This window comes from Narcine bancroftii, chromosome 9, assembly GCF_036971445.1.
Source record: "Narcine bancroftii isolate sNarBan1 chromosome 9, sNarBan1.hap1, whole genome shotgun sequence".
Classification (NCBI taxonomy): Eukaryota; Metazoa; Chordata; class Chondrichthyes; order Torpediniformes; family Narcinidae; genus Narcine; species Narcine bancroftii.
In genome coordinates this window covers 76710507-77863939 of record NC_091477.1, presented here as the reverse complement: position 1 = coordinate 77863939, position 1153433 = coordinate 76710507, and the positions used below count along the sequence as shown (strand labels likewise).

The window sequence follows — 1153433 nt, the reverse complement described above, 5'->3', positions numbered from 1 at the left end:
CAAGACCATGTTGAATGTATAAAAATTCTACATTCTCACCACATCTAAAACATTGATCTGATAAATCTGATTTCAATCTATTCAACTTCTGTGGTGTAAGGTATAATTGATATAAAAATTTTAGTGAACTAACCTGTACCTTACATTAATAGTATTAATCATAGAATCTCTAAATAAATTTTCCCAGATTTATGAATCTATCGTAATATTCAAATCTGTTTCCTATCTCCACCTTGATCGTCCACAAAGATTTCTTTAAGGCCTTTGACAAGATCCCACATGGGAGGTTAGTCAGGAAGGTTCAGTTGCTCAGTATTCATGGTGAAGTAGAAAACTGGATTTGAAATTGGCTATACAGGAGAAGCCAGAAAGTGATAGTGAATTATTGTCCCTTGATTTGCTGGTGTCCATCAGGTGGCAGTGCTGGGTCCATTGCTTTTTGTCATCTATATCAGTGATTGGGATGATAATGTGGTAAATTGAATCAGCAAGTTTGCAGCTGACACATTGATTGGAAGTGTTATGGACATCAAGGATCTGGACTAGATATTAAAATGGCTGCAAAATAGCAGATGAATATAATGTAGACAAGTGTGAGGTGCTGCAGTTTGGAAGGACAAACCAGCGTAGGACTTACGTGGTAAATAGCAGGGCACTGAGGAGAATGGTAGAAGAGAGGGATCTGGGAATACAAACACATAATTCCTTTAAAATGGTATCACAGGTAGATAGGATTGTGAAGAGAGCTTTTAGCACATTGGTTTCCATAAATCAAAGCATTAAGTATAGGAGTTGGGATGTTATGGTAAAGTTATATAAGACAATGGTGAGGCCAAATTTAGAGTATTGTATTATGTAGTTTTGGTCACCTAACAGCAGGAAATATATCAATATGATTGAACGAATGCTGAGAAGATTTCCTAGAATGTTACTGTAACGAAGAATTGATTTACAGGGAAAAGTTAAACAGTTTAGGACTTTATTCCCTGGAGTGTAGAAGAATAAGGGGAGATTTGATAGAGGTTAACAAAATTATGAGGGCTATAGAAAGAATAAATGCAGGCTTTTTACACTGAGGTTAGGTGAGATACTATCCAGAGGACATGGGTTACAGGTGAAAAGAGTGAAGTTTCAGGGAAACATTCCTCATCGCAGAGATTAGTGAGAATGTGGAATGAGCTGTCAGCTGAAGTGGTGAATGCTGTCTCAATTTTAATATTTAAGAAAGATTTGGACAGGTACATGGTTGGGGAAAGGTTTATGGAGGGATATGGACTGGATGCTGGTCAGTGGATTAGGCAGAATAATAGTTTGGCACAGATTAGAAGGGTTGAAGGGCCTGTTTCTGTGCTGTAATATTCTTTAGCTCTATGGCTATATAACCTTTTCTCCCACTTATAGTTCATATTTTCAATAGAAAGTTGTGTTTTTAAATTTTCCACATCATATCATCCACTTTTACAATAAATGCTTCAATTACCTTTCACGACTGAAGACATTCAGCTTCCCTAATCTGCTTTCTAATGCAGCTGCCGGATGCTGGGAATTAGCTTTGCTTCTCTTCACTGCACTGCCTTCAAGATCTGAATGTTTCCCTTGTGTTGTGCTGGTCAATGGCAGAACAAGTGACATTTAATTATTACATTGCATAATCCAAATGTAAGTAAAGTTGAATTGCATCATCTTTGTACATGCAAGATGTGTTGGAATGATGATCTGGCTATTTCTCATCCCTGAAGGTTTTTGGAACTAATTTATTACAAGGACTTTTCTTCTTCAAATATTTGCACCATTTTGGAAATGGAAATGAAATTTCATCCTTTCAGAGAGAAAAAAAACCTTCACTACAAGCTACTGATTTTTTTCAGGAACATTCTTTCTGCCCTCTATTTGTTCAATCTCTTAAGATGCAGACTTATTTCCTTGCACAGTGAAATTGTTTTCATGGATTGACAAGTTGCTGAGCACTAAAGCAAATAGTTCTGAACCAGGGGGCCTTGGCCCACAGCACGTATCCATGTGGATCTTTTAAAATGTTATGTGAAATACTTTAAATAAGATAGAGTGTGTTTCTTTGTCTTGAAAATATTGCTCAGTCAATGCCATTAGTGGGTCATGGCATGTTAGGCCAGAAGCCAAGTGGGCCTTGGACCAAAAGATGTTGGGAACCACTGATGTGAGGGCTCAATGAGCATTTGTCACAGAGTAAGAATGGTATGTCTCTATTTGTAGTGCATCCTTAATAAAAGGATGAAGCCATCGCTTTGAACAGAAAAGTTTGGAGATACAGGGATTGTCGTGCAATCCACCAAATATGCTGGAGAAACCTAGTTGGACACACAGTATCCCAAGTGTGGTGCATTGTTAGTCAGAATCAGACACACACAAAGATAAAGACTGTACAACAGCCTTTAATCCACCACAAAGACTTACACAGAGCCAGGCTGGCTTTGGCTGCAGCAACTCTGAGTGAGGCCTCGGGAGGCCGGCGCAGGCTTATATCCCGGAGGGTGATTGACACCCGACTGGGTGGGGCTTGATCCATTCAGGCCGACTGATTGACAGCAGGCCAGGTGTTGTCCTGTCCCCCTTATACTCCTGCAGGTACAGAGGTTGCCCCCTGCAGTAGGCCAGTGGAGTACCACCACACCAAGAAAGTAACCAACACTTTCGACCTGAACCCTTTGTCAAAGTAAGAACAAAAAGCAGTCAGGCATGAGAATAAAATTTTATTATGTAACAAGTATAATACCATTTTAATATTACCGACACCATCTGCAGCCCAGAAAGGTGGATTTTTTCAAAATACATCTTTTTAAAAGTGGTCTCCTGCATCTTTCTCAAAAACATTTTCACCCAAATGCACAGGAAGAGGTAAAAGAAGCAACCTTCTTTGAGAAGAACCAATTATTTTTCACTTAAATTGGCTGAGGGGGGCTTGGATGATATTTGTAATGTGAACAACTAATTTCAGATACCTCATCATCTGAGCCATGTCTTTCAAGATAATTCATAAGCAATGTCCTTAATTCGAAGATGTTGAGTGATATCCTTGAAGATTAAGAACATCATCTTGGAACTTGAACTCGTTATGAAGAAGAGTAATGTAGAGATTGCTGGCGTGGGAATAATGTGTTATGTAACAGTGTGAATGAATCTCAAGGTGAGTTGACCGTGGGAAATTCACCATGGTTAATGTTGCCGAGGAAAGTAAAAAACTTCTCAATTTTTGATGGCAATTGGTCCCCCCCCCCCCCCCTGTGAAGAGACCATCATCTTTTACAAATTAAACAAAATGGAATTTACAAGACAATGGTCATTAGATTGAATCAAATGAGCAGTTTAATTTACAGCTCCTGGAGTCTAACCATTAGATAGGCTCCATTAATCTGGTATCTAAATTAGCAGGACATTAGCCAGGCATTCCACTTTGTGTCTCAAACATCTAATCAAGAAACATTCAAACAGAATGCTGGGTTATTGGAGATCCCATCCTGGAAGAGAAATCTCAAGCACCTATTTACTGAGCATTTTCTTTACCACCAGCTATCATTTCTACTTGAACCATTTCCTTCAACATTTAAAAAAAACCTTGGCTTGTCATCAGGTCCTAGTGGTTTAGTTTTGGAGTCCCCCACCACGGGGAAAAGAGTATACCTAGTCACTTTATTGATGTCCCTCCTGAACTTATAAGGTTACCCCTCAATCTCCTGTAATTTAGGAAGAGTCTCAATTTATCTAGCATTTCTTTGTAACTCAAGCTCTCCAGTAATGGCAACATTCTGGTGAAATGCCTCCCCTGGTTTCCTACAATGTCCTAGAACACACTTGGTCAGGTGTTGGGAATTTATCCACCTTATTGCATTTAAAAACATCCAGCACTTCCTCTTATGTATTTGGACTCTGTTCAAGACATCACCATTTATTACCCCAAGTTCCTAAACATCCTTGTCTTTCTCCATGGCAAATACTGATGAGAAATATTCATTTAGGATGTTGCCCTTCTCCTGTGTCCACATTGATGCTTGCGGGGCCCTATTCTCACACAAATTACATTTTTTCCTTTTACATGCTTGTACAATCTCTTAAGAATCTCCCTTTCCTTATTTGACAAAGCATTCTTGTGTCCCCTCTTTGCCCTTCTTAGTTCCTTCTTCAGTGTACTCTTAATTCACCTCTTCATCTCAAGGGATTCACTAATCCCAGGTACCTCTCTCTGAAATGTTGTTCTTGACCAGAGCCTCAATATCTCTTCTCAACCAGGGTTCCCTTAAACTGCTAACCTTGACCTTCCACCATTAGGAAAATGCTGTCCCGGAACTCTCATTATCTCATTTTTAAACCCACCCACTTATCAGCCATCACTTTACCTGCACATAGCCTCTCCCAATCAATCTCTGTAAGTTTCTGTCTAATAACATCAAAATTAGCCTTGCCCCAGTTAGGACTTCACCTTGTGGTCTAGTCATATCCTTTTACAAAATTACTTTAACACTAATGACGTTATGGTCACTAATCTCAAAATGCTTCCCCACTGCACTTCAGTTACTTGTTCAGACTATTTACAAAGAGCAGGTTGAGCATTGCCCCTCTGTAACAGGGCTATCTACATCATGCTTGAGAAAGATTTCCTCAACACAATGACTAAATTCCATCACAATCACTGCTGAGCAATATGGAAATCCCAGTTCAGTACTTGGAAAGATAAAATTCCTGACAATTACAAACCTATTATTCTTATCTGCGATTTCCTTACATATTTGGTCCCATAATTTCTTCTGATTACTGGTGGGCCTGTATTACAATCTGAAAAATATGATCACCATATTCCTATTCTTCAGTTACAACCATATAGCTTCATTGGATGATCTCCTAAGAATATCCCCTAAGAATATATCTGTTGTGATATATTCCCAAATCATAAACACACTTCCCCTCCTCTTGACGATGGGTTCATGCTCGAAATGTTGGTAATGTACCTTTGGACACTATGTGACCTACTGAGTTAGTCCAACACTTTTATGTATTAAACTACAATTACAGAGTCTGGAGATTTTCTTGTTTAACTCCCTCTTCTCTGTAATCTCCAACTTCATCACACCTGTAGCATCTAGGTCTCAGTCCATTGAGTTGCCAGTCCTGTTCCCCACCTCCATCAGCTATATTCTTGTCTTAACGATAATGTATTGGTCTTATAAATCCTGAGTTAATCTGACTTACCTGTCAGGCTATTTGCATTGATACACATGCACGTATAGTTTTGACTAATAGTCTTTCATGCTCCAAGCTATGCTTCTGCTTGACCTGTCTAGTGAACTTGCTTTGACTTCTGTATTTGCCTCAACTTGCTCATATGTCACTGAGTGCTTTGTATTCCAATCCCTGCCCAGACTAGTTAAAAAAAAACTCACCTGGCGCATTAGCAAATCTCCCTGTCTGGAAATGTATCCTCCTCCAGTTCAGATGCAACCCCTATAGTACAGGTCACCTCTTGCCCAGAAGAGATCCAAATAGTCCAGGAAACTGAATCCCTCAGCTACCCTATCGCTGGCTTGTAGCTTTCCTTAAAAAATGAAGCATCAGATTTTAATAGATGATAGTGGAAGGATCAAAACATTCATTCATTTGTAAAAAAAAATTCTTACTCTTTTAACTATACTCTTTAACACGGTACCTTGTACTTTTTGATTTATGTGACACTATAACTTGCACTTTTATTTTTTTTATTCTTCCACTACCTGTTTTTAATTAAAAAAAAAATAATTAAAAACAAATTTAGACAAACAGCGCGGTAACAGCCATTTCAGCCCATGAACCGTGCTGCCCAGTTACACCCAATTGACCTACACCCCCGGTACATTTTTGAATGGTCAAAGAAACTGGAGCCCCCAAGGAAAACCCAGGCGGACATGGGGAGAACGTATAAACTCCTTTCAGAGAGTGCGGATTCAAATCCCTGTCTTGTCCCAATTGCTGGTGCTGTAAGGATATTGCGCTAACCACTGTGCCAGTGGTTCTCAACCTTTTTCTTTCCACTCACGTGTCACTTTAAGTAATCCCTATGCCATCGGTGCTCTGTGATTAGTAAGGGATTGCTTAAGGTGGTATGTGAGTTGGAAGGGAAGGTTGAGAACCACTGCTCTAGACCCAATTATTACTGAAATATTTTGCTTGAGAAAAATTGTCATTGACCCAATTCCTTTGGAGTTATGAAACAGTGCACATAACAAGTCAATTAAGGATGATTAAAACAGTGGTTTTCAAACTTTTTCTTTCCACCCACATACCACCTTAAGCAATCCCTTACTAATCCCTTACTAATCGATGGCATAGGGATTATTTAAAGTGGAAATAAAAAGGTCGAGAACCACTGCATTACGCCAGCCATACTATGTATGGGTTATCTTGCCTGAATAGCATACAAAACAGACTTTTTCCACTGTATCCTGATACAGATAACAATAACCAATTTAATTACATTCAGCCCAGAAAATGAAATAATTACAACATAAACCTTTACTGGCAACAAGTTCACCACCTTGACACAACTCTTTCTGGCTAGAAAAATTGGTCAATTTGAAGTTATAACTTCCAATCCTGAAGTGAACTCAAGTCTTTCTGGCCACCTCAGTTCAGCATTTATTGATACACTTCCTGTTTATTAGGCAATGCTACGGGCCTCTCTGGGAAAAACAAACACCTAAGATAATGTAGTAATTCACTATTGTGCTGCCATGTGCAAATCCACAGCATTAAATGTGAACTGCATCTTTTTCATGTTTTTCTGGCATTTAATTTGATGTCACGTTCATTAGGAACTTTAGTGATTTAGTCCTTCCTGATAAATGCTCCTACCCAGAGGTATTGCCTTCAGTGGTTTTGCACACGAGGTATCCAAGTATGCTATTGATGTTAGCAGCTTACTGGAGTGCAATAAAAACTAAGGCCTGAGATTAGATTGATGGCTTAACTCACTCAGTGAAAAAAAAATTATTCAAGACCCTGGAGAGAATTTTGCAAAAAATAAGCAACAAGTTATATTTCTGTAATTATTTTTTACAATAAATATTTCCTTTAGAAATTTTTAGGAGGAGATATTTCCAGACAGACAAACAAATTTAATTAAAACAAAATAAGGAAAGATTTTCTTCCCTGGCTCTCAGTTAATGTATTTATGTTAAATCAATTTCTGATTCATTTTTGAGAGGCGTAGAGAAAAAAAATAGAGCAATATTGATTGTAGTAGAAGAAATTAGAGGCCTGCTGACACCCTTGCCGACAACTCTACTTGAATGCCATTTGCATATCATCCATAACTCATTGCGTTGGAAGCTGTTCACTTCAGAATTGTTTGCATCAGGGCAGTAATTCAAATCACTTATCACAGTCCAGAGGTTAAGTGAATCACAGCAATAAAGCAAGGACCCGTCACAGAAACAAATATTGGCCATTATGAAGTCCATGCTCCTTTGATCGTGTTTCAAAATGCAGAATAAACATATATGTATCATTGTCATTCATCACTTTCATTTTGTAAATGAAAATTACAAACACTTGATGTAAGAGCTACAAAAAGAAATGTAACATTCTGTCCTGACATGTGGAGGTTTATAAGCAACAAATTCAAATGGATGGGATTTCTGCATTAACATAATGTAATCTGTACGTGGTGAGTCAAACGTTCCTTCCATTTCTTGTATCACTTATACAGCATATCTCCATCTTGCACAAAATTAATGCAGCCTTATAACTGTTAATTAAATTAAATTGCCAGCTCAAAGTGAATGCATCCTGCTTTTTTTTCTGAGTCATGATTGGGATGTGGTAAGGTGTCTGGACCAGATTTTACTGCTCATTTCATCAGACATAGGAGCAGAATTAGGCTCTTCAGCCCTTTGAGTCTACCTCACCATTCCATCATGGCTAATTTACTCCAGATGCTCCTCCAATTACAATGATCTAACTTGCGAGTTTTCAAAGTTTTGAGGATACGACAGGGATATGCGTTCTAATGAAAATACCTGTTCCTAGTCCCTTGGTTCTGTAGTTTCGCAATTCGCTGTACGGTGCTGTTGGTGTGTCTGTTGTTATCACTACATTTTATGATTCAAAATTGTTTTTTTTTCCAGTGGAATAAAAGGTATTCAACATTTAATTATAAAATAGGCTTTGTTTTAGATAAATTTGCCCAGCTGCAGGCTATGTTAAGCGTTCTGAGCACGTTTAAGATATGCTAGGCTAGGCTATGATGTTCGATAGATGCGGGTCTGTATTCTATTTCTACTTACAATTTTTTCACTTATGATGGGTTTATCAGAATATAACCTCATCGTAAATTGAGGAACAGCTGTATGCTTTTTGACCCCCGTTCTCTTGCCTTCTCCCTGTTACCCTTGATTCCCTTCCTAACAAAGAAAATATTCACCTCTGTCCTTAATATACCCAATATCCTGACCTCCCCAACTTTTTGCAGCAATGAATTTGACAGATTCACCACCCTCTAGGTAAAGAAATTCTTCCTCATCTCTGCTCTAAAGGAATATTTTTGTATTCTGAGGCTGTGCCCTCTGGTCCCAGACTCACCTACCATGAGACACATCCTCTCCACATCTATTCTATCCAGTCCTTTCAGTATTCAATAGGTTTCGATGAAATCCTTCTCTAAACTAAACGCCAGCAGGTACAATCCCAGGACCATCAAATGCTCACATGATGACCCTTTCATTCCTGGGATTATTCTTGTGAACTTTCTCTGCTCTCTCTCTCCATTGCAAACTCATCCTTCCTTAAATAAGGAGCCTAAAACTGCTCACAATACTCCAAGGAGAGTTTGACCAATGCCTTATAAAGCTTCAACATTACATCACTGCTTTTGTATTCTATTCTTCTTGAAATGAATTTTACCATTACATTTGACTTCCTTACGACCAAATCTACATGCCAGTTAATCTTGAGGGAAGTTTGCCTGAGCATTCCCAGGTCCATCTGCACTTCTAATTTCTGAATTGTTGTCCTTGATCTACACTGTATTCCAACTGCCATTTTCTTCCACCATCTCCTAAATTGAATGACACTCAGTACTTCCTCACTACCCATCCCTCCGCCTCTCTTAGTATTGTTACAGGCCCAGAGGTCCCCAAAACCCAGCAGCAATACAAATGGTTACTTAAACAAAAGATACTTTTAATTTTCTTTAAACATGAAAACAGGATCAAACTTTAACTTGTTACTATTAACCTAACTTAACCCACTTCCAATTCTAAGTGTACGTGAATGTAATGTGTATAGGTTCAGAAAAGTTATTTGATTCACAGTCCAATCTCACTTCTCACTCCTCCAAGTTCACCGGTATCAGGCAATTTAATGTGCAGAGAATTGAACATTTATGAATTTTCACAAAGCTCTGGTGCTTAAAGGTAATTTGTTACCACTCAGGAAGGTTCTTGTTGTTTTCAGAGAGAGGTTTGTTGCTTTTTGGACGCACACAAACTGATTCCCTCTGAACCGTCATTTCAGTGTCTTGCCGAAGAAACTTGCCCTATCATGGTTTTCCAAATGATCACCTCTTCTTCTGCAGGTCACCATAGAGTTCCACTTGTTTCCCTTAATTCAGGTGAAACACTCTAGCCAGCCATTTCTTGTATGGACCACAAGGGTTTACAACAGGATGAACTCAGAATTCACAACCCATTTTCAAAATGTAATTTCAACAAGCTGCCAGCTTGCCATGACTGCAGAAACCAGTTCTCTCTCTCTCCCTCTCCCCCTCTCTCCCTCTCTCTCTCTCTCTCTCTCTCTCTCTCTCTCTCTCTCTCTCTCTCTCTCTCTCTCTCTCTTAGAGAAAGTCTGTTTAGTCTCCTCTCTTACTGCTTGAAAAACCACATGACCTTCTTAGAACATCAAACTGCAACCAGACAGATTGCGGCCCGGACCCAAACCTGAAACCATTCATCTGTTGCTTTCCAAAACAATAACCCATTACTCCATGGCATGTCCAATTAACACCTACTTGTGAAATCTCTTGAGCTTGGGTTCTTCTCTTTGAACCTCCTTATGAAAACCTCTAACAAAACAATTTTTATTGTCTTTGCGAAGGCCCTGGGCCCAGAGTGACTGGTTTGAGCAAAGCTCTTGCATTTTAAATGAGATCTGTTTTGTAAAGTGTTTGTTTGTGATCTACACTACCCCCACAATCTATCACCTTCAAAAGCATATCTATATACAATATAAAATATGATACAATCTATCATAGTATCAGCTACAAACTTTGCCACAAAGTCATCAATTCTGCCATTCATTAATACATAATATGAAAAGAAGCAGTCCCAGAACCGAGCCCTGTAGAACACCATTGGTCACCGACAACCAACCAGAAGAAGCCCCTTTTTTCCCCCACATTCTGTCTCTTACCAGTCAGCCAATTTTCTACCTATGCTTCCATCTTTCTTGTAATACCTTGGGCTCTCATCTCACTTTGCAGCCTCATGATTCCAATTGTCCCAGAGCGGAAAGCTGTGAGATTTCTGCTTGAGTTCAAATTATCTTGGAAGAAAGTTATTCACATAATGTAGTAAGCAATAACACAGGAGCCTTGAGTGAACCACCCTAAAGAAAAGGTGGTAAATGTCACAGTTGCAGTAATCTGTGGCTCAGAGGGAAACATTAAATGACTGGTGCTCACTTGGTAATAGTCGCTCATCAGGTAGAAGATTAGGAAGAGAGGAAACTTCTGCTGTAGTGCAATTTAAGGGAACAGGACAGAATGCAGGAGGGAGTGGTTATTAAGCTTATTAGTGGCACACAAATCAAATGGACATCTTTATCATGAATTATATGTTATTTTTTTCCATTGGAATACATTTATTCATTTCTATGTACCATTGCTGTACTCTCAGGCTCTCTTCTGATTTCCATAGATAACCTTTCGTATAGAGAATGGGAGAGAAAAGGGATCAAAAGAATAGAAAATTGTTTTTTGGGAAATAATTTATTATCTTTTGAACAAATGAAGTGCAAATATGGAATAATCCATGGTACAATGTTTGCATACCACCAACTGAAAACCTTCTTGAAGGACAAATTGGGAAGCAGACTGAGGTTACCAGAAGGAAGCAGCTTTGAATATGTGATTACAGACACAATGATAATTAAAAAATTTATAACAAGCATGTACATCAAGCTGCAAGAGAAAGAGAATGATGAAATAAGCTGTAAACCCAAACAAAAGTAGGTACAAGATTTAAACATAAAGATAAAAAATGAAATATGGAAAAAGCTATGCTCCAGAACTATGAGAAATACAATAAACACGAGGTATCGCATGATACAATATAATTGGTTACACAGGTTATATATCATGTCCTAAAAGATAAATAAATGGGACCCAACAGTATCAGATAGATGTTTTCGCTGTAAGAAGGAAACAGGAACAACAGTACATGCAATTTGGGCATGTGAGAAAGTGGAAAAGTTTTGGGAAGATCTAAATCAGGTATTAAATAAAATCACAAAAAGCAACATAGCAAAAAATCCAGAGATCTTTCTTCTAAGTAATATAAGAAGTAAAGAATTAGGCCTCAAACTGATGTAGCACAAAAAAGATTTATTATGATAGCCTTAGCTGTAGCAAAAAAATGTATAATGTCAGGAGGAAAACTACTTGATGTAGAAAATGCAGCTTGTATTATCTTGATGGAGGGTTCCAGCCCAAAACAGTGACCATTCTTTATCCCCCGTTGATGCCGCTTGACCCACTGACTTTTTTTTGGCATACAGCACAGTAACAGGTTCTTTTGGCCCATGAGTCCATGCCACCCAATTACACCCAATTGACCTACACCTCTGATATGTTTTTAAAGGGTGGGAGGAAACCAGAGCTCCCAGAGCAAACCCAGGCAAACATGCGGAGAGCGTAACAAACTCCTTGCAGACAGCATGGGATTCAAACTCTGGTCCTGATTGCTGGTGTTGTAACAGCGTTGCACTAACTACAACACTAACCCTTCTTCCAGTTCTTCCAGCTGATTGCATTCAGCTGCTGATGCGGTTTGGCTGTCAAGTCAGAGACACAAGGGATGAGGGAATTTGGAGCAAAAACACAATTTGGTGGAGGAACTCAGCAGGTCATGTAGCATCAGTGAGAGGAAAATACTTGTCGACATTTCAATTCAAACGCCCTCATCACGGCATGACTGACACTCTTCGTGTGTGGGTGTGTGGGTGTGCATGTGGGCGAGCGTGCGCATGCATGGCTGGCTTATATGAATTTCTCATAGCAACTCCAAAGATGTTGATGATAGATGATGTATAAACATTGTGATCTCCACTAACACATTATTATCTAGAACAACCAATAATGTTCCACTAAACCACAATCTTTCCCAATCGTGCCACGTAGTTAAAGAAGGATGAATGTTTTTAATCAAGGCATTTTGGGTGCTTCAAATACCAAGTATTTTCAAGTCCACTCCAATGTAAACAAATCTTGTTGCTAATCAGTAGTATTGGCATGAACAAACAATGAGATGCAGGAAGAACTCAATGGGGCAGGTAGTAAACATATTGAGAAATGGTCAATGCTACTCGCTGAGATCTTTTGTCGAGTCTAAATTGAAGAGGCTGTTTGAGACCTATATATTACATTTAAGAAGGAGGAAAGAAGCTGGATTGAGGGAAAGATGTGGTCGGGTATTGCACAGAAGTTGGGAGAAGGGGAAAGGGGGAAGTAGATGGAGGTGGGGGGTTACATAAAATGAAGAAATTGATGTGGATGCCATTAAATTTAAGGCTATCCAGGAGGATATACACCCATGACTGTGTGGCCATGCAGAATTCCCATGCTATCTACAAGTTTGCCCATGGCAAAAGTCAATGAGGAAGTTTACAGGAGGGAGATAGATCAGCTTGTTGAATGGTGTAACAGCGACAACTTTGTGCTCAACATTAGCAGAACCAAAGAGATGATTGTGGACTTCAGAAGGAAGTCAGGGGAGCACGACCCAGTCCTCATCGAGGGCTCAGTAGTGGAGAGGGTCAAGAACTTCAAATTCCTGGGTGTCAATATCTCTGAGGATCTGTCCTGGATCCTCTATGTTGATGTAATCACAAAGAAGGCTCCACAGCAGCTATACTTTGTAAGGTGTCTGAGGAGATTTGGATTGTCACCAAAAACTTTTGAAAACTCATACAGGGGTACCATGGAGAGCATTGTGGCTGGTTGCATTGCTGCCTTGTATGGAGGCACCAACTCTCAGGACAAGAGTAAACTTTAGAGGGTTGTTAACTTGGCCTGCAGCATTACAGGCACCAGACTTCACTCTATCAAGGACATCTACATGAGGTGGTGGCTTAAAAAACCAGCTTCTATCCTCAAAGACCCCCATCACCCAGGCCATGCCCTCTTTGCTGCTATTGGAAAAAAGGTACAGGAGTCTAAAGCCGAGCACTCAACGGCACAAGAAAAGCTTCTTCCCCGCTGCCATCAGATCCTGAATAATCAATGAACCAAAGACACTGCCTTACTTTTCATGCACTATGCTTTTATATATAGTAATGCTGTAAAATGATTATAATATGAATGTTTGCCCTACAATGCTGCCACAAAACAGCAAATTTCATAACTTTTTTGTGACAATAAATTCTGATTCTGATTCTCATCAGACAGCCAAAATGTTGCGAGAATGACCTGAGCCTCAATGTGGAAAATACCAAGATGATTGTGGACTTCAGGGAGAATGAAGGTCAACCACTCTTCACTGCACATCAATGGTTCCATTGTGGAGAGTGTGAAGAGGACACATGTCATTGGTGTTGTTACAGGCCCAGAAGACTCCAAAACCCAGCAGCAATAGAAATTCACCAAGACAAATAGTTACTCAAACAAAAGTTCTTTAACCATAAAAACAGGATCAAACGTTAAATTATTACTATTAACTTAACTTAACCCCCTCCTAATTCTAAGCGCATGTGTATGTAATGTGTGTGTACGTTTAGAAAAATTCACAATCCATTCTCACTTCTCATTCCTCCAAGTTCATCAGTATCAGGCATTTCTTATACTGTGCACAGAATTTAACTTTTATGAATCTTCACTAGGCTTTGGTGCTTGAAAGGTAAATGGTTACCACTCAGGAAGATTATTGTTAGTTTTCAGAGAGATTTGTTGCTCATTGGACACCCATAAACTGATTCCTTCTGATCAGCCACTTCAGGAACTTGCCCCATCAGGGTTTTCCAGATGATTACCTCTTTCTTTCTGGTCACCACAGAGTTCCTTTTTCTGTTTCCCTTATCTCAGGTGAAACATTATACAGCCAGCCATCTCCTCTTGTATGGACCACGAGGGCTTTGACCAGGCTGAACTCAGAACTCACAACCCGTCTTCAAAATGGGGTTTCAAACATGCTTCCAAAAGCCACTGCAGAAAACCAGCACTCTCTCTCTCTCTCTCTCTTTCTCTCTCTCTCTCTCTCACACACACACACACACACACACACACACTTAGAGAAAAACCTGTTTGTCTCTCTTTGCTTGCAAAACTGCATGACCTTCCTGAAATAGCACCCTCTACCAAAACAGCTTGCCTAACTCTCAAAATCAATTCATAAGAGATCTTATCACTTTCCTGAGATGGGGCCTTCTATCTGCACATCATTGTGAAAATCTTCAGCACAGGAGTCCATTGTCTTTGCAGACTTGTAGGCACCTTATGCATAACTCTTGCATTTTAAAATGAGATCTCTTTTGAAGTGTTTGTATCTGTTTGTGACCTATATAAAACCTCCAATCTAACTTCTAAAAACATATCTATATATAATATAAAATATAACAAATTCTGTCACAGTGTCCATATAATGGATGACATGTCCTGGAACCAAAGCATGTCACTAGTCTAGAAGGTCCAGTTGCTCTTGCACTTCCTAAAGTGGCTAAGGAAGGCAAGGCTTCTGGCCCTCATCTTGACAACATTTTATATGGCACAATTGAGATGACCCTGCCTGGCTGCATCATTATGTAGAAAGTATCAGACCAGAATTCAATACAGGGGATCATCAAAGTGGCTGAGATCACTGGAGTCTCCTTTTCCTCTATTGATATGTTGCTTAAATAGAGCTCAAAGATCCCTCCTATGCATTGCACAGGATGTTTGGCATCTTACTATAAGTAAAAAGGTACAGGATCATCAATATCAGGCTGGGAAATAGCTTCTTCTCGTCGGCTGTGAGATTGATTAACAGCATCCTGTAGCCTTGAACCTTTTATAAATGAAAGGTATAAGTTATTCCTAAATAGTTATGTATATTAATTTTATATCATATCTTTATGTATATTTGTGATTATTATGTGCTGTGTCATGTGCGCATTTGTGTGTGCACTGTGGTGTAGAGAAGTGCTGTTTTGTCTGGCTGTACATGTCAGATTTCAGATTTATTGTTAGAGTACATACATGACATCACATACAATCCTAAGGTTCCTTTTACCTGCAGGCATGACAGAATTCCCACTAATTGGTAGTGGAAAAAATAAACTGTACACAGTGTAAACATGTAAACAAATAAAAGAACTGTAAACAGTTAATGAATGTAAACAAACTGTATGTCTGAGCAATACCGAGAGAACAAAAGAAAATGAATATGGTGCACAAGTAAGAGTCCTTAAATGAGTCTCTGAGTGAGTTTGTTGTTGAGGAGTCTAATGGTGGAGGGAGAGCAGCTGTTCCTGAACCTGGTGGTGCGAGTCTTGTGGCCCCTAGAGTCAGATGATAATGAACTTGACCTTGAAGACTGTAGGCAAGGTTGGATGATGAGTAGATAAAGGTTTGCTTCACCTGGAAGGTCTACTGTAACCCTGGATGAATGTGAGGACAAGGCTTACACTTTCTGTACAAAAGAGGAAGGTGACTTAGGAGGTGAGAGGAGGGGTGGTAAGGAAAGAGTGGACCAGGAGGTTTTGGAGAGACTGATCCCTGTGAAAGGTGAGAGGGGTGTTGGGAGGTGATGATGTGGCTGGTGGTGGGATAGTGCTAATTTTGCCTGAAGTGTCGAAGGATAATGTATTAGATGAAGAGGCAGGTGGGGTGCAAAGTAGGAACCCTGTCCTTGTTCTGCCTGTGGGGTGAAGGTGGAAGTGGAAGAAATGGAGGGGATATGGGAATGGATTTTACATTTATTAATTAATGAGACGTTTCAGCATTTCTGTTATTTTGAAGTAGGTATCATCTTAGAAACAGATGTGACAGCGTCAGAGGAATTGATATATAGGCAGAGCATTCTTACAAGGGTCAAGGCAGTTGTGGGAGTCAGTAGGTTTGCAACAGATGCCCATGGATAGTTTATCCCCAAGGATGCTGACAGAGGGAAAGGAGGTGTCAGTAACAGTCTAGGTATACTTTAGGGCAGGTGGATAGCCACAAGCCACCTACAATTTCTCCGTGTTGTGTTGCCAGTTCAGAATCAGTATCAGAATTTTCTGTCATGAACAAGTCATGAAATTCGGTGTCTTGCGGTAGCAATCATAGTGCAAACATTCATATTCTAACCTCCTTACAACATTACTATATATAAACAAAAATAAAAATACTAAACACGAAAAGTAAGGCAGTGATTATTCAGGAATCTGATGGCAACAATTAGCTTCAGCTAATGTTAGGTTACGTTAATAAAAGTTGCCTCTTTCTCATTGAAGAAGATGCAACAGCCAGCCAATGTAAGACATCTTTCCTGTTTGCCCTGTCGTCCTCCCCCTGCCTCTTCCTCCCTCCTCTCCTCCACTCACCTTTTTATGCAGGTAGCTGCCTGCATTTTGCTCATACCTTCTTCAAGGGCTCAGACTTGAAGCGTTTGTAACCCTTTACCTCCTATGATACTGCGTCATCTGCCGAGTTTCTCCAGCACTTTGGTGTATGGCACTCATAAATAAATAAATTATTGCCTTTAGCCAAGGCAATAATTATCACAAATATAACATGAAAATGTGGCCAGAATTTCAATGAGCTTTTCCACAATGTTCCATGATTATCACCAAGTTTTTGCAATTAGCATTTGATCTCATTTAATTTGTAAAACTACATTTTCAAAATTAAATCTTTTACATTTTAAACTAGAGAATTACCTAGGAGGTTTGAAGCCTTAAATTTTATGAAAGTCCTACCTAATCAAATACTGGATGGAATAGTTAAAGCAATCTGCCACTTGGGTAAAGAATCTTATTAAAATTTTCTTGATAAAGGCTAAACCCAGAGGACCTAAACACATTTATAGATATAACCAGTTTAATTACATATAAATCAATAGTCCCTTTAACATGATCAGGAAATGCAAAATTAACTTTACATTTTGGAACATTCCAATTCTATCAACAAAACACAATTTGCCATTTTTCTTTGGCATCTATAATGATGTTAGACAAAACAAAACTTTTTACAAGCACTAAACTTCATGAATTATTATGACTGACAACCAAAGCATGGGCAGAAGTATCTTAAAGAAGTGGTTAAAAGGAGAGGAGGGAAATGGAAAGCAGCAACAACCAAAATTCAAAACTATTGTAATGTTTGCAAGATTGTTACTGAAGTCGTTCTGCAAGTGTTTTTGCTTATCAGAGTATATACTTTACTGAAGGCAATAACTCTCAACTGATGCAGTGTCTCATGCCATCAAGAGTTGTTTGATATTGTAATTGAATTTCCATATGAACCGAATGTCATGTTAGGAAGAGTATCAGGTTGGGTGGGTTCACATAGAGGAGTCTGGACACAAATGTTACAATCACACATAACTTTAATTAACACATAGGAGACAAATGGGGGGGGGGGGGCGGCGGACATCAAACAGTACTCCATTACTATATTACTTAAACAATGATATAGTCATTCACATCGGATCTAGGATGGACTCCGATACTAGTGGCCGTCTATATTCTACACACACTACAAACATGGACTCTTACACACATCCAGTCCCCTGTACCAATGGGGGGTATGGCTCTCTGCAAGTATTGATCTATCACAGTACTATGGCTCAGCTTCAGTGTAGTGCACACTTTACCTGTGGCACTTCCAGCGATGTCCACATGGAGAGATGTCACGGCTTGGACCATGAGGCAGAGAGGAAGAATGCGTTGTGAATTGAAATACAGTGAAAAGTTTGGTTTTGCACACTGACCAAGCAAGTCAACCCATCCTTAAGTACAACAGGAAGTGCAATAATAAAATGTAAGTGTCGGGTGTAGTGTTATATTAAGTTAAGAGTGCAACTGGAAGAATAATGAGTCTTGGAGGATTATTTATTTAGAGAAGGGTTCAAAGAAAAAAAATAGCCATTTTTAAAGGGTTTAGAAACCAAGGATAACTGTTTATAAATAGAGGTGTCACCAAAGGATGAGGCAATATATACAAACAAAGCCAGAGGATGATGAATCAACAAGATTTAATGTAAGGATATTGGGAACAGAGTACTGGATGAACTGAAGGCAAGAGAAAGTGCAAAGCTGGCCAGAAACTGATGAGTACATTAACTTTTAAATTCCATTCTCATGAAAGACGAACAGAAATGTCAGTTGATTGAATCATGTGGGGTTTTTTTCAGCTTCAGCTTCCTTTATTGTAATTTACAAAATTTGTTGACTTTTTAATTGTCCATTAAAGTAATACACCAACGGCCCTACCAATAAGAGAAAGAGAAGCGAAGGAAAGACCCTTCAGAGACATCATGTGCTTGTGGAACCTGTCACCTCTTCCGATGCCACTGCCTTCTGTGGTCCCAAAACCTCTGCAGCCGTGCAACCTCCTGTCTGTTTTCGTGGTGAACCTGAGCTCCAGACATCCAAATCATCCTCCTCAGCCACTGGCTCCAAACCAAAGCTATTAACGCTTCATTGTAATTGTATATAGAAATCAGTTCAGATCAAAGTAAAAAAAGCTTAGGTCAGCCTCACATAGTAGGCTGGAAGAGGAATGGGATAAGTGGTAGAGGTGTGGAGCTTGTGAGATCAATGAAACAGCTTCTTAATATTTCATTGAATTAACAAACTAAAATGCATGCTGTTCGCAAGTGAACTTTTAAAACTGAGTGCATTATTAATGCTAGTTGTTGTACCAGATGTTGTCATGAGTTGAGAGTTACTTCCTTTGATGAAGAGTGTACTGCTGACTGGAAATAACAAAAGTGGAGATATGGAAATTGAAACAAAAAGACATAACATTCATGATAGGTTGCAGATGGTATTGCTTGAAAGATCATTAGTTATCCAGTTCAAGGAAAGTAGGGATTAGAGTCTACACTCTAATCAAAATTCTTGCTGCAGCTGAACAGGTACTTTGTAAAAAAAAACTGCAATAGTATACTTAACTGAATTAAAAAGGAGCAATACATAAAATAGATAGACAATAAATATTCAGTTATTCTAATGCAAAAAAAATGAATGCAAATATGCAAATAGTTATTTTGAGTTGTCGGAGCAGTCCCTGATTGATTGATAATTGGAGGCAGTTAACATATTGGATACTTCAATGAACTCAAGAATTAAAAGCTGTCATGAAGACATCCATGTTTAGGAAGATGACAGAGAGATATTTCTGAGGAACAGGTGTTGGATAAGTGGGGCTTAGTGAGGGAAGCCAAATGGACAGCAGAGCTTTAAAAAGTTGTGTAGGGTGGGCAGAGGGAGTTTGGAGGTCCGAGAGAAATGAAAAGAGCATCATTTTCAATATTAGTTGTTGGGTTTTTTTAAAAGAAAAAAAAAAATCACATTGAAATACAACAAGTATAATTTCAGACAAATGAAAAATGAAAACTAATTTATGACATTTTTCCCTTTGAATGAATAACACATTTGTGTTTTCTTTCCACTGTACAAAATATCTGAATTTAAGGATTGACATTGCATATTATTTCCCACAACAACTGATGTTTATTATCATGGTAAACACTTCATTCCTCCATATAGGCAGCTCGAGATACAAGAAAATTACACATTACACATATTTCCAGGGTCATCTGATGACGACTGGAGCAGTGGTCTTCATTAAAATGAGCTGAAGCTTCTTTATCAATATCAATTTAAGTTTATTATCATATACAGAAGCAAATTCTGACATTCTTACTTGATGCAACAATATAGATAAACCAACTATAAAATTTAAAAAAATTAAATTATCATAATATACCAAGATCGAAAAAGACATAATAATTGGAAATGAGACAGAATACAGAATATAAATCAAGAATCTGGTTTGGTGGTACCAGAGGAACAATCTTGTTCTCAATGTCACCAAACTTATTGTTGTTGTTAGGAGAGTAAGGCTGGGGGAAATCACATATCTCTGCACATTGATGGGACGGAGGTGGAGAATGTTAGAACCTTCCACTTCCTGGAGTCCATATTTCAGATGACCTCTCCTGGAGTCACCACATCAAGGCAACCATAAAGAAGGCACACTGATGTCTCCATTGACAAAGGAGCCTAAGGAGATTTGTTATGTTGTTGAGTACTCTATCAAACCTTTGCAGGGTCACTGTGGAAAGTGTTCTGGTTGCATCACAGCCTATTTTGGGAATTCAGATGTCAAGGAACACAGAAGGTAGCAAACTTAGCCAGGTCTATCACAGTCAGTCTTTGCTAGCTTTTGGAAGAAGGCACAGAAGCCTGAAGACTGGCACCTCTTAAAGAATAGCTTCTTTCCAACAGCTATCAGACTCTAATCAGGGACTGCTCCGACAACTCAAAATAACTATTTACATATTTGCATTCATTTTTTTTGCATTAGAATAACTGAATATTTATTGTCTATCTATTTTATGTATTGCTCCTTTTTAATTCAGTTAAGTATACTATTGCAGTTTTTTTTTCAAAGTACCTGTTCAGCTGCAGCAAGAATTTTGATGCATATACAATGTATATGACAATAAACACGTTATCCTTATTATTGGTCCAGTGAGAAAACAAAAGAGGTTGCAAATTCCTAAGCTTTATGGTGACAAACATAATTCACTCCTGTAAGGAAGAATAAGAATTGTTGGTCACCCCTAGAAAGTCCCCAAAGAAAAGTACAAGATGCTACTTTGATGGCGAGTGTTAGTCGCAGTTCTACAAACATTTCCTATGCAAACTGGAAATAGGAACAGTCAAATATACATTGTCTGAGGAAAGGTGGCAACTGTATCAACTCATGTCTGTGTCACAGTGGTGCTGTTTATAACAATACATATTAATTGTCAAAAGGGCAATCATTCACATCAGGGAGAAGCCAGGTGCAAATATTCTGCTCTTTTTTTCATCAGCTCTGAACAGATTGTAAAGGTCATAGTTAAGATAAATCTTCCATCAGTCTTATATTTTGCCAAGTCATAATTTTAGAGTTTCACATCTGAAACAAGTGTAATGTAACCAGGCAACATAGTCACAAATAGTTTACTACTTCCGCTCGTTCTATTCCCAAGATGGATGTAATAATATGGATGTAATAATATTATTCTTACGATGTTTTCTTGGGACTTTTACACTTCAAATATATGGTGTATGCTTCTTCAATGGTACCATGTAGTTCCAAGAGATCTGAAAATAAAAATCAGTTATTTTTCACAGCAGTGAGTTAGAGTAAATTATCAATTACTGGCAACATATTACCCTATTTTAAGTGCAACCTCCCTTTGAACATTTTTGTGCGTGTGAGGACCAAAACACAACTTTTAATCAAGTGAGCAGGTTCTCCTCCATGTTATGACCTCTTTTATGTTAAAGTCAGCATGTCTGTCAACTCTGAAACCACTGTGAAGAACACATATGAATTGATTGGAATCTGTGCAAGTACACCAACAAAAAGATATGTTGGAGCAAATGGCAATGTCCATGACCTTTTGCTTCAGCTGCTCAGCAGTATGCTAAAAGACTGAATGGTTATTCCAAACATCTTTCCAATTGATGGGATATTGAGCCACTCACAGTATTGTGTACTGCTGGGAAAAGTGGCTCTGTAGTTTTAACAAGGCACTTGGAATATGAATGAGCAGCAGGGAAATAAATTTTCTGTATGACACATGTCTGCAATAACTTTCTGCATGATGTGATTTTTCTGATTGTAAACAAGAGTTGAAGATGCAGATCGTTGAATGATTTCTGTCCTTGCAACTTTGATGAAAAGCAACTGAAAAGTTTCAAATTGACTGAGTGAGTAAGATATTGTTTCTTTTCAGAGCATAGAACATTTAAGGTGCAAAGACTTAAAATATGATTGTGAAGATGAAGTGAAAATAAACAATTGGACAGAATCCTAATCAGTATGGATTGGCAACATCACCTCCTCCTCAGTGACCATCAACACAGGGAGACCTCAAGGCTGCAGGCAGAGTCCTCTGCTCTATTCCCTATACCAGTGGTTCTCAACCCTTTTCTTTCCACTCACATATCACTTTAAGTAATCCCTACGCCATCGGTGCTCTGTGATTAGTAAGGGATTACTTAAGATGGAATGTGAGTGGGAAGGGAAGGTTGAGAATCACTGCTCTAGACCCAATTGTTCCTGAAATATTTTCCTTGAGAAAATTTGTCATTGGCCCATTTCCTTTGGAGTTCTGAAACTGTGCACATAACGAGTCAATTAGGTGCGATCAAAACAGTGGTTTTCAAACTTTTTCTTTCCACCCACATACCACCTTAAGTAATCACAGAGAACCTATGGCATAAAGTGACATAAAGTGGTACGTTAATGGAACGAAAAAGGTTGACAAACACTGCCCTATACGGGAAATGATGTGACAGAATACAAGATGGAGAGTGGTGGTGCCAGAACAACAATGTTTACAAGATCAAGAAGCTGATTGTGGATTTTGAGAAGGTGAGGCCAATAGACAACACACTTGTATTCATTGATGGGACAATGGTGGAGAGGATTAGTACCTTCAAGCTGTTGGGACATCTCCTGGAGCAAGAGCAAGCACAGAGTGGCAACTGTGAAGAAGCACACTACTGCCTCAATTTTCTAAAGCTATTTGCCTGGTGTCAAATACTCTATCAGATTTCTGCAGATGCACTGTGAAAAATATACTGACTGTTTGCATCATGACCCCATTTGGTCATTTGAATGCCCATAAACACAGCTTCCAAGTCTTGTGTGGAGCAATCTTTACATCGGTAGCATGTCATTACAACCAATATCACGATGTTCAAGCTGCACTCCAGTGATACAACAGAGACTCAGGTAATTACTCAGCTCCTTCCTTTCCTATTGCAACATTTTGAACGTAAATGGGGCAGCTATCACAGAACCATAGAACACTATGGCACAGAAAACAGACCATTCGGTCCTTATAGTCTGTTAAAAAATCATACCGTTAGTCCCACTGACATCCAGACCTCTCCCATCCATATATCTATCCATTTTATTTTTAAAACTTAAGAATGAGCCAGCATTTACCACATCAGATGGCAACTCATTGCACACTCCCACCACTCTCTGAGTGAAAAAGTTCCCGCTAATGTTCCTCCTAAACCGTTGGGCAAATATTTATCCGATAATCAACAGCACAGATACAGATTATCCCATCGTTATTACATTGCTGTACATGGGATTTTAATGTAGTATGTGTGTGTTTTCTGCATTATTAAAAGCTTTTTTAAGATCATTAAAATTTCAACAAAATTAGTAACATTAATTCAAAAAATTATCATAAAACTTCAAAAATGACTAAAATGCCACAGGCACTGTTTTCCATCACCCATTCTGTTTTTGGTGATGAACAAGAAGAATATTTTCCTTTTTAAGTAGGTGGGAAATTGATGAGGTTTAGTTTAAATATGTTTGAATTTGTAACTGTATAACTCGTTTCTGACAGCACCATTTGGTGTAGTCCAAAAGTAAAAGGTTAAGGATAAAAAATCTAATGCAAGGAAATGGAGACAATGCTGAATGATCAGAGATATCATCATTTAGATGAGATGTTAAACTGAGACCTTATCAACTGTCCCAGATGCATTGGTGCCATTCTGAATGAAAGCAGGGAAGCTATCCCAGTGCCCAGATCAGCATTCATCTGTCAAGCAGCATAATTTAAAATATGAAAATGTGCTCTGTGCAAATCAGTTACTTCATAATTTACAATGCAGGAGTCTTTAATATGCTTTGGAAAAAGATGCTACGTAAATATAAGTCTTCCATCCTTCCTGCTTGGCTCTAAAGTTATGTAAATTTAAGGATGGATATTATAGTTGTCACCTTCTGTACTACAAGATACCTTTAATAATTACATATACATTTTCTGATTCTATATCATACCAATGTGATCAGATAAGAATATGCATTTGACACAAATCAATTCTTAATAAAAATATTAAAATATTCCTCACAAATAGCACTGGAACATATTCGCCTGGAATTTAGATTGCATCGAACTGGTTATTTCAATAGAAAATGGTTTTGCCACAAAATTAAATAAAGACCATATCAAAATCTATTTTCTTCATTCTAAAAATTTGAACTGGAATTTTAATCTTATATCACTTATAGGATTTGAACATGGATCAATTGCACAATTCTGGATTCAGCAATTGTTTTATAGTATCTGGAGGGGAATTAGACCAAGTTGGCTTGGAAGTAACTATTGTTGGATATCTTAGTGGCAACCAGTCTTCCAGTGCACAGCAAAATTTGAATGTCACAAGTCTCATACAACTGTTATTCTTCAAGCCCAGCCATCCATTTAACTTTTCCAAATGGGCAGTAAGGTTTGGACTAATCTTTCCCAATCTTTTATGCGTAGACCACCAGTTTTAAAATATCTGGGCCAAATGGTTTAGATCCCATTACCAAATCAGTCCAAACCCAAACTACCTCTCTACCTATCACTCTCTCTGCTCCTCTGAACTAATATAGCTACCAATGTGAACTGTAATTTCTGGTTTACAATTCTTCACTCGCCCCCTCCCCCCCCCCCCCCCCCCCAACACCCACGCTTAGGGTTTGGCCTCTCAGGCTATTTACATAGTCATTGACCTAACCATCCCTCCTCCTCTACTCCTGCCAAAAATGAACCTATGACCACAAGAACTCCCCCTTGTGTTTTGTCACATACCCAGTTCTGCTCTGACAATGTGCAATTTCCCTTGGCACTACTGAAGCTTGCAGTAGCAGGCTACAACTAAAACAATTATAAACTTGCTACCATCCAGCGTATCTTCTCAAACAGAACAGGATTTTGATGCCAATGTGCTTAGTCATGAACTTTTTCAATTCCAATTCAAAGGCTAGCTACATATTTGCAGATAACACCATGGTTGTTGGCAGAATCACAAATGGCAATGTGGAAGCGTACAGGAAGCAGATAAATCTGCTCGTTAGGTGGTGTCACACCAACAACCTTGCGTTCAATGTTAGCAAAACCAAGGAGATGATTGTGGTCTTCAGAAGGAAGTCAGGAGATCACATCCAGTCCTTATAGAGGACTCAGTAGTGGAGAGGGTCAAGAACTTCAAATTCTTGGGCATAAACATCTCCAAGGATCTGTCCTGGAACCTTTATATCGATGTGATCATAAAAAAGGCTCACCAGCATTATACTTCATGAGGAGTTTGAGGATATATGCTATAACACCAAAGACTCTCGAAAACTTCTACTGGCTAGTTGCATCACTGTCTGGTATGGATGTGCCAACACTCAGGACTAGTTGTTAACTCAGCCTGCGACATCATGGGTACCAGACCAATCCATTGAGGACATCCACAGGAGGCAGAAAGCAGCCTCTAACCTCAAAGACTCCCACCACCCACCACTCAGGCCACACCCTCTTCACTCTGCTACTATCAGGAAAAAGGTACAGGAGCCTAAAGACGAGCACTCAGCGGCACAAGGACATCTTCTTTCCCTCTGCCATCAGATTTCTGAATGATCAATGAACCAAAGACACTGCCTTCCTTTGACTTTGTGTGCACTATTTTTATTTATTGTTGAAAAGTGGTTTATATGAATGTTTGCACTGAGGTGCTGCCACAAAACAATGAATTTCATGACTTGTACAAACAATAAATTCTTACTTTGAACAGAACAGAAAGAATTTATGAAAATATAGGACATAGCAGCAGTATCATGATGTTTGTTTTGCTGTTGAACATTATTTTGATCAAATATTAGAGAATATTAAGATGCCCCTTTATTCACATCCAATTACTACGAAGAAAACTTCAACCATCATACTGAGAGCTGACCCTATTACGTTTATTTTTCAAGGGATGTGCGCTTCACAGGCTGAGCCAGCATTTAATTGCCCATTCCTGTTGCCTTTGATGGTAGTGTTGAGATGCCACTTGAACCTCTGCAGTTACTGAGGTGTGGTAAACCCACACCGCCATTGGGGAAGAAATTCCAGGATTTTCATCCAGCAATAGGGGAGGAAAAGTGATATATTTCCAAGTCAAGGTTGTGCGTGGATTGGAGGGCAACTTTCAGATGGTGATGTTCCCATGTTTTTGCTGACTTTGTTCTTCTAGCTGCTAGAGGAAATGGGTTTGGAAGGTGCTAATTAAGGAGTTTTAGTGAGCTGCTGCTGTGCATCCTGTAGATGGGACATAACTGATGTTTCTGTGTCAGTTGTGGAATGAGTGAATGTTTGTGGATAGGGTCCATATCATACAGACTGGCATATCCTGGCTGGTGTTAAGTTCTTGAGTGTTGTTGAGGCTGTACACATTTTGGCAAGTGTAGATTATTCCATCACATTCCTAACTTGAGCTTTCTGGATGGTGGTCAGACTTTGGGCAAGTAGGAGGTGAGTTACTCACTGCAGGAGTAAGGCTTCATAGCCTTAGAGCCATATTGTGGATATGGCTACTCCATTTCAGCCTGTGTCGATGGTAACCTGGAGAATATTGAAAGTGGGGGATTTGGTGATGGTAATGTCATGGGGTCGATAACTGGATGTTCTCTTGTTGGATGTCGTCATTGTATGGCACAAATATTTCTTGCCAGCTCTCAGCCTAGGCCTGGAGATTATCCAGGTCTTATTGCATTTGACTGTGGATTGCTTTGTCATCTGAGGAGTTGCGAATGTCTATCAATGAATATCCCTACTTCTTTTTGTTTGAAACCAGTTGAAGGACAGCCACCAATGAAGCTGCTCAAGATGGTTGGGCCTCAGACACTTAGCTTGATGAACTTCAGCTGAGATGTCCGGTGGTCAAGACGCTGGAATTCCAACCACTGCAAACAGCTTCCTTTAGCGAGGTATGATTCCATCAAGCGGAGGCCATTCCTCCTGATTTCCATTGACTCCAGTTTAAACAGGGTTCCATGATGCCAAACTCAATCAAATACTGCCTTGATGGAAAAGGCAGTTCATTCCACTTCACATCTGCTGTTCAGCTCTTTTGTTCATGCTTGGAGCAAGGCTAAAATAGTGTCAGAAGCTGATGGCTGGCAGAATCCAAACCGAGCTTCTATGAGAGGGTTATTGCTCTGCAAATGCCACTTGATTGTACAATTATTCCTTCCATCACTTTGTTGAAGATTGAGAGTAGACAAACGAGGTAGAGATTAACCAGGTTGGATTTTTCCTGCTCCTTGTGGACAGGGCAATTGTCCACCTTGTCAGTAATGCCAGTGTTGTTGTTGACCTAGAAGAGGCTTGCCAAGGGTGCAGCAAGCTCTGGAACATGTGTCTTCAGTACTCTTCCTCAAATGTTGACTGTGCTCATTGCCTTTTATATATCCAATGCCTAGAGTTGTTTCTTGATATGTGGAACGACACATAGTTTTGAGGCAGGCCATGAAAGTAACAAGGCAATCACTCTAAGAAGATTTGAAGCTCATGTGAATACAGTTGAAACATATTTTTCTGGAAATTAGATTGCGTTGTGCTATTTATTTCAGCACTTCACAATAAAAGTGAATTTACCACAGAATGAAATGCAATAATGAACCTCCTGGGATATTTCTCATCACTGGAAATTTAACCAGGCATTCTCTGGTCATTGTGTCCAATAAGGATTAATTTACATCATTATCAATCCAAAAATCTGCTGGTATTGTCCTCTGAGAAATTAGAACAAGGTTGTCTCGAAGTAACCTCTGTTAGATCATTCCAAGGCAAGCACTTCTCCAGAGGATAGCATTCATACTTGAATCTACCTTCGAACATGGAAAAAAAGGATTTAAGAAATAGTTGATTGTTATGTTGTATCTGATGACCTAAATCTATGAATGTTATTTACATTAAAGATGTTGAATGTTCTTAACAGATAGTTCAAGCTACCACATGTATTAAATGCACAAGCTCTACTTCTAGTGCTGTTATGTCTATTATTTGAGACTTGGCAAAACAAATAGTGAGCGCTTGAGGCAATAGAACATTACGGATGCACTTTGCAATTAGTTAATGGTGACAATCTGATAAGAAGGCCTCAGCATTTACAATTTTCAAAGTTGCTGATTCAAGTTTGTATTCCAATTGCTTCATATTTCCAAATATTAAGAACAGGCACAATTTAAGCAAAAATTCAGTTTATGTTGACTTTTCAATGAGTGGATTCATGCCTTGTATGAGAAATTAGGAAGTATCTAAAATCAGAGAAAACCATTTTTTATGCATTTGCCAGCCTATACTTCACCAGAATATGTATAATAACTCTCTCTCTCTCTCTCTCTCTCTCATCACATACTCATCTAATTCTCAGAAGCTGAGGATAAACTGGCATCATTCAAACAAAGAGAAATTAGAGAGACTCATAAGGCCAGGCAGCATCCATGGAGAGAAATGAGCAATCAAAGTTTCAGGTCAGGACTCTTTGTTGAGATGAAAAGGAGAGAGAGGCAGCATGAAAAGAGGGGAAGGGGAAGAGCCAGGGAGAGGCCAAGGGGTCGGGGGGGGGGGGGGGGAGGAGATGATAGGATACCAGACAAGTGAATGTGGGAGAGGAAGGGGAGGGATGCAGATGGGGAGAAGGAAAGTGTGAACAATCTTAAAGGACAGATGAAAACAATGGCACAGGAACAGGGTGTGGATTACAGGAAATTGGAAAATTCCATGTTCATGCATGTTGGGTTTCATGCTACCCAGGTGGAATATGGTATGCTGTTCTTCAAGTTTATGTTTAGCCTCACCCTGGCAGAGGAAAGAGAGGCCTATGTAGGAATGGTGAGAGGAATTAAAATAGTGGGCAACTGGGAGTTCCATGAACTGACATCATATTAACTTTTGTGGAAGTCGGCCTGCGCTGAAATGAATTCAGACAGCAGAATAGAACATACAGCAAAATATCACTTTAAAGCATACACATCTTTATTTCAGTAATAGTCAATTTGTATATGGGAATTGAGCAAGACTACCAGGAATGGTCAACCTCTGACACCTGTCTGAAACCTTTAGCTCTCACTCCAAAGATACAGAGATTTCATTCTCTATTTATACAACTTCAAATGGGTAAGGGGTGGAAGTGACCCCCCCTACCTTTTAGCATTAGATCATTTCATCATAAAACAAAAGCGTTCCCAGCTTAAACTGCCTCAAACACCTGATTTCTAATGTTTATCTTACACAAAAGAATGGTATGTGTTTTTGTCTGGTAAATATCAACATTACCTTGAAGGATATAATTTTAATGATGTTTATGCCAGCTTTATTTCAATTTTAATGATGTTTATGCAAGCCATCTCTTATCTCGGTCTTAGCAAGGTCTACAACCTGCTTTCTGCAGTTTTCAAAATGAGTTCAGCCATTTTATAATTCTAAGCTGCCTTCTAATTCTAACAGCACTGGTTTTTGATACTTCCTAATTTCTCAGCACAAGGTATGAATCCACTCATTGAAAAGTCAACATAAACTGAAATTTTGCTTAAATTGTGCCTGTTCTTAACATTTGGAAATATGAAGCAATTGGAATACAAATTTGAATCAGCAACTTTGAAAATTGTAAATGCTGAAGTTTATTCGTTTTTGTAATGTTAAGAGGGCTTCTTACCAGATTGTCACCATTAACTAATTGTGAAGTGCCTACATAATGAAGCACTGAGATATAAACTGTACTTCCACACTTCCATAAGCACGCCTTGTGCTATGTTCTTGTCTATTCAATGTGCAATCCAAGTTCCTACCTATGAATATATACAAAAAGAAGAGAAAAATAATCTCTGGTCCATCTACAAACCCGGTGCCTTCACCACTGAAAAATATACATTTGATACCACTCCTGCCCCAATGAAATCATAAATGCACTTTTATTGTAACATTTGTTGCAACATGGGTCACACGGTTGGTGTAACAGTTAGCGCAATGTCTTTACAGCGCCAGCAATAGGGACTGAGGTTCGAATCCCGCGCTGTCTGCATGGAGTTTGTACATTTTCTCTGTGTCTGTGTAGGCTTCCCCGGTGCTCCGGTTTCCTCCCACAATTCAAAATGTGCTGGGGTGTAAGTTAATTGGGTATAAATTGAGTGGCATGGATTCATAGGGCCAAATTGGCCAGTTACTGTGTTTATGTATAAATTTTTTTTAAATTAAATTTAAATTTGTGAGGTTTAATTAATTGAATATCTTTCCCTTTGCTTTAAATAGATTATTCTTCATCAATATACAGTATACCGTAACAAATAACAATTAGGAACCAAAGCTATTTATAGGTAAGAAAATCTCTGAAAGTTTCTCACTGATTACTTTGAATAGCCAAACTAATTATATAATGTGTTGATGAAATGAATACTTGATAACTATTGCAGACTCAATCAATGGGTATTGCTGTGACTCTCTCTGAAGTACATTCAGAAGGCAAAATTAATATATACCATGTACATAAAGAGGCTCCTTGACACCAAATTGACTTGTGCTTTTTGACCTTTCGAATTAATTTCTGTTTATTAATTGATCACACCAGGAAAAATAATGTTTCCAATTTTATTTTATTGATAATGTACTTTTTCAAAGACTTCTAACAGGAGAACCATGGCCAGCCGCCTTGGGTCTTATCCACTTTCAGTCCCTTCAATGTTTGGAATATTTATTATGAGTCAATAAATTTGATGATCACAGGCATCTCATACTCTAAACCAAGATCCATATTCAATAGTCCTGGAGCCATAACTATTGTTTCTATATACAGTGGCAAAAAAAAAGAATACCACTTCTTCTGCACTTCAGTTCTGCCACCTGAAGAAATGAGACAATATGGTTTAATACTTTCTCCATGGACTGCATTGGAGATACCATGGTGTTTCCAGTGTTGAAATAAATAGAATCCTTTCTTTTTTTAATTTTTTTAATTTTTCACACTATGAACCATATTAACCAAAATACATGCAAACATTTCCCTCTTGAATATACACAGTGTCATTTTCTCCATTTTTCCCACCTCCTTTCCCTCCCTCCTTCCCACCCCCTCCAAACCCATTAAATGTTCAACATATACAATACAATAAACCCATTAAACAATGTCATCACACAATGAAAATAAACAAGAAAATTGTGTCATCTACTTTTACACACTGGGTCCGTTCATTTCATCTTCTTCTCATTCTATCACTTTAAGGGGTGGAGGTCCGCGGTAGGCCCTCTCTGTTGTGTTCCATGTACAGTTCCCAAATTTGTTCAAATAATGTGACTTTATTTTTTAAATTATATGTTATTTTTTCCAATGGAATACATTTATTCATTTCCATGTACCATTGCTGTACTCTCAGGCTCTCTTCTGATTTCCAAGTTGACATTATACATTTTTTTGCTACAGCTAAGGCTATCATAATAAATCTTTTTTGTGCTTCATCCAGTTTGAGGCCTAATTCTTTACTTCTTATATTATTTAGAAGAAAGATCTCTGGATTTTTTGGTATGTTACTTTTTGTGATTTTATTTAATACCTGATTTAGATCTTCCCAAAACATTTTCACTTTCTCACATGCCCAAATTGCATGTACCGTTGTTTCCGTTTCCTTCTTACAGCGAAAACATCTATCTGATACTGTTGGATCCCATTTATTTAACTTTTGGGGTGTGATATTTTCTGAAGTTAAACTTATAAATCACTTGAGTGCCATATTCAGAAGAGCAAAATTGTTAGTTTTCATTAACTTCTCTTTTAGAATGTGTGCTCTTGAAGGTAAATAGAATGAAAACATTGAAACATCACTGGCAACATTTATAAATAGATACAAATAGATAAATACATAGATAGACACACACACACACACACACACACACACACACACACACACACACACATACACACACACACACACACACACACACACACACACACACACACACACACACACACACACACACACACACACACACACACACCTATATTTTGGCATTTAAGTCAAATCTCGAAACTCTCAAAAAGCACTCAAAAATCGGGGCTCGACTTATATGCCAGATGTAAAAATTAGACCTTAAATTCAACTAAAAAAAACGCTCGATATAGATTTGACGTATAAAACAACCTTAAACACCAAAAAAAATCCAACCTACAATGAAAGAGTCTTCTTCTCATGGAACATTATTTCTTTAATATTTTTCTTAAAGCAACTTCATTCTTTCTCTAAACTTTTACCAACTTCTCATATATTTCAAATGTCCTTGCAGCAGTGCAGTTATATACATATATATAATACACTCTGTGTGTGTGTGTGTGTGTGTGTGTGTGTGTGTGTGTGTGTGTGTGTGTGTGTGTGTATACTGTATATGTGTATTATACACACACACACAACTCCAATCCTCCAAAATTGGATTCTCCAAAATCCTCATTTATCTGAAACAAATTTATTTGAAATGTTTTTCAGAGCCGAACTGATCTCACAGGTTGAAAAAAAATTCACTCAATGTGAAATTAGAATGACAATTGTCCTCGTTTCGGGCAACTCCCTCCCCTCTCTCTTTCCTTTTCTTCTTTATCTTCCCCTATTGACTTTTCTCTCAAACTGTGTGCCAGTCTCCCGGCTGCAAGTAGTCAGAAGAAGTGCTTGTCTCGGTGTCATCAAAGAGAGCGGCCTCCCAGTAGCAGTGGGGACATCGGTGGGGAGGTGTTGGTGATCAACGATGACCAGCAATTTTTTTTTTTGGTGAGAATGAAACATTATTTTAATGCTTAAAAAGCCTTCCCTTGTTGTTTGTTGTTGTCTAAATGCTGTTACAAGTCATTTGCTGTTGTTACTGGGATGTTTTTAAAAACTGTCCATTTTGGATAATCGGAGTTCTTGTTGTTGGTGTGTGGGTGGGTGTGTGTATGTGTGTGTGTAGTATATATAAAAGAGGATATGTACATGTAGATAGATATATACAGTAAATATTCTTTTCTTTCTTTGGCTTGGCTTCGCAGACGAAGATTTATGGAGGGGGTAAATGTCCACGTCAGCTGCAGGCTCGTTTGTGGCTGACAAGTCCGATGCGGGACAGGCCGACACGGTTGCAGCGGTTGCAGGGGAAAATTTGTTGGTTGGGGTTGGGTGTTGGGTTTTTCCTCCTTTGTCTTTTGAAGTGTTTTTTGTAAATCATTAGGCTTTTATCTCTTCTTCAGTCATAAGGATAAAATGATTTGGCTTAACAATCATGACCATCAACTTTGATTGACTAATTATTGAATAGTTACTTCAAGTAAAAATGGTACGATAGAAATTTTCACTTTGGTCCCAAATTATAGGTTGATCTGGAAGGGTAGATCCAAGGTGAAATTGCTTATTAAATCCAAATTTGGCTTCATGAAAGGAGTCAGAGAAAGAGAGATAGCAGAAAGTAGTTTCCCATTTGGAGTTATGTGGCCAATGACATGCCACAGGGATCAATGCTGGATCCATATTTGGATGAGAATGTCGGTGACATGATTAGTAAGTTTTCAGATGACAAAATTGTTGATGTTGTGGACAATGAAGAAAGCTGTCTCAGGTTACAACAAGTTGCACATCAACTAGGAAAATGAGGAAAGAAATGGCAGGTGGAATTTAACTCTGACTGTGATGAACATGAATTGGCAGTATATAAATGAACAAAGTATTAACCTGTGTGGTAATACCAGGACTTAAAATAGATCTGCAGTATAATTGGAAAGAAACATCTCTTATATTGAAGAGCAAGCTGTATTCTGAAAGTGACCCTCAGGAATTTCACCAGGACATTAATCATAGCTTGCAAAAATGCTAGCCAAATAGCCCACATTTATATATTGCTGATTTCCTGCATTTAGAGGTTTGAATCATTTAGTCACATACACAATTGGCAAAAAACAGGTGATTTTTTTTGGAAGCTAGAAACCATTATGTTATTTTAATCTTCTGAAAGCACTTTTATTGTTCAATTTATAATGTTAAATTAATTCATTGAATGTCTTTCCCTTCTGCTTTACATATATTAACTTTTATTGTTCATCAGTTGCTTCAGTTCATTTGAGGGAATGAAATTTTAAGCAGCAGGAAAAAAAACATGGAAAGGCTTCTCTTGGGCTTGAGAGAATTAGCTGACAAATCTTGGATCTTTCCAGGTAAAGGATTTTAATCAAAAGGAGAAAATTGGTTGCACTCTGCTTTTTTTTTTAATGCATTGAAGTTTAAACTGAATTAAAGTCGAAGCACTTCTGGGCCCATTCTTTAGAATGTAATTGAGAAAAATCACAAGTAGAGGCTCTTCTTCATTGCTGGACTAACCCTTTGTGGTTACTTTGACTTCAATGCACATTTATTCAGATTTCATTTTTCACAAAACTACAATTCCCATAGTGAGAATATGGCTTTAGCACTGATTTTGTTGAAAATTAGACTTTCAAAAACTGTTTTGCCTTTTGGGATGTAATATTTAGAATAACAAGTATCTGCCAACTGAACAAAGACAAAGTCCTAAATTACTGATAATTCTGGTGATGGTGTTCAGGCTCTTATTGAAATATGAGCACCGAATTTACAGGTTAATCACACAGGAACAAGCCCTGCAGATACAGATAAAAATAACTGGATCATTCAAATTAGAAGTATTTGTCTAGTGATGAGACATTACTATCTCTTATGTTGTTGGTCTCACGAGGAACTCCTGCCAACAAAGATTCAAACTGTTAACTCGTGTTTATTATCTACCTGTGGTGGTACACCACTGGCCCACTGCAGGGGGAAACCTCTGTACCTGCAGGAGTGTAAGGGGACAGGACAACACCTGGCCAGCTGTCAATCAGTCGGCCTGAAAGGTTCAAGCCCCACCGGTTCGGGTGTCAATCAGCCTCTGGGATATAATTCTGCACCGGCCTCCTGAGGCCTCACTCAGAGTTGCTGCAGCCACAGCTAGCCTGGCTCTGTGGAAGTTTTTGTGGATTAAAGCCTGTTGTCCAGTCTTACCTTGTGTGTGTCTGATTCTGGTGATCAGTGCACCACACGACCCAAGTGCTACTTCTTCTGCTGAGTAGTTATGGTATTCTCTCTTTTATTTTAGATAACAGCTTCTATACTTCGTTTCACAGCTCAAGATAATAACCCATCCAAAACTTTGCCTTGGAGTTTGTCCCTAGCCAGTATGCTGAGCACCCGAAATAATGTGTATTGTCCTCCCCCAATTAGAATGAATTTCAGAAGCTAAGAACAATCCGCTTGTAGCATGATATGATAATGTTGAGACTACTGACTGGGCATGAATTCCTAGAGTTTTATGCGTGGCTGATTTCAACCCTTGAGTTTTATTTCAGAAGAAATATAGAACCTCTTTGGTGTGAGAATTTGATGGAATGAAGTTAGTGGCACAAGGTAGTTGAGACAAAAAAAAATCACAAGGAGTCGTAAAGGAGCCAAAGCTCAAACTGATTCTATACATCCATTGCATAGAATGAACTGTGAGACGACTCAACTTGATTGGTTCTGCAGTCATTTCAATGGAAATTGATACTTGTCTAAAACTCTGGATAAATCATAAAGACTAATCTATTGTTACCCTGGAGAGCTCAGTAAGTCCATTTAATGAATGCTTGACAAGTCTTTCTTTGGATAGATCTTGAAGCTGTGTTAAATTAGCTGATTTAAACTCAAATTCTAAAATTGCTCTCAGCACTTTTAGGTTGGGGCAAGAAAAATATTTTTTTTGGTATCCAGGATATTTGAGTTGTCAAATCAACTGTGATTTTTTTTAAAGAAAAATGATTGAAATTTTAAGTTAGAATTTTTGGAAGAAATAACTGAAAAAAAAATATATAAAAAACACAAAATTATTGGAGGAACTCAGCAGGTCTCACAGCGTCCATAGAAGGTAAAGATATATAATGCTCTGGGCCTGAGCCCTTCTTCAAGGTGATATATCTTTCCCTCCTTTAGATGCTGTGATACCTGTTTTCTCCAGCATTCTTGTGTTTTTACTGCAATCACAGTGTTTGTAGACTTTCGTGCATTACCCCAGTGAAGTTCAAGGATATACAAGAGAGATTATATCTAAACTAAAAAGTAATATAAAATTATTTATAGTCATATAGTTCAACATGGCCATTTCATACTCTGTTTACACCTCATTTCTGCTTCCTCACCACCCCTTTCCCCTTTTCTTTTCTCAGTTTTCTTTTTTTGAATGCAGTGTTGGAGGGTGAGATCTGGTCCCTTCTCAGAGCTTGTAATGCTGCCTTCAGGATGGCACTAAGATCAGCCAAGATTGAACTAGCCCATGTAAACACAGAAGATCGACAGACAGCTATGTGATACCGGCGACACGAGATGCATATGGCAAGGGATCAAGACTATAACTGATCACGTCAAGTGAGGACAATTACATCTCCATCTCCCTTCCAGATAGACTGAGCACCTTCTATGCATGGTTTGATGAGAAGAATAGGATAAAACCAGAAAAGGCTCCATGTCCCCATGATAAATGGGTCCCCTGCATAGCCACAGCCAAGGAAAGGAGAACCCTATCTAAGGTGAACCCACACACGGTGGCAGGATGAGACAACATACCTGATTGGGTACTAAAGGACTGTGCAGACCAATTGACAGAGGTCTTTGTGGACATTTTCAAAACCTTATTGCAGCAGTCCATCGTCCGCACAGGTTTCAAGCCAGCTACCATCAACCCAGTATCGAAGAGGGCAATATTAACAGGTCCCAATGAATACTGCCCTGTTGCACTGACCTCAAACATTATAAAATGCTTCAAGTGTCTACTGAAGGAATTCATCAAAACATACCTCCCAGAGATGCTGGACTCATTTCAATTTACCTTTAAAAGAAATTGGTCCACAGTCGATGCTATAACCTTGTCACTTCACTCTAATCCAGGCCCACCTGGAGAACGATGTCTGATGTACCAGACTGCTGTTCATTGACTTCAGCTCATTTTTTAAATTCCCCAAAGGCTGGTGGAGAAGCTGTCCTCGCTGAGACTCAGAACCCTTCCCTGTAACTGCATCCTGCACTTCTTAACAGAATCACCAGTCTGTCTGGGTCAGTAGCAGAATGCTGAGCACTGGCACACCTCACGGCTGTGTGCTCAACCTGGTCCTGTTGAAGTTGCAGACCCACAACTGCATCACCAGATTCAACTCCAACAGTGTCATCAAGTTTTCAGATGACTGGGAGAAATCATGTGATGGAGTAGTGGCCGGTAGGAGAATACCAGGCCTCTCCAAAAAAGAAAAAAAGTGAAAAAGCAAAGCCCTAGATACACAAAACACAACAAATAAAAGATAAAGGTGTGGAGAAAATGGCACTTAAAGAAAAACCAGAAGAGAAAGGTGAAGGCCTAACCTGCACAAAAAAGCAGGGACCCGCCATGGAAAGAGAATCCCGCTCCCTGAGGTTAGTAGAGACCCCACAGGGTTGCGACCCACTGACTGCAGGACTGCAAAAATGGCTCACTGAGCCAAACAGAGGTGTGCAACTGCGCACACGCGAGGTATCGCACATGCGCGATGCGCATGACAAGGAGAGCACTGATGGGAGGGCGGACCAGCTGTGGAATTTCACTCCACAGCACAAATAGCTGAGAGATACCCGATGGCAGGGCACCCAGCTGGAAGATAAAGAAAGCAACGGGAAAGGGAGAGGTGAGAAAGAAAAACGGAAGCAGGAGATACAACAGACAACCAGCCCAGAAGAAGAGGACCAACATCAAGAAACCATGAAAAAAAATACCCAACAAACTGAGACACGCAGCTCAACAAGAAAGTCAGAAAAGACACAGATACAAGGAAGAGCAATAGAAGACATAAACCCAAGAGCAGACACAGAAGAAGAAGAACACCAAGCTCTGCACAGAGGAATAGGAGTTAAAATGAGTGGACAGTACATAGATTAAAAAAAATTCAAGAACAAATGAAAGCATTCAAAGAATGGTTGACACTAGAATTTAGTGAAATGATAAGAAAAATGAAAAGTACAGAAGAAAAAGTGAATAGAATAGAGCTGGTCATAACAGATATAGGGAAAGGATTAGAAAATGTGGAAGAACATGTAATGGCCGTAGAAATGGAAGTGAACAACTTAGCTTTTTTGTCACTGACTTCTGATTTTTCTTTTTAAAGAAACACAGGAGTTGTTAGCTCAGAAGATGGATATAATGGAAAACTATAGTAGGTGAAACAATATAAAGATAGTGGGCCTTAAGGAAGATGAAGAAGGCAAAGATATGAAAGAATTTATAAAAAAAAATGGTTCAGGAAAGTCCTGAGAATGCCAGAAATGCAGGAAGGAATGGAAATAGAAAGGGCACACAGAACACTAGCCCCGAAACCACAGTCACAATAAAAACCAAGATCCATTTTAATAAAATTTCTGAGATATACGACAAGAGAAAATATATTGGAGAAGGCAATGAATAAAATTAGAGAACACAAAAAACCACAAGAGTACAAAGGTCAAAAAATTCTTTTTGTACCCAGACATAAGTTTTGAGCTCGTAAAGAAGAGGAAAGAGTTTAACACAGCAAAATCAATCCTAAGGAAAAAAGGCTATAAATTTATGTTAAGATATCCAGCGGTGCTTAAAATAATTATCCAGGGGAGCAAAACAGTCTGTTCTCGGATCCAGACAAAGCACGAGAATTTGAAAAAGACCTGCAAGACAGAAAGAGAGATGCAGTGATGTAACAAGGACAAAGAAAGATGAGAAACTACATATAAAGATGTAAAATTAATGTATAAGTAAGAACTAAAGGAGGGGAAAAAAGAGGAGGGGTTAAAAAAATAAATAAAAAGAAAGAGAAAAGGGGGAGCTTTGTTGTAATGTGAAGATAAAAGTCTTTTCTGGAGGGTGTTGAGTGGGAGAGAATAACAGTCACTGCAAAATCAGTTGACACTTGCGAATGGGTTCACAGTCCGAATGGAAAGAGGAGTTGTGGTTGCCCGGCAAGGGACAAGGGGCAACTCAGAGAGGGGGGGGGGTAAACTTGGGGTTAAGGGAATTTTAGATGTGGCGGTGATTGAAGTATTTTATGTTTTAGAAGTGTTGTCATACAGTGCATTCAAAAAAAGAAAACTGAGAAATGAAAAGGGGAAAGGGGTGGTGAGGAAGCGGAAATGAGGTGTAAACAGAGTATGAGATGGCCATGTTGAACTATATGACTATAAATATTAATGGAATACATAATCAAATCAAAAGGAAGAGGCTATTAAATTTACTGAAAAAAGAAAAAAATAGATATAGCATTCGAGCAGGAAACGCATCTAACTGAAGTGGAACATAATAAATTAAGAAGAGATTGGGTAGGGCAGGTAACGGCAGCATCATATAATTCAAAAGCCAGAGGTGTAGGTATATTAATCAATAAAAATGTACCAGTCAAAACAGAGGAGGAAATAATAGATCCAGCAGGGAGATATGTAATGATAAAATGTCAGATATATTCAGAACTCTGGAATTTGGTCAATACATATGCACCTAATGAAGAGGATCAAAAGTTTATGCAAAATATTTTTTTGAAGATTGTAGATATGCAGGGGAATATATTGATAGGAGGGGACTTTAACCTTAATTTGGATTCAAAGATGGATAAAACTGGACAAAAGACTAACAGAAAGAACAAAGTAGCCAAATTTATGGTTAAATCAATGCAAGAAATGCAACTTTTGGATATATGGAGGAGACAACACCCAAAGGAGAAGGAATACTCATATTATTCGAGTAGACATAAAACATATTCAAGGATTGACCTGTTTCTGTTGTCAGCCCATATCCAAGGGAGAGTTAGGAAAACAGAATATGAAGCAAGATAGTTATCAGATCATTCACCCCTGTTATTAGCAATAGAACCGGAGGACATCCCAACAAGAACATATAGATGGAGATTAAACTTAAAAGACAGGAATTTAGAAAATTTATTGAGTGCCAAATTAAAATGTACTTTGAAATAAATACGGAATCAGTGAAAGACAAATTTATATTATGGGATGCAATGAAAGCCTTCCTCAGAGGGCAGATAATGTTCTGTAACTAAGATGAAAAAGGACTACAATCAGGAAATAGAACAGCTGGAAAGGGAAATAGTAAGTACAGAAAAAGAACTAGCAACAAGGGAAGATACAACAAAAAGAAGAGAATTGGCAGACAAAAAAAATAAAATACGAAACATTAAAAACGTATAAGGTGGAGAAGAACATAATGAAAATAAAGCATAAGTATTATGAGCTAGGTGAAAAAATGCACAAAATACTAGCTTGGCAGCTTAAAACAGAACAAGCTAAAAGAATGGTATTGGCAACAATGAAAAAGGACAAACAAATTACATATAATACAACGGAGATCAATCAAAACTTTAAGGAATTCTACGAGCAATTGTAACGAACTGAGAACTAAGGGAAAGAAGACAAAATTGAACTATCGAAATTGCAAGAAGAGGAGCAAAACAAGTTGATAAAACCATTTGAAATAGCGGAAATACAAGATATATTAAAAAAGCTACCGAACAATAAAACGCCTGGGGAGGATGGACTCCCAATAGAATTCTATAAAACATTTAAAGAGTTACTAATTCTTCCTCTCCTGGAAGTAATGAAGCAGATAGAAGAAACACAAAACTTGCCAGATTCAAGTAAAACAGCAATAATTAAAGTAATATCAAAGACGGGGAAAGATCCACTAACACCAGCATCGTATAGACCAATATCTCTATTTAATTCAGATTTTAAGATAATAGCAAAACTATTAGCAAACAGATTGGCTGACTGTGTATCAAAAATAGTAAAACTAGATCAAACTGGATTTAAGAAAAGACGAACAACGGACAATGTCTGTAAGTTTATTAACTTAATCCATGCAGTACAAGGAAATAAGACACCAACAGTGGCTGCTGCTTTAGATGCAGAGAAAGCCTTTGACAGGGTAGAATGGAATTATTTATTCAAAGTATTACAGAGGTTCAACCTACCAGAGAAATATATTAATTGGATTAAAGCATTATATAAGGATCCAATGGCGAAGGTGACAGTAAATGGATATATCAAACCAATTTAAATTAAGCAGGTCAACTAGGCAGGGATGTCCACTATCTCCCTCACTGTTCGCTTTAGTAATAGAACCATTGGCAGAACTGATAAGAACAGAAAATAAAATAAAAGGGATAAAAATAAAAGAGAAGGAATATAAAATCAGTCTATTTGCAGGTGACATCATAGTATACTTAACAGATCCAGAATTATCAATAAAAGAATTACATAAGAAATTGAAGGAATATGGAGAAATATCAGGGTACAAGATCAATGCAAATAAAAGTGAAGCGATGCTAATGAATAATGCAGATTACACAAAGTTTAAGAAAGAATCACCATTTAAATGGCAAACACAAGCAATCCGATACCTAGGTATTAGACTAGATAATAATCCTGGCCATCTATACAAATTAAGTTATCAATCATTAATGAAGAAATCACAAGATGACTTAGAACATTGGAAAGATTTACCACTAACACTGATAGGAAGGGTAAATTGCATTAAAATGAATATCTTCCCAAGGATACAATACCTACTTCAATCATTACCAATTCTCTTAACAGAGAAATTCTTCAATGAACAAAAGAGAAAAATAAGGACATTCTTATGGAAAGAGGGGAAACCAAGGATAGCACTAGATAAATTAACAGAATGGTACAAACCAGGTGGTTTGCAGCTACCAAACTTTAAAAATTATTATAGAGCAGCACAATTAAGATATCTATCAGATTTTTATCAAACAAGGGAAAAACCAGATTGGACCAAGATAGAGCTAGATAAAATAGGGAGAAGGTACCAGAACATATACTTTATAAGTGGGATGAAAAACTGGTGCAATATAGAAGTTCACCAGTACTGCACCATCTGCTCAACATTTGGAAGAAGATTCACGTAGAAAGGAAAAAAATTTGAACAAATGAAGTACAAATATGGTACAATGTTTGCATACCACCAACTGCAAACCTAATTAAAGGACAAATTGGGAAGCAGGCTGAGGTTACCAGAAGGAAGCAGCCTTGAATATGTGATTACAGACACAATGATAATTAAAAGATTTATAACAAACATGTACATCAAGCTGCAAGAGAAAGAAAATGATGAAATAAGCTATAAACCCAAACAAAAGTGGGAAAAATATCTAAACATAAAGATAAAAAATGAAATATGGGAAAAGCTATGCTCCAGAACTATGAGAAATACAATAAACACGAGGTATCGCATGATACAATATAATTGGTTACACAGGTTATATATCATGTCCTAAAAGATAAATAAATGGGACCCAACAGTATCAGATAGATGTTTTCGCTGTAAGAAGGAAACAGGAACAACAGTACATGCAATTTGGGCATGTGAGAAAGTGGAAAAGTTTTGGGAAGATCTAAATCAGGTATTAAATAAAATCACAAAAAGCAACATAGCAAAAAATCCAGAGATCTTTCTTCTAAGTAATATAAGAAGAAAAGAATTAGGCCTCAAACTGGACAAAGTGCAAAAAAGATTTATTATGATAGCCTTAGCGGTAGCAAAAAATGTATCATGTCAACTTGGAAATCAGAAGAGAGCCTAAGAGTGCAGCAATGGTACATAGAAATGAATCAATGTATTCTATTGTAAAAAATAACATATAATTTAAAAAATAATGTCACATCATTTGAACAAATTTGGGAACCATACATGGAACATAACAGAGGGCCTACTGCGGACCTCCACCCCCAAAAATGATAGAATGGGAAGAAGATGAAATGAACTGACCCAGTGTGTAAAAGTAGATGATACAATTTTCTTGTTTATTTTAATTGTGTGATGACATTGTGTAATGGGTTTACTGTATTGTATATGTTGAACGTTTAATGGGTTTGAAGGGGAGTGGGAAGGAGGGAGGGAAGGGAGGGGGGAAAAGGGGAGAAAATGAGACTGTATATTCAAGAGGGAAATGTTTGTGTCTATTTTGATTAATATGGTTCATAGTGTGAAAAATTTTTTAAATTATTTAAAAAGTTTGCAGATGACACAACAGTTGACGGCCTCATCAGCAACAATGAAGAATCGCACACAGAGAAGAGGTGGAAAATCTCCTGAAATGATGCAAAAATAATACCTTGGGTCTCAAGGTGGACAAGATGAAGGAGATGATTGTGGGATTCAGGAGGAGCAGGAATGAGAACCCGCCACTACACATCAACAATTCTGTCATAGAGAGAGGGGAGAGCATCAAGTTCCTTGGAGTTCACTAAATGAGTGACTTATCATGGAAACTCAACATCTCCTCACTTGTCAGGAAGGCACAACAGCAACTGCACTTTCAGAGAAGACTGAAGCAGGCAAGGCCACCGACCACCATGATGTCAACTTTCTATAGGACCCCTATCAAGAGTGTCCTGGCTGGCTGCATCACAGCCAGTTTGCTGCAGAGAATTGGAGAGGAAGTCAATCCACAGGACTACAAAAGTGGTAGAGAGGATCACTGGAGTATCCCTCTCTCCCATCAAAGTGATCTACTGGGATCATTGTCTGAAGACAGCACGCAAAATCAGTGAGGACCACTTCCACCCTGCACAGTGTCTTTCAGTTGGGGAAGAGATACTGAAATATAAGTGGCAGCACCCCCAGGCGAAGGAACAGGTTTTTCCCCACAGGCTGTGAGAACATTGAACAACCAAAGGAACTGCTCACACTGACCATCCAAGGCTCTCAAGTGTAGAAAGCATTATTTATTTATTGGTATTGATGAAATACTTGCCTTGCATATGTATTGTTTGTCTGCGTGTGTTTTGTGTCTGGCTATGCACCTACATGTTTTGTACTAACTTCTGGAGATCTGTGCTTCATCGGGTTGTACTTGTACAATCAGATGACAATAAACTTGATGTTATCGGCTGACATTACCTTTCATTAATCTGCTTTAAGTCAGTTATTATGCAAAGGGGAGTAAAACACAAAATTCTGCAGACATCATGAATGATGTAAAAGCAATGCTGGAGAAACTCAGTAGGTTAAACAGTGTACTTTATATAGCAAAGATAAAGATACAGAACCAACGACTGTTCATCAAGGTAAGAGTAAAATGTAGGTAGGTGCCACATTTTTTTTCATACCTTGATGAAGGGCTCAAGCCTGAAACATTGATTATGTATCTTTATTTTTGCTATATAAAGTACACGGTTTGAGCATTGTGTAAGGTGGGGGGAGGCGCTGATTTCATTTTGATGCAGAGCAAATTAACCTTACGCTCATAACAGAGGACACTGGAAATACTCGGCTGGTCAGAAAAATGTTTTGGTTTGATCAGAACCGTTGAAAGAGCATCATTCTCTCTCTGTTAATGCTACCTGGCATGTCAATTATTTTCAACATTCTCTGCATTCATTCCAGATTCATGTTGCTTATTTCTCAAGGCATAAATGCCAACAATGGAATTAACTTCAATGTTAATCATTTTGGATCCACAGGAGCCATCATGTTGGATTTCATTTCACCAGTCATTTCAGTATTTGGACCTCACATGTTATGTTCCTCAAATCACCTTTATATCCGATAGTTGATTTTTAAAAAATAATAGGCTCAATGAATATGCAAGGTTTTTGGCTGCCATGTGTATTTCTCCTTTAAAACTACATAGATTTCATTTATAATATATGAACAAACAATTTTCCATTGAAATTAAATTACACCCCATTTCTCATTTCAATAAAGCATAACTCTACAGTTACCAATATGTTAAACTCAATTTCCAGACCATTGTTTGACAATTGAGCGGCACTAATTTCACTTTCAAAAGCTATTTACACAACCATGCCTGTCCCAATCCTCATTATAACCTTATTGTCTAAAGAAAATTGACAGTATCTCTATTAGCTATTCCAAAAGATAGGATATAATTTCTATCTAAATTATATCAGGCTCAGCTGCTGAAGAATTTGCATCAGGCTGTAGGCTGCCCGGTGGAGACGGTCTCATTGGGACCTGGTATCAGGGTTCATTAGAGTGCCAATGGCAGGCAAGACTTCTGTAGAGGCTCGGATGTTAACAGCTTCCCAACAGTTTGGGGAGTTTGGAACTGGGATCGAAGAGGATGATTTGGATGCTTGGAAATTGGGTTCACTGCAGAAATGAACAGAATCCTGTGGGCCTATAGAGAATCTAAGAGCAGAGAAAGTGGCAAGATCCATGAATGATCTGTCTCCGAAGGTATTCTCTTTTGCTTCTCTTTCTCTTCTTAGCAGGGGCATCAGACAAGTGGCCTTTATGAGCAAAATAGAGTTAACATACTTTGTGTCTTTATAAATGTGACAACAAAGAAATCTTGAATTTGTAACTTTGAAATCGAGAGAGGGAGAGAGAGAGAGAGAGAGAGAGAGAGAAAGATAGAAAATGTACAAAAAATGAGAGATGGAGAAAAAGTGAGAAAAGGAGACTTGCATTAGACCTTTAATTAGAAAACAAAAGAAAGTAAGAGCTGACCAGTTGTATGGGGGAATACCTCATTTGTGTTCAAGCAAGCCCTTCAAGCAGAGCATGCTATTGACCCAAGAGAGATTTATAGAGGAAACTGAGCCTTCTTCCCCCCTCTCCCTTCTGCTTAACTCATCCATGACAACAATATAACCAATGGAGGTAGTCTAATTTGCCAGTGCTTAGCCCATGTCTATCTAAACCTTTCTTTCATGTTCCAAGGTTGTACATATTGTAATGCTGTAAGTGTGTCTTCCCCTATCGCTCCTAACACTATGTTTCGGATCAATTGATAAATATGCCCAAGAATGTGGGAATAACTTCCCTGCTCTTCTTTGAAACACTGTCAAGGAATGTCTACTGAAGACCTCAGTTTTTTACACATTTCTGTAGAATGAATTGTCACTAGGCGCTCTGCCAACAGCTCAGCAAGAAACTAAACTGTTTCAACCAGGAATGATTGACTGTAGCACGTTAACTAATGTTGACTAAACTGCTGAGCAATCCTCTTTGTAATTGTTCATTCACAGATTCTGTGGCATAATAATTAATGCACACATTTATATTACTGAAAAAGTTGTAATTATATTATTTCATCAGGACTGACCAAGCTTGTCATTATTGCCTAACCTACAAGCAACAGAAATGAGAGAGCTGATATAAAAGAAAATTGAATGGAAATAGGAGTTCCGTTACCTAGATCTATCTTTAACCTAAATTCATATTCAAGTCAGAACAAGTACATACGGTCATTATTTAGCATCAGTAAATCAAATGATTATCTGAGTATATACTATATATTTTACCTTTATATGCATATAAAACACTTCCCAATACACTAAAACATCTTAATCGTTCCCTCCCTCTCTATCTCGCCCCCTCACCCTCTCCCCCTCGCCCTCTCCCCCCTCACCCTCTCCCCCCTCGCCTTCACCCCCCTCGTCCTCTCCCCCTTGCCCTCTCCCCCCTCGCCCTCTCCCCCCTCGGCCTCTCCCCCCTCCCCCTCGCCCCCCTCGCCCCCTCCCCCTCGCCCTCTCCCTCCTCGTCCTCTCCCCCTCGCCCTCTCCCCCTCGTCCTCTCCCCCTCGCCCTCTCCCCCCTCGCCCTCTCCCCCCTCGCCCTCTCCCCCCTCACCCTCTCCCCCTCGCCCTCTCCCCCTCGCCCTCTCCCCCTCACCCCCTCCCCCTCACCCCCCTCGCCCCCTCCCCCTCGCCCTCTCCCTCCTTGCCCTCTCCCCCTCGTCCTCTCCCCCTCGCCCTCTCCCCCTCGCCCTTTCCCCCCTCACCCTCTCCCCTTCAGCCTCTCCCCCTTCGCCCTCTCTCCCCTCACCCTCTTCCCCTCACCCTCTCCCCCCTCCCTCTCCCTCCCCCTTTCTCTCCCCTTCTCCCTTTCTCTCCCCTTCCCCCTCCTTCCCCCTCCCCCTCTCCCCCTCCCCCTCTCCCCCTTCCCCTCTCTCCCCCTCCCCCCACTCTCCCCCTCCCCCTCTTTCCCCCTCCTCCCTCTCTCCCCCTCCCCCCTCTCTCCCCCTCCTCCCTCTCTCCCCCTCGCGCCCGGTCGGCGTCGTCCTGGGATGAAGGATGCTGTGGAATGGTGGGTGCTCCTGCTGGTGCCAGGTCCCTGGTTGAGATGGTATCTTCCCTGCAACTGCCGAACCTAACGTAGGTGTAGTTGTGGTTTGCATGTTGGAGGAAAACCTGCTCGACCAGGGTTCGGCCTTGTGTGCCCGTACGTGCTTATGCAGGAGCACCAGTCCTAGGGACATGAGCTGTGCTGGGAGGGATATTCCAGTCGCCGACTTCCTGGGGAATGCAAACAGGCATGAGGGATCTCGTTGGTAGCCATACACAGAAGTGACCTAATAGCCTGGAGCACCTCAGGCAGGGCGTCCTGCCGATATTGAACAGCCCACCCTTTTGAGTTGAGCGCCAGGAGGACTGCCTTCCAGACCACCTTGTTTTTGCATTCCACTTGCCCATTGCCTCTTGGGTTATAATTAGTCGTGCGACTAGTCGCAATGCCCTTGCTGTCAGTTACTGGCACAGCTCGTCACTCATAAAGCTAGACCCCTGGTCACTGTGGATGAAAGCGGGGTAGCCAAACCTAGTGAATATCTGCTCCTGGGCCCAGATGACGGTGGCCATGGATGTGTCTGGGCAAGGGAGGCGAAAGGGAAGCAGGAGTACTCGTCCACTACTGTGAGGAAGTAGACATTTTGGTTCGTGGAAGGCAGGGGCCCTTTAAAATCCATGCCGAGGCACTCAAAGGGCCGAGTGGCCTTTACAACATGGGCCTGAGGTGGGGGGGTAGGGGGCAAAAGGTGCAGTGTTTACACTCTGCACAGACCTGGCAGGCCTCCCTCATGTCCCTGATGGTGTATGGCAGGTTCAAGGACTTAATGAAATGATACAACCTGGTGACGCCCGGATGGCAGAGGGACTCATGCAGTGTCTGCAGCTTGTCATCGTGTATAGATGCACAGGTCCGAGAGAGAGCATCAGGGGAGTCGTTAAACTTTCCTGGGCAGTACTCTTCAGCGCAAGATCTTGTCGTTTTTGATCTTGCTCTTGTGGGTGGTATTAAACATGAACACCACGGCCTGCTGGTCGGTGAGGAGGGTGAATCTCCTGCCAGCCTGGTAGTGGTGCTAGTGGCGGACCACTTCCACAATCGCCTGGGCCTTCTTTTCAATGGCAGAATGCCCTAGCTCTGAGCCGTGGATGGTCCTAGAGAAGAAAGTGACAGGGTGTCCCCCCTTGGTTGAGAGTAGCGTCGAGGGCTATATCGGACGCATTGCTCTCCACCTGGAAGGGGGAGTTTTCATCCACGGTCTGGATCATGGCATCTGCGATGTCCTGACTGATGCGCATGAAAGCTGCCTGCGCCTCAGGTGGGAGCGAAAAAGTTATAACTTGGGCCAGTGGGTGGACCTTGTCCGAGAAGCGGAGAACCCACTGCGACTAATAGCAGAATAAGGCAAGGCACCTGCCAAGGGCCTTTAGCATGGGGGGAAGAAGGTAGCTTCATTAATGGGCACATCGGCTCTGGATGTGGGCTGATGGCGAGGCGGGTGGTGCTGAACATGCACTTCTCCTTGTTGTAAGTGAGGTTCAGCTCTCCGGTTGTCTGGAGGAATTTCTTCAGGTTGGCATCGTGGTCCTGCTGGTCATGGCCGCAGATAGTGACGTTATCCAGATGCGGGAATGTAGCCTTCAGCTTGTGCTGGTCTACCATACGATCCATCTCCCACTGGAAGATGGAGACCCTATTCGTGAACCCAAAGGGCTCAGCAGAACTGGGACAGGCACCCGTCCGCCTCGAAGGCGGTGTAGGGCTTGTCCCTCAGGTGGATGGGGATTTGGTGATAAGCCGAATTCAGGTCAATCATGGAGAAAACCCAGTTATCTCATTGAACAAGTTGGCTATATTTGGCTGGGAGTAGGCGTCCAGTTGGGTGTACCAGTTTACAGTCTGGCTGTAATCCTTGACCATCCTTAGCTTACTTCCCCCTTTGACCACCAGGACTTGGGCACTCCAAGGGCTGTTACTGGGCTCTATGACGTTTTCTGCCAGATGTCGCCACACCTCTGCCTTGATAAAGTCTCTGTCTACGGCGCAATAACACCTACTTCTGGCAGCGATCAGCTCGCAGCCTGGCATAAGGTGTGCGAAGAGCGCCGGGGGGGAGGGTGATATGAAGTGTGGAGAGGCCGCAGGTTGGCCGGGGGTGGTAGGTCGGTGCGCTGTGTAGCGTGAGAGGAGGTTGGGGCCCTCCGAAGGCAAGGGTGTCGCTCTGCAGGTGGCACTGGAAATCCAGGCCCAGGAGGACTGGCACGCAGAGTTTAGTCATGACCAGGAGTCTAAACCCATGTATGTCTCCCCTCCCACAGTTATATTGGCCAAGCAGTGCCCCAGGGTACCAACAGTCTTGTCCTTGGCGGTGAGGGCATTTGAGAAGGTGGTGGGGTGGACTTTTAGTTACAGAGAGTGGGCCATGCTCTGGTGAATGAAACTTTCAGTGCTGCCACTATCAAACAGGCACTTTGTTACCTGCCTGTTGACCTGCACATCCATCATAGAGCACCCGAGGTCATGGGGGATGTGGTGGCAGCCAGGACCGTCTCAGGGTTGGAGTCATTGCTCTCCAGTGTGTGCAGAGATTTATCATGTTCAGAGGTGTGGGGAGCGTTGGTAGAGAAGCCCCTGGTCATCGCCCATGTTGACCACGTCGTCCCCGTCATCATCGGAGGGCCTCCATGTCGGCCTCTGCCCAGCCCAAAATGGTGCCGCCACATGGGGGCCCGTGGCGTGCCTGGCCTTCTTCCCCAGTCGTGTTCATCATGCTGGAGGAAATGACATCATCATGGCCGTCAGAAGTGATGTCGCGCCGTAAGCCGGAAGTGACATCATTGTAGTTTTCGGCGAGCGGCGCTGGCGAGAGCGGGGGCTGGTCAAGGTATACGGGGCACACACGGTGATCATCGCTGGTGGGGCTGGATGCTGCACCATCGGGGTCAGGGAAGGCGGAAGTAGTCGCTAGGACAATGGCGTTGCCAGGCCATGCGGATGTGGAGTGGTCCGCGGGGTAGGTCCCAGAGGGCCACTGAGCTGCCAGCTGGCTTTGAGAGGCACACTTTAGCAAAGTGGCCTTTCTTGCCACATCGGTAACAGTACTGGTTTCTAGCCAGGTAGTTTTAGTGCGATCGTCCGTCTGACCTACACCAGGACCCACAGTACTTACAGGGGCGCCATGCACCCACCACAGCGATGTTCCATTCCCCAGCTTGGTCTAGGGCTGCAGCTGCAGTGTAAGGTGGCCATGAAGGAGCCCGGGGGAGCCTGGAATCAACGGCTTCAATGTGCAGGGTTGCAGCTTCCAGGGTTCGGACCACTTTCACAGCTTTGGCCAAGGAGTAGATGCTATCTTCCTGCAGCTTCTGCCGGATGGCCCTCGAGCAGAGCCCTCGGATGAATGCATAGCAGATCAGCCTCTCGACCTCCTCTGTGCCTACCCCGGGTTCAGCCAGACATGGTCGGCCCAACTCTCACAGGTGACCCAGGTAAGACTCAGCTGTCTCCTGGGTTGCTGGGCTCGGGTATTGAGGAGGTGCCTTGCAAAGACCATATTCATGGGGGGCTTGTACAAAGTCTAGAGATTGTCCATTGCTTCTTTGTACTTGGAGCAGCCTTTGGTTGCCTGGAAAGTGTGGGGACCCAGCTTTGACCGGAGTAGGACCAGCCTCTTCCTATCGGAGTCCAGGATGCCATTTGCGTGCATCTCGATGATTGCCTTGACCACGTGCCTCCAGATATTGAAGCATGTCTGGGTTTCCGTGTGGCATGGGTCAACTTCGAAGCTCCCTGTGCTCAGGAGTTTTCCATAGCAGCCGTGTTTATATTTAAAAAAATGTTTTTGTTGATTAAATTGTGTTGCGCTGTTCGACAGAACCAGACACACACACAAGGTAAAGACTGTACAACAGGCTTTAATCAACAAAGACAGAGCCAGGCTGGCTGTTGCTGCAGTAACTCTGAGTAAGACTTTGGATGCCAGCGCAGGCTTATATCCCGAAGGGTGATTGACACCCGACCAGGTGGGGCTTGATCCATTCAGGCTGACTGATTGACAGCCGGCCAGGTGTTGTCCTGTCCCCCTTACACTCATGCAGGTACAGAGGTTGCCCCCTGCAGTAGACCGGCGGTACACTCCTGTGGGTACAGAGGTTGTAGGTCAGCGGTACACTCCTGCAAGTACAGAAGTTTCCCCCTGCAGTAGGCCAGTGGTACACTCCTGCAGGTACAGAGGTTGCCCCCTGCAGTAAGCTGGTGGTGTACCACCACAGGGAGCCTGAGGGGATTATATTTTCAAATACATTATTTTTACATTTTATGATTAAAATTTAGACATACCGCACAGTAACAGCCCATTTCGGCCCATGAGTCCATGCCGCCCAATTTATACCCAATTGACCTACAACCCCTGGTACATTTTGAACAGTGGTAGGAAACTAGAACCCCCAAAGGAAGCCCACACAGACACATGGAAAATGTAAAGACAGCAGGGGATTTGAACCTAAGTCCCGATTGCCAGCGCTCTAAACGTGTTGCATTAACCTCTATGCCAACCATGTCGCCCAATGGTAGACAAAAGTTACAGGAATGCTATCACACCTAGGATACAGAAGGAGAGTAGCTGCATGAAAGTTAGAGTGAAAGGTAACAGGCAGGCAGAGCAGAGTACCCTTGTGGATCACATTCATGGGGTTGAATTATAAACTGCCCAATAGTCAGTGAGAATTGGAGGAACAAATCTGTAGAGTATCAGACAGGAAACAAAGTTGTGATGGTAAGAAATTTTAATTTTCCACATATTGACTAAGACGCCCATACTGCAAAAAGACTGGATGGCTTGGAGTTTCAAATGTGTTCACGAGATTGCTTTGGCAGAAAACCTGAAGGCATATTATGAACAAAAAGATAGTAAGGGACAAATTGGTTCTCTTGAAGCTCAGAGTGGTTAGCTATATATGGAGCCAAAAGAGATGGGGAAATCTTAAATTTTTTTTTGCATTAATATTTACTCAGGAAATTGATACAGAATATAGAGAAGGAAAGAAAACAAGCAGTGAGGTTATCCAACAGGCACAGATTAAAGAGGAGGAAGTGCTTGCTGTCTTAAAGCAAATTAGGGTGGATAAATCCTCATGGCCTGATTCCTTCAGACCTGGAGGGAGCCTAGAGTAGAAATTGCAGGGGCTCTGACAGAAATATTAAAAATGTTCTTAGCCTCGAGCGTGGTGATGGAGTATTGTAGGGTAGCTCATGTTGTTCCACTGATTGAAAAAGGTAACCCTGGAAATTATAGGCTGGCGAGCCCAACATTAGCAGTAAGTAAACTATTGGAAGATGTTCTACATGATCGGATATACAAATATTTGGATAGCCAGGGACTGATTAGGGATAGTCAACGTGGCTTTGTGTGTGGTAGGTTGTGTTTATCCAACCTTATAGAATTTTTCATGAAGGTTATTAGGAAAGTTGATGAAGAAAAGGCTGTAGATGATGTCTACATTACTTTACTAAGGCCCTCATGAGAGGTTAGTTAGGAAGGTTCAGAAGCTCAGTATTCATAGTGTGGTACTAAACTGGATTTGACATTGGGACTATGGATGAAGCCAAATAGTGTTAGTGAATGATTGTTTCTCACCCTGGAGGCCTGTAATTAGTGGTGTGCCTCACGGATAAGTGCTGAAACCATTGTTGTTTGTCATGTGGGAAAATAGATCTGCAAATTTGCTGATTCAAAGGTTGGGGGCATTGTGGACAGCGAGGAAGGCTTTCAAAGCTTGTAAAGTGACCAGCTGGAAAAATGGGCTGAAAAATGGCAGATGGAATTTAATGAAGACAAGTGTGAGATATAGGCAGTCCTCAGGGTTACAAACGCCCGACTTACGGTCAACTTCTACTTGTGAATACCCTGTGATCTCTGACCGCGGGGTGGAGGCAGACCCATAATAAATTGGCTGATGCAACAAGTGCCAATGGATTCAACAAGAAAGGTTAGCCATTCCGTCCGTACGCACTCAATGACTTACTGAAGGGTGCAAAGGGACCACACTAAGCTGGCTCCTTCCCCTGCCCTCTGTTCATTTTAGGTGTTTGTTGAAAGGTCTCAGCCCCTGCAGCATGAAGGGTGGGACTTGATCCTGTAGAGTGAGTAGTAGCATTCCCACATGGATTGGCTTCATGATCCTCAATCAGTAATGAAGTCCCCGCAACTGGTTGGAAAGAGCCAAATAAAAGTGTTGCATCCAGTCATTTGAAAATCACCCCAGAAGGGCCCGACAGCCGCACACATGGGTCTCGACAAAGCCTCACTGCTCCTTCACATTCAATGCACCTTTCAAGTCACCCCACGCTAGGTGTAGAGGCACCCAAGCTTGTGTCAGAGGCTGTGGGTTCGTCCAGCTTCCAAGATCAAAGCACAGAAAACAGAACTGCCGATTCAGTACTCAGATTTTTCCTTTTTTTCCCGAAAAGCCTTTCCTCTGTGATGACAGTATACCAAGTTTCCAATAGCTCTCTTGGAGTCCTTAGTAAGTGCAAGATATCCAATGGCATCAGTTTAAACATCATCTAAACAACAGTTGGAGACGTGTGCAGCTCCAGTCAACATTCTGTAGACTGAACGTGTTGCATTGAAGAGAGTCAGAGCAGATTCACCTTGTGTTGCTTCGACTACAGTATTGCCATTATGAAAAGTACCTCTCACTTTGTTCGTTTTAGATTGGTCCCAGTGTTTGAACTACCGAAAGAAAACAGACACGCACGCCAAGAGCACTTCAGTTTATACAAATCTTTATTACAAAATCTAAAGCTGATTTCAAACTATAATATGCAACCCCTTCCCAATTATACTCATCAACGCCTGGACTGGTCCCAACTGCCGAAGCGAGGCAACGACCGCACACTTGTAGTAGGTTGACAGGGCGCCAGTAGCAACTTCTCCACCTCCCCCGACCGGGACATTGGTTGGACTCCAGAAGTTGTTCTTCTTGCTGAGAGACGTTTACATCCCTCAGAGAGCCTTAAACTTCAGCAGCGGGACCACGGCTTATATTACCCATTCTAGCTTATCACTTTGAATACACTGGTTTACTTAGCTTCAAGGCCTCACCTGACAGTCTGTGACCAACAATCCCATCAATCTCAAACAGCAACCGGCTAACAAGCAGGAAGATTAAACGTTCTTGGTACCAGATGTCTTTTTGTCAGATAACTGCATCTCTGGGCCCCATGGTGGAATTTAGCTTATGTCTGCTGATTCTTAGATTATTCTCAAAGTAGATTACTGATACTCAGCCTTGCCTAAGCAAAAGCATGGTCTAAATCCTCCATTACCTTCCACCCCTTGGTCGCAGTCTGTCACTTACGAGACCTTACAAGCATTCGAGTACAGAAGGAGTGAAAAAGAGAAACCAAAACTACAATAATTACAAAAATAAGCAATAATGTGAGCAACCAATGGAGAATCCCCCAAATGTACCAGTTAACCATGAAAAAGGATTCCAACCAAGGCTCAAACTATCCTTGTGGGCCACAATACCTAGACACTGAAGGTCATGAACAGATTTTGAACTCCCTCGGAGCGTCCTCGACATTACAAATCCAATTGCTGGCATCGAAGCAGCTGTTAAGCCAGATCAGCAGGAGCGCAAGACGGAGGACCTAGAACAAAGAAGCCTGACATATGTCACTCACGATGCCGTAAGTGTTCAGTATTTAAACAGACTAAACCATCCTGTCCCTAAATAGCTACCCACCGAGTGTTACCCTGGGCAGGTGTCACTATTTCCTCTCCTACAGGAGGTCCACTACCTGGTGGTGCCACCCATACCTTATGTCCGGCATTCTCTGGCTCAGGAATGGGGGGGCAATGACTGTTTTTCCTCTGGAATAGTCTGTAGTTCATAAGCATGAAGAAGGTGGAAAGGTGTACCTCCCTTTAAAGGGCGATGATTCAAATTCTCGACTGCCTGCCTCAGTACATGGCACCACCCTTTCAGGGTCCTTTGTGGTGTTAATAAATGAATTTGTTCCTTCAGTAAGCCATTCATTCGTTCAACTAACCCGGCAGCCTGCGGGTAATAAGGAATATAGTGGACCCATAAGATACCGTTGTCAGTTGCCCAATCACAGATTGCCTTCGCGGAGAAATGCGAGCCATTATCAGACTAAATCTCTTCTGGAACATCATAACGAGGAATTAAATGGTTTGGTCCTTGGATAGTGCTAGTTTGGTCAGTAGTCTTGGTGGGAAAAGCAAAAACCAGGCCTGAAAGGGTGTCAACCATTACTAGGCCTAACATTTACCCATAGAGTCTGGCATGGGGCCTATGTAATCAATTTGCCAAACCGCAGCTGAGCAAGCTCCCGGTCTTATTCAGCCATGCGGACCAAGAGGAACGGTGCGGGACTTCACATGCTGGTATGCTGGGTATGTGCACACTACCTTGCGGACATCATCCTGATGGACGGGTAAGGCACGTGTACGGGCCCACATAGCTGATCCCTTCTCTCCCAAATGGCCACTCTGTTCATGTGCCCATCGAGCCAGGGGAATTGTATCGGCGCAGCTGATAGAGGCAAGCTGATCTGCTACTGCATTATGTTGTGCCATGTTCGTCGTCGCATTGGTATGGGCGTCAACATGTTATATGGTTATCTCATGATGGTGGGAAGCATCCCACAACAGCTGCCACAACTCTTTGCACCATACTGGGCGGTCATGTATCAGCCAGTCGTTCATTTGCCAATCAGGCATCCATACCACTAGTTCATTAGCCACAGCCCAGGAATTGGTAAACAGGCAAAGAGGGTGATCATGGGGGTCTAGTGGTAAAGTGACTACCTTCCACTCAGCATACTGGCTGGAGCCACCATCCCCCTCCTCCGATAAGTGAGTTCCCGACCTGGGATGGTAAGCCACCGCCTTCCACTTCTGCTTTCCTTGCACCCACTGGCTGCTACCATCAGTAAACCAGACGTCCTCTTGTTCTGCTGGAGTGAGCGAATCATATGGTTTATCCCACTGAACTGGTGAAGGGGGTAGGGGAGGGGCAAGGCGGGTTCAACATCTTCATGACGAGATGGAAGAACAGCCACCTGTTCGTGTATGTGGCCCACCCCTTCAGGCCCTCTGGTCGCTCGACTCTGAATATACCACTTCCATTTAACAATAGAAGACTGCTGAGCCCGCCCGATCTTTAGATTAGTGTCATTAGCCAGGACCCAGTTCATTATTGGAAGTGCAGGTCACAACTGCACATCTGTATTGCCTGTCATTCTTTCCGTCTCCAGCAGGGCCCAGTAACAGGTCAGTAACTGTTGTTCAAAAGCAGAATAATGAGTGGCAGCCTCAGGCATGGTTCATGACCAGAATCCCAGTGGGACTCGGCAGCCCTCTTGTTTCTACAAGAGGCTCCAGGAAGCCACATAATCAGTAATGGAGACCTGTAGTTCGTAGGGGGTATTTGGGATATGGAGAGAAATGGGCAGGGCCTGAAGAATAGCCTGCTTGGTGGACTGGAGCACACTTTCCTGATCATTACCCCATAAAAAGTCTGCTTTTTTTCAAGTAACCATATATAGAAGATGTAAAAGCAACACCAAGTGTGGAATATGGAGTCGCCAGTATCCCAATAACCCACTGAATTCCAAGGAAAATAACCATCTGGGATGGGCCCTGCACCTTGGTGGGGTTAATGGCCCACCCTTTTTGCATCAGGGTATCTTGGACACTCTCCATACCTTCCTGTACCATCTCTTCCATGGCCCCTTGGATCATCACACCATCAATATAATGGAGAATCAAGAGAGAAGGCGATACTGGCACTGCCTCCAAATTACGGGCAATTAGACTGTGGCAAATAGTGGGAGAGGGAGGCAGGAGAAGGTATACTGGTGCCCCTTCCAGGTAAAGGCGAACTGATCCTATGAGACCTCAGCTATAAGAATACTGAAGAAGGCGTTAGCGAGATCAATGACAGCATACCATGTTCCCGAGTTCCCAGTAGCAATGTTTTCAACAAGGGTAAAAATGTCTGAAACTGCCGAAGCAAGTGGTGGGGCATGTTTGTTCAAAAAATGATAATCATCTGCCATTCTCCAGGAGCCATCTGGCTTCTGGACCAGCCAAACAGGGCTATTAAAGGGCAACGTTGCGGGCCTCACTACCCCTTCTTCTTGCAAAGCATTGATGGTGGCAGTAATCTCTTCCTGCTCTCCAGGGGGGCGATATTGTGGAATGCATACTGGTTTCGGGGAAGGGGGGAGGCACCATCTCAGGATCCAACTTAGCCCGACCCACCACTAGTCTTTTTGTAATAGTCCGAATTCCAAATGTAAATCCCCCTTGGCTAGTATTAAGGGCCGAACCAGCCAACATATTAATACCCAGGATACACTCGTCAGTGGCAGCTACCAGGGCATGTAACCATACAGGGGAAGGGCCATCACCCACCATTGCGCAGACATTTATTTCCTTCGCCAGGGTGATCATTCCTCCCATCCCCTCTATTAGAAATGTCAGTCCAGTCCAGAGGTCGGGGTTACCAGGAAGCACCGAGTGCTCCACACTGGTATCGACCAAGGCCAAATATTGATGGTCATTACCCCCACCCCAATGGATTGTTAACGGTATGTAGTAGCATGTCAATGGAGTAGTCACGGGAATCCCGCCCGCACCCTCATGCCTTAGTAGGGTTCGGGGGCTTCCAGGACCACATGCTACTATTATCCATAAGAGCCTTTTTAACCAATTGTTGTATCTCATCACGGGTAACTGGAGCAAGAGAAGCTGGCTCGATAGGAGCAGCAGTGGGAGCAGAAGGCACAGCTGGGCCAGGAGGACTCAGCAGCTGGGGATGATGTTACCCTGCCTTCCTCTTATAAAGGGCATAAAGTTCCGTGGTAGGTTTCCCATCAATATAACTTTAGGTACGCCTAACTTTAACAAGGTTAGAAAAAGGTCCTCTCTTGTCGGTCCGATCTTAGCAGCAGCCCCTCTCCTTTCATCCTGCTTGTCTGATTTAACCTGGGTTGTACGTGAATGGAATTTACCTCAAAACTCTAATTCTTGAAACCCAGATAAGGCATGAACCGCCTCAGACACAGGGTGCCCAATTAGCAGACTAGTTACGGGCAGGACCAGTCCCCGTACAGTGGGTTGGGTGGAACGAACCAATCAGGTATGCATTCCAGCCCTGAATATCTCTTCGTCAGGGCTCCCCCCATGTACCCACTGCCTCAAACGCCCTGCATACAAGGCAGAGGCCTGGGCCTGTTGATGAATTACTGCTAAACCCTCCTCTGGGGTGTCCCAATTCCTCTGCAAATGTAAATCCCAATCTACTGGTGACGGGTATACACGTAACAGGGCATCCCATAGAGTGGCAAGTAAGTAATCCACCCCTCTCCTTCTACCAAGTAGCTCAGCAGTGACCCGGATATCAGTAGTCAATGTTCCTAATCCCAACAATTCCTCAGTGGTTAAATATACATTACCCCCTCCTTGTTCCCAAACATGCAGGAGCCAGGCCGCCAGAGTTTCTCCCGTCTTTTGCCTAAATCGATCTTCAATGGTGGCCATCTCTTTTATAGAGAAGTCACGTATCGTTGACTGCTCCCGACCCCTGTTCCCACTTTGGCCCACAAGAGGGCCCCCTACCCAGTGGTTGGGCGCAGGCTGAGGCCATCCCGTGGGGGGGGGGGCATTGAGAATAAGCAGGGTTTCAGGTACCTTCCCCTGAGTCCACTTGGGAGGAAGGGGCATCTATCCCTTCAATCTCTACCATTACATCACACCCCTCTCCATCTCCATCTGTTTGGAAAGTCCGCTGCCTTATGGGGCAGGCGTGAAAAGCGGGTGGAGAGTGTAGTACGTCAGGCACATGCCGAAGGATATCTGCATTATTACCATTGTCATCATTCCAGATATTCTCGCCCCAATCATTGATTACATCAGGATCATCGCCATTCCTTATCATGGCACAAATACGATGTGGATCGTGTTCTACCTCTTCCTTTTCCTTATCTGCACTCTGCTGCTGCCGGAGTTTAATGTTACGGCAGATAGTTTGGGCATGCTTATCCTCCCATTCTTTGGCTCAGTCCTGACTGGTGCGAACAATCTTGTTCATCGTGGAATAGCGTTGTCTCATGGCTTCTATCTCCCCCTCAAGTTGCTCTCTCTTGTGCTGGTATTCTACTTGTCGCTGAACAAATTCTGCTTCATGCTGAACGGTGCAGCGTAAGGCTGTGGTCAGAAGCCAAAAACCATCCGAAGGAGATTGGCAACCTGCTCTCCCAGAAGCGCACTTGATGGATCTAACCTCTCATCCCAACTAATTGGTGGTCCGAACAAAGACAGGGTATTAGCCAACATGCCAAACCCATCGTCTTTGGAAGTCCATCCCGGAATCAAGAACTGCTCACGGCTCACCTCTTTCTTTCGGCGAAACATCTTGAGACCAATCCTGCCGACTATGCCAATTGTCCTGGGTAAACTTGTACCTCTCATTTTGTTCGTTTTAGATTGGTCACAGTGTTTGAGCTACCGAAAGAAAACAGACACACACGTCAAGAGCACTTCAGTTTATACACTCTTTATTACAAAATCTAAAGCTGATTTCAAACTACAATATGCAAACCCTTCCCAATTATATTTATCAATGCCTGGACTGGTCCCAACTGCCGAAGCAAGGGAACGACCGCACACTTGAAGTAGGTTGCAGGGGCGCCAGTAGCAGCTTCTCCACATCCCCCGACCGGGACGTTGGTTGGACTCCAGAAGTTCTTCTTTTTGCTGAGAGATGTTGCCATCCCTCAGAGAGTCTTAAACTTCAGCAGCGGGACCATGGCTTATATTACCCATTCTAGCTTATCACTTTGAATACACTGGTTTACTTAGCTTCAAGGCCTCACCTGACAGTCTGCGACCAACAATCCCATCAATCTCAAACAGCAACCGGCTAACAAGCAGGAAGATTAAACGTTCTTGGTACCACATGTCTTTTTGTCAGATAACTGCATCTCTGGGCCCCATGGTGGAATTTAGCTTATGTCTGCTGATTCTTAGATTATTCTCAAAGTAGGTTACTGATACTCAGCCTTGCCTAAGCAAAAGCAATGTCTAAATCCTCCATTACAGATGACATTATACCAAGTTCCCAATAGCTCTCTCAGACTCCTCAGTTAGTGCAAGATATCCAATGGCATCCGTTTAAACATCGGCTAAACAACAGCTGGAGACATGTGCATCTCCAGTCAACACCCTCTTGACAGAATGTGTTGCATTGAAGAGAGTCAGAGCAGATTTACCTAATGTTGCTTCGATTGCAGTATTGCCATTATGAAAAGGCTGAGTTTGTTTACCCTGAAGGTTGGGGTGGGGGTTGTATGGGGGGGGGGGTGGGGGTAGTGTCCACCTAGAGATCTACAACATAATGAGAGGAATAGATAGGATAGTTAGTACATGTACTAAAACATTTGACTAACGAATACTAAATAAGAACCGTATGTACCTGTTCCGACTTACCTAAAAATTCGACTTAAAGACAGACTTGGGAATAGATCTCATTCATAACCTGGTGATTACCTGCTTTGCATTTTTGAGGACAACCCAAGAAAAGACAGACATAGTAAATGGTATGACATTGAGAAGTGTGGTAGGACAGAGGGATCTGGGAATACAGATATGTAATCCCCTGAAAGTAGCGTTATAGGTGGAAGGGGTTATAAAGGGATCTTTCGACATATTGGTCTTCATAAATCAAAGTATTGAGTACAGGAGTTAGGATGTTATGGTAAAGTTTTTAAGACATTGGTGAGGCCAAATTTGAAGTATTGTGCACAGTTTTGGTCACCTAACTACAGGGAAGATATCAATAAGGTAGAAAAAGTGCAGAGAAGATTTACTTGGATGTTGCCCAGACTTCAGGAACTGAGTTACAGGGAAAGGTTAAACAGGTTTGGACTTTCATTCCTGGAGCATGGAAGAATGAGGGGAGATTTGATAGAGGCATATAAAATTATAAAGGGTACAGACAGAATAACCGTAGGCTGTCTTTTTTCCACTGAGGGTAGGTGAGATACAAACCAGAGGACATAGGTTATGTGTGAAAGGGGAAACGTTTGGGGGAAAACGTGAGGGGAAATTTCTTCACACAGAGAGTGGTGGGAGTGTGGAACAAGCTGCCATCTGAAATGGTGAATGCGGGTTCAACTATAACATTTAAGAAGAATTTGGACAGGTAGGTGGATGGGGGAAGTATGGAGGTTTTGGATTGTGTGCATTGAGTCAGTGCTAAGTACCCATTCACATTAATATTATTTTAATCTCTGAATATATTCCCAACTCCTCTCAAATTCTGTCACTCACTGACTCAAGGTTAGGACAATTTACAGTAACCAACTAACAACAATCAACATACCTTTTCTAAATGGAAGAAAGCTAGAACACTTGCTGGAAACATGGAAACAAGCCAATTCCACAGTGAGAACTTAAGGTCAGTTTTGAACCCCAGTTGCTGCAACTGTGAGAGAGCAATTCCACCAACTGTGCCACTCTGCTGTCTGGTTCAATGCATATTCAGTTCTAACTTCTCTCAGTTCCAGGGAAAGTTTTTCAATCTGAAATGTTTGCTGATTTTTCTCTCCACAGTTGCTGCCTGACCTCTTAAGTAATTCTATTTTTGTTTTATTTCATCACACAGTCACTTCAGTAGCACAATTTTGGTACATGCATTATTAATTTAAGTTCAAATCTTCTGTGCTTATCCTTGCTTTGCCTTCTGGATTGTATGGGTGAGTTTAGCCCTGATTGATCTTTTCAAAATTCAAGATTACTTTGTTGTCATGTAACAAAACAAGTGTTTACTCCACAAAATGTGTTTTAGTTTGCCATAAGGCAGTCAGATTCACCATCAACAGAAAATGCCAGGAGCATCTTACAGTCAGAGAAAGAGAAGCAAAAGAGAGTCTTCCCCCTCCAACCCCCCCAGAGTCACCAAATATCCATGGTTACCTCCAGCGCTCCGGCAGCCAAACAAATCCAAGTCCAAACCATTGGCAATGCGAGGTCCAGATTTGAACTTCTGACATGATCAGGAAGCGTTTGGCACCCTCGGTGCCCTCTCGCATCCTGGTTCCAATACATGGCTCCCCTTCAGCCAGTTCTGAGTCACTCTCCAGCAGTTAGTTGCTTGATGTCAGTCCTTTGACCACAGTCGCCCACAGCCTGCATTGGTTTTTCGCCTTGAGTCGCTGCCCGTGTGTTCTTCATGTGATGGTCCAATGCCGTGGTCACCATCCCATGGGCCGACTCCTTTGCTTCTCTTTCTCAAACAGGGGCTGCTCTTCTGTGTTCTAGAGCCCTGCATCAGTTGCCTGCTTCCTGAAGTCTCAAACCCATGAGGCTACAGCAGAACATAGTCACCATTATCAGGCCCAGACCTTGTAGTCTCAGGATTTTAAAATGAACCACTGTCTGCTCCTTTAAAAGTCCGTTTAAAACCTGTACTGAATCGTTTGTAGTTGGAATGGGCAGAGAACTCTGTGGAGGAGTGCTGTGTCTCCTCTCCTGACTCTCAGTTTTTTTTTCAGTCATATGTACTGATGGTCATAAGTTGCATAGGTAGGGCAGAGGCTGTAGTCTGATCTTAATCTTTAAGATTGGGGGTAAATTGGGTGGCATGGACTCGTGGGCCGAAATGACCTGTATATCTGAAAAATATTAAATTTATATAATTAGCTTTCTGGGTTTCTAATATTCATATCTATGGGAAGTTTCAAATAGAGGTGTTTGATGTATGTCTTAAAATTATGTGAAAACATGCTCAAATTTACATAGTTTGGAGTAGTAAATCAAAGCACAGCAATAAAATCAACTTTTATTTAGATCTTAAGGAATTTCATTTGGATACTCCTCAAAAAGTTGTGCTATTCAAGAAAATGTGCAACATTTATGGTGAACACAAGTGATATGTTCAAAATTTGTCAGCACTCTCTGGGATACTATTTCCACTGTTAACCTAGATTTATATCACGATCTGCTTGCAAACGCGTCACATACCAGGTTAAATTAATATATGGTTTTACAAATAATTGACAATAAAATTTAATTTTAGCACACAGATGTTTTCATTTTACAGGATGGAATAGTTGAATTAGGATTGGGGTTGAAGTTATGAATATTTAATCAAACTTACTAGAGCTGACCACACAAAATACAGTATTATTTTCTTATCACGATGAGGCATTTCCACATTTACTCTTGTAACTAATTCTTTATTCATGCTTTTCAAAGAGCTAGATATTAATCACATGTTAAAAATCACCTTTCTGGTAGTTTTCCTTATCAAGACACATCGCATTCTTCAATGCGTCAATTTCCAATTCCATTATTAACCTTCATATTAAAGTCAGTAAATTAAGTAAGATTATTCTTAATCCAAAAGTACTTAAATTGGATTCCCAAAAAGTTATTCATTTAAAAATATCCTATTTTAACTAAAGAATTTCACATTTCCTTCACATCAAAATGCATTTTCCTTCCATGAGAAATACATGCTTTGAAATCACAGGCAGTCATCATTCCTTTGGAGAATAGTAGTAACATTTGATTAAATTTACCATCTTACAAAATAGATGATTTTTTTAATAAAAAAAATTATATCCATACACCATATGCAATGAATTCCACCTCGCATCTCAAGAGCTGCCAGAATCATTTTGATTAGAATTTTGTCCTTCCATCAAATCTTTAAGTGAAAAATATATTTTCTTTTTAAAATAGTTTTATTGGTTAAAATGAAAATTTGTATACAAAAAGGTACCAATCAGTATATTTTATCAACCATTACATAAATGCAATAAAGCTTTCCATTTAGCATAACATCCATAGTGGTAAGTCATAACCATTTTTCTTAATCAAAAGTAAATAGATATTCAAATTTTATTTCAATCATAGAATTTAAAAGATGAAAAAAAGATCACAGATTTGCCCTGTCGCTGAAATCCTTTGTTCATCACAATAAAGATTCTTTTCAAGAACCTGACCTTTGTCATACTCTGTGGAAAATAAGTACCTAACCTGATTTTTGCTTTCCTAGTCCATTCTGTGATGGATTGAATAGCATTGCAACTATAATAATCTCATTCAGCGCAGGCTAAAACTGAAGATGGGTTCTTCTGATCCACATTCTGTTCTTGTTGGGAAGACCAACTTGTATTTTAACACCATGGAATGTTTTCAGATAATGTTTGGGAGAGCCAAATAATTCCAGATCTCCCTGCTTAGCTCTCATCAGAATTTTTATATTCTCTCAATTACGTTCCACAATTGTAATGTACAAACTTTTTATTGCTGAAAATCAAAAATATTTAAAATAAGAGACAATAAGAATATAGATAATGTAAGCAGCAAAGCGCTTGAAGGAGATGCTAATTCAGACAATGCATATATACTGCAACAATTACAGGCAGCACTTAGTTCTTTTGCATGGTTCACAGCACACATTTTAATATCATTATTCCACAGAGGAAAATGTAATTTCCAGAGTTTTCAAGATTAAATGGATCATACAGAACAGTGCTGCAAGGAATCAACAACCATGTTTATATTTTTAAGTAAATAATTTGCTCACATCAGTTCCTGTAAATTGACTTCATTCCCTGGGATTAAGAAATTGCAATCTTGTTTAATAGCCTGGCTATCTGAATTTAAGTACTTTTGGATTAAGAATAATCTTACTTAATTTACTGACTTTAATATGAAGGCTAATAATGAAATTGGAATTACCCAATTTGTCTATAAATGCTGGGCAGTGTCTTTCTCCAAAGATAGTGGACATCCTTCAGCTGAACCTAGCACTTTTTATTTGAGATCTGATGCTTATATCAGAATCAAAATTTGTTGTCATGAACAAGTCATGAAATTCGGTATTTTGCGGCTGAATCATAGGGCAAACATTCATATTATAATCGTCTTACAGCATTAGTATATATAAAAAAGATAGAACATGGAAAGTAAAGCAGTGCCTTAGGTTCATTGATTATTCAGGAATCTGATGGCAGTGGGAAAGAAGCTGTCCTTGTGCCACTGAGTACTCATCTTTAGGCTCCTGTACCTTTTTCCTGATGGTAGCAGAGTGAAGAGGGTGTGGCCTGGGTGGTGGGGGACTTTGAGGATAGAGGCTGCTTTTATAAGATACCACCTCATGTAGATGTCCTCGATGGAGTGAAGTCTGGTCACTGTGATGTCACAGGCCGAGTTAACAAACCTCTGGAGTTTATTATTGTCCTGAGAGTTGGCTCCTCCATGCCAGGCAGAGATGCAACCAGCCAGAATGCTCTCCATGGTACACCTAGAAGTTTATGAGAGTCTTCGGTGACATACCATATCTCCTCAGACACCTCACAAATTATAGACACTGGCAAGCCTTCTTTGTGATGGTATCAACATGGTGGCTCCAGGATAGAGATGTTGACACCCAGAAATTTGATGTTCTTGATCCTCTCCACTACTGAGCCCTCATTTTTTTTCTTTGTACACTTATTTATTTTCTTTGATTTTTTTTGCCAGTTGCTTGAGTTCCAGATAACAAGGATTTTAATGTATGGACAAGAGAGTTGTGGAGGATTATGGGCCAAATGCGGGTCAGTGTATTGGTCAATGCATCAACAATACTTCAAGAACAAAAATCAAAGATGGGTGAAGAAGGTTGTGAAGCTCTCTACCACTGCAATTAAATCAGGACACAAATTGAGTAATCAACATTCCACCAACACAAATTCTTGCAAGAGTCTTTGTTTAGGTCAAAATGAATATTTATAACACATTTTCAATATTATCACTGTCTGCTTCATACTATTACCCTGCCAAGATATCCAATCACAAAACGGACAGGAGAAAAGGTGGCCATAAGCAGACAGATATTGGAACCAAATGTCCCTTTCAAGGCACATCTTTCTCAAGTGAAATAAAAATAATGAGATCCCTGAAAGTTGTAATAACATATTCTCACATTTCATTCCAAAGCTAAATTTGTTTGCATTCAGGCTGTGATTTATTGATGCAAAATCCATAAACAGTAACGCAAGTTGTATGTATAATGCAGGAGAACAGTTGGGACAGCAGATATTACTGAGCTAATAGCCTGAATATGCCTGAGATTGTCTGATCACAGAAGCTAAACAGGCTCAGGCCTGGTTGGTACTTGAAGGGGAGACCGCCAAGGAACACCAAGAGCTGCAGGTTTCTGTGAGGGGCGCTGGACAAAGTGGCGACTTTCTGTGTGCCTTACGGGAGACAAAAGCTAAAGAGTTTCATGTTTGTTACATTCTACGTGTGTAGAGCTCGTTGAAAGAATCAAAGACTTGTTGATCCAAACCAAGGCTTTTATTAGCAAAAGACAGGAGCTCTTCACAGGTGGCCGACCAGTCCGGAATGATCCGACCTGGCTAGGGACACAACCCTTTAAGGCCCAGACAATAGGCGTGGCTTAGCTCTCAGCCAATCGCTGTAAGCACAGTCTAGATACAGTAACTATATACACTATGTACATTGGTGATAGATCTGTACTATCACAACGTGACAATAATGGAACCTTTATCTTTACCTTTACCTCATACCAGCTGAATCATTTAACTGATCTGAGAACATTCAGTCATTTGCAATTAGTGAACTACAATGTCATTTTATTCATAGGAAATACCATTATTTCATTAAAGCATCATCAGCTAATAAATCAACAGGACACTCAAATTAATGGAGCCATTTAATGTCAGCTCACTGCTCCTCAACAAAGGCCAAGCAAAATATAAATGCTTGAAGGGTTGTCATGACACTGATCTAAATCTCTTAATCTAATGCTTTTTCATTATTTACCCTTCAGATACTTGATGCAGGGTTGGCTTCTGTGCTAAAAATAAAGAATATAAACACTTCAATTTTTGTCCATCAACCTGACTATGAACTATGAGGATGACTATAAAGTGCAAATTTTTATTTTAGTGTGACATTTCATTTAACCATATCGCACTTAGTCAGAAATTGAAACAATATTCTATACCACCCAAGTGTTCTTTTTGTTTGATTATTATAGGCTCTATGGTGTGAAAATGTGTTAATCTGTCAAATGATGAAATCGCGTATCCCATTGCAACATGAAGAAACTGCACTTTATGTCCTGTGTCAAAGGATATTCCTACTTGCCTGGCCGTTTAAGAACAATTTTAAGATAAAACAAAAAAAAAATCGACAAGAAAACTACAAAATTGTTTCCAAAGCTGAGCTTATTTTTGGCTCAGTGATAGAACTCTCATCTTTACTTCACAGGTTATTTTCGAACATTAGTCATACAGCGGAATAATATTGCCCCTTGAACCTGCTCCAAATTCCACTAGCTGATCTAATCTCAACTTCACTTCCATATAACTTTTGTTCCCCACAACTTCTGATTTTCCTTTAATCCAAAAATATTCCTCTGCCTGAACGTGTGCAATATCTCAACCTCCGTCGGATGGAAAATATCATGCCAGCGTTTTAATTTCGGCCCACTAGTCTGTGACGCCCAATTAACCTACTCCTGGGCTAAAATGACCTGTTACTGTGCAGTATGTCTAAATTAAAAATTAAAAGGTTGGTCACCCCTGACATAGAGTAGAAAAGAAGGAATTCCTTCTTTCTTGCATGTGTGATTCTTTAATTTGAAATAAAGGCTGTGGTTTCCAGATTCCTACAAGGAGGATACATCTTGCTCAAGTCCCCTCAGAACTTGTTATGTTTCAATCACATTATCTCACTCCACTGATGATCTCATGCTGATGCCACCTTGTGTGGCAGAATTTTTAATGCATCTTTGTGAATGATTTTTGTATCTGCAAAAACATTACATTTGTTGATTTCCTCTTATCTATTCTGATCATCATATCTTATTTAAAGTACAATCACATTTATCAAATATGACTTTAATTTCATAATTACATAGACATTGATCAGAATCATCAAAAATTTGCCAGCTTCTGGAAAGACTTCAGTGGACTGGAAACCAGAAATATACAGTATGTCTCTCCTTATCACGGAAAGAGAGAGATAGAGAGCATAAAACTTTCAGTCAGTTGTCAGCCATGAGTGTGTAGTTTGTTTTAATTATCAATCTTTACTGGGATATGTCTACTGTTTTCCACCATGGAGAAGAATACACACTATTTATTCTAAATCTTTACCATATGAATTCACAGAGTTTTAACAAAACATATCATAACTTCACTTTCTGCATGTGCCTATTTGTCATCTGTCTCTTGTGATAGTACAGTATACTATCACCAATGTATATATTTGTTTATATTTACATATAGTACTAGTGATTGGCTGAGATCCATAGTCACGCCTACTGGCAGGTCTTAAAGGCCTGCTCCTAACCAGATCCTGGTCTGGACTAATCAACCTTGGTTTGAGTCAACAAGTCTTTGTGTCAATCGACGGGCTACATCTCTGCTGTTGCCTGCATGTTATTACAGTATTATAGTTGCAATGTTGTCCTTTCTTTTAAACCATCAAAGTTTCCCCTCATTGAACTCTTCCACCTCGCCCATAACTTAACCAACAACTTAAGGTGCTAAACTAATGATGGTCTTTCCCCCTTAAGTTGATCCAAAGCAATATTTCAAGAAGAGCAGGGGACTTTCCAGAGTACAAAGGCTAAATTTGATTCATCGGTAAATGGAAATTAAGTGGATTAGCCAGTCATATTTCCAGTTGCATTTGTTGGATCTTGCTGTTTGAAAATTTGAAAAATTTCCTATTTGAAGCAGTAATGATATTAAATAATTAATACTTTGGATGTCCTGTCCCTATGGAAAATGCAATTTCTTTCTAACACTGTCATGTATGTATCCTGTGTGTTCTTAGTGAAATCTAGCATGCTAAGTAATACATGGAGTACAGAGACAAGAAAAATGTGGGCTACATTCTGGTGTTCTTAGATAATCTTTACAGATTGAATGAGGTAATGCATGAACATCAGAGAGGAATTCAGATCCAAAAAATCCACCTGAAAAGATGGTTTCAATCATGTTAACTTGGACACTTACCACCAAGACTTCTGTAACAGACATTTTATTTATTTTGTTGTTCTTTCCTTAGTAATGGTTGATTATGGTGCAATCAAGATCCAGCAAATATCCAGTAATAATACTGGACTAAACCTGGAAAAGAAGGAAGGTTGATGCATCCTTGGCCTTTCCAGCTTCAACAAAAACCTAAGCTTCTTCCTTGATTAATTGGGTTTTCCCTCGAGCCCAAATGAATTACCTCATTCTACATTAATTAGCATTTAGTCTTTTTTTAAACATTAGGTGCTGTTGATTTGACAGCCCTGAACACCCTTTTGCATCTTGTCTAAAATACTTTGAGACACTCACTAAAAGGCAGCTTACCAAATGAAGGTTTTCTTTTGGTTGTTGGGTTTTATTAGTCCTGACAGTCTGCATCCACATTTAATTGTGAAATTAACAGGCAGATTATTACTTTTAAATGGGGAGAAAATTAAAAATTCTGAAGTGCATAGGGACTTGGGGGTGGGGGTGGGGGTCCTCGTGCAGGGTACCCTAAAGTTAACCACCTGGTTGGATTGGCAGTAAAGAAAGGGAATGCTATGTTGGCATTCATTTCAAGGGGAATAGTGTATAGATGTTGATGAGGCTCTATGGGGCACTAGTGAGACCTCATTTGGAGTACTGTGTGCATTGTTGGGCCCCTTATCTTCGAAGGAATGAACTGATGTTGGAGAAAGTTCAGAGAAGATTTACAAGGATGATTCTTGGAATGCAAGGGCAAACATATGAGGAGCGTTTATGGACTGCATTCATTGGAGTATAGAAGGAAGAGAGGGGATCTCATAGAAACATTTTGATTGCTGAAAGGATTGGACAGAGTAGATGTTAATAAGATGTTTCGCTTGCTGGGTGAGTCCAGGACAAGAGGGCACAGTCTTAGAATTAGAAGGTACCCATTTAAAACAGAGATGAGCAGAAATTTATTTCGCCAGAGGGTCATGGATTTGTGGAATTCGTTGCCACATGTTGAGGTCCGATCATTGGGGGAGTTTAAGGAGGAGATTGATAGGCATCTCTTTAGACAGGGTATCAAGTGATATGGTGAAAAGACTGGAAATTGGAACTAGATGGGAGAATGGTTTAGCTCATGCTGGAGTGGCAGAGCAGACTCGATGGGATGAATGTTCCTGTATCTTGTGACATTGTCCCTCACCAATTCAGCAACAGATCCAGCAGATGGGACAAAGGGGATGGTTAATAGTCTGCAGCTTGGTCAAGTATTATCTTGTACAACACTGCTTTTGGTACTACAAAAATGAATATTGCTTTAAGCACATTTTTGCTGAAACCCTGTGTAATTAATTTTCAAATCTTCCTCTACTTGAGTGTTGATTGCTTGCAGTGTGAGTTGAGGCCTCAAGTAGATTAATAATGTTCAGTGGCCTTCTATCATGCTACATCATTTTAAAAAAAACATATAAAATAAGAATTTTTAAAAAAAACCTTAATGTGATATTTTGGTCAGAATTTCACAGTATGATTAGGACTTAATGTGATATTTTGGTCAGAATTTCACAGTATGATTAGGAAGCAGACTTTATATTTAGAGATCATTCAATTCTGGTGAGCAAACTTTTCAACATCTATGCTCATTCTCCAGAAGCTATCATAGGAGAGGGACAGAAGTCTATGTACTAAATACATTCCCTCCATCTACCTTTAATTCACTGAGCCAATCTTTATCGATAGTCTATCAGCCATAAGTTTAATTTTGACACATCATGTGGAGCTTTGAGATCTCAGCTTCTCGAATTCAGCACGCTCTTCACTAATGTCACTTTACTGAACTTCTTAATCTGTGCCCATTGTGCAGTCAGCTTGCTCTTTGGCTTGGCTTCGCGGACAATGATTTATGGAGGGGGTAAAATGTCCATGTCAGCTGCAGGCTCGTTGGTGGCTGACAAGTCCGATGCTGGACAGGCAGACACGGTTGCAGCGGTTGCAGGGGAAAATTGGTTGGTTGGGGTTGGGTTTTGGGTTTTTCCTCCTTTGCCTTTTGTCAGTGAGGTGGGCTCTGCGGTCTTCTTCAAAGGAGGTTGCTGCCCGCCAAACTGTGAGGCGCCAAGATGCACGGTTTGAGGCGATATCTGCCCACTGGCGGTGGTCAATGTGGCAGGCACCAAGAGATTTCTTTAGGCACTCCTTGTACCTTTTCTTTGGTGCACCTCTGTCACGGTGGCCAGTGGAGAGCTCACCATATAACACGATCTTGGGAAGGCGATGGTCCTCCATTCTGGAGACGTGACCCACCCAGCGCAGCTGGATCTTCAGCAGCGTGGACTCGATGCTGTCGACCTCTGCCATCTCGAGTACTTCGACGTTAGGGATGAAAGCGCTCCAATGAATGTTGAGGATGGAGCGGAGACAACGCTGGTGGAAGCGTTCTAGGAGCCGTAGGTGATGCCGGTAGAGGACCATGATTCGGAGCCGAACAGGAGTGTGGGTATGACAACGGCTCTGTATACGCTTATCTTTGTGAGGTTTTTCAGTTGGTTGTTTTTCCAGACTCTTTTGTGTAGTCTTCCAAAGGCGCTATTTGCCTTGGCGAGTCTGTTGTCTATCTCATTGTCGATCCTTGCATCTGATGAAATGGTGCAGCCGAGATAGGTAAACTGTTTGACCGTTTTGAGTTTTGTGTGCCCGATGGAGATGTGGGGGGGCTGGTAGTCATGGTGGGGAGCTGGCTGATGGAGGACCTCAGTTTTCTTCAGGTTGACTTCCAGGCCAAACATTTTGGCAGTTTCTGCAAAACAGGACGTCAAGCGCTGAAGAGCTGGCTCTGAATGGGCAACTAAAGCGGCATCGTCTGCAAAGAGTAGTTCACGGACAAGTTTCTCTTGTGTACCACAGCTTATAAAGAATACACTCAATCATTTCTTGCAGCATACCAAGAAGTCGACTTTCTTAATTATTCACTAGGCACAACATTGTATCTTTCAACTCCCCAATCTCCACCCAGCAGCCAACCTCCTCTGAGCTTCTCATTGGCTCACTGCCACACGGCTGAACTTGACGCCCTCACTCTCCTCCTCCAGCATTCGAGATTCAACACCTGTATACCAATGTTTAACACACCTATGCATGTGCACTATTACCCCCATGTGTGGCATCGCTTATGTCATCAGAGAAGTAAAGACAGCCATAACCTCCCCCACCCAAAGCCATGCAAGGAGGCGACTGATTGGAACTGTCCCACTATGTAACAGTCCAGAGGGGTAACAGTTCAGCCCAACCTAGTACGAGACAGGCAATGCACGGTCCACCTGGCAAGGGTGTGACTGGTCCTCTGACTCTGAGGCAGAACATAGATCAATTGGTATACAACGGCTTCAACCTGTCAATAGAAGCTGTCAGATTTTCCATTCCATTCCTGGTGATCACAAAAGTCCCTGAAAAGGACCATCAAGAATGGGGTGAAGAGGTTATGCCGAAGAAACACATGAGTACCGCGTTATAAATCATTCGGCACATGCACTGCAGATGATGCCTGCCGCATAGGAGTAGGTTGGAGTAACCTCAGATTTTCCCAAAGATGATCACTGTATACCCGTTGAACTTTAAGAAGGGCAGTAAAATCTACTGGAGTCATGATTATGTGGAAGTTAAGGCCAGCAGTCAACTATTGGCTTCTTTTGTCTGCCATTAACCCAGTCAATACATATAATTTTATCTGTTTTCAGAAGTTCAGCAGTAATGCTTGTTTGGTAGTCTTTTCTTGCCATCAAGGCAGCTTTTAAATCTTGTATGTCAGTGATCTCCATTCAGTTAGATTTAAGTTACAGGTTTCAAGAATCAATTTAATGTTGGAGCACAAGGATGAAGCCAACCACCAGGTATTAAAGAAACTGCATTACACGCAGAAGAAGAACTCAATGTAATTGGGGGAGTAAAGTGACAGGAAAACAACAGCTCTCTAGCATAAAACAAACTGCTGAAGGAACTCAGCAGCAATTATCAGGACAGAAAGTGGAAATAGAAGATAACCAGTTCATGGAGTAAAGCCTCAATGTTATAAAAACTTAGCAGGTTAAATAGTATAAGAGGTACATAACCAATGTTTAAGGCTTGAGCCCTCCATCAAAATATGAGCAAAACGTTGGCAGGTGCCCGAATTAAATGGCGATGGGGAGGAAGGAGTGTGGTCTCAAAGGCAGGAGGTGGATAAGGGAGGGAGGGCACTGTGCAAACAGGGGGAAGTGGGGAGGGATGGCTCTATGAATGGAGAGGGAAGAGGTAGAGAACTAAAGGAAAGAAGACAAGGGGAAAGGGAAGGGAGGAAGAATGGAGAGTAGGTTAGCAGAAACCGGAGAAGTCAGGTGGTGGTCCTCTCGATGGGGGAGCATTTTGGTGAGAGTGACCACACTCCCTTAGCTTCAACATAGCTAGGGAGAAAAGGATATAAACAGTAAAAATGGGAAAGTGCTTAACTGGGGAATGGCTCATTATGAAGGGATGAGGCAGGAACTAGCAAGAGTAAATTCGAAGCACAGAGGTAATATGAAGGAAGATTAGGGAACACTTGTGCAGGATTCAAGATGGGTTTGTCCCACTGGGACAAGGAAAAATATGTTAGGAAAGGGTTAGGCAACTAGTCAAGAGGAAAAAGGAAGCATACATTTGATATAGGAAACAGGAAAGGCTCATGAGAAGTATATGGTAACCAGGAAGGAGGTTAGGAAAAGACTTGGGTGTGCTCAAAGGGGGCATGAGAAGGCCTTGGCATGTAGAATTAAGGAGAACCCCACAGTGTTCTATGCATATGTGAAGACACAAGGATGACAAGAATGAAGGTGGGGCCAGTAAAGGTTTAAGGTGGCAACATGCTGGAGGTCCTAAATTAATACTTGATATCAATATTCACAAGAAAAAAGGACCTAAATCACAGCGAGGTCAAAATTGAACAGGCCTGTGTACTGGACAATGTGCAGATTAAGGAAGTTAAAGCTTTGAGTCTTCTTAAAAACATCAAGATTTGTAAGTCGCCAGGGCCAGACATGATATACCCCAGGCTGCTGTGGGAAGTGAGAGAAGAGATAGATAGATTTAAAACGATGATAGTTAAATCATCTTTGGCCGCAGGAGAGGTGTTGGAGGATTGGAGAATGGCAAATCTAGTCACCTTTTTTAAAAAAGGTAACAGGGAGAATCCTGGGAATTATAGACAGATGAGTCTTGCGTCAGTAGTGTGCAAACTAATGGATAGGATCTATGAACATTTGGAGAAGTACAATCTGCTCAAGGATAATTAGCATTACTTTGTGAAGCCAAGGTCATGCCTCATGAGTCTAAATGAGTTTCTTGAGGAGGTAACAAAATAAATTGAGGGTAAAATAGTAGATGTGGTCTACGAGGGTTTTAGCAAGGCATTTGACAAGGTCCCCTATGAGAGTCTCATTCAGAAACTCGTGAGGCATCCGATCAGTGGAATCTTGTCTGTGTGGATTATAAAATGGCTTGCAGGAAGCAAGCGGAAGTAGTGGGGAAAGAAAGTATTCTGCCTTGAGGATGGTGACTAGTGGAGTACCACAAGGATCTGTTCTGGGACCCTGCTCTTTGTGATTTTTATAAGTGACCTGGATAAAGAGGTGGATGGATGGGTCAGTAAGTTTGCAGATGACATGAAGATTGGAAGAGTTAAGGATGGAGCTAAAGGTTACAAGAGGATATACACAGGATGCAGAGTTGGACAGAAATGTGGCAGATAGATTTCAATCCAGATAAGTGTGAGGTGATGCATTTTGGTAGGCTGAATACAGGGCTAATGACAGTTACTTAAGAGTGTGGATGAAGAGAGGGACTTTGGGGTTCAAATCCATACATCCCTCAAGGTCACAACACAGGTTGATAGGATCATTAAGAAGGCCAATAGGATGCTGGGCTTCATTAATGGGGGGATTTAATTCAGTAATAGAGGGGTCATGTTACAACTCCACAAATCTCTGGTGAGACCACTCTTAGAGTTTTGTGTTTAGTTTTGGTCACCTCATTATAGGAAGGATGTGGAAGCTAAGGAGAAGATGCAGAGGAGATTTACCAGGATGTTGCCTGGATTGGGAAACAAGCTTTATGAGGCAAGGTTAGCAGATCTGGGACTTTTATCTTTAGAGCGTAGAAGAACGAGAGGAGACTTAATAGAGGTCTACAAGATTATGAGCAGCAGAGATAGGGTGACAGCCAGCACCTGTTTCCTCAGGAAGGATCAGCAAAAACCAAAGGACATATGTACAAAGTTAAGGAAGGAAAGTTTAGGGGAGACATCAGGGATAATTTTTGCACAGAATTGTGGGTCCCCGTCCGGCATCCGAGAATCATCACCCGTATACTGACACTTAACACACCTGTGCATGCGGGCTATTACTCCCTCACATCACGTCGCTTATGTCCTCAGCATGGTCCGGCAGTGCTCCTGATGAAGGTATGTTCACGACTGCGACAAGCTGGCTATTGGCACTGATGCCAACAGCTAATTTTCTTTTTAATTTTGTAAACTCTGCATTTTCCATTATTGCTGCTAGCTGCAGGTCTACTGTTTTATTTGTTTTTTTAAAACTGCTCCTGAGCTTGAATGTCATATGACCCCCTGTTCTCAGTATTTCCTTGATCAATAAATTACTTGGCTGCCCATATTCTCTCTTACCATCCTGAGTCCAGTCTTAGAGTGAGCTTTGTGTCTTTTTTTTGGAAGTGCTAAATTATTTTAATCAAGATTCTGAGAGATATACAGCGTGGAAATAAGTTCTTTAGCCCAACTCATCCACGCCGACATCTATAGCTACTCAATGCTATTGATGATGTCATTATATCAATCTGCTTTGGTTTTTGTTTGATAATTTTCCATCACCAGTACTGTTCAAAAACCTTGAGTTTTATTAAAGTACCATGCAGAATATTCAGTGTAATCCATGGGATTAACTAAGAGCTTCCAACGATCCATGCATCTGGTTTACTTGACTTTGTAGATTTTTGCTTGTGAGCTTCCCAACAGGCTCACCTTGCAAAGCCGCCCTGGCCAGAGAAGAAACGAGCCTTCCGTCGCGCATGCAGCCATCTTCAGCGCAAACTCCGGGAGATCCAAAATGAGTGGTGGACTAGCCTTGCCAAACGAACCCAGCTCAGCGCAGACATTGGCGACTTCAGGGGTTTTTACGAGGCTCTAAAGACTGCGTATGGCCCCTCACACCAAGTCCAAAGCCCGTTGCGCAGCTCAGACGGCAAAATCCTCCTCAGCGACAAGATCTCCATCCTCAACCGATGGTCAGAACACTTCCAATCTCTTTTCAGTGCCAACCGCTCAGTCCAAGAATCCACCCTGCTCCAGCTCCCTCAACAGCCCTTAAGGCTAGAGCTGGATGAGGTCCTCACCCAGGAAGAGACATATAAGGCAATTGAACAACTGAAAAGTGGCAAAGCAGCAGGTATGGATGGAATCCCCCCCAGAGGTCTGGAAGGCTGGCGGCAAAACTCTGCATGCCAAACTGCATGAGTTTTTCAAGCTCTGCTGGGACCAAGGAAAGCTGCCTCAGGACCTTCGTGATGCCATCATCATCACCCTGTACAAAAACAAAGGCGAGAAATCAGACTGCTCAAACTACAGGGGAATCACACTGCTCTCCATTGCAGGCAAAATCTTCGCTAGGATTCTCCTAAATTGAATAATACCTAGTGTCGCCGAAAATGTTCTCCCAGAATCACAGTGCGGCTTTCGCGCAAACAGAGGAAATAATGACATGGTCTTTTCCCTCAGACAGCTCCAAGAAAAGTGCAGAGAACAAAACAAAGGACTCTACAAAACCTTTGTTGACCTCAACAAAGCCTTCGACACCGTGAGTAGGAAAGGGCTTTGGCAAATACTAGAGCGCCTCGGATGCCCCCCAAAGTTCTTCAACATGGTTATCCAACTGCACGAAAACCAACAAGGTCGGGTCTGATACAGCAATGAGCTCTCTGAACCCTTCTCCATTAACAATGGCGTGAAGCAAGGCTGCGTTCTCGCACCAACCCTCTTTTCAATCTTCTTCAGCATGATGCTGAAACAAGCCATGAACGACCTCAACAAATGAAGACGCTGTTTACATCCGGTACCGCACGGATGGCAGTCTCTTCAAACTGAGGCGCGTGCAAGCTCACACCACACAAGAGCAACTTGTCCGTGAACTACTCTTGCAGACGATGCTTTAGTTGCCCATTCAGAGCCAGCTCTTCAGCGCTTGACATCCTGTTTTGCGGAAACTGCCAAAATGTTTGGCCTGGAAGTCAGCCTGAAGAAAACTGAGGTCCTCCATCAGCCAGCTCCCCACCATGACTACCAGCCCCCCCACATCTCCATCGGGCACACAAAACTCAAAACGGTCAACCAGTTTACCTTTCTTGGCTGCACCATTTCATTGGATGCAAGGATCGACAACGAGATAGACAACAGACTCGCCAAGGCAAATAACGCCTTTGGAAGACTACACAAAAGAGTCTGGAAAAACAACCAACTGAAAAACCTCACAAAGATTAGCGTGTACAGAGCCGTTGTCATACCCACACTCCTGTTCGGCTCCGAATCATGGGTCCTCTACCGGCATCACCAACGGCTCCTAGAACGCTTCCACCAGCGTTGTCTCCGCTCCATCCTCAACATTCATTGGAGCGACTTCATCTCCAACATCGAAGTACTCGAGATGGCAGAGGCCGACAGCATCGAATCAACGCTGCTGAAGATCCAACTGCGCTGGGTAGGTCATGTCTCCAGCACGGAGGACCAACGCCTTCCTAAGATTGTGTTATATGGCGAGCTCGCCACTGGCCACCGAGACAGAGGTGCACCAAAGAAGAGGTACAAGGACTGCCTAAAGAAATCTCTTGGTGCCTGCCACATTGACCACTGCCAGTGGGCTGATATCGTCTCAAACCGTGCATCTTGGTGCCTCACAATTCGGCGGGCAGCAACCTCCTTTGAAGAAGACTGCAGAGCCCACCTCACTGTCAAAAGACAAAGGAGGAAAAACCCAACACCCAACCCCAACCCACCAATTTTCCCTTGGAACCGCTGCAACCGTGTCTGCCTGTCCCGCATCGGACTTGTCAGCCACAAACGAGCCTGCAGCTGACGTGGACTTTTTACCCCCTCCATAAATCTTCATCTGTGAAGCCAAGCCAAAGAAGAAAGAAAGAAGACAGTGATACACAAGCCAGCAAACACACAATTTGTTAATGACATTATTACAGATATGGTATATATGGGCAATAATTCTTGTTCAATTAAACCTTTTGCAGCCTGGACAATTATTATCTTTGTTGTAGATCCTGTTTGAGTTTGCAGATTACTCAGACTATTCCTTCCTGTTATTTTAGTTAGGAATTTGAAACAAACCCTTCTAAATCTATTCGACTTGAGCTTGATATCCATTTACTTATTGATCGTATTGAGAGATTGAAACATTGGGGACGTTCTTCATAAAAGTTGTGTTCATTTCAAATGCAATGTGCAAAACTAAATTTCTTGATTTTTTTCCATCCTAACAATGCAAAAAGTCTCTTGCTAGTTGCATCTTATAGGTCTTTAAAATGCAAAACAATCTTTCTCATTACCCTAACTACAATGGAGCACTCCAGCAGGATGGCAATGAAAAGAGCCTTTTCTTAACTGTAGAAGCAAACAAGTGGTTTCTTCAAGGATTGAACATTGAAAATTGAACATTGAAAATGTTCAGTCTCTTTCAGTGCCCTCATTTGTCAAGCAATGTTTTCTTGGTGCTCAGTAAACTTTGGAGAATCAAATACTTCAAAAATGCCACAGTATTATATTAGCAGCCACACATAGTCCAAGTGCGTAACTGAAGACATTCATAGATCTTTGTTATAGTTCTTCCAGAAACGATCAGCACTGAACAAGTGGGGGAGTGACAGAGACAGATTACACCTTGAGGTGTGTAACAAATCAAAATATAGTGGGGTCAAGTATGCAATTCAACCAACTGCCTCAATCAAGGACACAGAATTACTTCTCAGAGTAGTTTGTAGTTGTTTCCAAAAAAAAATGATCACCATCATGGATCTCGACTTAACCCTTATTGCTTGGTGTTAAACAGTTTTTTTTAAATTTCATAGTTTCACTATCCTGTAATTAAAAAAAATCTTTGGACTTATTGATAAATGTCCATGCATATTGTTGCATTTCACAAATCAAAATTTAATCTAAATAATTAGATTCACAGAGTCACACCAGCTCTTTGGCCCATCTTGTCCATACCAACCAAAATGGTCCATACACATTAGTCCCATCTGCCTGCATTTGGGTTCTTTCCCTATCCTATCCATGTATCCATCCAAATGTTTATTAAACATTGTATTAGTACCTGCCTCAACCACTTCTTCCGGAAGCTTCTTCCATACCCCCACCACCCTGTGTAAAAAGGGTTATCGCTCAGGTTCCAATTAAATGTCTGCCACTCCCACCCACCCCCCCCCCCCCACCTCACTTTACACCTTTGGTTTTTGTTTCCTCTACTCTGACTAAATGTTTCTGTGCATTCATCTGATCTATTACTTTAATTATTTTGTCATTATTTGACAACATAAGTTTGGACAAAGTAAATGATAGGCTGGAAAATTCCTGCCAGCCCATCAAACCTCCTCACATTCAAGATGATTGGACAATTCTAACTTGACCCTTTCAATGCACCTCCAACCCCTGTGGCACTCCACTCACCAATGACTGTCACAGAATCACCTATTTTTCTAACTGTCTGCCTTCTATTGGTTAACCAATCATCTACCCATGCTAATTCATACCCCCCTCATCAGCATTATCTTATAGATAAGATGCAGTATCTTATCGAACACCTTCTGAAAATCCAAAGAACAACATCTGCCTGTTCCCCTTTATCTACTGCACTTGTTATATCCTCAAAGAACTCCAGTTAGTTTGTCAAACATGGCCTATACTTTCTAAATCCATGCCTCATGGAACAATTTCTATCTACAAATTTTTTCATTCTTATTTTTTTTTGTCATCAATATGAATAAGACTGAAGAGACCAGCCTTCTATTTTCTTAAGTTTCGAAGAATGCTCTCAATGAAATCTACAAAAATTTGTTGAGGGAGGACATTGACCCTGACTGAGAAGCCTAGTACCAGGGATTATATATGAAAAGGCAAAGGCCATTCAGGACTGAAATTTTATTTTTTTGGTATCAAGCATGGAAGGTTGTGGAGATTTTTGTAATTCAGTTCAATGATAGAAATCTGGATGGCAAGAGGGTCTTGTGGATATGGATAGAAATCTGGAGGGTAAGAGGGTCTTGTGGATATGGATAGAAATCTGGATGGCAAGGGGGTCATGGATATGGATAGAAATCTGGAGGGTAAGGGGGTCTTATGGATATGGATAGAAATCTGGAAGGTAAGAGGGTCTTGTGGATATGGATAGAAGTCTGGAGGGTAAGAGGGTCTTGTGGATATGGATAGAAATCTGGATGGTTAAGGGGTGGATATGGATAGAAATCTGGATGGTAAGGGGGTCATGGATATGGATAGAAATCTGGAGGGTAAGGGGGTCTTATGGATATGGATAGAAATCTGAAGGGTAAGAGGGTCTTGTGGATATGGATAGAAATCTGGAGGGTAAGAGGGTCTTGTGGATGTGGATAGAAATCTGGATGGTTAAGGGGGTCTTGTGGATATGGATAGAAATCTGGATGGTAAGGGGGTCATGGATATGGATAGAAATCTGGAGGGTAAGGGGGTCTTATGGATATGGATAGAAATCTGGAGGGTAAGGGGGTCTTGTGGATATGGATAGAAGTCTGGAGGGTAAGAGGGTCGTGGATATGGATAGAAATCTGGATGGTTAAGGGGGTCTTGTGGATATGGATAGAAATCTGGATGGTAAGGGGGTCATGGATATGGATAGAAATCTGGAGGGTAAGAGGGTCTTATAGAAATCTGGAGGGTAAGAGGGTCTTGTGGATATGGATAGAAATCTGGATGGTAAAAGGGTCTTATGGATATAGAAATAGTGCAGGAAAATGTAACTGAGATGGAAGACCCACTAGATCCTTGCTGATTGGTGGAACAGGCTGAAAGAGCCAGATGGCCTACACCTGCTTTTGAATTTTTGCGTTCATTGCCAGAGCCATTAGAAATTAAAGAAGTGGCCAACCTTGGGCAAATGCTGCCTGCTATATTCACCTGGTGAAACCTAAGGTCACAAGAAAAGTTTCAGCATACTATTTGGATTTTGTGTTGGCAATTATGAACATTGTTTGACTGGGCTGCAGTCACACCTGGCAAATCATAGAGTTGATTAAATATAAAATTAAGTTTAGTGACAATTCCTTAAAGAGAAGCTTGCATTACTGGCGCAGACTCATTTGCTATTGGACAGAAGTTACAACAGTGCAACAAAATATTTTTTATTTAAAAAAATTAAACATTTTATATTTAAGTGGTAGAAGGCATAATTGTATAAACCCAGGTGCATAAACACATTCTGATGTGGTACTACAATAGCTGCTTCTAGTTAAAAGTCTCTCTAACATTTCTTGGATATAATTTTCATTCTTAGAAGGGACCCCAGGGTGTATTTGTTTTCATTATTATTGCAACAATCAAATAGCCTTTTTGTGTTTAATTACCAATGTACAAACATAACATGCAATGTATTATTTTTCCCATGTCTCAATTATCTGGTAATAATAACTATCTATAGGAATAAACATAGTTTATAATCAAAAGTAAATATAAGAAAATTTAGCAACCAAGTCATGCAATAAAGTGATGTGTTCAAAAATAACCATGGCAGGTTCTTGTAATTAAGAGGAAACTTGTGTTAAGCCAATAGCACAACAATAAAATGCATCCTAAGTTTGAAAAGCAAAAGCTGCAGAGGGTAATAAACATTCAATCAGTCAGGCAGCATCTGTGCAGAGGGTAACAGTGCAACTGTTTCTAGGTATCGAAGCTTCATCAAATCTGGAAAAAAAACCCAAAATCAAATAGGTTTAAAATTACTGAGGAAATAGAGAGATCATTGGTCATGTCTTAACCCATTTCTTTTGATCTCTCTGCAATTTAAAACATTTGATAGTCATTCTTTTCCAAGATACAGCCTGAGGTAATTTTTTTTATTATAATGTAATAATTTATTTCAATTATGGGGGGGGGGTATCTAGACAAGGGTTTCTGACTTCTCAGCATTCACTTCCATGAGTACTCATCATCAATTGTGCTCTTCTTGCTACTAACCAAGTTTAGCTTCAGTACTGTGGACCATAAACAGGTCTTTTCTAGGAACGACATTGTCTAGTGTTAGACTAAGCATTGACAATGCACACGCAGGATATTGATAGACCAAACAGTCACCTGTTGTGGAACAATTTACTGACGCTTTTCCTCACAGTAAGCAGGCAATACTGGGGAGAGGGAGGCACAACTTAATACTGTTCCTTCCCTTCATTAGGAGTGTAAAATCAAAAAGCTCAAATGTGTCACTATGGTGCAACCACTGTATTGTGTGAGCTGGACCGCCCCCACTGAACCTGTGACTCCTCCCTCCCGGAAATCCCTATAAAGGTGTAACGCCTAAACTCCTCCCTCAGTACCTGCCCTGGAACTGGGCCAGCAACATGTGAGATGTGTTGATGTCTTAAAGGTGATTAAAGCCTATTATTCACAACTTTCTGTCTAATGTGGTTGATCACAGTCACTCTGTGATCTTGGGTTCTTCACCAGAATCAATGCTAACACCACTAGATTTTGTCCGTTCGCTTTCTGGTGGTGGGATACATGATATTGTCTTTATTTTGTCTCTCTGTGTCTACTCTATTAACACCCATTAACTGCCAGAACAATGAGATAAATGGTCACATTTAAGTCCAATTAAACTTTCAATATTCCTGATGAAACTTGAGATAAGGACGATGATTTTTTTAAACTTCACTTTTACAATGAAAGCAATTCTGTTTATTCCCAAACTGTTGTGGATTGTTTTGTGCAAATTTTCTGAAATGCCAAAAAAATTGCAGATGCGAGAACCTTGAGCAAACAAAGGGAGGCTGGAGGAACTCAACAGGTTAGGCGGCATCTATGCTGGACATGTTTGGGGTCAGGACTCTTAATTGAAATTAAAGTAAGAGGTATTTCAAGGAGTATGAAAGAGGAAGAATGCAGGGAGGGACTGCAAGCTGATGGGGTATGACAGAAGATGGGAGTGGTGGAGAGAAAGATTGAGGTACTGATCACTGAGAGGGGTGCAAGATTTAAAAATAAGAATAGGAGCTGGTAAAGAGATTGGAACCAGGCTGTCAATGAAGGAGATGATCTGTTTTTTCTCCAGTTTATTATTTAGCCTCATGGTGCTTATAGATGAGGCCAAGGACAAAACATGTTTCTGAAATTGTTGGCTAATGTGAGTTTAATCCTAGACCCAGAGACAGAGCACAGGTGTGTCCTGGGTAAACTTGTACCTCTCACTTTGTTCGTTTTAGATTGGCACAGTGTTTGAGCTATCGAAAGAAAACAAACACACACGCCGAGAGCACTTCAGTTTATACAAATCTTTATTACAAAATCTTAAGCTGATTTCAGCCCTTCCCAATTATACTTATCAACGCCTGGACTGGTCCCAACTGCCGAAGCGAGGCAACGACCACACACTTGTAGTTGGTTGTCGGGGCGCCGGTAGCAGCTTCTCCACCTCGCCCGACTGGGATGTTGGTTGGATTCTAGAAGTTCTTCTTCTTGCTGAGAGACGTTTCCACCCCTCAGAGAGTCTGAAATTTCAAGAGCGGGACCATTCTAGCTTATCACTTTGAATACAATGGTTTACTTAGCTTCAAGGTCTTGCCTGACAGTCTGCAACCAACAATACCATCAATGTCAAACAGCAACCGGCTAACAAGCAGGAAGATTAAACGTTCTTGGTACCAGATGTCTTTTTGTCTGATAACTGCATCTCTGGGCCCCATGGTGGAATTTAGCTTATGTCTGCTGATTCTTAGATTATTCTCAAAGTAGATTACTGATACTCAGCCTTGCCTAAGCAAAAGCATGGTCTAAATCCTCCATTACCTTCCACCCCTTGGTCGCAGTCTGCCACTTACGAGACCTTACAAGCATTCGAGTACAGAAGGAGCGAAAAAGAGAAACCAAAACTACAATAATTACAAAAATAAGCAATAATGTGAGCAACCAACGGAGAATCCCCCAAATGTACCAGTTAACCATGAAAAAGGATTCCAACCAAGGCTCAAACTATCCTTGTGGGCCACAATACACAGACGCTGAAGCTCACAAACAGAAACATGCTGAACAAGATCAGATATATTAGTGGAGACATCTGGCTGTGTCCCCCACAGGCAAGTCCCTCGGAGCGTCCTTGACATTAAAAATCCTATTGCTGGCATCGAAGCAGCTGTTAAGCCAGATCAGCAGGAGCACAAGACGGAGGACATGGAACAAAGAAGCCTGACATATGTCACTCACGATGCCATAAATGTTCAGTATTTAAACAAACTAAACCATCCGGTCCCTAAATAGCTACCCACCGAGTGTTACCCTGGGCAGGTGTCACTACAGGAGGTCCACTACCTGGTGGTGCCACCCATACCTTTTGTCCGGCATTCTCTAGCTCGGGAATGGTGGGCAATGACTGTTTTTCCTCTTGAATAGTCTGTAGTTCATAAGCGTGAAGAAGGTGGAAAGGTGTACCTCCCTTTAAAGGGCGATGATTCAAATTGTCGACTGCCTGCTACAGTACATGGCACCACCCCTTCAGGGTCCTTTGTGGTGTTAATAAACAAATTTGTTCCTTCAATAAGCTGTTCATTTGTTCAGCTAACCCAGCAGCCTGCAGGTAATAAGGAATATGGTTGACCCATAAGATACTATTGTCGGTTGCCCAATCACAGATTGCCTTCCCGGAGAAGCACGAGCCATTATCAGACTGAATCTCCTCTGGTACATCATAACGAGAATTTAAATGGTTTGGTCCTTGGATAGTGCTAGCTTGGTCAGCCGTCTTGATGGGAAAACCAAAAACCAGGCCCGAAAAGGGGTCAACCATTACTAGGACGTAACGTTTACCCATAGAGTCTGGCATGGGGCCTATGTAATCAATTTGCCAGACTGCAGCCGAGCGAGCTCCCCGTCTTATTCGGCCATGCAGACTAGGAGGAATGGTGCGGGACTTCACAAGCTGGCATGCTGGGCATGTATGAACAACCATACGGACATCATTCTGATGGATGGGTAAGGCATGTGCATGGGCCCACATAGCTGATCCCTTCTCCCCCAAATGGCCACTCTGTTCATGTGCGCATTGAGCCAGGGGGACTGTATCAGCACGGCTGATAGTGGCAAGCTGATCTGCTACTTCATTATGTTGTGCCATGTTCGTCGTCACATTGGTATAGGCGTCAACATGATATATGGTTATCTCACGATGGTGTGAAGCATCCCACAACAGCTGCCACAACTATTTGTCCCATACTAGGTGGTCATGAATCAGCCAGTTATTATTTTGCCAAACAGGCATCCATACCACTAGTCCATTAGCCACAGCCCAGGAATTGGTAAACAGGTGAAGAGGGTGATCATGGGGGTCTAGTGGTAAAGTGACCGCCTTCAGCTCAGCATACTGGCTGGAGCCACCATCCCCCTCCTCCGATAAGTGAGTTCCCAACCTGGGATGGTAAGCCACCGCCTTCCACTTCTGTTTATCTTGCACCCACCGGCTGCTACCATCAGTAAACCAGGCGTCCTCTTGTTCTGCTGGAGTGAGCGAATAATATGGTTTGCCCCACTGAACTGGTGAAGGGGGTAACGAAGGGGGAAAGGCGGGTTCATTGTCCTCAAGATGAGATGGAAGATCAGCCACCTGTTCGTGTAGGCGGCTCACCCCTTCAGGTCCTCTGGTCGCACGTCTCTGAATATACCACTTCCATTTAACAATAGAAGACTGTTGAGCCCGCCCGATCTTTAGATTAGTGTCATTAGCCAGGACCAGTTCATTATTGGAAGTGCAGGTCGCAACTGAACATCTGCATCGCCTGTCATTCTTTCCGTCTCCAGCAGGGCCCAGTAACAGGCCAGTAATTGTTGTTCAAAAGCAGAATAACAAGTTGCAGCCTCGGGCATGGTTCATGACCAGAAGCCCAGCGGGACTCGGCGACCCTCTTGTTTCTGCCAGAGGCTCCAGGAGGCCACATCATAGTAACAGAGACCTGTAGTTTGTAGGGGGTATCTGGGATGCGGGGAGCAATGGGCAGGGCCTGAAGAATAGCCTGCTTGGAGGACTGCAACGCCCTTTCCTGATCGTTATCCCATAAAAAGTCTGCTTTCTTTCGGATAATCTTTTATAGAGGACGTAAAAGCAACTCAAGTGTGGAATATGGCATCGCCAGTATCCCAATAACCCTAGGAAACGCTGGGTCTCCTTTTAACTAGTAGGAGTGGCCAAGACTGTGATTGTATTGCGAACTTTATCAGGAACCACCTGTTCTCCAGCATGCCACTGAATTCCAAGGAAAATAACCATCTGGGATGGGCCCTGCACCTTGGCGGGGTTAATGGCCCACCCTTTTTGCATCAGGGTATCTTGGACACTCTCCATACCTTCCTGTACCATCTCTTCCATGGCCCCTTGGATTATCACACCATCAATATAATGGTGAATCGAAAGACAATACTGGCACTGCCTCCAAATCACGGGCAATTAGGCTGTGGCAAATAGTGGGAGAGTGTACATAGCCCTGAGGGAGGTGGATGATGGTATACTGGCGCCCCTTCCAGGTAAAGGCGAAAGGAGGGATGCACCATCACAGGATCCCACTTAGCCCGACCCACCACTGGTCTTTTCGTAATAGTCAGAATTCTAAATGCAAGTCCCCCTTGGCTAGTATTAAGGGCCGTCCCGGCCAACATATTGAAACCCAGGATATATTCGTTCGTGGAAGCCACCAGGGCATGTAACCATATTGGGGAAGGGCCATCACCCACCATGGCGCGGATTTTTATTTCCTTCGCCAGGGTAATCGCTCCTCCGATCCCCTCTATTCGAAATGTCGTTCCAGTCCAGAAGTCGGGTTTACCAGGAATCATCGAGTGCTCCGCACTGGTATCGACCAAGGCCAAATATTGGCGGTCATTACCCCCACCCCAATGGATTTTAATGGTATGTAGGGCCGCGGGTCCCCGTGTATCTGCTGTATCTCAATGGAGTAGTCACGGGAATCCCGCCCTCACCTTCATGTCTTAGTAGGGTTCAGGGGCTTCCAGGACCACATGCTACTATTATCCATAAGAGCCTTTTTAACCATTTGTTGTATCTCATCACGGATAACTGGAGCAAGAGAAGCTGGCTCGATAGGAGCAGCAGTGGGAGCAGAAGGCACAGCTGGGCCAGGAGGACTCAGCAGCTGGGGATGATGTTCCCCTGCTTTCCTCTTATAAAGGGCATAAAGGACCGCGGTAGGTTTCCCATCAATATCACTTTTAGATACGCCTAACTTTAACAAGGTCAGAAAAAAGTCCTCTCTTGTCGGTCCGTTATTAGCAGCAGTCCCTCTCTTTTCATCCTGCTCGTCTGATTTAACCTGGGTTGTACGTGAGTGGATTTTACCTCCCAACTCTAATTCTCGAAACCCAGATAAGGCGTGCACCGTCTCAGACACAGGGTGCCCAATTAGCCGACTAGTTATGGGCAGGACCAGTCCCCGTACAGTGGGTTGGGCGGAATGAACCAATCGGGTATGCATTCCAGTCCTGAATATCTCTTCGTCAGGGCTCCCCCCATGTACCCACTGCCTCAAACGCCCTGCATACAAGGCAGAGGCCAGGGCCAGTTGACTTATTACTGCTATACCCTCCTCTGGGGTGCCCCAATTATTCTGCAAATGTAAATCCCAATCTACTGGTGATGGGTATACTCATACCAGGTCATCCCCTAGAGTGGCAAGTAAGTAATCCACCCCTCTCATTCTACCATTTAGCTCAGCAGTGACCCATATATCAGTAGTCAATGTTCCCAATCCCAACAATTCCTCAGGGGTAAAATGTACATTACCCTCTCCTTGTTCCCAAACACGCAGGAGCCAGGCCACCGGAGTTTCTCCCGTCTTTTGCCTAAATCGATCTCCAATGGCGGCAAGCTCTTTTATAGAGAAGTCACGAATCGTTGACTGCTCCCAACTCCTGTTCCCACTTTGCCCGACAGGGCCCTCTACCCAGTGCACAGGAGGAGGCCAAGGCCTAAGCAAGGGTTCGGGTACCTTCCCCTGAGGCCGCTTGGGAGGCCGGGGCATCTATCCCTTCAATCTTTACCATTATGTCACACCTCTCTCCGTCTCCATCTGTTTGGGAAGTCAGCTGCCTTACTGGGCGGACATGACCAGCGGGTGGAGAGGGGAGTACGTCAGGCATATGCCGAGGGGTATCTGCATTATTACTATTGTCATCATTCCAGATATTCCCGTCCCAATCATCAATTACATCAGGATTGTCGCCATTCCTTATCATGGCACGAATATGATGTGGATTGGGTTCTACCCTTTGCTTTTCCTTATCTGCACAAAGCTGCTGCCGGAGATTAACATTACGGCAGATAGTTTGGACATGCTTATCCTCCCATTCTTTGGCTCGGTCCTGACTGGTGCGAACAATCTCGCTCATCATGGAACAGCGTTGTCACATGGCTTCTATCTCCTCCTCCAGTTGCTCTCTCTGGTGCTGGGATTCTACTTCTTGCTGAACAGATTCTGCTTCACGCTGAACAGCGCAGCGTAAGGCTGCGGCCAGCAGCCAAAAACTGTCTGTCAGCATTCCCTTTTTAACAGAAAATTTACTTTCTCGAAGGAAGTGGCAACCCGCTCTCCCAGAGGCACACTTGATGGATCTAACCTCTCATCCCAACTAATGGATGGTCCCAACAAAGACAGGGTATCGGCCAACATGCCAAACCGTCGTCTTTGGAAGTCCATCCCAGAATCAAGAACTGCTCACGGCTCACCTCTTTCTTTCAGCAAAACATCTTGATACCAATCCTGCTGACTATGCCAATTGTCCTGGGTAAACTTGTACCTCTCATTTTGTTCGTTTTAGATTGGTCACAGTGTTTGAGCTACCGAAAGAAAACAAACACACACGCCGAGAGCCCTTCAGTTTATACAAATCTTTATTACAAAATCTTAAGCTGATTTCAAACTACAATATGCAAGCCCTTCCCAATTATACTTATCAACGCCTGGACTGGTCCCAACTGCCGAAGCGAGGCAACGATCGCACACTTGTAGTAGGTTGTCGAGGCACCGGTAGCATCTTCTCCACCTCCCCTGACTGGGATGTTGGTTGGACTCTAGAAGTTCTTCTTCTTGCTGAGAGACGTTTGCACCCCTCAGAGAGTCTGAAGTTTCAAGAGCGGGACCATTCTAGCTTATCACTTTGAATACAATGGTTTACTTAGCTTCAAGGTCTTGCCTGACAGTCTGCGACCAACAATCCCATCAATGTCAAACAGCAACCGGCTAACAAGCAGGAAGATTAAACGTTCTTGATATCAGATGTCTTTTTGTCAGATAACTGCATCTCTGGGCCCCATGGTGGAATTTAGCTTATGTCTGCTGATTCTTATATTATTCTCAAAGTAGGTTACTGATACTCAGCCTTGCCTAAGCAAAAGCATGGTCTAAATCCACCATTACAAGGTGTCAACCGAACTGCGTTTTGGTCTAAATAAAGCGGAAGAGACCATACTGAATACATCAAATGCAGTAGTCGGAAAAGTATAATTTGCATTTAAGACCAACTCCTCTGTAATAATTTCACCAAATTCCAGATTCAGTTCGCCAGCAATTGGGATTGAGGTCCCGCGCTGTCTGTAAAGAGTTTGTACATTCTCTCCGTGTCTGCATGGGTTTTCCCTGGGGGCTCCAGTTCCCTCCCACCATTCAAAATAGATTAATCACGTGTAATTGGGCGGCATGGGTTCATGTGCCGAAATGGCTGTAACCATGCTGTATGCATAAATTTTAAAAATTAATCATTTTTTGAAAATTTAAAATGTAATTTAATTTAATTACATTTTTTAAAAATAATTTATATTTTTAAATTTAAAATTTAGAATTATGATCAAAGTAGTCTTTAATTATTTTAAGTTAAACAAGTTTAATTATCTCAATTTGTTGGAAACTGACTAAAATTGCACCTGCTGGTTGTTTCCCAAGTTCATCAACGAACATTTTCTGCCTGAGCAAATGGTGCAAACAGGTATTCTCACCATTAAAGAGCCATCTTGTTGAACACTTGAATTTTTCATGGAAAGAAACTTACAAACAAGTGCTGGCAAATGGGAATAGTGTTGTTGGGTACTTGGTCAGAATTGACAATGTAACCCAAAGGGCCAGATACAATGATTCTCATTCTCTTCTCAGTGTTCAAACTGAAGTCTAGACTGCAGACAGCTCCGGAGGGCTGACTGCAATAGGCTCATCCCAGATCCTGAGCCATGGTCAATCCTGGAAATTAGGTTTATATGCATATACTTGTCAGCTGTAATTAATTTACTGTCCCTGATAGTAATAGAGAAAGTTGTGGATACATTGTGTTTAACCCATGTGTTCCCAATCGTGAGTTGAGAATGTTTATCAGTGATTTATTTGCACCTGATGTGTAGATATTTGTGTGTTATTGCTGTGTGTGTGTTCATTAATTTTGACCATTGCTGAATTCCAGGCGTCTAGCCATGGGCAGTTCTGGAGGGCTGACTCAGTGGGCCCATCCCAGATCCCGAGTAGCGGTGACACTGGAGATCAGGTTTATGTGTATGTACTCATTTTGTTACACAGAATAGCATGTTTCTCGGAATACAGTGCCTGTGTGCTGTGTACATCTGTGAATTAATCTGTGTGTAAATAAAGACAATTATTTGTTCATAACATGTGCCTAACCTTGATTCTCTTTGAACCTGTCAAACCTATTCTTGAACACAGCAGCACCATATCGTGGCCCAAATAGCCTATACTGTGCTATATTGTTCTATGTTAATTTTTATTGAAGCTGGAGCTGATATGGGTGAAAAGATGTGACCATATACCAATGATCAGGTGAACATGAGAAATAGCAGGAGCTATTGGGAGGTGGAACTGCAAAAATTGATCTGTTGAGTGTAAGGCTTGTGCTGATTCATGGCATGATGAAGGTTGTAACCAGAAGTGAAAACAAAAGGGGAAAGGTGAGAGTGGATGGAAATAATGTTGAGAATGAAGGGGGCTAAGAACTTGCTCCACAGGAATCCTAATCCAGTGTAATGTTGTGCAAGCCAAGTTGGTCAGAGCATGTCCATTATTATTTGATGTGTTTTCTCACCTAATAGATTGTGTTAAATCATCAGGGGAAAGTGGGTCAAGGAATGGCAGATGGAATTTAACATGGGCAGGGGAAAGATGCTGCTTTTTGATAAACTGGGACACTTGAGAGTATGGTAGAACAGACACACCTCGGGGTACAGGTCCCTTGAAAATGGAGACTCAGATGGAAGGGCAGTGAAGGCAGCAATTGGCATGAATTGAGTACAGAAGTAGAGATGTCACATTACAATTGTACAAGACATTAGTAATACTGCATTTTGAGTCACCCAGCAGAAAGAAAGGTATCATTAAGCTGAGAAGGGTACAGAAAAGATTCTCCAAAATGTCACCAGCACTGGAGGCCTTGATTTCCAAAGAGAGGCATGATAGCCTGGAGCTTGTTTCTTTGAAGCATAGGAGAGTGAGGAATGATATTATTAAGGTATGTTGAGTCATGAGGGCAAAGCTGAAGTCAATGGTCATCATATGTTTAAAACCAAGGGGCATACATTTAAGATGAGAGGCAAAAGATTTAAGAGACATGGGAGGTAATATTTTCTGCACTGAAAGAGATAGGTATGTACAATGAGCAGCCAGATTAAGTGGGTAAGGCAAGTGGAATTAAATTGATTAAAAGATATTTCAATGGGAAAATGGAAAAGTTTTGTGAGATTAGTCCCAAATGTGGTTAAATGGGATGACCTTATACAGACAATTTGGAGGGCATGGACAAGTCAGGTGAAGACAGAGCATTCCAACTATCAACAACTCTCATACTCCCCTTATAGAAGTATCCCTCATACCACCACCCCCCTTAAAACTCCTTCCTCTCATCTTAAATATGTTCTTATTTATGATACCTCAGCTATGGGAAAGTCATTTTGACTGTCTACTCCATCAATGCCTCTCACAATCTCAACAGACTTCTATCAGGTCACTGTTCAACCTCCTTTGCTTCCAGGTCAAAGTCCAACTTGTCCAATCTCTCCCAAAACCTAAAGTTCTCCAGTCTAGTCAACATTCTGGTGAATATTCTTTGTACTCTCTCTGGTGTGAAATTTACCTCATATTAAAGCACCCAGTCAGATTCTTCCATAGGACTATGAATGCAAGTTTTGCCTCATCCAAATTCCTGCTTGCATTCCCTGTAGGTCTTAATTCTTAGCAAATGTTCCCAACACATAAAAGTACATTATGTCCCAGTGGTCAAAATATCATGCCCTTCCCCCCCCCAAAAAAAAGGTGTGCTGATTCACATGCATATAACTATCTAGTGATACCTAGATAGTTATAACTGTATAACAATTACAATATGGAAACAGGCCATCTCGGCCCCTCTAGTCCACCTACCCACTCCCTGTCCATAACCCTCCAATCCCCTCACATCCATGCACTTATCCAACCTTCTCCTAAATGACAAAATGACCCTGCTGCAATCATCTCTTCCAGAAGGTCATTCGACTCAGTAAATGTCCACAGGATTCCATTATTCTGAAAACTTAAAAAAGAAGCTTCTATTATTTCCAGGTCACATTCACAAAGTGAAGAACAATACTGGTAGCCTTTGAGTACCAATTAGTTAACAGCTTGTTTCTGTTCAGGAATTGCTAGTGGTGTAAACAATTGGCCTAGGTTCTAAATTCACATCACCTTCAAAATTAGGAGAAAATTTTGTTGTAAAGTGTGGGCACATGCACACACATCTTCCACATTCAGTAGCCATTCAATTTTACTAAATGCTTCCGGTGGGAGCTTGATTGAAGACCCTATGCAGGATCAGGATTTCATTGCACATCTATACAAGGCATCTATTGAAATCTCTCACTTTCTGCACACCTGATAAATCACTTCACAATACAGAAGGAAGCAGTTTATTGTTATGATAGTTTGCCCAGAAAGTTTCATTGACCTCTCAGCCATTCTGGTACTGCCACTAATTTACATTCATTTCCTGAAAGGGCCGTAGACCAGTGGTTCTCAACCATTTTCTTTCCACTCACCTACTACTTTAAGTATACTCAATGCCATAGGTGCTCTGTGACTAGTCAGGGATTACTTAAGGTGGTAGGTGAGTTGAAAAAAAAATTGAAAACCACTGTTTTAATCGCACCTCATTGACTCGTTAGGTGCATGGTTTCAGAACTCCAAAGGAAATGGGCCAATGACAATTTTTCTCAAGCAAAATATTACAGAAACAATTGGGTCGAGAGCAATGATTCTCAACCTTCTCTTCCCACTCAAATACCACCTTAAGCAATCCCTTACTAATTGCTGTGAACCTATGGCATAGGGATTACTTAGTGGTATGTGAGTGGAAAAACAAAGGTTGAGAACAGCTATAAATGAATTTAGGATAGAAGCAAGAAATAGCCATTGCAATGCACATCTCTAATTCAAAGTTTTGACGGTCATAGGTTGAAGATACTGTGAGCAGGATGGAAGGGGGTCTTCTACAATTCCTAGAGCCGCCTTTAGACAGCGCACCCAGTAAATGTCATCAATAGAGGAAAGGAAGACCCCAGTGATCCTCTTAGCTGTTTTCATGATCGTCTGTATCGACTTCTAGTCTGGTGCTTCGTACCTGACATACCACACAATTCTGCTTCTACACAGGACAATCAATCTCAATTGTTGTCCTGTAAAAGGTTATCACGATTACATCAGAGATGGCTATTCGCACATTTTAGTTGGATTTTTGCTCTAGCACCTTTCGTTCCTAAATTCCAGATTTAAAACATCCTTGAATGATTAAATTTGATGCCAACGTGATTGTCAGTCTCAATATTAATTCTTTATTTACTGACTCACCACCCAGCTTTTTCTCAACCTTTCAATGTGTTAGCATTTATTCTTTTTTTTTCTTTGGCTTGGCTTCGCGGACGAAGATTTATGGAGGGGGTAAAAAGTCTACGTCAGCTGCAGGCTCGTTTGTGGCTGACAAGTCCGATGCGGGACAGGCAGACACGGTTGCAGCGGTTGCAGGGGAAAATTGGTTGGTTGGGGTTGGGTGTTGGGTTTTTCCTCCTTTGCCTTTTGTCAGTGAGGTGGGCTCTGCGGTCTTCTTCAAAGGAGGTTGCTGCCCGCCAAACTGTGAGGCGCCAAGATGCACGGTTTGAGGCGTTATCATCCCACTGGCGGTGGTCAATGTGGCAGGCACCAAGAGATTTCTTGAGGCAGTCCTTGTACCTTTTCTTTGGTGCACCTCTGTCACGGTGGCCAGTGGAGAGCTCGCCATATAACATGATCTTGGGAAGGCGATGATCCTCCATTCTGGAGACGTGACCCATCCAGCGCAGCTGGATCTTCAGCAGCGTGGACTCGATGCTGTCGACCTCTGCCATCTCGAGTACTTCGACGTTAGGGATGAAAGCGCTCCAATGGATGTTGAGGATGGAGCGGAGACAACGCTGGTGGAAGCGTTCTAGGAGCCGTAGGTGGTGCCGGTAGAGGACCCATGATTCGGAGCCGAACAGGAGTGTGGGTATGACAACGGCTCTGTATACGCTTATCTTTGTGAGGTTTTTCAGTTGGTTGTTTTTCCAGACTCTTTTGTGTAGTCTTCCAAAGGCGCTATTTGCCTTGGCGAGTCTGTTGCCTATCTCATTGTCGATCCTTGCATCTGATGAAATGGTGCAGCCGAGATAGGTAAACTGGTTGACCGTTTTGAGTTTTGTGTGCCCGATGGAGATGTGGTTAGCATTATACTGCATTCTTAATTACATCGAGCCTTGTATTTGGCCAAGTCCTCACAATGTCCTAGATCCTTTGCTCATGAAGCTCCAGGGCTCAATCTACTTGCAGAGATGTCTTTGGCATTTTCACCCCAAATCCATGAAGCATCAACTCCCACCCACCCCTACACTGCCTACTCAGGAGAGCACTTTCTGCAAAATCTGGCGTACTCGTTGATCTAAACACCAGCTGCCATGAGAACTTGTAAGGGATCTGAAGGTGGGTAGTGCATTGAAACTAGCACAACATGGGTTTACACAAGGAAACCTGACTACATTTTTCAGTGGTCCTTCCCAATGAAGATCTCAATCTTTCAGTGACTTGCACAGCCACAATTTAAAGGTAATGGACCAATTTATGGGCAATTAACAATCATTCCAGAACTGATTCTACATAATTTCTATCAGAAAGAATAGATTTATTCCCTCCCTGTCCAAAATTGGCATCACTCTGCGGAAATCCAACCAAGATTGTTCCTGACATTGAAAACCTGTGCTCTCTTAGCTCAAACCTTGCTGATTTATTTTTTAAAAAGTGTTTTAAAAGTGTTCTCACCTATGTCCACCCCCTGTGCCATGTCTCTGGAAATGAATTTCTAGTCACATTTAAGACGCCAGAGAAACCACTTTTTTTTGTATATTCAAGCTGCTTGATGCCCTTAATCTACCTGTGTTTAGTCCAGAAGTATTGGAATATTTCTCAGTCAAGTGTGATAAAAATGCAGGACATTGTTCTACGTCCAATAAATTATCATAATTTTTTTTCAGATTAGATTAGAATTTGTCATTCTTTTCATTCCACCCAGTTTTTTTCATTTCTTCAATAAGATGTTAACCAAAGGTCCAGCTACTCTACTGATTGAACAGAAAATATTTTGTGAAATTATTTCAAAGAATAAATGCTGGTATACTGGGCATACTTTTATTCAATCAACATCATAAAAGTACTTCATTCTATGTAGGAGATTGCTGAGCCAAATTCCTTCATGTGTTACACCAATAACTGCAGTTCAAAAGCTTTGAAAATTCCAGAAAGAATTTTTATGGCACTTTTAAATTCAAATGGTGGTCTGTCGTGGAGATAATGGGGTAAATTGATTTTATCCACATAGTTTCTTGTCTTTATTTATGAGAAGTTAAATGAGCTTTTCTTTCAGATGGATGGGTTTGAAGTGTAGGCTGGAGAATGGATTTCACCCATTGACGTTACCTTCAGTGTAGCACCAATTGGGGATGACCAAAACAATGTTGCAAAATTAGAACATCCTCACTTTAAACTTGAAGGTAATTGTTTTCCTTTGGAGTCAATAGACTCCAATGTGTGAGTTTACATATGGTAAGTGCTGGTTGCCTATCGTGTGCTGCTTGCTGGGGATCAGGTCTGTACTGCTGCAGAGAACTCTCCATGACAGTCACACAGGCTGATGTGAAGATATGCTAAACAATATTGGAGATGGAAAACTTATCAGGAGGGGAAGTAAACAGAAAGGAGGAATTGAAGAAGGAAATAGACATGAAGGGGAAAGAAAGAAATAAGTGAGGGGAAGGAAACAAAGGGGAGGGAAAACATGGGGGGGGTACAAAACAGAGGTAGGAGAGAATGAGGGACAAGGGAGGGGAGGCAAAAGGACATGTAAACGGAAACAACAGAGCAGGAGAAACATTGAAAGGGAAGATGGAGAGATGGTGGTAATTGAGAGGTTGGCAAGAAACAGGAATTTTGGGAAATCAGGGGAAGTATGGGAAAGAAAATTCTGTTGGGATGAGATGGGGAGAATAGGTTAGATTTCAAATAAAAATAACAAATCCTGGACACATATTCTGGAAAAAAAAAATGATCTTTATTTACACACGGGGGAATTTGTAACAGGGACTAATTGTGGTTCCCATGGTTAAATGCATAGATCGCTGCTTATTGTAGTTCCTACAGCTGAAAGCTAGGACAAAATAATTTGCTTACCAACAGGGACAGCACACCAATTTACTAAAGGGTACATTTATAATGGGTGAGATACTACCATCTTCCCTGGGTGCATGTCACAAATAGCCCCCACTCAGTACTGACATCCACTTCACAACTGGTTCTCCATCATCACCGGCGGGCGGCTCGCAATCTGGATCAATCCTTTACAGTCAGTCTTCCGGTATCACCCATAGCCCGCAACCCGGAGTGGATCTCAGGGATAATCTCAAAGGAACAAAGAGAGAGAGCTGTTCCATGTGGTGGCCTTTATATTGCAGCCAATGGAGTGTCCTGCTCAGGTATCCCCAAATGAGGCAAAGTGTTCATGAGAGCCCATCTCTCACCTGTGGATGGGCTAACCTTGAATGACATGGGAAATTACTTTTGACCTTTCTGGTCAGATGATCCTCCAGGAGCAAGCAAATGGAAATGTCTTTGTTCGGAGCAGTTTCCCGGTCTGACCTGTTGGTTAATACTCCAGATAATATGGGGGAAATGGTTAAATGGTATAATTGGTAATAGTGATCATTCCATTAATACTTAAGCAAAAGTAATCATTAATTTGAGAAATTGCAGAATCTGGTGTCATATTTTGTCTGCAAATGAGCAGCATGTGGAAATTATGTGGGGCAACCAGCTCTTGTATAAACAATATGACCCTTTCATTCACATGTGGTTCCTCCCTAATTGCTGTGTCATTTGCCCCATGTTTATCTAGTAGTTAAAATAAAGGTGAGAGATCATGACTTTTTCATTCAATTTTTGTTGTTAAGTCAGAAAGATCCACTACACACATTGATGCACATCACCACATCCATGAAGGAGAGCAGGGATATTATGCTCGCAACATCAAAAATCATGATTCTAGGGGCAGTGCTGCTCGCAGAAATGGACTTCAAAACACTTGCAAAACATTTTTTTTTAAATGTGTGGTTTATGCATTAAAAATCGCACCACCTTTTTTAAACAACCTTATTTCCCAGGCTTACAGGTCTCACCTTCTTAGATATTTTCTGTTTTCATTTCCGATTTGCTGTGCCCATAACAAAATAATTTTGTGACTTACATGACAGCCATTTCCTTTTTCTCTTTGAACCTCTTCACATTTTCCCTTGTCCACTGGGTTCACACTTACTGCACTCTCTAATCAGATTTGGATTTCCTCAAACTTCACAAGGTCCTGGCAGGCAGCAATGGGAGCACAGGGAATTGCTGGGAGAAGAATGCTGATATAATTGCCTGGGATTGAGAATAGACCCTGCAGGGAGGCGTGCAACACAAGTATTGATACCGCTAACCTAAGTAAGAAAAATAAATGATGTCCTGCTGACAGAATGTAGAGGTCTAAATAAGATAATGAAAAACAGGACCTTAAAGGCTGTAAGACTATGTTTATTTCCAGTACCATGTGCTCATGAATTGTCCCAAAAGATGTGGCAGAGATGAAGTACATACAGGTACACGATCCTTTACCCAGACATCTAAAATCCGGAAAGCTCCAAAATTCGGCAAGTGGGGACTGGCGGTTGGGGGAGGCGGCCGGGGGAGACTGCCAGGTGGCCGAGGAACTGGCGGTTGGGGAAGGTGGCCGAGGGTCCGATGTCCAGGGGGTAGGTGGCTGAGGGACCGCAGTTGGGGGAGAAGTCCGAGGGACTGGAAGGGGGTGGAGGTGGATGCAGCAGCACAATTCGGGTGGGCTTTCCGAAATCCAGAAAAATCCGAAATTCAGAACACAGTCCCCCAAGGGTTCCGGAGTGTACCATAGTACTCAAATTAAGGTTTTAGATTGCTCAGGATTGGAAACTAATTATATGTGTGATAGGACTTGTGCAAGCTTGGTGGGATGTACTTCAGCAAAATTGGGATCTTTATTTTCACCATGTGATGAGCAGGAGCTGAGATTGCTTTAAACTAGTTTGGCAGAAATCAAATGCAGCATCAGAAAGGTGAAGCAATGTGAAAGGGATTGGATAAGACAAACAACTCAATGGAAAGAAATGGTTCAGAATAAGATGGGATCAAACGAAGATGGAAGGGGGTTTTGGTGCACAGATTTAAACAAATAATGGGCACAAATCAAGCTGGTGAGTCACAGATATGAGCAAATACAAGGGATTATGAAAGAGTGGAGATGACAGATGACTGATTCTAAACAGGACAAGGTGGAATCTTAAATATTTCTAAAGTATTCAGGAAAATGGAGAAGGAAAGAAGGGAGAGGGTGGGATGACATTAGTTAAAGCAGTGGTTCTCAACCTTTTTCTTTCCACTCACATGCTACTTTAAGTATTCCCTATGCCATGCTCTGTGATTAGTAAGTGATTACTTAAAGTGGTATGTGAGTGGGGTAAAAAAGGTTGACTCGTTATGTGCACCGTTTTATAACTCCGAAGGAAATAGGTCAACAACAATTTTTCTCAAGCAAAATATTTCAGTAACAATTGGGTCTAGAGCAGTGGTTCTCAACCTTCCCTTCCCTCTCACAGACCACCTTAAGCAATCCCTTACTAATCACAGATGGCATAGGGATTACTTAAAGTGGTCTGTGAGTGGGAAGAAAAAGGTTGAGAACCATTGAATTAAAAGCAATATTATATTCCTGGAACATAACAAGTCAATTAGGTACAATTAAAACAGTGATTCTCATCTTTTTTTCCCACTCACATACTACCTTAAGCAATCCCCTACTAATTGCAGTGCACTTAATGCATAGGGATTGTGAGTGGGGGAAAAAAGTGTTGAGAACCACTGGCTTAAACAAAAGTGGGCAGGGGGGTAGGGGGGCAGGGGGGCAGGGGAGAGGGAGCAAATTCAATAATGTCATTCGAAAAGATTTGAACAAGCTGGAAAACTGAAGTGGCCGGTGCTCTTGAGCAGAAGGCCAGCATAAGTTCAAGGGGCTGAATGGTCCCCATCAGGCTGTAATGACTAAGATTTTATGATTGCAATCTTTCAGATACAGTAAATGCCTGAGATTCGCAGGCGTAAATCTATGAGGATTCAAATGAAATTAGCTACAGGTTATTTCAGTGAAAGCCATCTTCTTCCAGAGGCAAAAGCTGTTCCAAAGAAAGATACCCCGAGGAGTTTGTTTTGGGTAACATGGCTAATTGATCTAAATCCTCCTTGAAGCATTTTCTGTGGTGACAGGTAATACAAGTGGGCCTGATACAGCAAAGTAAACATCTGCTTCACTCCTCAGAGGCAGAGCCTTTATCATCACACAGAAGGAATGATTAATATTCTCAAAAAGTTCTTAAACAGACATCTGTTTTAGTACACATCCAATTAGTTCTCTTACAAACTAGCAATTTGACAGCATCTTGGAATTATGTGATTTCTCATGGGGAGGGAAACCTTTATTACACTGGACAGCAATTTTTTTTTTTGAAAAGGTTTGCTTCCTGAAAAAAATTGGGGGTTGTGATAGACAACTTCAAGCTGAACACAAAGATAATTTCAGATTTGCTGTATCACGTAGGAAGGTGGAAGAACATTAAATTAACTTTTATTGAATTTACCATTTTTAATTACATAATGATGCAGACAAATTGCTTGAGTTCAACGGACCTAAAAAAATGTTTTGCAGCTGATGCATCTGACACCTCTCGTATCAGTGACTAACAGTAGTTGGGCAGGACTGATGGATTCTAGTTGTTCTGACACCGCTTTTCCATGGTCACAATGTCCTGGTGAAATTTTCACCATGTTCGTCACTGACTGCACTAAGACCAGCAGGGAAGACGTCCAAGTGCAAATGCAGAAAATTAACTTTCAATAGCACGTTGCTTGTATGCTTGAAATAAACCAAATCTGACAGAAAAACACAAAAATAGGTTATATCCAAAATACAGTACAAGATAGGAAAATTTTAAGGTGACTTTTGTGATCAGAAGCCCAAAATTCATAAAATACACCCAAAAGTGTTCAGGAAGTAAAATCTTCATTGTCCAGTGTTATCAAGGCACTAATATAAAGATTAGGTTGAAGAATCCACTGACATCTTCTTATGTTTATCTTTTTAAAACCATCTGGAAGAAAAGCAGAAAATGGCAGATGTATTAAAATAGTTGGTAAACTAATCAGAAGTCCAAAGTTCAGATTTATTGTTAGAGTACATACATGACTTCACATAGAACACTGAGATGCTTTTTCCTGCAGGCCAGGTAGAATTTCTACTGAACAGAGGTGCAAAAAAATTGTACTCGAGAAAAGATAGATATACGAAGGAGAGAAATCTAAACTAGAAAGAAACATAAACCATCTGATTACGTTATTGCATAGGCCTAAAGCTGCAGCCCTGTGATGCCCTGGAATTGACGGAGATTATGAAGGAACTGTTCTTACCATTTCTCACTGATTGTAGTCTGGACGTGAGGAAATCCAGGATCTAATTCCACAGTGGGATATTGAGGCCCAGGTCTTGGATTTTGCTAATTAGTTTTGAGGGGATGATGATGTTGAATTATAATCAATGAAAAGCATCCTGATGTACATGCATCTTTGCTGTCCGGATGTTCCAGAGCTTCTTGTAGAGCCAGTGAGATGGCACCTGCCGCAGACCTGTTGCTGCAGTCGGCAGATTGGAAGGATCAGACAGGAGCTGATGGCTTCAACACCAACCTCTGGGGGGGAGGGGGGGGGGGGGAATATTCATCACCGTAGATGCGAGTGCCATTGGTTGGTAGGTCGTTTAGGCAGGTTTTCACTCTCCTTGATAAAATGTCAGATAGAAACTTTACAGCAAAAACTACAAAGAAATAATGTTTGAAAAGAATGGCAGAAAGAGAAGTGGAGGAAAACACAGGAAATCATCCATGAAACCAAAATGTAACTTTTTCACTTTCCACAAAAGCAAGATCTGCCAAGCATTTCTACCAAATTTTGTTGGCATTTCCATCACTCGTGTTAATTTGCTTTTGCATTTCAAATACGTAAGTGAAAAATTTCAGAAGGTCAGTTGTTTTCAAGATAGGAAGCATTATGAATTACACCACAGTCAGTTGCTGGAAGGTTCTTTTTCATTGGAGTCTTCTATGTGAGGTGCTGTCTCAAGAAGGCAGCCAACATCATAAAAGACCTCCAACACTGTTTTGAGTGAGGAAATAGGTTTGGTAGGCCTCAAAGGCAAGGAGCTTGAACACAGTTTTGATGTAGGGAAGGCAACTGATGCAGAGCACACACACTCAACACACAATGAACTGGTACATACAATGATCAGGGAAAAATCACTATGATGGCCCACCACCCCTCGACTCAGTGCTGGCACAGCTCTATGCTACAAGGGACACTAATTAAATGCTCCCAACCCTTTTAACAGTGCACATCTTACCAACAGTTTCTCTAGTACCCTTCCACATTTCTAGGCCTGGAGTGAAACAGGGTGGTCCCAAGCTGGCAAAAGAGAGAGAACAAAGAGCACGTGGCCCCTTTATAGTGCTGGAGGGACAAGCCCACATCATTTACTGGGGGCCAATAGCTCAGTGGCAGGAGGGTTAATCTAATTACAACAGCCAATGGTCCAAGGCCAAGTCCAGACATGCTGCACAGTGCAGTCCAGGTAATTTACATGTGACCAATAGCAAGTGTGCACTAATGGGTGGAGCGGAACTAAACCTTGATTGGCAGCTAGAGTGTCCTCCGACACATGACAGCCACAACCCTTCCCAATACAATCACCCTGTTCACAACCTCTGCTCATGGTTACCTTTGGGCAGCAAGTACAGAAACCTGAAGGCCAGCACTTCTAGTTTTTATCCAACAGCTATCAGGCTCTTGACCTCTTATTACCCTAATCATACATTGTTCTAACATCACACCATTGTAACAATTTTTTTTCTCTTTAACTATAGCAACTGTGAATATTTATGGACTACCAATCTTGTATTAATTACTGTATATATCAGGTAATCATCAAATTTTGTGGACCAACTGTTAGGGTAAAATTTAAAAGGTTGACTCTCACACAAACACTACTTTTGGCCATGAGAAGTACCTGCTTTGCTCAAGGCGTTAGGAATACTAATGGGTGGGCAACTAGCTTGAACCGGATGGTAAAGTCCCATTTGGGATGCCGGGAGCTTGGATGGGCCCAGGTAGTAAGTCCGCAGTCAGAGCGTTGGGAGCTAGGATGGGCAGAGCCGAGGTTAGAGTCTGCTGTCAGGGTGTTGGGAGCTTCAGTGGGCGGAGTAATGGGGCCAAACATGGGGAGGGGGTTCAACTTTTACACGTGATTATATGGAAAATACAAGATTTTGGGGCCTCAATTAGTGGGGTGGGGTCAACTTTTACATGATGTACAGCATCAATTTTTATTTAATGTGTACTATTGCATTTTTTCATTAAGCCCCATTTGACTGCAGCAAGAAAGAATTGTGATACATATGTAGATTATACAATAAACTTATTGTCATGACCATTTAAATTGCTAAGGGCACCCAAAAAAGGTAAACAATGGGTAGGAGGTAAGGGAATTGGTGATATATCTTTAAGCTTTTTACCTCAACGGGCTACAGACCAAGTGATTGTGAATTGAAGTATGTCTCTGTCTGATAAGAAGATATTGAATCATCATATAAGATGCTTATTAAGACCTGCAAGAACAATGGAAATATAGTTCAATGAACATTTTAGAAATAAATAGAATATTGGGGGCAGAATAAAAGCAGAATATTGGGGGCAGGGGTTTTATGCCCCTTAACTCAAAATAAATGGATAATTCAAAGAGTAGGTGCTGATGTCATGTTTCTTTGGTTTTTCATGTTGTTCAACTGAAGTCACTCAATATTTAACACAAAAATCAACATGGAATTATCGGATGCACAACTTTGATCAGATTGAAAGCATTGAAAGCATATTGAAAATATACTTTACATTTCCTTGATTTTTAATGTGAAATATACAGGCCATTGGAGTCAAATTTTCAACCCACAGACTCAATTTCAACACTATTAGGATAAAAAGTGATATTTCTTTCCCAGCATGCTCTGCTAAATCGCAAGGATCAGCGTGGTGCAAAGTTCATCTATCCTATTTTTTTTTTCTCCTAACTCTACTGTAATACCTCAAAAGATCTTCAACCAAAGCAGGTAGAGTCTGATCAATCTTTGAAAGCTACAAAATGTCACAAGTTACTGCTCAGATGAGCTCTGGACTTAACCTAAGAAGTTGCAGCAACACCGAGAGTGGGTTCAGTTACTTGCCTACTTGTGTTTAATCTGCTGTGCTCCCAAACCAGTATTATAAAGGATTGATTTGGTATTACAATCTGAAGTTCAAAGAAGGCACCCACAATGGGGTTTCCAAATCTTTTCCAACCATGTTTAGCAAGAACAAAGTCAGAAAGGCAACTGTGTTCAATTGTGACTGGTTAATTGATTGTGATTGACATTGACTGCTTAAAACGTCTAGTTATCCTGATGAAAAAAGTACCAGAGCTGCTGTAATTGCAGTACTGCTGGTGGTGCAGACCCAGGGAGTGAAGGGTTGATCCAAAGGATTCAACTGCCCAGCCCTAAAGTCTGCAGCTCTGTTCAGGCCTGTTAAAGTAGCCAACAGTGTTTGTAAGTAAAATCCTGCAAGCCCGAGGTCTATGCCCCAGATGGCAGCTAAGAGGGATTGCAGACTCTGGGGGAGCAACAGTCCAGTGGGTGCAGGGCACCAGAAATGGGGAGATCAAACCCCAATTGATAAGAATAGGAGATGATGCTACAGAACAGTGACCACGGCAGAGGACCAGCAAGGGGCTCAGCAGCTGAGGGACCCACACAGGCTGCGGGCGACTTATGGTCGGGGGACATGCATGGACACTGGCTCATGAGAACCAGGGGTATCGGAGCCTGGATTCAAGAGGGTGCTGACAGCAAAAATGGGTCCCGAAAGGCCTTGGGCAATAACTGCCTACTGATCATGACAGAGATTTGGAAGTGGAGCTCGGGTTGCCGATGAATCGAACAGGAGTCTGTGTGGCTGCAGATGCTGCGGGAGTCACTCTGTGACTCTGAAGAAACCCTTTTTTGCTTCTCTTTCCCTTGTACTGTAAGAGGTGCCGGGCAATACTAAGGGCGACCCTTTGTCTGCCTGACAGCAAGCAAAAAGTACAGGAAAAGTCCTCATTGTTTGGCAACTACACGTATCATGGATGACAAGAGAGCAAATTTTCCAGTTGACTGAGACTCACTTTTACAATGCCTAACTAATACATCTCCATTAAGTATACACTGTTTAAAAGACAAAAGACAGAGCAAAATGTTATTTAATTTGAAAATTAAAAAATCAGTATTGTCTTTAATTAGGTAAATTATTTTAAATTAAATTTTAAATTTAAATTTAGACTTAGAGGACAACCCCGATTCTCCGAAATGGTCGGGACCGGCCCCATGTCGGAGAAACATTTTTTTCGGAGAACTGGTCATATTTTAAAATCAGCCCAGTAGCAACAGCAAATCATTTATACAACAGCAAACAACAAGGGAAGGCGTTTTAAGCATTAAAATAATGTTTAATTCTCACCATAAAAAATGCTGCGTGCAACATCACCGCCGATTACCAACACCTCCCCACCGAGGCTCCAGTCGGGCTGGGAGCCCAAGGTCCAGTGCTGCTACTGCCAGGAGCCCAAGGTCCCGGTCATTTCAGGTGCGAAAAACATTTTGGATAAATGAGTATTTACTGATTTGGTTTTTTTAAAAATTGGATAACTGAGGATTTCAGAGAATTCGAGTTTTGCATAATCAGAGTTGTAACTGTACAACACGGTAACAGGCCATTTTTGACCAACGAGGCCGTGCCATCCAATTTACACCCCATTAACCTACAACCCCGGTATGTTTTGAATAATGGGAGGAAACCGGAGTCTCCGGAGAAAACCCACACAGAGACAGGGAGAACGTACAAACTCTTTACAGACTGCGTGGGATTTGAACCCTCATCTGATCCCAATTGCTGGTGCTGGAAAGGCGTTGTGCTAATCATGCGCCATTTTAATTAACCCCCCTCCCCCAAATTTACAGATAAAGCCCAACTCATATACCTAATACTAAAAAGATTACTTTTATCAGGCAGTGATCAGGAGACACTTTGGGAGAGTCGCCATAGTGGCACACAGCATCAAGCAGTTCTTCATCTTGGTGTCCCAGTCAGACCCTCAGCACAACCCGACTCACCTTGGAGCACGTGTCCCTGTCAGACTTAAGTTCAAACCCCAGTCACTGGCACTGTAAAAGTGTTGCATGAGCTGCTACACTAACCATGCTGCCTTCATAATTAATCCCCTCCCCAAGTTTACAGTTAAAGCCTTACTAATATACCTAATATATTAATAAAGATAAAGACTCTTATCAGGCAGGGATACGGTGACACTTAGGTGAGCAGCATTTTATTGAAACTCTATTCAAACTGTGGCAGGATCAGGACACTCCGCTGGCTAAATGTTTACTCCCGTAGGGTTGTGTGTTCATTCGGAAATCATTTACGTTTACAATTTTAAACTTTTATTTAAATTTTAACTTAAAACTTCACTTTTCTTGAATTTAAAATTAATTAATTATTTATTTTCTTCTTTTTTGCTGATTGAGTGATGGATAATGGGAATTATACTGTATTTCATGTCCTGTATGTTTACATTTTTAATTATGACTTGACAATAACAGAACCCAGAACCATGAAATGATGCATAACTTTTGTGAATCCACAGTTTGATTCTCATTGCACTGAAAGATCTCTGCTGTAATGCACTACTATTGGAAAGTTTTATTGAATAGAAATTATTGATAAAGAAATTCTCCAGAGTTGTTTTGCCTCCTCAGGGTAAGGTTGGTTTCACATTGCAAACCTGAGTAGAACAAGGGGGCCTTTCTTCTAGTAAAGCTAACAAGACCATAATATTATAAAAAAGAACATTCAGTCTACTATTTTTTCATTGGTTGCTTGAAAAAGCTAATCAATTAGTATCATTTCACTGTTATATTTTTGTGATCCTATGATGCGATATTTGCACAGATGGCATAGCAGTTACAGCGCCAGCCATCTGGATTGGGACCAGTGTTCCAATCCTGTGCCACCTGAAAGGAGTTTGCATGTTCTCCCCGTGTCTGCATGGTTCCACCCACTGTTCAAACATACCTGGGGTGTAAGTTAATGGGATGTAAATTGGGCAGAATGGACTCGTTGTTAATTTAATTTAAATTTCCACATCCCTTCTTCAAGAGATTATTGAATCTCGTTTCATTAGTTTCTCACATGGTGCATTTTAACCATTAACATTTTTGCTGCGAGCATCTACATACCATTCAAGGTCCACAAATGATCAAAACTTCACCTAATGACAGGTAACAGTGGAGGAATTCAACAGGCTTGTCAATATCTTTGAGAGAGAAAAATGGACACACAAACTTGGAGTTTGGATGGATTCTAGGTTAACAGATTCTGACCACTAAAAGTATGTTATTTATTACATGAATTGGTAAAAATGAACAAAAATGGGAATATTTCCAAAATGTTCCAGGCCTAATCTTTGGAGAAAGATCAATCTTAGTACTCTGGTCACTAAGTTGCAGGCGTTTTTGACAATGACAAGAGCACAGAAGCATAAAATGGAAGATCTGTGGATTGTAGAATTATTAAATGAATAAAGAGATGAATGTCAGAATAAAAATGGACTAATGGTTCAGGAAGATACCTTTAATACTGGAATTTGTTCAATGATTGCTCTCTGAAATGGCTGATCATATTTTTGAGTAAAGTTAAGCCTAATTTAATTATGACATCTGTTTTCTTGAAATTCCAAAGTTTCATTATCATGTTCCCATGTTATTATCCACAACATTACAAATTTTATTTCCTGTACACATCTAATGCATTTAAGATAACAGGAATAAAAAGTCAATGCCAATTCCTCATGACATTTTGTCAACATGATTCTTTAAACAGAGGACTGGAGCAGGGAGAGCACCCCCTGTTTGATAAGCAGAGGACACCACCCCACAGGATGGTGACTGCAACAGTGAACCAGAGAGGGGCTCTGCCACTGAAGAATTCACAGGGGGTGAGCTGTTAGCGACTTAAGGCAAGGAAATCATGCAGACTGCTGACATCTTGCAGTCACGTATACCAGGCTGTGAAATGCTGGAGACTGATTTAAAGGGTTCCATGTATCTGAACCGAGATGCGAGAGGGGGCGCCAAGGGTGGGAATGGCTCCTGAGGTGCCTTGGGCACTGAAGGCTTACTGATCATGTTGGAGACTTGGATCTGGAGTTAGGGTTGCTGATGGTTTGGACTGATGTCTGTGTGGCTGCAGAGGCTACAGAGCGCTGGAAGGAATTCTCTTTTGTTTCTCATTCTCTGACTGTAAGGAATGCCGGGCAATTCCTGCTGATGACAAATCTTTGTCTAAATGGCTTTTTGTGTAATATTACATCTGTTTTATTACATGACAATAAAAGAATCTTGAATCATATAATATGATATTCCTTGACAAATTACCTGGGTCTCTTTACTACTGTCTTCCATTCTCCAAATGCTTTGCTGAGAGTCACTTTATTAAATATTCTACAGAAATCCATATGAAAACTTTGACCACAATATCTTCATTGACCAACTTCGCTGACTCAAAAACAAAACTCTCCCATATCTTTTAAATATGTTCCTCCTGGTTTAAAAAAAATGTTCTGTGCAACTTCCTCATGTTTTTCTACCACTAACTTGGTCCACTGTCTGGAATTTTTCCCCCTCCTCTCTGAGAACAGTAGGATAACATATTTCCGAAGGGTCAGATACAGCAATGAGCTCTCTGAACCCTTCTCCATTAACAATGGCGTGAAGCAAGGCTGTGTTCTCGCACCAACGCTTTTTTCAATCTTCTTCAGCATGATGCTGAACCAAGCCATGAAAGACCTCAACAGTGAAGATGCTGTTTACATCCGGTACCGCACGGACGGCAGTCTCTTCAATCTGAGGCGCCTGCAAGCTCACACCAAGACACAAGAGAAACTTGTCCGTGAACTACTCTTTGCAGATGATGCCGCTTTAGTTGCCCATTCAGAGCCAGCTCTTCAGCGCTTGACGTCCTGCTTTGCGGAAACTGCCAAAATGTTTGGCCTGGAAGTCAGCCTGAAGAAAACTGAGGTCCTCCATCAGCCAGCTCCCCACCATGACTACCAGCCCCCCAACATCTCCATCGGGCACACAAAACTCAAAACAGTCAACCAGTTTACCTATCCCGGCTGCACCATTTCATCAGATGCAAGGATCGACAATGAGATAGACAACAGACTCGCCAAGGCAAATAGTGCCTTTGGAAGACTACACAAAAGAGTCTGGAAAAACAACCAACTGAAAAACCTCACAAAGATAAGCGTATACAGAGCCGTTGTCATACCCACACTCCTGTTCGGCTCCGAATCATGGGTCCTCTACCGGCATCACCTACGGCTCCTAGAACGCTTCCACCAGCGTTGTCTCCGCTCCATCCTCAACATCCATTGGAGCGCTTTCATCCCTAACGTCGAAGTACTCGAGATGGCAGAGGTCGACAGCATCGAGTCCACGCTGCTGAAGATCCAGCTGCGCTGGGTGGGTCACGTCTCCAGAATGGAGGACCATCGCCTTCCCAAGATCGTGTTATATGGCGAGCTCTCCACTGGCCACCGTGACAGAGGTGCACCAAAGAAAAGGTACAAGGACTGCCTAAAGAAATCTCTTGATGCCTGCCACATTGACCACCGCCAGTGGGCTGATATCACCTCAAACCGTGCATCTTGGCGCCTCACAGTTTGGCGGGCAGCAACCTCCTTTGAAGAAGACCGCAGAGCCCACCTCACTGACAAAAGGCAAAGGAGGAAAAACCCAACACCCAACCCCAACCAACCAATTTTCCCCTGCAGCCACTGCAACCATGTCTGCCTGTCCCGCATCGGACTTGTCACCCACAAACGAGCCTGCAGCTGACGTGGACTTTTACCCCCTCCATAAATCTTCGTCCGCGAAGCCAAGCCAAAGAAGAAAGAAAATTTAAGCAAAAAACTCAATCCAATTTGCAGCATTTCAGTGGACTGCAAATGGATGGTTCTAATGTTGTTGACTGCACTACTGAACTGACTTATTTAGTACTTACAAACATAGATTATCACTTTTGATCCCAGGAGAGTTTTGCAGTTCTTTGCCAAAGTACTTTTGTTTCACCTCTTCAGTTCTGAAGAATTGGTTACACCTGAGCTGGGTAAAAAGATATCACAGTGACTGATTGGTCATTGGCATATTGTTCATGCCTCCTTCATTGTATGGTTATCCAATTAATCATACTTGAACTTCAAGCAGGTGGAATAGAAAAGAAACAGTGTTGTACACCATGCTGAATAAAAGATATCTGCAATTAGCTCATCTCAATTATGAATATTAATGAATTACAGAGATGTTTGAGGTCTAAGAAGTTAACAAAGCCGACAATCCAAGCATCGATCAAAGGATTGAGTAATGTTTGATTAGATGTTTGAATTAAGACTTTGTGTTGCTGCTAAAGTCTTTGAAGTTTTATTCCAATGAATGCACACACAGGCAGACATTAAGGATCTTGAGCAGATGCTGCAACCACATTAAACGTGAGATGAAACAACTCAGTTTTAAATTAATGTTCCTCCTATAGAAGGCCATCAGAGAACCAGCTCATATAGAACAAAATAGGAATTGGGAAGGAGGTTCTCAGTTTGAAAGCACTGAAATGTCTTTGCATTCCTAGTCAACTAAAGTAAACTTATTGCAGAAGAATATTTTGCACCAATGATAAATAAATAACTTTGTATTTGTACCTGATCAGTACGTTAAACTTGTCATTACTTAAACTTTTCACCTGTTACTCAAACTTGACAGCTGATAGTTTTCTACAAAGGCAAACTATTACTGCATTGTTGCATTTTTAGTCTTCCTTATTTGCTTTAATTTATAAGGTTTCTGTCTTTGAGGCAGAAAGATATGGATACAAATCCTCCTAGTTCCCAAACACAACCTGAGCTGGAGTTCTGGTGTAACCTTTGATGAATATACAATTGTTCAGATTCATGTATTGCTTCTGTATCCTCACTGTTTCAAAAATTGGCTGCTGCATTTGTCTGCTGAACAACAATGGTTGTACTTCAGAAAGAATTTGATTATCTGAGCTGTGTTTAAATTCTGCAGCTCTACCCTAAAACAAGCAGGAGCACCATCATCAGAAAGTAAACTGTATTTTGAGAAGCAAAAAAACATAGAAATTCTGGAGGAACTCGCGGCAGGTCTCTCAGCATCCCTAGGAGCTAAAGATATATTACTGATGTTTCGAGCCTTAGGCCTTCCTCGAAGTATGAGTGAAATGCAGGCAGGCGCCTATTAAAAGGCTGGTGAAAACGGAAGAATGGGAGGGATGGAGTACAGACCAACAGACAAAAAGTGTTTTTTTTCTTTTTAAAATATCTTTATTGATTTTAATGAAAAACACCCTTTATACCAGATTTCAACTGATTACATAATGCAATTCATAGTATTTTTTTGGCTTGGCTTCGCGGATGAAGATTTATGGAGGGGTAATGTCCACGTCAGCTGCAGGCTCGTTTGTGGCTGACAAGTCCGATGCAGGACAGGCAGACACGGTTGCAGCGGTTGCAAGGGAAAATTGGTGGGTTGGGGTTGGGTGTTGGGTTTTTCCTCCTTTGTCTTTTGTCAGTGAGGTGGGCTCTGCGGTCCTCTTCAAAGGAAGTTGCTGCCCGCCGAACTGTGAGGCGCCAAGATGCACGGTTGGAGGCAATATCAGCCCACTGGCGGTGGTCAATGTGGCAGGCACCAAGAGATTTCTTTAGGCAGTCCTTGTACCTCTTCTTTGGTGCTCCTCTGTCTCGGTGGCCAGTGGAGAGCTCGCCATATAACACGATCTTGGGAAGGCGATGGTCCTCCATTCTGGAGACGTGACCTACCCAGCGCAGTTTGATCTTCAGCAGCGTGGATTCGATGCTGTCAGCCTCTGCCATCTCGAGTACTTCGATGTTGGAGATGAAGTCGCTCCAATGAATGGAGACAACGCTGTTGGAAGTGTTCTAGGAGCCGTAGGTGATGCCGGTAGAGGACCCATGTTTCGGAGCTGAACAGGAGTGTGGGTATGACAATGGCTCTGTACACACTGATCTTTGTGAGGTTTTTCAGTTGGTTGTTTTTCCAGACTCTTTTGTGTAGTCTTCCAAAGGCGCTATTTGCCTTGGCGAGTCTCTTGTCTATCTCGTTGTCGATCCTTGCATCCGATGAAATGGTGCAGCTGAGATAGGTAAACTGGTTGACCGTTTTGAGTTTTGTGTGCCCGACAGAGATGTGGTGGGGCTGGTAGTCATGGTGGAGAGCTGGCTGATGGAGGACCGCAATTTTCTTCAGTCTGACTTCCAGGCCAAACATTTTGGCAGTTTCTGCAAAACAGGATGTCAAGCGCTGAAGAGCTGTATATACATAACATATATAACCATAATTATAGTTAATATAATTATCAGGCAACAGATCTTGCTCAAAACCTCAGATTCTGTTGTTAAACAGAAAATCATAGGATAGAATTAAGAATCCCATATAGGGACGATAAATCTTCATCCTATTCTATAATGTGATCATATTAATTGTCTACTATAGCCTGGTTTTGTATAGAAATTTTTTTAAAAAGAAAAAAGGCCCCCCCCCTGTGATAGTACAGACCTATCACCAATGTATATAGTTACAGTATCTAGAGTATGTAATGACTGTGCTTACAGCGATTGGCTGAGAGCTTAGCCATGCCTACTGTCTGGGCCTTAAAGGGTTGTGTCCCTAGCCAGGTCAGATCATTCTGGACTGGTCGGCCACCTGTGAAGAGCTCCTGTCTTTTGCTAATAAAAGCCTTGGTTTGGATCAATAAGTCTTTGGTTCTTTCGACGAGCTCTACACCCCTCTAATAGACAAAAGGTGTTAAGTTCAAGTTTATTATTAATATAATATAGTAAATTACAGCTGGACGAAAGGGCGTTCTTCAGTTCTCAGGGTAAAGAACCATACAAACACATATAGAGACGGAGCACACATATTTACCAGCGATTTATAGAACAAAATAAATATCATTAAATAATAGTATGTTCTCGGAGGGATTGTATGAGCAGCACGAGCAGTTCATCAGCCATTCAGCCATCTCACTGCCCATGAAAACAAGCTGTTTCTCAGTTTGATGGTTCTGGCTCTGATAACTTTATCTCTTTCCCTACAGGAGTAACTGGAAGATGCTGTGTGCATGGGTGGTAGGGGTCCTTGACAATTTTCAAGCCCTCTTCAGACAACGATTCCGGTAGATCACATCATTGGGGGTTGGGTGGGGGGGGGCAGGAGGGAGGGAGACCCCAGTGATCCTCTCTGCCATTCTTATGCTCTTGTGAATTGGCATCTGAACCAATGCTCCACAGCCACCATACCACATTGTGATGCAGCCAGCCAGGTCACTCTCATTAGAGCTCCTGCAAGAAGTCAACAGGATGGCTAATTGGACCTGCTAAAAAGACAGGAGAAATGAAATATGAGAATTGATTGGGGGAATGGAGATTGATTTTAGCTCTGTGAAAGGAGTCTTTGGGGGATAAGAGAGAGAGAGAGAGTTAGAAGGAGACATAGGGAAAGACTGGGGGGAAACCAGAGAAGTCGATGTTAATTCCATGCGGTTGGAGGGTGACCAGATTGACTGAGGTGTTGATCCTCCAATTTGCTGGTGGTCTCAGTGCATGAGACCATGGACAGAAATGTTGGCAAGGGAATTGAAATGGGTGGGCACTGAGAGATCCCTGCTATTGTGACAGACAGAGCAAAGTGATCTCCCAGCCTGTGTCCAATCTCTCTAATGTAGCGGAGATTACCACCGGAGCACCAGATATAAATAGATGAAACCTGCACATTCACAAGTGAAAAGCTGCTTCACTTGGAAGGATGCTTGGGGCCCCAAATGGGAGGAGCTGTGAGCGCGTGGAGCACCTCTTGTGGTCACAGGGGTAGGTGCCAAGGGGGCAATTGCTGGGAAGGGCAGAGTGGATGGGGAGTCCCTGTAGAAGGCAGAGACAGATGGAGAAGGGAAGATGTGTCTGGTGGTGGATCACGTAATAGGTTTTAGAAATGGCGGCGATTATGTTGGATGAGGAGACTAGTGGGGTGGAAGTTGAGGATAAGGGGAATCCTGTTCTTGTTGCACAGGGGGTAAAGGGAGCCAGGGCAGATGTGCAGGTAATGGAGGATATGTGGGTGGGGGAAAAATTCATGGTAGGAGAAGGAAGAAGAAGGAAGACATTTCTGATGATGGAAGACTTCGTCCTGGGAGCAAATGTGGTGGAGACAGAGGAATTGAGAGAAAGGAATGGAATCCTTACAGAGGACAGTGTGTGAAGTGATGTAGTTGAGGTAGCTGTTGATCGGTTCTTAGAAGATATCTGTTCAGGAATTGTCTCCTGAGATGGAGACAGAGAGGTCAAAACAAATGTTGCTAGAGATGGGCCAAGTGAATTTGAGGTCAGGCTGGAACTTAGCAATAAAGTGGATGAAGTTGATATGCGCACCATGAGTGCATGAGAAGCATCACCAAAGTTGTTGTCGATGTAGTGAAGGAAAGGCTGAGGAGTCTTGCCTGTGTAGGCTTGTTCTCAGTAGTTTGAGAAGGTTGCTGTTTAAGGACAATTAAAGATGGCCTTGCCTCTGATACCAACACACCAAAAGAGTAAAGTGACATTTCTTCTTAATAATTTTCAAGACAAAATTCAATATTTTGACCTCTTCTCTCCCCACTCTTGATATTCTATTTGATCTGATCTTGAACTTCTGTTTGAAAATCCATGATCAATCCACCTCCATAGCCTAAATCCATAAGTTCCAAGCTATTCCCATCTCAGCCACATACTCATAGTTACATAGCACAGGAGCAGCCCATTCAGCCCATCTTATCCATGCTGGCCAAGTTTCCTACCTGACCAAGTCCCATTTGGTGCTAAAAATGTTTGTTTACATCCTGATTGTTCCAGACAGCTATTCAATTTTTTTTTACACAGCCACCACCTATGTACAAAATACCCCTCTTTCCTCTCTTCTATCCCACACCTATTGAGGCCTCCTGTCATCATGTTGATTTGCATTAGCTCGTTCATGATTCTGTTTGATTTTTCAGTGATTTTTTTTTATCAGCTTCTACATTTTAGTTGCCAAGCTTTCTATCACTAGAAATATTGTTTCTTTGTTTAAAAAAAATCAATAATCTACTAAAAATGAACTTTTTTTTGAACTCTGCTTCATGTTCCAAAGAGGAATAAAGCTCAGTTTCCCTTTGGACCTTTTAAACTCTTCAGATTTAAACTCCACACAACACTAGAGGTGGTGCTTAAACAGATTTTTTTGTAAATCACCATTTGTAGAATAACTTCTTTTCTAATCAATGTCACCCATTTTTGAAAATCTGAAGGTGCTGATGAAGAGAGCTCAAAATATGCCCGCACATTCTTACTATTGAAACAAACTGATAGGAGGATGTTGAAGGACAAGGATCATCTGTTTATATACCTGACTCTCATCAGGGCTCCGAGAACAAGATCTGGAAGACTTTCACAAAGAATACAAGTGCAATGGTTGAGGCTCAGAGGGAGAGCCCCCACAGCCACGTTTTCGGAGGCCTGGAAAACTTATGAGTTGAGGGTGAGTTGCATGTATGGTGGTGGTAAATAATTATGGGGAAATCACAGCCAAGTTCTAATCTTTAAATTGACAATGCATCATTTGCTTGCCTGCAATTCTCCTCCTCTACACCTTCTCCATTAAATTTGGAATGGAATCACATGTAAAGGTTAAAACCTTGTGTTTTTAACTCTTAGTTAATTTTGTGCCTCTCTTTAAGAGAACTATTGTTTGTAGTGTTACCATAGTGACTATGATGTAATATTTCATAATATCTACCCAAACTAATGGTTTGCTCATTATTCTTCAAGATATGAAAGAAATGTGAGCACAAATAATTTTTCTTTAAATTTTTTGCATCTCTTTAAATACCTTTTTATGTATCTCTTTAAAGATTGCGTATTTCTTTAAGCTGGTATCTCTACAGATCTTTTGTAAATGGTTTGTTATTCATCGATTTGAATGTGTTAATGTGAAGCTATGCAAATGTTTATCCATTTTATCAACGAATTAAAGATATATAAAGCATCAGCCACAGAGTTTGATTTGTTGGATTTGAGAGATCGAAATTCTGAATATTGTAGCTTGAGCCTTGGAAGATGACACCTTGAAATTAGGATAAAACCCTTGAGACTCTCTTAGCAATTGTTACATTATCGATGATGCTATTGCTGAAGATCTGAACAGAATCGCCATTCCACTGCATTCCCAAAAAAGCATTTGAAAAGCCAAAAAAGTGACCATGAATCTTTATTTGGCTTATTTTTCTGTATCTGTGGGATCATTTTAAAAAAAACCTTGCACTCTACCTTGTCTCATGTCCAATGGGTATCTGCAGATATGATGATGTTGATTTTTGACGTTTGAAATATCAGTATATTTGTAACAATATGGAGTTATAATGAAAAAAACATCAATTAGGGCAAAGCAAGGGCAATTTGATAGCACTGCTGGCTGCAGGAAAAAAACTGCCTTCAAGCGTGCGGTGTACAATTTCACGCTATTGAACCTTCTCCCCGAAGTGTCATGAGTGTGATGCTGGCTGCCTTTCCTGGGCAACAAGAGATTTAGTTGGAGTCGATGGAAGGGAACAAGGTTTGAATTCTGGTCTGAGTTGCATTCATGACCTCTGCAGCTTCTACCAATCTTGAGCAAAGCGGCTCCCATACCTCTCTCTACTCCTTTCAGTAAGTATGTTTTCAAAGGAGAACCTGGAGCAGTTGAGGGACACCACTCACCCCCCACTCCACCAACCTGCGGGGACACAGCAGGGGACCATCACGACGCTCAGCAGGTGAAGGTCTCACACCAAGCCATGGGCTGCTGCTGGATACTAGCCTGAGGGAACCAGGTATCAGGACCAGGATTTGTGAGAGGGCTAAGGTGGAGCAGGACTCCCAGAAGGGTCTCACAGGTTGACAGTTTTCCAATCACTTTGCAGGTTCAGACTGAGGGGCAAAGGAAGGTGACTTGGAAGATTGGCTTCATCGCTGGGCGACACAGAAGGCCATTTGTCTATGAAATTTATAGGGGTGTAGGAGGCAGTGGAATTGGAGATGGCGGGATCTACAGTCACTTGATATCTCGGAGGGGACTCTATTTTGCTTTCATCTTGATAGCGGTGTTGGACTGGTGGCATCTCTGAATGCCATTATAGGGCAAACAAAGTGGAAATGTTTGCATTTTTTTATGTACACACCAACAGAATCTCATTGTCAAGGGCAGCCATTATCATCTCTTCTATTTCATTCAGTTTTTAATTTTCAGGTGTGAATATATCTGATGGATCCAAGCAGATTGTTGGCAAACAAAAGTGTCAGTATTGCTGAATAGAACTGAAGCTTGCATGTATCTTCAAACAAAGAATAACTTTCACAAATTTATTCAAATTTAATACAAACCTTTCCTGCGATCTAGTTGGATCAGGCTGCTGCTGCTCGGAGGGCAACAGAGTTGGCGTTTTCCAAAGCGACCGTTGGAGGAGGGGCGAGGAGAAACTGCTAGAGCAGTAAGTATTTAAATTCTTGATTTAGCTTCGCGGGCCTAGTTGGATCGGGCTGCTGCTGCTCGGAGGGCAACAGAGTCGATGTTTCCCAAGGTGACGTTGGAGGAGTGGCAAGGTGAGACTGCTAGAGCAGTAAGTCAATTGCCTGAGGGCCAATAAAATAAAAGGAGTGAAAGGTGAGGGAGCGGTCAGTGAGGAGCAGCTTAGTGAATGAGTGGGGCAGAGAAGGAGTGGAGACTTGAGACTTTGGCTCAAGAGACTTAGGCACAGAGAGGCTGAGGCACAGGTAAAGGGGTAAGTCTCTTTTTTTCTTTTTTCATTTAACTCAATCGTAGGTGGTCATTTTAAACATGGCAGGTGAGCTCAGTCCTGTGCCATGCTCTTCTTGTGCTATGTGGGAACTCAAGGTGACTGACAGTGTCCCTGGGAACTACGTGTGCAGTAAGTGTGTTCAGCTGCAGCTCCTGATTGACTGCATGACAGCACTGGAGCTCCGCATGGACTCGCTCTGGAGCATCCGGGATGCTGAGGATTTGGTGGATAGCACCTTTAGCGAGTTGGTCACATCACAGCTTCATAGAGTGAGGGAGATAGGGATTGGGTGACCAAAGGTAAGAGTAAGAACAGGAAGATAGTCCAGGAGCCTCCTGTGGTCATCTCCCTGAAAAACAGATATTCTGCTTTGGATGTTGTTGAGGGAGATGGCCCATCAGGAGAAGGCAGCAGTAGCCAGGGTCAGGGCACTGTGAGTGGCTCTGCAGTGCAAGAGGGCCGGAAAAAGAGTAGTAGGATAATAGTCATAGGGGATTCAATTGTAAGGGGAATAGACAGGAGCTTCTATGGCCGTAAACGGGACTCCCGGTTGGTATGTTGCCTCTCGGGTGCAAGGGTCAGGGATATCACGGAGCAGCTGCAGGACATTCTGGATGGGGAGGGTGAACAACCAACTGTCGTGGTCCATGTTGGTACCAACGACATAGGGAAAAAGTGGGATGAGGTCCTTCAAGCAGAATTCAGGGAGCTTGGAAGGAAGTTAAGGAGTAGGACCTCTAGGGTAATAATCTCTGGATTATTGCCAGTGCCACGAGCTAGTCAGAGTAGGAATTGCAGGATAGAGAGAATGAATATGTGGCTTCAACAGTGGTGTAGGAGCGAAGGGTTCAGATTCTTGGGGCATTGGAATCAGTTCTTGAGCAGATGGGGTCAGTTCAAACAGGACGGTCTCCATCTGGGCAGGGCCGGGATCAATGCCCTCGGGAGAGTGTTTGGTAGTGCTGTTGGGGAAGGTTTAAATTAATGTGGCAGGGGGATGGGATCAGGAGTAGAGAGATGGAGGGGTTTAGCATGAAGGAAGAAGTCGGAGATAGGAGGGTGAAAAGCAAAAGAGGCAGGCAGGTAACCTCAGGGCAAAAATGTAAAAGGGCCATTTTACAGCATAATGGTGATAAAGGCTCTGGTAAAAACAAGCTTGAAAGCCTTGTGTCTTAATGCAAGGTGTATTCGTAATAAGGTGGATGATTTGAATGTGCAGATAGCTGTAAATGACTATGATATAGTTGGGATCACAGAGACATGGCTTCAAGGGGACCAAGGCTGGGAGCTTTACATTCATGGATTTTCAATATTCAGGAGGGACAGACAGAAAGGAAAAGGAGGTGGGGTAGCATTGTTGGTTAGAGAGGAGTTAAAAGCAATAGAAAGAAGGATGTTAGCTTGAATGATGTGGAATCAATGTGGGTAGAGCTGCAAAATGCAAGGGGGCAGAAGACGTTAGTGTGGTTGTATATAGACCACCTAACAGTAGTAGAGAGGTTGGGGATGGCATTAAACAGGAAATTGGAAATGCATGCAACAAAGGCAAGGCAGTTATAACGGGTGACTTTAATCTCCATACAGACTGGATGAATCAAATTGGTAAGGGTACTGATGAGGATGATTTCTTAGAAGGTATATGGGATAAATTTCTAACCCAGTATGTTGAAGAACCAACGAGGGAACAGGCCATTCTAGATTGGGTTCTGAGTAATGAGGAAAGGTTAGTTAACAATCTTGTTGTGCGAAGCCCTTTGGGCAAGAGTGACCACAATATGGTGGAATTTTACATTAGGATGGAAAGTGACAGGGTTAATTCTGTGACTCAGGTTCTGAACTTAAAGAAGGCTGACTCTGAGGGTATGAGATGCGAATTTATTAAGTTTGATTGGCAAATGTTACTTAAAGAATTAATTGTAGAAAGGCAATGGCAAGCATTTAAGGATCACCTGGATGAAATACAGCATTTGTTTATCCCAGTTTTGAAAAATAATAACTCAAGGAGTACATCCTTGGATAACAAGGGAAATCAGGGAGAGTATCAAGTGTAAAGAGGAACCATATAGACTAGCCAGGAAAGACAGAATACCAGAGGACTGGGAGAAATTCAGAGTTCTACAGAGAAAGACAAAGGGATTAATCAGGAAAGGCAAAAGATTATGAGAAAAAGTTGGCAGGGAACATAAAAAATGGCTGCAAAAGTTTTTATAGATATGTAAAGAGAAAGAGACTAGTAAAGACAAATGTGGGTCTCTTGCAGTCAGAAACAGGTGAATTGGTCATGGGGAACAAGGACATGGCAGACCAATTAAATAACTACTTTAGTTCGGTCTTCACTAGGGAAAATATGAATAATCTTCAGGAAATAATAGGGGACCATGGGGCTAATGTGATGGAAGGACTGGGGAAAATAAGTGTAAGTTATGAGGTTGTGTTGGATAAATTGAAGGGATTAAAGGCAGACAAATCCCCAGGGCCAGATGGTCTGCATCCCAGAGTGCTAAAGGAAGTAGCCCTTGAAATAGTGGATGCATTGTTGATAATTTTTCAAAACTCTTTAGATTCTGGAGTAGTTCCTGAGGACTGGAGGGTGGCTAATGTAACTCCACTTTTTAAAAAGGGAGGGAAAGAGAAATCAGGGAATTATAGACCGGTTAGCTTGACATCGGTAGTGGGGAAAATGTTAAGAGTCAGTTATTAAAGATGTGATTGCAGCACATCTGGAAAGTGGTGAATTCATTGGTCATGGTTTTATGAAGGGAAAATTGTGTCTGACTAATCTTATTGAATTTTCTGAGGATGTAACTAGTAGAGTGGATAGGGGAGAACCAGTAGATGTGGTTTACCTGGATTTTCAGAAGGCTTTTGATAAGGTCACACACAGGAGATTACTATACAAACTTAAGGCACACGGAATAGGGGATATGGTATTAAGGTGGATAGAGAATTGGTTGACAGATAGGAAGCAAAGAGTAGGAATAAATGGGTATTTTTCGGAATGGCAGTCAGTTACTAGTGGGGTACCACAGGGCTCAGTGCTCGGACCCCAGTTATTTACAATATATATTAATGATTTAGATGAGGGAATAGAAAACAGCACTTCCAAGTTTTCAGACGACACGAAGCTGGGTGGGATTGTGAGCTGTGTAGAGGCTATTAAGAGTGTGCAGGGTGACTTGGACAGGTGGGTGAGTGGGCAAATGCATGGCAGATGCAATATAATGTGGATAAATGTGTGGTTATCCACTTTGGAGGAAAGAATGGAAGGGCTGAGTACTATCTTAATGGTATCCAATTAGGAAAAGGGGAGATGCAAAGAGACCTGGGTGTCGCTGTGCATCAGTCATTAAAAGTGGGCAGGCAGGTGCAGCAAGCAGTAAAAAAAGGCAAATGATATGTTGGCGTCCATATCAAGAGGATTCGAGTACAGGAGCAGAGAGGTATTGATGCAGTTGTATAGGGCCTTGATGAGACCTCACCTGGAGTATTGTGTTCAGTTTTGGTCTCCTTATCTGAGGAAGGACATCATTGCCATGGAGAGAGTGCAGAAAAGGTTGACCAGATTGATACCAGGGTTGGCGGGACTTGCATATGAAGAAAGGCTAGAATGACTGGGCTCGTACTCGCTGGAGTTTAGACGATTAAGAGAAGATTTAATAGAAACGTTCAAAATTCTTAAGGGATTTGACTGGCTAGATGCAGGAAGATTGTTCCCAATGTTGAGCAAGTCTAGAACCGGGGTCACAGTTTAAGGATAAAGGGGAAGTCCTTTAGGACTGAGATGAGGAAGAATTTTTTTCACTCAGAGGGTGGTGAATTTATGGAATTCTCTGCCGCAGGAAGTGATTGAGGCCGGTTCCATGGCTATATTTAAGAGAGAGTTAGATTTAGTACTTGTGACTAGGGGGATCAGGGGGTATGGAGAGAGAACTGGAACAAGGTACTGAGTGGATGATCAAAATGAATGGCGGTGTAGGCTTGAAGGACCAAATGGCCTACTCCTACACCTATGTTCTATGTTTTCTATGATGTTAATACATGCACTGAAGAATATAAATCTGCTTAAATTTTGACATACTCTTAATTGAGCACAATTCAAGAGAACAGAAATTGGTAATTAATTATTCAATAGTGCAGTTCAAAACATGCTTGGTTCATACAAAATTGGTGTCTGATACAAGAACAACCAAGTTTTATGTTTGCTTCAGAAGTTTGAAATATAAAAAAAAGCAAGAGCATCGAAGATAAAAAGAACTCAAATGGCCAATAGTCAACAGTGATGATTTGAAAGGGGACCTTTTACTGGGAGAGAAAATAGGAGCAGAGCAATGGACGGCAACCAGATATAAAGCCAATTGAAGCATCATTGGGAAAGCAGACAGGGCCAAAAGTTAAGGTGCCTAGTCAAAGGAAATGAAGATCAAAAGAAAACAAAGGAGGCTTTTGACAATCGTTAAGAGTAAGCTTCAGTGAAGAAGAAGGATGAAGTTAAACAGGAAAGTAATTATTGCGCAATAAACAAAGTGCTGGAGAAACTCCTCCCCTTCAGGATCCCTAATAAAGACGGTACCGCCCAATCCCCTCCCTCAGTACTGCCTTGGAATCAGGCTAAGAGCATGTAAGATATGCCTGTAGGTTTATAGCGATTAAAGCTATTCATCTCAACTTCTGCTCTGTCGGGTCTAATCATAGGGCTAGACAGGTCATGCAGCATCTATAGGAAGTAAATGGCAACCAACGTTTTGGGCCTGAGCCTTTCACCAAGGTATCTGCAAAAAGCAGGCACAAGTATTGGGGAGAAGAGTGGAGAGGAGGGAGAAGGAGCAGGAGGAGGAAGACAGGCCCACAGGTAAGAGGTTATAGCTGGATATGGGTACAAGGGCAGAAGAACAAAAAGCTAAGGGGGCATGGGGAGAGGTTAGCCTCTGAAAGGAGAGGAAAGGGAGAGGGGAGCTGGAGGAAAGGAGACAAGGAGAGAAAAATGTGATAGAGTTCTAACAAAAATTGCAGGTCTGTTAATGCCATCTGGGGGCCCAGATGGAATATTACATATTCTTCCTTCATTTTGCAGATTACCTCGGTTTGGGAATGCTGAAACCATGGGTACACTGTGTGAATGGAGTGTGGAATTAAATGGTTGGCCACTGTTATTGCAGCAGAAAGAGCGAAGATGCTCAACAAAATGATCTCTCAGCCTGCATCCAGTCTCTCTGATGTAGAGGAGACCACTGGATGTGGTAGGTGACCCCTGCAGATTCACAAGTGAAGTGTTGCTTTGTTTGAAATGACTGCTTGTGGCCCCAAATGGTGGTGAGGGAAGAGGTATGGGCAAAAATGTAGCATTTTCTGCAGTCACATGGTTAGGTACCAAGGGGATAATTAGTGGGAAGGGATCTATAGGTAGTCATGGAGGGAGTGGATCTGACGAAAGCAGAGAGGGGAGGAGAGGGAAAGGAGTGCTGGTGGTGAGATCACACTATAAATGGTGGAAATTGCGGAGGCTAATAAGTTAGATGTGGAAGCTGCTGGGTGGTAGGTGAGGACAAGGGGAATTCTGTCCTTGTTGGGTTTAGGGACAGAGACCACCAGGGCAAATGTGTGGGAAAGAGTGAGATGATGGTGAGGGGCAAGCTGATGGTGGTAGAGGGGAAACCATGTTTTTTGAAGCCGGGCATCTTGAATGGTCTGGAATGGAAGACCTCATGCTGGGAGCAGATGCGACAGTGGCAGAGGAATTGAGAGAAAGGAATAGAATCCTTAACATGGGACAGGGTCTTCTGTCTTGGGATTATCTGATTAGCAATCGAGAGGCTGCAGAGAGCAAGATGGTCACAGTCATCAGCCACATAAGAACTATTATAACACCCCCAACCCCATCTGACAGGGAGAAGCAGAGGAGACGACCCATGGGATGGTGACCACAGTGGCAGATTAGTGAGGGGCTCTGGGCTGAAAGATCTATGGATGCAGTGGGCTGCTGGCGACTCATGGCAAGGAACCCACAGAAGCTGTGGGCTGTTGGAGACTGCTGTCGGGGGACTCATGCCGGGCTGCAGACTGCTGGAGACTGGCTCGAAACTGGCTGAAGGAGTACCAGGTATTGGAACCGGGATGTGAGAGTTTGCCGAAGGCACTGAAGGGTTCCTGACGTGTTGGAGGTTTGGATCTGTAGCTCGGGTTGCCAATGGTTTGGACTGGACTGTGTGGCTGCGGAAGGACTGGTGGCAAATCTATGGACACTCAATGACTCTGGGCATCTCTCTTTTTCTTCTCTATCTCTGACTATAAGAGGCGCTTCAAGAAAGTTCTGCTGATGGGGACTATCAGCCTTACAGTAAGCAAAAGCAATTTTGTGTAATATGACATTGTTTTAGTACAATGACAATAAATTGATTCTTGAATCTTGAAGAGGTGTAGTTGAGGTAACTGTGGGAGGTGGTAGGTTTGTAGAAAAGATCTGTAGAGATTTGTCTCCTGAGATATGGACAAAGAGAGTGAGAAAGGGGAGAGTACTGCCAGAGATGGATCAAGTGAATTTGAGGCTGGAGTGAAAGTTAACAGAAAAGTGGATTAAGTTGACAAGCTCATCATGGGTGCATGTAGCTGTACCAGTGTGGTTGCCACTGAAGTGTAAACAGAAGAATGAAGCTAAGTTGTGGAGGAATTAAGGATTAATTTCAGGGAGATTGCAAGAAAAGATTAATTGGCAACATTAAACAGAATGATGCATCATTTTACAAGGATGCAGATTTGGATTTTAATGGGCCTAATTGTGTTTAATATAGTGCACACCTGGATGTTGTCTGCACTCTCAATCTCCACCTGCACATTTGAACTTGTATGGAAAAACGAGTTCAATGTGTCTTGGGATGCCAATGACATAATTAAATGGGAGGGCAAGTTGAGACCTTAACAGCGACCAGGCTTGGCCAATAAACTCCAAATATTCCTTCTAGAACAGCCAGACAACCTTTATTCAGCTGGAGAATGTGGTTTAGGGGAACAAACGGAAGTGGAAGCCTCGTTTCCTGTCCAAGTCTTCAAGGTTTTCAATGTCTCAGATATTTAAAGCCAAATAGAATTGTTTTGAATAATTAAAAAGATTTTAAAAGAACTTTTTGAGAAAAATAACAAATAATGAGTAAAATCACATGAAATTAATGGGAAAATAAACTAAAAATTAAAGAATGGAATTTACAGTATACTTCAGAATTACCAGGTCAGCACCTACACTTCAAGGGAATGAGGATTCTGATGGTATACAAATCTACTCCAGGAATGCTGAGGCAAATTTGCTGGCACAAAATATGGATCAGATCTCTAAGCTTCCAATCTCAATGAAATAATCCAGAGTACGTAGAGCAACCTCATTAACAGTACAGTGAACCACTCCTTCATTTGCCTTTTATTTGCAAATTTAGGGATCCAAGGGAATGTTTCAGAACCTGCCATATTCCAAAATCCATATAATGTCATTGCAATTGAACTATTCTTGTGAAGTTGCCTGCCCCAACTCTTTCAGTTGATACTTTTGCATGTGGCCTGATTCCTTCCAGTTAAATGCAGAATCATCGTCACACACTGGTCAGGCTATTTACCAGCCTCCCCATCATCTGCCCCCTAATCAATATGTTTTTCCATATCAACATACAGCCTATTAAATTTGGCTGTTGACTAGGTTGGAATTCTGGGCCATTTAAAAACTCTTTGTCTGCAGCAATCTCTCGCAATCTATGACAGATTAAATCCATTCTGGATTCATCAGTTCTGAAGGCCAATGTTTGATCAGGCGATGAGTTGTGAGGCAGTGAACTCCTTCTGCCATTTGTGCTTCTGATTCACTATCTTCAGATTTGTACTCAATATTACCTGGAATGTTTTTCTTCTGTGAGGAGCAGTGATTCCTTGGAGCCATTGGGATGTTGCACTTGACCACCTTCCTGAATCGTTTTATCTGCCCATTGAGTTATCTCCTGCTAAATCAGAGTTCAGAATGGAATGAAGGTTTCAGAAGTCCAGCTTGGAGCATCTGATAAGCGTAGCTGCCCTGTGTGGCCAAGAGAGAAGAACCAAATCTTCAATGGTTGACCTGAAACGGAACCTACATATTGGTACACTTACCATCAAGAGAATTTGGAACATTTTGCAGAGAGAACATTGGTGTTATTTTCCAGTTGCTTTAAGAGGCCTGCTTTGGGTGCCGAGACAAAGCTAGAGTATTAAGTAAATACCTTTTATCTGTCTTTACTAATACAATGGATAATGAAAATATTACATTGAAAGAAAGAAGGAATGATGAAAGTGTCAAAGATGAGAAGTGCTTTAAAAAAATAACATCATGGGAAGCTGGTGGGTCACCTGAAAAGTCAAAGGTCAGAATGGAATCTGTTCTAAACCACTGGAGTTTCAGGCCAGGGTTTATTCTCATTGGGAAATGAATCAATGTCCTGATGTCATATTTCGACATGGATGGGAGATGAGGTGAATATCTTTCACTCAGGGTAGTTGGAATCTGGAATATTCCATCTGCAATGATGGAGGTCAATTCCATAATAATGAGAACTTAGATAGCATTAGAGGAATATTCAGATTTACAGACAAAATATGAGATTTAGATTTTCTTTCCGTGGTCCAACCACTGTATAACTATGTACGTATTGCATGAGCTGGCCTGCCTCCACCTCTCCCCGCACCTGTGATTCCTCCCTCTTCCCACCTGTTACACCCAAACTCCTCCCTCAGTAGCTGCCCTGGAACTGGGCCAGCAACATGTGAGAATGTGTTGATGTCTTAAGGTGATTAAAGCCATTTAATCACAACTCTTTGTCTACTGTGGTAGATCGATCATGCTACAGTTTAATCACCTTAATTTTGGGCCATGGACAAGGCAATACAGGTGGGTAAATGGGATACTGACCCTAAAGATCCAGGGGCCTCAGTCAAATTCGATGAATGGCTGCACTGGCTCAATGCTTTCATGAGACAATGATGTGCAGAGCGAGGAAGACAAATGAGATCCACTCTTCACTCAGGTTGGCCACCACGTCTTTCAGACGATAGGAGACTGCACAACTTACTCAGCCACCATGGAGCTCCTGGAGAAACATTATCGGACCCTGACGAATGTTATCTATGCCAGGTACCTTCTGGGCAGTTGTAGGCAAGCGCCTAGTGAGTCGGTGGATGAGTACATGCAGATTCTGTGGCAGCTGGGGTGAGCCTGCGGCTGAAGAGGTCTCTGCTGCCATCCACTTAGAGGAACTGATATGTGATGCATGTGTGGCTGGATTCAAGTCTGATCACACCTGACAGAGATTCTTGCAAAAGGGCAATTGAAGCCTACAAGGAATAGTCGACCTGGCTAAAGTGCTCGAGACAGTGCAGCTGAACGTGGAGGTCTTCTTCTCAGGAAATGCGGCCACCATGTGGGGAGCACGGGCACCACCATCTTGGAATGTGGGATCTCAGGTCACCGCCACCACCATCGAGCACCCGAAGGACTACTTCTGCATTGCTGAGAGAGAACTACCTGGCCCAAAATACTACATGCTCCACCTGCAGGACAAAAGGACACTATGGGAAGGTATGTAGTTTACCATCTTTGACTGCGTCATTCCAGTCATGGGAAACAGCTCGACAGGACCATGGGTGGTTGGGGGGGGGAGGGGGGGAGAGCAGCAAACCAGCAGCACTTCCAGCGTTATTTCCTTTTCAATCTTTTTATTATTATTATAATTTATAAACACATACAGTTCAAAGAGATATAAAAAATACATAGTAAGTAATGAATTAATACAGAGATATTAAACAATAATATTACAGAATAAAAATATATCATAAAAAAATTTTTGATCAGTTTAGGGTGTGAACTATCTCTAAAAAAAAGATATAATTAATAACAATAAATGAAAAAAGAGAAAAAAAACCCCAAAAAAGAAGAAAAAACAAATCTGAATTAAAAAAACTTAAAAAAAACCTACAGATATAGCTAAACCACGCCAATCACTCCGATCTCATCTTACAGCCTAATTATCATACATAATCATAGAAAGAAAACAGAGCCAGATCAACTCACCACAAATGAAAATATTGAATAAATGGTCGCCAGGTTAACTCAAACTTAGAAGGGGATTCATAGACAGAGTTTCTAATTTTCTCTAAATTTAAACATAGTATAGTTTGGGTAAACCATTGGAAAACAGTGGGAGGATTAACCTCTTTCCAATTCAATAGTATAGATCTTCTAGCCATTAGTGTAAGAAAAGCAATCATACGATCCGCAGGAAGAGATAAATAAGTCAAATCTATCATAGGTAATCCAAAAATTGCAGTAATGGGATGTGGTTGTAAATCAATATTCAAAACAGTAGATATAATGGAAAAAATTTCCTTCCAATAATTCTGTAAAGAGGGACAGGACCAAAACATATGTGTAAGGGAAGCTATTTCCAATTGACATTTATCACATATAGGATCGATATGAGAATAAAAGCGATGGAGTTTATCTTTAGACATATGAGCTCTATGAACAACTTTAAACTGTATTAGTGAATGTTTTGCACATAGAGAAGAAGAGTTTACCAGTCGCAGAATTTTATTCCAATTTTCATTGGAAATATGAAGATTGAGTTCTCTTTCCCAATCATTTTTAAACTTTTCAAAAGTCCCAGAATTTATTTTTGTAATTATATTATATAATTTAGATATCACACCTTTTGGAGGGAATTTTGAATATAGTATATCCTCTAAAACAGTCGTAGTCTCCCGATTGGGAAAAGAGGGTAAAGTCGAAACTAAGAAACTCCTAATCTGCAAATATCGAAAGAAATGAGATCGAGGTAAATCATATTTCATGGATAATTGTTCAAATGACATGAAAGAGTTATCCAAGAATAAATCCGAAAAGCATGTTATACCTTTAACTTTCCAGAGTAAATAAGCTTGATCAATTAGAGAGGGATGAAAAAGGAAATTTAGTACAATAGGAGTTTCCAAGATAAAATGAGTTAGGCCAAAAAATCTCCAGAATTGAAACCATATACGTAGTGTATGTTTAGCCATTGGATTATCAATTTGTTTATATAATTTAGTAAGAGTAAAAGGGAGAGCAGCTCCCAAAATAGAGCTAATTGAAAAATTTTGTATCGGTTTAATTTCTAAATTTACCCAATGGCGATTTAGAGATAATTCTGAATAATTCAACCAATACCTTAAGTAACTAATATTAATTGCCCAGTAATAAATTCTAAAGTTGGGTAATGCCAACCCTCCCTCTAGTTTAGATTTCTGTAAATATTTTTTTCCCAATCTAGGATTCTTGTTTTGCCAGATATATGAGGACAATTTAGAATCGACCTTATCAAAAAAAGATTTAGGAACAAAAATAGGTATAGCTTGGAATATATATAAAAATTTAGGTAAGATCATCATCTTAATAGCATTAATTCGGCCTATCATGGATAGGGATAATGGTGACCAATTGGTAAGTAAACTGCCGATCAGGTCCAATAGAGGGAAAAAATTAGTCCTAAACAAATCTTTATGTTTTTTAGTAATCTTAATCCCTAAATGTATAAAATGGTCTCTAGCTATTTTAAAAGGCAAACTATCATAAATAGGAACCCATCCATTAAAAGGGAATAATTCACTTTTATTTAAGTTCAGTTTATATCCCGAAAAATTACTAAATTGGGCTAATAAAGATAAAACTGCAGGAATAGAATTTTCAGGATTGGAAATACATAACAATAAATCATCTGCATATAGTGATACTTTATGAATATCCCTGCAACGAGTAATACCAGTAATATTGGGTGCTTCTCTGATAGCAATTGCCAAAGGTTCTAAAGCTAAGTTAAATAATAAAGGGCTAAGGGGGCACCCTTGCCTGGTGCCCCGAAATAATCGAAAATATGGCGATCTTTGGGTATTAGTAAAAACTGAGGCAACTGGGGAATTATAAAGAAGTTTAATCCAAGATATAAATATCGGACTAAAATTAAATTTTTCAAGAACTGTAAATAAATAAGGCCATTCTACTCTATCAAAGGCCTTCTCAGCATCTAGTGAAATAACACATTCTGAAGACTTATATGAAGGAGTGTAAATAATATTCATCAATCTTCTAATATTAAAGGAGGAATAACGATTTTTAATGAATCCAGTCTGGTCTTCAGAGATAATATATGGTAATATCTTTTCTACCCTTGTCGCTAGAATTTTAGAGATCTTAGAATCAACATTCAACAAAGAAATAGGTCTATAAGAAGAACATTCGGTCGGGTCTTTATTTTTTTTCAAGATTAGAGAAATCGTAGCTCTGTAAAATGATTGTGGTAGTTTACCCAATGTGATAGATTCATCAAACATCTTAATCAGCCAGGGAGAGAGAGTAGAAGAAAAAGCTTTATAAAATTCCACAGAATATCCATCAGGACCTGGTGCTTTCCCCGAATTCAGTGAGAAAATAGTATTATTGATCTCCGAATCTGTAATGGGTTTACTTAATTCTAAGTTATCTTGAGGTAATACTTTTGGGAGTTTCAAATGTTCTAAAAAATTAAACATATTACTAAGGTCTTGAGGGGATTCTGTACTATATAAGGATGTATAAAAATTTTGGAAAGATTGATTTATCTCTTCCTGGTTAACAGTCAGTTCTCCATTCTGTTTGCGAATCTCCACAATTTGGCGTCTCGCTGAAATATTCTTCAGATGATTAGCCAACAGTTTACCCGATTTCTCACTATGCACATAAAAATCAGATTTAGATCTAATTAACTGGTTTTCAATCGAAAATGTAAGTAACAAATTATATTCCATCTGCAGTTCAATTCTTTGTTTGTAAAGTTCTTCAGTAGGATCAGTCACATATTTCTTATCAATGTCTTTAATCTTCTCAACCAATAGATGAATCTTGTTTTTGATGCATTTCTTCAAAGCTACTGAGTAAGAAATAATTTGACCACGAATATAAGCCTTGAATGTATCCCACAATATTCCATAAGAAATTTCCGTAGTGTAATTTGTTGAAAAGAAAAAGTTAATTTGTTCTTTCATAAATTTAACAAAGTCTAAATCTTGCAATAATGTTACATCAAAATGCCAGTGCTTAATAGTAGAAACAGAGTCTTTGAATTTAAGAGAGAGTTATAATGGAGAGTGATCCGAAATGGCTATAATGTCATACTTACAAGCAGTTACAAGTGGAATAAAACGTGAATCAATAAAGAAGTGATCAATTCTCGAATATGAATGGTATACATGAGAAAAAAAGGAAAACTCTTTATCTGTCGGGTGAAGAAATCTCCAAATATCAACAGCTCCAGAGTTAGTAAGGAAAGAGTTAATATATGTAGCCGATTTATTCGGTAGGAGCTGTGAAGGTTTCGACCTATCTAGCAACGGATTCCGACAACAGTTAGAATCCCCACCCATTATTAAATGATATTCATTTAGATTGGGTAAAATAGTAAACAAAGATCTAAAAAACTCAGGGTGATCTACATTCGGGGCATAAACATTAACCATGACAACCTTAATATTGAATAATAACCCAGTAACCAATAAGAATCTGCCGTTAGGGTCTACAGTGATGTCATGTTGAACAAATGTAATAGAGGGATCAATAAAAATAGATACACCTCGAGTCTTAGAGCATGAGTTGGCATGAAATTGTGGACCTTTCCAAGATTTAAAAAAACGCAGATTATCCTCCTTCCTCACATGAGTCTCCTGTAAAAAAATAATCTGTGCTTTCAGTCTCTGGAATACTTTAAAGACCTTCCTCCTTTTAAACATGTTGTTTAGACCATTAGCATTCCAAGAGACAAAATTAATGTTTTGATCCATTACTTAGGTCAACCCTCCAGTATATAAAGGGTTAACCAAAGCAGGGACCCATGCGCCCGGAAGAAGAATTAAGATATAAGGAAGGACCGGAAATGACGACGTGTCAGCCATATCTGTAGTTCTAAAAGAAAAATCAAGAAAAAACAAAAGAAAATTAAACATAAAAACCCCTGAAAGAAAAACAAAACCCACCCCCCACCCACAAAGCCCCCCATCTGACCAGAGAGTGATCAGAAAAAAAAGAAGAGATAATACTAAACCTACCCCCATGTCTTCAGACGGCAGCTCCTAATATTAAGATAAGATCCACCACCTAAACTTATAAAAAGGATAACTCAAGCTAAAATCAAATGCTAAATATTGAAAGAAAAATATTTAAAAAGAAATAAAAGAAAAATCGTAATTGTGTAGTACCTACTGATAAAACAAAGTCATAAAGAGTTAAATCATTTTAAAATTACTTTATGAAGAAAGACAAAGAGAAAATGGCGAATGTAAAAAAAAACCATGAAAAGTTTTAATAAACAAAAAATAAAAAATCGCCATTTTCAGTAACTCAGAAATAAAATAGTAAAGAATATAATCATATTATTAGTATAGATTAATATAAAATTAAACATACACTTATATATTTTAAAAAAAATTCTCACAGAGGAGAAAGAAAATATATAAAAATGTGTTAAAGATGAACAGGATAATTAGAGCTATAATGATCTATTACTTTTCGAATGGTCAGAAATCAGAATCTGACTATTAACCTGAAAAAGACCAATATCTACCGCATTTTTTATCGGTCACTCGGGCTGAGAGGTCGCGCTAGATGGGAAATTAGCCAACAGGTAGTTCTGTGCTGCAGACACGGAGTCGAATATTTGACGAGCTTGGTTCTCTGGAGAAATCCTGAGCCTCGCAGGATACAGGAGCGCAGGTTTCAGTTTCTTCTCAAAACATTCGGACATCAGATCTTTAAACAGTCTTCGAGCCCGTACTACCTCTGGACTAAAATCTTCATAGGCTCTTAGACTAAAGCCACGAACAGTCACATTTCCAAGTCTTCTGGCTGTACGAATCAATCTATCCTTTGTACTCACGTAATGCATACGGACCATCACCACTCTGGGTTTGGAAGCTTCAGCATTTCGGTTCCAGATACGATGTACTCTATCGAGTAGCGGTGGGTCAGCAGGGAATTCGGATGGGTATGCTTCTTTTAAAAGCTCAGCAAAAAACGTCAGGAGATCTCCTTTCTCAATGCCTTCAGGAATTCCAACCAAACGAATATTTTGTCTTCTGGAACGGTTCTCTGAATCAATGCTTTTCAGCTGAAGTGCTTCTAGCTGTTTAATTGTTTTGGAAAGTTTCTGTTCGACCTCAGTCAGTCTAATCTCTTTTTGTTGAATTTCAGTTTGAAGAGCTGCAATTAAGGTATGTTGTTTTTTGGTTTCAGCTTCTGAGGCAATTAAAGCTGTACGAAGTTCAGCTAGGTCTTTTTTGCGACAAACATCTTTGAATTCATCACGAAAGAATTTTAAAAAGTCAGTGAAGGTCATCTCACTTAGTTTAATGTCTGGTTGTTTCTTCTCTCGGCCGTCACCTTCTTCTGCCCGGGTTTTAGCTCGTGTAGCTTTTCCTTCAGTCATTTCTTCAAAATTTTCAGACTCAAGTATAATTAGAGAAATAATAAAGATCTTTCTGACTTCTGTGAAGTTAGTTCAAAGGTGGATACAGGTTAAAAATAGTATATTTTATGGAGCAAAAACCAAAACGTGTTCACTCCATGAGCGCCACCTGGAGACCCCCCAGCGTTATTTCCAACGGCAAAGAGCAACATCGCGTGTGCAGCATGGGCAGGCATTTTGGAGGGCGCCCCCAAATCAGCAATACAGCAGTGATTCAGACAGTGACCAAACATTGCTCTCGAATACCCTGGATCAGGACAGCCCACATCAACTAGCCAGGGCCATGATGGACATCGAGGTAAATGGACACGTCACAAACTGATACAGGAAGCACAGAGAGCTTAATTCACCCTGGCACAGTGCAACACTACTCCCTCGCAGTAACCCCAACAAAGTATAAAGTCCCCCTAGCCTCCAAATCCCACTCAGCTGAGATCCATAGCAGCTGCGCCGTGACATTGTGCGGGGCACAGAGTACAAGAGCGTTAAACTCCTCATCATGCCACAGCTCTGTGCACCAGTTATACTGGAATTAGACTTCCAGTGCTAGTTCAAGAATGTCCAAATGCAATTTGACAGCCCACACCACCCCGTCACGGTCGGCAACTACAATTTTTTAAACCACCCAATTCCCCATTCCAAAAACAACCTGCGGTCTGCCTACCCTCCGGGTCCCACCTCCACCCCTGTTCGAGAACCTCACCCACGACTGCAAGCCAGCCAAAAGCAAGTGATGTAGCCCCGGGAACAGAGCCTTCAAACCATGTCAAATGGCTTTTGGCAGAAGGGATCATGGCACCCAGCACCTGCCCCTGGAGGACACAGGTGGTGATCTTTAAGAGAGGAGAGAAACATCGCATGGAGATCGACTACAGACAGACCATAAACCATTTTACCACTGCTCCGCATCGGCGACATGGTGAACGAGATCGCCCAGCTCCAGGTCTTCTCAACCACTGACCTCCAGTTGGCCTACCATCAACTCTCAATCCAGCCGGAGGACAGCTGTACACTGCTTTTAAGGCAGACGGCTGCCTCTACACTTCCTCCGTGTCCTCTATGGGGTCACCAGTGTGGTCTCTGTTTTCCAGAGGGAGATGGACTGGATAGTGGATAACTACAGGCTAAAGGCCACATTTCCCTACCTGGACAATGTGACCATCTGTGACCATGATCACAGACCATGAAGCTAACCTACAGAAATTTCTCCGGATGGCCAAAAGTCTCAACCTAACATAAAACCAAAAGAAGTGCATGTTCAGCGCTTCATGGCTGGCCATCCTTGGTTGCATGGTGGAGAATGGCATCATTGGGGCCCAACCCTGACTGCACGTGCCTCCTGTTGGATTTCCCATTGCCCCATACCCTCAAGGACCTGAAAAGGTGCTTGGGGTTCTTTTTGTATTACGCCTAGTGGGTCCCGAGTTATACAGACAAAGCCCACCCCCGGTAAAATCAACACCTTTCCCCTGTCGTAGGAAGCCCAAGTGGCATTTACACGCATCAAGGGTGACATCGCCAAGGCAGCGATACATGCTATGGATGAATCCATCTCCTTCCAGGTGGAGAGTGATGCATCCGACTTTGCACTGGCTGCCACGCTCAACTAGGCATGCAGGCCTGTGGCATTTTTTCCTGAACCATCCAGGGCCCCGAACTCTGGCACTCAACCATTGAGGAAGCCACCCAGGCCATAGTGGAAGCTGTGAGCCGCTGGAGGCACTATCTGGCTGGCAAACCGTTCACCCTGCTGACTGACCAACGTGCAGTCACCTTTATGTTCAATAACAAACAGTAGGGAAAAAATTAAGAATGACAGGATACTAAGGTGGAGAATTTAGCTATCCATCTACTACTAAGAGATCTTGCACTGGCCCGGGAAGCTCAATGACCCTTACGACATTTTTCCCCAGGGGACATGTCCCAACGCGCAGTTGGACTGCCTCCAAGTCCTACAAAACAACCTCTACCACTTAGATAGAGCCTGCAACCTCCCTTACTCAGTTGAGGATATCAGGGAGCTGACCTGGAGCCACCCGGTCTGTGCAGAATGTAAACCCCAATTCTATTGGCCAGACAAAACCCACCTGATTAAAGCCACCCACTCTTTCGAATGGCGAAGTATGGACTTCAAGGGCACCACTCCCTTCCACCCACAGAAACGTATACTTCCTAACTATCATCGACGAATACTCCCACTTCCCTTTCGCCATCCCCTGCCCAGGCATGACTACGGCCACAGTTATAAAGGCACTGCATAATATATTCGCTTTGTTCAGATACCCCTGCTACACCCCTAGTGACCGGGGACCCTCATTTATGAATGAGGAGCTGTGCCAGTACCTGCTGGCCAAGGGCATTGTCACGAGCAGGACCATGGGTTATAAACTCTAGGGGAATGGCCAGATAGAAAGGGAGAAGGCCACCATCTGGAAGGCAGTCCTCCTAGCCCTCAGGTCAAAAGGTCTGCCCATCTCCTAGTGGAAAGATGTCCTCCCTGAGGTGCTTCATGCCACCAGGTCCCTCCTCTGAATCGTTACTAATGTGACACTGCATGAAAGGCTCTTTTACTTTCCCAGGATGTCAGCATCAGCAACCACACCACTGTCCTTGCTGACAGCCACTGGACCCCACCCTGCTCTGGAGGTATATAAAAAACCACAAGACTGATTCTCTGGTCGAGAAGGTCCACCTCCTCCATGAAAACCCCCAATACGCTTATGTGGAGTACCAGGATGGGCAGCAGGACACTGTTTCCATCTGAGGCTTAGCACAGGTAGGGGACCCTTCGATCAATCAACCAACATCCTCTCACGGTAACCCCAGCCAGCCAGCCTCACTAATTGCGCAAGGAGCAGCACCTCAACCCCAGCCCGAGCAACCGCATGGTCCTATTAACCCCCCTCAGCCACCAGAGACACAGCCACCACCCGAGAACCAGCAGCTGAACCACAGCAAACTTTATGATGTTCACAATGACAGATGAGACCACCTGACAGGCTGGACCTATAACGGACATTGACTCACTTCACTATGTACGTATGTATTGTATGAGCTGGCCCACCCCCCCTGAACCTGTGACTCCTCCTCCTGGAAATCCCTATAAAGGCTGTTACGCTCAAACCCCTCCCTCTGTACCTGTCATGGAACCGGGCCAGCAACACATGAGATGTGTTGATATCTTAAGGCAATTAAAGCCTATTAATCACAACTCTGTCAAATGGGGTTGATTGATTGTGCTACATTTTCAAAGAGCAGCACAGTCACCATGGAGCAAATGGATCCCTTCACAGCAGCAAGATTTCATGGCATTTCCGTTACCAAGTCTGTGTTTAGTTAATACTAGAGTTCTTACTTCTTTAAGCATTAACAGTTTTTCTACTGCATTGGTATTCTGGTTTCACTTATTTGGATTAGTTGGCCTTGTCATTGAAAACTTCCTTCAAGTAAATGGTCAGTAACATCTGGATTCATTAATAACAAGCTGGTTTTTGATCCTTGGAGGTTTCATCCAAGTTAATGTGATGTACAAAGAACATGGTTTGGATTCCAAAATAGCTAATAACATGGTGAGCAACAGCATGAACAGATTGCCTTGTATCAAGACCTTTTGTTGATAAAAGATCCACGTTCAACAAAATAGATGATACTGGTCAAGACAAAGAGAGAAAAAAATAAGGAACAGGAGCCAGCATAATGCAACCAAATATGTGTTTGCTTTTGAAATAAACAATAAGACTAGGTGATTTTGGATAAGTGTTCGGACTGACAGAATGGTACAGTGGAAAATGAAGAGTAATTTGGAATTGGGACACTGCAGCTGAGACATACAGCAGACAATTATAATTTAAGAACATCTCTGGGGAGGTTAGAGAACAGGGGCACTCCAATCTGTTTTGTCACTAAAGGTGCACTTAATAGGTTTGGTTTTTGCAGATAAAATGGGGAGCTGAGTGTACTGAATGACATTAAGCTATAATAGATGCCTTGAAAACAATTTGCAATTTGATTGATTATCTGAATTGTGTGAAGGAAGCATATATTGAATGATTCAGAAACCTTGAAGCTTGAACCCATGTGAACCATATTCTTCTATAGATGAGGCAATCTTAACTCATTTTCTTCTGAAGCATGAATTTTTAATAATCGGTCTGTGTTCATTGCCTGTTTTGCCCTCAAAGATATTAATGTTAAGAGCTTTTTTGCAATATTGATAGAAATAAATAGGAAGATTTTATTCTAATCAACATTAAGATTATTTTCTTGCAACAGCTGGGTCAGTGTAATAGAAGGATTGAAATGGTTTCTCTTTATCTTCTTCTAACATTACAAATTCTCTCTGTCTAACCCTCAAGGGCCTACTGATTTTGCATGCAAAATTACAAACCAGAGGCTAAGCCATCTGGTTTTTTTTTCATCTCAGTGAAAACAATTTCTGAGTATTTGACTCTAACCAAAATTCTGTTCAAAAACAATAAGGCATTGAACTCTGTAAAATGGACCAGTAGGAAATAAAATTCAACCCCCGGTTTCCAAATAACAGTTCTTTTCACTTAGGATTAATAAAATGAGCAGTGATCTGATTGTCCCTTGTGCATAGTATTGTAATGCATGTTAGGATATTAATGTCAAAATTTAAATTGTCAGGGCACATTTTTCACATTGAAATTTAATGTGGAGTGAAAACCATTTTTTATGGAATCACACTTTCAAAGTGCAAACAGTTTGATGGTAATGGTGAGGTATTAGCGCCTAAAAATTCATCCAAGATAGTACTAATTAAGCACTAAATTTAAAAAAAAACAGGAAATTTTGGAAAAAAAACTCACAGGTCAGGCAGCAACTTTGGAAAAAAGTATCAATGTTTGGCAGCGGAAAAAGCAAAGGTTAGTTAGCTTTAAGCTGCAGGGAGGAAAGGGCAGAGATGGAGGCTTCCAAAGGAATATCTCAGATCGTCTGAAGCCACAGTTCATGCAAGGATGTATCGAAGTCATCTGATTGATGGGTTAAACAGGAAATTAGAGACATGAACAAAAAGAATATAAAAGCCATACAATTAGTGTATCAGGACACAGAGGAATGAAAGAGTGGGAGAAGGGTGGAGGATTTAGGTGGCAGTTAAAGGAGACTGATCGCAAGTGGTCCATAAATTAGTCATCTAATCTGTGTTTGATTTCTCAATTGCAGAGGAGATCACAATATGGACACCCAATACAGTAAAGGAAGCGCCAAGAATCATTGCTTCACCTGATAGCGCTCCAAATGCTTTAAAGGGGGTGCAGAGGAGATTCACAAGGATGTTACCCAGATTGGCCAGCATGCCTTATGAGGAAAAGTTGAGTGAATACTGTCTTTTCTCCTTGCAGCAATGGATGACGAGGGGTGTCAGAGGTGTACAAGATGATGAGAGGTATTGATCCTGTTGATGGCTAGAGTTTTCTACCAGGGCTGCAATGCTAAACATGAGGGGGTGTAGTTTTAAGGTGCTTGGAAGTACAGGTGGATGTAAGAGCTAAGTTTTTCACCCAGAGAATGGAGGATGCAAGGAATGTGCTGCTGGCAACAGTGGTGTAGGCAGGTACAATAGGATCTTTTAAGAGATTACTGGTCAGGTTCAAGGTACTGAGAAACATAAAGGGTTGAGAAATTCTAGGCAGTTGTTAATGTTGACACAACACTGTTGGGCCAAAGGGCCTGAACTGTACTGTTGATTTCTATGTTCTTTGACTGTTCAGATCCCTGGATGGTGGGAAGGAAGAGGTAAAAGACCAGGCACTGCATCCCTTGCAGTGGCAGGAAGAGTGCCATCAGGAGGAGAGCGGTCGGTGGAGCTGTCCATCTGACTGATGAATGGAAAGGGGCAATTGACTCGGAGAAATTTTGAAGTCTCCATTCTAGTTTTAAGTGTTCTGAAGTGACTGATGTGGAAAATCCCACAGAGTGTTACCTGTAATAGAACATAGAACAGAACAGCACAGGAATAGGGCCTCTGGGATACAATGCCTGAGCCAACCATGAAGTCAATTTAAACTAACCCTATCTGCCTACACATAGCCTACATCTTTCCATCCTCTGCCTGTTCAAGTCCCTGTCTAAATCTCAATTACACCTTGTATCAATACCCTTTAATAGTTGACATTTACACCCCAGGAAAATGACCACCCATCCTTTCATGATTTTATCAGGTCATTTGTCAGCTTCCAATGCCGCAGAGAAACCAATCTAAATTTGTCCAACCACTTCATATAGCTAATACAGTCTAATCCAGGCAACATCCTGGTGAATCTCTTCTTCACCTTCTCCAAAGCCTCCACATCCTTCCAATAATATGGCAACCAGAGTCACACACAAAACTCCGCTGGCCGGCCCTGTGCTACGAAGCCTACACCAGTTTTGAAGAAGGGTGATGCCAAAGGCTCATAGAAAATCGTGAATGGCATCACAAAGCAGCAGCCACAGTGATAACGAAAACAAACAGCCCACATTGTGCTAGACTCTGCACTTCCAGACTGTGATTGCAGTCACCTTCGTAGTCACAGATGAACTGCTGAATGTGGCTTCTTTGAATCAAAGGACTACCAATAACACACACACACACACACACACACACACACACACACACACACACACACACACACACACACACACACACACACACACACACACACACACACACACACACAGAGGTTGAGCACCCCTCATCCCTCATCTGAAATGCATGAGACCAGAGGTGTTTCAGATTTTGGATTTTGGAATAATGTGCTTAGGGTAACAAAGCAGCACAGTAGCATCAGCAGAATTCCTGTATTAGCTGTTAAACAACAACAACAAATAAAGCCAGCTTTAAGTCTCCACCTACGATGCTCTGCCTTGATCAAAAGGTTACAGTACATTGTTTTTTTTCCAATGCAATAATGTTGCTGGTCATGTTACACTCAAACATGGCATTTTAGGTGAAGATGTGTTTTAGATTTCACATTAAAATAATGTTTTGTACTTAACTTGATTCAGAATTTTTTAGCTATTTCACCACTGGCCATTTTCAACAATATCTTTGTACCACAGATTAGACTATAAGCAAAAAACACAGTGAGTAACTAATGCACATAGGTCTATGGTTGGTAACAAACTGGCACCATCAGTGTGTTAGAGCCCCATATGGGCAAGTGAGGTCAGGTTTGCAATTTTACACTTGTGTCATCATGTCGGCGCTCAAAAAGTTTCAGATTTTGGTTATAGGATTTTTGGATAAGGGGTACAAAACCTGTATATACAGCTACTTCATAACTGCATGACTTCTATATTCAATGCCCCAGCTAAAGTCAAATCTATCCTATTTAGGTTACTACTTTCAGGCAGATATATACATGTACTCTAATATCCCTTTGCACATCAATGCTTCCAAGAATGATCTTCAATAAGAATAATGTCCCTCCACCATTATCCTTCCTATGGTTGTCAATTTTGAATCCAATCTATCAAGTCTTCCAATCTATCAATTTTGTAAGACACAATACCACTCCTACAAAACCATACTGACTATCTGTTATGCTTTTCCCAAAGGTATGCATATAAAATTCTTAAGGAGCTTCCCCAATTATTTCCCCAACATGGATCAAAGGCTCACGTTGATAATTACCTGGATTGTTTCTATTGCCCTTCTTAAACAAGGAAACAATGTTGGTTCTTCTCCAGACATCTGGGACCTCAACTGTGGCTATAGAAGATCTTGCCCCTTAATAGCCTGGGATAGATCCCATCAGGTTTTGGGATCTTATCCACCTTAATATTCTTAAAAAGACTCAAAACAACCTCCTTGATATCAACATGCCTTAGAACATTGGCAATATCCTTCCCTGATCTCCCTATCCCTCATCTCCTTCATGAATACTAATGTATCCCTCATGTCCTTCTCCTTGGTGAATACCAATGCAAAATACTGATCGAAAACCTCACCCCAATCCTCCGACTCTAGACATAAATTCCCTTCTTTGTTCTTGAGTGATTCTATCCTTTCTGTAACCATCATTTTTATTTTTAAAAAAACTTGGGATTCTCTTTAAGCTTACTCACCAAGGATGTTTCATGATTCCCTTTATCACTCATGATTCTCATTTTAAGTTCTCTCTTGCTTCCTTCACATCTTCAAAGACTCGGTCTGATTTCAGCTTCCAAAATCTTACTGACACTCCTTTTTTTTTATTTTGGCCTAATTTTATCAGATTTCCCATCATCCAACCTTTACTATCCTTGTCTGTCTTCCATAGGAACATATTGATCCTGAATTTTGACCAGTTGCCTTTGAAAGACTCCCACAAATCAGATGTGGACTTATCGAATAATCACTCTCAATCTACTCTCCCTAGTTCCTATCTTGCACAATTGTAATTATACTTTCCAAAAAAACTGTCCTGTCCTCCAAGATCTAGTGTTATCCTCATGTGTCTGAAAACCTCTGGATTTGTGAACACTGTTTCCATAATGCTCTCCCACTGAATCTCTGGTCATCTGGCCAGGTTTATTTTCCAATTCTAGAATGACTCCGTCTCTTGTTGGACCTGTTTACCAGGTAAACAATTCCTTGGATAGAACTCAAAATATCTCATGTAGTGCTCCCAACAAGAGCACTTGTATATTTCTGGGTATTAATATATGCATGTTTTGAAGAAGTAAAAGAAACCCAAAGCATTATCATCCAAGAACCTTAGACTTGAAAATATGTCCTTTTGGATTGAACAACAGCAACAGTCCATTTGCAAATTTAATATATTAATCTAGTAATGATATTTTTGCAAAATATTTTCAAAATCTGTTTGGAGAATTCAGCTAAAGATCAACAACCAATTGAAAGGCTTCCACTTGATTCGAGTCTAGAAAGATCCAAATAAGGTGTAGAACAATGGTTCTCAACCTTTTCCTTTCCACTCAGATACCACTTTATATATAACCTATGCCATCAATGATTAGTCAGGGATTGCTTAAGGTGGTAAGTGGGTGGAAAGAAAAACTTTGAAAGCCACTGTTTTCATTGTAATTAATTGACTCATTATGTGCACCATTTCAGGACTCCAAAGGAAATGGGCAATGACAATTTTTCTCAAGCCATCGGCAAAAATAAATCATCGAAAATAAATACATCAAAAAATACGAACATTTAAAATTGGTGTCCCCTCACAGTCAGTTTGTAAATTATGCCACATTCAATCTCAAGCAACTAGAAAATTAATTTATCTGGCATCTTCCATTCCCCATAGATGCAGGATACCTGGGTTTTACTGCATATCACTTGCCGCTTCTTTGCCCATTCTCCTGATATATCTAAATCTCTCTGCAGCTTCCCCATTTCCTCATCACTACCTGCCTCCTTCCACCTATCTGTGTATTTTTTTGGCGGGTAAGTTTGCAGGTGATACAAACATCCACCAGGATGAGGAAGAGGAAGAGAATTTGCAGCAAGAGATTGAGAAAAGTGGTACCGCATCAATTATCATTTGCAAATGTCACAGGCACTCAGATTCTGGCACTTTGCACAACAGCATCTAGAGCAGAAAAGAAGATTCACGTTGGAAGGAACTGGACAGTCAAACCCCTATGAAATGGAATTGATCCATTAAATGCCACTACTTGTGGATGAAGGATGGTAATTTGAATGTAGAGTTGCCAGATAGGGATCGTGAAAAATCAGATTGGATAAGAAAGTTCATTGGTGATGTAGACAGCCTTCCTGAGATGTGCTAAATAGTAGAGTCAACCTGGAGCTGCCAGTCAATTTCAGAGCCTGACATTCTAAAGTATCTAGAGTGAAGTCACAGCCTTTACTGTTGCGAATAAAGCTTACAAAGAATGAAACAATGTCAACCCGAAGTGCTGGAGAATCTTAGATCAGGCAGCAACCACTGAAAGCAAAAAAATCAGTGAATCGCCTGAACCCTTGTTCAGTAATTCCTGGCCTGCTCAAATGCGAACATCTGCCCTTCCTCAAATAGCTCTTCTTCTAATTTATAACCTGCTTCTCCCCTTGTCTCTTCTACCTCCTGAGCATAACCATCTGAGATTCATTTCAGTGGTAAGAGGGTAACATCATTATACAACTGAGGTGGAAGTAGGCAGGCTGGGCATCAGTGAGGATTTTTTAAAATCATGTTTTCTCTTCTGGACTTTGAGAAAGGCCACATTTAGTCCCCACCATTAACTACTCTTCAACAAAGAGTGACGGCTCATCTTCTTGAACCGCTGCAGTCTCTTTTTTGCTGTCAGCAATCCTATGTGCTGCTTGAGATGGAGTTCCAGAATTGAGGTATGAGAACAATACTACAACATTGGTACATTTTCAAAATAAAGTGAATGGATGGTGAACTGCAGGGGGCGCTGCTTCCATCAACCTGTGGCATTTGTCTATTTTGGTGGCAGAGGGTGACTGGTACTACCAGAGTGGCTTTGGTGAATAACTGCAATGAATGGTGTCATTGATGCACACAGGGTGTTATTTAGCAAGTGGTGAATATTCAGTTGCATACTTGACTTGAAAATTGTGGATGGTGTAAAGGCAATTGATGTCTGGACACAAGGCACTTGGCATGAGAGATGAAAACTCTTACCTTCTCTAGCAGCTACGGTTTTGATATTTATGTTTCAGCTGAGTTTCTCGATGGCCAACAACTGTCTCGTTGCAGATGGTTACTTCTAGATTCCTCTCTTCTTCTGAACAGTGAATCAAAACTTCTTCAGCCCACTTCCTGCCTTTCCAAACACTCAGCTTTTATTTTTGTCATCTGACCTTATTTCAGAAGAACTGAACATGCATCCATGCATCAGGAGAAATGAGACTTTTCACTTGATCCAACTTGTGCCCAACAGAAGAAAGAGGAGGAGGAGAGGGAAAGGAATATCGTCAGAAGATTTTCTCCTCAAAGGCTGTCCGGGCCAGAAATCCTCACACAGAAACTATTGTTCAAGATTCTAAAGCTTCAGTAAATCATAACATTCCCAATTTCAAATGCACAGCAACGAACTCGACAATTAACAGTATTGGATTTTCATCGGACAGCGCAGTTGTGCAGCAGGTAGTGCTACCACCTCAGTTCTAGTGGCCTTGACCTCCAGTGCTGTAGAAACTTTGCATGTTCTCCCTGTGAACATCACACTCTCTGTCTCCGACTCCTCCTACTAGTTGCACTCTATCACTACAACCCCTTTCCTTGAGATGTTTAATCTAACATGACACATTAATACAGTATTCTTTTGATTTAAAGTTCAACACAAACGTAGCACAAACATCAACAGCATAAACTTTTAAGAGTGCAGTTCTTTTTCTTTTATAGTTTCAGTTTGTCAGGTGCTTTGGCAACTCATGCACATCTTCTTAACACAGGTGCTTGTGTTGGCTCTGCTGGTCCACTACTGTCTAGCACTAGCAGTGTTTTCTCTGTTTCTGTGCAGGCTGAATCCTCTGCATCTACCTGTTCCTGCAGTATCTCTGGCATTTTAGCAGGTTCTTTCGATTCCTCCTCAGTATTTGACCATCCTCTGTTCTGACAGTATAGGATCAAGATTTACTTCCCTCCAGAACAGTGGCCTTTTTGCTCCGTGTTGGAATCTTTGAGTCTCAATGGGTCATGTTGTGCCAGTGGCCCTAGGCTTCTCGCTGACTTGTCATAGTGTGGAATTTCTCAAGTCCATAGACCAGACCTAGGCACTCTCCCTGAACCTGGTGGTATGAATCTTGTAGCACCTGTACCTCTTACCTCTTTCCTGATGGCAGCATAGGAACAGACCATGCCCTGGGTGGTGTGGATCCTTGATGATTGCTGTTGCTCTCCACCACTAGAATTCCATATAGATTTTCTAGCTTCTGCAAGATGCATTCTGGCACCTTGGCAGGGCTTCTTAGACAACTTGTATACTTCCAAGGACAAGAGCAACAGGCACACATAAACATTTCCAATTCTCCTTCTGCACACCTCAGTTTGAAAAATGTATTGCTGTAGCTTCATCACTTCTGGGCCAAACACTCCCCTTAATAGCATTGTGGAATTACCTTCACCAAACAGACTGCAGGAGTTTAACAAGGTTCTTCACTAACCCCTCACGGGAACACCAAGGAAGGGTCAATAAATTCTGGTCTTTTCAGTGGCACTTCTCATGTATAAATAAAGAATCTGGAGCACAGAAATTCACCAGGGTGTTTTTTTTTTAAATAGTTGAGCAGAAGCAGTGACTGACATGGAGTACATTAATATGGGAGCAGCCATGAGGTAAACTACAGCAGATAGGAAACATGAGCATATGCAAGTCATAAAAAGATACATTTGGCTGCGGCTTTACTTAAAGACTTCATGGAGACCAAATCAAGACATGTTTCATTAAAAACAAATCTTCCACCATTCAGCACAGAATATATTTCAAGCTCTTTAGTTGAATGTCGAAATCTAGGTGCTTATAACAGTTTAGCCTTTTTCTTAGTTTTATTTGAAAAAGCAATTGAAGCTTCATTCAAAAGAGTCAGATGCACAAGGTGAAGACATTATAGGTATACAAAGCAGATTAATGGAAAGATGGAGAAGGATGAAGAAAGGGAAGAATGAGAATGAAAAAAATACACACAAATATTCACAGGCAAAGAGTCAGTGGCATAAACATTATTTTCTGGCTATGAGAATAAATGCATTGCGATGCAGTAAATACACACTATTTCCATTTCTCAAGCCTAGTTCCATTGGCATCAATGGAGATAAATTTCAGATGACGATTTCATGCAGTTAATACACACTATCAAGGGTAAAATTCTACCTGCAGATTCACAAGGGAGAGAAGAGATAATGGGGGATATAGGAGCTGAGATAAAGACACAAATGGACATGCAGACTTCAAGGGAAGCATGTGCTTGATCCATCTTTCTATCAACCACTAAAAAGACCATGCATAAAGATAGGGCTTTTAAATTTTATCTCTGTAACTTCATTAATCTGCTCCATTAAATATACAACCTCTAGCATCAAGAAGGACAAAAACAGTCACATATAACACCAATATCCATCCACCTGTCATACTTCTAATCACACACCATCAAGTCTAGAAATATAATACCATTTTTTCCTTGTCACTGGGTTTAAATCAAGACTAACATACCATGGAATTACTTTCAACAGAATTCCCATATATGTTCAAAAAGACAGCTCAATACAGTTGCTCATGGGCAATGAAGTATGTACAAAAACAATGACCTTAACTACGATACCCTGGGAGAGTGCTGTATCAATGACTGGCCCTGCTTCCTGGCTTCACTGCCCCCCCTCCCCCGCTTACCCATATATAACCCTGGTTTCCCGCCTAAACCCAGAACCCCTCTGAAGCCTACTAGTGAACCCTACCCATTGTTGAAAGCTAATAAAAGCGTTTGCTCTCCCTCCAGTCGCGTGAGAGCTTTTGTCTAAGTTATATATCCTGACTCTGAAAAATAAAAAGTAAAATTTGGTGCACTTCTAATGAAGAAATGGAATGAGCAGCATGCACTTTGAGGATATTGTTATTTTCAATATGATTGACAAGGACAGGTTGTCTATGTAAAATGCACCTGTTTTAGAGGTTACAGTTAAACTTATTTAAATTTTACCCTCCCAGTACATTTTAAAGGGCAGGAGAACAGCAGAAGAAACACACACAGACCCAGGGAGAGTGGACAAACTCCTTTCAGTCAGCGTGAGATTCGAACCCCAGTCCCAATCGCTGGTGCTGTAACAGTGCTGCGCTAACCACTACACCAATTGTGCCCACCCTCTACCGATTTCATAAACATAGCTAATTTTCTTTCTGATCACTTTTGTTCAGTTTAAGATTTATCTTGAATAAATAGGAGGTACATCATATTATAATTATATTAAAAACCAAATAAAAATTGGAATAAAAGTGGTATCATTTATGGATTAAAAATAGACATACAGCAAAACCCCTTGTATCCGACACCTATGGGGATTGGTAGAATCCAGATAAGTGTGTTTTCCATTTGCTTGAGATTTACTCTTACAATGTCCAATGAATATACCTGCATTAAGAATAGTTTAAAAAAGGGGTGCAGTGCTAATTTTTTAAGTGCTGGAGCTCACCAAAAACAGTGGCAAAGAAGGGCCAGAGCTGACCTATGAGGTGCCTGGGGTCACCCCATGAGGTGGCAGAGCTGCCCCCTGAGGTGCCAGAGCAGTGATCCGGTGACCTGCAGCACTTCACCCCTGTTTAAAAACAAAAAACAAAAATACTATACTGTATTTACACTGAACAAATTTACTTGCATCAATATATAAACCTTAAAGCATTTTACTTTATTTTCAGTCACATTCGTTGAAAACATTTAACCATTGCTGCATTTGCAGGTTCCTCCCCTTCCATTGAGCTGCCTGAAAGATGAAAAACAACATTATCGATAATTAACCCCCCCCCCCAAGTTTACATATAAAGTCTCTGACTGGGGCAACACTTACTAAGCAGGAATAAGGAGACACTTTAAGAGAGTCGTCCCAAAATCAAGTGGCATCAACCAACTCTTCATCCTGGGAGATGCCATTTTATTCAAACACAACTTTATTCAAACAGCTGCTATGAGCAAAGTATGACCAAGGCATTCTGCTGGCTGAATATTTGCTCCCATCTTCACCTAAGGTTTACGTAGGGGAAACCTCACCCAGGCATTTTGGGTGTAGATGAGGCAAGGATGTTTCCCTTGGTGGGGGATTCTCAGACAAGAAGGTATAACTTCACAATAAAAGGATGTCAATTTAAAACATATGGAAACATTTCTTTAGTCACAGGGTCATGAGTCTGTGGAATTTGTTGCCACAGGAAGTTTGTGGAAGCAAGGTCGTTGACTGAATTTAAGGCAGAGATTGACAGGTATTTGATTAGACAGGACATCAGGGGTTATGGGGTGAAAGCTAAGGAGTGTGGCTGAATGGGTGAATTAATTAGCTCATGATTCGAATGGTGGAGCAGACTTGATGGGCCAGTGGGCCTACTTTTGCTCCTATATTTTATGATCTTGTGATGTGTTACTTCAGAGAACATTTATTATTACAATTTTAAATGTATGTATTTTATTCTTATTTATTTTAATTTTTATTATTTATTTTCCTCAATTTTTTTTTGCCGGTTGCTTGAATTCCAGATACCAGAGGTTTTACTGTACCAGTGACACTCAGCAGGTCAAGCAGCATCCGTGGAAAAAGAAACATAGTTAATGCTTCAGCCAAGGAATCTTTCCAGCATCTGCAGTTTATTGATTTTTATTCACTGATGGAGTATTCCGATAGTGATAAATGAGGCTGCAAAATAATAAAGCACAATAATGCAAGTCAAAACAGTGTTCGCACAGCATCAGCTAATGGGGTGGAAAATGGAACCCATTCTATACCATCAATTTGAAACTAGTTTGATTTTCAGTGGAGCCTCAGCTGATGTATCAAGTGTACTCAGGGTCTTCATCTGTGGAATAAGGTCTGCATTACACCGCATTTTATGATGCACACTCGATTTAGATACATTTCAATGGAGAACGAAAAAAAACAAGAGTGTATTTATCAGTTGGATACATTCAGAGCAAAATTGAAGCTTTATTGTCTTTTCAAAAGATGAGTAACTTGGTAGATGATTATGAAAAGTGTGCAACTTTATGGCATAGAATGAAGCCTTTCAGGCCATTGAGTGTGTGCCAACCAAGAAATGAGCTATCCAACCTCATCGCATATGTCAGCTCTTGGTTGATTTCTCTAAGCTGCCGCACTTTGAGACAAATACTTCTAAATGTAGTGGTTCCTGCCTCTACCATTCATCCAGGCAGTGAAATCCAGACTGCAGTCACAATCTGACAGGAAAACAAATGCTACACTTTTCTGCAAGACATAAGCTTGCTGAAGAAACTCAGCAGGTCACACAGCATTTATAGGAAGTTAAGGGTAACCAGAATTTCAGGCCTGATGGAGGACCCAGCTCGAAGTGTTAGTTACCTTTAACTTCCTATGGATGATGTCTCACCTGCTGAGTTTCTCCAGTATGTTTGTGCATTGCACTCAACTCCAGCATCTGCAGACTTCCTTATTTAATTCCTCAACTTTTCTCATCCTTCCAACTCTTATATTCATGACTCTGCCAAATAAAGGAAAGGATCTGCTACGCTTTGAGTTGCTTCTCTTCCATGCACAACTACTTTTAGGGTTCAAAGACCTTCACTGTCAAGTTCCCAATACCTCCTCATTTCCATGCAGCTTGAAATTATTCTGATCTTCCTACTTTCTGTTTCCTGCTCCTCTTGCACTCTCTCATTTTTCTGAATTGAATTCCATTTCCCACTTGTCTGTCCACCTAAACATGCTAACAATATCATCTTAACATCTTAATAATTCCCTGGGGATTTGGTATAACTTGACTAGGTGGCTAAATTAGGTGGCTAACCTCTTTGCCATTTGTCACACAAAATCTCGACATTCGTCAAGTGGTAAGTCGCCCCTGTTGTGGTATCTGAAGTAATTAGCTAGATTTGTTCATATCACCAATTGCAATGGAGAAAATAGCAACATTTTGAATTGCCCAACCACTTTATTGTCACAACCAACGTCCACAGCTCTCCTGACACAAGTTGACAATTAAATATCCAAACATTACCATGTCATGTTATCTATGGTTATGCAATCGGAGGCTGTGTTTCATTGTGCCAAGCTAACATTATATTCCATGCAGGTCAGCCTGAGAATATTGTGTAAATAGCTGTGCTGACAGAGTCTATCTCTTGAACTAAATCTTTGATGAAGCATATAACTAATTTATAAAGTGCGGCCAATCTGTGGGGCTCATTGTAACCATGGTAAGGGAAGTCTGTCTGCAGGAAGCTAGAGCAAATTCATCAGGAACTCCTTTCAATGACTCTGATGTGCAATGAATCTGTGTGGCCGATTAATCATTTAGGTTAATTGCTTGAAGGAGACATCCATCTCGGTTTTCCACTGTTCTAATGACAATGTGAAGCAATGATGACTCAGAATCTCTCAATCCTTGACCCTGAAGAAGTAGAAGATATCCCAATTATCTCACCAGCCAACAGGCAGTCAGAAACAAGTGTTACATTGAAGACTAAAACAGTAATATTTCAGTTGAAACAAGAATAATTCTAAATACTTCAAATGTACTTAAGATTCTGAATAAATTCTATACAATTTCAAAGAATCACAGACAAATTTTGACTCAGAAGGCAGCCGTTTGTTCCAATGTGCCAAAATTACACCAACTTAATTCTACCTCCAAAATTTTAATCTATAGCTATTTTATTCATTTAAAGATTGTGGATTTTGCAAGCTGAGCCTGAATTTAACTACCTAACCCTAAATGAACTTGAAAAAGTGATGGGGAGGAGACCTATTGATCTGCTAACATTCTTGAGGTTTTGCTATACCCACAATATCATTGAGTAAGTTCTTGGATCATGAGCCATTGTTAGTGAAGAAACAACAACATGTTTCCAAGTCAGGACGGTATGTGACTTGAGTTGGTGGTGTTCCCATGTTTCTGTTGTCCTTGACTTCTAACTGGGAGGGGAAATTCCCTTCCCTCTTACATCTGATTCCAAGAAAACAACATCCACTGATCCAATTGTTCCTCATTGCTACAATGTTTCAGTCCTTGGAAGATCCTTAGAAATTTCCTCTGTATCTTCTTGTACAATCTCTTCTTTCTTTAAAATGTTAACTTTTAATTTTTAACAATAGAGCACAGAAGAAGGCTCTTCCAGCACATGTAACCCGTGCAGCCTAATGACAACCAACCCTGCACATTTTGAAGGGGAGGGAGGAAGCTAGAGCACCCAGAAAAAGCCCAGGAAGGTCACCTGGAGAATGTGCAAACTCGTTACAGATGGTGCCAGATCAAAAGGTGCTGAACAGGACGACTCTCTGCATTTCACTTCTCTCTTGAAATGAATCTGTCTCTTTAATGGCTTTCATAAATTGCATTGCCATATTTCAAGATTTAGGATTCTGTTTAATACACGTACATAGAATACACAAATATCTTTTCCTTGTTTTCACTGAAAAGGCACTCAGAGGCGTTACTAATACAGTGGAACCAACATGGTAAGAAAAAGCAAAAGAGTCTCCCTTTAGAGAGCCCATGGATCCCACGGACCCCTCTGATGCCACCACCTCCTACGTCTGCGCATCTTCATGGCTGCACAATCTCTTGTCCATTCCATTTCAGGGAATCCTGCCTACTCCTCCTCAGTCCTGTCTGCACAGTTTCTACACCTCATATCAGACTGTCAATTTATTCACTGTCTTGTCTTGGAAATTATAATCTATTTTTGCAGCTGAATCATCAAGTCAGCCAAAATTCCATGGCGCACTACTATGATCTGGGAATTGACCTTCAGAGTCATGGACTCTTGCAGCACGGAAACACACCCACAGGCTCAGCTTGAAATGCTGAACAACATGCCCTCCTAAAGTTGAACTTGCCTGGATTTGGCCTATGCTCCTCAATGCCCTCCCATCTATGCATTTATCTGTGTTTCTTGTCTGGCAGATCATTCCATGTACCCACTATCCTCTGAGTAAATTGTTCCCTCGCGTCCCCTCGAAATTCCACCCCACCCCCCACCCAAATGTCATGCTCTCTTATCCTTGATTCGCCTTATTTATGTCCCTCGTGTTTCTATAGACCTCAATAAGATCAGCAGGATTTTTTAGGAGGAAATGATTAAGCATTTTATAGCTGCAGCAGGTGACAAAAATGTTGAAATTATCTTGGAAGAAGAAAAACCATCACTGCACTGAAAAAGGAAGCTCATTCAACAATGTCATTGCTCCCATCAAAGGCAAGCTAGAGCATAGTAAATGTGATACCAAAGCTTGTTCCTCCACCCCCCCCCCCCCCCCACCAATAAAGTGATGAAAGGCAGTGTTTTATATTTCCCAAAAAGGATTCTGTTCCACTTTAAGTGCAGAAACTTGTATGCACAGGACACAGATACACAGATGTTATTTTTACAGGCCAATAAACAAAATTTTTCACTTAAGGTCATGTCCGACATTTAGCATTGTTCAGATTATTGCACTAATGGGCAATCAAATTGATATGATAAGTGAAATACACTGCCAATTTTAGATGTTTTCCTCTCCATTTAACATCTTCTAAATTTAATATTAAATTCATGCAGCAATTTCATTTGTGATACCAAGTAGTGAGTAATTGATTTATACTGTAGGGATTGGTGAGCATGAACTATTAATGACTGAATAAATGGTTCACCTTTTATTCAAAACACTCTTAGTCCTTTTTATTTAAACAAATCCATGCAAACTACAAGAGGTCATCAGGAACCACAGTCAAATATTTGGCTTAGTAAAGATAATAATTATACCTGAGTGACCTTCAGAAAAGTGGGTCTGTGCCATCTTCATAAGGATTAATGATGGACATTAGATGCCAATCTTGCCAGTAAAGCCCATACAACAGACATTGCCCCAGATTACAGGACATCATCTACAAGGGTTTTCTCAGATTTTAGCAACTTTAATTTCTTCTGCATTCCCTCTTAATGAGTGAGTTTGTCCATTCTGACAAGATATTTGGTATTCCATTAATTTTAGAATTGCTTTGTAAAGATAAAAGCTATGCTTAAGTCTCCATTGTAATTTCTCCTGCCTTTGATACTTCCTTGTTCATTGTTCAAGGATGTTTATTCTCTTTGTAGCATTGCACCACACAAGAACACACCATGACCTTAGTTTCCTCTTCAATGTACTGCTGAAGCAAACAATGGATTCACATCGATTTTCTTACAACATTGAAGGAAGCCATTTAGCCTATTGTCGATGCCAGATCGCAGAGCAATCCTGTCAATCTCAATACCCTTACTCCTTCCCTTGCAACCTAATCCCTCACATGCTCAGTGACATCCTGATTCTTGAATGCATATTGTTTACCCACTATCCACACTATTTTGGTTGCCCAGTTTATAAAATGAATGCTGTGATTATGTACATGGTGTCCACAAAAGAAAATCAAGAAACATTTGACAATGAAGAAAAACCTATGCTTGATATTATTGTAACAAAGGACACTATGATGAACTGAATCACATCAAGCTAAAATAATGATGATAAATTTGAACCACGGCCGCATGGAATGCTTGAGGCAAATAGCATTGATGTATTTAAAAGGAAAGTTAGACAGAAGAGAGAAGGGAATAGAAGGATATATTAATATGGTCTGACGGAGTCAGGTGGGAAGATATTAACATGTAGAGGATGTATTGTCACTGAATGATCAGTTTAAGTAAGTTCTACTACATTTGAACAACTCTGAAGTTTTGAGGCTTGGATGTTATCAGAGATGCAGGATGTCATTCACATGGATACACGTTGGATTGGCAATTGTCCAAGTTCAGCCGGCATCCAATCTGCCATACCTTAGCAGTGGAAAATTTGATGGCAAATGGGCTATCTTTGTGCAAAATATCCAGAATGTCAGATTGCTACTGGGTTAACTTTTACATTTACCGTTTAGCTGCCACATGCAGTATTTCCAGGACAACTTGATGGAAACAGGTAAAGTCACAGGAATTGTGAAGAGAAAAGCACAGACAGGTTGGTTCGAAATTCAGCTGATGACATTAATATGCTGGTTTATCCTATCCTCAGGTTGTGACAAAGTATTTCACATCCAATTGGTTGCTTTTGAAATACTGCAATTGGTATTACAATGGACATGGTTGCAGGCATTCCACACCCACTCCCAAAGGCAAGATCCCCACAAATAGAAAATAAGATGAGTTGGAGTTGCATTTTTTTTTAAATCTGTGATCTTTGAAAGAGGAATGCTAGTCAGAAAACAAAAGACCTTAACTGAATTCTTTTAAAACTAAATAGTGTTAAGTTATCAATTATCATCCCCATGGCAGACAGATGAGATCTTGGTTTCTGAAATGTCTACACCAATGGTTCTCAACCTTTTTCTTTCCACTGTAAGTATTCCCTATGCCATAGGTGCTCTGTGATTAGTAAGGGATTGCTTAAGGTGGTATGATGGTAGAAAGAAAAAGTTTGATAATCACTGTTTTAATCGTACCTCATTGACTCGTTCTGTGAACGATTTCATAACTTCAAAGGAAATGGGCCAGTGACAATTTTTCTCAAGCAAAATATTTCAGAAACAATTGGGTCTAGAGCAGTGAATCTTAACCTTCCCTTCCCACTCACATATCACTTTAAGCAATCCCTTACTAATCACAGAGCACTTGTGGCATAGGGATTAAAGTGATATGTTAGCAGAAAGAAAAAGGTTGAGAACCACTGATCTACACAAAAAACATTCATTCAATGCAGCAGTCATTTAGTGCTCACAGGACTGGCTACCAGAGTCTCTGGACCTGCCTTTTTTTGCCTGAGGAGATCAACTGGCAGCTATATTTACAGATATCTTCAATCTCTCTCTACAACAGACTGATGTACCCACCTGCTTTAAGAAGGCCACTATCAGACAGTGCTGAAGAAAAAAGCAGTGATGGGCCTAAATGACTACTAGTTAGTGGCTCTAACATTCACCACCATGAGCTAGTTTGAGAAGTTGATCATGGCTCGCATCAACTCCAGCCTACATGCTGCCCTTGACCCCCTCACTCCGATTTGACTACCACAGCAGAAGCCATCTCCCTGACCCTGGAACCCCTGGACTATAAGGACACCTACATCATACTTCTATTTACTGAGTTCTACTTCAATACAATATTACCAAATAAACTTCTCCCTAAATGACATGAACTTGGTCACTCCTCTTTGCAATTGTATCCACGGCTTTCTATCTCATAGGTCAGAATCAATGAGGATTGGTGACAGCACCTTCTTCACATTCGTCCTCAACACCAGGGCCATGTAAGATTTTGTGAACTCAGTCCCCGATGGTACTCCTGTACGCCTACAACTTTAAGTCCAAATACAGCTACAGCATCATCTAAAAACTCACAGATCTTGTCACAGGCAGAATCTCAAACAACAATGAAATAGAGTGCAAAAGAAAGAACAGAGGGGCTTGTGGCTTGATGCCAGTTCAACAGTCTCTCAATGTCGGCAAGACTGAGGAACTGGTAATAGACTTCCAGAGGAGGGGAAAAGCTCACACCCCAGTCCACATTAATGTTATTGAGGAAAAGGTTCAAGGTTTATTTTCTTGTCATATAATAATACATAAAAATATAAGACACATGATACTTGTCAACTTTTGTCTGCCAACAGGCAAACACAGAGTTGTCACAATCATTGCCCAGCACTCCTAACAGCAAGACAAAGAGAAGCAAAAGAGAATCTCTTCAGAGACAATAGTTTCTGCGGATTCAATTCCAGCACTCCCTCATCCACTGAAGCTGCATAGACTCCTGTTCAATCCATTGGCAACCTGAATTCCAGGTCCAAACCTCTGATGCGATCAGGAAGCCTTCAGTGTCCGAGGCCTTTGGGAGCCCTTCTGGCCCTCAACACCCTCTCAGATCCCAGTTCCGATACCTGGTTGCCGAGTGCCAGTTTCCAGTAGCCTGTGTGGGTCTTTCAACCACAAGTCACCAACAGCCCACAACCTGTGTCAGTCCATCACCTGTCGAGCCTCTTGCTGTTCAGTGCCGTGGTCATCTTCCTTGTAGGATTGTCTCCCATGCTTCTCCTTCTCAATGATGGGGAGTATCCTCTCTGATTCTGGTGACCTGTGCCAGTCTGCCTGCTCCTTCTGAATCCATTGTGGGGCAGCACAGGCACATCCATCTTGGGCACAGACTTCTGAAGTTGCAGAATTTAAAAAAAAATCCCATTAGCTCCTTTAATAGGCTGTTTAAAGCCTGCACAGAACAGTTAACATCAGGCAATATGACCCTGTTGAACAGTGCTGTGTCTGTGCTCCCCACTCTCACACTAGCAGAAGCACTGCTTTGACAGGCACTCTGGTAGCACCGCCATTTTTTTCCTTCAGAGTAGAGAACTTCCTGTTCTGAAAGGTAAACATCTCCTGTCACTTGTCCTGGTCCCTCCATTTTTGATGCAATGGCCAATAAAGCACACCAGTCCCTCTACTCCCTCAGAAATCTGAGGAAATGTGGCATCCCTTCACAACTATTCCAGATGCATCCTATTTGGGCGCATACTGGGTGGTAGAGGAACCCTTTCACCCAAGACGACAAGAAACTGCAGAGTAGTGTGAACAGGGCCGAGGCAATGACACAAACATCCCTCCGTCCCATCAACTCCTCTCACTGCACTGGAAAAGCAGGCAACATTTTGAAAGACTCAATCCAGATCAGCCACACACACTCTTCATGCTCCTCACATCAGGAAGAAGATTCACATGATTACACACTTCCAGAATCAAGGACAGTTTCCTTCCCTGCATTACTTGACTCCTGGATAAATCTAAAATACTAAAATCATTTCACCCTTGATACATACCAAGTGATCTCTCTGCAACTTTGTACTTGTGTACTTTTGCATTATGTATCAGATGTACCTGCTTACAAAACAACCTCTCTCACTGTTTTTTTTTAATGCAAAACAATAAACAAACTTAATCTGATTTTATTTTAGTTGAGTCCTAAGAAATAAATTGTAATTATTTGGGGGGGGAGGGGGGTCAGGAGCAACATTTGGAAATGCCTCATTTCCATAATTAAATATTTTAATCATTTATTTAGTGTAAAGCGAAGGCCTTCAGCCTAGCTACCTGCCCCAGATAACACTGAAGGAAATGGTGTTGAGCCAACTTCTGCAGTTCATGTGAATGTCGATGCTCCAAAAGACAATGATACATTTCCAAAGATGCTGTGTTATTTGGAATGAGAACATGAAGGTTGCAGTGGTCCCATATCTCTGATGCCTCCTATTTTTCTGATGGCGGGGCCGTGGCTTTGAAACGTGCTGCTAGAATCATGTAATATGGTGCCTTTCATGATCTTGGGAAGTTCCAGAGCAGTTGGCGCTGCTGAAGGTCCCTCTCAAGTATTGTAATGTGAGCAAATAAAATGTCCATTTACATTTTAGCAAAATTTTAATTAGAGAATCTGATCACTGTTTCTGCTGTGAATGATTGAAGAAGAAATATCAATCAACAAAAAGAAAAAATGTCACTTGCTTGCCTTTGGACATCTTTCGTCATTAATGGCAAGATCTATGTTCTCTCACCTCATTGAAACGACTGTACTTCTGATACAATATTTGCTCAGTACTTTCGTGAAATACCAGAGTGGATGATGTCAAAGTCTGTGAAGTAGGTCTTGATCCCACAATCTTCTGAAAGAAATGAGAGTCCCAACATTGTGATACATTTATTTATTTCTATTGGTTACTGTGACTACATTTCAGGGTGTGGAATTGAGGCAGCAGGTTAGTTTATCTTCCTGATGATTGTGAAAGTGTTGTAAGATTGGAAATTGACAATTTATTAAATATGGTTTTGAAAATCACTTGGGAAATGTGCTGACAATGGAAAACCAATTTAACCCCAAGCAACTTCTCACTGTTTACTGAAACAGAGTCTTCATTTTTACCAGAACAGAACTTGTTTTTAAATTTAGAGGATTTGTGGACCCTCCTGCATATGGGCTCAGATAAATACACAGGCTTTAGCTAAATGCTAACCATGCATGCAAAAGATTTGTAACATTGTAATGGGAAAGTTAGACAAAGCTTTGCATAATATATGCCACCATCAAATGTAATTGCACTGCATCTGACAGCAATCATGAGGTGCCCAGGTGTACTTCCAGCTGTTAATATTCTCAAACTTTCAACAATTTAGCATTCCAAGCACACTGCGTACAAAAAGATTGCATCTGAAATGGAAAAAAAATCAGTATTCAATTGACAAAATAGCTCTGGCTTAAATCATCTAGATGCAAAACCTGATTGTCCAAGGTTACTGAGCAAATGGATTTTAGAACTGCATTGAAATATCACAACTTATAAAAACACCATCAATAATATAAAAATGCATTTGAAATTAAAAATGGATAGGTATTAGAAGGGCACTGTGTTCCAATGTCAAGATACCTATCTGGCATACCATTATCTCATTGTGCGCTAAAAACCTTTTGTGATTCAGTTTACTGGCAAGACAAATAAGACCACAAGACACAGGAACAGAATTAGGACATTGAGCTCATTGACTCTGCTCTGCCATTTGAATCATGGCGGATATATTTTTACTGCAACCCCATTCTCCAGTCCTCTCCCCACATTCTTTGACCTCCTTACTAATCAAGTATTAACCTCCTCTTTAAATATGCGCAATGACGGCCTCCACAGCCATCTGTAACGATGAATTCCAAGAGATTCGCCACCCTCTGACTGAAGAAATTTTTCATCTCTTTTCTAAAGGGACATCCTTTTATTGTGTGAGTTTGACCTCTGGTCCTAGACTTTCCCTCTATCTTCTCCACATCAACCCTATCCAGCCCTATCAATATTTGGTAGGTTTCAAGGTGATACACTAATCAATCACTCCCTCCCTCCAATGCCCCCCATCCTTCTAAACTACAGCGAGTGCAATCTCAAGCACTCCTCTTACATTAATTATCTCATACCTGCGATCATTCTTATAAACCTTCTCTGGACCATCTCCGATGCCACACATCCTCAAATATGGGGTCATAACTGTTCACAATATTCCAAATGTGGTTTAACTGATGCTTTATAGAGCCACAGCATTGTATCCTTGCTCCTGCATTTGAGCCCTCTCAAAATTAATCCTAACATTGTATTTGCCTTCCTTATGTCGGACTCTGGCTTTACCTTACTCTTAATTTAGTCTATGTGTGGTCTGAGTCCAGCGTGTTCTTTGAATGAAGTGATAGGAGAAGGTATTCGGTTCAACAGTCAATTTATTACACAGCACAAGAATAAAACTTAACAGAGCTCTGGGTCAATCGTTAGTTCATAGGTCACCTGCACAGTGAGCTACTCCCCAAGACTGACCCCTATTGTCCAGTTCGCTCAGTTTATACAGATCAACCTTATCATACAGAACAAAAGTTGGCTTCCTTTGCTAGATTTTTTTGCATAAGGGTTATCACAAGTCATCTCCTGTTTTGCAGATATCTGGGGTGTTGCGCTCCCATCTTAATCCTCCAGGCCAGACTATCCTGTTGTTTTGATCAGAAATTAATTCATCCCCAGATATTTCTAATCACCATTCTGTCCCTGTCTGGCCAATTTCTGCTGTTCTCTTTAACACCTCCTCATGCCTTAATCTTCCTCCTAGACTGGTTTTCCATTCCCTTTGTTTCTTGCAGGCCATTCTTTGTTCTCATCTGGCCTGTGTCTCCTGTGCTACTCACCACCTCCTTCAGTTTGAGCATTCCTCCTAAATCGTTTTATGCATTTCCTCTCCCTGTATTTAGGAGCAGACAATTTTGCTCAGCCAACTTTGCTCCATGCTGTGATTGCCACTTAATCACATTCCTCTTTTCCCCTGAACCATGCAGTACATATAAACTTATTAATTAATCATTTCTTTCATAATGTTTTAACCCCTAGATTCCAACACTTACTACTGACTCAAACTGCACTAGGACACCCAAGTCTCTTTGGACATCTACATCCCTCTCCACCACCGCTCCCTCCCCCCACCGCCACTATCTCCATCACCTCTTCCTCTGTCCCACACTTGCCACCTACCCAACATACAAACATTAAGCAATGAACTTTTGTTTCATATGTTTGGACTGATGTAAGGTGAGCCCCCAGGTCAAAAATTTGTACTGACAGATGCAACAGGGATGGTAAACAAAAAGGAATGTTGTGAAATGTTTTACTGAGGCGATGTTTCCATGTCACATCACTTCTTTTCAGCCATGCAGAACACATTAAGGAACAAATAAATGAAAGGATCACCTGCTGAGCCAACTGCTGATTCTTACCCCAACTGGAACCAATGGCCATTGAATTACAATAATTTCTATTCTTGATTGAGTCAGAGAGAGGAAAACAATAGGCAAGCCACAGCGGGTGGTCTTCAATTATATTTAGGGAGTGAAGGTTTAGTGTTTGGGGAGTGGGGCAGCTTGCTGATGAATCCATTTTCCATGGAGGCAGCAATAGCAGGTTTTTCATTTACTGCAGCTTTGAACAAAGAACAAGCCCATGTTGATCCATTTTCCATACTTGATTGGAAACAGGTCTTTCTGCATTGAGCTTGAAAGCTGGATAGTTGTTGAGCAGTCAGTTATTTCCAGTCAGGATGATACGTGCAGCTGGTGTGATGATCCTTGACTTTCCCAGTGAGCACATAAAATAGTAAAGGCAGTGAGCCACGGTTTCATTGTTGTGCACAAACGCAAGGTCTGAACTCAGAACACAATTCTACATAGCTCACCTCAGGTTTGACAAAAACCTTCATAGGAGATGTCAAGTGCCGACCCAGTCTGATTAGGTTAACTATTTTGAGCCTGAATTCGTGCTGCGCCACGTTTACATATCATCGTAAAATCAATTTAATTCAGCAGCAATGAATCAAAATTCTGTAAAAAGATCTCCAGAACGTGGCAAGATGGATGTGCGATCCCATCCTTCCTCACCTAGTTTTTTAACTACCCGTCTTTAAAGTAGGAAGTAGGAACAGGAGTAGGCCAAAAATGGCCCATCGAGCCTGCTCCGCCATTCAATACGATCATGGCTGATCTAATTTATGACCCAACTCCACCTACCTGCCTTCTCCCCATATCCCCTAATTCCTCTATCATGTAAAAATTTACCTAACCGAATTTTAACTATGTTTAATGAGGCAGCCTCAACCACTTTCCTGGATAGACAATTCCAAACATTCACTACTCTCTGGGAAAAACTATTTTTCCTCATCTCCGTCCTAAATCTACTCCCCCGAATCTTGAGACTGTGTCCTCTGGTTTTAGTTTCCCCGGCCAGCTCAAAAAACCTTCCTACATCTATCCTATCCATACCCTTCATAATTCTATATGTTTCTATAGGATCTCCTCTCATTCTTCTGAACTCGAGTGAATACAATCCTAGACGATTTAATCTTTCATCATAAGTCAACCCCTTCATCCCAGGGATCAACCTAGTAAACCTCCTCTGGACCGTCTCCAAAGCCAGTATATCCTTCCTCAAATATGGAGACCAGAACTGGACACAGTACTCCAGGTGCGGTCTTACCAGTACCTTATACAGTTACAACATTACCTCCCTACTCTTGAATTCAATTCCTCTTGCGATGAAGGCCAACATTCCATTTGCCTTCTTAATAACCTGCTGTGTGCGGTCTCACCAGTACCTTATACAGTTGCAACATTACCTCCCTACTCCTGAATTCAATTCCTCTAGTGATGAAGGCCAACATTCCATTTGCCTTCTTAATAACCTGCTGCACCTGGAACCTAACTTTTTGCGATTCATGCACAAGCAGTCCCAAGTCCCTCTGCACAACAGCATGCTGTAGTTTTTCACCCTTTAAATAATATTCAGCTCTTTTATTTTTCTTGCCAAAATGGATAACCTTACACTTACTGACATTGTACTCCATCTTCCAGACCTTTGCCCACTCATCCAGCTTAACTATATCCCTCTGCAGACTCTCCACATCCTCATTACAATTTGCTCTTCCACTCAAATTGATGTCGTCCACAAACTTGGCTATACCACATTTTGTCCCCTCCTCCAAGTCATCAATGTAAATGATGAACAGTTGTGGGCCTAACACCGACCCCTGCGGCACACCACTTACCACTCTCTGCCAACCTGAAAAACTCCCACTTATCCCGACTCTCTGCCTCCTGTCAGACAACCAGTTTTCAATCCATGCCAATATACTTCCCTGGATTCCACTTTCCTGTAACTTAATGATAAGTCTCTTGTGCGGCACCTTATCAAACGCTTTCTGGAAATCCAAATATACATCAACCTGTTCCCCTCTATCCACCGCACCCATTATATCCTCAAAGAATCCTAACAAGTTTGTCAAACAAGATCTTCCTTTTCTAAAACCATGCTGCGTCTGCCTGATTGAACCCTTACATTCCAAAAGTTTCACTATTTCATCTTTAATGATGGCTTCAAGCATTTTTACAACTACAGACGTGAAACTAATTGGCTGATAATTTCCAGTCTTCTGCCTACATCCCTTCTTAAAAAGTAGCGTGACAATTGCTGTCTTCCAGTCTGCCGGGACCTGCCCAGAATCCAAGGAATTTTGGTATATGACCACCTATGCATCAACTATAACTTCTGCCATTTCCTTCAGATCCTTTGGATGCATATCATCAGGACCAGGTGATTTGTCTGGCTTTAGTCCCATTAGTTTCTCCATCACTACTTCCTTTGTAACAACTATTTTATCAAGGCCCTTCCCAACATTCGCATCCTTAACTCCGCACTTGGGCATGCTGGACGTGTCTTCCACCGTGAAGATTGACACAAAATATTTGTTCAATGCCTCGGCCATTTCCTCATTTTTTGCTACCAGTTTTCCTTTCTCATCCTCCAAGGGTCCTATGTTAACTCTGGCCACCCTCTTCCGTTTTATATATTTATAAAATTTTTTGCTTTCTGTTTTTATATTTTGTGCCAATTTATTTTCATTATCCTTTTTCCCATTTCTTATTACCTGCTTTGTAACCCCTTGTTGTCTCATAAAGTTATCCCAATCTTCCAGTTTCCCACTGTTCTTTGCAGCTTTGTACACCTGTGCCTTCAATTTTATACCCTCCTTTATTTCCTTTGTTAACCACGGTTGATTTTTCCCTCCCTTGCTGCCCTTTTTCCTGACCGGAATATATTTTTGTTGAGCATTACAAAATATTTATTTGAAAATATTCTACTATTCCTCAACTGTTTCATCAATTAGCCTGTGCTCTTTAAGTGATTAAAGATTTTGTATTTTTTTTTTGGAACGTTAGCGGGTTACAATGGCTACTAATTAAAAAAAAATGAAAACTCAATTGCAGAAGAAACTACCTTTTAAGAATTGAGGCCTACCTGCTTAACTGAAGCCACGGAGTTGATTTTGGGAGTTCCTAAGGCACAGAGAATCCCTGCCCGGCTGAGTATGACGCCGGCGACGATTCCTGCTTTTGCAAGATGGCGCCGGCTCAACGACAAGCTCGGCTGGTGCCAAACCGCATGCCCGTGATGTCAGGCACGCGGGCAACTCGGCCGAGAGAGGAGCCCGTGAGCCCACGCTGCCGTCGGGTGGGCCGGGGACACGCAGAGTGGCATTGGAAGCCGCACCTGCGCAGTCCCTGGCCTTGTCGGGCATGCACGGTGCCTCTAGGGTTCGGGAGTTGCTGGATTGGGTGTTGGCTGTAGAGAGGCCCGAGTGGCAGCGTCCCGATGTGGTCGGGGTGCAGTCGTCGGGTGTTCAGACCCGCAGCCGCGCCAGAAAGGGACTGACGATATCTGAAGAGTAAGAAGACTTACCTTTACTGGGCAGCACGCAGAAGCAACTGGAAGTGGAAACTAGAGAAGGTAGGCCTGAAAAAGAGGCACTGGAATCTGGAATGGAGTCTATATGTGCTGTTTTGGAAGGGATTGCTTATCAAATGGATAATATGTTTAAAAAAATGACTCAAGGATTTTTGGAAGTGACAACTAAAATGAATTCTAGGTCTGAAGATATGACTGCAGTTAAGAGTGATGTTAATAAATGAATCAAATCAGTGGATAGAGTGTAAGAATTTTTTTTTAATTGAAACAGCTTTTTTGAATGTAAAAATCAGGTTGAACGTAATAAGGAAAAAATGGAGAAAGTGGAAGATTCTTTTGTGGATTGGGGAATTCAGAAGAAGGAATTTTTTTTAAAAAATTGATTCACTGGAAAATCAAAGTCGAAGAAATAATGGGAAGATTATGGGTCTTCCAGAAGATATTGAAGGTTTCAATCCAATAAAAAAATTTTAAGAAATGGTGGGCAAGGACTTTTTTTCGGAAGGCCTATAGTTGGACAGGGCACATGGAGTGTTGTGGAAGAAACTGCTTCAGGGACAACCACCAAGAATGGTTTTAATCCGTTGTCTGAAATATCAGGATAGAGAAATGATACTACGGTGGGCGGCGCAGACGGCCCGAAAAAGTCAATCTCCAATGATGACTCAAAATAACAGAGGTTTTTTTTAATACAGATCTGAGTCAGGAGATTATTGGGCAACATCGGGAATTCAATTTGGCTAAAGAAGTGTTGTGGCGGAAGGGTTACAAATGTGCTTTTCGTTATCCTGCAGTATTAAAAGTCTTTTATGGTTATTTTCAATCTCTATTTTTTGAAAATGACCATGATGCATTAATCTTTGCTAATTCACAACCAGAGTTGCAAGGAAATGTTCGATTTTCGCTGCCGATGCCTAAAAGGAAGACAAATGGAAATGGAAATAGGAATGGGAGAAATGGGAAGAATGGAAAGAAAGAAGTGTTAACTCAAAGTCTTATTGACATTGAAGACCCGAAAGAATCATTGGGATTGGAGTCAATGGGTTGAATATATTGATTATATTTGATTATGTTGATGTGAATAATGTATTTCTGGCTGGAGGGTGTGGATGGCACTGAAATCTTTGAGTCATCTGCCACTAGTGGGGTTCACCACACCCAGTTTTTTTAGGGCATTACTACATTTGTGTAGTTTTTAATTTGGTTAATAAAAATTTTTTTTGGAATTTTTTTTTCTTTTATAAAAATATTTAGGGGAGGGATAGTGATTTAAAGATATTATAAGGGGAGTGATTTGTAGTGAGTGATCATATTGCTAATTTGTAGGGATGTCTAATCTGAAATTTGCAACTTTTAATGTTCAGGGGTTAGGTTAAATAACCCAATTAAGCAAAACCAAGTTTTGGCTTATTTTAAGAAAATGAAAACTGATATTGCTTTTTTGCAAGAAACACATTTGACTGAAAAAGAACTTCTCAAATTGAAGAGAGATTGGGTTGGTCATGTGTTTTTTCCTTTACTTAATTCCAAGGCAAGAGGAGTAGCAATTTTAATTCATAACAATTTGCCTTTTGAATTACAATTTATGGAAGGAAATCCTGGAATTGTAAAATCCTGTGAATTGTAAAATTTTTGCTGAATCTTGGACTTTGCTTAATGTTTATTCACCTAATGTAGATGATCAGCATTTTATTTCTGATGCTTTTTTGTTGTTAAATCAGGCTAATGAAAATATTTTAGTTGGGGGAGATTTTAATTGTGCTTTGGATCCTTTATTAGATAGATCTCCAAAAAGTATAAAGAAATCAAAGATGGCAATACAAATTGGGGCCTTGATGAAAGACTTAAATTTGGTGGATATTTGGAGAAGGGTCAATCCCAAGGAGAAGGATTTTTCCTTTTATTCGTCTTGACATGAGTCATTTTCCAGAATAGATTTTATTTTAGTATCGGCATATTTACAAGGAAGAGTATTACAGGTGGAATATAAAAGTAAGGTTATATTGGACCATTCTTTATTATTTTTTTCTTGTGTAAGTTCAGAAGTGGTACGTTCATCTTATAAATGGAGATTTAACACAATATTGTTGAAAAAAACAGAGTTTGTTACCTTTATTAAAGAACAGATCACTTTGTTCTTGACTGAGAATGATAATTCTGTAGATAGTTGTTTTGTGTTATGGGATGCACTAAAAGCTTATTTAAGAGGGCAGATTATTAGTTATACTACTAAAGTTAAGAAACAGTATATGGCAGAGAGTTTAGAATTGGAGAAGCAAATTGATGAATTGGAGAAGGAATTTCCGAAAGATGTGATAGAAGATAAGAAAGTGGTCTTGGCTAATTTGAAATTATGTTAAAACACATTGCAAATGTATGAATTTGAGCGTTTAATTCATTGATCTAAGCAGCGTTATTACGAGTTGGGTGAGAGAGCACATGGCAGTTAAAGACTGAACAGGTTTCACGGATTATTAATATTCTTCAATTGATTACTTTGGTCAATGCATATCGACAGCAGCCCAACCATCCAATAGTGGTTGTGCTTGAAGCGGAAAAAGCCTTTGATAGGGTTGAATGGAAATTTTTATTTAAGGTGTTTGAGAAGTTTAAATTTGGCCCTTTTTTCATTGGTTGGGTTAAAGCTTTATATACAAACCAGATTGCCAGGGAGGTGACAAATGGTCAAGTTACATTAATGTTCAAATTGATGTGTTCGACTCGATAAGGGTGTCCTTTGTCATCAGCTTTGTTTGCATTGGCTATTGAACCATTAGCTCAAACAATAAGACAGAATGAACAGATAAGAGGGATGAGAGTTATGGATGATGAATATAAGATTAATTTATTTGCAGATGATGTTTTGATATATTTGACAGATCCAGAACAATCATTGCCGCATCTACAGGAATGTTTAATGCAATATGGAACATTATCTGGATATAAGGTTAATGGGATAAGAGTGACATTTTGCCAGTTGGAGGAGATTATTTAGAATATAAAGATATTATAAAATCGAAATGGTCTGATAAAATTAAATATTTAGGAATAATTGTAAATGCTGATCAGCAATCTTTATATAAGTTAAATTATGTTCCTTTAATAAAAAAGATTAAAGCAGATTTAATTAAATGGAAAGATCTCCCGTTAATTTTAATTGGTTGAGTTAATTGTATTAAGATAAATATTTTTCCTTGAATTCAATATTTATTTCAGACAATACCATGTCCACTTTTAAAGGGACCTTTTCAGGATTTAAATAAAGCCATGAGAGAATTTTTATGGAAAGGTAAATTATCATGGGTAGCATTACATAAACTTACTCAGAAGTATGCATTAGGTGGGTTTCAATTACCTCATTTTCAAAATTATTATGAAGCAACCCAGTTGAAATTTATTAGTAGATTGATGGATTTGGACCAACCCCCAAGTTGGGCAAAATTTGAGATGGCTTGTATTTCTGAAATTGTGGTGCATCAATTTATATATCGATGGAATATAAATTTATTGCAGGAATATAATATGCCGATGTTAAAACATTTATTAAAGGTGTGGATTAAAAGAAATAAGATTTTAGGATCAAAAGATAAATTGTCTATTTTAAACCCATTTTATAATAGTCAGCTTATTCCTTTTTCAATATTTAATAATATTTAATAAGTATTTAAAGAGTTGGGTTTTTAAAGGTATAAAGACATTGCAGGATTGTTTTGTAGAAGGACAGTTTCTTTCCTTTAATCAATTGAGGGAACATTTTGATATTGCTGAAAATTCTTTGTTTGTTTATTATCAACTTCAAGCTTTGATGTAAGACATGTATGGTAGAGAGATTACTTTACATGTATTGACAGAATTTGAATCTTTGATTTCTTCTATACCAAAAAAGGGATATATTTCTGTTATGTTTCAAGTGTTACAAGACAATATGGATAGACTGGAATGGGAGATGTCTAAGTTTAAGTGGGAAAATTATTTACCTTTTGTTTTTTCTGAAGATTATTGGGCAGATATGTGCTACGAAGTGTAACTAAATTGATGAATGTATGGCATGGAATGGTTAATTATAATTTTTTACATCAGTTACACTTAACTCCAGAGAAATTGAAAAAATATGGTTTTAGTAACAGATTTTTGTTTTAGATGTGGTGTATCTACTGGTACTTTTTTACATGCTGTTTAGTCTTGTGTTTATGTACAACCATTTTGGGAAGAAATTAAGTTAATTTTGGAAAAATTATATAACATTAAGTTACCATTAGATCCATCTATTTTTTAAATTGGGTTACATGGTTCCTTTAAAGGGATTAGGGCTGGTTAAATTTCAGATTGCATTTGTACGTTTAGTACTGTCTGTGGTTCGAAAATGTGTAGCAAGTACATTGAAAGATAACACAGTGATTAATATAACGCGATGGCATAATGAATTGAAAGCTTGTATTGTTATGGAAAAAAATTACATACAATTTGCATGATAATTATTCTTTTTGTTGTCAATAAGTGGTTACCGTATTTGGAATATATGCATTTAGATGTACTTTGAAGTATTATATATTTTTCCTTTTTTTAGCTCTCCCTAAGAGAGCTGGCTGATGGGGTGGGTAAGGGGAATAATTTTTTTGTGTTTATGTTTTTTAATTTTATATATATATAAAATTTTTATATATAATTTTATATATATTCATTAAAATAAAATAAAAAAAATATATATATATAATTATATAAAATTACTTATATTGGATTGTATATTGTTTTTCTATTAACAATTTTCTTAAAAAAATAAAGTTAAAAAAAAAAGATCTCCAGAACATGTATTCAAATTTTAAAGAATTAGCCAAACTTCTTGTTTGACCCGGTTTATAGGTGGCTTGCGGACAATATGAGACATGTTCAAAAGACATGATCCAACTATCCAACCATACCTTGATTTTGGGTTTTGTTTACAAATAAGGAGGTAAATCTAAGATAGTAAGAATATTGTCATTAAACAAGAAAGTCAGCAGGATGCTGGGATCGAGTGCGATGCCCAAATATGCTGGAGAAACTCAGCAGGTCACACAGCATCCAGAGGAAGTAAATGCTTCAGGCCTGGGCCTTTCTTCAGGTACAAGTTGTTGGGAGGGGAGGGAGAAAGAAAGGAGAAGAGGGAGGAAGGGGCAGTGGGAACAGCACGGACTAACAGATCAGGGGATATTCTTAAATTTGATCCACAATTGCCTGTGAAAACTTCAGCATCTGGGGTATCAAATACCTATATCCCCTAGAAACTCACGAGATATTGCAAATGTTGGAATCTAGAGCTTAAAAAAAATTCAATCACAGGACCTCTGCAAGTTGAGCAGAATCAGTGGGAGAAAAAGCAATGTCAATATTTCAAGTTAGAACCTTTCATCTACACCAATGAAGTCTGATCAATATTGAAGGGTTCCAAGCCAAACATTGACCATTCTTTTACTCCCACTGATGCTGCTCAATCCCATGTGAGTTCCTCCAGTAACTTTTTTAAAAACTTTTTTTTCTTTGGTTTGAAGATACATCTTGATGTACTTTTTCAAAATGTCTTTTGGTCACCTTTGCAAATCCCATGTGAGTAGGTATCAACTTTTGACAATTATGTTCCTAGTGATAGAGTTTAAACATAATGGACCAATTGACATTGGATCTAGTGCAAAACTTGAACTCATCACCCACAATGCCTTCCCATCTCACTGCAACAGCTGGATCAGGACGCAGAGAGCTAACTAAACTAAGGTCATTTATCCTGATTGTTCTTCTGCAAATCAATTTAGCCAGGGCTGCATTAATGTAATAGCGAAAGTAGCATATACTTCGGCCCCTGGATTTTCAAGGCCACCATGCTTATGTACTGTGAATTATGAGAAACATTTTTGTTTTCATCTTTGTGCAACAGCTATGAGATGCCACACTGATAATCTGTGTTAATGATCCTGATTAACGGTCATAATTGGCCAGACCACCCGCCCCACCCCCCATCTAATTCTTCACATGGCAGTAGGGGTGCAGTGAGCCACAGTTTCATTGTTGTACAAACACAAGATCTAAACTCAGAACACATTTCTTCTAAATGAGCCATTCTAAATAGCTCATCTCACTTTGATGAAAACCTTCATAGGGGATGTTAATCACCGCTCCGGCATCTGATCGGGACGCTCACAGTGACGGCTCAATGGGGGAAAGAAATGGACGTCTTCGTAACCCATAATTCCCCCACACAGCTGAAACTGCCCCGCCAGCACCAGGGAAACGCAGAGCAGTTCCAGCTGCATGGGGGGATTATGGGTAACAAGATGGCTATTGATCCTGTATTGAGCCAGTCACCATCGCCACCATATGTGTTTTAACAAAATGTGTAAATAACTTTCAACAGGGGAGGGGAGGCACAATTTCAGTGTAAGTGCAAAATGTGTAAGCAAGTTTTAACAGGAAGAGGTGTAATTTCAGTGCTTGCTGTAGGCACTATGTTCCCTAGATACATCACTGGCAATCACTGAATATATAGTGATCTGAGAAATCTAGCACCTTTCATGAATAATTAAGACTATTACAAACTTACCGAAACAGACATGCAGGGTTAGCATTAGAAACTCTCTCGTGGGGCGGGGGAGTGGAAATGTTCCACAGTCACACTCTCCCCCCCCCCCTTAAGCGTGTGCCAGGCGACCCTTTTATGGTAGAGTTTAATATATACACATTTGCACACAGTGGGGTTATAGTAGAGTTAAATTTTGAGTTAAGTAAAAAGTGTTATATTAATAATAGTTATTAATAAAAATTAATGTTTTGAAAATACCATTGTCTTGGTGAATTTCTATTGCTGCTCGTCTGGTATGTAACATACCAAAGACACTTGCAAATTTCTACAGGTGTACCATAGAGAACATTCTGACTGGTTTCATCACTGCCTGGTTTGGAGGAGCCAATGCACAGGACAAGTACAGGTTACAGAAAGTTGTGAACTTGGACACCAACATCATGGGCATTAGTCTTCACTCCTTGAAGGATATCTACAAGAGGTGGTGTCTCAAGAAAGGAGCCTCTAACCTTCACCATCGAGGCCATTCCCTCTTCTCACTGGGACAAAAATAGCTTCTTGCCCTCTGCTTTCAGATTTCTGAACAGACAATGAACCATGGGCACTGCCTCAGTTTTCTCTTCTTTTGCACATTTATTTATTTTAAAAATGAAATTTATAGCAATTTTGCACCTGTAATGGTGCTGCAAAACAACAAAATTTGTGACACATTCTCAGGACAATAAATTCTAATTCTGATATCATAGTGGAGCCCTTCCATTACCCCCTGCATGCTAAGATACTAAGTGGAATTAATTTCTCTTCATGAGGCAAAAAAACCTCTGGTGGATTCTTTTAATTAGGTAAAGTTAAATGCGCACTTGATACAAGTTCAACAACAATTTCATGGAAAGACTAATCATATAAGCTCAAGGTTCTGAATTGCACTGTTTTACAAGTAGAGGTGGTGCATTGCCATTACAGATAGGAAGATATAATTATTGAGGGACAAACTTAAAAGCATAATTTCTGGTTGACAGCAATTATAAATGTGACACCAAGTGTGGAAGAATTGGGGTTGACAATATCTGTACACTGGTCTGACCATGCCCACATCAACTGAACACCACATATTGAAAATAGATTAATTATAATTATGCAAAAGTCCAATGATTTTCAGACATGCAAGTCCAGCCTCGCTTATAATAAGCAAACTTCATGCCAAATTTCAGTCAGCAAGAAAGTTAAGTTTGGCCATGATTTTTAATGTGCAATGTAATGGTTTGGGTTAATCTTTAAAGTTAAAATCTTTAGTTATAAAATATATATTTCTTAGTAAAGTAAGTTATAGAGTCTCAGCATCTGAAACACAGAACCATAAAGCTGAAGAAGTGTTTTTAATTGGAGCTCAAATTTATGTTGTGTATCTCATGTGATAAGGATAATACAATACAGAACAGCATCTCCTCGCTCCAGAGATTTTGTCTTTCACAGGACGGTTCTTAAAAACATTTTTGTGTATAGACTTTCAAGAATTGTAAACCACTTAAGTCTCTTGGAACAGAGATAGGTCAGAGGTTTTTATGACTATGGAATGGATTGGAAGAAAGGCAAAAGGTTCTACAGAAATGAAACTAAAACTGTGGTGATGTCACATCACATGATGTCAGATAAACATAAATGACGAAGGAGAAATTGACCGTCCTGTGAAAGACAAAATCTCTGGAGCGAGGAGATGCTGTTCTGTATTGTATTATCCTTATCACATGAGATACACAACATAAATGGATTTTAAATAAGCAAGAGCACTTTTAACTGCTTTTTTTAAGAAAAGAGAGGAAGCCTCATTTATGTCCAGAAGATGGTCATTGCTGTTTGTGAAAGAAATCATCGAGAAGATCACAGTTCTGTAACCCTAACAAGATAGGGGGAAACTTGTGAAAACACTCATAAGAAGAATATCTCTCTGAAAGACAGCTCATCAAGGGACTTGTCAGTTTAAAGCGATCTGAAGGGATGATGTTTAAAAGTGCTTCATAATAACTTCTGAACCACAATTTTAAAAAGATCCTCAAGTTCAACAAGATGTTTGAAACGACTTCAAAACTGACTCTTTGAGAATCAAGCTTAAACTGTAATGGTTTGAATTTAATCACACACACACACACACACACACACACACACACACACACACACACACACACACACACACACACACACACACACACACACACACACACACACATTTGCGCATAGTGGGGTTTAAGACAGAGTTAAATTTAGAGTTAAGAAATGTTATGTTATTAATAATCTAATAAAAACTATTAATTTGAATTTCCGATTGTCTGGTGAATTTTCCATTGCTGTTTCTTTGTTAGTACTAATAAGATTTTATTAGTTTGTAACAGCAATGAGATGGGAAAATCTGATTTATATGTCTTCAAGTGTCTGCAGCTAAGTTTTAGGTTCACCTCTTGCCCGGTATCCCCCATGAGAAATTGTTATTTAATGTACCAAAATGAGTAAATAGACTATTGTTGATTTTAAATGACATATTCTGTACAATTTGCAAATTGGATTTTAGTTTAAACATACCTTCTGATTTATCACCAGTTTCAAAAATGGATAATGACAAATGAAGATAAATATTGGAAACTGAATAAAAGTTGAGTGGGAACACAATTCAAAGGGAACACAAATTCAGATGGACAAGCACACTTCATTAACTGGCTTAAATTTGCCTACGAATCAAATGAACCAAATGCCATTAAAGAGCTTTGTTCAATGAAGAGGTTTGCTCTGAAGTTGAAAGTGCCGAATAAGACATTATTGGGTAAAGCAATAAAATAAACATGAAGTGAAAGGTTTGAAGAATTGCCAACAATATTTGCAGTTCATTCTTATTATTTGATCTACAAGTCTTTCAGATTCACCAAAATTGCATATATCAAAAACACTGCGGTTCTTTTATGCATGATGCCAACTTGTCATTGCATTCGATGCTGCCTAATTCTCAAGTGTAGATTACTGAGTGCCACAATTAATTTGAATCCTGTTATCATTTTTTTTAAGAAGTTTACAATTCATTGGATGTTGCAAGTACACATTCTACAAAGGACTTGCCAGTAGCTGTCAGGCTTTAGTGTTTCCATGCTGAATTTATGAGCCAACCTTTGACACACAGAAGCAGAATGAACACTTCTTAGATGTAGAACAACAGCTGGCTGCAAGGCAGAGATAAGGCTATTACAAAATCAATGAATTAGGAGGAAACAAAGTACAGAAATAAAACTTAAGGTAGGATGTTGGGGTGAAAACTATGGTGGGAAGGGTTGTGGTTGCATAGTACAACCTACTCAAGTGTATTCTTTACTGCTTCATCCTGACCTTGCAGATATATCCACAATATCTCAATTTCCCTTATTTTATTTTATTTTATTTCCACACATAATTAGTAGACAATTATATAAAACAGTAAAAATTTTAATTTAAGAAATTTTCAATCATTACATGATAGTTATAACCCCTCCCCTCCCATACCCTACTTCCCTAATCCCCCCACCCCCAAAAAAGGTACATATTAAAAAAAGAGATGCACAGTAATATAAAGTAAAGAAACAGAAAAAGAAAAATAGCTGCATGGGTTGTTCGAAGGGTCACTTCAACACACAGGATTCTAACAAGGTTTATCTGATTGTGAGAAACAGAAGTACCTTCACAGATTTCGCTCGAGACAAAAATTCAGAACAAAGAACATTTATTGTACAACAGTGCAAAGTTGGGTGCTTCCCCTTACCCTGGGAATACACACATATACTGGGGCTCACCCAACTTTTATACAGTTCATTTCAGTGTAGAGGTACCCTCCCCCCCTTAACATTCTTCTGCCTCCTGGATTGGTTTGGCATTTGGTAATTCTGTCTGCCTACGTGCAGTTTCTGTAAACTTGAAAGACTATGGGGTATCCTGTCTGGGTTCCATCATGTCATTGCCCTTATTCATGATTCTGCCTTTGGTCTTATTCACACATCTCATCCCCCAGGACTTACTAATTCTATATGCAGAACTTGCTAATTCTGTCTATCACTATAAGACCCTTATTCTATTATACTTGCGTAACCCTTCCTCACACTCTTATCGGAATTCATCCCTACTCAGCACTTACTTAACTTCCTCTAGTCTGGTCTATTATTCTTCATTTCATTCATACTAACTTTACTTCTTATATTCTATTATCTCTCACAATCCACACTTTTTCTTTAGCTACGCTTAGTAAATTCTCAACTGGAAACTTGGTCTTTTTCCCAACGAGTCAGTAAACGAACTGTAATCTCAGCATCATCAGATGGAGTTTGGGAAACATACATCCTTTGGGTTGTAGTGATCTGACAAAGGGTCCGTTGAATTAAACACTGCACACAAGACATTAGGCAGGGAAGTATCATGATGGCTAAAGTAATGAGTCCAATCGCTATAAGGGCTGTGTGTATCCACCTCCAGTCATCAATAAAAAGTTCAACCGCCTGACCATTGTGACCGTTGTCATCAATCGATCTTCCACAAACGCTGCCCTCAGCAGCTAACAAGTAATCGAGAACCAGGCGGTTTTGATAAGCTGTAGCTCGTATCTGTCGTTGTTCTTCAGCCAATAAATCCAAGGCCGTCACTGTCTGTTTGGTGATAATCTTCAAAACTGCCTGGAGTCTGGTTAAACTGTTTAAATGCCAAACAGCTCTGGTATTCTGGAGCAGCTTGAGCCGTTTACAACTGACATTAGAGCGATGCAAAAATCATGTTGGAAGGAGGAATTAAAGTTTATTCTCCAAACCATCAAAACAAAATGGATTGAGCTATATAAACTTACTCAGTGACAGTGCAGTGGTTGCTGGTGACTTGAACCAGAGTGGAGAGCACCAAGTTCCTTGCAGTTCACTTAATTAGTGACCTATCGTGGACACTCAATATCTCCTCACTTGTCAGGAAGGTGCAACAGTGATTGCACTTCCTGGGGAAGACTGGAGTGGGCAAGGCGACTGGCCCCACCATTATGTCAACCTTCTATAGGAGCTCTATCAAGAGCATCCTGGCCAGCTGTATCACAGGGTGGTATGGTTGCTGCATAGAAATGGATCGGAGGAGAGTGACAGAAAACCTCTAAGGAAGTCGGATTCAGAACTTCAGAAAGCTACAAGTAGTTAAGACAGTGTTTATTAAAAATAAGTTGGATAAAATGAAAGTCATCTGATGCTGCTCGACCTACTGAGTTTTTTTTTGCTCTGGATTCCATCATCTGTAGACTCGCGTCCTCATGACAGAATTAAGTGACTTGCTGGAAGTTCAGAGGTTTTAATGTTTTTTAAAATGTTGACTGATGGTATTAGTTTAAGGTTTAAGGCTTTGTTTGCAAAAAGAGTGGCAGAGAGCATCAATGGAGTCTCCTTTCGCCCACTCCCCCATCGACATGATCTACCAGGACCATTGCCTGAAGAGGGTGCACCAAATCAGTGAACCGGTGCAAACTCGAAAGGCCAACATGGCCTGTTTCCATCCCGTAAATGGTTATATGGTTATAGTGATTGCCTTTAGCCTTCTGAATGTATTCATGACCCAAAGGATGATTTACAAGATGCCAAGTTGGGGAGGAGCGTTTATTGTTACCTAACCTGTGAGTAGCAGCTTGTCTGCGAGCATTAGCATATATACCCCCTTCATCCCTACTCCAGGTATAGCCCTGACTAATGTTCTGCCTATCATTTTCCCACCATCTTCTTTGTACCATATTTTTAGCACTCATCTCTTTAATATCTGTAGAGGCCAGGACGCCAACCCAATCCAGTCCCCTAGGGCAGGTCTGTTTCCCTGGTCCATGTTGGGATCCTAAATTAAATCATACTAAATAAGGTACCCACGATGAATAGACTCTATACCTGTGCCCTGTCTGCATTCTAAAGGTAAACTAGTCCATTCCTCAAAGTAATTATCACCTCTGCTGCCCCTATTCTAGGAGGACTTAATACATTGTGTACAATTGGGTGGTTTCCCAAAAATTGGGAACCAGCAGAAAAACAATACAGCAAATAATAAAAATAACATTACAGCACTTTTTCCCGGCGTAGCGTAACTTTCAGACCTGAAGGATGCGAGACTGCACGCCAGGTGGAGGGTATATTATCAACGTCTTTAGTTCATGGATTAGCTTGTTTAATGCGTTGTATGTGAGTCCACCCTTTTTCTTTTGTTCACACTTCAGTGCCTGTAATCAGAGGTACACGATAAGGGCTGTCCCATATCGATTTTAGTTTATGGTCTTGCCATGCTTTTACATATACCCAATCACCAGGTTTAACAGAATGAATAGGATAGTCCAGGGGTGGGTTTTGAGCTAATAAACCCTTCTGTCTTAAGTCATACAGAGAAGTAGAAAGTCCCTGTAAATATTTAGATATGTACTGGTCATTAGCCTCAGGGTTAGGGGTATCAGTGTGAAATCCCATGTAAGGAAGACCAAACATCATTTCATATGGTGAGATAGCAAGGTCCTTACGAGGAGCTGTGTGAGTCCTAATTAAAGCTAAGGGTAAGCATTTAATCCAGGAGAGGCCAGTTTCCTCATGAAGTCGAGTGAGTTGATTTTTCAGGGTCTGATTCATCCGTTCAACACGGCCTGAACTCTGGGGGGTGCCATATCTATTCCCAGGATTTTACACACACCCTGGAGTACCTGAGAGGTAAAATGTGTACTGTGATAGTACAGGTCTATCACCAATGTACATAGTGTATATAGTTACTGTACCTAGACTGTGCTTACAGCGATTGGCTGAGAGCTAAGCCACTCCTATTGTCTGGGCCTTAAAGGGTTGTGTCCCTAGCCAGGTCGGATCATTCCGGACTGGTCGGCCACCTGTGAAGAGCTCCGGTCTTTTGCTAATAAAAGCCTTGGTTTGGATCAACAAGTCTTTGGTTCTTTCGACGAGCTCTACAATTTTATTAGCAAAAGAATTTTTTTTGAAAGGGATGGAGCGTTTAACTCGGCCAGGAAAACTTGATATCGACCCACAGTCAGATACAGCCTTCAAAGCCTTTAACTTCTGGCTGCTGAACTTTGAAAACTTCCTGAGACTCATTGAGGTGGAGGAAGATAACCAGCGTCTAACAGCATTGCTGTCTATGGTGTCCTTGAGAGTCTACGAGAACATCCAGGATGAGACCACTTACACCGCAGCCATAAAGGTACTGAAAGGACTGTATGATCAACCGGTGAACAGAGTTCATGCCCGGCTCGTGCTTGCGTCGAGGAAGCAACAGCCCGGTGAGTCCAGCAGGGTATATTTACAAGTATTAAAGGCATTGGGCAAGGACTGTAACTGTGTGGACAAAACTGCTGCCGAGATCACAAATGATCTCGTCCGGGATGCCTATGTGGCCGGGCTCCGATCGAATGAAGTGAGGCTGCGCTTGCTCGAACAAGGGGTAGAAAAACTAGAGGACGTGGCCCGGATTGCAATCACAATGGAGGATGCAGCCTTAAAGTCCACCGAGCTCTCTAGGGACTGGACCCCTCGTTCTGATGTGAGTAGAGTGCCCTTCTACCCTACCCCTGACGGCCTGTCGGCTGCTGCTACCCTGCCCCGTGCGAACCCGAAATGTTATTTCTGCGGGAGGGACAAGCACAGCAGGTCCCAGTGCCCAGCAAGAAAAGCCAGGTGCCAGAAGTGCCTTAAAAACGGCCACTTTGCTGCAGTCTGTAGGTCTAAAATGGCCGCCAGCAAACACAGTGCCTCGTGTGAAGCCCAATCGCCGCTTTCCCATTCAAACTCTTCTTCCCCAGAGCTCTCGTCCAATGAGAGCGAGGGCTCCCCTGCACGGCAACGCCTGACGTCACGGAGACGCCGAACCCGGAAGGGGCAACCCACCGTCGCAACCATGGTGATGGCCCGCCTCTCGCCCCCGTGCGGAACACTTGACACTGCCGCCGCCACAGCCACCCCCGGGGCCGACGCTACCGCCGCTGCTGCCGCTGCCACAGCCACCCCCGGGGCCGACGCTACCGCCGCTGCTGCCGCCGCCACAGCCACCCCCGGAGCCGACGCTACCGCCGCTGCTGCCGCCGCCACAGCCAACTCTGGGGCCGACGCTACCGCCGCTGCTGCCGCCGCCACAGCCACCCCCGCGGCCAACCAGGTGCTCACCCTAGCATCCATCGCTGACGACCGCCAGGGCCCGACCGCCACGACCAACGACCTACCCACCGGCAATCGCGAGCAACTACAAACCCCAATACTTACTATTCGCCCGCCAACGCCGCCACAACAGCACTTCCGGGAAGTCCTCCAACCTGCTCCTCGAGCGTTGACTACATCATCCCGTTGCGTGACGTCATCCCGTTGCGTGACGTCATCGCGCAAAACTCCCCTGTCAATTGCTTCAATCACACTGAACCAGCAATGCTCTCATCCCCTCACTAAAGCAATGGAACTGATTAAAGTGCATGGACACTACACCAATTGCTTATTTGACTCTGGGTCAACTGACAGTTTTATCCAGCCAGATCTGGCCCTCCGTTGGGGACTTGACATTATTCCCACTACCCAGAGGATTTCATTAGCGATGAGGTCGCACTCGACTGGGAAAAAGGGGTATTGCATCGCCACGCTGGAAGTACAGGGTGTGACGGTCACCCACTTCAAATTATTCGTCCTTCCCCAATTGTGCGCCCCAGTGTTGCTGGGATTAGACTTCCAGTGTCAGTTCCAAACGGTGTTCCTACACTTTGGGGGACCCCACGCCCCCCTCTCGGTCTGCCATCGCCCCACTCCCGAAGCACCCGAGCAACCCGCCTCCATGCCCCGGGGCCAATCCTGCGGCCTTTCCACACTCCGGATTGCCCCGCCAGCACTCTTCGCAAACCTCACCCCTGGCTGGAAGCCTGTGGCCACCAAAAGTCGGCAATATAGTTACGAAAACAGGCAATTCATTAGGAGTGAGGTGCGTAGATTGCTGGATGAGGGCATCATCGAACCCAGTTCAAGCCCCTGGAGAGCCCAGGTGGTGGTTGTCAAGAATGAAAAAAAACTACGGATGGTGGTCGACTATAGCCAGACCATTAACCGCTTCACGCTCCTGGATGCGTACCCCCTGCCACGCATCACGGATGTGGTGAACCAGATCGCCCAGTACCGCATTTTCTCCACTATTGACCTACGTTCGGCCTACCACCAGCTCCCGATCCGCTGCGAGGACCGACCATTCACGGCCTTTGAAGCGAATGGGCGGCTATACCAATTTCTCAGGGTACCATTCGGGGTCACGAATGGTGTCGCGGTCTTCCAGCGGGAAATGGACAGGATGGTGGACCAGAATGGGCTAACCGCGACCTTCCCGTATCTGGACAATATCACCATCTGCGGCCACGACATGCAGGACCATGACGCCAACCTAGACAAATTTCTTCAAACTGCCCGTCAGCTAAACCTGACTTACAACTTGGACAAGTGTGTCTTCCGGACCACACGACTCGCTATTCTAGGTTGTGTGGTGGAGAACGGGATAGTCATGCCAGATCCTGACCGCATGTGTCCCCTAATGGACTTACCCCCCCCACATACCCAGAAAGCTCTCAAACGTTGCCTGGGCCTTTTCTCGTATTACGCCCAATGGGTTCCAAACTACGCCGACAAGGCGCGTCCTCTTATCAAGACCACCTCTTTTCCCCTCTCGACCGAAGCCACAGCGGCTTTCGATCGAATCAAATCTGACATCGCTGCTGCGACGCTGCACGCGATCGATGAGTCTGTTCCGTTTCAAGTCGAGAGCGATGCATCCGACTTCGCCCTGGCAGCCACCTTGAACCAGGCCGGTCGGCCTGTAGCCTTCTTCTCCAGAACCCTCCAGGGTCCGGAGAGTAGACACTCCTCGATCGAGAAGGAGGCCCAGGCCATAGTTGAAGCGGTGCGTCGTTGGAGACATTACCTCGCTGGGAGGCGCTTTACACTGTTGACTGATCAACGCGCGGTCTCCTTCATGTTCAGCAACACCCAGCGTGGTAAGATAAAAAACGACAAAATCGCCAGATGGAGAATCGGACTCTCCACCTTTAACTATGACATCCTGTACCGGCCTGGTAAGCTCAACGACCCGCCTGACGCGCTCTCCAGGGGGACGTGCGCCAGCATACAGATGGACAGACTACGGAAACTCCATGAGGCGCTCTGTCATCCAGGGGTCACTAGGTTTGCTCACTTTGTCAAGGCGCGCAACTTACCCTACACAGTCGAGGAGATCCGCTCCATGACCCGAGCCTGTTCGGTGTGCGCTGAATGCAAGCCCCACTTCTTTCGTCCGGATAACTCCCACGTTATCAAAGCCACCCGCCCCTTCGAGCGTCTTAGTGTAGACTTTAAGGGGCCCCTACCGTCGACCAACCGTAATACCTACATCCTTACGGCCATCGACGAGTACTCCCGCTTCCCATTCGCTGTAGCCTGCCCAGACACCACTGCCACCTCAGTGATACAGGCCCTTCACAGTATTTTCACCATCTTCGGGTACCCCAATTCCATCCACAGTGATAGGGGGTCCTCATTCATGAGTGCAGAGCTGCAACAGTACCTTCTGGAGTGTGGTATTGCTTCAAGCAGGACCACGAGCTATAACCCATGCGGTAATGGCCAGGTCGAGAGGGAGAATGCCACCATATGGAGAGCGGTTACACTGGCTCTCCGGTCTAAAGGTCTCCCCACCTCTCACTGGCAGGAGGTTCTCACTAGTGCTTTACACTCCATCCGCTCCCTCCTATGTACTGCAACAAATGCCACCCCCCACGAAAGGATGTTCCTTTTCCCGAGGAAATCCGAATCGGGAACCACTGTACCGGCATGGCTCACCGTCCCTGGCGCCGTCCGTTCAACACGGCCTGAACTCTGGGGGGTGCCATATCTATTCCCAGGATTTTACACACACCCTGGAGTACCTGAGAGGTAAAATGTGTACCTCGATCTGAGTCAATGGTTTGAATAATGCCATAATGCGGAATAACAGACTCTAGTAATATCCAGATAACGGTGCTAGCACGATCATTAGGGGTCGGGAAAGCCTCAACCCATCGAGTAAAATGATCCACCATCACCAGGAGGTATTTATAAACCCCTATCTTGGGTAATTCCGTGAACTAAATCTGTAGTCGTTGAAACGAGCGTACAGTTATATCGCGACCGCCAGGCATTACCTGGCGCATGACTTTCTTATTCACTCGCTGACAGATTGGGAAACCCCGAGTACTTTGCTTGGCTATGGTGTATATTCCAGAGCAATTAAAGGACCGTACAAAAGCATCAACAAGTGCCTGTGTTCCCCAATGTGTCTGCTGGTGGAGCTGATCAATAATCTGATGAGCCAAGGCTTTGTTTAGTACTTGGCGTCCCTCTGCCGTCCACCACAACCCATCGGCAGTTTGACGCATTCCCTGGTCTTTCATATAAACCTCCTCTTCCCGTGAAAAGATGGGAGTCTTTTGAGCCTCATGTGGGGTGGGGAGTTGATGTCTATTTTTTCTGTGAGTGCAGCCTGTTTGGCAGCTTCATCTGCCCGACTGTTCCCCTGTGCTTCAGGACTGTCAATAATTTGATGACCCCATACATGAACTACAGCTATCTCCTTAGGTAACATAAGAGCATCTAAGGATTGAACAATTAAGTTTTCATGGATCAACTTTTGTCAACTTTTGTCCTTTCCTAATTATCATTCCCCACTCTTTCCAAATCTTTCCAAAGGTGTGCACTACACCAAAAGCATACTTTGAGTTGGTATAGATTGTGCCCACCTTTCCCTCTAAACCCTGGAGAGCTCTACAGAGGGCATACAATTCACAGGATTGTGCCGACCAATGACCGACCGGGAAGACGACCGGCTTCAATCACAACTCCTTCATTCCCATTCACTACACGATACCCGCTATAACGAATGCCGTCAATGCAGTGGGAAGATCCATCAATAAACCATCTTTCACCCTCCCGTAAAGGTTCATCACTTAAATCATCTCTAAATTTTGTCTCTAAATCGATCACTTCTAAACATACATGCTCTAAATCATTGGGGACAGTATCAGAATCTGGAGAAACCAAGAAGGCAGCTGGATTCTGTTCTTTGTTTATAATCAGTGTCAAATCATCCCTATCCATGAGAATCGCTTCATACTTTAAAATTCTAGAATCAGTAAGCCACCTTCCGGCACGTTGTAAGAGAATGGTATGGACTGTGTGAGGGGTATGAACTAACATCATGGCACCAAATGTAATCTTTCGTCCTTCTTTGACTAAAATAGCAGTGGCTGCAATTGCTTGCACACATTCTGGCCAACCACGACAAACAGGATCTAAGATTTTTGACAGAAAGGCAACTGGTTGTCTAAAGCCTGCCCTCTCTTGTGTTAATACTCCCATGGCCACACCGTCTTTCGCATTGGTATATAGGTCAAATGGCTTATTTAGGTCGGGTAAAGCCAAAACTGGGGCACTAATAAGACACTGTTTCACCAAGGTAAAATCTTTAATCTCCTCCTCCGTCCAGACAACAGTTTCACCCCCTAGAATCGCAAGTTTATCATAAAGAAATTTGACCAGGCTAGAATAATTCTCAATCCAAATTCTACAGTATCCCACTAAACCAAGGAATTTTCTAAGTTCTCGAGCACTCTTTGGAGGTGGGATCTGCAGAATACCGTTTGTTCTCTCTGCACTTATCTTCTTAATTCCTTGACTAACCAGATGACCTAAGTATTTAACTTCAGATTGAACAAATTGTAACATTGATTCGTTCACTTAAGACCCTTATTCCCTAGAAAATTCAGAAATTCAACAATGTATTGTTTAACCACATCGTACGTTTTTCCCATATTAATAAATCATCAACATATTGTATTAACTGACAATTCTCTCTCCGAGGGGCCTCATCTAGTACCTGTTCTAAAACTTGGCCAAACAAATTTAGTGATTCTGTAAAACCGTCCACCGGTATTGATTTTTCCGTCCTGCAAAAGGATTCTCCCACTCAAATGCAAACATGTTCCTACTGTCTATTGCCAATGGACAGGTCCAGAAGGCATCTTTGAGGTCAATTACACTAAACCACTTACTATGGGGATCAATTTTACCCATTATCATATAGAGGTTAGGTACAACCGGATAACGGGTGAGAATGATTTTGTTTAACTCCCTCAAATCGTGCACTAATCGATAGGTACCGTCTGGTTTTTGGACAGGTAAAATTGTGGTATTAAAAGGTGACATACAAGGTTCGAGTATACCATCTTTCACCAATTGGTCAATTACTGGCTGCAGCCCCTTTTGGCCAGCCATCGGAATTGGATACTGTTTTCGTCTAATTACTTGGTCAGGGTCTTTTAAAGTAACTTGCAGGGGAGGAACATCTAACCCTCCTCTATTGCCTCTTTTTGCCCATACTCTAGGATTTATTAGTTCCCGATCCTCCTCATATTACATAAAATTGAACCCCGATACCTGATCCCTGTGGTCTGGTACCGATACCCAATTGGTCTTGTAAATCTCGTCCCAACAGGCAAACTCCAGCTTGGGGAACTAGTAAAATATCCTCTGTTATTAACTTTTCTCCCATTTGTATCTTTACATTCTTTAGTATAGGGACTGTAAAATCTCTTCCTCCCACTCCCGAAATCATCACTGTCCCTTCTGTTTTAACACCCTCGGGCTGCCCCAGAATCTACTAGAAAAGTCATCTCGTCACCGTGGGGTCCTATGCTTAAATTTACCAATGGTTCTCCGTGCAGCCCCACGGTGTGTATTGACTGAGAACCGTGACCCCGCTATTCATAATCTGCCTCCATCAATGCATAAGATCGCATCTCCCTGGCTCGCATTGGGCATTCCCTCTTAAAATGTCCCTCCTTTTTACAATAATAGCAAACTAATGCTCCTGTTTCCCAATTTCTAGCAGGGTCTCCACGGAGTCCCGGGGATGGTCGTCATCCCCGGAATTCTCCTCTACCCCTGCCTCTGTTCTGGTCTCTACTTCCCCACCCCTGGCTCTCCTCCCAACATCCAGGAGCTGGCACACAGCTCCTAACATTTCCCTGCTGTCCCTCCACAACTTCCTTGACTGCCTGCATCCAAATCTTAGCCTTTCCTTTCTGTTGATCTTCAGACATCTGGACGTATGCCCTTTGTGCGATCTGTAAAAGCTGTGTTATTCCCTGTTCATGCCAATTCTCTGTCTTTTGTAATTTCTTCCTGATATCTGGGGCTGAATTAGTAACAAAGCCCATCAATACCAACTGTTCACCTGCTGGGGATCCTATATCCAACCCCCCATGGCCACACGCAATCTATTCAGAAATGCAGAGGGGGTTTCCTTGGGACCTTGGGGAACCTCAAATGCCTTCTTAAAGTTCTGTTCTTTTGGAACAGACTCCTTCATTCCTTTTATTAGATTAACCCTGTACTCATCCATTCGCATGCGACCATCATTAGTAGTCTTATCCCAATTTGGGTTTACCAGGGGAAATTTAGCCTCCAGGTATCGCCTCTGGTCCCCCTTGGTGTTCCCTATCCCAGACTCTAATCCCTGCCTGGAGAATCATTCCACGCTCATCCAAAGTAAACAGAGTCTTAAAGATAGACATTAATTCATCCCAAGTATATATATTAGGTCCCAAAAATTGATCTAATTGTTCTGCACATCCCTGAGGGTCTTCTATCAGAGAGGTAATTTCCTTCTTAAAATTGCGCACCTCCGTAATGGTCAGAGGCACATTTACGAACCCGAGAACCCCCACATCCCCTCCCAAGGGAACCTCTCATAAAGGTCTCATCCAGTTAATTTCTGGCTTATCCCCTCCTCTATGATGTTCTGAATGACCCTCATAATCAAAGTCTCCTCCCTCTCGTGTCAAGTGAGGCGGTAATCTTGTACTCTGTGAGTGGGGCATCATACCACCCCTACTTTCTTTTTCTTTCTCTAACTATGGAGGAAGAGGGGAAGGTGAAAAAGGGTAACGTGTAGGTGAGAGGGGGAAGATAGGAGCCGGCACAGGGGGAGCATAAGGTGGAGGAAGGGAATGTAACGCATCCCATCCTTGTATTTCAGGGGCAGAAGGTTCCTCATCCTTCTTGTTCTTACATTCCTTTTCACACAAAATCATTTGATCAAATGATCCACTGAGCCAACAGGCTGCATATTCTCTGCTCTCGGTATTACCTCCTTGATTTTGGTAGAGCCAAATGTTCAATGCCTGACACATCCAGTCCTCGTCGGATCCGAATTTTGGCCAATATACCGAACTCCCTTTTATCGGATTCTTAACCCATTCCTGATAGCAATATCTGACCATGGTCTGTTTATTCTTCCCACGGGTTTTCCCCGCACCCCAATCAGATAACATTAATCCTAATGGACTATGTTTAGGTATCTGATCTTCCTGTCCTTCTCCAGGACTGTTTCCCTTGCTACTTACTCCTCCCATACTAGCAGGTAAATAAATTCCTCTTACCGGGATCCAGTAGCTATTCCTAGCGTGCTTCCTTAACGTCCTCCCGTCGTTTGTTCTCAATGCCTCTTCTCGGATATCACTCGCTTCGTCCACTGACCAGTCACCCTTCGTCTGCGAGTCCAACTGAATCAGCCGGGGTGCACCTACCCCCGTCGTCGGGCACTCTGTCAGTGGAGGGCGTGCAATCCCAGACGAGTCCCCATTTGTGAGAAACATAAGTACCTTCACAGATTTCGCTCGAGACAAAAATTGAGAACAAAGAACATTTATTGTACAACAGTGCAAAGTTGGGTGCTTCCCCTTACCATGGGAATACACACATATACTGGGGCTCACCCAACTTTTATACAGTTCATTTCAGTGTAGAGGTACCCTCCCCCCACTAACATTCTTCTGCCTCCTGGATTGGTTTGGCATTTGGTAATTCTGTCTGCCTACCGTGCAGTTTCTTGTAAACTTGAAAGACCATGGGGTACCTGTCTGGGTCCCATCATGTCATTGTCCTTATTCATGAATCTGGCTTTGTTCTTATTCACACATCTCAACCCCCAGGACTTACTAATTCTATATGCAGAACTTGCTAATTCTGTCTATCACTATAAGACCCTTATTCTATTATACTTGCGTAACCCTTCCTCACACTCTTATTGGAATTCATCCCTACTCAGCACTTACTTAACTTCCTCTAGTCTAGTCTATTATTCTTTATTTCATTCATACTAACTTTACTTCCTATATTCTATTATCTCTCACATGATCAGTTTGGGGAAGAAGATTAACACAGGTCTTGAGAGGCTGGTAGGACACCACTACATATTTATACTTAAAAGTTGCATAAATGGGCTCCAAATTTGCAAAAATATATTGTAGTGAAGTTGTGTAATCACTGTACACATTGTCAAGTTGATGTACACGCTGTGGAATCTAATGCAAGACTGACCCATCTAGGCTTGCATGCTGAGCTTATATATGTCACTGCTTCTGTCACATGGGCTGGAGGTGATGTAATCCATGATGTCATCAAGCCCTGATAAAAACCTGTGTTGGATGCAGGTCAACTTCCCATGTTTTCCACAACACATCTGCTATTTTGGGAGCGGGTTTGCTTGGTGGTAAGTGGGTTGCCACATTACCCCCCCCTCCCCCCCACCAAGAACCAGCAATCCTGCTGCGGACCCCGAAAGTCTGTATTTTTTATTGTTTGGTTGGCTTTCCACTCTGCCGAGGAGCCTGAACCACGACTGGTTCATCCAGATCCAGATGGGCAAGTTTGAGGTGACCAATTGCAAAAGCTTCCTCTTTACCTCCGATGTCCGAAATGTATGTTGAACCATTGCATCTTAGTACGTTGAAGGGACCCTCATACGGACGATGGAATTGTGCTCGGTGTGCTCCTTTTTATATGAAAATGTACTTGCAGTCCTGAACGTTCTGGGGTATCTAGGACCTGGCTGACTGTGTTGAGATGTTGGCATGGGTGCTAAAGAACCAAGCATCTCGCAAAACTTGCTTAAGACCACTCCTGGTGTCTCCTCCCATCCTCGTGAGTCTAATACAAATTTTCCTGGAACCATTAGAGGCATGCTGTAGACAATCTCTGCCAATAAGGCACTTATATCGTCCTTAGGTGCTGTTCGTATGCTCACGGGAACCCAGTTAGACACGCCATAAGGGCAACCCAGATAGACATGCCATAAGGGCGGATTTCAAATGTCTGTGCAACCTTTCTACTGTCCGTTGGATTGTGGGTGGCATGCAGTTGTGTGGTTCAACTTGGTTCCAAGCAGGGTGGCCATTGCTGACCACAGGCTTGACATGAATTGGGCACTCCTGTTAGACCTGATGTGTGCTGGCAGACCAAAATGTTCTATCCAGACAGAATTGATGGCCCTGGCGCAGGTATTGGTAGTCATGTCTGTCAGTGGAACCGCCTCTGGCCACCGTGTGGCCCGATCCACTATAGTGAGAAGAAAATGGGAACCATGTGACACCGGCAGGATGCCTACAATATCTACATGTCTGTGGTCAAACCTCCGATACGTCGGCTCAAAAAGTTGTATTGGGTTTTCGTGTGTTGCTGGACTTTGGATGTCTGTTAATGAATGCATGTCTTCACCCAATTGCTGACCTGTTTTTGAAAGCCATGCCACACAGATCTGTTGGCTACCTTCTGGACAGTCACTCAAATTGATGAATGTGCCAACCCGTGTACCATATCAAATACCTGCCACCTCCAGGCCACCAGAACAATTGGGCAAGACAACCTGTAGATGTGTCACAGAGGAGTTTGAGCTCCCCTGGGCCTTCCGGAATTTCTTCCAGCTGCAGGTTCGAACCTCATGTTCCATAATGCAGAATTTCTTCACCTGCCTGTTGCACCTTTGCGAGCGCAATATAGTCCACCCTTTGGGCTAAAGTCTGCACGGATTGAATGTTCAGGTGAGGCAGTGCATCTGCTACTACATTGGCCTTTTCTGAGAGGTGTTCAATGGCTGTTGTGAACTAAGAATTATATATGATAAATGTCTCTGCTGACGAGCCGACCATGGATCTGATACCTCAGTGAAGGCAAATGTCAATGGCTTGTAATCTGTAAAAGCCATGAAATGCCTGCCTTCAAGAAAGAACCTGAAATGACTGATAGCTTGGTATAGTGCCAACAATTCTCGATCAAAAACACTGTACTTGAGTTCTGGTGGTCTTAGGTGCTTGCTAAAGAAATGGTTTCCAATGCCCATCGACATACTATTCAAGCACCCTCCTACTGCCGTACTAGATGCATCCACCGTCAGGGCTGTCAGGACATCCATTCTTGGATGGACCAGCAATGCAGCATAAGCCAGTGCTTCCTTGGTATCCTTGAATGGTGCTGACAATTCTTCGTCCCAAGTGACATCCCTTTCCTTGCCTGACAACATGGCAAAGAGGGGATGTGAGCCACTGATGGAAGAAACCAGTGATAAAAGTTCACCATTCCACCGAATTCCTGGAGGCCAAGATAGCCTCGACTTTAGCCAATAGTGACTTTGTTCCGTGTTTGTTGATTCTCTGGCCCAGAAAGTCGATGGTCGCTAACCCAAATTGACAGTTGGCCGGCTTGATAGTCAGCCCAAACTCATTCAAATGAGTGAAAAGCTTGCACGGGTGGAATAGATGTTTCTGACGACTGTGGCTAGTGATAAGTATTTTCTTTTCTTTGGCTTGGCTTCGCGGACGAAGATTTATGGAGGGGGTAAAAAGTCCACGTCAGCTGCAGGCTCGTTTGTGGCTGACAAGTCCGATGCGGGACAGGCAGACACGATTGCAGCGGTTGCAGGGGAAAATTGGTTGGTTGGGGTTGGGTGTTGGGTTTTTCCTCCTTTGCCTTTTGTCAGTGAGGTGGGCTCTGCGGTCTTCTTCAAAGGAGGTTGCTGCCCGCCAAACTGTGAGGCGCCAAGATGCACGGTTTGAGGCGTTATCAGCCCACTGGCGGTGGTCAATGTGGCAGGCACCAAGAGATTTCTTTAGGCAGTCCTTGTACCTTTTCTTTGGTGCACCTCTGTCACGGTGGCCAGTGGAGAGCTCGCCATATAACACGATCTTGGGAAGGCGATGGTCCTCCATTCTGGAGACGTGACCCATCCAGCGCAGCTGGATCTTCAGCAGCGTGGACTCGGTGCTGTCGACCTCTGCCATCTCGAGTACTTCGACGTTAGGGGTGTAAGCGCTCCAATGGATGTTGAGGATGGAGCGGAGACAACGCTGGTGGAAGCGTTCTAGGAGCCGTAGGTGGTGCCGGTAGAGGACCCATGATTCGGAGCCGAACAGGAGTGTGGGTATGACAACGGCTCTGTATACGCTTATCTTTGTGAGGTTTTTCAGTTGGTTGTTTTTCCAGACTCTTTTGTGTAGTCTTCCAAAGGCGCTATTTGCCTTGGCGAGTCTGTTGTCTATCTCATTGTCGATCCTTGCATCTGATGAAATGGTGCAGCCGAGATAGGTAAACTGGTTGACTGTTTTGAGTTTTGTGTGCCCGATGGAGATGTGGTATATGAAGGTAAAGATGGCATCCCACTCTGTCCATTAAATGGTGGAAAGTCTGTACGGAATTCTTCAGCCCAAAAGGCATCCTGATGAGTTCAAAAAGGCCAAAGGCTGAAATAGCTGTTTTTGGAATGTCATCCAGGTGGACCGGGATCTGATAATACACCCAGACCAGGTCCACCTTGGAAAAGATGCGGTCCTGTAAACATGGTACCAGGTGGCGATTCGGTGCAGTAACCTCATTCAACCTGCAGTGATCATCATGGGATCTCTATCCACCTACGGCCTTGGCTACCATGTGGAGCAGGGAGACCCAGGAGCTATTGGTCCGTTGTACAACATCCTCATCTTCTATCCTTTCAAACTCCTCTTTGCCCGGATGAAGTTTATCTGGAGGGAACACGAGAGCTTGGGCATGCAGCTGTGGCCCTTCAGTTGGCATGTGGTGCTGCACCCCATGTTTCGGCATCACCGAGTTGATTCAGGGCGTAATTATTGCAGGGAATTCCACCAACCACTTGCCAAATTCATTCTCCGAAAGAGTAATAGAGTCTAAATGTGGGGCTGGCAGCTTGGCCTCACCTAGGGCGAAGGTCTGGTAAGTGTTGGTATGAATATATGAATAAGCCTTCGTCCCTCTAGATCAACCAGCAGACCATGTGCTTTGAGAAAAGCAGCTTCCTAGAGTGGTTGTGCGACCATGGCTAATGTGGTCCCCTTGGCTTTTTTAATGATCCTCTGTACAAAGTTCGGGGCTGATGCTTTGCAGCTACCACACCACACCACACATTGATGCAGCCAGACAGGACACTCTCAAATGTGCTCCTATAAAAGGTTGTCAGATGGGGGCTAGTAGCCTCAGATTCCATAGGCTCTGCTATGCCATTCTGACTGAAGAGGAGGTGTTGTAAGTAGAGGTCATCCCTTATATGCATGGCAAGGAACTTTGTGTTCTCCATGATGGAACCAATGATGAAAAATGGAGAGTAGTTGACCTTTATCTTCCTCAAGTCCACCATCATCTCCTTTGTCCTATCCACATTGAGACTCTGGAGGTTGTCCATTTTATGAGTCTTTCAACTTTCTCTCTGTGTTGTGACTCGTCATTGCTGATTATTGACTTCAGGAAGGGAAAACCAGAGGTGTAGGATCCAGTTATCTTTGGGGGAAATCAGAGGTGGAGAGGATGAGCAAATTTAAATTCTTGGCAGTCATCATCTTGGAAAATCATTCCTGGACCCAACACACCAATGGCATTGTGAAGAAAGCATGACAGCATCTCTACTTCCTCAGGAGATTGTGGACGACTGATATGATGTCAGAAAATCTGGCAAATTTCTTCAGATGTATGGTGGAAAGTATGCTGACCAGCTGCATCAGGGTCTGGTGTGGGGACACCAATACCCTTGAAAGGTAGTGGACACAGCCCAGGATATCACACGTAAAACTCTCTCCACTATCGTGAACGTCTACAGGGAACGCTTCCTTTGGAGAGCAGCTGCAATCATCAAGGATCCACACCACCACACATGCTCCATTCTCACTGCTGCCATCAGGAAAGAGGTATAAGTGCCACAAGACTCGCAGCATCGGGTTCAGGAACAGCTGTTACCCCTTCACCAACAGACTCCTCAACGACAAACTCAAGAGACTCATATAATGCGCACTTTAATGATTTTGTTTCTGTACTGCAGTTTGTTTACATTTTGTTATTTTTTTCATGTATATGTTGAGTCAGCTTTTTTATTGCACAACTAAATATCTGGTCCTTCTACCTCGCCCACAGGAAAATGAATCTCAGTGTTATATGTGATGTACTCTGACAATAAATCTGAACTTTAACATTGACTTTGAAGGTTTGCACATTGTCCATATGACTATCTGGATTTCCAGAAGGCTCTAGTTTCTTCTCATATCCCCAGATATGGGAGGTGACAGGTTAACAGACCACTCTAAATTCCACCACATATGGTGAGTGGTCGAATAAAATCACAGACCTTAAATCACACAGTGCCGAAAGAGATAACAAATGTTAAAGATAGATAAATATATTCACAGTTAAAGTTGGTGCATTTAAAAAAAAAGTATTTTGAAAGAGTGCCAGACAGGTCTTGGGGGGCTGGAACAGTTTATGGTGTGCGACAAGAGTATTTAGAGGTGGTTTGGGAGGAATTGTTAGAGGAGGTTGGACACAAACATTTTAAAACACAGGACTTTTGCAGAGTGCTATTTCGTAGAAAGCAACAAAGTAGCGACATTCAGCAGCGTGTTGCCTGGGAGAGGATGTGATCTTTGCAGGCAGAGGAGAACAGCTTTGCTCTTGGAGTCGGAGGGAGCTGAGAGAGAAGGAGAGAAAAGAAATCAGTTCCAGAGGGACAAGCTGACAAACTTTGGAAGACTGCCTGATCAATCAAAGGAGAACACTGGCTGTCTGAAAGGTGACCTGGACGAAAGAGGATCATCTGGTGAACCCTGAAGGGGGCAAGTTTCGTCAGCAAGACTGATTGAAAAGGAATCAGGTGCGGATGTCCTGGAACAAAAGGAATCTCTCTCAGAAAACCAACCAGAACCCTCCTGAGTGGTAACCATTTGCCTGTTAAGCACCAAAGACTGGTGAACTTTATTAATGCTAACTTCTGTGCACAGTACAAGAATCGCCTGCAACCAGTGAGATTGGACTGTGATCCAAAGAACTTTTCAAAGTTTATATACACATTACACACACCTGCACTTAGGTCAAGTAGGTTAAGTTGATGGTAATAAGTTAAAGTTTAATTCTGTTTTCTTGTTCAAATGTAATTAAAAACTTCTTTTGTTCAAGTACCCCTTTGTGTTGTGGTGCATATCTATTGCTGCTGGGTTTTGGGATCCTCTGGACTCTGTAACAGGTGAGGGCAAAAAGGGCCAGTTAAGACCCTGATAATGGTTGAAAAAAAATTTTTCTTGAACTGAGATATTCTGGACTTCAGGAAGACGGGCATTCAGAGGAGCTTCAGATATTATATGCCAAACTTCCCTGACAAAATGAAAGGCACAGTCAGCTTCAATGGATCCACCTCTGAACCATTTAAGATTCTAAGTGAAGCAAGGCTGTGTCCTAACGCCAACACTATTTGCCATCTTCTTCTCCCTGCTGCTGTCGCAGGCATTTCGGGATTGCGAGGATGGAGTACATTTGCACACAAGAAGCGATGGAAAGCTCTTTAACCTGGCCTATCTGAAAGCGAAGAGAAAGACCCGGTGTGTTCTCATCAGAGAGCTACTGTTCACTGATGATGCAGCACTGACATCCCACACAGAAGGGCAGCTACAGAGGCTGATCGACGACTTTGCCTGCCAGGAGTTCAGGCTGACGATCAGCATGTAAAAGACCAACGTGATGTGGCAAGATGTTGCGACCCCACCAGCAATCCACGGAAATCAACAAGCGCATCACTAGGGCTGCCATTGTGATGTCCAAAATAAGCAAAAGTGTGTGGAGCAACAAACACCTTACAGTGAACACTAAGCTGAAGGTGTATCAGGCGTGTGGCCTCAGCACCCTGCTTTATGGCAGCAAATCAGGGACAACATATGCCAGGGAGGAGAACCTGCTTGAGAGCTTCCATCACTGATGTTTTCAATGAATCCTGGACATATCCGGGCAGGAAAGACTCACCAACACTGAGGTAAAGCCGGTTCTCTCAGCATTAACCTTTTGTGGCTTGGCCATGTACACCATATGAAGGATGGTCACATCCCAAAAGACCTTCTGTGCAGTTGTCTGGCTGAAGGATCTTGACCCATCGGCCGGCCAGAGCTGCAATTTCAAAAAATGTCTGTAGACATGATCTGAAACTCGCTCACGTTGATGTGCTCAACTGGGAACCCCTGCTGTTGACAGTAGCCACTGGAGAAGGTGCTACAGTGGTGGTATTTAGCAATGTAGCAATGTACATTCATGAGAATGTATAGATATGCGTGAAATTACGGGTGTAAAAAGACATTGCCTTTGACATTCTTTACAAAGACATTCTTCTTTGTAAATAATTTATTGTGACATAAAGTATATTTTTTGGTAAAAGCAATTGTACCTTCTTCCTGAAGATAGCTGTGAAAAGAGCTTGTGGATTAGACTGATGGGGGTCCTTTTATGACATGGGTCACGTTCTTGAGGCAGTTTATCGCATAGATATCTCTAATGGGTGGGAGGTTGTAAACCATGATGGACCTGGCTATGTTTGCTACTTTTTCCAGAATTCTGTGTTCCTGAGCACTTCAATGATCAAAACAGGCCATGATGCAACCAGTCAGCATACTTTCCAAGGACACCTATTGAAGTTTAATAGAATAATTCACAACATAACAAAGAGCTCAGACTTCTCTGAAAAATCAAGGTGTGCCTTTATGGTTGCCTCAACGAGCTGGCTCCAGGAGAGATCCTCCAACCTGTGAACTCCCAGGAAGCAACCTTGAAGGTAAATGCCCTGAAGTCAGCACCACCTTACAATGCTGGTGGCCTTCTATCATCCTCATACTTCACAATACTACTCTGAACAACATCAAAGTACAGGAGGCTCATGTGCAACAAGAGACCTGATATACATTTCTCAGGGCCCATTGTATAGTTCCTTCAAGTCAGAAAAGGATCCATTCACTTTGACTCATGGCTATCTTTCTTCATCAAATGGGTACTCAAGTAATCAAATACTACTACTGTCTGAATTGAGTAGTTGAGTGGTACTTTGACGAAACCATCTTGCAAGATCACATATTCATCATCCTTGGAATGTTACGAGCCCAAAGGACCCCAAAACCCAGCAGCAATAGACATTCACCCAGACAAGCGGCTTTCAAAACAAAAGTTATTTTTAATCAACTTCAAACATGAAAATAGAATCAAACTTTAACTTAACTCTATTCTTATACTATACTCGATATTAACCCAAATTACCCCCTTCTAATTCTAAGCGCACGTGTATGTAATTTTGTGCGTAAATTCAAGAAAAGTGCTTTGCTTCACAGTCAATCTCACTTCTCCTTCTTCCAAGTTCTCTAGTTGCAGGCAATCACCATACTGTGCAGAGAATTTAAAATGTATAAAGTTCACCAGGTTTGGAGCTTGAAAGGTAAATGTTTACCACTCAGGAAGGTTCTTGTAGAGTTTGCAGAGAGAGATATTTGTTGCTCCAGGATTTTCACAACTGAGGTACCACCACTAGTCACCTCAGGGTGTCGCTGATGAAACTTGCCCCATCAGGGTCTTCTAGATGGTAACCTCTTTCGTCAAGCTACCACATTGTTCCATTTCTTCCTCTATTTCAAGAGAAACATCAGCCATCTACTGCTCTGGAACTTGCTTTCATCAGTTTCAAACAGTTTTCCCTGGATTACACTTTTCAGTTACTTGTCAGTGTCCCACACACTGACTGCCTGACTGAGCTGTTAACTCAACTCCCTCTCTTTTCCAACTGAAACTCCAAAGAGAGCATGTGACTCATGCCTTGCAACAGGAGTTTTTTCTTCTTCTCAAGTTGTTATCTTAGGTAAATCTAGAATTCATCTTTCTGTGAGCACTTTGTAGAAGGGTACTGATAGACAGCATGACTCCAGCAAGACAATGGTCAAGCATTTTATGAACAATTAAGTCAGTTCAATTAACACCTACTTGTGAAAGGTGCTTGCATTCTTCAGACATCCTGCAATGTGAATTCCTCAGTCTTTCAAATAAGATCTGTTTTAAAATGTGTGCATGTATGTGACCTACTCTAAATAAATCTTATAAATTCTCCCCAAATATTAATATTGTTACAGGAACCACCGACGCTCTTGGTCAATTTTGTCAAAAGAATGTCCCTTACATAAACCTGTGATTCTGATCCTTATCACCAATTCAAAATTAGGTCTGTGAGAAACAGAAGTACCTGCACAGAATTTGCTCGAGACAAAAATTGAGAACAAAGAACATTTATTATACAACAATGCAAAGTTGGGTGCTTTCCCCTTACCCTGGAAATACACACATACACTGGGGCTCACCCAACTCTTATACAGTTGATTTCAGTATAGAAGTACCCTCCCCCTTGCATTCTTTGCCTCCTGGATGAGTTTGGCATTAAGCAATCCTGTCTGCCTACGTGCTGTTTCTGTGAACTTGGAGGACCAGGGGGTATCCTGTTGGTGTCCCATCATGTGGGACACCTTCCCGACTCTCAGGGCTTACTAACTTCTTATATGCAGAACTTGCTATTGCTAATTCTGTCTAAGGCTAGAAGACCCTTATCTTATTCAAACTAACTTTACTTCCTACATTCTATTATCTATCCTTATCCTATTCATACTGGCTTTATTCATTACACATATAACCATACTAGTTTTCTTCATCTTTCATATTTTCATATTAGTTTTACTCATCTCTCACAGGTCTATCTCTGACAATAGTTCCAGACTGATACGTATAATCCAGTATCATCCATAAAAGATTGTTCCCATATCTTTCAATAATATTTGTAATTCTTGTCCCCTTTGGCACTATGCCAGTGCTCAAGATCGAGAACTAGAGGGTACAAAGGTGGGATTTGTTGGACAAGAGCAGTGTAACATGGCCTCAGCCCTCTGCTCCTTTTTTTCTGCTTTGGAATGTCACACTGCCCCTGTCAAATATTGCTTGTTGAAAACTTACAAGTTTGTTGGACTTTTATGAAATGTGAACATTTCTTATGTAATCACAACAAGAACAACTTAGATAAGCCATGAAAATAATTTAAAAAGGTTAAAAAGGTTTCTTGAATATTGTGTGACAGGAGTATCACTAAGGTCTACCTTGCATTTCTTTTAATTTCAGGGCAACAAATATTTTGGTCAAGGAGAGTTAAATTGTGTTTGTGAGAGATGAGTAACACTGATCTAAAAGAAAAGTGAGGATTGTGAGAGACGAGTAAAACTGATATAAAAATTTGAAGATGAGGAAACTAGTATAGATATATGTGTAATGAATAAAACCAGTATGAATAGGATAAGAATAGATATTAGAATGTAGGAAGTAAAGTTAGTCTGAATAAGATAAGGGTCTTCTAGCCTTTTAGACAGAATCAGCAAGTTCACCAGGTATGAATAAGATAAGGATAGATAATAGATAATAGAATGTAGGAAGTAAAGTTAGTCTGAATAAGATAAGGGTCTTCTAGCCTTTTAGACAGAATCAGCAAGTTCACCAGGTATGAATAAGATAAGGATAGATAATAGATAATAGAATGTAGGAAGTAAAGTTAGTCTGAATAAGATAAGGGTCTTCTAGCCTTTTAGACAGAATCAGCAAGTTCACCAGGTATGAATAAGATAAGGATAGATAATAGATAATAGAATGTAGGAAGTAAAGTTAGTCTGAATAAGATAAGGGTCTTCTAGCCTTTTAGACAGAATCAGCAAGTTCACCAGGTATGAATAAGATAAGGATAGATAATAGATAATAGAATGTAGGAAGTAAAGTTAGTCTGAATAAGATAAGGGTCTTCTAGCCTTTTAGACAGAATTAGCAAGTTCACCAGGTATGAATAAGTTAAGGATAGATAATAGATAATAGAATGTAGGAAGTAAAGTTAGTCTGAATAAGATAAGGGTCTTCTAGCCTTTTAGACAGAATTAGCAAGTTCACCAGGTATGAATAAGATAAGGATAGATAATAGATAATAGAATGTAGGAAGTAAAGTTAGTCTGAATAAGATAAGGGTCTTCTAGCCTTTTAGACAGAATTAGCAAGTTCCGCATATGTAATTAAAGTAACCCTAGACAGTATTAGCAAGTTCTGCATATGAAGAGGTTGTAGCCCTGAGAGTCGGGAAGGCGTGAATTAGAACAAAGGCAGTTTTGTGAAAAAGGACAATAAGGACAATGACATGATGGGACACCGACAGGATACCCCTGGTCCTCCAAGTGCACAGAAACAGCACGTAGGCAGACAGGATTGCCTAATGCCAAACTCATCCAGGAGGCAGAAGTATAAAAGTTGGGTGAGCCCCAGTATGTGTGTGTATTCCCAGGGTAAGGGGAGCACCCAACTTTGCATTGTTGTATAATAAATGTTCTTTGTTCTCAATTTTTGTCTCGAGCAATTTCTGTGAAGGTACTTCTGTTTCTAACATGTTGATGTGATAACAAAAAGAAAGTGCAAGGAAAGCAAGATCATTATGTTAAGATACAATTTGTAATGAGATAATTATGTTAATGAATGCAGTAACAGGAAACCTTCAACCCACAAGTTTGAGATGGTTGATGACTTTTATATTATACTAGGTGCATCACACTTGCAGCTGCTAACTGCAATTACCATGACTACATAATAGCAATCCTAATGAAAAACAAAGAGCTGTCATATAATTGTGTGCCACCCTTCTTCAAAAAGTCAAATGGAAATATTAATTGTGAGACTCATCCATGGCAATGTTCTCCTCTTTTGAGCATATATGTCTTACTGTACTGGAGTTCCGGTATTTAAATATTAGGACATTTTAAAATAAAAATGAAAATGCACATCCATTTAAGTAAGTGAACTCAAAGGATTGGTTAAATGTAGACAACATACAGTGTCCTCCGTTGTGAACCATTAACAATGGCGTGAAGCAAGGCTGCGTTCTCGCACCAACCCTCTTTTCAATCTTCTTCAGCATGATGCTGAACCAAGCCATGAAAGACCTCAACAATGAAGACGCTGTTGACATCTGGTACTGCACGGATGGCAGTCTCTTCAATCTGAGGCGCTTGCAAGCTCACACCAAGACACAAGAGCAACTTGTCCGTGAACTACTCTTTGCAGACGATGCCGCTTTAGTTGCCCATTCAGAGCCAGCTCTTCAGCGCTTGACATCCTGTTTTGCAGAAACTGCCAAAATGTTTGGCCTGGAGGTCAGCCTGAAGAAAACTGAGGTCCTCCATCAGCCAGCTCCCCACCATAACTACCAGCCCCCACCCCCCCCCCCCCACATCTCCATCGGGCACACAAAACTCAAAACGGTCAACCAGTTTACCTATCTCAGCTGCACCATTTCATCCGATGCAAGGATCAACAACGAGATAGACAACAGACTCGCCAAGGCAAATAGTGCCTTTGGAAGACTACACAAAAGAGTCTGGAAAAACAACCAACTGAAAAACCTCACAAAGATTAGCGTATACAGAGCCGTTGTCATACCCACACTCATGTTCGGCTCCGAATCATGGGTCCTCTACTGGCATCACCTACGGCTCCTAGAACACTTCCACCAGCGTTGTCTCCACTCGATCCTCAACATTAATTGGAGCGACTTCATCCCTAACATCAAAGTACTCGAGATGGCAGAGGTCGACAGCATCGAATCCACGCTGCTGAAGATCCAACTGCACTGGGTAGGTCACGTCTCCAGAATGGAGGACCATCGCCTTCCCAAGATCGTGTTATATGGCGAGCTCTCCACTGCTACCGAGACAGAGGTGCACCAAAGAAGAGGTACAAGGACTGCCTAAAGAAATCTCTTGGTGCCTGCCACATTGACCTCTGCCAGTGGGTTGATATCGCCTCCAACTGTGCATCTTGGCGCCTCACAGTTCGGCGGGCAGCAACCTCCTTTGAAGAAGACCGCAGAGCCCACCTCACTGACAAAAGACAAAGGAGGAAAAACCCAACACCCAACCCCAACCCACCAATTTTCCCTTGCAACCGCTGCAACCGTGTCTGCCTGTTCCACATCAGACTTGTCAGCCACAAACGAGGCTGCAGCTGACGTGGACATTACCCCTCCATAAATCTTCATCCGCGAAGCGAAGCCAAAGAAAAGACAGTGTCCTCCATTATGATTGGGGCAAAGAAACATTTTATTTTTCCTTTATTTGCTCCTGTGCTCCACAGATTTAAATTTGTTATCAAACAATTCACAAGTGATTAAAGTGCATATTCCAGATTTTATTCAAGGGTATTTGTGTATATTTTGGTTTGATCATGTAGAAATGTCTGCACTTTTTAAATACATGGTCACTTCATTTCAGAGCACCATAATATTTGGGACACAGCAATGGTGTGTATAGCCCCTTTCACACTTGCCAGTGATCCCAGCAATCAAGCGCCAATCGGCCTTTAAAGTGTCAAGTGTGAAAGCAAAATCTGCTCAACGCCGGCATCAGATGACGTCATCTCACGCCAGGGATTGACGGCCTCGACCCCTAGTACAATCCCTGGCATCTGCAGATGCCAGTGTTGAGATCAGGGAAGTATGAAACGGGCAATCGCTTCTCTCTTTTGCGTGCCACGTCATGCCGGCAATTCCAATTAAAGGTAGAACAGACCAAATGCTGGGAATAGACCCTTGCAAGTGTGGAAGCATTCAGTGTCCCAATTAGGAATGGGCAAGTGTGAAAGGCCAAACCCCCATTCCTATCCCAGGACACTGAATGGCCGATTTAGTGGGACGCAAGTGTGAAAGGGGCTTAAAGTAGCCATGTTTAGTGCTTTGTTGCATTTCCTTGCATGCAATGACTGCTTGAAGTCTGTAATTCTTAGACACCACTAGATTCTGAGTATCTTCTCTGGTGATGCTCTGCCAGGCCCCTACTGCAGCCATCTTCATCTCTTGCTTGTTTCGGGGTCTTGTTCCCTTAAGCTCTCTCTTCAGCGTATGGAAGGCATGCTCAATTTGATTTAGATTGGGTGAATGATTTGGCCATTCAGGAATTTACCAGTTTTTAACATTGAAAAACTCTTTTATGGCTTTAGTAGTTAGTATGTTATGGATCATTGTCTTGTCGTAGGATAAAATCCATCCGAAGCGTTTGGAGGCATTTGCGTGAACCTGAACAGATAAGATATCTCTATATATCCAGAATTCATTTTGCTCCTCCCATCAGCAGTTACATCAACAATGAAGATGAGTGCATCAGTACCTGTGGCAGCCGTACATGCCCAGGCCATAACACGCCTATCACCATGTTTCACAGATGAGGTGGTATGCTTTGGATCTTGGCAATTCCTTTATGCCTCCACACTTCGCTCTTGCCATCACACTGATACAGATTAATCTTTGTCTCGTCTATCCAGAAGACCTTTTTCCAGAATTCTGCAGGCTCTTTTAAGTACTGGCTAACTATAATCTGGCCATCTGGTTTTTCTGGCTAACTAATGGATTGCAACTTGTAGTGTAGCTTCTGTATTTTTGTCCATGAAGTGTTCTGCGGCAGTGGTGATTGCCACATCCACACTTGCCTTCTGAAGAGTGTTTTTGATCTGTCGGACAGCGATTTGGGATTTTTTTTTCTTCATTATGATAAGAATTCTTCTGTCATCAACAGAGGAGTTCTTCCCTGGAATACCAGTCCCTTTGCGATTACTGAGCTCACCAGTACATTCTTTCTTCTTAATGATGTTCCAAACAGTTGATTTTGGTCACCCTAAGGTTTGGGTGATGTATCTTACTGTTTTATTCATGTTTTTCAGCCTTGAAATGGCTTCTTTGACTTTCATTCGCACAATTCTGTTCCTCATGTTGAAAAATAGCAATCACAGACTCTAAAGGTGATAAAAAGCTTATAAGCAAATATCATTGTATTAAACCTGCACCAGTGAAGCAATTAAACATACCTGAGTAATCATGGACAGTTGTGAAGCCAAGTGTCCCAAACATTCTGGTGTCCTGAAATGGGGGAACTACAGTATGTATAAAAAGTGCTGTTATTTCTGCATGGTCAAAATGTATACAAATAACATTTAAAGTGTGTATTCCAGATTTTATTAATCACATGTGAATTGTTTGATTACAATTTTAAAACTGTGGAGCATGGAAACCAATGAAATATTTTAAAAATGTGTCATTGTACATATTGTACATAGAAAATGAAGGGCACTGTATATTGAAAATAAAGGGCCAGATTGTTCTTCTCACTTTGTTCTGCTGCTGTTAAGTCTCATGACATTGTCATTGTTGAGATTCCCTATTACCATAAGACAATAAGGCATAGAACCAGAAATAGGCTATTCAGCACATCGAGTCTACCCCGCTATTTAATCAGGAGCTAATCCATTTTCCCTCTCAGCCCCACTGCCCTGCCTTCTCCCCTGGCTAATCAAGAACTTACCACTGTCTCCCTTAAATGTGGTCAATGAGGCCTCCTCAAATGCCTGTGGTAACAAATTCCACCGATTTACCACCCTGTGGGGAAAGAAATTCCTCTTCATCTCTGAGCTTAGCAGATGCCCTTCAATCCTGAAGTTGTTCCCTCTTGTCCTAGACTCTCCCACCATAGGAAACAGCCTTTCCACATCTACTCTGTCTATTCCTTTCAACACTTAAATGTTTCAATGAGATGCCCCCCTCATTCTCCTAAATTACAATGAGTTCAGGTTAATAGCTGCTATATGATAACACTTTCTTTCACAATCATTGCTGCGAACCTCTTCTGAATGCTCTCCAAGGTGAGCACTTCTTTTCCTAAATGAGGAGCCTAAAACTGCTCACAAAACTCGATACAGACCAATAAGTTGCACTTGCACAGGACCTTCCTCTGAAATGAATTGGTGTCTTTTGTACAGAGGTTTGTTTTGAGATGCAATGATTGTCATTGCTCAGGCAGTCTCAGTAGTGAAGAAGAAAGTTCTTTTTTACATTCGACTTGGTTATGTGATAGGGTTAAATCTTTTTGGATACGACTCAAGGAATTTTTAGAGCAAGTTTTAAAGATTCAATTACCAATGGATCCAACATTATTTTTATTAGGTAATGTTAAAATGCTGAGTTTGACTTAGTATCAAATTGCATTTCTAAGGGTGGCGATGCCCATGGCAAGGAAATGTATTGTTATAACTTGGAAAAATAAGGTTGATTTGGGGTTACATTTGGAATTGAGATCATGTATCCCTCTGGAAAAAAGAACGTATCATTTACGTGATAATTCTCTTTTTTTCCCCCCCGAGTGTGGAGCCCTTATTTGGATTACGTGGGTTTAAAATGTTGAATTCCCTGGAGCTCGTCGTGATGGTGTTGCTTTGATTCATGGTATTTTTGACAGTCTAAATCTCCTGCTTCTTCTTCTTTGTGTTTTTTTGGGGGGTGGGAGGAGGGTGGGTTATGGGGGGGTGGGATGGGGGGAGGGGATTTTTATTTGTATTATATATTCAAACATTTTAAAATAAAGTATTCAAAAAAAGGCAATCTCAGTAATAATGCCCACCCTGCCCCTTCATTCACAGCAGTTTTGTTTCCTACCAAAGGACACAAAAGAAAATTGTTAATTTGTTTAGCTGTAATGTTTTAGTTCCATTCATGGCAAATGCTGGAATGGGAAACAAAGATTTCAGGTTCAATTAGTCACAAAATATCTAGTACAGTGAGAAGGTGCCTGGGTCTGTGCTGCCAGCAGTTTATTTCAGTCACTGTGGCAGAGTAAGCTGCTATTTCCCTTTTCCCTCGTTGTCTAGAGTTCAGGAGAAAGAATGAGTGGGAGGGCAGAAATAAAATGACTGCAGGGCTCCAGTTTCTAATCTAGCATACCTTTGTGAAGTGCCGATGACAGAACATGTTCAGGGTCAAGTGCTGACCATCATGAATAAGCACAGGTTTCCAGATTACAATAAATGCTCAAAATTATATCTTTGCAAGGAGAAAAGAAGGCCTCAAAGCTATTTAGCCAGGAATATTCAGGTTCTGCATTTTCTATCATTTAGTCATTGAGCTAATAAAGCTTAACCTCATAGTCACTCTTAAGTAGATACTAAAGATCCAGTAAGTGCACAAGAGAGTTCTTTGAGGCATCCAGTGTAAAAATCTAATCCTTAACCAATAGTAAAATAGATCATCCATTCAATTACCTCAGTGCTATTTACGATTGTTGAATTTCACTAAATTGAGACAATAACTATGTTTAACAAACAGCTACCAGAGTGAATCATACTAAATGCACATTACATCCATATGGTGATGTGAAAGTTATAAATGTCATGGCTTCAGCCCTCCTCACATTATATACCATTGTATAGTGTCCATTGGACTGTGCTTGCAAAAAGCAGTTCTGTTGGAAGCGGAGTACACTACTGAGATGCTGCACATTTAGTGCGAGCAAGTTGAGGATAAATTTCTGCATCTGTGCATTTCGATCGGGATATACTGCAATTCTCAGAACCATTATACAAAAGCAGGTCTTACAATCAGAAAAAGTGATGTTTGATATTAAAGTAATGAGCCTAAAATTGTATACATTGTGCATTGTGTTGTCATTGCTGTTTTTTAATAATCATTAGTCCCAGCAGCACAGATTTTGTTTAAGTATTAGCATCATCTGCACCACAGCAATCAGGGCAACAGCATTTATGCCTCTGCTAAGCAGAGAGGTTTCTCAATTTCCTACAAGCTGAGATTCTCCCTCCCCAGCAAAATCCAGGTGAATCTCCTCTACAAACCATCCTTCAGGTGCTGACCATCTGGTTGACATAACCATTCGCTTTTCAATTCAACATAAGTCCATTGTTTACCTTTGTGATTTTTGAACCCATTATTTATTCAAAAGGAAAATACTGCAGATGATCATCTAAAATGAAACAGAAAATGCTGGAAATACTTAGTTCAACCAACATCTAGAAAGGGAGACAGTTGATATGCAACAAATGACCTTTCATCAATACCTCTATGAATTCTGATGAAAGGTCATTAACCTTGCTTTTCACTCCATAAATTATCTGATCTGCTCTATCTAACATTTTCTATTTTAGTTCACAACTTTTTAAAATATATTGCTCCTTCTCTACCATTAACAGACACATTTTCAAAATGTGAGGTTCTTATTACACCCACGAAGATAAACAATCCCACATTCATACACATTGAAATCCATCTGTTATTTCAAATTCTGAAAACTTTGGATTTCATTGCAGTCTTTCTTTATTCTCTCCAGTTTGATATTATCAAATTTTGAAAACCTTTTTCTGATTTCAGTAGAATCATTTTGATAAATAAATGATGTTATCATGTGCATAAATCCTTATGAAACACTATTTCTCATCAGTTACCAATCTAATTATTTACTATTGCTTTGCCATTTCCTGACTTCTCTCTTTTTCTTAGCTTCATAATGTCTATATTAGTAATTATTTTAGAATCTCTAAACACATGACGTCCACAGCTTTACCCTAGAATATTCTTTGCTCCTTTGAAAAAAAATTGCACTAATTCAATTAACCAGAATCTTCCCTTTAAAGGCCAATTTTGACTTTACCTGACTAATAGCTTCAGTTTTCTTTGTGAAAGTGTGTGATGAGGGAACGGGTTCAAAGAGTGACATGTGTTAGTGCCAAACTGTAACTTTATTTACACTTGAAAGAAATTTACAACAGGAGACACACACGCACACAAGCATAGTGTAAAAATCATGCAAATCGGATACAAGTTAACTACTAATGATTGCAAGGGTTGAAAGAAAACAGTACTTGCCACCCCTCCCTCAACAAGTATGCACAGCACACCAAAATATACAAAAATATACAAATCTAGCCATAAATTATAACGGTTGAGACATGACAGCCTATCCCAGGTGTATGCAACAAAGACCCCCACCCTTTCCTGTCATACACCTTACAATTAGTCCTCCAGCATTGCCCATGGCTCACTAACCTGGAGTGGAGCTCAGGGAAGGTCTTAAGGAAAAGAAGAAAAGTGTGAAGGTGGAATTTATAGGTCTGACCTTGATTGATGTGGGGAAATGAATTTTGACTTACTTCCTGCCTGGGTGATCAGTTGACCCTCCAATTGCAAGCACATGGAAACTTTGTTTTGGTCATCTTCCAGTCCATCCAATTGGTTAACACTCAGTGTTACATAACATCCATCATTTTCATGACAACCTTCTCTTATCTATAGTTCCTTGATATTTTCAATCTACCTTCAATATTGGACTCATGTTGGATGACAACCAGTCCTTTGGCACTATTCTATTCTTAATATAATTTTAAATAAATAATAGTGGCAATTTCTGGATAAACAAATGCCTCCAAAGTTTTGTTTTAAAATTTATTGTTTATCAACTAAATGGAAACATTTTCTCCACAGTTTCTTCCATGAAAATATTTCATGATTTTTATCTTTTACTTGGTTACCTGTGATTAAAGAAACTTGGGATTTTTTTAATAACTATATTTTCTTAGCTAAAGCATTCACGACCTTGTGAAGGCATCCATTTTGAATCTACCCCTAGCTGCAACAACTCATCTCTGACTCCCTCTAGTGGTCAGGAGGATCACTAGCATACTATCATAACATCCCCTTTCCTTGAGATGTTTCAGTTTTAATTTTTTTCATTAATGGAGCATATTTAATTTATATAAAGATTGATAATTAACATTCAAAATTATACCCAGATATTTAATTCGATCAGTCCACTTCAAATTAATAATATTCTTATAAACTGAATAATCTCCTTCACTTACTGGTAATATTTCACTTTTTTCCCAATTAACATTATATCCAGAAAGACATCCATATTGTATTAAACATTCCTTCAAATGCAAAAGTGACTGAGCTGGATTTGTTAAATAGACCAATATGTCATCAGCAAATAAATTAATTTTATACTCCTCATCTAAAACTTTCATACCTTGTATCTGTGTATTTTGTCTTATCAACTGTGCTAAAGGTTCAATCACTAACGCAAACAAAGCTGGTGATAAAGGACAACCTTGACGAGTTGTTCGAGTTAACTTAAAAGATTCCGAAATCAAATGATTCGTCAGTACTCTAGCTACCGGTTTACTATATAGAGCCCTAATCCAACCAATAAAAGAAGGACCAAACTTAAATTTCTCCAAAACTTTTAAAAAAATTCCATTCAACTCTATCATATGCTTTTTCTGCATCTAAGGATATCACCATCGGATGATCTAAAGATTGTCGAAATCTATTAATTAAACTAATCACTCGCAAAATATCATCTGAAGCATATTCATTCTTTATAAAACTTGTTTGATCAATATGAATCAACTTTGGTAAAAATTTAGCCAATCTAATAGCTAATACTTTAGCTATTATTTTATAATCTACATTTAACAATGAAATTTTTTTTATCAGGGATGTCAAACTCAAATTCACAGAGGACCAAAGTTAAAATCTTGGACTAAGTCATGGGCCAAACTAAATATTTATTGAAATTTTTCAACAAATTCTGCATGTTTTCTCTTCTTTCAACATATGAAATCTTAAACTTTTTCTCATTAAAATAAATGTTTAATAATAGTTTTGGTTAAACTCTTTCCAGAAGAAGCATTAACAAATGAGAAATAAAATATAAAATAAAGTTTGCTGTAAAAGCAGACTTCTTTTCATCTCCTCCACCTTCTGGAGCTTTTGCTTCTCGTTCAGATCCTTATACCTGTCCTGGTGTTTCGTTTCATAGTGTCGTCGTATGTTATAATCTTTAACTACAGACACGCTGGCTCCACACACAAGACAAACAGGTTTGTCTTTTAAAATGATGAACATATAATCTGCCTCCCGCCTGCCTTGAAAGGTCCTGTTTTCTGTCTTTCGTTTGGCCATTTTTCGTAAGGGGTTTATTACATGTGAGTTGGGCGACAGGTCGCAGATGCTGATGAAAGTAAACAGAGGAGGTGAGGCGATTAGTGGGCTGACGGGCCAGCACCAATGCATTTGCAAAGCATTCTGGGATTTGTAGTATTAGCTGTGTTTGCGCTATTCTGGCATGGTGGCCAGCGGGCCAGCTCTAATACATATTTGATATGATCTTGCGGGCCAAATATAATTATATCACGAGCCAAATTTGGCCCGCGGGCCTGAGTTTGACATGTGTGGTCTATATGAAGATACCTTCAAAGGATCTCTATCTTTTTTAGGAATTACTATAATTAAAGCACTAGAACAAGACTCAGGTAAATCATAGTGTTCTCCAACTTGATGTAATACATCACCAAACTCTGTAGATAAATCATCATAAAAAATTTTATAAAATTCAACCAAAAATCCATCATCACTAGGTGATTTACAATTTGGCATTTCCAGCATAGCCATTTTAATTTCTGAATCAGTAAATGGTTCTTCTAACTTCTGTATATCTCCATCCTCTAATATTGGTAAATTCAACTGTGATAAAAAAATCGATCGATCCAGTTTCCTGTTTTCCTTCAGATGTATATAACTTTTAATAAAATTCATCATTAATCTCACATTTATAAGTAATAAGAGAATTCCATCTAACAGCATTAATAGTCCTCGATATCTGTTCTTTCCTTAATTGCCATGCCAATACCTTGTGTGCTTTCTCTACCCATTCATAATACCATTGTTTAGTCCTATTAATCACACATTCAAATTGATAAGATTGCAAGGTATTATATTTCAATTTCAGCCTAGATAATTCTATTTTCTGATCTTCTGTAGCATCTATCTGAAATTCCTTTTCCAACTCATCGATCTGTTTCTCTAATTCAAGACTCTGATTTAATCAATTCTTTTTTTATTTTAGAAGTATAACTAATTATTTGTCCTCTCAAATAGAGGACAGATTCAGAACAGATTCAGAATTTTCTTTCAAAAATTATTTTTTTTCAAAATATCAATAAATTCTATATTTTTAACAACATTGTATTAAATCTCCAATGATAAGCTATTTGAATTTTCTCAGAAGTTTCATATGTAAAATATAAAAAAGAATGATCTGAAATCACCCTACTTTTATATTCCACTTGCTGTATTTTCCCCTGTAAATGTGCCGATACTAAAAAGAAGTCAATCCTTGAAAATGATTCATGTCGAGGTGAATAAAAGGAAAAATCTTTCTCTGTTGGATTAAGATGTCTCCAAATATCTACTAAATTAAGATCTTTCTTCAACGCTTGGACCTGGATTGACATCTTGGATTTCTTAATTTTCATCGGAGATTTATCTAATAAAGGTTCCAAAACACAATTAAAATCACCACCAACTAAAATATTATCATTAGCTTGACCCAAACATAAAAATGCATCCAAAATAAATACTTCATCATCTGCATTTGGAGCATAAATATTAAGTAAAGTCCAAAATTCACTAAAAATCACTAAGTATCATAATAACAAATGAAAAAATAAAGTAAGAAAATTATTCTTTTCATCAAAAAGACTCCAATCTTGAAGATCCCATTTCGGAAGGAGGTGGACTCTTTCCATTCCCATTTTTTCCATTTATGCCATTTCTTCCATTTCCAGAACTACCAAAGTTTTCTTTAGGAGATAATGGTGGACTACGTCTTTGTCCTCTTATATCTGGCAATGAGTCAGCAAAAATCATTGCTTCACAATCAGTTTCAAAAAAGCAAAATTGATAGTCTCCGTAAAAGACCTTCAACACTGCAGGGTAACGAAAAGTAGACTTATAACCTTTACGCCACAAGACTTCTTTAACTGGATTGATCAGGATTAAAAAGACTCTACTATTCTGAATCAATAATGGGGTTTGTCGTTGTCTCGCATTTTGTACTGCAAGTCGAAGTATTACTTCTCTATCCAAATTACTCAGACATCGGGGTCTCGGGGGTTGACCAGCGAAGGGTATTCTTCTTAAATCTCTATGGGCTCATTCCAGTGCCAATCCCCCAGAGAAAAATTCTTGCCCTAATATTTGCGGAATCCAGTCTTTAAAGAAATGAAGAGGGTCTTGTCCTTTTATACCTTTTGGAAACCAACAATTTTCACATTATTCCTTTTGCTTTGATTCTCCAAATAATCTATTTTTCTTTCTCGCTCCTTCTCACAATCTCCTAATTCAATGACTGATTTTTCCACCTTCAACACTTTTTCTGTGTTAGAAGTCACTTGTTGTTTACAGTCCAAAAAAGCAGTCTGAATTTTAAAAAATTCTTCATAAGATGCAACACACACGTGTCTTAACCATATTTAATTCTGAACTTATACCAGCATTCATTTGAACCATCTCATTCATTAGAGATGTCAACATAGGTTGAATAACTGCATTTAATTGCATACATTGTGAATTCATAAATCTCAGCTCTGCTCTCTCTGACATGGTGGCAGAACAAGGTAACTGCAGCTCCTGCTGCAATTCAACAAAAGGCATTTTAAAAGTTTTATACGGGTCTGGATTCCCAGCGACGGCATCCCGACTTCTTCAGGGAGTCGCTGCTGGTCTTCCCCCGCATCTTGTTGTTTCCTCATTCACTCGCGAAAAGAAACGATTTCTTCAGATTGTAATGCTGCCTGATGCATTTCCTTTTCAGCCTCCACAGGTGATCCTTGGGATTTAGGCAATGAAGAAATTGAGCCTGGGGCTGTTTCAAGTCGTCTAGGCCCCAGATCTTCGGCACTTCGAAAATGTATCTTCTTTTGAATTTGAGATTTAGTCTTTTTACCATTAGTGGCCATAATAATTCCTTAATACTTTAAACTAAAATTTAAAAAGTTTAAAAAGTTTAAACTTGGAAACAAAGGGTTAACAAACAGGTATTTAAAAGTCTGGCCAGAGATTCGAGATTGCACATCGACTCTATGCCATCTTGCCACATCCTCTTCCTTGAGATGTTTAATCTAACAACATGACAGACAATCATTTCAATTTAAAGTTCAACACAACATAAACACAAACATCAGCTGCACAAACTTTTTTAAGTGTGCAGTTCTTTTTCTCTTAGAGATTCAGTTTGTCAGGTGCTTTGATAATGCACGTGGATCATCTTAACACAGGTGCTTGGGTCGGCTCTGCAGGTCCACTACTGTCTAGCGCTCATGATTTTTCTTTTGTTTCTATGTAGGCTGGATCTTCTGCATTTGTCTGTTCCTTCAGTGTTTCTTGTGTTTTCAGCAGGCTCTTTCAATTTCTCCTCAGTATTTGACCCTCCTTTGTTCTGACCGTGTAGGATCTTGGATTTACTTCCCTCCAGAACAGTGGCCTTTTTGCCCCAAGTTTTGAGACTCCCTGCTTTATGTTTTTGTCTCCATTGCAGACACTTTTGTTTCCCTTCGACATCTCCGTTCTTGTTTGGGTCTGCAGATTAGGGAAGTGTGGTGCATAGTCTTCGTCTCATCAGAAACTCAGTGGCAAAGCTATGTAACTCATTAGTGCTAGATATGGATCTGAACCACTGTCTTATGCTTTCTTGAACAACTGTTTAATTCTGTAAACTCCTTTCTCCGCTTTACCATTTGACTGTGGATGCAGAGGATTTGAAGTCACATGTCGAAAATCATACTCTTCTGCAAGGTTCTAGAATTCTCTACAGCTGTAGCATGGGTCCATTGAGGAATTCCAGGTCTTGCAAAAATCAATTTCATATATTTGATCTCACAAGCAGTAGACATGTTAGGAAGCAGTGCCATCTCTGGATAGTTCAATAGTCAATAACCAGCAAGTAATTATTTCCATCCACATGGAACAGATCAGTCCCAAATTTCTGCCATGGTTCCATTGGTAGGTCAGTTATGATCATGGGTTCCTATGTTTGCTTTGCGTGATGTTTCAGCTCTGATGTTGTAGTATGGCTGACATTTACCTCTAGGCCATCTTTCATTCAGATTCTCGATGGCTTTCTGTACAACTGTGTACATTCCTGTTTCAGCTGCAATCTACTTGGATTTCGTCAAATACAGGAAGAGATTTAGTGATCAGGTTCATGTGGAGATTCACATCAATCTCTGTGGAACTCTCCTTGTGTGCTTCACTCTGCATGGTTGCATTGGATAACACATCGGCTAACACAATAGATTTCCCAGGTGTGTACACCCTCTTGTCTAGGCTTGAGTTTTCACATGTTTTGTCACCAAGCAGTGATTCATGTTCATCTGGGACTACTGTGAAACTGAGGTGGCGCTCTTTATCCTTAACCTTGAGTTTATATGAACCATTGGTGTTGATGCTCTGTCCATTATAGGTTTTGAGGCGTACAGGATTTGCATGGATGTATGACTTTATCTTCATTGCCCTGATGTCAAAATGACCTTTGCCCATGTGTCCAGTTTGAAAGGAATATTTGTTCTATTTGTATGCATTTATCCTGTTCGACTCTGTTCATGCTTGACGGTTAAGTGCCTGTTGTTTTATAATCTTCCCACACTTCCATGCCAGTGAGGAGTGCATCACTGAGAGCGGTTTCTTTTATAGTGTGTACAGTGTGCACACTTTCACTTCTACTTTTTTCCCCTTTGGAAGAACATTGCTTTGCATAATGATTCTGTCCTTTGAACTTAGGCTGGGCATTGTTTTGGGGCATGTTGAGTGCCACATCATTTACAATTGAATGTCTCTCCACCTTTATGTTGTTGCCAATATCTCTTTTTTTTGTTGTTAATGTCGAGACCATGTCTTCATTTTCTCTAGCATTACCGCCGAACTTTTTTGTGTGCTGCAGAGACATTTCTCTGGTGTGGTATATCTTTACAGCTCCAACTAAGGTCTGCCTCTCGCAGCAACCTCTCCCTTAATTTCTTATTAATAATCCTAAACAGTTTGATCACAGTGATCTGAAATTGCACTTTCTTGCTTTTAATTTCATCCATTAAAAAAGTATCAAAGCTCTCGCCCTGCAGCTGTGTGCATGAGTGAAACATGTACCTCTCAAATGTTTGATTTTTCCTTGGTGAACAGTGTTCATCAAAAATCTCGATAACCTTGTTAAACTTGCCCTGGTCTTCTGCCTCAGTAAAAACCTCTTGTGGTTGAGGACGCACCATGGAAAGTAATGGGTCTTCCATGGATCAGGATTTCTGTCGAATCTGATGGCTTGCAGGTACAGCATAAATTATCATTTGAGCAATCTCCACTCATGGTCGACATTTGCCGTCCAATTTTATAGCGTTAGGAGTCTTTACACTCTCCTTGTTTTCTGCTGCAATTGGCTGATTCTCACTCTGCACACTGTTTCTTTCACTCCTGGTTTCTTCCATTTCTGGTACCATGCACACTCCTGGTACCAAGTGATGTTTCTTTGATTGTAATAAAAAAATTGGGTTCTTTTATAACAACAATACAGTACTTTATTAGCTAAAGCACTCATGACCTTGTGGAGGTCATGAATCTACCCCAAACTGCAACAATTCATCTTTGACTCCTCTTCCATTTCTGGTACCATGCACACTCCTGGTACCAAGTGATGTTTCTTTGATTGTAATAAAAAAATTGGGTTCTTTTATAACAACAATACAGTACTTTATTAGCTAAAGCACTCATGACCTTGTGGAGGTCATGAATCTACCCCAAACTGCAACAATTCATCTTTGACTCCCTCTAGTGGTCTGAATTATCACTAGCACTCTCTCATTACAGTTACCCATCACCCTTGGTTTTTGTAGGGGTGAAAAAAGTTCCACCAATTTTAGTTTTTTCACATGCTGTTTACACTTTCATGGCTTCTGCCCTACTTTTATTAAAACACTATTGATGGAGACAAATGATGAGACAAAACCTTCAAGATAATAAAGCTCTGTGAATGTTCTCTCTCAACTTTAAAGTAATTGAGTGGAAACCCCAGGAGATCAATTGAACAGAACAATCTATATTATTCAACCTTGACAAGTTTCATTTCACAGATGTCACTTCGATGGTTCCAGCAGGATTAAAATCATATCACTCCACTGAGTACTTGCTCCATCTATATTCAAACTCATTTTACTGACCTTTAGCATAATTTCTAGCCAAGAATTAATTCATCTTCCTTTCTTGAAAAGTAAAATTCATCAATACTGTACAGGAATTATTGTGTAACCCGACTTGACATGATCTTTTTATTAGCCTAATACCTGGCTCATTATTCCACCGTGACCTTTAAAATTCTTCTACAATCAGCACAATCCATTAAAAAAAACAACCTCTGGTTTGGTTCTTTGATACTCTTTAATTGCATTAATTATTTTCCAGTTATTTAAAATGTCTCAACCCTTTGCATGAATTTTATCAGCATCTTCTAGCTTTGTGAGATCTCATCAATATGCCGAGACACCGATTATAGGTCAGATGACGGTTGATTCTACGGCCCAGTTGCATCAGCTCTGTCTTTTGAAATTGACGCTGCAATTTAGTGCGTTCTACTTTGCATTCATTTATATACTAGTCTAGGAAATCTAACCATTAAACTGAAATTCAAAAGATTATAAACATCTTCTCATGTTCCCAATTCCCAGTACCATATTGTAAGCTAGAAATTAGAGTTACCAACCATTTTAATTTCCCTCACTATTTCCACAGCCTTACTATTGCCAGGGCAAGGCCAAACAAACTAGAAGACCATATTACATTCCATAAATCCAATGGCATGAATATTGATTCCACCAATTTTAGCTCATCACCTTCTCTGCTTCCTTCCATTGTTATTCTTGCTTTCTGCTTTAACCTTCTCCACTGATGCACGATCAATTGCACAAAGGCTGTAGTAACCAAAACTGAAGGCTTATATTTGCAAGAGATGGACAGCGTCCCCGTGTTGGTCACTTACACTGACCCGGACTCGAACTGGGGGCAGGCTTGTGGCATGGCAGCCTTTATGAGGAAGAAAGGGGAGGTGTCATGAGCCGGCCAGTGAGAGCAGTCAACCAGGAAAGGTCAAGTAATTTACATGTAACAAATATGTACAATATCGGTTTCACCACACTCACCCCCTCTTTTAAAAGAAAGTCTTGGGATATGTGGTGTGGTCAGTCGACCCTCATAAGTTCAGTCTGTCCAACAGTCTTTTTTTGTGTTGTGATTGGCGAGTCCCTGTCCATGGGTCTGGTTTTACCACACCCACCTCAGGTGGTTTCTGCCTCTTGCTATCTCTCTCTCTCTCCCATCTTTTGTCCAATATCTTATCATCTCTTAGTCCCTCTGTAGTTTCTTCCCATCTTTTTTTTCTGCTTGATATCACCACTTCCTACTTGAGACTTGAAGGATGCCAACCCAGAATATTTACTGAACATTTCTACACTTAGGCATCATCTGACCCACTAAGTTCCTTCAGGTTGTTATTGTTTGATACAGCACATTGTAAATGAGGTCTTCAAAATAAACCTTTTACTGGAAGCAGTTAATAGTGATAGCTATTTTCAAAGCCCGATAAAAGTTTATTCCATTGTTTAGGCATAATTCATAGCACCTAGGAAATTCAAGGCCATGGATCCCACAGAATTCCTTCTATATTATGTTAATTTTATATTCAATTTCATTTTGCCCTTCATAATTAATGGAAGTATGATGTATGACTGCAGCAACAAACCCAAAGTCGAATGACACACTTCTTCACATTTGTTGGTGTTATTCTATTATCACTTTTATAAATCTTACATTTTCTATGGCAAGTTTTAATTACTTGATGAAAACTATATGTTTAAATATTATTTGTTAGCATTGTTAGAGTATCTGCTAAAAATTATTCTGGATTTTGCATGAAAACAAATAAATCAAAGATATCTGTGGTTGTCTTAACTCTTGATTATGCCATTTTGTGTAATTATTTGCAATTCCCATGGGCATATCATCAGTCATAATGAATGGAAATTATGATGTGTATGGAATAAACACCTGATGGTTATCTCATGGTGATCAGTGAATGGACAGTGGCAACACTGGAGAGTTTTTGCTGTGGGTAAAGTTCAGAACAGAGTGCTTGTGCATACAATTAGAACAAAACTGAGCTGATTAGTTTGTGAAACCATGAACTCAAAATGCCTCAGCAGATTAGTCAAGAAATCTCTGTGTAGAAGAAGAGACCTGGCATTTCTTGGTGATCTCTACTAAGAGGGCAACTGAACTCCTGAACTCCTCGTCATTTGATAGCTACACAGCATCCTGCCCAGTCGAATGTTAACTTTAGAACCAGACCAAAAAAAAGCTTGAGATAAGAGTTCTTCAAGAAGCTTCAAACGGATTTTTAATTCTTTTAAAGATGTGAAAATGTGATTTTTCCTCTTCAAGGGAGATAAATTCCAGAGAACGAACGAAACAGACATAATATGCATTTTACAATTGTTTCAAGGCAAGTCCAAATCCAGTCTATTATTGCAGTTGGTCTTTTAACAAGAATTTATAGAGCTAAACAGTTGAGTTTGGCAGGGATGCAGGGCTTGGTGGCCGCCATGTTGTACTTGCCATTGTGGACGAGTGTACCGGTTGTGGAAGAAAGAAGGTTTCTTGTATGTCCAGAATTGCGCTCAGCAGGGGGAAGCCACCACTGTCAACACCACCACTGCCCGGAGCGCCACCGTGAGGTGGCTCCGGTAGCACTGCACCCCTGTTAGATATCTGATAATACCTTGGTAAGTTGGTCAGAACAGATTTTTAATACTCGGCCAGGTACTCCATCTGGGCCGGATGCTTTCCTCAGATTCACTCTCCTGAAGGCATTCTCAGTTACAGACAGAATGGGAACATCAGGGGATGAGGAGGTGCGGAGGGGTGGTTCGTCGCTGTTCCTGTCATCAAATCGGGCATAAAAGGCGTTGAGTTCCCCTAGGAAAGAAGCTTTGGCGTCTGGTACTTTACCGGATTTGGTTTTGTAACAGGTTATGGTATTGAGAGCCAAGTCCAATAGAAACTTTCTTAGGAGAGTCTTTTCAACAGACCTTCATAGGTTTTTTCTGTCACTACCAGATCTTGTTAACTGCTTCACTGTTTTTTCAAAATGAAAACATTTGCTGCTCTACTGAAACCAGCAAGCTTTTCACCTGGTGCCCAGAACATGGCCTATTTTGCAAATTTGTTGTTCTAGTTGAGAGGCACAAACAGACAGTTTCTATTGATTTAGAGGTAATCTACTGTAAACAGAGTACAATTTGTCCATAAATGATTGAAAATGATTAATTCCATGAACATTTCTCACTAAATCACCTACTGTAAGTGCTAATCTGTGATTAAGACAGTGCCAAATGTTCACATCAGAGAAATGTAGCAACACCAGATTTGACACCAAGCATTATGCTGGCCCATCTCGAGCAAATGGTACAAGGTTCTGTTTCAAGTAAGCTTAATCAAAGCCATGGTTATTGAGACAGTTCAATAGATGCTCAGCAATAGTTGCAGCTTTCTTTTTTTCTTTTCAATCTTTATATTAATTTTCAGGTTAATAAACATAACTATATAATACAAAGAGATCAGGATTGTATTAATAATTGTTAACATAAACAAACACAGACACCAGGTAATGTATGTGTGGTGGAACATGGTACTGCGGGCATGACTTCACTGGCCTGGGCAAACTGGCCCCCCATGAGATCCATAATAAATGCTACGAGTCATAGTCTCCCCCCCTCATACTTGCCTTGGACGTGAGCCAGCAACATGAAGAGGTCTTCTGATTAATAAAGCTCTTGATTTCTTGCTTTGTGTCTCTGAGTGGTCATTGATCACACTACAATGTAAATTGAACCTCCCAATTTCTTAAAAGCCAAACATGAAAAGAATCAGATTTTATTACAAAAATATCTCCCTAACTAAAAAAAACAAAACAACAAAAGAAAAGTTGCGCTATTATCTTTCACTCTTTAAAAAATTATTTTGTCATTAACTCTGCTCCTCTACACTCAAATAAAAGTTAAGAGGATTTGGAAAGGATTGATTTACACGATATTAAAATGCTGAATTAATGGTCTCTGTGTTTCTTCAAATTTAATTGAAGGGTCAATACAACCACTTATGATTCTATCTAAGTTGAAACATGCTATCGTTTGGGAAAACCATTGAAAGGTGGGACGTGGCTTCAGGTCTTTCCATTTAAGTAAAATAGATCTCCTGACTATTAAAGTAGAAAATGCAATCATAGGACAAACTGAAACAGTTAAGTGGCCAGAATCCAAAACTGGTAGTTCAAAAAGTGCAGGTTGTAGGTCAATAAACAAAATAAACAAATAAACAAAACTGCTGAAATAATATAAAAAATATCTTTTCAATAATTTTTTCAGGGAAGGGCAGGACCAAAACTTATGCATCAGGGAAGCCACTTCAGAATGGCGTCTGTCACAGATAAGGTTTATGTGGGAATAAAAATGAGCTAGTTTATCCTTAGACATATGGGCCCAATGGACCATCTGAAACTGTATCAAAGAGTGTCGAGCACACACTGAGGAAGTGTTAAATAATTGGAGAATTTTCTCCCATGTCTCTATAGTAATGGTATCTGAGGGTGTCTTTCCCATTCATTCTTCATTTTATCAGATATCGGTGGGCTTATTTTCAGGATCAAATCATAAGTTGTTGCTATTAAGTTCTTTTGAAAGAGGTAGTTGTCGATTTCTAATCAGGCAGTTTAATTAGATCTAAAAACATAAAATGGGGATCACCTTCCTTATCACTTTCACATTTCAAATAAACTATTAGGATGGTCTTGATGCTCAGACTCATTGATTCATCAATGAGAAAAGAAATTTTGCCATTTATCTGCTCGATATGCTGGCAAATTTTCTTTTTTATATTAATGACTATATGATTAATTATATCTGTAGCACTAGTGCGGGAATGCAGTCTAATTCCAATGTCAATTCCATGTTAGTTTTGAAGTTCCAGTAAGCCACAGTGATCAGAGTATGGTCTGTTATTCGGAGTGAAATAATATGCAGATCAAAAAATTGTACAAGATGCCTTTAGATGTGAAGCGTTCATGGTGTCACATATTGTAATTTTCCAAGAGCATCTTCACTTGCTATATTTTCAACACATAGAGCAGCAGTGTAAGCTTTTGATAGTTTGTGATCAGCAATGTTTTTTTCTGAGAAACTTCAGCTCCATAATAGGATACTTGGTAAAACTGCCATTCATTTGACAGCCTCAAACTCTTAGAAGTGAAGTGTCAGATTGCTTTACACCCAAGTTTATCATCCTTGAAGTCTAACCAGGGATGTTTCCTTCTTTTTTTCCCCCACATTTCTCCAGTCAAAACACCGAACAGTGATAAAAAGCCTGACTTCGAAGCACCATTACCTTCAGAATGGCCTTTGGACCAGATTAGAAAATTTGAACTAGAGGCAAGTGAAATAGAGCTTTTGTCACTTTTACTGTTATCTCTATCAGCCTCTTGCACTCCTGCTGCCTTGGTAAAGCAACCAACTCAATAAAAGACTATCCCCACCCCAGCCACACACTCCTCCCATCAGGAAGAAGATTAACAAGTCTGAGATCACACACCACCAGGTTCAAAGATAGTTTTTCCATGCCATTATCTGACTCCTGAATGATTGACTAAAATAACTTTGGTTTTGCTCTGTTCTAACTGATCTCTCTCTGTCATTCTGCACTTTGTACCGTGTTTGTACTGCTGCACCATGTATAGGTTGACTATGTATAGCTGTTTGTAAAACAAACTTTCTTACTGTAGTTCAGTACATGTAACAGTCAACTTGTATATTAATTTTTAGTGACTTTCACACAAGGAAGCCCAGCACAGCTAAAATTACTTTTCTATTTTTAATAATTGAAGTAGTTAACTTCACATTTTTCCACATTATATTCCATCTGCCATATTCCATATTCATGTTCCATTTATGCCTTTAAATCAGTGGTCCTCAACCTTTTTCTTTCCACTCACAGACCACTTTAAGTATTTCCTATGCCATTGGTGCTCTGTGATTGCTGAACGGAAAGAAAATGTTTGAAAACCACTGTTTTAATCGTACCTAATTGACTCATTATGTGCATGGGTTCATATCTCCAAAGAAAATGGGCCAATGACAATTTTTCTCAAGCAAAATATTTCCGTAACAATTGGGTCTAGACCTGTGGTTCTCAACCTTCCTTTCCCACTCACATACCACCTTAACTAATCCCTTACTAATCACAGAGCAACAATGGCATTGGGATTACTTAAAGTGGTATGTGAGTGGAAAGAAAACAGTTGAGAACCACTGCTTTATATCCTGAACCCTATCTGCATCCTTATCTTAGCCCACACCTGTACCCAGTTTTGTAACATTAGCAATCATTTTAAAAAATATATTAGACTGATCTCCTCATTGAAATCATTGGTACAGTTTGTTACTAGCTGGACCTCCAATACTCATTCCCCTTCTAATAAATTCGCCTTGACTTAACCCAAACCTATCAATGTTTTCCAAATGCCATATACCTACATCATTAATAACAGACTTCAGTAATTTTTTTTCACTAAAGTAAAACCTATAGAATCCACTTTCTGGTATCTGTTTCACTGATTGCCAAATACAGGGCTCCCTTAAACACATCAGATCCGTTGTTCCCACACCAGGTTCTGTTTCCACACTTCCTTTAGTACACCGGAGCCTGACTCTTTTCATGCCCTTTACATACTACGGCTCCAATATCCACTCTATTGAAATTTACAAGGCCTTGCTTCCTTCATTCTCTTTAAATTTACAGGATTACCTTACTACTGATCCTTTCACAGATGTTCACTGGAAAATCTACTTTTCTGCTGTGGAACATAAAATTTTTTTTTAAAGTAGGTTGAGGAGTCTCCAGGTGGCGCTCATGGAGTGAACACGTTTTGGTTTTTGCTCCATAAAATATACTATTTTTAACCTGTATCCACCTTTGAACTAACTTCACAGAAGTCAGAAAGATCTTTATTATTTCTCTAATTATACTTGAGTCTGAAAATTTTGAAGAAATGACTGAAGGAAAAGCTACACGAGCTAAAACCCGGGCAGAAGAAGGTAACGGCCGAGAGAAGAAACAACCAGACATTAAACTAAGTGAGATGACCTTCACTGACTTTTTAAAATTCTTTCGTGATGAATTCAAAGATGTTTGTCGCAAAAAAGACCTAGCTGAACTTCGTACAGCTTTAATTGCCTCAGAAGCTGAAGCCAAAAAACAACATACCTTAATTGCAGCTCTTCAAACTGAAGTTCAACAAAAAGAGATTAGACTGACTGAGGTCGAACAGAAACTTTCCAAAGCAATTAAACAATTAGAAGCGCTCCAGCTGAAAAGCATTGATTCAGAGAACCGTTCCAGAAGACAAAATATTCGTTTGGTTGGAATTCCTGAAGGCATTGAGAAAGGAGATCTCCTGACGTTTTTTGCCGAGCTTTTAAAAGAAGCATACCCATCCGAATTCCCTGCTGATCCACCGCTACTTGATAGAGTACATCGTATCTGGAACCGAAATGCTGAAGCTTCCAAACCCAGAGTGGTGATGGTCCGTATGCATTACGTGAGTACAAAGGATAGATTGATTCGTACAGCCAGAAGACTTGGAAATGTGACTGTTCGTGGCTTTAGTCTAAGAGCCTATGAAGATTTTAGTCCGGAGGTAGTACGCGCTCGAAGACTGTTTAAAGATCTGATGTCCGAATGTTTTGAGAAGAAACTGAAACCTGCGCTCCTGTATCCTGCGAGACTCAGGATTTCTCCGGAGAACCAAGCTCGTCAAATATTCGACTCCGTGTCTGCAGCACGGAACTACCTGTCGGCTAATTTCCCGTCTAACGCGACCTCTCAGCCCGAGTGACCGATAAAAAATGCGGTAGATATCGGTCTTTTTCAGGTTAATAGTCAGATTCTGATTTCTGACCATTCGAAAAGTAATAGATCATTATAGCTCTAATTATCCTGTTCATCTTTAACACATTTTTATATATTTTCTTTCTCCTCTGTGAAATTTTTTTTTTTAAATATATAAGTGTATGTTTAATTTTATATTAATCTATACTAATAATATGATTATATTCTTTACTATTTTATTTCTGAATTACTGAAAATGGCGATTTTTTATTTTTTGTTTATTAAACCTTTTCATGGTTTTTTTTTACATTCGCCATTTTCTCTTTGTCTTTCTTCATAAACTAATTTTAAAATGATTTAACTCTTTATGACTTTGTTTTATCAGTAGGTACTACACAATTACGATTTTTCTTTTATTTCTTTTTAAATATTTTTCTTTCAATATTTAGCATTTGATTTTAGCTTGAGTTATCCTTTTTATAAGTTTAGGTGGTGGATCTTATCTTAATATTTTGGAGCTTCCGTCTGAAGACATGGGGGTAGGTTTAGTATTATCTCTTCTTTTTTCTCTGATCACTCTCTGGTCAGATGGGGGGCTTTGTGGGTGGGGGGTGGATTTTGTTTTTCCTTCAGGGGTTTTTATGTTTCATTTTCTTTTGTTTTTTCTTGATTTTTCTTTTAGAACTAAAGTAGGTTGAAATATTAATTACATTTAACTGTCTGCCAATCCTCACATTGCCAGATTAAGAGTTTTCCTGTACTGACATCAAATCAATTTGCACACTTCTCTCAACTTGCTCTCCTTCTTTTCTTGAAGAATATCCTCAAGAGGTCAAATGGCCTACTTATATTTCTTAAATTCTGTGTCTCAATTTTCTAAGACTCACAGTTGCAAATTTTCTTTTTCATATTAATTGGGTTCAATTGATCCCATCCAAATTCTAAATGAACCTCCCCCTGATCAACTTCTAAAGAATTCACTCAATTTTCCTGTTAAATACAATCCACTAGAAGAAGCCAGAATTAGAGAGAGAGAATTGTCAACATTTCCACTGGTAATACTAGTTTCTCTTTGTCATTTTATCAGTCTCCATAAAGGGCTTCCACTCCAAAACATGGATCATGGCCAACCAGAATGATATGTGGTTTCTCTTCATTTACGAAACCCAACCAGTTGAAAATCTCCTGCATCCTGGTTTGCCTGGTCCTGGCCCCATGGACGTTTCCCAGGTAGAAGAGATCAAAATGTTCACATTGTACCAAAGTCAGGCATTGTGAATGAAAAGATAAGGAGTCTTTCACACCTCCCAGTGCTGGTGCCGATCTCAGAACCACGAGGCTGGGTTGGCAGCGGTGAGTCTTCACAGCCCTGTCCCCGCCTTGAATGCATTTGCTCGACACTTCAGTCATACTCGCGGGGTCATTCCCTCAGGTCAACTTGTTCCTGCCTCCAGCCCACTTTGCGTCTTCACGCCTCTGGTTCCACCTCCCTCCCACCTCCAGTGGGCCCATCGCCCTGCTGCCTACGCGAAGATCGGCACCGCACAGCATGACTTGCTGCAGCCATCAGCGACTACGGAACCAGATACATCCAGGACACACCGGGCTGCTCACGAATACCTTATTCATCTCGGGGTGTGACACTGTTGCCGAACAACCTGAAGAGGTGTTGAGGGTACAGGATAAGTGGCAGCGCGAATGGGAGACAGCAGAACCACTAAGAGCAGGGAAAATTATTGGTTGCCATTGCATCCGTGGGATCCCGTGTTAAATTCCCCACTAGTTAAAATTCCCCCCTTGTTAATTTTCCCTTTTTTTTTAAACAGAGGTGCTGGAACGGTGCTCCAGTGAGGTCCAGCAGCACTGCACCCCGGTGTTTGGAAAACAGGTTGATGAAAGCCAAAGCAGATATTTTAACTTTTAAGGAGTTGCTTTCTGCAAATCACAAATGGCATGAGCTTGAACATTAGAAGTAGCTTATCATCAATACTTGACAGTGCTTTTGGGAACTAATACAATGAGTAATCTCCTTCATGCTGTGGAGCTAGAGATACATGGTGGCACAATTGGCATAGTGGTTAGTGCAACACCTTTACATCACCAGCGATTGGGACCAGACCTGGGTTCAAATCCTTCACACCCTTGTCTGCTTGGGATTCCTCCAGGGGCTCTGGTTTCCTCCCACCATTCAAAGCATACCAGGGATGTAGGTTAATGGACTCATGGGCTGAAATGTTATATCTATATATTTTTTTTAAATTTAAAAATTGTAGTTTGTGGTTAGCTCCTCCTCGAAACACAAATTTTAGAAAATCAATTTTAGAATAAGCAGGTTATAAGACAAACAAATGCATCCATTTAATAGAAATCAATAATTGGTTCACAATTTGCAAAATACATCACTTATTTTATATTATAATGTAACCTTTAATTTTGCAAAAATGACAAGCTAAAATATGATATGCACATTGCAGTTACAAAAATGTAAGATGTATTATTTGTGACCATATTCGAGGGGGTAGGGAAGGAATCTCAGTTGTTGGAGGCTGGTATACCCAATTTAAAACCTACTGAGATGAAATGGAAAACAACAGGCCAGCCAGCATATCATCAAGCCTGAGTGGATAGTTAGTTATTATCCAAATATTCAATAGGTTATTTTTGGGAAACATTGTTTTACACATCTAAAAATAGTGGGAGAATATTCCATTAGTGATGATTCCTTTGGCTAGTATAACATGCTCAGAGCCATTTGGGCCAAAGGGATGTGCTTGACAGCAGTTCCAAGGAGCTATGTTAAAAATACTACAGCAGCTTTGTCAATTTCAATCCCTTCTCTTTCTTTTGCTGCTTTAAGTGATGTAGAAGGTCCAAATTCACATTCACAATTTAACAGAGGCTTCAACAGAAGCAGCAGGAGAATAAATCTTATTCCTCTGTGGAAATCCTGTGAATCCTCAAAGAATACTGGCAAATGTTCCCTGACAACCTCCTTGTTTCTGCAGAAGTAGCAGTGAGATTTTGTCAGCTTTCAATTCGTCAGTTTTCTCCCACGAGACACTGCAAGGGGCAGGAGTGGAGGCAGGTTGCCGGCTGACATAGTTTTAATTGCATTCATTATTTCAGATGTACCTCTAAGCAGATTATACAGATAACTAAAAATGGAGGGGCCATACATCTTTCGTGAGAAGATCTGGTGAAGCTGACTGACAGAATTGAGAGTATAGGTGATTTTTTGGTGGTGGGGGGGGGGGGGGGGGGGGGATTTTCCCATTGAGAATGCTGATAATTTAAAGGTAAAAACAAAAAGATGAATTTTGATGTGCATGAGCAGGGTTTAAGAGGCTTTCCTCTTTGGGGTCATGGAGGAGTTTAAGAAGTTGATGGAATGTTCAAATAGACACACTGTAAATTAGAGAAGCAGTACCATTCTCTCAATGGTACTTGCTCGCTCCAATAGAGATGAGACAACAGTCTCCACTGTGTCTCCAGGATCAATACTTTCTAGTCATGGTGATCAAATTTAGATCCACAGCCTTGTCAGCAACATATTTTAACCAAAGCCAAGTGGGTTCATGGGGGAGTGGGACACAGTCAAAATAAATGGAATCAGAGCTGAATGCCGAATGCTGCATTACAGCGAGCACTTTTTGTTTTATCCTTGGAAACCATTGTTACAAAAATCTCTAGCCCTTCCTTTAAGGACCATTGCCTGAAACCATGAACTTGTCGAACCAAGCAACGTGAACACTCTTCGCAAATTTTGCAGAATAATCCTGAAGCATGGACACACTTAAATTATTCACGTACTGTTGACCAAGCCATCACAAGTTAGGCTCAAAGCTCCACTGCTGCAAAGTGACATTGTTTACACCAATTTAACCCTTCTGAAGTAAGGAAAGATGGGAGGAAACTCTGGCCCTTCACTTATATCTTCTATCTCAATATTATCTTGTGGTTCTGTACCAAACTCTGATGAGTTTTTTTGCCTGGCAATCCACTTCTCTCAAGTGATTTGACCTTCACATCCTCTGTGGGAGAGAATTTCCAAGGTTCTCTCATATTAACCCTAAATGTTTTACCATCCTTCTTCAGATGGTGATCCCTGTTCAATACTGTGAGGATCATTTGAAATAATTAGATTATGTCACATTTAACCTTCTTTGCATGGGTTTATCCAAATGAATTGGTTGAAATTTTACTCTTGTAGCAACAGAAAATGATATGCAGTAGAATTAGCTTGGTTAATTTAGCAGAGGACACCAGGGATTTATGATCAAGTTCAGAATGTATTGAAAAATTGAACAAGAGGAGAAAGTTGCCCTGATGGGTAAAGTCAAACTGCAAAGAAAATGACGTGTTATAGGTGGGTTTGCAGTGGCTCTTCCCATTAAATTATTGGAAATTTCGAGAAAACAGACTCATGCTTCATTATTAAAGCTATTGTGTTATTACTTGAATCTGTTTGCAGTGCCCCACAGTTCCACAGTATGATTAAAGATATTTAAGAGCTTTCAGATCACTAAATAATGATTTCAAAAATAAACATCAGTTTCTCAAGTACCTCTGTGATGTCTCAGGTTGTATGGTCTGAACTGGATGGCTTCCATTCATATGGGAATGTATTATTCAGATTTCCTACCATTAGAATAAATAGGCTCACTCAGAAGAATCGGATGTTTGAAACAACTTTTTTTCCCTGTACTGCACAGGATTCCACTTTTTTCCTTGTGAAACTGCTGTGACATAAATTGCAAGGATATTTACACTTAAGAATAACTCCAAAGATATGTTATCCATCTGATTGCATCTATCTAATACTCGAGCAGCAAGAGTTGTCAGAAACACTATTTCTCTTGAATGGAGAGAAAGTCTCTCGAAAACATATTCATCTGACTGGCCAAAACCCATACATTTGAAATTCCTTAGTGACTGAAAAAAAAATTCTGTTGTAGTTCAACCTTATAGAAAGAGCATGAGCCAGATTTATTGTCAGAGCACATCTATAACATCACATTCAACCCTAAAATTTCTTTTACCTGCGGGCACAGCAAAAAAATAATCTGTAAGCAGATAACGAATGTAAACAAACTGACTGTGCAATACAGGGAGAACCAAGAAAATCAATAAAGTGCGCAAGTAAGAGCCTTTAAATGAGTCTCTAATTGAGTTTGTTGTTGATGAGTCTGATAGTGGAGGGGTAGCAGCAGTTCCTGAGGATTTGAGTCTTGTGGCACCTAGACCTCTTTCCTGATGGCAGCAGTAAGAATAGAGGGTCTTTTATTATTACTGTTGCCCTCCAATGGCAGCATTCTCTGTAGATGTAGTCAATAGTGGGAGGGTTTTGCCTGCAATGTCCTGGGATGTGTCCACTACTTTTGCAGCTTTTTATGCTCGGGGTATTGATGTTCCCATGCCAGACCATGATGCAGATGGTCAGCACACTTTCAACTACACACCTACTGATTGTTGAACCAAATACCTTCTCCTATCACTTCATTCGACGAGCACGCTGGACTCAGAAGACACATAGACTAAATTGAGGGTAGGGTAAAGCCAGGGTTTCTGGTGTCATACCAAACCTCCACAAACTCCTGAGGAAGTAGAGGCACTGACATGTTTTCTTCACGATGCCATTGGTGTGTTGGGTCCAGGAAAAATTCTCTGAGAAAGTGAAGAACTTAAATTTTCTCACCCTCTCCACGCTGATCCTCCAGTCATCACTGGATTGTAGACCTCTGGCTTTCCTTTCCTGAAGTCAACAGTCAGCTCCTTAGTTTTGGTGACATTGAGTGCAAGTTTGTTGTTGGTTCATCATTCCAGGTTTTCAATCTCCTTCCTGCATGCTGACTCTACCCTTCTTGAATGCAACTCACTACCATGGTATCAATGGCAAATTTGTAGATGGTGTTATTGTGACACCGAGCCACACAGTCATAGATGTAAAGTGAGTAGAGCAGGAGGCTAAGTACTGTTGGAACCAAGGGGTTAAGTAATCATAGAAATTATGCCTATGTACTATTCATTATGTATTCATTAATCCAGTACTATGTAACTATTTACTATTTACTTCAATTATATTGTTTCAAGCTTTGTTGGGACCAAGGTAAACTGCCTCAGGATCTTCGTGATGCCACCATCATCACCCTGTACAAAAACAAAGGCGAGAAATCAGACTGCTCAAACTACAGGGGAATCACGTTGCTCTCCATTGCAGGCAAAATCTTCGCTAGGATTCTACTAAATAGAATAATACCTAGTGTCGCTGAGAATATTCTCCCAGAATCACAGTGCGGCTTTCGCGCTAACAGAGGAACCACTGACATGGTCTTTGCCCTCAGACAGCTCCAAGAAAAGTGTAGAGAACAAAACAAAGGACTCTACATCACCTTTGTTGACCTCACCAAAGCCTTCGACACCGTGAGCAGGAAAGGGCTTTGGCAAATACTAGAGCGCATCGGATGTCCCCCAAAGTTCCTCAACATGATTATCCAACTGCACGAAAACCAACAAGGTCGGGTCAGATACAGCAATGAGCTCTCTGAACCCTTCTCCATTAACAATGGCGTGAAGCAAGGCTGTGTTCTCGCACCAACCCTCTTTTCAATCTTCTTCAGCATGATGCTGAACCAAGCCATGAAAGACCCCAACAATGAAGACGCTGTTTACATCCGGTACCGCACGGATGGCAGTCTCTTCAATCTGAGGCGCCTGCAAGCTCACACCAAGACACAAGAGAAACTTGTCCGTGAACTACTCTTTGCAGATGATGCCGCTTTAGTTGCCCATTCAGAGCCAGCTCTTCAGCGCTTGACGTCCTGCTTTGCGGAAACTGCCAAAATGTTTGGCCTGGAAGTCAGCCTGAAGAAAACTGAGGTCCTCCATCAGCCAGCTCCCCACCATGACTACCAGCCCCCCCACATCTCCATCGGGCACACAAAACTCAAAACGGTCAACCAGTTTACCTATCTCGGCTGCACCATTTCATCAGATGCAAGGATCGACAATGAGATAGACAACAGACTCGCCAAGGCAAATAGCGCCTTTGGAAGACTACACAAAAGAGTCTGGAAAAACAACCAACTGAAAAACCTCACAAAGATAAGCGTATACAGAGCCGTTGTCATACCCACACTCCTGTTCGGCTCCGAATCAAGGGTCCTCTACCGGCACCACCTACGGCTCCTAGAACGATTCCACCAGCGTTGTCTCCGCTCCATCCTCAACATCCATTGGAGCGCTCACACCCCTAACGTCGAGGTACTCGAGATGGCAGAGGTCGACAGCATCGAGTCCACGCTGCTGAAGATCCAGCTGCGCTGGATGGGTCACGTCTCCAGAATGGAGGACCATCGCCTTCCCAAGATCGTATTATATGGCGAGCTCTCCACTGGCCACCGTGACAGAGGTGCACCAAAGAAAAGGTACAAGGACTGCCTAAAGAAATCTCTTGGTGCCTGCCACATTGACCACCGCCAGTGGGCTGATAACGCCTCAAACCGTGCATCTTGGCGCCTCACAGTTTGGCGGGCAGCAGCCTCCTTTGAAGAAGACCGCAGAGCCCACCTCACTGACAAAAGGCAAAGGAGGAAAAACCCAACACCCAACCCCAACCAACCAATTTTCCCTTGCAACCGCTGCAATCGTGTCTGCCTGTCCCGCATCGGACTGGTCAGCCACAAACGAGCCTGCAGCTGACGTGGACTTTTTACCCCCTCCATAAATCTTCGTCCGCGAAGCCAAGCCAAAGAAATTGTTTAAGGGAAATAGGAATCCAATTAAGTAACAGCCACAGTATGTAGCAAAGTTGGCTGAGTATAGTACATGCAGAATTTGCTGTCTCCAAACACAAAAGAGAGAAAATGTATGAACCAATCTAGGAGGAATGCTAAGACATGAGGAGGTGTTGAGTAGAACAGAAGACTATGGCCAGACGAGAACAAAGAGTACCATGACTGAGAATGTCAGAGACAAAGAAAATGTATAAACCAATTCAGTAGCAAGGCTAAGGCATAAGGAGGTGTTGAGTAGAACAGAAGACTATGGTCAGATGAGACAAAGAAATAATTAGAAATATATGGGGTATGAATTGATTTCTGATCAAGCCAACAGGATGTTCTGGTCTTGAGGATTAAGATGGGATGTCTACACCCTAGATAACTGCAGAGCAGGAAATTGCTTAAGATAAATCTTATGCAAGGAATCTAGCAAAGAAAGCCAACTTTTGTTCAGTGTAATAATGTTGATCTATATAAAAAGAAGAGACTGGACAGTAGGAGAAGGTCTTGGGGAATAGCTCACTGAGCAAGTGACCTATGAACTAATGACTGAACCTGAGCTCTGTTAAGCTTTATTCTTGTGCTGTGTAATAAACTGATTGTTGAACCGAATACCTTCTCCTATCACTTCATTCAACCAGCACGCTGGACTCAGATGACACATAGACTAAATTGAGGGTAGGGTAAAGCCAGAGTCCGACAGTACACAGCCCTGAGGTGCTCAGGTACTGATGAAGATTGTGGAGGAGAAGTTCTTACCAATCTTCACTGATTGTGATCGGGAGATGGGAAAATCCACGATCCACTTACACAGTGGGGTGTTGAGTCCCAGGTTCTGGAGTTTGCTGATCAATTTTGAGGGGATGATGGTGTTAAATCTTGAACTGTAATTGATAAAGAGCATCCTGATGTATGCATCTTTGCTGTCCAGGTGTTCCAGGGCTTTGTGCAGAGCCAGTGAGATGGCATCCGCCGTAGACTTGTTACTACAATAGGTGAACTGGAATGGATCCACATCACTACTCAGACAGGAGCTGATCTGCTTCATCAGTAGCCTTTCAAAACACTTCATCACTGTTGATGCAAGTGCTATGGGTCGATAGTCATTAAAGCTGGTTACTGCACTCTGAATACAAGGTAATTAAAAATAAAATTTGTTGATGTCCATGAGCTGAAACAATGAACTGACCTTGAACTGCAGATTAAGTAACTAAATTGTAGATTTGTGTATTTTACAAGTTTATTTTAATTATTTGAATATAATCCTATAGAATATAATGACAGCCTTGCAAGCCATTTCTCACAAATAAATAGAATCCAAGGATGCCAAGGAGTTCAGTATTGACGAACAGTCTTTAAAATGAGTGCATGGATTACAATCCATGATTAGCCCTCCTCTGTTGAAACTGAAACAGTTTTTATGATGCTTGGTAAACAATGAGTACTTTCAATGTGGCTCCATGGGGCTGCATACCATGGAAGGAGGTAAATCCATGAGGGAAAGGTATAAGTTAAAGCTCATACCTGGTGCAATTCCAAAACAACCTTGCTTGAGCTGGCAGACACTGGAGAATGGAACATGTGGGAAAAGTGCTGGCTGTAAGATTCCCTGCACCTTCTGCATCAACAGCCCTAATTTTACACTCTCTGTTGAGTTCCATCTGTTCATTGAGTTTTATTTAATTTTATCTTAAGAATCAAGAGAGATTCAAGAATCCTCTGTCACAATCATACATCTATTTTCCTTTGTTTGCCCTGTAAAGGCACACAAAGAGGCACCACTAGTCCAGCCCCACAATCAAGATGGAAGCATAAGCTAACCAGTCCCTTCAGACACACAGTGTTGATGCATCCTGACATCTCCTCTGGTGTCGTCACCTCTTGCTCCTGTAACTTCATGGCCTGAAGTCTAGTCTAGTGATGAATCTGAATTCCCATCATCTACCTCTCACATATTTGCATGTTGGTCATAGTTTTCTTTGCCTCAGACCTCTGAAATTCTTGTCCATTCTTTATCACACATGTCATCATACCTCAAACTTCATTCTTGCTTGCTAACTACATGGATTTTAGCAAAGCATTTGACAAGGTCCCCTACAAGAGACTCATCCAGAAACTCATGAGGCACGAGATCAGTGGAACCTTGGGTCGTGGATAAAAAAAATAGGCCTGCAGGAAAAAAGCAGAGAGTAGTAGGGGAAGGAAAGTATTGTGCCTGGAGGTGGTGACTAGTGGAGTGCTGCAGGGATCTGTTCTGGGACCCCTGCTCTTTGAGATTTTTATAGAGATAGAAGGATGGGTCAGTAAGTTTGAAGATGACATGAAAGTTGGAGGAGCTGTGGATGGAGCTGAGGGGTGTCGACGGTTACAAGAGGATATGGACAGTGTGCAGAGAAGGGCAGAAAAGTGGCAAATGGAGTTCAATCCGCGTAAGTGACAGGTGATGCATCTTGGAAGGACAAACCAGAAGGCTGAGTGCAGGGTTAATGGTCAGATGCTTAAGTCTGTGGATTCAAATTAAGTGGGTTCAAATCTATACATCCCTCAAGGTCACCACACAGGTTAATAGGATAGTTAAGGCGGCCTATGGGAGGATGGGCTTCATTTATAGGAGGAATGAATTCAGGAATAGAGACCTCTACAAATCTTTGGAAAGACCACATTTAGAATATTGTGTTCAGTTCTGGTCACCTCATTATAGGAAAGATGTGGAAGTTCTGGAGAGGGTGTGGAGGAGATTTGCCAGGAAGCTGCCTAGATTGGGAAACAAGTCTTATGAGGCAAGATTAACAGAGCTGGAACTTCACTTTGGAACATAGAAGGTTGAGAAAAGACTTGAAAGAGGTCTACAAAATTATGAGAAGCATAGATAGGGTGGCCAGCCAGCACCTATTTCCCAGGGCAGGATCAGCAAACACCAGAGAACATATGTACAAAGTGAAAGGAGGGACGTTTAGGGCAGACATCAGGGATGTTTTTTTTCCCACAAAGAGAGGTGTGGGTGCCTGAAATTCCTTGCTGGGGATGATGGTGGAGGCTGAAACATTAGGGGCATTGAAGAGACTCTTAGAGATGTGGATCAAAGGAAAATAGAGGGTAATGGAGAAGGGAGGGTTTTGTACTTCTTTTGGATGGAATATATGGTCAGCATAACATTGAGGCCCAAAGGGCCTGTACTGTGCTATATTGTTCTATTGTTCTATCTTATTGTGGACCAGGTCCACTGACTTCAAATCCAACCAGATTACAGTCAACCATCTCTAACAATTTTAATTCATGATGCATCCTTCACATCCTTTCAAACACTGACTTGTATATATTCCAGTGCCCATTCCCTCATTCCGTCTCCCACCAATGATAGATCTGTTGTATTCGAGAATTTTCTTCTTAAATCTCATTGACTCATTATAGTTTCCTGGCATATATTTCAATACATTTCCATATCAATTTTCTTTCAATCTAACAAAAGTTCCAGACCAGAAATAACAACTGTTCCCTTTGCCACAGATGCTGCCTGCCCTACTAAATATGTCCAGAATTTTGTTTTTCCTTTTAGCACAATGTTCCTCTGCTTCACGAGTTTTCCCATCCTGGCTCCACTCTTCCTTACTCTGATAAGGCTACTTTCATAGGAAGAGAATGGGAGAAGTGCAAACTTTTGATGTATTTAAAAAAAGAAACTTAAACCTTTGTAACTGAGAGCCTGAAGAATTTTCTGACATAAGAGTGTTATGGTGGTGTACTTTAACTAATTTAATTCAAACAAAGTAGCTTTTATCAGTAACTTTTTGTTTAAATTCTCATCTTGTATCTGATATCCCCAAATATTAAATGGACTCTTTGTTTTGCCCTCTGGTATTTACACTGCTTGATCTCATGTCCACTTGATAAAACAGAGCATGGTAACTTGACTGAAGTTTAAGAATATACAGGGCCAATTCTGAAGTCACAGGATCTATTGAAAATGAAGAAATCTAAGGAGGGTTGTCCAATAAAATTAAGGTCACAGTTATTGTTATAATTGCCTATAATTACAAATAAAAGTTGATTTTTGTAAAACTTCAGTGTTTAACTGGTGACCAATTGCACGTGAGGTTTTTCATTAGTTTATGTTTCAACTAAAGGAAGCAGGGTTGGAGAGCCCATGTCCTAAAATTGAATGAATGAATGGGAAAATATGTCAGGTCCAAGAAAAAAAATGCCTGATCCCGATGTCCTATGGTACAGTATAAAGAAAAACTTGTATTTAAAATAATGCAAAATGTCCTGTTAATATACAAATGAGCAGCTTTTAAATGCAATGCACAATGTATTCTGTGTGTGGTGCGATGTTAGCCAGAATTAGACACAAACAAAGATAAAGACTGTACAACAGGCTTTAATCCACAAAGACTTCCACAGAGCCAGGCTGGCTGTGGCTGCAGCAACTCCAAGTAAGGCTTTGGGAGGCCGGTTCAGGCTTATATCCCGGAGGATGATTGACACCCAACCGGGTGGGGCTTGATCCATTCAAGCCGACTGATTGGCAGCCGACCAGGTGTTGTCCTGTCCCCTTACAGAGGTTGCAGCCTGTGTGTACCACCACACTGTGCATTTTTAAAATTATTATTTAGAAAGCATTGGTATTAAGATTTGACAAGTCCAATAAAGCAATACTGAACAACCCTTTGTTCTCTTTCTCCATATCCAATGTAAAAGCATCCATTTCCAATTTTGCTGTGAGGCATTGAAGCATGGTCTTGGGGCATATCATTTGGACTCATCTGCTGACTGACTGAACAATTAATAATAGAATTATTTGATTTAATCAAACTAATTTGGAAAAAAACTGAACTGTAATTTAGAGTTGGTTTCCACATGACTCACATGTGGAATAATTAACTGGCTGTGAAACTGGATTTAAATACACTTGAAGCAGATTCTACATGCATATAATGTACTGAAGGCAAAATGTATTTACTACCAAAGTGAGGCAGAATCAGAGAGACATACATTCTTTGGGCCCTGGTTCTAATGGAGTGTATCATCTCATTAGCACTGGACATTCTGAACATCAGTGTGCAAGAAATGTGTGATGGTTAATGATTAGCTACTTGCCTTGAGTGTAGGAGGTATCTTTATTATGCATTAACGGAGCTGCATTCTGTCTAAGTAAAAATGACATATGTGGATTACCTAATCTCTAAGATGGAGATATGGAGGTTAATTGCAGTGCCTTTATTAATTCCCTGAGGCGAATTCAGTGAATAAAGCATTGTCAAATAATATGAATAAAAAATAAGAGCTTGTATACTTTCAAGCATCTATCTCTGAATCATACTTATTTTTATTGTTTTTATTCATTTATGTTCTCATCAATAGTTACGTCAAAATAAGTAATTTAAAGTGGTTTTCGAGATTTAAACATTAATGTTTCTTAATCAACAAATGCAAAATAATTATGTGTGGCCTTTTATGACTTTAATGCTGCCTCATCTCCCAAAATGGTGGACAGAAGATAAACAGGTAATGAAACAACAGGAAAGACCAATAGTCTAGGACAAGATTTGAGATGTGTTCACTTACCTCTCATCACACACCCGATAATCTTTGGGAACAGAAATGGAAAACATTGATGCATTTGTAAAAGTCATCTTAGGTTTGTCAGTCTCCATGAGGGCAGTCGGTTGGCATAGTGGTTAGTCCAATGCCTTTACAGCACAAGCGATCGGGACCGGGGTTTGAATCCCATGCTGTCTGTAAGGAGTTTGTACATTCTCCCTATGTTTGTGAAGCTTTTCGAAAGGTATCTAGGGTGTACATTAATTAGGTGTAAATTGGGCGGCACAGACTCATGGGCCGAAATGGCCTGTTACCGTGCTGATTGTCTAAATTTTAAAAAATTAAATTGTAACCCAATCTCCTCATTAGAATCACTCAGCAGATCAAACAGCATCTACAAAAGGAAGAAACAGGAAAAATGTTTTAAGTTCAGGACCCTTTATTGGACATGAGTAAATGTCCTCCATTTGAAACATTAATTGTTTCCCTTTTCAAAAGTGTGTGTATTGCAACATTTACTGCAGTTTTTTTTTCTCCACTTGTATCCCTTTGGAGATTAAGAATGACAACAGAGATAAAAAACAGTAATCACTGGAGATCTCAATACACCAAGCAACATATGCACAGAGTGAAACAGTTTTCAGATTAATGTCCTTACACTAAGAATACAAACTAATGGCATTGCCCAGAAAGCATGTCAGCGCCTCAACTTGCTCAGGTGTTTGCGGAGGTTGCAGAAACCTTGAAGAATTTTCGACAGATGTGTGGTGGAAAGTGTGCTGATTGGCTGTATCATGGTCTGGTATGGGGACACCAATAACCGATTGAAAAGCCCTCCAAAAGGTCATAGTCCAGGACTTCACAGAGAAAACCTTTCCCACTTTCGAGAATGTCTACAAGGAATATTGCCGTCGGAGAGCAGCAGCAATCATCAAGGATCCACACCACATAGCATATGCTCTGTTCTCGCAAATGCCATCAGAAAAGAAGTATAAGCCAGTGGGCAGGCGGCTGTCGGGCAGCAAGGCGGGGGGGTTGTTGGGCAGTGGGGAGTTGGGTCGCCAGCTGATAGAGTCATCTGCCGATTATCCCCCCTGGAGGAGGATTGGTGTTGGCGCCTTGGAGGCACGTTCAGCACATTCAGGTGGGTACCTCATCAGCCACATAGGGGTAGAATATGCGGCTTTACATTGGGGTATTCTGGCTACCTGAATGAGCCACAAGACTCGCACCACCAGGTTCAGGAATAACAGCCACCCCTCCACCATTAGACTCCTCAACAACAAATTCAAGGAAGCACTTATTTAAGGGATCTTGTTTGTGCACTTTATTGATTTTTTTATTCTCTCTGTATTGCAGTCAGTTTGTTTACATTTTTAAAATCTGTTTACGGTTGATTGTTTACATGCTTATACGGTGTGCAGTTTTTTTTTGCACTATGAATAGGTGGTAATTCTGTCTCACCTGCAGAAAAAAAGAATCTCTGACAGGTTTTTATGTGATGTCACATAAATACTCTAAAAATTAACCTGAAATTTGCATCTGAAATCTAACAACTGTTATGGAGAGAATGAGGGGGACAGAGAACAGAAGAGATACAAGCACCTTTTATAATGAAAAAGCAAATGTAAAGGTGGATATTTTCTGCCTTTACGTCATTTCACTTTGTGAAAGCTCTGAGGGCGGATTCAGCAGGCGAACTAGGGGGTACACTCAGAGGTGGAGTGACTTGCTCCACCCCCTCCATAAAGGCAATGTCGCTGTAGGCGGCTGCAAAGGGGCGGGCTGATGACATCATCAGACTATGACCCAGGAGCACGAATTTTAAAGCACTCATTGTGTGTTCAGATATTTACTACTCACATCAATCACATCATTACTCTGTTCATGTTAGTGATGGCTAAAGTTTTTTTATTCTTTTGAGTGGGAGGGATCGCCTATATTAATTTTTCACTTCCCGGTGCATATGGATGATGTCATGGTGACGGACAGTGCTACTGCACCACCTTTTTTTTTACATTGCGCCATCTTTAATGTTGGGCTGCACCATAAAAAGAGTGATAGGGTAGACACCAAGGTTGTTGATGGGGCACACTGCTGTTGATAGCTCCTGAGTGGAAGTAGAAAAATGCAGAGCTGAAAGAGTGGAAATATTGGGAGATAAATTATAAAAGCATTCAGGGAAACAACATTCTGGAAATGTGAGATACAGAATACAACAGCCGATGGAAAATATTGGTATGGATTGGCATATTTGTCCATCCAGAAATATAAATACAATTGCCAAGTATAGGACCACTTATTAAAATGCTGATGTCCTCAACAGAGAACAGATAGGATATAAGACCTTCCTACTCTGTGTGGATCAGATGCAAAGAATGCAAAACCTTGAATCCAACTGGAAATTTGCATTTGAATTTATCGGACTATCTTATGTAGCAATTATCATGATGGGGGAAAAAAATCAGTTTTTAATTATTTTTTAAGAGGACATTGGCTATTTTGCTCCATGTTCTTTTCATACAGATTAGCAACCTGACTTGGAAGTGTGCAGTTCCTTTCAGTACTTTTTTAAAATTAAGCTTTAATTGAATATTCAAAGAAGAAATTTTGAGAGTACAGAGTAGATATGTCCCAGTGAGGATCAAAGGAAAGGCTGGAAGTCATAGGGAGCCTTGGTTTTCGAGGAATATTAGAAATTTGGTTAGGAGAAAGAGGGAGGTGTACAAGAGGTATAAACAGCAGGGTGCTGAGAAATTGAAAGAGGACTACAAGGTGTGTAGAAAAAAACTTAAGAAAGAAATTAGAAAGGCCAAAAAGAGGCACGAAGAGGCTTTGGCAGGCAGAGTAAGAATAAATCCAAAGGGTTTCTATAGGTTCATTAAAAGTAAAAGATTAGTGAGGGATAGAATTGGACCCTTTGTAGATAGGGAGGGTAGGCTATGTGAAAAGTCAGAGGAGATGGGGGAAATTTTAAATGATTTCTTTTCCTTGGTATTCACTCGGGAAAAAAATATTGTACCAGTTGAAGTAAAGAAAAATAGTGGGGAGGTCATGAATCATATAAGGATAACTGAGGAGGTAGTGATGGCAGTGTTAAAAAAGATAAAAGTGGACAAATCTCCGGGTCCAGACAAAGTATTCCCAAGGACACTCAGGGAGACTAGTGTACAGATAGTGGGGCCATTAACAGAGATATTTAGGATGTCACTGGTCACAGGGGTAGTGCCAGAGGATTGGAGGATGGCTCATGTTGTTCTGCTGTTTAAGAAAGGGTCCAAATGTAAGCCTGGAAATTATAGACGTGTAAGTCTGATGTCTGTGGTGGGTAAGATGATGGAAAGTGTTCTGAGGGATGGCATTTACAAATATTTGGAAGAACAGGGATTGATAGGTAGTAGTCAGCATGGTTTTGTCATGCTTAACAAACCTTATAGAGTTTTTTGAGGGGGTTACAAAAAAGATTGATGAAGGGAAGGCTGTGGATGTTGTCTATTTAGACTTTAGTAAAGCTTTTGACAAAGTTCCCCACAGGAGGTTAGGAAAAAAGGTGGAAACATTAGGTATAAATAAGGAGGTAGTGAAATGGATTCAGCAATGCTTGGATGGGAGGTGTCAGAGAGTAGTGGTAGAAAATTGTTTGTCAAATTGTAGGCCGGTGACTAGTGGAGTTCCTCAGGGATCGGTCCTGGGTCCACTATTGTTTGTTATATATATTAACGATCTGGAAGAAGGGGTGGTGAATTGGATAAGTAAGTTTGCAGATGATATAAAGATTGGTGATATTGTGGACAGTGAGGAAGATTACCGTAGCTTAAAAAGAGATATAGGAAAGTTAGAGGAGTGGGCTGAGAAATGGCTGATGGAATTTAATACGGACAAGTGTGAAGTGTTGCATTTTGGAAAGGCAAATCTAAATAGGTCATATACGTTGAATGGTAGACAATTGACGAGTGCAGAGCAACAAAAGGATTTAGGAGTTATGGCAAATAGTACCTTCAAAGTTGATACTCAGGTAGATAGAGTGGTGAAGAAGGCATTTGGAATGTTGGCCTTCATAAATCGGAGTATTGAATTCAAGAGTTGGGATGTTATGATGAAATTGTACAAGGCATTGGTGAGGCCAAATTTGGAATACTGTGTGCAGTTTTGGTCACCAAATTATAGGAAGGATATAGACAAAATAGAGAGAGTGCAGAGAAGGTTCACGAGAATGTTGACAAAATGTCAGGGTTTGAATTACAGAGAAAGGTTGAGCAGTCTGGGGCTTTTTTCTCTGGAGCGTAGATGATTGAGGGGGGATTTGATGGAGGTGTTCAAGATTTTAAAAGGGACAGAGAGAGTCAACGTGGATAGGCTTTTTCAATTAAGAGTGGGGGATATTCAAACCAGAGGCCATGGTTTGAGATTGAAGGGGGAAAAGTATAAGGGGAACATGATGGGAAATTTCTTCATGCAAAGGGTGGTTGGGATGTGGAATGAGCTTCCGGCGGAGGTGGTGGAAGCAGCGACGTTATTTACATTTAAGGAAAGACTGGATAATTACATGGAGGGGAGAGGATTGGAGGTGTATGGACCAGGTGCTGGTCAGTTGGACTAGGAGGGTGGGGATTTGTTCTGGCATGGACTAGTAGGGCCAAATTGGCCTGTTCTGTGCTGTATATGGTTATAAGCTAGATGCCTAATATTGAGTAAGGTGGAAAAATGCTTGGGAAAGAACTGGGAAGATGTTGGCAGAATATGCTAGCAGGCATATTTTTCTGTAAAACTTTAAAATGCAGGTACTCCCCAACTTATGACCGCAATGCGGACCGAAGGATCAATCATGTCTTGGAATGGACATATGTTGGAAATGCGTACATTTGTTAAAAAAATATAAAATTTGTACGGTTTATGTTGTATTTGACAACATTGTTAGTTAAGTGCCCTAATAATATTGAATTCACACCCTTAACTTTCATGCTTACGCCAACAAAACTCCAATAAGGGAACCGCGTATATGCCAACCGAAGACTCACGCATGCGCATGGGAACCATTTTGGCTCGTACATGCCCTGTATCCCTGTTATAGTTTGTCAAATACAACATAAACTGTGTAAATGTTATATTTTTTCTTCATATATATTTTAACAAATTTTCGGTTGTATGTGCAGATGGGCGTAAGTCACATAGGTCACAAGTCTGCCAGTTCCTGTACCAAAAAAGGTGATACTTCCAATTCTTATTCATGCACTGCTCTAAATCAATGCAATTAATCTGACTCTTTTAAAAATATAGACTGATAACTAAAGAACTGTGAATATATATTAGTTTTCAGGCGACATTTTAATTCAAAGATTGACTCGTATTAGCTAACTCATTTTATGGAAGATCATGCCAAGAATCAAAAGTCTAGACACTGCTGCAAACAAACAGCTCAGGTTATTAATTATACTTACAATTGCCCTAATATACTGGAACTTGAGTGATTCAAAATCCAACAAAGTGCCTTCCACAGGGTATTGGAACAGGTCAAGCAACTCTGAGTCATCTTAACCAGATAGATAAATTATTCATGTCAAAATCTAAAACAGAAAATGTCATAAGATATTTAGCTCATTGCAAAATTATGCACCAAAATAAAATGTAGAGAGGAAATGATAATACAGAATAGAGAAATAAAGAAATCTAATATAAAAATACAAATCCAGAGATCATTGTCTCAGAATAAGGATAGGTCACGGAGACGGGAAATGAAGAAATTTTCTTTTCCATGAAGGGTTAAGTGGATCTTTGAAACTTACTACGCCAATAGTCACTATGGACACCAATTCTACCAGTCTCAGCTGTTGCGAAGGATGGGCCTGGCCCTGTTTCTGCACAGTGTCCCAGTCAGTTGGATTTTGCCAAACCACCTATCCTTTGTGGAAAACTTTCTCCAGGCTAAGTTCTTTGACCACAGTTCCATCTGGGAGTGGTCAGCATGGACCATCCTCCCGACACTGAGGGACAAGGACTCGATGGATGTGGTCAGGTGGTTTCCTGTACAGACTTTCTTCATTGCCAGAACTCACGAACAAGCACTAGGACCTAGCCTGGCTGGCAGTGAGAGGAACCCTCCCAGACAGATCTTAGCTAAGCTGATGCAATATCATCCCAATGCATGTTGTCCTAGAGATGACTGCAATGGGGAAAAGACAGTTGCCTACTTCTTTACAGTCTGTGTATTTGCTAAGAGCGTGTGAAGAAGGATGATGTCTCCAGTAGTAGTGTAACAAAGCCCCTATTCACGAGCTGCATCTAGGAATGCACTCAGAGACGGACATCCAGTGCTGCTGGAAGATCATCAACTCAGGAAAATACACTGTTTGATCTGTTCGAAACGTGTTGGACTTCCAGCACACGGAACTGTCAATGAGGGAATGCTGCTGACTGGCACATTCCAGACTGCAAGAGTATGTGCTTAGAGGCACCCTGAGGCTTGGCACAGATAATGTGAGAGCTTGTGGAGAGGATCAAATTCTACCAGACATTGAGGGGCAAGACACTGGTGGGGAAGCCCCTCAAACAAAAGGAAGGGTAGCCTGGGGGAACTACATTAGTGGTAATGGTGCAATAAATGGTTAGCGCTTCAATGTACAATTTCTCCATCCTCACTACAGGAAGAATATGGATACTGTATTAATGGTGCAGAGATTACAAAGATACTACCTGGATTAAAAACAATAGATTGAATGAATATGATCTTTTCTCCTTGGAGCAATGAGGGGTGTAGCCCTGGATGAACAATGAAATCTGGAACCTGCTGAGGCAGATGCCATCTCACTGACTCTACACAAAGCCCTGGAACACCTGGAGAGCAAAGATGCATGCAAATATCAGGATGCTCTTTATCAATACATTTCGGCATTTAACACCATCATCCCCTCAAAACAGTTAAGCCAACTCCAAGACCTGTGGATTAACACGCCACTGTGGAATTGAATCATAGATTTCCTCACCTCTAGACCAAAATTAATGAAGATTGGTAAGAACTTCTCCTCCACAATCTCCATCAGTACCAGAGAACCACAGGAATGTGTTCTTAGCCCCCTGCTCTATTCATTTTACACCTATGACTGTGTGGCTCAGAACAAGAAATGACACCATCTACAAATTTGCTGACTGTACCATGGCAGTGGGTTGCATAGAGGAAGGGGATAAGTCAGTGTACAGGATGGAGATTGAAAACTTGGCTAAATGGTGCACCAACAACAAACTTGCACTCAATGTTACCGAAATTAAGGAGCTGATTGTTGACTTCAGGAAAGGAAACCCAGAGGTATAAAATCCAGTGGGGGGATCAGAGGTGGAAAGGTTGAGCAAATTTAAGTTCTTTGGAGTTTCTATCTCAGAGGATATTTCCTGAACCCAAACCACCAAGGGCATTGTGAAGAAAGCAAGCCAGCACCTTTACTTCCTCAGGAGTTTGTGAAGGTTTGGTACAACACTAGAAACCCTGGAAAATTTCTACAGAGCTGTGGTGGAATGTGTTCTGACCAGCTTCATCATGGTTTGGCATGGGAACACCAATTCTCCTGAGCATTAAGCCCTCCAAAAGTAGTGGACACAATCCAGGACATCACAGGCAGAACCCTCCCACTATTGACTACATCTATGGGGAACACTACAGTCAGAGAGCAGCAGCAATCATCAAAGAACCACACCACCCAGCACACACTCTTTGTTCTCGCTGCTGCTATCAGGAAAGAGGTCTAGGTACCACAAGATGCACACCACCAAGTTTAGGAACAGCTGATACCCCTCCACCATCAGACCCCTCAACAACAACACTCAGACTCATTTAAAGACTCTTACTTGTGCACTTAACAGAAAGGATAAAAAGAAAATCAATATGGTCCAGTTTCTTTACATTTGTTATCTGTTTAGTTTTTTGTTTGTTTACATGTTTATGCTGGGCACAGTTTTTTTTGCACTATCAATTAGTGACAATTCTGCCATCCATGCCTGCAGGAAAAAGAATCTCAGAGTTGTATGTGATGTCATGCATGTTCTCTGATGGTAAATCTAAAATCGGACCTGATAGAGGTGTATCACATTAGGGCTTTTTACACAGCCCCTTCATTCTGGGACATATCCAGCTTTTTTGCTATGCCTGCTATATAAAAAGCACTGATGTGGAATGGGAGGGTCATTCCAGTCTCGACTTTTTTTCGGCAGCAGAGGTAGTAACAGCACTGAAATGTCATCTGTGTGAAAGGGCAATCTGGCATTCCAAGACCAACTTGGGTAAGGATGTGTATGTGTACCATATTATTTTTTAGGTTATTTACAGGTAAACATTTAATACTTGGGGAAAACATGCAATAGGACAACAGAAAAAAATATTTTTAATAATAATACCGCTGTCCTGTTCTCTCCTGCTAGCCCTTAATTAAACAGGAATGGTAAAACGCAGAGTTAATCTGACTGACAGTGAGTGGTTTACTCAGCAGGCCCTTGGGGGTTTAGCCCATCTTGGAAGTCTATGCATGCTCCCATAAATGCAGAAGTCTGAAATGAGCTGTAAATGAAATGGCTGGAGTGGAGATGAAATGAGCTGGTGGTGAAATAGTGATGTATCCTCTACTATCACTTTGTTAAGTGGGTGAAGCACTGATGTGTTGCTGGAAGGAGAATGAGAGATGATTTAATTCATAAGTACATAATTCATGGTTTTGACAGGACAGATGTGGGTTGGCTATTGATCTTTCAAAATTGGTCTTGATTATTCATGAATAAGATTTTTAAAAAAGTAGGTATCAAAGAGTATTGAATCTGAAACTCTACAGAAAGAAGGTGTGAATGCTCAGTTGCAGAATGTATTCAAGAAAGTCACTGACAGACCGTCAGATATTAAGAGGAAAGAGATTAGTGTTAGGGAGTGGCATTGTGATAAAAGTCTAGCCCCCACACTGATCCCACTACCCTGCTCTCAGCTGTCCCTAGGCATTTCTAGTCATCTTGTGCTGTGAGCAAGCTGGTCTCTGAGTTTGTCCTCAGTTTGAACATTCCACCACCCCACTCCCTCCCAACAGCCTGTCATCAGCTCCCAATGATAGATAGTGTGATTAGTAAGGGATTACTTAAGGTGGCATGTGAGTGGAAAGAAAAAATTGTAAAACCACTGTTTTAATCATATGTAATTGACTCATTATGTGCAAGGAAATGGGCCAATGACAAATTTCCTCAAGCAAAATATTTCAGTAACAATTGGGTCTAGAGCAGTGGTTTTCAACCTTTTTTCCCCCACTCACATACCATTTTACATAATCTCTTACTAAATCACAGATCACTATGGCATAGGGATTACTTAAGGTAGTAGATGAGTGGAAAGAAAAAGTTTGAAAAGCACTACCATAGATCAATACTTGCAATAAATTTTGTCACGTTTTTTATAAATTGTGCACGTTTTATTAAAATGTGCATGTATTTTCCCATGCTCTTTTATGAATGGTGTGTTTAATTCCTGTTAGAATTTTCCCACACTTTTCTATTAATTGTTGTGTGCTAATAAAAGTAACATTTGATTGCAAACTCTTGTGTCCAGACTCATCTCTCTCGAACCTGGCACTTTCTCAACACAACAATGACCAGTGTGGGGATCGACATTAGATCACCGGGAGACTCTCCCAACAGCCCGCCACCAGCCCCCAATGATAGATAGCAGTGATGCTAATGTACCATGCAGTGACAATGATAATTGTCGGCATTACTCACCATTATCACTCGAATTCAACTTCAAAAATGAGACCGAGGGAATATTTTTGAACTTTTTATTTTGTGAAAAATAGTGGGTTAAACATGCTGTCAAATACTGTATGTTATACATGACACTAGACAGCGATAGGTTTTTATTACACATTCCTCTTCATTTGTTCCCGGAATGCCAGCTTGCTGTGTAGAATGACACACAGACCTGGCATTGTACTGGCTTTGTTTGGTTCAGTATAAATGATCAAAGCAGGCTTAATGCCCAATCTTCTTTACACCAGTATTGCGGGATTTCTGTGTAAAAATCCCAAATTGCCTACATGGATGGCCAGAGATCCTTGGGAGTAAGCAGAGTGGGGATGTAAGTGGAATGTTTTCCCCACAGAGTGGTGGATGCATAGATTGCACTACTGGCAATGGTGTTGGAGGCAGGTGCAATCAGATCTTTTAAGAGACTATAAGATAGGTGCATGGAACTGAGAAAAATGGAGGATTATGCAGTCAGGAAAATCTCAGCAGAGTAGGATATTAGATCAACATAACACTGGATTGAAGGGTCTGTACTATGCGATTTTGTACTGTTTTATCTTTGTGAAAGTACAAACAGGACATTATAGATTTGAAAGGGCATGGCACCGAATAAATATATTTATTGTGAATGAAGTTTATTTTGAAATTACAATTGAAAGCTGTCCAGGCTTAGTTATTGAGTTTCTGAATATTAAGGGAATCTAGGGATATGGGGATAGGATAGCTCCATATAACCATATAACAATTACAGTACGGAAACAGGCCATCTCGGCCCCTCCAGTCTGCACCGATTTAAGTGAACTCCTCTAGTCCCATCTACCCACTCCATAACTCTCCAATTACCTCACATCCATATACTCATCCAACTTTCTCTTAAATGACAAAACTGACCCTGCTACAACCACCTCTTCCAGAAGATCATTCCACTCTGACTTCGTGTGCTCTCTCAGTGGGTTTGCACATGCACCCTCTGACCCCATGGATTTCCACAGATGTGCAGGTGAGTGGGTTACTTGGCCAATGTACACTCCTCAAAGAATAGATGGGTTTCTGGAGAATTGGAGGGAGTTCATTGGTATGTGAAAATTATAGGGAAATGAGCGAGAGAAAGATGGATGGATTTACTTGGAGAACCAGCATAGATTTGATGAACCAAATTAGGGAAATGGAGCCGAGGGAAAAGATCAAAATTGTTTCTGATGAAGGACAAAGGTGGCCAAGGATCTACTCCTGCTCGCCTTGAATTTTTTTAAAGTTTTGTAATGGATCTGTGTTAATATTAACACTAGGTTAAAGTTAAGCTATATTTCTTATAAATATGTCTCAAGTAATGTGGTAGGTTTGGAACAGGATTACACACACCCATACAGCAGCACCAGAAGCTTGTATTTAAAATAAATAGAAGTAAGAAAGGGTTTGAAATTGTTGGTAAGTGAGGAAGGAATGCAAACCTTTTGTGTCAAGAGATAATGTTATCTCTGCAGTCAAGTATCAAATTAAGTTTGAAGCTGAATGGGGAATTGTTACCAATGTAGAACATACTGTGCAACCTGAGTCTACATCTAAAACCTTTGCCATATTCATTTATAAAGGGAAGAAAGCTTGTGAGCAGGTACAGCAAGATGCAGACTATCAGAACCAGAAGCAAATAGGCTGTGCTGAACCACCAGTCACTTTAAATATTTCTTTGTTAAGTCAGAATTCTGATTCTGATTTTAAACTTGAAAGTGCGCAGCAGTTGGAAAAGGATGTCAGTATCCAGAGCAAAATTAATTTAAAAAAAGTGTGGATTCTGATCTTGCTGAAGTGAGGGATAAAGCACCCTCTGGTGAAGAAATTAAGAAAGTGCCAGTGGGGTATTATTTTAAAGGTATATTGATGAGCAAATGAAGGTTATGTGAAATTATTACTCATGAAGAATGGTTCACCAGGTTGTAGTTCCTAGAGCCCATAGAGGTGAGATTTTGAACATGGCAAAAAAAAAGCCTTTTGGTGGGCACCTTGGGGTAAAGGAAACTACATATAAAATTATGGAACAATTCTAGTAGCCAAATTTAAGAAAAGACATTAAGAGATTTTGTAAGACATGTCACACTTGTCGGGTTGCAGGGAAACATAATCAAGGTCCCAGAGTGGCACTTTTAAAGCCTAATCAGGGTCCACCAGTTGCACGTTTAAAACATATTCCTGTTTTTGGAGAACTTTTTTTCAAAAGTAATTGTGGACTGTGTTGGACCAATCCCAAAAGAAAAGCTGGAAATTAATTTCTGTTGACCATTATGTGTGCTGTTATTTCCAGGTTTATAGAAGCAATACCACTCAGGAACATTAAAACAAAAACTGTCTGGGGGTCTAGAGAAGTTTTTCAATTCATTTGGTCTGCATCAAGAAATAAAATCAAATAAGGGAAGGAATTTTATATCAGGTGTATTAATCACAGTAAGTTTATATCTGTTATGATAGTGTAACTAGATTGATAAATGCACGTTATGCAATGATTAATTACAATTTTTACATCAATTATATTTCACACCTGAAAAATTAAAAAAATATGGCTTTAATGAATCAGATTTGTGTTTTAGAGGTGGTGATACGGTTGGAACTTTTTTTCATGCTGTTTGGTTATGTATACACATACAATATTTTTGGAAGAAAATTCAATCGTTTTTAGAATACCTGTATAAGATTAAAATAGTTTTAGATCCAATAGTATTTTTATTGGGTAGTTTACAACCTCTGAAAGGTTTGGGATTAGATAAGTTCCAGCTTGCTTTATCTGTAGCGAAAAAATGTATTGCTAGTATGTGGAAAGATACAAATATGAATGATATTAATAGATGGCATAATGAGATGAAATATTGTTTAATAATGGAAAAAATTACATATGTTTCACATGATAATTATAATTTTTTTATTAATAAGTGGCTGTTATACTCAGAATATTTACATTTCAATTTATATTGACTAGATTTTAATATGTATATTTAACTTTTTCTTTAATATTCTTTCTTTTTTCTTTTTTATAGCTCTCCTTAGGAGAGTTGGCTGAAGGGAGGAGGGGTCTTTCTTTTCTTTTTTTTCTATATGCAAAAATACATTCATGTTCATGTTTAATTGCTGGATATGTCATATATTATTTGTTTTTTGAACGAATAAATAAAGTTTAAAAAAATAAATAAATAAATTGGGAGCTAAACAAATCCGCAGATCACCCAGAATCTCATGGAGCTTTGGAGAGGTTCTGTTTAACTTTAAAAAGTATAATGAGGATTTATTGTCAAGAAAATTAGAAGAATTAGGATGAAGGTGTTCATTTACTTTTGTTTGCAGAAAGGGAATTAGTATTTGAAGATTAGATTAGAGGATCTTTAATGTTGCTAAAAGAACAGTGGATTAATGAGGATGAGGATTTATATATGTTAGATTATGTTTCAAAGCTCAAAGATTGTTTACAAAAGGACTGTAAGATAGCTAAGGAGAATTTAAAAATGACTTAAGGTGATATGAAGGTTTGATACAACAAGAAACCTTGTGAGAAAATCTTTAAACCAGGGGATAAAGTGTTAATTCTTTTTCCAACAGTTTCCAATCCTCTTAGAGCAAAAATTTCAGGACCTTATGAAATAGAATCAAAGGTAAATTAACTACAAAGTTAATTACATGGTTAAAATACCTGATAGGAGGCGCAAGGCACAGAGTTGTCACATTAGGATACTGAAACCTTATTTTGAGAATCTGGATGTTAGTTAGAAGCAGCTTACAACAGAGGTATTAATTATTGACAAAACTAAGGTGGTTATGGATCATGAAATCACACAAGATGATTCATGTGAGAATAATTTTAAACAGAATATTGGAAAATTCAAGTATATTGGAAATTTTTTTTTTTTTTTTTTTTAATTTTTTTTATTTTTCACACCATAAATCACAATAGCCATGATATACACTTTTTCTTTTCCACACATTTACAGTGACTTTTTCTCCCTCCCCCCTCCCTCCTCCCAAGCCACCCCCCCATCCCTCCCCCCTCTCATCCATTTTAGTTATACAATCTAGGTTGCATTAATTCAGTTAGACAATGTTGTCATTCAACAAAAATACACCAGAAATTCTACTGAGTCCATTTTTTTCTTCTCTTCTCCTTCCATCAACTTAGGTAATGTTTGTTCCCGGTAGGTTTTCGCTATTGTATTTAATGTAAGGCTCCCATACTTGTTCGAATATTTCAATATTATTTCTTAAACTATATGTTATTTTTTCTAATGGAATACATTTATTCATTTCTATACACCATTGTTGTATTTTCAAATTATCTTCCAATTTCCAGGTTGACATAATACATTTTTTTGCTACAGCTAGGGCTATCTTAACAAATCTTTTTTGTGCATCCTCCAAGTCAATTCCAAATTCTTTATTTTTTATGTTACTTAGGAGAAAGATCTCTGGATTCTTTGGTATATTGTTTTCTGTTATTTTATTTAATATCTGATTGAGATCATCCCAAAATTTTTCTACTCTCTCACATGTCCAGATTGCATGAATTGTTGTTCCCCTTTCTTTTTTACATCGAAAACATCTATCAGATACTGTTGGGTCCCATTTATTTAACTTTTGCGGTGTAATGTATAGTCTGTGTAACCAATTATATTGTATCATACGCAGCCTCGTATTTATTGTATTTCTCATCGTTCCAGAGCATAACTTCTCCCATGTTTCCTTTTTTATCTTTATATTTAAATCTTGTTCCCATTTTTGTTTAGTTTTACCATTTGTTTCCTCATTTTCCTTTTCTTGCAGTTTAATATACATATTTTTTATAAATCTTTTGATTAACATTGTATCTGTAATCACATATTCAAGGTTACTTCCCTCTGGTAAACTCAAGTTGCTTCCTAATTTATCTTTCAAGTAGGATCTCAGTTGGTAATATGCCAGCGCTGTATCTCCCGTTATATTGTACTTATCTCTCATTTGTTCAAAGGATAAGAATCTACTTCCTGAAAAACAATTTTCTATTCTTTTAATCCCTTTTTTTTCCCATTTTCTAAAGGCAAGGTTGTCTATTGTAAAAGGGAGTAGCTTATTTTGCGTCAATATTAGTTTTGGTATTTGGTAATTTATTTTATTTCTTTCTACATGTATCTTCTTCCATATATTGAGGAGATGGTGTAATACTGGAGAAGTTCTATGTTGTACCAATTTTTCGTCCCATTTATATAATATGTGTTCAGGTATCTTTTCCCCTATTTTATCTAATTCTAGTCTCGTCCAGTCTGGTTTTTCCCTTGTTTGATAAAAATCTGATAGGTACCTTAATTGTGCGGCTCTATAATAATTTTTGAAGTTTGGCAATTGTAAGCCTCCTTGTTTATACCATTCTGTTAATTTGTCTAGTGCTATCCTCGGTTTCCCCCCTCTCCATAAAAATCTCCTTATTATTTTCTTTAACTCTTTGAAGAATTTTTCTGTCAGTTGTATTGGCAATGCCTGAAATAAGTATAGTATCCTTGGAAAAATGTTCATTTTAATACAGTTTATCCTTCCTATCAGTGTTAGTGGTAGCTCTTTCCAATGCTCTAAATCGTCCTGTAGTTTTTTCATTAGTGGATTGTAATTGAGTTTATATAATTGGCCTAGATTTTTGTTTATTTGCACACCTAGGTATCTTATTGCCTGCGTTTGCCATCTGAATGGGGATTCCTCCTTAAATTTTGAGAAATCCGCGTTATTCATAGGCATTGCTTCACTTTTATTTACGTTTATCTTGTATCCCGACACTTCTCCATATTCCTTCAATTTCTTATATAGTTCTTTTATTGATAGTTCTGGTTCTGTTAAGTACACTATCACATCATCCGCAAACAGACTGATTTTATATTCCCTGTCTTTTATTTTTATTCCTTTTATATTATTATCTCTTCTTATCGATTCTGCTAGTGGTTCTATAGCTAGCGCAAACAATAATGGTGATAGTGGGCATCCCTGCCGCGTTGACCTGCTTAAGTTAAATTGCTTTGATACATGTCCATTTACTGTCACTTTCGCTAACGGTCCCTTATATAATGCTTTAATCCAATTAATATACTTCTCCGGTAAACTGAATTTTTGCAATACTTTGAACAAGTAATTCCATTCTACTCTGTCGAAGGCCTTCTCTGCGTCTAAAGCAACTGCTACTGCCGGTGCTTTATTTCCTTCTACTGCATGAATTAAGTTAATAAATTTACAAATATTGTCTGTTGTGCGTCTTTTTTTGATAAATCCAGTTTGGTCTAAATTTACCATTTTCGGTACCTGTTCTGCTAATCTGTTCGCTAATAGTTTAGCTATTATCTTATAATCTGTGTTTAGCAAAGATATTGGTCTATATGACGCTGGTGAGAGTGGATCTTTCCCTTGTTTTAGTATCACTGTAATTATTGCTGTTTTACATGAATCTGGTAAGTTTTGTGTCTCATCAATCTGGTTGATTACATCCAGGAGGGGCGGTATTATTAGGTCTTTAAATGTTTTGTAGAATTCTATTGGGAGTCCATCCTCTCCTGGTGTCTTATTATTTGGTAAATTTTTTATTATCTCTTGTATTTCTACTGTTCCAAATGGTTCTGTTAATTTATTTTGTTCCTCTATTTGTAGTTTTGGTAGTTCAATTTTAGTCAAAAATTCATCTATTTTCCCTTCTTTCCCTTCGTTTTCGGTTCGGTATAATTGTTCATAGAATTCTCTGAAGTTTTCCTTAATTTCTTTTGGATTATATGTAATTTGTTTGTCTTTTTTCCTTGTTGCCAATACCGTTTTCTTAGTTTGCTCTGTCTTAAGCTGCCATGCTAGGATTTTGTGTGTTTTTTCCCCTAGTTCATAATATTTCTGTTTTGTCTTCATTATATTCTTCTCCACCTTATATGTTTGTAATGTTTCATATTTTATTTTTTTATCCGCCAATTCTCTTCTTTTGGTTGTATCTTCCTTTATTGCTAATTTTTTTTCTATGTTTATTATTTCCCTTTCCAACTGCTCTGTTTCCTGATTATAGTCCTTCTTCATCTTGGTTGCATAACTTATTATTTGCCCTCTAATGAATGCTTTCATTGCGTCCCATAGTATAAACTTATCTTCCACTGATTCCGTATTTACTTCAAAGTACATTTTTAATTGTTTTTCAATAAATTCTCTAAAATCCTGTCTTTTAAGTAGCATGGGGTTTAATCTCCATCTATACATTCTTGGAGGGATGTCTTCTAGCTCTATTGCCAATAACAGGGGTGAGTGGTCCGATAATAGTCTAGCTTTATATTCCGTTTTCCTAACTCTCCCTTGTATGTGGGCTGATAACAGGAATAGGTCTATCCTTGAGTATGTTTTATGTCTAGTCGAGTAGTATGAGTATTCCTTTTCTTTTGGGTTTTGTTTCCTCCATATGTCCACAAGTTTCATTTCTTGCATTGATTTAATTATAAATTTGGTTACTTTGTTCTTCCTGTTAATTTTTTTCCCCGTTTTATCCATATTTGGATCCAAATTCAGATTGAAATCCCCTCCTATTAGTATGTTCCCTTGCGTATTAGCTACCTTCAAAAAGATATCTTGCATAAACTTTTGATCTTCTTCGTTAGGTGAATATATATTAAGTAGATTCCAAAGCTCTGAATATATCTGACATTTTATCATAACATATCTCCCTGCTGGATCTATTATTTCCTCTTCTATTTTAAATGGCACATTTTTGCTAATTAATATAGCCACTCCTCTTGCTTTTGAATTATACGATGCTGCTGTTACATGTCCTACCCAATCTCTCTTTAATTTCTTGTGCTCCAATTCAGTTAAATGTGTTTCTTGGACAAATGCTATATCTATTTTTTCCTTTTTCAGTAAATTTAGTAGTTTCTTCCTTTTAATTTGGTTATGTATTCCATTAATATTTAGAGTCATATAGTTCAGCGTAGCCATTTTATATTTTGTTTATCTTCTCTTTCCGTTTTTCCATCATTACCTTTCCTCCTTTTCCATTTCTGTTTTCTTATTTTCAACTCTTTACCAGACAACTCTTTACCAGACAACATTCCTACAACATCCAACATTTTCCTTATTCTCCTATTTCTATCTTCTTTATCCCCAATCTCCCCTTCCCCTCCTGAGTTGCCCTTTATCCCTTGTCGGACAACCACATCTCCCCTCTCCATTTGGATTTGCGAATCCACTCGCAAGCGTCAACTGATTTTGCAGTGACCGCTCTTTTCCCCCACCCAGCCCCCCCCAGAAAAGATTTCGTTTTTTATATGTCACAAAGGTCACTCTTTTAGTTCCCTCCTTATTCTCTCTATTCCATTACCTTCCCTTATTAATTCTTGTCTATACTTTCTATGTTTTCCTCTAATTACAGATACTTTCACATATGCCCGTTGTCTCTATTCACTCTTATACCTCTTTACCCGCATACATATCAATCGTGGTCATTTTTACCCTCCTTACCCGTCTTCATCCCTCAGTCTATTTTTGTCTTTACCCACATACATATCAATCGTGATAATTTTTGCTCTCATTACCCGTCTTCATCCCTCAGTCTATTTTTGTAATTGTTCTGCAAATTTTCGTGCTTCTTCTGGATCCGAGAATAGTCTGTTTTGTTGTCCTGGAATAAATATTTTCAATACCGCAGGATGCTTCAGTGTAAATTTATATCCTTTCTTCCATAAAATCGCTTTTGCTGCATTGAACTCTTTTCTCTTCTTTAGGAGTTCAAAGCTTATATCTGGATAAATGAAGATTTTTTGCCCTTTATACTCCAGTGGTTTGTTGCCCTCTCTTACTTTTTCCATTGTCTTCTCCAGCACCTTTTCTCTTGTAGTATATCTTAGGAATTTTACTACAATAGATCTTGGTTTTTGTTGTGGTTGTGGTTTAGGGGCCAATGCTCTATGTGCCCTTTCTATTTCCATTTCTTGCTGTAGTTCTGGACATCCTAGGGCCTTAGGGATCCATTCTTTTATAAACTCCCTCATATTCTTGCCTTCTACATCTTCCTTAAGGCCCACTATCTTTATGTTATTTCTTCTGTTATAATTTTCCATTATATCTATTTTTTGGGCTAGTAATTCTTGTGTCTCTTTAGTTTTTTTATTAGATTCCTCCAATTTCTTTTTTAAGTCTTCTACCTCCATTTCTGCTGCTATTGCCCGTTCTTCCATCTTGTCCATTTTTTTCCCCATTTCTGTTAAGGTCATATCCATTTTATTTATTTTCTTTTCTGTGTTGTTTATTCTTCTTCTTAAATCATTGAATTCCTGTGTTTGCCATTCTTTAAATGACTCCATGTATCCTCTAACAAGAGCAAGTACCTCCTTTACCTTGCCTATCTTTTCTTCTTCTATTTCCCTGTACTCTTCCTCTTCCTCTTCTTCTTCCTCTAGGTTGACCATCTGTTGTTTCTTTGCTGCCCTTTCCTCCTCTTCTTTCTTGTTTCCATTGTCTTCTGTGGTGTCTTCTTGCTGCAGGTGTTCTGCAGCTGTCGTTGCCGGCTGTGGAGATCGACTCCCCAGCTGGTCCCCCCTCCCGTCGGTGTGTTTTTTTGTATGCGCATCGCGCATGCGCGAGGAGTCGCGCATGCGCGGTTGCGCACTTTTACTCGGCTCTGTGAGCCATTGTTGTAGTTCTCTTTCTACCGACCTGAGGTAGTGGGGTCTTCTCTCCACAGCGGGCCTCTTCGGACAGGTAAGGCCTTCACCTTTTTCCTCCGTTGTCTTCTCTTCCTCTCTTCTTTCCGTTGATTTTGATTTTTCTCCTTTTGTCTCCATCTTCTTTCCACCTTTATATTCACTTTTCTTTAACTTGTATTTCTGTGCCTTTGTATTTTCTCTTGTTTTTCCCGACTTTTCTGGAGAGGGCTGGAGTTCACCGTCCGGCCACTACTCCATCACGTGACTCCCTCTCGTATATTGGAAAATTTTGATGAGAATTTGGCTCATTTGAAACCTCAGAAAAAGGAACAAATGAAACAATTAATTTTAAAATTCAGAAATTTATTTCCAGATATGCCACAGCAAACTTCCATCACTTGCCACGATGTTGACGTTGGAGATGCAAAACCTATCAAACAGAATCCATATAGAATGAATATTGGAAGTGTAAACATTTCAAACAGGTAGATCAAGAGATTGAGTACATGTTAAAGAATAATATTATTAGACGTTCTACCTCAGATTGGAGTTCACCTAAACCAGATGGAACAGTTTGGTTCTGCACTGATTATAGAAAAGTTATGATAATGACAAAGACAGATGCTTATACTATCAACTAATTTTTTTGCTGTGCAAGCTCTCATCTTGCACAACCACTTCTTTTGTCATTAAATCTCTCCTACTTTCCAGCCTATCACCAATCTCTTTTATTATCTTTTCTTTCCCTACCATCACCTTGTTCTGCATCTTAAAATGTGTTTGTCTCTAACCTTATCCAATTGTGATGCACCATTTATTTGAAATGTTGTCAGTTTCTCTTCAGAGATGTGGCCTGAATTAGAGAATTATCACTATTTCTGCTTTTATTTCAAAATGAATTGATGCCTCATTCACTGTCACATTCCAATTCTAAAGCACTAGCTTCAAGTATTTGTATTCTGTTTCTAAAACTCCCTTGCCCTTTATGACGAATCAACTTCACGGTCAAATGTTGAGCCCACCCACAAGAGATCGGTGACTATGTTCGTGAAAATATTGCGCTTTCCCCTCTGGCGTTTTGTTAACCACATCCATTTTGCTCAATACGTGGAGGAGCTTCATGTACATGTTTTTATTTTTGAACTATGCCACAAAATAACAAGCTGATGATGCTCACCCCCTCCAAAGCAAACTCCAGAAGAGGAAGCCAATCTATTCAGCTAGCAATAAGAAGATGTTTAACCTGGAATTATTTTCCAGATTTAAAGCAGCAAGAACATAGTTTGAAAATAAATGTTTGAATAAAATCTGGCAACAATCACAGCTAACTTCAAAATTCAGGTCACCCAGTAATGCACTTGGGTGATTCATTCAGACAAGTGTATTTTGTCGCAATGTTCTAATTTTTCCAAACAAATTGATTAATATTTTTATTGAAGTTCAACTGCATTACATACATTGTGGCTAGCTCTATTTGCGTATCACATTGCATTGCACGTTTGTTTGTGGGTTTCTTTGTGGAATGCAACTGTAGTTTTTTTTAAATAAATATGTATAATGTTTTGCACCACAGTCAATGTGGATAGAGAATAATCTAGTTTTGGTTTTTCATTGAGTTAGGGCCTTGGGTTATTGCAATTAATATTCATTGTGAAGTTCACATATTTGACAGCAAATATCATTTTCAGACTTCCCATCTGATTCATACAAAATGCATCTGCTTGATAATAGATGCCAACCCTATAGCAAAGTAATCTGAAAATTAGAACTTCCTGTAGTTTCTGCTTTATTAAAATGCTATGCTGACAAGAAAGTCAAGAGCAAAGAATTGGAAGTTATTCCTTTCATTCAGATTTCATCTCCCATAGTCATTTCCCCTCATTGCCACTATCAACTTACTTACAACCTCAATTCACCAACAACAATACCAATTGCATAGATGAAACAAATAACTTTTTCCAAGATCAGTTTTATAGCTGCTCTGAAGGTAAAAATAGCAACCATCACCTCTGATGGTGGACCACCCTGTTTACCTGGAACTAAAAATTCACCTCAATTGAAAAGCTTGCAAGTAACTCTTCACCAATACTAATAATGCTGGGAGAATCTTAACCCTATTTCACAAAGTCATTCACATTACCCTTTACTTGAGCAATAAAACATAACCAATTCCCTTGGGGTAAATTGAATGTTTTGCCTAAAGAGTGTGTACAAATGATCATCGAGCTACTTTCTCCCCCTTTCTGCAAAGAATCAAGAGACAAGAAAAGATTCCAATATTGAACGGCCAAATAACTGCGTTTTTTTTATTTTCTCACTTACCAATTAAAAGGGAGGGGGGAAAAAAAAGAGATTCTCTGGATACACAACACAGGAGTGAACCAAAATAAATTCATCCACCTTTACTCTGATCTTGAGGAAAGTGGGGCAGTCTTTCATCCAGCCATTGTCAAATCCAGTTTACTACATCACCATGAATACTTAGCGTCTGAACCTTCCTGTCTAACCTCCCATGTGGGACCCTGTCAAAGTCTTTACTAAAGTCAACACCTCAAAATCTGAGGCAATATCTTGTCAGCTCCCTGCTACAGAGTTCTGTGTTGTGTATTGGCCTATGTGTTATGTGATTTTGTGTTGAAAAGTGACAATTTGTCTTAGAGAGCCGGGGTGAAGGTGGACTGCTGAGAGAGTGGGAGACGAACTGGGCTTGTGTAGAAAATTATCTAAAAATTTCTGGACTTGGACGATAAACCACCACTGGGTGGTGCTGTGGAGTGGAAGAAGGCCCAAAACATGAGTCATTGTCTGGAAGACAGTTTAGAATGTTGGGATTTAAAAAAGGATTAACATTCTGAAGGCAGCCAGAAGGATCCGGACCAAGCCATTGTTCCTCTCTCTGCAAGCAACACAAGAAGACAACTTTGAATTTTGTGTTCTCTCTCTTTCTCTGTCAAAGATCCTTTGGTTTCAGTTTACCAAACAAACTGAATTTTGTTTATGATCTTTGCTTCGGTTGAGATCGAAGTTTTGTGAGTCTTGTGTGTTTTGTGTTTGTTTTGTTTTTCTGTGGGCTGGTTGGAAATATAACTTAGACTTTAATTACATATGTTATATTTTGGCTGGGGAATTTATTAGTTTTATACTGTTATAGAAATTTGCATAGTAACCAGTGGGCATTGTTATAAAAGGGGAGGGGGATTTTAAATTAAAGTTTGACGGTGAATCTTTTGTTAATAAAGTCATTGTTCATCTTTGCCCCTGTGTGATATGCCTTCTTTATGTTTGCTGTTTGATCTTGCAACATAATTTGGGGAATTCGTCCGGGATCAGGCCAATTTGGAAGATTTAGGGGCTTGTGCTTAGTTATCAGTCTTCTGAGTTTGACTCAACCTCCAGCTTGAAATTAAAAATAAATGGTGAGTGTATAAATCACCAGCAGAAAAACCAGTAACTATGAATACTGACCAGTTCATAGCTAACCCTTCAGTGGTTAATTTAAAAATGGCTAATAAGTCAGAACTGATGGTTATAGTTGGCAAGTTAAAACTTCTTTCTGTAAGAACTGGGATAAAAAAAAGGAAATTGCCTGAAAGATTGTTAAGCACTATGTAAGAAAGGGGGTATTTGAAGAAGCTGCATTAGAACAGTTTCCAAAGGAGAAAACTTCAGAGGAAGTAAAGTTGGCTTTGAGAAAACTAGAATTAAAGGAAAGAAGAAGGCAGGCAGAAATGGAAGAGAGAGAGAGAAAGAACTGAAGCATGAGCTAGAACTAGCTAAATTAAAGCTGACCATAACGCAAGGAGAGGGAGAAGCCCAAAACCCACGTGCTGGTCAGGAGGAGAGGTTTCTGGTCAGTAGAGAAGTGAGGTTAGTTCCTCCATTTGAGGAAGCTGAAATAGACCAGTATTTTCAGCATTTTGAGAAAGTAGCTGTAAATTTAAAATGGCCACCAGACCAATGGTCACTCCTGCAACAAAGTATTCTTAAAGGGAAAGCCCAACAGGTATATTCATGTCTCACAGTACAAGCAGCTGATTATGAATTTGTAAAGCAGGCTATACTCTGATCTTATGAACTAGTCCCAGAGGCTTATAGACAAAAGTTCAGGAGTTTAAAAAAAAGTAGCAACCCAATCTTACCTGGATTTTGCTTATGTTTTGATTGGTGGTGTGCCACAATGAAAGTAGAAACTAACTTTGATTTATTGAGGGAAATCAATCTGATTGAGTGTCTTGGGTAAACTTATACCTCTCAATTTGTTCGTTTTAGATTGGTCACAGTGTTTGAGCTACTGAAAGAAAATAGACACAGACACCGAGAGCAGTTCAGATTATACAAATGTTTATTACAAATTCAAAAGCTGATTTCACACTACAATATGCAAGCCCTTCCCAACTATACTTATCAACACTTGGACTGGTCCCAACTGCCGAAGCGAGGCAACGACTGCACAGTTGTAGTAGGTTGTCAGGGTGCCGGTAGCAGGTTCTCCACCTCCCCTGACCGGGACGTTGGCAGGACTCCAGAAGTTCTTCTTCTTGCTGAGAGATGTTGCCACCTCTCGGAGAGTCTCAAACTTCAGCAGCGGGACCATGGCTTATATTAACCAAAAACTGCTTACCCAAGCACCTATTCCCAGCACAGCAAGAAAGATAAGCAAGCAAGCTAGCATGCTAGGCTTCTAACGAATAACATAATTTTCAGCTTATCACTTTGAATACAATGGTTTATTTTGCATCAAGGCTAGGCCTCTGACAGTCTGTGACCAAAACAAGCAGGAAGATTAAATGTTCTTGGTACACAGATGTCCTTTCGTCAGATAACAGCATCTCTGGCCTCTTGGTGGAATTTAGCTTATGTCTGCTGATTCTAAAACACAAGCAGGTTCTCAGCCTTGCAGAACCCAGAGCTGCAAGTTTAAAAAAACAGGTTAGAATCTTCCATTACATTGAGGAGATTAAAAATTGTGTTCCTGATGATATTCAAGTGTACTCGGGAGAGAAAAATATAAAAACTTGGCAAGAATTGGCTAAATTTGCAGAGGAATATGCTTTAACCCACAAGCCAAAGTGGACACCAGGGAAAAGCTTTCAAAGGAATACTGCTGATAATCCAAGTAGAGTAGAAAGAAAATCTAGAAGTGAGGTTAAAGGAAGAGAGGAAGAGAAATGGGTGAAGAAAACTTTTTCGAGTGTTATTTGCCACTATTGTAAGAAGCCAGGGCACATAATAGCAAATTGTCCTGTACTGAGAAGGAAGAAAGAGAAAGGGGTGGCACCAACTACCTGTGTTCAGAGTGAGAAAGTTAGGGATATTTTTAAACCATTCATGACTGAAGGTTTCATTTCAGTTAAAAAGTGATCCAATCAAGTGCCAGTTAAAATCCTGCAGGATTCTGGAACAGCCCGATTGCTTGTATTAAGCAATGTTTTGAATTTTCGTGAGGAGCCCGATATTGGAGATGTGAATTTAATTAAAGGCATTGGTGATGAAGCAGAACTTATACCTTTGCATAGAATAGTGATGAAATCAGACTTAGTTAATGGCCCAATTACGATAGGGATAAGATCAAGTCTGCCGGTGGATGGAGTTTCTCTTTTGTTAGGAAATGATTTAGCAGAGGGAAAAGTCATACTTGTGGTGAAACTCACAAGTAAGCCATTAGTTTATGAGTCTGAAAAGGATTTGGAAATCTACCCTGTGTGTGCCATTACCAGAGCCATGTCTAGAAAAAAAGGTAGAGGTAGAGAAAGTCTGTGATGATCCTGCAGTGGAGGGAAGCATTGAGGACAAACCTCAGGATCCAGCTTTGCTGTTTTCAAGAGAAGAATTAATAGCTAGACAAAAGTATGATCCTGATCTTGCTGGGATAAGAGATAAGATTCTGTCTAACCAGGAAATTGAAACTGTGCCAGTAGGTTACTTTGTTCAAGATAGAATATTGATGAGAAAGTGAAGACCACAAGTGATACCTGCCAGTGAAAACTGGACAGTAATAAGGCAAATTATAATTCTCAAAACTTACAGAATGAAATATTAAAGTTGGCTCATAGTACACCTTTAGAAGGTCATCTTGGAGTGAAGAAGATGGTAGAAAAGATAAAGAAACAGTTTTATTTGCCAAAATTAAGAAAGGATGTTGTGAACTTTTGTGGAACCTGTCACACTTGTCAACTGGTGGGCAAGCCTAATCAATGACCACCAGTGGCACCTTTACAGGCCATCCCTGCTTTCAGGGAGCCCTTCTCAAACATGATAGTGAAATGTGTTGACCCATTGCCAAAAACCAAAGCGGGAAATGAATTTTTGTTAACACTCATGTGCACAGCTTCAAGGTTTCCAGAGACTATTCCCCTGAGAAACATTAAAGCAAAGACGATTGTGAAGGCTATGCTAAAATTTTTCACACTTTTTGGCCTACCAAGGGAAATTCAATTGGACTCAAGGGAGTAATTTTATGTCTGGAATATTTCAACAGGTGGTGTATGAATTGGGAGCCCATCAAATTGTGTCATCTGCCTATCATCCTGAAAGTCAAGGGGCCTTGGAAAGATTCTATTTAACTGTGAAAAATATGATGAGGGCTTATGGCATGGAAAATAAGAAGGATTGGGATGAATGTATGATAATTGGGCTGTAAGATGAGATCGGAGTGATCGGCGTGGTTTAGCTATATCTGTAGGTTTTTTTTTTAAGTTTTTTTTAAATTCAGATTTGTTTTTTCTTTTTTGGGGTTTTTTTTTCTCTTTTTTCATATATTGTTATTAATTATATCTTTTTTTTTAGAGATAGTTCACACCCTAAACTGATCAAAAAAATTTTTTTATGATATATTTTTATTCTGTAATATTATTGTTTAATATCTCTGTATTAATTAATTACTTACTATGTATTTTTTTATATCTCTTTGAACTGTATGTGTTTATAAATTATAATAATAATAAAAAGATTGAAAAAGAAAGAAAAGAAAGAAAGGAATCCATTTGTTATTGTTTGTTGTTAGAGAGGCAACTCAGGAGTCTCTTAGCTTTAGTCCATTTGAGTTGGTGTTTAGTCATGAAGTCAGGGGTCCATTACTATTGTTGAAGGAACAGTGGATACATAATGATATACAATCAAATCTGTTGGATTATGTTTTCAAATTTAGAAACAGATTACATCAGGCTTGCGAGATGGCAAGGAAAAATTTAAAAACTGGTCAAGGAAAAATGAAAATTCGGTATGATCAAAAAGCAAAAATTATGTAGGGACATTAAACCTGGCGACAAAGTATTGGTTCTGTTTCAAATGTAGTCAAACCCTTTGAGAGCTCAATTTTCAAGACCAAATAAGGTGAAATCAAAAATTAACCAGGTCACCTATGTCATTGAGACGCCTGATTGTCGAAGAGAGACACAGGTCTGTCACATGAACATGCTTAAACCTTACTTTGAGAAAATGACCAAAGAGGAAACTAGGATTCCAACCAAGGTGCTAGTTATAAAAGGAAGTAAGGAGGAGATAAGTTTCGTGGAAGGTCATGGAGCACAGAAAGTGATAAGCCCCAAGCTGGAAAATTCTATAGTTTTGCAAAACTTAGACTCTAAGTTAATGCATTTGACTAAATCAGAAAGGGAAGAAATGAAGACATTACTTATGAAATTTAAGGATATATTCCCAGATGTTCCAAGAAGAACTATTGTGTCTTGTCATGATATGGAGGTTGTTGATGCTAAGCCTATTAAGCAGCATCCTTACCGAATTAATTAGGAAAAGGGCAGATTGCTGGATCAAGAGGTGGATTATATGCTCAAAAATGACATCATCCATAAATCAAGTTCAAATTGGAGTTCACCCTGTGTCCTGGTGCCTAAGCCAGATGGCTCAATTAGGTTTTGTACAGATTATCAAAAGGTAAACATGGTGACAAAGACTGATGTGTTCCCTATTCCCAGATTAGATGATTGTATAGATAAGGTGGGGAAGGCTAAGTTTCTTACAAAGATTGATCTCTTAAAAGGATACTGGTGTGTTCCTTTGACAGAGAAAGGCAGGGAGATTTCTGCATTTGTTACACCTTTGGGATTGTATGAGTATAATGTTATGCCTTTCGGGATGAAAAATGCACCTGGCACATTTCAGAGAATGATTAATGCAGTAATTCAGGGTTTAGAGCACACAGGAACCTATATCGATGATTTAGTAATTAGTACGGATACATGGGAAGAACACATGCTTGAATTAGAGCAGTTATTTCAGAGATTTGTGGAAGCACACCTCACAGTGAATTTGCACAATAGTGAGTTTGGACATACCACTGTAATTTATCTGGGTTATGTGGTAGGACAGGGACAGGTGGCACTGATTGGAGTGAAAGTTTTGGCTATCACTGTGTTCCCTATCCCCGATAATAAGAAAGCTCTTCGGAGATTTCTAGGTATGATTAGCTACTATCGTAGCTTTTGTAAAAACTTTGCAGAAATTGCACTCCCATTAACAAAACTTCTTGGAAAGAAAGAAAAATTTATTGATCAGATGCATGCCAGGAAACGTTTCTGAAGTTAAAGGCCATTTTATGCCATCAGCCTGTACTTGTATCCCCTAACTGAAAGCCATTCTCTTTAGCCTTGGATGCCAGTGACGAAGCAGTTGGTGCTGTGCTGTTACAGAAGAAGGATGGTGATGGAATAGAACATCCTATTTCATACTTCTCAAAAAGGTTTAACGACCATCAACAAAATTACTCGACCATTGAGAAGGAGTTATTAACGCTTGTTTTAGCATGCAACATTTTGATGTGTATATTTGTACTGCTCAAAAACCGTTAATAATATATACGGATCATAATCTATTAGTTTTTCTGTCCAAAATGAAAAATAAGAACAGATGGTTATTGAATTGAAGCTTACTATAACAAGAGTATGATTTAATTATTACACACATAAAGGGGACAGAAAACGTAATAGCAGATTGTTTTTCATGATGTTAATCTGGGTAGATATGAATCTAATCACATACTTACTGTAAAAAATAATGGAGTGTTTATTTTATTTATGTAATACTTCCATTAATTGTTAAAAATTTGTTCTTGTGGACCAAATTTTATTTTTTACCGGGGAGATGTTACAGAGTTCTGTGTTGTGTATTGGCCTGTGTGTGGGGTGGTGTGGTGTGGACAAGTGACAGTTTGCTTTGGAGAGCCAAGGTGAAGGTGGACTGCTGAGAGAGTGGGAGACAGACTGGGCATGTGCAGAAAATTATCTAAAATTTCTGGACTTGGATGATAAACCACCACTGGGTGTGCTGTGGAGTGGAAGGAGGCCCAGAGCATGAGTCATGGTCTGGTGGTCAGTTTAGAATGTTGGAATTTCAAAAAGTATGAACATTCCGAAGGCAACCAGAAGGATCTGGATCAAGCCATTGTTCCTCTCCCTGCAAGCAACACAAGAAGACAACGTTGAATTTTGTGCTCTCTCTCCCTCTCTCTCTCTGAAAGATCTTTTGGTTTCAGTTTACCAAACAAACTGAATTTTCTTTATGATCTTTGCTTCGCTTGAGATTGAAGTTTTGTGAGTCTTGTGTATTTTGTGTTTGTTTTGTTTTTCTATGGGCTGGTTGGAAAAATAACTTAGACTATAATTACCTATGTTATATTTCGGCTGCGGAATTTATTCTTTCTATACTCATAGACATTTGCATAGTAACCAGTGGGCATTGTTATAAAAGGGGGGGGGGGGGGGTGGATTTTGAATTAAAGTTTGAAGGTGAATTTTTGTTAACAAAGTCATTGTTCATCTTTACCCCTGTGGTTGCTGGTTTGATCTTGTAACAGCCCCAATTGCTTTAAGACAGCAAGCACCTCCTCTTCTTTAATCTATCTAGGTTCCATGAACTCACTGCTTATTTTCCTTACTTCCCTCAACTCTGTGCCAGTTTCCTGAGAGATTACTGAGGCAAAAAAAATTTAAGATCTCCTCCAACTCTTTTGGCTCCATACATCACCGGCTGATAGGGTTATAAAGAGAGTTTTTGATATATTCATTTTCATGAATCAAAATATTGAGTTTAGGAGTTGGGATTTTATGGTAAAGTTATGTATGGTAAAGTTATGTAATGAGGCCAAATTTGGACTAGTGTATGCAGTTTTGGTCACATAACTACAGGAAAGATATCAATAAGATAGAAAAAGTGCAGAGATGATTTTTATTAGGATGTTGCCCAGACAAGGAACTGAGTTACAGAAAAAGGTTACACAAGTTAGTATTTTAATCCCTGGATCATAGAAGAACGTGTGGAGATTTGATAGAGGTATTTAAAATTATGAGGGGGCTAGACAGAGTAAATGTAGGTTTCCAGTGAGAGTATTCTCATTTTCTTTGGCTATGCCCCCTGCAACCACCCCCCCCCCCCACCCACCCAACTCTGCTTAAAAAATCTTTATGTTACACAAGAAAGCAAAACACAGCCTTTAATGTGCTTTGGCCCATAATGGGAGGGCGTGGGGTCCCTGTTGAGAATGGTTGATCTTTTCAATTATTGACATACAAATTGAAAAGCAGTGGACCCTTCAGTGACCTCTGCTGAATGCTACTTGTCACTGGCAACCAGCCAGAAAAGGCCCCATTTATTTCCACTCTGCCTTCTGTCCACTAATATGGGCTCCGATTCGGTTTAGTAGCCTCATGAGTGGAATCTTGTCAAAGGCATTGCAACTGTTCGTTATTAGCACAAAAGAAAGGCTTATATAATTGAAAAGGCATCAGAATTATGTTCTGCAGATAATTCTACTTGGTATTTAGCTAAATCATTGTTATAGAGTGGATCTGTGCCGTTTGGAAGGAAACCACACAACTCATTGGTGGTTGTTACTGCTTGGCATATCTCTAACTCCAACAACTTTCAGGCAGCAATTTCTGCCAGCCATTAGATGTTAAATTTGGAGTCTTCCTCTACCTCTGCATTTAGCTGATGGATAATCCAGCATAATTAGCACTCAGTGGCTCAATATTTTATTTATCTTGAAATATGGTATATAGAAATGTTTTCACTGTGGTGCTGCCATAAAACAATGAATTTCGTGACATGTTCATGATAATAATTTCCGATTCTAATCAACAGTTTAAATGAACATTTTCAGAATCTCATTCGGATTAAGAAAAGGAGTGGTTCTGAAAATAGCTGGATGTGGCATATTAAGTAATCAGGCTGCAACCAAGAAACCTCAAAGAAATTGATGATTCAGATTTAGAATATAGCTCATTCATTTGACTCAGTGAACTTCCTACAAACGTATAATTGTTGTTGCAAAGTCTTCAGCTGTCTCCAGTTACAGGCAGTGCTTTCTATGCAAATGTTGATCCAGCTCAGGCAGTTCCTGGTTCTATTTTAATTTACTTTCATGCTTTTTTTGCACCTCAAGTCAGCTGTCTAACTGTGAAAACTTGTAGTGGCAAACAAGATTGCGTCATGAAGAAAAAGTTATTTTGCAATTTGTTGAGGTTTTATTTATAAACCTTCACCTTCTTGCTGCCTTTTTTCTCCCTGACAAAATTTTCCCTGCCAGTTTCCTGCTCTTCCCAAGATGTTCATTCATCACTGGGTTACAGTTCAATGAAAAAATGTTGGTATAGTTCCTCAAACAACTTATTATTAATGTGGAGTTATTGACATGGAGTGTCAGTGAACTATTTAATCTTAATGAACATCTCAACTGTTCCTAGAAGGTCACTCATTCATCACAATCTCCCTTCACATGAAAAGTTACTTATGTTGCCATCCACCACTCCTGCACGACGAAGAACCTCCATGGAATCTGGATGAGGACAGGAACATATTCAGAAGTGGAGTTTCCCCACTCCAATACGAAATAATCTGCAGCTGGTTATCAAGTGAGGAAGTGTTCAGGAAAGTAGTTAAGCCATGGAGCAGGAAATGGAATTCTCAGGGGGAAAAGGAATTTTCAGGGGGAAAAGGAAATCATTACTTCCCTTGTCAGCTCTGGACAAACTTCCTGCATCATTTTGTCCCAGATAGGAAAGTTTTCCTTTGGGCTTAAGAGGCCTCTGCAACTTCCAAGCCTGTGTTAGTGAAGCACAGAAACATTTGCTTCCTTTAAATCTTGTAGAACCATGATGTGTAAAAATGAGCCATTCCCTTCCTGTTTTTAACAGGTATTTTAACATTCTGAAGAACCCTACTGACTTCCGTAACATTCTTTTTCTTTGGCTTGGCTTCGCAGACGAAGATTTATGGAGGGGGTAAAAAGTCCACGTCAGCTGCAGGCTCGTTTGTGGCTGACAAGTCCGATGCGGGACAGGCAGACACGATTGCAGCGGTTGCAAGGGAAAATTGGTTGGTTGGGGTTGGGTGTTGGGTTTTTCCTCCTTTGGCTTTCGTCAGTGAGGTGGGCTCTGCAGTCTTCTTCAAAGGAGGTTGCTGCCCGCCAAACTGTGAGGCGCCAAGATGCACGGTTTGAGGCGTTATCAGCCCACTGGCGGTGGTCAATGTGGCAGGCACCAAGAGATTTCTTTAGGCAGTCCTTGTACCTTTTCTTTGGTGCACCTCTGTCACTGTGGCCAGTGGAGAGCTTGCCATATAACACGATCTTGGGAAGGCGATGGTCCTCCATTCTGGAGACGTGACCCATCCAGCGCAGCTGGATCTTCAGCAGCGTGGACTCGATGTTGTCGACCTCTGCCATCTCGAGTACTTCGACGTTAGGGGTGTAAGCGCTCCAATGGATGTTGAGGATGGAGCGGAGACAACACTGGTGGAAGCGTTCTAGGAGCCGTAAGTGGTGCCGGTAGAGGACCCATGATTCGGAGCCGAACAGGAGTGTGGGTATGACAACGGCTCTGTATACGCTTATCTTTGTGAGGTTTTTCAGTTGGTTGTTTTTCCAGACTCTTTTGTGTAGTCTTCCAAAGGCGCTATTTGCCTTGGCGAGTCTGTTGTCTATCTCATTGTCGATCCTTGCATCTGATGAAATGGTGCAGCCGAGATAGGTAAACTGGTTGACCGTTTTGAGTTTTGTGTGCCCGATGGAGATGTGGGGGGGCTGGTAGTCATGGTGGGGAGCTGGCTGATGGAGGACCTCAGTTTTCTTCAGGCTGACTTCCAGGCCAAACATTTTGGCAGTTTCCGCAAAGCAGGACGTCAAGCGCTGAAGAGCTGGCTCTGAATGGGCAACTAAAGCGGCATCGTCTGCAAAGAGTAGTTCACGGACAAGTTTCTCTTGTGTCTTGGTGTGAGCTTGCAGGCGCCTCAGATTGAAGAGACTGCCATCCGTGAGGTACCGGATGTAAACAGCGTCTTCATTGTTGGGGTCTTTCATGGCTTGGTTCAGCATCATGCTGAAGAAGATTGAAAAGAGGGTTGGTGCGAGAACACAGCCTTGCTTGAAATCCAGGAGCTGCTGGCAAAGAAGCGAGCTGCCCACCAGGCTCACCTTACAAAGCCGTCCTGTCCAGAGAAGAAACAAGCCTTCCGTCGCGCATGCAGCCATCTTCAGCGCAAACTCCGGGAGATCCAAAATGAGTGGTGGACTAGCCTCGCCAAACGAACACAGCTCAGCGCGGACATTAGCGACTTCAGGGGTTTCTACGAGGCTCTAAAGGCTGTGTACGGCCCCTCACCCCAAGTCCAAAGCCCGCTGCGCAGCTCAGACGGCAAAGTCCTCCTCAGCGACAAGATCTCCATCCTCAACCGATGGTCAGAACACTTCCAATCTCTTTTCAGTGCCAACCGCTCAGTCTAAGATTCCGCCCTGCTCCAGCTCCCTCAACAGCCCCTAAGGCTAGAGCTGGATGAGGTTCCCACCCTGGATGAGACATATAAGGCAATCGAACAACTGAAAAGTGGCAAAGCAGCAGGTATGGATGTTTTGTTCTCTGCACTTTTCTTGGAGCTGTCTGAGGGCAAAGACCATGTCAGTGGTTCCTTTGTTTGCGCGAAAGCCGCACTGTGATTCTGGGAGAATATTCTCGGCGACACTAGGTATTATTCTGTTTAGTAGAATCCTAGCGAAGATTTTGCCTGCAATGGAGAGCAACGTGATTCCCCTGTAGTTTGAGCAGTCTGATTTCTCGCCTTTGTTTTTGTACAGGGTGATGATGGTGGCATCACGAAGATCCTGAGGCAGTTTACCTTGGTCCCAACAAAGCTTGAAAAACTCATGCAGTTTGGCATGCAGAGTTTTGCCGCCAGCCTTCCAGACTTCTGGGGGGATTCCATCCATACCTGCTGCTTTGCCACTTTTCAGTTGTTCGATTGCCTTGTATGTCTCATCCAGGGTGGGAACCTCATCCAGCTCTAGCCTTAGGGGCTGTTGAGGGAGCTGGAGCAGGGCGGAATCTTAGACTGAGCGGTTGGCACTGAAAAGAGATTGGAAGTGTTCTGACCATCGGTTGAGGATGGAGATCTTGTCGCTGAGGAGGACTTTGCCGTCTGAGCTGCGCAGCGGGCTTTGGACTTGGGGTGAGGGGCCGTACACAGCCTTTAGAGCCTCGTAGAAACCCCTGAAGTCGCTAATGTCCGCGCTGAGCTGTGTTCGTTTGGCGAGGCTAGTCCACCACTCATTTTGGATCTCCCGGAGTTTGCGCTGAAGATGGCTGCATGCGCGACGGAAGGCTTGTTTCTTCTCTGGACAGGACGGCTTTGTAAGGTGAGCCTGGTGGGCAGCTCGCTTCTTTGCCAGCAGCTCCTGGATTTCCTGGCTGTTTTCGTCAAACCAGTCCTTGTTTTTCCTGGAGGAGAAGCCCAGTACCTCAAAATTTCATTACTAATTGTAGAAAGCACATTATTCTGTAACCCTAAAGGGTGAAGATAAAAGACACAAAAGGGATTTCAAAACCAAGTGAGGGTGTTTCTAAATGTTGTTTTTAGGCGATCCTGTCATTCGAAGTCCTGTTTATCTAATAAAGTAACCGCAAAAATATTACAATGGAGCACAGGAGAACATCCCATAGTTTGCTCCTCAGTCAATGTCATTAATATAGATTATCAGGTCATTATCACACTGCTATTTGAAAGAGTTCTGCTGAAATGTTCCTTTATTTCCAAAATGCGCATTATTTCTAACTTAACCATAAACTGCTCCAAAATTAAACACACCTTCCTGGAGAAACCCAGCAGGTCAAAAAGCGTCCATTATATAGAACAGATTTTTAAAAACCTAACCGACGTTTCGGGCTTGAGCCCTTCGTCAAACTACCCCAAAATCAACGATATTTGCACTTTTGGAACACCTTAGTTTCCACAACAAAATATTTAACTATTTATCCTTATTTATTTCTTTTCTCTCCCCTCATGGTCCAGTGTTAACTTGGTGAATGCAGCAAAATTTAATGTCAATTGATATTTATTTGTCTATTTTATGCACCTCTGCAGTTTCAGCATTTTGTTGCATCTGTATATTGTTTCTGACAATAAAAATAGTAACATTCCTCATGATGCTATAACAGATCCACTTCAAAGAATTTCCCTCTTTTATTTCATTATCCTGAACAGCATCTCCTGCATGCATATTCTATCTTCATTGTGCATGGACTTTCTGCAGGGCACAGTTAGCACAACATTGTTACAGCGTCAGTAACCCGGGTTAGAATCCGATGCTGTCTGTAAGGACTTTCTTTGTTCTGTGCTTTTTTCAAGGATTTCCTCCGGGTCCTTAGTTTCCATACCACCTTTCAAAATGTACTTTGTCTATAGTGTAGTGAGCTGTGATGATCTGCAAGCGAACCAAGTCACAGAGGTGCAGGCTCGCATTGGGTTGATGTCATCATGGTCCTGGTGGTGGGGGGGGGGGCGCACACGTAAAGGATCATGGGGGTCATGCTAATAAGCTCTCAGAGAGTTCCAGTAAAGTCATTTGGTTGGTTCAGCTCACTCACTGCGCAGCAGACCAACCACAATATCACAAATGCTGGAGAAACTCAGCAGGTCATACAGTGCCTTTATGTAGCAACGGTAAAGATACATCACCAATGTTTTGTGCCTGATCCCTTCATCAAGGTATGGGGGAACAGGAGAGATGTACAAACAAAAGGGGGAGGGGGGGGTTTGGTAAGAGTGGTAGATGATAGGTGTTGGCAGAGCGGACACCGCAGGAAGGGGGAGGGAGAAAGGAAGTAGGAGCTGGAGTGACTAGTTAAGGGGGAGGAGGGGGAAGAGGCAAGCTGATTAGTGGAACACAGTGAACTCAGTGTTCGTCCCCTCGGGTTGGAGAATGCCCAGACGAAAAGTGAGGTGTTGCTCCTTCAATCTGTGGGTGGTCAGAGTGGGGAAGTGTGAAAGTCCATGGCCAGACATATGAGCTTGCGAGTATGACTCAGAATTGAATTAGTTGGCTATGGGGAGGTCGCTGTTTTTGCGGACTTTCCCCCCCCCCCACTTTTAACTAGTCATTCCAGTTCCTACTTCCTTTCTCTCTCCACCCAGCCCAGACTCCTCCCCCACCCCTGCCCCACCTATCATCTCCCACTCTCACCAACTCCCTCTCCCCCTTGTTTGGACATCTCTCATGTTCCCCCACACCTCGATGGCTCAGGCCCAAAACGTTGGTGACGTATCTTTACTTTTGCTACATAAAGGCACTTGTTTGACCTGCTGAATTTTTCCAGCATTTGCATGTTTTTTTCACTTAACCACGGTGTCAATAGAATCCTGTATTTTACCTTCAACCACAATATCTTAAATGGTGTATTTGGGCAGCACGGACTTGTGGGCTGGAAGGGCCCGTTACTGCATTTTCAGTCTAATTTTTTTTTTAAACATAGTGCTTTTCCTTCCTTCTACTGATTGATAAGTTTTCAATGATAAACCAAATGCTGAAAATATAATGCAGGAACCAAAATACTGGGAGACATCTGCCCTTCACTTGCAGATCTTTATCCTTCTGTTCAGAAAGCCAGATGCTACTCAAGCTTGTGTCTTCGCTGCCTTTCCCTGCCTTTGGGCATGTCTCCCCTTCCTCCATATGTGCCGTGCTTCCTCTTTGTGCAGTTTTCTCAGATGTCACTCACTCAAGGCTGGGTGGAACTGAAGTCACCCAGACCAAACTAAACAAGGTGGTCCAGTTCAGTGTGTCAGGGCCATACCGGGTCGGACATTAATTTCTTAATGACATATTTACACTTCCACATTCTGTGCTGCTTTAAAAAAAAATTGTAATGGCCCACATTAAAAATACACTTACTTACACTCATGACATTGCATGATTAAATTGCTTAACTTGCTGTGTTTGCATTATTTGAAATATGTTGTCCACAATATGAATGAACATAGACTAACCCTTCACTTCTAAAATTTCTCAACTCCACTATTGGTTTTTTAGGCACTTCATTCCCAAGTTCAATACACCCAACGACCAGAGAATCCAGGCCAGCAATCCACACACTTGAAGCATTCTATAAGATCTCCTCTTAGTCAGTCATTGTCATTTTGCATTGGAACAAACATCATTTGGCAGCATCTCTGTTCTCTCTGCCTTTCAGCTTCTTTCCAGTCAACAATGGACCTTGAAACCCTTCTGAATGACAGAAACTTTGCACTAACTTCCCATGCTGAAACACTCATACTGCAGAGTGTTGGAAATTTATCTGAACCTTCTGTTTTATCTCCCTCTCAGCTGATGACTTTCAGCTTTTTGCAAAGGTCAACTATCTGTGTTAATGAACCTTCCAGATTTGCCTGCTGATTTAGTTAGCTGGATCTTGTTGCCAAGTGAAACAGTTTCTTCATCCAATGACATTACATTTTCAGCTCTATTTACTGAAATAAGTCTTTCACATTGATGCTGTACTGTCGGTTTACAATTTCTTTCCCTTTCTCAGGTAATTTAATTTGCACCTCCATTTTCCATAACTAGATTGTTCACCCTACAGCCTGAAAACCGTTTTGTAAGTATCTATTAAAAAGAGACTTTTTGCCCTCTTCCAATGGACCCATCCTGTGGTTGGCTCAAGGCAAAATAATTCTATGGATGGAGTCCCTCCATCCATAACTCAACCCAGTCCAATTCACCTTTCATAGCTCTCATTCTCCGGCTCCAAGGCCAACTTCTCTTTTAGCTGTTAACTTCAAGAATGTTCAGTTTGAATGCACTTTTCAAGATTCATGCTACTGCCTTTTCCATCCATATTAACCACAGTCTTCCCACGTTTAGCACTCATGTGACCTGCTAATTTTCTGCTACATCAAGTGAAGTTTATTGCCATCTATTGTACAAGTACAACCCAATGAAATTTTGTTGTCTGGTCCTCACTGAAATACACATAGACATACAACCAGACACAACACACAAACAGACACGTATTTTGTCTATACAAATAAATAAATAGTCATGAATATGAGTCTCGGATGGTTAACATGAGCAGTTTCTTTGGTTCTTCAGTATTCTCACTACCTGTGGGAAGAAGCTGTCCCTCAGCCTGGTGGTGCTGTCTCTGACACTCCTGCGTCTCTTTCCCAATGGGAGCAGCTGAAAGATGCTGTGTGCAGGGTGGAAGGTATCCTTAATGATTTTGTGCACCCGCATTAGACAACGATCCCAGTAGGTCACGCCGATGGGGGGTGGGGGGTGGTGTGTGTGTGGAAGGGAGACTCTATTAATCTTCTCTGCTGCTCTTTATGGTCTTGTGGATTCATTTCTCTGCAGCATCTGTACTACAGCCTGCCAGGGCACTTTTGATAGAGGTCCTGAAGAAGGTTGACATGATAGTGTCTGGTAACCTTGCCCACTTCAGTCTTCTCAGGAAGTACAGTCGCTGCAGCGCCTTCCTTGAAAACTTGATCTCAATGAAGATCCAAATGGAAGTCTGCAGGTGCTTTGATTATAGTAAAAACACAGAAATGCTGGAGGAACTCAGCAGGCCTCACAGATCTCAAGGAAGATCATGCCACTTTTTAAAATCAGTGGTGTGACTTTTCCTTGTCAACACCTTGGTAATTAAGTACTGTGCAATGGGGCCTCATATTCCCAAGTGGAATGTCCCTGCTACAAACCCAGAGTTAGGCCCATCCATTTTCCCTGGTTTTCTCAGCAACTCTTGATAACGTTGCACTGAAATGCCGTCTGCTGCTCATCCTCTACTAATACCTTGGCTTTGGTCCACGATGCCGATAGATTCAATATTTTATATTTCAGACACCACTGCCATCAGGGAAATCACCCCCCCACCCTTTCTCATCTGGAACCACATGGTCCATATTCACGGTCAATGGATAGGACTGGTTGCATTGAGCTTCCTGTCATACCCATCACCCCTTCAAACTGCACCATACTGCTGAGTTGACTGTGCCACACACTAGAACACGCAGCAAGAATCAAGGGTCGTAGACCTCAAATATGTACTATGTCAGCTCAGTATCACAGAGGGTCTAAGAAAGCAAGTTTATGAACTTGTGAGAACTTTATTGTAGCAAAATGCAACTTTCAGAAAAGGCCGCGATTTTCTGCACTTGTCAAACTAACATGGACAAATTTTCTCACTCTTTGTCATCTGCAATCTTCCTCAGACCTGTCACTCTTTCATTCGTACCTCAATTCCATCTGCCATGCACTTTTGCACATTCACTAGTCCACTCATTGACTCAGTTTGTCCCTCATTCCATTAATCTTCCCTCTTCTACACTCATCGAAATAAAACTGCCACATTTGCTCAACCACCTCTCACAACTGATATCTATTGCAGGTGAAGCTCACCAGGATGAGGCAGCTGGGGCAGCAGGCTAGAGGCAACATTTTAGAAGGCCAAGACAAGGAGAGATTGTCAGACCTGATGGGCATTGCGACAGGTAGGTTTGGGGGCCAGTTGAAGAAGAATATGTATGAGAGAAGCTTGATTTTGAATTGCATGTTAGTACAAGCACAAATTCACTCACTGGTCTAGATACATTTGACTAAACCAAATGTACCCATGGTGCTTCATTTTTACTAGAGGTACAAGAGACGACAAATGCTGTAAACCCCAAGCTACTGGAGAGACAATGGGCCAGGTCACATCTGTGGAGGCAGAAGGATGGTCGACATTTCAGATTTAGTCATTGCATCACGACTACCATCCATGTATGAGCTTTCCTACTTTCATAGACATTTAATTTGAATATTAGGTGCAAACAATGGATTGTCTTGCAAACAATTGCTGAAATACTTCAGCAAGGCGTAAACTTTATTAAAATCAAAGCCTTATTCACTGTTGCAAATTCATATACAGCACTCCTTCCACAATTTAATACACCAAGGAGACACCACCCGATTACTGGGTCTCATCGACCATAGCTTCATGTGTGTCTATTCCAAATTACAGTCAAGTCTTGTACAGTACAGAAACAAGCCCTTTGGCTCACCATTTTTCATGCTAATTTTTTTGCCCACTGATCCCATTTGCCTGCTTTTGGTCATTCCTGCTGCTGCATCTTGCTTATTTAAGTGCCACTATCTGAAACTCATTTATTACATCAGATTCCACTGTTTCTTCCGACATTTTCAGATTTCAACCATTATGCAAAAATTTTTTCCATCAAAGCCTTTATTTTTAAAACAAAATTCCTCTCAACCCAAGCCTGTATTCTTGTTGCTGACTCCCAGCCTAAGGAGGTTGAGCAGGGCAAGGCTATTGGCTCCAATCTTGGTAACATTTTACAGGAGCACAGCTGAGAGTATCCTGTCTGGCTACATCATAGGATAATATAGTAGCTGTCAAAGATCAGACTGGAACCCAATACAGAGGAACACCAAAACTGCTGAGAAGACCACTGGGGTCTCCCTTTCCTCTATTGAGGACATTCATCGAGAGTGTTACTTAAATAAGGCTCAAAGAATTACTGAGAGCCTTTTCCATCCACCACACAGTATCTGTGACCTATTACCATCAGAAAGGATGTTTCTTCTTTGGCTTGGCTTTGCGGATGAAGATTTATGGAGGGGTAAATGTCCACATCAGTTGCAGGCTCGTTTGTGGCTGACAAGTCCGATGCGGGACAGGCAGACACGGTTGCAGCGGTTGCAGGGGAAAATTGGTTGGTTGGGGTTGGGTGTTGGGTTTTTCCTCCTCTGTCTTTTGTCAGTGAGGTGGGCTCTGCGGTCTTCTTCAAAGGAGGTTGCTGCCCGCCGAACTGTGAGGCGCCAAGATGCACGGTTTGAGGCGATATCAGCCCACTGGCGGTGGTCAATGTGGCAGGCACCAAGAGATTTCTTTAGGCAGTCCTTGTACCTCTTCTTTGGTGCACCTCTGTCATGGTGGCCAGTGGAGAGTTCGCCATATAACACGATCTTGGGAAGGTGATAGTCCTCCATTCTGGAGACGTGACCTACCCAGCGCAGTTGGATCTTCAGCAGCATGGATTCGATGCTGTCGGCCTCTGTCATCTCGAGTACTTCGATGTTAGGGATGAAGTCGCTCCAATGAATGTTGAGGATGGAGCGGAGACAACGCTGGTGGAAGCGTTCTAGGAGCCGTAGGTGATGCCGGTAGAGGACCCATGATTCGGAGCCGAACAGGAGTGTGGGTATGACAACGGCTCTCTATACGCTAATCTTCGTGAGATTTTTCAGTTGGTTGTTTTTCCAGACTCTTTTGTGTAGTCTTCCAAAGGCGCTATTTGCCTTGGCGAGTCTGTTGTGTATCTCGTTGTCGATCCTTGCATCGGATGAAATGGTGCAGCCGAGATAGGTAAACTGGTCATCAAAGTCAGGGCTGGCAGTCTATGAAATAACTTCTACCCACAGGCTGTGAAACTGATGAATAGCATCCTGTAGCTGAGTAAGTTATTCCAAAATATTTATTTGTTTTAGATTATATCTTTCTGTATACATGTGATTAAGTGCTGTGTATTGTGTGTGCACAATGGTCCAGAGAAACGCTATTTTGTCTGGTTGTATATGAGGTCAGATGATAATAAACTTGAATAGGAAACAGATTTCACCATGTACTTTATCATTTTGATAAACCTATCTGGTCTGTCCTCAGCCTCCACCATTCCAGGGAAAATAAACCCAGCCCATCCATGGCAGCAGACCAGCAAGGATCCTGAAGGATCCTAAAGGGAAGGTGACCACAGCAGCAAACCAACGAGAGGATCAACAGTTGAGGGACTCATATAGGCGCCAGGCAGCCTCGTCAGGGGACCCATGCAGGTTACAGGTGACTTGGTTTCGAGGGACCCACACTGTCTTGTGTGTATCAGGTATCAGAGCTGGGATTTAAGAGGGCACGAAGGGCTCCCAATGGGCCTTGGGTGGTGAAGGCTTCCTGATTATGACATGTTCGAATCTGGAGTTGCCAATGGATTGAACTATACAGCTACTGAGGCTGCGGGAGCGCTGGAGGAAACTCCAAAGACACACTCAGTGACTCTCTTTTGCTTCTCTTCCTCTTGTACTGTTAGAGCCTCCAGGCAATAGTAATTACAACCCTGTTGCTTTACAGCAGGCAAAAGTGTATCACAAATGTTATATTTTTAATGTATATATTGACAATAAAAGAACCTTGAACCCTCTCTCCACCTGCATATTCACAGATAATGAAGCAGTGACAAATAATGCTTACGCCTTGCTGTGGTGAACTTGGAGATCATTAGACTCCTACATTATTAAACCTCTCCCTTTGGCTGCATCATAAATGTGTGGTCAGAACTTGTAATCAGATATTTTTAATCTTGGAGAATGAAAATTTATTTCAGCCTTTATTGAAATGTTTTTGTTCCAGCAAACATGTCAAATTGTAGCAGGTTATTAGCTTTAGCATGAGCTCATCCTTCCTGACACAAATAATGAATGTTCACTTTAAGCACAGGTAGAAATCAATATTTGCAGAATGCTGCAGGTGCAAGATTTCTTGTGATAGATACGAGGCATATTTAGTGATGAGATAAAAAATACTAATGTTCTCTAATATAGGGAAAGGTCACCTGAGACAGAAAGCTGGAAGAGCAGGCTACTTCAGGAAACAATGAAAACGAAAGAAGACCCATTTATAAAGCAAAAAAAATCAGAACGTAAGGGCGGAGATTCTTCGGCCTTACATTGCAAAGCTTACCTTCGTAAATGGTTAGTGAGCGGGTCCAAGGCGGCGACTCTGGTCTTTCTGTGGGCTTGTGTCAGAGGTGGAGTGGAGCGTTCTACCTTGCTCCATAAATGTCCAGCCATCGCAAGCGGCTGGCTAGGGGTGGGCTGATGACGCCGTCAGCCCGCCACCCAGGTCTTTTTAGTGAACGTATTATGCCAGAGTATCATGGAATAGTCATCATCGGTGTGGCTGCCGCCACACCTTCGGGGCCCTGTACTTGCTGCTCCGCTCACTCAATCTCCCAGTCGCAGTGGGTCAGGATCACAAAGCCGGGGCACTAAAGGTGCAACAGCGGGTGGCAGTCACACTGATGATGACTATTTGCACTGATGATTTGCAATATCCAGAACCAAGAACTCATAGGTGAGTGAGAATGCAATATAAACACTGTGAAAATTATCTATGACTGACTTCTTTACCCCTAATCCCACACAGCTGGAACCACTCTGTGTTTCCCAGAGCGGTTCCAGCTGCGTAAGAGATTATGGGTCACAAAGTCGGCCATTGCTCACCGTGTATTTATGATGGGCGGCACCATGGCAACAGTTACCCCGCCTACGGCGGCTCCGGAGGACGCACCAAGGCACTGCTCCACCTAAAAGCAATGCTGGTGCAACCTTTTAGGGTTGCTTTATTAAAAGGTAAATTAACAATTTTCTCCGTGGATGGAGCTGGCCTTGAAGCAGAGGCCCTCCACAAAAGCACCTACAGACACAGAGAGACACCATCCTGATTGCTTTTGGGATAACTGAGCCTCAGATATCACAAGGGGCAGAATGTGTGCAACACTTGCCCAATATGATTTCATTCCACTTCGGCCCAAACTCACCAACTCCTTCAGGTCTTTACTTGCACATGCATCAGCGGCTCATTGTCAAACACAGGTTTAATCCAATTAATTTTTGCACTTCTAAGTTTTCATGTTGAGTAAATCTAGCTCTTGTCATTTTTATAATAAAAAAATCTCACAGACAACAAATTTTGGTTGTAACACAACTGTTGGTATCACTTCAGCCAGTTAATACATTTCTTCCAGTGTCAGGCAAGCAGGAGATTCTAGCTAGGAAATATGGACGGGAGGTTAGCAACTTTTCTCAATACATCCGAAAACAAACAATATTGTTTCACTCTGCCTTAAACATTTTTTTTTTCCTTTTACCCAACTATTGCAGCAGGCATCCTTATTCCCATCTGCTAGTTCAGCGGTGATGTGTGCCTAATTTGTCTGCATGCAAAAATGAGCCAAAATCATTCTCAGCCTAAATTGCAGGATTGTTACATGACTTGACACTTCCAGTATGACAATAGAATCCCCCTCCAGCAACAAAATCAGGGGAGAGAGAGCAGTCCACATAATTTTAGATTTTCAAAACAAAATATAAGTTCGCATGAACCAAACCCAAAATAAAAGTACTTGAGGACGCCTCCCTTTCTGTGGTATTTGGATTCCTTCATTCATTTTTTGACATATTGAGTCGATAACTAAAACAGATAATTTTGTCTATTTACCCATCTTTATGTAGGCACAAGATCTGTACCTGAATAGATATACATATGCAATGTACAATAAGTGTTCATGGTTGACTGTTAGCTCTTTCAAGTCAGCAGGGGTTATAGCATTTCTGTAGATTTTTCCGACATAAATATTTTGCTAGGACAGACAGGATTTTTCAGATTTCTTTAGGAGCTATCTGCAGACATTTACACTTATGAGGAAAGAAAATAAACTTCTTACTATACAAACTCTTTCCTGAATATTCATTTAGATGTTGAAATATAACAGAATCAGAACTATGTGCAGTATATATGTAAAGCTCATGTTCTCATTTCAGCCAAAGGACTCTGGCCTTGAAGATGTCACTACTTTTGGTTTTGATGAATTTATCAAGCTCTGGCTATAATATTGGCTACATTGTAGAATGTTTGATTGTGCGCTATGTATTTTTTTTGCATTTGGGATGAATTTTCAAGAAGTCTCTGGAGAAGGATTCTGCTATATCATAGGAAGGTATACAGCAGAGAATGTACACATGCTTCAAGTTATTGTTCAATCAAGTCCTTTACTAAATAAACAGAAGCATATAACAAAGCGGCCGAGAGAATGATATTGATGCAAAAGGTTGCCTAAAAGGCTGGCTTTATGAAAAAAACCAAATAGGTGACAAAGGAACTCCAACAAGGGCCATTCAAAATTCATGGTTCTATTATTCTAAGGAGGTGTTGTACCAATATTTAACCATCTGATCAATTAAAAAAAGATTATCCATTAATTACAATGATTTTGGACCACTCCGAACAATTTCTGGTGCTTCTTAGATTACAATAGTAATCATATTTCACAAGTGCATTGTTAGATGAAAAGCCCTTTCAAATACCCCGATATTGCGGCAAGCCAGAGAGACATATTTTTGTCTTATTTTCTCTTTAAAATGAGTGCATTCGCATTTAGAATTTTCACCTTCCAGGATGTCAAAGCACAAGCTCACTAATGAATAGAGGGCCAACACTCTTGTGCTTGGAAGAGAATCAGGGTCAGTGAGTTCACAGAGAGGCAGCCTGGGCACAATTGTTACCAATACAGGTAACTTTAATGAACACCCAAGAGAAAACTGGAGAGAACGTCAAACAATACTTAATTACTATATTATTAAACAACAATATGGACATTCACATCAAACCCAGGACAGACTGAAATACCAGTGGCCACCTATATTCTACACACTCACACACTGAACACACTCTTCAGACTGGGATTTTCACACACACTCCCAGTTTCCTGTACCAACAGGCATGCAGGCTGTGTGCAAGTATGGATCTATTGCAGTACTACGGTTCAGCTTAAGTATAGTGCACACCTTACCACCCCCCCAACTTCCAGCGATGACCACAGTAGCGGACGGGCATGGAGCGATGTCTGGGGCTTGGACCACAAGGCAGAGAGAAAGAATGTGCTTTACACCAAGGTCCCAGGTGTGTTCGAGTCTGCACCTCACCCCAACCTTGGTTACTCTCCTCACGTATCCATCCTGCTAAACCCAGGTCACTGGGAAAGTGAACAAAGTCAGTTTGCAGGGAGATCAGGTCATCAGGATGTGTCCGGCAGGTGGGGGGCACAGGAGCACTGTAAGAAGACCAGGGGTGCAGTGCTATTTTTTTTAGATATCAAAGCTAACAAAATGCCTGACATTTCCTATATCTTCTCTCTATATATGTCACTCCAGCAGCTCGCCCGAGCATAGTTTGAACCGGCTCAAAAAAGTCTCGGGTGAACCGCCGACGTCAGCAACCAGGAGAGTTCTGACTGCGGGCGATCCACGGGCCAGGTGATGTCATTTCCATCCTGTGGTGCATGGGGGTTCCTGGGAGAAATGTTTAAAATGTGCACGTGTGGAAGTAAACAGTTTTCCAACTGGACGCCACTCGAGTCAGACTCCCTCTTTCTCTTGCTGCGACACAGCGCGACTACATCACATCTAATTTGTGTACCTGCTCACTATGTCAATGGGGCAAGGAAGAGCATGAAATGAGCAGGTATACTAAACCAAATTGAAAGAAATATACCAATTCCAGAGCTTCACAGAAATATAGTGATGGTTAAAACATTAACAAGACTATATATCACTACCTTTCGGTGTATAACAGGAACAATAAAACATATAATATCTAATTTAATAATATGACAAAGTATTGCACGGTTGCATTCACTAATTTTCATAAAATATAATTATCAACAAGTAAAGAAAGATGACAATCATATATTTTACGAATTTAAAACTACCAGTAATTACCTACTAATCAAATGCAGAATAAGTATCGTAGACACTAAAGGAAGAGAAAGGCATGGACTGTGATTGTGATGGAACAATCAGAAGGTTCGATCCATTCAGCAGGTCGGGCAGCCTATGTGGAGAGAGAACTCCAGTGCATTGAGCTAAAATACACACACTCTCTCTCTCTCTCTCTCTCTCTCTCTCTCTCTCTGCAGAGTGTTCCCAGCATTTCCTGATGGCAGGGTTTAGGAGATGATCAAAGTCTTAGCGAAACAAGGCTCTGCCCATCGCCACGACCAAAATCACCTCCCCCACCCTCGGCACGGGAATTTCTCGGGGGTTGGGCCGGGCGGGGCAGAAGCAGGACCCATGGGAACATCCAACCAGATGGAGCCTACCCAAGACCCCGCAATCCGAGATGACCTTACGCCTGGGCTGAATGAGTACTATCAATCCCGCCGATAAATGGGTTATGCATGGCACCTGGCTGTGGCACAATGACATTCATGCCATTTAAATTTAATTACATAGTATCTTTTCAGTGCACCCTGCTCATTCTCTCGTCAGATATCTGCTGATGGTGCCGGCCCTTTCTCAGAGTTAAACTGAATTCCCGTTTCCCATATCAGCATCATTCCCCATTGTAACAGGGTTCGAAGTGGATGGGTGAAAGGTTTTGTTTTAACGGGGAGAAGCAGTCTCTCTCTCACCCCCTTGGTTTAAAGCCTCTGACTTGTTTGCTTGGTTTGAAAAACCAGTGTATCGATTATAGGGTATATTTGACTTGCAGATACTTTGGAGCTGGGCACAGGAGCGCATTGCCCGGAGAACTGCTCTCGCACCGGCGGTCAGCGAATGCCGCTCCGACCTCACCAAAGGCCGGGGTGGACGGCCTGACTGTGGAGCTGAGAAGGGCAGCCTGGAGCTGGTGCACTTCCGTTCTCATTCTGGTGGAGCAAGCCCCGACTGTGTAACAGGGCATGTTCCCCATCGGACACAACATTAATTCCTTCAGGAAGCCCTGAAGGCACATCCTGGTGGGCTTCTTCTGTGCGGTAGGGGAAGGATCCTCTTCAGCACATTTACCGCCTAGACCAGCCCATGTCCCATCTATCAGGAAGGTGTGTATGCTATGTGGCCACTGTTAAACTCCCCGCAAGTTAAAAATGTCCTGCTTGTTCATTATCCCCCTTTATTTGGTGATGCTCCAGCATCACTAAATTATTGCACGATATGCGATATAATTGTGACAAAACGTGTTAACTGGATATGGATAGGAGGTCAGGAGTGAGGAAAGGTGAGAACTGATGGGGGAGGGGTTAGTGTTTGGCTCTGTGAAAGGAGACAGAGGAAGGGGGGACAGGGCTTGAGGAAATGGGGGGCGACAGGGCTCGAGGAAGGGGGAGCGACAGGGCTCGAGGAAGGGGGAGCGACAGGGCTCGAGGAAAGGGGGCGACAGGGCTCGAGGAAAGGGGGCAACAGGGCTCGAGAAAGGGGGCGACAGGGCTCGAGAAAGGGGGCGATAGAGCTCGAGGAAAGGGGGGTGACAGGGCTCGAGGAAAGGGGGGCGACAGGGCTCGAGGAAAGGGGGGCGACAGGGCTCGAGGAAAGGGAGGACAGGGCTCGAGTAAAGGGGGGACAGGGCTCGAGGAAAGGGGGGACAGGGCTCGAGGAAAGGGGGGACGGCTCGAGGAAAGGGGGGACAGTGCTCGAGGAAAGGGGGACAGGGCTCGAGGAAAGGGGGGACAGGGCTTGAGGAAAGGGGGGACAGGGCTCGAGGAAAGGGGGGACAGGGCTCGAGGAAAGGGGGGACAGGGCTCGAGGAAAGGAGGGACAGGGCTCGAGGAAAGGGGGACACGGCTCGAGGAAAGGGGGGACACGGCTCGAGGAAAGGGTGTGGGGGTTGCTAATGGAAACTGGAGAAGTCCATGTTAATGCTATCCAGTCGGAATGAGAGGTGGTGTTCCTCCAATTTGCAGGTGGTCTCTCATTCCATGTCCTATCACATCCTGGATGGGCTTTCTCCCTTCCAGGCTATTTTTCAGGATGCTAATTCAGCATTAATTGCTAATTCTATCATCCTTCAAGATAGTCTCCTGACTTGATTGAAATAAAAATATTCCAGGCCATGAGAGGAGGCTATATGTTGGTTTTAATCTACCAGGCCTATTATGAATCTATCCCATTTAGCTGTACATACAAGAGAGTGGTCTTAGTGCAAAGAGACAATCTCAGTCGGGTGGAACAAAATTGTATAAGCATGTGCTGTGTGCATTGATGCCACCCCAACAAGAAACTGAAATCTTCCCCTGCCAGTGACTTCTGATGGTAATCACTGTGCTTCTCCCCCGCCCCCCCACCCCCCTCACCCCCCCACCCCCTCACCCCCCCCACCCCCCCACCCCCCCCCCACCCCCCCACCACCCCACCCACTCACCCCTTCCCCACACCTTTTTATTTAAGCATTTGCCTGATTTTTCTGCAGCCCTGATGAAAGGTTCAAGCCAGAAATGTTCAAGCCCGAAATGTTGATCGTCTTTTGAGAGGAAACCCAGAGCACTCCAAGGAAACCCACATGAACACAAGAACTGTCTTTACAGACAGCGCCAGATTCAAACCTGGGTCACTGGCAAAGTAACAATGTTGCACTAAGTGCCAGACTAACCATGCCATTTTTGATTCCTATTCCATATTAGTTTGGGACCAGAGTTCATGAATGCTGTGTGACCTACTGAGTTTCTCCAGCATATTTTGTACTGCACTAGACCCCAGTATCTGCAACAATTTATTTACCTCCATGTTAATTGTATCTAGTTAGCTGGCTTTCTTGGTACACTAACCTCAATGCTCTACCAGTCTTTTGCTTTTGTTCATTTCCCTTAGTGCTCCAGCTCATTTCAACGTATTTGATGGAACCCTGATGAAGAACCTACTCTTCACTGCAGGATTATTACCAACAGCCCAGTGCCCCATCCACAGATGAGAAAATGGAAATACTGAGAGCAATTTCTAAATTGTGCATTAGGGCATTTATGACAACTGCAGAGAAACTCGGGTAACCAAAAACACTGAAGTACTGTAATCTATATTCCATCAGGAAACTAATTCAGAATTGGCAAGTGTTTGCTGTTACATACAATTTGTTATCTATAACAAGAACTTAATAAAATATTAAAAACCATGTTTACCATGTTTATGCACATCTTCAACCTCAATTGTCAAAAAATATGGTTTAAATCACATGATCAGTGAATATCTTATTTTGTAGCGGCAGCTATTCTGCTCCTGCAATAACACATGCAATCAGACAGGTTGAGCTCAGTGAGCAGACTAATTTATTGCAGGCTGCTGGGCTTCACTTATACTCCCAGCCTGGACCTGGCTGAGAACCGCGCTGGAGGGCGCTGACATCATCCGGGCATCATGTGGTCCCCAAGCGCGGATTTCTGAGCCCCGAGCTGGAAGGAAGGGAAACCCCTGATGGCGCCATTTTGCCCGACTGCCCCGCCGCGTGGCTTACAAGCGGGGCCAGTTCGCCTGGCTTGTGGTGAGCCGCCACAACCCCCCCCACCCCCCACCCCCCCCCCACCCCCCCGCAGAACTGGCGCCAATGTCCTTTTTGCCGGCGGCCTCGCTTCTTGGGCTGGGCAAAGACTAAGGCCTCATTGGGATTGAGGTGGGCTGGCTTCAGCCTGTCCATGGTGAGCAGTTCATGCCTGCCGCCCAAGTCCAGCGTGAACGTCAAGCCGGAACGCTGTATAACCCTGTACGGCCCCTCGTACAGTCACTGCAGAGGTGCCACGGTCGGGCCTCACTGAAGGAAAATGAACTCCGCGGAAAGCAGCTCGCCAGAAACATGAGTCGGGCGGGTGCCATGTCTGGGTGGTGGTGGGGGTTCGAAGGAGTCCATGTGTGCCCGGAGGTGAGGAAGTAGTTCATGCAGCAACCACAGGGGATTGTGAGGAGTGTTGACGAACTCACCAGGTAGTGCCAGTGGTGGACCATAGACCACCTCAGCTGATGATGCCTGCAGATCTTCCTTGGGAGTGGAGTGGATGCCCAGGAGCACCCAAGGCAGTTTGTCCATCCGGTCTGGACCAGTGAGGCGGGTCATGAGTGCCGACTTAAGGTGGCATTGCAGACGTTTGACCAGTCCATTGGACTGTGGGTGGTAGGCCATGGTGCGGTGTAGCTGTATCCCCAACCTGTTGGCGAGCTGTGCCCAGAGCGCAGATGTGAACTGGGTGGCCCGATTGCTGCGAGAATAGCTGGGATGCTGAACCAAGTGACCCAACCATGCAACAGGGCTCGGGAGCAGGAGTCGGTGGAGGCATTTTGCATCAGGATTGCCTCAGGCCAGCGAGTGGTGAGGTCCACCACTGTAAACAGGTAACAGTTGCCCCAGGAAACGGGTAAGGGCCCGACGATGTCCACGTGAATGTATCTGAACCATTCCTGGATGTACTCGAACTCCTGTACGGGCACCATGGTGTGCCTGTGCACCTTGGATGTCTGTCAATGGGTGCATGTTCTGGCCCAGCCCGCGATCTGCTTCCGCAGTCCATGCCATATGAACTGTTCTGCCACCATCTGGACTGTGGACCTGATGGACGGATGTGAAAGGTCGTGGATGTGACGGAAGACCTGCCTGTGCCACTGCTGTGGAACCACTGGCCGTGGGGTGCCCAAGGAGATATCGCACAGGATGGTGCTTTCGCTGTTGTCGGGAGGTCTTGGAACCGCAGGCCGGTGATGGCGGTCTTGAAAGCCCTCGTCTCCTCATCAGCTTCCTGGTCCTGGGCATGCTGGTCAAAGTAGAGGCTAGGCATCAGTGTGCAGATGGCCGGTCGCGAGAGTGCATCAGCAACCACATTGTCCTTCCCCGCCTTGTGCCGAATGTCGGTGGTAAACTCCGACACAAAGGAGAGATGATGCTGCTGGCGGGCCTTTGCCATAGTGAGCGCCTAAGTGAGGGGTTTGTGGTCGTTAAAGATGGTAAAAGTCCTCCCCTCCAAAAAACAGCGGAAATGCCGCACCGCCAGGTATATGCCCAGTAACTCATGGTCAAAGGGACTATAAATGCGTTCCGGCAGGCGGAGCAGGTGTCTGAAGAATGCCAGCGACTTCCAATGGCCATTCACCTGCTGCTCCAGGACGGCACTGACGGCCGTGGCAGAGGCATCGACAAAGTGCCATATGCAGGTCGGTGTGCAGGTAGGAGAGCATGGTGACCTCTAATGCGGTGGAGGCTTCTGGGTTCCAAGCGAGTGTCTTGTGCTTGGCTGCGATGAGGGAGAACAGCGGCTACATGATGCACACTGCTCCCGGATGAAGCGATTGTAGAAGTTGACCATACCCGCGAACTCCTGCAGCCCCTTGACGCTGTTCAGGCATGGGAACTCCCTAATGGCGGTGACCTTTGCAGCGGCGGGCATGGCTCCTTCGGCCATAATGTTATGGCCCAGGAACTGTATGGACTCTTTCCCGAACTGGCAGTTGGCCGGGATGATGGTAAGGCTGAAATTGGCCAGCTGGAAGAAAAGGGCACGTAGGTGAGTCTTGTGTTGCACCCGGTTCTTGCTGGCGACAAGGATGTTGTCCAAATAAATAAAGACAAAATCCAAGCCCCACCCACAGAGTCCATGAGGCGCTGGAAGGTCTGAGCAGAGTTCTTGAGCCCAAACGGCATGCGCAGGAATTCAAACAGGCTGTCTTGGGTATGTCCTCAGAGTGCACCGGGACCTGGTGATATCCGCGCTCCAGGTCATCCTTGGAGAAGACTTTTGCACCATGCAGGTTGGCCGTAAGTCCTGTATGTGAGGGATGGGGTAACAGTCAGGAACAGTTGCCTTGTTGGGCTGTCGATAGTCTCTGCAGGGACGCCAGCCGCCAGAGGCTTTCGGGACCAGGTGAAGCGATGAGGCCCATGGGCTGTCAGACCCCCAAATGATCCCCAGCTCCAACAGGTGTGAAAACTCCTTCTTCGCTACCTGGAGCTTGTCAAGTGGGAGCCAGCGTGCCTTGGCGTGAACCAGCGTGCCCTGGATCGGAATGTGGTGGAACACCCGATGGTGTGGCGAGGCACCGGAGAACTGTGGCTTGAGGAGTGTCAGGAACTTGTCCAGGATCTGCTGGAACTAGTCTCTGGGCGTGCTGATCATGGCCATCTGCCTATTCTCCGAGTGGGAGGTGTCAAGGCGAACGACCTGGAAGGTCTGGGCATCCACCAGGTGCCTACCTTGAATGTCCACCAGATGCCCATGTGCGAGGAGAAAGTTTGCACCCAGGATGGCAGTCGGGAGCGACAAGACGGTGAACCTCCATGTGAAATTCTGTTGGTCGATCTGAAAGTGGACTGTCTTGTCTCTATACATCTGGATTGCCGTTGCGTTGGCCACACGGAAGGGAGGACCACGAGGTCGGTTCCTCAATTCGATGGCTGTGGCCGGTATGACGCTGATCTGGGCTCCAGTGTCAATGAGGAACCACCAGCTGCTGACTGAGTCCCACAGAAAGAGAAGGCTGTATCCTTGGCCAGCTGCCGCAGCCATTAACAGCGGCCAGCCTGGTTGTTTCCCTGGAACGAGCAGGGCTGATGACACTTCCGAGCCTTGGCTCCCCAGCACTGGTGGTAGAAGCAGAGGCCTGAAACAAATGCCGTGGCCTTAATTATGCTCTCAGGGGCCCCTGCAGGGGCCAGGGGTGCTCTACCGCTGGCGGGCTTGGCATGGTCATACCTGTCCCCATGCCTCATGACTTGCCGGACCACTGAGCCTTCTGAGAATCATGCAAGCCATAGCTCTTGGGCCTTCTGGGCAAACTTCCTCGGGTCAGTGAAGCTCTCCTGAACCAGCAGCGGGCGGATGTCCCCAGGCATATGTTCGAGGAAGATGCGCTCAAAAACTGGGCAGTTGGTGTGCTCACCCATGAGCGTGAGCATCTCGCCCATCAGTTCCATCAGGGACCTGTCCCCCAGGGCATCGAGGTGCAGCGCCAGAGTGGCACACTGGTGTCTGGATAGTCCGAGGGTCCGAGGGTCTCATACTTGTCCTCGGCGTGTGGGTGCTGAACAAGGTGCAGCACGCATCTGGCAGTGGCCTGGTCTAGGACAGCGACCACATGTAGAATTTGGTCGTGTCGGACGAAATCTGGCAGAGGTGAAACTGGGCCTCCGCGTGGATGAACCAGGTCTCCGGCTCCTGAACCCAGAATTCAGGCAGTTTCACGGCTATACCGCTGATCCCAGGCTCACTGATGATGGGTTCAAAGACGTTTGAACCAGTCGGGGTCACCAATTGTAGTGGCAGCTACACTGCTCCTGTAATAACACACACAATTAACCCAGACGGGTTGAGCTCAGTGAGCAGACTAGTTTATTGCAGGCTGCTGGGCTGCACTTGTACTCCCAGCCCGGACCTGGCTGAGAACCACGTTGGAGGGCGTTGATGTCATCCGGGCATCAAGTGCTCCCTAAGTGTGGGTTTCTGAGCCCTGAGCTGGAAGGAAGGTTTAGAGCGCGTCGAAAGAACCAAAGACTTGTTGATCCAAACCAAGGCTTTTATTAACTAAAAGACTGGAGCATATCACAAGTAGGTCGACCAGTCCAGAATGAACTGGTCTGGATAGGAGCAATCCTTTAAGACCTGCTAGTAGGTGTGGCTACACTCTCAGCCAATCACAGTCATCCTACACTACAATCTGTACATATACACATTGGTGATAGAATCTGTACTATCACAGAAGGGAAACCCCCGACAGCGCCATTTTGGCCGGCTACCCCGCCGCGTGGCTTACAAGCGGGGCCAGTTCGCCTGCCTTGTGGTGAGCTGCCACAATTTCATTTTTTAAAATATTGTCTATTAAATTATTTCTCATTTCAACAAAATACCTGTTGAGCGATGTCAAAAGGCATCAAGAAAACTAGGAATCTCAAGTTCAACTGAAATTAATTTGGAACAAACTTACACTTTACTCGAATCAGGCTCAAATTAGTCTCAACACAATATCTTTTTTTTTTGCAACCCCATTGCAACCTGCATACAAAGTAAATTAGCCATTTCCCAAGCTTACAGGTCAATTAAATGAAAACATTTTTTTTGAAAAATTGCCTCACAGAATTTGTACATGGACAGCAAGATTACATTAAATCACCAATGTCAGAGGGCCTGACAAATCTAATAGTTAAGAAAGCAATTATATTTAGTTTGCGATTTTTTTTGTTTCTCCTTGGCTATGTAAAAGAGAATAAAGTAAGTAAGATACTGCTGAGTATAGGTGGTTGGGAAGGAGAAATCTCATCTTGAAGAACATGACGCAAACAATCCATTTCATGTAGACCTGAACTGCAATCATTTCACTCCATGTTACAGGGCAGCATTTTATTTTTTTTACAACTTTAGAGATTCAGCACAGCCAGTGGCGTACCATAGGGGGGGGGGGGGGTGGTGTTGCAGAAGGAGCGACTGCACCCCCAAGCACATTTTTCACAAGTGCCGCCTTTACCCCTGCTCCTGGTCTGCTGATGTCACCACACCCCACACCCTCCCATCAGATCAAATGCCACTGCCTCCTCTTGCCTCTTGGTCCACTGCCACCACCCCCTCCCTCCCTCCCTCCCCCAGTTTGATACTGCTGTAAAATCAGTGCGGCCCAACATTCAACCACTGACTCACCATCTGGAATGAGTCATGGCACTTTTAAAAAAAATATGTTCTCACTCCACCTAACTTTAGAACCTGGCTATGCCCAAGCACAATAGGCCCTTCAGGCCCAAGAGCCCTTGGCGCCCAAATATACAGATATGACTACTAACCTATAGGTCTTTGGAACATGGGAGGAAGCCAAAGCACTCAGAGAAAACCCATGGAAATATGGGGAGAACATTGACCATGCTAGATTCAAACTTGGGTCATTGGCATTGTAACAGCATTGCACTAAGCACTACAGTAACCATTCCACTTTTGGTCCATATTTAATATTGGTTTGGGCCCAGAGTTCATGTCATCTTCAGGACCTGCAGATGATCTATTATGTTCCCCTGCAGTAGTGAGCATATTTATTTGACTGGGAATTATCAAGTCTCAAGTTTGTGAAAGGTTCTCCATCAATGCAAATTGTTTTCTTTCTCATGTGGCAACCAACATTAGCAATAGGAAAGTAGCAATTTTCCAAACAATGTCAACATTGCAGATTTCAAAAATTCATTTTGCAGAACAAATGACTTATCAAGATGAATAATAGAGAGCAGAAAGCACCACACATTGCAGCACACATTGAAGTGTGAGTAAATACAAATGGAATCCACCTGGCAGCCATTCATTGTTGCAATAATGCAAGAGGAGTTGATCACCCATTATCCTTATCAGACAGGAAGTATTGAGAGGCGTAATCAATGGAAGCAATATGCTGAAAGAAGTATCAGAATTGGAACAATGCAATTTGGCTCTTGTTCCCAAGAAAAAGCAAACAATTAGTTTACAACGGTACTTCCACATTTGCCTCGACTTGATCTGCTTTCTACAATGGGTTGGTACAAAATTGTTAGAACATGACACGAGGATCCAACACCAGAACTACATTAAGACTCAGTAATGTAACTACTTCATGTTGATGCTAAACAGAGCAGTAAACTACAGATATGGGGCTGAGGATCCACGAGCAGTTATATGCAAAAGTCAGTTTTTAAAGTAATCTATACAAAGCTCTTTGTGACATCAAACACACAATTTCAACTTGGATCATAAACACAATTTCTACCGCGATTGAGGAAATAAACCAGGCTTATTAAAAAAATTAAATCAGTAACTCTACTTAAACATCTTTAAAAAAAAAGGTTTTAGTTAAGATCACGGACGTAAACATTTTAATAGTGTTTTAATTCATTTTTTAAAATGAAAAGAACCCAGTTTTTCTTGCAATAAAAACTCACCTTCAGCAATCCCCTGCCCTACCCAAATCAAAGTTGCTCAGCAGAGTGGAAGCATATCAGGAATCCTTATGCGAGAAAAAAGGTGCCAAACACTCCTCTCATTTATTTACCATTGGGCAGAAATACATATCGACACTCTTGGCTCATAGAACATAGCAAAATAAACATTTTCCTTTTTCCAGTAATTTATTGTCCTCAATATTCTAGCTAGGACAATTGCCAAATTTGTCTTCTTGATTTTAAGACATACTATTGAAATTTAATTAGGAAATATAAATGACACGCGAGTAGTGCTCATTTACAGACTCCAGCACCAATAAAATGGTTGGAGACTATTGCACTGCAAATGACAATAGCATATTCAGAAATTGCATGGTGATGGAGATTAATGTATATGACTAAAAGCATGTGAAGCATTGAAAAATACAAAAGAATTTTCCTCCATCACAATTCATTGAGAAATTAGGACCATCTTTCCACAGAATCATAGAACATTACACCACAGAAGCAGGCCCCTTCAGCTCTTTCTAGACTGTGCTGAACCATTTTTTCTGCCTAGTCCCACTGACTTGCACCCAGTCCTTAGCCCTCTATCCATCTCCCATCCATGTACCTGTGCAAATTCTTAAATGTTAAAATTGCACCTGGATTCACCATCTCAGCTGGCAGCTCATTCCACACTCCCACCACTCTCTCTGTAAAGAAGTTCCCCTTAAATTTTTCACCTTTCACTCTTAACCCATGTCCTCAGGTTTGTATCTCAACTATCCTTAGTGGAAAAAAGCCTATCTACATTTACTCTATCACCCTCAATTTTAAATACCTCTATCAAATCTCCTCTCATTCTTCTATACTCCAGGAAATAAAGTACCTGTAACTCAGTTCCTGAAGTCTGAGCAACATCCTAGTAAATCTTCTCTGCACTCTTTCTATCTTATTGATATCTTTCCTGTAGTTAGGTGACCAAAACTGCACACAATACACCAAATTTGGCCTCACCAATATCTTACACAACTTTACCATAACATCCCAACTCATATACTCCAATCTTTGAAAGACTATATTGCCAAAAAGCTTTCTTTACAACCCTATTCACCTATGATGCCACATCCAGGGAATTATGTATCTGTATTCCCAGATCTCTCCGTTCTACCGTACTCCTCAGTGCCCTACCATTTACCTTTCTTGGTTTGTCTTCCCAAATGCAACACCTCACTTGTCTGCATTAATTTGCATCAGCCATTTTTCAGCTTTTTTTTCCCCCTGTCTGATCTAGATCCCTCTGCAAGCTCTGTCCTCAACACATCCAATCTTAGTATCATCTGCAAATTTATTGATTCCATATACCACATTATCATTCAGATCATTGATACATGTGGCAAACTATGGTCCCAGCACCGAGCTCTGAGACACACCATGAATCACAGGCCTCCAGTTTGAGAAGCCATCACCCACCACTACTCTCTGGCTTTTCCTGTCCAGCTATTGTCGAATCCAGTTCACTACTTCACCTAGTGTCTGAAACTTCCCGACTCACCTCTCATGTGGGACATTATCAAGGCCTTATTAAAGTCTATGTAGACAACAACCACAGCCTTTCCTTAATCAAAATTCCTGGTAATTGCCTTAAAAACTCTAAGATTGACTAAACACAGCCTGTGATGCACAAAGCCATGCTAACTAACCCTAATCAGTCCATAGCTATCCAAATAATTATATCTCGGATCTCTTAGAATATCTAATTATTTACGTACTACTGATGTGAGGCTCACTGGCCTATAATTTCTAGTGTTAATTTGGGAACTTTTTAAATAACGGAACAACGTGAGCTACCCTCCAATCCTTCGTCACCATACCCGTGGCTAAGGACTTTTACATATTTTTTCCAAAGCCCCTGCAATTTCTATATTAGCCTCCCTCAAGATCCAAGGGAATATCTTGTCAGGCCTTGGGCACTTATTCAGTCCTATTGGTTTTAAAACAGCAAGCACTTTCTCCTCTTTAATCTGTATAGGTTCCTTGGCCTCTCTGCTTATTTTCCTTACTTCCCATGACTCTGTGCCTGTTTCCTGAGTGAATACTAATAAAACAAAAACAAAAAGAGTTTCTCCTTCCCCCACTCCCCCCCCCCACCCCCCCCCCACCATGCCCCCCATCCCTTCTGGCTCCATACAAAGCCAATCACTTTGATCTTCAAGGGGACATATTCTTTCCCTTACTATCCTTTTACTCTTAATTTACCTTTAGAAACCCTTAGGATTTTCCTTCATATTGTCTGCTAAAGCAACCTTATGTCTTCTTTTAGCCTTCCTGATTTCTTGAAGTTTTTCTTGCATTTTTTATATATATGCCTCAAGTACCTCATTCGTTACATGTTACCTATCCCTGCTAACTTTGCCTTTAATCCTGACAGGAACATGCAAACTCTGCACTCTGAAAATTTCACCTTTGAAAATCTTCCACTTTCCTCACACATACTTGCCTGAAAACAACTTATCCCAATGATCCTTCCTCATTTCCTCAAAATTGTCCTTTCTCCAATTTAGAATCTCAACCGGAGGCCCAGACCTATCCTTTTCCATAATTAACTTGAAACTAACAGCATTAGGATCACAAGGCACAAAATATTCCCCTACACATTCTTCTGTCACTTGTCCTGTCTCATTCCCTAATAGGGGATCCAATATTGCACTCTCTCTAGTTGGTTCCTCTATATATTGATTTAGAAAACTTTCTTGAACACATTTGACAGACTCTAAGTTATCCAACCCTTTTACAATATGTGAAAAATTAAAATCTCCTACTATCACAATCTTGTGTTTCCTGCAGCTGTCTGCTAGCTCTCTACAGATTTGATCCTCCAATTCTCGTTGACTATTGGGCAGTCTATAATACAACCCCAGTGTGATCATACTTTCTGTTCCTCAGCTCTCCACAATAGACAAGACCTTGGTTTGCCTTACATGAGCACAGCTGTGATATTTTCCCTGATGAGCTATGCCAGTCCTACCCCTTTCATTCTTCTCTCCCCTGCCCTCCTTCCACCCCCCTTACCCCCTCCATCATGTCTAAAGCAACAGAAGACTGGACCATTGAGCTGCCAGCCCTGTGCCTCCTCCAGTTTCACTAATGAGCACAATGTCATAATTCCACATGCCAATCTATGATCAAAGATCATCAGCCTTTCCTACATTACTCCACCATGTACAGTCCATTGACTTCTAACAGTGCGTGCAATTTTCACATCATCTTTTCCTTCTTTGAGTCCTCTATCTGCTTTGGAACTCTGGTTCCCATCCCCCTGCAAATCTAGTTTAAACCCACCAGAGCAGCATTAGCAAACCTTCCCACAAGGATATTAGTCCCCCTCCAGTTCAGGTGCAAACCATCCCATTGGTACAGGTCCCACCTTCCCTGGTCCTGCCTCGTGCACCATGTCTTTATCCACATTAAGCAGCATTATCCTCCTGTTTCTTAGCTCATTGGCACATGGCACAGGTAGCAATCCTGAACTCTCCTTGCAGGACCTCCTCACCCTTTCCACCCCCATCATTGGTCCCTATATTGACCATGATATCTGGCTGCTCACCCTCCTTCCTGAGAATGCTGTGTACGCGACCTGAGATATCTTGGACCCTGGCACAAGGGAGGCAACATTCCATCCAGGATTCTCAATCTCTTCCATAGAACTTTTGATCTGTCTCCTTAGCTATGGAGTCTGCTATCTCCACAGCTCGCCTCTTCTCCTCCTTTCCCTTCTTGGTCTAAGACTTCATGCCAGAGACCCAATCTCCATGGCTTGTCCCTCGTTAGTTGTTCCCCCACAAAGAGTATCAAAATGGTGTACTGGTTATTGAGAAGAATGGCCACAAAATAACCTTACACTGCTTGCCTTTCCACTCTGGCTCAGCCACTCCAACGATGAGTGCTCCTTTACAAAGTCCCTCACTTTTATAGAGATATTTGGGTCACCCAACCTTCATTGCTCAATCAACTTTCATTGCATCTTCAGTCTGACTCAGCCATGTTGCTGCACGATGACATTTCACTCATCTAGTGAAAGACTTTTGAAGAATGAAGCTAACCAAAAAGAATCTTTTTTCCTGAAATGATAGGTGGATATGGCAAAGAAAAACAAATAAGCTAATACATTTTCACAAACTCAGAGCATCAACGATGTGTCATTTCCAATTCTCACCCCATTTATCCTCATTAAGCATAAAAATGGTCAGTTGCCAGTGTTTCTTAATGGTGAAATGATCATCCAATGCAAGTATTCATTGCAATTTAAGGAACCACAATTGAAGTTGATTGTCTCATTTACCTCCCATTATGGCCACGACCTGAGTCTACTCAAAGCCAAGTAATATCTTCCAAACTCATCTGAGAGAGCCAAAGAATTTAGAGGAACTCCCATAGGGCTACAAATGGATCAAATTCAACTGCCAGGTGTTAAAGAAAATCCCAGTTCATATTTCATAAACATATTGAAGTTTACAGCTATTAACATTCATTCCCTTTTATCACATCAAGTATTCTGAGGCAGACATGGAAGCCTGCAAGTCCTAGATTAATGAGTTCTTTCAATGTGTGGACAAAGGAAAGAACATTCCATTTAATGCAAAGCAATACAAATTTAAATTTTGGTGCAATACAGCTTTTCCCCATAGGCTGTGAGACTGATGACTGAGTAAATAATCCCAAAACATTTATATTTATATTAAATTATTTTTATATGGAATTATTATGTTGTGTATTGTGGAAGAATGTGTGCATTGTGGTCCAGAGAAATGCAGTCATCAGGTTGTATATTTATAGACAGATAATAATACATTTGAATGTGAAAATAAAACTGAATTTTCAAAAACAATTACAAAATACAATATGATAAAGGAAAACCCTGGGAATAGAGAAATATGAAGCAGTGTGGCTGCAGCAAGGATTTTTGCACCTGTACATTGTACTTCTGCAAATGATAATAAACACACATACTCCCATAGTTCATGGAAAATTCATCCCTTCCTCATTTGAAACAAATGGCTTTTAAATTTGATCTGCAGTACTAAGTAAATGAAAGCCAACTTTTCTGCAATAATATTTTCCCTTGTGACTTCTTTATAAAACAAAATAAATCACAAGGACATACTTGAGGTAATGGGTCTTCAGCCAAAGCATATCAAACCAATCAGAACTTTTTAAAACATCTACTCACTGAATTGCAAGTTCCATATCTTCCATGGAATAACTGAAGGCTGTCTGCTCATTACATTGCCAATTACCAGTCACCAATGACCTTTGGTTCTGGTGGCAAATGCATGCCTGGTGATTTCACTGCTCTGGCTGGAAGAATAGGAACTGAGGTACAGTGTTGGAGAGTCCACAGTCAGGCAGGCACACTGAGAGGAGCCATAAAATATTAATCACACTGAGTTACAAGGAAACAGTTTTTACTGCAGACAAGATTACTTTAGTTTACCTTAGCAGACATCACAGGACTCTGTTGCAAGAACCACAAGTTCACATCTTTCTGAAGAGCGTCCAGCATCATTTACATGCAACTTCAACCCATTCCAGGCAACTACAAATGATTTGTTGAAACCCCAAGGTCACTGATAATTGATTCCGTTCAGGAGAAAGTTCTTTCCCCATTCAAGGCACACCAAGCCAGTGGATTAGAAAGTTTTCCTTTGTTCAATCTATGAAAGACTGAACTTAGTAGTGCAAGGAATTGCCCGTTGCAAGGGATGTCAGATGAGCTCAGTAGAAGGTGAAGGAATGATCCAGAGTTGATTGTAGAAGAAATACAAGACACCTACCCTCCTAAAGGAGCTGTTCAAGAATGACAAGGGCTTCCAGTCCCCTATATACGTTGAGATTAAATTCCTCAAGGTTATTGATGATGCCTTTATTAGAAAATAGTGATGGCTGCTAAACATTTTCACATGATGCTATCCCAATGGGTAGATACTGAGAGACAGGGTAAATCTCTGCATACCTATTATTAACGCCTGTGCATGGACCAAGGAGTCTTCAAATGATCATCAGATGGGATCTCCCAATTCAAAATCTGCATGTCCTGGATAATTCAATGAACAGCCAAGCAGTCCCTTTGCCCAAGGGAGTCCAGCAAAAAGGAGGAATGAAAGCAGCAGCAGAACTAGATCATACAACTTCTCAAGGGTGTTCCACCTCCTTCAGCAGGATCTTGGATAATGTGATCATGGTCTTGATGTTCCCTCCCAAACTCTTGTGATCCCAAACTCTTGTGATCCCAAACTCCCATGCAGCACACAAATCTCTCCCTCCCAGCATTCAATAACAATCTCCACAATAGAGAATTCCAAGGGCTTGCAGCTCGGAGAAAATCCTCTAATTGTTCAAGGACAACTGAAACAATGTCTCCCTCATTCCTTCTACATTTCCTCATAAGGGAAATCATAGGATTTACTCTATCAATCCTATCATAGTCTTGAATTTGCAATAAAGTCAACCCATTCTTCTGAACTCCACCATGTCTAGGTTTAACAGAGTCAAATCTTTCTCTAAAGCAGGAGTGGGCAACTTAAAAAAAAACTCTCATACTACCTTAAGCAATCCTTTACTAATCACAGAGCATCGAAGGCATAGGGATTACTTAAGGTAAAATGTTAGTTTTTTTAAAAAGTTGCCCACCCCTGCTCTAATGGCAATGCCTTAATTCCTGCAACCCTTCTGTGAATTTTCTCCAATGCAAGTGTTGTACAATTTTGCATTTGTACTGAATCAAAGTGCTCAAGAAGGTACCGCATTAAAATTTTGCTGCAGCAAATACATTTTATTCTTCATCCTTCACCTGCACATTAAACCATTGTGTTTCCTGTACAGAAACACAGATCCTTGTGTGTGGCGTCCTGTTGTCGATCTCCATTGAATAGGTTGTTTCAATCAAAGTTGAACACCTTACGTTTGTTGTTTGCTGCTCATTTCACAAATCAAAATTTCTTTACAGACTCTTTCCGGTGATTTTTTAAAATAAAAAATACATTTCACTAATTTTGATGAATTTTATGGAAGCTGGACTTAGCACCAATAAATAAAGAACAACAAAACCATATAAAAATGCATGAAATTGTTGAAATGTTTTGTTCAAACACTGCCTCTGTGAATTCCCACAGAAGCAGCTCCACCTTCCTCCTAAAAACAAACTGCTGGGAAGAGTGTTGCAATTCTATTGCAACTGCAGTGGCACATCGGCAGGGAATCAATATAATACAAAAAGAGGAAAGATTTGGAGTGGAGAAAACAAGTTCTGCATGTGTGGCCAAAAAAACGATCCCTCATAGCCATTGAGTCCCCTTATATTAAATTTTTGTGCTATGTGGTTCAATGTCACAAGCTCATTTCAGGCTGATATCACAGTTTTGATCAGTTCCTGCAAATACATCCATGCACAGGGAATTCTCTATGGGATCCTTGACTTCCTGACCTATAGGCAACAAGCAATGAAGGTTAGTGACAAAACTTCCATCAGGATAACTGTGAACAATGGTGCCCTGCAACACAGCATATTCATCTCCTTACCATTCCCCCTACACTCAGGATGTATGACCAATATCTACTCTATCTACATGTTTGCAGATGACACCACTATCATAGGGCAGAATTGAAGCAATGACAAAATGGAGTACAATGAGGAGATAAGAGTCTAGTGGAATGGTTCAATGATGCAACCATTCCCTCACTATCAACTAAACAAAGAGCTGATCATTGATTTCTGAGAACAGAGAGAAGCACACAGCCCAGTGGCAAAGAGGTGGTGGAAAGCTACAATTTCTTTGGAGCACATATCCAACAACAACCTGCCTTGGACTGACCAAATGGAGGTTACAACCAATACTCTAGAGACTATTTTCTAAGAGGAAATTCAAAAGGTTCCAAGGTCCCTTACTAACATTTACAGGTGCACCATTGAAAGCATCTTGTCCAGATGCACCACAACCTAGTATAGGAACTGTTCTTTACCCAAGACCACAGGAAACTGCAGAGAATCATAAATGCAGCTCAGGGTATTACAAAAGCCAGGTTTTCTTCCATTGACTCCATAAATCTCTCTGCTTCATGAGAGCTGCTCACAGATAAAAGGACTCATCATATTTCCACATTCCCCCCACCCCCTACTTCTGCCAAGCACAAGATAAGCTTGAGAACACAAACATCCAGATTCAAGAACATGTTCTTCCTACAGTTATTAGACTCTTGAATGGATCTCACACCAATAAGAAAATTATGTCTTGCACTGTTGTTTATAAAAAAATCTTAACTTTTTCTCTTCACTGTATTTTTTCCACATTTGTCCATAACTTGTACTATTGGACAACTGTCACATTACTCCTTACATTGATCTTATTTGTCTATTTGCTGGCTATTATTGCACTGTTGTACAGATTAAATTGCTTGGCTTACATGCAGAACAAAGCTTCTCTTCATTTTTCAGTACAAATGAAATAAAATAAACCTTTTCATTCAAATTCTGCCCAACACAACATACCAATCAATCAGGCAGGTAAAGATCAAAAACAAATATTTGTCCCAAAAGCAACACTCCAATTTGTATGTGGTTGACCACTTCATACAGGATTTGGTCCTTGATTAGGTGTAAAGTGAAGGGTATTAGTCCAAATTCTGCAACTCAAGCTACAATTAACAATTATCATTCCACCTACTTCATTTATATTTATTTGGTTCATTTATTTCCACTATTTTCCTTTTAGTTAAGTTTTTCTGGTTTTTACACTTTCCTCATTAATTGGCTTATCATTAATCTTTCCAATATTATTTGCATTTTCTTTCCATTTTATACATTAACTTTAATTATCTGTGTAGATCTTGTTGATTCTTTGCCAAAAAGATTCATTAAAGTATCGTGTCAGATATCTTCTACTTCTCATCTACTGCTTAAATGTTTAACTTAATTTCCAGATGATTTAGCTAATACTGTCCTCATAATTCTTTAAGTTCAAGATGCTCATTTCACATCCAAGTGCCTCACTCCCAAACTGAATGCAAAATTCTTTGTCATGCCCATTCTCCCTGAGAAAACCCTGACAGATCATTAATTACTCTCACCCCATAACACTTGACTATCTTTAATATATCCTGTTTCTCACTTGATTCCACATAGAAAACACAGCAAATTTTCCAAGAGTTCACCCTTGATGCTACTTTTGACAATATGAGTTGTTCAACTTACACTAACATTGCAGTTACTAATACTGTATTTTAAGCCCCTGTTATTTTTAACTACCATTAAGACCCCATTGGACAACATCAAGTTGATTGCACTTCATTATCTCCCAAAGTCATTTCTCACAGCAACACTATATTGCACTTTTATTGACCTTTTTACATTTCTCCTAACTTTACCAAGCTTTACAAACTCCAGAATATTCCATTTCCACTCGATCAGTTCATACATTTCAATAATACCATCAGATTATCTACATCAGTTTCTATTTGTCATTAATTTAACCATTTATTTCATGTTTGTAAATTCAACACTCTTTAATTTTGCTTTACCATTTTCCCCTCCTTTAATCTTGTTCACAATGCATTCAAATATTATGTACTTTTTTTCGAAGTAAAGGTGACTTTCAGACCAAAACCCACAGACATAAAATCTTCATGTTAAAACAACCACTATCCATGTGTTTTGACTCTTCAAAAGGAAGTTATCATTAATTCACATCAGCTTCAGTCCAGAGCACTGTTGCAATTAGTAACAACCTCCCAATATTGTTAATACTCTCATCACAAACAGTCTCTTCTATTAAGCATCCTCAAAGATTTTAATCAACTTTGATTCTCGGTGGTTTGGAGTCAATCTTCTCAATTGAGTTGTGGATTGCATCAAATTTATCAATATAACCGGAGCCAATAATTTGTGCATGAAAGTTTCTATCAATTCTCTGTTAGAAGTAAAACCACGTTGAAGCATCAGCAACATAGATTCTATTTCTGCAACTACTTCACATCAATGGAATCAATTAAATAGGCCTTGCAATCCAACTTCTCCATGCTAACCAAGTTGCCTACCCAAGATAGTTTAATTTGCCTGTGCTTGGCCCAGATTCTTCTAAATCTTTCCTTTCCATATACCTGTCTAAATCTCTTTTTCATGTTACACTTGTTCCCACATCCACCATTTCATCTATAAACTTATTCCATATAACCCACCACACTGCACGAAGAAAGGTGGCCCTCAGGTTCTTTCTTAATCTTTCCCCTCTCAAACCTAGACTATTTATCTTGGATTTAAGATTTTAAATTTATTGTCAGAGTACATACATGACATCACATAAACCCTGAGATACTTTTTTTTCTGAGGGTCTGGCATAATTACCACTTAAGGCTGTGCAAAAATTAAACTGTTCACAGCATAAACATGTAAACAAATAAAAATACAGTAAATGGAAAACAAATGTAAACAAATTGTCTGTGGAATACAGAGAGAATAAAGAAAATCAATAAAGTGCACAAGTAAGAGTCCTTGATTGACTTTTTCATTGAGGGGTCTGATTGTGGAGAAGTAACAGTGGTTCCTGAACCAGATGGAGCGAGTCTTGTGGCACCTATACCTCTTTCCTGATGGCAGCAGCGAGAACAGAGCCTGTGCTGGGTGGTAGGGATCTTTGATGATTGCTGCGGCCCTCTGAAGGTAGCGTTCCCCGTAGATGCACTCAATAGTGGGGAAGGTTTTGCCTGTGATGTCCTGGGCTGTATCCACTGCCGTTTGGAGGGGTTTACGCTCAGGGGTATTGGTGTTCCCATACCAGACTGTGATGCAGCCAGTCAACACATTTTCCACCACACCTCTGTAGAAATTTGCCATGTTTTCTGGTGTCATATCAAACCTTCGCAAACTCCTGAGGAAGTAGAGATGCTGACATGCATTCTTCATGATGTAATTGGTGTGTTGGGTCCAGGAAAGATGTTCTAAAATAGTGACTCCTAAATTTGCTTCACCCTCTCCGCCTCTGATCCGCCAATGATCACTGGATCGTAGACCTCTGGCTTTCCTTTCCTGAAGTCAACAATCAGCTCCTTAGTTTTTGTGACATTGAGTGGAAGGTTATTGTTGGTTCACTATTCAGCCAAGTTTTCAATCTCCTTTCTGTACACTGACTCATTTTCCTTCCTTTGTGCAACCCATTACCGTGGTATCACTGGCAAATTTATAGATGATGTTATTGTCTAACTGAGCCTCACAGTTGTAGGTGTAAAATGAGTAGAGCAGGGGGCTAAGAACACAGCTCTGTGGTGCTCTGGTACTGATGGAGATTGTGGAGAAATTCTTAAGAATCTAATCATGGTACGGAGGTGATGAAATCCGTGATTACACAGTGGGGTGTTAACACCCAGTATTGGAATTTGCTGATCAGTTTTGAGGGGATGTTGGTATTAAATGCTGAAATGTGGTCGATATAGAACATCCTGATGTCTGCATCAGCCGTGGTGTTTCAGGGCTTTGAGTAGAAGCCAGCACTGATGTATTGTTTACATCAGAGAGACCAGTTGCAGATTGGGAGATCGCTTTGTTGAGTACTTCCTCTCCGTCTGCAACAACAGCGACCTGCCAGTAGCCAACCATTTCAATTCCGAGTCACACTCTCAAGCTCACATGTCTGTCTATGGCCTTACATACTATCCTGCCCAGACCACCCACAGATTGGAGGAACAGCACCTTATTTTCCATTTGGGCTCTCTCCAACCAAATGGCATTAACATTGACTTTTCTGCTTTCTACTAAACCTACTCACCTTTTCTTTCCCCTCCCCCTATCCTACCTTTCCAGTTCTCCCCTCCCTTCCCCCTTACCCACCCAGCCAACCATCCTCCCCTCATTGTTAATGTCCCCTCCTTCCTTTCTCCACCCATCATCTCCTGCCTTTGCCACCACACCCCCCCCCACCCCACTATTTTGTTCAGACACCTAGAGGCATTCTCTCATACCTTGATGAAGCCCAGAATGTCGGTTATGTATCTTTACCTTTGCTACATAAAGGACACCGTTTGACCTGCTGAGGTTCTCCACTTTTTGTGATTTTACATCATACAGCTCTGCGAATGCCTGTTTATAATTGGCATCGGGAGGGTTGTAATCTCCAGTGAGAACCACAGATGAGAACTCTCGGGGTAGGTCCTTATAATGCTCCTATCGATGCTCCTTATAATTTTATAAACATCCCTAAGTTCTCCCTCAACCTTCTACGCTCTAGTAAAAATAATGTCAACCTACCCACCTTCTCCTTACAAATTAAGCCCACCAGTCTCAGTCACATTCTTGCAAACTTATTCTCCAACCTTTCCAGCTTAATATTTTTCTAAAACCTGGGTGACCAGACCTATGCACAATACTGTGGTCTCACATCTTTTACAGCTGTAATATGACGTCCCTGCTCCTGTACTCAATGCCCTGACAGATGAAGGGAAGCATACTAAACATCTTCTTCACCATTCTGTCTTCCTGGATCATCATCTTGATGGAAATATCTAACTACACATCCAAGCATCTTTGTTTCACACCACATACCATTCACCATCTAAGTTCTGCACTAGCTTAACCTACCAAAGAACCTACCAAGTTCCTTGGCATCCTCTTAAGTAGTGATCTATCATGGACACACATCTCTTCACCTGTCAGGAAGGCATAACAGCACTGCACTTCCTGAGAAGACTGAGGCGGGCAAAGCTACTGGCCACCATCCTGTCAATTCCCTCAGGATTCTTATCAAGAACATGTTGCTGAACAGCATTGGAAAGGAGGTCAATGCACAAGATCAACAGAGAGGATCATTGAGGATTCCTTCCCCCCCCACCCCCCCCCCCCCCCCACATTGACGTGATCTAACAGGATCGTTGACAAAAGAGGGCTCAAAAAAATTAATGAGGACCCCTACCTCCCTGTACACAGTATCTTTCAGCTGCTCCTGTCAGAATAAAGATACAGGGGTATCAGAGCCAGCACTTCCAGGCTGAGGAACAGCTTCTTCCCAGGGGAAGTGAGAATGCTGAACGTCTGAATGAACTGCGCATACTAACCATCTGCGATCCTATTATTTACCTATTTTACCTATGTACTACATATAAATCACTTGTAAAGATGTGTGATATGTCTACATATATGTTTACATGTGTTTAAACTGAGGACCAAAGAATGCAGTTTTGTCCGGTTATACTTATACTGTACAATTGAGTGATAATAATAAACCTGCACTTGAACCTTGAATATCCTGATTCTGTTGTAATCTCAAATGATTGTCTTCACTTTGTGAGTCACGGAGATACACAGCATGGAATCAAAACCACTAACTCAGCTATTCATCTTTTTTATAGCAATGGCCCACTTAGGACTCTGCTCAAAGTTTCTGTCCTCCCTTCCCTGTGAAACAAGTTTAGTTGGTTTCTTCCATACTTCTCTCCATAAGACCATAAGACATACATAGCCCATCGAGTCCACCCTGCCATTCAATCATGAACTGATCCATTTTCCCATTCAGCCCCACTGCCCAGCCTCCTCCCCATAACCTTTGATACCCTGGCTAAACAAGAACCTATCAATCTCTGGCCTCCATAACCACCTGAGGCAACAAATTCCATAGATTTACCACCCTCTGACTGAAGAAATTCCAACACACTTCTGTTCTAAGTGTACACTCTTTAATTCTCAAGTTGGGCCCTTTTGTCCTGGACTCTCCCACCATGGGACACAACCTACCGACATTTACTCTGTCCATGTCTTTCAAAATTTGAAATGATTCAATGAGATCCCCCTTCATTCTCCTAAATTCTCCTAAATACAGACCAAGAGCTGTCAAACACTCCTCCTTTGCTAACCCTTTCATACCTGGATTCATCCTAGTGAACATCCTACCCTTTACCAGAAGTAGTGTCTACTGTGCGACTTCCTGGATATAGATGCAATAATGCAGAGCATCCTTCCATCGCCACATCAACTTCTGGCTCATTATCTTCCTCCTCCCCTTCTACTGTATGAATTTCTGGTAGTGGGATTGGACCTGCAACAATAGCAATTCTGCATGTAAAGTCCCTTTGTAGCGAGTGGCCAGCACATCCATTCTTTTACACTTACAAGTCAGTACAATGGTGATGTACAGGAATCTAAAGCATTTGCTGCCTCCTTTCATACCTTGCTGCATGAAGCTCAGCTGCTTCAGTGCCAATGTGGAAGATCTTCTTTTCCAGACACAATCACTTGTGCACTAGAGCCCAGTACCTTGGGAGTTTCAACCACTAATTTCATACATCTTGGACTTAAAGGCAAATTATATTGATCTCTGTTATCTGTAAGGAAGATGGTGCTCTGACTAGTCAGCTGGCTATGCAGATAGGAGAGAACGGGAGCATTAGTGTTGAGAATGGTGCACCTAACAATGGCATCTCTCAGATCCAATTGTAAGGTTTGAACCCCTCAGTTCACCCACCTTGTGATCTCACAATAATTCTCCCTATGTCATTGCCATGTTTGAAACGTCAATCATACCACCAGTGAACTAGGCTCCTGTCCTCTTCCTGATTCCCAGCACAATGCATTTCCCCACCGGAATGCTGAGGTTTTGTCGACGGAGTGGGGATCCATCTCCTGCCTTTTATGCTGCCACACCCCTCACTCCACCACGTCAGCCAGGAACTTGCATGTTATGTAGATCTCCTTCAAGGCTGAGTCCAACTCTTTCCCAGCAGTGGCAAGAAATTCGATTTGTCATTAGCTATCCTATTTGCCTTTGTAGTCACTACTTCAAAACAGAACTAAACCTGTTTAATGCCCCTGCTTTGGAGCAAAATATTTTCACAGTTGACCTTTCCAACACCCTTATTTTTTTTGCCATCAAAATATCTATTGGAAAAGTACAGAACACTTTGCTGAAATAATTTTCAATGAGCATTATATTTATCTATTTAAAATCCTTGTTTAGAGTGTTTCAATTTATTTTACAGTGCTTCAGAACATTTTATTGTACTTGCCTGAAGTAATAAGACACAATTATGAAATTCAGACCACTCATTTAAACCTTGAAATAAAATATGAGATCTCAGAAAATAATGATAGTTCAGTGACCAGGGGGCATACTGGTGAAATTTCAAACTGGTGAATGAGAAAAGCATGGGGCCATCCATCCATCCTTCCTTATCTTGCATCCCTTGCAGCTCAGCGCAATAAAAGTTGGTAAGGCTTTCTCCACCACTACCTGGGATGAAGCTGACTCTGACTAGCAATAAATGATGTAGCATGCAACTAAAATTCAACACATCAGTCACAGTGACTATTTTACTTTATTTCCTCTCCTTACCCCAGGGTAAATCCTATACACGTTCACAGTGTCTTGTTCCACAAGCAAAGCGAGCTAGTTAAGTTCCCTTATGTCCTGGACCAGCAATACCTTAATTTTACAGATCTCCTTCATGTCTTCATATCTTTCTATGGGCTTACCCTTTGTGATCTGTGCAATCTCCTTCATCCCTGAAACCTCCAGCATGAACCCCTCCAACACTGGCTTGTCTTCAGTTCTCTGCTCTTGTGTGATGGGAGGAGTGGGGAAACACGGTGGTGTTGATTTACCAGATAGATCATTATAATGGCTGGACATGAAATTTAGGTTTCAAGACCCATCAGATCAGCTGTGGAATTTAAATTCAATTAACAATCTGGTATTTGGAAAAGCAATAATTACTACCCATTAAAGGTTGACTACAAGAACCACCAGGTTGTCACAACAAAAAAACATTTGGTTGTCTAATAGCCCCCAGGGGAGCAAATTTGCCATCATTACCCAGTCTGGTCTACTGGTGGCTCTCGACATATCCCATTGAATTCTTCTGAATTGGCCAGGTATGCAATTCCAATGTATAGTTATTGGAGAACTGGAGTAAGGATGAAACCAAACAGATGGAACAGTTAATATAGCAGTTAGCACAAAGCTACTACCATGCCAGCGTCCAGGGCCCAAATGTACAACTACATTCTCCTTGTGTCTGCTTGGGTTTCTTCTGGAGGCTCTGATTTCCTCCCACCTTTCAAAAATGTATGGGGATTGTAGGTTAATTGGGGTATTTGGTGCCACAGGCTTGAGGGCTGGAAAGGCCTTTTAATGTGTGGTATATCTAAATTTAAAAATAAAAATGAAATCAAACGCAGAACTCCTGCATTGACCTAGTCACCAAATTTGAACACAGCAATGTGGATCCCAGTTCAGTCAGTCTTACAAGGATTGTGAGCACCTGGGATAGGTGTTTACATTATGAGAACCGTCCAACAAAATATCCATGCAACAACCTAATAGACTTGGTACTTTCCAAATATATCAACAGGGAGGTCAAACCAGTCAGGGGGAGATGCATTATCATAAACAGACAGAAGGGAGTTTCTCCTTGGAACACTCAATATTGACTTCTGATTGCAGAGTACTTCTTTAATACACGGTGTTGAATAGGCAACATCCCATCTTCACTGCAAAGGCAGCACCATAATCTTGTGTGGAACTACTTGTACACTAAATGAGATAAACTCAGAACAGGTCTGCCAGCTCCAAACAGAGTTGAAATAACCTGTTAGCAACAACAGAACAATAAACTTATAATCAGTTAACAAAGATGGGACCCAGCATGTGAGCACTGAAACCAAGTGTTGGTCCAGAAAATTGGTCTTCAACTTGAAATGTTTACTCAATTTCTCTCTCCACAGATGCTGCCTGACCTATTGAGTATTTCCAGCATTTCTGATCTAATTTTAGATATCCAGGATTTGCACATTTGTTTTTCCTCAAAGTTGAACTCTGATTCTGGCCACTGTGGATTCTACTTGTTGATTTTTAAAAAAAGATTAATTTTTCAGGATCTGAGCTTTGCTGCAAGACCAGCATTTATTGCCTGTTCTTATTTGCCCTTGAGATGGTGGTGACGAGCTATTTACAACTAAATTTAATTAAATTGTTTATTGACACATGTGCCAAGATATAGTAAAGAGATTTGTTTTGTGTGCTATCTGGGGAAGTCAACCCATACTTAAGTTGAGCAGGTAATGCAACAATATATCAAAGGTGCAGGGTATAGTGTTACAGTCAGTCCTAAGTGAATACTTTGCATCAGTATTCACAAGAGAAAAGGACATTGATAATGGTAAGGTGCAATTGAACAGGCCTGTGTGTTGGACAATATGGAGATTAAGGAAGCGGAAGTGTTGGATCTTCTTAAAAACATCAAGATATTAAGATTGATAAGTCTCTGAGTATAGACGCTATTTCCCCCAGGCTGCTGTGGGAAGTGAGGGAAGGTATAGCTGGGGCAGTAGCTATGGTCTTTAAATCCTTTGTAGCTGCAGGGGAGATGCTGGAGGATTGGGGAATGGCAAATGTAGTCCCCTTATTTAAAAAAGGTAATAGGTAGAATCTGGAAATCATAAACCAGTGAGTCTATGTCAGTGGTGTGCAAACTAATGAAAAGGATTCTTAAGGATAGGATCTATGAGCATTTAGAGAAGTACCGTCTACTCAAGGATAGTCAGCATGGCTTGTGAGGGGAAGATTGTGAATCACGAGTCTAATTGAGTTTTTTGAGATGATAACAAAAGAAATTGATGAGAGTAAGGCGGTAGATGTGGTTGATATGGATTTTATCAAAACATTTGACAAGGTCCCACATGAGAGATTCATCCAGAAACTCATGAGGCATGGGATCAGTGGACCCTTGGCTGTGTAGATAAAACATCAGCTTATAGGAAGCAAGCAGAGAGTAATAGTGGAAGGAATGTATTGTGCCTGGAGGTCAGTGACTAGTGGAGTGCCGCAGGGATTTGTTCTGGGACTCCTGCTCTTTGTGATTTTCATAAATGTCCTGGATGAAGAGGTGGAAGGATGAGTCAGTAAGTTTGCAGATGACACAAAGGTTGGAGGAGTTGTGGATGGAGCTGAGGGCTGTTGAAGGTTACAAAAGGTTATAGATAGGATGCAGAGTTGGACAGAAAAGTGGCAGATGGATTTCAATCTGGGTAATTGTGGGGTGATAAATTTTGGAAGGACTAACCTGAAGGCTGAGCACAGGGTGTGGGTGAATGGATTTGGAGTCCAAATCCATGCATTCCTCAAAGATACCACACAGGTTGATAGGATAGTTAAGAAGGCCAATGGGATGCTGGGCTTCCTTAACAAGGGGATTGAATTCTGGAGTAGAGAGGTCATGTTACATATCTAGAAATCTTTGAGAAGATCACACAGAGTATTGTGTTCAATTTTGGTCATCTCATTATAGGAATATTTACCAGGAAGTTGCCTGGATTGGGAAACAAGTCTTATGAGGCAAGGTTAGCAGAGCTGGGACTTTTCACTTTGGAGCATAGAAAGATGCGAGGAGGATTGATAGAGATCTACAAGATTATGAGAGGCATAGATAGGGTGATCAGCTAGCACCCGATTCCCAGGGTAGGATCAACAAACAGCATAAAGTATATATACAAAGTGAAGGGAGGGAAGTTTAGGGCAGACATCAGGGGTAAGTTATTTTACAAAGAGAGGGGTGGGTGCCTGGAAGGCTTGGGATGGTGGTGGAAGCTAAAACATCTGGGGAATTTAAGGGAATCTTAGACAGACACATCGATGAAAGGAAAATAGAAGGTTGTGGGGTAGGAAGGGTTTAGTACTTTTTTTGGAAGGAACATATGGGTCGAAACAACATTGAGGGTTGAAGGGCCTGTACTGTACAGTATTTTTTAATGTTCTATGATATTAATAGAGGAAACCAACTTTCCTGTGTGAACTGGGATCCTTTAAGAGTAAAAAGTTCATGGGAGGAGGAATTTTTAAAGTGCACCAGGAGAGTTTTTTGAGCCAGTACAGTATAGGATATATTGGAAAGTATAGATAAACAGTACAGAGACAACATCTTTTTAGAATCCATTTAAGAGTCCGATAACAGCAGGAAAGGTACTATTCTTGAATCTGAAAATTTGTATTTTCAAGCTTGGGTATTTTCCACCAAACAGAAGGAAACGGGGGTGCGGATAGAGGGTAACCAGGGTAAGATGGGTTCTTTAACATATTGGTAGCTTTCCAAAAGAAGCAGGAGGTATAAATGTAGATAGAGTTAATGATGGCCTGACCCATCACAGCTTTCACAATGCTCTGCAGTTTTTTGCATTCTTAGTCAGAACCCAAGCTGAGATTGATCTGGACTGGATACTTTCTATGGTACATCTACAACAAAAGTGACTTTGGGGACATTAAAGATATTGCGGACCTGCCATGACATTCCAGAGTACAAATGGAATGGCCGTAGTCCCATGGAAACCAGATTTGATAAAGAAGGTGGATTTCTTCCCGTTGCATTGATAAATTAGTCTGTTGTTTCTAACAACCTAAAAAAAAATGATTGTTAGAAATCATTTTGAAGTGTGGCTGGAATTTTCTGCGGGTGTTTCTAGTCTATGGGCATTAAGCTCTAAAAGTTCCTCCTCAAAACTCTTCAAAGTCTATTCTTGTTCCCGAATGGGAATTTAGCAACACGTGGCCATACCTACTACAGATAAAGTAGCAAAACAATAAAGCAACTTCTCTGGACCTTTATAAAACATGAAAATGAGAGTTGCTGCAGTCTCAATCTTCAGTTCAAAGCCAGCATCATCACCGCAATCTCAAATGTTCTGATGATAAATGGTAAGGAACCAAAGAGATACCATTGAAAGAGGAGCACCCTGCCATTCTCTAACTCTCTCCAATAATCAAGTTCTCCCTACTAAAAATAATTTTCAAAAAAACATATTGCTAGCAAATCACAAACCCAAATTGGTGATTTTACTTTTTTTAATCCTTCATTTACATCCGCATTGCTTTGTTTTGTTTTTAATTTCAAATCTGTTGGTTCCCCTGAATTATCTCAATTTTCCATTTAAATGTAAATAGCTCAAGAACATATCCCATTAGTAATGCTTTTGATTACATCATTTTTGAAAGTTTTTCTTCATTTTAATCCAAAGACAATTCAACCCTCCACTTCACTGTGGATTAGGGAATAATGAGAGTTTTCTGTTTCTTCTTTGCTATTCATTCCAGTTGCAAATATCCTGCTCCTGTTTAGAATTATATCACATTGCTTTGACTCAGTCACATTTCAAGGACTGATGTATCGGAAAGGTTTTCTTTCCTCTCCTTATGCAGTAAAATAAAAGCATGCTCTATTTTATGAGTTGAGTTGACATTTTCATCCACTTATTCCAAATCATTTGTCACACAAATCAATTTTGTGCATATTCCATCATTTTGGGGCAGCTTTTGTCTTTACAGCTTTGTATATTTTCCTGCAATTTCCTTTTGAAAATCTCTTTATACCATTTCATTAGTTTGAAGGCAGTCTTCAGAATTACCATCTGTTTAACCTATTCTTGGTGCAGAGCATCTTTGCTGTATGTATATAGGTCATCACGCAGCTGCTTAGCATTTAAATGTGCACACACTTTTACACAATTCTTACTGCTTAATAATGGAGAAAGCAGATCAGGAGTAGTGAAATGTAAAAAAAATGGCTGAAGATACACTGTTTATTGACACAATATTAATCAATGTGCTATCATTTGGGAGGTATGGGGGGGGTGGGGGGAATACAATTAGGATCACAAAAGCAAGAAGTTTCCATATCAACAAATAAATGGTATTAAATCAAAATTAGACAGCATTTTACTAAAAATAAGTACAGTAAGAAACAAGTATAAGCAATTCTGCTCAACAACCCCATTCTTTCTTATTGTGTATCAGTCCTACTTAATGAGCTTCTACCCAAATCACCAATCTATCGTCATACCAGAAATTTATTCACTTGTTTCTAATGGTCCATTTATTCTAAGTGCCAAAATGCCACCTTGATAACTTATTTCATAGCTCTATTACATTTTATACAGTAGAAATAAATTCTACTGATAGTTCCTGCTACCTTTAGATAGGTAACCTGCGATTGCTTGATATCTTAAACATTTGCCTCATCAACTAATCACATTAATCAACTTTTCAATTTTGGAAATACCAGGTCACTTCTTTTGCAATGCTATCAACCCAACATCGAATTCCTTTCTCCCGTAGTTCTCCATTTATTCTTCTGGTAATCTTGATGATCCGTCAAGAACAATGAAATAATGTCTACGGTAAGGTAACAAGAACTATGTGCAGTTCTCCGGACAAGGCACAAGAGAGAAAAAAAATTTTGTCAGCACAAGATTTCAATCATTCCATAAGGAACGTAAAGACAAAATTTTCAAGTCGGAAAATATGGCAGTCAATTTTAATTCAGTGAAGTCTCACAAATAACAAAACACAAATGAGACACTGCCCTAGAGAATTTAAAAGTTGGGGAAGACTCCTGACACAAGACCTAAATTTACTACATGCATGATGTGACCATCTGGATGTCGTAGCAGCCCAATAAAATTAGACATTTTAAATCATGATTTCATGGAATTCCAATAAGTGGACTTAGTTAAAATTTCCCTCTTATTATTGTTGGATACTGAAATAAATCAATTCTGTAATCACAGCTCTCTGAGTAGCTGTTTCTTGTAATTCACTGTGATGATCCCTCGGAGTGTGTCAATAATTATAGGCCAGGGGTTGGGAGGGGGATGGGTCTCAGCAGTATGATGTTATCCGCAGAAATTTACCCATGTAGCAATGGTTGTAAAAAATTGCTTTAGGAATGAGGACGTGGTTCAGTGGAATATTTGTTCAGAGACTTTTTTTTTAATCTCCTCATAAATAAAAATGATAAATTAAAGGAAAATTTGTTTCAGCAGACATTCAAACGGCACTTCCTTGTCGTTGCTGGACAATTTCCATTAGAGCATCATTACAGTCAGGTTCTTCCTCCCCTGCAGTTCAAAATTGGAACAGTTTGAACTACAAACACTCCAGACTTACCATTAATTCCATCCTGTCTGCTAATTAGAGGAGGAGGGGGGTTTGAAAAAGCAAGGGAGAATTCACCCTCCTTGTTTGAGTTATATTTTCCTTCTGTCAGTACAGGTGAACCAAGTTTTTTTTAAAAAATGCCTAAAAACAAGTATTCTCTCATTCCCCATCCTTACCACATCAATTCTATTTACTGCCAACAACTTAGTGAGGAATGGGTAAAAGTCTGGCAATTGACTCAAAAATTTCTGGGTTTTATTTTGTAGAAATAATGCACATCAGCAGAAACCACGTTTAGTGCCAGAGACTAAATAAAAATAGTAGCTTTAAAGCACCTGTATAATGTAAAACCAAGTTATGTATGACATGGAGAAAGCCAGTGAAAGGTTTAGAATTTGAACATTATTCAGAAATATTAGCTTAGTAAAATAACAGCAAGTGTGCTGAATCTGATATAGACAATCACTCTATTTATGTTAACTACATTTTCAACAGAGAAATGCATATTAAAAAAAAATAGAAGTGGAAACAAGCCAAAAGGTCACTTAAAGTACTGATTTAGCCTTTACTACAGTCCAGATTCCTTGATGGTTCCTATATATCTTGATTTCCCTGGCAACTGAAAAGCTGGGAATAATCAATGACCAAATATTCAAAGCTCTCTGGAGAAGAGAATTCCCAGCAAAGATGGAATGACTCAGAGGAAAATGAAATGACTGATATATCAAAGGGGTAGACATTATTGAGGTATGGCCAGTAGGCAATAACCAATCATATTTAAAGTGCATTGCTTTAGGAAGACTCTAAGGATGAACAAAATCCAGGGAGGATAAAGTACTTCTGCAGAAAATTACTGAGCACAGAGCTGAAAGAAATCTAATTTAAGATCAGGTTTATTACATGCACAAAGTTACAGTGAGAAGGTTCATTTTTCAAACAGTCCAAATGGTCAACATAGGTATTGAATTATACTAAAAGCAGTTTGGAGTTACAAAGAACGATCAGTTAGAATAAAGCAATATTATGTCATCAGTGTGCGGTTCAGTCAGGAGTCAGATAATGGCAGGAAAGAAACGGTCCTTGAATCTGGTGGTGTGTGATCTTACAGTAGTGATCTGACAGGAAGAGGGAGAAGAAACTATGGCTTGGATTGGATGAGTTCTTTCATAGGTTGACTGCTTTTCTAAGGCAGCAGGAGGTGTAGATGAAGTCAATGTAGGGGAGGAGGGTTTGTGTGATGGTCTGAGCTGTGTCTTGCACTTTTGGCCAGAGCAGCTCAGTTCAAGTCAAGTCAAGTTTATTGTCATCTGATTGTACAAGTACAACAGGATGAAACAGTGTTCTCCGGTACTCACTGCAAAACATGCAGACACACAAGACATAACACACGTACAGCCAAACAATAAATAAATAAATATTGTTTTGTACAAATGAGAGTCTCGGATGGTTAGTTTGAGCAGTTCATTCAGTCAATTCGCGTTCTCACTGCCCTTGAGAAGAAGCTGTTCCTCAGTCTGGTGGTGCTGGCTCTGACACTCCTGTATCTCTTCCCCCAATGGGAGCAACTGAAAGATGCTGTGTGCAGGGTGGAAAAGGTCCTCAATGATTTTGTGCGCCATTTTCAGATCCTGATAGATCACATTGATGGTGGGGGGGAGCGGAGTGGTGGGGAAAGGAGACTCCAGTAATACTCTCTGACACTCTTTTAGATCCTGTGGATTGGCCTCCAATTCATTTCTCTGCAGCAACCATTCCACACTGTAATGCAGCCGGGCAGCTTACTCTTGATAGAGCTTCTATTGAAGGTTGATATAATGGTGGCCTGCTTCAATCTTCTCAGGGATTGGAGCCGCTGTTGTGACTTTCTGACAAGGATGGAGACATTTTGTGCTCATGATACGGTAGGTTACTAGTTAAGTGAACTCCAAGGAACTTGATACTCTCCACTCTCTCCATTACAGAATTGTTGCTGTGTAGTGGAAGGTGGTCATTCCTGGTCCTCCTGAAGTCCACAATCATCTTATCTTGTCCTCGGCTCCTGCTGTTACTTTCAAACCATATTATGGTATTTTCCACCTCTTCTCTATAGTGCGACATAATTGTTGATGAGGCCAATAACTGTTGTGCCATCTGAGAATGTTAGAGATGGACCTGGCAATGCAGTTGTGGATCAGTAACGTGAACAGGAGTGGGCTTAGGAGGTGCGCCAGTGTTCAGCCTGATGGTGACCAATATTCTGCTACCGACCTGGGCAGACTGTTGTCTTTTAGAAATTCCTGATCCAATTATAGAGCAATGAAGCACCCCGACTGTGTGGAAGTTTGGGGCCAAAGTAAAATGCTGAATTTCCTCAGGCCTTTGTGGATGTGGAGTTGCTGGAGCACCTATTTGACCATTTCATTGGCATGGATAGACCAGGACAGGCCATTGGAGATGTCTACCTCCAAGAACTTAAAATAGCTATTTTGTCCACTTCAGCACTGTTGATGAAAACGAGTGAGCTCCAGTCCTCTTCCAGAAGTCTGAAAATGAATAATGGGCTGGAAAGTGGTACTGTGGTATAAAGAAAAATCAGTCATGATCTTATTGAATAATGGAACTGATAGGAATGGCTGAATTGCATGCAAAAACAAAGAAGATAATGTAATAAAAAGCTGTCTGGAGGAGTGAGGAGCGGTGGTCATTCGAGATTTTGATTGTGACAGGTTTGTTAAAAACCTCGCTGCGTGGATTCAAACAGGGAACAGTGGGCCCAAATATGTATGGTGAGATTTCACAGAAGGATAATGGAGGTCAAAGTGCAAGGTTTGGTGGTAATTTTTTAAAAATAATGAGTGTTTTTGCCAATTCTAAATTTGACATTAATTGTCATGGATTCAGAGGTTAAGTATTTACAGATGACACTAAGCAAGATGGTGGAATAATCATGCATTTTCATGGAAAGTAAACCATCTGCTGGACCAGTTACGCAAGTACATGTCTTCAAGAGAATATTAGAGACAAGGAGCTAGCCATTTCCTCCATTTACAAGATACAAGTCAGAAGTGTGATGAAATCTTTTCACTTGTCTGGTTGAGTGCAGAGTCACCCACTCTCAGGAGGTCAATGCCATCCAGGAAAAATGACCCCATTTGATTGACATAACATAAATCCCTTTTATTTACTCAGGTGACACTGATGGCTCATCCCAAATCTATGACCTCTACCATGATAATGGAAGCAAGTTCATGAAAGCACACTGCCTATTCATTCCCCTACAAGTGATGAATCGTCCTGACTTGCAAATGTTCCACTCAACAGCACCTTCACCAAGAGTGCAATAACATCTACTCAATTTGAACATGTTGTACGAGGGATGAGTAGGTTTGATGAATAATGATGGTGCCAAAGATACCAGGGAAGGTTGTCTGAGGGTCCAGCATGACAATTGAGCAGTTGGAAAGTTAAGTGAAGCAATGCAAAGTGGAATTTAATCCTGTCAAATGTGAGATGATGTATTTTTGGATGCCAAACACGGGTAGAACATACACATTGAATGGTCAGTCCTGTACATAATGATGATAAACAGAAGGGCAGATCTGAAATCTAAATTTGACTGTAGGGTACTCATCCATCGATGACTCCAATTTTCAGTGCAGATGGATAAGATAGTAAAAAAGCGAATCGGATGTTTTCCTTCCTCAGTCATGGCATAGAATATAGAAGGCTTGAACAACATAGAACACTGCAGCTCAGTACAGGCCCTTCAGCCCTTAATGTTGTCCCATTTATTTCTTAAAAAATTACTAAACCCTCCCTGCCTCATAACCTTCTATTTTTCTTCCATCCATGTGCCTGCCTAACTCTTTTAAATGCCTCCACCACCATCCCTGGCAAGGCATTTCAGGTACCCACAACTTTCTGTGTGAAAAACCTACCCCTGATGTCTCTCTTAAATTTACCTCCCTTCACTTTGTACATACGTCTTCTGGTGTTTGCTATATGTGCCCTGGGAAAAAGGCACTGGCTGTCCACCCTATCTATGCCTCTCATAATCTTGTATACTTCTATTAAGTCTTCTTTCATCTTTCTCTGGTCTAAAGAAAAATGTCCCAGCTCTGCTAACCTTGCCTCATAAGACTTATTTTACAATCCAGTAACTTCCTGGTAAATTTCCTCTGCACCCTCTCCATAGCTTCCACATCCTTCTTATAATGATGTGACCAGAACTGAACACATTATTCCAAGTGTGGTCTCACCAGAGATTTGTAGAGTTGCAACAGGACCTCTCGACTCTTGAACTCATTCTCTCTCTTAATGAAGCCCAACATCCCATTGGCCTTCTTAACTACCTTAGCAACTTGCACAGCGACCTTGAAGGATGTATGGATTTGGACCCCAAGGTCCCACTGTTCATCCACATTCCTAGGTAAATGACCATTAACCCTGTACTCATCCTTCTGGTTTCTCCTTCCAAAATACATTATCTCACATTTATCCATATTGAATTCCATTCTACCACATTTCAGTCCAAATCTGCATCTTGACTATATCCTTTTGTACCCTATGACAACTTTCAGTACCATCCACAACTCCTGCAACCTTTGTATCATCCACAAACTTACTGACCCATCCTTCTGCCTCTTAACCTAGGTCATTTATAAAAATCATAAAGATCAGGGGTCCCAGAATAGATTCATGCAGAACTCCACTAGTCACTAATATCCAGACAGAATACTTGCCTTCCACTACTACTCTCTGCTTTCTACATGCAAGCCAATATTTTTTTTTAATCCATTTTACAACTTTATAAAGCACTGGAGTATTATGTGCAGTTTTGATCATCACACCACAGGAAGGAAGTAGTTGCTCTGGAGACCACCAGATGTTGCCTGGATTGGAACATTTCAGATATAAAGAGAGAAAGGATAGACTAAATTTGTTTCCCTTGAAGGCATACTAAATTATGAGCAGGAAAAATAAGGAGGATAACATTTTTTCTCTCCTTTGGCAGGTGTGTCCAAAGCAGAGGGCACATAGAAAAGAGGTAGGAGATTTAGAGGGGATCTGATAGAGATTTTTTTTCCCCCAGATGATGATTGCAATCAGAAATGCCTGCCTGAAGAGGACCTGGAACCCAATACAGTTCCAGCATTTAAGAAGCAAGTGGATAAATAATTGAATTGCCAGACTTAGAAGGCTATGGACCAAATGCAGGTAAATTGGAGTCGTGTGGATAGGTACAACTGGAGGCATAAAGGGCCTGTTTCTGTATTGTACAACCTTGTGACTCTATGGCGATTAAGGATGAGGAGTAAATATTGGCCTTGCCAGCAGTGCCCAAATGCTAAAAATAATTATAATTTTAAAATCTGCTGTGAGAGTGGGAATCTCTTCAAGTTTGAACTTAAAATTTACGTTCATTGTCATGTGTACTGAGATAGAATGAAAAGGTTTGTTTTGTGTGCTATCCAGCAAATCTATTTATCCATACAGCAGAATAAAACACAATATGGACAGTAGAGATACAGTGAGAGGTAAGTTCAGGGCATCATTATTTTACTGGTGAGACATTTGTTGAGTAATCTGATAGCATGAGTAAAGAAACTGTCCCTTGAACCTGTGCATGATTTCACAATTTTAAAACTTCGTAATTCTTCCCCTTGGGAGGATAGTGGTTGGTGTGGTGGGGGAGGGTTGGGGGTTACAATAAATCCTTCAGAATGTTGACTGCTTTTCTGAGGGATCAGGAGGGATGGGTGGAATCAAGGAAGGAAAGAGAGGATATGAACCGCATTCTCAATTCTCTGCAGTTTCTTGCAATCTTGGGTAGAGATGCCACACTGTGATGTAACTTGAAAGGGTATTCTCAACGGTCCATCTGTAGATGTTGAAGGGTGTCAGGGACGTGCCAAATTTCCTTTGGGTTCCTGTGGAAGTAGAGGCTTTGGGGCACTTTCTTGGCTGGCCCAGGGCAGGTCATTAGAAATATTTACTCATTGCAACTTATAACGGTCTACTATCTGCATCACAGTACCATTTATTTGGAGAGAAGAGTTACTTCCAATTCTCTTCCTGAAATCTACGAACAGCTCCTTAGTTTTGCTGACAGTGAGGGAGAGGTTGTTGTCCTTCACGATGTTACCCCATGTTGATGACTTTGATGTTCTCTGAAAGGCAATGCCTTCTTGTCCAAAAGGCAGTTTGAGAAAATACTATCATGGATTGGTGAACCATGATGGGAATAACAGAATTGAATTACAAATAAACAAGCAGAATACTGCAATCTCTGACCAATTTTTATCCCAATCTTAGGCATTCCTGGGATATGAGATGACTGACAAAGGCTAATGGCAGAACGGTAGACTCTTCACGGATGGACACCAGGGTCAAATCTCTGACCTCCCAGGGAGAAAAAAACCCACATTTGCACTATGCCTCAGGGAAGGCAATAAATATACTTGAAATTCTTTGACATTGATTTCTTTAGGAGAGATTCTTTTTGGGAGAGAATGTAGATTGAAGGAATCAGCACAACCAAATGTACAAGAAGCAAGAACAAATTTAAGTGCTTTTGGCAGTCAGCAGCTTTTGTAAAGAAAAAATTGATTTGATGGACTCTTTGCCAAGTCAGTGATGAATTGGATGACAGCCTCAAAATAGACAACAAAGAAATAAAAATGAACAGAACTCTGGTAAGAATTTACAAATCCACTCATGTGCCTCTGGGTGATTTAGGGTGAGAGGGTGATGGCAAGAGGTGCACAAATATTTGGAAAATGTGAGGGTATTTTCTGAGAATATTTTGTGGCCTTGGCCTGGCTCACAATTTCTGTGTCAGATGGCTATCATTCATGCACCATTCATGCAATATCTAGGTAGGTGCTTCTTGGCAGTGCTGGGATGTACTTTATAAATATGACCACATCTGCTTTAACTACACAGCTGACATAAAAACTTCCCCATGTTAAGCAATTGATTATCTAACTTCAGAGAATCAGAGATCTGAAAATACTGATTCATAAATCAAATTGGTAAGACCATGAAGTATATAAATACAGTTATTCAATGATGAAAAAATGGAACACAAAAGCAGCCTCCATCAGAATGCAGGACTTCAAACAGCCATCACTGAGGCAAGTTCAACACCACAGGAGTTTTAAAAAGCCAGCGATCAGGGAGTTGCAAACAGGAGCCACTCAGTACATTTGAACAGCATGAGAGATTTAAAAGGACATTATACAGACCATTTAAACACCATGGGAACTACCAGCAGCGGACCCACGGGTCATGTAAAGAAGACCTGACCCTGTGGACGCAGAGGGGGAGGCTACAGATTAAGCTGAGACATTGGGCCCAAGGCTTCCGCTCCCTACAATCTTCCTGGCCAAAGTGCAACCCTTGGAGAACAAACCTGATGAAATCCAAGCCAGACTTCAACATCAGAGAGACATCAGAGAATGCTGTGTGATGTGTTTTACAGAAACATGGCTAAACGTGAACATTCTGGACACGGCGCTGCAGCCCAAGGGCTACACCCTCTCCATTGCACTGACTGAACACCAGCATCATGAAAAACCACGGGAGGCAGCATTTGTATTATCATCAATTCGTCATAATGCACAGATGTGATGGTCCTGCTCATGGAACATCTGGCAATCAGTGAACTGCCATCATCCTGGTCACAGTGTACATTCCACCCCAGGCAAACGTCAGGCTGGCACCAGAAGGACTGAGCACTGTGATTAACAGTCATGAAACAAGACATTCTGATGCCTTCTTCATCATTGTAGGGGACTTCAAACAGGCCAACCAGAAGATGCCTCTGACAAACTACCATCAACACCTCACATGCGAGACCAGAGTAGCCAACACACTTGACCACTGCTACACCACCATGAAGAATGCCTACTGTGCCATACCACGACCGCACTTCGGCAAGTCTGATATCATGGCTATACTTCTAGTCCTGGTGTACAAGCAGAGACTGAAGACCACAGCACCAGTAGTGAATATGGCAAAACTATGGTCAAGGGAGGCAGAGTAATGTCTGTAGGACTGCCTTGAATCGGTGAACTGTAACATATTCAAGAATTTATCTGAAGACTTGGATGAATATGCAACATGTGTCACCAACTTCAACAAGACCTGTGTGGACGAATGTGTGCCCACGCACACATACTGGGTGTTCCCCAACCAGAAGCTCTGGATGAATCAGAGGATTTGCAACATGCTGAGGGAGAGAACAAAGGTGTTTAAGGCCGAGGATCTAGATATGTACAAGAAGCCAAGGTACGTTCTGCGGAAGGCCATCTCTAAGGCAAAGTGGCAATTCTGCAGGAAGCTAGAGACAGAAACATGCAGGGAGTGAAGGCCATTACAGCCTACAAAGCAAGGGTGAACACTATAGATGGCTGTGATGCTTCATTATCCGATGAGCTGAACACCTTCTACACCCACTTTGAGAAAAAGAACCAAACAGTGTCTAATAGAATCCCTGCAAAGGCTGAGGACCCTGTGATATCTGTCTCTGAGGACGATATTAGAACATCATTCAAGAGGGTGAACCCTCGCTAGATGTCAGGTCCTGATGGCGTACTTGGCAGGGCACTGAAAATCTAAGCCAACCAACTAGCCGGAGTGCTCATGGACACTTTAATCCTCTCATTGCTGCAGTCAGAGTTTCCCACCTGCTTCAAAAGGGCATCAATCATACTGATACCCATGAAGTGTAGTGTGAGCTGTCTCAACAACTATCACCCAGTAGCATTAACTTCTACAGTGATGAAATGCTTTGAGAGGCTGGTCATGGCCAGAATTAATTCATACCTAAGCAAAGATCTGGATCCACTGCAATGTGCCTATCAACACAATCGCTCCACAGCTGATACAATATCTCTACTCAACGCTGGAACACCTTGAAAACAGCAACTCGTGCATAGGCAGCTCTTCATCGACTACAGCTCAGCCTTTAATACTATTATTCCCTCAGTGCTGGTAAAGAAGCTACAAACTCAAGGTGTCTGTACCCTCTTCTGCAACTGGATCCCTGACTTTCTCATCAGAAGACCACAATCAGTACGAATTGGAAGCAATATCTCCTCCTCACCGATTATCAACACAGGTGCACTCCAAGGATGTGTGCTCAGTCCACTAGTCTACTCATTATACACTCATGACTGTGTGGCCAGGCACAATTCCAATGCGATCTACAAATTTGCCGATGACACCACAGTTGTCGGCAGAATCACAAAAGGCCATAAGGAAGTGTCCGGGGGGGGAGAAAGATCGGCTCATTGAGTGGTGTCACATCAACAAACGCACTCAATGTTAGGAAAACCAAGAATTGTGGACTTCAGGAGGGAGTCAGGAGTACATGACTCATTCCTCATTGAGGGCTCAGTAGTGGAGAGGGTCAAGAACTTCAAGGATATCTGGAGCCTCCATGTTGATTCAATCTTGAAGAAGGCCCGCCAGCGGCTATACTTTAAGAGGTGCTTGAAGAAATTTGGTAGGTCACCGAAGACTCTCGAAAACTTCTACAGGTGTACCACAGAGAGCATTTTGACTAGTTGCATCACTGTTTGATATGGAGGTGCCAAATCACAGGAGGGTTGTTTACTCGGCCTGTGACATCACAGGCACCAGACTTCACTCCATCGAGGACATCTACATGATACAGCTTCTATCCTCAAGGATCCCCATCACCCAGGCCACACCCTCTTCACTCTGTTACCATCAGGAAGGAGGTACAGGAGCCTAAACATGAGCACTCAACAGCACAAGGACGACTTCTTCCCCACTGCCATCAGATTCCTGACTTATCAATGAGCCATAAACACTGCCTTACTTTTCATGCACTATTACTTTTATTTTATTTATTTTTATATATATTATTTTTGTAAGATGGTTCATAATATGAATGTTTGCACTGTGATGCTCCTGCAAAACACCGAATTTTTGTGACTTGTTCATGACAATAAATTCTAATTCTTAAGATGTTTATTTGGATTTTTGAGTGCACTGTTCCTGGAATATCATAAAAGAGATATTAAAGCAAATGATAACATGGAGAAATTACTGACAACCATATTCCAGACTTACCAGGGCATAATTATCTGGAAACATAGTTGAGCTGTTTTTTTCTTGCGCAAGATCAACAAAACATCAATTGAGGTGGCACGGAAATAAACTTCCCACTTGGTGGCAAGGCCATAATAAGGGAGCATAAAATGTTGTAATACCTGATTGATCAAATTTACATAAAACATAGAACAGGTCCTTTAGCCCATGGTGCCTATACCGAACATGATACCAAATTAAACTAAAACTTCTGCCTGTGCCTGATCAATGTCCTGCATATTCATATGTCCACCTATATAGTTAAACATATCTGCTTCCAGCACTCTGTGTCAAAAAAAACTTGTCTCGTACATTTCCTTTAAACATTCCCTCTTTCATTTCAAATCTACACCCTCTCAGGAAAAAAGGTTAGGAGCAAGTAAGATACAAATACAAGTTTTACTTGATGTAATAATGTATAGTGAGGTGGACTAACCTCTACATTAGAACAGCTGAAATAAGGTAAATATATGCTTGAAGGAAAAACTTTCTGCTCACATGATTGAGGAGGCAATAAGGAATATGGAGAAAAGATATTAACAGGTAATGAGTTTAAGAAAATGGGGAGGTGGTAGATATGGAATATAAATACTTATGCAGACCATTAGGGGATAATTTCTACACACATTCGGACCACTATTCAAGCAAAAGACACAGTATAATGTTTCTGTGGAGCATAAGATCTTAGTGGATGGAGCAAACAGTATGGTTGCAGTTGAAGAATTATGTTGCTGGAAAAGTTATCCGAAGAAAAGTCCAGGAAATTTCCAGTTTACGGCAAGATTCTGTTCCTGAGAGCAATTCGCAATCCAAACGATTTGTGAGTTGAAGCGAAGTTTGTGGCAGAGGATCACAGAAATGATTGTAATGGGAGAGTGAGAAAGCACAGAAGGATTAGCCGCCAGTGCCTGCACACACTCAGAGAGTGACTGGCTGAGCCTAATCAACGATCTCAGTTCTGAGCTACTCAGTTCAACTCAGCCCTCTGTTGTTGTGGCTTGAGGGCTAGGACTATGGGAATGGGGAGAGAAGGGACAGGAAATGTTTCATATCCACCATCCATTCTGCTAGGCTCAGTGCCTGTAAATCAACCATTCATAACCCAGGGGTCACCTGTACCCTAAATATCATGCACTAACTCCCCCCAAAAAAGGACACATGGCTTATTATTGCTCCCCTCCACTGTTTTCCAGGAGAGAAATAAGGCTGATGCCTTATTTGTCATGGGGGTAATCCGTCTGATATTGAACCTTCCTTAATTTTTCTTCCCATTGAAGACAGGGAGAGTTGGATAATGGTTGACTGAGCTAATATTAACTGCCTTTACACCAACACCAAAAGCTACAATCACTGTGATTAAGGAATCACAGGAAATTCTCTTCAACTGCTATCAGTGAAGAAAATAGCTAAATGTCCTGCATCTAACCTCATCAGATCCTAAGATAAAACAGATAGAGACCATCTCTTTCAGAATAAAGGATACCAAGTTTAATTCCTCAACTATTCTTTTTGTGAGATAACTTCAACCATAGCAGAAGTTAGAAGGGAAGAAGGGAAGGGAGAAGAAGGGAAGTTGGAAGAAGAAAAAGGAGAAGAAGAAGAAGAAGAAGAAGAAGAAGAAGAAGAAGAAGAAGAAGAAGAAGAAGAAGAAGAAACAACTGTGGACAAATATTCAAAGATGACATAAGGATCTTTGAGAGATACTGTTCAGAAACAGGCTCTTGAACCCACCGAATCCATCCTAATTACCCATTGACACTAATCCTACATTAATCTTATTTTTTATTCTCCCCACATCCAAATCCACCATCCATCCCTCCTCCACTACCATCCCCCATCCTCCCCCCCATAGACTATACCTCTTGCCTACACATCTGGGTTAATTTAAGTGCCAAATGAGCCAACTGACCTGCATGATTGTGGAATGTGGGAGGAAATCAGGGCACATGTCGTCACACTCTTACAATGCTTAATTAATAAACCTGAATTAAGAATACACTGTTTAAAAGACAAAAGCCAGTGCAATGTGTAAAGTAATTTGAAAAAAAAATCAGTATTGCAGTTTTTAATTATGTAAAGTTCACTTTAATCAGATAATTCCAGTAACTTACAAAATTTAAATTTGAACCTCGGTTCCTGGCGCTAATTGTGTTGCGGTCACAATTAACTCTCTTCCCTCGCGCTGACAACCTGACTCACCTCCGCACCAGTGACCCAGTCAGGTCCCCGGCGCAACCCAACTCACCTCCACACCAGTGTCGCAGTCAAGTCCCCGGTGCAACCTGACTCACCTCCACAAAAGTGTCCCAGTCAAGTCCCCAGCGCAACCTGACTCACCTCCACAAAAGTGTCCCAGTCAAGTCCCCAGCGCAACCCGACTCACCTCCACACCAGTGACCCAGTCAGGTCCCCGGCGCAACCCAACTCACCTCCACACCAGTGTCCCAGTCAAGTCCCCAGCGCAACCCGACTCACCTCTGCACCAGTGACCCAGTCAAGTCCCTGGTGCCACCCAACTCACCTCCACACCAGTGTCCCAGTCTAGTCCCCGTGCAACCTGACTCACCTCCACAAAAGTGTCCCAGTCAAGTCCCCGGCGCAACCTGACTCACCTCCACAAAAGTGTCCCAGTCAAGTCCCCAGCGCAACCCGACTCACCTCCACACAGGTGACCCAGTCAGGTCCCCGGCGCAACCCAATTCACCTCCACACCAGTGACCCAGTCAGGTCCCTGGCGCAACCCAACTCACCTCCACACCAGTGACCCAGTCAGGTCCCCGGCGCAACCCGACTTACCTCCACACTAGTGACCCAGTCAACCCAACTCACCTTCACACTCATGTCCTAGTCAGGCCCTTGGCTCACCTTCCTCATGCTGACAACCCAACTATGCCCGTGTCCCAGAATGGCCCTTGGTGGACCTTACTTTAAGTTTGAAACCCGTTCATGAGTGCTGTAACTCCGTTGCACTAATCATTGCGTTAACTGTGCCACCATCATAATTAAGTAACCACCCCCCCACCCGAACCCCAGGTTTACAGTTAAAACCTTACTAATATACAATAAAATAATAATAAAGACAAAGACCTCATACCAAGCAGGGATAGGGAGACACTTTGGGAGAGTCACCGCTGCCACAAGCAGCACCAACCTGGGTGCCACCATTTCATTCAAACACAACTTTATTGTAACTTGACCGGGGAGCACCACTGGTACAATATTTTCTCCCAAGGGGTTATGTGTTGCTTCAGAGAACGTTCACGTTTACAATTTAAAATTGTATTTAAGCTTTTATTTAAAACTTTATCTATTTGAAATCCATTTATTTACTCCATTTTTTTGCTGGTTGCTTGAGTTTCTGGTTGACTGAGTGCCAGATAATGGGGATTTTACTGTACTAAATTGGGAATGGGAATGGAAATGATGATATGTCTCTGAACATCAGTAATTTATTGCAACAAACAAAAAACAATACCAGGCTGCAGTGATCACATCCACTGCCACAAAGAGTCAGTGTTGTCAGTGTCACACCAGGACTTTCTCAACTCCATTCAGTAATTCAGCTATTGATTGGCCTCAATTTTTAAAAGAGCTCTTGTCAGATTAGCATATTTTTAATCCCAGACTAAAATTTGATACAGTCTTTATATGTATTTATTCCAACACCATTTCTAGGACCAGTTCTGAGTTTTCAATGGCGTTATGATTTACTCATCATTCTGCCTCTTCTCTTCCAGCGCCTCTTATCTTCCAAGTTCAAAAATGGAATGTCCACTGGCACAGGCTATCCTTCAAACACACGTATCTTCCACAGTAAAGTCACCATGGCATCTAAATTCTTTACCTTCTTATCCAATACAAATATCCACAAGGTGTAAGAATAGCGATAATAAATTAGATTTCTTTAAATAGATTAATATTTTTAAAAATGATGGAAAATAATATTTATTGCTTGCATCCTGCATAATGATTTATAGATTTTACACATTAGTCTTCCTGGCACAGAGCTTGTTTCACCATGCCAGATTTGATCTTAGAGACTGGGACACTATTCAAAATTTCAATCCATTAACTCCAGGCGAAGAGATGGATAATTTGCCCATGAATGAGACTGTCTTGTTTTGCTTCTGAGTCGAATGCTGGAGTTCTAATCGAATAATTACCTTGCGCCAACCTCATGTTTGTTTGCTCTCGATATTCAATAAAATGAAATCTAAACTATAAATTTACTCATAAAAAAAGGCTTCTGGTTTAATAAATCTGCTTTGAAAATAACAGTGCAATACAATTTAAGCACACATCGAAGTACATAATTATGAAAACCTGATCATTAGGCTATGTATTACAGCAAAGTACTGAATGAGAAAACCAGCACCCAAGCAATAAATTCTGCTGAAGTGCAGAAGCATTGTTACACAAATAATGTAAAAAAAAGGTACAATTACTTTTCCTGCACCCTGCGAGAAAATAATAAATCAAATAATGTTAATATTTGTAAGATCATTAAATCAGCAGAATATTAATTAGAAGATCATTGGAATGGAATACTAATACCAAATAAAACAAGCTGCATCTCTTTCCATTGAAATGCCTCATAAATATAAAGGAGAGAGATTCTCCACTATTTGCAGGCAGTCTATCTCTCACATCATCAGCGTTTCAACTTATCTCACTGATGATCAAGTTCATTCATGATGCACCTCTGCCTGCTTCATGAAAACGATGCAATATATTGTTCTGTTGAGATCTGATTAGAAGAACGAGACATCAATCCAAGGAATATCTGGCTTCTAGAATCGAGATCACCCAACTTCCACAAATTATATTGACAGAAATAGTCAGAAGGTTCCAGCTAAATCAAATACTAATGAACCAGTGGAGGTCATAATCAACCATTATGTACCATTATGTACAGTATCAAGTTTTCACTTTGCTAACATCACTGACCCAGATCAATTGGTCATTCGACTTATATTCGATTGTGGATTTCAGCTTTGTGCTAAAATTGTCTTCTCAACTCATATTAGAGGGTTCAATTCAAGAAGCAATTAATGAGATGTTAGTACCTTCAGTTCCTGAATCAATCCAATGGATTGACAACATCAGCCCCTTTCACACTGGCACCTTGTCCTAGTAATGGAAGGCCAATCTACCGGTTAAAAGACCAGTGTGAAAGCTCTTTAATTGGCACACAGGCATCAAATCATGCCGGGAATGGACTGCATAGGTAGGTGCCCAGTGTGAAAGGGACATGGACTATCTAGTGAAGCGTTGATGATGTTTTGGTATGTGCAGGAAACAAAGGAATAAATAGAAAGTATAAACTAGTGGTTCTCAACCTTTCTCTTCCCACTCACATACCACTTTATGTATTCCCTATGCTATAGGTGCTCTGTGATTAGTAAGCGATTGCTTAAGGTGGTATGTGGGTGGAAAGAAACAGTTTGAAAGCCACTGTTTTAATTGTACCTAATTGACTAGTTATGTGAACGGTTTCATAACTCCAAAGGAAATGGGCCAGTGACAATTTTTCTCAAGCAAAATATTTCAATAACAATTGGGTCTAGAACAGTGAATCTCAACCTTCCCTTCCCAAACACAAACCACCTTAAGCAATCCCTTACTAATCACAGAACACCTATGGCATAGGGATGACTTAAAGTGGTATGTGAGTGGAAAGAAAAAGGTTGAAAAACACTGGTATAAACTTTGTATTCAATTTACTAAATCCTGATAAATCTATTACAATCTTGGATTTAAACAAATTTAATCAGGCCTAATCATTATAACATAATCAACCATTATGTACAGTATCAAACAATTTATAAACCACTGTAGTAATGTGGTAGCAGCAATAAAACCAGCCACAACATTTATTAAGACTGTGGGAAAGTCAGGGATGAAATACATTCATCAAGTTATGGCAGACCTGCCCTCCCAGAATTCCATTTGGTGAAAAAGGGCTGTATGCATGGAGCACACATGGAGGGTTTTCTGCTGCACAGAAGTCTGGGAGGGTAGATCTGCCATCGCTCGATGCATGTATTTCATCCCTGACATTCCCACAGTCTTTATAAATTGTACAGCTATGTGTTTTATACGACTTTCCCACAGAATTTTATAAATTTATAAAGCTTTATATAGGTCAGCACAACAGGGGCTGAAGGGCTCATGCTGTGCAGTACATAAAACTTAATTATGTAATAATTAGGCATGATTCATTTTGTTTAAATACAAGATCATTATTAGTGGATGCTTCACTCAGACGTCACTGATGGAGGATAGGCGTTAAGTGTGAAAGGATGCAGAGAACCAGTTATATGTATGAATGGCAAAAACATTTTTTTCAGCTGGATCATTGGCCAATTTACAGATTAACCAGTTAGAAAAGGGTTATTGATTCCCAGGAGGAGAAACTTACCTTTTTCAGAAATATTATGCAAAATACTGTAGTTTTGTATCTCTGAGAGGTGATCTCTTTAAGGTTCTGAGAAGATTCATCAGAGTGGATATTCTGAGGAAATTCTCTGCAGTAGAACCCCTTCGACCAGAAACTTTTGTCATAGGATAAGGAAAAATTACTTCTTTTAGAGAGCTGCGAGTTTTTGAAATTCCAGTGGAGGTGGACCATATGTTGATTTTGGATGATTGGGGAATGAAGATTAAGGGGATCCTGTTCAGAATCAGAATCAAAATTTATGCTCATACATGTATCATTGTTTTGCAGCATCATCTCAGTGCAAATGTTTAAATGAACCACCTTAAAAAATAAATAAATATAGTGCAAGAAATGTGAATGTCAGATGGTGTCTGTGGTTCATTGCTTTTCGGAATATGATGGCAGAGGGTAAGATTCTGTTCTTGTGCTGTTGCGTGCTTGGCTCGTCTTTAGGCTCCTGTACCTTTTACCCAAAGGTAGCAGAGGGAAGAGGGCATGGCCTGGGCAGTGAGGGTCCCTGAGGATAGAGGCTGCTATTTTAAGACACCACCTCATGTAGATGTCCTCAATGGAGTGAAGTTTGGTGCCTGTGATGTCGCAGGCCAAGATAACATGTTTCTTCTTGACCTGAGGGTTTGTGCCTCCATTCCAGCCAGTGATGCAACTAGCCAATATGCTCTCTTGTAGAAGTTTATGAGAGTCTTCAGTGACATACCAAACCTCCTCAGGCACCTCGCAAAGTAAAGCTATTGGTGAGCCTTCTTTGTGACTGAATCAACATGGAGGCTCCAGGACAGATCCTTCATGGTGTTTACATCCAGGAACCTGAAGTTCTTGACCCTCTCCACTACTGAGCCCTCGATGAGGCCTGGGTCATGTTCCTTGACTTCCTCCTGAAGTCCACAATCATCTCCTTGGTTTTGCTGACATCGAGCACAAAGTTGTTGTCGTTACACCATTCAACAAACTGACATATCTCCCTCCCGTTTGCTTCCTCATTGGCGTTTGTGATTCTGCCGACAATTGTGCTTTCATTAGCAAATGTAGATACCATTGTAGATCTCCTCAACCTACAAAATATTCAAATGAGTACAAACATCAGGCTGACTAGAATATTGTTGAATGCAAAGTGGCTATGGAGCACTGAGGTAGCAGCAAACAAGCACGAAACTCAAAAGACTGAACAACAGGCTTTATTCCAGTATAAGTCTGAACACCAGTTCATGCCCTGGTGGCTCCCTGTATGACTGGCTTAGGAGGAAGCCGGCTCAGGTCAGCTGATTGACAGCCGGCTAGGTGGAGTCATCCCCCTAGGTGGGCTATTCAGGTTGGCTGATTGACAGCCAGCCACGTGGAGTCAGCCCCTTAGGTGGCCTTCCTGCCGGCACAGAGATCGCCTCCTGCAGTAGGCTTGTGGTCATATCACCACAGTGGCCTATCCCAGCTTCTATTTCCTATGGTGTGCTGACTATTTCTCCTTTCTTTCCTTCCATTCAATTTAAACTAAAGTCTTGTTGGTTGAATAAATCTGTTCTTAATTCAGGTAGAATCATGTTCAACTTCACAAATGAACACATGCAGTGTACAGTCTCAATTAATGAAATAATTTGTTGAGCAAGGAACACTTACCCATGAAGATGCCAGGGTAATCCCTTTTATGTGCTTTAAGAAAATCATTGATATTTTACCTCATCACTGTGAGACAAGTAAAATTACTGACATTGACAGGCCAATTAGCTCTCTCAAACTCCTTTTAAAAGCATCATTTTGGAAGTTACATGGACACTTTATTGGATGGAGATACAGTTCCTGGAAACATACCATGTCACGTCAAAGATTTGAAAAGGTTATGACTTATATGATGGCAAAGTTTGTTTTTATTAGTCAGCTACATTGGAGAATTATTTGTAATTTTTTAGTAGAATTGCTCTACTTAATATTTTCAGTGGAAATCTTATGATTTAATTAAATCTGTAATTTTAACCAAAATTAATTGATGAAATATTTTATTGTAGAGTTGCCCAAAGGATTATTGCAATGTTCCTTCCTTCTTGCACTCTGCTCCTTTTGTTATGGAAAGAAAACTTGTCAACAAGTTAATGTAAGTTACTTAGTGTTGAAAATTCAATTTTACTTTGACTCTCCTTAAGAAGCTAGATGAGAGCTTGTTACTTTGCCTTGGAATTTAATTACTTTGAATGCTGTGATCTGAGGGTTTAATTGAAAGAAGAAATGAGAAGAAAAGGAGGTGGAATACCAAAAATCGAAAATAGCAACAGAAAATGCTAGAAGTAAACAATAAGTCTGTCAGCATCAGACAGATTTGCACCCAAAATGCTAACCTGTTATTTTCTCTTTTCAGATGGTGACAGGTCTTCCGCCTTGCATCTCAGCTTTTCTTTTCCTGTTCTCATTTCATTAACTAAGGCTGGGAAGAAAAACAAAATTGTAAGAGCTTCTTGAAAATTATAATGAAAGACCCTGATATAAATAATTTGAATAAAGAATACATATGACAATTAAATAGCTCAAAATGTTCAATCACCCATTTGCCAATTTGATCCAGCAACATTAATTCTTATCTTCACAGTTCTTTTTGGTACTAATCCATTAATTGGATATGAACATGGGCAGTGCCCATCAGGAGGCCTTGGTATCACTTTGTGCAGCCCAGCAGGTTGGCAATCCTATCATTACCTAAATACCACCCAAGCCATGGTCATAATAGATCACAACAACCCAACCAGGGAACCATGTTGAGAATATTACAGGTGAGGTCATTGGAACCCAACCAGGGGACTGCATGCTGAGACTACTGAAGGGGAGGTCACAGAAACTCAACAAGGGGACTATACTGAGAGCACTGCAGGTGAGGTCACATGAATCCAATCAGGGGACCATGTTAAGAATGTGTGAGGAAGTGGCAGTGGTTGTGGAGAGCGAGAGGACCAAATTTGGCAGCAGAGGCCAGTGTGATCAGATAGGCTCTGATAATAGGGAGAGTGGAAACCAGACCACACTCAAGACAGCTATGGGACTAAACTGGAATAACCATTATGCCAGATCCCTGCCCAGAAACTGCTGTGATTTTTGATCTAAGTGTTAAATGTATTAAAATTAAATGCGACTATTATAATGATTAATCTTCATTACATTTTCTGTGAACTTACTTTTTGTGGATCCAAAATGGCGCTGGAGTGTGGTGACATGTTGCGAGCTGCCTTTGTGACAAGCAAAACAAAGTTTTTCTCTGTATCACTGTTTTGTGACAATAAACCATCCAATTATTTAGATAATGCTAAGATATAGAATGTCACTGCACAGATGCCAAACTTTGTCAATTGTTCCACAACATTTTAATGCTCAGGGTCTGAATAAAGTACACTTGAAACTTCACCATGTGGCCAAATGATGATTCACAACGACAGGACAAAGAAGAACATTAATGATATAATAAGCAATGAATATATAAAATAAGTCTGTATGTTGGGTGACAAGAAAAACATGAAAATGCTCAGAAAAGTTTCTCACTGAATCAAAAGTCTCGTTGGTGGTCTGGGAATGGGCTCAAGCTTGCCTCCCTTCCTCTACTGATGGCTCATTGGTTTGTTAGAGGAGGCCGACAGTAAGCAAAAGAATACTTGTGTTGGCCTGTCGGTGAGAAAGTTTGAGTCACTGGTAAAGAAGAGAGTATTCTCCAACTGTTTAGAATGGAAGAAGCCCATGCTGTCCACAAATCCTCAGTACTCCTCGGGCAGTGAACAGGTTGAATCACTTTTCTCTCTTCTCAAATATATTTTCAGCATGAAAATCACTATTTTTCCTTGACTGTTCTTGTATTCTTGGCCTGAACCCAATATGTGGCACTCCATGCCTTCACCTTGCCCCTCTCAAGACAGTTTCATGACTATTTCAAACATTTATAAATATCTTGGACAAACACTGAATTAAAATAAGATTTAAAATATAAGACAAAAAATAGATGGAAGCACATGAAATTAATTATAAACAACATACAGTATATGATGAAATATTAAAAAAATAAACAAAAATATAATAAAACCGTTCAGCCCGCTACAACCTTCTCTTACTTAAAGTCAGAATGCTCAAGAAATTGAATGAGACCATGATGGAAAAATCAGGCCTCATGAACCAGAGCTGAAACTACCCCTAAACTCAGTAGTGACACTAACAGTAGAGGGAAAGACATCTGACATTCAGCACGGTAACAAGCCATTTCAGCCAACGAGCCCATGATGCCCAATTTACACTAAATTAACCTATATTCCATGTACATTTGAAACATACCAGGGGTTTAGGTTAATTCAATGTAAATTGGGTGGCACTGTATGGTCTATGTGGCAATGCACAGGCAAAGCAGTCATGAATGTGCAGATCTGTGGAAAGTACATAGCCAGCAGTCCTCTGACAACCTGTTGACCAAAGGAAATACAATCCATTCCTTTTTGTCTCTGCTACACAGAGATCATTATTTCAAGACTTCGTTCATAATTCTTCTCCTGTTATTAGTCATTTGGAGGATTGTTTGTCACTTCCATTGTTTTTCCCGCACAATGTACAGACATCAGGACAAATGAATCACATTTGAAGTGTTAGCATGGACTCAGTCTCATCTATGAGGCAGAACTGAGGAGGTCAAACTCTGCAGGATTTGGACAGATAATCAAGGTTGGCAGTTCAGTATTTATTAAAAGAGCTTTAAGCTTGCTGGAGATGCCAGTTTTGGACTGAATATGAAATCACAATCATATGTGCTTACTGCAAAAGATCCCAAATTAAACTGAATGGTTTACTGTCACAGACATCAAGATGAAGTGTTTTGTTTTTGCGGTCTATCCAAGCAAGTCAACCCATTCTTAAACACAACAAAGTGCAGGTTATTGTGTCATGGTCAGTCAATAAGTTCAGGGTAGTATTACCCTGACAAAGTGCAGGATGTAAGCAAGTATGGCTAAACAGAGCAGGACATCATCTTTTATCAATGAGAGATCCCATGGCATTTTGTGAGGAAGATATTTATTCCTCAATCAACATGGCCAAAAATAGATAAAGCTAACAAATTGCCTTGCTTTTCTTGTGAGTGCTTTGAATGTACTGTGTTCAAACAGTCTGCTGCATTTATTCAATTGATCAGATGCAATTTGTTCAGAAGTAGGATTCTCATTTGCCACTTGGGTGACCTGGGTTCAATTATGAGTCAATGCAAAGTGCATCGGGGTGCCCCGTCATTGTCTATTACAATTTAAGGTAGTGCACAGAGCACGTATGCCTAAGGTTAAATTGTCTCACTTTTACCCTGATATGAGTCCTTCTGACAGGCGTAAGAGCGGTGAAGCGTCATTAATTCATATGTTCTGGAGAGGTTTACCACACTTTATCTACAATTTTTAATATAGATTGGGCACCAAATCCTTTGGTGGCTCTCTTCAGTACAATGATTCTTCTGTCTCTGGTCATGCTATCTCTCTTGACTCTGTTATGGCGAGACATACTATTTTACTTAAATTGACGGGATACTGCCCCATCTACTAAAGATCAGTGGTTGTGTATCATCATGTGTTGTTTGAAGATGGAAAAGATTCACTATTCAGTTAATAATTCATATATAAAATTCCAGACACTGTGCTGGAGATTTATGACTCACTTACTTTATAATTTTACTTCCATGTAATTGAATTGTCTGATTGTGTCTTTTCCACATTCTTTTTATACATATATTTTATTTTCCTTCATTTTTCTTCTAGTGCTAATCACATATAACACCTGGAAACACTGTTAGGGAGGGGTACTGAGTTTTCTCTCTTTTTGTTTTGTTTCTTTTTTTTAACTCTTTTTTCTTCTATCTTTTCCTTTTTTCCCTCTTTTTTTATTATTCTTTTTTTTAAAATCTGGATTATGAATTATGAATGTTTTACCATTGACATTTGTTTCTGATATACTGATTGTTTTATTAATTATGTGTAACTATTCATATAATCTCATTGTTCTTTATTAAAATCAATGAAAATACGTTAAAAATAAAAGTTAATGCATTGTGGTGAAAGCGAGGTGACACATGGTTTCCAGCTGCATTAGGAACTCCTCTGAGCAGGAGTCTGAGGAGTTACTGCCAGACACCACCAGAGACTGGGGTTGAGTCGTGACCATGGTGTTCTCCATGCAGAGTTTGCAGATTCTCCCTGGGTCTGTGATTTCCTCCTGGAGCCCCAGGATCCAGTAGATTGTAAATCACAAAATTCTGTAGACACCGTGGTTGAAGTAAAAACACAAAAATAAAACACTTTGATGAAGGGCTCAACCCCGAAACATCGGGTATGTGTTATCCTTTGGTTCTGATACATAACGACTCTGTTTGACCTGCTGAGGATCCAGAAGATTGGTCGATTAATTGGCCTCTGGGAATTGCACCAAAAAAAATACAAGAATGGCTGGATGCGGATAAAAATGTGGTGAAGATTTAAAAAATGATGGAATTAGTGCAGGATTATTTTAAATAGATGGTATTCTCAAAGTCAAGCCAAGCTCAGTACTAAATTATTCAATGAAAGTAGGCACTAAATTATTACAATCTTCCTGAAATAACATTTCAAAGAAGTTACCAGTTTAAATTCACCATATTTCAAATAGCATTCAATCACTTCTATGTAGTACTAATCCATTTAACTTCAATATTCTTTTTGTTAAATATTTTAACATACTTTAATGCATTGAAATTAAAAATCCATTCTTACTGTCATCTTCGTGTCCTCTTACAGTTCTTTCATTTATTAATGTTACCTTCATTCTAAGATTTCACCTTATCATATCTGTAAGGATACGTGAGGTAAATATTATTCTCCCTTATCTCCTGTAGAGAAGTCTCATATCCATAACTAAATGATTCCTCATTTACATCATGCCATACCACCTCTCCCATTAAAATGTGAGAGACGGCTTTTCACCTGCAATTTTCCCAATGATTCACCATGAATTCAGCAGAATATTTTGGAAAACCTGGAGAAATTATGTAAATACTATATATTTCTTCAGCTTGTGCATGAATCTTACACTTTGGGTCAGGGGAATCTCAATGGAATTTCAACCATTTCTTTGAGGGAAAAAAAAATCTTTCCAAAAGTTGTCTAACTCCAGGCAGTTTGAACCTAGTGATTAATGGGAGGTCAGGCTATGAACATGCACAGGAAAAATTTATTTTCTTCTGGAAATACCTGAAAGGTGTTTATTAAAAGAATAGGGTCATCTGAATCAAAGTGTGTTTTGATGGGCTAATTCCATAAGGTTATAAATGGGCTTGAAGCAAGCAAATTTGTATTGTATCAACGTCATCATTTCATTGCCTCAGCTGGTATAATTTTGTAAGCAACAAAACAAGAACTTAATAGTTGTCATATATACTTAATGCACAGCCATTTAAGACCTCATCTGGTCACGAGGATTCCCATCAGGACCACTGACCCAGTTTTTTGCCAGTAACCCATTCTTTCTCAAATGTCCTTCAATTCCTCCTGGTTCTTCTCCCATCTCGTTATGCAAGATGTAATTTTCACAGCCAATTAATCTGCCAAGCAGCGCATCCTTGACATGTGCAAGGAAACCAAAGCACTCAAGGGAAAACCCACAGTCACAGAGGTAACATGCAAACTCCACAATGACAGTACCAGAGATCAGGGATGCAGCTGTGAGGCAGTTAGATCACTGTGCTGTGGTTCTTCATTTTTAAGATAGATAACTTTTAGGTTGCAGATAAGAAAATTATAAATGGGTGTAAAACCTTGCCGTAACTCCTCACTCTGAGTTTCACTCTGCACTAATGGACAGAGTGCCCAGTGTCTTCCCACCTCTGATGAACATTATTGATGATAGGATGATGAGGTTTGCACATTTATCCACTTTGCTTCACTATACACTCCCTCCAGTTTTACAAAAGGATTTCTGTAGAAGTATAGTACCACAGTTGTTTGGAATCTGATATGAAAAGTAAAAAAGAGCAGAGCATTAAAAATTTGTGCTGACCAACTTACCAACATATTCACAGATATCTTCAACATCTCACTCCGGCAGGGCATGGTACCCACCTGTTTCAAACAGGCTTCAAATGTTGCAGTGCCCAAAAAGAGAGTGGTAACCTGTCTAAATGACTATCGACCAGTGGGGCTCACATCCTCAGTGATGAAGTGTTTTCAAAGACTGGTGTTGAAGGATATCAGCTCCTGTCTGAATGGCGACATGAACCTCTTCCAATTCACCATTTGTATTAATAGGTCTACGGCGGATGCCATCTCACTGGCTCCACACAAAGCCCTGGAACACTTGAACAGCAAAGATGCATTCATCAGGATGCTCTTTATTGACTACAGTTTGGCATTTAACACCATCATCCCCTCAAATATGAGCAGCAAATTTCAAGTCCTGGAACTTAACACTCCACTGTGTAATTGGATTCTTTATTTCTTCACCTACAGACCACAATTAGTGAAGAATGGTGAGAACTTCTCCTCCACAATCTCCAAAAGAGCCAGAGCACCAAAGGGCTACATTTTTAGCTCCCTGCTCTACTCATTTTACACCTATGACTGTGTGGCTCGGTATGACAATAACTTCATCTACAAATCTGCTGATGGTACCATGGTAGTGGTTTGTATAAAAAGGGGCAATGCAAGGGAGATTGAAAATTTGGCCAAATGCTGCACCAACAATAACCTCATACTCCACAATCTGATGATCATTAGGGGATCAGAGATGCAGAGAGGGAGCAAATTTAAGTTCTTAGGAGTCACTATCTCAGAGGATCTTTCATGAATTAAACACACTGATGACATCATGAACAATGCATGTCAGCACCTCTACTTCCTCAGGAGTTTGCAGAAGTTTGGTATGACACCAGAAATCCTGCAAAATTTCTGCAGATGTGTGGTGACCAAATGCCTCACAGTCTTCTATGGGGACACCAATACCCCTGAGCATAAAGCCCTCCAAAAGGTAATGAAAACAGCCCAGATCATCACAGGCAAAACCCTCCCCACTACTGAGAGAATCTATAAGGAATACTGCTGTAAGAGAGCAGCTGTAATCATCAAGGATCCACACCACCCACCACATGCTCTATTCTCACTGCTTCCATCAGGAAAGAGGTATAGGTGCTATAAGACACGCACCACCAGGTTCAAGAACAGCTGCTACCCCTCCACCATCAGACACCTCAAAAATAATTTCAAGGGACTCATTTAAGGACTTTTACTTTTGCACCTTATTGTTTGTTATTTTTCCTCTTTGCATTGCACAGTCAGTTGTTTCATTTAATTATTTGTTTACATGTGTATATTGTATACAGTTTTTTTTTTGCACTATTAATATGTGGTCATTCTGCCTGGCCCGCAGGAAAAAGAATCTTAGGGTTGTATGTGATGTCATGTATGTACTGACAATAAATCTGATCCGTAATGGGGAGAGAAGCAGACTTAATGTTTCAGGACCTTTAACTGGGAAAAAGCATGCAATACAAGAGGTTTTTGGATACACAGAAAGGATGGACAGGAGGACACAAAATGGAGAACTTATGAATGGATTAATGACAAAATGAGAGATACTGCAAAACAAAGGAGATGTTAAAAATTGTTTAAAATTGATCCAATTGAAGTATCAGTACAAGTAATGTAATCATTATTCAAAATTATAAAGGAAAACCAAAAACCCCGCAGATGTTCAAAATCATGCACTTGAAACAGAAAAGTCCTGGTGGTGTTTATTATTTGAAATTTATGTTCAGCTTTGGATCTTCAATGTGCTTCTCCAAACTCATTGGAATGGTGTTGGACAATGGATCACATTAAATTATGTAAATTGTATTTATTTCTATAGGCTGTGCACAGAATTTACACTGTAGGACAGTTCAACTGCCCGGTATATTTCCTTCAGGAAAAATCTTTACCAAAGTAGTTTAATTTTCATGTTGTTTCTAATTCCAGGCAGCTGAAACTCAGCGCAATTATTGTCCCTTGTTCATGGACCATACCGTATTTAAAAGTCTGACCTCTAGCTGGTGTTACGTCGCAGACTTGGAATTTCACCAAGCCAGTGTTATTGTTTCACCAAGCCAGTGTTATTGTTTATCTTTTAAAACACTATATTTAATAATAACGACTAACAATATAACAAATCAAACCCAACTATGTGCGAATATACGTGTGTGTGTGTGTGTGTGTGTGTGTGTGTGTGTGTGTGTGTGTGTGTGTGTGTGTGTGTGTGTGTGTGTGTGTGTGTGTGTGAGAGAGAGAGAGAGAGAGAGAGAGAGAGAGAGAGAGAGAAAGAGAGAGAGAGAGAGCAAACCATTACAGCTTCGGCACAATTCTGGAAAGTCTTTCCAAAGTACAGGTTTGGAAATGCATTGTCAAAAAGCAGACTTTTAAATTGATGCACAGAAGTAATCACAAATAAAAAGGGAGAGACTATGTGACCAGACTGCTGAAAACTCACGAATCCTTGTCGAGTGTCTTCCAGAAAAAATATACTTTCATATGAGCAGTGGTCACAACTCCCCTTCTCCTTGCATAGGGGAAATTAAACATGTGACTTCCATGATGCTTCCAAAGCATAGGTATAGGTCAATCAAAGTGACCTTTCCTTTGGTCATGGTGGAGTTCAATAATTCCCCTGGCAGGGAGAATCAGTGGAATTGTCCATTATCATACAAAGTCATTCCTTCTCTGTGTTCGATGAGATGGCCTCTGATCAATCAAGCGCTGTTCCTTCAGTGTTCCACACACAGGACTCTCTCACCACCTGTGACCCTGGAAAAAGCACCCAATGTCCTTTCTTCTCTCCAAAGTAGCAAATTTGGGTACAGCCTGTACTAGCTGATGCCACCCAGTCTCTCCAAAGCTGTGAATAGTTGCAGCCTGTACCAACCCTTAAAACGATACTCACACTAAATTAAACGGGAGCTTGTAATACTGGTCAAACCATTGATTCATGGGCATCTATAATTGATTTGAAGTGACCTCAGAACAGGATGAACAGGAATAGATATATTTTCTAGTCCTTTTAGATGAATTGATTGACCAGATCCTTTATATAATTTCATTCAATTCTCCCAGTTCATCCATCTTTGTTATATTTGCTCCAATTATTCTTTCCACACAGCCACCTCTGAGATTTCTTCCTTTTTCCTGAACTCTGCTTCCTCTCTACTTCAGATGACAGAGATATTTCTACACCTCATCTATATACCAGCCCCTTGCTTTCTCGCACTCTCCAGCTGCACAGAGCAAGGATAAAATTCTCTTCGTCCTCACCTCTTCCCTCTCCAGCTTCTGAAGTAAGCAAATCTTCTTTCAAAATTGGCACCAACTTCAACTATGTACACCACTAGCAACCTTCCCATTCCCTTTCCTGTCAGCATTCAGAGGAGATCATTAGCTTCCCATGTCCTGGCCTGCTCTTCCATCCTCATCCATCTCTACCCTCCTTACATCATTTTCCCATGAAATTGCAGGAGCTGCAACTACTTATCCTTTCATATCCTTCCATTCCACTAACCTGGGAAACTAAATGTCTCTTCGAAATCCAGATTAAGCAGTGATTCACTTGCACATTTCCCAAGCTCATGTCCAGTTTTTGGTATTCGCTATGCGATTTCTTCTGCATAAGAGGAAAGAAACTCAGATCTGCATCCAGCTCTCAGTGGTAACCCCAAAGCTTCCTGTCATCTGTGTCTTAAATTTTCAGACCTGTTCCCACTCTACCCTGTCAGTCTGTGGTCTCCTGCATTGATATAATGATCTCACTGTAAGCCTGACGTACAACTCTTCATCTTAGATCTGGGCACATTGCAGTCTTCTGAAATTAAATTCTCCAATGTAATAATTTGCCTTCTCTTTCTCATTAGAACCAACCATCTCAGTTGTATTTAATTCATCTGTGATATTGTTTTTTTTTCTTTCTTTCATTGCAAAGTTTTTCTTCTTTCTTAGGATCAGCCTGTTGTACAAGTCCAATGGTCTAGCATTTCACAACATTTTACTCTCCTTTGTCTATATCAAAAGACCTTTTCATATTGGCTAACCAGTAAATTGGCTGTTAAATGAATCGGTTCAGAAGCCATTTTTGCCGTTCACACTTCTTTCTTTTCTTTGGCTTGGCTTCGCGGATGAAGATTTATGGAGGGGTTTGTCCACGTCTGCTGCAGGCTCGTTGGTGACTGACGAGTCCGATGCGGGACAGGCAGGTGGACCACTGTTAAATGGCTCTCTGCGCCCTTTCACACTCACCAACTGGCGTCCCAGAGCAGAGGGGCATCTATCCTCCATCAGTGATGTCCTGAGTGGCGCATTGAGTGATAGCGGACCTGCCCTCCATGCAGCAGAGAAACCCCTCCATGAGTAATCCGTGCATAGAGCCCTTTCATTATGCGAAAGCAAACTGAGACATGAGTGCTTTAATGGAAAAGGTGGTTAGTTCCTTGCCTATCCATAGACTCTCTCACTCTCCACCTATCTCTCTCCCTCTCTGTCTCACTTTCTCTCCTTTCACTCTGCCTCTCACATATCCATCTATCCTTTGAATTTTGTATGTACCCTCTTCGTGTGTGAGCGCGCGCGCATATTTAATCTCTACTGCGACATTCCCACGCTCACTATAAATTGCGTGCCTGTATTTTATTTCCGCTACCACTTTCTCCCAGTCCTTTATAAAATGTGAGCATATGTTTTATTAAATTGTGCGTGTATTTTTCCATGCTCTTATTTTTGTGTGTTTTATTCCTGATTCGATTTTCTGATACTGGAGTAGGTTTATATAGGTCAGCACAACAACAGGAGCTGAAGGGCTCATATTGTGCTGTACATAATGGTTAATTATGTTATAATTAAGCATGAATAATTTTGTTTAAATACAATATCATAGTACAAAATCAGGATTTAGTTAATTAAATACAAAGTAAATACCTTCTTTTTAATCTTTTGTTTCCTTCACATTCTTGCACGCACGCAAGGTCCCAGGATACCCCTGTCCTTTCACACTGGGCTAACCAGAACGCCGATTCAAATTGAATCGGTGATCATACACCCTTCTGGGAGAAGCGGTGGGATGCTGGTGACTCAAGGCGAGGAACCCGTGGAAGACTGCTGTCGGGAGACTCGCGGCGGGGCTGCGGACTGTTGGAGACTGGCTTGAACTGGCTGAAGGGGTACCAGGTATCGGAACCAGGATGTGAGGATGTGCCGAGGGCACTGAAGGATTCCTGACCATTTGGATCTGGTGCTAATGTTGCTAATAGCTTGGAATGGACTCTGTGTGGCTACAGGGGCTGCAGAAGTGCTGGAGGTGACTCTACGGTCACTTGGTGGCCCTGGGAAGATTCTCTTCTGCTTCTTTCTCTCTGACTGACTGTAAGTCTGACCGTAAGAACTGTAAGAGGCGCTTAGTCAGTTCCTGCCAGTAGTGAATCTGTCTGCCTTGCAGCAGGCAAAAAGAAATACGACACTGTGCTATTACTATGACAATAAATTGAATTTAGGCGGACCATCCCCAGGGCGATCTGATGCCTGCCTGTTGATTTGCAAGTGTTCACACTGGAACATTAATCGGTAGATTGGCGGGTAATAGACACCCCCGAGAGCCTTGGTTTGGATCAGCAAGTCTTTGATTCTTTCAACGAGCTCTACAATTTTATTAGCAAAAAGAATTTTTTTTGAAAGGGATGGAGCGTTTAACTCGGCAAGAAAAACTTGATATGGACCCACAGTCAACTACAGCCTTCAAAGCCTTTAACTTCTGGCTGCTGAACTTTGAAAACTTCCTGAGATTCATTGAAGTGGAGGAGGATAACCAGCGTCTAACAGCATTGCTGTCAATGGTGTCCTTGAGAGTCTACGAGAACATCCAGGATGAGACCACTTACACCGCAGCCATAAAGGTACTGAAATAATTGTATAATCAACCGGTGAACAGAGTTCATGCCCGGCTCGTGCTTGTTTCAAGGAAGCAACAGCCCGGCGAGTCCAGCAGGGCATATTTACAAGTATTAAAGGCGTTGGGCAAGGACTGTAACTGTGTGGACAAAACTGCTGCCGAGTTCAAAAATGATCTTGTCCGGGATGCCTATGTGGCCAGGCTCCAATCGAACAAAGTGAGGCTGCGCTCGCTCGAGCAAGGGGTAGAAAAACTAGAGGACGTGGCCCGGATTGCAATCACAATGGAGGATGCAGCCTTAAAGTCCACCGAGCTCTCTAGGGACTGGAACCCTCGTTCTGATGTGAGAAGAGTGCCCTTCTACCCTACCACCCCCCGAGATACTGACGGCCTGTCGGCTGCTGCTACCCTGCCCCATGCGTACCCAAAATGTTATTTCTGTGGGAGGGACAAGCACAGCAGGTCCCAGTGCCCAGCAAGAAAAGCCAGGTGCCATAAGTGCCTTAAAAAGGGCCACTTTGCTGCAGTCTGTAGGTCTAAAATTGCCGCCGGCAAACACAGTGCCTCGTGTGAAGCCCAATCGCCACTATCCCATTCAAACTCTTCTTCCCCAGAGCTCTCGTCCAATGAGAGCGAGGGCTCCCCTGCACGGCAAGGCCTGACGTCACGGAGACACCAAACCCGGAAGGGGCAGCCCACCCTCGCAACCATGGTGTTTGCCTGCCTCTCGCCCCCGTGCAGAACACTCGATCCGGCCTCGGTCCCGACTGTGGCAACCGCTGCTGCTCCCGCCGCCACAGCCACCCCCGGGCCCGACGCTACCGCTGCTGCCGCCACCGCCACAGACACCCCCGGGGCCGACGCTACCGCTGCTGCCGCCGCCGCCACAGCCACCCCCGAGAGCCTTGCTTTGGACCAACAAGTCTTTGATTCTAAATTACTAGGATAAAGTGCCAGTGTGAAAGGGGCTATTGATCTTACTACCTGCATTAGCTCATTAACATTCCTTATCTCACCCTATCAGAAATATTCCCTTTCATATCCATCCCTCTCGCCCCTCCTTTTTAGCAACTTTGAACCAACTTGCTTTCTCTTTCTCCCAGTTCTGACAAAGGGTCTTTAACCTTTAACATTAACTCTGTTTCCCTGCTAATGAAAGCTGGCTGATCTGCTGAGTGTTCCCAGCATTTTCTGTTTTTGGTTGTTACCAATAACCTTGTACCCTACCCTTTCTGTTCTGACTCCTGAGGGTGCCAAGCCTCAAAATTCTGCCTGGTGAGGCATGACATGAAGACCAAACAGAAGCTGGTTGGGGGATGGGATATTCCCTGCCAGAACGAGAAAGAACTTGGTAATAAAAAGTGCGTTTTTATCAAGGTTTCTGTGTTATCTTCTCGGGCAGCACATTAAAATCATCTAAACTCTTATTTACTTTGGCCATAAGTCTAAGATAGAACCAATCCACAGGGACAATGCAGATAATGCCTCAGACAAGGGAGAAGGGGAACATCCCAACTCTCAAGCTAGATGTGAGTATATTGACCACAAATGTTGCAGAACATTGCTCAGCTACGAGAAGAGGAGAGGAGATTATATGGCAATTATCTGCACGTTCAAAGGCTATGTCTTAATTGACATTTATAATTGTGATGGTCTTTCTAATGTAATCAAATCAAAGAAATTGGAAAAAAAAACAGTCATATGCCAGAAATGTAAATATAAGGTTGATATTACCTTCGTGAAATATGGAAAACTGTCTTTTTTTTAAACTTTTTGTGACATCAAAGTTAAAAACACAATAGGATGGATCTTCCAGAGCAGGACTTACCATCGTCTTCCAATCCACACTAAATGCCGTGGTCAATTCCTATGGAGCCTTCACTCCTCAGGTTTGGGCATCAAGGTCTCAGTGGCAGCTTGTCCTTGTTACTGCAGAGATCCTGCCCTCAGAATATGCCATTAGGGCTACAGCTATATTTTGACTCAAGGCTATTAAGGGGTAACATGGGTACTGACATGGGCCCCAGCTATGCCTGCCTTTTGTTGGCCATGTGGAGCAATCCATGCTACAAGCCTATACAGGCAAGGCCATCAACTTTTCATCCACTACATCGATAACTACTTTAGTGCTGTTCCATGATAAGCTCGACAACTTTATCCACTTTGCTGCCAACTTTCACCCTGACCTCAAATTCAGTTAGTCCATCTCTAGCAACACTCTCCCTATCTCCATCTTGGAATTGTTAAATGCACAACATTTTGAAAACCCCTTTCATGGGTAAGTAGAGTGCATATTTTTTCTGCAATTTAAAAAATCCTTTTCATGGATCAGTAGAAATGATCTCTCATTCCTCTGTTAACAAAAGGAGGAAAACTGACAATTCTGTCTATGACCACACAATGAGGCCAAGTGGGCTTTTCATTCTCACAAAGGAGGTTGAAGAGCTGTTGACTCTTGCACTGCTTCCTCAGAATGGCCTCCAGTCACTCCTGTGTATTCAGTTGGTCACATGGTCTCTGCACCTGGGTTTTAGAGACACTGCCTTGCTTCTCTTCAATGTATCCATTGAGGAACACGATGTCTTCAAAGCTTGCTGCTCATCTCAAAGTCACTTCAAATTCTGTGGGCCATAAGTTTAACAACTTCTGTTGTTAAATCTGTTCCCTTAAAGGGACAGTCCCACACAAATAAAATGAACTGGAAAATGGGAGGAACATCTCGACAGACATCTTCAAACCCACCAACTCACACCCTGTTCCTTGCAAGAATTTTGGCCCTTTCTCTCAATTTCTCCATCTCAGCCGCATCTGTTCCTAGAATGAGGTCTTCCATGCCAAATCATCAGTTCTTTAAACAACGTGGCTTTCCCTCCACCACCATCAATTCAGCTCTCACCTACTCTATTACCTGCATATCTGACCTGCCGCTCTCTGTCCCCATTGTCACCTATTATCTCAATAATAGGTTGACACCTATTATCTCAATAGCCTCAGGGCCCAACATATTTTCTGGCATTTATGATGCATCCAACATGATCCCACTTCCAGACAAATATTCTCCATTTCTCCCCTCTTTGCTTTCTGCAGGGATCACTCCCTCTGTGACTTGTGACTCCCTCATCCACCCCTCTCTACCCACCAATCATCCCCTTGGCACCTACCCCTGTGTCTGCAGGATGTACTCTGTGGCCATACCTCCTCCTCCACTCAGGGTTCCAAACAGACTTTCCAAGTGAAACAACACTTCACTTGTGAATCTGCAGGGGTCTTCTGTTGCATCCGGGTCTCCCATTGTGGTCTCCTCTACATCGGAGAGATTAGGCGCAGACTGGGAAATTGCTTCATTGAGCACTTTGGCTCTATCCACTGTAATAGGGTGGATCTCCCAGTGCCCACTCGTTTCAATTCCCCATCCCATTCCCTTGTTGACATGTCTATCCATGGTCTCATGCATTGACAGACTGAGGCACCTGAAAATTGGAGGAACCACCACCTCATCTTCCATCTGGGCACCCTCCAAATGGATGCCATTAACATTGACTCTCTGGTTTCCATTAACCCCCCCACCACCACCACCACCATCTTAATCTGCCCATCTTCTTTCCTCTAGTTGCCTCTCTCTCTCTCTCTCTCTCTCTCTCTCTCTCTCTCTCTCTCTCTCTCTCTCTCTCTCTCTTTTCCTTTTCCCACTGTCTCCTTACACAGAGCCAATATCATTTCTCACTTTTCCTCTTATCATATCCAATTAACATCTTTTGTTTGTTGGTCTGGACCACCCTCTCCCATCCTTCCACCTTTCTTTCTCAGTTTTTATTGAGATGCCTGCCTGCTTTTTGCTTAAGCCTTGAAGAAGAGCTTAAGTCCAAAATGTCAGTTGCATACTGTGTCTTTACTTCCTATGGATGCTGTGAGACAGGCTGAGTTCCTCCAGCATTCACTGTGTATTTCTACTACAATCACAGCAGCTGCAGACTTCCATGTTTCACTATATTAAGGCACTTAATAGATTTAAATGTATGTGGTTAATGAAGACATTCAAAAAGTATTAAAGGAGATGCCTATAATTTTAAAGGTAAAAATTAATTAAAAGCAAATTAAAACACTCACAAGGAACTAAAGTGTTCAGCTACAAAAATAATTTTAAAAGTTTACTTCCTTCCCTTTGAACTCACCAAGAATTCCAACTGAACCCAAGTTTTACTGCCAATGGTTTGTGATAATTGACTCCGCAGCATAATACAGGACTTAAACTAACAATCAGATGAAGTGGAGACTAGCACTGAGGTATGGAGATACTTATGATCCCCTTTCTCCTTCATTGCAAGTCCATGTGAGACCAGGGCCTACATTGGATATGATGGATGTTCATGGTTCCCTTTAGAGATGCCAATCAAACCAGGAAGGTTCACCCCATTTTATTTCTCTATGGTTAATCACAGCCTGAAATTAACGTAGATGTGTGATATATTAACATTTGTTAATTGGTAACTTATCATGCACAAATGGGTACTGTTCCATCCTGGGAATTGTGAAGGTAGGCCTTATTAATTTTCTTAACCCAAAATTGTCCATATTGTGATTGTTCCCTTTTTTTTTCTTTTAATATGTCGTGTATAAGATAAAACTAAGTCATACACTGAGCATACACCAGCATTTGCTTCAAAGCACATAGCAGAGGGTTAAGATTAAACCCAGGCACTGATTTAATTAGACAAAAGATCAAGACATTTATATTTTAGGGTTGTAGAGCACGTCGAAAGAACCAAAGACTTGTTGATCCAAACCAAGGCTTTTATTAGCAAAAGACCGGAGCTCTTCACAGGTGGCCGACCAGTCCGGAATGATCCGACCTGGCTAGGGACACAACCCTTTAAGGCCCAGACAATAGGTGTGGCTTAGCTCTCAGCCAATCGCTGTAAGCACAGTCTAGATACAGTAACTATATACACTATGTACATTGGTGATAGATCTGTACTATCACAAGGGTTAGGGTTAGGGTGGTGTATATAGTAACCAATGCATGTTACAGACTTAACAGAGGTTAAGACAAAATAATATTAATAGAATGGAAGAGCTGTAGCAGCAATGGAGAGCAATGCATTGTTTGTTTTCAGACAAATGAGATTCTTTCTGGTGGAATCACAAGTGGGAAATTATAGAATGACCGTCAGCGTTCTCTTTGAGTTCACCTGCAACCACCCTGTTTTTAATAAATACTGTGTAATTGCAAATTGAGACAAAACAAGTCACAAAATTTTCCAATCATATAATTTGAGAAATCTCTCTGAGCACTTCCTGTGAGTAGTTCCTGGGAGGGGTTCATTAAACACTCTTATTGGCTATTGTCACAAAGACTTAAGTCCAGTGTTTCCATTAACTCCAGCTAATAGTTTAAAGGGCCACCCACACAACAGGAACTGTTTTCTGTGGTCTGTACCAGAACAGTCTGGCAGTTGCTCAATGATTGAGATAAATTTCCTGCATTGTATAAAATTATAATGGACATTAAATGCAAGTCATTTTTTTTTTCCACAGAGATTAGGTGAGATACAAATCAGAGGACATTGGTTAAGGGTGAAAGGGGTAAACTGGGGGGAAATTACTTCATACAGAGAGTGGGAGTAGGGAATGAGCTGCCAGCCGAAGTAATGAATGCAGGGTCAATTTCAACTTTAAAAGTTACAGATACATGAATGGGAGGGGTATGGAGGGATATGGAATAGGCATTGGACAGTGGGTCTAGGCAGGATAATAGTTCAGCAGAGACTAGAAGGGCCAAAGAGCCTGATTATTGTGGTGTACTGTTCTATGAGTGAGGAAAGCTGCCATTTCCCCCACTGATGTTTGCATTTCTGTTGTTTTCTCACAGTGCAAAGTGCAGGTGTAGTCACAGGTGCTGGAGTCATAATAGATATGCTCAGAACACCAAGGAAGGAGAGGAAGAAGAACTCCCATGAAAAATGTAATTGATGTCCTCAAGAAACAATTCTGGAGTCTGCATGATTTCAGAGAGATGCTACAGAACTTTCCAGAGAACGATGGATACTTCTCATATGATACCTTCTACACAAACTTGCCACAAGTAGGCATCAGTCTTCTTGATGACAAAAGTTGCTGCAAATGCTGGAATGGAGAACAAAATAGAATGCCGGAAAAACTCAGTGGCTCAAGCAACACCTGTGGATAAGTCGATATTTGTGGCTAAGTCTCTGTATCGTGACCAGAAATGTCTTCATCGACTGTTGTGCTTATGAGTATTCTTCAGCCTTCAGAGGAACTGTTCTTTGTAGTTACATGCATTCCATATGTATCCTTATAATTATGCTGTATATAAAATTGCTATTGATATCATTTCATGTTGAACAATTGCATCAAAGGCCATTTTTACACAGCCTTCCTGTATTGCGGAGTTTGTCGGAGGGGCAAAGTCATATTCATTAGGCCTGTTTCTTACAGAGTGGCTGCGGTCATTTTACACTGCATCACTCCGTAAAAATGTGTAGGGGTCCCAATGGAAAAATTACAGAATGGAATTTACATAATAAATCCCATCTTGACATTCCTACACTGCCACCGGAGCAGAAAATTTCCTGAAAATTTCTGCTCTTCAGCGGCTGTGTAAAAGCCCCTAGCTGGATAACTAGACCATTTGACTGGATTTTCCCAGGGGGTAGTATTGAGTAAAGTGATCTCAGTTCTATTCTTCACAAGCCTCGTGAAGGCAGAGAAAACAGCTACCGACTGGATGGAGTCTTCTATCCACATGCGACTCGGTAATAAAATTCTGCAGGATTAAACGATACATTGCTGGGCAAACAAGAATCTGCAGATGCTGTGATTGTAGTTAATACACAAAAGTGTTGGAGGAACTCCACCACTTTGGAGTGGATCCAAAAAAATTGGGGGACCTGCTGAGTTTCTACAGCACTTTTGTGCATTAATTGCCGGGCAAGACCAGCTGGTGAACTTAGCTGAGACAGATGAAGCTTATTTGAGATATTTCTTTTTATTTTTAAGCATCTCTGTAATTAAGTGAATAAGTATAAAGCCACCATTATAACTATAATCAGATATTATTTAATTATGTGAAATGGGACAGACAACACGACACCTTTCACATTTTAAATCAGCATATCCATTCATGGACAGATGCCTTGCAGCTGGCACACTTCACATTTAAGGGAAAGGATCTGAAATCAATATTATGGGCTTTTAATTGGATTCTTGCCATAATTATAATTAACAAAACACATATAAAGAATTGAGGCTATGACTTCATCTAATTTTCCCAGCAGTCCGTAAGAAATTAAGCCCAATGGAAAATGTTCTCTGACAGGAAATACCAGAGGGGAAAAAACACTGTGAGAGACCGGTCCCAGATGATTCCTCTACTAGGAAGCTTCCTTCAGAAAGGAAATTTAATTAAGTATTTTTTATATGATTTACGACTGATAGTTTCCACAAAGAGTCAATGAAGGTTACATTCTTCTTGTTATGATATAGAACCTCAATGCTTTGTTTTATCTCTTCCAAGGAAATTCTTCACCCCAGTGAAATTGTGTTTTAATTTTGTGTTTCATTTAGATTGGGATTACAGCACATTTCCCATGAATATTTTCAAATGCTTCCCAGTTAAAGGAGTTTTGTTCCATGCAGAATTTTCCTCCCCTTGTTTAGTCCAATTTTAAGCTTGAACCCAAGAGTATCTTCCTATCTATCAGAGTGACATCCTTATTTTCCTGCCATCTAACTTGTGGTTCTATACTCATTAGCAAAATGCATTAACATTGCTCAGACACACTTCATGTCTTGCATATAAATCCAGTGGAAAAGAAACATTTCTCCCAACAGATAGACTAGTTCTCACTCAACAAGCAAAAAAATTCTTGTATCCTTTGTCTATTCAGGTTTTCTTTTTTCTTCAACTGATCTAATATTTATGTCTTTTGAACTCATGATATAAATACTGATAACTTCAGTGCAATCCAAGGAGATTCACTTCAGATTTTAGTCCAGTGAAGTATGGAGGAATGTTGCATTGTGAAGAAGGAATCTCCAGAAATAACAAAACAATTAGGAAAATATGTAATATGGTGAATCTTGAGCAATGGTTCTCATAGGTTCTCTGTGAATAGTAAGGGATTACTTAAGGTGGTCTGTGAGTGAAAAAAAAAGGTTGAGTACATACTAGAAAGAAATTTTAGGGAATTGGAATAATCCAGTGAAGTGACAACCCACCAATAGATTCAGAAAATGTTTAGATTATAAGGCCTAGCTAACTGAAGAGAAAAAATATGGAGGATTGAATGTGGACTAAGTACTAAAAAGTTGATTACTAAATAAATTGGAACACATCAATTATATAGAGGATTAGGGAAGCCAGACGGAGACCTGAAGATACGTCCCAATGTCAGGCAGAGATAAACAACTTCAAATATTACATTAAAAAAGGTAGTTTCCTGATAAATCAATAAACATTGTAGCTATCGCAATGCTAATACCATGAATTATGGAAGGAGTTTTAGGTTAGAAATGTTTCAAAATTTTAAAACTTTGATTACAGTGTGGTAACAGGCCATTCCAGCCCACGAGCCAGTACTGCCCAAATATTCAAATACAACAAAACCCCTGTTTATCAGGAATTCAAGCAACCAGCAAAAAAAAAATTGAGGAAAATAAGTAGGTTAAAAAATACATAGGTTTAAAATGAGCCAAGCATACCTTATCATTAGTTTGCCAATCAAGCAAAATGCAGTCTCAAGCAAATTGGAAAATACACTTACCCACCTAATACACAAATTGGAGAAAGCAATTCCCATTAAGTGCCAGATACCAGGGTTTTCTATTGTATATCAGAATAAATCAAGATGTTGCAATCCCTGGCTGGCTGTTTACCAGAAAACAATGAGAGAAGTTGATGCCATGAAGAAGTCACTAACATTTTGCAGCATTCTTACCTTTTACTCTGTTATAATCTCAAATTTGACTCCCAGCGCATAAAATGCTGAAAAATATTAAAATATTTTGAAATCCATGTGCAGTCATACAGTTAGAATTACTTCTCAGTGTGAAGACAGATGGGAATATCTATGATTATAGATTGTCAGACAAATTATTATAAGTGGATTATTTTTTATCAGTTGTTTGCAAATTTCATCACCCAGGAAACCACCAAAAGGGAGCAGTTATTTTCAATACAAAGAGAACAACACATGGGTTTTTTTTTGATTAACTGCATTAAAAATACATTTTAAACTGTAAACAAACCATCTAAAAAAAAAAGCTGTAATCCCAATTAAGAATTTTTTTTCAGACAACTTGAGCCTTTCAGAAAATTCCAACAATTTCTGATTACTGTGGGGATCTTTGATTGATTGCGAAAGTTTTGGTTGAAATTTTAAATTGCCAATTGAATAGACTTAGTTTGCATGAATTGTCTAAACATTAATATTTTACTCCAAACCCTATACTTGCTTTCTACCATTATTGTGCATGAAATGGTGAAAACCTTTGTTTTATAGGTTCTCTGTGCAATCAACCAATACAACCAATGTTGTGCAAGATAAAAACAGAACTGCAGAATATGGAGTTACAGAAAAAAGTGCAGTTGAAACAATTCAAGGCCACAGCTGGTAGGCTTGCAAGATAAATGAATGATTATCTTTCACCATGTGATGTTTATTTAGGATTCTGACGTGTCAAAAATAAATTGTCCTTGAATCTGGTGGTGCATATCTTCAAATTCATACATCTTCTGCTTTGTGGGAGAGAGGAAAAGAGAGTCTGACCAGGCTGGGATGGATCCTTCAAGTTGTGTGCTCTCCCACAACTGTGGGAAGTGTTGGTAGAGTCATTGGAGGGGAGGTTGGTTTGCGTGATAGTCTGAGTTATTTTCACAACTCTCTGCAACTTCTTGCAGTCTTGGACAGAGCAGTTCCCAGAACATGCCGTGATGGATCCAGGCAGGATAATTTTTTCCTGGTGTATCTAAAAACCTTGGTAACAAATAATTGCGAACATGCCAGACTTCCTTAGACTTCTGAGGAAGTAGAGGGTTTAGTGGGTTTTATGGTCTTAGTATCAATGTAGTTAGACCATGACATAATTAATATCAGCCAGTATTTAATACAGACTAAACCAATGATTCTCAACCTTTTTCTTTCCACTCACATACCACTTTAAGTATTCCCTATGCCATAGGTGCTCTGTGATTTATAAGCGATTGCTTAAGGTGGTATGTGGGTGGAGAGAAAAACGTACTGTTTTAATCATACCTAATTGACTTGTTTTGTGCACGGTTTCATAACCCCAAAGGAAATGGGCCAGTGACAATTTTTCTCAAGCAAAATATTTCAGTAACAATTGGGTCTATATCAGTGATTCTCAGCCTTCCCTTCCCACTCACAAACCACCTTAAGCAATCCCTTACTAATCTCAGAGCACTTATGGCATAGGGATGACTTAAAGTGGTATGAGAGTGGAAAGAAAAAGGTTGAGAACCACAGTGGTGACAGAAATAGTTAAAGCCCAGACTCAATTAATTAAGGAAATAAAAATGTCCAATAAATCCTTTCAGCAAAGTAAAATAAACTCAGAACCAACTTTGTTAAAAAAGTTATGTTGATAAAGACTCTTCTGTTGATAAGATGAATAGAACATTTCCAAATGGCATGATCTAGGGTTATGCTGATAAAGGTAAAGGTTCCATTATTGTCACGTAATACTACATTTAGAATGTAATGTTGATGATTTTTTTTAACTTTTGTGGACCGTAAGGCAGACAGAGAGTTGCCACTTTGTCCAGCGCCCCTTACAGAAACCTACAGCACCTGGGTGTTCCTAGTCTCCAGTCCTGTCCAGTCCTGAGCCTACATAGCTTTAGAGATCAGACAATCTCAAACATATTTAGACTATTAGGTATTGTGCTGTTAATACTTCCCTCAGGTAGACTGGTAAGACATAGACAAGGTTTGTGCCCAATCCTGTCTTTTATCATGCAATCACTCATCACTGTGATCTCTGGATTTTTTGTTGTTCAATTTGGCCATTTGGGGAGGTCAAAATGTCCTGAGCATCCTGGAAGAAAGATGGGGAAAGTTAGTGCTGGAGTATGCGGACTCCATTCTCACTACACCATCTAGTGACTGGTTCAACACCTGGAAACCTTGGGGCTTTTCAATACATCATCCATGTAATGATTGATAAAACCCAAAGCAGAAGGAACTGGTGAAAAACAGAAACTGATTAAAAAAAAAGGCACATTATAAATACAACCTTAAATGTAAATAATTTGGACAACAAACCAATTAAGATTTGCGAGAATGCAAAAAGAACTGTTTTCAATAAATTCTGCCATGTTAAATGCCACCAGAAATCAAAACTTAACACATCAACAGATTGATTTTTTTTTGTTTTTTTTTTACATTTTTAATCCTCCTTAAGTCTAATTATAAAAAAAAAGCACAGTTTTTTTGTGTAGAAATTAGGGTCAATTTAACATCCAAATGTTGTCAATATCACAAGCAAATTAATTGCCATGTTGTGGGATAAACTGCAGAGAACACTCTCCCTGACTGTCTCCCTTTTAAAATAGACCTGTTGGAAATTCTTCAAATAATACATATCAAAAACCAATATTTATTTGGCTGAACAGATGTTACAGCAGATATATGTCCTTTTTCACAATGACATTTGATTTAGATTATTCTTATTGTTCACTAAAAACAATTATGGAATTTCTCCACAGATTGTGATTGAAGTGCAAAGATACAGTAAGAGTGGCAATACACTTCTCATCTCACAGAATTCTGTAACCACTTTGTTCACATCCCATCAAGATTTCAAAAAGGGATTGAATTTCAGTAAAGCAGATTAGCACACCTACATTCTGCCTGCAGGATCTGCCGGTCATTTCCAACAGCTCTAATCTGCATTTCACAGCTTCCATACAGGTGTGCACCGCATGTACGTCTGTCGCTTGTAGACCGATAGGGTTATAATGGAGTTCAGCCAGAAACCCTGATTGGTGAACGCGAGAACAGGTTGTAGTGGATGTAACCAGAACTGAAGAAGAGGGAATGGGAAAGGAAACTGCAGAAGGAGAACAGGTGCAGAAGGGGTTCACTGTTAAGGGGTTGGCCAAATTCTTTGCAGACCTCAACAGCTTGCTGGAGAGATGGACCCAAACGCTGAACACCTTTCACTGATAGGGAGGAATGCTCAGGTAGTGTTTGTTGCATATAAAGAATTTTTTGAAGAAAATGAAAAGCAAACTTGGCAAACAGGACTGGACATATTCCTGAAGAAGCCAACATGGCCCCAGGAAGAGCCTCAGCCAGGTCCTTCAAGCTTTACAGGGTGACAGCTCATCAATGGAGGTTATTCCACCTGAAACACTTTGAGTGGAACTCTGTGAGGAAGTGAAGGATCCTGATCCACTTTGTTAAACTCTGTGCGATAAAGGCTAAGAAAGTGTTTACATAAAAGTGAAAACTTTGAAAAAGAAATTAAAGTTTAATTTAACCTAAGTTCAGTATCCCCTATTTTTCTTTTTCTTTGGCTTGGCTTTGCGGACTAAGATTTATGGAGGGGTATGTCCATGTCTGCTGCAGGCTCATTGGTGACTGACAAGTCCGATGCGGGACAGGCAGGCACGGTTGCAGCGGTCGCAAGGGAAAATTGGTTGGTTGGGGTTGGGTGTTGGGTTTTTCCTCCTTTGTCTTTTGTTAGTGAGGTGGGTGGGCTCTGTGGTCTTATTCAAAGGAGGTTGCAGCCCGCTGAACTGTGAGGCGCCAAGATGCACGGTTGGAGGTGATATCAGCCCACTGGCAGTGGTCAATGTGGCCACATAGAGATTAAAGAGATTTCTTTAAGCAGTCCTTGTACCTCTTCTTTGGTGCACCTCTGTCTCAGTGGCCAGTGGAGAGCTCACCATAGAACACGATCTTGGGAAGGCAATGGTCCTCCATTCTGGAGACGTGACCCACCCAGCACAGTTGAGTCTTCATCAGCGTGGATTCGATGCTTGCGGACTCTGCCAGCTCGAGTACTTCGATGTTAGGGATGAAGTCATTCCAATGAATGTTGAGGATGGAGCGGAGACAGTGCTGATGGAAGCGTTCTAGGAGCTGTAGGTGATGCCGGTAAAGGACCCATGATTCGGAGCCGAACAGGAGTGTGGGTATGACAACGGCTCTGTACACGCTGATCTTTGTGTGTTTCTTCAGGTGATTGTTTTTCCAGACTCTTTTGTGTAATCTTCCAAAGGCACTATTTGCCTCGGCGAGTCTGTTATCTATCTCTTTGTCGATCCTTGCCCATTCAGAGCCATCTCTCCAGTGCATGACTTCCTGTTTTGCGGAAACTGCCAAAATGTTTGGCCTGGAAGTCAGCCTGTAGAAAACTGAGGTCCTCCATCAGCCAGTTCCCCACCATGACTACCAGCCCCCCCACACAGAACTGAAAACGGTCAACCAGATTACCTACCTCGGCTCCACTATTCCATCTGATGCAAGGATCCCCTATAGTTTTGCTACATATATATAGTAATATGATGTTCACACAACATCCACATTGCCTAACACCCATTTTCACAGAGCGCATCATGGACGTTAAGCGGTGCATACCTGTATATTCCTTTGCATGCAGCTCCCTAACTTACTTCATTCACCTATTAACAGCTGTCAACAACAACTTATCATCTTAGTGATCCTGGCCTCAACCTATCCAAGATAATCCTTATGTTTTATACATTATTTCTCACCTTCCTAGTAGATTCAAACCAACTTGCTTACCCTCTTTCTGAATTCCAATGAAGGATATTTTCACCCCTGAAACGTTAACTCCATTTTTCCTCCCATAAATGCTACCTGACCTTCTGAGTGCTTCCTGCTTTCTGTTTCTTTTTTGGGAATCATAATTGTGCTTCAAGTCCTAAATGGACCACCAGTCAAATGATAGGAGACCAAAGACAGAACTTTTGTCTCCAGAAGGACGACATGCTAGTCACTTCTACCAATGCTATTCTGCATGGGAAGATGTTGTTATATTATCTCTCATGTTGATTCACTCGCTACCTGCCACAGACTTAATCCAGCAGCCTGGACCTTGAGGACCCTTGCAGCTCCAAGTCCACCTTCTGCAGTATTACAAAGTCACTGTAGGAGATGGACCTTGAATTGTCCCTGCAAGAATTCATTCTGTGCCCTTTTTTTTCTTTCAGTGCTTCTTCCAAATTCTGTGACAGTAAAAATTCAAAAGAGAAAAAAATATGACTTTAGGAAGGAAGTATAGTGTGAGCCTGTGAAATGTTTCTCACGTGCATTGATATCAAGGTAAGAGAAACACAAAAGTTGCAGATGGTGGAATCTTGAGCAAATTGGGTGACCATATTGCCAAACACCTGTGCTCTATCGTAGGTGAGCTTTCTGTAGTCAACTATTTCAACTTCCCCAATCATTCCCACACTGATATGTCTGTTCTCAGGCATATCTATTATCAGTGTGAGGCTAAGAATAAACCTGACAAACAATGCCTCATATTCCTCCTGGACAGCCTTGAATTTGGAATTGTAGAATTTAGACATACAAAATGGTAACAGGCCATTTTGGCCTATGAGTTCATGATGTCCAATTTACACCCAATTAACCTACATTTTGAACTGTGGGAGGAAATCAGAATCCCCGGGGAAAACTCACGCAGGCACGGGGAGAATGTATAATCTCCTTACAGACAACGTGGGATTCGAACTCCAGCCCTGATTGTTGGCACTGTAATGGTGTTGCGCTAACCACTACACAAACTGTGACACCCTAATCTAATGGGATGAACGCCAACTTTTATATAACCCCATCTTTATCTGGTTCCACTGTATCCATCTCTTACTTACCTACTGCTGTTCTTACTTTTCTCTCTAATTCCCCTTTCCCCTACTACCCAATGGTCTCTCCCTTCTCCTGGCTCTCCACCTCTCCCACCTTTTGTTCAATCCCCACCTATCTCTTTCTTTCATTTATGCATATCCCCTACCTTTTACTTTAGCCTCGATAAAGGGTCCCAGCTCAAAACATCTGACCAGTTTTACCCCTGGATGCTGCTACACCTGCTGAGTCCTTCCAGCAGTTCATTGTTTATTCGTGATGTCAATGGAAGTCTTTCCTCAATTAGCAATCATTCTCCAGCAGGATTAAGATGTGTAAAAGATCAAACTTTGAAGTAGCTAATTCATCAGCTGCATATATTCTTTAAGGGTTTCCTATAACGAATTTAGTGCTATTATTTTCCTTCATCAAATGTTAACTCTGAAACTATGCACGGTATATTCTACAGTAACGAAACTAATTTAACACAGCTTACAAACAAATAAAGAATACACTCACTCGTTTCTTTCAGCACCCCATGACTTTCTTTTTATTATTCACTGGACACAATTCCCCAAACACCACCCAGCCAAACTCTCTGACCTTCTCCCTGGCTCACGGCCACGCGAGTGATCCTGACACTCACTCTCCTCCTCCCAATGAAGGTAAGTACATGACCGTGACAGCTCCCCCCCCCACCGCTTCCAAGCCATGCAAAGAGGCGACTGATTGTAAGTGTTCCACTTAATGGTTCAGAGGGCTGACAGTTCAGCACAGCCTCATACATTTGTGTAAGACATGGTCCAAGTGGCAAGGGTGCAAACGGTCCTCTGACTTTGGCTCCAATGCAAAACATGGGCCGTCGATGGAAACTGTATCAGCTTTTCCATTCCTGTCACTCACACAAGTCTTTGGGTGGCATTGTAAAACCTGAAAAGGTCCAGCGTAAATGGGCTGAATTGGTTTGCGAACAGCATCATGGCGGAGGGACACGAGTACAGCATGGTAAATCATTCGGCATATACACTGAAGGTGACGCCTACTGCATAGGAGTAGGTTGGAGTAATCTCATGTTTTCTCGAAGACGATCAACATAACTAGCTGGATTCTAGAGCGTTGTGCTTGAACTCAGATTCACAAACTCACCTGGCAAGTTTAACGTAGTGCCGTTTACTAGCTCTGCCTTGAACAGCTAAGATCCGCCTTAACAGCAGCATGCACAGTGTGGAAGACTCCCTGACATTAGTGAACTTGAAGAAATGAACAGTGAAAATGAACTTTCCTGAAAACATAAACATTACATATATGTGCACTTAGAATTAGAAGGGAGTTAAGATAGGTTAAGTTAGGTTAATAGTAATAAGTATTGATCTTATTATTATGTATTAAAAAAAATGAAACCAGTTTTACGTAGCCATTGTCTTGGTGAACTTCTGTGCCTGCTAGTTTTTTGCGTCCTTTGGGCTCATAACAAAACTAAAGATAACATTTCAAGTCAATAAGTAATGTTCAGTTTCCCTTCAAAGAGATGCTGCATGACCTGATGGATTTTTCCAGCTTTTTTTTTAATGACTATTCATGATTATTTGAAACCCATGTTATAAATTGTAAACTCAGATGCTCTATTTTCATTACATGAGGTACATTATAAATGAATGAGGCTGAAAATGCATTCAGCAGCCGTGATACTTTTTTCTGGCCTTGAAGAGAGTTCCTGCTGCAGATGCAGTGAGCATTGTAGCATGGATTTCCCCTTGTGTTGCAAGCTGACTCCTTCTGTCGACTATCTATGTGCAGCATCCAGCAACAATGATATTATGAAGGCACTGACAAACAATTCTATCATACACAGCAAACCAGAAAGTAAATCACGATGACTTTCAATACATTTTTAAGTATTTTATCATCCATGAATTTCAGATTGAAGCATTTACACGTAATTAAGAATGAAATTGAAATAACATTACTGAACAATTTTAAAAATAATTTTAAATATTTTATTTCTAATTTCCTTGTTGAGAGTACTCTTCAAATACAGTATATAAATACTTTTCTCATCATCAGAGAGGTCCTTTAGCAGAATTTAAGTCTTACTGCAGAGCTTAAAAATTCAGTTGCAATCTGTTGTGCAAATAATAAAATCAAAAGGTTCACAAGAAATGACTGATTCTCCAGACTGCAAATGCTGCATTTTTGATGACATCATTTCTATTTCTGCAGGTGTTGGAAATTTACTGTCAAATCATTCCTTATAACTGGAGTCTTGTCTCTCTGTTGCTGCTCCCATAGGGTCTGCAGTTGAACTGAGACCATCATCAATCTTCTGAACTGTACATTTGCACCACAGATCCTGTTGCCTTGGTTGAGGTTCACCCCAATATTTTGTGCTTCTGCCTGCAATTTAAGAGCCGACTATTGCAAGCACTCTGTGACTGAATTTTGCACACTGATGCACTTTAAGGTCCAGGACTCCATGATGAGGGATACATCGATGCTCTGTGCAGTCACCATCATGACTATATGAGTCGAGGTCACAATTTGAGGCTCTTCCGCCACTGCATTCTGAGTGGTTGGAATCCATGAAACCAACCTCTTAGACTGATTGCTCATGGTATGTATGCAAAAGAATAATTGATGTCAAACTGATATAATGTTACACCTGGAAACAAATGAATGACATGTTTTCACTGTGAATGGTGCAATCTGAATGCACTTCATTGTACATTTAAAAATGTTACGATTCAAGTATAATTTTGAAGCAAAAAATACGATAAATTATACACAGTAATAAACTATTTTGCTGACAAAACATGGATGTATTTCCAAGCCTTTATTTTTAAAAGAATGTTTGCAAATGTCAAATATGTTGGTTTAAATGTTAAATGTGTATAGCAATATTCCAAGTCACTAAACTTATGTGATTTCATTATAAGGTTAAGTCATTCAGTTCAATTGATTGAGGACTGATTTATCCATTTCTCTGACATAGAATGTGCTTTCCTTAAAATGCAGACTAATAGTCAGGTATATTTGTACCAAAGCCCTGATACCAGAAGAGGAAATCTTGGAAGGGAAATCAATTCCCCATGGATGGAAAAATATTCATGTTGCTTCCTTTTTATTGCCAGCCACCACAAATTACAGCCCCCAACTGAGAGGGCTGAAGACTGAGAGACAAGATGAATAGTCTCAGGAAGCAATCTCTGATATCAAGCATGAACGGGCATGAGAAGTTGCTGGAAACTTCCACATATCCAAAAATGGAAACTCTAAGATGAACATACAGCATGTGTTTTAGAAAAGGATGAACCAAATTAGTCTCTTTTCTCTTGAGCAAAGAAGGCTAAGAATTCCCTCATAGATGTCTTTGAAATACTTGGCAGAGTGGTTATAGGCCAAAGGTTTCCAGTAATGCAAAAAACAGAACCAGGTGCCATCATTATGAGAAATTTAACAAGAAATCCTTTGGACAGCAGAACGGAACACTTGCACAGGATTGGTTTGAAACAAATAGTATGCATACGTTTTCGGGGAGGCAGGACAAAATACAAAGAATTATGATGGATTTTTGAGAAGAAACTCAGGAGAAAGTTGCAATGTGACATAGTCACTCATGCAGACTGGTTGGGGTTAATGTATGAATGACCAGTTTATGTTTGTTTATCAAATAGGAGCAACCTTGGATAGCTTGGCTCAACTGACAGAAAGATGTGTGCCTGAAATGTGTTTAGAATGCTTTAATTTGAGATAACCAGCAAGATAAATCAATAATAACCAATCTCCAGATGGTTTTCATTTTTGGCCTTTTGGTAAATGGACTGGATGCTTGCTTGATTTTTCTGGTACCAATGATGAGGAAGACAAGAATGCTCGACAGAAAATTCCGCGATTAGAAAGAGATCCAACTTTCATACAAAATAAACCATTTTTTTTAAATCTAGCCAGGAGTTGCAGTTAGGGACAGGTTGTCAATATTTCTCAGATGCCACGTCAATGTCATTTGTGGTTAGACTCAGATTTAGCCTGGCTCTTCTGGTTTCACTTTCAGTTCCTGCCATCTGTAAGATGGTTGTCATTTGAAACATCAGTGAGTCTTTGAAGTTGGCTTGGATTATTCTTGTTCTTTGATATGTTGGAGAGGATCTGCCAGAAGCAACTCACACAATGTCGTAACACTCTGTTGCCAATTTTGAGTGCATTCAAAGAGCCAAACAGCTGACTCTGATTGGTGGAGAACCATCAATAACTATTCTGAAATACTACTTTTTTCTTGAGCCCCACCTACACGAGTCACAACAGGTGTTCCAATGTTTTCACCTGATCTATTCTAGTTGTTCAATCTTTGAAAACATAATTGACATTGTTTGACCATTAAGCAAACACCAAATTGGTCTTTCCATTCCCTCGAGGAATTAATTCCATGTCCAATCTAAGTTGTTAAACAATAAGTAAATTCTTTCAAACCCTTCCACTGTATCTTTGCAAACACAAAAAGCATCCTAAGAAGGCAAGCCATGATCTTCCTCATTTTTAACCATCATAAATTTATTGCAATCTTCTATCTTTTATCTTCTATCTTTTTAGAAATTGATTTTTTTTCTTGGAATGAATAGCTTAACAGTTTGTCATTGAGCTGATTTAACTTTCTAGTTTGATGACTCATTGAGTAATGGAATCAGAACAATGTAATATCTTTCCAAGCAAACAGATGGGAAAAGGAATTGCTGACATGACCTGTTATAGGGACTTTAATGTGAAGTTTTATTATGGTACAAGAAGAAAAGTTCTATTTATATTATTTCAAGTGCGAGGAGTCAAGAAAATGAGAATCTTAAACCATGTATCTGTGAAATTGTTAAAGTAAGTTATAATGAATTCTAAGCCATTTAGTTTCTTACCTTATATGCTCATTGGCAACATGGTGAGTGGTTAGAGCATTGGTCTTGTAAACCAGGGGTTGCAAGCTCGTTCCTCACTGGGGGCTCATTTCATTTTTGGAGGCCTTTACGCTCAGGGATATTGGTGTCCATATACCAGACCATGATGCTGGACAAAGTGGTGATTCTCTGCTTTCCTTATGGAAAGTTAAAGAATTTCATGTTCGTTACATTCTAAAAGTAGTATTACGTGACAATAATTGAACCTTTACCTTTACACATTATATAGGATAGAGTGGGGGAAAAAAACTGGCCTGGATTTTGCTGAGCATTTCCTGTCGTTCCACAAAGGGCCACCAGCATTTACATCGCTATTTCTGCAAGTGTTGTGATTCCTATGCAAATATAGAACCTCAAAACCTGCCAAAGGACCTCTTTCCCCATTGTGGTCCTCAACCAGAATCCAGTATTGCATACATTTTTTAAGCCTTTGAGATTGTCTTCTTTTATTAAAATTGAAATTGTATGTTAACTGTTTCTAACACTTTTCATCCAGGAACAGTTAAAACATTTAACAGTTTTGGCAGAGGGCAAGGGTGGAAGAATGTCTTTCCTGTCTGTCAAATGTTTCTTTGAAGTTTTGTGAATGAAACATACTGTAGCGTGAATAAAAGGTCTCACGACTGGAGGGAGAACAAATGCTTTTATTAGCTTATAACTAAGGATAGGGTCTCACAGTAGTCTTCAGAAGGGTTCTGGGTTTAGGCGGGAAACCAGGGATATAAGTGAGCAGATGGGGTCGGAGCCAGCCATCAGGCACAATGCACTACCAATGAATCCCAGTTCACTGCATGCACCACGACTCACCCATATTGCCCATCTGCGGTGTCCAAAGGCCACATAATGCCTCTCCATTTGACTCTAGGATACAGGCCAGAAATGTTTAGGGGCTTTGGTAATGAAGTGATTGCCAGTTGTGGAACTAATCTGCAAATTCTAAGCCAGCCTCAAAACATTTCAGCCTGTGAGGTATTAATTTCAGATTCAGATTTATTGTCAGAGTACATACATGACATCACATACAACCCTGAGATTCTTTCTCCTGCAGACGAGGCAAAATTACCACTTATTGGTTGTGTAAAAAAAGTACACAGTGTAAACATGTAAACAAATAAAGAAATGTAAACAGATAAAGAAATGTAAACAAATTTAATATGCGATAGAGAAAAGAAAAAAAATCAATAGTACAAAACTAAGAGTCCTCAAATAAATCCCTTATTGAGTTTGTTGTTGAGGAGTCTGACGGTGAAGGGGTAGCAGCTGTTCCTGAACCTAGTGGTGTGAGTCTCGTGGCACCTATATCTCTTTCCTGATGGGAGCAGTGAGATTAAAGAGTGTGGTAGGTGTTGAGGGTCTTTGATGGTTGCTGCTGCTCTCCGACGGCAGCTTTCCCTGTAGATGTTCTCAATGGAGGGGAGAGTTTTGCCTGTGATGTTCTGTGCTGTGTCCATTACTTTTTGGAGGTCTTTACGCTCAGGGATATTGGTGTCCATATACCAGACCATGATGCAGCCAGTCAGCATACTTTCCGTCACACATCTGTAGAACTTTTCCAGGGTTTCTAGTATCATATCAAACCTCTGCCTACTCCTGAGGAAGTAGAGGCAATGACGTGCTTTTTTCATGAGGCCATTAGTGTCGGGTTCAGGAAAGATCCTTTGAGATAGTAACTCACAAGAACTTAAATTTGCTCACGCTCTCTAGTTCCTATCTCCCAATGATCACGAGATTGCATTCCTCTGCTTTTCTCTTCCTGAAGTCAACAATCAGTTCTTTGGTGTTGGTGACATCGAGTGCAAGGTTGTTGGTGGTGCACTATTCAGCCAATCTCGCTCTCTCCTGTTTTGCTGACTCATCGCCTTTTTTTGAAACAACCCACTATCGTGGTATGGTCGGCAAATTTGTAGATGATGTATTGTATTTGTTTTGTCTAATGAAACTAGAGAACAAAATGCTTGAAAAATCATCAGGATAAATGATGAACTAAATTATTATAGTACCTTGAATAAAATCATTCTTTTAATTATTCATGCATGAAGGCTTGATATATAGTGAAAAAATCATTTTGAAACTTGACCAATGGATTATGCAGGTTTAGGTGTGAATCAATCAATTTCAGATTTAGACATCTACTTCTGCTATTAAAGCAGCAGTTGGTAAATGGTTGAAGTACAGTTAAAGTCCTGGAATCCAGCACCTCCAGGGATTGGTAGGTGCAGGATAAGCCAGTTTTCTGATTGCTTGAGACTGCACATTGTGTGAATGGAGAACTAACAGCAGGCACATTGTGCAATTTTTTTTCGCTGGTTGCTTGAGGTTGTCGGTTGCATGAATTCTGGTTAACAGGCATTTTACTGCAAGGATTTCTGAAGATGATGGAGACACTATTTAGATTTAGTTCATTGCCTGAAGCTGCATGGTTTTGGAGTCATAAAATTATTCAGCCCTATCATCAAACACCCATTCATACTAATTCTGTTATTATTCTCCCCACACTCCCATCAATTCCCCTAGACTGCAGCATTCACCATCAACTGTGGTAAATTAATCCATGCACCCTTGATATGCAGAAGTAAGTTAGAACACCTGGAAGGAACTCAGATCGTAATGGGGAAAATGTGTATTGTCCACACAAACAGCACCAGGGATTAGAACAAGCCCATCTTGTTGAAACTCTGAGACAACAGCTCTGTTAACCCCAACTTGCTGGCAAGTACAGCATGTGCTGTACAGTCTATTGCTAATTGCCCTTTATTTGTGGTTGTAAATTTTCTTTTTGAATTACCATATACTTTCTCTAAAGGGGTTCTGAAAGTACAGATGGATGACAAGTTTTAGAATCCAGCAATGATGAAGGAAAGGTGACATATTTTCCTGTCACAATTATATTTGACATATAGGAAGGTTTGCAGATGGCACTGTTTCCACGGTGCTTCCCTTCAGCAGAAGTCATGAGGTGGGAGCCTCCCATTGAGTAAGCTTGGTCAGACCGCTGTATTATACTTGGAAAAAAAAATGTGTAGACTGTGGTTAAGGTACAGCTGAGTGAGCAAATTTTTAGAGCGGTGTATTTGGTGACTGCCAAAGGGGACTGCTTTCCACTGGATGAAATCATTGAGGATCCCTTCCACCCCGCACACAGCATCTTTCAGCTGCTCCCATTGGGATTGAGATACAGGAGTATCAGAGCTAGCACCACCAGGCTTCTTCCCACGGGCAGTGAGAACGCTGAACGACCAAAGGAACTGCTCACACTAACCACCCGAAACTCTCATTTGCCGCAAGCGATATTTATTTATTTGTTTTTATAGCTATAATACTTGTCCTGCCTATGTATTATTTGTATGTATGTGCGTTATGTCTGGTTGTGTGTCTGCACCGAAGGTCGGAGAACACTGTTTCGTCAGGTTGTACTGTACAGTCAGATGACAATAAACTTGACTTGAACTTGATTCTCAATTGTTGCTGGACCTGTACTCATCCAGATAAGGAGAGTGTCTCCTATACTATATCCTGTGGATGGTGCAAAAGATTTGTGGTGTCAGGAGGAGAGTTACGGAATAGGCAACTCCAACGTGTTCTTGTAGCCATAATACTTATATGACTGTTCTAGTTAAGCCTGCACTTTGGTGACCCCAGGAGATTGAATGATGTAGACTCACTGATGTTAATGGCATTGAGTATCAAGAACAGGTTGGTTTCTCCCTGGATGGAGATGGCAATTGTCTGATACTTGCTTTGTGCAAATATTGCTTGCCACTTATGCCCAACACCTAAATGTTTACCAGATTTTGAGGAGCGCAGCAAGATTTTCAAAAAATGGCAACATTGCTGTAACAGCAGCACTACTGGTGCAGACCTGGGAGAGCGTGGAGGGGAGACAGAGCTGCTCTGCAGGGTCCTACTGCCCAGTTGTGACTCCAGCAGCTCTGTACTGGCTTTCAACAGCCCTTTAGAGGAGTCAATGGTGTATTTTTAAAAACACCTTGCAGCCAAAAAGGTCTGTGCCCAAGATGACAGCACTCGTGCTGGGCAGCGTACCATAAGGGGTTGCAGAGTCCAGTGCAGAGCGCTTGAAATGGGGGACATACCTCTCGTTGAGAAGGAGAAGACCCTACAGGAAGGTGACTGTAACAGCAGACCAGCAAGGTCCTCAGAAGGGCTTCTGAAGGGCCTTGGGCACTAAAAGCTTGCCGATTGAATTTTAGGTCTTGGAGCATAAGGTTGCCAATGGATTAAACAGGAGTCTTTGAGGCTGCAAAGGCAGTGGGATCATTAGGAGTCAAATCCATAGGCCCTCATTGATTCTGAAGACAGTTTATTTTGCTTCTCTTTCTCGTATTATTGGGAGCGCCGGGCAATGCTCATGACGACACTTTGTTTGCCTTTACAGGAGGTAAAATTTGAAGTATATTGTGTATATTATTTTTTTGGTTGTATGTCAAGAAAAGGAACCTTTGAATGTGAATATCTTTATTTTCCAGAAGATGAGACAATTGGAGATATGTATGAAAAGAATATAAAATTGAAATTAGGAAAAAAATCAAGAAAAATTTTTAAAGTATTGCAATAACAACTGCAAAGAAATATATAGCGATATCATGGAAAGATGACAGAGAAGTGTTATTAAGTAGTTGCTAGAATGAGATGCGAAATCGTATTCCTTTGGAAAAAATTGCGTATAGTTTAAGGAATCGGGCTGAAAATGTTTATGTATTTGGTAACCATGGATTTTCTGGATAATTTTCTGTCCACCTTTTTATCTTATCCACTCCTCTTAATCAGTAATTTTTAATAACAATTAATGATTGTCTATGCTAATATTATTGTATTATGGTAGGTGTTTCTTTCTTTTCTTTCCTTTTCTTACTTTTGGGTGGGAGGGGGGAGGAGGAGAAAAATATGTGGTTTTTTTTGTATCATTTGGCTATGGATAATTTGATTAATATTTTATTCATTTTTTTTTCCTTTTAATGATGCAAACAATTAAATAGAATTTTAAAAAGATGCGACAATTAAACATCCAATTATCAACATACATAAATACCTCTGGAGGATTGCTAGAGGAAGTAAGATCTTTGTTGAAGCAGCTGAAGGTGCTTGGGCCAAGGACACTACCTGATGTCCTGGGGTGGAAAACTGACCTCCAACAACCACAATCATTTTCCTTCGTGCAACATATACCTCCAATTGGTGGTTGTGTGAATATTCAAACTGTCAGTGCCTCACTTCGGGTAATTTTATTAATCTGTCAAGGAGAGGTTACAAAGCAGAGAGAAAGCTGTGCATGTCATGGGTGCCTGATCATCAGTGAATTTAACATCTGCCTGGAATTCTTAAAACAAACTGCCAACATATTCCTTTAAAGTTGCTGCATATCTTTATTAAATGGGAGCTATCATAAACATACAAAGCAATTGTAGATTTTCCTGAGCTGTGCCAATGTTACATCCAAATCTCTGTGACTACCAGGTTACCTGCTGCAATTATTGCTACTCCAGTTCTGGTTCACCCCCAAGTTCAAATACTGACCTTCCCAAGTCTTCAGCTCAGGGTTCCAGCACTGCCTTGCCGTTTCAAAGCGGCTGCTCCTGGTAGCTCTCCCTCGAGTCGATGTGACATAATTGAAGCCACAGCAATTACAAATTGAGGCCCATGCTACAACACAACTGATTCGAAGAGAGCGAAAGATCACAACTGAAATTTAGATCACAGTGAAGGTCGGATGCATGAACATCTGACTTCTCCCTCTTTCCTGGACTCATCACCAGGTTCAGAGGTAGTTTTGCATCTTCGTGACATGGGAGACTTGATGCAGTTCATATTTGTCTCCTTTACACCAGCAACAACAGGCCCCATCCATTTCAACAAGGTATATTAAAAAAAAAGGCAGGAAAGTGGACATTTGTTTTATTTTAATTGACAGTAATGTCAACATTTATTTTTTTAAACCACATGTTTTTAAAGTAAATGCATTGTTAATTTTTATATTTTTCACTTCAAGGATTATTTAAACGTTTGCATTTGTTTCTAAATGTTTCTGATCAGCAGTAACATTTAGGAGTAGTGGAACAGTCCTTGCAACAGCGTGAGCTGCTTCAGGCCATCAGGTCATGATTTTCAATGTCTGTAGCCAAGTCACCGCCCACACCCATTTTGCTTCATGGAAGTGAGGAAGGGAGGGCAAAGGGAGCGGTGCTGCTGTGGGGATATCTCACTGCTGAAAGTGAGGGATGGATGCAAACGAATCCAGTGAGAAATAACATGTCAGAGCAGCATAGTTAGTATAGCAGTTCGCGCAGGCTATTACAGATTCAGCATCCTGGGTTTGAATCCAGCATTGTCTGTAAGGAATATACATGTCCTCCCCCTATCCTGTGTGGGATTTCCCTGGGTGCTCTAGTTTCCTCCCACCCTCTTAAGAAAAACAGGATTGATTAGATATATGGGGATGATTGGACAGCTAGAGTTTCATTTGCCAGAATTGGCTTGTACCGTGCTGTAAATAAATTTGATTTTTTAATTTATATTGGCTTGCAGCAGGAATGATCGACCGCAAGGTCTTGTGTGTAACAGATGGACAAGGGTTGAGTGCCACAGAGGGCAGTGTCAATAGTACAGCAATTAGAGGATGTGGTGTTGGGCATTGAGGGCTGTGGCCATGAGGAGTGGGGGATCCAGTGTTGGATGCAAGCAGTTCACTGCAGTGCAGAAGGAGATTTCTGATATGTTTACATCCCCCTAACCCAACTAAAACTTTTGGGACTTGAAATCCCATCCTGAGGTCCACCCCAAGGAGATCACATATCATCTCACTATTCCTGACCACTTCTTAAAATATATTTATTATTGGTTTTCTTCCTTATACAGTTCACTCATTTCCTTTGCTCCTTGGTAATCCTTAACAATATTAAAAATTTCTTCTTCTTTGGCTTCGCGGATGAAGATTTATGGAGGGGGTAAAAAGTCCACGTCAGCTGCAGGCTCGTTTGTGGCTGACCAGTCCGATGCGGGACAGGCAGACACGATTGCAGCGGTTGCAAGGGAAAATTGGTTGGTTGGGGTTGGGTGTTGGGTTTTTTCTCCTTTGCCTTTTGTCAGTGAGGTGGGCTCTGCGGTCTTCTTCAAAGGAGGCTGCTGCCCGCCAAACTGTGAGGCGCCAAGATGCACGGTTTGAGGCGTTATCAGCCCACTGGCGGTGGTCAATGTGGCAGGCACCAAGAGATTTCTTTAGGCAGTCCTTGTACCTTTTCTTTGGTGCACCTCTGTCACGGTGGCCAGTGGAGAGCTCGCCATATAATACGATCTTGGGAAGGCGATGGTCCTCCATTCTGGAGACGTGACCCATCCAGCGCAGCTGGATCTTCAGCAGCGTGGACTCGATGCTGTCAACCTCTGCCATCTCGAGTACCTCGACGTTAGGGGTGTGAGCGCTCCAATGGATGTTGAGGATGGAGCGGAGACAACGCTGGTGGAAGCGTTCTAGGAGCCGTAGGTGGTGCCGGTAGAGGACCCATGATTCGGAGCTGAACAGGAGTGTGGGTATGACAACGGCTCTGTATACGCTTATCTTTGTGAGGTTTTTCAGTTGGTTGTTTTTCCAGACTCTTTTGTGTAGTCTTCCAAAGGCGCTATTTGCCTTGGCGAGTCTGTTGTCTATCTCATTGTCGATCCTTGCATCTGATGAAATGGTGCAGCCGAGATAGGTAAACTGGTTGACCGTTTTGAGTTTTGTGTGCCCGATGGAGATGTGGGGGGGCTGGTAGTCATGGTGGGGAGCTGGCTGATGGAGGACCTCAGTTTTCTTCAGGCTGACTTCCAGGCCAAACATTTTGGCAGTTTCCGCAAAGCAGGACGTCAAGCGCTGAAGAGCTGGCTCTGAATGGGCAACTAAAGCGGCATCATCTGCAAAGAGTAGTTCACGGACAAGTTTCTCTTGTGTCTTGGTGTGAGCTTGCAGGCGCCTCAGATTGAAGAGACTGCCATCCGTGCGGTACCGGATGTAAACAGCGTTTTCATTGTTGGGGTCTTTCATGGCTTGGTTCAGCATCATGCTGAAGAAGATTGAAAAGAGGGTTGGTGCGAGAACACAGCCTTGCTTCACGCCAATTAAAAATTTACCCAATCGTTAATTCATGGGTCATTGACCTAGACATTTGACCTTACTTCCTTTTCCACTTGTGCTGACTGAATTTAAAATATATGAATAGCATAGACAAACCCATATCATTTTTAAATATAATTATTCTTATCTTTTCTAGAAGACAAGCACATTGGAATATTCAATTTGTTATCAGCATTCAAAGTGGTGAATATGGATTTTAATAAAGCATTTGACAAGTTCCCCATGATAGACTCCTGATCAGTAAGTCATGAGGCATTGAATCTGAAACCTTGGCTGCTTGGATTTGGAATTGGCTTACCTGTAGAAGGCATAGAGTGGAAGTAGATGGATTGTATTCAGCCTGGAGGTTGGAGACGAGTTGGGTTCTGCAGGGATCTGTTCAGAGATCCCTGCTCTTTATGATTTTTATAAATGTTGGATGAAGAAGTGAAGGAGTGGATCAGTAAGTGTACAGATGATATGAAAGGTGGAGATGTTGTGGATACTGTTGGAAGCCATAGTAGGTTACAACAGGATGTAGACAGGGAGCAGAGTTGGGCAGAAAAGTGGCAGATGGATTTCATTTTGGATCAGTGTGAAATGATGCACTTGGGAAGGTCTAACCTGAAGGTGGACATGTAGTTAATGGCAGGATTCTTAACAGTGTAGACCAACAAAGGGACCTCGATGTCCAGTTTCCTAAATCCCTCAAGGTTACAGCGGAAGTTGATAAGGTTGATTGAAGAGGTGTATAGTATGTTGGCCTACATTTGTCAGGAGATTGAGTTTCAGAGCCATGAGAAAATATTGCAGCTCTGTAAAACTCTGGTTAGACTACACTTGGAGTGTTGCCTTTGGTCCTGGTCATCTCATTACAGGAAGGATGTAGAAGCTTCAGAGATGGTGCAGAGGAGATTTACCAGGATGTTGCCTGGATTGGAGAGCATGTCCTATGAAGCAAGGTTGTTTTTTTTTACTTTAGAGTGACGAAGGATGAGAAGTGACAATAGAGGAACATGAGATTATGAGGGGTGAGGATAGGGTGGTCTGCCAGCATCCTTTTCCCAATAGGACAATAGAAAACACCAGAGGACATATGTTTAAGGTGAGTGGAGAAAAGTTGAAGGGAGAAGTCAGAGATTAGTGAATGCCTGGAATGCTTTACCAGGAGTGGTGGTGGTGGTGGTGGTTAATAAAATATGGACATTTAAAAGATTCTTAGATAGACACATGGATGCAAGAAAAAAATGGAAGGTCATGGGTGTGAGGTAGGGAAGGATTAGATTGTCATGGAGTATATTTACATAGGTCAGCAAAGCATCATGGGCTGAAAGACATGTACTGTGCTACAATGTTCAATATTCTATATTCCATGTCTCACTTAATGAAGGGAGAAGATTCAGCTAGGAAAACAATTGACCTTTTACAGCATCCGGAAGAAGGGATTTTGGTGAAGAAGGTGGGTGGAAAAGGTGCTGGTTTTGCTTGGCACTTTAACTGGCTGATCCGTGACACAGAAGGTAAGGAGGGGTTAAGTCTAAACTATTGTCTGCCCGTTACTCTGCAAAATCACTAGCTAAATAACAGTCATTCCCTAATTTATGGAAGGAATAAAAGGGAAAGTTCAAATATCAAAAAGACTGAGCATGTTGCATTGTGGGAATTTGTTCTCTTGTGCGAACACTAGCGGTGTGTTATTTATTGCAGTGAAAAATTGGTTTGTAGATTGAAAGTAGATCCCACAACCAGTCAATGGTGTAATTGCCAAAAGGTCATTAATTGAATGTTCATAAATCACGGAAATACTGTGTGATACAGCGAGGCAGAAAAATTTTACATCTTTGAGATGGTGGGTTTGATGGATTCTAGGTTGAGGAATGAATTTAAGAACATTATAAAGTAAGGTTAATGCCAGCTATTTGTATGGATGGTTAGCCTACAACATGAATTTAATCCATCAGCTGAGCTGCTTCATGATTTTCTTTGTCAGGTAGTGAAGTGAAGTAGCTTATAATACAGTCAGATTATTTTCATCCCTGTATTTCATGTGAAACCAATTAATTGTTACCTTATGGTGGTCCTCTGACTGAGCAGAGAAATACATGTGGGACACATCAGCACATAAAATCTTGTTAACCACAGGATGTACCTGGGTTCATCACTCTGCATCACATTCTCAAATAATAGATAATGACCAGTGTATGCACAGTCTTCATGTTGAGAGCTGTGGGATTTGTTCTCAGGAGTAACTGATGATCCTAACCTTTGGGCAAGTCTGGTTTAATTTGTCTATGACATGACACTGGAAATAAGTAGAGATCTTGACAAAGACAGTTCAGCAAAATTTGCACCAAAGGAAAATCAGTGACATATGGAGTTTAATAAACAATGGAAAAAAACTATCAAATATAGAAAGTCAAGATAGGAGCTATGTGGACCTCCTGTATGGACCTCTAAGGGGGTGGGGTCAAGGTGAAGGCAGGTTAACCAGTAATGCTACCCGAATCATTACTTATCACCTTCAAACTATATGAGAAATGCAGTCAGGTCATTAATGACTAAAATAAATTTTGTTAACTCAACTGAGATCAAATGGCCAACAGTCATGTTGGACCTACATCTCAACATATATAAAGTAGCTTACAGCTGTGGACACCACAAGGCAATGCAATTTCCATATCCTCTAAACAGTGCTGGAAAAAGGAACTGGTCAACATGTTGCAATGGCACAAAACAATAATGAAACCCTACTTGGGGTACATTGTGCTATAGGAAATACCTCATTTATCTGGAAAGAGTGGAAAAAAAAAGATTCACAAGGATGTTCTTCAGAAGGTGGGCTTGAGATGTAAGGAGAGAGTGGATAGGCTGGGACTTTTCTCCCTGAAAGCTGAGGGAAAGACTTTATGGACGTATAATCATGAGGGGCATAGATAGCTAAATAGTCATCATCTATTTTTCCCAAAGTAGGGAAGTCTAAAACTAGAGGGCATTGATTTAACATTTAGAAGGAACCTGAGGGGTATGTTTTTCACAGAGAAGATGGTAGATATGTGTTTCATCTTGTATTTGTATGTGTGATTTCTTAGACAGCACATGGATGAAGGAAAAGGTTCTTTACTTTAAAGTTATTGTAAACAGCACATGAGTCAGGCCATGAGGCTGGAAGTCTCCATTACAGATCTTCATACTGTGTCAGCAGCCAAGTCTAATCAAACAGTAAGGCATTGCTAGTTGCATTTCAACCATGATCACTATAATTACATCTCCCTTTCTTAAAGCAAATGTACCTTACTTTTAACTAACATGCTTTCTTTGTATAACTCTGCAATTTTAAATTTAACCCCAAGAACTTACATTTTCATTATTATCAACATTTTTTAACATTTTTAAATGTGTTTTGTGTGTTCACATTTACATACACTAAAACTTGAAGAGTGAATAAGATAGCATTACTTCATTCTACAACAGGAGTCTTTAAATTTGCTCAATTAGTCTCTTAGGAGGATTCATGTGTCTTGACAATCTCTTGATTGATTGACCTTGAATTTGAGTTGTTGCCTCAAACATTGACTTCTCAGCTGTGTATTCAGGTTGTTCAATAGTATCCATCTTTCCATCTACTGTGGCTGGTCCCATTTGAAGATCTTGATGATTTCTTCACAGAACAGCACCTTCATCTGTCTGAATGGTGTATGATCTTGGCTGGACTTCACTAAGGACAGTTCCCTTCTGAGTCCGTAAGTTTGTTTAGTCTTTTAGCCTTTCTTGGTCACCGGTATGGAGTTGCGGTAGGTTTTTTGTTCCTCTGTCAAAGTAATACTTTTGCTTTTCTTTCTGTTGTTCTTTGAACTTCCTCACTTTCTCCTCCTCTATTATTTTTAAGAGGTTCTCCTGAATTGAGTAGGTTTGATCTTAGACTATGTCCCATAAGGAGTTGTGTTGGTGACATACCATAATCAGGAGGCATTGTGCAGTATACTAGCATACTCTGGTAGAAGTCCATTCCATTGTCTTTTGCCTTGTTCATCAGTCTTTTCACTGTCTGTACTGATTTTTTTTTTCACTAGACCAATGGACTGTGGAAAATGAGGACTTGACATGGTGTGTAGAAAGTCCCACTCTTTGGCAAACTGTTGGAACTTTAAATTGCAAAACTGGGATCCATTGTCTGCGAAGACCTCACTTACCACACCATGTCTGGAGAATATGGTTTTAATACCTGTTATTACAGCATCTGAAATCGTGGTGTTCAGTCTACACACCTCTGGATACAGGGAGTAATAGTCTGTGACTACAAGATAGTCCTTCCCTTGACATTCGAATAGGTCAGCGCCTACCTTCTGGTAAGGTCTGTGTGGTGCTGGGTGTGGCTTTAGTGGTTCTGCAGGGTGGCTTGCTTGATATTTCTGGCATATTGTATAGTTTGACACTTCATTTGTTATATCATTGTTGATTCTTGGCCAGTACATCATTTCTCGTGCACTTTTCTTACATTATTTGATTCTGAGATTACCTCCATGGATCCTTTTTAGCATCTCTTTTCTCAGACTCTTTGGGATAAGGATTTTAGTTCCTTTGTAGATGATGTCTTTAACCATTGATACTTCTGCCCTGCAGTTTAAGTACGCTGAAACATCAGGTGAGCGGTCCTGCTTCATGTTGGGCTATCCATCCAAGATTTTGTTTTCTCAGTTGTCTCCATGTTTCATCTTTGTTTGACTTTATGAGCTCCATTTTTGCTTCTGATCATATCCACAAAGCATTCACATCTTCATCCATTTTAGTATTTGCGGGCTCCTTTGTGTCAACAGCTCTAGGCAATGTGTCTGCAGTGTACACTAGGTTACCCAGATTATATGCCACAGTCAGTGTACAGCGTTGCAGCCTAATCATTATTCTTTGTATTCTCAGAGGATGTTCATTTAATCGCTTTTGGAACAATGCAATCAAGGGGTTATGGTCAGTCTCTTCACTAATTGCTGGTCCTGACACAAACTGATAAAATCTTTCACAGGTGTATGTGGCAGCTCCATTTTAATTTGAGCGTATCGCGTCTCTGCACCTGTCATTGAGCGTGATGCATACACAGTGGGTTGCCAGTCATCATATTTTTGCAGAAGAACTGCTCCAAGCCCACTATGTGATGCATCTGATGATATCTTGATGGGTCACGCTGGGTCATAAAACCTCAGATCTGGTTCCTCTGTGAGCCGTTTCTTTAGTTCCCTCCATGACTTTTCATGCTCGTGATTCCACTCCCATTCAATGTTCTTTTCTGTTAGTCTTCTCAATGGAGCCATCTTTTCTGAGAGGTTGGATATGAATTTACCCATATGGTTGACAATTCCATTAAACTTCTGTACGTCCTTTTTGCACTGTGGCCTTGGCATGTTCCCAATGGTGGACACCTTTCTGGAATCTGGTTTGATGCCCTCACTGCCAATAAAATCTCCTAAAGATGTCAATTCTGTTACCCCGAGCTGGCATTTCTCAGGTTTGCTTTCCTTGTTGCCTCCAGCATTTTCCTTAGTCTCTCATCAAGCTCCATTCTCGTGGTTCCCCAAACTATGATGTCATCCATTGAGGTATCAACTCTGTCCAAGTGCTCATAGACCATATGGAGAGTTTTGTGATCCACTTCAGGAGCTGAGGCAATTCCGAAGGGTCACCTTAGGAATCTGGACCATTGAACGTGTACAGTCTTGAACTTGCTTCACCCAATTTTAAATGCCAAAATCCTGATGATGCATCTAACTTGCTGAAAAACTTGCATTTGCCAACTGCCAGAGGAAGTGGTCGAGGTGAGTATAGTGGTAATGTTTAAAATACATTTAGACAAGTTCATGGATAGGAAAGGTTCAGAGGGACATGACCTGAATGAAACTAGTTCAAGCAAACAACTTGGGGGCAGTTTGGTCAAATGACTGTTTCCATGCTGTAAAATTTTATATCTTTATAAAATACTTTATTTACCTAAATCTAATTTGTGATCCTATCCATATTCAAATATTACTTTATTTTCTTTCTCTCCTACCAACATGTGCAGAAAGTGAACAAATCAGTTAGTAATTTTTCACATTTCTGTTTCTAATAGATAAATTTGATCAAATGTGACTATAGATGGTGGTGAAGCTTCATTACCTGATGAGCTGAACACCTATGCCCACTTTCAGAAGGAGAACCAAACAGTGCCTACTAGAATCCCTACAAAGGCTGAGTACCCCACAAAATTGGCTTCTGAGGAGAACATCAGAACCTCATTTTACACCATCAGGCAGGGTACTGAAAATCTGCACCAACCAACTAACCTGAGTGTTTACAGACATTTTCAACCTCTCATTGCTGCAGTCAGAGTTTCCCACCTCCTTCAAAAGGGCATCAGTCTTCCCAGTGCCTAAGAAGACCTGTGTGAGCTGCCTCAATGACTATCACCAAGTAGCACTAACTACTATTGTGATTACATACTTTCTAATCATGGCCAGAAACACATACCTAAGCAAGTGTCTGGACCCACTGCAATTCACCTACCGTGACAATCGCTCCACAACAGATGCAATGTCGGTGGCTCTCCACTCAGCTCTGAAACACCTTGAGAACAGCAGTCATACACACAGCTGCTCATTGACTACAGCTCAGCCTTCAACGCCATTATTCCCTCAGTGCTGTCAAGAAGCTACAAACTCTGGGCCTCTGCATCCCATTTTGCAACTGGATCCTGCACTTCCTCATCGGAAGACCACAGTCAGTATGAATTGGAAGCAACAGCTCCTCCTCACTGATTATCAACATAGGTGCACCTCAAGGATGTGTGCTTATCCCACTGCTCTATTCATTATACGCTCATGACTGTGTGGCCAGGAACAATTCCAATGCCATCTACAGATTTGCCGATGACATCACAGTTGTCGGCAGAATCACAAATGGCAATGAGGAAGTGTACAGGAGGGAGATAGATCAGCTCATTGAGTGGTCTCATGCCAACAATCTTGCACTCAACATTAGCAAAACCAAGGAGATGATTGTGGACTTCAGGAGAAAGTCAGGGCCACAGAACCCAGTCCTCATCAAGGGCTCAGTAGTGGAGAGGGTCAAGAACTTCAAATTCCTGGGTGTCAGCATCTCCAGATCTGTCCTGGAGCCTCCAAGTCAATGCAATCTTGAAGAAGGCTTATCAGTGGCTATACCTTGCGATAGAAGAGATTCAGTATGTCACTGAAGACTCTTGAAAACTTCTACGAGGGCATTCTGGCTGGTTGCATCACTATCTAGTATGGACACGCCAATCCTCAGGACAAGAAAAAGTTCCAGAGGGTTGTTAACTCAGTCTGTGATATCACATGCACCAGCCTTTACTCCATCGAGGTCATTGTTAGGTAGTATCTTAATAAACCAGTCTCTATTCTCAAAGACCCCCACCACCCAGGCCACGCCCTCTTCACTCTGCTACCATTAGGAAAAAGGTACTGGAGCCTGAAGATGAGCACTCAACAGCACAAGGACAGCTTCTTCCTCACTGCCATCATATTCATGATTTATTAATGAACTAAAGGCAATGTCTTACTTTACAGGCACTATTTTTTTTAAATTATTGTTGTAAAAGTGATTATATGATTGTTTCCACTGGTGATGCTCCTACAAAACCTCAAATTTCGTGACTTGTTCATGACAATGAATTCTGATTCTTCTAAAATGTTTTCAAATGATTGAATAATTAAATGAACACATATTAGTATAATATTGCTGTTTCCATTATTATATCGGTCCACATAAATTAAGGTTGGGTTCAAAGTAATATAAGTTGTGATATTTATAATGTTGGAATACATCAGTTCTGAGATTTGAAGTTTGTGGCTATGGTTACATTTACGAGTAGTTCTGGGTTGCACATCAGTCAATGCTTGTTTTCACGGACCGATGATGTTGAAACTTTGCAGTTCTCATGATGAACTGCCCAACAAGAAAAAAATAATTACAGTGTGTCTGAGCTCTCCTGGAGAGCTAAAATTTACACAAAATAGGTCGATTGTCAAAGGTTGCACCGAAAGAATTGTCCAAGGACAGTTGTGATACATGGGACGCACCTCAGTGCTGATGTTGATTAGCTATGATTGATGGGTCACAAGTCGGTAGTGGTTGCCAGATAAATAAGGTTCTTCACAACACATTCAGTCTGTTGCACATGTAGCAGGCAGCTAATTATGGACCATTGTGAAGCTGTGTGAATTAAAACTTGGATGGATAGGTGAAGTGCTTTAATCTGTTGAATGACTGCTTTTCATGCAGGCAATGCACTGATACTCTCAACAATATTCATGTGATAGAGTATATTATATTTTCTTGCTAGCTGACATGCATTATTGAATGAATAATCTCTAATGAATTAAGAAATGGAGAATTATTTTGACCTGGATGGCAGGAATTAGTGAGAGTATCAATGAGATCGGACCCATTTACATTCTGATCTTACTCCTCCTCCTACTCGTGTACTTTTAACCATGGAAGTACTGGACTTCCAACACTTCAAGCCTCATAGTTTGAGAATACAATCACCTCACCTTGATCTTAACTGGGTGACTTTGTTTTAAGGTTCTAGATGCATCTGAGAGAGGAAGCATTCTCTCCATATCCACCCTGTCAAGATCTCAAAGGATTGTCGGTGCTTCAGTCAAGTACTTCTCACTCTTCTAAACTCCAGCAGATGCAAGGCTCACCTGTCCAACTTCAGTCAAGTACCTGCAAACTCCAGGTACTGTTCAAGTACACCTCTGAAATCTTTCCAGGAAACTTCCACCCTTCTTTAAGTGAGGTGTCATCAATATCTGGTGTGACAAAAGCATAACCTTTCCTTTTGTATTCAGCTTACCTTCTTAGTTTACTTTCCTGCCTACCATTGTGCCTTCAGCCAACTTAACATGTGAATTGTTAAAATTTGCAGCTGCTGCTCCAATCCCTGTGGCACATTATTCATTCTTGTCAACTCGAAGACCCATGTATGCCAACTGTATGTTTCCTGTCAGCCAGCCAACCCTCTGTCCATGTCATAATAGGATCCAGCATCTTATTATTAGCCTTCTGGATATCTTGGTATAGCCCATCCACCGGTTCCACTGTTATTAGGTGGTTAGCACAGAGCTATTACAGTGGCAGTGACTCATGTTTGAATCCCATGCTGTGTGTAAGAAGTTTATGCGCTTTCCTCGTGTCTACGAGAGCTTTCTCCGAGTGCTCCAGTTTCCTCCCACTCTCCAAAACCTTACAGGGTTGGTAGGGTTAATTTATCACAAAGATGTTTTTGGGTGGTATGGGCTTGTGGGCTAGATGCTACCATGTTTTATCTTGAAATTAAAATATAAATTAATTTCAGCATATTGCTCAAATATCCTTTCTCAAAATCATTGCGGCTTCGGATCAACTTGAATTTTCCTAAGTGTTCTGCTGTAATGTTTGTAATGATAGCTTTTAATATTTTCCCCATAAAAGATATTAAGCTCACTGGCCTGTAGATTCCTATTCTAGCTCCTTTTTATGAGGAAAGAAATTATATTTGTTCTTTTTGATTGAATGCAAACCCCTCTGATTCTAGAGGAAGTTGAAGACATGGAGCACTGTAACTGGATCATTGACTTCTTTACCTACAGACCATAAGCTGTGAGGATTAGGAACAACACCTCCTCCATAATAATCCTCAACACAAGTGCCCTGCAAGGCTGTGTACTCAGCTGCTTACGATACTGCCTTTGTACTCGAGATTGAGTGGCCAAACTCTGCTCTAACTCCTTCTACAAGTATGCAGGTGACACCACTGTCAAAGGACAAATCTCAGACAACAATGAGACAGAGTATAGGAAGGAGATAGAGAGCCTGGTAGCATGGTGTCAGCCTCTCCCTCAAGGTCATCAAAATGAAAGAGATTTGTTCAGCAAATAGAGAGGAGCACAGTCCTTGTACATATCAATGGTGCTCAAATAGAGATGGTAGAAAACTTCCTTAGGGGTTAATATCACTAACAACTTGCCTGGACCAACCATGTTGATGTGGCTACTAAGAAAGCAGCCAAAGACTCTACTTTCTTTGAAGTCTGAGGAAATTTAGCATATCCCTGAAGCCATGCACGTTCATATTCAAGCATAGTTTCTTTGGTTGAATTGAATATTTATTTATATACCACATTTTAAACACAACGGAATGTTGCCCCAAAGTGCTGTACACCAATTAATAAAAGAATACACAAAGCGCATAATCAACAAACACAAAAGACTAGACATTGGACAAGACCGTCATCTCACAGAATAGTAATGGGCTGGAGAGACACGTGGGGAGTGACAGGCTGCCTAAACGCACTGGCACGGCCAACTCAGCTCTGTTCCCTACAAGCCCAGACTATCTGCGCAGGGGTTGCGGTTCCTTAGTCAACCATGATAAAAGCGAAGCCAAGATTTTTATCTGAGGTCAAGGAATCAATACAAAGTCAAAGTTTATCATCACTTCTTAAAGCTGTGGCAGTTATAATGAAGCACTCTTCAAGACTGGTGCATCGTTAGGGTAAAATTCAAGACACGTTAGACAACACAATTTAGACTTTAGACTCAACCATTACATAAAAATACTTAAATTAGAAGCAAAACTAAATTTATTTTACAGTTGCAATTATAAAAAGAAAATGAAAAATCTGTGCCACCATTACTTCGACTAGAAACCAACACTAGCACCATCAGGGTTGAAAGACCGCAGTAACTCGATTAAGGAGTCTCTCCATTCACATTCTCTGGTGCCTGGGGTTAGAGTATAGGCACCTCCATGCCCCAAAGGCACCCACATTGCCACCAACCCCCACAGCGAGGCCCCTCATGACGGCTCCGCAAACAGTCTACAGTTCAGCTCCATAACCTCGGTGAGGCATCCCCTCAAGCACGTCTGCCAACTTCACCCAGCGACAAACCCTTGGCTTCACCTTGGTTGCTGCAGCTCCATGTCGGTTGTCCTGACTCCAGGCTGGGCTGCCCCGGCCTCTACACCGGTCGCTTAGGCTGCACTGCTGTCCTCCAAGCCTCCACGCCAACATTCCCGGTGCCCACCTCAGCTGTCAAGACTTCTACAATGGACACTCCTCAGATGGAGCCAGAGTCACTGCCAGTGAATTTTTTTAGGCCACAGTAGATCCCTCAAGCACTCCTTGGTTGTCATCTGCTGGTTCGAGTGCCTCAGACATTGTGCATGGCTTCATATTTAAAGGTAATGTACACCTGAGTCTAGAATAATACCTAGTGTCGCCGAGAATATTCTCCCAGAATCACAGTGCGGCTTTCGCGCAAACAGAGGAACCACTGACATGGTCTTTGCCCTCAGACAGCTCCAAGAAAAGTGCAGAGAACAAAACAAAGGACTCTACATCACCTTTGTTGACCTCACCAAAGCCTTCGACACCGTGAGCAGGAAAGGGCTTTGGCAAATACTAGAGCGCATCGGATGTCCCCCAAAGTTCCTCAACATGATTATCCAACTGCACGAAAACCAACAAGGTCGGGTCAGATACAGCAATGAGCTCTCCGAACCCTTCTCCATTAACAATGGCGTGAAGCAAGGCTGTGTTCTGGCACCAACCCTCTTTTCAATCTTCTTCAGCATGATGCTGAACCAAGCCATGAAAGACCCCAACAATGAAGACGCTGTTTACATCCGGTACCGCACGGATGGCAGTCTCTTCAATCTGAGGCGCCTGCAAGCTCACACCAAGACACAAGAGAAACTTGTCCGTGAACTACTCTTTGCAGATGATGCCGCTTTAGTTGCCCATTCAGAGCCAGCTCTTCAGCGCTTGACGTCCTGCTTTGCGGAAACTGCCAAAATGTTTGGCCTGGAAGTCAGCCTGAAGAAAACTGAGGTCCTCCATCAGCCAGCTCCCCACCATGACTACCAGCCCCCCCACATCTCCATCGGGCACACAAAACTCAAAACGGTCAACCAGTTTACCTATCTCGGCTGCACCATTTCATCAGATGCAAGGATCGACAATGAGATAGACAACAGACTCGCCAAGGCAAATAGCGCCTTTGGAAGACTACACAAAAGAGTCTGGAAAAACAACCAACTGAAAAACCTCACAAAGATAAGCGTATACAGAGCCGTTGTCATACCCACACTCCTGTTCGGCTCCGAATCATGGGTCCTCTACCGGCACCACCTACGGCTCCTAGAACGCTTCCACCAGCGTTGTCTCCGCTCCATCCTCAACATCCATTGGAGCGCTTACACCCCTAACGTCGAAGTACTCGAGATGGCAGAGGTCGACAGCATCGAGTCCACGCTGCTGAAGATCCAGCTGCGCTGGATGGGTCACGTCTCCAGAATGGAGGACCATCGCCTTCCCAAGATCGTGTTGTATGGCGAGCTCTCCACTGGCCACCGTGACAGAGGTGCACCAAAGAAAAGGTACAAGGACTGCCTAAAGAAATCTCTTGGTGCCTGCCACATTGACCACCGCCAGTGGGCTGATAACGCCTCAAACCATGCATCTTGGCGCCTCACAGTTTGGCGGGCAGCAACCTCCTTTGAAGAAGACCGCAGAGCCCACCTCACTGATAAAAGGCAAAGGAGGAAAAACCCAACACCCAACCCCAACCAACCAATTTTCCCTTGCAACCGCTGCAATCGTGTCTGCCTGTCCCGCATCGGACTTGTCAGCCACAAACGAGCCTGCAGCTGACGTGGACTTTTTACCCCCTCCATAAATCTTCGTCCGCGAAGCCAAGCCAAAGAAGAAGACACCTGAGTCTAGAGAGCTGCAGTCACATCACTGCCATCTTGAGCACTTCCTGCTGTTATCAGTTTCTTAAAAAGATCACTTATTGGGCAATTATGATGGCCCTTCACTGCACTCTTCATTTTTCAATTTTCTTTTGCATTACTCCCCACACTGTCATTTGTTTATTGTCTTATTATATAATTGCACAACCTTCTGTATGAGTTGATGGGTCTAGATAGCACGCAAAATATAGGTTTTACTATATCTTGGTACTTGTGACAATAAACAATTCAATTCATATTAAATACTAATAATCTTACTAACCACTTCTTTTATCACCCCTAAACATCAAGACCTGGAGAATGATTAGCCTACAGTTCCATCAATTTGCTCAGTTCCACTTCCCTGGTGATCTTTGCAAGTTCCTCCCTCCTGATTTTGTGCTGTTCTTATATCTTGCTACAAGATATGGGGAAGAAAGATGAGTGAGACCTGCTTTCTCAACCTAGTCCAGTTCAATGAGGAGTGTGGGGGATTGTGGATGGAAATCCAGGCAGCAACACACAAATGTTCTGAAGAAATGCAGCAAATCAAGCCCAAAACTTTGTTTCTCCTTTGCTTCCTATGGATGCTGCGAAACCTGCTGAATTTCTTCAGCCCATTTGTACTTGACCCCAGAATCTGCAGGTTTTCTCATTTCATTCCTGCCAGCAGCCTGGGCCAGTTTGATCTGTCTCATTGATTTCAATGGAACTAAATGCGAGCATGAATCAGTTCACTAAATTTGAGAGCATCTCCAGATACGGTTTAGCAGTAGCAATCGAAGGACAAAATGTTCCTTCAAACTCTGCACTTGGAGCACAACCAGCTTGATAACATAGTAATGAGAATCACAAACTGATCACCAATTTAACAAACTGACCTTTTAAAAATATAACTGACAAGCATGGAATCAATTGTACCACTTTGCCTTTACATGGAGATGAACTCAGAGCTTAATAGCCTCGTCGTCAAATTGTTGCTAAATTGCATGCAGTACAATGATGCAAGAGTGTACATCACTGATCTCTCTCCTGTTTACTGACTCAATGGAAGGGGCGAGACAGATGGGATCAGTTGGGTTAAGTATATGCCAACTCAATTATACACCGAATGCACTTCAATTATTTTTGTAATTATCAAATGAAAACTAATTAAGAAGCATGGAATGATCACTTTATTAATGAGAGCTGAACGATTCAGTACCATTGGGGACTTCTGGTCTCTGAAGTCCCACAAAATGTAGGACAACTGAAGTACGTGATGTACCATACAAAATCCCATTTAGCAGAATGAGAAGAGTGAAGCCATCGCTTTTGTGTCGAGAAATACGAAATGGCAATTTAAAAATCAAATATTAACAGTGCACTTTGTATGAAAGCAAAAAAAAACATCGACTTCCTGCCACTTATGGCTCAGAGCAGACATATATAATATTGCCCTTCTATTCACATTTCAAAATGACAACCCATAATACTCATACTATTACATGTCATTCTCTTCTCATTTTCTTTCTTTTTAGTGTTTGTGTTAAAAGTGAGAAGTGGATTGCAACATTTTTTTTGTTGCCTGAAATAACATGAGAGTTCAGAAGCTATGAAAATGTTGTTTCAATATCTTTGCAACACAACGGCCGATTACAAAGACTACACCAGTGAATTCTGATAATTAAAGCGAAAGTAAAGCTATTGTGTAATCAGGAGGAAAAGGTAACATTGATCCTGGAGCTTCAGAGAGGGCACAAACATTGATAAGCACTGGTCGGATTTCTGCATTCTATTTCTGCTGGGTGAATATAGTTTTTACTGCATGACAAAAGTAAAATGCACAGAGATTTTCAGAATCCCTTTAGTGTTGGAAAAGGATTAGTTCCTGCTATTTAGTATATAGTGTTGGCTGTGAAGTTACACAAACATGATGCCATGGTCAAAGTGGCATAGAAAACAAAATACAGAAGCACACTAACTTCCATTAACATTTGAAAATATCTATTCTTCATTGCCTTGACAATCTTCGCTCTCCTGGAGGAATTTGATAGATACAAATAGTTCCAGCAGTCTTTAAAGTTGCAGTAAATGATCCATTTTGGGTTCCAATATGCTCGAATCTTTATTCCAGCCTTGGTTCAAAAATGAACCAAGTCTTGAAATCCAGATGCAGAATTGATCGCCTGAGAATCAAAACAGTATTTGAATGAATGTGGCATCAGAGAGCCCCATTACAGTGATGTCATTAGCTGACGCCTAAATCCTTCCATATGCTCCATATTATATAAATTTACTACATTTACAAAATGCACAATAATTCAGCAAGCATGTTCCACTGCACTTTTTAAACCAGCAAGCTGAAGCGTGGAGAAGGTCAAGGCCAAGGAAACAGTAGCACTAGCAAGTTTTCCTCTCAGTCACTCACTCACAGTTCCTTCATTGTGACTGAGTCCTTGGATCCTGCAGTTCTTTCCTAACCTGTAATGGAAGAACTGCAGTTGTTCAAGAGGGCAGCTCACTAACAACTTTTATTTTCCAAAACTATACTTTATTCATAATAAATTATTTACAAAACATGAAAACCATTCAAGACTTTTTACATTCATAATGTCAGTCATATCTATACATTCTCATCAATGTACATTTTGCATTGTTCTCTCAATACACTGTTACCACCCCTGTTGCACCTTGTTGTTTCTACACATTGTCATTAGATATACCATCAATAAAAATTATTTACAAACAAGTTCATATTTTTACACTCTTAACGACAGTCATGTCTATTTCTTTCTTCTTTGGCTTGGCTTCGCGGACGAAGATTTATGGAGGGGGTAAAAAGTCCACGTCAGCTGCAGGCTCGTTTGTGGCTGACAAGTCCGATGCGGGACAGGCAGACACGATTGCAGCGGTTGCAAGGGAAAATTGGTTGGTTGGGGTTGGGTGTTGGGTTTTTCCTCCTTTGCCTTTTATCAGTGAGGTGGGCTCTGCGGTCTTCTTCAAAGGAGGTTGCTGCCCGCCAAACTGTGAGGCGCCAAGATGCATGGTTTGAGGCGTTATCAGCCCACTGGCGGTGGTCAATGTGGCAGGCACCAAGAGATTTCTTTAGGCAGTCCTTGTACCTTTTCTTTGGTGCACCTCTGTCACGGTGGCCAGTGGAGAGCTCGCCATATAACACGATCTTGGGAAGGCGATGGTCCTCCATTCTGGAGACGTGACCCATCCAGCGCAGCTGGATCTTCAGCAGCGTGGACTCGATGCTGTCGACCTCTGCCATCTCGAGTACTTCGACGTTAGGGGTGTAAGCGCTCCAATGGATGTTGAGGATGGAGCGGAGACAACGCTGGTGGAAGCGTTCTAGGAGCCGTAGGTGGTGCCGGTAGATGACCCATGATTCGGAGCCGAACAGGAGTGTGGGTATGACAACGGCTCTGTATACGCTTATCTTTGTGAGGTTTTTCAGTTGGTTGTTTTTCCAGACTCTTTTGTGTAGTCTTCCAAAGGCGCTATTTGCCTTGGCGAGTCTGTTGTCTATCTCATTGTCGATCCTTGCATCTGATGAAATGGTGCAGCCGAGATAGGTAAACTGGTTGACCGTTTTGAGTTTTGTGTGCCCGATGGAGATGTGGGGGGGCTGGTAGTCATGGTGGGGAGCTGGCTGATGGAGGACCTCAGTTTTCTTCAGGCTGACTTCCAGGCCAAACATTTTGGCAGTTTCCGCAAAGCAGCGCTGAAGAGCTGGCTCTGAATGGGCAACTAAAGCGGCATCATCTGCAAAGAGTAGTTCACGGACAAGTTTCTCTTGTGTCTTGGTGTGAGCTTGCAGGCGCCTCAGATTGAAGAGACTGCCATCCGTGCGGTACCGGATGTAAACAGCATCTTCATTGTTGGGGTCTTTCATGGCTTGGTTCAGCATCATGCTGAAGAAGATTGAAAAGAGGGTTGGTGCGAGAACACAGCCTTGCTTCACGCCATTGTTAATGGAGAACGGTTCAGAGAGCTCATTGCTGTATGTACATTGTTGAATTTATTCTTTCCATACCCTTTTACCACCCCTATGGCACCTTGTTGTTTCCCTTCCCCACCTCCCCCCCCCCCCACAGCGTTGGTTGAGAGGCTTCCTCTCAGTCAGCCCCTCAGTACCCAGTAATGGGAGAACTCTAGACTGTAGTCTTTCCCCACAGCGCCCTCACATTGGCTGCACCATGGTTCAGTGCATCCCTCAGCATGTACTCCTGCATCCTGGAATGCACCAGTTGGCAGCATTCCCAGACCAACATCTCAATATACTGAAAGACCAGCAGTTTTCGAGCAGAGCAAAGTGGATCTTTCATGGAGCTGATGGCCTTCCAATAATTCTGGAGGTTGGACTCAAGAGAGCATCCTTGTCATGTTGCCACTTGGGATAAACTGTGACAAGGACTCCTGCATCCTTCGCCACATACTCTTTGCAAATCTGCATTCAGCAAAGAAGTGGGCGACAGACTCCACTCCACCATAGCCATCCCGAGGACATCATATGTGGAGGGTAATGTTCTGGTTGTTCAAGAAGGATCTCACTTGGAGGTCACCTCTCACCACCTGCCAGGCCAAGTCCTGGGTGCTTGTTTGTGAGCCCTGGCAATGAAACATTCTGTCAGATAACCTGGATGATCTGCTCAGGGAACCATCCCACAGGATCTATCGAGTCCTCATCTCTTCGTTTCTGTAGATGTTCAATACTTACCACTGTTGTTCTGGAAAAACTTTTCCAAAAATGATAGGTGGTGTGGCAAAGCCCAGCTAACTGGCCAGGCCCATGTAGAACCTCAGCACATAGCAGCACTTAGTGCCCTTGTACATAGGATCCATGCACAGCCTGATGTAGCCACATATGAAGATGGTCATCAGGATGAGGATCACATTGGTATGCTCTTGCCCCTACTGTCTGATGACTTTTACATGGTACTCCTTTGAACCCTATCCAATTTGGACCCAGATATGAATTGGACAACTGCTCTGGTAACTGCCAGGACAGAGGTGTGGGAAATTGGCCACACCCCACATACAGCAGTACCGAGAGCACCTCACAACTGATGACCAGGTTCTTCCCCGTTATTGAGAGGGAGTGCTTTGCCCACTGACCTAATTTTTGGTGGGTGAACCTTTGTAATCCACCCCAACCAATTCTAGTTGCTTGCTTCAGCCCATCGAAACCAGATCACCAGCACCTTCATGCAGTCAGATCTGACTGTGAAGGGGATGGTGAATTGGTCGGGCAAGTTACTGAAGAGCATTGTCTCGCTCTTCTTCTCAAAATCCCGTCATATGCTGGTCAATCTCCAGACCTATCATGTATCTGAACAGAAGATGTCAATGTTGTCCATGTCAATGTTCCTCTCATTTTTAGTAGTCAGTGAGCATAAAAACCTTACGTTGTGCAAATATTTTTCCTGTGACAAAAGCATCTGCACATTGAATGCTTGTGCAAATGTAAACTTGAAATGAATTCAAGGTAATTTTGGCACAGCCAATCTCTCATGGCTAATAAAACTGTATTGGCATGTTTTAAATTAATACAAGAATGATTGCATTCTACTAAGTAACATATTTAGTTAAGATTTTATTTTAGGTCACTAATCTTTTGTACGCACATTAATTCCTTTTGTGCACTGGTTGAAAAAATGTGTGTTTGTGCACCCATGTGCACAATAATCCATATACAGGGAGGCCTTGAGCTGAATGCCTCTACTGCCTGGTAATGTCACTCCTCTTATGCCCTTGTCCTTCCTAATTCAGCAAAGGGCTCCAAGCAGGACAATTGGGTTTGGAGAATAAATAGTCAATATTCCCACATCCTGAGAGAGTTTCTTGAGACACTATCTAAAATTGCAAAGCTCCTAATTCTAAAGTAAAATGCATGACAATGTTTTATAAACATTGAAGAATTTAGAATTTCTTTGCCATTCACTTGGATTCAATATTTTGCCAAGAACCTTTTTTTAAATAAATATCCATCAAAAAGATGGAACATGGAAATGCAGAGTTGCATTCCCCTGGAGAAAATCACATATAACCCAAGGAAGAAGCATGACACATTCGTTGGAGTATGGCGACCTTATCTGAGATATATCAGCACTCTGGTGCATTAGTCCACCCACTCTAGAAATAGAGATACTCTAATAATCTGTTCTCAGTAGGAAAAGGAGTGTAACTAATGAAACAGGATTTGGTGCAGACGACGTGGTTTCTTTTCATTTTAGTTCTTTTCTTTCTTTTTCTCTGTTTAGGTTTCCGTAGGGGCCCATTGATGTCTGTATTAACATAAATACTTGATGGCATATTAAATTGTATGTGGGTGGTGGGAAGAGGGGGATATTCCTGTATATATACAAGAATGTTGGAACGATTGAATGGTTTGTTGAATTTTATGAGTCAACAATAGTTTTTAGTCTGCAATTTTGGGGGGAAAAATACATTTGCTGAAAAAAAATGAGCATAATTGCTGCCTGAGTGGTCATTCACAATGTAGCGCATCGATTGATCCAAAGACTTGTTAACTCAAACCAAGGCTTTTATCAGCAAAAGACTGGAGCGTATTACAGCACGGTCGACCAATCCAGACTGACCTGGCTCTGGTTGGGAGCAGCCCTTTGTGACCTGCCAGTAGGCGTGGCTACGACTCAGCCAATCACAACAACTCTAAGCAAATATATACAAATAAACATTGGTGATTGTATCCTGTACTATCACACACAATAGGCACCTTTTTTGGATGTGCAGTAGAGTGGATGACTGACAATGAATTTTTCCGGTACGATTTACACCGCAGGCTTCCTCCAAAAAGTTGCAGGGGCCCTGCAGAATAAATTACGGTGCAGAAATTGACTCAAAATTCCTGCACATTCCTTATTAGACTGCCCCATGTAGCAGCAAAATTCCTTGATTGTGCCGTTACATGCCTGCCATCTATAAACCCCTCATGAAAATCATAAATAGAATATTAAAAAATAAAGAATTTCAATTGGCTTGTCATTAGGGATGTCTGAAAGACTTAAAATAGACTTAGTATAGCAGATCCAGTGTAGTTAATTCCTGAATTTCTGCATTAAAATAAATAGAATGTTTCAACTTTCCTGCCTCAAAGTAATTGATATTTTCAGTCATTGTTATCTTTGTTTTTTTTTTAAATTCTTAACCACCTAAATTAACAGTCTTTAGAGACTTCAAGGTAGTTACCCTGCACTTGACCAAATCCAGATGTGCTTTCCATTAATGGGCTGCAATGGTTTTATTCCGATGAAATAAGATGACATCTTGTATGATGGATTATTAAGGTATAAACATAACTCCCTAGGCAAAATATTCTATTTCAAGAGTTCAGTGTTGTTGAGTACATCTTAATAGAGTTTTTGTCACCCTCTCTGCCTTGTGCCTAATGGATGTTTTACTGTAACATGCATGTAATTTTTTTTAGCAAGATAATGAATCAAAGACCACTCACTATTAACCCTTGAAGAACTATAAATATTGTGAGCAGTAGCTAAAATGACAACAGCTAGACAATTTAATTGGTTTAGATTTATTCCAGTTTTCATTTGGGAAAAATAATTCTTAAAAGCACAAGTAGTTTTCATTACAGACTTACTTCAAATGCTGAGTTCTTCTCAATGAAAGCATTAGGCTTGAACTATTTTCTCTGGTCTCATTCCAACTCATTGCTTTAATGAACTTATATCCTCAGAAATAGCTGTTTTCTCACAAACAATGAATGAAAATGTAAGCCTGATCAAATTCCTTCAGTCTTGCCAAACCAAGATTAAACTTTGGTCCGCATTGTTCTCTACTTAGATTGAATTAAAAAATGATCAAGAAGTTGAGCGGCTGATGAAAGGCAAAGAATTAAGAAAATGTTTTTTAATTATTTCATTTTAAAAATATTTTATGCAACAGACCTAGACAGCAAATAAGGTGTTTCACCATTTCAAAACATTCAAATTCTATTATTAAATTAATCACTATTTTAAAACATCTTCACCATTTGAAAATGTTACTATTATTTTATCAACAAATGAGCCAAAGTCACCATGGTCGTAAGGTAAAATGTGGAAAACATTCTTGGAAGATGGTACTTAGATTCCTTTAGAAACATTCTTCAATATGGCAACCAGCATTACAAACAAAATTAACAGCACTTTTTGAATTCAATTCACTCGATATGTTGTCACACGGCAAGAGTACAGCAAGCCCATGAGGCATTTGTCAGTTCATTCCAGTACAATATGCAGTGTTTGGATTTGTGAGTAAAACAGAAATGAAAAATGGCTGAATGATATATCTAGGCACTTAATATTTCTTGCTATCATGTGTTTAGAATAAGCAGTGAAGTTAAAGAAGGGAGGTGGGGTGAAACCACTGAATAAGCACAAGGGTATAGTACTCGAGACTGTGTTCCTGAGAGATCAAAGGTGAATCCATTTGTTGGAGTTCACAACATTCAGCATTGTTCTAATTTTTATTATATTTTATTTAATTTTTAAGTGTATATACACACACATATATATTAAAAAAATTATATCCTTAAAATGCACATTAAATCTCAAAATAACCCCTCCATATCGAGCATTGCTCTATTGCTGGTATTGTATAAATCACCTATCATGAGAGTGACCAATAAGAGAAAACCTTCAGGAAATGTTATGGAGGTGTCAAACATTGGAATGGAAATATGGAGGGACTTCCACTTCTCCAGTGTTGATCTGCATTATGCCAAAGGGAATGTCGACAGGAGAATTGGTAGCTCTCTGTATTCCTGGTGCAGTGTTCCCCTCTCTGGCGGAGAGAAAAATAGTACATAGACAAGCTTGCTGAGGGGTAAACCTTAGTCTATGACACAGCGAGAGGCTACTAAATTTAGGGCAACCTTGGTTTGTTAATTCTCCATATTCTGTCTTCTTGTTGAGTAGCTAAAATTGCCCAATCTGTATTGTCACTTGACCAGTCTACTTAAACAGGAAATCCATTGACAACAATATTGAATAGGGTGATTTCATGAAAGAAACCGACAAAGACACTGTAAAAAAAAAGGATGCAAGTCTACCAGAACTCCAACTTTACTCACAATGGAAACTGGAATTAAAATGTGCAACCTGTTTAGTTGGGACACCAGTGGGACTAACACAATTTTAAGTGTGGGAAATGAACCAAATTATATGATCAATGGTGATGAAGGGCAGTCATTCCCAGGGGCTAGGGTGAGGCAGTAGCTGAATAGCAGCTCAAAGAGGAATTCGAAGTGATGCTTGTCCATCAGAGGGAATGTGCAATGACAGGAAATCCTCGGCTGGAAATTTAAGAAGGCCCCAGCGCTGGTTGTTTGCTTCTCTTCAATGTGTCCTACAAGTCACCTCTCTTCCTAAGGCATTGATCTACTATGAGTGGTTGAGATTGTTTTTAAATTACTTTGAAGTAGTAATGCCCATATCTAATCCTTCAGAGCAGCTGAGTAGATCTTCAAAGAGATATGTGTCAAGGATTTCTTTGAGGACCCTAATGTTCAATCTAATGTGCACATTTGCGGAGTGGGTTTGTGGGATTCTTTGGCTGCTCACGATGCTATATACTGATTGTAAGCACACAACTTCCAAGAGACCATTTTGAATTTTAAGTATTGTGAGATTGAATCAACAGGACAAGAAAGCTAAATGCACCATTCTGCTTTCTAGAATTCATAGAATGGAAATCAAGTTGATGAAAATTCTTGTGAAACCAAAAGCAAGTTTATGATGCATATGATATATTAAATTTAACACACAAAAACTACTTGGATGTCACTCAAAGATTAAAATCATTGACCAGATTGTTCAGAAAATTCCAGATCATTCTACTTGAGTGACACTGCAGTCAATTATCTGACAAATGTTTGTTTAATTAATTTTACTTCAGCACCGTCAGCAAAAGATAAGCATGCACTCAATTCCATCAAGAAAAACAAAATTCACATGCAACCCTGCACAGCATTGCAACCCTGTCCCTTCAATTCAATGCTTGCACGGGCATGAATAGCAACTAGTCTCTAGCTTCCTAATAGTTCCAAGGATTTCCTTTGAAGTCTGGGTTATATAACACTTAAGAGAACAATATGGATCAAAAAGGTCCTTATGGTTGGTTTACTCACTGTGATTCAGTCTTCAGCATATTTTGCAGCTGTGGATAGGAGCCTGAAGCAATAACAAGTCACTGACAGCAGACCTTTCGAGGTAGTGGTTTCACATTGCTCCAAATTTCATTTGATGGACAGAAGCACCCAAGTCCAGAACTTCTGTATCATCCAAATCTGAACATATTTTCAGAATGTCCAATTGTTTATCTCTCATTAGATTATGAAAACAGTGAGATAAATCACTCTGAAAAAAATTACCCAAATGTCAGTGGTGTAATTGGGAAAGATAATTATTGCAATTGGGTTTCATTGCATTGTCCCAACAATCCAATAAGAAGCCAAGCTGCCAGGCATTCATGTTGAACCTAATGAGGAAGGTTGAGCTCAACGATGCAAAATCAAAGATACATTCACTTCAACCTAAAAACTGTGAAACACTCAAAATGAAGATGCTGAAATTTTGAGTGAACAAAGAAATGCTAGAGGGAATCAATGAGTTGGGCAGCATCCATGGACAGAAATATGCAGTCATCCAGGGCCTGCTGCCATAGTCTCCTTCCCTGTAGTGTCTTCCCCCTAGGCTTCTCCTTCTGATTCTTGTGCCCTGCACCAGTTTGCTATACCATGAGCTCTGCTGCTATACATGGGCACTGCCATTTTGGGCATGAATCTGTGTTTTCAAATTATTAAAGGAAAACACCATTGGCCACTTTAACAGGCTGTATAATGACCCGATGTGGCCATTGACATCATGAGTGGACACCTGCACTCCAAACAGAAGCACTCCCTCTCCATGCCTGCTCTCCTGGGTCTTCACCAGTGGCAGCCCTGCCATTACAGCTCTGGCAGAGCCACCATTTTTGTTTATTTACAACGTAACTTGATGCTATGTTTCAATACAGCTTTGCCATGTCAGCTGGCTTTCCCTTGATCCCTTGATCAAGACAGATGACAGAAACGGAAGATGCAATAATACTGATTCTCATGGCTCATTACTGTTGTATTTATTTAGAATTTTACCACTTTTGAGCTTGAATCATATCATTGTGTTGAAATTGATTTCCTCTAAAATACTGTTACTGATGTTGCATGAAAGAATAAAGATAAACACTTCATTCATTCATGCATCTTAGTCTTTTTATAACAGCTCTGATTTAACTATAGAACAGATTAATTTGTCTGCTTAACATTTACTGTGGTTCACTAATTATCCATTGGCTGATGTGCACTGTTGAATCCTACAAATGGGGTGGGGGGGGGTGGGGGGGAAACTGCACACAATTATTTATTCTCCCTGTTAATTTTATACAGGATTTGGTCTTTAAAGATATCAATACATGTCCGGATTTTAGTATTGCTGAAAAATGAAAGGCAAAGAGAGCTTGACGACAAAGGATATCAATGTGATCGAAAGGTAAAAGAAATAAAATTAGGTGTGGTGAAGAAATGGCAGTTTGTTGATACCAATGTTTACATTTCTGCAACTTGCTGGAAGTGGAATCCTATTATTTTGTACAGGAATAAGGATTCTGATTCCCACAAACACCCTGGGCACAATTGTAAATGCTTGAGGATTGTCCAAATTTCAGGCCCATCTCCAAACCGAGATGATCATTGTTTCAGCATTTATTAAAGCAATCAAATGCTCATCAATTGCAACTTTCGCTTCAAGTAAAAATAGCATGTCTTGACCCATGTGGAATTTCTGCTTCATATTAAAATAAACAAAGTAAATTTTAAGTTTAATATTGTAACATCACATAAAGACAGAAATAGAAGATTCCTGTCATAAATATGAATCAAAATGTACAGTGGAATTATATATTTTTTTCTGATCCCCACAGCTATTGACCATTGAGTTCAAATTTAATCAATGAACAGGCAGTCAGAAGTATCATGTTATTAGAATCACTTAAATTAAATAATAATGACTTGTAACATTTTAAATCCTTACATGCACGCACACACTCTCTCTCTCTCCCTCCAGGATTTTCCTGCAAGGCCATAAGAAGCTATGGTTTATAATTATATTAAAATACTACCTTTCAAATGCCATTCTCCCTTCTTGTAGCAACACAATGACCTTCTAATTTCTAAGGTGAAGACAATCTGTTTTACTGTGACTGTAACTGTTAGTCTCCCTCTTCCTTTCTTCCTCCTCCTTTTGCATTTCTCCTCTCCTTCATTTTACTATTCTGTAAACTCCTCCATTCCCCAACACATTCCCTACCACTCTGACCATGCTACTCTTCATTCTGTCTCGGTTTCTTTCCCTTATTCCATTATCTCTTATATTCTCTACATATCTCTGATGCATCATCAATTACTCAAAGACTGACATTGAGAAATCAATAGGCTTTTGTTCACGAACGAATAAAGGCACATCCACACTGCTTGACTGTCTTGCACCAACAGACAGCCAATGGGTGTGCCCGATCAGACAAATACATGCAACAGTGATTTACCACAATCTCCCCTTTCCCATATATTCTGCTGTCCATCACTGAGCACTTAATTCCATCCATGGAGGGAAATGGACAGCCAATGTTACAGTTCCAAAACCTGCAGTTCTGAAGCAGGATTTTGACCTGGAATGTCAACTGTCCATTTCCCTCCGTTGATGCTCTCTGTCCCACTGCATTCCTCCAGATTTTGCTTCCGATTCTAGCATCTGCAATCCCTTGTGTCTCCACTTAATCCTGTCTGCTGGCCTCCAAATCTCACACCATTGGTTTATTTCCTGAATTTCTCAAAACTCTGGCTCTACCCACTTTGTTTCGGAGGACGAAGTGGAGAAAAGAATAATAATACGGTTCATTATCATGCTTACCTTAAATGTTCGATAAATGTCCCTCTAAAGATACAAGTTCTCCTTTGGTCACAAAATACAACAAAAGTTTTGCTTGAAAGATTTGGAAAATGGCAGTGTGAAGGAGGACTGCCATCCAGAATCCTGGGAAAACTGATGAGCCATTTTGTAATAACAGAAATACTGAACATGTACGTCATCCATTCAGGTCTGAGGAATCAGAGTTCAAAAGCAAGCATCCTATTGCTGCAGCCAAGGTGACGCATAACATGATAACAAAGTGCATGTTTTTGCAGTAGGGATCATATCACATTTCTTCCTTTTACATTCATTACAATCTTTCTGGTATTATCAAAAAGAATGATAAGAATCAAAGAGTCATAGAAACGAAAAGTCAGAGGAAGCAAACAATGAAGGTCTCAGCAAGCCCAGCAGCATCCACAGGCAGAAATGACCAGTCAACCTTTTGCATCAGGTCCCTTTTACCCAACACAGAAAGTGCTGAAAGCACTCAATAGGTGAGATGTCATGTGTGGAAAGAACATCAGAGTTAGCATGTTAGGTCAAAAATGCCTAGAAGCCACTGGGAAAGACCAAACACATGTTAATTTCATGTTGCACAGAGGACATGGGCAGGTGGAATGAGACCAGGGGATTACTTGGAAACAAGATTATCTGGCCATCTCTGAGCACTCTGTTGGCTGCCACATCTATTCCCCCTTTCACTCCCACTGCGATTTGTCCAAAATCTCATTACAGCTTGGTCCATGTAGCAGTCGTAAGTTGCACACAAGAAGATAGGTATTGTCATTGGCCAATCATCTCAAGCCCAGGAAAGTGATGCAGGATATCCTCGGAGTAGTGCTCAAGAGCCAGCCATCTTTATCTTCCTCAGTAATGATTTTCCTTCAAACATAAGGTCAGAGGAGAGGATATTTATTTATGATATATAGCACCCACACTTCTTCCATCAACAGCACTGGGGGGGCTCCAAATGGTCTTTCCTAGTGAAGCAACACTTCATTTCCGAATCTGCGAGGGTCATCTATTGCATACGGTGCTCCCGTTGTGGCTTTCTCTACACCAGAGAGACTGGATGCAGACTGGAAGAGCATTTCGTTGAGCACCTTCACTCTGTCTACAACAAAGGCAAGGATCTCTCAGTGGCTGTCCATTTCAATTACACGCCTCATTCCCTCACCAACCTCATGCACTGCCAGACCAAGGCCACCCGTAAATTGGAGGAATAATATAGTTGATGCATTGTTTGCAATATTTCAAATTATCGGAAGGATATCAATAAGGTAGAGAGAGTGCAGAGAAGATTTACTAAAATGTTCCTGGATTGCCGTATCTAGAAAGCAAAGAAAGATTGAGTAGACTGCATTTTTATTCATTGGAGCGTAGAAGATTGAGGGGGGATTTGATAGAGTAGATGTGAATAGGCTCTTCCCCTTGAGGGTAGGTGAAATTGGAACGAGGGGTCATAAGTTAAGGGTTATGGGGCAAAACTTTAGAAGTAACATAAGAGGAAGCTTCTTCACTCAGAGAGCAGTGGCTGAGTGGAATGACATCCCAGAAGAGGTGGTTGCAACAGGGTCAATTTTGTCATTTAAGAGAACGTTGGATAAGTGCATGGATGTGAGGGGATGGGGAGGATATTGGACAAGGGAGCAGGCTGGTAGGACTAGTGGAGTTCACTTAAATTGGTGCGGACTAGAGGGGCCAAGATGGCCTGTTTCCGTACTGTAATTGTTATATGGTTATATGGTAACACCTATAACCATATAACCATATAACCATATGCAGAAACCTGCATAGGAGAAGGCCACTCCGATATAAAACCTACGACCCAAGGACCTCGCTGCCACGTCCCAGCTTGCTTGGCCACGGCACACGAACCATGGGTGTAAAGGGTGGGGCCAGTACTGCGCGCACTGCACTCCACCTAAAAGCTCCTTTGCGCAGGCCCGAGGACAGGTCCACGTCCTCCCCCTCCACGTCCTCCCCCTCCACGTCCTCCCCCTCCACGTCCTCCCCCTCCACGTCCTCCCCCTCCACGTCCTCCCCCTCCACGTCCTCCCCCTCCACGTCCTCCCCCTCCACGTCCTCCCCCACGTCCTCCCCCTCCACGTCCTCCCCCTCCACGTCCTCCCCCTCCACGTCCTCCCCCTCCACGTCCTCCCCCTCCACGTCCTCCCCCTCCACGTCCTCCCCCTCCACGTCCTCCCCCTCCACGTCCTCCCCCTCCACGTCCTCCCCCTCCACGTCCTCCCCCTCCACGTCCTCCCCCTCCACGTCCTCCCCCTCCACGTCCTCCCCCTCCACGTCCTCCCCCTCCACGTCCTCCCCCTCCACGTCCTCCCCCTCCACGTCCTCCCCCTCCACGTCCTCCCCCTCCACGTCCTCCCCCTCCACGTCCTCCCCCTCCACGTCCTCCCCCTCCACGTCCTCCCCCTCCACGTCCTCCCCCTCCACGTCCTCCCCCTCCACGTCCTCCCCCTCCACGTCCTCCCCCTCCACGTCCTCCCCCTCCACGTCCTCCCCCTCCACGTCCTCCCCCTCCACGTCCTCCCCCTCCACGTCCTCCCCCTCCACGTCCTCCCCCTCCACGTCCTCCCCCTCCACGTCCTCCCCCTCCACGTCCTCCCCCTCCACGTCCTCCCCCTCCACGTCCTCCCCCTCCACGTCCTCCCCCTCCACGTCCTCCCCCTCCACGTCCTCCCCCTCCACGTCCTCCCCCTCCACGTCCTCCCCCTCCACGTCCTCCCCCTCCACGTCCTCCCCCTCCACGTCCTCCCCCTCCACGTCCTCCCCCTCCACGTCCTCCCCCTCAAAACATGCTCACAAACTCAAGCTAGCATGCTGGAACATCAGAACCATGCTAGACAAGGCTGACAGCCACCGACCTGAACGTCGGTCTGCCCTCATTGCACATGAACTCCTCAGACTTGACATCGACATAGCCGCTCTCAGTGAAGTCCGCCTGGCAGATGTAGGCAGCCTCCAAGAACGCGGCGCGGGCTACACACTCTACTGGTCTGGCAAGCCTTCGGATGAACGACGCCTATCTGGTGTAGGCTTCATGGTCAAGAGATTCATTGCCTCCAAACTCGAAAACCTTCCGACAGGCCTCTCGGACCGAATCATGTCCATGCGACTCCCCCTTCAAAACAAGCGTCACATCACCCTCATCAGTGTCTATGCTCCAACCCTCCAGGCGGAACCAGCAGAAAAGGACAAGTTCTACACCGACCTGCGCAACCTCATCCAACGCACCCCTACAGCCGACAAGGTTGTCATCCTGGGCGACTTCAACGCTCGTGTCGGCAAAGACTCAGAAACCTGGCCAGGAATCCTGGGCAAGCATGGCGTCGGCAAGTGCAACGACAATGGGCGCCTCCTGTTGGAGCTCTGCGCAGAACAGCGGCTTGTCATTACAAACACCTTTTTTCAGGAGAGGGACAGCCTTAAGACTACCTGGATGCATCCCCGATCCAAACACTGGCACCTCCTGGACTACATCCTGGTGCGAGAAAGTGACAAACGAGATGTGCTCCACACCAGGGTCATGCCTAGCGCGGAATGCCACACTGACCACCGGCTGGTTCGCTGCAAGCTCAACCTTCACTTCAAGCCAAAGCCCAGGAACAATAAAGCCCCCAGAAAGAAGTTCAATGTTGGAAACCTGCAGTCAGACGAAGCGAGAGGAAACTTCCAGGCAAACCTCAAAGCAAAGCTCGACGATGCAACCCGCCTCACGGACCCGTCCCCTGAAACCCTCTGGGATCAGTTGAAGACTACCATACTGCAATCCACTGAAGAGGTACTGGGCTTCTCCTCCAGGAAAAACAAGGACTGGTTTGACGAAAACAGCCAGGAAATCCAGGAGCTGCTGGCAAAGAAGCGAGCTGCCCACCAGGCTCACCTTACAAAGCCGTCCTGTCCAGAGAAGAAACAAGCCTTCCGTCGCGCATGCAGCCATCTTCAGCGCAAACTCCGGGAGATCCAAAATGAGTGGTGGACTAGCCTCGCCAAACGAACCCAGCTCAGCGCGGACATTGGCGACTTCAGGGGTTTCTACGAGGCTCTAAAGGCTGTGTACGGCCCCTCACCCCGTCCAAAGCCCGCTGCGCAGCTCAGACGGCAAAGTCCTCCTCAGCGACAAGATCTCCATCCTCAACCGATGGTCAGAACACTTCCAATCTCTTTTCAGTGCCAACCGCTCAGTCCAAGATTCCGCCCTGCTCCAGCTCCCTCAACAGCCCCTAAGGCTAGAGCTGGATGAGGTTCCCACCCTGGATGAGACATATAAGGCAATCGAACAACTGAAAAGTGGCAAAGCAGCAGGTATGGATGGAATCCCCCCAGAAGTCTGGAAGGCTGGCGGCAAAACTCTGCATGCCAAACTGCATGAGTTTTTCAAGCTTTGTTGGGACCAAGGTAAACTGCCTCAGGATCTTCGTGATGCCACCATCATCACCCTGTACAAAAACAAAAGCGAGAAATCAGACTGCTCAAACTACAGGGGAATCACGTTGCTCTCCATTGCAGGCAAAATCTTCGCTAGGATTCTACTAAATAGAATAATACCTAGTGTCGCCGAGAATATTCTCCCAGAATCACAGTGCGGCTTTCGCGCAAACAGAGGAACTACTGACATGGTCTTTGCCCTCAGACAGCTCCAAGAAAAGTGCAGAGAACAAAACAAAGGACTCTACATCACCTTTGTTGACCTCACCAAAGCCTTCGACACCGTGAGCAGGAAAGGGCTTTGGCAAATACTAGAGCGCATCGGATGTCCCCCAAAGTTCCTCAACATGATTATCCAACTGCACGAAAACCAACAAGGTCGGGTCAGATACAGCAATGAGCTCTCTGAACCCTTCTCCATTAACAATGGCGTGAAGCAAGGCTGTGTTCTCGCACCAACCCTCTTTTCAATCTTCTTCAGCATGATGCTGAACCAAGCCATGAAAGACCCCAACAATGAAGACGCTGTTTACATCCGGTACCGCACGGATGGCAGTCTCTTCAATCTGAGGCGCCTGCAAGCTCACACCAAGACACAAGAGAAACTTGTCCGTGAACTACTCTTTGCAGACGATGCCGCTTTAGTTGCCCATTCAGAGCCAGCTCTTCAGCGCTTGACGTCCTGCTTTGCGGAAACTGCCAAAATGTTTGGCCTGGAAGTCAGCCTGAAGAAAACTGAGGTCCTCCATAAGCCAGCTCCCCACCATGATTACCAGCCCCCCCACATCTCCATCGGTCACACAAAACTCAAAACGGTCAACCAGTTTACCTATCTCGGCTGCACCATTTCATCAGATGCAAGGATCGACAATGAGATAGACAACAGACTCGCCAAGGCAAATAGCGCCTTTGGAAGACTACACAAAAGAGTCTGGAAAAACAACCAACTGAAAAACCTCACAAAGATAAGCGTATACAGAGCCGTTGTCATACCCACACTCCTGTTCGGCTCCGAATCATGGGTCCTCTACCGGCACCACCTACGGCTCCTAGAACGCTTCCACCAGCGTTGTCTCCGCTCCATCCTCAACATCCATTGGAGCGCTTACATCCCTAACGTCGAAGTACTCGAGATGGCAGAGGTCGACAGCATCGAGTCCACGCTGCTGAAGATCCAGCTGTGCTTGATGGGTCACGTCTCCAGAATGGAGGACCATCGCCTTCCCAAGATCGTGTTATATGGCGAGCTCTCCACTGGCCACCGTGACAGAGGTGCACCAAAGAAAAGGTACAAGGACTGCCTAAAGAAATCTCTTGGTGCCTGCCACATTGACCACCGCCAGTGGGCTGATAACGCCTCAAACCGTGCATCTTGGCGCCTCACAGTTTGGCGGGCAGCAACCTCCTTTGAAGAAGACCGCAGAGCCCACCTCACTGATAAAAGGCAAAGGAGGAAAAACCCAACACCCTACCCCAACCAACCAATTTTCCCCTGCAACCGCTGCAATCGTGTCTGCCTGTCCCGCATCGGACTTGTCAGCCACAAATGAGCCTGCAGCTGACGTGGACTTTTTACCCCCTCCATAAATCTTCGTCCGCGAAGCCAAGCCAAAGAAGAAAGAAAGATATGGTAACACCTAATAGTCCACACCAGCATTCTTCAACTGGATGACATTAACATTGACTTTTCTAGTTTCTATTATTATGAGCTCTTGATTTAGTAAAATGGGATTATCACTGTAAGGGATAGTATAGGCAGGAGGAACTGAATGGTCACAGTTAACATTTCACAAAAGCACCATCACAGCACAAGTCAAAGCCCAGTGACAATTCGATACATTGGAAGTACTGAGGGATGGCTTGTCACAGTCTGCTCCAGATTCGATACATTTGCAAAGACATTGTGATTTTGCAAGGGAGAACCATTCTGACTGCTGAAGAGAAAGCAGCTTTTAGAAGCAGGTCTTATGGCCAGCCATTTTTGTGAAATTCAGAGCAAAGGCTGCTCTGTGAATGATTCAGCATTTTTGGTGGATTGACCTGTGCCAGGAGAGTCTTTTGGGAAGCAAAGTGCTTCATTTTGATTGTGACTAACAGTAAAGGTCACTTGGAGAGACTGGTGCCAGTGTCTTGGAAGCTTCATAGAGGCTGCCCAGTTTGAGTCTTGCCTACAAAAGTACCAGGAATGTTATGTGCACAGTTCGTGTGGATGGACATTTCTTCAAAGGCAATGCAACAAGAATTTGTGAGTCTGTATCAACCACAACTCCAGTCTTCCCATCAGTTCATCATTAATTCTGGGCATTAAATTTCAAAGCTCTACGCTTCAACACTGAATTTGAAAGACTGAATTTTTAAGTAACTTTCTAGATTTTGTCCTGGACTGTAATGGTTTGGGTGTAGTACTTACGTACACACACACACACACACACACACACACACACACACACACACACACACACACACACACACACACACACACACACACACACACACAACCAATAAAATTAATGTTTTAAAATTAAACACTGTCTGGTTCATTGTCTATTGCTGTTTGTTATACGCAGTTCGTAACACCATTAAGCCACTCTCCGTCTCACTATCCCTCCGCATCCCTCTGTCTCCTTTCCTTTTTCTCTTTCTAACACATCGACCAGGTGACCTCATTTACAACTTATCCCCACTGCAATTTCAGTCAAGTTATCAGAGACATACCCCTTTGTTCTCCCCACCCCTTCCCCTCATCCCTGTAACTTAAAAAATGAATGCTTTCTTTTCTTCCTAGTTCTAATTCTCAGTCTTTGACCAAAACTTTTATCTGTTTCTCTTTCCACAGGTGTTGCCTGATCTTCTGCTTGTTTCCTGCTGTTTTAATTTCAGATTTTCTGCACTAATTTTCTATTATAGAAACCAAGGCAATCTAGTTATCTAAGCTATTCATGTTCATTTAAAAAAAATAGGACAACATGGTTGGCGTAACACCTTTACAGCACCTGCTTTCAGGACCGAGATTCGAATCCCATGCTGTCTGAAAGGAGTTTGTATGTTCTCCCTGTGTCTGCATGGGTTTTCCCCAAGGGTTCCAGTTTCCTCCTACCCTTCAAAACGTACTAGAGGTGTAAGTTAATTGGGTGTAAATTGGGCAGTACATAGACTCATGGGCCAAAGTGGTCTGTTACTGTGCTGTATGTCTAAATTTACAATTAAAAAATACTTTTAATAATTTTTTTTTAAAGTGAATGCAGGAGATACAGAGGTGGCCATGCAGCACATGTGCAGAGAGAGCCAGGGTTAACATTTCAGGTGGGTGACTTAATCAATTTTTCAATCCACGGAGGCAACCTTATTCTGAACTTATAGCCTTTTCTGGAAGTTCAAGAAGTATTTACCTTTTTTTAATTATTCCAATTTGATATCCATTGGGCATTTATTTATTGTAATGGACAACATGGTGGTCTTCATGGAGCTTCCAGTTGGTTGAAGTATGGTAATGCCACCTCTACCTGTGATTGTGGGTGTATGTGCAGCACCAAGTAATAGTGGAGCAACTAAACCTGTTTGGAAACATCCTCCAATGAAAATTTGAACCAAATACGCAAAAATATCCATCAATTCTCTCACACGTTCAATTCAATTTTTACGTTTGTCCTTCTGATGTCCTTTCAATATCAGTTGCTTAGCAACCTCATTTTGCTTCATGTGTGATTTTCAGCTGGTATTATTATTCTCTTGTATTAAGAAATCCTTCTGGAGAAGCTCCTTTGCCTTTCCGTTCCCCAGCCACAAACAAACCTGCTCCTTCACGATAGGCTCGATTTCCCAGCATAACCTTAAAATTTACAATTTTGTCTGGAAATTTTAATACACTTTAATTAATGCATGTACTGCAAAACTAATTGCATAATAACACAAAAGCAAAAGAGAGTTACTAACAGATTGGATGGATTTAAACAGATAAATGGAAGAAAAATGACCAAACTTTTATTTGTGATCATGTCTCCTTTCCTGAAAGGATCATTCATATTTAGAAACATTGAACTCTCAGTATGAATTGCAATTCAGTTACTCCACATAAAAATGAATTTTTTGGCTTGATTTGGGAAAAAAGATGATTCATTATTAATAAAAAAAATCTAGAGCAAATTATGGTGACATATTGCAATCCATAACTGTTGGATGAACAATATTTCTGCTGACATCTTGGCCTGTGATACTGTTACAGAATATAGATATGTTTCTGTGAGATAAATTGGGGCAGTTTTAGTGTAGGTCACATACAAACACTTTAAAACAGATCTTATTTAAAATACTGGAGCTCTGCTAATGCTAGACATGTCGGGGCCTCAGAGCCTTTGCAAAAGCTTTAGAGAGTGACCAAGCGACTTCACTAATGGATTGTTGTTTACAAAAAGGCAACAGATGAAAGAGCTTGTCGGAGTTGCATTTTGTCGGGAGGGCAACTTGCTATTCTAAGAGGGTCATGTGGTTTTTAAAGCAGAGAGAGTCAAATGGGCTTGTGTGTGTGTATGTGTGTGAGAGAGAGAGAGAGAGAGAGAGAGAGAGAGAGAGAGAGAGAGAGAGAGAGAGAGAGAGATCAGTTCTACTGGAACAGGACAAGCTGGTAAGCTTGTAGAAAACCCCATTTTGGAAGACAGGTTGTAAGTGCTTAGTTCAGCCTGGTCAAAGCCCTTGTTGCTTACGCAAGAGGAGAGGACTGGCTATCTAATGTTTCACTTGAAATAAGAGAAACAAGAAGGAAATCTGTGGTGACCTGAAAGAAAGAGCTCATCATCTGGAAAACCCTGATTGGGCAAGTTTCTTCACCGAAGTGGCTGGGTGCCCAGCATACAACAAATCTCTCTTTGAAAAACAACAAGAACCTTCCTGAGTGGTAAGCATTTACTTTTCAAGCACCAAAGCCTGGTGAACTTTATAACTGTTATAAACTTTATAAATTCTGTGCACAGTATAAAAATTGCTTGCAACCAGTGAACATGGAGGAATGAGAAGAGAGATGGGACTGTGAATCAAAGAACTTTTCTGAACTTATACACATATTACATACACGTGTGCTTAGAATTACAAGGGGGTTAAGTAAGGTTAGTTAAGTCAATTGTGATAAGATAAAGTGTGATTCTGTTCTTATGTTTAAAGATAATTAAAAGCAACTTTTGTCTTGGTGAATATCTAATGGTGAATATCTGTTGGGTCTCTGGGCTTGTAACAATACATTCAACTCAGAAAAGGTGGAACCTCTATTGTCCTTGGCTTTCTTTATCAGTTCAGGAGGACAGCCTAGGAGAACATCCTTCTCTGCCCCCTGTCTTTCTGGTAGGAGTAAGCAAACCACACAACGATGCTGCTGCCAGCTTACCTGATGGATCAACACGAGTTACAGGTCATAAATTTGTTTCTACATTTTGGGTGATTATGTTTTGTAGTGATCGAAGTAACTTGTTTCTTCGCAAACTAATAATTCATCTATCACTTCAGCATCTGCGGCTTAGCGATCTTTGAAATAGATTAAAATCTAGAGGAACAGCATTGATCATAATTCAGCTACATTTAATGTAGTTATGGAAAATGACAAATGAGTAAAACTTTTAACTTAGGGCAAGACTGATTTCATTGGACTGCAGAATGATTTTGTAAAAATGGATTGGAAGTAGCTATTTGAAGATAAATCAATGACAAAGCATGAGAAGGGATTCAAGGAAGAGACAGTGAAGAATTAGAACAAATACATATTTATTAAAAGAAGAGAAAAAATTCTTAATTTTAGATCTATGTGGATGCTGAGAACATGTACTTGACAATAGGAATCCAGGAGATCGGCATCATTGCAAGAGAATGAAAGGTGCAGAGTTGAAATGAAAAATAAAATGGAGCGTTAAGAGGGTGTGTGGAAGAAAATAATGGAGTAATTTCTAAAATAAAATGCTGATTTGTTCTATTATGAGCTCCCGTTTCATTTAGTATGAATATCTCTTTAAGGGCTAGTACAGGCTGCAACCTTTCACAGCTGTGGAGAGACTGGGAGGCATAGGCTGTACACAAATTTGCTGCTTGGAGAAAAAACATTTTTCCAGGGGCACAGGTGGCAAGGAAGTCACGTGCGTGGAACACTGAAAGAAACAACGCATTTGACCAGCGGCCATCTCATCGAACATGGAGCAGAAATGATTCTGTCCAATAATGGGCAATCTGGCTGATTCTCCCTGTCAGGAAAAGAGAATTGCTGCATCATATAATGACCAAAGTAATGGTCATTTCAATTGACCTGTACCTGGGCTTTGGAAGCATCCTGGAAGTCATGGATTTCTTTTCCCCTACATAAAGAAAAGGGGAGTTCTGATACTCATTCGTATGAAAGGATATTTCTCTGGAAGAAACTTGATAAGGATTTCATGAGTTTTCAGCGGTCTCTCCCATCTCCTTCTTTACTTCTGTGCATCAGTTCAAAAGTCTGCATATCAACAATGGGTTTTTAAGACTGAACTTTACACACACACACACACACACACACACACAGAGCTGGGTTTGATTTGACTAATGTGCAATATTATTTGTAGTTATTAATAAATATAGTGTTTTAAAAGAAACATTGCCTTGTTGAATTTCCATTACTGCTGGTCTGTGACGTAACAGTTCTATAAAATTTAATGGAAAAGGTAAGTCAATTAGAAGGATGAGAGGTGACTTAATAGAGGTATATTGGATAATGAGAGACATGGTCAGGTTGGACAGCCAGCACCATTTTCCTGGGGCAATGATAGCGAAGACCAGAGGACATCTGTTGAGAAGAGTGGACAAAAGTTTAGGGGAGATGTTAGAGGAAAGTGTTTAATTTTACACAGAGAGAGGTGGGTGCAGAGAATGCATAGTCAGGGTAGTAGTGGTGGAGGATGGTAAAATGGGGAGATTTAAAAGACTGAGCTCAGCACATGGATGTAAAAATATTGTAGAAGGTTATGGGTGTGAGGTAGGGAATAATTAGATTGTTGTTGGTTTATATGGGTCGGCACAACATAGTGGGTCAAAGGATCCTTATGTGTTGTAATATTCAATGTTTTAGACATCTGAAGGATGAAGAAAACATTTGTAAAGTTAAGAATTAATGCTTCACATTAGTCTTCACAATATGAGGAATCCCTGGTGCTAAGGAGAAGAATGTGAAATTCAAAAATGTACCAGGCATTGTAGGCCAATTGAGTGCAATTGGATAGCATGGGCTTGTGGGTCAAAAGGGCCTGTAACCGTGCTGTATGTCTAAATTTAATTTTTTTAAAAATGTATTAAAATGATAAAACATCATGGACTGGATTGCATTTGACAAAGCTTGTTCCTCGAGTTGCATCACAAAGATGTCAATGGGCACATCAGATCCCTACACTGCACAATTCCGAATGCCTTGCCAGACTCACTGCCTTGGTTGATCTATGAAGCAAAGTTGCCCATGGGCAGCAGGAATGAAGGACCAGAAGGTGCTAACCCAACCCAAGTATTGCATTCAGCCAGTGTTTCTCTGCAGATCTGTAGATTAGCTATCAGTGAGATCCAGCCCATTATTAGATCCATCCCCTTGATGCACAGCTATTTAGCAGGGACGCTCATTCTGACAACCCATGTCATTTCTGTAAGTCATTCATTCAAATTGCAGTTAGGAAAGAAGATAAAAAGAAAGACATCAAGGATGGTAATCTTTGGATTGCTGTATGTGTCTCACACCAGTGAGGGGAGGAATATGAAGTTGTGGCAGATGAAGGCCTGGCTGAAGAGTTGGGGCAGGGGTTCAGATTTGTGAATCACTGCTGATCTCTCGCTCACCCGACTCACACTGCCGGTCTCTCAGCCGCCCGACTCGTGCTGCCGGTCTTCCAGCCTCCCGACTCGCCTGCCGGTCTCCCCCCGCCACCTCGACCGCCTGACTCATGCTGCCGGTCTCCCACCCGCCCGACTCGCGTTACCGGTCTCTCCCTGCTGGTCTCTCACCTGTCTGACTTGCACTGCCGCCTCTCTCCCCACTTGCTGGATTTTGGAGCTTCCTGGATTTTAGATCTCCAGATAAAGGATCGTGTACCTGGACATGGGTTAGGAACATAGGAAGTAGGAACAGGAATAGGCCAAAAATGGCCCATCGAGCCTGCTACACCATTCAATACAATCATGGCTGATCTAATTTATCACCTAACTCCACCTGCCTGCCTTCTCCCCATATCCCCTAATTCCTCTATCATGCAAAAATTCATCTAACCGAATTTTAAATATGTTTAATGAAGCAGCCTCAACCACTTCCCTGGTTAGAGAATTCCAAACATTCTCTACTCTCTGGGAAAAACTATTTTTCCTCATCTCCGTCCTAAATCTACTCCCCCGAATCTTGAGACTGTGTCCTCTGGTTTTAGTTTCCCCGGCCAGCTCAAAAAACCTTCCTACATCTATCCTATCCATACCCTTCATAATCCTATATGTTTCTATAAGATATCCTCTCATTCTTCTGAACTCGAGCGAATACAATCCTAGACGATTTAATCTTTCATCATAAGTCAACCCCTTCATCCCAGGGATCAACCTAGTAAACCTCCTCTGGACCACCTCCAAAGCCAGTATATCCTACTTCAAATATGGAGACCAGAACTGGACACAGTACTCCAGGTGCAGTCTCATCAGTACCTTGTACAGTTGCAACATTACCTCCCTACTCCTGAATTCAATTCCTCTTGCGATGAAGGCCAACATTCCATTTGCCTTCTTAATAACCTGTTGCACCTGCAACCTAACTTTTTGCGATTCATGTACAAGCACTCCCAAGTCCCTCTGCACAACAGCATGCTGTAGTTTTTCACCCTTTAAATAATATTCAGCTCTTTTATTTTTCTTGCCAAAGTGGATAACCTCACATTTACTAACATTGTACTCCATCTGCCAGATCTTTTCCCACTCATCCAGCTTAACTATATCCCTCTGCAGACTCTCCACATCCTCATTACAATTTGCTCTTTCACTCAATTTGGTGTCATCCACAAACTTGGCTACACCACATTTTGTCCCCTCCTCCAAGTCATCAATGTAAATGATGAACAGTTGTGGGTCTAACACCGACCCCTGCAGCACCCCACTTACCACTCTCTGCCAACCTGAAAAACTACCATTTATCCTGACTCTCTGCCTCCTGTCAGACAACCAATTTTCAATCCAGGCCAATATACTTCCCTGGACTCCACTTTGCTGTAACTTACTGATAAGTCTCTTGTGCGGCACCTTATCAAACGCTTTCTGGAAATCCAAATATACAACATCAACCTGTTCCCCTCTATCCACCGCACCCATTATATCCTGGTTAGCATTATTAAAACCCTGGGTTGGCATAACATTGAGGGCTGAAGGGCCAGTGCTGTAGTTTTCTATGTTCTACATTAAGCAATGGTAATATATATCAAGGATCAGATGTTATTAATGTAACCAGGTTATTAGAAACTTGTGACATAGCAACACCACAGTAAAAGGAAATTAAATAATATTTATATAAGGTTTATTTTTTGCCAATTTTTGAAAGGTTTTGGATACTCATAAAATCAAGGGCTGGAGAGAACGATTATTTGTGATGGGAGTTGGCTTGTTCACTTCCTAATATCGAGGGAATAAATTCCTATTCATTGTTACGAATGGGAGGAGGTGACTGTGAGAACTAGAAGTGGTGGATAAAGGTTTTAGCATTAATGTCTGGAAACAACAGCTTGGTCCATTAGTAAAGTGAACAATAACAACGAGAGGCAAGATCTGCAGACAAAAATAAAATAATCCACAAATATTGTGACAGCATTAGTTAAAGCTGATTTGAAGAACGAACTCTTTTAATTTATAATAATGGACCAATCAACTTTCATGACTAATTGCTTTGTATTGTTGTAATTGATTCCAATTTGGCTTGAACTGGTCACCTGCAAAGCTTTTGACTTCGAGATATCAGAGGTTATCTTAATTGTCTCATGAAAGTATTTGCTAAATTGAATTTCTTGAACTATATTGGGGAAGAGAGAAAGCAAAGTTGACATTGGACATTTCACTATCAGTGTGCTTGAGTTTGCATAAAATGTACCTGACACAAAAGGATTTGAAATATGTTAATATGTCAAAGTAAGGATTTCCAGTTACAAAATTCTACTCTAAATTATTATACAAATATTCTACCATTTTACATTGACTTTGCTAAATGTAAGACCATTGAGACAAGCCATTCTAAGATGGGGAATCAAAGCAGATTGCTTTCTAGCTCCAAAATGAGATTAACATTTTTCCACTTAGTATGTCCTGTTATTTTAATACAGGAACACAATCCTTTATCAGGAACCCTTGGGGGACAGTGTGTTCCGAATTTTGGATTTTTCCGGATTTCTGAACAAAAGCCAGCTACCCCAGATTTAAGCCCACCCGAAATGTGGTGCCACATCCACCCCCTTCCAGTCACGTTGGTGTCTCTCTCCCCCCTCCCCGCCCACCCGAGTTGCACTGCCGTCTCTCTCCCCGCCCACCTGTGCCACGCTGCCGTCTTACTCTCTCCTCCCCCCACCCACCCGAGTCACGCTGCGGTCACTCTCTCCTCCCCGCCCACCCAAGTCACGCCGCCGTTTCTCTCCCCCCCCCCGCCCACCTGAGTCATGCTGCCATCTCTCACCCCCCTCCGGAATTTAGATGTCCGGATAAAGGATTGTGTACCTGTATAGACAAACATCAGACATGTACACAGATGTCATTTTATTTGACTCTTCTCCCATGTTTTATTTCATGTGGTGACCAAGGTGATCATTGGTATGTAGTCATTGTGGATGATGTGGTTTCAATTCATTTCCATTCAATGAACAAAGGAGGAGCTGTGTAGTCAAGGTCACATCAATGCCTCTAAGAATCCCTAATGGCCCATAAGTTGTATGGATGCACTGCAAATGGAATAGCTTTGCATCTTCAAAAGTGCATAAAACAAGCCTGGATAAAATGTATATTAGGTTCTTAAGAGAAACAAGCAGGGGATAAGTAGAGACTAACACTATTAGTTTTCAATGCTTTTTATCCACAGCATGTGGCTGGAGGACTAGGATGTTATGGATCTAATATCTAGCCAATTTTGTCAATTTGATTTACTCCCCGTAACTGCAAGAAACACGAGAACACAATATACAGCAGAGGTCGTGGTATCAGATAACATCCCATCTTGAACTCCCTTGCACTTCTTGTCAACATATTCCAATCATTACAATACTGTAATTTACCAGGCAATAGTTTCTGTTTAATCCCATAAAGAAATAGAAGATGTTACTGGCGGTGCTATCAAGTAATGGTCACTCATTAACAACTATCAAAGCCCAGCTTGGGTGGTGCCAGCATCATTTGGCTCCAGACCTCATCATTGCTTGGTAAGCAGCCATAAGTTGCATACAAGAAGATAGATGTTGTCAATGGCCAATCATCTCAAGCCCAGGAAAGTGATGCAGGATATTGTCAGAGTAATGCCCAAGACCCAGCCATTTTCAGCTTCCTCATTGATGACTTTCCTTCTATCATAAGTTCAGGGGTGGGGATATTTCCTGATCATTGCTCAATGTTTAATTCCATTTACAATCCTTCAACACATGAAACAGTACACGGTTGCTTGCATTAATGTAATAAGTAACATTTACACCAAATAGCCCAGGCAATTTTTATGTTCAATGAAAGAATATTGAACTAGTGATTTTATTCAGCAATTTCACACTATCAACATCCTGATGGTCGTCATGGACAAGAAACTCAAAATGACCAGCCACAAAAGTATTGTAGCTAAAAGAGCAGGTCAGATGCTGGAATCCTCTGAGTAATATCTTCCAAAATGTTTCTAGTATCTGCAATATCCATTTCCAGAAGTAATCTCTGCTTGCAAATATAAATCCAATAACACACAAAACCCTCAACACAATCCAGGACAAATTACCATGCCTGTGTGGCACCTCACCCACCTCCTTAAACTTACCCCAGCACAATGTGGCTGCAGTTCTTCTCTAGGCTACCCCAACAAATCCACAAACTCTACCAACAATAAAGAAAATGGCAGCAGGATCCTCATAACACTGCCAATTGCAACTTCTCCAAATTAAGCACCGCCTTACCATCAAAATATTCTCTTCTCAATAATGCATTTACATTCTGGAAACGCTCACACAACAATATATAACATAACATAACAATTACAGCACGGAAACAGGCCATTAGGCCCTTCTAGTCCGCACCGAACCAAACACCCCCCTCTAGTCCCACCTCCCTGCACAATCATGGATGTACCTTCATTTGATAGTAATGAACTGTTCAAGTTGCCTGCTGACCACCACTTTCTCAAAAGCAATGGGCAATAAATGCTTGCCTTGCTAGTGATGACTACATCTTGAAACATGAACAGAATATTAACTCTTCCATGAGGAAGTTATTCCTTCTCGAGTCTTCTAGTCTTTACATTCTGCAGGGGTGCAATAGATCCAACTAGCCATTCTGATTTCCTCCAAGGCAAACATAGGTCAAACACTTGTGGATCAAATGTAAAAATTCTTTCATTTGAAATTACATTGCACGATAAGGTAAACTGAAGTTTCTGTCTCTGCTATTTTACCAAATAACATTGTTTTAAAATAAATTTACTGTCTTGGTTAAAAGAGAGACAATTTCAGAAACATGTCTTTGCCAACACCGCACAGCACAATTTCAAGGCTTCTTTTCGAACAAAATTTGTTACCAAAAGATGCTCTGGCCATGTTGTCACTGAAGCTGTTGTTACTGGATGTAACCTGATACTTTAGAGGACCAGGAATACTTGCCCAATTTTGTGCTGATCCACATAGTGGAGTGAAAGAGAAAATTAAAAATTCGTATTCACCTGACAATGGCAATCTACTTATAGAAATATTCAGTTGTTAACATGTGATCATAATATAATCATATACATTACCAACAAGCTATATTTGGGTTGAGATAGCTTGCTTTAAAAAACCACAGAGATATTCACCCACTCTTGATACTGTTTCAAATTCCATAGTTGGAAGATACTACAGAGTTTTGCCTCAGGTCTAACTACAGGGCATTAACTGCACTCAGAGCCTGAAGAAGCTGATACCTTTTAAACGTGGGAGGGAACTTAGTTTTTGGACTCTAATTTAGACAAGCCCTAGACAGAGGGTAGCCTGCATGTTTACCCCTGAACATTAAGAACTCTGCTCTCCCATTCAGTCTTTTTTGTTTTTATGCATGTTTTAAATTATTTTTAAAAATAATGTATCCAATTAAATTAACTCTTCATGATTTTCTCAACTGCTTGTCTCTTTTTCATTTCAGTGCTCAGCATTACAGAGTATGTCCTTTATACCAAATCTCTAAATTTAATTAGGCTAAGAATTGGAAAATGGTTGAGAGTAAACACAAAAATAGCAAATTATAAAATCCAGAATAAAAATAAAAAAGTACCTAGCAAGTTTGGCAACATCACTGAAGTGATCATTCTTCTCTTCTGACAGAGTTACTAAATATTTCGACCATTTCCTACTGTTCATTAAAAATCATAGATGTTTTCCTCAGTTGATTACATGATGCTAAATGCATCAGTGTAATTTGGAAATTTTGTGTACTGTTTGTACAACCTCACCCCTCCCTGGTTCACCAATCACTTATTGGTCCCTGCCCAATCTCTCCCCCCCTCTACACTCCATGAGATCATAGGAGCAAAAATAAGATATTCAACTCAGCAAGTCTGCCCCACCACTTAATCATGAGCTAATCCACTTTCCCACAGCTCCATTGCCCGGCCTTTTCCGCATAGCATCTGATACCCTAGCTAACCTGCCTTAAATACACTCAATGACCAGACCTCCACAGGGCATAGATTCACCTCCTTCTGGCTAAAGAACCACCCACTCGCAGTCTTTATCAAGGGTTCTGATTTGAAGTGTCAACAATCTTCTTCTTCCACAGATATTGCTTGACCCACTGAGTTCTTCCAGCAGGTAGTATTTTGCTCCAGCTTCCAGAATCTGCAGTCCCTAATGTCAGAAGGTGGAATGAGATGGCTCTCATAGGAGCTTGACTTCAAAAGGTCTCTGTTAAATTTATTGTGCGGAGACATAAAAAATGCATTTATGTGAGAATGAACTGCCTTTGTGAACCTGTATGAATTCAGAATTAATCAACTCATTAACTTTTTCTCTAATTTCATGATATTCACTGGTCCCACAATTTACCCATGAGGTAAAACTGTGCACCCATTCAGTTCACCAGAAATATTGTGATCTAATTTCTGGACATTATTTTGAGACTAAATTCAAATCATACTGGTTACAAAATAACCACGAGGACAAATTGAATGGAGTTAATCTTCCTCTCAGCAAGAGGAAGATAATAAACCATTGGTTCAAAAAGATAAGATCTGAAGTAAACAACTTTTGGGTAATATAATTCACCAAGTATGCTTGCTGCATAATAGTTGGCCAATCTTTATTTATTCATTCACACAATATGATCATCGGTGACATTGAAAGTTTCTATTCATCATCGATAATTGTCCATGAACTGAGGAGGCTGTAAAAGAATCAACCACATTGGTACGGCTGGAGTAATATATCAACCACACCTTGGAAGGTTGGAAGATTTATTTTCCTGAAAAAAGATTTTTATGACAATTCCAGCAGTTTTACGTTGTGTGATTTTAAGACTTCCAAATTTATATGGCTACTTGTATTTAAATTCCCCATATGGCACAATGTAATTTGGACTAATTCTGGATCAGCAGTGAAGAATCCTGTCTTTTAGTCCTATAATTTGGTTCAGTGATTCTTAAACTTTTTTTTTCCACTCACATACTACTTTAAGTGTTCCCTATGCCATTGGTGCTCTGTAATTAATATGTGGGTGTGTAATGGAAGATTTAAACCGTGTTTCTTACTTTTGCAGTCTTTAATTCTGCAAGGCTGGGAACCTGTTTGGAATCAGCAGACATAATCTAAATTCTACCATGAGCCCAGGATGCATATTTAGTAAACACCCACCATGGGGCCCAGGATGCAGTTGAATAGGAAGACATTATCTAATTTACACTTATGAGGCCCAGAGCAGTTTACATTTGTTGGTCGCAGACTGTCAGGAGACCTTGAAGATAATTGAACCATTTGTTCAAAGAGATAGGATTTGAGGTAAACAACTTTTGGGGTGATATGAGCCATGGTCCCACTGCTGAAGTGAGAGACTCTCCAAGAGGTGGCAACATCTCTCAGCAAGAGGAAGATAATAAACCATTGGTTCAAAAAGATAAGATCTGAAGTAAACAACTTTTGGGTAATATAAGCCCTGGTCCCACTGCTGAAGAGAGAGACTCTGGAAGAGGTGGCTACATCTCTCAGCAAGAAGAAGAACTTCAAGAGTCCAGCTAATGTCCCGGTTGAGGGAGGTAGAGAAGCTGCTACCGGCGCCCTGACAACCTACTACAAGTGTGCAGTCGTTGCCTCGCTTCGGCAGTTGGGACCAGTCCAGGCATTGACAAGTATAATTTGGAAGGGCTTGCAAATTGTAGTGTGAATTCAGCTTTAGATTTAGTAATAAAGACTTGTATAAACTGAACTGCCCTCGGTGTGTGTGTCTATTTTCTTTCGGTAGTTCGAACACTGTGACCAATCTAAAACGAACAAAGTGAGAGGTACAAGTTTACCCAAGACTGGGTGGAAAGAAAATGTTTGAAAACCACTGTTCTAATCATACCTAATTGACTCATTATGTGCATCATTTCATATCTCCAAAGGAAATGGGCCAATGACAATTTTTCTCAAGCAGCAAAATATTTTAGAAACAATTGGGTCTAGAGCAGTCATTCTCAACCTTCCCTTCCCACTCACATCCCACCTTAAGCAATCCCTTACAGAGCACTGATGGCATAGGGATTACTTAAAATGGCATGTGAATGGAAAGAAAAAGGTTGAGAACCACAGATTTAGTTCCTTCACCATAGGACAATATATCAGTATATAATGTTGATTGACAACAATAGTTATCACTTTAAGACTATTACTTTTTTCAGAAAAGTGTCATGTAAAATTGTAAAAATATAAGAAACAGAAGAAAACTTGAATATTCAGCTGCTCACTAATTACAGAGCACCATTAAATAAAATTACAGCTAATCTTTTTACTTCAGTGCCACTTTCCTGAACTAACTACCATAATGCTTGATTCACTTAATCTCCAAAAATATATCGGCCTCTGCCTTGAACATGTTTGGTGACTGAACATTCACAGTGCTCTTAGGCAGAGAAATATAAAGACTCACATCCCTCTGTGAGAAAATAATTCTTCTCATCTCTGTCCTGAATGTCCAATCCCTTACTCTGAGACTCTGACCTCTAGTTTTCGATGTTCTAATTTGGGAATATAACACTGCATCTAATCTATCTAACCCTGTAAGAATTTTATCTGTTGCAGTGAGATCTCTCATTCTTCTTAAAAGTTAAGGTCCAGCATGCTTAACCTCTCCTCATGTAACACATATGCCATCCAAGGAACTGGCCGTGGGACTGACTACTCTCTGGGCTGCTACAATGTTGATAGAGATGTTTGAGAGACCCTTGAACAAAGTGGTCACATCTTGCTCTAAGATACAAGTCTTCATCTGAATCCTCTGCTAATGGAGTTTATTGGATGATGGTAATCTACAGATAGTCAGACACCTTACTGCTGACATGAAACAAATATTCTAAACATTGATACATCACTGGACATTACCAGCACAATAATTACAATGATATTTTGACAGCAGGGTCATTATTTCTCTTGAAGGCTTTATTACTGCCCTATCAAATCCTGCTGATCAAAATTATTGTTTTGCTGTAATATGTAAAATAGTAACATAAATTATTCATAGACCCTGCATACTGCATTTTTTATTTGAATGCAGGAACCTACAGAATAAAAAAAACTGATGTGCATTGCAGTCATTACAACGCACCCATACTTTCTGCCCTTGTTTCCTCTCACTGAATCTTGAAAGTGTGCAGACGTGGAGACTCTCCTTCATTAAAATTGGCACCTTGTCAACTTCACTATGGATAATAGAGTAGTTACCTCTCCATACCTATCTTCAACTTTCTTTCTATTCTCCAGTGACAGAAAGTAAAAGAACACATTAGCAGATTCTACAGCTGTCAAGTTGCATTGAGATATAGCAAAAGAGAGAGTGACTGAAAGGAGAAGGAAAAGACTAAATGATAAAGCACATGAATGAGTCAGTGTCAATCGATGGCTCCTTGAAGCTCCATATGATTTAGGTTCCAAAATATGCTCTGCTTCTTCATCAACTCTGTTAATATTTCACACCATGGGTATGTTTGTCTCATATCCAATCTTGCATGATACCCAATTTACTTGAACTAATTATTGGAAAGATTGAGGAATTGTCATTAGTCTTTTTCAGTAATTACCTATCTCTGCAAACAATTCCAGTAGTTTCCCATAGCTGAACCATGCTGATTCTAAATAAAGTACCTTAGTTCAAACACGATGTGCTCCTGAGTTCTACCATCTTCATTTCTATCCTAACATTATGCCACAAGTGTCACACTCACAAGTTTTGGAGAAGGAAGGAATTAGCTGCTGCATTTAGACTATTTCTTCAACAATCCAGGTGTCTTACAGCTAACCTCAAAACTCAAAATAGACAAATGTCACAAACATTCACTTTACAGCATATTCAGCCTAGAAAATATCCCGAGAAAAATAACCTCTATTTAGGTTGTCTGTAATTCCTGCAATGTTAATGGACTCTCTGAACTCTTAAGGAAAGCAGAAATGGCATGTTACTATGAAATACAGCAGAGTGGGCTTGCAACACAATCAATGACCACTCACAGACACGAAGCAAGGGCCAAAGGCTTTATTGATCTAAAGATCCAAGCGTGGCTCAGCATGCTGCTGGCTCAAGTCCAAGGGCAGGTCAGAGGGAGGAGACCAGGGCTCTCAGCCGTTATTAGTAGTCTTAGGGGGAGAGGCTACCGGTTCAGCAGGCGGGCCAGCCTGCCCAGCTCAGTGGGGAACATGCCCGCAATACCATGTACCGCCACAGGGCCCTTAGATTTTTTTGTGTTCTAAATCTATCTTTGAATGTATAAAAGCAGAATAGTTCAAAACATATCAAAAAATCATGGATGCTTTGTTGAGATTATTACCTTTGCTGTTAGCATGGAATGTGTACAGGTTGTTTAACCTGTGCTTGACAGCACATAACTTTAAACCAAAAATATACATGTTATTTCTGTTAATTGTGAGCAACTTATCATAGCTGCCAGTCTGAAATATTTGAAGAAGGATTGGAAATGACATAAATTACCAATCAGAATTTCTTTTAACATCAATGATTGACATCTCATTTGAAATGCTTTGAAACTTATCTAGACCCTGGGGTAGCCATTGCTCTGTTGAACAATGAACCCCATTCTTATGAAATAATTTTGCTCTTATTAACCTGAGTTTTCCTGATCTGTCCTACATTATGTCAGCATTAAATGGGGCTGGAAATCTCCTTACCAAATGACTTGAGTTAGAACGGGATCTGAGCTTGATTAGATTATTACACCTGTCACCGAATCTCACGGACGCATTGTTTTCTTCACTCATTGTTACTATAGTAGACTTCAGATTAACAGAAAGCCGATCAACCGGAATTCCGAATATCCAAAAGTTTTTTAGGGTGTGACATGATGTCACAATTTGAAAAAAAAAGTTGGTTTTTTTACGCACCTCAAGTGGGACTGCAGGGAATCAGTTTTACAAAGGAAATATTCGTCCGAAGGTTACACATTGAAGGAAAGGATAGCACTAATTATTTATTTATAAATTGTTTTTTTTTGTCATGAGTTACTGCAACTTTGTGATAAATTGCATTGAGGCATCTTCAGAATTTGAATTGAACACTGCACTCTCTCCCCGCTCGCCTGCCCGAGTTGCGGGACTGTTTTCTTTCCGCTTTCTCCATGTTCACCTGCCTGAGCCACACACTCTCCCTGCTCACCCACCTGAGCCACACTGCCACTCTCTCCCCACTCATCCGCGCGAGCCGCACTCTCTCCCCACTCGTCCGCCCGAGCCGCACTCTCTCCCCACTCGTCCACCCGAGCCACACTCTCTCCCCATTCGTCCGCCCGAGCCGCACTCTCTCCCTGCTCGTCCGCCCGAGCCGCACTCTCTCCCTGCTCATCTGCCTGAGCTGCTCCCTCTGTCAAATACCTTGTCAGCTGAGTCACTGAAATTCTGCTGGAGGACAATCCTACCAATTAGACGTGAGGTGAGACCTCGGGCTCCCATGCAGGATTGGTGACAACAGTGAGGAGGTGTCAAGGATTGGAGACAGCCAACACAAGTATTCTCCTGATGCTACTGGTCTGCTTAGATAAAATTCTCAAATATCTGAAAAATCTTCTTAACCGAAATAGGTCTGGTCGCAAGCATTTTGGATAATCAGAAATGTACTATATTATTGACTCGAGCACAATTCTGTAAAGCAAATATTAATTAGTTCCCTTAAATTAAATAAAACATGGATGCATAATTAAAAATCAAAGAAACAATGGACAGTTGTTGAACTCTCGTCTTATGACTAAAATAAGCTCATAAAATGAGTGGTATAATGGTCACAGCTCCACTGTCTCAGGATTGAATTGAATTGACTATTGAATTGTTTGCAATGTGTAAAAAAATGTTTTTTGTGCTTTCCACACAAGTCAGCTTGTCCAGATTTGTCAAATCTGTAGAAGCTATTTGAGCATGTCACTTGTAGGATAATAATTATCTCAGAGGTAGATCACTGTAGATGATACTTCTGGGCCCAGTGCAGCCTCCCTGATTCTACTTACCCCATGGGCACAACTGCTAACAGTTCCAAAACCTGTGCCTCTGCTCACACTATTGCTGTGGCTGGGACCCATCAATCTATTTTGGACATTAGGACCTGTTCCCCTCAGGCCACCTCTGGGCAATGATTCTGGTATCACATCCTGCACTGGGAACTATTCCCAATTTTGATGCTTCTGGGATTGTAATGCATATGTGAGAATTCTTATTTTTGACTACATGTAATACCATAGCTATAATGAATCACCAAAAAGAGAACTGTTCAAACATATCCATCTTGTTTATTTCTCCCTTTCCAACTGCACATATATCAAGCACATGACAGGTATTTACATACACTGCTCTGATTTTCCTTTTCTGAAAAGAAAAGTCAATTTACTTATTCATAGTATTTACAAATTTAATATATTCATGGGTTTTATGGTCTCTTTAATCTTCTCAATGGAACTTCTATTGTTGGCTCTGTATCCATGATTTGAGAAAGGTGTTGTTGCTTAACTCAAATCAATAGAATTGTGGGTTTTTTTTAGTTTAAACTGGACAAGCTTTCGTAACGTTATGAGCAGACAATTCTAATATTTTCATGTATATATCTCTTACATGGATTAATTGATACAGAAGTACACTTCGAATTCTATCCTGTCTTTTCACAAGATAGCTATCACTGCAAAATTGTCAGGTTTGGCAGGGAATTGTAACAGGTAAAATCTATAAAATTCTCTATCCATCACCTGACATATTACCACTTTGTTTCAAACACCTCTATTTTACTGTCCCTCAAGATTTGACTGAACAAAGTTCAATTGTGTTCTGAGCCTCCTATTCACTAGTAATTCAGCCAGAGTATGATCAATTAGTGAGATTAGACATTGCCTGGCTTTTTCACAAAAAGTTTGCTGATCAGATTTCCTTGATTAAACTTGAGCACCCATGTTGTCATATTTCTTGGTGAATCTTTGATAATTAATTTTGATTTCTCAACCATGCAATTTTGAGGCTGGCTGCTAAGCAAACAAAAATGTATATTTAATATTTTGTTTTAGAATGTCCTCACATAGAAATGAATTAAACTAAATGAAATGAGAAAGTCTGCAGATGCTGATTGCAGTAAAAACATCGAAATGATGGAGGAACTCAGCTGGTCTTTTCAGTATCTATAGGAGACAAAGATATATTGCCAACGTTTTGGGCCTGAGTCCTTCCTCGAAGAAAGGCTCAGGCCCGAAACATTGGCAATACATCTTTGTCTCCTATAGACGCCGAAAAACTACTGGCTGAGTTCCTCTGTCATTTCAATGTGAATAAAACTGAAAGCTATTATGTGGGATTAACTCTTCTCACAAGCCATGTAATGAGAAGATGAATCTCAATATTCAGTGGTTGCACAAAAGACAACATACAACCCATTTCATTGATGTTTAAAAAGTTTTCCCTTTCTGTCCACCACCCCACCAACCTCCAACATATTATTCTCCACAATTTCCATCACCTACAACATGATCATATCACCAGATACATTCTCTCTGGCTTCCAGAGCAACCACTCTCTCTGTGAGTGCCTTAGCCATCATCCCTTTCCACTGCTCACTCCCTTGGCACCTTCCTCTGTGATTCCTTCACCATCATTCAGGGCCCCAAAGAGTTATTCAAAGTGAAGCCACATTTATTTGTGAATCTGCAGGAGTCAACCGGAGTCCTATTGTGGCTTTCTCTCCAACAGACAAACTGGATGCAGACGACTGGGAGATGGCTTCGCTTCGCTTCGCATATTCACTCTGTCTGCATCAATGACAAGGATCTCCCAGTGGTCAATCATTTCAATTCCACATCTCACTCCCCCACTGACATGGCCTCATGCACACCCAAACCAATGCCATCTGTAAATTGGAGGAGGAACACCTAATTTTATGTTTGGACAGTCTCCAACTGGATGCCATTAACATTGACATCTCCATTTTCAGCTAGACCTTTCTTCACCATCCCTCTGTCTCCTTTCATCCAGCTCTTCACATCCTTCTCTCTCCATTCACAAAGCTGGTGTGCCCTCCTTCCCTTATCCACCTAAGCTCTTCCCTGTAGGCAAGTGCTCCTTTCCCTGTCCCACCAACTCTTTACCCCACCCCCACCATTTTATTTAGGTGCCTGCCTGCATTTTGCTCATACCTTGATGAAGGACTCAAGGTAATGATCCTACTGATTGTAGCCTAAAAGACCACAGTGATATCTTCACAGCCTCAAAATAGTTTTGTGTATTAACAGACACACGAGGGTTGATGAAATATCAAATTAAAGATCACATTCAACTAAATAAATGCATGTGCCAAACCTGACTTGGTGAAAACGATGAAACCTGACAACCTTGTCTTTGAATCCTGTAAAGTAGGTAGGTACAAACATGGGAAAAGCTATGCTCCGGAACTATGAGGAATACAATAAACACGAGGTTATGCATGATACAATATAATTGGTTACACAGGCTATACACCACACCCCAAAAGTTAAATAAATGGGACCCAACAGTATCAGTTAGGTGTTTTCACTGTAAGAAGGAAATGGGAATAACAGTACATGCAATTTGGGCATGTGAGAAAGTGGAAAAGTTTTGGGAAGATCTAAATCAGGTATTAAATAAAATCACAAAAAGCAACATACCAAAAAATCCAGAGATCTTTCTTCTATGTAACATAAGAAGTAAAGAACTTGGACTCGATTTGGATGGAGCACAAAAAAGATTTATTATGATAGCCTTAGCTGTAGCAAAAAAATGTATTATGTCAATCTGGAAATCAGAAGATAGCCTGAGAATACAGCAATGGTACATAGAAATGAATAAATGTATTCCATTGGAAAAAATAACATATAATTTAAGAAATAACATCACAGTATTCAAACAAATTTGGGAACCGTACATGGAACACAACAGAGAAGTCCTACCGCAGACCTCCACCATCAAAAATGACAGAAGGAGAAGACGAAATGAACTGACCCAGTGTGTAAAAGCAAATGACACAATTTTCTTGTTTATTTTCATTGTGTGATGACATTGTTTAATGGGTTTAATGTATCATATAGGTTAAACGTTGAGTGGGTGGGGAGGGGGGGTGAAGGAGGGAGGGAAGGGAGGGGGAAAAGGGGAGAAAATGACATTGTGTATGTTCAGGAGGGAAATGTTTGTGTGTATTTTGGTCAGTATGGTTCATAGTGTGAAAAATTTAAAAAATTAAAAATAAAAAAAATAGGTAGTTACAATCAACTACCTGTAACTTTTGCTGCTAATTTCTGACTATTAACCATTTTAATATCTGTAACTTGCAATGGGCTCAGCACTCCAATCCCATCTCTGCAGACATTGTAATTTTGTATGCAAGATCAAATATGGTCTTTGGTTGTGGGTTGAACCAAGAAACAACTGCACAGAAAGCACACAATTTAAAAATGTGGCAAAGTAACAGCAGTATTTTTATGTTGCAACATGCTCACTGACAGTCTTGCTTGACTGATGCTTCTTCATTTCAGATTTGTGGCTCCCCACAATTTTTAAAGATTTTAGACCTCACTAAATCAGGCGTTTTTTGGTCTCCATGATGATAAAAAAAACTTGTGACTGTGCTGTACATTTCTAAATTAATTTCAAGTCAACAGAGTAGCTTTCTTGCAGAGCATTGTGTTGTTTTGTACATATGTTTTTACACTTGAATTTGTTTTGTGAAACACTTCTATTCAATCTGTGTGGGAATAAAAAAGTGCTCACACTCCCAATCATGCAAGCCAAAGACCAGCTTAAGACAGAGCAGCCATCTTTTCCACTTCTTTTGCTGATGCCATTCCTAACAGGACTGGTGATGTCACACTTTCCCATCATTCATGCTTAGGGCTTAGAAACACATCCTCAATAAGTTAACTGCAATGCATTTTTTTTAAACTCAAATTGGCTGTGGATCCGTGGGGAACCCCTTAACTCTAGCATGCACACACGATCAAAATCATTCTGCTGAGTACACTGTAACTCCAATACTTATGATTGCAATTAGCTCCCGTAACCACACTTGTCTGTGTTCACTCAATGATAGCAGCTAGCCATACTGATGGTGCCTCAAACTTGCTTTTGGTCACCAAAGCTGCCAGCTCAGAGATAAATCTTCTGAGATGACTCAAAGTCTATTTTTACTCAATACCATCCATTATTTACATCCTCATCACTAATTTGCAACATACGAGCGATTTCTAATTCACACAGCAAGTAATTTATCTATGCATCCCTCACGGTCGTCGCACAGGTTGATAGGAAGGCCTATGGGATGCTGGGTGTCATTAATAGAGGGAATGAATTCAGGAGTGGGGAGGTCATTTTCCAACTCTGCAAATCTCTGGTAAGACCACATGTTCAGTTCTGGCCACCTCATAAAAGGATGTGGAAGCCATGGAGAGAGTGCAGAGGAGATTTACCAGGATGTTGCCTGGATTGGGAAACAAGTCTTATGAGGCAAGGTTAGTAGAGCTGGGACTTTTCTCTTTGGAGCTTAGAAGATGAGAGGAGACTTGATAGAGATCTACAGGATTATGAGAGGCATAGATAGGGTGGAGAGCCAGCACCTGACAAGGGCTGGATCAGCAAACACCAGGGGACATATGTACAAAGTTAAGGGAAGGAAATTTAGGGGAGACATTAGGGGTGTTTTTTTCCCCACAGAGAGTTGTGGGTGTCTGAAATACCTTACTGTTGATGGTGGTGGAGGCTGAAACATTGTGGTCAATTAAGAAATTCTCACAGACAAATGGATGAAAGAAAATAGAGGCTTATGGGGTAGGGAGGGTTTAGTACTTTTTTTAGGAAGGAATATATGGGACGGCACAACATTGAGGGCTGAAGGGCTTGTACTGTTCTGTATTGTTCTATGTTAATTCTTGAATTATTAAGAATTACTGAGAAGCATAGAGAAATAGAGAGGTATGTCACATTTTTACACTTTCTAAAACTAATCTGTGTGTACTTGCATACCCCGCAGGAATTTAAAAAAATTAAATTTAGACATTCAGCTCGGTAACAGGCCACTTCAGCCCATGAGCCCTTGCCACCCAATTACATACAATTACCTCACAACCACAGTATGTTTCGAATGGTGAGAGGAAACTGGAGCCTCCAGAGAAAACCCACATAGATACAGGGACTACGTACAAACTCCTTTCAGACAGCATGGGATTTGAACCCAAGTCCCGATTGTTGGTGCTCTAACAGCTTTGCACAAACCGATATGCTAACCATGCCATCCTCCAGCATAACTCCAGCATAAATATGTTGCCATTGCTGGTCACATCTTGCCTCTTTGCTACCGCTACTGTTGGATTAGGAACTGCTCCCCTTGGGCACTGGCTCTCTGGGGAACCACTGAAGGAAAGAGCACTGTCAGGGTTTGGGACCCTGTGGGACAAATGTGGAGCTGTTGTCATGAGATGCTTGATTGTATTGTCTGTAAAGTACAGGCTGCAGGATTCTTGCAGTGAGGCCTGATTTCATGACGTAAGATCATGTGGAGGCAACCTTACTATTAACACCTCTGCGTTCCAGAACCAATAAATATAATGGATGCATTAATAGCAGGTATGGCTTCTCAGATATTGCATGTGTGAAACCATTTTGATGGATCCCAAGGGCAACGCATCTGAGCACAGCTGGTTGAACAGTAGTTTTAATTTACACATGTTGGAGAGTCACAACAGGGGTAAAAGGCACGCATACACATGCTCACCAAATAAAATGACATACTCGTAACCACTCACGGATAGAAGGCTACCCAATCAAGTTACAGAATACAATACCTGCCACCCCTTGATATCTCTAGCAGCTCCCAACCTTTTGTCTGTGCACACTTTATCAACAGCTCTCCAGTGTTGCCCATGGTTCCCAAATTGGAGTGGAGCTAGGGTTAGTCCCAGAAGAAAAGAGGCAGTTGGCTCACATGAGATGTAGTTTATAGTACCATCAGTTGGAGAGTCTGGCCTAGGTATCGATGAGGCAATTAAAGGGGCCAATGACCAGCTATACGTGACCTTGATTGACAGGTGACGTGACTTCCGACTTGGTTCCAGACAGAGAGGTTACATGTCCCTCCACAATCCACATTCCCTTCAGGTTTCAGATGGAGAGGTCACATGACCCTCTATAATCCACATTCCCACCAGATTCCAGACGGAGGGCTCACATGACCCTCTACAATCCACACTACGTTCCACTCCTCGGAAGTCACAACACTTGCCAATCGCCAATCTGGATAAATTTACAAGACAATAAAAATAAGAGACAAAACCCCACCACCATGAGAGTGACAGTAGTGACCCAATGAATGGCAATAGCCCACCAATTCCCCAGAGCCCCAAAGGGCCACCAGCTTCCCCAGGAGGAGTTGTGATGAAGGAAGAGGTCCCTTGATTTTTCAATCTTACCCACCGACTCTTGGATATGCTCAGCCAAATGAGGGATGATCCCTGATTCATCAGGAATGTAAGTGCAGCACTCCTTACTAATCACTGCACAGGTACCACCTTCAGCAGCGAGTAGGTAGTGGAGGGCCATCTGGTTCTGCAAGGTAACCATGTGGTCAGCCTTCAGCGTTACTGCCACTCAAGTCAGAGCATCCTCCATATGCCACTGTATATCTGCCATCTCATTGGCCAGCGTCTTCAGTACACTGGTCATGTGGATAACTTCGCTGGACAGATGGGCAGTGTCATACTGGGGAAAGCAATCATCCAGAACCTTTCCATCAAAGTGATTGCCCTTCTGTCCCAGTGTCTATGGTAGGCTGGTGCTCCAAAGTTGTTAATGTGGTGGATACAAGGCACAGCACATCCTGGAAAGCAACAGCTGTACCATGCCATGGGGGAGGTGGGCGGTGTCATGATAATGAATATGTATGAGATGTACCGGAAGTCACGTGGTATGAGAGAGATAAGAACACAAGCAGGAGAACAAAGGAAACCGGAGAATAAAAAGCCACAGAGAAGTTTACCTGATAAACTTGTCTTTAATGTTTTATTAACTTCACATTTCGGGCCACAAATGTGACATTGGCGACGAGGATGAAAGAAGCTTGAAGAAAATTAAAGACTAAACAAGATTACAGAGGATTGCAGACAACTTCAAGGTGATAAGAATTTTCTCTGTGACTTAGTACTTTGGGGCTGGAATATTTCCTCATGGCTGGTGCAAACAGTGACTTTCTAACACATAGTGGAATTGCTCATTTTGACCCGACTGGTGATGCAAGCACTGTAAGTGTGAAGTGGAAGGCATGGCTGGAAGAATTTGAATCCTACGCCGACAGTCGTGGCCTATTTCTAGATACCAGTACGGTTGAACAAAAAGCGCAGAGAAGGGCGTTACTTCTTTTCACTGCAGGACCCTCAGTTCGGGAAACATTTAAGACACTTTTGAATACTGGAAGAAAGGATGAGTACCAGAAAGCGGTAGATGCATTAAATGCACACTATGTAGTGACACCGAATGCTACATTTCAACGCCATTTGTTTCGGAGAACGAGACAAGAAAATGGCCAGACAATTGCTCAGTACGTGACGAGACTACGCCAGCTATCTGTTGGATGCAATTACATGCCAGCTGATTTGGACAACCAATTATTGGATCAAGTCATACAGCACTGCAGATCAGATAAACTCAGAAGACGTCTACTGGAAAGAGGGAGTGAGTTGGAACTCACCGATGCTTTAACCATTGCTGCTGCATTAGAGGCTGTTGAAGGGCAATTTCATACCATGACCCTGAAAGACAACTCAAGCCAGCAAATTAAAAGGCTCTCACATCGCCATAATCAGCCAAGATATGCATCGACACAGGACGTGGAGTGTTATCGATGTGGAAACCGAGGTCACTTTGGAAAAGACCCATATTGCCCGGCCAAAGGCAAAGTTTGCAGAAAGTGTGGAGGTAAGGACCACTTTGCAAAGAAGTGCAAAAGCAAGTCCAATGCAGACCAGAAGACGAAGAGTACAACTTCCAAAGGCAAAGCCTGGGGGAAAGGAAAGTATCCTGGAAAGAAAGATACCATTCGCCAGATAGACGGTGACGATGATGATACCCAGGAGGAACAGAGTTGTTACCAATTTACGTTGAATGAAGTACATCATGAGAAGGTCCCAGTGATCATTGGTGGAGTGACAGTTCAGGTCATTGTAGACTCAGGCACTGACAGTAATGTGATTGATCGACATTTATGGGAGAAGTTGAAAAGGAAAAAGATCATCTGTACCTCAAAGAAGTGTTCCAAGAAACTGTATCCATACACAGCAACCAAGCCATTGCAGACCATTGGATGTTTTACTGCAACTGTTGAAGCTGGAGATAAGTACACCGAAGCAGAGTTTATGGTCATAGAAGAGAGGGGAGAACCATTGTTGAGTAGAAGCACAGCGCAAGACACAGCTTGTGTCAATTCAATTCAGTCATACGAGGATATGAAGCAAGAATTCCCCGCAGTCTTCCAAGGAGTAGGAAAGCTGAAAGGTCGACAGTTGAAGCTAGCGGTAGATGAAACGGTCAAACCCAAGGCGCAACCAATGCGCCGAACTCCATTTGGACTTCCTGGGAAAGTCGAAGCCAAAATTAAAGAATTGATCGAACAAGACATTATTGAACCGGTGGAACATTCGACACAATGGGTCAGTCCCGTAGTAATTGTGCCCAAACCAAAGGGTGACATAAGACTATGTGTTGACATGAGAATGGCCAATGAAGCTATAATTAGAGAACGACACCCTATACCAACAGTGGAGGAGATACTTCAAGAACTAACTACCAGTAAGATATTCTCAAAAATTGATCTGAAATGGGGCTATAATCAATTAGAGCTGGATCCAGGTTCCCGAGATGTGACAACATTTGTGACTCACTGTGGATTGTATCGTTACAAGAGACTATCATTTGGAATTAATGCAGCTTCGGAGATCTACCAGTATGAAATCCATCGAGTGATTCAAGGCATTCCTGGAGTTGCCAATATTTCTGACGACATCATAGTCCATGCACCAACGAAGGAAGAGCATGACAAACGGTTGAGGCGTGTACTATCTAGACTACAGGAGGCAGGCCTTACCGTGAATGGAAACAAGTGCCAGTTCTGTGTGTCAGAAATGGACTTCATGGGACACAGACTTACACGGAAAGGACTAAACCCTGCAGAGGCCAAGGTGAAAGCTATTGAAGAGGCACGTGCACCTCAGAATGCAACAGAGGTGAGGAGTTTCCTAGGATTGGTCAATTTTTGTGCAAAGTTCATTCCTAATCTCGCTACAGTGGCAGAACCACTAAGGAAACTAACCAGGAAAGGAGTACAATTTCATTTTGGATCTGAGCAGAAGAAAGCGTTCACAGCGCTGAAGCAAAGCCTGACAGATGCAAAAGCTCTTGGATATTACGATCTGGCGGCATCAACCAAAGTCATAGCGGATGCCAGCCCAGTTGGTTTAGGAGCCGTGTTGGTCCAGATGCATGATGGAGGACCAAGAATCATTGCCTATGCCAGCAGATCGTTATCAGATGTGGAAAGAAGATACTCTCAGACAGAGAAAGAAGCACTCGGACTTGTATGGGCCTGTGACAGGTTCCATGCATATTTATACGGCATTGAATTTGAACTCATCACAGATCATAAGCCATTAGAGGTGATCTATGCACCTAGATCCAAACCATGTGCCAGAATAGAGAGATGGGTACTCAGACTACAACCCTACAAATATAAAGTAATCCACATTGCAGGGAAAACAAACATTGCAGATCCGCTGTCCAGATTGGTGAAGGATGGTGGTCCACAATCCAAGTCAGAATTGGGAACAGAAACAGAGAGCTTTGTACGCTTCGTAGCTATTCAGGCGACACCGAAAGCTGTGACTATGAAGGAGGTCGAGAGAGAATCCAAACATGATCCAGAACTCATGGAAGTAAGAGAATGCATACAAAGTGGACAATGGGACAAATGTACTCACAAGGCTTACATTCCCATTAGCGACGAACTTTGTTGCATCGGACAGTGTGTATTAAGAGGTTGCAGATTGGTGATTCCGCAAAGATTGAGACCGAAGATCGTATCCTTAGCGCATGAAGGACACCTAGGCATTGTTGGTACCAAGCAAAACCTCAGAACCAAGGTATGGTGGCCAAGTTGTGATAAAGACGCAGAGAAATTTGTTAAAACTTGTCACGGATGTCAAATCACAAGTAGGAGTAATCCGCCAGAACCGATCCGGAGTACGCAACTTCTGACAGGACCATGGATCGACGTAGCTGTTGATTTTCTTGGACCTTTACCGACGGGTGAATCAATTATGGTAGTGATAGATTACTACAGCAGATACTATGAGTACGTGGTGTTGAAGTCCACAACCACTGAAAAAACAATACAAGCATTAGTAGAGATATTCGCAAGATATGGATTACCTGTTACATTTTACTCTGACAATGGTCCACAATTCATTTCAGAGACATTTGCGGAATACATGAGGACCACAGGTATCCATCATCATAAAGTAACTCCGAAATGGCCGCAAGCCAATGGAGAAGTAGAGAGACAAAATCAGTCCATTGAAAAACGATTGAGGATTGCACACGCAGAAGGACAAAATTGGCGAGAAGCATTGCTATCTTATGTGGCTGTCTATCGAGCAACGCCTCATGCAACTACTGGAAAAAGTCCTGCAGAAGCATTTTTTGGGAGAAAAATCCGCACAAAAATGCCAGAAATAAAGGAAATCCGAGATGACCAGGAGATGAGGGACCACGATGCAGAAAAGAAAGGTGCAGCAAAGCTGTACACAGATTCGAAACGTGGAGCCAAGTACTCAGACATCATGCCAGGAGATAATGTTCTAGTGAGGCATGAAACTGGTGGTAAGCTAGACACACCTTATTACCATCAACCCTATACTGTCGTATCCAGAAGTGGCAGTATGGTGACAGTCAAGTCTCCGACTGGAGTCCTGTATAAGAGAAATTTATCAAGTGTTAAAAGGTACCAGTCCAGAGATACATCGAGCGAAGAGGTTGAAAGGCCAATACGAGATGCTGAAACTGAGAAACCTGATGATGTTCCAGAGGCAGTTACCAGCACTCCTGATGAAGTGACTAGAGCGCCAGAAACACCCGAAGCCGTGGCGAGCAGCATTTCCGACGCTGAGAGTGAACAACCAAGAAGCGACGACAATATCGCAGGCAGGCCGAAAAGAAACCGGAAAGCGCCCAAACGATACGAAGACTTTGTGCCATAGTTTTAATAAGAACTTTGGGACAGTATTTAATCTTATATCATAAAGTGCATGTATGAGTGCTGTAGGAAGTAAATTTTATGTAGTTGAGTTATAGTATTACCATTAGTTACGATGTTTGTATGTTTCCGAGGGATATTGGTAAGTGAAGGTAAAGTTTATTTCTGATTAAAGGAGGGATGTCATGATAATGAATATGTATGAGATGTACCGGAAGTCACGTGGTATGAGAGAGATAAGAACACAAGCAGGAGAACAAAGGAAACCGGAGAATAAAAAGCCACAGAGAAGTTTACCTGATAAACTTGTCTTTAATGTTTTATTAACTTCACATTTCGGGCCACAAATGTGACAGGCGGGGTGGGCACAGTGTCCACATATCCAGAGTCCAGGGAGCTTCTACCTTTGCGGCACCTTCAATTGTGGTTTCTGGCATATCAAGGTAATATTCTCACTCACACCCGCTGAGCCCTGCCTACAGGTTGGACCAATGCTCATCAAAACATCTGCATCAGCATTCCTGGTTCAGTGGTTGGGGAGTTGTTCTGAGAGTTGGGACTTTACTGTTTACCAGATTGTAGGGAGGAAAAAAAACAGTTCCTGAAACACCCACCCCATCAGCGGTCACTGGATGTAATGGTGTTCAATGTGAAGGTAGGTGGGAGGCCGCTGTCAAATGGCACCCCGCCCCCCCCACATCAGAATTGCGAAGGCCAGGGAATTAACCAGTTCAAGAAAACAATCCTTTTCTGTGCTATTGAATGAGATTGAAGCTAAGTGGAAGTCACTCATCATGGTGTGATCTGAAGATGCTGCTGGGGAATTCGTAGGCCACCTTGAGGAATGTGTTGTAGGCTTCCACAACAATGATCGGCAAAGTAGTGTTCTCCTGTTGGGGGTTAGTGCAAAACTCACTCCTTATCTGGTTAGTTTTTGGGTGCGAATACATGACAAATTAAGTTTGCCTGATATCGCGACACATCACACATCCTTCCCCCTTTTTAAGGCAGATCTCGTGGCTGCTGTACATTTTCTCTACCTGATTCTTATGGGTTCAAACCTCCGTCTCCTCTACTCTGACTTGGGGACTTTGGAGGTGCCCAGATGAGTGTGAGATTGGGACACCCCCACCCAACCAGTTGGACGGGAATTAATGTTGTACATCGTCTGCTGCAGCACACTGAGCCACTCCTGCAGTGTAAAGATGGGCGTCAGTGTGCATATCTGGTCTTTGAACAGGCCATTCATTCACTTAATTAACCTAGATGCCTGTGGGTAGTAGGGGATATGCAGCAGCCATGGGATACCGGTCTCCGCCACCTATTCCTGTACTTTTGCCCACAGGAAATGTGAGCTCTGATCTGACTGTACCTCCCACATTACTCCATAAATGGAGGAGAGGTATTGTAGCCTTTTAATGGTCAGCCCACTGCAGGGCACTGCCACCAGAACACAAGATTACATATTGATCATTGTGTTACAGAGTTCTGTGTTGTGTATTGGCCTATGTGTGGTGTAGTTTTGTGTTGGGAAGTGACAGTTTGCCTTTAAGAGCCAAGGTGAAGGTGGACTGCTGAGAGAGTGGAAGATGGACTGGACATGTGCAGAAGATGATCTAGAAATTTCTGAACTTGGAAGACAAACTACCACTGGGTGTGCTGTGGAGTGGAAGGAGGCCCAAAACATGAGTCATTGTCTGGGAGGCAGTTTAGAATGTTGAGCATTTTAAAAGGGAGGAACATCCTGAAAGCAGGCAGAAGGATCCAGACCAAGCCATTGTTCCTTTCTCTGCAAGCAACACAAGAAGATCACTTCAAATTTTGTGCTTTCTCTCTCTCTCTCTCTCTCTCTCTCTCAAAGATGTTTTGGCTTCAGTTTACCAAACAAACAGAATTTTGATATCGATCTTTACTTCAATTGAAATCGAAGTTTTGTGAGTCTTGTATGTTTTGTGTCTAAGTTTTTATTCTGTGGGCTGGTTGGAAATGTAACTTAGAATTTGATTACATATGTTATATTTCGGCTGAGGAATTTATTTGTTTTACACTGTTATAGAAATTTGTATATTAACCAGTGGGCATTGTTAGGAAAGGGGGTATTTTGAATTAAAGTTTGAAGGTAAACTTTTGTTAATAAAGTAATTGTTCATTTTTACCCCTGTGTGATATGCCTTCTTTGTAGTTGCTGGTTTGATCTTGTAACAATTGTAAGGATGTATTACTTTTTATTTTGGCGTGGGAGAGGATAGAAATAGTTGACTTGCCATACTTGGCCTGCTCCCATGCCCAGATGAATGCGACCTGGAGGCCCGTTGGCCACCCTCTTGGTTTTACTTGTTGACAAATGGGGCAATTGGCAACTATGGTTCTGGCTACATCATGGGATAGTGAGACCCCTCCCAGGCCCTCTGCCCATCATCACATCCCATTGGCCCCAAGAGACTCACAGGCTGGAATCGCTCTGCTCGGGATGAATGGTGACACAGTAGATTTGAGTAACTCGGTCCACAGTGGCGTTGTGGGAAACTTCGGGTGTGGCCAGAGTATAACTGTTTCTTCTGTGGTCCAGTGCTCTGTGGCAAGGTACCAGGCGAGCAGCTGACAATCAAATTGAGAGTAGCAGGAGGCAGGTTTGGGGAGGGATTTGGTCCAGAAGCCGAAGGGTCTCTGGAACCTTGCATCTTTTGTCAGCGGTTCCACTCAGCTATTATCTTTGTGCAGAGATGTTATTTAAAGAGAACTCCAGTCTGGTGGGAAGCCAGTGGCAGTGCCTATTTAATGGCCTGTTTTCCTGTTTTGAAAGCAGTTTGTTGTTCTGGCCACCACTGGAACATGGCTTTTTTTTTCCTGGAAATGTTATACAGTGGCTGAAGGAGCATGGAGAGATAGGGAATATGTTGGCACATGAGACATTGTGTTTCCACTTTACTGGGGCCCTGTACCTTTTCTAGGTTAATAGCCCATCCTTTTGCCCACAGCAAGGTGATTAACATGTTGAGGGCTTGTGCTGCTGCTTCCTCTGAGGGGTCCTGGAGGAGGATATCGTCGATGTAGTGTGCCATCAAGATATTCTGTGGCCGGTTAGTGGGTGGGGGAGGTTGATTTTTTTTTAAGTCCTGGATGATCAAGCCATGGCAGAGTGTGGGGCTGTGCAAATAGCTCTGGTGCATATGGCAAAAGGTATATTGTCTGCCCTACCAGGTAAAAGCAAATTGATTCTGGAAGTCAGGACTGAAAGGGATGGAGAAGAAAGCATCAGCAAGATTGACAACGGCTTACAAATGTTTGTCCTTCCATCCCCGATGCCCTCCATCAGAGTGACTACATCGGGGACTGCAGCAGTGAGGGGCATGACACATTTGTTTAGTTGTCTGTAATCAATGGTCATGGGCCATGAGCTTTTTTTCTTTTGTGGAATGGTGAATCAGCAGGCGGATGACTCCTTCCCATGATAAAACATCAATGGATTCTGTGATCTCCTTGGTGCCCCCAGGTACCTGGTATTGTCAGTTGCTGACTACCTTGGAGGATGAGGCAATGACTATGGGATCCCATTTGACTTCCCCAACTAGTATGGATGCATGGACAATCCTGAAGATGAATTTCCCCTTGTTGGTGTGCATGGATTGCCCCTTCTGCACGTCCATGCCCAAGATACACTCAGGGGAGTCAGCAATTTAAATGGGGGCACAGCTGGGTGCATCATTGACTAAAGATAGGTGGAGGGTAACTTCTCCAGCTGGGATTATGGAGGCTCATAAACTCTCTATTGAGACCTGCAGTCCTCCTCAAACTGCACGATTGCCGGGGATGACAGTGAAGCTTAGCCCTAGTGTCTAATGCTGTGTATTCCTGACTGGCAATATACCTTTTGCCATCTGCACCAGAGCTATTTGCATAGCCCCACACTCTGCCATGGCTTGATCGTCCATCTCCCTATTTTTCCTGGGACTCTCCCAATCTTTCTTTTCTATGATCTCACACTGGTGTCTCAGGAGCGACACTAGCAGCCAAAAGGTATCCCTTTGACTCTCTTTTTTTTTAGGAATTCTAACTTCTTGAGGAGGGACACCATGAGGTGACCCATTTTCTCACCATGTAGGTCCAGGTGTTTGGACCAATTTTCTAGCTTTCTGTGGTGCAGGAGCACGCTTGCCGAGTTCCTAAACCCTGCACTGTTGTTGGTCCACCCAGGGATCCTATCGTTGCTGCCTGCACCGACTCTCCTGGATTCAATTCCAAAACATATCTCCCGTAGCTACATTCAGTGTAAACTCCAAGGACCCTATTTACAATGTCAATTGTTGTATGTGTGAAACTGGTTTGATGGGAAACAAATCTGAACACGGCTAGTTGAATAGGTTTTTTTTAAATTTACAGTTGGAAGACCCAACTGGGGTAAAAGACACATATACACTTGCCCGATTAAACGACACACTCGTAACAATTCACGGATAGAAGGCTACACAATCAAGTTACAACATATGATACCTGCCACCCCTTGATATCTCAAGCAGGAATCGCCCTTATCTAAACTAAACCAGGCACAGTCATTTCTAGACACACTATACTACAGCTTCCATTTGTCTGCACATACCTTACCAATGAATCTCCAGCATTGCCCATGGTTCCCAACCCGGAGTGGAGCTAGGGTTAGTTCCAAAAGAGGCAGAATGGCTTCACACGTGATGGACTTTATAGTACCATCAGCTGAAAAGCTCGGCCCAGGTATTGATCAGGCAATTAAAGGGGCTTTGACCAAATGACCAGGTGTGCACTAACCTGTGGGCACGGCTTGTACTTGATTGACAGGTGAGCTGACATCCAACTAGCATCCAGACAGAGAAGTCACACATTCCCACCAGTTCCCTGATGGAGAGACTACATGCTCCTCCACAATCCACAGTCCCACCAGGTTCCAGAAAGATCACATGACTCTTCCCAATCCACACACCACCAAACTTTAGTGCTATTTGTGGATACCTTGTGTTGTTTTATTGATACTCTTCACCTTCAAGGTTTAAAATCTCTATTGATATGCTTGAAAAACAAACTAACTGTTCAAACAGAAATTAAGAAGATGCAGAGCATTAATTAAATTGTACGATATCCACAAGTTTGAATAGCAATGCCCGCAATATAAATTATGCCAGTGTATTTACAAGGATCGATATCAGAAATACTTTGGGAGATTTCTATGTTTTTCTCTATTAATGGAGGTACTAAGGTCAACATTAATGGCCTATTCTTCATGGCAATCTACATTTGATTACCTAAAATGGCTTCTTATATTCAAGTGTCTGCATGTATTGTTGGCAAAAATCCCCATTGTTGTGACGAGCAGTGGTCCAGAAACTTTAACTGCTTCTTTTGTCACAGATGTCCACTGAGTGTTTCTAGCTCTTTTTAATTTCAGATCTCCAGTGTCTGCAGTTCTTCTCTGCCCACTGCACCATTCCCCAGTTTCCTTGCTACTTTTTCTGAAGCCAGTGGGTGATGTTAATGAATCATTTTGCAGGTACTGGCAGCTATCCAGTGTGCTTCCCAAAGGGAATTTCTTCAGCTGAAAGCTCAATCAATTATGGCCTGCTCATCACCACAGACACACAAATGCACACTCAATTTCAGCAGGAGTTACTGACAGTACACAAATGGAAAGCATTATTTATCAACCCTAAGCTTCTTTAGCCTTTAGAGTAGTCAAATACATACCGCATTGCAAATGACATCACTAAATTAGTTCTAAGCTGATGATTAGCCTTAACCTTTCATGATCTGCTTCTCTCCAGTTTAGTGTTTCCATGCACTGTTTCGATAGGAATATGAAGCTGATGTTTTGTGTGTTTTATTGGTTATTGGGCTGCATACAGTACAAGGCAAACAGGATTTTTGTCCATTAGTAGGTCTACTGAGAATGTCATAGCAGTTATATACAGTGCAACTGCATCTCAAGAAAACAAAGATAAATCATTTGCAGCAAGAAAATCTACATTTTCACAGCAATACATGAATGCAAACAGTTATGTGCCTTGCGATTGTGTGTTTCTCCCTTAGTCTTATTTCTGGAGCTGTGTAAGATCTGTGGCATTGCTGTTGCACAGGAGCTGGGTCAATGTTAATGTGACACTGCCAAGATAATAAATTGAGAATGGACCACAGACCTCGAACACTAATGGATCACTGATTTCTGTAATGGCCTCGGTGCCACATTCTGCGGTATCTTGGGAGGGAGCATCTCTTAGCAATGACACAGCAAATGGCCTTGTAAATCTTCTGAAACAGAGTGATGCCACAAATCCTTCCGCTCTGGTTATACAATTTTGATGTATCAACGGAAATGAGCTTAAACTGGGGATTAATAATTAGGCAAAATAACAACAGCACTGAATAGAAGCAGGATTTCCAGCCAGAATAGAATGCGGAATTGTATGAGTATTAATGACGTATAGTTGAAAATAAAAGAAAATTCAGCCCTTTCTCTTCTTTGTGACTTTGCATGATTCAATTGAAATATACTTTTGTCAACATTAACTCCTTAGGCTGGAAGAGAACTTGTTTGATTGTTTTGTCATGAAAGCAAGCCATTAAATCATATCAGTGAGGAGGTTAGTGTATGCTGGAGATAGATAAACAAGCGAGAAATTGACTCAAAAGGAATAGATAATGAGGAAATGCTTTAACATTGTTACATTTTTTCTGTCATCTAATTAATTATATTCATGTCTATCAAAGAATGGAAATAAATTTATTTAATTATTTTCTGGGAGGGGAAATACAATTGAATTGCTTTTTTCTGTGTCTATTTAAAAGCCCAGAATTTTTATTCAAAGCCAATGGAAAGTGCATTCCAAGTGCAGTTTCATAAAACCCATTAAGCTGACTCACCGATCAGGGTGATATGCCAACTGAAATCATTGATACTTTCTATGACCAACATTTGATGAGAGTATTTAGCTGAACACTATTATTAATGACCATAATTGCTCCAAAAATAGCCAGCACATAGTTTGAGAACCTATAAATGTATTCCAAACCCCAAAATTCCTGTCAAGAACGAATTTAATCTATCAAGGTAACAAGCTGATAAATTACATTTCTAAACCAAAGCGACATGCCAGCATTCAGGGTTTTTTCCCCCCCCTTTTACAATATGACAATAACTTCTTTCACAAAGCACATATTTCTACAGGTATTCTGTTGTGTATCAAATGGATAATTTCACATTCATGCCATACAAGGTCATGCACTCTATGGAACAACAAACTTCCCTGCTTTTGTCTGGGTATTGAAACAGACAGTGGTCCCTGTGTAAAAAAATCATTAATTCCAAGAATTGCTTTGCTTTGTAGTAGATTAATATGATGACTAAAACCATGACTTGAAAGATTAGTTTACTGCAGTAAAATAGACAAGGCACTGCTTCAGCAAATTCTATTCTATTCCTAATCATATTCAGTTGTACAGCAAACATTTTGCCATTCATGAGGAACGAAGGTCTCCATTTATCCTGTCAGAGACAAATGGTGTTTACCCAGGGCCAAAATGTTGTTTATGCCTGAGGCTGGCAGAGTTAGGGCTTGATGTTGACATCCACATAAGTGGTCCATGCCTTGCCCCTGCACCTCTGCCAAGGAAGTTCTTGCCACCTTTAAGGCAAATGACTGATTAGGATTGGGGTACTGGCAGAGGATGGATTCCCAACAGAACTGTGACAAGAAAAAATAAAATGTCTCTTAATATTTTACATGCTTCTCTGTTCCTGAAACCCTGACTTTTGTATTACAATGGGTCTAGTGCGTGAGACAGATTTCATGTTGCCGCAGATAACTTTCAATGATGTTCAACTCTTGGTCAGTTTCACCAGGGTAAAGAGGTAATTCATTCAATCTGAGGTTACTTCTGCCCATTCGCACCAGTTGCAACGATGCTTAAGAAGGGAGAAGAAATACGGGAAGGAGGAGTGACTCACAAGGCGAGTAATTAGTTTCTCTCCCTCACTAAACCCATTAATATTAAGATATTGAGAATGATGCATTGATCATTGGTCATGTTCTGAATCTCCAGGCTCTAGCTGCAAATCAGACACACATTTCAGAACTCTGGCTCAGAGAACAAAACTAGCACATGCTGATTCCTTCCTGCCCACTGGCTCCAGCCACACTCCTAATCTACATACCCAACTCAGTGCTGCAAAAATCATCTGTGACCCAAACACTTAACAAATAACCAAGGATGAGGGTGCACACATAGGGATACAGGGGTAGTAAATGTCCACTGGAAAGAACACATTAAAAACCTCTTCACCAGTGTCCTTCACCTTTCCAGAAGCACCTTAGACTCCAGGCCAGCATTTCTATCATACCTGAGTGACAGAGAAAATAAAAATCACACACCAACAAAAAAAAAACACTTAAAACACTTCAGGACCAGTTGACGAATGTGGTTTACTTTTTGTAGTAGCAGTTAATATACCCCTGACACAGATGACAAAATGACCATTTCTTACAAAAGGAAGAACGTTCTCATCTTCAACAATATTGGAAGTCAGCATGCAAGTGTAAAATAACGTTTTTGGAGACCCCATCAACAGAGCTGCTGGCCTTCAGCAAATCCATTCATTCTGCTGCTGTGAAGAATTGGATACCACATTGGAGATAAAATGCAATGGAACCTGGAAGCACCATGAAACACTCCAGAACAAGAAATGGCTCCAGTCTATCACCTCCATTAGAATTACAGCATTAGTATAAACCCAACATTATGAAAAATATATCCATCCAATATTTGGTCTTTGTATTTTAATTGTGGATCTTCAACCATAACTGGGAATAAAAAGACCATAAGACTTAGCTTGAATATAGTTTTCATGATTCATGTCATTTCTTCTGTAGCATGTTTCTGTGGATAGTCCTGTGTTACAGGCTTATCTTATTTAGCTGCCCCACATCTGATACTGCTGTTACTCTCTTCTACACTTTTCATTGAACCAGGCAAAAGACAAGAGTTAAATATTCTAGAATTATTTAAACAGTGGAATTGAAATTCTAATGGTGAGAGTTGTTCTCAACTTCCTGGATTATTAGTCTACACTGTGCTACCGGATTAAAAGCAGGTGTTTTACTCACATCGTAACATTGGGCCCAGCCCTGTGTGTAGGCATCCATGCTTGGGACCACAGCCTCCATCATTTCAGCGATTTGTACAGTCTCCATTATAATGTCTCCCCCATGCTCCAGTAGTCATCGCCTCACTTCGTTGGATCGGGTTCCAGCCACATAAGCGTCCCTTATGAGGTCATCAGTGATCCCGGTCGCAGTTAAGTCAGTGCACGTACTTGCTCTACTCAGTAACCTTAGTGCCTGGAGATAGGTTCTGTAAGACTCACCCAGCTGCTGTCTCCTAGTCGCCAGCATGTGCCTGACATACATTTTATTCACAGGCCACTCGTAGAGTCCTTTCAGCACATTCACGGCAGCCATGTAGGAGGTCACGTTCTGGATGTTTTTGTAGACCCTCATGGACACCATGGACATTAGAACTAACAGTTTATCGGTGTCTTCCTCCACGATGGGGTCTGAGCAGTAGTTGACTGTGGGTCGATGCTGAGGCATTCTGGTCACAGCATTCGCTCCATCCGTTGAAACTTTTTGTTAATAAAATTGTATCATATCAAATGACTCAAAGGCTTGCAAACCAATGCTTTTATTAACAAAAGACTGGAGTGTAGTACATCGAGGTCGACCAGTCCAGACTGACCTGGTTCTGGTTAGGTGCAGCCCTTTATGACCTGCCAGTAGGTGTGGCTACAGCTCTCAGCCAATCACTATCACAATATGCAAATATATACAATTGTATTCAGTGGTGATAGGATCCCATACTATCACACCATCTACAAAGTAAAGACATTGGGGTCCTGAAACGGGATAACTAGCAAATCCTCCCTGGATGTGATTACATTCCAAGCGATCAAGGACTGGGTGCTTCACCTCCCCAGGTGGGTCGGTGATGAAAGGAGCTGGATTAATCATTATACAACTTTAGAAAGTCAGAAATTGATTATTTAGAAGAGCAATCTCATACTGATTCAGGGGAGACTGGGTGAGGGGGAAAATCGAGGACGAACAGAGTGGCTGTTCCACACAGAGCATACGGGCCGAAAATCTTTTTTTTCTTGTGAACAAAAGATTTTCATGAGAAAATCTTAAAATGTCACTGAGCTGCAAGTGAAACTGCCTTTTTGTTATTTTGATGTGCAGGATGTAAAAATCAAACCAATCATTAGTGAAAAAGGAAACTTAGAAAAGCTAATTACTCTTTCAATTAACAGCACATGAGAAACAAATTATATGAACATTCAGACATATTAGCAAGACAAATGCCTGTCATTATATCATTAAATCACAATATCACTAAGTCCTGTGAAATAACATTTGCAGTAATATTATCAGTAATCTGAATATTTGGTCAAATGTAATTCAGTTCACCAACATCCTACTTTTTAAGCCCTTGAAAAAGTCCAATCATTGAATTTTTATTTGCAGGCTAGAGAAAAATGGTTGATGCTATTTCAAATGAATAATAATTTGTTTTAGATTTGCCAAGATTTTACATTTAAACACCTAAACATGCTTGAAAGATTGGAAACAAACGTTTTAGCATATTTGCTTTGAACTGATTCATGTTTCTTTTTTTGTTTACTGGCAACTGTGCAGGTTGATTTTACCCAGAGTAAGATTGTTTCTGGGTAAATCATGATTACACGAGTGGATTGGACACTTCTTGTCACAATCCACATTAATACATCTGACCTTTCCCAGCTTCATCCAATGACGTCACTATTAAAAGCAATACCCATTTCTGACAGCATGGTCGTGAATTGGCCTTTAAAACTCCATACTTCAACCATCATAGAACATTCCAACTTGATCCATAAGCAGTTTCTTGCTGTGTTTACTCAGAACCAACTGCAGGATAGTCAAAAGCCTTGCAAATTATTTACTTACACAAACAGACCATCCTCTCTTCACTGCCGAGATTCAGTTAATGAATGCCTGATTGGTGACACTAATGCTATCCATTGATGGATACAAAATTTTTAACTATGATTCACCACTTAAAATGAACCACGACTTGGAAAACATCTACAAAAAGTCCATTTATGCGTAAGTGATTCGCCTTATCTGGACCTCTCAGATGAAAAATCTATTCACAGCTTTACGTTTTCCATGGCTGTAACCACTGAAAAAAAATCCCAGGAAAAATATTCATTCATAATCTTGTGCCTGGTGCTCTCTCTGAGTAGAGGTAAATGTAATCTGATCCTAAGTAACCACAGCAGATGCCTTTCGATTTGCCTTTCACTGATGTATCATCCAGGCAGTGAATTTGTTGAGAGATTCTTTGATTAAAATGAGGAGATGTTATTGTTTTTAATAAGGGGATTTTCAGGCATTTATGGCAGCCACCCCAGCAGAAAGTGAAATACTTCACAACGTATGGTTTGGATTGGCATCCATTGCATGTCAAAATGTATTGATGGGTTGGAATTCCAAGTCAATTTTAGTCCAAAATCATTGAGCAGTGGGCCATCCATCATGAGACTTCAATCATGGATTATTTTGAATCATTAAAACCATTGATCCTTTCCAAGCATTTAAGAGAGAACAATTAATAAGTACTTTGCAAAAGATAAACCTCATTTCACCCAGCTTGCCACAATTCGATCTGATCTTTGTATCGCCCATCTTTCCTGCAGAGTCAATCACTTGCCATGGAGATTGGTTGGAGATGGCTTGAGCCATGTTTCTTTGCAGTTTCTTCCTGTAGTCTTGGGCAGTGGAGTCCTTCATTAGGCAATGATCAATCCAAATATACTTTCAGTGGTGTATCTGCAATAATTGGAAAGAGAACTTGGGACATGCCAGATCTTGTTGGGCTTGAGACAATGCAGAGACATTTTGGGGCTCTTTCTTGTTTGTAGCATTGACATGGTTAGAGCAAGTCAAGTAGTTGGTGACATTTTCATTAGTTTTCACAACTGAAGTTACCCTACCCACCTCGCCATCAACAGTCTATGGCAATATTTACAGGAAGAGTGGCTGACTGAATCTACTCCGATATGCCCAGGTAATTGCGTTGGTGGATTTACAAAAGAGGCAGTGGTGGTCTATATTGCCAAAGCTTGATCATCTGTTTAACTTCCCTGCATGCTGGGAAAAAGCTAAGGCTCTGTGACATGCACAAGCTTGGTGGTTGAGTGAGTGGTAGAGGGAAGCAGATGTGTGTCTGACCTCATGCTGTATTTCAATCAAGGCTACAACATTCACATAACAAGCATTAAATAGGCTCCAAATAACCAAAACAGTTGAGTCAGGATCTCTTGGGGAAGGGGGGGTGGGGGTAAACATCAGTTTGCAAATGAAAATATCACCAACAACCTGTCCTGCTCCAACCATGTTGATGCAATGACTAAGAAAGTGGACAAATGACTCTGCTTTCTCTCAAGCCCAAGAAAAATCAATGTTTCTCTTACCAATTTTTCCAAATGCACCACTAAAAGTATACTATCTGGATTGATCAAAACTTGGTGCAGGAACTGCTCTGCCCAAGACTAAAGAAGAAATTCCAGAACACATCAAAGGCCAACACACAAACCATCTCTACTCCATCTTCTCTGTCAAGATCACCCAGTCTCAGGAAAGCTGTCGACATAGTAAAGGACCTATTCCATCCTGATCACACTCTCTTCTCCTGCCTTCCATTGAACAGAAGATAGATAAGCTTGAAAGCGTGAACCTGGGAGTTGCTGAATGCATGCTGCATGACCAATGGTCTTCAGAAAATCTTGTATCGACATTTTATTTCACTCTTCCTCAAGTTCTTCCCAGCAGCTTCTCACGCCATGAACCCATCTTCCCGATACGCTACAGACCCACAGATAACCTTGGCACTCCTTTCTCTCCTCCTTCTGACCCTGTGTATGTGTGTTATATTTTTAAAGTGCTACCACTGATGCATTGCCAGCAGCAAACAACCCAACTCAATCATCGCAAAAATATGTGGCCGTGACAAATCTCCAGATTAAAGGAAAGTTTATTATACTCTTAAATAGACCTCTCATTGGTAATGCCCTTGCACCATTTTCTATATATCTGGAATTTATCTGGGTAATACTATACCCTGCAGTCTATGATTTACTGTAAGCTACACCATGCACTTTTGTTTTTTATTGCACTGTCTGCTGTATTTAAGCATGAGTTGACTTGCCTGAGTACCATACAAAACAAAGATTTTCACTGTATTTTGGTCCATATAACAATAAATAATTCAATTCAAGAGCACTACAAAGAAGCTACATGTATGAGTGGGGAGTGCATACAGCGAAGGTTGTAAAGTTTTTATTTCTTCACTTGGATTGTCTCCATTGTAAATATGTAATTCCAATGAAACTTGCTGAATTGAAGTAAAATGATCTCAATTGCCTGTCCGCATGGACCATCGTTCAGCCATCATGACATTCAAACATTAAAATTCTATGAAACCACCGATATTTTCTCCTTTCCTGCATATCTTTCACGGGGCGGGGTGGGGATTGGAGAATAGAAATGAAATCTGAGAGGGAAGAATGGGAGAGAGTGAAACTTAGTTCAGAGGGAAAGCTGCAATTCCAGTTGTTTATGGCAAACAAAGTTTTACCTGGCACTGGAATCAGGAAATGGGATCTGATAAGTCACCTGCAAATATTAGGTAGGGCATTATGACAAGGGTTACAGATGGAAAAGGGTGGCCTTGTCAGACACTAGATTTCTCATCACACTGTCAATGGAGTTGCCCTCAGGAAGTTTTGAGTACACTCAGGATTCAGCTCTTAACATAAAGGAATAGAGAGAAGGGAAGGGGAAGGGGATTATTTGCCTTTCTGTATATTACTGTCCTGAAGCAGGGTATTTACCTGAAATGATAAACTGATTATTTCTCCCCACAGATGCTACCTGACTCATTGAGTTTATCCTGCAGTTTGTGTTTTGAAGTCTGTAGCCTCTCGTGTCTCATTATGTTATGAAAACTAATGCAACCTTAAGGAAAGGCAATTCACCACAGAGAAATACATTCTGTTTCTCACTAAAAATTCTTGGTCAGAAATTTTGCACAGCTGATAATAATTCTATTACTGACCTTGATAAACATAGATAGGCCAGGGCAGACATTAGTCCTATAGGAGTTAAACAAGATCATCTGTATTTGCACAATAATGCTGGAGAAACACAATAGGTCACCTCCAGGACCTCACTCAAGATTCAAGTTTGAACATTTATTATCAGAGTACATTCATGACATCACATACAACCCTAAGATTCTTTCTTCTCTGAGCGACTAATTGGTAGTGCAAAAAAAATCTCTACTCAATGTACACAGATAAAGAAATGTAAACCATTTGTGCAATACTGAGAGAAAAAAATTAATAAAGTGCAAAAGTCCTTAAATGAGCCCCTGATTGAATTTGTTGTTAAGAAGTCTGATGGTGGAGGGGTAGCTGCTGTTCCTTAACCTGGTGGTGCGAGTCTTGTGGCATCCAAACCTCTTTCCTTTTTTTTCTTTATTTTTTTCACCCCCTATCTCCCTCTCCCTCTCTCCCCCCTCTATCCACCTCCCTTTCTCTCTCTCCCCAACTCTCGCCACCTCCCTTTGGGTCTCTCCCCACATTTCTCCACCTCCCTCTTCCTCTCTTCCCCCTCTCTGCACCTCCAGCTCCCTTTCTCCCACCCTCTGTCCACCTCCCTCTCGCTCTCTCCAAACCTCTTTCCTGATATCAGGAACAAGATCATGTGTTGGGTGAGGTGGATCCTTGATGGATGCTGCTGCTCTGTGACAGCAGCATTCCCTGTAGATGTTCTCGGTGGGGAGAGTTTTGCCTGTGATGTCCTGGCTGTGTCCACCATCTTTTGGAGGGCTTTAAGCTCAGGGGTATTGGTGTCCCCATACCAGACTATGATGCAGCCGGCCAGCACACTTTACACCTCACCTCTACATCATACCAAACCTCTGCATTCTCCTGAGGAAGAAGAGGTGCTGACTCCCTTCCCTTCCCTTCCTCCTATCAGAGAGTTACCTTCTGAGCCCTCTCCTTTCTCTTCTATCCTTCCACTTGTATCCACCTCTTATCTCTTACCAATTAGCCTGTGCTCATCCCCCTTCCTCTCCTCCTCTCTCCCCTACCGTTTTTTTTTACTCAGGCATCTACCTATTTTTTCATATCCCCGAGGAAGGGCTCAGGCCCAAATCATTGATTGCCTTTTACTTCCTATAGAAGATGTATGACTTTAATAGTTTCTCCAGCACTTTTCCGCACTACATTTCTGAACTACAGTTCTGTCATCTATCCTGTTGTTTATATTCTCCAAGATACAAGGGAAAGGACAAATAAGTTAAAGTTTTATCTTACCAGTTAGTCATACATTTCTCCTTCCCTCATGGATAGCGAGGATAAATATTGTAGAGAAGAACAAGCATCAATAATCAACTTATTACTGGCAGTTATAAGCAACTAAAATCGAAAAAAAAACATTGTGTTTACGTTATCAGTCTAATTACTTTGCATCTAGTCTACAGGTAAGGACTGGGCAGAGTATGCACCTATCAGACCAGAATCAGCAAGATTTATTTATCCTAAATTAATATGTATTTTTGGAATGGTGGAGTTTTGAGCATTGCTTATAACAAAGTAACAGCAAATAAGATATATATTAAAAGTCATGACATGTATTTCTAAATTTACACATCTAATATCTTTACTATTTAACATTCTTTCCAGTAAATTTCAATGTCTTATCACTTCATTGCAGTGTTTTCCTGTTTGATTGCAAGAAAGGTTGCCTGTTTTCTCTTGAGGTGAATCGTGAGAAGCTTTTGGTCCGGGTGCATCTACTTCAGACTGAGTCCCAAGGTTAATTGTCTATTTATATTAAAAGAGGTGCAAAGATTCTAACTATTCATAACTAGTCCATTATCTGAAATGTGAGGACTGAGAAGATGGAGAAAAAAACTCTCAGACTTCAAGTTTTTAAATGAGATCACTTTGACTCTGTGAGTCAGCTTGTTTCAGTGAGACATATGGCCTGATATTGGGAAATTTGTCCACATGTAAATTGAATTGGCTACATCAGGGTAATTAATATAAACCAAAAGTCATATCTCTGGAGAAAAAGTTCAGAATCAAAATTTATTACCATCAATGTGTCACAAAGTTTGTCATTTTGGAGCAGCATTATTGGGAGCAAATATTTCCATAAATCACGTTTAAAAATAAATACATTAGTGCAAAAGAAGAGAAACTAGTTCATTGTCCATTTAGAAATTTGATGGCAGAGTGCAAGAAACTGTTTTTGTACCACTGAGCGTTCCTCTTCAGGCTCCTGTCCCTCCTTCTTGATGGTGGCAATGTGAAGAGGGTATGGGCTGGGTTGTTGAGGATAGAGGCTGCATTCTTAAGATTTCACCTCTTGTAGAAGTCCTCGATGGAGTGAAGACTGATGCCTGCCATAGTACTGGCTGAGTTCACCACTCTCTGTAGTCTTTTCCTATCCTGTGCATTGGCTCCTCCAATGCACAGTAATGTATCCACTCAGAATGTTCTCCACCTATAGAAATTTGTAAGTGCCTTTGGTGACATGCCAAATCTCCTCAAACTCCTCATGAAGTATAGCTGCTGGTGAGCCTTCTTTGTGATTGCATCAACATGGAGGGCCCAGGACAGATCTTCAGAGATGTTGATGCCCAGGATTTGAAGTTCTTAACCCTTTCCACTGCTGACTTCTCAATGAGGACTGGTTTGTGTTCTCTTGATCTTCCTCTTCTGAAGTCCAAAGTCAGTTCCTTATTTTTGCTAACATTGAGCTCAAGGCTATTGTTGTGACACCTAGCTGGACTATCTCACTCCTGTAAGCTTCTTCATTGCCATCTGTGATTCTGCTGACGACTGTGGTGTCATCAGAAAATTTGTAGATGGCATATGAATTGTACCTAGCCACATAGTTAAGGGCGTAGAGTAAGTACAGCAGTGGGCTAAGCATGCATACTTGAGGTGCGCCTGTGTAGATTGTCAGTGAGGAGAAGCGAAGGACGTATATGTGCAAAGAATCATGAAAGTAACAGGGCAGGATTAGAAGATCATTAGAATAAAACACGCGACTTAAATGTATGTGCCGTTATTCTAAAAGGCAGAGATTACAAGAGCAAGGAAGTCACAATGAGCCAACAAAAAACACTATTTCAATGGCAACTAAGAATTGTACAGTATCTGAGTATCATACCATGAGAAAATGTAGTCTTTGGAGAGAGATTCCAGAAGACAGTTAATAAAATGATTAAGTTTAAGGGATTTATGTGGATAGATTGTAATGGTGTTTCTTTTGGAACATAAAAGGTTGCAAGGTGATTTGACAGATATATTTGCAATCATTAACAGTGAAGACAAAGTAAATGTAAAACACTTTTTTCCTGTTGATAGAAGGATCAGGAATCAATGAACATGGACTGAAGATGATTTGCAAAATAAACAAAAGAGTGGTGAGAAATGCTGTTCAGAAATAGCAAGTAGTTAGGATATGGAATGAATCGCTGTGGGCCAGACTAAAGGCAGATTTAATTGCAATATTCAATGGAGTCACTGAGCACAGAAACAGGCCTTGCAGCCCATTGAGTCCACGCTACCATCAGGCGCACATTTACATTCAATTTACACATTTATTCTCCCCACATTCTCACCCAAACCCATCAGAATCTACCACATTTAGGCATACTGGAGGCAATTTATAATGGTCAATTAAATTACTGAAGTACACTTATTTTTGATCACATGGGACAAACTCTCATGGACACAGTGAGAACATGCAAACTCCACACAGCCAGCACCATAGGTCAAGATTGAACCCAGGTTGTTGGAGCTGTGAGGCAGCAGCTCTACTGGCTGTGCCACACCACTGTCCCTTCTCTCAAAAGGAAAGAATTTTCAGGGCTCCTTGAAGAGGATAGGGGAGAGGCATGAACTAAATTATTCTTGCTTAAAGCCTGCACAGACTTAATGAGCTGGAGGTATCCTTTGATCTTATAAGCATTCCGTGAATCTGCAACTAGCATATGGAAGTGCATGCACTGGAGAACAAGCCTTAGGGCATAATATGGTTACTTTAAAGGAGCAAAGCAAGAAAAGAAACTAATTGTTTCCCTCACTGCACCAAGTTAGAGGGATTTGGGAGACAAAATAGAAGGGAATTTCAGTTTTATAATTGATGACTAAGGAAATCTTTTGGTACCTAGTGATAGCCATCTAGGGGGTGATTACAGTTAAAAAGGTATACCAGAGGAATTTCTCTCTTCCTTTGGCGCTATATTAAACCAGAACTTTCTGTTTGCTGCGGTTCTGAGTACATTTCAAATACAGAGCAAGTTTTTAACTAATACATCATGCAAACCTTTGAAGATGTGTTTGCAATCATCACAGATTTTAAACATTGGTCTTGTGTCAACACTCCTGAGATTAGATTTTAAACATTAAAATCTGGTCTCGCCCAGATAAAAGAGATCAGACAGATCAGGTATCGCATCACTGAAACCTGGGCTCTGAGCAGTCCAGCCCCAGGGTCTGAAATGTCTTTGGAAAAGTGGCAGTTATTATCCTCACTAAGTATTCTGGTTTCTTCAACGTACTATCATCAAGATTTTGAGTTGAACCATGACACATTCCTCAAATAATCAGATGGTCGATAATCTTGAAACAACCTCATTAACCCACCTTTTATGTGACAATAAATGAAGATTTTCAACAGCATCAAGCCATTCGTTTGTCCTTTAGCTATCAGTTTTTAGATGGCAAGCATGTAACGGCACAATCAATGAAATTTGCCTTTACATAGGCAGACTAAAATTTTCAGTCAATTCCTGCACCGCAATTTATCCTGCAGGACCCATACTACTTTTCAAGGGAAGCCTACAGTCTAAATCACACTGCAAAACTCACCCCATGAATTTTACGTCCAGCTAATGATTCAGGCCACGTTGCTCCACATAAAAAGCACTGGGTCTAATGCACACAGGAACTAAAGGTGTGCAGTGTAAAGGACCACAGGGTGAGAATTATGTAAATGTATGTTAAATTTTTCCTCAGATTTTTTCCAACATTGCTATCTAAAAAACACTAATGACTTTAGTGGTAGCATATCATTATCAAAAAGAACGACAATTCTGTGGGTGTGGCAGCCTTCTCACGTGTTGGATAGGTGAATTCAAACTGCCCACAGATATAGCAGATATAAGGATTTTCCACTGGTAGAGGCCACTGACATTCATCACTATACCAACAACCAGGACTGTGGTGGTGGATGTGATGGAGGAGCTACAATGTTATGCGAGTCCTCCAAGATCGTCTTCCAACTACATTCCTGCTTCATGGACCAGTATGCATTTTGATCCCGCATCCTTCCAAAATATTCACAGGGAGAACTCTGTAATCAGCAGTTAAAGGAGGATGGATCTGTAGCATATCTCCAAGGTGATAGAGAAAAACAATTTGGAGAGTCTTCACCAACCATTAGCCCTGGATATCCTGACAAGTTTGGTCCATTCCTTTGAGGCAAATAATATTTCTGGAAGTGATGACTTAATAATCCTGTGGTTATCATATCTGCATGTTTGGGTCAGCCCAGACTTGGGCACCAGAATGAATTACAGTAAAAACTAGGTGATGTTTGGCACCTTGACCAAAATATTCAATGATGTTCATCCTAATTTTGAACATGGTGCTGTTGGTACTGTTCCCCAGGATACACTGAGACAAACACCATCCACAGAGTAAATGAATGGCTCTTGTCTGTCTGGGGTTCACTGATCTTCGAGCGAAAGGTGTTGTCCACATGCTTTACGGTCTTGGCCAATGTGCCAAGGGATGTGCTGACATTAGGTGCAGCTGCTGATGAGGTTCAATTGGGAAAGGCCATGGTTTAAGACCCTTTTTCCATTGCATACTGAGTGGCTGGAATCTGCATCAAAACATCATGAATTATTTGTTCAAGAGTTGTTGGTAAATGTAAGGAATGTTATGCATATCCAATGGAAATGGACAGATTAAACTGCCCATGCTTTCCAGGATACATTTGAAAAGAAAAACCAAGCAAAGCATAGGATGATGTGAGCTAACCTCAGCTCAGGCAAAAAGACCTCCAGGAGAGAAAAAAAAGAGGTATGTCCAGCTGAATCAGGTTACAAGTGAACATTTGTGGGTCCTCTCAATCTCAGCTGAGATGCTCCTGTCTCCATAGCTAACACATGAACAAAGGCCACTGAAGAATGATGCAGAAAGCTTTGCTGGAGTGTTATTAGCTTCAACAGGGTAGGCCTGGAGAAAAATGACAACCTTGACTCTGATTTCAGGATTTCATTCAATTCCAAAAGTTCACAATTAAGGTTATAGAAAAGATTCAATAATAAGTCAAAGTTCAATTAACTTACAATATTTTAGTTATCAATGAAAGAATTTGTTGTGACATTAATTTTTTCCCCCAATCAACTACATTTATAGGTTATACCTCACCTCACGGTTCTCCATTTACGCAGCATTGTTTTGTATGTGCATCTTTAATGAATTTGCTGTTTTCCCCTGAAAGACTGACAGAAGAGACAGAGATTTTCACACAAGACAATTTTCCATATACTATATTTTGAACAAAAGTATTCTTTCCAAATAGTTGATGTCATTGGACATTATTAATTTGCTCACTTGACTGTAACTCAGAAATGAAGGACATGCAGGTCCCAATTGTCTAATTTATTACCCACTGTAAGGTGTCAATCGAGCATCAATACAAAATTATCCACCAGAGAGCCAAGGTGCAGCTACACATTAAGCCTTTTCATGGAAATTCAATTGTTATTAGCAACCATTATTTTACCTCAGGCAGCCGAACAGTGAAAATATTGCACTTCAAACCTCCAGCTGTACACAATTCTAAGAGAACTGGAGTTTCAGCAAGAAATTCAGGTTTTACTGAATTAGTGATATTAAATTTAGACCATCAGGCCATTTTGGCTGATGAGTCCATTACACCCCATTAACCTACACCCCCGGTATGTTTTGAATGGTGGGAGAAAACAGGAGTTCCTGGAGAAAACCCAAGCAGACATGGGGAGAATGTGCAAATTCCTTCCAGACAGTGCGGGACTCGAACCCCTCCAGTCTCAATCACTGGTGCTGTAATGACATTGTGCTAACTGTTATGCCAACCATGCAGATATTTGCCAAAAAGGAACAGTTGATTCAAACAAACAAAAAACTAGGAATCTTGCAAGAAAAAGAAAATTTTAGGTTTAAATGTTTCAAGTGTCAAAGTACAAGGGAGTGAGCTTGGAGTGAGATTATAATGAAAGGGGGACTCTTGGACATTCAGCTCCCACTCCAGATCTCAAAATTGAGGCTATGAATCCTAGTGTAGTGCAGGCTGCAAGCGTTCACAATTGATAAAGATGCCATCCTTTGGATGAGGTGTTTGTGAGATCTCAATGTGTTCAAATTGGCTGCAGACATTCATGCAATAAAATTATACAATTAAAAACACTTCACAGGATACAAAAAATCTTTAGCATGCAATGGGATCAAGATAGACATTATATAAATTTAAGTCCTCCAAATGGGGCAGATTTTGATCTTGGTCCTCATTACACATTGATTTCAACTAGGTACCTGATGACTGGAGTGTGCCCTGTCACGGTTTCAATGTCAATAACAGTTTAAAACCAAATCACAATTTGTTTTTCCAATAAGGGATAGGAATGGACAGGAAGACCAATTTCATTATGCATGAGAGAGTCTGACAATGGTATATTGTGAGCATTTACTTGCAGGTAAACCAGCCTTCTGCACAGAAGGAAATATTCAAAGGAGAATTCAGTCACTGGTTTCAAGTTTAACAGAGTTCTTCGTTGCCATACACAGTCAAATGCTTATTGAATTCACTCTCTTTTCATCTCTGGAATTCAGCTCTTTTATCCATATTTATGGCAAAGGCTGCAATGAGATCCAAATGCTCCAAGCAAAAACAATGATAGGTATCAGTGGACATCATCACTGAGTGCCACTTTTTATAACATTGTCAACAACACCTTCTCTCAAACTGCTTACAATTGCAGGTGGATTCATGGGGCATACTGGACTTATCCTGCTTTATTTAGAGCAGGACATACCTGAGCAATTTTCCACTTCCTTGCACAGTGGGCTATACTTGCCATTGCATTAGCAGAGCTTGGTTAGGAGCTTTTCGTTCTGAGATGCATGTTTTCAGTACCACAATCCGGGATGTTGCCAGGCGTTGTAGCATTTCCTATATTCAGTCCTCTCAGCCATTTCTTGATATCATTTGGAGTGAATCAAACTGGCTGAAGACTGATTTCTGTGACAGTGGTAGTGTCAGGAGGACCGAGATGAATTATTTACTTGGAGCTTTTGAATAAACATGCGTTGTCTTCAGTGCTCACACAATGGACCCCACTGTGGCTGGAGAGGGAAATCTTCTTGGATCACCTTCCTGTTGTTAATTGTCCACAGCCAATCACTAGTACATCTGTGCTCTTAGCTATTAGTTCCAAGGTACTTTATCTCTGCTGTTTTTACTATTTAGCATGTTTATATTGCTGTGTCAGAGATTTGCCCGGTTGGCACCTCATCAGTAGGCTTCCAGCCTGCCTTTCTGTGCTTCTCCTTGAACTAAGATTGATAGGATTTCTTTATATTAATCATACGGTGAGAGCCATCCTGAACTATAAAGTTAGGGGTGTGATGAACTACATTTCCATTCCCTTTGAAGATACACAAAACTTCTCAAACACTCAATTTTGAACAGGCAGATCTATCCCCTATTTTGTACCTGTATGTGATTGTCCTGTTAGACTAGTGGCCTTATGCTATTTTAGTGACATGAAACACAAGGGTTGTAATGAAGGAATTCAGTATGCTGTCTGTGGAGTGTGAATTGGTGCATGCATGGCTACTGCAACCATTGTGTCTACCACTGAGAATAATGGTGGTTCAGGGTTAACTTCATGACAGGAAATGTGTGTAGATAGAGGAAAAAAAACAAATAAAATAACACCAAACAAAATAACTCAACCTCCTCCTTGTGTACAAATGGCAAAGAGCTCATGAAATAATTTAGCTGAGTTTACCTACACACATTACCTCATAACGTCATAAATCTGTCAGTAGCAAACAAATATACAAGTCATCTTCAAAATTAGTTAATTCTTTTCCTTGTGTATTAATAACTTCAATGCACTTTGGGAGATGCCTACAGTTGTTGGAATCATCGGTCTTTCCCTGTAAATCAGTGGAACCACTTGAGTGCTTTCAGTAAAATCCATGATTAACTGCAAGCAGTAACAGAAGTGGGAAAGACATTCCCCCGAAGCTATTCATATGAGAGGTGTCCGCCTTATCTGTGGAAATTCTATTAATGCTAGCCTGAGATCAGCTGGGGTACATACTCATTCACATTAATCTCCTTTCCAATAGGATGATCTTTTACAGGACATTGCATTGCAGATAGAATTAATCCGTTCTGACAGAAGCTAATTAAGAAAGAAAATCTCAAGTCGATGCCTACCGGCTATTATGCTTTTTAAGTACCTTCAAGAACTAATAACACATTGCAGGAGATTGGAACTTTCATCCTTTTAAGAGTACAACATTCAACATTTCATACAATAGATGAACAAGCAACACATCATGGGGGTGGGAGATTATCCTTGGTCCTGGCCAATAATTATATTCAACTGATTTAGTAAAACAGATCATCTGTTATAATCACATTGCTGTTTGTGGGAAACTTTGCACAAATTGGCCACTGCATCTCCTCACATTAGATGGAGTCTACACTTCATATGTGCTTCATTGACTGTTAAGAATTAGAATGCCCCCGGGTCATGAACAATGTTGTATTACAGCAAGTTATTTCTTTCCCAGGTGCAATTATATTCTGTTTATTCTTGGGTTATTGGCAACAGTGACTAAGATATAATTTATTCCATCTCTTGTTGCTCTTAATAAGGTATTGGTGAGCAATCTAATTGCATGACTAAAAGTTCATGCTGCAGATATTTCCAATGTTGAAAAGAGGCAACTAGCTTGCAGGGATTTTGACTCAGCAGTGATGAAAGAATTGCAATATATTTTTATGTCAAGACGGTGATTGGACTTAAGGATTTGAATGTACAACTTCTATTCGCACCACTGTTTTTGTACTTTCCTCTATACCCTGCATTATTTGATGACTGTCACATTATTTGATGACTTCATGTCCGTCTTATTTATTAGTTCTTATTTGTTAACGTAGCACTACCTGCTCTATGAGCTGGTTTGCCTGGACAGCGTGCAAAAGGAAGCATCTTGCTCTATTTTGGTATACATGACAATAAAATAAATTATTCATTCTTAACATTCATTCATTTCAGGGTTAATTTTGTGAATGCTGGACATGTGGAAGATAGAATGCCCAGGAAGATATGTAAGTAGACAAGCCTGGAAGCAACCAGAGAACAGGAGAGAGTCAGAGAAGCATTTTATTCAAGGGGTAACTGGATGTTTGGTTTTAATCTATGAAGGAGATGGTGAGCTTCCTTTTAATGTTCCTGCCTTCATCAGCCAAAATATTACATAATTAGAGAAATAGTAGGGTGGTTTATTATTTCTGGTCATTGATGAAAAAATAAATATAAAGAATGCATGTTTTTAAATTTATTTTAAAAACATGTATTCCTTACTTCAGGTGGGAACCCCTAAACAAGGGCATGGTAAACCCAGACAAATGTGAGAATCAGATTTGGGTATAGAAATTGACCGACTTACGTCGGGACAGAATGATTAACACAAATTAATGTAAGGTAACGGCCGGTTCAATATAACTTCTTGTATCAGCTATACCTTACTCTACAAAAATTACAATTTTTTTTTCTTTTTTCCCCTTATTTTATACATTATTTCAATAAAATGGTTTAACATGGTTGCATGGATCAATTCAATTAAATGTTTCTAAGGTATTACAAGCAATTATTAATGTAGTTTTATCTACTTTTTTCCATTGGCTTTTTTTTTCCTGTTTACTTACTTGCATACAAATTAATTATTCTGTAATTGTCAATTTTATATTTATGCTTGTATGTTAAACTTAAAAACATTTTTAAAAGAAAGGAATGGTGATGAATTATCAGCACTCGTTAGAGCACTTGCAGGCACTATACACATCGTACAAGTATTTGACTTCTCAAAATACATCACGTGGCACTTGTCAGATTTAATTCCACCCTAATGCCATGCCCAACTTTCTATTTGATAAATATCTTGCTTTAGCATCATCAATATTCCTCTCAATCCACAACACCTCCAAACTATGTATCACCCACATTCTTAATAATCACACCCCTGCACTCATATCCAAGTAATTAATATATATATATATATATACAAACAATAGGGTCTCAGCATGAATCCTGCAATACACACTGATCACACATGTTCAAACAGAAAATCATCCTTCCACCACTACCTTCTGTGTCCTAACATTTGGATCCAATATCCACCTCATCTTGAATCCCATCTGCCTCAAATTTTGGTTTTTCTTGTGATTCATATAAACTTATATCAACGTCTGAGGAAAAAGTTTTAGCTTTGGCCACGTTGATAGCTAGATGTGTAATTTTATTGAAATGGAAAGATGACTCATTCCCTACTTGTACACCATGGTTACATGACATAACGTCTTACTTAAGTTTAGAGAAAATTATATATACAATATTAAATGTGGTAAGTTTCAATTTATGATATTGTGGGGCCCATTCTTAAATTTATTTTTATAATTGGAAGAATTAACAATAATTGTATGTTCTGGTCATTCATTGCCTGCTCCACAGGGGTCACCAGTAGTTCCACATTACTGATTTTTCTTTTATGAATTCAAAAAGTAACCTTGATTAGAGGGAGGGGGAGGAGAGCAGAAGAGGGAAGAGGAGGAAGGGGGAGGAGCAGAGGCTATGTATATAGGTGGAAGAGAAAAAGAAGCTGAGAAGTGATAGGGGGGGGGTAGCTCTCTGAATGATGAGGGAAGGGAATTGGGTGGGGAGTTTGAGGAAAAGACACAGAGAGATAGCAAGAGAGAGAGAGAAAAACACATGGGAGAGGAAAAACTGGAGAAATCAATGTTAATATCATCTGGCTGGAGTGTTACCAGACAGAATACTAGGGGCTGTCCCTAAATTTGAGGGTAGCCTCAGTTTGACAGTGCATGAGACCATGGATAGACATGTCAGTGTTGGAACAGTGTGTAGAATTAAAATGGCTGGCCAATGGCATATCCCCTTTATTGCTGCGGATGGAGCAAAGGTGCTCTGTCAGGTGCCTGCCTTTTTTTCGTTCATACATTGATGAAAGGTTCAGGACAAAAACATTGGTTACTCTCAAGCTGCTGTATGACTAAGTTTCTCCAAAGCTTTGGTGTAAAGCACTCCAACCCCAACATATACAGACTTTTCTGTTTAACTTCTGGATTTGCCCATCATGGTGGACCTTTTTAAATAGCTCACTAAAGTCTGTAGAGGCGTGGCAAGGTGGCGTAGAGTCTAGACATGTGATCTCAACCTCTGGCCGGACTTTTAAGTACCCGTTTTTAACCCCTTGTTTTCAAGTTTAAACTTTTTAAATTTTAGTTTGAAGTATTAAGGAACTGTTATGACCATTAATGGTAAAAGGATTAAACCTCAAGTGCAGAAGAAGTTACATTCGAAGTGTTGAAGATTTCCGGCCTAAACAACTTGCTACAGCTTCAGGTTTCACTTCCTTATTGCCTAAACCACAAAGATTTTCTGTGGGAGCTGAAAAAAAATGTGTACTACTCACCAATTGAAGGACAGCGCTGGAATTACCCATTCTCTGGAGGAAGGTGCATGTTCCCAAGAAGTGGATCCCAATTCTGGCAGCCTGCCGATTTTAACGGAGGGAGCACGCAGGAAGATTACTCCATTGCCTGAAATGCTTCAAGAAGCATTCCAACCTGAAGATCTCAATCTCCTCCGTGATTTTTTTGAAAAAACAGCGAGCTGCGGGGGGAGACCAGTGTCGACCCCCTGAGGAAGTCAGGGTGCCGTCGCTGGGAGTCCAGACCCACAGTAAAACCGTTAAAATGCCTTTTGTTGAGTTGCAGCAGGAGCTGCAGTTACCTGGATCTGCCACTACATTAGAGAAAGCAGAGCTGAGCTTTTCTGAGCTACAATGTAAACAGTTAAATGCTGTCATCCAGCCTATAATGAATGAGATGGCTCAAATGATAGTTCAGAATTGAATACAGTTAAAGCACGTGTGGAAGCATTTTGTGAAGATTTTATTTTTAATTCAGTCTGCTTTTTTGGAATTTAAACAGCAAGTGGCTATTTGAGAGGACAAATAATTAGTTATGCTTCTAAAATAAAAAAAAGAATCGATTAAATCAGTCTTGAATTAGAGAAACAGATTGATGAGTTAGAAAAGGAATTTTAGAAAGATGCTACAGAAGATCAGAAAATAGAATTATCTAGGTTGAAACTGGAATAATACTTTGCAATCTTATCAATTTGAATGTATGATTAATAGGACTAAACAACTGTATTATGAATGGGGAGAGAAAGCACATAAGGTATTGGCATGGCAATTAAAGAAAGAACAGGTTTCGAGGACTATTAATGCTGTTAGACAGAATTTTTTAATCACTTATAAACCTCGTGAGATTAATGATGAATTTTGTTCATTTTATAAAAAAATTATATACATCTGAAGGAAAACAAGTAAATGGATCAATTGATCTTTTTTAAAATCACAGTTGAATTTACCGACAGAGGATGCAGATATATGGGAGTTGGAAGCACCATTTACTGATTCGGAAATTAAAATGGCTATGATGGAAATGCCGAACGGAAAATCGCCTGGTGACGATGGATTTTGGGTTGAATTTTATAAATTTTTTTATGACGATCTCTCTACAGTGTTTGGAGATGTATTACGTCAAGTTGGAGAACATTATGAATTACCTGAGTCTTGTTTTAGTGCTTTAATTACAGTAATTAAAAAAAATAGAGATCCTTTGAAAGTATCTTCATATAGACCAATTTCGTTGTTAAATGTAGATTATATAATAATAGCTAAAATTTTAGCGTATAGATTGGCTAAACTTTGGCTGTGTTGATCCATATGGATCAGACAGGTTTTATAAAGAATAGATATGCCTCAGATAATATTCTGCATGTGATTAGTTTGATTAATAGATTTCGGCAATCTTTAGATCACACGATGGTGATATCTTTAGATGCAGAAAAAGCATTTGATAGAGTTGAGTGGAATTTTTTGTTTAAAGTTCTGGAGAAATTTAAGTTTGGTCCTATCTTTATTGGTTGGATTAAGGCTTTATATAGTAAACCGGTAGCTAGAGTATTGACGAATGGTTTGATTTCGGAACTGTTTAAATTGACTCGATCAACTTGTCAAGGTTGTCCTTTATGACCAGCTTTGTTTGCGTTAGTGATCGAACTTTTAACACAGCTGATAAGACAAAATACACAGATACAAGGTAGGAAAGTTTTAGATGAGGAATATAAAATTAATTTATTTGCCGATGATGTATTGGTGTATTTAACAAATCCAGCTCAATCACTTTTGCACTTGAAGGAGTGTCGGATACAATATGGTTGTCTTTCTGGATATAAAGTTAATTGGGAAAAAAGTGAAATATTACCGGTAAGTAAAGGAGATTATTCAGTTTATAAGAATATTATTAATTTGAAATGGACTGATCGAATTAAATATATAGGTATAATTTTGAATGTTAATTATAAATCTTTATAGAAATTAAATTATGTTCTGTTATTAAAAAAAAATTAAAGCTGATTTGATTAAGTGGAAAGATTTACCTATTAATTTATTGGGTAGGATAAATACAATTAAGATGAATATTTTTCCGCAAATGCAATATTTGTTTCAATCTATTCCGTATTTACTTGATAATATTTTTTTTTTCGAGATTTTAATAAAATGGTTAGGGAGTTTTTATGGAGAGGTAAATTTTCAAGAGTAGCTTTGAATAAATTAACTTGGAAATATGAGTTAGGGGGATTACGTTTACCACATTTTCAAAATTATTATGAAGCAGCTCAACTTAAATTTATTAGTTCATTGATGGATTTGGAACAGCTCCCAAGTTGGGTCAAAATTGAGATGACAAATATTTCTGAATTTGAAATACATTAATTTTTGTTTAGATGGAATATAAATTTGTTACAGCAACATCATGTGCCTATATTAAAACATTTAATGAAGTTATGGACAAAGAAAAAGATCGGTTCTAGGGGTGAATTATCGACTTTGACTCCGTTGTATAATAATCAACTTAATTTTTTTTTCAATACACAATCGAAGTTTATTACATTGCAGATTTAAAGGTGTGGAAAATTTGGGAGATTGTTTTAAAGAAAGTAAATTTTTATCTTTTAATCAGATGAGGGACAGTTATGGTATTGATAAGAACTCTGTTTCTTTATTATCAAATTCGATCTTTGGTAAAATATGTGTTTGGTAGAGATATGATTTTACCTGAAATGACTAAATTTGAGACTTTTCTTATGAAGGTACCAGAAAGGGTTATATTTCATCTATGTATCAAATATTACAGGATGGTATGGATTAAAAGGGTTGGGATAAATCTAAAAGTAAATGGGAATTAGAGATTGGTTTTATTTTTTCCGAGGAGGATTGGTCAGATATTTGTTATGATAGTGTAACTAGACTGATAAATGCACGTTATGCAATGATTAATTATAATTTTTTTTACATCAATTATACTTAACACCTGAAAAACTAAAAAAGTATGGTTTTTATGAATCAGATTTGTGTTTTAGATGCGGTAATTCTGTTGGAACTTTTTTTCATGCTGTCTGGTCATGTACATATATACAATCTTTTTGGAAGAAAATTCAATTGTTTTTAGAATGCCTGTGTAAGATTAAAATACCTTTAGATCCGACAGCATTTTTATTGGGTAGTTTGCAACCTCTGAAAGGTTTGGGATTAGATAAATTTCAACTTGCTTTTGTATATTTAGCATTATCTGTAGCGAAAAAATGTATTGCTAGTATGTGAAAAGATACAGATATGATTGATATTAATAGATGGCATAATGAGATGAAATATTGTTTAACAATGGAAAAATTACATATGTTTTACATGATAATGATAGTTTTTTATTAATAAGTGGTTATATTCAGAATATTTACATTTCAATTTAAATTGATTAGATTTTAATATGTATGCTTAATTTTTTAAATATTTTTTCTTTTTTTTCTTTATGGCTCTCCTTAGGAGAGTTGGCTGAAGTGGGAGGGGGGGGTTCTTTTCTTTTTTTTTCTTTATATATAAAGAATAACGTTCATGTTTAGAGTTACTTGTATATGTCATGTACTAATTGTTTTTTGAACGACATGAATAAAGTTTTAAAAAAGTCTGTAGAGGCATCATCTGCTGCGATGGCTTCATCAATCTTCAGTTAAATTTAATTTTTTTTTATTGAACAATTTTTATAATTTTCTTTCAATTTTTTTTATATGTTCAGGGATGTCCTGTTGAGGACAATATTTCACAAAACACAGTCTGGACTTGTGCCATCCAAAGCTGTCTTTTCACTAGTTTCTGCAAGATTATATGTTTAACTATTTTTAAAAATTTATACAATTCTAAGATATTCTAAGGAATTTCACAACACTCCACAACAGTTCAACCAAGTTTAAATTCCAATCTTTTGCATTTAAAATTCAGTTTGTATGGATGTATTAGCTGAAATTAATAGGAATACAAGCAAAAAAATGTGAAGTAGAACTTTAAGCAGATGTAATTGGATCATTTTCTGGGGAAATGTGACAGCAATGAAGCACATGATAACCAATGTAATGAAAGAGAAGTTGGAATAGCTGATACAGTGTTTGGCCTTCAATAGAAACTACAATACAACATAAATATAGCATGGCTTTGTTCCAAATGGGGAAGAGGAATGGCCTAAATTTCTGCAGTTTAATTTGTGTAGTATGCTTCTGTGCAATGATGCTATGAAACCTTCCAAAGTGATTTCTTACCTTGAAACCATATACCCAAAGTTAGAAGAAAAGTCCATGGATTTTTTACCCAATGGAAGCAAAATGAAGCAATGTTTTTATATTAAGTGCTGCATACTGAAGTAACAACAAATGAAGTTGACATCTCCAGCCCATCACCTTGTCAAATGCTTGATGAATGAATTTTGGTCAGAAATGTCAACTTGCTATTACTTTCCATAGATACTGCCTGACCCATTGAGTTCCTCCCTCACTTTCTCTGGGTGTTGCTACAACATAAAGCTAACTTGTTTTCTCATTTTACCAGTTCTCATAAAGGGTGTACAAGAAGACTGTTTCTCCATCTACAAATGTTACCTGAGATTGTGAGGATTACCAATCACAAGGCTATTATCAGGTGTTAACTCATCCTCCATTCCTCTCCAGGACTAGATTCACAACCCTCAGAGATACAATTCCTCTTAATATTCACTTCTTATCTTGAACTATGTCCCCTAGTTTCCCCAACCAAGAAAATGAGCATCTACCCTGTCAAACTCCTTCAGAATGAGAAGATATCTGATAATTAATTTGACTGCACCAATTCACATTGTCTACCTGCCCAATTTTTTCTCAAATTGAATCCAGATGCTGGAATCTATGAGCAAATAATAAACTGGGGAGGGGTGGGTGGGCTTGGCAGGTCATGGAAATAAATGGTCAATCATTTTAAGGGTTTGCGACTCTTTTGTGACAAACATTGGCTGACCATTTATCTCCATGGATGCTGCATAATCCATTGAATCCCTCCATCTTCCCATTGACTTCCATTCACTCCAGGAGCAGTTCAGAACAATCTGATGAAGAAATTACAATTCTGTATAGACCAAGTTTATGCATATGTGTTATCTGTGCAGTTCTAGCAGTCACTGCCCAATTACTATATGTTGATGGTCAGCTACAAGTTTCCATATAAAATAATTCTATATTAAAATACTTTGATTGAAGTTTTGATTCAAGATTGATTCCAATAAAGATTTTCTCTTGAAATTGAAGCTGAATGCTATTTTAGGGACTTTCTTCAATGAGTTGACATCCCTAATTATTCCAACTCACTCTATTTTGACAGCTGAAAATAATCATATGAATAAAGTACAGCCTGCAATGAACAGGGATTTTTTTAAATAAAAGCCTTGCTAAGTAGGCAAGCAGAGAAAAACGATCTCTATTGCAATTCCTGATGGCCAAACAAAGAAAAATGATGGACTTAATTTGTCGGCACTTCAACAGTTGTCAGTCACTGACAATTGCCCCATTTCATCTCGTTAGGAACAGTCAATTACTGGCTGCTTTAGGTCCAGAGGGGAAAGAACCTATCACTCAACATTATTTCAAATTAACAAAAAAATTAGAGCCACAGGTGCCATCAACAGGGAAAGTATGGGTCTCCTTACACAAGGACATAAAAGCAGATTTTATGTCTCTTTCAAAATCCTCTTCTCCATAAAGAGAAAAAAAAATCAAGCAGCACACAAGTTCACAAGTAAAAGTGTGACAGATGGAAGGCCTCTGAGCTTTTGTTCAGTCTGTGAAAGTTGCTCATACTCCTTTTGGTGTGGTTAACCTGCAGAGCATCACCAACAGTTCTTTTACACATCTCTCCAATTGGATGGCCCTTTACAAGACCCAGCAGCATCAAATGTTTTTTATGGAGTTGTTAAAATGTGCACATTCTCCATGTGACCATATGGCTATTCAATGGGTACTCCATTCACCCCCTCTCCCCCCATCAACAAAGCCAAATGATGCAAATTGGTTGGTTAATTGTCAGCTATAAAATGCCAGTAGTGTAAATGGGTGATATAACTGAGAGGGTGTAGTTCATACAAATGTTGGGAGAATATATTACAGGGAAAATTAGTCAGGGAATGCTCTGAGCCAGTAGGGTCTGGATGGGCTGAATAGCCTCATTCCCTGTCTTTATGAAATGCAACAACAAAAAGATTAAAGTTTTACTCAATTAGATACCACACCAAAGCATGCAAAAGGACTTCATTTACCTTGAAGGACTAAAATTCTAACAGCTATCAAGCTTCAACCTTGCCATATGACCCAAACTGTAACATCAAAGAACAAAACCACAAAGAACTAAAGACAGAACACAGTATTTGCATTATGACTATTTAGTGTTCATTATCTATTTATTTTCTCTTCTTTTTATATTTATTATCTGTTATCTCTGTGAAGCCTTAATTATACTTAATATGTCTTTAGAGGTTTTAAATAACTGAGATGAAGCAGTAAAGTTAGCCTTTCATTGGGGGTGTTTCTACTGAGCCGGGAAAAGAGCGGTGATGCGAGGTAATGCGAGGTAATGCGAGGTGAAGCACGGAGACACCTCGAATCTGGCCGCACTGTAAACACATCCAGTTGTGGCCGATGTGCGGCGATTCGAGGTGCTCCGGCGTCCTACTTTTGAGGTGGTCGATGCAGGGTGATGCGATGCAGGGTGATGCAGTGGAAACACCGTGGGTGACTCACCGGAAGTTGCGATTTTTCACCCGTGATTTTCAATTGCTCATCGGACTTCCTGGTCACCTCGCATCACCCTGCATCACCGCGTATTCATCGCTCGGTAGAAACAGTTTGGGTAGTCCTAAAATGCGCGGTGATGCGAGGGACAAAAAATCGCGGTGATGCGAGGTGATGCGGGGTAATGCGAGGTGTCCTTAGTATAAACACACACATTGTATATGCACATTGCTCGTCAATAAACTCTCCTTCATTCAAATTAAAATTGACTATCAGGAAATGGTGGAGAAACCTATTGAACTGAGACCTTCAGTGTTTGATTCTGGCTTCTCTTGTTACATTCTGGAGGTCTGGACCAGAGGGGACGGAGTAAAATTTCAAGGCTTATGAATGATACAAAAGTTAGCAATTCTGTAAATAGTGGAGGATAGGGATAAACTTCAAGAGCACTTCAATGGTGAAATTAGCAGACAGCTGGTGGATAGAATAATAGCAGGTGTCAAGTGATTCACTTTGAAGACCACAATAGAGGAGAGGGGATAAATGGCTCTATTTTGAGGGAATGTGGGACAAAGAGGGACATTAGATTGCATATGCACAGCTTTGAACATGGAAGAGGAAATTAATAAAAAGTGAATAAAGGAGTTACCCTTGGAATGGTGTGAAAATCATCTTAAACATTTGTACATTCATGTTTCTGAATGCAATATTTTTTTTTAATTGTCAAGGGTTTGATGAAGGCACGGAACATCTTTTAATAAATTTTGATGAAGAGATTGAAAGAATGCTTTGTCCAACGTTAATGTTGCAGATAGAAACAAAGTGACTAATTAGTCAATAAATTAATTAATAGAAGAAACAATGTTGCTTTCTGATGCATAGACAATGCTTAATTAAAGAACTAAAAGGAAGTATTGGTAATTATTGTTTTTTTAAATTGAACCTATAAGTTAGTAGCAGGCACATAAAGGTAACATTTTGCATTTTGTTCATTTTAATATCTGTGCAATTAATAGTCTATATTTTACAATGTCAAATTGTTCTTGCAAAGCAGAGGTAGCATTTTATTGCCCATTGCACTAATCAAACCATTCTCAGAAGGGCACAGAACCTTACTCTGTTCAAATAGAAAGAATTTTCCCCTCACCTCAGCCTTTTCAATGTTCCTCTGCTACCCATCTATGTGCCAAGGAAAGGATACAGTTATGTGGCAAAGGTTTCAGACCAATGGTCGAGAAGTAAAATGTAAGCGAGCGCTCTATATTGCAGATTTCAAGCTAGTTTTTTGCTCCAGCTTCTTTCCAACAGAGACAAACATTTATTCTGCTTAGTACCTCATTTAAATTATTCTCACAAAATAAAGTAAATAATTCACATGATGCATTACAAAATAGAAATACGTTCAAAAACCAGGAGCTATTGAGCTGTCCTCTGATTACAGGTCACACTGTTTCAGTGTAAGAACCACAGATGAACCTCAATTAGCTCTGCTGCTGTTATCTGCATTCTTGTCTTCAAGGATGTCGTTTGTAATTAAAATATGATGAACATCCATAGCAACAAGGTTCATTTGCTTCAACAACTGATTGGTGTTCTGATTTGTGCAAAAAAAAAAGGCTCCACTATAATGGATAATTAAGGTTTCACTTTAGAAGAATAAATCTATTCCAATATATTTTTTTAATAATTCATTGAGGTGACACTGTAATGCAGCCCCAATAATCTATTTATTCCCCATTCTGTAATCTTTGAAACTTTTGTGGTTCAAAATGTTGAACCCAGTTGAATTCAAAAGAATTACACCTGTTTTTGATTAAGTTGGTAATTCTGGAATAATTAAACAGCCGATTATTGATGACATTTACCAGGAGTGTTGCTTAAGTAGGGTGCAGAAGATTAAAGAAGACCCTTTCCATCCAGCACACTATCTTTGACTCACTACCATCAAGGGCATACAGGTGCATCAAAATAAGGATTGATGAACAGAATCCTGAAATCAAGTAAATCATCCCAAAATATTTATGTATTTATTTAAAATTGTACGTTTGCATATATATGATTGCTATGTACTGTGCATTGTGTATGTATGTACTTGCACTGATCTCTGGAGAAACAATTGTCAGGTTGTACGTGTACAGCTTAATGATAATAAACAAACTTGAAGGTGCTCTTGCTCTGTTTATGATGGTTTTCATTGACATTTTCTTTGCGTGCTCAGGATATGCAAAATGAAATTGTTGGCGATTTTCAAACTGTGGCCAAACAATTGATGCAATGCAAAACCATCGAACACTACAGCACAGAAAACAAACTACAGCCCCTTTAGTCTGTGCTAGCCCCACTGACCTGTTCTCATTCTATAACCTTCCAGACCTCTCCCATCCATCCATCCATGTACCCATCCAATTTATTTTTAAAAGCACACAATGGATGGTAGCTCATTCCACACTCCCACCACTGAGTGCAGAACTTCCCCCTAATATTCCCCCTAAACCTTTCCCCTTCCTCATTCTTCTTCACTCCAAGGAATAAACTCCTATTCTCTTTAATCTTTCCCTGTAACTCAACTCCTGAAAACCTGGCAACATCCAGTAAATCTTCTATGCACTCTTTTAATCTTATTGATATCATTTCTGTAGAACAAAATAGCATTTTACACAATTTTCCCACAGTTCTCTTTCTGGAGGATAACTCCCAAAATCATCTTTTCAATTTGGATTTGGTTTTGCATGTCAATACAAAAGCCAAATGAGACACAATGAATGTAGTCCATTTTACAAAACATATAATGGAAATAATAACATCCCACTACCTCCCTGGGAAAAAAAAATAGGAGGAAGAGATTTTTGACTTTTGGAGAATTATTAACTGCTCCATGAAATTTTTCAAATTTAATATCAGGGGTTTCACAAAATTCTTCAAAGCTGTTTTGCCTAACATGTTGTTGGGGTTTGGCTTTGGGCTGGTGTTTCAGTGCATTTCTGAGAGAGAGCTAAGCTGTCAATTGAATTACTTTTAGATGAGGCTGAGATCCAGAGTGTTTCCAACCTAAGGTTGCTGTGACATTTTTGTTTCAACCCTGCTAGACGTTTGCTCTCCTTCTACACAGTGCACTCACTAGATGACACTAGGTTAGATGACAAAGAGACCAGCAAACAATTCTCCCAAATTCTTTGCATAAAATTAGTTAAAATTTCATGAAGCATTATAGTATCTTCAACTGAAATGGAACAATTTGTTACATATTTGGAGAAGCTAAAACCGTACAAGGATTCAAGAATTAGCCAGAAAGCATGACAGTGCCTCTACTTCCTCAGGAGTTTGCGGAGGCTTGTATGACACCAGAAACCCTGGCAAATGTCTACAGAGGTGTGGTGTAAAATGTTCTGACTGGCTGCATCACAGTCAGGTATGGGTGTAAAGCCCTGTAAAAGATAGTGGACGCAGCCCAGGACATCACAGGTTAAAAACCCTCCCCACTATTGAGAACATCTACAGGGAAAGATGCTGTCAGAGAGCAGCAACAATCAAGGATCCACACCACCCAGCACACTCTATTCTCACTGCTGCCATCAGGAAAGAGGTATAGGTGCCACAAGACTCACACCACCAGATACAGGAACAGCTGCTACCCCTCCACCATCCTCAACAACAAACTCAATCAGGGGCTCATTTAAGGACTCGTACATGTGCACGCTATTGATTTCCTTTTTATTCTCTCTGCATTACACAGTTTGTTTACATTTATTAACAGTTTACAGTTCTTGTTTACATGTATACACAGTGTACAGTTATTTTTGCACTTCCTACAAGTAGTAATTCCGCCATGCCCGCAGAAAAATCTCAGGGGAGTATGCGATGTCGTAAACAGTATGTACTGACAATAAATCTTTTTTTTTAATCTTTAAGATTTTGAAAATTCATAAAAACAATATCAAAATAATCTAAAACATAAGCCTCCCCCCCCCCCCCCCGAGCATGCCTCACAAGGGGAGCCAAGAAAAGTGACCACATTTGAACAAAAAAACTAATAATTATCATACAAATTATATGTCCTTTTTTCCATGTAAATACAGGATCTTAATTCATTGGGGCCGATGAGCTATATTTACTTCTACATTATCTTTCTAAGTAATTGCCATACATTTCTGCACTACCACCAATGCTAGATGAACAAAAGCTATCTGAAACTTATCCAACCCCAAACCAGTCAACAAGACAACATAACCCAATAAAAATTTTCTGGATCTAATGGTAATTTAATCTTAAATAATTTTTCAAAAAATACTCTTATTTTTTTTCCCCCCAAAATGGTTGGAACTTATCACAAAGCCAAACTGAGTGCAAAAATGTTCCAATATGCTGTCCACATCTAAAACATAAATCCAAACTACTAAATCCATATTTGTTTTCAATTTCTCAGGAGTCAAATACAACTGATGCAAAAAATTATAATTAATCATACTATATCTTACATTAAGTAATTTAGTCACCCCACCTTGGCACGTATTTTCCCAATCTTCCTGAGGTATATCATAAGATAAATCCCCTTCCCATTTATTTCTAGATTTATTTAGTACTGACAATAAATCTGAAATGAGAATTAGTCTAAGGAGGCTGAATGGTGGAATAAACTAAAGACTTAAATATCTGCCCTTATGGACTACATAACAATACACATGATCACTGATAGTAGCCACATTCTTAAAAGAAACGCCTAATGTGTTTTGAGATAGTGCCCTTAACCTTGGCTGATGGCATGCCTCAAATTAGATCTGAACCATCTATTGTTAAAGTTCAATGTTAGTTTATTGTTATAGAAATAAGTGCAGTGCACAGATGCACTGAAATTCCTACTTGCTGTAGTTAAGCATATACACAAGATACACAATTACAAGAATTTTAAAAAATAATTTCCTACAAATGGAAGACATCAAAAGACAGGCAAATAAATATAAAGTATAAGAAAATAAAGTGACATTTCTTTTGGTGGTCCAGGGATGGTTTATGGTCAGGGTTAGAGTAGGACAGGGAGGTTCAAGAGCCTACCAAGTATTGGTTGATGTCTGTTCTTGAAACTGGAGGTGTTGGACTTTAGGCTTCTGTACCTTCTACCTGAAGGGAACAATGAGAAGAAATTGGGAGCAGCGTGATGGGGATCATTGATGATGTTGGCAGCCCTCTTCAGGTAGCACCTCACATAGATACTTTCAGTGGACAGGAAATGTTGTGAATGAGGAAACAGGTTTGGTAGGTCTCAAAGGCAAGGACTCTGGACACACAATTTTGGTAGGAAAGGACTTTATTTACAGAAGGCAAGAGTGGGAAATGGTAACAGGTGTAACACTATGGGAAGGTAATAGGAAACAATTAATAAAAAACATGAGTAAAATAGCTGGGGAACAAAATACACACACACATACAATGAAGTGGTACATACAATGATCAAGGGAAAATCAATATGATGCTCCACCACCCCTTGACTCAGTGCAGGCACTGCTCTATGCTACAAGGGACGCTAATTAAACACTCCCAACTCTTTTAACAGTGCACATCTTACCAACAGCTTCTCCAATACCCTTCCGCATATCTAGGCCTGGAGTGAAGCAGGGCAGTCCCAGGTGGAAAATGGCTTGGTGCCAGGAGGGTTAATCCAATTACAACAGCCAATGGCCCAAGGCCAAGTACAGGCAGGCTGGAAAGTCCATAATTACTAAGGTAAATTACTAAGGTCATTTACATATGGCCAACGGCAAGGTGTGCACTAATGGGTGGGTGGGACCAAACCTTGATTGGAAGCAGGTGTGTCCTCTGACTAAAGGGGGGGGGTGGGGATGTTGTACTATCATGTGACAGTCACAACTCTTCTGAATACAGGAGGTCAAAGCCTATGATGGATGGCTACATTTTCCATTTTTTGTAGACTTTGTTCCTGGGCATTTAAATTTCAAAACCAGGCCATGAAGCAATCAGTCAGTATACTTTCCACAGTTATATAATTTTTGCCTGTTTGTCAGACTACATCAGGCTTCAAAACCATACATTCAGCTGTTGAGTCATTAGCCACATAACATGATGTTTGGACATGATAATAGCAACAGAAATCTTCATATCATGAAACAGATAACCTTGGGCTAAGTTTGCTGAAGTCACAGTCAATGGAAAACAAATAATTTAAAAGGTAAGAGGCTTTTTTGAAAATCTTTAATAAATTCCGATGTTTCTGGTCAGAAATTCAATTTAGCTTCATGTGCTCTTGATGTATGCCACCCTTCTTGATTGGGGACTATTGTACAAAGTATAAGTAAATTGTCTCAATGTGAGAGAGAAGATAAGAGCTGAATTTCACATTACCCAACCTGCATGTGTATTTTCCCTGAGTTTCTCAAATGTGCATCATACTTAGATGTAGTGTCCAGGCATTTGGTGTGTGCTCTTTGTTATTATTTAGATGGTGCTTTGAAGAAGTAAGGAAGGCTCTTTACATTGAGAAACCTGTTCCTGGCAAGTTGGCACCGACTGGACGAGGGGACAATATGAGGGGATAAGATCCCAATTGTCAAAAATATTTAGTGTACTTAAACAGAAACCCCCATCAGGTGGCGTGGTTAGTATAGTGCCAGCAACCTGGGTTGGGGTCTGGTGCTGTATGTAAGAAGTTTGTACATTTCCCCCTTGTCTGCATGGGTTTCCTCTATGCATTCCAGTTTCCTCCCACCCCTCAAAAACCTATGGGAGTTGTATTTGGGTGACGTGGGCTCCGGGCTGGAAGGGCCTATTACCATGGTGTACATCTAAATTTAATACAGTATCGTGGGATTATCGAGATTAGGAGGCTGATATAAATCAAATAAACAAGTACCAACTTTTTATCTCTGATCCTCACTTAAATTTAATAAAGGGAGGCAAAGCACCTGTAATACTTGGCTTCAAATGGTGCAGGAAATAGACATGATAGTCACTTTCAAGGAGGAATTGGTGATAAATATTTGAATATCCACTAAAATAAGATGTGCTGGGAGCAGGTGGGGTTGGAAAGTTAAGTACATTAGCTGAAAAGTCTTCTCAAGCTCTTTTAAAAAGAAAAAAAATTATCTGGTTGTTTTGAACAGGTAACCAAATAAGTGCAGTCACATATTCACTGTACAGCCACTGTCCTCTGTCCAGCTAAGCAGGCAAACAGGACAAACTTCAGTGGACAAAATGATTGAAATAGCCATGGCTACTTCAGTGCTGTAAAACTCTATGACTCAAAACCAATTGGCAAAAGAAACGAAGGTGGTCGAAAGAAAAAATATTTCTTATGCAGGAACCTCCTACAATTTGCCATGCACTACCTGAGAGAATGGTGGGCGCAGATTGAATCGCGATTATTAAAAGAGAATTGGATAAATAATTAGGAAGGAAACTTTTGTTGCTCTGGGGGGGGGGGGGATGCAGTTGGGGAGTCAGACCAATAAGAGAATTCTTTCAATGTGACGATATAGAATGATGGGTTCAGTGGTTTCCCTTGAGTCTTGAGCAGCTCTACAGTTCCTTGAGCATGAGCACAAAGATGGAAAGGGGAAGTGGGAGAAGTCGGGCTCTACGCACAGACAAACAATGCAGGTCAGAAATGAGCATATGATACCTGAAGCTGTTGAGCAGTTGCTGCCCCAAATGTGCACCATGTTGCCTTTGATGTCAAGCTCAATCAAATATTTCCATGATATCAAAGGAAGTCAATCTCACCTTATACCTGAATTTAGCTCTTTTGTCTGTGTTTAAACCAAAGATTGATGACATTTTTATTACTAAAATATCTGTCTGACATCATCACACAATGAATTTTTAAATTATGTGAATTGTAATGCATATAGCTATGTTGTCCCAAAAGAAACAAAAATAAACTAGATGCACTTTATAGAGTCCTCTATCTTTCCCATTCATAACTCTAAATACCCTGCTTGGTACTCCACAAGACAGTAGGAAATACACTGATATTTTCTCTCATCAAAATTTAGAATAAATCTATGTGGGCAACTTCCCAGTTTGACTTTGATCTACTTGCACACATTCTACTTCATGGAAAGGTGTTCAGAGTAATTACAAGACATGAAACCACTTTACCCCTAAAGGAGAAAAGGAGTCACTGTCTCTGAAGCTGCCCAAAGAGAGATTTGTGACCTCAGATTCCTCTCCTCATCCACAGGAGGCTCAGCAAATATAGGAATTATTTTCAAAAATAGAGTTTTTAAAATCTCCATAGGTCAAGGGAGACTCGTTACTGAAAGATTACACCTGATCAACAAAGCCAAATTCTCCAGTCTCATTATTATCTGTAATCACATAGTACTTTGCCACACACACAAAAAGATACAAAATGAACAAAATACCCAGGTGGGCTTGCAATATTTTGACCCATGTTGGAAGATAATTCAGGCAGTACTTTTTGTTTGTACAGAAATGTAAAGATAGAATATCTCAGTAGTGTGAATGAAAAGAGGGCTTGCCACCACTGACCAAGTTTAATTACCCCTCCTGGGATTCCAGAGAGGAGAATACAGTGACTGGGATCAGTTCTGACAGATACATGTCATTTGCACTGGAAGTGATGTGCTTGTGGTTCATCGGGCTGACATGCTCCAGACATACACAGTAACTGACAATTTTACTTACAGATATCGCTTTTGATAAGTACAAGTAATTAAATTCACTGCTCTAAAATATTGTGCTTATGGTAGGAGGTGACACCTTCAATTTGTGCAACAAAGAATCTTTTTTGACAAATGAAAATGTTATTAAAAACTAGGAGTAACATGCAAAGACCACAAATTCCTCTCACTTTCTTCAGTTATTAGTTTTTCAGTGTAGACTCCAGAGGATGTTCCACATTTACCTTCATATTTTGCTTATTGGTTTAGAAGGAATATTTCTTGAAACTTTTAAAATTCTGCACCACTCTCATAATGTCTAGACACAGAGTTTCTCATCAACAATAATTTCTTTAATGCCATGTTAAATGATGTGCACACTTCTCTGTGAAAGTTAATATCACTTGCCGATTCTTGATGAGAGACTTTGATGCACCTTGGCACTGTTCTCACTAACTTGTCCAAAAAGAGTATACATTGCCTTAAATTTGTCTTCAGTGACATTTTTCACTGGAGAAACACAAAGAAGTGGAAATGCTTGAATTTTAAGCAAACACTAAGAAGCTGGAAGGACTCAGGGAAATGGTCACCTTTTTGGGACAGAAATGTTTCTTTGAATCTCCTGCCTGGGTATTTCTCTCCATGGATGCTGCCTGACCTACTGAGCCCTTCCAGCTTCTCCCATTTTCAACCACGTCGAGTTAAGTAATGCCTGCTGCTTTTCACTCACCGACAAAGGGTTTTGCAGCCTTTGGAGTCACCAAGCAATACGAGTTAAATGTGAATGAGTGGTTCATTCCTGCTGTCCAGACCTCTGCATAACAACAAAATTAGCTGACTTGGCTGGAGGGGAATTAGTATTTACCACACGACTGGATGATTTCTGCAGATTCCTCTTAAAATGTTGTGCTCCCAGAAATCACTGAGGAAACTCTATAAACAGAAGTAGTTCTACTTCCTCTGATGAGAAATGGGTATAATAAAGAAGGGCAACTTAAAAGCAGTGGATGGCATCTCAAGTCTTATCCACTCACTCATCACATTGACTTGCTCTCTCATCCACACTTCCTGCGGGGGATAATGTCTCTGTAAACTACCATTCCATCAGGTGATCTTCATTCAATCAGCTACATGATAAAATATCAAACACAAGTTTGTGTAAGAGCCTGCAATATTCAAAGTCAATGTCACCTTTATACCCAGAAATATTTTCCCTGCAAACTTCCAGGCTGCTTCTGTTGAATATGTGATCTACTGCTTCCTGTTGTGCAATGGAAGTTAAACGAAACTCAACTATTGTGAGGAAAGCCCTTGGATATTTAGTTAACAAGTCTTTAGTTGGCCTCACAACTGAGTCTCCCAAAGGACAGAAGGGGCTCTTAAAGTCACCTCCTTGGCAACTTCCCAACATTGCCTCTCAACAAGGGAGTTGTTCAGATCATATTCGTAAATGTTTATTGCCATACACTGATGTCTGTTAAATTAACAAATCCAAGCACCTAACCTTTATAACAAAGAGCAATCTGCTGGAAGAACTTGCATTCTGTTTTGGACACCAAGCGACAGAAAAATTGTTGTTGAGCTGAAGAGGTTGCAGAGAAGATTTACAAAGATGTTGCCGTGACTTGCGGCCCTGAGCTACAGGGAGAGGTTGAGCAGGCTAGGGTTTTATGTCTTGGAGCTCAGGAGGATGAGTGTTGCTGTAATTGAGGTGTTCAAAATTACAAAAGTAATAGATTAGGTAAATGCAAAGAGACTTTTGTCCAGAACAGTTGAATTGATAAATAGAGGACATGGATTTAAGGTGAGGGGGGAGAGATTTAATGGGAACCTGAGGGGTAACTTTTTTTGCACAGTGTTGGGTGAATGGAAAAAAGCTGCCAGAGGAGGTAGTTGAGGCAGGTACTATTGCAATGTTCAAGAAACATTTGGATGGATACATGGTTGGGATAGGTTTAGAGGGATATGGGCCAAATGTGCAGGTGGGACTAGAGCAAATGGGGCTATTTTTGGTTGGCGTGGGCAAGTAGGACCGAAGGACCCATTTTCAAACTGTATAACTCCATAACTTAGACCAAGAAGCAACAATAGGAGGAAAAGAAAGATCAGCATTGGAATTCTTCATGAAAGGTTTCATCAAAGCATTGATCATTGTCTCCTACCAATGCTGCTTGACCCACTGACTTCCTCCAGCAGGATGTTCAAGCGTCCACCATCTGCAGTCTCTCCTGTGGTTCAAAATTGTGTTTAGGTTTTCACCAGATTTTGACTACCAACTATTCAAAAACTAAGAATTACACTTTCCATAAAATGTCTTTTGCTTATTATAGTTATTGTGATCACAGAATGTTTTTGTGTGTATTCTTGACCAAACAACACATACTGCCTTACTATCCATGAGAGATAAAGGTTAAGACTGCTATCTTCACAAATGTATCCCACAGAGCACAATCCACTGCAAATCATACTTGCCAAAACTTAACCAATTAATTAATCAATGTCATTAATCCAAAAGAAAATCTTAGATTTTAGTTTGACCTCTTTGATCCCATTCCATGTGGACAGTTCTATTTAACATCAAGATTATATTTACACGCATGAACAAAAAGAGTTTGACATGCCACCCTGTCCTTCTTCTTCCTTCTTTGGCTTGGCTTAGCGGACAAAGATTTATGGAGGGGTATGTCCACATCTGCTGCAGGCTCGTTGGTGACTGACAAGTCCGATGCGGGACAGGCAGGCACAGTTGCAGCGGTTGCAAGGGAAAATTGGTTGGTCGGGGTTGGGTGTTGGGTTTTTCCTCCTTTGTCTTTTGTCAGTGAGGTGGGCTCTGCGGTCTTCTTCAAAGGAGGTTGCTGCCCGCCAAACTGTGAGGTGCCAAGATGCACGGTTGGAGGCGATATCAGCCCACTGGCAGTGGTCAATGTGGCAGGCACCAAGAGATTTCTTTAAGCAGTCCTTGTACCTCTTCTTTGGTGCACCTCTGTCTCAGTGGCCAGTGGAGAGCTCGCCATATAACACGATCTTGGGAAGGCGATGGTCCTCCATTCTGGAGACGTGACCCACCCAGTGCAGTTGGGTCTTCAGCAGTGTGGATTCGATGCTTGCGGACTCTGTCAGCTCGAGTACTTCGATGTTGGTGATGAAGTCATTCCAATGAATGTTGAGGATGGAGCGGAGACAGCGCTGATGGAAGCATTCTAGGAGCCATATGTGATGCCGGTAGAAGACCCATGATTCAGAGCCGAACAGGTATGACAACGGCTTTGTACACGTTGATCTTTGTGTGTTTCTTCAGGTGGTTGTTTTTCCAGACTCTTTTGTGTAGTCTTCCAAAGGCGCTATTTGCCTTGGCGAGTTTGTTGTCTATCTTTGTCGATCCTTGCATCAGATGAAATGGTGCAGCCGAGGTAGGTAAACTGATTGACCGTTTTGAGTTCTGTGTGCCCAATGGAGATGTGGGGGGGTTGGTAGTCATGGTGGGGAGCTGGCTGATGGAGGACCTCAGTTTTCTTCAGGCTGACTTCCAGGCCAAACATTTTGGCAGTTTCCGCAAAACAGCACGTCATGCGCTGGAGAGCTGGCTCTGAATGGGCAACTAAATCTGCATCATCTGCAAAGAGTAGTTCACGGACAAGTTGCTCTTGTGTCTTGCTGTGAGCTTGCAGGCGCCTCAGATTGAAGAGACTGCCATCTGTGCTGTACCGGATGTAAACAGCGTCTTCATTGTTGAGGTCTTTCATGGCTTCTTTCAGCATCATGCTGAAGAAGATAGTAAAGAGGGTTGGTGCGAGGACGCAGCCTTGCTTCACGCCGTTGTCGATGGAGAAGGGCTCGGAGAGCTCATTGCTGTATCTGACCTGACCTTGTTGGTTTTCGTGCAGTTGGATAACCACGTTGGGGAACTTGGGGGGGGGGGGGGGCATCCGAGGCGCTCTAGTATTTGCCAAAGCCCTTTCCTGCTCACGGTGCCACCCTGTAGCACAACAACTTCCACAGCTGCACCATCAAAAGCATACTTGCTGGATCCATCACAGTGTGGTACGGGATCTGCTCTGCTCAGGATCGGAAGTTACAGAAGGTAGTAAATGCTGTTCAGAACCTATTACAAACTTCTCTCCCCTCTATAGAATCCATCTACATCCCTTTCTGCCTCAGGAAAGGCAGCCAACGTACTGAAAGACCCAACACACCCTTGACATGCTCTCTTCTCCCTCCTCCCATTGCAGAGAAGGATTAAGTGTGTGAAAGCATGTTCCAAAAGGCTTAAAGATAGTTTCTTACCTGAGCTTTCCTGAATAAACCCCACAACAGTGCAATTATGCTGCCCTTGTTTGATGCTAATTGATCTTCCTTTTCCTTGTGGAAGGACATTACAGAGCATTCTATAATTATGCTCTTCACACTGCAGAATGAATTTCCAAGATAATCTATTAGGTCTGTTTGCAGAATAACCCTTCTCATTGTACCTGCTTTTTTTTTGTGACAAATAAACTTCAATTTAAATCAATACTATAAAACAGAAATGTCCAACCACTCATAGGAGGCAGCACTTCTGCTTCATATGCTCAATCAGTAGTAAATGCCTTTCAGAAGCTCCTATAGTACAGATATATCTACTCAACAGATAAATATATACAATAATTTATTATCTATGAAAGTCTGGTCTTATAACTTTGCAAACTAACACATAAGTTTACATTGACCTTGTGTTGATATCACATGTTGCTGAAACTTGACATTCATAGATAAAGGTGGCTACATCACAGCTTATCTGAAGTATACTTACTTCAAGTCTACTGAGCAGACATAACTGTGTACATAGGCTTGGCACAATTCAATAAAAATATTGGCATCAGTGACTCAAGATATGTGCCCAAATGTATCATGGCTTCTTCTGGCTTGAAGGAAAACAAATGTCAACTCTGTACATCCAATTCTTATTATTATTACAAAAATTATGTGGATTAGTACATTTTCTCTACATTCCCCTGCCTCACCTGCCGTATCTAAGCTAATTCAACATTTGTACAACAATCTTTGAAATACCTGGAGATCTTCCTCTGATGGAGAGTCTGAATTCCATTTGAGACAAAATAGATTGTTTTTGATTACTTTTAGCTGCAGTGCAAATCTCCCCTGATTCAATTGTTTCAAAGAATGCTTTACATGATAATGCAGTGAACTTTGTATGATATATTTTCCATTTTTAAATTGTCTATTCTGTATTTTACATGTAAAGTTGACCTTGATTTATTTCACCATGTGTGACTCTGCGTATGTAGGTCCAGTAAGGGATACACTTTGGTTTCAATTCTGTCTCCTTTCATTGTCTTGTTTCTGTTTTTGGAAGTCGAAAGAGCTCTCTCTACTGATACAGTGGAAAAGAGTGAAATGGAATAAGTGATAAGTGACTCGTCACTTTGTATCATCAAATCTTAGAATTCTGATTTCAGATTTATTGTCAGAATACCTACATCACATACAGCCCTGAGATTCCTTTTTCCTGTGGACACCGCAGAATTACCACTAATTGGTAGTGGAAAAATAAGCTGTACGCTGTTGTTGAAGCAACTTTCAATTTTGTCCAAATAAACATCAGCTCTGGGAATGCCTCACAGCAACCATTCTTGATTCTCTAAAGTGCAGATAAAACTCAGGGGGGCTGTTCTACTACATGAAGAATTCCATCTGTGTATTCCTTGGACAAGTCTTGAATAACAGTCAACTTCTCATCTTAATGAATTACGACCATCCATCAAGCTTACACTGGCACAATGGGCGCTTCCCATTCAGAGCCCTTAATGGATTCAATTATTTTCTCTCTGGAAAACCTGTCAATTTCAGATTTAGTTTCTTTGTGTAAGGTAATGACCTTGGTTTGAAGAATTATGGTAGAGTATTGGGATCTGCAGGAATTTTGGCTCAGGCACCCTTCAACGTACCCAGTTTATGCTTGCAAACTTTTTCATGTCTCCCTAGCAACTCATGAAATAATCCATCCTCAGCAATCTTAATGTCATGAATCCGGGGAGATTTCTTTCAGCCTGTCTCTTCCCAACAGGTCTGGCAAAAGGGGGTCATAAGGATTGTTAGTGGTCATATATTAGCTTGCCTTTGGTATTTGATTGTCACATCTGCCGTCCCAACTTCAATGCTCTCAAACATAAAAACCATCAGATTTAGCATTTTTTTCAGATCAGATGTTGTCTTCATACAATCCAGCTGCATATTCAGCCTGCTTCATCAATAGGCCCTTTAATTGAGGGGAATAAAAAGGTGAATGTAAAGACAGAGATTTTCCATCTTTTCATTACTGCACTTACCTCCATAAAAGGTATGATGGTGGATGGACTGCTGGAATTCGCTCCAGTTTCCGTCTGTCTAGGGGGGTACACTTAAAGGTGGAATGTAGTCAACTCCTCCATAAAATGAATGCCGCTGAAAGCAACCGCAAAGGGGTGGGCTGATGATGTCATCAGCCTCCAACCCAAACACAATTTTTAAAGTGAATGCTGGAGAAACTCTGCAGGTCCAATAGAGTAAGAACACACAATGTTGAACCCATCTGCAAACTCGGCGCTTTCACTTCCTGGTGCATGCTTGACCTCACAGTGGCGGGGGGTGAGGTGAGGGGGCACGAAACTGCACCACTCAGCCTGCCTCCCTCAGCTCTAGACTCTGCTCTCCATAAAGGCAATGCGGAATTGGCATTACAGGTCCTCGCCGTAAAAGGTGAATTCACCATTTTTTTTAAACTTGGGCCAGCTTTAATGCGGAGTTTCAGCATAAAAAGGGTAAGTGAAAGGAATGTAAGCTGTCACATGATGGCTAAGTACCTGACATTGCTGCTCTAACTTGAAAACAAAAGGTCAAGTGGCGTGTGGTTGCTTTATGAAGTTGATTTTCAATATATTCCACCTACACATTCAAATGTACGTTTCAAGTTGTTGTTTTTTTTTAAAAAAAAAGAGCACTCCTCAGCACTCCAACATAACTCTTCAGGCAAGGTCAATCCCTTTTGCATATTAGATCTCTGTAGGCAAAAGAAAATTGGTATAAAATGCTGCAGATGCTGAAATCTTGAGTGAATAAAGAGAAGCTGGAGAGACTCAAAAAGTTACGTAATTTCTGTGCAGGGAAATGTTCAGTCAACATTTCAGGTCAGGTCCTGTTGACAAGACTCAATCAAATCTTATTAACATGTTTTTGTAATCTCTTTTGTCTTGGTACCCAGTTCCCAGTCCTTAAATCTTAATTTGCTATGCAGGAAGAACAAATATGGCCATCTTCATAGGTTCCTCTGTGACACTACCATCCTGTTATGAAAACCTATGTCAACTATTTCCATCTGCTATGTCTCCAAAACCTCCCCAGCACCCTTCCCCAGCCTTCCTATGTGGCCTCCAACCTCATTCCTTTCCTCTTTCCACCAATTTTCTTTTTACTACCAAAGTTTAAGATGCAGAAGACACTGACCCTGGTTTGAGGAATTATAGTGGAGTGTTGAAAAGTGTTATGTAATTATGAAATTAAATCTACTAATTTCATAAAACTCCATCAAACCCTCATGGGGAAATCATTGAGTTCTATGATTGAGTGCTTTAGATATCCAGTTCCTTAGCACAGTAGAAATTACTATTATTGCAGATTGAAAACACTTCGCAGTAAAATATTTAATGTTCGTATCATGTTGAACCTGTTGTGCACTGACAAATGTTTTTTTAATTGACTGGACCAAAAGTACACGAAGTCGTACAATGTAGAAGAGCCCTTCAGCCCATCGTCAATGCTAACCATCAACAAATATTTACACTAAACCTATTTTCGATTTCAGATTTATTACATTACATACAACCCTTGAGATTCTTTTACTCCCCTGTGAGCAAGGCAGAATTACCACTTCTTGGAAGTGCAAAAGAATTTTTACACAATGTACTTGTGTAAAGAAAAGTAAACTGTAATACAGAGAGGGGAAAAAAACAAAGTGCAAAAGTAAGAGACTTTAAATGGGTCCCTGATTGAGTTTGTCATTGAGGAGTCTGATGGTGGAGAGAGAGCAGCTGTTCCTGAACCTGGTGGTGAGAGTCTTGTGGCACCTGTACCGCTTTCCTGATGATAGCAGTGAGAACAGAGCTCTCGGCTTCTCCATTGCCTCTCCTAGATACTACAACATACCTACACACAGTGGCCAAATAACCAATCAATTTACATGTCTTTAGGATGCAGGACATCCAGGGCAAACCCATGCAGTCACAGGGAGAACATGTGACCTCCAGACCTCCAGAGAGGTGATTAATTGAAATGGTGAGGCAGGGGCTCTAGTAGTTGCATGACTCTGCCATACTCTGTACCCCATGTTTACAACTCTCCACATATTTGAATAGTCAGTGTTGTGCTGAAGTACTGATACGAATTCCTGTTATCAATTTAAATTCACTCTCAAAGTAATGAACCAATCCAAAAAGGGGAAAGCTGGGAAAGAGAGAGCATATTTGGCAACATGCAGAGTAACAGAAAAAGTATGAATGTTTCATGTCTTTTTCTTCATTACTTCAGGTTTGCTGCTTTCCACTTTAACCCACTGGCGAATCTGTCAAGCAAATAAATATCCAGGTGTTGCAGCATCAGCTGAATATATTTGCTCAGATTCATATAATGCAATGCATTACTTAGCATAATTATGAAAAGCATTTATTAATTAATTATACAGTAATTAGTATTGGAATGTAGCCATAACCAAGATTTAAGATGCATTTTCAATATGACCTCATCCTCCAAACACATCCATTTACTGCACGATTATATCATTGTTCCTTATTATTATGATTGCCTCATTTAATTGATGGAACATTTCATTTCTAATACGTCAGCGGTTTGTAGCCTGTCTGTATCGAAGTAAAAAATAAACTGCTTTAGAAACCATCTCTGCCAGACTCTTTCTCCTATTATATTTGTAATACCACCCCTTCCCCCTTCTCCCTCCTCCCCCAGATTTGTGAAAGGGATCAGACCCAGTGTTGACTGCATATTTTTATCCATGGGTGCTGACTGAGCAGTAGGGTTCATCCAACAGTCCCTCTGCTGCTGAAGGACTTCAATGGGTCAAGCAGTAACTGTGTGGAAAAATAAATTTTCAATGTCTCAGGTCAAGGTCCTGCATTAGGACCAAGTATGGAGATGGGAATAAGGCTCTCAAAAGAGGAGAGGGGTGAGAGAGGGCCTAGTAGATGGACTGATGAAGTGAAAGTTGATGAGCAAGTGGACAAGGGTAGAGGAGGACGGGCAGAATTGTGAGACTGAAGCAGATGGTGATTGGTGGAAGGTGACAAAAAAGGTAGATTGAGCCAAGTGGAAGGAGAAAAGGGTGAAGATGGAGATGAAAAGTGCTGGAATTTTATCAAAGGGAGATGATAATGGGAACCTTCGAAGAGAAAAACAAATGAAGGCCTGAAGGAACCAGATTGGAAAGGAGATCCAGTGGGTGAGGTACAGGGAAACAGGAGGAGGAAGAGGGAGAAAATGATTGTGTGACATGACATAATCAGGTGAACAAACATTTTGACTGATATTCACTAACAATAAAGTGTGCTCTTGCATTTTAAAGCCTCTGTGTGGCACCTAGAGATTAATATATACGCATTTACCAGTCCTACGAGTTTGGCTCACAGACCACCAAATGCATGATAATTTTACCAACAAGCATGGTCACATTGTTTGACATTTCTGAGCCCCAAGGAAAAATAAAACTGTTTAAGGAAACTCTTCAAAGTACTGAGTTTTGCTGACCAATGACCCTTGGATAGATCCTATATTCTCTCCTTGAATCATCAAATTTAGGGAGAAATCAGCTTGGGCTTTGAAGTTTTCCAAGTTTCAAAGCAAGTTGATAAATTTATGCAAAAGATGGCAATTGAAAATGAGCAGACTGCAGTCACCTACAGCATAAGGTGAAGTTCTCTCAACAGGAGAAGTGGACAGAGGTGAAGAAATCAGCAGAACGGTCTGATTTTTTTTTTGACAGGTTTGAGAACAAAACAGTGGTGCATTGCAGTCTGGTTACATGGGACAAAATGCTGGCCCAATCTGGTTATTATGGATACTTGGAATTTGCCTGGAAATGTATGAATCATTCTTCCCAAAAGACAATATTCTGAAGATGAGGATTATTGTGAAAATATGCAAGAACAGTACACTATTACAAGGGAGTTTCGGAAGCATTTTTTAGTTATGTAGATTGGTTCTGGTTCCCATCCCATGCATACACAACTAGGCCCCACAGAAATCCAAGAACATAATGTGCAGAGAGGTATTGCACAAATTGAAAGAAATTGTCAGCCACACCCCCTCCCCCCCTGCATTTTGAGATTTACTAGTTCAGCATGAGGAATCAACAAGTAGGAGTATACATCAGCAACATTGATGCGGCATCAAAAGATTCATGTGGACTTGACAACTTCAGGAAGAGAATCAGATTTTATTGTCATGAACGTGTCACAAAATTCTTTGTTTTGCTGCAGCAACACGGGTGCCAATATTGCTTTCCATTACATTGGAAAAAAGTAAATTAGTGGAAAAGAGAAGAAGAGTCTGTGGTTCATTGTCCATTCAGATATCTGATGGCAGAGGGGAAGAAGCGGTTTTTGTACTTTGGGTGTTTGTCTTTAGGCTCCTGTACCGCCTTCCCGATGGCAGCAGTGTGAAGATGCCATGGCCTGTGTGGTGAGGATTTATGAAAATAGAGGCTGTTTTCTTCAGGCACTGCCTCTTATAGAGGTTCTTGGTGGAGCGAAGAGTATTGTCTGTGAGATCAACAACCAAGTTAACAATTCTCTCAAATTTATTCCTATCCTGTGCATTAGCACTTCCATACCACACAGTGATGCAATCAGACAGAATCAGACCTGTAGAAATTTTTGAGAGTCTTTGGTGACATAACCTAATCTCCTCATGAAATATAGCTTCTGATGAGTTTCTTCATGACATGGAGTGTCCAGGATAGATCTTTGATGTATTATCAAATGAGGCATGGGTAGATGGATTTTTGGGCCATTTAAATGACCACTGATTCAGTCTAAATTGCAAGCCATGCCTCACATTTCCTATCAGTTGCATGAATGCAACTTTGAACAATTATAAGCATGAACCTAACTGTAGGTTTCACTAAAAAGGCAGCTATGAAAGCTCCAGATTTGTAACATGGTTGACCCCACATGAATACAATTATTTTGTATATGTGAACCTTCAGGGCATGTTTACTGCAGCCAGTCTCTCTTTTCTACAAAAGAGAGACTGGACGCAGACTAGGAGATTGATTCATTCAGCACCTTAGCTCTGTCCACTACAATAGCAGGGATCTCCCAGTGGCTACCCATTTAAATTTCTGCTCCATTCCCATGCTGACATGTTTGTTCATGGTCTCATGCACTGCCAGACTGAGACCACCACAAACTGGAGGAATAACACCTCATATTCTGTCTGGGCTCCCTGCAACCAGATGGAATTAACATCAACTTCTCCGGTTTCCATTAGCTCCCCCCTTCCCCAAACCCCCCATTTCTCCCCTTTCCCCATCCGTGCATTCGCAGAGCCACCCGCTCCCCTGATCAATTATCATAGTTCCTCTCTTGCTTTCCTATCCATAGCCTTTTGTCTGTTGACCCTTGCACTTTCTTCCACTCTCCCCCCAGCATGCATACCTTGAAGAAGGACTCAGGCCAGAAGCTTTGGTTCTATATCTTTACCTCTTCTTGATGTTAAGAGACCTGCTGAGCTCCTTCAGTAATTTTCTACTGCAGCCTGTAGACTTTTGAGTTTCAGGTGAATACAATTGGTGTCAATCCTTGCTAGCAATACAGTGATGACTGCTGACCGGGTGTCTGTTCCTACAGGATAGAAAAATGAAACCTATAGAGACAGAATGCAGGTCAAATGGAGAAGCAATACTACCAATGCATGGTAAGGAAACCTATCCAACAGGATGACAGAGCATGTAACTAATATAACAAGATTCCAATAGAACAGAAATGGATGAACAGCATCCATTGGAAGTAGTGGGAAACAGCAAGATTTCAAAATAACCTTACAAATAAATAACTATGCTGTGAAAATCAATATTAAATCAGCAGTATCAAACTTGTTCCTGATTATTCCATCCGCAATAAATCTTTGACAGAGAGAATAATTTGTCTCAAACATATGTACTGAATAGGCTTGGTCCATTATAATACATTCTAAGTTACAATAGCCATTGATTAGAAATGTCACTAGTTGCAGCTAATGGTACAGAGCATGAGCGGGCAAGGACATGATCTATTGGGAAAATGTGTTTTATATCGACCAACATGCTGTGAAATCACGTTTGGAAATTCTACCACCAAATTTGCTTACACTGGCATCAGGTTATAATTAATGAATGAAGACTGACTCAAACCAATATATTGTTATCTCTTACTGAAAAGCCAGGTAGAAGGAGAGCTAACAAGCTGAAGAAGAAAGGAGTTTCATGAATGCAACTCAAATGGAATGAGCAAGTTCAATCACAATGTTGCCCGATACTGATAAGTCTTGTATATGGTGATTACAAGAAGATCATTTAGCAAGTAGTTGATAAGTAACAGTACCTATTATAGATTTTAATTTTTTTAAAAAAGTTCAGAGATACAGCACATTTCTGACACATGAGCTGCCCAAATGCACCATTGAACCTACAAGCGGTAGCAGGAGGACACCAGAACACCCGTAGGAAACCCAAATGGTCATGGGGAGAATGTACAAATGCCTTACAGACAATGTTTCACAATAGCATTGTGCTAACCATTACCTCAACATATTTCAAGGCCTTTACACAGAATTGATGGGAATCAATATTTTTATAGACATGTTTAAGTTTATTTGTCACATTATACCTGGTGTAGCAAGTCAAGTCAAGCCAGGTTTATTTTCATCTGATTGTACAAGTACAACCCGACAAATCCGCATTCTCTAGTCCTCCATGCCAATCAAGCAGACTCTCAACCAGATATAACACAAATACAGACAAGCAAAAATATATTCAGGACAAGTATTCATATTTATATAAATATTGTTTTGCACAAATGAGGATCCTGAATGGTTAGTGTGAGCAGTTCCATTATTTGTTCAGCATGCTCACAGTCCTTGGCAAGAAGGGCAGAAGAGCAGTGTAACAGGTGATGCCTAACCCTCACACAGCTATTAGAGTGTGAGCTATTTCCAAAAGTGTCATATCTATTGGCCAGATATTGATCTAAAAGATTAATGTGAACAGTGCTGAACCCTATAGATGTGGATATGGCCAAAGTGATATTTCCGAAAGGCCACATTGATATTTGTCACAGAGAAGATGTCAATTCTCCTGTCATCATCAATACTCCTTCCAGGTACCTTGAAGTTAGATGTAGGATCCTGAATGTCAGGATAATGTGTAATCAAGGAGCTGAGATTTATTTTTTCTACCAGTGATATACACTAGGAATCATCATATCATTAACCTCAATTCTTGTCATTTCTGTTTGATTCTTTTAGAAGATGCAATGCATGAGATATTCATTAATCCCCATGTACCACCCATCCTTTAAAGATGCAATCAAAATATCTAGAAACATTCTTTAAGAGTCAATGAAGAGACGAATTTACCCAGCTTGTTCAAGTGTAACTATGAATCACGTATTAGCTGGTTTCGAGTTTAAGTGCAATAGCGCCACAATGATTTATCCCATTGGTGCTGTTTTGAATTACAGACTGTTAAAACATGTTGGCATTTACTGCAGCCTTGATGGGAAAGAGAGTGGAAGAATAATAACTGAAACAAAAGCAACATCAGAATTCACATCTTAACATATTACTGGGGAAAGACAATGAGCAATATTTCAGACAACGTGCAGAAAGGAGAGCACTGAGACCTATAAAAAGAGCAACAGACAGAAAGTGGGATATTAGAGATTATACAAATCCGCAGTTTTAAATGAAGTTGAATGCAAATTATTCACGCTGCCCAAATATTTGCAGTGAGCAACCTGCCAAAAGATGCTGAGGAAATACATAATGATGAAGCTATATCAGAAATAGATGTTGAACCACTGTCAAAAAGATAGAGGTGAACAGGAGCCAAGATCTCACAATATCTTAGACCAAGTTCCTGCACCAGAAACTCAAATTCTAAGCATTTAAGAAAACCAGTTAATAGAAAGTCGAGATATGTAATACATTTACTAAGAGTGTGTCTAGATGTACAATGTTTACAAATGTGCAAATGAGACCATCATAATTTGATGTAAATAGATGTGTTTTTTCACTTACAATCTGTGATAAATGGTATATTCAGGTCTGGCTGCTATTAGAATGCTCTAGAGCAGCCATTCTCAACCTGCTTTTGGCTATGGCCCCGTTAGAACTCTGCTCAAAAATTACGCCTCCTTCTATGTGAAACTGTCAAGTTTTTGTTACTTCTGCATTTCTCTCCTACCAATTACACAAAAAAAAATTAAAAATATTTGTAATGTGAGGGTTAAAAAAAACACAAGGTGAAAAACAGGGGCCCCCAAATGAGAATGACTGCTCCAGGGATATTTGAGATTGTACATTGTCTTACTATCACGGCATAGCGCGCTTGAGGACCACCTACAAATATAGCGCAATTTCTTGATCTGATCCTAAATACTCGGTATAACTTATAGTGAAAAATACATTTTACTGTGGTACTCACAAATGATTACTATCCTATTGCATTTGTCCCAATGTCAGAATTCCATGCATGAGATTATTCATGTGGCTAAGGAGATGGAAGAGATTTAATAAAGGTTTTCTGGAAAAATGGAGAGAAAATCTGTTTCCATGTCATCAATAATCATTAAGGCGATGACTTTAAAATCTGATGAGGAAGTATTTTCAGAAAGGAGCTTTTCTATTTTTGGAATTGACTAAAGGTGGTGGAAAGAGTTAATAAATTACTTTTGTAAGATTTTCTTTTATATTATTGAAGAAGAAAAATCAAAAGTATATAGGTCAATAACAAGGTAGTTGGATAGGCCTGTCAGAAGGCTTACCCTGGCACAATCTCATGGTTGGCCTATTTTTGTGCTGCATTACACTAATTCTGTGACAGAGCATTCCACCCATTTAATTACCAGGAGGACATACAAATGTTCTTTTCAAGACTTGATTGCCTCAAAAGTCTGAGAAAAACTTTAGTGACTAGCTATGGTGCACGGAGATTTGGGATGAAGCAGTAGCATGAAACTACATCAACCAAGAAATCAGACTATAATGGAGGATTTAGACCATGCTTTTGCTTATGCAAAGCTGAGTATCAGTAACCTACTTTGAGAATAATCTAAGAATCAGCAGACATAACTGCATCTCTGGGCCCCATGGTGGAATTTAGCTTATCTGACAAAAAGACATCTAGTACCAAGAACGTTTAATCTTCCTGCTTGTTAGCCAGTTGCTGACTTTAGAGATTGATGGGATTGTTGGTCACAGACTGTCAGGCGACACCTTGAAGCTAAGAAAACCAGTGTATTCAAAATGATAAGCTGGAATGGGTAATATAAGCCGTGGTTCCGCTGCTGAAATTTGAGACTCTCTGAGGGTTGGAAACGTCTCTCAGCAAGAAGAAGAACTTCTAGAGTCCAACCAACGCCCCTGTCGGGGGAGGTGGAGAAGCTGCTACTGGCGCCCCCACAACCTACTACAAGTGTGCAGTCGTTGCCTCGCTTCGGCAGTTGGGACCAGTCCAGGCATTGATAAGTATAATTGGGAAGAGCTTGCATATTGTAGTTTGAAATCAGCTTAAGATTTTGTAATAAAGATTTGTATAAACTGAAGTGCTCTCGGCGTGTGTCTCTGTTTTCTTTCAGTAGCTCAAACACTGTGACCAATCTAAAATGAACAAAGTGAGAGGTTCAAGTTTACCCAGGACACAGACTCTTTCCACAGTCTCAGTTAGATTTGAGACATCAGTAGCTTCTTCAGTATTTGCGCTAAAACATTTGTGATCTCGCCTCTCTGATTTGTTTAGCAATGTAATGTTTCCTGAGAAGTATTTCTTCCTGAAATGTAGCACACTTTGCACTGATGAGATACCTGTCATTGAAACAGAATGCTAATTCCAATTTAAACCCAAAGTGATGACCTTCCAGATAAGCACAGCATTCAATGAGAGGAGATCATGGGGTCAGAAGACAGAAACTCTTGTGTGCATTCTTGTTAGTACATCCCAAACAGTGGAAAACTATTACCAAGCGGTCTCCACAACCAAAATCTCCAAATGTACTGGAAGAGCGAGCAAGCCAACTTCCTTCTCCCATGTAAGCATCCCCAGAATTCAGATTCTAGTTAGACTCACTCAGCTACGTATGTATTTCAACATCAGACTATCAAAACCCTCTTTTACGACCTGACAAGAAGCGATTACAGGTAGTTTGTGTGAAAATGAAAATCAAGAATGGGAAAGTTTCCTTGAAGAAATGCCACATCTTCACTCACACTTGGGAATCTCTTGCCATGTTTTGAGAATCTTATGGATTAGGAGGCTTGCACAGGAGTGAAAGGTTGCAACTCCTGACCATCATATCAGCCCCACCTGCCCCTTCTTTGGGAAAAGTTTGTTGTTCACACCTTGGTCTCAGTAGCCATCTCAGATCCCACAGAACCACAATGGAACCAAGTTAGCCTTGTCCAAAGACTGCTGAAGAAGAGGTGAGCAAGAGAGCAAGGATCAGCTTCATGAAGTGAGATGAGAATGATCTTCCTTGAAGGTTGTAGCCAAATCAATAGGGAACATGGTGAAATAAGACAATGTTACAATATCAAAGACCTGCAATTACAATAAGAAGCAAATCATATAATGCTACTTAGAGTGTTCTTTGCATTCCGAGAGTTTGTACACCATTTGGAACTTTATTGATTTCAACATGCTAGCTTTGCAATGTAAGCATCAATCAAAAGGTATGTGATTTTGATGGATGAACACTAAATAGAGAAGATGCTTCAATGAACTTGGCCAATTTGTTGAAACTTTTATCTGAGTAAATCCTCAGCCAGACTACTATAATGTGTTTCCTTCTTTCACAGAAAATGGACCATCAATATGTATGACAGGAAAAATGATGTATTTTTCTTGAATCAATTAAATTATTGCTCCATTAGTTTCTCAAAACTGTTGGATAAATTTGTCTCTATGTAATTTCAAAAACAGTCCTGAAAAACAAATTCTTTCACACCTGACTCTTGTTTCTGTGTCAGGACCTACTCAGTCAACTTGCCTTTTGTGTTGATGTTACTGATACTTGGAAGACATTCTATCCAAACTCTGATCAATAGCTGGGCAATATATCTTTCAATATTCATTAATACATTGACAATGCAGTTATGTGGTGAGTAAGCTTACAGATGACGCTAAAATTTGTGATACGGCTAACGGTGAAGGTTACCTGAGATTACAACAGAATCTAGATGAACTGTGAAAGTGGGTGAATTTAACATGGTCAAGTAGGAGACATTGTACCTTAGCATCTTAATCTATGGCATGACTGTGATGTGCTGTTAGCCAGAATCACACACGGTAAAGACTGTACAACAGGCTTTAATCCACAAAGACTTCCACAGAGCCAGGCTGGCTGTAGCTGCAGTAATTCTGAGTGAGGCTGGCACAGGCTTATATCTCGGAGGGTGATTGACACCCGATCGGGTGAGGCTTGATCCGTTCAGGCCGACTGATTGGCAGCCGGCCAGGTGTTGTCCTGTCCCCTTACACTCCTGCAGGTATAGAAGTTTCCCCCTGCAGTAGGCCAGTGGTGTCCCACCACTATGACTTGCAGAGTAAATGGTGGGCCCAGAAGAGAATTGAGGAACAGAGGTGCAGAGTTCCTTGAAAGCAGTGACACAGGTAGATAGGGTAGTGAAGAAAGCGTTTGACAAGCTTGACTGCATCGGTCAGGGCATTGTGTACAAGAACAGGGATATCATGTCACAACCATCCAAAATGTTGGTGAGTCTGCACAGAGTAGTATGTTAAACAAGAAGTCTAGAGATGCTGAGGTCAAGTGCAATGCGTAAATGTGCTGGAGAAATACAGCAGGTCACTCATCATCAATAGGGAGTAAAGGGTAACCAATATTTCTCGCTTGTGCCCTTTTCAAAGTATGAATGAAAAACAGGTAGTGCCTGGATAAAAAAGTTGGGGGTTGAGGGAGGAAGAGGTACAAACTGACTGGGAAGAGTGTAGAAGAGAAAAATGCTGATAAGTGATGGGGGAAGGGTGTGGAGAGCAGAGGGAAAGGAAACAGAGATTGGGAAAGTGGGAGATGAGGGGGAGTAGTTTAATGGAAATTAAAGTCATTGCTCTTAATGCTATCTAGTTGGAGAGGGTCCAGTCGAAATATTAGATGTTGTTCCTCCAATTTATGAGTAGCCTTGCTTTGGCAGTGCATGAGGCCCTAGATAGACATGCTGGTGTGGGAATTGTATGTGGAATTAAAATGGTTGGCCAATGGGAAGTCCTTACTATTTCTGTGGATAGAATAAAGGTGCCCAATGAAACAATCTCCCATTCTGCATCCAGTCTCATCGATATTGGGAAGGCTACATCGAAAACAGTAAATGAACCCTGCAGATTCAAAACTGAAGTGTTGAGCAATGTCATTGGCTGAAAAAAGTGCAGAAAAAGTATGTTACCAGAACAATCAAACTTGAGTTAGGAGGAGGGGATGAATAGGCTGGTTCTTTGCTCCCTGAAACATAGGAGGTTGTGGGAGACCTTATCTACAAAGGGAAACTTTATCACACAGAGAGTGTTGGGTACTTGGAACAAATAGTTAAACAAAGTAGTCAAGACAGGTACAACTGTAACACAAAGGTAGTTAGACAGATCCAAGGATAGGAAAGATTCAGAACGATATGGGCCAAACACAGGCAAATGGGGCAAGTGCAATAGGCAATGTGGTCATCATGGTCAAGTTGGGCTAAAGGGCCTACTTCCTTGCTGTAAAACAAGATAACACTTGTGACCTTGGAGAAGGAACCCAAATTTATAATTTTAATGGCTCACCCATGAGTAGGTACACATGAAATTAAAGTTAGTGGCATGAAGGTTTTGAAGAGTCAAGTCTGCATACTTGTGAGGGTATACTTATATTAGATAGGAACTTTTAAATCTCTCATGTGGAACCATCCCACAGATAAATCTGCAAAAACATTCCAGCCCAGAAGTCGATATACAACGCAACATCCGTGATTTAAAAGCTTAAATTGAAAAAAGACAACTGGTTTGTGTTGGATGAAAGTAATATTGTATGTTTTCCAATTATTTGTAAATTGGTGTCACAATTGAATGCTAAATTCATAAAATACAATTATTAAAATCACAATTTTGGGACAATTAGAAGAGCCATTCTCAACCTTTTTTTTGTTGTGGCCTCCTTCGGACTCTGCTCAAAGTTTATGGGCCCCCTTCCCCGTGAAGCAGGGAAATTTTGGTTTATTCCGTACTTCTCTCCTATTGACTACATGTAAAATAATTTAATGAGGTGAAAAGAAACGAAGGCTTCTGCTTAGGGTCCCCCTTGAGAATGGCGGAATTAGCATATATATTAAAAAAAATCCAGCTTTTCTAATTCATACGCATTGGAAAAGTGAAAAAGCCATCATGGTGCAAGTGTCTAATGTTAGGTCTGCTTTGTTCGACAATGAGTGAGTCAGACACCAGACTGAGTCGAAATCAAGGTTCTTTATTACCGGATTGTAACACTTGCAACTAACAGTGTTAGTTGGAGAAGGCGCATTCTCCCGATATCAGCAAGTGGTGTTTTTTTATACCCCAGGACACGCACTTAGTAAATTATCATACCAATACATTGTCCAATGAATAAGCTGTTGCTACCCTTCTCTGTTAGTCTGCTGCACATATCTTGAGCGTACAAGGTCACACCTGCATCCTGTTACTCCCTAGTACTGGGTGACTCCTTCTCCGGTCCCAACTCATGATGTTTTTACCTTGCACTAAATGAGCCCACTTTTGGATTGTGTCACATTATCAATTCGACAATCAAACATGGTTACAAAGCTACACAATGAATTGTAATTGAATCCAATTGGCCAGATTCACTAATAATTGGAAACAAAGATATTTAAATCATCCCACTTTAACATCCACAATTAGTACCATTACAAGGTGGAGAATTAAAGACCAAGTCTGGTAATCAATTAATTAAAATGATTTAAATAACTAATGGCACAATGTTAGTTTAAATCTATCAAGGTATCTGAATGTTTGCTGGATATTCTCTGTAAATGAAAGCATAGAGTTGCATTCAATGCAGAAAGAACAAGTATGGTTTTGCATGGTTAAATTTGCAACTGATATTTGATTATATTTCTGTAGCTCTTTGATGTTCAGTTATTGCTGAATTGAATTGAGTTTGGAAATGACTGAAAATGGTTTTAGTCTTCCCAATGTATTTTAAGTTCATGTGATTTAATGTAGGCATGAGCAGCAAGAAGCAGTCAAGTAAGATGCTTTGGAACCTAACAACCAATGATTTAAAATACACTTAGAGGGAGAGGGGAAAAAAAACTGCAATGATGTCAAAGTCAGCACAGAAAGGAAACTACTCCATGAGGTGGAGGAATTTAACATCAGATGTCAAAATTAAAGATTAATCTAATATACTTGAGTAATTATTGGTCACCAGTTCTTCATTCATTTGAAATAAAAGAAATTGATTCAAGATTATTTTATTGTCATATAATGTATAACAAGACAAAATTTTATTTTGCCTACTAAAAGGCAGACATTAGCATTGCCCAGCACTCCTTACAGTAGAGAAAGAAAAGCAAAAGTGTCTCTTCAGAGACATGGCATGTCTGTGGATTTGCCTCCAGTGCTTCCACAGCCTCTGCAGTGGCACAGTCCCCTGTTTGATCCATTGGCAACCTGAGCTCCAGATCTAAATTTCCGATATGAAGTCTTCAGCAGCTGAGGGCCTTTAGGAGCCCTTCTTCTGCTCTGTGCCTTCTCGAATCCTGGATCTGATATCTGGTTCCCATGAGACAATCTCCAGCAGCCCACAGACTGTGTGAGTTTTTCAACCGCCTTGCACCTCACTTATCCACTGCTGTGATCACTGTCAGGGTTTGAAACAACAACAAATCATCCTATATAAAGATACTTTCTGAATGTTATCTTCCTTAGTAATTCCCCTTATATCATTAGAATCTCTCAAATGTGACATCTTAACTTGGAACAAAATACTCTTCAAATTTGGTTATCCAATGTGAAAGCTGTCTCATCAATTTGAAAACTGTTATAGATTTCCAAGGCAACTTCGCCCATCATGAGCCGAAACATAGCCACTTTCCATTGTTCTCTCCCATTCCACCAGCTTCTAAAGAAATGTTGAATCGCTATTTGAAGCTTTTCCAATTATCGGCTAGATTGCCAGTAAACTGCATTGGTGTGGGAGGACTTAACCTTTCCATGCTTATGAGCTATTGTTTTCTCTTACTCAGACATTTCTGACACCATGTTATGCTTGTTCTTTCAAGAAGAACTTTACATGGGTATAACATTTAATTAACTTTATTTTCCTTGAAATGCTTTAATTGACTCCCCCAACATATTTCACTTCCCATTTCTGCCCAATTGCATGCTGGGAAAAGTCATTCTTATTTACACACATATTAACAGAGTTAATTGCTTTGGCAAAGAAAAGTTGGAGGTGCTGATTGATAAGGTTGAGTGTTGTGACCATTTTTGTTTATCACTTGCTTCCACTCTTTGGAAATTGGAAATATCTATTTCAAAACTTGAATACCACACAAAGTTCTGAGGAGAAAAGAGGAACAAAAATGCTCTCTCCATGGAATAAAACACAAACCACCAGATGCAATAGATGACTCCTGTAGATTCACAAGTGAAGTGTTACTTCACATGGAAGGACTGTTTGGGGCCCTGAGGAGGGAGGAGGTAAAGGCACAAATGTGACATTTCCTGCGGTGACAGGGGAAGGTGCCAAGGGGGATATTAGTAGAAAGAATGTGTGAATGAGGGATTCAGGGATGGAGTTGTCCCTATGGAAGATGGAGATGGGAAGTTGTGTCTGGTAGTGGGATCATGTAGTAGTTAACAGAAAATGCAGAGGATTATATGTTGGTTTTGGTGGCTGGTCAGGTGTTAGGGGATAAGGGGAATCCTATTTTTGTTGTTTCTTGGAGCAGAGGGGGCCAGGGCAGATGTGCTGGAAATGGGTGAGATGTGGGTAAGGGCTGAGCTGATGATGGTAGAGCAGAAGCCACATTTATTTGACAAAGGAGGACATCTCAGATGATCTAGACCGGAAGGCCTCTTCTTGGGTACAGATACAATGGAGATGGAGAATTTTAGAGAAAGACTCAGTCCCCTGTAAGGATTCTATTCCTATCAAAGGGACAGTGCTCTGTCTATGGATCCTTTGCAATATGCCATCATACTTAATGGGCCTGATCAGAAGAGAGGATTGTTTTCAATTGTGAATGGAAACCAAGTCTCAATTAGTGTTCAACAAGAAAATCTGCAGATGCTGGAATCAAGGGCAATACACAAATGTGCTGGAAAAGCTCAGCAGGTCACATAGTTTCTATAGGAAGTAAAATATCACCAATATTTTGGTCTTGGACCCTTCATCAGGTATTAGGCAGTTGTCTAATAAAAAGGTGGGGGGGAGGTGGCAACACTCTCCCTTTTCATCTCTCCCCTTTTCATCACCTTGTATTCCATCTTGGCAGTCTCCAGCCAGACAGCATTAACACAGACCTCAGATTTCTGTTAATTCCCTCAGCCATAGTTCTCATTCCCTATCCATCTGGCTCCTTTCCTCAAGCACTCTACCCTCTTCCCTTCCTCCTCCTATCAAAGAGCTACCCTCAGCCCTCCCCCCCATACTTCTTAGGTTTTTCCTTTCTACCCATGACCTCTTGCCTGTTAATTTCAACCTCTCATTTCTGAATATTCCCATATAATCAGGACGCTGGTGACATTGTTGTTTTGATTCCTTTATTGTCATATGTAATGGAGGATTAAAACCATGTACTCAGATGCTTTTTGCTTATGTGGAACTGACGACACTGGGTCCACACGCAGGTCACCTTACTTTCAGAACTAGCAGATGTAATTAAACTCAGCCATGGGGACTTATCTGAAGATACACTTTGAAATGGAATTCCACCGTGAGGCCCAGGGAAAGCAGTTGTCAAATACGACACTCTGAAATTGACGTATTGGTCACAACCTGTCTTGCTCAAGAAGTTTTAATGAGTCCTTGTATCTACGAGATAAACCAGGATATCATAGCATCCTGCTCCATAATAATTAATCTTCTAAATTGTAGAATAGTATGCTCAGCTTTGATTTTGACTGACAAATGTTAGAGGGAGTGGGTGCATGATTAATTGTTTTTGGGGTATAAAAGTCTGTGGTCCTGCTGCTGAAGTTTAGACTCTCCGAGGGGTGGGAACACCCCTTGTCAAGAAGGAAGAACAGCCAGAGTCCGAGCAACGTCCCGGTCGGGGGAGGTGGAGAAGCTGCTACCAGCGCCCTGACAACCTACTACAAGTGTGCAGTTGTTGCCTCGCTTCGGCAGTTGGGACCAGTCCAAGCGTTGATAAGTATAGTTGGGAAGGGCTTGCATATTGTAGTGTGAAATCAGCTTTTGAATTAGTAATAAACATTTGTATAAACTGAACTGCTCTCGGTGTGTGTGTCTATTTTCTTTCGGTAGCTAAAACACTGTGACCAATCTAAAATGAACAAAATGAGAGGTATAAGTTTACCCAAGACATCATATATTACCCAAAATTGTCTTCTATCTGCTGTAAGAATCAGTCGCTATTAGTGTCGCCTGGCACCTCTTACAATAAGAGAGAAAGAACCAAATCCGTGACCTTCAGGATCGGAATCCGGTGCTCCCAAAGCCGCTGCAGCCACACAGACTCTTGAATCTTGGATCCTATGAGTCAGTTTCTAGTAGCTAGCAGCTAGTGTGGATCCTTCAGCTGCTGACGATCCCCTCCCCCCAACCTTCCCAGCTGGTCCGCTGACACGGTCACCTTCCCTGTCGGGTTGTCTCCTATGCTTTTGCAGCACATACACCACCATCATGGGCACTGGCCTCTGTGGTTGCAGGATTTTAACAAAAGCACCATTAGATCCTTTCTTTCTTTGGCTTGGCTTCGCGGATGAAGATTTATGGAGGGGGTAAAAGTCCACGTCAGCTGCAGGCTCGTTTGTGGCTGACAAGTCCGATGCGGGACAGGCAGACACGGTTGCAGCGGCTGCAGGGGAAAATTGGTTGGTTGGGGTTGGGTGTTGGGTTTTTCCTCCTTTGCCTTTTGTCAGTGAGGTGGGCTCTGCGGTCTTCTTCAAAGGAGGTTGCTGCCCGCCAAACTGTGAGGCGCCAAGATGCACGGTTTGAGGCGTTATCAGCCCACTGGCGGTGGTCAATGTGGCAGGCACCAAGAGATTTCTTTAGGCAGTCCTTGTACCTTTTCTTTGGTGCACCTCTGTCACGGTGGCCAGTGGAGAGCTCGCCATATAACATGATCTTGGGAAGGCGATGGTCCTCCATTCTGGAGACGTGACCCATCCAGCGCAGCTGGATCTTCAGCAGCGTGGACTCGATGCTGTCGACCTCTGCCATCTCAAGTACTTCGACGTTAGGGATGAAAGCGCTCCAATGGATGTTGAGGATGGAGCGGAGACAACGCTGGTGGAAGCGTTCTAGGAGCCGTAGGTGATGCCGGTAGAGGACCCATGATTCGGAGCCGAACAGGAGTGTGGGTATGACACTCCTTTAGATCCTTTAACAGGTCATTTAAAGCCTTTTTATACCCATCAGTGGGCTTTGGAGTCCAAAGCCCGCTGCGCAGCTCAGACGGCAAAGTCCTCCTCAGCGACAAGATCTCCATCCTCAACCGATGGTCAGAACACTTCCAATCTCTTTTCAGTACCAACCGCTCAGTCCAAGATTCCGCCCTGCTCCAGCTCCCTCAACAGCCCCTAAGGCTAGAGCTGGATGAGGTTCCCACCCTGGATGAGACATATAAGGCAATCGAACAACTGAAAAGTGGCAAAGCAGCAGGTATGGATGGAATCCCCCCAGAAGTCTGGAAGGCTGGCGGCAAAACTCTGCATGCCAAACTGCATGAGTTTTTCAAGCTTTGTTGGGACCAAGGTAAACTGCCTCAGGATCTTCGTGATGCCACCATCATCACCCTGTACAAAAACAAAGGCGAGAAATCAGACTGCTCAAACTACAGGGGAATCACGTTGCTCTCCATTGCAGGCAAAATCTTCGCTAGGATTCTACTAAATAGAATAATACCTAGTGTCGCCGAGAATATTCTCCCAGAATCACAGTGCGGCTTTCGCGCAAACAGAGGAACCACTGACATGGTCTTTGCCCTCAGACAGCTCCAAGAAAAGTGCAGAGAACAAAACAAAGGACTCTACATCACCTTTGTTGACCTCACCAAAGCCTTCGACACCGTGAGCAGGAAAGGGCTTTGGCAAATACTAGAGCGCATCGGATGTCCCCCAAAGTTCCTCAACATGATTATCCAACTGCACAAAAACCAACAAGGTCGGGTCAGATACAGCAATGAGCTCTCTGAACCCTTCTCCATTAACAATGGCGTGAAGCAAGGCTGTGTTCTCGCACCAACCCTCTTTTCAATCTTCTTCAGCATGATGCTGAACCAAGCCATGAAAGACCCCAACAATGAAGACGCTGTTTACATCCGGTACCGCACAGATGGCAGTCTCTTCAATCTGAGGCGCCTGCAAGCTCACACCAAGACACAAGAGAAACTTGTCCGTGAACTACTCTTTGCAGATGATGCCGCTTTAGTTGCCCATTCAGAGCCAGCTCTTCAGCGCTTGACGTCCTGCTTTGCGGAAACTGCCAAAATGTTTGGCCTGGAAGTCAGCCTGAAGAAAACTGAGGTCCTCCATCAGCCAGCTCCCCACCATGACTACTAGCCCCCCCACATCTCCATCGGGCACACAAAACTCAAAACGGTCAACCAGTTTACCTATCTCGGCTGCACCATTTCATCAGATGCAAGGATCGACAATGAGATAGACAACAGACTCGCCAAGGCAAATAGCGCCTTTGGAAGACTACACAAAAGAGTCTGGAAAAACAACCAACTGAAAAACCTCACAAAGATAAGCGTATACAGAGCCGTTGTCATACCCACACTCCTGTTCGGCTCCGAATCATGGGTCCTCTACCGCACCACCTACGGCTCCTAGAACGCTTCCACCAGCGTTGTCTCCGCTCCATCCTCAACATCCATTGGAGCGCTCACACCCCTAACGTCGAGGTACTCGAGATGGCAGAGGTCGACAGCATCGAGTCCACGCTGCTGAAGATCCAGCTGCGCTGGATGGGTCACGTCTCCAGAATGGAGGACCATCGCCTTCCCAAGATCGTATTATATGGCGAGCTCTCCACTGGCCACCGTGACAGAGGTGCACCAAAGAAAAGGTACAAGGACTGCCTAAAGAAATCTCTTGGTGCCTGCCACATTGACCACCGCCAGTGGGCTGATAACGCCTCAAACCGTGCATCTTGACGCCTCACAGTTTGGCGGGCAGCAGCCTCCTTTGAAGAAGACCGCAGAGCCCACCTCACTGACAAAAGGCAAAGGAGGAAAAACCCAACACCCAACCCCAACCAACCAATTTTCCCTTGCAACCGCTGCAATCGTGTCTGCCTGTCCCGCATCGGACTGGTCAGCCACAAACGAGCCTGCAGCTGACGTGGACTTTTTACCCCCTCCATAAATCTTCGTCCGCGAAGCCAAGCCAAAGAAAGATACCCATCAGTATTAGGACCATGCAGTAGGACCCTGCAGAACATCGCTGTGTTTCTGTTCCCTGCTCTCCTGGCTCACTCCTAACTTTTTTAGAGTTAAATTCAATTTTCTACTCCTTCCCAACTGACCTCAATCCTGTTGTAAACATGGATATTCTTCCCCACATTTCATATCCCCAATGTCGGTGTAATGAGCCAATCAAATAATCATGTTATTGACAATGTCATCCAAATTATTCGTCTAGATTACAAACAATAGTGGATCCAATACTGATCTTGGCAACACATCACTGGTCATGGTTGTGGAACAAAACAATGATAGGTCATGAGAGCAATCACCTATCCATTCAATTAGACTGTTACAGCTTAACTAGAAATAACTCTGAAAATCAATTGGAATCATTTGGGAAGAAGATATTGAGGATCAATAAAAAAGACCCCCATTTCAATATTTTTTTGATGAGGGTTAATGTAGATATCAGATTTGATGAAACTTGGATGGGCTTGACATAGTTCCTGAAGGTAGGCTCATCAGAATTGTAAAAATCCATGAATTTGATAGGTTGGCTCCAAATTTGATTCAAAAGGTTGGAATGGATGTTCAGCAATGGGGTTCCACAGGTATCAATTCTGCCCTTTGCGTTTTGTGATATATATATATATATATATATATCCTCCAAATAACTAATATAAAATGTAATAATTATTTTATATAGGCTTTGTTTATCACTTCTGTCACTGATGTTGGGTTAATCGTTCTTCAATTCCAGATTTTCTCTCTCAATTCTTTCTTAAATAATTGGGCTACAGCTATTTCCTTCTGATCCTTGGGAACTGGGACTTTCATTTGTACAAGGCAAAATGTATTTATTATAGATAAAATGCCTGCCTATGTATTATTTGTCTGTATGTGTGTTGCACCTGGTTGTGTGTCTGCATGTTTTGCACCAAGGACTGGAGAAAGCTGTTTCATCGGGTTGTACTCGTACAATCAGATGACAATAAACTTGACTTGAAACTGTTCTAGAACTTATGAAAGCTGGCAAGCAGAGCATCCACTATCTCCACATCCACCTCTTTCAAAGAGTTGGGAAGTGCCTCATCAAATCTCAAGGATGCATTGGATTTCTGTCCTGGGGGGGCATGGCAAGATGGCGTAGGGAACAGACGTGCCTTCCAGACCTCTCCTGACTCTGATTTATTGTTTTGTCTTTAAGTGCCCGTTAAAATTCTTTTAAAAGTTTATAAATAATAAGAGGTGCTGGATTAGTGCCTAATGGTCTATATGCAAAAAAAAAAGGTAAAAGAAAACATCAACAGACTGTTAAAAAAACTACATTTTCCGAAATTGTCTGAGCCTACTTGTTTACAAGAAGCCAGGACTCAGCGTAGAATGGATCCAGAAGAAGACGTACAGAATTCGGCATTGAAACTCTGTTTTATACCTATAAGGCTCTTTGAAGGTCGCACTCAACAGCTTTCAGAACAAAGGACTGGCCGGGTGCCAGTATTTCACACAACGACCACTGTGAGTGCTGTTACTGAGACTTTGACAGTTGAATCAGCTGGGGCACCACCAGCTGGAGAGTTAAAGAGCTGTCATTGGACTGCTACAGTGGTGGCGCTGCAAAATGTATCTTCAATTACGACGGTTTTTCCAGACATCGATTCAGTGAAGATAATTAAAGAGATTAGGCTTAAAGATAACCCTGATCTTCAGTCTCCTGACATTGCTGGGGGGACTTTGAGAGGGATTTTTATACGAAGTCAAACTGCTAGAAAAGATATTAAATTAAGGGAAGAGACAGAAGATCCTGTGGTCTCTAAGGAACAGCAAGACCCCATTATGCCTGAATCTACTTCTGTTGAAATGTTTGTTAAGGATCTTGAAGATAAAATATATTCTGTATTGAGTCACTTAGCTAATTTTGTGAACCCGTTTATTTCCAAGATTAATGCGATGGCGGAAGCCATTAATGGAGCTTTTAAGCTTGAAACCATTGAAAGATTTGAAATGTGTGATCAAGGTTTAGTCGATGTACAGGATCAACTGCAAGATGAAAATAGAATAATTGAAACATTGCAGATCCAAAATAAAAATTTAGCAAAAAAGTTTGATTATTTGGAGAATCAATCTAGATGGAACAACGTGAAAATTGTTGGTTTGCCAGAAGGCATAGAAGGACCAGATCCAAGAATTTTTTTTACTGAATGGATTCCACGGGTGTTAGGACAGGATAAATTCCCTGAAGGTTTAATACTGGAATGTGCTCATAGAGTTTTAAGAAGAAAATCTTTTTCAGGACAGAATCCAAGACCTGTTCTGATCCGTTGTTTAAACTATTGTGACATAGAGACAATTTTACGTACGGCTATTAGAAATGCCCAGCAAAATAGATCTCCTTTGATGGTTCAGAATAATCCTGTTTTCTTCTATCAAGATTTGAGTCAAGAAATTATGTTTCAACGACACGAATTTAATTCTGTGAAAGAACGGTTGTGGAAAAAAAGACATAAGGCAACATTCAGGTATTCTGCGGTACTGAAGATTTTTCAGCATGGAAATCAGCCAAAGTTCTTTGACAATCCTCAAGAGGTTATGGACTTTGCTCAGTCTCTACCAATCATGCAATTTCAGGAACGATGTAGTCCTTTAAGGTCTCCAAAGAGAATAGAGATGTAAGGTGGGATCCAGATTTTTAAAAGAAATGGAAGCAATGGTGACCAAAGTGGTAACGTTGATTTAAAAAAATAAATCTTTTTTTTTTTGAAAAGAGTTTAAATAGTTTAAATAATGATGATAGTTTAATGAAATGGGAGTTGGGAGAGGGAACTGGGTGCGCACTAGTTTCCAGAAGTCATCAGCTACCTGTGAGTTATCTCACACCCAATATTTTGGGGGAGTTACCGCTTTGGGCGGTTTAAACAGGAGGAGGTAGTCGTGACCTCCGACCTGTTTTTTTTCTTTTTAATTTTTGGGTTAAGAAGTGAATGTTTTTTTTTATTATTTTTTTTAAAATAAATATTTTTTTAACTCTTTGTTTTCTGATTGTAATTGAGAGGGAATTAGGAGATTTTTTTCTCTCCTATTTTTCTCTTTTTTTGGGTTTTTTTCTCTTTTTTCTCTTTTTTAAGAGGATGATGTCACAGAAGATAATAAGTCAAAAATTGAGGATGTTGAATTAGATGAAGAGGAAGATGAGGGAAAAGGTGATAAGAAGAAAAAGAAGAAAATCAAGTACAAATACATTGAGGGAGAAGAGTTTAATAAAATTAAGTTAATTTTGATAGAGAATTTTGAAGATGTTATAAATGAAAAATATGGAGAATTATAAGAATTTGAACTTTTTTTCTTTTTTTTTCTTTTTTTATATAAGGGGAGGGGAAGGGAATAAAAAGTTTATCTGATTGTTTTTCAAAGGGATGTTTTTGTTCTCTCGATGAATTATAAAGGAAACTTGGTATTAATGGAAATTCTGTATTTATGTATTATTAATTATGATTTTTTGTATAACAGATATGTGGTTGATATATGATTTTAATATTTGAACTTAGTTTTAAAGTGGATTTCATTTGTTAAATACATGTATTATGTTTGATTTAAATATGTGTTTAAGGGTATTATTTTAAGTATTGTTTTTTTTTGTTAAGTTTTATCCTTTTTTTGTAATTGGGGTTTTTTCTATTTTATTTACAACATTGTTAATTAATTCTTTACTCTTTATTTTGGGGGGGAGGTTTGGACTAATTTTAAATTAGACGATTAATGTTGTTATAATTATTGGGGGGTTAGTTTGTGTAGTTTAATGATGTAGTAATCTAATTTTTATTATCTTATTTTTTATTATTTCTTTAAATGTAATTTTTATTTTATTCATGTCATAAAATTTTAAATATAGTTTAAAAAAAAAGGATTTCTGTCCCATTAATTTCTCCAACATCTTTGTTTCCTAATTGATGGTATTCCCACTCATTATTCTCTCCAAACCTGTGGTACCTGACAATTTGAGAGTATTTTTGACATCTTCTTTAATTTATCTGCAACGTTTTATTACAACTTGTCCTTTATACTCGCATGCTCGGCTCCACCATCACTGAAAATGACGTCTGCTCCTTTAGTTGGTTGCTTAATTCCACTTGCATTATTAACCAGATATAACAGAACTGCTGAGCTTTCATCTGCATCATTGGTTGTGGGATGACTTAGTTGAAGCAACTGTATGCTGATTTTACTATCATCTGTGTATGACTAAACATGGTCGCTGACTCATTTCTGGTTCTACTCAAATATATTTGTCTACCCCCTTTATTGATCATCTGTCTTGATGATAATAGGACCAACTCAGTTATGGATGGTTTATGGATAGAATTCTGCTACAGCTGATGCCCCACAATGTGTTTATTATTGCCAGCTTTGAACTGACTGTACCATTTACAACAGTCCAACACAATACAACAGATGGTGTTTTTAGAGGAAAGGTGAATCTTTGTTTCCAAAAGATTTATGCTTTGGTCCAACTCGCATGAATTCCTGAAAGCAACATCATTCAGGGGATTGAATAAGTCAGGTTCAGGTGATGTAGAAAAGTCATTCCTGGTGATGGACAATCAAGTTGCCCAACACAGACCATGGTATCACTAGTGCTTTGTCTGGTTTGTTTTCAATAATACACTGATTAATCAGCCAAGAGATAAACTGATTTCATTAGTTTTGATTAGATCCACAGTTAATGTTTTGAGGATTTGTGGAGCAACTCTCCTTGCTCTATACATCATCACTGCAATTGGAATAAAGTGTTCAAACTGATCTCTGCTCTCTGAATATGCTTCATACTATGGCTGGCTTTAATTTAGTTTTGAGATACAGTATGGCAACAGGCCCTTCAGGTCCACAAGCTTGTGCCACCCTAATACATTTAAGTGACGAATCAACTTATTAGCCCCAAACATTTTTGGAATGCGAGAGGAAACTGGAACACTTGGAGGAAGTCCACATGGTCACTGGGAGTACATACAAAATTTTTGCAAATCATGCTGGATTCGCACCAGAGCCTCTGGTGCCATAAAAACATTGGGTTTAAAAACTATGCTAATCAGTGTTGCAAAAGGGACATGAAATGTAATTTATAAAATATTATTCATATTAGCCTTTTGTTGAAATGATTAAGGATCTTCATAATGAATGGGCTCTACTTCTGTTTTGTGCCAACATACAGGATCACAAATGATTAAGGATCTTCATAATGAATGGGCTCTACTTTTGTTTTGTGCCAGCATACAGGATCACAAATGATTAAGGATCTTCATAATGAATGGGCTCTACTTCTGTTTTGTGCCAGCATACAGGATCACAAATGATTAAGGATCTTCATAATGAATGGGCTCTACTTCTGTTTTGTGCCAGAATACAGGATCACAGATGATTAAGGATCTTCATAATGAATGGGCTCTACTTCTGTTTTGTGCCAGCATACAGGATCACAGATGATTAAGGATCTTCATAATGAATGGGCTCTACTTCTGTTTTGTGCCAACATACAGGATCACAAATGATTAAGGATCTTCATAATGAATGGGCTCTACTTCTGTTTTGTGCCAGCATACAGGATCACAAATGGCTTGTGTTATTAATTCCTCATGGTTTTAGAGAACACATTCCATTTTGCAGATTAAACTCTTTTAAGTAGAGATATTGGAGTGGTGAAAATTTTGCTATCCACAGAGAATATCGACCCATATTTACAACAATCTAACTAATAATATTTGACATGAACAGTGAAATTCTTCCACTAAGTTTCATGTACTGGAATAAATTATATGATCAGCTAATTATTTTTGTGGTGACCTAGGTTGATAGTTTAAAACTAGTCAGGATGCTGGAAAGATCGTGGATCTTTTTTCAATGAAAGTTATAATTTTTCACATTTCAACACATTGACCTTCATCATTCAGCGTACTGTGTATAAAAAATGGGACGTTCCATCATATTGGCTCCATTTGGAGAATTATGATTCATTCTGGTCATCAGACTGCTGGAAAGATGTTGTCAAGCTGGAGAGGGTAAAGAGAAGATTTATGAGGATGTTACCAGGACTCAGGAGTCTGAGCTATAGGAAGAGGTTGAGCAAGCTTGAGCTTTCTGCATTCTTCGCCCCCTGCTCTACTCATTTTACACCAACAACTATGTGGCTCGGTACGACAATAATACCATCTACAAAGTTGCCGACAATATCATGGTAGAGGGTTGTATAAAGAGAGGTGATGAGTCTGCATACAGGATGGAGATTGAAAACTTGGCTGAATGGTGCACTAACAACAACCTTGCACTCAATGTCACCAAAACTAAGGAGCTGATTGTTGACTTCAGAAAGGGAAAGCCAGAGGTCTACAATCCAATGATCATTGGGGGATCAGAGGTGGAGAGGGTGAGCAAATTTAATTTCTTGGGAGTCATTCTCCTGAAGGATCTTTCCTGGACCCAATGCACTAATGGCATCACGAAGAAGGCACATCAGCGCCTTTACTTCATCAAGAGGTTTGGTATGACACCAGAAAGCCTGGCAAATTTCTAATGATGTGTGGGAGAGGGGGTAAGTATGCTGATTTCAAACTACAATATGCAAGCCCTTCCCAACTATACTTATCAACGCTTGGACTGGTCCCAACTGCTGAAGCGAGGCAATGACCGCACATTTGTAGTAGGTTGTCGGAGCACCGGTAGCAGCTTCTCCACCTACCCTGACTGGGATGTTGGTTGGACTCTAGAAGTTCTTCTTCTTGCTGAGAGACGTTTCCACCCCTCAGACAGCCTCAAACTTCAGCAGTGGGACCATGGCTTATATTACCCAAAAATTGCTTACTCATAGCCCATCACCCTGAATAAATGATATTTATCTTCAAGGTCTCCTGACAGTCTGCGACCAACAAAAGACAACTGCAGTGCATCTCTGGGCCTCATGTTGTAAATTAGATTATGTCTACTGATTCATATGCATCTCTGGGCCCCATGGTGGAATTTAGATTATGTCTTCTGATTCACATGTATACATTCTTGCATAAGCTGGTCTAAATCCTCCATTACAGCAGGTCACAGGCAAAACCTTCCCCACTGTCAAGAACATCTATATGGAACGCTGCAGTCAGAGGGCAGCAGCAATCACCAAGCATCCTCCCTACCCAGCACACACTCTGCTCCCACTGCTGCCATCAGGAAAGAGGTCTAGGTGCCACAAGACACACATCCCCAGGTTCAGGAACAGCTGCTTCCCTTCCACCATCAGACTCCTCAATAACAAACTCAATCAGGGACTCATTTAAGGTCTCTTACATATGTCCTCTATTGATTTTTTTAAAAATTTCTCACTTTGTTTACATTCATTATCTGCATACAGTTCTTTATTTCTTTACATGTGTGCAGTATTTTTTGAACTACCAATAAGTGGTGATTTTGCTTCACCCACAGGAAAGGGAATCTCAGGCTCGTATGTGATGGTGTGTATGTACTCTGACAACAAATCTGAAATCTTCATTCCTGGAAATGCAGGAAGAAGAGGGCTGAGCACATTGACGTGTACAAAATCATGAAAGGAATATATCGAGAGAACACACAGAATCGTTTTGCTCAGAGTGGGGGAATCTCTAACCAGAGGAATCTCTAACCAGAGGACATAGGCTTAAGGAGGGGGAAAGAGTTTTAATAGGAACCTGAAGGATAACTTTTTTTAGACACAGAGGTTGAAGTGTACATGCAATGGTTTGCGACAGGAGCTATTGCAACTTTTTTTAATGGATGCAATAGGATAAGTTTAGAGGGATATGGACCAAACGCAGGTAGGTAGGATGAGTGTGGGTGGGATATTTTGGTCGGTGTGAACAAGTTGAGATATAGAGCCTATTTCCATGCTCTGTTCTAAAGAGCCACATACTTCTTCAACTACATGTGTCACACATAGTGCCAGCTTACGTGATATATTTAGAGGATGGCCTGGTGCTGCACTGTTGGTGTCAATGTAGAACAACTAATAAAGCTGCTGTCTCACAGCTCCAGATGCCTGGGTTTAATCCGGACCCCAGCAACAATCTGTCTAGTGCTAACATGTTTTCTCTTTGACCGTATGGGTTTCCTCTGGGTACTCCCCTTTCCACCCACATCCCATCGATGTGGGTTCATCAGTTAATTGGCTTCTGTATATTACCCAGAGTACAGAGGTAATTGGAAGAATATGTCAGGGGAGTTGATGAGAATCTGGGAAGAATAAAATAGGTCAGGGTAGGATTGATATAAAATTTGTTCATCATGGCAAACATTCTCAGTGGGCTGAAGGGCTAATTTGTGTGCCTCATTTCTCCATTACTTTAACACTATGCTCATTTGAGACTGGATTTCAAATGATAGCCAGCTTACTCAGAGACAGCAATGCCAATATTTTGTAATGTTGGGAAAAAAAAGTGGCATCGATAGCTGCATTTCTGCTGGTGTGGACCCAGGAGAGCAGGAAGCAGGAACATAGTGCTGCTCCGCAGGGGTCCTACTGCCTGGTTCTTACACTGACAGCTCTGTACAGGCTTTAAATAGCCTGCTAAAGGAGCCAACAGTATTTTTGTTACAATCCTGCAACCTTGGAAGTCTTTGCCCAAGATGATTGCATCTGTCCTGGACTGAACAACAAGGTGTTGCAGACTCCATGGGAACAGTGGACTGGCACAGGAATGGGGAGAACACACCCTATTGAGAAGGAGAAGCATAGGCAACAACCCTATTGGAAAGATGTCTTTGACAGCAGCCAAGCGAGGGTCTCATCAGCTGAGTTGACCAGCACATGCTGTGGATGGTTGGGGACTTGCAATAAAAGGACTCAAATAGGCTGCGGGCTGCTAGAGCCTGGCTCATAGGTACCAGGTATTAGAATCAAAATTTGAGAGGGTGCTGAGGGCAAGAGGAGCTCCTGAAAGCCTCAGGCCCTGAAGGTTTCCTGATTCTATCAGAGCTTTGGACCTGGAGCTCAGGCTGTCAGTGGCTGAAGAGGTTGCCAGATTGTTGGATGTAAATCCACGGACATTCAGTGTCTCTGAAGGGATTCTCCTTTGCTTTTTAATCTCTTCTTGTTCTTGGTACCTGGCAATGCTCATGGCAACTCTGGTAGACAAAAATATATAGTGTATCATGTATATTACATTTTTATGCATTATTATGTGACAATAATATATAATGTGAATATAATGCAAAAAGAATAACAGAAAGTGAGTGTTTGATGATCTGTGAGGTTTTGGTGGGCAGGGGGTCTCATTCTTGCCTTTTTCAGTCCTCTCTGAGAACAAATAGGAATTTTGGGTGAATACTTGATATACATATTTAAAAAAATCCATCTTTCTCAAGCATCTTGTCCCAGAAATGAATGGGAAATTAACCAATTAGGGGGCCAGTGGAAAAGGAAAATAATCAGAATGCTGGTGTCAAATGACATAATTTCATGCTGGAGATTGAAGGCCTCTACCCCTACTCGTATCTCCCCGGCATCAGCTGACGATAGCGTGCTGATTGAACCAATGGAAGAAGGACAACTTCTATCCATTCCAATCCAAAGTAGACTCTCCGATACCTGGGGATAAGTTGTGTTCAGTGGAAATGCAGTCAGTGGCCCAGTGGAAACAGCACAAACAGCTTCCTATCCTGAGACACTACACAGCCAATTAACTAGGATGCGAGTGGGAAAAAAGGGGTTCAGATATGGGTTGGAATATTGCCCAACTTAAGTACTTCATATTTTCACCTCAGTGGACCAAATATACATAATTCTTCTTCTCATCACTGGGTAGCTAAACTCTTGTTTGACATTCTGTGACTTGAACAGGATATATTGAAATGTGCGAGACTCGCAAATTTAGGAAAACTAAGAACAACACCATTATTACAATAGAAAGCAAGATGATTGAAAAGAAAGCAGAGGCCATTAATTTAGGAAAACTAAGAACAACACCATTATTACAATAGAAAGCAAGATGATTGAAAAGAAAGCAGAGGCCATTTATTATGAAAAATGAGAAATGAAGATGTAACAAAGGGATTATATAACTATCTTTAAACAAATGGTAAGTTACAATGGGATTAACATAAAAATTCAGTGCTATATCTGAACTAATATATTCACAAGGCATGTCAGCCCATTCATATTTCAACTGTGTGTGAAAAGGTTGAAGACTTTATTAAATTAGCCCAGTCAAGCTGAGGAGCTCGATGTACAAAAATCAATGATTTATCTGCACAAAAATGGTCTGGAAAGAAAGAATTAGGTTGATGTTTCACAGATCTTATGGTAATAAGATGATTCGGATGCAAATTTTTGTGATGAGAAAGGAAATTGTATGAAGTATTTTCTTCTTTGTGAAAACCTGAATATTTTCACATATTTTATGTGCTTGGCTTATTCACCTGTGTTGCAAGAAACCAGAAGGTAATGGTCACATTCATATAATTAGAATTTTCGTCCCATAGGTGAGCTGAACATCTGTTAACAGCCTCAAATCCAGTCTAGAATGTGCACAAGCAGATAGATGGCATGTGCCAAGGAGCCTGTTCAAGCCTTGTTGAAAGAGAAAGCAAGTCCATTCCTGATTCAGTTAGCATCTAATTGAATTTCTATCTTATATAGTCAACAAAATAATTCCCAAAGATGGCCTCGACTTTTATTTAAAGCTGCATTTGTTCATAGCCCATGTTGAAGAACAAATCTATTTTAAGATGCCATTTGGGAAGATCCTAAGAAAACAAAATAAATTAAATGAGCAATGAAGATATTGAAAATACTCAAAGTCAGGTGGTCTTTGAGGAGAAGGAACAGAGTGAGTTAACATTTCAGATCAATGACCTTCCATCAAAGCACAAATGATGTAATGTCTATGTTTAAAACTTTGCTTTCCACTTTTTTTTCTTGAATTGATTAACTCTGTATCACCAAGTCCTTATTTGCATCGCTCTGGGATAGTATTTTCTAGTTTAAGCAAAAAACACTCATCACGGTATTCAAGTAACTCCCTGCAATTTAGTACATCTGCAAGTATTCAAAAATAGCAAATGAAGTTGGGGATAAACTGAGATTTATTTTTAAGAAAACGTCAGCTTTGAATAATGAAATTATTTGCAAGTAGTAATTGCTATCTTTCATTCTTTTTTTAATATTTATTAATTTGCAAGACTATCATTTGGAAACGTCTAGGCATGCTTGCAGTGCCCCTGAGCTCAAAGAGGCTTTCTCTTCACAAAAATCCCAGATCTGTATGGTTATATATTTTGGAAATGAATTCACCAAAAATTGTTGAACTAATAGTGAAAAAATTTCTGTATGCAAAAATCTTCTGCATGGATCATACAATACCTTTGGCCTCATATAAAATAGAATATTGCAAGATAGGTCTACATTGATCCCGCAACTTATCTCATTCTTTCTGAGAGGCAAAGTTCAGTTTCTTACTTAATCACAGAAAAGTAATGGTACTCCAATGTATTTACAAACATGAATGCTTAATTCATATGAGTTGCCTTTTTGTCACCCTATAAAATGTTGGTAACTCATCAAAACTCACAATATTATCCTGCCACTACATTTATATATCTGGGTCCCTCAGGGGCAAAATACTTCAGTAATTGTCAGCTGCCTTACTTTATTGCAAATCAAAATGATTGCATTTTACATCCACAATGAAAAACACTTTGGTTCTCTGAACTTTTCATAAAATTTAGTAACACCTGCTTTATGTGATGGAAATTATTATGCAGGAAAGTTACCAAAGCTCTTGATTCAGTTCCAATTTCAATCCTCCCATCCAACACAACCTCCAAGGTCTCCACGATACATATTTACTTTAATGAGTAGTTGTATTAATAGCTCCCCATTTTATTGCAACATGAACAAAAGAGCTGAACTACAGCAGTGAAGTGAAAGTAACTGCCCTTGATATCATGGCAGCATTTGAATGAATATAGCATCAGGGATCCCTGGTTAAAATGGAGTGCATGAGAATTTGTGGAGAAATCACTCCACTAGTTGGAAACATATCTAGCTCTTCCAAAAAGGAAGATTGTTGAAGTGGTTGAAGATCATTCATCTCATTCACAGGATCTTCCTTGCATGTGTTCCTCAATGAGGTGTTTCAATGCTTTCCTTCATTTGGAAGATCAGAAAGTTGGGATAATTACACAATGATCAGAACCATTTGTGTCTCCTCATAATGAAGCAGTCCACATCCCAATGCAGCAAGACCTGGATATTGTCCAGGCCTAGGCTGATGGGTGGCAAGTAACATTGTGCCACACAAGCGCCAGGCAATGGGGAAGCCCAACAAGAAATTCCAGCTACCACACCCTCCCAAACATTCAATTACATTAGCAGCACCGAATCCCAGAGATGATATCATGGGGGTCACCACTGACCAGAAACTGAATTGGAGTAGCCATTACAACAAAAGAGGAATCCTGCAGCAACTCACCCTCCTATCTCCCCAAAGTCTGTCCACCATCTATGAGGCTTGTTAGGATTGTGATGGAATACTTCCCACGTGCCCGGATGAGCGCATATTCAATAACACTCAAGAAGCCTGTCACAGGACAAAAAAAAAAGCCTGATTGATAGTCATCCATTTAGAGCCATTCATTCACTTTACCAACAATTCACTGTCACACTTGTTTGTACCCTTCACTGGATGCACCACAGCAACCCACCCAGGTTCCTTTGATAGTACCTTCAAAACTTGTGATCTCTATCAATGAGAAGGACAAGGGTGGCAAAAGCATAGGAATGCCACCAGCTGGAAGTTACCATCCAAGCTACACACCATGCACAAATATATTGCCGTTCCTTTACCATTGCCAAGTCAAAATCCTGCAACATCCTACCCATCAGCATGGTGGGTTTACCTGCCCCTCAATATCTACAGTAGTTCAAAAAGGCAGTTCACCACCACCTTCTCTGAGCCATTGAGTGTTGGGCAATTAAATGCTGGCTCAGCCTGTGAAGCCCATATCTCTAAAATGAAAACAAACATCCATGCAAGTCTCCAAACTTTAGGCCTACTGGATCTGTTTAACAATGGAGATCAAATTGAATTAATGGCAAACAAAACACAAGTTAACTTTACTTAGAACTTCTAAACAACAGTCCTTCACTCTTCATTAGGAGAGCACCAGACCTCCAAAGCATCGGGCATGTCATATGGACACTGTGTGAAGGTTGCTGAATTTTCCTAGGAATAATACTTTGCCAGATATCTTTTGCCCTGATAAATGTTTCAAGTTCACTAATTGAAGTGATTTAACAAAAAAAAAATTGTTAATCTGCATGCCCAAGCTAGGGATTTGGTTTTCTCCTGGTGTAATACCTGTTGGCAGAATGTCAACCAGCTCGATCTAGCAGTAGCTACTTCTATATTCCCTGCAATCAAACATTTCTATAGTTTGAAAAAGAAACTAATTTTTTTGGCTAAAATTAGTAAAATGAATAATTATTCCACTGATTTTTAAAAGCATTACGACTAATGTCTCATCCCTCATTATACCCCCAAAGCTTATTTTTAAACATTTCTGTAATTTCAAATGTGCAGTGTTGCCAGCCAATGCTAGCTTCCTGCTATTGTACATGTGCCGGGAATCATATGGTACAGCTCGCATTGCCATGATGTCATGGGTTGCTATGGCATCTCTAATCTACCACTGAATTTAAGACATTAATAACTGCATTATTAAGCAAAAACATTTCCATTATGAGGTCCTCTCACATTACATTCTTAAATTTAACCACATATAATGTTAAAATTATCCTTTTGTGCATGGAAGCATGATTAAAATCCAGTCCATGGAAGGTTTTATGAATTAATATACAGTACAATGGAGATCAAATTGAATTAATGGCAAACAAAACACAAGTAAATAACAAACAGGAGAAACTGCATCGTTTCACCAAAGGAAATTGACCATGTGAGGCAGATTTTCCTGATCTAGCCCATGGGATATCATTAATACAAGGAATTTATTTACAAGCAATGCAAACACACGGTGAAGCTTGGATCATCTTCCAGTATTCATCAAATGTAATACCTCGAAAATCTGTTTTGGAAAGCAAAATGAACTTTGATTCTCATGCTGTGGACTTATAACTTTCCGTGTTTGTGGAGACAGTGGATTTTTGAAGTAGAGCATTACTCCAGAAATTTAAAACATCCACCTGAGGTAACAACCATTTATATGAAATTATGCATCAACATTGCACTGAAATTCGCAAGTGGCAGAACACAATGTTTGAGAAGTACTTGGAGGTCCATTTAAAAAGTCCAGATCTGCAGAGCTACAGGTCATGGTGAAATCAAGTTAATGGCTATCTTGAGCATGTTGGGCCAAAAGGCCTCAATCTGTATTGTGATTATTTTTATATGTAACTCTAATTCCTTGATTTAATACAAAGACATTTAAATGGAAATAATCCACATAATAGATCAATGGGTAACTGTAGAATAGAGCCATAGATTTGTGTGGCACGTAGACAGGTCCTGCATCCCAAGTTGTCCTTGCTGATCAAGTTGCCCATTTAAGGTAGTCCCATTTGTCTATGTTTGGCCCATATCTTTCTGTGCCTTTTCTGTTAAATAGCTGTCCAGATCTCTTTTTAAATATTGTAACTTGAAACCACCTCTACCAGTTCTTCCAGTAGCTTGTTCCGAGGGGTTCAACTGTCCAGTCCCACTGCTGTCAGCTCCATACAGGCTTTGAATGGCCCATTCAAGGAATCGACAGTGGTTGTATTGAAAATCCTGCCACCATAAAATCTGCACCCAAGATGGCGGTACCTATGATTGGCAGCAACTACAAGGAGTTCCAGACTCCATGGAAGCAGAGGACTGGCGCAGGGCACCAGAAAACAGGCGGACCAACCCCTATTTGAGAAGGAAAAGCAGAGGAGATGATCCATGGGATGATGACCAAGGCAGAGGACCAGTGAGGGGCTCTATGCCTCAAGGAACAATACAGGCAGCGGGTTGCAGGTGACTCAAGGAGGGGAACCCACGGAGGCTATGGCCCACTGGAGATGGCAGTCAATGGTCTTGCACCAGGCTGCAGACTGCTGGAGACTGGCTCAGAATTGGCTGAAGGGGTACCAAGCATTGGAACTGGGATCCCAGAGAGCAAGGAGGGCTCTTAAATGAATTCTTTCTTATATTCTCTAAATCCTTGATGGATTCATTGGATCCCAGCTGTTTATACCTGACATCGGCCTCCTACTTATTCTTGACTGAACTATCAATACTTCTCTTCATGCATGGTTCCCTAAATCCTGCCAGTCTTGTCCTTTACTCATCTGGAAAAATCCTGTTTCTGATTTCTTCTTGTCTCACCTTTATAAGATGTTCCTCTTCCCTGAAATCAACTTCTCACAATCAGCTTCTTCAAGTTCCTGTCTGAACTGTTAAAATACCAATTTGATGGTTGTGAATAAGATGAATAAATATCTTGATGAGGGTAATGTGTTTGACATATCCTTCAGAAAGGCTTTAGACAGGGTCCCACATGATGGGCTCACCTAAAAGGCAAGGGCCAATTTAGCAAATTGGATCTGAAATTGACTTGACGACAGGAGGTAGAAAGTGATGCTTGATGATTTCTTTTGCGATTAGAAATCTGCTATCAGCAGGGCATTGCAGGGATCAATGCTGGTATCCTTGCTCTTTGTATATTGGATGCGAAGGTAGGAGTCATGGTCAGTAAGCCCACGTCGCCAAAATTGGTGCTATTTTTAGTCAGGAGGGTAGTATTTGGATAGAGATTGACATTAATCGGTAAGACGAATAGAGAATTAAATCCTGAAAAATTGAGGATGCATTTTTGGATGACTAATAGAACTTGGGTCTGCTCAGTGAACGGTGAAACTTTGGAAGTACTGAGAAGTGGAGGTAACCTTGGTGTACGAGAACAAGGATCTCTAAATGCAATATCACAGGCAGATAAGTTGGTTATGCAGGTGAAATATCTTCCTTTGTTAGTTATGGCATAGATTACAAAAGCAAGAAGATAACAGAACAGCAATATAAAACATAAGCTAGGCCACAGCTAGAGTACCCATGTGCAGATCTGGCCACCACACCAAAGGAAAGATGTAAAGCAGCAGAGAGAAAGCAGAGCAGATACGCCAAGATATTGCCTGGATTGGAGCAGACTAGATTTGTTTTCCTTGGAGTGGAGAAGTCTGAGGGAACAAAATGATGATAATGATAGGTTAGATAATGAGAAACTTTTTTCCCATTGGCAGAGATGTCTAATTCAATAGCTCTATTTTAGGGTTTGAGATAGGAGCTTTTGAGTAATTGAGAAGGTTTTTTTTGCCTATATGGATTGAAATCTATGGGGTAAGGTGGTGGAGCTGGTACTCTCAACTACTTTCAGAGGATTTTGATGAACACTTGAAATGTGAAGATATGGAGAAGGTGACAGACTGAATGCTGGAAGATGGTATTGGCCAAAGGGCCTGGCTCTCTCCTTCATTACATTATGGGGATAAAACAGTTACCTTCACACTCTACCAGGTATGTAGTCTGCTTAACCATGTTTTGCTTTTTTTTCTGTTTGCAAGTAATTTTGCTTGTATATATTTTATACAGTTTTACCAAATTATAAATGCAGGTAATGGGTCTCTGTGCCTGTTAAAATTTTAGCAGAGTTGGGCTCCTTCAGTGCACTGTGCAGGCTATGTTTGGGGTGTCTGGCAAACTCTCAGATTCTGGACCAGTTAAGCATAGGGGTAGTTAAACACAATCTGCTGGAGGACCTCATCAGGTCAATCAGCATAAGTAGGAGAAAAAGAATGATCGATGTTTCAGGCCAAAATCTTAATTGAGATTCTCTTCTCCATAATGCCAGTCTTGATAAAGGGTCTTGGTCTGAAACATGAGCCATGTTTTTCCTCCCACTGAGGCCGCTTGACCCGATGAGGTCCTCCAGCAGATTGTGTTTAGGTTCAGATTGCAGTATCTCTAACTTCAAGTGCATTTCAAGTGTAGAGACAGGCTGACCACGAACAGTAACCACAAGCCTAAGCCAGCGAGAACTGGCTTAATTTACATAAGTTGCAGAGGTAAAACTAATTCAGAATCACTCTTGTTCATATTTTAATTCAATAATCGGTTTAGCAATAAAGAGGAAAATGGCCCCTTATCTTCACTTATACTCAGATCATAATGCTTATATTCAGAGCATGTTTTGTATTGCACATAATGTCTGCAGGAGAAATCATAACACAGATCAGGGCTGCATTTTCCTGTGTCCTGCCTTCAACAAAGTAGAGCAGTGAAACACAAAAATATGCAGACACTGTGGTTGAAGTAAAAACACAAAGTTTGAGAAACTCAGCAGCTCAAGCAGGGTCCTTTATGTAGCAAAGGCAAAAATACATAACTGATGTTCTGAGCTTGATACTTTGATGAAGGGCTCAAGCCCGGAACATCGGTTATGTATTTTTGCCTTTGCTATATAAGGACCCTGCTTGATCTACTGAGTTTCTCCAACTTTGTGATTTAACTTTTAGTACACTGAAAGGGCTGATTTAAAACTATAACACAGAAGTTGGCAGTGCAATATTAGCATAGGTGATCTTTTTACTCAGCCTCAGTTTAGAGTACACTTCATTAGCAATTAAAAAGGATATATTCATGATAAAACACAAAACCTGTCAAAATTGGATGGCCCATATCTTGTTTGTCAACTCTTGTGATAAGGATACAGTAATTTGTTTGCACCGGTGTAATTAAGGAATAAAAATTTGCTAAGAAACCAAGCAGAGTGTTTTGAAATCTGTAACGTGGTCTTGTAGACTGGCTGGTGATTCCGCATCAAATATGTTAAGTGCTGACTTCAAACTTGCACAAGGATGACCAGGTCTCCACCTGGTGGATAACAATAATCAGAATTCTTCCCAGATCACAAATGCAGAATATATGACAAAATTTTATTTACTCACCAAGGCAAAATTCTGACAATTGTATATTGCGATCTTTGACATTTTCTGACATGTCACCAACTTGAAAAATATGCTTGCCTTCATAGAAGGCTCATGTTAGTGCACACCACTGAAACATCAATGCAGATGCATTAATGGTCCCTTGGCCACCCCTTCCTAAAAGCTACGATGGGCTCCTTGATGTTGTTGGCAAAATTGTGGTTGACACCACCCAGATTCACAGTCTCTGTCCTGTGTTTTACCTCATAATTTCTGATTATTCAGCCAACAATCAAGAAACAAGGCAAATCTGATTGCACTTACTCCAAAGGGTCTTCAGGTTGTCATCCACCAGGTAAGTCATTACCAGGATCCTTCTCAACCATCTCCCAACGGCTGAATAACAGCTTTCTCTACCACAATGAGGAAGCATACAGGAGAAAGATAGATTAGCTTGTTGAATTGTGTATTGACAACAATCTTGTGGTCACCGTCAGCAAAACCAAGATGATTGTGGTCTTCAGGATGAAGTCAGAGGAACTCGACCCAGTCCTCATCGAGGGCTCAGTAGTGGAGAGGGCCAAGAATTTCAAATACCTGGGTGTTAACACCTCTGAGGATCTGTCCTGGAGCCTCCATGTTGATGCAATCACAAAGAAGGCTCACCAGCAAGCTAAACTTTTGAGGTGACTGAGGAGATTCGGTATGTCACCGAAAATTCTTGAAAACCTTTACAGGTGTACTGTGGAGAGCATTCTGGCTGGTTACATCACTGCCTGGTATGGAGGTCCCAAATCTCAGGACAAGAATAAACTCCAGAGGATTGTTAACTCGGCCTGTGACATCACAGGCACCAGACTTCACTTCATCGAAGACATCTACAGAGGTGGTGTCTTAAAAAAGCAGCCATTATCCTCAAAAACCTCCACCACCCAGGCCACGCTCCCTTCACTCCACTACCATTGGGGAAAAAGTACAGGAACCTAAAGGCGAGAACTCAGCGGCACAAGGACAGCTTCTTCCCTGCTGATTATTCAGGAATCTGAGGGCAATGACCCAAAGACACTGCCCTACTTTTCTGCTATTGTTATTATTGTTTTTTATAGTCATGTTGTAAGATGGTTATAATATGATTTATTTGCACTATGGAGCTGCAGTAAAACACCAAATTTCATGATTTGTTCATGACAATCCTGATTCTAATTCTGACAATGTGTGCTCCACTCATCAAGTGGCACAATGGACATGTCTTCACCAGATCACAAAACAATCTCATCTGCTGTTTTGTCCTGGATATTCTCGAGTTTTTTTTAAAAAGTGTTACTAGCTCTGAACTTGCACAAATCAGCAGAAAGCATCCCAACACACTTCTGACTTGTGCATTGTAGATAGTGGTATGGCTTAGTAACTCAGTCTCTAAATATGAACATCACTGAGGTTTGTGAGAGCATATTTGCACTTGGCCTTCCTTTTAACCTTGCAAACTCTTAATTACTTATATAAAAAGTCTGATGACCAATGTGATTTTTTCCTTTCTTTTGATGCAATAGAGGTCTAGATCATTAGAATTGTCCTCAATAATCTGATTGCATTATGCACTGGAATCTCTAAAATAGTCACAGCTTTATATTCAGAAGTCAGTACCATGTTCAAAAAATAATGAATTTGAATTAAGAAAATCAGCAGGTCTGAAGGCCCATGGGTGTTCTTATTTTTAGAAGAAAATAATGCAGATGTAACTGTTGATGGTGTAAAAAGAGTGACGGATCTCAGCTTTCATCTTGAGATCTTGGAATTTTGTAAGCACGTCAATGCAACCAGCTATTCAAAAAAATCCAGCTGTGTTTGCCCAAATCACATCTTATCTGTAACCCAACACCCAACCCCAGCCAACCAATTTTCCCTTTCAACCGCTGCAACCGTGTCTGCCTGTCCCGCATCGGACTTGTCAGCCACAAACGAGCCTGCAGCAGACATGGACATTACCTCTCCATAAACCTTCGTCCGCGAAGCCAAGCCAAAGAAGAAGATAGTTGCATGATGTTATCCACCACTTATCTGAAACAGTGGCAGAATCAGGGAGCTGTGAAATTGCACTCCAAAACTCTCTGTACATTAATGCTCTTATACTTCCTAGAAGTTACTCTATATGTCCAACCAGGATTTGACTTGCAAAGTGTATTACCTATAAATGTTGTTGCTCAGTAACTAATCCCTGTTTGGGATTACTATTATCATGTCCACAGTGACACAGTGAAAAGATTTGTTTTGCATACTTTCCAGGCAAGTCAGCAGGTAATGCAATAGTAGAACAAAAGAGTAGGGTGAACTTTACAGTAAGCCAGAGTGCAGTCTAGTGTTTAAAAAATACAGAACAGAGTATGGAGAAAAACACAGTGAAATCAATGCAGGGTTATCATTCTTTGCCAATGAGGGGTCAATTGAAGGGTCTGATTACAGCGGAAAAAAAGTGTAATTGTATTGTCCAAATCATGATTTCAGCTCATGTCGCATCTTCCCAATTGAAAGTGAGAGAATAAGGTAGGACCGGGATGGGTGGGGGGGAAGGAATGGGTCCTTCAAAATGTTGGCAGCTTTCCCAAGGTAGCAGGAGGTCTAGAGTGAGTTGAGGGAGAGGAAAGTGGCCAGCCGGCATGATGGCCTAAACTGTGGGATGACGGCAAAGATTAGTCATTATAAAAATGGGATTTTTTTTTCAAAACACGGAAGGTTAAAGAGAGACCTGCTAAAGGGCATATAACACGATGAAAGCTTTGAATAGGTAATGTATTTCCTTCAGCAAGAGAATTGGCCAGTAAATTGACCAGCTCTGGCAGAGAGATAATCAACCAAAAAGCCCCTTCTGTATTGTAAGCTTACAGTTTTAAGTCCAGCTTGGTTGGACACAAACTGATTTCTTATTCCAACTCTGATTTTCCTCATTCAGCATCACCTTCCCCCAGAGTTGAAATCCAAAATGTGATTACATTAACCTTCTGTACTCAATCAAATCAGCAGTCGAAGTATTCCACCCTCTCACATACAAATCACCCAGAGAGAATGTCTTGGCTCTTTGATGCTCAAAACTCAACACTTAATTAAGTTTGAATATAATTGCAGATTAAAGGCATTCTTTTCTCTAGTTATCCCTGTTCAGTTAGCTGGGTTTAAAAAGCAGTATTTGAAAGCTTATTCTGTTGAAGATGTAAACATTTTCAAAAGGCAGTAATTTCTTTTCAGTTTAGAGCACTCTATTACAAACATTTATGAATAACAAATTTGCCAATTATCCACCTCAAAAAAGTGCAACAAAGCACTTCATTATTCATTAATTACCAAGTTTTATATGAAATCTAGAATTACTCAGTTCTTTAAAATAAATGTGCTAATTCAATCCATAACTCAATTTATTGGCAATGATAAAGACGTCCCTGATATCTGCAGCTTGCCATGTGTGCATGGAAATGCAATTGGCCCCTGTTCCTATCATTTTATTTTCCTTTGTAAATCCCAAGTGAGTGTAAGTCCATGGGTGGCCAGATTTCAGTGGCCAAGTCAGATGAATATAAACTCCCCAGTCAAGACTTCCAGGGATCACTGGAAGAGAACCTTATCTCAACCCAATTCGTGAAGGTCAGACATCATAGTGTTACAGGTCATCTGGCTGACAGTTTGACGAGAGTCATGCATGCACCAAACAGTCTTTCATTCAGAATTGAATTTTGTTTGAACAGGAATAAAAGACAGCAGAAACAAAAAGATAATTTATCTTTAAAATTGAAACAGTAATCAGATAAACAGTTGGTCAATTCCTGGTTAGGATTCCCCAGTTTTTTAAATGAGTTCTTAAATTATTTAAGGTTACATTATTATGTACAATTGTTGTGTCAGTCACCCCCAATTGGAAATAGAATGCGTAGTTTTGGACTCACACGTAGAAGGTGATCTAAAAGATAGACTTGATTCCCTTGCATGCTACATCACACGATGAAGCTTTAAATTTTAGAGATACAGCACAGTAGCAGGCTCTTCCTACCCATAAGCCCATGCTACCCAAATAGACCCATGTGATATTAACAAAATATATGGTTGAGGACAGTGCGGTTGATGTGGTCTGCATGAACTCAGGAAGACCTTAGGTCCCGTAAGGAAGGAAGGACCAAAGGTTTGGAGCCTGTGGGTACCAAGGCAAGTTAGCAAATTAGGTCTAAAGTTGGCTTGGTAACAGGAGAAAGAGGGTGATGGTGGAACATTGCTCATGATAGGAAGTTTGTGACCAGCCACTCTCCATGATTCCCTTTGGCCAGCAGGATACTCCCCACCCAAAAAAACAGGTGCTCCTCAACTTCTGATGGGGTTACATCTGGCAAACCCATTGCAAGTGGAAAGAATTATAAGTCGAAAAAGAATACATCACCTATAATTTTTTATGATTAAATTTTGAATACCTTTATTCCACACTGACAAAACCATTAATGTACAGAGCTGAAAGCTCACTGGGTATGAAGGATGTTTGAAATATGCTGCGTGATACTCTTGCCTGAAGCTGCCATCACCCATCATTGCAAGAGAGTAGCATACCACATATTGTAAGCACAGGAGCAGATCGGAATTCAACACTGAAAGTGCGGATTCGAGCCAGCATAACTTTGAAAAATCATGTCAGACCCTCGTAAGTAGGGGAGCATCTGCATATCCTCCTGCATCTTTTCCAGGTCAATGGCCAACCTCCCAAGGCAAGTATCAGGAGAACACTAGTTAGCACATGCTCAGGCACAGCATGTCTCGCAACATAACTGAAACTTCAAACTTGGGAGCACGCTGCTCCATCAAGCAGCATCCTGCTCATGCATCTACCTCATTACATTAGAATTTATAAGCAATGGACTGGGTTCATAATCTCAAATTAAATTACTTGTTCACAGTCAATCCCCTTCCAATGTATTGTAGCCGCGCGCTACTCGAAAGAAGACACACATGTAGTGTAGTCAGGTTAAGTTCTGAGTTTTATTAGGGCTTAGGCCCAACTTTTACACTTGCACTGTTCCCACCGTGGCCCCCCCTTGGCCAATGTCACAACATGCATAACAAAAGAGTGTTTCCCGCATGCGGCTACTTACCTGCATAACAATACCCTTCTTCCCTGTGCGCTGTCCCTGTCTGTTGGCTGAGCAGCAAGGCCAGCAACATTTTGGGTCCCTGGCGTTTAAGCTGCCCTTGTCGTTCACCTGCTTGTTGGGGCCAGTGCCGCTGCACGGGCTGGTGGCCTTTGGTTGCCCTCGCCTCCTGGAGTGCCGGCTTGATCGCTGCAGCATCAGGCCGCCACAGTATCATGTAATAATTATTCTATTTCTACTTCCATGCTGACACAAAAATGATGCATGGCATCATTGAGCAGAGCTTCCTAGATGGGTCACAGGAGGGATCCTTCAAATATTGCTGTTTAACTAAACTGCACACAGCAATCTATAGGTATACTATAAACCAGATGTTTTAGAGCTGCAAGATATGAAAGAAAAATTGTACTTTTATGTGCATATTTTGATACAAAAAATGTTATTTAAATACTGTATTAAGAAATACACATTATGTTTAATTTGAATTAGTTTCAAGAATCAATGTACAAAACATACTCGTGTAATAATCTAATTTTGTTCATCAAGCTTCAGGGAAAAATTTAAGGGATCGATTATTACACAAATGCATCTTTTGACCGTGTTAAGTACCTGAGTTGTTAGGAGCTTGGACGAGCAACTGGCAGGGACCCGGTGGTAAGCCTGCATTCGAGACCTCAGGAGCTTAAATGGGTGGGCGGGAAGCCAGGATCTAGGTGATACTCCATGGTTGGGACACCAAGAGCTTCGGTGGATGAGAGCGGCTGGGGCATTGGGAGCTCGGGTGGGAGGACAGCTGGGGCATCAGGAGCATCTGAGAGCGGGCGGTAGGGGCATCAGGATCACCAGAGAGCGGGTGGTAGGGGCATCAGGAGCTCCTAAGGGTGGGCAGCCAGGGGTAAGAATCCATGGTTGTGGCATCTAGCACTTGGATGGGCAGACAGTTGGGGCATCAGGACCTCAGATGGGAGGGAAGCTGGGGCATTGAAAAGTAAAATGGGCGGGCAACTGGGATGTTGGGAGCTCTGACAGGAGGGCGGCCAGGGCGAGAATCCGTGGTCCAGGCGTCAGGAGCTCGGATGGATGGGCAGTTTGGATCACACTTACAATCCACTGATTCTACTCCCACAACACAGCCAGCCACCAGAATCACACAAATGCAAGCCATTTAAAAAAAATTACTTCTCCTTCATTTACCTTCTTCCTCCTTTCATGACATTGGAAGCTCCATAATGTTCAGAACATTTTGGTAACATTTTGTATTTACTTTATTTGAATTGCAAATCACCTGCTTTGGATATTAAAATCTCTGTGAATCCCTTTGGATATTTCTTTCTAAGAATCAATTTGTTATCTGAAACATATTCTTCACAGCAAATATAAAAATGTGTCTTTATAAACAGTTTGATGCGTTAATGAAATAAAAGTTCAGATAAGCAAACCGTTATCAGTGCCATATTCAAAAAAGTAAACGTTAAACTAGTTCATTAGCAACAATCTTCTCTATGACATTTGCATGTGTGATAGTACAGATCTTTCACCAATGTACATAGTGTATATAGTTACTGTATCTAGACTGTGCTTACAGCGATTGGCTGAGAGCTAAGCCACGCCTATTGTCTGGGCCTTAAAGGGTTGTGTCCCTAGCCAGGTCGGATCATTCCGGACTGGTCGGCCACCTGTGAAGAGCTCCTGTCTTTTGCTAATAAAAGCCTTGGTTTGGATCAACAAGTCTTTGGTTCTTTCGACGAGCTCTACAGCATGGTACTTTATCAATGATCTGAAAGTGCATTTATAAATCTAAAATATTCGTGTTTCTGATAATTAAGAAATATAATGTCCATTTCTATCCCATGCTCTCTTTCTTAATATTCTCCAAAATATGACATTATGTCAGGATACCTTGTTCACCTCAATCACGCAATAAAAGTCTTCTTTGCAAATCTTTGCTTTCATTTGATTGCTTCTGAGATCTTGATTATCGAGCCTGAAGTGAGGTTCAGTTGTCTTTATGAATACATATCAGTTATAGCTTTCAACAGCTCAGATAAAATTATTTTATGCATCTCAATAATGTCAGAGAAAGCTAGAGATGCTCATCAGGTCAGGCAGTATCAGTGGAGAGAGACTGCATTTTTGGACTCTCGTGAGTTACTGATATGATAATTCTGTGGCTATATACACATATTCTTTCTAACTGCTGAGAAATTCCAGGATTTTCTGTTTTTATTTCAGATTCCCTTCATATCCAGTTTCTTATCTTTCTGAAATTCAATTCTTTACTTTTATGTCCTGAGTGAACTTGTCCTACAACGTGTGCTAGACACTTGCTTAACTCCAGTAGGAAGCCAGCAAAATCACAATGAAAACTTGAGAGCTCTAATATGTTAGGTTTCCATGATTAACCATATAACCATATTTGGTGATTCTTAAGGATTAGGGAATATAACAAGATCCCAATTGAATTCAATCTTGCTTTCTCTCTAATCTAAACAGCAATATAAGTTGAACCAAAGACTTTCCAAATACAAATTTTAAAAATATCATTAAGATGGATATTTCTTAAAATATATACCGATGATTGTACCAAATATTGTAAAATATGTACCGAAGGAGATGATTGTGGACTTCAGAAGGAAATCAGGGGAACACAACCCAGTCCTCATCAAGGGCTCAATAGTGGAGAGGGTCAAGAACTTCAAATGCCTGGGTGTCAACATCTCTGAGCAATCACAAAGAAGGCTCGCCAGCAGCTGTATTCCGTGAGATATCTGAGAAGATTTGTTATGTCACCGAAAACTCTTGAGAAGTCCTACAGGTGGACTGTGGAGATCATTCTGGCTGGTTGCATCACAGTCTGGTATGGAGGTGCCAAATCTCAGGACAATAATAAACTCCAGAGGGTTGTTAACTCGGCCTGCGACATCACTGGCACCAGATTTCACTCCATTGAAGACATCTACATGAGGCGGTGTTTTAAAAAAGCAGCCTCTATCCTCAAAGACCCCCACCACCCAGGCCACGCCCTCTTCACTCTGCTACCATCGGTGAAAAGGTACAGGAGCCTAATTCAAGCACTCAATGGCACAAGGACAGCTTCTTTCCCACTGTCATCAGATTCTTGAATAATCAATAAACCAAAGACACCACCTTACTTTTTATGCATTATTATTTTTATTTTTTTATAGTAATGTTGTAAGATGGTTATAATATGAATGTTTACATTATGATGCTGCAGCAAAACATCAAATTTCATGACTTGTTCATGACAATAAATTCTGATTCTGATTAAACCAAATCTGAAAGTTATAAATCAAACTAATTAGTTTGAATCTCCATCAAGAGTACTACTCAGCTCATTCCCAATTTGTTGCAATAAAGACTTGGATACCAAAATCTTTCCTCATTTTGGATACTCTTTGGTGTCTCTATAAAACATTTTACTCTTTGTAATGGCCCTGGAAGGTTTTTTTTTCCTAGCTGTATTTGTTAATTACCACTGTAAAGAAGTTACCTGGACAGAAGACATCGTGGTACAAATAGTATATTTATGCATATGATACAAGAGCCTGACTGAATGAGAATGGCTAGTTCAACACCTTTCAATTTCCTGTGTTCTGCAGTTCTTACAATTAGTGAAGCTCACCAGAGGCCCAGCAGTACCTTGAAGATATATTGCCATTTTCCAACAACTTCTCAATATATATTATAGAGCCCAGGCTTGTTCTAGTAGTGGATTCTGGGATTCTGATCACTGCACTGGTAAATAACTTGTTCTTTTAGATTGACAGACTGATTTTTCATTGAAAGATCTGTAAGTGGATTTCACCATCAATAAATCCACCTGAACATGTTTCTATTGCAATTGTTGTCTGCATACCATGAGCTATTAAAAAGGGCAGAAAGCTTTTCACCTCAATTATAGCTGGTAATAACAGCAGAATAATTTATAGTAGGCATGGCAATATTGTGACTGAACTATTGCTAACCTTTCCATTGCTGTTAAGGCAAAACTAAACTAATAACTGTAATGTTCCTTCACCAGGTAGCTGTTACTAATGAACTGGGACTGATCTGGTTTTTCCACGATTTAAAAATGAATCCTTGGAGAATGCTACTGCTTTTTGACTTCCCTTCCTTCTTAAAAAAAAAGAAATAGAAATGAAAGCACAAACACAACACTGTGTTTTGAGCAAATAGGGAGAAAAAAAAACAAAAATGAACAAAGGATACAAGTTCTACCACCTTATATTAAAAAAAGACTAATCATTTAAAGATCTTTAGTATCCAATAGAAACATCTATTTCAGTTGGCACTTTATTAAGTTTTGAAATTGCCTGTGCTCAGAATCCCAAAAGTATTAAATTGGATCAAAATCTTTGATTCAGATTCAATCATCAGCTAAAGACACTGGATTGTTTCCATGACATTTTAATGAGACTCCATCCTTCATTCAACCTGGTTCACAGACAATATGCTATTTAGTATTACTGCAGCACCTTGTTAGTTTTTGGTGTGCCCTCTGCATTTCAGGGAGAGATCATCGAACTTGTGCTCCTTGACCTTGTATACATTCTAGAATTCACAAGCAGAAGAGTGATACACTGTTTGCATATCACAGGATTAGTCTTTGAATTCCAGTTGAATAAAAAAATGAAATCTTGGCCAGGATTTAAACTCAAAGCCTAATGGGCCATTTTTATTATCAGAAGCATATTCGAAATCATCAAACTTCATTTTTGCATATAAAGCAATTTTAATCGATTCAACCATTTCTCACATGCATCCAAATGTATCCTCAGAAGAACTTAAGGGTGATGACAGGCATAATTCATTTTTAGTTCCATATCAAGAAGCATGAGCAAAAAAAGAATCAAGACAAGACGGTAAATAGCTGATGTCATCTGTTTTGGCCCCGTACGTTCAAGCCCATTCATCATTGCTGCACATCAGGTCTTCCTGCTGTTCTAACAGCACGTTCACTGAACTATTTCACACAATAATGGACAGATGAAACCTCATCTCTCACTAAAGATGGAATAGAATTTTGAAGAGATGAATTTTTTTTAAATTTAATTGCACTTTAATGCAGCTTCCCAGATCTCTTTCCAGACTCCTTCCTGTAAAATCTGAATTGATCTCATGGCTGCCAATTTTTTTGAACTTACTAAAATGTGTTGCTATAGCAGCAGCCTGAACTACATTGCTGCAGAACTCACTATCACCAGCGTTCATTGATAAACAAGGTCAGATCAACAAATGCATCTTCCTGACATTTAACAGAACAAAAGTTGAAGTTGTCTTGTGGAAAGCAAAGTTATTCTTTTTTTAAACATTTCTGGGGTCTCATGAACGGCCTTTAAGAATAAATTTGCTAAGAGATAAGGTTCAATGACAAGAAGATGACCTCACTGAAGGCTCTGAGCTGGATGATAAGATCCACTTATGCTCCTGCTGGCTGGTACATCATTAGCTCAGAAAATTGCACTAACTGAAATTCACAACAGGAGATTAATTTGTGACCTCGATAAATGAGACAAAGGTTGCTAGGCTGGAGAAAGTAAATGCAAGTTTACCGTTTATGACTGGGGCAAGAGATGGAGATTAAACCTGCAGCAAATATGGTTTCTTTCCTGTTCTCTTTGTTTATTCATGGTGTGCCTGTCTGCCTCTCATCATTCCCCTCACTTAATTGGGAGGACTCAGAACTGTCATTGACTTCTCATGATCTCTTATTAAACAAGCATTTTATGACATTCACAATGTTTAATGAGCTCCCTAATAGATTACCATCTTAAAGATCCAAGGTTTTATAAAGAGAATGCAGATGCAAGGGAAAAAAAAAAGCAATCTGTGGGTTGACTGACATCAGTGGGAGAAAAAGAGCCATCAACATTTTGGGTCAGAATTCTTAATATCAAACGAGTGTATGGTTGAACACTAATCTTGCCCATGGTTTTGTCCAGAGACTGAAGCTAATCCTTTACAGTGTGGGATTATTGACCAGCTCAATGCCAACCAATACTTGATCTGAAATGAAGCAAGGAATCAGTGTAACACAGACAGAAGCCACCCTACATCTTTAAGGTGTGGGATTATCTTTCCAATCTCCAAATATTGTATTTGTTGGCATATAAGACCCCCTCTCCCCATTTCTGCAGGGAATATTAAGATTTTTAAAGTGTATTAACAGTAAGTTGATGAATGGGTTCCACCTGGTAGATAAAGCGTGTGTGTGCGCCTTCACTCACCTCGATGAAACCCTCCAGCCTTGCATGGCCGAGACGCTGATGCTAAACGTATCAGTACTCTGCCCTCCGGAGTTCTTCACTATGTTGGGCTGAGACAGTAAGGCATCCATGCTTGCTTGTGGCCCGCTGCCAGCCTCCTCACACACAAGCCACATGTCTTCCGGCCCACCGCGCGCTGACCACTCACCACCCCAGCGGTCACCATGCCAACGCTGATTGATTAATTGATTGACAGGCCCGCGGGTGCACGAGGGAGGGAAGCCGATCACCCACGTCAATGAGAAGGGCCACGGTCACGGAGAGCAGACAATCCATTGCTTGTTTTGAGGGGAGAGCTAGGCCTCGGTGATCAGGCTCCATGCTAAGCCTCTGTTCGTTGAGCATGGCACCCCCCTCCCCTCAAGCATATTGAATGAGGGTGGCAGTGAGCGAATGGCCTATTAAGCTGAAGACATGTCACTTGCTCCCTGCCGCCTGCCAAGGGAAGGTGGCCCGCCCGCCCACTTCCTGGGCAGCACCTCCACGGGCTTCTTGAAGCTGGGTGAGTAGATGACGATTTGCTCAATTTCAACATTGCATACATAGCCAAAGGGATATTGTTGAGCCAATTTTTTGGGGACAAAAGTGGGTCTTATATGCTGTCAAATACACTAATTAAGAAGAACATAAAAACTCACCATAAATACACAAACTGTGGGAAACTTACTGGACAATCACAACTTTGACTTCTTGTGATATCACAACTGAAGGGTAACTTCCTATTCAAAAAGTAATAACAGGTTAATCTGCACAGTGACAATTCATGAGAGAGTTTCCTAGATGACCTCCCAGATCATGATCTCCTTGCTATAGAGAGGGCTTAGACTGCTGGATGCCTGGGAACAAAGGCCTCCTGATAGCAAATAGATCATGATCTGGGAGGTCAACTAGGGAACTCTCTCTTGATTCATTCAAGCAGACAATGAGAGTAATGGGCAGGAGGTACAAGCATTGGCACCATCTTTAGAGTTGACCTGGACAGGTAGGCTGCAGTCGGAGGACTTGTAGAGGGTGGTAATTCTCTGCAATTTTCCATGCTGATTAAAGGTCACTGGATATCATGAAGTCAAAGAATCATGCAGTATAGAACAGGTAATCAGTTCAACTCGTCCATGTCGACCATGTTGGCATTCTGGCCCAGTCCACATACATTCAAGCCCTTCCTCTCCATATATCTGTTCAAATTGATGCATTTGGAGTGTGGGGGGGGGGGCGGGGGGAGGTGGTCAATGAATATTTGAATGGGGGAATTTAGGCTATGGTAGACTGACACAGAAGAGGAGGCTGGTGGAGGTAATAGTGAATTTTTATGGGCTCTTCGGCTTCTATTTTCTTGCATCTTGAAATCATGGTTCAACCATGTTGCGTTGATGAGTCACATAGAGTGGACTGCAAAAAAAGCCGATATTCCCAGCATCCTGAGGTCAAGGCTGTAGACTTGTGTTTTCATTTTGCTTTCAGAAACTGCATAATTGCTGCAGAGCTCCCCATAGATGCCTCACACCGCAGCCACAGCACTCCATTGGGTTATGAGCGTGATGCTTCAGGGAAGTGAGTAAGTGACTGATTCTTTTGTAGATATTGAACTATGGAGTGTTCTTTTACCTTCCTTCATCTGGATGGAGTGAAGAACATTCCATTCCACTGTTCGTGATGAAGTGGCTTTAGGGAGACCAATGGAGAAACACAACAGAAAGCCTAGCCTCTAACCTGCTTTGGTAGCTAAGTAGGCTTTAAATTTTGAACATGTTTAAATAGGCACTTTGAAACGTACTCTTAAGAAAGACTAAGAATGTGAAAGTTCCAGAATGAAATTGGAGACCACAAGGTGAATAAAGATGCACTTTTTGCCCTGTATTAGAAGAATGGATCATAAAAGAGCACTGTTTTAAAGTATAAGGAGCTAAAGTAAGATAATTTATGTGTATGAATGCAATTGAAATAAAATTAGTTATAAAGTCATTATTTTTATGAAATAAAACCTGCAGAGCGAGATGACTCAAACAAAGCCTATTGGCTGATTCTAAATATCAATACAATTCAATGCATTATAACAGACTGACATTTCATGCACCTTGCGACACTGAAAGAATATATTATACAATCTGAAGGTTCCTGTTTGCATCAATAGCGCTTAGCTGAGCACAATCTCCTGTCTATTTAAAAACCTGCTTTCAATAGCTTCTCTGTGATACCTGGTAATGAAAGCTCTTCAAAATGAACACAATTAGCAATTTGAATATATTTGTTTCAAGAAGTAAGAAAAATGGCTCTGCGTTAGTTTTGAATTCAGTAAGAGCACAAAGCTATTACTGATTATATGTATTCATTTTCTTTCACTTTTTATGAATAAAAATCAAGGCTGGGTGAAAATAACTTACCATTATTGTATGTGAATAGCATCATAAGTAAAATGAGATGAATTTGTAGGGTGCATGGATTAGCAGATTCTCGACACAAGAGTTGAAATATTACTCACCACTTAAAACAAAAAAATATGTTAGCAAAAACTAATATCACAAATAATGCACGCTTCATCAATATATAGATGTGGGACTTTCCAGCCAGTTTTATACTGAAAGAAACTCCAATTCATTTGAGTATGCAATGAAATCATACACCATCAGATGTAACATGTTGCGAACAAGCATAAAAAGCACTTACGTAGTTTAACCTGTTTATTCGCACAGGAACAAACATGCCGACTGACATTTGAAAATGGCTGCTCTCAAATAAAGGTCACTATTACATCCAATTTTGTCTGGCGTATAATTCAGCCATGGTTTTCTGAAATTCAAACACTTTACATTCAAAAGCAGCTTTGGCACAATATTCATAATCGAGAGAGAGAGAATAAATGTTTGTTGGGTAGAGAGTTCTGGACTTCTGGGCATTAATATTCGAGGCCCATGTGAAGTTATGAAAACACTTTGTGCGCTGATGTAAATTACAAACACTGGGCAATTGAAGCTGGGTCAATTTTGTGCTTGAAACTGACTTGGATGGCTTGGAATTGAGTGCAAGGAGGAAGGGAGCAGCAGAGTTTTTAATGTTTTTTAGAAATGATACAGCACAGTAGAAGGCCCTTGAAGCATGTGCAGCCAAAATACACCCAATTAACTTACCATTCCTGTACATTTTGGAGAGTTGGGGAAAACCAGGGAACCTGGAGGAAACCCATGTCGTCATGGGGAGAACGTGCAAACTCGTTACACACAGCACCAAATTTAAACCTAGTTCGCTGACACTGTGTAATAGTGTTACGCTAACCATTGTAACGCTGGTGTTAACTCACAGCTCCAATGACCAGAGTTCAAACCTGACCTTTAGTGATGTCTGCCTCCATGCTCACCCAGCTACCCACTCAATTTCTTCCCACCTTCCGAAGATATAGGCACTGGTAGGTTAGTTCGCAGCTACAAGTTGTCCCAGTGTAGTCGAGTGATAAAAGCTGGAGGAGTTGATGGGAATGGGAGAGAATAAAATGGGGTTTTTGTAGGATTAGTGAGGCATGGTCTCTGGGCTGAGGGGCCATTTCCTTGCTGCATCCTTTTATAACTCTATTTCTGACCATGATAGGTCCAAAGGTAGCTCACAGATCACCAATTACTTGATGAAGCAGACTGACCTACTACTGTTCATATGATCCCACAGGCAGACACTTTCACCCAACCAACATTAACTGAGAGTAAAGAAAATCTGATTTCTAACCAGTCTGATCTATCACCTTGTGATAGTACGGATTCTATCACCAATGTGTATATGTATATATTGTGGTATAGGATGCTGTTGATTGGCTGAGAGCTTAGCCACGCCGACTGGCAGGTCTTAAAGGGTTGCTCCTAGCCAGACCCAGATCATTCTGGACTGGTCGACCTACATATGATACGCTCCAGTCTTCTAGTTAATAAAAGCCTTGGTTTAGATCAATAAGCCTTTGATTCTTTCAACGTGCACTATTAAAATTTTATTAACTAGAAAGTTTTCAAGGGATGACAGCTTCGAATGACTTTAAGCATTGGGTGAGGTGTTTCAAAGCTTACCTACAACTCTCTGACCCTGCCGTGGAGGAGGACGGCCATTAACTACTAGTATTGATGTCTATGGTGTCCCCGAGGGTCTATGAGAGCATCCAGGATAAAGACACTTACGCCGCAGCCATGAAGGTTTTGAAAGGACTCTACGAGCGACCGGTAAACAGGGTCTACGCCCGGTACAAACTAGTGACCAGGAGGCAACTCCCCGGTGACTCCTGTAGAGCTTATAGCCAAGCACTAAGGGCACTGGGCAGAGCCTGTGCCTGGTCAGACATAACTGCTGTCAGTTTTCAGGAATAGCTGGTGCAGTTTCAATACCAAGTGGGTAGTTTCTCCTTTCTCTCTCATTTTAATTTGGAAGCGTTCAACCAAGCAGAAAGCTGAGAACACTGTGTACACTGAACCAATAAAAAAACATAGGTTCAAACCTCCATTAACCACTCGAGAATTATCCAATGGATAAGACATTTTCCTGTAGCGTTGCATACAGGGAGTTGAGAGATGGTATAATTCTCAAGAGGAGATGCATTAGAGGTCACGGAGTAATTAGCCCAGGGCAGGATCTTGTAATTAAGAAATAAAAGTCCATTTTATCATTCGCAGCTTCGCAAACAGTCAAATTCTTTGCCACGGCAGTATAAAACAAAAAATGCAAAGTAAAATTACCTCAGGATGGATCCTGCAAATGTGAAATTTCTCTCTGGTGTTGACAAAACTACATGAAAAGCTGTGAGAACAACTTTAGTTTGAAATGGGTCTGACTGAGTATAAAAAGGCCTCAGTGCCATCATTTCCCCAAGTGTCATTGCAGAAACAAGTGGCCACACTTAAGCTGCAGGATCATCTTGTTCTGCTGCTTGCACAGCTCTTGGTTTCCAACTTATTTTCCTGCTGATGTGGTACAGTAAAACTTATTTAAGCTTCCCTCTAAGAAACCAAAACTTCAACTTATGAGCTCAGATTACACGGCACATTGATAGGCCATTATGAAGTGATGTGTTGGTGAGTTTAAAAACGGACAGCGGATTAACAGCAAACTGAAGCAAACCTGCCTGAAGATTTTTAAAAGATGAGAAGTAGGATGTAATGCCTTAAGAACCATTTAGGCTTACAAGTAAATCACTGTGGAATTGCTTGTGGTTGTTCAAAGATCTGACTAGACCATGTGAAAAATAAATAACAAATATGTGCAAAGGAAAAGAGAGTGCAGAGTCTTTCCATTCTTCAAGTCAATGCAATGTTGTCTATGCTTTGTTCTCTACATTGGAGTGTTAGTTAGTCACTACAGTTACCACAAATGTGACACTCCCTTCAGTGGTGTGAGGGGATTGCCAGTGGTCTTCAACCCTTAATTCCCATAGCAGAGAGATCCTAGACTTTGGCCCTTCCCCACATTGGCTTTGCCATTGTCTGCACCAAGTTTCAGTGCATCCCTCAGCAAGTACCAGCTTACAAGTAAGTTATTGTGGAATTGTTTGTGGTAATTCAGACAGTGCCATTGAAGGAAACCACTCAATGCCACCAAAACCAAGGAGCTGATTGTTGACTTCAGGAAGGAAAAAAGCAGATGTGTATGATCCAGATATCATTGGGGCATCAGAAGTGGAGAGGGTGAACATGTCTCTTTTCCTCTAGCTTCATCTCTCTCCCCTTTTCCTTTTGCTTTCTTTTTGTTCGCTCTGCATTCATGGAGCTGAAGTCCCCCTTCCACGATCAAATCTCACCTTTCCTCTCTCCTCTCTTGTTCTATCCTTATCCAATTAACACCTTGTGTCTGTTGGTCTCTACTCCCTCCCACTGCTCTTTCTTTCAATGCAAGCACCTGACTGCTTCTTACTCAGGCCCAGAATGCTTGTTATATATTCTTACTTCCTATGGACGCTGCGAGACCTGCTGAGTTCCTCCAACATCTCAGTGTTTGTACTACAATTACAGCATCTGCAGACTTTCGTGTTTCACTCCTTTCATGGCTTTCTTGCCTGTTCACAGTGGCTGTTAACATGATCGTTCTGCAGGGAAGACAATGACATGGTCTACCTTTGCTACACAGTCCTAAATAGGTAGCAGCAAAAGATCTAAAAATACACAGGACAAGCTGTGGCCAAGATCTTAGCACTGATCCATTTCTGCAGCAAGAAGGTGCTGTGGAGAAGGAACTAAAAAATAAATGGCAACCCTGCCGGAGCTGCTGCGCTGGCAATGCTGCTGCGGGTGTGGACCCGTGGACAATGGAAACCCAGTGCTCCTCTGCAGGATTCTACTAACCAGTCCAACTACTGATGGCTATTTACAGGCTTTAAATGGCCTGTTAAAGGAGCCAACATCTTTTTTAAACATTCTGTAACTCCGAGGACTAGGCCCAAGATGATCTTGAGGGGGGGTTTCAGACTCCAGGGAAGCAGAGGACTAGTGAAGAGTACCAGTTACATGGAGAACACTTCCCCCTACCTTTTAAGGAGGAGACAACCCTATAGGACGGTGACTATGGCAGCGGACCATTGAGGGGCTCTACAGCTGAAAAACACCCAGGCAAAGGGCTGGTGGTGACTCGAGGAGAGGAACCTTCACAGGTTGAGGGCTGCTGGCAACTGCGGACAGAGGAGTCACATCAGGCTGCAGACTGCTGGAGACTGGTTGAAGGGGTACCAGGTAACTGGAATGCGAGAGGGTGCCAAGGGCACTGAAGGCTTTCAGGCCATGTCAGAATTTTGGATCTGAAGTTCAGGTCGCTGATGGTTTGGACTAAAGTCTGTGTCGTGGTCGAGGCTGCGAGAGTACTGGAGGTGAATGGAGGTGCTGGAGGTGAATCCACGGACATACAGTGTCTCTGACATGACTCTCCTTTGTTTCTTTCTCTGACTGTAAGGGACACCAGGCAATTTCTGCTGATGGTGAATTTAGTGTACAAGACACAAGAGAAACTTGTCCGTGAACTACTCTTTGCAGACGATGCCGCTTTAGTTGCCCATTCAGAGCCAGCTCTTCAGCGCTTGACGTCCTGCTTTGCGGAAACTGCCAAAATGTTTGGCCTGGAAGTCAGCCTGAAGAAAACTGAGGTCCTCCATCAGCCAGCTCCCCACCATGACTACCTGCCCCCCCACATCTCCATCGGGCACACAAAACTCAAAACGGTCAACCAGTTTACCTATCTCGGCTGCACCATTTCATCAGATGCAAGGATCGACAATGAGATAGACAACAGACTCGCCAAGGCAAATAGCGCCTTTGGAAGACTACACAAAAGAGTCTGGAAAAACAACCAACTGAAAAACCTCACAAAGATAAGCGTATACAGAGCCGTTGTCATACCCACACTCCTGTTCGGCTCCGAATCATGGGTCCTCTACCGGCATCACCTACGGCTCCTAGAACGCTTCCACCAGCGTTGTCTCCGCTCCATCCTCAACATCCATTGGAGCGCTTTCATCCCTAACGTCGAAGTACTCGAGATGGCAGAGGTCGACAGCATCGAGTCCACGCTGCTGAAGATCCAGCTGCGCTGGGTGGGTCACGTCTCCAGAATGGAGGACCATCGCCTTCCCAAGATCGTGTTATATGGCGAGCTCTCCACTGGCCACCGTGACAGAGGTGCACCAAAGAAAAGGTACAAGGACTGCCTAAAGAAATCTCTTGGTGCCTGCCTCATTGACCACCGCCAGTGGGCTGATCTCGCCTCAAACCGTGCATCTTGGCGCCTCACAGTTTGGCGGGCAGCAACCTCCTTTGAAGAAGACCGCAGAGCCCACCTCACTGACAAAAGGCAAAGGAGGAAAAACCCAACACCCAACCCCAACCCACCAATTTTCCCCTGCAGCCGCTGCAACCATGTCTGCCTGTCCCGCATCGGACTTGTCAGCCACAAACGAGCCTGCAGCTGACGTGGACCTTTACCCCCTCCATAAATCTTCGTCTGCGAAGCCAAGCCAAAGAAAGAAGACATCTGTTTTATTACATGACAATAAAAGATTCTTTAATCTTGAAACTTGAAATCACATCTTTACACAACATAAACATTCATTCTTACTTTCTCATTCACCACAACAGACAAATTATCCCAAAATGTCATTCAGTTGTGGGCATTTTCCTCAGATGAAGTTCAGCACCAGCTGGGTGGAAGTGGGTTTTTTAAGACAAACAGAATGATAACAGATCACCACAAATTCTCAATTTCTACTCTTTAAAAGATAAATTACATTCCATAATCATGGCAACTTCAGGAAGAATCTCAAAGCACCAGAAGGAAATAACTCAAATACGGCTGTTTTTGTTCAAATTTAAATATTGGGTTTGAAATTTCGATCATGGATGAAAAGTAGCAGATGATTTTGTTTTCCACAAAATCAATTTGAGTGACTTAATTAGTTTAACAAATTGTGCCAAAGCAGTTGCTGACACATAAAGAAATGTGATTTAAGCAACTTATAGATGATGCTTCAAAATTGATCATTGAGAAGAAAATTAAAATATTAAAAGTGAAAAGAGGAAGTGCAATTTATGAACTGGTCAGTAAATCTGCAAAATGGAGTGATAAATAGTGTTAATAAGATAACCACCAACATGATTAAGTGACTTTATAATTGTACCCCATCATCCCCTTCATTGTAAAAACACAAAGCTGGAGAAAATTTGAGGCAATGAAGAAGTGTACAGGAGGGAGATGGATCAGCTCGTTGAATGGTGTATCGACAACAACCTTGCACTCAACATCAACAAAACCAAGGAAATGATTGTGGACTTCAGGAGGAAGTCGGGGGAATACAATCCAGTCCTCATCGAGGGCTCAGTAGTGGAGAGAGTCAAGAACTTCAAATTTCTGGGTGTCAGGGTGGTGCACTGTTAGCCAGAATCATACACACACAAAGACAACAGGCTTTAATCCACAAAGACTTCCACAGAGCCAGCTGGCTGTGGCTGCAGCAACTCTGACTGAGGCCTCAGGAGGCTGGCGCAGGCTTATATCCCGGAGGGTGATTGACACCCGACCAAGTGGGGCTTGATCCATTCAGGCCGACTGATGGAGAGCCGGCCAGGTGTTGTCCTGTCCCCTTACCCTCCTGCAGGTACAGAGGTTGCCCCCTGCAGTAGGCCGGTGGTGTGGCACCACAATCAGCATCTCCGAGGATCTGTCCTGAAGCCTCCATTTTGTGCAATCACAAAGAAGGCTTGCCAGTGGCAATACTTTGTGAGGTGTCTGAGGAGATTCGATATGTCACCAAAAACTCTTTAAAATTTATACAGGTGTACTGTGGAGAGCATTCTGGCTGGTTACATCACTTTCTGGTATGGAGGTTTGTCAATTGTGGATGTAGAGGGGATAGAGCAAGGGATTAAGCATGTAGCCTTAAGGTCACTCCATGTTGGTACATGATCTCCTCGTTGGTGTAGGTTTCCTCCCGGGTGTTCAGTTTTCCTCCCACCCTTCAAAAACGCACAAGGGTGGTAAGTTAATTGGGCGGCACAGGCTTGTGGGCAGGAAGAGCCTATTTCTGTGCTGTATGTCTTTTTATTTTTTAAATGGCGAACACTAGCATGCTCTCTCAATCATAAATTTGACCGTTTGATGTGAAGTAAAGTATAGGGGGGGGGGGGTTTGGTGCCTTCAGACTTGTAGTAAGTGAAACATGAAAACTGCATTTGCTGGAATCTTGAGCAAACGATGAAAAACTAATAGTCAGCTAAAGTGCTGGAGAAACTCCGCCAAAGTGAAGTAAAATACAGTCAATATTTCGGACCTGAACTCTTCAACAGGAGGTCACTGGCAATCTTAAATCAGGTTTAAAGAATTATTGAAGACCCGCAACATACATCACACATCATCTTCAACCTGCTACCATCAGGTAGGAGCATCAAAATCACGAGAGCCAGGCTGGGAAATAGCTTATTCCCACATTTTGTGGGATTTGTGGAGTTCACTTAAATTGGTGCGGACTAGAAGGGCCGATATGGCCTGTATCCGTACTGTAATTGTTATATGGTTATATGTTATATATGTTGATGATCAGTGAGAAGGAGGTGATGTGGCCAATATAAGTTCAAGCTTTCTTCACTTTTCAAGTTATGACAAGAAATCATTTGACTCACAGTAGCAAAAAAGATCCAACTAATGCTCAGCACCCAAGATGGACATTATTTAATATATGGCTGTTGTATCTATTTATCACCAATGTGAAGAAGACTATTTTTGATTAAAACAGGGATCAGATCAACTGGGGAAGAAGGCAAAGGATTCGCAGATCAAACCCAATGGATAAGTGTGAGGTGTTGCACTTTAGTAAGTCAAACCTGGGTTTGACTTAACAAAGTAAATGGCAGCCCTTTAAAAAATGTTTGAGAACAGAGAGATCTTGGAATACAGGTGTATAGTTGCCTGAAAATGGCAACATAGATCAGCAGGGTGCTGGAGAAGACATTTTATCCAGCTGTAGAAATGATGTCATTAAGCTGGAAATAAGAGATTCGTGAGGATGTTGAGCTACAAGGACAGTCTCCGTGGAGCATAGGAGGTTGAGAGGTGATCTTGTCAAGGTACTTACAATTATGATGGAAATAGAGAAGGTGACATGTTGCAGTCTTTTTTCTCATGGTAGGGAATCTAAAGCAAGGAAATAGGTTTAAAATGAGTAGGGAAAATTCATTAGGGACCAGAGAGTAACTTTTTCCAAAGAGGCTGGTGGGAACTTGAAGCAAGCTGACAGAGCAAGTGGTAAATGCAGGTACAATTGTAATTTTTGTATGACTTTTAGACAGCTACATGGATGGGAAAGATTACTTGAGCCAAGTGCAGGCAAATGGATTTAGCTCAGATGGGCAACCTGGTCGTCATGGTCAACTTCAGCCGAAGGGTCCATCCATGTCCATGCTGCATGGCTCTAATGGTAGTAAAGTCCTATTGGGATGACTGGTGGAGAGGAGTGTCTTGGAACCTATCTTCAATAAACTCCCTGAATCTCGTCAAGCGATTGGATTCTTTATTGCAGAGGAGCAGAAGATCTTACTTTGAGTTAAAAGGAAGTCTACATATGCTGGGATTGAATGTAACACACAAATGAACTTGGTATAATCTTTTCTGAAAATATGACTAATCATATCTTGTTTAATGAGGTTCCATTTCAGCCTAGAAATATATTGGCCAGCACACTTTCGACCCTGCAGGTTCTCACAACCATGGTGTTTTGATCACTGGTGATCCACACTCCAATTGGGTTCAACACCTGTCGACAAGGATGGTTCTAATTTGTATGCTCACTGCAGCAAAGGTTTATTAAGGCAGAAGATTCATTAAGAAATCCCAACCACAATGAAGTTGATTTTTATTTCCTTATCCTCCAACTTGTGTCAATAAACTGGGCAGAAACCAGATATCTAGGTCACAAAAGAAGAAAAGAATGAACTGCTGGAAGTCTGTCCATAGGGATTCCAGGTAGAGTATCAATTGAGAAATTTCTAGACATAAACTCACAGGAGGCTCATGATGGGAGTGGGTTTGGAGGATGGAATGGGCCAGTAGCCAGTTGTCAATGACTACATCTGACCAATCAAAACAAAGAAGAATACATTCACCTGCCATAAATGAGAGAGCATTCATTGAATTAATATAGACTCAGCCTCACACACAGTCAAGCTTATCCTATCTCATTTCATATACACAGGTAATTAGTTGTAGACAATGGGATATTAATGAGGTTAACACGTTTTCAATTCTTCACATTGGCAATGCATGCAACCCCTGCATCAGAATTTAAAGATATTCAAATTACATTCTGTAAAAATAAATTACTGGAGATATATGAATTGCAAAATGTTCACATTCAATTTCAGATATTACCATCAACTTTGATGGGGGTCAGATAGTGTACACTAATAATGATGAACCACTTAAGGGAAAGATGGTTATTACAGCTTAACATTGTTCTTTGACAGATGGGGCATCTGAAAATAAAATTGCTTGTGTCAATAAGTTCATTTTCCCCTTTCCACCTACGTATTCCTGATGAATATTGTTACGTGTATTCCCCGGGATATCAGAACTTTGTAGAAAACTATTAAAGTTCCCTTCACATCACATCAGCAGCACTTAATTGCCAATTGTTTGTGTTGTTCTGCAGTGCTACAGTCGCCTCTTCATGAGATATTAAATAATGCATGACATTTTTAAAAATTGTACCCATTATTAAAATACATGAAACATGGTAATGTCTAGAATGTATAATGACCCTGACAGTTCTCGAAGCATCAACATTGTGTCTGGAAAATTCACTTTGTGCTTTTCACTGGACTCTTTTTAATGCTGGGTTCTGTTGTCAGAGAAGGTACAGAATGGAAGATCTCCATTTTCACACATTTTTCCCTTTAAACATTTTGCCAGGTTATTTGTTTCAGAAGCAGTAATCATAAGCTATACCACTTTAAAAATCAGAAAGACGCAGTTGGTTTACGAATCTACATTTCCCACCAGCAGTTGGGGCAGGAGGGCAATCCAGGGACACAAGATTTTCAGTTTTCGTTCAAGGACACTGAACTCGCACAGGATTTTCAGTGTGCAGTACTTGGCTGCATTCAGGAACATTTTCCGAAATAGATTTCTTCACCCCACCACATTAACCCAGTCTTAAACTCTTTACTACAGACGTTAAAGTGAATAGAATTCAGTCTAATCAATCCAGTCTGGAGCCAATCTGTCTTCTGATTTACACCAGTTTGCTGATAATGATGGGAAGTGAGATTCTACTTACTTCTCATGCTGGAGAAACACAAGAATTGCAGATACTGGAATCTTGAGCTGGAGGTAAACAGGGGTATCCATGGGGAGAAATGGTCAGGTAATATTTCAGGTTGGGACTCTTACTTAATACAGTTTTAAAAAAAAACCCAGTATCCGGCACTTATGGGGATTGGAAGATTCCAGATAAGTGAATTTTCTGGTTCTTGATATTGCATAGATTGGTGAACTGACCGTTAGGGCTGCTAATTTTAAACTTTTGTATTTTTTTACCGATTTATTTTCTGCAATTTTTTTCCCAGTTGCTTGAATTCCAGATAACAGGGATGTTACTGTACCTCACCTCTGCAAATGGTTGTTCTAAATAAGTGGCCTTTCTTCGTTTCCTCTGCTGCTAGGCTATTGAGCAGCCTGGAAAATAATCATTCCTTTTTTTGCAAATTCATGTTTATTGTCAAAATGGGCAATTTAAAAATAATTGGTTGTACATTTCCAAACAGCCTCATTTCATGTGCTAAATGTAAAAACAAAAAAAAAGTCTGAACATACAGATATAAAATGAAAATTACTTTCTGGTAGGAACGGGTTAAGTACCAAGTAATCATGTCCAAATTTTGTCTTACAGCAGTGTTGTTCAGTATTGTGTGCTGTGGTCTGCAATTAAAATAGCTTTGAATCACTTACGTGAATCGTGTGGACAGTTTCCCAGAGATACCCCATATCTCTGGGAAACCTTACACATGAATCACACTTTACAATGACAGGTTTGTATGTTGAATATGTTCACAATGATATCTCACCCTGTCTGATGCTCATTTACAATGTTAATAGGAGATTGTTCCTCTTCCCATTCTGAAGCAGACCTATCTTTGACAGTCTCAACTCAGTTTTCAACAGTATTATCATCAACGTGACGTAAAGAGGACTTTACTGAACCAAATGTCTAAATGAACAAAGCTTGGGATGCTGGTGGATATTGTCTGATGTAACATGCCCTCAGTGACATTGGCTCCTGATTGTGAGGTTTCATGCAGCATTGGACACCCTTGGTATACTTTGCCATTATGCTTATCAAGCACCTGTCAGTAGTCACATCAAGAGCAGAAAACATGTTCAGTGCAAGGGAGTTGAGAAATACATTTTTCCACTGACTAATAGATTACAGTTCAGAGGTCAAAGCAACCAAACTAAATGAAAATCAAGAAACTACAGATGCTGAAAATCTGCTAAATACTGTACAAGCGCTTCTGGAACCACTCAGTGGTTCAGATAGTATCCGTGGAAAGGAAATTGGAGTTAATGATACAAGTCAAAGACTATCAGTTACAAACAATCGAAGTCCAGAAGAGCTCTCATGTAAAATCCTCAGTTTCCACAAAAGATTAAGATTTTGTTGCCACAAACCCCATTCTCCAACAATCTGTAACAATCTTTTTGCTGCAATGGATATTACTCTTCATCTATGATTAGTTTTCAGAACCCTTGAGTTGATGGTCATATTATTGTTTTTAAATAATTACAAATTATCACTAGAAAATATAGTTACCACCCCATGAGTAGCTTGCAAGGTCAATGGCATATAACTTTGGTTCCTATACACTGAAGGGTCAATTGTATCTCTGAACTAAGTGAATAAAATATCAGAGTTAACAAATAATGAACTGATCTGGATGCACTGGCCCTCTACAAGCAATTATTTTGGGGTTCTTGATGGCCACTACATTGATTTGATTTCTGTTGCCCTTCAAGGTGGCAGCTAAGATTGAGCCAACCTTCTGTTAGAAGTTAACCAAAGAGTTTGCTGTAAAGTACTCTCCCTACTGAGGTATTAGTTTATTGCTTTCCCCAACCTCTCCAAACATTAGAGCACACGCTCTGAGATGACACAACCCCATTGATCTGAACATAGCATTGAGGAAATGCTGATAAAGTCAGATCTCAGGGGTTCAGCCTCAAGAATTACTGCCTGTCTTTTACATGAAACATTAAAGCAAGATGTAATAAATTTCCCTCATGATAACTTAAAATAAAAACTATGCTGTTGAAAACAGAACAACTTTGATTATCTGAAATGGTCTATGACAGATAAATTAATTTACACCTTTCTCACAGAAGTTTAATATTTATTATTTATAACAATTTGAAGGACTTAAGAATAGCCTCATTAGTTAAGATCAAGAACGATTGGGAGCAGGATTGGAACCTTTCATTCTCAGATGAGGTGTGGGATTCTATTTGTAATCTGATTAATACTATTTCCTTTTGTGCACGATACTATTTGTTGCAATTTAAAGTGGTCCATGAAGTATATATGTTAAATTATCTCACTTTTTTTATTCAGATATGTGACAAAAGTACAATTTTTGATGCTTCATTGATTCATATGTTCTGGATTTGCCCTAGTCTGGAAAAATTTTGGGAAGATATCTTTCAAATTTTATTTGATGATTCTCAGGGACATATTAGAACCTTGCCCTTTAATTGCTCTACTCAGATCATTTCAAGATGCTGATGTTTTACTGACTCCAACTCAAAACCAAATTTTATATTTTACGTGCAATTTTGATTAAATTGAAAGACAAGACTCCACCTACACACACACAATGATTAAGGGATATTATGTCTTGTTTAAGTCTAAAAAAAATGCCATTAAAGATTCAAATATTAGCTTCCAAAAGGCATAGGGCTCATTTATGGATTATTATCATAACCTAAAGAATTAGGATGTTTCGATGCCCTGGTGCTGCACTACCTAGTTCCAGGTTGATGTCACTTGACTCCCATGTATCTTTTTTTTAAGTGTTGATTTATAAGGTTTTTTTTTCTTTTTTGTTTAGGATTTTTTTTCTCTTTTGATTTTGATAACTTTTTCTCATCTGCGATTAATGCAAGAATTGATAACATTACTATAGAAGGAAAGAGAATTATAAACTTTTTAATAAAAAATTATAACTTTCTTGAAAAGAATTGATAATTTCACCTTTTCTTTCTTTTTTTTCTTTCTTTTGGGTTGGGTTTTCTTGGCGTTATGCTTTGATATACTATTACCAGTGTGCTCTGGAGTTTTGCTTTGTGTTCATATTTGAATTTTTTTCTTTCATTTTAATTGTATCATTCAATTGTTTATATTTTCAATATCAATAAAATATTTCAAAAAGAAAACAGAACTCAGGAAATCTCAATTTTTCAGTGTTGTCACACATAATGGGAAATTCAACTGCAGGTTTGGGGGAGGGGGGAGGGTGGTGCATGTAAAATTGATCTCCACTGTGCTTTTCCACCTCACTGGTTTGAAACAAGTTTTCATTAATTTCACTTACCAACCTTTTTATAATGAAGCGGTATCACTGGCCGAATCGCCATTCTCCATTCCTTATCTTCCCAGAGATCAGAGTTGGACTTCTTTGACCATGGTCAATGTAACTCTCAGCTTTCCAGCTTCAGGATCATTCCAGACTGTTGTTGTTGATCTCTGCCATACTTCAGTTTGCCACTCATTGTTGCTTTCTGCAGGTCAGCTAAACTCCATTCTTAGCGGGAGGAGACCATCAACATTTCCTTAAACTCAAGAGACCAAGCAGAGTGAGCCTGACCATTTGTTTACGTTGCAGTCTTCCAGTCTGCACTCGTGCCCTTCAAATGCACCCTGATGATCTGCGACCAGGACTGCATGCCTGTAGCTCTGGAGGAGATTGGGGGAAAAGTTGTCCATGTCCCTCTCACCCACAGGACTTGTCTCCTGCCATCACCAGCCTTCACCAGCTTCTCCGGATCACTCTGACTGGGAACACACTCCCAAAGTCTGACCATCGCTGCAGCATTTATTCTTTCTGTAACAACATTCATTTTAGCTGGTTGAATGTTTTGATATGTCACTACAAGAGCTGTTTTCACAGATCGCAGCTGCAAAAACGTTCAATTGACCAACAGACCTCATAACACTGGAACTTGCTTGGTGTGACAACACCATTCTGTGAATGCTGCAATTGGAAATCTTGATACTTATGGACATTTCAAATATAAGGGTGAATCATATTGATATATCAATGTCATTTAAATAGTATTTTCATCTTCCCAATAGCACAAGGTATTATTTTGATAAACAACAATGGAAATATCTTCAGTGATCAATCCAGTATTGAAACATCATCAAAATCAATCAGCGCAGAAACTGGACCCATGTTCAAGGAGGAAACATTTTCTGCAGCTTTTAATGCACCACTAACAATTTGCATAAAAGAAACCCTTGAATCAGCAAATTTGACTGGCCCTTCCGGGCCCAATGCACCTCAAGGTTAAAGACAATTTCCCAGTGTCGTTCACCTGTGATGAGAACAGCAACGTGCATGGATCTCATTGCTGCCTTACTAACAGAAAATAGAACAGCAACATGAAACCTACAATTCTGATTTAGAACTCCTGGCAGAGAAACAGGATGCAAGTATGATTGCAAACTGTCAAGGAGTTAGAAAGGGTTCTTAATTATATATTAATGTGTTTCTGTCTGAGTCTACCAGCTTGAATTTTCAGTCCTGTAATTTGTTGTTAAACTGCTTTCTGAAGATGTCCAAAATCTTGCATCATCTGATCTCCACTTGAACATGGAGACTGTGACACTAGACCCTATCTGTATGAATGGTGATGGTAAGATGGTCACCTACACTAAAAACACTTGTGCCAGCCCCCAACCGCACCCCCGCAACCCCACTTCCCCAATATTTTCTATCACAACCACGGCCATGATGGTCTTTTCTGCTGCTCTATGTGGGTTGTCCTGGAGAGAGGTCTTTAAGTTTGGTTCTTGCTTCTCATACTCTTTAATGGGAAAGAAATGGCAACAGCTACTTCTGTAACCTTCTGGCAGATATGATGCAGGTTACCCTTTGATGGAAAATTGCAAAAGGTCACTCCACTATTCAGGAAGGGAGGGATGAAGCAGAAAGGTAATAGAGACTGATTAGCCTGACATCAGTGATAGGGAAGATGTTGGAATCGATTGTCAATGACAAGGTACGGAATACTTGGAGGCAGCTGACAAAATCAGCATGGTTTACTTTAGGGAAATTCTTGCACGATAAACCTATTGAAATTCTTCGAAGTGACAAGCAGGCTAGATAAAGGAGATGCCGTGGATGTGAGGTATTTGGATTTTCAGAAGACCTTTGTCATGATGCCACACATGCAGCTACTTAACAAGAACACATGGAATAACAGGAAACATACCAGTGTGGGTACAGCATTGGTTGATTGGCAGGAAGCAGAGTCAGTCTACAAGGATCATATTCTGACTGGCTGCCAGTTGCTAGTGCTGTTCCACAGGGGTTCGTGTTCAGGCCGGATCTTTTTATGTTGTATATCAATGATGAAGATCAGTGGTCCTCAACCTTTTTCTTCCCACTCACATATCACTTTAAATAATCCCTATGCCATAGGTGCTCTGTGATTAGAAATGGATTGCTTAAGGTGGCATGTGAGTGGGAAGGGAAGGTTGAGAATCACTGCCCTAGACCCAATTGTTCCAATCAATGGTTAAATCTACCCACAGGTGAGCCTGATGCAGCATTGGTCCGAAGGTCATGTGGATGTGTCCTGCATTGAAAAAGCCTAGCATGTTCTCTCACACTCTTTCTCTCTCGCTCTATCCTACTGCTTTCAAACCATTCCCTGAAATCCAGGTTGCAAGCTGCTTTGGAGGGCTGGCTGCAATGGGCCAGTCCCAGATCCCAAGCCATGGTCAATGTTGGAAACTAGGTTTACATTTATTTTACATTTAGACATACAGCACGATAACAGGCCATTTGGGTCCACGAGCCTGTGCTACCCATTTTACACCCAATTAGCCTACAACCCTCGGTACCTTTCCAACAGTGGAAGGAAACCGGAGCCCCCGGGGAAAACCCTAAGCAGACATGGGGAGATCATACAAACTCCTTACAGACAGTGTGGAATTCAAACCCCGGTCCCGATCACTGGTGCTTTAATGGCATTGTGCTGCCCAACCATATTTGTAATTTATGGTTGTGACCATTTTGAGCTCCAGGCTGCAGGCAGCTCGGAAGGGCTGACTACAATGGGCCTCTCCTGGATCCTGAGCAGATGCTACACTGGAGATCAGGTTTATGTGTACATACTCGTTTATTTGTTATGTGGTATACTGTGTCTGTGGGTGGTGGGTGCTGAACTAATTAAACCTTTGTTTCTCAGTAATATCTGCCTTTGTGCTGTGTAATCTGTCGGTGTGTGTCGCTTTGTGAATTCTTCTGTGTTTAAATAAAGACCACTGTTTGTTTATAACACATGTCCAGCCTTGATTCTCTTTGAAACCCTGGAACCTATTCTGCACACAACAAGGTTCTATGCAAATTTTCCATTGCAATTTTTTGAGGAAAGATTTCCCTAACTGGGACTAAATACAGCATCCATTTGGAGGTCAAATAAGGATAAAAGCCAGATTCTTATTATTAGTGCACCATTGTTTCAGAGAATTTGTTATGAGTAAACAAACACAATCATTTCCTTCATCATACACTAAGTACATTTCAAAACTACACATTGACTACAAAGAGCTTTAGTACTTCCTGACATCATGAAAGTTATTATATAAGTGCAAGTCATTTTCTCATTAAGAAAGAAAGATTACAGTTCCGACAAATATCGTGATATCATTATACAAATGAAAAATACGAGTAGATATAAAATAACAAATATTTCGTACAGTTAAACAAATTGAAACATGAATATTTCCTTCTAATTTGCATTAATATAAATCTCAAATGAAATGATCTTTTTTCTCCAAGTATTCATTTTGGTTTCTATGTCAAAACTGAAGCAGCAATGAGTTGTTCTATCTTATTGTTTTGATCTTGAAATGAAAGCCAATATATGAATGTTGTACGGTAATGAATAGTATGTCTGACTGCTCTTCAGAGAAAATGACATTGTTTTCATTAATGGCCTCATAAAAAGAGAATCAGAATACCAGAGGGTAATGGGGACAATTCAAAAATAATCTTTACTCAGTGGGTGGTAATTTGTTCATTAATGTATACAAGAGTTGATGCAGGAAATAAGGTCTTGCCCTCCAGTGTCTTCCAACCACTTCTATGCCATGCCCCAAGAAGCAGGAAATCAGGAAAGTACTGACCTGGATTTTACATGCTTAATATTAGTGCTGATGGTTTCAGGCCTACAGGATGAAAGTGAAATTCCTGAACAAAATCATGAAACTGCTGGTGATTTAGTAGATGCACTTCATCACGAGACTGAATGAATTCGAACTGCAAAGCAGGAGCTTATTGCTATACTCATAGAGTGAGGGACACTGCTTTCAGATTCTGTGCTCTGGTTGGACCTTACTCCAGATCCAGGAGGCCATTTACTTGAATGGGGACTGTTTGACTTTGTGGGGGAAAAGGCACATTGTACTATTTTAAATTAAGTGTGCCTAATTTAGTCTCTTCATTTTTCTTAAACAAATGTTTCATCGTTTATTAATTCATAAGCGTTTAACTTTTACAAGAGTCAGGGACATAAAGAAACATTGAGAAAATTCTTCATATATTTGACAGAGAGCACAGCTGGCAACAGAAAGTTTCCAGTTAAGTTCATAGGTCAGGCTTATTCTGGGCTCTCCTCCTCCCAAGTCACCCAATTCACTGGACAACAAAGATTTTGTTTCCTGAACATTTTGGGATGTACTATATAGATTTTGGTCTGCTGATCATGAAAATCACCTTAAAAATTTATAATTCATAAAAATTTATACTTTTTTTTCGATATTACCTATTTTTGTGATTTCCTGTCACATTTTAAGTCTACTTCAACTCGACAAAACCATCAAATACAACATGTTGTTGAAAATTAATGTTCTGCCGTCACATTTCCTTGCTGATCTTGGTGCAATCAGTGATGAATATGGTGAAAGGGCATTTTGCCACCACAGAAAAGTGGTATCGGGGTAAGTGGAATCCATCACTAATTGATGTACACTGACCTGAGTGGCATCAGATGCTGAATACAAACAAAAATCAAGGCAAAACTAGCATTTTTTAGGTCGGTTGAACCAATGCAATGTGTCAGCACCATTATGTGATTAAACATGCTAAATTCAATAAAAGTTAATTTTATATTTCTTCAACTACCTGCATGACACAGCAAATCTGAAATTATCTTTGTGTTCAGCTTGAAGATGTCTATCATCATTCTCCAATTTCTTTTCAGAAAGCAAACCTTTTGAAAAAAATTGTTATCTGTGTTATATCCCTCAACATCTTTGTTGCAATTCAAGACTTCTTATTCAGTTCACAAACCATTTTTTCCTAGATTTATGGATGCAGAAAAGGTAAGTGTAAACAGTGAGTGTGGATAGTTTGTCTCACTTAGAAAAATTCAGAGCAAGATCATCATAATCAAACAAATGCCATTATTAACAATACATACATTGTCTTCAAAGGGAGCAGAGAAAAGTTTCCAGAGGAATCTGTTGTTTTCATGCACTACACAGTCTCATGCATGTGCTCTACACCTGGATAAGTCATAGAGTTATATCCTTGTGTCCTTCAGACATTTTATATTCTTGTGTACTGAAATGGTGAGCTGAGCACTGGTGATGTCAGGGTACAATTGTCATCTTCATTGGCAGTTTTAACTATGTTTTAATTGTTTTAACTTTTTTTTCCATTGAGCTGTTCATGATCATCCAATGCCTTTTTAATTCTCCTCATACAGACATGCCTGTCTTCTGCCTCATCCACTGTCAGGGTGAGGATAAACTTAAGAACACATAAAATTCCTCATGGACAGCCCTAAACACAACGGCATGAACATAGCCTTTTCCATTTTTCCAATTCCCTTCTCCACCTGGTTCCAATTTCCAACTCTTTACCTACATTGTTTCTCATTTTCTCTCTCTCACCCATCACATTTAACCCATTCTCTCTATCCAATCCCCCTCCTCCCCCCACTGTTGTCTCTTCTTCTACCCATGTCTCCACTTCTGCCACCATCCATCCATCCAGTGCCCCATCACCATGGGCTCCTCATCAGCTTTTCTCCTTGATCCGCACCATCTCCAGGTGACCTGGCCCAATTCCATGTGCTCAAATGAATGGAAGGGAGTAAGGAGGTTGAACTTTATGGCCAGGTCACAGGGGGAGGGGTTTCATGGGGTTGAGTCATCAGTGGGCGGGCTAGCCACATGTACAGAGCAGCAGCAGTACTCCCCTCTTTTCTCCCCTTCATATACTTTGCATTTTCCCATCCTACTTTAGGTAAAGGGGCCTGACCTGAAAAATTTACCAAGCTGGATGCTCCTTCACCCACTGAGTCCTTCCATCTTCTCACTGTTCTCTGCTAATGTTTCCAATGCAAAAGATTTCTTACCCCTTCAACTCTGCAGCTGCTACCTAATCTCACAAGGTGCATCAATGCCCATCAATCTGTAAAGTATCCCTTGCACACATGCAGATTAGTGCTCTATCAATATTGGGTGGTGAGACATAAAAGGAAAGTGAAGGCAGCCACTAGCTCTCCTGGAACTTGCATTCATACTGCAGCTAAAAGAGGGAAAACGTGATAAGAACCTGCATAATGACAACACTAGACAGACCTGTAACTCAAGTTGGACTAGTGCTTCACAGCCCAAGTTTCCATCTGAATATTTCTATCCTTCCTTCCTTGAATCGTTGGGTCTAAATGCTAGAACTCCATACCTGGCAGTGCTAGGACAGTGCCCTCACCAGAAGCACCACAACAGTTCAAGGTAGTGGTTCACCAACACTTTTACAGGGCATATTCCAATAGCCATTCCAGTGATGCCCACACCTTTAATTTGCAGCAATATGTTCATTAATTAAATGCCTGTTTGGGTATCTTTCCTCAAAGATGACCATCTCAAAGGAAAAGCAACGTGTCAGGTAGACAATATTATGAAGAGAATTCAGGACCTTCTGACATGATGGTTCGAGTAAAAGATATAAACATTTTGTGACTACAGAGGCATTCATCTGAGAATATACAAGTTAAATGCTTGGCAAAGAAATACATGTCAATTCTTCATATTTTTTTGCAGAGGGCAACAACTCTGCTTTGAAGGGGGAAAAAAAATCATTAGTTATAAATTAGAGTCTGAGTCAAACTAAACCAAGCTGTTGACCTGAGCTAGTTCCATGCTTGGCCCATGCCCTTTGGATCCTCTTTAAAATTCACTCCTTTCACTTTAAACCTGTGCCATCTTGTTTTTGGTACCCAAGACTTGCTGGTGAAATATAATATCCACAACAATGACATCTGTCACAGTGATCTCGCAGGGCTATTTCAGATAAGGAGCATCACTACACAAATTTACATATGCCTTGCAATGAGAAATAGGGAAGCTTAGAAGGAGGCTAATTCTTCACTTATGCTCTACCAGTTCCTGTGGGCTAGAAGGACAATAGAGGTCTCTGAGTTCAGGGTTTGTGTGACCACCACTTCCCGCAACTGATGCAATCATGACAGAATTTTAGAGCACAGAGCCAAGCTCTTTTGCTCAACTTCTCCTTGTCGATCAAATCAGCCCAAAAGTTAGTCCCATTTACCTGAATTTAGTCCAAGTCACTCCAAACCTTTCCTATCAATTTACCTACCTAAATGTCTTTTGAATGTTGCAGCTGTGCCTGTCTCTACTAGATCATTATTACGCCAGTGAATTTGCATTGAGTTCTGCAGAGCCACAGGGCATCCCATGCCTGTTCACATACAATGAGCCATCTTTGAAGTTTGTTTACTGCTATAATTTTACACATGGTAAAGTCTCACCAATAACTCACTGGTCTATACTAGAGGAATTTCATTCAGGGATAAAAATCATGGAAAAAAACAGGAAACAAGCTCTCTGTTTTTCTTCCAAAGTAATATCATAGATTAAATATGCTCAGTGAAGGAGCAGCTTTCTATTTAAAACCTAGCCTTAAAATCAACTGCATAGATTAACTGAGGTACAAATCAAGCGAAGGGCCGTACATTTGTGCAGCCAGTTAGAATTGTTGCCTTGTCTCTAGCAAGACAGGTTTGATGGTGCCATCCACTGGTCCCTATAACTTCGTGGGTTTCACCATGGCAATATGCATTCTCCCACATCCCAAAGATATGCTGAGTAGGTCATTGGTTGCTGTAGATTTCCTCCAGTGTTGGTGGATAGCAGGAGAATTAGGGAAATATGAGAGAGAATGGGGAAATAGCGGAGAAATAGAATTGATGACATTTCTCTCAGAACCAACACTGACACTATGGACCAAATAGCTTTTTTCTATGTCACAAGGAATATGAAAATATGTTTACATACTGAAAAGACCACAACAAGCAACGTGAAGATGAGTCAAACAGCTAAAAATTCAACTATCAAGCAAATTAATTTCTCCATCTGCCAGTGGACATATTCGTTCAAAACTCAGCATGAGAATGTAGTATGTCACAAAGGATCAAAATCTTTTATCATCAGAACTTTTATATATAATTGGGTTGTAATTTAAGGACCAAAAGGATTTGTTTTTCCTGAAATAACCACATTATTTAGGCACATACTGATGACATGAATCATTCTCTCCCTCTCAAAAATGTCACTTTGTTACTAGAATGAAGGCAACAAAGCAACTTAACTGGCTGTAACCACACTGCTTAATCTCTTCATGTGCGACTAAACTGAGGTCTTGTTTAGACTATAATGTAAAAGACTGATATGTCTGCATTAACCAAATGGAAATAAAAGCAATGTCCAGTGTCTTGGAAAGGCTGTACAATATTGATTGCATTGCTGGGTCAAAAGGAAGAACTTAATCCTACAAATCTGAAAACAAGACATAAAATTCCAGAATGACACCATTTGTCAAAAAGATTGCTTTTAAAATAGCATATCCCAATTCACCAGAAGAGAAAGCCATACAAATAATTGGAGTAGATGTACGGATCAAATCATTCAATTCAAATACTGTACAAATATTCTCAGGATTGAAGAATATTTAGGGAAACATCACCCTGAATCCAATAAATACAAAGTTTTAGAGAAATATTTGATTCTCCACCTTGGCCACCATTGCCTGCAGACATCAGTCACTAGGGTGTCAATACCAACCAGAATACTTAATGTATTGTCAATCCAAACTTTTGCAGTCTTATTCTGAGGTTTCTTGTAAAATAGGTTTATTTGTTGACTTTGCAGTACTAGAGCTTAAAGTTCAGCTTGCACTGAATATTATCATTTCCTTTCCGCTTGAATAATCGTGACTGAATCATGGCCCTTGGTCATCCCACCCGATTACCCATCTGTAATTTCATGGCATCGATATTAAATCAGATTACAATAACATTCTCAATCCAACTTCCACAAATTGTTATGTTTACCAAGATCCAAGTCAGATAAAAGGCACTGATTCACTGGGAATGTGAACTGCTCACCACATCAGGTGTCTTTGCTGAATATAACATGACACAAAGAGTTGTAATTATACAGTAACTTTGATAAAGTGAAATGTGCTGAGGTAATTTCTGGTGCTGGTAATCAGACTAAAGGTGACATTTTAACAAGATAATGACTGAAATCTACATATTAAGGAACACTTACAAAGATAAGAGAAGGGTAGAGGGATGGAAAGTGTTGGAAGTCCAAATCTTAAAATCTGGATGGATGGGAAGTACCCAATTGCTCATGGGATGTGAGGGAAGAATCGGTATGAAGAAAGGAAACAGGTATGAAAGAAATAGCAAGTTGTCAGAGATTGTCTGGTTGAATGAAATTAGAGAGTCAGGGAGGAGGCCAAGAAGAGAACGTTGGAAGAAAGAATGAATGATGACTTCATATGGGCAACTTTCCACACAGAGGTTGGTGGTTATGTGGAACAAGCTGCAAGAGGAATTGGTAGAGGCAGGTACAATTACAACATTTAAAAACATTTGGACAGGTATATGGATAGGAGTGGTATCGAGGGATATGGGCCAAATGCAGGCAAATGGGACAAGCTCAAGTAGGCAATTTGGTCAGCATGGACATTGTAGGTCAAAGAGCAATGACTAAATACACTAGGAATGTAGCACATGTATCAAGTATTCATGCATAAAATTTTGCCATCAGAAAATCTATTTTGTTGGATATTAGATGGCTCCAATCTCTGGATTGGCAACTTTAAAATATGGTTGATGCAAGTGAAGGTTCAATTGGCAATTATTGCAATGGATTTTCCTTTTGGGACCTTTGGCAAGGCTATTTAAAAACTCACAGGAATTATGTATATCAATTGCAATAAAACTCACTAAAAATATTGTTATGAACTAATAACATCTTATTAGCACTAACAAAGGAACAGCAATGGAAAACTCATCAGACAGTGGTAAATTCAAATAGTTTTTATTAAACTATTAATAACATGACATTTCTTACTTAACTAAATTTAACCCCACTATGAGCAAGTGAGTGTGTGTGTGTGTGTGTGCGTGTGTGTGTGTGAGTGAGTGTGTGCATGTGTGTGCTTGCATGAGTGTGTGTGTGTGTGTGTGTGAGTGTGTGAATGTGTTTGAGTGTGTGTGTGTTTGAGTGTGCTTTTGAGTGTGTGAGTGAGTGTGTGTTTGAGTGTGTGTGAGTGAGTGTGTGTTTGAGTGTGTGTGAGTGAGTGAGTGAGTGAGTGAGTGAGTGAGTGTGTGTTGTGTGTGTGTAGTTGATTCTGAAAAAGTCAATTTTGAAGTCCAGTTTCAAAGATCTTGTTGAACTTTGAGGATCCTTTTTAAATCGTGATTCAGAAGTAATTATAAAGAGTGAAGCATCTGATTTCTTTAAATTGCTGCTTAAAAGCAATAACAAAGTATTTGTTAACATTCAAGTTCTTATATTTTCCCAAACTCACAAAACTTGTTGAGCCATTTTCCAGGAAGAGACTTCCTAATCTTTCACACTAATAATTCAACCTACTCTTATGTTAAGAGTCAGGGAGTTTCCTTCCAAGATGAGGCTGCTTTCTTAATTTTCAAAAGAAAAGCAGTCAAAAAGAGGACTTCCTTTCAAACTTCTCTCATTTCTGTATTCCCCTTTTATTAGCAGTAACACATAACAGCCCCTATCATTTGTGTATTCCCATTTTATTCGGAGTAACACATAACATCTCCTATTCTGGTTACTGCAATTCAACCCTGCCTTTCACAAGGATCCGTCCTGTGTGTTCCACAGGGTCTTGACTTCTGAACTGCCTCAAAATGTCTGAATTTGCCAATATATTTCTCAAAATCATGTAACATTACATCAGCAATGATATCAAGTCTCAATCTTTGGAAACCATATGACCATTTACTGGAATCTAACATTTGTCAGCTCCAGTTTCTTGGAAACCACGTGACCTTCATAACTCTGGCTTGCAGACGACAAGAGTCTGAAAGATGACCTCACTTTTGAATGTATCGTATGGGTGTGTGTAACCCTGTTCCAAACACACTACATTACCTAAGACATATTTATAAAAAAAATATAGCTTAATATTAACCTAAATATTAATATTAAAACAGATCCATTACAATATAAACTGTCAGTCTGAGTCTCACTTCTATTGTTATATGATACAATATGATACTTTTATTGTCATTTAAGACCAGACTGTAAAAGAGTACCCAGTAACAAAATAACATTCCTCCAAACCATAATACTACTTATACCTTATGAGATTACACAAAAACCATGTGGACTACGACATTTCTACACCAGACAAAACAAAAAAAGAAAAAAAAACTACACAAAACTGGAAAACACCTACACAGTGAATAAAAAAATATGTGATAATTGATGAATGTGTGCTCAGTTGACTGATTGCCGCCATTTAAAATAGGTAGGTGACTCAAAACTGATAAAAGACACTTATTTCTGCCATAGAAATAACATTCAAGTTTAGTAAGTTATGGAGTTGAATCCCATCACCCAATATTTGAAAAGAATCACTACACAATTAAAAAATGGACAAATAATGGAGAATGAACTTAACTTAGTGGTAAAATAACAACATCAACAGTAAAAATCCAACCATATCTCATATACAAAAGATATCTTGGTCACAAAAAATGCATTCTTTGGCTTTATAATATTGGAATAATGTCCCAGCACAAACCTTGATGTGACAATGCAGGCTTTTCTTTGGACATGAGTAAAAAATAAATTAATTGTATGCTTTGCTTTAGTATCACTGGCATGCTCAAATCACAGGAAGCAGATAAATGGTACTTAATATCAAGGAAGCAATTGTTGAGATGCAGAACAAGTTCTGCTCTTTTGTATCCCAAGGTTTTATCTCATACTGAATTTCTCCCTCTACTCCTCATTCCAATGTGGCTGCTGAAGGAGAGGAAAAGCTTTCCTTTCCCTGGATAAGTATTTTGAATACATTTACTATGACAGACATTCTGCTTTCAGTGGATAGACAGAATATTGATATTGTATTTGTTCTGGAAATACACAGGTGCCATTTAAGACAAATTTTAGTCTAAAACATGTTGAGCATTAATACATATTCCTGTTCTGGATAGTGATTCACTTCCACCTCATTTGTTCCATTCGAGCAAAAGGTGCACAGGAAATTAAATTAAATCTATTTGGAATTATACAAGAGACAAACATGTTATCTTATGCTGAAGACTAGTTGAAGTATCTCAATAAAACACGTTAACACTCCAAGAAGACAAATATTTCACGTGGGATATCAATTCTAGATATTAATTCCATATTTGCAGTTACCAATAATGCACCCAATAAAACAAACTAAACACCAGATGTACAATGATTGGACGTAATACTTTATTAATTCAGCATCCTCCAATCACTTCCGATATTAAGCATGTCAGATGTGCACAAAAAAAATCAAAGCAATTCTCAGAGAGGGAAACAAATAACAGTGTAGTCAATAGATTTTCAATGCAGTGCCTTTAAATAATGAAATTAATTGAAGTGCATTCTATAAAGGATATCCCTGCAATACCAACCAGATGACTGACTGTTAATTAAACAGCATGGCAGTTTCTTTATCATCAGCTGTCATTAGAAGGTGGAATGTCGTGTCATTAATCAGTCACTCAGTAAATGATTCATTGATCCTCCATTAAAATAGTTTCTTCCTCTGTTGTATTTTAGTTTATATGCCATTAATTAGGAAGAGCAACTTACTAGATGATTGAAAGGAGCACAGTGGCTGAAATTACAAACCATTCAACAACATGGATCCAACTCTTGCCTCTCCGTCAAAAGCTCTTTGTGCATACTTGCATTGGGGACCAGTGTCCAAAATGCATAATTGTCTAATTAAAAATCCAAATGCGCCTTTTAAAAGATTTTTTTTAATTGTTGGTCATGTGATCTCAGTGCTTATTTTAGGACAAAGGAAAATTTATCCATTGTGCATATTTAACTATAATCATGAGATAAATACAGAAATTCTGAAATAATTTGCTGAGAAACCATGAACTTTCCAGGTGATGGACTTGGGAAGATTGAACTTGAAGGCAGAGTAGTGGTTAAAGGTAAGTGTCTTTGTGGAGGAACAGAGAGATCTTGGGGTCCAGGTCTATAGATTCCTCAAGTTTGCCACTCAAGTTGATAGGATAGCATACGGTGTACTGGCCTTTGTTTGTCAAGGGATTGAGTTCAACAGCTGTGAGGTAATTTTGCAAAACTGTGGTTAGACCCCACTTGGAGTAGTGTGGTCAGTTCTGATCACCACATTACAGAAGGATATATTTGGAGAGGATGCAAAGGAGATTTACCAGGATGTTGCCTAGATTAGAGAACATGTCATTTGAAGTTAGGGCCTTTCTCTGTGAAGTGATGGATTAGAGGCGTATAAGATTATGAGGGGCTTAGGGAGGGTGGACAGCCTGTACCTCTTTCCTGGGGTGACAGTAGCAAACGACAGAGGATATCTGTTTATTGCAGTGATTCTCAACCTTTTTCTTTCCACTCACATACCACTTTAAGTATCCCCTATGCCATAGGTGCTCTGTGATTAGTAAGGTGGTATGTGGATGGAAAGAAAAAATTTGAAAACTGTTTTAATCGTACCTAATGGACTCGTTACGTGCATGGTTTAATAACTCCAAAGGAAATGGGCCAACTACAATTTTTCTCAAGCAAAATATTTCAGTAACAATTGGGTCTGGAGCAATAATTCTCAACCTTCCCTTCCCACTTGCATACCACCTTAAGCAATCTCTTACTAATTACAGAGCACCTATGGCATAGGGATTACTTAAAGTGGTATGTGAGTGAAAACAAAAAAGTTAAGAACCACTGATTTAAGGTGAATGGAGGAAAGTATAGAGGAGACATCAGAGGTAAGTTTTTTTTAAACAGAGTGGAGAGTGCCTGGAATGCAATGCCAGGTGTGTTGGTGGTGGTTAGTACAATAGTGAGATTCAAAAGATTCTTGGATAGGCACATGGATTTTTAAAGCCAAGTGGGGAGGCAGAAAACAGGGGGAAGAGGGTAAAAAGACTTAAAATAAAGCGAATAACAAAACCTCCAACAAAGCACATCATGGCGAGGAAGGAAACATCAATCAATCTTCAGTAGCTGGTCAGAAATTTTTGGAGTGCACAAAGACATGTGTGTCTGATATATCAATACCAAAGTTCCCCTTGTGGATGGAAGAGTGGTGACTGCAACATTGAGAATTTAAAATTTTAAAATTAATATATGTATAAAAATAAATTAAGCCATATTTTTGCAAATTGTTTTCATTAGAAGTAAATGCATTAGACTGAAGGTGCTAAAACCTCACCTGCGTCCAATTTACTGGAGAATCCTGAAGAAAAGCAAGTTCATGTTAGTGATAATAAAGTTTTCCTATTAATTGAAATTATGCAAGCGTTAAATATGTTCATTTTCTTGCTTTTTGTGCACAGACATTTCATCCAGTGAGAGTCCATGTCCACTCACATGCAGCACCAGAAGCAATGTGACAATGCCAAGTATGACCCAATGCAATCAGCACGATGACTTCATTTCACTTCAAGAATAGTCCTGCAGCGAGTTCCAACTTAAAATGAGCAGCTTCACCATCTGCAACAAGAAGAATGCAACAAGTCATGTGAGCATGTTCATGCATTCAGTCACTGGTCATACTTAAGTGAGTTGTATTGAGTTTTATATAAAAATGTTTTTGCTTTATTGAAATAGATTCATTACCACCAAGAATGGATTTTAGGAAGGTTCCATTACATCTGGAAGACAATGAATCGAAGGGACATCAACTTTTCACTCTCCACACCTCCTCCACCCCACCCCAATCATATCTACTCCTTGAATCACAGGAAAAAAAAAATTAAATTGGCAGGTCACCTATCAGTCCATACTGAAATGTTAGAAGTGGAAAGGATGAGGAAAGGGTGGCATTCCACTCCCTGGACATACATTGCCTGTTGGTTAAATTATCACAAAGTTGCAGGCAAAGACTATCACTCAGTCTTTAACAAATGAAACCAGAATAATAGCTGAAGATGATTAGGCCCAGGACACAGCCCTGAGGAACTCCCACAGTGATGTTTTGAGGCTCAGATGACTTACCACCATTTACAACCACTTTCCAATGTGCAATGTAGGATTCTAAACTTGAGAGTTTTTTCACTTTAATGACAATTGACCAGGACTCCTGGATGTCAGACTCCGATTTAAATTTAAAATTTAGACATGCCACATGGTAACAGGCCCTTTCGGTCCATGAGCCCGTGCCGCCCAAATAAACCCAATTGACCTACAAACCCCAGTAGGTTTGGAGGTGGAAGGAAACTGGAATACCCAGAGGAAATCCACACAGACATGGAGAGAATGTACAAACTCCTTACACACAGTGTGGGATTCAAACTCCTGTCTTGGTTGCTGGCGCTGTAACATTGATGCACTTTCTGCTATGCTAAATGCGCCACCCAATACTGCCTCTATGTCAAGAGCAGTCCATCACTTCACCTCTAGAATTCTTACCATTTTCTCCCCCATCCCCTTTCAATTGGACAAAAGTGAACACGAACCTCCAGTTTCAAGAACAGTTACTTTCCTGGTATTATCAGACTCAAACAGACCTCTCGTTGTTTAAAGACGATGCCCTTTTACTGTTTTAACTGTACTCTTCTGTATAATTTACACTTTTGTTTTATTATTGCACTGTCTGGTGCATGAGTTTACTTTCTTGGATAGCACAAAAAACAAATCTTTTCACTGTACCTCAATAGACACAATAATAAATAATTCACTTCAACATTTTGGCCTAAATTTGAACAAAGGCTCCAATGCAGTTTGGAGCCAAGTTTGGGTTATGGTGATCAGGTTAATTGAGAGTTGGTGCCATTTGATATCAGGTTCCATCACTTTGCTGCTGATTGAGCGTAGACCAATATCTGGGCCATCTTGCATATTGTCAGGTGCATGCCAAAATTCCCAAGACAAATTCACAAAAAATTAGCCAAATGAATACCAGAATTAGTCCTTGATACCCATGCACTGAATGGTAAAGGCACCAGTTATCGTAAAAGGAAAACCAGCCATCAGTTAACATTTTAAAAAGATCAGCTAAGGGCACCTGAATTTACATAAATTAATTCAATGCATTTTTTCTATTAATATATAAACTATGAAAAAAAAAGAACTAAAATACCATCAGGGAGAAAAATGGGACAACATAATAAATAAATATTCCAAAAAGGTTTGTGAAGGTTCTTCCTGGAATATTAATTCAAAAGTTTCAATTAAAAAACCATAAACTACTATAACCTAATAAGTGCATATGGATGAGTTTATTTTAATTCCCTAGCTGGGCTAAACTAATCAACAGCAATTTTACCTCATCTCTCCTTGATCTATTCAAAGCAAGCACTGAAAATTTATCTCTGTTGATAGCAAATAAGACACAATACTGGGATTAGTGCCAAAAGTATATATTTTAATTAGAATATAGATAATCTATTATCCACAGCATCTATTATCATGAAACTCGAAGGGAATTACCAAAAGATATGCTAAAAGAAAGAAAACCTGTGATCACAGTAAAACTGTTCAGTCAGTCCCAGTTCAGAAATAGGATGCCACTGATTTTTAATTAAGTAAAAGACCAAAGGTTTGTCTCTTTGAAGACATTTATCAATCCATCTTCACAAGCATTGTTAATTGTCTTAAAAATAAACTCACTGATTTCAATTAATAACAGAAAATATTAGAAGGACTCATTTGGACCAGCCAGCATCTGTGGAGAGTGGAACATTGATCTGTTTCTTCTTCACCACAGATGCTGTTGAGTTCTTCTTGCATTTTCGGCATCTAGTTCATATTTCCCACATCTCATTTTGTTTTGCTTTTCACTAACTGTTAGAGAGCTTGCTTCTAAACAGAGAGACAAGACCAAATGCAGAGGAGGGAAAAGAAGGAGGGATTATATTGCAAGGACCTCATTACTAGCTGCACAGATATAATTAATTCTTATGTGATCATACCTTGACACTGCATTGTTAATGCTTCCTACATTCAGGAATCAGAGTAGAAATAATTAGAATAAATTGAAATATCATGCAGGCCATAAAAGCATGTCGCTGGGTTTACCTGTTGCTGCAGGATGCTGACCAACTTAAGAAAAAAAAGGAAGTTGGATTAACCAGGCAGAAAGAGCCCTCTAATATGGAATACTGCAATTAAAATGGCAGTAAAGAGAATGTCAGTTGTTTACTTCTCCGTACCATGGTTTAACTTCTCTTCCCAATATTATCATCAATTTTTTATTGGCTTAAATATAATGAAACTCTCAGCTTGCATGAATACTCAGAGGAAGTGGAAAATGTTAGCAAGTAAAGATTTAGGATGTAGGTTTTGACCAATTAAATATATTTTTTAAAAGCTATACCAAATGAGGTTAAGCAGGATATTGGCTGGCCTGCTGAGACCCTCCTGCTTCTCCTTGATCATTAAGGTATATTTGTCAGGAAAGTGTCTGCTCTGATCCCAAGATGACGGCATGCTGCCATTCCTATATAAGGACTGTAGTGGCACTGAATAAGATCAAAATTTTCCCAATTACATGCAAAGGAGTCTTTACCCTACATTAGTGCCCCGACTCCCATCATGTGGGCAACTCTTACTATGTATAAAGATGTAAACATCATTGAAGTAGCTACTTATGGAATATAATTAAAATGCTGATTTTATGAAAACAGCAGACCAGCATCCAGTTTTCTTTTGTTCCATCAGAAAAAAAGATGCAATTCTACCCGTCCATCTTCCCAAATCTTGCTTGTAAAGCCTGTTTCATTCTTAGATTCAACACGTCATTTGTAACAATCTTCAAAAGTCAATCAAGAGAGGTTTTGCCATATTCTTTATGAGATCAAAGACAAGGTCTTCCAGTCCAGATTATGGTCCCTATTGATGTTTTACAATGTTTCAGGAAGAAATATGTTCTACATCACCAACAGCGAAAGGCAGCAGGTGCTGGAAACCTGAAATAAAACATTAAATATTCCATACTGCTCATTCCATCATCTTGCCTGCCTTTTCCTTAATAAAGCAGGGTAGTCTATTTGAACAATGCAAAGATTAGGAAATCAAACAGGGTTCAAAATAAAAATGACCAAGCCTCCAAGGAGAACTTGAACCATGGGCCCAGCACCCTACCGGACTGAGCCTCTGTCGCAAACACCATTCCTGGCCCTGGTAGCCAACAAGACCAACCCTCCAATTCGAACTCCCACCCTGACCCTGCCAGCCCATTTGACCAAGCCTCCACTGTGAACTCTCTCACTGCCCCCCTCACTCTCCTCCACCCACTTCTGACTTCCCCAATACTCCCCTTCCTCCCTTGGATTCTTCTAATCCTCCACCTCCTGATCCACCTCTCCCTCCTCCTCCCCCCAACACCCTCCACCCCATTGACACTCCCCCCAGCTCCTGGCTGGGTCTTTACGATTCTTTCAGACCTTCCCCTCTCAGAGATGGAATGCTCTATCCTTAGAAGAGGCCTTACTTTTTTCCCACACCTCAATAAATTCCGTGCACGCCATGACTCTGAACTCTTCTTCTGTCGGCTCCATCTCCAAGACCATTTCTACAACCAGGATTCTCCACCCCTCACTACAGATCCCTTCTCCCACTTTAAACCTTCTTCATCCTCCTGGACACCTCATTCCGGCCTTCTGCCTACTCTGGTCCTTTATGCTTCCAACTACCACCGAGACATCAACCGTCTAGACTTCATCCCCTTAACCATTCCAATCTCACCCCCTCGGAATACCTGGTCCTCCACTCTCTCCTCACTAATCCCAATGTCACCACCAAACCCCAGACAAGACTAGCTCTGTTGTGGTCTAGCATACTGACCTTTATCTGGCTGAAGCCAAATGACAACTCTCAGACATCTCCTCTTACTTACCCTTCCAACTAGGGACGGATTAACATAGTAGCGAAAGTTGAATATGCTACGGACCATGCATTTTAAAGGGCCCCACTGTTTACGACAGAAATATGAATTATAAACTTAAAAAGTTTTGTTTTCATCCTTGTGCAGTGGCTATGAGATACCACACTGATAGTCTATCTTAATAACCCTGATTAAAGGTAATCTTAAGGTTAGCGATTTTATCCAATTATCACCTTTAATCGGGGTTATTCACATAGATTATGGGTGTGTTGCATCTCATAGCTGTCCATCACCCCCCTTGCCATCTAACTCTTGATGTGGCAGCAGGGGTGCAGTGCTGCCAGAGTTCACTGGAGCGCCGCTCTGGCATCTGATCAGGCAGCTTCGGGGCCTCCCTGGCAGCTCGCGGAGATGCCTCAACGCGGGAACAATGGCCATCTTTGTTACCTATAATCCCCCACGTAGCTGGAATTGCTCTGCCAATGTTAGCACCAGTGAAAGACAGAGCAATGATCCTGCATTGAGCCAGTACTGTAAGTTTTGTTTTAATGTAGATTCTTTATGGCGACGAATGTTGAAGTTTTGTCTCATTGCCGTACTAACTTGTCGGTTTCTGGTTACCTGGAAGACTCAGTAGTGAAAAGTTCTTTGCACCTAATTGGATAATGTGGAGCATTACAAGAAAGAAAACCAATAACATAACACCTCCCAATACTTAGGAAAAAGAGACACAGGCTCATTGCGGTCAGAGGCAAGTTGCAGACTGGTTATTCCAGGAGGTGTGCCATGATTACTTAATTATTAGCTGCAACAATCTTCTTAGAAACGTGAACAGCCTTTATTATTTCCTACAGGAGTCAATAAGGTCAGATCTGTCTGACGAGGAGACCGTTGCGGCTGTGACCAGGGAGCTAATCTGGAATCCGGATCGTTTAATCGATGTGGCGCTACAAAAATGCCAAGAGAATCAGTAGCTACGAAATAGAGCAACTGCAAGGCAGACAGCAAGTTAGATGGTTTGAAAATGTGATGCAGTCTTTAGTTAATCTTAAGAAATCTTTCCATCTATTCCCGACTTTTAGCAGCGCGTCCACAGAAATGCATAGATGGCTAATTGTTTACATAGTCGAAGTATAACATTGCGAGAGAGAGAGAGTTGCCACAAGTAATGACAATATCCATTTTTAAAATAAAATTATTCCATGTAAGGATAATCGACCTGCAGGTGTCAATAAATGAATATCTAAACATGTTGTATGCTGGAAATGATGTTGCTTTAAAGAATTCTAATCTCCAGCTTTGTTTTACAATATGAAATAGTAGTGATGGCCCAAATTGGTTCCTCCAACCCTGTGTGTGCCCTGCTGTCACAGTTCCCCCTCACCACACATGTGCCAGCTGGCAGAATTTAGAGCCCTTTTAAAATAAATGTTACAGGCCCTGAAATACCTTATTCCGGCACCCACTAATCAGGACCCGCTAAAACTCATCAAACCACTGGTTCATGGACTATTTCTGAACACATCACTTCCGGTAGATCCACAAACCTAATTGTCCTGATGGACCCATCATTTCCACATGCTCTTGCCCCACTGAATTGGTCTCCACTTACCTCAACTCCATTTTAACATCCCTATCTACATCTGGGATACTTAACAGGCCATCCAGTTTCTTCAACTTACAGTTCCCTGGATTCAACTGCCTCATCTTTACTATGGATATCCAATCTCTATACACCTCCATCTCCCATATCGAAGGCCTCAAAGTTCTTTGGTTCTTTCTCAACAGCAGACCTACCCAGTCCCGCTCCATCATTAGCCTCCTCTAGATGGCAGAACTTGTCTTCACCTTCAATAACTTCTTTGATTTATCCCACATTCTCTTTTTTTTATAATTTTTTATTTTTCACACCATAAATCACATTAGCCATGATATACACTTTTTCTTTTTCACACATATACAGTGACTTTTTCTCCCCCCCCCCTCCCTCCTCCCAAGCCACCCCCCTACCCCCCCTCTCATCCATTTTAGGTATACAATCTAGGTTGCATTAAACCGGTCAGACAATGTTGTCATTCAACAAAAATACACCAGAAATTCTACTGAGTCCATTCTTTTCTTTCCTTCTCCTTCCATCAACTTAGGTAATGTTTGTCCCCGGTAGGTTTTCGCTATTGTATTTAATGTAAGGCTCCCATACTTGTTCGAATATTTCAATATTATTTCTTAAACTATATGTTATTTTTTCTAATGGAATACATTTATTCATTTCTATATACCATTGTTGTATTTTCAAATTATCTTCCAATTTCCAGGTTGACATAATACATTTTTTTGCTACGGCTAGGGCTATCTTAACAAATCTTTTTTGTGCATCCTCTTAATCAATTCCAAATTCTTTGTTTTTTATGTTACTTAGGAGAAAGATCTCTGGATTCTTTGGTATATTGTTTTCTGTTATTTTATTTAATATCTGATTGAGATCATCCCAAAATTTTTCTACTCTCTCACATGTCCAGATTGCATGAATTGTTGTTCCCATTTCTTTTTTACATCGAAAACATCTATCAGATACTGTTGGGTCCCATTTATTTAACTTTTGCGGTGTAATGTATAGTCTGTGTAACCAATTATATTGTATCATACGTAGCCTCGTATTTATTGTATTTCTCATCGTGATTTATCCCACATTCTCCAAGTCAAAGGGGTAGCCAGGGTCTGCTCCCTCTGTGACTCCCTTGTCCCACCCACCGCCACCTGGCACCTACCCTTGCGACCGCAGAAGATGGTCCACTTGCATCCACACCTTGTCCTTCACCACCATTCAGGGCCCCAAACAGTCCTTCCAAATGATGCAATACTTGTGAATCTGAAGGGGTCATCCACTTCATCCGGTGCTCCCATTGTGGTCTCCTCTACATCAGAGAGACTTGACGAAGACTGGGAGATTGCTTTGCTGACCACTTCAGCTCTGCCCACCGTAATTGCACAGAACTCCCAGTGGTCACCCATTTTAAATCCTCGCCCCATTCCCTTACTGACATTTCCCCTTTCCCTTACTGACCTGCAAACTGGAGGAACAACATCTCATATTCAATTCGGGCACCCTCCAACCAGATGGCAGTAACATTAACTTCTCCATTTTCTGTAGCCACTCCTCTTCTCCCATTTATCCCTTCCTATAGCTCTCTTTTCCCTCTGTCTCCTTTATCCCAACTCTGCATTCACAGAGCAACACCACCCCTCCCCCCTATCGATTCTCACCTTTCCTATCTCCTGGCCTCTTCTCCATATCCAATGATCACCTTTTGTCTATTGGTCTGTATTCCTCATCCTTTGCATTTCTTTTATTCAGCGCCTGCCTGCTTTGATCATACCTTGAAGAAGGGCTCAGGGCCAAAACGTCGGTAATATATCTTTACATCCTATCTGCGCTGTGAGACTTGCTGAGATCCTCCAGCATTTCTGTATTTTTATTACAATCACAACAGCTGCAGACTTCCATGTTTCACTCAAAATAAATCAGACATAGTTGAATCAATCCAAAATAAAGCATGGCAGATGCTAGAAATCAGAAATAAAAAATTGAATTCTGCAAAAATTAGCATGTAAGGTAGCATCTAGGGAGACATAAACAAAGGTAAGAGTGACCTTTCACTGTCCAGTTCCATCAATACTTTATTGAGCACATTAAAAGACTGCACTTTTGTTGGATTTTACCAAGACAGTCTTTTATTCCCTATTCCATAAAAAGGGGAAGTTTTGAACTGTCTACAGAGAGAAGCAGCAGGTCACAATGTCTTACAATTTGTCAAGGTCTATCAAACATAATTAATCAATACAGTGCAAATAATCAGGGCCAAACTGGGGCTTATGAAAGCTCATCTGCGGTGAATGCTCACAGTTCTATAATTGTTCCATTGGGAGGTATAATGCCTGCCTCAGAGTTCAGGAAACCCCTCATCCCTGTCATTCTCATTGAAGTGTACAGTACAATCCTGGATGATTCCAAGAGATTCATTCCAGAGTTGTAGCCATACCGAAGATCTGCCTCAGGGAGAAGCTCTGAACTGTCTGCAAGCCATTCAGACACTCAGATTTTCTTTTCATCTCAAAATGCATTGCTAATTAACAGAGACCAAGAACCCATGAAAACCACAACTATCTCTTTATTTTGTTTAATAATTAAAATAAACAAATCTATTTAAACTGCAACATCCAACAGGCATTCTTTGTCTTCACTAATTCAAGATTCCATTTATAGTCATGTTCACAAAATACTAAGAAATCTTTGTCCTTTGCTTGGCCTTTGAAGGCACTGAGATAACTAACCCATTTCGATTTCAATATTAACTTGGAAATACGGGCCCTTCCAGCACATGAGCCTGTATCCCCCAAATACACCTATGTGACCAATTAACCTACAAGACTCGTATGCCTTTAGAATTCAGGAGGAAACTGGAGCAGCTGGAAGAAATCTATACAAATACGGGAAAACATACAAACTCCTTACAGACAATGCCAGATACGAACCAGGTCACGAGCACTGTAATATAATTGTGCTAAATATCAAACACTAACTCTCGGGTGTACCTTGAGGGCTTTGTCCAGGCAAGTCAGGATCATGATCTAACAATCCTGGGATTATTCCAGGCTGCAAAAGTGAGGTCAACCAAACTCCATGCTTAAATAGGAGAGATTTCCTCTGCTTTTCTGTCCTCCCTCAGGAGCAGAGAGGGCAAGACGTGCATTTTTCTGAGTGTAGTTATTCAAAATGCAGATATTGATAGATTGCACTCTAATCCTCAGGGCCATCTAGATGATAACTCCCATCTGCCTCAGCCATGGAGGGTCTCCATGGCCCCTTTGCATGAACATTGAGAAAATGACACTGTGTATATTCAAGAGGGAAATGTTTGTGTGTATTTTGGTTGGTATGGTCCATAGTGTGAAAAATAAAAAAAATTAAAAAAATCATGCCTCCTGTGGACAATGATGTCCATCAGATTCCTCTCATCCCAAGATCACTCTCCCACCTCTCCCGTTCCGTCTCTCATCACTGCAGCATCGGCTCATTCGACGATGTTCTTCTGTAGCCAGGACTGTCACTCTAACCTCTGAATAACTGCAAACAAAAGGTATAATATGACTTTCCTGTCAAGCAGGATAACATACCCATAGGAAGACTGAGAACAATGCAGAGAACATTGGAACCTCGACACTGTCCAGCACAAATTACTCAAATTTGATTGGCACTCCACTGGTCATTGTAAAGATTATAGCCAACTATGATACAATGTTTTGATGAAGGGTTTCGACACAAAAAATTGACTTTTTTTCTTCTACTGATGCTGCTCGATCCTCCAGCAGAGTTTTTTGTTGCAGCTTCCAGCAGCTCTCTGCAATGGCTGTGGTGTGTTCCCTCCATTTACTTGCCTGAGTTACCCCAGTAGCACTTCCAAAACTGAGACCTCTACCAACAAGAAAGAATAAAGCAAAAGAGGCATAGAACATCACCAGCTTCAGGTTTCCCTCCTTCCAGACACACACCCTCCATGATTTGGAAACACATTGCCTGCCCATTATCGTTGCTGAGTCTAGATTCCACAACTCCTGTTATGGGAGTACCTTCACCCAGCATTGTCTCAGGGAAGTGTGAGAAAATCCACTGGGACAGGTTAACATCAGTGACCATCCTAACTGTTTGATTTTCCTGTTTTCACTGGAAATTTTTACGCTTGCAAAATAAAAATGCTGTAAAATATTAGACTCCTTGCCCAGATCCTATTCAAAGTGAATAAACAAAAATACATCAGAGAATCATACCTGCAGGTTTCTCATCACATACTCTGCTATCTTCTCTGCACTCTCCTCCTATCTCTCAATAAAAATCAGTGCCTACATGACCCATCTTATATAAGTAGCTCTCCTGGCATTTTTGGAAGATTCTTTTTTTCAAATTTTGCTTTATTTGCATATCAAAAGTACATACAAAGCTAAAAATTCTTATATCAAAATCAATACATTTTTAAAATAATTTTCTTCCCCCCTCCCACCCTCCCACCCATTCCCCTAGAAAAACCCCTAAGAAGAAACAAAAAAAGAGACAAGAGAAAAAAAAAGCAAAGAAAGGAAAAAAAGATAGACTAGTTTTATCACAAGACTGGATATCATTTAATTAATAAATTGTAGTTTAAATATGTCTAATAACTACAACTACAGTTATATTTTAAAAATATATAATACATAGTAAAGCAAGACACCATTATGTAATATATAACACTTATTTCAAAATTTAAGTATATATATATGTATATATACACACACACATAAATATACAAATAACATCAAATAAAGTAGTGAAATAAAATGAAATAGAGTCAGGGAGTAATAAAGTATTTATCATATTTTAATCTATTGTAATAAGTTATCTATAAAATTAAAACACCAATTTTTTACATATATGAAAACCATATACTCAAAAAATTATCATATCTATTCTTTAAATTATATATAATCTTTTCCAAAACTTCACATTTCTATATACAATCTGTCTAATACCTGTTCAAAAAAGTCTATTATTGGTCCAAAAGGAATTTGAATTAGGACATGTCCATGTTCAAACGTATCTATATCCTGTTTACAGCAAAAAGCACTTTTCTGAACTGTCCGACTTCAATCTATCAAGTTTTTGCAGTATAATGTATAACCAGTGTATGAAATTATACTGCATCCTTCTGTATCTAACATTTGTTAAATTTTTCATTCTATATCTGCCTGATAACAATCTTTAATAGATTTTATTCCATTTTTTCTTGACCAGTTAATAACATTAATATTATTCTAGATAAACGGGGTCAATTTCTTTTGTACCAATGGCCTTCCATGTTTACTCACCTTTTTTTACTCATTTCTATATTATCCCAAACCACTTTTTTCTCCTTCCTCAAAAAGAGAAGAAAGAGATCGTAAGTGGGTCACTTTATAATAGCACTCGAAATTTGGAAGCTGAAATTTCAAATCTCCAAGATATTTCACCTTCATAAGTCCCTGGCTCCTCAGTAATCTCTTAAGTATAAAAAAAATCCTAAAATCCAGTGGTAAAGATAATTATTGCATACATAGAAGAAAAAAATAAATTTAGGAAAGACCCCCCCCCCCCCCCCCACCTCCAGCATTGTCGTGAAACCTCTAGGCAATGCTACCACCCTCCATTTTCCGGGTTGCGACCAAAGTCACAAAATAACTTCCATGGTTCGGTAAGAACCAGTCAGTACATCTCTGGCTCTTCTGAGTATAATATACTCATCTCCACAATATTACAAAACCTTTTCCAAATGACATTAACCAAAGTAAAATAAATCCCCATCTTCAAGTGTCCACTCCTTGGGTCAACTTCTGGCAACCGTTCTGCATGTTCTTGAGCATGTTCTGGATTCATAAAGAATCTACTTGGACCTCCTTGGGCAAATACTTTCAAAGTTGCAGGATAACGTAAAATGAAAGTATATCCCTTCTTCCACAGTATATTTTTAATTGGATTGAAACTCTTTTCTTCAGTAATTCAAAGCTTATGTCAGGATAAAAGAAAATATTGTTCCCTCCAAATTTTAAAGGTGGTTTTCTTTCTTTAGCCTTGTTTGGCTGCTAATTCTAGAATTGTTTCCCTTACTTGATAGTGAAGAAAATTCCCCAAAATTGGCCTCGGCTTTTGATCTGGTTGAGGTTTGGGTCTAAGAGCTCTGTGGGCTCGCTCAATTTCAATATCTCCATAAAAATATACTTCCACAAAAGTCTGCAGAATTCAATGTTGTAGGAATTGTATATCTTCTCCTTCTTTCAAGCCAATAATCTTAATATTGTTCCTTTGTCTAAAATTTTCAAGTGAATCCACTTTTTCAGACAGCTGTTTATTCATCGCAAGCACTTCTTCTTACCCTTCATCCACCTTATTTATTTTTTTCTAGAAGAAATTGATTTTCCAAAGTAATACTTTGAATTTTTTTCCTCCATTTCTTGATTTTTCATTGTATTTCTTTAACAAATTCACATACTTTATTAACTTTAGCCTCCGACCTCATAATATCTTGTTTTATTAACTTTAACTCATTCATAATCATAGCTACTGGGTCTTGAGACTTAGGGATAGCTTATGTGTTCTTTCTTACCCCTTCTTCTTCCAATATTTCCTCTGAACTTTGTTCTTCTTCTTCCTCCTCTCCTTTTTGTTCTGTTTCTCGTTGTTCTTCCCCTTCTGACAGCCTTTCAGACTGCCTAGGAGCCTGTCTAGAGGGCTTTGTAAGCCACTCTGAGAGGCCATCTTTTAGGAAGAAATTTCGATTGACTTTGGAACAAGTTGACAAATGGCAAGTAACACCTTGCTTGGCAATAACCATCTCTAACAAGAGAATATAAACACCTGCATTTAGCATTTAAATATTTCTGAATAGAAACTAAACCATTATGTGACCCAAGTAATGTAATGTGACCAGTCCTCACAATCAAAGATCAAATAGTATTGCCATAGAAACCAATCATGGCTGTTTTATTCAAAGCCAATAATAAATTTATTCAAAAATTTCCTAAAGGAACATATCCCATGCTACATTTAATGAAATATATCTATATGGCCAAGGCGACTTGTTTATTGAAAACATGCAGTGGTTATGGAGTGAAAACTTTGAAATACAAGATTTCAGGAAGGATTAAGGATAAATATTTCTACCCAAAATTTTAATGCCTTTAAATCCTAGAAACAGTTGTAAATATGCAATACTTGTAAAATCCAAATATTGATTTGTAAGTTTGGCTACAAATAGTTTCAAGCAGAAAAAACAACTCAGGAAAGAGCTGGATGCTGAAAATAGCTCTAAAAGTAATGAGCACCTTTCAAAGTAGTCATTCAGTCAAGATTTTCCTTAATTAATTGAAGACTCACCTCATTAACCCTCTGACAGCATGATTGAGTTTTTTCAAGAAGGTGCTCCCTGACTAAACACAGGAGACTGATTTAATTTAGCAAAGGTCACTAAAGGATAGTTAAGTTTACTGTAGCATTACCAAGTCAGGAGGGAGATCAGATCACTTTTATTCTGCACCTATTTTTCACTGAAGACAATTCTCTGTCAGTCAGATCATAATCAAACTACGTGAGATGGTGAAGATTTCCATTCAGAAGACTATACATTTCTATTTTCTTTGGAATGGCAAAATCAAACCTCCCATATTCGTTCCCTTCCAATACAACCATAGGAAGTTCCACTGAATTTGATTGGGATATATCTGGATATTTAAAAATTAACTACAAATTTATTTATTTATGGTGCATTCAGTAAATGTTACTGATGATCAATCTATGAGCAAAAATTGTTGTTTGTACTTATCACTTAATTAATATACCAATGAACCACCCACATGTTTAAAGAATCACATGGCATCAGTGCCTCATCTCATACAGTTCTAAGAAGTGGATGGTCCATCTTTTCCAACTCGTGCATCCCTAATCTACCTTCTCTTCTCCTTGGAAAAATATTCATGTTTAACGTGCTTAAAATAACTAATCCTACATCAAACAAAATATTGTAGGTGTCAGAAATCTGAAATGAAAACAGAATAGCTTGGAAATAGGCCTGGCAGCTTCTGAGGTGAGACAGTTAATGCTTCAGCTTGAAGAAACGTCATCAAATCCTCTTCCAACTTGAGAGAAAATTGTGCCGGCGACTTTGTGCGAGCTGCAGAAACCCCTTTTTTTGGCTCCACCAAAGTTCTAATTCGCTGACTTTTTTTTGGGCACCATCATTTGACTACTTCAACCTTGAACTATGGGTCAAGCAGTAAAGTTAAATTGTTTGTGGGAAAATTTGCTTACCTTGAAAAATATGTTGACTCATAACATTAGGATGGAGCGTGAAAGCAAATGAATTGTTTACATCCCTCATTAACATACTCTTAAAATATGGTCCTGTCAATGTAGAAAGGGAGCACCCAGGAAATCTTCGGTCACTGTGACATTAGACTTTAGGTCGCCATTGGGTGAGCTCATGGTGCTGTCACATCTCCAGACAACTCACGCATTGGACGACTGTTCCACTTGCTTTGCTGGCAGAGCAACCAATCTAAGTCTTTGTAAGAATGGATGGGGTTGAGCGAACTCTCAGGTAAGAAAAAAACACACCAGAGGGTTGTTAACTTGGCCTGCGACCACCACAAGCACTGGCCTTCACTCCATCGAGAACACCTACAAGAGGCAGTATCTTCAAAAAGCAGCCTCTATCCTCAAAGACCCCCACCGCCCAGGCCACGCCCTCTTCACTCTGCTACCGTTGGGGAGCCTGAAGACGAGCACTCAATGGTACAAGGACGGCTTCTTCCTTGCTACGGCCATCAGATTCCTGAATAATCAATGAGCCAAAGACACTGCCTTAGTTTTTGTGCACTATTTTTTTTTAAATTTATTGTTGTAAAAATGGTTATAAAATGTTTGCACTGTGATACTGCTGCAAAAACATTGAATTTAGTAACTTGTTTATAACAATAAATTCCTGTTCTGATTCTGTGGATTAGAAGATTGGGTAGGTGCTGGTTGCTTGTTGCTGTGAAGTTGAGGGAAGTATCCTGCTGCTATGGTGCCACAGCAACAAAGATTTTAAATGTATTTTCACTTTGCTGATTGCTGAAGAATTCTCAACCAAGCACCTGCTCCCTGAGCATCAGGCATTCTCACTAAGGTGATATAACAGAGCCATAAGACATAAGACATCGAGTCCACGCTGCTGAAGATCCAGCTGCGCTGGATGGGTCACGTCTCCAGAATGGAGGACCATCGCCTTCCCAAGATCGTGTTATATGGCGAGCTCTCCACTGGCCACCGTGACAGAGGTGCACCAAAGAAAAGGTACAAGGACTGCCTAAAGAAATCTCTTGGTGCCTGCCACATTGACCACCGCCAGTGGGCTGATAACGCCTCAAACCGTGCATCTTGGCGCCTCACAGTTTGGCAGGCAGCAACCTCCTTTGAAGAAGACCGCAGAGCCCACCTCACTGACAAAAGGCAAAGGAGGAAAAACCCAACACCCAACCCCAACCAACCAATTTTCCCCTGCAACCGCTGCAACCGTGTCTGCCTGTCCCGCATCGGACTTGTCAGCCACAAACGAGCCTGCAGCTGACGTGGACTTTTTACCCCCTCCATAAATCTTAGTCCGCGAAGCCAAGCCAAAGAAGAAAGAAGACATTTACTGTATATATCACATATCCAATGCATAACTGTGTAAAGAACCAACACATTTCTACAGCCGCCCAAGTGGACAGCTACCTTTGGTAACACATTGGCATCATAATGCAGGGGGAGGTTGGATGCATTGCATTCCCCAGAAAGTGTTCCATTTTCCATTAGGAAGCAGGCTCAGACACATTCATTTGGAAGAATTCATGAATTTCAGTGAATTCATGAATAATATCTGAAAAATGTAATCTATCAGTGGTGTCAGAAATCTAGATATCAGAGTCAGCTCTCATCACAAATGATGCCCTTCAGTGGCACAGCAGATGGTGCTGCTGCCACACAGCTCTAAAAATTCCAGGTTTGATCCCGTTTACAATCTGTAGATTCTGCATGGCCTCTCTGTGGCAATGTGTGCTTCTGCTGGGATCTCTGATTTCCTCCAGGTTAACTGGCAGGTTAATGGGCAACAGCAATTGGTCCCATGAGTATTGAAGTGGCAGGGGAATGAGATGGTGGAATTAATGTTCTTTCTTTCTTCTCTTTGGCTTGGCTTTGCGGACGAAGATTTATGGAGGGGGTAAATGTCCATGTCTGCTGCAGGCTTGTTTGTGGTTGACAAGTCCGATGCGGGACAGGCAGGCACGGTTGCAGCGGTTGCAAGGGAAAATTGGTTGGTTGGGGTTGGGTGTTGGGTTTTTCCTCCTTTGTCTTTTGTCAGTGAGGTGGGCTCTGGGTTGCGGGCAGGAATTAATGTACATGTGAGAGAAAAGAGGTTTTTGGAAAATAAGTGGGGGAAATGGGACTGACAAGATTGCTCTAAAAACCAGCGCAGACCTAACTGTTTGAATAGCTTCCTTTTATGTCATAAGAAAAACATTTAAAGTCAAATGAATCAAAATCCAAGCAATTCAAAATTAAAGAAAAGCTGATTGACAAATTCATTGTTAGAGTGAACAGAGGTTATACTTTTGGATTGTGGTGACAATATACAAAATTAATGCTTTTTCTTAATTGAATAAATCTCTTGTGGGTTTATTGCAATCATGAAGACAGACTCTAATTATCCAGAGTGATTTGACATAACATTGTCTCTCAACTTGTCTTAAAGGTAAAGGAAGCTACAACCTTATTCTTTGTCTTATGGCAGGTAGAAGGAAATGTCATGTAATATTACATTTTCTGTATTATTACAAGATGAAGGAATCTTGAAGCTTATTCCTACGATAACTGGCTTATGTGTCCACTACCATTAATCTTGCTAGTTCTTGAGGCTAATTGGTTTTGGTCATTTTCTCAACAGCAGCAAGTCTATTTCAATGTTAGGCATTAGGAAAGTTCAAACAGCGGAGTTTTGAAGCAAGCTGCTGGTTAAAAATCCCCCCTTTCATTCTTACACCTCTGTTTCTTTCTAAACATTCTGACGTTTATCTTTCATGTGTCTCCTGCAGTTTCTAAGCTTCTCTCCACATTGGATGTAGTTCAGGGAAGGTTTACATGACACATGCCAGAAATGGGCAGGTTGGTCCATAGGGAAGAGATGGAAACACACGCTTTGTACCTGGTGGAATTTCGTCGAGTGAGAGGGAACTTGATTGATCGGATCCTGAAGGAACTTGTCAGGGTAGAAAAGGAAATGATTCCTCTTTTAGGAGATTCTAAATCTAAGGGGGTGCCCATTTAGGACAGAGTTGAGGATTTTTTTTTCTCTGTAGAACATAGAACCAGACAGCACAGTGCAGGCCTTTCTTTGTGCTGACCTATACAAACCTACTCCACAACAATCTAATCCTTCCCTACTTCATACTCATAACCATACCTTTCTTCCACGTGTACTCCTGGGTGCCCTACCATTCACCCTTTCTTGGATAGTCTTTCCAAAATACAACACCTCACACTGTCTGCATTAAATTCCATCTGCTATCTTTCAGCCCATTTTTCCAGCTGGTCCAGATCCCTCTGAAAGCTTTGAAAACCTTCTTCACTGTCCACAACATCCCTAATTTTAGTCTCATCTGCAAACTTGCTGATACAATTTACCACATTATCATTGATAGAGATGACAAACAACAATGGTCCCAGCACCGATTCTTGAGGCCCACCACTATTCACAGGCCTCCTCCATTCTGTGAAGCAATCATTCACTACTACTCCTGTCCAGCCATTGTCGAATCCAGTTCACCTCTTCACTATGAATACCTAGCGTCTGAACCTTCCTGACTAACCTCCCATGTGGGACCTTGTCAAAGGCCTTACTAAAGTCCACATCCACAACCTTTTCTTCATCAACTTTCCTGGTAACCTCCTCAAAAATCTCTATAAGATTGGATAAATGTGATCTACCATGCACAAAGCCATATTGACTATCCAAAATCAATTTCTGCCTAACCAAATAATTACCACATACTGATGTCAGGCTCATCGGTCTATAATTGCCAGGGTTACCTCTGTAACCTTTTTTTATACACAACAGAACAACAGGAGCTACCCTCTAATCCTCCAGCACTACACCCGTGGCTGAGGACATTTTCAATATATCTACCAGAGGCCCTGCAATTTCTACACTAGGCTCCCTCCAGGTCCGAGGGAATATCTTGTCAGGTCCTGGGGATTTATCCACCCTTATTTGCTTCAAGATCTCAAGCACATCTTTAATCTGTATAGGTTTATACAGATTGCTTTCTATACTTTCCTAGATGCTGTTTCAGTTTCCTGAGTGAATACTGATGGAAAAAGCATTTAAGATCTCCCTCATCTCTTTTGGCTCCATACATAGTCAACCACTCTAATCAAGGGGTCCAATTTTGTCAGTTACTACCCTTTTGCTCTTAATACACTTGTAGAAACCCTTAGGATTTTCTTTCACATTGTCAGCCAAAGCAACCTCATATCTTTTTTTTAGCCTCCTGATTTCTTTCTTGAGATTTTTCTTGCATTTTTTATACTCTGCAAGCACCTCATTTGCTACATGTTGTCTATACCTGTTATACACTTCTCGCTTCTTCTAAATCATATCCCCAATATCTCTCAAAAACCAAGGTTCCCTATGCCTGCTAACCTTACCTTTAATCCTGACGGGAACATACAAACTCTTTACCCTCCAAATTTCACCTTTGAAGGTCCTCCACTTACCTTGCACAATTCCCTTTTTCCAACAGCAAAAAATAGTATTCATATTTTATTTGAATTTCTAGCATTGTCAACATTTTGACTATGGATCATCACTAATCTTCTTTTGTCTGCACAAAGTACAAAAAAAATATTTAAGACATACCGTGTGCGTGTAAGATTCTTGTAAAAGACAAACCCCAGAATTTACTTACAATGTAGGTTTTGAGCTTTACTCGTTGAACCAGACTATTCAAAGACTGGCACTTACTGCTGACCAGTGGAGTGATGCTGTCACAATATTTTAAAAGTAAATGACCAAGTAAAGGTTTAAATTTTATAAGCATATTTTAAAATAGATGACCATCGGCTCCTTCAACAGGCCGGTTTAAAGCCTGTATAGAGCTGACGGCAGTTGGACCACATGGGGGAGCGCTGTCAAGGTTTGGATTCTATACTTGGCATGAAAGGCAACCCCTGGTTTTGGGGTGACATTTTAAAGTTTCAAGTCTCGTCCTTTAGAGAGGCATATATGATAGCAACCAAACCGAGTGGTGCATGATATCAATGCAGAATGTAATATACATATCATCCAGGCAGAATATATTCAGCGGAATACAGAATTTATTACACAAATTAGTCAAGTCTGGCAACAGTAATATAATGAAGTGAATTATCAGTCAGAAAAAAATGGTTCAATATTTTACTGCTCACTGATGAAATTGAAATATTATTTTGAATAATATTCTCACGAACGTGGCAGGATCCAGTTTGAATGCAAAGTTTAATTTGATATTCAATGAATCAGGTGGGCTCTATCACTCAATTATCTCGAAATTTCCTCAATTCAGATGGGAATGAACATGACAGGTGGCAGTGAATGGAGCAGTACAAATGAATAATTAAACTCAGGGCATCACAGACCAAAGTGAAAGATTTTTGAAAGCAGAAAGGCAAAAAATGAAGGGGGAGACCAAGGTTTAAAAACTTGATAATGAAGAGAGAGAGCAGAAGAAAGCATAGAGCTGAATTTTAATGCAATTATTTCAAGCCAGTACATGAAGAAAGTTGAAATTCCAAATGTATTTTTAGAATGTTATTAACATAGATAAAAATATTCCTTCTGTTTCATCTTTCAGTAACTTAACGCTTTTTACATTGTGCTAAGGCTTCTTACATTGTGCTTGAGCAACATCTTTGCTCATTCTGAAAGGTTTTTGAAGTGCTGGCAGTTAACTTGGTCTGGTTGGGAGTAACATATTGCTTGGTAGTGTGTGATCTTTGACCATTCTATTTAGAAATTCTGACAATGACATATATTAAAAGGCATGTATGGCATAAAAACAGCTGTAATTGATTCATTAATTCTTACATTTCCCTGACCTTGATAATTTTGACAGCATAATGTTATTTATGTTATTTATGCAATGCCTATTTCTGGATTTTGCAACTTAAACTAATACTAATAATATTTCAGATTTATTGTCAGAGTACATACATGACATCACATACAAACATGAGATACTTTTTCCTGCAGGCCAGGCAGAAAAATACAGTGACGACTGAAAACTGTGTCTTGATATAAAGACCAAATCTATTTGCTATTTGAATTAGGATTGGGTATGGGGCGGGGAATTGAAATAGGTCACTACTGGGGGGATCCCCATTATTGCAGCAAACAGAGTGGAGGTTCTGAATGAAGCAATCTCCCAGTCCGCAACCAGTCTCTCCAATGTGGAGGAGAGCACAACAAGAGCTGGAGATTCACGAGTGAAGTGTTACTTTACTTGCAAGGCTTGTTTGTAGCTCGAATGGTAGTGTGGGTGCATGTGTAGCATTTCTGGAGGTCAGAGGGGTAGGTGCCAAGGGGAGGCATATGTGGAAAGGGAGGTGAGGACAAGGGAGTCACAGATGGAGTGGACCATGCGGAAGGCAGAGAGGGAAAGGTGTGTCTGGTGGTCGGATCATGTAGTGGACGGTGGAAATGGTGGAGCACGGTCAGATTCAGAATCTATTGTCATGAACAAATCAGGAAGTTTGGTGTTTTTGCGGCAGCATGACAGTGTAAACATTCATATTGTAACTATCTTACAACATAACTATAAATAAAACAAAATAATAGTGCACGAAAGGTAAGGCAGTGTCTTTGGGTCATTGATTATTCAGGAATCTGACGGCAGCGGGGAAAAAAGCTGTCCTTGTCCTGCTGAGTGCTTGTATTTAAGCTCCTGTACCTTCCCCCCCCCCAACCCCCCGATGGTAGCAGAGTGAAGAGGGCATGGCCTAGGTGATAGGGGTCTTTAAGGATAGAGGCTGCTTTTTTAAGACACCGCCTCATGTAGATGTCCTTGATGGAGTGAAGTTTGGTACCTGTGATGTCTCAGGCTGAGTTAACAACCCTCTGGAGTTTATTCTTGACCTGATAGTTGGCACCTCGGTACCAGGCAGTGATGCAACCAGCCCGAATGCTCTCCATGGTACACCTGTAGAAGTTTTCAAGAGTTTTCAGTGACATACTGAATCCCCTCAGAAACCTCATTAAGTATAGCCACTGGCGAGCCTTCTTGGTGATTGCACCAAAATGAAGGCTCTGGTACAGATCCTCGGAGATGTTGACACCCAGGAATTTGAAGTTCTAACCCTCTCCACTACTGAGCCCTCGATGAAGACTGGATCGTGTTCCCCTGACTTCCTTCTGAAGTCCACAATCCTCTTGGTTTTGGTAACATTGAGTGCAAGACTGTTGTTATTACACCATTCAACGAGCTGATCTCTCTCCCTCCTGTTGCTTCCTCATGGCTGTTTGTGATTCTGCCGAAAACTGAGGTGTCATCTGCAAACTTGTTGATAGCATTGGAATTGTGCCTGGCTGCTCAGTAATGGGTGTATAGTGAATAGAGCAGTGGGGTAAGCATGCATCCTTGGGGTGCACTGATAATCAGTGAGGAGAAGATGTTATTTCCAATTCATGCTGATTCTGGTCTTCCAATGAGAAAGTCATGGATGCAGTTACAGAGTGGGGTGCACAGGCCTAGAGTTTGCAGCTTCTTATGGAATAATGGTATTGAAGGCCAAGCTGTCGTCAATGAAGAGCAGCCATATGTATAAATTGCAGTTTTCAAGGTGATCTAGCGTTAAGTGGAGAGCCAGCGATATTGCAACTGCTGTGAAACGATTGTGATTATAGGCAAATTGAGGTGGATACGTTGGATTCAGAGGCTGGTCCAGCACCAACCTGCCATTTCAACAATTAGCATAGTGATTAGCGCAATGCTGTTATAGTACCAATGACCAGGGTTTTCTTCCTGCGCTGTCTGTAAGAAATTTGTACGTTTTCCCCGTATCTGCATGGATTTCCTCCTGGTGCTCCAGTTCCCACCCAATCTCTCAAAAACATACCAGGGATGTTGGTCAATTTGATGTATTTGGGGCAGCAAAGGTTAATGGGCCAAAAGGGCCTGTTACTGCGCTGTATGTCTAAATTTAAATTTTAAATTTAATTTTACCCATTTCAATTTGCCACCTTATTCCCATGCTGACATGTCTGCCCATGGTCTCATACACTCCCAAACTGAGACCACCAGCAAAATGGAGCAAATTCATATTCCATCTGGGCATCCTCCAACCAGATGGCACTAACTCCAACTTCAGTTTCTGTTTTACCCCAGCCCTGTCCCTCTCTTTATCTTACCCTCTGTCTCCTTTCCTCCTGCTCTGCATTCACAGAGCTATGCCCCTCCCCGATCAATTCTTAGCTTTCCTCTCCTGCCGTCCTAGTCATGTCCACCTATCTCCACTCGGATGTGGGCCTGTTTACACCTTTCCCCCTCTTCCCTCTCCCCACCACCTTTTTTATTCAGGCGCCAACCTGGATTTTGTTCAAAAAGCTCAGGCCCGAAACAGTGGTTATATATCTTTGCCTCCGATGAACGCTGCGCGACCTGCTCAGTGTACAAACATGGCATCACATGCAAACTGAGATTCATTTTCCTGTGGGCCAGACAGAATTTATACTTAAATCAATAGTGCAAAAAAACTGTGCAAGAAAAGATACATATACAAAAGAGCGAAATGTGAACAAAGAAAGAAACAGAAACAAAATATCTGTGGAATACAGAAAATAAATATTCAATGTGGCGGCCTGCCGCCGCAGCGAGCAATCCAGCACTCTGGGCGGCGAGCGCAACATAAAGCCAGCAGACCATGCAACGGCACTGGCCCCAGCAAGCGAACCGGTGGACGAATGACTAAAGCAGCCTAAGGGGCCAGCGATCCCAAAATGGTGCTGGCCCCGCTGTACAGCCAACAGACTGGGGTAGGGCGCGGGAAAGAAGGGTCATGCAAGGGTGTACCCGCTCGCAGGAGAACCCACCTTTGCCATGAAGAATGTGACATCAGTAATTGGGGCAAACAGTGGGAACATGAGCGATATAAAAGTCAGGCTTGAGCTCTAATAAAGCAGAACTTAAGCTGACCACACTTGTGAGGGTCGTTCTTTCGTGTAGCGCGTGACTACACAATAATAAATAATGTGCAAAGTAAGAATCTTTAAATGAGTCCCTGGTTGAGTTTGTTGTTGAGGAGTCTGATGGTGGAGGGGGAGCAACTATTTCTGAATCTTGGGGCACTCATACCTCTTTCCTGATGGCAGCAGCAAGAACAGAGCAAGTCCTAAAAGGTGCGGATCCTTGATGATCGCTACTGTCCTCCGAAGCCAATGTCCCATGTTGATTTTCTCGATATGCAACAGGTTTCTTCTTCTGTACATATCTACAAGGCACCCAAATACATCTTTGGGATGTGAATAGCTGTTCAATTGAACATCTGGTGATCACGTGCCTTTCATGGCGGTTGAGTTGTGCTTTACTGATCATGTTACTGAGGGGTTTCTTCAGCCATATTTGACATTTGATTTTTCATCTCCTGCCAATTATCGTGGTCCCAACACATCAAAGATTTCCAACAGCTGCAAGATTAGACATTAAGCAACTGACCTGAGACTCTTGTACATGTACTTATATTGGACCCCAGCTGAATGGAAGCTCACTGTGGAGCACGTCATTCTTCGGCCAGCTAAGTGATGTCACCACCAGTCACATCTTCCCCTTCCTACCACAGGGCCCATTCTTTCTGCCATTCACTAGTTCACTTATCCCTCCCCCTCCCCAGGAACATTTCTCTGCAACCACAGGAGGTGCAACACCAGTCTCTATATGCCAATTAACCGCACCCCAACTCTACCCAATTGTCGTCACATTTCCCCACCCCCACCTTTCCCTTACCTCCCAGTACTGGCTATCTCCCCTCTTTTGAGTCCAGATGAAGGGTCTTGACCCAATATAACTACCTATTTCTATCCACAATGGCACATGACCCAAGAATTCCTACAGCAACTTGGTTTTTGCTCCAGATTCTAGCAGCTGCAGTCCCTTTGTTTGCTTTTACTTTCTGCATTTTATAGAGTCAGTGCTTGAGCCTGACAGGATCCAGGGTTTAAAGAGTTGATAGGTGGTGGTGACGTCAACAACCAATGATAGTTCATAGGTACCAGGTTCATTAAAAGTATAAATTATCTTCAAGGAAGCTGCAGAGGTTTCAAGATTGCACTTGACAATCTGAAGCTCATGAAGCGTGTTTAGGTATGTAAAGAAAACTGTGCCTCTGCCTCTACATTCTATATTCAATGTCATGTTCCTCTCCCTGCACCACTCCCTCTCTGCAGGTGTCCAAGCCACCTCAACACATATCCTCCTCCCAGGTAAGATACAACATAAAGTGTAAGTCTACATCCTTGCCTGCTTACACTTCCACAAGTCTCAGGTGGACATAGAATGAGCTTTGACTCACAACACATACATACTTAAAGGTGGAATATTTAGGTTGCTGGAGTCATTGTTAAACAGGAAAGAGAAACAGATCAGTCATTCAAACTCTCCTGTCCCCATCATCACAGATGCTATCTTCTTATGGATTGTTAGAATGAGGTACAGAATTCTTCCCATGTAATACAAAATAATAGTTCCATGATCAAAAGACTTCAGCAACTGGCTTCTGTTCTCTGACTCCCGAGGAAATAATGGCATGCATTATAACCGTATTATCCTAAGTCAGTGGTTCCCGACCTTTCTCTTTCCACTTACATGCCACTTTAGGTATTCCTTATGCCATCAGTGCTCTGTGATTAGTAAGGGATTTCTTAAGGTGGGATGTGGGTTGTCATACCCACACTACTGTTCGGCTCCGAATCATGGGTCCTCTACCGGCACCACCTACGGCTCCTAGAACGCTTCCACCAGCGTTGTCTCCGCTCCATCCTCAACATCCATTGGAGCGCTTTCATCCCTAACGTCGAAGTACTCGAGATGGCAGAGGTCGACAGCATCGAGTCCACGCTGCTGAAGATCCAGCTGCGCTGGATGGGTCACGACTCCAGAATGGAGGACCATCGCCTTCCCAAGATCGTGTTATATGGCGAGCTCTCCACTGGCCACCGTGACAGAGGTGCACCAAAGAAAAGGTACAAGGACTGCCTAAAGAAATCTCTTGGTGCCTGCCACATTGACCACCGCCAGTGGGCTGATAACGCCTCAAACTGTGCATCTTGGCGCCTCACAGTTTGGCGGGCAGCAACCTCCTTTGAAGAAGACCGCAGAGCCCACCTCACTGACAAAAGGCAAAGGAGGAAAAACCCAACACCCAACCCCAACCAACCAATTTTCCCCTGCAACCGCTGCAACCGTGTCTGCCTGTCCCGCATCGGACTTGTCAGCCACAAACGAGCCTGCAGCTGACGTGGACTTTTTACCCCCTCCATAAATCTTCGTCAGCGAAGCCAAGCCAAAGAATGTGGGTGGAAAGAAAAAGGTTGAAAACCACTGTTGTAATCCTACCTCATTGACTCGTTATGTGCACAGATTCATAACTCCAAAGGAAATGCGCCAATTACAATTTTTCCCAAGCAAAATATTTCAGTAACAATTGGATCTAGAGTAGTAATTCTTAACCTTTCCTTCCCACTCACATCCCACCTTAAGCAATCCCTTACTAATCACAGAGCACTGATGGTATATGGATTACTTAAAGTGGTATATGAGTGGAAAGAAAAAGTTGGGAACCACTGTCCTAATTCATAGAAATAGGCCATTGACTTCAGAGAGGCTGTGCCTGTTCTCAGTATATTCCTATCAATCCCATTCCCCCATTTATTTTCCTGTGACCCAGTGGTACTCAACCTTTTTCTTTCCACTCACATACCACTTTAAGTATTCCTAATGCCATTGGTGCTCTGTGGTTAGTAAGGGATGGCTTAAGGTGGTATGTGGGTGGAAAGAAAAAGTTTGAAAACCACTGTTTTAATTGTCCCTGATTGACTCATTATGTGCATGGTTTCGGAACTCCAAAGGAAATGGGGCAATGATAATTTTTCTCAAACATTTCAGTAACTATTAGGTCGAGCGCAGTGGTTCTCAACCTTCCCATCCCACCCACACACCACCTTATGCCATCCCTGACTAATCACAGAGCACTGATGGCATAGGGATTACTTAAAGTGGTTTGTGAGTGGAAAGGAAAAGGTGGAGAACCACTGGTCAAAACCGAAGCAGCCCGGCGAAATCTACTTAATCACAAGGAGAACCTGCAAACTGCATGCAAACAACACTGGAAGTAGGGATTGAACCTAGGTCACTAGAGCAATGATTAGCTTGATTAGTTGTCACAGTTTGCATGCCGTCTGTAGGAGAAGAATATTTATATACTGAACACTCCACTGCCATTGATCTGCTGCTGCATTACAGCAAGTGGACAGTGATCTTTCCTTCAGTTTTTTATCCTTTCCATGCTTAGTTGTATTTCAAGATAACCTTCGAATGGAACTTAATTCAAAATGAAAATGTTAAGACCATAGAACACTGTGCCATTCACCCATCTAATCCATGCAGAACTATTTTCTGCCTAATTCCATTAATTTACACCCGGACTATAGCCCTCCATACCCCACCCATCAATTTGCCTATCCAAATTTTTCTTAAAAGTCAAAAATGAGCTTTCATTCACCACTTCAGCTGGCAGCTCATCCCACACATTCACCATTCTATGTGTGAAGAAGTTCCGCCTAATCTTCCTCCTGAACATCTTTCACCCTTGATGATCATGTTCTCTAGTTCTTCTCACTTAATATCAGTGGAAAAACCTGCTCGAATTTACTCTGTCTGTACCCCTCATAATTTTAAATACTTCTACCAAATCTCTCCTCATTCTCCGACACTGCAGGGCATGAAGTCCTGACCTATTTAACCTTTCTCTGTAACTCAGTTCCTCAAGAACTGGCAACATCCTTGTAAATCTCAAATTCACAGCTTTTCATAACTTTGCCAACAAGGTTAATTCAACAAGGTTAATTCACCTTCTGCAGCTTCTCTTTCCCCATATCCTACTGCAATGAAATTTGACTAATTGAGTGGCGAAGTTGGGGAGAGATCATTTGTTCTGAGGAATGAAAGCCAGTGTTAGCTCAATATTTACAGTGCAAAGAAAATCTGTCACCCTCAGCAAGGTATAAGTTGCTCTGGAGCCAGGGTTTTAAAATAATTTGAAATACTTCCTTATTTAATCCTGATTTGATGAAAAATTTAAATACATGCATTTAAAAAAAATTGTGCACAAATTTCTCTGTTGTTCAGACTTTCTGGTGGTGAAATTCAAATGCTTCTACCTACCCTCAGCCACGCTGATTGTCCCAGTTTACGTTCCGTCTTCGGCTAATGATGGGGAAGCAATGAACGAGCTTTGCGGTGCCATCTGTGAAACCCAGCTGTCCTACCCTGATGGTGCCATGATTGAACCTAGCAACTTCAACCACACCAAACTGAAAACAGTCTTACCATAGTTCCAGCAGCATATCAACTTCGCTGCTAGAGTAGCAAACACCCTGTATCGGGTGTACACCAATGCCCCTGCTGCCCCTTGGCCCCACCCTGGATACAGATCACATATCAGTTCTGCAGGATGCAAACTGCTGGCAAAACAAACTAAGCCAGTTCACAGGGACATCAGGATGTGGCCAGCGTGGGGGGTTGGGGTGGGGCACAGCAGCACTACAGGACTGGAGCTGTTTCCGAGAGGCAGCCACCTACAACAGTCATGTAGACATTGAGGTGTACACAAGGTCAGTGACTGACTACATCAGCTAGTACACTGAGGATGTCACCGAGATCAAATGCTTCACAACCAGGACTAACCAGAAACCATGTTTGGATGCAGAGGTCTGGGCACTTCTGAGAGCTCATGATGCTGCCTTCAGGACAGGAGACAAGATGGCAGTAACATCAGCTAGGGCTGAACTCTCCCGTTCTAATCAGAAGCAAAGCTTGGGTGTCTACAGAAGATCCACAGATTGTTGTGCAACAGTGGCAAAACAAACCACATGTGGCAAGGGATCAAGACTATAATAGATCGCAAGACAATCTTGTGAGTTAAAGACATCCTCCCTTTCAGACAGACTGAACATCTTCTATGCACGGTTTGATGAGAAGAACAGGATGATGTTGAAGAAAGCTCGGTGTTCTCCAAATGAATGGGCACCCTGCAATAGCCAAGGCCAAGGTGAGGAGAACCCTATCTAAGCTGAACCCACGCAAGACAGTGGGTTCAGCACACCTGGTTGAGTATTGAAGGTCTGTGCAGACTTGCTGATGGAGGTTCTTATGAACAATTGCAACACGTCACCGCAGCAGTCCATTGTCCCTGAGGATAGCCACCATCATCCTGGTACCAAATGGAGCGATGGTTATAGGCCTCAATGACTACCGCCCTATGGCACTGACTGTTCATTCTGAAATGCTTCGAGCATCTGGTGATGGAAAGCATAAAAGTGCAACTCCCAGAGACATTGGACCCATTTCAATTTGCCTATAGATGAAAGCGTTCCACTGATGATGCTATAGCATTGTTCCTCCACTCCCTCCTGACCCACCTGGAGAACGACACCTCAAATGCCAAGCTGTTGTACATCGACTTCAGCTCGGCATTTAATATGATCATTCTCTAGAGGCTTATGAAGAAACTGTTCTCAATGGGACTCAACACTCCTGTCTGTAACTGGATTCTGGACTTTCTAACAGAAAGACAACTGTCTGTCCGGGTCAGCAGCAGAATGTTAAGCATTGTCACACTGAGCAATGCGCACCTCAGGGCAGTGCGCTCACCCCGCTCCATTACTGACCCACGGCTGCATCGCCATATCCAGCTCCAACTGTGTCATCAAATTTTCAGATGGAACAACAGTGTTGACCTCATCAGCCACAACAATGAGTCATGCACAGAGAAGAGGTGGAAAATCTCCTGATATGGTGCGAAATTAACAATGTGGATAAGACAAAGTGGATCACTGGGGCCTCCTTTCCATCAATGTGATCTACCAGCATCGTTGTCTGAAGAGAGCACGCAAAATCATTGAGGACCCCTACCATCTTTCAGATACAGGAGTATCAGAGCCAGAACCCCCAGAGTGAGAAACAGCTTCTTCCTGCCGGCAGTGAGAATGCTGAATGACCCAAGGAAATCTCACACTAACCATCCAAGACTCTAATACTGACAAACAATATTTATGTTTTTATTTTTATATATGTATATTTGTCCTGCATATATATTGTTTGTGCGTGTGTGATGTCTGGTTATGTGTTTGCCTATTTTTGCACTAACAGCTGGAGATCGGTGTTTCATCAGGTTGTACTCTTGGATGATACAGGTACACAATCCTTTATCCAGATGTCTAAAATCCGGAAAGCTCCAAAATCCGGCAAATGGGGACCGACGGTTGGGCGAGGCGGCCGAAGGACCGGCGGTCGGGGAGGCAGCTGAGGGACTGGCGATCGGGGGAGGCGGCCGGGCGGCCAAGGGACCGCAGTTGGGGGAGACAGCCGGGCGACTGGAAGGGGTGGATATGGCAGCACAATTCAGTTGGGCTTTCTGAAATCTGGAAAAATCCGAAATTCGAAACACACTGTCTCCCAAGGGTTCCGGATAAAGGATTGTTTACCTGTAGTAAACGATCTTGAACTACTATTTTTAACTACTTGTGCTGCAGATTTTGCATTTTGGGTCATTTCAATTTGTCACGATAATTTCTATTAGTATTGACCTTGAAAGCACAATTGCAAACTTGGCACCATCTCACTTTCATTTCAACCACTAAATAGCTCTCTCGCTCAGATTGTGCAGTTATGGGTTCATTTGGGGTGACAAGGCATTGATAGCAAGTCCAGCTTTCTGCACTCTCTCATTGTCCTCAAGAAGGTGGTTGAACAGCTGCTATTTACTTTGTCAAGATACCCCCACAAGGTGTACGATCCAGTGTTCATTGGGGGATCAAAGGTTGAGAGGGTGAGCAAATTTAAAATTTAAATTCCTGGGAGTCACTATCTTGGAGAATCTTTCCTGGACCCAACATATTCATGTCATCGTGAAGAAAGCATGTCAGTGCCTCGACTTCCTCAGGAGTATGACATTGAAAGTCATGGCAACTTTCTACAGCTGTATCATGGACTGGTGTAGAGCAAAAAGCCTGAAAAAGCCCAGTATATCACAGACAAACCAGTCCCACCGTCAAAAAAATCTAGATGGAATCCAGCCGTCAGAGAGCAGCAGCAATAATCAAGGATCCGCGACACGTTCTGTTCTCACTGCTACCATCAGCAAAGAGATGTAAGTGCCATAAGACTTGTATCATCAGGTTCAGGAACAGTTCCTAACCCTCCACCACCAGACTCCTAAACAACAAACACTATGAAAAACTCATTTAAGGACTTTTATTTATTAATTAATATTTAAAGGGCAAAATAGTAATATAAACAGATCAATATTTGCAACTAGATTTGATTACCTCGACAAAACTTAACTCGCCAATTCTTTAATAGCCTGTAGTAATCAGTGGTTATGTATTCATCTGCCCTGCTTAAATGTGGAATGTTGCAAAGCTTTGCCATGCATTGCAAGGAAAACAGGAAGGACTTCTGTCAGTCAGTGACTGTTGTTAACTTTTCCTTCAGTATTTCAACCAAGGAATAAAATGGCACAACATCGAACAATTTGTTTTCAATTAAGTTATCAAAGAAATTCAACAGAGCCAACACATTTACCTCTTTGGCCAGTGAATAGTAATGAGAATGGCTGCCCAGGTGCCTAGTTGCCCAGGGACAAGGAGCTCATGGGGTATGACATACAGTGGTTCTCAATTCCAACTCGCGTATGAGTGTGTTCGAATTATGCAGCAATAATGCTCGAAAAATAGCTCTTTTTAAGCCTTCAGGGGTGTCAGCATACTTAGCGCTCTTAGACTGCAACTTGATCATGTGCCTTGCTTTTACTCAACATTAATAGTAATAAATGAACTATCATTGAAAATCAAAAAAAGTTAGAGAAATTAAATGAAAAAAAGAGGGCTGTAAAAATAGCATGTTTTTCCAGAATACCTCCACTTAATCATCAGGTGGCCTGAGCTTCCAGCTGTCGGTTATTTTAATTATCTGTCTGTGTAATAAAGATGCAGATAAACGCTGTGGGTAACTTCAAGATGCTGTATCAAATTCAACTGTTTCAAATAATTTGCTTTTATTCTTTTTGAATCTGAGCTGGACCTTTCTGCTGCAGATTGTTAAATTTGAAATATTCTCTCTGCATGGACACCATCTTTGGGAGGCAGCACGGTTGGCGCAGGGGGTTAGCGCAACGTCTTTATAGTGCCAGCTCCTTACAGTCAGGGCGTAATTCCAACTCATTGTTGTGGCTGACGAAGCACAATGCATAGGACAATCAGGTCATTATCATTGCAACTGTTTCACATCACTGGTTATAGATGGGGCAGAATCAGTCTCAACCACCTCCCAAACTTGACCTTTCTACTGTTGACCTCCTGCCTTTTGGAGGCCAAAGTCCACTAAACAACGACATATATCTCACTTTATTGTATAAGGCTGTTTCCTCTGACTACATTCCCTTAACCAGTTGCAAAACTCAGTGTCGGCATTCTCATACCCTTGATTGATGTGTTTTTTAAAAAAAATAATGTATGCAGCCCACGTCTCAGATCAATAACAGGGTGAAGATTCTTCTCACTGCACTGAGCCTTTCTAAAGAAAACATCTTTACAGTAATGGTACTAATGAGAATGAAAATTCTTTCTTGCTACAGCTGAACTTGTAAAAATATAACTACAAAACAACTAAAACATTGCAATGGTGTACAGAAATTAGTTAAAAAGAAGCAATATAATACAATATATTGAAAAAGTGATATCAATAGTGCAGACAATATATTGTGGTGTTAGAGCCCTTTTTGGGGAGGTACACACACTTGATAGATGTTGGAAATAAACCTGTCATTCTCAACCTTTTTCTTTCCACTCACATACCAACTTAAGTAATCCCTTTGCCATCTGTGATTAGTAAGTGGAAATGGAAGATTGAGAATCACTGCTCTAGACCCTCAATTGTAACTGAAATATTTTGTCATTGGCCCATTTCCTTTTGGAGTTCTGAAACTGTGCACATAACTGGTCAATAAGGTACGATTAAAACAGTGGTTTTCAACCTTTTTCTTTCCACCCACATACCATCTTAAGCAATCCCTTACTAATCACAGAGCACCGATGGCACAGGAATTACTTCAAGTGGCATGTGAATGGAAAGAAAAAGGTTGAGAACCAAAGCAATAAACTGTTCTTGTAGCTTGAGCTGTTGAACTTGAGTCTTCTGCACCTTCTTTCCGTGACCAAGATGATGAGGATCTTTTATGATGCTAGCTTCCTTTTTTCACTGGATGGAAAGTTGGAGCTTGTGATGGATCTGGCTATGTTTGTTTCCTTTTGGCACTTCCTGCATTTCTGGGCAGTCGAATTCCCAAACCAGGATGTCATGCATCCAGTCAATATACTTCCCACAGTGTACATGTCAAGTATCAGACGACATGTCAAATCTCCTTAGAATCCTTAGAAAGACATTGGTGTGCCTTTGTAGCAACTGTGGCACAGTGCAAAATGAAGAACAAGAAAATGATCAGACGTAGTCGAGTCAAAGTTCAGTAAAAGTCGTTTATTCAAACAGTCACCTTCAACTTTTGAAAACCCCACACGTTCTAAATGACAACATCGATCAAACCTCCGGTGAGCCGTTACATGGCACCACCAACCCCCAACCCCCCCCCCCCCCCCCCAACTCCAGAACCAGATTTCCTTTGGGATGAAAGTTGTCATTGTTCCATGCCTTGACATGGGAACTGGGACCAATTTTCCAATCAGCTCCCGCAGTCTGCCTAAGACTTCAGTAAGTGGCACCTCCTGTCCATATGCTGTGGGCACGAATTCCCCAGGTACGAGCGTGGCTCCATAAAACAAATCAGCCGATGACGAATTGAGATCCTCGTTGGGTGCCATTCTTATTCCCAGACAGGTCCCTGGAGGCAGGCCATCAGTGCAGCCTTCATGTGCCTATAAAATTGCTCCACCAGGCCATTGGACTGCGTGTCGTGCAGTGGAGCTGCATTCTCAGCAGTAGCAACAAAATGTCCCAGAGCGCGGAGGTACACTGTAGGCCTCTATCAGAGGTGACGGGTGTGGGTTGGCCGAACCAAGATACCCAGGCAGAAATAAAAGATCTGGCGCATGAATCGGTCAGTGAGTTCATCATAGGAACAGTTTCCAGCCATCTAGTGAATCTGTCAATGACCGTTAACAAGTACCTAGACCCTCGTGTCACCGGAAGTGGGCCGACAATGTCGACATCCATGTGGTCAAATCTGCGCTGCGGTGGCTGGAAAGGCTGAAGCGGTGCCTTCACGTGCCTTTGCACTTTTGTAGATTAGCGGTCCGCGCACGTCTTTGCCCAGAACGTGATCTGATTTTTGAGTCCATGCCATACAAACTTCTTTATGATTGTCTCAATACGCTGGCTTCAGGATAGGTCTGCTGAGATTCACACAGCCAGGAATTTGAAGATTCTAACCCTCTGCACTTCCATCTGAACAAAGCGGATGATGAAGGGCCATTTGAATAATTTGCCTGAATCCAAATGCACAAATTTCTCTCAGCTCAAGGGGATGAATTAAAATTTGCATCTCATTCAAGAAAATTAACAGCCTCCTGTGTTTTCTTAACATATCATGCCAGTATAGAGAAAAAAATGTTTCCTAATGACTTCAATGAGAGAAATATATCACATCGGAACATTCGGATTGCATCTGGTCTCAAGCAAATGCAAGGCAAGATTTTAGCACAAAAGATGGCAAAATTGGTTGGGATCCAGTTAATACACAAGTTTTAAAGGGCACAGCTTGTTTCCAGACTTTCGACTTCTGAGATTTGTCAAGGTGACAATGCAAACATTTCAACGAGTTCAGCTGGTTGGTGGGGAATGAAGATATTGCCCACAAGTATAGAAATTGTAAGACACCCAATCCATGTTTCTTCCCTCTAACAGGTCTGCATATTATTCCCTCTGAATTGCCTGGTCAATTTATTTCTGAACACTCATTTTGTTTCCACCATTTCTGCAGAAATTGAAATTCAGATCACCATCCACATTAAAAAAAATCCTGTCTCTTCTTTTACCTTATTCTAATATATAATTCATCTGAGCCTGCTAGTCCTTGAACCATCCATTCAACTTTCCTCTATTTACACTGTCTTAATCAGCTACAATATACATCTCCTTGAGCCAATGGAGGATTTCGACCCAAAATATTGACTATCCATTTGCCTCCACAAATGTTGCCTGATCCTTTGAGTACCTCCCACAGATATTTCTTTTGCTAGTGATTACAGTGTCTGTAGTCTCTTGTGTTTACATAATACACCTCTATCAGCTTTCTCAAGTACAGGTATGCATCGTTTAATGTCCACGATACATTCTGTGAAACTGGGCGTTATGCATGTGGACGTTGTGTGAACACCCTATTAGTTTAGCAAAACTATGTGGGCTACTGAACTTAGGCTAAATTAAACTAATTATTTTCACTTTGATGTAAACATTTTCTTAGCTTTTATCGCACACAGTTTAACAAAGAGGATCAGGATCCTCCACTTCCTCACAGAGTTCCACTAGAAGTGTTTCAGGTGGAATAACCTCCATTGATGAACTGTCACCCTGTAAAGCCTGAAGGACCTGGCTGAGGCTCTTCCTGGGGCCGTGTTGGCTTCTTCAGGAATATGTCCAGTTCTGTTTGCCTAGTTTGCTTTTCATTTTCTTCAAAAACTTCTTTATATGCAGCGAACACTGCCTGAGCATTCCTCCCTATCAGTGAAAGGTGTTCAGCGTTTAGGTCCATCTCTCCAGCAAGCTGTTGAGGTCTGCAAAGAATTTGGCAAACCCCTTAACAGTGAACCCCTTCTGCACCTGTTCTCCTTCTGCAGTTTCCTTTTCCTTTTGCCTCTTCTTCAGCTATTGGTTTTTTGCCCGTATTAAAAATTTGCTGGGGCAAATAACCTCCCTCTACAATGAGTTTATCTAAGGTTTCAACAAATCCTGCTGCTGCATTCGCATCAGCACTCGCGGACTCACCACTCACTTCCTCATCATGGAGCGGAAAACGTCGTTTGAAGCGCCTGAACCACCCAGATCTAGCACTAAACTCAATATCGTAGACACGTCCTGCTTTTTCTTTAAGCATCTGGAACAAGCTTCGTGCCTTAGCAGTGATCGTCAACGTGCTGAGAGGGACTTGATTTTGTGTTTGGTCCTCAATCCACAACATTAGCAATTCTCCATATCTGATATAGGTCCCTCGCGCATTGTTGTTAGCCTTGTAGCTTTCACTGGAGCCGATCATTTAACGGGCTTGGAGAATTTTTTGTTTTTGAGGATTGCCACGATTGTTGAATGTGCCCTGCCTAAATCGTGAGCAATACCATTCACTGTTTGTCCACCTTGGTGTTGTTTAATAACCTTTTGTTTCACTTCCAAATCGATTCTTCTTTGCCTTTTGCTGCTGCTATCACTAGCACTGGTTTTACTGTGTTTGGGAGCCATGATAGAAAGTACAGTACTTACATACATAAGCCTTTGTATATAAAAGACATGATATACACGTGTTGCATGCGGGAAGTTGTTGCGTACATCCGGTTATGTCCATTGTGTCCCGTTGCCTGATCATGATTTCTGAACTTTATTATAACCCTATGGGGCTATGGATGACAGATGTATATGCGGTCGGACATTGCCTGAATTAACATTAAGCGGTGGACACCGTTTCAAGGAGAAGGCACAACTTTCTAGTTTCAGAACAACTTCTGTGCATGTTTCCTGCCTTTCCTAATATGGGTCACAATCCTTTATCCGGAACCCTTCAGGGACAGTGTGTTCCGAATTTTGGATTTTTCCGGATTTTGGAAAGCCAGATTTAAGCCCACCCAAATTGTGCTGCCATCTCCCCCTCTGCCCCCTTCCAGTCGTGCTGCCATCTCCCACCCCCCTCGCCTGCCCGACTCACGCTGCCGGTCTCACCCCCCCCCCCGCCTCGCCCACCCAACTCACGCTGCCGGTCTCTCCCCTCGCTCGCCCGACTCACGCTGCCGGTCTCTCACCCGCCCAACTCGCGCTACCAGTCACTCCCTCTAGCCCGCCTGACTCGCGCTAATAATAACTCTCCTCACTTGCTGGTTTTTGGAGCTTTCTGGATTTTAGATGTCCGGATAAAGGATTGTATACCTGTATTATCTCACCTGAATAATCTAGTTATAGCCTAACCAGTATTTTGTGTAGGTTCGACACAGTCCTCTAGTTTAATAAAATCCAGAATCCTATGTACTTTATCACTCTCTTGCCTTGCCAGATTTGTGGATTGATCAATAGATACAGTCGGTTCTTGCACACCCCTTAAATTATACCACCTACTCTATCTTGTCCTTTATTCTTTCTGGCAAGTCACTTCACTTTTCAACATTCAATATTTCATCTTCCTGCCTCTTGTGCTCTCTTCCAACCCTCTTCAGAATTTACTGCATTTTCCTGTTTTGTCTCATCTGCAAATTTTGCATTATAAAGATGCACATCCAAATCAAAGCCATTAGATAATAGTAAAAAAGATGATAATCCCTAAATGAAGATGATCATCGCCCTCCAGAAAGTGTTTCATCCTTTTTTTTGCCTTTAAACCATGTTATCGTGGTTCCTGTCATTCTATGATCCCAATTTTGTGCAGGATTTTATCAAATTAATTAATGCAAAATCCATGCAGACAAGGCCCACTCTGTTCTCTTCACCATCCTTAAGGAAATAAAGTCAGGTGATATGGTGTCAGGACAATAACCTCTCCCTCAATGTCAGGAAGATGAAGGACTTCAGGAAACAGAGTACTGTATCGTATATTAAAAGTGTTGAGAAGGAGATGGTGCAGAGCTTCAAGTTCCTGTGAGTAAATATCACCAACAACCTGTCCTGGTTCAACAACATCGATGCCATGACCAAAACAACGCCCTCATGATTCTACTTCCTCAGAAGCCCAAGGATCGTTGCATGTGGCTGAGGATATAGATGATCAAGTCAACGGGCAAAGATCGAATAAATGACAAATGGGGAAAAATGTCAAATGATCAATTTTAGCATTAAAAAAAAAGCACATTTACTGAGAGATCTGTTGTGGAGCATGATTCACAAAAGGCTGGTACAAGCACAATTATGTAAGCTAAGAGAATATCACTGTTCATGAAAATCCTGCCAAAACATTCTGACAGACTCCAAGGCACCCAGAAATTAGGATTATTCTATTCCTGGTTAAACTGATCTTCAAAAGCACAATACTTTTTATTTCAGAGTTGTGAAACAATTTCTTTTGTCTTTTGGGAATGAGGCAATTGGGATGGCACAGTGGTGCCATAGAGAGTTCAATCCTAACATTCCCTCTGTGACTATGTGGATTTCTATAGCCTTCTCTGGTTTCTACCCATATCATGAAAATGTGCTGAATGGTATATTAACTTGCTGCTGTGAATAGCCCCAAGTGCATGTGGTGGAAGGAGAATCAGAGAAGTTGATGAGAATAGTTTATTGAAAATAGGTGGGGAAATGGGATGGATGAAGGGCATAGATAAATGGCAGATGCTTAATAGGCTGAATGGCCTGTCGGTGTAATGATAAACACAGTTTATCTTTTTCTTTCTCTCTGAGGTTTTCTGCAAAGTGGTTATCATTAATATATCAAATTCAGACAGAGCTAAGAGTCCTGAATTTATTCATGAAAATTAAACAGATACCTATGAACAGATTGGCAATAATCACTGTAGAGTGCCTGCATAATGTTGATAGCTTCTTTCAGTTTCTCATCACCTTCTTCCTCTAATTCAGTTTTACCTTTGTGTATGTTCCATGTCAGAGATTTTATGTGGACTCTTGGTCAATGCTAAAGAGGATCTGGAAACTGAGATCCAAAAGATTCTCAAATCTCAGTCTTTGAAGGTGATACAACATGATGGTAAAACCATGAGCAAAACCTCAGGATCCATGCCTTTATGAACAGTGGTGTAGATTACTAAAGCAAGGAAGTCGCACTGACTGGGCCTAAATAATATTGTACCAGATCTGAAAACCACATTGACTCATCCTTGAGGAATCTTCAATGGGGTTCTGTGTCCTGTGTGAAATCAAGAGGAGGAACAAATTTCAAAAAGGCAGAAGCTAAAGTAATTGCCAGGGCATAAAGTAAAACCTGTTTGGAACATGAAATGAAGAGTGAAGCTAACTAGCAGCAAACCTAAATAAAAATAAAATTAACTTTGCATGCCTTATCCAAACCTATGGACAGGGAAACAGATGGCAAATGTGTTCCTAGTTGTACATCTGTCCTATTTCCTCTCCAGCATAGCAGTACAAAAAAAAACTCCTACAGAGGTTTGAAATCTCTTGATATTTTTGGTTCCTTATTCCCATGGCTCTCTCACCCCAACACATTTTAATAGTTCATTCAGGAAAATACCAGTAGGTGAAAATGAATGGCAAGGGAGTGAATGGATGGCCTCCAGTGCCAGAAACAACAGCAGAAAATTAGCAGCATGTCAGAACTAATCTAGCTAAAAGGACCAACCCGAACTCCCACCTATAAGCAAACCTACCCACTTTATATTCAAACATGACCCTACATAATTAGAAACAATACCACAACAGTTTAAAGCACGATAATGAAAAGAATAGGTTGATAGAGGCATGCTACTCATTTTAACATGAGCTGTTGTATTTTGCAATGGGCTGCTTCTGATCCTTCTCCTGAACCTGGAAGCATCAGAAGGGTATAAAACCAGTTTATGAAGTTAACTAGCAGCAAACCTAAATAAAAAGAATTAACATAGCATTTCTTATCCAAACTGGAGGGTAGGACAACTGCTCAAAAATTAATGACTTTCTATCAGCTGATGGATTGCTTGTCTCTTCTGCCCACTCTTCCCCTCGGTCACTGTCAGACTGCCTTTCTTTTCTTTTTCAGAGAGTTTCCTCACGGGAACTCTAGCTGCAGGATGAACATTTTTGATCAATGGACATAATACTCTAGCAACGTTTCACGAGATCAATAAGTTCTGATGTTGGATGGCAAGAAGTGAAACTGAAAGGGTGACAGTGGGGGTCGGTGGGGTCAGGGGTTTGCTGAGGGTTTCAAGTGTTGACAGGGTCAGCATTACTGAGCTTTCAGTTTGACAAATACATTTATCTGGCTGTAACACAATTAAAGAACAATTTTCATTTGTCAAAACTGTCAATTAAGCAGTCAAAGGCCAGCCTTGAGAGGTTAACTGTCAAATGTTTTTGATATTGATATCCTTTAAATTTTAAAACACTATTAACCTACACAAAGAGATGGAACTAAAAGCTACTGACCTGCTGAACAAATCTTCTGTTTTTCTTTAAACTCAGCAAATCATTGCAGATTGGGTAATGTTTGATAACTTATTTTTTTTATGAGATGCAGGTTCATTTTAATTTTGAACATTGTTTCAAAGGGGGAGATTGCATTGTATGTTGTATAGACACCTTTCTTGGGTTCTTCATTATTCAAGTCAAAGGGAGTAATATCATGATCCCCATGCTCACTTCCAGACTAGCTCAGTGTTTCACCCTTGGGCTCCTCATCATCAGTTGCTCAAATCTTCTGCTCCGAGCGTCTTGTCCAAATAATCACAAAGAGATGGTTTTACATGTACTCCTGTTATTCCTCCTGGGCTACTCCTTCCAGAACAAGAGTGAAAGGAAAATATGTGTGAGCAGGGATGTGGCTGCATTTTCTTTTCACTCGTCATTTTTAAAAGCTAGCTGTAATGTGGAAAGAATGATATGTGTCGAGATGAGTTGCTGTATCACAAAGGTCCTCGAATGAGCAGAAATCCCTCACTGTGAGTGGCTGACTGAGGTCAAAGTATATGTAGCCATATAGCAGGATTGGAAACACATCACAAACAGTGCCTTATCGTCATCCCATGTTTATTTACCTGAAGTAGTTTGTGCACCCAAGATGGAGATCTTCTCATAACATGATTTAATTGGCTGGCATTTCCTTCTTCTCCAAGTTAGGTTATAGATTCAGATAGAACCTTCATCCAACTCGTCCAAGTTGGCAGTCATCCATTTCTCTGCATTTGGCCCATGTCCTTCTATACGAGTCCTATCCATACATCTTCCGACAAGGATGGATCCTTCATAAAACCTCACACAGGATTACCTCGGGCTCTGCTTGTAAAAGCCTTTATCCTCCTCCTTCCCTTCACCTTGAAATCCCTTCTGCCATCTTTGGTGTGCTGACCACAGGCAATTTCAACAGGCTGCACAATCTATACTTAGATTTTGCAGGAGCCCTTTTAAGGCACAGCAACTTTATCACTTACCCATTTTGCTCATCCCCCCAAATAAAAGTGCCAAGTACTTAACAAGGGGACCACAGGAAATGTTTAGTGACTGTAATAAAATGTGCTTATGCATGCCCACTTGTTGAAAAAAAATCCCTTTAGTATCAAATAAGAAATTGATGAACCATGTTGAACTTCAAGCAATTATGAAACAATTAATTAGTTTTGGAAATTTCCATGAAGGATGTGAAACTTGAGCTTTTTCTAAACTTCATATCTGCTTTCAATAAGCAAATACGCCTCATAAGAGTGATGGACTTCAATCCCAACAGAATCACAACCAAAGGGGTAAGTGAGAGGAGGTATCTGAGAGCTGTCACCTGGCCGCAGTGAGGTAGAGATCAGTGCGCCAGACCAGCATTGAGTTTTTACTCTCTCTAATAACATCCTTTATGCGGCATCATTAGGCATCAAATGCAACCACCATCAATGTGCTCCCACTACACCAGTAGATTCAATGGGCTTCTCAGAGTCACTATGTGACCTATTTCTTTAAGTATAAACTAAAATAAATTTCTCATATTAAAACTTCATGTTAACATACTGCTGGACCACTATTAGCTGAGCCTGACCCCTGTAACCAACAGAAGTTCACCAACTGCAAAGCATCTAACATTAGCCTTCACTCAACCATTACTGTACTTTGAACATAGAACATTACAGCACAGTACAGGCGCTTCAGTCCATGATGTTGCGCTGACCTACATAAATCACTTTCTGAGTGAGTGCCATCCATAAACACACAACACAGTTCAGCCAGGCTTCTTGAACAGGATCTTTTAAGCTGCTGACCTCTACCACCATGAAGCACAAGGGTAGCAGCTGCACATAATTCCTTCTAACTGCAGGTTCCCTCCATGCCATCCAATATTTTGTCTTGGATATAATTCCTTTATTGTTGATGGGACCAGATTCTGAAACTTCATCCTGAACAAGACTGTGGCATTATTCACCTCAGAGACTTGAATGGTTAAAGAAATTGGTACATTGTTACCTTCTCAGGGGCTGTTGGAGCCAGGTAAAACCTTCTCAGGGGCTGTTGGAGCCGAGTAAAACCTTCTCAGGGGCTGTTGGAGCCAGGTAATATGACTGGTTTTACCAGCAAGGTCTATGTCAGATAAATGAATGAAAAGAAAGTCCTGCATCTTCTAATGGTATCAGCTTCAAACTATTCCTACGTTCAAGTCATTAATGGTGAAAATACCTGGCAGAAGAAAACAATGCCCTCTTCTAGATTGCAACTGTTATAAGTTAACATGTTAACAAAGTTATCCCCAATTCCATTTTCTTTCAATATTACTGATACCATATAGAATGTCTTCTGGATCAACGACCACATCCTATGGAAATTACTTTCTCAAAAGTTCAAGGGGATTGGTCAGTTGTGATCACGATTCCACATTGATTCTTTTTGCTCAGCTCAAAAGTGCAAGTCTTCTGTTGTTCTTTTCACTGAAATACTATTCCTGATGATAAAAAAGATCAATTTTTATCTGTCATACACTGTACTCACCCAGTCTGTGTTAAGTGTGATTCCTGATGACCAATGTGGCCAGCTTTTACATAAAGTTCAAGGGTAATTAGGAACAGACAATAAATGCCGTACACCAGTGTTATTCATAACCCATGAACAAAAAATACAAAAAAAAGGCTTCTCCCTCTTTCCCTGCTTCAAATAATGAAGTTTTACAAATTTCAAACATTTTTTTTAATGTATTTCCTGCTCTTATTTTTAAAAGCAGACTACAATCATACATTTTCATTTTAACTATTGCATACAGAATATGCGTAGCCAGGAAAAAAAAGTTTTTGACTCTCCCCGTTTTAGATACAAACCAAGTAAAATAATTCTGCAACTTTAAAAAAAATGAGATCTAATTTGAAATTCAGATGATAATTTTGATTACACAATTACAAGAATGATAATTAAGCATGTATGTGGGGTCAGCTCTCTACGGAATATGTAACTGATGCACAGCATCCAGTACACTGCCTCATTGGCAGATAAAATTGATCTTATGAATATTTCATCAGCCACAATGCTATAGACTCAGAACCATGAAACTACACAAATCTCTCAAGAGTGCCAAGTAATTACTTAGTTCTGTGAGGCCAATATAACTATAAATTACATTGTCTAATGAGGGAGGATCGATCTGCGAATGATGTAAAAGTTTTGCTTTTCAACCTTTAGCAGCAGCTGAAAAAGAATTTTATATTTTGTACATTTGTACTTGAGATATGAGGGGTACTTGCAAAGAGTACATGGTCCATGACTCACTGTCTTGAAATAGAGGGCCGTCATATTAATCTTCATTTTCAACTCATGTATTCTTTTTTTTTCTTGCATTCACAAACCCTAATTTAGTATTCCAAAGAGGGGAAATTGGTTGTGGAGATGAGGTTTGGTTTCCACTTGACACACTGAGCATAATAGAATGCTGATGGGTTTGAGTTAATAGCTTGGGAGAGGAGACAACACCTGTGAATGATAAATTCAGGGTACCTCCTACCCAGAGGAGGCTAAATGAGACATTTTGTGAAGCCATGAAGAAACCCCTTCTTGGCTTCACTCGTGGACCATATTATAATAATGGGCCATGGTTCATGATAGCCAAAATGGGAGTTTCTGCTCCCATCATGGCAACCTTGCACCCCGATGGCCACTGCAACAAGACAATCAAAATCAAGAAGTTGCTGCCAATTACAACTAGACCTGAGAAATTTAAATCCATCCAAGCCTCTCCGTCACATGTCCACTCCAAACCCATAGCCTGTCAAGGGGTATTATACTATAATTTGCTGGGCAATCCTCTTTGCAGGAATTGTACAACTTGAAGCCGACACTCATTGGGCAAGAGCATTAAAGTCACTCAAGTGTAGGGCTTCAATATTTTTCAAGCTCTATTTTCTAGATGTGCTGTCTACCACTTTTATTGTATATTCAGTACATGGAACAAGAAGTATCAAAATAATTATTGGGTCACATAGACATGACTCTATGACATACATATAAATTCCTCCAAAAGGTATTTAAGAAAATGTTTTATAATTGCATTGTTTCTCCTCTGAAGCAACAGGGAAAATGCATTGCTGACCCCCTCTCATCAAATGTATCTGGGGTGCAAATTTAACTTCTGTCACTTGGATTAAACCTCTTTTGTTCTGCTTCAAATGTGCTTACATTGAAGTTCATGAACAAAATTAGGGGAGGGAAATACCACATAGATTAACTGATAAATATGTGTTTAGTACAACTGATTGAGAACAACTTCCAACTTTGTGTACCCAGTTCCTAGCTTTTGTCTGCCACTACTTGCAGAAAAAGATTGTGTGCAGTTGGGGGCAGTCAGAAGCATTATTGCTCGTTATTTCTCCCAAAATCTGCCATCGTCTGTCACTCAAGTGCACTTTATCTCGAGAGGTAAACAAGAAAATCTGCAGATGCTGGGATCTAGTGCAATACACAAAAGTGCTGGAGAAATTGAGTGCTGTGTGACCTACTGAGTTCCTCTTGTATTGCACTTTATCTCTACATCAGTTAAATGCAAGGCAGGTGTTGCAATAATGGAATTTTTGACAGGTGTAAGCATCTAATTGTTATTTCACTGTTTCTTAGATTCCCTGGAGAGTGTAGGAATGGCACCATTTAGATTTACTCTAGCTTGATCAGAATTGTCAACCTAGCAGAGGATATACTGGTTTAGATATTTAATTGCATCCCATATATTGTATTTGCATTTAGGAATTGAATTGTGGAGTTAAATTGGTCACTAAATCTCATCAAGAACGTCGTACACATTTTAAATTTGCATTTTAAACAAGGAAAGGATGCTGGACATATAAGAAGGGAGTAATTTGTCACCGATGCACCTTTGATACTACTGCTGTCACATTGTGCCATGGATATGCTTCACAGTAACAGAAAAAAATAGTCCTTGATAAAGCCACACATGCTCTTGACAGAGATACAACTTACCTGCATCTTTGTTTTGGGATCTCAGAAGGTGCCACTGAAAGAATTAGTTTTGACCTAAGGATGGAGAAGATAACTGATTAGATATTGGATTATTTTTATGGTATGTGTATTATTTCTGGGGTATCTGATTGACTCTATCAATATCCACAATGTAGCTTCAGAGTATTTCAAAATTTAAATTCAAATTTATTGTCAGATACAATAAATACATAATACATACAACACTGAAATACTTTCACTATAGGCCAGAGAGAATTTCTACTTATTGGTAACTATAAACTACAGTCAACAACAAAAAAAATGTATACAAATGAGAGAAATGTAAATGAACACAGAAAAAAAATTCAGTAATGAATAACATGCAAAGTAAGAGCCCTTAAATGTTCCTCTGATTGAGCTTGTTCTTTAGGAGCATGATGGTGGAGGGGTAGCAACTGATAGTACAGGTTTTGTGGCACCTATGCCTTTTTCATGGCAGTGAGAACAGAGTGTGTCCTGGGTGGTGTAGATTCTTGATGATTGCCACTGCTCTCCAAAGGCAGCCTTCCGTGTAGATTATTTTTGATGGTGGGGAGAGTTTTGTCTTTAATATACTGGACTGTGTCTGCTACCTTTTCAAGGGCTTTCTGCTCAGAGGTATTGGTGACCCCATGCTAGGCCATGATGCAGCCTGTCAGCGCACTTTTCACTACACATCTGTAGAAGTTTGCTAAAGGTTTTCAATGTCATACTAAACCTCTGCAAAATCCAGAGAAAGTAGAGGTGTTGACTGGCTTTCTTCACAATGACCCCCACCACCCAGCACAAGCTCTGTTCTTGCTGCTCCCATCAGGAAAAAGGTGTAGGTGCTACAAGACTTGCACCATCAGGTTCAGGAACAGCTGCTCCCCCTCCACCATCAGACTCCTCAATGACAAGCTCAATCAGAGACTCAATTAATGACTCTTACTTGAATTTGTTCTCTCTGTATTGCAGTCCGTTTGTTTACATTCATTATCTTTTTACAGTTCCTTTATTTGTTTACATGGTGCAGTTTATTTTTTTGCACTACTGCTAATTCTGCCGCACCCGCAGGAAAAAAAATCTCAGAGTTGTATGTGATGTCATGCAAGTGTTCTGACAATAAATATTTTAAAGTGAATTTCTATATCACTGAGTCTTCGAAGTAATTTAGTCTCATCTCATTTTCCTTCTCTCATGTGCTGGTTTGGCTTTTAGATCATTCTGACAATAGAACATAGCACAGTACAGGCCCTTCAGCCCTCAATGTTGTGCCGACCCATATTTCCTTAAAAAAAATTAAGTCCTCCCTACCCTGTAACCCTCTATTTTTCTTCCATCTATGTGCCTGTCTAAGAGTTTCTTATATGCCCCTAAATTTTCAGCATCCACCACTATCCCAAGCAAGGCATTCCAGGCATCCACAACTCTGTGTAAAAAAACTTACCCCTTGATGTCTCCCCTAAACTTCCCTCCCTTCACTTTGTACTTATGTCGACTGGTGTTTGCAATTCCTGCCTGTTATGTGTGGAGAAAACATGGCCTCCCTGCCTGTGTGGAATGTGTATATTGTTTCATCTTATATTCGTATATGTGAGTTCTTAGACAACACATGGATGAAGAAAAAGGTTCTTTACTTTAAAGTTGTTGTAAACAGCACCATGAAGCAGGCCATGAGACTGCAAGTCTCCAATACAGATCTGCATACCGTCTGTCAGCCCCCTGCTGGCAGTCAAGTCATTGCTAGTTGTATTGCAACCATGATCTCTATCATTACACATATTGCAGGTGGTCACGTATCCTCCCCATCTGAAACTTATTCGGAAGTCACATCACCTGTGTTAGGTCTGCTTTGTTCATGAATGAGTGAGATAAACACCAGACTGAGTCGAAATCAGGGTTCTTTGTTCTTTATTACCGGATTGTAACACTTGCAACTAACCATGTTAGTCGGAGAATGCATTCTGCCGTTATCAGCAAAATGGTGATTTTTTATACCATTGGATACATGCTTAGAACATCATCATATCATTACTTGTCCAATGACTAAAACTGTTGCTATCCTTTCCCTGCTAACTTCCTGCCTCTCAATCCATCAATGTCTCTCTTATCTTGTAAGTACAAGGATGCATTCACATCTTGTTACAGCCCTGTACAGGGTAACTCCTTACACATTCCCATCTCATGATGTTTTACCTTACACCTGTTAATCAAGGTTGGATTCTGGCCACCCAATAGTGCACACCTTACCGTTGACTAATTTAAATAATCTAGGGTCAATATTGTCTAAAAGGACTAATTAGCACTGTATATAACACCAAGCACAGCCCATTCTTTCTCTCTGCCTCGTGGTCCAAGCCACAGACATTGTTCCATGCCAGGTCGTTACTCTGGACATCGTTGGAAGTGTCACAGGAAAGGGGTGCACTACACTGAAGCAGAGCCATTAGTACTGTAATAGGTCAGTACTCACAGAGAGCTGCCATCCTGTTGTGTGTAAGAGTCCCTGTTTGTAGTGTGTGAGCGGGTCAAGCGTAGGTTTACACACCATGGTAAATCTCCTCTGCATCCTCTCCACAGCTTCCACATCCTTCCAAGAATGAGGTGACCAGAACTGAACACAATACTCTAAGTGTGGTCTCACCAGAGATTTGTAGAGTTGCAACATGACCTCTTGATTCCTGAACTCAATCCCCCTATTAATGAAGCCCAACATCTCATTGGCCTTCTGAACTATCCTATCAACCTGTGTGATGACTTGAGGGATGTGAGGGATGTATGGATTTGGACCCCAAGGACCCCCGTTTCATCTACTCCTAAGTAACCAACTGTTAACCCTGTACTCAGCCTTCTGCTTTGTCCTTCCAAAATGCATCACTTCACAATTATCCAGATTGAACTCCATCTGCCACTTTTCCATCCAAATCTGCATCCTGTCTATATCCTTTCATAACCTACAACAACTTTCAGCTCCATCCACAACTCCTCCAACATTCGTGTCATCCGCAAACTTACTGACCCATCCTTCCACTTCATCCAGGTCATTTATAAAGATCACAAAGAGAAAGGATCCCAGATCAGATCCTTGCAGCACTCCACTAGTCACTGACCTCCAGGCCGAACACTTTCCTTCCACTACTACTCTCTGCTTTCTACCTGCAGGTCATTTTTTAAAAATCTTCACAGCCAAGGTTCCACGGGGGGCTTCTCCTTAATAAAATCCATGTAGACCACACCTACTGCCCTACCCTCATCAATTTCCTTTGTTACCTCCTCAAAAAAACAATGAGACTCATGAGGCACGACCCTCACTTCACAAAGCCATGCTGACTATCCATGAGTAGACTGTACTTCTCCAAATGCTCATAGATCCTATCCTTCAGAATCTGCTCCAATAGTTTGTAAAGCAATGTAATTAACAAATCTTGGAAAAGGAGGAATGAGGTAAGATTCTTTAAAATTGCATATTTTTGTGCATGCATGGATTTGAGTTCCTTAAATCAAACACAGTATACCGTTTACCCTCCAAACAGTCAGATAAGAATAGAATTCATTTTTTTGCAGGATGTATTATGTATGCTATAATTTATACCATTGCATTTCCAAGGTAGTTAGATATTGACTAAAAACTCATCAGCAGAGGGCATGAAAAATGAACGTGGGGCAGCATTTCAACCCTGCAACAATGAACATAGATTGACAAAGAAGGAGATGAAATCCAGTATCACAGAATTCACCATGATAATGGTTATTTAAACAGTAAATTACCTTCAAAGTGATGAACACAAAAGAAAGATTATAGCCAAATGATGAAAATTATTTCTCCCTCCCCTCATCTCTATAAATTCTCTAATCTTCCCTAAGAATTATCTGGAGTAAGTTCACATTGCACATCCGTTGAGATAAATGCAGCAAGGGTTCAGGGGCTAGACATGACCATCGAACTCCTGGGCAAGGAAGGGACACTAAATGAGATTTTTAGTTGTTTGGAAGTACGTTCATCATCAGGATAAATCTTGGCCTTGGATGATACAGGGGCACAGAATGAAGGATAGTAAATGATTATTTGAATGTACTCATTGGGCTCTGGGGCAAAGCAGAACAATGAACCTATTTTTATTGTGAATCTATCCACTTTTGACCCATTAATTTCATCAATACACTACAGGTTCTGCATTCTTGAACCTTTATGTGTCTCCATTTTTGCAAGGATGGGATTATAATCTCTCTCCACCCCCTCTCTCCCACCCCTTCCCCTCCCTCATTCTCTCTTCCTCTCCCTCAAATGCTTCTCTCACCTCTCTCTCTCTCTCTCTCTCTCTCTCTCCCTCTCAGACCTGTCTATTGCTTCATTTTCCATTGTTGTTGGTTGATATGTTAAGCATATTCAGCACATTTATTTCCATTTCACTCCTCGTTGTATTATTCCAGTCCTTTTTCTCTTGCTGTAAACATTTTTTTTTAAATTTAGACATACAGCACGGTAACAGACCAATTAGTCCCTACGAGTCTATGCTGTCCAATTTACACCCCATTAACCTACATCCTGGTACATTTTTGAAGGGTGGGGGGAAAACCAGAGCCCCTGGAGAAAACCCATGTAGACACGGGGAGAACGCAAAAACTCCTGACATATGGTGCGTGAATCGAACCCAGGTCCAGGTCGGATCCCTGGTGCGTTGCGCTAACCACTACGCTAACCGTGATGCCCTCCATGCCAACTGTGCCGCCCTAACGACTTACTAACAATGGTTTATTTTCAGGTTCAATGCATGTGATTGACTGCTCAGCCTGAGACCCTCCTGTTGCTGATTAATACCCAGGTCATTCTCTCCAAGATAATTTTTCCTGTGTAAGATGGATACTTTAAAGATTGTTCCATTATTTCCACCTACTACAACCCTAAACATCAAAAATGGAAGAACTGCTCTGTGGATTTGTGGTGTTAACAATCATTTTGCCAAGTAGCATGGTTTGACTTGTGGTTTTGAGACAAAGAGGCCCAATTTGAAGATTTGGAGCCGCAAGAACACTTCTAAAATAGTTCCTGTACGGATATACAGATCTATTCAATTCATGTAGATTATTCAGCACCACAACTGATGCTGCAATTAATTCAGTCAGTTCCTTGCTGTCAAGAGGAAGTATATGGTAAACTGGGAGATATTAAATTGACTGATTGACACTAAATATAATTTTCTCTTTCATTTGACACCATTACATAGACTGAAAATAACCCTCAATGTGATAGCACAAATATCTGCAGTGATGGGATCATGGAGTGGTTTCTTACAAGAAATGCAGAGATCCTTTTGTTTTGAGTTCTGTTTCTGAGGAAACTAACCTAATAGTCAGTTATTGGTGGACATTCCTATAAAACAACTCTTTATTGACCTAAAATTAATATTAAATTATCATTCCTATCTGAATAAGTCAATGTTCCCAGAAAATAATTTGATTCTGAGATAACTTCATCAATGAAGTGATATGTGGGTTAGTGCTATCTCCAGAAAATATTGATAAGACCCTTTAGAATTAGACCCTTAAGACAGGTTATTACTCGAGGACGCACAATTTTATATTATGTGCAGAGATGCATAACTTCTACCTTTGCAAGGACTCATTTCAGAATCCTGATGAAGTAAAAGTGGATCCAGATTTATTGCATCAAATAAAACAAGGAGGTCTCATCTATAAAATACTCAGAATGGAACACTAGCAAATGAATCCAAATGAATAGTTCATGAAATAGATGTACTCAGCTATAACTACAGAGCTACAGCCCATTTTTACACCTGTATTTTCTTAATTATGATTGAGAGATATTTTTCCTGCTTTAATGAAAATAAGGATCAAATTTAGAAAGAAAAGACAGACATACAGAGAGAATTTGCTTGCTTTCAAGTGGCATTCAGATAGACAGGAATTCCCCAGAGCATGTTTTAAAAAAATGTTTAATTCAGGGATAAATGTCAGCTTAAACGCAAAGCTTTGGGCTGCGGAAACCGAGATGCCCAAGAGAAGCTGTTTGCTTGATCACTTCCACTTTTTGTTGGTTAAGGTGTCTCTAACCTCCTAAACATTGCTGTTTCTTGCTTCTGCAAATATACAGCATACCTCACAGGTTCAGGGTGTTCTATCTTGCTTTGACACAATCTCAATAAAGCAAAAGGTTCATCAATGCTAGTAGCTATCATAATCAGGGTTTAATTATTGCAATAGCCGAGAATCAACAATGCAAAAGCAAATGGGATGTCGCTCCATGCCAAACAAGCAAATCAAGCAGGGAAAATCCAATTTTTTTGCTGAGAGCGTTTGCCATCCCCTTGACCTATGTTTATGAGCAATAGCCCAGGAGGAAAAGGGGATAAACTGACTGACAATAGATAATGCCTGAGGCACCTTTTTATAACTTGCTTTGGATGACAACATCGACCTTTAAACTCTTATTTCCCTATTCCCTGAGCACACAACAAATTAATTTAACTGGTACATTACCACATTTACTCATCAGTTTCCTGACATTGGAGACACCTTCAACAATGTCATTCAGCATCTCTTAAATCCTCAGGGGAGTTAAAACATCCTCTGCTACATGTGGCATTACAAATAAATCTGCCATATATGTAAAGATTTTAGACCAATTGGGTCACAGGAGTAGACGATAACAACATAGATCTGATTGATTGGCTAAAAATACTTTGAACTGGGTGCAGTTTCAAATACAAGAACCAGCGTGAAATTAATGAATTTATTGGGCAGTTTTGGATTAAAGGGTGACGATAGAGTTTTTGGATAAATGGTCTTTCAGAATGTCTTACACCTCATCCCTCTGTCTGAAACATGTCACTTGCATGACATCACATACAACATGTCAGAAATTAAACATATTTTTAGTTTCACGTTACCAGTATCCTCTGTATAAGATCATCAGAAATAGAATCCAGATAACCCTATGAATCTGCTCCACTATTAAATAAGGTCATAGTTGATATGACCTTGGTCACAATCCTACTTTTTCTCTTCTTTCCTTAAATTGGTATTTTATGTTTTCAATTTTCTAATTCATGGGAACTTTCCAAAAACTTCGGAATTTTGGACGGTCATGATCACTCTCTTCAGCCACTTCTTTTAAGACTTAGGATACAGTCCATCAGGTCTGGGGACTAGTCACTAGCCCCATTTCCATTCCTTGGAGTGCATTTGGTGGAGAATCTCATCTGTTCACCTCCATAGCCAAGAAAGCCCACAGGCTGAGTCCACCCTCCATTCTCCCTACATTCTACAGAGGATGTAGTGGGAGCATCCTGTCCAACTGGATCACTGCCTGATTTGGTAGCAAGATCCTGCAGAGGATAGTGAAGTCAGCGGAAAAGATCATCAAGGACTCTCTTCCTACCGTGAAGGGCATCTTCAACACTCAATGCAGGCAAAAGGCAATAAACATTGTGAAGGACTCCACTCACCCCTCATGTAAACTTTTCTCTCTTCTGCCAGCTGGTAGGAGGTACCATAGCACTCGGGCCCTCACGTCCAAATTAGGCAAGTTTTTTTTTCCCCCCAAGCCATCAGGCTCCTGAATTTCCAGAACATATGTGGATAGGGTACCGTGGACTTTTACTGTATAGATCTTAATATTTCAATGTGTTTAACTTATATTCTAACTTATATTTATGTAAATATGTTGCATGGTCCTGAAGAAATGCTATCTCCTTTATACCATGTGAGCATGGTACGAACGATAAATAAAGGTGACTTGACTTGACTAATATCCTTTCCTTCATGGAAATAGTTGGTGTATGTGCTTAGCTGAGGAACCATTCTGGGGGATTATGACTGTGAACATCTCTCAGTCAGAATCCTGCCTAAAACTTCTTCCAGATTTTCTGTTTTTATTGGGCTATTTTTAATATCTTCTATCATGAAGACAGATACAAACTATTACTTCAAAGACTCTACCATTTTCCAACTTCCTATTACTATTTTCCAGTCGTATCCTCAATAGGACTAATGTTTAACTGAGTTGTCCACTTCTTTTATCATGGAAGTTGAAACTCTTCCAATCTTCTTTTATATTTCTGACAGTTTATATTCACATTGTATTTTGTCTTTTTTTTTATCCTGTGCTGGTTCTGTTTTTAAAAAATCTTCTGCTCCATCACTAATCTTCACGACACTCTATGCTTTATCTTGCAAGTTGATACTGTCCTGTCTGCAGCTTTCAAACTTAAATAAATGTCTCAGCAAATCAAGGACTGCATCAGGATTTTGCCCTAAACCATTGCAGACTAATGGATTAACAACAGCCCAGACTGAGAAGGTCTCCAATACAAAGTTGAGTCTTCTAATAGCTTGTATCTAGAGTATTGGCAGTAAAAGTCATTAGCCCCTTTCACACCGCCAAGTAAATGTGGGTTGAACCAGCCAAATTAGCAGGTCAGGAGCGGGTAATCTGGCGGTGTGAAAGGTTCCTATTGGGCAGGGTGAGTAAAAATCAACCGAGCTCTGACTCTTGGTGGGGGCCAGTGTCAGAGCCTGGCCGAGTTAACTCATTGATCACTCTGTGGCGGTGTGAATGATCTACTTGAATTACCGGATAATGTTAGTGCCTGCGTGCTCATATCAGTCTGTAACAGCGTGCCCAGTGGTAATGTCAGAGCATGGCCGGCCGTTCTGTGAAATGTAACTGTGCAGTCAGTGAGAATTTCAGAGAGCAGCCGGGGGGCTGTTAGCTCGTATCTGTGCTTTAAATGATCACAAGATTACTTTTAATACTTAATACAATTTAAAATCTATATAAGTCATTGTTATACTCTAACATTTAGGGAATAATGACAAGCTGATCTGTGGGTTTGTCCTAAGTTTGAACAGTCTTAAGCCCACTGTGGTAGATTTTCCCATGGTCTTTTATACATTAACCGTGTATGTCTTATTAAACTGCGCATTTTTCTCCCACAGTCTTTTATACATTGAGGGCGTATGTACTTTATTCCCATTATGATTTCACTGCCTTGCATGTATATAATACGTCATTCATGATATCACCGCTGGAGGCGAGACCCCCCCCCCCCCTTAAAATCTCAGGTTCTCGATGATCCAGGTAAATCATGGTGCAGTGGGAAGGGGCCCCCAGGTGCAGCATCTCTGGGAGGTTTGCCCACTTCCTAGGAGGGTTGGCAGTGTGAACGGGGCTTCTCATTGTGAAGGCAGCTCCACAGCTTTGAACCTGAGGGGTGAAGTCGCACTTTGTGTGCACGTGTCCGCCTTGCAGTACTCCCCCTTCCCAGTGTCAGGCCGGCAGCAAAGGGTGGCCATCCATGAAAATGACAGCACAAAGGAAATCCATCAGAGCATGTGATTGATCAGAAGCAGCACATTCTAGATTTGATCCTTTCTGGTGCTGGGACAGGAAGAGGTGTCAGCAAAACATTCATTCTCTGTTTTCCTATCTTATTGTGTGAATATGACACTTCTGTTGGGGTTCCTATCTCAGACACTCTACTTCTGAAGGTTTTATTATCATTGCTTCTGTAATCACATATCAAAGCTGGTTCCTTCTGGTAATCTCAGTCTGCTTCCCAATTTGTCCTTAAGTAGGCTTTCAGTTGATGGTATGCAAACATTGTATCATGAGGTACTTCATTTGTTCAAATGTTAATAAATTATTTCCCAAAAAACAATTTCCTATTCTTTCAATCCCTTTTCTCTCCCATTCTCTAAAGGAAAAGTTATCTATTGTAAAAGGGATTAGTTGATTTTGCGTCAATAATAAATTTGGTAGTTGATAATTTGTTGTTTTCCTTTCTAAGTGAATCTTCTTCCATATATTGAGTAAATGATGCAGTACTGGTGAGCTTTTATATTGCACCAGCTTTTAATCCCATTTATAAAATATATGTTCTGGTACCTTCTCCCCTATTTTATCTAGCTCTATCTTAGTCCAATCTGGTTTTTCCCTTGTCTGATAAAAATCTGATGAATACCTTAATTTTGCTTAATTTTTAAAGTTTGGTAACTGCAAACCACCTTGTTTGTACCACTCTGTTAATTTTTCTAACGCTATCCTCGGTTTCCCCCCTTTCCATAAGAATTTCCTTACAATTCTCTTTAGTTCATTGAAAAATTTCTCTGTTAAGGGAATTGTTAACGATTGAAATAAGTATTGTATCCCTGGGAAGACATTCATTTTAATGCAATTTACCCTCCCTATCAATGTTAGTGGCAATTATTTCCAATGTTCTAAGTCTTCCTCTAATTTCTTCATTAATGGCTGATAATTTAATTTGTATAGGTGTCTTAAATTATTATCTAATCTAATACCTAGGTATCGGATTGCTTGTGTTTGCCATTTAAATGGTGATTCTTTTTTAAATTCTGTATAATCCGCATTACTCATTGACATTGCTTCACTTTTATTTGTGTTGATCTAGTACCCCGATATTTCTCCATATTCCTTCAATTTCTTATGTAGTTCTTTTATTGATATTTCTAGTTCTGTTAAGTATACTATGATGTCATCTGCAAATAGACTGATTTTATACTCCTTCTCCTTTATTTTTATCCCTTTTATTTTATTTTCTGTTCTTATCAGTTATGCCAATGGTTCTATTGCTAAAGCGAACAGTGTGGGAGATAGTGGACATCCTTGTCTAGATGACCTACTTAATTTAAATTGGTTCAATACATATCCATTTACTGTCACCTTCGCCAATGGTCCATTATATAATGCTTTAATCCAATTAATATATTTTTTTGGTCGGTTGAACCTCTGTAATACTTTGAATAAATAATTCCATTCTACCCTGCCAAAGGCTTTTTCTGCATCTAAAGCAGCAGCCACTGTTGATATCTTATTTCCTTGAACTGCATGAATTAAATTAATAAATTTAGAGACATTATCCACTGTTCGTCCTTCTTAATAAATCCAGTTTGTTCTTGTTTTATTATTTTTGGAACACAGTCGCCCAATCTGTTTGCTAATAATTTTGCTATTATCTTATAATCTGAATTAAGTAGAGATAGTGGTCTATATGATGCTGGTGTTAGTGGATCCTTCCCTGTCTTTGGTATTACTGTAATTATTGCTGTCTTACATGAATCTGGCAAGTTTTGTGTTTCTTCTAACTGGTTCATTACTTCCAGGAGAGGAGGAATTAATAACTCTTTAAATATTTTATAGAATTCTATTGGGAATCCATCCTCTCCAGGCATTTTATTGTTTGGCAGTTTTTTTAAAATATATCCTGTATTTCCTCTATTCCAAATGGTTTTATCAGCTTGTTTTGCTCCTCTTGCAATTTCGGCAGTTCAATTTTAGCTAAAAGCTCTTCTAATTTGTCTTCTTTCCCCTCCTTCTCAGTTTGGTATAATTGTTCATAAAATTCCTTAAAGTTCTCATTAATCTCCATTGGATTATGTGTAATTTTTTTTGTCCTTTTACAGTTCTTTTAGCTTGTTCTGTTTTAAGTTGCCTGTTTTTTCTCCTAGCTCATAATACTTGGTGTCTCAAACAGTTATCAATCAGTTAACAGTGAAGAAACAAGAGTCATTGCTTTACTGCATGAGCATTGGTGGTAATGTGACTTGCACATTGTAAGCGTTGAATGAAAAGACTAAGAATATAACACAAACATATTCTTCTTCAAGAAAAATCAGTTCTCCATTCAGTGACTGGTTCTCACAATTATTGGCATTAAATCCCAGAGAAAGAAATTTCATCAGGAGCAAAATGCTCCTTGTTATTATAGAGCAGCAGAATTAAGATACCTATCAGATTTTTATCAAACAAGGGAAAAACCAGATTGGACCAGGATAGAGCTAGATAAAATAGGGGAGAAGGTACCAGAACATATACTATATAAGTGGGATGAAAAACTGGTGCAATATAGAAGTTCACCAGTACTGCACCATCTGCTCAACATTTGGAAGAAGATTCACATAGAAAGGAAAAAAACAAATTACCAACTACCAAAATTATTATTGACGCAAAATCAACGAATCCCTTTCACAATAGATAACCTTTCCTTTAGAGAATGGGAGAGAAAAGGGATTAAAAGATTAGAAAATTGTTCTTTGGGAAATAATTTAATATCATTTGAACAAATGAAGTACAAATATGGAATAACTCACTGTACAATGTTTGCATACCACCAACTGAAAACCTACTCAAAGGATAAATTGGGAAGCAGACTGAGATTACCAGAAGGAAGCAGCTTTGAATATGTGATTACAGACACAATGATAATTAAAAGATTTATAACAAACATGTACATCAAGCTGCAAGAGAAGGAAAATGATGAAATAAGCTATAAACCCAAACAAAAGTAGGAAAAAGATTTATACATAAAGATAAAAAATGAAATATGGGAAAAGTTATGCTCTGGAACTATAAAGAATATAATAAACACAAGGTTATGCATGATACAGTATAATTGGTTACACAGGTTATATATATATCACACCCCAAAAGTTAAATAAATGGGATCCAACATTATCGGATAGATGTTTTCGTTGTAAGAAGGAAATGGGAACAACAGTACATACAATTTGGGCATGTGAGAAAGCGAAAAAGTTCTGGGAAGATCTAAATCAGGTATTAAATAAAATCACAAAAAGCAACATACCAAAAAAATCCAGAGATCTTTCTTCTAAGTAATATAAGAAGTAAAGAATTAGGCCTCAAACTGGATGAAGTGCAAAGAAGATTTATTATGATAGCCTTAGCTGTAGCAAAAAAATGTATAATGTCAACTTGGAAATCGTAAGAGAGCCTGAGAATACAGCAATGGTACATGGAAATGAATAAATGTATTCCATTGGAAAAAATAACATATAATTTAAAAAATAAAGTCACATTATTTGAACAAATTTGGGAACCATACATGGAACACAACAGAGAGGGCCTACCGCGGACCTCCACCCCCTAAAATGATAGAATGAGAAGAAGATGAAATGAACTGATACAGTGTGTAAATGTAGATGACACAATTTTCTTGTTTATTTTCATTGTGTGATGACATTGTTTAATGGTTTTATTGTATTGTATATGTTGAACGTTTAATAGGTTTAGAGGGGGTTGGGAAGGGGGGAGGGAAGGTAGGGGGGGAAAAAAGGGGAGAAAATGCCTCTGTGTATATTTAAGAGGGAAATGTTTGTATGTATTTTGATTGATATGGTTCACAAGTGTGAAAAATATATAAAAAAATAAAAAAGAAAGCAGTGGTAGATGATTCAATGACATGTAGAAGTTATAATCCTGTGGATTGTAGGAGGAAGATAGATGATAGAAGCTAATTTTACACAGGTATAATTTGGAAAATATAGTTAGCGGAGTGAATCTCAATGTTAATGCAGCGGAGATGCAAGAAGTTGAATGTCACACCTCTTAGCCCAATTGGAGAGGTAATTCAAATGACTATTAACTGGAGTAAAATCAATAAACATATAAGTACACAAAATAAATTGTGTCAGTGATAGAGATAACAAATGATTTGTGATAAAAAGATAAAGAGATTAGAAAAGGGAAAGGAGCAAAATGAAATGTTAGAGAGATTAGGATACAAAATAAACTTGGAGAGTGTATTTTAAAATATAAATTACATTTTTGAGCTTAATTATAAATAAAAAAACTGTGGTCAAGGTGAAGAAATTAGCAATGTGATTGAGGGAGATAGAAATATGAAATAAATGTGAGAGAAAAAGAAATAGAGAAAGAAAGTGTCAGATGAGAGAAATTGTGATTGAAGGGAATTGGGATAGATAGTCACAGAGGGAGCGTGTCAGTGGATGATAAAGGGAGATTGGCAGAAATAAAATCTGATAGTGAGGGAAAGAGAGAAAGTCAGAATAAATTTGGATTGGTACACAGATGGATGCAAAACTAAACTGTGATGGAGTGATCTATGAAAAATAGAGAAAAAGACAATTGCTAAGAGTGCAGCATACAAAAATGTGCTCTGGGTTGAAATGATTGAAACAGGCAGAAATATTGGTTGTCAAGAGGGAGGGAATTGTGTAAAATACAATGAATCGTGCAGAAAAAAATGGGAGATACAACATAAATTTTGATAGCAATATATGTGATACCAAACCCAAAAGATGAAAGTGGCATCATTTCCCCCCATACTACTTCATTGTTAAATGGCCTTCACTGATCAATATGGAGAAACTGCCAAGAACAACTAGTTCAGTTCTACCCTTGTTAAGTCTTTTTGTATTCAAGCAATGCGCTGTCACTTTCTAACAAAGTCATTTTAATTGTTTTACATCATTTACATCTGAAATTGGGTTGAGTATCAATGTTGTCTACTTCACCAGATCGAACTCAGAGAAGTTGGACAATATAAAAGAACCCAAGAAAACATGCAAATACAAGCATTATTCAAAGCAAATGAGTTGTCATTGTTGACACCAATCCATCTCTATCAGATGGCACATCTGGCACAAAGGTTTAATTGAAAAAAACTTTTCAAGACACCACTTACAAAATCTAATAGCAATGACAAAAATAGATTATTTGGTAGGGGATAGTGCCATCTTTATCATCGCAAAATAAAATTTGAATATCTACGAAAGATATGGGGGAAATGGTAGAAAGATATGGGGGAATGGTAGAACCACATAACATGAAAATCAGTCCCTCAGCCACTGAGTCCATGCCGACCATCACCACATCTTCCCACCAACCCTACACTGTTTTATTCTCCTTACATTTCCATTAACTCCCTTCAGATTCTACCAGTTAGCAACACACTCTGGGCAATTTACAGTGGCCAATTAAATTTCCGAGCTGTGCGTCCTTGGAATGTGGGAGGAAACGTTGGCATCTGGAGTAAACTCAAGTGGTCAGAGAAGGAGGGAAAGAAGGGAGGGAGAATTAATTGAATACATTAATAAAATGTACTGAGCCAATTAAAGTCTTACTCACTCAGCTTCCTTTTGCATTAAACACATAAACATAAATTAATTATATTTAAGATACCAAATGAAAGATAATAAACATAAAAGGAAGAGAAAAGAAAATAAATATTAAATATTCACAGTTGTTTCAACACGTGTTTAGCCAAATGGAAAGATTATTGGTGGTCATATGTTTTGGTTCAGGTGATATAGGAGGTTGATGAGCCTGACATGTTTGAATAAACTGCTCCAACCTTGAGGCACCAGTCTTCAGGCTTCTGCAGCTTCTGACTGAAGGGAGCAACAAGATGATATCATAGCTGGAGTGGTGGGGGTCCTTTATGATGTTGGAAGCGCTTCATACAGATGTCTTTAATGGATGGGAGTTTGGAGCCATTGATGAATATGGCCATGTTTACTATCTCTGCAGCCTTCTGCAATCCTAGGCATTTGAGTTTCCAAACCAGGCCATCTTGCAACAAGTCAATATATTTTATACAGTAAACCTATAGAGGTGTACTGACATTCAATCTCTTCAAACTCCTTCAAAAGTAGAGGCATTAATATGTTTTTGTGATGGAGACCCTGACGTACTGACTTGCAGGAGAAGTTCTCTGAAATGTGGACAACCAGAAACTTTACTGACTTGCAGGAGAAGTTCTCTGAAATGTGGACAACCAGAAACTTGAAGGTATTAATCTATAAAGCTGCTAAATAAGATAGCAGCCCATGGAATTATAGGAAAGGTACGAGCATGGATAGAAGGTTTGTCAGAAGGCAAAGAGTGGGAATTAAGTGCGTCTTTTCTGTTGGCTGTTAGGCTGTCAGTGATAAGTAGTGAACTCCAGTGGTCAGAGTTGGGTCTGCTATTTTTCACATTAAACACTCATGATGTGGATGAGGGAATTGATGACTGTGGCCAAGTTTGCAGATGATTTAAAAATGGGTTAAGGAGCAGGTGATGTTGGGGAAGCAGAGAGTCTGTAGAAGGACTTGGACAGGTTGGGAGAATGGGCATAAAAATGGCAGGTGTAGGGAAGTGTATGGTCATGCACTTTGGTGGAAGGAACAAAGGCACAGATTATTTTATATTCAGAAATTGGAGGCCTAAAGGGACTTGGGAATTCTAGTGCAGGATTCCCTAAGGGTTTAACTTGAAGGATGAGTCAATAATAAAGAAGGCAAATACAATGTTAATTTTTAACTTAAGATGATTACAATATCCAAAGAAAGTATGTAAGCCCGAGGCTTCATAAGGCATTTGTCAGACCATATATGGAGTACTGTGAGTAGTTTTGAGCCATATCTGGCATTTGAAAGGGTCTAGATGTGTTTTTTGAGGTTGGTCCTGGTGATGAGACGATTAACATATGAGTGTTTGATGTTCTGGGCCTGTACTCCATGGAGTTTAGAGGGATGAATGGAGATCTCAATGAAGCTTTCCAAATATTGGAAAGCCTAGATAGAGTGGATGTGGTGAAGGTGCTTCTAGTTGTAGGAGAGTAGTGAGACCTCCTCAGGACATCCCTTTCGAGCAGAGATGAGGAGGAATTTCTTTAACCATAGCATAAAGAATTCATTGCCACAAACAGCTATGGAAGTCAAGACATTGGGTATATTTAAAGTGGAGTTTAAGAGGTTCTTGATTAGTGATGGTGTCAAAAGTTATGGAGAGAAGGCAGGAGAATGAGGTTGAGAAAGAAAAATAAGTTAACCATGATTTGAATGGGAGAGCAGACTCGATGAGCTAAACAGCCAAATTCTGCTCCTGAACCTGATGGTTTAATATGGGGGAGTCTGACAGAGGCATATAAAATTGAGAGATTAGCAGATTGAAAGATCATTTTTTCTCAAAAATGAAGAACTCAAATACCAGATGATATAAATTTAAGACAAGGAGTACAGAGTTGGAGGGGAAATTTGAAAAATGAATATTTTGCACAGGTTAGTTGTGATCTGGAACACGTTGTCTGTGAAGGTGGTGAAGGCAGCTACTCTTGCATGGCACAAAATACACTTGGGTTAGCATTTGAATTTCAAAAGAACAGAAGACAATAGAGTGTTGGTAAATGGAATACGTATATTTGGGTATTTGACGATCAATATGGGCATTGTGGGCCAAAAGGAGTATTTCTGTGTTGTACGTCTCAGAACATTTATTCAGTTTGAAACTAATAATTGCCTGTAAAGTGCTTTGAAGCATTTAGAGGTTATTATACATCAAGGTGGCAGAGACACCAGAATAAAATGGTGTTGGGAGGGGGGGAGGTGGGAAGCGAGGTGAAGGGACACAAGCTAAGAGGTAAGAAATAATAGGTGGATGAATAATGCATGAATATAGGATACTTAGGTTGTTCTTCACCCAAGTTAGATTTGGTGAATTCATGTCAAAGTGCATTTTTAAACAGCAAGCTGGGTAATGATTGCTTCTAACAAATTATGTTTACAATTGCAGAATTTCAGTTTTTTGCATGCTAATTTCAACTTTAAATTGTTCTTTCCGATTTCGATATCTTGTTTAGTTTTCTGGCAATTTCTCTTTCCTCTTGTTCAATACAATCTGGCTTTGTTAATTTTTATTGTACTGTTACTTCATGATTTGAATATAATTTATAGTTATTGTTCAGTACTTCCTGACTAGAGCATATCTTCAGTTCGATGGGATGTGGACCTTGCTGTCTTTTGCCTGAAACCCAATACCACTGGTCATCCACAATGGACACTGAACTTGATTAGATACTAGAGCCAAGTGAATCTCTTTTAAAAGATCTATGTTACAGAAACAACATGGATGTGTAGTGAATGATAAACACTAACTTTCACTAATGACAACAAAGTTAAAAGGAAAATAGGCCAGAGTGCTCTTAGAACAGACAACTCTGGCCACTGCATTTGAAGCAGAAAGCAACCATTGTTAAATCTATCCCATTAATAGCATCTCCAACAGTGAGAAGATCCAGTGGCATAGGTGGAGATACCACCACTGAGAAGTTACTGTTCTAATCACAGTTTGTAAATATATCACCATTTTCTTGGAGAGAATTTTTTAAAAATTGCTTCATGGTGCCTTGGAGGTAATATTCAGATAAAGCACTTCACAGATGGCACAAATGTGTAATTTATTCCATGGTTTTGCCTCAATCATACAGGTGACGATTTATGTTCATCTTTACTGTTAATGCTATCAGCAATGATTCTGAAAGCTTTTAAAAAAATTTTTAATGTTGCATAACTCAGAGTTATAATTAAACATTCAAAGATAATGGTCCAGAATTTATGGCCATGCTAAATACATAAGAACTAGGAGCTGGTGGAGGCCATCTGCCTCCTCTGTCATTCATCAAAATCATGGCACATCATGTTCCTCAATCCCATTTTCTGCACGGCCCCCCCGCCCCCATCCCTAGATTCTCACAAATATTCAGAAATCTATCAATCTCTGTTTTGAATTAACTCAGTGACTGAGATTTATAGGTGTCAACTTATTCTAAACTCTAGATATTACAGGTCTAATCCACTCAACCTCTCCTCAGTCTTGTGAATCTTTACTGCAATTCCTCTATGGCAAGTCCATCCTTTCTTGCATCAGGAGACCGAGTACTGTATACCCAGTACAAACGGAGTAAGACATCTTTATTTTTGTACTCATATCATCAGAACCAAGACCAATGTACCATATCCTATCCTAGTCACTGGCTGCAACAGGGACCAGCATACAAATATTGCAGAGTCCATCAGAATTTTCTGATCTTTCATCATTTCTATTTTGTGCACTAATTTGTATAACCTCACATTTTCACACATTATATTCCATCTGCATTTTCATTCTCACTCATTTAGCTTGACCATATCGACTGGAAGCTTCTTTCCATTCTTCACCTTGGTTTATTTTGTCTCCTCAGCTAAATTTTTGATCTCCATTATTTATGGCTTGAACCCAAGCACCAATCATCATGATTATGTCATTAATCATAATCTAACAAACTGAGAAAGCCCCAGTCAGTCTCAATTTTTGCATATGACTGGGGGAAATATGCTGACCTGGATCCGTTAGTGCTCTGCCCACAGTTCCATTTGCACAAGCCTGCTCAACTATACTCCCAATTAAAGTTTCTTCACCATTTAAAATTGCAAGAAACTTTGGTTTCTGACCGTACTGTTAATCATGAAAATCCAGAAATCGTAGTCAAAGAACCTCTTCTCCTGCACAAAGGGCTTTGGTAGATCTATCAACAAAGCAGCACCTTTGAAATGTTGCTGACTGAGGAGAAGTCAGGATTTCTATTTGCATACTCAGCCATGGTACCTCCCCTCTGCCCTGAAAATCGAATTTTGATTCACAGAGTAATTCTTTCAGTGTCAGATTTATGAAAGACAAAAAAAAAAATCACTTTAATTTTCTGTCCCATTCTCACTTTGGCCCAGCCTCTGCACTGTGTGAATGAAACCCAGTGCAAGCTTGTGGAACAATACCTCATCTTCCATCTGGATAGTTGGAATTTGGCAACTTTACCTTGGCTTAACCATAGCCAAGTCATCAAAGCAGTGGTCTTTGCATTGATTGCTGAGAAACACCCTGCCTACCATCTACCAATCTAAACAACAAGCCAGTCCCAAGCACTATATTTCCAAATTTCGACTGAAAAATTGCAGTTGTGAGATTTGATCATACTGGTGTACATGGAATAAATGATCTAAATATCAAAATACAGAGTAGGTAAAAGGAATTCAGTTGTTTATTTGTTTCACTATTCAAGAATATTGTAGCAGACCTTTTATCTTGAAGCACTATCTTGAATTAACCACATCACTTGATTCTCTCAGTAACTATTGTTTTCACTAAAAAGGTGATTCAAGCTCTACAGGAACCAATTTAATATTTTGAGTGAAAGATACAAAGAAGATGAGGGAAAAAATTTTTACTCAAAATGTAATTGTGATCCAGTGTTTGCTGCTTTACAGGAGATGAGAGTTTAATGTCATGCATAATGTACGAATGCAGCAAAATTCTTACTAGCTGTAGCCAAACCAACTTCAACAGAATACATTAAATTACCACAATATGTCCAGATGGAAAAAGAGATAATAGAGGATAGATAAATAAATACAGTAAAACCTCGTTAGAATGCGGTAGTTGGGGTCCAAGATTTCATACCGCGTTACAGCCGAGTCGCAGAACAGATGTACATATGTCAGAGTGCCCATGGATAATCAAACCCAAATATTAGCAGTTTTCAAAGGATCTGCTATCTAGAACTAACAATTTCAATGAAAGAAAGCAAGAGCATTCTTTTAATATGGCATTCTGAATTTTAATCAACTTATTTGCGAAGTTTGGAGTCCACAGACACCCGCGCTATAAGCGATTCCACAGATTAATGAATTGCGTTCTAATGAGGTTTCACTGTATTCAGTTACAGTTAATGGAAGAAAAAAAATGACAGTTCAACAGTGCACACATATCGTTTGGTGGTCCTGAACCAGCTTATGATTTGGGTTAGGGTAGTACAGGAAAATACAAGAGTCTGATAGCTTTTGGGGGGAAAAAAACTGTTCTTGAACCAAGAAATTCCAGACTTTAAGCTTCTGTATCTTCTGCCTGAAGTTAACGAGAAGAGATTGTGACAAGGGTGATGGGGATCCTAAATGATACTGGCTGCCTTCTTGAGGCAAGGTCTTACAATCAATGTTTTCAATGGGTGGGAGGTCAGTGCCTGTGAAAGACTTGGCTAGGTTTGCCACTATCAACTGCCTTCTGCATTCCTGGCACTTAAGATTAAAAAAAGCCAGTCTTTGATGCAACTAGTTGGTAAACATTCCACAGTCCACCTACAGATTTGATAGATTTACTAAATCTCTGTCAACTTCTTAGAAATTAAAGAAAATGAGGTGCCTTCTTCACCATTACCTCAATGTGCTGGCTCCAGGAGAGATCTGACATATGAACTCCCAGCTACTTGAGTGTCCTAACCTTCTAAAGTGGGTGGCACAGTTAGCGTAGCAGTTAGCGTGATGCCTTTACAGAGTCAGCGATTGGGATTGGGGTTCGAATTCCACACTATCTTAAGGAGTTTATATGTTCTCCCCATGTCTGTATGGGTCTTCCTCAGGGGCTCCAGTTCCCTCCTACCGTTCAAAATGTACTGGGGTTATAAGTTAATTGGGTGTAAATTGGACAGCACGGTTTCATGGGCCGAAATGCCATGTTACCATGCTGTATGTCTAAATTTAAATTTAAAACTCTCCACCTCCATCCCATCAATGAATTCAGAGGCAAGGTCCCTCAGGCTGCCTTTCCCAATGCCCAAAATAAACTCTTTCCTCTTGATAATGCTGAGAACCAAAGTTCTTTTTCTGGCATGATACAACTAGACTTTCAATTTCCATCCAATTTTTATGACATCGTTAACTGTTATTAGGCCAATGACAGTGGTGCTGTTTAAGTAAACTTATAGATTGCAATGAAGCTCAATTTGGCTGCATAATGAGGAGTGCATAGGAATAGAGCAGGGACTAAGCACACAGTGCTGAGGTGCCCCTGTGTTGATAATCAGTGAGGTGGAGGTAATGTTGCCAATTTGCACTGATAAAGGCCGACCTATGAGGAATTTGAGGATCCAGTTGCAAAGAAATGGACAAAATCCCAGCTTACTGAATTTGGTTATTAGTTTTACTGGTATGATGGTGTTATATGCCCACCTGTTGTCAATGAGCAACAGTCTTACGGTGGTGGTCCAAATGATTTAATGCGAGTGGTCCAGGTGATCTAATGCAGAGTGGAGGGCCAACGAGATAGAGACTGCCATTGGCCTGATGTGACAATGAGCAAACTGAGGTGGGCCAAACTCATTTTTGAGACAGGAGTTAATTGACTCCATAACCAACCTCTCAAAGCACTTCATCATGGTTGAAGTAAGTGCCACTGACTGGTAGTCATTGAGACAGGTCATCTTGCTCCTTTGGCATCGGTCTCATGGATGTACTTTTGAAGCAGGTAGGACCTCAGACTGTAGCAGCAAGAGGTTGAAAATGTCTGCAAAAATCTCCAGTCAGAAGTTCGACACATATTTTAGGGACACAGCCAGATACACCATCTGGTCCAGAGGCTTTATGATGATGCACCCTCCTCCAAAATAACTGGGAGCACAAAGTTGCTTTGGGCCCTGGATGCTCATGAAGGTGTATTACTGTTTTCCCTTTCAAACTGAGCATAGAAGGTATGAAGTATAAACAGACTGAATTGGGGTGTTCAAAACGGAATTGGTTCAGCATCTGAGAGAGAATAATTCACAAAGATGTGGGTGAAGAACAAGTAAATGGGACTAATCAGAATCTTCTTCTTCTTTGGCTTGGCTTTGCAGACGAAAATTTATGGAGGGGGTAAATGTCCACGTCAGCTGCAGGCTTGTTCGAATAAACACAGACTTGGATCAGATGGTATCCTTCTGCATTGCAACATTTCCATGATTCTACAATTTGTTCTTAATTTAAGGAATATGTGTGTTATTGGCAAGATGCATTTATTACCCATCCCAAATATATTTTTGAAGATTGAACTCCTTCTATCCATGTGGTGAACATGCTCCCGTTTGCTATTAGAGAGGCAGTTACATGACTTAGACCCAGCAATGCTGATGGAATGGCAATGAATTTCCAAGTCAGGACACTGTCAAATTTGAAGGCCAAATTACATATAGTATTGTCTCCATGCACCTCCTCCCCTCATCCGTCTGAGAGAAGGCCTCAGGAATGCCTTAGCAAGTTGCTGCAATACACCTTATTTACAGAAGTCCATGCAGCAGCAGTCAAGATGTGAGATTTTTAGATAGTAAATGGTGTACCAAATCAGGTGTCTACCTTGGATGTAATCGGGCCCTTTGAGTACAATTGGAGCTCCATGCACACATTGGAGAAGCAAGTAGAAATCTGAAATCATCTCCTGACGTATGCCGCACAGTTTCTGAAATAGTTTCTAGAAAAGACATTCAGTGCAGACTACTCAATCATTGTCCCACTCTTGGAAATACAGTATTTACATTGCTGGGCCAGTCAACTTTGGTATAATAATAAAATTACTACATAAAGAAATCGGTGTAGGTTTGTAAAGTGAAAATGAATTACAGTATAAGACATTGGTTGTGTGCACATTTAATGCCTGGTTGTGTCCCAGTGGAGAAATACTGTGGGGACAGTCCTGAACTTATTTCAAGCACCTCTCAAGCAAATTTTCAGCCTTTATTCTTATTCAGTTATAATATATGACATTACCATCAACATGAGAAGAAAGACAAAGATAAAATGTACGAAATAACGTAAAGTATTCCAATAAATGGCACTTCAAAAAATTAATTTAGTATCCCAGGAATTACAAGAACCACTTGTTGAATTGGAAGTCAATGCATATCATAGTTTTTAGTGATACATTATGGTATTATAGCTTACAGCATTAAACCTATTAACTTCCTGGTTCAGTTCCAATTTTTATAATAGATCATTTTTCTTTAAACTTTTTTTTTCCCTGTGCCTATTACTGAAAGGGCTCTAATCCTTATCGTAAATTGGTCTGCAATTACTTATGTAGTTTTGAAATTAACAGGATCCATACATCTCCAAAGTCATTGTTTTGGGAGGCAGCCAAACATGTACCATGGGGACATTTATTGCATGCATCTTGCAGGAGGCAGGAAAGATTGCAAAAGCAACAAAACAAGCTCACAAAGGAAATTAGCTTTTGCAAAGCCAATACAAGCAAATAGGTTTGCAGAAAGCATGACAAGTAATTGTATTTTATCTAAGCATGTTATTAAGGGGCTAGTCATAAATCATTAAAAAAATGTTCTCTGTGCCCCTTTCTCCCACCAACACAGTAGAAGACTCTTGATTCCTTGGGTTAATATATTGGATAGTTCAATATCTTTGAACTACAGGAAGTCAGGAGTTTAGCACATTTTACAGTAAGACGTACAAGCTTGTATAAGTTGTCAGACAAGACTCCATTAAAAAAATTGGAGGGGGTGGCATGGAAAATCTAGTCTATTTTGGGAGAGACCTCAAAATGGATGATCTGAACATTAATGATAAATCTGCTTTGTGGAAAAGTGTTGGGAGATTTGTTTAAGGAGATGATGGATGGCAGATGAATAAAAGTTATTGGTCATTTTTTCTCAACAGGATGTGGCAGAAGATTTTGACAAAGGAGAGTGAGAGTCAATAATTCTTCACCTTTCAGCAAGATCTGGAGATATTTAGCTGAAGGAGATATGCTCCAGACTGCTATCCTCACTGAAGCAGTGGGAAAGATGACAGTCACACCAGACTGATTAAGTGGTATACCAGGGAATCAGGTTTACATTTGGAAGAAAATAAAACACAACAAGATGAACATGAGATAAGGTTGGTTACCAAATTCTTGCGATGTTTGGAGACCCAAGACACTGTAAGATAGGTAAGATTTATTAAATGTAATTGTAAATTCATTGGAAGATATTTTTCTATAAATGGATATAGAAGGAAGGAAGGCACCACTGAAGATGTGGGACATTAGTGAGGTAAAGGAAGAGGACAGAAATAGCCTTGTCTGTGATACAGAGAACACTGGACTATTTGCTTTTTGTTTTCTCAACCAGAAGTACAGGGCATTCTAATAAGGATCAAGTCTAATAAGCTAAACCCTTAAATTTTAAAGGCATGATGTAACCAGAAGCATATTTTAGATCACTAATGGTTTATATGGTTATCTCAAAACCTTGAGAGAGTTATATGGCCCATTGTTCAGGAAGATGCTCAGAGGCAATTAATTATTTGGAAGTGTATTCAGTCATTTTCTCAAGATAATGCTGCAAGTCCCAAAAACAGGAATAGGTTGAAAAACATATTGATCTACAACAGTGGTTTTCAAATGTTTCTTTCCACACACACACCACCTTAAGTAATCATTTACTAATCACAGAGCACCTATGGCATTGGGATTACTTAAAGTGGGATGTGAGTGAAAAGAAAAAAATTGAAAACTACTGATCTATAATGCAGAGTTAATTGTGGGAATAAAAGTTAAATCCAGCAAAAATATAATCTTGCATTTCTTTGAATCACAGCAGAAAAAAAATCAAACATAGTCTGGACTTCCTGCCTTATCAAAAAGATGATGTCTCTAACTGTGCAGCCCTAATAGCTCTCTGTGCATTGAGAATTCAACAAACATAAAGTTGAGATCATTTATTCTGGCATTCTATGGGAGTTTTTGGATCGACACAAAAAGGGAAATGCAACATCACAATTTCCTGGCTGAATGGATATCTCATGTAAACAAAAAGAAAACAAATTCAACTCTTGTAAACCCAAAGATTTTGAGCATTGTGGAAAATGGCCATGCAATATTTGATACATTTCTGTTGCAATATTGGGAGACTAAACACTTTAGTCCAAAATTCAGTGATAATCGTACTTTAAGTGATAAAATATTTCCCATTCTCCTTATTTCCACATACAGTTTATTGCTTCTGCTTCTTCAATTGCTTTTGCCCTCATTGCCTGAAAGATGGCAGCAAGCTATTCCCACATCATTAACCCAGCACAGTATCTCCTTGATAATTTGTGTCAAAGCAGCCAATGAAATGAAACCTTTCACAATCACATATTAAAATGAAATGTCAGGAATAGGAATTAAAATATCTGTATGGCATCAGAGCTCTCTTTTGCACATCTGAAGTAGAACCCAAGTGCTGACCTCCGACCTCAAAAACAAGATCTCTCCCATTCATTGCACACAGAGCTGTCACAAATCTTGTCAAAACAGAACGGCAAAAAAAAATTCTCAAGCGCCGCAAATCAGAATTGAAATAGGATGTCGCCACATTCAAAATTATGTCTGAGAAGAATGTGCAGATACTGAGAAAACCAATGGGTTGGAAATCTTTCTTTTTAATTGCTATAAATGGCCCAGAGGGAAATGAATGTGGGCACTGTCAATCTCTTTCATAATAGAAGTAACTGCACAGGGTGAAACAATTAATGACTGAACACTAAACTGGCAGATTTGGGGCAATTTTGGTCACAAAAATCTCTGAAGGTATTGAAGACAAATAGAAGTATCATATGAGGGTGCTTCACTTACTCTATGTTTGAGATAAACAAAATTGATTGTGTTATCTGTCAAGGATATTAAAATGCTTCTATCTGGTAATGCAATCCGAAAATTGAAAGAGTTACATTCTTCCTGCTACCAGGTAAAGTCTCTGTGAAAATAAACTATTAAGATTTTAACAAGCTACACCAGGAAATCTGCTTCTCATCATTGACTGAGAAAAGCAAAAATGTGTTCAAATATTATTTTCCATCTATGAGTGAACAGAAAAAAAATCATCCTTCAGTGGCTGGTTTTCCATTTTAATCCCTGGATTTATAACTTAGATGTACCCTTCACACTTTTTTTCCATTCAGAGCAATAACAAAATAAGAGACCACAGGAGATTAGACTCAAGTTTCTTTTTAATATGTTTTGTCAAAATGTCCAACTCCAAAATATTGACCAACCATTTAAATCACCAAGTACACCTTGACTGTGGTAGATCAGGTTGGACGACATGTGTGTAAAACTCTCCTTCACCTAGAATGTCTGTATGTGGCTCTGGATGGAGGTGGTGAAGAGCTGTAGAGACAAGTTTTGCATAATATAGAGGGGAGTGCAAAAAGGGAATGTAAAGGCAAGTGGGAATGGAAGAGCAGACTGGGCATCTTGGAGAGACATACCTACGAAAACCAAATAGAAGTGGAGAGGGAAAGATGTAACAGTATGAGGTGCGGGTACAGGTGTTGTCAATGACAATAAGGGGAATCTACATTCATTAAAGAAAGATGACACTTTCTATGTCCTGGGCTGGAAGGCCACATTCTGAGAAGAAATTTGGCAAAGGTGGAGGAATTAGAAGAAAGGAATTGCGTCCTTATAAGAGTAAGGGTGTGAAAAGATGTAATCCAGTGCTCACTGAGACACCAAATGTGAATTTGGTGAGTGCTTCACCAAACATCTGCTCACTGTTTCTGGTTCTAAACTCGAGTTCCCTGTAGTCAACCACTTTAACTCCCCCAACCATTCCTACACAGATCGATCTGTTCTCAGCCTCATTCTCCATTGCATGATACAAAATGTAAACTTGAGGAACAACACTGTATATTCCTCCTGGACACCCTTAAACCTAAAAACATGAACCCACCTCCACCTGGTTTAACTGTTTTTAAACATTTTTTTCCTAAACTTACTTTTATTCCTCTGTATTTTTACTCTCCCCCCATCCCCAATTTTCCAGTGGTCTCTCCCTCCATCTATCTCTCCATCTCTCACACATTCTCTCCACTACCCAGTCACCTTTGGACCCCTCCCCCAGATTCTATTCTCAATTACGTATGTAATTTCACCTTTTTATCTTAGTCTTGATAGAGGATTCCAACCCGACATGATGACTGACCATTTCTATCCTTGCATGCTGGGTTTCTTCAGCAATTCTTTGTCTCCACAAGATTCTAGAATCTGCAGCTTTTGTGTTTCTCTACTTCTCAGCCTGAAACAAAAGACTCCAGCGTCTGCAGTCTCTTGTGTCTCTTTTCCTCACAGCCTTTTATCTTAATCTTCATTCACCAGGTCAGACAGACAGTCATTTCAGATCAATGTTTTTTTTAAATGTTTTTTTTATTTCTGGCACCTGTGGCTTCCAGCTTTTTTTAAATTATGAGGTCAAAATGCCTATATATACCCTGAAATATTATGTCATGGGGAGATAATGAAGGAGCCAATGTTTTAATAGAATTCAATTGATTATTGTCATGTGTACATAGATACAGTGAAAAGCTATGTCTTGCATGCTGTCCAGACAAGTCAATCTCAATGCAGTACTGCAGGTAGTGCAAGAATAAAGTGTAACAATGTAAAAATAATATAAAAATGCAGAGTACAATGTTATAAACTAACAGCCCTTTTAATTTTTTTTTGTTTGGGACACAAGGGACTTTGTTAGCACTAACACAGGAACAGCAATGGAAAATTCACCAGACAATGATAAATTCAAAATAATAGTTTTTATTAAACTATCAATAACATAACATTCTTACTTATCTCTAAATTTAACCCCACTATGCATGAATGTAAAGTGTGTGTGTGTGTGTGTGTGTGTGTGTGATTAAAGTCCCACTTTGAAACATCTATTTTTAAAATTTAACCATCATTTTAGTCTTGCTTGAAGGTCTTAAATTCTCAGTTCAGAGATAATTATAAAGCACTTTTAAACATCATATCTTCAGGCCTCTTTACTTATAATTCTTTTGATGAGGTGTCTTGAGAGATATTCTTTAAATAGAAATGACCATCTTTTGAGCCATCAGTGTACCTCCTGTGAAAAGGAGAATACAATTCCTGTCTTCCCAGGATCAAATCTTTTTACTGAAGATTTTGGAATCTGACTTCCACATAAAGAATCTGTCCTCTTTTCAAAGAATCAGAGAATGTGGCTATTTTCCTCCATGATGAATTCACAAACCCAGCCAAGAGTTAAACAAAGTGCCCATAAAAATGGACTCAGTAGAATTCTGTCCTGTTTTCCAAAGAGACAGCAAAGTAGTCCTCCTTATTTCAAAAGCCACTTACTCTGTGTTCCCCTTTTCCAAGGAGTAACACACAACAGCACCCATTCTGGTTACTGTAATTCAACCCTGTCTTTCACAAGGTTTCAACCCCTGTGTGTCACAGGGTTTTGACTTCTGTACTCTCCAAACTGAACTGATTCAAAAATGTCTGAATTCGATAATATATTTCTCCAAATCATGTGACAGTTACATCATCAAGGTCTTCAAAACCACATGACTAGCAGTTTAATTTCTAACAAAATTCTGTTCCTTTTCCAAAACCTCTCCAATATCCATAACAATCTCTGACCTCATCTCTCTTCGAGAGGCTTAAGTGATTCTGTTTAAAAAGATGGCTTCCTCATCAGTCCTTATTGAGTTCTTATTATTCAGTTTTTAATAAAGCAAACACTCCATTGTTCTTGAATAGTTAAGAACCACCAGATCTATTACCTCTGTCTTTCCAAGATGCTAGGACTCTGAGAATTAAGTCTCTTCTCTGAGTACAATGGTTCTCTGTAAATATGCTGTGACCTGTGTGTGTCCCTGAACCACCCCACAACTAACTTACTAAGAATACATATGGAATATTTTAACTCTATAATTTATTTTACAAAGACATTTTTATATGAAATATAACAACCTAAATATTACTATTAGCATAGAACCAGTTTACCTATCTCAGCTGCACCATTTCATCGGATGCAAAGATCGACAACGAGATAGACAACAGACTCGCCAAGGCAAATAGCGCCTTTGGAAGACTACACAAAAGAGTCTGGAAAAACAACCAACTGAAAAACTTCACAAAGATTAGCATATACAGAGCCGTTGTCATACCCACACTCCTGTTCGGCTCCGAATCACCTACGGCTCCTAGAACACTTCCACCAGCGTTGTCTCCGCTCCATCCTCAACATTCATTGGAGCGACTTCATCTCCAACATCGAAGTACTCGAGATAGCAGAAGCCGACAGCATCGAATCCACGCAGCTGAAGATCCAACTGCGCTGGGTGGTCACGTCTCCAGAATGGAGGACCATCGCCTTCCCAAGATCGTGTTATATGGCGAGCTCTCCACTGGCCACCGAGACAGAGGTGCACCAAAGAAGAGGTACAAGGACTGCCTAAAGAAACCTCTTGGTGCCTGCCACATTGACCACCGCCAGTGGGCTGATATCGCCTCAAACCGTGCATCTTGGCGTCTCACATTTCGGCGGGCAGCAACCTCCTTTGAAGAAGACCGCAGAGCCCACCTCACTGACAAAAGACAAAGGAGGAAAAACCCAACACCCAACCCCAACCAACCAATTTTCCCTTGGAACCGCTGCAACCGTGTCTGCCTGTCCCGCATCGGACTTGTCAGCCACAAATGAGCCTGCAGCTGACGTGGACATTACCCCTCCATAAATCTTTGTCCGCGAAGCCAAGCCAAAGAAGAAGAAAAGAAAGAAGATCCATAGCAACAGTGCCACATAAAAGGACAAGGATAGTGTTAAGCAGAAAAAAATATAATTAATAAATTTCTAGGTATCATCCATAGTAATGGGAATCCAATCAAGAATCCAACAACATCAGGGAAGAAACTGTCCTTGAATATGGAGTAGTATGCTTTCAAATTCATATATCCTTTACCCAAAGGAAAGAAGGAGGAGTGAGTGTGACTGAGGTGGGATGTGTCCTTTTATATGTTTGCTGCTTTGCCAAGGCAGTGAGGGGTGAACATTAAGATAAAAGGATTTGATATATTGGATATCAGAATGTCTGGAATCAGAGGACATTAGGTTAAAAGAGGTCTTGCAGGGGTTCTGTCAAAAACAACTTCTTCACTCAAAAAGTAGTGATGCACCTAATCCTACAAATAGTTGCTGAGATTTGCAGTTTCACAGGGAATGCTGGGAAACTTCTGTTCAATAAGTGTATTATGAATAATAGAATCAAGGCAGATAGATGGATGGTAGAATCGAGAAGTGGGGATGTTCCTCATTTTATCAAACACGTACTTTATGATTAACATGCATCCTCTTCCAATAATTCCAATGAAAAAGAACCAGCCAGACCTTGAAGGAATTGTTGCCTTATGAGGGTAGATTACAAATTGCTACAAAGATTCCCAGAAGAAAGCTTAGATTTACAATTGTTTATCAACACTTATATAAATCAGAGTATTTTCAGTTTTACCAGTGAGAATTCATTTTAAAGATTAGCAATTGCTACGATATGTGAAATTTTTCAACACTGTCAAGAAGATTTATAAGAATCAGATTTGTTTATGAACTCATATTTACTCAACAAGGAAAAGCAAGATTATTCCTCAACACCAGTGTTATTAAATACAAGAACAGTGAGAGACAAGACTGAATTAACATTTCTTTTCTCCTCTCTAGGTAGTTTTAGGTCTGATCCCATGTTGAACCCAAGGATACACAGCAGAATTGCTTGAAACTCCATTTTTTATGATTACTTGCTTTATAATGAAATTTGAAAAAAGGTTGTTCTGTTGTTCAAATTCAATCACTTAATTTCTGAGCTTGCCAGGGCACCAGCACAGGGTGTTCTCAACAAATGAGAGCCAATCTATCTAACTGATTTAGGCAATTTGGTAGATCATTGGATCCTATCCAATCTGAGTCTTTTGAATCTTGGGAAGCCAGTAAAATAGCACTTTGTGAATAGGCAGGTGGAAGTATTCCATTAAATTGGATTATTTTAATTAATTCACTCTTCAAAAGACTTGGTCATGCCACAAGTGTTTCTCAACCTTGTGGAATTAATCTCAAATGGTCAGGGCTTAATTCATCTAAAGATATCTGCCAATGAGAAGAGTGTTCATTATATGCACTGAGTGAACTTTGTTCAAAATGCTTTAGCAATTGCTAGAAAATATATTGCTTAACTTGGAAGTCTGGTATAGATTTGGAAGGGAGAAATGGCATGCAGAAGTTCGGAGTTGCATAACACATAATTTAAGAGATAAATATATATTTTGGAAAGTATAGTGCCCATATTTACAAAGTGTTTGCATGAATATTTAAATGAAACACAGACATTCCCTTTCTCCTAAAACAGGTCTCCATATATTATAAAAAGCTTTCTAATAAGGAGTACTCCTGTAGAAAATCTCTCATCCTATATTTTTCTTTTCCTTGTGTTTGTAGGGGGTTAGAGGGGGGAGGGGGTTAAATAGGGGGCCTTTCTTTCTTCTTTCATTTTTTTCTTATATATAATCACATGCATTTGTAATATAAAACTAGTGAATTTTTTTGTGGTTTTAAAATTTATAAATAAAATTTTTAAAAAGAGAGAAGGGTATTGGAAATGGAAAATCGATTATTTTTGGATTCTCAGAAGCTTGACCCATAGATGAGGGAAGTGATGGTTTGGTTCAACAAAAAAAAAAAGATTGAACACTGTCAGAGGAAACTTTAATAATTTTCCACAAGAATAAATGTCTTAAAGATTGTTGGTATATTGTGCAGAATTGTCTTGGAGATGGTGATAAAATCAACTCCTCAAATTTTCACAAGGTTGCCATTAGTTTCCAGGAAAGGCCAAACATTGATAGAGAGTCTGAACTGGAAATGTTGGCATTCCTGTCCATGGATGCCGCCTGACTCACTGAATTGCCCCACCTTCTCTTGCATCACTCAAGATTCTAGCATCTGCAGTTTTTGTTCATCTCTTTGATGTGCTTATTGACCAATCCTAAACACACCTGTTCCTGTTGATAAGACAGAAAGCTGGTCTGTTTCTTTGTTAATCTATGCAAGATTCAAAGTGGAGAAGAAGATAAAAATCAGTTATGATGTTAACAAGAAAGTCTGCAAACGCACCAATTATAGTTCAATAAACAAAGTATTGGAGAAACTCACCAGGTTATACAGCATTCTTTATGCAGCGAAGATAAAATAACCAGCATTTCAAGCCTCAAGGTATGAGCAAAAAAGCAGGCAGGCGCCCAAATAAAATTGTGCAGAATGAGGCAGGAGAGGAGATAGCTCTCTGAATAGAGATTAAGAAGTGGAGAGATGGAGGAAAAGAGATGGGGGATAGGGAACGAGGGGGAGAGAGAGAGATACCGGAGAAGTCAATGTTAATGCTGTCTGGTAAAATGGTGCCCAGGCAGAATAATTTATAGGTGACCTCAGTTTGGCAGTGCATGAGGCCAGGCACTTGCATGGGAGTGGGGCGCATAATTAAAATGGTTGGCCACTAGGAGGTCCTCACCATTGCAGCGGACAGAGCGAAGATGCTGAACAAAACAATCTCCTGGTCTATGTCCAGTCTCGCCAATGTAGAGGAGGCCACAATGGAAGCACCAGATGTAGTAGATGACCCCTGCAGGTTCAAAAGTGAAGTGTTACTTCACTTAGAAGGACTGTTTGGGGCCCCGAATGGTGATGTAGGAGGAGGTTTTATATTTTGTTTTATGGTGTTATTTTTCATTCCTACATATTTAAAACTGCCCCTGGCACCTGGAAAATGACCTTACTAGGGTATGATAGCTAATTATTTGACAAACCGGAGATTGTGAACTTGCAATCCACCAACTAATTCAGTAAATCTGTCTAAGATACCAGCTAAATTAACACAGAAGTCATTATATAGTCATAAATATACATTTGTTTCAGAAGTATCTTTCAGGTATGAGATTCAATCTCCACTTGGATTGACTTGCTTTGACTTCATTTCCACAACAGCTGTCATTTACTAGAGCTGAATAAACAATGAAAACAAGCAGCGAGCATGGATTTTTTAAAGGGCAGGTTGTGCTTCATTAACTTTTGAATTGTATGGAAATCCCAGATAAAGGAAAGATGACACATGTCTAAGAAGTTGTGAGATAAGATGTCATGCAAAACAATTGAGAAAACTGACAGACTGTATCTGTACAGAGGGAAAGATGACTAAGTGCTTTGAGTTGATTGATATGTTAGCCGCTGTGTTCCAGGAAATTATTGACATTTTCCTGGAATGCCTCCTGTGTAAAAAGTTCGGAACGGGAATGATGATGTCATTCCCATTCTGATATTTTGCCTCCTTGAACCCTAGTAAATTTATCAGAATGCCTGCAGTTTAAAGTTAACAGCAGGCATTCTGTGAACAACGGGCTATTTCTGATCCTTATGATTCACGTCACACTCGACGCCGCCGCAGTGGCGGCGATCGTCCCACATACATCAGATGTTGAGGTTGATGTCACTACAGCGATGTTGCGCACTCTGGCATTCTGTCTATATGTGTGGGCAAACAAGGACACTTCAGAATGAGAAAACCATGTAAGTGCTATGTAAAAAATATATAAAAGATACTTTGCAGAGAATTGGATCGAGTAGATGAACGCTGACATTCTTTTTCTTTTAAATAAATAATGTAAACATTAACATACTCTACATGGAACAATGTCAAACTTCACGTGATACTAAAATAAAGATAACAAATCAAGGCAATTGCTCGAGAAATTGGATCTGTTAGCAAAAACACAATATGGTGGAGGAGCTCAGCTGCTCTCGCAGCATCAATAATAGGTAAAGATACATAACCAATGTTTTGGGCCTAACCCCTTGGTCGAGGCACAAGCTAGAGGAAAGGAGACAGAGGGAGAGGGAATAAGAGATATGGGGAAGGGCGGCTAACAGAAACCGGAGAAGTAGATGTTAACACCATCTGGTTGGACCATGCCTATACGGAAAAGTGAGGTGTTATTCCTCCATTTTGAGTGTGGTCTTAGTCTGGCAGTACATGAGACCATGGGCAGACACATCAGCATGGGAATGGGGTGGGCAATTGAAATAGGTTACCACTGGGAGATCCCCATTATTGCCGTGGACAGAACAAAGGTGCCCAGTGAAGCGATCTTCCAGTCTGCGTCCAGTCTCTCCGATCTGGAGGAGACCACAACGGTAGCAATGGATGCAGTAGATGACCACCGCAGATTCACAAGTGAAGTGTTGCTTCACTTAGAAGGACTGTTTGGGGCCCCAAATAATGGTGTGGGTGGAGGTGTGGCTGCAAATATGGTATCTGTTAGCAAGATTGGTGAGAGAATTTCAATGTGTAAAAGTAAAATTGTACATTCTAATAGAAAACATATAACCATATAACCATTTACAGCACGGAAACAGGCCATGTCGGCCCTTCAAGTCCGTACCGGTTCATTTGAACAACTCCACTAGCTCCTCCGCAACTCCTGAGGAAGTAGAGGCTTTCTTCATAACCATATAACCATATAACCATTTACAGTTCACTTGAACAACTCCACTAGCTCCTCTGCAAACTCCTGAGGAAGTAGACAATTGAAAACATGGGTGGTAGAAATCTTCTTAAGTTGCAACATTTTCTATGAAGAGTAAGACACAGAGGAGTCAAACTATATTAGGGAGCAAGAAATTAAAAAAGCAGTCAGGTCCTCCAGAAAAGAAACTGAAATTCTAGTTTTTAGACATTCGGGGGAAGCTGCATGTAAAAGTAAGAATGTCTACTGTGTAATTTATACAGAACATTCGTTCTACCAAGGTTGGAGAACTGTGTGAAATTCTTAGCATCTAATTATTGAACTAAGTAGCAAAGAATAGGAAAAACTATCAGAATCCCCTGGAAATAAGAAGATTGGCATGAAAATTTGAAAAAAGAATTGGATAAAAGGGATTTTTGGTTTTAGAATTATGAACTAGGCAAAAGTTTATACAGTATTTAACGGGGGAGCAGATTCAGATTTTCTTAAGAGAAGCTAGGAAGTTAGAAAATATATAAATTCATTGATAGAACATTAGAACAGTGAATGTGATCATTAATACCAATTAAAACACTTTCTTTAACACTGCTTAAATGATGCTTGAACAAGTATTTGAAGTGAATGATAAAGGGATAGTGGGGCACAGAAATGAGATGCAGAAGGTATCTAAACAGCACCAAATGAATGGCTAATACCAGGTATAATGTAAAGGGGCTGAATGGTCACATTAACAACTGCAATTTCTACCTGGGTTTTACTTTCATTCCCCCTGTGGAGATCTGATGGGGCTTCTGGCAAGATTTGCGAAAGAGTGCCAGATTTTCATTCTGTTGAACTTCATTAGTCTGCATCTGCAAAATGATCTATCTCAGAGGTTCTCAACCTTTCTCTTTCTACTCACATACCACTTTAAGAATTTCCTATGCCATAGGTCCTCTGCGATTAGTAAGGGATTGCTTAAGGTGGTATGTGGGTGGAAAGAAAAAGTTTGAAAACCACTGTTTTAATCATACCTAATTGACTTGTTAAGTGCATAGTTTCATAACTCCAAAGGAAATGGGCCAATGACAGTTTTTCTTAAGCAAAATATTTCAGTAACAATTGGGTCTAGAGCAGTGATTCTCAACCTTCTCTTCCCACTCACACACCACCTTAAGCAATCCCTTACTAATCACAGAGCACAGAGCATAGGGATTACTTAAAGTGATGTGTGAGTGAAAAGTAAAAGGTTGAGAACCACTAATCTAACTGTTCAGAACATTCAAAAGGGCAGTGAAGATAAAGTCTGTCACTATTATTCCACGATAAATTTCTGTTTATCGTGTATTCAGAAAATGAATTAGAGATAGAATATCAATGGCTGGTTTTGGACCATTTTCTGTCATTTTCACTGCTCTCCAACAAGGCCCACCACCCTCCTGCAATCCCTGCATAAAGATTTTCAGACCCTGCCCCACTTTTCATTAAGTGGAGCACTTGTCCCTTTTAAAACCACCAGGCCTACTGATCATACAGTCATACAGGAGGGAAGTAGGACTTTTAGGCGTAATGTCCACACAGACCACCAAACAACCATTTTCACACTATTCCTATGTTCATCTCATTTTATTCTCCGTGCATCCCCCCCCCCCCCCCCACCCCCACACGCATGCACATGTACACACACCATGTGGGAGGAACATGGAGTATCTGAAGGAAATGCATTTGGCCACCAAGTTAATGCACAAATTGTTGCATGATATCATTAAGTAATTACTGCTACTCATTTTTAAATCAGAAATGGTGCAATAACAGGTGCTTCCCTGTTGGCTAAGAGCACCGAACCTTTCCATTGGATTGGTATTTACATTAAATGGTGTATTCAGTGAGCATCAGTTGGTAGATCTGTAAAGTGATAACACTTCTGTACTAAAACAGTTTTAAAGGCTGTCTTGATTTACTGACAAGTGATGATGGGTGTAAAGTATCAATGACAAGGCAATTCTAAATGTATTTCTTATAATTGCAGTTGAATGACTTTCCCACCATCTCACAAGCTGTCCGATTACAAAAGCTAAGGTATTGCCACATTCAGACCCTAAAGCACACATGTCAAACTCTGGTATATTTGACCCGCAAGATCATATCAAAAATGTATTAGAGGTGGCCCGCTGGCCGCCGCGCCAGTATAGCGCATGCACAGTAACCGCTGTGTCCCAGGGTAGAGAGAGAGAGAAAAATCCTGGTCCTTGAAAAGTAGTGGTGGGTGGTTTTATAAACACGCTGTCGTGTCCCCGCGCCCACCCCCCACCGCAGCGCGGCCTGGCCGGTGTCAGGGGAAGCCAAGGCCGCTTCCCAGCACCCGGAACCCCAGTGGCACAGCGTTTCTTGGAGCTGCAGATGGAGTCGGGACGCCGGAGGTAAGATTGGGGCTCCACGCCGGGCGATGGGGGCGACGTCCGCCAGCCGCCCTGCGCCTTCCCACCGGACCAGCAGCGGGTGCCCGGAGTACACGTGGAGAGCGAGGCTGGTCGGGCAGGTAGGGTGGAACCCCTTGCCAATCTCGGGAGTGGCGTGGGCTGGATTGGGATTAGCCGCGCTCACCTGCTCCTCCACCGCTGACCAGGATCCCAGCGCGGTCCTGAGTGCGGAGACTGCCCTGGAAAGGTCCTGGGACACGGGCACAGAAAGAAAAGGGGGTCCAGGAGAAACTCAGCAGGTCAAGGGGGGTCCGGGAGAAACTCAGCAGGTCAAGGGGGGTCCGGGAGAAACTCAGCAGGTCAAGGGAGGTCCGGGAGAAACTCAGCAGGTGAAGGGGGGTCCGGGAGAAACTTAGCAGTCAAAGGGGGATCCGGGAGAAACTCAGCAGGTCAAAGGGGGATCCGGGAGAAACTCAGCAGGTCAAGGGAGGTCGGGAGAAACTCAGCAGGTGAAGGGGGGTCCAGGAGAAACTCAGCAGGTCAAGGGGGGTCCGGGAGAAACTCAGCAGGTCAAGGGGGGTCTGGGAGAAACTCAGCAGATCAAGGGAGGTCCGGGAGAAACTCAGCAGATCAAAGGGGGGTCCAGGAGAAACTCAGCAGGTCAAGGGGGGTCCGGCAGAAACTCAGGGGGGGCCTGACCTCACCAGGACCATTGCCCACTCCCCCTCCCTGCCGCAGGCCGACCCGTGACTCACGGTGACGGGGCCGCTGATCCGCCGACATGCCGCCCTGCAGCGAGAGCCAATGCCCCTGCACTGTCGTTGTCCAACCCGATCACCCGCAAACCCCGCCCTCCCGCACACAGGCCTGAGTAAGTATTATGAACTTTAATCTCAGGATAAAACGATCTTCCAATAGTTTCATGTCACAGTGATAAATATATTCCTGGTTAAAAATGGTCCTGCACCTGGATACAAGCTCATTAGGCATAAAACTTGAAAAGTGTGTCAATCAAAGGATATCTGTACCAATGGAAAAAGGGCATGGCAAATAACCCTGCTAGAGTTCATGCCCACAATCAGTCACCCATTTGATTGTTTCAGGAATCATGTTATTCTCCCACATTCTCAATAGCCCTCAGATTTTACTATTCGACAGCACATTAGTAACATTTGACAAATCCTCTACAGAGAAATATTATTTATTGAATATTTTATTTCTCATTTGTTATTGCTTCTGGAAAGAGTTTATCCAAAACTATTATTAAACATTTATTTTAATAAGAAAAAGTTTAACATTACATATGTTGAAAGAAGAGAAAACATGCAGATGTTGTTGAAAATTTTCAATAAATATTTAGTTCGGCCCTCAACTTAGTCCAAGTTTTTAATTTTGGCCCTCCGTGAATTTGAGTTTGATACCCCTGCCCTAAAGATTCTATTTATTGTCACAGTAATAAAACAGTGTCATATTACATGAAATTTCTTTTTGCCTGCTGCTAAGCAGACAGATTCACCACCGGCAGAAATTGCCTAAGCACCTCTCACATTTCTTAGTCAGACTTACAGTCAGAGAAAGAGAGAAAGAGGAGCAAGAGAGAATAATCCCCAGAGTCATCAAGTTGTAGTTTCGCCTCCAGTTCTTCTGCAGACCCTGCAGCCACACAGAGTCCAGTGGCAAACCAAGCTCCAGATCCGAACCTCCGACACGGTCAGGAACCTTTCGGTGCCCTCGGCACCTCCCTGTATCCCAGTTCTGATACCTGGCACCCCTCTAGCCAGTTTGAGCCAGTCTTCAGTAGCCTGGCATGAGTCTTCCAATTACAGTCTCCAGTAGTCCACAACTTCCTCGGGTTCCTCGCCTTGAGTTGCCAGCAGCCCACTGCATGCGCTAGTCTCTCAGCCGCAGAACCCCTCACTGGTTCACTACCACGGTCATCGTCCCTGCAGGTAATCTCCTCCACTTCTCCCTCTCAGGCGGCACATAAACTTACTGTCCTCTGGTACCCTGCTCCAGTCCTCTGCTTCCCCGGAATCTGCAGTCCCTCTTGGACCCTGCTAATTAATAGGCGCCGCCATCTTGGGCACAGACCCATGGTCGCGGGATTTCATATAAACCCTCCCCATCAGTTCCCTCAATGAGCCATTCAAAGCTAACACAGTCGATTAGGCAGCTGGACCCCATGGGAGCACTGGATCTCCATTCCCTCACTCCCCACGGGTCTGCACCAGTGGCAGTGCTGTCGCTACAGTGACTCTGTCAGTGCTGCCATCTTGCTCCCTCATGTTTATGAACTCAGCAGATTGATAATGGGATGTGGTGCCTGCCAATATTTCGAGACCCCTGCTTATTGATGGGCACAGTTTCACTTCAAGGTACTCTTGCGAAACAGAAGCAGATAATTTCACAATGAAGAAAAACAAAGTACCTGAGCCTACATAATATGACGAGGAAACTAAAGATCTTCTGGTATCCAGGTATCTTCCAATCACGGCAGAGGCAGACAAGAGTGGGGAAAGTTAATGTCATGAATTGATATGTCGTGCGATGTTCAATGTTACAGTGCAATTTTAAAGACCCATTTTAAATCTAGGAATAGAGGTTTACTGAGCTGGTTAGGTGTCATTACTCCAGCATCGACACAAAATGTACCAGTTTTATTTCCATAAAAAGGCAATGCAAGTTTGTCCAGCCTATGAATCATAACGTCATTGAATCATTGAAATGTATAATAGAAGAAATATACAATTCAGCTTTGGTGACCTAAAAAACACAACAGTTTCCAGGTGTTGTGGACCTAAGGTTTTTATACATTCTAAAACTTAAAAAAAAAATTAAATAGGATTTTACTCCAAGGCATTAAGTTGCAGGTCATAAACTTTCTTTGACTGAAACAATGTTTTCTCAGCTTCCCTCTAATTCTTAAGCTATATCATCTGTGGTCCCTAGTTAATGAAGTCCATTGGAGATAAAAGATTCTTCCATTTCACTCTGTCAAGTGCTCTTGTGATCTCCCAAAATGAAAAAAATACAATTGATTTTGCCTCAAATAATATTCTGTGCCCTGGTTGTATCCTTATGAATATTGCCTCTCGAGAACTGTCCCACCTTTCCTCTGACTAGAACTGAGCAGAGTGCTCCGGATGAGACCTAATTAGTGTCCTCAGTCTCTACCCAAGCCAACGAAGGTAAGAATGCAATTTGCTACCTTAGCCAATGTAGCTTCAGGGATATACACTCTCAGGTACCTCAATTAATCCACACTCATCAGTTTCCTTCAACACATTTTATATCCACTTGTTTGACTTTCTCAAATTCAAAACGCCACAAAACCCACAACTTATTTTCATTTGCTACATTTTTGTCGACGTGCTCAGACAATTATAATCATCCAGTAATCTACAAATTTCTTCCTCACTATCAGCCATACAAACAATTATGGTGTCAAGTTTAACAGGAAAGTCTCCAGATGCTGTGATTGTAGTGCAAAACAGAAAAGTGCTGGAGAAACTCAGCAGGTCATGCAGTGTCTGTAGGAAGCAAAGGCAATATAATCAACTTTCCAGAACGGAGTCCTTCATCAAGGTGTGAGTAAAAAGCAGACAAGCACCCAAATAAAAAGGTGGGGGAAGGAGGGAAGAAGGGGCAGGGGAGAAGCCCAGGCAAACAGGAAAGTGGTCATAGGTGGATATGGGTGAGAGGGCAGAAGAGCAAAAAGACGAGAAGTGATAGGGGGAGGGTGTAGCTCTCTGAATGTAGAGCAGTGGTTCTCAACGTTTTTTCTTTCCACTCACATTCCACTTTCAGTAATCCCTTTCCATAGTTGCTCTGTGATTAGTAAGGGATTGCTTAATGTGGAGGGTGTGTGGAAATAAAAAGTTTGAAAACCTCTGTTTTAATCGTACCTAATTGACTCGCTATGTGCACGGTTTCATAACTCCAAAGGAAATGGGCCAATGACAAGCAAAAATATTTCAGTAACAAGTGGGTCTAGAGCAATGTTTCTCAACCTTCCCTTCCCACTCACATCCCACCTTAAGTCATTCCTTACTAATCACAGAACAGCTGTGGAGTAGGGATGAAGGGATGACTTAAGGTGGGATGTGAGTGGAAAGGAAGTTTGAAAACTACTGGAATAGATGGAAGAGAGTAGGGAGAGGTGTTGGGGAATAGGAAAGGGTGTGGAGTGGTGGAGGGGGATGATGCAAAGGGTTCCTGCAGCAGTTGAATCCTATGTGGTCAGTGTGGGAACTGGCAGAGTCAGCGATGATGTTGAACAGGGGCAAGTATCTGCATTGAAGGAGGCATCATGGGCTCCGGTCTGTGAGCAGCCGGGGCCAGGGTTATTGGCAAAGGCATCACAGTCATCGGCCTGTGGGCAGTGGGGGCCAGGGTTAGTGGCAGAGGCATAGGGGGCTCTGGCCTGTGGGCAAAGGCATTGGGGGTTCTGGCTTGTGGGTCCTGGGCCTGGGGATAGAGGCTCCAGCTTGTGGGTGGCCGGGGCCAAGGTGGAAACGTGTGTCAGAGGTCACAGAGGCAGCAGTCTCTGGAGATGCAAGCTTTGGATCCTTGATGAACACCAGGTAAGTGTAGAATGAGTGGTTGAATGCATGGATCAGGCAGAAGATGAAATGCAAGAGAGGTTCATGGCAGGTTGTGGAAAGTCCAGAGCTATAGTAGTGAGGGTGCGAAGGTCCACTGGTGTCTGCTCCTGGAAGTGAGGGTGGTCCATAGAATACGGTGAGAGAAGCCAAGAGAGCAACTGTTAATGCAGCGTTAGTCCTTGTGAGGCAAAACTGGGATGCCTAGAAATGGAGTTGGAAACTGAGTGGCACAAGATGGTGGTGAAGACATGCAACCAGGCTACGGAAGTAAGTCTGTGTGAGACCACGTCGTAGAGCTTGAGAGCAGCAAAGATTGCAGGTGGTGGTGAGCACTGAGACTCTCACAGAACTCCCTTCGAAGAGAAGAGAACTTATTCAGGGAAGGCATCCCTTGAAGAGACCATGATATCAAACTCTTCAATTTTGGGTCCTATGCTTGAGTGCAAATTTAGAACACAATCGCATGTACCCTAAGACCCAACCTCCATTCTTCTTTGCTTTCTGCCTCTTGGTCAGTATGTATCTTATTTGTTATGTTTCCCTTGGATCCCATGGCTTTTACTTTTCTAATCAGTCTGCCCTTTTGGAATTCATCAAATGTCTTGCTAAAACACTGGTAAGACTACTTTAAAAATATTTTCTTTATCAAGGTTCCTCATGAGTGCCTCAAAAATTCAAACTATCAATCAGCAATGACCAATCGTTAATAGATCCACACTGTTTATACTTGATTAAACTGATTTTCTTAACCACGTAACCTCCAGATTATGCTCGCTGTCAGGCTTTTGAACCTCCCCTAGACAGTCTGCGCAATGATAAGTCTTTTTTTTGTTGATTTTAATAAAGAATTATACAAACAAAAAAAGGTACAATTCAATAAGATAATATGAACAGTTACACAAACTACTGGTAAATAAGATATTTATAACATACATAAATTGTAAATCTTATCTATAATTCATATGCTAAATAGTGTATACTAATTTTTAGAAAAAAACTTAAAATAATACAAAAGAAAAGAAAATAGACGGGAGAAAAACTCAAACCCCATACCTAACCACGTTGCCAGATGGCACATATGAATGGTTTTAAAAGAAAAGCAAAGGTTAAAAAAGAAGGATCGTGGAAAAGTTGCAAGTCAGGCAATTTAATTAAATTAGAGTAAAATTATAAAGTAAAATAGTGAGTCATAAATGACCCCCATAACTTCTGGAACCTTATATCTGAATTATTAATTGAATAACAAATCTCTTTCCATGTTCAAACAGGACATGATCATGAGTAGGTGGGGTAGCATCCTTCCATTTAAGTAGAATGGCACACCCCTCGCCAAAAGAGAGGCAAAAAAAAATAAAGAAACCAGAGATAAAGAAGAATCATTCCCTTCCGTTGAGCCAAAGAGGGCCACCACATCTATATTGAAATTTTTTGAAAAGGTATGGAAAACTTCTCTCCAGTATTTTTCTTGACGAGGACAAGTTAGTCATTTTTTTTTGCACAGGGATTACTGTGAATATTGTTTAACTATGTCATGTATTTATTGCCTCTTTTAATTTAATTCAATTTGGTTACTATTATAGTTTTTCTTTGTCAGTACCTGTTTGGCTGCAGCAAGTAAGAATTTTGGGCACAAATACATTATATAATATGTTTGATAATAAACTCATCAGCATTTGAATACAAGAAGAGAAAATGTAAAATGGAGAGGCAGAATGATCCCACGTAGATTCACCATGATGAGGGAATGGCACAGTGATTCAGGATATGGGCAGCAAGTGCTTAGACAAATTCAAATTGTTTCCATCCCAAATGTTGACCAAACATTTCTCTCCTTATTGGCAGCCTGATCCATTGAGTCCCTCCAGAATTGTATTGTTGGCTTAAGATTTTCATGTGTGCAGTTCTTGCGTTTCTCAATTTTTTTGGGGGGGGGTTGCGGAAAGGAGCCAGCCATATAGTTGAAAAAAAGAAACGCATCAGGCCGTAGAATGTTGAGTAAAAAATTAAAGAATTTTCTTCCAGGTCAGGGAACAACCAGGCAGCATGGTTAGTGTAGCGGTTAGTGTAACACTGTTGCAGTGCCAGTGAGCTGGTTTCCAGTGCAGTGCCTGTGACCCAGGTTTGACTCCAGAATGGTCTGTACGGAGTGTATGTATTCTTCCCGGGACCTGCGCGGGTTTCCTCCAGGTGCTCCAATTTCCTCCCACCCTCCCAAACCATAAGGGGCTTAATTGGTGTATTTGGGTGGCACAGGGTCATGGGCCAGAAGGGTCTGCGACTATGCTGTGACTATAAATTAATTTAAAAATAATTAATTAAGTGGTCGGTCAGCATTTCATGTCAGGGCCCTTGGCTGCCTGGCCCTCTGAGTTCCTCCAGCATCTCATTTTTTTCTAATAGTTGAGTCTAAGGATTACAAAAGCTTGATTGAGGTGAAGTAGAGAAATAAACAATCAATGGGTGCAGAATGCAACAGCGTTGATAATGTGTTCATAGCTCATATCAAAGAAAAGTATTATCTTGTCCTCATAAGCAGTCTACCTCAACAAGAGACAGGGATCAGGAGTCAAACAGAAGTAATTTCCAGTGAATGGAGTCCTCAGACAAGGCCAAAGACTTCCCCATTTTTATTTGATTGGAGGAACCTTCTATTCATCCAGTACAATTCAGTTCCAGAATGAGGTTGAACTCTGTGTCTATGCAAAGGCAGGTGTTATATGTCTGGACAAAGAATAAAGGAATGTTTACTTATACAATACTTTTTATATGCAAGGGAGATTCTGGTTGTTCACAAGCAGGGCAAAGAGCTCCTGTGTACTTGCGATGAGTGTGTGAGCCATCACATCAATAACACAGCTCAAACTGAGAATCTCAGTCGGGATCAGGCTTTTATTTTGAGCTCCAAAATAAGAGACATTTCATAAACACATACCAGTCAGCCCAAAAAAACAGAAATTGTGGCTTAGTGTTTCACTTAACACTGAGCTGATCAGGAAGCTGGCACACACCGGCACTGCTCAATTAACCTTAGACGACACCCCTAGTATATTCAAGATGGTCAAATCAAGGTTAACTGCTGAATGCATGCTATCCTAATATATCATCTTAACATAGTTAGTTTTGGTGAATTGAAAGAGTTGATATACTTAAACAACATCAGTTTGAGTTATTAACAAGGTGAAATCTGACACCTTTCTACGATTAAAGATGAACATCTTTTCAATTTGCTGTACACTCTGACCAAATTCTCATTCCACCTGATTTGAAAATGTCATTTACATATAATCCCACATTAGATTGTTTTATAGCTAATGTGTGCGTAACCTATATATTTGCTGGCTATCTATCCCATGGGATGATGGTGGTTCCTTTCAGTCAGTTTGTGGGGTTTGGTATGAGGATACCCCACTCCTCAGAAGGGCACAGCGTGTGTGTGAATGGATTTAGGTGAATAGGGGTTGCACAGGTCCAGAGGCACCCTCTCAACATCCCCTCCAGTGGCGTGGTGAGGTCCAAGATGGCTGGGGGAAATTCTGAGGCAGTGAATGGCCAGACCAAGCTTCGATGCAAGGGATGCCCTTTCTGTGCTTCATGGCATGAGTTTGCTAGATGGCTGTTGACCCTATGAGAAGGGTCGTTCACCCTTTGGCAGGACTTGTTTTTCATCCTCAGGGCGTCTAGCCACCCTCCTCACCAGACAAGCCTGGTGGGGGGGAGACAGTTTAGTCGCCAACCACACAACCATTCATCAGATAGTACTGGGTTAATATGGTGCCAGTAACACTCAAACAAGTGCTATTGATTCTATATATATAGATAGATATACACACATACACAGAACGTATATGTGTGTGTGTGTGTGTGTGTGTGTGTATGTGTGTGTGTATATAAAATTACAAGTACATATATTGCTTCGAAATAGTAAAATCTTATTAGTACTAACAAAGGAGCAGCAATGAAAAATTCACCAATGGTAAATTCAAAATAATAGTTTTTGTTAAACTATTAATAACAGCATTTTTTACTTATCTCTGAACTTAACTCTATCTTAAACCCCACTATGCACAAATGCAGATATGTGTGTGTGGTAAAATTCAAAACATTACAGTTTAATCTTGAGTCTGAAAAGTCAATTTTAAAGTCCAGTTTCAAACATATTGTTGAACTTGAGGATCTCTTTAAATTGCAATTCAGAAGTAATTATGAAGCATTTTTAAACATTATGTCGTCAGATCTCTTTAAACTTATGAGACCTTTGTTTGAATAGTTGTCTTTGAAAGATATTTCTTCCTCTGAGTGATCTCCCTCTTATCTTGCCTAAGAGTTATGAAGTCTGTTTTCCACTGATTACTTTCTTAATTAAGAGCGAAGTGGTTCTTACTTACTTTACGGCCACTTGTTTTGTGTTTCCCTTTTCCAGGAGTGACATATTCCTTTTCTGGTTACTGTATCTTGAATTCTGAAATTGCCCTTCTTTTCAAAGAGACAGTGAAGTGACTTTTTTATGGCCACTGATTTTGTGTATTTCCTATAATAAGGATAATACAATACAGGACAGGATCTTCAGAAACTACTGGTTTACCCCTGTGGCTTTCACAGGAGGGTCCATTTCTTCCAACTAGTTTCAACATGTCTCTCTCTCTCTCTTCATTTATGTTTCTCTGAAATCATGTGACACACATCACTACCATTTCAGTTTCATTTCTGTTGAAAACACACTTGTCAAACTTCTGACCTCATCTCTGCTTAAATATGTGTCCGAAAAGTCTACACAGGTTATTCCAATGGTACTTGAATTTTGAAACAGTTGCCAGTATAATGCTGAATGTACATAAAAATGCTTTTAAGAACCACACATAGTATTTGAGTTTTCAATTAAGAAACTACTTCAGCTTCATGGCTTTGTTTTTCCAGGCATGTTGACTTTGAAAATTAACTCTCTTTCTGAGTTTCTGCAAATTTAATGTGACCTGTGTGTGACCCTGCATCCAGCCCCAAAACTAAGAAATATATATTTTAGATCTAAATATTTTAACTTTAAAGATTAACAATCTGTTTCAATTTATATCAGTAAAATGCTGTTGTCTGTTTATTTACAATGGGCCTAGAAATTCTCTTCTGCAAATTGAATATTCTTTACATCTTGAAAAAAAATAAGAATGGCAAATGCTTCCTGTAAGTATCACACTCGTCCTGTAATACAATGACAAGAATAGTTATCTCTGGCAGAACTAAATGAGGTGTTTGTTTTGTAAGTTGCAATAAAGAATATACTGTGGTGACACAGTATAATAAGGATAATACGATACAGGACAGGATCTCCAGAAACTACTGGTTTACCCCTGTTCGCAGTAGCGAACTGGCCCCGCTTGTTACTCGCGGGCAGCAGGGCAGCCGTGGCAAGGATGGTACCGTGGGACCGTCTCTTCTGGTACAGACCAGAAGGGCGCGTATGCACTCACGTCAACGTGACGCAAGCACCGGTGCATAAGGGGCAGAACAGAATCGTGCCTAAAGGCTGCCCGCGAGAATCAAATTAAATCAGTTAGTTGATATTCCTGAGCCAACAGCCAGCTGTTTCAGTCTCTGCGGTGTGCTCACTCACAACACGCTGCAATACAATACATTCTAACCTGATGAAAGGTCTTTGGCCTGCAACCCGAACTGTTTCTGTCTCTATGGAGTATTTGCAGAATTATCTGTTTTTATTTCACTTTATGCAAAGCGGCTTTCTTGTATTATTTTTATAATGACATCGAAGGGTCTCATTTGACCGAATGAAAACAATCCTATTGGTCCTATTTCCTGTCTCCATATTTCCCTGTAACTCAATCTCTCACACATGCCCAGAATTTATTTCTTTGCCATGATTGTTATCAACGTGGTAATTAACAGTTATCAATGATCCTATCAGCACATCTCTAGAACATGGGAGAAATAAACTGGTGCACCCAAAGAAACCCTGCAATCATGGAGGTAGCATACGCATTTCATCATTGAACCCAGTTCCGTGGACCATTGAGACCTGTCTTATAAGTTATGTTTAATTGATGATGAAAGTTAATATGTAACATTTATCCTGAATATGTTTGAGATTTATTTAATTCTGCATCAATATATTCATGTGACATTTTTGATCAACAATATCCCATAAATGTACAGAATAGCACGATAGGAACTTTAAAAAGTGTCATTCTGGTCAATGCATTTTAATTTATCTCAAGATTATTGTTGTTGTTTTTAATGACTATAATAATTTTTTTTTTAAAGCAGATAACTCATTGCATTGCCATGGAAGAATGGGTGGCCCTAAAATCAGTTAATTTGGTCATCTAACAGAGAATATATTTTCTTCCATTCACAAGTAATTATACCCTTTGAGTGTTTGACAGCATAACTGAGAAAATAGGTATTTTCAGGACAAGTTAACATCCGATGTCAGATGGATTGTTGCTTCCAAACGTAAAACCAGTCCACTGAAAAATGTGTCTAAATTGATACCCTTAATGCATCCTGACTCTTAGTTCACCTTGAGCAAGGATTAGATATTTCATGGCTGAAGTTATGCATCCATGCTGTGGTAAAAGGGAGCAACCTCCTTCCCAACCTCTCCCATATTGTCCAAAGAAGGGTCAGAAATTGGGATGGGCATGTGCCAATGCAGCCATTAACTGAGGTCTCCAAAACATTGGGGAAACCTAATGTTAAAAGGGAAAGTCTCCTATTTATTGTGGATAGATTTGATATGTTCGGGAAGATGAATTGTTTATTGTCACATGCACCAAAATGCAGTGAAAAACTTTGTTTTTGCTTGCTATCCAGACACATCACCTTCAACATAATTCAGCAGGGAGTGGAAGAATAAAGGCAGAGAGTTACAGGAACACAAAAGTGCAAGACATTGCCACTTAAGACAGAAGAGCAGGGTGTAATGTTAAAGATCTGATTGTGTTAAAGTAGTGATACAGGAAAATATTACAATCATAATGAATGCAAAGAGAGGATCTGCTAGAAGCATCTAGTTAAGAAGTCATCACGGTTCAGCACCATTGTGAATGATTGCTGCCAACTAACTTGTTCACACAAAATTGCCAGTCAGCCTTGTGACACTACTGACCATTGTGAGTGGGGCACAGGCCAGCTACTATCAAAAAAAAACAACAAACATGCTACCAATCCAGAAGCAGAAGCATGCAAGAGCAAAATTTTGGACTAAATGGCTGCACCAATCCCAGTCGTAATGCTGAAGCCCTGTATCCCAGATAATGGAGTAGATATCCTGTCGACCGAAAGGACAAATCTCGTCAAGCCCATCATAACCATACAATCAGTCTCAAATATTGGCAAAGAGACAGAAGGTATCATCAATAGGTCTTGACCTCTGCTCGGGAGAGGGTTCACCTTAGGTTTGACAAAGAACTGTTCACAGCACAGATAAAAGACCTGAGTTCTTGGGTGCAGTGAACACAACTTAACCTTGCTGTATAGGGCAGGATTTGACCAAGTGTGGCATCAAAGAGCCCTGTGAAAAAAAACGTTCCACTGTTTGCTGCTACATGAAGAGAGGTTGTGGTTATTGGAGATCGATCATCACTATTCCTACAGAGCCTCTCAGGGGAGAGTCCTAGTCCAAGGACCTTCAGCTGTGTAACATAGGTATGGATCTAATGCCATCCACAAATTGTACTCAGAATATAACAAAATACACAAGAGACATGGAGAACTGCTGGAAGATGGACATCTCATTTATTGCTCTCGCCAACTGCTTTGCGCACATATTCACATGTTGCACATTTACTGCATACATCACACAATGCACAAAATTGTATTCTTCCTTTAGAAAAAAAAAGTGATTCACAAATTCATGTAATACTGTTTCTTAATATCAATGGCTTTTCTGCAGACATCTTGAGTTTTTTTGGTCAGCTCAAAATACCTTGTATTGTTGCTTCTTGGTAATGAAGGTGTTATTTCTTAACTAATTTCCATAAAATCTTGTTGCCATTTTATCCACAGACTTTATTCAACCAAATTCTGAATGACACATATGATCACATTTTTTAAATTCTTTGTTTTCTTGAGCAGGAAATAAATGACAATTGTGCACTTTGGGATGTCTTGTTTACCATTTTCAACTTCTTTGCTGGTTTGACTCTACAGTCTTGAAACTACACTTGCCTTCTGCTTTTCAATATCATTATGCAACCCAAGGGCAATAAACAAACGTTCTGACAATTACTGACATGTTCCCAACACTAGAATCTGTAGTGTGAAGCTTTTTACACAAAATTTGTCTCGACTCATTCCATCTGACAATTCAGTCTCCCCATTTAACATAATGTTAACTAAAGTTTCTCTCCTGACTTCACCTGGACATTTGCTCAGATAATTTCATTCTTTTAAAGTTTATTCATGTGCTCAGTGAAGAACAGGATCTTTTGTGTGTGTGTGCGTGTGCATGTGCGTGCGTGCGTGCGTGCGCATGTCTCTGGTGCTGTTACCAGGTAAACAACTACTATGTTCATGACATTGATCCCGCTGTGTCGGAAATGTCAGAAGGTACCCTGGACTAAAGATTTGCAATTGCTTTCAAATTCTATATTTGGCTGTGTAATCACATTGAGATAAAAGCATGATGCATAATTATGTTCTCTATACACTCTCAGTGGTGCTGACTTGCAAACAAGAATTGTTAACAAAAGCTTAAGATCTGTGACCAAAGTGAAACATCTATCAAATAGTAATTGATGAAATATGATGCCTCTTTCTCAATTTAAAAATAATTGTTTATAAATTGAGAACCACAAAAAAATACACATGATTAAAAATAATACAAATCAATACAAATTCATGTGGCATATAAAAAGAAAAAAAGTCCCCCCCCCCATATACCAACCCTCTACACCCCATTAAAGAAAAAACGAGATTAAAAAAGGATCAATGACCCTCAACAGGGGTGCCTATTAAAGTTTCTTATAGTATACTGAAACCTTAAGGAGAAAGGGAATGCCAGAGCCTCATTTAAATATTTACACCATATTTTGTAAATATGGGCTTCATATCTTCCAAAATATATAGCATTTATCTCTTAAATTATAAGTAATTTTCTCAAGTGGTATACAACTCCAAACTTCAGCAGGCCATCTTTCTATACCAAAATTTGTATCAGACTTCCAAGTTATGGCAATACATTTTCTTACTATTGCTAAAGCAATTTGAACAAACTTCTTCTGATACATATTCAATTTCAACTTCCTTAACATCATTCAATAAAAATAACATTGGATGTGGAAACATAATCCCTGTTATTTGTTCCAATAATTTACCTATTTCTAACCAAAAAGGTTTAACTTTAGAAACTAATCACTATACTAATGATGAGTCTCTTTCTCAATTTGAGAATGATTTCTCTCACTCTTCATCAATGCATGTGATGCAAATCACTTTTGACTACTGGAAAATCCTGCTCTATAATTCAAAGTCTCACAGACAAATTTCAATGTCATAGGGAACTGGCAAGGCCTCACTTCCCAGAATCTTCTTACATATGTCATAATCCCTTTGTTTTGCTTTGCTCCAATTCTTTACTTTTATAATAGTGTCAGGACTGTTGCAAGATCTGGTAAAGAGCTAGCATTGCACTGTCTATGCCAACGATCTGTAATGTTTTCAGGTATCATTGCCTTCACAATTACTTTTTCCTTGACGATTAAAATCCTTTTGAATCTGCTCTTATCTTGAAAAAAATCTGCTCCTTTCTGCATGAATACCTACACAGCTTTAAAATATATATATATATATATATATATATATATACATATATAATTTCTCCCAATATTGGAAGATTTCCTTCAGTACTTGTGGTTATTGCTAGCACATCATTATTGCACAGACCATGATCTACATTTTGAAGTAAATTGTTCACTGATGTGTGACTGAGCTTTGGCAATGGTTTCACACGAAAAAGTGAAGGAATTCAGCGTACTATATGCATTGTCAAATATTGGTGACTCTCCTTTATCACATTCAATTGAGCTCATGCATATGAGAACTTTGGTTCTTGACAAAGTTCTCTTGGGTTTGCAGGGGTTTGATATGACACCAGAAACCCAGGCAAATTTCTACAGATGTGTGGTGGAAATAGCTCTTCATTATGCGCTCCTCATTGTCTATTACAATTTAAAGTGGAACACAGAGCACATATGTGTTGTTCCTTCTGCATCATGGTGTGGTTTGGGGACACCAATACATCTGAGTGTAAAGGCCTCCAAAAGGTAGTGGACATCACAGCCAAAACTCTCCTCTCTATTTAGAACATTCAGAGGGAGCACAGCAGCAATTATCAAGGATCCACACCATCCAGCACACACTCTGCTCTCACTGCTGCCAGCAGGAAAGAGGCATCGGTGCCACAAGACTCACATCACCAGGTTCAGGAACAGCTGCTCCCCCTCCACCATCAGACTCCTCAACAACAAACTCAATCAGGGACTCATTTAAGGACTCTTACTTGTGCAATTAAAAGAATTTGTTTAATTCTCTTTGTATTGCATAGTTTGTTTACATTCATATCTGCTACGAGCTATGGCTCTGCAGAGCCTATAATGCAGGAGAGGTTATAGCTGTATGCAGGTTAGATCAGAGAGAAAATGCTGTTCCCAGAAAGAACGACACAAACCCCAGTTGAGTGCTGTTAACACTGAGCTTTATTGGGCTCACAGCCCTGCTTTTATTCTCAAGCTCAGGGGGTGAGGGTGGGGGGGGAGGGTAGTCAAAGCCACCTCAGCACTTATTGGTGCATTTGCAATCCGCTTTACTTCATAGGCCATTTGTAATAATAGTGATCATGTATGCATGGTCACTAGCAAGGCCTTGTTTATAGTTCCTGTTTGATTAGACTTGGCTGCCAGCAGGAGCTGACATAGAGCAGGAGACACAGTATGCAGATCTGTAATGGAGACTTGCAGCCTCATGGCCTGCCTCATGTGCTGTTTACAACAACTTTAAAGTAAAGAACCTTTTCCTTCATTCATGTGTTGACTTAAGAACTCACACATACAAATACAAGATGAAACATCAGTTAGGCTCCTTTAGTTGTGGCCAAATGGAGAGCAGTGCTGCAGGCCTTGTGCAGCCTGCTGGATCATCATGTTTGTCCTTCATTTTGTGAGGCCCCCTGAAGGGGCTGTGAGGGGCTGCCACAATAGTTCTTTATTAGTTGATATGTACATGCTGTGTACAGTTTTTTTGCACTACCAATAAGTGGTCTTTCTGCCTCGCTCACATGAAAAGAATCTCACTGCTGCTTCTGGCAAGACTCGAGGAGGGATATTGTGCAATTACATCAGTGAATACAGGTGAACAAATGTCTGTTTTAAAAATCTGCTCAGTAGAGCGAGAACCTGATGGTGAAATGCAGATCCTTCTACCTAGGGAATTCTCAGCCACACTGTTTGCCACAACTTTGGCTAATGAGCGTGAAACCACAAAGGAGCTTTTTGGTGCCATATACAAAGCCCAGATGCCCCACCTTAATCATGCCCCATCTTACCATGGTTTAAACAGCAATCTTATCTTCACTACCAGAGAAGAAAACATCCTGGATCGGGTGTACACCAATCTGTCTGGTGTGTACAAGGCTGCACCTTGCACCCAGCTTGGATACACAAGCCACATATCTGTTCTGCTATCACCAGCCTGGAATACGGACCACTAGTGCAACAACAAATGATGCCATTTCGCAGGGAGATCTTGATGTGACTGAGTTGGGGAGAGGGGTGGGGTAGGGGTAGTGGAAAGCACAGATGCACTACAGGACTGCTTTGAAACCATAGACTAAATCCAATCATCACCTTTATCTACAACTTTAGTAGGCCATATAAATTCTATTAAAATTAATATTCTACCTAAATTTTTATATATTTTTTTCATTCTGTTCCAATTTTTGTTCCTAAATCAAGTTTTGAATTACTTAATTCAGCTATATCATCTTACATATGGAAGGTAAGCATCCTTGCCTCAGTTAAGTTTTTCTACAGAGATTTAAGAGAGACGGTAAAATGAATATGCCTAACTTTAGATTTTATTATTGGGCAGTCAAATACAAAGTCTTATGCTTCGGTCTTTTTTTCATAATCATTCTGACTGCCCATTATGGGGACCAAATCAAGCGGGATTCCCCCCAAATTTTTCTAATTCAGCGCTTCTTGGCTCTTCACTTCCATTTTCAACTAAGTTAACAGATAATCCAATCGTTAAATATTCTATGAACATTTGGGCACAGTTTAGAAAACATTTTGCATTTCATACTTTCTCTCTTTCAAGCCCTATCGTACCAATCACTTTTTTCAACTTTCTCTACTTGATGCTAATTTTCAGAAATTATATAGACAGGGTATTCAAAGTTTTAAGGATTTGTTCATCGATGGATATTTTGCATCATTTGAGCAGCTTTCTGCTAAATTTAACCTGCCCAAATCTCAATTATTTTTGTTATTGACAAGTCTGGCATTTTCTTGAATCATAATTATCTGATTTTCCAAAAGAGTCCGAATCAAAATTTGTAAATGAGTTCTTTAGTTTAATACCTTCTCGTAAAGGTTTAATATCTATTATTTACAAGGAAGTGTTATGTTTAAATCAGACTTTATTAGTTAAAATTAAAAATGCTTGGGAACTGGATTTAAATTTGACTCTATCAGATGTGGACCCGGACACCGGTTAATAGCTCTTCATTATGCGCTCCTCATTGTCTATTACAATTTAAAGTGGTACACAGAGCACATATGTCTAAAGGTAAATTGTCTCGTTTTTACTCCAACATGAGTCCTTTTGTGACAGGTGTAAGAGCAGAAAAGCATCATTAATTCATACGTTCTGGGCTTGTCCTAGTTTAGAAAAATACTAGAGAGAGATTTTCCATACTTTATTAAAATTTTCAATATAGATTTAATATCAAATCCTTTAATGACACTATTCTGTACAATAGGTGTGAATAATTCTTCTTTGTCTCTGGTGCTCTCTCTTTTGCCTCTCATTTGGTGTGGCATGCGACCTTACTTAAATGGAAAGGATACTGCCCCACCTACTCAAGGTCAGTGGTTGCGTGACTTCAAGTCTTGTTTGAATATGGAAAAGATTCTTTACTCAGTTAATAATTCAGATATAAGATTTCAGATGCTGTGGGGGTCATTTATGAGTCATTTACTTTATAATTTTATTTCAATGTTTGGCTCATATTGTTTCCATGTTCTTTCTCACAATTTTTTTTCTACCTTGGTTTTTCTTTTAAATGTTAATTATATTGTTACAAGATCAAACCAGCAACCACAAAGAAGACATATCACACAGGGGTAAAGATGAACAATTATTTTATTAACAAAAATTCACCTTCAAAGTTTAATTCAAAAACCCCCCTTTTATAACAATGCCCACTGGTTAATATGCAAATTTCTATTAACAGTTTAAAACTAATAAATTCCCCAGCCTAAATATAACATATGTAATTAAAGTCTAAGTTATATTTCCAACAAGCCACAGAAAATTTAGACACAAAACAAACACAAAACACACAAGACTCACAAAACTTCGATCTCAACCAAAGCAAAGATCATAAACAAAATTCAGTTTGTTTGGTAATCTGAAGCCAAAAGATCTTTGAGAGAGAGAGAGAGCACAACATTCGAAGTTGTCCTTTTGTGTTGCTTGCAGAGAGAGGAACAATGGCTTGGACATTCCTTCTGACTGCCTTCAGAATGTTCATCCCTTTTAAAATGCCCAACATTCTAAACTGCTTGGGTCTCCTTCCACTTCACAGCCACACCCAGTGGTGGTTTGTCTTCCAAGTCCAGAAATTTCTAGATCATCTTCTGCACATGCCCAGTCCGTCTCCCACTCTCTCAGCAGTTTACCTTCACCTTGGCTCTCTAAGGCAAACTGTCACTTTCCAACACAAAACAACACAACACATAGGCCAATACACAACACAGAACTCTGTAACAATATATAGTATCTGGAAACGTTGTTTTGAGTCTTCCTTCTTTTCTCTCTCTCCTTTTTCCTATTTTCTTTTTTTTCTCCCTTTACGTTGTTAATTTTTTTAAAATATGAAAATATATAGCATTTGGAATACAGAATATATATATGATCTACAACTTGTGTATGTTTTTGATATACTGATTGTTTAACTGATCTTGTATAACTATCCTTATCATCTTATTGAATTGCATTATTTGTACAAGTTCTTTATTAAAATCAATAAAAATATTTTAAAAAGAAGAGACCACAGACTGGAGCTATTTCAGGGAGGCAGCCAACTCCAACGGTCATATAAATATCGACTCATTGACTGGCTACATCAGCAAGTGCGTTAAGGATGTAACCAAGATTAAATGCATCACAACCAGGGCTAACCAGAAACCATAGTTGGATGAAGATGTCTAGCCATTTCTCAGAGCTTGTGATACTGGCTTCAGGACAAGGAGACAAAAATTGCACTAAGATCATTCAGGGCTGAATGCTCCCATGCAATATGGACACAGACAATCTATGTGTGCTGTGTGACACTGGCAACATGAGGCGCATGTGGCAAGGGATCAAGATCACAAGACAACCTTAAAGGCAACAACACCTTCCTTCTTGACAGACTGAACATCTATGCACAATTTAATGAGAGGAACAAGCTGAAATCGTAGGCGGCTCCATGTCCCCTTGATAAATGGGCCCACTGCATAGCTGCAGCCGAGGTGAGGAGAATTCTATCCAAGATGAACCCACATAGACAGCGACACCAGACAACATACCTGGGTGGGTACTGAAGGACTGCGCAGAACAATTGACGAAAGTCATCTTCAACATATCACTGCAGCAGTCCATCATCCCCGCAGGTTTAAAGACAGCCACCATCATACCAGTACCAAAGAGTAGTTCCTGTGGTGTTTAAATGGTCTGTGCGCTGTCCCTTTAAATTACCCGGGATGTTCAAATGCACTGAGCATTGGCTGTTTGCGACTCCCGCATAGTTTAAATGGCCCGATAGCCAGCTGTTTAAAAGGTCCTGCGGCCAGATAGAGACAGTGGATTCTGCTGATTCTGAGGTCTGCCAGCGGTATTCAGGTTATCGGCTAAGTTTGATTTTGTGTTTCTGTCTTTGTGTTTGATATATTCCCATCAGAGCTGGTCACAAAGGCACCATCTTGAGTTATGAATATTGCACCTTTGACTATGCTTCTGAAGAATAGTTGCCAAACAATCCAGGCAGTAGCAGTTTGCTGAACTGAGTAAAATTCCAGCTGGAAATTAAACTTTGTCAGTTTATTTAATCAACGTGCTAATGTAGCCAACTGCTTCAAATCAACTAAATCACTGGTTTAGTTAATTCTCCCTTAAGCAAACCCGGGTAAAGAGCAATAAAAACTACCACAATCTAAGATTTTTGAGAAGAATGGATAATGATTACCTTTTCATTTTAATGTATTATCATTAAATCATGTTTTAGAAGAGAATACACATTATAAGGTCCTCAAATGGATTAATTCACTCTCTCGAGTATGGTGTTGAATCTTATACTGTAGAAGTTTAAGCAGACAATGAAAGATCGCTGATGTCAGCAAAGGATGATCGTTGGATCAGAAAGGGAAAGACAAAAGGATAAACAGGATAATCCAAAAGAGAGACAGGACGAGAGCAAAAGAGAAGTTGAAGGGACTCAGCGGGTCAGACAGCATTCATGGAGGGAAATGAGCAGTCAACATTTCAGGTTGGGACACTTGATCGGGACACACAAACGGACCAAAAGAAACAGAGAGACATAGACAGAAGCAAGTGACAGAGAGAGAACAGGTGAGAGGCAGCGAGACATAGTAAAGTAACAGAGAGAACTGAGATAGGAGATACAGAGAGAGAGATGTGAAGAATCAGAGACCAAAATTCCCCAATCATGAATAAAGAATAGCCAACACTGTTTGCTCTTGACTTTGAACGCAGAATGACCTATCAGGCTGGCTTCACACAAAGACAGATGACTTGAGTGTGGTGCCTGTTATCACCACACCTACCAAAGTGGAGCAGGAGAGAGATACTGTAATTGGAGGGATTTTTTTAAAATATAAAAACATCTCAGAGTTAGTAAACATTCCAAGTGATTAATTAAAAATCTCACCACAGCATACTGTCAAAAAAGAATAAAATACCACTTGATCAAATTGCAGTGAAAATCTTCACTCAGCAATATATGAATCATTGCATTCCTCAACAGATGGCTGCATCTAATGAGTATTTATTACTGTTGCTTGATATGCATACAGCTGGGGAACAATTTGAAGTCTGCAAGGAATGAGTGAGTCATAATAAAATAAAATTCAGTTAGTTGGACGGAAGGCATTGCTGCAGGCTGGTTTAGCAACGATTGGGTAATGAGCCATCCGAAACTCTGTACTTTTTAATCTACTCCTTAATCCTCAAAAATATACATGTGGCTACTGAGTAACAAAATGAAAAAAGCTTGCAAAGTAAGTACTTGGGAAGAGAGAAAACCACATGGCAAGCCTTTCTCCTCAAAAGATCAAAGGACAGGAAGAGTTCAATAAGGATTCAAAAAGAGTTCAATAAGTCACATTTCTGCAGAAAACATATTTGGTGGCAAAGATTATTGAAAATATTGCAGCCATAAGACATAAACAACATTAAAATTGAAGCAGGAGCCTTCTCTCGATGGGATTTGGTGGTACAGCAGGTTAGTTTGTTCTGTGGCTGATTCTGGGGATCGTCCTTAAAAATAGCTAAAGATAAAGATGCAATTAAAATTTCAAAGGGAAGAGTGTACAGAACGATCAAGGAGTTACAAGAGAGTGTAGATTCTTTAATCTGAAGTAAATAATACTGCTGGAGGAACTCAGGGGTAAGGCAGCATCTGTGGAGAGGATTGGACAGTTGACATTTTCTTTTGACTAAGAGTGCAGGGGGTATGGCCAGTATAAGGTGGTGATGGGGAGGGATGGTGTAATAGATGGAAGGAATGGATAGATCGGGATGAGGAGGGGTTAACTGGCAGATAGTTGGGTGGGGGTGGGAAAGGTGGAGATCGTGACAAAAGGTGGGACATGATTAAATGTACACAACAAAAGGCTGCAGATTTTGGAATTTGACATGAAAATGATGAGTGAAACCAAATAAGGAAGCCATGTAGCCAGATGAAAAACAGTACAGGAGGGGAATGGGTGCCTGTGGGAAGAATGTGTATAGTACACAGATGGATTAGGTAAGGGAGGGTAAGACTCTGGGTATTGAAGGTGGGTTACTGGAACAGAGGGTGTGTATTGGAGAGGACCTGGGTAGATCAGAAGGAGAGAGAAAGGAAAAAGAAAGAAGCAGGTTACCTGAAATTGGAGAATTTAATGTTCATGCCCATGGTAACAACCCACTGACTGAAGGAAAAATCAGTCAAGATCGGTGGCATTTGATTCTGGTCTAATTGTAGTTGTCGAGTGAGAGGTACACCTTGATAGGCAAGTGCATAATGCTGCTAATTAGCAACAAAACTAAGCAAAGTAGTTCCTCAGGAGCAATTTTTAAAAAATGTATTACTAAGAAAGTGTTAACTCAAAAATACAGCTGCCATGTTGAAGCTATTTGAACTACGCTTGGTCCAGTTAAAGTATTGAAACCAAGATACAAAACCAAGATACTCCCTCCATACAAACACGTGAATTATAGAATCATAAAAGTATTACAGTGTAATTCAGCTCATCGTGTCCACAGCTGCAGGAACAACAATCAAGCACCAGTCCCCAAGAAAAAGGATATCCTGTGTGTAATCAGTTTCTATTCAGATTTAAGTTGGGGCATCCAAGATTATCGATGAAAACTACCATGAGCTCCTTCAACCATGTGATCAGGCCCAAAGAACTGCTTGTCTGATTTAGGAATCTTTTGAAGGTGTCTGCTGGGTCACTTTGCTCCTTCACATCCTTAAAGTGACCCAAGGCTTTGGAGCGTGCATCAACTAATCTACTGGACTGCCCAAAGATCCCTTCAGCATTCTAGAATTATTCAAAGTAAGCTCTGTGTCTCTGACATCTGCCAGGATACATCCAGAACATCCTATAGTCACAATGCAAGGTGGCAGAGTGATATAGAGTGACAGTAGATAGGTTGAATATTTATTCAAGCTGATTCTTTGATCTAGTTATGTTGACTGATTCATGCAGTCACATTCATCCAAAAAGTATTTGATTATCCTGCTGCATTGTTTACATGGGAAGTCATAGAATATTCATCCTCTGGCCTACTCTTGTGGATTGTGTGCATACGTAGCTGATCCATTCAATGTTTTACCCTCAATACCACCCTCAAATGTTGGTGGTGGGTGATTCAAGAATGTGATGACTGCAAAGTTAGAGAGGTGACCTCTCGCCATTTAGAAATGGTCACTACTTGATTCTTCTGCGACCTGAACATTCCTGTCAGGTATCAGTTAAACTTAGATGATGTCCACAATTTGTTGCATTTGGACAAGGAATTGTGAATAGAGCAGAACACCCTTGTGAAAGAACAGGATCCGATGACCAATGTATATATTTATATATATATTAGTAGTGATTGGCTGAGAGCCATAGCCACGTCTACAGGCTGCTCATAAAGGGCTGCTCCCAGGTCAGCCTGGACTGGTCATCCTCAATGTAGTACGCTCCAGTCTTTTGCTAATAAAAGCCTTGGTTTGAGTCAACAAATCTTTGAGTCATTCAACGCACTACAACCCAGCAATCCTCAAACAATATCCCCACTTCAAGTCTAATCATAGAGGGAAGGGACACTGACGGAGCAGCTTTGGATAAACAAGCCTAAATGGAAAGAAGCCTGCGACTGTGATGACCAGTCACCAACAACCACAACCATCTTCCTTAGTGCCATTTATAATTTCCTTGTTGAATTGTTTTTCCCTTGTTCTTCACTTTGCTTCATTTTTGCTCAGGCTCCATTGTTTATTCACCGTTTTACATCAAACGGGATAAGAATTCAGCGTTTATTAAAGGGTAGGATTGTTCAAAAACTATTTTTATTATTTGATCAAAATCAATATTAAATGAATAAAAGCATTTTGAACTCCAGTTTGATACCTTCACTTTATTCATTTGGCGCTGACAAAAGAGATTTCCTGTTGCTGGCAATGTTCAGAAACACAGGTGGATTTTGTCTGCACACAAAACCATGAGAATTCCACAGGCACTCATGATTTATTCTCAACATGCAATTAAGTACTCATACAAAAATAAAAGCATACAGATAGGTTTTAATCCTTCAGGATACAAGCTCTAAATTATTTTTCAAAGTACATTTTTCCTGAAAATGACAGAGAATTTAATTGATTATATGCATGTAATTCTTCGAGTTATGCAGAGTGGGAGGAAGGCATTTGTCCCACCTGTGTTAGCAGGTTCTTTGAAAATGCTTCCATCTTGATACGCTCCATTACTTTTGCCCCCACAGCCCTGTAAATTACCCATTTCAAACACATTTTGAGTCCCTGATTTAAAATCACATTAAGTAAGCTTTTATCACCCTCCTGGACAGTGTATCCCTGAGTTTAAAAAAAATCTTCAAAACTTGCAAATCTAAATAGGTCATATGCAAATCTAAATAGGTCATATGCATTAAATGGTAGGCTATTGAGATGTGCAGAGCAACAAAGGGATTTAGGAGTTGTGGTAAATAGTACCCTCAGGGCTGATACTCAGGTAGATGGTGTGGTGAAGAAGGCATTTGGAATGTTGGCCTTCATAAATCGGAGTATTGAATTCAAGAGTAAGGAGGTTATGATGAAATTGTACAAGGCATTGGTGAGGCCAAATTTGGAGTACTGTGTACAGTTTTGGTCACCAAATTATAGGAAAGATATAAATAAAATAGAGAGAGTGCAGAGAAGGTTCACGAGAATGTTGACAGGATTTCAAGGTTTCAGTTACAGGGAAAGGTTGTGCAGACTGGGACTTTTTTCTCTGGAGCATAGAAGATTGAGGGGGGACTTGATAGAGGTGTTTAAGATTTTAAAAGGGACAGACAGAGTAAACGTGGATAGACTTTTTCAATTAAGAGTGGGGGAGATTCAAACTAGAGGGCATGGTTTAAGATTGAAGGGGGAAAATTATAAGGGGAACATGAGGGGAAATTTCTTTTTTTTTAATTTAAAATTTTATAACATGAATACAATAAAGAATTACATTTAAAGAAAAATAGAAAAAAAAATTAAAAAAGGTATGATTACAATATTACATCAGAAAACTACACAAAATAACCCCCCCCGTTAATTGTAACACAATATTAATAGTCTAACTTAAAATTAATCCAACCCTCCCCCCCAAAATAAAGAGTGAAGAGTTAATAAAATTGACAATATTATATATGAAAAAAATACCCACTTACAAAAAAGAGATAAAACTTAACCTAAAAAAATCTAACAACAACAACAAAAAAAAATTGTCAATACTAAAATATCAGGGGAAATTTCTTTACGCAAAGGGTGGTAGGGATGTGGAATGAGCTTCCGACAGACATGGTTGAGGCGGGATGATTTGTTATATTTAAGGAAAGACTGGATAGTTACATGGAGAGAAGAGGACTGGAGGGGTATGGACCGGGTTCTATTCAGTGGGACTAGGAGGGTGGGGATTTGTTACGGCATGGACTAGTAGGGCCGAACTGGCCTGTTCTGTGCTGTAAGTGGTTATATGGTTGTTCAATCAATGAGATGCTGGAGGTACTCAAGGTCAGTGTCCAAGGGCAGAAATGGTCAGTTCACATTTCATGTCGGGACTCTTTATCGATTCTGTTTAAATGACTTTTTTATTTTTTTTTTTAAATTCATACAGTTAACAGCCCCTTCTGCCCACATGCCCATGGTGCCTAAATACCTTTGGAAGGGTGGGTGGAAACCAGAGCACCCAGAGGAAACCCACGATTTTCTTTTGAACATTACAATTGTACCACCTCTCCCAGTTCCTCTGGTAACTTGCTCCACATACCCAACACTCTCTGTATGAAGATATTGCCTCTTAGGTCCCTTTTAAATCTTTCTCCTCTTACCTTACACCTATGTCCTCGAATTTTAGAGTCCCCTACTTTTGGATAAAGACCATGACTTTATCTTACCTTCTCGATGCCCTCATGAATTTGTGAACCTCTAACTGAGGTTAATAAAGCTTATCAGTCTCTCCTTGTAACAATCCTACAACCCAGGCAACATTCTTGTGAAAGATTTGACAGGTAAATTGGCCACTGTAAGTTACCTTAAGTCTGTAGGTGAGTTGTGGAATATCATGGTTGGGAGAAGGAGGGAGTGGATGAGAATGCAGGGATCACTGGTATAAAAGGTTTTTGATGCTGAGCACAGAGCCAAGGGCCAAAGGGCCTGATTTTATGCTGCATGACTTCATGAAGCACCTGAAAATGTTGAAGTCAGGAAGAATGATTCTAAAGATAATGAAGGTTGACCAATGTGGTCAGAGCCTCCTGAACTACGAACCAGTCGTCACTGTCATTTCCCCTCCCACAACAACTGACATTAGTTTGCTTTATTCATGAGCCCAAAGTAGGGTTCCTCCAAATTATCTTCCCAATAAAATCCTAAGAAACTGGACTGCTTGTAAAGTGTATCCAGACAGAAGCAGCAGTGAGAGTTCTAGGAAGCTCTTGTTATCAGTGGATGCTGAGCTTGAAACATTAGGCCTGTGGTCAACATTTTTGAACCATGTTATTTCAATTCCAGCCATGCAGCAGAAGACAACAATCAAGTGGCCGGAGGCTTCCTCTCTGTCTCAGCAGGCATCACGTTTGTATTTCCAAGACTCCACAAACTTGCAAATTTCAAAAGAGCAAAGGTTTGAATTCCAGCATCTCTTCAATCAATCATGTATGATGTGGTAATTTGACTGAAACATATCTGGGTCTCCCTTTAGCCTTGATCCAAGTCTGAGGCTGTATCTACTTCCCTTTGCTGTCAGCCAATCCAAAAGACCAACAATGGAGCAAAGGTGATGTTTGTATTCTCATGAAATTAAAATAGTAATTGCTTCTTTTCATATTTCACAGCAATAATTTTTCCGCATTGAATTAAGACCATACAATTGTCCCTAATCATTTTTGTAAATTCACTGTGCCTATCTCCCACATGTTTCTTACTACCCTATCCCATCTATACAGTGCACTCTCGGTGGTTGCTGCTCAGCTGGTAGATGGCTGCTTTGTCTTGACACAGGAGGAAGTTGCAGATGGCTTTGAGAATGCGATGGTTGCTATGGTGAGAGTGGACTCCTAATGCTCATTCCATGGAAGAATAAATACTATCCCTCTAAGGCAGTAGCTACATAATAATTTTTAGCAATGGTTGGATGCAGGAATGGTGTTAGTTAACATTAATTATTCTCAGCGCTCCTGAAAACCATCATAGTGGCTGAAATGGCACACAGAATTGCTGACAGCTGGCACATAAGCCTGGTCTGGCAGCAGGCCACTCTTGCCCATGTGACTTGATACACGCAGATCCCATCACTCAAATTATTGTCCAAGCACTCGGAGGATCTGGACTGATGGATGTTAGTACCAGATGCACCAACCCAGTAGCTTGTAGTTTGCCTGCTCAACTCATGGAACCTGGACATGTAACATTTCTTGGCTCTCTGAAATGAAAACAGTCTTATGAGGGGAGGGACTAATGAAAAGAACTGTGAAGTGAGCAGAGGGTACAGAATGAGGGGAAAGAGGAATGTGAGAGGAAAGACACTACCATTCCTCTTCTAAACATGGCTTTGCAATGGTAAACAGAATTATGAGGAGACTCTCCACTGGATGGTCCTAACAAAGAGAATGCATATGTAGGCATGTGTACGTGAGTGTGTGCATATCATCCGTTTCAACTGTGTGATGTTTGAATGAAGTGTAGCAACATTGGATTGTCACTGTTTCAATTAAACCTAATCAGATGTGTTAAGTCCTTGGTGGGTTCTTGAGCATTCAAATAGTTGGATCATTCTACAGGTGAGCCCACCCCTTATCCTCTGCCTTTCTACATCTCATCAGCACTCTCCAACCCCGTACTTCCAGCAATGTTGGGTTGCATTGCTCATTTCCTCTTTAAACCATGGACGGTGATGTGAATCAGTACAGGTTATTTGCACCTGGTGTTTACCCCTCGAACACGATCTTGCACAAAATTAAATCTTAAAGGCATTGAGAATAAATTGGTGAACGCAGCTCCCCTGCGCAGAAATACTTTAACAATGCTTTTATAGGCCTATAATCTTGTATTTTTTTTTGTTATAAAAGTCAGGATTCCATAAGCTCCTTGGGACTCATTGGCCTAGCTATAGGTCAGCAAGTTGGAAAGAAACGTCATCATGTAGTACTCACACCAATAAAGTGTGATGCAGCGGGATAAAAACGTGTGCTTTAATCTCCCTCTTTTTAATTAATGGTAATATTACCACGTCTTCTCAATATCATCAATTTGTTGTATACTCCCAAAGGAACAAACTGCTTCCTGATTTCACTTCTATTGAAACCTTGCAGCCTTCACTGTCTCTGTCAATATTCATCATGAGCAATAGTACAGACAATTAGTGGGCGCTACGAGTATGGACACCAAAGGTTGAAATGTTCCTTACCCTGTCCATCCAAGCATTTTTCCAGTGGCCCGATCGATAGTAATTAAGATTAGGAAATTTGGCTGGTGGCCATTTCCTGCAACTGAAGGGCTAAAAATGGCACCTCTTTCACAGGGCTCAGGTGTGGATAAGATGAATGAATCGAAGTCAAACAAGAGTTTAAACATTTAGAGACTGTATGCCTCAGTTATTTATCTGATAAACCCAGCAAATGCAAGTGAGCCTGTCTAATGAAAAACTGCAAAGTCAGAACACTATTTGACTGAGCATGTTTTATGCAATATCCTCGCCTCCACCCAAAACAGTGGGTTGGTGCACAAGGATGATTTAGTTTGCGTCATGCTGAACATTCTCATATGTAATGAGTTATGAAAGATGGTCAATAAATTCAAACTGTGAACATCTTTTCTCTGGCTATTTATATTTCCCAGCAGAAGTCTGCGAAATAAATTACTCATTACCATGTTATGTATCAGCAGACGTTAATTTATTTAAACTGCAGATGGTGAGGGACACAAATCATCTCAGAAGCAAACGCAGTTCGCAAAGACATGTTAAGCATTAGTACTGAAAGTTAATTATGTCATGGTGACAAAAATATTTCTAAGCCCAGATCACCCCCATATATAAAAAAAATCAAGCAGGAGAAAAGGCAACAATTAACCAATCACAGGCTCATATTATTGCACCAACAATTGTCAGTTAACCAATTTTTTTTAAAACTGCGGGAAGAAATCAACAGCGACAGCGAATGAAAAAGTATGGTCAAACCTTTGGGCCAAAACCTTCATCAAGGCATTATTGCTTTGCCCAGATGCATCATTTACAAGTAAAAGTCATAAATTCAATTGCATTTTTTTAAATTTAGTTAAGTTTAAATGAAGGGATATCGGATAACATTAGAGTTAAAAAAAAGGTAGTGAAGGAGACAAATGGTACAATCAAACAGTAATGAGGTGCTGCCAGATTATGAAAGCCTGAACTCTAATTGAAATGAAATAATGCAGTGGCATGAAAATAAAGTGTTGAGATGGTGAAAATGTTTTGAGTCTTTCATGGGGTACTTTGCCAATGCCCATTAGAGAGATGATGCACACATCAAGCTGTTACTTCAAAGTTCTTGATCATTTGCCAAACATTCATGTCTATACTTTTAAATTTGTCATAGATTGTTGTTTCTTAAAGTGAGATTGACTGTTTACTGAATTTATCCACTTTTTAAAAAACAGGCATCAGCTATCCTCTATTCACTCAAATAATATTTCTCTTGCACCCAATGCAAACCTCCCAAGGAGTCACACATTCACAATCACAAGATCAAGGAAAAGTAAGCCATTTGGCCCATCAAGTCTGCTCCACCACTCCAACATGAGCTAAACCAGTGGTTCTCAACCTTTTTCTTTCCACTCACATACCATTTTAAGTAATCCCTCTGCTGTCAGTGCTCTGTGATTCATAAGGGATAGCTTAAGGTGGTATGTGAGTGGGAAGGGAAGGTTGAGAATCACTGCTCTAGACACAATTGTAACTGAAATATTTTGCTAGAGAAAAATTGTCATTGGCGCATTTCCTTTGGAGTTATAAAACCATGCACATAACGAGACAATTAGGTACGATTAAAACAGTGGTTTTCAAACTTTTTCTTTCCACCCACATACCACCTTAAGCAATCCTTTAATAATCATGGAGCACCGATAGCATAGGGAATACTTAAAGTGGTATGTGAGTGGAAAGAAAAAGGTTGAGAACCACTGAGCTAAACTATTCTCACCTCTTTTTCCAATTTCCAGCCTTTTCCCTAAATCCTTTGATATCCTGGTTAATTAGATACCTTTCAAATTCCTCCTTAAACTGTCCCAATGATCAGGCCTCTACAACTGTATCTGGCAATTAATTCCACAAATCCATGACCTTCTGGCTAATGGAATTTCTCCTCATCTCTCTTTTAAATGGATACCCTCTAATTGCAAGTCTGCACCCTCTACTCTGTCCAATCCTTTTAACATTCAAAAACTTTCTATGAGATCCCCTCTCATTCTTCTATACTCCAATGAATTTAGTCCAGAGCCGATAAATGCTCCTCATATGTTAGCCCAGAAACCATCCTTGTAAAGCTTCTGTGAACTCTCTCCAGTATTAGTACATCTTTTTTTAGATAAGGGGCCCAAAACTGTACACAGTACTCCAAATGAGGTCTCACCAGTGCCCCATAAAGCGTCATCAACACCTCTTTAATTTTATACACGATTCCTCTTGAAATGATTGCCAACATGGCATTCACTTTCTTTACTGCCGATTCAAACAGGTGGTTAAACTTTAGGGCCCCCCCAAGTCCCTATGCATTTTCGAATTTTGAATTTTCTCCCCATCTAAATAATCTGGCTGTTTATTTCTTCTTCCAAAATGTACAACTGTACATTTCTCATCAATGTATCTCATCAGCCATTTCTTTCCCCACTCTCCTAAACTGTCCAAGTCTCTCTGCAGTCTTTCAGTTTCTTCATCACTTCCTGCTCTTCCATGCATCTTGGTGTCATCTGCAAACTTCGCCACAAAACCATTCACTCAATAATCTAAATCATCAATATCTATTGTAATAAAAAGCAGCCCCAACACTGACCCCTGCGGAACACCACTAGAAACCGACAATCAACTAGAACAGGATCCCTTTATTCCCACTATTTGCCTTCTGCCAGTCAGCCAATGTTCCACCCAATCTAATATCTTTCTTGTAATTCCATGGGCTCCCATCTTATTTAGCAGCCTCTTACGTGGCACATTATCAGAAGGCCTTTTGAAAATCCAAATACACAACATCCATAGTCTCTCCCTTGTCCATCCAACTTGAGATTTCCTCAAAACTTCCAATAGGTTGGTCAAGCAGGATCTTCCCTTCATGAAACCTTTCTGGCTTGGACCTATCATGTCATGCAACTTGAGGTATTTCATAACCTCGTCTTTGAGGATAGACTCCAATAACTTTCCAACCACTGATGTCAGACTAATAGGCCTGTTAAAAAAAATAATAATTCTACCCCCTACTTTCCTAAACAGCAGAACCACATTTGCTACCTTCCAGTCCTCCAGAACCATGCCAGAGTCTATTGATTCCTGAAAAGTCATTTCCAGTGCCTCCACAATCTCCAAAGTTATCTCCTTCAGAATCTGTGGGTGCATCTCATCCAGTCCGGGAGACTTATCTATCTTTAGTCCATTTAGCTTACAAAGCACCTTCTCTCTAGACTCTTCTTAATTCTATTCCTTGAGACCTCTAACTATCAGATATATTGCTAATGTCTTCCACAGTGAAGACTGATCCAAAATACTCATTTAGTTCCTCTATCTGTTACCCATTATAATTTTTCCAGCATTATTTTCCATAGTCCTATATCTACCCGTGTCTCTCTTTTACTCTTCATTTTTTAAAACTCTTAGTATCCTTTTATATATTTGCCAACTTTCTTTCATAACTCTTCTTTCTTAGTTACTTCCTGTGATTTTAAAAGTTTCCCAGTCCTTTGCTTTCCCACTAATTTTTACTTCGTTATCTGCCCTCCCTTTTGCTTTTATTTTAGTCACATTTGTGCCATTTTTCCCCATTCAGAAGTTTTTTTTTTCTTGGAATTATATCTATCCTGCACTTTCACTGTTTCTTGTAGAAATATCATCCAATTCTCCTCTGCCGTCCCTCCATCTAGCTTACTTTTCAGTCAACTTGGGTCAGTTCCTCTCTCATCCCACTGTAATTTCCTTTGTTCAACTGAAATATTTATACACCTGATATCAGCTTCTCCTTTTCAAATTTGAAACTGAACTCAATCATGTTATGATCACTACTTCTTAAGGGTTCCATTACCTTCAGTTCCCTAATCACCTCAGGTTCATTACATAGCACCCAATCCAAAACCGCCAATCCCCTGGGGGCTCATCGACAAGCTGCTTCAAAAACCTGTCCAGTAAGCATTCTACAAACACTCTCTCCTGAGATCCAGTACCTTACTGACTTTTCCATCCCTTTTCATATTAAAGACTCCCATAATTATTTTGACACTTCCCCTTTGACTCGCTTTTTCCATTTCCAGTTGTAACTGCTGTTTGGGGTGCCTGTATATAACCACTATTAGGGCCCTTTTACCCTTGTCATTTCTTAACTCAACCCGTAAGGATTCTACCACTTCTCACCCTATGTCCTTTCTTTCTAGTGACTTAATATCATTGCTTACCATCAGAGTCATGCCACTCCCTCTACCTACCTGCCTATCTTTCCTATACACTGTGTACCCTTGGATATTCAGCTCCCAATCACATCTATCATTAAGCCATGCCTCAGTGATGGTCAAAATGTCATATCTTTTAATCTGTAGCTGTCCAACAAGGTTGTTTACTTTATTTCTAATAATAAATGCTATGTGAATTTAAGTACTGTACCCTTAGACCAGTATCTGTTACCAATTTTGCTGTATTTCTATTCCTTTTTGTCATCTTTGCTGCACAGTATCTTAGACATTTTTCTAATTTCCTTCCATCCCTGTGCCAACAGTTTTAAACCTCCCTAATAGCTAAATTAAACATCCCCACTAGGATATTGATACCCTTTGAGTTTAGGTGTATCCCATCCTTTTTGAATGCGTCATACCATCCCCAAAATAAATCCCAATGATCCAAGAACTTGACACCCTGTCTCCTGCCACGTATTCATCTGTCTAATTTTGCTATTTTTGCCTTCATTAGCACATAGCACAGGCAGCAATCCTGAGATCACCACCCTGGAGGTCCTGTTTCTCAACTTTGTTCCCAACACCCTATAATCTTCCTTCAGGACCTAACACCCTATAATTTTCCTTTAGGACCTCCTCTATTATTCTATATAATTGGTACCAACATGTACCAAGACCACTGGCTGCTTGCCCTCTCCCCTCAGAAAACTCTGGACCTGATCCGAGTGATCCCGTACCCTGGCGCCTGTGAGGCAATGCACCATCCAGATACCCCCATCATGCTCACAGGATCTCGTCTGTTCCCCTCACAGTGGAATCCCTATAACTATTGCATTTCTCCCATCTCTCGACCATGGCACTGGGCACAAAGCCAGAGTCCTGTTTGCCGTGGTCTTCCTCTGTCAGGTCAACCTTTCCAATAGTATCTAAAATGATATTCCAATTTCTGAGGGGGACTATTTCTACTATCAATCACCTCCTCACTTTCCCTAATTATCCAAGTTATCAAGCTGCAGGTCCAGATCTTCAGCATGGTTCTTAGGGAGCCATATGTCAATGCGCCTGGTGCAGATGTAGTCCTTTGGGAGGCTGGTAATCTCTGCCATCCTAAGCACAACACTAATCCTAGACACATACCAACACTGCTACTTTCTGATATTATGCAATAATTGTACACATAACATATCCTTTTATTATAATTTTCACCTCTTACCTGTTCTCGCCAAGACCAATCCAATGACGACCGCTCCCCAGAAGTGTAAGTAGCCCTCCTTAGCCTCTGCTTGTTGAAGCCCTCGAGCCAAAGCCTCAGGGTCTCATTCCTTCACTGGGCCACTAACTCACTGGCTGCTCTTTTAGTTACTCCTCCTTTTATTGGTCCCTGCTAATTAACTCAATTACCAAATTACTCACTTCCACAAATCAACACTCTGCTTAACCCTTTGCCCTCCATGCCCTTTTTAAACTTCACTAAGATCCAACACTTGCCAACACAACTCACTTGCCCTGCCTTGACTGAAACCGAAAGAGCAACCTTTGAAAAGTCCACATAATCCATGCCAACCATCAGCTACCCCTGTACACTAATTCCGACATTGATGTAATTTTTATTCTCGCCAGTCCCATTCATCCCCCAAGATTCTACCTCTCAACTAAACACATTTGGGGCAATTTACAGTGGCCAATTAGCTGCCAACCAGCATCTTTTGGATGTAGGAGAAAATTAGACCAACCAGAGGAAATCCACACAGACCTACAAACACCAGGCAGCCTTTAGCCAAGGTCAAAATGGAAACCAGGTCTCTGGCGACATGAGACAGTGACTCTGCTCATTGAGTTACTATGCTGTTGTTTGCACCATAGAAATAAATGGGGGAGGGGAAGTCCTTTGATTTGTACGAGTACTAGGATGGCTCAACCTCTGGGATACATTTGGACATAAAACATTTCATTTCCTTTGAAGTCTAAGCTTTAAGCTTCCATTGAAGACACATAAAAGATTTTGATTTACAAACAAAAACTGGAAATGTAGCAATGACCTGGATTTTTCACTGGGCCACTCTTTCTCTTCAACTTTTTAACCTGCTGAATATTTGCACCATTCCCTGTGCTTATTTGTTTCAGATTTCCACAGTTCGAGTGTTTTATTATTTTTCGATCAGCAGAGATATTAATTGTCAATAATTGAAGGACTAAGAATAGAGGAAAAGTAAAAGCAGATAATAGGAGAGATCAGCAACCACAATCTAGTTAAAGAAACATTTCACTGTACCAAATTATTTTAAATTTTTAAAAAATTTTAAACATACATCATGGTATCAGGCCCTTTTGGCCCACGAGCCTGTGCTGCCCCAATTATACCCAATTGACCTACAAACCTTGAGACGTTTTGAACAGTGGGAGGAAACCCATACAGATGCCAAGAGAGCATACAAACCCCTTACAGACAGCGCTGGATTTGAACCCCAGTCTCGATCGCTGGTGCTGTGACAGCGTGTACTAACTGCTAGGCTAACCATGCCACCCTAATGTGCAAGAGATTCAGAGAATGTTGGAGTTATCACCACAGAAGGTGAGTGGAGGGTTTTGGATGGGCATTGTAAGCTGAAAAAAATGATGAATGGAAAGGAAATAATTATTAGGATGAAAAACACTGAACAGAGTCCAAGCACATAAAAAGAGAATATTTTGATAAGAATCATAGTATCATGGAGCTCTTCACTCTGCTACCATTGGGAAAAAAGTGCAGGGGCCTAGAGACGTGCACTCAACGGCACAAGGATGGCTTCTTACCCACTGCCATTAGATACCTGAATAATCAATGAACTAAAGACACAGCCTCACTTTTCGTACATTATTATTGTTATCTATTTTTGCATCCATGTGCCGATCTCAGAGTCTTTTATTTCAGCCTCCATCCCACCCTGGCAATATCTTCCAGGCACCTGTCACTTTTCTGTTCAACCCTGCATCTTTTCTATATCTTGTTACAACCTGCAACGATCTTCTATACTATACACAATCTTCATGCCATCTGCAAACTTGCTGACCCATCTTTCCACTTCTTTGTCCAGGTTATCTGAGGAAAAAAAACAGCAAGAGCACGGGGGAGTCACAGAACAGATCCCTGCAGAACTCCACTAGTCGTGACCTCCAGGCAGAATACATTCTATCTACTACTATCCTCTGCTTTCTGCAGGCGTGCTGATCCACACAACCAATATTCATGGATCCCACGCCTCATGACTTTCTGAACAAGTGTCCCAGAGTCTGGAAAAACAACCAACTGAAAAACCTCACAAAGATAAGCGTATACAGAGCCGTTGTCATACCCACACTCCTGTTCGGCTCCGAATCATGGGTCCTCTACCGGCATCACCTACGGCTCCTAGAACGCTTCCACCAGCGTTGTCTCCGCTCCATCCTCAACATTGATTGGAGCGCTTTCATCCCTAACTTCGAAGTACTCGAGATGGCAGAGGTCGACAGCATCGAGTCCACGCTGCTGAAGATCCAGCTGCGCTGGGTGGGTCACGTCTCCAGAATGGAAGACCATCGCCTTCCCAAGATCGTGTTATATGGCGAGCTCTCCACTAGCCACCGTGACAGAGGTGCACCAAAGAAAAGGTACAAGGACTGCCTAAAGAAATCTCTTGGTGACTGCCACATTGACCACCGCCAGTGGGCTGATATCGCCTTAAACCGTGCATCTTGGCGCCTCACTGTTTGGCGGGCAGCAACCTCCTTTGAAGAAGACCGCAGAGCCTACCTCACTGACAAAAGGCAAAGGAGGAAAAACCCAACACCCAACCCCAACCAACCAATTTTCCCCTGCAATTCCTGCAACCGTGTCTGCCTGTCCCGCATCGGACTTGTCAGCCACAAACGAGCCTGCAGCTGACGTGGACATTTACCCCCTCCATAAATCTTCGTCCGCGAAGCCAAGCCAAAGAAAAGAAGATTAATAATACAAATGTTTTCACTATGATGCTGCCACAAAACACCAAATTTCATGACTTGTTCACAACAATAAATTCTGATTTACATGGATTTTGGTAAGGCATTTGACAAGGTTCTCCATGGGACACTTGTTCAGAAAGTCATGAGGCGTGGGATCCATGAATATTGGTTGTGTGGATCAGCACGCCTGCAGAAAGCAGAGGATAGTAGTAGATAGAATGTATTCTGCCTGGAGGTCACGACTAGTGGAGTTCTGCAGGGATCTGTTCTGTGACTCCCCCGTGCTCTTGCTATTTTTTTTTCTCAGATAACCTGGACAAAGAAGTGGAAAGATGGGTCAGCAAGTTTGCAGATGGCATGAAGATTGTGTATAGTATAGAAGATCGTTGCAGGTTGTAACAAGATATAGAAAAGATGCAGGGTTGAACAGAAAAGTGACAGGTGCCTGGAATATATTGCCAGGGTGGGATGGAGGCTGAAATAAAAGACTCTGAGATCGGCACATGGATGCAAAAATAGAGGGTTATGGGTGTGAGATAGGAAAAGTTTGGATTGTTGAGTAGGTTTATATAGGTTGGCACAAAATTAGGGCCAAGGGAACTCTACTATAATAGTCCATGTTCTATGTTGAGACACCAGGGATGGTGCTCATTTTTAACTGACCATTAAGGTGGCAGTTATCTACCTTCTTTAATGGCCCAAGAGTGAAGGCGGCTTCAGAAAGTGGCAAGTCCAGCTTGATCACTGATCTCCTGTCTTCTGAAGTATCTATGCCTCATGAAGGAAACCAGCATCATAATGGACGCCCTTCACCCTGGTCACAATTCCTTCTCACTGTTCCCTCCAGGCTCAAGAACAGGTTTGATTCAATAGGCATCAAAGTCTTGAACCTCCAAGTACTACTCTAACCTGAACTACAAATTACTTCTCGATCTCCAAAAGATCTGTCTGGATGGCAAAAATTTCACTTTTTTTCTTATTGCAACTGTGAATATTGATTTATTTATCCTTTGATATTTCTTCTGTTTTGCATTTGTGGTCATTTGATTTTTACTAATATTGTTACTGCATGCTATGTATATCTGTGGCTGCAACAAGGAAGAATTTTGGTGTATCTGATGATAAACTCACAGTAAGCATTACTGATATTTTGGTGAAGGTACCCTCGTGGTTCAACTTTGAAGCATTTACACAGGAAAAGGTATAATTCCTAAGATCAAAAGGGTAAACAACATGACTGATAAAGGTGTGGTTCAAGCAGCAGAAAATCTCCAAGTCTAGTGATTAGAATGACACAAGCTTTCTGGAGGGTGAAAAGTGATTCCAGAGATGGGCAGATCAGAACTATGAAATGAACCAGTATATCTATTTTTTTAAATAATCAAAATATTGGAAGTTTGGGCTAGCAGGTCAGATGTGAACTGCAGTGGTTTGAACGGGTTGTTAATTCTGCCTCATCATTATCTCCCAACTCCATCCTTACATCAGCTCATTTGTTGCAGTAGCTTTTGTTACACCTACATTTAACAACCCCAAAGCAACCTTAACTGGATTCCCATCTTCAACAATTGCTAATCTTGAGCCATCCAAAATTGTGTCCAAACACACACAGAATCCCATTCCTTTCAGTAGCTCTTCTCATTGACCAACATTAATATCCAAATAAACAAGAATTGCCATTCATCTCTTTGCTTTCTTGTTCCTCGATGGTGCCACCATTCTCGACCTTTGCAATCTCCTCCAGCTCTTTAATCTTGCATCTCCAGCCTCAGGAATAATCATAACTTTCTGGGATACATCATAGCTCTGAAATACTCTCTTTAAACAATGCTTCTTAGAAAATGTCATTCTCATCAAGCTTTCAGTTATCTTATTAGACTCAATTACTTTATTGCCATGAAATAGTGCAGAATATGTAAAACAGGCACAGAACCCCTTATCCAAATACCAAAAATCCTAAAGGATGCAAAATCTGAAACTTTTTTTGTCCGTGGTCCTATTAGGTAATAGAGTTCAGAAATCCCGATCAGAGAACAGGACGTAGCGGATGTAAGTAGTGCATTATATTTAAGTCAATCATTATACGTTTTAATGTTAAATGTATCTTGGTCTTAGCGAACCCAAATTAAATCACTAATGCCCTTCAGAAAGCTCCCTTATACTAAGTAAGGAAGCAATGTCATTCAGAGGGCAGCGCATACATTGACAAGCTTTAATTTTGTGATTAAGATCTGGTTTAGTAGATTTCTGGAGACCAAATGTCATTGGTGGGTTCACCAATATTTTTTTTTGTGTGCAAATCATCAGCGTAAAAGACCCCTTAATAACTTGCACAAGCATTTCATGTTTTCAATTTTTGCTTGGGTGGGGTACCATTCAGCTTCATGCTCGAGCTCTGATGAGGCGAGTTTTCAGAAACTACCTGGCAGGAACTACACATGAGGGAGATGTCCATTACAACTGCAAAACACATGGGCTTTCACATGTTTAGATTGTGACCAATGCCAGCAAGTGGAGAGACAAGCTTTATTTTTATTTTACTTTACATTATGTTTTATTTTTATTTTAAAGAACATTGGACCCAGGAGATTTCTTGTTCAACACAACAGTTCCCTGTGTTGAGCATTGACCACTTCACCTTTGGTGTGTCCAGATTTGGGGAATGTCATTTTCACTGACACCCTTATGGTGATCTCGGATGCATCTGTGATCAGACGTTACTCAGTGGGGCATAAGTCTGTATTGTAATGTGAATGTATCTAAGTCTGAATGAATTAGTGCATTTAAAAAAAAATGGTGTTTCACAATTTGAAAAAATCCAAAATCCAAAACACTCGAGTGAAAACATGGTCCCATGTATTTCGGAAAAGGGGTACGTACTCAACCTTTATCAAACAAGATTGCCTTCCTGCCACAAGGCAGACAAAGAGACACCATTAGTGTCATCTGGTGCCCCTTATTGTACAAGAGACAGAGAAGCAGAAGAGATTCCCTTCAGAGACACTGAGTGACCATGGATTCACCTCTAGCACTCCCACAACTTCAGGCTCCTATCAGCAACCCAAGCTCCAGGTACAAATCTCTGATATGATCAGGAAGCCTTCAACACCATGATCATAATATGTATTTGATAGTACTCATTAAATGGACATTAGCAAATCAAATGAGATTGCAGATGCTGGAATGTTGAATAAAAACAAAGATGTAAGAACTCAGTTGGTCAAGCAGCATCCGTGGAAGCAAAAAATGGCTGTCAATGTTTCAGGTTGAGTGAGAAGAAGAGAGATTACCAGTGTTTAGCAGTGCAAGGGTAGGGTGAGACACAAGATGGTTGATGATAATTAGAACTTGATGGGGAGGGGACAATGGACAGAGTTTGTTTCATCATCAATATACTGTACAACTGTAACTATTTAAAAAAAAACTCTCAACACCAACTCTCTTGAAACAAACTTAATGCTTCATATCAATGAACCCTCATCAACAGTGGAAAAACCAGAGTCATTTCATTCCTGCGGAAGGAATCGCTTCTAATGCCCTTTCAACTTCCTCAGTCGATGAGAATGCTTGTCCCATGTGTCGTCGGGTCTCAGTTATTCCCACAACTAGACCATTAATATGTTCGTATTGTTTGTTCTCCATCACCTAACATTCTCCCCAGCCTCAACTGACGATTTAGCTCATGGAATGATCATCATGCAAATGACCTCCCACCAGAGAATTGAATTCTATTTACTTTTGACCATTTAGATGACATGTGTATTAGTTCTTAAGCACAGAGCTAGCCTATAATCAAATACAAGCCCTATTGGGTAATGGTAAGAGTGTTCATGCCTTTGTTCAAAACACTAATTGATAGTTTTAATGACTAGAACAACCTATTTGAAATAATATATGCAAGTAGCAGACAGCAATATGGATAAATCTTTTCTTAAGCAATTAGGAGAATTGATTATAGAATAAGACTCAATCAGGGGAAATGTACATAGAAAAAAATCCATACAATAAAAGCTCAACACACATTTCAAATCTGTTTATTTGAAATGCCAAGAAACAAAAAGTAACAGACATGGCTCAGAATGATAAGATCATCACTGGGCAAAATAAACTAGACTCCTTGGGTGAAGCATGTACAAAATACAAAGGAGGCTGCTGCCCGCCAAACTGTGAGGCGCCAAGATGCACGGTTTGAGGCATTATCAGCCCACTGGCGGTGGTCAATGTGGCAGGCACCAAGAGATTTCTTTAGGCAGTCCTTGTACCTTTTCTTTGGTGCACCTCTGTCACGGTGGCCAGTGGAGAGCTCGCCATATAATACGATCTTGGGAAGGCGATGGTCCTCCATTCTGGAGACGTGACCCATCCAGCGCAGCTGGATCTTCAGCAGCGTGGACTCGATGCTGTCGACCTCTGCCATCTCGAGTACCTCGACGTTAGGGGTGTGAGCGCTCCAATGGATGTTGAGGATGGAGCGGAGACAACGCTGGTGGAAGCGTTCTAGGAGCCGTAGGTGGTGCCGGTAGAGGACCCATGATTCGGAGCCGAACATATAATTATATTATAATCACTGTTCAGTCAAAAAAGCCTCTTGCACATCAGGGTCCAGATTGTGCAGATCTTAATTCCTTCAATAATTAAGAATTGTGGTGTTTAAAGATCTATAGTGCTTTTTTTTAAGGTTTCTGCATACCAGTTGACACATAAGTAAATCCAATCAAGTAGTTTTCACCATAGAGAAATATTGAATATGGTTCTCTTTGCCTTCAAAAGGGACTGGGGATTATTCACATATGGTCTCAAAGAAATACTTAAGCTCGAGGTTAATCGGTAAATGAAGCAATATAAGTCCACATATAAACAGGAATGTTTCTGATCTAAGAGGTAACCTGAACACTGCTGTTCATGCCAATACAAAAGGCCAAACAGAAAACTCTACCTGAAAACTGCTACAAAGTACCAATTAATTCTTGCACTTAAAAATTAAATTCAAGAATTTAAATAAAGATGGGCATCAACTTTGAATGGCTTTCACAACCTTGCCATTTTCCGTATCAGAGGACAGCCACAGATCGACTTTTGAAACTTGAAATTAAAAGTGGAACATGTTAAATATTGTCAGCAGATCTGGAACATCTGTGGAGAAATGGAGTTAAATGACTGCTCATTTAATGAGCACTGAATATGTAGTTTCTTGCTGCTGTAATTTGGAAATGTCACCAGTTTTGTGATGCAGTACATGGCAAAGGCCCAAATACAGGAAGGTCATTGTGATACCTACAGAAATGCATTGGAACAGTGTAGATATCAATCACTTAGAAAATATAAGAAATGAAGCCAGAGTAGCCTCATTGTTCAATATGACCATGGCTGATCTACCCAGATTTCATCTCATTTCCTTACCAGATCCTTGTAGGTCTCCAAAGAATGTAGATCTCATTGCTTATGACTGAACAATCCTTTCATTCCAAGAATTAGCCAAGTAAATCACTTTTGGACCACCTCCAATGCCAGAATTCATTTCTTAAATAATGGAACCAAAAAAATGTGCATGGCCATGTACTCCAGATGTGACAGCACAGCTGTAACTATTTTTTTTTAATTTTAAACACCAACTCACTTGCAAGTTACCTTCCTGACCACTTGCTGTACCTGAACACAATCTGCTAGGGAAGTCAGCAGGTTGAGCAGCAGAGGGAGAAAGAGAAAGGTTGACATTTCAGGCAGAAACCCAACATCAAAACTGGGAACGTGGAGAACAGAAGCTAATGCAAAGAGAACAGGGTGGGAAGAGTAAGACGGGTATGTGGGATTTGGTGAACCAGGGGGAGGTGAAGCATGACAGACAGAGGCAGTAGACTGGTAGATGCCAAAGGGAGGAAATGGGCAAGAAGGAGGAAGGGGGCAAGTGGAGAAGGGTGAGTAAAACAGAGTGGAGTGGGTGATAAGACAAAGGCTGGCAGTGGTGGAATCTGATAAGAGATGGCAGTATACAGAGAGGTCAGATGGAACTTTGGGGTGGGGGGGGGTTGGTGGTGTGGGTGGGGGTTAGAATTCAGTGGGGACACAGGCATGGACAAACATGGAATCAAAGAGTAAGGGGGAGCTGAGTGGGAGTGAATGGGAAAGGGGTCATTTTTTTTTAACCCCACAGAACCCTTTGCTGCTTGTTTTAACATTACTTGCCAGTCTTCAGAATTATTTTTACCCTACTTATTGACTTTTTTTTTAAACTATCTTGCTACTGGTATCTTATAAAATAGATCCACACATTCATAGCATTATACAGCACAGAATTAGGCTATTCAGCCCAATTTGTCCACATCAACCAAGATGTCTGTCTACACTAACATCGTTTACCTGCGTTTGGCCCCAAATCTTTCTTATTCACATACCTATCCAAATATCTCTCAGAAATAGTTTTGTACATGTCTCTACCACCTTCTCTGGCAGCTCATTCTATATTCCCACCACCTTCTGTACAAAACAGTGGCCCCTCTGATTCCCTTTCCCATAAACCCATGCCCTCCAGATTAAGATTCCCCTAACCTGGGAACAACCTCATCTCTGAGCTCGTCATGATTCACCTCTCAACCTCCTATGCTCAATGGAAAACAGTCTTAGGCTTTGCAAACGCTGCTTTGCACTGAAGTCCACCAATTCTGGACAACATTCCTGTGAACCTTTTCTGCATCCTCTCTAGCTTAATCACATCCTTCCAATCACATGGTGACCAGAATACTCCTTGCACAGCCTATTTGGTAAGGAGAGCAGCCAGAGCCTAATGTTACAGTGGGTCTTAGAGGTTTTGGCTCACAAGGCTTCTGCAAGAAGCTGAGGACGAGCTTGATTCCAGTGAGGCAAGGCCAGATATTTGTATTTAAATTAGGAAGAGTTAATGGAGACAGCAGCTAGAGTACTGGAATGCTCCAATTGCAGGATGTGGGAAATCAGGGACATCAGCAATTGTCCCTGCAGCTCCTGAGAGACCGAGTTAGGGAATTGAAGCTGGATGAACTCCAGGTCATTCAGGAGGCTGAGGCTGTGGTAGAGAGGAGCTTCAGGGAGACAATCACCCCCCCCCCCCCCCACCCCCTCAAAAGACTGGAGGAAGGTAACTGGGTGAAAGTTAAAAGAAGGAAGGGGAATAAGCACCCCTGTGTCCATTCCCCTCAACAATTAGTATACTATTTTTGATACTGCTGTGGAGAACAATCTACAAGGGATCAGTTGTGTTGGTCACATCTCTGGTGCAGAGGCTGGCCCCTTGGCTCAGAAGGGAAAGAAGGAGAAGAGGAGAGCTATGGTGAGTAGAGACTCATTGGTTAGAAAAGTGGATAGGAGTTCTGTAACGGAGATAGAGACTCCCAGATAGTATGTTGCCTCCTGGGTGCCAGGGTCAGGGGTGCCTCTGATCGAGTTCACAGCTTTCAGGAGGGAGAGGGGGAGCAGCAAGATGTTGTGGTCCACGTGGGGGACCAATGACGTAGATAGGAGTAGTGATGAGGTCCTGAAGAGGGAATATAGGGAGTTATGCAAGTTAAAAAGCAGTACCTCAAGGGTGGTAATCTTGGGATTGCTACCTGTGTCACACACCAGAGATAGTAGAAATAGGAAGTTGTGGCAGATGAATGCGTGGGTGAAGAGTTGGTGCATGGGTTCAGATTTCTGGATCACTGGGATCTCTTCTGGGGAAGATATGACCTGTACAAAAAGGACAAGCTGCACCTGAACTGGACCAATATCCTGGTGGACAGATTTGCTAGACCTGTTGGGGAGGGTGGGAATCAGAATGTGAGTGCAGAGAATCAGTCAAAAGCATGACGCTACATGTTCTGAATTTGTGAAGGCCAGACAGGGGACAAAACATAAATGTAGTCAGTTAGAGGGTTTCAAATGTTTCTATTTCAATGCTACAAGTATTACGAATAAAGGGGATAAACTTAGAGCATGGATCGACACATGGAACTATGATGTTGTGGCCATTACAGAAACTTGGCTGGGGGAAGGGCAGGACTGGCTGATGCAGGTAATGGAGTTTAGGTGTTTTAAAAAGGATAGGATGGGAGGTAAGCAAGGTGGGGGAAGGGGGAAGTAGCATTACTAGTCAGGGATATATAGTATCACAACTATAGAAAAGGAAAAGGCTGCAAAGCGAGTGTCCACTGAGTCAGTGTGGGTGGAAGTCAGAAATAGGAAAGGAGCAAGCACTGAGCTTGGAGTCGTCTATAGGCCTCAGGACACCAAGGAGCAGATAAACAGGCAGATTTCGGAATGCTGCAGGAAACACAAAGTTGTAGCTATGGGTGATTTCAACTTCCCTAATATTGACTGTCTCCTCCTTATTGCAAGAGGGATAGATGGGGCTAAATTTGACAGGTGTGTCAAAGAAGGATTCCTGACACAGTATATGGACCAACCGACGAGAGAGGCCATACTGGATCTAATTTTGAGTAATGAACCAGGTCAGATGGTGGGCCTCTTGGTGGAGGAGCATTTTGGTAAGAGTGACCAGAACTCCCTGAGCTTTAGTATTCCCATGGAAAAGAATAAAAGCAGACAAAAAATGGAAAAGTGCTTAATTGGAGAAGAGATAATTATGATGGGACGAGGCAGGAACTACAAAGAATAAATTAGAAACAGGTGTTCAAGGGAGAAAGCACAGAACTAATGTTGAGGAGGTTTAGGGATCACTTGAGCTGGGTCCAGTGACAAGATGGTAGGAAAAGGGAACCATATTTGACAAAACAGGTGAGGCAGCCAGTCAAGAGGAAGAAGGAAGCAGGGAACAGGAAGGGCTCATGAGAAGTATATGGTAGCCAGGAAGGAGCTTAAGAAAGGACGAGAGCTCAAAGGGGGCATGAGAAGTCCTTGGCATGTAGGATTAAGGCCTAGGCACACATGGAAAAGGATGATGAAAATGAAGGTGGGGCCGCTAAAGGAGGCAACATGAGCCTGGAGGCGGAGGAGGTTGGGAAGGTCTTAAATGAATACTTAGCTTCAGTATTCACAAGAGAAAAAGGACCTTATCAAGGTGAGCTCAGAATTGAACAGGCTTGGGTGCTGGATAGAATTAGAATCAAGGAAGAGGAAGTGTTCGATCTTCTGAAAAGCATCAACGTTGATAAATCCGCAGGGGGATATAATATACCCCAGATTACTTTGGGAAGAGATAGATGGGGCAATAGCCATGATCTTTGGCTGCAGGAGAGGTGCCTGAAGATTGGAGAATGGCAAATGTGGTCCTGGGAATTATGGACCAGCGAGTCTTACATCAGTGGTGTGCAAATGATTGGAGAGGATTCTTAAGGATAGGATCTATGAGCATTTGGAGAAGTACAGTCTACTAATGGATAGTCAGCATGGCTTTGTAAAGGGAACTTCGGGCCTCATGAGCCTAATTGAGTTTTTTGAGAAGGTAATACAATAAATTGATGAGGGTAAGGAGGTGGTATACATGGATTTTAGTTAGGCATTTGATAGGGTCCCCTATGAGAGACTCGTTCATAAAGTCATAAGGCATGGGATCCATGAAGCTTTGGCTGCGTTGATAAAAATATTGGCTTGAAGGTAGAAAGCAAAGAGTAGTAGTGGAAGGAAAGTATTCTTCATGGAGGTCAGTTACTAGTTGAGTACCACAGCGATCAGTTCTGGGACCCCTACTCTGTTTTTTTATAAATGACCTGGATGAAAAGCAGAAGGATGAGTCACTATGTTTGCAGATGATATGAAGGTTGGAGGAGTTGTGGATAGAGTGGAAGGCCATCGAAGATTATAGGAAGATATAGACAGGATGAAGAGGCAGATGGAATCAATCTGAATAAGTGTGAGGTGATGCATTTTGGAAGGACAAACCAGAAGACTGAGAACAAGGAGTTAACTATTTCACCATTTCACCACACATAGATAGGAGTAGTGATGAGGTCCTGAAGTGGGAATATAGGGAGTTGGGTAAGTTAAAAAGCAGGACTTCTCAAGGGTGGTGTGGTGTAGTGAAATATCTCAAGAAGGCCAACTCTAGCAAGAAGATGGCCAGCAGCCAGCTCTCACGTGAGACATTATTTTCAATAGATAGCCCAATTTTCACGGTAATCACATGTTTTATATTTTTTTCTAAATTAAAAAAAAATGGTTGCATGTGCAGATGGACACAAGTCGCATAGGTCACAAGTTGAGGAGTATTGTATTGTGTTAAATTCTCGTCACCTCATTACAGGAAGGATGTGGAAGCCATGCAGAGGGTACAGAGGAGATTTACCAGGATGTCACCTGGATTGAAAAATAAGTCTTATGAAGCCAAGTTAGCAGACCTGGGGCTTTTTTCTTTGAAGTGCAGAAGCAGGAGAGGAGATTTAGAGGTCTACAAGATTATGAGAGGCATATATAGGGTGGGCAACCAAAGCCTGTTTCTCAGGGCGGAAATAGCAAACACCAGAGGACACATGTACAAAGTGAGGGGAGGGAAGTGTATGGGAGACATCTGGGGTGTTTTTTTTTAAATATACAGAGTTGTGGGTCCCTGGAATGCCTTGTGGTGGTGGAGGGTGAAACATTGGGGGCTTTTAAGAGACTCATAGACAGGCACATGTATGGAAAAAAAGGGTTATGGGGTAGGGGAGGTTTAGTATTTTTAATTAAGGAATATATGGGTCAGCACAACATTGAGGGCCAAAGGGCCTGTACTGCTCTGTAGTGTTCTATGTAATGACCCAACTCTTTTTCTCAGTGCCTCTGCCAATAAGGACAGGCATAGAACAAGTCTTCTTCATCTCTCAGTCTACTTTTGTCCCCAATTTCAGGCAAGTATGTACTTGCTGTCATACTCAGTCCTCTGGTCAACCAATTGCCCTTGCCATTGCTGTGTTCTAAACTTGTCTTCCTTTGTTAATCATGATAATTCATCTTTATTCTTGGGATCTCTTTCAAATTGGGATGACTTTCTTCTGTTTAAGTACCTACTGCAGCTCATTCATTAATTTCTCCTTTGTTTATCCAGTGCACTTCAGACAACTCTACCTTCATGCATTGTAATTGCCTTGATTTCAATAGAGAATATTCATTATGGATACTGGGAGTTTGCCCTCAACTGCATTTGGAATTCTACCATGAGTAACACAACATCTTTTATTTATCCTCCCTCATTACACATGACTAAAGCCGCTTTCAGATGCATTCTCCGCCAAGAATGTGCCTGCAGAAGTGGATGCAGAGCTTTGGAATCGTCGTTCCGTTGGCAGCCCTAAAAGCGCTGCACTGTCCACCTGAAAGGGACAGCTGCAAGGGAGGCGCCTCGTCGCACACTCCGGCTCCTGTCCTCTATAGCTTTCAGGCAGCTGCAGTCAGGTGCCTTGGGGACTTCAGTGCTCAGGCAATTATCCTTCCCGAAGGAGGGTTAGAAAGTGCGCCTCGGAGGCGCCTCCTGCTCTTTCAGGTGGGTATCCCGAGAGCTGCATAGGGGTATAATATGTGGCTTTTCATCGCGGTATTCTGGCCACCTGGAAGAGCCTTAAATCTAAAATAATCTGTTCCAGGGTAGATTCTGTAACTTATTTACCTAAGGAACATCCATAGCACCCTTGCCAGTTTGATTAGTCCAATCAACGTGCAGATTAAAATCGCCATCGACTTTAAAATGACCTTTACTTCCTTATTAACAGACCCAATCATTCCTGAAAGGCAACATTACCTCCTCTTCACACCATTATCACAGGGGCACCCCATAACTGCGTGCTTAGACCTCTGCTCTTTCACAATACGAAGCCTTTATTGTCGTTTAAGACCAGACTGTAAAATAGTACACAGTAAAAAATGAGATAACGTTCCTCTAACCCATAATGCTACCTACACATCACGAGATTACACAAAAACAATGTAGACCATACCAGACTACGTCATTCCTACAACAGACCAAACAAAGAAACTACACGAGACTGAAACACACCAACACAGAGCAATATAATGAATAAAATAAAATAAAAACACTGCAAACAATACAATAAAATATGAAAAACTCGACAGTAATCACATCAGAGACAAGTTACATTTTCAGACTTGGATTTTAAAAAGTCTAGTAGCTTAAAGTGAAGAACCGCCACACAGTTCATATGTTCATACAGGCTCACAAGCTTCGGCTCAATAGCGATAGAGAGGCCCAACAACCTTCTTGCTGACCCCACCATCCGTCACAGGGCCCCGCTCTCCAAGTCGGCACAGCCACCAGAACCTCTGGGCCAGGCACTCGACATGGCCACTCGGGGCTCCCCAACCCTTCTATCGCAGAACACACAGATCTCCAGATCCTTCCAGCCAGCCGTACGACGCAGCCCGCTCAGGCACACTCTGCCACAGTACCTCCTCTTCGACCACCAGCAGCAAACATCAAAGTCTGGAGTCCTCGTCCCCACGACAGAGGCCCAATCACCACAACAGTGTAGGCCACGTAGCCCAGCAGCTTTCTTCAAAAAATCTGTACCTTACTTCATGGTTCTCACATTCTGCAGCTCCACATCTCTTTACTGTCCAATGTTCATCAATTAAGAATTACCTATACATTCACAATTAGGTAGCCAAACCAACAACTGCCAATCTATAAATTCACTGATGGCAACACCGTTGTTGGCCAAATTACTGGAAATGAGGAGTCAGAATACAGGGTGGAGATTGCGAACCTGGTTGGGTGGTGCCAGAAAAACATAATCTTGCTTTCAAAGTCACCAAGACTAAAGAACGTACTGTTGATTTTTGGAAGGGGAGGTCAAGAGCCAATGCACCTGCCCACATTGAAGGGATCGAGGTGAAGAGGGCTGGTACCCAAGTTCCTGGGAGTCCATGTTTCATCTCTCTCCTGAAACCAACACATTGAGGCAACCATGAAGAAAGCACACCAGCATCTATACATTTGAAAAAGTCTGATCATATTTGACCACGTCAGAGACGGTCAGGCTATCAATTAGTATTACCATTCCCTTTTCAGAATCAGAATTTATTGTCATGAATAAGTCATGAAATTCAGTTTTTTGCTGCAGCGTCATAGTGGAAATATTCATAATTATAACCATCTTATCATATTACTATAAAAAATAAAAATAATAGTGCACGAAAAGCAAGGCAGTGTCTTCGGCTCATTGATTATTCTGGAATCTGATGGCAGCGGGGAAGAAGCTGTCCTTGTGCCATTAAGAGCACATCTTTAAGCTCCTGTACCTTATTCCCTGATGGTAGCAAAGCAAAGAGTGCATGGCCTGGGTGGTGGGGGTCTTGGAGGATAGAGACTGCTTTTTTTTAAAAAAAAGACACCATCTCATGTAGATGTCCTCGATGGTGCCTGTGATGTCGCAGGCTGAGTTAACAACCCTTTGGAGTTTATTCTTGTCCTGAGAGTTGGCACCTCCATACCAGGCAGTGTTGCACCCAGCCAGAAAGCTCTACACAGTACACCTGTAGAAGTTTACAAGAGTCTTCAGTGACATGCCGAATCTCCTCAGACACCTCACAAAGTATAGCTGCTGGCGAGTCTTCTTTGAAATCGCATCAACATGGAGGCTCTAGGACAGATCCTCAGAGATGTTGACACCCAGGAATTTGCATTTCTTGGCACTCTCCGCTACTGAGCCCTCAATGAGGACTGGGTTATGTTCCCCTGACATTTCCATGGTTTTGCTGACACTGATTGCAAGGTTGTGCCATTGCACCATTCAATGAGCTGATCCATCTCCCTCCTGTACACTTCCTCATTGCCATTTGTGATTCTGCCAACAACTGAGATGTCATTGGCAAACTTATAGATGGCATTGGAATTATGCCTGGCCACACAGTCAAAGGTATATAATGAGTAGAGCAGTGGGCTAAGCATGCATCCTTGGGGTCTGCCTTTGTTGATAATCAGTGAAGAAGAGACGTTTCCAATTCGTATTGACCTTTTCTACAAACGTTCACATGTACTCACTGAAAAGGGCTGGGAAACAATGATCATGGTGACAGGGAACTTCTATATTTTGACTCCTACTCCATTTGCTTATCGATAATTCGAGTTCACAAGCCAGATGGGATGATAAACAAATATTCTTGAAATTCCGTTCAAGCTGATCATTACTATTACCTGTAAATCTGCCCTGGCACCTCTACTCCAATGCACAACAAGGACAGGATTCCACTTGTCATCTACCACTCCACATCCAACACATCCTCTTCCACCATTTCCACCACCCACTACATGATTCCAACAGACACATTTTCACATGCTCCCCTTTCCACCTTCTGGGGGGACTGTTCCCTTTGTGATTCCTTTGACCACTCCTCCCTTCCCACCAATTGCCTCCTTGGCACCTACCCCTGTGACCACAAGAGGTGCTCCCATTGCACCCATACCTCCTCCCTCACCATCCCTCATCACCACTGAGGCCTCCACACAGTCCTTCCAAGTGAGCAACACTTCATTTGCGAATCTGCAGAGGTCACCTATTGCCTCCGGTGTTCCCGTTGTGGTCTCCTCTACATTTGAGAAAGTGGACACAGGCTGGGAGATCGCTTCGTTGAGCCCCTTGCCTCTGTCTGCTGCAATAGAGGGAACTTTCATGTCTCTCACTGGCCACCCATTTCAATTCCCAGCCCCATTCCCATGCCAACATGTCTGTCCATGGTCTCATGCACTGCCAGACTGAGACCACATGCAAATTGGAGGAAACACCTGAGTCTATCTGGGTACCCTCCAACCGGATGGCATTGACATCAACCCCCTCTCCAGTTTCTGTTGACCCCGCCCCCTCATCTTTCTCTCTGTCTCCTTTCCTCCGGATCGGCATTCAAAGGGCACCCTCTCCCCTTACCAATTATCACCTTTCCTCCCCTGTCCTCCCATCCATATCCAATTAACACCTTTGCCTGTTGGCCTGTGTTACTCGTGCACTTGTTTTCCTTCTCTCCAGCCTTTTAATTCAGGCACCTGCCTACTCTTTACTCACACTTTGATGAAGGACTTGGGTCTGAATCGTCCGTTATATATCTACCTCCTATGGACACTGCAATATCTTCTAAGTTCCTCCAACATTTCTGTGTTTTCACATAAAGGATAAAAGCTGGCACCTTCTGTTCCCTGTATGGTTCAGTTACTGGTTTGGTAATCTAGCGGAACTCCATCTACATGGGGCTTTATTGCCTTACTTCTGTTCAATGTTCGGTTTGTTGCTCCCATTAAACATCTCCATCAGTCTCAGTGGTGTTTTACTGCCATCTTCTGTCTCTAATGGGTAACAAAGGTTACTGTATTGCAGCATGCAGTGAATGGCCGTCAAACGCAATCCTGGTTAATAAAGCCAATTCCAATTTATAGTGACATCAACATTGTTATCCTCAGCGACAAAAATTCTTTACTGAATGTATAAATTTCAACAGCTGACATTTTGCACAACTAACTGGCAGATTAAGTTCAAGGCAACTAAGTGGTAGAAAGCACTCTCATTCAAACATTGAATGTGATCTTCTCAATTGCCTGCATTTCACACATTTCTTTTTATCCCCACCTACCCCAAGAGAGAACACGGATAGAGTTTCATTGATCTTACTTTTCACCCCACAAACTTCAATACCCAGCACGTCCTTCTTTGACACATGCCAGTTACAATGTGATCCCACTACCAGCCACGTCTCTCCTCATCCCCATACTACTTTTCACAGGAACCATCTCCTCGGTGACTCCTTGATTCCCCCTCCCCCACCAACCTCACCCATTCTTCAACCCTCCTGGGCATTTCACAAACATCACCAGTGCAACATCAGTAGGTGCAAGACGTCACTACTTCTCCACCCTCACCTCCATCCAGAAAAGTAAAGACACCTTCCAACTAAGGCAGTGCTTCTTTTCTAAATATTTTTATATTTAGGTAAACACATATATGCAGAAAATTTGTAAATACACAACAGAGATGTCAAACAAAGAAATCAACAAAATTGTCTAATTTATAGAGTCCATCTATAAGGTAACAGAATATCTTACAATTTTATCCTGAATATTATATTTTATTTTTCTCCCTCATCTCTTGACCCCATTACCAAGCCGAAGTTCCATAAGTGAAGTATACCTTATAGCTGGAGTAATATAATAAAGTATTGGAAGACAGGTTTTATAATAAAATTGGAGGTTCTTAAACTAGTTCAGGAAAGGTACCCATAAGTTTTGAAACCTTTTGTCTAAGTTACTAACAGAATAACAAATCTTCTCTAGATTTAAACAGGCCATAATATCCCTCAGCCATTGAGCACAGGTGGGTGGGGCAGCAAGCCTCCATCTTAGTAATATCGCATGTCTGGCTAAAAGAGAGGCAAATGGCAGAACCTGAGATTTAACTGGAGTCAAAAGAATGTCATCCTCTCCAGTGGTACCAAGTAGGGTGACCAGAGGAACAGGTTCAAGATCTAAATTAATGGGGGCGGGGGGGGGGGGGGGTTGTGCTGCATGATGACGTGGGGTTAAACTGATAATCCCTGCTCCCCTCGAAAAGGTTGAGAAAAAATGACATAAAAGTTATGAAAGAACTGTCTGAAGACATACAGAAGACATCGACAATGCCACCAAAGGAGGATAAAGAACGTACTCTTGAACAAGAAAAGGAACAAGAGAAGAAAGAGAGGCCGACCTTAAAGGATCCTGGAGCTGTCTGTAAGGTAGTATCCGAAGGAGAGAGTCCAGAAGCCAGGGAGACCTTGGACACTGCTGCACAGGGTCTCCCCCAACAACGGCCGCCGACATCGGGTGAAGAAGTGACTCTGCGCATGCGCGAGGAGTCATGTATGTGCAGAGCACAAAAAAAAGTAGGAAACTTTTAAAAAGATTCCAGACACCCACAGCTCCAGTGATCAAGAAGAAGACTGGGAAAAGCAAAGGAAAGAACAAGAATGACCTAAAATCAAGAAAAAAATTAGAAAAAGGTGCAGAAGCTTCTTTATCTTCTGGTGAATTAAAGCAAATGTTAGATTTTTGTCGACAATCCATGGAAGTGTGAACTGATGAAGTAAGGAAGAATGGTGATAAGATGGAAAGATTAAAACAACAGGTGGACACTAGATTTGAAAGAGTGGATGGAAAAATTAAAGGGAATGAATTTGAGATTCAAAATCTTAAAATACCAAATGAAGAAAGCACATGTAGAAGCAGCTGCTATGCATGATCAGTTAATGCCAAAAAATAGACATATTGGATAATTTTAGTAGACTGAATAATATCAAGATTGTTGGACTTAAAGGGGACAAGGGTCAGACTTGAAAAAAAATATGCAGCTGTGATTACCGGAATCTTTGGGTCAGGCTGCATTTCAAAATTTGGAGATAGAACGAATCCATAGGGCTTAAACCTCAGCCTGACCCAAGGTCCAGTCCAATACTTGTCAGATTCCTTCAATATGAAGTAAGAGAGAAGATATTGGAGCTGGCAGAGAAACCAGCTAAAGAAAGACAATCACCTTTGATTTATAATGGAAATATTTTTAAAAATCCAGATATAAGTTTTGATTTGTTGAAAAAGAGAAAGGAGTTTAATCTGGTTAAAGATGTATTGTGGAAAAAAGGCTATGCCTTTATTTTGAGATATCCACCTGTTTTGAAAGCATTCATCCCGGGAGGGAGGAATAGAATTTTTACTGAACCTAATGAAGCAAAGGAATATGCCAGTTCATTGCCTGTTAAAGATCAACAGATGGTTGTAGATACTTGAATTCATAAAATAACAGAGGTTTTACTATAACTGAAAATATAGAGTTTCGAGAGAGTTTAAAAGGGGAGCCTCTGGGATTTTGTTTTATCTTTCTTTTTTCTCCCTTTTTTAATCTTTTTTTTGGTTCTTAGCCTGGACTGTTTATAGATGCAAGATATTATATGGGGAGGGTTGGGTTGGGTGGGTAGTTGGAGGGGGACACTGGATGGATATAGGTTTTAATTTTGGTGTCTCCTAGCACAATAAAAACTTTGAGAAGACCCACTCCCACTACCCTCCCTCCTGCCCGAAAACCAGACAGCTACCAAAGACCCCAGCAGCAAGCATATAAAAATAAACATTTCACACCCAAAAAAACTTCCTGTCCCATATAACATCTTCATTCTAATATTGTTATTTAAACTCTACACTCCAAAAACAACATGCAACTTGAATAGGAATACAATCTTATATTAAAAAAACAACTACAGTATTTTTAGAATTTCTTATACAATTCTAAAAACACTAAAAAATAGAAATATAAACTGCTACTAAAAAGTTAAGTAAAAACTTTTCTCAATGTACTTCCCACAAAGACTGAATAAATCCCGGAATTTAAAGCAAAAAAACCCCTCACAAATAAGTATATTACCCCATAGAGTGTTACCAAAAGAGAGAGGATCAGAGTCCACACCACAAAATACTATATGATAATAACTATAAAGCTTCAAAATAATGTCAAATAGCCTCAGTCCTCAAGCAGACATTTACAATGGGAGCAAAGTGGAAGAGAAACCATCTATATAACTCTAGACCTCACTGACTGAATGCAGTAACGTCTTGTGCCCGAAAAAGAGTGCAGGATATAGCAGGGAGGGCTTAAATCTTCAGTTGTATAATTCCAATATTTACCTCCTTGTATTCAGCTCATTGATTCATAACTTCAGGAGTATAATCCTCCACCACTCTGATCTATTGACCACAATATTCCAGTTTCCTTCTCTGCTGGGCCTCTCAGATCAGAGTACCCTTTATCTGATAACTATGTAAATGAATGATAACTGAGGGTGGTCTCTGTCCCAGTTTAGGTACTAAAGAGTGGTAAGCTCTATCAACCTTTGGTGTGGATGGGAGCATCTCCTTTCCAAAAACCTCACACAACAAATGAGAAGCATTTTTTTAGGTTGCCCTCCTTCAATAGATTTTGCCAAGCCCAAGATACGCAGGTTTTGTTGTCTGCTCCGGCTCTCCAGGTCTCCAACTTTGGTCATTAACTTAGAGTTATTTTCACGCAGACTGGAGCAGACATCTAATTCAGTAACACGTCAGCTTAAGTGTTCCATAGAGTGTTCCACAAACGCTGGCCGTGCTCCTCCACTAATGACTGGATTTGATCAACTTTAACTTCTAAAGAGTTAAAAGAAGCTTTGAAGTCAGCAGCCAGCACCTGTCTCTGTCGATCCAGTAGAGTAGAAACAGCCTCTAATGTTCGGCTTGCAGATGCTTCTTTTTTCCCCCCAGATTTTCCATTTCTTGTAGTCATTTTGAGGCAAACAAGAGTAAAGGATGCAAAATATATAACACTTTGGCTGAAAACTAAAAAGGTAAGTGAAAAGATTAGAGAGTAGATAGGAGCTCCTGATAGTTGCGTCTACACCATAATCACAGCTGGCCAGAAATCAAGGCAGGTGCTTCAAACTTGCACCTACTGATTTTGGTGGCCTTTTCTACACTGGTGATACAAAATACACATCGGCTTACTGCTTCATCAAGCATCTACGCTCTGTCCTTATGTGCCAGCTGGATCAAAACACTCCATGAACAAAGACCCTTGCGAATGTCTCCAGGTGTACCGCGGAGACAGTGGTGTAGCTTGAGAGGGTGCAGGAGGAGTGACCACTCCCCTTGAGCACATTTTTTTCAAAAGTGGCACCCTCCCCCACCCGCCCCCCAAACCTGGATCCGATGCCAATACATCCCCATCCAATGCTGCTGAAAAGTAAGTGTGGCCCACTATTCAACCACCAACTCACCATCAGGTATGTGCTGTGGTGCCTTTTTTATGTGCTTGCCCCCCCCCCCCCCCCCCCGAACCTGCGTGGAGAGCATTCTAACTGATTGCCTCACTGTCTGGTGTGGAGGTGTCAATGCACAGGGCAGGAAAAAGCTACAATGAGTTGTGAACTCAGCCAGCACCATCATGGTCATCAGTCCCCACACTATCGAGGACACCTACAAGAGGAGGCATCTTAAGAAAGCAGCCTTTATTCTCAAGGATCCTCATCACCCAGGCCATGCCCTCTTCACACTACTACCATCAGGAAAGAGGTACAGGAACCTGAAGAGACACACACCCAACGTTACAAAAACAGCTTCTTCCCCTCGCCATCAGATTTCTGGATGTCCAATCAACTACCTCAGTTCTTTTTGAACCAATTTACTTACTTTTATATGTAATTTTTGCACTATTTACAGCAGTGATCATGCCACAAACTGACAAATTTCATGACATGCTCATGACAATAAATTCTACTTTGGATCTCCCAGCCATTTTCATCCTTCTTTCCTTTCTCAGACAGACCTGTCGGCATTCAGCTTCACCCATTGCCAAAGGCAACTGAAGAAAAGCACATCATTTTCCACCTTGCCAGCCTGGCACCAAACAGAATCAACATTAAATTCTCAAATATCAGGCAACTTCTCTGCACCCTCCTGCCCCAGCCACCCACACCACAATCCAGTTCCCACCTGTCTTTGCCAGTTCCCCTTTTCCTGACCCATTCCAGTATTTGGTCTTCTCTTGTAGCCATCTCCCCTCCTTCATTTGTCTAGTATCCCATTACCCTTTGACATCTCCCCAGCCCTTAACCCCAGCCTTTCCCATGTTTGCTCTCACCTTTTCCAACTGAAACACTGACTGCCCATTTCACTCATTAGATGCTCCCTGGCCTACTCAGTCCCTCCAGCTTCTATTTGTTTGCTGTCACAAATTACATTGGGTAATATTACAAACTGTTTGCATCAGCAAAAACTTCCTCCTGCCTGGGCTACATGATTTAACTCCAGCCTTCTACCAAGCAGCTAGGTATGATTTGACACCTGAGTATAAACATAGTTACCTTACATAAAACACATCTATTCACTAGGAAATGGATACAACATGACTCAAAATATTATTTTTAAACACCTAATCTCGACAGGTTAATCACAAGGAAACGTACTCCAGATGCATTATTAAAAAAATCTGTTTTATGAAGTGATTAGAGGAAATATAAGACCTGGTTTTAAAAATAAGCTGGGGACTGAATTATGTATTATATTAAGAGGGTGTTAAAAGAGTCAAAATGTTCATGGAATTCCACGAGGGTTAAAAAATATTGCGATGTTATTTACCATATCATTCTTAAATTATTTCAGCAGTTTAAAATTCCAATCATTTGCCTCTTATGAGCAGCCACACACTCAGGGAATTCAAGCCAGCTCGAGAACCTCAAGAAGGCAGCAACAACTCGATGACGCACGTTAAACACATCGAGCCATTCTCTGGAGAGTTAGGTTTAATGATTCTCCACGCCAAATTCAAATTAAAGCAGACCAAGAGGTTTCAAAAAGAATTAAGCTGAAACACCTGCAGTTGCATTAAAAGAGAAAAGATAAACAGAAAACAAAATCAATTTTGTGTGGGCCTTAAAAACATAAAAAGAGAACAATCTAAAGATCACTGAAGGGTTTGAAAAGCACAGCTACCCACAACTCATTCAATGAAATTCACAGCAATGTTGCAGAAGGCCCACATCCAAATAATGTGCAAGACTTAATGTTCATTTAATATATGCTGAATGCATCTCCTCTGAGGTTCACATTCCCTGTCTTCTGGGAGCTGGTGAATGGGGTCAACTCAGATTTACCAGCACCTTCTTAGATCTCAGGAAATTCCCAAAGTGTGGCCACAGACTGACTTATGGAGTGGAGAGGCTGCTGTAGTGCGAGCTTTATTTCATTCAAATTATGCAGACTAAGATCCCGTAAACTTTCCACATGCACTCCAAGGAACAAATTTGGTTTACTGCGAATGGTGCCCTTTTGGGGGAAAAACTAGAATTCTGTGTTCTTCAAGGAAAAAAAAAATACGATCCTCAATTGTTCAAGGGTCAAATCTCCAGCTGGATTTAAATCTCTTCAGACCCTTAGCACCATTGACACTGCAACTTTCCATTGAACTGTCAAACCAATTTAGTCATCTAAATTAACCCCCACACTTGTATTCCCAAGAGCCGCTTTTTTCAAGTGTTGCCTCATACTTGCCTGGATGAGACAGAAAACCTTCTGTGTCCGTAAAAGTTGAATCGTTTTCTCATGAATAAGTTACTGTGTCGCCAGTGAATCAACAACAGTTTATTGTATTTTAGCCACGACATGAGAAGAGGCAATGGCTACACCTCACACAATTTGATCCAAGTTGGTCTCAAGTGACTTTGTTGGACAGGACAAGCTTCTCCCAAGTGTGACATAAAACTCAAAATGAGCACTCTTACAGCAAGAGTCAATCAAGCAGACGGAACCAGAGATTTGAGGTTATTCACAATGCCTCCCTGAAAAAAAACACATCTTTGTAGGCTTCCCTTCACCCTGTGATGCAGCTGCTACCCCACAGCTTCAGCCTCCCAGGTTCATTTATCACTTCTATTGCTATCTGCATAAAGTCTGTGCATTCTCCCTGCAACCGCCTGGATTTCCTCTGGGGGCTCGGATGTCCTTCCACCTCCCAAAAATTGGTGGGTTAATAGGTTAATTCATCATTAGAAATTCCTCCAAGTGTGTAGGTGTAATGAATAATGAGAATTTATTGTCACACAAGTACAATGTACAGATGCACTGAAATTCTTAATTGCTCAGCCAAACAGAAGAAACACCAACATTAAATCACCACATTATTCCAATACCACAAAAGAGGTAATAAATACAAAAGGATAGATGGATATTCAGTTAAAATTAGTTCTGGAAAAAAGTGAGTGATAGAATCTTGGGGGGTGGGGTGGAATGAAGGAGGGAGGGAGTTGATGGGAGTGTGTGGAGAATAAAACATGTTAGAATCAGTTTAGTGTAAATGGTCAATGTAGACTCAGTTGGATTCTTCTGTGATCCAGAGTACAACCTGGCTCACGATCAAAGATACAAGTAGCATTTTGCCGGACATTCGCATTTTGATTCAATTCCTCAAGAGCACAGAATCACACAGCATAAAAAAGCAGGAGAGACCTTCCTATCCCTCAAATTAACCAACCCATCCAGCTCCTCTTGCCCACCCTACGGGTCCTACATCAGACTCATCAACTACCATGTCATAGAATTGGTGTGGGAGCCACATGGAGACCATCTCAGGAGAATAACACAGGATAAATGATGGTTGTGAAAATAGATCTCCCTGTCAAACACACTGACACCCTCTCCACCTGGGAGAGCGGTGACTTGGAACAAGTCAGCTGTGAGAGAGGTCTTTTTTGTTACTGGCCCAAAATAGAGGAGTTCAGAGAAAGCAGAAAGATTCTCGTCATATCCCGACAGGAGGCTAATATATATATATATTTCTTTTCTTCTTTTTCTTTCTTTGGCTTGGCTTCGCGGACGAAGATTTATGGAGGGGGTAAAAAGTCCACGTCAGCTGCAGGCTCGTTTGTGGCTGACCAGTCCGATGCGGGACAGGCAGACACGATTGCAGCGGTTGCAAGGGAAAATTGGTTGGTTGGGGTTGGGTGTTGGGTTTTTCCTCCTTTGCCTTTTGTCAGTGAGGTGGGCTCTGCGGTCTTCTTCAAAGGAGGCTGCTGCCCGCCAAACTGTGAGGCGCCAAGATGCACGGTTTGAGGCGTTTTCAGCCCACTGGCGGTGGTCAATGTGGCAGGCACCAAGAGATTTCTTTAGGCAGTCCTTGTACCTTTTCTTTGGTGCACCTCTGTCACGGTGGCCAGTGGAGAGCTCGCCATATAATACGATCTTGGGAAGGCGATGGTCCTCCATTCTGGAGACGTGACCCATCCAGCGCAGCTGGATCTTCAGCAGCGTGGACTCGATGCTGTCGACCTCTGCCATCTCGAGTACCTCGACGTTAGGGGTGTGAGCGCTCCAATGGATGTTGAGGATGGAGCGGAGACAACGCTGGTGGAAGCGTTCTAGGAGCCGTAGGTGGTGCCGGTAGAGGACCCATGATTCGGAGCCGAACAGGAGTGTGGGTATGACAACGGCTCTGTATACGCTTATCTTTGTGAGGTTTTTCAGTTGGTTGTTTTTCCAGACTCTTTTGTGTAGTCTTCCAAAGGCGCTATTTGCCTTGGCGAGTCTGTTGTCTATCTCATTGTCGATCCTTGCATCTGATGAAATGGTGCAGCCGAGATAGGTAAACTGGTTGACCGTTTTGAGTTTTGTGTGCCCGATGGAGATGTGGGGGGGCTGGTAGTCATGGTGGGGAGCTGGCTGATGGAGGACCTCAGTTTTCTTCAGGCTGACTTCCAGGCCAAACATTTTGGCAGTTTCCGCAAAGCAGGACGTCAAGCGCTGAAGAGCTGGCTCTGAATGGGCAACTAAAGCGGCATCATCTGCAAAGAGTAGTTCACGGACAAGTTTCTCTTGTGTCTTGGTGTGAGCTTGCAGGCGCCTCAGATTGAAGAGACTGCCATCCGTGCGGTACCGGATGTAAACAGCGTCTTCATTGTTGGGGTCTTTCATGGCTTGGTTCAGCATCATGCTGAAGAAGATTGAAAAGAGGGTTGGTGCGAGAACACAGCCTTGCTTCACGCCATTGTTAATGGAGAAGGGTTCAGAGAGCTCATTGCTGTATCTGACCCGACCTTGTTGGTTTTCGTGCAGTTGGATAATCATGTTGAGGAACTTTGGGGGACATCCGATGCGCTCTAGTATTTGCCAAAGCCCTTTCCTGCTCACGGTGTCGAAGGCTTTGGTGAGGTCAACAAAGGTGATGTAGAGTCCTTTGTTTTGTTCTCTACACTTTTCTTGGAGCTGTCTGAGGGCAAAGACCATGTCAGTGGTTCCTCTGTTAGCGCGAAAGCCGCACTGTGATTCTGGGAGAATATTCTCAGCGACACTAGGTATTATTCTATTTAGTAGAATCCTAGCGAAGATTTTGCCTGCAATGGAGAGCAACGTGATTCCCCTGTAGTTTGAGCAGTCTGATTTTGCGGCGCGGGCTACACACTCTACTGGTCTGGCAAGCCTTCGGATGAACGACGCCTATCTGGTGTAGGCTTCATGGTCAAGAGCTTCATTCCCTCCAAACTCGAAAACCTTCCGACAGGCCTCTCGGACCGAATCATGTCCATGCGACTCCCACTTCAAAACAAGCGTCACATCACCCTCATCAGTGTCTATGCTCCAACCCTCCAGGCGGAACCAGCAGAAAAGAACAAGTTCTACACCGACCTGCGCAACCTCATCCAACGTACCCCTACAGCCGACAAGGTTGTCATCCTGGGCGACTTCAACGCTCGTGTCGGCAAAGACTCAGAAACCTGGCCAGGAATCCTGGGCAAGCATGGCGTCGGCAAGTGCAACGACAATGGGCGCCTCCTGTTGGAGCTCTGCGCAGAACAGCGGCTTGTCATTACAAACACCCTTTTTCAGCAGAGGGACAGCCTTAAGACCACCTGGATGCATCCCCGATCCAAACACTGGCACCTCCTGGACTACATCCTGGTGCGAGAAAGTGACAAACAAGATGTGCTCCACACCAGGGTCATGCCTAGCGCGGAATGCCACACTGACCACCGGCTGGTTCGCTGCAAGCTCAACCTTCACTTCAAGCCAAAGCCCAGGAACAATAAAGCCCCCAGAAAGAGGTTCAATGTTGGAAAACTGCAGTCAGACGAAGCGAGAGGAAACTTCCAGGCAAACCTCAAAGCAAAGCTCGACGTTGCAACCCGCCTCACGGACCCGTCCCCTGAAACCCTCTGGGATCAGTTGAAGACTACCATACTGCAATCCACTGAAGAGGTACTGGGCTTCTCCTCCAGGAAAAACAAGGACTGGTTTGACGAAAACAGCCAGGAAATCCAGGAGCTGCTGGCAAAGAAGCGAGCTGCCCACCAGGCTCACCTTACAAAGCCGTCCTGTCCAGAGAAGAAACAAGCCTTCCGTCGCGCATGCAGCCATCTTCAGCGCAAACTCCGGGAGATCCAAAATGAGTGGTGGACTAGCCTCGCCAAACGAACACAGCTCAGCGCGGACATTGGCGACTTCAGGGGTTTCTACGAGGCTCTAAAGGCTGTGTACGGCCCCTCACCCCAAGTCCAAAGCCCGCTGCGCAGCTCAGACGGCAAAGTCCTCCTCAGCGACAAGATCTCCATCCTCAACCGATGGTCAGAACACTTCCAATCTCTTTTCAGTACCAACCGCTCAGTCCAAGATTCCGCCCTGCTCCAGCTCCCTCAACAGCCCCTAAGGCTAGAGCTGGATGAGGTTCCCACCCTGGATGAGACATATAAGGCAATCGAACAACTGAAAAGTGGCAAAGCAGCAGGTATGGATGGAATCCCCCCAGAAGTCTGGAAGGCTGGCGGCAAAACTCTGCATGCCAAACTGCATGAGTTTTTCAAGCTTTGTTGGGACCAAGGTAAACTGCCTCAGGATCTTCGTGATGCCACCATCATCACCCTGTACAAATATATATATATATATATATATATATAATATATATACTTGCGGCATGAAACATCAGAGGCGCTCATACCATATGGCTGGCTCTAGGTGGTTCATAATTTACCCACAGCTTCCTTGTTGGTTTGAGCCTCTACCAGTCCATTAATTCTTCATTCATATATTGCTTCTACGAAATTGTGGGCTCTCATATAAAACCAAGTTTCCCAAATCCTAATATCTAAAATTGAAAAAAAAAGCAACTGCTGGATATCGGAAATGCCAGAAATGCTCAACTGTTAATTGGCATCTGTGGAAAGAGAAACAGTGTGGGATGGAAAGTCTCGAACACTAATCATCAACTGTTTTTCTTTCCACAGAAGCTGCCTGACCCACAATTTCTGTTTTTAATTTCTTATTTCCAATAGATTTCTAAAGTAAATATTACATTGAAGTTACATTAATACTGTTGACCACAAGCCAGCATTTGTGTTAATTTAACCCATCTCTGTGCTATGTGCAATGTAATTAAAATTGCCCCCAATGTATAGAGCATGTCCTAATAATTTCCATCATCTTGCTTTCAGTGATACCTTCTTCAATGTTATCATGATTTTGCCTTAAGCCACTCACAGGTAGGGCAGTATATACTGATACATCCTTGTACAGCTTCACATCAGCGAACAGAATACAGAACAGGTTTCTCTCAATGCTTCTTTCCTGCACCAACCACCAAATCCATAATTTTCTCAAGGAAGTATAACCCCCAATGCCGTTCATCTCTCTTCACCCAATAAATCAACTACAGAAAAAGCAATCTGTACCTCTGTTGCACTCACTTTATCCCAAGTATATCCTCCGTAAATAGAGCTGTGGCTCTAAGTGAATTGAATTATTAAAATAAAATTGTAATTCTCTTTTGCATTCCATTTTGTATCTGGGTCCTTTTGTTCGCATTCGTTCACCTTCTACAAGCATTCACTCTGTCCCATTCCAGAAGAAAGTCCAGGTGTAATCATTGACGGGTCAAAGGTCATTGATCATGAGAGAATTTTGGCAGAATGGGGCAGGGATGTTGGCAAGCATGAGCATGACATTGTCAGTATCCTCAGAGCCCAGAATAAAAAGGAAAGATTGTGTTGGGCCTCCACATTCAAAGTTCTCCACTGCAAAAAGTCCATGGACAAAATCAGATTCAGTAACCAGGTGTCAATGTGAAAGTGGTTACTTGGACCTGGTATTTGTGGTTTAATGCCTCAACTAGACCCACCCCTTTGAAAAAGAAGGCAGAGAAAACAATGAATATAATAAGTTTACACATATAACATACATTGCACAAAGAATCATTATGGTTTGTAATTGCTGGTCTAACTGCTCCCACTACCCACAGGGTCATATCCTTTCAGAGAAACACTCTTTGTCCCACTCATCACTCTTATTTGGTATGGAATCCTAACAATTACACTGGGTTAGCTTCCTGAAAAAAAAATTGGAGATTATGATAGACAATTTCAACATGAACACAAAGATAATTTCAGATTGCTGTATCACGTAGGAAGTTGGAGAAACATTAATCAACTTTCATTGAATTTTGTACGTTCAATCGCATAATGATGTTGCAACGTTGCATTAGTTCAACTGACCTAAAAATGTTTTGCCACTGAGTTTTGTTTGTACTTAGCATCTGATGCCTCTCGTGTCAGTGTCCAACAATTGTTGGGCAGCATTGATGGATTCTAGTTGCCCTGATATTGCTTTTCCATGGTCGCAATGTCCCGTTGAAACCTCTCACTGTGTTCATCACTGACTGCAGCAAGAGAAGCAGGGAAGTCGTCCAAGAGCGAATGCAGAAAATGAGTTTTCAATGACATGTTGCATTTTATGGTTTCATAGGCTTGAAGTGGACTTAAATTATGACAGGAAATCACAAAAACAGGCTACATCTTTAAAAAAAAATACATGATAGGACATTTTTAAGGTGATTTTCATGAGCTATCACTCAAGATCCAAAAGGGTTCAGGAAGAAAAATCTTTGTTCTACTGTGTTCTCTCTCTTTCCCTGCTCTGATGAAGGGACTCAAGCTGAAATATTAGCTCCTTTTCTCTTCACATGATGCAACATGAGTAGCATTTTCTTTTTTAACTAGACGTTCATTGAGTCAACTCAAAGACAGCTCTCTCAGCTCTTTGGACACCTAACTATTAATAACCTTTCAAAAATTTTGCTCAAAAAGTCAGAAGATCCTGATTCACATCGTGGCAAAATAAATCAATGCAATTTGCACCTCACCTTACTGTCTATAACAAAAGCATCTTAACTAACAAAAGTTCATGTGAAGGCCCTCTAAGTGAGATAACTTGCACAAAAGCATAGCAAGTGAAAAAATTTGCAGCTAGGCATTTGAAAGCTGCAGCATCCTTAGCTAAAGATGACTCATTGCCAATTTCCCCTGGAAGATAAATAGTGTATTTTTAAAGCTATTGTTGTGTGGGTGAGTCATTAATAAATGATTAACTGAGAATTCTATCTGACTAAACAACTGCATTGCAGTTGAGAAGCAACTTCTGTTGGTTTGTCCAATCCGTGAATCTTCAGTGCCTGCATTAACTTCTTGTGCCAAGATCTGTTTTTCATTGGAAAGTGGATTGTTGCTGGTTGGTGAGTCTGCCACCTCCTGACCACCCAACCAGTGCCAAGATTTGTTTTTCATTGGAAAGTGGATTGTTACTGGTTGGTGAGTCTGCCACCTCCTGACCACCCAACCAGTGCCAAGATTTGTTTTTCATTGGAAAGTGGATTGTTACTGGTTGGTGAGTCTGCCACCTCCTGACCACCCAACCAGTGCCAAGATTTGTTTTTCATTGGAAAGTGGATTGTTACTGGTTGGTGAGTCTGCCACCTCCTGACCACCCAACCAGTGCCAAGATTTGTTTTTCATTGGAAAGTGGATTGTTACTGGTTGGTGAGTCTGCCACCTCCTGACCACCCAACCAGTGCCAAGATTTGTTTTTCATTGGAAAGTGGATTGTTACTGGTTGGTGAGTCTGCCACCTCCTGACCACCCAACCAGTGAGTGAACTGTTCCTTCCTGTGCCACCAGAAGACAGAAACTCCAGCTTTGGCTTCTAAAGACAGCCCCTGCACTCAGGCAGGTCACTGGCTGTTCTCAAAACAAATGAATCATTGAGTGGCAAGATACATCCCCTTAAGTGAGATCCTGGTCATTCCAGGAATCTCTGGCTCGGTGAGGGATGAGGGATGGACTGGGGTGGGCGCAGCCTAAGTGAAATTTATGAGCATCACAGTCAACAAGGAAGTGGAATTTTGGGAGAATCTTTACAAGACTGAAATGAAAATGGAAGCACCCAGAAGGTTAGGCATCATCTAAATTGAATTGTATACTATTATGGTAGCAAGAGACAGTGGAAAACTCTGTTTTACATGCTGTTCAGGCAAGTCAGCCCATATTGAAGTACAGCAGGCAGTGTAATAATAAAACAAAAGTGCAGTGAATAGTGTTAGAGAGAAAAAGTTCAGATAAACAGGTGCAAAGGCAGTATCATTTTTTCAAACAAAGTCCATTCAATAGTCTAATATCAGTGGGGAAGAAATTGCCGTTGAATCTGGAGTAGCACTTTTCAAATTTATGCATCTTCTGCCCACCTGGCGGGGAAAAGAGAAGGTGAAAGGTCTTTTAATATTTTGGCTGCTTTCTCTGAATAGTAAAGGGAACTGATGGAGGGGAGGCTGGTTTGCCTCCTGAGCTATCCAGACTGCATTCACAACTCTCTGCCATTTTTTTTTTGCATCTTGGCTCCTGTACCAAACAAATAGGGAGGCCACTTGATCCTTCAAGTATGACCTGCCATTAATTCTAACAATGGCTGATCTGTTCTTGGCCATGACTTCCCTTCTCTGTCAGTTCCCCAAAGCCCTCATTCCTCCACTGTGGAAATTAATAATCACATACCTAATTCATAGAGTTTCTGGAGTGATGGGGAAGCAAGACTGACATCGCCTGGAAGATCTCCCTCCCAAGATCCAGGGAGAAGAATAGATGGTCTATTATTCCATGGTGGTTGCCAGAATATCATACTGTTTCAGATGTACTTAAATTGATTTCAGTGAACAATCAACTCATCACCTCATTATCAAGAACAGTTAGAAATGAGTAATAAATGTTGGCCTTAAGAACATACTGAATTAATCAGTAAATAAATAATATTAATTCACTTTTTCCATTAACCATTGTCAAAGATTAATTTCTTTTCATAGTTGATGATACAGTGGGAATAAATCCCATAGAGCCAACCAAACCTCAATATTTGCTTCAATTCACTTAATCCTTCATAATGCTAACATAAAACAGAAATATACAGCATTCAGCCACAGTGGCGTATCAACCTAATAACCTATCCTAACGGCAAAAAGTTTCCCTGTGGCACAACCTTTCATTTTTATCAGTTCCCCCTTCCATATCTAATCAACTCTTAACAGTCTGTAACATTTACAGCAGGAAAGCTTCTCCATGAGGCCTCATTTTAAAATGTTAAATTAAATCAGTTTTAATTTACAATGAAAATTCTTTAAGACTTATCTGAAAATGATCAATGTTAATGCAGTGCATCTTGTGGGAGACAAGAACATCTGTACAAATCTCTAAGCTGCCTGCAGCCATCAACACCGCAACGTTCTTTTAAAATCATTTGGCCAGTGCTCCGCCAGCTCTAAATCACATCTCAAACGCTATTGATGATTCTCTGTTCCTTCTATCCCTCCTCCCCTTCCTACCCCTCCTCGAATTAACTTTCTAACTCTCCCTGAATCTCATCTTCAATCCCATTCTTCCTTATTTCATCCCTTTTCAAGACCTCTTCACCCAGAATTGGTACCTTCTCCACCGTGCAGACCCATCACTGAAGCAATGTTCCAAGGCCTTGCCCACCTTTGAAGCACAATACGAATAATTTTTTTTTTATTTTATTAAATTTGTGGAATAAAACATCACAGGAAATTATTTCAAATGGAACTTGAAATAGGTTCATTTTATATGCATTGCTTTTTCTCCCACAGTGCATCTTACTTTCTCCCCTTCACCATTCATCCTCTTAAAGACACTCATTTCCTCCATTAGGAGGTCAGGCAATATTTCTAACTGCTGTGAAGCTGCCAACCTTCCTTCAATTTCAATGCACAATCACATCCCTTCTAGATTCTAAAGCATTTGTGTGAAAGCAGCACAAAACAGTCCACTGAGTTAGGACAAATGGAAGTTTTAAATCAAGGCAATCGTGTCTTCACTTGCTCATTTTACTACATTATGCAAGTGTTTACATTTCATGTCAGGAAAAGCAGCTGAATCACATCAGAAAGCTTTGTCTTGGCATTTCATCTGAAAGGAGTAACTCAGCAAATAATAAATTCAGGTGACTGAAAGGCCACCAAATGATGTATCCACAAATCTGAAATCTCAGTAATTTAAGCAAGGTCAACAAGCACACAAGGCAACAGTGCTGGAATACATGAAACTTACATACCAGGCAGAAAATCTCCGTCCCTGTGTTATATCAGATCTAAGAATATTCAGAGAGACCCAGAACTACAGTCAGCTCACAATCTTCCAGGATGATCTTAGTTTCTCAAATGGAAATATGACTCTCTTCTAGCTGGAAGCCTAACCCACGAAGCCAAGAGGATAGTGGAGTGCTACTCCAATGCCAGCGACCAGAATCAAATCTGGCACTGTCTGTAAGGAGATTCTACATTCTCCCCGTGACCACACAAGTTTCCTCCCACTCTCCAAATTGTACACCGTTTAGAAGGTTAATTGGTCAGATGGGTATATTTGGGTGGAACAGGCTCATGGGCTGGGAGGGCCTGTAAAAGCTATCTTTTTAAATTAAAACATTTTTTTTGGCTTAGGTCGTGACTTCCACATTCTCACACACTTTCCAGATACCTGGCCCAGTGAGTGAGAAAGAGGAGTGGCTCCATGAGGTGTGGGCAGCGGAGTTGTAAATAACACAGAGGGGTTAGTGTTCAAGTGCAAGCCCGTGTCAACTCCAGCTACAAGCAGGATCATTGGTGAGCAAGGTGGACTGCTGGTAGAAGGTTGGGAGTGTTATCACACTAGCTAAGGCGAATAGTTGCTGAACTGGATCAGGTCAAGTCTTAGGACCAGTGTCAAAGTTGTACCTACCTCTAAACCTTTCCAGGCCATCGGCAGTGTCGAAGTAATGCCCCAGTCATCAGAACGGAGGAAGAAAAGCAGCTGCTTCACAGAAGGAGTGATATTATGAGTATATATAATTACAGAAGAATTGTCTGGACCACTGTAAAGTCATTGTTTTTCTTGCACCACTATTACTGAATGTTTAATATCTATCTTTTGTATTTATTGACTCTTTTTAAATTCAAATTATGTATACCAGCCATTCACAACAGGGTCCCTATGGCTAATCTGGGGGCTACAACACATTTAAGTAAAAGCTTGTTTTCTTTTCACCTCACAATATTTTTTTTATATATTTATGATGTAGTGGGAAGGAGAGAAGTACAGAAGAAACTAAAATTTCACTGCTTCATAGGGAAGGGGGTCCATAAACTTTAAGCAGAGACCTAGAGGAGCAATTTCCCAAATTGACTGAGAATAGCTGATGTATACTTTTGCAGTTTCTTTTCAATGAAGTACTTGCTCAGCAACAGCAGGTATATTAGTGAGCATGTACTAAAATGTACTGCAATGTGTATAACAATAAACTCATTACCAGTAGCAGATTAACAATCACCCAGGCCCAAGGCCTGTGCTTCTCAACCATTTTCTTTCCACTCACCTTAAGTAATCCCTATGCCATAGATGCTCTGTGATTAAGTAAGGGATTGCCTGAGGTGGTATACGAGTGAAAAGAAAAATTTGAAAACCACTGTTTTAATCGTACCTCATTGACTCATTATGTGCATGGTTTCAGAACTCCAATGTGCCAATGACAATTTTTCTCAAGCAAAATATTTCAGTAGCAATTCGTCTAGAGCAGTGATTCTCAACCTTCCCTTCCCACTCACATCCCACTTTAAGCAATCCCTCATTAATCAGAGCACCGACAGCAGAGGGATTACTTAAAATGGCATGTGAGTGGAAAGAAAAAGGTTGAGCACCACTGCTTTATGCTGAGCTTTCGACAGCCTCTCCCCCCCACCCCTAGATCTTGACCCACCATGGGTCCGAGCTACCCCTGGCGCCCCACTGCATCCCAGGCCGCCCCCCCCACCCACCCTTGCTCCCCAGTGAGGGCCTGGCCAGTAGGGCGCCACTCACTTGATGAGTGTTGGGGGTGGGAAGAGGAGGAGATTGGATTAATTTACACAAAGGAATGAAACTTGTTAAATGCTGAATTCCCTGTACTGTATTGCCCAATCTTGGAAATGCCGCAGCCAAGTCTATGGAGGAAATCTGTGCTGCAGGACATCATTAGCCACACAACTCCAAATGTCATCCTTTAAAAATAAATGTTTGGTTTTCACAGAAGGCAGTGAACGTCACAAATCCAACCAGCCACAGTAGCCACCCGGCGGTCACATCAGTGCCCAGTCACCAAACAGAACCCTGGCCAATTTGACAAGTGATCACTTCTCCGACCGTTCCCACTATTCACGGCCCCCGACAGAAACTGCACTCGCTGTTCTCAACTCAGTGACTCTATACACACACACACTTTCACACAGACACTGCCAGCCCTCCCATTCTTCACTTACCAGTAACCATCCTCTCACCTGTGGTAGGTATTTCAGAGCTCCCTCCTCGCACACGCGGCAAATCTTCATGCCGGCGCCACCAGCTCCCAGAAACCACTGAGTGTAGCACACCAGCAACGTGCCAACGCCAACTCTGATCCACAGTCACCAGCTTCCCTCACACAGCAAGTGTGCAATGATAAACCGAGAACAGGTTACCCTTTACTGAGTAGGCTGATGCCTAGGGGCTTGGACCCCCTTACCCTCTGGGCCCCTAAGCAGCAGCCCTACTTAGCCTCATGGCTAATCTGCCAATGCTGATTGTTAACTTGTTGAACTGCATGCAAATTGTCAAGGTAGGCGAAGCAGTTTTGCCCCGACCCAAGAAACAAATTTGCTCACCATCTTTTGCTAACTTTCTGCTATTCATAACACAAAACATTTTTCTGCAGGTTCATCTGCCTTGACTGCAACAGCGCTGCAGATTTCAAAGTTCATTTTGGAATAGAGGGAGGGATCCAAAGATGCATTTTCTGGAAACCTTTGTGGTAGCCGTAGTCAGACATTATAATTTTATTCCTGATCATAGTTTCAGCATTAAATTGCTGCACAATAAATTAAACAAAAAAATGTAACCATTAATTTAGCTTCGTGTAATGTACATCAGTAATGTACATTTATATACCGTTGTTCGTCTTCTGTGCTTGAATGTATTTTTATGTGGGCTTTGCTTTGGTCCTTTCATTTGCTTCTTATTCTTCAAAAATAACAATACTTTGATTTTGATTTCACATCATTGGTCTGATGCAGTATATTATCAAATAAATTATTTAGAAATGAATCTAGTCCTCCCCTTTGATACAAGTGACAAATTCTGATCAGAAACACTACTATTCTGCAATATCAGTCACCAAAAAGACTGACTGACTTGACAGATCAATTTTCATGCAAAACTGTTCAACTTTAAAAGTGTATCAAAGGGACAAGGAGATAAATCAGTCAGAATGCAATTCTTCTCAATTCCAAACAACCAAATTGACACAAAACAAATTTTTTCTTATGTCGGCTAATTATTTGGACATAAATATTACATGTTTGTAAATTGATGCTATTGATGACGGAATAAAAGAAGCAATTCCTTTATTCAAATGCGCATAGCTGAGGCAATATTACACCTTCCAGGACTTAACATAAGAGATATAGAGCTACTCACTTTGTCACCTTGATTTATCATGCAAAGAGTGAACACAGCATTTCAATTTTGTAATTCGTAAATTTTTTTTTCTTTGGCTTGGCTTCGCGGATGAAGATTTATGGAGGGGTAATGTCCACGTCAGCTGCAGGCTCGTTGGTGGCTGACAAGTCCGATGCGGGACAGGCAGACACAGTTGCAGTGGTTGCAAGGGAAAATTGGTGGGTTAGGGTTGGGTGTTTGGTTTTTGTCTTTTGTCAGTGAGGTGGGCTCTGCGGTCTTCTTCATAGGAGGTTGCTGCCCGCCGAACTGTGAGGCGCCAAGATGCACGATTGGAGGCGAGATCAGCCCACTGGCGGTGGTCAATGGGGCAGGCACCAAGAGATTTCTTTAGGCAGTCCTTGTATCTCTTTTTTGGTGCACCTCTGTCTCGGTGGCCAGCGGAGAGCTCGCCCTAGAACACGATCTTGGGAAGGCGATGGTCCTCCATTCTGGAGACGTGACCTACCCAGCACAGTTGGATCTTCAGCAGTGTGGATTCGATGCTGTCGGCCTCTGCCATCTCGAGTACTTCGATGTTGGAGATGAAGTCGCTCCAATGAATGTTGAGGATGGAGCGGAGACAACGCTGGTGGAAGCGTTCTAGGAGCCGTAGGTGATGCCGGTAGAGGACCCATGATTCGGAGCCGACAGGAGTGTGAGTATGACAACAGCTCTGTATACACTAATCTTTGTGAGGTTATTCAGTTGGTTGTTTTTCCGGACTCTTTTGTGTAGTCTTCCAAAGGCGAGCCTGTTGTCTATTGGTGCAGCCGAGATAGGTAAACTGGTTGACCGTTTTGAGTTTTGTGTGCCCGATGGTAAATAATTATTCATCAACACCACAAGTTCAAGAATATTACTAATGTTCTCAGCAACAGGATTTTATGCGCTGCATCATGAAGCTCCATTGCTTCTCAAACTGTCTGGGTGACACCTCATTGTTCAACTTTCTATCCAAGTGTAGGTTTAAGGAGTAGTTACTATTTAAAAATACAAAAGAAATTTAATCACACCACTAACCAGCCCTTGAAATAATCTCTCAATCTCACTCAAAAACTTCATTTTTGTGGAACTAGGCTGACACTTTACATTTAATGAGCATTTTATTACTATATAATGCGTTGGGGCTGACATTATTTAGAAAAGATACAAGGATTCTCCCAGTGCCCTCATGTGCAATTACCCTCCACAAACAGAGCCAGAAACAGATGAACTAAATTTGCCTCATGTTCGCAGAGTCAGCGAAAGATCCCGCACTGAAGCAGGCCCTTTGGCCCACAATCAATCACCGATTTACATTAACCCCATTATTTTTATTCTCCTGAATTTCTCATGAATTCACCCTTTACCTCTCAGGTATTCAATTCACCTTGCTGCCAAGGGCAATTTAGAGTGGTTAATTGACCTGTCAGTCCACACATTTTTAGGATGTGGAGGAAACTCCACTCTAGCACTGAGAAATGAACACAAACAGCATCTATGCCAAAATTGAACCCAGGTCCATGGCTCATTGAGACAGCAGCGTCACTGTCTGCACCACTGTGCTGCAAAGTTTGCACATATTTACCTTGGCTTACAAGATACTTTAAAAAAAAAACACATTTTTGCATGCATTGTTGGAAATGGTCATTTAAATAAAAATTCTCTTTGAAAGGCCCCTCGTTTTGGTAGACCTGGGAGACAAGATGACTACCACATACTCTCTTTTGACAAAAGATCTGATAAACCATCTGTCCTGTTTTGCGGAAACTGCCAAAATGTTTGGCCTGGAAGTCAGCCTGAAGAAAACGGAGGTCCTCCATCAGCCAGCTCCCCACCATGACTACCAGCCCCCCCACATCTCCATCGGGCACACAAAACTCAAATCGGTCAACCAGTTTACCTATCTCGGCTGCACCATTTCATCGGATGCAAGGATCGACAACGAGATAGACAACAGACTCGCCAAGGCAAATAGCGCCTTTGGAAGACTACACAAAAGAGTCTGGAAAAACAACCAACTGAAAAACCTCACAAAGATTAGCGTATAAAGAGCCGTTGTCATACCCACACTCCTGTTCAGCTCCGAATCATGGGTCCTTTATCGGCATCACCTACGGCTCTTAGAATGCATCCACCAGTGTTGTCTCAGCTCCATCCTCAACATTCATTGGAGCGACTTCATCTCCAACATTGAAGTACTCGAGATGGCAGAGGCCAACAGCATCGAATCCACGCTGCTGAAGATCAAACTGCGCTGGGTAGGTCACGTCTCCAGAATGGAGGACCATCGCCTTCCCAAGATTGTGTTATATGGTGAGCTCTCCACTGGCCACCGAGACAGAGGTGCACCAAAGAAGAGGTACAAGGACTGTATAAAGAAACCTCTTGGTGCCTGCCACATTGACCACCGCCAGTGGGCTGATATTGCCTCAAACCGTGCATCTTGGCGCTTCACAGTTCGGCGGGCAGCAACCTCCTTTGAAGTAGACCGCAGAGCCCACCTCACTGTCAAAAGACAAAGGAGGAAAAACCCAACACCCAACCCCAACCAACCAATTTTCCCTTGCAACCGCTGCAACCGTGTCTGCCTGTCCCGCATCGGACTTGTCAGCCACAAACAAGCCTGCAGCTGACGTGGACATTACCCCTCCATAAATCTTCATCCGCGAAGCCAAGCCAAAGAAAAGAAGAATAAAATGAGCACTACATTATATGATCCAAGATAGCCAGCCAGAGAACACTGACAGTATGTAATAAGGCTATAGACTCCATGTCAAAAGATCTATTGTGTCAAATTCCACTTTTCAGATCTTCGCTCTTCAAGATCCTGCTCAAGCACTACTTTAATTTGAAGATATTTTACCATCCCTTTGAACAAAGTTACAGATCTCTAACACCACATGGATTTAAAAACTTTTCCCTACTTCCGCTCGAATTCTTCGACAATCATTTCAAAACTGCTCACGTCGCCAACAATTCATGGAAGCTTACCTTGCCCCATTGAGACACATCAGGATGGATAACCAAACATTTGGCAAAAGAGGCAGACCATGGTAAATCTGGATAAATTCCCACAAATTTACCAGCTGCTCTGCCATTCTTCAGAGGTTTTCTGCAAGCCGTCTTGACAAAGTTACCATGAAGAGCAGCACGGTTGATGTGGCGGTTTGCACAACGCCTTTACAGCGCCAGCAATCAGGACCAGACTGGGGAGTTTGTACATTCTCCCTAGGTCTGTGTGGGTTTTCTCCAGGTTTCCTGCTACCTTTCAAAAATATACCAGGGGCGTAGGTTAATGGGATGTAAATTGGGCTGAAATGGTCCGTTACCGTGCTGTATGTTTAAATATTTACTTTTTTTTTAAAATGGGCAGGAAAATCTTAAATAATTTAGCAATTTCTCAGAAAATGTGTAAAATTTTTTGCTTTGATTAAAAAAATACATGCTTCAAGAGCATGCTCAAATTTGAGATAACTGGTGTGTAACACATTTAATTTCTTGTCCTTTATAAATTGACCTCAAAAGGGGCACTACTTCGTGGCCAGCTCCATTGACGGAGAAAAATCTTACCCTTTTAAAGAGAAGCCCTAAAAGCCTGGTCCAGCATTGCTTTCATGAAGAGTGGCGCCTCATTGCGTCATCTGGAGCCGATGGAGGTAGCGCAACTGGTGCTGTAGCATCTCCCGCCAACATGTCATACATACACGGCAAGTGGGAAAGAGCCCTATGATCAGAAAATGCTGACTATAGATCTCCCCAATGAAAATTCATTTTCTTTCTGTGAATTGATGATAAGAACATACCTCCAATGCTTTCCCTGCTGTGCATGTAGTCGGGATTTTAAAATTCGCGCTCCTGTGTCATCAACCCAACCCGAGACAGCCATTTGCAGCAGCCAATGAGCGAGGCAGAGTGCTCCACTCCACCTGTGTGACCAGCCTGAGGAAGGATCCAATTTGGCCTCTTGGAGCCACTCATGGAGGATTTATGGTCAGTGACATGAGGGCAGAGAATAGCCTCCTTTAGAGTCACAAATTTTTTCCCCCTCGATAAAAGGGCCTAAAATCTCCACCTTCAAACACAATGCCCTTTTGACAAAATAAATTGACCCCATTAACCAAATTCATTGCTCTTCAACAATCATTTCTATGCTCTAAATAGTCATAGACCAAAACCATTTCTACCTGAACTCACATTTTAATGCCCAGAGATGATGCCTCAAATGGTCTCCTCGCTGGGCATACAAATCCCATTTGCCAAATTTGCCTTCATTGTCGCGAATCCAAAGAATCCACCTATCCTTTTTCCACCTATCATTTTTTCCCCCTCGATAAAAGGGCCTAAAATCTCCACCTTCAAACACAATGCCCTTTTGACAAAATAAATTGACCCCATTAACCAAATTCATTGCTCTTCAACAATCATTTCTATGCTCTAAATAGTCATAGATCAAAACCATTTCTACCTGAACTCACATTTTAATGCCCAGAGATGATGCCTCAAATGGTCTCCTCGCTGGGCATACAAATCCCATTTGCCACATTTGCCTTCATTGTCGCGAATCCAAAGAATCCACCTATCCTTTATTCCCCTCAAGACAAATTAATAGAGGAAACATTTCTGATATCAAAGTTGTCAGAAAATTATTAACAAGCTCTTCATCCAATAAATTAAGACCCAAAGATATTTCATTGATCACAATTAAAAACAAATATCCAACAATTTTTGATGAACTTTAACTCTTCATAATCTTTATACAAATTTATGGTAATAGATATGTTGCAACTAAAAATATAAACTGGGATTGACATGAAAAGTTGTAACTGGATTTCAACACCTGCTTGACCCAACTGACCTTTGCTTAACAAAATTAAGTGAAGATCAGTCAATGTTAGAAAAACAGCTTCTTCCCCTATGCGTCAGATTTCTGAATGGACAATGAACCATAGACACTACTTCACATTTTTTTCCTCTTTTGCACTAATAATTTATTTTTAAATAATGAATTTACAGAAATGTAATTTATAGCATTTTTTGCACGTGTAATGCCCAATACCACTGCTGCAAAACAACAAATTTCATGACACATTCATGACAATAAACCTGATTGGATGGCAACCATCTAGTCAACTTTCTACAGGATCTCTAATGAGAGGGTTCTGTCCGGCTGCATAACAGTGTGGTGCAGTTACTGCTGTGGAGTATTGGATCAGAGATCAATCTACAGGACCATAAGAGCAGCAGAGAGGATCACTGGAGTCTCCCTCCCCCATATCGACGTGATCTATTGTGATTATTGTTTCAAGAGGGATTGCAATGTAGTTGAGGACCATTACCATCCCCCACACAGCATCTTTTAGCTACTCCAGTCAAGAGATCCCAAGTTGAACATTGAACTGAACTTCTTTCATATCTGAGCATGTGGAAAGGGATTATCTTTATTGTGATGCTTCCTTCTCCAAATAGGAATGTCTGCCAGCATTCCAATGAAGAACTGTCCCAAGAACAAAATATATGAAGACTGAAGACACAATGATGCCCTGGTATAAAGTAGGATCTGTAGTGATAGAGTGCTACCACCAGGAGGAGTCAGAGAGTGTATCATCTGGGGAATGCTGTTGCATCTTGGGTAGATTCAAGATGGATGGCTTCCCAGGAGGTCTGGATGTGTGTGTTCTGTTTTTTAGTGCTGTTTGCTTAGTTAATATATCTAGTTGTTTTAAAAAGAACCCAAGTTTATTCATTGTAATAAAAACATCACATGGTACCAAGAGTGGTACCATGCACAGAAGTGAAAGAAAGAAAAACCAGGCAGTGTGCATAGTGAGTAACAGTCAACATCAGCAGAGAAAATATGGAAAGTTTAAAAATTCCCAATTCTGTAAATTGGACAGGAAATATCAACCATGAGTGGAGACTGTTAAACAAAGCTTTATGCTGCACCTGTAATCCATTGGAATTGATAGCAAACTGGATACGAGGAAGATTGCACTGCTCTTACTGTGGTGGGATCTCAAACACTAGAGATTTTCAATGCATTTATTTTTACTGAGGCAGAAGACCAGAGCAAATTCAACAAGGTTATAAAGATGTTTGATGAACACAGTTCACCAAAGAAAAATTGAAACTTTCAAGAGGTATGTGTTTCGCTCACGCACGCAGCTGCAAGGAAAGAGGTTTGATACTTTTTTCTTAAAAAAGACTTAAAATTAAAAGCAAGAACATGTAACGCTGAAAGATTCCATGATCTGCAATCAAATTGTGTTCAGAATTAATGATAAGAAAGTGAGAGAAGTTGCTGAAAGAGACAGCTTACCTTAGCTGGAGCCGTGAAGATATGCCATGCCAGTGAATTAGCTCTTCAGCACGTGAAAAAAAATTGGAAAAGCCAGTGAAAATAAAGGCAGAGTCATAGCCACAGTGTCCAGACACATACATACAAAATGAGATACAGGAATCAACAAAAAATTGGAGAGACATTCAATTGTAAATGGTGTGGCACTCAACATGCACCAAAGCAATGTCCAGCTTGTGGAAAAATATGTAACAAGTACCAAGGGCAGAATCACTATGCAAAGCAATGTTCCCACCCCCCCACCCCCACAAGGGAAAATAAACAGAAGTAAATCTGTACACACTATCGAAGAAACTGCTCTCAGTGATACCCTTTTCGTGGGCATGGTGGTGCAGGAAGTGAACAGTGTCGAGGATAAATGGACTGTGTCAATGATACAACTGGAACAAATAGTCCTTTCAAGTTAAACACAGAGACAAAGGTCAATTTTAGCTCTGAGCACAACACCAAGGCAATGTAGATAAAGCAATACATCCATCCAATCCTTCACTGCTCAAAGCCTGTAATGAATAGAGCACTGACATGAAAGATACATATAAACTCAAGGCGAAAGTTAAAGAGCATCTCCTCAGGTTCACAGTAGTCCCAGATGGACACGAATCACTGCTTGGTGACAAAACATGTGAAAACTTAATCCTAATCAAGAGGGTGCATCACATTAACAGTCACCAAGCACAGAACAGCGTAGAGGAAATAATGGATCAATCTCCAGACATCTTCAAGGGGTTTGGAGTTCTACCATTCAAGAGGACACACAACCAGTAGTGCTTGCCCCAAGGCCGATTCCAGAACCACTAAAAGACAAGCTCAAGCTGGAACTTGATCAAATGATGGCACAAGAGATCATAAAGAGAGTGGAGGAGCCCACAGAATGGGTGAATTCAATGGTGTGTGTCAAAAAGAACTGTGACTTATGCAGGTGCATGGACTCAAGAAACTTGAATGCCAATATAAAGAGGGAAAATTATCAGATTCCAACCAGGGATGAAGTTACAAGTGAGATGGCCAGTGCAAAATTTTTCATTAAATTGGATGCATCCCAGGGCTTCTGGCAAATGAAACTGCATGACGATAGCACAAGATACTGAACATTTAATACACCGTTTGACCAATACTCCTGTCTGAGGATGCCTTCTGGAATATCCTCAGCTCCGGATATGTTGCACAGGACTATGGAGCACATCAAAGAAGACATAAATGGGGTATGTGTATACATGGATGACATGATCCTATGGGGATCTACACAAAAACAACACAACAAATGGCGCATCAAAGTGCTACAATGCATCCATAAGTATGGATTAAAGTTAAACAGAGAAAAATGTCAGCTTGGTGTGAAGGAAATCACCTTTCTGGGAGATAAACTATCAGAGGCAGGTGTAGAGCCAGACAAGAGCAAGGTGAAAGCAGAGATCCCCAGATGCACTGACAAAAAAAGGCGTATTGAGAGTGCTGGGAATGATCAATTTCATTGGTAAATTCATACCAAGCCTGTCTTCCAAAACAATGTTTGCAAGGAAGTTGTTTATGGACAAATGTGATTTCAAGTGGACAGACAACCACGAGGAAGAATTGGGATGACTAAAGGCCATGCTAACTACAGAACCAGTACTTTTGACATTCTTTGAAGCATCCAGAAAGACAAAAATATCCATAGTTGCTTCAAAAGATGGAATAGGTGCCATACTACTTCAGGCTGAGGGAGATTGGAGGCAGTAGCCTACGCATTAAGGACAATGACCACATCTGAATGTCGATATACACAGATTGAGAGCGTCTAGGTCTGGTCTATGATCTCGAGAAATTCCAGTTATATGTATGGTCGACCAACATTCGTGGCAGAGACAGACCACAAGCCATGCATAGCAATAATCAAGAAAAATCTCAGTGAAATGTCACTGAAAATCCCAAGATAAAACTACAACATTATGACTTTGAATTGGTGTACACACCAGGGAAACCTAATGTATTAGCTGATGCGTTATCCAGAGCAAGGACGCAGAGTGAAGCACACAATGAAAGTTCCAGAGACAGATGTGAATCAGATCACTGAATCTCTTCCCGTATCTGGCATGAAATCCAAGCAGATCACAGCTGAAACAGAAACGGACACAGTTCTACAGAGGGTCATCAAGAATCTGAATGAAGAATGAACAAAAGCTGAATGTCAGCAATACTACAACGCAAGAGCAGAGCTGAATGTTGTCGATTGGCTTCCTCACAGACAGAGCAGAATTATCATTCCTCAATCACTGCGACAGGAGATGCTGAAAAGGGGGCATGAGGGGTACCTTGAAATTGACAAATACAAGAGGAGGGCCAGAACTGCTATTTATTGGCCAGGGAAAAATGGTGACATTGTTATGATAGTTTTAAGCTGTGAAACCTGTTTGAAACATCACGCAAAGCAGACAAAAGAACCCATGATAATAAGTGATGTACCAACAAACCATGGCAGAAAGCTGGTACTGATCTGTTCCACATGGACAGAAAGAGTTACTTGTTGATTATTAATTTTCCATCAAACCATTCAGAGATTGCGCTGCTTCCTAGCACGTCTACTGCTTGTGTAATCCAATATATGAAATCAATCTTTGCAAGACATGGAATTCCTAAAATTGTCTACAGTGACAATGGATCATGCTATAGTTGTAGAGAATTTCAGAACTTTGCAGAAGAGTATGATTTCCAACATGTGACTGCAAGTCCTCTGCATTCACAGTCAAATGGCAAACCAGAGAAAGGAGTTCACATAGTTAAACAGTTGCTCAAGATAGCACTAGAGAGTGGCTCAGATCTGTATCTACCTGTATTTGTGGTGATATGTAATTACACCACTAGGTCACCAGGGTCATCCCGGTGACCTTGTATATAAAGCAGTCCAGAGCTACAGTCTAGCCTTCCAGGTTTGTCTTGCAGAGAGACAAGACCTCTTAGTGTACATATTAATTTATTAAAGCTGTCTTATACTCGCACTGCTGGTGTGGTTATTGTCAGTACAATATTGAATTATAGAGCTTTCCTACTAGAACATGAACACCACCCGCTGAGCTTCTGATGGGACCTAAACTATGCACCACACTTCCCTACTCTGCAGGCCCAAACAATATCTGAGATGTCAAATGGAAACAAAAGCATCTGCAAGGGAGGCAAAAGGCAAACTATGACAAGTTAGCACAAGGTGACACAGTGAGACTCAGATTCCAACACTTGAGACAAAAAGCTATTGTTCTAAGAGAAGTAAATCCAAGATATTACACTGTCAGAACAGAGGAAGGTCAAATACTGAGGAGGAATCAAAGGAGCCTGCTGAAAACGCTGCCAGAGATACTGTAGGAACAGATGAATGCTGAGGATTCAGCCTGCACAGAAACAGAGGAAACACCACCCATGCTAGAGAGTAGTGGACGTGCGGAGCTGACACAAGCACCTGTGTTAAGATTCACAAGTTATCAAAGCACCTGTCAGACTGAATCTATAAAGAACTGCACACTTAAAAAGTTCATGCCGCTAATGTTCATGTTATGTTTGTGTTGAACTTTAAATTGAAAGAATACGTATTAGTGTGTCTTGTTTGATTAAACATCTCAAGGAAAAGGAATGTAATGATAAAGTACTACCACCAGGAGGAGTCAGAGACAGAGTGTGTAGCATCTGTGCATCTTGGGTAGATTCAAGATGGATACCTTCACATGAAGTCAGGTGTGTGTATGTTCTGTTTCTTAGTGCTATTTGCTTAGTTAATAAATCTAATTGTTTTAAAAAGAACCCAAGTTTCTTTACTGTAATAAAAGAAACATCACAGGATCTTCTGGCAGAGGAGCAGGAAATTGCTATTTATGCTGAGTCTAAGAAATCAAACTGGTGTTTGATTACACTCGATAAGATGTCCCATTCCTCCAAAACTGGCAATACATCAGACTTCTCTTTCCAACATTTAAGCACTTTCACTGCCTCCAGCATGAATCGGCTTTCTAAGTTCAAATTCCAGTCTCTCCAATGTAGAGGAGGCTGCATATATCCCACGGGTATACAAGTAATGCTTCATTTGAAAGGACTGTTTGATGCCCCGAATAGTGGTCAGGGTGGAACTGTGAGCGCAAGTGTGGCACTTCGCAGGGGAAGGTGTCAAGGGGGCGATTGGTGGGATGAGTAGACGAGGAAGTTGCGGAGGGGGCGGTCCCTAAGGAAGGCAGAGAGGGTAGGAGAGAGAAAGATATGTCTAATTGTAGGTGGCAGAAACTGCCAATTTGTGTTGGATGCAGAGGTTGGGAAGAAGGGAAATCTTGTGTTTGTTGCATCTGGGGGCAGAGGGCAGATGAGTGGGAAGTAGAGGATATGCAGGCAAGGCTGAGTTGATGGTGGTGGGGAGGAAGCCACATTTGTGGAGGAGGAGGATATTTCAAAGAATCTAGACTGGAAGACCTCATCTTGGGAACAGAGACTGAGAAACTGGGAGAATGGAATAGATCATCTGAAATGTCCACCTTCTTCCACAAACGTGGCCAACTATTTCAATTCTGTGTCCCACTCCCATGTCTCCCCATGGTCTCGTACTATCCCACAAATACCACCTGCATATTAGATTAAAAAACTCGATTGTCCATCTGGGCACTCTCCAACTGGATGGCATTAACATCCATTATAGTTTCTGCTAACATCCTCTCTGCTAACATATGGTTTCTGCTAACATCCTCTCCATTTCCCTCCCTTTGCTTCCCCTTAGCTTTCCATCATCTTCCCTCTCTATTCACAGAGCCATCCCTCCTCCCCTTGCTTGCTGCTGTGCCCTGCCTCCCTATCCTCCTATTACCTACTGCCCTTGGGACTGCGCTCCTCCCCCACCCCATACCATTTTTGATGCCGGTTGACAATTTTCCATACCTTGATGAAGGGCTCAAGCCCAAAACATTGGTTGTGTTTGCTATATAAAGTACACTGACCTGCTGAATTTCTTCAGCATTGTTTTTACATCCATCATCTTGGGAGTTGGGAGTTTGCTTGACACAGTGCTCCCCTAGAATGTGAATGGCATGCACAGATCAACGGGCATCATTATCAGAGCTGATACTCCTTGTCAGCTGCAGAGCTTCAAATGACAGCTTCTGTTTAACTGCTGTGTTGCCACTCAATCACACTTGCACATTGTAAAGAAAAAATTGACAACTGCAACAAATTGAAGAAAAATGAATAAAACTTGCCACTTTATGAGAAATGCATTGTTTTCAGTTCAGAGCAGGACAAACAGCGAGGCTCAACCTGGCCCCCAAGTAGATCTTCAATCAAGTTAAAATGACAAGTGGCCAGCTGATAAAAGCCACACTTACTGACAGTTTGATTGGAACTCCGAACATTAAAGAAATAAGGAACCATCAATCATTTCTTACTTTATAGCGATGTCCAAGTAAGATGAAATGTCAGAATCTTGTAAGACATGTTCAACTGTAGAATGAGTGATATTCTCAAGAGTTTATTGCCAAAGTTGAATTTAAGTGAAAATAAACTTTAAGAGGAGATGCTTCTGGGTCAAAGCACATCTGCATTGCCTATTTGGAAATCCCCTTGAGCCACCCGTCCCCCACCCCCAACGAAGTCTGAACTTTAAAATTCACCCAATTGGAATTTCCAAATTGATGTGTTAAATTTCACTCACCACAGTTGGGCTTCTCTGTTTGAATCATCTGCAATGTTAAAAGTAACACAAAATACGAGGCGGGTTGCTTTGTTGCACTCACTGGGAGATGTGTTTTGCTTGGTTCCAAATGTGCTTACACTCCTGAGATACATTAAATATATACAAAGCCTCAGATGGTAATAAACCATTAAATATCGCATCACCTTTGCAACTGGTAATAGAAAAGCAGATGAGTGTTGCAGAGTTTATGGGTAATCACTTCTTTTCTCAGCTACTTCAATAAAGAACAAAATGAATTACTTTGAGATCTACTTTCTATTTGATCATTAGGGCCAAGTCTAGAGTCAGCACCAAAATTCAATTTAATAGCCCACAGGTTAATAAATGTTTATTCAAGCCAGAGTAATGAAAGATGTGAACTATAAATATAATAGCAGAAGTGATAAATAATTCAACCTGAATATTTTTCAGATTTTTTTTTAGTATCTTCATCTTTTCCAATAGTTCAATACTGCTTTCAGCAATCCACATTCAAGTTGGGAAAAATCTCTGATGGCTTAAGAAGTAGCTGATCAACATTAGTCTTGCATCCAAACCTAATGTGTTCCATGATAAGGTGCAATTATAGTGCGCTTAAATGTCTGAAAGGGAAGAAATGAAAAAAAGGTTTGCGGAGGGGCAAATTTTGATCATAACAGATATGGCACAAAAGAGGCTAATCAGTCCAACCACTCCACGTCAACATTGATGATCTAGGGGGCGTGGCAAGATGGCGTAAGGATCAGGCGTGCCTTCCAGTCCTCTCCTGACTTTATCTTATTGTTTTGTCTAGAAATGCCCGTTAAAATTCTTTAAAAGTTTAGATAATTTCAGTGCTGTTATTTTAACTGATGATGGTACAATTGGTGAAAAAGAGCAAAAAGAAAACGACAACAGATCATCAAAAAACTACATTTTCCAAAAGTTCAAGTTTTGGAGCCTACCTACAGGAAAGACACCGGGACTCAGCGTGAAATGGATCCCAGGAGAGAGGTACAGTGTTCGGATGTAGAGCTCTATGTTACATCAGTAGAGCCCCCTAAAGAGGGAGCCAAACAGCCTTTAGAACAAAGAGTTACTCAAAGGCATTTGTCAACTGTAGAGGTGGCGCTGCAAACTGCATCTCTTGAGATAGAAGAACCTATACAACTTGATGTACTGGGAGAACTTAATACATTATGGACTGGGGAAAACCCCGGCCAGTGTCCTCCAGTCACTGCTGGAGAGGCTGTAGCTGGGGTTTCCACACGCAGTCATACTACAAGGAAGGCAATCAGAATGAAGGAAGGAACAGAAGATCCTTTGGTTATGCAGAAGAAGCAGGAATCTGTTGAGCCAAAATCTCTTCCAATTGAAAAGATTTTTGTGAATCTTGAATCTAAATGATCTTATACAATGCAGGGATTATCCAAGATTATGACTGAACTTGGTACTAGGTTTAATACTCTGGTGAAAATACATTCTCAACAGATGGCTGAGTTTGGAGCTTTTAAGCTTGAAGTGAGAGATAAATTTAATTCATGTGAAGAAGATATAGACGAAATACGGAATCAAGTTTTTGATGTGACCAAAATGGTCGAAGACTTACAAACTCAAAATAAAAATTTGGTGAAAAAGATTGATTATTTGGAAAACCAATCCAGACGGAACAATATAAAGATTATTGGTTTGCCGGAAGGTATGGAGGGACCAGACCCAAGAAAATTTTTTACTGAATGGATTCCGCAGGTGCTGAGTCAAGAACATTTCCCGGAAGGTATAATACTGGAACGTGCTCATAGAGCCTTGCGTAGAAGACCTATTTCAGGTCAAAGTCCAAGACCTGTTTTGGTTCGTTGCTTGAATTATTACGACAGAGAAATAATTTTACGAGTGGCTATTAGAAATGCACAACAGAGAAAATCACCCTTGATGATTCAAAATAATCGAGTTTTCTTCTATGCGGATTTGAGTCAAGAAGTTATGTTCCAACGACGGGAATTCAATCCTGCTAAAGAGTTGTTGTGGAAGAAAGGCAACCTTTAGATATCCAGCTGTTTTGAAGGTTTTTCAAGATGGTTACCAACCAAAGTTATTTGATTCACCAAAGGAAGTTATAGCATTTGCTCAAGAGCTGCCAATTACTCAGTTTCAACAGAGACATAGTCTGCTGCGATCTCTAAGGAGACAAGAGATGGAAGAAAAGAGCCGTGCCCCAAGAAGGAATGGTTGTAATGGTGACTCGGCAGTTGGAACTGATTAAAAGAAGAGTTGTCCTTTTTTTTTCCTAATGTTTTTATTAAAAAAAAGGGTTATTAAATAATGATGATGTTAGTTTAAGATGAAGTGAGAGTTGGGGGAGAGAACTGGATAGGCACTATTTCCTGAAAGTCATCTGCTACATGTGAGTTATCTCACACCCATTTTTTTTTGGGAGTTACCGCATTGCGCGGTTTAGATGGGAGGGGGTATTTTTAACCTCCTACCCGTTTTTTTTTTCCTTTTTTTTGTATTATTAGATTAAAGAGTGAAGGGTTTTTTTTTTGTTTAAATATTTTTAAAAAAGCATAAGAAAGTATTTGATTGTTTAAAAAACAAAATTGATGTGGCTTTTTTTGTAAAGTTTATTCAGTAGATAAGGAATATCTGAAATTTAAATGTGAATGGGATGGATGTTTTTTTTAATATTTTTTCTTTAACTTTAAGGTGAAAGGAGTGGTAATTCTGGTGTATATTATTTTGCTATTTTAGTTATAGAATGAAGGGAATAATGGTGAAAGTTATAAATTGAATTGTACAATTCTTAATGAGGCTTGAATTTTGTTTGTGGTTTATGCTCCATTTGTTGAAGATATAGATTTCGTTGTAGATGTGTTTTTATTATTTGGATATCTGAATTTTAACGTAATGATTGGGGATATTTAAATGTGGTATTGGAGCTTTTATTGGATAACTATTCAAGAGTAAAAGGGAAAAATGGTGGAAGAGTACTAAAATTGAATTGTACAATGCTTAATGAGAATTGAATTTTGTTTTAAGATGGTGGTTTATGTGACTAATATGATGATAGATGTGAAGTTAGTTGATATTTGGTGAAGGTTTATCTCTATAGAGAAAGTTTTTTTTCATCTTTTTTTTCATGCTACAATTTTTTTTAAGAATTGATTATTGTTTAAGAATTTTTGATAGATAATGTTACTAACTTTACTAATTTTTTTTATATTAAGTTTGAGTTAAATATATGTTTCATCTCAACTCCATTTGTTAAATATATACATTTAAGTTTGATTTAAATATGTTTTTAAGTCTGATATCTTAGTATTAATTACTTTTCTTTTTGTTAGTATTTTAATTGGTTATGTTTTTGTTTTTTTTGTAAGTGAGTTTTTTTCTCACATATATTATTAACTTTATTAATTCTTCACTCTTTATTTTGGGAGGGGAAGGGGGTTGGACTAATTTGAGTTGGTTTATTAATGTGTAATAATTATTGGGGAGGGTATAGTTTATTTAGATTACTGATACTGTATTGTAATTTTATTATTTTATTCTTAATTTTTTTAATGTAATCCTATATGTTATTCATGTTATAAAATCTTAAATAAAGTTTAAACAAAAACATTGATGATCTATTGAGCATTTCCAATTTTGCTCATTAAAATTTATCATAATTTTCTCTATCATTAGCTTAAATTACTCCCACTGACAGCAAGTTCCACATTCTCAGTACTGAAGGTGTAGAGAAAAAAAAACTAGTTAGTTGTAAATTTCCTACTCATTGCTGCATGTACTGTGTGGAACTCCACTCAAAAAGGACCGACTCGCTAGACTGCTGAGATGAAGTGAATTAATACCACCCTGTGTCACAAGTTCTTTGGATTACTTGATCTCTATTGCCCAATCAACTTCCTGCTGATCTGAGCTATTCAAATCCAACTGCCTGAGTCACCTGACTGCAATTGCCAGGTACAGCCTGTTGAAGTCTGCCATAAGGGGTGGGGAACAGGAGTGGAATACTTCCTCCTGAACTCCTTGTTGGTTCCCTTCATGACTATATATTGATTGTCTTCAGTTGCACTCCTCTCTTCAAATCGAAATGCCCCATCTACAGTATTTCATCGAAACCATAATAATAAAAGCTCTATTAGGTTAGCCATCTGCCTTCTTTTCTCAAGAAACCCAAACGTTTATCCTTTCCTCATACTGTATATTATTTCTAGCATTCTTATAAATTCCCTTTGACCAATGAGTAATATGGTAACTAGAGTTGTGTGCAATATCACAAGTGCGCTCCAACCAAAGAATGATACAGCTAAATGCAAATTCCTTACCTTTCAACTCGATCTCTTGGTGAACTTGTGACATTAGTTCATGATTTGTACTCAGACCCCTTTCGTTCTCTTGCCAAACAAGACTTGACCACTAATATTTTGGCATTAAATACATAGAGATGTACTGCATGTTTTTTTTCTTTCTATATTTGTTGCCTTCCAAAATAAGTTCGATCTGTAATTTCACAAATCTTGTATCAGCAGTTAAGTGAACCAAACAGCAGTGATACTTCTTTTGATACCCACCTTCTTCCAGTTTAAAAAGTGATGATTCACTTCTCATCTATTTTGTCTTGAATCAGCAGGCAATTAACTTTACTTCTTGTTACAGCTCTGCAAACTTGTTCATTTCTAAGGGGACCATTAACACGACTGTCCATGGCATCATGCACCCAAATAGAGGCTACCCATGAACAGGAGGAAGACGGCATCATCATTGACTTCTCAAATTTCCATCAACTCCTTCCCAGAGTCTCTCTCTATATTGCTCCAGCGTCACACCTCCTTCCCTCTCCTATCAAAAGAGCAATCCTTTGCCTTCTCCCCTCATCACATCCCTGCTTTTCTCTTCCACTTTCTCAGCTGTATTCACCTATGACCTCTTACCTATTCACCTGTGCTCCTACCACTGCCTCCCTCCTCACCCTCTCCTTTTATTCAGGTGTCTGCCCATTTTTCCTAATACCTGATGAAGGGCCCAAGCTCAAAATGTTGGTTATCCATTACTTCTAAATGTTGCGTGTCCTGCTAGGTTTGTCCAGCAATATTGCACTCAACCACAGCATCTTCAGACTCAGTTTAACTTATTTCCATGGCATACTTGAACTCTGTTTGAAAATCTAGATTAATTACATTGACCATAAAACTATTAATGTACTCAAAGATGCAGCACAGAAACAAGCCCTTCAGCCCCTCTGACCAAACACCCAATGCATCCTTTATTAATTCTCCCAAGATTCGACCAATGAGGGCAATTCACAACATCCAATTAACATATCGTATTTAATAAATGGGAGAAAACCATTGTTATCAGACTAGTAATTTTGAAAAAAAGCTTACACCAGCCATCCAGAGGCCTGGACTAACACCTTCAACTTGAAATCCCATCACAACAACAGGAAAATTTAAATTCTGTTATGAAATTTAGAATAAAAAGGTGGTATCAAATAATGGCCATTAATCCACCAAATGGTATTATTTTCCACATAACAAAAAGCTTCACTCACATTCCCTTCTTGCCCTATATTCAAATTGGGACTCTCAAAAGACCTCAGTAATGGTCTGGCATTCTGGTCAATTTAAAGTATTGGACAATAAATGATCAACTTGTAAAGAATTACCCCATAATCAAGAAATATGGAAAACACGTTTTCAAAGGCACCAGAAATTCAGAGAACATCCTTCATTGAGAAGGAGAAAGAGGAGGTGACCATGGTGGTGGAGCAGTGAGGGGCTCTGCGGCCAAAGGACAGACAGGTGACGAGACTTGGTGACTTGCGGGCAAGGAACCCATGCAGGATGCGGGCTGCTGGTGATTTGAGGTCAAAGGACTCACACCCGGCTGTGGGCTGCTGGAGACTGGCTCACGAGGACCAGGTCTCAGAACCGGGATTCAAGACGATGCTGAGGGAAAGGAGGAGCCTTGGGTGTTGTAGGCTTTCTCATCACGTCAAAGGTTTAAGTCTGTGCTCTGGCTCCTGATAGTTTGAACTCAACTGGAGTCTTGTGCAGCTGCAGAGGCTGTTGGAGCGCTAGAGGCTAATCCACAGACACTCAGTAACTCTGGGGACTCTCTTTCACTTCTTTCTCTAACTATAAGGGACTTCAGGCAATGCTAATGGTGAATTTTTGTCTGCCTTATTGCAGGCTAAAGGCAATTACATGTAATATTATATTTGTTTTACTACAATAAATAGTATCCTGATCTGAAAAGATCTGTTTGATTACATGAACTATCAAAGAACAAATAGTTCAGCCCTCTTGATTTACACCAGTTTTTAAATTCCACTAGCAATTATTTCAGACAAATGAACAATAACAAGGTGTAAATTACTGCTTTGATTTTATACAAAGCAGTATAGAAACAAATGTAGACGACAGCACACACCACAAGTACAGCAGCAATGATTCATTGCATCTTCTTTTTGTTACTGAGACATTGATCCATCGTGTATCTAGGAGTGCGGCACGATCCATAGGGAACATCTGAAGCAACACCCGACCACTTTCTTCCGTACAGATCTCACAGTCAAAAATGAGCAGAGGACAGAGAGGGGAGAAAAATTCTACAATGGTCAACACCTAGGGACACACATCTGCAGATGCTTGAACCCTGGCCAAAAACCAATCTGCCAGAGGAACTCGTAACAACACAATGCTGGAGAAACTCAGCAGGTCAAATTATGTTTTTTACGGAGCGAAGATACATAACCAATGTTTCATGCTAGAACCCTTCATCAAAGCAGGCGCCTGAACGAAATGGTAGGATGAGGGACAGGGGGAAGAGCACAGTCCCAAAGACAGGAGGTAATTTGAGGATAAGGGAGGGAGGGGACACCAGTAAACAGGGGAAGGAGGGATGGCTTTGTGAACGAAGAGGCAAAAAGGTGGAGAGCTGGAGGAAAGACAAAGGGAAGGGAGGGAGAACAGAGAGTAGGCAAGCAGAAACCAGTGAAGTCAACCCTAGTGCCATCTGGTTGGAGTGTGCCCAGATTTTTGTGGGTTTTTTTTTAAACTTACTACTAGAGGAACTCAGCAGGTCTCATCAATGGGTCAATTTTTTGGGTCAGAATCTTTCAAGGGTCCCGACCAAAATCTGACCGCTCTCTCTCGCTCTGACGGATGCTGTCCAACTTGCTGGGTTTCTCCAGATTTTTTTTGCATTAGACAAGAGTTATGTTAAGCTCACGCCACAAAATTATTGAAATTGGAACCCTAGACTTAAAAATCAGTCAAGACATGCTTAAGGCAAGTTACATTTATTTAATTACACATCGTTACATTTCACAGAAATACATAACAGTAACAGCAGTAAAACTTTACCATTTACTCTAGTGCAACTGAGAGAACAATTCTAAAAGTATTTTTAGCAACTGATCAAATGATTAAACAACATCTTTAAATATGCACACACTTTGTAATTTCAAATGGCATTTGCCAAGCTTTAGTCATGGCAAAGGCGATGGTGTTATATGGCGAGCTCTCCACTGGCCACCGTGACAGAGGTGCACCAAAGAAGAGGTACAAGGACTGCCTAAAGAAATCTCTTGGTGCCTGCCACATTGACCACCGCCAGTGGGCTGATATCGCCTCCAACCGTGCATCTTGGCGCCTCACAGTTCGGCGGGCAGCAACCCCCTTTGAAGAAGACCGCAGAGCCCACCTCACTGACAAAAGACAAAGGAGGAAAAACCCAACACCCAACCCCAACCAACCAATTTTCCCTGCAACCGTGTCTGCCTGTCCCGCATTGGACTTGTCAGCCACAAACGAGCCTGCAGCAGACGTGGACATATCCCTCCATAAAACTTCGTCCGCGAAGCCAAGCCAAAGAAAGAAAGAGTCATGGCAAAAGTAATAACAACCAGTAGTCATCAGATAAAAGAATTTTCAGTTCTTCACTGTCCCTGTCACAACCCTAGGTCCCAAACTAAAGTTCATTCAGAATCCATTTGTTCTCCCATTAAAGTGTGTCCCTATTAACTTGTGCACCTGATCTCCAACAATTCAGTGCTTCAATCTTGCTTACTCTCTCAATTTGCTATTTTTTTCCCCTTCTGCCCTAAAGGATGATCCTTCACTGGCTATGAAAGTTTTTCCAAGGAAAATCAAAACTGCTTGATTTTGACAGTGCTATTATAAACCTGCTGAAAAACACACAACACACTGGAGGACTGTAAAAAAAGTCATAGTTATGACTAAAGACACATTTACATTGGTCTTTTCACCCAACTCTTAAAAAGCACTTAAGTGCTCTCGTTTTGTTTACCTGACTGGAAGGGTAGTGCGATACTGAGAAATTCAGTGCCATGGGTGCTGCTTTCATAGCAGAGTTCTGCAGTGCAACATTCCTCCCCTTTACCCTGCTTGTGCCCACAGTATCACCACACATCATACATAAGAGAATCAAAACTGATCATTGTGCAGGTTGCACAGCAGCAGCCAAGTCTTTAGATCATTAGGCCAATGCATGATTAAGACAAGCTTGATTGGCAACATGGGGTTAATTGGCAACATGTGGTTAACTTGAGCAGCAAAGATTTCAGTATAAAATCAGGCTGAACAATTGGTGTCCCTTCATTTTCCTCATACATGTCCTAAGAGGGTCAGATTCATAGAGGGGAACACACTTACCTCTAATAGACTATATTTTATTTTCTCAGAGAAAAGTCTGACATGCCATACTTTGGTCATCTTACTGGCAAACCAGAGTAGTGAAATCGGTGGAATTCTCCGCCCAACAAAACAATTAATGCTGCTCCATTAAATTTATTTAAAACAGATCGACTTTTGAATAACAGAGAATTAAGGGTTGTGGGCAACAGGGAGCTAACTGAAGCAGTGGCCACAGCCAGATCAGCTAATAGTTTTAGTGAATGTTGGAGCAGGTTCGACAGGCCAGATACTTCCTCCCACACCTATATTATTTTTTTTTTTAAATGTTTTGTTTCAAACTGAGAATGTACTACAAAGATCATTGAGATCTATTTTGCACTCCTCCTCCATTGAGTGAAAGCAAATTGACAAATTCTGTGGTTCTGGTATGGCATTCCTATATTCATCCACTTTGCTGCCAAGTTCCATCCTGACCTCAAACTCACTTGGTCCATCTCTAACAACACTTTCCCTTTTCTCGATCTCCGACTCGGGAGACTAACTCTCAGACACCTTCTACAAACCCACCAACTGGCACAGTTACCTCGACTACACCTCTTCACACCCTGCCCCCTGCAAGGATTCTATTCCTTTCTCCAAATTCCTCCTCCGTCGCATCTGCTCCCAGGACAAGATCTTCTATTCCAGATCATTAGAGATGTCCTTCTTCAAGCAATGTGGCTTCCCCTCCACCAACAGCAACTTGCCCCTCACCCAAATTTCCTCCACATCTGCCCTGCCTCCTTCTCTCCCATGCGCAACAAGGACAGCATTCCCCTTTTCCTCACCTATCACCCCACCAGCCTCCGCACCCGACATATCCTCCTGTGCCATTTTCGCCACCTACATGATCCCACCGTCAGCCACATTCCTCTCTCCTCCCGTCGACCTTCTACAAGAACTGCTCCCTCGTCCACTCCTCCCCTCCCACAAATCACCCTCTTGGCATCTGTGACCACAGGAGATGTTCTACTTGTTCCCACACCACCATTCAGGGCCCTAAACAGTCCTTCCAAATGAAGGAACACTTCACTTGTGAATCTGCAGGGGTCATCTACTACACCAGGAGCTCCCGTTGTGGGCTCCTCCTCATCAGAGACACTGGACACAGGCTGGGAGATCCACTTCATTGAGCGCCTCAGCTCTGTCTGCCACCATAGCGGGATCTGCCACAATAGCGGGATCTGCCACAATAGCGGGATCTGCCACAATAGCGGGATCTGCCACAATAGCGGGATCTCCCAGTGGCCACCCATTTACCATTTCAATTCCCTGTCCCATTCCCTTGCTGATATGTCTGTCCACTGCCTCATGCATTGCCAGCTGAGATCACCCACAACTTGGAGGAACAGTACTTCATCTTCTATCTGGGAATCCTCCAGCCTAATGGCAATAACATCAACTTCTCCTGTTTCCATTAGAAACCACCTCCCCCCATTCCTTTTCTCTCGCTCTGACTCTCTCTTCCCTTTTCCTTGTCTCCTTTCACAGAGTCAAAATCAATTATCAGCTTCCTCTTGTATCCAATTTATATCTTTTGTCTGTTGGTCTGTACTCTTCCCCCTCTCATTCTTCCTCCTTTATTTTCCCAGACTTTAATTCAGACATGTGTCTTTTTTCACTCATACCATGAGGTAGGACTCAAGCCCAAAATGTTGATAATACTGTCAAACCCCTGGTAACCGGCCCTTATGGGGATTGATAGATGATAAATAAATGAATTTTCCAGATGCTTGAGATTGCATGGGGCATGTTTGGGGAACTAACTGCCAAGGGATGACAATTTTAAACAGTTTTTTTTTTAAACCCATTTATTTTCTGCGATTTTTTTTGCCATTTGCTTGAAGCTGCTGGTTGCCTGAATTTTGGATAACGGGGATTTTACTGTCTATCTTTACCTCCTATGGACGCTGCGAGACTGACCGAGTTCCTCCAGCTTTTCTGAGCTTTTATCTGCAGACTTTCAAGTTTCACTTCCTATTTAAGCTTGCCATTCAGGTTTGAAGACAGTTCCAATAAAGATGCAAACAGCTTTGCACCAAACTATTAGAAAGCACAACAATCAATGGCCATCCAATCTCCCCTTTTCTGTTAATGGTGGGTGAAGGAGATGGATCAATATGAGGCTTTTATTATCTGCATCTTCCCCTTGCAAGCAGAAATATCTTGCACTGACAATTGCAGGTACAAAGCCACATGTGGACTCTGTACCATGCCAGGAATGTGTTAAATCAGTATGCCCAAACAAGATGCTGGTAACGAACACCTGAAATTGAAAACAGCAGCTGTATTTTTATTGGTCCATCGACTAATTGGAATTTGTTGGCTAATTTGGGGGAAAAGCAGTTTATTGTAACATTTTACACTGAAACTTTGATTTTGACAAAGAGCTTAAAACCAAAGGCGTAACAAATTACCCAGAAGCAATTTAAAGTTGTCAATACAAGTGCAAGATGAATTGAAAGCAATCTTTTCCTCTCCTCTTTCAATTAAAAGTTTTTCTTTGTGCATGCCTTTATCAAGCACTTTGCAACAACACTCTTCTCATCCACGTACAAGCATTGTCTAATGCCTCAATTGATCTGTTTCCCTCATTAAAGGGTAGGTGGGGATTTATATTTTATAGTTCAACTGTAAAATATTAGCTGTGGACCAGTTTGTCATTACAGTCTCAGTGAAATGGAACTGCATTTTAACCAGATGGTTCTATGGTTAAATACTTCAACTATAAATTGGAGTTACTGATTGGATGATTAGAAGCTCGTTATTGATGAATAATTGTTTGTCTTTCAAGTGAAACAACTCCGTTTTTTTTAAATTCAGAACTTTTTTAAAAACTTTTGAAATCAATACTTCACCACCCAAATAAAGTATTCAGAGGTTTTTTGCTTAGACCAGCCATTATTCTCAGCCTTTTTTCTTTGGCTATGAATCCCTTAGAACTCCGCTCAAAGTTTATGGGTCCCTTCCCCATGAAGTAGTCAAGTTTTGGTTTCTTCCGCACTTCTCTCCTACCAATTACATGAAAAAAATAAAATATTTATGTTATGCAATGTGAAAATAAAACAAGGCTTTAAACTTAAATGTGCTGTGGCCTTTAGATGAGAATGGCTGGTCTGGACTACACTGATCTTTCAATTTCATGGCCAGCCCGATTGATTTGTGCCAAGTTCATTTCTGAATTTACTGATTCCGTGCCCTCAAGGTCAAGTTATGCCCAATTCAGTCTATCAGGTTGAAGTCAGACAAAAGGCACACCTATTTGATGAGTGCACTATCGATAGTATGATAAAAGCTGGGAGTTCCGAATAAATATGGAGATTCTATAAGCAAAGAATGAATTGGAAATAGGAAACACTGATACTGAAAAATAAAACAGCAGAATTTTGCCTCCAAAACATGACACATCTGTTGCATTAGGCATTTTACATTATGGTCAATGGATGTTAGAAAACTACCCTCTCGACCTGTCCCAAATCGGTTAGAAAAATTAAGAAGAAGAAATCAAACAGATTGATCAGAGATCTCATTTATCCAAAAGCACTTTGTTCTGCAGTACTCCCCACAATTGAATTGGAAAAAATGGTTAGAGTAATTTAAATAAAGAACAAAAATTTCCATCAAAGTTAGCTTGCATTTCAATGCAAAGTAACAAAGCAACCTAAAAATAAATAATCTTCATTAGTCAAATAAAAAGTCTGGAGCCTGGAAAAACTTCTGCTGAAATAAAGCAAAAACAAAACTCAAACCTGCCTACATCTGAAAAGAATAGCAAGAAAAAAAATCAATACTATTGATCCCAAGTATAAAGCCATGAAAAGTAATTTAAGAAATGCAAGTTCCACACACACAGTGGTAAAGTGAAAAGGCAAGATCTTTAATCATACAGATTTACATATACTCAAGATTAGATGAACAATGAAGCAGACTCTGAAATATGCATTAGCTGTACAGAAAAGATGTCATACACAAGTCAGGTTAAGTCTTTTCAGCTTGCATGCATCCTTTAAATGTACATTAGTGAAAAGCAAAAGGCGAGAAGGTTACAAATTACATGATAAAAGCTCAGCCACAAACATTCAAGACTTGCAAGAGGAGTGAATGTCATATTTACTTTACATTGTCACAGAATGAGGCATTAAATTTACATCCAGTCAAATTTTCCCATGCTGCTGCTCCATATTTCAGATTCTCTGGCAAAGTAGCTTATAGACAGCCTTGGATTTGCTTTCTCTTGCAAATCCAAAAAAAAATTACTTGCAAAGCAAAGTCATTTTTCAAGGACCAAAATGCAATGAGTTTTGAAAACCCATTTTGAATCTCTGGCAGTAACTTTTTTCAATATTCCAGAGTAAATTAGAAGACCCTTATTAACCAGCAACTCAACAGAATATAGACAAACTGCATTCCTTTCCAAAACATCAGTTTTGACCTGTCATTCCTGCAGCTACGATGGAGCCAATTTCTATATTGTGCAATCTATCTGAAACTTACATAGTAATCAACAGTTGATCTGCACAGCAAAGGAGCATTTCAATAAGGCCAAGAATCTTCAGTCCATTAACTCAAGCATAATTTAAAAATCAGGCTCCCAAAAGAGGTCGTTCACACCAACAGAAATACTTCATTCTTTTCTTTAATACAAACAAGTATTATGGAAGTTATAAAATTAGAATGAAAGATACACATCATTTTTATTCTTACCATTTCTTAAATAATTATAATCTTGCAATATACGTGCACTAAAAGCCCCTCATTTTGCTACAGATATCTCAGGAACTGCATCAACGAGGTTAAGGTGCAATGTTGAGACTAAATAAGCAAGTGTTGAGGGCAACAGGAGTTTGGAAGTGGTATGAGGGGTTGCAAATTGCAAGGAGCGACTCCATTTGGGAAGTGCAAGCTACCTAAGCAGCAGATTGATTTAGCTGTTTAAGTTCTAGAATGCCCAGAACAATGATCCTAGTGCCATACCAGTGGCAGCTCCTGCCACCATGCCCAGTGCCAGGTCTCCATCATCACGTCGTCGGTCTTGAATGATAACATGATTGGTCGGTGGGGGGTAAGGACCTGCAGGTGAGAAGTTAATCCATGAGATGAACATCCCTTTTGCTTAAAAAAAACTTTCAATTAAATTGTGTTTTACACATCATAAATATCTGGAGCATTCCATTGAAATCTATTTGACAGATATTGGCTCCAAGACATTGAGGCCAAGTTGCTGCTTGAACCTCGTCACCCAAATCCAGGGTGAGGAAGTTAAATGAGATCAGGCCTCAGCACCCAGCCCCTTCGAGTGTGAGCAGCCATGGAGCAACTCTTGATAAATTGTTCACAGCAAGAGTACTTCAAATGCAGTTTTCGTAAAGTGATTCTGTCAGTCACCACATCTGAATCTGCCTCTCCTCTACTTTCCATGGCAGACCAGATCAGTGGCCAATCATAAAGAGGAGGAAATTGGAAGCAATTCTAAAATCAGTTCATTATAAATTCTGGAGTTAAAAATCATGACGTGGCACCTCAGACCCAAGGAACATGTGGAAACAGGAAATTTCCTCTCTTGGGCAAATTGCAGTCCCGGGAAAAATCATCTGCTGCTGCAAGAGCTCGAGCACAGAGTTCAAACATTTAACAGCTGGTATCACTGCAGTCTATTTGCAAGGTTGAGCATGGACAGCACAGTTCCAAAGGTGCTTACCCTAAACCTAGAGAGGAAAACGAAAAGCAGGGAGGCCACTCTGATAAGGTCAAACACAAAAGTCTGTAGACACCGTGGTTGGAGTAATGCTGTAGAAACTCAGCAGGTCAAACAGTGTAGTTTATATGGCAAAGACCAACATTTCAGGCTTCAGCCCTTCATCAGGCTATGAAAAAAATGCAGGCCTGAACCAAAGGGTAAGGGGAAGGGGTAAAGAGAGGACAGTCCCAAAGGCAGGAGGCAACAGGTAGATAAGAGAGGGAGGACACAGCAGCAAGCTAGGGGGAGGAGGGATGGCTCTGTGAATGAAGAGGGAAAGGGGTGGCGAGCTAGAGAAAAGAAGACAAAGCGAAAGGGGAAGGAGGGAGAATGGAGAGCAGAAACTGGAGAAGTTGATGTTAATGCCATCCAGTTGGAGAGTGCCCAGGCAGAAAATTAAGTGTTGCTCCTCCAATATATGGAGGGGGGTCTTGGTGGGATAGTACATGAAGCAAAGGACAGACATGTCAGCATGGGAGTGGGGCACAGAATTGAAGTGGTCGGCCACTGTGAGATTCCAGTCACTGATCTCCCAGACTGCAACCAGTAGAGGAGGCCACAGCGGGAGCACCGGACGCAGTAGATAACTTCGCAGATACACAAGTGTTGCTTCATTTGAAAGGACTGTATGGGCCCCTGTATGGTGGTGAGGGTGGAGATGTGGGCGCAGGTGTGGCACTACCTGCAGTTGCAGGGGAAGATGTCAAGGGGCTGATTGGTTGGGAGGGATGAGTGGATGAGGGAGTAGTCCCTACAGAAGGCAGAGAGGGGGAAGATGTGTCTGGTCGTGGGATCTTGTTGTAGGTGGCGGAAATTATGGAAGATAATGTGTTGGATGCAGAGTGGCAGGTGAGGACTAGGGGAATCCGGTTTGTTACATCTAGGGGCAAAAGAGGAGAGGGCAGATGAGTGGGAAATGGTGGAGATGTGGGTAAAGGCCGAGTTGATGGTGATGGAGGGGAAGCCACATTTTTGGAAGAGAAGGACATTTCAGAGGATCTGGACTGGAAGATCTCATCTTGGGAACTGATGCAGCAGAGACTGGGAAGTTGAGAGAAAAAAAATTCTTGCTGGGTGAGACGTATAGTCGAGGTAGCTGTGAGAGTTAGTGGGTTTGTAAAATACAGTGTATGTCATTGGTAATGTTTCTGAAGATGAAGATGGAGTGAACAAGAAAGGGGAGAGCCTTTCTGGAGTTGGATCAGGTGAATTTGAGATCAGGGTGGAAGTTGGGATCAAAATGATTGACGTTGATGAGCACATCACAAATGAATGAGGCAGCCCCAATGTAATGGAAGAAGAGTTGAGGGTCCTTGCCTGTGTAGGCATGCAGATGGATTGCTCCACAAAACCCACAGGCAGGTGTAGCTGGGACCCATGAGGGTACCCATGGCTACTCCTTTGATTTGAAGAAAGTGGGATGAGTAAAAGGAGAAGTTATTAAGAGTGAGAACAACTTCAGCCAGGCGGAGGAGGGTGGTGGTGGAAGGTGACTGGTTAGGTCTCTTGTCAAGAAAGAAACAAAGGGCTTTGAGACCTTCTTTATGGGGGTTGGAGGTGTAAAGGAACTGAATGTCCATAGTGAAAATAAGGTGATCATGTTCAAGGAATTGAAAGTAATTGAAGAGCTGGAAGTCATGTGAAGCATCATGGATGTAGGTGGAGAGGGATTGGACCAGGAGAGAAAAGATAGAGTCAAGGTAAAGAGATATTAGTTTAGTGGAGCAAGAGCATATGGAGAAAATAGGTTTACCCAGATAGTTGAGTTTGTATACCTTGGGTAAGAGGTAGAACTGGGCAATGTGGGGATGGGAAATAATGAAGTTGAAGGATATAAGAGGGAGGTAATCAGAGGCATGAGGTTGGAGATAGTACTAGAGATGGTAGCTTGATGTTATTTCTTGGGGTCCTGTTAAAGGGATAAGTCAGAGGAGGTGTCTTGAGAGCTTGTCGTCTGGCCTCAGCAAGAAAGAGGTCAGTGTGCCAGACCACAACGATGCCACCCTTCCTGCAGGTTTGATCATGAAGTTGGGACTGTTGCAGAAAGAGTTGAGGGCAGAGTGTTCAGAGTGGAATAAAAGAGGAGATTAGTGAAGTTGAGACAGTTGCTATCTCAGCAGCAACTCAGGCCACTCATATAATTCCAAAGGGCATCTTGTTCTCTAATCAATGGTACTTTGTGAATGTAGACAAATTAAGAGGGTCCCTTTTGAGACTATAGCCAGAACCAAGACCAATGCAGCTTGCTTTGCAGGGGAGGGGGAAGAAAAGTCGAGTAACAAATGCAAGGTATTTTATACTTAGAAAAGTGGGAAGATTCACAATTGGTATATACGAAGTGTGAATGGATTTCCCAACATTCATTTCAGAAGGTGCCACAAAATAAACATGTTCAGCACTGAGGTCTACAAATGGTATGTGATACATGGATAGAAAATTACCAAAGTTACAAAACATTTTAATGCAGGATGGTTGTTCAGATTAGATGGAAGTGTAAAGGGACAAGTATAGGATCACTTTTAAAAAACTGCTTTTCATGACTTGGAAGATACCACAGATCAGGCAGATAGACAGGGTGATGAAATGTTCACACACATTCACACAACAGGTGAAACATAATGCAGTGAAATACAAAATAGTGACAAATTGGGAAGAACAATGAGAGGTAAATATAAACCACGGTAACTGCTGCAAACTCCAGGTGATAATAAATATCCAACTTGCCATCTAAATGCTGGTGCTCAAAGGACAGAATGAGACAAAATAGTAAAATGTGAAGATGAGAAATAATTAAGCTAATGTAAAAATGGGCAAATTAAAAATTCGATCTTGGCCCTTTCTGAAACTGCTTTTGCACAAGTGTAATCTGAAAAGTTCCACCAATTGTCAGCTTCTAACTTGATTTACAGCACATTTTGTAATGAAGACGAGGTTTTGCCCTTGTAAATTGGCACATAAATGGAGAAGCAAATGAGGTCAACCTTTCCCTACCAAATAGGTTGAAAAGACATCTTGCAACCAAGCATCTCCCTCTCTCTCTCTCTCTCAAAGATTTCTCAAAAGAAGTGTCCAACACTGAAAGAACGTCGTAGCATCTGATAAACAACTGGTGGCAAGCTACTTGGTCATTTCTTGTTGCATTCTTTATTTTACCAGCATTTAAGGTGCTGTGCAATTTTAGTCTAATACAGCATTAAAAATATTCAGTTTCCCTTTTCAACAATAAGTTACCACAGATCGCATGCCACTTGACAAGGAAATTACTCTGAGCAGATAAATAATTATGCTCAGCTCTAGGCTAATATAGGGTACATCTAGTAATGAAAATATTTTAGTTGGCCATATTTACAATGGCTTTTCTTGGAAGGCTTCCTAACTAATGGTTAGCATAACTCCAATACAGTGTCAGTGACTCAGTTTCAAATCCAGTTTGTACATTCTCCTCATGGCCTTGTGGGTTTCCTCGGGGTGCTCCAGTTTCCTCCCACCTTCCAAAAATATAAACAGGGTTTGTAGGTTAATTGGTGCATCAGGGTGGCTCAGGCTCTTGTTACTGTGCTGTCTCTCGAAAATCTACGATTTTTAAAAAAAAACAGCAAAATTAACAAGAATACCCAGACCAACTACTTCCAACCCCACAGGTTGCACTTTTAACGACAGTGTTGCCAGAGATGCTGTCCTTGGTATGATAAGAAACAATAGCAGCGAACCACAGCTTTTGAAGTTACCTTTTCTCATTGTTGTGTGATATGAAAACACAACTATCAGGGACTGCTGTCACGCAAAGTAATATGTATGCTGATTTTTCCCTTGGGGAAAAAAACTCCAGCACATTTGTGTTATCCGTGAGAGGAAGTAAAAATTCTGAAGATCACAACCACCTGCATGCAGCAACCTTGCAGTTAACATGTCATGCAGCACAGAGCCTGCCTGTCTGGATGACACCTCAACAAACTGGTAACTCACCAGGCCCGATAGACTGCACAGCATTAGATGCAAGTTGTTTCCCAGACTTAAAATTGAGAGGCAGCTTTGAAAAATTCACTCAGCAACATCAACTTTTTCCAAACTATTCATGCTGCTTAGTTGACTGCTGCCAAGAAAGATCCAATATCTGCAAACGCAAAATCTGTTCTGTTAATATTTTCAACAACATTTCTCCATATATAAAAAATAAGCATAGCAACTGGGAATGGGGCAATTCAGAGCTCCTACCCCACCATCCTCTATTCCTACAGGATAGTGTCCAAGTTAAATTTTGTTCAAAAACAAATATCAAAAAAGGTGCTGCATAAGAAAAGTGGAGGTGCACTGTAGAAAGATTTTTAAAATGCAAGTATGCTTGGTTAGAAAATATTCATCTTCAAAAGTTAACCAATTATACAAACAAAATGACAAATTAAATTTATTAAATTTTAAATTTAAATAAACTTTTTAAAATTTAGACATACAGGACAGTAACAGGCCCTTTCGGCCCATAAGCCCTTTCCTCCAAATTATACCCAGTGACCTGCAACATTTTGATGGTAACATACATGCCACTGTGATCAAAAATATTATTCCAAAAGTCAACACAAGCAGCATATTTTGGCAGGGAGAAAAGTTTAGTTATCGAGTCCATTCTATAACTAGGAAATCCCTTGGACTGTCTAATATCCCCTTACCACAAGGCAGCATTTGGCACACCAAGACTCCCTTTGGTCAGAGCAATTCCATTCGCTATAAATGTTCCCTGTAATTAATTTTTCCTGCATTACCACCAACTCACCTTGCCAAATTCTCCCACTCACCTTGCATGCCAAAGGCAAATTACAATGACTATTTAAACTACGAACGCATAAGTCCTTGGAATGTGAAAGGTCAGTGGAGCACCCAAAAAAGTCACACAATCGCAGCGAGAACACACAAACTCCATGACAGAAATCAGAATTAAATCCAGGTTGCTGGAGAAGCAAGGCAACAGTTCGACTAAGTGCGTCTCTGCCACACAAAAAAATGGTGCAGAACGATCAAAATATAGACCATCTGCATCCATAGCATTATACACATCAGGTTCCATCTGGAAAGATAGCACAAACTGAAGCATTTGTAGCAAATGAGCAAGGAATAGCATTAAATTCAATGTCAATATCTTAGATAATAGAGATGACGAGTATAAAATACTACAAAGGTCTATTATTTGGCTTTCTGAAGATAAATCGAGAGTCTGTGACCAAACATTGAGGCAAAGCTGAACTCTGCATCACAAGATTGTTTAAGGGGATTGCTTGTTGGCAAGGCAAGCAGAATTCTTGTACAGAAGTCACATCTTTACTGCAGTGAAAGAAAAAGGACATTTCATTTCAACACATCAAATTTAGGATTATTCACTTTAGAGTAGATAGGAACAGGGGAAAATTTTAGAGGTCCCTGTAGAAAAAAAACTAGTTGTAAATTTCCTACTCACTGCTGCATGTACTGTGTGGAACTCCAGTAAAAAAAAACACCGACTCTTGACGAGTTGGTGAATTAATACCACCCTGTGTCAAATGTTCCCTGGATCACATGATCTTTATTGCCCAGTTTTCTGCTGATCTGAGCTTTTCAAATCCAACTGCCTGAGTCACCTGACTCCAATTGCCAAGTGCAGCCTTCAGATCAAATCCCTGTAGAAGTCTGCTACATGACCAAAATTTACATGGTTTAGTGTGGATAAAAGGTCAAAAAAAATAGAACCATGTCCATTGGCATGTTTGTGACCAGAGAAAGTAAATAATGATGGAAGCAAACAAGACAACAGTAAAGAGAGAATCATGCAATAGGTTGTAGGAATCTATAATGTGAAGAAAGCAGAGTTAAACACACTTTTCAAATAGTATTGTGTAAAATTTTGGAAAAGAAAGCATGCAAAATGAATAGGAAAGGGATTAATTGGCAATAACAATGGACTCAATTGTCTAAAATGAAAACAAGCATTTTAAATTAGTATTAGCAATTGTGATTGAAAGCTACCATAACTAAAACAAGAATAACATTGGCAAATACCCCAAGAAATGAAGAACATGCATAAGGCTAACAGAATGCTGTGTCAGCTTTACTGCAAAGATTGAGTCTTCATTATAATTTTACATCACCAACTATGTGACACCTTGTCAATGCAAAACCTATTAAGTCCATGTGGGAAGGACCAGCCATGTGCAAGTTCTGCATGAGTATGGATACATGTCACAAGTATGGGAGAAAACACTTGGATGAGTATAATCTGAACGTTTTCTAAAAGCATCTCAAATTCAATCAATTGCAGAGGCTGAGCACAAAAAACAAATTTACTCCAACTCTGAGAACCAAGTTTTCATCTATTAATCGCTTTCACATTGACTCAACAATGCCAAATTTTTGTGAAATAATGAACCACCCGTGATTCAAGGTCAGCAAACAAATACATGTTCACTTAACTCACAAGATGATTTGGAGTTCTGAAATTAGCTCAATACTGCCACCATCTGGCCTGTCAAAAACAACAATGCTAGCAATTACAACACTAGTATAGGCACCTCTGCAAATTTGTGTTAACAAGCCTGTTTTACGGCCAACATTATGTCCCCATGTAAGTATATGCACACACTAAGTTTCAGTGTCACCTTCTATTCTTGCATGTTCACAATCAAACCTAATGCCACTTCAACCAATTCTTTTCAATGAACCAATAATTTTAAGTTACCACATATTGTGGTTGCCTGAGACCTGGGAAGTTAGAGAACTTCTGTTTATTAATGTCAAGTCAGTCTCAGGGTTCAAATTAACATAAAATCCAGAGCCCTATTAAATCAGAAATGCTACATCTCACGTTATCTCCAATCAAGGTAGCAAATGCTCATGTTGGAAGCCAAATGATTAAATATTTTGTCACTGTAGTTTATGTAACATTTCTACTAGCATATTCTGCAACTTTAAGATTTGATTTTTGGAGTGTTTCTCTAATAATCAGAATACATGAAGCCAAACTATCTGGTGTTCTGCCGGCACCCAATATGTCTGTAGCCTTCATGCCAACTTTGTGCTGATATTTCAGGCAAAGTTCAGATGAGGAGAGTCAAGGTGTATATTTTAATTTCTCGGCTAATATGGTATTTTACGAACCAGAAAATGGCGAGAAAATAGTCAGCTGAAGAACGGTGGTTGAGCGATTACTCGTAATTTGCCCTCACTCAGTCTGGTTAAAAAAAAACTAGCAACAAGAAAAATCAGGCAATCTCGCCGAGTTCCTAAAACCAGTTGGAAAACTGCAGCGGCAAGTTCACCAATAATTAAAGTACTTTAAAATTTCTACAAAAGCAACAACAAAGCTTTCTTTCCTCTAGAAACATAGATGTTGCAAAAATGTTAAATTGAACGAGGAATGCATCATCTCACGGGAAAGTTACACTTTTAGACTGTAATTTTTATTGTCTCATTTGCATTTCCTTTTAGGAGGTTCAAGGTTTGGATTTCTATGGTATAAAATTTGCTGATGTAAATAGACTCACCTTGGTAGGGATACTGATAGGCCATAGCATAATGTTGTCCGTTGGATGTGTAGATCACTTGATGTGATGCAGGTGGTGGCTGCGGGCTGTAGGTACCACTGTATGAATCGTAACTGTAGACCTAAAAAACATCCATACCAATTGTTCAGCACTTGCAATATTTAATACTTCACTTTAATTCATGATTGCATCTGTTTCCTAATTAGAAAACATATCTTACATGGTGAAATGCTATTTGCACAACTCTCCTCTTTCTCTACCAATCCTCATCCTCCAGGCTACATATCATTGCAAAGCTATTATATATTCCATGAATGATGTTTGCTTCTCAGCCAGCCCCCTGTATTCATACAAGATGTAACATGCAGACAATTGTTTATTTCCCCTAAACAGAATAAAAGATATGTGTAGAAGGCAACTCCCAAATGAATTCCTGAGCACCAGCATGCAAATTTGCTTTACCCAAAAACAAATACAATTACCTTTATGTGAGAATTCCAAGTATTTCCAAACATCATAATACATAATTGAAGGCATCATCCAGACCCAGAAATAGACCCCAAAACTTAGAAAATGCAGTAGAAGTCCAAAAAATCCAGAACCACCCGAGAATCCAGACTTTTCAAAAAGCAGGCTTTGTGACTGTACATAACAATGACAAGCAACCACGTTATTTTTCTTTAAAATTGCTCATTTTGATAAATGAAGCATGCTGTATTTGCTAATGAATAAATTATCAATATTTACCTGTTCATCTCTTCTTTATTCCTCGTTAAATATGAATTTTAAAAGTATTGCCCAAGAATCTGGAAAATCTGAACTGACTCAATCCCAGAGCAGTCCAGATTTTCAGACTTCAGTAGTTGCTTCAGCATGTATGAACCCAGTACAAACATTTGTAATGAGCATGAAGTACCAAACCTTCCAAGTGAATGCTTGGAGATAACACAGCTTGATCAAATGTGCAATCTCCTCAAACAATGAAAAGCAATATTACAAAACATCTTGACAAGCCCAATGAAATGCAATGCACATAAAAAAGGTATTCAACAAGCTGACATCCATCCTTTGCAGGGAATGAAGGACTTGGGGAAACCAGGCCAGTACAATCCAGCCTGTGGGATATTCAACCCAGAATGGAGACAGCTGACACTGAAAGATAAAGTTAATGTTGATTAAACTGTGGAGCAATCTGGCCACAACCAGTAAAAGACCATTTTGGAACTGAGGTTCAAAAAAGAAATTGCCCAAATGTGTTAAAAAGTTGGAATTTCTCAGGATACACAAACCAAAATGGGACAGAATAATGTGCAAAGTAAAGATTAATATTATTTCTTGAACAATATCCATGCCTGTAATATTTGAAATGAACATTTTTCCCATGGAGCAACAAGCTGTCAATGCTGTCCGGCATTGTCTTTGTGCACTTGCCCAGGAGATGTGCCTTTATCTTGGTCTACGTAACAAACTAGTTAATAGCCCACAGAATGCAAAGGCCAAGGGAGCTGAAGAACAATATATCAAGCAGGATTGTTCACAAATGACAAGCTTCTGGAGTGTTCTCTAAACCAATAATTCCAAGTACTTTTAACTTTATGAAAATTAGGTCATCCCAAATGAAATTTACAGTCCAAAACAAAACCTGACAGAAAATAGAAACTGATAAACCTCTTGAACCTTCACTGAATTCATAAATTTGCCAGTCATCTGTCCACATCCATTTCCCCACCCAAGAGGAGAGAACTTGATCTACGCAGTATCTTTCAAGTCTCTTAAGACACCGCAAAGCCACTTCAGAAGAGCAACAATGCAAGAAATTCTGTTCTTTGATCTACTTATTTAACAAAAATCTATCAATCCCATCATAAGATTGCTAACTGACCCTTATAACTAAAGGCCACCCTCACATGTGGTACAATCCTCCCCCTTCCACCAGCATCCAGTTTTTTTTACTGCAGCAGAAACTTCATGTCCAATATTTCTAAAGATAAACAGGATTAACGTAGGACAAAAGGGTTGACATTCAGTGCTGACATCTGAAAGGAGGACTTTCAGTCCACTGAATCCATGCTGTGACTAAGCAAAAACATTAAATAGATAACTTCTACAAGTGAAGCTTACATCCACTTGCATGACCTTGTACGATAGGGGTCCACCATGTGACTGCCATCTACTGGCAGAAAGAAAGATATGCAGAAATTCAGCTGAGTTGAATAAAAGATTCTCAATGATCAAGGAGAATTTAATGTTTTATGATGTTCAAGTGAAAAGTTTTGTTTGAGATTCTTTTTGTACTTTTTTTAAAATCAGTTCAATTACTTAGCATATCAAATATTGGATAAATATGTCATTCCATTTATAGTTATAAATTTTTAACTAAGGTAGACATTCAAATTCCCAGATTTAAAATGATTTGGTACAGTATAAGCAATTAATATTTTTTGTTCTGGACGATGGGCTCTGCACACAGCTCAAATGCTTGTACGTTTTCCTACAAAAAGGCAAATAACTCTTTTTAAGCAAAAAAAAATGCACTTTTTGCAACTGGAACTACACTGTAATGTGGGACTTATACTTTTTGCAAATTGCACAACTCAATTTAAATGATTACAGCACACTTTTCCATTATACAATCCCACTGAGAAGTGCACCCCTAGAAGGCACATCAAAAAAAAATACACCAGTGAGAAACAATTGTGGCAAAGGACAAAGAAGCTTCAGGAGGAGGGAGAGAGCCTCGTTTCATTTGCCCAAGTGTTGACTAATCAGAGAGGGTTTGCTTCCCCGTCTACACTACCCAGCTGACAGTCTTTAATACTTCAGCAAAAATCACATGAGCAAAAGAAAAACATTTCCATTGCAAAAGGGCAGTTCCAGTTTATGCAGTGGCCATATCTACCTGTGCTGGTGCTGTGGGATAAGCTGTGTAGGGTGGAGGTGCAGAGTCAAAAACTGCATCATCCATGAGAATTTCAGTACCAACAGCAAGGTTCTGCAATGAATCACATACATCGAAACTGGTTAGTTCTTACTATTCCAAGAATCCAAGACTGAAACATTATTTGCTTTTGACTTATATTTTTATAACAATTATGATCTGATAATCTGTTGCAGGATCCTTGATCTGATAATCTGTTGCAGGATCCTTGATCTGATAATCTGTTGCAGGATCCTTGATCTGATAATCTGTTGCAGGATCCTTGATCTGATAATCTGTTGCAGGATCCTTGATCTGATAATCTGTTGCAAGATCCTCTTAAAATCAACACACCCAACTTGGTAACCTGTACATTGAGCATTCAATCATGCATTAAAAGTTTCATAACAATAGAAAATAGAAACAATAAAGTTTCATAAAGTTAAACAATAGAAAATTCTTCTTCTTAAAACATGGGCAGCACGGTTAGTGTAGCAGTCAACACCACGCTATTAAAGCACTTGTGACCTGGGTTAGAGTTCGACACTGTAAGGACACTAATGTTCTCCCTATATCTGCGTGGGTTTCTTCCAGGTGCTTCAGTTTCTCTCACCCTTCAAAATCATATGGGATTTGTAGGTTAATTGGTATATTCAGGCAACACAGGCTTGTGGGCAGGAAGGGCCAAGCTGTATTTTTAAAAAAAATTAAAATCATGATGTATTAGAGGTACAATGATAATAAACATGATGACATAAAAACTTTTCATACTTTCATTGACCAAAAGGCCGCATGAACACATACCAGTGAGGCATTAACAAATCCCGGTAGACCATGTTTTCTTTGTGTAAAAACTAATTTAATTTTGAGCCCCTGTATTCAGGGTAAAGAGGCTGGGTCCTTTTCCTTCAGATTGGATAGCCTTGTGTTCAGAGGGCATGCTGAAACAACAGGTTAACATTCAACATCTGGCTTTCCCCAATTTCAAAGCAAGGAAGGAAAGTTAAGTGAAAGGATGTCAAAAAAAAAGGAATCTGTCGATGCTGGGGTCTAGTGCAATGCATAAAAGTGCTTGAGAAAGCTGATCAATGCAGCATCTATAGAAAATAAAAGACAGTAGATGTTTCGGGCCTGATCCCTTCTTCAGGAATATTGAATATCAGACAGACCCCAGAAGGTAGTGGGATTTGGGGGGAGGTGAAGGGGAAGAGAAAGGGAGGAACACAAGCAAACAGGTGGAAGGGTGAAGAAAAGAAAGAAACTGAGAAGTTATGGGGAAGAGGGAAGATAGCTCTCAGACAGAAGGAAGAGGAGCTAGAGGAAGGGAGATAGGGATGAGAGAAATAGGGTGAATAGAAATTGAAGGTTGATATCAATGGTTGGAACTGCCGAGACAGAATACAAGGTAATGTTCCTCCAATTTACAGGTGACCTCAGCTTGACGGTCACGAGGCTATGAACAGATGCATCATCCCAACAATGGGCTGTGGAACTGGTTAACCACTGGGAGGTCCTTACTATTGTAACAGCAAGAGCGAAGGTGCTCCACGAAGCTATCTCCCAATCTGCATCCAGTCTCCCCGATGGAGAAGAGGCTGTATTGGGAGCACCATATGCAGTAAATGACCCTTACAAATTCACAGGTCAAATGGTGGTTCACTTGCAAGAACTGTTTGGGACTCCAAATTGTGGTAAGGGAGGAGGGGCAAGTAGAAGTGCAATGCTTCTCGCAGTCATTAGAGTAGGTTCTGGGAACAACGAGTGAGAAGGGATGAGTGGATGAGGGAGTTGCAGAGGGAGTGACCCCAATGGAAGCAGAAAGGGGAAGATGGGTCTGCCGGTGGAATTCCATGCAGAGAATACGTTGGATGCAGAGGGCGAGGATGCGGGGAAACTCTATCCTTGTTGCATCTTTGGGGCAATGTGCAGAAATAGAGGAGATACAGATTAGGACTCAGTTAATGGCAGTTGAGGAGAAGCCATGTTGACTGAAAGAGGCCATCTCAGGTATCCAGGAATGGCAAGTTTCATCCTGGGAGCAGCAAACAGAAGAAATGCGATAGAGGAATAGAATCTTTACAGGAGATAATGTGAGAAAACATTATTTGTGGGAGTTAACAGTTTACAGCTAATACTGTTAATAATGCAAGAGAGTTAAGAGCAATGAAAAGAATCTTCAGGTACCTCAATATTCACCAATATTACTCCAACATACAATGCAAGCTTTAACAAGTGAAATGTAAAGATGTTTCCCAATGTGCTCAAATTAAAATATATTTCTACTAGTCCAAAAGATTTTCTACTTACTGAATTTATTCGTGCATCTTGAAGAGCAATTTTCCAAGCCCTGCATAAAGAATAAAGCAGATACTAAATAGGGAGCACCCAGATGCCCAACCTTTTAATTCTTATCCTACTTGCACATGTATTATAGAGTCAAAAAGTAATAGATATTTGTACATCTCATTTTGTAGCTTAAACAGTCAAAAGAGTATTCTGTTTTCTGGAGAACAGCTCAGTTTCAAAACTATCAAAACCCTGGCAGCAAAACAGCCATCTACAATTTTCAATACAGTTTAATGAAAGAGGGACAAAGGACAGAGAAGATGGTACAGTAGCACAGCAACTAGCGCTGCTTCCCCACAGGTCTAAGGAATTGCTCAATCCTCACCTCGGGTGCTTCCCTCTGTGACTGCCTGGTTTTTCTCCAGGTCTTTGTTTATTCTCTTTCCAAAATCAACCTAGGAGGTTCATTGGCAACTGTAAATTGCACCTTAGTATAGTTCAAGGCCAAATGGGAGTTACCGGGAATGTAGGAGGAAGATTAGATTGAAATAAGGATGAGAATGGGAATACTCCCCAAGCAGGTGTCAATGGGCCAAGCTGCCTTCTCCATCTTATAATGGGAAGAAGAGGAATAATAATCAGTTGCAGAAGGAAAATAACATTGTTAGGTTGCATCAGTCAGAGCAACTCAAGCTTTTCACAAACATGTTGAAAACAAAGGGGCAGAAGAGAACTTACAAGCAATCATCAGGAGTTTCAGCACAGAGGTTGATCACTCTTCCATCTCTGCACACAATCTGGATTAAGCAAGCTTTAGACTTTCCCTCTGGAGGCTGGAAATCTAATTCATGAAAATAATAAATAGCTGAAACCAACTCACAACTACTAACTGGAAAGAAACCATTTCTCTCAAGAACTACCAGGTCATCGCAAGTCTTTGCCGAGTTTCTACCTTCCGCAGGAGTTCCTTGAAATTCTTCAGAAAAATATACAAGCCCAAAACAATTTTACCTGTGGCATTAAGCATAAATTTTAGGCCAGACAAAAATCATCAAATTGCATCCTTTTAAAAGGTAAAATTGTGCAGGTATTTAAATAAATACCTCAGAATGTTTTTTTAAAATTACATTGAATTGTTGAGCTTGGTCAGAATTGATTGAACACCTTTAACATAATGATGGTGAAATAATGATCAGAATAATACCTCTGCACTCATATCCAGATCGGACATTCACACAGTCCACTTTGATATTGATTTTATCTTCCATGTCTACTCGCATCTCATCATCATAGTAAAATAGTTTCCCATTGGACCACAAGTCAAACCAGTTGTTCTTCCATCGCTTTAAAATAGTACCTGAAATTGTTCAAAAACAGAGCATTCAGTACCCAAATTTTCCCCGTCAGTACAAGGTCCAAAATTCCTTATTCAAAAGTAAAAGGCCACAAAACAGGAGAAAATGAAAAACATCAAATATTGATGAGACATAGTTCCATATTGATGACCCCTAATATCCTAAAGCCATGCAAAGGGTAGTGGACACAGCTCAGGATAGCACAGGCAAAACCCTCCCCCCCCCATCAAGAACATCTTCTCAAAGCGCTTCTGTCAGAGAATCATCAAGGATCCACACCACCTAGCACACACGCTGTTTTTGCTGGTACCATCAGGTGCAACAAGACTCCCACCACCGAATTCAGGAACAACTGCTCCTCCTCCACAACAAACTCAATCAGGGACTCATTTAAGGAGTCTTATATTTGCACTTGATTTTTAAAAAAATTCTCTCTGCATTGCAGTTTGTTTACATTCATTACCTGTTTACAATTCTTGATTTGTTTATATGCACTACCAATAAGTGGTAATTCTACCTCGCCCACAGTAAAAAGAATCTCAAGGTTGTAAGTGATGTCATGCATGTTCTCTGACAACAAATCTGAAATCTATTTTTTTTTCTTCTCTCTATAACATTGCAGTTTGTTTACATTTCTTTATTTGTTTACATGGGTACGTTGAGTACTTTTTTTGGCACTATAAATAAGTGGTAATTCTGCATGGCCCGCAGGAAAAAGAATCTCAGGGTTGTATGTGATGTTGTGCATGTATTCGGATAATAAATTTGAAATATGATACTGCAATCAAGGGTAAAAACATTCCTGAAATTCCTCCAAACATTTACCACACCATATTTTGCAAATATTAAGTACTCCATCATGAACACTTTTATCCTCTCTACCCCTCATTGCCTTACCCAGCTCTGCCTGTCCCCTGGTATTTTCTCCTCCAACCAACTGTAGGACATGCTACACTTGTCAATGCACCACCTCCTTTATCACCATCCACGAACTAAACAGTTCTCCCAGTTGAGGGAGAGGTTCACATGCACCTCATCTATCCGTGTCTAATGCATTTGATTTTCTCGACGTCGCCTTCTCTTTATCGGCAGGGAAACAGTTTTGCAGAACACCTGCACTCTGTCTGCAACAGTCATCTTGATTCATGTCATTACAACTCCCCTTATCACTCCCTCACGGTCCTGTCTGTACTTTACCTTCCCCATTTCCATTGTGAGGCCAAGCACAAAATGGAACAAAACCTTATTTTCCATTTGGGTCATCTATAACCCAAAGTTCAAATTTATTGTCAGAGAACATGCATATAACTTGAGATTCTTTTTCCTGCAGTCAAGGTAACATTTCTACTTTTTGATCATGCAAAAAAATTTACTCAAGATACATATACAAGAGAGAAATGTAAACAAACTGTGCAATATAGAAATATATTGTCAATAGTAAATAATGTGCAATGCAAGAGTCTTTAAATGAGTCTCTGAGTTTGTTGTTTAGGAGTCCGATGGTGGAGGGGTACTACATTGAATATTCCAATTTCAGATAACCCACATTACTCCTTTCCACTCCCCTCATCGTTCCCTCACTGTCCTGTCTGTATTTTACCTTCCCCAGTGTCACTGTGAGACCAAGCATAAAATAGAACATTTTGTATCCAAACATTAATAATTTCTCCTTTGACATCCCACTTTCTGCAGGTTAAAGGGGTAGCCATGGGTACCCGCATGGGCCCCAGCTACACCTGCCTTTTTTGTTGGCTACATGGAGCAATCCATGCTAGAAACCTACACGGGTAAGGCCCCTCAACTCTTCCTCCGCTACATCGATAACTACTTTGGTGTTGTCTCGTGTATCCATGAACTTGTTGATTTTATCCAGTTGGCTGCCAACTTCCACTCCAATCTCAAATTCACTTGGTTCACAACACTTCCCCTTTCCTCGATCTCTCCATCTCCATCTCAGGAGACAAACTCTCATCAGATATCTTCTACAAACCCGCCAACTCTCACATCTACTCTGGACTACACTTCTTTCGCACCCTGTCCCCTTCAAAGATTCCATTCCATTCTCTCAATTCTTCCGTCTCTGTCGCATCTGCACCTAGGACAAGGATTTCCATACCAGTTATTCATAGGTGTCCTCCTCCTTCAAACAACATTGTTTTCCTTCTACCACTCAATCTCATCCACATGTGCTCCATTACTGGCACCTCTGCCCTGGCCCCCTCCGCCCTCACACGCAACAAGGACAGGATTCCTCTTGTCCTCACCAGCCTCCATATCTAACAAATCCTTCTCTGCCATTTCTGCAACCTACTACATGATGGAAACACTAGACACATATTCCCCTCTCTTCCTCTATCCGCCTTCTGCAAGGTCCACCCCTTTCGTGACTCCTTTGTCCACTTCTCCCTCCCCACCAATCGTCTCCTTGGGTCCTACCCCTGTGGCCAGATGAGATACTCCACTTGCACCCATACCTCCTCCCTTTCCACCATTCAGGAGCCCCAAACAGTCCTTCCAAGTGAAGCAATGTTTCACTTGCGAATCTGCAGGGGTCATCTAAAAGGTCAAGGTTCAATTATTGTCACAAAATACTACATTTAGAATGAAAAATACATGAAATTCTTTAGCTTTTGTCTACCATAAGGCAGACAGAGTGTCACCACTTTGTCCAGCGCCCCTCACAGAAACTTACAGCACTTGGTATTGCTAGGTGGTCTCTCCTCCAGTCCTGAGCCTGCTTAGCTTCTGAGATCAAACAATCTCAGGCATATTGAGGCTGTTAGGTGCTGTGAACTGTATCCAGTACTCCCATTGTGGTCTCCTCTACATCAAAGAGACTGGGAGATCACTTTTTTGAGCACCTCAGTTCTGCCCGCCACAATAGCATGGATCTCTCAGTGGCCATCCATTTGAATTCCCCATTCCATTCCCTTGCTGACATCTCTGTCCATGGACTCCTGCACTCCCAGATTGAGACCACCTGCAAATTGGAGGAACAACACCTTATCTTCTGACAGGGCACTCTCCAACCGGAAGGCATTAAGAGTGACCATCTCCGGCTTTTGTTATACAACACCCTCCCCCCTGCCTCTTCTTCTCTCCCCCCCCCCCCCCCCACCACCACTGTCGCCTTCATCCAGCACCGTCTCTCCCATCCCTGACTCCTTTCACACTAACATGATAAATTCTTACCTCAGTCCCTTATGATATCCAATTAACACCTTTTGTTGGCCTGGATTCCTCCCCCAGGGAGCACTGTCTGAATTCAGAGACGCCCTGAGATATTCTGCTTCTGGCTCATTATGCTTATTCCTTAAAGGGCTAAGGCCCAAACTGTCGACAATAGACCTTTGCTTTTTATAGATGCTGATAAGAGTACCTCCAGCATTTCTCTATGTTTTCACTACAAACACTTTCATATTTCACACCACTCCCAACACCACCTAGGTTCTCTTTCCCTTCGTTCATCTTTTACCTTCCCATCCCCTTTCCAAGGAATGTAACTCTCTCCCACCCGGTTCCGTCTGTCCAACACCTACACACTTATCAGAGTGTCATCTTTCTTTGTCTCCCTTCTGTATTCTATCACCATTCTGGTTCCACCTGGCCATGAAACCTCCTTTTTTTTGTTCCACATCACCTTCAGTCCCTCATTTCCACCACCTGGTCTCAATTGTTAATGCTTTTTCTCTATTCACTCATCTCAAAATTCCAGCTCTATCTGAACATCAATGCTGACCTCACCTCTCTCCACCCAACACCTATAAGCCCTTTCTCACTCCTTCTCACCTTTTTACACTGCCCATCTTCCATTCACACTCAGTCTGGATGCAAATTCTCAACCAGAAATGACAACCATCACTTCAAGTCTTCAGATGCTGACACTTCCCCCAAAAGTTGCTTGTGCCTCACACCTATTCTCCAAGTTTATCCCAAAGAACATGCACATCAAGTAAAATTCAAAGTCACTTTGCTGAATAACTGCTGTCCAATGGTTCATTAGTCGACCTCTGCATTTGTGGGTTGAGAGCTCCTGGGTTTAAGATAATTGCCTTAAAGTTGTCTTTAGCATCCCACAACTGCCTCAGATAATTAAAAAAAACAAGAATTTTGCATTATTTCCCAAGGAGACTGAAAGTTAAATAGAAACAAGTTGATTTCCCAATATGCTCCAATTAACCAAAAAGAAATGGCACCTCAATGGAATGCAGAAAACATTTACTATAGGGAGGAGAAGTTGGGAGTGGGTGAGAGTGGGGCACAATGGATCAGCATTCTTGTCACTTATTGGTGGCACCCAGTTATGCAGAGTCTGGCTATATCAGAACTTGGATGAAAGATATCTGGGAATATCGGGGTTTTCTACCCAGGCAATCTGAATTCAAAACAGCAAACACACACACTAAACAATCAATGTGTGATTGAGACAAAGGTATCTTAGAAATTATAGAGCTATTGAATTGTTTCAGATCAATATATTTTAATTTCTCATTTTGATTTGGCCTATCTTTTCCAATCTTTACTCATTTTTATTCCTAAATCCTTTTTTGATTTACTAGATTCGCTTATCTCTTTTTACATTTGGCTTGGAAAACATCTACACTTAAATAAAGCTCATCTTCAATCTAAAAGGAACGGTGGATTGGCACTTCCGAATTTTAGATTTTATTATTGGCAGTCAATATATGTAATCTGCTTCTTTTGTTACATTTTGATAAATTAATCAGTAAAAATGGAATTGAATTTTACTAAAAATACATCTATATTGGCAATTTTAGGGTCTTTTTTACCCTTTTCTTTTTATAAACTGACTAAAAATCCAATAATGAGACAGAGTTTGAGAATATGGGCACAATTTAGAAAGATTTTTGGATTTCAGAATTTTTCTCTAATCATCTTTTTCAAACTTCTTCATTGAGGATTGGTATAGATGAGGTATTAAATGTTTTAAGGATTTTTTTCATTCAAGACAATTCTGCTTCCTTTAAGCAAATGGTAGTAAAATTTAAATTACCACTCATTTTTAGATATTTACAAGTTAGACATTTTGTTTAATCAAAGATCCCTGATTTTCTGCGTATTCCCGAGACAAATATTCTCGATTTACTTTTTGACTTACAGCTCTCATAGAGGCTCAATATTATTTATAACAATATTATTTATAAAGTATCGCCTCACTAGTTAAGAGCAAGAATGACTGAGAACACGATTTAAATATATCACTTTTGGATGAGGATTGGGATTCTATTTCTAATCTGATTACCACTAACTCCTTTTGTGCATGGCATTAGTTGTTGCAATGCAAGATGGTCCATAGAGAAATTATATCTAAACCATCTAAACCATCATTGTGATACAAATCCTTTATGTGACAAATGCAGAATATTTGAGGCTTCATTGATTCACATATCTGGGCTTGCCCTAGTTCAGAAGAAAATTGGAAAAACTATCTTTCAAACTTTATTGGTGACTTTTAAACAGCAAAATAGAATCTTGCCCCTTAATTGCTTTATTTGGAATTTGTCAAGATAATGTTTTACTGACTTCAACTCAAAAGTCAATTTTATGTTTCACTTCTCTGATCTAGACGGGAAATTTTGATTAAATGGAAAGACAATACTCCACCTACACACGTACAATATCATGTTCTGCCTAAATTTGTGAAAAGTCAGATATGCTATTAAAGATGTAAAGACGAACTTCCATAAGATGTGGGCCAATTTACGGGTTATAATATCCTAAAGAATTACGATGTTTGGATGCTCCAATGATGTGCTGTCCGGTTTCTAGCTGATGTAATTGAATTCCCATGTATCTTTTTTTTAAAAAGATAACCTTGTTTAGTGAAAGGGGTTTTGATTTATAGGGTTTTTTTCTTTGATAATATAATTGTTTTGTTTAATTGAGAATTGTAAATATTGATATAGAAGGAGAAGGGTAGAGAATTGAAAATTCTCTTTTTTAAAGTAAGGAAAATGTTTAAATTTTCTTATAACGAAATTATAAATTGCTTCCTCTGTTTCCTTTTTTCTCCTAGTTAGGGTTTTTTTTTGCTATTATGTTTTGACACATTATTAAGAATGTGCTTTGGAGTGTTGAATTTAGTTCATATTCTGAGAAAATTTCTTAAAATAATTGGAACAATGTATAATTGAGATGTTCAATTGGTAATGATTTAAATAAGATTTAAAATATTTTAAACAGAAAATAATTAAGAATATTATTTACAATTTATGTTAATGTCATACAGAATGTCTTATTTATTCTGTGTAACTGTTTATATTATTTTATTGAATTGTACTTTTTTATACAAGTTCTTTATTTTTTAAATATTTTAATTTTAATAAACTAAAAATTGTTCACATTTCTTCCATGAAGCAAATTCTCCCTTTACTAATGCTCAGCATAGATCACATCCTTCACTTAAAGATCGACAAACAAGTCAAGAAGCACAACTTACTCTGCCGAAGCAGCCATCCACTTTTAATGTAGGCCATGTTTGAGAGAAATGATCTGTGGAAAGAGAAATGGATCATGACAAGCTAAAAATCAGACCCACAAATTAAATTCTGCGGTACAAGCATATGAATTTCGGGAGACCTTATCCTTTCTTTCAATTAACAATTTGTAGGTTCAAACTGAATTGAAAAGGTAGCATAAAAAGTTCCAAGTATTACAAATCTGAACAAACAAGAGACCATAGATATACATGTAAATAGAAAGCATATGGCAAAGAAAGGTGTGTCTCAACTTACAAGACATTTATTGACCAAAACATTACACAATGTTAGCATACAATTCTCATTTTCTGGACAAAGTCACTTTGCAACTCTTGCCAAGTCATGAGGAACAGTATTATTACCACTGTAAATTTAAGAGGTTAAAATTATACATTGGCTAGATCTGATAGATGGAAATCATACATCAAGTTGGATGTTGTCTCAATCACTCTCCCCTGAAATAAACAGATTTTATAGAATTATACTACACAAACTTACAAGTTCTGAACTACCATAATAGCTATGGAATGTCCACAGGTAGAAGAGAACATGTTGAAGTGCAATAAGATCACGCTAATCTGAGTTACATCTGAGTGCCTATGCTATTAATTTGTATGCATGAATGCCAACACTGGTAGCAAACGGCAAATATATAAGCAAAGTTATGATCTTGTTTCTCCACAGGAACCTGAACATGAAGTTGCTGACCCCAGAGAATGTAGAAGATAAAACTGGTCAGGAAAAAAATCAGAACCTCACGCTGTTCAAAGACATAATTGCTGACATGCAAGACAGGGTGGTGGACATCTGCCTCATCGGTTTAGACGAGAAGGCTTTTGATCAAATTCGCACACAGACATGATGGGTGTGCTCTCCAAAATGGGCTCTGGGAGGGAATATGAAATTGGATTAAACTCAGTGGGTGAGAAACAGATGCCTTCCTCATCAAATAGTGCAGTTGTTTTCAAACTTTTTCTTTCCACCTACAACTTTAAGTAATCCCTATGCCATAGGTGCTGCAATTAGCAAGGGATTACTTTAAGGTGGCATGTGAGTGGGGGAAAAAGGTTGAGAACCACTATTCTAGATGTAATTGCTACTGAAATACCTGTATTTTGCTTGAGAAGAATGGTCATTGGCTCATTTCCTTTGGAGTTATGAAACAGTGCATATAACAAGTCAATTAGGTACGATAAAAAAATAGTCGTTTGCCAAGTTTTTATTTCCACTCGCATATCACCTTAAATAATCCCTTAGAGCACCTGTGGCATAGGGATTACTTAAAGTGATGTGAGTGGAAGGAAAAATTTTGAAAACCACTGGTCTAGATTCAGGCAGGGTTGCCCGATCTCTCAGGTTTTATTTAAACGCTCCATAGAGCTCTTTGCTGAATTCATCAGGAAAGATGGAGTGATACTGCACTCAGGCCAAGGCCTCCCTGTACTTACATATCATTGCCATCTTCAGACACACAATCAGTCAGCATCTGCGAGCATTTTGAGTCTACATCAAGCACCAGGGTAAACCTGAAGAGCGAGGCTATGCTCTTTGGTAACTGGTCTGACTGGTCCACCATCCCCTTCACAATCAACTCGCACTCCATGAAGGTGTTTGGAATTTGGTTTGGAGAGGCCAAGACACACAAGAAGAAATGGTCAGAGTGGATCATAAAGATCCACCAGAAACAGGGTTGGCGGGAGCAGCATTCCCTCTCACCAACAGAGAAGAACCTAGTCATCAGGTGTGAGATACTCTCAGAACTACTAAACATGCACAGGTGTGGTCCATTACCCGCACCCCTGTCCTGAGGGTAAACAGAGGAGTCCTCGGGTTCATTTGGGATGGAAAGGGTCCAAAGCGGTGCCATGTACAAGTCACCAGACAATAGGGGCAAGGGCATATCCACATAACCCTCATCCTATGAATACCTTAGTGTGTAACTGCATCACGCTGTGTATGGAACTAAAGTATGAGGGCACTAAGTGCCTCTATGTGCTGAGATCCTACCTATCCCAGGATGGGCCTAGTCCCTTTGACATGCAGCGTCTCAGTCAGCAGTAGTATGCCACAACTATACTTCGTGGAAAAGTTTTTCCCAGGCAGACACCTTTAACCACAAGACCATCAGACAGTGGTCAGCATGGAACGTTCTGCAGACACTGAGACGAGAACTGATGACATGGTGGCCAGGTTCTCAGAGCAGACAATTCAGGTCATCTGGCAGAATGCCTCATCACCAGTGCTCTTGAACGAGCACCAGAATTTGGCCTGGCTGGTGATGAGAGGAGCCTCCCAGCCAGATGCCTCCTGTTCAACCAGAACATAACTCACAACGTTGTGTCCAAGATATCCGAGGTGGAGTGGAAACATTTGCCCACCTTTTTTTTTTTGCAGAATGTAGATTCTCCAAGAGTGTGTGGAGAAGGATGCAAGGGTCATTGTCACAGTCCATACCCTGAAGCAGTGTGACAGAGGACTTTCTGATTTACAGGCTGCTCCCAAGAACACTCACAGAGTCAGATGTACAAAACTGCTGGAAGATCATCAACTCGGTGAAAGACATACTTTGGTTAGTCTTTCAAAACAGAGATATTGATGTTGAAATGCTGCTGCCTGGTACATTCTAGGCTGCAGAAGTACACATGGAGGTTTGGCACAACCAATACGAGGGTGCACTAGGGAAGCACCCCAATCTGCAGCAGGTTTTTTTTTTGGCTGTATGGCCCCCTTAGGACTCTGCTCTTCCCTGTGAAGCAGTCAAGTTTTGGTTTCTTCCATACTTCTCTTCTACTGACATTAAAAAAAATTTATGTTACTCAAAATGAAAAGAAAACAAGGCTTTTACTTAAATGTGCTGTGGCCCACGGGGTGATGAGGGGTGTGGAGGGGGGGGGGGGGGGGAAGAGAGAGAGAGAGAGAGAGAGAGAGAAAGAGAAATGCCCCCTTTGAGAATAGCTGGTCTAGAGTCCTTCCATTACCAGGCATTGAAGGGAAACCCCTCAAACAACAGAGGGAGAGTAATGACAAGACCCCATAGTGGTGGTAATGGTGTAAATATAAATGACTGTTACACAGTACAGCGATAGAAATGTATGGATATACAACTAAGGGTGGGAAGAGACTTTGAACAGTTTTCGCCAGTACACTGAAATAATGGGATTCAATTTGTTGTGATATCCTTTGTATCCCTCTAGCCCTGCAGAATGCTCCTTTGTATGTTTATGTTAGAACTGATGATTTATACTGCACATCTCTCTCTGCAATCCAAAGACCTTTTCCTTGCTTTTCTTTTTATCCCTATAATTTCTTTTAAAAAAAAACTACTTTTTTTAGTTTGTATATTGTCTTTTTTTGGGGGGGGTGAAAAACCATGTATATAATCAATTTGTTTGTTTTAATATCTGGTAGTATTATAACAATTGTAGGTTACTGCATGTATGGAATATGAAATATTAAAAAATGAAGTTTACTTTCTGTAAAATTTTATCATGAACAAAATCTATTTTTGGTTTTAAAAAAACGTTCACCCTCAATGCTTACCCCCCCCCCCCCCCTTTCCACTACCTTAACAAGATTTGAAAATGGCTAAAATGAACACAATATATTGTTTCCAATACAGTACAAACAAGAACCAACAAAGTTCGGTTTCTGGGATCGTTGTCCAGAATTTGGACAAGGAACCGTCCCATTCTCACCCCGTCCCCTAAAAACACAGTCATGGGGAAACCAGCCAAAGCTACAGGAGCAAATGTTATCCAGGGGATTAAGATGCACATCACTGAGTAATCTGCGGTCCTCGCCTAATGCATTTCATTCTTGGACAACAATTAATTCAATGGATGTTTGGGGGAGGACGGAATGACACCAACCCGGAAATGAGAATGGGGGGCGGGGGTCCGACCACGCACAAACTGAGCGTCAAAGGAGACTTTAAAAACTCCTCGCGTTCCCACTGAGCTGTGAAAGTATTATATTTAAACCATGAGCCATGGGAGCCCTGCCCAGGCAGGAAAATGTCGGGTTTTCAGCCGTAGGGACTGGGTGGTCGCAATGTCATCAGTTGCAGGCGCCCATGTGTCCCTCCCACCCTATTAATATCAGCGCCAGGGACATCGCCCAGTGAAGGATCGGACCTGAGCCGCGTTCAGCCTTGATGCCAGTCGGCAGCTCCCTCTCCCCTCCGCCTGGCTTACCGGTGGGTGTAGCCCCAAGCGCCGTTCGCCTTCGGCTGCCTGCGATTCACTCCACGCACAAGTCACGGTCGCCTGCCCACTCCCTCTCTCCCCCTTCGCATCGCCGCCCGTCCGGGACTTGGGCTGAGTTTCAAGCCAGTGACGCCGCGCCCTCGGAGACCGGGCGGAGTCCCTCCCTGCCTTGCAACAGCGGGTTGTCCTTCTCCGCTCAAAATAAGCCACCCAGTTCAGTTCCTGACAAAACCATTCCGGAAAGATTTTAGCAGCGTGCACAAACAAAGTGAGAGCACGTGATGGACAATCATCTCGGGATGGGAGGGAGGGAACATTTATTTATACGGGGAGGGGCGAGAACGTGGAATGGGCGACCGCCGATCATTTTCCAGCGGCTGCCTGAACAAACCTCGAAGGGAGAAGAGAATAACCACAGAATCAGAACATGCTGGAAACAGGGCAAGCAGCATTTGGGGAAAAATAAACAGGATTGATGTCCAGTTGGCCAAATACTATATGTAATAATATCCAAGTTCAAAAATATGACAATTATTAATATTGGCTATTACATGATGATATAAACTCCAAATCCCCACCCCACTAAATTAACACCAATAGAGGAAGAGAGAGAGAAAAGAAATATGAACAAAAAAAAAATTAAACAGTAAGAAACTTGAAAAGAAACATGGTTGTCAGAAGTTCTCCCTCACCGCACGGAACAATTGTTTTAAATCTTAATACTTTCAAGTAGGTTAATGATGTTCGAAGTTTAAGGAAGAGGTCTATAAATTAATTCCCTCAATTCTTAAGTGCAGGTGCCAAATTTTCAAAAATACATCATACTTATTTCTCAAATTATAAGTAATCTTCTCCAAAGGATCATAACGATGCATCGCCGCATTCCAATGTTCCAAACTCAAATGGGTATCTGATTTCCATGTCACTGCTATATATTTTCTTGTTACTGCTAAGGCAAGACTTTTAACACTTTTCTGTCATTTACTGAATTGTCCACCATCTTGGGGCCATTATTGCTTAACTTATCTTCACCTTCCATGTTAGCAGTAGGTTTAAAGGAGGAGATTAGTAGCCAGTGCTGGCCTCCGAATGCCAAAAACCCTTCTCCTCGGGAGTTTTCTGAAATGCGTTTGACATTCCTGGTTAAGTGTAACTCCATAATAACTCAAGAATCTAAATATCATTTTAAACTGAGCAATCTGCTTGATTGGTAATAATCATTAAAAATAATTCTTTCCACTACCATCCATCATAATTGCAGTGTACAAATGCAAAAATCTTATGAGACCAGCTTCCAAATCTTTGGTCTCAACTCACCACCTCGATCAAAAGGCCTTCTAAATTTACCCTCTCCTGCCGTGGATTTTGTTTTTCATTGCTGCTGCTTTAAAATCTTGGAACTTGCTCCCTCATGATGGCGGATTGCTTCAACACATGGAACGCAGCAATTAAAAATAGCTCAGCACCACCATTTTCTTAAAGGCATTTAACATGGATAAGAAATGTTTGTCTTGCCAATCATGTCCACATACAATACTTGAGTAAAGAAAAGTCCTAAATTTAAAGAACTTTGAACAGTCAAAGCAGGCTTAAATCATGTCTCTTGGATTAAATGTTATTAGAAGATCGCATCATATTAGATGATTGCATCAAAACGTGAAGTAATTCCAGATAACAGCCTGATTACTGAAAGATGATGCCTATTAAATCTCCATTTCTATTTGCACTCAAAGTTTTGATTAATTGCTGTAGGGCTTTAAGTATAATATAAAGTATAATATTCAGTGCAAAATTTAATATATGTTATACGAAGCTGATTAAATTTTGCATGATGGGGCACTGACTGGAGTTTCTCCAGCATTTGTTTGATAATAATTTACAATCTAATTCTCTTGGAATGTTTCAACCAATTATGATATATGTAATTTTGCTCATGAAGAATCAATTGGCAGTAATTAATCTATTTAACAACCGAGTTCATCAAGTATTTTCATTGCAGAATTCTGAAGCAAATATTTTGTTAAGGTGCAGTGAAAATTAAATAATGGGTGTCTCAAAGGTCAGGGCTATTTTTTGTCACATCCTTGATGTCCATCGTTCATCTTCTTATGAATTTTTTTGATCAAATGGCCTGTTTTAGTTGTCATTGTAGATTCTGAAGATGAATCCAGCTAAAATATGTGTGTAGTTGTTCAGCATGATGCGTCCTTCAGATAGACCTGGTTTATATTGGTTGGTGAAAGGAAGAATGTAATGTAATTTCTGAACAAACAGCCAAGAATGGGGATCTTCTGAGAGAAATGATTCTCTCAAGGCCAGATCATTAGTTCTATTTAAGGTGCAGATAAACACAATTTGAAAGATTGAATAGCTGGCACAGGAAAGGAGATGAAGGGTCGGGCAGGCTTGAAGGGCCTGGTCGCTTACACCTAAATTATTTTGCTCTTGTGGAAAGGGTTGTGATGCATAATCCTTTACTATTGCCAGGATATCTCGTGGGAGAGAAAATAATGACACCTTTTGATAACTATTTCCTGGATCTTAGCTGTGCTTGGCCACAATGGGAAATACAAATAAATGGGACACATCAGAAACCCAAAGAGAAGTGTATCTGCATTTGTATCATGAGAAAGCTAAATGGCAGTCACTACTTCCATGCCTGATGATACTCTTGTCATAGGGCTATTTTGTGTAGACCATTCAAAAGATCTTACATGCTCCTGATTTGACAATTGTGCTGGACAAACCCAACATAGCTCTTCAGGGCAAAATAATGGATTTTACCAAATAAGCTGCCATCTGAAAACATATGGGAACATCATCCCCTCTCGCTCTTTAATGGTCCACAACAGCTTTCCTTCAGAAACGGAAGTACAGGTAGTCCTCGACTTACGACCATAATTGGGACCAGAGGATCGGTCATAACTCAAAATGGTTGTAAGTCGGGTTCACCCCACCACGTATGTCCAAACCAGGTCCTGAGGCAATTTTTCAAAATATATCTTCAACAAATTAACCTTTAACAATGATTCTCAACATATGTACATTACAGAACCTTTAATAAAGATATACAACATATGAACTTCAAGTAACTAATAAAGAATCTCAACATATATTCAGTACTTTTAATACTGTAGTAAATATGTACAGTATCTATACTCTACAGTAGTTTTCATAAAGATGGTCAACATTAATCGAAAGTCTCTTCATCTGAACTGCACATGCACTAGTACTTGGCTGTGGGAGCGTCTCACAGTCTTTTCGGGGAGGTCCCTGAGGATTGGAGAGTGGCTGATGTGGTGCCGCTTTTTAAGAAAGGAGGGAGGGAGAAAACGGGAAATTATAGACCGGTTAGCCTGACATCAGTGGTGGGGAAGATATTGGAGTCCATCATAAAAGGAGAAATAGCAGAACACTTAGTCAGTAATAATAGTATAAGGGCTAGTCAGCATGGATTCCTTAAGGGTAAGTCATGCTTGACTAACCTTCTGGAATTTTTTGAGGATGTGACAAAGAGGGTGGACTCGGGAGAGCCAGTGGATGTGGTGTATTTGGACTTCCAGAAGGCCTTTGATAAGGTACCGCACGGGAGTCTAGTGGGCAAGATCAGGGAGCATGGTATTGGAGGTAAGGTGCTGACATGGATAGGAAATTGGTTAAGAGATAGGAAACAAAGGGTTGGAGTAAATGGGTCTTTTTCAGAATGGCAGGATGTGACGAGTGGAGTGCCTCAGGGATCAGTGTTGGGTCCTCAGTTGTTTGTAATTTATGTTAATGATTTGGATGAGGGGATTATAAATAACATGAGCAAATTTGCAGATGACACTAAACTGGGTGGCGGTGTGAGGAGGATGTAAGGAAAATGCAGAGGGACTTGGACAGGCTGGAGGAGTGGGCGGCTAAATGGAAGATGAATTTCAATGTGAACAAATGTGAGGTTATTCATTTTGGGGGAAGTAATAGGAAAGCTGAGTATTATTTAAATGGAGACAAGCTCGGGAGTGGGGAAGTGCAAATGGATCTGGGTGTACTTGTTCACCGGTCACTGAAGGCTAGCATGCAGGTTCAGAAAGCTGTGAAGAAGGCAAATGGAATGTTGGCTTTCATAAAGAGGGGATTGGAGTATAGGAACAGAGACGCCCTTCTGCAGTTATTCAGGGCCCTGGTGAGACCCCACCTGGAGTATTGCGTCCAGTTCTGGTCTCCAAACTTGAGGAAGGACATACTAGCTATAGAGGGTGTGCAGCGCAGATTTACAAGGTTAGTTCCAGGGATGGCAGGGTTGTCATATGCAGCAAGGCTAGAAAAACTGGACTTGTATCCATTGGAGTTTAGAAGGATGAGGGGGGACATGATTGAGGTATACAAAATCATCAGGGGGATAGACAAGGTGAAGTCTGATTACTTGTTCCCAATGATGGGGGAGACGAGGACTAGAGGGCATAGTTTAAGAATACAGGGTAGGCCCTTTAGGACGGAGATGAGAAAGCATTTTTTTACCCAGAGAAGTGTGAATCTGTGGAATGCTCTGCCACAGAGGGTGGTAGAGGCGGATTCGCTGACTATGTTCAAAAGAGAGTTAGATAAGACTCTTGTGGGTAACGGAGTTAAGGGTTATGGGGATAAGGCTGGAAAGGGGTACTGATGGTAATGATCAGCCATGATCTAAAATGGCGGTGCTGGCCCGACGGGCCAAATGGCCTACTCCAGCTCCTATTGTCTATTGTCATGGGTTGATAGGCAGGGGGTTGATGAAGCACATTTGAAGAACATGCCTAAATTCATTTGCACCATTTGTTTATTTTTTCATCATAAATTTGATAAGAACTTAAAATGTCCTGAATTTGGCGATCATTCTTGGCATATCTTTCAACATTCTGGTCCATGCTTTCAAACTCGGCAAGGGCCTTATTCATTTGTGAAAACGCACTGGACAATCCTTTAACAGTGAACTTTTTCTGTGGTTCCTCATCCTCTTTCTTTCCTCTTTTCCACCTCTGCATTTCTTCTCATTTGATCAAGTCCTCATTGATCAATATCTTTGATTCAAGATCTAATAACTCTTCCACATCTTCAATGTTGACTACCAAATCAAGATCCGTTGCAAACATCACAATGTTCTCTCTAATCTCGTCAAGCACATTCTCCTCATTCAAGCTTATGTGACTGTAGCATTTGAGACATTTTTTCCAAACTTCATTCATGCATCTTCCTGTAACGTTCTCCCAGGCTGCCACGATATTCTTGATGCAATTAAGAATGCAGTAACCTTTCCAAAAATCACGTAACAATGTTCGATCATTGTCAGTTGCTGTTAAGGCCTGCGCAAATGTTGAGCGAAGGTAATGAGCTTTAAAAGTTGCAATCGCCCCTTGGTCCATAGACTAAATGATAGAAGTTGTCTTTGTTGGCAGAAATATTGTGCTAATATCGGTTTAAGCCTGACAAATGAGGGGGATGTGTAGGTGCATCATCCAAGATTAACTGAATCTTGAAAGTAAAACTATTTTTTAAAATAGCCGAAAATTTGTAATGAAACAGGTAGCGAACCAGTCTTCAAACAAGGCCCTAGTCATCCAGGATTTGGGGTTGAATCTGTAGTGGTCAGGCACGATGTGCTTGTTAATGCTTTTGAATACATGTGGGTTCTCAGAGAGGTAAATCAGGAAAGGCTTCAGCTTAAAACCAGCAACATTACCTCCCAGTAACAAGGTCATTCGATCTTTAAATGCTTTAAATCCCAGCATCGAGCAAGCTTCTTTATGGATGTACGTTTGTTCTGGCATTCTCTTCCAAAAATGTCCTGTTTTGTCCAAATTGAAAATGTGCTCTGGTTGACAACTGCAATCACAGATTATTTCATCCAGACTTTCAATGAACATTTTGGCAGTTCCTTCATTGGCACTTGCTGCTTCACCTGAGACTCGCACATTGTGCAAGCTGTACCTTTTAAATCTATTAAACCAGCCATTACTTGCGGTGAAAGTCCCAAAGTAATCTTCTCCCGTTCACTCCTTCAATGCCTCAAAAAGACTACGAGCCTTCGTCTGAATCGTCGTTAAATTCAGTGGCATGCTTTTCTGAATCAGGTCTTCCAATCACACCATCAATAACTTCTCCATCTCATGAATGGGTCCTTGCTGTTGCTTTAGTTAAAATTGTGCTCTTCAAACTTACAGATCCTCTTACAGCCTCGTGTATTCTCGGCAACCTTTAAAATCGTCGACACGGTAGAATGCCACAACTGTAGACTGCGTGCATTATCATTGACCTTTCGACCTTGGTCATGTGGTTAATGGCTTTCATTTTTACCTCCAAAGTTGTGGTTTTCCTCGGTCTCTTAGCAGCTCTATCAGCAAGGGATATGTTTTTCCTCTTGCTCGCTATGTTTCTAGCGTGCCTAGAGAATGGCATCTGTGCATATGGCCCTATACAGTATTAGCGGTATGTTGCGCATGCACAGACGTGTTTTTTTATCAATTTCAGTTGTATGTGTCGGTGGTCGTAACTAGTGTGTAGGTTGGAAGTCCAGGACTACCTGTATCTGCTTGCCAGATGTTTTGGACCTTCCTGTCAAAATTGGGTCTTTCTTCATCCCCACTGCTTAGTGGGGAGCTACATGCTCCCCAGGTTTTATTTTATCAATCTTTGCATTACTGTTTTATTTCATTATTTTCTTCCAATTTTGTTCATTTTTGTTTGTTTCTATTGCAATTTTCTCCTTCTTTCCTGCTTTATTATTTGCTTTTCTTCAGTCTTTTTTCATAATCCTCTCATCTCCACTCTCACTCTTTATCTGAAAAAACATACTTTGGCCTGAGGCCACATTCCCCTCTTGCATTTTTAAACATGGACTTCTTAAGGAAGTCAGTAGCTTCAAATTTCGGTGCTTTTTTTGTGCATTGCTGTCAAACTTGGATCTTGTACAAACTCCAGAATGATCAACTGAATCATTATCGTTCAGCCATGGATTTTGTGTTGAGCTGTGGGATTTTGAAATGTTTGTGCACTGAATGCCAAGTGCCCATTGCTGTACAAGCAGTTCCTCAAGTCATACAGCATAGAATTAGGTTGTTTGGCCCACTCTGTCGATGCTGACCATAAGTACCCATCTCTACTTGACCTATTGAGCAGAATTTGTTTTGTATATAGTCATCCATGGAAAAAAAAAGAATAATTTCCCATAAACACATTTTCACGAGGAGCTCTGTTAAGGTATTTCTGTTTTCAGCTGTGAGGTCTTAGAACAACCGTCAATGCAGCACCACTAACTAGAAACATGTTGGAGTACAGGTAGTCCTCATCGTACCATGGGGTAACGTTCCAGGACTCCCATTGTAAGTTGAAAACAACTGTAAGTCGAAAAAGGCCAGTGAGTTCAGCGAGGGAGTCAACATGTGGCTGTTGGGCGAGAGCGAGGCAGTGGGATCAGTGCAGGGACTGACATAGGGCTGTGGGGAGAGAGCAGGTTAGTGGGATCGGTGTGGGGACAGGCACGGGGCTGTGGGGAGAGCGGGTCAGTGGAATCAGTGCGGGGACCGACACGGGTCTGTTGGGAGAGCAGGGCAGTGACATCAATATGGGGGCTGAAACGGCACTGTCAGGAGACAGAAAAACATCATTGCCTCGCCTAGCCAAAATTCAAAGTACAGCAGTGATTCAAACCATAGTAACTTAAAAACATTGTAAGTTGGGGATTATCTGTATTGTTGCTCTGCTTAGCACTGGGAAATATTATATACCTTTCCTTTTGAAGATTTTTTAAAAATTTAATTTAATCATACAACACGGTAACAGGCCATTTCATTCTACAAGTCCGTGCCGCCCAATTTACACCCTATTAACCTACAACCCTGGTACGTTTTGAATGGTGGGAGGAAACCGGAGCCCCTGGGTAAAACCCACACAGACATGGGGAGAACATACAACCTCCTTACAGACCACACAAGATTTGAACCCTGGACTTGATTACTGGCACAGTAAAAGCATTGTGCTAACCACTATGCCAACCATGGCACTTCTGGTCTTTTCAAGCAACATTATCATTATCTCTCTATGCTTCTAATATTCAGTTCTATTTGTAATATTAAGCCATGAAAAAGCTTTAGGTTTGCTCTTTGTATCCTAGTAATCCTAATTTCATCTGGGTTTTGGGGAAACCAAATTTGCCTTAAGCTCAAGAGTTAGAAAAGAAAAATAAGCTGAGTATTCTATGTTTGATCAATATTTAATGACCTATGCTTAATGAGAGGTTACCAGGAAAAAAAAACATATCAAATTTTGATCCCACTTTGAATCAAATCTGTTAAATTGAACCTTGTGTTCAATTCTACTCATTTGAAATCCTGGAAAGGGCTATTTTTGTTTTGCTTTGTCCCAGCATTTTGTAATTTGAAATATTGCTCAAACCAACCAATAATTACTTCTCCTTCTGCCAGATCAGTCTCCTGAACATAGAGGGCAAAATCTTCTTTAGCGTGGTGGTTCTTAGGCTGTCAAGATATCTGCAAAGGAACCATCTGATTGATACATCAATGCAGAAAGCAGGGATCCTCAGGCTTCTCTGGAACATGCTTGCACTATCTGGCATCAGATCCATGTGACCAAGAAGGAGGGAACAGATATTCGTGGTCTTCCTGGATCTCGCCAACACCTTTGGCTTAGTGCCTCATAACCTCCTCTGGACTGCTTTTGACTTCTTCAAGGTCCCAGTAGCCCTCACAAACCTTGTTAAGGTCCATTTCCAGGAAGTGCATACATGTTTGACAACAGCAGACTACACCACAGCATGGCAACATCTGGAAGTGGGAATCATGGCTGGTTGTACCAACTCCCCAATGGCCTTCACCATGGCCATGGAAGTAATCAATTGGTGGTTGGAGGGCAGCGCATAAGATCTGGATTGAGACTGCCACCTATCAGAGCATCAGAGCAGATATGGGCAATCTCACAACACTGATCACAACCAAGGCTTGTATTGTATGCCTTTTAAGGAATCTGCAAGAGAACATCAAGCAGCTGAGCAAGTCCAGAAGCATCTCCATCATTAAGGGGAAGCTGGTAGATCAACCCTTCTACATGGGTGATGAGATGATTCCAACATTCTTCGAGAAACCAGTGAAAAGCTTAGGTCAGTGGTTTAACACATCCCTCAAAGATATAGAACAGGTACATCAGCTCAGGAAGGGTGCCATCAGTGGCCTGGAGAGCATTGACAGAAGCACACTACCTGGCAAGTTAAAGCACTGGTGTATGCAGTTTGGGTTCTTTCCACACCTCGTGTGGCCACTAACCCTGTATGAAGTTCTAGTCTTGAGCATGGAAAAGCTGGAGAAAATTATCAACATATACACAAGGAAGTGGGTTGGGTCTTCCCAAATGCCTCTGCAGCATAGAGCTCTATTACAAAGGAGTCCTAGAGCTACCCATTTCCAGTCTTTCAGAAGAGTGTGCTAAAGTAAGATTGGAGATGATGTTAACAGAGGTGAGTGATCTGTTTGTAGCTCAAGTTCCCATCATCCTGGATACTGGGAGGAAATAGATTCCATCAGAAGCAACTAAGCAAGTAAAGGAGGCATTGTGGGCCAAGTGCAGAAAGGGAGAAACGGTCTTGGTCTTGGAGTCAGTACTCCAACCTTGAACAAGGCTGCTCCGTCTCAGATATGTAGGCTTGTGACAGAGGAGGCAGCAAGGTACACAAAGGCCATCGCTCAGGCAAAGCAAGGGCAATGGATGAGATGGGAGGGAGTGGAGAAAAGGAAGATCTCCTGGAATGAGCTGTGAAAGATGAAGACATTTAAAGCACCAATATCTTGGTGTCTGCCATGAATCTCAGCCCGTGGTATGGAGAGGTCTTAACATGCTCCTTCTGCTCGACTTCAGCAACACTAAAACATATTTTGGTGGGCTGCAAGACCAGCTTCAATCATGGCGATGCACATGGCATCTCAACCAGGTTCTACAGTGCCTTGCAGCATTGCTGGAAAATCGGCAGATGAGTATTAACGTTCTACCTCCCCTTTCATCCTCCTGCCTGTTAACAGCATTTGTTCGGGAAGGTGAAAGTCAAGCTGGAATCGCCTCATCAAGATCAGATTCCGGGCAGCTAAGGGGGGAACTTGATTAGAAGTTGGTGGCAGACTTAGGCCAGAAGCTCTGCTGTGGGTGGGCTCACTCCATCTCGTTTAGATAATCAAGCATACAGTTCCCTGGAAGGAAGCAGTGGAAGACCCCTGAGTGCAAGAAACTGAGGTATGCTGAGCTTGCAGCTGATGTGCAGCAACGTGGCTGGAAGTAGGCTGCAGAGGATTTGTAGCCACATCAAGGCTTCTCCAGGAGTTGGGAATGTAAGGAAAGATACACTGACAAGCAGTTAAAGATCTTTCCAGAGCTGCTGAAAAGGGTAGTCAATGGCTCTGGATGAGGGGCACCCAAGTGAGTGAATGGCATCTAGGGGGTGAACCCGGGACACCAGGATTCACTGCTGAACCCGGGACACCGGGATTAACTCCTGAACCCTCTGGAGGTGTCCGTGGTCTATCAGCAAAACACTGAGGAAGGAGGGCGCCCATTTGATAATCCAGAATTTGCCACCAATCATTTGGCTACCCCACAGACAGCAAGTATCAGGAGTACAATAAGGGATATTAACATCCAGTTCTACCTAACATACCATAGTAAAAACTTTTCATATCTCTGTCTTGGTATTCCTCCCCTGCCATGCAGTGAATTTCCACTTTTTGTATTTGCATTCTATCAGGAAATACTAAAAATTATAGAGCTCTCTTTTGTTTAATTATTAAATTATTGAGCAAAATTATTGTCTGGGAGACAGGGTTTTATGACAGTCACTAATAAATTCAACAGGCAATTAATTCAAGGGAATTTTTTTAACCTGCAAACAGTTAAACTTTATTAAAAGAAAGAGTTGGGGAAAATAGCAATAAAAAATTAACTCAGATAAATAGAGATGTGTGATGACAGAAAGAGAGAGAAAACTCCAGGGTATTCACCAGCTCAGGAGTGTGAATTGTATGTAATTCTATGCAATATAGACTTACTTGCATGGTTCACAAGAAATCTGTTTTAACCATGCACATTTATCAGTTTGAATCAGGTCTATTATTTAACTTCATTTTTAGACTTCTACCAAGATCATGTTATATGGCAAGCTCTCCACTGGCCACTGAGACAGAGGTGGACCAAAGAAGAGGTACAAGGACTGCTTAAAGAAATCTCTTGGTGCCTGCCACATTGACCACCGCCAGTGGGCTGATCTCGCCTCCAACCGTGCATCTTGGCGCCTCACAGCTCAGTGGGCAGCAACCTCCTTTGAAGAAGACCGCAGAGCCCACCTCACTGACAAAAGACAAAGGAGGAAAAACCCAACACCCAACCCCAACCAACCAATTTTCCCTTGCAACCGTGCCTGCCTGTCCCACATTGGACTTGTCAGTCACCAACGAGCCTGCAGCAGACGTGGACATACCCCTCCATAAATCTTTGTCCGCGAAGCCAAGCCAAAGAAAGAAAAGAAAAAAGAAAGAAACTCCCACGTTCACACCTGCCATGATCAGATCTGTTTTTAGTTGAGAGTTAAACTAGGGCCAAAATAGCAGGAATAATCACTGCTCTTTCTTCAAATGGTGCCGTGGAATCTTTTGCACCAACTTCAGAGAGCTCTTGAAACCTCGAGTTTAGCACCTTATGCAAAAGACAGGTTCAACTCTGCTACAATTTCAAGGTGTGCACTGGAAAATCAGGCTAGACATGCTCAGATCTCTAGCACGGGTTAAAAAAAAAAGAGCAAATGCCCTGCCCATTAACCTGGTGCTGAATATAGATTCCAGTGGGAAATGCAAATGATATAACTAGGCATAGAACACTATCTTGTTGAATCTACAGCTCATATTATAAAAAATGGGAAAAAGTACAACTGAGAAATAAATGAGCATAATATCATTAGGACATTTCTTTATGTGATCAGGACTATTTACCAGTCTGTCGGTGTCTCGAGAATGGTGCAGGCTTGGAACCATCTATCACCTGAAGTGGAATATGTTCAGATATACCCTTGGGGACAAAAGGCAAATAAATGCAATTTAGACATCACATCCACTATGATATTCTATGTGACCAAAGGCTTCAGGCTTGATTACTCTTGCAGTAAAGAAAAATGTGAAATCCTCTGCATTAATTTTAAATAAATTGTTTCTATATTATGGCATAAAAAGGCCATTCAACATACAAACTCCTAGTCTATTCTATTGCCCACTCTTTCCCAGTGCTGCAATTTATCTTCCGTCAATCCTGTCCAATGTCCTTTTGAAGGAAGCAACTGACTCCAGTTTCCATCAATAACTCTCGCATTGATGTTTTAGATGGTAAGTAATCTTTGTGTGAAAAATATTTGTTCTCTCATTCCTTTTGTATCATTTGCTTAAGAATTTAAATCTATGTCTGTTCATCCAAGAACTATCTGTTAATGGGAACAGCTTCTCCCTATTTACCCGGACTGAACTGGCCATGATCTGGTGCATCTCTATCATATCTCCTCTCAGCCTTGTTCCAAGAACAATCCTCGATATTCATAGCTGACATTCCTTGCCCCTGGGATATTTTTATTTTTATTTTTCTGTATCCTTTCTAGATCTTTCATGTCCTTCTCAAGTTGTTAGTAGAATGGGATGAAATACCTCTGCTGTGGCTCATATGGTACATATACCATGATCCTTGCTCATACACTATATATATGCGTGCAACAGTTGATACTGTGTCAAAGTCAACCCCTTATTTTTGGCCCAAAAATCTGGTATTTTCTCTATATCTGAGTAAAAGTCAACTGCCCCCCCCTCATTTTTCGCCCTAGCCACCCACCCACTTGAGCTCCTGACACCCCAATTACTGCCTCTTACCCAGGTCCAGTCCATCTGCCCGCTGGAGCTCCAGATGCCGCGACCATAGTTTCTCACCCAGGCCTGACTGCCATCTTTTGCCAAGGCCCTGGCCACCAGCCCATTGAGGTTCCAACACCCCAACCACGGATTCTCAACTAGACCCCAGCTGCTGGCCTGTGGAGCTTCCGAAGCCCTGACCGCAATCTCTCACCTAGGCCCCAGCCATTCAAGCTCCCAACACCTCAAACAACAGTCTATAGTATGCATGTAATGTCAACCTCCCCTAAATTTTACACTAAAAATTCATCCCCAAAACTCAACAATTACACAAATATATACAGTATTTGAAATATGAAGTTCTGGTTTCTGCACGTCAAGGATAACATGGAGAATTTGGAGAGGGAGCAGAAGAGGTTCACCAGGGTGTTTCCAGGATTTGAAAATATTAGCTGGAAAGAGAGTTTTCTCTGGAGCATCAAAGGCTGAGGGGCAACTTGAAACCATATAAAATTATGAAAGGCATAGACGGACAGACTAGAAAACATTAGTTTTGGGTGAGTGGGAGGAAAGTTTAAATGAGTTTTGAGGCACTTCTTAACTTGCAGAGATTAGAAGGTGGTGCAGGGAATTGGCAGTAGCAGATGCAATGTTTAAAAGGCACTGACACGTAAGCAGATAGGAAATAGAAGGACACAGACAACGTGCAAGCAGATTAGATTGGTTATTTTGGAATCATAGTCGGTGCAAACATGGTAGGCCAAAGTGTGTGTACTTAAGTGGCATTGTTCCATGTTCTAGGCATTTTTCAGCTGGCCAGTCTGATGAATTACAAATATTTTGTGCCTTTGAACACCCAAGTATAAATGAAATAAGGTATTCCTGGTGCTCTCACTTGCCTATGTGTGTTTGATGGTTCGTATGATCTTTTTTTGTTCGCTATTTTAACAGAACCAGTAGAGCACAGCTGGAGAAATTTCAAAGACAGGTTAGGCATTTCTTCAGTTATCATCAAAAGTCTTAACTAACAGCTTAATCCTGTGTGTTGGGGGAGGTTAGAATGATTACTTTCTTGTGCCATAAATAAAAGTAATACAAGTTGCAACAATGAAAATTTAAAAAAATCATGTCTGAAAATAGAAACCATTAGGTGCTTTGTGCTCTCCAGAAGATTTAGATGGTGATATTTAATTTGAGTTTGTAATCAATCATGCTATTGATTACAAAAACATTTCATATACTTTATTTTCAATGTTGCTCAAGCTTAGAGGCTGACAAGGCTGTTCTGGATGTGCCATTGTGACAAGCAGCACACAAGCAAAATGAATTGAAAACAGTTACAGTACAGAATTGGCTTGATGGTGGGAGACAGTATATGGGAGTGGAGGACTCTTAGATCCGAGGCCTGTGTCTAGTGATGTGCCACATGGATTGATGCTGGGCCTATTGTCATCTGTATTAATGACTTGGATGATAATGACAAATTAGTAAATTTGTAGAAGGCTCAAAAATAAGCGGTATAGTGGACAGTGAAGAATGTTATCTCCTTTCTGGATGAACTGAAAAAGTGGATCCAGGAATGGCAAATAGAATTTAACTCACACGTGTGAAGTGTTGCACTTTGGTGGGTTAAACCAGGGCAGGACTTACAGTGAATAATAGGGCCCAGAGAAATGTTATAGAACAAAGAGTTTTGGGGGTACATGTACATGGTTCCATGAAAGTGTCAATGCAGGTAGAGAAGATAGTAAAGGAGGGATTTGGGATGCTTTCCTTAATTGGTTAGGGCATTAAGTACAGGAACAGGAACATCATTTTACAACTGTACAGGATGTTTGTGAGACCACACTTGGAATATTGCATTCCGTTCTGGTCACTTCATTACAAGAAAGATGTGAAAACTTTAGAGTGTGCAGAGAAGATTTACCTGGAAGTTACCTGGATTGGAGAACATTTCTTGTGAAGCAAGGTTTGACAAAGCAAGGGCTTTTCTTGTTGGATAAGAGGTGATTTAAGAGAGGAACCCAAGATTAGATAGGTGAACCGCAACATCTTTTCCCCTGGGCAACAATAGCAAAAGCCAGAGGACAACTGTTTAAAGCAGCCATTCTCAATAGGGGGTGAGGGCATATAGCCCACCTGGGGGCCACAGCACATTTAAGGGAGCAGAGGGCCATGGACTGAAATCATTAAATATTTTTAATGTTTTTTTATTTAGTTGATAGGAGAGAAGTATGGAAGAAACCAACTAAACTGATTCACAGGGAAGGGAACCCATAAACTGAGCAGAGTCCTAAAGGACTCTGAGAAAAAAAAAGCTGAGAATGGCTGGATTAAAATGAGTGGAGGAAAATTTAGGGGAGATATCAGAGGTGTTTTTATTTACACAGAGAGAGGGGGTGTCTGGAATGCATTAGCAGAAGATGGACACTGGTAACATAGGGACATTCAAAAGGCTCTTAGATAGGTTTGTGGATGCAAAAGAGGTAGGGAAGGATTATATAGTTGAGGAGTAGATTTACTGTATATACAGTAGGTCAGCCTGTGCTGTAATGTTCCATGTTCTAAGATGAAAATTTGAACCTCCAATTCTGCTGATTGAATGGTCTATAATACAGTATTATCCTATTAACGTGGACACCCTTTCTCCTTTCTCAATTCCACCCATATATTCTCAGTAGAAAAGCCCTGTGGTCTTTTCTGTCAAAGCACTCATAACATTTTTTTGTCTCCACGTTATCCCTCCTTTTCATTCTACCTTCTCTATTCTGTCTAAAATATAACAGAATCCCGGAACATTGAGCTGCCAGTCTTGGCTCTGCTGTAACCAAATCTCACTAATGGCTACACCATAATTTCACCTGCTGATCCATATTCAAACTGTGGTAAATCCATGCCATGCTGTCAATCTCTCACTATGCTTAGTCTGCACTACTGGCATTGGACGTGGATTATCTCTACCACCAAGGCACTCCCCCTTGACTATAACTGTGTACGCACCGATTATCATTCATTATTGTACTACTGAGTTTCTACTAATAAAAGCCATGACATGAGTTTAACTACACTGCCTTTGGTCTATTCATTATCTGGCACATCACAAACCCATCCTCATTTCCTGCAATACTCCTTGCATTGAAAGATGCAACTCACAACATTATTCTGACAATGCTCAATCATTCAATTTCATCTGCAAGCTGGTTTATTGTCAGAGTACATACATAACATCACATACAATCCTTAGATTTTTTAAAATCTGCAGACCAAGCAAAATTTCTACTTATTAGTAGAGCAAAATTCTGTATTAAATAAAAGAAATATATACAAACTAACTGTGCAGTACAGAAAAAAAATCAGTGATAGTGTTGCAACTCATCCTGAACCTGGTCGTGCAAGTCTTGTGGCACCTATACCTTTTTCCTGATGGCAGCAGTGAGAATAGAGCATGTGCTGGGTGGTGTGAATACCTGATGATTGCTGCTGCTCTCTGACGGCAGCATTCCACTTAGATTTACTCGACAGTGGGGTGAGTTTTGCTTGTGATGTTCTAGGTTGTGTCTATCACCTTTTTCAGGGCTTTTCACTCAGTGTCCCTATACCAGGTCATAATGCAGCTGGTCAGCACACTTTCCACTACACATCTGTAAAAGTTTGCCAACATTTCAGATGTCATACTCACAAACCCCTGAGGAAGTAAAGGCTTTCTTCAGAATAACATTCATGTGTTGGGTCCAGGAAAAATCCTCTGAGATAGTGACTCCCAGGAATTTAAACTTGCTCACCCTCTTTACCTCTGATCCCTCAACAACTACTGGATCGTACACCTCTGGTGTTCCCTTCCTAAAGTCCACAATCAACTCCCTAGTTTTAGTGACATTGAGTGCGAGGCTGCTGTTAGTACACCAGTCAGCCAGGTTTCCAGTCTCTCTCCTGTACGCTGGCTAACTTAATACCTTTTAAACAACCCAATAAGTAGAAAAGCAGTAAATTAAGGACATTTTGAAATGTGCATCAATCTTCACTTGCAGATTAACCTGTATTTGTTTTCTTTCTTCTGTTCAATGGAAATACTGAAAGACAGAGGATATGCAGTGATTTATTGAGGGCATGTTGCTTTTGTATTTGACATTGGTCTAAATTCAACTCTTCCATAATGTGCAGAGCTATAAAAGAAGAAACTCTCTGAAATGACAGTGTAAGTTTTACATCAGAAAATAAAGCATTGACAATCAAATTCTGAAGTTTTATTTTATTTATGATTGAAGTTTGAAATTGGTTTTAGAATTGTTCTTGGATGTGTTCTCCAGGCAGCAAAAAAATTTAATTGAATCCAGTCACAAGATAAATTTAATGCAGCTTCTGATATATTTTGGGAGGAGGACAATGTAACTTCTGTCCTCCTGCCTCCAAATGCAGTTCTTTCCCTGAGCACCGTACTCACTGGAAGATACTGCCAATCCCAATGTGTGCAAACACTTATTTTTCATCATTTTTTTTTAGATTCTGCAAAAACAACTCCACCTTGTTCTCTGTGAACGATCTGCTGGCAGCTCTTCCTTGTCCTGAAGAAAAGAGGTCTGCATATTAAATTACCCAGATATAGACCCAGGTAAATTGCCTTGAACTAATTTTCAGATGTTCCTGGTACGACCTAAAATAAGTCTTTTTTTTTTAATTTGTAAATTGGGGTCATTTAATCTGATTACACATCTGAAATAAAACTGATACCAGTGGGCACACCATGCAAGATTCAATATTTGCTGTCAAAAGGCAAGATTATTTTGTTAAAAAACATCCTTAATTGTTAGGCTGTTGTAATCACCTGCCTAACATAGTAGTGTCCACACCTATTGAGCCATGTTGCCCCTGATGAGATATTTGGCCCAGAATTTGTTCAGTTAATTTGAGCAAACTATCTGCTTGCTGCTCACTCAGTAGATTTCTAGTCAATGATGGAGTGAAGGCAAGTGTGTGAAAATAGCAATGACATGTGGTCACTGATTTTGAACTTGAGTTCTTTTTAGTGAAGCCAGACTTCTCAGTGCACAACAAGTAGCTGCATGATAAACATTTTGGGTAGTGTTCAACCATGTGCTCAGGGTGGTTCTGCGGGGCTTTTCTGATCTGTTGCTCCAGCAGAACGTTAACAAGGTAACGATTACAGTGATCATTTTGTAAAACATTCAATGACAGCAGCTCACATCAGTAATCTCTTGGTTTATCATAGTAGCTGCTGAGAAATTGGCATTGTAAACTGCATTGAATGTATTCATTTGAATTTTGAAGAATAGGGGTCTGACTTAAATGCACAAATTTCTGAGAGGCCTTTAGATACTAGGTGCAAGTGAAATGTTTTCCCAGGAAGGAGAGAGGGGAGAAGTCTGGCACAAAAGGTCTCATTCCATATTCAGGGCAGGACATTAAAGTCTGGGAATGAGAGGGAGGGGGGGAAAAAAAAATCACTCAGTGGGACAGTGAATTTGTGAAACTCTCCCCCACAGAAGGCAGTGTAACTCCTGCAACACCATTGTGACACCACTTTTTAATCTTACACTAGGTTAACTGTGAATATTTATTATCTACCTATATTTTGTATTTATAATCTCTTAATTTAATGTATGCTATTGTAGTTTTATTATCCAAAGTACCTGTTTGGCTGCAGCAAGTAAGAATTTTGGTACAACGTGTATGACAATAAACTTGTATTCATCATTATCTGCGCAAGTAAATTTTTGAAGCTATTTTAAGGAGGCAAATGTATTTTCAGATACACACAGAGTGCCAATAGGATATTGAGATAGCGAATCAACTCTGATTGCACAAATAGCTGGAGTGCCAACTTTGTTCCCATTCTCTGTGTTTGTGTTCAAAGATAGAGCAAGCTTTGTCTTGAAGATGCTCAATGAGTCACCACAGACTTGGATTAAAAAAAAATCCAAAGATGCACCACCTATGAATGTAAACATTTCTTCTCCATTCATTCCTGAAGGATTCTCGCCTTTCTGAGACTGGGCCACTGCACCCCAACTCTGACAATCACAGGAGGTGCTTTTAAACTGCAGCACCTCCTGGAATCCAGTTGCGATGAGTGGGGCAAAGGTGCCTCCAGCACCTTTTAAGCTGAGGGACGGGAAAAGCCCCAGTAAATCGCCAACCCGGCGATTTAAGGGGGATTCCGCCCCGCGATGATTCGTCCCGCAAGCTAGTCTTCCCCATTCCCCCACCAGCCGTCAGTCTCTCTCCCCCCCCCCCCCCAACACACACCTTGGCAGCCGAACCCTCTCCTCTGTTCCCCCTAGGCAGCGACCCTTCTGCTCTCCCCCACCACCCTTCTGCCCCCACCACCACGACAATGGCAGCAACCTCTCATCCCTCATCCCCACAACTTCTCCATCCCCCCCCCCCCCCCAAAAGAGTCACCGGGTCGCCCCATTTTGCTGTTCGGGCCACCGGTCGCCGCGTCCTGGGTAAGTTTAACTGGGTTCCCCGACTACCTCCGAGGCAGGGCGGTTGACTTTGGGCGACACTGACCCTTTCAAGCTCCCTTTGTGAGTGGGGCGCAATGGCCGGTGAGCCCCATTTTCCAGGGGCAGTTTGAGGAGACCTGCAGACTCTCACGTTTCCCTTCAACCAGCATCTCCTGCTCTGAACCACCAAGAAGAAGCAACAGCTCCGGCCGTCTCCCTTACCCGTCTCGTCTATTTGCTGGGAGGACACTTCTCACGCCCGGCGCGGCTCCTCCCCGGGCGAGCAGCGAGGCTCGGACTGGAGCGGAAGTGAGGCAACGCGGGCCGGCCGGAAGTGGGGCTGGGGTTGGAGTTGCTGCGCAGCGCTGCCGATGAGAGCCTGAGCTGCGGTGAAAAGAAGAGGGAGAGCGGAGCAGCGTCTGGGCCCAGAGCGGAGCGGAGTGAAGTCGAAGCGAGGCCACGCCGCTGTGATCGGTCAGTCCGGGTGCGCTCCCCGCGCCGCGGCTGGTGGGCCTGGCCTGTATTATTATTGCTTTGCGCGGAGGCCCGGGAGCGGAGCCCTGGCCTCGTCTCCGCCGGTGTGAGCGGGGTTGGAGGAGGAGGACGAAAGCCGCACGCTCGGCCGGGGGCGGGGGGGTTTTGGTGTCCAGGTCCTGTTACCTGGTCCCCAAGAGCGGCCGATGGTTGCCATTGGCACCGTCTCACTGTGGCATCCGCCCGCTGGAGGGTGAAATAAATTGTGTGAATGTTGTGGGCCCATTGAAGCAGGACTGACTCCTGCTGTTGCCTTTCCTTGCCTTATTAGTACTGTCAACAGTCCCTGTGATGGCTTAAGGATAACATTCGACCGCGGAGATCGGTATTTCGCTAATATTGACTTCTCATCATTTACTCTTGGTAACATTGGTTCCAAAATGTATTATTTTTGGAATACATCTTTAGTATAAAATCTACGGAAATACTTCAATATACCCTTTTAATTAAAAAAATCTGAACACAGAAGCAGCACCAGGGACCGTTTTGCCATTCAGTAAGATCCATTCTTGGCCTCAACGTTATTTTCCCCTTCTCTTCGCCATTGACTCCCGTGTCATTTAAATGTCTTTCAGTCTCAAAGTATGTTCGATGAGTCTGCCTCCCCATTCTCTCGGGTAAAGAATTCCAATAATTCGCGACTCTAAAAGACATTCCTTGGAGTCTCTGGGTGAATCCTTTCTCTGAAATTACACCCTCTCCTCCCCAAGTTATCCCACTGGCTGTCTCCCCCCTCAGAATTTTGTACTTTCAAATTGAACTGGCGTCCTCATCTTGGTGCTCCATACCCTTTGAAATTCCCTTTTTTTTCTCCTTGCTTGTTATCTTTATTTTACTGTCTTTCTTCCAAAACTGGATAATTTTGCATTTTGTTCATAATATATATATATATATATATAAAATCTCCTTGTTCTTTGCTTAGCCTCACTAACCTTTTTGAGGATTTTTTATCTACCACACAATTATTTTGTTTCATCAATTAATATCACTGCTGCAAATTCAGTCCCTCCATCCAAGCCATATCAATGATGGTAAAATAAATGAGGCCTAGCATCGATTCCCATGGTATTTCACTTGCCACTGTTGACCAATGTGAAAATTAACCCTTTATTCTGAATCTCTCCCCTCCCTATTCCAGTATATTACCTCCCCAGACTGTGTATTCATACCCTCTGCAAATCCAAATATGTTACATCTACTTTCCTCTTTATATTCACCATTGTTCTCTTCATTAAAAAAAACAAATCTGTAAAGCATTATTTTCCTTTCATGAAATCATGTTGACTCTTCTTATGATTGTTTTGTGATTTTTCTACATTCTTGCCATTACTTCAATTACAGATTCCAACATTTTCCTAATGACAGATGTTAGGTTTGTCTTCCTCCATTCCTAAATAGTGGAATACATTTCTGTTTTTTCAATTCTCTGGCATCTCTAGAATCTAGGATTTTTTGTATGTAATAGCTAGTACATCTATCCTCTTCCTTCCTCTACAACTATAACCTTTATAGCCCAATTTGGTTATTTTGCAGGATTCAATGATTATTAAGATTAAAAAGAAGTCAATGGGATTGGCATAGTTGTTAATTAACTAGGCTAGTAATTCAGTGTCTTGAACTGATAATTTAGTAAACTCAAACTTTTAGAACTGTAAATTTCAAGTATTAAAAAAGAGTCTTTTGTTGTCCATAAAATTTCCCCATTTTTGTAAATAACATATCTTATTCATGAACATTCAAGCACAAGCCTGTGAATTTGATTGAATCTTGAGTGGTCATTCATTTGTACCATAACCACTGTGCTGAAATAGAATAAAATCAGGCAGACCAAGCACTAAGTTCACATATAGAAAAGTTCCCCCAACCCAAATGTCCCTTGTAAACACCTGGACACTGGACAAAGGGAAACTGTTAGACATTGGAGTGCATCTCGCTGCCCAATACAATTCTGGACTACGTGTTCTGAACATGGAGATACAAACCTGAGGCTGGAAGTCATGCAGTCCAGCCAAATTGCTCAGTTGGTGGATAATTTAACAACCAATGGGTGCAGCAGGCTCCAAAAGCATTCTCATCCTCAATAATAGCAGCCTATGAAGGCAAATAAAACAAAGTTAAAATATTCATAGCCATGTTCAACTGGAGTTCAATTCCAGAATCATAGAACTTGTTTTTAGTCAGTTCACTTCACTCCACATGATCAAAAAATAACCAAAAGTACCATCAGAGCTGCATGGAGGGCATGGAGGTTAGCGCAGCGCCTTTACAGCACTGGCAATCAGGTTCAGGGTTTGACACCTGCGCTGTCTGTAAGGAATTTGTATGATCTCTCCATGTCTCTGTGGGTTTTTCCTGAGGGCTCAAGTTTCCTCCCATCGTTCGAAATGTACCAGCGGTGTAGGTTAATTGGATGTAAATTGTGTGGCACAGGCTCTTGGGCTGAAGTGGCCTGCTACCATGTTTCCATGCTGTATGTCTAAAAAAAATACAGCAAATATATTCAAGGTGCAATTGTCCCTCTGACCAAGCAGTTTCAGTACATTTTAACACTGATATCTACCTGATGAATGTGGAAAATTGCCCAGGACCTTGTTTGCAAAATATATGTCAATTCTCATCTAATTACTGTTAAATCAGTCTCCTGTCAATCATATAAAATTGTGGTAACTATGGTACTAAGTCTTCAATAATCTGCTCAGAGATGCTAAATGTTGGGTCCCACTAAGATTACTTGCTTGCAGACCATGGTCCTCAAAGTTTTGTTCCAGATGTGAGGTGAAAATGTCTATGGCTCCAGTGTCTTCAGCACTATGCATTTTGCTGGAATTAATTAAATACACTAAAGACTGGCTGATGTGATGGTAAAGATGTTTGGTGAATGGCACTTCCAGCTGGGCATACTTGAGATGTTCTTGGCACCTACACCACCCACTAACTGTATAGTTGCCAATCACCATGAACAATTAGATGAGTGACATTGCAGAACTTTAATTCCTGGTTATGAGACAATTTAAGCTTTTCATGTGATGTCATAGCAGTATTTGACAGTGTGGTAAAACTGGTCAGTGCCCATCAAGGGCCAAAGCTTCCAATGGCTGGAATCATGCCTTGCACAAAAGAAAGTAGTTATTGGTTAGTTAACCCAACACCAAATGGAGTTCATTAGGTCAACCACCTGCTGTTTCATCAGTGATTTTTGTGGCATTGTAAAGTTATAAGTGGCGCTTTTCCTTGTGGTTGTGCACTGCTTGATTCCATTCATCTTAACAAATAATGCATTCCACCCTTGGAGGGAAGCAAGCCTAAGCCACATTCAGGTGTAGACAGAGATGTAGCAAGTAACATTCATTTCAGATATGGAAGAGCCTAACTCCCTATACAACTAGTGCCATTCGCAGCATTACTCTGTTCCCCATTGTGCATGTTCTGGAACCTTCATTGACTAGAAACAAAACTCAATCTGCCAACTAAGTACTGGAGCTGCCAAGTGGATTGGAGATCAAGTATTCTGCCGAAAGTGACTTACTTCCATGCATCCAAAACCTTTACACTTTTTACAGAATACGAATCAGGAATGCAATGGAATGTTCATCAATTGCTTGAATACAGTGATTACAACATGCTGGTTGAACTTTTTTCTAATTATTGTTTGGATTTATCTGTCAAAAATATCAGCACAGATTTCATTGTCTTAATCAATAATTTTTGTCTTGTAGGATATTTGCTTTAGTCTCAAATATATGTTATGCATTTGTATGACAGATTTGCTTGAATGATTGCTCAATGTAAAAAGATTTGTTAAGTATGACTTGAATAAGATCTCACATGTTTTGGGGCCTAGGACCAGATATTATAGGCCAAACAAAAAGTGTTGGTTATTCTGGACAGAAGGGAAGAAATGTCTTCACACTAACTTGATTTTTGCAACCAAGATGAGTGCAGAGGCCCAGTCATTGGTTATACAGTAATGTATAACCGGGACCTATGGGGATTGGGGATGACAGATGTGCAAATTTTCCAGTTGTTTGAGTCACTCATACAGTGCCTAACTAATACACCTGTATTAAAATAAACAGTTTAAAAGACAAAAGATAATGCAAATGCAAATTGAAAAAAAAAATCAGTAATGTAATCCTTAATTATGTAAAGTTCACTTTAACCAGGTAATTCCCATAATTTAGAAAATTTACATTTAAATTTGAACCCCAGTTGCTGGCGCTGAAGCACGAACCACTGCGTTAATTGTGTAACCATCATAATTAACCCTTCCTCTCCCCAAATTTACAGATAAATCCTTTCTGATATACTTAATATTACTATTACTAGGCAGGGATAGGGAGACAAATTTGGAGAGTCATCCCAGCAGCGAGCGGCATCGGCCAGCTCTTAATCCTGGGCAATGCCATTTTATTGAAATTTTATTCAAATAGGTGCTGCAGGCAGGGCACAACCATGGCACTCTACTGGCTGAATGTTTGCTCCCATTTTCACCAAGAATTTGGGTGTTGATTCGGAGAATATTTTCACAATTTTAATATTTTGTTGAAATTTTTAATTATTCTTATTTATTTCCTCGCTTTTTGTTTGCTGGTTGCTTGAATCCCAGATACCAGGGATTTTACTCTATTGAAGACATTTAGATATTATTGGAAATGAGGGATACGGAGTTAGTGAGGTGCAAGATAGACCATGATCTTTTTGAATATCAGAACAAGTTTGTAGCACTATCGCACACAATATAGGAATATCTTGGGAAAAAGCAATGGTGGACCTGCCCTCTCAGAATTCCATGCAGTAGAGAAAGGGCTGTATGTACGAAGCACTCATGGAGGGTTTTTCTGCCACATGGCATTATGGAAAATCGGGTCCATCATTGCTTTTTTCCCCATTGTCTTTATAAATTGTGCACTATATCGCTACCAACTTTCCCACGCTGTTTTAAAAATTGTCCGCTATTGTTATTTATTTCCTCTCACCCTCCCATTGCAACTTTCCCATGGTAAAGTTTATACTTTCATTTTAATCTTTTCTTCCTTCACGTTCCTGCATTCACATAAAGACTTGGGTCATTTCAATTCCCAATGCAATTTCCCATTTTGCACTTGAATGATTGCAACTCTGGCGTCTGCAGACACTGGGGATCTTACTAGGGGTTGAGTGTTATGAGCCCAATGGACCCAAAACCCAGCATCAATAGAAATTCACTAAGACATATGGTTACTTAAATAAAAGTTGCTTTTAATTATCTTTAAACATGAAAACAAGATCAAACTTTAACTTAATACTATTGATTTAGCTTAACCTAATTAACCCCCTTCTAATTCTAAGCGCACAATTATATGTGTGTGTAAGTTCAGAAAAGTTTGTTAATTCACAGTCCAATCTCACTTCTCACTCCTCCAAGTTCACTAGTATCAGGCAATTCTTACACTGTGCACAGAATTTAAACTTTATGAATTTCACCAGGCTTTGGTGCTTGAAAAGTAAATGGTTACCACTCAGCAAGGTTCCTGTCAGTTTTCAGAGAAGGATTTGTTGCTCGTTGGACACCCACAAATGATTCTATTAGATCGGCCACTTCAGTATCTTGCCAAATAAACTTGCCCTTCATCAGGGTTTTCCAGATGTTAACCTCTTTCTTTGAGGTTACCACAAAGTTCCTTTTTGTTTCCCTCATTTCATTATGCAGCCAGTCCTCTCCTCTTGTCTGGACCACAAGGGCTTTGACCAGGCTGAACTAAGAAATCACAACCAGTCTTCAAAATGGGGTTTTTCCACAAGCGTGACAGCTTGTCCTGTTCCAGTCTCAGCTGCTGCTGCTGAACTGTAGAACTGATTTCTCTCTCTTTTTCTCTCTCTCTCGGAGAAAACCACATGATCCTCTTAGAACAGCCAACTGCACTCAAACAGACTCCAGCTCCGGACCTAATCTTTCGAGGTCATTCATCTGTTGCTTTCCAAAACAATAATCCATTACTCCACAGCATGTCCAATTAATTCCTACTTGTGAAGTCCTTGAGGGCATCCTTCAAAGTTTTTTGAAAGACACCTGGACTGTCTGGCTTGAGCAGAGTTCTGGCATTTTAAATGAGATCTGTTTTAAAATGTTAGTATGTGACCTACACTAAAAAACCTGCCACAATTTATCTCCTTTAAAACCTATCTATGTACAATATAAAATATAACAATCTGTCACATGAGGCCATCACTCCCCGCCTTGAGATGAGGACATTTGATGCCGACATTGAGCTGATTTTGCTTTCACACTAGACACTTTAAAAGGCGATTGGCTGTTAATTCCTGAGATCGCTTGGAAGTGTGAAAGAGGCTAATGTTTTGAGTATTTTGATAAATTGGTGTTTGGCAAAAGTGATCGTCAATCCTAATTTATTAATGATCCTGTTCAATTAATTGCATTTCCCTGTCATTCATACTATGAACCTTACTAGAAATACTATTTAATACTGAGCATACATTTAGCCTATTCTCTACAATGTATTTAGAAGGAATTGGAAAAACACTGGAAGTTGCTGGGAAAGAGGAGTGAATGGTCCTGCTTCCATTGCATCAGAATGTTTAAACTGGGATGAAGTAGTGGCATCAAGATGGATAATTTTATACATGGCATAATATTCATCATCTACCACTCAGCATTTATAAAGTTACAGTAAAGCCCTTTGTATTCGGCACCCATGACGTTTGATGGATGCTAAATAAGTGAATTTTCCAGTTGCTTGAGATCGCATGTTACTTGGATTGGCGAACTGACTGGGGAGCCCATTTTAAACATTCATTTTTTTTAACCTTTTTATTTTCTGCGGTTTTGTTTTGGCAGTTGCTTAAGACTGCCAGTTGATTGAATTCTGGGTGATGGGGATTTTACTATATTTTGCAATACAAGAAATATTTCAAATTTCCCAATTTGTAACATTTTACCTGGACAGATGGATATTGTCAAACTTTTTTGAAATTCCTTGTTTACTTGGTTCCCTTTTTGGACAATAAAGGAGTAGCCAGCTTCAGTTGTCATTGAAAGCAGTGGTAACACAATCAATATTGTTTACATTCACAGTTAAATGCTAATTAAGCAACAGTACAAGTAATTTGAACTCCTGTTCGGCTCCGAATCATGGGTCCTCTACCGGCACCACCTACGGCTCCTAGAACGCTTCCACCAGCGTTGTCTCCGCTCCATCCTCAACATCCATTGGAGCGCTTTCATCCCTAACGTCGAAGTACTCGAGATGGCAGAGGTCGACAGCATCGAGTCCACGCTGCTGAAGATCCAGCTGCGCTGGATGGGTCACGTCTCCAGAATGGAGGACCATCGCCTTCCCAAGATCGTGTTATATGGCGAGGTCTCCACTGGCCTCCGTGACAGAGGTGCACCAAAGAAAAGGTACAAGGACTGCCTAAAGAAATCTCTTGGTGCCTACCACATTGACCACCGCCAGTGGGCTGATAATGCCTCAAACCGTGCATCTTGGCGCCTCACAGTTTGGCGGGCAGCAACCTCCTTTGAAGAAGACCGCAGAGCCCACCTCACTGACAAAAGGCAAAGGAGGAAACACCCAACCCCAACCAACCAATTTTCCCCTGCAACCGCTGCAACCGTGCCTGCCTGTCCCGCATCGGACTTGTCAGCCACAAACGAGCCTGCAGCTGACGTGGACTTTTTACCCCCTCCATAAATCTTCGTCCGCGAAGCCAAGCCAAAGAAAGACAAGTAATTTAAAGTTTCCTTGCCATTTTCAAGTGACTATAGGCCCTTTTATAGAGGGGAAAAAATGCAAATGTAAAGACAGAGTCTGTCTTTACATTGTTTTACTTAACTCCATTAAGGTCCAAAGTCAGATTGACTGCTCAAACTCACTCCAGCTTCTATCTGCCTCGGGAGGTACACTTAAAGGTGGAGTGAAATTGCTCCACCTCCTCCGTAAAAGGAATGCAGCTCCAAGGCGGAGGGTTGATAACGTAGCGATGATACCTTCAGCCTGCAACCCAGGAGTGCAAATTTTTTTAAACCCATATGGTTTACAGAGTTGCATGGGAGATCTGCCTGAGTCCTAAGACTGCTTGCACAGACCTCCACTAGTGCTCTTCTTACCTGCTCTTCAGTTGCCATTTTCGAGTATAGGCAGCTTTTCCTTCTTGGCACATATGTTTGACATCACAGTTGTGGGCACCTCTCGCCCTGCCTCTTTCAGCTCTCAAAGCTGGCACCTGACTCAGCTCTATATAAAGACACTATGGGATTTGCCTTATGGGTCATCACCATAAAAGGTAAACTTGCCTTTTTTTAAAAAATACTTCAACCGGCTATAATGTGGTGTTTCATTATTTGCTAATCAGTTACTGAAAATCAGTAGGAATAATTGCAGTTCAGTTTTCTTAGTTCGGATGATGGGAAAAGAGTAATCTGACTATGGACATTGCACTAAACTGACTTTGAAACAGATGGTTTAGGCCAGGAGTTATTTGTCTCTGCAGTGAATTAAAGGTACAAATTCAGTTTAAAAGCTTATGATAATGTGATCATAATTGGGGAGCACCTGTGTTCAATCTGGAGGAGCAAGTCTGCTTCCGGTTGCTTGCCTAAATGTCCATCACACTTCTACTCTGATCTATTTCTGGGGCTTCCTGTCCTGTTAAAATGAACCCCATCAGAAATGTGAGGTCTTCCTCTGTCTGGTACATTGCTGTTGTCCAGATTCAATGCCAAATTCTCCACATGAGTAACTTTTCTTTCTGTATGATTTGGAATTGGCCTTTTCTGTTTGTCTTTCAATTGTGACTTTTGGCTTAATTCTTTCTACTTCCATTAGTATGTGGCGGGCTTGTCCCACAATCCTGCTATGAAATGCACAGTCATAATGACCATCTTATTCTCACATTAAACCAGCTTACCTGATCTTGCTCAAAGACAGACTTCCATTCTGTCTATCCATTCCTAACCCCACTTTCTCTGAAACTTAAAATTACATATTTATTCCCTTCTCAGTACCAACAAAGAATCTTGGACTGGAAGCATTAACTTTTGTTTTCCTCGCAGGTGCAACCTGACTTGAGTGTTGTCAGAATTTTCTTTTTTATATCAAATTTTGTATCTGCAGTTTTTTTAAATTTCTTTGCTTATATCATGACTTGTATTGAAAAGATTGCTTTTATCGAGTGGAGTTTTCAGACTTGCTCTTTTGATTGCTCCATCCAATATTGAGGAGAGTTCTTTCAGCAATGTTTTGGCTGTGAGTGTTTCCCAGTGCATGTAGCATTTGATGACCGTGATATTAGGCTTCTATTAGGCTTTTTCACACTGCTGAGTACATGTGAGTTAACCCTCCAAATTTGGAGGTCAAATCATGAGAATCATGCGGTGTGAAAGGCAAACAGGGAGAGTCAATTTCAATTGAAGCAGAGTTGAGAGCCTGGCTGAATTAACTCTCCAATTGCATTCTGGCAGAGTGAAACGACAATCGGTCCTCAGGTATGATTAGTGACATTAGTGTTTGCATGCTTGCATTAGTTTGACAGGTAAATTTAACAGTGTGGCCGGCCGTGCTCTTACAGCCCCGCTTCTATAACCTTGTACATCCTTATTCCTACCAAGTTTTTGTTGCTGGTACATATAGAATGTTTTTGCCAATGTGTGATATAAAAATTGTGAGTACAGTTCCATGGAACACTTTTCTCTTTTTAATGTACAGAACAATTGCTGGAGGTGTTAAATCTTGAGTCCTCCAGAGCGCTGCAATTGTATTGCAGTTAATACATCTTCAGATATGGCTCTTTAAGGTTACAAATGGGGAAAAACTCCGCTCAGTTCTGTAGAACTGAGAATGCACAGTGCAATTGACAAGTTGATCAGACACTGTCCTGTGCCTGTGTTTGTGGGAGGCACTGGACGGCATGGTGACTCACTGAGCCTTTGTGTTGGGGGGTAGGGAACTAGACAGAGGCAAACCCTGATTGTTTCCCCCAGTAATTCTCTGCCCGAAAGCGGTGACTTCCAGTTGCTGATATTTGGGTGTCCGCAGTGTCACGGCGTGGCAGCACCCGCAAACTTCAGTGCCCTCCCTCCACCTTGACAGAGTGGCCGGCCTGAGGTCATTGCTCACAGCGCATTAGCACTCATTTCAATGGTTCAAAACCACTGCTACTGGAAAGGTGTTCATGTCCTTGGTTATTATCTTGGAGTCTGGGGAGTGGGGGGGCATCCCATGACCATGGGCCCCCGTCACCAGACAGAACGGGACCAGTACACGCAGACGGGCATTTAATGTTGCCCCTGAACCTTTCACGTGTCTTTGTCAGCTGTTCTCTGGGTCCCTTTGGGCACATGGAGTCTGGCTGGGTCAGCTTGTGGTGCCACACAGTCTGTTTTGGAAACTAGTTAAAACCGTTCTCATTTTGAGTGGTGGGGCTTAGTGTGAGGGCTGCTCTCTGCTCCCGTGATGAGCTCAATCCAGCTTTCATCTAGGGAGGTGGAAACCAGAGTGGCAGTGCCCTGGAACAGCACTAAGGGCATGGCAGCAGTGGTATCTTGCTTGCAGGAAGCAGAGGCTAGCTAGCCCTGATGGACCCCAAGCACCACCACGAAGGGGAGACAGCTCTGGCCAGAGCCCCAGCCTCTCATGCTAGAGCCCACCTGACCCTGATGTCCAATCTTCTACCCTGCTTGGCTGCTGGTTCTAAGCAGCCAACGCTGGTCACTCACTCATTCACTGGCCATTCTGAGTGAGGTGGCAAGTGTATTTGAGTGAAGTTGAATCTCAAAGGGCATTTGCATAATATATTTATTTTTAAGATCAGTATTTACAAAACCTTCCATCAAAAACAACATGAGAAGTATTTTTAAGTGTACAGATGTCATTAACATTTCAACAATAAACATTTGACAAATTAATCTGCTTGTAATTTTGTGTTTATGAAGATCATAATATCTCAAGCTCTGACAGCTGTGAAATCTCACTCTGTCAGTCAGCTGGCTGTCAGAGTGCCGAACATAATATGTCATTCACATCGCTGGAGGCAGGACCCCCCCCACCACTTAAAATCCCAAGTAGCAGAATTACCTGCATATAATGGTGCAGTGTGAAATGCTGCCGTGTTTAGCTTGCCCTGCAATTTTTACCATTCCTTTAGGCTGGTCAGCAGTGAGAAAGGGGCTATTGATTGCACTATTTAAGCCTCCTTTCCCTGCTATCCAGGTTGCAACACTTGTACCTTTAATCAGGCAAGGATTCCACTCTAGTTCTCTCACCTCAAACTAAGCTGCTGTAATCCTGAAAATCCAGATACAGTACCCGTTACCTGCCAGCTGAATCTCATGTCATACCTGTCAATATACCAAATGTTTTTTAAGAAATGAACATTGTCACAGATATCCATAGGCACATCAAATTGCAAAATAAGTGACAGAAATCTTAACAACAGTGTAATGATTTATCACTTTTTGTAGAAGAGAAATCTGCAGTTTCATTTATTACACTTAGGCCCAGGTTTGCTCTTTTTTTTTTACAAACTGATAAAATTAAAGACTGATTTTAATTTGCTTTTGTTCTCTTTGCAACAAGGACAACAATCAAACCATTTGCCTCTGTTGTACAGTTTTTTTATAGCTTGCACTTATTTTTGATCCTTAATACATGGAAAAGATACTTATTGTTTTAAGCAAAATATGGATGCTTAACATTTACTTTTCAACTTATTGCCACCATGGCATGGCTTGAATGATTCTCCTTTGCACTTTAAATATAGTGGAACAACAGGATTTGGTTTGCTGGCAAATTAAATTCAAGAATGTAAATAACATAATACATTATTGTTGTCTCACTCTCAGCCATCTTGTGCTCATTGACAGTTTTATCAACTCAGTGAACTGCAGGGATCGTGTCTCTTTGAGAATCAATTTTTTTTTTCTGTGCTATTCAAAATATACCAGTGTAACTGTGTGCCTCAAAAATAATATCATGAGGTATTTATTTTCATTATTTCATGCCAGTCTTTAGGAATAATTGTCATCGTGATTGCTGGAGACTTATACAAAATTCATGGTGTTAAACATGCTTCATCCTGTGACATATTCAGATTGAAATGGAAGTACTGAACCCTTTGCCATTTCATGAATGTTGATGTCTGTAATTGATTAAAATTATAGACCCATTGACTTGGGTTCATGGCCAGTCGTCAGTGTACGTCATCGAAAATTCTGCAGTTTGCTTTTACGATGGATGAAACCTGACAGCAATTTCTAGTATTTGCAGGCAATTAAATGTGCAAATTCAGAAGCTGATATCAACAATTCCCTGCTCACCCCACAATTTCTTAATTTTCATGAATTGCAGATTCAGGTTACATTATTTTATCCAACAAGTTTGATATACTGAAGCTCGTTTAGAGTTTTTTCTATGTTCTTGCCTTTATTTTCCTTCCTATAAAAGGTTTTAACATCTTTCTAGCTTGGTGACTGAATGCTTCAGTTTTACTGCAAGGCTTGTTTTTTTTTAATCATTCCTCGTGAGTATTTGCCTATGGTGAGGTAGTGAGCAGCTTTTTAGTATTGCTGGAGTCCTTGAGGACTTTGTATGCCCACATTGGCATTCTAGAATAATGATGAAAGAAAAATATACTTCAAAGCCAACATGGTATGTGAGATGTGAAAGGTAGATTTCAGGTGTTCCCATGTTTTGCTGTCTTTATCCCTTTTGAAAAGCAAAGATTGTGGATTGAGAGTTAGAGGTACAGAATATAGAAAAAGTCTTCAATGAGCTTGTTGCAGTGTATTTAGTAGATAGAATGTATTGCAGGTGTGGTGGGCGAAGGAAGTCCAAAGAATAGAGAATGGGATTCTAATCAAGTAGAATAGTTTGTCATAAATGATTTGTAGTAATGGAAGTGGAGTGCATTCCATATTTAATGCCTTGAAGATGATGGATATACTTTGAAGAGTAAGGCAGTGAGTTATTTGCTGTGATTTGTCCAATTGAGTTTCCCTTCATCTAGAGAGCAGTCGTGTCAAAATTTTGGGGTGGGGGTGGTGGTGGCATGAAGATTGCTGGTTTTGTTGGAGATGTATATTGCCTAATACCAGTAATACAAATGCATAATACAAATGCTACTTATTAGTTACCTGCCCGTTTTTTTAATGCAGTCCAGATTTTGTTTATTAATATCTCAGCATGATGCCAAAATCCCAAATACCTGTGGGAGAGGTGAAATTCTTGCCACAGAGAACTCTATTTTCTTGAGTAACTTGTTTTCCATCTCTTATAACCTCTGCTCCAAGTTTCCTAGATGGTGGTAAGTGTGATCGCTTCACTGTTGATGGCAAGATCTGTGTTATCGTTTGCATTGGGCTGATGAGGAAAACAAATTATTATTCGAGATTATGACTAGATGACGTTGGAAACATATTTGTATGGTTGACAAAATGTCACTTAAATAAGGCTGCACAGACCATTTTGAAGGCAGAATGCCACTGATGACGGCACATATTTTTGAACAAGTAAAAGTTGGTTTAATGCCAACACCTGGTATAGAATTAATCATCCCAGAGGTGGGACTCTGTTTCTGTGATTTTTGGCTACTGGCCTCCTTTTCACTAGACCAGTCAATTATCAATGTCGATCAGGACTCAAATGGTTCTTTCAAAACCGACCCAAAGACAAGGGCGGTACAAAAGTATAACATATTCAACAAGAAGTCTTGTCAATGAAGGATTGAGTGATATGTAGAAAAAATGTCGAAAGGTATTTACTTGATTCCTTTCCAGGAAATAATAAATAAATAATAAAATAGATCACAACCCCTTGGTAAAGATGGGAGTGTAGCGGCAGCTACACTGTTCCTGAAAGGACACACACAACCAGACGGGTTGAGCTCAGTGAGAAGACTAATTTATTGCAGGCTGCTGGGCTGCACTTATACTCCCAGCCCGAACCTGGCTGAGAACCGCGCTGGAGGGAGCTGACATCACCCGGGTGTCACGTGGTCCCCCAGCACGGGCTTCTGAGCCCCATGCTGGGAGGGAAAACTCCCGATGGCGCCATTTTGGCTGGCTACCCCGCCGCGTGGCTTACAAGCGGGGTAGGTTCACCTGCCTAGTGGTGAGCCACCACAGGAGCAAGCATTCAGCCAACAAGCGTCCCTGGTCATGCCCCACCCACACTAGCTGTTTAAATAAAGTTTCAATAAAGCTGTGTTTGAATAAAATGGTGGCATCCAGGGTGAAGAGCCAGCCAGTGCCATTTGCTACTGGGGTGACTCTCCCAAAGTATCTCCCTATTCATGCCTAGTAAGCATTTATTAGTTTTAAAGGCTTTATCTGTAAACTTGGGGGAGGGGAGTTAATGTTGATGGTGGCATGGTTAATGTGGTGGTTATCATAATGCTGTTACAGAGCCAGCAACTGGGGTTAAAATTTAAATTTTGTAAATTACAGGAATTACCTGATTAAAGTGAATTTTACATAATTAAGGATTATAATACTGATTTTTAAAAATTAGTTTACATTTTGCACAGTCCTTTGTCTTTTAAACTGTTTATTCATAATACAGGTGTATTAGTTGGACATTGAAAGATTGAGTCTCAGTCAATTGAAAAATTTACATATCTGACATCCCTGATCTCTATAGGTGGTGGATACCAGGGATTTTACTGCATCTGCTTTTCACATTTTATGTCAGTGACCAATCTGAGCCCTATTCCTTTGCTCTCTCCTGTTGCAATTAAATCATATTTTATACATTGCGATTGATAAGATGGATTAATTTATAATATTGTCAAAATATTAAAATGCAGGGTGAAACTATAATAATATACATTTCTGCTTGTGTAAATCAGAAGAAACTTGCAAAATTAGGAAATGAATTTCCTTACTCGTCATGTTTGTCCAACGAAAGTTGATTTATTGCATGTCATTTTTTTAAATAATGAAATCTGTTAGTGTGTGATATGAAAATTGCTGAACAGTTTTTTTCATTATGTATCTTTTTTTAAATATACATTCAAGGTTTAAGTTTAATACTGCTATCCTAAAATGTTGTCATCTGTTCTGAATGTAAATCTGTGGACCAGATAGTTACGTAACTTTGAACACTGACCTATCTTGCAATGATAATGTTTATTGTCATATTCATAGTGCACCAACATTTTTACTTGCTAAAGCCAAACTGCATTAGTGTACTTAATTGATCTAAAAAGAGACAGTGCAAAAGATAATATTCAAATTATTAGAGTGCAGAAATAATGTGACTTTGAAGACCATCCTTTGTGTTGTTGGAGCAGTCCACGATTTGTGTTACAAGGGGAGGTTCAAGAATTGGATAGATTTTGTGGTGGGGAATGGGGGGATGCTGTTCTTGAACCTAGTCTTAAAACTCTACTTTCTGTCCATAGCCAACAATGAGAAGAGGATGTGACCATGGATTTTCATAAGAAATTTGAAATTACTTCAACATTCCCCTGAATCGTCTCCCTTTTCATTTCCCACCCCATCCCTCACCATTCCCTAGATATAATTCAGTGAACGTTTGCTTTATTTTCATCTGAACTTGATTTTCTACAAAGGCAGTAATTGAGGATAATTGTAATTCATATGTTGATCTTTTTTAAAGATGACTTGTTACATCAGCATAGATTATTGTTAGAATTTGTTTCCTAACAAAGCAAGATTATGAAAAAAACTTTTAGTTAAATGTGGCAAAATATTAGAATAAATGGAACATATTATCTGTGCTTTGCTGGTTGTTCTGAATGGCCAATCAGATGGAATTGGAACAAGTGCTTTTCAAACTCATTGTGAAAATGTAGTACTCTCCTGGGTGCTGAAACTGATGGGAAGTGTGGCAAAAAACAAGTCTTTGCTTACAATAACTGGAATATCTGAGAGGCCCGACAATACAAAGAGATACTTCAGAATATACTGTAGCCATGGCTTAATTGGAAGGTTCTGGTCTACATTATCATTTAAATTTTCAATAAAATTAAACTGTATGTGTCTGGTTTTAATTTATAAAATCTTGTTTGTTTCAAATCAGTCTAAGCGTACTTGTTCTTCGGCCCCAGGGTCATGGTATTTGATGTAAACGGTGAGCAATAATGTTGGTCAAATGTCCTTCACGTGTTGGTTCACATTAATAGAAATTCTAAAAATCATCCTAATTTCATAACAAAGTTGTGGCTCTCAACAAGTCATTGTTTGCCACTGGATTTTATTTTAAAGAATTTATGATGTATAAGCTTTTCACCTTTGTATGAGGAGTGGAAAAATAAACTCCTTTTTTTTCCCCCAAAGTTTACTGTTGACCAAATGTTTGTTTTATTTACAAAAATATAAAAGCGATATGAAAAATGCTGAATATAGTTTCTATTACACAGCTCCTCAGAAAAACAATGAACCCAGTCTATAGTTCAGGTGCTTCAGGAGTTCCATATGCAAATCCAAAAGGCATTGGATACCCAGGTACACGAAGTTTAATTTGCTAATTTACAAGAAAAAAATGTTCAATTATTGTTATGGAATAAGGTAATAAAGAGGAGTGAGATCAAGGATATAAATCAATATGAAGTCGAAAGAGCTGAGTACAAAAATTTCAATACCCTTTTGAAAATACAGTGATTTTTATATATTAGAACAGTATAATTTTAGGGACTGTGTCAAATAAAACTACAATGAATTGAAGTTTAATTTAGATTTGTAGCAATGTGTTGCTGTCTTTGTGGCATGCTCTTTGAGTCATTGAGTTTTATTTCCATTCTGCTTTCACTATATCAGCGTGAGAATAAAAGTTAACAATTAGTAAAGTGATTGGAGAGTAAGGCTGAAAATAATTTTTAAACCATTGGTTCATAATGATTCTCAAATAAGTTTTAATATTGTTTTACATTTAATATTTTAAATTTTGGTCTTTGTAAATAATTTTTGGCTATATTTTTTAAAATTAATTTGGACTCATTTGAACATTTGATGTATTTTGAACAAAGCAGGTTTTCCAGTTGGCTATGCAGCAGCTGCTCCTGCCTTTTCTCCTACTGTGTATGCTGGTACTAACCCAGCCTTTCCAACAGGTATAGTACCTTTTTAATTGTTACATGCGATTAGAAAAAAAGAAATGTTTGCCGATATGATTTTGTTGCTTTTAAAGAGTTGAGTGATAAGGAAGTGGTTATAACTTAAAAAGGAATGAAACACAAAAGTCTGCAGACACCATGCAATGCTGGAGAAACTCAGCAGGTCAAACATTGGTTTATGTATATCTTTGCTATATAAATTACAATGTTTTGGGCTTGAAACCTTCATCAAGGTATGCCAAAATGTAGGCAGGCACCCGAACAAAAAAAAAGTGGTTGTAAATTTTTGTTTCTTTTAATGCCACAATGTAAATTTACATACCCATTCAGCTGGGAGATATCAGAGCTCTTTATTTTCCTTTAACGATACCAAATATGAAAGGGCATAAGTGAAATCAGGAGCTTTGTATATTTTAATGTTTTACACCTCATTCTTTAAGATTAATGAGTATAGGACCAAGTTTTTTTTAACCCTTCTCATAAAACTTCACCTCAATAATCAATCGAGTGAACGTTTTTCTGTTCTACCTTCAGTGCAAGTACATCCCTTCCAAAACTGGACTTTATCCTTGTGTGATCTTACCAAAGTCTTGTATTATTACAGCAAGATTTCTCTACTGTGAACAGTTCTCCACTTGTGTTACCATCAACTTGTGGTACAGTTCAAGCAAGACTTCCTTGATGCATATACCAACTCTATCATTCCAAACTCATCAATCTAATTGCCTTCCTTTTCAGTTGCTACATGCATGCTAACTGTGTTTTTCTGGAAGGATACCCAGATTCCTGTTTGACAGCAATTTGAATTCCATTTAAACAATATTCTGTTTCAATCAAAATAAATGGAATCACATGTTACTATTTTATATATGTCCGCCAATTGTTTTTTCAATCATTAAATTTTTCATTTGTAGAATGTATCCTCTTCTTGCATTGCTTTCTCTCAAAAAATGTAGCTACAATGCAACTGATCCCTTGATGTAGCACAAATAAAAATAAGATCCCATCATTAATTTCAATGGGGCCACACCCATCGAGCTACAACCTGCAATCCTGAAGAATTTTCAGCTGGCAGAGAAGAAATTTTCAACCCATCTATCAAAATTCAAATTATCAGTTTGGCGGACCACTTTTTGAAGATCAATCATAAATTAGCATGAGAGATTATTTGTTTTTTGAATATTTTATTTAAAAATTTTAACCATACATGCTTTCAATTATATTTCAAAATACAGATTTAATAAAGTATCAAATACATGATAATACCCCAATACCCCCTCCCCCACCCCCTACAGTTCCAAGAAAAAAGAAAAGAAAGTATAGAATTAAGTATTAAGATAGGGGGAAAAAAAGAGAAAGAATGAGAATGGACTGCTCAAAGTGTTAAATCCCATTTGGTCTAAAATTTATGCCTATTTCATCGTTAATGGAGTTCCACTTAGGTCTTAAAGGCTAAGAAGAACATTTGGAAATCTAAAATATTAAATGTTTAATCCTATGTTTTGTAGATACAGATGCCAAATGTGTAAGAATATATCATATTTTTTTCCTTAAATTATATGTAATTTTCTCAAGGGGAACACACATTTCTGCACTCCCATTATTCCAAACTCAGGTGTGAATCAGATTTCCAAGCAATTGCAATACATTTTCTGGCCACTGCTAATGCAATTTTAACAAATTCTATCTGATATTTAGTTAATTTCAATTTAGGTCTTCGTAATTCTGGATTTTGTAGAAATTGGGTTCCTGTAATTTGTTGTAAAAATAAATTCCTAATTCCAACCAAAAGTGTCTTAGTTTATTACACGACCATAATAATGTAAAAAGGTTGAATGTAAAAAGGTTCCCACTTCTTAGCCACATCTAAAAAACTGGTCTGATAAATCTAATTTCAATTTATTTAATTTTTGTGGCTGATGTAAAAAAAAATTATATTGTACCAATCTATATTTTACATTTATTGTATTAGTTCTACAGTCTTGACATAAACCAGCCCAATTCTTCTCATCCATTATCACATGTGAGTCTGACTCCCATCTTTGTCTAGATTTATGAATCCCCAGTTTAGGGGTCCTCATTTGAAGTAAATGATAAATTGCCAAAATAGATTTCTTTGTATTTCCCTTTCTCATTAGAATCTCTATATTGCTGCACTTTGATAAGTACATTGTTGGACCCATCTTATCACTTAAAAATCCTCTGATTTGAAAATAGCAAAATATAACATTAAGAATGCCATATTTATTCTTAAGTTGTTCAAATGACATCAATTGCCCTCGCTCATAACAGTCTTCAATGTATTTGTTCCCTTTATGAGACCCAATTTCATAAATTTGATTATCTAATGTACAAGGTATAAGTCTGTTATAAGTCAAAGGAGTTTTATCTGTATTTGTATTATGCCAAATTTTAATCAAATGTTTCAATAGAGAAGTTTCTCTTTCAGCAGTCACTAATTTCACAACCCATTTATATATAAGGTCTTCTGCGTTTTTCTCTCTCCTATTTTATCTAATTCTAATTTTTACCCAAGCAGATTTTTCCACCTCTTCAAAGAAAGAGGTGAGAAATTTCATTTGGGCTGTTCTATAGTAATTTTTAAAGATTTGTGACTAAAACCTGTGATAGCAAAATGTCCTGGACTATTGTAAATCTGTGACTCAATGGGCAGGTTCAGCTAACTATATCATTTCATATTTCCACATTAATTTTTCGATGGAGACTCTGGACATTTTACCTTTCCATAAAAAGTTTTGAGGTATTCATATGGGCAATGATTGAAAAAGATACTGTATTGTGGGAAAAATATTCATTTTTATACAATTAATTCTTCATGCTAATGTTATAGGCAACATTGTCCATCTATTTAAATCCTCCAACTTTTTTTAAGTAATGGAATTCATTTATATAAATTTTGTAATTTATTATCTGTTTGAACTAAATATTTTATCCCATTTGTCAGCCATTTAAACTGAGTGTTTCTTTGGCAAATTGTGTAATCACCTCTTGCGAGAGGCATAATTTCACTCTTCTCCCAATTTATTTTATAACCTGAAACTGTACCATATTCTTCTAACTTTAAATGTAGCTTTTGGGTTAGGGTTAGGGTTCTATCAGATATATGAGCACATCATCAGCAAATAAGCTAATCTTATGTTCCTCTTCATTAATTCTAAAACCCTCAATATCTGGATCCCTACGAATTCCTTTTGCTAAGGGCTTTATTAGCTAAAACAACACTGGTGACAAAAGGCATCCTGTCTAAGAGATCTTGTTAATCGAAATGGGGCAGAAATTTGACCATTTGTTACCACCTTGGCTTTAGGTTCATTATACAAAGCTCTTAGCCAATTTATAAAAATTTTTCCTACTGTGACAGATAGCGCTGCTTAGCCCAGGGCATGATGGGGTCCTATCAGCAGACTGGCACCATGAGGCTGGGCAGTTTTTCTCTTTCTGAGTTGGCAGATTGGCTCGCGTTTTCAACCATGGATCTGAACTGAACTTCTGAATGATTATACTTAATGTTTGGACCGAATTGTTACACAATTAAACTTAGTGTTTGTACAATTCACACACTACTCTAAATTTTTCCACTACTTTAAATTTAAAAATCCCATTCTAATCTATCAAACACCTTTTCTGCAACTAGTGATACTGCTACACTTTGAACAACCTCTTTTTTTCCTAGATGAATTTTACTCAATAATCTGGTTATATTATCAGCTGATTGTCTCTTTTTCACAAAAGTCATTTGATTCCTATTTATCAATTTAAGTAACTATTTTGTCAGTCTCTTTGCAAAAAGTTTACCAATTGTCTCGTAGTCTAAATTTAATAAAGATGTGGGTTTATCTAATGATGGCTTTAATGGATCACCATCTTTTCTGGGGTATCACGGTAATTATTGCTGTTGAAAATGATTCAGGGAGAGTATGGGTTTGCAGCACCTAATTAAAACATCCATAAACAAAGGCATCACTAAATATTTAAACTCTTAAATTCAGGTGGAAATCCATCTTTTCCAGAGATTTATTACTTTGTAAAGAACTTAACTGCTTCCTCCACCTCTCTTGAAGTAAGGTGGGGGGGAGAGGCAGCATTTAACTCTGCTTCTTCTGAATCTAACGGTAATGCTATATATGACAAAAAGTATATTTTATTAACATCTCCCTGGGATTCTGATTGATAGAATTTGGCATAAAATTGTTTATAAGTTTTATGAATTTCTTGAGGTTTATAACTAACAAAATTTGTCTCCATTTCCACTGCATTAATCGTTCTTGAAAACTGTTCTGCCTTTAATTGCCAAGAAAGTACCTTATGTGTCCTTTCACCGAACTCATAGTATTTCTGTTTCATTTTTGTTATTTTTTTCTGTTCTATAGATATGTATTGTATTATATTCTCTTAATTTTTTTATTAATAAACTTGTAAAAATGCTATATCCATTTTCCTTTTCATAATATACTCTAATATTCTCTTCCTTTTCACTTTCCCTTTAATTCTATTAAGATTAAAACTCATAAATCTTAGTGTATTATTCACCTTTTCAAAAATTGTTTTTAATATCCAAATACTCTTCATTCACCTCTCACTGCGTATCTCCTTCAACAACTAAACCGACTTGCATTCTCCAAAATTATAAGTACATCTTCCAGCAGCCCATATAGACAAAGAAAAAAAAGAAAGTGATTAACATATTGAATATATAATTGTTATAATACCTTTTAATATTAGTAAATTCCCCTCCTTCTAGAGTTGTTTCAATAATACACAACACTACCCCCTCCCCCCTCCCTACTATTATGCGAGAGCTTATTTATGTTGTCTTACAGTTAGGGAAATTTAAGATGAAAATAATTTCATAACTAATTTTTGGTATTGTTTGTATTAAAATTGGTGAAATTTGAATTACTTTCTTTGTGACTGTCATTATGCTTATATATGGCCCCTTTCACTAAAACCAATGGAGTGGATCAAGAAAGTCTGCAAACACCGTGACTCAGCAAGTCCCACAGCGTCCATAGGAAGCAAAGATATATAACCAATATTTTGAGTCTAAACCTTTAAAGATTTTACATCTTTGCCTCCTGTAGACACTGTGCGAAGTGCTGAGTTTCTCCAGCAATTTTATGTATTTATTTGCACTAAAACAAAGTTTGCTTTTTAATAGAACAAAAAATTGAGAACTCATTCCAGTATATCTCCACTATTTTGCATCATTTTGGAATGAGTTGTGCATGCTTTTTTAATGCTTGTTCTGACATTCTTGGATTATGCTTTATTTCAGGTTATACGCCAGGCACACCTTATAAAGTTTCATGTTCTCCAACCAGTGGAGCTGTACCACCATACTCCTCCTCTCCCAATCCATACCAGGCAGCTGTATATCCAGTTCGAAGTGCCTATCCACAACAGAATCCTTATGCACAGGTTAGAAACAGAGCATTTAGTTTCACAAACTTATTAGAAATCATATGATTTTAAAAGTCAAATATACTTTTTGAGGTTGTGCTCTTCCCTTCAAAGTGGCTGGTTAAAAACTTCATTTATTGATTGGACCAAATATTTTGCTGCTGAACTCTCAAAATACAAACCACTTTGTACTTGTTATTTACAGAAAGCCATGAATTTGAACCATATCAATATTGGCCAAAGATGTTTATATTCAGCTGCACTAAAACATCAAGTGAATTATCACAGAATTTTGCAATAACTTGTGCTTCTCAGATTAATAGTGGTACTAACCGTTTTTGATTTTGCTTTTTCTGGTTCTAAATTAGGCACTATTCTTTGAAACATCTTTTTCACCCACTCTTGCTTTACAAAACTTCAAAAATACAGAATATTTAATCTTTAAATTCAGCTTCAGCTAGGTTTACATCATAGGTTTCCATCTATAAATTCCTTCTATTTTAAATGCGCATCATTAAAATTTATAGTGCCAAATTATACGGCTTCAGGCAAGTGCCTTAAGTGAAGTATTAACAAATGCAGACTGTGGGGGTCAATACAATTTATAAAATGTTATGTATTTTCAATGTTGAGAGATTAGCCAACATTTTATTCAAAATATTCCAAGTTGGAGCCTAGTGTGGGTCATATGGTTGAAGCAGAGAATGTATTTTATTTAATTAATTTGCTGTAAGATGATTGAATTATATCAGTTATGTTACATTTCCTAATGATGTAGAAATTTAAGCAGTGATGTCCCAGGAAAAAAAAGTGAGATGATATTAATCCAATCATGAGTTAATGATGGTCTAATTTAGAACAGACATTAAATATATGACTCCTATCCCAACAGATGATTTGAAGGATATCTTCAATTACTGGGCTTTTTTCACGAAATCTACCTTGTTAGCAGAATTTTTATATAGAATGAAGGGGAACTGGAGACTAATAGTAAAGAACATATACCATATATACTTGTGTAATCGTTGAACTTTTTGGACTAATTTTTCGCGTCAAATTTTGTGGGAGGGTTTCAACTTTTACATAGGTTATACTTTTGACAGCTGTAAGTGCCTGCATCATTCAAAATGTTGGGAGCTCAGATGGCATGGATCTGGTGGTGCTTCTATATTCGTTGCATCGGGAGCTTGGATGGGCGGACGAGGCCTAGGAGAGAGTCTGTGGCAGAGGTCTTGGGAGCTCAGATGGGTGGGAGGCCAGGGTGAGGAAATGTGGTTGGGGCATCAGGAGCTGCTCTGGGTGGGTGGCTGGGGTAAGAATCTCTGGATGGGGCGTCAGGAACTTCAATGGGCAGGCGTCCATGGCGAGGATCTGCAGTTGGGGTATCAGGAACCACTGTGGGTGTGCAGCCAGGGCAAGAATCTGTGGATGGGGTGTCGGGAGCTCCAGTAGGTGGCCAGGGTGAGGATCCGCAGACAGGGTGTCAGGAGCTCCAGTGAGCGGGTGGCCAGGGCGAGGATCCATGGATGGGACCAAGAGCCTCAATGGGCGGGTGGCCGAGACGAGTACCACAGTTGGGACATTGGATACTTGGATGGGAAGTCAATCAGGGCCATAAAAGAGGAGTGGACTTTCACCCGGGTCATACGAAAAGACTCGATTTTTGGCCCAAAATAGAGGGGGTCGAATATTACACGGTATCGACGATTACTTGAGTATAAATGTTAGATTTTGTTTTAGCTTGGAAAGGAAGTGTGTATCAGATAATAGACCTCGTGCTCCTCAAGTTGATGTGCAGGACCCTGATTCGGAATGCTGTATCTCTTCTTTGAATGATTGTTTTTGCCCCAATCCTTAAATTAATTGATGCTGTGCTGGGATGGAAATCAGAATTAAGATGAGTGCTGAGGGAATGCTTGTACGCTTATGGATTTGCATTAAGCATCTGCTGTGATCAAGGCATTTCTCTGCTGTTAGAATTAAGAATTCATGCTAATAATTGTGGATCTGACAGAATGCAAACTTGGGGAAAGTCAACATGTTAGTTCAAACTTTATCACCTTACTATAATCAAATTACTTTTAATCTGGAATAATAAAACATAATTAAAATGTGGATTACAAAAAACAACAGGAAATGTTGAACCTTTAAAACATTTGTCGCAGTCTTTCAATCCTGAAATCCATTTCCACAATAAAGACTAGTTAAATGTGGAATCCGTGATCAATGAAATCAGATTTAGAATTGTATCTGCTGATTTTGCCACTGTAAATTATCTTGACCTCAAATCAAGGCTTAATCAATGGGATTTCATTGAAATCATGTATTTGCAATAAAATAAACAAGGTAAGATTGATCAGACCAGAAAAAACACAAAAAGGGCCCTGTTCAAATCCAGTTCTAATCCTGTTCTGACCTGCAGCCTAGCCTCCTCTGGTTTATCTCAAATCATGTTGTTCTTCCTCTTGTATATTACTCATTCAAACCAAATGAAAACAAGTGTGTATGCTGCAAAATTGCAAATTGGAGATATTTACCCCAGACCAATCCATTTATCCTTGCCTTCCACCTCACCACATTCAACAAATTATCTTTGTAATTTCTGACACCTACATCATGATTTCATTAACAGATGTATCTCTCCTCCCCATTCAGCATTCTGGAAGGGTAATTTTGTCTTTTGCATTCTAGTTCACTTTTCCATCTCTACCAATACATATTCTTCACATCATAGTACCTTACAGTGTAATTCAGTGATTCTCAACCTTTTCTTTCCACTCAAATCCCACTTTAATTAATCCCAATGCCATCAATGCTCTTTGATTTGTAAGGGATTGCTTAAGGTAGTATCTGAGTGGGAAGGGAAGGTTGAGAATTACTGCTCTAGACCCTACTGTTACTGAAATATTTTGCTTGAGAAAAATTGTAATTGGCCCATTTCCTTTGGAGTTATGAAATCATGCACATGAGTCAATTAGGTACGATTAAAACAGTGGTTTTCAAACTTTTTCTTTCCACTCACATCCCTTACTAATCACAGAGTACCTGTGGCATATGGAATACTTAAAGTGGTATGTGAGTGGAAAGAAAAGGGTTGAGAACCACTGCAGGAGATAAAAAATACCCCTATCCTTTTGCCACCTCTACTATAATCTGGAGCACCATACCATTTTAAGATGACACACCTATGGGCTTTTCGAGTTTAATCCATTGCTTTTATAGTTTACAATGTTGTCTTCTTGAAATGGGAAGAATATGCAGATTGGATAAACACTTTGCACCACATCTCCATTCAATCTACTGGTATGATCCTGAGCTACCAGTTTGCTTGTCAGTTCAATTCAACAATCTCTTTCCATTCTGACCTCCAAATTTGCTTGAACAAACTCAAGGAACAACGAAGCAGCTTGCACCTGCAATTATGACAACATTCTGTACTCAGCACAGAGTTTGGTAATTTTAGATCATCTGAATTCATAACCTTTACCATATGTTTCTCATTTCCACCAATCGCTTTTTTCCTCCTCCTAGTGACTTCAGATATTTATTTATCAGTCCAGTTTACAATTCTCCCAAACCCTTCTATTGTTCTCTAAAGTCTTTGTTATAATCCTTAAAACCTCAACCACCTTAAGTTATTTAATTTCTTTTGCTTCATCTATATCTCTTTCTTTCTATCTCAAAACATGTTTTACCTGTGATTTTTCTCAGTTCTAATGAAGTAATTGACCTGGATCTCTGTTTTTCTCTGCATGAATTCTGCCTGGCCTATTGAATATTTAAACCATTCTCCATGTTTTAATATTTATTAAGATCTTTTTTCTGGTAGAAACTTTTTACTTGAGCAGTTTGTGGTTACAGACTTTGAAAATTCATGCAATAATATGTTTTTGTTAGCCTGTCTCCAGTGTAAAATTTCAACGACTTTTATGGTTCTAGGATATTTGGATTATATAGTAGAACTTGAATTTTAAGATGCAATCTTAAAACAGTATCTTACATTTTTCTTTTTAAATAGCAAGGCACTTACTACACACAGCCACTATATGCAGCTCCACCGCATGTAATTCATCATACTACAGTTGTCCAGCCGAATGGAATGCCCGCTGCCATGTACCCACAACCAATTCCATCACCCAGAGCAAATGGTGTTGCCATGGGAATGGTAGCCGGGACCACTATGGCAATGTCAGCAGGTGGGTTTCATTCTTTTGAGACCAATGTTTTGAATGTAGCTGTCTTATCTAATAAGTAAGATGCTGCAAATGGAGTAAATTGGAAAAGGAAGTGTTAAAAGATTGAGAGAGTCAGGCAATTAAATATTTCGAATTGTTCACAGAACATTACATTTTAAAAGAAAGTAAAGGAGCATGAGATTAGTTCATTGTTGTGCCAGGACATTGAATGTCCCTTCATTGCTTTGTTTTAAAAGTTTTGAGATTGAATGAAATATTACTAAATTTGACTTGCCAGCTCTCAATTTCATGTCTAGTTTCCAACAATTCCATGCTTTTAGTCCCATCCAGTCATTTCTGTCCCACTAAGTCCCAGAACTAACCTTGATCATACTCTGACTTTGCATACAAGGCAAGCTATTTACTCCTCCATTGTCTGCACCCTTTGACATAATTGATCCAGACGATTTCCCTTGAAAACCTGTTTTTTCTACAACTTCTTCCGCAACAGTATCTTTCACTTGTTGGGAATTCTCTTGTCTGGTTTCATTTTCGCAGTCTAGTGAACATTGTATAGGAGATAATGTACTAACGTGGATAGCAAGGTGGTTGGCAAGCAGGAAACAGATAATGGTCATAAATTAGCACTTTTCGAACTGGTAAACAGTGATTAGAAGCGTACCACAAAGTTCCGTGCTGGGACATCAGCTATTTGCAATCTGTATTGATCAACTAGTTCAGCGATCCCTAAACTGGGTTCCGTGGAACGCAGGGGTTCTGTAGAAGAAATGACAATCTGTGCAGGTGAAGCCAGTGACTGTGGGCCAGAATCAGCACTGCGTCATTGTGGGGATGACACGCGTGGTGGTTTCTGGCACCTGACGGAGGTGGCATGAAGATTTGCAGTGTGTGCGAGGAGGGGGCTCCAAAATACTGGTGTCTAGCCTGTCATCTGCGATGAGTGAACAACGGGAGAGGTGTGCAGTCAGCTGTGTCTGACACAGCACAGCTGGCCCGAGTGGCAGTGGGGGTAGCCTGTGCCTGTGGCGGGAGCGAGGTGCAATGGGGTGGGTAGCTCTGCCCATGGCAAGGAGTGAGGGCTGTCTGGACAGGAAGCAAGGGGCGGCGGAGGTGGCCTGGGCCTGGCAGGAAGCGAGGGATGACGAGATGGGCCACAGCAGGGAGTGAGGGCTGTCAAGGGTAGCCCATGGTAGAATCAGCCTGAGCTGCGACAGGGAGCGAGGGGCAGTGGAGGTGGCCTAGACCACGGCAGAGACCAAAGTGCGGCGATACGCGTCCGTGCCGCCATATTTACATCCCATTAACCAACACCTGAATAAAACCCACTCAGACACGGGGAGAACGAACAAACTCCTTACGGACAGCGTGGTATTTGAACCCAGCTCCGGTCCTGATTGCTGGCGCTGTAAGGGTGTTGCTCTTAACTGCTACGCCAACCATGCTGTTATACTCAAGGGAGTTATGTGTGGTACTATTGGCTGAAGGGATTAAGGGGTATGGAGAGAAAGTAGGAAAGTGGTACTGAATGATGAGCCATGATTGAATGGTGGAGGAGGTTTGAAGGCCTGAATGGCCTTCTATTTTTAGTGGTAAGCCCTGAATTTCTTGCACACACACCTTTGAATTCTTCAAGGTATTTCTTGAACTTTCCTATTTCTCATCAGCAGAATCATCCATAACTCCCTATGCTTGTCTGGTGAAAATGTTGTCCTTCCACCTCTCTTTAATCCTTCCTCACATTGGTGTCTGACATCCAGTGCTGGATAACTGGTAACTTATGTGAGCTAGATATTGTGGAAACCCCAAAGCCAATCGAATTCCTTTACTCCTGATTCCATCCTCCATGGTAATAATTTGAAACTGAACCAAATAGTAGTAATATAGGTTTCGAACGATATATGCTTCCACTGCCTGACTCCTGTTGGGCCTCAGTTCATTGATTGCTGAACATTTTATCCATGCCTTTGTTATCTCAAAACCTCACTGATCTAGTGCTCTGTGATCTTATACCATGATAAATAATATCATCCAAGAACTTACCCATATCCCAACGTTTTCAAACTGTGCAGTCTTGTCTCCTTGTGCTTCTAACAGCAAAGTTAACAGCTTCAGTTAAGGTTCTTATGTAATGTTTTTAGTTGTGGTAATTTGATGCAGGTCAGACAGAGCAACCGATTTCTAGAACTAAATCAATTGGAAAGAAAACTACAGAGAATTGCTCACTATTCAAAAATTGAATTTTTGTTTTAATATATACAGTTGATTTGTATTCAAATGAGCTCATTTCCTTTAGACTGGTTCTCTTTTTAAACACCAGCATTTTTTTTCTACGCTCTAATTGGCCAACAATGTATTGCTGCAGTGCCCATTATGTTTGAATTTCATGGTGAAAAGGAGAATAGAGGAATGATTTCTGTCATGTACAATGGTTATTTAGCTTTCCATATTTATTTGGTGTTTCAGGTTTTTCTTTGAAGATGTAGATCCTATTGTCTTTTCCCTTTTGGTGTTAATTAAATGTGACTGAGATTTAACTTCCTTAAATTATTCTTTGCAGGCACTTTGTTGACTACCCATTCTCCAACGCCAGTAGCTCCTCATCCTGTTTCCATGCCTGCTTATAGGACTCCAGGAACACCGACTTACAACTACGTACCCTCTCAGTGGTGATCAGGCTGTCACTAGAAATGCAAGTTTTTCTGGTTCCCTGTTAGAATTTCAGCCAAAGCAATGATAGAGCTGCATTTGTCAGACAAGATAATAAACTAGAACTGTGCATGAAATTTGCTGAAATTCAATATTGGGGGAAGTTCACTCAATCAATAGTACTTGTTACAGAAAATTGTATAATTTCTGAATGGACTGAAATTCATATTGTATTCAGGCTTTGAATTGATAAAAAAAAGTCGAGTTCAGTGTTTGGTCTTATTAACACACCTTTAATTAACACTGACAAAATGGGAATAAATTGATGTGTCCTTAGAAAGGGATAGTACTCGAGGAATAAATGGAAATGCGCATTGCTTTTAAGGCAAAAGCGTGGGGCCCATTTTAAAGTCTTAGTTTGAGAATTGAAAATTGCTGTGAGCTCACCATACAAGAAAGTCATATTTATGGCTTCACCATTTGAATAGCATATATTCTCCAGTGAGACACTCTAATACAACTTGCATCAACAACATCAAGCTCTTTGCCTTCCTGTTATCTCAATATGACAGTGAAATTTTAATTTTCTTGGCTTTGTTACAAATAAATGAATTTACCATTTCCAATTGTATTAACATTACACTGGTCCCGAATGCCACGACATGATAAAGAATAGGAAATGTTAATGTATCAGGTTTTTAATTTTCCAACATTTCTCTTCATTAAGATATCTTTTTGACAAACATTGCCAGTTTATTTAGCTATTTGAAAAATAATTAAGAATCCAATGTAACAGCAGCCTGTTTTGTAATAGAATTGAATTTTTGTCAGCTGTCTCACATTTGTATCCATTGACTTCATATGTCAATTGCTAACATCAAACATCAATCTGTTTCAAGAGCTAAATCAATGAGAGAAAACACATCTGTCCTGGATAAAGAGAGCAGTATCTGAGAATTGAATTATTAAATGATTTCTCCCTTTAGATCTTGCATTAAGTTTTTCATACATGCCCCTGAAAAATGCAGGAAGTGTTTTGAAATAAATTTGCCTACCATCTGGAAAGAATTGTAGTTTAAAAGCCTCAATTTAACTTGGGCATCTGTGGCCTCATTTGCTTGTCCATATTCTAGATGGTTATGTAATTTTAGAAAGCAAAATAAATAACTTGATTATCAAATTTATGCAAACTTCACAAAGCAAAAATAATTTTTGTTATCCAGACAAATGTAGGCAATTAGCCCAATTCATGATCATAATTTAGAGAATTTTTCATATGATGCCATTTCTGATTGTTAGTATTCTCATTGTAATACATTTTCACAAGTTCTTCAGATAAATTCCACCACAGACTTACTGCTGGAATGTTAGATCACTCCATGTGACATACTGACAGGGTTAAGGCCAACAATTTTTGCTTCGATCTTTATTTTTAACTGCCGAATCTTTATTTTAATAAAGATATTCTAGGTAAAGGTTCAAATTTTTTGTCCTATAACTTTGGAAAGCCTGGGAATTACAAAAATTGGCACAGCATAACTCTTGATGATAGGAGCATGCATATTTCCTGTAGCAAATTCCTCTCTGTTTATTTAAATTATTAAGACTTTATTCCAATATTTTGCCAATAAATGGGAGCAAATGTTTGGTAGTTTATAGGAAATGAGGACATGAATATGTGTGTATTTTTTTTAAATCACAGAAGATCCCTTTTTAATAATCAGATCACATATGATCTCTTCCCCTCTGTCACTAAACTTTGAGTTTTTGGACAAATTATTAAAGATTTGAAGATAATTCACATGTTCACATACAGCATTGGAGTTTTGCACATTCTGAATGCCTTGAGCTAATGTGCTTAGGAAAACAAGTGAAAATTGGCAAGCTAATGGAATTATTAATAACTTCCACTGTTATATAATTAACTCATTCTAAAGTTCTGGATAAATTTACTCCGTAAACCTCTGGCCAACTAAGTGTTTTAATTCACGAAGATTTTATGGGTAAAATATTAGATTACAAAAATTAACTGGTCATACAAAAAATGTTATTTTAGGAACAACATTTTCCAGGTGTAACTGATGTATTGTGTCAGAAACGACTGGATGACATTTTTCATTCCTTGTGATGTTTTTGAGAAACTTGTCAAATTATTAAATCTCAATGAATTGTTCTTGAGATGGTTTCTGGAAAAAATTCTTCAGTAAGAAATCCAGATTGAAATTTTTTAGTCTAGATTGTGTGTTTGTAAATCATGGTAAAATTATCAATATTTGCTGTCATTAAACTAAAGCTTTTCAGCAGGTTTGATTTTTTTTTTTCCCCACATGTGGAAATCCCAACATTATTATTGATGGATTATTACTCCAATTTGGTTAAGTCTTAACAGAAGGGAAATCACTGTAATTAATGTATGCTTATTATTTCCAAGCTAGTTTTATTGTAAAATGCACTGAAAACAATACATTTTCTTGCCCAAGGTCAAATGTGTTTTAAGTAGCATACCAAACTATAGGTGTCGCTAAACAAACTCGAGGTCTTAAAAATCGAACTTTATAAATGAACTGTAAGTTCTGGACATGTTGTTCTAAATTACTGGATTTTAAGTCTTTTCAAAATATTACTTGTATTTTCTTAAAATTAAAACTGCAGCTTTCTCTGTTTTCTGCCTGAGAATTTGCCTGTGAGAGCTCACTGAAGGAAGTGATGACATCACAGCTGCCAGATGCCAGTGGTCTCATTTCAACTGATGCTTAATAGTAACCAAGTTCCCTTCTATGAGCATCTTTATGGGAGCTTGTCTCCGTCAGCAGCTCATGCCAACACTTGGCTGCTTGCAACAAATTGTGTACATTGATTTTTACACCTTAGGCTCATTTGTCTCACTCTAAAACCGTGTTTTCACATTTTTTTTTGCAATGACTACCTGCACAAAGTTTTCACCACCAAGAACTGAAAGCATTTTGCATAAATCAACCACTCTGTTTCTTTTAAATGTATTTAATATATAATCTTCTGTTTATGGTAGATAATATCTATATACAGTGGTTTAGTTTATTTTTGGCTTGAACGGTATGGAAGACAAATATCAAGACCTAAATATTTAAAACACTCTTCACAGGTTGAAAGGTGGGAGATATGCAATCAAACAAGTTTTAACACTTGGTGCTGATTCCCACATGCCTCCAACCAGGATCCTTCCTTCCAGTTCATCCATGCTCTCGACTTGCCAAACACTACCAAAAATATCACGAAGAGTATCGTAGCTGCATATCTTGCATCTTGGAACTCAGCAGTACTCAAGTCATGAAAAACATGTTTTGTGGACTGTCTTGCAAGTTTTATAGATTATACAAAAGGGAGTGATAAGTTATTGGATTCGTATCTAGTTCAATGCATGTTACAAAATGCTTGCTCAAATCTACCTGCAATGACCGATGCAAGCCATCATATGCAAAATCCAAAAGAAATGAGATTCAAAAATGTTTGCGACTTAATTTCAATAATGCAGTCTTATTGTATGTAATGTTTAAATGGAAATTGTGCAAGTGAATTTCTATAACAGGAAGAAAAACTTCTGATTGATCTGTTAGAGTTGTTTTTTTTGATGGGAACAGTTAAATTCCTTTTATCCTGTGTATTGATTTACTTTCTTGAGCAGCTGATGCATTTACAGCACAGTACCTGGAGGTGGGGGTCTGTTCTGCAAGAAGTAAAGCGTACAGACATTGACTTACCAGCCCTTTGCATCTAAAATTGTTATGTTAGGAAGAGGCAACTCTGGGAATTAAAACAAGATGAATAAAGGAAATGTACTGATTTTTCAAAGGATTCAAAATGGAAAGTGTAGGTTAAAACAAAGTATTTTTATATTCTTTGATTTAATATTTCAGTGACATAAAGCCTCTTATTTACAATCATGACACGATGATTTGTAGGTTTATTTGGCAACCATTAAATATTCACATTTTGTTCGGGTCTAAGGTTTTAATTGATTTTTATAAAATTCAAAATCACTCATTATTATTTTGGGCACTTGATAAATAGCTTTATCATTGCTAAACAATCCTTATATGGTAATATTTCCAAATGAGATTCCTAGTTGTAATAAGACATTAAAATTTTATGCCTTTAATTATTTTGAGCATTGAAGGTGTACAATGAGGGCTGCCTTGTAGTGAACAAAAGTAGCTGATCTTGTTTTAAAGTCCTCTAGTATTCATTCGAATTCCGATTTGCTCCAGGTTTTGTACCACATAGGATGACTTGATTGGTTAAGCGAAATTGAATAATGTTTTTGACGGCATTTATGACTTCATGCTTCCAAATATTCACACTAGTATTAAGCCAAAGGAGGTAAATTTCTTATTGCTGATTTAAGAAACCTGCCCATAACATTAGTGTATAATGTGACTTTGTAGGGCATGCTAGTTTCTGCACAAAATTGTGACTTGCAGACTGTCGTGGTTGAAAAAAATAGGGAGATGGGTTTTTTTTAACCATTTTTTAAGAGCTTTCACCCTAATCTTGCTGCACTTACTGTAGTAGAGGATTTCTACCCCCTGTAACTGTCATTATTGAGCTTTTAGATCATAAGCTGAATCGTGTAATTTGTCCTGTCCTCCAACTTTTGCTGTTTGGGCTAGTTGCTTTATTGGGATGACTTGGCTAAAATCTAGATCCTTTCAGTATTGGAGAAAGATGGAGAGAAACCAGAAGCTAAGATGTTTGATTTATAGTATCCAATATAAAAATCCTGGGTCCTGCTTATATTTTTGATTTGTAACAAACAAAAACAGTAGTGTAGATCTAATAGGCTCAGTAAATTGGCTGTATATTTGCCAAGCCAAAAAAGAAACATGGTTACTTTGGTCAAGATTGGCGGTGGGGGTGGGGGCATTGTATATATTTCATCAGACCTTGCTAATTGTTTCAATTTTACAACATTTGTTTTATTACATCAGGAAACAAATTATTGAAGTCAAGTAAAATGTTACCCTCTACAAAATTACTAATAGACATAGTAGCCTTCATTTATCCGAAAATTTCATCACCAAAATGGCCCTAAACGATCATTTGTGGTTGTCCGGTGATTACAATTGTCTTGCAGTGCAGCTGAGGACAATCAGCTTTCTTCCTGTATGTGCTTGTGATATGATTGATGTAGGGAGTTTCACAGGTGGTTGCTGATATCACACGTGATGCATAAAGGATCCAAATTTTGTGAGATTGTTACTTTCTAAACTTGTCAGATTCTATCTGAATTAGCACAAATGGAGGAAAATAGTTGTGGAAACTATTTTATGTAGAGGAGATAGTTGATGAATTAGAATTGTTTTGATAATAGCTAGCAAAGAAGTATTTAAGGGGAACAAGCACACAACTTTTAGATTCAAATATTTCCTATTCCATTTTTCTATATTGAACTTTTATAATGGATTTAGCATGTATGTTAATTTCATGTTGAAAATAATCCCAAGACCAGTTCTTAAACCCTTCGGATAGTCAGCGCATTGCTGCTGGTAGTTGGTAATGATCAAGACATTTAACTTTCAAAAGTAAAGCATCATGTAATTTAATGGATATGCAGACTGCGGAAAATGGAATTCTGCAGGCCTCCAATGTAGCTGCACTTCAGAATGGTGGTGTGTCTTTTGGCTGGGACTTGATTCCTTTACAAACCTTGCATTAAAATGGCACAACAAGGAAACAGTTTAAAGTTGTTATTGTTTTCTTGATTCCTTTTCAGTTTGACGTGAAGTCTGCTCATTTTTCAATTTGACATTTGCCCAAGGTGATGTTTGCAGGCTGTTTTCAGCATTTACAGGGCTTGGAAACATGGTCTTTATTTAATAGAACTGTACTGTGACTTAATAATCTTTGAATATTCACAGTTACAGACTACATTGCCTTTCTGAAAGGTTCCCTATTTTAATTACATTTACAAATGTGGCCACCATAGGAATATTATTTTAAAAGAACTGTTTTTGTTGCTTGTTCTTTGAAATATTTACAAATTAAAATACTACATGAAAAGTGAACTCGAAACTAATATCCTGAAGCCAACACTGTACCCTGCCTGGACTAATGCTTTAATTTCCTCTTTATTGAAAGAAATGTATCGCCAATTAGTTCTATTTCAACCCACCAACAGAGCTAATATGTACTGAATTTCTGGTCTTATTTCTATTGTGGGATCAATGTGACTGAGTGGAGTTTCAAATATGCAATCCTTGCTTCTGTCATGACCATTTAGAATCAGTTGTAGTTCTGCAGTAATAATTACATACCAATAATGAGAGAATGAACAAGACTGAATCAACAGTGCAGAGCTATTTAGGCAGTGTTTGGAGCTAGCTTATACACTTCTTTTTCTGTAATATATATTTAAAAGAGAAAATAATGGCTACTGATGTGAAGATAAGAACTTTCAACCATGGAAGCCTGTCAAGGGCAATGTGTAAGGGTAACATTGTCTATATCTGTAAGTTTCTACATATAACACTGCAGTATGTGTGCTCTTGCTGAGCTAGACATTTTTTTTATTAACTTGGCAGACCAAATTATGCTTCATTGCACAAATTATAATGACGTCACTTTCATTTGGTGCTAGTGCAGCCAGTTTGGATTCATATGTACTCCTCACATTTTGGTGAGCACTTGTTGATTTTTTTTTAAAGTCGGGTGGGTTGAAATTCAAATTTTATCTTGCCATCCCAAAACTTTTCAGGGGCCATGGTTGGAATAGGCAAATTGATATACAATTTTATTGCAGTTTGGAATGCATGCTGGCCAATTGAGCTGTTGCATTTTTAAAAGGAACATGTAATTTTAGCATTATAATTGTGTTCTATCTTCCAAAGATTCCATTCAGAGAAACTAATCGACTTGTGATTTTGCTTAGACACTGATTGAGCATGACCCTAGTTGAACTAGTATGTATTTTGGTTCATGAATATCATCCAATTAAGCGTATATTCCAATTTACCCAATGCCTCAGCAAATCTTTCATTTAAACCAAGTCATCCTTCAGTAGTATTCATTGTTCAGTAATATGCAGCTAGCTTGGATTGGGCTAAATACAAAAGTTGCTCTAAATTCCAGTACAAAATTATATTTTTCTGCATTTGGTGTAAGCACGAATATAGGTATGAAAACATTTTAACAGCTGGGTTATCATATTCTAAAATTATAGATTCCTTCCATGCTATTTTTCTCATGAATTTATGTGGTGATGCCAAGGGTCTCCCCTTCTCACTTTATGTTTTGTGAGCACCAATTGGGAAGCCAGCAACAGGGCATAATCTGAAGAACCGCTACATCCCTATTGTGAGAATCTCCCCTTTCCTTCCCCACACCTCCCCACCACTACCCCTCACCCCGCAACATCCATCCACTTCCTACTTAAATTCTCATCAAAGCCAGTGAGGCAGTGTACAACAGCAATTCAGGCGATCCAAAATATTTTGCTGTTTTAATAAGAGGTTGCACTTTTGAATTGCTGAATTTTACCAAATGAGTAGGTTTGTTTATGTTGGTGTGCAGTATCCTGCTGTTTGACAGCTTTTCTGTTCAAAATAAAATAACCGTTTGCAATACATTGGCACAGCAGAATCGACCCAGAGTTTATCAATGTTTTTGTTAGAGGCACACTTTTTTAAAAAAAATTGATAATTGGATGGACTCTGCTTAATAACTAGAAACCTATTATTTTGGTACTTATTTAGTCTAGGTCAGTGTTGTCTTCCAAAAAGAAGTTTTAAAGCAAAGCACCATTTTACATTGGATGACATATACCAGAAATTTTGATGTTTCCTTTCTGAGCCAGTTCAATTATGTGTAAATTCATACGTTGTTATTTTTTTAAAAGCAATCTGACCTGTAGGTGAGCTCAGATTTAAAAAAAAGAAACTTTAAGGCATGTCTATTGTAACAAGAATTGTTATGTATTAATACTTAAGTTTTCAATAAAGATTGAGTCGTGTTGCTTACATCATGGGTGTGAAAATATTTACTCTTGAAAGAATTGATACATATCATTAGTTCAAGCTTATTATCATTTAACTATACATGTACAACCTGACAAACCAGCATTTCTCCCAACCATGGTGCATTAACATACATACACATAATACACAGTAGATATTCATCATATATACAAAAATATGTAATTTTAAAAATATATAAATAGTTTAGTATGATTTACTCAGTAACAAGATATTATTGTTCATCAATCTCACAGCCAGCAAGAAGAAGCTATTTCCCAGCCTGGCAGTTATGATTTTGACGTTCCTGCAGCTCCTTAACAATGGTAGTGGATCAAAGGTACTGTTGAATGGACAGACTCTTCTATAATTCTTTTAAGCTCTATTTAAGCAACACTCCTGGTACATGTCATCAATTGGATGGTTGAGTAAAAATCTAATCTGTTGCCCATTTGTTCATAAATCCTCATAATTTGGCATCTGGCACGCTGTCAACCTGGGATCTGAAGTGTGGATAGAGATGTGCAGCCAGAATGGGTGTGAGGGTCATGAATACTTGGTTACATACATGGACAGGTCAGCAGCCGAAGCTGGAGTTTGGAGAATGGGCAGCAATGTTTTGAATCCTGTTCCCTTTAAACTCAGCAGATTCATGGAAAATTGTATCAATCACCTTACATAAGAGTGAAATAATATTTGTCGGGGTGTTCATATTTTTCAGGAGTAACTGCTGCATTGAGTTCTTTTCCATTGGATTCAGTTAACTGAGTGCAGATGGTTAAGCAATTTTTTTCCTAAAACAGTCTGTTCTGTCTGGTAAGGAGAAAGTCACCAAATGTTTTCAATTGCTGCAACAACACATTTTTTCATGAACTCTTCAGGAATTAGTTGATTGGTATGGAGTGAAGCATGGAAGTCTGCAGACCTTGTGAAAAGAACACAAAAATACTAGAGGAACTCGGCAAGTGTCCATAGCAGGTAAAGGTATATGACCAATGTTTTGGGTGTGAGACCTTTATCCAAGGTATCAAAGAGCTCAGGCCCAAAATGTCGGTTATACATCTTTTAAATAAAATGCCTTTAAATTATAGAATTGTCTCTTTCTGTCAGAGATTCCACGTTTTGCAGTCAGTTACATCTGGGAAGACATAAAACCAAGTTCTGTTTTTTGAAGATATCACTCATTCATTAATTATGTGGAAAGATTGACAACATTTTGAGAGCTCTAAACCAGGGGTGTCAAACTCAAATTCACAGAGGGCCAAAATTAAAAACTTGGACTAAGTCGTGGGCCAAACTAAATATCTGTTGAAAATGATCAACAACATCTGCATGTTTTCTCTTCTTTCAACATATGTAATGTTAAACTTTTTCTTATTAAAATAAATGTTTAATAATAGTTTGGTTAAACTCTTTCCAGAAGAAGCATTAACAAATGAGAAATAAAATATTCAATAAATAATATTTCTCTATAGCCTTTAAGCTCCTTTTAAATGTTTTTTTTTCACAAGCCAACAAGTCAAAAAAATAACAACTTGCTTCAATGAAAATCCAATCTTTCAACTATGAACAGTCCAAAGTTAACCAAAGAAAATATTAATCCAAACTTAGCTTGCTACGCTGTGATTTACTCTGATGCACCTGGGTCTAAACCAGATACTTGGCATCTCTTCTTAGATGCAAGTTCATCAAACTCTGGGGCCAGAGTTTGCCTCCCACCTGTCTTGAAAGGTCCTGTTTTCTGTCTTTCGTTTGGCCATTTTCCGTAGGGTTTATTACATGTGAGTTGGGCGACAGGTCGCAGATGCTAATGAAAGTAAAGAGAGGAGGTGGGGGCGATCAGCGGGCTGACGGGCCGGCGCCAAAGCATTTGCAAAGCATTCTGGGATTTGTAGTATTAGCTGTGCATGCGCTATACTGGTGCGGTGGCCAGCGGGCCAGCTCTAATACATATTTGATATGATCTTGCGGGCCAAATATAATTATATCACGGGCCAAATTTGGCCCGCGGGCCTGAGTTTGACGTGTGCTCTAGACTATTAAAGGTCAGAAAGAATTTCAAATATGTTTTTAGTCTTCTCTTGACCAAACGAATGGAGATATGAGGCTGCAAAAAAAAAAAACACTACAGGATGATCTCAGCAGGTCGAGCAGCACCTGTTGGAGAGAAAGGAATTTGTTAACATTTCTGATGGAGACCCTGCATCGGGACTCTGTTTCAGCCTGAACCATTGAGAATTTCATTGACTACTGATGCTGTTTAACCTGCTGAGTTACTCCAGCAGTTTGCTTTTAGAGCCATATTCTGTTCAGTTTTAGATTGTTCAACCGAGTAAAATGTATTGATCTTAGGGAAAAAATCCAAATGATTCATGAAATTATTAACTGAGAGCCAATTATAGTTACTCTTAGAAATTGGATGAACCAGATGAATGCCCTGGAATAAAGATGTTAAGGAGGCCATTTGCTTATTTTGAAAGGAGTTAATTAGATTGAGAGAATGCAAATTAATAAGTGCTAGAATAATGAACTGGAAGCTTGAAATTGAGCTCAAGATGGTGAGGAAACAATTTTGCATGTAAAGGAGGTCTTACTGCCAGAAAATTGATAACAATCAAATAAATTATACATTTGAAATTGATATTATTTTGCTAGATAAATATATATGGAAGAAGGTAACTGGATGGACCAATGGCAGATGTGCTGGATTTAGTCTGTGTACTTTGTTCCTTGATGACTATTGCAAAGTACTACTGGGGAATGAAGAGCAGGGAGATAATGATGTTAATTTGGATTTGACGCCAGGAGTGCTTTATTTTTAATCACACTTGTGAACAAGTTGCAGGTTTTCAGCTGGTTTCTCGTTGCAACATACAACGGTACAAGTGGGCCATTCAGCACTTTTATCCATCTGTGCCAATCTAGATCATGATGACTGGCCTTCCTCTGCAGCCCTATTTTCTAGCACCATTTCCTACCGATCTATCCCATATTTGTAGCCATATTTCTGGAATTCAAAGAACCGATGTTAAACAAAGTCTGCAGATGCTGGGTTAGAGTGCAATACGTGCTGGAAAAACTCAACAGGTAATGTACTGTCTATAGGAAGTAAAGGGTAACCAAAAATTCAGGCCTGAGCCCTTCGCCTAGGTACAAGCAACAAAACTGGCAGCCCCTGAATGGAGGGGGCAATGAATGGGAAGGGATGAGTGAATCTACGGAAGGTGGGGAAGGGAATGGGTGGTGTGTGACTGGTGGTGGGATCATCAATGTTGGAAATTGCAGAAGCTGGTAGGATGGTAGGTGAGAAAGGTGAACCCTGTCCTTGTTGCACCTCTGGGTGGAGTGGGGCAGGGCAGGTGTATGGGAAATAGAGGGGATGTAGATAAGGGCTGAGGATGGCACTAGGGCAAAAGCCAAGTTTTTTGAAGGAGGAGGAAATCCTTTATGATCTGGAATGGAAAACCTCATCTTGGGAGCAGATGTAACAGAGACGGGAAAATGAGTGTGGAAGACATTATCAAATTGATCTCTTCCTTAAATGAATGATGTGAGTGGCTCAGACACCATATCTGTCTGGTGTACAGAATGCCAAAGGTTCAGCAATTCCCCCTCATCTCTGTCCTAAACACTCTAGCCCTGAAAGTCAGGCTGTAGTGGCTGGTCCCAGAGAAAGCATCTTCTCCACACCAACTTGTTAAATCCCCCCCCCCCCCCCCCACTGCTTCATGTGAATCCCCGCAGTCTATGGCAAAGCTACCATTTTTTTATCCACTCCAGTGAATCTTTGCTGTATGTCCTCCATGGTTTTAAAAAAAACATGCTTAAATCAAAATACAGAATGCTCCAGGAATGGTCTCCAAGAAAATGTAAACCTGGGTGGCGAAAACAAATCTGAAAGTACGTGCCCAGTGCCCCATTTAGAAAGACCAATGAACCTGAAAATGAGAGACCAGCGTCAAATGCAAGCAGATGAATAGCCAACCAGATAGTGTCAGATGAGGGTTCAGCGGGCATGAATTGTGGTCGCAAATGGAACTAAAGGCAGAAAACAGTGAAAATGCAAGCGTACCTGGAAGGGTAAAGGCTAAGCAGTGCATGGGGGTCAGGGTCTATCAAACCTGAAAGGAATACTCCAGTGTGGTGCCCATGTGGAACTGAAAGGGCAAAAGCCAAGTGGACAAGAAAGATATACACCAGAGCCGTGGGACTTGCATACGCCAGAGTCGTGCGCAAATGGATCTAAAAGGTGAAGGCGAAACAGATATGAGAGGATTATACTAATGTGCTGCGTGAGTGGGAATGAAAAGTTCAAGGTGAAGCAGTCTGTGCAAAGCTAAAGCCTATGGATGTGAAAGGAATATAATAGAGGGGTACGTACATGAATCAGGGAGGAAACAAGGCAGAGGAGTTAATTATGGGCAACAGAAAAGGGATGTAATGTGGTGTCAGGCAATAATCAAGGGAGAATGCAACCAACTCATAGACGAGGTTATAATAGGTTATAAGATTCATCTGTGGACTAAATATTCGTGATCAGTCTAGGTGTAATTTCAAAGACATTTGGACTGATATAGAGATAAGGATAGGCTACTTGGATGGGTTGGACATGTTTGAAAAAAATCCCTTATTTTCCTACTGTATGCCATATATACTTATAAAAGTTGAATTTTAAAGACTATTTTTAATGTTAAATTTATGGGGTCAATTATTGCATGGTTATTACTTTTAAGGGGATGATATTCACATAAGAATCCATTCGGTAGCAGGTCTAAATGATCGCTAAATGAATAAGGAAAAAAAACCATCAAAGCACACATCCTACCACAGGGGAAGAAAGGATCATGGTAAGCATCTGTGTCGTCGGAGGTGTCGGGCGTTCCGATCTGCAGGCAACCAGGGCTGAGGCGTGAGTTCGCAACTAAGACGTCAGGAGATCCAGCCTGTGGGCGGCCAAGACTAAGGTGAGAGACTAGGGTCGACTTTTATATGAGGAATGTGGAAAATTCCAGATAATTTTGGCCAAAAATAGGGGGTCAACTTTTACATGAGATATTTTACACAGGTATATATGGGAAGTCTTTGATAATCCCTAAAAAGTTGCCTGTAAAATTCTTCCTTTCCAGGTTGAATGCCCTCTATATTTCTAGTCTTTTCTCAAAGGAAACAATTAATCAGCAAAAATTATTTAGGACAGCCAGTGCTTTTGCAACAAGCGCAGACACATGAATAGGAATCTGTAGCCCCTTTTCCACTGGCACCCTGTCCCAGGAATTTACTAGGACAGAGTCCAGTGGAAAAGGAACATTGTCCAAACATGGGTGTCAAATTACATCATTTCACACTGAGGATTAACCACCTCTACCTTTACTTGTATCCCCAGCATTTGCTGATGCCAGGGTGCTGATAAAACTAGTGGAAAAGGGACAGCAGAACATCACCCATTTCTAGTTGAAGGTAGAAAACTCTGATCCCCAGAGATGAGTGTGCTCAGTGGAAAAGCAATTAATGACCTAGTTAAGGGTGGTCCAGTGGAAATGGCACAAAGGACTTCCTATCCCAGGTCACGTCACAGCCAATAAACTGGGATGCCAGTGGAAAAGGGACTTGTGTTACTGTAGAGCTCGTCGAAAGAACCAAAGAATTGTTGATCCAAACCAAGGCTTTTATTAGCAAAAGACAGGAGCTCTTCACAGGTGGCCGACCAGTCCGGAATGATCCGACCTGGCTAGGGACACAACCCTTTAAGGCCCAGACAGTAGGTGTGGTTAAGCTCTCAGCCAATCGCTGTAAGCACAGTCATTACATACTCGAGATACCGTAACTATATACATTGGTGATAGGTCTGTATTATCATAGTTACTGAATTCTCAGAGTAGCTATGGTGCCAATATTGGTAATGTCTGGTGGGCTGGATGCCATGGATCATGATTAAACATTTGGAGCACAAGAATGGTCTCATGTAATCTTATTTACATCTAATGTTTCATGAATAGCATATGATAGAAAAGTGAGCAACAAATTTGCCAGGTATGGTTAGTGTCACTGTTAGTGCAACCCAATTACAGCGCGAGTGACTGAAGTTAGTAGGTTAATTGGTCACATGGATGTAATTAGGCCACGCAGGCTCGTAACAGGAAGGGCCTGTTACTCTGCAGTATCTCTCAATTTGAACAAGTATTGAAAAATAATAAGTAGTTGGAGTTTAATCCAGAAAAGTTGTTCAATTTGGAAAGTTACATTTGAAGGCAGAATACAATGAGGAGTCTGAGGAGTGTAGAAAAAAATGTTGGGGATGTATCCTTAGGACTCTCAAATTTGCTGCACAGATTGATAGTGTTGTTAAGAAGGGGAGGGTGTGTTATCCTTCATTAACTGTGGGATCAAGTTCAAGAGCCATGAGATAATGTTTCAGCTATACAAAACCTTGGTGAGACCCCACTTGGAATGCTATGCTCATTTCTGGTCACCTCACAACAGGAAGGATGTGGATGCCATAGAGAAGATGCAGAGGAGATTTGCAAGGATGCTGCCTGGATTGGAGAGTATGCTGTAGATTTCTATGTTCTCTATAAGCCATTTGCTTGCTTCACCTGCATAGTAGGCCCTCAGTAACTGGTGATCCAAGATACCTGGCTCCTACATTACCCAGTATCTTCCAATTAACAAATCATTTTTTATTTGCTCCAAAGTGGATGATCTTATTTTTCTGCATTGCATTTCATCTACCTCGTTCTTTCTCACTTATTCAGCTCGTTCACATTCCCTTGAAGCCTTTGTATTCTCCAATCTAATCTGGTTTTGTCAGCAAAATAAGAAATGTGAATTTTCAACCCCTCAACCAAATCATTAATAACCATATAACCATTTACAGAGCGGAAACACGCCATGTTGTCCTTTGGAGTCCGCACCAGTTCACTAGAACAACTCCACTAGCCAAACTTCCCACTCACCGTCGATAACCCTCCAACCCCCTCACCTCCATGTACACATCCAACCTTCTCTTAAATGACAGAAGGGACCCTGCCGCAACTATCTCATTCGGAAGACCTTTCCATTTTGCCACCACTCGCTAAGTGAAAAAGCCACCTCTAATATTTCTCCTAAAGTGTTGCCCCCTTACCCTTAACTCATGGCCTCTTGTTCCAACCTCCCCTGCCCTCAGGGGAAAGAGTCTGTTTATGTCTCGTCTATCTACTCCTTTCATAATTTTAAATACCTCTATCAATTCTCTTCTCAGTCATCTATGTTCCAATGAATAAAGTCACAGTCTCCTTAATCTCTCCTTGTAATCCAGATGCTGTAAGCCAGGCAACATCCTTGTAAATCTTCTCTGCACCCTCTCCACCTTATCTATATCCTTTCTATAATTTGGAGACCAGAACTGAGCACTGTACTCCAAACCTGGCCTCACCAATGCCTTAAACAACTGCATCATCACTTCCTAGCTCCTATACTCCATACTATGATTTATGAAAGCCAGCATACCATATGCCTTCTTAATCACCCTGTCTACATGGGAATCCACCTTCAGTGAACTCTGTACCATAACCCCCAGGTCCCTTTGCTCCTCTGCATGCCTCAATGCCCTCCCCTTAACTGTGATTATGAATCGATGGAGTCAAACACTGCAATGCACTGCTATTCACATCTTGCCATCCTGAGAAGAAACTCATTCTTTGTTTCTGTCCAATGGGGAATTGTCAGTCCATGCTACTGCATTACTCGCAATCTAAAGTGCGCCAACCTTTTCAACCGACCTCTTGTGTTGGATTGTTTTGAACACCTACCAGAGATCAAAATACCCAACATCAAGTAGTTTCCCCTAAATTATTCTAGAACTTGCATCCTAAAGCAATACCAATAAATTAGTCAAGCATGGTTTTCCCTTCATAAATGCATATTCAGTCTGCTTAAATCCATGACACTATTGTCACACTTCTATTCACCCAAATATACAAAGGATTTCATTAAATCAGAAAAGGTGGAGAGAAGATTCACAAGAATATTACCAGGACTAACAGGATTAAGTTACAAAGACACCTGCAACTGCAATTTTGACTTTGCCCATTGCTGAACTTGCTGTAGCATTGTTCTAACTGTAGTATCACTGACATGCTGTTGGTGTCAGCAAACATTGGGCTTTTCAGGCATGTTATAAAATACATTGAATTAAAACAGTCTATCTTAAAGGCCAGAGTTATGGTTATTGAGTGATTTCCCCTGAAATTTATCTGTAAATCTCATCCAGTTGCGCATTTCCTGAAGAACTTATCCTGATTTTATTGTGAAGATAAATCCATCATTTATTGCTAATCATTGCAAGTTAATGGCTACAGAGGATGAGGATATAAAAGATCCACAACAAATTTGTGATTTGTAGTGTAATACACAATAATCCTTAAATTGTGCTGCATTTGTTCAGAAAATCATTTTTTTTAATATGATTAAAACAGTTGGAACTGAGAAATTCAACCATAAGGACAAGGAAGAATCACCACTGCACACTCCTATGGCCCCTGATGATCCCTTCCTGTCTGTATCCAAGGGTGATTTGTGGGCTGCCTTTAGGAGAGTGAATCTGAGGAAAGCATCTGATCCAGATGGAGTACCCGGCTAAGTATTAAAAATCTTTACTGATCAACTTGTCAATGCATTCATGGATATCTTCAACATCGCACTCCATGGTACTCACCTATTTCAAACAAGCGTCAGTTGTACCAGTGCCCACAAGGAGTGTGGTAACCTGCCTAAACCAGTGGCATTTACATCAACAGTAATGAAGTGTTTTAAAAGACTGGTGTTGAAACTTATCAGCTTCTGTCTGAGTTTCAATTTGCCTATTGTAGCAACAGGGCATCTCACTGGTCTACACAAAGCCTGCATGCATCAGGATGCTCTTTATCAACTATAGTTTGGTATTTAACACCAACATCCCTTCAAAACTGATCAGCAAGCTCCAAAACCTAGATCTCAACACACCACTGTGTAATTGGATCCTGAATGTCCTCACCTCCAGACCACAATTAGTGAGGATTGGCAAGACAATCTCCACTCCAATCTTCATCGGTATCAGGGCACCACAAGGCTGTGTTCTTAGCCCCCTGTTCTACTCGCTATACATCTTTAACTGTACAATGACAGCATCTTTAAATTCACTGATGATACCACAGTACTGAGTTGTATAAAGAGGGGTGATGAGTCAGCATACAGGAGGGCGATTGAAAGTGTGGCTGAATGGTGCACCAACAACAACCAATGTCACCAAAACCAAGAAGCTGATTATTGACTTCAGGAAAGGAAAGCCAGAGGTGTTGGATCCAGTGATCATTGGGGGAATCAGAGGTGGAGAGGGTGATCAAATTTAAGTTCTTGGGAGTCACTACCTCAGACAATCTCTACAGAGATATGGTGGAAAGTGTGCTGATAGGAACACCAATACCTCTAAGCATAAAGCTCTCCAAAAGGTAGTAGACACAACTCAGGACATCACAGGCAGAACGTTCCCCACTATTGGACACATCTACAGGGAATGCTGTCAACGGAGGACAGCCGCATTCATCAAAGACCTACACCACCCAGCAAATGATCTATTCTTACTGCTACCATCGGAAAGGAAATATTGGTCCCACAAGACTTGCATTACCAAGTTCAGGAACAACTTCTACCCTTCCACCTTCAGACTCCTCAGGGACAAACTCAATCAGAGACTCATTTAAGGACTCGTGTGCACTTTATTGGTTTACTTTTGTTCTCACTGTATTGCACAGTCAGTTTGTTTACATTCATTATCTTTTTATAGTTCTTATATTGTTTACATGTTTACTCTGTGTATAGTGGTAATTTTTCTCGCCTGCAGGAAAAAGGAATCTCAGGGTTGTATGTGATGTCATGTATATATTCTGACAATAAATCGGAAATCTGAAAATTCAAGAGCCATTTACGTGGATGCATGACCTGGTAAGGGATGGAGGAGTATGGACCATTTTCAGGAAGATTGGATTAATGAAACCAGCATCATAATAAGCGGAAACATGGTGAGCCATAATGTATGGTACAGACGCTTTGTTCCTTTATTTGCCCCTGTGCTCCACAGTTTTAAATTTGTAATCAAACAATTCACATCCAATTAAAGTACACATTCTAGATTTAATTAAAAGTTATTTGTATATATTTTGGTTTGACCATGTAGAAATTACAATGCTTTTAAACATATGGTAGTTCCACCAATTCAGAGCACCATAATGTTTGGGACATCTGGCTTTGCAGGTATGTGTGAAAAAGGTATGTTTAACTGCTTCATTGGTCAAGGTATAAGTGAGTTAGGCTTGCTTCAAAGCTTTTGATCACCTTTGGAGACTGTAGTTGCCATTTTTAAAGACAAAGAGCAGAGTTGTGCCCAATGAAAGTCAAAGGAGTCATTATGAGGCTGAAAAACAAGAATAAAACAGTAAGAGACATCACCCAAACAGAATTACCAAAATCAACTGTTTGAACATAATTAAGAAGAAAGATGAGCTCAGTAATAACAAAGGGACTGGTAGGCCATGAAAGACCTCCTCTGTTAATGGCAGAAGTATTCTCATCGTAATGAAGAAAAATTCCCAAACGCCTGTCCAACACATCAGAAACACTCTTCAAGAGGCCAGTGTGGATGTGTCAATGACTATAGTCCACAAGAGTCTTCATGAACAGAGATACAGAGGTTAAACTGCAGAATGCAATCCTCTAGTTAGCAAAAAGTATTTAAAAGAGCTTGCAGAATTCTGGAAAAATATCTTGTGGACAGGTGAGACCAACCAAGATTCACCTGCATCAGAGTGATGGCAAGAGCAAAGTGTGGAGGAATAAAGGAATTGCCCAAGTTCCAAAGCATACCATCTCATCTATGAAACATGGTGGTGGAGTATTATGGCCTGGGCATGTATGGCTACTAGAGGTACTGGCACACTGATCTTCACTGATTTAACTGCTGATGGCAGTACAAAAAATAATTCTGATTTTATCTGCTCAATTTCCAGCAAATCCCTCCAAACTCGTTGGAGGGTGCTTCATTTCTAAGCAAGCCAATAATCCCAAACATACTAAGTGTAATTTATTCTTTCCTGAAGTGAAATAAAGGTTGAAGAACGTGAAACATCACTATCTCAACAAAATATCAAAAGTCAGAGCAGTGCGTTGTGGTTCAAGCATGGCCAATATTCAGTCCTCTCCTGACTCTTTGTTATTGTTTTGTCTATAAGTGCCCGTTAAAACTTTTTAAAAGCCTAGAAATAGTTAAAGGTGTTGAATCAGTTTCTAATGGTACAACTGCTGAAAAGAAGTAAAAAAAAACGGCAACAGATCGTTAAGAAACTGCATTTCCCGAGGTTATCTGAGCCTACCTGTTTACAAGAAGCTAGGACTCAGCGTGGAATGGATCCAGGAAGAGAGGTACAAGACTCGGCAACGGAGCTCCGCTCTTTATCGGTAGGGCTCTTTAAAGATGGTGCCCGGCAGCCCTTGGAACAAAGGGCTAGCCAGGCGCGTGCGTGTGAATCAACGCCCGCTGTGAGTGCTGTCAGTGAATCTTTGACAGCTAGAACAGCTGGGACGCTGCCAGCTGAAGACCTGACTCTGAAAAGACGTCTACCGATTGATGTAGCGGTGGCGCTGCGAAATGCACCACCAGTAATGAAGACTTCAACAGACATCGATGTAATGAAGGCATTTGATATAATATGGGTTAAGGATAACCCTGGCCATCAGCCTCCAGACACTGCTGAGGAGGTTGTGACAGGGGTTTCCACACGCAGTCATACTGTAAGAAAAGCAGTTAAACCAAGGGAAGGAATAGAAGACCCTTTGGCTACACAGAAACAGCAGGATCCTACTGTGCCTGAATCTATTCCAGTAGATATGCTTATTAAGAATCTTGAATCTAAGTTATCCTCTACAATAAAAGAAATAGGTAAGGCTTTAGTTCAAGTTAATACTAAGCTTAATACTTTGGTGGACATTAATACCCAACAGATGGTTGATTATGGAGCTTTTAAGCTTGAAACGAGCGAAAGACTTGATGTTTGTGACCAAGGCATAGTCGAGGTACGAGATCAAATACAAGATGTAAATAAAACAATTGAAACTTTACAAATTCAGAATAAAAATTTAGCGAAAAAGGTTGATTATTTGGAGAATCAATCTAGACGGAATAATATAAAAATTGTTGGTTTACCAGAAGATATGGAAGGATCAGATCCAAGAAAATCTTTCACTGAATGGATTCCACAAGTGTTAGGACAAGATAAGTTTCCGGAAGGCTTAATATTGGAACGTGCCCATAGAGCTTTGAGAAGAAAACCTTTTTCAGGACAAAATCCAAGACCTGTTCTGGTTCGTTGTTTAAGTTATTATGATAGAGAGACAATTTTGCGTGTGGCTATAAGAAATGCACAACAAAGAAGATCTCCCTTGATGGTTCAGAACAATCGTGTTTTTTTAAATCCGGATTTGAGTCAAGAAGTTGTCTCAACGACGTGAATTTAACCCTGTGAAAGAAGTGTTGTGGAAAAAAGGATATAAAGCAACATTTAGAAACCCTGCAGTATTGAAGATTTTTCAAGATGGCTATCAACCAAAATTTTTTGATAATCCTAAGGAAGCTATGGACTTTGCTCAATTGTTGCCAATTATGCAATTTCAGGAAAGACGTAGTCCACCACGGTCTCCAAGGAGAGTGGAGACGCAAGATGGGAACCAAATTCCAAGAAGAAATGGAAACAATGGTGGTCGGAGTGATAAAGTTGATTTTTTTTTTAAATTTCTGAGACGATTTCAGATAATGATGATAGTTTAATGTGAAACGGGAGTTGGGAGAGGGAGCTGGGCGGGCATCATTTTCCAGAAGTCATCAGCTATGTGAGTTATCTCACACCCATTACCTTGTGGGAGTTACCGCATTGAGTGGTTGAGACAGGAGGAGGTGGTGGTAACCTCCTACCTGTTTTTTTTTCATCAATTTTTGGATTAAGCAGTGAAGTTTTTTTATTATTATCTTTATTTTTGTTTCTTTTTGTAGTTTTAGGAGGGGATAAGGGGAGGGGGTGTTCTTTTTTTCTTTCCTTTTTTTTCTTTTTTTTCTCCTTCTCTTTTCTTTGTGTTATTGTAAGTAATGTCTAAACTTAAGTTTGCCTCTCTTTTTGTTCAGGGTTTAAATAATCCTATTAAGCGTAAGAAAGTACTTGCTTACTTAAAAAAATTAAAAGTTGATGTGGCTTTTCTGCAGGAAACTCATTTAACAGATAAGGAACATTTGAAACTTAAACGTGAATGGGTTGGACAAGTTTTCTATTCTTCATTTAATTCAAAGGCGAAAGGAGTGGCAATTCTGGAGCATAAGAATTTACCATTTCAGTTTCAGAATGAAGAGAAAAATGGAGGAAGATTATTAAAACTGAATTGTACAATTCTTATTGAGGCTTGGACTCTGCTTGATGTTTATGCTCCAAATGTTGAAGATACAGCTTTTATTGTAGATGTGTCTTTATTACTTGGACAAACAAATTCTAATGTGATGATTGGGGGAGATTTAAATGTGGTATTGGAGCCTATATTGGACAAGTATCCAAGAGTAATTAAGAAATCTAAGATGGCAGTTCAAGTGACTAATATGATGAAAGATTTGAATTTAGTTGATATCTAGCGAAGACTTAATCCTACAGAGAAAAATTTTTCTTTTTATTCTTCACGTCATAATTCTTTTTCAAGAATTGATTATTTTTTAATTTCAACACATTTGCAGGATAAGGTTATATCTGTGGATTATAAGGCAAGGTTGGTCTCAGATCATTCATTATTATTATTAGAATATCAGAGTTCACAAGATGTTCAGAGAACTCCAAGATGGAGATTTAACACTATGTTATTACAAAAACCAGAATTTATTAGTTATTTAAAAAAACAAATTGAGGATTTTATTAGAAATAATGTTAACTCTGTTTCTAGTCATTTTGTTTTATGGGACGCAATGAAATCTTTTTTACGAGGTCAAATTATTAGTTATGCATCTAAAGTATTGAAAGAGAGATTGAAGATTTAGAGAAAAATATAACTGTTAGTGAAAAAGAATTTCAAAAAAATGCTACTGAAATGCAAAAGAATCAGTTAACTAATTTAAAATTAAAATATAATGAATTACAAACATATCAATTTGAATGTTTAATGAATCAAACTAAACATAAGTTTTATGAATGAGGCAAGAAAGCTCATAAAGTTTTATCATGGCAGTTAAAAAGAGAACAATTATTCAGGATTATACCAGTAATTAGAAAAAAAATCGGGTATTACTTTTAGACAAAAAGAAATTAATGAGGAATTTTGCAATTTTTATAAAAAATTGTATATGTCTGAGTGTAAAGATGTAAGTGAAGATGCAATAGATTCTTTTTTGAAAAATATTAATTTGCCACAGCTGAATCAAGAAGATAGACAAGAGTTGGATAAATCTTTTACAGAAAATGAAATTGAAATGGCTATAAGAGATATGCCAAATGGAAATGCACCCAGTAAAGATGGGTTTTCTATAGAATTTTATAAAACTTTTTATGTTGATATATCTTCTATTTATAAGAATGTAATACAGCAAATTTATAAAATTTTTCAATTACCTGAATCTTGTTCTAATGCAATAATTACGGTTATACCAAAAAAAGATAAAGATCCTTTACAGGTTTCTTCTTATCGACCAATATCATTGTTAAATGTAGAGTATAAAATTGTAGCTAAAGTTATGGCTAATAGATTGGCTCAATATTTACCTAAAATAATACATAAAGATCAAATAGGATTTATAAAAAACAGATATGCGTCTGATAATATTTTGCGACTAATTACTTTGATAAATAAATTTAAATTTCAAATGAATTATCCAATAGTGGTTTTATTAGATGCAGAAAAGGCTTTTGATAGAGTGGAATGGAAGTTTTTATTTAAAGTACTTGAGAAATTTTGTTTTGGTTCTTCGTTTATTGGATTGATAAAGGCTTTATATAATAGTCCGAAGGCTAGAGTTGCTACTAATGGACAGATCTCAGAATCTTTTGATTTAACAAGGTCTACTAGAAAAGGATGTCCATTGTCACCTGCTTTATTTGCTATAGTTATTGAACCTTTGGCACAGTTAATACGTCAAAATGAAAATGTTAAAGGTATGAGAGTTTTGAATGAGGAATATAAAATTAATTTATTTGCAGATGAGGTTTTATTATACCTGGTGGACCCTGATAATTCTTTACCAGCAATTCAAGAATCTTTAGAAAATTATGGTCAATTATCTGGTTATAAGGTAAATAGGGCTAAAAGTGAAATTTTGTCAATTTGTAAAGATGATTATTCAATATATAAAAATATTACAAAATTGAAGTGGACAAAACAAATTAAATATTTGGGAATTAATGTCAATACAGAATATCAAGATTTATATTCAATTAATTACCTTCCCTTAATAAAAAAAGATTAAATTAGACTTGATTAGGTGGAAGGACTTACCTTTAGGTTTATTGGGGAGGATTAATACTATAAAAATGAATATTTTTCCTCGGATGCAATATTTATTTCAATCAATTCCTTATTTTTTTTAAAAAAAGTTTTTTTAAGGATTTATACAAAGCAGTTAGAGAATTTTTATGGAAGGGAAAATTTCCAAGGGTAGCAATGAAAAAATTGATGTGGGACTTTCAATTTTGAGGTTTGAGATTACCCAATTTCCAATATTATTATGAGGCAGCTCAATTTAAATTTATTAGTGCACTAATGAATATGGAGAATCCGTCCAGTTGGGCAAAGATAGAATTGGCAGTTATTTTAGAAAAATCTCCACATGAATTTTTGTTTTGATGGAATAAAAATTTGTTACGAACTTATGATGTACCAATATTGAAACGTTTATTGAATCTATGGATGAGTAAACTTGATAAAATGGGGGTTAAAAATAAATGGTCTGGGCGATTGCCATTATATAATAATCAACTTGTTCCTTTTACGGTCTCCGATATCACTTTGAAACAATGGGAAAGGAAAGGAATAAAAAACTTATCTGATTGTTTTTTTGAAGGACATTTTTGTTCTTTTGAGGAATTACAAAGGAAATTTGGTATTAGTGGAAATTCTGTATTTGTGTATTATCAGCTAAGATCATTTGTAAAGCAGATATGTGGTCAGCAAATGACTTTATTGCCCGAAACTAGCTTTGAGAAATATGTACTTTCAATACCAGAAAAGGGGTATATATCTGATTTGTATTGCATTTTACAAGAAAATGAAAGTAAGAAAGATTGGGATAAAGATAAGTTGAAATGGGAAAAAGATTTAGGTTCTACAATAGTTGAAGAAGCTTGGATGGAAATTTGTCAAAATATTATTCAGAAATTGATTAATGCTAGATTAGCAATGATTAATTATAATTTTACACATCAATTATACTTAACACCAGAAAAAAATTAAAAAATTTGGTCTTAGTAAGTCAGATTGTTGTTTTCGTGTGACCAGACAGCCAGTACTTTTTTACATACTGTCTCGTCCTGTGACCGATTGCAACAGTTTTGGAAAGGTATTCAATCTATATTTAATAGATTATATAATATTTGTGTTGTATTAGATCCTGATATATTTTTATTAGGGAATACGCAATCATTAATTGATTTAGGATTAAATGATTATCAGATTTCTTTTATCTATTTAGCTTTAGCACTGGCCAAGAAATGTATAGCATCTACTTGGAAAGATAGAAATATGCTAACTTTGGACCAGTGGTATTTAGAGATGAAGTCTTGTTTAATTATGGAAAGGATATCTTTTTCAATCCAAGATAAGATGTCTTTTTATAAATTGAAGTGGACTCCATTTGTTAAGTATATGCAATTAAGTTTGATTTAAGTATGTTCTTAGATGTGATATTTTAGATCTGATAAATCTTTTTTTTATTATTTTTAATTGTTATATTTTTCCTTTTTTGTGTGTTTTTTTTAAATATATAATATTATTAATTTTATTAATTCTTCACTCTTTATTTTGGGGGAGGGGAAGGGTGGTTTTTTTATATATATAGATTTTTAGTTCTTGTATATGTAGGGGGGGTTAGACTGAATTAAGTTAGGTTATTAATGTTGTATTGTAATTATATTATTCTATTTTATATATTTTCTTTAAATGTAATCTTTCTTTTTATTCCTGTGATAAAACCTTTAAATAAAGTTTAAAAAAAAGCATGGCCAATATTTTGGGTGCCACTTCTGGCAGCAAGTCCCCTGTTATATTCTGGGGACAGAATAGTCTTATTGATCTTCCTCGTCTGTGATGTAAGTTACAATCTCTTCCGACGTCATTAACTTTTCTCCATCTGGAATCTCAAACCCAAACTGATCTTCCATGGCCATAATGATCTCCACTCGATCCAACTGTCCAATCCCAAATCGTTCATAAAATGTCATAGAGTCAGGGGGCGTGGCAAGACGGCATAGAGTCTAGACGTGCGATCTCGACCTCTCTAGCCAGACTTTTAAATACCTGTTTTTTAACCCTTTGTTTCCAAGTTTAAACTTTTTAAATTTTAGTTTAAAGTATTAAGGAATTATTATGGCCACTAATGGTAAAAAGACTAAATCTCAAGTTCAAAAGAAGATACATTTTCGAAGTGCTGAAGATTTGGGGCCTAGACGATTTGAAACAGCCCCAGGCTCAATTTCTTCATTGCCTAAATCTCAAGGATCACCTGTGGAGTCTGAAAAGGAAATTACAATCTGAAGAAATCGTTTTTTTTCACGAATGAATGAGAAAACAACAAGATGCGGGGGAAGACCAGCAGCGACTCCCTGAAGAAGTCGGGATGCCGTCGCTGGGAGTCCAGACCCATATAAAACTTTTAAAATGCCTTCTGTTGAATTGCAGCAGGAGCTGCAGTTACCTTGTTCTGCCACCATGTCAGAGAGAACAGAGCTGAGATTTTCAATGTATGCAATTGAATGTTGTTATTCAACCTATGTTGACATTTCTAATGAATGAGATGGTTCAAATGAATGCTGGTATAAGTTCAGAATTAAATATGGTTAAGACATGTGTGGATGCATCTTATGAACAATTTTTTTAAATTCAGACTGTTTTTTTGGACTGTAAACAACAAGTGACTTCTAACACAGAAAAAGTGTTGAAGGTGGAAAAATCAGTCATAGAATTAGGAGATCATGAGAAGGAGCTAGAAAGAAAAATAGATTATTTGGAAAATCAAAGCAGAAGGAATAATGTGAAAATTTTTGGTTTGCCAGAAGGTATGGAAGAACAAGATCCTCTTCGTTTTTTTAAAGACTGGATTTCGCATATATTAGGGCAAGAATTTTTCTCTGGGGGATTGGCACTGGAATGAGCCCATAGAGCTTTAAGAAGAATACCCTTAGCTGGTCAATCCCCGAGACTGGTAGTAATTTGATGTCTGAGTAATTTGGATAGAGAAGCAATACTTCGACTTGCAGTACAAAATGCGAGATGACGTCAAACCCCATTATTGATTCAGAATAGTAGAGTCTTTTTTTATCCTGATCTGAGTCAAGATGTCATTCAACGTCGAAGTCGATTTAATCCAGTTAAAGAAATCTTGTGGTGTAAAGGTTATAAGTCTACTTTTCGTTACTGTGCAGAGTTGAAGGTCTTTTACAGAGACTATCAATTTTGCTTTTTTGAAACTGATTGTGAAGCAATGATTTTTGCTGATTCATTGCCAGATATAAGAGGACAAAGACGTAGCCCACCATTATCTCCTAAAGAAAAGTCTGGTGGTTCTGGAAATGGAAGAAATGGCAGAAATGGGAATGGAAAGAGTCCACCTCCTTCCAAAATGGGATCTTCGAGATTGGAATCTTTTGGATGAAAAGAAGAATTTTCTTATTTTATTTTTTCTTTTGTTGATACTTGGATGTTACTGACTGTTTGTCTGGGGAGGGTGAGATTTGCATTAAGTTCTTTACTAGTTATCAGTCACTGGTGGGTGATCCACACCCAATTTTTGTTTAGGGAATTACTACCTTTTGGTAGTTTTTTTCTGGGGGGGTGATTTTTTTATTGTTTTTTTTTAATTTTTATTTTTTTAAACTTTTTTCTTAGTTTTTAATTTGTTTTTTTTATTGGAGGGCCTATATACATTGATCTGAGTTTTTAATATAAAGATATTATTGGTATTTAATAATAATAGTAGATATGTCAAAGTTGAGGTTTGCTACTTTTAAAGTTTGAGGATTAGATAGTATGATGAAAAATAAGCGAGTCTTGGCGTATATTAAGTAAATGAAAATTGATATTGCCTTTTTACAAGAAACACATTTGAATGTGAAGGAAAGTGTGAAATTAAGAAGGGATTGGGGCTGGGCATATTTTTCTTCATTTAATTCTAGAGATAAATCGTTCTAGACATGAATCGTTTTCAAGGATAGACTTATTTTTAGTATCAGCACATTTACAAGGGAAAATACAACAAGCGGAATATAAAAGTAGGGTGATTTCATATTTTTCTCTGTTATATTTTACATATGAAACTTCTGAGAAAATTCAAATAGCTTATTGTTGGAGATTTAATACAATGTTGTTAAAAATACAGAATTTATTGATTTTTTGAAAAAACAAATTAATTTTTTTAAAGAAAATTCTAAATCTGTTCAAAGTAAGTTTGTATTATGGGATTCTATGAAAGCCTATTTGAGAGGACAAATAATTAGTTATACTTTTAAAATAAAAAAGAATCGATTAAATCAGAGTCTTGAATTAGAGAAACAGATCGATGAATTAGAAAAGGAATTTCAGAAAGATGCTACAGAAGATCAGAAAATAGAATTATCTCGGCTGAAATACCTTGCAATCTTATCAATTTGAATGTGTGATTAATAGGACTAAACAACAGTATTACGAATATGGTGAGAAAGCACACAATTAAAGAAAGAACAGATATCGAGGACTATTAATGCTGTTAGACGGAATTCTCTTATTACTTATAAACCTTGTGAGATTAATGATGAATTTTATTCATTTTATAAAAAGTTATATACATCTGAAGGAAAACAGGAAACTGGATCGATTGATTTTTTAAAAATCACAGTTGAATTTACCGATATTGGAGGATGGAGATATACAGGAGTTAGAAGAACCATTAACTGATTCAGAAATTAAAATGGCTATGCTGGAAATGCCAAATAGTAAATCGCCTGGTGATGATGGATTTTTGGTTGAATTTTATAAAAATTTTTATGATGATTTATCTATAGTGTTTGGGGATGTATTATGTCAAGTTGGAGAACACTATGATTTACCTGAGTCTTGTTCTAGTTCTTTAATTACAGTAATTCCTAAAAAAGATAGAGATCCTTTGAAGGTATCTTCATATAGACCAATTTCGTTGTTAAATGTAGATTATAAAATAATAGCTAAAGTATTAACAAATAGATTGGCAAAATTTTTATCAAAGTTGATTCATATTGATCAAACAGGTTTTATAGAGAATAGATATGCTTCAGATAATATTTTGTGAGTGATTAGTTTGATTAATAGATTTCGATTATCTTTAGATCATCCGATGGTGATATCCTCAGATGCATAAAAAGCATTTGATAGAGTTGAATGGAATTTTTTGTATAAAGTTTTGGAGAAATTTATGTTTGGTCCTTCTTTTATTGGTTGGATTAGGGCTCTATATAGTAAACCAGTAGCTAGAGTATTGACGAATGGTTTAATTTTGGAATTTTTTAAGTTAACTCGATCAACTCGTCAAGGTTGTCCTTTATCACCAGCTTTGTTTGCGTTAGTGATTGAACCTTTAGCACATTTGATAAGACAAAATACACAGATATAGGTATGAAAGTTTTAGATGAGGAGTATAAAATTAATTTATTTGCTGTTGACATATTGGTGTATTTAACAAATCCAGCTCAGTTACTTTTGCATTTGAAGGAATGTTTAATACAATATGGATGTCTTTCTGGATATAAAGTTAATTGGGAAAAAAGTGAAATATTGCCGGTAAGTGAAGGAGATTATTCAGTTTATAAGAATATTATTAATTTGAAGTGGACTTATCAAATTAAATATCTGGGTATAATTTTGAATGTTAATTATCAATCTTTATATAAATTAAATTATGCTCCCTTAATGAAAAAATTATCATTGATTTGATTAAATGGAAAGATTTACCTATTAATTTAATGGGAAGGATAAATACAATTAAGATGAATATCTTTCCGCGAATACAATATTTGTTTCAATCTATTCCATATTTACTTGATAAAATTTGTTTTGAGATTTAAATAAAATGGTTAGGGAGTTTTTATGGAGGGGTAAATTTTTGAGAGTAGCTTTGAATAAATTAACTTGGAAATATGAGTTAGGGGGATTACGTTTACCACATTTTCAAATTGTCATAGAGCCTTAACACATATAGTACTCGCTCTTGGACGCTGTCCAGTGAAAGAGGAGGCAGATCCCCATACTGGTGATATGTCTGTCAGAACAAAAGCAGTTCTGTGCTGGATGCCTTGCAGTGGGATCATGCCCACTCAGACTCTGGAAGTATTTTCTACTACCTAGGGCCATTTTCAAAGCTAATAAATGGAAAGTTCTTGAATGGCCAAGTCAGTCACCTGATCTAAATCCAATTGTGCATGCCTTCCATATGCTGAAGAGCAACTAAGGGACAAGCCCCCCACCACCCCCACCCCAAGAAGATACTCTGCACTTGGTAATGTCTATGAATGGCAGATATCAAGCAGTCATTGCATGCAAGGGATGTGCGACAAAGTGCTAAACGTGACTAATATAAAAACCATTGCTATGTCCCAAATGAAGGGACTATGTATAAAAAATGCTGTCATTTCTTCATGGTACAAATTTATACAAATAACTTTGAATAAAATGTGGAGTGTGCACTTTAATCATATGTGAATTGTTTGATTACAAATTTATAACTGCAAAGCTCAGGGGCAAATAAAGGAAAAAAAGGTGTCTTTGTCCCAAACATTATGGAGGGCACAGTATGCCAGTCTTCACCAATTTATTCAGTATTTTCTCCCCAACTTCACCTTCTTTGGAATCGGTTTTGCCAGTCATGTTTTATCTGAATGATAATGCCGGTTATAAATCAGCAAGGCCGTGATGATAGTCAAGAGACATGTTTATTTGCGACTTGCTTGGTCCTCTGTTCAGATGATAGCACACCGGCCTCATTCAGAAAACTCAGATTCAAAATCGCTCTTCACTGATATGACCACCAGAATCCCGGGTGATACATCTATTCAATGCTGACAGCATTGCATTGTCAGATGAGAGCATAAATTAATGCTGCATGCAGTTGTCACAAATGAATGTCCTGCCCAGTACGAAGTTCAACATTAATGAAAACAAGTTATCTGTCCATTATCACATTAGTTTGTGGAGATTTAATGTTCCACATTAATGCAAAGTCTGCAGTTTGAATGATGTTTAATAAAAATTACAAATCTGATAATGAGCAGATGTCGATGATAACTGATTAAATAAATGTAGTATAATAAGCCTATTCATAATAAATAACTAGGTTAACATGAGATCCCTTTGGAAGGGGTGGCATCCTTTGGAGACAAATACTGGATGGACGAAGGTGTAGCATCTTGAAGATCCTCCCCTTTCTGCTGGTGTAGAGGCTGAGTAGTTTACCATTGAAGCTATTAATCAGAGTACTTACATTTATGGGAATGAATGAAATCGTGGAAGAATGAAATAATAGAAAAGAAATTCAGCTGTCAGTGCTGCCACTTTATTGTTGACGTGACCTGAATTCAGTTCAGGCCACAGCTGCTGCCTTTGCAAAATTTCATGTTATCCCTGTGCCTGTTTGGGCACCCATCTAGTGCTCTAGTTTCCTCTCACATTCCAGACATATCAGCTATAAAGTTAATTGGCCAATGTCTTTTTACCCCTGGTGTAAATAAATGGTCGGAGAATCAAAGTAGAATTCATGTGTGAGAGTCATCAGGTTAAGGGGCCAAGTAGGGGAAGTGGGATTGATTAGGAAAGGCCTGAGCTGGCATAGAGCTGAGGGGCAGAATGGTCTTGCATTAAATGTAGAATGGAAAAGAAAGCTACCAAGCTGGTAGATGGGACCATTAATAACTTTGTGCAAGGTGGTACTTCCAAAAGTAAGATTCTCGTTTCACTCGATCTGATTAACTTATTCTCATTGTTACTCACTTCATGTTCAGACAAAACCTGGTTCCTATCAGATAAATGTGGCCAGTTGGACTGCTGGTGATCATGTGGCCACAATTATGGTATGGCCACGTGTATTTCCTGCTTCCTTCATTTAATCGTAATGTCTTTATCTGCCTAACCGCTTATCTTTGAAATTTCCCCAGATCACTTCGCCCAGCTTCTTCAAGTCTATCCTCATTCCTTTTTTGTCATGTCCCAAATGCCTGCGGAATTGTTGAATTTATTTATCTTTATTTGCTGTTAGTGTTTTGTTAAGTTGGCAAAAAGTTATTTCCTTGAGATAGTTTGCATTCAGAAATAAATCAAATGAACTTGGTAAATAAATCAAACTCGATATTAGTTTGCAGTTATAGGAAGAGAATTGAATTTGTAAGTCTTTTGAAGTGTGCATAAAAATGGAAATACATCATTATTAAAAGTGAATTTTTCCTGCTAAATTCATAACTTCTAGTGCACTTTGTCTCTCTCTCTCTTTTCTTTTCTATCTGTTCCTTTCCTTCAGCTCTGCATTCACAGTCACTCCCTCCTCCAGTCAATTCTCACCTTTCCTCTTCTGACCTCCCATTCATGATAACCTTTTGTCTGTTGATCTGTGCTCCTCCCTCTGGCCTTTCTTCCCTTCTCCTCAGCCTTTTAATTCAGGCACCTTGAAGAAGGGCTCAGGTCCGAAACGTCGTTTATATATCTTTACCTCCTTTGGGTGCTGTGAGATATGCTGAGTTCTTCCAGTATTTCTGTTTTTACTACAATCTCAGCATCTGCAGACTTTTGTGTTTCACTTCTAATTGCACTATCTCCCATTCTCAACCGATGTCCAATGAAAGGTTGCACTACTTCAAGAAGGGGAATCCACTCCCAAGCTGTCCCTGAAATGTAAGGCATTATTTATATATGATCCATTAAGGTACATTCTGTATTCTTGTAATATCCTTGAAGAATCTGTGGAGCCTGACAAGTTACAAGTTCATAAAATGTCTAGAGCTTAGAGATCAGAAATACAAAATAACAATTGTCAAAAAGAAAAGATTGGGGCAAATAAATAGATGGAGGTATTAAAGCAACGTAACAAGGAGTTAGTCCTAGCTGAGGTAATAGTTAATCTGTGAATATTTTTTTCCATGAGCTGAGTGTAAGGAAGATAAATCCAACTGAAACACAGGGAGAAGGCCACCTCCACCTTCTTCTGGTGCCGCCCAAAGATATTTTGAGATAGCGAGTTCCCACACATTGTGTCCCCATTTATCTGCGTAGAGTAAGGTTTCAGAGGCATTCATTCAGTGCAAAGTATTCGCCATTTGTTTTAACCAAAGCAAAAGTTCCTCATGCTATTGAATAGCTGTGAGATGAAATTGCATCTGACTCAGTTTCCATGTCTTCTGATGTCACTGATTCCGTAGTGGATGTGCTCGAAGAGGAACTGGACGAAGAAGGCAATTGGGCTGATCTATACCTTTGATGCTTGCATGGGCATGGTGAAGGTTTATTTATTGGTATTTGCTCACATTCACGGCCTGCATCACATTTGAACATACAGGGTCTTGCTGTGCATAAAAAACACAAAGAAAATGATTAATTATTAACATCAGGAATCAACATTTATTTTTATTGCTGGCATTGTAATTCCTTCCAAACATTCTAAACATACGGTTATGAATAGGAAATAGTATTATACTTGGTTCACTGCAAATTAAAACAAGTCAGATGTTTAACTTTTCATCCCTCCGATGAAAGACATTTGCCTGAAAGGTTAACCCTGTTTCTCTCTCCATCGATGCTGCCAGATTTGTTGACTATCTCCTGCATTTTCTGTTCTTACTTTGGATTTCGAGCAACTGTAGCTTGTGACATTTTTCTCACTTAAAGACAAATGTGTTGGGAGAGAAGATTACACAAGTTTGGATTGCATGCTTAAGAGAGAAGAGTGAGATGAGAATGGATTTACATAAATAAAATACATTGTCACTTTAAATTATGATGTCACAAGAAACATGTTTGTAACTTGCTAAGTACTGAAGTAAAAGCAAAGACTAAATTGAATATTCGACTGTGAAGATTAAAGACTTTGGAAGATGGAAATCACTGGACTTAAAAACACTGGTGTGGTAGGATGAATCACTCAATTCTATGCAGTGAGTTTCTGCTTTCTTTAGGCACTTTCAGGTGGCCAATTGGCCCACTTGTAAAGCCGCATATTTTGGCAAAATGCTGTGGGAAGGCCACGTGAATGTGCAGGAGGCACCTGCAAGGCGAGTTTGGTAACCCTCCTCCGAGAAGGATAATCCCCGCAGCGCACTGGCCTCCCCAGCCATCTGAATGCAGCCACCTAAAAGCAGCTGCATTCGGATGACAGTCAGCTGGCCAGTGCCTGACAGCTCCTCTCCCAGTCTCCATGCTGTAGGGCCGCCGGTGCGGGCTGTAAGCGCAGGGACGTCCCCACACTGATCCTGCTGCCCCGCTCTCTTCCCACTCACGAAATCAGTCCCCACACTGTCGAGCAGCCGGCGCAGGCTGTCCCCACACTGTCGTGACTGATTTCAGGAGTGGGTAGAAGCGGGCTGGAGCAGCCAGTGGGGGAGAAGGTGGCTGGCTGAAACAATGCCAGTACCCAACTCGAATGCCTCCTTCTCCCCCACTGGCTGCGCCAGCCCCCGTACTCACCCGCCGGCCGCTGCAGCCTCATCCCCCACTGGCCGCTCCAGACCCCATACTCACCCACCGGCCGCTCCAGCCTCCTCCACCGCTGGCCGCTCCAGCCCCCATACTCACTCGCTGGCCACCCCAGCCTCCTCCCCTGCCAGCCGCTCCAGCCCCATGGGTCATCCCCGCGCTGATAGTCCGTGCTGGCTGCCCTACCTGACAGCCAGCCATCCTGAATTGACAGCCCAAGGGACAGGAACCGGAATGCTCTCAGATGCGCATCCCGGCGCAGCTGTCCTTTCAGGTGGCCAGCGCTGCGCTTTCAACGCTGCCACCTGAACTGCAATTTAAAGGGCTGCTTCTGCTTCTTCAGGGGCATTCTGAGTGGAGAATGGACCTGAAAAAGCCTTTTGATTTTCTTATCCTTTTCAATAGTTTGATTCTATATTTACTGGAAGGATATAGTCATAGAGATACTTCACAACTGATATGCCAAACCCTTGAGGAACAAAGTGAGTCAAGCAATGTCACCTCCGCTTAGTCTGAAGGTAAGTTGGCATTTGTTGCTCAACAATGCCCTTCTCTCCAATTTTCATTCTGAGAATTTCAGTGAATGACAATGAAGTTTCATGAATTTTCTTAATGTAAGTTATTTAAAGTCAGGCACACCCTTACTCTTGATCTAAATTTATATTATCATCTTCCCACATAGATGGAACTGGGAGAGGACTTTAATTTCTCCTATTGTCTGGGATCCCTGGAGCATACCACCTGGTAGCTTGCCAAGTCATTCCTCTGTGCATACTAAAATTAAATTAAAAGACTGGAAGAAGTTATTTTTAGGAAGTTTAGGAAGAAAAAATAACTTGTCTTACATTTCTCATTTCAATTTTATGTTGAATTGTTTGTCTATGTTAACACATTTACCAAAGAAAATTGAAGATCATGTATTCTTCCTGACTTACTGTAGTTTCTATTTCAGTCTAATTGTTCATTTCAGGGCCCCTCATTGTCATGAGTCCTCTTTAGGAATAACTTTCCAAATAATTTGTATATCTCTGGACTCTGTATGCTGGCTAGACAGCACTTAGAGGTGTTCAAAGCACCAACTCATTTTCAAAGAATTTGGTTAAACGGGAAAGTCAGTGGATGCTGTGATTCTGATGTAATATGTGAAAATGCTGGAGAAACTCAACAAGTCGTGCAACATTCTTTCTGTAGCAAAGATGCATAACTAATATTTCGGGTCTGAGCCCTTCATTAAGGTATAAGCAAAAAGCAGGCAAAAAAGCTGACTTCAGCTTGACATTAAATACAGTCATTCCCCAGAGTTCTGGTGGAGAAGCTGTCCACACTGGGTCTCTATAATTGGATCTCGGACTTCCTAATGGAAAGACCACAGTCTGTCCGGGTCGGTAGCAGAATTTTGAGCTGAGCACTGGCGCACCTCAGGGCCATGTGCTCAGCTGGTTCTTGTTCACACTATGGACGAACGACTGCATTGGCTCATCCAGCTCCAATGGTGTCATCAAGTTTGCAGATGACACAACAGCAGTTGGCCTCATCAGCAACAACAATGAGTCGCAATACAGAGAAGAGGAAGAAAAATCTCATGAAATAGTGCAAGAGTGACAACCTAAGTCTCAAAATGGACAAGATGAAGGAGATAATTGTTGACTTCAGGAGATCCAGGATTGACTACCCTCCATTACACATTAACAATCAACACATCAGCCAACAAGAAGCACCAAGTTCCTTGGAGTTCACTTAATTAGTGACTTATCGTGGACATTCAACATTTCCACATTTGACAGGAAGCCACAACAGCGACTGCACTTTCTGAGAAGACTGAAGTAGGCAAGGCTACCAGCCACCAGTATGTCAACTGGCTGCATCACAAGGGTACAGTTGCTGCAGAAAAATGTATCGGAGGTCAAATCACAGGACCATAAGAGCAGCAGAAAGGATCACTGGAGTCTCCCTCCCCCCTGCCTCCCCCTCCCTGCACTGATGTAATCTACCAGGATCGTTGTGTGAAGAATGCATGCATAATCATTGAGGACCCCTCCCTCCCTGCACACAGCATCTTTCAGCTGCGCCTATCAGGAAAGAGATACAGGAGTGTCAGAGCCAGCACCACCAGGGTGAGGAACAGTTTCTTCCCACAGGCATAATGATCTGTGACTGTTGTTAGTACCAAAAAAGTTATTTATTTTTATAGCTATACAGATATGCATGTCCTGCATATATATCATTTGTCTGTATGTGTGTTATATCTGATTGTGTGTCTGTGTGCTTTGCGCAGAGGAGTGGAGAATGCTGTTTCATCGGGTTGTATTTGTGCAATCAGATGACAATAAATAACTTGAATAAAATTGTTGAGGGACAGACAGGGGAAGGAGCATAGGTCCACAGGCAAGAGGTCATAGTTGGATGTGGGTGGGAGGGCAGAGAATTAGGTACCGGATGTTTATAATTTTTAAGGAGTCTAAGAATATTCCTGAGATTTAAAATGGTTCCAAAGAGTGCAATGAACAATTTTGTCTTCTGATCTTACTAGTTCAGAGGGTTTTGATACACCTATAAGCAGAGAGATGTGAATGGAAATTGGCAGTAATGAGAAGAGGTGGAAGAGGCTTGAGTACAAAGTACACAATATGCAAGTATTTAACTTTACTGAAATTGATATGTGTTAGTGATTTTGTTAATTGAGTTCAGAAACTGTCAGGTGTCATTAAGGGAAACATCTTGTCAAAATGTATGGGCAGAAATGTGATTTTAAACTTTTGATAGGTTTGAAGGGATTATATTTGGAATATTGTATTCAGTATGGGTCTTCATCTTAATGAATAGATAGAGTGCTCAAAGAGAAGAAAGAATGGTACATTAAATACCATCAATGGCGCCATTCTGGGATAATTTCTTACTCTTTTTCTTCAGTTTTTATTTCTTGACTCCAATTCCAAAAACTCTGTGAATATTCCTTTTTTATTTTACCATCATTAGAATATTGAGCCACAGATTTTCCACGGCTACTCAGAAAGTTTGTAAATTTCTGACCTTAATACCTCCAAGACTATGAGATACATGAATCTACAACATTCCTGCTACAGCATCCTATTTCCTGAATACTTTCTTTAGTGTCCTGTTTTTAAAAAAAACTGATTGATGTCAATATGTGGTCTGTGTGTCCAGCCCACCCAGTATTTTCTCTTTGCGTTCCTTATTTGACTGTATCTGTAGTTAATGAAATACTTGTGAACATCATTTTCTACTGTTTTTTTCAAAAGGCCGCACTAAATGTGTACACAGCTCTTTTGGTCAGCATCTTTGTTTTATATCCAATTTGTACTCCATACATAAAGGTTTCCATTTTATCTGCAATTCTGACATCTTCTCTATTAAACTGTTTGGAATCATGTGCAACCTATTTGTATCATTCGCACACCATAGTGGTATGGGGTTTAACTGCTGGAATAGTTACTAGACCATGAATGTGAATTTAAATCCCACTGCCAATTAAACTCAACAATAAAAATCAATTTTGATTTAAAAAAAATAGTGTGTCAGCAACTAGGTTGTCACTTCCATCCCCTCTCTTTCACATACCACCACCTGGTTCAAAAATGTCCATCAGGGAAGTAAATCTGCCATTTTAATTAGTCTGGCTGTATGAGCATCCAGATCCATGAATGTGGATGACTCCTAACAGGCTTCTCAGTTCTGGAGCAATTATGGACAGATGTCCACATTGTAATTATAAATGAAAAAAAATGTTATCCATAAAGTATATTAAAAATTACCATATTGTCTTCCTGCACCTTTGTGCTCCTATTCCCAACCAATCCTTTCCCAGTGTTGCAAGTTTAAATTATCTTTCAATTACTAGCTGTCTATCCTGTTTGGTCAAGAGTGCAACTATTCATCCTTGCACTTGTCATGTGGCCTTACTGGAAGCTGTTACCATTCCTCGAACCTTCTCAGTTCCCAATGGACCTGAACCACAAATCTATGACTTGCAACCTTTTTTTTTTTGTTAATGGGAGTCTTGTCACTGAACTAGAAGCCCAGCACATTTTAAAGGTTCAGCATATGAGAACAGACCGTGAAATTTAGTTTTTCAAATTTGAAAATCTGAAATTTCTTCTCAAAAATTCCATGGAAGCAGGATAAATTGCAACAATGGGATCAATAGATTGTATTAGGATGAATATTAGTCAAAATAATGATATGTTTCAGGACCTGGATGCTCTCCTATTCTTTTGTGGACAATAACAAGGCCAATAACATCACCAGTGATAGTTATTTTCCAAGTCACTTTATAGTTCAACTATCTGCTATGATCTTATTTAATAGAATTAACTTTTAAATTCCTAATTAAGTCTGACATGAGTGGCAATGAAGCATTGGATTTTGACATTTAACAAAGGAGGATTTAATCTACCTCTCTGTATGGCCCTTCCCCCTCCTTCCAATGTCATGACCACTTTAATTTTAATGTCCTTGTCATGTTTGTCTTGTATCATAGATTCAATTTATTGTCAGAGAACATACATGAAATTGCATAAAACCCTGAGATTCTTTTCCTGAGGGTGAGGCAGAATTAATTACCATTTATTGATAGTGAAAAAAAAAACCTGGCTGAACACATGTAAACAAGAAATGTAAACAAACTGACTGAGCAATACAGAGAAAAAAAAGTAATAAAGTGGAAAAGTAAGAGTCCTTAAATAAATTCTTGATTGAGTTTGTCTTTGAGGAGTCTGATGGTGGAGGGGGAGCAGCTGTTCCTGTACCTGGTGGTGTGAGTCCTGTGGCACCTGTACCTCTTTCTTGAGCAGCGGGATTAGTGTGTTTGCTGAGTGGTGTGGATCCTTGATGATTACTTGTGCTCTCCAATCGCACTGTTCCCTGGAGATGTTGTCAATGGTGAGAAGGGTTTTATCTGTGTTGTCCTGGGCTGTGTCCACTAACTTTTGCAGGTCGTTGACTTGCTTATGTTCACATAAATTCCTATCTGAATGTAACTTATGCCATTGCTTGTCCTATCAATGACAGCTGTAAAATGCCTGAGTATTTTCTCTTTTAGCACCCGTGTTGCAAACTGTCTCTGAAACTTGAGATATCTTCACTTTGCAGGATCAATGAAAATGACTGCATCGATAAATATGGTGGTTAAGAAGGCATGAGGGATACTTGCCTTCATTAGCTTGGCCAGAGAATATGGAAGCAGAAAAATGACTGTACCATCATATAAAACACGGGTTTGGACGCAGCTGAAAAATTGTGTGCAATGGTGGTTGTGAATAAATTGGACAGAGTGCAGGTGAGATTTACCAGAGCCTGGAAAAACTGGACAGGACATGCTCATTTTATTTGGAGCCGAGAAGATTGAAATGTACAAAATAACGAAGGGCATAAGCAAGAGAGATGGTAAGAGGTGTCTAAAAGCAATGGTCATTTAAAATGGCATGTATGGGGTTTAGAAAGGGTCTTGGGAGAAAGTTTTCACTCACATTATTGTTGGAACCTTGAAGCGGGGGTCTAGTCAGAGACCCCTTTCATATTTAATGTATCTCTTCTTCTTTGGCTTGGCTTCGCGGACGAAGATTTATGGAGGGGGTAAAAAGTCCACGTCAGCTGCAGGCTCGTTTGTGGCTGACAAGTCCGATGCGGGACAGGCAGACACGATTGCAGCGGTTGCAAGGGAAAATTGGTTGGTTGGGGTTGGGTGTTGGGTTTTTCCTCCTTTGCCTTTTGTCAGTGAGGTGGGCTCTGCGGTCTTCTTCAAAGGAGGTTGCTGCCCGCCAAACTGTGAGGCGCCAAGATGCACGGTTTGAGGCGTTATCAGCCCACTGGCGGTGGTCAATGTGGCAGGCACCAAGAGATTTCTTTAGGCAGTCCTTGTACCTTTTCTTTGGTGCACCTCTGTCACGGTGGCCAGTGGAGAGCTCGCCATATAATACGATCTTGGGAAGGCGATGGTCCTCCATTCTGGAGACGTGACCCATCCAGCGCAGCTGGATCTTCAGCAGCGTGGACTCGATGCTGTCGACCTCTGCCATCTCGAGTACTTCGACGTTAGGGGTGTAAGCGCTCCAATGGATGTTGAGGATGGAGCGGAGACAACGCTGGTGGAAGCGTTCTAGGAGCCGTAGGTGGTGCCGGTAGAGGACCCATGATTCGGAGCCGAACAGGAGTGTGGGTATGACAACGGCTCTGTATACGCCTATCTTTGTGAGGTTTTTCAGTTGGCTGTTTTTCCAGACTCTTTTGTGTAGTCTTCCAAAGGCGCTATTTGCCTTGGCGAGTCTGTTGTCTATCTCATTGTCGATCCTTGCATCTGATGAAATGGTGCAGCCGAGATAGGTAAACTGGTTGACCGTTTTGAGTTTTGTGTGCCCGATGGAGATGTGGGGGGGCTGGTAGTCATGGTGGGGAGCTGGCTGATGGAGGACCTCAGTTTTCTTCAGGCTGACTTCCAGGCCAAACATTTTGGCAGTTTCCGCAAAGCAGGACGTCAAGCGCTGAAGAGCTGGCTCTGAATGGGCAACTAAAGCGGCATCATCTGCAAAGAGTAGTTCACGGACAAGTTTCTCTTGTGTCTTGGTGTGAGCTTGCAGGCGCCTCAGATTGAAGAGACTGCCATCCGTGCGGTACCGGATGTAAACAGCGTCTTCATTGTTGGGGTCTTTCATGGCTTGGTTCAGCATCATGCTGAAGAAGATTGAAAAGAGGGTTGGTGCGAGAACACAGCCTTGCTTCACGCCATTGTTAATGGAGAAAGGTTCAGAGAGCTCATTGCTGTATCTGACCCGACCTTGTTGGTTTTCGTGCAGTTGGATAATCATGTTGAGGAACTTTGGGGGACATCCGATGCGCTCTAGTATTTGCCAAAGCCCTTTCCTGCTCACGGTGTCGAAGGCTTTGGTGAGGTCAACAAAGGTGATGTAGAGTCCTTTGTTTTGTTCTCTGCACTTTTCTTGGAGCTGTCTGAGGGCAAAGACCATGTCAGTGGTTCCTCTGTTTGCGCGAAAGCCGCACTGTGATTCTGGGAGAATATTCTCGGCGACACTAGGTATTATTCTATTTAGTAGAATCCTAGCGAAGATTTTGCCTGCAATGGAGAGCAACGTGATTCCCCTGTAGTTTGAGCAGTCTGATTTCTCGCCTTTGTTTTTGTACAGGGTGATGATGGTGGCATCACGAAGATCCTGAGGCAGTTTACCTTGGTCCCAACAAAGCTTGAAAAACTCATGCAGTTTGGCATGCAGAGTTTTGCCGCCAGCCTTCCAGACTTCTGGGGGGATTCCATCCATACCTGCTGCTTTGCCACTTTTCAGTTGTTCGATTGCCTTATATGTCTCATCCAGGGTGGGAACCTCATCCAGCTCTAGCCTTAGGGGCTGTTGAGGGAGCTGGAGCAGGGCGGAATCTTGGACTGAGCGGTTGGCAATGAAAAGAGATTGGAAGTGTTCTGACCATCGGTTGAGGATGGAGATCTTGTCGCTGAGGAGGACTTTGCCGTCTGAGCTGCGCAGCGGGCTTTGGACTTGGGGTGAGGGGCCGTACACAGCCTTTAGAGCCTCGTAGAAACCCCTGAAGTCGCCAATGTCCGCGCTGAGCTGTGTTCGTTTGGCGAGGCTAGTCCACCACTCATTTTGGATCTCCCGGAGTTTGCGCTGAAGATGGCTGCATGCGCGACGGAAGGCTTGTTTCTTCTCTGGACAGGACGGCTTTGTAAGGTGAGCCTGGTGGGCAGCTCGCTTCTTTGCCAGCAGCTCCTGGATTTCCTAGCTGTTTTCGTCAAACCAGTCCTTGTTTTTCCTGGAGGAGAAGCCCAGTACCTCTTCAGTGGATTGCAGTATGGTAGTCTTCAACTGATCCCAGAGGGTTTCAGGGGACGGGTCCGTGAGGCGGGTTGCAACGTCGAGCTTTGCTTTGAGGTTTGCCTGGAAGTTTCCTCTCGCTTCGTCTGACTGCAGGTTTCCAACATTGAACCTCTTTCTGGGGGCTTTATTGTTCCTGGGCTTTGGCTTGAAGTGAAGGTTGAGCTTGCAGCGAACCAGCCGGTGGTCAGTGTGGCATTCCGTGCTAGGCATGACCCTGGTGTGGAGCACATCTTGTTTGTCACTTTCTCGCACCAGGATGTAGTCCAGGAGGTGCCAGTGTTTGGATCGGGGATGCATCCAGGTGGTCTTAAGGCTGTCCCTCTGCTGAAAAAGGGTGTTTGTAATGACAAGTCGCTGTTCTGCGCAGAGCTCCAACAGGAGGCGCCCATTGTCGTTGCACTTGCCGACGCCATGCTTGCCCAGGATTCCTGGCCAGGTTTCTGAGTCTTTGCCGACACGAGCGTTGAAGTCGCCCAGGATGACAACCTTGTCGGCTGTAGGGGTACGTTGGATGAGGTTGCGCAGGTCGGTGTAGAACTTGTTCTTTTCTGCTGGTTCCGCCTGGAGGGTTGGAGCATAGACACTGATGAGGGTGATGTGACGCTTGTTTTGAAGTGGGAGTCGCATGGACATGATTCGGTCCGAGAGGCCTGTCGGAAGGTTTTCGAGTTTGGAGGCAATGAAGCTCTTGACCATGAAGCCTACACCAGATAGGCGTCGTTCATCCGAAGGCTTGCCAGACCAGTAGAGTGTGTAGCCCGCGCCGCGTTCTTGGAGGCTGCCTACATCTGCCAGGCGGACTTCACTGAGAGCTGCTATGTCGATGTCAAGTCTGAGGAGTTCATGTGCAATGAGGGCAGACCGACGTTCAGGTCGGTGGCTGTCAGCCTTGTCTAGCATGGTTCTGATGTTCCAGCATGCTAGCTTGAGTTTGTGAGCATCTTTTGAGGGGGAGGACGTGGAGGGGGAGGACGTGGAGGGGGAGGATGTGGACCTGTCCTCGGGCCTGCGCAAAGGAGCTTTTAGGTGGAGTGCAGTGCGCGCAGTACTGGCCCCACCCTTTACACCCATGGTTCGTGTGCCGTGGCCGAGCAAGCTGGGACGTGGCAGCGAGGTCCTTGGGTCATAGGTTTTATATTGGAGTGGCCTTCTCCTATGCTGGTTTCTTACCCGGGCTGGAGGGGCCTGCCTCCCCACCTAGGTCGGTCCATACTGCCCGGACCGGGGCCGAGGCCGCCGCAGTTCACCCTGTGCCTTGATTGGGGCCGCCGCCTCCCACTCTCTGCCCGGATCGGGGCCTTCGCCTGCCCCACTCGACCGAGGCCGGGGCCGCCGTCTCCCCCTTGCTCCTGCCCGTATCGGGGCCGCCGCCGTCTACCCTTCTATCTAAATGTGCAATAAATTGCAAAGATGTAGAAAGCTCTGGATCAAGTTTTGGAAAATGGGATGAGCATGGTTGGGTACAACTTTGTTGTTTCCCAAACTAACAACTTTTTATTCATATATTTGTATATGGATGATTCCACATGAAAAGTGTTGCAGAATATTATGAGTGCTTTAAGTACAAGTAGCATAGTGTATACCCATTCTTATAAACCCAGGCAATTCTTGATCTTGACTTCTCTGCAGCTAGATTTGTGTAAAGCAAAGTTAGCCATTGCCTCAGTTCTTACCTCCAGGACATGCAATCCCTTTTCACTATTCCTACTTATCTTTTTTGGCTTGGCTTCGCGGACGAAGACTTATGGAGGGGGTAAATGTTGATTCATAACTAACAGGAATCTCCATAGCTTTTCTATACTATATGGTGTCAAACATTCAAAACAACACTCTAAACATTACAATAAATCATTGTCCACAATTAAGAGACTTAGTTAACAAATAAAATATTTTAAAAAATCATTAATGGAGCAACTTTCACATTTGAGAAAGCATAACATTCTCAATTACTCCTAAAATAAGATGATTTACTTTGTTGTGTTAAAAAAAATCTATTCTGCTTAACATGCTTACCATTTTAATTATTCATACGCGGATAAGACCTTTTTCCACATGCTTCATTATTTCACATTGTACAATAGAGATTGAATCCCTGTTTCATGTCCTGAATAACATTTGCTAGAATGGTTTTCTTATGATATATAATATCTAATATGAGCAAAATTACCTTTGTTCTTCTTTATTGGCTTGTATGCAAGAAATTTGGCCTGGTATTTTTGGGCTTCGGTGATAACAAAGCCTTTAAAGTAAAATAATGTGATATATTAGTGCAGCTTACAATAATTAGAATAATAATTAATTTTAATTTCAATAATTGCAAAGAAATATATTCAATATTGTGGTAAATATGTGATAGTTAAACTGTGTTGGAAAGTGAGGAATGAAGAAAGTTTCATTGATAACAATATCTTGGACTATTTTCTGGGCTAAGATTATTTATTGACAGGAAGAGATGGATCACATTTTTTTATCTTTATGCAGTATGCAGTTAATATTAATTATGTTCACAGTGCACCTGGAGCCCACAATACAAATTTGTACTGTTTAACTTGCATGTATGCAAATTCTATATGTCACTAGCACCTTTTCCACTTGACATCCCAGTTGATTTGCTTTGCAGTCTCCCTGGATAGGAAGTCCTTTGTGCAGTTTCCACTGGGCCACCCTTAACTGGGACACAAATTGCTTTTCCACTGAACACAACTCATCCCTGGGGATCGGAGTGTTCTACCTTCAACTGGAAATGGATGACTTTCTGCTGTCCCTTTTCCACTGGTTTTATCAGCACGCCGGCGTCAGCAAATGCTGGGGATATGAGTAGGGGTAGAGGAGATTAATCCCTCATGTGAAATGACATCATTTGACGCTGATGTTCGGACTGTGTTCCTTTTCTATTGGACCCTGTCCTGGCAAATTTCCAGTTAATTCCTGGGACAGGATGCCAGTGAAAAAGGGGCTACACAAGGATGGCACCAATTCTCAATGCCTTTAATTGATTTCTCCCATAGAATTAAATGTGATTAACAACTAACATGGCCCCAGAACAGGTCTGAAAGGCTAAACCAAGCCCTTCATCTGCACTACACAAGCGGGATCACATAATGTACTTTTGGGAAGAAATTTGCTATCGTACAAAAGGCACAGAATGAACTCAAGGTGGAGAATGTCAATGGCCAGCACGATGCATAGCTTCCCATGGCACCATCCTTAAACTGGGTTGGTGGAGTCCTGAAGGACAAAGCTGACAGTTTGGATCTGCAGCAGGTAGAGAATGAACCAATATGGGAAACACGAATTGATTAACATTTTAAGAAAGGATTTAGAATTGATGGGCATGCTTTCACATTGAAGTTCATGAAGCTAATGAATCTTCATTTTAGTTCTTATCAATTTAAAAGGTTCCAAGAATAGTTTGTGTTCCCTTGAAAACAATCTTGTTTCTATTCTTTCTATACTGTGTGTACTTTGTCATTACAAAGTACCATCTCTGCGTTAATGTAAAAGTGACAAGCCAGTGTACCGTAGTACAAGATCAGTGCCATCTGAATGGTTTCTGTGATCAGCTGTATTGTGGTCATCTCTTACTTTGTGATTTACAAATTGATCACTAATTCCATTCAGTTGGGTAGGTGAACTGCTGCCTTCAAGTGTCCGAAGAGGGATGTGGTGTCGTTACGCTAACGTATTCGTGACATAAAAAGATAACAGAGAAAAAAAGATATTGGTCCTAATATAACACTTGCCTATGTGTGAGTTAGAAACCTGTCCAAAGGGAACTCCAGCTTCATATTACCCTATTTATTTAATGCTCTAATGGGAAAAAAAAGTCATGTAGTGATAGTATAAATAAGAGAAAGAGTGTGAAGTGAAAAATACCCCTTTTGGCGTTCTGCAATTTGAATGATAGGAGCTGTTATAAGCTTAGAAATTCCCTTATGGTATTGCAGATTAAAGAAACATTATAATAAAACTTCATTCAATTCAATGAAAGTATCAATATGTGGTTGTGCATTATATGGCATGATGGCTGCATGTGAGAAAGACTAGCAAGTGTGAGTTTCAGATAGAAAGCATGTCTAATAGAGCATGGAAATACTCAGCAACCATTGAAAATTCTGTGAAGTTAGCATGGTCCAACTGTAATTATGTAATTGATCAATAAATGTGGCATTTGCAAATGGGTCTGTTGTGTAAAAAATGATAGGTGCAGCTGAATCATGGCATTTTTTAAACATGATCCTGTTCTATGAACAGGTACAGCACTGCAATGTCCTGACAAGCCTAATTGAACTGGTGTCCTCCTAAAGAATCCCAAAAGGGCCAATGTATTCATGAAGTGGTAGGTCCACATTACATGTGGAAAGAATACATTTAGATATTGTACTGATTCTACATTTTGGACCTCTGATTTCATGTTTTCTCATCATTCAAGTGATTAAATTTACAATTGAATCTTCTTGAACTCCATTTAGCCTTAAATTTTTGAATAAAAACCTGGCCCTATATGTAGCTTTCCATAAATGGCAAATATGTCAAATCTGTAAATATTATAAAACCATTGAGCCTACTTCACCATTCAATCATAAGCTGATCCATTCCCAATTCAGCCCCAGTCCCTGGATTTCTCCCCATAACCTTTGATGACCTAGCTAATCAAGAACTTATCAATCTCTAACTTAAATGCACCAATTGATGTCATCGCCACAACTGCATCTATCAACAAATCTCAGATTTACAATTGTTTGGCTAAAAAATTTTGCAATCCTGTTCTAAGTGGACATCCTTCAATCCTGAAGTTATGCCCTCTTGTCCTAGACTCTTTCACCATAAGAAACAAATCTTTTTACATCTATTTTTTTAACATGCCTTTCAACATTCAAAATGTTTCAATGAGATTCCCCCCTATTTTCCTAAATTCTTCCACGTACAGGCCAAGAGCTGTCAAACACTCCTTGTATGATAACCCATTCATTCCTGGAATCATCCTTGTTAACCTCCTCTGAACCCTCTTGAATGTCAGCACATCCTTTCTTAAATAAGGAGCCCAAAACTCCTTACAATACTGAGGTCTCACCAGTGCCTTATAAAGCCTCAATAACACATTGCCTTCTTCACCGCTGACTGAACATGCAAATTTACCTTCAGGATATCCTGCACAAGGTCTCCTGAGTCGCCTTGCATCTGGGAATTTTCAATTTTATTCCCATTTAGAAAATAGGCTGCCTATTTTATTTATTTATTTTTATCTACCAAAGTGCATGACTAAATACTTGCCACTTCTCTGCTCATCCTACTAATTTGTCTAAGTCCTTAGCACTACCTGTTCCTCCACCTAACTTCATAAAATCTGCAAACTTGGCCACAAAGCCGTTCATTCAATAATCTAAATCATTAATATACAACATTTAAAAAATGGCCCCCAACATTGACCCCTGTGCAACACCATTAGCAACTGACAACCAACCAGAATATGATCGCTGTCTTCCGATACTCTGCTTCCTGCCAATCAGCCAATACTTTACTCATGCCAGTATGTTTCCAGCTATGACACTGACTCTTATCTTGTTAAGATATTTATTTTGTTCATTTTATATATGTATACATGTACTGCATATGTATCATCTGTCTGTATGTGTATTTGTTTGCTTTGGCAATGAAAGAACACTATTTCGTCAGGTTGTACTTGTCTAATCAGATGATAATAAACTTGACTTTGAAGATTCAAGATTCCATTAATAGTACAGAATATATAATATTACACAAAATTATCTTCTGCCCGCACCTTGTCAAAGGCCTTCTGATAATCCACAGTATCCACTCCTTCTCCTTTATCTAGCTTGCTTGTCTCTGCTTCAAAGAATTCCTATAGGTTTGCCGTAACCCCATCTTTGACAATTGACTCCAACATCTTCCCAACCACTGATTTCAGGCTAACTGGTCTTTATTTACCTTTCTGCTACCTCCCTTCCTTCTGGAACCATGCCAGAATATATTGATTCCAGAAATTTGATTGGCTTCATATGCAAAATCCAATACAGACTTAAGTTCTTTATAACCACAAGAGAATCAGCCATTGATGGTTCAAGTGCAGCAGTCCCACACTGCAAAAATTAACAAGGGAAACTATTCTTTCCTTGAGCAATGCCTTGGGACTGATAAGAAATGTTCTTGTCCCCTTCCGCCTATTATACATCAATATATGACTGAGTTGCATCAGTTTGTTCACTGGTGAAAAGAGAGATGCTTGCCGGTTAAACAAAAAAATCAGACTTGCAATACAAAAAGTTACTGATACTTTTTTGGGACTCATCAGATGATAGATCTTTGTTTGCAGAATCAGGAATTTGTGACTATTCATTACAAAATGATGGCGGTAAAGAAGAAACTGTAATTGCTGGAAAACTAGAGAAAAATACAGAATAATGTTGGAACTCAGCAGGTCAGGAAGGGAATCAATGGAAGGCAAAAAAAACTCTTCAGGAATGCCGTTGAATTACTCCAGCATTTTATGCGTTTCTCCATTACAAAATTATCCCAATGTGGTAAACCACTGTATCTATATTTGGATGTGCTTGGACACACCCCTCGCTGACCTCCCACTGACTCCTGAATAAAGGTGACTGTGCCACAGCCCTCTTCTCAGTCCAGGGCAGTGGCCCAGCATGAACGTGTCTCCATTCTGTTGTGAATAAGAACATATCACAGTGGTTCTCAACCTTTTTCTTTCCACCCACATTCCACTTTAAGTAATCCCTATGCCATAAGTGCTGTGTGATTAGTAAGGGATTGCTTAGGGTGCTATGTGAGTGGGAAGGGAAGGTTGAGAACCATTGAGAACCATTGGATTGAGAACTGGCTGGCAGGTAGAAGACAGAGAGTTGGGATAAATGGCTCGTTTTCTGAGTGGCAGGCGGTGACCAGTGGGGTGCCACAGGGATCTGTACTGGGACCCCAGCTGTTCACAATTTACATTAATGATCTGGATGAGGGGATTGGATGTAATATCTCCAAATTTGCAGATGACACTAAGCTAGGAGGGGTTGTGTGCACGGAAGAGGGGGTCAGGAAGCTCCAGTGTGATTTGGATAAATTGAGGGACTGGGCAGATACATGGCAAATGCACTACAATGTGGATAAATGTGAGGTTATCCATTTTGGTAATACAAACCGGAGGGCAGATTACTATTTGAATGGCAATAGATTAAGAGATGGGGAATTGCAGAGAGACCTAGGGGTACTTGTACATCAGTCTCTGAAGGCGAGCATGCAGGTACAGCAGGCGGTTAAAAAGGCAAATGGTATGTTGGCCTTCATATCAAGAGGGTTTGAGTATAGGAACAAGGATACCTTACTGCAGCTGTACAGGGTCTTGGTGAGACCACACCTGGAGTATTGTGTGCAGTTTTGGTCACCTTATCTAAGGAAGGATGTTCTTGCAATGGAGGGAGTGCAGAGGCGATTCACCAGGCTGATACCTGGAATGGCAGGAATGACTTATGAGGAAAGATTGCGCAAATTGGGATTGTACTCGCTGGAGTTTAGAAGATTGAGAGGGGATCTCATAGAGACATATAAAATTCTGGCAGGACTGGACAGAGTGGATGCAGATGGGATGTTTCCAATGATGGGAAAATCCAGAACCCGGGGCCATGGTTTGAGGATAATAGGCAAACCATTTAGGACCGAGATGAGGAGGAATTTCTTTACCCAGAGGGTGGTGAATCTGTGGAATTCATTGCCACAGAGGGCAGTAGAGGCAGGTTCATTAAATATATTTAAGAGGGAATTAGATCTATTTCTTCAGTATAAGGGTATTAAAGGTTACGGAGAGAAGACGGGGACGGGGTACTGAACTTTAAGATCGATCTTGTTTAATGGTGGAGCAGGCTCGAAGGGTCGAATGACCTACTCCTGCTCCTATCTTTTATGTTTCTATGTTTCTATTACTGAAATATTTTGCTTGAGAAAAATTGTCACCGGCCCATTTCCTTTGGAGTTCTGAAACCGTGCACATAACAAGTCAATGAGGTATGATTAAAACAGTGGTTTTCAAACTTTTTCTTTCCACCCACATACCCCCTTAAGCAATCCTTTACTACTAATCAGAGTGCTTATGGCACAGGGAATACTTTAAGTGGTATGTGAGTGGAAAGAAAAAGGTTGAGAATCACTGCCCTATCAGAGCATCGAGCATCTTAAATCAATGGCTATCCATATAATGTTCACTGGTAGCAATCTACACTACATATATTCTGAAACCAGGTACAAGTCTCATCTTTACCTGAGTCTTGGTCATTTTTAACTAATTTTCTTTCATCCGCAAAAGCATGAAGCCACAATAGTTTGTCTGAGTGTTTCTTTGCACAGAGCAGGTGTACTTCATCGTCAACAAGTTTGTTCTGAAGTTTGAAAGCATTCTTGACTTTAACATTAAATTCCCAGTCTTTGCCATCTTTTATGTCTACCACTAGCATGGTATCCATGTCTATTCTGTACTTGTAGTATAAAACATCACGACGCAGTAGATCCTGTGAAATGGGTCACACATTATATTAAAAATATTTGTCTTTCCCTTCTTGTGACCATCACCTAAGAGCTCTTCATAGGTTTAAAGAATATTGCATATAGAAGATCATTATGCCCATCATGCCTTTGCTAGCCCTTTTAAAGAGCTATCTCATTGGTTCATGTTTATCATATGTTCCCCACGGCACTGCACAATTTAGATCTTAAAACATTTTTCATTTCAATTTTGAAATCCACTATGGAACTTCCCAGCCATCCACAACCCATTTCACCCCATGAATTCCAAATGGAATTCTAAGATTCCTTAGGATTTCTAAGCTTTTCCTGCGTGGGGAGACATCAGAGAGACATAGACTTCAGCGACTTCTGTTGTCTGCACCCTTTACCCTCAACTCTAGCTATAAAGACTGAGTGACAATTGTTTGTGTAATTGTGTCTCTTTTGTTAAATTACCACAGTTCTGTTGCAAATGGCCCAAATTTCTCAGTTTGAAAATCTTTTCCTTTTTCCCCAAATATCTTCAGTCTTTTGTCTTTTTATTCTGGAGACTGGGTCACAAACCAATAGTATCTTCTTTACACAATCAAAACTTTCCTCATTGAAATATTAGCAATGTTCATGGTAAAGTTAAATGTTTAGAAGTATAACTTTTTCTCTTCAGAGCTAAACTTAAGTAGATTTTGCACAATTGATCAAGTCTATAATATAAACATTATTGAACATGCTAATTTCCATTCAGTCCTGCTTAGGTCTGCATTCTGGAATATCACATACACAAATGAAGTGTGGGCTACGAGAATGATTCCACTTAAGTAACATGCTTGTTACCTTAATTAATTAATCAATGCCTTAGTTGTTATTTATAGAACATTGATTAATATTTCCAACACTGACCAAACTTATGGAAACATTTCTCTGACATTGCCTAATCATATGAATTATTTTATAATTTCAGATCTTTTCAGACTCTCTCCACCCACCATTCCTATAGAACACACATGTCAAACTCTGGCCCGCGGGCCAAATTTGGCCCACGATATAATTATATTTGGCCCGCAAGATCATATCAAAAATGTATTAGAGGTGGCCCGCTGGCCGCCGCGCCAGTATAGCGCATGCACAGTAACCGCTGTGTCCCAGGGTGAGAGAGAGAGAGAGAAAAATCCTGGTCTTTGAAGAGTAGTGGTGGGTGGTTTTATAAATACGCTGTCGTGTTCCCCCCGCCCACCCCCCCCCACCGCAGCGTGGCCTGGCAGGTGTCAGGGGAAGCCAAGGCCGCTTCCCAGCGCCCGGAACCCCAGTGGCACAGCGTTTCTTGGAGCTGCAGATGGAGTCGAGACGCCGGAGGGAAGATTGGGGCTCCCCGCCGGGCGATGGGGGCGCCGGCCGCCGGCTGCCCTGTGCCTTCCCACCGGACCAGCGGCGGGTGCCCGGAGTACACGTGGAGAGCGAGGCTGGTCAGGCAGGTAGGGTGGAACCCCCCGCCAATCTTGGGTGTGGCGTGGGCTGGATCGGGATTAGCCGCGCTCACCTGCTCCACCACCGCTGACCGGGATCCCATCGCGGTCCTGAGCACGGAGACTGCCCTGGAAAGGTCCTGGGACACCGGCACGGAAAGAAGAGCAGGGTCCGTAGAACATTACAGATCATAAACAGGCCCTTCGGCCCTTTCACTCTACCTCGTGAAAACTCAACACTGGAGAAACTCAGCAGGTTAAATCGTATCCTTTATCCAGCAGAGAGGTACCTGACAATGTTTGGCCCTTGATCCCCCTCATCAATGTATGAGCGAAAGTCTGTGGTTCTCATAAAAACACCAGAAGGGAGAAACTCAGCAGATCAAAGGGGGTCCGGGAGAAACTCAGCAGGTCAAAGGGGGGTCCGAGAGAAACTCAGCAGGTCAAGGGGGAGGGGTCCGGGAGAAACTCAGAAGGTCAAGGGGAGGGGGTCGGGGAGAAACTCAGCAGGTCAAGGGGGGTCCGGGAGAAACTCAGCAGGTCAAGGGAGGTCCAGGAGAAACTCAGCAGGTCAAGGGGGGTCCGGGAGAAACTCAGCAGGTCAAGGGGGGTCCGGCAGAAACTCAGCAGGTCAAGGGGGGTCTGGGAGAAACTCAGCAGGTCAAGGGGGGGTCCGGCAGAAACTAAGGGGGGGCCTGATCTCGCCAGGACCATTGCCCACTCCCCCTCCCTGCTGCAGGCCGACCCGCGACTCACGGTGACGGGGCCGCTGATCCGCCGAGATGCCGCCCTGCAGCGAGAGCCGATGACCCCGCACTGTCGTTGTCCAACCCGATCGCCCGCAAACCCCGCCCTCCCGCACACAGGCCTGAGTAAGTCTTATGAACTTTAATCTCAGGATAAAACGATCTTCCAATAGTTTCATGTCACAGTGATAAATATATTCCTGGTTAAAAATGGTCCTGCACCTGGATACAAGCTCATTAGGCATAAAACTTGAAAAGTGTGTCAATCAAAGGATATCTGTACCAATGGAAAAAGGGCATGGCAAATAACCCTGCTAGAGTTCATGCCCACAATCAGTCACTCATTTGATTGTTTCAGGAATCATGTTATTCTCCCACATTCTCAATAGCCCTCAGATTTTACTATTCGACAGCACACTAGCAACATTTGACAAATCCTCTATAGAGAAATATTATTTATTGAATATTTTATTTCTCATTTGTTAATGCTTCTGGAAAGAGTTTATCCAAAACTATTATTAAACATTTATTTTAATAAGAAAAAGTTTAACATTACATATGTTGAAAGAAGAGAAAACATGCAGATGTTGTTGAAAATTTTCAATAAATATTTAGTTCGGCCCTCGACTTAGTCCAAGTTTTTAATTTTGGCCCTCCGTGAATTTGAGTTTGACACCCCTGCTTTAGAACATTACAGCACAGAAACAGACCTCCTTGGCCCTTCTAGTCTGTCAAACCTTTTTTTTGCCTAGTCCCACTGATCTGCACTCAGTCCATAGCCCCCCATACCTCCCCCATTCAGGTACCTGATCAAATTCCTTTTAAATGTTACAATTGAGCCCGCATTCAACACCTCAGCTGGAAGCCCATTCCACACCTCCACCACTCTCTGTGTGAAGAAGTTCCCCCTTACATTCCCCATAAACTTTTTCCCTTTCACCCTTAACCCATGTCCTCTCGTTTGTATCTCATCTCCCTCAGTGGAAAAAGCCTATCTACATTTACACTGTCTATTCCCCACTCATAATTTTAAATACCTTTATCAAATCTCTCCTCATTCTTTTATGGTCCAGAGATTAAAGACCTAACCTGTTTAACTTTTCCCTGTAACTCAGTTCCTGAAGTTCAGGCAACATCCTAGTAAATCTTCTCTACACTTTTTCTATCTTATTGATATCTTTCCTATAGTTAGGAGACCTAAACTGCACACAATTTGGTCTCACCAATGTCTTATACAACCTCACCATAACATCCCAACTCCTGTACTCAGTATTTTGATTTATGAAGACCAATTTGCTACAAGCTCTCTATGACACCATTTTTAGGGAATTATGTATCTGTACTCCCAGATCCCTCTGTTCTACCATACTCCTTACTGCCCTACCATTTACTGCATATGTCCTTTCTTGGTTTGTCCTTCCAAAATGCAATAGTTCACACTTGTCTACATTAAATTCCATCTGCCATTTTTCCAGCTGGTCCAGATCCCTCTGAAAGCTTTGAGAACCTCCTTTGCTCTCCATAACATCTTCAATCTTAGTGTCACCTGCAAACTTGCTGATCCAATTTACCTCATTATCATGCAAGGGGTAAAACACAGGATTCTGTTGACACCGTGGTTAAGTGAAAAAACGCACAAATGCTGGAGAAACCCAGCAGGTCAAACAATGCCTTTATGTAGCAATGGTGAAGATACATCAAACAAAGGCACTGTTTGACCTGCTGGGTTTCTCCAGCATTTGTGCGTTTTTTCACATTATCATCGAAATCATTGATACAATCGTCCCAGCATCGATCCCTAGAGACAAGCCTCCATTCAGAGAACCACTACTATCCTCTGGCTTCTCCCGTCCAGCCATTGTCTAATCCTATTCAATACCGAGCGTCTGAACCTTCTTGGCTAACCTCCCATGCTAACCTCCTTGTCAAAGGCCTCACTAACGTCCATGAAAACAACATCCACAGCCTTTCCTTTGTCAACTTTCCTGGTAGCCTCTTTGAAAAACTCTGTGATTGGTTAAACACGACCTACCATGCACAGAGCCATGTTGACTATCCCTAATAATTGGATACCCATGGACTGATTAGTTGTGATTATGCATGGGGGAAGCTTTACCTTTTGACTTGGCAGCATCAATCAACAATAATGCTATTTTACCTTGTTGACATTATTGGGGTTAGTATCCATCCAAATCAGTGAACTTTAAACTGATCTTTGTAGATGTACTCTCCAAATATTGCCAGGTGGAGACAACCTGTCTAACTACCAGTTCCTACCACTTAAAGAGAGAGCTTCATTGTAGAACTGTATTTGTTTTTCTGTGGTAAAGCAAATAAAATAATATGCAAGCTAAAATCAGGAAATATAAATTGTAAACCTGCCACACTTCAAATAGTATGTGAATCCCCAGTAGAACAGAATTCTATTAGTCTGTTCGACACTAGTTTTAGAAATGGCATCAGTGGGAGAAGTGTATTTTATATAACAAGTATAGCCTGACGGTGATATTACCTTCTTACATAAGATTGCTTGATGGTCAAAGAGGAAAAATGCCATTTCCTTGCTCTTGCCTTGTGGTTTCATGATTACAATTAAGTCACCATTTTGAATAAGTTCTGTACTACGATCCAAAAGATCTTCTCCCTGACCAAAATAGAAGTGATTGCTTACCTTAAACTTTGGCAAACAAACTCATCAGTTTTACATTTATAAGTAGATAAAGAAGCAGCTGTAAGTTTTGACCAAATGTACATAACCATGGGCATTTTTGTGTACAAAACAAAGGGTTTTAAACTAAGTACAGATCTAAGGAGCCACAGTTTGGAATGTGAGAGGGCCTGCACTCAGTGACATGTAACCCATGACATGAACAAGGTTTATTGCTGGCACAGAACTGATGTGTAAGGGAGGCAATATGTTGCAACAAAGCAGCATAGTAGCCTAGTAAATTGAGGAGATTCTGCAGTCTGGCTTCAATCCTGACCTCAGATACTACCTGTGTAGAATTCACATATTCCCCCCGCCCCCCCACCACCCCCTCTGATTCTATAGGTTTTCCCCAGGTGCTCTGGTTTCTTTCCACATCACAGAGACGAGTGAGTGCATTGGTATATTAACTGGCTGCTGTAAATTCCTCTTGTATGTCAGAGAATGGTAGTCGAGGAGAATTGATAACACGGAAAACACATGGGAAAAGTGATTGGAATGGGAGCTGAGTGAGATGCAAAAGGCCAAAATGTCATGGCAAAATATAGAAGGAGGATTTATAGGAACAGGCTCAATCTTCCTTGCATATTGTAAAGAAATATGGAAAAGTGATAGAAAATGTTGCATTTTCAAGAGATGCTTTTTCAGAGAAGTTTCTCATGTCTGGTCCTAATTTATGTAGGAGATTTGGAAGGTCCTAATTTATGTAGGAGAACAGAAGGCAAGAGAAATTTATAATTAAGATGCGGGTGCTTCTGCAACTGCTGTATCAGGACCGCTGTCCCTGGTTTGGATCCAAAAAAGCAGGGAGAGGAGGGAGTACTGCTCCTCTCTGGGGTTCTATGATGTGGCCATCCTACCCAATGGCCCTGTACTAACAAACTGCCTGCAGAATTCAGCTGGCAGTGATTTTTTTAATATATCAAAGACCCAAGGCGGTTTGTGCCAAAGGTGGCAGTGCTCCTTGCTCAACAGCTCAGATCTCGAGGGCTGTGGAGCTCAGGAGAGCAAAGTGACCGATGCAGAACACCATAGTGGGAGAATGCTACCCCTATCCCTCCATCCTGTGGAAAGATTTGGGAGGGGACCCTGCAGGGAAACCAGAGGACCAGTTCAGGGCTTGATGGCAGGAGAACTCACATCAGACTGCAGGCTGGTGGACACCAGCTTGTGGGAACTGGTACCAAGGCCAGGATTAATGAGGGTGCTGATGGCGTGCAGGGTTGATGAAGGGCCTCGGGTACTGACAGCTTCCTAATTGCTTGGAGATTTGTAATAAGCAGCTGAGGAGAGTGAATTGGATACCTTAAGCTTGGATACATGACCTCTCTGAAGGGATATTCTTTTGCTTCTCTTAATTGTCTTGATGGGACGCTGGACTAGTGGCACCTCTTTGTGGGCTTTCACAGGGCAAACAAAGGAAAACAAATTTTGTTTATTTTGTGTAAATAACAACAAAGGAATCTTGAATACCTTCCAATTTAAAATTGTATTTTGCCACCTTGGAATCTTTTCAAGGTTCTCAACTCGTCTTTTGCGCTCATTAATCACATTGGCTATATTCTTCATGGCAATTGTAGCAGCTTCCACATTTTTAGCATCCCTCCATGAAGGAAAAAAGTGACAATTAATACCATAAAAATACAGAATATACATGCAGTATTAAAACAAAATAAAATAAAAACAGGAATTCAATGGGACTGGACCTGCTTCGCAGTTTTATAGATTACAATGTGACAGGCAAGAAGCACACTCCTCTTAGGAGTTGGAAAAGCAAAGAGTAGAATCCAGAACAACATATGAAATGGTCATTAAGCTGTCAGGACTTTGCAAATTCCGTGTCTCATTGCAGTCTGATGGCCCCTGAATTGCTATGAACACATCCATTCACATGAATCAGCCCAGTGTGTTTCCTTAAAGATGATGTATGTTTACAAAAATATTTGCCTTGACATGGAGACCAGTCGCTGAATGCTCCTCCTGATCTCACGAGCCAAAATCTCTGATGTAGGGACAAACAATTACTCTTCTTTTCACGGATGCTGCCTGGCCTGTTGTATGCTTCAAGAATTTTCTATTTTTATTAATTGAATTACTAAGATATTCACAGTTCATTGCATATCCATGTTTCCTGTCATCTGCAGATTTAGGAATTGTGCCATGTGCACTAAAGTCCAAACACTCAATATATATTTTAAGAAAAACAGTGTATGTCCTATTGAACCCAGGGGGTAATCCACTGTACAATTCCCTCCAGTTCAAATAAACCTTACACCACCACTCTCTGTGTTTGTATGACTTGGCAAACTTCTATGTATACTGTGTCAACTCCTTTTATCGGTGACTTAAATCTTGATGACATCTTTAGGCAGTCCACAGTAATTGCCTGTTGCTTCTGAAAGTTAGCAGTAATTTGCATTAATTTCTAATTAATGCACACTTCAAATGTTTGCTAATTCTGTCCTCAGCATTGTTTCTAGAACCTTTCCGAACAGCTAGGTTAACTCTGCAGTTACTGGGTTTATCTTTGCACCGTGCTTTTGAATAAGGGTGCAAGAACACAAGAAAATAGGAGCAGCAGGACAACATCAGGCCATTCAAGCTTGCACCAGCATTCAATATGACCATGGCTGATCTGCATTGTTCTCTTTTGTGCCAGTTCCCCAGAGGCTTCAAATTCTCACGCTTTCAATTTTTTTTGTATCAAATTATCTGGCCCCCCACCCCCTCTATCTTTGTGGGCAGAGAATAGAGAATTCCAGAGATACATTATGCTCTGAGAAAAGAAGATTTTACACACTTGAGTTGTAAATGTCAAGCCCTTATTTTGTTGCTTTGTCCCCTTGGTATTGACTCTCCCACAAGATGTAACATTCACATGCTAGTCATCTATAAACAATACATTTTGCATTCATTTAAGTTGTGTAACACTGAATGCTGAGAATTTGTTCCTCTCTGCTCCATAGGTCTCATTTAATCTATTTGGCCTGAAGGTATCCTGGCAATTGTATAGTTATTTGTTAGATTTGATTTGGCATTGTTCTGTGCTTTGTAAGCAACATGATTTGTTTGGATGTGACACTATTCACTAATGATTAATGCTTCTTTCCATTCAGAAGAGAAATTATGAACTGAGGAACCTTGGAACTAGATTTTGGGAAACAGAACAATGGTCCCATTCCAACATGGGAGCAGAAGGTTGCGAAGTAAAGAGAGGGCTCCATAATATACCTCATTCAGAGCTTAAGACAAAACCCATACTGCTGAAAGAACTCAATGGGCCAAACAGCATCCATGGAAGTAAATGGACAGTTGACATTTCAGGTTGAAACCCTGCTTCAGGACAGTCCAAACTTGACTGGCAGGTGAGACAACAGCCAGAAAGAGTTTAAGACAGTTAATGTAGGCCCAGCAAATAGTTGAGTGGTGGAGAAAATACGATGCAGGTAAAAGCACAAACTAAAGATTTGGATGGCCACCTGAGGTCATTTAAAATAACTTCAATTATCATATGTTCAAATTTGACTTTATTGGTGATTAATGATCGCAGCTGATTTATAGTAATCAAACATGTCCATGTTACTTTTTTGTGAATGTTCACAACATTGCTCCAATGAATACTGGTTGAATGAGATGTTCTCTCACTTCAAGGGTAAACGCCACATGGCAAGGCAGGGTGTTTTTTCCTCATCATGGAAAACCTTTGGTTTTATTTGAAGCATTCTTTGGTCTGGCAATGTTATTAACCACAATACGTAAACTTTCAATGATTACAGAGAGAGTCATTCAAACATCTAATTATTAGATCTAAATCTAATGTTTATATCTTTTTAAATAATTTTTAAATCTTGATTTAAGTGTAGAAAAGCTTAAGAAATAGGAGAAGGAGTAGCCATTTTGTCTTTCGACCTTGCTTCGCCATTCAATAAGATTATGACTGATCTGGCCGTGGACCCAGCTCCACCTACCTGCTCTTTCCCATAATTCTTAATTCCCCTACTCTGCAAAATGATCTCCAACTGTGCCTTAAATATATTTAATGTGCCAGCTTCTACCGTATCCTTGTGACCCACTCTGTGGAATTATTGGCCCTGGCTGAGATTGTGTTGTGGTTTGGCACTTACCTGTGGCTGGGTAAAGTGGCCTTTTGAAGCTCCATCAGCTGTAATGGATATTTACAGATCTTCTGCACTGGCATTATCAGAAATGCGCTCAGCGGGAGGTTGGTCATGTGCCGGTGTAGTCGGCAGGTCTCAAAATAAAAGGCATATTCTTGCATTTTCATGAGCTTCACCAGTTCGGCCACTGAATTGGGATGGTTGTTGCAGTATTCAGAGTAGATCAAGAAACTTTGATGCTGGAAGGGAAGAATTAAGCCAAGAACAGAGATAAGGCCATAAGAATAGGAAACTCCATTTGCCACAGCTATTGGTGTTGAAATAAATGAAAGTGAGAGCAAAATGCACACACCACAGAGAAACCTCCACACTGTGTTATTTTTGTGAAAGCCAAGCATATTCAGATTCTTAGTGCAAGTGTAATATCATCTTTCCCAGAAAACTGAAGCACTGAGCTTTGCGCTCTCTTTCAGAGTTGCAGCTCAAGAGAGTTTGTAACACAGGTAAGTTGTCAGAGAGATTCAAGAATTGCAGATCATTGGGGGGGTCCTCCCTTCCTACTATGAGGGGCATCTACAGCACACGATGCACGCAGAAAGCAATAAACATTGTGAAGGACTTCACGCACCCCTCATGTAAACCTTTCTCCCTTCAGCCATCTGGTAGGAGGGACCGTACCACTCAGGGCCCTTATGTCCAGATTGGGCAACCATTTTTTCTCTCCCCCCCCCCCCCCCCCCAAGCCATCAGGCTCCTGAATTCCCAGAACATATGTGGATAGCGTACTGTGGAATTTTATTATATATGTCTTAATATTTTAACTTCTATTTGTGTAAATCTGCTCCGTGGTCCTGGAGAAACATTACCTCTTCTTTACTGTGGTATGAATGACAAATGAAGGTGACTTGACTTGAGATGTTGCAATCTTGAGTAAGAAAGTTGAAGCTGGAGGGTCTCAGCTGCTTTTTCTGTTGAGACCCTCCAGCTTTTTTCTTTTCAGACAAGATTTCATTGGAAAGATTCAGTAGGTCAGCCAGCATCTGTGGCAAGAGAAACAGTCAAAGTTTTGAGCTGCAACGCTTTGTCATTTTCTGCTTTTGTCTCACGTTTTTCTTTTATTTAATCATAAGTTAAAATATATCATAAAAAGTTACTGCCTGCCATTGAATTGAAGGCAATTATCATCGTGGTGGCCATCCCTCGAGGTCGAGGATGATGGACTTTGTTCCGTTGATCTACTTATGGGCTCTCAAGTGGTTTATGAGTCCAATCTTAACTTTGAAAGATCTTCCGTCTCCAGGACAGGTCATTCCAGATGACAGATCGGACTTTGGTTGTTGCTGCCTCTCTTTCCATTTACTTCTCTTTTCTTCTAGTTCTGCACATCTGTTGGCTTTGAAAGTAGCTGTCCTTCTTGGATGGTTTGCCAGAGTTTCCTGTCCTTAGCATTGCTTTCCCAATTACCTTTTTTAAGTTTTTTTCATTTTTCACACTATGAACCATACTGACCAAAATACACACAAACATTGAATATACACAGTGTCATTTTCTCCCCTTTTCCCCCCTCCCTTCCCTCCCTCCTTCACCCCTCTCCTTCACCCCCCTCCCCACCCACTCAACGTTCAACACATATGATACATTAAACCCATTAAACAATGTCATCACACAATGAAAATAAACAAGAAATTTGTGTCATCTACTTTTACATACTGGGTCAGTTCATTTCGTCTTCTACTCCTTCTGTCATTTTAGGGTGTGGAGGTCCACGGTAGGACTTCTCTGTTGTGTTCCATGTATGGTTCTCAAATTTGTTAGAATACTGTGATGTTATTTCTTAAATTATATGTTATTTTTTCCAATGCAATACATTTATTCATTTCTATGTACCATTGCTGTATTCTCAGGCTATCTTCTAATTTCCAGGTTGACATAATACATTTTTTTGCTACAGCTAAGGCTATCATAATAAATCTTTTTTGAGCTCCATCCAAGTTGAATCCAAGTTCTTTACTTCTTATATTACTTAGAAGAAAGATCTCTGGATTTTTTGGTATGTTGCTTTTTGTGATTTTATTTAATACCTGGTTTAGATCTTCCCAAAACTTTTCCACTTTTTCACATGCCCAAATGGCATGTACTGTTGTTCCTGTTTCCTTCTTACAGCAAAAACATCTGTCTGATACCGTTGGGTCCCATTTATTTAACTTTTGGGGTGTGGTGTATAGCCTGTGTAACCAATTATATTGTATCATTCGTAACCTCGTGTTTATTGTATTTCTCATAGTTCCGCAGCATAGCTTTTCCCATGTTTCATTCTTTATCTTTATGTTTAGATTTTGTTCCCATTTTTGTTTGGGTTTACAGCTTGTTTTCTCATTCTCTTTCTCTTGCAGTTTGATGTACATGTTTGTTATAAATCTTTTAATTATCATTGTGTCTATAATCACATATTCAAAATTGCTTCCTTCTGATTGAAGAAACACAAAACATGCCAGATTCATGCAAAACAGCAATAATTACAGTAATACCAAAGACGTGGAAAAGATCCACTAACACCAGCATCGTATAAACCAATATCTTTATTTAACACAGATTATAAGATAATAGCTAAACTATTAGCAAACAGATTGGCCGACTGTGTACCAAAAATAGTAAAACTAGATCAAACTGGATTTATTAAGAAAAGACAAACAACGGACAATATCTGTAAGTTCATTAACTTAATCCATGCAGTACAAGGAAACAAGACGCCAACAGTGTCTCTGCGTCTTCCTTAGACGCAGAGAAAACTTTTGACAGAGTAGAATGGAATTATTTATTCAAAGTACTACAGAGGTTCAACCTACCAGAGAAATATATTAATTGGATTAAAGCATTATATAAGGGACCATTGGCGAAGGTGACAGTAAATGGATATATATCAAACCAATTTAAATTAAGCAGGTCAACTAGGGGGGGCGTGGCAAGATGGCATAAGGATCAGACATGCCTTCCAGTCCTCTCCTGACTCTATCTTATTGTTTTGTCTAGAAATGCCCGTTAAAATTCTTTAAAAGTTTAGATAATTTCAGTGCTGTTAATTTAACTTATGATGGTACAATTGGTGGAAAAGAGCAAAAAAATACGACAACAGATCGTCAAAAAACTACATTTTCCAAAAGTTCAAGTTTTGGAGCCTACCTACAGGAAAGACACCAGGACTCAGCGTGAAATGGATCCCAGGAGAGAGGTACAGTGTTCGGAGGCAGAGCTCTATGTTACATCGGTATAGCCCCCTAAAGAGGGCGCCAAACAGCCTTTAGAACAAAGAGTTACTCAGGTTCGCACATGCGCAGTAGCATCTGATGGCAATGTTATGAATGAACCGCTTGTAGCATCATCAGCTGAAGTATTACCAGCTGAAACATCGCCTGGGGAAAGACATTTGTCAACTGTAGTGGTGGCGCTGCAAACTGCACCTCTTGAGATGGAAGAACCTATACAACTTGATGTACTGGGAGAACTTAATATATTATGGACTGGGGAAAACCCCGGCCAGCATCCTCCAGTTATTGCTGGAGAGGCTGTGGCTGGGGTTTCCACACTACAGTCATACTACAAGGAAGGCAACCAGAATGAAGGAAGGAACAGAAGATTCTTTGGTTATGCAGAAGAAGCAGGAATCTGTTGAGCCAGAATCTCTTCCAATTGAAAAGATTCTTGTGTATCTTGAATCTAAATTATCTTATACAATGCAGGGATTATCCAAGATTATGACTGAACTTCGTACTAGGTTTAATACCCTGGTTAAAATACATTCTCAACAGATGGCTGAGTTTGGAGCTTTTAAGATTGAAGTGAGAGATAAATTTAATTCGTGTGAAGAAGATATAGACGAAATACAGGATCAAGTTCTTGATGTGACCAAAATGGTTGAAGACTTACAAACTCAAAATAAAAATTTGGTGAAAAAGATTGATTATTTGGAAAACCAATCCAGACGGAACAATATAATGATTATTGGTTTGCCGGAAGGTATGGAGGGACCAGACCCAAGAAAAATTTTTACTGAATGGATTCCGCAGGTGCTGGGTCAAGAACATTTCCCAGAAGGTATAATACTGGAACGTGCTCACAGAGCCTTGCGTGGAAGACCTATTTCAGGTCAAAGTCCAAGACCTGTTTTGGTTCGTTGCTTGAATTATTACAACAGAGAAATAATTTTACGAGTGGCTATTAGAAATTCACAACAGAGAAACTCACCCTTGATGATTCAAAATAATCGAGTTTTCTTCTATGCGGATTTGAGTCAAGAAGTTATGTTCCAATGACGGGAATTCAATCCTGCTAAAGTGTTGTTGTGGAAGAAAGGTTACAAGGCAACCTTTAGATATCCAGCTATTTTAAAGGTTTTTCAAGATGGTTGCCAACCAAAGTTCTTTGATTCTCCAAAGGAAGCTATAGCATTTGCTCAAGAGCTGCCAATTACTCAGTTTCAACAGAGACATAGTCCGCCGTGATCTCTAAGGAGACAAGAGATGGAAGAAAAGAGCCGTGCTCCAAGAAGGAATGGTTGTAATGGTGACTCGGCAGTTGGAGCTGATTAAAAGAAGAGTTGTCCTTTTTTTTCTAATGTTTTTTTTTAAAAAAAAGGGATATTAAATAATGATGATGTTAGTTTAAGATGAAGTGAGAGTTGGGAGAGAGAACTGGATAGGCACTATTTCCTGAAAGTCATCTGCTACGTGTGAGTTATCTCACACCCATTTTTTTTGGGAGTTACCACATTGCGCGGTTTAGATGGGAGGGGGTATTTTTAACCTCCTACCCATTTTCTTTTCCTTTTTTTTTGTATTATTAGATTAAAGAGTGAAGGCTTTTTTTTGTGTTTAAAAAAAAAGCATCAGAAAGTATTTGATTGTTTAAAAAACTAAAAATTGATGTGGTTTTTTTTTGTAAAGTTTATTCAGTAGATAAGGAATATTTGAAATTTAAATGTGAATGGGATGGATAAGTTTTTTAAATATTTTTTCTTTAACTTTAAGGTGAAAGGAGTGGTAATTTTGGTGTATATTATTTTGCTATTTTAGTTATAGAACGAAGGGAATAATGGTGAAAGTTATAAATTGAATTGTACAATTCTTAATGAGGCTTGAATTTTGTTTGTGGTTTATGCTCCATTTGTTGAAGATATAGATTTCTTTGTTGATGTGTTTTTATTTGGATATCTGAATTTTAATGTAATGATTGGGGATATTTAAATGTGGTATTGGAGCTTTTATTGGATAATTATTCAAGAGTAAAAGGGAAAAATGGTGGAAGAGTACTAAAATTGAATTGTACAATGCTTAATGAGGTTTGAATTTTGTTTTAAGATGGTGGTTTATGTGACTAATATGATGATAGATGTGAAGTTAGTTGATATTTGGTGAAAGTTTATCTCTATAGAGAAAGTTTTTTTTTCATCTTTTTTTTTCTCATGCTAAATTTTTTTAAAGAATTGATTATTGTTTAAGAATTTTTGTTACTAACTTTACTAATTTTTTATATTAAATTTGAGTTAAATACATGTTTCATCTTAACTCCGTTTGTTAAATATATGCATTTAAGTTTGATTTAAATATGTTTTTTAAGTCTGATATCTTAGTATTAATTACTTTTCTTTTTGTTAGTATTTTAATTGGTTATGTTTTTGGTTTTTTTTGTAAGTGTGTTTTTTTCTCACATATATTATTAACTTTATTAATTCTTCACTCTTTATTTGGGGGGGAAAGGGGGGTTGGACTAATTTGAGTTGGGTTATTAATGTGTAATAATTATTGGGGAGGGTATAGTTTATTTAGATTACTGATACTGTATTGTAATTTTATTATTTTATTCTTAATTTTTAAAATGTAATCCTATATGTTATTCATGTTATAAAATCTTAAATAAAATTAAAAAAAAAAGCAGGTCAACTAGGCAAGGATGTCCACTATCTCCCTCACTGTTCGTGTTAGCTATAGAACCTCTGGCAGAACTGATAAGAACAGAAAATAAAATAAGAGGGATAAAAATAAAAGAGAAGGAATATAAAATCAGTCTATTTGCAGATGACGTTATAATATACTTAACAGAACCAGAAATATCAATAAAAGAATTACATAAGAAATTGAAGGAATATGGAGAAGTATCGGGGTACAAGATCAACGCAAATAAAAGTGAAGCGATGCCAATGAATCATGCAGATTTCACAAAGTTTAAAAAAGAATCACCATTTAGATGGCAAACACAAGCAATCCGATACCTAGGTATACAACTAGATAATAATCTAGGCCATCTATACAAACTAAATTATCAGCCATTAATGAAGAAATTACAAGACGACTTAGAACATTGGAAAGATTTACCACTAACACTGACAGGAAGGGTAAATTGCATTAAAATGAGTATCTTCCCAAGGATACAATTCCTATTCCACTCATTACCAATTCACCTAAAAGAGAAATTCTTCAAGGAGCTAAAGAAAATAATAAGGAAATTCTTATGGAAAGGGGGGAAACCGAGGATAGCGCTCGATAAATTAACAGAATGTTACAAACAAGGGGGCTTACAGCTAACAAACTTTAAGAATTCTAATAGAGCAGCACAATTAAGATACCTATCAGATTTTTATCAAACAAGGGAAAAACCAGATTGGACCAGATTAGAGCTAGATAAAATAGGGAAGGTACCTGAACATATACTATATAAGTGGGATGAAAAGCTGGTGCAACATTGGAATTCACCAGTACTGCACCATCTGCTCAGCATTTGGAAGAAGATTCACATAGAAAGGAATAAAACAAATTATCAACTACCAAAATTAATATTGACGCAAAATCAACTAATCCCTTTCACAATAGATAACCTTTCCTTTAGAGAATGGGAGAGAAAAGGGATCAAAAGAATAGAAAATTGTTTTTTGGGAAATAAATGATTATCTTTTGAACAAATGAAGTACAAATATGGTGTAACTCATGGTACAATGTTTGCATACCACCAACTGAAAACCTACTTGAAGGCTTTCCCAATTATTGATGTTACATTTCTTTTTGTTGGACTTTAAAACATCTTTGAATATCTTCTATCGTTCACCTCTTTTACATTTGCCTTTTTTAGGGTAGGAGTAGAAGATTTGTTTCGGCAGACATTCATCTTCCATCCAAACAACTTGACTGTTCCATCTTGGTTCTTAATGGCAGAGGTTTCAATGCGTTTTGTTTTTCCTTAATTTAGCACCCTGACGTTATTTCTTCTATCTTCGCAGCTGATATGTAGAATGTTTCAATCTAGATATAAATGGAACTGATGACCAATGATGCCTCAGCAAGGACGCTTCCAACTTTCTACAGGTGCATTCTGATTGGTTAAATCACTCTCTGGTATGGAGATGGCAATGCACAGGTCAGGAACAGGCTACAAAGGGTTGTAAACTCAACCAGCACCATTATGGCATTAATCTTCATTCCATTAAAGACATCTTTAAGTGGTGGTGCATCGAGAAAGCTGCTTCTATCTTCAAGGACCCTCACCTCTCAAGCCATGAACTTTTCTCACTGCCCTCATCAGGAAGGAGGTACAGGAGCCTAAAGACACCCACTCAATGTTACCAAAACAGCTACTTCCCTTTCACCTTCAGATTTCTGAACAGACAATGAGCTTTTTTTTTGGCCTGCAAAACGTTACAACATTGAAGACAATGAACCTATTGAATCTATCTCACTTTTTCTCTTTTTTAAGGAATTGTATTTTATAGTAATTTTGCCCCTTGCTCTGAACAATATTGCCTATGCAAAACAACAAATTTTTACTAACACATGTTTATGAGAATAAACCTGATTCTGATTCTGACATTTATCGGTGGTGATCAAAAATCCCCACATGTTCTTGGTGACCCAAACAATTTCATGTTACTGTCATTTGCATAAATGAATTAAGCCCTTGTCCACTGTAGTTGCAGTTGTAAACACCTAGGTCAAGCATAGCCTAAAAATTGGGGTGGACAATGCATAGGAAATCACATGCGATTTTCATCTTACTGCCAATTTACTTAAAGTGAGATGAAATTTGACAATGAATAAAATTGATGACTATTAAAATTGATCATTATCATTAATTTCAAGGGCAATTTACCACATCGTTGTCCAAACACCCAACGACCTGTCAATAATCACAAGCCCTTTCTAATTTCCATCCATCATCTTTCATGCTCTTGATAATGTCACCCTTTGGTTATAGACATCACAATGTTCCACTAATCATCTCTTGAATAGTGAGGCTATTCGATGTGCAACCATTCAAAGCCAAATTACATTTTCTTAAAGTTGGTGGACTTCTTTTACTAAACTCATCGTTATGTAAAAAAAAATTATATTTATAGCACCATTATCTGAAGTCCTATATTAGAGTCTAACCAACTATTTGGATATAAAACACTTATCTCTGTGATAACTTCTCAGAAATGGACTCCTTTCTGTCTTTTCATCTTGATGAAAAGCTCAGGCCCAAAACGTTGGTTATATATCTTTGTCTTCTATGAATGCTGCAGGACCTGCTGAGATTTTTTTGTATTAACTACAGTCACAGTGTCTGTAGACTTTCTTGTTTCACAAGAAGATTAGTGAGTGCCATGACTCTGGGTAACATTACTGTCGTGGTTAAAGCTTTGAAGGGCTTAAGTCATTCAATGCATGTGAGGTTGTGATGGAAGGTGTGAAATTTAGTCCTAGATCTAAAATCGACTGAACATCTCTTCCACTCCCCACTTTGTTGACCTAGTTCTCTCTTATTTTGTGTCAGAAATTCAAGGTGTATTATCCTAGTTATACCAGCTGTTTGCAGTGACTTTCATTACCTGCTGCAGTCAGAAACAATTGCTCTTCAATAAGTGAATACTGACTTTAAGCAGAGGGAGCTCTGATCAATTGGATCCCAGTGTGATGTGCTGACCACATTAAATGGTGGTTGATGTCTCAACTTTAGAGAAGTGATCTGCAACACTGGTTACACACCTTATCTGTGCCCTATTGACATGTGCTGGTTAACTGGACATCACCATCTCTCATAATATTTGAGAAATATTTAGATGAATGGTGAATACTTGAAATTCCACAGCATTGAAGGCTATGGGCTAAGTGCTGAGAAAGGAAATTAGCACAGATAGATGACGGTGTTGCGGTCATGTACTTACATGCATCGGAAGCCATGCAGGTGACCTTGACATGCTCATTCTCCTCCTCCTGCATCCAAGATCCATCCCACTTATGTAGTCTTCTTAATTAACTTGTGTATGCGTTATGTACTCCCGTGCGCCTCTGACATATCCGAGGTGATGCATGGGAGTAATAGCAAGCATGCGGGGATTAGTTAAGCAGGTTTCAGACTTGGGGTGGATCTTGGATGCAGGAGGAGAAGAGTTAGAGCATCAAGATCACCCGTGTGGCAGAAAGCCAATTAAAAAGTCAGAGGGGCTTAGCTGGGTGATATTTGGGGAGATGAAGAAGGCAGTGTTGTGTTTGAAGAGAATAAAGAGGGTTGACTCCATTTTGTGCTATAAGAAATGAGTAGCGTATTCTTTAATTGTGTGTAAAGTGGGTAAATTATTGTTGCTATGGTGGCTGTTGGCTATGTTGGGCCAAATGCAATACAGTGCTATTGTTAACACAAATCATTCCATTGAAATAAGTACAATGGCAAGTTTACTGTTGTGAGTAACACTGAAGCTTGATATAGTACAAAAATAGTTTAATGTGGATCATATGGTGTCATGCGACATTATTTGGCTTGTTTCTTCTATTTGTATGAGCTTTCCAATTAGCACAATCCCATCAGCTTTCCACAAGGTTCTACAACTGTTTGCCATCTGATCTGGTAAATGCCAGCTCACTCTTAATCTTTAAGAATAAATTGGATACCAATCCGTCTGCAAATCCTCATGGCTGCTGCTGAACACAGGTGCTGCCATTTTGGGCCCAGACCCTGCGATTGCAGGATTTTAAATCAAATACCGCTGACTCCTTTAACAGACCATTTAAAGTCTGTATGGATCTATCGGCTGTAGGACCCCATGGGGGAGCTCTATGTCTCAGCTCCCCGCTCTTCCTGGGTTCATACCAGCGGCAGCACTGCCATTTTTCAAAAAATTACTATTAGCTTTGCTTGAACCCAACATATAAGGTAGTACATTCCACATCTTAAACTCACATTGTAAGGTACATTTCCTCTAGTTCCAGATGAAGAACAAAGCATTCATAGAGGTAACAGTTAGTTAAGCAAGTAAGTTTATTAAATTTGATTAGTCTGACTTTCGCTAGACTTTAACTATTGAAACTATTGTCTTGGATGCAATGATTGATGCACAATCAAAGAACACTTCATTGTCCTTTCTTAATAAGAAGTTCTGGGAAAAAAAATCTACAAGTTTGATTTTAGTCTAGCCAGGAAAGAAAGTAACATTAACATTCTAAACATTATAGTTCAAAAGGCTTAGAATTCTGCAATAGCATACAAAAGTTGTGGAGTTTTACGTTCTATTTAGGTTACCAAAAAAGCGTGAAAAAACGTATAAAAACAGATAGACTATTAAATATGGGGAAAAAAAGTGAGTCGTACATTAATTAGTTAATTCAATTGCTTTAGAAGTGTAATAATTGCATCCATGGCATTGAGCCATCATGCAAGTCCTTTAAAGCTGAGGATTGAAATGAGAAGCCAGTGATTTTTATTGGTAATATGTCTTCATGAATTACAAAATGCTGTTTTATTCTGAGCCAAATGCACACAGATCCAGAAAAGAAAAGCATATTATAAAATTAGTTTGCGGATAGTCAACAATATTTAATAGCCTACTGTCGGATTATTTGGTGTCATACAAAGCGCAAGGCATTAAGCATATTGTACAGGCCTTTCACTAGCAAGGGCCTTTCCTTTGTGCTAAGGAAATTAGGGAAATCCATGTCAGACCATCTTCTATCCTTATGTCAATAGGTTGGCATTGGAAGGTGGAGGGATCAAGGCCAGATCAATAAAGGGGACAGCTGGGAAGTTACAAAGGCATCTGGACAAGTTGTTAGTGGAAAAGTGGAGGTGTGGTCAAGTGAGATGGCTCAGTGAAAGTGGGTCAGTCATTCACATCTAGAGTAGGAAGGAATAGTTGGTAGCTTTGGAAAGGGGTGGATGAAAAGGGACAAGAAAGAAAACACACCAGAGACCGATTCTCAATTAAAGTAAACCTTTGAATGATCAGAGCATGAGATCTTGGGTGGAGCTGTGGAATTACTGTATTACCTTATGTTAATCTCAGCCACAACTCACTACAATTGAATAAAAGTGAAATCATGTTTAAGGGAACAAATTAATTCACACAACACAAAATATTAGAAGAAAAGAAAACTTGATATAAGAATATTATTTATTCATTAGCACCATACCTTTTTCCATTTTACCCTGGAGACTCTGGAACTCATGTTAAAGTTCAAATTTATTATCAAGTGACTGCTCATAACCAGATGAAACAGTGTTTCTCCAAACCACACAGCACATACAAACACCAATAATGCATGCTTGCCATGTAATAATCGCATATATACATGGAGCTATAATAATTAATAAATATTTTGAAATAATTTACATTTAATTTATGAGACCAAGGTTCCAGGATACCATTCCTCAATCTCACAACCTGTGGGAAGCAGCTATTTCCCAGCCTTGCAGGCCTGATTTTGATGCTTCTGCACTTCCTTCATGTAATAGTTCAGAGATACCATGTAATACATGGTGGAGATCCTCCTTAATGCTTTAAGCTCTATTTAAGCAACACTCCCGGAGAAAGTCATAAATAGAGGGATTGGAAACACCACTTTCTCTGTATTGATCTCCAGTCCGATGCTTTGCAACTTCCATACCATAAAATGAAACAGCCAGACAGGACATTTCTCAATTATGCTCCTGTAAAACGTTGTCAAGGTGTGACCTGGTAGTCTTGCCACATTCAGTCTCCTGAGGAAGAGTCCCCACCAGCTTTGACCCTGCTGGAGGCTAGAGCTGGAAATCTGCTTTGAGGAGATACAAGTGTTTGAGATGGATGTTCACAAGTTGGTCCCAATTATGAAACTGGTTAGAAGGAACACAATATGATGCTGCATTTTGGAATAGGTGGCAGAAGGCAACGGTGAGTGCACTGGCCAGAGATCGAGGGGTGGAGGAGAAATGCAGACCCTCTGAGGGAGGAAAACAATATCATGGTCACGATAGGCTTGGACCTTTGGTATCACCAAAGTATAATTTCTATTATTTAAGCCTACAGATGCATGCCAATTCTGATTAACATCCCAGCTGTCTGCTGCCATGATTTTCCAATACTTCCCAAAGAGTTATCCCTCTGTTCTGGATAACAATCTGCTCCCAGTTGAGACTTGTCTGACCCAGGGGCTATTTGTTTATTGATGAGAGGCGTGGGTGAAATTTCCATATGTGCAATCTGCATACATACGGCATCTCTCTGTCATGAGGATCAATCGTCTGCTCGGGTTGGCTTCTCCCCCTTTCTAAGCCAAAGGTGTTATCTCATAGATCCTGCAAAAAGACTGGCAGCGAAGCATAGAACTCTGCCGCAGACTGCATAGAGGCATTACGACTTTCACTGTGCCTTTCTAGTGACTGCCTCCAGAGCCAGAAAAATTAGGATTGTTGGAGAACACTTGCACAGAAGGAGATGCTTCCCCGGCTTCTCAAACCCACCTTTGAGAGGTGGGCTGAAAAACTCCTCCATGCTCTTTCCATCTCTTCCATTGGGCCATGCAAACCTGATAATGAGCCAATCCTCTGTTACACAACAATCTTCTCTCTCACAAATTCCTTCCCATCTTTGTCCTTATCTGTCGGATTGGGCAGTACTGGTGTGTAGACAACTTACTTCCCCTTTCCGTGCTTTATCACAAAAGCTCACACATTGCAGAGTTAAACAAGAAAGGTTGCGGATATTGGGGTCAAGTGCAAGACACAAATAGGCTGGAGAAATTTGGCAGGTTACACAGTATCCATAGGAAGTAAAGAGTATCCAATATTTTGGGCCTGGAGCCTTCATAAAGTTTAAAATAAAATAGCCAGGCACCTGAATAAAAAGGTTGGAGGAGGGGGGACGGTGGAAGTGCACAGGTGAACAGGTGAGAGGTGGATACAGGTGGGAGGGGAGAAGAGAAAGAGGCCAAGAAGTGATATAGGCAGAGGGTCAAGGGAAGCTCTCTGATGGGAGAGGAGACAGAGGGATAGGGAAAGAGAGAGAGAGAGACATAGGACCAGCGTTAATGGAAATTGGAGAAGTTGATGTTAACATTGTCTGGTTGAGACTGTTAGAACAGAATAAAGGTGTTATTCCTCCAATTTTTGTGTAAACTTTCTTTATCAGCACATGAACTTCGTCATGGCTTCATTCCTGATGTGCTCCTACATGCCATTTCAACCTATTTTCTCCATTATTATTGAAAGTGACTAGGCTGGTGTCAGGTATAATAATGCAAAACCATCTTCTGGAAATTTATCATCTTCCATGGTCTCCTTAACTACCTCTCCACCACCTCCTCATTTTTACTATCATGGATGAGCAGGGCAGGAGAAGAATTAGTTGAACTCCCAGGACTCACTACAATGATAAACAACTAGACAAGAGGATAAAGAAGATATGTGCATGGTGCTTCTATAAGAATGGACAAGCGTGCATGAACAATAGACTGATCAGAAATGACGAGTGGCAAGAGGTGATACCTTTACCAGATTTTGGATTAATAGCCTCCCTCAAACAGGCCTTGACTTGGGCCTTCCCCCGTAGCCTTGTGAGGGGCTTAGCACTAGAGTGTCCTTTCCCTGCCTCACAGCCAAATAACTGCAGAGAGGGCAGAAGGATAAATAGGAAACAACTTGTAGCGCGTCAAATGACTCAAAGACCTGTTGACTCAAACCAAGGCTTTTATTAAGAAAAGACTGGAGTGCAGTACATCGAGGTCGACCAGTCCAGACTGACCTGGGTCTGGTTAGGAGCAGCCCTTTATGACCTCCCAGTAGGCGTGGCTACAGCTCTCAGCCAATCACTACTACTATATGTAAACATATACATTGGTGATAGTATCCATACCATCACACAACTTACTGAAAAAATCCAATGATGTTCCTTAAAATGGTGACAAAGTACATGGGTTTGTGAATGCAGGTGCAGTGGGGATGAGTGGGGGCTGCATAAAAATGTGCGTGTGTAGCTACATTCGTGCTGGCGATATCCTCGAGGATAAGGTTCAAATGTTGGAACTCCCTTCTTGAAATATCTTTTAAAGTCCTACTTTATTTTCTGCATTGACCTATGCTTCTTGGGCTGTTTCTCTCGGCTGCCAGGCACAACCTCCTGATCCCTCTGGCACATCACACATCCCCTAAAGTAAATTTCATTCTGGCCGGTAATCTGGGGGCCTTGCTCATTGTTCCTTCTGCCTCTCTCTCATCATGGCAGCCATTGTTGATATTGGGATGTCAAGGAAATGTCCTTTTGAGCACAAAGGCCAGTTGTGATTGCTGCATGGCTGTCAGAAGCTTCTAGAAAAATCAAAGAGTATTTCTATATTTGCTCCATGCATTTGTAGAAGTGTACCTCAAAGAAAGTACACACTTGATCATTTGCAATTAAATCCTTAGAATTAATTCAGCATGGGATATCGTATTACAACTATCTCGTTCTCTAATAAAGATGCAAATGAAAATTTATCTACATGTATCATACTCAACGTTCTTTGTGGATCAATTGTAGATTTGCCAGAGCAAGATAAAAAGAACATAATTGACATATTCTTTGGCCAAGAGAATAAGAATTGCTTTTATTTCAAAAATAATAAAAATACCTAATGCATGGCCCACAATTTAACGGAAGATTTACAAAGGAAAATATGCTGCTAGACAAGTATGTTTTGATACCTCATAGTGTAAAGTAATTTATATCATGGATTAACACAAGAGTTTTAAAGCATCGTTGAGAGCAGCCATTCTCTGTATGGACCCCCTGGCAGCCACAGAACATTTAGGGGGGTAGGGAGGGGGGCACGGACTTAAATTCCAAAATATTTTTTATGTTCCCAGTTAGAGAGTACAGGAGAAACCAACTAAACTTGACTGCTTCACAGAGAAGGACGCCCATAAACTTTGAGTAGAGTCCTAAGGAGACCATAGCCAAACAAAGGTTGAGATTGGCTGGTTTAAAGGCATTTGAGATATTTGTATAGATATATCGTTGGCTTCGGCTCAGAATGAATGATACACAATAATTTGTGAGATGGTCCATAGAATGAAGTTATCTGTTTGTCTAAATGAATTATTTTCATGTTTTACTTCCCAATGTTTATTCAGTGAGTTGTAGTTTGTCCTTCCTTTAAGGAAAAGACATAATTTTTCTCTCGCTAACTTGCGACGTCATCTGACTCATAAGTCCGATGGACCCAGAGTTATAAAACCATCATCAGCAGCAAAGTTTCTCTGTAGATTTTTAAAAAATGTTTGCAATAAGTATGAAATGACAACTCACATGTTCGATGAAGCAGATGCCAAATTCACTCAAGTATGGTTGTGATGAATTGTACTCCTTCTCCAGAACTTTCAGAAATTTTTTCTGGAATCTGTAAATTTCCTCAATGTTTGAAAAGAGAGTGTACAGCCTCTCCTCTGAGAACATGTCAGTTTTCTTTCTGCACTGCTTGTAGTAACCCTAGAGTTAAATTAAAGATAAAGGTTGTTTTATTGTCAGGTAACGCTACATTTAGAATGTGGCATACATAAAATTCTTTAGCTTTTGTCTACCGTAAGGCAGACCGAGAGTTTCCTCTTTGTCCAGTGCCCCTCACAGAAACCTACAGCACCTGGTGTTCCTAAGCAGGATACCCTCCAAGTACTGACCCGGATTGTCCCTGCTTCGCTTCCGAGATCAGCCGATCTCAGGCGTGTTCAGGCTATTTGGCAGCAGGAGTCCAGATAAAATCGCACAACTTACTGAAACAGGTGAAGTTTTACATATAATTCATTAAATGCATGATCTATTTTAATGAGGTAACCAGAATTGCAATGAAGAAGTAAACAGCCAGCTCTTTGGCCTATTTGTATCTCTTTGCAGTTGCAAGTTAAAATTTGGCATTAGGGCAGAAGGGTAGACATTCTCTCCCCCTAGAGAACCAGTTCTAAGATGTAAACACACCGAAATGCTAGAGGAACTCAGCTGGTCTATTCAGCATCTAAAGTATTCAAAGATATATTGGCAATGTTTCAGGCCTGAGCCCTTCTTCAAGGAAAAATCAGAAAAGGTAGAACCAGGATATATTAGTAAGTCTCAGAATTCAAACAATAAGGGAGGAATCCAGACCAAAAAAAAGGTGTTAATTGAATATAAGGGAATAGGAAGAATTTATCATGTCTGTGCCAAAGGATACAGGGAGAGGAGAGATGATAGGGGACGAAGGGGATGGTGAGGTCATGCGGTGCTCCCATTGTGGTCTCCCTGTATCAGAGAGACTGAACGCAGACTAGGAGATCACTTTGTTGAGCACCTCAGCTCCTTCTGCTGCAATAGTGTGGATCTCCCAGTGGCCACCCATTTCAATTCTCCATCCCATTCCCTTGCCGACATGTCTGTCCATGGCCTCATGCAACTGCTAGACTGAGATTACCTGTAAATTGACTGGGCATCCTCCATCTGGATGGCTTTCATTAAACTCCTCCCCCATCCCCTTCTTCCGCTGTCGTCTCTCCATTCCCTGTTTCCTTTCGCACAAACATGATAAATTCTCACGTAGTCCCTTATATTCAATTTACCCCTTTTGTTGGTCTGGATTCCTCCCCCATTGTTTGAATTCTGAGATTTTCTGATATATCCTGGTTCTACCTTTTCTGATTTTACCAGTGCAGTAGAAGACACAAAAGCTTCACTCCCAGATGAGCTCAATACCTTCTACACCCGATATGACCACCAGAACGAGGAAGGAGCACTGAGCAACTCTATGTCCCCAATGATCCTCTACTGTCAGTATCTGAGGATGGCCTACAGGCTGCCTTCAGGTGTGTGAATCCAAGAAGAGCATCCAGTCCAGATTGTTCTTGGCCAAGTACTGAAAACCTGTGCTGATCAACTAGCCAATGCTTTTGTGCATATCTTCAACATCTCACTCTGACAGAGTGTGGTACCCATCTGTTTCAAACAGGCCTTAATCATACCAGTGCTTAAGAAGAGTGTGGTAACTTGCCTAAATGTCTACCAACCAGTGGCACTCACATCCACAGTGATGAAGCGTTTTGAGAGGCTGGTGTTGAAGCACATCAGCTCCTGCCTGAGCAGTGACATGGATCCATTCCAATTTACCTTATGCAGCAACAGGTCTACAGTTGATGCCATCTCACTGGCTCTACACAAAGCCCTGGAACTCTTGGGCAGCAAAGACACATATATCAGGATGTTCTTTACTGACTACAGTTTGGCATTCAACAGCATCATCCCCTCAAAACTGATCAGTAACTCACTATGTAATTGGATTCTGGATTTTTCTCACCTTCAGATCCCAAACAGTGCAAATTGGCATGAACATCGCCTCTACCATCAGCACCCTGGCACAACAGGGCTGGATACTTAGCCCCCTGCTCTATTCACTTTATACCTACGACTGTCTGCCTCAGTATAACAATACCACTTACAGATTTTCTGATGATACCGATGCAGAGGAGTGATGAGTCGACATACAAGAGGGAGACTGAAAACTTGGCTGAATGATGTACTCTAACAACCATTCAATGTTACCAAAATCAAGGAGATGATTGTCAATTTTAGGAAAGGAAAACCAGAGGTGTACGATTCACTGATCATTGGGGGATCAGAGGGGTGAAGGTGAGCAAATTTAAATTCCTGGCAGTCACTATCTCAGAAAACCTTTCCTGGACCCAACATAATAATATCAGAGGACCTTTCCTGGACCCAACATAATAATATCAGACGACCTTTCTTGGACCCAACATACTAATGTCATCATGAAGAAAGCATGTCAGTGCATCTACTTCTTCAGGATTTTGCGGTATGACTTTGGAAACCTTGGCAAACTTCCACAGATTTGTAGTGGAAAGTGTGCTGACCAGCTGCATCCTGGCCTGGTATGGGGGTGGGGGGGGGCGGAAACCAATACCTCTGAGCAGAAAGCCCAGCAAAAGATAGTGGACACAACCTAGTACATCACAGGGAAAACTGTCCCCACAATTGAGAAAATCTACATAGAGCGCAGCTGTTGGAGAGGAGCAGCGATCATCAAGGATCCACACCACCCAGGACATGCTCTGTTCTTACTGCTGGCATCAGAACAAAGGCATAGGTGCCACAAGATGTACCACCAAGTTCAGGAACAGTTCCACCATCAGACTCCTAAACCATAAACTCAATCAGTGACTTGCATCACCAGTTTATTTACATTTTTTCTTTGTTTATATTTCACTCTTTTTTATATGTATCCTTTTCTTGAGCACAGATTACTGATAAGTAGAAATTCAGTCAGACCTGCAGGAAAATGAATCTCAGGGTCGTATGTAATGTCATGTACGTAGTCTGACAATAAATTTGAACCTGAACTTCATTTTAATCTCTGTGTTTAATTAGATACTCAGAACAACCATGCTTCTGAATCCATCCAATTCTGTGATTAAGAAATAATGCCCAGTTACTTGACCTGATAGAACCAATCTGTGTCAGGTTTGGTTCAGGTCAGCGTGTGGTGTTCATATCAGCCAATTCAATACTGCCAGGTCAACTTACTATTTCTGGAAAATGAAAAAGCATGTTTAAGATTGCTATATTTATGGTCATGTACAAGGTGGGTCTGCAAAAAAAAAAACCATCAGTATTGGCTTGAGTTCATATTGGCAAGGTCAGGTTAAGTTCACTTCATGCCTACTGATAACCAGTTCAGGTTCAATTTGTAATCGTCCAGCCAATCTTTCATGTTTTTGACACTTTCTCAATTCCTGTCCGATTCAGTATCTCTCTGTTGGAAATTGGAAAATAATCCGCATTCAAACTAGCAACAAGGTAAAATTTTAGTGTTAGGGCATAACTTCCTATCATTGTTTTTTTAATCACTGGCTAGCTAATCTCATTCACTCTCCAGATATCCTATCGCCTCTCATCATGCGCTCTGTGTATACCTTACATATGCTACAGTCTTTCTATATCAGATGATTATGTTCCAATCCTTTGTAATATTGCTGGGATCTGTAGCTCTTCACTGTTCAACATTTCATTCATTCGCTATATTGTATACAAGCTTCAAGTAAAATAACTGCCTATTTTACCAATTTGTTTCCAACAGAATCTGTAACGTGGTACAACTGTCTTTCAAAGATTAACTCTGCGACACCATCCTTAAAATAGCAGTAACCTCACAGCTATGGACGTGCACGTTCCTCTTAATACATTGCCCTTACACTCACTCATCTACCTAGAATCATCTACCTTGGGGGGAAAATAAAAGCTATGACCATTTACTTTATCCATTTAATAAACCTCTCTATGATCAATCCTGAGTCTTCTATGCTCTGGGGAATAAGGAACCAGCCTATTCAATGTCTTCTTATAATTCAAGCTCTCTAGTTCCAGCAACATCCTGGTGAATTTCCTCTGAACTCCTTCCAATTTATTGATGTCACATACAGGAAATATTTCTTCCAGCTATTGAATTGGGAAGCCATTCTCGGTTCAGCGTTTAAAAAAAAGTTTGTCACTTTGATGAAAAGCTTTGCCTTTGCTTTGTTCCTGAATATCCTGAGATTTTTACATTTTGAAGCCACTGGCACAGATATCATGTGCTGAAGGGCCTGTTCCAATTCCACTGCTCAATTCTTAAAGGATAATTTCTTCTTATGGAACTCTATCCCCACGTCAACTATTTTGTTGCCATAAGGAACACCAAGAATTTCTTCAACTATTCCTTAAGTTTATCCATTCTGCATTGATGAACAATCCCAGAGTTGTAAAGACATTTAACAGCAGGAAAAATTCACCAGTGGACATTATGTAATCAACCCTACCCCTCCCCCAACCTCCTGCATCTTACCTCATAGATGTCCTTTAAGTTCTTGACATAATCTCGTTCTTTGTTTATGATCTCATTGATGACATTGGTTCTTTGTTTATTTTTCTTTTCCTGTTCTTCTACAGTGGGCTGTTTTTCCGGTGGAGGTGGTACATTAACAGATTGGCTCTCACTGTACTCACCGTAGAAAACATAATCCTTCCTTTCATTATCGTATCCTAACTTTAAGAAATAAAGTACAGCTAAAATAATAAAAATCTTTTAAAATCTTGTTCATAACAAGATCTGAGATTGCACTCATACTGATACTAATGTTATTTCTTGCACCAATTCAGAGACTAAATAATAGGTTGGACCAGGAAATGTAATGCTTCTGGACCTGTGAAGTTTCAGGGAAGGCATTTGATCAATACTGTAAAACTTTACTCAACATGATCATATCCATAAAATATTTCAAGACTTATATTTTATATGCAGTTTAGCTTTCTATTATCAAACTTTCACTTCCTGGTATTGCCACCACCCTTCCCCCCCCCCCCCCAAACTCTTTTGATCAGAAGCCTGCTGACATTTTCCCATGAAGGGTTCAAGCCCAAAATGTTGGTTATGCATTTTTATCAATGCTGTATAAAGGCACTGCTTGGCCTGCTGTGTTTCTTCAGCATTGTGTTCTTACTTCAACACAGTGTCCGCAGATTTTTGTGTTTTAACTCCATATTGTACTGAGTAATAGGCAAGAAACATCTAAAGCAGACCATGCCTGCAAGTCAGCATTCAGGCATGGCTGATAAGTAGCAGGTAACAGTTGTCCCACAAAAGTGCCAGGCAATGACTATCTCCAGCAAAGGAATCGAGCTACTTCTTTTAATAGCATGTGGAGTCAATGCTGTACCCCTCACCCCCACTTATCAGGTCCACTACCTTCTCTCAACAAATGAAGTGCGGGCAGCCTTCTGCCACATAAAGGAGGACATTGCGAAAGTTGCAACGTATGCAATGGATGGATCTGCACCTTTCCAGGTGGAGAGTGATGCATCCGATTGCGCCCTGGTTGCCACTCTTAATCAGGCAGGCTGCCCCGTTGCTTTCTTCTTCCGCATTCTTCAGGGCCCTGAAGTTTGAGACTCCTCTATAGAGAAGGAGGATCAGGTGATAGTTGAGGAAGTACGGCACTGGAGGGGCTACCTGGCCAGCAGATGTTTTACCCTGCTCACAGACCAACGGGCCGCGGCATTCATATTCAACAATAAACACCAAGGTAAGATAAAGAACAATAAAATTTTGAGGTGGAGGATCAAGCTTTCCATCTACAATTATGACATCCTGTACTGGCCAGGGAAGCTCAACAAGCCCTCAGATGCCTTGACATGTGCCAGTGCATAGGTGGATCACATCAAAGCCCTCCACGATGACCTCTGCCTCTCTGGTGTCACGAGATTTTTTTCACATTATGAAATCTTGGAATCTGCCATACTCCATTGGGGATGTCAGAAACATGACCAGGGATGTGGGGTCTATGCAGAATGCAAGCCATAACTCTACCAACCAGACAGGCTGCACCTGATAAAAGCCACACACACCTTCGGATGCCTGAGCAAGGGCTTCAAAGGCCCCCTTCCTTCCACCAACCGCAACATACACTTCCTCACAGTGATCAATGAGTATTCATGGTTTCCCCTTTGCCATCCCTTTCCTGATGTGACGACTATCATAGTCACTGGGGCCTTGCGCAATCTGTTCAACCTGTTTGGGTACCCATCATACATACACCGTGACCGGGGGTCCTTGTTTATGAGTGATGAGCTGCGCCAATTTCTGCTGGCCCTGGGTATTACCACCAGCAGGGCCACTACTTAGAGCCCCGGGGAAATGATCAGATAAAGAGCGAGAATGTCCCTTCCCCAGAAAGCCCAGATCACACCACAGGATGAGGTCCCTGCCCATGGTGAATAAAAGCCTGTAGATCAGTGACTCAGTCTCAACCTCTTGAGTTATTTACTGCGCATCAAGTATATTGGAATTTGTTTGCACTTGACTGGATAATGCAGCTCTGATAACTCATGAGGAGTTCAGTGCCATCCAGGAAGAAGAGAATTTGCCTGATTAGCTCCCATTTATGACTCTCAATATTCATTGCCTCTACCACTAGGGCCAGGAGCTACAGTGCACACTACCTTCAAAATGCACTCCAGCTACTTCTCTAGGGAAAGAGATGGAATAAATGTTGTGTGAAAGGCAGAGTGGGCGGGCATGGACAATTATTGAAAGTGCGACAGGAGAAGGTGGAAAGTAAACATCTCAAAAGGTATGAAAAGCCCTGAAATTCTCCATTCTTATTCTCTCTCGGCTGTGCAGAAACTGCTGGACCCCTCTCCCCTGCACATTCTCAAGAATTGCCAACCATTTGGAGCCCTTTCAGAATCCATTCTGAGTATCACTTAGAATGACCAGAGCAATAGTTTTGTCAAGTCCCGATTACCTTCATTCGTAAGTATTCTTAATCGCAAGGGCCCAGTGATTGCTTATTCTCCTCACCTATCCACATGCCCCCTATGACAAAACTGCTATTCTGCTCACACCTTGGTGACTATTAAAAGCTGTAACCTTGCTTGTCAGGCATCCGGTGCCAAGGACTGGCATTGGAGGGTAATGATGCCTGTGAAGATTGTGGGAATCAATGACTCTCTGCCCATCACAGTCCGTTCCATCTTCCATTTTATTTTTAACGTGTAAAAATGTACTTTCAAATTCCACAGGAAACCAAAATTTTAATGCTTTATACCAGTGGTTCTCAATCTTTTTTTTTACGCTCACATAACACTAAGTTTTCCCTATGCCATAGGTGTTCTGTGATTGGTAAGGGATTGCTTAAGGTGGTATGTGGGTGGAAAGAAAAACTTTGAAATCCACTGTTTTAATTATACCTAATTGAGTCATTATGTGCATGGTTTCATTACTCCAAAGGAAAAAGGCCAGTGACAGCTTTTCTCAAGCAAAATATTTCAGTGACTTCTTCCATTCCCACTCACATGCCACCTTCAGCAATCCCTTAGTAATCACAGGGCACCGATGGCATAGGGATTACTGAAAGTGGGATGTGAGTGGAAAAAGTTTGAGAACTACTGCTTTACACCTTTGAGTGTGTCTCCAAATTACTTTTGAGAGGCTTTATGTTTTATCCGAGAATAATATGATCACTCTAATACAATTCAGGAAATTTTGGGCCCAGTGTATCTTTCATGAAACAAGGTTGACAAGTTTGAAGTACAGTTTGCGATTAAGAATACTTACAAATGAATGTAATCGTGACTTGACAAAACCTATTGCTCCGGTCATTCTAAGTGATGCTCAGAATGGATTCTGAAAGGGCTCCAATTTCCCACATTAGGCTCCTGGATGTACATCAAATTGCTGACATGAGCAAACCAGCTTTGGGTTAACTTTGCTTAATGCCACCACTGACTTTAATTATGCATTATGCTAGCAAACCATTCACTCAGGGTTACAGCTGTACATAAAATGTGTCATAATTGTATCATACAATGACTAGTGGATAGGTCACTTCTGTAACAAGATGTGAAACATTTGCTCTTCACAACCAAGACTTCAGCAGGTTTTCACACATTTGAAATACATTGAAATTTAAAAAAAAGGTTCTTGATTGGGATAGGAATTTAATTTTACAGAATGGCCCAACTGTTGTTTTGTCTTCTGAAGGTTGCTTATTAATGAATTGTATTGAAAATAGTTTGTTTAGCTGCAGTGTACAATAAATTATACTACAGTTTGAAGTAAAATATAGATTTTTTGTAGGCAAGTTTTAATTATGTCATAGACCGCAACGATCCATTGTCTGGTCTGTCCTAACATTTTAGTTTTTCATCCCACCTCTGTTGTACTTTTATTCCTCTCAGATCAACTCTGTGTGGCCAGCAACATCAAACTGAATGGGCGAAAGGGACTGATGGGCAGTTTACATTCTTATCAGCCACTATTTTTGATGATTATACTTAGAAGCCACCAGCTGCATAATACTTCTGTTGTGTGGGAAGGAAAAAGTTCAGTGGGTTCAAAGAGCAAGGATTTTGGGCACAGTCTGAATACAGGAAGGATCTTTATTAAAACGCACGCAAGTGGATCGCAACAAGGGTAACACACACTAGTTCTCTCAATCACAAAACACAGTGTAATCAGTCACATTGGACTTAACACCGCCGATACTAGCAACTGGGTACAGACATGTAACAACCAAGTATTGCAATACGCTACCTGCCTTTCCCTGTCTAATGTAGGCCTGGCTCTAATGCTATCTAAACAGTCCCAATCCCTGTGTAGTGCACACTTTACCAATGACTTCCCCAGTGTGTTTACAATTCGTGACCTGAGTGAAGCAAGGTTCATCTCAGGACCAAAGAGCAAAAGAGGAAGAGCTACTGCATGCAATGGACTTTATCGTACAGTAAGTGGGAGGGTCCAGACCAGGTAATTACTAGGTGTTTAAAGGTGTCAATGGTCAGGTGTGTATTAATGAATTGTCAGAGTCGAACCTTCATTGGCAAGTGATGTGCCTTCCGACTAGGTTCCAGACAGAAAAGTTGCATGACCGTCCACAATCCACATTCCCACCAGGTTCCAGACAGAAAGGCCACATGATTTCCACAATCCACACTACAACTTTGGCACCCATTTTTATGAAACTATGGTCAATGTGTCTTAATCCTTAATGATAAAAATATTCCAGGACTTTATGGAACATTGGATTAATGATGCACTCAGAATTTCATCTGAATTCGTGATATGACTGATATCTCATTGAATGCTTAGTTCATTTCAGACTGCATATATTGCAAGTTCTGTCAATCACACATCTCGCGAACAATAATTTGTGAAGCACTTGCTAATTTCACATTCTCACAATCACAGCCATGGTAGTTTAGAATAACTGAACAATCACAAGGTGAAAACAGATAAAATGTCTGGAAATGCTCAGTAGCACTTGTGAGGGTGAAATGTGGAGCAACATTTCAAGACAAGGACTTTTCCTCTGGACATTTGAGTTAAGATATGCGCAGAGGGGTTGTTGGCACGCGCGCGCGCGCGCGTGTGTGTGTGTGGTGTGGAGATGTGTTTGTATGGCGTGTGGGGGTGTGTTTGTGTGTGTGTGTGTGTGTGTGTGTGTGTGTGTGTGTGTGTGTGTGTGTGTGTGTGTGTGTGTGTGAGAGAGAGAGAGAGAGTGAGAGAGAGAGAGAGAGAGAGAGAATAAAACATTCTCTTTGCATCAGGTTCCAAGATTTTCATCCTTCACCCCATGCTGAAAGATACTTTTTAGATCAAGTTTACATGTCACTGGATTCAAGACCAAATAGAGTGGTATCTCAAGGCACACAAGATGATGGAACCTGGAGCAACAAACAATCTGCTGGAAGAACTCAATGGATTGAGCAGCATCAATGGGAGAGAAAGAATAGCCAGCATTTCAGGGCAGTCTTGATGAAGGGTTGGTTCAATCTGACATTGTCATTTATGGTTTATTTCCTGAAATGCACCCAAAACTGGAACTGCTCATGTGTGGCTCCCCATAAATTAATCTTGTCTCTCTGTTAACCATAGTTCTCATAATCAAAAGCTTCTTACCATCCTTAACATAGTTTTGGATGTTAAGTTCACTTATTCTGGTTAGAGAATAATTTGGTCTTTATAATGCACCGTACCTTCACATCTCCTGTTTCCATTTACTTTATCCTGATGCTTCTGGGCATCAGTATTTCATTAGGGATGTGCCCAAAATTCCATAAGAAAACTAGTGATTGAGCAGTGCTTACATTTATCAGAATTCTCTAAAATGGAAATAGTGGATTGGTTTAGTTTTAGAAATTAACATGCAGATTTTTTTCTGAGGAGGTAGTGATTTTTTTTAGAAATCTCTATGCCAGAGTGACATTGAGTTCATGTAAAAAATAAGGATCAATAGCTTTCTAGATTTTAAGAAAATCAAGGGTTTTGCAACAATACAAGAAAATGGAGATGAGATGGAAAAATGATTTTGATTAATATCAGAGTAAGCTTGAAGGGCCAATAAAATGACGGATGCTCCTAATTCCTATGGTCTTATGTCTTTGTGAGTGAGATGTGTTTTCCCACACACAGGACCATTCATTGAGAGGGGATTCACTCATTGAATTACTTTCAAAACAGAAACTTAATTTGTCAATGTTCATGTATGAATTGTGTTTCATCTTGCCTTATTTCACACAAACCTATCCTGCTCTCCTCGTGTATTTACTTAGTTTCCCCTTAAACATTTCTTGGTCAATTCTGATCCAGTATTAGAGCAAGGAAAAGAAAACCTGTTGGAAATTCACATTGTCAGGTAGCATCCATGGAGAGAGAAGCAGAGATGATGTTTCAGGTGATGTCTTTTTTTCTGTGCTGATGCAAGTTAATCAAGCACACGCAATTAACTCATTTTCTTGCTCCACAGATACTGCCTGCTCTGCTGAGAACTACTAGCATTTTCTGATTTTATTTCAGGTTTCCAGCATCTGCAGTTTTTGTTGCTTTCCTGCATTAATGCACTGCCCTTCCTGAACTGTGCTTTAACTGGCTTGGAAAAGTAACAGTGACAGTACTGATTAATATGAAAATGCCAATTTGGTTCATGACAAGATCATAAAAGCCCCCTTCCCCATCCCTCTTCCAAACTCATTATAGGTTTTCGAAAGAGTGATGAGCAAGGTTTGCCCAAGAGTCACATCATGGATATCTGACAATATCAGCAGTTTATTTTTCCCTGCATCTATCACATCCAAGCCAAAGTAATGGCTGTTGGGAAGGTAACATCTTTTCAGATTTCCTTCCTTGTACTTCAACTCACTTTCCAGTGCTGTTCCGCAGGAGCTTCCGAGGAATCATCTTTCTGGTGAATTATTATGTTGATCTAATAGCATCCAACAAATGATTCAATGCTAACTGTTCAAAGAAATTCTCCCAATCTCCTGACTTTAGCATGATAAGAAACTGATCTCCCAATTTGTTGCATTTCCTATATTTGATGTCCTGTTTTTTGCAAGTTGACAATTGAATGTTCATCTAACAATAGCCATCACACCACAATGAACAGGCATTTTAGAATATCTTATGAGTACCTGTGCCTTTAACATTTTTGGTACATTTCTCTTCAAAATAGTAATTTGTTACCTGCTTCCCATTTTCTCCAGTTTTCTTTGGTGATTTCCTTGTAATGTTGCTACTTTCTCCCATGATTTCACTGAAAGGTTTCTCCTTAATACCATGCTCTTCAATAGTATTGTATATGTGCTCTTCTGGCCAGTAGGCATTGCCTGTCACAGTATCATATATGTGCTCTTCTTCCCCTTTATGGTACATACCATCATTCTCATTGATGTGTTCTTCTTTCCAGTTGGCATATTCTCCAATAGTTTCATAAATATGTTCTTCTTTCCAATTGACATTTCTGTCAGTTGTGTCATATATGTTCTCTTCAGGAATTGGCTCAAAAATAAAAGCAAAATAATTACTTTAATGTCTTCAATTTCACCAGTACATTATTTTTCATAGAGATATCAGGCTAGATAATTTTGTATTTATATTTTGCCTCAAATAATGCCAATGTAACCAGCAGGATTAAGAGGAACAATGAACATTCTGATTGGCTTAAAACATTTAAACATTAGCTTGCACACATTCACAGAGTAGAAAATGACATACACGCATGAACAACATATGCAAAGGTGAGCACACATAGAAAAGCACATACAGGCATACACATCCACATGTGTACACAGGTGACCATGCGTGCACGCCACACACACACACACACACACACACACACACACACACACACACACACACACACACACACACACACACACACACACACACACACACACACACACACACACACACACACACACACACACACACACACACTGCAGTTAGATACATACTAACCAGAGACAATTATTGAAGTTAATAAATTTCTTTAATAAAACTAGGCATTGTTAGTGGCAATTGCAGAATCATAAAGGATCCTTTTGTCTCTTTCCCTCTCTGTCAGTTCTTCGATCATGAGCTCTAGAAACCCCCTGTTATTTCTTCCTTCCCTTTAGCACTATACATATTTTTTTTCTTTCACAAAATAAGTTTTGAACCTATCATCAACATTCTTTCAGACAGAGCATTCCAGGTCATAACAAAATCCTCTGTAACTATTATTCTTTATGTAATCTCTGAGCAGCAGTCAAGATGTCTTAGCTTTTTGGCAAAAAAAAAGTACTTTTATTCCCTTTCTCTTCTCCAATCAGAACAATCCTACCTCCTCTTGTTGTTTCACATAACTAAAGTCTCTGGTTTATTGTGTTTAATCTCCTCTGCACCTCTTCAAGGTCTTCACATCCTTGCTAAAATGCATTCAAAATTCAGCTCAATGTTTCATAAAAGATCAGTTTCTGGCATCTGTCAAGGAACTGACTATCAAGGGGGGAAAAAAACTCAATTTGAAGTCAGTGGCTTTGGCCTTATTGACATTCACTTGATGGACATCTTTGTTTAACCAATACATTTTTAGGGGGAAGGTGTCTGACCATTCAGAAATGGTGATGAGATAATTGTGAGGTAGAGTTCGGTGTTGCCTGTGGAAATTGAAGCAGGGTTTTCTAATGTTGTTGTTGAGGAAAAAAATGTTAAGAATTACAATGTTGGAATATATTCTTGGAGGGTAACAAGGATTATTGTGGAGGGTCCAGGATGGGAAGGAATTTCAGGTGATATTATTGTTATGACCGGATGTGTCATGTGACAGATTATGTTATATTTTGTATTGTACATAGATATGTTTTAAAGGAGATAAATTGTGGCATGTTTTTTTAGTGTAGGCCACATACAAACACTTCAAAACAGATTTCAGTTAAAATGCTAGAGCTCTGCTCGAGTCCAGGCTCTGAATGACCATCAGTTCCTCTTTTCTCTTGCTCTGCAGTTCCGCAGGTGATTGTTACAACAAAAATGTACTAACATACATTGCTGGTGTTTTTCCACACACACAAGCTTTAAATTAGCTTGGAAAAACCAATTAACTAAAAAAATCACAAAAACTCCAAAAGTTTAAGATCCCAAAACTCAAATTTTCAATTCGAAAGGACGAGTCCCAGAGGATCCCAAACCCCAGCAGCAAGTGAAATATTATACAGCCAGCCATCTCCTCTTGTATGGACCACAAGGGTTATGACCAAGCTGAACTAAGAACTCACAACCCATCTTCAAAATGGGGTTTCAAACAAGCTTGTCAGCTTGTCCTGTTCCAGTCCCTGCTGCTGCTGAACAATAGCACTGTAGAACTGAATTCTCTCTCTCTCTCTCTCTCTCTCTCTCTCTCTCTCCCTCTCAGAGAAAACCACAAGACCCTCCTAGAACAGCAAACTGCATTCAGACAGACTGTGGCACCGGACCTAATCTTCTGAGTCTGTTCATCTGTTGTTTTCCAAAACAATAATCCATTACTCCACAGCATGTCCAATTAACACCTACATGTGAAGTCCTTATAGGCGTCCTTCAAAGTTTTTGCAAAGGCACTCGGAGCCAGGACTGTCTGGCTTGAACCAAGCTCTTGCATTTTAAATGAGATCTGTTTTGAAGTGTCTGTATGTGACCTACACTAAAAAAAAACTTCCACAATTTATCTCCTTTAAAACATATCTATATGCAATATAAAATATTACATAATCTGTCACACATATCAAAAATGGCAGCCAGGTTAAAGGCAATGAGTTGTCTCTGGCACAATCACAGGATAAGGGGGCTATTTTAAAGGACAAGAGTGGAATCCACTTTGTGGTTAGACTTGAGTTTGGAACACTATAGAACTTCATGGGACTCTAGTGCTAGAGATGTGTCTGTAATTTACAAACTCAGAAGTGTCAAGGTTTGCTTTTATAGGCAGAAAGGTGATGACAGCAGTTTTCAATCTGGAAGCCCCAGGAGCTGAGAAAGGAAAGGAGGAAGTAGTCCACAAACAGGTCGCCATGGTCACAATCTCCTCTTGTTGCTACCTTCCAGCAGAAGGTGCAGAACCCTAAAGTCAGGCAATGCTAGGTTTTTATACTAACAATTATCAGGTTCTTGAAACTCCCCCTACTACCCAAGCTGTAAACAACTCAAGGACCACCAAATTAATGTAGGCACTATTAAAATGCCACTTTTTGGGGGGCTAACTGCAACTGTAATTATTTATATTTATATTCTATTTTTCAGCCTTGGCATATCATGGCAATTGAATTTACATTATGGATGTTTATCTGTAGCAAGTAAGAATTTCACTGCATCTGTACATTTTACTTATGTAGGTTAGCACAATGAAGATGCTGTTTACATCCAGTACCGCACGGATGGCAGTCTCTTCAATCTGAGGCACCTGCAAGCTCACACCAAGACACAAGAGAAACTTGTCTGTGAACTACTCTTTGCAGACGATGCCGCTTTAGTTGCCCATTCAGAGCCAGCTCTTCAGCGCTTGACATCCTGCTTTGCGGAAACTGCCAAAATGTTTGGCCTGGAAGTCAGCCTGAAGAAAACTGAAGTCCTCCATCAGCCAGCTCCCCACCATGACTACCAGCCCCCCCACATCTCCATCGGGCACACAAAACTCAAAACGGTCAACCAGTTTACCTATCTCGGCTGCACCATTTCATCAGATGCAAGGATCGACAATGAGATAGACAACAGATTCGCCAAGGCAAATAGCGCCTTTGGAAGACTACACAAAAGATTCTGGAAAAACAACCAACTGAAAAACCTCACAAAGATAAGCGTATACAGAGCCGTTGTCATACCCACACTCCTGTTCGGCTCCGAATCATGGGTCCTCTACCGGCATCACCTACAGCTCCTAGAACGCTTCCACCAGCGTTGTCTCCGCTCCATCCTCAACATCCATTGGAGCGCTTTCATCCCTAACGTCGAAGTACTCGAGATGGCAGAGGTCGACAGCATCGAGTCCACGCTGCTGAAGATCCAGCTGCGCTGGGTGGGTCACGTCTCCAGAATGGAGGACCATCACCTTCCCAAGATCGTGTTATATGGCGAGCTCTCCACTGGCCACCATGACAGAGGTGCACCAAAGAAAAGGTACAAGGACTGCCTAAAGAAATCTCTTGGTGCCTGCCACATTGACCACCGCCAGTGGGCTGATATCGCCTCAAACCGTGCATCTTGGCGCCTCACAGTTTGGCGGGCAGCAACCTCCTTTGAAGAAGACCGCAGAGCCCACCTCACTGACAAAAGGCAAAGGAGGAAAAACCCAACACCCAACCCCAACCAACCAATTTTCCCCTGCAGCCGCTGCAACCGTGTCTGCCTGTCCCGCATCGGACTTGTCAGCCACAAACGAGCCTGCAGCTGACGTGGACTTTTACCCCCTCCATAAATCTTCGTCCGCGAAGCCAAGCCAAAGAAAAGTGCAACACTGTTACAGCGCCAGCGATCGGGAGCAGAGTTCAAATCCTGTGCTGTCTGTAAGGAGTTTGTAGGTTTTCCCCATGTCTGATTGGGTTTTCCCCGGACACTACGGTTTCCTCCCTCTGTTCAAAACTTACCGGGGGTGAAGGTTAATGGGGTGTAAATTGAGCAGTATGGGGTTGTGGGCCGAAATGGCCTGTTACTGTGCTGAATGTCTAAATTTAAAATTTAAACTGTCATATTTCTTTCTTCTTCTTTGGCTTGGCTTCGCGGACGAAGATTTATGGAGGGGGTAAAAAAGTCCACGTCAGCTGCAGGCTCGTTTGTGGCTGACCAGTCCGATGCGGGACAGGCAGACACGATTGCAGCGGTTGCAAGGGAAAATTGGTTGGTTGGGGTTGGGTGTTAGGTTTTTCCTCCTTTGCCTTTTGTCAGTGAGGTGGGCTCTGCGGTCTTCTTCAAAGGAGGCTGCTGCCCGCCAAACTGTGAGGCGCCAAGATGCACGGTTTGAGGCGTTATCAGCCCACTGGCGGTGGTCAATGTGGCAGGCACCAAGAGATTTCTTTAGGCAGTCCTTGTACCTTTTCTTTGGTGCACCTCTGTCACGGTGGCCAGTGGAGAGCTCGCCATATAATACGATCTTGGGAAGGCGATGGTCCTCCATTCTGGAGACGTGACACATCCAGCGCAGCTGGATCTTCAGCAGCGTGGACTCGATGCTGTCGACCTCTGCCATCTCGAGTACCTCGACGTTAGGGGTGTGAGCGCTCCAATGGATGTTGAGGATGGAGCGGAGACAACGCTGGTGGAAGCGTTCTAGGAGCCGTAGGTGGTGCCGGTAGAGGACCCATGATTCGGAGCCGAACAGGAGTGTGGGTATGACAACGGCTCTGTATACGCTTATCTTTGTGAGGTATTTCAGTTGGTTGTTTTTCCAGACTCTTTTGTGTAGTCTTCCAAAGGCGCTATTTGCCTTGGCGAGTCTGTTGTCTATCTCATTGTCGATCCTTGCATCTGATGAAATGGTGCAGCCGAGATAGGTAAACTGGTTGACCGTTTTGAGTTTTGTGTGCCCGATGGAGATGTGGGGGGGCTGGTAGTCATGGTGGGGAGCTGGCTGATGGAGGACCTCAGTTTTCTTCAGGCTGACTTCCAGGCCAAACATTTTGGCAGTTTCCGCAAAGCAGGATGTCAAGCGCTGAAGAGCTGGCTCTGAATGGGCAACTAAAGCGGCATCATCTGCAAAGAGTAGTTCACGGACAAGTTTCTCTTGTGTCTTGGTGTGAGCTCAACATGATTATCCAACTGCACGAAAACCAACAAGGTCGGGTCAGATACAGCAATGAGCTCTCTGAACCCTTCTCCATTAACAATGGCGTGAAGCAAGGCTGTGTTCTCGCACCAACCCTCTTTTCAATCTTCTTCAGCATGGTGCTGAACCAAGCCATGAAAGACCCCAACAATGAAGACGCTGTTTACATCCGGTACCGCACGGATGGCAGTCTCTTCAATCTGAGGCGCCTGCAAGCTCACTGTCATATTTAGGTCCTCTAAAAAGGACTATTTTAGAGGTGAAGCTGGGTTGTCGCTCTTTGGTGAGTAAAGATCCCAGGACAGAAGGAAGGTTACATGGAAAAACTGAGTTTGGAGAATGCATGTGGGAAGAGAGATGGGAAGAATACATATGTTTGGGTCTAGGGCTGTGGGGAGTGTTAGCGATTTGACACAGCAGGCTACGGAAAGGAAAGGAAGCAGCAGAAGTCAGTTAAAACATTTATTGGCCTATAATCAATTCCACAGCAAAAATAAAATACCACAGATGTTTGAAATCCAAAATAAATTCTGAGAATGATGAAAATGCAGCATAGATTCACAAGGTTAGTTCCCGGGATAGTGGGATTGACATATGCTGAAAGAGTTAGACAAACTAGGGAGGTATATGTTGGAATTTAGAAGAATGATGGGAGATATGTTTGAGGAATATAACATTATTAAGGGATGGGACACAGTAGAAAATGATTACATGTTCCCGATGTTGGGGGAGACTAGGACTAGAGGCCATAGTTTAAGAATACAGGGAAGGCTCTTGAGGACAAAGATGAGAAAAAAAATTGTATCCAGAAAGTTGTTGAGTGCTTTGCCTCAGAGGGTGGTAGAGGCAGGTTCTCTGGATAAGTTCAAGAAGGAGTTAGATAAGGTTCTTGTGGACAGGGGAATTAAGGATTATGGGGAGAAGGCAGAGACAGGGTAGTGATAGTGGAAGATCAGCCATGATCTAAATGAATGAAGGTGCTGACTTGATGGGCTGAATGGCCTGCTCCAGCATCTGTTGTCTATTATCTTCCAACAGGACTGAGAAGAATTTGAAAACAAGCAGGTTTTTAAATTTCAGAGGAAGATGGAGAGAAAAAAGGGAACACATTTTAGGGTTGAGCCAAAGGAGTGAATAACGTATGGTTACAGTGAAGACTGAAAAAAGATGATGAAGTGTTCTTGATCATGGATAATCTGTACTGAAAAGGTGCACAGAGAAGGAGATGAATGAAAAGGAGCTACAAAACACATGAAAAGCAAAAAGCTGAAGATGGTGGAAATCTGAATCATAAAGAGAGATTTTTTGGAAATACTCAGCAAGTCAGGCAGCGCCTGGAGAGAGAGAGAAAAAAAGCACCTATTTCACCAAAATTTAATTATCTTGTGACACCACTTCAAATTCTTAATGCTTCATTCCTGTGTTTACAAAATTCTCCCACTACCTGTTTGCAAAGTCTCCTGCCTGCTTGTGACAAGATGACCTCTTTGCTTTCTCCCATCTCATTCCAGAACCATGACTGAAGACTGGGGAGAGCTCACTCATCTGTGACCTGCCACAGGTTTTCAGAAGCTTTTGAAACCTGCACAAGGAATGCATCCAACTAAATACAAGTAGCAACCACCTATCCATGCATTATTGCAGTCGGCATGAATCAGTTGGAACCAATGCTAGCCATTCACAATATCAGACTTCAGAATGCTAAGATACTGAACCAAACTATTAATAATGAATGAGAAAATCAATCATAATAATGAGATCAGTGGATTTGTTTTCTCTGCATCCTGCTCTGGGCTATCTTATTCACCATTCTGAGCTAAACCAGCAAGAACTGTGCAACATTATCTATTTCAGGCCACTGTGTTTCTTTGCCTTATTTGTGGATGGTTGTGGTCTTTTTCTAGAGTTACATCTGGTCTTTGCTTTCTGTTTCATGTTTTGGCCATAATTTTGGTTTTTTGTTCTCTAATCCGGCCATATGGAATCAAAGTAAAGATTAAAGACAAATTTTAGCAAGGTAGAGAACATATTTTATTTTATCTGTGAGCACAACGTATTAATTTTGCCAGTGGCAAAGAGGATTTTACAAAACACTGAAGGGCCTTTGCCATTTTTTTTCTAACTCCTAGGAGGAAACCAGGGGCAAGAATAAGAATAAAGTTTAAATACTGTATTACACTGATGCTGGTTTGTATTGGTTGATGTTGGAATGAGTAAGACAGGTCCTGATGTGTTTAAAAAGTACATGGATGAACACTTGTTGTAAATGGGTCCAGCAATATCAGTGGAAGAAAAAGAATTATTGACGTTTCAAGATGAAACTCTATCAACAATAAAAGGTTTCGAGAAAGGGGTTTGGCTCAAACCTTTCTTTTTCTCCTACTGATGCTGCCTCATCTATTAAATTCTAGCAGAATAAGGTTTAGCTTCAAATTCCATTTTACATTCTCCTGTGTGTCTCTTGTTACTTCAAAAGTCTCACGTTTCTTTGTTAGAAGAACATACTACAGTTTTCACAAAACATGCACTCTGTGTTAATAGAGGTCAACTGGATGCCCCGGTTGGACCTGTGGGGACTTCCTATAATTCAGGCTCCGAATGACTGGGGCAAAACTTCAATGAACAAATTTCCTCTGCAGTTTAAAATGAGGGATTTGGATCCAAATGATCTGGTATTTACTTGGAAAAAGATCCCACGGTTATTTTTAGTTAGGACATCAAATACAGTGAAGAGAAAATGTGTGGGCAATGTGCTTACATCAAGATTAGAAATCCAGGTATCCAAGTGCAAGTCTGGCCACGGCAGCGTGGAATTTAAATGCAGCTAATAATCTAATTCTAACAGCATCATAAGAACAACATACAAAAAACATTGGGCTCACTGATGCCTTTCGAGGGAGGACATCTGCCATCCTTATCTAGACTGGTGTACACATGAACCAAATACTTACCTCTTAAGGGATTTAACAAATTGCTCAGTTATCGATGGCCTCACAGGCTATTGCAGAGGGAGGGAAATAAATACTGGCCTTTACGTCAGTATCTAAATTCTGAGAAATGAATAATTAAAAACACCACCCTGTGCTTAACTATTTTACATCAACAATAGCCCACAATTTTTTTGTTTCTTTTTTTAACTTTTACACTTAACCTATTTTTTTTTGTGTTCTTGATTTTTCCATTAAATTCCTATGCATTTAACTTCAAAAGCAGAAGTAAAAGGTATTAAAATGTATATCAATTGGATCTGAAATAAATTATTTTAATCTGTCCTCGGTGCAAGGTCAACTTGTATTCTGTGTGAGGTCAGAGAATATATTTTCACTTTTATCAGCATAATGTTTTCTGGTTTATTTAACATTTACAATTGGATTCCAGGAGAGCATGTTGTTCCCATTGCTTTGTTAATAGCAATTCAGAGGAATTAATCTCAGTAAAGCTGTGTGATGATGTGACATCTTGAGTGTGTAAGCTTATATTTGCCCATTCTCCATCAGCTATTTCTTGCCATCTTGTTAATTGCATTTGTGTCCTCCTCACAATTTATTTGAATGATGAATTGAATATTCAGGGCCCTCTTTAATGTTTGGGTTAAAGGCACTTTTATCCTTTATTTACTCCTGTGATAAGACAGTTTTAAATTGGTGATTAAACAATTCACCTGATTAAAGTGCACATTCCAGATGTTATTCAAGGTTATTTGTATATGTTTTGGTTTGACAATGTAGAAATTACAGCACTTCTTATGCATAATCCCTTCATTTCAGGACACCATAATGTTTGTGAGTACTCAGGTATGTTTTAATTGTTTCATTGGTACAGGTATAAGAGAGCTAGACTTGCTTCTAAGTTTTTGATCATCTTTGGAGTCTGTAGTTGCCATTTTTAGACGAGGACCAGAGTCGTGCCAATGGAAGTCAAAGAAGCCATTATGAGGCTGAAAAACAAGAATAAACTGTTAAGAAACATCGCCCTAACCTTAGGATGACAAAATCAGCAGTTTGGAACATTGTTAAGAAAAAGTGTTCTGGTGAGCTTAATAATCAGAAAGGGATTGGTATTCCAAGGAAATAAAACACTAAAATTTGTAGACACTGTGGTTGAAGTAAAAATACAAAATGCTGGAGACGCTCAGCAGGTCAAACATTGTCCTTTATGTAGCAAAAGTAAAGATACATCACCATCGTTTCAGGATTGAGCCCTTCATCAATGTATGAGAAAATGCCGGCAAGCATCTGAACAAAAGAATGGGGGGAGGTTAGGAATGGGCTGGCAAAATGCAGGAGATGATAGGTGGAGAAAAGAGGGAGGAGACAGCAGCAATGAGGGGGGAGAAAGTATGGTTGGGTGAGTGAGTAGGAGGAAGGGAGAACTGGAAAGACAGAAAAGGGGAAAAAAAGGAGAACAGGTTTAACAGAAGCAGAAAAGTCAATATTAATGCCATCTGGCTGGTCTGGCTGGAGAGTGCCCAGACAGAAAATAAGGTGTTGTTCCTCTAATCTGCAGGTGATTTGGGTTGCATTGCATACAAGGCCATGGATTGACATCTGAGTGTGGGTGTGTGACACTGATATGGTTGGCTACTGGTAGGTCGCTGTTGTTGCAGACAGAGCGAAGTTACTCAGCGAAGCGATCTCCCAATCTGCGACTGGTCTCTCCGATGTAGAGAAGGCTGTAAAGGGAGCACCAGATGCAGTAGATCAATCCTGCAGATATACAAGAGAACTGTTGCTTCACTTGAAAGGACTGTTTGGGGCCCCAGACCATGGTGAGGAAGGAAGTGTGGGTGCAAGTGTTGACCTCCAAGTAAGACCTCTACTGCAGATGACAGAAGAATTCTCATCATAATGAAGAGAAATCTCCAAACGTTTGACTGACAGATCAAAAATACTCTTCATGAGGCAGGTGCAGATGTGTCAATGACTACTGTCCGCAGAAGACTTCATGACAGAAACGCAGAGGCTACACTGCAAGCTGCAAACCACTAGTTAGCCACAGAAAGGATGGCCAGATTACAGTTTGACAAGAAGTATTTAGAAGAACCTGCAGAATTATGGAAAAGGATCTTGTGGGCAGATGAGACCAAGATTAACCTGCGCCAGAGTAACAGCAAGAGCAAAGCATGGAGGCATAAAGGAAATGCCCAGGATCCATCTTTGCCATGGTTTGCACCTTATAGTATAGCCTCTGATTCTCTGTTCATGAAGTGTTCTGTAGACAGTAGTCATTGACACATCCACAGCTGCCTCCTGAAGAGTTTTTCAGATCTGTCAGACATACATTTGGGGATTTTTCTTCATTATGATGAGAATTCTTCTGTAATCAGCAGTGATGGTCTTCCTCAGAGTACCAGTCCCTTTGCAATTACTGAGCTCACCAATATGCTCTTTCTTCCTAACGATGTTTCAAACTGTTGAGTTTAGTAATCCTAAAGTTCGGGCAATATCTCTTACTGTTTTCTTCTTCTTTTTCAGTCTCATAATGGGTTCTTTGACTTTCTTCAGCACAACCTGGTCTTTGTGTTGACAAATGGCAACTACGGAGTCAAAAGGTGATCAAAAGCTTAGAAGCAAACCTAGCTCTCTTATACCTGCACCAATGAAGCAATTAAACATACCTGAGTAATCACAGACACCTGTGAAGCCAAATATCTCAGATGTTACGGTGCACTGAAATGGTGGGGGGGGGGGGGGGGGGGGGACAATGTATGAAAAGTGCTGTCATTTCTACATGGTCAAACCAAAACACCTTTAATAAAATCTGGAATGTGCACTTTAATTACATATGAATTGCTTGATTACAAATTTAAAACTGTTAGCACAAGGGCAAATAAATGAAAAAAAGTGCCTTTTCCGAAACATTATTTTCAATCGCTGACCAAAATGATATGTGAACATGCCATGAATTATCTTTGCGAAGATGCCTCCTTTGATTCGAAAATCAATCAATAAATAACATATTTCTTATTTCCTCACATATTGAAAAAAATATTTTGTTCCTTTCAACCCGTGAATATGAATGTGACAAAGGGAATGGGGTTGTTTAGAGGTTCAGGTATCTCTGCACTATTTATCCCATGGAGTGGTAGAAGGTGTAGGGGTAAGAATTAAAAGAAGATCAGCAGTGGGCTATATTGTCTGAGTCTGCTCTGTCATGAATGACTTATCTCTCTTGTCCACTTTCTTGACTAGTCTACAAATCCTGAATTTTCCTGAATTCCAATCAGTTCAATCTTAAATATTGATGATTCATGTTCTACGGGGTGGAAAATTGCAAATGTTCATAATAATCTAAGAAATTTGTCCTGTTTTCACTGTAGTGAGTGACATCCCCCCCTGAGAAATCAATCTTCAGTTCTAGACCTCGCAGCTTAGAAATAAACCTGACAAGCCCACTCGGAATCTCCTGCACATCAATGAGATAATATACCTGAATGTTGGGGAAGGTCCCCCTTTCTTCTTATTTGTTCCTCCCAGAGATTCCCATTAATTTGCCATAGAAATCTGTCCAGAAAACTTTCATTGCATTGTCTCCAAGGCATCTCCTGAGGTTTGAAGTCAAAACTAGTGCCCAGAACTTCAGATCTCCATCTTCAAATAGTTATATCCTTGTGCTCAAACATTCTTGCAAGAGACTAAAATGCCACTTTTCTTTGTAATTCCTTGTTGTTCCCACCCACCAACATTCCCTGATCCACCTTCAAGGATATTCAAATGGATCCTATTTCCACCATCTCATAACGTATTTCACCAACACTATATTGGACTAAAATTTAAAATTTTTGCTAAATTCTATGACATGCTTGAGAATTTCTATCAAATCCACCAATATGAAAGATGGAATTAAGGGTTTATTTTCATGTCTCTTTTGCTAAGTTAGTTTGTATTCTGGTCTGTGAACATCTCCATCCATTTCTGCTTGATTGTCCAACCGTTTCATAAATGTGATCATTGTACTTCAGCATATATCTGTCATGCTGTGTTAATGCCTTCAAGAATAGGAACATAATAAATAACATTCTAGTCTCCTAAATGATCAACAAAGAAAGATTGTGAAAAGCATTACTGCTTTTTTGGTTGCTTCTGTCAAGACAGTTTATGATTTTGATTATATCTGTTAAATCACTTTTCCATATTCTCTCAGACAGCTGTGCAATCATTCAATTTAATTACATCTGCAGTAAGTAAGAACAGAAGAAATAGAAGCAAAAGGGCCCCCTTATGTGTTCTTGTCTCTGCTTCATCATTCAGTCATATCATGACTGATATTTTTTAAATCTCAGTACCACATTCCTGGATGTTCGCTCAATCGCTTTATATCCAATGTTCTATCAGAGCACAAAGGACACCATTAAGCCATGCTCTTTTGGCAAAAGCTGGGATGCTGAGTCTCTGCTGTTCTCTGCACCAGTTTTATGGTGACGAGAGCACTGAAAGGGTTTAAGAATGAAACACAGACATTTTTGAAAATTTGAGATCTCTGAGGTGATGACTCAGGGAAGGAGTTGAGGACTTGGGACAGGTCGAACATGATTGTATTAATGATAGGAGAGCCTTGAGGTGCTAGGTGGTCTACTGCTACTCCTATCTTTTGATGTTCTTGCTATGATTCAGCATTTGTGTTTCAGGAGGTTATTCCTAATGCTTTGTTAATAGCAATTCACAGGAATTAATGCAAATAAAGCTGTGTGATAATGTCACATCACATCTACTGCATTCTGGCTGGTTGCATTACTGTCTGGAATGGAGGCTCCAACTCTCAGGACAGGAGTGAACTCCAGAAGGTTGTTAACTCGGCATGCAACATCACATTGGGGATATCTACATGAGGCGATGTCTTAAAAAAGGTAGCCTCTATCCTCAAAGAACCCCACCACCCTCTTCACTCTACTACCATCGGGTAAAGGGTACAGGAGCCTAAAGTTGAACACTCAGCAGCACAAGGACAGTTTCTTCCCTTAGGTTGCTAAATAGTCAATGAATCAGACACTGCCTTACTTTTTGTGCACTTTTTTTTTTATTTGTAGTAATGTCATAACATGGTTATAATTATGAATGTTTGCTCCATGACCCTGCTGCAAAACACCAAATTTCATGACTCGTTCATGGCAATAAATTCTGATTCTGATTCTGAATTGAGTAAGCTTATATTTGCCCATTCCTCATCAGCTATTTATTGCCAGCTGTACTGTGTTGAGTGTTTCTTCCTTAATAAATAAAGGATCCACTTTATTCTTTTCTTTTCTTTTAGTAATCCTAAAAATTCTCATTCCTTTGCCAAATGCAACTAATTCTAATCAACTCTAGTAATTTCCAGAACCAATATAACTTCAGTGATCATATCAAAAGTATCCCTGCTGATTCATGTCCGATAATCAGAAGGGTATTACCCTTTCTTGGAGAGAAACAAGAGGTCAGATCTGTTATATTTATGTGTGATTTGCCACAGAAGAACCACACGGGTCAATTTGTAGAATTACGTTGGCTAATTATTGTTGGCGGGCTGGAACTAGAGACATGGGATAAAGGTTTAAAGGGAAAGTTAGTGGGGGGTTTTCTTTGTACAGAGAGTAAGTGGTGAGAGTACAGAATGAGCTGGTGAATGTAGGCTCAATTTTGGCATTTAGGAAAAAATTTGCATAGGTACATGGATGGGAGGGGTATGGAGGGATATGGTCCACATACAGGTCAATGGACTGAGGCAGAATAATAGTTCAGCACAGACTAGATGGGCTGAAGCATCTGTTCTGTGGTGAAGTGTTCTGTGATTCTATGGCAAGGTGATGATGTAGTGTGTAATCTATTATCCATGTATATACAACCAAAGAAAATTGTATTTGCACGTGTAGATGAAACCTGAGTGCAGTGGAACTGAATCTTAGTGTTACAGTCAAAATAGTATATTATTATTCATCATTAAAAGCTCACTCAAAATTTGATTCACAAAATACAAGAAAATGCTAATGTTTTTGGAAGTCTGCTTAATTTAGAACACACTGGCCTATTGATGTTTGGAAGACGAAAGTCACATAATCATTGGAAAATGTAATTAATAGATTTCTCAGAAAATGATATTATCAGTATAACTTGGTTCAATTATACAAAGCAAAAGGCGCTGTTGGGTAGTTTCTGAGATCAGGAGTAATTTGCGCTGATGATCTCCATGAATTAACAAAGTTCTTTTCATTTTGGTATTGGCATTGCAAAGTTTGCGGCAGGTGTGGGATTTGACAAAGTAAGAGCGAAGAGCAGAATTTCAGGCACCAAGCTACATCTGAGTGGTGAAACTTTTGGTTCTGCTTCAGGTAAGATTTGGTTCTACTAGAGCAAGGTACGATCTGGTAAAGGAGAGTCATTAGAACATGACCCAGTGTGAGCCATTGCTGGGAAAAGAGAAGAGGAAAAAACAGAAAGAGGTAAAACAAATGATTGTCTAAATATATCAACTTAAGATTCTCCTTGAAAACTTAGATGGGTTGGTTAGTTTCTGGGGTTTTTTTTAATAGTTTCCATAGATTTTCAACCTAAATTCAGCATAATTCATGGTTAGTGTTCTTTCAGAAAGCAAATCCAATGAGTTTGCGATTCCAAATGCTTAGTGCCCTCAAAGTAAATAAATTCTCCCTTATCAACAACAACTGTCAATCTTGTGACAGATTATGTTGTATTTTATATTGTGTATAGATATGTTTTAAAGGTGATAAATTGTGGCAGTTATTTTTTAGTGTAGGTCACATACAAACACTTCAGAACAGATCTCATTTAAAATATAGGAGGTCTGCTCAAGCCAGACAATCCAGCTCTGAGGCCCTTTACAAAAGCTTTAGGCAGTGCCTATAGAGACTTCATTAATAGATTGATGTTTTGAAAAACAGCAGATGAAAGAAATCAGAGGATTAGGTCCGGAACTACAGTGAAGTTGCTGGTCTAAGAGGGTCATGTGGTTTTGCAAGTGGAGAGAGTCAAACAGGCTTTTCACTGGGGGGGGGGGAGAGAGAGAGAGAGAGAGAGAGAGAGAGAGAGAGAGAGAGAGAGAGAATTCAGTTCTACAGTGCAACGGTTCAGCAGCAGCAGCAGCAGGGACTGGAACAGGACAAGCTTGTGGAAAAAAACATTTTGAAGATGGGTTATGAGTTCTTAGTTCAGCCTGGGAAAAGCCCTTGTGATCCATACAAGAGGAAAGGACTGACTGCTTAATGTTTCACTTAAAATAAGAGAAACAAAAAGGAACTTTGTGATGACCTGAAAGAAAGAGGTTATTATCTGGAAAACCCTGATGGGGCAAGTTTCTTCAACGTGGCTGATCGGAAGGAATCAGTTTGCGTCCAGCGAACAACAAATTCCTCTCTGAAAACAAACGAGAACCTTCCTGAGTGGTAACCATTTATCTTTCAAGCACCAAAGCCTGGTGAACTTCAAAAATGTTAAATTCTGTGCAAAGTATAAGAATTGCCTGCAACCAGTAAACTTGGAGGAATAAGAAGTGAGTCTGTGAATCAAAGAACTTTTCTAAACTTATTACATACATGTGTGCTTAGAATTAGAAGGGGATTAAGTTAGGTTAGTTAAGTTAATAGTAATAAATTAGAGTTTGATCCTGTTTTCATGTTTAAAGATAATTAAAATCAAATTTTGTTTAAGTAACTATTTGTCTTGGTGAATTTCTGTTGCTGCAGGGCTTTGGGGTCCTCTGGGCTTGTAACAATCTTAAAACATCTCAGCAGCTGTTTGACTTTGTGGTAAAGCATTTACCAATGCCTGAGTTGATGGCTTGTACATGTTAAGATGATAGGAACAGACCACATGACTACATGGATGCTAAACAGAAAGTAACATAACTCAAGAACCAATAGATCAGATCAAAGCTCATCTTGCCATGAAATGTAACAGAGCATGTGATGCGCTATCGAGCAGAAAGGCAGACACAAAACATAAAGTCTGTTCAACAGGCTTTATTCCAAATAAACTGGCTGTGAGAGTAGATTTGCTGGCTCTGAGACTGACCTCAAGGGGCCGGATCTAGCTTATCTCCCGGAGTGTGATTGGCAGCCGACCAGGTGGGGCTTGGTCCATTCAGATCGGCTGATATGACAGCCAGACAGGTGTTGTCTTGTCCTCCAGTACTCTTCCTGCAGGTACACAGGTTTCCCCCTGCATTAGGCTAGTGGTGTATCACCACAGAGTATTTAACAGGAGGAGGCTTCTCCCTTTGGTTCTCTCACTCAAATTATTTAGTCAAGGTTCAGGAAGTTAGGGAAACTTATGGAGCATGCAGTTTTCTTGTTCAATTCATGGCTTCTACCACCAATGGGTATACTGATGTTGAATGAATGATGATGGTCGGGTGGGTGATCAGAAAGATTCACAGGACCATAATGTGTATCCCCAAAGCTGGGATAAAGTCCCAAACTCTTACTACTATCAGATCCGATTAATGGCTATCATAAGGGAATGATAGGTGAGTATGATTCCTGCTTACAGACCAACTGTATGAGTGAATACTGAAGTTTGGAGATATTGGGACTTGGCTTCTTCAAGTATACCTAAACTCTGTCTTCTCCAAAATCCACATGGTCACGGGAATTAAAATGCCTCCCTGAGTGGAGATGGTTGAATGGCCTAAAGTGAGGATAATGGAGAAACTCTTATTTGGCATCTTATTTCTAGTTTGGTGTCATTATATGATTTATTTCAGACATTATTTTCAGTTCCTCTAAGCACATCTATTGTTTCTGTGCTTTGACAAAACCCTTTTTTTTTGTTAAATATCATGAAACTTTAAAAAAAATCTGTTCAGCCTTCTATTTTAATTTCAGTTCCCACCACACCCCAGACCCCATCCTCTGGGCCTGTGCTCCAACCCCTAGTCTTCTGCCTACATTATGTTCATATCTTGATGAAGGGTTCAAGCCCGAAATATTGGTTATCTTTATCTTTGCTATTTTAAATTTTAGGCACACAGCATGGTAACAGGCCATTTCGGCCCATGAGCCTATGCTCCCCAATTATACCTACAACCCCCAGTATGTTTTGAACGGTGGGAGGAAACCGTAGCCCTGCGAAAAACCCATGCAGACATGGGGAGGACATGCAAACACTGTGGGATTCGAGCCCCAGTCCTGATCCCTGGTGCGATAGCAGCTACGTTAACCATACCATCTCTGAAGATATACAAAGTACACTGTTTGACCTGCCAAGTTTCTCCAGCATTGTATGTTTTACTTCCATTCCCATCCTTCCCTGTTCCCAATATGTTGTTCATTGCTTTGTTTATGTTTAATATCCATTCTGATGGATGACATTAACTCCATTTCCTCTTCTCCATTTCTTCTTTTTTTCCAAATTCCTGGCCCACTGGATATTTCCAGCATCATCTGCTTATTCCTGGCTCTATCAGTATTTTGTTTTTTTTGTAAATTGCATGAATTTGAATGATCTTGTTGCCTTTGAACTAGAATATAAAACGTGATATCAATGAAACTTAAGGTGATGATCTGCTTTCCTGCATTGATCCTTGCTTTCTGATCATGACTCTTGCCTGTGCGACATTGTGTTTAATTTTCATTGGAATCTTCTCCAATTCTTCTTCCAATTCTTTAGGGCTTGACTTGAAAATAAAACGAAAGTAAATGATGTTTTAGCATCAAAAATATACTCCTCTTATTTAAATTTGGGATTGCAATAAAATCAAGACTTCTCTCACTTCAATCTCATTAAACAATTGTTTGTTACCAATAGATATTACGGCCTACATTTCCCCATAAGTACCCCACCTATGATGAGATAACTTCAAGGAAGTTAGTCCCTGAGAGTCTATTCTCCATCTTCCAGGTGACCTTCTTCAAAGAAAAATATTGTCTGGAGCACCAAGAGCCATCCCAAGGATCTCAGAGTGTACGACTGTCTCAAATTTGGTGGCAAAATCCAAGAGAAATGAGTGCTGCCAGGAATATCTGCATGTAGTACTCCTAATCAGAGCTACCATACCAGTCAATGTATTCAACTGTGTCTTCACTGGGTTTCACAATCTTTGGAGAACCTCTGGACAGATTGAAGGCAAATGACCGGAGGCTCCGGGCATTATTGCTTAGTGCTTGTAGAATTTAATGACCTTACATACAATACCATACTGTGTATTCGTATCAAATAGCTGGGATTGTTCTTCCTTGATCAGCAAAGAAAGGATATGTTTATAATCACGAAGGGTCCTGATTGAAGAAAGTAGGTTGTTTCTATGAGCTTGTCAATTTGTGACCAGATCAAAACACATTAGCAAAGAAGTCAAGGAGAAATAAGGGATATATTTTTACACAGGAAATTGCTATGATCTGAAAGGTTAATGCAAGCAAATTCATTAATAGATTTCAAAAGGAAATTAGATAAGTACACAGGACTATGGAATGAGCAGGGAGAGAAGTATAATTGGATCATTCTAGGTGTAAAGAACTAGATAATCTTTTTCCTGTGAAAGAGCAGATGTGTGATGGCTCCCCAGCACGCCAAACAGATGAGGGTAGATACATTCAAGTGGGGATGTTTCAAACTAAGTGGCACTCTCAGGATAAGAGTTGGCCATTTTGAATGAAGATGGGTAGGAAATTCTCCTCTTAGGATTAATCCCAGAGGTCCATCAATATTTTTCATGTTTATCAAGAAAGTTCTCATTTAATTCATTATTCACTCTCTTTACCTTTTAGATTTTTGCTGTCTAATCAGTTAAGATGTTAATCTTTGAAGGAACCATAATATAGCTTTGCTTGCTTGATGGCTGCTTGTAAGAAATTGAAAGTAATTGTTGTCACATGCACCAAGATCCAGTAAAAAATCTTTGTTTTGCATGCAATACACAAGACAACTCATACATCAGGTTGTGTATTAATAAACAAACAAAAAAACAATAATTCGGTGTATAGCGAAAGTACAAAAACATAGTGCTGAGTATAGAGAAAATTACAATTTAAACAGTGCAAGGGTTTTACCATTTGGCCGTAAGAGTCTGAAAACAGCAGAAAACAATCTGTCCTTGAAGCTGGAGCATTATTATTTCAAGCAATTGTATCTTCTCCCCAATACAAGTGAGGAAAAGAGAGTATGATCAGAGTGGAAAGGGTCCGTTAATGCATCAGCAGCTTTCTTGAGACACAAGGAGATATCGGCAGCATCAATTGAAGTGTGGTTTGATTTGTGTGATGTCCTGAACAGTGATACATTTGTTGCAAGTTGCTGAGTCATTCACTTACCAGTTGCTGCCTCTGGTGTTCCCGCTTCCCTTCCCAACCGTTGCCACATCACCCCAACAGCTCCCAAGGCTTCTATCCCTGTCTGAAAATTGTGTGGTCTCTCCTCTTTTTTAAAACCTTTCCTAGTTCTTGAAGGTATTCTGGGATTGGTTAAAATGATGAATTTCATTTAAAATGTAACATAAGGCATATTAATGAGAGGGAATCAATCCAAAACATGAATATAGAGGTAAAGGGAACAAAAGAAATAACATTGGACATCAACCTATACATGTATAAAATAGTTTAATTCGGTGTCAAACTGACATTTTTGCCAGGAACCAATTAATAAACTTTTCACCCCTGACTACATCTCTCAAATAATTTCAGCGTTCATGTCTGTCCTTGGTCTATTCTCAATCTAGTTGTTTCCCTAGCAACTGTATAGTTTCCATTTCATCTTACAAACACAATGTAAGGAAAAAATCAAGAAGCGAATCGATTTGCCCTCCAATTTACTCACAATGATCATTTTGCTCTTGTTGTGTTCCATCTTATTAGAAGTCAGCTTGAATATATTGAAAGCCCCCTTTTTAAGCATTGACTAATGAACATGAGATGAGAAAAAGCTTTGATGCTGCGATTATACTAACAGGAAGTGATTTCAGGGTAATTGTGTCAAACCAATTTTCAAGGTTTACAGATGTGAATATTGTGTCACAATACCTCACTATTGTGACATGTCACATTTATAATTTGAGTGAGAATGACTCAGTTGTAAAACTGAACTGTGGCTAATCATTGACTTCTAATTTAATTGGATTGTCAAATTTAAATGTGTGGTTGTTCGTCACTCATTCTTGAGTAAGACCGTGGCATCTTGTATATAGTGTGGTGATGTGCATGAGGCTGACTGATTAAAGTAATTTGGATTTGCAAGCTTTATTTCAAACTGGTGACTGTGTTGTAGGGATGTTGTGGTTCTTGATCTTTAAGGGTTTCTTTTCTTCATTGATTCCTCCATTTTAGCTTCGTCATCATTCTTTTTATGTGTGAATGCCAACAGGACAATGCAATGCTTGTTCCCAGGGGCCTGTCAACATGTTCGAAGAGAGTCTTTAAGTCTATTTTTGGTGATGTTACCCTCAATCAGTTATTAGTTAAATAAATGACCACGGCAGTTAATTTTATGCTGCCAATGGGAAACATTTAAATAGACCCATTAAACCTTCATAGTACAGGGATATTAATGACATCAGTCATCAACATTCAAGATTTCTGATATCATAGATTCCAGAGCTTCTGTGTGATTCCATATGGCTGACCAATGTTTACTCATGTAATAACAGGATTGTTTTTATTTAGAGAACATAATCAGGGTGACTAAGAGAGCACATTTCATGAGCACAAGCTTCACACTTCTATTTTTCAGTGAAAACTGTAAATCAGTAACCTTTTAACCATGCATCTTATTTTCAGTTACTTTCCTTAACTTTCAGAATGGGTCACAAGATGGTAAGATGTTTGTGACTGGGATTCATTTCTTTTTTAAATTTAGACATACACCAGGGTTACAGGCCATTTTGGCCCATGAGTCTGAGCCACCCAATCTACATCCCATTAGCCTACACTCCCAGTACTTTCCGAAAGGTGGGAGGAAACCGAAAGCACCGGGGAAAACACACTCAGACACAGGGAAGATGTACAAACTCCTTACAGACAGCGTGGTATTCGAACCCTGGTCCCAATCGCTGGTGCTGCGGCAGTGTTACACAAACTACTATGCCAACCATGAAGGTGTTGTGCTAACCACTGAATAGCTGGCCCTAGTAAGGTGCACGATGGGAGGGAAAGCTGCAATACTAGAGTTAGCGACATGGACATCTAAAAGTTCAAAGATCTGTGGTATGGGAAGTGGCTTCATTGTTTTCCTCTTGTGTTTGAGAACTCTCAAATGGATGGGGCTTAACAATAATGTGAAGGTTCACCACTTTGTAGCAGAAGATCCAGTGTGTCAATGCACTGACATTAATTTTGTTTAAATTAGATACCAGAGACATCTATGTACAACATGACCAAATAAGGAGTCCAGAAGCCATCAGGTCATAGTCCAACAAAATGTTGCTTTTTATTGACTGAAGCCAAAGGTTCCAATGGGAACTAGTTTCTACCCTGTCACTTCTATCTCACCATGTGCTCCTTTGTGTTTTTTTTCCCAGTAATGACATAGGACCTTCACAAACCCGCATCCTTAGAATGCTCAGCAGCGGGAGGTCGACATTAGCTAGCTGGTTGCTGGTGGTGGGTGTCGCTGAATTAAAGCAAAGGTTTAATTTGTTTAATTAAAGCAAAGGTTTCAAATGTTTAGTGAGAATTAGTACTTTGCTGATGAAAAGTAATGCTGATAGAGTTCTTGCTCATGCATTTGTGCTTCATGAGGGGACCGTGTGTTATATTAGATATTATTGCTAAGACATTGGATTTCACCCTTTATTGGTGCATCTTGCGTGGAGTCCTCACACACAGATTTTTTTTTTACATTGGACAGGGGAAATAAGATCAATATTATAGTAATTTGTCCTCAGATCATGGTGACCTGAGAAGTTTATGATGGTTCCAGTGAAGTTGTCGATAACATCACTCAATTGAAAGCAGTTTCTATTAACCTGCAAAACAACCTTCATGAGAAGGACATGAGTCCTGAAAGGCACATTCCCTATAACAGCCTGGATCCAACAATATATATTATTGCTGCTATTGAGGAGAGTGTTGATGGAATGGAAGCCTCGATCATTTATTAATTTGGTACGGTCATGCACGGACTTTAAGCTGTGAAAGCAACAATATTTGAAGTGCTGGGGAATTCCAGTGCCTAAAATGTTTATCGTTGCAATTTCAATGAAATTGAAAGTATAAATGAATTTATTGCTCTGTATCGTTCATCATTCATCACAGGTCAAGTCATCGCTGCAAGAATAGACTGCCCAAGTAACTTCTCTATGCTGCGCTCTTCAGAAAAGTTCTCATATTCTTGGAGGAAGGAGAAGGAGAACACAGATAGCAGTGAAGAGAGGCCCTCCTCGATGGTTGATCTGAGTGTGCCTGAAGTTAACATGAGGACTTGGATGCACTTGAAAAAGGCGGTATCTAAACAAGTCAAGATTTCATCAAAGTCCTTTGAACAAAATCATCAGTACCATCTTTGCTTACATGACCTGCTGAGCATTTCTACTTTTTACGTTTGTGACTTCATCCATCTGAATAGTTTATTAATGTATATGGACATAGTTAAGATGCCTTTAAAAACTATTGAGCTTCCAAAGTCTTTCAGGATATTCCAGGGCTATTACTTACAGTACTACAAGCTTACTCGCTTCTCAGAGTCCACTCTGCTTTGTTGGGTTTGGGCGGGAGCTGGGTGGGAGGGGCTATGGTGTTGGTTTCTACCTGGCCCTTCACATTCTGAAGATGTTCTGGTGGGCAGGTAGGATCCATGGGGAGATGGCTGGATCAAGGACATTTATCAATGTCAGCACCCCAACCATTCGGTAAGATGCAATTGCAAAGAGCACTCAAAGAGTACACCCTCTACCTAAATTCAATAGCTTCTTCATGCTTTTCCTATGTGAGGTCAGAGGATAATGGTATTGCTGGTGGTCAGGATTTTCCACTGTTTCTTCTGTTGGTCTTGACTCTCACTGCTTCTTGATATCTTTACAATTTCTGATGGCTGGGGGAGAATCCAGGGCTTCAACCTGGCCTGAACGACTAGATGCTGGCAATCAATCAAAACTATTCACACAGCAACACCACTTAAGTATTAAATGCACTGTAATCTCAGGTTCACAACAACATTAATTTTATTACCATATGTTGCAGAGATCATTTAGGATTACTGTCTATTGCACATAGTGGTGAAAACACAGAAGCAGATGAGGAAGCATGCAGGATGGAGATAAATCAGCTAGTTGAGTGGTGTCACAACAACCTAACACTCAATGTTAGCAAAGCCAAGGAGCTGATTGTGGACTTCAGGAGGGGGGAATCAGAAGAACACAAACAAGTTCTCATCAAGGGGGTCAGCAGTGGAAAGGGTTAAGAGCTTTGAGTTCGTGGGTGTCAACATCCCTGAAGATCTGCTCTGGGGCCTCCAAGTCAATGCAATAATAAGGAAGGCTTCATGAGAAGTTTGAGGAGATTAGGTATTTCTCCTAGGACTCTTGCAAATTTCTACAGGTGTACTGTGGAGAACATTCTGAGTGGTTGCATCACTGTTTAATATGGAGGTGTCAATGCACAGGGCAGAAAATACTACAGAGAGTTGTGAACTCAGCCAGCATCATCATCGGCATCAGTCTTCACTCCATTGAAGACATTCTCAAAAGGCAGAGTCTTAAGAAAGCAGCCTCTACCCTCAGGGACCCCCAGGCCATGCCCTCTTCACATTGCTGCCTTCAGGAAGGAGGTACAGGAGCCTGAAGATGAACACCCAACGGCACAAGGACTGCATCTTCCCCTCTGCCATCAGATTTCTGAATGGACAATGAACCACAGACATACCTTACTTTCTCTTTGCATTAATTAATTTATTTTAAATGTAATTTATCGAAATATTTGTACTGTGTTGCTACTGCTAAACAATGAATTTTGTGACATGTTCATGACAATAAATTCTGATTCTGATTTCATTATTAAATAAAAGCAGTTACATGTAATAGAAATCTATGGAATCAATGGTTTTATCTCAAGGAAACATCCCTTTGGCTGATTTCTCCATGCTGATCAAGTTGTCTTAAGTCAGTCACATTCAGTTCATTCCCTCTAAACCTTATCTATCCAAGTACTGCTCAAGTTTTCTTTTAAATGTTTCTGTTCTACCACTTCTTCCGGCAGCTCATTCCACATACACACCATCCTTTGTATGAAAAGGCTGCCCCACAGGTCCCTTTTAAATCTTTCCCCTCTCATCTTAAAGTGATGCCGTCTCTCATTTGAGATTCCTCTACCTTACAAAAAAGACTGTGATTATTTAACTTATTTACACCCATCATGATTTTTTAAACCTCTATAAGGTCCTTCCGTCAGCTTCTGATGCTCCAATCAGAGGTTCCAGCCCCTTCAATTCTCCTCAACAAGGGGTCATGCAGCATAGAAACAGGCTCTTTGGCTCAATTTGACTATAACTGACAGGTCCCATTCATTGTATCCTTCTCAACCAATGGTTCTCAACTTTTTTCTTTCCACTCACATACCACTTCAAGTAATCCCTGTGCCATAGGTGCTCTGTGATTAGTAAGGGATTGCTTCAGGTGGTATGTGGGTGGAAAGAAAAAGTTTGAAAACCACTGTTTTAATTGTATCTAATTGACTCGTTATGTGCACAGGTTCAGAACTCCAAAGGAAATGGGCCAATGACAATTTTCTCAAGCCAAATATTTCAGTAACAATTGGGTCTAGAGCAGTGATTCTCAACCTTCCCTTCCCACTCACATACCACCTTAAGCTATCCCTTACTAATCACAGAGCACCAATGGCATAGGGATTACTTAAAGTGCAGGAGATAAGAATAGAGAAAGAAACATGAGCAAGAGAGGAAAGAGTCAAAGATGAGAAAAGGTGGCAGAAAAATGTGAAAACCTATTATTAGTAACTGGAATACTTTAAGATAATTACTCATAGGCCAATATCCCACGTTCCCACTATTGAACGCCATGAGCAGTCAGTTACCAATATCATATTTCAGCAATTGTGTGCATCTGCTCAGTAATTTAGAAGAAGCTGTGAAGTACCGAGGATACTGTCAGGAGTTTTGCCATCCTTTTCCTACCTAACCCGGGCCAAAGAGTCTTCATCTGGCCATTAATTTATTTGTCAAACAGCCTAGATCTGTATTGACTTATGCTCAATACCTTTGCTGGAAGGACTGGCGGTTAGGAAATTTATCCACATATCACACCCGTGTTGAGTGCTGTGCCATTGATTCAAGTTCAAAATCAATATTGCAATGCACGCCTAACTTCATGGGACTTATAAAACAGAATGCTGAATGTATTGGCAAAATGACTGCCTGCAAAGTGCTTAAGTACACAAGAGTGTCATCAATCCTTTTGTAATGCTTAATTGATGGATCGCCAGCAAAATTGAATCAGCAAAATGTAATTAATCTGATGTAACACAATTAATAGCCAGTGTGGAATGCTCACACTCATTATATGAGTCCCAGTCTGTATCTGATGAGTTGGTTTCAGCTTTGTCGTCAGTGTCCCACAATAAATCATCAATTGCACAAGAGATACCACACTTTTTAAACGATTTTATCACGGTCTCTACTTTAAATTTGTCCTAAGTCTTAAGCATGAAGTTACACAGCATAGCAAGTGATGCAGTACTCATTGCCCCCGTCTTTTGTAAATGACCTTTTTGCACTCGAGATCCATGTATTCTATTCCTCGCGCACATGGTCTTTGAATGGCTTGTTCAAGCAGACATTGAGAGGTTGCAATGTAGACATCAAAACACCCAGGATAAACACCATGTAGATACTATGTAGTGCTAATCTACTTTTAGTGTTCTCAGTTAAGTGGACACAAAACATATCCCAGACCAGCAAACTCCATTCTTTGTGTAAACTGCCTGGCTTCCTGTTCCGCACATTGTCTATCCATAGTTTCATCCATCCATCCTTTTTCATGAAAATGTACAAAAATTCCTGCAGGGAATTTCATTTTCAGTTTAATTGGTTTGCAAAGTTTTAACACCTTTCCATTCCACTGTTCTAATGCCTATCATGTCAAAATTCATGAGGGTTTTGTCCATGTTTCTGATATTTGCCAATGCAAACTGGTGTTACTGCCGGTTCCGTATAATAAACTGTGAAAACTTGCAACTTTATGATCAAGATCTTTTGGTAGTTTCTGTGCAATTTTTTTGTTTTTTGGCATAATACCAGATTTTTCCTGTTCATGAAACGATTGCACCAGCATCAAAATCATCACTGAGGCCTGGATGAGACTTGGCCCACTGCAGTGCAAATGTTCTTAATTTATTTTGGGTGACTATGTAGCAATCTTGCCACTGTTCACATACTCATTCTGCAACGTGATTTTACAACTCTAGTCAATGAGTGATTCCTTTTCTCAAAGAACATTGCCTTTTTGGTATTTTTCTTAAAGTCTCTTCTTTCTTCCTCCAATCACTTACCAACTTCTCATGTGCATCAAATTTTCTTGCAGCAGTACAGTTGTTGGTTTTCATGGGCCTTTTCTATCACTTTCAACTTAAAGCTCACTTCATATTTTCATCATGTGTCACATTGTGTCGATGGACCCTTCACGATAGCAATCACCCCCAGCCGATGCCCAGCAGATCAATCTGCATGATCTATGGGGATTGATGTATACACCGGTCAATGGCCCATCTCAGGCATCACGAGCTTTTGGGGTAGAATTATATGCCGGTCAATTTGGCATCTCGGGCAGCCAGAAAATCAGGGGTCGACTTATGTGTTAGATGTACTATAAAACCTTTAAAATGAGGCTAAAAAGGCTGGGGGTGGTCAGCTTATACACCAGTCAACTTAAACACTGAAATATACGGTACTCTTGTGGTGAACTTCTGAACCTCCAGATTCTTCTAATTGCTACATGTCACATTTCACAGCTAATCCTTGCATATTCAAAATCAAATTTGTACTCTAATCACAAAGAATTAATTTCATTCTCCTTCAGCTAAAAGAAGATTGCTGCTTTTAGCATAATTAACTCAGATTATGGCTTCCCAGAGTTTCAAGAAGTAATACATATGTGTGTTCAAGAGTCCATATGAACCACAAGGTCAATCACTTGCCAAATGCACAACTATTATGTGACAATCCTGAGAATTCTGATTGCCAACTCCTCATCCATCAAAAAAGTTCATTTTTAGTCAGTACCTGGCAAATTACAGTGTGATGGAAGGGTGACTCATGAAATATTTCTCCTTCATCCTCTCTGCAACCCATTTTCCAAGCTCATATTGCAGAGCACAATTACAATGAGCCTAAGACCCACCAGGAAATCCTTGACCCATGATTGTTTAACATGAAGAGGAAGCTTTCAGCATGGTGCAGAGAACCTTTCCATGTACTGGGAGCACTCCGATACTCGACGCAAATGGCTGAAAACACATACCACCTCCTAAATCACTATTCATCAACTCTATCAAGTACTTTCTGCCCTAACCAAGAAGCTATCTCAGAAGCTCAGAGTGGAAGTAAATCTTCCTCAAATCTGAGGGAAAAAAGATTATGATTCAGGTGGACAATATTTTTCTCATTTGGCACTTCCTGTACTTCAATATTGACTTGTTATCTTTATTGTCTTGCATACCTCCTATCACCTCAAATCTAAAATCAACGTGAGTTTAACCCCCTTCTCTAGTCATGCAAGCATCGGAAGAGCATCTGGAAGAATACAACATCTGCACGGTTGAGAAAATAATTTCTCTTCCCTATATTGCAGATCCGAGATCTTAAGCAGAGTGACCAATAATAATTTTGGTCCATTTCAGGAAGCCCAAAATTAAAGATGTCATGCTGGGAATTTGTAACCTCAGGGTGCCAGTTCATGCAGTGGTATTGAACTGGAATTCAAAGTGCAAGCATAGTGGGTTGGATGGCACTATCAGACAAGGTGGTATCAGAGGTAGCCCCACATAGGGAATGTTGTAAGAAATAGAGTCTTATGGAAGAAAGCAGAAAGCCTTAATTGGTCCAAGGCAACATTAACGAAAATTTGAGGGCTGATTTCTGCTCAGTTTCTTCAACTTGCCAATACTGAGGCCCAAGACGATTCTTGAGCACAGTCTTTCTCTCTAAATCCACAGCAGGAAGGTCAAATGTCTATTGTATTGGGAATGACAACAGAGGCCCATGATCAGCGGCCTTCCTCCAGAGGCATGTCATATGCCAATGCCAGGGGATGAAAGGCACTTCAGGTACAAACTTTGGATCCATTTAAAATCTATTCTTCACATCTAAAGGGAAGCCAATACCATCCTGTTTGCAGTTTGTTTCTTTTTCTTTCCATGAGCGTTTTTTTCAGATGTTATCCATTCAAATATAATTGCAAGTTTTCTTAGTGTAGTCATTGTTCTAAATTGTTTCTGACCACAGCAATAAGCCAAGAGATTTTTTTTTCATGTTCATAAAGCTGGTTATGAGGGAGAATGTTTGTAACCATTATGCTGGTAGTGGTTGAAAACCTTGAGATGTAGATACACATGTGAAACTGACATTGGGTGTGATCTGCAGTGTGCGCCAAATTTACTGCCACATGAAACTCAGCAGAATAAAATATCAGGATGTGTTCATTATGGGCAACCAATCAATTGCTGGCTGTTATGCTTCATTGAGATGTGTGAGTTTTAATGATCTTTGATTACATGCTATTGCAGATTGTGTATCCCATAATGAACAGATGATTCTACCTTTAATTTAGGAATGTTAAATGAGTCCAATGTGTGTAATTAATTTAATCCTTTCTCACTAAATAATTGAAAAGTAATGTCAACATTACAGTTTGATTTCACTGCCCAAAGAAGTCATATGTAGAAATCAATGCTATAAAAATAACAGAATATTTAATTTTAATTAAAACACAAAGGAAAACTAAACTGCAATGCGGATGCCTTGAAATGACCTTGTTTATAGGAATTTTGTTGTTTCCTGATGATGACACTGTAAAATACAAATGATGGAGAGCCCGATAAAAATTAAAAATTTCTGAAGAAATTTGCTGGGCAGATGAGTTCCTTCACTCAGTACCGTATGGGTTTCAAAACTTGCCTCCACTTTCTGCTGAGATTACTGTTGTCAGTTGGAAGTGTGGCTTTGCTGGTATCCACAGGGAGCATGGCCACTGCCACGAGACTGCAAGCAGCTCCTTAGGATCACGAAGCCATGTTGTTCATTGAGCGAATATTTTATTCCTGAAATTGCGCAGGAGACTTGATTTTCTGCGCGTTGGGAGAGATAAGAAAGACAACTGTTGTTTTGTGACGGTTGAAATGTTGAGTGCTGGAAAGTCATAGTAACTATCCTCTGAAAGAGAAGAAAAAATGAAGCTTAGAGATCTCACATCAAGCAGAATATCCAGTTATTACCTCTGACCATCAACTCAAGTGAATAACGTGAGATGGTCATGTTTCAACTTTTGCAATGAATCTGAGAATAATTTCTATTGATTTTTTCACTGACTTTTCAATATTATTTGATCCAATGTCCTTTTGAAACTGACATTTCTCCCATGCTGGGAGGTATTTCACAGTTGGCTTAATAACCATAATTTTGCTGTTTTTTTTGTTGCCTTCAAGAACATAAATAAGACAAGGACTAAAGTGTTAACTTTTGGGAGTTTCTACTAATTTCATTTGCTTGAAATTCTTTGAGAAGGATCAAAATTTTAAATAGCAGTGCAGTGACAGTAGGATATGAAAAAGTTTCAAAGATTCTTTAAATTTGCTCACAAATACATTGCCATGCCCAAGATAATTAGAAAAAATATTTCATAAATGAATCTTTTAAAAGTCTTCGTCAGACCTTTAATATTAGTTTTTTTTAAAAATTGACATACAGCACAGTAACAGGCCATGCCATCCAATTTACACCGCATTAACCTACACCCCCAGTCGGCTTTGAAGGGTGGAAGGAAACCAGAGCCCCGGAGAATGTACAAACTCCTTACAGACAGTGGAGGATTTGAACCCCAGTCCAGTCCCGATCGCTGTCGCTGTAAAGATGTTGCACTAAGGTTAACACTAATTTATTAACAATGTAATCGATCATGACAAACACATAACAATGGTTTAGTGTCTTTTTAAAAAGTTTTAAACCACTTCCTAATTAGGATGATTCTTTGCAGAACCTTCACATTACAATTGCAAGTAAGGTTGAATGGGAACTAGGAGAGAAAATCACTCTCAAAATGTGTGCAGTTTTGCATAATAAAGCAGAGATCCTGTTTAATATATTCAATCAAAGCAATATGAGGTGTTCAGCATAGTGAGGTATAGAAGGAAATAAATTCAGAGTGAATTTAGCAGAGTGACCAAGCTCCTGTGGACACACATTTCAAAAGATAATCTCAAATGTTTCAACATCAATTAGTGATTTAAAGTTGAATGTGGATGGAGATACTATCAACTGGGCTTGAGATTCAGATTTCTTTCATTTTGGGTCAATATATGAGCTCAGGATGTATGTGGTTATTTGTAATGTCATCAGCAAGATGAACAAAATGGACAATGAATGGTTTTAATGACCTCCACTTTTTGGCTGTCAGTGAAGCCTGAGACTGCAGTGGAAAGGCAGTGACAGATTCATTGTGTTTTAACTTCTAGCATGTGGTATTGATTTAGGTCGTCAAGTTCCAGTGTCTAAACAATCATTTGAAGTGATATATACTTCCACATGTAGTTGTAAGTTCCAGTAGGATCCATTTTAGGGTACACAACACTGACTTCAGTGTGCAGTTCATGTTGGACAAGGAAGTGCAATATTGCATTGTGCATTACTGATGAGGAAGCTATAAAAGGCCTAACTTTGGCACAAGTTAAATATCCCCAAATGAAACAAACTGCGGAATCCTCGCTCTTTCTTTCTTAGAGAGTGTGAGATGCTGACTGCAGCAGATCCAGGTATCTGCTTGTTTAATGCCCCAGCACAATGGTGTAGCTAATCGAGCTGCTGCCTCACAGCTCCAGCAACGTCAGTCTAATCCTGACTCTTTACCCAGAGGGTGGTGAATCTGTGGAATTCATTGCCACAGAGGGCAGTAGAGGCAGGTTCATTAAATATATTTAAGAGGGAATTAGATATATTTCTTCAGTATAAGGGTATTAAAGGTTACAGAGAGAAGGCGAGGACGGGGTACTGAACTTTAAGATCAGCCATGATCTCGTTGAATGGCGGAGCAGGCTCGAAGGGTCGAATGACCTACTCCTGCTCCTATCTTCTATGTCTATGTCTATGTCTATGACTTCTAGTGCTGTCAGTTCCAGCGGGCAGTTTGCACATTCTCCCTGTGAACTCTGGCTTTTCTTCCGAACGTTCTGTGTTCTTCCAACATGCTGAAGGCATTTGGTAAATTAGGTATTAGGTAAATTGGCCAGTGTTCCCGTGTATGCAGGTAAATGTCAGTACCTGTGGGGTGGGGGGGGGGGGGGGGGAGTTGATGAGAACATGGGAGAACAAAATGATGCTGGTGTAAATAAGTGCCTCATACAAGACTCAGAGTCAGAGGACCTGTTCCTGTGCTATGACTCGATGCCAATCTTTGTCAGCAACGATGCAAACAGCCCCAGTCACATTACTTGAAGTTTCACTAGCACCAGCTTTGAGGATGAGGGACTGCAGGAGTTCCAAAAGTCCATGGCAAATAAGAAGATGTTTTTAATTGCAGCGATTTTGGAATCGCCATTTTGAGAAGGGCTGCTTTGAAGTGGATGTGCTGCTGGTGGTCAAAGTGTGGGCTATGGTGAATTCTGAGCTTTGTTGAAAAAGGCAAGCCATGTTACAGTAAGGCAAACTCTGATGTTTCTCTTTCCAAAATTTGCTAGTTTATTAAAGGGGCAGTAAAGGCAGAGAGTGGAGTGGTCTGCTCCTTCTGTCAGATGTGGACTATCAGGAAGGGGCCAGATCCCCCTGATGATTATGTTTGCAGGCAGCATCTTCAACTGCATCTCCTCCCAAACCAATTGGGGCAGAAGATGGATAAAGAACTCACACTACTTTGATGTGGGAAGTTGGACTCACACTGTCATGTTGTGCACTTTGAGTTCACACTGAGGACAGAATACACACCAAAGGTTCAATCAGACAGACGGGTGATCACCAGGAGGAACAGGCAGGCAGTTAAATGCAAAATATTTAAAAAAATTATTATGTATCCTTTTTATTTAATGCCTAATTTTAATTCAATTAAGTCTACTGTTGTTGCTGCTTCGTGTTTCTTTTAACAAACTACCTGTTCAGCTGCAAATAAGATTTGTTGTTGTTGAACCTATCAGACAATAAATGCACAATCACCTTCAAAATGAACTGCATATTGTGTGCACAAGAATGTTAAGCCTCGGCAGCCCTGAAAAATCTGGCATTGATTGTTTATAAGAAGCCGCACTCTTGGCAGGGGTGGCCAACCTTTTAATTTTTAATTTAGACATATAGCATGGCCATTTCAGCCCTCAAACCCATGCTGCCCAATTAACCTACAACCCCAGTACAAACCTGTGGGCAGAAATGGCTTCTTACCATGCTCTACATCTCAATTACAAGGTCGCCCACCTCTGCTCTAGAGCATAATTTAAAGGACACAAGAATTTCTGGCTTATGGTTTCCATATAAATCACACCTTTAAATTTTTATGGCTTTATCGCAGTTTAAAGCATGAATCCACTTGTGTTTCTAACACTCAACCAAGAGAGTCTGTAGACACTGTGATGGAGAAATTCAGCAGGTAACACAATGGCTATAGGAAGCAAAGAGTAACCATTCCAGGCCTGAGCCCTTCATCAAGGTACCTCGACAAAGAGTTCAGGGCTGAAACATTGGTTACCCTTTGCTTGCTATGAATGCAGTGTGACCTGCTAATTTTCTCCAATACCTTTGTGTATTGTACATAATTAGGGCTTGAAATGTTCAATTCAATCCAACATTACAAAAAACATTAAATGAGGTATCAGCTATTTTTCACTACATTAAATTTATGTTTTAATGAATTTTGCTTCAAGAATGCATCATCAGGGTGTCCAAATGCTTACAAAGACTACTGACCAATCGTGCCCATTTGAGAGGTTTGCTCAACGTGGGTAGAAAAGGGACAGCAAACAAAAAGACCTTGTGATGGTACAGGCCGGAAGTTTTGTTATTTTTCATTGTGCTCCGTGGAGACTGATAATTAATGTATCTTTTGAGTGGTTTATTATTTTTTTATGGAAATGGTAATGAAAACAAAAAGTTCAACTTGGATAGAACCAAAAATAAAATATGAAAAAGTCAAGGCCCAAGCACAACTATCATCTGAAAGTTATCTGTGGATTCACTCAATTCGTGCTCATACTTGTTGAAATAACTATCCAAAGCTTTAGTATTTTAATCTATAGCATATAGCTCATCCAGAGGAAGAGTAAAGAAGTAGTTAAAATAAAGGGCCTTATTTCAACCCGCTAACAAATACTCTTACCTCCGAATTTAGAGCCTTCGGCGATCCTTCTCTCCTCCTCAAAGGCACGTAGCCATAATTGTTTGTCCTCAAGACTCTTTGCAAAGAAAAGTTTACACTGGTCTTCAAGCTTGCTTCTAAGTTTGAAAGCATTTTTGATTTTGCAGTCAAATTCCATGTCTATTCCATCAACCTCATCTATCACTGTGTAGTTGTCTAGGTTGATTCTTTCTTTGTAGTAAAGTGTGTTGCGACGTATCAGATCCTGTGAAATATGCCAATGAGATTACCAGTTATAGTTATTGACAAATTTTGCCAATTTTCAAATAATCAGGCGACAATTGGCTTGTATTTGTGCTGAAGCTCAAGTGGGAAGATTAAGCATCGTTTCTCTGGGTTATTGATCCGCAGTATCAATAGCTCCAAAGCCTGAGTGAGGAACGATAGGCTTTAATACACATTAGATTTCGGCTGGCCCAACTCCATGTGGTCGAATGAATGGATGGGGGCAGGAAGGTCGACCTTTATGGCCAGGTCACAAGGGGAGGGGTTACAGGGGATTGAGTCATCAGTGGGCTGGCCAGCCACTTAAACACAGAGCAGCACCGAGCAGTATATACATAATCCCTGCAGTTAACTGGGGAGAAAAATGTGGGAAGAGCAGGAGAGTTCACATATTGTATCTCATTTACTGATGGGGCACATTGAAGCTTTTCGACTCAATATTGATATCTACAAATTCAGGTAGCTTGCTCAGTCTATACCATTCTTCCATCTGTCATATTAATTCAGCTTGTTTCTTTTTTCTTCCTTTTATTTCTTTCTCTGCAAGTAAAGGATATGCCCTGCCTGGCTTGCTGGACATCCTCTGTGTCTGCAATTTTACAATACCTACTTTAAAAAAAAGGTTCTTTTGTCTATATTCTTACCTTATAACAGCTCCTGTTCACAAATTGATCAGATAAACTTTGTTAACAGTCTTATGTCACTGTCACCCCATTTCCATATTGATGATACCCTCACTCATTCTCCACTCTTCTTACAGCTTTACAATGAAGAAGACTTTGATGAAAACAAGATTAAAGGGATGGATTTAATTTTGGTATTTAGGAAAATAAGCTTCACCAGAGCAGATTGACTCAGTCATACAACACAGACACTCTCCACCCACTGATTCCAAGCCAACCACCAACAAGCCATTTACCTCAATCCAACAGAATCATTGAATCTCACAGAACTGAAACAGGCCCACCACATCCATGTTGACCTCTGGTCACCCATCCTTATTAATTCATATCTTCCAGCACTTAATCCATAAACCTCCGTGCCATGGTAATTTGTGCCCTTGTTAAATGCTGTCAGTGATTTTGCTTCCATCAGTCTTCCAGACAGTTTTTTCCATTCTCTGGTTGAGATGTGTCCTGCTCACATCCACACTAAGTCTCTTACCCTCAATCTATATCTTTCAATTTATTCACCTCCGACAAAAGGCATAGGTTAGTGCGATGCTTTTACTGCGCCCATCACTGGGTTCGAATCTGGCGCTGTCTGTAAGGAGTTTGCACATTAACTTCTTGTTTGTGTGGATGCTCTGGTTTCCTCCCATCCTCCAAAATGTATGTGGGTGTCAGTTAATTGGATGTAATCGGGCAGCACGTGCTTTAAATGGTGAGAATCGACTTCTACCATGTTGTAAATATAATTCAAATTTAAAAAGGGAAAAGTTCCCGGCAGTAAAGCCAATAGAGTTTTATACTGTATATCTCAATCCTGTCTGTCGTTAACCTCCCCTGTTCCAGGGAAATCCAGCCTCTCCAGTCTCTCCTCATATTGAAAATGTTCCATCCTGGGGTTTCCTCAGAACCCGCTCCAGTGTTATCACCTCATTTAAATAATGCGACTACCAGAAATGCGCACAGCACCTCCATCTGAGGTCTGATCAATGTTTTATAGAATTGGAGCATAGCCTCCCTGCTTCTGCAATTGGTGCCATGACTGATGAAGGCCAATTCCCTTTGCACCTTTCAAACTATGATACCAACCAGCACTGTCACCTTCCGGGATCTTTGGACTTTCATACCAAGGTCCCTCTGTTCTTCAATATTCTTCATTCATGGTGTATATCCTAGCCCCATTAACACTTCCAAAATGTATCACCTCACAAATATCAGGATTAACCATCATCTGCCAAATTATTTGGAGCACTTGCTTTTGTTGGTCAAGACACTTAAGTACAAGAGTTGTGATAACATGCTTTGCCTGTACAAGATGTTAAGGCCATATCCATGTGTAGTTCTGGTTGCCTTGATGTACAAAAATGTCTTTAAATGGGAAAGGTTGCAAAAGGGATTCACAGGATGTTACTTGAATTGAAGGGCTCAAGTCAATGGTTCTCAACCTTTTTCTTTCCACTCACATGCCACCTTCAGTAATCTCTTACTCACCACATCCTCTGGTGATCTATGGAGAGACTGGATACATCAGGACATTTTTTCCAAGGGAGTGTAGGAGGCTGAGGTATACAAAATCATGAAGGGCAGAGAAGGTGAATAAATAGTCTTTTCCCTAGGTTGGGTCTAAAAAATTTAGGGCATAGGTTTAAGGCAGAGCTTCCCAACCTTTTTTTTTCACTCACATACCATCTGTGGGAGGCAAGTCAATTTAAAGTGTTATGTGAGTGGAAAAATAAGATTGAGAACTATTTGTATAACTTAAGAGGGGAGGGAGTAAAGGAGACCCGAGGGGCTATTTTTTCACAAAGAGGGTAGCAAGTAATAGAACAAACTGCAAAGAAGCTGTAGAGGGTCTAATTATGCTATTTAAAGGGAATTTGGGCAGGCATGTGGGTATGGACCAATGTAGGCAAAAAGGGGCAGCTCTGATCAGCCACTTGGGCAGCATGGATGTTGGGCCAAAGGACCTGTTTCAACATTGTATAGCTCTATGACTTTACCATCTTTTGACTCAGTAAAGGAACTGAGAATAGAAGAGTCAAAGAAGCTGAGAAGGAGGCAGGGAAAGTGCAGTATTGAGGAAGGCCTTGACCATGGACATTTGTGTAAGGAACATCCAACATTTGTGTTCTCAATAAGGATGGAGACAATATTTTAAAGCAAAGAGGGAATGGAAATGTCACCTCCTCTACTTTTTTATCATTAATATTTCCAGCCAGCATCCAAAAGCATAATCAAAAGATCTCTTATTCAACTAAAAGTTTTTTAAAAAATCTTTGTGTTAGTACTCTGTTAGGACGAAAGTTTTAAGCCAGCTATTCAAAATGTTAACATCTTAATCTTTAGCTGAGATTTTACCTTTTTGCATAAAATCATCTGATGGTCAAAGAGGGAAGCCACAAAATTCTTTGCCCTGGTACCTCGTTCACTAATCAGAATGAGGTCACCACGATGAACCAGTTGTGTGCTGAGCTCAGTTAGATCGTCACCCTGAGAATGTAAACATTGCATAGCACCAGGTCTGTTATCACTTTATATTATTATTTATATTATTTATATATTGTATTCCTTGGCCTAGGAGATGGAACAAAAGATGGCTGCAGGCATTTGACCATTGCGAACACCTGTGGTAGGTGTTGAGTGGGATGAATGTTTAATGTGTTCACATTCCCTTCAATGTCATTTGGCGCAATTACTTTCAGCAGATTAACTCCTCTGCACCACCATGATGTGGAAAAGAATTCAGTCAGATCCCCATCAACCATGTCAATGGCACCTCAACCAATATTAAGTGGTACTTAAAGAAGTCGTGAGGGAATTAGATTCCTCAGTGTCCATTCTGTATTAAGACAACAGCAAGCTGAAAAGCTCTAACACTGAGAGCAATAGATAGTGTAGTTAGGTAGATGGACTCCCCCAGTGAAACAGGTATCAAAGATAAGAAGTTTAAGATAAAACTGTTTTGAAGTGGATCTGAGGAGAATTATTTTCATAGTCAGTGATTGATATCTGGGACGCACTGTGAGGTGGCATGAGATTCCATCCCTATGTTGGAGAGGCATTTAGACAGGCACATGAATAGGGAAGGGATAGCAAATACAGTGTTAATGTGAACACACAAGATCAGCACAGATGTGGTGGGCCAAAGAACCTATTTCTAAGACATGACTCTAATTTTAGGTGAACCTTTTTTAAGAATCCTTTGTGCTTAAAGCGCACCTGGTAGTCTGAGAAGTCATGGTGGTAAATAAGAAAGCCTGCAGATGGAAAACTGGAGCAACACACAAAATACTGAAGGTATTCAGCAGGCCGTGCAGCATCATGAATTGCCTTCTGTGGGGGCTGCCTGACCTGCTGAGTTCCTCCAGCATTTTGTGTGTTGCCACAGAAATGATGCTGTACTATTTGCAATATACAGACAGGGCGTGTGTTTTCTATTAGCCACGTAAGGTGAGTATTTTCAGCTGGAAGAGAGGAAAGAAAGTGCTGTGCTGAATATGTCAGCCATAGCAGATAATTTCACTGATCATAAATAAGGCAAGGAACAGTAAATCCTCCGCTGATCAAAGATCTGCTGGGAAATTGATATAAACTGAAGGAGGAATTTGGCAAGCAGTTGGCCAGGGATTATGGGTTTTATTTAACAATAAAATGGGAACGAGAAGAAGCTGGCTCACAAAAGCTAATCATTTGATTAATCTTGAGGGAGAATTTTATCACTGTAGGTATTACTGAGTCATTCAGAATAGGAGCAAGTCCTTTAACACACCACATCTCTGCAGACTTATCTAAAATCCTAATTTTCCACATTTCATCCATTGGCATCTATATTTTGGTAATTGAGGCAACTGCCTCGATGCTTCTTAACTGGTGTGAGAGTTTCCACCTCTACGACCTCCGCGGGCAGCCAGTTTCAGATTCCAACCACTCTCTGTGCAAAAAAAAAATCCCTTGTAACTTCTTAGATTCCTTCATCAAATGAAAAAAAAAATCTTCCACCTTATCTGCCACACTCATAATTTTCTATACCTCTATCTGCTTGAGAGAAAACAAATCGGTCTCCCAAATGCCCTTATCCAAGTAATATTGCCTCTGCATAAGCACATCTTCCTACACAGGGCAGGGATCAGAAATGCACACAATATTCCAGGTGTGATCTAACCCTGGGTTTATAAAGTTATAACATGATGTTCCTTCTCTTACTTTCTATTGATGAGGGTAAGCATCCCATGAACCTTCTTCACCACCCTATCTACCAATGCTGCCACTTTCAGGGATATGTTCTTCAACACTCCCTCTGGCCCTACTGTGTAAGATTATTTTCATTCGACCTTCCAATATACAGCAGTTCAGCACATAATCAAGATCAAATTCCATCTGCCAAGCTCTGCCAACTTTCTAGCTAATCAATATCATTCTGACAATCTACTTTGCAGGCTGCAGCACCACAATTCATTAGCAAATTTATGAATCAAACCAACAAGTAGTTAATTTATATCACAACGAATCAAGGACCCTGGAGCCCATCCTTGTGGGACTTCACTAGCCACAACCTTCAATCAGGAAAACACCTTTCTAGAAACATATGCTGCACCTTATTATCAAACTAATTTTGGAGTCAGTTTATGCTCTGGGCTAGCTGACCATGCAAGACCTTGTAAGAAATTCTACTCTCATCAGTTTAGTTATTTCTTCAGAAAATAGAAATTAGTGAGACAGGATTTCCCTTGAATAAAGTCATCACTAAAGAAGTTCCTGCCTTCCCGAGTGTAAATAAATCCTGTTGTTTGGAATTTTTCCCAATACCGCGGAGGCAACATGTAACCAAAAACTGCTTAAATGTCTATAAAACAGTGTCTCATTAATTGCACTTGATAAAATGCCTCTTTGTGATATGCCGTGATCTTTGGCTTGGAGCTCATCCACTGGCTTAGGGCAACATGTGGCATGGGAACTCAATCAAGACAAGGTGAAGGGATGGGGAGAGAGTGGGAGAGAGAAGTGTGGTAGAAAGAGAGATAGATGAAAGATGGGAGAGAAATGGTGGGAGAGAGAGAGAGAGGCAGCAATCACTGTTCTTAACTAAAGGCAATAATTAATTTTAAAAAAAATTTAGACATACAACATGGTAACAGGCCATTTCGGCCTACATGCCTGTGCCACCCAATTTACACCCCATTAACCTACAACCCCTGGTACGTTTCAAATGGTGGGAGGAACTGGAGACCCCAGGAAGAACCCTCACAGACATGGGGAGAATGTCCAAACTCCTTACAGACAGTGCGGGATTCAAACCCCAGTCCCGATCGCTGGTGCAGTAAAGGCGTTGCACTAACCGCTACACCAACCTTGCCACCCATATAATCAACATACCATCAGAAATCTTTTCTTTGTACATAACAGTTCTTTAAGGTGGGTCTAGCCCAGTGCCATGATGGTTTAGTGACCCTTAATTATGTCCAATCAATTTCTATGCTTAACAAATTTAAATGCTATCTTAATATAATGAGTCATAAAGAGTGGGCACAGCCAAATAGCTTTGAATTCTGCATTTTTACCTTCCAATTTATAAGTGAATTCTGAAACTTCAATAATTTAGTTTCATGCTCTTCCTCTCCTGACTCAGCATTGATTGCGTCAAGTGTTTTCCTCATGGAGATCACAGCTTCTTCTACATTTGCATAATCCCTCAGTGAATGAAAAAGAGAGTTTATAAGCTCATTGCCAACTATTTCAGAAAAATTACCTCATGAGGCAAGATGTAGACATTGTACCATCTCTTTTGTACATTCACAGAATCCAATTTGGTTGGTTTGCAGGTGCATGTAGACCAGACTGGGAAATGATGGTTGATTTTGTTCCCTTAAGGACATCGGTGGTTGTGATTTACCACAATCCAGTTGTTCTTGGCCATCATTGTTAATACTTTTCTATGCCACATTTTTTTTAAAAAAGTATTTAAGTGAAGGGAGATTTTGTAAAAGATCAGGAATTGAGGGCCTGATCTACTTCAGGCCTCAAGTTCATTAAAGTTCATGTAAGAAGGTACGGTGATAAAGTTTGAACACTGGGATACATCAGCCATTCTTTGAGAGGACAATTGGCCTATTCCTGTCATCTTCTTGCATTCTTATGACTTTTGGCTTGAAATTCTCCGATGTTATGATGGGATTTGATCAAAATCATTAGTTCAGTCCTTCTCATAATAATCTCATAACTGAGAAATTTTGCTGCCATGGTTTATTTATTTCCCAGGTTTTATTTTCTCCTGACTCACAAAAGCAAATCAGGGCAGATCCACTCTTCCTTTGTGTTAGGTGAGTAGGTCTTCATCTCACCTCCTGGGGGATTGTAAACTCCATCAGAGTTTCCTTCCGTTAATGGTTTTATTTGTGAGGCCGCAGGAAGTAAAATCAAGCTGGTTTTACAACAGGTAATGTTGTAATTTCCTCCTCCATTTAAATAAAAGAGCAGATATATTTGATTTTCCCTTGCCTTTCTTTGAGACTCACTGTGGCAGAACAATATAGGAGATGTCTTGATGTAGAGCCACAGAGTTTACAACATGAAAATAGGGCCTTCAGCTCAACTTGTCCAGGCTAGCCAAGTTATTTATTTGAACTGATCTCATTTACCTGCGATTGGTCATATCGTTGTAAAGCTTTCCTATTGTTCTTGTCGAAATTACTTTGAGCCATAATAAACCTAAACTCCAGGGAGCAAAGTCTCAGCTTATCCAACTCAAGCCTGTCAGTCTCAGTAAGGTCCTCTGAATGTTTTGTGCATCCTTTCCAGCTTAATGATATATTTCCTACAGCTGGGAGACCAGAACTGTGCATAAAAGTCCAAGTGCAGTCTCACCAATGTCTTACACCAATGTCTTACACAGAAGTCCCTGCTCCTGTGCTGAGTACTCTGACCAATGAAGTCAAGCATACTGCAGTGATGGCTGGCCCCTCCTTTGGCTCTGCCCCCACTACCCCAATATAAACCCTGATTTTCTCGCCTTACCTCAGATTCATCTGAGGACTATTGTATATACCGGCCATTGATTGTAAGCTATTAAAATCGTGTTTGTACTCCTCTCAAATCTCTTGAGTGTGATCAGTCGTGTTACACATACCAAATGCATTCTTCACTTTTCTGTCCATCTTGATCACCACCTTTAGTGAACTATGCACCTGAACTCCAAGACCTCTATCTGTTCTCCAGGGCCCTGTGATTTAGGTATGAGCCCTGTTCTGGTTTGACAATAAATGCAAAATTTCACACTTGTCTGAATTATATTCTAACTCCCACTCCTTATATTTTCCTGCCTGCATATACGGCACTCGTACAGGTCACGCCATTGCAGTGTTTGGTGTCTGGTTCGTTTGTAAATCATCTGTATAAGAAGTTGACTGTCTCATTTGACTGGTGCTGGGGTCAGAGGTAGCAATGTTTTTATCCAGCTAACCTAGGGGATTACACTTTGCAATCCATCTACCCATTGGTTACAGTACACAGCTCCTAATCTTCATCAGATCCCCATTACTGATAATGGCAACTGGTCCCTCACTGTGGATCAGTTGATCTGCTCCTCACTGCCCTTCAACCTGCTGTAATCTCCCCCGTCACTTTCCCACCAATCTTCAAGTCTAGTCATAACCCCATCTTCTAATACTAGCCAGATGGCTCCAATTCTGATCACTGACTTTCCTTGCCATTGCCATACCTCTCTTAACCAACTGTACTCACCTCATTCATCCTCATTTCATTCATCTGATTAGAAACAGTAAGATCATATACATATTCATATTTTTTGTAGTACAAACTGCATGGGGCATCATGTCTTCTGAACTTTGCAATAAGTGCACACACACAAGATCTTTGTTGACCCAACATGCACCAACAAGCAAATGCTCTTAAATAGACACCAATCAACCTGTAGTATTAAATACTACCTATTTAGATTTTAAAGGGCAACAGACTGACTGGACTATTAATAATATAGTGCAAAGACTTGATTCCAGCTTATTGTCAAGAGATCCCCACTTGCTTTGGAACACATATAATCAAGGAACACATTGGACAGTCAAAAATATCCAGATCTGGATATTCGCTCCTTACAAATGCTATACAAAGATTTAATCCAACAAAAGAAAATCCAGAAATGTTGTTACCATTACTGAATTTCCCACTATCAATATCCTGGAGGTTACTATTGACCAGGAACTGAAACAGGGTCACCATGCGGCTACAAAGGTAGGTCAGAGGTGAGGAATCCTGCAGCGAGTAACTAATTTCCTATCTCCTCAAAGTCTGTCCACCATCCACAAGGCTCAAGTCAGGAGTGTGGGGGAATACTCTCTACTTCATGAAAGACAAAAGTTTTGAAAACGCTGTGATTGTAGTAAAAACACACAGAAATGGTGGAGGAACTCAGCCGGTATCGCAGCACCCATAGAAGGCAGAGGTATGTAATTAACGTTTTGAGCCTCCTTGCCTTGACGAGCGCAGCATCAACAACACTCAAGCAGCACATCACCATACAGGGCATAGGCACCCAATCTGCAAACATTCATTCACTCCACCACCAATACACAGAAGTAGCAATTTGTACCATTCACAGAATGCACTGCAGCAACTCGCCAAAAGTCCTTAGACAGCACATTCCAAAGCCACCACTTCTACCAGCTGGAAGGACAAGGACAACAAAAACATGGGAACCCTTTCAGCTGGAAGTTGCCCTCCAAGCCATATTCCATCCTGACTTGGAAATATGTTGTCATTCTTTCACCAGCTCTAGGTCAAAATCCTGGAACGACCAGCCCAAAAACATTCTGCAAATAGCCATACCTCAAGGACTGCAGTGGTTCAAGCGGTAGCTCATCACCACCTTCTCAAGGGCAATTAGGAATGGCAATTAAATGCTGGCTCAGCCTATGACACCCACAGCCCTTGAATAGACCTGATAGAATAGACCTGAAGAAATGAGTTCTTCCAGCATTTTGGTGTGTTCCAGTTTTCCTGCAACTGCAATCTCTCTTATTTCTCTGAAGTGTCTTCTTATCAACTCAGTGGAAATCATTAACTCAGCAAACAGGGTATACACTTGGTAAATCTTTACAACTGTCTGGAAATCTATGCCCATTGCTTCCTAATATATCCTGTAGATAGCGATTACAATTATTGACAAATTGCGTCCATATTATTTATCAAGACTACTGGCTATTCCCACCTGAGCCACTTCGCCAAGTACAAAGCACCCAGCCTTTTCCCTGGCCAGCACAATGACATTCTTGGTCTGGATGCCTGGAGCAACTTTAAACTGTCCTGCACTTTTTCTGGTGATTAACTGGGTCGATTGCTCCAAATCACTGAATTTGGAAGGTTGCTATGAGGCAAAGAACAGTGTGGCAGAATGGTCTCTTCTCCCTGCTCCCTTCAAGCAGAAGGTACAGAAAACTGGTCTATCACCTCTAGTATTTTCCAAGAGCTCTCCAGATCTTGAATCTCCTCAAACTACCTGAACCACAAACCCCTGTAGGACCACCAAATGATCTGTCTGCAATATTGAAACATCACTGATTTGAACCAACTGCAACTATGAATATTTATGTATTTTATAGGTCTCTGTTTCAATCTTGTGGTCGATTATGGTAATTTAATTTATATTATTTTTGCTGGTACATCTTGCATTCTAACACTTGGCTACATCAAGAAAGTATTTCAGTATATGACAGTAAATTCTCTTATCACATCATGGATCATAAAATATTGTTTGCAGATTTAATTGGAATGATGAACTAAGTAGTTAAGGAAACTACTTTGGATAATATATGCATTTGATTTTATATCTTCTTTCTATATTTCACACCTTCAGGTATTGATAATTATTCTCATTCCGATGCTTATGATCTGATTTAATACTTACGGGTGGAAAGGTAGGGTGGATTTGTGAAGCTCCTTCAGCAATAATGGATATTTACAGATCCTCTGCACTGGCATAATGAGAAACCCATCCAGTGGGAGATTGATCATCTGTTGGTGCATTCGACAGACCTCAAAAAAGTAAGCATATTTTTCCACCATTATGAGTTTAGTCCATTCTTCAAGAGCATTGATGTGGTTTCTGCAATATTCAGCATACATCATGAAACCTTTCTTCTGCAAGAAGGAGAGAGTGAAAAGTTTAAGTTTTTAAATTTAATTATTTTTAATTTTTAAAAAAATTAGACGTACAGCAGAGTAACAGGGCCATTTCTGCCCATGAGTCTGTGCCAACCAATTTGCATCCCATTAAGCTACACCCCCAGTACACTTTTGCACAGTGGGAGGAAACCCACACAGACACAGGGAGAACGTACAAACTCCTTACAGACAGCGTGGGATTTAAACCCTGATCGCTGCCGCTGTCAAGGTGCTGCACTAACCACTATGCCCACCATGTTGGTGAAACCCCGATGAAATAGAAGTGAGCAAACCTGGTAGATAGCTCTCAGTCTCAGAGCTAAAAGAACATAGCTCATAAGAGATTAAAACAGTTTGCATTTCTGGAAATATGACTGAAGATGAGGCATAATGAACAATGTGGACTCAAATCCAGAGCAGACAACAATCTCCAAGATAAAGGTGCACCTTTTAACTTGGAGAAGAAAGTGATGATGGGAGGGATTTGTGAAAGGAAGGTCAAAGCTTGGCTTGGAGGAGATGGAGGCACAGAAATGTAAAGGTGCTATGAAGGAGGAATGGAATACAGAAGTGAGTTGGAGGAACGATCAGATGGGAATGAAGGAGTGAAATTGCAAATTTATTTTTTTTAAATTAAGTTTGCGGATTCATCCTTCATGGGTGGCACCAACCCTAGTTGGTCTAGTAAGTGAAAGCCTCACTTTTTAAGGTTGTATCAATTAACCAAGGACAAGAATTGTGTGCAGGTTGAGAATGGTAGCTTTCCCACCCTTCAGGACACAAATGATGCATGTGTGCGTGTGTGTGTGTGTGTGTGTGTGTGTGTGTGTGTGTGTGTGTGTGTGTGTTTGTGTCTGTGTGTGTGGGTGGGTGTGTGTGTGTGTGTGTGAGTGTGTATGTGTCTGTGTGTGTGTGTCTGTGTGTGCACGTGTGTGTGTGCGTGCGTGTGTGTGCGTGTGTGTGTGTGAGTGTGAGTGTGTGTGTGTGTGCATGTGTGTGCGTGTGTGTGTGTGTGTGTGTGTGAGTGTGTGTGCGTGCGTGCGCGTGCGTGTGTGTGTAGTAACCTATGACCATGTCCTCCTTTGAAATGGCCACCCTACTTTTCCAACTGTACTCTAGGTGAAAATTATTTTCTTCAGATCTAGCATAATCTAATAGCTTCATAGACAAGCATATTTCAGAAATGCTAATTTTATTTCCCAATATTATTTAAGGATTCAAATGTTTTAACTACCATGCTTGAAGTTAAACCCACACACCTCAGAATTGCAGTCTTGGATTTTTCATGACTGGTCTATGTTCAGATGCAATACAGTTGTGTAAACATAAATAGGATGGTAACATATTTAAAAAAAAATGGCACATAGGCATTTGAATTGGAAGGTGACAGAGAATAGTGCAGTAAGTACTGGAAGGGTCAATTCTACAAGTAACAAAGGCATGGATGGAAGTGAGACTGAGTTGGACAGCGAGATGGAAGTCAAAGTTCATGATGATTCAATATCTTACTTCCAAATTATGTTTTGGCCTGGACTAGGTGGCGCGGGATTACAAAGACACTGTAAATCATGACCAAAATGCAAATGGCAATTTAAAAAAGTCTTCTACCACATTTCAGGGAGTTAAAACTGGCAAGTCAAGCATAAATATGACTGGTGCAGATTGCATTTGAAGTATCACAGGCTCAATGATTACTGTATGAGATATTACAAGGTGAGAAAAGTCTTGTTAAGAAGGTCAAGAGGGCTCAGTAGGACAATGGATGGGCTGATGTTACTCCACTAACTGCATCTGGCTGCATTTAAGAAAGGCTATAGCTCTCACCAAAGAACGTTTCATTGTTAGGCTATCCAATAGCATGGGTCAACTGAACCAGATGACTATTTCTGTGTTGTGTAAACTCTGTGCCCAGACTTTATAACCCAGCCCCATAGGGTGAGTACTAGTGGCAATTAATAAAACACTCCTTGGCATTTGTGAGGCACACAATTGATGAAAAGGCCAAACAGCAGAAGAATAATGCTGACCAATCTGATTTCTCCTAATGATGCATCCATTTCAGAATCAATTACATCTTTTGGGCTGGGATCATTGAAAAAGTATGCATGATGTTTCGTTGTTCAAGTTGGATTGCAAAATGATACAGGAGAAACATCATCGCCTCACAGTCTTGAATGAGAACCATGCTCGAAGGAAAGATGGAAGTGGCATTAATTCAATACTCTTGTTTCTCATTTCAATGTCCTGGAAATGGATCCTATTTTATTCTGCTTATTTCTACATGTTTACAAGCAATAACAGTTAAAATGATTATGAAATGGACGTTGAAGACTAAGACATTGGACACAAAAAGCCCTGTGCTAAACAAACTATTTATTTCCTTGCTTACTGCATGGTTTATGAGTTGTGTCTATTTTCTCCATGGAACTGTGTGATTTGATGGATAGCACATGTGGATGCCCAGAGTTTAAGAAAACAAAAGTAAAATGCTATATTACTCCTGTGCCACTGTTCACATACATGCATAGGGTAGATTTAAACACCTCTTTACTGTGAACCCCGAAAAGCACGTTAAAGCCAATCCAAATCTGTAAAATCCTGTAATTGGTTTACAGCAATTGCAACAAATGAACAGAATGTGAGGTGTTCAAAATCCATGTTGCAGCCCAGTCACGATTTTGCTCCTCAGCCTTGGCATATGGCGTAGAGCTCCAGGAAATAGCCAATTAATTCTTTTCAACTGAAATCTTTATCAAATAGTAAACAACAAATATAGAAACAGACAGCTGAGTTCTACTGATTGTTCAATTTAGCTGAGGATGTGAAAGGTATAAACAAGCACATGGTGTAACCTGCTATATTCAATGATCCTCCGCATTAGAACTTAAGGATAATTTGAGTATTTGCAAGTCTTTAGTGGCATGGCATTTAAATTCCCTTAGGTTATGCAAATTGGAAAAAAATAACTGTAATGGAATTTCCTTGTGCTAGTCTTGATGTAAGAACTCCCCAGACCTACTCAATCCACTGCAACAAAAAAAATCCACTTTTAACATTTGTGCTGAAGAACAGGGAAAGCCATTCCCTCACAAACAATGGGTGAAAAATCTTTGAATACATTATATCATCAGCTCCCCTTTTAGTAAAATGGGATTATCACTGTAAGGGATAGCATAGTCAGGAGGAACGGAATGGTCACAGTTAACATTTCACACAAGCACCATCACAAATCACAGCCCAGCAAAAATTTAATACATTGAATGAACTGAGGGAAGGTGTGTCAGAGTCTGTTCCAGATTCAATACATTTTCAAAGACACTGTGATTTTGCAAGGGTGAACCGTTCTGACTGCTGAAGAGAAAGCAGCTTTTTTTTTAAACTTTATTTATTCATTCAAAATGCAGATAATAAGTAACACATATAACAATAAACAAAGCATGAATGTTATATTTTATATATATAGAAAAAAAGAAAGAAAAAAAAGGAAAGAAACCCTCCCCCCCCCTTTCAGCCAACTCTCCTAAGGAGAGCCATAAAGAAAAGAGAAAAAAGAAAAGTAAAGAATACATATTAAAATCTAGTCAATATAAATCAAAATGTAAATATTCTGAATATAACAACCACCTATTAATAAAAAAACTATAGTTATCCGTGAAACATATGTAATTTTTTCCATCATTAAACAATATTTCATCTCATTATGCCATCTATTAATATCAATCATATTTGTATCTTTCCACGTACCAGTAATACATTTTTTTGCACAGATAGCGCTAAATACACAAAAGCAAAATGAAGTTTATCTAGTTCCAAACCGCATGAAAAAAAATTCCAAAAGTGTTACCACATCTAAAACACAAATCTGATTCCTAAAGACCATATGTTTTCAATTTTTCAGGTGTTAAATATAATTGATATAAAAAATTATAATTAATCATCGCATAATGTGCATTTATCAGTCTAGTTACACTATCATAACAAATATCTGACCAATCATCCTCGGAAAAAATAAAACCAATATCAACTTCCCATTTACCTTTAGATTTATCCCAACCCTTTTTATCCATACCATCCTGTAATATTTGATACATAACTAAAATATAACCCTTCTCTGGCACGCTCATAAGAAAAGTCTCAAATGTAATAATTTCAGGTAAAATCATATCTCTACCAAACACATGTTTTACCAAAGATCGAACTTGATAAAAATACGCATACGCTTAATCGGACTGTTTAAACCCCAAACATTAAAAGTAGCAAACTTCAACTTTGACATATCTACTAATATTACTAAAAACTAATAATATCAATATATAAAGACTCAAATCAACCTAAATAGGCCCTCCAATAGGAGAAAAAGAAACCACAAATTAAAGTCTAAATAAAATGAAAATAAAAAAAAGATAAAAGGAAAAAGAAACCCTCCCCCCCCAAAAAAAAGTACTAAAAGGTAGTAATCCCTAAACAAAACTTGGGTGTGGATCACCCACCAGTGACTGATGGCTAGTAGAGCATAGAGCAAATTTCTCCCTCCCCAGCTAAAGGGTAACAACAAGATATCATAATGACATATAAAAAAATAAAAATAAAAAAGTTCTTCTATTCATCCAAGAGATTCCAGACTCGACGACCCCATTTCAAGGCAACAGACTCTTTCCATTCCATTTCTCCGATTTCTGCCGTTTCTTCCATTTCCAGAACAACCAGATTTTTCTTTAGGAAACAATGGTGGGCTACGTCTTTGTCCTCTTACATCTGGCAACGAATCAGCAAAACTCATTGCTTCACGCTCATTCTCAAAAAACCAAGATTGAAAGTCTCCACAAAACACCTTCAACACTGCCGGATAGCGAAAAGTAGACTTATAACCTTTACACCACAAAACTTCTTTAACTGGATTAAATCGACACCGACGCTGAATAACCTCTTGACTCAAATCAGGATAGAAAAAAACTCTACTATTCTGAATCATTAACGGGGCTTGTCGTTGTCTCGCGTTTTGCTCTGCTAGACGAAGTATGGTTTCTCTGTCCAAATAATTCAAACATCGAATTATCATGGGTCTCGGTGGTTGACCAGACAGAGGTCTTTTTCTTAAGGCTCTATGAGCTCTTTCCAATATCAGACCTCCAGAGAAAAATTCCTGCCCCAGTATTTGTGGAATCCATTTGGTAAAGAAACGAAGAGGATCTTGTTCTTCCATACCTTCTGGCAAACCAACAATCTTCACATTATTCCTTCTACTTTGATTCTCCAAATAATCTACTTTCCTCTCTAACTCCCTCTCACGTTCTCGCAATTCTTTAACAGATATTTCCACCTCCAACACTTTTTCTGTATTAGAAGCCACTTGTTGACATTTCAAAAAAGCAGCCTGAATTTTTTTAAAATCTTCATAAGATGCTTCCACACTTATTTTAACTGTATCCAGTTCCAAACTGAGCCTCTGAGATATTTCATTCAGCATAGGCTGGATGAAAAGGCTTAGCTGTTTACATTGTAATTCAGAAAAGCTCTGCCCTGCTTTCTCTTGTGTAATGGCAGAACCAGGTAACTGCAGCTCCTGCTGCATCTCAACAACAGGCAGTTTAACAGTTTTACTGCGGGTCTGGACTCCCAGCGATGGCACACCGACTTCCTCAGGGTGCCGACACTGTTCTCCCCCCGCAACCCGTTGTTGCTTCAAAAACTCACAAAAAAAACCAAAATATTCAGATTGGAGTATTTCCTGAGGTATTTCAAGCAATGGAGTCATCTTCTTGCGTGCCCCCTCCGTTAAAGTCGGCAGGCTGCCAGGATCGGGATCCACATCGGGGGCACACGCACCTTCCTCCTGAGAATGGGTAATTCCAACGATGTGATTCTCCTGGTGAGTAGTAGTCATTTTCTCAGCTCCCACAGGCAATCTCTGTGGTTTAGACTTGAAAGAAAGTAAACCTGAAGTTATAGCAGGCTGTTTAGGCCCTAAATCTTCAACTCTCCAAAAATGTAGTTTCTTCTGTACTTGAGGTTTAACCTTTTTACCATTAATGGCCATAACAATTCCTTGATACTTTAAACTAAGTTTTAAAAAATTTAAACCTGAAAACAAACAGTTAAAAACGGGTTCTTAAAGGTCTGGCCAGAGAGGTCGAGATTACACGTCTAGACTCTACTCCATCTTGCCACGCCCCCCCCCCCACCCCCCCCCCCCCCCGAGAAAGCAGCCTTTTGAAGCAGCTCTTGTGGCCAGATATTTTTGTGGAATTCAGAGCAAAGCATGCTCTGTGAATGACTGGGCCTTTTCGGTAGATTGACATCTGCAAGGAGGGTCTTTTGGGAAGCAAAGTGCTTCATTTTGATGGTGACTAACAGTGAAGGTCACTTGGAAAGACCAGTGCCACAGTCTTGGAGTCTTGCCTACAAAAGGACCAGGAGTGTTATGACCACAGCTCATGTGGATTGACATTTCTTCAAAGGGAATGCAAGGAGAAGTCAACTCCAGTCTTCCCATCAGTTCATCATTAATTCTAGGCATCAAATTTCAAAGCCCTACGCTTCAACACTGTATTTAAAAGACTGAACTTTGAAGTAACTTTCTAGATTTTGGCCTGGACTGTAATGGTTTGGTAATATCTCACACACACACACACACACACACACACACACACACACACACACACACACACACACACACACACACACACACACACACACACACACACACACACACACACACACACACACACACACACACACACACACACACACACACACATAATTAGACACCTGAGCGTAGCCTGGGATAGATTTAATGTTAAGGATAGTTCATTGGTTAAGACTATAGTTTAAGAGTTAGAAATAAAATTAGTGTTTGAAAATTAAACACTGTCTGGTTCATTGTCTATATTTGTTCTTTAAGCACGGTTTGTAACAGTTATCTAATAGGAATCAACTCACAAGACATCCTCACCAATTTTTCAAGGGTGGTTATGGGTGTAACATACTGATCCACATTCAGAATAAATGCACAACAAAAGTCAGAGAACAAGCCATTGGGCCAGGTTGTCCTGGGACCAGCCAATGACATGGCTGTTACCTCATCCTTTTTCAGGGATACAAATTTCACCTTAAGGCCTCACTTTACTAGTTCCAGTTAAATCTAATGAAAAACTGAATATGTCATGGAACAGGATCTTCTGCCCAACTCATCCAAGCTAACCACATTAGCATTCCAGATTGGCCACATTTCCTTTCATATGGTTTGTACCCCATACCCTTCTGAACCCCATGATGATCCAATTGTTCTGCTTGACAAGTCTTCTATAGGTACTCTTCTACCACTGCCTTTGGTTGTATGTCTTCTAAAGAATGGCATACATCTTCTCGGTGAAATAATAATATGCACTTACGTCCTTATCCACACGATATTTGGTTTAATGAATCACAAGTACATGGTACTTGTTTTACCTGTTGTAAATACAGACAGTCCTTGGGTTAAAAACATCTGATTTATGAACAACCTATAGTTACGAACTGACTATTCCTCCGGAAGGAGAATGACACCTACTTCTGGTTCGACCCAACCTCACTTTCTATTAGCTCACTTTCAGTGATATTGTAATATAGTACATTATTTAGCGTAATATAGGTATACGACTCATTGGAGTATAAGCAGGAGAAAAATTGATTCTCAGGCAGTCGGTGATGTGCATCCGCTGCTAGGCTATGACATATGCGACCTGGACAGCCCAGCAGAAGGGAGGTAGGGAGGGGAGGTGGGGGATGAGAAGAAGAATCAGCAAGGTGCACTATCGCAATTTCTCTGGAACAATCACAGCTTGTTGCGGGACCACCGTTTGGCCCCACAAAATGGTGGGGGGAGAGGGAGAGGAGGTGAGGGGAGGGAAGGGGGAGAGAGGGATGGAGGTTGGGTGAGGGGAGAGGAAGGGAAGGAAAGAGAGGGGGAGAGAGGGAAGGAGTGTGGGGAGAGAGGGAGTGAGGAAAAGAGGGATGGGGAGAGAGGGAGGGGGAGGGAGGGGAAGGAGCGAGTAGAGAGAGGGATGGAGGGGGTGAAAGAGGAGGAGGAGAAAGGAAGAGAGGGAGGAGGGGGAGAGAGGAAGGGAGGGGAGAGGGAGGGGGAGGGAGCGAAAGAGCTGGGAGCAAAATTTGGAATTTGAAATTGAAGGTACCTGCACTGTAGCCATCTCTCCATCATCTAACCATCATTTCTCCATCATCTTCTCCTGTAAGTGTTAACTTTTAATCACGTATGTAGTTATTTTTTTATTAATATGTACAGTACTGCATTATTTACCTGTATTGTCATTATGTTTAAGATGCTTTAGTGTATTTGGATGTGTTTTATATGCAAATAAAATTAAAATATATCTTCTTTGGCTTGGCTTCGCAGACGAAGATTTATGCAGGGCTATGTCCACGTCCGCTGCAGGCTTGTTTGTGGCTGACAAGTCCGATGCGGGACAGGCAGACATGGTTGCAGCGGTTGCAAGGGAAAATTGGTTGGTTGGGGTTGGGTTTTGGGTTTTTCCTCCTTTGTCTTTTGGGTTTTTCCTCCTTTGTCTTTTGTCAGTGAGGTGGGCTCTGCGGTCTTCTTCAAAGGAGGTTGCTGCCCGCCGAACTGTGAGGCGCCAAGATGCACGGTTTGAGGCGAGATCAGCCCACAGGCGGTGGTCAATGTGGCAAGCACCAAGAGATTTCTTTAGGCAGTCCTTGTACCTCTTCTTTGGTGCACCTCTGTCACGGTGTCACCTCTGTCAGAGCTCGCCATATAACACGATCTTGGGAAGGCGATGGTCCTCCATTCTGGAGACGTGACCTACCCAGCGCAGTCGGATCTTCATCAGCGTGGATTCTATGCTGTCGGCCTCTGCCATCTCGAGTACTTCGATGTTAGGGATGAAGTCGCTCCAATGAATGTTGAGGATGGAGCGGAGACAACGCTGGTGGAAGCGTTCTAGGAGCCGTAGGTGATGCCGGTAGAGGACCCATGATTCGGAGCCGAACAGGAGTGTGGGTATGACAACGGCTCTGTATACGCTAATCTTTGTGAGGTTTTTCAGTTGGTTGTTTTTCCAGACTCTTTTGTGTAGTCTTCCAAAGGCGATATTCTATATACTAAGACAATCATTTGACAACTGGCACTAAATACGTTCTGGCTCCAAGTTAAATACAAGTTCAGGTTATAGACAGACCTGGGTAACTGAACTCATATTTAACCCAGGGATTGTCTGTACATATCAATTCTAATAATACAATATAGCAGAACGAAATCAATTTTTAGTAATAAATCTAATGCTCAATTTGGTTATCTCTAATGTAAGTAATGTAATGTAATATAACGTAAAAAGGGAACAAGAAATATTACATCTCAAAGCAGGTTGTTTCTTGCAACACTTTACTATTTGACATGATTTAACTTTGAAAGAATTCATTTGGATTGGAAAGTGGGAGCCTACGCAGGTTGCATCATCTGTTATTTTCATTACATAGCCTTGGTGAGTCTCACACAGCGACATGCAGAGAAGCCCATGATGATGTCGGATGTGTGCATTGCCATTTCCAGGGGTGTGGATAATGCTCATGTAGCCCATGGATGAAGGATGCCCACACAATTCTTGTGAAATTGGTTCCAGTTCCAATTGAAGAAGACCTGTTTTGGGGTTTGGATCTTTACGTAAAGCAAGGAGGTTCAGCACCATAATCCTCCTCCAATCCACCAGCACTGCACAGCGTGTCACCAGCATGTGGCAATACCACTGCCAACAAGTATAAAACCTGGCCTCACTCCCAGCAATCTGAACCTCCAAGTGACCACTAACCTCTTGTCAAATACACCACCTTTGCAAAAATATCTAATCACCAAGTGACTGGCAGAAAGTTTCCACCCTTGCCTATCAATATCTTGTCTGATCTCCTCCTCATCAATCAATGTATGGATTGACCATTTATCCTCATGACGTCCCATGTAATGATCCATCCAACTGGTTTCCCAGCTCTTACACACAACCACTCTGATGATCCATAGCCCAATATTCCCTCCCAATCTCCATCTCCTTTACAATTCCCCACCCTAAGTGTTCCTGGGCTTTCATTCACCACCCTGAAGTTCTGAATTGATCATGCTTCTTTTTTATGTGTTGGAATATGACCTTCTGGGGCTTCAGCATAATAAAATATTTATTGGCCCACCCCACATCCTGTTCGTTTAATGCATGTTTACTGGCACAATTCAATTTTTGTGGTATTAAGCTTTATCATGTTATGTAGGGATTGAAATCTGCAGATATACCTGACTGAGCTCACAAACTTGTGGAAGGAATTTTCATTTCTATTAGCTTTGTGTCTCACTGAATGGTCTGGTCATGGAGGCATAGACTATGAAAACAAGCCCTTTGGACCAACATATTCGCGCCAACCCATTTGTCTATCTGAGCTCATCCCATTTGCCCCTGCTTAGTCCAAACATTTCTTGTCCATGTACGTACCTAAATGTCTTTTATATGCCATAATTGTACCCATCTCCACAGCTTCCTCTGGCTGTTCATTCCATATAGTCACCACCATTGCCCCTTAGATCAGCTCCCCTTTAAGCCTTTCCCCTCTCAACTAAATTATGCCCTCTAGCTTTAAACTCCCCTACACTAAAAAGAGATGATGACTACTGTACCTTGAAAAGTCCTCTATGCTCCAGGGAAAACAATCCCAATCTCTCTATTCATTCCTTCAGATTTCTGATTTATTGTCAGAGTACATACATGACATCACAAACAATCCTGAGATTCTTTTATCCTGCGGGTGTGGCAGAATTACCACTAAATGATAGTGCAAAAAATAAACTGTACAGTGTAAACCAAGGGCTGTAAACAAATTAGAAATGTAAACAAACTGATTGTGCGATACAGAGAGAACAAAGAAAATCAGTCTATAAAGTGCACAAGTACGAGTCCTTAAATTAGTCTCTGATTGAGTTTGTTATTGAGGAGTTTGATGGTGGAGGGGGAGCAGCTGTTCCTAAACCTGGTGGTATAAGTCTTGTAGCACCCATGCCTCTTTCCTGATGGCAGCAGCATGAACAGAGCGTGTGGTGGGTGGTGTGGGTCTTTGACAATGGCAGCGTTCCCTGTAGATGTACTCAACAGTAGGGAGTGTTTTTGCCTGTGATGTCCTGGACTGTGACCTTTTAGAGGGTTTTATGCTCAGGGCTATTTGTGTTTCCAAACCAGACCATGATGCAGCCAGTCAGCAAACTTTCTGCCACAGCTCAGTGGAAATTTGCCAAGGTTTCTGATGTCATACCAAACCTCCGCAAACTCCTGAGGAAGTAGACGCTGACGCTGATAACTCAAACCCTTGAATCTCATCCATTTTTAATGAGGGAGCCCATAGTACTTTGGAAATATCACGTTGAAAAATAGTTAATGCTTCAGGTAGATAATCCATGGTAAGAACAAGATAATGAGGTAACATTTCAAGTAAATGGTAGGGAATAGGGAAGGAAAAGAGTGAAGGGAATGTTTGCAAAAGGAGAGAGTGAGATTAACTGACAATGGAAATGATGGTGTGAGATTAATAGTGGGTGCAGCTAAAGCAATAAAAGTAACAAACCAAGAATGAAGAGCAAGTGTTAATAACAAAGGCATCACTTTGTGAGGTGTTTGAGGAGATTCAGGATGTCACCAAAGACTCACGAGAACTTCATCAGGTGTACCATGGAGAGCATTCAGGCTGGTTACATCACTGTCTGGTATGGAGGCTCCAATGCTCAGGATAAGAAAAAAACTCTAGAGGGTTGTTACCTCGGCCTGCGACATCACAGGCACCAGTCTTCACTCCATCAAGGACTTCTACGAGAGGTGGAGTCTTAAGAAATCAGCACCCACCACCCAGGCCACGATCTCTTCACTCTGCTACCATTGGGGAAAAAGGTACAGGAGCCAAAAGACGAGTACTCAGTGGCACAAGGACAGCTTCTTTCCTGCTGCCATCAGATTCCTGAATAATCAATGAACCGAAGACACTGCCTTGCTTTGACATTCCATGCACTCTTTTTATTTATTTTTGTAAGATGGATAATATGATTTTTCCACTGTGATTCTACCGCAAATCAACGAACTTCATGACTTGTTCATGACAATAAATTCTGATTCTGAGCAGTAATGGTCATTTTAAAGATGGGATGAGGGGGTTATGATCTCAAATAGGCATTCTCAACCTTCTTTTGGCTATGCAACCACCACCCACCCCACCCCCTGGCCCCCAGGACTCTGTTCAAAGTTTAGGACCCCTTTCACTGTGAAGCAGTCAAGTTTTGGTTTTTTCCATACTTCTTTCCTACCAACTACATGAAAAACGAAAAAAATGTTAATGTTCTGTGAAGTGAAAAGCAAAGAAAATGGCTTCAACTTAGATGTGCGGTGGCCCCCATTGAGAATGCTAAACTAAAATGCCCAGAAATTTACAGAGTTCTGATAGTATTAATAATACTTTTGTTACCTCATTTGTCTTGGCTTCCACTTTATAACTGATTTGTATTTTCATTCTCCCACTGCCCCCCCCCCCAACACCCCCAGCATCCCCTTCCTCTGTACTGATTTACAACCTGGTACATGTTCCAATCTTGACACTTTTTAACCATTTCTCTCCCCAGAAGTTTGTGAAAAGTATGTTTTCAGCATACCCTTATTTATACTTCAGATGGTCACCTTCAGCAATATTTTGTCATGCTCACATTATTCATATTGTTTTGTAGGTTATTGTTCTTTAACATATATAACAATTACAGCACGGAAACAGGCCATTAGGCCCTTCTAGTCCGCACCGAACCAAACACTCCTCTCTAGTCCCACCTACCTGCACAATGACATAACCCTCCACCATATACCTGTCCAACTTTTTCTTAAATAATAAAATTGACTCTGCCGCCACTATTTCTCCCGGAAGCTTGTTCCACACCACTACCACTCTCTGAGTAAAGAAGTTCCCCCTCTTGTTACCTCTAAACCTCTGCCCCTTAACTCTTAACTCATGTCCTCTTGTTTCAATCTCTCCTACTCTTAACGGAAATAGTCTATCCACATCCACTCTGTCTATCCCTTTCATAATCTTAAATACCTCTATCAAATCCCCTCTCAACCTTCTACGCTCCAAAGTATAAAGACCTAATCTGCCCAATCTCTCCCTGTACTCTAGATGCTTAAACCCAGGTAATATTCTGGTAAATATTCTCTGCACTCTCTCCACTCTGTTTATATCCTTCTTATAATTAGGCAACCAGAACTGCACACGGAACTCTGAATTAGGCCGCACCAATGCCTTATACAATCTCAACATCACTTCCCAACTCCTATATTCCATGCAATAATTGATAAAGGCCAGCATACTAAAAGCCTTCTTCACCACCCTATTCACATGAGTTTCTACCTTCAGGGAATGATGTACCGTTACTCCTAAATCTTTCTGCTCTTCTGTATTCATCAATGCTCTCCCATTTACTACGTATGTCCTGTTCTAATTCTTCTTACCAAAATGAAGCACCTCACACTTATCAGCATTAAATTCCATCTGCCATTTTTCAGCCCACTTTTCTAAGCAGCCCAAATCCCTCTGCAATCCTTGAAAACCTTCTTCATTATCCACTATTCCACCTATCTTAGTATCGTCTGCATATTTACTAATCCAATTCACCACCCCATCATCTAGATCATTAATGTATATAACGAACAACAATGGGCCCAATACAGATCCCTGAGGCACACCACTGGTCACCGGCCTCCAACCTGACAGACAATTTTCCACTACCACTCTCTGGCCTCTCCCTTTCAGCCAACGTTCAATCCATTTGACTATCTCAAAATTTATACCTAAAGACTGCACCTTCCTAACTAACCTTCCATGTGGTACCTTATCGAAGGCCTTACTGAAGTCCATATAGACAACATCCACCGCACTACCCTCATCCATATTCCTAGTCACCTCTTCAAAAAATTCAATCAGATTGGTCAAACAGGACCTTCCGCCCACAAATCCGTGTTGAGTGCTCCTGATCAGACCCTGTCTATCCAGATATTTATAAGTACTATCTCTAAGAACTTTCTCCATTAATTTACCTACCACAGACGTCAAAATTACAGGCCGATAATTGCCAGGCTTCCTCCTTGAACCCTTTTTAAATAATGGAACCACATGCGCAATACGCCAATCCTCCAGCACTATCCCCATCTCTAATGACAATTGGAAAATTACCGTCAGAGCCTCTGCTATTTCCTCCTTTACTTCTCTCAATGTCCTGGGGAAGATCCCGTCTGGTCCCGGAGACTTATCCATCTTTATATTCCTCAAAAGCCCTAACACTACATCTTTTGTAATCACTATATTCTCCATATTTACCCAATTTGCTTTTTTTATCTCACATATCCCAATATCCTTCTCCTTGGTGAATACCGAAGAAAAGAAACTGTTCAATATCTCCCCCATTTCTCTAGGCTCCACACACAGTTTTCCGCTCTGATTCTCTAAGGGACCAATTTTGTCTCTCGCTTTCCTTTTACCATTAACATATTTGTAGAACCCTTTGGATTAATTTTCACCCTGCTTGCTATAATCTCCTCGTACCTTCTTTTAGCTTTCCTAATTCCTCTCTTAAGATTCCTCTTACATTCAATGTATTTTTCAAACATCTCCTTAATTCCATGCTTCTTATACCTAATGTACGCCTCCCTTTTTCTTTGAACCAAGTTTCCAATATTCCTTGAAAACCACGGCTCTCTCAAACCTTTTTCCCCTCCTTTTAACCTAACAGGAACATAAAGCTTTTGCACTCTCAAAATCTGAACTTTAAAAGTCTTTCATCTCTCTTCTACATCCTGCCTATAAAACAAATTGTCCCAATGCACACCCTGTAAGTCCTTTCGCATCTCCTCAAATCTAGCTTTTCCCCAATCAAAAACCTCAACCCTTGGCCCTGACTTATCTCTTTCCATAATGACATTGAAGCTGATGGCATTATGATCACTGGACCCAAAGTGCTCGCCAACACTAACCTCCGTCACTTGACCCATCCCATTTGCCAATGAGCTTTACCTGTATTAAAACTCCTGTACATTTCTCAGCACCCACCTTTGGATTTATGCACACTACACCTGTCAAAGGAAAACCTATATAGCTCCACAAGCACTCACTTGCTCAATGAAGCAGGCACCAAACTCACTCAAATGGGGCTCTTTTAACTTGTAGTTCTTCTCCATGCTGGCCAGCAATCTCTTGTGCATTTTGTAAATGTCCCCGATATTCGCAAAGAGGATTACCAGTCGTGCGTGAGGGAACAAGTCCTTTGTTTTCTGGCACTGCATGTAGTAACCCTGAAGTAGAGAGGGAGAAATGAATATCATCATTTTAATTTGAATGTATTATTGAGCCACAGGAACAGTTTTCAGAATCAGAATCAAGATTTATTGTCATGAACAAGTCATGAAATTCAGTGTTTTGCTGCAAAACACCATCTTATGGCAGAGGGGAAGAAGCTGTCCTTGTGCCGCTGAGTGCTCGTCTTTAGGCTCCTGTACCTTTTTCCTGATGGTGGCAGAGTGAAGAGGGTATGACCTGGGTGGTGGGGGGTCTTTGAGGATAGAGGCTGCTTTTTTTAAGACACCGCTTCATGTAGATGTCCTCAATGGAGTGAAGTTTGGTGCCTGTGATATCATAGGCTGTGTTAACAACCCTCTGGAGTTTATTCTTATCCTGAGAGTTGGCCCCTCCATCCCAGGCAGTGACATGACCTTCTTCAATTACCAAAGCAAGTTTGCTAAAATTCAATGCTCTTGCTTTAATATTTCAAACTAACAACCCAGCACACTCTCCCAGTGACATATTACCTAAGACTGCAAGACCCTGCCGAGGATAGTGAAGTCAGTGGAAAAGATCACTGGGGGCTCTCTTCCGACCATGAAGGGCGTCTACAACACTCGATGCAGGCGAAAGGCAATAAACATTGTGAACGACTCCACTCGCCCCTCATGTAAACTGTTCTCCCTTCTGCCATCTGGTAGGAGGTACTGGTCCACTGCACTAGGGCCCTTACGACCAGATTGGGCAAGTTTTATTTCCCTCATGCCATCAGAATATGTGTGGATAGGGCACTGTGGGCTTTTATTGTAAACGTCTTAACATTTTAATGTGAGTTTAACTTCTATTCTAACTTATATTGATGCAAATATGTTCCATGGTCCTGTCTCGTCTTTACTGTGTGAACATGGTATGAACGATAAATAAAGGTGACTTGACTTGATTAGGAATTCATGCATGAAATTTGTGGGATTTAAAAAAATCTCTTATTTACTAAAATGATGAGAGAAATAATACAGTAAATGGCCATTATAGAATCTCAACAGCAAAACCAAATCTTGCCCCTTAAATTGCAATACAAAAGCCTTTCTGATGTAGTTAGTTGATACAGGTTCACTCTCTGAACACTAGCAAATTCAATCTATTGGCTAAATGAGAAGATTCAAATTATATTTAAATGACAAATTAAAGGGAGCATAAACATGATAGCCAATATTCATAAAAAGGCAGTGAAATATCTACAGACAAACTGGGACTAAAAATGGTCATGGATATGAAACAAAAAATAAATTCTGCATTATACTATTAGTTTTAATTAACTTTATCCCTTTTTTATACTTGGATGTGTGACAGAGTATATAGATGTTTTGGGAGTTAAATTGGGAAAGGTTTGTTAGAGTAGGTCACACGCAAACACTTTAAAATAGATCTTATTTGAAATACTAGAGCTCTGCTAATGCTAGACATATCGGAGCCTCGCAGCTTTTGCAAGAGGTTTGGAGAGTGCCCAAGAGACTTCACTATGGGTTGTTGTTTACAAAAGGAAACAGATGAAAGAGCTTGTCGGATCTGCCTTCTGTCTGGAAGTACACTTGTTGTTCTACGAGAGTCATGTGCTTCATGCAAGAGGAGAGGACTGGCTGTCTAATGTTTCACTTGGAATAAGAGAAACAAGAAGGAACTCTGTGGTGGCCTGAAAGAAAGAGGTTATCTTTGTACATTTGTACATTTGGCAAGACACTGAAGTGGCTGATGGAAGTAAATGTACAATAAAACTCTCTCTTAAAACCAATAAGAACATTCCTGAGTGGAAATCATTTACCTTTCAAACACCAAAGTCTGGTGAACTTTATAAATGTTAAATTCTGTGCAGAGTATAAGAATTTCCTGCAACCAGTGAACTTGGAGGAATGAGAAGTGAGATTGGACTGTGAATCAAATAACTTTTCTGAACTTACACACACATTACACACATGAGCACTTAGAATTAGAGGGGGTTGTTAGGTTAGTTAAGTTAAATTTTGATTCTGTTTTCATGTTTAAAGATAATTAAAAGCAACCTTTGTTTAAGTAGCCATTTGTCTTAGGGAATATCTATTGCTGCTGGGTTTTGGGGTCCTCTGGGCTCGTAACAGTACTACTGAAAATTCCAATTTGTCACAATTTTTAAAACAGCTGGAAAAAGGTATATTTTACTTTTGGAACTATTAAAGAGGAAATTATAGGAACACTATAAACCTGTCTTCTTGAAAGGGCAGTACTCAGCTGTTGTGCAGATTGGAGATTAAAGGCAGCAGGCTGTCGAAAGTAGGATGGCTGGTTCTCAGTACAAAGTTGAGAAAAAATTAGACAGAGAAGTTCTAAGAAAGAGTGTGGACAGAATAGGCAGAGAGAAGTTTTTCTCATTGATGGCAGATTCAAGTCAAAGAACATAAATTCAGAAAGAATTGAAAAATACACCAACATATCTGGTGGAGTGCACTTTTTCTACACAGCAGGTTTAGCATCCAGAACAAGAGTGGTCGTGTAGGGTTAGCATCTGGAATGCAGCGTTATTACCTGGAATGCAGGTACAGTAAGGTTAACATCTGTAATGCAGTTTGTACACTAGGGTTTGCAACTGCAGTCGAGGATCGAGCAGGCAAATTCATCTATGGCTTTCAAAAGTAAATCAATACATGAAAGAAAACAAATTTCAAGGACAGAGGGTGGGACTATCAGTTTTTCTCTTGCAGACATTTGTACAGTGTTAAAGGACTATGTTTCTTCATCAAAGAATTACAAACTTCAGAAATCTTCACCTCAAGATTGCATATGCTCAAGACTGAAACTGAAAGAGAGTGGAATCAGGTAACATGGAACAGAGTGGGAAATGAACTGCGGGACCAGATAGTGATCATCAGAGCAGACACATCCAGCCGTTCCTTTGTTTTATTTTTCATATTGTTACATCTGTAAAGTGAAAAGTACCACGTACTGTCAGTGCACAAGATACCTTTTGACTGCCTACCTCATAAATATCCCGTAAATTCTTGACATAGTCTCTCTCTGAGTTTATGATCTCGGTGATGACGTTTGCTCTTTTATTGTCTATGTCTGGTAGATTTGAGTCTAGTTCTGGACGTGGCTTACGTTCAGGTATAGATGTCTCCTGTGGTTCATTGTCATCCTGTTCGTCCTTCGTATCTAACTTCAACAAAATAAGCAGAAGGTTCTTTAATACAGGTAAGGCGCAGCTTAACATCTGTTTTGGCAATGTCTGTCATCCATGGTCCCATACGGTTATAATAGGGTTTAGAAATTCTGATCAGAGAATGGGATGTAGCGGACATAACCAGATGTACGCAACAACTTCCCACAACACAACATGTCTTTTGTATACAAAGGCTTATGTATGTAGGTACTGTATTTTCTAGCTATCATGGCTCCCAAACACAGTAAAACCAGTGCTAGTGATAGGAGCAGCAAGAGGCAAAGGAGAAATGTCAGTTTGGAAGTGAAACAAAAAGTTATTAAACAACACAAAAGTGGAAAAACAGTGAATCCTATTGCTCAAGATTTAGGCATGTCGCACTCGACAATCACGGCGATCCTCAAAAACAAAGAAAAATTCTCCAAGCTGTTAAAGGATAGGCTCCACTGAAAGCTACAAGGCTAACAACAATGCATGAGGGACCTATATCAGATATGGAGAAATTGCTAATGTTGTGGATTGAGGTCCAAACACAAAAGCGAGTCCCTCTCAGCACGTTGACGATCACTGCTAAGGCACGAAGCTTGTTCCAGATGCTTAAAGAAAAAGCAGGACATGTCTATGATATTGAGTTTAGTGCTAGATCTGGGTGGTTCAGGCGCTTCAAATGACGTTTTCCGCTGCATAATGTGGAAGTGAGCAGTGAGTCTGCGAGTGCTGATGCGAATGCAGCAGCAGGATTTGTTGAAACCTTAGATAAACTCATTATAGAGGGAGGTTATTTACCCCAGCAAATTTTTAATACGGGCAAAAAGCAAATAGCTGAAGAAGAGGCAAAAGGAAAAGGAAACCAGAAGGAGAACAGGTGCAGAAGGGGTTCACTGTTAAGGGGTTGGCCAAATTCTTTGCAGACCTCAATAGTTTGCTGGAGAGATGGACTCAAACGCTGAACACCTTTCACTGATAGGGAGGAATGCTCGGGCAGTGTTCGCTGCATATAAAGAAGTTTTTGAAGAAAATGAAAAGCAAACTTGGCAAACAGGACTGGACATCTTCCTGAAGAAGCCAACACAGCCCCAGGAAGAGCCTCAGCCAGGTCCTTCAGGCTTTACAGGGTGACAGTTCATCAATGGAGGTTATTCCACCTGAAACACTTCTAGTTGAACTCTGTGAGGAAGTGAAGGATCCTGATCCACTTTGTTAAACTGTGTGTGATAAAAGCTAAGAAAGTGTTTACATCAAAGTGAAAATAATTAGTTTAATTTAGCCTAAGTTCAGTAGCCCACATAGTTTTGCTAAACTAATAGGGTGTTCACACAACGTCCACATGCATAATGCCCAGTTTCACAGAATGTATCGCGGGGATTAAGCAGCGCAAACCTGTACCTGAGTAAACGTAATTACATAATGTAAAACAGGTTAAGAAATGGGTCTTTACATACTTCTGTTCTGGTCCATTCTTCTCTGCAAGAAATGGGTAGTTTTATTTCCGTGGCACTGAAACTTAAAATTTTGTAATGTTATCTTTACAGTGTTGATGTTCCATGAGGTTAGTTGCCAATATTTTCAGCAGACATCTTAAAACATCTAAGAATGCAGCACTGAGAAATTTAGTAGCAGTATATGCACTCTGATCTCTGACTTGCCATCTGTACTTACCTCAATAATCTCACTTAATCCTGCAAACATTTTGGCATGATAGCTTTGGTTGATCGGATGCTTTTCAAACACTGAAGCCTCTGCCTCCTCTAATATTGATAGTGATGCCAGCATTTCGGTGATTATGATGTTATTTTTTGCAAGTTCTTCTTTAGATTTTTCCATGACGAGAGTATCAGCATTTGTTACTGCTTCTGTGAAGCTCTCTTCATTTTCCTCACTGGGTATATCGTTTGTTTCTTCTTTTTGTCCATACTGCTGGAACAGAAAAATAAATAGAGATGATCAGGTATTATCAATATAATCCTCCCATTTGTTAGTATAAGTTTGGCTTCATGGAAATCGACGAAGAACTTTGTTTATTAATATGGAGTGCAGGGAACTAAACGATTGAAAGTCTTCACCTCATGGCTGTGGAGAGTCAAGAATACAAATGATGGATTGATGGACCCCGTGGAGTTAGAATTTATAAGCACTGGACAGAAAATAGAAGCAGTACAAGATCAGATCTAATCAGATTTAATTCCAGAGCAGATTTAAAATGTCTAGTCCTGGTTCTCTTTCACTTGTTCATACATGCTTAGTTTTAAAAATGTAATACTGTACTTGGATTGAACCTTGAGAACTGGAAGAATAGAATTAATCTTTTTCTTCTTGATGAGGACCAATGAGCATTCAGTATAAAATACATGTTTTCATGTCTGTATTCAAATCACAAATAGATTTAATGTATGCAAATGATTTCCATATGAAATAAAGAGAGATGAGAAAAGGCCATTCAATGTACCCCTCAATGTACCCCACTCAATGTACCCCACTCAATACACCCTATTCAATGTACCCCACTCAATATACCCCACTCAATGTACCCTACTCAATGTACCCCACTTAATGTACTCCACACAATGTACCCCACATAATGTATCCCACTCAATGTGCCCCACTCAATATACCCTATTCAATGTACCCCACTCAATGTATCCCACTCAATGTACCCTACTCAATGTATCCATCAAGCTTCTTGAATATAACTAGAACTGCACTCATTCAGGTCAATGGAGATTGTTCCACTGCACACATGACTTCCTTTTCTTCCAGAAAATCAGAAAAGGGGGACCAGAGGTGGAGAGGATGAGCAAATGTAGGTTCTTGGGAGTCACTATCTCGGAAGATCTTTCCTGGAACCAACACCCCAATGGCATCATGAAGAAAGCCTTTACTTCCTCAGGAGTTTGCGGAGGAGCTAGTGGAGTTGTTCAAGTGAACCGGTACGGACTTGAAGGGCCGGCATGGCCTGTTTCTGAGCTGTAAACGGTTATATGGTTATATGGTTATATGTACTCCACACAATGTACCCCACATAATGTATCCCACTCAATGTATCCCACTCAATGTACCCCACTCAATATACCCTATTCAATGTACCCCACTCAATGTACTCCACTCAATGTACCCCACACAATGTACCCCATTGTAGGGAAAGAAGGCATAGATATCCTTGCTGGCCAATTTTAAGAAAAGAAATTTGGGAAATTCCTTTTTATCAGTTAATATTGCATAAAACTGTTTCAACCAGCTTCACTGAAAACTAGTTTCAATCATTGTGTCCATTTAACTAACAGCCAATATAATAAAATTAGTTGGAGAATCACTGCCATATTCTCCCTATGTTTTTTACACAGCTGCTGCATTCCGGGAAATTATTCCCAAATTATTGGGATGCAGTCTGGGTAACAAGTTTGGAACTAAAATGTTACCTGCAGAATGCCCAGACATTATTACGGACTGCCTGCAGTCTAAACTAAACTGCAGGTAGTCCACCACAATGGGCTAATGTGCAGCACTTATTTTTGCAAGTCCCATCTCTTTACTTACCGTACTTCTGGTATTCAGTGTAATCTCGCGTAAGGAAACGGAGATTTTGAGTTTTGGTCATTCATGTGCAAACGGCCACTCCAGAAGATAGGAAAAAAATTTTGAACAGAAACAAAATATAAGTTCTATGGAAAAAAACAAAATATAAATTCTATGGAAAAAAAAAACCAAAATATTTAAACGTGTTCTCTCTCTCAAGTCAATATATTGGAAGGGCTCTGTTTCTGGAGTTATGGTGACCCTGCTAAGATGCGACAAATCCAGGTAAAAGAAGAGTGCCTTAATTTGAATTAATAGCAGCAGGAGGTCTGGATCTTTATCCCAGTCCCTGAGGGGTTATTCATGATTCAGAAGAGGTCTGATCAAAGAGAGATGGCATGAATATGTTTGAAATCTGATGGCAGTGTGCCAATTCTGCAAGGTTGTGTACCTAACCAAGCATAACAATTAGAAGCAAGACCAGGCTACTCACCATTTACAACTCAGCAGGTCAAACAGTGTCCTTTATATAGCAGAGATAAAATTACATAAACGATATTTTGGGCTTGAGCCCTTCATCAAGGTATGGTAAAATGTTGGCAAATGTTCAAACAGTGTTTGAGCAGGAGGTAATAGGTAGAGAAAGGGAGGCATAGCAGCAAGCAAAGGGAGGAGGGATGGATGGGTGAATAGAGAGGGAAGGGGGTGGAGAGCTGACGGGGGAAGGGAAGGGAGGAGGAAAGGGGAGCAGGTTAGCAGAAACAGGAAGAGTCGATGTTAACGTAATCCATCTAAAGAGTGTCTACGGAAAATCAAGTGTTGCTCCTCCAATTTATGTGTAATCTTGGTGGGATAGTGCATGAGGCCATGGACAGTCTTGTGAGTATGGGAATCGGATGCAGAACTGAAATGGTTGGCCACTGGAAGCACCCTGACACTAGTGTGGACAGAGCCAAATTTGGTGAGTTAGTACATGAGGCCATGGGCACCTGGTTTTTTGCATGGGACCACCTGTAAATTGGAGGAGCAACACCTGATTTGTGCCCTCCCTTCCTTCTCCACCTATTACCTCCTGCCTTTCTGACCACACTTCCCTCTTTACCCTTCTATTCGGATGTCTGCCGACATACATTGATGAAGGGCTCAAGCCCGAAATGTAGGTTGTGTTTCTTTATCTCTGCTATATAAAGGACACTATTTGACCTGCTGAGTTTTTCTGGCATTGTGTTTTTATTTCAACCACTTTTGTGTTTTACTTGACCATTTGTACCTGCTCTGCATTCAGTAAGATCTTGGCTGACCTGATTCCAACCTCACCTTCACATTCCTTGTAACCTTTCACCCCCTTGTTTATAAAGAATGTTTTGAACACAGGCTTAGAAATAATTAAGAAATCTACCTTTACTTTTGAAAAGAAGTGTTCCAAATGGTTTGTAATGTTTTGAGGGACAATGTTAGCTTATTTCTGTCTTCAATGTTTTAAATAGTGATCCTTGTTCTTAGTTCTGTGTACAATGAACAATCCTTTTCAAACTTAGCTTATTAGTACCCTCAGGATGAAATTCTCTCTTGCTCTTCTCAATTCAGTAGATACAAGGCTAAAATATTTACTTGTATAGCAACTCATCATCTGATATGATTGAGGTTGATGGTTCTGGCTCTGATACTCCTGTTTCCCTTCCCTGATGCAAGAAGCTGGGAGATGCTGTATTCAAGGTTGTGGGAAGATTTTGTAAACCCTCTTTAGACAACGATCTTGGTAAATCCCATTGATGGGGGAGGGGGTAGGGGGGAGGAAATGGGACCCCAGATATAATTTCTGCCACTCTTATAGTCCTGTGACTTGACCTCTGATCTAAATACTCTGCAGGAGCCATACCAGACTGTGATGCAGCCATCCAGGATGCTCTTGATTGAGTTCCAGTGGAAAGTTGACGGGATAGTGGCTGATAGCCATGCCCAACTCAGCCCAACTGTGTCCAGGATAGGTCCCTTCTTAAGTGAACTCCAAGGAATTTGTTACACTCTATTCTCTCCACCATCAAGCTATTAATGTAGTGAAGGGTGGTCATCCCTGGTCTCCTTTGTTTTGTCCATATTGAGACTCAGGTTGTTATTCTTGCAATATTTCACGAGATTTCCCTGCTCTTCTCTGTAGTGTGACTCATTGTTGTTGCTGGTGATGCCCATTACTAGTGACTCATCTACAAACAACTAATTTTCCCATAACCCCACTGCCCAGCTTTCTCCACATAATCTTTGATGTCCTGGCTAATCAAGAACCTATCAATCTCTGCCTTAATACATCCAATGACTTGGCCTTCACAACCACCTGTGGCCACAAATTCCACAGATTTACCACCATCTGGTTGAAGAAATTCCTCTGCATCTTTGCTTTAAGTGGATGTTCTTCATTCTGGAAGTGGTGCCCTTTTTGTCCTGGACTGTCCCACCATGGGGAAAAAAATCTTTCTACATCGACTCTGTCCATTCAAAATATTTCAATGAGATCACCCTTATTTTCATAAATTCCAACAAGAACAAGTCAAGAGTTGTCAAACACTCCTCATTTGATAATTATAACCTTTTCATTCCTGGAATCATCCTTGTGAACCTCCTCTGAACTCTCACCAATGTCAGCATATCCTTTCTTAATGAGGAGCCCTAAATTGATGTCTCACCAGCGCCTTATAAAGCCTCAACATCACATTCCCTATTCCTCTTGAAATGTGTACCAGCATTGAATTTGCCTTTTTCACCACTGACTCAAAATGCAAATTTACCTTCAAGCTATTCTGCATGAGGTCTACCCGGTCCATTTGCATCTTGATATTTTCCATTTTCTCCCATTTAGAAAATTGTCTGCTTATTTATTTTTTCTACCAAATGGGCATGACCAAACACTTTCCAATATTATGCTTCATTTGCCACTTCTCTGCCATTGCCTAAATCAGTGGTTTTTAAACTGCCCCCCTAAACTCACATTCCACCTTAAGCAATCCCTGTGCCATAAGTGCTCTGTGATTAGGAAGGGATTACTTAAGGTGGTATGTGAGTAGATGAAACATTTTAAAAACCACTGTTTTAATCGTATCTAATTGACTCATCATGTACACAATTTCATTATTCCAAAGGAAATGGACCAATGACAATTTTTCTCAAGCAAAATATTTCAGTAACAATTGGGTCTAGAGCAGTGATTCTCAACCTTCCCTTCCCACTCACAAACCACCTTAAGCAATCTCTTACCAATCACAGAGCACTTATAGTATAGGGATTGTTTAAGGTGGAATGTGAGTTTGGGGGGGCAGTTTGAAAACAACTGGTCTAAGTTTTTCTGCAGCCTCCCTGTTTCTTTAACAGTATCTCCTTCCCCACCATTATGGGAGGCTTTTGAAAGGGTACAGAGCAGGTGACTGGGATGCTGCCAGGATTTGAGAGCATGAGCTATGAGGAGAGGTTGGACAAATTTGAGTTATTTTCTCTGGAGCATCAGAAGATGAGGGTAAACCTGAAAGAAGCTTGAAACTTACGAGAGATTGATACGGTAGACAAAATTTCTTCCCCAGGCTAAAAATTTTAAATACTAGAGAGAATTCATTTAAGGTAAGAGGGGGAAAGATTAAAGGAGATGGGCAGGCAGTTCTTTTTCATATTTTGTAATATTTTATTTATCATTTTAAATATATTTAACAATCAACAATCATACCAAATACAAAACACATCCTCCCCTCCATATGTCCTATTAAACTAAGAAGAATAAAGAGAAAGAAACACAAAGAAGAACATCCCATTGTCAGTGTGAACAGTAGAATATATGGAGACATGATAATACCACAGTGTTAAAATCTTTACTACTGGCTAGCCAGTAGTAATCGTAATCCTATATTGGTCCCAGTGAGGTACCTATATGCTCTAAATAATGCTGCCAGATTTTTAGGAAGGTGTTATATCACTTCCGGAGATGGTATGTGACCTTTTCAAGTGGGATCCATCTATTCATCTCCAAAGACCACCCCTCCATGAGTAGGTCGGAGTCAGACTTCCATGCTACTGCTATGTACTTCCTGGCCATACATAAGGCAATTTCTGTGAATTTAGTTTGAGAATGAGTGAACTACCAACTGTGGTAAAGTTCCCCAGAAGATAAAAGCTCTGGGTCTACTGGGAAGGTGATTCTGTGATCTTAGTTAGGGTTCACAGAGGTTGTACCAGAAGGGCCTCACCTTCATGCAAAGCCGGGTAGAATGTAAAAAGGAACCAACCTCTATACCACATGTAAAATGTATCTCTGATAATTCGGGTTTATATTAGCGTAATTTCTGTGGGGTGAGGTACAGATGATGGAGAAAATTATAATGGACCAATCTATACCTGGCATTAACAGTAACCACCATACTTCCCTGACATAGATCTGACCAGAGTTGTTTGTCAGTTGTTGTGTCTAAGTCTGACTCCAATCTCACCCTAGATTTATGCAAACCTGGCTTTGGGCTCTCACTATCAACAATAAAAAATACATTCTAGAAATAAACAAATACATTTCCTTCATGGAGTAGTTTCTCCTTTTCAGTGAGTCCCGGTAGAGTCATTTCAGGGCCCAAATTGGAAGGATTGTAACTGAAGTTAACAAAAAATGATCTTATTGGACAAGTCATATTTCTCCAGCTATTCAAATGACACAAAGTCTTTTTTTCCTAACAATCTTCCAGATGTTGTATCCCCTTATGATAACAGGTTTCCAAAATTTTATTGTTCAAAATGGCAGTTCTTTTTCTATACAGAGTGCTGTAAATTGAGGCAATTATAGTGATTAAGAGGCAGTCAGATAGACATGTGAATGTGCAGGGAATGAAGAAGTGTGCATCATGTGTGTGGCAAAAGTGGTTCAGTGGAATTTGGCAATGTGTCCAAATTATAACCGTGGGCAGAGGGGGCCTTCCCAATTCTTCTATGTAGCAGGCCTCATTTTCCTCTAGCTTCTGGATTTCCTGAGTCCTGGCTAAAGGCGAAGACAAACTAAATGTGAAAGACAAAATATTAATTGTAAGGGGAAAGAAACGTGCAAGTCCTGTCACTACACCAAAAGAGTAATCGAGAGATTCAGTCCACAGATTTGGTACTGACCACAACCACCCATTCTCCTCAGTCCCTTCACAAACCTAGAGGCAATTTAGAGAGGCCAATTAACCTATGGCTTTCTCGTCTTTGAGGTGTGGGAGGCAACCAGAGCACCTGGAGGAAATCCTCATTGTCACTGGGAGAACGTTCCAGCTCCACAGAGACAGCAATCTGATGTCAGGATTGACCCTAGATCCCTGGCACTGAGGCAGCAGCTCCACCAGTTACGCCGCCATGCCACCGCAGGTGGGGTGTGATTTCACTTGAGTGAGAGCAGAAGGGATTCACCAGGATGCTGCTGGGAATGGGGGACTTTGATGAAAGGGTGAGATTGGATAGGCTGGGCTTCTTTCCCTTGGAGCAAATGTGACTGAAGGTTGGTGGTGGTATATAAAATCACGAGATACATAGATATGTTAGTTCAAAATCTTACCTTTGTGGGGTTGGTGTATTAAAAGTGAACGGGTATTAGTTTTAAGGTAGGTGGTAGTTTTAAAGGGGGTGAGTGGATGAGAGAGGGAGGGAGAGAGAGAGAAGAGAGAGCAGTGAATGTACATGAACCATTCCTGAGTGAGAGGGCAAGACCATCTCAAGAAATATTGAGAATAAAAACAATAAAACTATGTTAAACCTCTAGAAATGCTGGTTCAACCCAGCTAGTATTTGCTGCTTAACTCCGAGCATTATTTCTTTAGAAAGTGCAAAGACTATTGGCAGGAATGGCAACAGAGATAAACGCCTCCTGGAGGGTGGGACATAACGAATGTTGTCTGCATGGTTCAGCAAAGGTTAAGGAGAGAAATGGTTGAAAGATTTTAAAATCATGAAGACCTTAGCCAGATGAGAAGTATAAAACATTTTAAAAAGACCGAAACTAGCCCGAGGACACAGGGGTTAGATAAAATATCAGCAACATTCATTTTTATGACATGGAAAATAATAAAGTGGCAAAAAGGGATTTAAAAGAGCATTAAATCAATGCTCATGGCTCATGGAAATGTTTGGAGTTCCACAAGAAATGAGCAGAGGACTGGAAAAGTGGAGAGTGTTTTCAAAGAGCTGGCTCTTTGGATGGCCTTATAACCATATAACCATGTACGGCCTCTTTGGCATCTTATTTTGATTCTATGATTAAAACTGCATACAGTGTTTTTAAAATTGTTCTCATTGTCATAATGTGCTCACTGTCACAATGCCAGTTTCTCATAGCAAGGTTCAACTATGGGAGTGAACCAAATACTTCATCTTAATAATATTGATTAAGGGATCTGTAGTAGCCAAGACAAGAGAAAGAAATTCCAGTCACTTTTTCAAAACAGATGAATGCTCATTTATTATTTTATCCAGAACAACAACTTGCAAAGCCATTTTTTAAACTTTAATCTATGTTAATTGCATTTAAATATGAACAAGAAGAGTTGGTATATTCCACCTCTCTGTTCTCTGTCCTTGCTTGCTGGGTTTGTGAACAAAAACTCTGGTTAGGTTATTTATTTTGTTTAATCGCCATATTTAAACAGCTATTTTAATTCTGCACATTTGGTTTCCTTTTTTAGTGAATGGTAACTCGATATATGAGCAATTATTAGACAATAAATCTGCACATTGTCTTCCTAAAACAGGTGAAATCTCTAAAGAAAAACATTTTGCCTACCACTCCCCAACCCCCACCAGCAACCCCCTGCTCCTTATCCTTTCAGCAAATCTGCTCTAGTGATTATTGAACAAAATAAATGCTTTGAAAAAGCAAACTATTAGGAAAACTTACCCACGCATTTATTATTGCCTTGAAGCAATTTAAAATGGTGTTCATTCTCAGTGGTAGTCAGAATGGATGTTATCAAGGCTCCAAATTTCCATTATTAGGCTCCCATATAGAAGTCTAACTTGCTTGAATTAGGAAATCAGTCCAGCTCAACATTTGTATTAAGCAAACTTTATCTGGCATTTAGGGTTTCATCAATAAGCCATTGATTGTCGGTCTGCAAAAGACGTGTCATGATTTACATCACACAGAGACTAATGTGGTCACTTCTGTTACCTGCAATACAATGCTCTACCAGCTGAAACATCAGAAAAATGATTTTCTTTCTTGCCTGAGCCGATAATGAGGTTTAGAAGTGGCAATTAATTTTTTTGTCAAAAGATTCATTCTAGGATTCCTGTCCTAGCAGGAGATAACTCTTGCTTCTCACATCGTAAAATGTATTTCACACTCTAATCATGGCTGATAAAGAGAAATCATGTACGAGTTGGAGAGAATGGAACCCCAACAGCCTTCTAGTGATGTCACAAACATTGAAAGTGATGTGTCTGATCCTCAATTTTGCATTGAGTCATTGTTGCAAATGTTATTTCTGACATCACTGTGATAGAAATTCTGGGTTGGTAATTTAATTTTTTTTAGATTCTCACAGGCCAGCGTTAACATATTAAAATCTCAAGGCCTCTTTGCAAAATATTTGGCCTTGTTATGAATCAGAAGATGGCTTCAAATGAAAGAAAACAAAGTATTATTACTTCTGTTCAATTTTGGAAAATGGAAAAGATTAATGTGGCATATTTCTGAAGATGTCATCAACCGCTTGGCCATGTATTATTATGATACTTTCTCCAAATTGTATTGCTGATACTGTCAGATCATGCGCTGCAAAAACTGAGGGGGTCCACTGAGAACATTTGAACGAGGTGGAAGTCTGTAATAGAGGAATTCTCATAGAAGAAATGGGGCAGCAGATGAGTAAATCAGGGACACCAACACCTCCTATTTTACATCACAGTGTGCTTCAGTAATAACACAGAAAAAGAAATTAAAGAGATATTTATTTTTGTGATGTGGAAATGTCCTTGTGAGCTAGATATACTTCAGATCTGTTTCCTTGATGAATTTTACTCTAATTTTGGTGAATGTACACCATCTGTGAACAACAGAAAGGACATGAACTCTAACCATAACCAACTGTATTAGGACACCAATTTTCTCACGGCAAGGTTCACTATGGGAGTGAGGTAAATACCAGCTACATTATCTTAAGAATGTTGATTGAGAGATCTATAGTAGCTGGCTCAACTTCACTGGACAGTATTTCAGATTGGAGCCTCAACTGTGTTTGAACAAATTAGAAGTTCAGACTACTGCATCTTGTGATATGTTGACCAATGGGGAAATTAGTTTCCAGTTCCTGCTGACTGTAAGTTTATGCGTTGAGGGCAAAGGCTCAGTAAATTACTTTCCATCCCTCTTCCTACCGCTGTACCGTGGAAGTATCATGGAAGCTACATTATACTTTATTGTTCTAATCTTCAGATACACCCTAGTGCCAAACACAATGAGTTGGGGAGAAGTTTGCTGCAACAAAAAGATAATTGTTTCAAATTCCTGTACTGAGTGTGTTCATGTGTTTCTTTTTCTCCTAATATTCCATTGTCATCCTTTTTTTTTACTCTGGATGGCATGTGGTGTGGGCAGTATTTTAAAAATTGCAATATTCAAGGTGTTGATGTTTTACTTTTCTCCTGTAAATTGGACACTCGCTCTTCTTCATTCTGACTTGCAGGCCTGAGTTACGGGGAGAGGTTGAGCAGGCTAGGGATTTATTCTTTGGAGTGTAGGAGGATGAGGAGAGATCTCATAGAGGTGTACAAGATCATGAGAGGAATAGATCAGGTGAATCCACAGCCTTTTGCCCAGAATAAGGGAAATTAGATCCATAAAACATAGGTTTAAAGTAAGGTGGGGGGGTGGAGATTTAACAGGAACCTGAGGGGTAGCCTCTCTACACAGTGGGAGATGAGTGCATTCAACAAGCTACCCGAGAAGGTCATTGATGCAAATGCAAATGCAACATTTAAGAAATATTTGGAGGGATACATAGATTGGATGCAATATAAGGGGTATGGGCCAAATGCAGGCAGACAGTACTAATTTGATTGGGACATTTTGCTTGGCGTGAGCAAGTTGGACTAAAGGGACAATTTCCATACTTTATGACTATATGACTTTCAAGAGGGTGGGAATAACCATATTTCTGAAACAATACTTTCTGTTCTGATCCATGTATTGACCAAGCTGCCACATAGTTCCAGCATTTGTTGCTTTCCCTCTCACAAAGTTCTCACAAAAAAAAACAAAGAAAATATAAACACTGAGTTTCTAATCACAGCCACTTTGAAATGATACTCAGTGGAACACAGGCCTGTATAAAACACAGGCTTTACATATCAAGCAGTTTTATTGGCACAATAAAAACATTTTATTCCTCACATCGTGCTTGAAGCGTTTATGTAAACAACCATCCACGTACGAAGAGAAATTTTTACAAACACTGTCATGTAATTTTCAGTAAATTCTACTTGCATATCACAAGCTTTTAGCGCACATCAAATAAACAAAAACTGAGTCCATAAACTTAATTTCTCCTGGAGCATAAGAGCTACAAAATTGGTTGACAAATCATGAACATTTTATGTACAAAAAGAAATGACCAATTATCTTGATGACCATGAATGAACTGAATATATTAGTATTGTAGTAATTTAAAAGCTACACCACAGGTTTCAAAAATACTGTTAAAACATTGTAGTGCCTGATAGTTAATCCAAAGCCACAGACAAAATAATAGGCAGTTCTTCTATAGGTATGAACATTTAATTGTATCTTCTGTGTTCCACAGGTGACCACCAATTCATGCAGCTCACAACAAAGGCCCAATAGGTTGCTAGACTCGCTTGATTTTGCATTAATTCGCAAAACATGTATGCAGACAAAACGTTCTGGTACTTATTGATTGTTACCAAGGCATTTTAAGATCTGGTTTAACACCAAGGCTGCCAAATCCAGTATAGTACTTCTGAAGAAGTGCATTAATAATGGCTATTTCAACAAGTAGCATTCAAAGAAAGTCCTCAAGTGATCTGAATCCAATCACTTTAAGTAGACTGTTTCACCTTCATGCACGTTGAATAAAACTAGTTCACTGCACCCTATTTTTTTTAATTGAAACAAGTTCAGTAGTTCAATTTTGTATTTCAATATACAAAATCAGGCTGAATTTACTGCCATAAATCACAAAGGATAAAGTAGTGGCAGAAAGCCCAGAGCAAGAAGGATTTTGGAACTCAGCAATAAGTCACAAACATTATGTCAAGATCCTGTTGACTGGAAATTGGATCAGCAAACACTTTTTTTTAAGAATTGTGTTACAGAAAATAGGTTTATCCCAGAATAGGCAGATTGCAACTATTTCCGATCGAAACATGCCAATCAAAAAATGTCTGAGCACTCCTATTACGTGTGGGTCTTTGTTGCAAACCTGGTGTTATTTCCATGTCAGGGTACCAAGGGATGATGTTATTCCCTGGATTGAGGAACTGCAGGGGAATGGACCATGTTGTCCAGGAGGTGTCCCTTATGTGGTACTTCAAAGAAAACATGGGCTCAATCCCCTGGAGATGAGCTGGAAGACTCGAAGGTAAGTACAAGTCCTCCATGAATCATTAGGCCATCCCATCAGACTGAATAATCATCCCTCATCACCTACTGCAATCACACAGACCAGCCCAGGGTAGATGGCACAATTTCAAATCAACAGGTGAGCTTACGTTGAAAGCCTCAATTCCACAAAAATGTAATAGTGTGACAAGCAGTCATTGCCTCATTATATCTCTGCCGTTGCAGTTTATGTATCTGAGTACACTGGAATTTCTAGGCACATTACTTCGTAATAGTACAAAGGGGAATCATACTGATTTAAAATCCTGCATTGCAGTTAGTGCAGTGCAATAAACTCCAGTCAAACAAAAGTTGGCTGAAACTTAAAATAAGCTTGGTCAAATGTCTAAGCAGACAAAGAATTGCTGGAGGAACTCAGCAGGTCAGACAGCATCCATGGGTCAGTCAATGTTTTGGATCTGAACCTAATATCAAGACTTATCATATTTTTTCCCCATTGGTCAAATTCCTGAGTGGATTTATCAAAAAAAACTCAACTCCTCACGTCATCCTTAAACCAGAAAATGTGTCCTTTTGGAATTTCCTTTTCAATGCTGGATAATGTTAGTTTAACAGTCACTTTATGGCCTGCAAACAGATACAGGTGTTCTCCACCAGTAAGAGGACTTTCCCTCCAGATGTTGTTGAAAAATAATTGGATTGAATTCTGTCCAATAATGTGAACAGGATTTTTTTTTCTGCATTCTTTGCAGGATTTGCAGTCATGTGCGTTCAAAATAGCCACACCTCTGACCGAGCTTCTTCGGTATGGTTATATCTCTGGCATCCGATTTCTTGATTACAAATAGGAGGAGGTCATTTCACCTCATTACTATTCCAACTATCTCAATAATGAGCAAAGTGGTGGAATATTTAATCAGCAGGGAAGAGAAATCAGTGATCAGAAGACAAAGGTTTAAGGTGCAGGGGAAGAAATTTAATAGGCTGGATAATAGAAAATGATCGAGATGCTCAGCAGGTCCAACAACATTTGTGTGCACACAATCTAGGTTACTGTTTTTTGTCAAGGATACGCTAGGAAAAATTTTGTTCTTGGTTGAGTTATTAAATTTAGACATATATCATGGTTACAGGCCATTTTGGCCCATGATTTACACCCAATTAACCTACACCTCTGATATGTTTTGAACAGAAGGAGGAAACTGGAGTCCCCAGGGGAAACTTATGCAATCACGGGGAGAACATGGTCCCGATTCACTGGCACTGTAAAGGCATTGGGCAAACCGCTACACTGAGCATGCTGCCCAAGCTTCCGTCCATTATAACATTGCTGAGCCCATTACTGATCAAAGCTATCATGCAAAAAGGGAATAAGAATGATCGAAGTCTAAAACTTTTAATGCGATGCGGGCAATCCATTATTTATATATTTAAGTGGGGGGGATGAATTCTGCACTTTCATTTCACTTTTCATCCCCTTCAATATTATCTGCTTGGATATTTTGTTTATGCCGCCACATCTGTTCTTTTTTATCATATCACTTTGCTGGAATAATAGAAAATATGAAGTGCATCTGTAGATTCTTGCGCTAATCCCAATTTTTGGGTGCTGGCCCGCACTGGAGTTCACTAAAATCCCTGTGGTGTCACCCCAGTTTGGGATTGGGACCAATGGTTCAGTGTCCAAGAATGATTCACCGTGCGTATGTTCATTCTTCTTATTTACAGTCTGATTTGATAACTTGTCCTCCAAATTATTAGCTTCTCTTTTCATAAAGTTATCTTGAAACCTAGGGAGTAGGCTCGATTGCAAAACAAGAACAGCAGCGTCTAATCCAAATCACTATTATCATTTGTTTGCTCACAAGAATGTTTGAAATTTTGTGTGCAAAAGAAATCACTTCGACACTGAGGGAAAGGTCAGGGCAGGAAGAGACAAGCAATTGGGGAAGTGCATTCCTTAATAAGGCATCTGTACTGGAAAGAATGAGGAATAACCAAACAGCAAGTACAATGAATTCAATATACATAAATAAATCATTTGGTTAATATTTACACAACTCTTTTATAAACATTAGGACATACCAACTTGCTGTGTCACTCTCTCCTCCTATACACTGATTGAATGTAACCTTTTTCTATCTTGCTAGAAAGGTAATACTGTACAGACTTGAGGGTGTGACTACTTACTATCATTTCAGCTGTGAGTGTGGCGTTGACCTCAAAATGTGCCCTAAATTTTATTTAAAATCCCACAAATGCAAGAAAGGTAAAAAACCCTTTATCTTGACTGCTTGTGTTGATTGAAACTCTGGGCACCAGAGATGAAAACATCGATGGTAGACCGACAGTTTAATTGTAGCCACTGCTCTGAATTCTCTTTACTGGCGTAAACTCCCAACAGGAGCCCAGCAACAGGCAGCACTGTTTACTATCCAGGAGCCCTCAATAATTCAATTCAGTTGGGTTTGCTCCCACTAAAAAAATGGCAAAAAGATTCCAAAATAGCTCTGTTCAAGTTCATGAAGTGTTTTCAGTAATATGCATTCCTTGCATGTAGGCACACACAGTGTTTCATTCCAGTGGGGGGAAAAAAATCAGAGGAAGGCGACACTTTAGCATTTGAGGTCTCTAGAAAATTGCCTTTTCACAGTACAGTTTTGCTGTCGCTTAGTGCTTGCATATCTTTACCAATTTTTGCAAAATGCTCAGTAGAAATCTATACTCTTTGTAAAGATTCAGCTTCCCCCTTGAATATTTATGAATCTTTGTGTGCAAAGTAGAAAAGAAAAACGCTTGTTTTGTGGAATTCTATTGTCGTCAACTTCAGTATACATTATAGGCAGCTCTTTAACTGGCACTGTCAGATTATCATGAGGTTATCTGACCATGAAAGTCACTTGACAAGAAGATGCCATCTTCTCTTATTGCGGAGACTGCCTACACGTCAGAGTACCGCCTGCGTTGCATCGAAAACCCACAGAGCACTCATTCATTCTCATTGCAACTAGTTGCTAAAGTGCTCCCTTGGAAAGGCAATTCACAAAACTGTCCCTTCACTTCTTGAACGGTGTCAGTCTCCCAATGTTCTGCCAGAAGTTGGATGGCTTTCGTTTGGGTTCAGCCAGCATGTACACCTGCTGTTGAGGAATGGTTGACGGTAACATTGGATGTTTCTGCCGCAATGTCAGGAAGTCATAGTAAGGCCTTGTTACCGCTGAGGAAAGGAGGAAAGATGGTGATTAGAATTCACATACAGGAGCAGATGCAAATGCTTTTGATCCTCAATAAAAGTACCTACTGTGTCATTTCTTTGATCCTATGTTTGAGAAAGGTTCATGACTACACTGCCCTGTTCTACTTGTCCTGGTAATATCCACAGCTTAGGTTAATTAAACAACTTTCTCAGGTTAAAGAATGAATTTAAGGACTAACATTTCTTTTCCAAGAGGAAGGCAATGAACATTGTCTTTTGGACCGCGGCATTGGTGAATTTTTATAAGTTGGATAGAATTAGAAATTTGATTTTTGTGCAGAACCTATAGAATAAAATTAGGGCAGTTAACACAACTGATCTAGACTGATGCTTCTGGGCTTCCTTTTCACTTCTGTGTCATCCCATCATATGATTTACTTCATCATTCTCCTCCACTATTCACCTCGACATCTCCCTTGGGTTAGAAGACCATTAGCGAACTATCCCCAAATACTGATCTGTAGTGGGACAATATAAACCAATAATGTCTCTTGAAAATTTGGGGAATTGCAGTGGCATGTAAACTTAACAAGTCTGGCCTCATAATCACTCCTTAGCCACCACTTGTGTCCAAAATGTATTGGTCTCAGCTTTGAAGGTACTCATTACTAGCCATCCACAGGAGTCAGAGAAAGAGAATCGCGCAGTTGACTGCTGAAAGAAATTTCCCTCCGGTCTAAATGGGCAACCCCTTTCTCCAGAGAGCGTTCCCGAGTTTGAACTCTTGCCCAAGGGAACCACTTTGGCAGTCGCCTGTCAAGTCCTCTACGGATCGCGTTATTTTCTACAATCTCGGCAGAGTTTCAATCACAGTCCTTCCCCAATAAGCAATCTTACTCTATGTCAATAGTTTTAAATGGTGTGAAACTAAAGAAGCAAAACTCACCAGATACAAAATCTCCTCCTACTATTTATGCATGATTTCACATGAATAAAAGAACATAAAAGTCCACATAGTTTCAAAACCGTGGAATTTACAAAGCAAGCTTGATTAAAGGCATTAGATCTTATGAACATGGCGGCCAGCTTTACTGGAGCTTTATTGAAGAGGTATTTTGTCTATAGTAGGGTGAGGAAGCTAAAAGGGGTTCATGTTACATATGAAACACAGGCAGGAGTGGGTCATTCTGTCATTCATTAGGATCATGGCTGATCTTGTAACTGAGAATCAGTTCAAAGACAAAAAGAATCATTGACCCGCGCTATCCCCATGTCCCTGATTCCCCCGATATTTAGAAGTCTATTAATCTCTGTTTTGAAAATCTTCACTGTTTGAGTTCTCGATACAGATTTCCACTCTCCTCTAACTTTTTCATCAGGTTAATGCGAGATTTACTTGTTTTGAAGTGCGGATCTCTGGTTTAAGACTTCTCCACCAGAAAGTATCCTGCCCCTATGTACCCAGTGTACAAAAAGTTTGAAAGTACAGGCCTAGCTCATTCAATCTCTACTCATAGTGCAAACTCAGCTTCCAAGGAACCAGTCTGTTCAATCCTATTTAACCATTTATGGACCGACTTTTCTGTAGGTCTCCTTTACTGCAGTGATTAATTTATCTGTTTGGCTCAGGGAAAATATATTATTACTATATTAATACAACTGAACATTGAACATTAATTAATGCAAAACCAAAATTCTGGAAATACTCAGCATGCCCAGCTTGATGATAGGGAGCCAAAGCTCATGCAGAGGCTTATCTGCATTTCCTCACAGAAGTCCTGGTTCCAAGACTGGCATAGGCCTAAGTCAGGGCTACTACTAAATATCTGGTGCACTACTAAATATCTGGTGCACTACTAAAATTCCTTATTTTTAACATTTTTAAAATTATATTCAAAACAAGATATATACTTTGAAAGAAACCATTAAATTATTAATTAGGATCCTTATTTGAAGCACCGACAATGACATAGGTTGGTATGAGATGGACTGCCTCTTGTTTTGAAATGGTAATCTCTGAGAAGCATCCTCCCTGTATGTGCCCCGAGGAACCCTGTAAGTAGGTAAAGCAACTTTGGTTGCTTTACCTACTTACAAGTAGCTTTAGCTACTTTCAGCCAGAAAGCCTATTCAGACAATAGTTACAAGACTCTACTTAGACACAACTCTTCAAGAAAATCCTAATCTTAGCACAGTACTTTGGCTGATAGCATCCTAGCACAGTCAGTTGGTTGGATAGTCAAATAACACAGAAACTGGGTCTTTGGGTCATCCTTTCCATGTCAGCCATCCAATGTGCACCTACCCTCTTCTCATTTACCAACACTTTGCCCTGAGCTTTAAATGCCTTGGCGATTCAGGTGCTGGTCCAGATACTTCTTAAATGCTGAGATTTTACAAAGGACTGACACTATGGTCTGAATGGTACATTTCTGTGCTGACCTTGGGACATTGGAGTAGAAAATATAGATTTTATAGAACACTGGTCTTTGCCAGAAATTGCCTCGTGAAAAAAAAAACAATATAGCTTCTTTTAGAAATTTATCTGGGTTAAGCAAAATAGGATGCATGTAACAAAAATTCCTGCTGACCCTGAAGGCCAATTTTCATTCTTAAGTCATTGCATGTTAGTTAGGTTGGTTGAAATCAAAGGGCAACAGGCTGATCACCTTGTCTGGCATTATTGAAACAGGTCTCGGCTGTGAGTGGACATCCAGGACATAGCCCTACGTAAAATGTTGGGAGTCACATCCCCCCCTTTCTGCAGTAGAAGACGAGCCTGCGACATCCGTGGTGTCTCGAGGAGTTTAGGAGCTGGTGGGTGTTTTGGATGCTGGGGAGGAGGTTCATGCAGACATGTGGTGGACTGAGACAGAGATGAGGTCACATTCAGCAGCTGCTGGAGATCTTGATCAGGAAACAGCAGTGGAGTTAGAAAAGAGTGAGTTGAAAAAGGGAGAAAAAAAGATAGAACACATATAATTACAATCACGAGTAGCAACAATCTCATGTTTTGAAAAGTTCATGAATTCAGGAAGGATGAAAGAGTGAGAAAAAGTTTGAAACATCAAACAAAGCAGATATTGTGTAAAAGCTGACATATAAATCACATATATCAAAAGAAGTGGAGTCCCTTTACATACATACAACAATACAGCATCGCAGTACAGGTACATGAGGCTTATTTGTTGATGCACTTACCTGAAATTTGAGACATGATTACAGAAAGTACCATCGCCAAATTAATTGCTTTACTGAAAAAAAATGGCTCTACCACGAGGAATATATAACAAGCTATAAATAGTCACAAGTGATAAAATTTAAGGCACTTAAGAGACTTAGTCTGATGATAATGCAACTGAGCTGAACTGAGGTTCCATTGTCAGCTTCATGGCATGTTCGCATAAGCATTGTCCTTGAACTTGTATTTGAGAGACAAAATAAAGAACTGTTCTAAATGTTCTTTTACTGCAAGGATTACAGGTTTGACATTTGACAACAGTATGCGGCTGTTAATCAACCAGAAATCATTTACAGTAAAAGTCCCAAAATCCAGGCTGAAAAAGTCGGTCCAGATTTTTGGAGTTTCTGGATTCTCGGGCAGTATTTTTAAAATTCATATTTAAGGAGAATAAAGAAGAGATGAGCAGGTAAATTTTGATAGTTTATTAACAAAACATTTTTTTATATAAAATACAAATGACAATAAAACAAATAAATATTTATTTGTGCATTTCTGTCGCTTCTGTGCATCTGTGGGGCTTATGCATGCATGCACACACACAAAAGCCTGCTAAATTTAAAACATTTGAGAGTTTGAAGTCCGGATTCTGAGGTGGTCTGAATTTTTGAACTTTTACTGTAAATGATTTCTGGTTGATTAAAAGTCACACACTTTTAAAATTTTAAAAATTGAGACTACTTAACTGCATAAATTATTAACCTTTATAGTTAACTGAAAGATTAATAAACTGAAAAGCCAAGATGGAATTGCTTATGCAACTGGTAAATTCAGTAATCTCAAGCGAAATGGAAAATTAAGAGACAGAAGTCTTGCGTCAATTAGAATTTAAATATACAAGGTCTGTAATATTTGAGTTGTTTCAAGTTTGAATGCACTATTATAAAATGGAGGTCAATATTTTTGACATCCAAACTAATGTTGCTAAGAATCCCACCTCCCAGTCCTCAACTGGAATATGGCAGAGCTCCCACTAAATTTCTGACACATTCATTATTCATTCTAGACACTAACTACCTTTACAACAGTCACAACTGGAATTGCAAAAAAAGAGTATTTTTATCCAAATCTATAAAAAAAAGCATTTGATGATTTGAAAAAAGTTTCTTTCAGAACTAAAATGATGTGCTTATTTTTAAATTTACATCCGTCAGGTAAATGAGAAAGACCTTACTTTTAGAAATCAATCTTAATTTTGATATTTCCTAAAATTCTTGACTGTCACCATTAAAATCCAGGGAAAAATAGAATAATTGAATGATTATAGCACAGGAAATTGTTATTCAGTGTATTGTACTGTCCTGGCTCAACACCAGTGCAACTCACTGGTTCTACCCCCACACACACATACTTCTTTTGGTGCAACACACCAGCACACACATACTAACTCACATCCATACACACACCCACACATACACACTTCACCGCATATTTATTTAAATGTATGAAGACCACTGAAGAATCCATCTCCAACTCATTGGCAGAGTCCATTCTAGACTTTAGCTGGACATTGCATGAAACACGTTTTTCTTCATGTCACTCTTAATTTTCTTCTTTACTTTATGCCTGTGCCCTACTTGTCCATGGCACATCCACCAAATGGAACGTACTCCCACGATCTATTCTGGTACAACTCTTGTTATTTTCTAAACTTAAGTCAGATCTCCCTCAGCCTTCTTTACTCCAGTCTCAGCCTCTAGAATCTATCTTTGTAATTCTGGTCTTTTATCCCTGTGACTGTTCTTGTAAATCATTCACAGATCCTTCCTTGTGCCTTTACATCCTTCCTAAAACGTAGGACCCTGAATTGAACACAACGCTCCAATGCATGTCTGGCTAAGGATTCACAAATGTTCAGTGAAGAGTTCCCTGCCTTTGATAGTCTTTGCCTCTATCGATAAACTCCCCAAATTTTGCATATTTTATTAACCAGTTTTTCAACTTGCCCTGCTAGTTTCAATTACAGGCACATACATTGCCCAGCTCCCTCTGTTCTTGCAACCCTTTCAGAACAATATCCTTTGTTTTATACTATCTCTACTCAATCATTTTTCCCCACTGAAATGCAGTAATTTTCACACAGAAAATTCTCACAAACACCAATGAGATCAATTTTGGTAATCCTGGTTGGGTGAAAACTGAAGAAGAAATTGTTCTTTAAACGTTAAAAAAAAGGGCACAAAAATAGCATTCCCAATGAATTCTTAACTCGTAATTCAAATTATTATTTTTGGTTATCTTCAGTATATTGCCATGGAATTGATTATTTCCTCAATGGCTATAAATAACACAGGTGGAGATCTTCACCCGATCAAGTCTCACATGTCCCTGGAATGCCATATCCTTTTTGTTTTTCTATCTTGCGTTCCTAAATTTCTCAGCTGGAATTGTCAACATTAGTGTATCTCTGGCAATATAAACTTTTTTTTACTCCTGACATCTAATGCATCGGAACTTTTTTTTTGCTCATTGCATCAGTTTGTCTATTACATTTAGAAAAGATTTGCCATCAGCAAATCCAAGTACTCAGAATTTGATTCCAAATAAATTATTAAATTGTACAATTCAAGCCGATATATAGCCAAGTGCATCATGGCAGCAATCTCCTGTCCCTTCACAATATCAATGATGAGGTACTGCCTCAAGAAGGCAGCCAACATCATAAAGGATCTAAATCATCTTGCCACAATCTCTTCTCAGGCAGAAGATACAAAAAAGCATGAAATCCAGTACCTCTGGGTTTCTTTCCAACATTGATCAGGCTCTTGAGCCTCCTAGCGAACTACTCCGGGATCACCAAAAGATCTGACTGCACTATTGAAACGTTCCTCTTATTATGTATTAACTCCAACTGTGAATATTTATTATCTAACCCTTTAAATTTGATATCTCTTTTTTCTGTTTCATGGCATAGAGCAACAATTTAATTTCTATTATTGTTGGTTTACCTTAGCCACCCGTGTGGCTGCAACAAACAAGAATTTTGTACATGTATATGACAAAAAGATGACTCATACTTACATTAATATGTCTGACTTAATGTTCAGGTATTTTATTAAGAGAAAAAAAATCACCTTTTGGCTTTCCAGCTGGATGTGATTTCCTTGCATTCATCATGGCCTGTTTCTTTTGAACCTCTGTGATAGCAAAGCCTTGAGAAAGAGCATTATGATACATATGAGCACAATTTTAAATTCCCACCAGTAGAACAAGATATATTTATTCTTGGAGGGATCACAATACACATTCCAATATTCATTCCCAAGAAACACAATTGACTCTTCATAAATGCAGCAGAAAGCTTGGTTGTTACCATTGCAATTTGATGAACTAAGACGATGGCACTGGACTAATTGCAAAATATTTATCTGCGGGGGACCAGTTACTTGAAATATGGCTACAAGTAAAGCAGAGGCTCCTGTTACATGAAGGGGACTCATCTCCAGATACACCAAAGCCTCCGCAGCATCAGCAAAACAATTGTGATAGAAGGCTCTCCAAATTTCTGAATAAGGGCAGCTCCAACAACACTCGAGGCACCTATTGCACAGCCTGTTTGATTGGCACCCCATCCTCCATTCTAAATATTTAATTTCCTCCACCAGTGGCCTACTGTGCCAGTAATGCTCACCATATATAAATACCACTGCAGCTGCAGAAAGTATTATAAATATCAATGCTCTGAATGGAATCCAAGCAATTATGAGAAGGAAATTCTAGAAGAAAAGATGGTGCCTTGCAGCAGCAATTTTTTTGTGTGCAGCTCTGATGGGAATGATCACATATTCCTGCTCAGAACTATTACAGCTCAAATTCTGATTTGGATAAAACAAACTCAGCCTGAACAAGACAGATCATGGAATAGGTTCGAGAGAAAGATATGATTTCAGGACAGGGAGCATTGGAAAGTTTGGTCAGGTGCCTAAAGGGAAGGTAGGGTAGCCACAGAGGCAAATGAATGAATTAACACAATCTTTGTGACAAAAGGTCCATGAAGTCCTCATATGTTATTGGTAGGTTTGTCAGGGTGGCTTAAGAAGGTGACAAAATCACCTTGGCATCAATATTTGTAAAGGTTCACCAAGATTTCACAAAACATGTTCCTACTTATGATCTTTGAGCTTAGGAAAGCAGAGATGAGGGTGTACCAGTATGATAGAGGGCAATGAGGAACAAGGACAATAAAGGCCTTGAAGATGTTGTGGGTTACCCAATCCCACAGTGATGAAGAAGTCTTGAGGAATCAGGAACTGGTTGAAAAGACTGAGCCAAAGCAATTAAGAGCATTCTCAAACTGTCCTTGGAAATTATCTCAATGGAAAAGCTTGCAGGGATGGAGAACACCAAATACACTGCAACTGATTGTGAAGAAGGGCATGAGTAAGTGATGAATGCTGTGCATCAACCAATGTCAATTATAAAACACAGTGATGAGCATCAATGGGGTGTCTGATGTCTTGAATGGAAGCAGGGGACTAATAATATGGCAAAGCTGCTCTTTGCTCATCATCTGTTCCTGAAAGATATCCCACGATCTCGGAAAAACTACCAACTCATTAAAGGACCCGTTCCATCCCGGTCACACTCTCTGCTCCTCCCTTCTGTCGGGCAACAGAAATTTGTGCTTGAGAGAATGAGCCTCTAGAATCAAGGGAAGCTTCTTTTATGCTGTAATCAGACACTTATATGGACCCTTCACTTGCAAAGGCTGATGACTCTGCACGGTTCTTAACTATACTTTTCTCTGTACCCTGCTCTATGATTTTGTAACAGTAGCCTGCACTATTTGACTATTGTAACACTACTCCCACAATCACTGTTTGTAACAATATTGTAATCACTATTGTAACACTACTCCCACAATCACTGTTTGTAACAATATTGTAATCACTATTGTAACACTACTCCCACAATCACTGTTTGTAACAATATTGTAATCACTATTGTAACATTACTCCCACAATCACTGTTTGTTTATTAGTTTATTTGTTTTATTACACTACCTGCTGAATGATTTGACAGCTGGCAAACAAAGGCTCCTTACTGCATAAAACAACAATTCAAAATGAACCAATGAAGGAAGAATTTTCTTATCAAAAACCATTTTCATGTATTTCATACTTTTAAATTGCTTATAGTTAAAGTTCTTACCTGTCTCCTTGTCAAGTTGAACTTGTTTTCTTTCATTTTCAAATGCCTGAAGCCACCGATGTTTCACTGAGGATTTCTTCGCACAGAACAGATGGATCTCATTTGTGAACTTGTTTTGCAGCTTGAAAGCATTCTTTACACTGATGTTAAAGTCCTTGTCCTTCCCATCCTCTACATCTACTACTTCCATGCTGTCCGTATCTATCCTGCTTTTATAGTACAGGATGTCCCGACGGAGAAGGTCCTGTGAGACAGGCGCACAAACTAGGTTTCACAATCTACCAGAAATTGATCAATCATTTCATAGAAAACCTACAACTCCCATTGACTATCTCTTTTTTTGTAATATTTTATTTAAGATTTTTCCATACATGCAGTAATCAAAAATTAATATAATAATGCTGGTTCCAAAAGAAAAAAAAATTAAAGGTTACATACATGATGGTATTCACCCTTATTCCAACCCTCCTCCCTCAGAGCAGTTAATATAAAAGATATAACATGCCTAAATAAACATAGAAAGAAAGATTTTGTTTAGAATTGCACAGAGAAATGTTGTCTAACACACAGATATAAAAGTTCTTCATTACAATTCAGAGGAGAATCTCACTGGTCCAGAAGCATAGAAAGAACATTATTACAAATTTAGTCCTAATATTTAGGAGTACGGGTGCCAAATTTGCAAAAACATAGCATATTTACTTCTCAAGCTATATGTAATTTTTCCATAGGAATACAACTTTGAATTTCTGCATGCCATCTTGGCATACCTAAAGAAATATCAGATTTCCAAGTGATTGCAATAACTTTCCACACCACTGCTAATGCTAATTTAACCAATTCCCAAAATACCTTAATCTTTTCTTTTCAATAACAAAGAATTCAATCTCCATCTATAAATCGTCTTTTCCTTATCAGGCATTTCCATCGCTATTAACAAAGGCAAATAATCAATTAAATTCCTCGTTTTATATTCAGCTTCAAGAATCCTACCTTGCATTTGTGCCAAGATCAAAAATAAATCAATTCTAGAATAGGAATCATATCTACTCGAATAGAATGAATAATCTTTCTCTCTTGGATGAATCCTTCTCCATAAATCTATTAAACTTGCCTCTGCCCCTTTGATAATCTCATTAGTTCATTTTATGATACAACATTAGTCGAAGAATATTTCATTTCAAAGGAAAATGTTTGGAGAAAGTGCCTCAAGAATATTTCAGAGGTAGAATCATAAATATGCATATGTTTGAAATGTAAGGTATTCAAAGCCGTGGCAAAATAAAATGGCCAATAAGGTAGAATTTAAAATGACGCAATGCTAGAAATGTTAAATAAAACAGAAAATATTGAAATTACTCAGCAGACCAGGCAGCACCTGTGGGAAAGAAAATGGGGTCCGGTCAAAGATGTGGCTTGACCCACTGAGGATTTCCAGCATTTTTGATTTTCATTTGAGGTAGAATTTAATTTGGGGCCCTAAATGAGGAGAGGGATTGGATAAGAGGAAGGATATCTGGAGCACAGGATTGATCAGGAGAGACATGGTTAAATAGATTCACTCAACTAATATGAAAAAATACAACAAAACTTGTTTGGATGTTGCTGGTTTGACAATCAGAAGAGATGCAATCAAAAACATTCAAGGAAACTTATTGAATATCAAGGGCTCTGCTTTACTGGAACCTATAAAAAATTCGTCCTAGAAATTCATTCCCTAATTGGCAGTATTAAACATGCTAAACATTAGTGTCTGCTTGTTTTATTCTACATTGATTTGGCTTCAAAGAAACTTCAATTTCAGAAGTGGAAGCAGTGAAAAAAAGTTAGTGCGTGGCACATTTATTGCCATCAAACAAAGATAGATCTCGAGTCAAGTCCATTTTATGCTGTGGAAATATATCAGCTTGAGCCATAGCAAGCAGTGTGACCAAATAGTTAAATGTGAAATACTGCCCCAAGTGCCAATTTAAATTAGATTTTTAAGACGAATTTACCAATATTTTAATCTCTTTCATGTCTGATCCTTGGCCAAAGAGCCAGGCAACCCTTGTTTGAATTACAGCCTTAGCTTGGAAGATCATTCCATTTTCTGCAGGTGATAAATTAGTGTCCTGCTTGCCTGCTGGATATTGGACAACACTGACAAGATTAATAAAATTGTTGAGATATTTTTACTGCCATTAGATCGGCATAGGCGATGGAAAAGCTTAGAGATGGTTACCGTCCTCTTACCTGCATGAGGAGGTTCACTCAGGATCCATACCATAATTATAACTTGCAAATTAAAGGGATTGAGAAGAAACTTTTGCTGCTCATTTCAAATCAAATGGAATTCTGACAATTGGTAATGTACCTAGTTTTACATATTTTATAATTATATTCAATAAAAAAAATCAAGTCATTATCTTAATCATCAAGGTCCTTGTCTAAAGCTTTGAGCACCATTGACATTGTTTTACCTGTTTACAAGCAGCTTTCAATTTGTAGCTACTTTCAGGCAGAAGACTCAGTCAGGCATTAATTTCAGCCCTCTATTCAGACACAAATTATTCAAGAAAATCCCAATAATGCCACGTAATTTGTTGTCCGAGCTTTTGTTGACAGCACTGCTAGCTCTCAGACAGAAGGATGTCATCCTACGTCTACATGCGAAAATTTACGCCGAAGCTTCAGTGTGCACGAAGGAACTGTTGAATGGTCAGCAGTGCACTGTTATATTTAGGATTCCCCTTTTCTCTCAGCTGAATGTTGCCCCTGCTGCAGTGTGCAATATTTATCCCTAACTAGCACAAGTAAAAACCGATCAACCTGTCATGAACATTTTACATTTTGTTGGGAGTCTGTCGTCGGGAAACTGGCTGCTGTTTTTCTTACGTTACTGTGCTGTCTGAATCTGCACCAACTTCGAGCTGGCTTAAGGTCAAGGGAAAAAAGCATAATCAGTGCAACTTCTTTCTTTTTTGGAAGGGAGGTGGAGCATTTTTACAATTCCCAAAGATAGCTGGAGTTTTTCTTGGGTCACATCAAGGCCCGACTTATTGCTTGATTGTCTAATAGCTATTACAATGGAATGATAAACTGTTTATTCTCCATTTCACATGTGATTTTTGCATCTTGGTTCTTGATCCTCCAAAATATTCCATATGAATTTAAACTGGAGGTGGAGGAGGGTGTGCTTAAGACAGAGATTTTTAAAGAAGAGCTGTCTTCAATTTAATTGGGCCCGGTTGCTTGAGTAAGGTAGGGGAAGATTATTCCATGCTTTAATGCATCCTTAAATTGTTAAGATGTTACCTGCAACTAATCAACTGAATGTATCATTCCTTGTGACAGTGATTTTACCTTTTTGCAAAAGACCACCTGATGGTCGAAGAGGAAAAAGATTCGCTGTTTGCTCTTGGCCTGTGGCTGCGAAATCTTTGTCAATTCACCCGAATGGATAAGTTCTGAGCTTCGTGCCAAAACATCCTCACCCTGGGTAAAACAAAAAAAAGATCTTTAAAATGAAAATCCATATGCCAACTGGAATTCCTTACATATTTCAGAGTTACTAAGAAAATCGGTCTAAATTTAAAGAAAAATAACATTTGTATTTGCATTTCCTGAAATGTATATCATATTAGAGCTGAATAGTGGTCAGTTCTTTTGTTTCAGAAATGATACAAATGTCGTTTGTTCATTTACCTTTCTTGTGTTGGCTCATTTTAAACTGGGGCAATGCCAGGTTACGAACATTTCCTATTTGTCACAGTTTAAAGTTACGTACAAACTAATTTAATGCTGGTAAAAATTGCATGAGGGTGGGTTTTCTGTGAAAAAATGTATGCATCCACAGAAAATGTTCTCTAGCATCAGCTGGAGTCCCTGTTCTCATGTTTCTTCAGACTGCCATGGTTACAATTTCAGCTGCTGGTAACAATTAGCTATTTTCATACAAGCTTATCAATTTTGTCCCCCTAGACTGGGGTGGACAATCTATGACCCGCAGGCTGGATCTGACGCAATTAGCTACACTTTTTAAAAAAAACCCTGCCATCATTGCCAACTTGCACGAAAGCAATTAGTTCGGCTACATAGTGCAATATATTGTGAGACAATCGATTGATGCCGTGCCAGTTGGACAGTGGGATCTGATTTTGAACGGGCATCCATTGAGTTTGGAAGCTGCGGCTCGCAGGTAATGGGCACTGACATCATTAGGCCGCCGTGCTGGCAGGCGAATGAGTGAAGCTGGTGTCTGGATCCCACAGGCTGATGGCTAATGTTTACTGGCGGACGCAGTCAAAGCTTCCCCGGGTCAGTGGGGCACAACCAGTTGGACTCACAGGAAATCATTCCGGGATGAGGAGGTTAAGTCAACTGAAGTACAAGGAGGCGATTCTAGGAAAGGAGGGAGGCAGGCAAAGAGAGTGGGCATGGACTGGAGTGGAGAATGGTCCAGTGTGACCTAGTGTTAGTGCAGTTTGCATCATCATAGTTTTTTGGAAGGACTACGGTTGATCTCATTGCTTGAATTTTTTTCTATGGATGTTTTTTGATAAATTATCAACACTAATGTTCATACATTTTACATTACATACTCCAAGCAGAGACAATCCAAACCTTAAATTACATCATGTCTGTGCTTGAGTATTTATTTTGTTTATCAGTGTGGCCCACCATTCAACCAATGACACACCATCCAGCCCACGCATGGTAAAAGGTTGCCTGCCCCGGCAATAGACTCATTAAAGCTGAAGTCACCTGCACCACCTTAACAATGCTAAAATAATGAGGACTAGAGGGGCCGAGATGGCCTGTTTCCATACTGTAATTGTTATATGGTTAAAGTCTTTAACATTTTTAGGGAAAACATGAAGAGCATTGTTTAAGATAGTGACAGGCTGAAATTTAGTGATATTCAGAGGACTTAAGGTATAAATCAAATTAACATGCAGGTACAGCAAGCTATTAGGAAAGTAATAACATGTTGGATTTGCCTGCACCACAGGCCCAGCAAATATTTTGGACCACTGACATTTTTTAAAATTTATTTTGCTCTCTCTCTTCTGTGTTACTTAAACTTGAATTGTTGTTAGTGTGCTATAGGTAATTGCGAAGCTACAACAAGTCTCCCATTGCATCTATACTTTGTTCTCATAGATGTGGAAATAAACCCGTTGTTTAATTATTCATTAATTACAGGGAGGATTTGAGTATAAGAGCCAAGGCATTTTACTGGAATTATATATTGACTGTGTGATACCATACCTGGAATACTAAAACATTTCTGGTAGCCTGGCCTTTGACAAGGTGCCACATGAAGATGGCAAATTGGATACAGAATTGGTTTGAAGGTAAGATATACAGGATAGTAGTAGAGGGTTGTTATTCAGATTTGAGGTCTATGACGAGTGGTGTGTTGCAGGGATAGAAAATTGGTCTGGTTGGTTCTCATTCATATTAAGGTCTTGGGTGACAATGCATGGTTACTGAGTTTGCCGATGATATCTAAACTGATGGTATATTACAACATGATCTAGATGAACTGGGAAAATGTGTCAAGGGATGGCAGATGCAATTGATTTCAGATGTGCAAGGGTTTGCACTTTGGTTGGTTAAACAGGGCAGGACTTAAACAATAAATGCCTCTGGAGAGTGTTTAAGAGAGATAAATCTTGGGGTGCAGGTACAGCATGAAAACAGCAACACGGATAGAGTGATGAAGGAGTTGCATGCTTGGTTTCATTAGGTCAGGGCATTCAATGCAGGAGCAAGGATGTCATGTTACTGAATATGACGGGATTTTTATTCCTGGAGTATAAGAGGCTGATGGCATACAAATCATGAGTGGCCTCGATAAGTAAACACTCACAGTCTTTTTTTTCCAGGATTGAGGAGTTCAAAAGTAGAGGGCAAAATACTTCAGGTGAGGGGCAAAAGATTTAGTTCCCTTTTTTCACTCCACTGAGGGCAGTGATATGTAGAGTGGCCAGTCATAGGATGAGGTAGAGGTGGGTACAAAAGGAACATTTAAAAGATGCGTCCATAGATTGGAAACATTTATAGGTGTAAGGGCCAAACATGGGTAATCAGGATTAGCTTAGGCAGAAAGTTGGCATGGAGAAATTGAGCCAGAAGGCCTGTTTTCATGCTGCAAGATCCTTGGCTTCAGGGAGATGCATATTCACATTGCAGAGAATGCAAAGCGGTTGACCGGTTTGATTCCTCAGGTTTATCCTTGAAAGAAGGATTAAGCAGTCTAGCCCTATAGAGTTTAGAAGAATGGTCTCCCTGAAACAAGTAAAAATGTTTTGCTAATGAGTTGAGGGCAGTAGATGCAGGGACAATACTTCCCTTGGATGTGGGTATCTGGAACCATTCAGAACTCTGAGAAGAAGAAATTCTTTCATGCAGTCTTTGGTGAATCTTTGGAACTCTCTCCTCCATGGATCTGAGGAGGCTCAGCAGCTTATTGTATTTGAGACAGATAAATAGGTTTTTGATTAGTAAGGGGACAAAGGGATAGGAAAAAAAATGAAAATGGTATTGAAATGAGAAGATCAGTCATGGCCCCAACTGAATGGTGGGGCCATCATGTGGGGTTGAATACACCTACTTGTATTTTATTTGGCCTAGTGATTTCTGTTAGTAAGTAGTGCAAGCACATCGCAGTACCAAACTTTCATGTGCGGTCTATCTTCTGCATCCACAAATTAAAATTATAGGTTTAAACATAAATTCCTTTTACACCATTTTTGGACGGCATTAGCTGCACCATTCCTTTCTGATCTGTCGAATTCACAAGACGTTTGCTGTTGAGTTGTTAAATTGATATCAAGTGTTAACTTTCAGTATACCTTGCAAACACTTTGCACACATGAGACAGCTTCGAACAACAGGAAGGTTTATTTTTCAAAAGATTTCAAGATATCCCCAAATACTATGCTTTAAATAGCTCACCATGCAAATAATATAGGACAACACAATAAGATATGTCATGCAGTGGTTTTCGGAGCTGAAACTGTATTAAGTATTAATTAATCCTCACAGCTCAAATGTTCTCTCACCTTGTCAGAACATGAGCCAACATGTACTGGAAGAAGGTTTCAAAGATAAGGGAAGTGCTCTCATCTGATAATAATCATAGAGAGCTTCATTATGATGGAACTTTGGAAGTCCTTTCCTTTTCCAGATTACAGTATAAACAGGCCTTGTAATTGGGGCACTGTCTTCAGCTAGACAAAGACAAGGCATCAGTGCTTTATACTCTCTAATTTACCCCAGATATGTGGTCGCATGAGGAATATTGCATTGTACCATTTGGTAGATAATGGGAAATTATAGTGATGTCTAAGAAAATGAGAAACAGGAGCGGACAGAAACCTGATTTAACTTTTTCATTTTCCCAACCTTAACCTTGATTCCAAAAATATACTAATTTCAGTCTTGAGCAATAAGCTATAGTGATTTCCACACAAAGTTGGTTTAAAGCAAGAGATCATGAACATTTGCATAAAAAGGTAACAGTTCATTGCATCCTTTCTCCTACCTCCCAATTTTCAATGGAACTTTGCCATTGAGCAATTTTGTCAAGGTTCTCCAGCCGCCTCTTGCGTTCATTGATTAGCTTTGCCACGTTCTTCATACCATTTAGTGCAGCCTCAACATCATTATAATCCCTAAATGATAGAAATCAACGTAGATTTGATGCAGAAATTTTCCAGGGGATACAACCACATAATTGATTTGTTCTATAACTATACAGGTGCCTAACCTTTTATCTGGGATCATTGGGACCAGAAACCTGCTGTTGTTCGGAATCTTCCGGATTTCAGAATCATTTTAAAATGGTGGCCCCTTTAAGTCCACCCGCCCAAGCTGTGCTGCTGTTTCTCCCTCCCCACCGCCTGCCCACCTGCTCACTCTCCAGAATCGTGCTGGTGTATCTCTCCACCCCCCCCCCACCCCCACCGCCTGCCTGAGTCACACTGCTGTCTCTAACCTCCCTCGCCTGCCCAAGTCGCGCTGCTACCTCTACCCCCTTGCACACCCAAGTCGTGGTGCTGTCTCTCTCCCCACTCCTCGCTCACTCGCCCACCTGAATTGTGCTGCCGTCTCTTCCCCTCTCCCCATTCGCCCGCCCACCTGAGTCACGCTGCTGTCTTTCTCTCTCCCCTCCCCCCTTACATACCAATGCCAGGGGAACAGCCCCCTTCTCAGTTCCCCTGTGCTGGCACTAGTACAGCGGTTTCAGCTGCATAGGGGATTATGGGTAGTGATGATGGCCATTGAGCTGCCAACTGAAAGTGCTGGGACAATGGCCAGGCATCAGTATATGACGATTCGATGTGCTTATAAACATGAGTTGAGCAAGGGTCAATGCTCGATGGGTAGGGAACTTATAAAGTAATGGTACCACTAATTAGCAACGTGGAACGCGACAGGTTGCACAGGAGTTGAGCAAGGGTTGCGTCGGATCATGTCTGGCGCCAAACTCCATCTTTGATGAGCAGATGTCATCTACCAAAAAAAGCGCCAGTTTTAGGTGGTTGCCGCTTTTTTGGAATTCCAGATAAAAGGTTAGGTGCAAAAACAAATACAACTGTGATTTACTCAGCCATATTTCTCTTCTAGACAACTCAATTATATTTACAATCTATAAATCATTCAAAACATGGCAATACAACAACGTAGCACAAGATCAAAGTACTGCAGATCCAAAAATCTGAAATAACAAGTGGAAATAATCAGCAGATTGGACAATATCTATGGAGAGAGAATTGTCTGTGCCTTAATCACAATAAATTGATTTTAGCCAACTGCAATGGCTTGACAAACACTCAGGTATGGAACATTTAATTATCGACTTGAGAAATAGTATGTTGCCATCCTCAAAATTCACCATTAATGATGCAACTCTTTAGTGTTCCTTTGTATTGCACTACTGAACAAGTTTTGTGCATGTTAAGATGACATGATAAAAGATGAATGGAACGTTTTGTGAGTTTTATAGAAGCTACCATCGCACTGAGCTTAGATTTTGGAAAAGTTAGTTCTAGATCTAGGTAAAGACTAAATAAGATGGTTCATTTAAATATCCTTCCAGCCTGCCTTCCCTTTCCTCAAAACCAGAGTCCTTCTCATGACTCTATTTTGATAGTATCTTTCATTATAAATTCAATTAACCTCAGTCTTGAGGTTAATGCACAACCTTTTCGGAGAAAGGTTTCCATAACCCCGAGTATGAAAAAAAAATTCTGATTTACAATCCAAAGTGGTTCAGCTCAAATTTACATTTATGTCTCATTGTTCTGAAAATTCCACCAGAGGAGGTAGTTTCTCTCTATATCAATACTATTCATTGCTTGCCTTAATTTAAACACTTCACAGAAGTCACTGCACAACAATCCCAACTGAAGCGTAATGTCCTCATTTTTACACCAACTAGCAATTAGTTTTTAGCCTTTTTTTTCCAAATGCCTCACCTAACTCAGTCTTCCTTTGCTTTTATCCATCAGTGAGCTGGGAGCTCACTGCTATATTTAAATCTTTAGGTTGTTCTGATGAGAATGGGAAACTACATACTGTCGGAGCTAAAAAAAAACAGCAGAATGAAAATCCAGTTATTTGGTACCAAGTCTCTTCCCCTTTAGTTAATTGATCAACGATCTGATGTGTTGAGGTGCTGACTCACTCTCCGTGTTACTAAGAAAGAAGTTGCTTTAACAACTACCAAGGGTGTCACTAAAGTATTAAAGAAGTGAAAGTTGCCACTGGCCACCAAGATTTGGCAAATCCCAAGAATGACATCACCAAAATGTTTGTGAAAAGTGCCCCCCCACCCCCCCCCAGTCCTGTACCTGTGCTCAGGATTGGTGTACTTGAGCAACTCTGCCAGCTGGAGCGGATATTTACAAATCTTCTGCACCGGTGTGAGCAGAAACCCATCAAGAGAGATGTCAATCATCTTCTGAAGCAATCGACAAGCTTCAAAAAAGTAGACATATTTGTTGATCTTCATGAGTTTGGAGAGCTCTGCATAAGCATTGGGATGATTGTTGCAGTATTCCGAGTAGATCTGGAAATCTGTCTGCTGGTTAAAAAAAAATACAGAAAAGTCAACAGATGAATAGAAGTAAAAGCTCATCTGAGAGGCTCTCAGTCCTGAGTGAAGTGATTGAAGCAAAGATGGTAGTTGATGGATACAAGTTCTTCTAAACATTTCAGAGTAACTGATTCAAAAGCCATTGGAAGAATTTAATCACTATTTATAAAAATTAAAGCGTCTTCTTAAATGAAATGGCCAGAATTACTCACAAATTCAAGAAAGCAGGAGCCAATCTCACTCAGATGGGGCTCATCTTTGTTGAATTTCTTTTCCAGGCCTTTAACAAGTTTCTTCTGAAATTTGTAGATGTCTTCAATGTTCCCAAAAATGATGCGCAGCTGCTCTTCTGTGAACATGTCCGTTCTTTTTCGGCACTGCTTCACGTAACCCTGTAGGGAATAAAAGATGGAGCTTTATCTTCGTTTCAACACTGTGGCGGGGTAGATTGGTCCAGCACTTGGAGTGGGTTGGATAATTCTCTTCATTAGCTTCAGTTATGAACGCTGGAATGTCTCAGAATCTAAAGCAAATCTTCTGTAGAGAAGACTGACAGGAAATATTGTTATAAATTATCGGACTTTTCCTCGTGTCCCATTGTTAATTTCCAAGACTTATTTTCTATGGAACCAATGGAAATTACATTATTTTAATTATCTATAAAAACTCCTGTAATCGGTTTTAAACTTCTGGCTAGCTTGATCCCTTTCTCTATTGACCTTTGGCAAGTATGTTAAAATATGTCTTATTTTTGGGGGGGTGAATTTAATTCCCCATTCTCTGAAATTGATGAGGAGACAATGAGTGAAGGAAGTTCCAGGTAAAGGCTCTCCAGTCCTGATATTATGACGATGATAAGTTTGCTGTCATACACATTTGTACCATCTACAAATCGGACAAAATCAGCAAATGTGTACTTATAAAGAAAAAGTACAAAAGTAAACTAATTGGATTAAATTAAAAGGGACAATAAATACATAACATGGGTGTAAATATTCACAGAAATCCAAGTGTAAGCAAAGTGACGCAAAAGTGCAATCAGTCCTTTTGTGGTGTCAGAGCAGTCCCTGATTAGTATAACAAGGGGAGATTGTAGAAACTGATAGCTGTTGGAATGGATCTGTCCTTGAACTGAGAGCTGCTGGTTTTCAGGCTTTTGTGTCTTCTGTCTGAAGATAACAGTGAGAGGACGTTGTGACCAAGGTTATCGGGGATTTATACGACTTTGTCTGCCTTCTTGAGGCAGCGCCTCACGTGGATGTCTGCAATGGATGGGAGGTCAGTGATGGATATGGCTGAGCTTACTACCTTATGCATTCCTGGGCAGTTGATTTGGCAAACAGGCTGTGATGCAACCAATAAGTACACTTTCCACAGTGCTGCTGCAGTTCTTTCCATTGGAATTTCAGTATGTTTCAGGCACACCTGAGGGTATCTTTCAATGAGTTGATGGTCCTCCAATTGCAGTTGGTGCTTGTTTCAATATGGACCATGGGAACAGCCGGTACACGTCTGCTCAGGATAAATTCTACCAAGGCCACTGCATCCCTTTCCAGACCTTCTTGCATTCTTTGCAAAGGCACACATTCTAGAGGAAATGGATGAAGTCTTATCCCCACTGCAGTCATCTCAAAGGCAACACAAAACAAAGGATCAGACAGGAAAGAGTCTTCTCACAATGCGCCTCTCACAAGGTCAATGCATTTCTCACAATGCGCTTCTCACAAGGTCAATGTGCTTCTCACAAGGTCAATGTGCTTCTCACAAGGTCAATGTGCTTCTCACAATGCGCTTCTCTCAAGGTCAATGCACTTCTCACAAGGTCAATGTGCTTTTCACAAGGTCAATGAGCTTCTCACAAGGTCAATGCACTTCTCTCAATGCGCTTCTCATAATGCACTTCTCACAATGCACTTCTCACAAGGTCAATGCGCTTCTCACAAGGTCAATGCACTTCTCACAATGTGCTTCTCACAATGTTAATGTACTTCTCACAATGCGCTTCTCACAAGGTCAATGAGCTTCTCACAAGGTCAATGAGCTTCTCACAAGGTCAATGCACTTCTCACAATGTGCTTCTCACAATGTCAATGTACTTCTCACAATGCGCTTCTCACAAGGTCAATGAGCTTCTCACAAGGTCAATGCACTTCTCACAATGTGCTTCTCACAATGTGCTTCTCACAATGTCAATGTACTTCTCACAATGCGCTTCTCTCAAGGTCAATGCACTTCTCACAAGGTCAATGAGCTTCTCACAAGGTCAATGCACTTCTCTCAATGCGCTTCTCATAATGCACTTCTCACAATGCACTTCTCACAAGGTCAATGCGCTTCTCACAAGGTCAATGAGCTTCTCACAAGGTCAATGCACTTCTCACAATGTGCTTCTCACAATGTGCTTCTCACAAGGTCAATGCGCTTCTCACAAGGCCAGTGCCCTTCTTACAATGCACTTCTCTCAATGCGCTTCTCATAATGCACTTCTCACAATGCACTTCTCACAAGGTCAATGCGCTTCTCACAAGGTCAATGCGCTTCTCACTAGGTCAATGCGCTTCTCACAAACTTTCACACAAGGTCAATGCGCTTTTTTGAAGTTGCAGATGAAACCTTGCATAGACAATCATCTAACCGGATTTACCACCTCCTTTTCCACAGACCATTCCCTGCTTAAAGGAATTCTGTATATATCATTCACCTTGGAACACAGGGGCATCACACGGTTCAATTGAATGGAATGTTCAATAGCAATAAGACCAGACCAATCTTTCACAACATTGGGTACAGAACCTCAGTTCTTCGTGATGTCCAGGGTTTATATACCTATGTTTGTGTATAGTTTGGTGCAATTACAAAGAAAGGTTGCCTCAGGATAAGGACGATGTTGGGTATGTTTATTCCCCTTTCTCCAGAGATTTATACATTATATCCCTGCAAACTCAAATTACTTTTGATCACGAGCAAGAGGTGGTATTTTACTCTATTTACTTCTAGTAGTGAACAGTGGGGTTAGCTACCATGGTAACAAAATGTCATGGTGGGATGCAACAGCACTTATCTTCAGGAAAGAACAGAAACAAGAAAAAAACACTGAAGCAAAATAACATCTATTTTCTGCAACAAGAAAAGGTTAATCAAGAACGTTGCCGTCAGAGAGCAGTGGCAATTATCAAGGATCCACACCATGCAGGACCTGCTCAGTTCTCGCTGCTGCCATCAGGAAGGAGATATAGGTGCCACATGCCTCATACTACCAGGTTTGTAAATAGTTGCTACCCCTCAACTATCAGATTCCTGAACAAAACTCACTCAGAGACTTATTTAAGGACTCATACTTTGCTCATCATTTACTATTGAATATTTATACTTCTGTATTTGCAGAGTCAGTTTGTTTGCAGCTCGTTCTTTCTTAGTGCACAGTTTACAAGTACCGCCATTCAGAAATTCTGCCTAGTCTAGAGAAAAAGAATTTTAGGGTTGTATGTGATGTCAATGTATATACTCTGACAATAACTTTGAACTTTGCAGGTGAAAAACGATCCCATTTGAGAAAATGGGTTGAAGCTCATAGGTCATTTTTGAGCTTAAGTCGCAATGAATGAAACAGCAAATTATCCAAACTTGGGCAGTAAATTATTTTGGTCAAATTCTGTCTCCCTTTGTATGAAGTTATCTATAATATACAAGTTATGAAATTCAACAGCAATATCCAAAAGAGTACTGCTTTATACTGCCTCACAGAAACTTTCTTTTTAAATTTCATGGTGTTCAGCTCTCATCCAACTGAACGATGTCAGCGCTTAGAATTGATCTGTTACTCGTGTGGTGAATCTGTGTTCCCAATTTTGTTTTCATTGATATCAGATGTGGCATTGGTTAGCGAGTATCACTTCAGAAGCTCCAACCTGAAACTCTATAAAGGAATTCATGCCAATGTATCAAATCTCTGAACCAAGAAATGTAAGATGACTGCTATTTAGACAGAATTCATTTTCTTATTCCTTACCTCACAGATATCCTTTAAGTGTTTGATGTAATCGTTCTCTGTGCTCATGATCTCACTGATGACATTTGTTCTCATTTGGTCTTTTTTTGACTGGCCTGTGGCCAGGCAGCGGTTAGTGCTGTTGGGGTCATCAAATTTCCCGTCTTCAACCTTGATTGGATATTCTTCCATGGGTTCATCCTGGTTGACCCACAACTTTAGGAATGAACGGAAAGGCAGATTTAAAGACCCTCCAACCAATATTGTGTTCAAAATAGGATTAGAGACATTAAGTAGGGGTTTTCCGGCTATATGGGACTAATGAGTTCATTTTATTGTTTCTATAACCTCCTCAAGTCACCCAATCCCAACCACTCCATATAGCAACTCTTTCATGCAGGTCACACTTTTCGTTTAATCCACCATATTTTTCCCTTGTTTCTGTACAATTATCAGTTCCTTATGACACATCTTAAGCCCTGTATTAACAAACCCATTCACCCTCCCTTCCGTCTATTACTTTGCTCAGTGTTGCCAATTGATCATTAACAGCGCAAATGAACGCAGCCTCAATGAAGTTGGCGTCAGAGCTCACATGAGCAGCTTGAGACCCTGGGAGCATCAAGTTGACCATCCACCTGGCAAATTCAGATTTTTTAATTTTTTAATTTACCAAGATCATGTGCTTAAACCAGCCTCTCATTCAAACCTGTTTTAATTAACACAGCATCCATTTTAGTACCTGTCTTCATTTGTTCATCATAATAAACCTGTAACTGATAATGGAATTGGGGGGGGCGGGGCAAAGTCAGGGTGGGGGAAATTAATCTTTGATCACTGGCATTAATGGGGATGTGAGTATCAGTTGCTCTTTGTACTTACCTCCTGACAATTAGCATTTGATTCCACTGAAAGTAATAGAACTGGGTATGAAAGGAATGAGAACAAGCAGTGGTTAATAAACTCACACCGTGTTAAGTTATAGCGTCCTAAGATGCAATTCTCCCTCTATGTATTGAAAAAAAATAAGATTTTCTCATGTTCAACTTTCAAACAAATTTTGATTTGCAGCAGTTAAGCTGTCTTATGTCTGTATCTTTAATGCAGTTTGAAAATAAATTTTAAAAAAATCAGATTTTGAGGAACTGAAATAAAAACTGAAAACATTGAGGATATCCAGTATTTTCAGTTTCTAATCTGTACCATGCTGATTAGGCCAGTGAGATAACAGAAAATGAGAAGAAGCATTGCTCTATCAACTCATAGAATGGCAAGCAATACATTCAAGGCAGTGCTCAACATTCCAGTCTTACTGATTTTCACGAGCTGCCTTAACTTCGCTCCTAGTTTGTGATCTTCTCAGAAAGATTCAATGACATTGCTTTGGCCCTCCGTGTGACTTGTCTTTCCCTGTATAGAATGGCTCTTACCCGCACAAAACTGGCAGGGAACCAGCCTTCACTGTCGGCGATCCTCCCCCACCACCACTCTTTGTTAGTAGCATCCACTACTTCAATGACATCACCAGCTTTGAAACCCAGCTCCTGGTCATCCATGGTGATGTGGTCCCAGAGGGCCTCTGCGTATACCACGCTGCCATCGCTGATGAGCTGCAAGGAATCAGGAAAAATCTTCTTTGAATTACAGTGCAGAATACAAGCTTCAGCTTCAACTTACAAAATAAATAGTTCACGTTCTCTGAGACATGCTCTCAGCGAAATGTGGAGTTGCAGTTTTAAATTGCAAGTGATTCTCTGGTTGCTTAAGTTAAATGGAAAGATCATCTACTTCACTTAAAAGGCTCCAAGATGACATCTACCTGCAGCAAGGCAAGCACTCTCGACTGGATCTCACTTTTAACTGGATTGATGCCCCAGATCTAAATGCGACAAGGCTGCTGAGAAGCTCAGCAAAACAAGAGTGAAGTAAGTGCTGCTTAGAAACTCTGTACAAACAGGCAGTGATGAACAATACGCACAATGGTAAGGCAACCAAGAGATAAAGGCACACTATGTCCATGTAAAAAATGTTACATAAGATCGATTATACCCTCTTAAAGTTCTAATGTAAATAAAGATCAGCAGTAGGATCTAAAATACCTTGAAAAATTAATTTCATATGAGAAAATTATCTCAATCAAATAGAAAACGACAGAGTTTGGATCAAAGCACATACAGAGTGATGCTGTGGCAACCTGTTTTCCTTGAGCATCAGCCTGGTCACAGAGATCCTTGGAAGTCGTCCATGGCTGGCGTTGCAATATTGTGGTATCAGAATATTGCGCTCCAGTTCTGAAACAAATTCACTGAAACCTATTCCATGGTGTTTCGTGCTGCCAGCAGGAGAAATATTTAGGAATTTCTGTCCTGTCCTTGAATCATGAGAGCTCATTATTATAGAAACACAAAAGCCATGGATGTTGGAATTTTGAGCAAATATAGAATTGCTCAAGGAACTCAGCGGCTCAGGCAAAATCCATGGCTCAAAATGGTCAATCACCCTTTTGGATTGGGACTTTTCTTCAAGACTAACATAGGGTAGGGGTGGTATGCTTGGTTTAGCAGTCAGCACAGCGCCTTTACAACGCCAGCAATTGGGACCAGGGTTCGAATCCCACGCTGTCTGTAAGGAGGTTGTATGTTCTTCCCATGTATGTGTGGGTTTTCCTCAAGGACACTGATTTCCTCCCACCACCTGAAATGTACTGGGGGTGTAGGTTAATTTGGTATAAATAGGACAGCACAGACTCATGGGTTGAAATGGTGCTGTATATCTAAATTTAATTTATGTCTGAAATTTTATATATCTATATGACACAGAAGAAAAGAAACTGAGGGAGGTGCCCAGAGGTGATAAGAGGTGTGAAAGGTGGAGAGAGAGACCACTGTGGGTGGGGGAGGAATAAAATTTAGAGAGAGAAGTAAAAGTGCAGGAGCAGGTAAAGAGATGGGGAAAGTGGAATCAGATGGGGGTAGGCAATACCAAAATTAGAGAAGTCAATGTTCGTGCCAATAACTGACAAGTTCTACCAGTGTCTGACCTGCTCAGTTCCTCCAGGATTCTTTGTTTGCTCATTGTGATGAACTAATGGAATCTTTTTCAGCCTTCTCCAATGATTCTTGAACCAATACAGGAGCAGTATTCAACAGGCAATATTCCCCCCACCTCTCAACCCTCTTTAAAGATTAAGATTAATATAAAAGGCCATAGGCAACATTGCTTGAAAGTTTTCATGCAAACAATAAAAAGATGATCATTACTCTGCAGGTCAGGTACCATCTACAGCTAATCTTGCTGCCCTTGTTCATCTTAAGTGCATCCACAAAGCATTCAACTGTGCTCCTGGTCTTGCCGAAAGCAATGAACCTTGGAAAGTGGAGATTCAGTGAACACTGTCTCGTATTGACCTGCTTTGTCAAGATATTCAAGAACACAGAGGAAGATGTAATAATTATGTAATTGCTCAGTCATAGGATTGTACAGCATGGAAACATGTCCATTCCGATTAAGTTGTCTGCCTTACCAAGTGTCATTTGCCTGTGTTTGATCCCCAATCCCATCCAATTACCTGTTTAAATGTCTTTTTATCGTCACAATTCTACAGCTTCCTCCACCTACATACCTACCACCCTCTGGATGGAAAAAGTTGCATCTCTGACCTCTTTTATATCTTACCCTCTCACTCAAACCTATGCCCCCTAGCTTTGGACTTCAATACTCTAAACAAGGAAGGCAATCATGTACATGGTTCTTCACCCCTTTGTCAATCTGTGCAATTTCTTTCAGGGATTCAAGTTCCTGTACCCTCTCCCCCACCCTGCCCCTGCCCCATCATGTCTCTCATCAACAACACTCTCCAGGGCCCGGCCACTTACTGTAAAAGTCCTCCCCTACTTTGGTTTACCAAAATTCAACACCTCATATGAGCTCAATTCTGTCTGTCATTCCTAATTCACTGGCTAGGGTGGCAATTCTAAAGGAGGACATGGTCATAGGTCACCACATACACACACACACACACACACACACACACACACACACATACACACACACACACACATTCATACACACACACAGTGTGTTTCGATTTGTTTGTTCAATTTAAATGGTGTTTGATGACCTACGACCATCTTCTCCTTTAGAATTGCCACCCTATTACTGGCTGATGTAAATTCTGTTGTAATCTTAGAGAGCCTTCTTCACTGTTCTCTACACTACCAATTTTGGTGCCATCCATAAAGTTACTAATCATTTTAGCTTCATATTCATCCAGACTTTTCATGGAGATGACAAAGAACAATGGATCCAGAACCAATGGACCCAGAACCAATGGACTCAGAACAATGGACCCAGAGTAATGGACCCAGAACAATGGACCCAGAACCAATGGACCCAGAACAATGGACCCAGAACCAATCTCTGTGGCCCACCACTGGTCATAGGTCTCCAATCTGGGTAACCACATTCCACTTCCACCCTTTGTCTCCTTCGAGTAAGCCAATTTTTAATCTAATTGGCTTGCTCAGCCTGGAGCCCATTGGATTTAACCCTCTGGACCAGCTGTCTATGCAGGACCTTGTCAAAAGCCATGCTACAATCCACATAGAGATCATCCACTACCCTGCCCTCATCCATCTTCTGTCACCTCTTTTAGATCCATATGTTGCAAACACAATCAATTTGACCTGCAAATTATTTCTGCTGACTAGTTTTAGTGTGTTAATCACCATGAGAAAAGAAATTGCTCAGAAGCAATCTTATTTAAGGAATTGGAGCTGCTAAATGCTTTGGAAAGGTTTGACAAATTAACTGCTAAAGAATGAGTATGTTATCTAATTACCTAATTGTCTAGATGACAACATTGGTATTTAACAAGTTGTGCTGATGTTCAAAATAGGCAGATAATAACTGTAGCACGACTCAAGTGAGATGAGGTTGAAACATGCTTTAAAGTTCAGTCCATGAATATTAAACCACTTTCTGCTGTTATTTCAGTAACATTCAGCCCACTCGTACATAAAACTAAATTAAAATATTGTAGATTCTGGAATGGTGAAATAAAAACTGGAAATACTTAAAAGATCAGATAAGGTCCGTGGAGGAAGAAATTAAATGAACATATTTGGTCACAGAAACAAAAGCATTAGATCAGCCTGGATCTGCAGTTATTTCACATTTACAGCATCTGGAGCACCAGTTAATATTTTACTCTTATACTGAAGACAAAATGAGTCAAGTGCACATACAGAAAAAGGGATGAGGGATCTGTGTGCATGTGTGTGTTAGAGAAAGAGAGAGAGGGGTGGGGGAGGTGGAAACCGAGAGAGCAGGAGGGGTTAAATGTAAAAGAGAGGATGATCAAATTGAAAGGGAATGGCCATAGTTCAAGAGAAATGGAAGGTGGATCTGGAGGAAGCATAAAACCAAGTGTGCAGATCATGATGACCCTCCAGTCAAATGCCTGAGGATGATGGGCTCCCTATTAATCAAGCTTGCCATAAATGACATGATCTGATTTAGTGGCCCTACTAACACCTAACTATCACTTTACATTTTTCAGGTGAAATTACTGTACAGTAGTACTAATCGATACACACTGGGGGCAATATGCTGTAACCAATTATCCTACCAATGTTCATCTATTTGGGAAACAAGAGCACCTGGAGGAACAAACCTTGTCTGGTTTGAACCCATGTCTCTGGCACTGTAAGGATACTTAGTAGGATTTATCTTCTTTTCCTCATTGATATTTTTATATTCTTGGTGAATTCTGTACTTAAGGTGGCGAGATTGTGCATTTTGGAAGCGATATTGAGCATTGTGCACTAAGAACTTTCAAGTAAGAGGCAGCTCCACCTCAGCATCCCAATATCATTAGCCCATAAAATCCCAGCTGTGTTTTGTGGGCTGATAAACTAAGCAGATACTTCAATCCAACATAGAAGAGACTGCTTCATCATTCTCTGTATGCAATCATTTAAATCCAGCTCTCATCCCTGGAACCATAATATTCCAAATTGGCAGAAACTTGAAAATAAATGGAGATTTTCAAAGGATATTTTATAAGATAGTCAATAACTCCAACTGTGGCTCGACAACAATGTTGATCACTGGTGTTTTGGGAACATTGCTCTTTGCATATTTCTTTTTATGTTTTCATATATAACCAGTAATTTGTTTCTAAACTGATTTGTCTACTATTGAGTATCTGTGTTGAAGTGTTCACTGAATCCATCTTGAAAGACAAACAGGGGCTTTGACCTGAATGTTGCTTGGGCAGAAGTACAAGAATCACCAAATCATCCCCTTTAACTCATACACCCTTCTAGAGAGATGGCCATTGGGTTTATCAAATGGAAGTTTGGAAATGTTGATTGCCACATATCCATTCCCACATACCCAATATCCAGCACCACATGTCATTCCTCCCATTTCTTCCTGCTCCATTATATCTTTGCAGAGGATCTCCAGAATATGAAAGAAGGCTTAAATTGATCCTTTCGGTCAACTCTATGAAGTCCAGTGAAAGGTAAAGATGGGGCAGAGGCCCCTAACACAGTGCCATGGGTCAGGAATAGCCTCAGTATTTATTAGCATTGAGCCAAGCTGAGCGCCTACTTATTTGTTGTATGATTAGCATCCTCTTTGCTGCATAGATAATTGGGTGACCTCGCAAGCTCCACATACACTTGGTTGGTGGTGGGCCCTGATTCAAATAATAGTTGATCTCTCTATTGAACAATATGCTGCATATCTGTGCAAACACAATGTCTATATAAAAGAGGATATCTGGGTTGATCAATGTTTGTCTCAAAAGTGAACCTACATCAAAAAAGTGAGGAAACAATCAATCTCTCTCTGAATTTTATTTCCATAAACCGCCCCCTCCTCCCCCACCCCCCCAGAGGAAAAGTATATGGAAACATACGTATTTCAATGGACCCATTGCCAAGGTGATGCCTGATTTCTGATCCACACCTAAATCCATTCCTGGCAAATAAAGGGTTGCCAAATCTTTCACCCTTTTTCTACTGATATTTCAGATAGATTAAATTGCTGAATAACAAATGCAAACCACCCAAAACCAGAATGATCAGTAATTCAAATAACAGCAGAATCATTAGACACTTAAAACAAGGATGTATGTCGATGATCCTGTGCTAACATTTTGAAGATTATTCAGCTTGTAAGTTAAAAATAAGCTTGCTTACTGCTCTTCACCGGTGTAGTGAAATGGTGGGATCTCTGCTTAGTATTCAGAACCAGAAAAGAGTGTTTTCTTCAGTAAGGGATGCTCTTTGTATTTCAAATGCTTTCTGTAAGATTCTGTATTATATTGAACATTTTAAAAGAAGGAAAAACTAAGTGGAAAATATGTCTATTCACTTGTGGTGGTGTTGCTATCAGCCCCAGAGATTTCAGAACAGAGAAACCATTCAGTTTGGTGACTTTGAGTTGACATTCTTTTACGGTATAATCATTTGGCATCCTCAGAAATTAAGTGTATGGCACTGGTTCAAAAAAGAAAGGTTAAAGTTAAGAAGGGCGTTGAATGGAAACAAACCATTCAAATGCTTTCAAGCCAAATCCTGTGCAACATATATTCTAAATGACATCTCATTCCACTGTTCCTGAAGACTACATAGCCAGCAGGGTGCGAGTTCACATCAACTCCATGGTTTTAAAAAGATCCTTCATAACAGTGCAGATCATTATTTACAAGAGTGAGCAATTCCAAGTGGAGACACAGAGGCTCAAAGAGATTGTCACACAGATCAGGGAGCAGAGACGAGAGATTAATTGAACTTGGAGGAGCTCGGAAACAGATAAGAATCAGTGGAGAAAGAGCAAAGAAGTTGGCACTCAGTGGAGAAAGCACAAGACAAGATTGGAAAAGTTGACATTAGAAGTGGCACATGGTTAAATTTGCCTTAACTAGCAGCTGTAGATGGAATAATATGCAGGAAGGTGGACAATATCCTAGGGAAGAAATTGGACAAGATTTGTAATGGCATGATCCAATGTCAGAGCTCAGCATAGAGTTGAATAGAATGTTCAAGGTCACGAGCACTATAGTTCACTTATTGGGCAGTAATGATACAGCTAGTAGGGTGTTGGTTTACAGTGCCAATGACCCAGGCTCAATCCTGACGTCAGATGCTGTCTGCGTGGAGTTTGCATATTCTTCCTGTGATCCTGTGGGTTTCCTCCGGGTACTCAGGCTTACTCCGACATCCCAGGAATGTGCAGGTTGGTTGATTAATTGGATACTGTGAGTTTCCCCTTGCCTGAAGGTGAATGGTAGCATCTCTTGTGGGGGGGGGGGGGGGGGGGGAGGTGGTGGTGGTGGGGAAACATGGGGCTGAATGTTGAAGAGAATGTGCGGAGAATAAAAATGGGATTAATGTAAAAATTAGTGCATTGATGGCCAGTGAGGACTCAATGTGCTAAAAGGCCTGTTTCAATGCGGTCAAATCTTTATAGGAAATAATGTAGAGTAGAGAGACCAAGGAGAACAGAAATGTAGTATCTTGAAAGTGGAGTCACAGGTAGGCAGGGTGGTCCTAAAGGCTTTTGGCACATTGGGCTTCATCAGTCAGAGTACTAAGTTTAGAAGTTGGGAGATCATGATCTGAATCAGAATATAGCGTCATACTTGTAAGTTCATTTTATATCATCTTACTACATCAGTGTAAGAAAAACAATAATAATAATAGAGTACGAGAAGTGAGACAGTGTCATTGCGTTCATAAAACTATTGATTATTCAGGAATCTGATGGCAGCGGGGAAGAAGCTGTCCTTGTGCCGTTGAGTGTTTGCCTTTAGGCTGCTGTACCTTTTTCCTGATGGTAGCAAATTGAAGAGGGTGTGGCCTGGGAGGTTGGGGTCTTTGAGGATAGAGGCTGCTATTTTAAGATACCTCCTCATGTAGATGCCCTCGATGGAGTGAAGTCTGGTGCCTGTGATGTCGCAAGCCGAGTTAACAACATCCTGGAGTTTATTCTTGTCCTGAGAGTTGGCACCTCCATACCAAGCTGTGATACAACCGGTCAGAATACTCTCCATGGTACACCTGGAGAAGTTTACAAGAGTCTCCAGTGACGTGCCGAATCTCCTCAGATGCCCAGTAAAGTATAGACATTGGCGAGCCTTCTTTCTGATTGCATCCACATGATGGCTCCAGGACAGATCCTCGGAGATGTTGACACTCAGTGGGATAAGACGATGGTGAGGCCCCGTTACAAGTATTATGTTCCATTTTGGTCATTGTGTGATCGGAAAGATGTTGTAAAGATGGAGAGGGTGCATAGAAGATTTACAAGGATTTTGCCTGAGCTACAGTATAGGTAGAGTTTGAGCAGGCTAGGGCTTTATTTCTTAGAGCTCAGGAGGAAGAGGGGTGATCCCATCAAGGTATACAAAATCAGCAGAGGAATAGATCAGATGGAAGCAAAAGTCCTTTGCCCAGAACAGGGATTAGTAACTAGAGGACATAGATTTAAGATGAGGGGAAGGTGGGGGGGGGGGGGGGGGGATGGGGAGGGGATAGGTGAACTTAAAAAGGTACTGAGGGTAAATCTTTTCAGAGAATGGTGAGTGCATGTTAGAAGAGATGGCTGAGACTGGGACTACTGCAATATTTAAGGAAAAATTGGATGAGTACATGGAAAGGATGGGTTTAGAGGGATATGGGCAATGGGACTTTATGGATGATGTAGGCAAGTTGGGTTGAAGGACCCATTTCCACATTCACTAACTCAGGACTGTTTCAATGCTGTTAAGTCTGATGGGAAATATTGTAGGGTGGTGGGATTAAGGAGAACAGACACATGACTAAGATATGAGACCACAGGAAAGGAGGAGGATAGAATATATGGCAAGATGTGGAATTTTTAATCAGGGATTGACATGTTCTCTCCCCAAGTCTTGCAATGGTGGTACATACATTAATCTCTTGCAGACACCAAGAGCTTCAGAATCTGGTGTATATTGTATGGCAGAATAAAAATGAGCATGTGCACTGACATCACATGTAATATCATTCTGTCACTTTCACCTGTGACTGTTTAATGGATTTACATACAAATACACTTTAATTTTCCCTCCTCAGCTTTCCATCAACTCTCATTTACTTGATGCACTAGGGCAACATCAGCTTGCTAAAGTATGCTGACAGCACACAGTTCCACTTTTGTTGCCTGTTCGTCTTGGCAGACTGTTTAACTGGCATCAGTTGCATCAGCTGCACCCCTCCCCCATCAACTACTCTATATATTGAATATCTGAAACAATCACTTCAATGTATTGAACGATAAATCTACAAATGAGTCCAATGTTGTCAGCAACCTGATGACACTCAGGTAAACGAGATAAAATGAAAAGGCAAGCAGAGGAGCTTGAGAGGCTCGAACGACAATGTTGTAGGAACAGTAAGTGAAGCTATTGTGGGTCCTTCAATCCTGGTTGGATGGGTGGAGGCTATCCAGGCAGAGATGGACAATGGAGGATTGACAAATTGTTGAGCACGTTCAAAGTTGCACATTTCCATGATTACTTCGTAAAATGGAGCAGATGGTGATATTTTGAATACAGTGCTAAGGTAGATGGAGTTGAGCAGAAACATGAAGAGGTTGATGAAATGTTAATTCAAAAAGGTTAATTCAAATGCAAGAGGAATTTTAAATGCTTTGGCAAGGAGTTGGAGGCAATAAGAACCTGGTAAAAAAAGGACCAACTGATGAGGATGGTGGATTGTTTGGATGAAATGTATATAAACTGGGCCCAGCGTTTATTTAGATGCTACTGGAATACAAGCGTGTATTGTCAAAGAGGAAGAAATGCAAATTTACCAGACTGAGAGTGAGGCTAAGAGCATTGATTTATTGTGAATAATGAGGAAGCAAGAAAAAGAATCAAAGGAACGAGAGGATATGTTCTGAGTAACTCGGATTGATGCTTTGAAGGAAACTAGAGAAAAAGCATTTGCTATGATGCTTGACAAAATGTGGTGACTGTGGGAACATATCATCCACTGTTTGAATGATGCAGATCACTGAAAGTATTGCTTTCTGTAGAGATAGATGAAGGGTCCCAACTTATGATCAGTTCTCAGACAAATCTGAGAGGTTGTGCATCAGTTTACAGTTCAAGGCATTGTTCATGACTAAACAGACATCGGTCTGACATGGAGGGAGTGAGCAGAAAAGGAAGGACATTGGCAGGATTAATCCTTAATGAATACATTGGACAGCAAGATCGGCAAGAGAAGGAGTTGGGGCAAGTGGGTTTAATGCTCATAGGGAAAACATGAAGGGATCTTCAGTTGAAAGTGTATGTTGAAAGTTACAGAAGTTTCAGGTGAGCTTGACCATGTAATTTCAGGTAATGTGATGACAGTAGGAGAGTAAAATGGAAGGATTCATTTTCAAGAAGACAGAAGATGCTGGACACTGAAATAAAAAATGAAACTGCTGGAGAAACTCAGTGAACCAGGAAGCAACCATACTGGGAAATGGATATGGCTCTAGACCATTCACTTGGTCTAAAAGCATAGATGGATGACAGTCAGTCTGAGGGTGGGGAATGGCCGGGGGAATAATGACAATTGGTGGATCCAGGTGATGAGGGGTTGATTGGCAGATGGAATCAAGTGAGGGAAGGAAGGATGGAGATGGACACAGAGGCTGGAAGGTGATAGGTGTCGAAAGTTGAGTCAGAAAATATGAGATATTTGAAATTTGTAGTTTGAGGTTTAGCGATTAGGTAGGGTAGATCCGTTTTGGGTTTCAACAACTCACGTTCAGGTTCTGTGAGAGAGGAAAAAGCAAATAAGTACACAGAAATGTCTGTGTCCATTTCAAATTTCTTGGCAAGGCTACAGGAAGCTTTATTGTTGTGCCACAGGAGGGCAATGGGCACAGTAGGTCCATACTGGATCCCAATAGAGCAATCCTATTGGTCTCATTCCACCTCTCCTAGTTACCTTGTTGCCCTGCAGCCAAAATGTCAGGCCATCTATGCAAACTAGGGAAAGAAAATGCATAAACACACAACAGTAGGTTCTCTGATTTCTCTCTGAGTGATTCTAATGAAATAATGCCCCACAGTTAAAAGACCTCGCACAAAATTCTTATTGGTATTAAATATTATTAGCTCTCAGAGGGTAAGTTGCTTAGTCTCCAGTATTATTTATGCCAGTTTGCAGTGATTGAATTTAATCCTAGGCATCTATTATCAAAAGCAAGAATGGTACCTGTCTAGATCGATCGATCAGTAGAAAGACAGCATTAAAACCAGCACCCTATTAACAAGCAACGGGTCAAGTCTGCTCTGACTCAGATTTCAAAGATAGGAAATTCCCTTGACTTTCCTTATTCCTTTTTTATGGCGCAGTTCCTTGTGACAGCCTTTCCAAATGAATCCAGCAGCAGCTCTGCTGATTCGATCGGTTTAACAGTGCAGTTCAGCATTCAAGGGAGAAGCACCTTCAGGCAACTGCAGCATTTAATTTACTATATTTACAAAACTGATCTTCAGTACCTATCGCACTTGAACCTTGACTGCAGCAAAGTCACTTGGCAATGATGTTCTCTCCGTTTGTACTTCAGGCTGGATGATCTTGGCTTTCGTTACACAGCAGATAGGATTTGCCGCAGATGCTGAAATCAGGCAACTTACTGTGATTATCTGAGAGGCTGAGACCGATCAGGTGATCAACATAAAATGCAAGTTACACAGCAACCTGCAGACCTTAGCAACATGGAGCAAGTAGCAAAACTATTCACAATGCATTCTTCAGTGGAAAAATGTACAAATGGAGTTTGCACACACTCAATGCTTAATTATATAGTTACATTTGGAGAGGTCAAATCAGTACCAAAACAATTGTGTTGTTGAGCCATATTTCCCTCTACCACCACCTAAACATTAGAACACTCACAACTTGGCTTTAGTTTGATGACCATACCAAGAAGCAACTTCAGCACAGCAGTCTTCATACAGGGTGACCATATATAAAGGGATGAGTGGCATTCATGAACCCAATCATCCTGTTTCTACCCCATTGACTAGGCTCAGTTGCCTGCGTGCCCACAAACACTGACCTGCTCCAGATGCAGGGGGCTGGCCAAGCTCATCCTTTGAACCATTTGGCCATTGTACTTTCACCCTCTCTCACCAAATTGCTGGAGATTCTCACCTCTGGCTCTCCAGCTCTCTCTCTCTCTCTCTATTCTGCAGCATAACAACTCGGTTTTTAATCAAGTTTTTGTTCACTTGGTCCAACATCTTTTTCATCCCATTGTAATTTAATTTTGATTAAGCCCCTGTGAAGTTTCTATATCTTACCTTGTACATGCTGGTCGTCATTAGTATGCACATCAAGACTTCAACTCAGAACCAGCACCTAGCTACTTCTGTAGAAACTTTGATTCAATAGCACCATATGAGCTCCACCCTGCTGTCATAACCGTGGTCACAACCCGACCAGCAGTGAGATCTTATTAAAAAACAGTGAACCAAATTGCAAACCCACTGAATTTAATTAAAGCTGAACATTGGTGTACCATCATACAAAAATAATCTGCGCCTTTCCCACACTGTATCAATGTCAGTTGATTAAAATAATTTGATACACAACCAATCTGACTTACGTGTGTCCAAAACAAAATACTGCATTAATTGTGTCACCATTAATTTTGGTCGGAAACATCCTGTTCACACATGATGGTAAAACCTGAAGAACTACAGGAAGTGAAATACAACCTGAGTTTAATGGCAGCCTGCCTGGTCCAGCCAGTGTTACAGCCCCAGCCTTTATTGCTGTCGATGTAAAGGAGTAATAACATAATTGCATGGTGATAGGCTGATACTTTGGTGTCAAAATTCCATTTTACAAATCTCCTGCAGCAATACCACACCTGTCCGCATGTTAAGTACGTGACTGCTAAGTAAAACAAAACACTGGCTGATTAACTACTGAAGTTTTAACCCTGTAACGCACAATATTTGAATATATCAGCTGTCCAGAGGGTGGCACAGCCATGCAGCAGTTAGTGGTGCTCTTGCCCAGCTCCATAAGCCTAGGTGTGATCCTGACCTCAGATGCTGCCTGTGTAGTTTGCATGTTCTCTCAGTGACCCTGGATCTTGGATGTTCCAGCTTCCTCCAGCATCACAAAGACATGCAAGTTGGTAAGCTAATTCTCCTCTGTGAACGTCCCCCGAGAGCAGGAGTGGCCAACCTTTTAATATTTAATGTAGACATACAGCACCGTAACAGGCCATTTCGGCCCGCGAGTACATACCAGGAATGAAGGTTAATTGGGTGACATGGGCCCGTGGGCTGAAATGACCTGTTACCATGCTGTATGTCTATATTAAACATTAAAAGGTTGGCCACCCCTGCCTTTGAGAGATGGGTAGTGGAGAATGAAGGGCAATTTCATGGGTATGTGAGAGAGAATATAAAAATAGCAGGGGAGCGGACCAGCATAAATGATAAGCTGATCAGCCTCCTGTGCTTTGAGTTCACTTCTGGATGTCCACTCAACTGTTATTCATTAACCAGAGCTGCTTATAGAAAGCTCATTGAGTCACTGCCCAAGAGATTATTCAAATTTACACAATTAGTGTCTACCAGTGTCAGGATTATTCAGGATCGTTAGAGGAGACAAGAAAGAAATTTCAGGGGTAAACATTAATTGATTTGGACTGGGGTTTTGAGTTTTAAAAAAAGGTTGACAAATTTTTTGAATTTCATTCCTAAAAATAAATGCAGCCATAAATATTAAAACAGATTTATGGAGTGTCACATTTTTTCAATGGTTACCAGTGGGTCTTTCACAGTCAATCTGTGAATATGCTGTTTTATAACAGTGGGGACAGTTTTTTGCATAAAGTTAAGAAACATCTGCATTCAGCCAGCTTGCAACTCAGAGCAAAAAACATCTATTTCAGGCTTTTAGGAGATGATTGAGGCCCATTCAGAGCCAGCTCCCCAGCGCATGACGTCCTGTTTTGCGGAAACTGACAAAATGTTTGGCCTGGAAGTCAGCCTGAATAAAACTGAGGTCCTCCATCAGCCAGCTCCCCACCATGACCACCAGCCCCCCTGCATCTCCATCGGGCACACTGAACTCAAAACGGTCAACCAGCTTACCTACCTCGGCTGCACCATTTCATCTGATGCAAGGATCGACAAAGAGATAGACAACAGACTCGCCAAGGCAAATAGTGCCTTTGGAAGACTACACAAAAGAGTCTGGAAAAACAACCACCTGAAGAAACACACAAAGATCAGCGTGCACAGAGCCGTTATCATACCCACGCTCCTGTTTGGCTCCAAATTATGGGTCCTCCACCGGCATCACCTACGGCTCCTAGAACGCTTCCATCAGCGCTGTCTCCGCTCCATCCTCAACATTCATTGGAATGACTTCATCACCAACATTGAAGTACTCGAACTGGCAGAGTCCGCAAGCATCGAATCCATGCTGCTGAAGACCCAACTGCGCTGGGTGGGTCACATCTCCAGAATGGAGGACCATTGCCTTTCCAAGATCGTGTACTATGGCAAGCTCTTCACTGGCCACCGAGACAGAGGTGCACCAAAGAAGAGGTACAAGGACTGCTTAAAGAAATCTCTTGGTGCCTGCCACATTGACCACCGCCAGAGGGCTGATATCACCTCCAACCGTGCATCTTGGCGCCTCACAGTTCGGCGGGCAGCAACCTCCTTTGAAGGACCGCAGAGCCCACCTCACTGACAAAAGACAAAGGAGGAAAAACCCAACACCCAACCCCAAACAACCAATTTTCCCTTGCAACCGCTGCAAGCGTGCCTGCCTGTCCCGCATCGGACTTGTCAGTCACCAACGAGCCTGTAGCAGACGTGGACATACCCCTCCATAAATCTTCATCCGCGAAGCCAAGCCAAAGAGGCCTTTAAGCAAAAGGATTAAGGAACATGGTGAATGATATGAATGATGTGCTTTTTGTAAAATTTCTTATGTTTTATTTCTTTATCTTTCTTGTTCTCAATATTATCCTGGGTATTCAAATATAACAAGTAAAATGCAATGATTTTGAAAAACCTTATCCGGAACCATTCAATTTTTAAAACCTATAAAGACATTATGATAGTTAACAAGTTGTAGGAAAATTGGATAAAGAGCATTGGGCTGCAAGAATGAGTAAAAGGCATAACAACTGTATAAAAGGCATAATGTCACTGCACATCATACAAAATTAAACAAAATATTTGCAGCAGCACATTATATGCTTCCTGCTACATGATGGCTTCATATAACCAAGGTTAAGACTGTTTTCTCTGCCCACATGCCTTGGCAGGGTACATTTATGATTGGCCAGCAGCAGGTACGCTGCATTTCATAAAGCCAACCTGATAAAGTGGAGATGCGGTAGGTGTGAAGCACATTGTGATCCAGGAGACAATGAAGATTGGAACATGGGAAAGCCACTGCAGGCCTTGATGCAGAAAGTGAAGGACAATTGTGTTCTATTATAAAGAGGCAGAGGGACCTTTCAGATATGATCACATGACCATGTCAGAGATGAAGAAACAAGGCCCTAGATGCAAAAGTGAAAGAAGGTCAATGATCACGTGAACAGTGCATCAACAGTCACATTCCAATATACACTGCAGCTCATCCATTACAGTATCTGCCAATGGTCTCAATAAACCAGCAGAAATGTGAGAGTCATCGGTTGACACCACCATCCACTGCTTCAAACCACATGCCAATAGTTTTTGCTTACATACATTACCAAGTCGTTCAACTAGGTATTAAAAACATATTGAAATGCTGGAGGAACTCAGCTGGTCTTTTCAGCGCCTATAGAAGCTACATATTGCCTGAGCTCTTCTTTAAGGGATGATAACATGGTGAATTGGATCAGCATGTTTGCTGATGACTCAAAGCTAGAAGGTGGCATGGAGTGTGAGGAAGATTTTCAAAGCTGGACCAGCTGGGAAATTGGACCAGTCAATGGCTGATGGAATTTAATGCAGATAAGTGTGAGGTGTTGCACATTGGAAGAGCGAATCAGGTAGGACGTACACAGTAAATGGTAGACCATTGAGGAAGGCGGAGCAGCAAAGAGATCTGGGAATACACATACATTGTTCCCTGAAGGTGGCGTCGCATGTGGACAAGGTTGTAAAGAAAGCATTTGGCATCCTAGCCTTTATAAATCAAAGTATTGAGTATAGGAGTTGGAATGTTATGTGGAACTTAGTCTTGGGTGAAACCACACTTAGAATATTGTGTGTAGTTCTGGTCGCCCAACAGCAGGAAAGATATCAATAAGATTGAAAGAGTCCAGAGAAGATTTACCAAGATGTGGCTGGGTCTTCAGGAGTTGAGTTACCAGGTTAGAACTATACTCCTTGGAACAAAGAAGGATGAGGGGGGATATTTGATAGAGGTTTATAGGATTATGAGGGGTATAGACAGAGTAGATGTGAGTAGGTGTTTCCACTTAGATTGGGGGAGATAAAAACGAGAGGTCATAGCTTTAGGCCAGTGGGAAGGGAAGGTTGAGAGTCACTGCTCTAGATCCAATTGTTACTGGAATATTTTTCTTGAGAAAAATTGTCATTGGCCTATTTCCTTTGGAATTATGAAACTGTGCACACAATGAGTCAATTTGGTACAATTAAAACAGTGGTTTTCAAACTTTTCTTTTCACCGACATACCACCTTAAGCAATCCCTTACTAATCAGAGCAACTATGGCACAGGGAGTACTTAAAGTGGTTAAGTGAGTGGAAAGGAAAAGGTTGAGAAGCACTGCGTTTAGGCTGAAAGTGGAGAGGTATAGGGGAAAGTTTTTTTTCACTCAGAGAATGAGCTAGCATCTGATGTAGTGAATCAATCATGAGTTTTAAAAATAAATTGGATAAATAAATGGATAGGAGTGGAGTGGAGGGTTATGGAATAACAGGAGGTCAGTGGGACTAGCTCATTTTAATGGTCGGCACATTCCAGAAAGGTCAAATGGCCTGTTTTTCTATGCTGTAACCTTCTATGGTTCTATGAAGGCTCAATTAGTTATGGCTGGCCCTTCCAAAGCAGTCCATACAGCATTGTCTGAGTCTACCAATGACTGCCACTTTGTGTGACATCATGGCGTCTGTTGCATATGTCTGATATATCTGCCTTACGGCAGTCTAAAGTGAATGTCATACAATATTGCGCTATTTTTTTTATTACATGACAATAAATTGAATCCTGAATCTTGAAGGCAGTGGATCTGAGTCATAAGATAAAATCTCATGCTGCCTAGTGGCGATGATTTGATTTGTCATTGGGGGACGTTCGTGCTGGAATAAAGTATGATAACCTACATAGAACAGGCACCGTGGCAGCTGCCAGAACTCTGGGCACCTGATGTGTTTCCTATGATTATGCAGCAGGAAGAAGTGAAGATTCTTTCAATCCAATTTAAGCTACGGTGCCGACTGAGAGATGTAGTGCATTCACTTTCAACCTGAACCATAGGAAAGCCCAAACCCTGGTCTGCAGCACGTTGAGATGAACTTTATTCAATTTACTTCGGAAAGAGAGTACACGTAACTGCCCTGGAATAACAATAGTTGTTGAGTTGTAAATATTCAAACTCTGGTCAGGAAGGAGCTCTGTGCATCAAGGGTTATTGCCATGGTGAGGTGCTCATAATACAGTCTTTAGCCTACTCTCAGGTTTGCAGTTGTCTTTGTAGAAGCTAGCAAGTTTCAGAGTGGATGGCCTTATGAAAGTGTATACATTTCCTCACGAAGGTCAAAGTGGAACAATTAATCCCTTAACAGCCTGGCCAGACATGACCAATAAGAGGACCACTTCTCCTTTCTTCCTCCCTCTTCCAAGCTTGGTGTAGCCCTTGCTTATTTTACATGTTTTATTCCAACAGGTATGTCCACCAAATGCTCTTCTCCTGTATCCAGTAATTAAAAGACTTTAAGTCAAATAATTCAACTCCCACCTGACCACTTTCTCTCGACTTCCACAAACTTTAAAAAAACTGGAAAGCAAGCAACATACAGATTCAAAAAAGCAGCTACATGAATCCACTCGGAAGGATGCCATTGATCATTTCAATGCCAAAGAGCCTCACATCTGGGAAATACAAGCCCAGCTGTTTGAGATTGTCCAATTGACTTCCAAAACGGCAACGCTGAGAGCAAATCAGCATTTCGTGCTCACTGCCACCACAGTCCAGGTGTCCAGCACAATTTAGATTAGAAATGTGCACTTGTGACAACCTCACTGTGAAATGATTTAGCGCCCCAAAATTTTGAGGGGCACAGTCGCTGACAGTTTATAATCTGATCACTGTTTATATTAGAAAGATTTGGCTGTTATGAGTCCAGAGGACCCCAAAACCCAGCAGCAATAGATAGTTACTTAAACAAAAGTTGCTTTAAATTTTCTTTAAACATAGATACAGGATCAAACTTTAACTTATTACTATTAACTTAACTTATATATCAGGAAAGTCCAATCTCACTTCTCACTCCTCCAAGTTCACTGGTATGAGGCAATTCTTATACTGTGCACAGAATTCAACATTTACAAATATTCACCAGGATCTAATGAAAAGGTAAATGGTTACTGCTCAGGCAGGTTCTAGTTGGTTTCAGAGAGTGATTTGTTGCTCATTGGACACAAACTGATTTCCCACGATCAGTACTTCAGTGTCTTGCTGAAGAAACTTGCCCCATCATGGGTTTTCCAAATGATAACCTCTTCTTCCAGGACTCTACAGAGTTCCTCTTGTTTCTCTTATTTCAGGAGAAACTCTCTAGCCAACCATTTCCTCCTTATGGACGGCAAGGGCTTTGGACAGGCTGAACTCAGAACTTACAACTCGCCTTCAAAATGGGGTTTCAAACATGATGCCAAAAGCTTGTAAAAACCAGAACCTCTTGCAGGGTTTCAAACACAATCTTTGAAAATTCTTATCAGCATTTGAGCCCGGACTCTTCCATTTGCATTTGCTTTTGAAAATTCCTTTCAAGATAGTCCTATTGTTTTTTGCAAAGCCACTGGCACTTGAATGACCGGCATCAGCCAAGCTTTTCCATTTTAAATGAGATGTGAAGTGTTACTCTGTTTGTAGTGACCTACACTAAATCCCCCACAATCTATCTCTTTTAAAAACATATTTGTATATCATATAAAATATAACATAACCCATACAGATACCTTTTTATGAACTCATTTACAGTAAAACCCCCGGTATCTGGCACCTATGGTAGAAGCTGGATAAGTGAATTTTCTATTTGCTTGAGACTGCATGTTGTGAGATTGGGAACTAACCTCTAGGTTAGCAGAACATTTTAAATTTTCGTATTTTATACCTATTTATTTTCCGTGATTTTTTTGCCAGTTGCTCAAGGCTGCTGGGCACTTGAATTCTGGATAGCAGGGATTTTACTGTATTTTTATAATAAAGAGGAATTGGGGAAGTAATGGGAGAGAGCAGGAAAGAGAGGGGAAAGAAGGCAAGTAGGGAGAGGAAAAGGAAGGAAAGGGAGTGGGAGAGGGGTGAGAGGAGGTCATTGAGATGGAGGCCATGGATTCTCCATTACATAATTTTATTGGTGGAAATCTGCAATCTACCAGAGCAGTTATCAACATGAACATGAATTTACCTGTCCTTAGCATCAAGATTTTGAAGCCATCAAGTTTTAGATGGGTTTTGATGACTGTTAGAAACATAATGAATTGATCTTGCGAGCAGAGTGACCATGTCATTTGTACATGTCCTTCCCATATGAAAGGAATGAAGGAACTGGGTGAGGAACAGGAGTGACAGACAAAACATGAGAGGAAGGGATCCAGTCAATAAAATTGCTCATTCCAGTCATGATACTTTCCATCTGCTTCCAATTCACCTAGAGACCATGGCCTTGATTTCTTGTTCTTGGATGGGGCAATTTAAACTAACTGATCCCCATCATAACATCTTTGGGAAGATTTGAGATTGTCCAATTGACTTCAAAACGGCAACGCTGAGAGCAAATCAGCATTTCGTGCTCACTGCCACCACAGTCCAGGTGTCCAGCACCATTTAGATTAGAAATGTGCACTAGAAATGTGCATCTTACCTTCGAAGGTTGAATTTCAAACTTCATTTTTTGACAGATATAATGTAAAATAAATCCTTCAGTGTCATTGCATTGCATTAAAGTTACCACAATTTCTGAAGATCACTTAGAAACATTGAGCTTTCCCAGTTGGAATTCCAGAGTAATTACTTCCTACCAATTTACTCCACTCATCACTTTTTCACACTTGCAATTTCCTATTCCAAACACCTCCAAGTGACAAGGGAATGAAAAATAAGCAACTGTGTGGGCTTGAAACTGAAATATTAATGACCCATGACAGTACAGCTGAGAGGGAGTTAAGCACATAGCACTCCCATCTGAGATGCCCTTTTCAGAAATCATGAACCACAAAATAATTTCCTCCATATTTGCTTTGGAGCAGGGTGCATAAACAGACGACGGTGACTAATAATTCCAGAAGAGATTCGTGTGATGTCTAAACATATCATAATAATGCGGGTTAAAAGACTGATAAAAACACATGCAAATTAAGGCCTGATTGGTATTTGTCAAATGAATAGAGCATGTAGTTAGGGTGAGGTAAAGGACTGTGGGGGAGGGATTGTGAACAGCATGAACCAGACAGACTGAATAGCCTGTTACTTTGCTACAAATTCAATCTAATGCTCTGATCTTTGTTTGCAATTCACTGTACTCTGCTTTACTTCACATGATATAATCCCAGTGAATTGAAGAAGGTTTTATTTTATTATTCTCCCCTCTTATATACAAAACCAAGCCCTCCGACATGGACCAAACCACACATAAAACCAGAAAATATTAAACAGACATTTCCAGGACCACAGAATTTAAAACAGACCTGATGGATTAAAAGAATATTTCATCTGAACACCATAGATCCTTAAATATCATAGATTCTGAAATACCAGAAATGTTATGATCTGTTGTAATGTTCAATGAAGTAAAGAAAGAATCTTTCACATTTCTGTGGAAAAGGCAAAATTGACCAATTGTGCTCGTAGCCTAGAGAAACTACCATCATTCAGCCTGTTACCGGAGAATAAGTCATGGAACCGCTGCACACCTGAGTAGAGACGAGTGATAGAGCCCAACTCAATGCTCCTATATCAATTAGTCCCACCATGGGTCCCCAGTCACATAAATGGGGAATCTCCCTCCTGAAATTATGCAATAAAAGTTGTGGCTTCATTTTACTTAAATATTTCATTGGATTTATTTGTTGTGTTTTTATTGTATCACAACATGGAATCAGGCCCTTTAGCCAAATTTATTCTATCTAAGCGAGTCCCATTTGCCTCCATTCAACCTACATCACTCTAATCCTTTCCTATCCATGTACTTACTGACTGTCTAAGTGTATATTAAACATTACCATTGAACCTGTCCCTCCCACTTCCTTTGGCAGCTTGTTCCACACTCTGCGAGGAAAAAGTTGCTCCTCAGTAAAGGAAACTGTCCCACGGGTCTTTTTAAATTTTTCTCCTCTTACCTTCTACTCAATAATTGGCATCACAAATACAACAAACAGGAAAAGAAGAGCCCTGTCACAACTTCATTGCTTAAAAGTGTATGAGGTGAAATGTTGACCAATGAAATCCAGTTCCCAATGGACACACCTTTGACAATTATGGGACAAACGAAGCAATATTATTCAGTCAGGCCATGTGACATGGGTAAAGTAAATGAGCCACTGACGTCTGGGAATGTCTCCTCCTGAGATTTATGCATCTTGTTTGTTGAAACAATGCAGTTCTTTGATCTCATTTTGATCCTGGATCCATCTGCCACGGGAGTGATGCTGTCAGTCTGGAGAATTTGCCTGTTCTTAATGATCCCAAAACATTTGACACTTATGGAAATTATTTGAATGTTGAGTTTAAATTTCTCTGCAAATGTGGGAAGTAGTATTTGTTTTAACATCTATGAGGCTATTTGAACATGTATGTATCTGTATACTTCATAACAAAGCAATCAATTAGGAATTTCTGGGTTAAAACACTAGCCCGTGACATCCACAGCCAGTAGAATTTAGGGTGCCACAGTTAGCATGGTAGCTAACACAGTGTTAGTGACCTAGTTTCAATCTGTCTCTGTCTGCAAGAAGTTTGTACATTCTCCCCGTGGCCAGTTGGATTACCTCCAGGTATTTCGGATTCCTCCTAGGTTCCAAAGTTATACGGGTTACTAAGATAATTGGCTGTATTTGGGCAGCATGGACTTGTTGGCCAGAAGTGCCTATTAAGGTGCTAGATCTCTAAATTTCAGGTATCACAGCAACCATTTCAAGGCATTCTTTTGTTTCTCCCTCACCACCTCCATTTTGGGTTTTGCTAGGATTCTTTGATGCAAGAATCTGTCAAATGTACCAGCCTTAGTACTGAAAGCAATAACTCTCACCCTGCCTCAAGCATTCAGGGAAATGATTTTTAAATTTTAAATTTTTTAATTTAAAATTTAAATTTAGGCACACAGCACGGCAACAGGCCGCCCAATTATACTCAATTGACCTTCAACCCCCCCCTCCCCCGTATGGTTTGGAGCTGGCAGGAAACCGGAGTCCCTGGGGAAAACCCACACAGACACGGGGAGTACATACAAACTCCTTACAGACAGCTCAGGATTCGAGCCCCAGTCTTGATCTCTGGTGCTGTAAAGGCTTTGCACTAACCACTACGCCAACCCTATTGAGTCAGAAAATAGAATGGAGATCGAGGGTCTGACTGGGTGGTGCTGTAAATGACAATAGGACCAAGTAGTTTATTGATTTTAGAAAGATCATTGGGCCACGCACCTGTCTGCATTGTTGAAATAGTGATGGAGAGACACCTTCAAGTTTCTGGGTGTCCTTATATTAAAGGACCTCTCCTGGCGTCATCACATCAAGGCAACAATGAAGATTATACACCACACCTCTCCTTTCGGAAAAGTCCGAGGTGATTTGGGATGCCATCAAAGACTCAATCAAACTCCTGTGGGTGTAACTATGGAAATTATACTCAGTGCTTGTGTCACGGTGTGGTTTGGTAATTCAAGTGGCCAGAAAAGCAGAAGTCTGTAGAAAATAGCAACCATTGCCAGGTCCATCATGGACTCTGACCTCTCGTCCATCGTAGACATCAATATTAGTTGCAGCCTCAGGAAGGCAGGCAACATCATAAAGGACCCCATCACCCTGGTCGCAATCTCTTCTCACTGCTACCTTCTGGAAGAAGGTACAGAAACCTGAATTCAGCAGCTCTAAGTTCAAGATCAGTTAATTTTTTTCCAATAGCTTTCAGGCCCTTGAACCTTTCCTCATTACCCTAACTATAAATTATTTCAGGGCCACAAAATGACCTGTCTGCACAATTCCACTATTTCATTTTTTCTTGCACTAAGTGTAATTGTGAATATTTATTATCTATCTATCCCTGATATTTATTATTTCTTTCTGAAGTCATTTAATGTATATCTAGTTTATTTATTTTTTTCAGGTGACTGGCTGCAGCAAGCACAAATTTCAGTGCACATGTACCTTGTACTTACATATATGTCAATAAATTCATTGTCATTCGTATTCATAAGATACCATCCAGCCACATGCCAAGACATCATTTCACCTTGCACCTTCTCACCTGGAAGGGCAAGGCTAGCAAACATTGGCACCTTCTGTGGCTTCTTCTCCATCTCACATTTTATCCTTATTCCTTCATCCCAAAATATTGGAACGCCCTGCAACCACAAGGATTGCTGCCTTCTGGAACGTTTCTCATCGTCACCTGGCAGCGGAATGAGGAATGGACAATATATGCTGATTGTGTCAATAACCCATCTCTCATAAATGATTACAGCTCAAAAATAAAATAGGCTAGCCACATTGGAAGTACTCTCATAAATATGATTCAAGAACAAATATTCTTACTTAATACTTCAGTGCAGCACAGTGGGAGTGCTGCATTGTTGACGGTAAAAAAAAACAGTCCCCCGACTGTTCTCTTACAGTTAGGGTAAGGGGTAAGTCTATTTCAACTCTTCAGCTAAAAGACATCCATTAACTTCAAATTGATAGACCTGAAAATGCGCATGAGGTGGGCAATAAGCAGCTTTATTTAGAGTGTCTAAGTGCATTTCAAAGTTACTGTTTGACATAAAAACCTTTTGTCACATTCCGAAAGAAGCAGCACAAATATAAGATTGTTCTATATTATTGTATAGTTGTGAATATTGTTGCCAATTAGATCGGCGAGCACTCTTTACTTTTCACCATGCTGTTGCTTACCTTCAAATCCAGTTGCTCATGCTACAAAATATGGTGGCCTAAAAAATAGACAGTGCACCCCAAAGTGTGCTCTATGTGGGCATTGCTGCAAAGTGCTAACTGCCACATGTGGTGCGAGTGGGAAGGTATCAGAACCCTTGCATTTTTTAATTGTCTGAAGAGGTTGAGGGTTCAGGGGAAAGAGTCCAAGGGCTTACCTCTTGCCTCTTAAGTCGAAGAATGAGAGGGGACTTTGGGAACCTTCCTTTGTCGAAGGAGGGTAGATATTAGAAGCCTGCATTTTGACAGATTAGGGACTGTTACCTTCAGACAGTGAGTAATGGAATGTGAAGGCTGATAATATAACCATAACATATAACAATTACAGCACAGAAACAGGCCAAATTGGCCCTTCTAGTCCATGCTGAACACTTTCTCCCACCTAACCCCACTGACCTACACTCAACCCATTAACCCTCCATTCCCTTCCCGTCCGTATACGTATCCAACTTCTCCTTAAATGCTAATATCGAGCCTGCCTCTGCTGCTTCATCTGGAACCTTGTTAAACACACCCACCACTCTCTGAATAAAAAAGTCCCCCTCCATGCTTCCTTTAAACTTTTTCCCCAACTCTCAACTCGTGTCCTCTTGTTTGTACCTCCCCTTAGTAGAGCAAGCCTTCCATCAGGGGCCTCATTCAGATTGAAGAGTTGAGAAACAGTGAATGGTGGCGTAATTTGGGGTAGGGGGCAAAATAATGATCCCAGACTAGCACTTCATAAAGAAAGTCAGGCTGAGTTGTGAGTGCCCAACAATGGTCAGCACCAGGACAGCACCTCTTGGAAGGTTCCAAAAGGAATGTTGCACCAGAATTGATATCATCCTACACACACGTGACGCAGGTGTGTCGATCCTGGAAGCTCCCAGGTCAATTTCCAAATGGACACAAAATGGCTGCGAGCAAATTTCACTCTACGAATGAACATTAATCTTCAAATGCACAGCTATTGAAACCTATTGCTCAGCAATTGAATTTCAGGCAAGTCTTCCCTTCCATAAATGCATTCACTTGGATAAATGTCAATCCACACAAAAAAAAGCAACAAACAAATAAATAAATAGACATTTGAATTCACCAGCTGCAATTCTGCATGAACTTGTTGGAAATGAAAACAAAAATAAGGCAACAACTGAACAACAGCTGCAACAGAATCAACAATATTCTTCATTCACAAGCTTGACGCTACCACAAAATGTCACTGGAGAACACATTACAATACTGGATGAATAAACATAATCAGTAGATTGTAAAAATCATTCTCACCCACTTACTGTCAATGCCTTGATTGGTCTCCTGTTTGCAGCAATGGAAGCTAAAAATGGTCTTTTTCTTTCAGGTAAGCACAACTTTGCTCATAAACGTTAACACTCGGCCCTTTATTAAAATGCCAGTTCATATAATGGCATAGATGGTTGCTGCCTTGAACCCCTGAAGAGGCAGAGATCAAGGCACTACCTAACAGAGTTTATTACCACACAGCTGATTCCAGCTGCTCTTTGAACTCAACACTCTGAATTTCATTCTGATAGACTATTCAGAGCTCAGGGTGGAGATGGAGAGAAAGATAGGGTAGGAAGGTGGGGGGGGGGGGGGTCATAAATTGTAATAAAATTGTAAATTTATTTTTCACACACCATATTTCAACTGCTTCACTGTTTCATTTTTAAGAAGCATTCTTTTCCCGCTGTGCTGATGGAGATGTGTGGGTGGATGGTAAGCTCTTTGATTTAACTCATGGAGTGCTGGATATAATTTCTGGATTCTGAAAGAAAAATGACTAAGCGGTTGCTCAAAAGCTTCAGGAGTTCACACATTCCAAACCTGGTTAGCGCGAAGTTCTGCTCTCCTCGTGTTATTTTGCACGATGTAAATATAAAACCTGTTTAGTCATCAAAGGAATGTGTTTATATGTAGAAGTCGCGCCTATTTTTTGTGCACATAAATACTCCCATGGTTGAAACTGCATCAAAAAGGTGGGCAACTTGCCAACTCCAGCAGCACTAATGAACATTAAGTATAAAAGATGGCGCTCCAGTTGTGGATCGTGATTAACATTCAAATTTACCTTCTCTAATTACCATTTGGACCAAGGCTACCATTCAGTCCAGTGGAAGCAGAGAACAGCTGGACAAGTGCTTGCCACAAAAGTACCATCAGGCAGAAGAAAGAAACAATGAGGTTAATCTTAAATTTATGCAATAGTTTAAGGCAGACAGCGTTGAATCAGTGTCCATCTCATACACTCCAGTGTTTTTGTTCCCGCTGAAGTTGATGGCCTGCATTTTTGCAGTTGCAATGATGATGAAATTGACTGGGTTCATCTCGTTATTCCCTGAAACTAGTAACTTCCAGAGCCTTACACATGAACAGTAAAACTAAAACCTTGAATTTCTCTCCGTGATAATCTATTCCTTGGCAGCATATTCTGTTGAAGACTGTTTGATTACATCTTCATTTTCATCAGACACATAACTCTTGTTGGGAACCCTAGTCCTGAATAAGTTAAGACTTGTGGGAACTTTTTGTGTGCTGTTTCCAGTAGATCCTCTCCTTACATTCTGAATAACCATTGTATCCCCTCATATCTGTGCTGTACTAGCTGTTGCACTTAAAAGATAGGTTGATTTGCTTGGATAGCATGCAAAACAAAGTTTTTCACTGAATCTCAGTACACACGTATGTCAATAAATAATTCAATTCAATTTGGGAGTAATTGAGTAAAGGCACTTGAGGAAAAACAATTTGCAAAGCTATGGAAAAGGAGAGGGGAATAGTTCTGACTGACGGCACACTATTGTCTAATAGGGAAAGATTATTTCAGAGTGAGCTAGGTGTTCTTGATCATGAATCACGAAAAGTTATCATTCAGGTGCAGCAAGTAACAAGAAGGGCAAATGGTAAATTGGTCTTTATCGTGAGGTGGTTGGAGAGAAAGAGCATTGTTACATTTGTGCAGCTATGTTAGTGAGTACAGTTTTGTCCCATTATTTAAGGATATACTAGCATTGGAAAAGGTTCACCAGGCTCATATCTGTGATGGAATGATTGCGCTATCACAAGCAGCAGGATTCTTTGGAATTCAAAGATAATCTTATTGAGTGATGGTAAAAGAGACTTGACAGGGTGTGATAGTACAGATTCTATCACCAATGTGTATATGTACATATGTACAGATGGTAGTGTAAGATGACTGTGATTGGCTGTGTGTGTAGCCACACCTACTGGCAGGTCTTAAAGGATTGCTCCTAGCCAGTCCAGGTCATTCTAGACTGGTCGACCTACTTGTGATATGCTCCAGTCTTTTAGTTAATAAAAACCTTGGTTTGGATCAACAAGTCTTTGGTTCTTTCGACGCGCACTACTCAGGGTACATATTGAGATATTTCTACCAGTTGGAGGCATTTGAATAAGGGGACATAGGGTGCAGTCATTTAAAACTTGAGTATATTTAGTGCTTTCTCTCTGAAACTGGTACATCTTTAGAATTCTCAATCCCAGAGCGATTGAAGGAGAAGGTCGATAAATATTTGAAAGATTGAGGATTTGAAAACTATGGGAAATGGCACAGAAGATCCAAGAAAGGATCCACAGAGGAGTGCAGTGGATCAGAGGGATCTGGGAATGCAGATACATAATACCCTGAAAGTGGCGTAACAAATGGATAGGATTGTAAAGAGAGCTTTTGGCATAATGGTTTCAGAAATCAAGGCACTGAGCTTTTTTAAGTTAGGATGTAATGGTAAAGGTGTATAAGACATTGAAATTTGCAGTATTGTGTGCAGTTTTGGTCACCTAACTACAGGAAAGATATCAATAAGATAGAAGGAGTGCTGAGAAGATTTTCTTGTATGTTTGCCTGGACTTCAGGAACTGAGTTACAGGGAATGATTAGACAAGTTAGGACTTTATTCCCTGGAATGCTGAAGAATGAGGGGAGATTTGATAGAGGCATTTAAAATTATGAGGGGCTCGATAAATGTAGATAGGCTTTTTCCACTGAGTAAAGAGTGAAGGGGAAAAGTTTAGGCAGAACATGAGGGGGAATTTCTTCACATAGAGAGTGGTGGGAGTGTGGAATGAGTTGCCAGCTAAATGCGGGCTCAATTTTAACATTTAACAAGAATTTGGACAGGTACCTGGAAGGGAGAGGTATGGAGGCCTATGGGCTGCGTACAGGTCTGTGGGACTAGGCAAAAAAAAATGGTTTGACGCAGATTAGAAGGGCCAAAGGGGCCTGTTTCTGTGCTTTATGACTTGATGGTTCTGATGAATTGAGAGCTGGGTTGATCAGGATTGACTGCAAGGCAGGATTAAAGCGTTGTGTCACCGTCTTCTATTGTTTGGCATTCTTATAGTGCAAATTACTGTATAAAGAGCTGAGACAGACTCCTGGAGTGACCTCCTTCAGTGATGTAACAAAACTACACAGCCATAATTATTAAACACTCTGGCACTGAAAAAAAAATCATGTATGTAGTTTAGAATTTTTATATTAAAAAAACTTGAAATTGGCTGCTCAACGAACTCACTTATTCATTAATAGGACAAGGACATCACTGGCAATTCTTGCATTTACTATCCATCCCTAACACTCCTGAGCTAAGGAGTCCTTTACCTTGATGTCCATAGTCATATACATAACATAACATAACATAACAATTACAGCACGGAAACAGGCCATTAGGCCCTTCTAGTCTGCACCGAACCAAACCCTCCTCTCTAGTCCCACCTACCTGCACAATGACCATAACCCTCCATCTTCTTCTCATCCATATACCTGTCCAACTTTTTCTTAAATAATAAAATTGACTCTGCCGCCACTATTTCTCCCGGAAGCTCATTCCACACCGCTACCACTCTCTGAGTAAAGAAGATCCCCCTCATGTTACCTCTAAACCTCTGCCCCTTAACTCTTAACTCATGTCCTCTTGTTTCAATCTCTCCTACTCTTAACGGAAATAGTCTATCCACATCCACTCTGTCTATCCCTTTCATAATCTTAAATACCTCTATCAAATCCCCTCTCAACCTCTATGCTCCAAAGAATAAAGACCTAATCTGCCCAATCTCTCCCTGTACTCTAGATGCTTAAACCCAGGTAACATTCTGGTAAATCTTCTCTGCTCTCTCTCCATTCTGTTTATATCCTTCCTATAATTAGGTGACCAGAACTGCACATAGAACTCTAAATTAGGCCGCACCAACGCCTTATACAATCTCAACATCACTTCCCAACTCCTATATTCCATGCAATGATTGATAAAGGCCAACATACTAAAAGCCTTCTTCCCCACTCTATTCACATGAGTTTCTACCTTCAGGGAATGATGTACCGTTACTCTTAAATCCTTCTGCTCTTCTGTATTCATCAATGCTCTCCCATTTACTACATATGTCCTGTTCTGATTCTTCTTACCAAAATGAAGCACCTCACACTTATCAGCATTAAATTCCATCTGCCATTTTTCAGCCCACTTTTCTAAGCAGCCCAAATCCCTCTGCAATCCTTGAAAACCTTCTTCATTATCCATTATTCCACCTATCTTAGTATCGTCTGAATATTTACTAATCCAATTCACCACCCCATCATCTAGATCATTAATGTATATAACGAACAACAATGGGCCCAATACAGATCCCTGAGGCACACCACTGGTCACCGGCCTCCAACCTGACAGACAATTTTCCACTACCACTCTCTGGCCTCTCCCTTTCAGCCAACGTTCAATCCATTTGACTATCTCAAAATTTATACCTAAAGACTGCACCTTCCTAACTAACCTTCCATGTGGTACCTTATACAAAGCCTTACTGAAGTCCATATAGACAACATCCACCGCGCTACCCTCATCCACATTCCTAGTCACCTCTTCAAAAAATTCAATCAGATTGGTCAAACAGGACCTTCCGCCCACAAATCCATGTTGAGTGCTCCTGATCAGACCCTGTCTATCCAGATATTTATAAGTACTACCTCTAAGAACTTTCTCCATTAATTTACCTACCACAGACGTCAAACTTACAGGCTGATAATTGCCAGGCTTCCTCCTTGAACTCTTTTTAAATAACGGAACCACATGCGCAATACGCCAATCCTCCGGCACTATCCCCATCTCTAATGACATTTGGAAAATTACCGTCAGAGCCTCTGCTATTTCCTCCTTTACTTCTCTCAATGTCCTGGGGAAGATCCCGTCTGGTCCCGGAGACTTATCCACCTTTATATTCCTCAAGAGTCCTAACACTACATCTTTCGTAATCACTATATTCTCCATATTTACCCAATTTGCTTTTTTTATCTCACATATCCCAATATCCTTCTCCTTGGTGAATACCGAAGAAAAGAAACTGTTCAATATCTCCCCCATTTCTCTAGGCTCCACACACGGTTTTCCGCTCTGATTCTCTAAGGGACCAATTTTGTCTCTCGCTTTCCTTTTACCATTAACATATTTGTAGAACCCTTTTAAATTAATTTTCACCCTGATTGCTATAGTCTCCTCGTACCTTCTTTTAGCTTTCCTAATTCCTCTCTTTAGATTCCTCTTACATTCAATGTATTTTTCAAACATCTCCTTAATTCCATGCTTCTTATACCTAATGTACACCTTCCTTTTTCTTCGAACCAAGTTTCCAATATTCCTTGAAAACCACGGCTCTCTCAAACCTTTTGCCCCTCCTTTTAACCTAACAGGAACATAAAGCTTTTGCACTCTCAAAATCTGATCTTTAAAAGACTTCCATCTCTCTACTACATCCTGCCTATAAAACAAATTGTCCCAATGCACACCCTGTAAGTCCTTTCGCATCCCCTCAAATCTAGCTTTTCCCCAATCAAAAACCTCAACCCTTGGCCCTGACTTATCTCTTTCCATAATGATATTGAAGATGATGGCAATATGATCACTGGAGCCGAAGTGCTCGCCAACACTAACCTCCGTCACTTGACCCATCCCATTTGCCAACAGTAGTTCTAACACTGCTCCTTCTCTGGTCGGCACCTCTACATATTGTTGTAAAATACTATCTTGCACACATTTCACAAATTCTAACCCATCCAGTCCTTTCACAGAATGTGTTTCCCAATCTATATGTGGAAAATTAAAATCTCCCATAATTATAACCCTGTGCTTATCACAAATATCCACTATCTCCCTACAGATTTGCTCCTCTAGGTCTCAGTCCCCTCCGGGTGGTCTATAATACACCCCTACAAGTGTAACCTCTCCTTTCCCACTCCTCAGTTCCACCCAAATAGCCTCCGTGGACGAGCCCTCTAATTTATCCTGCCTAAGCACCGCTGTAATATTCTCCCTGACAAGCAATGCAACACCACCTCCTCTTGCCCCTCCGACTCTATCACACCTAAAGCAACGAAACCCAGGGATATTCAGCTGCCAATCACATCCCTCCTGCAACCATGTCTCACTAATCGCTACCACATCATACTTCCAAGTATCAATCCACACCTTCAGCACATCCACCTTTTTTACAATACTCCTGGCATTAAAATATATGAATTTCAGAGATTTCACAATTCTTAATCCCTGTTTTCCCTCATCTTTAATAACAACATTATTTTCTTTTCCTGCCAATCGTCCTTCATCTTCTTCCAGAGCATTTCCTTTCTCTATCACCTGCCCATCCATTTTCAAATACTTACTACAAACTTTCTTTGTTTGCATTCTAACCTTCTCCTTACTGCTCTGTACTATTTTGCTCCCTGGGAAAGAAGACAGAACGTTAGTGAACTGGATGGGTGTTTTACAGACATGAAGTAGTTTCATGATTTTTCTGCTCCGAGGTTGAGATCTTGCTTTCCAGAACATCCAAGATGTCCTCCTCCTTATTTAAAAAAAAACATGGCTTCCCCTCTACTGTCATCAACTCAACCTTACCTTCATCAACTTAATTCCCCACATATCTGCCCTGGCCGCATTTGCCCCGAGACTCAACAAGGACATGATTCCTCTTGTCCTCACCTTCCAACCCATCAGCCTCTGCATCCAACATGTTATACTTTACAATTTCCTCCACCTGTAATGTGATCCTACCACCAGACACATTTTCCCATCCTCACCCATCTCTGTTTTCTGCAGAGAATGCTCGCTCCGGGACTTCTTCGTCCATTTATCCCTTCCCACAAATCTTCCCCCTCAGTACCTACCCCTGATGCTACGCGTGCCCACACCTCCTCACTCACCACCGTTCAGGGCCGCAAAAGCCTGTCCAAGTGAAGCAATGGTTCATTTGTGAATCTGCAGGGTCATTTACTGCATCCAGTGCTCACGTACATTGGTAAGACTAGGAACAGACTGGGCAATCATTTGTTAAGGACCTTGTCTCTGTCTGCTGCAATAGCAAGGACCTCCCAGTGACCAACTATATTAATTCCACACATTATTCTCACATCAACATGTTTACCCAAGGCCTCATGCACTGCCAAACTGAGGCTACTCATAAATTGGAAGAACAACAACTTGTATACCATCTGGGCACTCTCCAACTGGACATTATTAATATTAACTTCTCCAATTTCCTTTAAACCACTTCCCTGAGTTCACTCTTTCCCTATCCCTTTCCCTCCCCTCTCCTATCAAAGAACTCTCTCCTTCACCTCAGCTTTTATCTCTTATACCCTCCTACCTCTATCCTCCTACCTGTGTCCTCCTACCTGTGTGCTCCTATCTGTGCACTCCTACCTGTAAACTCCTACCAGTATCCACCTACCTGCATGCTCCTCCCTCTGCCTCTTCCTCTAATTTTTTTTTTATTTAGGCACCTAAATAGTTAATAAACTGTTTTATACCTTAATGAAGGGCTCGGAGCCAAAATATTAGTTACCTTTACTTTATATAAGTGTTGTGTGAGCAGTTGAATGTTTTTCAGTACTTTTGTGTATTGCACTCGACCCCATCTGCAGACTTTCTTGTTTCTCATCTTACCCTGATGAGTTCTTTTTCATTTATTCTGAATCTCCTTATTTACTTGATTTTAAACGCCCTAGCTACTATGGTAGAATTCAAACCCACATCATTGGTGCTGCAGTCTCGTAACTTAAACATGATGCCAATATACCCCTCCATAATTATCTCACTGGATCCCCTGGAGCTGAAGTGGAGTAAAGTGAAATCTGTACCTCAGAGATCGTGAGGTCTTTGTGTGTGCCATCACTCTAAATTAATAGCATACTTGTCACAATTACTCGACTGCTATTCTCTTCCATTCTGCAGTGTTCAATGCTAAAATTTTAACACTATCTCCAAATGGGCAAAATAAGTTGAATAGCTTGCCCTGGTTCAGTTTAGTTTTCTTGTTCAAGATCCAGTCCAAATGATTTATCACGTAGTCAAAGCAAACATACTGGTGCAACACCAAGGGAGTGGTACATCAACACAGCTGCTTGTCTAGAATTTGAGTATGTAACACTATCTTTTACAATACAACACATATGAGAAGCATTCTTTTTTTGGAATTGAAGACAATTTCTCTGGCTTGAAGATGAATCGCCCCCACTGGAAATTTGACCAGGTCAATTATTTTCCATCAGACATGCGCATAACAATATGATTCCCTGCACAAAGTTCATTTACAATGATACTAGAATAAGTTCTGCTGGGTAAGCTATTTATTATTGGCATCAAGAAAAAGATAAAAGCTGAATTCTTTGCGTTGGGATTGGGATTTTTCTGTGTTTTCAGAGGTTAAAACCAAAATTACTAGCTCCACAAATAATATTGTTGCTCTATGGTCAGTTACTGTGGATAGTAGCTCTGGAAGAGTCTTACACAGTCATCCATCTGTATATCAATCATCATCTGTATGTCACAGTCATCCATCTGTACATCAATCTGTATATCTGGAACTACCTAACAAATGAATGAATGACAACTTATCTGGAACCTTGAGCAAACCACGAGAAGCTGGAGGGACTCAGTGAGTCAGGCTACATTCACGGAGAGAAATGGACAGTCAACATTTTGGATCAGGAACCTTCCCCAAGATGAAAAATAACTTGATAAAGGACCCAACCTGAAATCTTGACTGTCCATTTCTCTCCATGAGTGTAGCCTGACCCACGGAGTCCCTCCAGCTTCTCATGGTTTGCTCCATATTAGTTACAATCTAGATGATATTTAGAGGGTCAGACACATATTTTCACTTTGCAAAGAATATGCATTCATTTTCAAAAAGGCTCAAATATCTCTTTGTGTCTGACACACAGAATCTAGTTGTCCTAATTTTGTCCTCATTCCTTTTAAGCATATAGAATCTCTAACGATCACAACTACTTTCCCGTCAGTCTTCTTCTATCACATGCTTCACGTCGGCAGCGAATTGTTTTGAAGAATTCATTAAGAGGATCATACTGGTGATCCTATCAATGTGATGGGGCACCAAAAGCAAGAAGATTCAGTCCATGCTTGGATAATGATAAGTTAACCAACCCATACTTTCTTCAAGAAAAATAAAAAATTTAAAAAAAAAAAGAATTTTGCAACAGGAGTGTGGTACAATTGGAGCTCAGTAAATCACCATGTAATCACTTGGAGGCTGCAATAAAGCTCACCTCCGAGGGAACAAGAGCAAGGCAAACAAATGGAAAAAAAACTTCTATTGCCATTTACATTAATTTTCAAAGTAAATGGGTTGTAATGAAGACCTCCAAATTAACTATTTTAATTTGGAATTTAAGTAAATATTAGTCAAACACATTACATGAATTTATCAATATTTCAATATTTATCTTAATATTTGGTGAGCAAATTACTTATATTTCTGCAAGATAAGGTCAACAGTAATTTTGTGGTACTGTTCTGGAAGTAAAATATGTTTATTTAAAAATCCCAAGTTATTACAGTGATCTGAATGTGCACCCAGTTTATAGGCATTTAATATTCTGTTTAATTTTCTAGTGCTTGATACCTCATTGATGGCCAGCTGCTCTCCACCGCCTCCTTGATGTCCGTATCGGTGATTCCCACTTCGATAGTCCTCATACAAATCCTCCTCACTTCCGACTTCATCAGCAAAAGAACTCTTGTCCAGTGTACCATCATTGGTGACTGCATTGTGAATAAAAACAGAAAGATTTATATGCATGCACTCAATAAAAGCACTTACATTTAAACAGCCCCTTAAACTTTTTAAGATACCCCTAGGTCCAATTTCAGGTGTGTAATCAGGAAAAACATGAGCACTGTTATAGTTAGACATACAGGCCCTTCTGGCCACAAGCTCATGTCCCCCAAATAGACTGATTAACCTACAATCCCCATACGTCTTTCCAAAGTGGGTGGAAACTTGAGCACCCGGAGGAAATGCAGGCAAAGATGGGGAGAACATCGAAACACCTTACAGATAGCTCCAGATTCGAACCTGGCAAGATGAAGGTATTCATATGTTGGAATGATTCATGGTCAGTTTTATCTGTGCTCTCATATTAAAGGCCAATTGGTTTTTGTGTTACAATTTGGACTATTGCTAGAAATTTAGAAATGTTAGAGCAGGATCTGATCGCAAATGACATGAAAACACAAAATAATAATTCCAGATTGTTCTCGTTTCTTTGCTGGCTTCAACAGCAAAATTCCCAAGTGCAAGTTTTGTAGTTGCACTATATGTCTAATTAGTACAAAGCTTGTTTCTGGGAGGCATTTTGCCAGATAGATGCAGGTTGCCATGGAGATCTACAAGTTAGAGTGGGGAAGCTGGGACTGCAAAGTATCAGAATAACAACTCTCCTTTAAAGGCAGCAAAACGAACGATCTAATAATTGAGTTCAGGAAACAGAGAGACACCAACGCCCCTGTAATAAATCAACAAAACCAGTGTTGATGGAGTAGAGCTTCAAGGTCGTAGGAGTAAATACCAACAACCACCTGTTCGAGTTCTACCATGACCAGGAAAGGGCTCTGACTCTACTTTCTAAGAAATTTGGGCATGTCCTCTATACCTTTATTTTAACACTACCCCCATGGTATTATTTATTTGTTTAGGCAGAGGTCAACAGCCTTGAGTCCACGCTGCTGAAGATCCAGCTGCGCTGGGTGGGTCACGTCTCCAGAATGGAGGACCATCGCCTTCCCAAGATCATGTTATATGGCGAGCTCTCCACTGGCCACCGTGACAGAGGTGCACCAAAGAAAAGGTACAAGGACTGCCTAAAGAAATCTCTTGGTGCTTGCCACATTGACCACCGCCAGTGGGCTGATATCGCCTCAAACCGTGCATCTTGGTGCCTCACAGTTTGGCGGGCAGCAACCTCCTTTGAAGAAGACCGCAGAGCCCACCTCACTGACAAAAGGCAAAGGAGGAAAAACCCAACACCCAACCCCAACCAACCAATTTTCCCCTGCAACCGCTGCAACCGTGTCTGCCTGTCCCGCATCGGACTTGTCAGCCACAAACAAGCCTGCAGCTGATGTGGACATTTACCCCCTCCATAAATCTTCGTCCGCGAAGCCAAGCCAAAGAAGAATGCACTATCACTGGATGAGTTGATTTGCCTGGATAGCACGCAAAACTAAGCTTTTACTGTATCTTGGTGCATGTGACGATAAACAATTCAATTAATTGTTCTCCTTGGAGCAAAAGTTTGAGAGGAGACTTAATAGAAGTGTACAAGCTCATGGCAGGTTAAGACAGGCAAAGATTCCTTTGGGTGAATGGTTGCAGGATACAGGTACAAAGTGATGGGCAAAAAAATAGAGGGGAACGTGATAACTTCATCTGAGCACAGAACAAAGTTATGATCGGAAACTCGTTGAAGATAAACAGGCCAGGGTCTAATGCAATACATTGTAGTTTTGGAGCAATTGAGCAGGTCGTGCAGTATCCTGAGAAAGTAAAAAGCAATCAACGTTTTGGTCCTGAGCTCTTCGTCGGAATAGCACCTGTGAAGGTTGCTGAAACTTGTTCATTATATAGAAAAGTGAAATAGAAATATAGAAATGCAGCTGACTTGCAAGGGGAAAGGGATAATCAGACTTCTTTACAAAGAACCGACTAGAGCTAGCTCGAACTCAGCATGCTGACTGCTTCCTTTGGGGGCATGACGATTCGATGATTTAGTCAGAGCAGCAAAAGCAAGAACACTATGCAAAGGCGCATGAAGCTTGAGCCTGTGCAAGGGAAGTCTTTCTTTAGAAGAGTATATTTGAGCATTAATCGGTCCATTATCTCCAGAGTTCATTTTTATTTTTACTGGGCTTTAAGCTCCACTTTTGGAAGGATTTATTCCATGCTCCTTCGGGTGTTTATTGGATTTTCATTCCATTCATTTCAATGGAAGGAGATATTGGCAGGCCTTACCTCCCAGCCTGTGATGGCCTGAACCTCCACAAAGCAATCTCAAAAAGTATTGTCCAGGTGCCACATTTTCCTCCACATCAATCATTTCTAAAGAAATGTTTGATCAGGCAAGTTAACAAACTGATGGCATTACACATTAGCAGTCAATCTGCAGAAAGAGATTTTCTCTCCCAAGTCATTGGTTGTTTGAAAATAATTTCTCTCAATGGTGTTGCTTTTAATCTGGTTAATCACCTTTTAATCTCCAGAAATAATGTCCTATTTCCAATTAATTTATTAGCAGCTCTTAAATTCATCATTTAAGGAACACCTACAAAAACAAATATGTCTTGTTTCTTCCCACCACATCTACCTTTCCGCACCACATTCTGCAGGGATCACTCGCTCCATGATTCTTTTGTTTGCTCATCTCTCTCCACCCATCTCTCTGTGCTCCCTGCAACCACAGGAAGTGTAACACATGCTTTTAAACCTGTTCCCTTACCACCACCTAGGATCAGGAACAGCCTTCCACGTGAAACAAAGATTTATGTCCATCACCCTAACTTCATCCACTGCATTTGCTGCTACATCGGTGAGACTTGGGGACTGTTTTGCAGATCATCTACACTCTGTCCACAATGGCCATCCTGAACTCCTATGTGCATGCCATTTCAGCTCCCCTTCCCATTCTCACACTGACCTGGACCTTCTCCATTGCTCTAATCTCAGGTAATGAGTCCCTTTTCTTTTCTTTTGTACTTTCTGCTCTTCCCCTTCCTCCCAAATTATTTACAGGGTATGTCTACTTTCAAAACCACTCCCATCAATTCTCATCTCACCTCCTTTTTTGTTCCATGCCCTATCTCCCAACTGGATTTGTCCATTCTCTTCCATCCACCAACCCCTTCTGTTCCACCTAGTCCAGTGGGTCTCACAAACCATTTTAAGTATTCCCTATGCCATAGGTGCTCTGTGATTAGTAAGGATTGCTTAAGGTAGTATGTGAATGGGAAGAAAAAGTTTGAAAACCACTGTTTTAATCGTGCCTAATTGACTCATTATGTGCATAGTTCCATACTTCCAAAAGAAATGGGCCAATGACAATTTTTCTCAAGCAAAATATTTCAATAACTATTGGGTCTAGAGCAGTGATTCTCAACCTTCCCTTCCCACTCATATACCACTTAAGAAATCCCTTACTAATCACAGAACACCGATAGCAGAGGGATTACTTAAAATGGTTTGTGAACGGAAAGAAAAAGGTTGAGAACCCCTGATCTAGTCTTTCTTTATATGACCATTCTCACATTAGCAGATACCAGAACTTAAATTTTTTAAATTTTAATTTTAATTTAAAATGTAGACATACAGTGCGGTAACAGGCCATTTCGGCCCATGAGCCCTTGCCGCTCAATTTACATCCAATTAACCTACACTCCCAGTACGTTTCAAATAGTGGGATGAAACCAGAGCCCCCATGGAAAACCCATGCAGAGACAAGGAGAACGTACAAACTCCTTACAGAGAGTGCAGGATTCAAACCCCGGTCCCGATAGCTGGAGCCATAAAGACATCACAGTAACCGTATGCCAACCGTGCTGCCCTTTGGCAGCCTTTGTCTTCTAATCATCTACTCCACCCTGTAAGACTCATCCACTTCCACCTCACCCCTTTGTCTTGTTGGCTCTCTTCCTGGTATCGTAAAATCTACTGCCTCTCATGTTTCACCTCCGCCGGATTCATCACTCCCATGTGGAGTCCCTGCTTCGTCCCTCCCATTCTGTCCTGACTTCTGTACTATATTTCCTCAGTCTTGATAAAAGAGTTTTGGCTCAAAATGTTAAGCATTTTTTCTCTCACTGATGCTACTTGACCTTCTGAGTTCCTCCAGCAGAGTTTGTTTTGCTTCAGATTCCAGCATCTGCAGTCTCCTCTGTGTCTCTTAGTTTCTCATGTTTTCACACAGAAATCTTATTTGACATGCTGGTCTCTGGAAATTCATACCCACTTCATAATGTTAATTGCAATACCTGATGATAATGGTACATTGAAATCTACCCCTAAAATTGAATTTACTGACTTCAAAGTTTGAAGGAAATAAACCAAGAAAACATTGTTAGTTACTATTGAGCCATATTTTGTAGTCTTAACCCCAAATTTTGATATTGTGTAACTCATGGAATCAAGCACAGACTGACTGCAATGTAAATTCCTACTGATGCTGCAATGACATGCTTCTTGTCTTGACATTGGAACATAGAACATTATTGCCGAACAGTACAGGCCCTTCAGCACATGATATTGCGCTGACCCATATAACCCTACCAAAAAAGAAAAATAAACCCTCCCTACCTCCTAACCCTCTATTTTTCTTTCATCCATCTGTCTGCCTAAGAGTCTCTTAAATGCTCCAATTGTTCCAGCCTCCACCACCATCCTGGCAATACATTCCAGGCACCCTCAACTCTCTGTGTAAAAAAAACCGGAATCCTGATGTCTCCCTCACAAAGCATTATTTATTTATTTGTTTTTAGAGCTATCATACTTGTCCGACATAAGTACTATTTGTCTGCATGTGTGTTATGTCTGGTTGAGTGCCTGCATGTTTTTGCACCGAGGACTGGAGAACATTGTTTCATCGGGTTGTATTTGTTCAATCAGATGACAATAAACTTGACTTGGCTTAAACCTCCCTCCCTTCACTTTGTACAGATGTCCTCTGGTGTTTTGCTACTCTCATCCTGGGAAAAAGGTGCTGATTGTTCACCTTATCTCTCATGACCTTGTAAACCTCCATTGTCACCTCTTCTTCACTCCAAAGAGAAGACTGGATGTTTCAATCCACTGGGATTCAAATTCGTAAATGATTAAAAGGATTGGGTGAAGGTAATGAAAATCACAGTGACCTTTACACATCAGTAAAGCATCACAACTATCAGGGGGTGTGCCAGCAGTCACCTGCACACCAATGAGAAACACAAAAATGACAGATTCTAGAATCTGGTCAGTCAACGTTTTGCATCAGGTATTTTGTCAAGACTCTCAACACCAATGCCCATTAGGGTTGTACCAGGATAACACAACTCCAAACAAGAGAGCTGAATTGTAGATGACTGAGGTTTGTTACCATATGATGCTTGTATACCCCTAATAGAACAAAACTTCACAATCACTCCATTTACTTGGTTCTAGTGAACTAGATCAGCAGTGTCTGTGGAAGGAGAAATCGTTAATTTTTCAGGTCCATTCCTTAGCCGATTTTCTTTTCACAGGTGCTGCTTAGTGTTTCTAGAATTTCTATTTTTATTTCAGATTATACTGAGCACAAAGGAAAAGGATTGTACTTGTTAGTGGTCAATTGCTTCATCCCCCAGGGCAACTCCCTTAACAAGTGTTACACATCCAGCCATGATCAGCTATTTTATCCATTACCTACCATTCATGATGGAGACTCAAATGGAAGTATTAACAGACATTTTGCAGGTTTCAATTCCAGTGAAAACGTTGCAAATTATGAAGCAGCCCATGTTAAAATGATCTGAAAAGCTGGAGGAATGATACATGGTATATGGTACATGGTAGTGGATGCAGTGTATGGGGATAGAACAAAGTCTCTGAAAGAAAATCCATGCTGAGAGCAAGTAAAGCACAAACTGAGAAGAGCGTCACTTGCATTGGCTCTGACGTTCTCCTTTAAAATGGCCAGTTTAGTGTCTCCAGCTTCTCTTTGTTCACACAATTTATCCAAATAATCAATTCCTTAAGTCAAAAATCCTGCTTCACAGATTGATGCGGTGCTCAAAATCCTTTGTCAGCACCATATCCTTGGTTAACTACTGTTGAGAATGCTGAATTAATAGCAAAATTACAGTGAAAAATGTAAATTGGCAATATGTGATAGTACTTTGCACTTTAAGGTTGAATGTGTCTACTAAGCAAGGAGAAAACTGACCGGAAAGCCCCTATGAATCTCTTATATAAGATTTCTTGGCCTGCTTCCCTCTCCACTTCAGTCCTTCCTCCCTTCCCACATTGCCATCTGCTCACGTGTGACGTTTGCATATTAAAATCCAGCAGAGATGAGTTTGAACCCATTGGAAATCTCTCTGGGTTAACCGCAGTTCAAGAGATTGTACAGCCAGCAGGCAAGAACAGTCATGACCGAGTCATTGTGAATCAGCTCCACCTGCAGCTACGCCTGCTTCTTTCCACTATTAAAAAGAAAGCCTCTTGATCACATGGTTGATCTCATTTTGAGAGAGGAAAAGGAGACAATTAAAAAAAAAATCAAAGCAACATCCCAGAAAGTGATGTAGGTTTTAACATTCTAGTAAATAAATGTGATTCTCTTCCCCTAAAATTTTGAACAAGATCATAATTTAAAAAAATCTTGGCCTATTTATTTGTGTATGAAACCAGTTATGAGTGAGTAGTATAATAATCTCATAAATATTCTGATTTCTGATGATGGCTTATTTGAGATTGTTGACTGGAGTTGCAGCTCAATGGGATGATTTTACTTGAAGTTGTGGGCTGTGAGTCCCCTCTGTCTTCAGTGGAAGTGACAGCTGCAAAGATTCAGATGCAGAGGCCCTCCTGCTAAATTACTGAAGAACAAATATAAGAATTGAAATCCCACTGCCTGAACCAAATGTATTTTTCATTAAAGTATGTTTAAATATTCTGAAAGCATCTGGGAATATATTGAATACTAAGCGAGACCGTGGGATGTGAGATATACAATAACCAATTGATGAGGTGAGATTTGCTTTGCATCATTTCGCAAAGCCAGTTTTTTTATAAACCGTTGTTTCCTTGATACTGTTAAAACTAATTACACCATTAAAATATTACTTGTCATATTCCCAGTCAGATCTAAAAAAGCTTCACTGCTGAATTTAGTTTGCTAAATAATATCCATTCAGTATAAATCCTTTCCAATTTGTGTACACCATCATATTTCACATTCTGATATTACTAACTGATAGAAAGTGTCTTAATGCCTCAATAGAGAAATGCTTGGTTTTGCCATGGAGGTTCAGTGTGGTTTGACAATCGCATTATGTGGTAATGTGACACTTCCTGTCTTTCAAAAATAAAGTTTTCATTTCTATAACACTATCCATGACCTCTGGACAACTCCATGTTTTGCAAGCAATTAAATACTTTGGATTCTGAATATTGTTGTAAGCAGAGAAACATATCAGGCATCTTACACAGAACCAAGTTCTTCAAACAGATTTATGACAATGATGTTAATTTATGATGTTGGTTAAGGGATATTTGTCAGCTAGTCTCAACTTCTTCCCACTCATCCTCAAATATCATGTTCCCCAAGATCTAGATGGGACACCTGAAATTCAAGGGTCTGGAAAGTCAGTCATTTTGTGATAACTTCCTGGTTGAAATGCAGCTCTTGAAATCAAAATGGAGACATCTGAGCAAACATAATCCAGATACTGTTGACAAGTTTTCTGAATGAATGACACTCAGCCCTTGGAGAACAATATTCCTTTGGAATGTGGCCTGGGAAATTAGATTCCATGCTGGGGTGAGCATCATTGATCACTTTCACGATGCGAGTGTCCTGATCCTGGATTCCAAGTGCAGCAGGTAATGTGCAGCATTGAAATGACCGAGATATTACCTTATTTCTAGCTGTTCTAGAGATCTCGTTATGATCTCTCTGTCTGCCTTGATGGCCTTTTGACCAGAATTAGTTTTTTTTTGTAAATTTAGAGATGCAACGCAGTAGCAGGCTGTTCTGGCCCATAAGCCCATGCTGCCCAAATACACCCAATAACGTGGGAGGAAACTGGAGCACCCAGGGAAATCCCATGTAGACATGGAGAAAACATACAAACTCCTTACAGATGTCAATGGATTTGAACACGGATTACTGGCGTTTTGCTAACCATTATGAATGAAACAAAATTAAAGTAATAGCTTTAGTTGAAACCAAAGGAAGATAAAATCTGAAGGCTTTAAGAATAAAAATCATTGATCAATTCAATAATTGATCAGCGACTCGATCAAACAAGGCCATGCTGTACACATCAGCTATCCCTGAAAGAAGTGCATGCTTGTCAGTTAATTTGTCACTGTAAACTCACCCAGTGGGTCAGGCAGTTCCAAGTACATCTACCCACCTCACTTCAGTTCTGGATCTTTGTCCTGTACCCTTGGTCTTAATGCTGATTCCAGTGTTGGATGAGGTGGTCAGATATGCTGACACTGGAACTCACATTTCAGATTTATTGTCAGAGTTTGTGCATGACATCACATACAACCCTGAGATTACTTTTTCCTGTGGGTGTGGCAGAATTACCACTAATTCATAGTGCAAAAACAAACTGTACACATTGTAAACATATAAACAAATAAAAGAACATTAAACAGATAATGAATGTGAACAAACTGACTGTGCAATACAGAGATAACAAAGAAAGTCAATCTATAAGGTGCACAAGTAAGGCTCCTTAAATTAGTTTCTGATTGACTTTGTTGTTGAAGATTTCAATGGTAGAAGGATAGCAGCTGTTTCTGAACAAGATGGTGCGACTCTTGTGGCACCTATACCTCTTTCTTGATGGCAGCAGCGAGAACAGAGCGTGTGCTGAGTAGTGTGAGTCTTTCATGATTGCTGCAGCCCTCTGATGGCAGCGTTCCCTGTAGATGCACTCAAAAGAGGGGAGGATTTTGCCTGTAATGTCATGGACTGTGTCCACTACCTTTGGGAGCTTTATGCTCAGGGGTATTGTTGTTCCCATACCAGACTGTGATGCAGCCAGCCAGCACACCTCTGAATAAATTTGCCAGGGTTTCTGGTGACATACCAAACCTCCACAAACTCCTGATGAAGTAGAGGTGCTGATGTATTTTCTTCATGATGCCAGTGGTGTTGGCCCATCTTGTCTCTGACATGTATGTTACAATGAAAGTCTGAGACAAGCTGAGATCACTGACAAAGGACCAGTGCACCTTAGTGATTTGGGATTTTTGGCAACATTAAGGGCATCATAAAATTGGTTAAAAACCCACATGTGGGTAAGAGCCCCTAGGATTTTTGGCAACATTAAGGGCATCATAAAATTGGTTAAAAACCCACATGTGGGTTAGAGCCCCTAGGATTTTTGGCAACATTAAGGGCATCATAAAATTGGTTAAAAACCCACATGTGGGTTAGAGCCCTTGGGATTTTTGGCAACATTAAGGGCATCATAAAATTGGTTAAAAACCCACATGTGGGTTAGAGCCCCTGGGATCCCAGGCAAGTTGGAAAATTGGATCCAATATTTGCTTGGTAATAAGTGTGCATAAAGAATTTCTGTATTTGGAAGTCTACGACTATAGTCTGCTACAGTGACAGATGCTGGGACTCTTAGATACATAAATTATTTGGATGTGAATGTAGAGATATGATTAGTAACTTTGTGGATATAACATGAAAATTACTGGTGTTGATGATGTTTTACCACAGGCAACAGAGATGTCACTGCCTCAAATTTCCAGTGAGCCAGGTTCATTCCTGACCTCAGCTTCTGTATGTGTAGAGTTTGCATGTTTTTCCTGTGACCACTTGCTCCAGTTTCATCCCACAACCAAGGACTTGCTGGAAAGTTATTTGATAACTGTAAATTACACCCGGTATCAAACGAATGAAAGGATGAGTTTGATGGGCTTCGGCAACAGAGGACGTTATGGGGTTACAGGGAAACAAAAAGTGGCTGAGATAGATGAGAATACTCTGGTGAGAGATGCCATGGACTCAAAGGACGAAATAGTCACCTTCTACATTCTCATAAATATGTCACTAATATTTCAAACACAATATTCTATCATGGTGTTTCACTGAACTATTTTATCATCATAGCTTCTGAACAAATTGGGAACGCTTTGCTGAATTTTAGGCGAGTTTCATTTTTGATCCTTTGTTTAAGCTGTCCCACACTGTCAATCTTTATATCGGTGATGCTGTCTGGCTATCCTGTAAATAATTCTAAAACTATCCTTGTTAGAATTATTTTTGCAAAGGCATTGGGTGCATAAAACTATTTTTGGCCTTATATCTGTGCAGTGTTGGATTTCACAGATTGAAGTAGCAATGACAGCGTTGCATTGATCAAGGATGATGTGTTGTTAAGCAAGGCAAGAGGTAGATAAACGAATCCTTAATGACTCATCCACTTCAGCATCCATTGCCAATTTAGTGGTGGTGAGAATATTCTTTATAAAACACATTTTTAAATTTTTAATTATTTAGACATACATCACGGTAACAAGCTATTTCCACCCAAGAGTCTGCGCCACCCAATTTACACCCCATTAACCGACACTCCCTGGTATGTTTCAAAGAGTGGGAAGAAACTGGAGCCCCGGGGAAAACCCACGCAGACAGACAGCATGGGATTCAAACCCTGGTCCCAGATGCTGGTGCTGTAAAGGCATTGTGCTAACCCAGTGGTTCTCAACTGTTTCTTTCCACTCACATACCACTTTAAGTAATCCCTATGCCATCGGTGCTCTGTGATTCATCAGGGATTGCTTGAGGTGGCATGTGAGTGGGAAGGGAACGTTGAGAATCACTGCTCTCGACCCAATTGTGACCAAAATTGTCATTGGCCCACTCCCTTTGGAGTTATTAAACCATGCACGTTAGGTACGATTAAAATAGTGGTTTTCAACCTTTTTCTTTCCACCCACATACCATCTTAAACAATTCCTGACTAATCACAGAGCACCTATGGCATAGGAAATACTTAAAGTGGTATGTGAGTGGAAAGAAAAAGGTTAAAAACCACTGTGCTAACCTTTACGCCAATTGTGTGCCACCCCATGACATGACTTGCCATCATGATTTATGCCTGTTTAGACTCTCAGTTTGTCCCCATTATAGAACAGACAGGGCACACTGTCCAGTGACAAGGGTTCAATTCTGACCTCCAGGACTGGGTGAAGGTGTGACATTTTCCCTTCGACTACATTTGTTTCTTCAGAACGGCTCCCAATTTCTCCTATATTTTTAAGATGTGGGTTGGTCGGGCTATTGGCTAGTTTTTCAGTGAGTGGTAGAATTTGGAAGGCAGTTAAAGGGAATGTAGAGAGAAAGATGTAATATAAATGGGTGCTTAATGCTGGGGATGGAATTGATGGGCTGAAGGATCTATTCTTACTCCCATAATTGTTGTGGATCAAAATGTACAGTCACTGTCAGAATGAATTAAAATTCAGCCACATCAAAATAATATCCAGGTGATAACTGATATTTTACAAGGTATAAAATATTGATCAGGAGATCAATAATAATTTCCCTCCTTTTTCAATAAAAGATCTCAGAGCCTTCATGGCCTCTGTCCAGATTGGCCCCTTGTAGTCGTTACATCCATTGGACTCATGTCATCAAGTTACTTCCAACACTATGTAACTCTCCTTGTACAGCTGAGCATTCCAGTTCATCGTACTGAAATGCTCGCCTGTGTCTTTGCATTTCAAAACAAAAATCGAGAAGGTAAAATATTCAGCAGTAGAGTTTTACGCTGGAATTTGTAAGATAGGATCTATGTGGCTGTAATATACTGGAGGATAAATAAATTCTGTGTTCAGTTATGCACACTGTTATATGAATATCAGAAGTTGCAATATGAGTATCATTTAAAATGAAATTTCAACATGGATAGTTCAGTGGTTCAATATTTTCACTCCATAGTCTCTCTGTGCATGCAAGACAGAAAATATATTAATTTCGAATGATATCAGTGACATTTCTCTGGAGCAAGAGACTTGTTTGCGTGGGCTTTTGAAGAGTAATGCAGAGGAAGATATTGGAGGGAAATCTGCGCGGATGAATCATAGGAAGGGTGAGGTGAGGACTGGTTTGAGAGATTGATACGAGGAAAATAAGGACAGTGAGAGTCAAGCATGTTCTAGTTCAGTAATGAACTGAGGTGGAAGAATGTTTTAACCCTCTTCAAATACTGTTAGAACACGTTGGAGTGGTGTTGAATGGCTAAACTATTTTCTGCTGGAGTTTAGAAAACATAAAGGAGATTTAATTGAAATATACAAGATCCAGCTGGGTCTTGATGGTGCATCTGGAGAAGATGATTGCTCGTATGGGACAATCTAGAACTGGGATGTTTAAAAGTAAAGGTCACCAATTAATTTCAGGGCTAAGCCAAACATTCTCTCAGCCAGTGGAAGGCCTTTCAAACTCTCACCCCCAAAGAATTCCAGATAGTCTTTAAATAAGGAAAGGTAACTTCAGATTGCAATGCAGAATTGAGGTTGCAGATTGGCCTTAAACATATTGTAGGAGCAGAGTGGGGGCGGGGGGGGGGGGTGGTGGTGGTGTCAAGTCGTTGAGTCTTCCTCCTTATTTATATGTGTGATGCAGTGAAAAATTTGAGATAGTGGTTATAACAAGATACAGCACAGAAACAGGGCCTTCAGCCCATTTAAACACACCAACCTGCAGACTCTATAATTACACTAATCTTATATTAATCCCATTCCTTATTCTCCCAATATTACCATCAACTTCCTAAGATTCTACCTTTCGCCTACACACTTGGAACAATATACAGTGGCTAACCAACTACTAACTAACACATATTTGAGATGTGGGAAGAAATCAAAGCATCTGGAGATGATTCATGTCGTCACACGGAGAACATGCATTCTGCACACAGAGAGCACTTGAGATCAGGACTGAAGCTTGGTCCAAAGTTCTGTGAGGCAGCTGCTCCTCTAGCTCTCCTACTGAGCCAACCCATACAACAGCATTCAGGGCAATACTATGGAAATTCACTTCATTCAACTCCTCACCCCATCCACAGAGATTATAAACAAGAACTTCAGTCAATAAACTCTAAAGAGTATCCCATTAATTGCATGAATATAAATGGTAGTCCCTCCCTACCTTAAATATGAATTGGTTTATTATTGAAACAAGATTTCACAATAAAAAATTATTGATGGACAAGTTTAATGAAAAAGGTGATATGGCATTAAATGAGGTTTTCTAAGGGAGCAGAGTTTGGCTAACGATAGAAAAATTACCTTATACTTGACTGGGATACACTTGTAATGAAAGAAACCACCACAGAGCACCTGGTTGATTTTAACTACCCTTTCTTTGTTCTAGTTCAAAATCACTGTACGGAGAAGTACTGATGGATCCTCATTTTAATTTCACTTGCTCTGTGATATAGAATAGCTTCACTTAATTTGTACTTCTCTTTTCTTCTTTGGCTTGGCTTCGCGGACAAAGATTTATGGAGGGGTAATGTCCACGTCAGCTGCAGGCTCGTTTGTGGCTGACAAGTCCGATGCGGAACAGGCAGACACGGTTGCAGCGGTTGCAAGGGAAAATTGGTTGGTTGGGGTTGGGTGTTGGGTTTTTCCTCCTTTGTCTTTTGTCAGTGAGGTGGGCTCTGCAGTCTTCTTCAAAGGAGGTTGCTGCCCGCCAAACTGTGAGGCACCAAGATGTACGGTTTGAGGCGATATCAGCCCACTGGCGATAGTCAATGTGGCAGGCACCAAGAGATTTCTTTAGGCAGTCCTTGTACCTCTTCTTTGGTGCACCTCTGTCTCGGTGGCCAGTGGAGAGCTCGCCATATAACACGATCTTGGGAAGGCGATGGTCCTCCATTCTGGAGACGTGACCTACCCAGCGCAGTTGGATCTTCAGCAGCGTGGATTCGATGCTGTCGGCCTCTGCCATCTCGAGTACAAAATGCACATAATTCCAGTGGCAAACCGGCTCCACTTGTTACGCACAGGCGGTGGGGCAGCCGCGGCAAGGATGGTGTCGCGGGACCGTCTCTTTCGGTACAGACCGGAAGGGCGCGCACGTGGTCTCATCATCATGACACGGAGTCGTGCTTAACAGGCTGCGCGTGAGATTCAAATAAAATCAGTTAGCTGTGATTCCTGAGCCCACAGCGCTGCGCCCACTCAGTACACGCTACATTGGTGACCCCAACGAGTCTCCATGCCCTGAAGACTCAGCACAATGGAACAAGCAGCTGTAGACGCCGTTGTGTTAAAGTTGCCAACTTTCTGGACTTTCTTGGTTCGGCCAAGTGGAGGCCCAGTTCTTGATCAAACAGATAATCTCTGATTTATTCTACATCATCAGCTGGCTCGACCAGGAAGCCATCTCGTGAGTAGATGACCTCATTTCAGCGCCGCCAGAGGAAGGTACATACATGGCTCTGAAAAACCTTCTCATTAGCATGTATGGCCTGTCATGATTCAAGTGAGCAGCCAGGCTCATGCACTTGGATAGCCTGGGTGACAGGACTCCCTCAGCCCTCATGGAAAAAATGCTCACGCTGGCAGAAGGGCACAAGCCCTGCCTCATTTGTGAGCAAGCATTCATTGAGCAGATGCCCAAGGACATCAGGCTCCTGTTGGCTGATGCAGATTTCAGTGACCCGCGCAAGGATGTCCTCTACCGCTCAAAATGTGAGGCAGTAGACTCTGTCCACCAACCAAGGACAACGCCCAAGTCCAAAGCACCATGTGAGCAGGTTCTGCCCCGCCAGAAGGCAGAGAGATCCAATCACAAATGGTGTTTCAATCACCAACTCTGGGGGGGCATCCTCCCACAGATGCCACCAGACATGCTCCTTCCCGAGAAACAACGTGGCCAGCTGCCATTAGTGGCTGTGGCAGCTGGCCAACAAAACAGTCTTCACCAAGTTTGGGATAGCATTTCAGGCCACAAGTTCTTCATGGACACATGGGTGGAGATAAATCTAATAACCCATATGCTGCTCGAAATATGCACAAAGCCCCAGGGCTCTCTCCTTATAGCCACCAACAACACCGCCGGCAAAAGGCAGATTCCTTTATGTTTTGGCAACACTTTCAAATGTTCCTTCATGCTTGCTTCAGTGGACAAACTCCCGCTCGGTGTGGAGTTCCTGCGGATGCACTCTCTGCTCGTTGACCTCCAGGACAGACATTTTGTTAACGCAGAGACTTTTCACACAGTGCCCCTCGCCAAGTCCAATGAACCATCCACCCAGCTTGCTTCCATGGAGACAAAACACAGCCAGTACAGCCATCTCCTGGCAGACTATCCCTCCATTCTGCACCCACAGTTCACGGCAGCCATGCCAAAACACGGCATCCAACACCACATTGCTACGACTGGCCCCCCACTGCATTCACGTGGTCGATGCCCGGAACCAGGCAAACTCACCCACGCGAAGGCAGAGTTTAGGTGCATGGAGGAGCTGGGCATTGTCCGTCATTTCAATAGCCCATGTGCTTCACCCCTCCACTTGGTGCCTAATTCCAAGGGCACCTGGAGGCCCTGTGGTGATTACAGACATCTCAATGATGCAATGACACCGGACCTGCTGCCCAATTCCCCATATCCAAAATTTCGCAGCAAATCTCCATAGTGCTAAGCTCTTCTCCAAAATTGATCTGATCGGGGGATACCATTAGACTCGCTTGCACCCAGATGACATCCAGAAGACTGCGATCATCACCCCTTCCAGTCTTTTCATGTTCCTACGCATGCCATTTGGGTTGAAAAACACAGCGTAGATTTTTCAGTGCCTCATGGACGAGGTCAGAAGAGAGTTGCCTTTCCTCTTCATCTTCCTTCATGATATCCTGGTAGCCAGCAGCTCGCCTGAGGAGCACATGGCGCATCTCCGCCAGCTTTTCACTCGCTTCGCACAGTTCAGACTCACCGTTAACCCAGAGAAGTGCCAGTTTGGCCTCATGGAGATAGACTTTCTGGGCCACAGATTTACCCCAGAGGGAGCGACCCATTTGCCAGACAAAGTCAATGCCATTTGCCAGTTTGCCAGACCAAAAACACTGAAGGGTTTTCAGGAATTCATGGGCAAGGTGAATTTCTACAACAGATTTATCCCTGTAGCTGCCAAGATCATGCGGCCGCTTTTCACGTTGATGTCAGGTTCATCGAGGGAGATTGAATGGACAGAGGAGGCTCACAGTGCACTCAAGCAGACTAAGGAGCCCCTGGCCAACATGATGATGCTGGTACGCCCACGTATGAATGTACCGATGGCCCTCACAATAGACACTTCCAACACCACCATGGGCGCTATCCTGGAGCAATTCATGAATGACTCATGGCAGCCTCTTCAGAAGACACCTGCGACCACCCGAGTTGAAGTGCAGCGCATTTGAAAGGGAGCTGTTCACCCTCTACCTGGCTGAATGCCACTTCCATTACTTCCTGGAAGGGTGTCTGTTTACTGTCTACACCAATCACAAGACACTAACTTTCGCCTTCTCGAAATCCTCTGACCTGTGGTCTGCCCAACAATAAGGACATTTATCCTAAGTCTCTAAATTCACCACTGCTGACCGACACTTGTCAGGAAAGCACAAGGTGGTTGCAGATGCACTCTCCAGACTGGCATTCAATGCACTGTCACAGGGCATAGACTACCATGAACAGCTGGACAACCCAGAGACACTCAGCTCAAGAACAGCAATCACAGGTTTGCAGCTCCTCTGCAACGTTTTTGATGGCCAGCTCATCCCTCTCATCACTGCCCAATGGAGGAGGATGGTTTTCGACAGGATCCATGGGTTGTCGCACCCTTTAATCCACACAACGGTGCGACTGAGGTCAGTGAAATTTGTTTGTCATGTCACAGAATGGGCAAAGCCCTGCACAGACTGCCAGGCGGCCAAGATCCAGTGCCACACCAGAACCTACAAGACTTCGACAATCCTTCCCTCAGGTTCCAGCACATACACATCAACATTGTCAGGCCCTTGCCAGTCTCCTGAGGATCGCACTACCTGCTCACAATTGTGGACAGTTACACTCTTGGCCGGAGGCCATACCCATCCTAGATGCTACTAAAGAGATGTGCGCAAGGGCTTTCCTATCCACCTGTGTTTCCCACTTTAGTGTACCTGCAGACATTACAACAGACTGAGGTCCCCAATTCACCTCTGCCCTGTGGATGGAGCTCTTGAAACTCCTGGGCACCCAGCTTCATAGTACCATGGCCTACCACCCACAACCAAACGGCTTAGTTGAGAGGTTCCATTGCCACCTCAAGACAGAATTGATGGCACACCTTGAAAGGCCCAACTGGGTGGACGAACTACACTGAATGCTACTGGGGATATGCATGGTACCCAAGGACAACTTCAGCCCCTCCTCTGCTGATGAGACCATTTCAGTTCCTGGCCTGTTCCTCCCACCTTTGACCAAGCAGGACACTGACACTGCAGGCCTCCTCGAGAGGTTGCAGCACAAGCTGGGTTCACTTGCACCACCACCATCATCGAGGCATGGTTAGCTGCCCTGCAGCTACCCCCCGGAAGCCTGCACAGGTCTCCCCTTACTCTCCCTTTCAGTGGCCTAATGAGGGGCCATACAAATTCCTACAGAGGAATGCATCCACATTCACTCTCAACATTGGGGGCAAAGAGGAGCTGTTCACAATGGACCAATTGAAACCAGCCCATTTGGACCTGTCCCAGCTGGGACAGGTCCCACCACCAGTGTGCAGAGGTTGGCCGCCAAAGCAGCACAACTCGTCCACGACGCATCGCAGGATCATCGGTGCCGGTTCTGGGGTGGGGGGGGGGCGGTGTTGTGTTGCGATGCACATAATGTCAGCGGTGAACTGTCCCCACTTGTTACGCGCGGGCGGCAGGGCAACCACAGCAAGGATGGTGTCTTTTCCTGTACAGACCGGAAGAGCGTGTATGCGCTCTTGTCATCGTGACACGAGCACTGGAGCATAAGGGGTGGAACAGAGTCATGCTTAAAAGGCTGTGTGCAAGATTCAAATTTAATCAGTTAGATAACTGAGAACACAGCCTGCCGTTTCAGTCTCTACGCTTCGCTCACACACAACATGCTACAGGATCTCTTAAAATCATCTGCCACCAAAGACTGAAATGTCTCAAGGTAATGCATGCAATCATTTATCTCATGAAAGGCTTGTGTTTGCTTTTAAGGATAATACATTATACAATAAACAAGTTTGCTTTACATTCCAGTGTTGCGAACTCAATTTGCTTGCACGAATACAGGAAGATTTTTCTTCTTGTAATGGTACTGTCAGTATTAAGGGTGGATGGTGTAAGCGAGAGTCAAGAGAATGACAGAGCTTCAATGGAACAATATTATGACTATTTGCAATAAAGAATTTTTTCTTTGGTTCACAAACTCCATTTGATACTGAGCTAAGATTTTGAACTTTATCCTTCCCACCGTCATGACCACAGTTTTTTATCTGTAATAACTCCCATCTCAAACTTTACCTCAATGTCTGAGTTATATGAGTAGATTTAAAGAAGGGTCTAAATTTAATATAAACGTTTATAATCATAGGGCGATAATTTTGAATTTTGACCTTTCATGGGAAAGACTATTAGCAGTTCAAAGAGTTACTTGATTAATTAAAGATTGCTTTCAAGAACTTCCAGTCAAGTCTACTATAAGTACATACACAAAATTGCTGGAGAAACATAACAGCACCTGTATTTACTCCAATCACAGCATCCGTAGACTCTGTTATTTCACAAAATTTCTATAAGCCTACTTTTAACAGTTCTTTCAAGAATAAAGGACATAATGTTGCAGCAATATAAAACTTTTGTGGTGGGTTATATGGAACGTGCTGCTAGAAGAAGTGATAGAAATGGAAATAATTGTAAATTTCAAACAGCATTTAGATAGGTTCATTCATTTTTTTTAAATTTAGACATACAGCACAGTAACAGGCCATTTCGGCCCATGAGTCTATGCCACCCAATTTACACCAACCCATAGCCCTGGTAGGTTTTGAACTGTAGGAGGAAGCCAGAGCTCCTGGCCCCCGGGGAAAACCTATGCAGACATGAGAAGAACAGACAAACTCCTTACAGACACCATGGGATGTGAACCCTGGTCTCAATGGCTGGCGGTGTAAAGGTGTTTGCACTAACCGCCACGCCAACCATTTCCATGGCTAGGAAAGATTAAGGATAGGGTGGAATGCAGTCAAATTGGACTAGCTTGGTTGCCAAAGTCACGTTAGACCAAACGGCCTGTCTCCATGCTGCAGAACTCTGTCGTTAGGCTCTTGAAGTACTGTTTGCAGTTCTGATCACCCCATTGTAGGAAGGATGTGGAGGCTTTGGAAATGTTACAAAAGGGATTGAGCAGGGTGCTGTTTGGATTAGAGGGCGAGAGCTATAAGGAGAGGTTAGGCAATCTTGGATCATTTTCCCTGGTGCGGTGGAAGCTGAGGAGAGGCCTGATAGAAGTTTTTAAGATTGTGAGAGGCATAGACGGAGTAGACAGTTAAAATGCTTGTTCCAAGGTAAAAATTTCAGTGACTAGAAGATGCGTTAAGGTGAGGCTAGGGTAAGGGTGGGCCATGGTGGTGTTCAAAAAAAGATGTGTGGGAAAAGTTTTTCTTTTTACACAGAGAGCAGTGGGTGCCCAGAATAGTGATGGAAGCAAATACAGCAGTAGCATTTAAGAAGCATTTACTCAGACACATGAATATGCAGGTATTGGAGGGATATATAGTGTCCTCCATAATTGTTACGCGACTGATTGCAGAGACAAGTAAGGAATACAAACACACTTTTCATAGCTTTCATGGCCAGTAGACACAATAGCCCTCAGACGAATCTGAGGTAAGGCAACAAAACCAGGGTTTATATTGGGGTAGGTGAGGGTGGAGCCAGCCATCTGAACAATACACAGACAGTGAATTCTTCATTGCAATAATGTTTGGGGCAGGACACTTTTCTTTCCTTTGTTTTCCCCTGTTGTCCACAGTTTTCAATTTATAATCAACCCATTCACATGTGATTAAAATGCACATGCCAGATTTTATTCAAGGTTATTTGTATACATTTTGGTTTGACCATGTAGAAATTACAGCACTTTTTATACATCGTCCCCTCATTTCAGGGCACCAAAATGTTTGGGACATTGGCTCCACAGGTGTTTGTGGTATGTTTAATTGCTTCATTGGTGCAGGTATATGAGAGTTAGGCTTGCTTCTGAGCTTTCGATCACCTTTGGAGTCTGTAGTTAGCTACAGATTATGGTTTGCCAGAAGTATTTAAAAGATCCTGCAGAATTTTGGAAAAAGGTCTTCTGGACAGATGAGATCAACATTAACTTCTATCAGAGTGATGGCAGGAGCAAAGTATGAGGACGTAAAGGAACTGCCCAAGATCCAAAGCTTACTACCTTTGCTATGGTTTACACCTTGCAGTGTAACCCTCTGTATTTCTGTCATGAAGTCCTGCAGACAGTAGTCATTGATGTATCCACACCTGCCTCCTGAAGAATGTTTCTGATCTATCAGACATAAGTTTGGGGATTTTTTTTTCATTATGATGAGAATTCTTCTGTCATCATTACCTTGGAGTACCAGTCCCTTTGCAATTACTGAGCTTACCAGTACACTCTTTCTTCTTAATGATGTTCCAAACTGTTGATTTTGGTCATCCTAAGGTTTGGGCGATGTCTCTTACTGTTTTATTCTTCTTTTTCAGCCTCATAATGGCTTCTTTGTCTTTTATTGGCACATCTCTGCTCCTCATGTTGAAAAATAGAATCTACAGACTCCAAAGGTGACCAAAAGCATAGAGGCAAGCCCAGCTCTCTTATACCTACACCCATGAAGCAATTCAACATACCTGAGTACTCACAAACACCTGTGAAGCCAAATATCCCAAACGTTTTGGTGCTTTGAAATGAGGGAACTATGTATAAAAAGTCCTGTAATTTCTTCATGGTCAAACCAAAATGCCGACAAATAATCTTGAATAAAATCTGGAATGTGAACTTTAGTTACATGTGAAAATACAATGCTGAAGGGCTCAATCCCGAAACTTCAGTTATGTATTTTGATCTTCGCTAATATAAAGGATGCTATTTGACCCACAGAGTTTCTCCAGCATTCTGATTTTACTTAATCCGTGGTGTCTACAGATATTCGCGTTTTACTTTTTAGTTACAATGTGAACTGTTTGATCACAAATTGAAAACTGAGGTGCACAGGGGCAAATAAAGGAAAAAAAAGTGTAATTGTCCCAAACATTAGGGAGGACACTATATCGTATGCTATTATAATAGTTTTTATTTAATTTGGGCATCATGATTGGCACAGAAATTGTGGATGAAAGGGCCTGTTCCTGCGCTGCACTCTTGTGTGTTCTAATTAAAGATGGTTGGAAAAAGTTGAATTAGACTTCTTGTACATATTTGCTATATGTGTTGGCCTGTCCCACCACGAGGAACCACATAAAATATTCTGGTACCTCGAGAGAGAATTTTTTTAAAAAACAACCTCATTATGGAACTCAGTGGGTTGAATAGCATCAGTGAGGGGAAAAAATGGTTGACAGTTCATGTCTGAACGCTTCAAGAAGATATTTCCAGTAGGAACCCATCAGAGCTGAAATGTCAACCATTCTTTTTTTCTCCCACTCATGCTGCTCAACTCTGGAGGAACTCAGATTGCGTTTGCTCTTTGCACAAGGAATACGTAGCCCGATGTCATAGTTAACAATTTAAGGAACGCTGCCACCTTCTGGTAAAATGTGTAATTAAACAGTTAAAATTCTGATCTGCTTGCAGCAGGTTTAGCATCTCCTCAGCTCAGGAACCATGACCAATGTATCCAAGTGTGGCTGCCTCATCCATTTTACACAGAGCCTCACAGTCAAAGCATGGGGTGGACTGTCAGTCTTAAGACTTGTAACTTACAATTAAAAAAGAAATATTCTGACCATGGATGGCTCATGGGCACAGCCCTGCTCTCTGTGAGAATTGCTCTCTCATTGCTCCAGCAAGCAGGAATCAATCATGTGCTGCATTCCTGGGGTATGTTCATTCTCCATTTTCCTGGGTGATCCAGTTTCTTCCTACATCCCAAATAACTTATCTGTATGATGAGTGGTAGAATTTGGGGTGATGGGGCAATTTGATGGGAATGTGAGAAGAATCTTTGGCTTGGCTTCGCGGACGAAGATTTATAGAGGGGGTAAATGTCCACGTCAGCTGCAGGCTCGTTTGTGGCTGACAAGTCCGATGCGGGACAGGCAGACACGGTTGCAGCGGTTGCAGGGGAAAATTGGTTGGTTGGGGTTGGGTGTTGGGTTTTTCCTCCTTTGTCTTTTGTCAGTGAGGTGGGCTCTGCGGTCTTCTTGAAAGGAGGTTGCTGCCCGCCGAACTGTGAGGCGCCAAGATGCACGGTTTGAGGCGATATCAGCCCACTGGCGGTGGTCAATGTGGCAGGCACCAAGAGATTTCTTTAGGCAGTCCTTGTACCTCTTCTTTGGTGCAGCTCTGTCACGGTGGCCAGTGGAGAGCTCGCCATATAACACGATCTTGGGAAGGCGATGGTCCTCCATTCTGGAGATGTGACCCACCCAGCGCAGCTGGATCTTCAGCAGCGTGGACTCGATGCTGTCGCCCTCTGCCATCTCAAGTACTTCGACGTTAGGGATGAAGGCGCTCCAATGAATGTTCAGGATGGAGCAGAGACAACGCTGGTGGAAGCGTTCTAGGAGCCGTAGGTGATGCCGGTAGAGGACCCATGATTCGGAGCCGAACAGGAGTGTGAGTATGACAACGGCTCTGTATACGCTTATCTTTGTGAGGTTTTTCAGTTGGTTGTTTTTCCAGACTCTTTTGTGTAGTCTTCCAAAGGCGCTATTTGCCTTGGTGAGTCTGTTGTCTATCTCGTTGTCGATCCTTGCATCTGATGAAATTGTGCAGCCGAGATAGGTAAACTGGTTGACCGTTTTGAGTTTTGTGTGACCGATGGAGATGTGGGAGGGCTGGTAGTCATGGTGGGGAGCTGGCTGATGGAGGACCTCAGTTTTCTTCAGGCTGACTTCCAGGCCAAACATTTTGGCAGTTTCCGCAAAACAGGACGTCAAGCGCTGAAGAGCTGGCTCTGAATGGGCAACTAAAGTGGCATCGACTGTAAAGAGTAGTTCACAGACAAGTTTCTCTTGTGTCTTGGTGTGAGCTTGCAGGCGCCTCAGATTGAAGAGACTGCCATCCATGCGGTACTGGATGTAAACAGCGTCTTCATTGTTGAGGTCTTTCATGGCTTGGTTCAGCATCATGCTGAAGAAGATTGAAAAGAGGGTTGGTGCGAGGACACAGCCTTGCTTCACGCCATTGTTAATGGAGAAGGGTTCAGAGAGCTCACTGCTGTATCTGACCCGACCTTATTGGTTTTCGTGCAGTTGGATAACCATGTTGAGGAACTTTGGGGGGCATCCGATGCGCTCTAGTATTTGCCAAAGCCCTTACCTGCTCACGGTGTCGAAGGCTTTGGTGAGGTCAACAAAGGTGATGTAGAGTCCTTTGTTTTGTTCTCTGCACTTTTCTTGGAGCTGTCTGAGGGCAAAGATCATGTCAGTAGTTCCTCTGTTTGCGCGAAAGCCGCACTGTGATTCTGTGAGAATATTCTCAGTGACACTAGGTATTATTCTATTTAGGAGAATCCTAGCGAAGATTTTACCTGCAATGGAGAGCAGCATGATTCCCCTGTAGTTTCCCTGTAGTGATTCCCCTGTAGTTTGAGCTTCAGCGCAAACTCCGGGAGATCCAAAATAAGTGGTGGACTAGCCTCGCCAAGCGAACCCAGCTCAGCGCGGACATTGGCGACTTCAGGGGTTTCTACAAGGCTCTAAAGGCTGTGTACGGCCCCTCACCCCAAGTCCAAAGCCTGCTGCGCAGCTCAGACGGCAAAGTCCTCCTCAGCGACAAGATCTCCATCCTCAACCGATGGTCAGAACACTTCCAGTCTCTTTTCAGTGCCAACTGCTCAGTCCAAGATTCCGCTCTGCTCCAGCTCCATCAACAGCCCCTAAGGCTAGAGCTGGATGAGGTCCTCACCCAGGATGAGACATATAAGGCAATTGAACAACTGAAAAGTGGCAAAGCAGCAGGTATGGATGGAATCCCCCCCAGAGGTCTGGAAGGCTGGCGGCAAAACTCTGCATGTCAAACTGCATGAGTTATGTCAAACTCCATGAGTTTTTCAAGCTTTGTTGGGACCAAGGAAAACTGCCTCAGGACCTTCGTGATACCATCATCATCACCCTGTACAAAAACAAAGGCATGAGAAGAATAGGTCACAAGGAAATTAGTGGTGGTATAGGATTGCCCTGGCAATCAGCTTCAAGGCTTCTTGGCTTCTAGGACTTAAGAAAACATAGAAGTTCCCTATTCAAGGAGCAGAAGTCAGAACCTTCAAAGCAATAGAGGGGCCAAGATTAAAATTGTACCTAACGAAGACATCTCTTTACCAGGACAGAATACAGTTACCTCAAGACCATTTTGTTTTCTTCCAAAATAAGTTTGCAGCTGTTGCAGGATACACCAACAAAACCCAGAATAACTGGTCCAATTTTAAAAAGTTACATTTTTCAGATCATTCGCATAACGTGTTCAGTATTACATGAAGATTTTTCTGCAAGTGAAACACTGCAAACAGTACAAAGGACATTTCAATGTGTTTCACTTACAGGGAAATGTTTGCAAAGCTGTTAAAATTACCATTGCAGGGCACGTTCCCCATATAATTCCTCAAGAGGAACTCAGATCACTTTGCCCAATCTGCATCCTAGAGTCCCCTCACCTTATACTTCCAAACCAGCAGCCCTACACTACTCTCCACATTCACCAGGGCTCTCTCAGGTTCACGCCAACCGTAAAGAAGCATCACAATATCTATCCAATCCGCTTGTACCAGCTGTCTCATTTACAGTGTTACTTGATTACAATTTAGAAATTCTTGACTGTAAAGAGACTGTACCATATGCTGTTGGCTAGAGCTTCTAATGTCCTCATTCTGTTGTAAGATTTATAGGAATAATCACCATTCCATGTTCATTGAGAGGAAATCTACTGAAGCACAACAAACAACATCTTAAGCCAATTTATAAAACCTCTACCAATTAAAAATTACTCTGGGTATTCTAAGGACTTCAGCTAAGAAGTGTTTAAACACCCTGCTCTAGTATCTTAAAACCCTCACCTCTGTAGAAGGAGTTCTTGATCATGGGTGTCTTGCAAGGAATCCAACACAACCCAGCCAACAGCTTATTTGTGTTGGAGAGGACACATCCTGTCCCAAGCAGAGTCACTGCAAAATACTCACCCCACAATGTGAAGTAGGTACAATTGTATACCATTTCCTGAAAGTTGTGTCTAATCAGCAGAATTTCAGCTCAGCTGGCTTAAATTATGGTAATTAACTATGAGATCCAAAATAATATGAAAATTCCAGACTGTCATGCAGATGTGCCTGTTAGCAAAACACAATTTAGTCCTGTTTTTAGGATCCAAAATAGCACATTTTAAATGTCCAGGCACTGGACAGAGATCTTCAGGGGACAATAATTTAAGAGACAAAGGAAGTAAAATATTCTCAGACTACTTTGTTTCCTCCTTTTTTTCACTTGCACCTATGCCCCCATTCTTATTTGATGTAAGCTAATGTTCAATTCCAATTCTGATGGCAATCCTGCTGACTGAAACTTTCTCAGCTGATGTGTTTGGAGGATAAGAATCGAGAGACACATGTCCAAACTATCTGGGTTGCTAAAAAGGCATTCTGTATGCACTTTAACCCTATTATTCACATTTGGCTTTCAATTTCAAAAGCCACAGCAGGCTGATCATTTGGCCCATAGTTTGGCAGCTAGAGTAGCAAATGGTAGCACCATTTAGCCCCATCTCCATACAAGAGGACAAGGGATCAGTGCACTCTCCCAAGAATTCAGCGTGCAGGTCCTCTGAGAATTTTCAGTGTAACTGCGCCGCTGAATCGCAAGAGCTTAAACCTGAATAGTCTTTCAGAAGGCCTCTTGCATGACGTGAAATCCTAGAGTAGAGGAGTGGAGAATGGGGTTGTGAATTTAATGAGTGTCACTCATTTCATTGTTTTGGCCAAAATATTAGCCAACATGTTCAGGGCAATTTAACAACACTTGGATCTCAAGCAAATGGAGTCCACGTGTTAGTCTTCTTTTTTTGCAGGAACAAGAGATATAATATTGAATTCTGTCTGTTTGTTGCGATGTTCATTTTTATTCTAGGATACATTATAATTATTTTGTACCTGTATAGAATAATTTTCTAGTTCTTACACTTTTTGTTGCATATAAAAAAATTCAATTAAAAAAAAAGTAGCCCAAGTGGCCCATTAAGCCTCTTCCACTTTTTAATAAGATCACAACTGATCTGGTTACAGCTCTGCATTTCCATTGACCTACAGTAAGCTTTCATCCCCTGGTGAATTATCCATTTGTAAATTCCACTGACAAATATCCAGTGACTGTTTCTAATACCTTTTGAGGAACAGAGCTCCAAAGAACACCCAAACTTCTCTCTGAGAGAAACTAATTTATTTAACCTGTTTTGCAGCAGTGAACCCCTATTTCGAGATTTATCCACAAATAAACATTTCCTCAGGGTCTGATATATTTTCAAGTAACTTCTTACTCTTCTAAGTTCCAGCAGGTACAAGCATAGCTGATGCTCATAGAGTCAATACCGAAAGAGGCTCTTAGGCCCATCATGCCAATGCTAAGTTGAGGTGCCAGCACATACCCATGTGTAGACACCAAGAAAACCATTTAACTTTTGCTTCATCGTCACTGCCCTACTCCAACTTACTTCCACGTCATTATGGAATTAACTACTTAGGAAGATAAAATGTGAAATATGAACGGAATATTTTGCTGAATGCAAAATGCCGCTTCCTTTGTGTGCATGATCCATCAGTTCACTGCTTGGGTAAAGGGGAATCCTGCCCTGCAGATTTGGTCTGAGGAATGCTGGAGATGTATTTAACTTTTGTTTGATCTCAAGTGGCAGCAGCTGGAAAGTATCGAGCTGATTGCGGGAAGAAGGCTACAATCTTCTTCACTCAGTGGGGACCTTGCTGGGGACATTATTTGCAGGTGCACATGAAGAACAGCAATTCAGTTACTGGAGATCACCTGGCCTTGCACTACTACCCTGAAGCAAAGACATTCAGGCATCTGTGAAGAAGGCACACCAACACTTTGTAAGAAGTCTGATGAGATTTGGCAAGTCATCAAACACTATAAAACTTCTAAAGGTGCACTGACTGGTTCCATCATGGCCTGGTTTGGTAACTCGAGTGCCCATAAACACAGGGTCTCAGAAGATAGCAAACAAGGTTTGGACTATCACAGGGTCTGACCTCCCATCCACTGAGGAGATCTATGTGTGATACTACCTCAAGAAGGGAGCCAACATCATAAAGGCTATCACCTCTTCTCACTGCCAACTGTTATAGAAGGAGCAAGAGCATGAAGTCCAGTACAGTTTCTTTCTAGTGGCTAGTGGGCTTACTATTGGCTATCAGGCTATCTTGCTGCACTAATCATGGACTGCTCCAACACCACAAGAGGACTGTGCACACTATTGTAAATCCACACGATGTTAATTATGATATTCTATATCTATCTTTTGTATATATTATCTCTTTGATTTAATGTATATGATTGCAGTTTTTTTCATTAATAAGTAACTATTCGGCTACAACAATTAAGAATTTTGGTGTTTATGTACATTGTACAATGTAGATGACAATAAACTCAATATCATTATGAATGAAAAAGTCTTCACCCTGAAGATGGTGAGGGTTAGGGGAGGAAGTGGTAAAGCTTCCCATTCCCATCCTTCACTGCCTGAGTTTTTAGAGAATCATAATTGAGAAACATGTTACTATTCATGCAGTTAAAACTCTGCAGCTGTATGGTTGCGAAATATGTTATATATTACTTATTAAACACCAGCAATAGAACATTACCAGGAGGCAATAAAGCTGTGGAAAGGAGGTGTTTTATTGAGCTATAGCAGAATATAGAGTACCCCCGTGCCCAGCTTCTGACATCAGAGTACGCTTGTGCATCCAGCAGTGCTGAGCTGAGAAACAGAGATACGAGATTCTACAGGCAATGGTTAATATTTTATCATTTGAGGAAATTTGATTACTTTTTCCATTCTTCGGGTTTTGAATTCATTTCTTCAAATTCTATGAGCATTAAAATTTTCACTGTAAAAGCAGAAATATGGAAAGTTGCTTAGCAACCAGAATATCGAACAAAAGTCTATCGCTTTGCATATTCCACAAAATAAAATTGTTTTGATGAATCATTAAAACTCTAATTTCTTCTCATAGTATGTGATGATTAATACTTCCTGCCCTACTTAGTATAATTGGATTGGATAACATAAATGATGCATGATTTGATGATTTCAAAGCTTCTTCCAAGAGGTATTTCAGCTTGTGCCTCAATAACAATCAAAGATCCCCAAATCACAGTGTGACATTATGGTGCAAAAAGACATTGCCTACCAAGTACAATGGAATGTTTTAAATAAAAAACTTTTGTTACCCGAACCTGTTAACCATATAACCATATAACCACTTACAGCACAGAACAGGCCAGTTCAGCCCTACTAGTCCATGCCCTCCTAGTCCCACTGACCAGCACCCGGTCCATACCCCTCTACTCCCCTCCTATCCATGTAACGATCCAGTCTTTCCTTAAATGTAACCAATGATCCCGCCTCGACCACGTCTGCCGGAAGCTCATTCCACATCTCTACCACCCTCTGCGTAAAGAAATTTCCCCTCATGTTCCCCTTATAAATTTCCCCCTTCAATCTTAAACCATGTCCTCTAGTTTGAATCTCCCCCTTTCTTAATTGAAAAAGCCTATCCACATTTACTCTGTCTGTCCCTTTTAAAATCTTAAACACCTCTATCAAGTCCCCTGTCAATCTTCTACGCTCCAGAGAAAAAAGCCCCAGTCTGCACAACCTTTCCCTGTAACTCAGACCCTGAAATCCTGTCAACATTCTCGTGAACCTTCTCTGCACTCTCTCTATTTTGTTTATATCTTTCCTATAATTTGGTGACCAGAACTGTTCACAGTACTCCAAATTTGGCCTCACCAATGCCTTGTACAATTTCATCATAACCTCCCTACTCTTGAATTCAATACTCCGATTTATGAAGGCCAACATTACAAATGCCTTCTTCACCACTCCATCTACCTGAGTATCAGCCTTGAGGGTACTATTTACCATCACTCCTAAATCCCTTTGTTGCTCTGCACTCCTCAATTGTCTACCATTCAATGTATATGACTTATTTAAATTTGCCTTTCCAAAATGCAGCACCTCACATTTATCTGTATTAAATTCCATCAGCCATTTCTCAGCCCACACCTCCAGCCTTCCTAAATCACCTTTTAATCTACGGTAATCTACCTCACTGTCCACAACACCACCAATCTTTGTGTCATCCGCAAACTTGCTTATCCAATTTTCTACCCCCACATCCAGATCGTTAATATATATAACAAATAATAGTGGACCCAATATCCTCCAGTATCTTATAGAAAGAGGAAGGGGGAGAAAGAGAATGATTCAGTTTCTCAGCACACTTGGTCCCTTCCTGTTTGATACACCAGTACACTCATGGTGAAGATGGGAGGAATAGATATCTGACAGGAGTGTTGAACTGAGAAGGTCTAATTGAGATACCAGGGTGACATGAAGAGCAAATCAGGAGAGATTTATTGTTGTTTATGTGAATTCATAGATTTGATTACAGATTTGAAATAATTCCCTTGAATGTTGCAATTTCCCAATTATAGGGCCACAGGAAATCAACTAATATGCTAAAAATTGGTTTATAGAAGTGGAATTATACGTCCTTGTGACAGTGTGAAACCTAAGGGGTTCTTGATGTAGCTAAGTCATCTGAGGTTGTCAACCAGTTGCATAAGAAATAGTAACTAAATTCATTGAGAGTTTCTATTGTTGACTCACTTCTATCATATAATCAGCAAATTTGTCACATATAAGTGGATCACTGAGTTCTAAATGTAATTCAACTGAATGTACAAGGTATAACATAACGTATTCTCAGCAACAGTTTAGTTTGCTAGTTGGATATTCTAAAATAAAAGTTAAATATCAACAGAGCTATTTTATTCCTGTTACTTTTTCATAATAGTCTTATGCTAATTCTATCCATCATACAAGTTACGTAGGTGCTGCCTGTTATCTTCCACATAGCCTATATAGGTTTTCAATGGCATTTTATCAAAAATTGAGGTGATACATATTTTATTAACTATTCCTATTTTAAACACTTCTGTTAATTAACCAGATAACATTGAAAGATCTAAAACATCCCAGAGTTTGAGCTACAATTAGCTAAGTATTTTTCATGATAAACCTTTGTCCCATCTGCCTTTCACATTTGCCCCTTTTAACTTATTCCCAATGCAAGTTGCTCCTTCGGTAAATTTTCTAACAATCTATTGTAAGTCTATGGAGCAGTTGGACTTCTCCTCCAGTAGAATGTACAGCATTCTTGCTGGTTAATTAAACCAAGAGAAATTGAACTTACAAAAAGAAAGACCCACTTGGACGCTAGATGTTGCTCTCTGGAATCTCTGCCATAAGTCAGATGTCAGGATTTAAAGGAATACTTATTTAATTTCAACAACTTTTTTTTGAGTACAGGAAGGGAGGAATTTCAAAATATATTAAAGCAGGTTATTACCAAATATATATAATTCAGTTAAAAAAAGTGGGTAGTTTTCTTTTCAGACATTGTATTTTTCAATGAAATTTCCCTTTTCAATTTTTTTTAAACAGGTTTTTATTAAACAAAATTACTTGCTGAAAAGGAAACTGAAGTTAATTATTGCAATTTCAACATCTTATCACCTTCCTGTGCATTGATTATCCAATCTACCCAATGACCAATGCTCATGTTCACAAGTTTGAAATCTGTTGGTCAGAGCAACTCAATTGCCAATTTATTTTTCTTTGAGAGCCCCAATTTACATTGGGTTCCAATTCCATTCCAAGGTCAAAATACAAGATGTGAATGCGAAACAAAATTATTAGAAACCTGATTTTAAACTTGCTTTAAAATAAAGTGCAATGATTTATTTTAAAGTCAATGCCCATATAAACATACCTGCAAAATATATTCTCAGATATTAGCAGAATATATTTCAGCCAAATGCAAACTTTCATGATTGCACTTATGAGGGTAGAATTAAAAATGAACATTGAATATTCATGACCTATTAGTTACTTTAAACAGTAAAACACGAAAGCCTGCAGACACCGTTGTTGAAATAGAAACACAATGCTGGAGAAACACAGCAGGTCAAATAGTGTATGTGAATGGCAACATTTTGGGTTTGAGGCCTTCATCAAGTATGAGCAAAATATAGACAGGCACCCGAACAAAAAAGGGGAGAGGATCAGAGGGAGGAGCACACTCTCACAGGCAGGAGGTAATGGTTGGATAAGGGAGGGAGGGCACACCAGCACACAAGGGGAGAGGGGAATGGCTCTGTGGAGAGCTGGAGGAAAGAGGGATGGGGAGAATGGGAAGTAGTCTAGCGGAAACTGGAGAACTCAATGTTAATGCCATCAGGTTGGAGATTGCCAGATGGAATAGATGATGCAATTGAAGAGGAATTGCTCATCAAGAAATCCAAATGCTTTCTCTTAACCAACTTCTTCACATCACTGGCCAAATCCTGTTGACGTGGTTATTTGAAACTCTGCTGTTAGCCTGTGAGATCCAGCCTCAACATTCAGCACAGTAGTTAACTTGTTCACTGTCCTGATATTTATGGCACTACATGGGAGAACAGTTTTATTTCTTTTCAGATGGCTCTGCTTCACATAATTTATTTACTTGTAACAGAACATTATCATCGACACCAATCTGAGTAAAAACAGCAATGTATAATTAGCGTCGGCTAAATTTTTAGCCTTGCTTTGGAAATAAACATTTGGAAAATAATCTCCATTGATGCCTGTATGTTGCTATTCACTTTCATCTCAAAAGCAAGCATATATCTGATCTTTTTTCTTTTTTAAATAATTTTATTGAGTTTAACATATAAACTTGCATACATAATTTTAAGAAAAACATATCTCATATACATATGGGCACAAAAAAAAATGGATGGACCTACATTTAGACAGTTCCTTGATCCACATGAGAAACAGGTTATCTATGATGACCATGTTGAAACCCATATTTGCCAAATTAATCCAAATAAAAATTGATAAAAAGAAAAAAACAGATGAAAAAACCTAAAAACTGAATCTAATCTACCCCCTCCCTCCAATCAAGGTAACCTTTGTAAAAGAAAAGGGAAATTATGGATCGAATAGTGACCTCCAGACATCGGAAAGAGAATCTCTGGAACATTCAAATTTCTTTCAATCATGATCATATTCTATGAATGGGCCTCACATCTTTACAAGTTGAAACTTTCTATCTTTAATGTTGTATCTAATTTTCTCCAATCTTAAATAGGACATTACATCATGTAACCACTGTGTATGTGTAGGTGAAAAGTCATCTTTCCATTTCAATAAAATTGCTGATCTAGCTATCAACGTGGTAAAGGCTAAAACTTTCTCCTGAGTTGCAGCAGAAGTATATCTGGCTCACGTGAAAATCTAAACAAGGCAATTAATGGACATAGTTCTATATTATTCTTAAGAATTGTGAATAAAGTTTGGAAAATGTCTTTCCAAAATCTCTCTAAATTTTCGGGCACTCTCAAAACACATGGATTAGTGAAGTTTCAAAAATTTTACACTTCTCACATGGTAGATCAACATATGCATAAAAATTTGATAGTTTAAGTTTGGACATATGTTAAATTGTAACATACCTTAAATTGTAATAAGCGATGCCTTTTAAAAAATGAAGAATTATTAATCAAGCTGAAAGTAGAGAACTAATCTTCATCTGAAAAAGTTTTGTTCAAATTTAGTTCCGAATCATTCTTAATCCCAGCCTTTGAGGCTGATCTTAAATCCCATAAATTATTACTGGATATTATTGGACATAAGAATATTAATCCACCATGAAAAAAAGTCAGTTAAAAAAAATAGAGTATTAGTATTTGAGGTTCGAGAAAAATCAGAAAGCTTGGACTGAACAAAATGTCTAATTCAGTGGTTCGCAACCTTTTTCTTTCCACTCACATACCACTTTAAGTAATCCTGATGCCATAATGATAAGAAAAGGATTGCTTAAGGTGGGATGTGAGTGGGAAAGGAAGGTTGAGAATAACTGCTCTAGACCCAATTGTTACTGAAATATTCTGTTTGAGATAAATTGTCATTGGCCCATTTCCTTTGGAGTTCGGAAACCGTGCACATAATGAGTCAATTAGGTGTGACTAAAACAGTGGTTTTCATTAACCCTAAACTTTTTTGTTCCACCCACACACCACCTTAAGCAATCCCTTATAATCACAGAGCACTTATGGCATAGGGAATACTTAAAGTGGAATATGAATGGAAAGAAAAAGGTTGAGAACCACTGGTCTAACTTGTAAATATCTAGAAAAAATGTCTGTTAGAAAAATTAAATTTGACTGATAATTGTTCAAAAAAGAAAACATTACTCTCAAATAAAAAGATCCTTATAACTTTGGTTACCTAATTTATACCATTCATGCAACCCACATCCGGCAGAGACGGTGAAAAAGATGATTGTCTATAGTGGGACTAGCCAGAGAAAAACTTATACCCAAAGAATTTTCTAAATTGAGCCCATATTCTCAACCTTTAATTTATTATGATTATTATTTTCTGATTTAAATTTCAATGACCATATTGCATTATATTGAAGGGCTATGGAGATTTGACCATGGAATCGGGCTAGCTAGATTGTTTATCCTCAGAGCCATTTGATCTTCTTCAATGTTGTAACCTTTCTGTTATTCCATATACCGAGGCCTGCATATATTGTTCATTGAGCTTCACTTAATTCAGTAACATAGCAAAATGTAACAAAAGCATGATCTACAACTTGCCATAAGCCTTTCTGTGCATTGCTACTTTTGTGGCACAATAAGACAAGACAAACCAGACACGGTCTGTTCACTTTGAATAATATTCGATCAAAATTTTCAGTTGAACCCCTTCGCTGAGGAATTTACTTTATCTGAAGTTATTAATACAGCCAAAAACAAGGGTCTTCAATAATAATTGACCTTGCTGTGCTCACAAGCAATATGCAGAAGATTAAGTTCAACAAGCAAATTATCTGTTGATCTTCATTGCAAGGGAATTGCATAGCAGAGAAAGGTTAACATTATGCAATGCTGGTGAGATCATACCTGAAATACTGAACAGTTTCGTCTCTAATATTCAAGGGAGGGTACACTTGCCTTCGAGGAAATATGAAATGGATTCACTAGTTTAATTCTTAGGATGAAGGAGCAAATTTATAATGAAAGATTGAGCAGGCTGGGACTACACTGGAGAGTGAAAAATAAAAGATTACATGGTTTCAGGAGAGATGAACAGAATGAGTAGAGTTGTTTGCTTTTTCTGTGGATAAGATGGAAGTCACTTATAATAGATCTTTTTCACTCAGAGGATTGTGAATCTTTAGAATTCTCTAGCTCTGAGGGCTGAGGATGTTCAGTTATTGGATGTATTAATCCAGCTTTTCTGAACATTAAGGGAATCAAGAGTTATGAAGACAGGGAGGGAAATGGGTTAATGATAAAGATTCTTTGCCTATTGAATTGTGTTTATATTAAACTACAAAAGGTTTTTTTTTGCTCCTTTTATAGAGCTATACAACTTTGAAATAGGCCCTTCAGCCCAACCCATTTATGCCATTCAAAAAGTTTATTGAAGCCGGTCCTTTTTGCCTGCATTTGATTCACATCCCCCTAACCTTTCCTATCTACGAATGTTTTTTAAAAGCAGTCATTGTTCCTGTCTCTGTGAAAACGCAATGCTGGAGAAACTCCTGGTAAAAAAATACAAGCAACAAGCAAGGGGAGGAGGGAAGGCTGGCTGAATAGAGAGGGAAGGGGAGGAGGAGAGCTGGAAGGGGGAAGGGAAAGGGGAAGAGGTTGGGGGCAAGAGGGGAGAGCAGGTTAGCAGAAACCTGAAAAGTTAATGTTAATGCCATCTTGCTGGAGAGTACCCAGACTGAAAATCAGGTGTTGTTCCTTCAATTTACAGGTGGTCTTGGTGGGATAGTACAGAAGGCCATGGACAGGCATATGAGCATGGGAGTGTGACACAGAACTGAAATGGTTGGCTATTGGGATGCTTCTATCACTGGTGTGGATGGAGCGAAGGTGCTCAGTCTGTGCCGTCTCTCCGATGTAGAGAAGACACTCTCCAGCCAGATGGCATTAACATTGACTTTTATAGTTTCTGCTAACCTGCTCTCCTCTCCTCTCTCCCTCCCTCTTTCAGCATTCTTCCCTCACTTCTCCTTCTATTCACCTCCTCTTGCTTGTTGTTATCACCTCCCTCCCTTCACCCCATTACCTCCTGTCTTTGTGACCTCACCTCACTCCCCCACCCCCCCCCCCACGCTTTCATTCGGATGCCTGCCGACATTTTTCCATACCTTAATGGCTCAAGCCCGAAACATCAGTTATGTATTTTTACTTTTGCTCTATAAAGGATGCTGTTTGAGTTGCTGATTTTCTCCAGCTTTGTGGTTTTACTTCAACCACCGTGTCTACAGATTTTCATGCATTACTTCCCAATGTACCTGTCTCTGTCACTTCTTGACAGCTTGTTCCACATTCCCTCCACCCTCTGTTTGAAAAACTTTCCCTTCAGGTCTCTTTTAAGTGTATCCCCTTTGCCCTTAAATCTATGGCCTCAAGTTTTAGACTCCCCTACCAAGAGAAAAATTCAGTGACTCTCTATGCCCCTCAGAATATTGATTATGTCCTTAGCCTCCTTTACTCCTTGGAGAAATAGCCTCATCCTGACATTATAACTCATTTTCCTGTCCAGCCATCATCCTAGTGAATCTTATCTGTCCTTTCTCTGACTAATTTTGTTTTAATTTTTTTGTAACATATTGCATTACTCTTTATTTACCAATATACTGCAGGACTATAATCAGAATTGCCCTGTGGACCCATGTTCGCAAGGAACTGGCTCAGAAATGACTGTGCTGCATAGGATCATAGCTTCTAATGCAGATACCAATATTTTTCCATCAGTCTGAGTTGAACTCAACATAGAAGGTGGATCATTACCAGCAGAGTACAGGTCCTTTCATCCATAATATTGTGCCGACCTATATAAACCTACTCAATAAACTTTACCTTTTCTACATCACACCCATAACATTCTAATTTTCTTGCATTCATGTGCCTATCTAAGAAACTTTTAAATGTCCCTTTTATACCATCCTCCACCACCACACTTGGCAATGCATTCCAGGCAATTTAAAAACAAAACTTACCCCTGATGTCTCCCCTAAACATTCCTTGTACAAGTGTCTTCTGGTGTTTGCTAGTCTCGCCCCAGGAAAAAATGTGCTGACTATCCACCCTATCTGTGGCCTTTGTAATCTTGTAGACCTGTATTAACTCACCTCTCGTCCTTCTTCCCTAGCTCTCTGTTAACCTTGCCTCATAAGACACAATCTCCAGTCTAGGCATCATCCTCGCAAATATCCTCTGCACCCTTCCACAGTTTTCACATCCTTCCTGTAATAAGGCAACCAGAACTGAACACAATATTCCATGTGGTTGTCTAACTAGAGATTTATAGAGCTGCAATATTACCTCATGGCTCTTGAACTCAATTCCTCAACTTCTGAAGGCTGGTATACCATGAGCCTTTGTAATTACCCTATCAGCCTGCGTGGCAAATTTTGAGAGATCTACTCATTTCCAAGATCTCCCTGTTCTTTCTCACTGTTAAGAATCCTGCCATTAACCATGTACTCTGCCTTCAGGGTTGACCCTCCAAATTGCCTCATTTCACACTTAAACAGTTTGAACTCCATTTGCCACTTCTCCTCCCAACTCTGCATCCTGTCTATATTCTGGTCTAATCAACAACAACCAGCTACACTATCTGCAACATCTCCAACCTTCATGTCATCTGCAAACTTTCCACCCCATTCCTCTCCTTCTTTATCCAGGTAATTTATTAAATCATGAGGAGGAGAGTCCCAGAGCAGAACAGATCCCTGCACAATTTCTGTGGTTGGGATCTTCAGGTAGAAATATGTTCCATCTACGTCTACCCTCTGCTTTCTGCAGGCAAACCAATTCTGAATTTACACAGACAAGAGTGCATTGATCCCATGCCTCAAAACTTTCTGAATGAGTCTACAATGGGGGACCTTGTCAAATCCTTATTAAAATCCATTCCATGGAGTACATATGTCTAAAGTTAAATGGTCTAATTTTTATTCAGATATAAATCCTCTACATAGCAAATGTAAAATTGGTTCACATGTTCTGGACTTGCCCGAGTTTAGAAAAATGTTGGAAAGATATCTTTCAAATACTATCAGTGATTCTCGTTCAAATTAGAACCTTGCCCTTTAATTGCTCTTTTTGGATCATTTTAAGAGGATGATGTTTTACTGACTCTAACTCAAATCTGAATTTTATCTTTTACTTCATTGATGGCCAGACGTGCAATTCTGATTAAATGGAAAGATAGCACTCCACCTACTCATGCATAATGGTTAAGTGATATTATGTCTTGTTCTAGTTTAAAAAAAAATGCCATTAAAGATTCAAATATTAACTTTCAAAAGATGTGGGGCCCATTTATAGACTATTAGCATAACTTAATGATAGTAGGGTTGTTTGGGTTGTTCTGAAGCTTTGGTGCTTTGCTGTCCATCTCTAGGCCATTGTCATTTGATTCCTAGATGTCATCTTTTAACCTTGCTTGGTGGTAGGGGTTCTGAATGATAAGGGGTTTATTTCTTTTGAATTTTACAATACAGTATATAACTGTTCTGTGCAATTGTCTATAATGTAAACATCAATAAAAATATTTTCAAAAGAAAAAAGAAAATCCATGAAGACCATCTTCCACCCTACCTTCATCAATTTATTTTGTTACTTCTTCAAAAACTTTAAATAGGCACGTGAGATATGACCTTCCCATATCCTACCATCTTTTCACTGACTCAGTGGGACAAATCCAGCAGAACCCCACACACTTGGTCCCTTAACATCCTCCACATTGCTTCTCTGCTTTTCCCCCAGGAATATCTGTTCCTAATTTACTTCCCAGTTCCTGCCAAATCCCATGATTATTAGCCCTTCCTCAATTAAACATTTTATCATTTGGTATACCCCTATCTTTGTCTATTGCTAAGCTAAATTTCAGGAAGTGTGGTCACTATCAGCAAAATGCACCCCCACTGAGAAGTCTATCACTTGACCAGGTTCATTACCCAATAGGAGATCCAATGTGGTCTCTCCCCTAGCAAGCTCATCCACATACTATGTCAGGAATCCTTTTTAAGACACTCCTGACAAATTCTGGCCCATCTCTTCATCTTACAGTAAGCTGTCTGTTAATTTTTGGCAAGTTGAAGTCTCCAATGACAACAGCCTTTCTAATATTTGTCTACCTATTTTCTCCTCAATGACCCGAGGGCTATCTGAGGGCCTAAAGACTATGCCCAATGCAATATATTTTGAAAGGCTGCACATGAACTGCTTTAACAATTTATCTCCATAATTAGGACTCTTAAACAAAACCGAAAAATGTGGAAATTCACGGTAGGCCTGGCAGTATCTGAGAAATGACAATCAAAGTCAATGACACAATCTCTCATTTTGACTTCTGATTAAAACAATTTACTTTTAGTTAATCTAAAATGTTAACCATTTCTCTTTCCATGTATGCTGCCTGGCCTGCTGGGAGTTTGCACCACTTTCTGTTTTTGTTTCAGATTTCCAGCATTATTAACTCTTACCATGAACAGCACAGAAAATAACGTACTTCTTCAATATGAATGTAAAATGCTCAGCTTTTGTGTGAAGATATCTGTCTGTATTAATTGCAGAACTGCATTCCAAATTAATGAAGCCTATTTTATGGAGACCTGATTGTCAATTGTGACATCATATAGACCATTCCATCTTACTGATGTTTATCTGCACCTGATGGAAAACACTGAAACATAATTGATACATTCATGTTGTCCATTTCTAGCACTGGCAAGCAATCTATGAGAATCTCTTATCTGAAAATGCCAGATCTTGCTGATTTCTAACAGTGGTTCAGCACCACTGGCGTCCAGTTGGTTGAACAACCATAAATCCCAACCTTCTGTGCATTTGCTTTCTCTCGCACAAGTCTGGGACTTACTGAATGACAGATAGCATTGAGTCTGCCACTGCATTGTATCACTGGACAACATTTGCACCAGGTCAGATCTGAGACTTTGTTGATTTCAATAGGGATTTCTGCCATGTAAATTTGGAGGAAATAGAAAAATAAGTTTTATAAATTATGTTGCTTTCTTTTGATGTTATGAATTATTGATATACATTTTCTGTGCTTAAACTTATATGTGTTAGAATTTTAAAATTTACCTTCACATTAATACTTTTAAATGCCTCAAAAATCATGGATCTTTAAGAGCCATTGAAATGTTTTACAGTTTTCACATGGCATTTCCCAGCATTGCCTTCTGTCCAAGCCCATTGGGTGTTTCTAGGATAAACCCAGACAACTAAATCTCCATCTGGCCCGTGAGAATAGATTCAATGGTGAGGAATATACCGAGATATACCCTCTGCTACTTGTTCAGGTGAATGAGGGCACCAGAGCACTCCTCGCTAAGTCACATATGATGCGTGCATTGGGGCAGAAAGCTGATGAAATAAGTTGGCTTCACAATCAGTGGCTGGTGCCCAACTAACCATCGTCTCAGAACCAAGTCTGTCTGTTGGGAACTAGAGACGGATTTAAACAGTAATCTGAAAACTCAGTTTGGATTTCGGGGAAAAAAAAAAACACAAACCAAAACAGAGCTATTTCAATCATAAGAATTGAACTATATGCCAGAAATATCTGTTGCAGAAGGTGATACTGGGTTCCTTCACCAGTGGCAGTGACCAAAATAAACACAATTAATGCAACACGACAGGACATTGTAGACCAACAAGTTAGAAGTTCCTTTCTCTCTTTCTGGGTTTGGCACAAACGCTTTCGAGATGAACTGATATTTTGGGATAATCATATAACCATATAACCGTTTACAGCACGGAACCAGGCCATGTCGACCCTTCGAGTCCGCACCGGTTCACTTGAACAACTCCACTAGCTCAACCCTCCCACTCTCTGCCCATAACCCTCCAACCCCCTCATCTCCATGTACACATCCAATCTTCTCTTAAATGACAGAAGGGACCCTGCTGCAACTATCTCTTTTGGAAGATCATTCCATTCTGCCACCACTCGTTAAGTGAAAAAGCCTCCTCCAATATTTCTCCTAAAGTGTTTACAACTAATTTAAAGTGAAACTACAAACAACCCTCATAACTGCAGCTTTCGATAACTACTTTCCTCCAGTGTGATACAACATTTGATGCCAAACATTTTTTTTGTCAAGCTGGTTTGATAACAAAATGCCCTGTCATGAATAATCAATTGATTTCATTTTAGGGCTGATACCACAATGCAGGTGGGGGGTGGGAGTTGACTATACTTCAAATTATTTTAATTTGCTATCCACCTTTTGGACTTTATTCATGGCTTCAACCACCATGTGTAATGCATTGCTGGCATGAGTTTTAACATTTGTTATGTCGGATACAACTGAAAATGCTTGTTATTTTTGCGCATGGATCAGTGCAAAAGCCTACATTAACCATAATAGAATGAACAACATCCCTGAGTGAGTCTGAGAAATGACAGTACTGATCAATAAGGCAGTGTGTAATAGGCAGAAAAATCCAGACGGGAGCCATTGGCCTAGTTTATCTGTTAGCACAAAACTCGGCATCCCATGGATTTTCCTGAAAATCACACGTTCTCTGCATTACATTATGATTCTTTGAGATATGCTGTGCTTAATTATTTTTATTTCCAGGAAGAAAAAATATATTGTTTTTGATAGGATAAAATAAGCAGGCGACATTGGCTATAAATGTGACTGTCCGTGGCGTTATTGTGCACTGTTAAATTTCCCCCCTCTTCTATTTGTTGCGATGATCTCGTTTCCTTTAAGCGGGCTAATGTAACAGTTGGAGAATGTCTTAAAAACACATTAAGGTTTTGACTGAAATCACGACTGACAAGTGGTTTCTATTCTGGTGTTACAAATGCTGGAATTGTTTGATCAGCAGACTCTGTATGTGCAGCTCCTTCTTGGGCTCTAATTCTAAGATTTCCTTTTGTATAAAATTTAAAATGCACAACTGTCATGTCAGGATTGGAAGTCACTTGCCTCTGGATTATTAGTTAAAAGACATTACAGAGATATTTTCTTTTCAATTGCCAGTAGCTGCCATGACTTAATGATGGGAACCGAAGAGGGGCTTTGAGGGAAACCACTGTGGATGTTAAAGAATTTCCAATGTAGTTTTCTGTTGGCCTATGACAAGGGGTGAGATTATTATCATTCCCTCAAGTATATTTCTGTGGTGTAAATGGATAAAGAGAGCTCTGTCTCTCTATCTCCATTCCAGGAATATTATCTCTTATTCTTTGAAGAATACTGCGGCCACTGCCAGACTGTAATAATACTACTCTCAGGTTAAGCAACCTTGTGCACAGCTCTACCTCTGGTCACCTTGCATTGGGTAATGATTATTTTGTTTCCATATCAATGAGGTTCACTGTGAGAGGAAGTTTACGTCATCTCTTTCATCCCATATAGTGTTTAGGATATACAGTACTGTAGTATCAATACCTCCACCCTCTCCATGTATTTGATATTATGGCTTAAATTTCCCCCAACTTAATAAATTTAATTCAGGCGATGTCTAAATGCACTGGAGAACATTTTTTTTTCCAAAACATTTGCTTCCAGAAAGAAAATTGGAGATTATGATAGACAACTTCAAGCTGAACATAAAGATAATTTCAGATTTGCTCTATGATGTTGGAAGTTGGAGAAACATTAAATTTATTTTTATTGAATTTAGCATGTTTAATCAAAAAATGGTCCTGACACACTGGATTAGTTCAATTGCCCTAAAAAAATGTTTGACTGCTAATTTTTATTTGTACTCTGCATCTGATGCCTCCCATGTCAACGTCCAACAATAGTCGGCCAGCGTGGATGGATTCCAGTTGCCCTGAATCCACTTTTCCATGGTTGCAATGTCCCGATGAAACCTTTCACCATGTTCACCACTGACTGCACCAAGACCAGCAGGGAAGACGTCCAAGTGCGAATGCAGAAAATTAATTTTCAATGGCATGTATGCTTGAAGTAGACTTAAAATATGACAGGAAATCAAAAAAATTGGGTATATCCAAAAAACAGTATTTGATTGGAAACATCTAATGTGATTTTTTTTGTGATCAGCAGCCCAAAATCCATAAAATACACCCAAAAATGTTCAGGAAGCAAAGACTTCATTGTCCAGTGATGTCACTCCCTTGCCTCTGAGGCAACAGTTTCATTTCTCCCCAACCTTGGATTGAGTCAATGGCTTGATGAAAATTGAAAATAAATGTCTTAATTTTGCTAATAATCAATGTGAATCCTTTATTTTCCCCTTACAGCAGTGGCTACAAGACAAGCTGTTTATTTGGCCTCGAGACTCTTTACTCCAGAGTAGTGGACGTTGAGGCGAAAGGAAACAACATTCTTCAGGGGACCACAGACTAGTTTGCTCTGGAGCTTGCTCAAGCCCTGTTCCTGAACTTAAACAACAAGCTTAGTGCCATGGTGAAAACCTTTATGCAGAAAGGCCTTTAAACTCTTTCTTTAAATCTGATGATTCATGCTGGCATTGTACTTAGATCAGCAACAAGTTTCATTTTTAATTAGATTCATCGAGTTGAGGGGAGCCAATAACTTGGAATTAAAATCTGCTGTTCCTAGTTTTGACATTTCACAAATATGTAACTGTGTGTTTAAATATGCCACATCATTTCACACATTTAGTGGGGGGGAAAAAAAACATGTCTTGTTTATGGTACGCGAGCAAAAAATAATTTGATGAAGCATTTTTGCCCATTTTACGTTATTCCAGCAATAACATCCTTTTAAATACATGAAATGGAACCTTAACTTTGCCTGATCAGAATTTGAGTTTAATGAGGACATGGTTAATTAAATAATATTATCCATCTAACTGCACAAGTTCCTTCGGGTTTCAGTTCTTCTGGTGAAGTATGGATTCAAAGCATTGCTATGTTGATAGGGTGGGATTCATAGATAGAAAAGGAGGAAACCTATAAAGCAAATTTTTTCTACACTTGTATAACCCCCTTATTTAAAGAAAATAATTTTGGTATTGTGAGCAAAGAAAGGACTTTTTTTTCAATCAGTATGCCTTACCACAGGTTGAGAACAAACTTACATTCTATCTAAACTTCCTGTCACTACTTGCTGACAGTTAAAAATAAAATCACTTCAACAGTTCATTCCTTGGACCTCCAAAAATGGCTTCGAAGTGATTGATCATAAAGCAGATAGAATATGGGGGAAAATGCTCTTCCGTATAAATCACAAGAAAACAAGCCGTTAGAAACCAACTACTTCCAAAGGCACAGCATGGAGTTAATGCGATTAGTTCTGACCTTGGCAACATTCCAGTTACCCAGGCTTGAAATTCATTAGATTCTGAGAGTGTCACAAACTCCCACTGGGCTAGAGTAGGAAAAGGATTTTCAGGGATTCTGCTGCCAGAATACTCATAACTCATCCTGGAATTAGAGAGATTTGAAAGCTTTTTTAATATAAATCGCATTTAATTTTTAAAAGTACACTCCCCCCCTTAGAAATAACTTGAAGTTAACCAATTAAAATAGGACAGCCAAATAAATTGCTCGTTAGGAGAAGCAACACATCGAAAAAGGGAGAGTCTCCACATTATGTGCCTGAGGATCCGTTAGATTTACGTCCTGGTGTTTGAAGATGTTATTCAAGGTCAAGCAATGGTACAAGGATCAAGAGATGCTTACCACAAGTAGATTGCAGGCTCTCCAAGCTCCAGTACCTTGACAGGATACCCCTTATACCATAACTGCTATCGGACTCTGAGCCAGGAGACAGCCCTGAGCTGCCACTGCTGCTATAGTTGCCAGCAGTGTGTGACCCACTCGACTCGCCACATTGTTGGGTCCTCATGCAGGAAAGCAGCCTGAGAGAAGGTTTGCCCTCTCCTCTGTGCTAAGTCGGCGTGAAGCCCGAGCTGAAGAACCGGACTTTGTCGCAATCGGCCTTCAGTGTGCTACCTGCTACTTACTGTCTGATGACAGACTGACTGCAAATCCCTCAGTGAACACTAGCTGCATCAGTCTCACATACATACAGTGATGTCACAGGGGTCCACTGAAGGGGGCTCCTTGCCTTCCTGTAATATTAGCCCAGAAATATATGGCTATGACCAGAATTTGTGCTTTTGCACCAAAAAAGTTTGTATTCCAGAACATTATTATTATGCATTTTTTTTTGTTTTTGCATTGGTGTGCCTTCCTTTGTTATATATTACCACAGATAATTATTTGTAGATTGATCAAAGGTGATTTTCTCCATCACCTTGTGTTCATTGCTGAATATAAAATAATAATTTATATCTTGCTTCATCTTATTTAGTATTTTAATCTGATATGGTTAAAGTTATACAATAACCATTATGGCATATGAGAACATTTTTCTGGGAGAACACAGTGCGGCTTTCACGCAAACAGAGGAACTACTGACATGGTCTTTGCCCTCAGACAGCTCCAAGAAAAGTGCAGAGAACAAAACAAAAGACTCTACATCACCTTTGTTGACCTCACCAAAGCCTTCAACACCGTGAGTAGAAAAGGGCTTTGGCAAATACTAGAGCGCCTCGGATGCCCCCCAAAGTTCCTCAACATGGTTATCCAACTGCACAAAAACCAACAAGGTCGGGTCAGATACAGCAGATACCCTTCTCCATTAACAATGGTGTGAAGCAAGGCTGCGTTCTCGCACCAACCCTCTTTTCAATCTTCTTCAGCATGATGCTGAACCAAGCCATGAAAGACCTCAACAATGAAGACGCTGTTTACATCCGGTACCGCATGGATGGCAGTCTCTTCAATCTGAGGCGCCTGCAAATTCACACCAAGACATAAGAGCAACTTGTCTGTGAACTACTCTTTGCAGATGATGCCGCTTTAGTTGCCCATTCAGAGCCAGCTCTTCAGTGCTTGACGTCCTGTTTTGCGGAAACTGCCAAAATGTTTGGCCTGGAAGTCAGACTGAAGAAAACTGAGGTCCTCCATCAGCCAGCTCCCCACCATGACTATCAGCCCCCCTACATCTCCATCGGGCACACAAAACTCAAAATGGTCAACCAGTTTACCTATCTCGGCTGCACCATTTCATCGGATGCAAGGATCGACAACGAGAAAGACAACAGACTCACCAAGGCAAATAGCGCATTTGGAAGACTACACAAAAGAGTCTGGAAAAACTACCAACTGAAAAGCCTCACAAAGATTAGCTTATACAGAGCCATTGTCATATCCACACTCCTGTTCGGCTCCGAATCATGGGTCCTCCACCGGCATCACCTATGGCTCCTAGAACGCTTCCACCAGCGTTGTCTCCGCTCCATCCTCAACATTCATTGGAGCGACTTCATCTCCAACATCGAAGTACTCGAGATGGCAGAGGCCGACAGCATCGAATCCACGTTGCTGAAGATCAAACTGCGCTGGGTAGGTCATGTCTCCAGAATGGAGGACCATCGCCTTCCTAAGATCGTGTTATATGGCAAGCTCTCCACTGGCCACTGAGACAGAGGTGCACCAAAGAAGAGGTACAAGGACTGCCTAAAGAAATCTCTTGGTGCCTGCCACATTGACCACCACCAGTGGGCTGATATCGCCTCAAACCATGCATCTTGGCACCTCACAGTTCGGCAGGAGCAACCTCCTTTGAAGAAGACCGCAGAGCCCACCTCACTGACAAAAGACAAAGGAGGAAAAACCCAACACCCAACCCCAACCTACCAATTTTCCCTTGCATCCGCTGCAACCATGTCTGCCTGTCCCGCATCGGACTTGTCAGCCACAAACGAGCCTGCAGCTGACGTGGACCCCTCCATAAATCTTCGTCCGCGAAGCCAAGCCAAAGAAGAGATGAGCTATTCAATTAAATATCCTAACACTCCTTCTTATAGTACCTGGAAATTGTATCACAAGGTTGGATTTTTCAAATTTATGTGATCAAAAATGTAACCCACAGCATGGAATAGGACGAATGCATCAAACTGCATTCAATGTTTTCCCCATGACAGATGTGCGCTAAATGATAATCATTTGAAGTCCTACCAATCTATTTTAACAGCTCTCCGATCTTGAAGCAACTACTGTTCAACAATCACAAATAAAAAAGGCAACACAACCCATTAAGTCTTAAGTTTGCCCTTTTGGTTTGGAATGGGACAATTCATGTGGAAGCTCCAGAACACCACTCTTATATTCTAAGTATCCAGACTGTGGTCAAAACAACAAAGCAAGGTTTACTGAAAATTTACTCTGTGAGGAACTCATTCAATTGGTACATCTGTGTTTCCTCTTTGCAAGAGGAGCAAGATAATTGTTATTTCCCAGAATGCTCCCCTTGCAATCTAACTGACCTCCTTCATGTGTCTTTTAATTTATCATTTTTAGACTTGATTTGTGTGGTGATTATGGTCAACAATCTATTGTGGATAATATAGAAGGGTGCTTGTTCCCACCACTGTCTGTGTAATAAACGACAAAATGTATGCTTGTTCAGTCTTTCTCCTCTCTTGTGTTTCTCTCAGTCATTGGGGCTCTTTCCATGTCCTCTCCAGCCTTCCTCTCCTCCAGGGCAGGTATTCAACAGTACTAGCGAGTGCGCCTTGATTTCTGCCAGTCCTATAGCAGCTGTCATAACTTTGGAATTCTGTCATTAAAGGATAGTATGAAAAACATTGTAACAACTGTATAGGGTACTGATGAGCCCACATTTGGAGCATTGTGCATGGTTTTGGTTCTTCTATGTATTCTGGCAGCCCAAAAGAGATTCTCTTCGTTAATTCCTGTGATGACAGGCAGATAAAGAAATTAGAAGCATATTCTATGGAGCTGAAATAAATGAGAGGTGAGTTTCCAGAAACATAAAGTCCCGAGGAGGAATGGCAATGTTTCCATTGGCAGAAGAATCTTCATTTAAACCCGAGTTGTGTCAGAGCAGCTTCTCACAGAAGGTGATGTAATTCTCTATCCCATAAAACTGTGGAGGTTCCATCACTGGGGATATTTAAAGAGAAGTAGCCACATTTTTAATAGATTGGGAAGTTGAAACCTATAGAGAGAGAAATGGCACAGAGAGGAAATGAGGTCTGGGGCAGATCAGCCATGATCACATTGAATGACATGGAAGGTTTGAGGAGCTGAGTGACCTATACCCTGCTACTATTTTCTTTTGGACAGGGATCAGTCAACTCACAGGAAGGGTCTCCACTTTATTCACAAAAATAATGGTAGCAAAACAGAAAATAGCAAGTTAATAATGGCTGTATAGAATAATATTGCCTTGACAGAAGAATAAGAAAGGATGATGCATGATCTTCTCTAGAGGAGCAAACAAATTTATTTGTGGACATGTAGGAAAACCTAGGATTAGGCTGGAAGATCCTAAGAATTAAGAGGATTCCCTGAAATATCTATTCAATTTCTACTTAAGTGTTTCCAAATGCTGATGACAAAAATATAGAGAGATGTAAATTCTGAAGAAGATCCAAGTAACAAAGGATAGTTTTGGACCAAGATCTGGAAATGAATGTGAAAATATGTAAAATTGTCCATATTGCAAGGAAAAGATAAAAATAGCACTTCATATCAAAAATGGCGGAGCTGCTGGTGTGGACCCAAGGCGAGCAGAGACACAGCACTGCTCCAAAGGGTTCAACCATCCAGTCCAAATGCCGATGGCTCCGAATGGGCCTCTGTTAAAGGAGCCGATGGTGTTTTAAAGAAAAATCCTGCAACTGCGAAGTCTATATCTAAGAAAGCAGCACCTGTGTTTGGAGCGGCCTCAACAAGTTGCAAAATTCAGGGAGCAGAACACCAGAGCAAGGCTCCAGAAACAGGAGAAGCACCTTCCTTTGAGAAGGAGACACAGAGAATGCGGCACTACAAGACGATGACCACGGCAATGGACCAGCAAAGGGCTTGGTGGCTGAAGGACCCACACAGACTGCGGCTGCTGTAAACCTGCTGATGGGAACCAGGATTAGGAGCTGGGATTTAAGAGAGTCCTGAGAGCAAGAAGGGCTCCCAAGGGGCCTTGGGCTTCCTAATTGTGTCGGAGGTTTGGACATGGAGCTTGGACTGCCGATGGATTGAACAGGAGGCTATGCAGCTTCAGAGACTGTGGGAATGCTGCAGGCAAATCCATGGATATTCAGTGACTCTGAAGGGATTCTCCTTTGTTTATTTTCTCTCTATTACTGCATGGGCGCCGGGTAACACTAACGGTAACTCTTTATCTGCCTTACAGCAGGCAGAAGGCAATTTCATGTAATATTACATGTTCTGTACATGACAATAAAGGAACCTTGAAATTTGAACTTAAGTGGTGAGTTCTGAGATGGAGAGAGATCTAGGTGTCCTTGTGCATGATTCAAAAAAGGGTACCTCTTTAATTGGGAAAAATTAAGGAAGGAAATAATTAATTTAAATCAATTCTTTTCAGGTCTATTAAACTAATACCAAGAATGAGCAAGTTGCCACATGAGGAAAGGTTGGACAGGTTAGGCTTAAATTCACTGGAGCTTAGGAAAATAAGGGAGACCCAGTTACGCATGCAGTAGAACCACTGCATTATAAATCCTGTCCCTTGTGACAAGATGGGTTTTGTCCCACATCTCAAAGATGTGCTCATTAGTAGGTTAATTCAAAATTGTAAATTGCCCCTGGTGTAGGTGACAGGTGGGAAATTTAAGGAGTTGTAGATGGACTCCCAGTGTGGATATGTGATAGATTGCGGAGGGCTCAAAATTGATGAGAATGTGGGAAGAATAGAAGAGAGTCAATGGATCAATGTGCCGGTCTTCATGGTGACTCAACTGAATCTTATCAGATCCCGACAAGGTGGATGTGGAGAGGATGTTTCCTCTTGTTACAGGTTATTGTTTAAATATAAGTGCTTCCTCATTCAAGAGAGATGAACTGATTTTCTCTCTCTCTCTCTCTCTCTGAGGGTTCTCTTCCTCAAAGGGCAGTGGAAGCGGAATCTCTGAATGTTCTCAAGCCAGAGCTGGATTAATTCTGAATAAGCAAGAGGGTGAAGATTAACCAGCAGTAGGCAGCAATGTAGGCTTGAAGTTACAACCAAACTAAACATGATTTCATTAAATGGTGTGTGGGCTCGAGGACCCAAGTGACCTGCTCCTTGCTCCTATTGCACATGTTCTGAGTTGGGGAAAACAATGAAGAAGGTGGGCAAATGAAGAAGCAACAACTAAAGGGAAAACAAGTGGGAGTTGTGGGGTCGGGTCAAGATAGAGAAGCTGAGTAAAACAAAGGCTGAGATAAGGAGGGAGGAAGATAGAGATGCAGACAACTTGTGGAAACTTGAAACAAATAATGGATAATTGCTTAAGATGGCTGTGAGGTTCCCCTCCCTCACAATATTATACTCTAATGTGGAAAGCAGGATCTGGGCCATTCTGACAGTGTATCAGTGGTCAGGGAATGGTTCATTTACTTTTTACAAGCACTCAGTCAAATAAAAATGAATAAATACCAGATCACTGCTAATAAGTAAGATGACTTCTAGCATCCTATGTAATATTCTTAAACTTCTGTTGTTGAAACAAATATCTTGAATTTGCCACAGAGAATGAGGTGAACTGCAAGACCCTTTGATGGGCTCCTGATAGAAAACAGTGCTGAATTTAACATCAATTGTTCATTATCTTTCAAATGAAGAAACAATATGAAAGGTCTGAGTTCCACCCCAAGCCTTTTCTAAGACTTCTTCTATTGTAGCTAGTCTACTGGTTTATTGATACTCAAGTCGAAAACTTCCACAGTTCATTCAACATGAAGAACCATTTACATTTCTATATTGCTGAACTTCACAATTTGGCTGTGGGCCAGTTGAGGACATCCTGAGATTATCGGTGGCATTATGTGAATACCTTGTATTTTTCATCCACACGTGTAGGATGCTTTCACTGCACTCAATACAAGAATTTACAGTACCTGGAACACAGAACATGAGGGAAAGGTCCCATTGTATAAACAAGGCATGATGCCAAGGTGAATGATGCCCATGATGAGTTGAAGTAAATATCCAGTAAACTGAGAAGATCACTTTCCAGACTTGAGGGTACGACTTGTTTAGAAACTGAAGGCAGAAGCTTCCTTTAAACAAAATGGATCATTTACATTTCAGACATTAGCCATAGGGGATGGCTTTTTTGGAGCAGCTTGTTGATGAGCCCAACAGGGGTCCCCGGTTGTTCTGGATTGGGTGTTGTGCAATGAACCAGGGGTGATTAGAGATCTTAAGGTCAAGGAACCCTTTGGAGGCAGTGATCGTATATGACTGAGCTCCCTATAAAATTTGAAGATGAGAGGCTAAAGCTCGATGGGTTTGGTATTTCAATGGAGTTAAGGAAATTATCGTTGCATGAGAGAGGAACTGGCCAAAGTCAAATGGAAAAACACACTAATGGGGAAGGCAGCATATCGGCAATGATTGGAGTTTCTGCAAGAAATGCACCAAAAAGAAAGAAAATTGTGAATGGAGAAATGAGACAATTGTGGCGGACGAGGGAAGTTAAAGGCCATAGTAAAAGTAAAAGAGAAGAAAGCAAAAATAAGTGGGAAATTGGAGGACTGGGGAACTTTAAAAAATTTAGAGAAGACAACTAAGAATGTGATTGGGAAGGAAAAAATGAATTATGAAAGGAGGTTAGCAAGTAATATTAAAGAGGATAGTAAATGCTTTTTTTTCATATATAAAGAGTAAAAGAGTGACCAAAGTAGGCATAGGACCAATGGAAAACTACACTGAAGAAATTGGAATGGGATATAAGGAGATGGCAGCAGAACTGAATGAATATTTTGGATCAGTCTTCACTGTGGAAGATATTAGTAGCATATCGGACTCTCATGGTTCTTTCAGAATAAATGAGTGCAGTTAAGATCACGAGAGGGAAGGCACTTGGGAAGCGACATGGTCGAAGAGTAGATAAGTCTCTCGAACCGGAGGGAATGCACCCACGGGTTCTGAAGGAGGTAACTGTAGAGATTGTGGAGGCATTGGTAATAATCTTCCAGGAATCAATGGATTTTGGCATAGTTCCAGTGGACTGGAGGATCGCGAATGCCTCTCTACTGTTTAAGAAGGGAGCCAGGTAGCAGAAAAGAAATTATAGGCCTCTTAGTCTGATGTCGCTGGTTGGGAAGCTGTTGGAGTCAATGGTCAAGGATGAGATTACGGAATACATGGAGGTGCATGGAAAGATAGGGCTAAGTCAACATGGTTTCCTAAAAGAAAAATCATGTTTGATAAACCTATTGCAATTTTTTGAAGAGATCGCAAGTAGATAGACAGGGGAGATGCTGTGCATGTTGTTTATTTGGACTTTCAAAAGGCCTGCGGCAAAGTGCCACAAATTAAGGCTGCTTAACAGGATGAGAGCCCATGGAATTACAGGAAGGATACTAGCATGGGTAGAACATTGGCTGGTTGGCTGAAAACAGAGAGTGGGAATAAAGGGATCCTATTCTGGTTGGCTACAGGTTTCCAGTGGCATTCCATGGGGATCAGTGTTGGAGCTGCTTCTTTTCATGTTCTATATAAATGATAGTTATTACGGAATAGATGGCTTTGTGGCTAAATTTGCAGGTGATAACAAAATAGGTGGTAGAGAGGGTGATGCTGAGGATACTGAAAGGCTGCAGAGGGACTTGGACAAATTAGGAGACTGGATAAAGGGGTGGCAGATTAACTACAATGTTGAAAAGTGTATGGTCATGCACTTTGGTAGAAGAAATAGATGGCAGACTACTATTTAGATAGGGAGAAAATTCAGAATTCAGAGGTGCAAAGGGACTTGGGATTCCTTGTGCAGGATACCCTAAAGGTTGACCTCCAGGTTGAGCTGGTGGTGAAGAAGGTGAATGCAATGTTAGCATTCATTTTTAGAAGTATAGCATACAAGAGCAGGGATGTAATGTTGAGACTCTATAAAGCACTGGTGAGACTTCACTTGAAGTACTGTGTACAGTTTTTGGCACCATATTTGAGAAAAGATGTGCTGGCATTGAAGAGGGTTCAGAGAAGATTTACTCGAATGATACCAGGAATGAAAGGGTTAATATATGAGGAATGATTGTCGGCTCTTGGACTGTAGTCGTTGGAGTACATATGGATGAGGGGGACCTCATAGTGCCATTTCGAATGGTGAAAGGGCTGGACAGAGTAGATGCGCAAGGATGCTTCCCATGGTAGGGGATTCTAGGACAAGAGGGCTTATTTCAGGATAAAAGGGCATCAATTTAAAACAGAAATGTGGAAAAAAATATTTAATCAGAAGTTGTGAGTCTGTGGAAGCAAGGTCGTTGGGTGTATTTAAGGCAGAGATTGGCAGGGAATTGAATAGTCAGAGCATCAAGGTTACAGGGAGAAAGCTGGGGAGTGGGGCTGAGGGGTGGATAGTTCAGCTCATGATTGGAATGGTGGAGGAGACTTGGTGGGCCAATGGCCTACTTCTATATCTTGTGATCGTGTGATAACCAGCAAATAATACTTTGCAACATGCTGAACTTACAGTTTGACTATTAAGTACAATTCTTAGTGTCCACCAAATAGTCCAATGAAAATGCTTAGCCTAGGGTAGAACTGCTTTGTGTCTCCGGACACTCAATTCTGTCCACTGTCTGTGTGGCGATTGCATGTTCTCCATATGACCACATTTCATTTTCCTCTGGGTACTCCTGTTTCCTCCCACATCCCAAGGACTAAGGTTAACTTCCCAATGCAAATGGCCCCTAATCTCTACACATATGGTAGAACCGGGGGATCTGATGGGATTGTGGGGTGGGGGGGGGAATAAAAGAAGATTAGTAAAAGATTGGTGTAAATGAGTGTTGACTCAGTGGACTGAAGATCCTGTGGACTCCTGTGCTCTTTGGCCCTTGAGACATTTGAAGAGGAAAAAGGAAAAAAAATATCATTTATTTCATACAAGGTTCCCTCCATCTGAACTAAACCTCAGGCCAAGGACCTGTAATAGGATCTGGAGCCATGGAAAGGTGCATCGTTCAGTTATGTTTGGTTTGGGACAGTAAGTTAAATTTTGGAACTATTATACTTGAACTAAGGATGCTTATATCTCAATGCTGCTCTGAATTTCTCTGGAGGAAAAGCAGAAATAGTTGTGATGACCTTTGAAGGGGCTGGAACCCCTTTGGTGAATCTTTCCCGAGAACGTGGAGGATTATTGTTGCCAAAGGATAGACTGTTTAGCACAGAGGAGGACCTGAGCTTCTTAACAGTCACTGAAAATAGCTCCCATTCATCAAATAAATCAATCATCAATTTTATGAGGCTTGAATTGGAAGAAAAAACAATGAACTGGCAGAGGCAACAGGAATAATTTGATGTTCAATAACATTCTCAAACTGTGACAAAGATTACAATAAATCTCAGTTTACATCAGCAGTTCTTTCCCCATCACTTCTTTGCAACCTTGTAGAGGAATTTATTGATGTTTTTTTAATAATTGTCATACTTGAGTTTATTCATTTTCTCACCAAATAGACAGATGGTGAGAGTAGTGTTAGGCTGGAGCCCCAAAGTTGTATTCAGGAAGTAATGTACTGCCAGATGTTCTGTCTAACACAAAGAATAGGTGAAGAGAGAAAATGCCAAGTCCATGTGCTGTGGCTAATGTTCATACCCACACCAGCATCACTAAAGTGGAGCAAAAAGGGTTGCTGGTGAGACCTGGCAATATATAACTTTGTCCCACTCTTCCATTATGACTTAATTCCATTAGCTGCAAAGTGGTTTTTGAAGTTGTGAATGTACCACTTTATGGGGTAATCCTTCCTCCTCTTTATTTCCCAAACTTTCCCTTCCTATTTCCTGTTCTTTCATCCTTCCCTGTCTTCCTTTTCCTTCCCTGCACCCTTTCCTAAATTGCCTCCTAGGTTTCCTTCCACCTTTGTAGCTTCCTTTCAATGCTCATTCCCTTGTTTCTTTTCTTCAATTTCTTTTGCCCTTCCCAACTAAGGAATGGAACGAGAGAAAGAAGAATCAGCTTTGCTTCCAAATTGCTATCTCTAAAGTGTTTGTATGTGCCGGTTTGTGGACCTCAGTTATAATTGGTCTTTATCTTCTACTTTTGCCAGATGCCCATGGTTTGTTTATTCTCAGTGTAACACATTGTAGCATTTTCCACCATTAAAAGCTTGTAAGTTCATCTTACTACAGTTGACAGGGCTGTGACTCGATTTTAATAGAATTTTTTCACAGTATAAACAGTAACTCATTAATAATCATCAAGGTGTCTAATTTCTGAGCCATCGACCATATTTTCTTTGTGAACATTGAAGCAGGTTTCTTTGACGGCTGGCTGGAGATTTTGCAGTGGATCTCTATAACTCTGTGTGCGAAGTAAGAGCAAGGAGTTTTAAAGGTGTTCTGAAGGTTTTTATTAAACACAGAGTATCTGGAATGTACAGCCAGAAGTGGAGGTATCATCAAATTCAATCACTATGTTTACAATTCACTTCAACGGAGACACAAGACAGGAACAGATACAGACCTAATGTGAGCAAATTGGATCAGTGTAAATGAGTAGAGGTCAGTATAGACATAGTGGGCTGAAAGATCAGCTTCTGTGACTCTTCAACACTATGGCTCTATAACATTGGTGTTTTAATTAGTTCACAGAATATGTTTTCAATTTTCAGAATTTTCAGATTTCAGATTGAATTAGTATTCAAGTTTTACCTTTATAAATTATATTTAAAAAAACTTTAGATGTATTTCAACAATTCTGGACAATCCCAAATATTGCCATATTGACAGGGGGGGTGGGCTGTGGGGGGTTGGTGAGGGGGGATAAAGGACCTGTTATGGGGACCTCTCAGAAGGCCATGGCCAAGCGTCATGGGCAAGGCCTGTTCAGCGCTCATACACCACTTAAGAGTTGTGGAGTAGGTGAAGAAGCAAGAACTGGAGAACATTTTTCTTAAGAGCGTGTGGGCAAAGCCTGCATTGGATGCCCACTCCTAATTGGTATGAGGAAGCTTGATTCTTCCTGGTGCCTTCTTGGCACAAATAATCTTAGACTGCTGTAATAGGACCTGGAGCCAAGTCGTCCTGGAAAAACTCAGAATGAGCATTGGTGAGTAAATATTGTTTGATACTGGTTGTAAAGATTAAAACCTTGTGCTTTTATTTCTTAATTAATTTTGTGCCTATCCCTTTAAGAAATTGTTGTTTGTAGCATGACCATAGTTACTATGACATCATACGTCATAATATCCAGACGTACGGAAGAGCTTGCATCTCATACTTCGAAGAATTATGGAGGAGATGCAAGCTCAAGATACTTTTTGAATTCATCTTAATTATCTTAATTTTAGTTTCTATCTGGTTAAAGCAGAATATCGTTATCCAGAATGTGCTTCGTTTATTCATCATTATGAAAATCTCAATGTCAAGTTATGCAAAATGTTGACCCATTTTATCAACGACTTAAAGCTACTTACAGCTGCAACTACGAAGTTTGATTTATTGGATTAATAACATAGTCATTTGGAATATCGTCACTCCTTGAAGATGAAATTGGGAAATATGAGAACTTGGAAAATGTCGCCTAAACCTCTTTCCTAATGATTGAGACTATTACCAATTACAGACATATAGCGTGTCACAGAAAGAAGCTATCTAGCTCAAATAGTCCATGGTTTATGCTCCACCCGTTTTTCCCTTCACCTTTCCTCATTTATATCTATCACCATAGCTCACTTTTCCCCTACCTCATGACCAGCATTCCCTGAATTACATTCATACTATTCACTTGAACTATTCTCCATAGCAGCAATTCCATATTCTCATCAGTTTTGGGGGTTAAAAAAAAGTTGCTTGTGTTTTCCAATTTGATTTGCTGGTAACTAAATATAGCTCAATTGACCACTGGTGGGTTAAAATAAATGCAACGCGATTTGGGAGAATTTTAGAGACAATTAACGTGACGTACAAGAGGATTGGGAATTGAGCAATGAAGTCAGAATCATTAGTTTCCTGCTGACCATTTTTGTCTATAGTGCACCATCTATAGGTTCATAACTACAGTACATAATTTCCAATAAAATGTATCTGAAAAACTGAGGCACAATTGCTTTCTTGAGCTTACCAAATTTATCCCTCCATGCTGTAATATAACTTGTCCATATAACCATCTACAGCACAGAAACAGGCCAGTTTGGCCCTACTAGTCTGTACCGAACATCTTCCCCCACTTAGTCCCACTCATCTGCACCAGCCCATAGCCCTCCTCACCTCCCGAAACAAACACGCTACTGAGCTGTCATGTGAAGGAATTTTCAGATAGCCAGAAGAATAGATTGAAAATATGCTCAAAGCTTCTTTGGTGAAATTCAACATCTTCCCCTAACTCTTGGGAATTTCTGGCACCTCACTTCTCAATGAGGAGGAGAAATGTTTCGGATGGTGCTAAAAATTTCGAGCCCATGCATCAGTGGCATACAGGAGCCCAGCAAAAGAAGCAGAAGGAGTGCACCACCTCACAAACTACTGAACCACTTGTGGCATCTGCGTAAGTGCCTAAAGTTTCCATAATGACATCAGAGCCTACAGAACCAGAGTGAAGTGAAACAAGAAAGTCTGCAGATGCTGTGATCATAGTTAACACACAAAAATGTGGGAGAAAATCAGCAGTTCTCGCAGCATCCATAGGAGGTAAAGGTTTATAGCCAGTGTTTCGGGCCTGAGCCCTTCATCAGGTATGAGCAAAAAGCAAGCAGGCACCTGAATTTAAAGGTAGGTGAGAGGTGGGAGGAGGAGGGGAAAAGGAGCAGGGCGAAGAGTATAGGTAACAGCCAAGAGTCTATAGGTGGGCATGGATGGGAGGGCAACATGAGAAGCAGAGAATCAATTAGGGGAGGGGTAGCTCTGTGAATGCAGAGCTGGAAGAAAGGAGACAGAAGGATAGGGAAATAAAGAGAGAGAGGGAGGGAGAGGGGAAAGAGAGAGAGAGAGAGAGAGAGAGAGAGTGAATGAGAGAGAGAGAGAGAGTGAATGAGAGAGAGAGAGAGAGAGAGGAGACAGAGAGAGAGAGAGAGAGAGAGAGAGAGAGAGAGAGAGAGAGAGAGAGAGAAGGGAAGGGGAACTGGAGAAAAGGTGACCGGGACAAGGAAAGAGAAAGTCGGGTGGGGGGGGGGCGGGGAGGGTGTGATGGATGATGGAAACTGGATAAATCGATGTTGATGCCTTTTGGATGGCAGGGTGCCAGACAGAATACGAAGTGTTGTTCATTCAATTTGCAGTTGGTCTCAGTTTGGCAGTGCATGAGGCAGCAGAGTGCAAGTAAACCATCCTTAATCCTTGGGATCACTTAAGAAGATGGGTATTGTGAATTAATATGGAGTCACTAATCCCACAATGCTACAACTCCTCTACCATTTTAAAACAGATTAAAATGTGTATACCCTGTACTCATGTACTATGTGAAATAATTTTGCTTGCAAGGTTTTAATATTTAATATTAAAAATATCAGCATTGACACCAGCAAAATTAATAACCATTAGCTTTTTGGAAACAAATTCAGATGTTAAATTCATTCCACCAATCGAAAGCCAGCCCTTATACTCTGAAGGAAAAAACCAACTCGCAATGTGACTGCAGAGTAAACATGCCCGTCAAACGAAGTTCCGTCACCATGACCTCTGACATTTCAGTCAAGCGCTCATATCTGTGGCCTGACGTCAACAGGGTATCCAGTGGAATTTTCCTCAGCTGAGTTTCGTGAATCTGTGGAATTTATTGCCCTGGACAGCTGTGGAGGCCAAAGTCTTGGGTAGATTTAAAGCAGTCATTGACAGGGAATGGAGCAGAGGGATCAGGTAACTAAGGGGATGGAGCAGAGGGATCAGGTAACTAAGGGGATGGAGCAGAGGGATCAGGTAACTAAGGAGATGGAGCAGAGGGATCAGGTAACTAAGGAGATGGAGCAGAGGGATCAGGTAACTAAAGGGATGGAGGAGAGTGATCAGGTAACTAAGGGGATGGAGCAGAGGGATCAGGTAACTAAGGGGATGGAGCAGAGGGATCAGGTAACTAAGGGGATGGAGCAGAGGGATCAGGTAACTAAGGAGATGGAGCAGAGGGATCAGGTAACTAAGGAGATGGAGCAGAGGGATCAGATAACTAAGGAAATGGAGCAGAGGGATCAGGTAACTAAGGAGATGGAGCAGAGGGATCAAGTAACTAAGGGGATGGAGCAGAGGGATCAGGTAACTAAGGAGATGGAGCGGAGGGATCAGGTAACTAAGGAGATGGAGCAGAGGCATCAGGTAACTAAGGGGATGGAGCAGAGGGATCAGGTAACTAAGGGGATGGAGCAGAGGGATCAGGTAACTAAAGGGATGGAGCAGAGGGATCAGGTAACTAAGGGGTTGGAGCAGAGGGATCAGGTAACTAAGGAGATGGAGCAGAGGGATCAGGTAACTAAGGGGATGGAGCAGAGGGATCAGGTAACTAAGGAGATGGAGCAGAGGGAACAGGTAACTAAGGGGATGGAGCAGAGGGATCAGGTAACTAAGGGGATGGAGCAGAGGGATCAGGTAACAAAGGGGATGGAGCAGAGGGATCAGGTAACTAAGGGGATGGAGCAGAGGGATCAGGTAACTACGGGGATGGAGCAGAGGGTTCATGTAACTAAGGGGATGGAGCAGAGTGATCAGGAAACTAAGGGGATGGAGCAGAGGGATCTGGTAACTAAGGGGATGGAGCAGAGGGATCAGGTAACTAAAGGGATGGAGCAGAGGGATCAGGTAACTAAGGGGATGGAGTAGAGAGATCAGATAACTAAGGGGATGGAGCAGAGAGATCAGGTAACTAAGGGGATGGAGCAGAGGGATCAGGTAAGTAAGGGAATGGAGCAGAGGGATCAGGAACTAAGTGGATGGAGCAGAGGGATCAGGTAATAAACGGGATGTTGCAGAGGGATCAGGTAACTAAAGGGATGGAGCAGGGGGATCAGGTAACTAAGGGGATGGAGCAGGGGTATCAGGTAACTAAGGGGATGGAGCAGGGGGATCAGGTAACTAAGGGGATGGAGCAGGGGGATCAGGTAACTAAGGGGATGGGGCAGAGGGATCAGCTAACTAAGGGGATGGAGCAGAGGGATCAGGTAACTAAGGGGATGGAGCAGAGGGATCAGGTAACTAAGGGGATGGAGCAGAGGGATCGGGTAACTAAGGGGATGGAGCAGAGGGATCAGGTAACTAAGGGGATGGAGCAGAGGGATCAAGTAACTAAGGGGATGGAGCAGAGGGACCAGGTAACTAAGCGGATGGAGCAGAGGGATCAGGTAACTAAAGGGATGGAGCAGAGGGATCAGGTAACTAAGGGGATGGAGCAGAGGGATCAGGTATTAAGGGGATGGAGCAGAGGGATCAGGTAACTAAGGGGATGGAGCAGAGGGATCAGGTAACTAAGGGGATGGAGCAGAGGGATCAGGTAACTAAGGGGATGGAGCAGAGGGATCAGGTAACTAAGGGGATGGAGCAGAGGGATCGGGTAACTAAGGTAATGGAGCAGAGGGATCAGGTAACTAAGGGGATGGAGCAGAGGGATCAGGTAACTAAGGAGATGGAGCAGAGTGATCAGGTAACTAAGGGGATGGAGCAGAGGGATCAGGTATCTAAGGGGATGGAGCAGAGGGATCAGGTAACTAAGGGAATGGAGCAGAGGGATCAGGTAACTAAGGAGATGGAGCAGAGGGATCAGGTAACTAAGGAGATGGAGCAGAGGGATCAGGTAACTAAGGAGATGGAGCAGAGGGATCAGATAACTAAGGAAATGGAGCAGAGGGATCAGGTAACTAAGGAGATGGAGCAGAGGGATCAGGTAACTAAGTGGATGGAGCAGAGGGATCAGGTAACTAAGGAGATGGAGCAGAGGGATCAGGTAACTAAGGAGATGGAGCAGAGGGATCAGGTAACTAAGGGGATGGAGCAGAGGGATCAGTTAACTAAGGGGATGGAGCAGAGGGATCAGGTAACTAAAGGGATGGAGCAGAGGGATCAGGTAACTAAGGGGTTGGAGCAGAGGGATCAGGTAACTAAGGAGATGGAGCAGAGGGATCAGGTAACTAAGGGGATGGAGCAGAGGGATCAGGTAACTAAGGAGATGGAGCAGAGGGAACAGGTAACTAAGGGGATGGAGCAGAGGGATCAGGTAACTAAGGGGATGGAGCAGAGGGATCAGGTAACCAAGGGGATGGAGCAGAGGGTTCATGTAACTAAGGGGATGGAGCAGAGCGATCAGGTAACTAAGGGGATGGAGCAGAGGGATCTGGTAACTAAGGGGATGGAGCAGAGGGATTAGGTAACTAAAGGGATGGAGCAGAGGGATCAGGTAACTAAGGGGATGGAGCAGAGGGATCAGGTAACTAAGGGGATGGAGCAGAGGGATCAGGTAACTAAGGGGATGGAGCAGAGGGATCAGGTAACTAAGGGGATGGAGCAGAGGGATCAGGTAATTAAGGGGATGGAGCAGAGGGATCAGATAACTAAGGGGATGGAGCAGAGTGATCAGGAAACTAAGGGGATGGAGCAGAGGGATCAGGTAACTAAGGGGATGGAGTAGAGAGATCAGGTAACTAAGGGGATGGAGCAGAGAGATCAGGTAACTAAGGGGATGGAGCAGAGGGATCAGGTAAGTAAGGGAATGGAGCAGAGGGATCAGGAACTAAGTGGATGGAGCAGAGGGATCAGGTAACTAACGGGATGTTGCAGAGGGATCAGGTAACTAAAGGGATGGAGCAGGGGGATCAGGTAACTAAGGGGATGGAGCAGGGGTATCAGGTAACTAAGGGGATGGAGCAGGGGGATCAGGTAACTAAGGGGATGGAGCAGGGGGATCAGGTAACTAAGGGGATGGAGCAGAGGGATCAGCTAACTAAGGGGATGGATCAGAGGGATCAGGTAACTAAGGGGATGGAGCAGAGGGATCAGGTAACTAAGGGGATGGAGCAGAGGGATCGGGTAACTAAGGGGATGGAGCAGAGGGATCAGGTAACTAAGGGGATGGAGCAGAGGGATCAGGTAACTAAGGGGATGGAGCAGAGGGATCAGGTAACTAAGCAGATGGAGCAGAGGGATCAGGTAACTAAAGGGATGGAGCAGAGGGATCAGGTAACTAAGGGGATGGAGCAGAGGGATCAGGTAACTAAGGGGATGGAGCAGAGGGATCAGGTAACTAAGGGGATGGAGCAGAGGGATCAGGTAACTAAGGGGATGGAGCAGAGGGATCAGGTAACTAAGGGGATGGAGCAGAGGGATCATGTAACTAAGGAGATGGAGCAGAGGGATTAGGGTAACTAAGGGAATGGAGCAGAGGGATCAGGTAACTAAGGGGATGGAGCAGAGGGATCAGGTAACTAAGGAGATGGAGCAGAGGGATCAGGTAACTAAGGGGATGGAGCAGAGGGATCAGGTATCTAAGGGGATGGAGCAGAGGGATCAGGTAACTAAGGGAATGGAGCAGAGGGATCAGGTAACTAAGGAGATGGAGCAGAGGGATCAGGTAACTAAGGAGATGGAGCAGAGGGATCAGGTAACTAAGGAGATGGAGCAGAGGGATCAGGTAACCAAGGGGATGGAGCAGAGGGATCAGGTAACTAAGGGGATGGAGCAGAGGGATCAGGTAACTAAGGGAATGGAGCAGAGGGATCAGGTAACTAAGGAGATGGAGCAGAGGGATCAGGTAACTAAGGGGATGGAGCAGAGGGATCAGGTAACTAAGGGGATGGAGCAGAGGGATCAGGTAACTACGGGGATGGAGCAGAGGGTTCATGTAACTAAGGGGATGGAGCAGAGTGATCAGGAAACTAAGGGGATGGAGCAGAGGGATCAGGTAACTAAGGGGATGGAGCAGAGGGATCAGGTAACTAAAGGGATTGAGCAGAGGGATCAGGTAACTAAGGGGATGGAGCAGAGAGATCAGGTAACTAAGGGGATAGAGCAGAGGGATCAGGTAAGTAAGGGAATGGAGCAGAGAGATCAGGTAACTAAGGGGATGGAGCAGAGGGATCAGGTAAGTAAGGGAATGGAGCAGAGGGATCAGGAACTAAGTGGATGGAGCAGAGGGATCAGGTAACTAACGGGATGTTGCAGAGGGATCAGGTAACTAAAGGGATGGAGCAGGGGGATCAGGTAACTAAGGGGATGGAGCAGGGGGATCAGGTAACTAAGGGGATGGAGCAGGGGGATCAGGTAACTAAGGGGATGGAGCAGAGGGATCAGGTAACTAAGCGGATGGAGCAGAGGGATCAGGTAACTAAAGGGATGGAGCAGAGGGATCAGGTAACTAAGGGGATGGAGCAGAGGGATCAGGTAACTAAGGGGATGGAGCAGAGGGATCAGGTAACTAAGGGGATGGAGCAGAGGGATCAGGTAACTAAGGGGATGGAGCAGAGGGATCAGGTAACTAAGGGGATGGAGCAATCAGGTAACTAAGGGGATGAAGCAGAGGGATCGGGTAACTAAGGGAATGGAGCAGAGGGATCAGGTAACTAAGGGGATGGAGCAGAGGGATCAGGTAACTAAGGAGATGGAGCAGAGGGATCAGGTAACTAAGGGGATGGAGCAGAGGGATCAGGTATCTAAGGAGATGGAGCAGAGGGATCAGGTAACTAAGGGGATGGAGCAGAGGGATCAGGTAACTAAGGAGATGGAGCAGAGGGATCAGGTAACTAAGGAGATGGAGCAGAGGGATCAGGTAACTAAGGGGATGGAGCAGAGGAATCAGGTAACTAAGGGGATGGAGCAGAGGGATCTGGTAAATAAGGGGATGGAGCAGATGGATCAGGTAACTAAGTGGATGAAGCAGAGGGTTCATGTAACTAAGGGGATGGAGCAGAGGGATCAGGTAACTAAGGGGATGGAGCAGAGTGATCAGGTAACTAAGGGGATGGAGCAGAGGGATCAGGTAACTAAGGGGATGGAGCAGAGGGATCAGGTAACTAAAGGGATGGAGCAGAGGGATCAGGTAACTAAGGGGATGGAGCAGAGAGATCAGGTAACTAAGGGGATGGAGCAGAGGGATCAAGTAAGTAAGGGAATGGAGCAGAGAGATCAGGTAACTAAGGGGATGGAGCAGAGGGATCAGGTAAGTAAGGGAATGGAGCAGAGGGATCAGGAACTAAGTGGATGGAGCAGAGGGATCAGGTAACTAACGGGATGTTGCCGAGGGATCAGGTAACTAAAGGGATGGAGCAGGGGGATCGGGTAACTAAGGGGATGGAGCAGGGGGATCAGGTAACTAAGGGGATGGAGCAGAGGGATCAGCTAACTAAGGGGATGGAGCAGAGGGATCGGGTAACTAAGGGGATGGAGCAGAGGGATCGGGTAACTAAGCGCATGGAGCAGAGGGATCGGGTAACTAAGGGGATGGAGCAGAGGGATCGGGTAACTAAAGGGATGGAGCAGAGGGATCGGGTAACTAAGGGGATGGAGCAGAGGGATCGGGTAACTAAGGGGATGGAGCAGAGGGATCGGGTAACTAAGGGGATGGAGCAGAGGGATCGGGTAACTAAGGGGATGGAGCAGAGGGATCGGGTAACTAAGGGGATGGAGCAGAGGGATCGGGTAACTAAGGGCATGGAGCAGAGGGATCGGGTAACTAAGGGTATGGAGCAGAGGGATCGGGTAACTAAGGGGATGGAGCAGAGGGATCGGGTAACTAAGGGGATGGAGCAGAGGGATCAGGTAACTAAGGGGATGGAGCAGAGGGATCAGGTAACTAAGGGGATGGAGTAGAGAGATCAGGTAACTAAGGGGATGGAGCAGAGGGATCAGGTAACTAAGGGGATGGAGCAGAGGGATCAGGTAACTAAGGGGATGGAGCAGAGGGATCAGGTAACTAAGGAGATGGAGCAGAGGGATCAGGTAACTAAGGGGATGGAGCAGAGGGATCAGGTAACTAAGGGGATGGAGCAGAGGGATCAGGTAACTAAGGAGATGGAGCAGACGGATCAGGTAACTTATTTTCAATAAAGGATGCTTTGATTTTAATATTTACTTTATTTAGTGTTGCATCATGGTCAAGCATGTCAACTAAGGAGGGACAGATAGGCGTATTACACCTGAATGGGAAAATAGAAATGGGTTCTCTGGATGTCAGACAGATACTGTTCATGAGCAACCTCATCAGCAAGAATGCAAAGCCCGCCCCCTTCCTATCCGTTTCTCTCCTCACACTCCTAGCACACAGTGTGAGGTCTGAGCCCCTGAGATTGTTCAGTGGTTGTCGTCCAACAATGACCACAAAGACACGGCACCTGCTCCGCTGATTATTTCAGGATCCTCCAGAACAGTCCAGGCTGAGGACCTGTTATGTCAACACAGTAAGTAGTCTGGTCTCTGACCCTTCTTGCATAGGCTTGGGTACTAAAGTTATCATCCCTATCAGCAGCGTCTACCCTTATCTGCAGTGGGGACCTTTGGTTACTCAAATGCAATGCTGGGCTGCAGGAGAATGAGGGATAATGACCAATACCACAATTTTTGGGCATTAACCACCCAATGTCACACACCATTTGGACACTGGCAATGTCAGAACTTAGAGGGATTCCATCCTGGGGAAGCCTGGCGACCACCACGTTGGAAAGTATTTTATCTACATACTAATCACCAACTTTTTACCCCCTCCATAAATCTTCGTCCGCGAAGCCAAGCCAAAGAATCACCAACTATACAGACAATTCAGTACAGACATTCAGTGAACAGGCAGGCTCATTGTTCTAACTTGTGTAAGAGGTAAGCACATTGAAAACAAAAGCTTATGGTCAAGGTGACTTTGTCAGGCACTTAAACTAGGTTTGCAGTCTGCAGGGTGCAACACTATTGCAGCAGCCAGGGTTTGAATGCAGCATTGCCTGTAAAGATTTTGTATGTTCTCCGCATGTCCGCATGCATTTCTTCCAGGTGCTCTGGTGTCCTCCCACATTCCACAGATGTGTGATATAATGGGTGTATTTGGGTGATGAAAGCTCATAGGCCAGAAGGACCTGTTACCATGCAGTATCTCTAAATCATAAATTGTGGTCACAGCATGTGGCAGATCTCAATGAACCAAACCTTTCCAAACAACAGACATCCCATATATCGAGATTCAAGGATGAGAATTGCTCCCTGAATACCTGCATAAGTTTTAATGTCAGAACAAGTCTTTCAGTTGCACCATCCTATAAACTTGGCTAATTTAAGGATCTTTCAGAGACTGCCAAGCTTTGTGAAATCCGAATCTCAATGAATGAAATTCAGTGGGTAACCTGCAAACTGTTTCTGTTGAATGCTTCTTCGGGTGTGCAAAGTTAAGAAGGAGTTCCTACTGAGGTAATGATTTCCAAAACACCATTATAATTTCAAAACAGCATTGTGCGCTGAATGATGTCACAGATATACATTCAATGCACAACAAATCCAATATTAATGTGTGTCTAGTCACAGTAAATAGGCACCAAAGCAGATGTGGATGTCTGATGTCTCAATGAAACTAAATCAAATACCATATTTGATGGCATATAAGACTCACTTTTTCCCCCCAAATTGGCTCAAAAATATCCCCCTGGTCTTATATGCAAAGTTCAAATTAAGATGATAATGGTGTGTAAAGCCAACAGTGATAATTATCTCTGGGACCAGCATGGGGACCGGCAGCAGACTGCCAGGAGAGAGCAGGTAGTGGGACCAGCACGGGGACCGACAGCAGCAGTTTGTTTTTATAAAATGTTTTCTGCTATAATGAAGCTGCTTTTGTTTTCTCTTGTAAATTACAGCAGTATTATTATTAAAAAGATTTTTCTTGGTGTCCTAGTTGCATGTTTTGTCCTGCTTTACTGTAGCTACATCTTTCAATAACATTAAATGCTTACCTGTAAATACACTAAAAAAAATTCTGAATATTCCGGACTGAAATGAGGTGGGGGAATGGGTCTTAAATGCCCATGGGTCTTACACGACATCAAATACGGTAGATTTTGTGTTCACGCGTCCCCGTTTTTCATGATTACTCAAGTCCCTAGACTTCATAACGACCTATCTGTGGAATAACTTTAATATTGTTTCCCAAATATATGAGTGGCAGAAATCATTTCCACATGATTTCCTAAGAAAACAATGAGCTTCAAATGTAAATGCAGTAAAGATTATTTTGAGCCATATCAAGAGGAAAGTATTTGATTCACCATAACAGGCAAAGGAAAATGGCTAGCACAACAAATTGTCGTGAATCATTTTTAAAATTTAACACAAAATGTTGAAATTAACTAAAATACCCAAGAACATCTTCCTGCAGAGCAATTGTACTCTTCTCATCATCTTGATGTTACTGTTGTTGACGTCTCCTCTCTCTGTGTTAGTGCCCAGAGATTCACTGGTCCCACGAGGATCAAAGCTTCCACCAAGGCTTCAAGGTTCCTTTTATTATCACGTGTCAAAATGTAATGTAGATGATAGGCCAACATTAGTCTGTTGGTTTGCGGAGGAGCTAGTGGAGTTGTTCAAGTGAACCGGTACGGACTTGAAGGGCCGACATGTCCTGTTTCCGTGCTGTTAACGGTTATGTGGTTAACACTATTACAGTGACCCAGGTTTGAATCCAAGAGCTGTCCATAAGGTATTTGTACGTTCTCCCTGTGAGCTGCATGGGTTTTCTCCAGGTCTCCCGGTTTCATCCCATCCTCCAAAAGCGTACGGGGTTAGTCTTTTAATGAAGCATAATTGAGCAGCACAGATTTTATGGCTCAGAAGGGCCTTCTACCATGCTGTGGCATTACAATTAAATTTAAACTAAATTAAATGTATTCAGATTGTCTTCATAATTAACAAAATGTAATTTACAAAAAGGTTTCATTTGTGATCATTCCACCATGTACACAGTTATCTTCTTTTCTGCATACCCAATTATTTTTCTTAGTCTTTATACTCAAAAATATATCTTTTTAAATGTTCTTTTTCTCTCCCAAGAGTAGCATTCATTGTGAACAAAAGTTTCACAAGAGCATTATGGTTTACCAGCTCTGGTTTTAACTGGTTCTCCTCCTGCTCACCCTCCAACAAGCGTGGAAGGCAACCAGGAAAGAATCATCTTTTTATTCCCCATTTCTCTCCATCTAAACAGGAGTCCTGAAGCCAAATCTTAGGTGTCACCAGAGCCAAGAGTGTCTTGGCAAGAAAACTCTACGTAAATATTTAGACTTCATTTGCTCTTGGCAGCTCCATTGGTTCAAATCTGTGCACTTCAGATAATACTTCTCCTGTTAGCTTGGTATGAAAAAATATATGGCATATCATATTTAAAAAAATTAATAAGCACTCCAAGAGAAAGGCCCAAAGTATTGAGGTAACTAAATCATTGTTTATCTCCAAAAAATCATTTTGGGTAGTTCATCAATATTTATGACTGGGGTGAGTGTGCATTCAATGGATTTTGCTTAGATATCTGCTGTAAGCACAGACAGAAGACTTCTCAGCAAAGTCTACTGAACCTGGAGGTCATACATTATGCATTGGGCAAATCAGGACGTAATTTAGTGAGATATTCACAATTCAGGTTCCTTTCAAATGTGTTTCTAGCAATACTTAACAGATAAAAGGAAAGAAAAGATATGCTAAAGTCAGAATTTTAAATCATTTTAAATAGAATTTCTTGTAAATGGAATTCAAAACAAATACTCATCAGGTTATCTTGGATAACATACCTGAAGTTGCCATCCACCGTTTATACCCGATACAGTCCAGTCCTGTTGGTGTACTCTGGGATAAGGTAAGAAATTTCAAAGGAATGTCTTTGAAGGTAGCAGAGAGAGGTGACAGGAGGGAAAATCGCATTCCAACCTAAGGGAATGATGAAGAATTCAGTACAGTTGTATGATCTTAATCATCAATTAGTTCAGTCTCTGTCCATGGATGAAGCTTGATCCCTCATTAGATACATGGATAGTCACGAATCAAATAGTCCATTCACCCGAAAAGAAAAACTTTCATCAAAATACTGCAACCAATCGTTTAACAAAAATAATTTTGTTTTACAGTTAACAAAGTTTATAATTAACAATGTTGAACAAGATGCTATAGAGAAACTTAATATCTATAAAATGATTATTCAGCTATTCTAAAAGATTAAAAGTGGACTATACGCAATACTTGTGGGTAATCAGGAGAAATACGCACTCGTGTCAGGAATATCTTATGACTGGAAGAATTTTGGTGATCTTTACCCAAAATAAAGGAAAATAATTCAGAGAGAAAGGTATGAAGTGAAACAAATCCCACAGATGAAAAGCATGAACAGTTATAGAAAATCAAGTTAACAGTAAATTGACTTCCCCAGCGAATTGGAGCACAGAGGGAACAAATTGAATTTGATTGGAGATTCATAGATGAAAGACGAGTTCAGAATTGATATGCCTGCTTGATTACATTCCATGAGTAAGGAGAGGTGGGGGGGGGGGGGTTGGCCATTCAAGCTTCAAACTTTAAACCATCTATACAAAGGAATTTTGACAATTTCACTCGAATAATGAACAGAGGAAATCGTCAATCAACATAAATCACACCATCAATAGCATAATCACAGGCAAACACATAACCCCAAAAATATCAGGTAGATATAAAGATGCTTCTTTCTTGTTTGTTATGACATAATATCAACTCAATGGTTGGCGATGGGAGGAGAGCAAAAGAGAAGAGGAAGCCAAGATGTTCAGTAGCAGGCAAACTTTCCACATGTACTCTACGCAAGATGAAAAGTTATTTGACTTACACAGGATCTTTTGAGAGCCATGTATCATTTACACGTTTTCTGTGGCTGGTACTTCATATTCCCTCAGATTGCTTATCACCAATCTTCTAATGTACTTCAACAGCCAAAGAAACATAATAATTTTGGCAGGAGAGTGACACCCTAAGGTGAGACAGCCAGACTGAACCCAGAGCCAACCATGAAATGAAGGGAATGCAGAATACAAATGACTGAGAGGACAGGTTGTGGAGTGAGGCATCCAAAGACATAGAGCTATGAAAAGCAGGTGAAGGGGTGAAAGCGGCGGCAGATCACAGTACTTCAGAGGACTCGATGCTTTATCTTACTTCATTGCAAACCTCGGCGTTGGTCCTGCCATGGTTGGTTCTGCTGTTCTCTAGGTCTGCAATCAACTTTCTCCGCCTCTTCCTTGCTTCTTCCAGCAGCAACTCGTCTGAGCTGCATCGTTTGTAAGGCAGCAGACATAACTCTCCTGTTTCATCCTCACTGTCTAGTTTGCATTTCACTTCATGTTCCGCACGACCAAGTAACCAGACCATCTGCCCAATATCTGACAATGGGCGTCGCCGCAGGTGGTTCTGTTGGTGGCTCCTCAAGACTGTTGGGTTCGTCTCCTGTGCTGTGTGGGTTGGATGCTTACTTACTTCCTGTGTGGCAGTGCCGGGTAGAGAAATGCGTCAGATCAAACATTCACACAATGAACAAGCACGCATGTGACACAACGATGTAATATGCGGCAACAGGGGGCATGATAAAATTTCAGTGCCTTCAAGAATATCAGAATTTATATACTTCTTGCTATGGACTTGCCATACGCGGTGAAACATTTTGCTTGTAAATGTATTAGAACAATGAAATTTCTATCTTCCCTTCCCTTAGTAGATGGCAAATCAAATAAAACATGCAGGTATTTCTTTCCTACTAAACACTTCAGGTTGTAAGCACGTCATTCGGGATGAAAAATTAATATCGTAATGTCACAATCATAATTGAAGAAATATGGTTTCTTACCCTGATCCTGAACAGTAATTGTCATTTTTAACTACTTTGGTTCAATTATTATGGATGAACATAAATTCACTAAAACTTGTTGTGATGGCTATTCTCTTTATGAGGCTTTTGCATCTTGCTGATGTGTAATTCAATATCATTTCTGACTCAGGAGTTTCAAAGAAGATGCCTCTAACACACATTGTTCAAAGAGGAAATGTTTGGAAGGCGAGGGAAATTTGAGGAGGGGTAACCTGTATCACTTACCAGCATCAGGTAACATTGGATGAATTTAATTGTATATTCATTGTGCGTTATTAATTATGTTATTTTAAGACATCAATTGCTTTGCCTCACGCATGATATAAAATTACTGAATTTCATACTGCATTTAACAAAATTAATAAGATAGGCCAAGGAATGCACCAATGTCAGCTAAAATACAAAGTACAGAGGTTACTATGAATGAACACGATTGACTTTTTAACCCACATTAGGAATCGTTAATTTGCTGTAAAGTTGAAGCAGATTGATTCCTGGTGCATACTCCATGTGCATTATATTAGAACTGTCTGAATGGGTAGGTCTAGATCTATGTCCAGAGTAAATGAACAAAATAAAACCCTTTTTCTGGAATTAAACCCATCTGATATTGCTTAATATATATTTCAAGGTTGCTACAGGCAAAAGTTCCCTCCATCTTTAATCGATAATTTTATCCAATAGTTACTGGAGTCAAACATGCTGAACACTATGTACCCCTTGCACTGACTGTCGAGTGGATAGTTCAAGGAAATACTGAAGATTTCTTACACTGCCACCTGCATTTCCTCATGCAAATCCCAACAAGTTTGGGTTTCCCCACATGTGAGTGAGAGCCTGAAATACAGAAGTCTCAAACGATCTATCTGTTGCAATTTCTCTTGCTACGCTTCGACAATGGATTCCTCAGAGTGCACTGGTGGAGAATAAAGTTGGGGAAATCCCCCATCAGTTTTAGTGGGGCAATCTGCTTAAACAGCCTGTGAACAAAAAGGCACATTCGATTACGTTTTAATTGTTTGAGTTTATTTATATGGTTTTAATTGATTCTGTTTCTCCATTTTTATTTTAAATGTGAGTTGAATGTTTTGGTGCTTTTTATTGGTGGTGTAGTTTGATTAACATGTGTGGATTCAAAATGTATTTTTCAGAAACCTTTGATTTTGACAGTTGGCTAAACAAGTAGGCCTTGCTTGCAGGCTATCCAAGTTTAATCAACACTTTTATGGGCTGGGCTTCTTTGGTCCCATAAACCTCACAATTCCGTTCACACATGAATAGACATGGACATGAAAAGGTTATGGGTGCTGCTGATCACATAATTCAGGCCATATGGCTGGTTGCAATTAATGCAAAAGAAGAGTCTCTTTAAAATAAAATGACCACAGATTTCCTGCAGTTATTTACTATAGTTGCCCAGTAGGCGGTAGATTCACCATTTCAAAATCAAACGTCATCCCTATTTTTAGTCCAGATTATCATGATTATTTGTTAACATTCACCTTTAGAAATTAAGCCACTTAAAACTTACTTTGTTATTCTGATCCAATTGAAGTCGGTTCGAAAACAAAAGTATTTATAATTATAGATTATTATGACCTTGGAACAGTTTAAGGGTCTAGTTACTTTTCTCAGGGTTCATTCAGATCAGCTCCACTCCACACACATTGATGAATATTGTGAATTCTACAGAGCATTAAACAGAGGATTCTACATAGTCACAAATGATCCTAATGTAGCAGACTTTCTTGGAAAATGGTTGTGAATCTGTCACCATAAAGGAGAGATACTTTAAAAAAAAATCAAAATCATTATTTTATGCTAATATTTAGTTCAGATGATTTTTATTCTTCAAGGGGAAGGAAATCCTACTGATAATTGAACCAGTTTTAAAATTGGAACTACTCAAATGCTCTTCACCAGAGAGAAACAATAAGGTGATGTTCACGTCTTAGAGGGCAATTATAGGGTAACGAAAGGAAAAGAAAATTACGAATTCTTGCTGAAGAGGATTAGACAGTTACGGTAGCTCCCAACAACTCATGAACACAACATGAACATAAATAGTTACTCTCTGGAAACTGCTCCATGACTGAGCTAGAAACCATGTCGGATATGCAAGGGTGAACGACACTCATGCCTGGCCAAATTTTGAGAGAGGCACAATTAGATGCAGAATTGTTGCTATTAAGTTTCATTCCTGAAACAAAAGATTTCTAGACTTCAAGCACTGAGATGAAGAGTTCAGGAAACCTCATTGCTGGGCCACATTGCTGTTCTTTTGAAAAGAACTTACCTCTAGTTGACAATTACCCTGCCTCTTCTTCCAACAACCAATGTGTAACCTGGACCTTTGCTCTGTTTAGTTCATTGGCACATTAAAAGTTCAGGGAGTTTCTTATTGGATATTTCAAGTTTCAACCCAACATTGACTATTTAATTTGCAAGTTTAAAATGTGTAGTCTCGCAATTCTTTCTGCACATTTAAGTTATCGGAACCTTTACGTTGGCTTAAGTCATTATTAAAATTTGTTTCCTTCCCAATTATTTCATGATTTCAAATGTGCTGTCAAAACATCATGAGGTGGAAACTAATAACAAATATTGTGGAAAATGGTTGGAAGACTATAATTTTTGAACCACTCACCTCTTCTTTGCCAATGTCAATTACTGAAGATGTGGTATTTAGATTTGTCTGTGATTGACTACTAATTCCACTGTCCTCTTTCTGGCATTCATAATTCAGAGATTGCACTGAAAGAAGAAGATTTCCTCTTGGTTTTGATGTGGTTGGCCTTTCAGGGCTTTCCAACACGCCATCGGTTGTCCTGCTGGAATCCAGGGAAGTCCATGAGGAGGTGCTACCTCTGTTGCTGGAGCGAAAGCTTCTCCGAAAACTTGACCTTGGACTTTGAGGTTTAGGACTCATGGGCCTTGCAGGGAAAGAACCGTCAAAGCATTCTGAAATCACACCAGGCCTATTCCAAGTTGGGCTTATCTGATTCATTAAGGTGTGCGAGATAGACTGATTTGCTGTGGCTTTGAAGCCATCTTCAGTTTCCAAACTACTGTTGGGCAACAATGCAAGTCTTAATCCATCTACTGATGTTCTTTTTGCTCTTTGCTCGGCTATTTTCAGAACAGGATCAGAGTCACAAGAGCAACTGGAAAGCTGAGCTATTCTTGACCTCTGAGGTGGTGAAGGTGATGAGGATACGACCGGGTGAGCACTGTCAACCTGGTCCATTGAGATTCGCCTTGCGTATTCACTGTGCACCTGTGACTGGGTCCGTATGAATGGATTCTCCCCACTGCTTGTACTTGAAGTGCTCGATGGGTTGGATCCCTTTGTAGAATCTGACTCGCTCAGTCTCATGAACCTTTTCCAGGACATGTGATTTGACTTGCCATCATCACCTTCAGCTTTTTTATGAGATTTTATGGCATTTTTTCTTTCTCCAGATTTTGATTCAAAGAAAATGGAAAGTGATTTATGAGCAAAAGCTCGCTTCATTCTATTAAGGCTGTCGGTACTTCTGCTCCTTTTGCAACTGCCATCTGCTGTAGGTGATATTTTGATGCTTTGATCCTCTGCGTTGATGTCTTCTCCCTGCACAGAGTCTGTGTCCCTGTCACGGAAATCATGACTGTTTTCTGCCACTCTCTCAAACTCTTCCATACCATCTACATTCCGTAATCCATCAGAGGCAAAAGTTCTACTCCCAATTTGATTTGACTGGCTGCAATTTACAAAAACATCATCATCTTCATCCGAACCATCTAAAGTTGGACATTCACCCTTGAAGCTGCCTCTGGGATGATGAGGCAGATGAATTTTATAGCTTGGGTAATGCACTTTATACGCTGGAACACAATTTGCTTTGCTCTTGGTTTGTGTTTTATTCTCATTCATATCTCTTGCCTGTTGCCTCCTGTTTCTTTCTTTGCCGACATTTTCAGTTTGACATACTTGAGTCAAGGATTTGTTTTTTCTAAACGATGTCATTTTGGTGAAAACTGAAAATTTTGAGTTTTTGAGAGAAGCAGTGAAGGAGTTTAAAGAGGACAAAGATCCAAACCAATCTTCTCCTTTCGCATTTGTCTGCCTCTGCAGTGCTTTTTGTAAGCTGCTCGTACTTCCAAATGAATACGTCCTTTCCTCGAGTTCCTCACTAGTTGTACTGTTACCATCTGTATCATAAACACTCGGAGAAATATCATTGGATTCGCCATCTAATGTTATAGTCTTTTGGCTGCCATTTACACAATTGCCTCGATGTTCATCCGGCGTTTTGTCATAATTCCTGCTGTCATAACCTTCCGTCTGCAGAATGCCAACCTCCGCAGGTAGACCTATATATCTTTGTGAATCTGCAGTTCCAGAGTCTTCTAATTTTTCCTCCAGCAGACGATCAGTTGCCTTTGATTCAGCATCATATATGCAGATCAGATTGCTCTCCAAACTGTTTTCAGGAACTCTGCGAACACTCTGTGATCCTATCCCATCAAAAAAGATTGTTCGTTTCAACTCAGCATCAGGTATCTCCTTTTTAATTACTTCAGTTGTGGTACCTAATTCTAGGGCGTTAGTCATATGTGACATTGACAATCCTTCATCAAAATGGTTCCTTGGTTCAGTCTTTGAAGTAAGACATGTCTCTCTTGGTTCTATGGAAGTTTGAGCAGTACAATCACTTATTTCTTCAGAAGAGACATTGGGGATATCACTTATCCCAAAGTTTTGACTTGTGATTGTTTCAAATGCTGAAAACAATGCATCTTTTTCTGAGACTTCCCCTGTGCTTTGTTTAATAAGTTGCTCGATCCCCTCAAGTGTACACACAGTTTCTTGGCCAGTGAGATCAATAGCATTTCCCCAGCTGATACTCGTCTCTTCAGGACAGATTTCATTTGCTTCTATTGTCCTTTCAACAAAAGCACCAGTTGCCGTGCCAGCATCCTCACTGTCTGGTCTCATGTCAAGAGGACTTTCTTTTGAATCTGTCTTGGCATTAGCTGGAAGTGTGTTTCCTCTGTCCTTCGGAAAGTCAGTCTCATGTGTTTCTATCCTTCTAACCATTGGGTCAGTGTATGAATAGCTGTCCCCGAAAACTTGTGTTTCAGTGTTCTTTTGACATGACAGATGCGTCTCAAAATCTCTACCAAAATGTTGGCATTGGGCACGTTCTGGTGATGATAAATCAATGATTTTCTGCTCTCCAGTGAAATCTCCCTGCGACACTACTTGAGTTTGTGAAAAAATCTGTGTAAGTTTCAATCCACTCTCTTCAGAATTGCCCGCATGTCCTTCCGTGAAATTACCACTAGTTCTTAGTGTTGCTACTGCTGCTTCTTCGCCAGTCTCAGATCCTGTCTCAGGGGAAGCTACTAAAGTTCCTTCAAAACCAATGTCAACAGAAGAACTTATTGATTCCAGTTCAATTCCAGTGCCGTTGTTGTGTATACCTTCTTTAAAAGGAATTTGCTCAGTCTCTGGCCAAGGTGGAAGGAATCCCTGAGTAATTTCTCCAGATTGCAGCTCAAGTGAATTGCAACAAGCTGACCTTCTTTCAACAATCGGGTCACTTACGCTTGCTGTTACACCAGGGGAATTTTCACTCAGCTCTTGATATGCCGATACTTCATGGCTGGTTGACTCAGATTCAGGGACTTCATTAACACCTGCATATCCCTCTGACTCTCGAGAAAACACAATTTGTTCTAATTGGCTTTCAACAACAAATCCAAGTTGGTGAGAGGTTTCTGGACTCGACTTCAGTTCTGCTAGTTCATTCACTGGACAAATTAGAGCCAAAGCTATTTCTGATTTAGATTCATGAGCAGTTCCACTTCTTTCTATCTTCGGACAACTACCGTCTAAATCGAACAAACTCTTTTCCTTTGAATATATCAAGGTTGAGGTGTTACTTATTTCAGATGTTATGCCAGGGAAATTCTCAGCGCAGTCTGGTTCTGTTACAAAGGGAGTTTCAGTGAGATTTTCATCTGTATCCTGGGAAACCCGGACTGATTCTGAATCTGAAATGAGCCCATCAGAAACTATTTTGGCATCTTCATTGATCACGATGTGATGTGGTTCAGTTTGAAATGGGATTTCATTTAAGTTTGGCTCTGAATTCAGAAAAGTCCTGACAGGCTCTGATTTAAGTCCTGCAAAAATCTCATCTGATTCAGGATTTCTTTTCATCAAATCCGATTCAATTTCAGAGGAAAATTCACTTAAATCTTTGTCTGTATGATGCAAAGCCCAGATTGATTCTGGTATAGTTCCACCACAAATTGCATTTGACTCAACAATGGGGACATGCGATTTAATGTTGAGAAGAATTTCACTTATATCTTGATTTGTTTGCACAGGAGGCCAGAATGGATCAGATTCAAAATCACCACTATTTTCTCTTGATCCTTGAATGGTTCCAATGGAATCTGGTTTTCTTTCATTGTGAATTAGACTTTGTTCTTGATGTACACTTGGAGAAGACCAAATTGATTTTGATTCCGCATTTCTTTCACAACCACATTCAATGGAATTTGACAGTACTTCAGAGAAAATTTCACTAACATTCTGGTTTGTATCCTGAGAGGAGCAAATTGTTTCTAGTTCTGATATAATTCCATCCAAGATCTCATTTGTCCCTGGAAGAGTTTCAATGATCTCTGGTTCAACTACAACTGGAATTTCACTTCTGCATAAGTTGATATCAGGTGGAATCTGGATTGACTTGGATTCTGAAACAATTGCAGGAGAAATCTTATTTGTTCCAGGACAAACTACAGTGGAATCTTGATTTACATTTGTGGGAGTTTCACTTAAATGCTGTTCTTTATTCAAGGAAGACCAGCCTGTTTCTGTCAATGAGATTTTACTTGGATCTGGTTTAATTCCACTGGTCGTATGATGTAACCCAAGACTAATTACAGCAGGTTCAGATTGTTTTTCTGAGGAAATTCTTGTTGGCTCCACTGCTTCTGTTGAAAGTACATTTGACTGTACACTACTGTCCAAAGAAATTCCACTTAAAAATGCATCTGTTTCAGTGTAAATCACAATCTGTTCTTGTGTAAGCAGAGAATTTTTATTGGAGTCCCATTGCAACTCAGGGCAACAGACGTTAGCATGTGCTTCAATAGCAGCATTTAATCGTTCTTCTGAACTAGAAGATTTTATTTTATGTTGTGTGTTTGTTTCTAGAGAAATTGCACATTTTTCCAAATTAAATACATTAGAATGCTCAGTTGTTTGTGGTTTTGATGAAGGAAAGATTTCATTTGCCCCTGCCTCGGTTTCTGAGGAAAGGTCACATGGTTTAAGTTCTGCAGCAGAATTGACAACACTTTGCTCAAGGCAACTGCCTAACCTTAATGCAGATATCTCTTCTAAAATGTCATTTAGCTCTACTTTTGCCGTTTGTCTATCTCCGTTTCTCACCTGTGAATTGGAGAATGTGCCTTGAGGCTCAGAATCTCTAAGGAAGGAAGTTGTACAAGTCCTTACTTGTGCTGCATGCAATGGCAATGCATCAGAGGAAGAAGTGATGAGCTGCGATTCACTAGATGCATCAATTAGTCTCTTCAGGTCATTAGAATAAGCATCAGTTGTTTCTACTTTTAATCCAGGGGCTGTAACAGAAGGTGTAACAGTCGGCTCCAATGTTGTCACACTTGTTGCTGGTGTTTCTAAGACACTTTTACTTGATCCAAATGGTATAGCTGCAGAAACTTGGCTTGGACTTGAAGTTTCTTCCTCTGAACTGCTTTCCTCTTCAGATTCACAGGGATCCGAAAGTTTTTCTAGGGATTCTGAAACCTAGAAGAAAGGAAAGGGATGTTCTTACTTAAATGGATTAATTCAATAAATATGTTATATAAACATTTTGAGGAGTAACTTTGCCAATTATGCAATACTCCCACAAGTGAATTATGACTCCTGCTTAATTTATGACAGTCACAGAACAATGATATCCCAGCCCATCTACAGAAAGTCAGAGATTTAAAGGCATGGCCAATGTATTGTTTCCCAGCCTTTTCATTCTTTGAATAATTACAACAAAAATACTTTTAACATATCCAAAGGAATGCATTGCTATGGTAGGTAGCTGTACACCTTAAGGCTCTCCTCCCAGTCATAATTAGATGCCTATCATGAGCCAGAGGCTTTGGAACAAAAGCTTAGATAAAGAAGGAAATTGTTAAGGACATTTTTCAGGTAGGAGGCATGAAAACATTTTTGAGGAGTGAATGTCACAAACTTGAGCCTTGAACACTGTTGACAAGGACAGGATATGGACAAGAGGTCAAATCTGAATGATTGTTAAATCGGAGAAACAGATTGTAAGGCTGGTGGAAAGAAAATAATTGAGATTGAAAAGTCATGAAGGGATTTGATTTTAATATTGAAGGACTCATCAGTTGAGTGTCTGTAAGCCCTACCAGGATGGAGAAATAGAATTTGATGAGTGTTAGGGCATGGAAAGCAGTTTTTTTGATTGGGATTTTAATTTTATCCACTTCTTGCATGAAAACACTGGCAATTTTGTTGACTGGAAATGATTTTGGTGAGAGTGATTAGAGGTGAAGAGCTGAGGGGTTGGAAGATCACTGTTGTTAACAGGATTCAGGCGGGTTTGGAACCATCTTCCTTTGCCCTCTGCCAGAGACTGTTTCCACTGAGCCTCTTGCCACGTGATAAGAACAAGTCAGAAGACTGGGAGAGAATCCGAAGGCATTCAGTTCAATTGTTTTTGGACTAATGGCACTCAGATAATCACATTTCTTCTGAAATTTAATTGATTGAATTAAATTGTTTATTGTCATCGGGATGCAATGAAAAACTTTCTACTGAGTACTATCCAGGCAAGTCAACGTAAAATGCAGGGTATGCAGTCACATAAGACAAAAGTGTAGGGTGTAGCATTAAAGAGAAAACTACAATTAAACAATGCAAGGCATCATCTTATGTGAATAGGAGGTTCAGAAGCAGCATTTTCCGCCTCTCCTAATGATTTTAGTATGAACAGCTGCAGGCATCTTGCATTGGAGATTTAAAATTCCATTTATTCCCCCACTCAGCTTTTTTTGTAAACATTGTGACAAGTTCACCTGAACCAGGTGAGTCAACTAACAGTAAATTGATAAGCGATGAATAGAGATGAACATTTGGAGTCAGGTCAACAGCCAAGATGCCTCAGAAACTCAAAAACACTCAACAAAAGCATCATTATATCAATTACATTTTCCATAAATGATCTTTATTGAACAACAGTCATTAAATATTCATTGCAATTGCAATGCATTTGTAGAATGATAAATGAATTGAGTCAAACGAGGTAGCAATGAAGATTCTTCTGTGCTGCTCTTTTATTCAGGCATGTTAGCTCTTTCATTGAGGCAATTCTCTAAACAAAGTATTTCCCATGTGGATTAAGCCTTATCATTTATGGAGGTAAACTCCTCTTGTGGATAGTATCTGGAAAACAAACTTGCTTTGTCTAAACACAGACGCCATCAAGTAACACTGCCAGCATAACAAAAAGTTGTTATCTTGAATAAAAATGTGAAATATAGTGCAAGGACTTTCTTTAGGAGAAATTAGAGAGTTGCTATAGCTTTAACAACTTTAGGAAAGCTGTGTTTTATTACTTGCTTTGATTTTCCACTGTTAAATTTTATGTCATCTCTAATATTAGTTATGACTGATGAAAGCACTTACGATTGGAAATATTTTTTTTCAAGATTATTAAAAGTCAATGCAAAAAAAGTGACACGATAAAAAATAAACTTCACAAAATTCTTTCATAAATGGGTAGCAAAACAAAAAGGTAAGCCTAAATACAATTAACAATGGGAAATTTGGAGTTGCATGAAAGGCCAGCAAGCATAATCAATGGTGTGTGTTGTGAGCCATTAGATTTTATATCTGCAAGTGAGTCCAACTCGGCAGGAGAATAATTAGTGAGAATCTCTCAGTGCTCCGAATTTAGAATCAGACAAACTCAACAAGTTTGGATGTCATTGGAAATTTGTTTGGAAAAATAAATCTTGCAGTTTTCAGTAATTAAAAATAGGAAATGCTGAAAACACAGCAGATGAGTCAGAATCAGTAGAAAGCAAAATCAAGTAAAAATTTCAAGCTGCAATGTGCAAAAGTGCTGAAGAAACTCAGTATTGTTTGGAAGTAAGGCGTAACTAACATTTCAGGCCTAAACTGTGGACACAGGACTCAGGACCAAAACATTTGTTACTTCCTGAAAATGCTCCATGACCTGCTGAGTTTATGAAGCACTTTTGAATATTGCACTACAACCCCAGCATCTCCAGACATTCCTGTTTAACTCACATTTCGATTTTGCCAGCACTTTCTGCTTATATTTCAGATTTCTAACAGGCAGCTTTAAAAAAAAATTCATGCACAATATTCTGAATTATATTCATAGATGAATCTTAAATCAAAGTTCAAATTTATTGTCCATTCTTCCCATCACATAAAACCCTGACATTTATTTTTCAGAATTTCTATTTTCTAATAATCGGTAACTGTGAACTACACTCATGAAGGAAGAAATGTATTCAAAAGAAAGCAATGTAAATAAAAGATGGAAATGTAAGCTAACTGACTGCAAATACAGAAAATTAAATAACAGTAATAAATAATGGGCAAAGTAAGAAACCTTAAATGTGTCTCTGATTGAGTCTTGGATAGGAGCCTGATGGTTGAGCAGTGGTAACTCTTCCTGATCCTGGAGGTACATGTCCCGTGGCTCCTGTACCTCTTTCCTGGTGGCAGCAGTGAGAAAAGAGCAGCTCCTGGGTGGTATGGATCTTTGATGATTGCTGCTGCTCTCCAACGACAACGTTCCCTGAAGATGGTCACGATGGTGGGGAGAATTTTGCCTGTGATGAACTGGGCTCTGTCAACCACCTTTTGCAGAGCTTTCTGCTCAGAGTTACTGATGGCCCATACCAGGCCATAGCGCAGCTGGTTAGCACACTTTCCACTACAGATTGGTCGGTGGAAGTTTTCCAAGGGTTTTTTTTAATCACATACTGAAACTTCATAAACTCTTGAAGTACAGGTGCTGACATGCTTTCTTCATGATGTCATTAATATGATAGGTCCAGCAAAGGTCCTCTGAGATAGAATTTAAATTTGCTCATTCTCTCCACCTCTGATCCCTCAATAATCATGCGATTGTACACCTCTGGTTTTCCTTAGTCCATAATCATCTCCTTCGTTTTGGTGACATTGAGTGCAAGGTTGTTGTCGGTGCACCATTCAGCCAAGTTTTCAATCTCCCTCCTGTATGCTGATTCATCACCCCCTCTTTATACAGCCCACTGCTCTGGTATCGTTAGCGTAATTGCTTCTGGTATTGTTGTCACACTGAGGCACACATTAGGGTTAGGGTTAGGGTTATAACGTATAGAGTAGGAGGCTAGGTATGCAATCCTGTGGTGCTCCGGTGCTGATGGAGTTTGTGGAAGAGGTGCATTGATTGGTATCTGGAGGTGAGGAAATTTAGGATCCAATTAAGGCCCAGGTCTTGAGGTGGGCTTATTAATTTTGAGTGGGTGATGCTGTTGAATGCCATACAATTTAATATATGCATCTTTGCTATCCAGATTTTCAAGGGTCTTGTGAAATGTTCTGTCAACGGTTACCCCAATAAATTATTTTTTGGTTATATCAATACCTATGAGAGGTTTGTTTGGATTAACAATACATGTGGGGTGGCACGGTTGGTGTAGCGGTTAGCACAACACCTTTACAGCACCAGTGATCAGGACTGGGGTTCAAATCCCGTGCTGTATGTTCTCCCTGTGTCTGCGTAGGTTTACCCTAATGTTTTGGATTCCTCCCGCCATTCAAAACATACTAGAGGTGTAGGTTAATTGGGTGTAAATTGGTCGATGCAGACTCGTGGGCCGAAATGGACTGTTACTATGCTGTACGGTATGTCCAAATTTAAAAAAAAATTAAATTAAAAATTTAAATTATAGTCTATTCCAACACAGGCAGCCTGTGATGTCTGATACCTCTTTGTCTCTTCACTGGAATACCTAGTCTAATTTCAATCTCCTGCGTATAATTAACTCCTTAATGATCTTTTATCTTTAAAAAATATTTTTATTAATATTTTATGTAGAAACAATTGAACAGTAGAATTATACAATATGTTACAAGATTCAAGAAAAAAATAAGGAAATCCAGAGCACAATCATGGCAACGAAATAAAATGTAACAATAAAAAAAACTAAAAGCAAAAAAAATCAAAACCCCTTCCTTAAGCAAGGTTGAAAGTTGACATCTAGAAATCAGGTGACCCCCAACTTGAAGGGGGTCAACATGGCACCAAAATTCCAGAACAACACTAATTGTTGAGATTATGATAATAGTCCATAAATGTCTTTTGGGACTTAACATTTGAATTCTTGATAGCATATCTAATTTAAATTGTCTCATTTTTATTCATACATAAATCCTTTATGTGACAAATGTGAAATAGCTGATGCTTCTTTAGTTAATACGTTCTGGACCTGTCTTAGCTTAGAAGAATTTTGGAAAGATGTTTTTCAAACACTATCGATAATTCTTCCGTTAAAGTTGGAACCTTGCCCTTTAATTGCTTTTTAAATCACTCAAGATGTTGACAAATTCAAGGCTGAATTTTATCTTTTATTTCATTGATAGCTAAATGTGCGATTTTAATTAAATAGAAAGATAATACTCCATAAACACATGCTCAATGGCGAAGGGATATTATGGTTTGTTTAACTACAGAAAAAAAAATGTTCTTTTTAAAACAAGATTTTTATAAAAATATTATAGAATCTGTTTTAACTTAATTCTTTATCTCTTTGCCCTCCACAATCTGTAGACACTATGAGACATCTTGCAAGTCCTTCCCTGGTTTTACCTACCAAAATTAAAGAACTTATATTTATCTGAATTTAATTTCATCTACCTTTCCTTGGCTCTCTTTCCCAGTTCATTTAGATCAGTGGTTCTTCAACAAATTGCATGATTCAAGTTGTCATTACGTGTTCATGCAAAATAGCTTGACATATTGTCAATTTCATGAAGGACATTGTAATTGGGAGAAAAGATGAGATAGTGTGATGGATTATATCATATTTTATATTGTATGTTTTAAAGGAGATAAATTGTGTGTGTGTGGTGGGGGGTAGTGTAGATCACAAACATACACCACAAAACAGATCGCATGTCAAATGCAAGAGATCTTCTCCAACCAGACACTCTGGGCCCAGGGCCTTTGTAAAGACAATGGAAACTGCTTTGCTCAAGTAGGTTAATTGGACATGCTGTGGAGTAATGGTTTATTGTTTTGAAAGCAATAGATGAACAGTGCTGCAATCTGTCTGAATGCAGTTTGCTGTTCTAAGAAGAACATGTGGTTTTGCAAGCAGAGAGACAAAGAGAGAGAGAGAGAGAGAGAGAGAAGAAACCAAACAGGTTTTCAATAAGAGAGAGAGAAAAAAAACTGGTTTCTGTAGCTTGTTTAAAACCCTTGTGGTCCATACAAAAGAAAATGGCTGGCTAGAGTGTTTCACCTGAAATAACTCTGTGGTGACCTGCTGAAGAAGAGGTTATCATTTGGAAAACCCTAATGGGGCAAGTTTCTTTGGCAAGACACTGAAGTGGTTGATCAGAGGGAATCAGTTGTGTGTGTCCAACGAGCAACAAATCTCTCTGAAGCCAACAAGATCCTTCCTGAGTGGTAACCAATAAGCATCAGAGCTTGGTAAAAATTCACAAATGTTAAATTCTGTGCACAGAATAAGTTCACCTGATACCAGTGAACTTAGAGAAGTGAGAAGTGAACTTGGACTGTGAATCAAAGAACTTTTCTGAACTTATACACATTACATACGTGTGCACTTAGAATAAGAAGGGGGTTAAATTAAGTTAATAGAAATAAGTTAAAGTTTGATCCTGTTTTTATGTTTAAAGAAAATTAAAAACTACTTTTGTTTAAGTAACCATTTGTCTTGGTAAATTTCTATTGCTACTGGATTTTGGGGTCCTCTGAGCCCATAACATTAGGCATGGGCACTTAGCAAAGAAACACACCATTTGGTCCACTGCCACAATGCCCATCTACAAGTGCCCATCTACACCAATACCATTTTACCTCATGCACCACATGTGGCATATTTACAGTCGACAATTTACTCACCAATCATCGCATTTGCGGTACAAAACTGGAACATCTAGAGGAAACCCACAGAGAGAGCATGCAAATTCCATACAGACAGCATCAAAGGTCAGGGTCAAACCAGAGGCCCTGGAGGTCATGAGGCCACAGCACTAAGCACTGTGCCACCCTCTTCTGTAGGTTTCTGTTCTTGCTCTCTGGAAATAAACTTCAGGACCCCGACACAAAGAGTTCTAAATCTGTAGGTAATACATGCGAGATAGTTCTGACTCCTCATGGGACTGCAGTACAAACAAGTCTCAGAGGCTGTTCTGAATCATAGTGTCCTACCCACTTGCTATTCAAAAGTCAGCACTTGCATTGTTGAAATTATATAATGATATCGTCAGCAGGACCTCTTCCTGCCTCTTGATGCCAATACTGAAATGTGAGACATTCTGCAATGACAATGGGCTTGGACTGAATAGCTTTGATGGTGTTCCAAGAAGTTTTATGTAAGACAAGTCCACCAGTTTCTTTAGTGCAGCCAGACCTTTTGAGAAATTTGAAAGGCCAATGCAGCAGGAATATATTTGCATTTTTCTCATTTAGTTGTAGAATCATGCAGTGATATAACACAGAAAAGACCCTTTAGCCGTCGAGTCCAACTCCCCACCACTACATTATCATTTTTTCAGTTATCATCATTTAAATCCATGCAAGTAAGGATCAGTTTCCCTTTTAATCTCTCAAATGGTGCCTGCCAAAATGTGGTATTTCACTGACAAGTCAACGTTTAATAAACATAACATTTGCGGTGCATCGATCAGGTCAGTTTTAACTGTTGTCAATGTAATAACTATTTTAGAGACCAACATGTGCCTATTCAATAGCATGCAGACATCTTTTCTTCCCAGTACCTCTGCTGATTAACTGCAAGTAATTCAATACTGAAGACCCAACTGCGCTGGGTGGGTCACGTCTCCAGAATGGAGGACCATCGCCTTCCCAAGATCGTGTTCTATGGCGAGCTCTCCACTGGCCACCGAGACAGAGGTGCACCAAAGAAGAGGTACAAGGACTGCTTAAAGAAATCTCTTGGTGCCTGCCACATTGACCACTGCCAGTGGGCTGATATCACCTCAAACCGTGCATCTTGGCGCCTCACAGTTCGGCGGGCAGCAACCTCCTTTGAAGAAGACCGCAGAGCCCACCTCACTGACAAAAGACAAAGTAGGAAAAACCCAACACCCAACCCCAACCCACCAATTTTCCCTTGCAACTGCTGCAACCGTGCCTGTCTGTCCCGCATCAGACTTGTCAGTCACCAACGAGCCTGCAGCAGATGTGGACATACCCCTCCATAAATCTTTGTCTGCGAAGCCAAGCCAAAGAAGAAAGAAGTCAATACCACACCAACCCATGACAGACAAACACAGCAAGTTGCCCCACTCAATATACTCCAGTTCAACTTAATTTTTTTCCTCTCAGCTTTTAATTTAATTGTTTTTAATTTCTCCTGTCCTTGTTTCATTTACTTTTTTTTTGCTGATCACGTTCCCTTAACTCCCTCTGTTCCTTTTTGTTTTTCCTTCCCTACGTTTCTTGTCTAGACCTGGTGTGACAAGAACAGGAGCAGCAAAGGGTTGAAGAATTCACGCTTGATAAACTTTGTATAAGCTGTTTCCTTTCCTCATTGCAATGTTATTCTGAGTTTGAACAATAGGATACTATCCTGTATTTTGGCAATACCAGTCCTCTGCTATTTGGTGCTTTCATTGCCATGCACAGAGTCGGCATCAGAACAAATCTAACCAAGGGGCAGGGGCACAAACTGCTGTTGGGGTTCAGGTGCGGGGACACAATAACTCATTTGGGGAGACATGGAGCGCAAATGCTCCACATGATGCTGAGCCTGGCCACACAACCCCGATTCATAGGGTTAATGAAAGAATTCACCCACTAAAAAGGAAGTTAATCGAGGGAGAGAATGAAGCAGTATTCTTAAATCTTCATAGCAGGGATTAATCAGCTTCTTCCCATTTCGTGGTCTAAAATGTATCAGGTTATGCAATTAACAGCCCTCCCCATCAGTCACCTTTTGCCTCATCTTCTGTAGCCACAATGGCCTCATCAATCATCTCGTGATACACAAAAGGAAAATCTAAAGGACTGCTTTGATCGTACAGATTCTATCACCAATGTGTATATGTACAGTTTGTAGTGTAGGATGACTGTGATTGGCTGAGAGCATAGCCACGCCTACTGGTAGGTCTTAAAGGATTGCTCCTAGCCAGACCAGGTCATTCTGGACTGGTCGACCTACTTGTGATATGCTCCAGTCTTTTAGTTAATAAAAGCCTTGGTTTGGATCAACAAGTCTTTGGTTCTTTTGACGCGCTCAACAACTGCTTAAGAATAAGATGTGTAACTACATAGGCAGTAAAACCAAAGCCAGAGTGCAACCACTTGTTTAAAGCTATTGTTGGAACATTCAACATCTGACTCAATTTGCAGTTGACCATGTGCCTTTTTCTTCCATTCTTTTGGTGTTGTGTGAGAAAAATTCTCTAAATAATTTATGTAGCATAATGGAAAGGTTATAAAGCAGTCAGTGGCCATTTGGTCCATCATATCTCTAGTCAAAAAGGTGTGAACCTACCTACACCCCCTTCCAGAAAATGGCCAAATAGAAATGAAGAGCAAAAGGTCACAAATCACATGAATTTATCTGAATGTTAGCAAATTGGGAGCCTAAGGTACATTTTTTCATTGATGAATGAAACCCTTATAAATGCTGAAAGATGTCACTCTACATCTTTATGCACTGCCCACCTATTCTCAGTTCTGAAAATAGTTTCTCAACTGGAGATGTTAACCGTGATTCTCTCCTCAGATGCTGGCTAACATGCTGAGTATTTCCAGCTTTTTCTGCTTTATTTCCTTCTTCTCACAAGCCCATTTCCTCCAAAATCACTTTCTTTCTCTTCCTATTTCATATTCTTTCTTTTTCAATCTTTTTTATTGGTGTTTATAATAATAATACAGGACAATGAAGAAAAGGGAACGAAATGGATGATACATATGTATATATATCAAGATAAAACTTCAAACAATATAAACGGTCCCCCTCCACTGCACTGATGAAGACAGAAAAGTCACCAATAAATAAATAAATAAATAGATAGATAGATATTTTTATATAAAACCCCACCTAACCTACTCTATTATAAAAAGAAAACTAATCAAAAAAAAAATAGGAGCAGCTTGTCCTGAGGGTTACATACATTTTGTAGCTTTTGATTCATGCCGAGAATCAAAAAACAAATGTAAGACTATATCTCATCTGGAAGAGTAATCACATTAAAAACATTTACATCAAATGAAAATAAGGCATAAAATGTCGCCAAGTATCTTCAAATTTCACCAATGAATCAAATACATGATGTCAACTTTTTTCCTATGATATGAGAACACCATTGAAGCACTGTTGGAGGTCTAGAGTCTAGAGTCTTTCCATTTGAATAAGATGGCTCTTCTAGCCAACAATGTAGAGAGGGCCACCACTCGATGCGCAGGTAAACCTCAAAAAGAGCAGTTATTGGATTAGGTCGTAGTTCCACCTGAAATACAGTTGAAAAGATATTAAAATTTCTTTCCAATAGATTTCTAAGGATGGACAAGACCAAGTAGCAATATCATATTTGCATCTGTTAGGGTTGATATTGGAAATGATGATGTCAACTTATCTTTGGACATGTGAACATGATGCACCATTTTGAATTGGATTAATGAATGTTGGGCACACGTTGAAGATGTATTCACTCTATTTCATAGTTTAATTTAAATTGTTAAAGGTTCCCTCACCACTGCTTCTGTCCCTTGTTTTCAAATATTTATAATCATATTATTCTTCAGAGAATGACCAATTCTCCCAAGACTCTACTTTAGTCAATATCCATTCCTTTCTCAAAACAAAGCAACCATAAGAACTACCAGAGTGGCATCTTACATGACCATGTCATAATCTCTCCTTGTTCTTCATTGGCTCTCCCGCAGGTTTCAACATGTCAATCGTGCCATTTTCATCCAATTCCTTCCACCTTCTTATAAATTCTTTCAATTATTTCCACGTTATAAGATGTAGCATGCTAGAGAGAAAAAAAAAATCTTATCTGGTACTCCTGCAACATGGGTTCCCACATGGATCTGAATATGCTTCAGTTACATCACTAATCCAACTAATACCAATTGAAAAATGTACTGTCTAATATGCAGGTGGCTAACACTATTCTAATTTGATAAAAAGATGATTGCAGTTTATCATTCAATATGGCAATCACAACTCCCAGTTCAGATCTAGGTTAGAGGTGTGATCTGCACATGGATTATCTAAGCATCTAGCCTAAATAGAGAATAAAGGTACCTCATAAGCCAGCTTCTTGGAAAATAAGATACAAAAATAAATCTGCAGAAGAGGACTCAGATGAGGAATTAGCGGCAATAGAGGCGAATGGACTTGCACAATGAAATGGTTGGTGCATTGTCAAAATGAACTGTCAGAGGGTGTCTCAGGCTATATGAAATTGGTTTGAAACAATTGTTCTGAACAATAAAGAAGCAAGTTCATTGCCTACCTCCCTTAAATAAGGGCATGAATGACTTGGAGGGAGGTGTTAGAATTATTATATTTCCACATCTCCTGATCAAAAATATACTTTATTTTGGGGGTTATAATTTTTCTCTTTGATGTTGATATCCAGAAATCAAAACAGCCATATAGTGAATTGAAGTGTAGATGTTTGCTATCCTGTCAATTTCCTTGTAGCATCTATTCCAGCAGTTGGATTGATGTCCTTCAGTCATTATTCAACCAGACAAGTAGCTATTCAGGCTCTTGAGAAATGCAAAAATGGGCATACTGGTAATAATTGGTTCTATTTCTGCTGGGCAGGCAAAGCCTTATAGAACAATTTGCTCTGTAGATAATAAAAGTAATTCACATTTCTTTTCATTGTATTTCAAATAATTTAGCAGCAAAGCTATCATTCTTCCTTTAAAAGTGGAAAAGATTCCTCTTGATGTTTGAGGCTTTGGTTTGCCAACTTGTGTAGTAAACCTGTTGTAAATTGTAGAGGGGCTGAGAAAGTCTCCCTTGTGTCTCATGATTGATGACTGCACATCAGAGAGTCTCTGAATTTGGCAGAGTAAGAAAGACTGAATATAAAATGACCAAAACCTCCTATTTCCACAGAACAGCAGCTGGATAAGAAGAGAATTGACTACACGACCAGCTTGGCCAGGTTCGAAATCTCCAGCATGGTATTGAATAATCTCACAGTTAATTTTCAATTCCAGCCATACATGTGTTATAGTAACTCCTTCTCTCTCCAATAAGATGCCCATGATTTTTCTTCCATTCTGTAATTTTTTAAAATGATAAAAGAAGGTTAGGCCCTAAGCACAAACTTTTCAATCCTATTTTTTTTTGTAATTAATTCTCTCTCATGTGCCCAACGACTACCACCAATTTTCCTGCCACCACCTACACACAAGATAATTTACAATCATCAACTAATACACCACATTTTTGGGAAATGGAAGGGAACCAGAACACCCAGGGGAAGCCCACACCATCACAGAAAGAGAGTGCAACATTCAATCCGACAATTTAGAAGGCTAGGACTGCCTGCTGCCCTATGTGCTGCTCAGAGGAGCACTCCTTAATGCCATGGGGCAAAGTCTCTTCCATATTCTCACATTATCCATAGAATTTCTTTTGAATGATTATTGGAGGAAGCCTTATCCTATTTGCTTCTGCTTGTGCATGCCCCTGCCTCCATTGTCCTTTAAAATGTCACATCCAACGATAAGACAAACAAGATTTCATTATTGAGATTCTTCACGAAAAACTATGAAACAAGTAACTTTGTTCTCCCAAAACAATGTGTAACCACGCAAATTGTGTTAAAATGCAGCACTGCATCTTCTGCATGAGAATATACTGAATTAGGCTAACCAAATATTTCTTATTCAAAGCTGTGCTTTGATAAAAGGAAAATTAAAATGTACAATTTTCAATTGATGCCTATCTACAATTGTTTATTACACCCAATAGTATTTCTGAACAAGATTCTACTTCTTCTTTTACTAGTTTTTAATCATGAACCTTGACTTCTTCAACCCTTTTGTATGATTTATGTGGCTTTAGTCGTGAATGTATTTGCAGTTTTATGTCAAGCACTTTGACTGAATGGAAGTTAGAACACTGTATCCTTAAACTTCCCATATCTGGGTTAAATTTGATAGCATATATAGAGCACTGAACAGCATCATTTACTTAGGATATTTGATGTAGCAATACATCATACAGCCTGTACTTCTTCAGTACACAACTTAGATAGCTGGGAGCCATTCATTGTTGTTAATGGGTGGAAAATCATGTTGGGATCTGTAAGATTTTTCTGATGTATATTCTAGAGAAGGTTAACTTTTGAACTCGTACCGGGAAGTGGAAAATGGTATCTCTTAATTTTCTAATTAACAGGTTACTTAATGTTTTCCATAGCAGATATATATTATGGTTCATTGCTATTAATGAATGCACTTGTCTTGGTCCCTCAATGTAATTGTACAACCATCACTACCTCTGGAGGCCCAAACAAATGTACAAGCAGTACACATACTGGTAAGGGTGGCCATTTTCCAAAATACCTGCTTTACAGCATCTTATTGCATGTGGCCAGACTTTTACTCCACACTATGAGTCAACCCTGTAAATTTAAAATAGAGGATGCCATGGATGTCAGTCATTTCTGGGACCATCGGCAAAGCAAAGGTAAAGTCACACATGCAACCTGGCAGAGATGAGTTTCTGTTCCAGCTTTGGAAACCCTAAGTACACACCACAGAACCCAAAATAAAAACCAAAACTTCCAAACCCTCACCCTTCAAGTACCTCCCAAAACTCATTTCACAATTACCTAGAGTTGGATGTTATCTTACAAGATGTTATCTTATCGTGCTTTTCATATTAGTCTTAACAATAAACTACATTACATCTGATGGTAGTTAAAATGTTCACCGATTGCTCCATTGCAAGTGTTACAGTAGCCAGATATTTGTTTAATAAAGGCTATTACAAAAGTATTAGGTTATTTCAAATTGCAGATTATTCCTTCAGTAAACAGCTATTAAATTCACATTATCTCAAAGATGGATTCTAAATCTAAAGCAAACACATTTTTTAAAAGCCTCATATTGTAAATATAAAGCACCATTCCTCCAAAGCACATTGAGTTGTCCCATAAAGTTAAAAAAATACATTTTGGGGGCAATCCTCCAAAGAATTTACAATGTATTTAAGGCAAATATCATGCTGGTTCAAGGCCGACTTACAAATGTAATCAGTTACTCCTGAATTTCACATCGATCCCAGGCTCTCGCAATGAACTGGCACCGATATTGCTCTCCAGAATCAAGAGTCTGAATCAAAAGGTAGTGTTTTTGGGTACGTCTTTGTAACACAGGCCATCCTTGCTGTAATTATCTATCATTTGATATCCAACTTTCAGCAAAAGACAGTTTTGGTAATCGGTACCCTAACTATTTCCCAACATATATAAGAATCTTACAGCAGGGACAAGGGGAAAGTTCAAAACTTTACCCTTTTAAATTCACAGCAAAGCAAGAAACTGCCAGTGCAAATTGGTAAAGGCGAAGGCAGAAGTGAGTTGCAAACTAATAGCATGAAGGTCACCATTGGAAGTCCACAATCGAAAGCAGTCTTACGGAATGCATCAGAGGTGTTCAGAACATTTCTCATAGACCGCATCCAAAAGAAGCCATTAAGTAGTGACCTGTAGACCCTGTAATGTTGCCTGGGTTGTGCTGTTGAGGCTGTCAGATGTTTGAAACATTTTCTCTCTCTCCCTGTTCATCAATTAGCAGGTTTGGCTACTCTGTTTTGTTATTTGGGGAGGTTAGGGAGAATTTTTGCCTCTTCAATGGAATCCAAATGCTTAACACTTGATTCTCTGAATCAAATCGCCAGCTTGTTTTGTGCATGAACTTTCCACCTCATTTGCATAGTAACTTTGAATGTAGTGCCAGTCTGCAGTATAAACAAGACAGTACTTGTCTAAAGCTGTCAGCAATGGTTTGCAAGCTCCCTTTGTTGACAAGAGTGTTACCCATGTTATTTGACACATTCCCAATATTTTATTCTGTGATTCTCAAGAACACAGCTTAACTTTTTTTAAATCAGAACATTGCGGGTTCAAGATCAACTCCACAGACTTGACCATGCCATTTAGGGCCTCTGGGGTAAAAAACGCTGGATGGGTCACGTCTCCAGAATGGAGGACCATCGCCTTCCCAAGATCGTGTTATATGGCGAGCTCTCCACTGGCCACCGTGACAGAGGTGCACCAAAGAAAAGGTACAAGGACTGCCTAAAGAAATCTCTTGGTGCCTGCCACATTGACCACCGCCAGTGGGCTGATAACGCCTCAAACCGTGCATCTTGGCGCCTCACAGTTTGGCGGGCAGCAACCTCCTTTGAAGAAGACCGCAGAGCCCACCTCACTGACAAAAGGCAAAGGAGGAAAAACCCAACACCCAACCCCAACCAACCAATTTTCCTCTGCAACCGCTGCAATCGTGTCTGCCTGTCCCGCATCGGACTTGTCAGCCACAAACGAGCCTGCAGCTGACGTGGACTTTTTACCCCCTCCATAAATCTTCGTCCGCGAAGCCAAGCCAAAGAGAAAGAAGAAAGAGGGGTAAAAAAAACACCAAATGCTGGAGAAGCTCAGCAGGTCAAACAGGGTCCTTTATGTAGTAAAAGTAAAGATATAGAACCCCGACTTGGGCTTGAATCAAATATGAGAAAATGCTGGCAGGCATCCAATCAAAATGGTGAGGGGGGGGAGGAGAGTGGCAAAGGCAGAAGATGATAAATGGAGGAAGGAGGGAGGGGAGAGCAGCAATGAGAGGGAGGAGGTATGGCTGGGTGGGTAGAAGAACTGGAAAGACAGGAAAAGGGGGAGGGGAAAGAAAAGGCGAGCAGGTTTAATGGAAAGCAGTAAAGTCAATGTTCATGCCATCTGGCTGGAGAGTGTCCAGACAGAAAATAAGGTGTTGTTCCTCCAATCTGCATTTGGTCTGGATGGGACAGTACACAAGGCCATTGACAGACATGTGAGCACAGGAGCGTGGCTCGAAATTGAAATGGTTGGCCGCTGGGAGATTGATGTTGTTGCGGACGGAGCGGAGTGATCTCCAGTCTGCAACTGGTCTCTCCGATGTAGAGAATGACACAAATGGTGCACAAAGGGTCTCTAGGGCAACACTTCCAGAGCAACACTGAAGGAGGGCAGGAGAGATTACTTCATTTAGATGACCAACATCACTGCAGATTAACAATCATCTGATTATTTCCACAGTGCTGGATCTTGCTTTGCCCAAAGGTCATAGTCATGGACACCACAGAAACAGGCCCTTCAGCCCACCATGTCCATGCCAATCTATTTTGCCCATCTACATTAACACCATTTGTTTGCATCAGAATCAAATTCTTCAATGTTTGCCTGTACTAGGGCCTGTCTAAAAGCCACTTAAACAAAATCTGATTTCACCATCTCCTCTAGCAGTACATTTGGATATAAACCACACTATGTAAAAAAAAACCTACCGCTCAAATTTCCCTCTCTCTCAGACATTTCCTGCTTGTTTTTGGCACCCCTATACATGGAAAAAATATATGAACAATCCACCCTATCTACACTTCTCATACTGTTACAAACTGATGACACTCCTCAAGTTAATAACCCTGCTTAGAGGCTGGTGGATATACGGTGCTCACTGGGACTCAACACTCCTCTCTGCAGCTGGATTCCAGACCTTTTCACCAAAATATCAATCAGTCAGGTTAGCAGCAAAACCTAATTTGTCATCTTGCTGAGCACCAAGTGTACCTCAGGGCAAGTCCGCTCTGCTCGCAACTGTTAGTGTTGTGGACTTACGAATGCACTGCCAGATTCAATGCTAATGGAGGCATCAAATTTGTGATGATACAACAGTGATTGGCCACCATGTTGAGTCACCTGGCAGAGAGAAAGTTGGGAGGTAAGTAAAATGGAGTGAAAACAACAAGCTGAGTTTCAATGTGTATAAGACAGAGGAAATGATTGTGGTCTTCAGTAAGTCAACCACTCTCCGTTACACATCAATGGTGGAGAGAGTGGAGAGAACAAGGCTCCTAAGTATGCATAAAAAGGTCTACCTATCCTGGAGCCACCACACATCCTCATTAGATAGGAAGATGTAGCAGCATCTCTACTTACCTAAGGAGGTGGAGGAGAGCAAAGCTACTGCCCCTCAATGTGGCAAACATTTTATAGAAGCAAAACTGAGAGTGTCCTGTCAGGCTATATCATTGTGAGGAATGGTCACTGCAAATCATCGAAATGGAAGTCAGTACAGAGACTGTGAAGATCACTTGGGTCTACCTTTTCTCCATTGATGACATTCACCAGGAGCACTGCTCAAAGAATACTAGAGGACCATTTCCATCCAGCACACAGTATTTTCAAGAAGGTGAGATAAGAGCAACTAACTCAGGGCTACCAGGCTGGGAAATAACTCCTTCCCACATTCATTTTGGGATTGTTGAACAGTATCCTGTAGCCAAGTGAATCATCCCAAAATATTTAAATTTAAATGTTAGACTTATAGCACAGCAACAGGCCATTTTGGCCCAGGAGTCCATGCTGCCCAATTATACCCAAATGACATACAACTCCTGGTACATTTTTGAACAGTGGTACAAAACCGGAGCCCCTGGAGAAAACTCACAGAGCAACAGGGATTTGAACCAGCTGGTGCTGTAACAGTGTTGTGCTAACTGTGCTACTCTATTTATTTTAAATGATATCTTAATGTATATATGTGATAATTATGTTGCATGTATGTGTATGCACTAGGGTTTGAAGAAATGCTGTTTTGTCTAGCTGTATAATCACCTGAAGAAACACACAAAGATCAGCATGTACAGAGCCGTTGTCATACCCACGCTCCTGTTCGGCTCTGAATCATGGGTCCTCTACCAGCATCACCTACGGCTCCTAGAACGTTTCCATCAGTGCTGTCTCTGCTCCATCCTCAACACTTCATCACCAACATCGAAGTACTCGAGCTGGCAGAATCCGCAAGCATCAAATCCACACTGCTGAAGACCCAACTGCGCAGGCTAGGTCAAGTCTCCAGAATGGAGGACCATCGCCTTCCCAAGATCGTGTTATATGACGAGCTCTCCACTGGCCACCGAGATAGAGGTGCACCAAGAAGAGGTACAAGGACTGCTTAAAGAAATCTCTTGGTGCCTGCCACATTGACCACCACCAGTGGGCTGATATCGCCTCCAACCGTGCATCTTGGTGTCTCACAGTTCGGCGAACTGCAACCTCCTTTGAAGAAGACCGCAGAGCCCACCTCACTGACAAAAGACAAAGGAGGAAAAACCCAACACCCAACCCCAACCAACCAATTTTCCCTTGCAACCGCTGCAACCGTGCCTGCCTGTCCCGCATCGGACTGCAGCAGACGTGGACATACCCCTCCATAAATCTTCGTCCGTGAAGCCAAGCCAAAGAAAAGATGAAATAAAAAGATATGCACAGTCAGATGATAATAAACTTGAACATGAACTTGCTTCCTACATTGTACCAGCCATCATATACTGAGATACAAAAGGTAGAAAGAGAAGTTTGTTTCCAGTTGAATTAGGAACTGGGATACAATCAAAAGACCATCCATTCTCAACATTTATTAGGCTATGGCCCTCTCAAAGTGAAGCAATCAAGTTTAGTTGGTTGCTTCTGGACTTCTCTCCTACCAACAATATAAAAAATACAAACATTATTTTATAATTTCTGTTCGTGGCCCATCTAAAATGTGCTGTGGCCCCCATGGGCTCCATTAAGAATGACTGCTCTGGACAATGTGCAAACTGAAGCAGCGTGATCAACACTGCACAGAATCGCCAAATAATGATATTTTTACCACAATATATACAAGGGAGTCAATTCTAACATTAAAGCTCTGAAGTCAGATGGAGGCTGTGGCTGAGAAACTTCTTGGTATTTAAAAAGGGATGTTGCAAGGCTGATACAGTGTAGGCCATTGAAACCCTTGCACACGACTGTACATGAGGCAAAAGGCATCTTGAAAAAAGGTTAGGGAAAACCTGCTTAATTTCTCAAAGACCTTTCTCCTGCCCAATCTGTGGTCAATGGAGGAATACAGATAGCCAACAGATCAGAGCACAGGTAACAGAGGAGAGTAGCAGTCAGGGCAGGGGTTATGCATTGGGGAGGATGTCAAACAATCTGTTGTGTGGACATTGGGTTTGAGTTGGTGTATCACTGGAGAGGAGAATTTGGATTTATTATCACTCTCTGGGGCAGGTGGAAGTCAGGGTCACATTCCAGTTGGAGTAGTTGGGCTCTTGAGTGGGAACGGGAGGTCAGGCAGTCTAAGGGACTACTCAAGTTACATTAAAATGGAACTAAAACTGGTTCCTAGTGCCACTCTCTGAGGGCATGCATCACCTTCAACCTACAATGCAAAAGTCCTTAACCATTTTGCTCAGGACTTCTGCAACAGTTTCCTGTGCTATCCACTGGTCAGGCATATTTAAAAATATGATGCAGGTGACAACCCGATACGTGTTGCTCACGTTGTCCTGAACCTCCATGTCTGAACAAAGAGAGCAGTCAACCCCATTGTAAGTCCCTGACTTGCCCCAACAAGTCTCTTTGACAGTTGTGAGAGAGCGCAACTATTGCATGGCACAATAAAACTAGGCCTGTCTGTTATCTGGCAGCAGTGATGAATAGAGTTGTGAATATAAATGGCCAGCAGCTTCTAAGGCATTGTTCCAGACAATATATATTGTCACATCCCAATACTTGACCTTCTGACCATCAATGTTTTATGTGCTGGTTGCAGCAGTTTCAGTGAAGCAGTATGACAACAACGTCGAAACTGGAGCAATCTATTGTGCCCAGAGATGCTTGGAAATGGAGATGTATCAGCGCCACCCTTATCATATCAACATAGTCAACGCACAATCACATCAGCAGTGCGTGAATAGGTCGAAGAAATAGAGTTACAATCAGCTTTCTTTGCATGTTTAGAATCAGTAAAATGCATTTTAGATCATTTGAGTTCTCCTTTTATTGATTCTTTATAGTTATTTATAAAATTATGAACTCACACTGGGCGGAACTAAAAAAACCTGTATGGTTAATTTTAGATTTTAAATAATAAACAGGTTAAACTGGGGTTCTTCTTCTTTGGCTTGGCTTCGCGGACGAAGATTTATGGAAGGGTAAAAGTCCACGTCAGCTGCAGGCTCGTTTGTGGCTGACAAGTCCGATGCGGGACAGGCAGACACGGTTGCAGCGGTTGCAGGGGAAAATTTGTTGGTTGGGGTTGGGTGGTGGGTTTTTCCTCCTTTGTCTTTTGTCAGTGAGGTGGGCTCTGCGGTCTTCTTGAAAGGAGGTTGCTGCCCGCCGAACTGTGAGGCGCCAAGATGCACGGTTTGAGGCGATATCAGCCCACTGGTGGTGGTCAATGTGGCAGGCACCAAGAGATTTCTTTAGGCAGTCCTTGTACCTCTTCTTAGGTGAACCTCTGACACAATGGCCAGTGGAGAGCTCGCCATATAACACGATCTTGGGAAGGTGATGGTCCTCCATTCTGGAGACATGACCTACCCAGCGCAGATGGATCTTCAACTGTGTGGATTCGATGCTGTCGGCCTCTGCCATCTCGAGTTCTTCGATGTTAGGGATGAAGTCGCTCCAATGAATGTTGAGGATGGAGCGGAGACAACACTGGTGGAAGCGTTCTAGGAGCCATAGGTGATGCCGGTAGAGGACCCATGATTCGGAGCTGAACAGGAGTTTGGGTATGACAACAGCTCTGTATACGCTTATCTTTGTGAGGTTTTTCAGTTGGTTGTTTTTCCAGACTCTTTTGTGTAGTCTTCCAAAGGAGCTATTTGCCTTGGCGAGTCTGTTGTCTATCTCGTTGTCGATCCTTGCATCTGATGAAATGGTGCAGCCGAGATAGGTAAACTGGTTGACCGTTTTGAGTTTTGTGTGCCCGATGGAGATGTGGGGGGGCTGGTAGTCATGGTGGGGAGCTGGCTGATGGAGGACCTCAGTCTTCTTCAGGCTGACTTCCAGGCCAAACATTTTGGCAGTTTCCGCAAAACAGAATGTCAAGCGCTGAAGAGCTGGCTCTGAATGGGCAACTAAAGCGGCATCGTCTGCAAAGAGTAGTTCACAGACAAGTTGCTCTTGTGTCTTGGTGTGAGCTTGCAGGCACCTCAGATTGAAGAGAATGCCATCCCTGTGGTACCGGATGTAAACAGCGTCTTCATTGTTGAGGTCTTTCATGGCTTGTTTCAGCATCATGCTGAAGAAGATTGAAAAGAAGGTTGGTGTGAGAACGCAGCCTTGCTTCATGCCATTGTTAATGGAGAAGGGTTCAGAGAGCTCATTGCTGTATCTGACCCGACCTTGTTGGTTTTCGTGCAGTTGGATAACCATGTTGAGGAACTTTGGGGGGCATCTGAGGCGCTCTAGTATTTGCCAAAGCCCTTTCCTGCTCACGGTGTCGAAGGCTTTGGTGAGGTCAACAAAGGTGATGTAGAGTCCTTTGTTTTGTTCTCTGCATTTTTCTTGGAGCTGTCTGAGGGCAAAGACCATGTCAGTAGTTCCTCTGTTTGCGCGAAAACCGCACTGTGATTCTGTGAGAACATTCTCGGTGACACTAGGTATTATTCTATTTAGAAGAATCCTAGCAAAGATTTTGCCTGCAATGGAGAGCAGCGTGATTCCCCTGTAGTTTGAGCAGTCTGATTTCTTGCCTTTGTTTTTGTACAGGGTGATGATCACGAAGGTCCTGAGGCAATTTTCCTTGGTCCCAGCAAAGCTTGAAAAGCTCATGCAGTTTGGCATGCAGAGTTTTGCCGCCAGCCTTCCAGACCTCTGGGGGGATTCCATCCATACCTGCTGCTTTGCCACTTTTCAGTTGTTCAATTGCCTTATATGTCTCTTCCCGCGTGAGGACCTCATCCAGCTCTAGCCTTAGGGGCTGTTGAGGGAGCTGGAGCAGGGCAGAATCTTGGACTGAGCGTTTGGCACTGAAAAGAGATTGGAAGTGTTCTGACCATCAGTTGAGGATGGAGATCTTGTCGCTGAGGAGGACTTTGCCATTTGAGCTGCGCAGCGGGCTTTGGACTTGGGGTGAGGGGCTGTACACAGCCTTTAGAGCCTCGTAAAAACCCCTGAAGTCGCCAATGTCCGCGCTGAGCTGGGTTCGTTTGGCGAGGCTGGTCCACCACTCATTTTGGATCTCCTGGAGTTTGCACTGAAGATGGCTGCATGCGCGACGGAAGGCTTGTTTCTTCTCTGGCCAGGATGGCTTTGTAAGGTGAGCCTGGTGGGCAGCTCGCTTCTTTGCCAGCAGCTCCTGCATTTCCTGGCTGTTTTCGTCGAACCAGTCCTTTTTTTCCTGGAGGAAAAGCCCAGTACCTCTTCAGTGGATTGCAGTATGGTAGTCTTCAGCTGATCCCAGAGGGTTTCAGGAGACGAGTCCTTGAGGCGGATTGCATCCTCGAGCTTTGCTTTGAGGTTTTACTGGAAGTTTTCTCTCACTTCGTCTGACTGCAGGTTTCCAACATTGAACCTCTTTCTGGGGGCTTTACTGTTCCTGGGCTTTGGCTTGAAGTGAAGGTTGAGCTTTCAGCGAACCAGCCGGTGGTCAGTGTGGCACTCCGCGCTGGGCATGACCCTGGTGTGGAGCACATCTCGTTTGTCTCTTTCTCGCACCAGGACGTAGTTCAGGAGGTGCCAGTGTTTGGATCGGGGATGCATCCAGGTAGTCTTCAGGCTGTCCCTCTGCTGTAAAAGGGTGTTTGTAATGACAAGCCGCTGTTCTGCGCAGAGCACCAACAGGAGGCACCCGTTGTCGTTGCACTTGCCGACACCATGCTTGCCCAGGATTCCTGACCAGGTTTCTGAGTCTTTGCCGACGCGAGCGTTGAAGTCGCCAAGGATGACAACCTTGTCGGCTGTAGGGGTGCGTTGAATGAAGTTGCGCAGGTCAGTGTAGAACTTGTCCTTTTCTGCTGGTTCCGCCTGGAGGGTTGGAGCGTAGACACTGATAAGGGTGATGCGATGCTTGTTTTCAAGGGGGAGTCGCATGGACATGATCCGGTCCGAGTGGCCTGTCGGGAGGTTTTCGAGTTTGGAGGCAATGGAGTTCTTGACCATGAAGCCTACACCAGATAGGCGTCGTTAATCCATAGGCTTGCCAGACCAGTAGAGTGTGTAGCCTGCGCCGCGTTCTTGGAGGCTGCCTACATCTGCAAGGCGGACTTCACTGAGAGTGGCTATGTCGATGTCAAGTCTGAGGAGTTCATGTGCGATGAGGGCAGACCGACGTTCAAGTCTGTCAGCCTTGTCTAGCATGGTTCTGACGTTCCAGCATGCTAGCTTGAGTTTGTGAGCATCTTTTGAGTGGGAGGATGTGGAGGGGGAGGACATGGAGGGGGAGGGCGTGGACCTGTCCTCGCGCCTGCGCAAAGGAGCTTTTAGGTGGAGTGCAGTGCGTGCAGTACTGGCCCCACCCTTTACACCCATGGGTTGTGTGCCATGGCCAAGCAAGCTGGGACGTGGCAGCGAGGTCCTTGGGTCGTAGATTTTATATCGGAGTGGCCTTCTCCTATGCAGGTTTCTTACCCGGGCTGGAGGGGCCTGCCTCCCCTCCTAGGTCGGACCATACTGCCCGGACCAGTGCCGAGGCCGCCGCTGCTTTCCCTGTGCCCGGGCCGGGGCCACCGCCTCCTTCTTTCTGCCCAGACCGGGGCCTCCGCCTGCCTCACTTGACCGAGGCCGGGGCCACCGCCTCCCCTTCGCTCTTGCCCGGAATCGGAGCCTCCGCCTGCCTCACTCAACCGAGGCTGGGGCCGCCGCCTCCCCTTCGCTCTTGCCCGGATCGGGGTCGGCGCCTGCCTCACTCTCGGGTTACCTCCAACCAAAATAAACAAGTGATACTTCCCATCGCAAAAGGGGAAAGTGGCCCAGAAAAAAGAATAATTTCACATCTGAATTGATGCATAACATCAAAACAGCAGACTCCTCGTGTCAACTGGCTGGCAGGAGCTAGGCAAATCAGTCCATGGTAGAGCACTCCCAGAGAACTGAGGGCATCAGTCACAACGACAATGGGATTGGCTGGTTGGAGGAGAGTTTTGTAGTTCCTGGCCTTGAGGTGACTCTGTAATGGGGAAGCATGTGGAATGGAGATGATCATCAATAACAATGATCAATTATCCTTGCTCTTACCCCCTCCACATTTACCAATTTGGTTCATGGCACTGGCAGTGAATTTCAAGAACCTATCATAAAGCTCCAATTAACCGGGCAATCCTGAGTAAGGCAGCTCCAAGTCCCCATCACTTTCAACCTCATTGATTCCCAGGCTTTAGTTCTAAAACAGCTGAAATACGACGTGCATTCCCTTGTTCTGTGGTTTTGGCTAATGGCTTCTGCTGTTATGCTACTGTACTAATGCATGTCCACCAAGGGTAACTCCAGAACACTTGAACCAGAACAGAAACAGCCAATACTGTTAGACTTCAACAGGCTCTCCATCAAAGACTGCCAGAGCAGTCAGCTCACATACACATTTTTCCTAACCACTTTCGGCTTCTAAATGTGTTTACCAGTGAATAACTTCACTGCTTAAATTTTAAGGAGCAGGGTCTACCACATGCTCCCACTCTGCTCTGCTCCAGACATCATGGATGTCCAGTGTTGACTTGTCAGATCTATTCTGAGACAATCCCACTTTATACATTTGCTATATTGCAAAATATGAAGGCGGTTTGCTCCGTGTGGAGCCAGGACTCTGCCTGCACATGATTGCTTTTCCCACCATTGCTATCATGGACTGTTGCATCTCTCAGAGGTAGACTGATGAGGGAAGGTTAAGTGGGTTTATCCCTCTTGGCTTGTTCACAACTGCCACTAGCCCATAATGACAGCCATGTTCTTCAGAACTCAGCCAGCTCAGTCTATGGTCTTGTCTTAATAACAATGAAGTCTGCTAACCAATGTATGTTCAATGTTCAGTGCTACTTTTACTGCTTCTTCCAAGTGCTCTCTAACTTGGTGGAGCCTTGATTTATCATTGAATGGTAGATGGTGAACAGCAAATGGCTTCCTTGCCAATCACTAGTGATTATTGGCTAAGATTGGGAGGGGGTAGTTTGGCTGACTGTCAAGGTATTATCTTCTTTTGAGGTTCTGCACTCTCACCAGCACTCCCCACCTTCCACCCATCATCGTGCTTCTACCTTGTGATGCTATTTATGTTCTGAAAGATGCTGCTGCTGCAGACCAGCCTTGACTGTGAGGGCTGGCCATCTTCTCCCAGCAAGATCCCACTAAGGGGAAGCACAAAATGAATCCTCCAGTCAGCAACAAACAACAGCAATCTGTAGATCATTATGTTCTCCACTACACTTCACAATTCAACAAATCAACTGCACAATGGTTAAAGGAGAAAGCTAATCGTTGGATTTTGAGGATCTACATTTTAGTCTGTCAACAAAATTAGCTGCTGCTTGCAATGTAGCTATAAAATATGTTGTCCAACTAGAATTAATGGAATATGCAAATCTCATATGTAGCTGCAATTTTTTCACATAGTATTGATTTTTAAATTCAATTATTTTTTGGTCTTGAAGCTGTTTCTTTGGTGCCTACATAGAACACTGCTTTTGAGCCTGGAATGCAGAGTCTAGGTTCTCTTTTACCCCTGTTATTCTTGTTCAGGAAGCTAGGTGGAAACTACCCACAGTTAGTGATGCTTCATTTTCATCCCCGAGCAGCAGAAGTGGGAAGTGACAAGTAAGAGTGTGTGTGTTTGTGTGTGTGTGTGTCTGCCTTTGTTTGCATGCGTGTGTCTGTCGTTGTGGGTGTGTCTGTGTCTTTGTGTGACTGTCTGTGTGTTCATGTGTCTGCCTTTGTTTACACGTGTGTGTCTGTCATTGTGGGTGTATCTGTGTCTTTGTGTGACTCTGTGTGTGTGTGAGTGTGTGTGTGTGTGTGCGAATGCGTGTGTGCATATGTGTGTGCGTGTGTGTGTGTGTGTGCATGTGTGTGTGTGCGTGCGAGTGTGTGTGTGTGCGTGCGTGCGTGCGTGCATGTGTGTGTGTGTGTGTGTGTGTGTGTGTGTGTGTGTGTGTGTGTGTGTGTGTGTGTGTGTGTGTGTGTCTTTTCTTTACCCTAAAATGAATTAATTCCAGAAAATTCTGGACTCTGTTTAAATTTAACACATTGCAAGCACAATGAGTTCATGAAACAAGATGAAATGAGGAAAAGCTTGAACGAATGATGAGTCAGCCTCATGAGAGTGGGAGGGAAGACACAACCTTCCAAATCTGGCAGTGTGTTCAGGCTGTTCATTGACCAAATTATACCCAGCTCGGAATTGCTGTCAGTTTGAATCTATCTCCTTTGATGGTTTTCTTAACGCAGTGTTGGCTTAAATGTGGGCAATTTGACAGATAATGAGTTGGCGTGCCAACTGCATCACATATGGATAACTTCCAATATTTATGAAATAAAGATGTTAATAATTGGTCAATTAGTGCTCAACTGAAGGGAGTCCCACTTGAATTAAAAGTATCCAGAGACACTAAGAGTAATCTGTGAACAGTCATCGGCTTTTGATAAAGGCTGGAAATCCCAAAGGTGGGCAAACTTGGGATAATTATCTTGTGACCACATGGAACATAGAATAGTGGAACACAGGAACAGGTCCTTTTAGCCCATGATGTCGGCACCAAACATGATTTCAAATTAAACTAAATCTCTGCCAATTGCCCATAATACACATCCCTCAAGATGTTGTTCTTGATGCTAGGAGCAAGGCTTCATGATTGCAACTCTTAGATATTAAATTCTAGGATCCTGTATCTTGCAGATGTACTATAAACCTGTCATTCTGAATTGTGTCAGAGACGTGCAAAAAATGTGTTCTGACATTATTTTTGTGAGTTGTCTGCACTTTGAGTTCAAGTGAATCAAACCAGATCTGGCCCCAAGCAAAATGCTTTTATAATTTGTCTGCTGGTGTACTGATTATTGAACAGTTGATATATATTCCTTTACTATCTCCACTAGAAAAGAAGAGTAGTCTACTACAAAAGGCATTTAGAGTTGAGCACTATCTTTGAGAATGGAGTCAAGTATGGGTCAGACTGGGTATGAGTGGCAGGTGCCCTTACTAAACTGAACCAGCTTTCTTTTTTTCCCCTCTCTTTGTCGTACTGGTGTACATATTACAACCTCTGTTAAATTCAACTTCCTGATATACCTCGTCGGATTTATATCATAATTGTGGCTGTAACCTTCTGGCCACAAATAAGATTTAAGGAAAGGAAATTTTCCAATGACTGTATTTCTCATAAGTATTGGATTACCAGTGTGAAAAGGGTTCAGCTTTTCTCAACATTGACAGGTTAGAAAAGAAGGCATATGTTCCAAGACATTGTGTAATTGGAAGTGTTTGTTTCCTTGGTTACTAATTGTGATAGTGGTTTTGGGAGATCGGACTTGAGCCAGGTTTTTTTGTTTGTTTTCTTTTTCTTTCCAAATTGTAGAATCTGGTAATATATATGTAAGTGGCTGTGCTGACCAATAGCTACTGAAGTATTGTTTAGAAAATGGGGTGGGAGCAGGACAATTGCACAAATGCAGATGTGCATGTCAGTTGGTGACCATCTAGTCTTGGAGACAGTAGTGGGACTTGCTAACATATATCAAGGCTGATTCTCCAGAGCAAATACTACCCTGGTGAAGATGCTGCTTTGTGGATTCTTTGCTCTGTTTAGAGGACAAAACCGATCCCACAGCACTATTGAGTCCCGAGTGCATAGTTGAGTGGTAGAGTTTGGGTATGGGGAGAGGGCAGTGGGTGGACTTTGATGGGAATGTGGGAAGTATGAAGGGATGTTACGGTAGGATGAATGTAAATGTAAGAGCTTGAAGGTTGGGGTCAATTCTGTGAACTGAAAGGGTCTGTTTCTATATCTCTCTATGACTTATTTCCACCAGCCTGGAAGATTATATTAAAGAGTAATGAAAATAAGAAAAATCATTAAAACATGATTAAATTAAACATCCTCTTAAATAAATTAATATCCATTTTTTTTAAAAACATATAATGGAGAAAATCACACCTTTATATTGAAACTGTCAATACCAGTTTAATGTAGACAATTACATGATTTTAGTTTGTGGAATGCCCTGATTTAAAAAAATTTAAATAGATGAAAGAACAAAGAAGAAGCTATTACTTAGGTTAGATTCTCTAATGCAATTTTGAACTGATTCTTTCTGTTCTCATGACAAGGAAAAGGAGATCCTTAGGAAGAACTGAGTGCTTGGCTTCAGTTGATTCGTATTGAAAAATAAATGATGCTATAAATTTTCTGATTTTTTTTTTCAATCTGATTCATCAACTTATTTCCAAGATCTGAACCAGCATTCTTGGCAAAAAGAATGGAGCAAGCCATTTTTAAATCAAAGTCCTTAAAAACAATCCATTCAAGAGGGTTTCCTCTTGAATAGTGGAGAGAATGTGTAATTGTACATGCTCACATGGTTTATTCAGAACTTCATAGAAAACCAATGTCAATTTATGTGTTCTTGCTATCTTGTTTATAGAATTAACATGACAGAGAAATTGAATGGTCACCTATGGATACAATCTCAGTATTTGCATTTCTCTTAAATAAATCTGTCTTCAAACAGAACAGAATGACATGAACCAAATGAAAGAACCAAAAGATTCCAAACTCTCCTCAGACCGACCCAAACATTTCTGCCAAATATTTCTTCACAGAGGCAGTATCCATTTAAATAAAAGTTACTCTCCACTCATCATCTCAAGAATGACAAATAAATACCTTGGCACATTTGTACTTTGGGCATTGAAACTCTGAAAATGCTTCATAAATACCGAATGTAACTTCAACTTGACATGGGAATTACTAAGTGAAATAAAGACGAGACAAAAGGAATGGAGATCTTGACCAGACATGGGAATAAATCTCTGTAAATTGCCCTATAACAGAACACAAAGTAAACCCCAGGGAAGAAAAGCTTGGCAAACTATTGGTATCAATAATTACCAATATTCACCTGTTTCTGACAGATACTTAGCATTCATCAAACATTATAATATTTAAATTGTATATCTAAACAAAATCTAATTTTTGTTTTCAGAAATACATTAACTTCAATGACTATCCATACTTTGTATATATTGATTTGTTGATAATATTCTCTCTCTCTCGCTCGCTCGCACACACACACACACACACACACACACACAGTTTGTTTTGTGTCAGGCTGGAAATTATGAAGAGCACATATACTTGCTCATCCATTTTTTTGTGGCTAACATTGAAGAAGTAAGTGTTGTACTAGGTCTATTCTCCATTGCTTAATATTAAATTCCATTTCTTTTTACAAATAACATTTCTGCACCTTTTATAATTATAAAATATGGATATTGTGAAGGTATGTATTTCCAGGCATGGAGGGTAAGTGAGAGTAGTTTATAAACTAAATGCAAGAAGGCAGTTTCCACTGAGATTAAGTGAGATAAAAACTGGAGGATGTGGTTTAAGGTTGAAAGGGGAAAAGTTTAAAGCGAACATTAGGGGAACTTTATCACGCAGAGAATGGTGGGAGTGTGGAATGAGCTGCCAGCAGAATTGGTAAAAGCAGCCACCATTTTCACATTAAAGAAAAATTTGGACAGATTCATGGAAGGGAGGAATATAGAGCGATATGATCCAGGTGCAGGTCTGTAGGACTAGACATAAAAATAGTTTGACAAAGACTAGAAGGGCCAAAGGGCCTGCTTCTGTGCTGTAGTGTTCCTGAGTTCTATATGCCAGTGTTATTTAGTGATAGGCACCATACTCCATCACATTTGGCCTCTCTAGTGGCTGAGTTTCATTGAGAGGTCAAGATGGAGGATCTGAATCTTAAATGGCAGGAAACAAAGTGAACAAAATATTTTTAATAGGACCATGCAAAATCAAATGCAACTTTCCCTTGAATATGTTTCAGTTTTATTGTGACATCATCTTGGTTCATTTCTAAAATCTTGAAACCTTGGGTAATTGACATATTAGGAAGGGGTAAAAATGTCCTACATCCTCCACAGATCCATTTATTCAACGATGTTGACAGCCCGAGGAATGAAGCGATTTGGAAGAATGATGATTGAGATCATAATGAACTGATACGTATACATAATGGTTTTCAGTTTTACAAGATAAATTGTGGACTTGACTGAATCCAAAATCTTATCTTTGAAACCCGAGAGACTTCATACCTCACACATCAGGCTGTTGTACATGTCAGCTCAGAGTTTAACACAATAATACCTCAGAGGCTGATGAACAAATTGTCCTCACTGGAACTTAACACCCAGGACTGCTAGGCTGTGAGACTGATAAACAGTAACCTGTAAATGTGATAATTATCCCAGACATTTATGTATATTTACAGGTTCGAAATCTTCTATCCGAAATTCTGAAAAGCAAAAACCTCCGAAAACCAAACATTTTTTCCATGATGTTGCCTGCACACAAAAGTTGGCATTTGGTGCCAAACGTGACCCGATGCGACCTACACTCAACTTACGCTTGAATATCCCATGTCGGGAATTATTGTCGGTAATTAGGGATGCCCAGACACACCCCACCCAGTTCAGCACCACCACCAACACGCTCCCGTCCAGCGCCGCCACCATACCCCTCGTCCCGACCAGAAACCTTTCTAGTTGGAGTGTGTCTTTGTTTCGCGTGAATCTGAAATCAGCGCAATTACTTAACATACCGCCATTAATATTATTTGAAAAATTCCAAATTCTGAAAAGTGTCTGGTCCCAAGGGTTTTGGATTAACTATTCTGTACCTATATTTTGATTATTTTTGTGATCTTTATTGACTGTGTAATGTGCATTTTTGTGCACGTACCACAGTCTAGAAAGATGCTTTTTGGTTGGGTGGTGTACGTACAATCAGCTGATTGATCTTCTTTTATTGAAGAACCATGTTAAAAAAGCCATGCTTAAAAATCGAATTGCCTCTTGAATTAATGTTTGCATTTGACGAGAAGTTATTTTTTAATCTTATTTTGTGAAACTGTACACCCTACGTTTAATCCGACTATAGAGAGACAGGACTTAATTAATTTGCATCATTGTTGATTGAATAGGTGCTTCCTACAAGAGTAGAAAGTTGTGCAAAGTGAAAGGCTTGTACTTACCTGGCCCTCAATCTAAATGAAATATCTGTGTGTTTCATGTATATTTAAAGCATGCTGACACTTTCTGCAAAGTAAGCTTTATAACCATGAGTGCATGCAGAATATTCCTGTAAACTGCAGAAAGCTAGTTAACATTTTTTTTTATTGATGGCTAAAGAAAGAATCTGGCTTGAGTACTGGAGGAATACCAGACAGAAAATTAATCATGATCTAACTGAATGGTGGAACAGACACAAGGGGCCGATTGCCCATTCTTGTTCTTATGTTCTGCGATTCCCTATACTTTTTCAGAATTTCTTTTTGGGCTGTAAAGACCTACATGAACAATCAGTTAACACCATGGTTTAATCTATCTGTACGCCTGCCAAATGTCAGCAGCTCCATTCATTTATAACTGTGCTCAATGTCATCTTAAGCAATGAACTCAAGACCAGGAGTGAAGCTCAAACAAAGCCAAAACCCTTCTCCCAGCATCAATTAATTGGCTAACACAGTGTTGGTAATAAACAAGAACAACACTGATAACTTTCTGAAGCAAGGTCAGCTCCTCTGACAAGACTGGGCTCCCTCAGAACTGCACTGAAATGTCAATTTCACACTCAAAACTTGAGCTGAAATGTACAAATTGGCATCTGTGAGTAAAGTAATAACTTTGAAAAGTAAATTTGCTAATATACTTTTGAAAGCTGCTGATAAAATATTTGGGATAAACTTATCACTTCAAATTCTGGCCTGAAAATTTTTTTGCCTTCCAATTATTGGAAGCCTATCTTTTCCATCACGTCTTGTCTGGGAGTAGTTTCACATTATTCATTGAAGAGACTTATGACAGCTTTGTAGAAAATTGGAAACAGCCAGAAAGTCTGAGATTGAGTTTCAAAATGTTAGAAATAATGATTAAAGTGGGATTTTGTGATCCTACCAAACTGCTGTTGAGCACATAGAAGTAAGCTGACTAAAACACATTTTGTGACCTGGATACTTGTTAGACCAGGCACTATTCACTGTTTTTAATTTACAATTAATTATGTTTAAAACCAATTTCTTTTCCTGGATAATGCCCTATTGCCAAAGAACCTTTACTCAGGTCTGAGCGCAGGAAGCAGTAAACAAATGGGGTCTACTAGTCCTCTGGATATATTCCCAGTTCAACTCCAGTGATAAACCAATGATACTCTTCTTACCTCTACCATTATATTATCAATTTTATATTCTGATTGCCAAATTACAGCATTTCCAGAGACACTGGATTGACCAATTATAGTGAATCAGAAATTCTAGTATTTTCCAGATTTTCAGGATTCCTGCCATATTCCATTGATGAGTTCAGGTATTCATTCTGTATTTTTACTATTCAAGGCTTTTGTTATTTTGAAGCATGGTTTATTTTGTTACTTAATCTCTCTTTCTCATCTCCGATTATCCCTAATTCTGATGCAAGTTTAATAACCTGAAACATTAATTCTATTCCTTCCCCCACAGATTCTGCCTGACCTGCTGAGTGGCATTTTCTTCTGGGTTACTCATTATATGCATGTATTACACATTCTCTCAGTGACTGCAAGGGTGTTTCCCAGGTAAACATTTTTTTTAAACTAATCCCAAAGGCATGTGAGTTGGTAGGCAAAATTAGGTAAATTTTCCTAATGTGCAGATGAGAGAGCTGATGGGAATGAGAAGAGAATGCATTGAGGAAAAATTGGTAGGGAATGGGATGACATTCAGAGACTCAATGGGCCAAGACACGAAAC

At 40.7% G+C, this 1153433-nt stretch overlaps 5 protein-coding genes and 5 long non-coding RNA genes across 27 annotated transcripts; 3 read left to right on the top strand and 7 right to left on the bottom strand.

The window, feature by feature from the left end:
• Window positions 1–149145: 149145 nt before the first annotated feature.
• Window positions 149146–336678, bottom strand: LOC138742986 (uncharacterized). Of its 3 annotated transcripts, none has more exons than XR_011344572.1 (4): window positions 336603–336678; window positions 333021–333071; window positions 332193–332278; window positions 149146–149324 (listed from the first exon to the last, which is right to left on the bottom strand). It is a non-coding gene; the product is annotated as an uncharacterized lncRNA (long non-coding RNA). The 3 variants fall into 3 exon arrangements; XR_011344571.1 differs by lacking the exon at window positions 149146–149324 and adding an exon at window positions 330652–330920; XR_011344570.1 differs by lacking the exon at window positions 149146–149324 and adding an exon at window positions 331961–332058.
• On the top strand, window positions 264051–281058 carry LOC138742985 (uncharacterized). Of its 2 annotated transcripts, none has more exons than XR_011344569.1 (3): window positions 264051–264177; window positions 274300–274402; window positions 280896–281058. It is a non-coding gene; the product is annotated as an uncharacterized lncRNA (long non-coding RNA). The 2 variants fall into 2 exon arrangements; XR_011344568.1 differs by lacking the exon at window positions 280896–281058 and adding an exon at window positions 276577–277244.
• Window positions 336679–386775: 50097 nt separating the features above from the next.
• Window positions 386776–442771, bottom strand: LOC138742984 (uncharacterized). The gene is made up of 2 exons (XR_011344567.1): window positions 442162–442771; window positions 386776–386927 (listed from the first exon to the last, which is right to left on the bottom strand). It is a non-coding gene; the product is annotated as an uncharacterized lncRNA (long non-coding RNA).
• A 136-nt stretch (window positions 442772–442907) lies between these two features.
• LOC138742983 (uncharacterized) lies at window positions 442908–467590 on the top strand. 2 transcript variants are annotated; one of them, XR_011344566.1, is made up of 5 exons: window positions 442908–443030; window positions 448879–448979; window positions 450546–450601; window positions 457529–457684; window positions 467434–467590. It is a non-coding gene; the product is annotated as an uncharacterized lncRNA (long non-coding RNA). The 2 variants fall into 2 exon arrangements; XR_011344565.1 differs by having other exon boundaries at window positions 450543–450601.
• Window positions 467591–512651: 45061 nt separating this feature from the next.
• On the bottom strand, window positions 512652–545307 carry LOC138742982 (uncharacterized). 2 transcript variants are annotated; one of them, XR_011344564.1, is made up of 3 exons: window positions 545144–545307; window positions 514695–514802; window positions 512652–512967 (listed from the first exon to the last, which is right to left on the bottom strand). It is a non-coding gene; the product is annotated as an uncharacterized lncRNA (long non-coding RNA). The 2 variants fall into 2 exon arrangements; XR_011344563.1 differs by lacking the exons at window positions 512652–512967; window positions 514695–514802 and adding exons at window positions 542682–542986; window positions 543084–543184.
• A 12444-nt stretch (window positions 545308–557751) lies between these two features.
• On the bottom strand, window positions 557752–786660 carry plekhb2 (pleckstrin homology domain containing, family B (evectins) member 2). Of its 5 annotated transcripts, none has more exons than XM_069896577.1 (9): window positions 766972–767239; window positions 762739–762791; window positions 756128–756280; window positions 755662–755764; window positions 754945–754984; window positions 752620–752712; window positions 749721–749841; window positions 606914–606967; window positions 557752–562398 (listed from the first exon to the last, which is right to left on the bottom strand). In XM_069896577.1, the coding sequence occupies exons 2-8, from the start codon at window positions 762773–762775 to the stop codon at window positions 606957–606959; spliced, it is 558 nt and encodes a 185-aa protein (XP_069752678.1). In that variant the 5' UTR covers window positions 762776–762791; window positions 766972–767239; the 3' UTR covers window positions 557752–562398; window positions 606914–606956. The 5 variants fall into 5 exon arrangements, with proteins under 5 accessions (XP_069752678.1, XP_069752675.1, XP_069752674.1 ...); XM_069896574.1 differs by lacking the exons at window positions 557752–562398; window positions 606914–606967; window positions 766972–767239 and adding exons at window positions 740335–741548; window positions 778980–779055; window positions 786566–786660; XM_069896573.1 differs by lacking the exons at window positions 557752–562398; window positions 606914–606967 and adding an exon at window positions 740335–741548 and having other exon boundaries at window positions 766972–767235.
• Window positions 786660–824201, top strand: fam168b (family with sequence similarity 168 member B). Of its 3 annotated transcripts, XM_069896579.1 has the most exons (7): window positions 786660–786817; window positions 803255–803339; window positions 803861–803944; window positions 809244–809386; window positions 813387–813564; window positions 816122–816253; window positions 819332–824201. In XM_069896579.1, the coding sequence occupies exons 2-6, from the start codon at window positions 803270–803272 to the stop codon at window positions 816232–816234; spliced, it is 588 nt and encodes a 195-aa protein (XP_069752680.1). In that variant the 5' UTR covers window positions 786660–786817; window positions 803255–803269; the 3' UTR covers window positions 816235–816253; window positions 819332–824201. The 3 variants fall into 3 exon arrangements, with proteins under 3 accessions (XP_069752680.1, XP_069752681.1, XP_069752679.1); XM_069896580.1 differs by lacking the exon at window positions 819332–824201 and having other exon boundaries at window positions 803864–803944; window positions 816122–816479; XM_069896578.1 differs by lacking the exon at window positions 819332–824201 and having other exon boundaries at window positions 816122–816479.
• A 24520-nt stretch (window positions 824202–848721) lies between these two features.
• LOC138742310 (rho guanine nucleotide exchange factor 4-like) lies at window positions 848722–923286 on the bottom strand. Of its 4 annotated transcripts, none has more exons than XM_069896569.1 (10): window positions 923144–923285; window positions 902816–903130; window positions 895640–895840; window positions 891091–891270; window positions 875538–875770; window positions 872887–873016; window positions 871219–871350; window positions 866259–866505; window positions 860145–860216; window positions 848722–848989 (listed from the first exon to the last, which is right to left on the bottom strand). In XM_069896569.1, exons 1-10 carry the CDS (start codon window positions 923219–923221, stop codon window positions 848769–848771), a joined length of 1809 nt encoding a protein of 602 aa, XP_069752670.1. In that variant the 5' UTR covers window positions 923222–923285; the 3' UTR covers window positions 848722–848768. The 4 variants fall into 4 exon arrangements, with proteins under 4 accessions (XP_069752670.1, XP_069752673.1, XP_069752672.1 ...); XM_069896571.1 differs by lacking the exon at window positions 848722–848989 and adding an exon at window positions 849018–849304; XM_069896570.1 differs by lacking the exon at window positions 848722–848989 and adding an exon at window positions 859183–859363 and having other exon boundaries at window positions 923144–923286.
• Window positions 923287–932227: 8941 nt separating this feature from the next.
• On the bottom strand, window positions 932228–977352 carry LOC138742309 (rho guanine nucleotide exchange factor 9-like). Of its 4 annotated transcripts, none has more exons than XM_069896565.1 (10): window positions 977207–977349; window positions 976879–977092; window positions 968136–968393; window positions 966294–966473; window positions 963121–963300; window positions 947685–947917; window positions 943327–943456; window positions 940127–940258; window positions 936837–937080; window positions 932228–932698 (listed from the first exon to the last, which is right to left on the bottom strand). In XM_069896565.1, exons 2-10 carry the CDS (start codon window positions 976921–976923, stop codon window positions 932565–932567), a joined length of 1536 nt encoding a protein of 511 aa, XP_069752666.1. In that variant the 5' UTR covers window positions 976924–977092; window positions 977207–977349; the 3' UTR covers window positions 932228–932564. The 4 variants fall into 4 exon arrangements, with proteins under 4 accessions (XP_069752666.1, XP_069752669.1, XP_069752667.1 ...); XM_069896568.1 differs by adding an exon at window positions 970011–970088 and having other exon boundaries at window positions 968136–968390; window positions 976879–977348; XM_069896566.1 differs by having other exon boundaries at window positions 968136–968390; window positions 976879–977349.
• Window positions 977353–979323: 1971 nt separating this feature from the next.
• On the bottom strand, window positions 979324–1120895 carry LOC138742308 (uncharacterized). Its single transcript, XM_069896563.1, is given in 14 exon segments — window positions 979324–983676; window positions 983679–983779; window positions 990074–990151; window positions 992151–992394; window positions 995496–995627; window positions 999685–999814; window positions 1001996–1002228; window positions 1002453–1002632; window positions 1006250–1006444; window positions 1007659–1007838; window positions 1042572–1042711; window positions 1110976–1111111; window positions 1112366–1112686; window positions 1115719–1120895. Coding segments are annotated over 14 exon segments (5757 nt in total). The 5' UTR covers window positions 1119280–1120895; the 3' UTR covers window positions 979324–983550.
• Window positions 1120896–1153433: the final 32538 nt, after the last annotated feature.

Coding starts and splice junctions, on each gene's coding strand:
- plekhb2 (XM_069896574.1), bottom strand. CDS start 762,775: ATGGCCTACATTAAAAGTGGATGGCTGCTTCGGCAGA. Junction 756,281..762,738: donor TGGATGGCTGCTTCGGCAGA/GTAAGTTGTGCT, acceptor GAACAATTTCAG/GTACTATTTTAAAGCGATGG. Junction 749,842..752,619: donor ATCCCACAGCACCAGCACAG/GTAGATATGGCC, acceptor GATGTTTTTTAG/GTCTACAGTTACGATTCATA.
- fam168b (XM_069896579.1), top strand. CDS start 803,270: ATGAACCCAGTCTATAGTTCAGGTGCTTCAGGAGTTCCATATGCAAAT. Junction 803,340..803,860: donor AAAAGGCATTGGATACCCAG/GTACACGAAGTT, acceptor TTTTGAACAAAG/CAGGTTTTCCAGTTGGCTAT. Junction 803,945..809,243: donor TAACCCAGCCTTTCCAACAG/GTATAGTACCTT, acceptor GCTTTATTTCAG/GTTATACGCCAGGCACACCT.
- LOC138742309 (XM_069896565.1), bottom strand. CDS start 976,923: ATGAACACCATTTTAAATTGCTTCAAGGCAATAATAAATGCGTGG. Junction 968,394..976,878: donor AGGCAATAATAAATGCGTGG/GTAAGTTTTCCT, acceptor TTTCTGTTCCAG/CAGTATGGACAAAAAGAAGA. Junction 937,081..940,126: donor AGATGATTTTATGCAAAAAG/GTAAAATCTCAG, acceptor CATATTTCACAG/GATCTGATACGTCGCAACAC.
- LOC138742310 (XM_069896569.1), bottom strand. CDS start 923,221: ATGCTTAAAAAGGGGGCTTTCAATATATTCAAGCTGACTTCTAATAAG. Junction 891,271..895,639: donor ACTTAAAGGACATCTATGAG/GTAAGATGCAGG, acceptor ATTTAACTCTAG/GGTTACTACAAGCAGTGCAG. Junction 871,351..872,886: donor ATACAATTTTAAATTGGAAG/GTATTCAAGATT, acceptor TATTTTGGTCAG/GGAGAAGATCTTTTGGATCG.